The 1,153,433-nt window shown below is 41.3% G+C and overlaps 5 protein-coding genes, 1 long non-coding RNA gene and 2 other non-coding genes across 35 annotated transcripts; 6 read left to right on the top strand and 2 right to left on the bottom strand.

The window, feature by feature from the left end:
- Positions 1–274,063: 274,063 nt before the first annotated feature.
- Positions 274,064–999,762, bottom strand: PARD3 (par-3 family cell polarity regulator). Of its 28 annotated transcripts, none has more exons than XM_033209496.1 (26): positions 999,318–999,752; positions 872,794–872,895; positions 759,480–759,539; positions 692,898–693,078; positions 640,495–640,673; positions 614,347–614,478; positions 566,935–567,026; positions 564,155–564,238; positions 549,967–550,092; positions 548,430–548,812; positions 543,713–543,852; positions 540,608–540,736; positions 538,213–538,251; positions 524,995–525,183; positions 524,030–524,200; positions 514,425–514,584; positions 508,141–508,330; positions 503,903–504,054; positions 502,847–502,891; positions 497,750–497,977; positions 483,904–484,135; positions 449,556–449,666; positions 434,755–434,997; positions 295,857–295,977; positions 284,037–284,164; positions 274,064–276,057 (listed from the first exon to the last, which is right to left on the bottom strand). In XM_033209496.1, exons 1-26 carry the CDS (start codon positions 999,435–999,437, stop codon positions 275,664–275,666), a joined length of 4,131 nt encoding a protein of 1,376 aa, XP_033065387.1. In that variant the 5' UTR covers positions 999,438–999,752; the 3' UTR covers positions 274,064–275,663. The 28 variants fall into 28 exon arrangements, with proteins under 28 accessions (XP_033065387.1, XP_033065401.1, XP_033065391.1 ...); XM_033209497.1 differs by having other exon boundaries at positions 274,997–276,057; positions 503,906–504,054; XM_033209508.1 differs by having other exon boundaries at positions 274,997–276,057; positions 503,993–504,054.
- Positions 357,696–366,637, top strand: LOC117082640. Its single transcript, XR_004436718.1, has 2 exons — positions 357,696–357,766; positions 365,017–366,637. It is a non-coding gene; the product is annotated as an uncharacterized LOC117082640 (long non-coding RNA).
- On the top strand, positions 894,194–895,725 carry LOC117082639 (Y-box-binding protein 1-like). Its single transcript, XM_033209527.1, is given in 1 exon segment — positions 894,194–895,725. A coding segment is annotated over 1 exon segment (1,116 nt). The 5' UTR covers positions 894,194–894,208; the 3' UTR covers positions 895,325–895,725.
- On the top strand, positions 999,603–1,004,800 carry LOC117082275 (basic salivary proline-rich protein 2-like). The gene is made up of 3 exons (XM_033208899.1): positions 999,603–1,000,713; positions 1,000,867–1,001,003; positions 1,004,521–1,004,800. Exon 1 carries the CDS (start codon positions 999,603–999,605, stop codon positions 1,000,401–1,000,403), a length of 801 nt encoding a protein of 266 aa, XP_033064790.1. The 3' UTR covers positions 1,000,404–1,000,713; positions 1,000,867–1,001,003; positions 1,004,521–1,004,800.
- Positions 1,004,801–1,033,956: 29,156 nt separating this feature from the next.
- On the bottom strand, positions 1,033,957–1,034,508 carry LOC117082040 (40S ribosomal protein S18-like). The gene has a single exon (XM_033208518.1). It carries the CDS (start codon positions 1,034,456–1,034,458, stop codon positions 1,034,000–1,034,002), a length of 459 nt encoding a protein of 152 aa, XP_033064409.1. The 5' UTR covers positions 1,034,459–1,034,508; the 3' UTR covers positions 1,033,957–1,033,999.
- A 57,626-nt stretch (positions 1,034,509–1,092,134) lies between these two features.
- LOC117082289 (60S acidic ribosomal protein P1-like) lies at positions 1,092,135–1,092,655 on the top strand. The gene has a single exon (XM_033208908.1). The coding sequence runs from the start codon at positions 1,092,272–1,092,274 to the stop codon at positions 1,092,614–1,092,616; it is 345 nt and encodes a 114-aa protein (XP_033064799.1). The 5' UTR covers positions 1,092,135–1,092,271; the 3' UTR covers positions 1,092,617–1,092,655.
- A 28,506-nt stretch (positions 1,092,656–1,121,161) lies between these two features.
- Positions 1,121,162–1,121,269, top strand: LOC117082954. The gene has a single exon (XR_004436867.1). It is a non-coding gene; the product is annotated as a U6 spliceosomal RNA (small nuclear RNA).
- Positions 1,121,270–1,145,499: 24,230 nt separating this feature from the next.
- LOC117082881 lies at positions 1,145,500–1,145,604 on the top strand. Its single transcript, XR_004436809.1, has one exon. It is a non-coding gene; the product is annotated as a U6 spliceosomal RNA (small nuclear RNA).
- Positions 1,145,605–1,153,433: the final 7,829 nt, after the last annotated feature.

The following is a 1,153,433-nucleotide window of genomic DNA, read 5'->3' as shown; positions in this document are numbered from 1 at the left end:
TGCCTGGCTGCCTCAGTGTGAGTTACAGAGAAGGAATCCCAAGCCCATCCCTGATACTTATGCATGGTAATGATTAAGAGAATGGCCTGGGCCAGACGTGGTGGCTTACACCTGTAATCCCAGAACTTTGGGAGGCTAAGGCAGGCGGATCACCTGAGGTCAGGAGTTTGAGACCAGACTGGCCAACATGGAGAAACCCTGCTTCTACTTAAAAATACAAAATTAGCCGAGTGTGATAGTGCATGCCTGTAATCCCAGCTACTTAGAAGGCTGAGGCAGAAGAATTACTTGAACCCAGGAGGCGGAGGTTGTGGTGAGCCAAGATCATGCCATTGCACTCCAGCCTGGGCAACAAGAGTGAAACTCCATCTTAAAATAAAAAAGAATGGACTGTGCTGGCATTGATGGAAGCTGTCAAGGACCTGTAAAGGTCTCCCAAAGATACTAAGACTCTGTCATTTTTAGTTATGTCTCCCCAATCTGTCTCATAGTAGGTACCCCAGAAAGATTTTAATAATTTCCACTTCATAGACCTTTAAAGCCCAGGAGCTTTTCTCTTTCCAATTTTTGGAACTTCTCACCTCTCCATATCAGCATGCCATCAAAAGAGCTCTAAGGAGATGCAGTCCTTTAGATGGAGCTGAGGAGCACAAGCAGGGCGTGGCTGACTCACAGGGAGCCTGGCCGAATTCTGAAGGAAGAAAGTTTTATTCTGGCAAGTATATATGTTCTTCATCCTCCTTCTGATATGGACAGGAGGCAGGGAAATACTGGGTAGCAGAGGGTGGTTCCCTGGGAAAGGCCTCACCCTCAAGCCTGGACATCAAAGTCCTAAATGAGAACAGTCATCTCTGTTTTCCAACCCAAATGTTTTGGCCTGCTCCACCCCCTCATCCTATGCCCATATAAACCCCAGACCTCAGCTGGCTGAGAGACAAGCTGTTGAACACCAAGAGGAGAAGAAGCAACTGAACATTGGAGACTATAGCTTGACGAGGCTGAACTTCAGCTGGCAAAACTTCAGAGAGGAGCCCACTGAAGATGTCCAGGCTTCAGGGAAAGATCACCTTCTTCCCACACTATCCCCTTTCCAGCTCCCCTTCGGCTGAGAGCCACTTCCACTGCTTAATAAAATTTTCCACATTCATCACCTTTCAAACCATTTGTGTGGCCTGATTTTTCCTGGATGCCGAACAAGAACCCAGGTACCAAGAGGGCAGGGTGTAAAAGGCTGTCACCCTGACTCTCCACTGAGCTGGTTAACACTTAGACATCCATGGATGGCAACTGCTACAAAAGCATTAATTATAACACACCTGTAGACGCTGCTGTGGGGCCGGAGCCCCAAAGCACTGGCCCAGCTGTGGCACTTGCTCATCTGTATGTTCCGCCTCCCACAAGGGGTTTGAGTGTGGTGGCAGCTGAGTGAGTGAGCCACACCCCTGTCACAAGTCCCACAAAGGGGTCAAGGGAACATAAATGGGTGTGCTGCCCCCTAGAGCTGTACAGCAACTCTGTCCCCTGCCACCTCTGGGTGGTCCCTCAAGCTGCAGAGTACAGATACCTCCAAGGAGGGCCAGCCTTAAATTCACTGTAAAGAGAACACATGCTTTGCTTTTCTGGTAATGATGCTAGATGCAAACTCATGAATCTCCGTTTTCTTTATCACTTTAACATTTAGCTGACTGGCTTTCAAGGTTCAGATTCGAAATCCTCTGTAAGCAATGCTAGTGTGAGGGAGAAGAAAACTTTTTACCAATAATGGGTCCAGTGCAGTGGTTCATGCCTATAATTTCAGAACTTTGAGAGGCCGAGGTGGGTGGATCACTTGAGACCAGAAGTTCAAGACCAGCCTGGGTGACACAGTGAAACCACCATCCCCACAAACAAAACAACAACAACAACAAATAGCAGGATGTGGTGGTACATGGCAATAGTCCCAGCTACTTAGGAGGCTGAGATGGGAGGATCACTTGAGCCCAGGAGTTGGAGGCTGCAGTGAGCCAAGATAATGCTACTACACTCTAGCCTGGGTAACAGAGCAAGACCCTGTCTCTGAAAAAAAAATTTTGTTAAGAAATTGTAACATTTATCATGTTAATTTAAACCAATGTATCTTGAGCAATATAAATTGTGGGTTTGTAGGGAAAAGATCCCTTAATTCAGGAGAGCTTTATCACAATTCTAGGTAGGATGGGGAGTTACATGTAATTTCAAAGGGCTATAAAATAATTTGATATTTTGGAACAATTATTTTTTGGTAATTGGAAGAGAACAAAGATCAACAAAACCTTCTGATGGAAATGATTCTCAAGCAGGTGGGATACATTCCTTCGGTGAATGTGTTAGAAACCCCCATAGGAGAAGGGGGCAACTTCCCCTGCTTTTTGTTAGCAAAGCAGAGATGGTTACAAAGGAAGCACTCTAAACTACCCTATGTAAATTCACCTTCGGGAGGACTACAGTTCATATTTGCAAATGTGTCAGGATTCCATTAGAACACAGTAGTAAATAATAGTAACTCAAGTGGACATGTAATCTGACAGATCCTAGTGTATATCTTTGACTCTGCCATTCTTTTGCTGTGTAATCCTAGACAAATTATTTAATCTCTTTGAGTCTCAGTTTTATCGTTTATGAAATGTGATTCATTTGTAGTCGTTTCGCATATGAAAAACTAGTCCCAGAAAGCACTCAATAGATGGCAGCTATTATTGTTAATAACCATCCTGAACATTTAGAACCATCTTTTGATTTTATCAGTTACCCAAAATTTCTCTCCCATTCTTAAAGAAATCAGAGATTCTGAATCTGTGTGTGTGTGTGTGTGTGTGTGTGTGTGTGTGTTTTAAGTATTTTGGTTTGAAATGCAGGTGACATTTGCCTACATCCATTATGAGAGAAAAGTCTCCAGTGGTTTTGCCTACCACCAAACTGGCCACAAGAGACAAATGGGAATTCCTGTGCCTCCAGGAAGTCCTCACAGTCTCTGGAAAGCAAGAGAGTCAATTTCCCTGAAAGACAAATTATGGAGAACTCTGTAATAACAGAGAACAATCACTGGGCAGCAAAACCAACAGGGCACAGATATGTTCATATTCAAGGCTGTTGCTTGCAGAACATAGGTTTGGCTCATTTTCCAAATTCAGATAAGGAAAATACTCAGTTACTCAGTCAGCTCACGCTCCATCTGTGTGACTCTAAACACCCCCCATATTCAAAGACAGACAAAAATCTGGGTGTTTTGACATCTGTATTAGTCTGTTCTCATGCTGCTAATAAAGATATACCTGAGACTGGGTAATTTATAAAGGAAAGAGGTTTAATGGACTTGCAAGTCCACGTGGCTGGGGAATCATGCCTTCCATCATATCATGGTGGAAGGCAAATGTGGAGCAAAGTCACATCTTACATGGCAGCAGGCAAGAGAGCTTGTGCAAGGGAACTCCCCTTTATAAAACCATCAGATCTCATAACACTTACTTACTACCACAAGAACAGTATGGGGGAAACTGCCCCCATGATTCGATTATCTCTACCTGCCCCCACCCTTGACACATGGGGATTATTACAATTCAAGGTGAGAGTTGGGTGGGGACACAGCCAAACCATATCAGCATCATATAGATAAAATACTCATTTATTTTTATTTATTTTATTTTATTATTTTATTTTTGAGACAGGGTCTCACTCTGTCACCCAGGCTGCAGTGCAGTGGTGAGATCTCGGCTCACTGCAACCTCTGCCTCCCAGGTTCAAGCAATTTTCCTGTCTCAGCCTCCCAAGTAGCTGAAACTACAGGCACACACCATGTCACCTGGCTAATTTTTGTATTTTTTGGTGGAGATGGGGTTTCACTGTGTTGGCCAGACTGGTCTTGAACTCCTGGCTTCAAGTGATCCACCTGCCTCAGTCTCCCAAAGTGCTGAGATTACAGGCATGAGCCATCACGCCTGGCCTATTTTTATTTTTTACAATGTAATGTAATTTATTTTTTGAGACAGGGTTTTGCTCTGTTGCCCAGGCTGGAGTGCAGCAGCAGGATCACAGTTCACTGCAGCCTCAATTTGCTGGGCTCAAGTGATCTTCCTGCCTCAGCCTCCTGAGTTGCTGGGACTACAGGTATGCACCACCATGCCTGATTACTTTTCTATTTTTATTTTTATTTTTATTTTTTTTTTTTCTTCCAGTTTGAGGGTACATGTGCATAACGTGCAGGTTTGTTACATATGTATACATGTGCCATGTTGGTGTGCTGCACCCATCAACTTGTCAACACCCATCAACTAGTCATTTACATCAGGTATAACTCCCAATGCAATCCCTCTCCCCTCCCTCCTCCCCCCTCCCCGTGATAGGCCCTGGTGTGTGATATTCCCCTTCCTGAGTCCAAGTGATCTCATTGTTCAGTTCCCACCTATGAGTGAGAACATGTGGTGTTTGGTTTTCTGTTCTTGTGATAGTTTGCTGAGAATGATGGTTTCCAGCTGCATCCATGTCCCTACAAAGGACACAAACTCATCCTTTTTTATGGCTGCATAGTATTCCATGGTGTATGTGTGCCACATTTTCTTAATCCAGTCTGTCACAGATGGACATTTGGGTTGATTCCAAGTCTTTGCTATTGTGAATAGTGCCGCAGTAAACATACATGTGCATGTGTCTTTATAGCAGCATGATTTATAATCCTTTGGGTATATACCCAGTAATGGGATGGCTGGGTCATATGGTACTTCTAGTTCTAGATCCTTGAGGAATCGCCATATTGTTTTCCATAATGGTTGAACTAGTTTACAATCCCACCAACAGTGTAAAAGTGTTCCCATTTCTCCACATCCTCTCCAGCACCTGTTGTTTCCTGACTTTTTAATGATTGCCATTCTAACTGGTGTGAGATGGTATCTCATTGTGGTTTTGATTTGCATTTCTCTGATGGCGAGTGATGATGAGCATTTTTTCATGTGTCTGTTGGCTGTATGAATGTCTTCTTTTGAGAAATGTCTGTTCATATCTTTTGCCCACTTTTTGATGGGGTTGTTTGTTTTTTTCTTTTAAATTTGTTTGAGTTCTTTGTAGGTTCTGGATATTAGCCCTTTGTCAGATGAGTAGATTGCAAAAATTTTCTCCCATTCTGTAGGTTGCCTGTTCACTCTGATGGTAGTTTCTTTTGCTGTGCAGAAGCTCTTTAATTTAATTAGATCCCATTTGTCAATTTTGGCTTTTGTTGCTGTTGCTTTTGGTGTTTTAGACATGAAGTCCTTGCCCATGCCTATGTCCTGAATGGTATTACCTAGGTTTTCTTCTAGAGTTTTTATGGTATTAGGTCTAACACTTAAGTCTCTAATCCATCTTGAATTAATTTTCGTATAAGGAGTAAGGAAAGAACCAAGTTTCAGCTTTCTACTTATGGCTAGCCAATTTTCCCAGCACCATTTATTAAATAGGGAATCCTTTCCCCATTTCTTGTTTTTCTCAGGTTTATCAAAGATCAGATGGCTGTAGATGTGTGGTATTATTTCTGAGGACTCTGTTCTGTTCCATTGGTCTATATCTCTGTTGTGGTACCAGTACCATGCTGTTTTGGTTACTGTAGCCTTGTAGTATAGTTTGAAGTCAGGTATCGTGATGCCTCCAGCTTTGTTCTTTTGACTTAGGATTGTCTTGGAAATGCAGGCTCTTTTTTGGTTCCGTATGAACTTTAAAGCAGTTTTTTCCAATTCTGTGAAGAAAGTCATTGGTAGCTTGATGGGGATGGCATTGAATCTATAAATGACCTTGGGCAGTATGGCCATTTTCCCGATATTGATTCTTCCTATCCATGAGCATGGTATATTCTTCTATTTGTTTGTGTCCTCTTTTATTTCACTGAGCAGTGGTTTGTAGTTCTCCTTGAAGAGGTCCTTTACATCCCTTGTAAGTTGGATTCCTAGGTATTTTATTCTCTTTGAAGCAGTTGTGAATGGAAGTTCTTTCATGATTTGGCTCTCTGTTTGTCTGTTACTGGTGTATAAGAATGCTTGTGATTTTTGCACATTAATTTTGTATCCTGAGACTTTGCTGAAGTTGCTTATCAGCTTAAGGAGATTTTGGGCTGAGACCATGGGGTTTTCTAAATATACAATCATGTCATCTGCAAACAGGGACAATTTGACTTCTTCTTTTCCTAACTGAATACCCTTGATTTCTTTCTCTTGCCTGATTGCCCTAGCCAGAACTTCCAACACTATGTTGAATAGGAGTGGTGAGAGAGGGCATCCCTGTCTTGTGCCAGTTTTCAAAGGGAATTTTTCCAGTTTTTGCCCATTCAGTATGATATTGGCTGTGGGTTTGTCATAAATAGCTCTTATTATTTTGAGATACGTTCCATCAATACCGAATTTCTTGAGCGTTTTTAGCATGAAGGGCTATTGAATTTTGTCAAAGGCCTTTTCTGCATCTATTGCGATAATCATGTGGTTCTTGTCTTTGGTTCTGTTTATATGCTGGATTACGTTTATTGATTTGCGTATGTTGAACCAGCCTTGCGTCCCAGGGATGAGCCCACTTCATCATGGTGGATAAGCTTTTTGATGTGCTGCTGGATCCAGTTTGCCAGTATTTTATTGAGGATTTTTGCATCGATGTTCATCAGGGATATTGGTCTAAAACTCTCTTTTTTTGTTGTGTCTCTGCCAGACTTTGGTATCAGGATGATGTTGGCCTCATAAAATGAGTTAGGGAGGATTCCCTCTTTTTCTATAGATTGGAATAGTTTCAGAAGGAATGGTACCAGCTTCTCCTTGTACCTCTGGTAGAATTCAGCTGTGAATTCTCCCAGAGGTAGATCTGGTCCTGGACTTTTTTTGGTTGGTAGGCTATTAATTATTGCCTCAATTTCAGAGCCTGCTATTGGTCTATTCAGGGATTCAGCTTCTTCCTGGTTTAGTCTTGGGAGAGTGTAAGTGTCCAGGAAATTATCCATTTCTTCTAGATTTTCTAGTTTATTTGCATAGAGGTGTTTATAGTATTCTCTGATGGTAGTTTGTATTTCTGTAGGGTCAGTGGTGATATCCCCTTTATCATTTTTTATTATGTCTATTTGATTCTTCTCTCTTCTTTATTAGTCTTCTTAGTGGTCTATCAATTTTGTTGATCTTTTCAAAAAACCAACTCCTGGATTCATTGATTTTTTGGAGGATTTTTTGTGTCTCTATCTCCTTCAGTTCTGCTCTAATCTTGGTTATTTCTTGCCTTGCCTTCTGCTAGCTTTTGAATGTGTTTGCTCTTGCTTCTCTAGTTCTTTTAATTGTGATGTTAGAGTATCAATTTTAGATCTTTCCAGCTTTCTCTTGTGGGCATTTAGTGCTATACATTTCCCTCTACACACTGCTTTAAATGTGTCCCAGAGATTCTGGTATGTTGTATCTTTGTTCTCATTGGTTTCAAAGAGCATCTTTATTTCTGCCTTCATTTCGTTATGTACCCAGTAGTCATTCAGAAGCAGGTTATTCAGTTTCCATGTAGTTGAGTGGTTTTGATTGAGTTTCTTAGTCCTGAGTTCTAGTTTGATTGCACTGTGGTCTGAGAGACAGTTTGTTATAATTTCTGTTCTTGTACATTTGCTGAGGAGTGCTTTACTTCCAATTATGTGGTCAATTTTGGAATAAGTGCGATGTGGTGCTGAGAAGAATGTATATTCTGTTGATTTGGGGTGGAGAGTTCTGTAGCTGTCTATTAGGTCTCCTTGCTGCAGAGATGAGTTCAATTCCTGAATATCCTTGTTAACTTTCTGTCTCGTTGATCTGTCTAATGTTGACAGTGGAGTGTTGAAGTCTCCCATTATTATTGTATGGGAGTCTAAGTCTCTTTGTAAGTCTCTAAGGACTTGCTTTATGAATCTGGGTGCTCCTGTATTGGATGCATATATATTTAGGATAGTTAGCTCTTCCTGTTGAATTGATCCCTTTACCATTATGTAATGGCCTTCTTTGTCTCTTTTGATCTTTGATGGTTTAAAGTCTGTTTTTATCAGAGACTAGGATTGCAACCCCTGCTTTTTTTTGTTCTCCATTTGCTTGGTAGATCTTCCTCCATCCCTTTATTTTGAGCCTATGTATGTCTCTGCACATGAGATGGGTCTCCTGAATACAGCAGACTGATGGGTCTTGACTCTTTATCCAGTTTGCCAGTCTGTGTCTTTTAATTGGAGCGTTTAGTCCATTAACATTTAAGGTTAATATTGTTATGTGTGAACTTGATCCTGCCATTATGATATTAACTGGTTATTTTGCTTGTTAGTTGATGCAGTTTCTTCCTAGCCTCGATGGTCTTTACATTTTGGCATGTTTTTGCAATGGCTGGTTGTTCCTTTCCATGTTTAGTGCTTCCTTCAGGGTCTCTTGTAAGGCAGGCCTGGTGGTGACAAAATCTCTAAGCATTTGCTTATCTGTAAAGGATTTTATTTCTCCTTCACTTATGAAACTTAATTTGGCTGGATTTGAAATTCTGGGTTTAAAATTCTTTTCTTTAAGAATGTTGAATATTGGCCCCCACTCTCTTCTGGCTTGTAGAGTTTCTGCCAAGAGATCTGCTGTTAGTCTGATGAGCTTCCCTTTGTGGGTAACCCGACCTTTCTCTCTGGTTGCCCTTAAGATTTTTTCCTTCATTTCAACTTTGGTGAATCTGGCAATTATGTGTCTTGAAGTTGCTCTTCTCGAGGAGTATCTTTGTGGTGTCCTCTGTATTTCCTGAATTGGAATGTTGGCCTGCCTTACTAGGCTGGGGAAGTTCTCCTGGATGATATCCTGAAGAGTGCTTTCCAACTTGGTTCCATTTTCTCCCTCACTTTCAGGCACCCCAATCAGACGTAGATTTGGCCTTTTTACATAATCCCATACTTCTTGCAGGCTTTGTTCATTTCTTTTTCTTCTTTTTTCTTTAGACTTCTCTTCTCGCTTCATTTCATTCATTTGATCCTCAATCGCTGATACTCTTTCTTCCAGTTGATCGAGTCAGTTACTAAAGCTTGTGCATTTGTCACGTATTTCTCGTGTCATGGTTTTCATCTCTGTCAGTTTGTTTATGGCCTTCTCTGCATTAATTACTCTGGTTATCAATTTTGCCACTCTTTTTTCAAGATTTTTAGTTTCTTTACGCTGGCTATGTAAGTCCTCCTTTAGCTCTGAGATGTTTGATGGTCTGAAGCCTTCTTCTCTCATCTCGTCAAAGTCATTCTCCGTCCAGCTTTGATCCGTTGCTGGCGATGAGCTGCATTCCTTCGGAGGGGGAGATGCACTCTTATTTTTTGAATTTCCAGCTTTTCTGCCCTGCTTTTTCCCCATCTTTGTGGTTTTATCTGTCTCTGGTCTTTGATGATGGTGACGTACTGATGGGGTTTTGGTGTAGGTGTCCTTCCTGTTTGTTAGTTTTCCTTCTAACAGTCAGGACCCTCAGCTGTAGGTCTGTTGGAGATTGCTTGAGGTCCACTCCAGACCCTGTTTGCCTGAGTGCCAGCAGCAGAGGCTGCAGAAGATAGAATACTGCTAAACAGCGAGTGTACCTGTCTGATTCTTGCTTTGGAAGCTTCCTCTCAGGGATGTACTCCACCATGTGAGGTGTGGAGTGTCGGTCTGCCCCTAGTGGGGGATGTCTCCCAGTTAGGCTACTCAGGGGTCAGGGACCCACTTGAGCAGGCAGTCTGTCCCTTCTCAGATCTCAACCTCTGTGTTGGGAGATCCACTGCTCTCTTCAAAGCTGTCAGACAGAGTCGTTTGTGTCTGCAGAGGTTTCTGCTGCTTTTTTGTTGTTGTTGTTGTTGTTATTGTTGTTTAGCTGTGCCCTGTCCCCAGAGGTGGAGTCTACAGAGACTGGCAGGCCTCCTTGAGCTGCTGTGAGCTCCACCCAATTCGATCTTCCCGGGGCTTTGTTTACCTACTTAAGCCTCAGCAATGGCAGGCGCCCCTCCCCCAGCCTCGCTGCTGCCTTGCAGTTAGATCGCAGACTGCTGTGATACCAATGAGGAAGGCTCCGTGGGCTTGGGAGCCGGGAGGGCCCGGCCAGGTGTGGGATATAATCACCTGGTGTGCCCGTTTGCTTAAAGCACAGTATTGGGGTGGGAGTTACCCAATTTTCCAGGTGTTGTGTGTCTCAGTTCCCCTGGCTAGGAAAAGGGATTCCCTTCTCCCTTGCGCTTCCCAGGTGAGGCAATGCCTCACCCTGCTTCAGCTCTCACTGGTAGGGCTGCAACAGCTGACCAGCACTGATTGTCCGGCACTCCCTAGTGAGATAAACCCAGTACCTCAGTTGAAAATGCAGAAATCACCTGTCTTCTGTGGTGCTCATGCTGGGAGCTGGAGACTGGAGCTGTTCCTATTCGGCCATCTTGCTCCGCCCCCCATTTTTATTTTTTATAGAGATAGAGTCTCAGTTTGTTGCCCAGGTGGCTAGTCTTGAACTCCTGGACTCATATATATATATATATATTTTTTTTTTTTTTTTTGAGAAGGAGTTTTGCTCTTGTCGCCCAGGCTGGAGTGCAATGGTACAATCTCGGCTCACTGCAACCTCTGCCTCCTGGTTTCAAGTGATTCTCCTGCCTCAGCCTTCCAAGTAGCTAGGACAATTACAGGCACCCACCACCATGTCCAGCTAATTTTTGTATTTTTATTAGAGATGGGGTTTTGCCATTTTGGCCTGGATGGTCTTGAACTCCTGACCTCAGGTGATCCACCCACTTTGCCCTCGTAAAGTGCTGGGATTACAGGAGTGAGCCACCATGGCTGGCCTCAAGCCACCTTCTTACCTCAACCTCCCAAGTAGCTAGGATCACAGGTGTGAACCACCACACCTGGCTAATTTTTGCATTTTGGGTAGAGATAGGGTTTTACCATGTTGCTGAGGCTCGTCTTGAATTCATGGTCTCAAGAGATCCTCCCACCTCTGTCTCCTAAACTGCTGGGATTATTGGTGTGAGCCACCATGCCAAAATATTATTTTATTTAGATTCAGAGGGCACAGGTTTGTTACTTGGGTATGTTGTGTGATGCTGAGATTTGGGTTTCTAATGATCCTGTCTCCCAAGTAGGGAATGTGGAACCCAATAGGCAGTTTTTCAATCCTTGCCCTCTCCTCCTTCCCCTTTTTGGAATCCCCAGTATCAATTGTTCCCATCTTTGTGTCTGTGTACACAACTTTTAGCTCCCACTTATAAGGGAGAAGAGCAGAAAATATCCATTTTAAAACTGAACATTTTACTTTTATTTGGATATTTAACAGCATGTATTTATTTATTTATTTATGCCCCCCTACTTCCCCAAAGGATTTCAGATGGCAACATCATAAAGACAGCCTTAGGGTATAATTTACTCTAGAAAACCTCTAGCATAATGCCTTACAAAAACAGTGTTTGAAGGGGAGGAGTTACGGGCTTAAGTAAACACAGCACCATTTATTTAAGTAGTAAACTAAAATAACAAACAATATACTAGGCATAAAATTGAATCAGCAATTGTATCTTAAAGAACCAGTGTGAAAACATAATGATTTTAACTAGATGAGAGCACTCTTTATTATAACAAAATTAGTCTGCAAAATCCATTTGCATTTGTCTATGTGCTTGACACCAACACAATTTCAGATGGACTGAAGTTATTACCAAAGTACTCTGGTCAAATTTGCCCAGAACAAAAATTCACTTAGTCTTTAAGTGAGAAAAGAAAAAACACATTTTATGTCATAACAAGACTAAAGTTTTATTTCTTCACATCATTCATGTAATATAGTCACAAAAGGAAATCATCAAATTCTAAATAGCAGCTACGAGTGTAACAGCTACAATCCCTTGAGCAATTCCTATATGCTGAATGCTTTAAACACTAGAAATAGAACGGTATGGAATGAGGGTCTGCCCCCTACTTTGGGTTGGGTGTGTATCATCATTAGATTCTTATTGTCATCATTATATTTTATTAACAATAAAAACTAAGTGGTAAGGTGAATTTACCAATTATACAAGCATTAACATTTGGTTTGTAATCTAAGCAGGACTTCGCAAAGCCTCTGTTTTCTCAAGTTAAAATATAAAAGTATGGGCTGGGCATGGTGGCTCACGCCTGTAATCCCAGTACTTTGGGAGGCCAAGGCAGGCAGATTGGTTGAGGTCAGGAGTTCAAGACCAGCCTCACCAACATGGTGAAACTCTGTCTCTACTAAAAATACAAAAATTAGCTGGGCGTGGTGGCGCACACCTGTAGTCTCAGCTACTCGAGAGGCTGAGGCACAAGAATCACTTGAACCTGGGAGGCAGAGATTGCAATGAGCCAAGATTTCACCACTGCACTCCAGCATGGGCAACACAGCAAGATTCTGTCTTTAAAAAAAAAAAAAAACCTACATATATATATATATATTCTGAGTATGTATTTGTACACAGGGGCTAACTAAGTGCAATTCCACCAGACACTATCCAGTCTCATGTATTTGTAGCTGCCTTTGTTGAATACATTTCACTACACTCCAGGCACAAGCTGACCCCTTTTGGTCCTTACCACAAGCCTGGGAAGACAGCATTAGTGTGTTTGCCCACAGTTGGAGAAACTGAGGCTTGGAAGGCACAGACCATAAGTAGGAGACTCTGAGTCCTATCTGCTTGGCAACAAAGATTATCATGCCTGTTATCACCGCATTCTCCCAAGTTTTCTTAACATTTTATCTCACCTTTAATTTGTGTAATTTCTCCATGTGGTTTTTCGTTCCTGATACTAAGAGTGCACAATTAAATAAAGCTCACTGACAGAGTTTATCTTCATTATTTGTCTTGTAAATACAATTAAAACACCAACATCCTAGGTCTGCAGTTCAAATTCTCTGGTACACATTCCTTCCTAGAAGTGTGACCACACCTGAAGGAGGCTGATCCGGTCAGTACCCAAGCAACTAGGGAAAACGGTCTGATGGCTGCCATGCTGGCTTTAGATGCTGAATGTATTAGTTGGTTTTCATGCTGCTGATAAATACATATCTGAGACTGGGAAGAAAAGGAGGTTTAATAGACTGACAGTTCCACGTGGCTGGGGAGGCCTCACAATCATGGCAGAAGGCAAGGAGGAGCAAGCCACATCTTACCCGGATGGCAGAGGCAAAGAGAGAGCTTGTGCAGGGAAACTCCCATTTCTAAAACCATCAGATCTCATGAGACTCATTCACTATCATGGGAAGAGCACAGGAAAGACTTGCCCCCGTAATTCAATCACCTCCCACCAAGTTCCTCCCACAGCACATGGGAATCATGCGCATTACAATTTAAGATGAGATTTGGGTGGGGACAGAGCTGAACCATATATTCCCACCACTGGCCCCTCCCAAATCTTATGTCCTCACATTTCAAAACCAATCATGCCTTCCCAATAGTCCTCCAAAGTCTTAACTCATTTCAGCATTAACTCAAAAGTCCACAGTTCAATGTCTCATCTGAGACAAGGTAGGTCCCTTCCACCTATAAGCCTGTAAAATCAAAAGCAAGTTAGTTATTTCCTAGATACAATGTGGGTACAGGCATTGGGTAAATACAGCCATTCCAAATGAAAGAAATTGGCCAAAACAAAAGGCTACAGGCCCCATGCAAGTCCAAAATCCAGCAGAGCAGTCAAATCTTGAAGTTCCAAAATGATCTCCTTTGACTCCATGTCTCACATTCTGGTCAACTGTTATGAAAGGTGGGTTCCCATGGTCTTGGGCAGCTCTGCCCTTGTGGCTTTGCAGGGTACAGCCTTCCTCCTGGCTACCTTCATGGGCTGGCATTGAGTGTCTGTGGCTTTTCCAGGCTCATGGTGCAAGCTGTTGGTGGATCTACCATTCTGGGGTCTGGAGGACAGTGGCCCTCTTCTCACAGTTCCACTAGATGGTGCCCTACTAGAGACTCTGTGTGGGGGCTCCAACCCCACATTTCCCTCCACACAACCCTAGCAGAGGTTTTCCATGAGAGCCTTGCCCCTGCAGCAAACTTCTACCTGGACATCCACACATTTCCATATATTCTCTGAAATCTAGGTAGAGGTTCCCAAACCTCAGTTCTTGACTTCTGTGCACCAGAAAGCTCAACATCACATGGAAGTTGCCAAGGCTTGGGGCTTTTGCCCTCTGCAACCACGGCCTGAGCTGTGCGTTGGCCCCTTTTAGCTATGACTGGAGTGGCTTGGACACAGGGCACCAATTCCCTGGGCTACACACAGCACGGGGACCCTGGGCCTGGCCCATGAAACCAATTTTTCCTCCTAAACCTCTGGGCCTGTGATGGGAGAGACTGCTACAAAGGTCTCTGACATGCCCTGGAAACATTTTCCCCATTGTCTTGGGGATTAACATTTGGCTCCTCAGTACTTAATGCAAGTTTCTGCAACCATCTTGAATTTCTCCTCAGAAAAAATGTGATTTTCTTTTCTATTGCATTGTCAGCCTGCAAATTTTCCAAACTTTTATGCTCTGCTTCCCTTTTAAAACTAAATGTCTTTAACAGCACCCAAGTCACCTCTTGAATGCTTTGTTGCTTAGAAATTTCTTCCACCAGATACATTAAATCACCTCCCTCAAGTTCAAAGTTCCACAAATCTCTAGGCAAGGGCAAAAAGCTTCTAGTCTCTTTGCTAAAACGTAACAAGAGTCACCTTTGCTCCAGTTACCAACAATTTCCTCATCTCCATCTGACACCACCGCAGCCTGGATTTCATTGTGCATATCATTATCAGCATTTTGGTTAAAGCCATTCAACAAGTCTCTAGGAAGTTCCAAACTTTCCCACATTTTCCTGTCTTCTTCTGAGTCCTCCAAACTGTTCCATCCTCTGCCTCTTACCCAGTTCCAAAATCACTTCCACATTTTTGGGTATCTTTTCAGCAATGCCTCACTCTACTGGTACCAATTTACTGCATTAGTCTACTGCTGATAAAGACCTACCTGAGACTGGGAAGAAAAGGAGGTTTAATGAACTTACAGTTCCATGTGGCTGGGGAGGCCTCACAATTATGGTGCAAGGCAAGGAGGAGCAAGTCACATCTTATGTGGATGGTGGCAGGCAAAGAGAGAGCTTGTTCATGGAAACTCCCGTTTTTAAAACCATCAGATTTTGTGAGACTCATTCGCTATCATGAGGACAGCACAGGAAAGACTCACCCCCCTAATTCAATCACCTCCCACTGGGTTCCTCCCACAATACTTGGGAATTCTGGGAGTTATAATTCAAGATAAGATTTGGGTGGGGACACAACCAAACCATATCACTGAGAGTGTAAATCTCCGTTTTACTCATAGGAAAGGCATGTTTGGCTTCTCAAAGAGATTGTAAGTTAACACCGACAACAAGAACCATGTCTTACATTGTAATTCTCCTGGCAGATGCTAAAATGTGCAGCACAGTCTTGTGCTTTGATATAGTAAGTGTATATTATTAGATAATAAATGTTCAATAAATGTGAGCTGAACTGACTCTAACTTGATTATACCAAAAACTGAGGGAATCTGCTTCCCATTCTGCCTCTCCATCCCAAGTCTGTTTAGTGCCTCATGAGATGGTGAGAGGAGAGCAACAGACACAAGCCACATTGTGGTTACTCAAATTTAACCTCTACTCTGAAGTCCATTGTCATGATCAAACCCCATCTTTTTTAGTAATCACACAGAACTGCTTTAGTGCTAATCCACCTCCTAATCTTCCTATTATTTCTCTAAGTTCTCCCATCATAATGTAGTCAATCATTCAGTGAAACTTTAAGGATTAGCTAACACTGGGCAAAGCAGCAGAGAGGACAGATGTGGAGGTGAAATATTACTGGGCCCACCTTCAGGGATTATACCATCTAGTAGAGGAAGAGATTAGAATATCAATCACAAGGGACCAGTTGCCATGGGGGAAAGAAAGTCGTGCCTTCCTGAGAAAGTCAGTGTACCCCTTCTCCACCAGCCCCACCCTGGATCAGCCTAACCATTTTCCTCCTCCCCTCCCCATCCTGTGATCTGTTAATAAAGCCAAGGGGATTGGTGCCTCTCCACACTTAGAGCATCTCCATTGCCATATGCCCACAGCTTTCCCAATGGCACTCCCAACCATTGGTTCGACCTTCTCAATGACAGAAAAGAGAGGCCACCAGACTCAAATACTTAAATTGCTTATATCCTGAAAATATATCTGTCACCATATGCATTCTTCTTACTTCCTTCTTTAGAGTCTTCCTTTCACAAGCTAATTCCTCCAGTGAGCTTTGGGATAACATTCTCTCCTGCCTCCTCAGAGCACTGGCTGTATTAATAATCCTCCCTCCCATTTACCCATGCCAGAAATCAGTCTTTCAAAATCCTTGCTTTTACATCCTCCCATTGAATCAATTATAATATTTAATTTAACTAATATCTTCCAACGACTTATCTTGACTACCCTTTGGAACTGTCCCTTCATCTCCAAAAGAACAATAGCATAAGTAACAGAAATCAGATTGTGTGACTTATCCTTAGCATATTCCAGTGACTCTCCATTGCTTTTGTAGATTGGCATTCAAGGCTTTTCATCATTTGACTCCTGCCCACCTATGTGGCCTTCTCTCTTGTCACTTCCTTTTTCAAAAATGAAGTTCCCCAAACCTCAAAACCACTTATACCTACTTAGATACACCATGCTTATTTACATCCTCAAGGCTTTATTAAAAATTCATCTTCTTAATTTATGCAAACTCCTCCCTCTTCTTTACTCTCATATACTCCTGGGCACCAAATTCTACTTATCTGATCTCTTAAATGGCTCTTCCCTATGATGCGTCTTGCCCAACAGCAGCAGAATGCAAATTCTTCTTAAGTGCACACGAAACATTCTCCAAAACAGATCATATGTTAGGCCACTGCAATGGTTTGAATGTGTCCCTTAGAAAGCATGCTTTGGAAACTTAACCCGCAATGCAATAGTGTTGGGAGGCAGAGCCTAATGAAAGTAATTAGGCCATGAGAACAGAGTGAATGGATTAATGTCCTTATCACAGGAGTGGGTTCTTTATAAAAGGGAGCGTTTGGTCCCCATTTGCTTTCTCTCTCTCACCCCCTCTTGCCCTTCTACCTTCCACCACAGGATGACAAAAAGGCCTTCATCAGATGCCAGTACCTCTGTCTTGGACTTCCCAGCCTCCAGTATCATGAGCCAACAAATTTCTTTCCATTATAAATTACCCTGTCTCAGGTATTCTGTCACAGCAGCACAAAATGAACTCAGAGAGCTGCAAAACAAGTCTTGGTAAATTTCAGAAGATTAAAATCATATTAAGTATCTTTTCTGACCACATTAATATAAAACTAGAAACCAATAACAGGGAGAAAACTGGAACATTCACAAATTCATGAAAATTAAAAAAATATGTTCCTGAACAACCAGTAGGAAAAAGAATAAATATAAAGGGAAATTTTAAAAAATATATTGAGATATACCAATATGGAAACACAATACACCAACATTTATGGGATGGAGCAAAAGCTCTTCTAAGAGAAAAGTTTATAGCAATAAATGCCAACATTAAAAAAGAAAAAAGATCTCAAATAAACGACCTAAAATTACACCTCAAGGAACTTGAAAAAGAACAAACTAAGCCCAAAGAAGAAAGGAAATAACAAAGACCAGACATAAATAAAATAGAGGCCAGAAAAAAAACAAAATGAAGTGTCAAGAAAACTAAGAATCTGTTTTTTGATAAACTAAACAAAATTGACACCCTTAAGCTAGACTAAGAAAGAGAGAATACTCAAATAAATAAATTTATAAGTGAAAGAAAAGACACTACAACTGATACCAGAGTAATACAAAGGATGATAAGAGTCTCCTATGAACAATTACATACCAACAACTTGGATAGCCTAGAAGAAATGGATAAATTCCTAGCAACATACAACCTACCAAGACTGAACCATGAAGAAACAGAAAATCTGAACAAACCATTAGCAAGCAAGGGGATTGAATCCATAATTTTAAAAATCTCCCATCAAAGAAAGCCCAGGAATTCTATCAAAAGTTTTTTAAATTAATACCAATCTTCTAAACATTATTTCAAAAAAAAAAAAATGAGGAGAAACAGAGAACAGCAGTTGCCAGGAGCTAGGGTGGGGAAGAGAGTCAGGAGATGTTCATCAGCAGGTACAGAGTTTCAGTTAGACAGGATGAATGAGCTCTGGGGATGTATTGTACAACATGGTGACCAAAGTTAATTATATTATATCTTTGAAAATTGCTAAGAAGGAAGATCTTAAATGCTCTCACCACATTAAAAAATGATAAATATGTGAGATAAAATGATAAAAATAAATGTTGGTTAAATTGATTCTATCATTTATAATGCATCCATATATCTGCACATCATATTGTATGTCATGAATATATCCATCTTGTATTTGTCAAATATATATATATATATCTTTTAATAAAACTGAAAAGAATTCACCCCCCCACCAAAAGATATGGCATTTCTCTACCAGTGTAAATTCTTTTCACCTGCAAAATTTCTCTTTGAGCATCTCCTCTCCTGGAACTCTTCCCTGGTACCCTCTCTTATAAAAGCTGACTTGGGTGCCTCCTCTTGGTGCTCCCTTTATTTCACAAGGGATATTTTCAGCATGGTCTTCTTGCAACCTTGTCAGACTTCATGGTGGGGGTGGCCTTTCTTCTGTGCAATTTCAGTGCCTACTATGGTGTCTGGAACATAATAAACACTCAAATTGTTGCAGAGCAGTTGAGCAAGGTAGAATTCAGGAGAAACAATGGAAGAAAATGGGGAAGATTTTGTCCTTCTTACTTTCCACTACCGACTCACATTTGAGTTCTTATCTTCTATTCTCACTTAAGAGGTATAAAGGGTTTATATTTGCCTTGGGTTCCACCCAATCTTCTTTTGGCTTCTATAACAGTTTTTTGTGGCCCATCCAACCATTGCAATACTCCTTACCTCAAAGATATGAGTTGGGGGGCAGAAGGCAAATTATATGTGATTGACAGATATTTAACACAGTTTCATGGATTCAGTGTGATAGTGGAAAAATAACTAAGCCATTTTTACCACCCAATGCCACTTGTCTAATGTCCTCTAAGTCCTGGAGATTTTATCTGGCTCCTGACAAAATCTCTCCATTCAGGTAGAATTCTCCACCCCCTGTTTCCTCCACCCTGCAAACACGGTTACTCCAACGTTTATTTACTCTGCTCTCCTTTTGAGATTTTTATCACCTCCTGCCTTAACCTTACCCAGCTTTCATTTTGTGATTCCTTAAATTCCAACATCTTTCTACCATTTTTCTCACAGGCCCTGTAACTCAAGCCATACTCCTCTGCATTTTCCATTTGAGATCTTCAAAACACATGTCTCCTTTTTGTGTATGTATCTATGTATGTATTTGCTCATTTTTGAGACAGAGTCTTTCTCTGCTGCCCAGGCTAGAGCACAGTGGTATGATCTCAGCTCACTGCAACCTCCACCTCCCGGGTTCAAGTGATTCTCCTGACTCAGCTAGATTAGCTGAGGATCCAGTAGCTGGGGTTACAGGTGTGCGTCACCATGCCCAGTTAATTTTTGTATTTTTAGTAGAGATAGAGTTTCACCATGTTGGCCAGGCTGGTCTCGAATCCCTGACCTCAAGTGGTCACTGCCCACCTCAGTCTTCCAAAGTGCTGGGATTCCAGGCATGAACCACTGCACCTGGCCTCATGTCTCCTTTTTAAACACAACTCAGAGTAATATTAGCTTCTTCTTTAAAAATGTTCATGCTCTACTATTTACATTGTAATTAAGATAATGATGTCTCAAGGAATATGGTACCACTTCTCAATTCAACCTACCTTTTAGGGAGTTGTTTTCATCACCTCCTCGTCACCCCATTGATGAAGGGGTTTTCCTGCACTAGGGTTACAGTCACGGCCAAACACGTGCCACCTGACACAGAAGAGGTGAGACTGACACGAGTTTCTTAGCTACGTATAAGCACAGCCTGCCTAGAAGGATGCAGCATGCCAACGGCAGCACAGGGAGGTTGCCCTGGGGACCTGTGAAGAAGCAGGGGTCTGTGAGAGGCAGGCTTTGTGGTAGCAAGAGGGTGGGGTGACCCCTGTTCCTGGTGAGAGGATGGGATTGGCTTGTTTGGCTAATTTCTCAGGTTAGCAGAGCACTGAAACCCATTACTCAGGGATAAACAGGAACTGTACATGGCCCCCTGACAAGGAGATTTATTTGGCCAGAGCCATTTGAGACCCCTCTGGTTTTCTGAGATGTCAACATACACATCATATTGGGCCTCAAATTTAGGCCTTGAACCGTAGGAATGACCATGTTACCTAAAGAGAACCAGAAGGTCTCTTTTACCTGAACACAATAGAATGTAATTATATATGAAGCATGAAAAGATAATTGAGGCCATTGTTTATAACGCATCGGGGTGGAGGGTGGGTGCAGGGGATAGCTGCCTGGCCTGGAGAATTGAATCTAAGCATGCGAGGGTGGAGGCTCCATCTCTCCAAGTCCGTTAAGGCCTGGTGTTATCGGGACCTGTTCTTCCTGGCACGTGTGGGGCTGGCAATGCAATGGCCATGCTGACTGCCCGCCCCTGAGAGTGAGAGGACACTGTGAAACCATTGCCTGATGACACCCACATCTTTACGTCCAGAAGTACTATGAGAGCATGACCTGAGTGGCTCCTATGTGGGTCAAGCTGAAACATCTCACTGTGGCCAGTAATAACTGTCACACCCTGTACAAGAGTGTATGCATTTAGGGAGACAATTTTTATCAAAATAGCCAAACAGAAATGGAAAGTTTGCAATATCTCACTCTATACCAAGCTTGTCCAACCCACAGCCTTAAGATGGCTTTGAATGCAGCCCAACATGAATTAATAAACTTTCTTAAAACGTTATGAGATTTCTTTGCGATATTTTTTGTTTATTGTTTGTTTGTTTGTTTGTTTTGGAAAGGTAGTCTTGCTCTGTCACCCAGGCTGGTGTGCAGTGGTACGATCTTGACTCATCGCAACCTCCACCTCCCAGGTTCAGGTGATTCTTCTGCCTCAGCCTCCAGAGTAGCTCTACAGGTGTGTGCCACCACACCCAGCTAGTTTTTGCATTTTTAGTAGAGAAGGGGTTTCACCATGTTGCTCAGGCTTGTCTTGAACTCCTGACCTCAGGTAGTCCACCCACCTCAGCCTCCCAAAGTGCTGGGATTACAGGCATGAGCCACTGCGTCCAGCCCTTTGCGACTGTTTCTTAGCTCATCAGCTATCGTTAGTATTACTGTCTGACCCAATACAATTCTTCTTTTTCTGATGTGGCCCAGGGAAGCCAAAAGATTGAACACCCCTGCTCTACACAGTTCATGTTGTTCCTCAAAGTATTCTGGAATTTAGAATTATTCTACAATTTAGAATTATTCCAGAATTTAGAATTATTTTAGAATATGTTTTTCAGATATTTTTACTCCCTAGAAAACCCAAGGTCTTTAATATTAAGAGTGATTGGCCTCTTGGCATTTTGCCTTCTTGATATGCCGGTTTCACCCTTGCAACCAGAATATATAAATGTGAGCCACAGGCCACTGTATAAATGAGGAAGGAACAGTTGGTTCCACTTAAATGAGCTGATTTATGTTATTCTGTATGATAATACACACTTATTTTGCATTCAGGGACTTTTTTCCAGGCATTTGTTTTTTCCGCGAATTTTTATTTGAGACTCCTGAAAAGACAATGCAAGGCTGTTGCTAAACTGTGGGAACATGATAGATTATCCCATACAAACATATGCTATTTCCTTCCTCCCATTTTCTCCCCCTTCTAAAGAATGGGGATTTTTTTTTTTATTGTTGTTTTTGAACATGGTCTAAAGGGTTGCCCTGAAGTCACATTATGGTGGCCTCACAGCTGAAAGCTTACAGTAACCACTATTCTTATAGGCCATATCCTGCCATTGATTTTTACATAGAACTCCCCATTGACTGCCAAAGGGAGTTTTTGCCTGAGATCGATGGCAGGATATAGCCAGTGACATTAAGCATAGATAAAAGACCCTTGAGTTAACTGTCAACAGAACTAAAATTTAGATGTAAACTCATTTAACAAAAATTGGCTTTCAAAGGTTCATCAAAAAAGAAATCATTTCAAAATGACTTTCTTCTCCCTTAAGATCAATGTAAATAAGATTTCTTCTTTCCAAATCACTGTTTTCTTAGATTTGTCTTTTTGTGTTGCACGTTTATTAAAATCATATTCTCGTTAGTACTGCTAACAAATTTAAAGATTTGCTTAAAAGATGTGAGTTTTTCCCTCAAACAATACATAAAATCTAGTGGGGAGGAAAAATGGATACATAATATATCTAATGCAAAGAGAAAGGGAAAAAAGGAAAGAGAACAGAAAAGGGAGACAGTGTTTCAAACTCTGGGGTGTTAAAAAGAAATCTCTCTATAGTACATATACAGGATCTCAAGTAAAGAGGTAAAAAATTAAAAATTTAACCATCCAAAATTTTTAATAGTATATAATGCCACACATCTAATGGCCCTATGCATGCTGATGTTGGCATTATGTATATTTCAAGCCAAGTTACCTGCTCACAGAATGGTCTATTCATAGGGTTCTCTATTTTCCAGTATTCCTGGGAAATCCTAGTTTGTACCTGATGTCCTCCATGAGTTTACACTCTCAAAAATGACCCCATTTAGCTGATGAATTTCACAAACACACTGTTACTGATGCTGATGTTGAAATCTGCCTTAGTTGTGGTAAGTTAATGAGAAATGGAAAAGCAGAGTGTGGAGAACTCTGATGCACCAGTCCAGGGCCCAGAGCGTTGGAGGGGCCAGGGCTCTAACTCCAACGCTAGGCTGGTGGGCAGCACTTGGCCATCTGAGGCTGTAGAGATACACACTCTGCTACCCTCTAAGATATTTCATTTGTTCCTTTCCTTGATTTTTTTCCCCTTTTATCCAGCTCTCTCATTTTTTTCCCTTCTTCCTTCCATCCTAGAGTCACCAGTTACTGGGTAGTTTATTCCTAAGCAGCTGCTCTGTTGACCTACCCAAGAGCATCCCGAATGTCTTCTTGATGGCTGGAAAGTCATCCTTTCCAATCTGCCAGCCAGTGAGTCAACAAATGTTTGTTGAACAACCACTTGAACCAGATGGAGCATACCTGGTTCAAGCATACCTAGTGGGGGTTGCATACACCACTAGGTAGCAGGGATGCAATGATGAAAATAGAGCTGCAATCCTTTCTATATTTGGATATTTACATGGGTTCACCATGCAGAACAAATGCCACATAACTGATTTCAAATTTGCTGACAAATTTGTGAATGTAACCACGTAAAATTGTCTTGAACTTTTCATTAGTGTGAACAGCTTAGGTTATTCAAACATTTTTCAAATTAGCAGGACATCAGTTGGGGTTGATTCATGTATATTTGAAACTGACATTCATCACATTGAAACGTGTTGAATGAGCAACCATTAAAATTTGATATAAGCAGTCTTTGCAAATATGTTCCTTCTTTTTTTTTTTTTTTTTTAAGATGGAGTCTCGCTCTGTCACCCAGGCTGGAGTCCAGTGGCACAATCTCAACTCACTGCAACCTCTGCCTCCCGGGTTCGAGCAATTCCCCTGCTTCAGCCTCCCAAGTAGCTGGGACTACTGGCGTGTGCCACCACACCCAGCTAATTTTTGTACTTTTAGTAGAGACGTGGTTTCACCATGTTGGCCAGGATGGTCTCGATCTCTTGACCTCATGATCTGCCCACCTTGACCTCCCAAAGTGCTGGGATTACAGGTGTGAGCCACCATACCCGGCCAATGTTCCCTTTTTAACCAAAGAATTGTGTGGGTAAATGATACGTGATCTCAACTAGTTTCTGTTCATGGGTCATAGAAACATCTGACTGACAGACAAAAAAAAAGATTCTGATGTTTCAAAATGATTTTTTAGTTTTATACTGCTTCTTTATTTTTCCCCATCTTCATCAACCTAAGTAAGGAATCTCAGATTTTGCACAAGATAAGCTGCTCTTGTTGACATTCTGAAAGTAAAAGCTTGAATTTGAGGAAATGGCTAGGAACACAGGCAAATTCAGAGTTAATCCATTTCAGACATTTAACTTCCAGAAGCTTCAGTTAGCAAAGGTAAGTTGATATAGCTTTTGAAGTTATTTTATAGGAAACTGAATTGTAGACGTCTTCCATTTCATTACTCTTGCCGTCTCTGCCTACGAATTCTCTTTCACTGCAGCCAGCAATTAAAAATAGGCCTGGATTTGGACAGTCAGATGTAAGCATGGCATTTAGATTTAGCCTTATTTGTAAACAGCATGATTCACAAAAATCCATGTGAATAACCAAAGGAAGAGGACTGTTCTGTGTGAAGCCTTAATTAATGGGAAGCTAACCCGAGGAAGTGCAGACTGTCAATTTCTTCCTGGCTGCATGGGAGGCAGCGGCTGACGTGTCTGCCCTGATGCAAGAACAGTTTGCAATCTCAATAAAGCAATCATCATGCAAAAGATGGGTAGATCTGGGAAGATGTATTAAAAATGATCACTCTCTTCTTAAGGATTACCCTCTGGGTGAAGAGCGAAGAAATACACTCATTTCCCTGAAGTCCTTCCACGACAGATAAAATCATTACATAATATTAGAGTCCCAGAGGGTGGGAATTGCTTTCCTACCAGAAAACCCTTCTGTTTCTCACCACGCCACCATGCTTCCTGCTGGTGTCCTAAGCGGACAGTTGCCTTCCAGCCTCCTGGAGTAAGACAGTTCAATTCTGCTCGCCATCTCTCTAGCTTAGAAAGCTCTGCACTGATGTCTAGCTGTCCACAGCTCGTTTTCAGGCCGACAGTGGGGTTCTTAGAACATAAATTAAACAGTTCTATCGTAGTTAAGTGCCTGGATACATAAGAGGTTTATTGGAGGAAGGGGGACGGAGAAGGGCATTGCTTTTTTGCTGTCCTTGGAGTTACCTGTTTCAACCTTAGCTCTTTACTTGTGTGTGCACACAGGCACCACTCACTCACTCACTTAGGAGAAATTAGAAAAGGCTGTCTGGAGTTTTGCCATCACCTCCACTGACTGCCCAGAGTTGCCGATCTGCATTATTTATACCTGTGAAAGTCATTAGTGCTATCTGGATTTTTCTTCTAAGGACTGTAGGATTGCAATTGCTTGCCCTCCTAAAGTGGGGTATGGCTCTGGCCAGTGAAGGAAGGGGTGTGCTGATGTACCCCTTTCAGGTGGAAGTGGCAAGAGTCAGGGTGAAACTTGTCACCCTCTCTTCTTTCCTTTGCCTCAATAACTGGCAATTTTTTTTTTTTTTTTTTAGCTGGTGGTTGTTATTTTATACTGGGTCCTGGAGAGAGGAAAATGCAGAAAAGAAAATTATCAAGGGCATGGACAGGAAATACGCCTTGTTTTTTAAAAACTGACAGGCAGGAGCTGCTCACCACTATTGTTTAACCTAGCCTTATGGCCAATATGCTAACCTTGAATATCTAATGGATTTTTAAGAAATTCTTAGGTTTACGCAGACTATCACAGCCCCGTAACACATAACACAGCTCCATAGGCCAACATGTCACCTACGTTCTGCTCATCAAATAACACTGATGGAGCTATCGGTCATGCTGGAGCCAGCACGGACTCCTGCTGGCTTCCATATCAGCCAAATGCTTTGCAAAAGCTACCCAATGCTTTGACATCAGATCTGGGTTGTGCACCTCAGCAAAGAAAAAAAAAAGAAGGTCACTTTAAAAGTCTATGCCTTTCGTTTTTGAAACCAGCTCTCGTTCTTTATCCGCTCCCTACCTGAACTTACTCTCTCATAAATCCAAACAAGATAACCAGCCCATCAGACATTAATAGAGATGTAGGGCAGCCTGTCCATTTAGGAAACACACACTTAGTCATCCATTTCTCCACCTAGCCATTCATCTGCCCCCACTTCCAGGAATGATTTCTGTTGAGAACAGCAGTTATTCATTCTCCGTCCCCCAATCTGCCTTGGCGGAACCATCTCTGAATTCATAACAGGCAATTTGAAATACAAACCGACTCAGGGAAGTGGGCTGTCTCTGATCACCAGTGTTGCTGCCTTGGTTTCTCCCACGTGTCCCTCGGCTGGGGCCGCCCTGTCAGCAGCAGCAGCTGCTGGCTTAGGTTTCTCGCCTTCCATCAGCACACACACATAATAAGAATCAAATCTCAAAAGGCAGCTTTCTGCAAACTTTCAATTTATTAACCTAAAGTTCCCAAAAAAGCTTCAATTGGTGATATCGGAACCTACTGTCTCCCGGAGGCCTGAAAGAAAATATATTTAAAGTGTGGGGGGAGGGGGGGAACTAGTGACATTGAAATATTCAAATACAGGATTTACATGATAATGAGGAATAGAGTACTTTTCTCACCATTCTACCTGCAATGATTATAGAGCAGTACAATCATTTGCACAGCAAAAGCAAATCATATTTCGATTAAACCCAGAAGTTCAAAAGATTGACGGAAATCTCCTGCTCATTTCCAAAACAAAGGCATCAAAGGACACTAGAATATACCCTAGATAACTGGTCTCTCTTTCCGACCTAACTAAGGGAGCTTTTCAGTCCATGTCAAAGGCCTCTCTTTGGAGACAATCTGTAGAGTGGATTGGAAGATGCCACGTTGTTCTGAAGACATTTCTGTTCCGGAAAAGCGATGCCTCCCTGCTGGCGAGGTGCCCATTTTTCAAGCTTCCCAAAACATTCACTGAAACTATGTCTGTCTCTTGTCTACTGTTCACACCTCATGGGGACTTGTCTGACATTGTGCATTCCTTGAGGTCAGGGACTATGTCTGATTTTAACCATTGCACTCTTGGCAGCAAGCATCATGTCTGGCACAGAGCAGATACTCAATAAATATTGAATACTTAAGGCTTTTTCATGATGCCACTTTTGAGTATCTCAGACTCTTCTCATAGCCAAGACAGGAGTAGGGAGAGGCCTGGAGACTTGCTACCCGAGCTCTCCTTACAGGAAGGAACTCATCCCAAAGAGGGGAAGTCGGTCCCATTGCTCGGGGTTCTCTCCTTTAGGGAAAAGTCAAGGGATGGTCTATCTGCTAATCATCCTAAAAGTCTGGAATTATATTTTGGATTTTCATGCCTTTGTCTTAAAACATTGAACTCCTTTCTCCTTTTCTTTTTTTTTTCTCCAAGACCGAGTCTCACTCTGTCGCCCAGGCTGGAGTGCAGTGGTGCCATCTCGGCTCACTGCAACCTCTGCCTCAGCCTTCTGAGTAGCTGGGGTTACAGGTGCGCACCACAATGCCTGGCTAATTTCTGTATTTTTAGTGGCAATGAGGTTTCACCATATTGGCCAGGATGGTCTCAAACTCCTGGCTTCAAGTGATCTGCCCCCATGTCGGTCTCCCAAAGTGCTGGGATTTACCAGTGTGAGCTACTGCACCTGGCCTGAACTCCTTTTCTGTCTCTTTCCAGCACTCAAGACATCAAAGCGAAGGCGCGGTGACTCCTCCAGTGCAAAATTCTGGATTGCCCTAGGTCTTCTGATAGCAGCTGTGATCACCTGTGCTGACCACACAGGAGTCAAAAGTCTGTACATCATCGCCGTGAAGGGGCTCACAGCTGGACAGACTTCCCGCTGCTAGTGTGAGTGACGTGGTGATGGTCACAGCCAAGAAAGGCAAAGCAGAGATCAGAAAGAAGGTATGTGCAGCATTGGTCATTTGACAACAAAAGTCACACCGGAGAAAACATAACATTTAAAAAAAATTTGAAGACAATGCAGGGTCATAGTTAAAAAAATAAAGGCAAGGGGAAAGGTTCTGCCATTACAGGACCAGTTGCAAAGGAGTGTGCAGATCTGTGGCCCGGGTTGGTGTCCAGTGCTGGCAGCGTTGCGTGATTCTCCAGTATATTTGTAAAAAATAAAAAATAAAAAAAAACATTGCAATGTATTTACCCTCCCACAAAAGAAGGTTTGAACTCTTTATAAAAATATGTAAACAATTGCTTCTACATTTGACAGATTTGAATCTTAAATTTTCTCTCTCTCTCTCTCACACACACACCACTTATCAAAGGCTTCCCATCAGACTTTTAAAGACCTGAACTCTCCAGTTTAACCAACAAGGTCTTGGTAATCTGAGCCTTAGGGCCCACCTCTCTGAACTCCTCCCATCTTCTCATTTCGTTCCAGCCAGCCTTCTTTCTACTCTTGGCTCACACCAAGTAACTTCCCAACCCAAGGCCTTTACAACGTGATGTCACCTCTACCCTAGCATGCTTTCCCACTAGAACTTTGCACGGCTCACTCCTTCACCAAATTTTTAGTGCTTTCTCAGAGAGTCCTTTCCAAATCACCTGATCTTTTCCCACTTTGTTTTTTTGTTCATTTGTTTGTTTGCTTTTAGTTTGTTTCTTTTTCTTTTTTTTTTTTTTTTTTTTTTGAGACAGAATCTTGCTCTGTCACCCAGGCTGGAGTGCACTGGTATGATCTCAGCTCACTGCAACCTCCTGCCTCAGCCTCCTGAGTAGCTGGGGTTATAGGCGTGCACCACTACGCCTGGTTAATTTTTATATTTTTAGTAGAGACAGGGTTTCACCCTGTTGACCAGGCTGGTCTTGAACTCCTAACCACCTGCATCGGCCTCCCAATCTGCCTGCCTCGGCCTCCCAAAGTGCTGAGATTACAGGCGTGAGCCACCATACCTGGCAACACTTTGTTATTTTTCATCCCCTGTTCACTTTATTTTCTCCCTGATACAGAACACTATCTGCAATGACTCTCTTTGTTCCTTCCTTTCTTTCCTTCCTTCTCTTTTCTCTTTCCTTCCTTCCTTTCTTTTCCCTGTGTATTGTCTGTGTCTCTGTGTCTCCTACTATAAAACCCGGTGGGGGCCGGGACTCAATCTGAGCACTCAGGCATACTCAATGGACACCTGTTTTGTGAGTCAACACACTTGGGGCTCACGGGGTGAGTGACTCGCTCAGAGCCACAGGACCGGGATATTTTCACAGTTCTTCCCAGGGTCTGTCTCTAACACAAGGATGTAGGCAAATAGGAGTTTCAAATCACTTCCTCTTTAGTCCGAAAGAACCAGTAGCCCTTTGTGAACCCTGTGCTACTTTTCTAGGACCGCCATAACGAAGTACCACAACTTGGTGACTTAAAACAACAGAAATGTACTCACAGTTCTGGAGGCCAGATGTCCAAATGGAAGTGGCCACCATGCTGTGCTCCATCTGAATGCTCTAGGGGAGAATCCTTCCCTTCCCCTTCTAGCTTCTGGCAGTGTCCAGCAATCCTAGGTGCCCTTTGCTTGTATTCATGACTCTCATTCTGCCTCTGCCTGCACTTGGCCTTCTCTCCACGAGTGTCTGTGTTTCTCTTTTCCTCTTCATGTAAGGATACCAGTTATTCGGGTGTCCTCCCCAGCATAACCTCATGCTAGCTACATTACATCTGTAAAGACTCTACTTCCAAGGAAGGTCATGTTCACAGACACTGAGGTTAAAACGTCAATGTATCTTTTGGGCAAGATGATTCAACCCACAAGAGCTGACTGAGTTGGTCCCATGGAGAATATGCGAGCTGCTATAAGAATAAACCAATTTTTCCAGACTGATCTTGAAGCCAGGCCACGCAGTGGCTCCTGGGACACAGGCACAGGAGTAGTGGCTTTCATCTGTAATCCCAGCTACTCAGGAGGCCAAGGTGGGAGAATCACCTGAGGCCAGGAGTTCAAGACTAGCCTGGGCAACATAGCAAGACTCCATCTCTAAAAAAACTTTAAAGATTAGCTGGGTGTGGCGGTGCACCTGTAGTCCCAGCTACTTGGGAGGCTGAGGCTGGAGGGTCGCTTGTGCCCAGGAGTTTGAGGCTACAGTGAACTATGATCACACCACTGCGCTCCAGCCTGGGTGACAGAGTGAGACCCTGTCTCTACAAAAAACAACAAAAAACAAAAAGAAGAAGGAAGCTCGTCAACCTCAAACGTGGAATTTTGGAAGAAACTGCAGTAGAAAGAACCTCTAAAATATTTATTATATGCCAGGGATAGGGCTGGACAGAATACAAAGTAAGTATTTGATGATAAGATGTTGTCAACATTAGTAAGAAGGCAGAAACTCACCAGCATTTTTGAGAAAACTAGGATTTTAGAAAAGATATGGGTCCACATTAAGAAAGCAAGCAAATTTAGACTTTGCAGTAAAAATATATTTACTGAATGCACGCATTTCTGGAGCAGAAATGTGAGAAATGACCCTAGAAACCCAAACAACAAGTGGCTATTCTCTGCACACAAAAAACCTAAAATTGCATCCCAGTAATGCCAAAACCACCAGATGATAGCATAAAAATTCAGTAAACAGATACTCGTTCTATAGGATACCAAATGTCCAAGTGTCATTTTTGTTTCCCGCAGAACTAGCTGTCTGATCTGGTGTCATGCCGCTGCTATGAGAAGGTAGGGTTGTAGCCACGGCCTCCAGGCTATTCCACAGGGTGAACAGGGCCATCTTCTCCAGTACAGCTGGTCTTTGAAGTCCTACTTTGACCCAGCTGAGGACTGCAGAAGCTTTCTGCTTTCCTTTCCTGCCATGACTGTCATAGGAGGGTCACATGAACAGTGCCGAGAAAACTGCTCATTTACTAGGAGAACTGTAGGTTTCCTGAAAAATCAAACTCTGCAGAGGGCATTAAGTCAGTGATTGCTAAATATGAATGCATTCCATTCCTAAGCAAATTGACAGTGTGATTTGGAGCTCATGAGAAGTTCCCGAGGGAAGGCATGGTATCTAACTCCAAGATTGTATAACTGGGAGACCTTAAAAAGAGAAATGCCTTTCATTTGGCTCAACAGGGCACTCTCCAAAAATAAAATACTTTCATGCATGGTAACTGGTGCCTGATTTTTGAAAATATACAAGCAGCAACTAACTAGGATACCATAAAATGAATTCCTACAAAATTGAGGGAGATAATCTCCCATGTTCCTTCCAGCTCTAAAAATTGTATAACTTTGAAGTTTTATTTCAGTCCCAGAAGATTTCAGATACACAGATATTTCAAGTTCATTGAAAGAGAGATCAGAAAAGTAGAACTTTATAAAAGATAGAGAAGGAATTTAACAATGAACACAGCATGCAAAACAAGCAGCTGATCCTTCCAAGCAAATGTCTTAGGAGACAAAGAGCAGTTGTCTTCACTTTCAGAGGCTGATGGAAGGTTATGGAGCAAGTTCAGAGGGTGGTTCTAGGACCGCGTATCTGGCAAATCAAGTCTTCTTCCCTAGAAGAGCCATAAGAAGCTGTACTTCCTTCAAAAGCTTATATTTGGGTGGGCATCGTTGCTCATGCCTGTAATCCCAAGGAAACCAAGGGAGGAGGATGACTTGAGCCCAGGAGTTTGAGACTAGACTGTACAACATAGTGAGACCCCTATGTATACACAATTTAAAAATTAGCTGGGTGTAGTGGCATTCACCTGTAGTCCCAGCTACTCAGGAGGCTGAGGCAGGAGGATTGCTTGAGCTCAGGAGTTTGAAGCTGCAGTGAGCTATGATTGCATCACTGCACTCCAGCCTGGGTAACAGAGTAGGACCTTGTCTCTTAAAAAATAAATAAATAAAAATAAAAGAGAGTTTATAGTTTATAGCACTAGTTCTAAAATTGAGAAAGGGAGTGCCTGGGTGGGGTGGAGAGAGCATATTGGAACCACCTAGGAGTCTTTTCAGATAACATCCGCCCACTCTTGGAAGCTCAGATCTTTTGGTACAGTATGGGAAGGAGGGGGAAAAGATGGAGACGGATGACTAGGAGGAGAGTTTGAAAAGATTTCTCAGGCAATTCTAATAGTCTTAGAATCACTTCACATGAAATAGAATAAAAAAGAATTTTCCTTCTTTCTCTCTACCATCGTGAATGATTTTTCCTCCGAAGTTGGTTTTGCTTTTCATCTGGCCTGACTTTTCTTATGCATCGTAGGCTGTTTCAGAAATTGCTGTAACAATTTGCTTAGTAAAATTGTCTTAGCCAAGAAAAAAAGATTTTTGTCCTCCAATTTCAAAAACTATTAATTTGTGGTGATAACAATCTTTCACATCTTCGGAGTTTGGAGAAAAAATTTAAAGTGATACAATTGCCAAAAATGTGGTAAATTCCCTTTTGGGTTGCTGCACAAGTATTAGTTTATCCCAACCAGACCTCCCATGTTAAGGGACTTTCCTGAAACCCCCTGACTTTTCAAGATTATGAAACGTGCTCCGGGTACAGCTCCCTCAAGTCTCCACACCCTCCCACTCCATGAAAGAGACAGAACATCTGCTCCTCATCTCTGGGAAAGTATATTTAATTATTGGATGCTTTCCGTTTCAAAATGATGCTGGCCTATTGTGGGTTCTTTCTTTCTTTTTTTTTTTTTTTAGCCTCCAGGGCACAAACAAAATAAAATCATCCCTTCGATGTTTAAATCAGATAATAGCATCTGCATCAACAAAAATAACAGCTAATAGTATAAAATTGTTTCTTTTATACTTACTGAGAAGCAAGAGTCAATAATAGGCAATGGTTGTCTCAGCATCCATGCAATGAATTTACTAGAGGAAACTTCTAGAAGCAAGGCTGTGCCAAGTACAGGACAGGTAGGAGCAAAAGAAGATTACATCACCTCACAGGTTTGAGGACCCCCACAAGGATCAGCTATTGTGGCCGGGCGTGGTGGCTCAAGCCTGTAATCCCAGCACTTTGGGAGGCCGAGACGGGTGGATCACGAGGTCAGGAGATCGAGACCATCCTGGCTCATATGGTGAAACCCTGTCTCTACTTAAAAACACAAAAAACTAGCCAGGCGACGAGGCGGGCGCCTGTAGTCCCAGGTACTCGGGAGGCTGAGGCAGGAGAATGGCGTAAACCCGGGAGGCGGAGCTTGCAGTGAGCTGAGATCCGGCCACTGCACTCCAGCCTGGGTGGCAGAGCAAGACTCCGTCTCAAAAAAAAAAAAAAAAAAAAAAGGATCAGCTATTGTTTCTTGGTGCTAACAGAATCTATCGGAAAATTGTGTTTGTGCATAAGAGACAGAGAATAAAGAAAAAAAAAAAAACCATTGGGGGAAGACAGGGAAACAAACCAAGCGTGTGAGTCTTCTTACTGAGAAAACATAATGCCTTCCACATCTTGATATAAAAGATGGTTAAAATGAGAAGCAGAGATTTCACTGCAGTAAATATTTACCGAAAAACCCACAAAAGTTTAAGGAAGTGTGGTCCTGGTATCATTCACATTTAAGCACCAACCAAAGACCAGTATGACCCATTTCTGTAAGAATTTTGGAGGAGCAACTTTGTCATTTTTCTAGTGTCTTACTTGTTTTAAATCTTGTTCTTCTAAAAGCAAACGAGAACTAGCCAAAAGAAAATATGTTGTTGTTTTAGAGCAGGAGAGGGAGAAAAAGATAGGAAACATTCACTAGTTTCAATTCAATGTAACTCAATGAATATTTCCTGAACCACTTCTAAGCCAGACAGAGTCTCTGTTCTCCAGGAGTGGATATCTACCCAGGAGACCTGCAATTAAAGACGTGTGTAGTGCAGTTCGGAGGCGAACTTAACTAAGACTTTGAGGGAGGGGCAGACTAAGGAAGGTTCCCAGAGAAGGGATATCTACACACGGTTCCCAAGCTTAGCTGCTTTTCAGAATTTCCAGGGAAGCCTTTGAAACTACATATTCCAGGATCTCTCTCTGGATCTTTTGGAATCAGAATCTCTAAGAGAAGACTGCACAATTATGAGTTTCCCCAGGCAGAACAAAAGTGGTGATCTGATCCGGGCTGTGGGAGGAGAAGAAATATCAAGGATTCATAGGAACCTGCAGGTGAGGACAAGCGCATCGGAGGAAGAACTGGAAGACAGTTGGAGGTGACTGTGCCTGAGAGAGCAGTGTTGGGACAGTCAGCCGTGGAGAGAAGGGCAGCCACGTCGTGAGGGCCTGTGCACAGTGGAGAGGAACTTGGCCTTCCTCTAAGGACAATGTTGTTGGGTGAATGGGAGATGGCAGCCGGAAGGAACTGCTATCGTGGGGGCTGCGTGAGAATACAGGGGAGCCACACCAGAACCGAGTCCTTCTCCAGGGGTTTTAAACAGCCAGGGGCCGGGCGTGGTGGCTCATGCCTATAATCCCAGCACTTTGGAAGGCAGAAGTGGGAGGATCGCTTGAGCCTAGGAGGTGGAGGCTGGAGTGCAGCCATGATCACACAGCTGCACTCCAGCCTGGGAGGGAGACCCTGTCTCAAAAAACAAAACAAATAAATAAATAAATAAATAAATAAAACATAAACAACCAAGAATCAGTTCCTTCGCCCTTGTTCTATTATTCACTGCCCTGCCCCCTTCCCTTTTATCTATATGCCTTCCATGGGGAAAGCAGATGAGGTGGAAATATACATGTTGATGAGGTGGAAATATACATGTAGTTTACAACCAGCTGGTATACCCTTGCTCTTTCACTTGAATTAGCAGATATGTACACAACTTCATGAAAGGAGAAAGGATGCAGCCCTAAACCCTTTCCACCACCCCTCTGGCAGGCTGCCTTGTATTACTTCTTTCTCTACCAACACTGCTTTTGATGCTCATTTTAGCTGATTTTGTTTGTCAGCCACTATCATGGTTTGTTTGCGCCCTCTCCCTCTGATGATGGGGCTGGACCCATGCCCCTGAGACACATGGTAGGATGGTATGCACACTGTCCACCCTGTCATATGACGGTATCCTCGGATTACAAATCTCCTTCCTGGCTTCATTAGGGAGTCCTAATGTTGTAATGTAAGAATCGGAGTGGACTGCGTGCAACAATAAAGAACAGGTACATAACTGAGGATAGGTAATCTTTCATCTTCATGTTCCAGGCAGCCCCACCTCTCCCCCTAAGGTGCACTGATGCTAGCTTGACTTGTGAAACTGGAAATCAGGAAGATATGTCAGTGGGAAGATTTAGTAAAAACATTTAGCAGTAAGGGCAAGAGATAGATCTTTGAAAACCACAAATTTCTCCCCAAGCCTCTGTTTAAGTGAATACACTTGCACTAATAAGAAGTGAGGTTTCCTGAAGCAGAGGAAGCAGATAAGCAAGAGAAAACCAACTCCTTGATAACAACAGTTAATACCTTTACCAGTAACCACATATAAAATAAACTGTGCTGGGGGACAAATTAAAGACATCACCTTTGTCCCCCAGGTTTTCAAACAGGGACTGTTATTGAAGGAATCACCCAGCCTGGAGAATGTCAAGTTAAATGTAACTACAGATATTGGCCAACAGGTCACTCCAATCCTTACACAGCTTCTTGTAGCTCTATTTCTGGGGTTTCTAAGGATGAGGGGGAAGTAATTAAAGAATGGCTAAGCTTGGCCGGGTGTGGTGGCTCACACCTGTAATCCCAGCATTTTGGGAGGCCGAGACAGGTGGATCACCTGAGGTCAGGAATTTGAGACCAGCCAGGCCAACATGGTCAAACTCTGTCTCTACTAAAAAATACAAAACATTAGCCGGGCATGGTGGTGGGCACCTACAATCCCAGCTACTCTGGGAGGCTGAGGCGGGAGAATAGCTTGAACCCAGGAGGCGGAGGTTGCAGTGAGCTGAGATCACACCACTGTACTCCAGCCTGGGCAACAAAGGCAAAACTCCATTTCAAAAAAAAAAAAGAAAGAAAGAAAGAAAGAAAGAAGAAAGAACGGCTAAGCTAAAACTTTGTTTTCTACTTTGGATTCAGTCCTAATTATTTGAACCCCAAATCAAAAGACGGAGAGTCTAGGGGTTTTGGTTTCCCCTACTCAAAAGTATTTTCTCTTAAAGCTAGGCTAATAGGTTGGAAAGAGGACTCACAGCTTGAAAACACCTAATAAAAGTCATTTTGAAATGCAGACATTAATTTTGGTGAAAGAGAGCTTTTATACAACAAATCATACTAGGGAGTGTATAGCAGTGTCTTTCCATTGGATTCTTGTTTTAGGGGAAAAAAATCCTTCCATATGAATTGAGTTGTTATTCTAATGTTATAGTTTAAATTTGTTGAATAAAGCCAAGATTCAGATCAAAGGTAAAGTAATTTAAAATAAAAACCTAAGAGCTGAGCTCATAACTGAGCGCTGCTAAAACAGAGAAAACTTAACACGGTAAGAGTATCACAGTCTTGAGCTATTCTTCCCAGGAGATGGAAAGAAAAATGGAGCAATAAGCAGAAGCAGAGAAATGCAGGGGAGATAAGGAAGCCAGAATATTCTGTTATCCATGGGTAGGTAGCTTGTCTGTGTCTCTCTCTTCAACTGAACCCAAATTCTGAATGTATAAGTGAGGTAGAATAATAAGTCTTTCCTTTGGTGTTTGATACAGTCTGAAGCTTGTGAATATGGATTCAGAAACATCTGTCTTCCACATCATCTGACTATAGCTTGCCTTAGACTAAAATCTTGGGTGGAACTAATAGCTCCAGTCATGCGAGTTGATGTCTCCTGGGAAAGGAGGTGAGAACACAGAAATATTAATACAACCATCAGAGAAACGACTTGAAGCCAGCAGCTGACGTTATTTAGTCTCATTGACTTACAAGGACTGGGTAGTTTTGAAAGGGAGTTATAAACATGGTTAAGGGCTTGCTTGACAAAAATGTTGGCAGGTATCAAAACCAGACCCTTTGTGCCACTTCTAAGATTTCAGTTGACATGAATATGTGGTTGAGAAGTCAGGAGGATTCTCTGGATCTAGAGTTCAGTGCCTCGTAGTCCAATGCCAAATCCAAACCGGGCTTGAAAGCCAATCTTTATAGAGTCAAAGACACCGACAGGATATAAACTTTCATAATCTGATTTCTACAACATGATTCTGGTTGGTTAAATTTCCATCGTGTTGAGGAAGCCGAATGGAAGGCACCAAAGGCAGGGGGCGAGTCTAGGCCTGCTTGGGGTCCAGGGATTAAAAAGTTTGTACTGAGCAATTTCTTAGCCTTTAAGCCTGAAAAATGCAATAATGAAATCAGGTTTGATCCTGAAGAGATAACCTGGGCACTGCGACATCAAGTCAAGAATCTTCCATTTTTCTGTTTCAGCTCCAAAAGCAAATTAAGTAAATGTGGCTGAAATCAAACGTTTCAACTTTACTAGTGATAATCCCCAAAATAATATTTATGCTTATATAAATTAACAAGATATTAGTTCTGAATCTGCATTTAAGACACGCTTAGAATCTGTACAATACTTTACATTTATTTTATTCTTAATTATTTAAAATCATTCAGAAAGGCACAGGATGATTTTTACGGCAATTTCATGGTCCTGACTTCAAAGAAGTCACATTATTTTCCTAGGTGGGTGCAGTAACACAGATCCCAAAGTCACAAGACTGCTTATTTTCAGTGCTCTGCTTGGCAGGTCATGCCTAGTCTCCAGATGGGTGGTTTAGTGACATAGAACTTCATTTTGAGATATGAGACCTAAGTAGAGGCCCAAGCTACTACCCCTGGGTCCAATGGTATTGGGCCAATTTGCAGTGATCTACATTTTTGACTTGGCTTATATCTAGCACCTTTAAAACTGTATTCCCGGCCGGGCGCGGTGGCTCAAGCCTGTAATCCCAGCACTTTGGGAGGCCGAGACGGGCAGATCACGAGGTCAGGAGATCGAGACCACCCTGGCTAACACGGTGAAACCCCGTCTCTACTAAAAATACAAAAAACTAGCCGGGCGAAGTGGCGGCGCCCGTAGTCCCAGCTACTCGGGAGGCTGAGGCAGGAGAATGGCGTGAACCCGGGTGGCGGAGTTTGCAGTGAGCTGAGATCTGGCCACTGCACTCCAGCCTGGGTGACAGAGCGAGACTCCGTCTCAAAAAAAAAAAAAAAAAAAGAAACTGTATTCCCGACTGGACGCAGTGGCTCACGCCTGTAATCTTAGCACTTTTGGAGGGTGAGGCAGGCAGATCACCTGAGGTCATGAGTTCGAGACCAGCCTGGCCAACATAGCAAAATTCCGTCTCTACTAAAACTACAAAAATTAGCTGGGCATGATGGCAGGCACCTGTAATCCCAGCTGCCGGGAGGCTGAGGCAGGAGAATTGCTTGAACCCGGGAGGCGGAGAAGGTTGCAGTGAGCCAAGATCTGGCCATTACACTCCAGCCTGGGTAAAAAGTGCAAGACTCTGTCTCTCAAAAACAACAACAACAACAACAACAACAACAACAACACAAACTATATTCCCAAGTTCTGTTCCAAAGTTCTTTAACTTTTGTTATTAAATATTGTTATTGCATCTACTAGAAAAATGCTTTTATGAAATACTGATATACTAAAGCATATAATTTCAAGCCATCTAACCATTGCATAAACATGACATGTGAAGTACAATACTGTATTTATTAACAACATAGCCTTTGGAGTCAACTTCCTAGCTTTGTATCCCTAGCTTTAATGACACCTATTAGCTACATAACCTTGAGCAAGTTTCTTAACTTGTCAGTGTCTGAGGTTTTATAAGGTATCTACCTTTTAACTTTTTTTCTTCTCCATTCCTTTTTTATACTTAATTTTTTAAAAAATTCACACATAGAAATCATACATCTTTATGAGATACATAGGGATATTTTGATGCATATATGTATAGTGATCAGATCAGGGTAATTAGCATATCCATCATCTCAAACAATCAGCATTTCTTTAGTGAGGAAAACAAGACACATACCTCATACAATAATTATGTGAGAATTAAAAGCAATAATATATGTAAAGTTATTAAAAAGAGTGCCTAATGCGTAGTATAGTGCTAGATAGTCTGTTTTATCAAATCAATATTTGTACATAATTTAAAAAGTAAAATAATACTGAGTGGGAGGAAGGCAGAGAGGGATTCTAACCACTCCATAAAGGGAATTTCCAGCCTTTAGAGATAGCTTTTTGGCCAGTTCTTGAGCCTACCCCAGGTCCAGCGTCTGTGAAATACTAAAAGGCCTTTTCAACGTCATTTCTTCCTGAAGGCACATAGATTTCCAATGTCTAGTCCCCCTTGTCTTGCATCTTCTGAAACTTCTCGTTCACTGTGTGTTCTCTCTTGTCCTTTGATCTTCAACCTTTTGAAATCACTTATCATCAGCTTTGAAGCAACTGGGATGGTGCAAGGCTGGTGGTGTATGCTCAGTGCACCACAGTGTTTAATCATGTTAAATATTGTACTATTTAATATAATAATGTTCATATTGCTAAATACTTTATGTTAATAAAAACTGTATTTTGTTATATGTTGTCATAATAATGTTAAATATTTTATTATTCTTGTTATTAACACACAATAACAGTATCAGCTGATATCACTATCTTAATCATCACTGAGCATGTCTGTTCACTATGAATCTAAAAAGTTCAAACAAGGGGCCGGGCACAGTGGCTCAAGCCTGTAATCCCAGCACTTTGGGAGGCCAAGGTGGGCAGATTACCTGAGGTCAGGAGTTTGAAACCAGCCTGGCCAACAAGACAAAACCCCCTCTACTAAAAATACAAAAAATTAGCCAGTCCTGGTGGCGCACACCTGTAGTCCCAGCTACTTGGGAGGCTGACGCAGGAGAATCATTTGAACTCAGGAGGCAGAGGTTGCAGTGAGTTGAGATAGCGCCACTGCATTCCAGCCTTGGAGACACAGTAAGATTCCATCTAAAAAAAAAAAAATTCAAACAAGGAAGAGTTGGTGAAGACTCAGAGCCTGGGCAGGTTCTGTGTATCTCAGCCTGGCTCTGAATAGTTTAGCAGTGGAAAATCCTTTCTCCTCCCTCTCAACTAAATGACACCCCAATAGTGGCTTTGCTGAAACTTTCTGGTTTTCTCTCCTCCTGTAACATTTTAATAGGCCCCCTGACTACCCCTTGACCTCCCAGAGACCCTTGGTTCCTTGCAAGTCAGTCTCTCACAAACCCATCTTAGCATTTCCTTCACTTCACCCTGTTTCCAGTTGCCCCTGGTTGGCTTTCTCCTTGTCGGGTCACCAGCAGGTCTCATTAATTCGGCTCACAGATCACTGACCCAGCAAGGCATAACTGAGTGTCAGATTAAGTCCTTTAATTGTGGCATGGGGTCCCGAGCTCCTCAGAGAAAAGGATTTTATGTGGGGGTGAAATAATAAGGGAAATAAGACCAAACGATTGCATCCCAGAATGTTTACAACAATTTCACAAGCAGAGAGTGAAGGGAAAATCAGTATATCAGAAAGAGAGGAGTGGGACTCCATTGTGTTCTATGAGCTGGGATTGTAGAAAAGTTGGCAGCAGGGCTGACTGGCGGTCAGCAGAGACCTCACGTCTGCTCTGGATTGTGCACGTGGAGAGAAGTAAAGATGACCTTTCTCCCCTTCTTCGCTTGGAGTTGTGTGATGGAATGAGGCAAGAGGCTTTGTTTGCCTAGACTGTGAATTATTGGCCATCTTCCCTCAGGCCTTTAGATATAAGGACTCAAATTTGTGAAGCAAGCTTGAGTTTCCATTCCTGTCTCTTCCCACCTTTCGAGTACTGCGTAATCATTGTGCAGAGAGAATTGAGATTCCGGTTGCAACTGAAATCTCTGTTTTTCTGGAAGTTTCCCTTGACTTTGGGATTCTCCAATTAATTTTAGGTGAAGATGCTGTCCTGGAAAACTCCTGCATTGTAATTGGTGGACAGAAAAGAAACATTGGCAAAATCTCAAGTGAGAAATCCTTGGTGGATTTAACTCTCCATTCCCACCATCCCTTAGCAAACCTCCCAGCAAGTTGAGGAGTCGTGCCAGTGGCATACAATGTTTTGGTTTAATAGAAGATTGTTTATCTTGGCTGCTCAAATTCCACATGTCATCTCCTACCTTCTCATGGGTTGAACAATACTGAATTCACAGAAAAGATAAGAAAACTTGCCCTTTGGAATAAAATAAAGGAAATACATTTTGATTTATCAGATAGTTCATAGCATAAATGAAGGCATACCTATTCTTTAAATATCCCTCCACCATCCATTATTTTCTCCACTTTTACTTTCCCAGGAATAGATATTAGCAAGACTGAACAATGATAATTTACACTAGCCTCAGACCATTCAGGACGTGACCTATGTTTTTAAATTAATTTTACATTTTTTAAAAAGACAATTTTTTAGCAGCTTTAGGTTCACAGCCAAATTGTGCAGAAGGTATAAAGATTTCCCATATACTCCCCAACTCCATATGCATAACTTTCCTTATTATCAACCTTCCCCATGAGAGTGGTCTGAGACCTTTTTCAAACGAAAGCAGCCTCTCTGTCCAATCACAACACTGATTTAATTATAATACCCACCTTCATTCTCTAGCTTTAAATCAAGTAATTAAAAAAATAGAGTATCTTATCATAGAAGTGGCTTTTAAATAATCATTTCGTCCAGATTCTTTTTGATAAATACAGAATTTAATTTTCCTATACTCTCTTCTGTAGGAAAATTAAAGTAGCTTATGGAAAAGAAAATGTGAGAGGTTTATTAAATTAGGGAAAACCATGGCCAACAGAGCAAAAAAGTGAGAGGGGTGAGGGTGGTATTTAACCAACTAGCCCTACTGAAAAATAGTAAGATGGCATAATGTTCTCTATCTTTCCGTAAGTGGTGATTTTAAATCAATATCATAATATTTGAAAGCTTGCACCTCACTCCCAAAGATGCAGCTGCTGTGCTGTTTTCTTTGGCATGTTTAAGGATCCTCCATGGGTACTGAAGAAACCTGAGCTTTGAAACTCAGCAACTCTAGAACCAGACTGCTGAATGGTTCTCCGGAGAGTTCAAATATTTGAGTGAAAAGATGTCGAAAACTCACTTCTTGTTTGGATGCAAGGAAATATGGACATGGGACCAGGTGTGAAAACATGACGGAGCTTCTCTGAATGTGTTGGGTATCGCTGGTCTCATGGGAAGATTGGAAACGATCCTTCCCAAGCTGTAGAATCTTGGCAGAAAAACTCAGCTTCCCTATTTGTACTAAGGAGACGTGTCCACCTCAGCTTTGTTGACCTGGTTTTCTTGGGGCTTTCAATTAGGAGCACATTCCTTTTCTCCCTTTACTGTTTTCAAGTTTAGTTCAGGTCAATAAGCACCTGAAGCTTTTTGGACAGCAAATAATAAGCTTAATCAGCCTCCTGATGAGTGAAAATGCTCTCAGAGTCTTAGAACACTTGAGCTCTTGGCATTTTCCTATTCAAGATAAGCCTAGATAATATCTAGGATCAAATGTGGTTGATGAAGTTTGAAGTGCCCAAGTGCTTACTCCTTTTTTTTTTTTTTTAAGAGAACTTAGCCCTATTCCACTCATAAAAGTAGACTATTAAGTGCCTGGTTTTCTCACCCCAAATCTTCTCTCTTTTGAAAAGTTTTCTTTAAAGCCCAAATTTAAATGTGTCAAGAAATTTCTGCAGCAAAGTTAGTTGCACATGGGATTCAAAGAGGCCAAGGAAGAGCTTGTTTCAAACTTGGAATACAGCTGAAATACACAATAGTCATGTCTGTAGAAGTTACTCAAGTCTGTTGAATTTGAGGAGGGCTGGTAGAAATTTAAATAGTGGCTTTATGGAAATCAATAATCCATAAGCAATTTATGGTGGCTTTTTCAGAAGCACACCTTTGGCTCTTTCTTTCTTTCTTTCTTTCCTTCTTCTTTCTCTTTCTTTCTTTTTCTTTCTTTGCTTCTTCCTCTTTCTTTCCTTCTTTCTTTCCTTCCTTCCTTCTTTCCTTCCATCCTTCCTTCCTTCCTTTCTTTTTCTTTCTTTTTTTTTTTTTGTAGAGATGGGGATCTCACTATGTTGCCCAAGTTGGTCTTGAACTCCGAGCCTTAGGTGATCCTCCCACATTGGCCTCCCAAAGTGCTGAGATTACAGGCGTGAGCCAACACCCCCTCCCACCCCTGTGACTTTCTTTGGCAAATTAACTTAAATACTATTCATAAATGAAAGAATCAAGAAGGAATATCTGAGTCATCCTGTTAAGAGGGGGAATTTGTTTCAGTAAACTTGGCACAGAGCTCATCTACCCTAGGAAAAGTCCTCTCTGTGGCACCTGAGTTGCATGGTCCTTGCCTAGCTGCCCTTTTAATTTCTGCTTAACAGTTGAAAGCATGGCTTCCTTCCCTGTCAGTCTCCTCTGCTGCCTCTGATCTCCTAGGACCCCAGACCCAGACCCAAGGCCTGCTCTATACAAGACCAAGGCTTACCTGGCAGTATGCCTGAGAATGGCCACCTCATCACTACATCGTGATGATAATGAAAATGCATGGCCATCTGTAGTGGATACTCACCCCAAAGTGAGCATCGTCTCTGCAACACAGCATGGGGAACCGAGGAATGACTCGTATTCTTGTCAAACTTCACCTACAGTGGACCTTGCAGGTAAATGTGAAGTGAGTTTTGGTTTTGGACAAAGCTAGGCAGTGCTAGTTTGAGATACAATGCAGAGTCTTTAGCTCTTGACCAAATACTCAGGTTTCAATTGAAATAAATTCAGCTTATTTAATTTCATGTTGTATTAGGCCATTCTTGCATTGCTATAATGAAATATCTAAGACCATGTAATTAATAAAGAAAAGAGGTTTCATTGGCTCACAGTTCTTCAGGCTGTCCAGGGAGCATGGCCCCAGCATCTGTTTGGCTTCTGGTGAGGGCCTCAGGAAGCCTACAGTCATGGCAGAAGGTGAAGAGGGAGCAAGCTTGTCCCATGGCTACAGTGTGAGCAAGAGAAAGAAGGGGGAAGCTGCCACACCATGTTAAACTACCAGATCTCTTGAGAAATAATTCACTATCATGAGGTCAGCACCAAGGGGATGACACTAAACCATTCATGAGGAATCTGCCCCCCTTGATCCAATCGTTCTCCCACAAGGCTCCACTTCCAACACTGGTGTGAAAGGAAAATAAATCTTGGCACCCCCAAAGTCACTCAGCTAAAGAGAAGGTCGAGCTGGGATCCACTTAGGGCAAACCTGTCTCCCATTCTATTCAAAGTTATCCCTCTGCTCACTGAGATAAATGCATATCTGATTGCCTCCTTTGGAGAGGCTAATCAGAATGCAACCATTTGTCTCTTATCTACCTATGACCTGGAAGCCCCTTCCCAGCTTCGAGTTGTCTCATATTTGCTCCTAGTTGTCCCGAACCGAATCATTATTCATCTTACACATATTGATTGATGTCTCATGCCTTCCTACAATGTATAAAGCCAAGCTGTGCCCCAACCACCTTGGGCACATGTCATCAGGACCTCCTGAGGCTGTGTCATGGGTGTGTATCCTTAACTTTGGCAAAATAAGCTTTCTAAATTTACCCTGTCTCAGATATTCAGGGTTCACACTGGGAATTACATTTCAACATGAGTTTTAGAGGGGACAATATTCAAACCGTAGCATTTGTGTTATAGGGACCCAGAGGGAAACACTCACTCCTCATTAGAAGCTTCAGAAGACAGCAATTATGAAGAAGATAGCACTTGAGCAAGTCTGTGCAGAGGAAGCAGAAAGTGGATCCGTCATGTGGAGGAGTGGGGAGAGGGAGTGTGCAATGGAAGCAGAGGTGGTGGGGCAAAAATGGGTGTTGACAGCAGGAGGAGAGGTAGGAGAGAAGCTGAAAAAGCAGCTTGAGGGTCCTACCCCAGTGAACTCTGACTTCTATGCCAAGATGTATTAGTCTGTTCTCACGCTGCTAATAAAGACATAACCAAGACTGGGTAATTTGTAAAAAAAGAGGTTTAATTTACTCATACAGCATGGCTGGGCAGGCGTCAAGAAATATACAATCATGGCAGAAGGCACCTCTTCTCAGGGTGGCAGGAGAGAGAATAGGAGCCAAGCAAAGGGGGAAAAGCCCCTTATAAAACCATCACTCCCATGGTTCAATTACCTCCCACTGGGTCCCTCTCATGACATGTGGGGATTATGGGAATTAAAATTGAAAATGAGATTTGGGTGGGGATACACGCAAACCTTATCACAAGGGACGTAGATTATTCTCTGGACAAAGGGGAGCCATTGAAGGTTCCTGAGAAGGAGAGTATCATAATCAGAGCAGATTTTTAGAAGGATGATTTTGACTGTACTAGTGGATTGGATTGGAGACAGGAAGGACAAGAAGCAGACATCAACTAGGAGGCCATTGAGTGATTCTCAAGTGAAATGAGGGTCTGGGTCATAGGTCACAGTGATACAGGAAGTCAGACAGAGAAGGGAGACATGTAAGAAAGGAGGGATCAATGACTTGCATGTGAGTTGGACCTGAAGGGAGATGGAAAAGGGAACTACAAGGCTACCATTAGTTTCCAAACCAAAGTGACAATGGCCTCTAAGTTACCAAGGATTGGCAAAGAGAATCAATCTTAGATATGTATCCAAGTCTAGCCATAAAGTTCGAGGACAGCAGGACAGAAAAGAGCTAACAGCCAGAAATGCAGATTGGTGGTGCGGAAGGGTCTGCACAAAGTAGGACCCTGCTTAGTTAATTTTGTGCAGCCATAATGGAATAACTGGGACTGGGTAATTTATAAAGAACAGAATATTTCTTACAGTTCTGGAAGCTGGGAAGTCCAAGGTCGAGGGGCCCACATCTGGCGAGGGCCTTCTTGCTGCATCATCCCATGTCAGAAGGTGGAAGGGCAAAAGAGCATGTGTATGCAAGAAAGGGAGGAGGCCATTGTTATTCTCCTTTCATCAGGAACCCATTCCCACAATAACTAACCTTCTCCTGCAGTAACTAACCCACTTCCAAGATAATGGCATTAATGCGTGCGTGAGGACTAAGCCCTCATGACCTAACCACCTTTTAAAAGTGCCATCTCTCAACACTGTTGCATGGGGCATTAAATTTCCAACACATGCTTTATGGGGAATATATCCAAACCATAAAAGACCCCAAGGCAGCTCGCACAGTGCTGCTTACTTAATACCTTTTCAACAAATGCAGGTGCTTCTCAACTTGCGATGGGGTCATGTCCCAATTTCAACCCATCCTAAGTTGAAAATAGCATAAGTTGAAGACACATTTAATACCCCAATAAACCCAGCACAAAGCCAAAAAGTTGTAAGTTGAACCATTGTAAGTCCAAATGACCTTCAACTTATGATGGGGTTGTGTCCTAATAAGCCCATTGTAAAACTGAAAAATTGTTTAGTCAAACCATCATAAGTCAGGGAACATCTGAACTAATTAAATGAATAAGAGTGAAAAGGGGGAGGAAAATATGCATATATACACATTCATTAGACCCGCTTACAACAAAGACTGAATGCAATGAAATTCAGATACAAATAAAGGCTGGAAAGTATAAAAGACCTGATGAAGCAGGTGCTCTAAAAAGCTTAGTTAAATTGAAACCATTCCTGCGATCTAGAATTGACTTAATAAAATAGGCATAGCATGATGTAATTATGGCACAGCACATAACTTGCATTAATGAAGTATAACAACCACTCACAAAATCCAATAATATTTTTAAAGTATCAAGAGTACTGCTTTGCTCAGTAAATTATGTAATCAAAATGAATCTATGGCATCCTTCTAAAGTAATGGAATTTCTGAATCCAAGAATTCAGGCACTATGCTGCCAGAAGTGGCTCATTACATGGGATGTCAAGCATCTTGAATCTGAGTACATTCCATTCATCAACTGTTGTAAACAGTTTTGTTTTATTCTACTTTGTTTACCCTCCTGAAATTAGCAGCATATAATAACAGTAAAGTTATAGACAATGGTCACTTCTCCAAGCACCTGATTTTTTTCTCTCTCATTTTTTGGGAGTTTGGGTGCTAGTGGAAGATAAATGTGAATACTTGTCCAAGAAACTGTCAGTGGTGGGAAAAAAATGGGGTACTGTAATAATATTACCAATCTGTATTTATATAGCATCCTCACTTGAAAGAGCTTAGAATGGTTTTAGAAGTATTTCATTACATCAATGTACGTGGAAAATGTGATGGTATTCATATTATAGATTTTTTAGTTTGGTCAATAAAACTTTCTGTACTCCACCAATAAAGAGTATTATTAAGATGTCAACTCTTAAATCCGAGTCCTCTTTTCATGAATGGCCAGTTCTTTCTAAATCTCCATAGTGAATATATCATCCGAAATGGTTTTCACTAAAATTTCCTTAGCTGCAGAGCTAAGCAGGATTAATAATTTGAAGAATCATGGGCCTTCAATTTTCAAAGGAAATAATGTTACCACCTAAGTAATGGTGCAGGATGGAGGTAGAAAGAAAAGAGAGAGCTGGAAAAGTGGAGAAGAGAGCTGTGTAGAGAAACCTTCCTATGCAATGTGCACCTTTTAACTACCAATAAATAAGTAAATGATTAAAAGGACATTCCAACTCCGTCAATGGAGTCCAGAAATTTCCAAGTTACTTCTCACCTTCTTTCAAGCCAGCTGCCAAGGATAAGGTAAAATGAGTTCTAGCTAATGGAATTCATAAATCATTTGTAAGCACCTGGGCACCTTTACACTTTAGCATTATTTTGTGTGGTCCTCAAATGAATTGGCAGGTAAGGCATTTAAAATACCTCTCAGCCACTGTCCTTTCCTCACTGCCACAAACCCTCAAAGAAAGGCAGAGATGGTGAACTAGCAATTCTGCCTTCCAGCCCTACCGGTGATTTCCCCTCAGGCAGCTAGAAGCAGAGATCGTATCCATTCTGATTATGAAAACAGAGTCAGCAAAAGTGGAAAAACATGGCTCGGCTGCCCTTCCATTTAGCCCTCAAATATTCATGGAGGGGCTGCTGGGAGCTAGCCTTGTGAAGGATCCCCAAATAAATAAAACCCAGCTCCTGGCCTCAAAATCACTTATCAAGGGAGGAGCTAGGAAACTCCCCCTTGGTGCCACTGTTGGTGGGGGCTGGGCCAGCAAACCTTTGCACTCAGCCTCCTTGGGCTATTTGCAAACCCTTCTAATATGTCCTCTTTTAGCCTAGAGGAAGTGGCAGGACAAAACTATGAATTATTTAATTTGTCATGGCTTCCTCTGGTTCTATCCATCCACTTCTCTCTTCTCCACGATGCTGCTTCCTGTCCTCCCTCCCTGGCCCGTCTCAGAAACATCATTTGGTTCACATCTTCCTCACTCTCTCAGAAAAGGGTCTGAAGTCTGTTATTGAAAAGGAACTAGTGTATATTTTCTCTTGTGATTAGAATACAGCAAAGCATCTTGAACAACAGACAGTTACGAAAGTAAGGAGGTGGATTTTTCTTGCACAGCTTATGGAATGATTATTTCCATCTTTGCAGAAATGTCTCTTGGACAGTGCTGCTCCAAATCAATATTCAAACCATAGCTGAGGATCACTTTTAGATGGGAAGATCATACAACAGCAGTTTAACCATTTACATAAAAAATCAGACACAATTTTTAAAAAATGAAAGCTATAATTAGCTGTGCAAAATAATTTGTTGTCTTGCAACATAATAGGATCAGAGACAACGTTTTTTATTGTATACCAAAGAAAGAACACAACAAAGACTTCCCAGGCTCCAGTGATCCTCCCACCTCAGCCTCCCAAGTAGCTGGGATTATAGGCACATGCCACTACACTCAGCTATTTTCTTTTTTTTTTTTGCAGGGAGCAAGGGGGTGGGTCTCTAGTATGTTGCCCAAGCTGTTCTCAAACTACTGGGCTCAAGTTATCCTCCTGCCTTGGCACCCCAAAGCACTGAGATTATAGGCATGAGCCACTGCGCCCAGGAGTGTTCTTTTTCTTGACGGCAGCAGAAGTATTGGCTTTTCCAGGCCTGGCTTTCTCTTGGTCCATTGCTGCCACTCTGTGGGCCTGGTCTGCAGCGTGCCAGTGACTTCATCAGTGTGGGACAGTAGAGCAGTGAAGGTGATACAGCCAGACAGAGCTGTGACTGCATGCTGGCAAGATTTTAAGAATGGCCATTTTGGTGGCTGACCTTCAGGGAAGAAACAGGTTTCCATCCTCGAGTCCCTTCACAACAAGATAAGACTGGGTCTCTGGGTCTCTACTCCCCCTCACGCCCCCATCACTTAATAGAATGACAAAATACAGAAAGACTTAAAGGGGGACAGAGAGCTTGAGGTCTGCAGGTCTTCCCTGCCTCCTTCCACCTGCATTGGTCTTCACCCGGTTGTGAAAAGCGAATTCCCCATCCCCAGGGTGGCTTACCCGGAGGGCAGCTTACCACACACGGACTCACAGAATCAGCTTCTCTCTTCTGAATATGAGCCAACATACATCTCGAAGATCCCTGTTCTGCACCACCTGCATTCCCACATCATGCTGGCTCTCCTGGTGGCCTGAGACCTGAAGAGCAGCCATTCAAAATCCTGTCGATCAATCGACATATACTGAGCGGTACCCACTATGGATCTGAGTGCCTTGCCTTCATGGAGTTTCCAGATGGAAGCATTCTCCTCTGTTGACATGCAAATAGCTGAGACTGGAGAGTGACACAGAGTCACAGAAAGCCCAAGCCACTGACAACTAACTAAAGCCTGTGAACCGCTCGGGAATGGGGAATGGAGGGGAAGTGGGTGGGGCTGGAGGAGCACGTGGTGGCCGTACTTGAGTGTGAACCTCCAACAGTATTAGAAAAATGAAGAGGAGAGAAGGAAGGACCTGGAAGCACAGCCATGGGCTCCAGCCTTCATTTCACCATCAGGAAGCTTTGGGGGATTAACTAGAAGCACTTTTTCCTTCCTTTGTCTAACGCCTAGTTTTGTTCGTTTTTTTTCCCTAAACAATTATGCGTGTTTCTACAAAAAAAATAACACTTGGAACATCTGTTAATTCTCTGAAATTCACATTTAAAAAAAACTTTTTTCTTTTTTGTAGAGAAACATCTTGCTATGTTGCCCAGGCTGGTTGCAAATTCCTGGCCTTGCCAGGCATGGTGGCTCACACCTGTATTCACAGAATTTTAGGAGACCAAAGTGGGAGGATCACTTGATTCCAAGAGCTCAACAGCAGCCTGGGCAAAATAGTGTGATCCTGTCTCTACAAAAATACATATATATATATATATTTTTTTTTTGAGACGGAGTTTTGCTCTTATTGCCCAGGCTAGAGTGCAATGGCACGACCTTGGCTCACTGCAACCTCTGCCTCCCAGGTTCAAGCGATTCTCCTGCCTCAGCCTCCAGAGTAGCTGGGATTACAGGCATGTGCAACCATGCCCAGCTAATTTTGTATTTATTAGTAGAGACGGGATTTCTCCATGTTGGTCAGGCTGGTTTCAAACTCCCGACCTCAGGTGATCCACCTGCCTTGGCCTCCCAAAGTGCTGGAATTACAGGTGTGAGCCACTGCTCCCGGCACTCCTCCCCTCAAACAAAAAAAATTTAATTAGCTGGGTGTGTGTGCTCTAGTCCCAGCTACTCAGGAGACTGAGGCAGGAGGATCACTTGTGCCCAGGAGGTTAGTCAAGGCTTCAGTGTGCCACGATCACACCACTGCACTCCAACCTGGGTAACAGAACAAGAACCTGTCTCAAAAAAAGAAGAAGAAGAAGAAGAAGAAGAACTACTCCTGGCCTTAAGCAGTCCTCCCACCTCAGCCTCCCAAAGCACTAGGATTACAGGCATGAGCCACCACAGCTGACCTGATATTCACATGTTAATATGCAATCCTAAAACAATAAATCTTCCTCTTTCTCGTACTCTCCTCTTGAATATAAACAATGCATCCTCGGTGACAGTGGTGTTCTCATGCTCTTTGGGAGAGGTGTCAGGGCAAAGTTAAAAGGCTGGGAGTTAACAAGCAAGCACTCCCTCGTCTTCTGGGCTAGATGGTAACAGTGCATTGAAAGAGATAAACAGGACGGAGCATGTTTCAAAGCTTGCAAGGAAAAGTAGGTAGGCTCAGCTACTGAGCTGCCCTGTGACTCCACCAGGATGACAGTTTTAATTGCACTCACTGGACGAGCTAATTACAGTCAGGGAAAGTTAACACTGGGGTTGCAATGAGGGACACATTTTTTCTGGGAAATGCAGCACACAGGTGACATCCTTATGCAATTCAAGTGCTTCTTCAAAGGTTTGGAAAGATATTTAAACCAAACGAGTTCAAGATAAAGGGGAGGGAGAAAAGTATCTGTGTGGAACTGTGAAGGTTGAGTGGTGAGCAGGAAGTGGAGTTCAAAAGAGGTAGAATAATAGCTCGCAAAAGGCAGCAATAAGAAGGAAAGAGCAATTAATTGGATCAGTCTGTTACGGCTCAAAACAGTCCGATAGAAAGACGACGTAATATCCTGATCCCTGAGTGAAGATCCCGAATATTCCATATGACTAATAATTAAAGCCAGCTCTTGGAAAATGCATTCTTTAATTTGTGTATTTGAGAGGGGGAATGCAGTTAGCCCTTTGACCTTACTCCAAATTTTCTTTTGGAAGGTAAATTCCTTAAGATCCTCAGAAAAAATAAATAAGGCTGGGCGCGGTGGCTCAAACCTGCAATCCCAGCACTTTGGGAGGCCGAGACGGGCAGATCACGAGGTCAGGAGATCGAGACCATCCTGGCTAACACTGTGAAACCCCGTCTCTACTAAAAAATACAAAAAACGGGCCGGGTGCGGTGGCTCAAGCCTGTAATCCCAGCACTTTGGGAGGCCGAGACAGGCGTATCACAAGGTCAGGAGATCGAGACCATCCTGGCTAACATGGTGAAACCCCGTCTCTACTAAAAAATACAAAAAACTAGCCGGGCGAGGTGGCAGGCGCCTGTAGTCCCAGCTACTCGGGAGGCTGAGGCGGGAGAATGGCGTGAACCCGGGAGGCGGAGCTTGCAGTGAGCTGAGATCCGGCCACTGCACTCCAGCCTGGGTGACAGAGCGAGACTCCGTCTCAAAAAAAAAAAAAATACAAAAAACTAGCCGGGCGAGGTGGCGGGCGCCTGTAGTCCCAGCTACTCGGGAGGCTGAGGCAGGAGAATGGCGTAAACCCGGGAGGCGGAGCTTGCAGTGAGCTGAGATCCCGCCACTGTACTCCAGCCCGGGCGACAGAGCGAGACTCCGTCTCAAAAAAAAAAAAAAAAGAAAGAAAGAAAAAAGAAAAAAGAAATAAATAAATATCTGGAAGCATTCAATTTAACCATGACAAATTTGGGGTCCTAATGAAAGAACCAGGAAACAATCTTCACTTCCAAATGCTCAACCACATCTCACACACTCCTCAAAGTTTGCTTTTAACACTCAACCGCTTGCTCCCACATGTCCTTCATTCAGGGAGTTTTATTAAGGATGTTGTGTTTTTCTATTTCTTTCTCCATGTTCTTACATTTTTTTTTTTCTTTTTTTTTTTGGAGACAGAGTCTTGCTTTGTTGCCCAAGCTGGAGTGCAGTGGCATGATCTCGGCTCACTACAACCTCCATCTCCCGGGTTCAAGCAATTCTCCTGTCTCAGCCTCCTGAGTAGCTGGGACTACAGGTGTGCACCACCACACCTGGCTCAGTATTGTACTTTTAGTAGATATGGGGTTTTGCCATGTTAACCAGGCTGGTCTCGAACTCCTGACCTCAGGCAATCCACCTGCCTCGGCCTCCCAAAGTGCTGGGATTACAGGCGTGAGCCACTACACCTGGCCATTACCCAACTTTTATACTCACAGGCACACACACACACACCCACACACACACACACACACACTATCTCCACCAGGAATTTTGGCAGAAGCAGAACAGCTAGTAACACTACAGTGAGCAGAGGTAGAAAACAGGCCAGTTACTTAGGATCTCAGAATAGAAAACAGAGATATGCATTCAGCCAGTTGCCCCCCAACAGCTGTCACTCCAAGAGAATCCCAGACTACCATCTGGCCTTTGTCTGTAGTTAGACAAGGCCAGGCGCAGTGACTCATGCCTGTAATCCAAGCACTTTGGGAGGCTGAGGTGAGAGGCAGGAGCATTTAAGCCCAGAAGTTCGAGACCAGCCTGGGGAACATAGTGAGACCCCACTTTCTACCAAAAAAATTTGAAAATTAGCCAGGTCTGGTGGCATGTGCCTGTGCTCCTAGCAACTTGTGAGGCCAATGTGGGAGGATTGTTTGGGCCCAGTAGGTCAAGGCTGCAGTGAGCCATGATCACACCATTGTACTCCAGCCTGGGTGATAGAGTAAGAGCCTGTCTCAAGAAAAATAAAAAGAAAAAGAAAAGACAAGCGTGAGTAACAGAGTGAGATCCCATCTCTAAAATAATAAAATAGTTACCAGACCAACCATGTTGAATATTGAAGATTGCTTGATTTTTGTTTCATGCAGGTTTTAAATTAGATAATAGATCCATCTTCACCTCTGGGAAGGTGAGTTATTCAAGTCTTGAGACTAAGAATAAAATGAGTGAGAAATAGCCAAGGAAGTTCATGGTATCAGCTGCTGAGAAATGAAAAGATTATAAAAGGTATTTTTTTCCTTTTTTGAAGGAGGACTTTAGTCTCCACTTCCAGCAATAATCACCAGTTCTTCTCCCCCTTCAACAGGAAGAAAGGAAACATAAAATGGCCCTGACATTAGGAAGAAACAACGGAAGATGCGTTGTACTGTTGATGGGTTAAGGAAAATGCAGCAGCTGAAGGGAAACAGCTGACTGCATCTCCAGGGACAATAACCAAGGACAGCTGAGAGCAAGGCACCTGGCAGAGGCCAACAACAAATCCCTGAAGAGCCCAGGGGGCAGAAGAAAGCCTCAGGTCACTGCTTCACACCCATCCCGATCGTCGTTACCATGCATGGGGGTCAGGGACCAGGCATCACACTCCAGAGACTGATTCAGTAGATACGGGTGAGGCCAAAGGGACTTATTCACTATCATGCGAACAGCACGGGAAAGACCCACCCCCATGAATCAATGACGTCCCACTGGGTCCCTCACACGACATGTGGAAATTGTGGGAGCTTCAAGATGAGATTTCGGTGGGGACACAGCCAAACCGTATTGCTCCTGCTACTGGTACTGTGGGTGACACATTTCACATTTCTCCAAGAGCCCCTGGTTAATATTCAAGAGACTGCACTTTTACGGGGAATTTAGTCTCCATTTTCCTTCACTGGCAGTACAATTGCATCATCTGTCAGGCCTCTTAGTAGAAGACGGTGCTGGCCCCCTTGCAGGTCAGGATAATGTGACTGTCCCATGGGGCCTATGTTCTCAAGAATCAGGAGAGGAGACCCATTTGCTAAGTGTTGGTTCTTTGTGACAGAATCATCTCTGCCAAGGGTCACATTAGGAAAATTTGGGGACGTGCTTCATATATATATAGCTCTTTGGACCCTTCTCTACAGTAAGAAAAACACTTGTTATTCTGTTATTCCAGTTTTTCATGTTCTCAGTTGGTAAGACACAACTCCAGATACCCCTTACTCGTCTGTTATCACACTGCTAATAAAGACATATCTGAGACTGGGTGATTAATAAAGGAAAGAGGTGTAATGGATTCACAGTTCCACATGGCTGGGGAGGCCTCACAATCATGGTAGAAGGCAAGGAGGAACAAGTCACATCTTACATGGATGATGGCAGGCAAAGAGAGAGCTTGTGCAGGGAAACTCCTCCTTATAAAACCATCAGGTCTTCTGAGACTTATTCACTGTCATGAGAAAAGCACGGGAAAGACCTGAACCCATGATTCAATGACCTCCTACTTGGTCTTTCCCACGACACGTGGAAATTGTGGGAGCTATAATTCAGGATGAGATTTGGGTGAGGACACAGCCAAACCATATCACTCCTGCATATTATAAGAGGACTTTATTCCTCCTCTTCTTCACAAGCAGTGGTTTATCTCCAGGCTTATTAAAAGTCCTTACAGACTTTTGAACACCTGTTCAGAGAACTGAGAATCACACCAGTCTGGAAGGAAAACTGAGATTGTCAGACACAGTGGTGTTGAACTTGATTTGGTGATGATAGGCTTAGGTGCTCCCAAAGGGAAATTGCAAGGATATACACAATGCTTTTGACTGAAAAACTCAGTGACTCTCAGGCAGGTTTATGGTGTTCAGCCACCTAAAAATTGTGTCCCCAGGTGATCTGAGCAAAGCAACCACTTTAACCATTGGTTGAAAAGCCTCTCTTCCACTGCAAAACCATTTCAGCACTTGTTCATTAAATTTGAAACATCAAAGAGGATTTGCAAATCTGGAAAACATTTATGAAAAATTTAAAAGGGGTGTCACTTTGGCAGTGTAAGTGCCATGAACTGTTTGATTTTCAACTATTTACAGATGTTTCTGACTCTGGAATTAACACGTATATTTTCCAGGAGAAATTTTGTATGCAAAGTTTTGACCAAATTTGCCTGAGAGAGGAAAATTAGTTTAAGTCTATATAATGTGGAACCATTCCCCTGTGCGTCGTACGTTTGTCTGTTTGGGTGCATATGAGAAAAGAGAAACTTTTCTTTTTCCCAAAATGTGTATTGTATTATATAGCTCTTGATATCAGAATTTCTGCATGAGAAGATTTTAAAACTTAATGTTCTGTCCTCATTTTTGTTTGGAATTCACAAGTTCCAAATTTAACAAATCCTTCCTTTCCTGGTTCAAATTTATGCCTGGGAACTTTCTTTAAATAACTATGTGGAAACTGGTCACATAAGACAATGTGAACTGAGAACATATTTGGCCCTCTGCAAGTCTAGAAGTTTTCTCAAATACTGTTTTCCTGCCTTGGAGTCCAGTAAATGAAACTTTCCGTGACTCGGAGCTTCAACCCTTGGGAAAAGAAGGGAGAAAGTTCAGGGTTTTGCCTGGAATATTTTGAAATATTAAGCATTTTCTGTAGTTCATATTTTAGTTATTATTTATGTCACTTTTTACTTCCTAAAATGACTTGATGTGATTTACAAAAGTGCATACAATACTTTAAAAACCAAGCCAAAAAATGGGGGAAAAGAAAAAATAATTGCCATATGTATATTTCACTACAGGTTGGCTGCATTTTGGGACCTGAATTTTTTTACAGCCACCCAGAAAAGAAAACACTCTTTTTGAAACTATTAGAAATGAAGAAAATCAATTGTTCAAGAGAAGTAAGACTAGTCCTGAGACTAATACCTAAGTAAAATTTTTTACATGGGTCAACTTACTCTATAACATGCTCAACATATTACATAGTGTAATAATGAGTCTTAATTTCTATTTATAAACATATATTTTAGCGATATAGATATATATTTTAGAACCTCTAATACCTATTACATATATAAATCTGTATTATATACAACATATATAATATTATATATTACATATAATATATAAAATATAGATCTATATATAATAGATTATATATAGTTATATTATATGTTATATATAGATTTATATATTATATATAATATATGTCATATATAATTATATTATATATAGATTTATTGCTTATATAGATCTATATTTTATATATAATATATTATAGAGCTATATTAGATATAGATCTATATTAGATATACATCTAGAATATATAATAGATATCTGTTACATATAGACATATATTATATATAAATAGATAATAGATATCTATCACATACATAGTGTTACATATACATACAGATATAATTACACATATATGTATATGTATCTCTAAGATATATATATTTTAGAAACCCATCTCTACTAGAGATATATATGTATACATATTTCATCATATTGCCCAGGCTGGTCTTGATTGGATCACAGGGGCAGACTTATTAGAGATATATATCTAGAGATATATTTTGTATATTTTGTATATATAAAAATATTTAGGCCGGGCGCGGTGGCTCAAGCTTGTAATCCCAGCACTTTGGGAGGCCGAGATGGGCGGATCACGAGGTCAGGAGTTTGAGACCATCCTGGCTAACACGGTGAAACCCCGTCTCTACTGAAAAATACAAAAAGCTAGCCGGGCGAGGTGGCTGGCGCCTGTAGTCCCAGCTACTTGGGAGGCTGAGGCAGGAGAATGGCGTAAACCCGGGAGGCGGAGCTTGCAGTGAGCTGAGATCCGGCCACTGCACTCCAGCCCGGGCGACAGAGCAAGACTCCGTCTCAAAAAAAAAACATATTTATTAGAGATATATTTCATATATAAAAGATATCTATATCTAGAGATACGTTATATATATATTAGAGATGGGGTTTTTAAATATATACTATATATACATATTTCACCATGTTGCCCAGTCTGGTCTTGACTGGATCACAGGGGCAGATTTATCATGAATGGTTTAGCGCCATCCCCTTGGTGCTGTCCTCATGATGGTGAATGATTTTTTGCATTCTCAATCCTCCAACCTCAGCCTCCCAAGATGCTGAGATTACAGGCATGAGCCATCCAGCATGCCTGGTCAATAATGAATTTTAAAAGACTGAGTTCTATACACCTCTCAACAAAGTCCAGTGTCTCAACCCCCAAAAAGAGCTCTGTCGAACATTGCAGTGAAGGGGCAGAATGGTGCATTCCAGGAAATCAGCTGTACCCTAAGTTGATCTAATCCAAGAAGAAAATTTTGTGTATGTAGCAAAATAGATAGACTGCATATCCTTCAGGCAATCCTTCCTACATATTATTATTTTGAAACCAAGCCTTTGAAAAATGTTGAACAATGTCCCACAGTCCTCCTCCTGCATATTGCTTGGGGACCTGTTTAAAAACGCATCACCCCAGGTCTAACATATCAGAATTTCTGAGTGAACATCCTAGTATCTGTAAAGTCCCTTTGGGCAGCTAGAGTTGGTTACCATCGTTGTTAAGTATTTGACCTGTTAGTTTATCATTTATGTGCTTCCTCCCCTGCCTTCTGTGACTCTGACCCCTCTTGGCTTGTTTCTTTACTTTTCTCAAAGGTACTTCTCAGATTCTGCCCCTTATTCTTATGCCTAAATAGTTGTGACATTTTCTTAGGTTTTCTCTTCATTTTCACATTCAGTGACATAAACAGGTATATACAGTTGATATAGTTTGGATGTTTGTCCCCGCCCAAATCTCCTGTTGAAATATAATTCCCAGTGTTGGAGGTGGAGCCTGGTGGGAGGTGATTGGATCACTTGGGCAGATTTATCATGAATGGTTTAGTGCCATCGCCTTGGTGCTGTTTCTGTGATAGTGAATGGTTTCTCACAACATCTACTTGCTTAAAATTGTGTGGCGCCTTCTCCCTTTCTCCTGCTCTGGCTGTGGGACAATCCTGTTCCACCTTTGCTTTCCACTATGATTGTAAATTTCCTACCAGAAGCCAAGCAGATGCTGGAGCCACGCTTCCTATACAGCCTGCAGAACCATGAGAGCCAATGAAACCTCTTTTCTTTATCAATTACCCAGTCTCAGGTATTTCTTTTCTTTTCTTTCTTTTTTTTTTTTTTTTTTTTTTTGAGGGGGAGTCTCACTGTCTGGAGACAGCCCAGACAGCCACAGGCTGGAGTGCAGTGGCACGATCATGGCTCACTGCAACCTCTGCCTCCCGGGTTCAATTGATTCTCTTGCCTCAGCCTCCCAAGTAGCTGGAATTACAGACATGCACCACCACACCTGGCTAATTTTTCTATTTTTAGTAGAGACATGGTTTCGCCATGTTGACCAGGCTGGTCTTGAACTCCAAACCTCAGATGATCTGCCAACCTCAGCCTCCCAAAGTGCTGGGGTTACAGGCATGAGCCACTGTACCCAGCCCAGGTATTTCTTTATAGCAAAGCAAGAGCAGTCTAATACAACATTTAACCAGCCCACCAAAAATTTTGCTCTTTAAAGCTGCTTTTCCCTAGCCCCAGTATATTTTCACTTGCCTGGCAGACATCATCACATGAATCTCCTATCAGTCTTTCAAACCCATACCCATGGGTTTACCCATGTCTCTTTAAAAGAGGTTCTCTTTTCTAGTTAATCAGCTTCATAATCACCAATATCCTTTCAGTTATACAAATTTGTTCTTATTTTTGGTTTTTAGAGACAGAGCCTCTCTCTGTTGCCCAAGCTGCAGTGCAGTGGTGCCATCATAGCTGACTGCAGCCTTGAATTCCTGGGCTCAAGCAATCTTCCCACCTCATCCTCCAGAGTAGTTCTGCAAATTTGAAATCTCAGAGTCAGTGTTCTCACTCTCTTGGCCTTACCACTGTTTTCAGTCAACTGCCAAGTGCTCCCAATGGCTTTTTTTTTTTTTTTTTTTGAGATGAAGTCTTGCTCTGTCGCCCAGGCTAGAGTACAGTGGTGTAATCTTGGCTCACTGCAAGTGCCGCCTGCTGGGTTCACGCCATTCTCCTGCCTCAGCCTCCCAAGTAGGTGGGACTAAAAGTGCCTGCCACCACGCCCGGCTAATTTTTTTGTATTGTTAGTAGAGATGAGGTTTCACCGTGTTAGCCAGGAAGGTCTCAATCTCCTGACCTCGTGATCTGGCTGCCTTGGCCTCCCAAAGTGCTGGGATTACAGGCTTGAGCCACCACACCTGGCCTCCTAATGGCATTTCTAAAATCAATTTCGTATCTTGGTCTTCACTGTCTTCTCTCGGCTACTGCCCTATGTTGGGTCATCAGCATGTCACCTGGAATTATTGGACTCTGTAATATCCTCTTGGTCTAGACAAATTGAAAAGATTTGGAATAGTTTGGATAGAATTAAGTTCTAGATTCCTAAGGCACACCTCTAACCTTAAAATTCTTTTCTTTTACTCATCAGAATAAGTGCTATACCTTTGGAGCTCTCTTTGGCTTCACAAACATCCTTGACCCCTGCAGTTTCTGAACTTTCCCATCTCTTTGCCAATGTGCATATTGTCTCCTCCCGTGGAAATATCTCTCTGCTCCCCAACAAAATGAAGTCCAAATTCCACCTATTCTTCAGGGCCAGTCAAATGTGTATTCCATACACTAATTAAAATAATGTCATTTCCAAAGTTGGAATTCAATTAATGTTGAATGAATGAGTGAAAAGATGAATGAATATTTATTTCAGAATTTTCTCTTGGCTGCAACCTCCAGAGAAGTAAGACTTTTTTTTTTTTTTCGTTAGTTCTCATGTATTTGACACAGTCATTTTTTGGAGGGGTCAGGGGAGTCTTTTTGGCCTGATTTGGCACTTCTTTATCACCAAAGAGAAAAAGCAACCCTTCTCAGGAAGCAGAAAACCTTTCAAGTGAGCCCCATGTTGTGTCCTCTTAAAGAGACCTTGTTTCACACCATGAATCAGAGTCTCTGTGAGGGACAAGCCGAGGCACGACACGGGGAAATGCACAGCATAGGAATTTGCTCAGGATCATGGGCTGTACGAGAGCAATAGCTCAGTTAGGAAAGAAGCACCAGGACTTGGGAGCATGCCTTGCTCTTCACCTGCCTGTTATTATGGGTGCAATGACACCATGGGACACTGTGATTTATCAGAGAAAAATCGCCTGGTAATAGGAGTAGAACTAGCCCTCATTAAGATGAAACAGTGTCTGATATCCTTGAGTCAGACAAAAGAGAACATGAAATTGATGTGGTCAGCATTACTGCCAGGCTGCATTTGAAAAGAGTCAAACCAAGTGGCAATTGACAGCACTTCAGGAGGAAAAAGACACACAAATGAAACAGAAGCATGTTGAATGTAAACTTCTAGTTTTAAATGCATTAAAATACAACTTTACATTTTATTTCCTTCCACTGTGAGATTATTCAGAACCAATCTATAAAAGGAACAAGGTGTATACGTACAATGAATGTGCTCTTGCCGAAGCCCTACAGCAAAGGGTGGTGGTAAGATTAATTTAATTACCAAACTGTCAACCTCTTGAAATAAGTATGGGCATGTTTCTAGTGCTGGAAAGACCAAAAGTGCTTCATGAAAGGGGGCTAGGCATGGAGAGTGGGATCAGCTGGTGACACTTGACTTGGAGAGTATCACTGTCCCTGGTCAAAGCCCTCCAAGGTTTTTAACTATTAAATAAAGGAGTTCTGAGTGTTTTGATGTTAATTTGCTTCTTGCTACCTCTTAAAACTGTAAGTAAGGTGAAGACATTTGTTTAGAATGCCTCTTAGCTAGTGAGCCAGGCCATCTGTAAATAGGAAAGTTTCCATGCACAGGGAAGTCTGCTTTGTCAAGTTGCTTTTAAGAACAGAATCAACATGCTTGTGTTGGAAAAGCAAGTGGTAGCCTTTTGAAACCAGCCCAATTGTCCCACAGAACTGATGTTTCAGTCTTATTAAATGAACATAGAAATTGACCCTCCTGGTCTTAAAGCTTGAAACTTGCACTCATCTTATGTGTGCCTGCCACCATGCCTGGCTAATTTTTGTATTTTTAGTAGAGATGGGTTTTTGCCATGTTGGCCAAGCTGGTATCCAACTCCTGGCCTCAAGTTATCTGCCCACCTCGGCTTTCCAAAGTGCTGGGACTGCACCGGGTCCCTCACGATTTTCTTAACCCTCTGTAATTCCTGTTTACCTGTATGTAGTTACATTTCATCCCTGCTATATAAACTCCTACTTGTAGTTGGTCAAGGAGATGGACTTGAGACTGAGCTCCCAGCTCCTCAGCTGCAGCACCTGATTAAAGCCTTCTTCCCTGGCAGTCCTCATTGTCTCAGTGATTGGCTTCCTGTGCAGCCAGCAGCAGGACCTAGACCAAACTCCTGGTGTGTCAGTAACACTTGCACTCCATGTCAGATTTGGCGTTGCTTGTTATGGTTTGTGTATTGATTAACAGAAGAAAACTTGGTGATCACTTATTTTATCCAACAAAAAAATCTCTGTTCATGCCTTCCATTCACATCCTCCAAAGGTACTACCCCTCTTCTCCTATCCAGAGGTCCATCTCCAACCTTTCATCCCTCAGTCTTTGATCTCCTTCCCTGCCCTCATCACATTCTCAAAACAACCAAAGGGAAGCTTTGAGCTAAGGAAGAAGCTTCTAAGGCCTTGGAAATGCAGCAGAGGTCAAATCTATTCTGGGGCCCTTACCTTGAGGGCTGGCATGGGAGAGAGGAAGTTTTCACTGCTTCCTCCTGGCTGCGATGCCCTTTCTCCCTTCCCTTAGGGGTTAATCACTTTTAAAGTGAGAAACTTATAGAATTGAAATAATATGGGGCCATATTTTAAAAAGCATTAGCACAGTCAATGTCTTAATTTTAAAAACTTCAAGCAAGATACATGTATATGTGGTAGAGATGACATTGTTTAAATATAAACTTCTTCTTGTTGGACGATTTTGCTAGAGCGGAATGCTGTATGGAACTAATCTTTGGAGAGCATCCTCTAACTGGACAGACAGCTCTTCTTCAGCCAACTATGACAGTAATAATAAAGGGTTCTGTGCTGTGGGAAAAGGCAAAGTAAATACAAAAGTGCAATATGTTCTTTACAGAGCTTTGCTTTGAAACATGACCCATCGTCATTGCAAAGGAGGGCAATAATTTCCCACCCTTCAGAAACCTCCCTCATTTGAACTTAAAACTAGGAAACAATGAGCTTTGCTAATTTTAATTTTACTTTTTCAAATACATAAATTTGTCCGACAGGGCAAAGGGACGACGTGATTGCAAACAAAACTACATTGAACTGGCCATGCCAAGTCTCAGGACTCCATGAGTCAGCTCTTAAATTTTTATGATCCAGCTTTCCTTACCTGCAAGGTGAGATTCCAAAAGCTGACGTCCCATACATTGAGAAAAATTCTCCAATAACAACCAAAAGAAAGTTTCTGAACTTTGTGAATACATAGTTCAAATCACAATGTTTGTACTACTTTAAGGAACTTTCTTAAGAGACTCATGTTTTTAGCTTTGGCCCTTCTGCTAAATTTTTTCTAAGAAGAATTGCAACAGAAGACAACAGGATTAAAAAACAAAACATTTTCCAAATCCTAGAGCCAACATAAATATGGTGTGTGTGATGTGTGGCAGGATGGGAGAACAAAAAGAAGGTCATTTGGACCTGCTCCAGACCCATTGGCCAACCTAGAAGATTATTTTACCACTTGAGGGGAAAAGGCAGAGTTTACCCCGGAATCGATACTGGGGTCAGAAACAAAAAAAAAGCACTGCAAAAAACATAATAATAATAACACTTTAATTTTAGCTGTGAAAAATGAACATTTTTTCTCTATATTTAGCATACAGCAAAAAGTAATTTGTTAATGAATTACATGTTTATGAATTAAAAGGAGTTTTTGTATGTGATTTAGGAAAAAAGATGTGAAAAACCACAAACAGAAGAACCATCATTTCACTTAATGTAATCCCCTTTCCCACCCATTTCTCACAGTCATGTACTCTTGATATATTTAATCTTTTGCAATGGTTCCCATGGCAACTCCTCCTGGTAGTGGCAGAGCTGAAGGCTACTGTGGTCTTGAAACCCGGCCCTGCCCTGAGCAGGTTTTTTTTTCTTTTCTTTTCTCTCTCTTTTCACTTATTTGTTTATATTAAACCTTGGGCATCTTAGAACTCTCCTTGCATTGACCATCAGAATCATTCCAGAGATGAGAACATGAGAATTTTTTAAGGACAAAAGATGTGTTGCTTTTGTTTTGTTTTTGTTTTTTACGGTTTTTAAAGCAGAGGCCCTGATTCATTTAAATCTGTCCTCTCCATCACCACTTAAAACCTCCTTAACAGCGTGTATGAACATGAGGAGGTGCACTTTAAGGAGTATTATTAAAATGTGTCCCTAAAGACTGAAAACATTACCTTAGGAACACAAGATACTGGAAATCCCCCATGTAAAAATTCGTGGGTGGCACATGCATGGTCTGCCATGGCAGCTTTGAGGTGGTGTAATGCTTAAGAATTCGAATGGTAGGACATACTTCTCATTTCCTTCCTGCAATTTGTTTCTCTGCCCCCAGATAATACCAGCCCTGAGAAGTGGGCTCAGGGACTACAAAATCAAATATTATTATTAATCACCATAATTACTTTTCTTGGCCCAACTGTGGAGCTGGGAAGCAAACCAAATTCTCTTGAGTGCAGTCTTAACTAAAACATGTTGCTGGGTCACTATTACCTCATTCTTAGTCATCTTAAACTGGGAAGAATATTACTGCAAATTATTTTTTCCGAAATATAATTGTGCTTGTTTATTTACATACATTCCACTCTTAAAAGACAAGGTTTAAGGCATTTCTCCCTAAAGACCAAGAAAAACCTCATCTTTAATTCTCAAACGTACAAAAAACTTCAACATAAACAAAATTACTTTAGAAGTTATCCCTAGAGCCAGGCATGGTGTGCCTGTAATACCAGCTACTCAGGAGGCTGAGACAGGAGGATCTCTTGAGCCCAGTAGTTTGACACTATCATGTCCTGTGATGGTGACTGTGATAGCTGCTCCCCGGGCAAGATAGCCAGATCCTGTCTCTGAAATTTAAAAGAAAAAAAAATCCTCAAGAAACTAAAAATAGAGCTACCATGTGATCCAGCAATCCCATTGCTGGATCTTTTGGGTAAAAGAAAGGAAATTCGTCTATCAAAGAGATACCTGCACTCCCATGTTTGTTGCAGCACTGTTCACAATAGCCAAGATTTGGAAGCAACCTAATTGTTTATGGACATTTAGAAACAACAGTTAGAAAGGCGGTTTGAATTTGAAGTGTGGATGGACTCTTAGGTTGCTTCCAAATCTCAGCTATTATGAATGGATAAAGAAAATGTGGTACATATACACAATGGAGTACTATTCAGCCATAAAAAAGAATGAGATCCTGTCATTTGCAACAACAGGGAGGGAACAGGGATCATTATGTCATTTGCAACAACAGGGATCATTATGTGAAGTGAAATAAGCCAGACACAGAAAGACAAACATTCCATGTTCTCACTTATTAGTGGGGTCTAAAAATCAACAATTGAACTCATGGACATAGAGAATAGAAGGCTGGTTATCAAAGGCTGGGAAGGGTAGTGGGGATGGGGGCGGGGCGGGTGGGTGATGGTTAATGGGTACAAAAAAAATTAGAAAGAATGAATAACACCTACTACTTGATAGCACAACAGGGTAACTATAGTCAATAATAATTTAATTGTACATTTTTAAACAACTAGAAGAATGTAATTGGATTGTTTGTTACACAAAGGATAAATGCTTGAGGGGACAGATAGATACCCCATTCTCCATGATGTGACTATTTCACATTGCACACCTATATCAAAATGTCTCATGTACTCCACAAATATATACACCTACTATTTACCCACAAAAATAAAAAATAAAAAAAGTTTTAAAAAGAAAAACACAAACTTAGTTATGTACATTGGTATGAGAATACACTTCTGCTTACCAGTTGGAGAAGATTAAAGTTTCAAAGTTAAAGATACCTAAGTGTCACATTTAAAATCATTTATAGCAATTATACTTCTAATAAATTGATGGCACATTTTCTTTTCTAATAAATGTACGTCTAAGATCTTCAGCACTGCAAAACTCCATAGGGTGCCATTTGCATTGATGAAATCATAGATTTGTGTATTTATTAAGACCATTCTGCAGCAGATAGAATTAAACTGGTTTTATCTTAAACAAACCAAAAGCATCATATTATGACATTTTTCTGAGCTTGGAAAGTAAAGTATCCTGAGTAATTTGTGCCTTTTTTTTATTAAATAAATTAAGCATTTCATTTAAGGCCATCAGTATGGACTATAGAATATATCAAAACATTCTCACTAGCATTTATAGTCAGATAGAAAAATGTGGATTATTTTGTGCTATACTCAACAACAATTAGAAAGCCTGTTGGAATTTTTCAACCAATGAATTTACTATCAGGCAGTAAACTTTGAGACTACAGGGACTCGATGTTATTGACCATGTATTAAAATGTCACTGTGACTTAGCTTTATGGGTGGCAGAAAACCAAAGCTTTCATTTTCATGAGCTAGTTTAGACACACGGCATTCCTATATGGTTTGGGGCACATCAGTTTACCCCCATCCAGTCCATTTTCTTCACCTAAAAAAATTACAGAATCCCTAAGATCTCTTTGATTGTATATTTCATCACATGACAAATTTTATCCACCTATACTTTCAGGAATATATCATTGCATTGCATTCAAAGACACACATCCTGAAAAATTCTTGATATTTTGTGGGTTAAATGACAGCATTTGAAATAGTTGTAGTCCTCTTTTCTTTTTTAAAATGTGACATACAATAAGCAACACATAAAATGTGTAATTTGGTAAGTTTGATTTATGTAAATGCTCATCACCATAATCAAGATAATGAACATTTCCATCACCCAGATAAATTCCTCATGTCCCTCAGTAGTCCTTCTTTCTTGCTTCTCCCCTCCCCAAATCCCACTCTCCAGGAAACCACTGATATGTTTTGTTTTGCCATAGATTATCTGTATTTCCTAGAATGTTATATAAACAGAAGCATATATATAATTTTTTTTTGTCTGCCTCCATTCACCCAGTATGGTTACTTTGAGATTCATCCATGCTATTGTGAATATTGATCACTTATTCCTTTTGATTGTTGAATGGTATTCCACTTTATGAAGATCCCAGAGTTTGTTTATCCAGTCACCTGTTGATGGACATCAAGATGGTTTCCAGTTGGGCGTTGTTACAAATAAAGCTACTACGAATGTTTGTGTATAAATCTTTGTGGAGACATAGATTTGTGTTCTAGGAGTATAGAAACTGGGTCATACTGTAGGTCTATCTTTACATTGAGAACCCGACAGACTCTTTTCCAAAGAAGTTGCAGCCTTGTACATTACCTCCAGCAGGGTATGAGAGTTCCAGTTGCTTTACATCCTTGCCAACATTGGTATCACAAGTGTGTGTGCTTGTTTTTTTAGATGTTCTAACCAATGTATAGTGATAGGTCATTGTATTTGTCTGTTTTCACACTGCTGACAAAGGCCTTCCCCAGACTGGGTAATTTATAAAGAAAAAGAGGTTTAATGGATTCAGTTCCACGTGACTGAAGAGGCCTCACAATTATGGTGGAAAGCGAAAGGAACATCTTACATGGCGACAAACAAGAGAGAATGAGAATCAAGCAAAACGGAATTCCCCTTATAAAACCATCAGATCTCCTGAGACTTACTCACTACCACAAGAAGAGTATGGGGGAAACTGCCCCCATGATTCAGTTATTTCCCACCAGGTTGCTGCCACAACACGTGGGAACTATGGGAGCTAGAATTCAGTATGAGATTTGGCAGGGCACACAGTCAAATTGTGTTAGTCATTGTCGGTTCAATTTGCATTTCCTTAATGGTTAATGATGTTCAGCATTTTTTCATGTGCTTATCTGCCATGCATATGTATTCTTCAGAGAAATGTGTATTCAAGTCTTTTGCCCATTTTGGTTTTAGCTGTTTGTCTTCTTATAAGTGAGCCTTGGAAATATCTTTATATATTCTGAATACAAGTTCCTTAGCTGATATGTGATTTGCAAACATTTTCTCCCTGTCGGTGGCTGTCTTTTCATTCTCTTTACAGTGTCTTTCAAAGAGCACAGTTCTTCATCATAATGAAATCTAATTTGTCAGACTTTTTTCTTCTATGGATCGATCATGCTTTTGGTGCTTATGTACAAAATCTTAGCCCAATCAAACATTGCAAAGACTTGCTCCTATGTTTTCCTCGACAAGTTGTACAGTTTTATGTTTTATATTTAAGTCTATAATTCATTGTGAGTTCATATTTGTATGTGGTGCAAGGTGGGGGTCAGGGTTCATTTTTGCATCTATAGCTATCCAATTGTTCCAGTACAATTTATTGAAAAAACTATTCTTTTCCCACAAAACTGCCTTTGCAACTTTGTCAAAAATTCACTTACATATATGTGTGAATCCATTTATGGACACTGTGTTCTAGGTTTGTCTATTTATCCTTGAAATTCTACCGGTTTCTGCTGCCTGTATTTTGGACTCTGTTATTTAGGTATATTAACATTTACAGTGGTTGTTTTCTATAATGAATTGACCCTTTTATCATTATGAAATGACCTTCTTTATCACTGCTAATATCCTTTGCTCTGAAAACTGCTTTGTATGATATTAATATAACCACTGTAGCTTACTTATGATTAGTGTTAGCATGATGTATCATTTTCCATACTTTTAACCTAATTGTGTCTTTACAGTTAAATTGTGTTTCTTGCAGGCAACAGAGAGTGGCTCTTGATTTTATTTTCTTCTGACAACTTCTGCCTTTGATTTTGGGTGTTCAGCCATTGTGATTTAATGTAATTACATAAATGATTAAATTATATTTCCTATTCCCTTTTTCCATTTTCTTTGCCTTTTTGGGGTTGGGTATTTCAAAAATTCATTCAGTTATTTAAGAGGTATTTGTCAGGCATGGTGGTAGACACTGGAAATACAACAGTGGGTAAAACAGATAAGATACCTGCCTTGTAAGATTTAAATTCTGGTTGAAGAGATTAATAAGGGGGCCAGTAACAATGGAGTAAGGTGCTCAAGGAGAGGAATGGACAAAACTCAAGTAAGAAGTTCAGTTGAGGGACTCACCTGGCAAGTTTTTTGTTTCTTACTGCCTTTTTTATTTCTGTAATTTCTATTTGGTTCTTTTTGATTACCCATGTCTGTGTTAAGATTTACTATTCTTTTCATTCCTTTCATGAGAATTAGTAATAGCTTGTTGAGTCATTTTTATGATGGCTGCTTTAAAATCTTGGTTCTTGATGTGCAGGTGATTTTTTATTATATCCTGGACGTTTTGGCTTTGATACTAGGAGATCTTGGGCCCTATTTAGATCTGTGATGACAGCAGACAGTCAGCCTATTTAGATTTAGCACAGCGGTTCTGACCTAATGTTGTGGGCTGTGGTTCTAGCGACAACTTCATTTTCAGAGCCATTTTCAGAGCTGTTTTGACTGCTTGCTTTCTCTGGTGCCACCGGGGCTCCCACTAGCCCCTGCTGGTACTGCTTGCGGTGGTGGAGGATAGTTTCCCTAAGCCAGGCTGTGTGGTGCTTCCTAGGAGGAGAAAGGAAATCTCTGCCCCAAGGGGACAAATAGGCTTCCCGGACCAGGTCCTTAGAGTTGGGGGATCCCTCTACTTAGTGCTGCCTGGCCACGTGGTGTCTCTGGGAGGAGGATGGGAGTCTCAAGCCTGGCAAGAAATTATAGTGCTTTCTGGGCTAGGGGCTTACTGCAGTGGGTCTCCCTTCCCAGTACCTGTTGGTGCTTGGGTTAGGGATGAGCATCTTAGCCCTAGTGGGGAAGGAGAGCACTTAACCTAGAGGCTTACTCTTAGCAGGGCCCTCAATCAGTCTGTCTTGCGGGAGCTGCCGAACTTGTTTGTCCTTGCTGGTAGAGTTGGTTTGTTTGTTTGTTTGTCTCCATTGCTGCTGCACAAGTTAATGGCAGAGCTGTTGTTCACCCCAAGGAAGAAATGAGCTGATCTGAGCCCCCTTTAGTGAATAGGCCCAGAATCAGAAAATGCCAGGCCTAAGTCGCTTTCTTGTGTTGGATGGGGGGAATGTAAGACACAATGCTGCTGCTTTTCTCTACTCCAGAGACACGCCCCCGAGCCCGCCTTCCTCTTTCCGTCATGTGTAGTTCTCCTTTGATTGCCTCTCACATTATTTCCAGGGTTTATAGTTGTACTTAACAGGGAGTTAAGTGCAATTTAACTGGAAATGGACTTATACCCCATTTCATCTGGATCAGAAATCCCTGAATTGAGTGTATTTTTAATGATTTCATTGACCACTGTGTTTTCTTATTAGTGATAACCTTGTGTGACATTGTTTCAATAATTGTTTTAGGGTTTATATTGTACATCTTTACCTTATTAGAAACTACCTTCAAATATTATTTTGTATATATATTTTTTTTCTTTTTTTTTTTTTTTTCTTGAGGCAGAATTCTGCTCTTGTCGCCCAGGCTGGAGTGCAATGGCGCGATGGTGGCTCACCACAACCTCTGCCTCCTGGGTTCAAGCGGTTCTGCTGCCTCAGCCTCCCAAGTAGCTGGGATTACAGGCATATGCCACCATGCCCAGTTAATTTTGTGGTTTTTTTTAGTAGAGACAGGGTTTCTCCATGTTGGTCAGGCTGGTCTTGAAATCCCAACCTCAGGCGATCCAACCGCCTCGGCCCCCCAAAATGCTGGGATTACAGGTGTGAGCCACTGCGCCTGGCCAAATGTTATTATATTTCATATATAGTACAAGGACCTTACAACGGTATACTTCCATTTCCCCTCCCAGCCTTCTGCTATTTTTGCCATATATTTTATTTCATATATAGTACAAATAATATATACTCTACAATGCATTGTTATTGCTTTAAGCAGTTAATTATCTTTTCAAGGGATTTAAATAAGAAAAAACTCTTAAATTATCCACATAGTTATCATTTCCTAGGCTCCTTGTCACTCTGTGTAGATATACTTTTCCATCTGGAATTATTTTCTTCTGCCTGAAGGACTTTTTTTTAACGTTTCTTATAGCACAGATGTATTATCTACAAATTTTTTCAGTTTTGTTTGTTTAAAACTTTATTTTGTCTTCGTCTTTGAAAGGTGATGTTTCTCCTGATAAAGAATCCAAGTTGACAGCTTTTGTGTTTGAGAACTTTCTCACTTGCCTTAATTCTGAGGAGAAAGCTACTTTATTTTTGTTCCGCTGTGTCCTTTGACACATGTGTCCGTTGCCTCTGACTGTTTTCAATATTCTCTATATTGCTGGTTTTAAATGATTTGATTATGATGTGTCTTGATGCAGTTTTCTTCGTGACACTTCTCTTGGATTTGTTTAAGCTTTTTAGATCTGTTGGTTTCAGATGTCATAAATTTTGGAAATATTTCAGCCATTATTTCTTCAAACCATTTTTCTATCCTACCCTAATTATGTATATACTAGGCCTCTTAAAAGTTGCTTCATAGCTTACAGATGCTCTTCTTTTTTTTGGTCTGTTTTCTTTCTGTTTCATTTTGGATAGTTTCTATTGCTATGTCTTCAAGCTCACTAATCTTTCCTTCTGCAATGTCTAATCTGCTATTAACCACAGAGATTTTTCATCTTAGACATCGTAGGCTTCGTCTCTCGAAATTTGACTTTCCTTTTTTATATTTTCTATGTCTCTATTTAGTCCATTTTGTCTTTCCTCTAGCTTTTTGATCTACAAAAGCAGTTATAATAACTATTTTAATGTCCTTATCTATTAATTTTTTCAACTGTGTCAATTCTGAGTCAGTTTTGGTTAATTGATGTTTATCCTTATTTTGTATTTACTTTTCTGCCTCTTTTTTTTCATGAACTAGACATTGTGATTCTTACATTGCTGACTGCTGAATATTTTTGTATTCCTGTCCACTTTGTTTTTTGTTTTGTTTTCTGGTATATGATCAAATTACTTCAAAATACTTCTATTCTCTTTGATCTTGCTCTTAAGCATTGTTAGACAGGACCAGCGGAGCATTAAGTTCAGGGAAAATTTTCTTCCCTACTGAGGCAAAACCCTTCTGAGTATCCTACTTGATAAACCGTAAATTGTGAGGTTTCCCACTCTGACTGCTGAGAAAATGGGCATTATTGTAGATCCTGATTGAGCTTTGGGTTTATTTCCCACTAATTCCTTTGAGTGGTTGTTTCTAAGACATGAGTAGTCTCCTCACTGACATTCATTAACCAGTATTCAGCCAAATACTTGCAGAGGACACCTAGCAGATTTCCCGAGTTTTCTCTCTTTGCAGCTCTCTCCTTTCAGGTATTTCACCATATGAAATCTAACTACTTTGATCTCCCTGCTCCCCTTTCCTTAATTCAAAGAGACTCCTAGATTCCATGCGGCTTCTTCTCCCTGCATCATGGCCTGGAAACTGTCCACATGGTAGTCAATCACAGGACTCACCTGGTTTGTTTCCTTGTCTCAGTTATCTTTGCTCTTCATGACCCAGTGGCCTGATATCCAATGTCTTGTGAACTATTTTTTCCCATTTATTTCAGATTCAGTGAGTACATGTGCAGGTTCATGCGTATATTGCATGATGCTGAGATTTGGAGTACAAGTGGTCTCATCACCCAGGTACTGAGAATATACCCAGTAGGTCATTTTTCAACCCTTGCCCCCTCCCCTCTGGTAGTTCCCAGTGTCTATTGTTGCCATCTTTATGTCCACGAGTACTCAATGTTTAGCTCACACTTATAAGTGAGAACATGTGGTTTTCTGTTTCTGTGTTAATTTGCTTAGGATAATAATCTCCAGCTGCATCCATGTTGCTGCAAAGAACATGATTTCAGGCTGGGCTCAGTGATTGACACCTGTAATCCTAGCACTTTGAGAGGCCTAGGAGGGCAGATCACTTGAGGTCAGGAGTTTGAAACCAGCCTTGCCAACACAGTGAAATCCTGTCTCTTCTAAAAATACAAAAGTTAGCCGGGTGTGGTGGCAGGTGCCTGTAATCCCAGCTACTCGGGAGGCTGAGGCAAGAGATTCACTTGAATCCGGGAGGCAGTGGTTACAGGGAGCAGAGGTCACGAACTGCACTCCCGAGCGAAACTTCGTCTCAAAAAAGAAAACAAAAACATGATCTCATTCCTTTCTATTCCTTTTCATGGCTGCATAGCATTTCCTGGTGTATATATTCCACATTTTCTTTATCCAGTCTACCATTGATGAGCACGTAGATTGGTGCCATGTCTTTGCTATTATGAATAGTGCTGTAATGAATATGTGAGTCCAGTTTTCTTTTTGATAGAAAGATATATTTTCTTTTCTTTTAGATACATACCCAGTAATGGGATTGCAGTTCTGTTTTAAGTTCTTTTTTTTTTTTTTTTTTTTGAGACAGGGTCTTGCTCTATCACCTAGCCTGGAGTGCAAAGGTGTGATCTGCTCACAGCAACCTCCGCCTCCTGGGTTCAAGCAATTCTTCTGCCTCAGCCTCTCGAGTAGCTGGGATTACAGACACACACCACTACACCTGGTTAATTTTTTGTGTTTTTAGTAGAGACAGGTTTCCACCATGTTGGCCAGGCTGGTCTCGAACTCCTGACCTCATGATCTGCCCACCTCAGCCTCTCAAAGTGCTGGTATTACAGGCTTGAACCACCACACCCGGCCTTCTGTTTTAAGTTCTTTGAGGAATCTTCAAGCTGCTTTCCACAGTTGCTGAACTAATTTACATTCCCGTCAGTGGTGTATAAGCATTCCCTTTTCTCACCAGCATCCATTGTTTTGACTTTTTAATAATAGTCATCCTGACTAGTGTGAGATGGTATCTCATTTTGGTTTTGATGATAATTTCTCTGACAATTACTGGTGGTGAGCATTTTTTCATACGTGTATTGGCCGCCTGTATGTCTTCTTTTGAGAAGTGTCTGTTCATGTCTTTTACCTGTATGTTGTTGTTGTTTTTTGTTTTATTTAATTTTATTTTTATTTTAAGTTCTAGGTCCGTGTGCAGGATGTGCAGGTTTGTTACATAGGTAAACATGTGCCATGGTGGTTTGCTGCACCTTTCAACCTATCACCTAGCAACCTATTAAGCCTAGCATGCATTCGCTATTTTTCCTAATGCTCTCCTTTCCCTGACCCACCAAAAGGCCCTAGTGTGTGTTGTTCCCCTCCCTGTGTCCATGTGTTCTCATTGTTCAGCTCCCACTTATAAGTGAGAACATGTGGTGTTTGGTTTTCTGTTCCTGCATTAGTTTGCTGAGGATAATGGCTTCCAGCTCCATCCATGTCCCTGCAAATGACATGATCTCATTCCTTTTTATGGCTTCATAGTATTCCATGCTGTATCTGTATCACCACAATTTCTTTATCTAGTCTATCATTGAGAAACTATTAACAGAGTAAAGAGACAACCTACAGAATGGGAGAAAAAATTCACAAACTCTGCAGCCGACAAAGATCTAATATCCAGAATCTTTAAGAAACTTAAACAATTGAACAAGCAAAAGACAAATACCCCCTTTTGTAATTAATGCATTTGCATCCAGGTAAGACTAAGAAGGAACAATAGAGATGGACAGAACCGGATAGATTTTAGAGATATTTGGGAGGTAGGATCAACAGTAGTTGGTGACTGAAGGATTGTACAGGAGGAGGAGCAGAGGAGGGGGAAAGAGGGGTTGACATGTGCTGCCGGATCATGCTGACAGTACTCCCTGACATAGCAAACTTCATTGTTTAAGTTTCTTAAAGATTATGAATATTAGACCTTTGTCAGATACCTAGTTTGTGAATATATTCCCCCCTTCTGTAGGTTATCTATTTACCCCATTGATAGTTTCTTTTGCTGTGCAGAAGCCCTTTAGTTTAATTACATCCCACTTGACAGTTTTTGTTTTTGTTGCAATTGCTTTTGAGGACATAGTCATAAACTCTTTCCCAAGGCCAATGTCTGGAATGATGTTTCCTAGTTTTCTTTTAGGATTCGTATAGTTTGAAGCCTTACATTTAAATCTTTAATCCATCTTAAATTAATTTTTGTATATAGTGAAAGTTAGAGGTCCAATTTCATTCTTCTGCATATGGCCAGCCAGCTATCCCAGCACCATATATTGAATAGGAAGTCCTTTTCCCATTGCTTATTTTTGTCGACTTTGTCAAAGATCAGATGGGTGTAGGTGTGTGATTTTTATTTCTGGGTTCTCTATTCTGTTCCTTTGGTCTATGTGTCTGTTTTTGTACTAGTACCATGCTGTTTTAGTTACTGTAGCCTTATAGTATAATATGAAGTCAGGGAATGTGATGCCTCCAACTGTTCTTTTTGGTTAGAATTGCTTTGACCATTAGGAATCTTTTTTTATTCCATGTGAATTTAGGAATGCATTTTTTCTAGTTCTGCAAGAAATGACATTGGTAGTTTGATAGGAATAGTATTAAATCTGTATGTTGCTTTGGGCAGTATGATCATTTTAATGATATTGTTTCTTCCAATCCATGAGCATAGAATGTTTTCCCATTTGTTTGTGCCATCTATGATTCTTTCAGCAGTGGTTTGTAGTTGCAGAGATCTTTCACCTCTGTGGTTTGTAGTTGTAGAAATCTTTCACCTCTGTGGCTAGATGTATTCCTAGGTTCTTGTGGGGGATTTTTTTGGTAGCTATTGTAAACAGGATTGCATTCTTGATTTGGCTCTCAGCTTGAATCCTATTGGTGTAGAGAAATGCTACTGATTCTTCTGCATTGATTTTTGTATACTGAAACTTTAGTGATGTTGTTTATCAGTTCCAGGAGCCTTTTGGCAGAAGTGAACTCTTGTTTTATCTATATTTTCTCTAGTCTTTCAGTTTTACAGGTAAGAGGATGTATCTAGTACCTGTTAATTTCTTTTGGCCTGAAATGGAAATTTGACTCTTATATCCTTTTTATAGAAAAGTGACCTGGAAGGACAGGTGTAAACATGGAGGATCCAGTTGGGCTTTGCGTTTGCATCCCAGTAAGAGGAGGAAGGAGCAGTAGAGATGGAGAGAAGTGGATAGATTTAAGAGATATTTGGGAGGTAGGATCAATAGTAGTTGGTGACCAGTGGATTGTGCAGGAGAAGGGGCAAGAAAAGGAGAAAAAAGTTTTGCTAGGTGCATGGTGACATTACTCCCTGACATAACAAACTCTGAAAGGGAAGCTGCTGTGCAGTGAGGTGAGATTAAGTTGGGATATGTCCACCTTGATTTTGATGGGTCAAGTGTTTATGGAGCGACAGAGACTTATTAAAAGGTAATCTTGAAGATGAAATAGTAAGAAAAAACATAGGCTGTAAAGAATAGAAAAAGAAAAAAGCTGTGATCACGCTTTTTTATGGTAGTTGGGGATCATTGCTGCTCTCTTTTGTTAGAGGTATTTATTTTATTTGACATTTGGAAACATGGATGTTTCACTGAACACTACTGACTGCTTTTGATATGTCAATAAAAAATTAAAATGACATGCACACGTATGTTTATTGCGGCACTATTCACAATAGCAAAGACTTGGAATCAACCCAAATGTCCATCTGTGACAGACTGGATTAAGAAAATGTGGCACATATACACCATGGAATACTATGCAGCCATAAAAAAAGGATGAGTTTGCGTCCTTTGTAGGGACATGGATGCAGCTGGAAACCATCATTCTTAGCAAACTATCACAAGAACAGAAAACCAAACACCGCATGTTCTCACTCATAGGTGGGAACTGAACAATGAGATCACTTGGACTCGGGAAGGGGAACGTCACACACCAGGGCCTATCATGGGGAGGGGGGAGGGGGGAGGGATTGCATTGGGAGTTATACCTGATATAAATGACGAATTGATGGGTGCTGACGAGTTGATGGGTGCAGCACACCAACATGGCTCAAGTATACATATGTAACAAACCTGCACATTATGCACATGTATCCTAGAACTTAAAGTATAATAAAAAAATAAAAAAATAAAAAAAATTAAAATGGCCTCAACATCTGACTTAGAATTAGGAATGTTCAAAATTTTTATTAATGAGTAAATGTTTCATAATGAATATCCTATGAGTCACCATCTTTACACATTTAAAAATTCTTGATTTGCACCATCAGGCTCTTATGTCACAAGCTGTCACATCTTATCAAGAAGACACTACTGCTAATGTAGATGGCAGAACTATATCAGTGGTCTTCAGCCTTTTTGGCATCAGGGACTGCTTTACTAGAAGACGGTTTTGCCGTGGATTGGGGTGGGGTGATGGTGTCAGGATGATTCAAGCTTATTACATTTATTGTGCACTTTATTTCTGTTATTATTATATTGTAATATATCATGAATCAATTATACAACTCATCATAATGTAGAACCAGTGGAAGCCTTGAGCTTGTTTCCCTGCAACTAGACTGTCCTGTCTGGGGGTGATGGAAGACAATGACAGATCCTCAGGCGTTAGATTCTCATAAGGAGCAGGGAACCTAGCTCCCTCGCATGCACAGTTCACAATAGGGTTTGCACTCCGATGAGAATCTAATGCCACTGCTGGTCTGACAGGAGGTGGAGCTCAGATGGTAATACTAGTGACAGGGAGTGGCTGTAACTACAGACGAAGTTTCACTTGCTCACAGGCTACTCACCTCCTGCTGTGCTACCCAGTTCCTAACAGGCCATGGACAGCTACCAATCCGTGGCTGAGGGCTGGGGACCCCTGAAGTATATTCAGAGAAGTCAAAGCATTCAGCCAGATTAACAAAGCAAGGTATAAGAATTCACTTTTGGGACTGAGCATGGTGGCTCACGCCTGTAATCGCAGCACTTTGGGAGGCTGAGGCAGGTGGATCACTTGAGGTCAGGAGTTTCAGAGCAGCCTGGCCAACATGGTGAAACCTCATCTCTACTGAAAAATACAAAAATTAGCTGGGTATGGTGGTGGCCACCTGTAATCCCACTACTCGAGAGGCTGAGCCAGAAGAATAGCTTGAACCAGGGAGGCAGAGGTTGCAGTGAGCATGCCACTGCACTCCAACCTGGGCAACAGAGCAAGACTCTATCTCAAAAAAAAAATAATAAAGAAATAAAGAATTTACTTCAGCATTCAGAGAAGATGGTGAGCTTGGACATAACACAATCAAAGAGAAAATAAAAGCCTCATGGCATAAGCTGAGAATTTTTAAATATGAAAAAAACTATGTGCAAGAAAGTTATTATAAAATATTTATTCCATTAGTAATCATAATAATAACTTTGAAATTCCTAATTCTAAATACAGCAGTTGAAACCATTTTTATTTTCTATTGACATGTTAAAAGCAGATAAAATTGTTTCAGGCTGAGTCTAAATGATCTGATTATGAGCCAACATCAAAAGTGTAGACAGTGTTAAGCAGGAATGGCAGACACCTGCTGAACTCACCGCCATGTTTAATCGTGTGCTGAATTTTAAGATATAAGATCACAGTTTAAATATTTGTCTAACAAAAGAGCATCAGGTTTATGACATTGACCTTTATTTGTCTAAAACACACAGAACGCTCTCTCCTGTCAATAAGCATAGCTGTCAGATGCTCTGTGCACAGCTACTAAACACTCTCAAGATTGCAAGTTGAGGCATGGGCATCAAGTATACATTTAATCAGCTACGGAAGGTGAGAAGGTGCATTACACTGACTAATTTCACTAGTAACTCTAATGCGCTTTTATTTATATTTGGTGTCTGGTAGATTCATTTAGTCACTGATTGCAAGGCATAGTGGCAAATATGGAGCAGGTTTACCTCTCTTTAAAGATAGTGCACATTTTAAAAATAAACCTATATTTCCAAAGTATGTTGTTGAGAGTGTTAATTGGGGGAACGTCTTTGGAGGACAATTTGGCAATACCTATTAAAATAGAAATGTATATTTCCTTGAACCCAGAAATTAAGTCTAATATTTTATCCTACAGAAAGTCTTACATGTGTGCACAAAAACATATGGACAGAGATAGTCATCGCAGAATGGAGGATCAGAGTAAAATATTGAAAATCACTTAAATATTTATCAATATGGAACTGGTTGAATAAATTTTGATATCCCCATACAATTGAATAAGGTACAGTTATGAAAATAAGAAAACACCACTTCTACATATACTGATGTGGAATATTTTCTGAGATGTATAGATATAGGAAGAAAACAAAACACAGAACATTGTATATTATTTTACTATTTGTGTAAAAGATGAAGGATGAGTGTAGATGCTATATGTATAGGTTTTTCTCTGAAAGGGTATATAAGAAATGCATAATCGGATGGTTGCAGTGACTCATGCCTATCATCTCAACACTTTGGGAGGCCAAGGTGGGAGAATCACTAGAGGCCAGGAGTTTGAGGCCAGCCTGGGCAACGTAGCAAACCCTGTCTCAAAAAAAAAAAAAAAAAACCCAGGCATGGTAGCACACACCAGTAGTCCCAGCTACTCTGGAGGCTAAGGCAGGAGGATCGCTTGAGCCTGGGAGCTGAAGGCCGCAATGGTCTATGATCATGCCACTGCACTCCAGCCTGGGTGACATGCTGACACCCCGTGTCAAAAAAAAAAAAAAAAAATTCATAATCATGGTCATCTCTGGAAAGGAGAATTAGAAATGGAAAACCAAGAGGTAAAGGATGGGGGAAAGGTTTACTTTTCATATATATCCTTTATTTCCTTTGAATATTTTACTACGCAATATATAATCTATTCAAAAATTAAAAATTAAAAATTCATCAAATATTAAAATTATATCGAGCTCCATTATAAATTTTGACATCGCTTCAAGAAAAAATATTTGACTAGAAGACGGAATTGAGGTACTTAAGAATGTACCAAACCTTGTTAAAATTGCATATTTAAAGGAAATTAGAAGTTGCTGATAAAACTGTATTTCTGAAGTCAGAAATACAGAAATAAAGGCATTAGGATGCTTTCCTTGCTTGGCACATTATTTCACATTCTAAGAGAAAAATAATGACAGCTTTCCTGAACAGAACACAAGCCTGAAAAGTCACTTAGTTCCTAGCAGTCCCTCCTCTTTCTCTTTGGTTGTTCAGAAGCTGCAGTTACCCAGCACTTATTAGGCTTTTATAAATAAACAGGTTGGTCTGGCCAACGGGGGAGGAAGAATCAGGAAAATGGGAAAAGAAACCTTTTAAAATTAAATTGTACATGAACAAAGGAGCATGTTTATGGGGATTTGCATCTAAAAACACTTCCTTTTAACATTCTGGAACAAAAATATTTTGGCAAACTTTTATATAATGAATTGTAAATATCTATCAAGAATGACCTTCATTGTACATTCCTTGCAAGTTTATAGAAGAACATAGAGCATAAACAAGTGCATACAATAACATAGATCATAGGTAGTCACCACCTGAGCCTCCCTGCAATGCTTTGTAGCCCAGGGAAAGAACATCTAGGTCATAGTGAATATCTCTTTGTAAATTGTGTTTGAAGATATAAAATCTAAAATTATAGCCACTGTTTTGCATCTGTAAATGTCAGCAACTTTGTTAACACTTCATTTTCTATCCTAAGAAGTACTTTTTAATGGTCCTGGTTCAAAACCTTCATGTATACAGGCAGAATTTCTTTTTTTATTAGACACAAAGAACTCATGTTTTGTTTTCCCTTTCTGGCTTAAAATGTTTTAACATCCCAGCCCTTTGGGTGGCTGAAGTTGGGGGAATAGCTCAAAGCCAGGAGTTTGAGACCAGCCTGGGCAACATAGTGAGAATTATATCTGTACAAAGAATTTAAAAATTACCCAGGGTACCTGTAGTCCCAGCTACTCAGGAAGCTAAGGCAGGAGAATCACTTGAGCCCAGGAGGTCAAGGCTGCAGTTAGCCGTGACAGTGCCACTGCACTCCAGCCTGAGCAACAAAGCAAGACCCTGTCTCAAAAAAAAAAAGAAAGAAAGAAAGAAAAATTGTTCTAACAATGATAAGCTGGTGGGTTAAAGGGCACTCATGAAGACAGTAGCCTTCAGTTAAATAAGTAAATCACCAGGTTGAGGATATACTTCAAATATCAAATTAGCCTGGTTATGAACTGTCTATGAGAAAAGTCACTTTTTAGGTGAATGATTGGGTTCATCAAAGTTTAATCATATTCCACAAGTTGTTCGATGTTTTCTTGGGCAGATTCCACTCTTGCAGAACTGTACTGACTCTAAATACAACTTATGAGAAGATTAAAAGCATATGCTCTCTCACACTCACAGGTGGTCACATTTTAAAGAACTGAACCGATGCCAAATACAGACAGCAATTTTTATGGGAGAGACAAAAAGAGAGAAGAAAAGGAAAACCAAAAGACAATAAAAAGACGGGATACATCAGAGGATAAAAGGAGCTCATTTCCTGTAGAGGCACAAACTCCTTTCCTGTCTTCCTGTCTCACTCCCCCAACCAGGACAGCTCCTCTATCTACAGCAGACCCTAAGTCATACCTCTGTTGACCTAATAAAAACTGGTTCCTATCACTTCTCTCTCCATTTGACTGCATCTCTGGCATTTGACCCTATCTTGAACAATTTTTTCATCCACCCTGTAGTCATTTATTGAATGCCTCCATAGGCTGTAAGACAGAGGATGAGTCAAGGATGGTTTATCATCAAGGTCACAACTGATTAAATGTTTTATACCTCTTGACTTTGAAGCTTGAGCCTAACAAGGCATACCAGACTTCAACATCTTCCACCTTCACACAAACTTCCTACTGAAACAGGACATTTACCCTGACCGCTTTGTGGGACTCGCGAAGTGGGTGGCTTGTTTACTTTTCCCGCAGCTCTCAACCCCTCACGGGAAGGGGACCACACAGGTGCCTGTGTACAGGGGCCAGGATGAGTGCTTCTGGGTGCCAGCAAGCGCAGAACTCTGTGAGGCCCTGCAGCAGCATCTGGGGGGGTGCCCTTGACCCCTGGACCCCTAGAGGGTGTGTGTTACAGTGTGCTCTTTTAGCTTTGCCATCCGTGGACAGCTTAAGTGTTTAGTAGCTCAGTGTGACAACCCTCTGTATCCCGAGCTCTTGTTCGGGGTCCAGGAAGAATCGGGTCACACAAATGAGATGAAGATGGTAAATTCAGGAGATTTTATTGCTGATGAAAGTGGCTCTTAGTGGGATGGAGAGCTGGAAAGGGAATGGAGTGGGTAGGTGGTGTTCCCTGGAGTCTGGCCATCCCCAGTTGAACTCTCTCCGAGGTTCCACCGTCAAGCTGTCCCTCTGAAGTCAAGCCTCTTCTCAGTGATGTTAAGCTGCTGCTTCTCTTCTCTCCTTCTCTGCTGTTCTGCTTCCAGTGGAGCCTGGGGTTCCTATGGGTACAGGATGGGGAGTGGCGTGGGCAAGGATCGTTTTGGAAAAGACAACATTCGAGCAGGAAAACAGGAATGCATGTCCTTGCTTTGGGCCACTGGTCCAGACTTAAGGGTGAGGCTCTGCCAGGGACCCTTCCCTCTTCCATCCAGTATCTCCCTGCCTCCTGCCCATATCACCATCTATTTAATAACTAGATATTAGACTGATTGTTGAACTGAACGATTTCCTCCAACTCTGGTTATTATTATTTCTGTTCACAAGATTTTTTGCACTGGACATCAAGTATTTGTATTGCTTCCTAGCATTCAATGAGGAAATGGTTTGTCTGCGACATGGAGAGTTAGAAATATTCTCTCAAAACTGTGTCAGCCCTTGGGTTATATGAATCTGTGGATCAGGTCACCAAAATTCAGAGTGGGGCCTTAGTGACTTAATCATTTGTTGATTCTATCCTTTTTTTTTTTTTCTTTCACTATTGCTGATTTATTAGAAAGGATACTAGAAAGGAGACAAATGAACAGCCAAATGAAGAGATGCATAGAACAAGGTATAGGAGAAGGCATCCAGTGCTTCCATGTGCTCTATGGTGCAATGCCCTCCCATCACCTCCTTGTGTTCAGCAACCTGGAAACTCTCCCAGCCCAGTCGTTTGGGGTTTTATGGAGGCTTTATTACATAGGCATGATGGATTAAGTCATTGGCCATTGGTGATCAACTCAGCCTTCAGCCTCTCTCCATTCCCAGAGATACAGGGGAGGGAAGTGAATACTCCAGCCCTCTCATCACAAGGTTGGTTTCCAGGCAACCAGCTGCCTATCCTGAGGCTACCCGGGATCCCCCAGCCATCAGTCATCTTATTAGCATACAAAATGGCACTTGTCACCTTGGAGAGGCCAAGTGTTTTAGGAGCTATGTGGGAGGAAACAGGGATTAAGACCAAATGTATTATTTCTTATTTTAAATCCCAATAACACAGTTGACCTCTGGTCTTGGAACAGGATCCCTTACAGCAAAAGGATCATAAAAGTCAACAGACACTGGCACATTCTAGAATCCCATTCAGTCATTAATCATTAGTCTAGTCCATTTCATGTTATATGAAAATGTTTCCCAGGGAAAGGCCATTCAGGTTTGCAGGCTTTCATTCTCAGTAAACATAGCTTCACTTTTTGGGCATCTGGTGTAACGGAGCTAGGAGACAGTATCATGTCTTGCTCTGAATCTCTTTTGAGACATTAGCATAAAGGATGCTGATTGATAGAAAACACTAGATTCCTGGGTCAGAGACAAAGGACTTTGTTACTCACAGCACAGTGTGTCTGTTCATTACTGCACCCACACTTAATTCCCATGGGTATGAAGCAATGTGGGCCCAAGTGGAGACTGTGCACACAGTGGGATTGAGGAGAGGAGGTTCCTCACAGCTGAGGAACACTATGCTTGGAGAACCCACTCCTTTTACCCAATAGGCAAGCCTGTTCATTGTGTGGTAAGAGATGTGACCTGAGGTCTAAAGATTGCTGGCTTCAAACACAACCCTGAGAACTGGCCTAGATAAAGAGCCACCTGGGCCTTGCACCCTGCATACACCCTTCAAGATTCACAGAAGCATGACTGACAGTCTTTCTCATAGAAGGCACATATTTCACATCTGGGGAAGGGGAACGTGAAAATAATTTTATAACCGTAATAGGTTTGTTGCCCAAAACATATGGCAAGTCAATACACAGAGACACTGGGTTGCAGCAGAGAAAGAGATTTAATCATAGTGTCACCAAATGAGGAGATGGGAAGAAACCTCAAATCTGTTCTCCTCACAGAGTTTGGGGCTAAAGTTTTTAAGGGTTTTGGAATGAGCCAAAGTGTGGACATTATTGATTGACCAAAGAGTGCAGGGTGAAGTCATGGGACAGGGAGATAAACAAGCTGTACTCTCATGTTGATTTGCTTTCTCTGGGGAGAATCTTCAAACTGGTTGGTGTCAGCTGTTCCACTAGAATTCAGGATCTGAAAAACATCATAACCAATTCTTAAACAAACGCCTTGTGATTCTAAGGCCAGAAATCCCATCTATAAGAACAATGGGGGCTGGGTACAGTGACTCATGCCTGTAATCCCAGCACTTTGGGAGGCTGAGGCAGGTGGATCACTTCACATCAGGAGTTCGAGACCAGCCTGGCCAACATGGTGAAGCCCCTTTTCTACTAAAAATACAAAAAAATTAGCCAGGTACGGTGGCACACACCTGTAATCCCAGCTACTCAGGAGGCTGAGACAGGAGAATCACTCGAACCTGGGAGGCAGAGATTGCAGTGATCTGACATCGTGCTATTGCATTCCAGCCTGGGCAACAAAAGTAAAACTCCGTCTCAAAACATAACAGAAAAAAACAAACAAAAAAACAAACAATGGGGATGTGAATGTATCCAGTGCTGCACGACTTTGTGTTACAAGGAAGTGCAACCTGATTTATGCTTAATTCTAACTATATTTCCATCCAGAATTCTCATTAACCCTGTGAGGATAACTTCAATTAAATTAATCTTAATATTTTGGAATTTTGTTATGCATTTCTTTATGTACGTAGTATCCTCCTCTCCTCAATGACAAGCTACATTAGAGACTGAGGCTGCATCAAGCTCTTACTATTCCCAGCACTGTGCTAGAGCTTTACATGAAACATCCATTTAATCTTTACAACTCCATGAGGTAGGTACTATTTATTAGTATCAGCATTTTGTGGATGTTGTAAATGAGATACGGAAAAGTTAAAACTAAGGTCACTCACATGGCAAAACTGGATTTTTAATGCAGATCTGATTGACTTTAGAGTCCATTCATTGTTAGGAAACTTCTCAAATACCAAATTACTAATCAAGCCTTGCAAGCATATGTTTATGGCCCTATCAATTTAAACACATTTCATACTCTAAATAACGTCTCCTTTCTTGGGTAGCCAAGATAGTCCTGGAAATATTCCTGGGTTTGCCACACAAGAATGCAAGCCACATTGTCATGTCGCGAGCTCTGGGGAAATAAAATGGGTAGAGATTCTTGGAATGAAGAGGTGAGAGCTAACAGCAGGTAGGAAAAGAGCAGGGAGTGTTCTGCCTTATCTTCCCCTCAGTTAAGAATGAACATTGTTAGGTTCCTCAAAAAACTAAAAATAGAGCTACCATGTGATCCAGCAATCCCACTTCTGGGTATATACCCAAAAGACGAGAAATCAGTCTATCAAAGAGATATCTGCACTCCCATGTTTGTTGCAGCACTGTCTACAATATCCAAAATTTGGAAGCAACCTACGTGTCCATAAACAGATGAATGTGATATGGTTTGGCTGTGTCTCCCCCTAAATCTTATCTTGAATTGTAACTCCCATAATTCCCATGTGTTGTGGGAGGGACCCGAAAGGAGATAATTGAATCATGGGGGGGGTTCCCCCATACTGTGCTCGTGGTAGAGAATAAGTCTCATGAGAGCTGATGGTTTTATAAGGGGAAACCCCTTTTACTTGGCTCTCATTCTCTCTTGCCTGCCACCATGTACTTGCTTCTGCCATGCTTGCGCCATGACTGTGAGGCCTCCCCAGCCATGTGAAACTGTGAATCCATTAAACCTCTTTTTCTTTATAAATTATCCAGTCTCAGGGATGTCTTTATCGGCAGCATGAGAATGGACTAATACAGAACGGATAAAGAAAACATGGTACATATACACGATGGAGTACTATTCAGCCTGAGACCCTGTCATCTGCAGCAACATGGATGAAACTGGAGATCATTATGTCTAGTGAAATAAGCCAGGCACAGAAAGACAGACATTGCATGTTCTCAGTTATCTGTGGTATCTAAGTTAAAACAATTGAACTCATGGAGATAGACAGTAGAAAAATTGTTACTAGAGGTTAGGACGGGTAGTGGGGGAGGGGCACAGTGGTGAAGCGGAGGTGGGGATAGTTAATGAGTACCAAAAAATCAGTTAGAAAAAAATGACTAAAACCTAGTATTTGATATTGGCTATAGTCAACAATAATTTAATTATACATTTTAAAATAACTGAAAGTATAATTGGATTGTTTTTAACACAAAGGATAAATGCTTGAGGGGAGGGACACCCATAATGTGACTAACTTTTTATGCCTGTATCAAAACATCTCATGTACTCCAAAAACATATACATCTACTGCGTACCCACAAACAAATTTTTTTTAATGAACATTGTTAGAGTCTAAATTCAAAAAAGTAATTGAGTACCTATATATCTCACAGTAAGGATGTGTGGAGACCAGAGCATGACTCAGCTGTTCAGGTCTACCTGTGAGTGGGGCCTGCCTGAGACTCTGGGCTTCTCATCAGGACAGTTCACAGATAAGGGTGTTTCTACCACTGTGAGACAGATGGCGTTCCTCGAAGGATTGTCCATAGAATCACCTAGGATGGGAATTAGAATTGTTATCAGAAAATGGGATTGGTGTTAAAATAGGAAAGTAGCAGCTTGGTGCTTGACACTGGGAAGGTAAAGTGGGGCATTGTAACAGGAGCTCGGGGGCACCAACGAAGAGTGGGACAGGGTCAGATGTGTCAGGATGGGGGAAGGGTGATGTCCTGAAGTGCTGGGCGTCTATCCACGGAGTCCTTCAAGGGCCAAGGTCCCTTCTCTCCATGCCCAATCTACAGACTTGTCATTACAAATATCTTGGTTTAATAAAATTCAGTACTCCTACATTTTTTAGGAGGATATACAGGTATGTGGGGTAGAGGGGATGACAAATGCTGCCCATATACCTAGAAGTGTTTCGAGAGGCTACACTCAGCAATAAGTGATAGGGACAGGAGGCTGGGAAATTCTAGGCAAAGAGGGCAGGTCTCCAGTGAGGGCCCAAGCCTCAAGCCTGGAACCATGACTTAAAGTGAGAACATACATTCCTGTTTTCCTACTCCAGTGTTGCCTTTTTCAAAACCACCCATGGCCCACCCCACCCTGCATCCTGTGCCCATAAAAACCCAAAGCTCTGGTGGCAGAAAAGCGAAGAGGAGAAGCAGCTGGATGTCAGAGACTACAGTCCAGGAGAAGCGGCTTGACTTCAGAAGGACAGCTTGACGGTGTCGTTCCGGGGGTAGAATACCTTCCCGCTCCATCCCCTTTCCAGCTCTTCTTCCCACTGAGAGCCACTATTATCAGCAAAAAAAATCCTCCACATTCACCACCCTTCAATTGATTCATGTGACTTGATTTTTCCTGGACACTGAACAAGAGCTCAGGTACCACAGGTGTGGGTGCAAAAGGCTGTCACACCGAGCTGTTAATACTTAAACCATCTGCAGATGGAAGAGCTAAAAGAGCTCTGTAATACGTGCCCTCTGGGACTTCAGGCATTGTGAGAATCCCCTTAGATGCTGTTGCAGGGCTGGTATGAAGTCCATTTCTGCCCTTACCCAAAAGCACTTGCCCTGGCTCCTGCACCCACTCACTTGTGTGCTCCCTCCCAGGAGGGCTGAGCATAGTGGGTTCGAGTGAATAAAGTTTGCCCCTGAAGGCACCAAAGTGGCTGGCTAGCTACAGCACCTACACTCCAGTTCCTGTCCAAGAAGGGGTCAGGGAAAATTTCCCGCTTCACAAGGATATTGTTTAAACTAAAGATTTGGCTTCTCAAGGAAGAGTGCAACTAAAACAAAGCTTACTTGAGTATGCACACACCTGTTAAGCATTGAGACACACAAAGGTAAAAAATGACACACACATATCAATTCAGTCCCAATCATGTGAAGTATCTAGAAAGAACTTCCCCCTCTCAGGTGAACTCACCATGCTGTCCTATCCCTTGTTCATCATTCCACTATAATTGTGGGACACTTCTTGTGTGGATGCTTGCTCCAATCTGCTTTCTAGATTTCTGATGTCCTAGGCAGAGGACATTGACAATATACAATCACTTTATTTTATTTTTATTTTTATGGTATTGTATTGTATTGTATTGTATTGTATTTTAGAGACAACGTTTCACTGTGTTGCCCAGGCAAGAGTGCAGTGGTGTGATCGTAGCTTACTGCAATCTCAAACTCCCGGACTCAAGTGATCCTCCCACCTCAGCCCTGCCCCTCACCGTCACCCCCCAGTAGCTGAGACTACAGGTGTGCAGCATCATGTCCAGCTATTTATTTATTTATTTATTTTTAGAGATGGAGTGTTGCTATATTGCCCAGGCTGGTCTTGAACTCCTAACCTCAAGCCATCCTCCCACCTCAGTCTCCTAAACTGTTGGGATTACAGATGTGAGCCACCACATTCAGCCCTACAATCACTTTAGGAGTTGTATTTTAATGTCACAGCAAGTAAAGCTGGAATATAAAGCCATACACATCTTTGGGGACATTTTTAGTTGCTTTCCATTCTTTCTTTTTACATTGTACAACATGAGAAACAGATTCAGTTCTTAGTTTCAAGTGCTCAGGACCAAAATAGAAGATACGTACCTTTCCCCACCTTTATTTGGACTCACTGACATTAGTGGATAGCACTTTAGGGTTAATAATTGGTAAATTACATCATTAACCATGAGAAAAGCTCATTTATGTTTGAGAGGAGTCTCCATATCCGGAACACTCAATTTTTTTAGATGGAGTCTTGCTCTGTCACCCAGGCTGGAGTACAGTGGTGCAATCTCAACTCACTGCAGCCTCCACCTCCTGTGTTCAAGCAATTCTCCTGCCTCAGCCCCCTTAGTAGCTGGGATTACAGGTACCGCCACCACACCCGGCTAATTTTTGTATTTTTTAGTAGAGATGGGGTTTCACCATGTTGCCCAGGCTGGCCTTGAACTCCTGACCTCAGGTGATCCACCCACCTTGGCTTCCCAGAGTGCTGGGATTACAGGCATGAACCGCTGCACCCAGCCCAGAACACCAAATTTTTAGCACTCTATTCACACATGCACATGTCAATGAAAAAAAAAATGAGTTAGTAATATACCACAGGACAGCTCAAGGGCAGATTGTAAACAGTAACAGAGGCACAGGAAGTTACAACCAGAGGCTACCACCTTATTACTAGTCATACCCATTGCCTGCCATAGGATCTGCTTAAAATACTTTATTGCAAATTCCAAATTATAATTACAAATTATTTATTGCCTGGTTCAGGGATTATAGATTTTTAAAAACTTTGAATGATTAAATAATGCCTAGAAAACCTGTCTCAAAATTTTACTCTTTATTATTTAAAAAAAGAAAGAAAAGCACCTTAATTTATGAAGGGAGAAAACCCAGAAGATGTAGATGACTGTAGCTTCCAAGTCAAATCACTTAATTTGGTGTTATGTGCTATGTTAATTTCAGTTTTCCTACAGAGAGTAAGTCTAATTGAAGGTTTATCTGACATTTCTTCTCTCAGTGCTGTGAATTCTATCCCTTGCCATTTTTCTCTGGCAAATTGATGCACACCATTACTCTCAGAGCACACGTGGAGGCAGCTGCTACAGCAGAAGTTACCTTTTCCTGAATTCCACAGATTGAACCAGCTATCCATTAGCGAAGACAGCTTTGGCCTGGAATTCAGTAGATGGGCGTCTAGTCTCAGCTTCCCCACCAGCCTGCTGTGTGACTTTGAAGAAGTCATCACCCCTCTGGGACCAGATTCTTCCCATTTAATTCTAGAGGGTTACAGGAGACGGTCTCTGGGGTACCCTCCAGCCCTAATCTGATGGTCTGTGGTTATAGGGGAGAAATGTAGCCGTGGTGAGAATAGAGAAAAAAAATGAGTTGCCTGAAAGGAAACTGGTTCAAGCTAAAAATTCAGGCCAGCAGTGGGATCCAAAAAAATGGCAGGTGGCAGGATTTCCAGTGCCTGCCTTTTGGTTTCATAGTTCTCATCTCAAGTCTTGGAAAACCAACATCTCCAGACAGTCTCTTCTCTATTTTGGCATCCTCTGACTCCAAGTCAGCCCTGAGACCAAACATTTGCTCCTAGTGCCCTAGTGAGGGGCTCCCCGTAGTCCGCACCTCCTCTTTCTTCCCATTTCCCTCTCTCTCATGTTGACATACCCATAGCATAAAGAGTGAAAAGGCTAAAGGCACAGAAGCACTAACTTCACATGTTCTCACTCATTCATGAAACCTAAACATTAAAACAATTGAACTCATGGAGATAGAGAATAGAATGATGATTACCAGAGGCTGAGAAAGGTAAGGGGTGCAGGGGGAGTGGGGATGGTTAATGGGTACTAAAATATAGTTAAGAGAATGAACAAGATCCCGTATTTTATAGCACAAACAGAGTGACTGCAGCCAACAATAATTTATTACACACTTTAGAACAAGTAAAAGAGTATAATTGGAATGTTTGTAACACAGAGAAATGATCAATGCTTGAGGTGATGGATAGCCCGTTTACCTTGATGTGATTATTAAGCATCAGGTGCCTGTATCAAAATATCTCATGTACCCCATAAATAGATATACCTACTGTGTACTTATAATAAACTAAAAATTAAAAGAATGAAGAGGCAGAGAAAAAGAGAATTTATGAATATGTAGCAACAAAATAAGGAAGACGAAGGACAACTCACTTCACAAAGGAATCCTAAGCAGAGTTTACCAAAAGGATGACTTAAGAGAGATTTAAGATGCCCCACATCTAGCTGATGGATAATCTTGGAAAATATGGAAAGCAGAAGTTAGGGTCCCATAAGCAGAGGGCTGGCTTGGCCATTCTCAGGAAGGATTGAATAAATCAAGAAATGGGGATTAAAAAAAAAATGCTGAAACCAGGAAGAGACTATGTTATCAAGTCTCACAGGAAGAAGCCACAGTCCTGTGTTGGCATTATTTGAATCCTACGAGTTGGGGCATCAGAAAGCCATTCCAGAGGGAACACCCTCCAGGGTCAGATGACTGGGCCCGGCCGTATGATTTAACACATCCTTCCTCCCTAGTCTATTTTGGTGCGTGGGTGGAAGCCGCAGCAGCTATGGCCCAAGGACTCCAAGAACAGGAATCACATCAGTGAAATTACTCCAGTTGACAGCAGTTGGACATCAGTTTACGGGAATAGCATCATAAATTGCTAATTTTGGCAAACAGTGTAGTGGGATACGGTGCGTTTTCCATGTGGACACCTAAGGTTTTCATTGCTGTGAAAGCAAAAGCCACTTTGCAGTAAGCACGCATTTCATAACTTAGGGCTCCTCGTGGGATTTTCAGGTGTGTGAAGAGGCACTTGTGGGGAAGGGGGCATTTTGTATTCCATCCATCAAGCTAAACAGAAGAATGTAACAGAAATGTTCTGACCTAGCTAGCATGAGGAGAATATTCCAACCAAGACCCCAGCTGCTTCCACAGGCCTCTCCAGTCCAACTGGAGGGGGTGACAGACTGCAGTTGGAGCAGCCTGGTCCCCTTCATGGCAAACAGCTCCTGGGAGTGTCCTGCTAAGAAGAGGACACTGGTAGGTACCAAAGAACAATGATGCTTACTGGAGACCCTCCAAATGTATTCCTGTTTCTCCCAGAGGACAGTACCCTGTCACCTAGGATAGTCACTTCTTTTAGAGGAGAAGACCTCCCATTGTGATGTAAAACAGATTTGCAAGCGATTTCTGCTCCAAAACTGCAGCACCAAAGAAAATAGCGACCAAAGTTAAACTATGCAGGCAGCAATGCGGTTTCAGGTCACCCACTCAGGTCAATCCACTTCACTGGACTCCTGAAATGGATTCCTCATTCCTGAAATGAATTTTTCTATTGCTGCTGTGAAGCAAGTCAGTGCCTAGCTAACAAGAATTCAGGATTCGTTTTCTCTGCAGTTTCTAAGTAAGCTCTACCTGATGGAGTTCTGAAATTCCAACAACCTTTCCTACAAGAATAGGGTGTCCTCCAGGATAAAACTTGACCTCCTTCTTAAACAGCTTAGATCATAATCAAAGATTATATAGAGGCTATAAAAGAATAAGGTTCCCTCCCTAAAAATCCAAACTTGTGGCCCGGTAATAACATTTTTTAAAAAATCAGTGGCTATTTAAAGTTAGTCCTGGGTTCATTAGAGTTTCAATACCATACCTACTACTGAGCTGATGACAGGCAGGGATTTTACAGAAATCAGTGGATCCAATTAGCACCAGGGGTCCACAAGTCAAGCACTTCCAGGCTACAAATTATTGGTGACATTTCTAAGCACAGATTGACAGCTGAATCCAGGACAGCTTTCTCTATACCTTTGAAGCATTGTTAGGGAGCAAATACCCTACCCAAGTTTTCTAATCTACTATATTAAAAAGAGAACTTCCTAAGAATTTTATTGTCACACCAGTCCATATTGCTCAGGTGACTAGTACATGCTTACTTTAATGAACCCAAAACAGGCTTGTTAGTGATGTTTACATTTTATACTTTTAGGAACAGACATCTGCAGGCAACTGGATTGTGTAAAATTCATTATCGTGATAAGATTATAAAGTTGTTGGTTAGTAATTGAGTAGATTCTCCTGTCCCCATAAAATTTCAGAGCTCTGTCTTGCAATAAAGGAGTTAGAGTCCATTTCTGTTTTAAACTTGTCATTCTCAAACTGTTCCCATAAAACAATAGTGCTCCATAAGCCGTGTCAAAATATCCTGCAAATAAAATCCAAGGATGTCAGACACAAACAAGTCCTAGGAAGAATATTGAGTTAATGACCGTCAAGCTGGTTTTCCAACATATATTTTTCTTACACCCTTGGCGTTTGCTCCCACGTGTCTGTTAAAATACCACTGGAAGATGACAAAATAGAAGAACAAATAGCAAATGATCAGATGAAAACTCAGTAACTGAGGATCCCGCTGGTTCAACAGCCTGTTTCTTTTCTCATGTATATGTGTGTTCATGGCTGTGGTTTTATATCATAAATATATAGCATGCTCCCATTAAGCTTTGCAATTTTTAAAAGAGGAGGGGTGTCTCGCACACAGCTCAGCTGACTCTTTAAAAATATGTGTCTACCTCAAGAGAGGAAAAATAGCACATGCATATTCTAAACACTGTTCAGGGACTGTGGCTTTTAACTCATTGCCTCTCAGTAGTAAGTGAAGGTCAGTTGAGAAAAACAAGGCTGAACGATATGTAGTTTATCCCGTTCTCAAGAGTAAATTTTATCTGTAAAGACCAGATAGTAAAAACTTTAGCCTTTATGGACCACGTGGTTTCTGCCTCACCTGTTCAACTCTGCTGTTGTAGCAAAAATGCAGGCATAGACATTAAAATAAAAGAATGTGATGTATGCCAACAAAACTTTACTTACAGACAACAGAAATTTGAATTTTATATAATTTATAAAAATTTATATAATTCTCATACATCATGAAATATTATTCTTTTTTTACACCACTTATTTTTTTAAAAAATGATATTTAACTCACAGGCCATAGTTTGCCAGCCCGTGTCCTAAATTCTAGATGCTTTAAAATGCATCCTTGGTGTCTCAGTTTTCTGTTGCTTGTAAGAGAATATCTGAAACTGGTAACTTATTTTAAAAAGGAATTTATTTCTTATAGTTTTGAAGATTGAGAAGTCCGGTGTTGAGGGGCTGAGTCTGGTGGGGGCCTTCTTGCTGATGCAGACACTCTGCAGAGTCTCCAGGCAGCACAGGTGAGGGTGTTGGCTCACGTTCCTCTTCCTTCTTATGAAGCCACCAGTTCCCCTCCCTTGAAAACCCATTAATCTATTAACCCATTAATCCATTAATCAATTAATCAGAACCTTCATGACCCAATCACCTGTTAAAGTCTCCACTTCTCTACTGCCATACTGGGGACTAAATTTCAACATGAGTTTGGGAGGGGACAAACATTCAAACCATAACATGACTTTTGGAGAACTGAGTACCTGGACTTTCTCATTTTGGCCCTTCACCAAGTTACATTTGCTGAATTGGCTTTGCCACAGTACCATCAAATCGCACAAAGGGAGGTATATGAAGCAGCAAATGAACCTCATGATTGGGTTTACTGTGAAGATGCCACCAGAGCATCATACAATGTGTTTCAGGGTGGACGATTTCTCTCGGGTCATGATCACAGGAATGGTTGTACTCCTGGGAAAATGGCTTATCGAAAAGAATCGGAACACTGATCACTCTCCCTCTTTTAACCTGCTAGAAAGTTCACAGGCCAATTTACTCAGGTCTAGCAAGTATATGGAATTGCATGTGTTCTGTGTAAATATAGCCCACCTTTAACTTAGTTTTCCAGCCTAATTTTTTCCTTTATAGTGTATTCTTCACTTTTTAAATATTATTGTATTGCATGAATTTCAGTAATTAGCTTAATAAGGCAGGATACAAATAAAGTAATACAAGTAAGATATATACATTATGCTCATGTTTCTGTACCTAAGACTGTTGGCAATTTTTTAATGAAAGGTGATTTGCCATAGTGTTCCCAAACAGGGCATGATGACTCCCAGGTGTGGAAAGAGTAAAACCAGTGGATTGCTTTCCTTTCTTTCTTTCTTTCTTTCTTTCTTTTTCTTTCTTTCTCTCTCTCTCTTTCTTTCTTTTTCTTTCTTTCTTACCTCCTTTCTTCCTTTCTTTCTTTCTGACAGAGTTTCACTGTTGTTGCCCAGGCTGGAGTGCAGTGGCACGATCTCAGCTCACTACAACCTCTGCCTCCTAGGTTCAAGCGACTCAGCCTCCCAAGTTGCTGGGGTTACAGGCATGTGCCACCATGCTCGGCTAATTTTGTATATTTTCAGTAAAGACAGAGTTTCACCATGTTGGTCAGGCTGGTCTCAGACTCCTGACTCAAGTGATCCACCCGCTTCGGCCTCCCAAAGTGCTGGGGTTACAGGCATGAGACACTGCGCCCAGCCAGACCAGTGGATTTCTGACTCATGGAGGCTGAACAGCCTTCTCCTTGAAGGGAATTTTGGGCAGAAACCTAACAACACAACACACAAAATGGAGTGGCTCTGAGTGAAGTGGAACTGAGAAGTGGGTACAAAGGCCACCTGAAGACACTGAAGACCACTGGGAGTGCTCATTAAAATGACAGGTTTTCAGGCTCTGTATCTACTTCTCTCTAGCATTGAGCATGGGAATCTGCATTTTAAATGAAATCCTTGGGGTATCCTTTGAAACTGTATTCAAGAGCCCTGCTAAGGAACAATTTGATAAACACTGCTTCAGGCAATAGCACTCAGTACTAGGGAATTTGGAGAAGGTGGGGTTTTGTTGGGTTCTTGGTGTAAAGGCAGAGGCACATGGTGATGAACACAGGCTCCCTGGATTCCTGGGTTTGAATCCTGGTTCCATTGGTTAGTAGCTATGTAAACATGAGCAAGTCACTGAAGCTTCCTCTAAGTACCTTTGTCAGAGGCCTGTGAACCAGAGCAACTCCATCTGGAGTAGGGGCTGCGTAAAATGAAGCTGAGACCTACTGGGCTGCATCCCCAGATGGTTAAGGCATTCTAAGTTACAGGATGAGAGAGGAGGTCGGAACAAGATACAGGTCATAAAGACTTTGCTGATAAAATAGGCCGCAGTAAAGAAGCCGGCCAAAACCCACCAAAACCAAGATGGTCACGAGAGTGACCTCTGGTCATCCTCACTGCTACACTCCCATCAGTGCGGTGACAGTTTATAGATGCCATGGCAACATCAGGAAGTTACCCAAATGGTTTAAAAAGGGGAAGCATGAATAATACACCCCTTGTTTAGCATATCATCAAGAAGTAACCATAAAAATGGGCAACCAGCAGCCCTCAGGGCTGCTCTGTCTATGGAGTAGCCATTCTTTTATTCCTTTACTTTCTTAATAAACTTGCTTTCACTTACTGTATGGACTCACCCTGAATTCTTTCTCGCATGAGATCCAAGAACCCTCTCTTGGGGTCTGAATTTAGGTGCCTTTCCTGTAACACCTTCTTCGTTATCTCTGTCCCCCATTGTAAAAGGAGGATGTTGATCAGCAAAGGTTTTGGGGAAAGATGTTGTGAATCATAGAACAATCCTCAGACCACAGTGAAACTCTTCTTCCTCTTCCCATCCACCCACCTCTCATCAGACACTTCATGATGCCTTTCCTAGTGTCTCCTCCTATTTTTTCTTCTCTCTTTCCTCACTTTCTCTATCACCTTTTTTATTCCTTTTTTTTTTTTTTGTATTTGCCCTCTTTGATACCAAAACTCAATGTTGCAGAAGTGAAGTGGAAAAAGAGAAACTGCATCTTTATAATTGAAGGTGTCAGGATCAAGCTGAAAAGTTTAGGTGGAGGGTAAAGAAGGAGAAAAATCTTTTTACCTTGAAGCCATGGTGAAAACCCTACAAAATAGAGTACAGTGTGCATATTACACTTAGCTGAAGTCACTTTCACTTCCACAGTGGATACAGTTAAATTCTGATGATTCACTGTAGGCCAAGAACTGATGTCCAGCTTGGGTCCAACTATATCCTCACTCCCTCATCAGCCCCGCAGCTGCAGGGTTGACATTACCAGCAGGAGATGCACATACAACATGTGAACCTTAATCGCAATTTATTTTCATGCAAAACATTAAAAGTATATTGCAATCACATTGTGGTTTTGATTTGCATTTCCCTGATCATTAGTGATGTTGAGCATTTTTTCATATTTGTTGGCCGTTTGTAAACCACAATGAGATACCCCCTTACTCTTGCAAAAATGGTCATAATCAAAAATTTTTTTAAAAAATCGATGTTGCTGTGGATATGCTGAAAAAGGGAACACTTCTACACTGCTGGTGGGAATGTAAACTAGTACAATGACTCTGGAAAACAGTGTGGAGGTTCCTTAAAGAACTAAAAGTAGAACAATCACTTTATCCGGCATTCCTACTACTGGGTATGTACCCAGAGGAAAAGAAGTCATTATATGGAAAAGATACTTGCACACGCATGTTTATAGCAGCACAATTCACAATTGCAAAAATATGGAACCAACCCAAATGCCCATCAATCAACAAGTGGATAAAGATATTGCGAGATACACACACACACACACACACACACACACACACAATAGACTACTCAGCCATAAAAAGGAACAAATTAATGGCATTCACAGCAACCTGGTTGAAACTGGAGACTATTATTCTAAGTGAAGTAAGTTAGGAATGGAAAACCAAATATCATATGTTCTCACTCATAAGTGGGAGTTGAACTATGAGGACACAAAGGCTTAAGAATGATATAATGGATTTTGAGGACATGGGGGAAATGGTGGGAGTGGGGTGACAAATAAAAGACTACAAATTAGGTTTGGTGTATACTGCTCGGGTGATGGGTGCACCAAAATCTCACAACTCATCGAACTAAAGAACTTACTCATGTAACCAAATACGGTTTGTTCCCCAAAGACCTATAGAAATAAATTTAAAAAAAAAAAAAGTACATTGCAATCAGTAGCCAATTATTTCAAAAGGCTTCAGTCACATGTAGTATATTAAGGAAATAAAATGTAATATTTACTTGGTAGTAGAGTGTTTCATATGCATATTTTAGTGCATGCATTTAAAGTTGGGGTGCACTATCACCCCAGGGGAATGAAAAATGGTTCCTGGGAGACAAAAAAAAAATCTTGACTATTATGATTTGTGGCTAGATGGAGGACCACGTCACACAAACAGATACACAGTATGTCTGTGGTATTAACATTTCATGGAAAGGGGAACAGTTGGGGTAAAAAAATAATTTAAAAACGTACCAACGGGGTGGGGGATTAATAATGAAAAAAAGATTGAGAAATAACATTTTAGTGGAATACGTTGGTGCAAATATGGTGGTATAAAAATCCTAGAATGATCAGAATGATCAGATTTTAAGCTCTAGCCATTAAAATAATTCTGATGCCCTCTAAGGATTCAGAGGGGCCTCAGAGCTGCTGGAAGACATCATGATTGGCAGAAGTGTTAAGATTTCCTGTAGGATGGGATTCCATTAAATCAGTGTATAGTAAAGGATACTACCTTGTGTTCTTAGATCATGGTCTGATTCTAAAAAACCTTATTGGAAACTGAGAAATCATTTGTTAGAGAGAGAAATCTATTCTGTATTCTTGAATTAAAAATTATGCCCCCGGAATTCTAAACTGTGACAATAGCTACTATAAAATGATTGAGATGCTCAGATTCATCTAATCTCACATTCTGTCTGCTCCGTTCAAGCACACACACTGCACAAAATAATGAGCTGCAGCCTTTCTTCTCTCTGCTATCTGTACATAGGAAGGACATAGGAAAGATTGTGATCAAGTTCTGTCATAAACACTCACATAGACACAAAATGAAGATTGTGTTCTAGAGAGAAGATCAGTTTAAAATTTGGTTTATTAAGACAAGGTAAAACCCCAAAGTTGAAAAGAGCAGTATTAATATTCTGTTCAAATCATCCCTTAATTTCTGTTTCAAAGGGGACCATAAGATAGCTTGATTTTTATTACAGTGAAGAAAAAGAAAATGATTCCTTTCCATTAATCAGAAAGAACTATAAAAATAGGTTTCACTAAAAGCTAACACTGCCAAGTCCAAACAGAAAGTTTGATTTTGTTAAAAGATAAAGAATATCTTTAGAAATATTGTAATCAATTCTGAAAAACCTAATTTTTTTTCTTCCTTAGCTTTTCAGCTGTTGTGATCTTCAATCCCAAGTGCTTCTTTGAGCAATTTTATTCTATCCCACAGAAGAAAATGAACTATTTAACTCCACACTTAATGGTAAACTCCATTTCGGCATACACATTAAGCCCAGACTCCAGCAGGCTCTGATCAATACATTTGGTTATGAACCAGAGCCCTTTCACATAGTCAAAGATCCTCACTGGTGATAAAAGACTGGGAGCTGTCAATGATTGATGCCCTCTCAGCAGTGCACTGACAAGCCAGGCCCCAGGAAACAGAGAAGAAAACCATATGAAAGTCCTTAGGGAGACGCTGATCGGCATGGACCAGAGATCACATCTAAAAGTCAACACAACTGAGATCTGGTGTAGCACAGGGTAGTTAATGTGAAATCTGGACTCTGTCTACAAATTCTGCACCGAAGAGGTTCTATGAACACAGGAACTCTCCTGGACTCAGACTGGGGAAACTGCTTCAAAGAGAGGGTCATGGAAATTCTAATTGAGTAGAGTGCTGTCACCACACCTCTGCAGTCACACTCTGTGGCTGGCTGTGACTAGCGGCTGTGATTGGACTAGTTACTACAACTACATTCTCCCTAGTATTTGCACTTAGCCTAACATAGCCTACAGATCAGACGTCTAGAAAGGCAAGTGGTGATAGAGAATCGGCGATGGCAAAGTTCTTATCACAGATCGCTCTCCAATGTGACAGTTCTCCTGATTAAGATTCGGATTTATTTCACTAGACAGGTAGGTAGCAATATAGACAGCATTCCTTTTTCTGAATGACCTGCCAAATATTATGCAATTTTGCTGGAGAACTTTGAAGCACATTAAAAGTTTTGAGGGCTGGGTGCATTGGCTCACGCCTATAATCCCAGCATTTTGGGAGGCCGAGGCAGGCAGATCACAAGGTCAGGAGTTTGAGACCAGCCTGGCCAACATAGTGAAATCCCGTCTCTACTGAAAATATACAAAAAGTTAGCTGGGAATGGTGGTGGGCCCCTGTAATCCCAGCTACTTGGGAGGCTGAGGCAGGAGAATAGCTTGAACCCAGGAGGCGGAGGTTGCAGTGAGCCGAGATGGCGCCACTGCACTCCAGCCCAGGCAACAGAGCCATACTCTCTCTCAAGAGATAAAAAAAAAAAAAAAAGTTTTGAGAGTAGGGATGGTAATTCAACCAGACACACAGTAAGCGGTAGTAAAAAGTTAGAGAAAAGCAGCCACCACAATCATTTTAGCAGCTAGCCATGGATGGGTCACACAGTGAGAGAAGTGACAGGAACCTGGGTTCCTGAACTCTACACCTCATCTGAAGTGAAACCACAAATAGTCAAAAAAAAAAAAAATTCTGCCAATATGCGCACTACTTCATAGAGAGGATTGGAAGAGAAAAGTCAAACAGTCAAAAATGTTTAAATTAATGCCTGGCTGTTAAACTGAAAAAAATAAATAAGTAAAGAGGGAAAACGTGTTTCAAGAAAGAGCTGACATGAAAGCTGACATTTGATTTCCAAAGGTTATCGGGATAAACGTGCCCTTCGAGCCTATGAGATGAAATGATTGTTCACCGCTCTCTAATGTGTCTGCCCATCAGTTGCTAATGGAAGGACAGAAAACCCCTGCTTTTCACTCAGCAGCTTCATGCGGTTTGAATTCCCAGAAAAAATAATTACTGTTGAAATCAGATAACCCAAGTGAGAGTGTCTTGCACACAGTAGGCCCCTGATAAGAGTTAGTTTTCTTCCTAATGTTTGATAGGTCAAGTTGCTTTTTTTTTTTTTTTTTTTAGCACAGACACAGACACGGCTATAGGAAAAGATGGCCAATAGTAAATACGCACAAATTCTCTCTCAGAAGACCTGAATATATTCCAGCACAGTGGCCTACACAGCACTCCTCCAGTTTTGAGGTGAATTTTGATGCACATTATTCATTTGTTGCTATTCCAGGAAATCCATTTGAGATGACATTTCACTGTGATTTTTTCCCCTTCTCTTCTTTCTTTTTGATTTTGTTTTTAAATAACAACAGCTGTGCTCTGAATTTGCTTCTTTTTGTTCCTTTTAAAGTGGCTGGAATCTGGGAGGTTTGAAAGATGCTTCTCCATACCATTGATCAAAGATTCTTTTCCCTGAGAACTGGTTCACTCCCTAGCTATACATTAATCAAATCCTCCCGTTTTTCTCAAGCTCCAAAAGTGTTTTCTTTCCCTCCCTCTAGCTGTGAGTCTGATTCCACATTAGGAAAGTTGATGAAGTAGCTCTGTTATGAGAGAGACCCAGAGGGGCTTTCATCTCAAAGGCCACGGATTCCATCTCGTTCAGTCAGACCTGTTTGCTAAACCATCAGGCCACGTCTTATCTGACCCCTTGCAGCCCCCTTCATTGTGGTGTTTGAAGGCAGCACCTGAGAACTGGCAGTGACCAATCTTGCGTGTTTGTGAAGTGCCGACCTACAAGGACAGCCTCCTGTGGGCCATGACCCTGGAGCACACATCCCAGATCCTCTTCCAAAGGACAACTCTTTCCTTTCTTGCCTGTCAGCCTCTCTGCCATTCATCTCAGGTCATTCATTTTTCTTTTCACAGTAAATTTTTGTTGATCATCTATAATTCCATCAGAACTGAAGCTCTCTAATTAGGGATCATCTTGGTCACACCCAGTCCCCTTTTGTCTGAGTAGCATTGGGGAGCCATCATTCCATCCCACAGAGTAAATGCCTTATGGCGTGCCCAACTTTTGACTTCCTAATCATGCTCTGGCCGGGCGCGGTGGCTCAAGCCTGTAATCCCAGCACTTTGGGAGGCCGAGACGGGTGGATCACGAGGTCAGGAGATCGAGACCATCCTGGCTAACACAGTGAAACCCCGTCTCTACTAAAAATACAAAAAAAAACTAGCCGGGCGAGGTGGCGGGCGCCTGTAGTCCCAGCTACTCGGGAGGCTGAGGCAGGAGAATGGCGTGAACCCGGGAGGCGGAGCTTGCAGTGAGCTGAGATCCGGCCACTGCACTCCAGTCCGGGCGACAGAGCGAGACTCCGCCTCAAAAAAAAAAAAAAAAAAAAAATCGTGTTCTAATTGACTGCATTTGTCCTTTTTCTGGCTTAGCCAGTCTTATTCTGAGACCAGTCATTCTAATTCACAATGAATAAGTCAATAAATAGATAGTATTTGCAAAACCAAAACATTGCACCCGTCCTTTAAGAAATGAGGAGAACAGGGCTTAGAAATCTGTTGCCTAGCAACATGGTACTAACTTTGCCTTCCATTTTCCAAACCAGTTGATAGCCTCCTGTTGGTTTGTCAGCATTCCAATGCAAAACTTTTCCCCCTTTTAAATTAGAAATGAAATTTTGTTTTTTGCTTTTGGGTTTGTTTTAGTTTTCAGGGAATTGACTTTAGCCATCATCACGTTTTTCTGCATTTCACAGTAATCCTGTTTCCCTGGTTCCCAGTCAATCCCGGTTTGTCTTCCTTCCCTGATAAAAACTACTTCTATCTTCCAATTAAGTACTATATCTAAGAACGATTTGCATATTTCTCAGAAAGGGACACAAGCCTCACATGGAAGTTTAATTGATTTTAATTAATAATAATAACACCAGACAATTAAATGGCAGTTTATCCTTTGTACCATCCTTTCATGTCTGCTTATTCATTTAATTAAAATTTTAGATGCCTGTCCAAACTTCTTTGGTTTATGATACCATTTTCTAAGGTTTTCTGAACCGTGGTAAAGGGTGGCACTTTTTCTTGTTTTGCTTTAAATTAGAAGACAGTACCCTGCCACTGGGTTTTCACATGGTAATTTGGCATTTCAACCCGAGTCGGTCAGAAATCTAGGAGAATATCAAAATCAAATCTTTTCATCTGCTTCTTTTTCTTTTCTTCAATGCTGAACTCCTCTGTATAGGTGATAAGCCATGGTGGTGGTAGGGGCGGAGGTTAAACAGTGCCAAGTCCCATTTCCATCTCTTCCTGCAGCACCAACCCCTATGGGTCTTTGACTGACAGTGTCACTGAGACACAAGGAGAGCTGTGTATCTGCAGAGGCTCCTGTGTTCACAGTTATCTTGATGCCGTTTTCTTGCTATTCAAGGTCTTTGAAAACTTCTCCAGACAGAAGATGAAGAGTCTCTGACAAAGCATTTCCTTATATTTCAGAACACGACTGCTTTCAAGGTCACTATACGAACACATCAGCTGTGTCAAATTGGTTCAGGAGGGTTAGTTTTGACGCTGCCTTCCTCACTGAACATTGGCTTCCATGTTGACTCAAATCATGGACTCGCATTAGATGTCACCAACGTGGCAATCACAGTGATTTCTATTCTTTGCAAATTCATGTCAGGAAGCAATTTCCTGGTAAAACATAATAAATCACCAAGTTGATTAAAATCACCCACATCTTTTCTCTTCAGTGAAAATCCTCGACAGGGGTCTTGATCTTTGCTTTTGGAGGTTGGAAACAAAGCTTCAGCATAAGTTGTCATAAAAACCAACCAGATAGTCAATGTAAAGATGTGAATAAATTAAGTTAGACGAGGGAATTTTCACTTCAAAGGTCTGTGTTTAGACATCAACAAAATGTAAGAGAAACAAATGTGTCCTAAAATATCCAAATCCTTTGGCAGCTGTATTATTTGGTTTGTGTTTCAGGATATGTGAATATGTATATTTTAAGGCTCCAAACATGTAATGTAAAGTAGAGAAGGAATATAGTTAAATAGTCATGCCGACTTCCCACAATGCTTTCATTGACCAAGTAAACCTTAGTGAAAGGATGTTTCTTTCATTGTTTTTTTATTCTTTCACACCAGAAAAAGGATTTCCCAAGAGTCTCTTCCATTTTATGCCCTCATCCTCCCCACAGCAGGCAGCTGGCCTAGCCATCACCTTCGAGTGGTTCATCTCTTTGAAAAGCAGGGGGAAAACATGCCTGCACTTGTATATAGAACAGGTATATGCCACTGAATGAATGCCCTCTGGTCTGGACCAGTTACATAATTTTTGAATCCAAACCAAAATGAAAATGCCAGGCCCCTATTTTAAAACTTACTAAGAATATTTAGGTGTATTTAGGTGACAATAGGAGCGGATTCAACCAAGCCCAGATTCTTTGAAGCACAGGTCTCATGTCCTGGAAACCTGCACAGGTCTCATGCCCTGGAAACCTGCACAGGTGTCATATGCCATGCCTGTGGCAGAGGGAGCCTCTCCCAAATGGGGCTGGACCCTCCAGAAACACACAAACAAAACAGCCAAGGAGAAGATCTTCAGCAGGAGCAGGACAGAGAAAAGTGACTTCATTGGTATTTTCCCTCAGCCTCCATGTGTTCTCTTCTTTGTTACTAGGAGAGGCAGCTTGGGGTGAAAAGGAAAGAAAAAGAGCATTGATCAGTGTCAGTCATTACACAGATGGTTGTATTTAATACCTAGGATTGCATCTGAACCCTAGAACAACATTCTGAGGAAGATATACCAATTTAACAAATGAAAGTAACTCAAAGAATGTTAGCAATGAACGCTCCCAAATTTTACAATTTTCCAGTTAGAGAGGTTGTATTTGAATATTTGAATATTTGGTCAGGCTTCTCTCAAAGCTTGCCCCACTGTCTGTAAATGCAGGAAAGTTTATCCATTTTTAATGTTTTTTTTAAATTTTATTGATACAAATATCTGTAGGTGCTTTCGGGTAGATGTGATATTTTGTTACATGCATGGACTGTGAATGATGAAGTGGGGGCATTTGGAACATTCATCACCTTGAGTATCTATCATTTCTCTGTGTTGGAAATATTTCACGTCCTCTCTTCTAGCTCTTTTGACATATACAATGTATTATTGTTAACTATGGTCACTCTACTCTGTAATTGAATAGTAGAACTTATTCCTTAGGCCCAGAAGGGTGGCTCATGCCTATAATCCCAGCACTTTGGGAGACCAAGGCAGGAGGATCACTTGAGGCCAGGAGTTTGAGACCAGCCTGGGCAACACAGCAAGATCCCATCTCTACAAAAATTTTAAAAATTAGCTGAGTTTGGTGGTGAGCACCTGTAGTCCCAGCTATTCCAGAGGCCAGGATGGGAGAATCGTTTGAGCCCAGGAGTCTGATGCTGTGGTGCGTGAGCTCTGATCATGCCACTGCACTCCAGTCTGGGTGACAGAGTGAGACCCTGTCTCTATTTTTCAAAAAAGACAAACTTATTCCTTTATCTAACTGTACGTTTGTAACCATTAACTTACTTGCCATCATCCCCCTCCCTACATCCCCTTCCCAGCCTCTGGTGTCTTTCATTCCACTCCCTACCTCCATGAGATCAACTTTCTTAGCTCCCATATATAAAAGGGAATGTGGTATTTTTTTTCTGTGCCCAAGGAAAAGGTTTTTCTTAGCAATTCTTCTTTGCCATGGGACAAGCCTATTACATACAGTGAAAGAGGAAAACCAATGAGGCGATAAGGATGTTCTTCAAACAGCATCACTGTGCTCCCCTAACCTAGTGTCTGCTCCCTCTAATTGCACCACACCCTTTGCCTGATCGCTCACAGCTTTCCCAGCCAAACCCTGGGCCTTTCCCAAACTTTCCTCCCATCAAAATGTTCCTATCTTCTGTCCCTTTCATGGAAAGAGTGAAAAGAAAGTAAAAAGAGAGTAAAACTTTAGGACTTTCTAGATTTATTATGCCAAGGGGAAGAGTTAAGCCCTGGAAACTAAGTCACATAACATAGTTGTTTTTCTTCCTTGAGGTATGACCATGGCTTCCTGACCTTTGTGTTGAGTGAGATGTTATACAGCAGGGGTGTCCAATCTTTTGGCTTCCCTGGGCCACATTGGAAGAAGAAGAATTGTCTTAGGCCACACATAAAATACACTAATACTAACAATAGTTGATGAGCTGTAAAAAAAAAGCAAAATAAAATCTCACAATGTTTTAAGAAAGTTTACAAATTTGTTTTGGGCAGCACTGAAAGTCGTCCTGGGCCACAAGGTTGAACAAACTTGTTACAGATGAACCAGGCTTTCTGTTCCTCATTCAAACCTAGCCTCAATGATGCTGGCGATAGAGACCCTTGTGACTGGTACCTCTTTATAATAGAAGGTTAAGCAACTTCCTTAGAGTGTAATCAATTGTAGCCAATCACATCCTGTATCTATATGTTAGCCTTTGTATGGAAAATGTTGTAATGCTGTCAGTACCTCAATTTTTGTCTATATAAACGATCTTCACTTTCCTCACGTGAGGAGCACTGGTCCATTCTTTAATGTCCATGTGTCTGGGACAGCTGCCCTCACATTTTGAGCGTGAATATACCCTTTTAAGTGGACCCTGGGCCTTTTGATTATTTTAGGTTGACAAAGGGAAGGCTATCACCAGCGTTAACTGATCAGATTAACATGTTCATGAGTCAACGCCTTAACTCGACCCCAAAATGTGAATAATGTGTGACTTTTAATGCTCTATAGGGAGACCAATGAAGTGAGCCTTCTTTTTTCCTCTGAGGGATGCTTTTCTGTGTCCCTCAAATTATACCTCCTGGTTACCTTAGGCCTCTTGTGTCAACGGCATTTTTATCCATGTAAAACAAAATAAGTGATTTAGCCATGATGATCAGATTTATAGGTGAAGTTGTAGGAAATAACTTCGGGTAACACCAAGCTTTCCTAGGGAGCAGCAATAAAATGCTTTCCTTCTGATCTGTAATATCCTGTATCCTATTAGTGCCAGCCCTGCAGTGAACAAAATTGTCACTTCTGCCAAATTTCATGGTCAGTGATTCTGCGATATGGAGAGATGTCCAGGACGGATTAAAATGAAATCATCAACAACCTTACATTGACGACCTGTGACAGACTTGGACCCACTCTCCCAAAAGCATATTCATATGTCAAACCACTACACTATGGAGTCCACTAAAACAATATGAAAATAAGTGGTGAAGCATTTGTATAAAAGTGGACTGAGAATACTCATTGCCTTGGCTGGGCATGATGGCTCATGCCTGTAATCCCACCACTTTGGGAGGCTGAGGCAGGAGAATTTCTTGAGACCAGGAGCTTGAGACCAGCCTGGGCAATATGGCAAAACCTGGTCTCTACTAAAATTACAAAAATTAGCTGGGTGTGGTGGCCCATGCCTTTAATCTCAGCTACTTGGGAGGCTGAGGCACAAGAATCACTTGAACCCAGGAGGCAGAGGTTGCAGTGAGCTGAGATCATGCCACTGCACTCCAGCCTGGGCATAAGAATGAGACTCTGTCTCAAAAAAGGAAAAAAAAAAAGGATACTCATCATGTCAATATTGCTCTTACTAGAGATAATAGACTTTTATCTCTCAAGGTTCCCTGATTTTAATATTCAAATATTTGTATTTGACGAGAAGTCATATTGTTATCAAGCCTGGTACATGTACAAGTTTCAAACACACAGAAAAGAATACTCCATTTATATCTGGCTTTGGAATTTGATCTTACCTTTGAATGTGTACATGGTTATGTGTGATATTCTAAGAAATGACTTCTAACAAGATAAATAAGTCACACCATGCAGATCTGATCCAGAAGAATTTCCTAATCTTGTTCTTTCTGCTCATTCTCTGCAACAATTGCCATTATTTGACTTCTTTTGCAACTCTTTTCTTGACTTCCTGAACAATGATTAATCTTTTCCTCTCTTAGTCTCTTTTTTCTTTGAGGTTCCTTTTCCTTTCCTCTGTCCTCCAAAGGCGATTGTGGTTCTCTCTTCATTCCTTCTTTCTCACTACATCAGCTATTTATCATAGCTACTTGTCACAATGTCAACTCATCACCTCGGCTCCAAACCCGTCTCCAACTCTTTACCGACATGAAATCCTGCATTTCCAATCATCTGTATTGCCTCTTTTCACCATGAGTTCTAGAAATTTCAAACAAAACTCTGAAGGTTGAACACTATTTAAGGAGAAAAAACATCCCTTTCGTGGGTTTTATCTAAGCTTGGGCTAAATGTTCCCTTGACAAGGTGAGGTAAAGAGGATCTGAACACTGGAAGTAAGGTTGGACTGAGGAGCTTTGGTTAAGGTCCTATAAGTAAGGAAACAGGGAGAGAGAGAGGGGAGAAGGGAGAAGAGGTAGAGATTGGTTCACCTGGAGAGAGCACAGAGCTGGGTCTCGGAAAGTGAATAGGATTTTTTTCAGATGAAAGGAAGGCTGTTACAGGTAAAGTGACTGACACATCTAAGGCCTGAGAGAACAAGAGAATGTTTTAATATGTACCTTCTAAATCACCCAAGATTAAATGATGCTTAATGTAATTGTAACATTGAATATGTTGCATTTTAATTATTTAGAATTTTTAAATATTATAAGGGGTGGTATTCCCAGAAAAAAAAAAAATGGGGGGTACATTTTTCACTGTTTTATTTTTTGAACCACAAAGTGCTGGCAGTTCTCTATGAAGACATCAGTTCACCAATGAAGCGTATCTTCTTTGACCTGGCAAGTCACCAGAATGACCCCTGCTTACTCAGATTTAGAGAAGGGCTACGATTGCTGGAACGATGTCCTTGTGCCCCAGAGAAGAGACACTGTGTATGAGTTAGCTGAAAGATCACTGACAGTGGAGATGTTAAGGGGCGATGCTGACTTTGCATGGAGAACCCTGGTTGTGCTTGAGACTGGGAAGAAACAATGACTGTGGCATTAGTCACTCTGAATACTGCTGCAAAGAACATACTTTGGTTCAATATACCAAGTCCAATCAATTCAGTGGTCCAATCCATTCAGTGCTCCCAAAGACTGAATATGTAAAAGATGGAAGCAAATCCTTCCAGGAAAGAAATCTGGCAACGTGTATCAGAAACTTTAAAAAAAAAAGATTTATTTCCTTTGGCCCAATAATCCAACTTCTAGATCCAAAATGATTCAAAATGTGGCCAGAGAAGGCAACAGAAATATTATTAATGAATTCATTATCATAACAAAGCAATCTAAAAACAATTAGAAGGAACCGTATGGCCTGACATTTTGGTTATGGTTGTGTAAATTATGAAACATCCCCAAAATAAAGCATTTCGATGCAGTCATCTGAAGTAGTGCTTATGAAGAGCTTGTTGAAACGATAGAAGATTTTCATGATATTAAGTTAAATTAAGAAAAAAATCAGTTCATGACTGTGTATACAGCATGATCTCAATTAGCCTGTGATGCCTCCTGTTGCCTTTGCTATCTCTTCCTCCTCTCCCTGTATATCAAACCGCTTGACAGCAACTTCTACCTGTGCAGAAATCTTGTCTGTGTATTGGTGATGAACACAGTGACTCACACAGAGTAAGCACTAGATAAGTATCTTTTGATGAATAAATTAACTTTGTAAACAATACATACTTACTCTTTGCTAAGCCCTTAATATTTGGATAAACTGAAGGTCTAGCCCATTAAAAGAAAAGCCTGATTACTAGTTTTTCAGGCACATAGTAGAGTTCAAAGAATGCCAGAGAATCACCACCTCCAAGTTTTTATGGAGAATTCCTAGAGGCAAAGAATATGAACACAAGCCAGGCCTCCTCCTCTTCTCTCATATGCCCCATTACCCCCTAGATCACTCACCTCTTCACCATTCCCCAGATTCCATTTTCCACTTGGGTTTTCTCTTTCCTAATCAAGTTGTGAGGTGAGACATTTACAAGAAAAAAAAAGACTTCTGTTACAAAGTGGATCTGCTAAAAGATGATTATCTTTTAGCATAACTCTACTATACTAAAGGAGTCACTATTTTATTTTCCCCTGCCTTATCAAGTACCTCTTTTTGTTCTGTAACGTGTCACTTGTTTGGGTCAGCATTTTCTTCAGTGCTAGCAAGGACTGAATATGTAAAAGAAAGAAGGAAACCCTTCATTGTCATGAATTTAAATGCCTTGTGAAACTGGGAGGAGATTTATATACCAAAATAGCAAGAGTGCTTTCCTCTGGGCAGTAAGATTCCAAATAATTGTTAATTGTATTTATACATACACACTTTTGTTTCCATTTCCTACAATTGGTATATAAAAATATTAAAAAAAATAAACATCCTACAGCTATTGACAACATTTGCCAACAATGTTCAACATTGTTGTCTGTTAGTCCACAAATGCATTAGAAGAAACCATAATATAGAGAAGAAAATTAAGTGGCCGTTAAGACACCCCTACAGAAGAGTGTTTTCTTTGAACCAAATCTGAACGGAATCTCACATCACCTTCTTTACGTGCTCCAATTAGATCATACCTCCTAAATTATTTTCAGGCAACACACAACTTGTACAGTGTAGTAGTCTGTTCTCATGCTGCTAATAAAGACATACTCAAGACTGGGTAATTTATAAAGAAAAGAGGTTTAATGGACTCACAGTTCCATATGGCTGGGGAGGCCTCATAATCATGGCAGAAGATGAAGGAAGAACAAAGAGACGTCTTACATGGTGGCAAGCAAGGGAACATGTGCAAGGGAACTCCCCTTTATAAAACCATCAGATCTGGTGAGGGTTATTTACTATCACGAGAAGAGCGTGGGAAAGACCCAACCCCATGATTCAATTACCTCCCGCCAGGTCCCTCCCATGCGTGACACGTGGGAATTATGGGAGCTACAATTCAAGATGAGATTTGGGTAGGGACACAGACAAAGCATATCACACAGTTTCTCAAAAGTTTGCTTTGCAAAGATTCTTCCCAATCTCCTTTGATGTCCTGCAGTTCAACTGCAGTGGAGCAGTGGGTCTGAATGCGCTCTATACCCCTTCTCCTTAAGACTCCAGTTCAGTATTTATTAGGAGATTTGCACCCCCACACAAGGCAGGGAAATCTGAATCTCAGCCTTGTTGATGAAAGTGATAATTACTATGGGAAGCCAGTCTAGATTTTATGCATTTTGCTGGCCTTACTAGTCATTGAATATACACCACTTTGGAAAAGAGAAAAACTTAGGAGGCATTCATGACAGTTATCACTGATATGTATATTTACCTAGTTACTTAATTTATTTTGTTAAATACAAGTCAGTTAAGTTTCAACCATGTTGTTGATCATTATGAGAGAACCAACAAATAAATGCAAAAAGAGTGAATGTATATTTTGTCAGCATGTGGCTCTTTTTTTTACCCCATGTGCAGCCATGGTACATTGTCTGTCAATTGCAACCGTCTTCCTTAGTGACTCCTACATCTTCAAAATGTGCACTTTGCCACAATACCCACATTCTCTGGCCTCTGAAAACAGACTAATTGAGAGGGCGTGCTGTATCACAAAGCATGATTTGCCTAAAATAAAAGATTGCCATCTCGCTCATTAATTTTGCATTACCATACTGTGCTTCTATTGATGTTATCACAATGCTTTCTACAGCTACTTACTGTGATTGCAAAAATACACAGATTGTTCTGTCATTAAGAAGAGTAAATGATTTTTTGAGCGATGCAAGGAAAGGAAAAAGTTTTATGATCATTCTCACTGGCTATGGTAAGCTGTTCTTTGATTACAGTATGTGTTTATGTGTAAACAGTTGTGTGTAATATACATCGTGGTAGAACTACTTCACTGCTCTGGTGTAATTGAACCATTTTAAGATGTCTTACTCTCCTGCAGAATGTTAGTTTTATGGCACATAAACGAAAGAGAGTATTGACATTGTTATAAAGATGTGACTCCATCTCAGTTTTTCCTGTTATTTCTAAATCATTGAAAGATGAATGAGAAAGGATGGCCACAGGGGAACTACCAGAGTAGCTGTCATCATGCAGGCATGTCAATAGACCAAAAACACCACCACCACTGAAAACACTTTGGAAACAAAAATAGTATTTTGTTATGTTAAAAAAAAAAAAAAAAAAGCACTGGACTAGGAATCAGAAAATGGATTTGAGATCCCAATCTGTCACTTATTTATGGAACACTATGGGTAAGTGCAGCATGTCCCTTCCCTGAGAGCCTGGGCTTTGTAAGTAAGACAGAGCTCCATCACTTACATCAATGGGTGACCTTGAGCAAAGAACTCCATGCGCCTCAGTTTTCTTCATCTAGGAAAGTGCGATAATAATAGTACCCAACCCATGAAGTTGTAAATATTACATGCAATAATGCATGCAAAGTGCTTAGCACGGCATCTGCTAGACAACCAACAGCCAATAAATAATAGATATCATTATTGCTATTAAGACATGATATCTGGGCTTTAAATTCTTCAGCTCTGTAAGATAACTAGATGAAACAAGATCTAAGGGCTCATCCAGGTATAGTAGTCTATGACTGAACTAGAGAATGATTATATTTTATTCGTTTACTTATGCATGTATTTATTTGTTTGAGATAGGGTCTTGCTCTGTCCCCCATGCTGGAGGACAGTGGTGTGATCGTAGCTCATTACAGCCTTTTTCTTGGAGTTAAAGGGCCTCCCACCCCAGCCTCCAGAGCAGCTATGACTACAGGTGCATGCCACCACACCTGGCTAATTTTTATTTTTATTTATGTGTGTTTTTTTGTGTGTTTTTTTGTTTTTGTTTTTTTTCCCAGAGACAAGATCTTGCTATGTTGCCCAGGCTGGTCTCAAACTCCTGGCCTCAAGCAATCTTCTTGCTTCAGCCTCTCAAAGTGATGGGATTACAGGCGTGAGCCACTGCATCTGGCCCTGATTATACTTTACAAAAGAATTTCTGGCAAAAAGATTCAAATAAAAATCATATGTCATTTTATTCATAAAACATATTAATCAGGCCAGGTACAGAGGCTCACCTGTAATCCCAGCACTTTGGGAGGCTGAGGTGGGCAGATCACTTGGGGTCCGAAGTTTGAGACCAGCCTGGCCAACATGGCAAAACTCCATCTCTACTAAAAAAAAAAATACAAAAATTAGCCAGGAATCATGGTGCACACCTGTAATTCCAGCTACTAGGGAGATTGAGGCAGGAAAATCGCTTGAACCTGGGAGGCGGAGGTTGCAGTGAGCCAAGATTGCATCATTACATGCCAGCCTGCGTAACAGAGCAAGGCCCTGTCTCAAAAAAAAAAATAATAATAATCTATATTTTCGAAAATGTATGTGTGGTAAAGACCTAAAACTAGCGAAAGTGTGGGGATTGAGATTGTGTTTCTCTTGTTGTTGTTTATCTTTCAGAGTACACAAAGTTTTTGCAGACAGGGATTATGTCTTATTTGTCTTCGGAATCCTAATGTTCAGCTCATTGAAGGATTTTTTTAAAAATGTAAATGAATAAATGATTTAATGTTAGAAACAAGAAGCCTAAAATCTCTGCCTTTACAGAGAATACTGTTGAGTAATAGGTATTTTAAAGAAAAATAAAGACATTTTAAAAATCCTTCATGAGTTGTGAAGTTTTCAATAGCGTGTTTTAGAGTTAGGGGAGGAGAGCAGAGACCCTCAAGAACTCGTACGACCATGAATTCTGTTGAAGTTTCAGCCTCAATCCCACATTCTCATTTCAGAGTAAAGACTAGAATTAATGTATCTCAAATGTATATATGCCTTTGAGAGTTGAAGCTCCATCCATTCATCCAACCACCTGTCCACCATATTCTCCCTATTCCTTTTGGCTTCATTTGAAGAAGGGAGCTGAGAAGAGTTTAGCTTACATGTATGCAACATAACTAGGCCACAATTCCTAGTAGTCTGTAACTTAAGATTTCTTAAAGGACTGTGACCAAAAATCTGTCTCTCTTGCTACCTGCCATTTCCGAAGGCTAATACTATGCCAATCATATGCGATTCTGCTGGGTCAAGCCACTGTTCCCTGCTATTAAGTAAGTTTTCTTATCATGAAAAAGATAAGTATAAAAGGGACCAAAAAAAAAAAGAACCTTGGACTGAAATTTGCGATTTAGTGAGAACGGCCAAAGAAGACCTCACTGAAGATGCGACGTTTGAGTACAGACAGGAATGTGAGGGAGTGAACCACTTTGATATCTGGGGGAAGAACATTCCAGATGGAGGAGGAACACCAGATGCAGGGGAAACAGGTGCAAAGGCTCTGATGGGAGAGTCTGATTCATATGTTGAAGAAACAGGAAGAAACTGGTGTGGCTGAGATGGAGGGAGCACAGCAGGAGATGCAGTCAGAGAAGGAAAGGGGAGGAGGCCCAGGTCCTACAGGGCCTTTCAAAGGATTGCCTTTTACTTTGACTGAAAAGAAACTTCTTGCTTGAGGCCAAGAGTTCAAGACCATCTTGCACAACATAGCAAGATCTTGACTCTACAAAAAAATTTCAAAATTTTCGGCCAGGCACGGTGGCCTATGAGTGTAATCCCAGCACTTTGGGAGGCCAAGGTGGGTGGATCACAAGGTCAGGAGATCAAGGCCAACATAGTCAAACCCCATCTGTGCTAAAAATACAAAAATTAGCTGGGCGTGGTGGCGCGTGCCTGTTATCCCAGCTACTCGGGAGACTGAGGCGGGAGAATCGTTGAACCGAGATCACACCACTGTACTCCAGCCTGGCAACACAGTGAGACCCTGTCTCAAAAAAAAAAAAAAAAAAAAAAATTACAGGTGTGGTAGCATGCACTTGTAGTCCTAGCTGCTCCAGATACTGAGGTGGAAGGATCTTTGAGCCCAGGAGAGAGGCTGCAGTCAGCTAGGATCACATCACTGTACTACAGCACGGGGGGCAGAGCAAAACCCTATCTCAGTGAAAACTGTTTTACTTTGAATGAACAGAAAACTCTGTTGCCCAGGCTGGAGTGCAGTAGCATGATCATACCTCACTAAAACGTTGAACTCATAGGTTCAAGCGCTCCTTCTGTCTCAGCCTCCCAAGTAACTGGGAGTGTGAGTGGAGTCTTACTATGTTGCCCAAGCTGATCTCAAACTCCTGGCCTTAAGAGGCCCTCCTGCCTCAACCTCCCAAAGCACCAGGATTACAGGTGTAAGCCAACGAGCCTGGCCAGATTTTGGAGTCTGAAGAGAGAGGCAACATGACTTGAGCTGTTCAAAGTGGATTCCTTTGGCTGCTGTACTAAAGATAGTTGGAGAAAGGGGAAGAGGAATAAAGAACATCACTTAGGAAGCTGTTGCTTCTTGGATAGAGAAGCGATCATGGTGACTTGGAGCATCATAGTAGAACTGATGATGACGAGTTACATCCAGGATAAACGGTGAAAGTAGGGCTATAGGATTTTCTCACAGATAAAATTTAGGATAAGAGACAAGGAGAGGAATCAAAGACGAGCAACTAGAAGGAAACCAGTTCCATTGGCTTAGATGCTAAGACTGTGGGAAAAACAGGTTTAAAGGGAAATATTAGAATCTCAGCCTTTTACTTGTTTGGTTTGAAGTATGTAGGAGCAGGCATCTGAGCAGAAAGCTAAATAGAGAGTCTGAAGCTCAGGGTCTGAAGTTATAGCTGAAGGCTTAAGTCAGCAAATATCAGTGAGTAGATGGTATTTAAAGCTATCAAACTGAATGAGATGACACAGGCAAAGTGGATAGATAGAAGAGGATGGTCCAAACACTAAGCGTGGGAGTACTTGAATGTTTTGAATGGGTACCTCAAGAAAAACCAGCAAGAGTCCAAGGACTGGCTAGTGAGGAAGGAGGAAAACCAGGAACATGTGGATCTTGAAAGTCAAGTCACAGAGTATACCAAGGAAGATCCTGGGGACCAGTGGGTCTAATGCTGTTTGTAGGTCCAGTCAGAAGACGAAAGAGAATTGACCATTTGCAACATGCAGGTCAACCTACAAAGTGATCATGGAAGTTCTGGTGGTGTCAGCAAAAGCCTGATGGAGAGAATGTAGCAGAGAATGGGTGGAGGAAAATTGCAGAGAACATGTATGGTAAAACCCCAATTTGTTTCTATTAAAAAGAAAAGGAGAGAATTGGGGTGATAGCAATAGGGAAATGGTCTCTAGAGATGGGTTTTTTGGTTTGTTTTGTTTCTTCTAAGATGAGAGAAATAGTCACATATTTGAGTGCTGATGGGAAAAACCCACTGGAGTGAAAAATGTGACAATGTAGGACAAAGAGGAAAATTGTGAGGAAAATTCCCTGGTTTGAGAGAGGAAACTATCTACTGAACAAGTTGGGCGGTTGGTTTTAGCTAAAGATCAGGGACAGTTCCTTCATAATCTTCAGCAATGAAGATGAAGAAGAAATGGGCAAGTTTATGTGGTTCTTTATTTTCATTCTTTTCTAAAGATGAAAATGGATGGACTTTTTTCTTAAGTTCGCATCTGATTAACAGAACAGCCCTGGAGTTATTATTCTAACACTGTAGATGTTATGGAAATCATTTTAATTCAGCAAATAGCGCTTTAACCTGACTTTTCAGGAATGCGTCTGTTGCCTGACATAAATTACTCCTAAACAATCTAGCTCATTTCTGGCATCAGCCATGGCACACTGGTTTTTGGGAACAGACTTTTAAATATAAGTTTACCATACAGCATATGCTTTCTTTATAACAGAAATATGTAATAATATCTCACGTCTGAATTATCTTTCTACAGTATGATGCAATAACCTTTAAAATTCCCTTTGATTACTCTCCATCTTCTCAGTATAACAATAGCCCCATCACGTATGTCATTTGTTCAACACTTCGTCAACTAGAACCTTGTATTGTTGTCTATTTCCTGTGTGTGTGATATATGCATGTGTACATACCTATCCATGAATACATTATGACTAACTATAGAATATGTTCCACTTTTGCTTGTATTTCTGCATTACTGGTGATGACTGAAGCAGCGACCTAAAAAAAAAGCAAAACCAGGAAATTCCTGGAGAAGCAGTCATTGTCATACAGTCATAAATGCAGAGGTAGAAAACAAATAGAAGCATGAGTTCATGGGGAAATAAGTCTCCTGAACTACTGGGCTTGACACAAATGTCGAGCCTAAATGCATTCCTAAAAAGATGAGACAACTTCCCAAGACTAACATCAGATCATTTTTATTTTTATTTTATTATTTTTTTTTTGAGACAGAGTCTTACTCTGTTGGCCAGGCTGGAGTGCAGTGGTGCAGTCTTGGCTCATTGCAACCTCCACCTCCCAGGTTCAAGTGATTCTCCTGCCTCAGCCTCTCGAGTAGCTGGGATTACAGGTACCCTCCATCACGCCTGGGTAATTTTTGTATTTTTAGTGGAGATGGGGTTTCACCATGTTGGCCAGGCTGGTCTCGAACTCCTGACCTCAGATGATCTACCCATCTCAGCCTCCCAAAGTGCTGGGATCACAGGCATGAGACACCATGCCCGGCCATCAGATCTTTTTTTAAAACAATTTTTTTTCTTTTAAAAATTAGGTTAAAAAAATGTATCCTGAGGAAGAGATCACCTGAAAATAAAATTCTTAGGACATAGATCTTTCAGTATCAACCTCATATAGGGAAGTTGAATGACATATATGCAGAATATGAAAGGTCAAATGTCATCCTTCATTGCGATTTGAAATCATAAGGATTTTCACCCTTGTCAGGTGTAACTTGTACCAGCTCTTCTTTCCCATGTAAGGTTGATTCTCCTCTAGGCCTCACAGTAGGACTTGTCTTCTCACTGTAGGTTTCTCGAAGAAAAGTCTTACTTTATATTATGGTAGCAGGCACATAATAGCACAGGAAATATATTTGTTAAATTAAATGTTCACAGAGGGATCTTCCAGTGATGACAAACATTTTTGTGGATTGCAGTTTTTAGTTACTGGGTAGTACATGTTAAATCAAAATTGTGGCAAACATTATTTGCAGAAATGAACTAGAAAGTGCAAATTACTATGCTAATCAATAGCTTCTTACTGAAAATGATACATTTTAATATTTATTAGACTTAAGTGTTGACAAAAGTTACAATCATTATATTTTCTGCATTTTCTGAGAAATGCAAAAAAAACACAAAAAAGAAACTTAAATCATCCAAATTCATTGTTAACAGTTTATTATTCACTGGGATAAATATTTTTCTGTATAGTTGGCATTTTACAGTACCTGTTTTATAGCATCATTTTTGACATAACTAATAATATGTGAATACTTTTCTATGTCATTAGTTTTCTAAAACATCTTTTCTGATGGCTACGTTAATATACAGATACACTATAATTTATTTAGCAAATTCTTTGTTGTGGTCATTAATATTATTCCTAATTTTTTTAGTATCATAAATGATGCTAAAATAAATTTTTCAATGAATCAATTGCCTAAAATTTATATCTATTTCTTTAGGTTAAATTCATCAAAGTGCAATTATTTAATCAAAGAGTGAGCATTATCAGGGTTTTGAATGCTTGCTGCCAAATGGTTCTACAGAGAAACTAAGTTACGTTCATTACAGAGAAAAATACTATTTTCTCTATGATTTGATACTAGTCTGGGCAATTTTCCTCCTTCTTTAAAAAGAGAGTATTATCAATTTTGAAAAATCTGACAGATGAAAAATATCTCATTTTAATTTGCATTCCTTTGAATGCTGGTAAGTTGGATTATTTTCAAATTTTCTGGTTGTTTATAGTCCATATTTTGCAAATTCTATTTATGTTTTGGGTTTGGTGTGGTTCTCTTACACTGGTGTGCTCTTCTGCTTTTCATCTGTATGTTTGTATATCAAGGACATTAGCTATTTGCTCTCACATATCATAAATATGTTTAATTGTTTTTAATTTAATTTTAATTGTTGTTTTTGACCTACAGAATTTTCTTAATGGTAAAATCTATTGATTTTTAGGTAGCAAGTATTTGTATTTTGGCTTCCTGCATCCATTTCCAGTTTCCTTTCTCCACTCTCTTTTAGGCACAGCCAAGGGGAACTGTAATTAGAAGCCCTACCCTGCTTTGGCTACAGGGTGAATATGTGATCAAAATTAGGCCCATAGGGCATGTACTCTTCAACATTTAAATTTTAACTGAGGAACAAAGAAAATGAAAAAGGTTAGAATTCACCTAATTCCTGTTGAAGTGTGCTGACCAGACTGTTTCCTGCTGTAAAATTATTTCTACAGTTTCGATTGCCTAGTCTGCCAGGTTTTTATGGGAACCACCATTCCCGTTCCCCCAAGCCTTCCCATTTCTAAGCATTTCCATCCATTCTGTGAGTTCTTGATATTAGTCCGAAGACTACCCTTTTCTTTAATGAATCAGTCGGTATAAGCAAGACTATGCCAAGGTAACGACAACAACAACAAAAATCCAGAAACCTCAGCCAAGTTCATTTCTCACTCAAGTTCTGTGTTGGCAGGAAGGTTTTGTTCCTTATGGTCACTGAGGACTCCAGCCAACAGAACTTTAATATTAATACATGCTGCCATGATTACAGGGACAGGGAAAAAAGCAGGTTAAATGTTTGAAGTGTTCTGCTCAAAAATGAAACACCATCACTTTTGCTTACTTTTCATCGGTCAAAACATGTCACATGGCACAGCAAGATGCTACAGAGGAAGAAAAGTATAACCCTTCTCTGAAGAGAGGCAGTAAATATTTGGACATAATATTGGCATCTACTATCCTTTTTTTAAATTTTATTTTTCCATAGGTTATTGGGGTAGAGGTGGTGTTTGCTTACATGAGTACGTTCTTTAGTAGTGGATTTGTGAGATCCTGATGCACCCATCACCTGAGCAATATACAGCGGACCCTATTTGTAGCCTTTTATCCTTCACCCCACTTCCATCCGTCCCCACAAGTCCCCAAAGTCCATTGTGTCATTCTTACGCCTTTGCGTCCTCACAGCTTAGTGCCCACATATCAGTGAGAACACACAATGTTTGGTTTTCCATTCCTGAGTTACTTCACTTAGAATAATAATCTCCAGTCTCAACCAGGTCACTGCGAATGCCGTTAATTCATTCCTTTTTATGGCTGAGTGGTATTCCATTGCACATATACACCACAGTTTCTTTATCCATTCGTGATTGATGGGCATTTGGGTTGGCTCCACGATTTTGTGATTGTGATTGTGCTGCTATAAACATGCATGTGTAAGTATCTTTTTCGTATAATGACTTCTTTTCCTCTGGGTAGACACCCAATAGTGGGATTGTTGGATCAAATGGTAGTTCTACTTTTCGTTCTTTAATGAATCTCCACACTGCTTTCCATAGTGGTTGTACTAGTTTACATTCCCACCAGTAGTGTAGAAGTGTCCCCTGATCACCGCATCTATGCCAACATCTACTGTTTTTTTAATTTTTTTTTTTTTAATGTTCATTCTTGCAGGAGTAAGGTGGTATTGCATTGTTGTTTTGATTTGTACTTCCCTAATCATTAGTGATGTTGAGCATTTCTTCATATGTCTATTGGCCATTTGTATGTCTTCTTTTGAGAACTGTCTATTCATGTCATTAGCCCACTTTTTGAAGGGATTTTTCTTTTGTTTTTTTCCTTGCTGATTTGTTTGAGTTCATTGTGGAGAATCTACTATCCTTAATCAGAGGGTTTTCCAGTTGCTTATAACCAAAGAACCTTAATGGTACAATTTTTCTTTTGGAGTTCTTTCCTTGATATGTTTAGAAAGATCTTCCCAATAAGAATTATAAAAATATTTCTTGAAATTGTCCTCTAGCTTGTTTAGAGCTTTTAATCTAAGCTTCCCAAATTGGTGTTATACTTTGAAAATAAAAAAAGTTCCATGTAATTATGCCAAATGTTGCATTATAATAGTTTGTGAATTCACAAGGCACATTACCATTATTTTTAGAATTTTTGCAGCAAAGAAACCAGTATAGTATAATTTGGAATTTCACAGACTTCGCCATAAAACTATTTTTTCATGTTAACCCTATTAATAGATCACATGTTAGTGTTCCTTCAAACACATTTAGAAAATGCTTTTTTCTCTTAATTGGAATTTATTTTGTTTGCCAAGAGGTAGAGGTCTACATTTTTAATCCAAAGAGGGAACCAATTGTCCTGACATCATAGATTAAGTAAATTTTACTTTACCTAGTAGTTTGAGATGTGATTTTTATCAGAAGCCAAATTTTTATCTGCACTCAGGGTTGATTCTGATATTTATGTTTCATTGCTCTTTCTTTCAGTTCTGGCAATGAGCAATACATTGTTTTAATCATTATGGTTTTATCATGTTTATTTATCCATTACTGCAGGTCTTTTGCACCTTATTTATTATTATTATTTTTTTTTTTTTTTTGAGACGGAGTTTCGCACTCACCAGGCTAGAATAAAGTGGTGCCATCTCGGCTCACTGCAACCTCCATCCCCCGCCCAGTTGAAGGGATTCTCCTGCCTCAGCCTTCCGAGTAACTGGGATTACAGGCATACGCCACCATGCCTGGCTAATTTTTGTAGTTTTAGTAGAGACGGGGTTTCGCCATATTGGCCAGACTTGGCCTCGAACTCCTGATCTCAGATTATTCACCCGCCATGGCCTCCCAAAGTGCTGGGATTACAGGCATAAGCCACCATGCCCGGCCTTTTGCAACTCTTTCCCTGTTTGTTCATTTCTGTATTTCCATTCAATATTTTACAAAACTAGAGTACCTACTAATGCAGGGAATTGTGATAGGCAAATCACCTGAGAGGCATGAGTAAGACAAGAGTTTCTGCATACATGCAACTTATATTCCAGTGCATGTATAGTTATTAAACAGTTAATTACACAAGTTTATTATCATTTTATACATTGTATCTTCATACAATGTGGGGCCATAAACTTAAGAGGAAATATAGTTAAGTCCTCCTTGATATATGTGACCTTGAACTGGTTCTTAAAGGACAGGAAAGAAGTAACCAGGACAAAAGGAAGAGAAAGAGAAATTAAAACATGAAAAATAGTAAAGGTCTTGAGATGCAAACATACTAAGCATTCAGGAAACTAAAGTCATCATGCCCAGGGCATGGAACAGGTCAGGAAAAGAAGCCCAGGATGTGCCAGGTGAGGGCAGGGGGAGCCATGTGATCCAGAACCTTGGAAACTGTAAGGAAAATTTAGCTTTGATTTTAACAATAAGAGGAAGCTATGAAAGGACTTTAAGCAGTGGGGTTACAAGATCAGATATTCCCCTTATTATTGTTGTTTAAGAAAAACTAAATAAATTGAGGCTGCTGTGGACAGGAGTTGAAAAAGAAGAAAGCAGTTAGGGCAGTGGTCCCCAACCTGTTTGGCAGTAAGGACTGGTTTGATAAAAAATAATTTTTCCATGGACGGAGTAGGGGAGATGGTTTCAGAATGACTCCAGCTCATTACATTTATTGTGCACTTTGTTTCTATTATTATTACATTGTAATATGTAATGAAGTAATTATACAACTCAAAGAATCAGTGGGAGCCCTGAGCTTGTTTTCCTGCAACTAGACGGTCCCATCAATATTTGAGTGTCTTCTCCATATATTTCTTGTAAGGCTAAATTTTAGGAGTTGTGTTTTCTTGTTGCTATTATGAATTATAATCTTCTTTTTTTCTTTTGAGACAGTCTTTCTCTATTGCCCAGGCTAGAGTGCAGTGACATGATCCCAGCTCACTGCAACCTCTGCCTCCTGGGTTCAAGTGATTCTCCTGCCTCAGCTCTCCAAGTAGCTGGGATTACAGGCATGTGCCACCACGCCTGACTAATTTTTGTATTCTTAGTAGAGATTGGGTTTCACCATGTTGAATTATAATTGTTTTAAGGTATTTTTCCCCATTGCCACTTTCTCTGATATGAGAAAGAAAGCTTTTGGCTTTGGTAATAATAATAACATTCATTATTATGTCTAAATTTTTTGCAGTTTATTCTTTTGGGTTTTCAGCAAATAAGAATCACTTAATTTCTCTCTCTCTCTCTCTTTTTTTTTTTTTTGAGACAGATTCTTGCTCTGTTGCCCAGCCTGACGTGCAGTGGCCCAATTTTGGCTCACCACAACCTCCACCCCCCAGGTCCAAGCAATTCTCATGCCTCAGCCTCCCGAGTAGCTGGGACTACAGGTGTGTGCCACGATGCCTGGCTAATTTTTTATATTTTTAGTAGCGGCAGGGTTTCACCGTGTTGGCCAAGCTGGTCTCAAAATCCTGACCTCAGGTGATCTGCCCACCTCAGCCTCCCAAAGTGCTGGGATTACAGGCGTGAGCCACCACACCCAGCCACTTAATTTCTCTTTTCCAGGGGCTCTACCTCCATCCATCAACTTCCTTTGCCACCTTACTGCATTAGCAGTAAGTTCTAGAGATGATAGCAAGTATTCTTGTCTTATTCCTGGTTTTAAATAGAACATCAAAGTGCAGTACTTTCAAAGAACATTTTATACCCATCTAACAGAGTTACACAAACAAAAGTTTCCAGGGTCTAATGAGTTTGGGAAACACCAGCTTGATTAAGGCAAAACCGATTTCTTCAATACATTTGCTCTCTCAGAATCCTTCATCTGTTTGTCCTGAATATTCAAAAAATAATCTAGTATACACCATTTGCCAAATGTATTTGAACATACAAGTATACCACAGAGCTATTGTAGGTTCAGTTCCAGATTACCATGATAAAGTAAATACAGCAATAACGCAAGTTACACATAATTTTTGGTTTCCCAGTGCATATAAAAGTTATGTTTCCATTATACTACAGTCTATTAAGTATGCAATAGCATTATGTCTAATAAGCAATGTATATACCATAATTGAAAAAAATTTATTGCTAAAAACATGCCAATGATCATCTGAGCCTCTATGTTGATGGCTGCTGACTGATCAGGATAGTGGTTGCTGAAGGCTGGAGTGGCTGTGACAATTTCTTAAAATAAGACAATAATGAAGTTGACTTCATCCATTGGCTCTTCCCTTCACAAAAGATTTCTCTGTAGTAGGTGATGCTGTTTGACAGCATTTCACCCACAGTAGAACTGCTTTCACAACTGGAGTCAGTCCTCTCAAACTCTGCTGCTAAGTTTATGGAATATTCTAAATCTTTTGTTGTCATTTCAACAATGTACACAGCATTTTCACCAGGGGTAGGTTCTATCTCGAGAAAGCAATTTCTTTACTCATCCATAAGAAGCAACTCCTCATCCATTCAAGTTTTCTCATGAGATGGAGGTAATTCCGTCCCATCTTCAGGCTCCGTTTCTACTTCCAGTTCTCCTGCTGTTTCTACCACATCTGCAGGTACTTCCTCCACTGAAGTATTGAACTCCTCAAAGTCATCTGTGAGGGCTGGGATCAACTTCTTCCAAACTCCTGTTAATATGGGTATTTTGACCTCCTCCCATGAATTACAAATGTTCTTAATGGTATCTAGAATGGCGAATTGTTTCCAGAAAGTTTTCAATTTACTTTGCCTAAATCCATCAGCGGAATCACTCCCTATGGTTACTATAGCCTCACAAAATGTATTTCTTAAATAGCAAGACTTGAATGTTGAAATTTCCTTGATCCATGGGCTGCAGAATGCATGTTGTGTTGACAGGCATGAAAACAACATTAATCTCCCTGTTAATCTTCATCAGAGCTCTTGGGTGACCAGGTGTACTGTCTATAAGCAATGATATTTTGAAAGGAATCTTTTTTTACTGAGAAGTAGGAATCTTTTAGTATCAACAATGGGCTTAAATATTCAGTAAGCCATGCTGTAAACAGATGTGCTTTCATCCAGACTTTGTTATTCCATTTCTAGAGCACAGGCAAAGTCAATTTAGCATAACTCTTAAGGACCCTAAGATTTTTGAAAAGTCAATGAGCATTGGCTTCAACTTAAAGTCCTCAGCTGCATTAACCCCTAACAAGAGAGTCAGCCTGTCCTTTGAAGCTTTGAAGCCAGACATTGGCTTCTCTCTAGCTATGAAAGTCCTGGATGGCATTTTCTTCCAACAGAAAGCTGTTTCATCTACATTGAAAATCTTCTGTTTGGGGTAACCACCTTCATCAGTGATCTTAGCGAGGTCTGGGTAATTTGCTGCAGCTTCTCCATCAGCACTTGCTGCTTCACTTTGCACTTTTTTGGTAAAGGAAAGATGGCTTCTTTTCTTAAACATCATGATCCAACTTCTGCTAGCTTCCAACTTTCCTGCTGCAGCTTTCTCACCTCTCTCAACCCTCATAAAATTGAAGAGAGTTAGGAATTTACTCCAGATTAGGTTTTGGCTTAAGGAAATGTGGTGTGGCTGATCTGATATCAGCAAAAAGCCTGTTTCACTTTCTCATCACTGTTCACTGGAGTAGCACTTTTTTTTTTTTTTTTTTTTGAGATGGAATCTCGCTCTGTCACCCAGGCTGGAGTGCAGTGGTGTGATCTCTGCTCACTGCAAGCTCCACCTCCTGGGTTCACGCCATTCTCCTGCCTCAGCCTCCTGAGTAGCTGGACTACAGGCACCCACCACCACGCCTGGCTAATTTTTTGTATTTTTAGTAGAGACGAGGTTTCACCGTGTTAGCCAGGATGGTCTTGATCTCCTGATCTCGTGATCCACCTGCCTCAGCCTCCCAAAGTGCTGGGATTACAGGCCTGAGCCACCACGCCCCGCCTGGAGTAACACTTTTGATTTCCTTAAAGAAGCTTTTCTTTTGCCTTCAGAACTTGGCTGTCTGGCCCAAGAGGCCTAGTGTCCTGTCTTTCCTTTCCAAATGGCTTCCTCACTAAAGCTTAATCATTTCCAGCTCTTGATTTTAAGCAAAGGATGTGTGACTCTTCCTTTCACTTGAACACTTGGGGACCATTGTAGGGTTATTAATTGGCCTAATTTCAATACCGTCGTGTCCCCGGGAATAGAGAGACCTATTCTCCAAAGAGAAAAGAGGGAGAGAGACAGAAGATTGGCCCATCAGTGGAGCAGTCAGAACACATGCAAAATTCAGTGGGGTACGGTGGCTCATGCCTGCAATCCCAGCACTTTGGAGGCCAAGGCGGACAGATCACTTGAAGTCAGAAGTTCCAGACCAGCTGGCCAACATGGTGAAACCCCATCTCTACTAAAACTACAAAAATTAGCCAGGCATGGTGGCTTGTGCCTATAATCCCAGCTACTCAGGAGGCTGAGGCAGGATAATGGCTTGAACCTGGGAGGTGGAGGTTCCAGTGAGCTGAGATCACGCTGTGGTACTCCAGCCTGGGTGACAGAGTGAGACTCTGTCTCAGAAACAAAAGAACACATGCACAATTTATCAATTAACTTGACAATTGAAACAGTAACATCTACTCTCACTGATCACAAATCACCATCGCAGGTATAATGATAATGAAAATGTTTGAACGAATTACCAAACTGTGATCCAGAGACATGAAGTGAGCACACGTTATTGGAAAAAATGGCACTGACAGATGTGCTCCAGACAGAGTAGTCACAAACCTTCAAGTCGTGAAATAAAGTGCAGTAAAATGAGGTATGCTCATCTTTACCCCCCATTTTTCTGTCCTCCTCAGTAGCTTTTAGGCTTCATATTTTGTGAGACAAAAATTGGACAATGCTCCCCACTTGTGCCACCATTGTTCTTCTCTTTGGTTGTAAGAAAGGACAGATCATCTAATTTTCCTAGTCTCAGTCCTAGAGTCCTGGGAGAGGGAATCTACTTGCCCAGCTAGGGCCAGGGATTCTCCCCACCCTCAGGACTGAACAAATTCTACACTCAGGCTCCCTAAGGGCTCACCCCAAGGGTAAGAAGAAACAATTCTCAGTTCTGTAAATTCTACAAAGTCAGGCCACCAGGCAAAACTAGCCCCAGCCTCCCAATGTGATTTTATGAGTTACTCAAAAGATGCCTAGAAAAATCTCTAATGAATTGCCTCATTTGTGTCTGGATAACACCAAACAACTAGACTCAATTTAAAACTAAGGATTAAGGCCAGGTGTGGAGGCCCATAATCCCAGGACTTTGGGAGGCTGAGATGAGAAGAGCACTTGAGGCCAAGAGTTCAAGACCAGCCTGGGCAACATAGCCAGACCTCATCTCCACAAAATAGTTGTTTTTTTAATTAGCCAGGTGTGGCAGTGCACGCCTGTTATTCCAGTTATTTGAGAGGCTGGGAGGCTGAGGTGGGGGGATCACTTCAACCCAGGAGTTTAAGGCTGAAGTGAGCTGAGATCATGTGTTTACACTCCAGTCCAGGAGACAGACCAAGATCCTACCTCTGGTAACGAAAAACAACAACAACAACAACAACAACAAAGAACACTAAGGATTAAGTGATTTTTCCTCCATTTTACCCACTGAACTATGCCTCTGGCACTGTCTGGCCACCTGATATAAGACTAGGGCCTAGTGAAGATTGCATAGGTGGGAATAACTGATATTATTATTCTTAGTGATGACCTAGTTCCAGTGACCTCCTTGTTTATATATGACAATTCCTCCCAAATTCAACTTACTCTTTCAGAATTAAATAAAAATACATTATCCTTCTTCATTTAACTTTTTCTAAATCAAACATCAGAGTAATCAGTTCACAGTACAAAGTGTAACATAAGATGAATGGATGTGTTAGGAGCAAAATACTCACCTCCACCTTTGCCTGATGAGGAAGCCTACAGGTGTGTTGTCTGGACTGGCACCCCAGTGCCTCAAAAATATAACCTTAATGCACAGAGGAGTGTGCCTCCTAAGGCATTAACCATCTGTAGCAGTGTTATAACAGCAGCCCCAATCTTCTTTTCCCAGTGACTTCTTCATGGCACGTGGTCCTGCAATAATACTCAGAACTCAAATTGTTTCACATCCAGAAAACCACAAACTATGAATACATATATAAGCTATACCAATAAACGGAGCCATTGCTTGAATAAAGATATTTTTATTGCCACTCATTAAATTACTATGTTTGAAATGTCTTAAACAAATGCTTTGGAACAGCATCATGCCAAACACACGCACACACACAGAAAGGCAATTCGGCTTCAGAAACAACGTGTTCACAGCCACCATGCTCTGATTGGAGCCACATGGTGCTCTGGGCTTCCATGTGTTGGCTTTTCCATCAAAACTAACTCTGAACATTTCCTCCAAGGACGCCCTTTCCCATTTCCTCCCCTCTTCTGATTTCGGACACATTTGAAGAAACTTGAATGTTCTTTATCCTTTACCCAAGGATAAAAGAAAACACAAAATGATTGTGATCAAATGTTTATTTAACATCCATAGAGAGCCCAGATATATATGGTTGATATCTTTCCACTCTGACACAGTAAGGGATTTATTCATCCACTCAAAGGTGCTTTCAAACACATATATATGTTTCAAACATATGTCTATGTTTTTTAATCCCTGAGCTATCAAGACTACATTTTACCTGTTCAAATAAAGACTAACCCACCTCCCAGCCATAATCAGTCTCCAGTTAATTTTTAGGAGGAAGATAAGAGGATGATGTACCCACCTGAGTGGCTGCCTGGAGCTAGGGCATGGAGTTGCAGTGCTTGGTGTGATTACCTGGGCAGAGCCAAGGTGCTTCATGAAGCTGCGGAGGGAGAGAAACCCTGGGATTCTTCTCACCTGAAACACAGATTGGTAAAGCACAGCCCCAGCTCGTGGGAGAAGAGATGAAATGATGAAAGCTCACTTTACATAGGAAGAAGCTGAGATGTGAAGTTGATTCTGCTTGTCCAAGATCCCACAGCTCCTGAGAATTGGAAGAAAGACTAAGACTGAGGTCTAAAAGGCTTCAAAACCCAAACCGTTCCTGCCCCATCATTTAGAATCCAAAGAAATCCTTATAAGATTTCACTTTAGCATAAGAAAAGAGTACATTTCAACCACAAAACAATAAAATATTTATTTCATTGAATGTCAGATATTCAATAGTTAATACTGTTTAAAAGCAGAGTTTGGTCAGATGTGGTGGCTCATGCCTATAATCCCAGCACTTTGGGAGGCTTAGGCAGGTGGAGCACCTGAGGTCAGAGGTTCAAGAGCAGCTTGGGCAACATGGTGAAACCTTGTCTCTACTAAAAATACATTAGCTGGGCATGGTGGCACACATCTGTAGTCCCAGCTACTCAGGAGGCTGAGGCAGGGGAATCACTTAAACCTGGGAGGAGGAGGTTGCAGTGAGCAGAGATTACACCACTGCACTACAGTCTAGACTACAGAGCGAGATTCCATCTCAAAAAAAGAAAATGAAAGAAAAAGCAGAGTTTTACTAAAATAACAAGAAAAACCTTTGCCTTTAACTTGACTTGAACAGAGCATCAGTGTTTGTTTCCTTACAGTAGTGCTTCCTATTGTGGGCCATGTAATAGATGTAATAAATGAAAACGCTATCTGATGATGAGCAGGACACTCATTTAAATGACCAGTGGCTTGGCAATATTTGCTGCAAATGAGCATCCTGTAAAGATGGCGCTCTGCCCCAGCTGCACATGAATGTAGACAAAAAGCTCTGAGATGCAATAAACTAGAGCCATATACTGAGCATTCTCACAGGAGCAAGAATTACATTTGCACCTCAATTCTCACCATATTGCCTCTTCGCCCCTTGGCCTACCGTAAATGCCTATACCTTTCTTGAACTTCAAGAGAAGTTAGAACTTGATCATGTGCTACAAAAGAGAACTCAAGGATAACTACTCCATGCCAAGAAAACAGATGGTTTAATTTCCTGGAAGAAAGGATGGAAGGAAAGGGTTCAAAGGGTGCTCGATTTATTTTTGGAGAGAAAATATATTGAACAGGGGAGTGAGTTGACTAAATTGTTTTAAAGAATAATTTAAAAAGACAGGTGTGCTAGACCAGGTGTACTGTTTCCTGAAATCAGATCACATAAAAAAAAATCTTAAAAAGGAAATGTGTGTCAATGTGTCATCCCCTTGACGTTGGAAGCAGTAAGGTTAACCATTCACCCCACCACCCTGTTTTCACCACCTGTCTCTAGGTCCCACTGCTACAGCCAGGCAGAATGCAAGACAGTGGTCTACCGAATGAATGATGCCTCTTTCCATTGGTTGATACCTTTCCACTCTGACCCAATAAAGGATTTACTCATCCACTCAAAGGGGCTTTCAAAGCTCCCCTATACCGAAGTATAATGTAAAACCACAGAAGTTGTGCGCAAATACCTACAGAGTGCTCACAGAGAACATGAAAGCCTCAGGACCTAGCAAATAAGGAAGTTGTTCCCAGGCCATAGTCACTGATGGCAGGGGACACGCAGAGTGCATAGGGAAACAAAGCCTCCCTGAGTGTCTTTTTGCAGATTCGGTCCTCACTATGAACTAGGAGCAAGAGCAGAAGTGGAGGATGAGGATTTCCCCCAGCTGCTTTGTAGGGCCCGGCTCTATGGACTCAAAGGACACACGCCAGGGCCAAGGGCAGAATTGTGCAAGACCCACAGAAGAACAAAGAGGTGGTCTGATAGAAGCAGAAATACGGCCCAGATTTTAACAGAACCTGTTCTACTCAAACTAAGCTCAACATTCTCACCAATTCCAACTAAGAAGAGATTGAATCAATCTTTCTTTTTTCTCATTCTTTCTTTCTTTTTCTTCTCCTTCTTCTTTTCTTTCTCCCTTTCTTCCTTTCTTTCTTTCTTTTTTTCTCTTTCTTTCTTTCTTTCTATCTCTCTCTATCTCCCTCCCTCCCTCCCTCCCTTCCTTCCTTCCTTTCGCCAAAATCCTGATAAATGGTGGTACCAGGATTGGAACACAGATAAATTCATTTGTTGCCTAGATGAAATTTTAACCATATGGAAACCGCATGCAATTCTCATTGTATTTGTGGGTTCCATCCTTTGTTCATTGCTGGCTGCAGTTAAGATGGTTCCCTTATTTGTGGGGGTTGACTCTCACTATCAAAGTTCTATGACCCCCAGAGGGAGAGCAGGTGGGTAGCCCTGCTGCTGAACAGCCCAAGTTGAGCTCAATCTGCATGCCCCATGCCTCACATCCAGGCACATGGGAAATGTGCACTGTTGATAACTCAGTTATACTTCTACTGCATTCCAAAACACGGCCTGAGTGCATGGCCTTTCAGCCATGGCTGTGACGCCGCAAGGGCCTAAAGTCCTTTCCTTGTGACTATCACCTTCCAAGCATCGCCCTTCTTGGAGAAAGACCTCAATGGAGACAGGAACCATGATTTACTCATCTTCGTAGTTCACACCCTTCTCCCAAGTCACTCCCCCAATTCCCAGAACACTGGCTTCTACACAACCCGCACTCGATAAATATTTATTAAAGTCAATCTGCTGTATCCTTCTTCATGCTAGCACTTTGATGGTGCTGAACATCCACGCCAGTCATCTTGAGAATAACAAAGACTGCTTTCCTAAGTAGAAAGCATATTTTCCAATGTCACTTGTGAGCTCTTTCTGATTACAAAAGTAATGCATATTTATTATAGAAATTTGGAAAATTCAGAAAAGCATAAATAAAAAACACAATAATTAATAATCCCATATTCTACAAGAGAACCGCCATTAACTTTTTGCTGCTTATTCTTCCTGGTTTCTATGTGTTCCTCTACATATGTAAATTATAAAATTGGGATCACAGTGATTACTATTTTTAATCTTTTTAAACATAACTGATTAGCTTTGTCATACACGCCCTTAAATATTCTTGAAGTACATGATTTCTAATGGTTGCAATGTGTTCTACCATATGGATGTTCTAGTATCCTGTAATTTAACCAATTTCCTTTGTTGGGCATTTTGGTTATTTTCAATTTTCTACTGTTATAAATAAGGATTCAGTGAACATCCTAGTCCATAAATCTTTGCACCCATTTTAATTATTTCCATACGCAAAATTCCTAGAAATGGAATTACACAAAGACCAAAAAGCAAGTCTATTTTGAAGATGAAAAATGGTATGTAGGCCAGAATCTAACTTTATCTATTTGAGGAGATAAAAACCAGATAATGATCTGTTGGCTCCAAGGCATAACCTTTTGAACTCTGACTTTCAGTTCATGGACCTGTCATCTGCCCAATCTAGGAGAAGACCATCCTCTGTTGAGAGTCAATGCCTCATGAAGAACAGAGACTTGGGCCAGGTGCAGTGGTTCACACTTGTAATCTCAGTACTTTGGGAGGCCAAGATGGGAGGATCGCCTGAGGTCAGGAGTTCAAGACCAGCCTGGGCAACATGGCAAAAACCCATCTCTAGTAAAAATACAAAAATTAGCTGTGTGTGGTGGTGCATGTCTGTAGTCTCAGCTACTTGGGAGGCTGAGGCATGAGATTGGCTTGAACCCAGGAGGCAGAGGCTGCAGCGAGTTGTGATTGCACAACTGCCCTCCAACCTGGGCGAAAGAGTGAGACTCTGTCAAAAAAAAAAAAAAAAAGAACAGCAACTTGGCTCTAAAGTCTTACAGGCTTGTGTTCTAATCCTGATATGTCCATTTAATACCCATGTGCCCTGAGCTAATGTATAATGTTTTAAGCCCTACTATCTACAAAAATGAAATTGAAAGTAAGACTTTTGTGTAGAGAATGATAACTACCCAAAATTAGTTCTGCCCTTCTTCCTTATAGGAAGGTACTATACCTAGTCAATTTATGACAAAGGTTGTTTCCCTTGCAGCTAGAAGTGGCCTTCTGCATTAGAACTTAATCATAAGATGTCAGGAAAAATTGTTATGGAACTTCTGGAAAGACTTAAAAGCAGGGATAGTTGGAGAAACCCCTCTTGTACTCCCTCCTGACATGGTTTGGACCTATCAAACCATGGTGTCCCCACCAGATCTCATGTCAAATTGGAATCCCCAGTGTTGGAAGTGGGGCCTGGTGGGAGGTGACTGGATCATGGGGTGGGTTTCTCATGAATGGTTTAGCACCAACCCCCTTGGTACTGCCCTCACAATTAGTGAGTGCATTCTCATGAGATCTGGTCATTTCGAACGTGTGGCACCTCCCCGCTCACTCTCTCTTGCTCCTGCTTTCTCCATATGAATTTCCTGCTCCCACTTTGCCTTCTGTCATGAGTACAAGTTCCCTGAGGCACCCTCAGAAGCAGGTGCCACCGTGCTTCCTACACAGTCTGCAGAACCATGAGCCAACCTCTTTTCTTTTACATTATGCAGTCTCAGGTATTTCTTTACACCAATGTGAGAATGGCTTAATACATCTCCTTCCTGATGTTTGGAATGCAGATGTGATGGCTGGAGCTCCAGCAGTCATCTTGGGATCTTGAAATGAAGTCATACTCTGAAAATATCAGTAAAGAAAAGCTGGTACCTGGGACCCTTGTGATAGCATGGAACTGTCACATCTGCCCGGGACTGACTCATTCACACTGCTTTAGCTGACAGAATAAACCCTGTGTAGTGAAGTCAGCATTATTTTGAGTTTTCTCTTATAGGCAGTCAAACCTAATCCTAACTGATGAAAATACACATACATACATACATACATACATATATAGTAATTGTGAGGATAACACAATCTATTAATATGCCTGGAACATAGCAGGTTAGCAGCACAGGTTGGGTCTTTTTATTAAGTAATTGTATCTTTTTTTATTACCAGAGCATGCCAACCTTCTGCTGATTCTGTCTCTCTTTTCCTGCAATATGAAGCCACAAAGGACCTCCTGTTCTGATGTCCAGTTAAGGATTTCTTCCTAAAAATCTCAGCAGTTTTTCTTCCAACACAAATTTCTCCTTCTCTCACTACTTTCTGCTTCCACCTTGAAACCTGGGTTTTCATTGATTTCCTAAGATTTCTGGACCCATGCACCTCTCTTAGGGACACCAAAACCAAATCTAATTTTTTTCAATAATAGACTTAAAAATTTACTCCTAATATTTATCATCAATACATAATCATTAATCACACAATGCTCCAGATAGCTATTACATACTCAGACATATTTGTGCCTTAAGTTATAATTTACAGCTTAGATTACCTCACTGACCAGATCTGGCAGATTTCCTGGACTTCAGCAGAGAAAAAAAAAAAAAAAAAAACCTTTTATTGTCAATTTGGAAATAAGAAAAATACCTAATTGCTCCTTCTGAAGTACTGAGGACATGTCAGTCAGATATATCTCTGTCCTACTTTCTCTTAGTGGACCGAGAATCTGTAACTAGTGCAGATTCTAATTCTTGAATGCTTGAAATTAAATTAATTTAACTGGTCACAAAATAATTAGACTCAATATGATCAGTTGTTAAATAAAAAACAAAGCTATTTTTTGAATTCAAAAAGTGCCTTCAAATTTGTTTGCAAATACACATGCAATTATAAATGAGAGTAAATTACATTTAACAGTAAAAAATTGGAAGCAATTTAAATGTGGCAGAGGGTACACACATTATGTTGCAAACATATATATAACTATCAGTTATAAAAGTAATGTTTATAAAATAGATAATAAGGAAAACATTTCTTTTATTATATTATTATTATTGTTGTTGTTGTTGTTATTTTGGAGATGGAGTTTTGCTCTTGTCTCCCAGGCTGGAGTACAGTGGCACGATCTTGACTCACTGCAACCTCCACCTCCTGGGTTGAAGAAATTCTCCTGTCTCAGCCTCCCTAGTAGCTGGGATTGCGGGTATCTGCCACCATGCCTGGCTAATTTTTATATTTTTAGTAGAGATGGGGTTTTACCATGTTGGCCAGGCTGATCTCGAACTCCTGACCTCAAGTGATCCACCCACCTCAGTCTCCCAAAATGCTGCGGTTACAGGTGTGATCCACCATGCCCAGCCAAGGAAAATATTTGTCATATTAGGAGAAGAAATTAAATAGATAAATGGCATAAACAACATCCTTTCTAGTCTTCGTTATCTGCTAATTTTTTCAGTGATTCCCACACATTAGTGGAGCATTTTGGCACTTGAGTGAACACATTTCTCTCCACCCTACTTCTACTCAGTGTTCCTGGGTGGGATAATTGTCCTAATGCAAGACGCGTCTGCTAACCTGGTCTGTGGATCTCTGCTTTTGGGAATTCCGAAGATACACCTTTCTATGTAGCAGCCTACTTCTAAAATCACTCTGGTTCTTACTAATCAGAATTTTTCTCTCTTATAAACCTTAAAATCCAGTATCCCATTTGCTAAGTGAATTAATATTATGGTTTTCCTCCATTCTTACACCCCATGCACCATTCTTTAAACTTATTTCAACTGCCAGTCCCTTAATCACTCCTTTTTACCCCCTAACCAATTCCTTTCCTTCCTCACGTTTTCCCTCTTCAAGCAGTACGCTCTGCATTCTCCATGCTCCTTTGGTTTTCTCTTGACCTCCTTCCCTCTTGTTCTGTGAAACATCACCCTTGCACTGACCCAAACACCAGATTTCTCTGATTCTATTTTGGGCTGCTGAAGAGATGGACCCAGCCACACACACTGGTATCAAGTCATGATTTCCAATCTCAGCTGAGCCTAGTGCTCCCTACTCACATTCTGAGATGTTCCAATTCCTAATTATTTCAGGAAAAAAAAAAAAAAGCCACACCCTTCTATGTATCAATATTCTCCTTCCTGCTTCCTTGCTGACTGATCATAAGCAGAGTCCTTCTTCTGTCTCAAATTCATACCTTATTTTTGAGGCCCTCATGTCCCACTCCCCAGGATGCTTCTCCATCAATCACTACGAACCCATGTACCTTCAATCTTTTTTGTCAGCATCAGAACCACTCAATTGCTCTCATCTCAAAAAGGATGTGTTTGCCTCATGTCCATTCCAGCTGCCAGTCTTTACTTTTCCTTCCAGAGTCAAGCTACCTAAAATAATTACCAACACATGGTCCCAGTTTTTAACCTCTTTTTCATTCACCAATGTATCAAGTCTGACCTTCCTCCCCCAAAACTGCTATCCGAGATTACCAAGTGAACACTTTGTTACTCAGCTCAGTGGATAAACTTCAGTCTTCACTGCATTAACTATTCCATAGACGTGGATATACTTTCTTTTGTTGGACTGGGGTTTTTGGTTTTGTTTTGGGAAACAGCTTTATTGAGATAAAATTTACATACCATAAATTAATCCATGAAAGTGTCCAATTCAGTGTTTGTTTTAGTACACTCAGAGTTATGCAATCATCACCACAGTCAATTTTAGAACATTTTCATCCCTCCCAAAAAAGTCTAAACCCTTTAGCATTCACCCTCATTCCCTTCATGCCCCTCTCCAGCCCTAAGCAATTATGAATCTACTTTCTATCTGTACAGTTTGACCTATTCATGTATCATATAAATAGAATAACAAATCATACAATGTGTGTGTTTTCTGTGACTACTTTTTACTTAGCACAATGTTTTCAAGGTTCATCCATATCGTGCTAAGGCTCACCACTTCATTTTTTTCACAGACAAATAACATTCTGTTGTATGAATAAACCACATATTATTTATCCATTCATCAACTGAACAATATTTGGAATATTTCCACCTTTTGGCTATTATGAATAATGTTGCTGTGAACATTTGTCACAGAGATTTTTCTGTGGACATATGTTTTATTTTATGTTGAGTATATACCTAGTAGTGGAATTGCTGGGTCACATAGTAACTCAATATTCAAACTTTTTAAAGAACTGCCAGACTATTTTCCAAAGAGATTGCACCATTATATGTTCTGACCAGCAGCATATGAAGTTTCCAATTTTTCTACATCCTCATCAACACTTGTTATTATTTTTTATTATAGCCAGGTGAGAATAACATAGTATCTCATAGTGGTTTTAATTTTCATTTTCCTGATGACTAATGATATTGAACAACTTTTTAAATCTTTTTAAATTAATTTATGAGATCCTTTATGTATTTTTGATGTAATTTATTGTCAAATAAATAATTTGCGAATTTTTCCTCCAATTCTATGGGTTCTAGTTTCACTTTCTCAATGATGACCTTTTAAGAACAAACATGTTTGATTTTGATTAGTCCAATTTATCTATTTTCTCTTTTGTTATTTGTGTTCTGGTATTATATCTAAAAAACACCATCTAATCTGAGGTTATGAAGATTTTCCTCTAATTTTTCTTATAAGACTTATATTTAAAAACCTATAGTTTTAGTTATAGTTATAACACCTTCATAAGTGTTATAGTTATAAAACAATAACATTTTCATAAGAAAAAGTAGGGGAAATTTTTCACTACCTCAAATTACATTGCTCTTACATTTAAGGCAATAATCCATTATGAGCTAAATTTTGCATATGGTGTGAGGTAAAGGTTGACCTTAATATTCTTGGTACTTGAAACTCTGCTTTCTTGGTCTTCAAGACTACATTTCCCTAGTTTTCATCCTGTCTCACTTTACAGCCATTTAGTTTCTATAAAAAGTGCTTGTTTCTTCTCCAATGTCATTGGACCCCAGGTTTCTATTGTAATTATAGATTCAATTTTAACTCCCTCATTTAATTATAAGATTGAGAACAGAAACTTCCTTATTTGACTTTGTGTTCACCAAAGCCTCTGACAAAGACTGGAATTCTGTGGATATGATAGATATTTATATTAAAAACAAAACTGGCATCAGAACAAATGCCTAAAGGTAAAATAGAGAAAGTGTATGTATGTGTGTATATGCATTACACATACACACAGATACACAGGTATAAGTCTTGCCTTTTTTCTATTTCTCATGCTTTCTATAATAAAAATACTTGGAAACAAAACAATTATATGTTTTAAAATAATTAAAAGAGTGTAATTGGATTATTTGTAACATAAAGGATAAATGCTTGAGGGGATGGATACCCCATTCTCCATTATGTGCTTATTTCACATTGCATGCCTGTATCGAAACATCTCATGAGCCCTATAAATATATGCACCTACTATATACCCACAAAATAAATTAAAAATATATTTTTTTAAATTGAAAAAAAGATACTTGGAAACAATAAGGAAAACATCTGTATTTAAGGAAAAGGAGCTAAAACTTTTAACAAGAAGAATAAATTACTGCACTAACCACCCCACTGGATTGTGAGATTAAAAGAAATCATGTAACTGAAAGCACCTTTTAACAGAAGCACTACACAAATATAAGGTAAAGCTCTAAACAAACCCCAGATATTGACACCCTTGTCATCACTTGGTAAATTCCTTTAGAGCAGGACCCATTTTATGTATTCCCGGCACAGTGCCTGGCACATAGCACATCATAATTCTTTTATCTATTCAATCAGTGTGTCTGGAGGGGCTACCATGTGCCAGAAACCATGCAACATGCTGGAGAATTCAGAAGCCAGAAAAACATTGTTCTTGACGTCATGGTCTACAATGCAGTTGAAATAGGAATAAATATTTACTGAGAAACATTAAATCAGCCTGTGTTCCTGACATGTTATCTTTTTAGAAATGCAATTATAATGACAATATTATATATTTCCAACAATTTTTTAGAAAGCTGTGGGAAAAAAATTAAGAAAGTATTAGCAAAATGAAAACCTGTTCAGCATTTACAGAGTGGCTGCTCCATATGAAACACTGTCCTAGAATCTCTGAGGAATGAAGAGATGAATGAGATCTGGCTTCCACCCTATGAAAGTGCAAAGGCTCAGGGAAAGGACAGGTAGACAGGCATCTACAAATATAACTCTAATCCAAAGCAAGTTATGCGAAATGCTATAATGAAGGTTTAAACAAAACGTGGAGAGAGTTCGGGGGCAGGCAGGATTCTGAGAAGAGCATAGTGTTATCTTAGGGAGGTTTCTGCTCATGCCTGTCTGTCTGGCAACTTAGACAGTAATAGCTTTACAAGCAGATTCAAGTATCTGTGCTCCCATGAAGAATTTCTACCTCCCTGCCCACACAGATAGGATGATGGTGGCTCTAAGAGTGATAGGGAATGCTGGGCTCCTGTGAATGTCCAGGACAAGACCTAGGTATGGATGAGTTTTCCATTTCTCCTGAAATATATGGGATCAGCACCGTAGGACAGGAAGGCAACCCAGAGATAATCTATTCCAACCTCCCACGTGGTATATTGCTGTTTATTTGAGGCTATGTCCATTTTCGAGAACGAATATCCTTTAGCCTTCACCCTCCAGCAGACTATTGGATTTTTGGAGTTACCTACACTTAAAGAAAAAGTAAAAGAAATGAACATTCAGTTAAATATAATTCAAACAATCTGTTTTATCAAAGCAAGTTGACCATAAATCAGAAGAAAAGGTGGGGTTTACATCACATAAATGAGGCAGGAACTTGGCAATGTCCCATCTTGGCAAGCTGTCATGCCAGGTCTACACAAGGTCAGTATGGTAATTCATTTCCCAAAATTACTTAATTCTGCTGTCTGTAACCAAACAGTTATTTATCTTCTCATACAGGAGCATATCACTTCAAGGTAAAATTGATATTTGGCAATCCAAGTTTACAGGCAAGTGAATTGTTACTGTACCATAGGACTTGACTCTTTTACAGAGGAACATTTATTAAACACACTAAAACAGGATTCTGTTACAGATTTTTTTAAAAATCTTTTTACACTATCTTTTCTATCACATAGTAATTGCATAGAACTGAATGTTTTTCTACAGAAAAGACTTCCCACTACGGTCAGCAGATAATGTTGGTGCTAAGGCAAGTTCCAAATTTTTGAGTGGTAAATGTCTTTCTCCTGCCAAACCAGATTGCGAGAGATCAATTTTAACTTCTTTTCAAATTATAGTAATTAATAACAGATTTTTTTTTTCCTGTTACTGACCCAGGCATAAATGTAGGCTTGAAAAATAACCAAAACAGATCTACATGATGCTCTAAAAGAAAGTTCTCTCTATGGCATCAGTGCAAGCCTTATTCCAGATTTCTGGCAAAGCTCTTCTCAGTTGCCTTTCTCCAGCAAAGTGGGCCTACGCACACTGTAAAATAAACTCAGAGAATGTTCAGCAATCTGCTGGTGGAGGTGCTTGCTAAGTGAGCATCTCTCCCCTCCGTAAGCTGAAGTGTGATCATTTCTCTGTTCACCTCATTTGCATGATCTAATGAAAAATGCACAACCTTGGATTCTATCTGAAGCTATGAATTTATTAGATCTTTACAATGAGAAGTCAGGCTCATGTGGATAGCTTCACTGCATATATGTGTATGTTTTGTTTTATTTTTCCCAAGACAGAGTCTTACTGTCTCCCAGACTGGAGTGCAGTGGCACAGTCATAGCTCACTGAATGAAACCTCAAATTCCCAGGCTGAAGGAATCCCTCCCTCCTCAGCCTGGGTAAGACCGCAGGCACACACCACCATGCCTAGCTAGTTTGTATTATTTATTTGTTATTATTATTATTTTGTAGAGATAGGGTTTTCCTATGTTGCCCAGGTGGATCTTGAACTCCTGGCCTCAAGCGATCCTCCCACTTCTGCCTCCCAAAACGGTGGGATTACAGATGAGAGCCACCACTCCTGGCCTCACTGCATACATACTAAATCAAATAGGATGGCATATGCATTATTTGAAGATGTTGCTGAAATGTTTTACCTCTTTATAAAAGTCCAAGCATTTATTCAATAAACATTTCACAATCCATAAAAAGGCAGGGTAAGAAGCTTACAGTTCAGTAGAAAGAGATAAACGTGAGGTAGAATGGAAGGTTGGATATGTTCTAAGAGAAATGGGTGGGCCCCTGGGAGAGAAGTTGATTCTATCTTGGGCCAGAGGATGCAAACTCAGTATATTTCATGTAAAAAGTTGGGAAAAGACTCAAACCAGGTGATTCTACAAACATTGTGCCTTCCTTACTCCAACATGAAAGCTTTCAAGTAATGATATCTTTAGCAGAGACACAAATATGTTTTTATTTTCCTAAAGTTGAAAGTGTATTTGGAATAAGTCAGGGGATGATGGCAATGAAAACTCTTTCTTCCAAAAAAATTGTTTTTTTATGCAGATGCGACTGCATCAGCTAGACTTTCTTACTGTCTGCACAATGCTCACCTTTCTAAGTTAGATGCTGCAGGTAGGCTGATGATACTTTCCCTCCTTTCTTTTGAAGATGAAAATGACAGCTGTACCTAACACAAGGCTTTGCCATCTGTATGCATTAGACAAGCCAATTTAACTTTTAGGGTAATAGGACTTTCCAAGCCTTCAAAGCTAAAGGCAAAGGAAAAAAATAAAGGACAGCTTAGGCTTACTCAGATTCTGGAAGTGGTTTTTCTCTCTTCGGTAAATTGAGATAATGGAAACTATCAATACCGCCATATTTACTCCATGAGATCCTGTTCAGTAATTGTATTTGAATACATATTACAACAAAGGAATAACAAAAGGTCAAGTGGGATGATGTGTCCATGTTGGAGCTTGAGAGAACATACACGTCGGTGCAGATGGGGTTCTGTGTGGAGCGCTTGTGAATGTCAGAACACATCAGGGGCATCAGAAGGAGTCAGCGATTTCAACATGTTGCGAATCTGGGACGTTGTTCTATGTTTCCTATAGAAAGGCACAAGCAGAATCAATCAAATTGGGTTTTAATTAGAACACGAGTCAATCAGGAGACTAAATTCCAAGGCTAATTCTAACACTGTCCAAAAACCAAAACAACAACAAAAAAAGAGCTCAATTAGACATTGTCTTCTCGTTCCCAGCTAAAACGGAAGCATCTGCCTAATTAGAAAAAGACATCATTCATCCAACACAAATTAGGAGGCTCTTCCATGAAGGTTGCATGCAAAATTATATGAGAATGGGTAAGAATTTCTATAACTCCCAAGAACATGTTTACAGAATTATACAGCCTTTGATGAAATTCTCACTGCATCCTGCTCTCAGGGTTGCGTGAAGGGAGTTATCCTTATCTTTAAATGAACAAATGCCAAGAATATCCTACCCAATAGCTTCTCTCAGCAGAGCAAGAAAAACGTGTTTTTTTTTTTTTGACTGAATGCACATTTAGCTTCCCTTTTTCTGTACTGATTATATTTTCCAAACTCATTTCTATTGAATTGGCCTAGCTGAAAATTTAATTGACTTCATTTAAGACAAAAATAGGTTTTATAACAGTTGTACTGATTTTTTAATGCAAAATAGAAAAATAAAATAATGCAAGTGTGTTATTTATTCAAGGGTGCCAATCTCATCCCACATTCCCATGTGAGTGATTCAATCCAGACCCCACACCAGTCATCTTACGATGCCCAGAAAATTATTATACTTGTGACCACATAAAGCAACTTATCACTTGATTGAGAGGGAGTAAAAATTACACATATTACAACTCTGCATTTTAATATAGAGAAAGTAAGTCCATTCAGTCACACATTTAGTGAGAGCTCCTTACCAAAGAACACCTATTAACAATCCGCCTGCACATATGGCTCTATAGACTACAAAACAAAGCTCACCTGTTTCTGAGGAAACCGAAATGTCAGTGCCTGCAAATAATATACTGTGCAAAGATCATATTTTGTTCATGTGGAATTCAGTTTTCATGTGCAAAGTAAATTTTTAATGAAATATTTTTCTTCTCTCTACCCAAATATCATTCCCGGAATATTCTTCAGAGACAAAAAGACATATAATCTTCAAACTCAAATCCTTTTTTTTTTCTAGTTCGAGTTGCACTTAGATTAAGATCTAAGGGTTTTATATATTAATAAATTGACTGTGTATGTAATAATGCCTCTAGTTACCTGTGGCAGGTTGGTTAATGCTTTAGTACTTCTTCATTAGGAACAATTTTTCCTGATTTCGGAGCAATTCAGGGAGTCAGTGTGAAGCACAGCTCCAATCTAGAGAAAGACCCACCAGGTAAAAGGTCATGGAGAAGACTCAAGTCTCAGTACCAAGGAAAAGGATTAAAATGGTCCACCTGTGAAAATCCCTTCCATCCCTTTCTCAATCTCCCACAGAGAATGCAGCCTCAAGACCTTGAGATACTGAGAGGGAAACATATTCTCTCTCCAATATTTCTATGGAAGACTGTTGTAAGGCAAGAAGAAACCACTGGGTCTTGTGGGAATTCATGGCAAAGAATTCAGTATACACCAAATTATCCATGTGCACTGCAAAAAAGAAGTGGACAAAAATGTACATCCTTTTGCTCCTGGTCTCCAAGCCCCTTTCTTGCTCCAAATGCATCTCCTTTCTTGACCTCTAAAACGTGCCTTAAGTACTCAGGCAACTTTCCAACATTTGCCCCTTTTGTAACAATACTCTAAGGCCTGTGTTCTCTCAGTTCTTTGTTTTGTTGAATACATCACGCATCCACACAGAACTGAACAGGATGGAGGTATCAATGGAGTCCATCACAACTAACTCCTACGTGCAGCTCCCTTCCGGCCTCCACTCCCACTCAGTAGCACAGTTCTCAAGCTGTGCTTTGCCTGGGAATAGCCATTGTTAGGACAGACAGAGGCGTCCCACAGGCAGTCCAGCCAGGGCCCAGGTTTGTGCCATGTGTAGCGCTGGCCAACCGGGTCAGTAGTAAATTGCTAACCAAAGTGGCTTTCTCGGAATTCAAAATGGGCATACAGAGAATGGTCAGTTTGTATCCACAGTAGAATAGAGCAAAACAAGGAGATACATCATAACAAAGAAACTGCATTGATCTGAAGAGGGCAGAGAGAGTCATCAGATCCTTGATCTATCTCCAAGTTCAGGGCTCCAATTCTAGTTGGCATCTGTCTTGAGTGAGTCTTTAGGTTAAAACAGAAAATGCCTAAATAAGTACTAAATCATCCATTTTCTCTCCAATTTTACCTCCTTTTTCCTTCCCTTCAACACCCAAGGATCCCAACACCATTCTTCATGACTCTAGAATCTTCTGCCTCCCTCTACCCCTGCTCCTTCGGCAAATGTATCTCCCCCATCCCAATCATGGAGGTTGTTAGAGAGAGCTAAGGCAATAGTCTTATACCGTCTGTTGAATGCAGAAGAAATGTTCTAAAACCACTTTAGTTAAAAAGCATTGGCTAGTATATAAGAACAGTTGGAAGAAAAATGTCTGAAATGTAGAGGAGAAGCAAATTTTTGGAGACTATATCCAGGAAGGCAGCAGAGACCAGAACAAGTGAACATGTGTTAGCATCACCAGTTTCAGAAAGCAGTTTAAGCAAACAACAAAGACTGGGGGTAAGAACCAACAATTAAAATATGGTTCAAAGCTGTCTTTGGAGGCCTGTGGAAAATGGGAATGAGAATCCAAGTAGCCTTTTTGGAAATGTGATATGTAAGTGAAGATGGCTTTAAATGATGACAATTTTCGCATCACTGAGGGTAATTGGCAGATTTTTTTCCTCTGTGAAATTTTATTTTTATGTTTATTCCTGGTTCCTGACATCTGATAAAGAGCAATGAAATCAACCCATCTTAGATCACGTAAGTAGCATTTAGCATTTTGCTAGTCTGCAATTTGGGATGGGGGCCATCTTTACCACACCAATGACAGAAATCCAGCTTGCTTTGCCATACCACTGCAGTGTAGTCCATTTTGTAAAGGGTAGAGGCAGTAATTAACTCAAAGAGGGAATGAAACTTGTGTTTTATAGTAAAATAAATGGCTTTTAAGCTTTTTAAGCCAAAAAGACTCATTCCCAAAACCCATTTAATTCGATTTCAACTCTGCAAAATCATCCCATAGTCGCTGCATTTTCTCCTTGCCCCTGGAAGATGGTACTTTTATCTAAAAGCCAAAGTAGGCACTTTGATTCCTCAACCCAAGTCCTTACACTCTGTGTTGCAGCCAGCACACAGTCCATGCACCATGCCATGAGGGTGTCTCTTCATCGCTTTCCCAGCCACAGTATATGTTATCGTCAGCAAAACTCCTGGATACCAGGAAGATCCCACAGATTAAAATTTTATTCTCTATAGAATGCAAGTATTTGAATTAAAGGGAACCACACAAAGTGGGTTTGGCATTAAAATCATCACGAAGGAGAAAAACATCTCCTGATGTTTACTTTGTGGTAGAAAATGGTCCTTAAAAATCAAACAACAAAAACTTTTTGATGAAGCACGAACTAAAAAAAAGATATCATTGGCTCCACTTTAGTTTTCTAACAGTCTCAGATTTCTCAGGACAAATTTAATTTTAATTTGTGCGTGTGTGTGTGTGTGTGTGTGTACATGTATAGGTTTCAAAAAGCACCTACAGAAAAGCAGATCCATGAAAAACATGATGAAGCCAAATAATATTAGACACAAAATGATTGGAAACACTGGACTAGACAATGTACACAAAATTTTCCTTTACTTTTTAAACAAAATGCCACTCTATCCACATAATACCCAGTTCTCGTCTTTCTCCAGTTCTCACACAACCACCTCATGCTTAGCAGAGTACAGCGCCAATATGAACTAGAGAAAAACCAGATATGGACCATTCATCCTGGGTCTCTTTGAAGATGTCCAAAAGCCACAGGACTGGGGGGGAAGTGCCTGGCCAAGAGGGACAGGTCTTCTCAGGCTCAGACATCAGGTCACAGCGGGTGGCCCTGCTGCCTTCCTGGCCACTTGACAATCCCTCTGAAATAGAGTTATCCTGGAGAGTGACAAATTACCAACCCTGGAGGCTACAGCCCAGTGCTGCCAAGGCCAGAACCATGCAAAAGGAAGAAAAGCCACAGCACCTAATCCATGACCCAGAGATGGCCCTTCAGGGAAATGGAGCTGCCAAATTTCAATTGGGTCAATATTTGGTCTTTGTTTTCAAAGTTGCCCTCGAGCTACAACTGTTTTCCTTTTGTGTGGGTTTTGGTGGAATATGAAGCAGTGTATTTCCTGCAAAGGTGTTTAAAATGAGAGGCAGTTTCCAACCATTTCAGTTAATGTCAGTTGAATAAATATTTCTCTGGTAAGAAACTTTTGTCTTCCCGTTTGTACCAAGAGTTGTATTCGTCACTTTAGGACGTCATCTCTTCTATGGAATACAGTCTCTGTTCTTGGCCCTAATTACCAGGCAGAAACAGAAGATGTTAGTAAGAGTATTTTGTCCTTCTCAGAACTCATGTTTCTGAGTTTCTTAAGTATGAAATGTTCTGATATCTGATACATTATAATGATGATTTATAAGGAGGTCCCAATCTGGCCCCTGGATACAGGCAATGAGACGAGAGAGTTACCTGGTCTCCCTCACAGGGTATGTGACAGGGGTCCAGCTCTCTGTTCAACTGCTGGGAGCCCAAACCCCTGGCAGGAGGGGGAGTGCAGGAGCTGGGGTAAGCACTTTAGGCTCCACCCCTACAGTAGTGTCTAGGGGTGGGTGCCTGCAACCCCAGTGTTACAATGCTCTTTGAGCTCTGCCATCCACAGATGACTTAAGTGTTAACCAGCTCAGTGCCCCCTCTGCCATTGCAGAATCAGGTCACACACAAACTTGAAGGATGAATGTGGGGTTTTATTGAGTGGTGGAAGTGGCTCTCAGTGGGATAGATGAGGAGCTGGAAGGCAGGATGGAGTGGGAAGATGATCTTCCCCTGGAGTTTGGCTGACGCTTGGTCAAGCTCCTCTCCAACCATCCCCAGCCAAACCCCTCTCTGCATTTAGAAGTTCTTTCTCTTCTCTCTTTCTCTGCCACATTGTTTGTCTGCTTATCTCCTCATCTGCTCGTCAGCTCCTGGAGCCTGGGGTTCAGGGTTATATGGGTACAGGATGGGGGCATGGCAGGCTAACAGGCAACTTTTTGGGTGTGAAAACAGGAATGCCTGTCCCCATTTAGGGCTGTGGGCCTCCAGGCTTGAAGGTGGGGCCTTTGCCAGGGAACCGCCCTCTTCCACCCAGTATTTTTCTGTCTCCTCTCCGTATCAGCAACATATACAAATTAGGTGACTTTATCAGCTATTTTCATCAAAGATGAACAGCTCTCCCAGCAAGTGGTCCTTCCTCTCTGGTCTGGTTATCTGGCAACTGACTTACGAACACTCCCAGCATTAACTTCCTGCCTTCAACATATAAGACAAAGCAAGCCTGTCTCTTCTAATTCTCATGATGAAAATGTCTAAGTGTCTAAAAATGCCTTTCAAAATACCCACATAAAGAATCTTCCCACTTAGACCCTATTATGTTAAAAAACAAAAATCAAATCTTGGCAGCGAATGTTTACCTGGGCTTTGCTATGTGAATCACTGAGGCATGACATCATACATTATTCATCCATTTCATGCAACTTGGGAAGGGCCTAAGTGACACAAAGACAGATTGTTAATGTTGTTTAGAAGAAAAAAAGTGGTACACTACCTAAATATTTAGGACATAAATACTTTACAAAATAGTGCTTTGTAACTGATTTCTGTCCTGATTTTACCAGATAAACTTGATTTACTAAGTATGGAATACCCCCTAGTTCCTTCCACTACAGTGGAAGGTCTAGAGACAATTAAGTATTTTGTGGTTTTCAAGTCTTATACATTTTGGCAAATGGATCACTGAAAAAACCTAATTCATGCCATTTCGCGAAAAGCTAATAGGCTTTCTATATCCAATATAGATTGATTTGTGGTTTTATAAACATGCAGTGTATGGCAAAATAATACTGGTTATTTTATTCTTGATTTTAATTGATCTGCATTTTTTAAAACCCTTGGGAATGTATTATATATTGGGCTTTTGAGAATTAGATTATCAGATTAATTATTTGTTTTATAAATATGAAGGACCTACCACCTTACCACCTTACCACTAAGCACTAAGTGAGAATAAAAGAAGAAATGCTATCGTCTTGGCATAGTAGAGTTTTCATACTGCAAATGGCTAAGGACTAACACTTCACTTTTCCAAAGTCCAGTTGGCTAAGCTGGGGTCCTATTAGGAAAGGAAATTTTAAAAGTGACAGAACGTGGGCACTGCCAGGGAGAGTATTTGACCACCTACTATTTCATGCACTATAACTGAACTAAAAACAGAAGAAGAGAGGGGAAAAAAAGATAAATCAACACCTTTGAATGAAATGAGTCACTTTCAATATGTCAGACAAACATAATGCATTTTGTTCACACCTTTCCTTGTAACAGGTTTCTTTCAAATGCAAGGTACATTTTTACACTAGCAATTCTTTTAAAATCAGCAAATGCTGAGTTAAAAAAAAATCTGCAAAATGCCTGTTTCACATATGGACATTTTAGGAGGGGACGGAGCTGGTTAGAACTAGAAGATATTCAGCATTTTCTAAATGCATACCAGTTCATCACTTTCCTCAGGAGGAAAGGCAAAAGCTGGCTTGCATTTTCCCTCTCTGTAAACATCGGTGTATTCATTTTCTGATCATAAAATAATAATGATTTATAATAGCAGCCCCTCCTGGTCTAAAATCTATTGGCTAGAATCATGTTACTAATGGAATTTAAGCTATTTTCACTTATTATTCATGGTAATACTCAGGTTCGGCTCTGGGCAAAATTGATCTTTGGTGCCTTACTTCTCAGTACAAATTTCCCCTCATGGGGAAATCTAGACCTAGACTCCTACTTACTAAGGTGTTTATAGTTAATAGAGCAAAAGATTCAGTATTAACTCTTCCAGGGGTATTTGCACATTAATAAGGGATGCTTAACATCCCAGGAAAAGAAAAGCGATTCTCTGATTTTGAGATGCCTGGTCCTGACGGCCATCTAGAGTGGTGTGAGGGCCAGGAGAACTCTGTGCAACACCTTCACTGTCTTCCATGTGCATCTCCACCGACTCTCCTAATGTGGAAGCTGACTCTTGGAAAATCAGGAAACCAGTAAATGTTAAGCATAAATGTATCTACTAGTTATAAGTATATGTTAAAATAAGCACTTCAATTTAACGTAGAATTGCACTTTATAATCTATGATGTAGAATTTCTGTTTCCTGTTCTTTTTCAAAGTACAGAGAACAAGACATTGTTTTTTGTTTACCTAAAGGAAATTCCCATGAACTAAGGGAAAGAGGAAACTGCAGCCTGTAGGCGAGCTCATTGGTCTCCATCTCTCCATCTCTACCTCATCTACAGAATTTTTCTGTTTTTTTCTTTTTTCTTTTCTTTTTCTTTTTCTTTCTTTCTTTTTTTTTGAGATAGAGCCTTGCTCTGTTGCCCAGGCAGGAGTGCAATGGCATGATATCAGCTCACTGCAACCTCTGCCTCCCAGGTTCAAGCAATTCCCTTGCCTCAGCCTCCGGAGTCGCTGGGATTACAGGCATGCGCCACCACACCGGCTAATTTTTGTATTTTTAGTAGAGACGGGGTTTCACCATGTTGTTCAGGCTGGTCTCAAACTCTTGACCTCATGATCTGTCTGTCTAGGCCTCCCAATTTGTTTCTTTTTTCTTTTCTTTTCTTTTTTCTTTTTCTTTTTTTTTTTTTTGGAGACTGGGTCTCATTCTGTTGCCCTGGCTGGGGTACTATGACGCCATCATGACTCACTGCAGCCTTGACCTCCCAGGTTCAGGCAGTCCTCCCACCTCAGCCTCCTGAGTGGCTGTGACTTTAGGTACATGCTGCCATGCCTGGGTAATTTTTTTTATTATTATTATTTGTAGAGATGGAGTCTTGCTATGCTGCCCAGGCTGGTCTTGAACTCCTGGGCTCAAGCAGTCCTCCCATCTTCGCCTCTCAAAGTGCTGGGATTACAGGTGTGAGTCACCAAACCCGGCCTATATCTTATTGATGAGAAAGAACAACAGAATTTCCATGAACCTCATTGCCGTAGCAACACTCTGTTTTCAGAATCGTTCCTGGGGAAAGAGGAGAGCAGAACGGAACGAATTTTGGACAGAGAACCAAAGTTCAAGTCGTGGACTTGCCATTGTGAGACCTTGAGCAAATCGCATCTCCCTGAGCTGCAGATTCTTCTCTATTTTGAGAACTAGTCATCAAAAGTCCCTGCCGGCATAAAAAACGTCTTGAATTTAACAACACAGTAATAGGCAAACATGAATAATGGTCCAACCGAAGCCCCAACTAGGAGTGATAAAGTATCATTTTAAATATTTGAATTACTAGAAATAATGAATGCCACTCTTATTTCCTCTTCCACATCCATTTTTCACACTTGCACCTATTACAGCCTTCCAATTATGATTCATTAAGAAGGAAGAAATCTTTCTTCCTGATTTAGTGAGAGGCCCATTTTTAATGTAATTCAGGTCAAAGTTGCCTTTTCTGTTTTAGGTAAAATTACGTAACTAACTCCAGAAATAGGATTACAGAATTGGTAAGATAATAGCATTTCCAATAACTAATGAGTCTGATTGTCTGGTCTATGCAGTTGATGTTTCATACAGATCTGTATTTATCCTATAGTCAATCACAGGCCAAAATGAGAGGGGTAGCTGACTGCCAGTTCTGGTTTGTGCAATCATTGTAACGGGAAAGCCCTGTCCATTGCCCTGCTTCACCGTATTTTGAGAAATTGAATTTTCCCTACCTCTCCTCAGGCAGGAACCAAACACAGGAAAAGGTCTAAACATGGTAAACAGAACTTTCTTCCATATGATTTCCTGAAGCTGAATGAGGATCATAGGCTGGATCGGTGCCTTTATTTTCATTCAATGCCATTGTCAGATGAACACTTTTTAATAATAGACTACTCTCGGAGTCTCTGATTTAAGTAGTGACTATTGATTGACTAGTTAGAACTTCCGCGCTTTATGAATTGTTCTCTAGAGGTGATGAAATGAGGAAATCAATGCTCTTATTTGCGTTTATAGTCAGTCTACAGAGTGAATTGGATTTTCAAACAGCAGAGACAAAGGGATATTTTAGAGTGCCATTAGTTAAGGGATAAAATTAAAGAGGGCTAATCGTATCAAGGCAAATATTGCTAAAGATATTGCTAAACACTCTGAAATCAGTGATTCATATAAAAGAGTCACACGACATATAGCTTTCCTTCTTTTTTTTTTTTTTTTTTTTTTGAGATGGAGTCTCACTCTGTCACCCAGGCTGGAATGCAGTGGCACGATCTCAACTCACTGCAACCTCCGCCTCTCGGTTCAAGTGATTCTCCGGCCTCAATCTCCTGCATAACTGGGATTACAGGCATGCATCACTACACTCAACTGATTTTTGTATTTTTAGTAGAGACAGGGTTTCACCACATTGGTCAGGCTGGTCTTGAACTCCTGACCTCGTGATCCACCGCCTCAGCCTTCCAAAATGGTGGGATTACAGGTATGAGCCACTGCGTCCTGACTGGCTTTCTTTAAAAGAGACATTTTTGGCCAGGCACGGTGGCTCGTGCCTGTAATCCCAGCACTATGGGAGGCCAAGGCGGGTGGATCACGAGGTCAGGAGATCAAGACCATCCTGGCTAACACAGTGAATACTAAAAATACAAAAAATTAGCTGGCCGTGCTGATGGGCGCCTGTAGTCCCAGCTACTCGGGAGGCTGAGGCAGGAGAATGGTATGAACCCGGAAGGCAGAGCTTGCAGTGAGCCAAAGTCGTGCCACTGCACTCCAGCCTGGGTGACAGAGAGAGACTCCATCTCAAAAAAAAAAAAAAATACATTGTCGCATTCATCACCATTTCCTTGCTGCCTAATACATACAAAGCCATCTGATGAGCTTGGAGTCAGGGTTCCCTCTGGCTGCGTGGTCTTTAGCAGGGTGCTTAGTTTGCATCTGAATCTGAGTTCCTTTTCCTATAAAATGGACTAACAATAGTTCTTCCTCCTAGAATTGTAAGAAAGAATAAATGAAACAACACTTGATATGGTGTCTGGCTTATGAAAAGCAAATGGTAAGCATCATTTTACTCATGTTATTGCTATTATTATCACTAGTACATATTGAGTGGAACCTCAGTAAGTGTTGGTGGAGTAAACTTTGGAAACAAGTTTTCAGAAGTCTGTTACTCCTTGACCTGCCCCATGTCCCATCCTCACTCCCACTATTTTAGCTTCAAGTGTCCTAAAACTTAGTAGTCCAAACCAAGACCTGTGACTGCCATTTGGACCTTTGCCTTTGGGTGTTAGTTAACTGAGTATGCTCCTGTACCGACAAGATGCAGCCTCCTGAGCCCTTCTCCATCCCCATCCCATATAACTAACACTTCTCAGCTGGCCTCATTTCTGTAATCATTGACCCCTATGTGTAAACTTTACTGCGATGGGACTCCTTTTGTGTTTATTATCCTAACTGTGCTCAGCCTGAAGCCTTTGTAGGCTCACTACTTTGCCCACACCAGCTGAGACCTGGGACCCTCTTCCATATTTGGCCATCCAGCTCATGTTCCTTTCTTCTGTTCCTCCAAGGCCAGTGACAACTCCTTGCAGTTCTTCAACATTTCAACCCTGGAAATATTTATCTGTACTTCATTATTCTGATTAGAACCACGTCAACACTCTGAAACACTCTGGTTTCTATAAGTCCCAAGTCACGGAACTCCTGTGCCTTCCTGTCCTCCCATTGACTTCACTCCTAAAGGGACATTAGAGCCATTCTTTACTGACGAACACTAGTGTCCAGGTTCTTCCTCTTTTCTTCCAGACCAGCTGCGTCTCCTAACCTCGCTTCCCGCATCTCATTTTCCCACCTCCCTCGTGTGTCAATGAATTGTTTTATAGAATCATCTACTCCCTCATTCACTTGCCTTTCTGTCTACTCATGTTCTGCATTCCTAACCCTAGGCAGGCCCTGTAAACTGCTCTTTCTTAACCGCTGACTGCTATTGGAGATCAGAGGAATCTTCTGTGTGATTCATTGAAAATGCATATAATTACCCCTTATTTGGTACTATTGCTTTGCTTGGCAATGCTTTTATTCATCTTTACTATTTTAAATTTTACTTTAAATTCTGGGATACATGTGCTGAATGTGCAGGTTTGTTACATAAGTATACATATGCCATGGTGGTTTGCTGCATCTATCAACCCATCATTTAGGTTTCAAACCCCTCATGCATTAGGTATTTGTCCCCCACCCTTCCTTCCCCTTGCCCCTTGCCCCCACCTTCCCCTTCCCCTTGCCCCCCACCCTCCTACAAGCCCCAGTGTGTGATGTTCCCTTCCCTGTGTTCATGTGTTCTCATTGTTCAACGCCTACTTACGAGTGAGAACATGCGGTATTTGGTTTTCTATCCCTGTGTTAGTTTGCTGAGAATGAGTTTCTAGCTTCATCCATGTCCCTGCAAAGGACATGAACTCATTCTTTTTTATGACTGCATAGTATTCCATAGTGTATACATGCCACATTTTCTTTATCCAGTCTACCATTGATGGGCATTTGGGTTGGTTCCAAGTCTTTGCTATTGTAAATAGTGCTGCAGTAAACACACGTGTGCATGTGTCTTTATGGTAGAATGATTTAAAATCCTTTTTACTTTTTATAACCTTTCCCAAAGTCACTATTCAACTCCCTTTTCTTGGCCTCAAGCCATGGCCCTGGTCCTAACTTCCTTAGAAATGCTTAGGCCTCCACTTTACACACACAAACACACATACACACACATATGCACACACAAACACACAATCGTGCCCCCTCCATCCCATATCCTCTCTCCCCTACCCACACTTTCTGCAATACTTACAATTTCAAAAGAAGTATCTCTTCTCTTTATAGAACTAATCCCAATTCTCATATCCCTAACCAATCTTTTCTGCTTTTTTTACCTTCTACCTAAACTCATTCTTTTCTTTCCTTTTTCTATAATTTATTTCCCTTGCCTGAATCAATTTCCCCACTATCTGGAAAACATTCTCAAATCTACCTGCTCATTGATTTTAAAAACTTGTATCTCTTAAGGGAAGGAGAAATGAAAGGAGAAAAAAGAATGTAATGTATTTATTACCACTGAACTGTACACTTAAAATGACAAAGATAATAAATTATATACATATATTTTATCTCAATAAAAATAAAATATATTTGTCTTCATTTGACTACTTTATTTATCTACCACCATTCCCAACAAAATTTGTGAAAGAGTAATCTCCATCTGCCAATCACTCATTCCTCTGCTCTTTCTAAACTGACTATACCTACACCTGTTACTGAACCAAACATAGATCCACCTGCCCAAAGCACCAAAGTCAAACACCAACTTTGGGATTGCAGAGAGACAAGGTGAGGCATTGATTGCAGGGCCCCAAGCAAGGAGAATCAGGCAGCTCACGCTCCAGACCCGAATTCCCTGATGGCTCACAGGTAAGGGTTTGTAAAGGCAGAGAGGCAGAAGTTACAGCCAAAGTCGTAAGTTCATACATGGAGGATGTACGTTGATTTGACCTAAAAAGGTAAGACATCTCAAAAACAGGTTCACAGGTTATGGGAGATGCAAAGGCAGAAAATTTCTGACTTGTGATTGGTTAAGGAGATGAAGTTTTGCCTAAATATTTGGGGTCAGCAGAAAAAAAAGTTATGTCTGGTTTGTGGGCATGACATCCTCCAGGCCCCTCAGGAAAAATTTAGAAAAACAAAACCGGTGGTCAGAGTTCAAGTCCTCAGTCCCCACTTATCTGAGGTCTATGTACCAGCAGATCCATTTAGTGAGGTTTTGGGGTTCTGAAAAACAACTTAGGAACATATGCTAAGATGTTATCTTTAGTTTCTCTAGAGAACAAAACATCTCCTGACTCTAACTTCCTTTGCTATTGTTTTCAGCTAGTATCACTTTCTTGCTTATCAAGTTGCCTATTTATTTCTCAGGACTAGGGAGGTGCCTGAAATTTTTCTTGAAGGAACTCAAGACTTTCCTTAATTTCATGCTGGGGAAAGGGAATGTTGTCGCTTAAGAGAGGTCCCTGCTCCATCTCACATCCTCCCAAAAGCATCTCTTGACTCAAAGATAACCAATGACCCATGAGTACTCTAGTTTTCTAATTCCTGTCCCCTTGATTTTTCCGTATCATTATAAAATAGTTATCCCTCCACCATGAAACATGCTCTGTCCCTTCTTTTCTCTCTACATTCTTCTCTGGGCACATTTAAGTTACTTTTATTCTCTGGCAAGCTCCCAAAATTTTCATCTTGCTTATCTTATCTCCCTTATACTTCCCTTTTGGCCATTTTATCTACTTCCGTGCCATATATGAGGATAATTACTAAATATATGTCTCAACATCAAACCCAAGCTTCTGACCATAGGGTATATCCATGAGTGTTCCAAAGCCTTCTCATCCACAACATGTCAAACAGCTTTATCCTTACATCTATACATCTATCTACATCTATCTGTTTATCCATCTATTCATCCATTCATCTATCTATTCATTCATCCATCCATCCATCCATCTATCCAATCTATCCATCCATCCATCTATCCATCTGTCATTCATGCATCTATCAATCTATCCATCCATTTATCTATTCAATTATCTATCCTTCCATCCATCTGTCCTTTTCTCCATCTATCTATTCATCCATCTAACTATCCATCCATTTATCTGTCTATCCATCCATCCATCCATTCATCTATCTATCCATCCATCTATCTATGAAATGTATCTATGAAAGCTGCCAAAAAAGCCCAGGTGCTCTTCTTTTGGTCCTGGAGGGAAGTTCAAACCATAGGTAAACAACCCTTTCTCTTGCCCAATTCCCTAACCGCCATAAAAACCCCAAGCCACTCTTCTTCCCTGTTCTCTCAAGCCAAATTTAGACTTGCTTGGGAGCCACTCTACTCTCCCCTAGAAAGCCTCATTATGTGAGTAAAAAAACTTTCTCATACCTTCTTAGTGTGTGTGTGGCATCATCAGTCTCAACATCCAAGTCAAATTTTGGCTAAGATTCATCCTGGTTCTGTAGGGTGATTACAACATGTACTTTATTAATAGTCTATGCCTTACTGCAAATGTCAAACTACTCTGCCCAGCCTAGTTGCCTCATTAAATCCATTTGCCAATTTTCATGAAGCTTAGATTCATTTATTTTACTCTGAAGAATAATATTCCACAATAAAGAAGAATATTCCACTCTTCTCTCTCAAATAAACGTTTGACCTAGCATTCAAAATTTTCCATGACCAAAATCTCAACCAAAATTTCTACACTTGTTTTCTATTCTCATTGATGTACCCTAAAATTTCACTAAATTGTTGCTATCCACCTACCCTCAGCAGGCCTTGCATTTTCTTCTCTCTCTCTCTCTCTCTCTCTCTCTCTCTTTCTCTCTCTCTCTCTCTCCCTCTCTCTCTCTCTCTTTTTAAGGAGCGTGGCTGTTGCCAGGACAACCAGCTAGGCTTGGATTTTGTTGAGAATTCCGCCCTGCATTTTCTACACTTGGTACTTTAGGTTACGGTCTATTGCCTTAGATTGAACTGTCCTTGCCTCATTGCTTGCTGTCCAAACCACACCTGAATGGATCATCTAGGATTTGTGGTTGGAAGAGATGTAAAATTCATCCCAGATTAGAAAAATAATAAAAGATAGCTCATTGACTTATATAATTTTAAAAGCCACGAGTAGTTCAGGTTCCAGCTGAGGCTTGATACAGGGGCTCATATAATGTCCTCAGGATCTAGTTTCTCTCTTCAACTTGAAGTTCTGTAAGATTTCCACTCACCTCTTTTCATAGTTCCAAAGCCAGTGGAGAGGTGGAGGTTCTTTTTCCATGATTCCTGAAAAACTCCTGTATTAACTCTGAGTCATCCTAGGTGATACGTTACCCTGAAGCCAATCATAGCTAAGAGGATGCAAAGCAATGAATGGCTTGGGCTCCAAAGGAAAATGGAGTAATTTTAATGTGTATATTACTAACAAAGGAGTTTTGCTGAAGGTTTTCAAATGACAGGGGCTACAAATATACTTTTAAACATTTTCCAGGTTAGCTGGGCATGCTGGCATGTGCCTGTAGTTCCAGCTGCTCAAGAGATTGAGACAGGAGGATCACTTGATCCAAGGAGTTCAAGGCCAGCCTGGGCAGCATAGTGAGACTTCATCTCAAAAAAAAAAAATGCTCCAAGTCATCTTCCAGTCTTAGAGTAAAAAGCAACAGAGTATTAAAAAGAAGTTACCTATGTAATGCTCTTGTAGAAAAAATTTCTTCCTGGGAACAAAGTCTCTCCCATACTCCAGGACTACTCGCAAGCCAAGGAAAGAAGTTCCAAAGGCAAGGCTGCAGGAAAAGACTCAGGGATCACCTAGGAACTAAGGCTACATGTGCTAGCTCCCAAATTTGCTATTGCTCCTTCTTCAATCAACGGACAATGTGTTCCAAATGGGTAGGACAATGGGAATTACAATGGAGAACATGCCGGGGGTGTGGAAGAGAGAAGGCCAGAGGAGACAAGCTTGCATAACTAAAGTTGTCTTCTTGAGTTATTATTATAACTAAAGGTGTAAAACATGCCAAATTAAATTGCAAAATTTCTAAAAGTTCTGGGAAATAATCGGCCTAGCTCCCCAAAATCCAATGCCAGTGACTTTTAATTTTTCTCTTTAAAATAAACATCATTACTTGAATTGGGAAGTCATTATGTTAAGTGAAATACGCCCAGCACAGAAAAACAAATATCACGTGTTCTCACTTACATATGGGAGCTACAAAAGTTGATCTTATGGAGGTAGAGAGTAGAATGATAAATACCAGAGGTTGGGAAGAATGGGAGGTAGAGGGGATAAAGAGAGCTTGATTAATGGGTGCAAACAAACATTTAGAAGGAATAAAATTTGTTTGTTTTTTGTTTTTGTTTTTTTTGAGACAGAGTCTCACTCTGTCACCCAGGCTAAAATGCAATGGCACGATCTTGGGTCACTGCAGCCTCTGCCTCCTGAGTTCAAGTGGTTCTCCTGCCTCAGCCTCCCCAGTAGCTGAGATTACAGGAGTGCGCCACCATGCCTGGCTAATTTTTGTATTTTTAGTAGAGATGGGGTTTCACCACATTGGCCAGGCTGGTCTCAAACTCCTGACCTCAGGTGATCCACTAACCTCAGCCTCCCAAAGTGCTGGGATTACAGGCGTGGGCCACCGTGCCTGACCAGGAATAAGTTATAATGTTTGGTAGTAGAGTCGAATGACTACAGTTAACAACAATATATTGTATATTTTAAAATAGTTAGAAAAGAGGACTTGAAATATTCCTGATACATAGAAATGATAGATACTCAAGGTGATGGGCAGCCCTCAACACCCTGATTTGATCATTACACATTCTACACATGTAACAAAATGCCACATGTACCCTATAAATCTGTACAAACATTATGTAGCAATAAAAAATATAAATGAATAACCTTTTTGACCGGGCACAGTGGTCTCCTACTGTAATCCCAGCACTTTGGGAGGTGGCGGTGAGAGGATTGCTTGAGCCCTGTAGTTCTAGACCAGCCTGGGCAACGTAGTAAGGCCTCATTTCTACAAGAAATAAACAAAATTAGCCAGGTGTGGTGGTGTTATACACCTGTAGTCCCAGGTACTTGAGAAGCTGAGGTGGTGGGAGGATCATTTGAGTCCCAGTTACTTGAGAGGCTGAGGTGGGAGGATCATTTGAGTCCCAGTTACTTGAGAGGCTGAGGTGGGAGGATCATTTGAGTCCCAGTTATTTGAGAGGCTGAGGTGGGAGGATCGCTTGAGCCTGGGAGGTTGAAGTTGCAGGGAGCTGTGATCATGCCACTGTGCTTCAGCCTTGATGACATAGCAAGACCCTGTCTCAAAAATATATTTTTAAAAAATCATTACTATGTTCATCGATAGCATCTTTTGAATGGTTAAATTTAGCTCTTGGGGGTACATGTTTTTTCATTCCATCTTGCCTTACAATAATTTGAGTAGAGTAACAATCACTCTAAAGAAAAGTTTGAGTTGACTTATTCGGCCATTAACACACTCTAACACATTTCCTAAGCTTCATGATGAATCATTGCAAAAATTGTGAATAACTTCCCTCCCTCAGTGAAAATTCTGTACTTGGTTTCTTCAGTCCTTTCCTCACAGTTGCTGGCCTGGGAGCTAGCTATGAGCAGTGTGCACAATAAATAAATCAAAATGTAGAAGTTACTGTTTGGGCATCATCATGACAATTTGTGCTAACGTAGGTTACCACAATGCGTCTTGCACGTTTCTGAAATGATATTTTTATTCTCTACTAACTTTTTCAGCATTGTAAGTGCTATCAGGCCAAATGACTAAATAAGTTCCAGTGAAGAGAGGAGAGAATGAGAATTTTGTGGTGTTATTTTTAAAAATTATATTCAAGGCTAGCAAAATATATGCTCAATGTTTTGATTTCAATCAGAAATGGAAGTTTCCTCCCGTCACTGCACGTCAATATTTCTTAGTGCAGCCAGTTTTACAGAATTTCATTCCATTTAAAATCATCTTATCTTACAAGTAAAAGTGACAGCTCTGAGTGAAATAAAGACACTCTCTTGAGTTGAAGCAGTAATTATTTCCATTTTTCATTAAAACAACCCATTCAGTAGTTAGGATCAGAGAAAAATTTAAATGAAGAAATAAAATTGCCATTAAAACAGAAATGAGCTAATGGAAAAAATATGTAAACAAGATGAACATGAATACTTTTGAAAATCAAAAAAAAAAACAAGTAATGATCAACACTAATAACAAATACTTTGCATTTCTAAACCTGATATCTAGAAACCCTAAGAATCAAAGGCAAACGAACAAATAATTATAATGCATAAGAAGGAAGGCAAAGAAGGTAGCATTCCCTGTAACCCAAGCAAAGGAAAATAAAAATGCAAGAACTTTTTTTCTGCCTCACTCTTCACTCTTTAACATTCTTCTGAGAACTGACTTTTCTTTGAAGATATTTTTCTCTCAGTGGGTTTTGTAGACTCTGGGAGCTTCCTTGGATCACAGAGCAAGATATGCTTGGTGTGCGGGGGCCAGGAGGGTCATGTGTATTTTGGAAGGATACACTCCTTTCCCCCTCTGCTTCATTTTTCCCCCTGCTATGGTGTTCTGAGTTAAAGGCAAAAACAGAATGGCAAGGCAGGGACTAAAATCCCTCCGATTCAGTGATGTGTCTTCTAGAAACCTCCTGGGACTTACACTCATGCCAAGCTCATCTGAATATATATATATTCAGGAGACCCAAAACCCACAGCGTTCATTGGTAGCACTCATTGTGCCACGTGGTAGCTCTACAAGAACTCAGTCTGTGTGTTTTCTCTACCTAAACCAAGACATACCTTCTGTGACTGTATGTGTCCCTATACACTAGAAATTCCAGAAGAATCTTAATTCCAGCTTAATTAAAAGAAATGTGGGGTTTCTTGTAAATCTCAAAATCCTCACCAAGATTGTAGAAATTTTATCTGTTCTTCCGGGTGCCTACACTTTCAAAGAAAAATATTGCATTAGTCTGTCTTCAGGCTGCTGATAAAGACATACCCTAGGCTGGGTAATTTATAAAGAAAAAGGTTTAATGGACTCACAGTTCCACGTGGCTGGGGAAGCCTTACAATCATGGCAGAAGGTGAAAGGCACGTCTTACGTGGCAGCAGGCAAAGAGAGAATGAGAACCAAGTGAAAGGGGATTCCCCTTATAAAACCATCAGCTCTTGTGAGACTTACTCGCTACTGCGAGAACAGTCTGGGGAAACCACGCCCAAGATTGTATTATCGCCCACTGGGTCCCTCCCACAACACATGAGAATTATGGAAGGCACAATTTAAAATGAGATTTGTGTGGGGACACAGCCAAACCATATCAAATATATTAAGGAAAATAGGTATGGGAACCAAAGGAATACTGTATTTGACATTCTGCCCACATCAATGCATGTATGCTGTCACCATCACAGTGGTGTCTGCTCCCTCAGCCCAGCGGGACAGACCTGATGCTGTCTCCGACGCAAGAGTCAGATTTCTCATAGCCAGGACTGGAAGTCACTTAACTTCTACAGGCCTCAGTTTCCTCATCTGTAAAATGGGAATTCAGTTAGATCGTGTGGCCTGCCACATAATCCGTGCTCAGTAGCCATTCTATATTAATTATTAATTTTAGCCAGTGATGATTAAGAAACATGGGGGGTGGCCAGGTGTGGTGGCTCACGCCTGTAATCCCAGCACTTTGGGAGGCTGAGGTGGGCAGCTCACAAGGTCAGGAAATTGAGACCATCTGGCTAACACGATGAAATCCTGTCTCTACTAAAAATACAAAAAACTTAGCCAGGCATGGTGTCGGGCGCCCGTAGTCCCAGCTACTCAGGAGACTGAGGCAGGAGGATGGCATGAACCCAGGAGGCAGAGGCAGAGCTTGCAGTCAGCCAAGATCGCGCCACTGCACTCCAGCCTGGGAGACAGAGTGAGACTCTGAGACAGAGAGATAAGGAAAGAAAGAAAGAAAGAAAAAAAGAAAGAAGAAAGAAGAAGAAAGAAAAAGAAAGAAAGAAAGAAAGAAAGAAAGAAAGAAAGAAAGAGAGAGAGAGGGAGGGAGGGAGGGAAAAGAAGGAAAGAAAGGAAAGAAAGAAAGAGAGGAAGGAAGGAAGGAAAGGGAAGGGAAGGGAAGGGAAGGGAAGGGAAGGGGAGGGAAAAAGAAAAGGAAGGAAAGAAACATGGAGGGAAAACAGGTATATTAGTAACAAAGAGGCAAGTCTGTTTTAGAAACAATTTTTAGTTCACACCGTGTTTAAGTTTTATAATGAGCAGGTAATATACCTCAGCTGATGGGGAATGAAGGTAATCATTCTACTGCAGTATCTGGTAGAGGGATATGGGGATAAGGAATAGGCTAGAATACTTTCCTGACTTCACTCTACATATTTCCCAGGTTCTCATAAACCTATTGGCCGATCCCTTGTATTCCTCCAAAACCTATGAAAGGTTATGTTGAGAAGGAACATTATTGCTTCCATACAAAAAAGATACCTGTGATGGTTAATTTTATGTGTCAATTTGACTAGACTAAGAGATGCCCAGATTGCTGGTAGAATATTATTTCTGAGCGTGTCTGTGAGGGTGTTTCTGGAAGAAATTAGCACTGGAATTGGTAGACTGAGTGAAAATCACCCTGACCGCTGGGAGCAGGCATCATGGGATCCATGGAGAGCCTGAACAGAGCGAAAAGGTGGAGGAATGACGGATGCATGCTCTCTGCTTAGGCTGGGATGACCATCTTCTGATACCAGTGCTCCTGGCTCTCAGTGCTTTACACTCAGGACGGGGCCTACACCACTAGCTCCCAGTTCTTGGGCCACAGGGTTTGGACAGAAACCATACCCCCGCTTTTCCTTGGCTGCTGGCTTTCAGACTGCAGACTGTGGGACTTCTCAGCCTCCATCATTGCATGTGCTAATCTCTCCTAATAAATCCCTTACTATCTATCTCTATACATCTGCTGGGGTCTGAATGTTTGTGACCTCCAGAAGTCATATATTGAAATCCTATTCCCCAAAGTGATGGCACTAGAAGGAGGGAGTTTTGGGAGGTGATTAGGTCGTGAGGGTGCAGCCATTGTGAATGGGATTAGTGATCGTATAAAAGAGACCCCAGAGAGATCTCTTGCCCCTTCCATCGTGTGAGTGTTACCGGAGGTGGTTCCTTATGGGTCTGCAGCAACCTCAGTTCTTGCCTCCACAGAAGAAAGAATTTGACTGAGGGACATAAGGCAGAAGGAGATACTGAGGCAAGTTTTAGAGCAGGAGAGAAAGTTTATTAAAACGCTATAGAGCAGGCCTGGCACAGTGGTATGCACCTGTAATCCCAGCACTTTGGGAGACCAAGGCAGGTGGATCACTTGAGTTCAGGAGTTTGAGACCAGCCTGGGCAACATGGCGAAACCCCGTCTCTATTAAAAAATAAAATAAAATAAATATTGGCCACGTGTGTGTGGTGGGGCATGCCTGTAGTCCCAGCTACTCCTGAAGCTGAGGTGGGAGGATAGCTTGAACCTCGGAGGAAGAGGTTGCAGTGAGCCGATATTGTGCCACTGCACTTTAGTCTAGATGACAGGGCAAGACTCTGTCAAAGAATTAAAAAAAATAAAGCTTCAGAGCAGGAATGAAAGGGAGTAAAGCACACTTGGAAAAGGGCAAGGAGGCAACTTGGGAGATCAAGTGCACTGTTTGATCTTTGACTTGGAGTTTTATCCATTGGCATGCTTGGGGCGGAGGGGGTGGCGGTGGTCGTGTTTGTGTCCCTTTTCCTCTGATTCTTCCCTTGGGTTGGGCTGTCCACATGCGCAGTGGCCTGCCAGCATTTGGGAGAGGCCGCATGCAGAGCATGTTTACCAAAACTGTCCACATGTGGACTTGAGGCCTTCTTCCCTTACCAGGCTGCCATTTTGCCTCTTAGTGCGCATGCTTGAGCCCACTCGCCCAACTCCTGAGATCCTATTGGGAAGCCGATCACCAGTTTCAGGTGTTTCTATCTATTGGGAGGCTGCCGTTCCCTGGAACCAGCTGTGACCAATTACTATTTTAGAGAGACGTCTTAACAACTGCCTGACGGTTGCCTGACATCCCTGGTGGTTGGAGTTGGGGGGGCGGCGCTCTCTGGCCTTGCTCATGTCTCACTCTCTACTGTAACACGAGGACCCAGGGAAATGAGGCCATCAGCGAACTAGGAAGTGGGCCCTTACTAGACACCAAATCTGTCAGTACCACAATCTTGAACTTCCCAGGCTCCAGAACTGCGGGAAATAAATGTTTGTTGCTTATAAGTCACCCAGCTGGCACTAGTTTTGTTTTAGCACCCCAAATGGACTAAGGCAATAGCCTCTTGGTTCTGTTTCTCTGGAGAATCCTGACTAATACAGTGCTGTAAGAGAAACCTACTGAGAAAAAAAACAAGGACTACGTGGCCTCAACCACTCCTGCCTCCCACAGAGCTGTGTGACCTAGAGCATATCACTTTTTTTTTTTTTTGAAACTCTCACTCTGTCACCCAGGCTACTGTACAGTGGCGCCATCTCGGTTCACTGCAGCCTCTGCTGCCTGGGTTCAAGTGATTCTCCTGCCCCAGCCTCCCCAGTAGCTGGGATTACAGGCACCTATCACCGAGCCATGCTAATTTTTGTAGTTTTAGTAGAGACAGTGTGTCACCATCTTGGTCAGGCTGGTCTTGAACTCCTGACCTCCTGCTCCACCCGCCTCGGCCTCCCAAAGTGCTGGGATCACAGGCACGAGCCACTGCACCTGGCCGGGTATATCACTTAATCCTTTTAAGCAAGGCTCTGCTTCATCATCCGTAAATGGTAATTTTATTATTTATTTATTTTTTATTTTTATTTTTTGAGACAGAGACTTGCTTGTTGCCCAGGCTGGAATGCAGTGGCTCAGTCTTGGCTCACTGCAACCTCTGTTTCTCAGGTTCAAGAGATTCTCCTGCCTCAGCCTCCTGAGTAGCTGGAATTACAGGCGCCTGCCAACACGCCCATCTAATTTTTTGTATTTTTAGTAGAGACAGGGTTTCACTATGTTGGCCACGCTGGTCTCCAACTCCTGACTTCAAGTGATCCACCTGCCATGACCTCCCAAAGTGCTGAAATTACAGGCGTGAGCCACTGCGCCCAGCCTAAATGGTGATTTTAGCAGGATCTTCTTCACCGGTTGAATGGTTCACTCCTCTAATGCTTGGCCAATGATGGACTTTCAGTAAATGTTACCTTTTACTTATTAATATTATTGCTTCTCTCCCAAATTCCAAAAGTTAGATAGTAAGCATTTAGATGATGTTTCCATAATGAGGTCAGTTTAAAGATGTTACTCTTGGCCTCGTGCCTATCTAGTCCAGTACCTACAATAGCAAGTTCCCAACAGTGGAGCAACTATACTCCAATGAAAGAGATTAATTGCCTGCTCTGAAATCTGAACAGGAAGTAAGTGCCTAGTGTTTGGTTATGAAAACAGAACTACCCTGTTCATCTGAATCCCCCTCTCACCCCCTCCAGCCGATCCTTCCCCTCTCTTGTTTGCAGTGACTGGGATGCCCTGGTGACTGGTAATATCTAGACTCACCATCACTTCAAAGTGCTGAGACAGGAGCTGCATCTGGAAGCTACATTATCTTTTAGCAGATGACTGTACAGTCCAGAGGCAGTAATCATTTCAAACTAGCCAGGAGAAGGAGAAGCAGAGAACTATAACAATGTGAGTCAGGTAGCATTTTCTACCTTATCAGCTCCAGCAGATGCAAACATGCACTGACAAATACTACACCAGAGGGCAGGATAAAAGTGGAATTAGAAAATAACTACCTTCAGGAGATACTGGGCATCCAAATTCGATATGCAATTGTAATATAGATAACATGGAGAAACAGATAATAAATACAGCTTTTAATTCAAACATGACCTTCAAAGAGCTTTTTCTTTAGAAATACAATTGAAAAGCCCCAATCTTTTGAAAGAAAAGATCCAAACAATGAGCTTTCTTCCTCATCCCCCTAGCCCTGATTACAGGGTACATCGGAGACCATTCTCTTCAATAATGGCCTTGCAGCATGCTTTTATCACATTTTATCGCATATTCTAAAGTTCTTTATCACATTGGAAAGATATGCTTCCCTTACCACGGTTTATCTGATCTGAGAAAGTATCTTATCAATATTCCCTGGGCAAGCGTATGAGTGTTTCTAAATGACAGTACAGAATAGTATATGATAAACGGGAACATTGCTGCCTCGCTGATCAGTGGGTGAGATAAAGAGAATGTGGCCAGCTGGAAAAATCAACTGGGCTTGGCTGAAATGTCAGAATCATCTGGAATGTGACAGGGAATGATTCATCACTGAGCACAGGGACCCTCCTAAAGTTGTAGGGACCCAAGTAGCACAAGGTCGGAATGCCCGAAGTTCCTTGCGGAAGTCGCTCCCAACACAGCCAAGTGAATGCCATCCATTGTCCTTGAGAGGCAAGGGCGGCTTTGCATTAAACTGTTCTCTCCTGGAGCCATATTTTATGGGTGCCAGAACCAAAGCACTTTAATTGAGCTCAACTACGTGCATGGGCCTCTTAAGGACCAAGCAGGCTCCTTTCCACGGTGACATTGAAACAGGGACTGGTTCTGCTGCTTAACAGTTTGTAAATCACATAGAACATCTTGCAAGGTCGGAGACCCCCGTCCCTGCTCCCTTTTCCACTTCCCATATCTTTGGTCTCCTTTCTGACGTGGACCATTTGTGTTATGTATAGAAAGACTGTTTCCATGGGATAAGAGGGTGTAGGAGCCGAGGGAAAACTTCCACTTTACCCTCCAAAGGTTCGCTGAAAATTAACTGTAAAAGGCAGTTTAATAGGAGAAAAGGCATGCAAATGTATTCATGTGCATGGAGAGGAAAATCGTGGAGTGATCACCACATCATGCAATGGGGTACCGATGGTTCTATACCCTTTTTCTTAGGAGAAAGGGAGATAGGGAAGAGTGGGTGATTTTTGAGGGATAATAAATGATTTTTAGGGAATTAAATGGGCTTGAAGAACACACAGTGGCCTGGGACAAAGATTATTGGGCCCACAGAGCGGATAATGATTTGTGACAAAAGTCTGTCTAGGTGTGTTGTTAGACTTTTGTCTTTCTTCCTGCCATGAGTCCAGTTCATGAAAACTCAGGGAAGGGACTAGAGGAGATTGTTTTCTTCCTTGGAAGTCCGGACTTCAAGCAGATAAGAGAACTTCAGAGAACAACTTCATCCTGTGCTTTCAGAGAGACAGAGAAATGAGAGGCCGGAGGAGGAGGAAGGTCTGAGAAACCACAAGGCTTCTTCAGTTCATCACATCAAAGGGCCACATTTTGGGGTATCAGTTTCTGAGCCCCAACAGGGGTAAACATAAAGCTTCCTCTCTCAAACAAGCATTCCAACATCCAACAGCTCTATTATTTTCCAAGAGTACTATAAAATATATTTTTTCAACAAAACTATGTAAAAGGCCTAGTTAAGAAAGACTGTTTAAAATAAGCAATTAATATGCTTATAGTACTATTTACACAAAGGAGTTAAATTCTACCAAATGTAACAAGATGCACACACTCTCACTTCTAAGGTAAGATCTGAAAGTATTCTCTGGTTAATGAAATTAAAAAGGCACAAATTTGATCCATGATAAGTAATAGGAATGCAATCCTAACAATTAATATATTAACTAATTCCAAAAGCAGATCAAAAGATACAGTTCAGAAATCATCCTAATCTTATCAGTCATGTGCCTGTCAACCAGGTGCAAAACCAGCCAAAAAGTTATGATGTTACAGATGACCTCTGAGGCAGGTCAGTGACCCCAACAGACACCACGATCCCTTTTGCTGGACAGAGGAACTGCAATTCACAGGCAATTGAGCGGAAATTATTTCCTCTCTGGGGCAGTTGAACTAGCATAACAAAATCACGAATGCTGTGACTGGGTTAGCTTAGCTGTTTCAAAAACAATGCTAATGATGTCAGGGTTGCCGGGTCAACCTCCATATGGGCTCATTGTCTTTGGAGAGGGACACATAGTATTCTCTGGCCTGGGTCACTTTGGGAGCAAATGTCTCTGGTCAAACAGGGGCCTGGCACCAAGACTTCACCAAAACCCATCAGCAGTTTAGGACAAGTTATCTCCATCTAATTATACCCAATAGGTATGATCCCTGAAAGAAAGACACAGGTTATAATAGAATCTTGTCAGCCCAGAGTACAAACAGACAGGGAAATGGTCTTTTATCTTATGTCGCCAAGCAGTCACAGAAGAGACAGCTAGGAAATCAGGACCGGAAGCATAATTGCTTTAGGGAGAGGTCTCTCAAAAATAAAGATTGATCGAACAATTGCAAATGACTTCAATGGGAAGAACAAGGAGAACAAGGTAAGAAGGCATAGAGAGCTCCAAAGATAAGAGGGTCTCTCATGGCAGCTCCCAACCTCTAACACTCCCACCCTTCCTCCAACTCCAAAACCTTAACACAGTCTCCCCATTGTACCCTGGAACCGTGCCCCGCTGTTGCAGGGGAAAGCAGTTGTAGGAGACATGGCTGTTTCCTCTCTGCTGCTGTGCATTCTAAGTATAAGGCACATTCAACACACAACTGGACATTCATGAATAAGCACTAAGTTTTGTTTTGTTTTGTTTTGTTTTTTGTTGAGATGGAGTCTCGCTCTGTTGTCCAGGCTGGAGTGCACTGGCGCAATCTTGGCTCACTGCAACCCCCACCTCCTAGGTTCAAGAGATCCTCTCACTTTAGCCTCTTGAGTAGCTGGGATTACAGGCGTGTGCTACCATGCCAGGCTAATTTTTGTATTTTTAGTAGAGTTGGGGTTTCACCGTGTTGGTCAGACTGGTCACCAACTCCTGGCCTCAAGGGATCTGCCTGCCTCAGCTTCCCAAAGTGCTGGGATTATAGGTGTGAGCCACCACACCAAGCCACACTAAGTTTTGAAGTAACTTATTTATCATACTTTTCACTTTTTTTTTGTTGTTGTTCCAGACAGGGTCTGGCTCTGTCACGCAGGCTGGAGTGCAGTGGCACCATAACGGCTCACTGCAGCCTCACCCTCCCAGGAACAAGCAACCCTCCCACCACAGCCTCCCAAGTAGCTGGGACTACAGATATGCACCACCATACTTGGCTAATATTTTTTAATTTTTGGTAGAGGCAGAATCTCTCTATGTTGCCCAGGCTGGTCTTGAACTCCTGGGCTCAAGTGTTATCCTCCTGCCTTGGTCTCCCAAAATATTGGGATTACAGGCATGAGCCACAGCAGCTGGCCATAGTTTTCACATTTTTGTTTTTGTATCACTATCAATTAAAGATTCCAATGGAACACAACAGAGGCCTCAGAAATAATGCCACACATCTACGACCATCTGATCTTTGACAAACCTGACAAAAACAAACGATGGGGAAAGGATTCCCTATTTAATAAATGGTATTGGGAAAATTGGCTAGCCATATGCAGAAAACTGAAACTGGACCCCTTCCTTACACCTTTTTCAAAAATTAACTCAAGATGGATTAAAGCTTTAAATGTAAAGCCTAAAACCATAAAAACCCTAAAAGAAAACCTAGGCAATACCATTCAGGACATAGGCATGGGCAAAGACTTCATGACTAAAACACCCAAAGCAATGGCAACAGAAGCCAAAATTGACAAATGGGATCTAATTAAACTAAAGAGCTTCTGCACAGCAAAAGAAACTATCATCAGAGTGAACAGACAACCTACAGTATGGGAGAAAATTTTTGCAATCTATCCATCTGACAAAGGGCTAATATCCAGAATCTACAAAGAAGTTAAACAAATTTACAAGAAAAAAACAACTCCATTGAAAAGTGAGCAAAGGATATGAACAGACACTTCTTAAAAGAAGATATTTATGTGGCCAAGAACCATATGAAAAAAAGCTGACCATCACTGGTCATTAGAGAAATGCAAATCAAAACCACAATGAGATACCATCTCACACCAGTTAGAATGACAATCATTAAAAAGTCAGGAAACAACAGATGCTGGAGAAGTTGTGGAGAAATAGGAAGGCTTTTACACTGTTGGTGGGAGTGTAAATTAGTTCAACCATTGTGGAAGACAGTGTGGTGATTCCTCAAGGATCTAAAACTAGAAATACCATTTGACCCAGCAATCCCATTACTGGGTATATACCTAAAGGATTATAAATCATTCTACTATAAAGACACATGCACACGTATATTTATTGCAGCACTGTTCACAATAGCGAAGAATTGGAACCAACCCAAATGTCCATCAATGTTAGACAGGATAAAGAAAATGTGGCACATATACAACATGTATATACCATGTACAGCCATAAAATGTGGCACATATATGCCACATATACACCATGTACAGCCATAAAAAAGGGTGAGTTGATATCCTTTGCAGGGACATGGATGAAGCTGGAAACCATCATTCTCAGTAAACTAACATAGGAACAGAAAACCAAACACTGCATGTTACTCATAAGTGGGAGTTGAACAATGAGAACACATGAACACAGGGAGGGGAACATCACACACCAGGGCCTGTCAGGGGATGGAGGGCTAGGGAAGGGATAGCATTAGGAGAAATACCTAATATAGATGACAGATTGATGGGTGCAGCAAACCACCATGGCACGTGTATACCTATGTAACAAACCTGCACGTTCTGCACATGTACCCCAGAACTTAAAGTATAATAAAAGAATAACTACCACTTAAAGTATAATAAAAGATTAACTACCACTTCTAAAGAGGAATTTGGTAAGTTAGCACCTGGAAAACAAATTATTTAGACAGCAGCAGCATCAAAGAGCTGGCTGATAAGAGTTGTTCACCATTTCAGACTCCAACCCTTTCCTACAAATATGTTTAAATCCTGCCTTTCTGCCAGGCTGCCATATGTGCTGAATACAATTCTCAATTTCATTTTTAAAAAGAGAAGATGGAAAAGGGTGAGTTGATTGATTAACATAGCTGACCCATCATTAAAAAAAAAAAAAAAGCTTGGATCCTGAATCTGAATTCTAGCATTTCTCCAATCCAACACTTACCAACAGATGGCATTCCTGAAAATGTAAGATACAACTGGTAGAGATGTCAGAAAAAGAGGCAGTGACTACAAAGGATTTGATGGCTGAGCCTGAGAAATATGTTCATCATGTCTATGAAGGAGTCAATAATTAAAACCTCAATTTCCCTAAAGGATTACCCTTATCTTCAGACCTCCAGATAAACGCTCTGATATTTTTCATAGCTTTTTAAATCAAGGTGTATGACCTTGGGAAACAAACACAATTGCTTCTCTTAATCCCAGGCCATTTAACTCATCACAGTCAGAAACAGGCTTAGGGGAACACTGCTCCCAAGTTATGCAGACTTTTAAGTCATTGTCCTGAAAAGCAAAATCAACAGGAAAGTCCAGGCACGTCTATACTCTTGTAAATTAAAACTATGATTTGAGGAAGACTCTTTAAATGGTTTTCCTTGAAAAATATATTTCTAGCTCTAACTAACTGATGAGGGAAAAGTAGGAGAGAAAAGGTCAACAGCCAAGAAGATAGTATCAACATATTAGAGGATTCAAATAATCAGCTTAAAAAAAAACCAAAAAACTAGAGTTAATAAAAAAATGAGAAATGTAATAAGCTTTTTTTGCTCCATTATAAACAGAAGAGTGATTTACTTTCTTAGCATCTTAGTGGCTACCTGCTGCATACATTGACAGAGTGGAGCTTTTCACAAAGGAATCAACCTGTGAAACCTGGTTGTGCCTTCTGAACCATCTTTTCCATCAGTCCTTTCTTCTGATGCATTGTGTCACATCTGAATCCTATCTCAGCATTACTCCACCCCTTCCTGGGAATTTGTGATTGTTTAATTGATGTTCAGGGAAAACAGATAAGAAGAAGGAGGGTTGATTCTATTACTGACATCCTACACAATGAAGTCTTGTAATAACGTTCAAGCCTTTTCCATGCCAAACCCAGAGTAACTGCTCTCTTCACTCCCTCCCTATATGCTCCCATCTCTAACATCCACTTAGTGAAACCACCTTTGCAAAAATTACAACAGTAGGAAAATTACGGCAGTGAAAGAGATCTGATTTAACCCACCCCACCATCTTGCCTTTCCCTTAATCGCTCCTGGGCTTAGGCTAAGCTAACTTTGGAAGACATTTAGCTTATACTTTTTTTTTTTTTTGAGACAGAGTTTCACTCTCACCCAGGCTGGAGTGCAGTGGTGCAATCTCGGATCACTGCAAACTCCGCCCCCTGGGTTCAAGTGATTCTCTTGCCTCAGCTTCCCAAGTAGCTGGGATTACAGGTGTGCACCACCACACCTGCTGATTTTTGCATTTTTAGTAGAGACAGCGTTTTGATATGTTAGCCAGGCTGGTCTTGAACTCCTGACCTCAAGCGATCCATCCACCTCAGCCTCCCAAAGTGCTGGGATTACAGGTGTGAGCCACTGCACCCAGACTTGGTTTATACTTTTTTTTTTTTTTTGAGTCAGAGTTTTGCCCTTGTTGCCCAGGCTGGAGTGCAATGATGCGATCTCAGCTCACTGCAACCTCCACCTCCCAGGTTCAAGTGATTGTCTTCCTCAGCCTCTCAAGTAGCTGGGACTACAGGCGCATGCCACCACACTTGGCTAATTTTTTTATATTTTCAGTAGAGATGGGGTTTCACCACGTTGGCCAAGCTGGTCTCTAACTCTTTACCTCAGGTGATCCACCCACCTCGGCCTCCCAAAATGCTGGGATTACAGACATGAGCCATTGTGCCCAGGCTTTAGTTTATACTTTAAATGATAATAGCCCTTCTCCTAAATTCAACCTCCTGTGTGAAGCTAATGAAAGGCAATCAGGCTAGGGTGATGGAGAGGAATGGGAAAATATGCAACACCACTATTGCAGGTTGGAATTTGAGGTATCTTTTCAGGCTTTTTGCATGTCTGACACCCATGGCTCCACCTGGACCCAAGGACCCCCTCACATCCTATGGCCCCACCAAGAAGCAACTCAGCTTTAGAGGACAGCATTGACCCCTACGATTTCATCTCTGCCCCAACCAATCAGCATCAAGCACCCATTACTTGGCCATCCCCAGGCCTTCCCCCAAACTGCCTTTGAAAAATCCCTACCTAAGATCCTTGAATGAGATTGACTTGAATAATAACTCCATCCCCTATGTGGCATGGTTAATGTCATGTCTATTCAGTTCTTTCTTTACTGCAATGCCATGGTCTTCCTTTGTGCAGCAGGCAGGACGAACCACTCAGGCGGTTCCATTAGTACTTACCCTACACCGTAGTTAGTTGTCTGTTTATGTGTACTATTCATGCTTCAGAGTAGATGGTCATGTAAATGACACAGGAGCCATTAAGTGAGATAATGAAAGTGATTAATGTCATATATTTCTATAAATTTCTCACACCATATAGCATATAGATTGTATAGTCATCAATTAATATTTATTAAATACATGTATGTTTTTAGGAGTATTTTGTTAAATAGGCTGAACTTCATTACTCAACTGCAAAATGAGAGATTAAGATTAGGTGACCTTTAAATTTCTTTTGAGTTTTACTAGTCTATGATTCTCATCATCAATTTGCAATCAAATGTTACATTAACAATTATCTTTGCACAATCTATAAGAAAAAAAGTGCTGACAAACTAATGAAAAATGTTTGAATGAAGGCTTTTTGTTGTTGTTTTTGCAATTCAGGTACAGATACTTGATTCAAATTGATAATTATAAATCCTTTCTATGCATTCATTTTGATAACATTTTTTCTTTGGTACATGTTTTGTTCTCTTTTTTTTGAGACAGAATCTTGCTCTGTTGCCCAGGCTGGAGTGCAGCAGCATGATCTTGGCTCACTGAAACCTCTGCTTCTGGGGTTCAAGGAATTCTCCTGCCTCAGCCTCCCAAGTAGCTGGGATTACAGGCGCCCACGACCACACCTGGCTAATTTTTGTATTTTTTTAGTAGAGACAGGGTTTTGCCATGTTAGCCAGGCTTATCTTAAACTCCTGATGTCATGTGATCCACCCACCTTGGCCTCCCAAAGTGCTGAGATTATAGGCGTGAGCCACCGTGCCTGGCCCTACATTATTTTCTTTTCCTTTTTTTTCTTCTTTTGAGACAGTCTCACTCTGTCACACAGGCTGGAGTGCAGTGGTGTGATCTCAGCTCACTGCAACCTCCGCCTCCCAGGTTCAAGTGATTCTCCTGCCTCAACCTCCCAAGTAGCTGGGATTCCAAGTAGCTGGAATTACAGGGGCACGCCACCACACCCACCTAATTTTTGTATTTTTAGTAGAGATGGGGTTTCACCATATTGGCCAGGTTATCTCGAACTCCTGACCTCACGTGATCTGTCCACCTTGGCCTCCCAAAGTGCTTGGATTACAGACATGAGCCACTGGGCCCAGCCGCTACATTGTTTTCTTTGGTAATAGAAAACACTAAAACTGTATTTCTTTCAAGCATAATCTATGAACTATGATTCTGTGTCTTGATTTTCCTGAAACTAATTTCACCCCACCTAATTAGTGCCTGACTTTGGCACTGATTTGTTTCTCCAAGATCTACAACATTTGAAAAACTTTGCAAGGTGTAAAATGTCTAAACTATTCTATTGCATTGGCTGTTCAAGTCCCCATCTACCTAAGACTTGCCAAATATAATAGCTAATTTATAGTCAATTCAATAAATGTTTACTAAGAGACTATTATATTTCAGGCAATAAAAAGTTATAAACTAGATTTTTTTAAATTATAAATTAGATTATAGTTCATGAGAGGTAGACAGGAGCAACTATAAGTACAGCAACGGTGGCACAATGGAGAAGAGCAGAGGGCTTTCTGGGCCTCCGGAAGATTTCCCAAAATAAGAGCTGACCCAGAGGAAAGCTGAAGGAGTAGTAGTATCTACATCTTTCAAGAAATGAGACAGCTATGTCAAGGAACACATTCTAGGCAGAAGGAACTGGCCATATAGAAATGAGAAGGCAGCCTGGCACAGTGGTTCATGCCTATAATCCCAGGACTTTGGGAGGCCGAGGCAGGTGGATCACTTGAGGTCAGGCGTTCGAGACCAGCCTGACCAACATGGTGAAACCCTGTCTCTAAGAAAAATACAAAATTCAGCCAGGCGTTGTGGTGGGTGCCTATAATCCCAGTTACTCGGGAGGCTGAGGCAGGAGAACCGCTTGAAACCAGGAGGCAGAGGTTGCAGTGAGCTGAGATCACATCACTGCACTCTAGCCTGGGCGACAGAGGGAGACTCCACCTCAAAAATAAAAATGAGAAGGCAGAAAGAACATGTCAGAGGAGCAATTTTAAGCTGATCTAGACTGCAAGGATATGGAGTAGGGAGATAGAAGGAGAGAGAAAGAGAGAGAGGGAGAGAAAGAAAAAGGAAAAAAGAAAGAGAAAGAAAAAGAAAGAAAGAAAGAAAGAAAGAAAGAAAGAAAAAGAAAGAAAGAAAGAGAAAGAAAGAAAGAAAGAAAGAAAGAGAAAGAAGGAAGGAAGGAAGGAAAGAAGGAAGGAAGGAAGGAAGGAAAGAAAAGAAAAGAAAAGAGAGAGAGAAGGGAGGGAGGAAGGGAGGAAGGGACGGGAAAGGAAGAAAGGAAGGAAGGAAGGGAGGAAGGAAGGAAGGAAGGAGGAAGGAAGGGGAAGGAAGGGAGGCAGAGGGATGAGTTGGCAAGATCTTGTGTGAAATATTAAGTTTAGGGCTGGGTTTGGTGGCTCACACCTATAATCCCAACATTTTGGGAGGCTGAGCTGGGAGTGTCACTTGAGGCCAGGAGTTCAAGACCAGCCTGGGTAAAATAGTGAGACCCTGTCTCTAGAAAAAAATCAAAAAATTATCCAGGCATGGTGGCACACTCCTGTAGTCTCAGCTACTTGGGAGGCTGAGGCAGGAGGAGTTCTTGAATCAGGGAGGTAGAGGTTGCAGTGAGCCGAGATTGCATCACTGAACTTCAGACTAGGTGACAGAGCAAGACCCTGTCTCAAAAAAAAAAAAAAAAAAAAAATTGAACTTCATCTTCTGAGTGATGAGACAACTCATTGATATTTTCTAAGATATAGGAGTAAAATAACCAGATGGTATGAAGCTGTAGTGCAAAGAATAAATGGAAAGTGGCCCGGACTTGGCATGAAGATAGCAGTTAGGAGGATGAGGAGATGGTGACCTGTGTCAGGGCAGTTACTAGGTAGATAGAGAAGTGCTCAGTCATCCCAGACACTGAGGAAGCATCTGCAGGAATCTGTGGCTGGCTGATTATAGGAGTGTGCAGTGGAGAAGTCGAGGATGCTGCCCAGGGTTCTGCCTGAGTCACATCATTCACTGCAACCGAGAACAAAGTGTCAGTAGTTTTGTGGGTGCAGTAACAGGGAGAGTGGGGAGGGCAAGGAGGTGTGAAGTCGAGTTTGTGTGGTATTGAATGCATTGTGAAATATCCACTTGGAGATGTCTGAATGATACATGGGTCTGCAGGTCAGACAAGAGCTCTAACTTGGAGATAGGATCCCATCAATAAACACATAGCGATTGACATCATTGGAAGACAAAAACAGAAAATTAAGAGGAAAAGAGAACAGGGACAAAAATCTAATTAGTACTAATATTTAACAGTGGTTAGAGGCAGAAGCTTGAGAAGTAGAAAAACTAGCTGAGTGTGGACTCATAAAAGGCAAAGGAAGAGGGTGTTTGAAGAAGGAAGAAGAGATAAATGGTGCCAAGTCCTACTAAACCAACTCTTTCATCAGTCCCTTCTTCTGACACACTGTGCCACATCTGAATTCTATCTCAGCATTGAAATAGAAGTGGAGATGAAGACACAGCCATTGGAGTTAGGGACAAATTAGTCATCGGTGGTATAAACCAAAAATAAAATTCTAAGCCCTCCACCTGACCGAATGGACCCGTCTTCTTGGCTAAGAGCATTCCAAAACAAACTCAAAAAACTAGTTCAGGCCATGATGGGAAGTGGGGGTTGGACAGGCCTCATTACACCCTCCTTCCTTTGAAGTTCAGGCCCAACTGACCAACATGAACATTAAAACAGGGATCTGGAAACTGACAAAACAGACTCTTTGTAGCAATAAGATACCAAATTCCAATCTGACTCTAGTATAGCATCACATGGCAGAGGAGCAGGCCCTGAAAAAAATCAAAGTATTGGCCCGCGGTGGCTCAAGCCTGTAATCCCAGCACTTTGGAGGCCGAGACTGGATCACGAGGTCAGGAGATCGAGACCATCCTGACTAACACGGTGAAACCCCGTCTCTACTAAAAATACAAAAAAATTAGCCGGGCGAGGTGGCGGGCGCCTGTAGTCCCAGCTACTCGGGAGGCTGAGGCAGGAGAAAGGCGTGAACCCGGGAGGCGGAGCTTGCAGTGAGCTGAGATCTGGCCACAGCACTCCAGCCTGGGCGGCAGAGCGAGACTCCGTCTCAAAAAAAAAAAAAAAAAAAAAAAATCAAAGTATTTTATCCTGAATATATTTCTTTGACATATTTTTAAATGGCCTTGCAAAGCTGTCTCTTGTGGGGAAAATACACATTCTGTAGAGAATCCTCTTGCATTTCCAGGTCTTTTCCTGGTCCAAGAGAGATTAACTAAGAGTCTGGCACTTTTAGGGTCTGATAAGAGACATTTGCCATCTACTCTCTCTGAAGCCTGCTACCTGGAGACTTCATCTACATAATAGGAAACTCAGCTTCCATAACCTCCCTTATCTTAACTACAAACATTTCTTTCTGCTGACTTCAACTCTCCAGGCATAGCTTGACTCTTTATTGACCAGTTGCAATCAGGAAATCTTTGAATTCACCTTTGAACCCACAGGTTCACAACCTGGAAGCTCCCACTTTGAGGTGTCCTGCCTTTCTGGACAGAACCCATGTACATCTTACATGTATTGATTTATGCCTCTGCCTATAAAATAAAATGTCCCCATAAAATGTATAAAATCAAGCTGTAATTGAGCACCTGTTCTCAGTGCCTCCTGAGGCTGCATCATGGGTCATGGTCCTAATATTTGGCTCAAAATAAGCCTCTTCAAATATTTTACAGTTTGACTCCTTTTCATTGACAAGGGCCTGGTTGAGAACAATTTAGTAAAGTGATTATTAAAAACCACATTAGGCAGGACATGGTGGCTCACGCCTGTAATCCCAATACATTGTGGGGGCTGAGGAGGGTGGATCACCTGAGGTCAGGAGTTCAAGACCAGCCTGGCCAAAATGGCAAAACCCCATCTCTACTAAAAATACAAAAATTAGCTGGATGTGATGGTGGGCATCTGTAATCCCAGCTACTCGGGAAGCTGAGGCAGGAGAATCACTTGAACCTGGGAGGCGGAGGTTGCAGTGAACTGAGATCATGCCATTGCACTCCAGCCTGGGCGACAAGAGCTGAACTCTGTCTCAAAAAAAAAAAAAAAAGCCACATTGTAGAACTCACCTTGCAGACCTCTCAGCAGTACTGGTCGCAGCTGCCCACTGTCCCTTCCCTTCAACTCCACTGACCTCTGGGTTCCTGCACTCTAGGTTCTCTCTTGTCCATCCTTGATACATTTCTTCCTGTTGGTATCCACTGAGCATGAGTGCACTCTAAGGCTTACCCCAGACTCCCTGCTCTTCTCCCCATGCTCCCCTCACCTCCCGACCTTGAGAACCATCCTCAGGCCTGCATCACTTCCCTGGCCAGAGCCCTGCTCCTACAGCGGCCTCCCAAGAGTGCATCTGCCTCTGCCTCCCTCTCTTTCTCTCCCTCTCTCTATCTTTTTGCTCTCTCTCTCTCTCTGTCTCTCTGTTTTTATCTCTCTCTGTCTCTGTGTCTCTCTGGATCTCTGCCTCTGTCTTTCTTCTATTCCTTTGTCCTCTCTCTCTTTCTATTCTTTCCTCTCCTTCTGTCTTCCTCTCTCTTTCTTTGTCTCTCTCCCTCCTTTCCTCCTTTTCTCTCTCCCTCTCTGTTTCTTTCTGTCTCTCTCTATCTCTGCTTCTCTGTTTCTCTGCCTTTGTTTCTCTTTTCCTCTTTCTGTCTCTCTCTCTCCTTCTCTGTTCTCTCTCTCTCTCTCTCCCTCCCTTCCTTCCTCTCCTTCTTTCTCTTCTCTGATAGTGACTTCTGTGCCTTGCACCAGAACTATTCTGTTACCTGTGCACTTTGCTTCTGTAATCCCTTCAACCAAAAGCATCTTAAACTCAGGATAACCCAAATGAATACTTTACCACCTCTCCCTTTCCACCGCCCAGTCCCATTTCCCCGTTCTAAAATAAGGGGAGAATTTTTCTCTTCTCTTTTGGTCCCTGCATCCAATCTGTTGAGAAGTCACATTCACCCTATCTCCCCAGTATTACTCACATTTTCCCTGCCTTCTGTTATGCATTTACCATTCTAGTCTAGGACAGCCGTACTCTTTCTCTATATGAAACCCAGTTCCTCATCAGTCTTTTTACATCCAGCCCTTGCATTGGCCTGAGACCCAGCTGCAATCACCTTTCTCCTGCTTAGAAGTTTCAAGCCTTCTGTTGCCAGTTGAATTAAGTGAAAACCTCTCCAATGTGCCTTCAGAGCCCTCCATAACCTGACATGTTATATCCTACCTTCTCAGGACACTGTTCTTCTACTTGCACACCATGTCCCAAGCAAACCAGACCACTCACCCTTCAACAAGTTCAGCTGCTTTTCTTTTAAGAGATGAGGCCTTGCTTGGTTGCTTAGGCTGGATTATAATGGCACAGTCATAACTCACCACAGCCTCGACCTTCTGGGCTCAATGGATCCTCCCATCTCAGCCTCCCAAGTAGCTAGGACTACAGGTGTGGTCCACCCTGCCTGGCAAATTTTTTTATTTTGAGAGACAGGGTCTCACTTTGTTGTCCAGGCTGGTCTCAAACTCCTGGCCTCAACTGATCCTCCTGTCTCAGCCTCCCAAAATGCTAGGATTGCAGGTGTGAGCCACTGTGCCTGGCCTCAACCCCCATTTTGCATCTGGTGTCTGCCTATTGTGTTTGATCTCTAGAACTCCTTCCATCCCATAATGCCCATCTCCAATGCAATTCTTACGAACTACCAACCCCTCCCCACCAACAACTGTCTCCCTGCCCCGCCCCCCAAAAATCCTCAAGCACTTTTATGATACGTCTCTTGTGGCACTTAATGTTTCTACTTCATTACAATCATTTGTGTCCTGGAATTATCACCCTCTGCTACAACCCAGGATCCTGTAGACCATATGTGTGTCTGCTCACCTGGGGCTTTTGGTGGGCAGTAATTGTCTGTCGGACTGAAGTCATGTGATTCCACTACACCAATGTGAGCATTTTCTCATAAGAGTTAATTTTCCCTTTTCTAATGGCACCTAGAACAGAAGTTCCAAATTGGCAGCTGGAGGCTGAATCTGGCCCACAGATGTGTTTTGTTGAATTCACAGTTATTTTTCTAATTGAGTCAACATTTTTAAATGGAATATTTTACACAATATGCCAGATTTTCAGCTTCTCTATAAAAGTAGACTGTTCTGGCAACACTCAAGCCCATACTCACTTCTGGTAGAAAATGCTTGAAGCTGGGGCCGCCCAGCCCCTGTGGATGAGACATGTGTGCCTCAGTTCCCCTCTCTGCAGCCTCGGGGTACCTTTGCATTCCTGGTCCCCTTCCTCACTGATGTTACGGATGGGTCTCCCATAGGTGTCAGAGTTTGCAGCCTCTGGTCTAGGGTCCTCATAAGGGCATTCTGTAGATCCTATGTCAACCCCTGTTTCTAGCCTGGGTCTGCTCCTGGAATCAAATTTGAGGGGTATGCTGGGCATGGTGGCTCATGTCTGTAATCCCAGCACTCTAGGAGGCCAAGGTGGAGAACTGCTTGAGTTCGAGAGTTTGAGACCAGCCTGGGCAACACAATGAGACCCTATCTTTACAAAAAAAAAGAAAGAAAGAAAGAAAGGGAATTAGCCAGGCATGGTGGTACATATCTGTGGTCCCAGCTACTTGGGAGGCAGAGGTTGCAGTGAGCCAAGATCAAATCACTATACTCCAGTCTGGGCAACAGAGCAAGACCCTGTCTCAAAAAAAAAAAAAAAATGTGAGGGGTGAATGAATTGGATCATGGCCTTCCTTGTCTTCCTTTCATAACAGCCCTCACCCTCACTTTTACCCCACAATGCCCTCATGGCTCTGCTGAAAAATCCTTTCATGTGATGTGTCCTGCTCCTGTCTCACCAAAATGCACCTGCCTTCTAATGCAAGCTGGGTGATTAATATGTGTTCAAATATTCATGAATTAATAATGATAATATTTCCTGCATGGGTGTAGTATAACAAATCTGTGTCAAGAAAGATGCTGTGTGCACACACATACACTCACACATCACAGCAGACATCACAAATTAGTCACCATTCTCTTTCCAGCTAGGTCCAAATAGATGTCAATATAACACTTCAGGAAGCCACAGCCAGTGGCTTGGAGCTGGCATCGCAGCAGGTCCCCACACCCTCCACGGTGCACTGGTGCCACCCAGATCTCACCTCTGGAGTCTCGCTGCCAGAAAGGGTGGTGGACAGAAGAGGGATGACCATTACCATTTTGAAGATGAGAAAACAGATTCTGAAATACTTGTCCCTAGCAAACGTCAAGGAAGATACAGGTATTTGAGGTACATTTAAAATCTTGCCCTGGGTAGTAGAAGGGGAGGGTGTCAAAACCTGCTCCCCTATGAGGAGGGAGAGAGGTGACTTAAATAACAGCTCACCAGGAAAGGACTTACAGCTTTAGTTGATCTTAATTAAAAAGGAATAAAAATATGACGTGCCTCTTGTGTCTATCTGGAGGTGTGAGGCTGCCGCTCTCCTCTGTGCCTCTCAGGGCATCTATGGTGGGAACTGGGAACATTCCAGTTGCTTCCATTTAAAAGAAATAAACATGTGGGGGAACCAGCAGCAAAGCACGAGAAGGAAAGTTGAAGGGATCGAGAGGGCCTCCGTTAGAAAATAGAAGAGGTGGGAATCTCATGGAAGACACCAGAAAGCTGACTTGGGCTCAAGAAAGCAAGGACGTTAAAATGAATATGGTGCTCACTTTGCAAGCCCTGTTATTGCAAACATTCCTCTGGGTAAGGAGAATCACAATGTGCATCTAAGATTCTTTTCATCTCTAATATTCTAAGCTTTCATAGAAGGGTCGCTTAGCTGGGAAGGCCTGAAGCCAAATTAGCTGACACCTGCTCTGACACATGGCCCCGTTCTCTAAGTCCTCTCAGATGATGTATTTGCATTTTAACACAGAACATCAATGCCTTAGAGCAAAGGAATGCATAATGTGGTGAATTTCAGCAACCTGACTGCTGGAGCCATTCCATTTCTATTTTTATGGTATAGGGTGAATTATCCCCAACACTCATATTATTCCACAGAGCATTGCCTTCTTAACCTATACATAAGCTCAATCCTGCCAACAAAACTCTATAAAATGTCCAGGGATATTTTCTTCTGGAAAAAAAAAGAGTCTGGGTTCAGTGGCTCATGCCTATAATCCCAGCACTTTGTGAGGCCGAGAAAGGTGGATCGCCTAAAGTCAGGAGTTTAAGACCAGCCTGACCAACATGGTGAAACCCAGTCTCTACTAAAAACACAAAAATTAGCCAGGTGTGGTGGTGGGTGCCTGTAATTCCAGCTACTTGGAAGGCTGAGGCAGGAGAATCGCTTGAACCCAGGAGGCGGAGGTTGCAGTGAGCTCAGATCATGCCATTGCACTTCAGCTTGGGCAACAAGAATAAATATATATATATATATATATATTAAGGCAAATCTATGTAATCATCTGCATGAACTGTACCTTTTTGGATCTTGAGTTATTTGTTGTTTTTTTTTTTATAATTTTTTTTTATTATACTTTAAGTTCTAGGGTACATGTGGACAACGTGCAGGTTTGTTACATATGTATACTTGTGCCATGTTGGTGTGCTGCACCCATCAACTCATCAGCACCCATCAATTCATCATTTATATCAGGTATAACTCCCAATGCAATCCCTCCCCCCTCCCCCCTCCCCATGATAGGCTCTGGTGTGTGATGTTCCCCTTACCAAGTCCAAGTGATCTCATTGTTCAGTTCCCACCTATGAGTGAGAACATGTGGTGTTTGGTTTTCTGTTCTTGTGATAGTTTGCTAAGAATGATGGTTTCCAGCTGCATCCATGTCCCTACAAAGGACACAAACTCATCCTTTTTGATGGCTGCATAGTATTCCATGGTGTATATGTGCCACATTTTCTTAATCCAGTCTGTCACTGATGGACATTTGGGTTGATTCCAAGTCTTTGCTATTGTGAATAGTGCCGCAATAAACATACGTGTGCATGTGTCTTTATAGCAGCATGATTTATAATCCTTTGTGTATATACCCAGTAGTGGGATGGCTGGGTCATATGGTACATCTAGTTCTAGATCCTTGAGGAATTGCCATACTGTTTTCCATAATGGCTGAACTAGTTTACAATCCCACCAACAGTGTAAAAGTGTTCCTATTTCTCCATATCCTCTCCAGCACCTGTTGTTTCCTGACTTTTTAATGATTGCCGTTCTAACTGGTGTGAGATGGTATCTCATTGTGGTTTTGATTTGCATTTCTCTGATGGTGAGTGATGAGAACATTTTTTCATGTGTCTGTTGGCTGTATGAATGGCTTCTTTTGAGAAATGTCTGTTCATATCCTTTGCCCACTTTTTTTTTTTTTTTTTTTTGAGACGGAGTCTCGCTCTGTCGCCCAGGCTGGACTGCAGTGGCGCAATCTCGGCTCACTGCAAGCTCCGCCTGCCGGGTTCCCGCCATTCTCCCGCCTCAGCCTCCGAGTAGCTGGGACTACAGGCGCCCGCCACCGCGCCTGGCTAGTTTTTTGTATTTTTAGTAGAAACGGGGTTTCACCGTGTTAGCCAGGAGGGTCTCGATCTCCTGACCTCGTGATCCACCCGCCTCGGCCTCCCAAAGTGCTGGGATTACAGGCTTGAGCCACCGCGCCCGGCCTTTTGCCCACTTTTTGATGGGGTTGTTTGTTTTTTTCTTGTAAATTTGTTTGACTTCTTTGTAGATTCTGGATATTAGCCCTTTGTCGGATGAGTAGATGGCAAAAATTTTCTCCCATTCTGTAGGTTGCCTGTTCACTCTGATGGTAGTTTCTTTTGCTGTGCAGAAGCTCTTTAGTTTAATTAGATCCCATTTGTCAATTTTGGCTTTTGCTGCCGTTGCTTTTGGTGTTTTAGACATGAAGTCCTTGCCCATGCCTATGTCCTGAATGGTATTACCTAGGTTTTCTTCTAGGGTTTTTATGGTATTAGGTCTAACACTTAAGTCTCTAATCCATTTTGAATTAATCTTCATATAAGGAGTAAGGAAAGGATCCAGTTTCAGCTTTCTACTTATGGCTAGCCAATTTTCCCAGCACCATTTATTAAATAGGGAATCCTTTCCCCATTTCTTGTTTCTCTCAGGTTTGTCAAAGATCAGATGGCTGTAGATGTGTGGTATTATTTCTGAGGACTCTGTTCTGTTCCATTGGTCTATATCTCTGTTTTGCTACCAGTACCATGCTGTTTTGGTTACTGTAGCCTTGTAGTATAGTTTGAAGTCAGGTAGTGTGACGCCTCCAGCTTTGTCCTTTTGACTTAGTATTGTCTTGGCAATGCAGGCTCTTTTTTGGCTCCATATGAACTTTAAAGCAGTTTTTTCCAATTCTGTGAAGAAAGTCATTGGTAGCTTGGTGGGGATGGCATTGAATCTATAAATAACCTTGGGCAGTATGGCCATTTTCATATTGATTCTTCCTATCCATGAGCATGGTATGTTCTTCCATTTGTTTGTGTCCTCTTTTATTTCACTGAGCTTGTAGTTCTCCTTGAAGAGGTCCTTTACATCCCTTGTGAGTTGGATTCCTAGGTATTTTATTCTCTTTGAAGCAATTGTGAATGGAAGTTCATTCATGATTTGGCTCTTTGTTTGTCTGTTACTGGTGTATAAGAATGCTTGTGATTTTTGCACATTAATTTTGTATCCTGAGACTATGCTGAAGTTACTTATCAGCTTAAGGAGATTTTGGGCTGAGACCATGGGGTTTTCTAAATATACAATCATGTCATCTGCAAACAGGGACAATTTGACTTCTTCTTTTCCTAACTGAATACCCTTGATTTCTTTCTCTTGCCTGATTGCCCTAGCCAGAACTTCCAACACTATGTTGAATAGGAGTGGTGAGAGAGGGCATCCCTGTCTTGTGCCAGTTTTCAAAGGGAATTTTTCCAGTTTTTGCCCATTCAGTATGATATTAGCTGTGGGTTTGTCATAAATAGCTCTTATTATTTTGAGGTACGTTCCATCAATACCGAATTTATTGAGCGTTTTTAGCATGAAGGGCTGTTGAATTTTGTCAAAAGCCTTTTCTGCATCTATTGAGATAATCATGTGGTTCTTGTCTTTGGTTCTGTTTATATGCTGGATTACATTTATTGATTTGCGAATGTTGAACCAGCCTTGCATCCCAGGGATGAAGCCCACTTGATCATGGTGGATAAGCTTTTTGATGTGCTGCTGAATACGATTTGCCAGTATTTTATTGAGGATTTTTGCATCGATGTTCATCAGGGATGTTGGTCTAAAATTCTCTTTTTTTGTTGTGTCTCTGCCAGGCGTTGGTATCAGGATAATGTTGGCCTCATAAAATGAGTTAGGGAGGATTCCCTCTTTTTCTATTGATTGGAATAGTTTCAGAAGGAATGGTACCAGCTCCTCCTTGTACCTCTGGTAGAATTCAGCTGTGAATCCATCTGGTCCTGGACTTTTTTTGGTTGGTAGGCTATTAATTATTGCCTCAATTTCAGAGCCTGCTATTGGTCTATTCAGGGATTCAACTTCTTCCTGGTTTAGTCTTGGAAGAGTGTAAGTGTCCAGGAAATTATCCATTTCTTCTAGATTTTCTAGTTGATTGCATAGAAAATATTCTAGATTTTCTAGTTGATCTGATGGTAGTTTGTATTTCTGTGGGGTCGGTGGTGATATCCCCTTTATCATTTTTTATTGCGTCTATTTGATTCCTCTCTTTTCATCTTTATTAGTCTTGCTAGCGGTCTGTCAATTTTGTTGATCTTTTCAAAAAACCAACTCCTGGATTCATTGATTTTTTGGAGGGTTTTTTGTGTCTCTATCTCCTTCAGTTCTGCTCTGATCTTAGTTATTTCTTGCCTTCTGCTAGCTTTTGAATGTGTTTGCTCTTGCCTCTCTAGTTCTTTTAATTGTGATGTTAGGGTGCCAATTTTAGATCTTTCCTGCTTTCTCTTGTGGGCATTTAGTGCTATAAATTTCCCTCTACACACTACTTTAAATGTGTCCCAGAGATTCTGGTATGTTGTATCTTTGTTCTCATTGGTTTCAAAGAACATCTTTATTTCTGCCTTCATTTCGTTATGTACCCAGTAGTCATTCAGGAGCAGGTTGTTCAGTTTCCATGTAGTTGAGGGGTTTTGATTGAGTTTCTTAGTCCTGAGTTCTAGTTTGATTGCACTGTGATCTGAGAGACAGTTTGTTATAATTTCTGTTCTTTTACATTTGCCGAGGAGTGTTTTACTTCCAATTATGTGGTCAATTTTGGAATAAGTGCGATGTGGTGCTGAGAAGAAGGTATATTCTGTTGATTTGGGGTGGAGAGTTCTATAGATGTCTATTAGGTCCGCTTGGTGCAGAGATGAGTTCAATTCCTGGATATCCTTGTTAAGTTTCTGTCTCGTTGATCTGTCTAATGTTGACAGTGGAGTGTTGAAGTCTCCCATTATTATTGTATGGGAGTCTAAGTCTCTTTGTAAGTCTCTAAGGACTTGCTTTATGAATCTGGGTGCTCCTGTATTGGGTGCATATATTTAGGAGAGTTAGCTCTTCCTGTTGAATTGATCCCTTTACCATTATGTAATGGCCTTCTTTGTCTCTTTTGATCTTTGATGGTTTGAAGTCTGTTTTATCAGAGACTAGGATTGCAACCCCTGCTTTTTTTTGTTCTCCATTTGCTTGGTAGATCTTCCTCCATCCCTTTATTTTGAGCCTATGTATGTCTCTGCATGTGAGATGGGTCTCCTGAATACAGCAGACTGATGGGTCTTGACTCTTTATCCAGTTTGCCAGCCTGTGTCTTTTAATTGGAGCATTTAGTCCATTTACATTTAAGGTTAATATTGTTATGTGTGAACTTGATCCTGCCATTGTGACATTAACTGGTTATTTTGCTCGTTAGTTGATGCAGTTTCTTCCTAGCCTCAATGGTCTTTACATTTTGGCATGTTTTTGCAATGGCTGGTACCGGTTGTTCCTTTCCATGTTCAGAGCTTCCTTCAGGGTCTCTTGTAAGGCAGGCCTGGTGGTGACAAAATCTCTAAGCATTTGCTTATCTGTAAAGGATTTTACTTCTCCTTCACTTATGAAACTTAGTTTGGCTGGATATGAAATTCTAGGTTTAAAATTCTTTTCTTTAAGAATGTTGAATATTGGCCCCCAATCTCTTCTGGCTTGTAGAGTTTCTGCCGAGAGATGGGCTGTTAGTCTGATGGGCTTCCCTTTGTGGGTAACCCGACCTTTCTCTCTGGCTGCCCTTAAGATTCTTTCCTTCATTTCAACTTTGGTGAATCTGGCAATTATGTGTCTTGGAGTTGCTCTTCTCAAGGAGTATCTTTGTGGCGTTCTCTGTATTTCCTGAATTTGAATGTTGGCCTGCCCTACTAGGTTGGGGAAGTTCTCCTGGATGATATCCTGAAGAGTGTTTTCCAACTTGGTTCCATTTTCCCCCTCACTTTCAGGCACCCCAATCAGACGTAGATTTGGTCTTTTTACATAATCCCATACTTCTTGCAGGCTTTGTTCATTTCTTTTTCTTCTTTTTTCTTTTGGTTTCTCTTCTCGCTTCATTTCATTCATTTGATCCTCAATCGCTGATACTCTTTCTTCCAGTTGATCGAGTCGGTTACTGAAGCTTGTGCATTTGTCACGTATTTCTCGTGTCATGGTTTTCATCTCTGTCATTTCGTTTATGACCTTCTCTGCATTAATTATTCTAGCTATCAATTCTTCCACTCTTTTTTCAAGATTTTTAGTTTCTTTGCACTGGGTATGTAATTCCTCCTTTAGCTCTGAGAAGTTTGATGGACTGAAGCCTTCTTCTCTCATCTCGTCAAAGTCATTCTCTGACCAGCTTTGATCCGTTGCTGGCGATGGGCTGCGCTCCTTTGCAGGGGGAGATGCACTCTTAGTTTTTGAATTTCCAGCTTTTCTGCCCTGCTTCTTCCCCATCTTTGTGGTTTTATCTGCCTCTGGTCTTTGATGATGGTGACGTACTGATGGGGTTTTGGTATAGGTGTCCTTCCTGTTTGATAGTTTTCCTTCTAACAGTCAGGACCCTCAGCTGTAGGTCTGTTGGAGATTGCTTGAGGTCCACTCCAGACCCTGTTTGCCTGGGTATCAGCAGCAGAGGTTGCAGAAGATAGAATATTGCTGAACAGCAAGTGTACCTGTCTGATTCTTCCTTTGGAAGCTTCCTCTCAGGGGTGTACTCCACCCTGTGAGGTGTGGGGTGTCAGACTGCCCCTAGTGGGGGATGTCTCCCAGTTAGGCTACTCAGGGGTTAGGGACCCACTTGAGCAGGCAGTCTGTCCCTTCTCAGATCTCAACCTCGGTGTTGGGAGATCCACTGCTCTCTTCAAAGCTGTCAGACAGAGTCATTTGCGTCTGCATATGTTCCTGCTGCTTTTGTTGTTGTTGTTGTTAACTGTGCCCTGTCCCCAGAGGTGGAGTCTACAGAGACAGGCAGGTTTTCTTGAGCTGCTGTGAGCTCCACCCAGTTCGAGCTTCCCAGCAGCTTTGTTTACCTACTTAAGCCTCAGCAATGGCGGGCGCCCCTCCCCCAGCCTCGCTGCTGCCTTGTGGTTAGATCGCAGACTGCTGTGTCAGCAATGAGGGAGGCTCCGTGGGTGTGGGACCCTCCCGGCCAGGTGTGGGATATATTCTCCTGGTGTGCCCGTTTGCTTAAAGCGCAGTATTGGGGTGGGAGTTACCCGATTTTCCAGGTGTTGTGTGTCTCAGTTCCCCTGGCTAGGAAAAGGGATTCCCTTCCCCCTTGCGCTTCCCAGGTGAGGCGATGCCTCGCCCTGCTTCAGCTCTCGCTGGTCGGGCTGCAGCAGCTGACCAGCACCAATTGTCCGGCACTCCCTAGTGAGATGACCCCAGTACCTCAGTTGAAAATGCAGAAATCACCGGTCTTCTGTGTTGCTTGCGCTGGGAGTTGGAGACTGGAGCTATTCCTATTCGGCCATCTTGCTCCACCCCCTACTAAATGTGGTTCTTGAGTTATTTGTTGAGTTTTGTGTCAACAAATAACCCACCTGCAGGAGCTTTGCTCTTCCTCTGTGGTACCTGGGGCTTGGAGGAGTGGAATCCAGGAACTAGGGGGTGCTGTGTATGGGGAGGAGAGAATCAGAAAACAGACAGTTACAGAGAAGGGGTCCTCTAGACTGTGAAGCCAGCCAAGGCCTTTCACCAGACAGACAGCAAGACCTGGGTCTAATAAGAGGTGACCCAGAAGGCACGCAAGAAGCAGGTGACCAGAGGTACCAACAGCAGCACACAGGGGCTTGAGGGGTTAAGATACAGTGGCCAGGGGTGGTTAATGAGAACAAAAGAAAGGAGTTAGAAAGAGTGAATGAGACCCACGCTTTGAGAGGACAGCAGGATGACTGTTGTCAATAATAGCTTAATTGTACAGTTTAAAATAACTTGGCAGGGGTGTTCAATCTTTTTGCTTCCCTGGGCCACATTGGAAGAGGAATTGTCTTGGGCCACACATAAAATCCATGAACACTAATGATCACTGATGAGCAAAAAAAAAAAAAAAATCCTAAAACAATCTCATAATGTTTTAAGACACTTTATGAATTTGTGTTGGGCAGCATTCAAAGCCATTCCGGGCCACGTGCAGCCCTGGGTTGGACAAGTTTGACTTAAGAGTGTGATTGGATTGTTTGTAACTCAAAGGATAAATGCTTGAGAGGATGGATAACCCATTCTCCATGACGTACTTATTTCACACTGCATGCTTGTATCAAAACATCTCATGTACCTCAGAAATGTCTACGTCTACTATGTACCCATAAAAATTAAACATAATGAAATAATAAATTTTTTTTAAGATATAAACAGACAGCAGGCAGACCTGACCGCCACCGTAAGGCCCAACGCCCAGAGGATGCAGAGACGATCTGCATCTGGAGGAAAGTCCTGAGTTATCTAGGAACTTCAGCTATGCTTCCTAGTAGGTCACAGGCCCAACCCACGGCAGTGGTAGCCCAAAGTTCAAAACTGGGAACAGTTAGAGAAGAGAATATACCTACAGGGAAAGGAGAGGATGTGGACATTCAAGAACAAGAGTGATCCATCGTAATGGAAACCATCCCCCAGATTCAGAGACCTGCTTTGCAGGTTCATGGCCACGCGTCATGTTGTGTAAGATCTGCAGAGCTTAATGAGGAGTATGGCAGATAATCACTTGGTAAATTTCCAGAGCTGAGAAGTAATAAGTACGTCATGACTGGTGTACACGCACAGGCTCAGGTAAGTTGCCATGCACACACACACACACATAGACACATATCCATATCCACATATTTTTACTTACTGGTATCCTAAGTCAAAATATGACTCAATTATATAGCTTGACAAGAACACAAATGGGGAACATGGAAACAGAATATTCCTGCATGTCACTATCTGGCAATGCTAATCTTACTCCAGTCTACCTTCCCAGTGGAGTATAAGCTTCACCTTCTGCTAGATTTTCAAAAGTGGTAAAACAAAATATACATTCCCAGAGAGCAAATACTTCTCTGCCTCCTAAGTGGCTGTGTTGTACAAAGCACTGTACACAGGTGGCTGCCCAATAAATGCCTTTTAATGAATCTGGTGCAATACCAGGGCTCACCCAACCAATGCAGAGAGAGCTGATTTCTTAGCCTGTGTTCTAAGATGTGCTGAATTCCCTTAGCACCCTAGGCTACATCTGTGGGAGAGAGAGGGCTAACAACATCTCCTTTCACTCAAATAGTTTTTCACACCAAATAGCTTTGCTCCAAGACAAACTATAAAAAAAAAAGTTTCTTGTTGAAAACATTCTAAAAATAATGATTAATGGGTATACTTAGCAGGGTACTGCTGGCATTCATCTCTGTTGTGACGTTGTCTTGAAAGCTTTTGGAGACCTTTATCAGTGTTAGTCGAAAGAGATGATCATGAGAAGTGGGTTTCTGGACATCACCTTTTATTTCTTAGGACTGGGTGGTAGACTCTCCAGCCTGGGCAATATAGTGAGACCCCATGCTTAATGAGGGTTCTGTGCCATTGAGATACAACGGACTGGAAAACATTGCCTGCCTTTCTTTAAACAGAAAATGCCACTATTTTTCCAAGTGCCACGTTCAGAGGCAGGATCAATGTCTATTTCTAAGAGTCAGGCTTGGGTAACAACTCAATATTAAATGCTTGACTGAACAGGGTTCTTTCTAATCAATTGTAGTATACAATCTAAATCCCATTTCTTTTTTTTTTTTTTTTGAGACGGAGTCTCGCTCTGTCGCCCAGGCTGGAGTGCAGTGGCCGGATCTCAGCTCACCGCAAGCTCCACCTCCCGGGTTTACGCCATTCTCCTGCCTCAGCCTCCCAAGTAGCTGGGACTACAAGCGCCCGCCACCTCGCCCGGCTAGTTTTTTGTATTTTTTAGTAGAGACGGGGTTTCACCATGTTAGCCAGGATGGTCTCGATCTCCTGACCTCGTGATCCGCCCGTCTCGGCCTCCCGAAGTGCTGGGATTACAGGCTTGAGCCCTCGCGCCCGTCCCTAAATCCCATTTCTAGGAGTGCAGAGGTAGGAAAAAAAAGAACAAGGTCTCAAATAATCATACTCTGTTTAAGGAAAGAATATGAGGTCTCTGTCAATAAATAGGATTGGATAGCTCAGTGTGACCCCACAACCATGTAACTCTAAGGAAGCTCTGTAAGAACTTGGGGGAACTGCTACCAGGTGAAAGTCTTACTTACAGAAGCTGGAAATCTTGATTTTTCTTTCCAAATGCCTTCTAAAGTAATGGAGAGTTTTCTAAACCACAATTCAATTTCTCATATATAAGTGATTTTATTGAATAAAATGTTTAATTAATTGGCCCACTTACAATCTGTAAGAAAGTTACACCAAAAAAGATGCTATTTATTTATTTATTTATTTATTTATTTTAGTGACAGGGTTTCATTATATTGCCCAGGCTGGAGTGCAGTGGCACAAGCATAGCTCCCTGCAGCTTTGAAATTCTGGGCTCAAGTGGTCCTGCCACCTCAGCCTCCCAAGTAGCTGGGACTACAGGCAGGTGCAACTACACCCAGCCAATTTTATCTATTTATTTGTTTGTTTTTGGAGACAGAGTCTTGCTATATTGCTCAGGCTGGTCTCCATCTCCTGGCCTCAGCAATCCTCCTATCTCAGCCTCCCAAGTAGCTGGGACTACAGGCAAGTGCAACCACACCCAGCTAATTTTTTCTATTTATTTATTTGTTTGTTTTTGGAGACAGAGTCTCGCTATGTTGCCCAGGCTGGTCTCTAACTCTTGACATCAGCAATCCTCCTGTCTCAGCCTCCCAAGTAGATGGGATTACAGGTGCAAGCCACCATGCCCAAGATACAATTGTAAAGAAGATACTAAAAAGAAAAGAAACAGCTAAGCATGCCTGATACCTTCCTAATACTTGGCTTTAGCATCTGCTTCCATTGCACTCTGTGGCTCATTGATGGGACTTCTGGGCCTTGAAAAATGGCTCCCCATCCACACCCACCACATTGGTCCTACAGTGACATTCACCAGGCTGCTCAAGCCAGATTCCTGGGTCATAATCTAAGGGTGGCTTTAGAGAAACAGAAACAGATTCTCTCCATGAATGGGACATTCAGACAACGGTGGCACTTTCCATCTGAACAGCAATAGCCATTATACAGATCTTGATTTTACTTGGATAACATCACAGTTATCTTTTTACTGTTGATTTGCAGATTCGGGCCTCTTAGGACATTTTCTCAATGAGTGATCTAATCTGCTTTTAGTGGTTCATTTTAGATGTCAACTTGACTGGGCTATGGAGGTCCCCAGATATTTGGGTGGACATTATTCTGGGTGTGTCTGTGAGGGAGTTTCTGGATGAGATTGACATTTGAATCAATAGACTAAGTAAAGCATCTAATATGGATGGGCCTCATCCAGTCAGTTGAAGGCCTAAATAGAACAAAATGCTGAACAAGAGAGAATTCACTGTCTCTGCCTGAAGGTCTTAAGCTGAGTCATTGGTCTTCTCCTGCCCTCAGGCTTGGACTAGAACGTACATCATTGACTCTCCTGGTTCTCAAGCCTTCATACTTGGACTAGAATTTATACTGCCAGCTCTCCTCTTGCAAGCCTTTGGACTCACACTGAAATTCCCACCCTCATTCTCAGGACTTCAGATTGCTGGTCTTGGGACTTCTCAGCCTTCATAATTGCATGAGACAACTCCTTATAATAAATCTATCTATCTATCTACCTATCTACCTATCCATTCATCCGTCCCTCTATCCTACTGGTTCTGTTTCTCTGGGGAACCCTGACTTATACACACCTGATGCTCAGGTATGGCTGTATGTTGTTCCCCTCATCACAAGCAAATAGCACCTATGAAAGGATTTCTTTCTGTAAATTTTAAGTTCAGGGGTACATGTGCAGGCTGTGCAGGTTTATTATGTAGATTTGAAAAAAGAAAAGTGTGCCATAGTGCTTTGCTGCATAGATCAACCCATCACCTAGGTATTAAGCCCAGCATTCCCTAGCTATTCTTCCTGATGTGCTCCCTCTCCACAATACCCCACTGACATGCCCCAGTGTGTGATGTTCCCCACCATGTGTCCATGTGTTCTCATCATTCAGCTCCCACTTATAAGTGAGAACATGTGGTGTTTGGTTTTCTGTTCCCGTGTTAGTTTGCTGAAGAGAATGGCTTCCAGCTCCACCCATGTCCTGGCAAAGGACATGATCTTGTGCCTTTTTATGGCTTCATAGTATTCCATGGTGTATATGTACCACGTTTTCTCGATCTAGTCTATCATTGATGAGCATTTGGGTTGATTCCATGTCTTTGCATAGCTTTACCTATGAAAAAGCTAGGCTCAGAAGTATTAAAGTAACGTATCTAATGCCCTGGGGCAAGTAAGCGGCTGCACTAGAATTCAAACTCAGGTCCACAGAACTGCAAAGCTCAGGGTCCTTCCATACGATACTCATGATATTTCAACTGGTGCATCCCAACTTGCTCTCTCTGAATGGAGAAAGGGCTGACAAAAGAGAACCAGGCAGCAATAGTTTCTGAGACTAAACAAGCCAGTAACATTCAAGATGGACGTAACAAAACTCAGGTCAAGGCAAGAAACTGAGTCTAAGTGAAGGCTGTCAGGGATTGCAGCAGCAGAGCAAAGAAGGCCAGAAAGAAGCTGACGGTGTCAGCAGCCGGCACCCTAGAAGGGAGGGCAAGGACGAGGCTGGCAGCACAGGGAGTGACATCACCCTGATGTCGAGACAAGGGACTTTCCCAAGACCAGATGCTTTTATTCTCTTCTCACTTGGGTTGCACCAGTCCTTGGTGAGCCTGGCCTAAAGCCCTGCAGGTGAGGAAAAGGAGAAACAGCTGATGGGCCAGTGTGTATGGAAGCAGGGAACAGACCCTCTTCTCTGGCAAAGGCATTCCCCTGACAGGTGGCATGAGGAGAGACTGTTCCTGATCAAACAGAGTTGGATGGGAATAGCTAGGATGACACAAACTCTATGCCATCTCTTCACAATGCCCACATGCCGCGGGACGGTTGCAGATCTGGACCTCGGCAGGAGACAGAGAGAGGTCTTCCTGGCTGAGAATTGACACAGAAAGGTCTGTGGCCAGATCCCTGAAGGCAGCAGAGTCCTGAATCCAGATGCAATTCTAACTCACAGGAGCCATGGTAACAAGAACAAAAACACGTAAGAAAACTCTTCACGGCCAAAGACTGGTCACGCATTTCCTCATCTTATCTTCCCAAGAAGCCTGGAACGCTCCCATTTTACAGGTGAGGAGAGGGTGTTCAGAATGGCTAAGTGACTCACCCCCCTTAAGGAGGAGCATGCACTCTTGTCAAAGAATGTCCCAAAGTTGAACAGAAGGTCAGAGTCAAAAGCTTGTGCTCCTCCTACTGCAGCCTGTGGAGGTCCTTTTCCCTAGTCAAGACATCGGAATGTGGGGGACAAGGGAGAGGAAATGGACTCGGCATGCTGTCTATTCCTTGGGAAAGGTTGTATAACACATATGCACGTGCACACACACATGCACACACACACACATTCACATGCTCTCTCTCTTTTCTTATATCAAACTTTGCAGGCTTCAAAGTCATTCCAAAATCTTTTTGATTCTTTTTTTAAATTTTTTTGAGACAGAGTCTCCCTCTGTTGCCCAGGCTTGAGTGCAGTGGTGCAACCTCGGCTCACTGCAACCTCCCTTTCCCAAGTTCAAGTGATTCTCCTGCCTCAGCCTCCTGAGTAGCTGGGATTATAGGCGCCTGCCAACACACCCAGTTAATTTGTATTTTAAGTAGAGACAGGGTTTCACCATGTTGGCCAGAGTGGTCTCAAACTCTTGACCTCAATTGATCCACCAGCCTTGGTCTCCCAAAGTGCTGAGATTACAGGTGTGAGCCACCCGGCCCAGCTCTAGATCTTTCTGTTTTAAATGTGTGTGTTTAAAATGACCACACACATCGCTTTTTCTCCCAGAAGACATGTCTTAAAACCCATTTAAATGGGCTCATGGTTTTTAAACAGGAATATGAAGTCATTTCTTCACATTTTTCTTAAAGGCGGGTTGCTTCATGATCATTGCCCAGAACTAAACTTTTTTTCAAGATGGATTTTGTTTTACTTAAAAGAATTATAACTCCATTTTTAAAATTTAGACAATATGATCTAAATTAGTTACATCATATAAGTTATGCAACGCAGTCTTCATCCAGTATTCCTTAGTGATCTAGTTGAATTCTACCATAGTTAAGGGAGTTGGATGAATTCCATAGAAACAGTCTCAGCTAGCATATTTAATCCTCTGATTTTAGGTTGGGAATTGTGGAATCTACCTGTCAAAATGTAAGTTATTTCTGCACACACACTCTCACAAAAACGTAAAGAATTTTTTCCCATACCGTTAACTAAAATGTAGACTATTTAGCACTTTTGCCTATCAATGGGACAAGAGTTAGAGGGTGTCACACACACACACACAGAAAATGTATTTCACTAGTTCATCTCAAAGCTTCATGTTTAATCTTAAACAGACTTCATCTTTTAAAAATCAGTTCAATGAAGCTGGTTTTAGGGCCCATACACATTACTAGTCAGTTGTTCTTATCTGCAATTTTACTAATAATACCAGACAGACCCTTCAAAGAAACTCCCAGGGCCTGTCACTCCTAGAAGTTCATCTATTCAACTGCACTGTTCTTGTTCCCAAATGGGTTCTCCGTAACAAACACAGAAGCTGAAAACACGACCGGAAAAAATACCCTGGAAAATGGTTCCCAGCATTCTAATGGGTTACAGATGGGCTGGGAATCTTCCTGCCATTTTTTATTGTTAGCTAGCTTCCTTTCTTCTGTCTCAGGTTTTATTGCTTGTTTTCCTGGTTAGCCTCCTAGATGTTTGAATTAACCCACTGAATCTTTCCTTTGCCACGAAGGTCTCCAGATCACTGAGAGGGTTCTGAGGCTTTTGATTATATTAATATTTCTACACTGTCTGTGACAGGAGCTGTTCCTCTTAGCCAAGCCCGGCAAGATGGTTCAAAAGTATATTTCTGGAAAGATATTAAACTTACTTTAACAGAATTTTTTTTGAAATCCCCACAGTTAAAATGATTTCCTTGGAGACCAGGGAAGCTTATCCAGATCAGCCTTATTAGGTCGACTATCAATCAGTGAAGTCAGGCTGCCAGAGGATTATGTTGTTGGGAAAGAAAGTCAGCATGTTAATGGCTCTGCCTGTTTGCAGTGTTAACTGGTTCACAAGACGGAGAAGGATTATGCGCTGACACTTGTGTATCCTTGCTGAACTTGGAATGCGACAGCTCAGATCCAACCAAAATTAACTGCATCAGATGTCACTGATGTGAAAATAAAAATCAACTAAGCCAAACAGCAGAAGAAAAGGTGAATGGAGGAAGTGTATTGTGTCGGGAAGCAAAAGTCTTAAAATCAGTCCTCAGTGGCACCCCCTTCCCCCAGGTCCCTAAGAGAAACTTCCCTGGGTGTTCGTCCAGCCTTCCTTCTCCTGCTGCTTCTGGGAAATGCTCTTCCTTCTCACTCCACCACATGCTTCTAGTGGCTGCTGTCAATCACAGTACTCAGCCTGCATGTGACCCAAGTCAACCAATCAGAGCCCTGCCCTGGGAATTTTTGACTTTGAGCTAAGAAATGAATCACTATGGTGTGTACTGCAGTCTGAGAGCTGCTGACAAGCATGTTCCTGCCACTTTTAGAGGAAGCAGGCCTATAGTACCAAAAAGGATGCTGGCCCTGAGAGCCACAGAAATAAGCAAACCAGAAAATTCCATGATTGCCCAGGTCCAATTCCATTATTCCTGAGGCCCAGATCCAACTTTGCCCTTCCATAGTTTGGGAATCACTACATTCCCCTTGACTTGAGTTTCTCTCACTTGCAACAGAAAAGCGCTGGTGGGTGAAAATGCTATAAATTAATCTCTCTAAGTGATGGTGTCTTTGAAGAAACTTTTAAAAGCCTGGTATTACTTGGGATGTCAGTTTCTCTGCTGTCAAAGAAAACTGAAATAACACCGCCTGAGAGTAAGGCATGTAACATTTCAAAGCGAGTTTGCCTCTCTGCTCTGTGAATGTGTCAAGGACTCAAGCCCCTTCAGGAACTACCAGGGTGCTTTCCAAAGAAATAACTGCATGACCAGGTACCTGTTGCTATTTCTTCCTAGCAGAATTTTATCATTGTTGTGGATCAATTGCTATTGTATGTTTCCCATTCTTCCCTTTTTTGAATGGGAGTGTTTATTGGTCATTAACCTGACCCTGCACTACCATTATGTGTTGAGTATAAGGAGGAAAGAGATGACTTGTTTATACTGTGTAGAGGAAGCTCATGTAGACATAACGGAGATGACTGTACATCACCCAGAGGTCCTAGGCTTGGAGCTGGGTGCAGTAACTCCCTGGGACTTCAGGATGGTCTCCCTTGGGGAAGGGCTGGCTGTGGTCTATAAAGGAAGAAGAATATGCATGTGGATGTTTGAGCAGCCAAAATGGGGTAATGTGATGGAGACTGCCAATTGTCCCCCAATATCTCCTCCTTTACCTAAAAGAATGCCCATTTTTTGACTGCATGGACCATTGTAGAATGAAGAGTACATTTCCCAGCCTCCTGGCAGCTGGGAGTGACCATGTGACTAAGTTCTGTTTAATATGATATGACAGAAGTGACTAATTCTCCTACAGGATCATGCCATAAAAGGGACAGGCATGCCCTCCTCTTTCTCTTTCCACCCCTCCTGAGAGCTGATATGCAGACTGGGTGGTCAACCATCTCGGACAGTACAAATAAGAATGATGAATACTTTAGGGATGGCAGAGCCCCTAGACGGAAGATCCTGGGTTCTCAACGTGGTGAAGCCACCCTATCAGCCCTGGACATGACATGGAGAAATAAACTTCTCTCTTATTTAATCCACTATTTATTTATTTATCTATTTATTTATTTATTTTAGAGAAAGGGTCTTGCTCTGTGACCCAGGCTGGAGTACAGGGACGCTACCATGGCTCATTACAGTCTTCAACTCCTAGGCTCAAGTGATCTTCCTACCTCAGCCTCCCAAGTACCTGGGATTATGAGCGTGAACCACAGCACCCCACTCTAATCTACTTTATATTGGTGGCAGTTAGGGCAGCTGGATATTATTTCCTACTATTGCAAGCACTATGTAAATGCATATCCTGGTAGGTACTCGACTCAGAACTGAAGTTCCTAGAAGTCAAAGACTAGAAGCACTCAGTTTCTGGCGTGAATGTGAAAAGTGGAGTAAACGCTGGAGAAAGAGTTGAAGGTGTTTATGGCAACTAGCAGTGCCTCTGTCCAGCCCTCCTTCCCCACCTCATGGGGCAGCTGGTACCTGCCTTCCTCCTGGAAGCAGGCCTCTGCCCAGGGCCACCTCATTTTTGCCAGGGGATAAAAGGCACTGGCTGCCTTGGTCTCACCAAGGCTGTGCTGCAATTGAAATGAGCTTCCTCTTGGAGAGCTTATTTTTTTTACTTTTTTGTTTTTTTGAGATGGAGTCTCACTCTGTTGCACAGACTGGAGTGCAGTGGTGCAATCTCGGCTCACTGCAACCTCCACTTCCTGGGTTCAAGTGATTCTCCTGACTTAGCCTCCCAAGTAGCTGGGGTTACAGGCACGCACCACCACACACTGTTAAAATTTTTTGTACTTTTAGTGGAGATGAGATTTCACCAGGTTGGCCAGGCTGGTCTCAAACTCCTGACCTCAAATGATCCACCCATCTCCACCTCCCAAAGTGCTGAGATTACAGGCATGAGCCACCATGCCTGGCTAAGAGCTGGTATTATTATATAAGGCACAGGTGTGGCTGCTAGGACACAGCAGAATGATAAGGCCTTCGTGCCACTCGTGCCAGGCATGAGTGTGGGCAGTCCTAATAGCAGGACTGACACTTATACCCCAATACCCCTCACCTTGCCCCTTACCCCCAGTGTCCAGCAATTAAAAGGTTAGTATATAACTCCTGGCTAGCAAACCTCCCTGGGAATTTGATTTGAGGCTAAATCTAGTGTCCACTCTTACGTATTGGGCTGTAAGTATGTGAATAATGAAATATTCCAAATCATCTTTGCCTGTACGTGCGGGACGATATTTTCCCACCCACCTTCATAATCAGGCCACCTGAATTGTTACAACCATGTGTCCTCTCTGTTTCCTGCCTATTATTCTGTGTTTCTATTGGAACTGGAGCCCCGTTCAGTCTGGCCTGACATCCTACCACATTCTTGCAAACTATCTTTCTTGCTCATTGGGCCCTGCCACAAATGAAAACAATTCCTAATTCCATTCCCCTACCTGCCAACTTGACACATATAGCCATGCACAACCCATCCAATGAGAGAGTCTTGACTGACACCTGCCATAACTGCACTCAGGCATGCTCTGTGGATTGCAGTTTGAGCTGTGCATTCAGAAGACTTGGGCTCAAATCCTACTTCCATCATGTAAAGTAACGAATGTGACCTTGGGAAAATTAACTTTTTTTTTTTTTTTTTGAGACAGAGTCTCGCTCTATCACCCAGGCAGGAATGCAATGGTGTGATTTCCACTCACTGCGACCTCCAGCTCCCAGATTCAAGCGATTATTCCACCTCAGCTTCCTGAGGAGCTGGGATTACAGGCACCCGCCATGAGGCCCAGCTAAATCTTGTATTTTTGTTATTTTGTATGTTTCACCATGTTGGCCAGGCTGGTCTTGAACTCCTGACCTCAGGTGATCCACCTGCCTTGGCCTCCCAAAGTGCTGGGATTACAGGCGTGAGCCACCGTGCCCGGTCAGGAAAATTAACCTTTCTAAGGCTCAGTACCTTCATCTTCAAAATGAAGAGAATAACACTTGCCTTATAGAGTTGTTCTGAGAGTTGAATGGCATATAGTAAGTATGTAAGAAATTATGGCTGCATGCAGTGGTGCATGCCTGTAATCCCAGCTCCCCAGGAAGCTGAGGTGGGTGGATCACTTAAGGACAGGAGTTTGAAGCCAGCCAGGCAACGTAATGAAATCCTGTCTCAAAAAAAAGAAAAAAAAGAAAGGCCAGGTGTGGTGTGCATACGTGTAGTCTCACTATGGAAGCTGAGGTGAGAGGATCACTTGAGCTCAGGAGGTTGAGGCTGCAGTGAGCTGTGATCACACCACCACACACCAGCCTGGGCAACAGAGTGAAGCCCTGTCTCTAGGAAAAAGAGAAAGAAGAAATTATTCGTTTTGTGGAGCATATATTCAAATAGGGGAAAGATACACATTTTAAAGTGTTTTGTCAAGATACTGGCAAAGAAAAAACATTTTTTTTTAAAGAAAGTGTAGCTGACCTGAGCCCCGCTCCACCTGGCCACCACTCCACGGTCACCGAGCTGTTTCTCAGCAGTCAGGCAGCCTCCACGACTGACATCTTCTCCTCCAGCCATCTGGTCCTGGCCTCTGTCCCTGGTCTACCTGACAGTGATGCCAACCCCCCATGTGAGTGTGCCCAGTGCCACCCACACCATGATGACCTTATTCATGGAAGACCCTCAGTATGTGTTTAAGGAAACAGTGAAGGAGTGAATGAATTAAGTGCAGGGCTGGTATCCAGCATTTTCAAAGATGCACCAAATATCATTTCAAAGCAAAAACCCATCCTGGTTGCTGCAGGGAGGGCGGCGCAAAGCTAGTAAGCATGGTGGCCTTCACCAAGGGGTTCTCCATCCTCTGTCCCTCAGGGTCATTGTCAGAAAGGACAGTGTGAGTCAGTGGGTACATCATCTCTTCATCGCCACACTCCCAGTCACATCCTGGGCTTACCAGGAGGGACGATCACGTTTGCTTCTGAGTTCCTGGGGTTGACCCGATGCTAACACTCTGGTGGCCTCTGCAGTAGTCATGAGTCAGTCGAAGCAATCTGTGCTCTGCTCCCCAGGTAGGACTGCCTCCTTCCATCACCCTATGGTGGCCTGTCCGGCCGAGGGGCCAGCCAGCAGGAGAGGAAGGAGGGAACAAGGATGTGCGTTCCACCGTGAGTCCCCCTGCTAGGAAGGAATTCCCAGGCCCTGGCGCAGAAGCTGGCAGCAGCTGCTCCTGCCCTGGGAGCAGCCTGGGCTCTGAGAGCAGAGAAAACTGAGAAAATAGCAGGAGTGGGAAACTTACAACATAGCACCTGCTCCATGGAATGAGACAGGGCCCCACTCGGCCGCCACAGTCTGTCAGCCCTCCACACCGCCCTATGGTTTAGAACAAAGACAGGTGTTCAGGTGGCTTTGCTCCAATTATCATCTCAACCTTGCCTTGGGGAGCTGTATAAATAGCTGAAAACATTTCTTCTCTTCTTTTAATTTTTTTAGAGAGAAAGGGTCTCGCTCTGTTGCCCACACAGGAGTGCAGTGGTGCAATCACGGCTCACTGCAGCCTTGACCTCCTGGGCTCAAGGGATCCTCCCCTGTCAGCCTCCCAAGTAGCTGGGACCACAGGTGAGTGCCACCATGCTCGGTTAATATTTTTTACTTTTCTGTAAAGATAAGATCTCATTAGAGCAGGCCAGGCTGATCTCGAACTCCTGGGCTCAAGTAATCCTCCTGCCTTGGCCTCCCAAAGTGCTGAGATCACAGGTGTGACCACTGTGCCTGGCCTCTTTTCCCCTTGCTGTTCTATATTCTCAAGTGTAAATGTCAAGTCCTGAAAAGAATTCTCATCATTTTACAAAGAGATGATAGCTGGTTGTGCTTATAGTCCCAGCTACTTGGGAGGCTGAGGTGGGAGGATCACTTGAGCTCAGGAGCTCAAAGCTGCAGTGAGCTATGATGGCACCACTGCACTCCAGCCTGCACAACAGAGCAAGACTCTGTCTCTAAAAAAAATTAAAAATTAAAAAAAAAAGTTTAACGTGTTACAAAAGAAAGGGGGTAGGAATGAAAATGATGTTAGCGAGGGCTGCAGAGACCCAGGAAAAGTACACAATGTGATGAAAGAAGGCTGAAGATCGAGATAGATGGAGCAAAGGGAAGAATTAATTCTGGAAGAACAGTTGATGGTTTTACATAACCAGACACACACAGGCCAACAACACCCTGTAGGGCTCACGGGTACCATAACCCGTTGGCATCTAGCCCTGCTTGTGGCGTCTACAAGAGACACAGATGATTGAACTTAAAGTCTGAGTGCATCATGGCAGGGTCAGAAATGTTATCAGAATAGTTCACAATGATTTTTCTCCCATCGTCTTTCCTATTTCATCAGTGGCTCTAAGGACAAGCAAGTGTCTCTGGAGAGGTTCAGACCCATCAGGTGTGTGTCCCTGAGCTGCAGGATTCCCCCATGGATGCTTACTCTCTTCTTGTTACATCTCCATCTGCCCGGCTTTGCTCCTAGCAGAGGGAATGTTCCTGTAGGACTGTGTCCAGCAACCAGGCCCTGGCAATCTGGCCTAGAGGGCAGGCATGGCTGGAGAGCAAACAGGAGATTAGTGTGGCTGTGGAATTGGGGTCTCCCGTGGACTCTGCTCCCCTTAAGCCCAGCCTGTATTGCAGAATATTCCACAGGCCAAGCAAGTGATAGACCAGAGAAGAAAGGACCATTTATTTCAGTATTTAACTTTCTTCACAGGAGCAGTTGATTAATTGCTGGTGCATATTAGCCTTTTTCTCTGCGTTGTGTTACACAGACTCTTTAAGGATAAGGTGCTCATCCGAGTCATGGTGACTTTTGCACAGTGCAGAGCAGGGTGCCAGGGATATACTGGGATTTAGAGTTTGAGGGTGGACGCACAGGCTTTGAGTCTCTGTTTTTGAGCCTCGTTCCCCATCCTAACCATCCTCTATCTATGAAAATGCAACTTCCATCTGTGGCAAAGGAGCATGAAAGTTTGCCAAAATTTTCCCTGCTGCAGAGCTTCTCTCTGGCCAAATATGACTCAATCGGGTCTTAAGCAAAAGGCCTGGAACGTCTGTCACTTCCAGAGGCCTCATGCCAAGCACAGGATGTGAAAGCTCACTTCTTCCTTCTACTGCCCACTTACACTGCACAAGAGAGATCTCGCCTCCACTCTCGGGTGACCTTCCTCTCAGAAGCACAAAGGCATTAGCTCACTTTGGGCTCAACATTGCCAGCAGTCACAGATTTCTGCACCATGGTGTCTCCTCTCTTTCCCTGGAGGGAATCCCAAACTTGCTCTCACCTTGGAATATTTTTGGGGCCCTGTGAACTGGATAGAATGGCAAAAGGACTCAAAGTAGCTGGGCTTCCTGCTTTTCCTTCTGAACCTCCTTGCTACCTCTAACTTACACTGGAATGGCAGACATAGAGCCAGGGCGGTGTCTAGCACTAGAAGATGCATAAATGGTTGTTGAAAGTTTTGGTGTAAAGACATAAACTGTCATGGATTATCAAGTGCTCATGAAAGATTGTTAGAGAGCCTTCCCTGCAGGATACCTCCTGGAATCCTGTTAATTGGATTATTCTTGAAGCATGGATAACAACACTGTAAGTATCTTATACTTATTACTTATATATCCATATAGACAAACAACCATTAAAGAATTACTTTCTCATCATTTCCATTAAACTCAACTAACGTCAATTATATGACTTCTCTACACAAACCTCTGTGCCAGCTGCAAGACCAGAATGAGAAGGACAGAGCATCTGTTTCCAGGAAGCACAACTGTATGCAAGGACAAGTTTACCAGGCCAATGGCTTCCTGCTTAGTTAACAGGTCTCAATGCATCTTCATTATGATGAAGATAATGAAGACAGCTGGCTCCAAAGTATGGCACCAGCCTCAGTGTTGGCCTGAGGCTGGCTCTATACTTTGAGTTTCTATGTAACAAACTGTAACCTAACTTAGTAAGTAAACAAACAAAAACCTAGTTTAGGAATATCTTTCTGTTACAAACAGCCAAGCTTCAGCCAATCATAGGCAGCCAACTGATCACCCCATGCCCAAACAAGGTAAATGCCTAGCTGTAGCCAATTAGATGATTTCTCTACTTTGCTTCTATGTTCATCCTACAAAAGCTTGCTGGTCATGCTGCTGAGTGGAGCTCTCTTCTAGTTCTGAATGTTGCCTGATTCCTGAATTGTTCTTCACTCTGTTAAATTTAATTGTCTACCCTGAGCACAGTGGCTCATGCCCACAATTGCAGTGCTTTGGGAGGTTGAGGCAGGAGGATGACTTGAGGCCAGAAGTTCAAGACCAGCCTGGGCAACATATCAAGTTCCTGTCTCTACAAAATAAATACATAAAAATAAAGACATTTAATTGTCTAATTTTTGTTTAACAGACCTAAGTCCTATAACACCCACTAGCATGATTGTTCCTGGAAGTGGGGATGGTGGAGGGAGGCAGGGTCAAGGTTGATTTAGGAAGTGATGTTGCCCTGGGTTCTGAGCAAGGGTTAGGGTTTTTTTAGATACCAGGTATGTATGGTGGGGGTGGGGTTTGTGGGAAGCAGGGCTAAGTGAGAGTGCAGAAGAACAGAATTTTCTGGCAGGGGAGATCATGAGCACAGCCACAGAAGAGTGAAGACACGTGAGTTCTTTAGAAGCAGTGACTAACCTCACGTGCCTGCCTTCAGTGAGAGGTATGTAGGGGATGAGGAGTAGCCACAGGGGGTTGGAATGACGCAATGGGCCTCATTAGAAATGGCGTTACTTGCCATGCTTGGGAGGTGTCCTAGAAGCAGGTAGGGTTCCCCACCCAACAATTTTATTTATTTCATTTGTTTGTTTGTTGTTGTTTTTTGAAATAAGGTCTCACTCTGTCGCCCAGGCTGGAGTACAGTGGTGTGGTTATATCTCACTGCAGCCCCCAACTCCTGGGCTCAAGGGATTCTCCTGTCCAAGCCTCTGGAGTATCTGGGACTGCAGGAGTGCACCACTATGCCTGGCTAATTTATTTTTTGCTATATTGCCCAGGCTGATCTCAAACTCCTGGCCTCAAGCAATCCTCTTGCCTTGGCCTTCCAAATTTCTGGGATTACAGATGTGAGCCAGCAGGTCTGACCAAGATTTCATTTTAGAAATTATGTGATTGTATCTGTGTTTCAGAAAAGCTAACTCTAGCAGAGGCATTTATTTCACCCATTTTAAAACTACAAGACATTACGTATCTGCTCTCTTACCTCCTGTGTCAATATATTGATATTGATACAAAAATGGCACCATTACAGGGAAAAATAAGATGCCATCAAGGTTATCAGGTTTTATTAAGATGTCTACTTCTTACACACATGAAATACAAAATTCTTGAGATTCATCAAGCACTTTCCTACGGGCTTTTAAACGTATCAAGTCACCAGAGCACAGGTATTGATAGACTAGGAGCTATTAGTAAATCCATCCAAATCTGAATTAATGCAGTTGTATTTCACCCAGATACAGCTTCACAGTCCTTATTATGGTATTTGAGCCACCTGGCTAGTTCCTTCTCCATGGTGTCACTAAGTAATTATGCTCAGAAAAGATTTTAGATCACCTTTCTAAAATAGGAACTCAGGATAGATAATTTACTTCACCCCTTATCTCTAAATCTTAATCCAGTCTAAGTGTATTCATATCTCTTTTAAATAGACTCTTTAGTCTCCTTACGTTTTCTTTTCTTTTCTTTTTTTTTTTTTTGAGACAGAGTCTTGCTCTGTCGCCCAGGCTGGAGTGCAGTGGTGCGATCTCGGCTCACTGCAAGCTCCGCCTTCCGGGTTTACACCATTCTCCTGCCTCAGCCTCCCGAGTACCTGGGACTACAGGCGCCCGCCACCTCGCCTGGCTAGTTTTTTGTATTTTTAGTACATACGGGGTTTCACTGTGTTAGCCAGGATGGTCTCGATCTCCTGACCTCATGATCCACCGGCCTCAGCCTCCCAAAGTGCTGGGATTACAGGCTTGAGCCACCGCGCCCAGCCTTGTCTCCTTAAGCTTTCTAATCTCTTTGTTCAAAAAAAATTGCTCCGTTCTGAAAAGTGTCTCTCCTGGCAGCATACCTGCTCTTGTGAATTCTGTCCTGGGTTCCTTCCAACTGTGGAGGTTCCACCACCCGGAAACCATAGGACGGGGTAACGCCACCAGGAGCTTGACGCCTTCCATGTCCCTAAGATACGGAGCCTGTTGGCAGAATCTCCAGAGTGCCATAACACTGGCCTCGCCTTCTATTTTACCCACTGGTGTAAGGGTGTCGGAAGGTTTTATTTCTGTTGTACTACATGACATGGTCTAAAATGTTTGAACAGAATCACTGTAAGTGTGGTCCACCCAGAGATTCCCAATGACACAAAAACTGTTCTATTTCAAGATGCACTCACAGCATGATTGGGACAACTTTTTCTTCATTTTTAGCCAAATCTTAATCTTGGATCTTCACTAAGTCCAGAAAGGACTTTTCTAGGAGTCATCAGAAGCCAGTGAAAGAGGCTATTGGAGATTCGTGCCCTGCATTTATTTTCCTAGACCTAATATGTGTATTTTTGAAGACGTATTATTCCACCTGGTCATCCAATCTAGGTTTTATTTCTGGTGGTCAGAAGATAATGGTTTGGGAAAGATGCCCTTGACTTGGGTTCCATTCATTTCTCTCAAATCTCAAAGGATTATTATTATTATTATTATTTTACTATGCTTATCACCTTACAGTGGGTTTTGCAAAATTATACATAAGTGGAATCATGGTAACAGGTAGCAGTTCCCTTAATCCCTTCAAAACACTATATATGCCAGAGTGAGTGGGTGCCTGTGTGTGTGTGTGTGTGTGCGTATTTACAATTTCTTTTTAATTTCTTTTTTTTTTTTTTTTGAGATGGAGTCTTACTTTATCACCCAGACTGGAGAGCAGTGGTGCAATCTCAGCTCACTGCAACCTCTGTCTCCAAGGTTCAAGCGATTCTCCTGCCTCAGCCTCCTGAGTAGCTAGCTGGGACTACAGGTGTGCATCACCATGCCTGTGTAATTTTTGTATTTTTAATAAAGACAGGGTTTCGCCATGTTGGCCAGGCTGGTCTTGAACTCCTGACCTCAGGTGATCCATCCACCTCGGCCTCCCAAAGTGCTGGGATTACAAACATGAGCCATGGCACCCAGTCACAATTATTTTTTTGATACAAGGTCTCATTCTGTGGCCCAGGCTGGAATGATGTAACCACAGCTCATGGCAGCCTTGGCCTCCCAAACTCAAGTGATACTCTCGCCTCAGCCTCCCAAGTAGCTGGGACTACAGGTGCACACCACCATGCCCAGCTAAATTTTTAAATTTGTTTTGTAGAGACAAGATCTCACTATGTTGCCAGGCTGGTCTCAAACACCTAGGCTCAAGTGATCCTCCTACCTGAGCCTCCTAAAGTGCTGGCATTATAGACATGAAACACCATGCCCAGCTCCAATTTTTTTTTTTTTTTTTGAGATGGAGTTTCGCTCTTGTTGCCCAGGCCGGGGTGCAATGGTGTGATCTCGGCTCACTGCAACCTCCACCTCGCAGGTTCAAGTGATTCTCCTGTCTCAGCCTCCTAAGTAGCTGGGACTACAAGCATATGCCACCACGCCCAGCTAATTTTGTATTTTTAGTAGAGGAGGCGTTTCACAATGTTGGCCAGGCTGCTCTAGAACTCCTGACCTCAGGTGATCCACCAGCCTCAGCCTCCCAAAGTGCTGGGGTTACAGGTGTGACTCACTGCACCAAACCTGCAATTTTTTAAACCTAAAATCTTATCATTAATAAATCACCCACTTGGAATTAAATGTGTGTGTGTGTGTCTGTGTGTGTGTGTGTCTGTGTGTGTGTGTGTATGTGTGATTTTTGACGAGTTTTATTTTAGGTATACCTGTAATAGGCCCACCTGATTAAGTCGTTCTTTCTGCAAGTATCAGAACCCCCTGGACTATTCTTTAAAACTGCAGCTTTCTGGGCCTTTCCCCAAGCCTCCTAAATCAGAAGCTTTGGTGGCAAAGGCCAAACATCTGTGTTTTTAATAAATGCTCTAAGTGATTCTTAAGAACCCTAAAGTCTGACAACCACTGGATTAAATAGTAAGAGTGTCTATCATTATTCTAGCATATGAAGTCTCTCCATAAAATAAATTAATTAATTAAAAAAAAAACTAAAAAGAAAACCAAAAAACACCACGGTCTATCAAGACTTGGTCTTTCTGTCAACTTGAATTCAAAGAAATAGTCTGTTTCCAGAATCATCCACAAAGAAATTTTTTTAGAATAGATTCCATGACAATGACAGGGTGTGATTTTTAAAGTATAATTTATACCAAAAAAGATTCCTAATAATCTTTTGCAGGCATCTCTCCTGCTTCTCCAATTTCTGGGGGTTTTTTTGTTTGTTTTTTGTTTTGTTTTGTTTTATTTTAAGACAGAGTCTCTTTCTGTCACCAGGCTGGAGTTCAGTGGCATGATCTCAGCTCACTGCAACTTCTGCGTCTCAGGTTCAAGCGATTCTCCTGCCTCAGCCTCCCGAGTAGCTGGGACTACAGGCATGCACCACCACACCCAGCTAATTTTTGTATTTTTAGTAGAGACGGGGTTTCACCATTTTGGCCAGGCTGGTCCCCAACTCCTGACCTCAAGTAGTCTGCCTGCCTTGGCCTCCCAAAGTGCTGGGATTACAGGCATAAGCCACCATGACCAGCCCCAATTTTTCTACTTTCAAGGAAAGAAAAAAAGCTATTACAAATCCTTCCTTCTTATGCACTGAAAAACAAAAGTTAAAAAAAAAAAAAACTTTGGTTATTTGAAGCAATGTGAATGGAGCTATATATTAAATATTATAGCTAGGTGCAATCATAATGGTGTGGTGATATACGTGAATGTCCTTGGTCTTAGGAACTACATGAGCCAAAGTATTTAGGCATGAAGTGTCATGACATCCTCAACTTACTTTCAAATAGCTCAGCAAAAAAGCATATATATGTGTATGTTTGTACAGATATGCATATATAGACACATATACATATAAGTATATGTATACATGCATATGTATGTGTGTGAGAGAGAGAGAAAGCATACCTGGCTATGGCCAGGTATGGTGGCTCGTGCCTGTAGTCCCAAGACTTTGGGAGGCTGAGTGAGGAGGATCGCTTGAGGCCAGGAGTTTGAGACCAGCCTGGGCAACATAGCAAGACCCTATTTCTACAAAAAAAAAAAAAATAGCAGGGTGTGGTGGAGTGCACCTATATAGTCCCAGCTACTCAGGAGGCTGATGTGGGAGAATCACCTTAAGCCCAGGAGTTCCACTGCACTCCAGCCTGGGCAACACAGCAAGACCCCATCTTACAAAAAATAAAAAATTAGCAGGGTATGGTGGTACATGCCTGTAGTCCCAGCTACTTGGGAATTTGAGGTGGGAGGATTCCTTGAGCCCATGAGTTCAAGGCTGCAGTGAGCTATGGTCACACCACTGCACTCCAGCCTGTGCCACAGAGTGAGACCCTATCTCTAAAAAAAAAAAAAAAACAAAAAGGTAGCTAAATGATGACTGGTAAAACTAGGGTATTTGCTCTGTTTTTTCATCTTTTCTGTAGATTAAATTTTTTTCAATAAAAAGTTGGGGAAAAACAAATCTCTCTGTTCTCCTTGCTGCTCTCTCCCCTACCTCCCCTGTTCATTCCCACATCCCCCACCTTCCAGCTGGTGGTGACCACCACCTGCTTGACTATGTCAGACTCTTTGCCACCACTGGGGGACCCAAGGGTGATGTACTTCCCAGGTTTCCCTTGCAAGCCACAGAAGCAAGCAGATGTCTCCCCTGCTGCATCTCCTCCCAGAATCTAATTTTCTTTTTTCTTTTTTTCTTTTTTTTTTGAGACGGAGTCTTGCTCTGTCACCCAGGCTGGAGTGCAGTGGTACTATCTCGGCCCACTGCAACCTCCACTTCCCAGGTTCCAAGGATTCTCCTGCTTCAGCCTTCCAAATAGCTGGGATTACAGTCATGTACCACCATGCCCGGCTAATTTTTGTATTTTTAGTAGAGACAGCGTTTGGACACGTTGGCCAGGCTGTTCTGGTCTCAAATTCCTGACCTCATGATCCACTCGCCTCGGCTTCCCAAAGTGCTGGGATTACAGGCGTGAGCCACCACGCCTGGCCTGACTAATTTTCTTTCAAGAAATCCTAGCAACTATGAAAGTCTCCACTTTGCAAAACATGGGGTGTACTACTCCATGAGTTTCCAACTCACAGTTGACTGAAAAACTCCAGAGTGTTTAGCAATCTCAGGGGCCTAGAGAAATGTAATTCTTCAGACAGCCCAGAACACTTTTGGATCCAATCCCATTTTTAGGTGAATGCATAGAGGGAGCATTGGTATGGTATTTTTGGCCTCAAAGGGCCGTGAGAATGTGCAAGAACAAATATCTTTTATTTGCCACTAAGCCTCCTCATCACTGAAATTCCTTCTCCTCCAACCACTGTTCTATAGTAAAGTATTAGTTCTGGATTCGCTCACACCATTCTTAGCATGAGACTGTTATACAAAAACATGCTTGATCAGCCAGAGAGGAGAGCTTTGACCATGTTCTGGTAAGTCTCTTGGCGTTGGCATCTGCCAAGAGGGGTCCCCAGTCTCCTTGCATTTGCAGCTCTTCAGAGAGCTCATGTGCAATAGGCCCTGAGCCCTCAAAGTCAAGTAGGAAGGTAAGATGCAGCATCCAGCAGCCATTCTGGGGTATTAAGTAAAGCAAGCAGCTGGAATTTTGTAGAGTTTATTTATGCTAAGCAAAGCCTCATTAGCAATTCCATGATAAATGTCACTGGAGTTAAATGCCCTCTGATTATGTGTGAGGTATCAAAAACCAACACCTCAACACAGAACCACGTTGAAGGAGGTGGGTAAGGGGAAGAGGAGGAGGGTGGGACTCCCCTAAAAAAGAGAGGAAGCAATAGATGGAACACAGAACTTAGAATAGTCACTGGATCTGAAAAAGACAGACACTCATCTCTTAGCCATACTTTGCAGACAGCATTTCCTATTCCTTAGTTGAAGTGAGAAATCAGAAACTAACCATGGCAAGCCAAATAACTGCCACCCAAAGGTGCGCAGTCCTACTCCGCAGAAGCTGGGACTATTACCTGGCAAAAGGGACTTTGAAGATGTGATCGAATGAAGGCTCTTGAAATGGGGAGATGATCCTACACTGTCGGATGGACTCTGGAATCACAAGCATCCTTTAAGAGGGAGGTAAGGAAGTCAAAAGAGAAAGAAAACCATGTGGTGATAGAAGTGGATTAGAGTGATGCAGCCACGCAGCAGCGAATGCCGGGAGTCTTTAAAACCCGGAAATAGGCCAGGCACGGTGGCTCACACCTGTAATCCCAGCACTTTGGGAAGCCGAAGGGGGCGGATCACCTGAGGGCAGGAGTTTGAGATCAGCCTGGCCAACATGGTGAAACCCCATCTCTACTAAAAATACAAAAATGAGGCCAGTGTGTGGCAGGCGCCTATAATCCCAGCTACTTGGGAGGCTGAGGCAGAGAATTGCTTGAACCTAGGAGACAGAGGTTGCAGTGAGCCGAGATCATGCCACTGCATTCCAGCCTGGACAAGAGCAAAACTCCATCTCAAAAAAAAAAAAAAAAATTGAAAGAAAGAAAGCGGGTTCTCTCCTGGAATCTTCAGAAGGCATCAGCTCTGCAGACACCTGGATTTTAGAAGTCTGACCTCCAGATCTGTAAAAGAATGCATTTGTGTTGTTGTGAGCCACTAAATTTGTGGTCATTTGTCCTAGCAGCAACAGGAAACTAAGCCACCAACCATGTCCATGTCTATTGCATATGGTTTATTGCATAAGGGCTATGCTAAAGTTAGCTGTCTGGGCATGGGAAATCATGCCTGTAATCCCAGGGCTTTGAGGGGCTGAAGCAGGATCATCACTTGAGCCCAGAAGGTTGAGATCACCCTGGGCAACACAGTGAGACCCTGTTTCTACAAAAACGTTTTAAAAAATTAGGCTGGAGTAGTGGCACACACCTCTAGTCCCAGCTACTTGGGAAGCTGAGGTGGAAGGATTGCTTGAGCCCAGGTAGTTGAGGATGCAGTGAGCCATGATTGTGCTGCTACACTCTAGCCCGGGCAATAGAGTGAGACCTCATCTTAAAAAAAAAAAAAAAAAAAGGCAACTTATAGCAAACTGTAGCTCTCATTTCTCAGTGTAACTTCAGTATTTCTCATTAAGCCCCATATTTTGTGTCTTCATAAAATTTTGCATTAATAAATTCTTTCAAGAATTGATGTCAGCTATAGAAGAGTTATCTGGACGTTGTCAGCCCACCATAGCAATCCAGGCAGGCTCTGATGGTGAGAACAGGGAAGGACTACGTCAGTGCTCTCTAATGCGGGCATCGCCATTTTGACTGCAGAGCCCAGTCTTGGGATCTAAGAACTGGGGGGAAACTTGGAGGCAGCTTAATGGGGTGCCAAGGAGGCCAGTAGAAGGCAGTCTGATGTAGCAGAAACACAACACTCATGCATTTGCATCTCAGCTCTGCAATTACCAAGTATAAATTCTGAGCTTCTGTTTAATCTAAAAATCAGAAATAGACCGGGGGTGGTGGCTCACACCTGTAATCCCAGCACTTTGAGAGGCCAAAGTGGGCAGATCACTTGAGGCCAGGAGTTCAAGACCAGACTGGCCAACATGGCAAAACCCTGTCTCTACTAAAAATACAAAAATTAGCTAGGCGTGGTGGTGGGCACCTGTAATCCCAGCTTCTCGGGAGGCTGAGACATGAGAATCCCTTGAACCAGGGAGGCGGAGGTTGCAGTGAGCCGAGATCGCACCACTGCACTCCAGCCTGGGTGACAGAGCAAGACTCAGTCTCAAAAAAATAAAATAATAAAACAAGAAAATAAAAATCAGAAATAATAATACTTACTGGCCAAGCGCAGTGCCTCACACCTGTAATCTCAGTACTTTGAGAAGCCAAGGTGGGCAGATTGCTTGAGTCCGGGAGTTCAAGACCAGCCTGGGCAACATGGTAAAATCCTATCTCTACAAAAAAATACAAAAATCAAGCAGACATGGTGGTGTGTGCCTGTGGTCCCAGCTCCTTGGGAGGCTGAGGTAGGAGGATCACCTGGGCCTGGGGAGGTTGAGGCTGCAGTGAGCCATGATAACATCACTGCCCTCCAGCCTGGGTTACAGAGTGAGAACCTATGTCAAAAATAATAACAATAGTAGTAATAATACTGACTACCTTTCTTGAGTGGATGAAATTAGATTATGGAAGCAAAATTCCTAACGTGGTAACTATCACAGTTACTGTTTGTCAGTAATGGTAAATGGCTTTCCCAAGTCCATACAGAGTGTTTTTGTCCTGAAGAGGATGTTGTCTCTGGTGTTCCTCCATAATACAGTGCATTCTAGGACGCCAAACATGACACCATTTCAGGGTTCGCCAGGCTGCCTTCGACTACCTCAGAGCTCCTGTTCCCCTGGCTTTCTGTCATTTCCATCCTTTTTCTGGCCACCCACGGCTGCTGCCTGGACTGCCCTTAGTTCATTGAGTCAAACATTTGCATGATGCATGCTGAGAGATCTGTGCTGAGAGATTCGAGGGGTCAGGAAGGACTTGGATGAACAAAACAATGCCCCTCCCTCAAGGAAATGATATTTTAGTGGGTCTAGACAAGAACAAAACAGACATTTGTGATGTAGAATGAGTGAGGAGCCATCCGGGGCAGAGTGAGGTGTCATGACCATGCCCCAGCAGATGAAAGGCTCCCCAAAGACAGTGCTGAATGAAGTAGAGACCCCCGAGACCCCCAGGACCATGACAGATGGTGGAAGGACAAGGAGTGTGTTATATGAGCAAGGAGCAGCGACATCTGGGTCCTGCCTGGACAAGGGCATGCTGTCTGCGTGGGTGGAATTTAGGGACACTCTGGACACACTTCCATCCACCCCACTGGGAGTGTGAACAACCCGTCTCAGTCAGAACAGTTCTGCTCCATTCTTTATAGTCAAAACAGAGCACTGAGAAGGGCGAGGCTTACCTGATGCTCAGACACTTCTCTCTTCCTTGACATAGCCAACAAGTCAATACAGAGCTGATTTTCTCTTTTCTTCGTTTTAAAATTGTTTTTAGAAATGGAGTCTTGTGCTGTTGCCCTGGCTGGAGTGCAGTGGCACCATCACAGCTCACTACAGCCCTGAACTCCTGGGTGCAAGTGATTCTCCTGCCTTCACCTTCCAAGTAGCCAGGACTACAGGTGCACACCACCACGCCCAGCTAATTGTGTTTTTTATTTTTTGTAGAGACGGGGTCTCACTATGTTGCCCAGGCTGGTTTCAAACTGTTGGCCTCAAGCGATCCTCTTGCCTCAGCCTCCCAAAGTGCTGAGATTACAGGTGTGAGTCACCGCACCCTGCCCAGAGTTGACTTTCACTCTTAGGAAAAGAATAGCTTGAGCTGCCTCTCTTAGTGAAATGATTATAGAGCCAGCAGGTTCCCACTGGTGTGAGGAAAATGCAGAAGAGACATGTTGGTGGCTGGAGGAAGATCCCCAGAAGCCCCTTGGCATATAGAGTTCTGCAGAGCAGGTGTTCCAGTGTCCAGGGGGAGCCTAGCCCCTTGCTGTCCAATTCAGAAAATCTGATAAAATGGCTGGCACAAGCCAGGGGAGGGACCCTGACTGTGGTCTGTGGCTGAAAAAGACCCCGAGGATCCCAACAGGATATTTACAAGAGAGAAAAGGGAGCCAAGCACAGTGGCTCACACATGTAATCCCAGCACTCTGGGAGGCCGAAGCAGAAGCATTGCCTGAGGTCAGGAGTTTGAGACCAGCCTGGCCAACATGGCGAAACCCCGTCTCTACTAAAATACAAAAAATTAACCGGATATGGTGGCAGGCGCCTGTAATCCCAGCTATTCAAGAGGCTAAGGTGCGAGAATTGCTTGAACCCATGAGGCAGGAGTTACAGTGAGAAGAGATCGCGCCATTGCACTCCAGCCTGGGCGACAGAGTGGGACTCCATCCCAAAAACAAAACAAAACAAGACAAAAAAAAAAAGAGGGAAGGGGGAAGGTCTGTGCTGAGAACTGGGGCTCAGCAGGGGCCAGGCCAGCACAGAGCAGCATTTTGGAGCAAATGCCTAGGAATGTGGGCATGAACGAAAGGGATGGCATTCCTGAAGCCCAGTAAACATGGGATACACAACCGAGACACACTCAGGGGATCCAGGCCAGGCTGTCAAGCAGAAGACAGTTGTCCACCAGGCATCATTGCAGGAACAACTACCTCATTCTGGGCACAGAAGCATCTGTGCTAAACAACCGATCAGGCTCTCAGTTCTTTCTCTACCTGCTGTTTGGAAGCAGAGCCAAACTTTTTAGAATTTTCATTTTATTTTAAGTTTATATACGTGCAGGACATGCAGATTCGTTACATAGGTAAACGTGTGCCATGGTGGTTTGCCGCACCCATCACCTAGATATTAAGCTCCACGTGCATTAGCTATTTATCTTGATGCTGTCCCTCCTCCCCCTGCCAACAGGACCCAGTGTCTGTTATTCCCCCGGGTCCATGTGTTCTCATTGTTCAGCTCCCATTTATAAGTGAGAACATGCGGTGTTTGGTTTTCTGTTGCTGTGTTAGTTTGCTGAGGATAATGGCTCCCAGCTTCATCCATGTCCCTGCAAAGGACATGATCTCATTCCTTTTTATAGCTGTGTAGTACTTTTTGTAGCTGCATAGTATTCCATGGTATATATGTACCACATTTTCTTTATCCAGTCTATCATTGATGGGCATTTGTGTTGATTCATGTCTTTGCTATTGGGAATAGTGCTGCAATGAACATGCATGTGCATTTATCTTTATAACAGAATAATTTATATTCCTTTGGGTATACACCTAATAATGAGATTGCTGGGTAAAATGGCATTTCTGGTTTTAGATCTTTGAGGAATCACCACACTGTATTCCACAGTGGTTGAACTAATTTACACTCCCACCAACAGTGTAAAAAGCATTCCAATTTCTCCACAGCCTTACCAGCATCTGCTGTTTCTTGACTTTTTAATCATCTCCATTCTGACTGGTATGAGATGGTATCTCATTGTGGTTTTGATTTGCATTTCTCTAACGATCAGTGATATTGAGCCTTTTTCATATGTTTGTTGAGCCAGACTCTTAAGACTCCCTGAACCCCCAAGACCCCTCAATGTTGAAGGTGATGGGAGTGTCTCAAGGAGAAAAGCTTAGGCTAAAAGTACTGGTGGGTTACGCAACTATGTGGAGAAATAGAAGAGTGTTTATCACACAAGTACCAGCCGACCAGAAAGATCCTGCCATTCCCATAGGTACTGGTTGTGTTAGTGGAGGTTGCAGCCAGGCCGACATTTACATGTACACCTGCACTGGTGTCATCACTGTGACATGGTGACTTCCTAAGGGACTCTGGGTGTCAAACATGCATGTTCAGCACGAGAGTGACAGCCACCCCAGCTCTGAAATGCTTTCAGAGGAGAATATTGGCGAACAAGCACTTGTTAAACATCTTCAGAATCTTTCCTGTAACAGGATCTACGTGGATTCTATTAAATGCCCGGGTAACACCCTCGTCCATTTGTCTCATTTGTATTCAGTCCTAGATAGAGGTCTCCTTCTTCCACGGCTTGTCACATACTATTTTTTAATCAGATAATTTAACATCCAAAACTTCACTGGTGTGGAAGAAAGCAGAGAAATTAAAGGAGACCAGACTAATACCAGTTGGTCTTCTGAAGTTCAAGCCTGAGCACTGAACTGAGCATCTGGCTACATTCTTTGGTGTCTCAAATTCACTGAGGTCAATAACCATCCTTTCTCATGAGCACTCCTCATTTCCAATCTGTCTCCCCAACTGCACAATTTGTGTGATCAAAGAGGGAAAGATGGCTCCTCAGACGGACCCTCAGAGAAAGGTAAGATCAGGCCCACAGGGAGGCCAGCCCTGTGTTCCTTCCACCTTGATGGTCACTGTCAGAGGATGTACAGGGAGTGTGGTGACAATGGCCCAAGGCTACTGACCTAGGGGGCCATGTCTTCCATTTTGCGAGGGAGACACAGGCAGACAGCTGCTCCCGGCGTGTTTGTGTGTATGTAAATATCCACACACTCACTCTGAACTCTGAGAGCTGTCTGGCCATCTGCCACAAATGCAGCATGCGTCCCGATGATGCAGCCCTGTGTCACAGATGGAGATGGGGCAAGCACCATGCACCTCCACCCGGGTCTTAGACCTGGGCACACAGACAATCCCAGAACTGAATTTCAGAGTCTTTGAGGTTTTCCCTTCACATTATTACAATAAATCAAAACCACAATTCGAATGAAGTCTTGTCTTACAGTTCCATTGTTCTAAATTGGGCAGGGAGACCCCAAAGCGTTATTAACAAGACAAGGTTGAAAATGCCCAGACAATAGGGTGTCCAGACACCCTTTCTCTCTCTTATCCAAAGCTGTTCTCCAAACACAACCAATAACTCTCCCTCTCAGATCCAAATCAACAGCCCATTGAAAAAGTTTCTACTTCAGATCCCGGAGACAAAAATGAATAGCCAAGTAGAGTCCCAAATAAATCCTATTATTCTTTCTCCCACCCTCCCTCTCTTCTTTCAACCTCAAAGCTTTGCAGTATTAGCTTTTCCATCTTTCACTGGATTCTCAGCACTGCTGCCTTGTTTCCATAGAATCACAGAAGTCAAAGCTAAAAAAGACTTTGCGCATTTCCCTTCACACAAACCCCCAAGGGCAAAATGTTACCAAACTCCTACTCTTAGATCCACAACAGACTTTTCTGCTGGGAGCCAGACGTAAACATGGAGTCACGCGTGATTATTGAGTTCTGTCATCCACACGAGAAAACAGCAGTGGCAGGAGAAGGCGGCTGCGGGAACACTTTGTCCTTCCAAAAGAGCTTTCATCACTCTACTTAACTTTCCTTTCTGGCTCAAGCTTAGAAGCCTCCAGTTCAGTGTATTTCAAGGCAGTCTTGTGGTCCACTCTATCACCAATAATGCAGCACCTACTCAAAGCCAAGGAACACTCAGAGACACAGCTGGGGCAGAAGACAGGCAGACAGGAAATCTCCATGCAACTCAGTCTTGTCTGTGCCACCATGGGACCTTGGGCTCGAGTTGAAGTGCCCACGCCCATGACAAGCAAGCAGGAAGGCGGTTGTTCAGGAGGTGGCGATCATTCAGAGCATCTACCTTGGAACATCATTTAGTTTTGTTCAGCACCATTCACAGTCCCGCTACATACATGAAGAGATGTAAAGCCATATAATGTTCCATGAAGTGCTTTTGTTGAATGCCTATGTTATCACCCACCTTTCAGGAGGTGGCTTCTACCCACCTGAACAGCCAGGAGGTCTGAGTGGCCCCAAAGTCCAAGTTTCTCTGTGTTAGTTTCAAATGCCTTACAAGCCATACCCCCGGCTATCACCAAGAATAAGCCCACAGAAACCTCACTGAGAAAAGGGAGGCTTTTCTCAGTGGAAAGTAGCTTATCTTTGTCTATTTCAAAGTTGGTGCTAATTGTAATTTTTGACTGTTTTTGTCCTCTGATCGGGGAAGATAAAATTCAGTTACCAGCTTTCCCTTCTTTCTCCCAGACCAAAGCGTGCCTACCTCCTGTGCCATTTTGGGTGGATCTGCTTGGCTAGTTAAGGTGACCAATTAGCTGATAAAGCAGTATTAATAAAGTGTGAAGATTTTTTATGTGCCCCGGTGTGCATTTTAACACCTTCAGTATCTTGATACTAAAAGTGCTGCCTAATGATAAAAGCATAGGGCATTGAAAGCTAACTAGTGAGATAAATATTGAAGAACCCAGTGTAATGATGGTAGATGACCATCGACTACTCGGTGGGGTCCTGTGTTTAGCCTTAAACAATAGAATTGCAATATCAAGTTGATTTTCCCCAAGTCTTCACATGACATCAGTTTCACGTCACAAATGGGAATGGTAGGGCTCTAGGTGGTGCACCAGATAGACAGAAAATAGGGACATGATAATGGCCCCAGACCTTTCAACCTATCAGTCAGGCAATGGTGGGCATGTCACATGGCCAAGGACAAGTCTTTTCTGTTGGACCAGCTCACCGGGGCAGCTTGATCCATTGCCCCTGTCAATCAACGGAGTGTGGGTTCACACACAAAGAACAGGTACTTCATCATGAGCTGTCTAATTTCAAAACGATAGTCATTTTCTCTCCACACCAGTCTGAAAACCAGCCCCATTAAGGATCATGATCAGACCATATTGATCACTTCTCTAAGCATCTCTTCAAGGGATTCTCTAGACGCACTTGACTGAGCTGGATTTAATTTAAGCACTTTGCTGTCTGCAAATTCTATCAGTTTAGCCTTGTGAAAATTAGGACATTACGGCTCCAGCTTCCCTAAGGAACTCTGAGCACTGATGTTCTCGATGCCCTGCACTTCCCCTGCTTGGGAATGACCACCCCTCCTTGCCAGGAGACTCTGAGTTGCTGGCACCTTCTCATCCATCAAGCACACTGTCTTGCTACCCAGATTTCTCTTCTAAAAAGCAATGGCCTACAGAGTGAAAACTAAGGCCATATGCCCAACACTCTTAACACATCCCGTCCAACTCTGAGAAGCAAATTTGCCATTTACAAGGGGAGAAGAATGAGCCACTTGAAAAAGCCATATCCCCTTCTCATCTAGTTTTTAAAAAATCATTTTGCACAAAGAAATAACAAATGCTTGAAGTGATAGATACCCCAATTACTCTGATGTGATTATTATGCATTCTATGCCTGTCTCAAAATATCACATGTAATCCATAACTATATCCATCTGCTGTGTACCCATAAAAATTAAAAATTTTTTTAAAAATCATCTTTGATGCCTCCAGAGAAGGTCATTCTGGCCATGTCTGCTGGCCTGATTCTGTGGATCACTGACAGCGAGGCAGAATGGGAACTAAGATTATGTAGAGGATATAGATTTTCAGCCCCTTTACTCTCTTGAAACTATTTCCTCTCGTCGTGTGAATGGAATTTTTAAAACGATATCTAAAACACAGTAGGAAAATAATGTAAATCAAGTGCTAGGAAATTCTTCCCTCCAGACACCATTCAGAAACCAAATTCATCTGAGAGAGGTTCCAGCGGTTCGGAACAGTTGAGAGGCGGATTGCTTTAGCCTTGCTGGATGACATTAAGGCAAGAGATGAGAGTGTGTGGCGGATCAGCACGGAGGTCCTGAGCTCAGAGCAGGAACTGTGAGTCAGCCTTGGAGATGCCCACTGCAAACAAGCATTCAGGCTTGAGATGATTTCTGGAGGCGTGTGTAGGTGGATCTCGTGTTTCAGATGCTTTCAGCGTATTTTGTCATCTCATTTGTTCCATGAAGGTTTGCTTAAAAGAAAAAAATCCAGGAAGCTAACGTCAACAACTAAGAGAATTTTGTAAATATCATTCCTCCCACTTCAAGCGACATTGCCTACATCAACGCTCACCCATACGTTGGTAATGCTTTTGAAAGGAATTATGTGAAGAGAACAGTCTAAAGTTTCTATTATTGCAGAAAGCTTTTACCAAATATCTACTTTCATTTTACACTTCTGAACACAAGGAACCAGGACTATGCTTTTAAGTGTAAGCCCTGTTCTGAAATGGATGAGTAACATTGCCAAGAAACCAAGAAGCTGGTGGGCAGCAAAGCAGAAACGTAATGTGGAATAATGACTTCTGTGCAGTTCCTCACACTTACATAACATATGTCCCTGCATCTATGGGGGGCAAGCATGGATGCTTAAATAGTGCACCCAAAAGGGGTAGAAAACTCTTAAACAACAATAAGAGCAGAGCGTTCCTCTAAGGAAGGTATGGTTGTAGTGAGACATCAAGAAACAGTCAGAGGCTGGGCATGGTGGCTCACGCCTGTAATCCCAGCATTTTGGGAGTCTGAGGCAGGTGGATCATGAGGTCAGGAGTTCGAGACCAGCCTGGCCAAAATAGTGAAACCCTGTCTCTACTAAAAATACAGAAAATAAAAATAAAAATTAGCTTGGCGTGGTGGCAGACACCTGTAATCCGCTACTTGCGTGGCTGAAGCAGGAGAATTGCTTGAACTCAGGATGTGGAGTTTACAGTGAGCTAAGATCTCACCATTGCACTCGAGCCTGGGTGACAAGAGTGAAACTCCATCTCAAAAAAAAAAAAAGAGAAAGGAAAAAAGAAAAGAAAGAAACAGCCAGAGAAAATGAAGAGGCTGAGTGAAATGGTAGTCTTTTAGGTAACACTTGGATTGAAACGGAGCTATGGTTTTTGTGTGTTTCTTACTTAAAACCAGGGTGTTCTTATTCTTTACCATTGCATTAGCAGGAAGCATTGAAGGTTGTGAAAGTTCTTTTGGTTGGTTGGTTGGTTGGTGGTTGAGTGGTTGGCTGGTTGGTTGATTGGTTGGCTGGGTGGTTGGTTGGTTGGTTGCTTGGTTGTTGAATTTGGGATACAGAAGCAAAGAAAAGGGAGGAGTAAAAAGAGTAGTCAAAATGCAGTTGCTGAACAGTATGCAGCTAGGAAGGGAACCTCTGCTCCTGGTGTTCCATTCAGAGAAAATAGAGGGTGCTATTTCACCAGGACCACAGCAAGAGCATCACATTGTGGTACAGAAGTTTCTGTCCCATCCTAAGGATGGAGTTGAAGCCAGCTCAAGTTTGGGACTGATTCAAACTAACTGAGATAATCTTTCCAACTAAGAAAAGACTTGTACTCCAAATTATAAAATGTGATGTGGCCCTTCCTCTTCCTTCCCTTCCCTGAACTATACAGTCTTAGAGCTATCAGGTGGGGTAAGGAAAGGGTTGGAGTGAGAGAGCTGCAGCAGTCCAGAGTGATGAAGAGGCCCAAAAGGATGAGGAGGACATCTGCTCAGAAAGGTCACCTGCAAAGAGCATTAGAGCCCAGGCAGGGAAGGAGGGTGTCCTCCCTTGGGGGACAGCAGTAGGGGAATCAGTAGGGGATCACTGTGTTCAGAAGTGTAAAATCAAAGTAGATGTTTGGTAAAAAGCTTTCTGCAATAGGAACTGTTGACTGTTGTCTTCACATAATTCCTTTCAAAAGCATTACCAACATATGGGTGAGCATTGATGTAGGGGTGAGCCTGGGTAGGGTGAGGGGATCTCTGTGTGAGGATGGTTTCAGTAAGCACTGGAAACATATGGAAGAAATGAGCAAATAAGCAAACAAGCAAACAAAAAATAAGAACAATGGGATTCAGGTTTTTCGCTGTCAAAAGAAGGAAGTTATAAATATGTAAAGAGAGGAATTGGAACTGAAAGTATTAATATGATTCCTTGGGATTTTCAAAATAGATGGATAGATAAATTAAATAGACTCTGATATAGATGTAGACATGAGTATAAAGGTAAATGTATGTATATATGCATATGTGTTTATATGTACATACACTGATCCCCTACAAACATATATACCCTGTCACTCTTTGTCCACTGACTGCGTAACATTCCAATAGTAATGAGCACACCCAGCACCCAGAAGTTGGCCTCTAAACACCCTCCTCTACTGAAAGGAACCAGGGCTTCTTGGGGAAATAGATGATTCCATGGCCAAGGTAGGAAAAGTAAGAATGAGTTGAAACATCTGATTGTTCCAGAAAAGAAGGAAGTGTTCAAATAATAACTGGGGACAATGAGTCACAGAAGCCAAACCTAGGGCATTTAGAGAATCAAAATAATGTTAAAAATGGATCATAACTGATATGGTTTGGATCTGTGTCCCCACCCACATCTCATCTTCAATTATAATCCCCAGTGTTGGAGGTGGGACCTGGTGGGAGGCAACTGGATTTTAGGGGCAGATTCTCATGAATGGTTTAGCACCATCCTCTTGTTGCTGTTCTTGCCGTAGTGAGTGAGTTCTCATGAGATCTGGTTGTTTAACAGTGTGTAGCATCTCCCCACCCTCTTGCTCCTTCTCCTGCCACGTAAGATGCTTACTCCTGCTCTGGCTTCTGCCATGATTGGAAGCTTCCTGAGGCTTCCCCAGAAGCAGAAGTCACTATGCTTCCTGTACAGCCTGTGGAACCATGAGCCAATTCAACATCTTTTCTTTGTAAATTTCTCAGTCTCAGGTATTTTTTATAGCAGTGCAAGAACAGACTAAACAGATTGATACAATAACTTAATAAGTAAAAAAAGAAAAACAGGAATCCATATTGATATAAATATGAATGGATTGAAAGTTTATGGAGCAACAGGATACTAACATAATTCCTAATTCCTCTACTCAAAATGCTTATTAATTACAAAGGGTAAAAGAATAAATGTAATGTGGAGGAGTGTGATAGATGCCATAACCAAGTATCGAAGTCAACCTCACCATTAACAGGACAAATTGGCTGAAGTTGTGTACCTCCTGGTAGGATGCATTAAGAAGAACACAGTATCATCTCGGTGATATTTCTGCCAAAAATACATGATCAAAATCAAATCATGAAAATGCATCAGACAAGGATAATTCTACATTCGTCTGGCCTGTAGTCTTCAAAAATGTCAAGGTCCTAAAGTCAAGCCAAAACTGAAAAACTGCTCCAGACTGCAAGACTACAGTGACCTGACAACTGAACACAATGCCTGACTCAAGATTCTGTCCTTTTGCTGTCCACACCCTTATTGGGACGACTGGTAAAACTGGAATGAAGTCAGAGGATTCGATTGTAGAAATGTATCTTTTAAAATTTATTTTATTTTGTTTAATCATGCTTTAAGTTCTAGGGTACATGTCCACAACGTGCAGGTTTGTTACATATGTATACATGTGCCATGTTGGTGTGCTGTACCCATTAACTCATCATTTACATTAGATATTTCTCCTAATGCTATCCCTCCCCCATCCCCCAACCCCAGGATAGGCCCTGGTGTGTGATGTTCCCTGCCCTGTGTCCAAGTGTTCTCATTGTTCAATTCCCACCTATGAGTGAGAACATGGGGTGTCTGGTTTTCTGTCCTTGCAATAGTTTGCTCAGAATGATGGTTTCCAGCTTCATCCATGTCGCTACGAAGGACATGATCTCATCCTTTTTTATGGCTGTATAGTATTCCATGGTGTATATATGCCACATTTTCTTAATCCAGTCTATAATTGATGGACATTTGGGTTGGTTCCAAATCTTTGCTATTGTGAATAGTGCCACAATAAACATACGTGTGCGTGTGTCTTTATAGTAGCATGATTTATAATCCTTTGGGTATACACCCAGTAATGGGATCGCTGAGTCAAATAGTAAGAAATGTATCATTTTTAACATCACTACTTTGATGGTTGCATTATGATTATATAGGAGAATGCCCCTGTTTGTAGAAAATACATGCTCAAGAATTCAGAAATCAGGTGGGCATGGTGGCTCACGTCTATAATCCCAACACTTTGGGAGGCTAAGGAGGGAGGATTGTTGGAGCCCAGGAGTTTGAGACCACCCTAGGCAACATTGGGAGGCCCCAGCTCTACAAAAAAATTAAAAATTAGCCAGGCTTGGTGATGGGTGCCTGTAGTCCCAGGTACTTAGGAGGCTGAGGCAAAAGGATTGCTTGAGTCCAGGAGGTCGAAGCTGCAGTGAACTATGATCGCACCATTGCACTCCAGCCTGGGTGACAGAGCAAGACCCTGTCTCTAATAATAATAATAATAACACAAAAATCATGGGGCCTTTGGTCAACAACTTAATCTCAAATGGTTCCAGAAAAAAGTAAGTACTGTGTTTGCAACTTTTCTGTAATTTCGAGATTGTTTCAAAATTTCTTTTAAAAGAACGTTGTAAGGAAAGTGAACTCTACAGGGATTTTGCATAAATTAACACAGCAGTGGGGCTTTCTGGATAGTGATTGTAACCCAACAAGTGTAACAGAATTGTCTTGGGAATGTTTTAAAACATCCAGATACACAGGAAGAATCATCCGAGTTTAACTGCTTTACAAGTGTTAAACTTGTACTGAGTGTGCTCCAGTAAGGACGCTTTGGCGCGGGGTCACAGTGCTGGCCCATGGCTACGTGTGCCTCTTGTTACAAGGCAAGGGAAGTTTCTAAAGAAAGCTGGGCGAATGCCAAGAAACATTTACCATCTCTCCTCCTATTGATATGGTACCAGATTAGCACATAAAGCTGATAACTCCCTTTGTAACCTACATGGTTAACTCTAAAAGTTTCGGTCAGAGTAACAGCAGGTACTCAGTCAGCAGCAGCCATTGTCATCACTGCAGGCCAGAAGCCCTAACAGTGGTCCTCACAATGACACTGCAAGCTATGTATCAAGGGAGTTCTAATGACCCACTAAGTGATGAGAACCTGCTCACCTGAGACTCAGAGAGGCTGAGGCTCTTGCTCAAGATCACACAGCCAGGGGGACAGGTGCAGTGGTCCATGCCTGTAATCTCAACACTTTGGGAGGCCAAAACAGGAGAGTCACTTGAGGCCAGGAGTTCAAGACCAGCCTGGGAAACATAGTGAGACTCCATCTCTACAAAAAAAATTAGCCAAGTATGGTAGCATGACTGGGGAGGCTGAGGTGAGAGGATCGCTTGGGCCCAGGAGTTTGAGATTGCAGCGAGCTGTAATTATGCCACTGCACTCCAGACTTGGTAACAGAGTAAGACCCGATCTCGATCAAGATTAAAAATAAAAAAGGTAACAGCTAGGAATGTTGTTACTCCTTTCTCTTCCTGACTCTGTATGGAGGCTGCATTGCCCTCCCCCCAGGCACTCTTCACTCAACTGAACAAGACCTCTCACCCCTTTGATGATAAAGACCTAGAGGGAAAACATGGAAAGATTTTTGGTGTTTCAAGGATCAGGAAAAAAAATCCCTTCTCTCACCACAGCACCTCTGAATAGGGCAAAGCGACTGCAGTGTCAAGACTGTGTCACTCTCCCAACCTGGGAAGGAGACTGGGGGTTGACCCTTCCCTTCCCTGCTAAGGGGATCACCCACTTTCTCTGTCAAGGATGTGACTGGTAAGCGCAGCTCAACAAAGAAGACTCCAGCACACTGGGAACAAGAGTCCTCCTGCCGTCCCGACCACGTGTGGTGGGAAGAGATGCACGCACCCGTCCCCACCCACCCGTGCCAGATGTCCTCTACCTTCTCCCTAACTCCCATAACCAGCCTCATCATCACAGCAAATGAGATTAGGCAACTTTTGTTTGCTTGGTTTTTAGAGAGAGGATCTCACTCCATGGCTCAGGCTGGAATGCAGTGGCACAGTCAGAGCTCACTATAGCCTTGAATGCCTGGGCTCAGGCAATTCTCCCACCTCAGCCTCCCAAGTAGCTGTGACCACAGGCATGCACCACCTGCCCTGGCTAATTTTTTAAATCTTTTTATAGAGAGAGGGCCTTGCCTTGCTGCCCAGGCTGGTCTTGCACTTTTGGCCTCAAGCAATCCTCCTATCTTGGCCTCCCGAAGTGCTGAGATTACAGGTGTGAGCCACAACGCCCAGCCTATCCTAGCAATTCTAATGCCTGGACATGCAAGGTCTTTATATAGCCCCTGAGCAGCACAGAATAGCTATGTTAAATTGTTTGCAATTTTGTGAGATGCACTGTATTTATATGAACTCCTAGCAAATTTTCATATGAAAATGTGTATAATTCCTACTGAAATGTATATGAACTGAACACAACTGGATTTCAGCCTCTGTCCTCATGTCTTAATTTGATAAACAAGCAATTACCCTTAACACAAGCAATAGCACTTTGATCAGTTTGAGTGTGGGAAAACTTCCTCAAGTTAGTAAGGGAAACTGATACATGGACATTGTAGGTGATATAAAATGGGCAGAAATGCACAGATTAAGTGGTGGAAAATAGACTCTGTTTCCACAGTTACCTCCAAGCAGTGAATGGACCTCCAGTCCATTCACACATTTCACAATTATTTACCAAGAATCTGCTACATATTGGGCACTGGCCTTTCCTCTGAGTATACAGAGATGAACATGACAAGTTGGGGACCGGTGGAGTCCCTTCCTCAAAGAAGACCGGCTTGGATGAGGAGTCAGGGAAGTCCAGCCAGTTTGTACCAGTGGAAATTCAATTGCTCAGTCAGTCACTCTGAAAACAGTTATGGCTCACACAGTGTTCAAAGCTGGTGTAGATGGCTCATTTCTGGCTCTTCCAGGCCCAGTGCCATTCGGCTACTTAGGTTTTTAGGCGACGTGGCCACACACGAGCACGTCCTTTGGCGTATGTAAAAGAGAAGGGTGTGAAACTCTCATCTTTCTTTCAGTCAACAATACAGAAGTCAGGAGCTGACGATTACAAATTCTATCTCAAAGAGGGGCATGGTGTTGCCAGACACCAGCCATGTAAGCTTTGGAGTTGTACAGGGTCACTAATTGAAAATCAGGCAGTCTCGTTTACTCTACAGCAAGCTTGTCCAACCTGTGGCCCACGGGCCGCATGCAGCCCGGGATGGCTTTGTCTGCTGCCCAACACAAATTCATAAACTTTCTTAAAACATTATGAGACTTTTTTTTGCAATTTTTCTTTAGCTCATCAGCTATTGCTAGTGTTAGTATATTTTATGTGTGGCCCAAGACAATTTTTCTTCTTCCAATGTGGCCCGGGGAATCCAAATGATTGGACACTCCTGCTCTATAGGAAAATGCACATCGCCTAAACAGACAGCTTTAAAAAATATCCTGGAAAGGAAAACTAAGAGTGACCCCCCCTTCTGCAGTCTGAAGAGAGTGAAAACCCACCACCAGCTGGTTCCCAGGGCCAATTAGCTGGCCAGCTTGTACCCTGTCTGAGTGCAGTGAGGCAGCCTTCAATGAATTCCACTATTTTTATGGCAAAGACAAACTTCTAGAGTTGTCTGGGATTTATTTCAGGCCCTCTTTACGATGGGAAAGTAAAGCCTCCCTATTTGTACAAGCCACTGCGTGTTTACAGAGAGATTCTAAACAGACTGCCAACCGGAGAGCACAGGGCTGGCCTAGTTTTAAAGAGAATCTTAATTAGTAACACCAGCAAAAATCCCATTTGGACCAAAATTTCATGTTCTAAAAGTTTTCATCTCAACTCCCCTAAGGCTTATGGCTGACTCTTTATTTCTGGAACAGTCTAGTGAAGAGGGAGGAAGAGAATCCAAGATCATATATTTATCTCATTGTATCAAAGGAAAAATTTCAGAAGACTCCAAAGTCACAAGTTGGAACACGAGAATGAAACCGTATAAACACTGTTAAAGCCGGGCCTTCCATTTCCTTGAGAAATCTGTCTGTGTTAGGAACGAGTTCACCAAGAGCTTTTCTCTGCTTTCTTGGCCAGGCCACAGTCAGGCCTTCAAATTTGGTGCAGGGAAGAGCATCTTCATTTAGAAAACACATGTGTTGGCCAGGCACAGTGGCTCATGCCTGTAATCCCCGCACTTTGGAAGGCTGAGGCAGGCGGATCACTTGAGGTCAGGAGTTCAAGACCAGCCTGGTCAACATGGTGAAACCCCAACTCTACTAAAAATACAAAAATTAGCAGGGCACGGTGGTGCATGCCTGTAATCCCAGCTATTCAGGAGGTTGAGGTGGGAGAATCACTTGAACCCAGGAGGTAAGCATTGCACTGAGCTAAGATCACACCACTGCACTCCAGCCTGGGTGACAGAACAAGACTCCATCTAAAAAAAAAGAAAGAAAGAAAGAAAAAAGAAAATACATCTGCTTTCTTGGTCAGCTTTTCTCTAACATGAAGGCATATGAAGTACCAGGGGATCTTGTTAAAACTCAGGTTTTGATTCAGGAGATCTGGGGTGCATCCTGAGAAGCTACGCTCTTAAGAAGCCCCAAGGTGATGGCTGATAGTCTGGTCCACGGACCACACTTTGAGTAGCGAGGTTCCAGATGATGATTGTGAGGGTGAAAACTCAACCACATTGCTCAGAAGTGATTCCCAAATAAAGTCAGGAGGAGAATGTGATGCTGGAGAACAGTGATTGGGCTGAGCCGCCTGGAGAGGAAGGCACTCTGGCTCCCAGAGACCTCAGCCTATGCACAGCCTCTGTCAGCCTCTCATGGGAGACGAGACCCAACAAGATGCCACCTGATGCCCAGCAGAACCATTTCCAAAGGCTTGTCCCCATGCTTGTTCAGTGTTGCCCAAATCTTATGCTGCCAAAGGACACAGAATCCCAGGTGTACTTTAGATTTACTAGTCAGAGTCTTGTTTTTGGGACTTTCCTCACTCTTACAAGTTGGTAGACTTGCCTGACCCCCTTTCTGAGCTGAGCTTTTTTTTTTTTTGAGGCAGGGTCTCACTTTGTTGCCCAGGCTGGAGTGCAGTGGTGCAGTCTCGGCTCACTGCAACCCCTGCCTCCCAAGTACAAGCATTTCTCCTACCTCAACCTCCTGAGTAGTTGGGACTACAGGTGCCTGCCACCATACTCGGCTAATTTTTGTGTTTTTAGTAGAAACAGGGTTTCACCATGTTGGTCAGGCTGGACTCAAACTCCTGACCTCGGGTGATCCACTTGCTTTGGCCTCCCAAAGTGCTGGGATGACAGGCGTGAGTCACCGAGCCCACCACGGAGCTGATCTTGGACAAAGGGACTCAGCCTGTCACCAGTTTAGCAGGGCTTGTTATGAAGAGTCCTCACCTAGGACTTGGGGCTGCTGGGCTCTGGGGTTCTGAGAAGACTTCTGGTATCTTCTTTGTCCTCCACACATCAGTGATTAGTGGGTTGCTACCTGAAGAAGCTTTTCGAACAAATATGTTTTCTTAGAGGAAGCAAGCAGTAAGATGGAGGACGTTAATTAAAATATAACCGGGCATGGGGGAGGAAAAAGAAAAATGAAAACAACCATTCAGGAGTGTGTTTTTTTGTTTGTTTGTTTTGTTTTGTTTTCATAGAAACAGGGTCTTGCTATGTGGCCCAGGCTGGCCTCTAACTCCTGGGCTCAAGTGATCCTCTCGCCTCAGCTTTCCAAACTGCTGGGATCATGGGTATGAGCCACTGCACCTGGCCATCATCAGTATGTTTGATGGAAGAGTAGAGTGTGAAACTGCCAGTTGAGATTGGCTTGGTGTGCCAATCTGCAGTGTGCCATGCAGCCTTCTGCTCTTCTCACACTTTTGGGCCCCCAAAAGATAATCCCAGTTGTGAGAGGGTGGGCCTGCTGTGCAGCTGAAGCTCTTCATTGCATTGCCAATGTGGATGGCTCCTCTCTTGACATCCCAGTTCTTACTAAATCCAAAAACATTCTCGATGTGTGGGAAGGCCTGGTGTGGGGACAAAGGCAGATCCAGGTTTAATGTGAAATGTTCTGAGCACTATAGAACCTGGCTTCTCAAAGTGTGGTCTGAGGACCAGCAGCATTGGAATCACTTGAGAACTTGCTGGAAAAGCAGAATCTCTGGCCCCACCTCCAATCTACTGAATCAGAACCTGCATTTTAGCAAATCATCACGAGACTTTCAAGGGCATTCATCTTTGAGAAACATTGCTGTAGAGTTCCAATGTTTATGGAATCTAACATTTTGGCAACTCTCATTTGAGGCCAATTTGTTTGCTCAAGGAACCAGTCCTGAAATTAAAATGAACTGGCCACATGGCTTGCAATTCCATCCTATAATCTCTAGTCTGGAAAATAAAACTCAAGTACCCTTCTTTCAGATAGATTCTTCTAAAGAAAATGAGGGGGATATGTTTGAACATGAATGGAATTCTCAGTTGTCTTTAAAACATTTTCTAGGACAGATTTTAAAAGGTCCACAAATTCTGCTACATGGACCATAGCTGATGGATTGTATTTTACTCCACCTCATGTTACATTTGTGGTATTATACCCAAGTTGCTTAAAGAGTCAAAGCATGGACTTTGTTCTGTGTCACGAGTAACAAGAGTAAGTAGACTTCCTCTTCTGCATGGCTGTCTCCAGTCTCTTACTACAATGATCTTTCTTTCCTGCTAACCATTACTGAAGCATTTCTTCTGTTAGTCATTATCCTGTTCCAAATTATAAATAGAAGTGACTTTCTATTTAGGGGAATGATAAGACAGTTATTTTAAACCAATCATTCTGCTGATAACAATAAAAATTTTCTGACTAAAATAAATAAACTACCTTCTTAAGGATATAAGATGGAAAGGAATCCATAGCCCTGGGAGGTACACAGGGACAAAGCACTTTTGCCTTGAGAACACCAGCTAATTTGGGAAAATAGGAACTTCATTCTGATCAGTTTGTGATGAAAGAGAGCACAGATCATAGTCCAGAGTTCACAAAGGGTAAAGTGGCTCCAAATAAACTGGCACACAAAAGAGGTACACTCTTAGAATAAGAGCAAACCAAAAGTAACAAATCCTTCTTAAAGATTTGCATCCAGACTCATGTTATCTCAAGTTTAACACTTGGTTTAAGTGCCTGAGACTGGAAGTAAGCCCAAGCACTTTGCAGAAGCAAACATAAACCCTCTGCAGAGGAAGGGACTTTTAGGCTAGACCTCAAATTATTCCTAAACATAATTTTCAAGTACAATGACTGGCACTCAGTCAAAGATAATGAGGCAAACAGAGAGGCCAGACACCATAAGCAGGAACTAACAGAAGCAAGAGCTTTTGATATTAGAGTTGTCAGACAATAATTATGAGCACAGTGTTCATTATATTAAAAATCGAAAAATGTTATCTAGAATGCAACCTGGGGAGACAAAAAGATAGAAAATATAGAAATAAGATTAAGAGGTATAGAAAACAAACTGAAATATCTGATATACATTTTATTTGATGTCCCAAAAGGAGAAGGAAAAGAAGAGGGAAGAACAAGTATTAGAAGAAATAATAAATTTAAAATTGTAAGAATAATTAAAGATACTAAACTACAGATTTAATGAGTACAGTAAATCTGAAGTAGAGTAAATAAAAAGACACATTCAAAATAGGAATGCTTTTAGACTGTTGGTGGGAGTGTAAATTAGTTCAACCATTGTGGAAGACAGTGTGGCAATTCCTCAAAGGTCTAGAACCACAAATACAATTTGACCCAGCAACCCCATTACTGGGTATATACCCAAGGATTATGAATCATTCTATGATAAAGACACATGCACGCTTATGTTTACTGCGGCACTATTCACAATAGCAAAGACTTGGAACCAACCCAAATGCCCATCAACAATAGAGTGGATAAAGAAAATGTGGCACATATACACCGTGGAATACTATGCAGACATAAAAAAGGATGAGTTCACATCCTTTGCAGGGACATGGATAAAGTTGGAAACCATCATTCTTAGCAAACTAACACAAGAACAGAAAACCAAACACCACACGTTCTTACTCATAAGTGGGAGGTGGGCAATGAGAACACATGGACACAGGGAGGGGAACATCACACACTGGGGCCTGTTGGGGGGTGGTGGGCTAGGGGAGGGATAGCATTAAGAGAAATACCTAATGTAGATGACGGGTTGAAGAGTGCAGCAAACCACCACAGTACATGTATACCTATGTAACAAACCTGCACATTCTACACATGTACCCCAGAACTTAAAGTATTAAAAAAAAATTACTCACACATCCATACATCATAGTGAAACTATGGAAAACTAAAGGTAAAAAGAGAAAAATCTAAAACAATAAGAGAACAAAAGACTGACTGCTGATTTCTCAAAAGTAACATTAAAAGTTGAAAGTCAATGGAAAAACATCTTTCACGTACTGAAAAAAATTACCTTCAGTGTAGAATTCTACAGCTACTACAATAATCTTCCAAAAATATGGGTAAAGGAAAAAATAAAAATGTGTCAACAGCATACTAGGAGAAGGATCAGGTTTTGTGGGTTTTATATGTTTTTGAATTTCTGATCTGTTATAGACTTGAATTTTTGGTTTATACCTTGTTCAACAAGTCAAGTAAACTGATTGTGCACTTGAATATTGCAGCAATGTTAAATTGGTATGCAAATTAGACTCTCATTTTCTGTACTTATGGTGAACTGGTAACAGTTTGCAAACTGACGACCATTCCATGGATCACACTTTCAGTAAAAAGTTTTAAAGGATGCCCTTTAGACAAAGGGAAAGTGATCCCATATGAGTGAGCTGAGATACAAGAAAAAATAAAGAGCCAAGGAAGTGATTGATCTTGTTGAGTTCACACAGGGGCAATATCACAGTTCCTTTTAAATAAAGTAAAGCTTGGTTAGCTGAGGTGGCTCATTATAGAAGTTTTATAACCCATCTTTTTACTTGTGGAAGAAAAGAGTTAATCTTTTAATCTCAAAGAGAGAGAGAGAGAAGTTTCCTACTCATTTTAAGATTAATACATGGTGTAATGATACACACACAAACTGTTAGGGCTTATTACATTTCCATAATTATACAGGTAACTGTAAAAAACCACTTAAGAAAATTGCCCCAGAAAAACCTGCTAAAACAAATTTTTAAATCAACTATATTTTCTCTTTGATATGATCAAGAATAGCAAGCTGAAACAAACTATGGCTAGAGTGACGTAAGTTATGGAGTTCTCAGGATGAGATCCAATGGAATATGGCAGGATCAGGAGCAATGCTTCTATTTTGATTGCTTTCGTAAATAATAATGTGACAGTATAAAAGAAACATTTACTACCCAAGTCTAGTATTCTTCAAAGCAAGGAGGGCTTAAAAATAAGATTCTCACTGCTGACTGCAGAGGAACTGATCCTACCAACTAAATCAGAAACTGGCACTCCACTATTTCATGTTCTTTATATAAGAGTAACAAAAACATATGTATTTGAATCTTGTCATTTCCTCTCCCTGTCTGAACTTATTAATTTATTTTCTTTTATCCTCATACATCATTTTCATTCCCTATTCATCATTAAAACCCATGATATTGTATGTAATGTGTATATAGTCTCACAAAATACATATTGTTGTTTGGTGCACTACTATTTTTATGATATATAAATGGTATTGTATTGTACATTTTACAAGTCCAGTGGCACCTTATTTTATCAACTCAAAGTTTCACAGAAGTTAAATTGACTTTTGAAGTCAAATCCATCCCTCCTCCCACGATGGCTTTCCCCTACATCATGTATGATGCCCAGGCTGGATGCCTGGTCTGGCTTTAACATTTGAGTAGTAGGAATCACAGCTTTGTAAGGGGACCAATTCCATAATGAAAAAGTCAAAACTATGAGTGGTCTGATATAATTTGGCTGTGTCCCCACCCAAACCTCATCTTGACTTGTAGCTCCCACAATTCCCATGTGTTGTGGGAGGGACCCCATGGGAGGTAATTGAATCATGGGGATGGTTCCATCATACTGTTCTCATGGTAGCAATTAAGTGTCACACAATCTGATGGTTTTTATAAGGGGTTTCCCTTTCTGCTTGGTTATCATTCTCTCTTGCCCTCCACCATGTAAGATGTGGCTTTTACCTTCTGCCATGATTGTGAGGCCTCCCCAGCCACATGGAGCTGTGAGTCCATGAAACCCTATTTCTTTAAGGTTTCTCATGAAACCTTTCTTTTCTTTATAAGTTGCAAAGTCTTGAGTATGTCTTTACCAGCAGCATGAAATCAGACTAATACATGGTCTCTTCCTTCCCTGGGGGCAAATGGGCTACCCAAAATGCCACCCATGGTGATGATTCTGCACCAGGACCTGCTGCAGCTTTGTGGCACAGTAGCCATCTCACCAGGTGTCATTCTGCCATCTAGTTTTCTGGGGTGAGATTTAGGATTGGCTTTTTCAAGACTTACTACCTGGCCTGATCTTTATCAGAGACCAGGATTGCAACCCCTGCTTTATTTTTTGCTTTCCATTTGCTTGGTAGATCTTCCTCCATCCCTTTATTTTGAGCCTATGTGCGTCTTTGAATGTGAGATGGGTCTCCTGAATACAGCACACTGATGGGTCTTGATTCTTTATCCAATTTCCCAGTCTGTGTCTTTTAATTGGGGCATTTAGACTATTTACATTTAAGGCTAATATTGTTATATGTGAATTTGATCCTGTCATTATGATGCTAGCTGGTTATTTTGCCTATTAATTGATGCAGTTTCTTCATAGCATCAATGGTCTTTACAATTTGGCATGTTTTTGCAGTAGTTGTTACCGGTTTTCCTTTCCATGTTTAGTGCTTACTCCAAGAGCTCTTGTAAGGCAGGCCTGGTGGTGAAAAAATCCCTCAGCATTTGCTTGTCTGTAAAGGATTTCATTTCTCCTTCACTTATGAAGCTTAGTTTGGCTGGATGTGAAATTCTTATAAATAAATAAAATAAAGGGACAGAGGAAGATCTACCAAGAAAATGGAAAGGGGAAAAAAAAAAAAAAAAGCAGGGATTGCAATCCTGGTCTCTGATAAAACAGACTTTAAACCAACAAAGATCAAAAGAGATAAGGCCATTACATAATGGCAAAGGGATCAATTCAACAAGAAGAGTTAACTATCCTAAGTATATATGCACCCAATATAGGAGCACCCAGATTCATAAAGCAAGTTCTTAGAGACCTACAAAGAGACTTACACTCACACACAATAATAATGGGAGACTTTAACACCCCACTGTCAATATTAGAAAGATGAACAAGACAGAATATTAACAAGGATACCCAGGACTAGAACTCAGATCTGGACCAAGTGACCTAATAGACATCTACAGAACTCTCCACCCCAAATCAACAGAATATACATTCTTCTCAGCACCACATCACACTTATTCTAAAATTGACCCTGTAATTAGAAGTAAAACACTCCTCAGCACATGTAAAAGAACAGAAATCACAACAAACAGTCTCTCAGATCACAGTACAATCAAATTAAAAATCAGGATTAAGAAACTCACTCAAAACTGCACAACTACATGGAAACTGAACAATCTACTCCTGAATGACTACTGGGTAAATAACGAAACGAAGGAAGAAATAAACGTGTTCTTTGAAACCAATGAGAAAAAAGACAAAATGTACCAGAATCTCTGGCACACATTTAAAGGATTGTGCAGAGGGAAATTTATAGTACTAAATGCCCACAAGAGAAAATAGGAAAGATCCAGAATCAACACCCTAACATCACAATTAAAAGAACTAGAGAAACAAGAGCACACAAATTTAAAAGCTAGCAGAAGACAAGAAAAAAAGTAAGATCAGAGCAGAACTGAAGGAGATAGAGACACAAAAAACCCCTCAAAAAATCAATGAATCCAGGAGCTGGTTTTTTGAAGAGATCAACAAAATAGACCACTAACAAGACTAATAAAGAAGAAAAGAGAGAAGAATCAAACAGAAACAATAAAAAATGATAAAGGGGATATCACCACCGATCCCACAGAAATACAAACTACCATCAGAGAATACTATAAACACCTCAATGCAAATAAACTAGAAAATCCAGAAGAAATGGATAAATTCCTGGACACATACACCCTCCCAAGACTAAACCAGGAAGAAGTTGAATCTCTGAATAGACCAATAACACATTCTGAAATTGAGGCAATAATTAACAGCCTACCAACCAAAAAGAGTCCAGGACCAGACAGATTCACAGCCAAATTCTACCAGAGGTACAAAGAGAAGCTGGTACCATTCCTTCTGAAATTATTCCAATAATAGAAAAAGAGAGATTCCTCCCTAACTCATTTTATCAGGCCAGCATCATCCTGATACCAAAGCCTGGCAGACACAACAAAAAAAGAGAATTTTAGGCCAATATCCCTGATGAACATCAGTGTGAAAATCCTCAATAAAATACTGGCAAACTGAATCCAGCAGCACATCAAAAAACTTATCCACCACGATCAAGTCAGCTTCATCTCTGGGATGCAAGGCTGGTTCAACATACACAAATCAATAAATGTAATCCATCACATAAACAGAACCAATGACAAAAACCACTTGATTATCTCAATAAATGCAGAAAAGGCCTTCAACAAAATTCGACAGCCTTTCATGCTAAAAATTCCCAATAAACTAGGTATTGATGGAACGGATCTCAAAACAATAAGAGCTATTTGTGACAAACCCACAGCCAATATAATACTGAATGGGCAAAAACTGGAAGCATTCCCTTTGAAAATTGGCAGAAGACAAGGATGCCCTCTCTCACCACTGCTATTCAACATAGTATTGGAAGTTCTGGCCAGGGCAATCAGGCAAGAGAAAACAATAAAGGTATTCAAATAGGAAGAGAGGAAGTCAAATTGTCTCTGTTTGCAGGTGATATGATTGTATATTTAGAAAACCCCATCATCTCAGCCAAAAATCTCCTTAAGCTGATAAACAACTTCAGCAAAGTCTCGGGATACAAAATCAATGTGCAAAAATCACAAGCATTCCTATACACCAAGAACAGATGAACAGAGAGCCAAGTCATGAGTGAACTCCCATTCACAATTGCTACAAAGAGGATAAAATACCTAGGAATACAATTTACAAGGGATGTGAAGGACCTCTTGAAGGAGAACTACAAACCACTGCTCAAGGAAATAAGAGAGGAAACAAACAAGTGAAAAAACATTCCATGCTCATGGATAAGAAGAATCAATATCATGAAAATGGCCTTACTGCCCAAAGTAATTTATAGATGCACTGACTTTCTTCACAGAATTGGAAAAAATTACTTTAAACTTCATATAGAACCAAAAAAGAGCCGACATATCCAAGACAAACCTGGGTAAGAAGAACAAAGCTAGAGGCATCATGCTACATGATTTCAAACTTTACTACAAGGCTACAGTAACCAAAACAGCATGGTACTGGTGTCAAACAGATATATAGACCAATGGAACAGAACAGAGGCCTCAGAAGTAACACCACACATCTACCACCATCTGATCTTTGACAAACCTGATACACACAAGCAATGGGGACAAAATTCCCTATTTAATAAATGGTGTTGGGAAAACTGGCTAGCCATATGCAGAAAACTGAAAGTGGACCCCTTCCTTACACCTTATACAAAAATCAACTGAAGATCAATCAAAGACTGAAATGTAAGACCTAGGACCATAAAAATCCTAGAAGAAAACCTGGGTAATATCATTCAGGACATAGGCATGGCCAAAGACTTCATGTCCAAAGCACCAAAAGCAATGGCAACAAAAGCCAAAATTGACAAATGGGATCTAATTAAACTAAAGAGCTTCTGCATAGTAAAAGAAACTATCATCAGAGTGAACAAGCAACCTACAGAATGGGAGAAAATTTTTGCAATCTATCCATCTGACAAAGGGCTAATATCCAGAATCCACAAAGAACTTAAATTTACAAGAAAAAAAAAAACAAACAAACCCATCAAAAAATGGGCAAAGGATATGAACAGACGCTTCTCAAAAGAAGACATTTACGCAGCCAACAGATACATGAAAAAATGCTCATCATCACTGGTCATTGAATGCAAAGCAAAACCACAATGAGATACCATCTCACGCCAGTTAGAATGGCGATCATTTAAAAAGTCAGGAAACAACAGCTGTTGGAGAAGTTGTGGAGAAATAGGAACGCTTTTACACTGTTGGTGGAAGTGCAAATTAGTTCAACCATTGTGGAAGACAGTATGACGATTCCTCAAGGATGTAGAACTAGAAATACCATTTGACCCAGCAATCCCATTACTGGGCATATATCCAAAGGATTATAAATCATTCTATGATAAAGACACATGCATATGTATGTTTATTGTGGCACTATTCACAATAGCAAAGACTTGGAACCAACCCAAATGTCCATCAGTGATAGACTAGATAAAGAAAATGTGGCACATATACACCATGGAATACTATGCAGTCAAAAAAAGGATGAGTTCATGTCCTTTGCAGGGACATGGATGAAGCTGGAAACCGTCATTCTCAGCAAACTATCACAAGATCAGAAAACCAAACACTGCATGTTCTCACTCATAAGTGGGAGTTGAACAATAAGAACACATGAACACAGGGAGGGGAACATCACACACTACCTGTGGGAGGTAGGGGGCTAGGGTAGGGATAACATTAGGAGAAATACCTAATGTAGGTGACGGGTTGATGGGTGCAGCAAACCACCATGACACGTGTATACCTATGTAACAAAACTGCACGTTCTGCACATGTAACCCAGAATTTAAAGTATTATAATAATAATAATAATAATAAAATTAACTTATTCTCAGCTGGGCACAATGGCTCATTGCTGCAATCCCAGCACTTTTGGGAGGCTTAGGCAGGTAGATCACTTGAGCCCGGGAGTTCAAGACCAGCCTGGGCATCATGGGGAAACTCTGTCTCTACAAAAAAATACCAAAATTATCCAGCTGTAGTGGCATGCACCTGTAGTCACAGCTACTCAGGAGGCTGAGGTAGGAGGATCACCTGAGCCTGGGAAGTCAAGGCTGCAGTGAGCCATGATTGTGTCACAGCACCTCAGCCTAGGTGACAGAATAAGATGAAAGAAAAAAAGATGAAGAAAGAAGAGGAAGGAAGGAAGGAAGGAAGGAAGGAAGGAAGGAAGGAAGGAAGAAGGAAGGGAAGGAGAGAAAGAAAGAGAGAAAGAAAGAAAAAGAAAGAAGAAGAAAGAAGAAAGAAAAAGAAGGAAGGAAGGAAGGAAGGAAGGAAGGAAAGAAAGAAAGAAGAAAGAAAGAAAGAAAGAAAGAAGAAAGAAAGAAGAAAGAAAAAGAAAGAAAGAAAGAAAGAAAGAAAGAAAGAAAGAAAGAAAGAGAGAAAGAAGAAGAAAGAAGGAAGGAAGGAAGGAGGGAAAGAAAGAAAGAAGAAAATTAACTCATTCTTTTTGAGGCAGGACCATATTTCCCAGCCCAATGATGTAATACACAACTTGGCAAACTTGTAGAAACAATCTCAATTCTCTCAAAAAAGGAAGGTAAAATATTATAAATATCTGATGAATCTTAAAGGAGAAATATCTGCAGCTTGGTGGAAACAGGGCTGCAGCTCCTGCTTCTCTCGTGGTGAAAGATACAAGGTCAGGTTGTGAAAGGTGTCAAGAAACACGGGGAGACGTGATCACAAAGATGTCTCTTTCATCAGTTTTCTTTCCTAGCTTTACTGTGTAAGATCTTTTTTCATTTCCAAACCCTTGCATGATTCTTTCCAAGGGCCTAAACAGTGACGACCCACTTGCTGTTTCTAATGAGGTCAAGCAAGGCCATCCTGTGTGGAGTTAAATGTCACTCTCACAAGTATAACCAGAAATATATCCCACCGCTGTCTGTACATTGTTGTTGTCAGAGATGCTTCCAGCTCTGTCTTGGTCAGGGGCAGCCCAGTGAGCTATTATTGGAGAGGTAGCTTAGGAAGGGAGCAGGCCCTGGAACTAGGTCTTGTCACACAAGTGGAGCAGGCTCAGGGACACCTCACCAGCTGGACAGATGGGGAGGAAGGAAGGCAGGCTAGCACAAGGCCGAGTTCACAGCAAGGTGGCTCTCCAGCCAGCAGCCAGCATCATTCTCAGCAGGTGAGAAGAGCAAGATGTCACAGAGACTGCTGGATACTTAGCCAGTATCCAGTCTTCCCTTCCTCCGTGATTGCAACATGCCATTCAGTATGGCCACGCGCCCAGGAGAAAGCCTGCACTTCTCTCTGCTCCTGCGGATAGGAGTGGGCAATGAGATGTATGTGCAAATCGTTGAATGGGATTTCTAAGAAAGCTCCTCTATGGCTGCTATTCCCTTTTTTCTTGTGTGGAATATGGACCTCATAGCTGCAATTCCTGCAGCCATAATACTGAAGATACCAGAAACATCTTAGAGATAGGAGGAGCTGGGGTCCTCAATGACTCTGTGAAATCAACATGGCTATACTGGACGGCTCACCTTCAAGCTTTCTTTAATGGGAGCAAATGAACACTTCCTCTGTTTGTGCCATGTATTTGGGTCTCTGTGAGCCCAGCAATCCTCACTCACACTATGGACAAAAAGAGGCACAGAAACAGGACATTCAGACGCCCAGGCAGGGAAGCAGCTGCAGATGCTGGAGAGGAAGGCCAGTAAAGGGTGAGGTTTGAACTGCCACCCTGCGTGCAAGTCAGGGCTCTCCCTCCAACCTCCCAGGGACCTGGGCTGCTGGTCATGTTGTCCAGATGGAATTTTGTCCAGGGAAATGACGACATCCAGGTTCCAAAGTGTGTACACAAAACCAGAACCGAGTTCCAGGAACAAATAAAAACACAATTATGAGGACCAGCTAGGGCCTGATGGCAAAGCTGCATGAGCGGCAAAAGGGATTTGGTGCCAAGTTCTTAAATCCCTCCAGCCTGGAGTCAGGATGGGTGTAGAGAGCCGGGTGGGGGTCAGCATATGGGCGGATGTCTCTTGGCTTCAGTTGTGGCCAAGGGTGAGGGAGAATGCTGAGGAATGGCAAGGCCACAAGAGTAGGCTCCCTCCCTCCCCTCTGGGATGGTGAGGAGCCAGGTCCTCCCAGAGGGGTGAGCCCACAGGATCTCCTTCCATGAGAAGCTCCATCAACCTCTGTCCCCATCAGATTCCATGCCTCAAACAGGGCTGAGACAAAGGAGGGAGACAGCAAGGAGCTCCCTACTGCTCAGGGAGAGTCAGAAGGAGGTCTTGGGGTCAGGAAAGCTGCTGACTATACCAGCTCCTGCTCTTGGGGGCACCCATGGAGAATTCTCCATCAGTGGCCCTCCTGTAGTTGACTCTTGTGGTGATGGGTCCTCCTGAGGGCAGCTGAACGTTTCCTCTGTGTGTGAATTGAGAAGCTGCAGCTGCCCATGATACTAGTCTCTATTAAAATGGTGCTAGAGACCTAGATCAGTGGATCCTGCCTATAATTCCCAACCCTTTGGGAGGCCAAGGTAGGAGGATCCCTTGAGGCTAGGAGTTCGAGACCAGCCTGGGCAATGTAGTGAGACCTCCATCTATACAAAAGTGTTTTTAAAAATTAGCCAGATGCAGTGGTGTGCACTTATATAGTCCCAGCTACTCAAGAGGCTGAGGTGGGAGGATTGCTTGAGCCCAGGAAGTCAAGGCTGCAGTGAGCTATGATTGCACCACTGCACTCTAGCCTGGGTGACAGAGCAAGACTCTGTCTCTAAAAATAAATAAATAATAAAATAAAATGATGCTATAAACTGTGTTTGATCCCCCTAAAATTCATACGTTAAATCCTAATCCCCAATATCATGGTATTGGAGGTGGAAGCTTGGGAGGTGATTAGGTCATGAGGGTGGAGCCTTTGTGAATGGGATTAGTGGCCTTATAACAGAGGCCTCAGAGAGCTCCCTTACCCCTCACACCACTTGAGGACACAGAAATAGCCATCTATGAACCAGGAAGCCTGCCCTCACCAGATGCCAAATCTGCAGGCGCCTCAATCTTGGACTTCCCAGTTTCCAGAACTGTGAGAACTAAATTTCCGTGTGTTGTATAAGCCACCTAGTCCATGGTATTTTTGTTATATCAACCCAGAAACCCAGACTTAGAATAGACAAAGACAAACAGCTTAAAGGTGAAGGACATTTATTATTTCCCTTAGCAAGAGGCCTAGAGATAGTTTATTTCAGGTTTGGTTAATTCAGCAGGACAATAAGTCATCCATCGCATCCATGCTTAGTTTACTGACCTCGCCCTTCTACCTTCTCCAAACTGTCCCAAATGGCTGCCATAGTCTACAGTGCCATATCTATATTAAAGAGGAAAGCCTTTCTCATACTTTCCCTTGTATCTAATTGGCCCGAATTGAGTCATATGACCACTGCAGGAGGGAATGCCAAAATAAATAGGCAGGGCATGTTTTCAAGTCTTTGTGAGAAGTGGCTTCTGCCAGCAAAGCAGCAGGTTGGAAATGGATGTTAGCAGACAATGAGGGGTGCCTATCATTGGGGTTGGCAGGCATTGTTCTGCAAGAGCAGCCTACATTGAGGTCTTGGGAACTGCCTAGAGCCTTATGTCATGAGAATTTATCTACATACTTAACAAAGATGGCATCGAAATAATTGTTTTTCTTCACCCAATCTTGAAGGAACTTCCAGTCAAGGTGTGCTAAACTGTCATTGGCCAAGGGGTGGGCCTGTGGTCTTGGCACTAAGAAGGGATGTCAAGTGTCACAAGCCACTCAAAACTCTTGCATCTGGTTGGGCGCAGTGGCTCATGCCTGTTATCCCAGCACTTTGAGAGGCCAAGGCGGGCAGATTGCTCAAGTTCAGGAGTTTGAGACAAGCCTGGATGACATAGCAAAACCCTGTCTCTACTAAAAATACAAAAATTAGCTGGGCATGGTGGCACACACCTGTAGTCCCAGCTACTTGGGAGGCTGAGGTGGGAGGATCACTTGAGCCCGGGAGGCAGAGGTTGCAGTGAGCTAAGATCATGCCACTGCACTCCAGCCTGGGTGACACAGCGAGACCCTGTCTTAAAAAAAAAAAAAAATCTTTCCAACATCCCCCTTCCACGTTTTGCCATTGCCCATTCTGACCAAATTGCTTCCATAAGTCCCTTTTACATAAAAATTGTAGAGCTGCAGTTACAGCAATTGAATGAATTCTTTTCTCCTGATATTTGAATCTCAAAGTAATAAAAATAGAGGAAATGATGAAAGATACAGTATTCAGACTCAGCTGTCCTTTAGGCTCCCTCGTACACGTCCTTCCAGATCCCTGGTTGTGCAATTTTTTTTTCTTTTTTTTAGATATGTGAGCCACCCAATATCATTTAAATAACTCCTTTCAAATTAGGGGAAGCAGTGTGGCTGTTGCTTGCAATCAAAGAGCCCTGGCCACTGCAGGTGGAATACAACCTGTGGCACGTGTTTGCAGGGAGGCAGAGGGGGGTATAACTCCCGTCTTGTAAAAACACAACTGTAATTCTATCCACTAAACGATTTTTAAAAGCCAATTTTTGAACTGCTTTTCTTTTACTCAGGCCACACTTTTAACACTGAAATCAGCCCCTCAAGGTGAAAAACAAAACATCTACTTGAGGTCTTATACTAATCGACAGCCTCAACTCAACCTATGCTTACATCTGATTCCTCAGCAAATAGATATGAACCCAATCTTGCAGCTACATGCTAGAAAATTGCCTAGCAAACAATGCATGAACCTTCTCTGTCTCTAAAGTAAAAGAACACATTAATTTTATCAGGGCATTCGGAGCTGGGATTATGTGCCTGCCTCTCTCAATCGCCCCCTAGAGATATAGCCAAACAATGTCTCTCAGTTGTGAAAAGCAAAATAGAAAGCAATTACTATTAGGAATATTAAACTTTACTCTTAGCTTTTAAAATGACACTATAGTCCTTTCTCCAAAGAGTTCTTCAATCAGGTATTCACTCTGTACTGCAAAAGAAACCAAGGATGCCTCTATTAAGCAGGGATTATGAGATAAGATCCGTAATAGACATCTAGCCCTATTGAAGTAACAATATTTCATTACCCTGCATCAAACTAATGCACCATTATAATGATCTGATCATTAGAATAGTGGTTCATTCAGACTAATAGCCCACAAAATGTCAGCCTATGAAACAAAGCTGAGCTTGGTTATAGGCACAGATAACCCACTGTAGGGCCATATCACAGACTGGGGAGAGAGAATCTTGTGTCTGCAACCACAAATCAATGCCTCCACACCCTGTGAGGAAAATCTGGAAAGACACTTGTGTATTATGACTTGCCTGTTGTGAGAAGTGGCCTGATTGTCACTTGGGCGCTGTGCTATTCTCTTGACATCTGCATGGTATATTATCGTACTATAGCCACTCGACCCAATGTTCAATTAAAAGAGGGTTTCTTAGCAACCAAAACAATATTATTGTGCTGTCAGAGGAAAAACACCAGATTAGCAGAAAATCCCGATTCCAAGTTCTGAATCAGGACTTCCGGCCAAACACATGCTCTGCCCTTGACTCAAAGAGGCCTCCACAGCCAACACTCCCACAGGGTTCTCCTCCTCGGCCACAACAGCAAAGCTGGCACCGCGTGGTGCATGGGTGCCAAGTGAGGCCCCAGCCCCAGTGCTGGGCCTATAAGTGACCAGGTGGGGGTGTGGGAGGCCCAGAAGGAGCCATCCCAGAAGCACCCGCGGTACATTCACTCCTGCGGTGCAATCTGCGAGGCCCAGCTTGTCCCAGCACCAACCCTGGCCGCCCTGTACGCTCCCTCTTTTGGAGGCACCTCCCTCCTATGCTGCTCCACATCATTTCAGGGGGTATCACAGGATGTCCTTGGAGCTCTGCTCTTTAAATAGCTTGGATTTCTCCCGTAAGAGCTGGCAGCCTTCCTTAACCCAGGAGAAAGTTGCTGGAGCTACATTTGGGAATGACTCTGTCTGGAAGGACAGACATTGCAGAACCGGGTTCTGTGCAGGAGGGCCTGTGGAGGCTCGGGGTGGCCTCTGAGGGGAGGGAACGACTGAGTTGAGTCCCCGTTTCCCTTCCCCCATCTGCCACTCTCAGCTCAGGGTGTGGGGTGCAGAATGAGACAGATGCCTTCGCTCTAGGACTCTTCCCTGAACCCCAAGTTTGGTAAGACGTCCCTCCCAAATGCTGTCACAACAACCTGTGTGTATTCTTGTGAGTTACATTCACTGTAGTAGTAGTAGCACAGACCATGTTATATATTAAAAATGCCCAGAATTTCTGCTTTGTGGGGATGAGACCTTTGCTTTATTCACTGCTTAACTCTTACGTGTAACACAATGCCTAACGGGGGTGGGGGGAACATTCAATTCGCTTCACACGCAGCACAGGAAGAGTGCGCTGCAGGGGCCACAGTGGTGCCCTTGGCCTCTGAGATGTTAGAATCTAGGAGAAAATGAGGATCAAAGTGCGGAATCCAGGGCTGCAGGGGCTGGCGGAGAAGTTCAGCAGGCAGTTGTGTGAGCTCACAAGCTGGGGAAGGGACCAAAGCCTCCAAGTGAGGACCCCTTCCCAGGCAGCGCCTCTCCCACCCACCAAGCCCCAGTGTTGGGTGTTGGAGGAAACAAAATGTCTTGCTCTCTTCCCTTAAGAGGAGCCCTATAAATGCTGGCTGCTTACATTTTCACCTCTGATGTTTTACATCTCTCTCTGTTAGGCTGCCTTTGAAAATCCCAACTCAAAATATAAAACTTAGCCAGACCTGGTGGCACATGCCTATAATCCCAGCTACTTGGGAGGCGGGGGCAGGAGAATCACTTGAACCAGGGAAGCGGAGGTTGCAGTGAGCAGAGGTTGCAGTGAAGGGAAGTCCTTAAATGATCACATTTGAAGTAACACAGTCCCTCTTCTCAGCCAGGTCACATTGGACTATACATGGACAACTGATCCACAGGCAAGCCAGTCTCTCTACTGATCAATGGCACCTGCATGGAAAAATATAAGATGTGCTAATCAGATTCTCTTTGTGAGAAATCTGAACTGTGAAACTGAATCAAGTGAGCAGCAAGAATTGCATCTGAAAGGGTGTAAAGAAAATGCTCCCAGAACACAGAAAGCGCTGCACATTTATCGAAGGGATGAAAGGCACTCTGAGGTAGAGTCATGACCAGCCCATGTTCCAAAGAAGCAGGAACTAAAAGGTACAGACCAGGTGGACAACATGACGGCCCCCTTCCAAACGGCAGCTTGAAACACGCCATATTCTTGATACATGATGCTGCCACTGCCAAGGCTAGTCTTCAAGGTCTTCCTTCCAGGCAAGCAGTGGGTTTTGTTAGGAAGACCCACATGTGGCATATTTTCCTTCAAGGGTGGATTCGCTCTTATCCTGGAGTTATTTATAGCCAAGTCTTAAGCTTACTGTTTGTGAAACAACCAGCTAAAGAATATAAGGAAGTCTGTCCTTGGAACTGAGCATGCAGATCTGGAGATCAGGGGCTTGGACAAGAACATCACTATGGTCTTCTCAAGAGCCACTATGGGACATTCTGCCACTGTGATTCCCACCAATCCCTTCCATTCCGCACTGTGTCTAGATATGAAGAAATACAGGAAAATTTCCCAGGAGGATGAGACCCCATAGAAGGCAGATGTTGGGAAACTTGATGAAAAGCTTAATAAAATTTAGAAAATGATGCTTATTGGCAGCAACATCAGCAGGACTATGTCATCCCTTGACATCCCTGCACCCACCTCCATGTTCTGGTCTTGACCCCTGGATTGCAGGCCATCTTTCTGTTACAGTCCTGATTCTTCCTCCAAGGGACGGTTGAGTTACTTTCCCAAACATCTCCAACTTGGGCTGTGGGAACCACAAGCCAAATTTCAAAAGGAACCCTCACCCTGGGAATATGTGATTGCAGACATCGACTTTCCATTTTCTGATTTTCTCTGTTAGCAGATTTCCCACTAAGCCTCATCTCTGGAGACACATAGGTACAAACACAAGAGCACAAATCGAACCATAATTCTGCTAGAAGAAGAAAGCCAGGGAACTGTGGACAGAATACCAAAGACAGCGATACAAGTTGCTTTGGGTGGTTGTGAATAGAGGAAGTGGAACACAGCTCGAGGTTCAGCGCCTGAAAAACTGCAGCCCTGCCAAGTGGCAAACCCAGCCACTGTCTCTTCTGGACAGATGCATCCGGCACTGCAGCATTTCTTCATCTTCCTTGGTGTTCGCTGCTCCTGATGTTTGGGTCTGAGGCTGAGGGTTGGGATTCAACAGAATAATCACCCCTGTTTTGCAGGCATGTCATGGATACACGGTTACTCTCTCCATCGCCACGTTTTCAGATGCCTATAGAGAGTGTCAGGAACCATTAGGCGGAAAAGGTTCTGAAGTGAAGGCTGGTCAAAGGGAAATGGCAGGAGAGAGGCTTTATTTGCCTGTCTGGTCTCCTGGCCACTGAAGTCTGATGGTGCCGTTGGATTCAGGACAAAGCAAGGGTCTGGCGAGGCTAAAGGAGAAAATGCATGCCAGGCAGGCTCTGGGACACCGTGTGAGCTATTTTCTGCAATCCTCCTCCCTGCCAGATGCACGCATTTGAGAAGGATTTGGGTCCCGTGAGGTGGATGGAATTCAAATCTCTCGTGGGAAAAAATGATAAAGGAGCAATGTCTATAGTTCACCACCTTCCCAGGAAGAATTGTTCAACAAAAGCTGCAATCTGGGCTCCACGCTAGAAGACCGTATCGTCACCAGAGGTCTCAGCGTGGCCTCACAGCACAAGCTACCACTGAGGCTGCTCTTATTCTAAACTTGTCCAAATGGAGCTGAGAGAAAAGCAGGTGACCTGGTGGCCCCAGAAGTGGAGGGTTGGGAGTTTCTGTAACTGAATGACCAAGTCTCTGAGCTCTCAGAACCTTGACTTCCTTCACTCTCAATGTCAGATTTAAAAGACACACCTTCTATGAGGATGTGGAACTGGAACTCCCATACACTGCTGGTGGGGATGTAAAGTGGCACAACTGCTTTGGAAACAGCTTGGCAATTTCTTAAAAAGGTAAACATACACCGACCATGAGACTCAGCTGTTCTACTCCTAGATATTTACCCAAAGGAAAGAAAGTTCCTTCCATACAAAGGCTTGTACGTGAATGTTCGTAGCAGCTTTATTTGTAATAGACCAAACCTGGAAACCTCCCAGAGGTCCACCAACACTAGATAAATAAATTATGGGGCCGGGCAGGGTGGCTTATGCCTGCAATCCCAGCACTTTGGGAGCCCAATGTGGGCCGATCACCTGAGGTCAGGAGTTCAAGACCAGCCTGGCCAACATGATGAAAAACCCTGTCTTTATTAAAAATAGAAAAATTAGCCAGGTGTGGTGGCATGTGCCTGTAATCCCAGCTACTTGGGAGGCTGAGGTAGGACAATCACTTGAACCAGGGAGGAGGAGGTTGCAGTGAGCCAATATTGAGCCACTGCACTCCAGCCTGGGTGACAGTGTGAGACTCTGTCTTAAAAAAAAATGAATAAATAAATAAATTATGGTATATCCATGCAGTGGAATACCAGTTAAGGAAGGAAAGAGCCATTGATATGATATGGAAGAATCTCAAAATAATTATGCTGAATGGAAAAAGCCAGATCCCCCCAAAAAGTGCATACTATATACTTTTGCTTATGTAAAGTACTAGGAATTGGGCTGGGTGTGGTGGCTCATGCCTACAATGCCAGCACTTTAGGGGACTGAGGCAGGAGGATTGCTTGAGGCCAGGAGTTCAAGACCAGCCTGGGCAATAGCAAGACCCCATCTCTTTAAACAAAAATACTTAATTATATTTAAAAATAAAGTTCTTAACATGGACACAGGGAAGGGAACATCATACACTGGAGGCAAGGGGAGGGAAGCATTAGGACAAATGCCTAATGCATGTGGGGTTTAAAACCTAGATGACGAGTTGATGGGTGCAGCAAACCACCATGGCACAGGTATATCTATGTAACAAACCTGCATGTTCTGCACATGTATCCCAGAACTTAAAGTATAATAAAAAATAAAAAATAAAATAAAATAAAATACAAGTTGAAATTTAAAAAATAAAAAAAATAAAGTTCTAGAAGGTGAAGGTTAATCATATTGACAGAGAGCTTACCAGTGGATGCCTGGGGATGGGGTGAATGCCAAAGAAGCATTACAAAGGAGCACAAGGAAACTCTGGTCGTGAGGGATGTGTTCATTTTCTTTACTGCGATGGTGATTTCACAGGTGCATACACATGTCACAACTTACCAATTACAGCCTTCAAACCTGTGCAGTTTATTATACATTAGTTGTACCTCAGTAAAGCTGTTTTTAAACATATGCGTCTTTCACACTCTTCCTGGAACTGCCTCCTGTTTATCCTTAAGACTCAACTTCAGCATCTGTCACCTTCCCAAGGAAGGGTTCTTGGCCACAGCTCCTTCTCTCTCTCACGTGTTCACTCTGCTTAGGCCTCCTCTATGCTCACCTGTTTCTCTGTAATAACATTTATTAGAGTGTTCTCTAATGAATGATTGGCATGATAAAGATGCAGGACAGGGCTTCATCTTTTAGATGTATCTTTGGAACCGCCATAGGGCGAGGCATATAGATGCTCAGCAAGTATTTGTTGAATGAATGAGTAAATAAAACAATTTTATAATGCAGGAACAGAAAATCAAACACTGCATGTTCTCACATATTAGTGGGAGTTAAATGGTATGAACTTATGAACACAAAGAAGGAAAGAACAGACACTGGGGTCCACTGGAGGCAGGGGGTTGGGAGGATGGAGAGGAGCAGAAAAGATAACTATTCCATACTGGGCTTAATACCTGGGTGACAAAATAATCTGTATAACAAATCCCTGGGACACAAGTTTGCCTGCATAATAAACCTTCACATGTACCCCCAAACTTAAAATAAAAGTTAAAAAGAAGAATTTCAAAGTATTTAGTTTGAATCTTCTAAAACACTAGACACTTCCTTTGGGACAAAATATATGCTTAACATTCAATAAACAATGAATGAATGGATGGATGGATGGATGGATGGATGGATGGATGGATGGATAAATGGATGGAATGATGGATGGACGGATGGATGGACGGACGGATGGATGGATGGATGGATGCATGCATGAATAGTTGGGGATCTAACAGCCTAACCATACCTCAGCCTGAACCATCTGAGGCCAGGAGTTCAAGACCAGGCTCTATTTCCCTATGACCTAGAGTTAGCTTCTGAAATCTCCTTTTGAACCCTTCCCAATAACCACAGTGCCCCAGGCCAGCAGCCCAGATGCCCTGCTTCCTCCACATCAGGCATCCCTAGGCTCAGTCCACTCCAGAGCCCTGGCTCAACCTGTTGTGACATCAGGACTTTTGCCAGGCCTTTCCACATCAATATTAGAATGTTCTACTTTGTCACGGTGCTGAGTGGGGGAAAATTTATTCCAGTCGGATGCTTTCTTTTCTTTCTAATAAACACCAATTTCCCAAATTATAATTAAAAGAAAAATATTAGAGCACAAATAGCATTATAACATTGAATTGTTGTATTTGGTGGACTTTTCTCTCTAAATCCACATCAATAGGCAATTTAACAATAGGAGAAATCTCAATGGGAGTTCAGCAGATGAAATTAACACAGTGCACAGCTCTGGACTGAAATATTTCTTTGCCCATGTAATTGCTTGCAGCCACCCTTGTGTAAAAGCCCCCATCAGATTACAGGATTTGTTGTATGTAAATTGAAGACTAAATGGTTGGTAGCACCTTTCAGCTCTGCAATGCTGGAAATGAGTTTTTTAATAGGAAATTAGATTAGTAATATTTTAGTCAACAAAAATGTGGAAAAATTCTGCATAAAGATGAGAAAATTATTCATGCAAAGAGACTTTTAGAATCAAGAGTGAACAACTGTTGAAATTCACAAATGGTTACTCAAAAGAATTTCTCTACTCTTCTCCTGGTCAAAGTCCAGGGCAAGAAAGAAAATGATTTTCTTCATACCTTTATCACAGGATTCCACCACAATTAATAGTGCGGATAATGACAGTACAGTCCCTTTTTCTACAGCTCCCTACAGTTTGCGTGTAATCTGGAAGTTTAAATCGGTTGCAGGGTAATTACTTTGCCTTCTGCAGCCTAATGCACTGGTGTGGGCAGGGATGGCTCCTTAGAAAGTTGGTATGTTCTGGAAGCCTGGAAGGTGGGAAGTGGAGGCTATGGGGAGGGCATGGGCTGGGGTAGACAGAGTAGAATCTGGGTGTCTGACCTTTCTTTTTCTAGCCAATGCACCTGGCTGGGTTCTAGGAACTAGGGCTAGGCAGGCCTTACTGTGATTCTAGGCCAAAAGTAACATCGAACTGGATCTTTCTGTCTCACCCCAGGAAAACTAGGCTTGGGAACCCAGTACAAGGCACAGTCCCAGACAGAGCAGTACTTACGGGCCAGGTCACAGAGGCCTCACGTGCCATACTAAGGGGGTGCACCGGAGGGTTCTTTTTCAGGGACAGCACTCAGAAGAATCCCTTGAGTAAGCATCATGGTTAATGGAGTGTGAAACTTGTACAGTTAGGGGATGGCTCTTTAGGAAAGGAGTATAAAATTATGAATACATGGCCAGGCACAGTGGCTCACGCCTGTAATCCCAGCACTTCGGGAGGCCGAGGCAGGCGGATCACTTGAGGTCAGGAGTTCGAGACTAGCCTGGCCAACATAGTAAAACTCTGTCTCTACTAAAAATACAAAATTAGCCAGATGTGGTGACACACGCCTGTAGTCCCAGCTACTTGGGAGGCTGGGACGGGAGAATCACTTGAACCCAGGAGGCAGAAGTTGCAGTGAGCTGAGATTGTGCACTCCAGCCTGGGCAACAAAGTGAGACTCTGTCTGAAAAATATAAAAAAGAAAAGAAAAGGAAAAAGAAAATTATGAATACTCCATCAGGCACAAGGTCTTGGAAGGGGCTCTGGAACTTAAGCTTCCTGAGTTACCCTGAAAATCCACCTCTGCCCACGAAGATGCCGGGAACATTGTATGAAGCTGCGACCCAGGCCTGGGGAGAAAATCACGCCAAGAGGTGAGTGGTTTTGCTTCCCCGAGGTTGGATAATGTGGAGAAAGCAGGCAGTGCGCCAGTGTCTGGGGCTGGTCCCCGGAAAGGAACCTAAAACGGGCTGGAGATGGCCCATTAAGCCCTCCTCCACCAGAAGCAGGGACGATGTTGTGTGCGCCGCCCATAGGTGCGGGCCTTCTAAGAACCGAGCTGCTCCTTCAAAATGGACACTCAGAGACCTGTGATGGCTGGAATCAAGTGCCCAGGGAACCCCGACACGGGGCTTCTGGCTCCCTCCTGCTTCACTGGGGCAGCTCTCCAGGGATGGCTCTGTCCTGTGCCTAAGGCTGGAGTGCCTGAAAGAGAGGGAGAAGGGCCTGGGGAAGCAGCTCAGGTGAGAGGGAAATTTAGCAGCCAGAGCCATTGAGAAGTCGTGCCAGCCACTCCACACAGACAGTCCTCAGATTGCCCCAGTTCCATGTCTGTCTTGTCACAGTCACACTCTAGGAAGAGCCAGGCTGCCTAGGCTGGAATCCTGGCTCAACCACTCATTAGCTGTGTGACTTCGGACAAATAACAGGCCTCTCTGTGCTTGGTTTTCACATCTGTAACCTGGGTACTGTATTAGCAGCTACCTCCTAGGGTTGTTGTGCATTAATGTCCATAAAGCATTTAGGACAGGGTCATCATAAATAGAAGCAATTACTATTCTTATCTGTTCCCTTTTAAATGACGATTATGTAGACCAGTGGATCTCCAGTGTGGTGTACCATAGCATCACCCGGCAACACTTTTTAAAGTAAACCTTTTTTGAAATATAACGAGCAAATGGGAAAAAAAATATACAAATCATAACTTTGCAGCTTAACACATTTTCTCAAAAGTACCTACCATCCATGAACAGAACACGGCTGCACATGAAGTGCTTTCATAAATGCAGATTATCCTGCCTCTTTCTAGAATTTCTGATGATGGAAAATGGTCTTAGAATTCCCAGCACCAGGCCGAGCATGGTGGCTCATGCCTGTAATCCCAGCACTTTGGGAGGCCAAGGTGGGTGGATCACTTGAGGTCAGGAGTTCAAGACCAGCCTGGCCAACATGGAGAAACCCCATCTCTACCAGAAATGCAAACAATTAGCCAGGTGTGGTGGTATGTGCCTGTGGTCCCAGCTACTTGGGAAGCTGAGGTGGGAGGATTGCTTGAGCCTGGGAGGTGGAGGTTGCAGTGAGCTGAGATTGTGCCTCTGCACTCCAGCCTGGGGGACAGATTGAGGTCCCATCTCAAAAAAAAAAATAACAACAAAAAAAGAATTCCTTGCACCAGGAGACATGATGGGGAGGCATTTAGAAGCAGACTACAACAGGTGTCTTTCCTAAGTTGAACACTTCTTCCCTTCTAAGCCACATCCTATAGGAAGAGAGGGGTGAGTCCTGGGTACCTGGGGACTGCACCAGGTCAGGTGCCCTCCCTCCCAGCTCAGTCTGCCACCTGGGGGGTCCTGATGGCCAGGTGATGGGCAAAGCACAGTGCTAGGCACTGCCTTTGCAGTGGGCAATTTACTTAACCTGTCTTAGAGACTCAGCCTCTGCAATATGAAGATAAAGTACACCTTGCGGGTGCTGTGAGTAGCAAGTGCGTTGGCATCTGCATCACACCTAGTCAATAATTAGTACTCAATTTCATTTCCATCACCCCATGCTTTGAGATACCTCTTGACCCTCTGCAAGAAAGCATCATCCATCCTGGCCTCTTCCCTAAAAATTTCTGGCTCTTCCAGGTCCCGTCACCCCGAGTCTCTTCTTTTTTTTTTTTTCTTTGAGACGGAGTCTCGCTCTGCCGCCCAGACTGGAGTGCAGTGGTGCGATCTCAGCTCACTGCAAGCTCCACCTCCCGGGTTCACGCCATTCTCCTGCCTCAGCCTCCTGAGTAGCTGGGACTACAGGCGCCCGCCACCACGCCTGGCTAATTTTTTGTGTTTTTAGTAGAGACGGGGTTTCACCGTGTTAGCCAGGATGGTCTCGATCTCCTGACCTCATGATCTTCCTGCCTCGGCCTCCCAAAGTGCTGGGATTACAGGCATGAGCCACAGCACCCGGCCGGAGACTCTTCTTTGTGGCTTTCCTCTCTGATCTCTCTTTCGTCTTGGAACCCACTACTCACTACCTTTCCACATCTAACTCTGGAGTCCAGTCAATTTAGCATTTTAATGAATATGGTCTTCTATTTTTGGCTAACTTTTTCCTAATTCTTTCATGTTGCAAATGAATTCTCCTCCTAAACAGTTGGCTGTTTGAAGGTAGGGGCTGTGCCCAATTTTTTTTTTTTTTTTTTTCATATTTGGCACTGTGTTTATCCCATGGTACCTGCTCAACACTTGCTGAGTTGATTTTAATTAGTTCTCATCCCTTGATCAGAAGGAAACTGATTGCATCATGTTGTCTTTCTGTGCCACTGTTAGGCAGGACTTGCAGGATTGACAAGTTGACAATTTCCCAAAGACTCTGGACCGGCTTTAAATTAATTCGTGAGTCAAGAACATTTCAGGGAAGCCTGCATGTGGGAAGCACTGAGGGGTAGATGAAGAAAGAAAGTGCAGTCTTCATCCCTCAGAAGTTGACATTTATTAGTGAGCCCAATAAAGTGTGAACACACAAAAGAGTTTCCAATGAAGAACCAAACACGAGTGCTCCATGGGAAGCTGGACATGTCATCAAAGAGCCCTGTGTGTCAAGAAACCATGAGGCTGGGGCAGCCAGGGAGAGTTTTATAGAAAGGAAATAGAAATTTAGGATGGCATGGTGTCTCATGCCTATAATCCCAGCACTTTGGGAGGCAGAGGCAGGTGGATCACTTGAGGTCAGCTGTTTAAGAAATTGGGTTGGGGCCAGGCGTGGTGGCTCACGCCTGTAATCCCAGCACTTTGGGAGGCCGAGGCAGGCAGATCACGAGGTCAGGAGATTGAGACCACCTCTCTACTAAAAATACAAAAAATTAGCCAGGTATGGTGGCACACGCCTGAAGTCCCGGCTACTTGGGAGGCTGAGGCAGGACAATCGTTTGAACATGGGAGGCGGAGGTTGCAGTGCCTGAGCCGAGATTGCACCACTGCACTCCAGCCTGGGCGACAGAGAGAGACTCTGTCGCAAAAAAAAAAAAAAAAAAAAAAAAGAAAAAGAAAAGAAAAAGGAAGAAGAAAAAAGAAATTGGGTTGGACATTGAGGGGTGAGTAGCATTCAGGCAAGCAAAATGGCTGGAGATGGGGAGACATTTCAGTCCGGAGTAATGGCGTGGACCCAGGAATCAGGCAGAAATGCAGGATGTGATTTGACAGATGGGGAAATTCAGGGATGGGACGTGATGAGAGAAAAGGCTGGGATGGTTAAGTCTGGCTCGTAGAGAGCCTTAAAGCCAAGCTAAGGAAGTTGGATATTTCATCATAGACCATGAAAATCAATGAGACTCTGGGGCTGCAGAATGACTTGATAATGTCAATTTTGAGAAGGGCGGGTCTGGCTTCAGACTATAGCCCAAACTGGAAACTCCAAGTATAGTTGGCCCCGAATCATCTAGAAAGTTATCACATGGCCACAGGACAGCCTGGTCCTGCCCACCAGGGACTTTTCAGTGCTGTGTCCTTCACTTTTCCTATGTCCACCCACACATGGACACTTGTCACTCACTCACGTTTGGATATTCCTTCCACCTGCTGGCCTGTCTTTCAGGAAGACAGCCCCTCTTTTGCAAAAGAAACAAAAACAAAAGCAAGAAAGAGCCATTTGAGAATTCTTGCAACATCTGTGCAAGCTGGGTAATCAACAAATATTCTCTTATCTGGGACTGTATCCTCATTGAGCTGCAAAACCAGGAAAATTAAACAACGAATTGATTTAATAGTTTTTTTTTTAGTATGTACCCCCAGACAGTACCCAAGTGTTCCCCACAGTATAGAATTAAGTTACTCCAAAGTACAACAGCTTCCTGAGAAATCAGATAATCTTAATAATTTAAGGAATTTAGGAAGAATAATAAGCTTAAAACGCAAATTATGATTTTAAAGTTATTCATGTAACTTCCATAGAAACATGTTGGGGAATTCGCTCCGAAGCATAATGAACCTATAAAGCTATCAAAGTAAACATCCCGAATGCATCTGCCTCATCCTCAGGAAGCAATGGCGTTATCACACACAGCAGGCCCCAGGATGACCTGGTTCTCTTGGGAACAGGAATGGTGGTCTCCGTTCATGGAGGAAGAGTCAAATCCATAAATCTGGAAAAATCCATAAATCTGGAAGGGGGTCCCAGCCTTGGAGTAGGAGGCTCTGATCAAGTGACGAGAAAGCAAAGCATCCCATTGGTGAGTTTATACAAAAGGCTTCAAGAGGAGGAGACGAGGGAACAAGGAAAAGGGGACTGTGGATGGGTAAGGGACAACATAGTGATGGTCTGTCTGGGACATAGATTTTTGTACATCCCTGTAAATTCCCTAAACTCCGTTCTAAGCCCCATGGACAGAGAGTGAATGCAAACAAAAACTTCGGGAATACTTTCCCAAAGGAATCTGTGAAGAGTCTACGAATCTACTTTTTTTTTTTTTTTTTTTTTTTTTTTTGAGACAGAGTCTCGCTCTGTTGCCCAGGCTGGAGTGCACTTGTGCAATCTCGGCTCACTGCAAGCTCCACCTCCTGGATTCAAGCAATTCTCCCGTCTCAGCCTCCCAAATAGCTGGGATTACAGACACCTGCCACCACATCCTGCTAATTTTTATATTTTTAGTAGAGATGGGGTTTCGTCATGTTGGCCAAGCTGGTTTGGAACTCCTGACCTCAGGTGATCCACCCACCTTGGCCTCCCAAAATCCTGGGATAACAGGCGTGAGCCACCACACTCAGCCAGAATCTACATTCTGAGGATGGAACTAGGCAGTTGCATTACCAGTTAATCCTCCTAACAACCCCATGAGGTAGGAATTATTACTGTCCCCACTTGATCGTTGCAGACACTGAGGCTTGGAGGAGTTAAATGACTCGCCCAAGATTAGCTGGTGAGTGGCAAAGCTGGAATTCAAAGCCAGGTCAGCCGACTGTGGAGCCCACGCCCTTAGACTCTGCACTAAATTGTGTCACAAGCAAGGCTGAGAACAATACTATGCACAATGGAGGAGATGAGAGGGAGATGAGGTGCCCCTATTGGGGCAACCTGGGCTCCAGGACACCAGGGCCTTGAGCAGACGCATTGCTGAATCCACAGAGGGCACCTGCAGTGGAGGCAGTGGCTTCGTGGGTGGCAGATGGGAGCAAGGCAGGCCAGAGTGAACACCATAAGAGAACCAAGGGGCTCCAGAGACACTGCGGGTTGAGCATCTTCAACATGCAGATGGTATGGAAGAGACCGATCGGGAAAGGGACAGAAGAGAAGAGGCCATGGCACCGATCCTAGAGGAACACCAATACTTCAGAGATGAATAAAGGGAAGGGATCTCAAAATCAAACCCAGGAAGGAGAGGGTCAGGATTCCGTCAACTCGACTTTATTAAAAGATGTGGAATTTCATCAGGGGTAACTCCCCAACGCACTCAAGAGCACAGGAGTATTTGCCTTCTCAAGATTCTCTACTTCAGATTCACACCAACATCTCTTTCCCCATAAGATCTCCTCCTCTATTATCATTTACAGGAACATTCCATGTTTGCCTTAAGCACAAAAAGGAAAATGAGGAAGACTCCACAGCAAAAGAAAAAAAAGTATTCCTTTAAAGCTTCATGCAAAGAATTCATTCCACAAATATTTATTGAGTGCCTACTATGAGAAAAAACCCAGGAGGTGCCAGATTAATTTCACAGTCAATTAATTTTACGAAGCTAACCTATCAGAAGTGATGGATGTTAGTGCCCCAGGTGCCATCTGGGGATGGCAGAGTGTGATCCAAAACTGGAGTGCACTTGAAGAGATACAGCTGAGCTGTTTGGTCAAACCAAAGAACACTGGAGCACTGGTAACCAAAGAAAGACTTGCTTAGGGTAGAAGTAAAACCAAAGCCAGAAATAAACCTAAACCACAAGACTGGGATTAGATGAATCCTTGAGGTTAGCTGAGTGAGAAGATCCCTATGGGGGGATGCAGGCAGTGGAATCCTTCCTGCCAGCTAGGCTGAGAGGAAGGACACAGGGTACACGGGAGATATCAAAGGGCTCTAGCTATTTTAAAAAACAATAATCCAAAGTTTCATCTGGATTTAAACGGATCTGAGCCCTATGGCATGTAGGAAAATCACTTTATAAGGTTTTGCAATACCCCTCTGGAAATCTTACCTTCAGATTCACCAAAATAGAATGTAACGTGTGTCTCTAAAAATCCTGGTAGCAGTGGGGCTGTTTTCCCCCCAGCTGATGATTCCATTTTCACAGGAAGACCATAGATCTTAGCAAAGAAAACTCTATAAAGAAAATGGTCTCAGAGAAGATGCACAACGATTAAGTCAGGGTAGAGGAGAGGAGACAACATCTGAAAGGAAAAGAGAACAATAAAGGATCCATTAAAGTTACGCTGTGGCAACGATCAGAAAGTACATTCTGGCAACAGATACTCCTTAATGTAGAGATTTCTTTAATGTGGGCTATTAACAATGCCGCCCACCTTCGGCCTTTGTTCTCCTTTGTAAGAGACTTTTAATCAGAGAGGGAATAGCATTTCCTCCCCTTCAAGGGTGATCAATACTCACACCTGTGCCAAGAGGCCATCTGCCGATGCCAGCCTTTTTGCCAGTCTCTCCCGGACTCAAAAGGAAAGTTGGCTGTCCTGAGCAGAACATGAATCTTAGGTGGTCTCCTAATGGCCAATATTATTAAATAGTAACCATGTGGCTCTAGATGCCTCAGCCTCCTGTCGGCTCAGGATTCAAAGGGAAGCATAAGCCCCAGGCTCCCATCCCTTGTCCTGTCTCCTCATCCTTCCAAGGATAAGCTGAAAAACTTGCTTCCTCAATTCCCAGGATGTGATATGAATTCTCTGTGTGTCTGGCTCACTGTCAATTTGAGCTCCAGGGAAAAAATAATCATCTCAGGAACACATTCTGTAAAAGTGGCGGTTTGGCCACAAATGAGAGGAGAGAGCTCTCAGGAGGTCCACCCTGTTGAGAATGTCTGCATTCCACAGAAAGCTTGGGTCCTCTTCCTCCACTAGAGTCTCACTCTCGATCCTGGATATCAATCAGCAGACATTGTGAAGGTCCTTATTTCTGGTATTTGTAAAAATTGAGCTCTTAAGCAATTCTTTTTCTGATTAAACTTTAAAATCTTTCAACAAAGGCCAGCCAGAAAAGATCAGACCAAGAGTTCATCAATGCAAGAGAACTCTCACTTGGTCTAGCCACTGAATTATGCAGAAGAAAGGGGGTGATCAGAATGTAAGGCTGTGGCTTGAGAACAGTCCTGTCCACATAGGGACCTAGAGAGAGACACGCCCATCTGTGCTTCCACAGGCAGGTCAGCCAATTTTGGCACTACAGCCATGGAATTCAGTTCCAGCCCCTCTCAGCTGTGGTCTGAGGGCAGTCCTGCCTGCCCAGGGACTCGCCAGGAAACATACCTGTCCATGACTCAGAGGCAGGCCTGCAGACCTTGGTCTCAGCTGTAGACCCCAAAGCAGCCTGTGACTCAAGCCTTTGGACCCTCTCAGCCATGGTCCAAAGCAAGTACTTTCTGCCTAGGGGCCCACCCAGTGGCTCAGGGAAAGCCCTCCTAGAGACCCAGAGGAAGCCACACCTGTCTGTGCAACTGGTAGGAGGCCCACTTTCTGCAGAAGCAGACTGTCATTCCAGCACTAGCCTTACTGACCAAGGAACTGGAGGTAGTCCAGTCTACCCAGAAACCAGATAGAATCCACACCCACTAGAGTCCCTGGTAAGAGGCCCACCAGCTTTGGACCTCACTGAAGACTCAACAGCAGCCCCATGACCAGGCTCCAGGCCCACTTGACTGCAAACCTGGAGGCAATCTTCTCATCCTGGGTACACAAGACAAAGACTTTACCTATCAAAACCAGACTTTAAAGACTTGAAAAGGTGTGGCTCCTTCAGATTCACAGAAACCAATGCAAGGCTACACAGATAACAATCAAGTTAACATAATACCACCAATGGAAACTAATAAAGCTCTAATATCTGACACCAAAAGAAATGGACATCACTAAATTGCCTGAAAAATAATTCAAAATAATCATATTAAAGAAGTACAATGAGATCCAAGAAAATGCAGATAGATTGCTAAATGAAATTAGAAAAACAATGCGTGAACAAAATGAGAAGTTTAATAAGGAAATAGAAACCATAAAAAGGAACCAAACAAATCCTGGAGCTGAAGAATATAGTGACAGATCTGAGAACTTCAACAGAGAGCTTCAAGAACAGATACAATCATGCAAAAGAAAAAATTAGCAAACTCGAATATAGGTCACTTGAAATTAGCCAATTACAGGAATGAAAAAGAAAAATATGGAAAAAGAGCAAAAAAAAAAAAAAAGAAAAAAAAAAGAAAAAGCATAAGGGACCTATGGGACACTATCAAGCATATGAATATATAAATTATGGCAGTCCTAGGTGGAGAAGAGAGACAGAAAGGAAAAGAAATCTTATTTTAAAGTATACTGTCTGAAAACAAATGAAATTTTAAGAAAGATATGGACATTCAGATGCATGAATCTCAAAGGATCCCAAATAAGATAAACCCAAAAAAGAACACTCTGAGACACATTATAATCAAATTGTCAAAAGCCAAAGACAAATAGGAAATCTTGAAAGCAACAAGAGAAAAAACTCATCATGTATACAGGAACCCCCATAAGGCAGACTTCTTGCCAGAAACCTTGAAAGTCAGAAGGGAATGGGATGAGATATTTAAAGTATTGAAAGAAAAAAATTGCCACCTAAGAATCATATGCCCAGCAAAACTGTCCTTCAGAAAAAACATAAGGACATTCCCAGACAAATAAAAGCTGAGGGAGCTCATTACCATGAGACCTGTTTTACAAGAAATGCTAAAGGTAGTTCTTCAAGTTGAAATGAAAGAATGCTCAGTAACAATATGAAAACATATGAAAGTATAAAACTACTAGAAAAGATAAATACATAGTCACATTCTGAATAATACTGTAATGGTGGTGTGTAAATCACTTTTCACTTTAGTATAAAAGTTAAAAGACAAAAGTATTAAAAATAATTATAGCTAGAATAATTTGTTAACAGATACACAACATAAAAAGATGTAAAATGTGACATCAGTGGCATAAAATGTAGTGGGGAGTAATCAATGTGTAGAGTTTTTGTATGTACTTGAAATTAAGTTGTTAGCAGCCTTAATTAGAATGTTATAAGATGTTTTATACAAGCCCCATGGTAACCACAGAGAAAAAAACCTCTAGTAGATATGCAAAACATAAAGACAAAGTAACCAAAGTATGCCATATAAAGATTTAACAAATCACAAAGGAAGACAGCAAATAGGAAGAAAGAAACAATGAAACTAAAGAACAGTCAGTAAACAATAACAAAATGGCAATAGTATTTTCTTACCTCTTAATAATTACATTAAATAGAAGTGGATTAAATTTTCTAACCAAAAGTCACAGAATAGCTAAATTGATTTAAAAAACAAGATCCAACCATATACTGCTTACCAGAGACTTATTTTAGCCTTTAAGACACACACAGGCTGAAAGTGAGAAATAAAAAAAACATATTCCATGTAAAGGGAAACCAAAATAGAGCAGAAGTGACTATCCTTATATCAGACAAAATATACTGTCAATCAAAACTCTCAAAAGAGACAAAGAGGGTCACCATATGATGATAAAGAGGTCAATTCATCAAAAGAATATAACAATTAGAAATATATATGTATCCAACATTAGATCACTTAAATATATAAAGCAATTTTTAACAGAAGTGAAGAAAGAAAGAGACAACAACACAGTAATAAAGGACTTCAATATCCCACTTTCAACAATGGATAGATCATCCAGACAGAGAAACCATAAGGAACCAGCGACTCGAATAACACTATGGACCAAGAGGATCTAATTAATGTATACAGAACATTCCATCCATTAGTAGTATAATACACATTCTTTTCAAGTGCACATGCAACATTCTCCAGGTTAGATCTTTTATTGAGCCATAAAACAAGTCTTAACAAATGTAAGGAGATTAAAAATCATCCCAATCATTTTTTTTCTCACCACAATAATATAAACGAGAAGTCAAGAACCAGAAAAATTTTGGAAAATTCACAAGTATGTGGAAATTAAACAACACAGTCCTGAACAACAAATGGGTCAAACAAAAAAAAATCAAAGAGGAAATCAACAATTATCTTGAGACCAAGAAAAACAGAGACACAAAATACCAAAACTTATGGGAGGCAGCAAAAGCAATGGTAAGAAAGTTTTAGCAATTAATGTCTACTTTAAGAAAAAAGAAAACAAAGAAACAACCTAACTTCACACCTCAAGAGACTAGAAAAAGAAGAGAATAAACAAAGAGCAAGTCAGCAGAAGAAAGAAAAAAGATTAGAACAGAAATAAATGAAAGAGAATAGAAAGACAAAAGATCAACAAAACCAAGAGTTGTTTTTTGAAAAGATAGACAAAATCAATACAACTAGCTAGACTACCAAGAAAAAAAGAGAAGACTCAAATAAATAAAATTATAAATTAAAAAGAAGACATTGTAACAATAGCAAATAAGTACAAAGAATCGTGAGAGACTAATAAGAAGAGGTATATGCTATATATGGGGATATATTCAGAGAAATGTGTTAGGCAATTTTGTCTTTGTGTAAACATCATAGAGTGTATTTACACAATCCTGGATGGAAGAGCCTGCTATACACTGAGACTATATAATGTAGACTAAAACCTGTACATCTTATTACCATACTGAATACTATAGGCCGGTGTAACATAATGGTATTTGCATACTTAAACAAAGAAAAGGTGATGAATTGCACTACAGTGTCACAATGGCTATGAGGTCACTAGGCAATAGGAGTTTTTCAGCTCCATTATAATCTTATGGGATTACAGTCATATATGGAGTTCATCATTGATTACAACATTGTTATGTGGCACACAACTGTATTGAATAACTTAGAAGAAATTGATACATTCCTAAAAACAGACAACCAATCAAGACTAAATTATAAAAAATAGAATATCTGAACAGATCAGTAACAACTAAGGAGATAGAATCAATAATCAAAAGCTTTCCAACAAAGTAAAGCCCAGAACCAGATGGCTTCACTGGTGAATTTTACCAAGAGTTTAAAGAAGAATTGATGCCAATCCTTCTCAACTCTTCCAAAAAACCTAAGGAAGAGGAACACTTCCAAACTCATTTTACAAGGCCAGTATGATCCTCATACCAAAACCAAATAAGAATGCTACAAGAAAACAAAATTACAGGCCAATATTCCTGATGAACCTAGATGCAAAAAATCCTCAATAAAATACTAGCAAACCAAATTCAACAGGACATGAAAAGGATCATACACCACGTTCATGTGTGATTTATCCTTGAGATGCAAGGATGGTTTAACATACACAAATCAATAAATCATATATACCATATTGACAGAAGAAGAAGATAAAAATCATATAATCCTCTCAATGCACGCAGAAAAAGCTTTTGCCAAAATGTAACGTATTTTCATGATTAAAAACTCTCAACAAAATAGATGTAGAAGGGATGTAACTCAACATAATAAAAGCCACATATGACAAGTCTGCTGCTAATAGCTCTTCCTCTAAGACTGTCACCAGGAAGTGAGTGAATTCTTGGTTCTTGCCTAACCTGGAAGAAAACATTCAGCCAAGAGATGCATAGCAAGGGTTAAGCAGCAGAGTTTATTGAAGGAAGATAAAGTACATGCCTAGAGACCAGTGGAAAAAGTTCCAGGCTGGTCCAGCTGGAAGCATAGTAGCATAGTAGCAGTGTTTATTTAAAGAGGCAGTAAGCTCTGAAAGATGAGAGAGCAGGCAGCACAAAAGAATGAGCCAGCAGCCACTAGTGCTGGGGAAATGCCCTTCATGAGACTCTTACATGATTATTCATAAAGGGGCATGAGGGGGTGTCACTTACAATCCTGTTTCAGGAGGTCCTTTGGATGTACATGCTCTGTGGTTGTACATTCCAGTACACACATCGTGTGTCTCAGTAGCATTTAAAATCTCCATCCAGGGGTGTGCTTTTTACTATTACAATGAGCATATTCTAGAGTGAGTTTTTGGAGGAGTGCACATGCTCGTCAATGGAGAATCCCTAGCATGGTTATCTCCAGCTAGGGCTTCATAAATCTCCTTCAGGTCTGAAGGAGCCCCAACGACAAGACCAGATGTGATCTTGTCCTTTTTGCTGACTGCCAGTGGGCAGCATCTCCAGGACTTCTTTTACCAGGGGGCCCCCCTGCTGCTTATTTCTGGCTATCTGCTACTCTAACAAGATCAGGAACAAGACACAGGTGCCCACTCTTGACATTTGTATCCAACATAGTACTAGAAGACCTAGCCAGAGAAATTAGGCAAGAAAAAATAAAAGCATCCAAATAGGAAATGAGGAAATTAAATTGCCTCTGTTTGCAGATGACATGATTGGATCCTGGCTCCTGCCACGTGGTGTTTGTATCTTAATTCAGTCCCCACTCCTCCATCTGAACACTTAAGTTCTGCGTGAGGTTGCATGCTGGGGTCATCGGGCCATGCTCAGGTTCTATGACCTTTAACCTGAGGGTGTCCATGGCAGCTGAAAAATTATTCAGCTTTGCTACATACATATCATAAACACTTGGTGATAAGTTGTTAATATTGGGGTTATTTCTTCCCTTTCTGTACACACACACACATATGCACACATATGTATCTATACACACATTTTTACACATATACATACATTTATATGTGGTCATGATGAAGGCACAATTTGATATTCTAGTATCTTTTATTGAACATTATATTGTGATTATATTTATATATTGGTGGAATTTATTCATAAACATTTATTTTAATAGCTATAACATACTACTACATTCTATGCCATAATTTCCTTAGCCATTTCCCTAGTTTGGGATGTTTACGTCCAATTTTTCTGGCCTATAAACAATATTTTTTTAACAGCTTTGGGCATAAATCTCTGTCTACCTTTTGAGTTTCATCAGCTATATTCTAGAAAATGAAACTTCGGGGCCACAGGGGATCGAGTTTTTGGGATCTTGATATATTGTCAAATTCTTGTTAGATGTTCAAATCCTTCAAGACTCAGTTTACAAATCACTCCTCACAAACTTTCACTGCCTCTCTTTTTTTTTTTCTTTCAAGACAGGGTCTTGTTCTGCCACACTGGCTGGAGTGCAGTGGCACATTCATGGCTTGCTGCAGCCTCAACTTCCTGGGCTCAAGGGATTCTCTTGCCTCAGCCTCCTAAATAGCTAAGACTACAGGCACGCATGACCACACCTACCTAATTTTTGAATTTTTTGTAGAGATGAGGTCTCCCTATGTTGCCCAGGCTAAGTAATCCTCTGGCCTTGGCCTCCTAGAATGCTAGGATTATAGCACCTGGCCCTCATCTTAATTATGACTCCTTTCCCTATTATTCCATCACAGCAACTCTGTTTTCACTGCTCTTGTCACAACATAGTGCACTCTATAGTAGTGTGTTTGTTTAATTAATGTTTGCCCCTGCCTCTGGACTGTCATTTTAATGAGAACATTAAAGTCTCTCCATTGTTGCTATAGTTGTGGAGATGGGGTTTTGCCGTGTTGCCCAGGCTGGTCTCAAACTCTGAACTCAACTGATCCACCCACCTCAGCCTCCAAAGTGCTAGAATGAAAGGTGTGAGCCACTGCGCCCAGCCCAGGGTGTCTTTAGTTCACCACTGAATGCCCAGTGATGAAGACATTGTCTGGTATATTGTAGGCCCTGAATGAATGAATGAATGAATGAATGAATGAATGAGTGGTGTCTATCATCAAGACACAGACACACAGCAGGGAAGCGGGATTGGGAATTGGGGCTGCTGTGATGGGTGGAGCTATGACACCCGCCTCTAGGCACAACGCCCACATGCTCCCAGTGAGTCCTGCCTCAGCTCCTAGGGGTGGGCAGTGTTTAGAGCTGAGCGTCTGCCTCCCCTCAGAGACCCCACAACACACCCTGCCCCACACCCCTTTCTGCTTCAGATGTCAGAAGGAAGCCCAAGACCTCTAGGGTCCCATCTTTAGGTGGTCTCACCTCCCTCAGGGATTGTGCAGCCCCACCCTATTCTTACCCTCACTGGTGCCACCTTCCCAGTGGTGGCTTCTGGAGGCTCCCCCCGCACATATTTGGGGGTTGGAAATGGGACATGTGCCTTTCTTACTCCCGTTGACACTTCCAGGTCGTCGTTCTTCCTTTCTCAGGAATGCCTCCCCTCCTCCCTCGAAGCTTATAATCAGACCATGCGTTATTTAATTCCTTCTCACTGTCTCCCATAGGCTTGCACTCTGTGAAGGTTTTAGCATTGGACTTGCTGTCTTGCAACCGTATTTGTTGTTGATGATGATTTTGGTGTCCTCCAGCACACTGGTCTCCGTGCTCCTTGACTGCCTCACTCCCTATCTCGCCTTCTGCCTTGTGTCCACCACCGTGTCCCAGGTCACTCCTACCAATGTCACTCCTGCCAGTATTCCCTCCAGAGTCTCTACTGAAAGCACCCTAGTCTCATACAACACAGATCCCCCAACTCCAACCCGTCTGCTCCTTCTCACTTCCTAGTCCTGAATCCTGCTTTATTTTCTCTGTGCCAAGCATCACTCTCTGAATGTTACACAGCCTGGCTGTGTAATGACCCCGTTAGCGTAAGACTGGGTCATTCCCTAGTGAGTTTCCAGCGTCTACATGGCACCTGGCCTACAGCAGGAGCCGTGAATGAATGAATGAATGAATGAGTAAATGAATATGAGATAATTATTTTCCCTAAACTGACTGCGTATTCTATGTAGTAAATTTCAGGCCACATAAAGTGGCATCTTAAAAAAAATCAATATTGGCTTATTTGTGGCCTTACAATTACCTTGAACAAATCACACACACAGGATATCTCTGAGTTTCAATTAGTCCAGAGGGAACCACTAAAAGGACTTAGGATACAGAGCAGAAGATACCAGTGTAGTCTGCAGAGTAACCAGTCCGAGATTAGAAGTCCCTGATGAGCCATTGCCAAATGAATGGAGAGAACATTTCCTGGCTTACGGGAAGGAGAGCCGAAGCCAAGGGAAGTGCCTCGTTCAGCTGGATTAGTTATTGGAAACTCGTTTCCCTAGGCCAGCGAGTCCTTCCAGACGCTGAGAGTCTGTGGCTGTCTAGTCTCTTCTCCAGGGGCGTGGGATCACGGGAGATGGGCCTGCTGCATCAGCTCCTGGCTCCTGCCTTCCGGCCCCCGCAGTCCATTTGAAGGCGCAATGGAAGAGAAGGGCCCGTGCTCTCAGGGCCAAAGCCGCGAGCCAGTCCTAGAGAGCTTCCAGAGAGAGGCCCTCCAGTCCGAGCCGGCTTCCCCAACTCTGCATCCATGCTCTGAAACTGACCCAGAAAAGCAGGCACGTTAGCAACTGGCAGTGTTTCTTTCTCAGATACGGGAACTGTGTGTGCTTGATTAGGATCTTGAGTGAAATAAGCCATCGTTTCATTGGGAATGTCTCAGAGCTCAAAGTTTCTTTCTATGTATGCATAATTAATATTCTACCTCTTTGAAGATAAATGTTATCTATCCAACTCTGTAAATGGATCATTTCCCCTTGGCTATTACTATGTCGTCTCCTTTCCCAAAATAAAATAAAATACAAAGACAAAATGGTATGTTAAAAAAAAAAATCCTCGCTAAAAATGATTTACATTTTTATTCCCAACATGAAAAGCTCAAGAATGTGTTTAATGCCTGTCCAGCTTGAAACCCGCTGCAAATGTCTTACAACATTTTGTAACAGGCTTTTCCCATCTGTGCTGAAAGCAGCTGATGATTTAATGCAAATTGTTATTGTTTCACAATCTCCCAGCGATCTTTGCTATTTTGGATTAGCATCCGAGGCCCATTTTTGCATCTGCTACAGAAGCCCGACTGTGAGGAATTGGCGTTTCATCGTGGCCCTTCTGTGTTCTGCTGTGCCCTGCTTTCCTCGTGTTTCAGATCCTCCTCAGTTTCCAACATTATCACTTAACTCTTTCTTTTCTCAACCTTGAAACCTGCCTTAGAAATGAACCCCTTCTGGTCTGAGGGTCTTAAACACTGAAGCAGATAAGGTAGAGCATGAAACTATGGTCACCAGCAAGGGAGCCTAGGAGGCTCTGCACAGCCACATGGAAGCCTGGCTAAAATGTCTATTTCAGTAGACTTTTCAAATTTATGACACCCAGTGCCTGAAGTGTAAATGAACCATTATATGTATATATGTACAATGCATTTGCATACATATATAATATGCAATTTTATAATATAAATAGTGTTATGATTCATAAAATATTTTAAATTAAAAAAAAATTTTTTTAGATGGATTCTTGTTCTGTTGCCCAGGCTAGAATGCAGGGGCATGATCTTGGTTCACTGCAACCTCCACCTTCTGGGTTCAGGCGATTCTCTTGCCTCAGCCTCCCTAGTAGGTGGGATTACAGGTATGCACCACCACACCCAGCTAATTTGTTTTTGTTTTTTGTATTTTTAGTAGAGACGGGGTTTCATCATGTTAACCAGGCTGGTTTCGAACTCCTGACCTCAAGTGATCCACCTGCCTCGGCCTCCCAAAGTGTTGGGATTACAGGTGTGAACCACCGTGCCTGGCTTTAAATTAAAAAAAAAAAAAAAAAATGTTAAAGACGTGGTCTTGCTCTGTTGCCCAGGCTAGAGTGCAATGGTGTGATCATAGCTCACTGCAGCCTTGAACTCCAGGGCTCAACCAAACCTCCCATCTCATCCTCCCAAGTAGTTAGGCCTATAGGCGCATGCCGCCATGCCCCGCTAATGTTTTTTTTTTTTTTACTTTTTATAGAGATGGGGGTCTTGCTATATTGCCCAGGCTGGTCTCAAACTCTTGGCCTCCCGCTTGACCTCCCAAAGTGCTGGGATTAAAGGCTTGAACCTTTCATCATACCCATAAAATTTATTTTCAAAGGATTACTAATTTTGTATTTGTTTATACTTTGTTGTGCTTATTTTCCTCATCAACAAAAAGTACAATGACCATCAAGTAAGGAATTTAAAATTGCCTAAAGTAAAATATTATTATTTGATAAAAATGTTGCATCACAAGTAGGGGTCACAGTTGGGACAATGAGTTTTGAGTTCTCATTGAGCCACTCATCACCTGGCAAGTCTCAAATTCTCGGTTTCTCAGTCTCCTCGTGTGTAAAATTGAACTATCATTTCTCTAGCCTGCTTCCCAGGGTTTGGGGACTCAAGAAGAAAAGATGGGAATGTTTTGCAAATTGTAAAGTGCTACGCAAATAAATCCACCAAAACAAATGAGAAGCCAGGAGTGGACTTTGCAGGTTCATATTTTGCGGGAATGCTTTGGTTGCTGGGACCGGAATGGGAGCCCCTTGGGCCTGGATAGAAGTCAAGCCAAGCAGATAAAATTAAAGCAAGTTTGGAAATGGAGCTCCAAGTCAGGGCATGTGCACAGCAAATTCACTTTGAGGCTTTACGAGTTCAAAGGTTTGCTGTATTCCAAAACATCCCACGTTCTTTGGCGAACCCTAATCTGACCCATCTCAGTGTTGTCAGCCAACGTTTTTACCCATTTAATCCCACCGTAAACAACTGCAATGCATACGTTGCTGCTGACAACTCGAGCTGGGTAAACTCAAGTCAGATACGAACTGAACCCTGCAACCAGATCATTAGCCTGGGTCACCACTGGTTTAGAAGTTTGTGTTGTTTTCCTTCTGTCACTTGCCAGCAATCTATGGCACTTTCCCCCTCATAGTTTGCAGTCAGCTGGGCCCAGAGCCATGCGAAGCTGTTTTTAATGGCAAAACCTTCAAAGTTGTACTTAAAATATTTGCATCATAAAATCCCTCATGGAAGCCAAACCTCAGTTTCAGAAGGAACCTTCTCGCAAGAGGGGAGACTGCCTCCAGCAAGCGAAGAAGGGCCCCTGCTCACGCTCCTTCCTCCTGCAGACGATCTGCTGAGGCTGCCGACACCCTGCGGGATCAGATCATCGAGAGGCATCCACAGCATCTAGGAACAAACTCGAAATGGCTTTTCTAAGCCAGCAAAGGTGTGAGGTGACTCAGCAGTTCACCGTGCAATTCAGGAAAAAAAGGTGTTTTCACACATTTAATTGATCCTATGAGCAAGTAAGTGCTAAGCAGGAAAGATGAGGAATTGTTCAGCTTCACAGTGGGAAGACTCAGTTCCTTGCCTCCTGCCCTCTTCTCCCATGTCCAGCATTAAACAGACCCATCCGGAGTGGGGCAGGCCAGCACAGATACAATGTGCTTAAAAAACATACAAATCAGGAAATAAAAACTGATGATTTAAATCGGAGCTCAGAAAGGGAAAAAAAGTAATGAGAAAAAGCGGTTATCTTCTTCAGGAAAGGATTTTTGATCTTAGGGGATCCATAATGGAATTCTTTAAAGGTGAAATTCCCTATCATGTCTCAGCCTTTTTTGGCTAAGATCAAGTGTGAAAGTGAAATTCCCTGTGATGGGGCTTATGATGGGACTTAACTGAAGGCAACTAAATTTATGGACAGAGGACATCCATTGGCTTCTACTTTGCTGAACGGAACATGAAAGCCTAGGAGAGGAGAGGGATGCCTGCTGGCGAGAAAGATGCTAAATTCTGGAGACAAGAACCCATCTAGCTGGGTGTGATGGCTCACCCCTGTAATCTCAGCACTTTGGGAGGCTGAGGCAGGGGGATTGCCTGGGGTCAGGAGTTCGAGACCAGCCTGGCCAACATGGTGAAACCCCGTCTCTACTAAAAATAACAAAAATCAGCCAGGCGTGGTGGTTCATACATAATCCCAGCTACTTGGGAGGCTGAGGCAGGAGAATCACTTGATCCTAAGAGGCTGAGGTTGCAGTGAGCTGAGATTGCACCACTGCACTCCAGCCTGGGCAAGAAAGCAAGACTCTGTCTCAAGGGGGAAAAAAAAATCCTTCTATACGGGATGCAATGAGAATCTTCCCTTTCCCCCATAGGCACCAAAGCAGAATATCAGTATCTTGTTTAAAAAAAATTCTTTAAAGCTTATGTTCAGAATTACAACTCTCATCCCTGACACATTAAAAAAAGTCAATTTTATTCCACCAGCTTTTGTGATCTAATCATTACTCAGAGCTGAAGGTGGTTTTCCATTAAAGCATCTCCGTCACTCTCACTTTCTGACCTGTGAATGTTCTTATTAGCTGCCTTATTAAGATGATATCCTGTCTCTGAAGAAAAGATTATCTCCTTACCTGACATGTCATTTTCCAAGTAATCTTTGTTCCCTCCTCCCCACCCCAGAAGAAGAAAAAAGCTGACTGTTAACTAGACATTTAAATGTATGGTATACTGTGCTATCGGAAGGAAGGCGTTTCTAATGGAATGTACCTGGAGGTGGGTAGTTGAACCTCATGACTTACTCTTCCGTGACTAGCAAACAAAGTCAGAAAGTAAGAAGTACCTGCCTCATCCTAGATTGGTTTCAGAAACACCTGAGCTTTAAGGACTCTTTGTATGAAATAAGAAACCCATTAAAATAACCAAAGATAGAATGACGTATGCAAAACTACATATACCTGTTATGTGAATATGCAAATGTGTGCACTTTCTAATAAAAAATACTGGAGCAGGGCAGCATTCTTGATGACTGCCATATGTGGGTGAAACAAGGGCAATGGCGTGGACAGAGAAGTCACCGGGATGCCTGGTCTCCCACTCGCTATCTCCTCATTGTGATACTTCTTATGGCCAATGATCACAAAGAAGATACCCGACCAAGTGGTTTGCTTATTTTCCACCCCTTTTCAAAATGGGTTTGAAATAAAACTAACTATCCCAACTCCATGAAACAGAAGATTCATTGGGTTTACCCTCTCTCATTGGATCTATTGGACTTCATTGGCAGAAACACAGAGAAGTTGGGGTCCTACTCTGCCCTGTTCTGGGACAGCCCTGTTAATTGTGGGGTGCTTTTGTAACCCAGGGTCCTCGGGTTTTCTGGGAACCTGTGGAAAAGTGCCCACTGGTAACTGTTGCACCCTGAGTTCTCCTTATTTCACAGAAGTTCCAGGAAGCAGCCCAGACCCAGCAAAATAAAAACTAGTTGGATCCAGAGGTGCCTGAGTTGGAGGGAACTTTGGTGAACGCTTCTCCTTACTGCACTAAACACCCCACCCAGGGAGGAACTTATTTGCCATTTTCTACCCATGTGAGGGATGTAGAAGCATGATCAATGACTGTCCCTGCAGCATCCTTACTCCACCTCACAGGGGTGTCCAATCTTTTGGCTTCCCTGGGCCACATTGGAAGAAGAATTGTCTTGGGCCACACATAAAATACACTAACATTAACGATAGCTGATGAGCTAAAAAAATTCTTTTTAAATCGCAAAAAAAAATCTCCTAACATTTTCAGAAGGTTTACGAATTTGTGTTGGGCCGCATTCAAAGCCATCCTGGGCCACATGTGGCCCTTGGGCTGCGGATTGGACAAGCTTGACATACGATGACTCAGCTCACCAGCCCAATAAAAGCCGTTTTCACCTCCGTTCAGGGAGGTACTGCTTTTGGGAACTATCTCTTGTGTCCTCCTCATGCATTGCCAGTAATAAAACCCTTGGTGAAATCCTCCCTGGCCATGAACCGCCAAATGACTGAACCCTAACACTTTGACCTTTGAGCTGTCCTCGGTCTGACCACAGAAAGAGAAGGTGGATGGCAGTGCTTCAATTACATATAATATAGATATGCTATGCAGTATTTTTATAATTTCTAATACAAATGACTATATACTGTCTTAATGGACTAAGAGTGGAAATGATGCCATAGTGGAGACCATCTTTTCCAAAGGACAGGTGAGTTCCCCCACATCCATCCTCATCCGAGAGTGGGCTCCAGGGTCTCCCTTGCTCTCCTTTCATGCAATTGCGGCTTCTGAGGGAACTGGGCAGATCCCAGTGCCCATCTCGACAGCACCTGGGCCAGCTCCTCCTTGGGACACACCCTCCCAGGGGATACCCTTGAGTCTTAGCAAAAGGTCCTGAAGCCAGGAGGCTGGTCGACTGAGTCAAGATTGCTTCATGGAGCCTATTTTGACTTCTCTGTGGACCATTCCTACTTCTCTTCCCAGTGCTGCTCAAACTGTCAGTTTCAACCCACAGGTCCCTTTGTGCCTTGGGTCCCCACCGTGCGATTATTGCCTCTCCTACTCTGCTGTCTGCTGTCAGTTGAGACAAATAAGCCATGTGTTTTGGTATTGGCAATGGGCCTCCTGCCCAGGGAGGAAATGAACAAACCTGTCCATCTTCCCTTTTCACTCCACACCTGGAATGCTTGAAAGAACCAAGGAGGCGGTATTGCCTTGGCTTGCCACGCACCCCTCATTCCTAATCTTGAGGTGACAGAATTTGGATGTAGTGACAGGATGAGGGTTGCTATGACAACCCACTGATGCTAGGTGCTCCACAAGAGGACATCTTTGACAGTTCCTCACAAAGCCTGCCATTTGCATGGGGACCAAATCTCCTATATTTGTGCACAAGACATACTTAGGGACATAACACCCTTTATGCCTTCAAAACACCACACGCATATTTGTGGGCATCCCTCTCAAAGAAATAGCAAAACCTTACTTTGTCATTTGGGAAGTAAGAACCAGGTTTGTATTGGAAGTGGACTCAAATCTAGACCTTTCTCTGGGCTCACAGGACTCAATCAAAACATCTGGCTTGCTAGGATGATTCCAAGGGTGCAAAGGGCAATCATGGGAATATCATGTTGCTTTCTGTGTAGTTTTTTGATTTAGTTCGAGCTGTACTGGCTCCTTCAATTCAGAACTCCTCAGGCTTCTTTAGGCAGCCTGGGCCTTGCAGTGGACTCTTGAAGGTTCTTCTGTCTCCCCTTCCCCTCTCTCCTCAGGTGCTCAAATACGCAATCAACCACCAGCTCCTGTGTTTGCAAACTTCCCACTTTGAGACTTCCAACTGTAAGACTGTATATTGTCTTAATGGACTAAGAGTGAGAATGATGTCATAATGGGGACCATCTTTTCCAAGGGACAGGTGAGTCTCCCCTCTCCATCCTCATCCAAGAGTTCGCCCCAGGGTTCTCCTGCTCCGTTTCATGCACATTTTCCTCAGATGTGAGGAAACTTCCACCTTTCTCTAAATATATTTTTTAAAAATCACATCTGTTAATATACCTTTTAAAAAACCCCAGCTAGGCAAGGTTGCCCAGGAACATCAGAGACACCAAAAGAACAGGAAGAAATATGCCTTTTATTAGGAGCCGCATATGTACAGAGAAAGCTGTTTCTCACAGCTCAGGGGAGGCTGTGAGAAAGAGCCACTGTCATCCAAGGTCACTGCGCGTACACTGGTAACGCCACTTAGACACTGCCGCACATTATTAAGAAACAGAACCATGATACAGAAGTGCAGAAGAGACACAGGTATGTGTGTGGACACATCATTTCTAAAAATAAGTCAACACAAAAATACAATGTGCCAATAAAAAAAAATAGGCATATCCATACACGTCTTTTTTTCTGTTTTTAAAGTGAATACATGGTATGCTGAGCTTTCACCTCCAGCTTTTTCCACATCAGAATTCACAGGCACTTTGGCAACCCAGCCACGGTTTACAATACAGGATGTTCAGAACGATGAAGGAAGGTGGGAGCCATCGAGGTCCCCGAGACCCACACACACACTCAAATACTGACGCGAGAGTGAGCTTCCTGCCACCGCTGCTGTGGGACCCGAAAATGTTCTCTGTGATGTGTAACGGCTTTTCCTTTGTCTTTCATGTTTCATGGCAGAATTACTTAGGAGCGTGGCATCTCCAGTCAGATATGCAGTGTGTGGATGCATTACACAAGCATCAATTGCCTCTGACTTGAAAAGCCGTAGAGAGATCAAAATGACCGTCTGGTTTATCTCTGTCCTATTCTGTGCCCTTCCTGACAAGCTGTCAGACAAAAAGTAATGAAAATAATTACTGGGATGTACTGGGCCATGAGCTCTTCCTAGGAGAATTTCTTTCTTAGCTCTCCCCTCCTGATAGACACCGGGCCAATGGCACGCCCAGCTTCCCCCGGCAGGAGCCACTCCCGTCTCCCACGTTCCCCACACAGAGCTGTGGTGGCTCAACCCACGCGTCAGGAACAGTACCGAACAAGCCTATGTATAAACGCAGACTAGGATCATCGCTTTATTGGTAATGTTGAGTTATAAGGCAGTTACAAAAGGACCCTCATGGTAACCAAACAATGTTGGACTATGGCTTAGCTTCTGTAATAGGATGACCGACTCTCCCGTCACAGGGAGCTGAGAAAGGAAAGAGAAAACCACACTGATGACAAAGTATGACAAATGGCTGTGCTGTGAAGTACCAGAAAGCCCCAATTTTTGGTGTATGTTGCCCACTTTTCCTCCTCCAGAGACTGAGATGTCATCTCACAGCTCAGAGAACTTAGAGGGAGAAACAGGGCCGCGGGTCATCCTCCGCGTCAGGTGAATTTGTCTCGCACGTGGTGCAGGGACGCTACAACCAAGCCGCGGACAGCGCATGAGTCGGGCCGAGACTCCCGGCACTGTGGAGAGGCGCACAGCACGTGAACGCCTCCAACAGATGATTGTCACAGGGTGGGAAATCCTTCCATGAAACAGACACGTGAGACATCGTGGCAAAGACATTAAGGCCTTCCATTTCTTTGCCTATACCGCTTAAAGGCACTGATACCAACAGCAGAAATACTCCATGGTACCATCGAGGTTTTAAAAAAACTCCCAAAATACAAGTCTTTATAGGAAAATGTCTTTTATTGCGTGACATGAAGCATCTGTTCTTTGCGCGCTCAGGAATAGAAGGGCCTCCCTTTCTCAGGAGTCTGAAGTCTGTTCAGCCTGGCAACCTGAGAAGGGGAGGGCGGGACATCTTGCCGGAAAGGCCCCTTGGGAGGGGCGTAACTGGGGTCCTGGACTTTCTTATACGAGTCATAGTTGCTGGGCCCCTCGGAAGGAGGCTGCTTCTTCATCTGCTGCTCCTTCCGCCTCTGTTCCTGGCGAAGGAGCTCCTGAGTTTCCAGCATGACCCTGGCGTTGAAGCCGTGTCCTCCCAGGTAGCCGTTCCTGGAGCCTTGGTAGCTGGAGTACCTGGGGTTCTCTTTGGCACTCTGGAAGCCTTCCCCGGGGGAGTAGTTCTGCTCCCAAGAGTCCTGGGAGACCGAGCTGGCGTTTTTCCTGCTTTGCCTAGAAAGCAAAACCAAACGTTAGTGTGAGGGTAGGAAGAAGGAGGGAGAGGGAGGAAAGGGGGCAGGATGGGATGGAATATGCATTTTCATGTTTCAATAAATATTCCTGTTCTCTTATCACATGCCAGACACTGTGATAGGGGCGGCTGGAGAATTCAAAAATGACTGTCCTCAGCAAGCGCACAGTCTTAGACAACTAAACTAACAATGAGTAAACAGGAGAGAGAACTAGACTGTGCAGCTACTTAAAAAGAGAGTCATCTTCCTGTGTCTGAGCAGGTTGTGTCTGTTCTGCTTAGGGTACCAATATCTCCTGCAATTTAGACACACTGGCAAAGCAGAGAAGTATTAGAGGTTTGGCAGCTTCCATGGTAGGAATAACTCCTCACTTTAGAACATTACAATTCAATTCTAAACAAGCACAGCAAATATTTTACACAGCTGCCACCATAATGCCAGAAGCACTAGCTAATATGAAGTACATGTAATGGATTACAATGTGGGTTCGGTTATGAAAGATTTAAGTCTAGACTCCTTTATGATAAAAAATGCAACAGGCAGTCCCTTAAAGCTCTGGCTTTCGAGTTGTGTATGTCAGCAACTTACACTCTCCAGGATACTTGCTCATCGAGATTGGAGGGAGAGTCCAGAAGTCTGTAGAGTAAGCACTATTTTCTTATACATTTACCTTCACCAAAGCCCAGGGTAACCTACTTAACTTGCTTTCTGTCGCCCCAGGATAGGGAAGTAAATCAGAGTCATATGAAAAATTCAAATTCTTACCACTTCTGCAACCGGGTTGCACATGATTTCCAGGAAACATTATTGTTTTGAAACATCTTTAATTTACTATTAAGTCTCTAGATGGTTTTATGAATTTACAGTAAGATTGGCTATGATGAAGTAAAACAATTCTGTGCCAGAAAGGAAGACATGCCCTAATTTTTTTGCCTTGAAAATGGAAGAGGGGGAGAGACAATTGAGTAATAAAACAAAATATATTGCTCCATTTATCAATAAGAAAATCATTTGGCGACAGTATGTATTGCTCAGCCCTTTCCATCAACATACACAACACAGCTGAATGTTCACAAAAACACTCATGGAAGGAAAAGAAGGTCTGGGAAGCCACTGCATCTCCTGCAGGAACGATGCAATTTGCATTTTTGAACATTCAGAATTGCGTCAATATGGTTTGGAGGGAAATCCACCCATTTTCCATATGGCCTAAAATGTAGTCGGAAACATTTTCAGTAAGGAAAATGACCGTAATGTCCAGCATTGCCTCTGGCTATGATGATGACTGCATGAGCATTCTATAGCATGTCTGTCTGGGTCTCTTTTAAGGGAAGACTGAACCATTTGTACAGTCAGCCCAGGCAAGAATCCTTAGATGTGATGGAATAGTTTATTTGCCTAAAGCACTGATTATCTTCACTTAAAAAGTCATAAATTAATCTGCCCAGAGACAAGACTGTTGGAAAATGCCGGTATGAAACCAGGGATTTGACATTAATCATGAAACTTTAATTAAAACAAGGAACTTGTGACTGATATTACAGCAACAAAAATGGGATTCCTTTATGAGTTATCAGTTTGAAGATAATCAGAAATAGCCTGCAGACATTTCACCTCTTTTTCATCCCTGGCCTACTAAGATCCATCAACTCCCTTCCTCCCCAGCTCCATGGAGCCCCAGGTTTCGCGCTATGGAGGTTGGGCACCCTAAGTGGATTCTGTATCATCCCCGGAAGACAGTCTTTCTAGATTTAAACAGGGAGAATTCACTCAAGGTTTGTTAGGGATGGAAATTACAACAATGTGGGAGAATGAATTTTTTGTAGCTAAAATTTTCTTCAAATTAATCAGTAAAGAGAGAAGGAAGCAGACTGCCCTGAGGTCTGAAGTAAGATATGTGGGTAAAATGCACATAAGACAGACAGACAGACAGACAGACAGACAGACACACACACACACACACACACACACACACTTCCTTGGTAAGGAAGTTAGCAGTATCTATATGCTCTTGATTAAGGATAGAATGAGAAATGGGCCAATTGTAGAGACCAAGGGAAGGAAATGGACAATAAGAGTTTCCTGCACTAGGAAACCAGGCATCCAGGCAGCAGGGCGAGGTGGGAGAGTGACTTAGGCTCAGAGCAACGTAGATTCAAATCCTGAGCCTGCCTCTGCCTGGCTGTGCGACTCTGGGAGAGTTACGCTCACTGGGCTCAAGTCACCTTACCTGTGAAACAGGCATAATCTCTAACCTTGAAACGTTGTGAGGAGAAAGAAATGAAGTAACACACATAAAGTGCTTAGAAAAGTGACTTGCACTCAGTAAATGATTGACTAACAGGTCCCAGAGGAGTAGTTTGAAGACAAAGTCATTCTGCCTTCAAAGATTAGGCTCTGGGCCTGGGTGTGGTGGCTCAGGCCTGTAATCTCAGAACTTTAGGAGGATGAGGTGGGAGGACTGTTTGAGGCCAGGAGTTTGAGATCAGCCTGGGTAACATAGTGAGACCCCACCTCTACAAAAAATGTTTTGAAAAAATCAGCCAGGTGTGGTGACGGGTGCCTGTACCCAGCTACTTGGGTGGCTGAGGTGGGAGAAGTGCTTGAGCCCAGGAGGTTGAGGCTGCAGTGAGCCGTGATTGCTCCACTGCACTGCAGCCTGGGTGACAAAGTGAGATCCCATCTCTAAAAGAGGAAAAAAAGAAAAAAAGGCTCTGGATTTAGAGAGGCATCTTTTTGACCAAACAATAATGTTGTTTTTAATTTAATTATTTTGTTTTTGAGACAGAGCCTCACTCTTTTGCCCAGGGTGGAGTACACTGGTGTAATCTTGGCTCACTGCAACTTCTACCTCCTGGGTTCAAGGGATTCACCTGCCTCAGCCTCCTGGGTATCTGGGATTACAGGAGCGCACCACCATACCTGGCTAATTTTTGTATTGTTAGTAGAGATGGGATTTTACCACGTTGGACCAGGCTGTTCTTGAACTCCTGAACTCAAGTGATCCGCCCACCTCAGCCTCCCATAGTCCTCAGATTACAGGCATGAGCCACTCTGCCTGGCCAAAAATTGTTTAAAATAAGCTTTCCCTTCCTTGGTTGGAGGGATTGAGTAGAGATGCCAAGACACAGAAACGCAACAGAGGAGAAAGGAGCCCTTGCTAATTGAGGGCAATTCAGCACACTGCTACAGACATCAGAGGGAAGGCCACGTTCTTCCCACTGTACTGTGAGCCCTTGGCTAAGGTCATGGATAACAACAGCAACAAAACATCAATCTCCTTTCGCTGAATTTCTTCATAACCAACACATAGGATTGTCTGGTCCTGCATGCAATGAGCCCCCTGGACATTTCTGAATCCACTCAAAGTACATATCGCAGTGTGGCAATAACTATCACCTAAAGATTACAACCACCTCCAACATGGCCTGGAGACCATCAGCACAGAGAGGACTCAAACCAAAAATCTGATGCCTAAGGAAAGCCATTAAGCCACCAGGGTGACAGGGACACAGACAGATGGAGGAAGACAGAAGGAGTGAGGCTAAGAAGTTGGGAAGTAGATTGGAGACATAATAAATGGGGCTTGTGGAGAGAACACAGGAGGATGCAGAGACACAGCTTGGAGGGTGAGGTATACAAGGCTTTCGAGGAAGTCAGACCACGGCAGACAGGGAGCCGAGGGAGGGGAGAACAAGAAATGGAGAGGCAGGAAAAGAAAATGAAGGGAAACACCAAACCAAGAACCTTACGTCTCTCTACCAGTGCCTGTGACTGCTCACGCCTCTATTACATTTGGGGGCTGCCTTTTGGATATTAAGGAAAGAAACCAATTTAGGAATTAAAGAAAGATGATGTCACAGGGTACAGATCTCAGTGACAGAGGAGCAATTTTTCTGTTTGTTCTACTGCACAGCATGGTAGGTATAGTTAATAACAGAGTATTGTACATTTCACAATGCTGAGAGAGTAAATATTTGAGGTGATGGATATGTTAGCTAACTTGGTTAAGCTTAATCAATTATTTTATGTTGTATTCATAAATTATAACATCACTTTGTGCCCCACAAATTATACAAACTGTCAATTTATATATATATTTTTTTTTTTTTTTAAGATGGAGTCTTGCTCTGTTGCCCAGGCTGGAGTGCAGTGGCACGATCTTGGCTCACTGCAAGCTCCGCCTCCTGGGTTCACACCATTCTCCTGCCTCAGCCTCCCCAGTAGCTGGGACTACAGGCGCCCGCCACCACGCCCGGCTAATGTTTTGTATTTTTAGTAGAGACGGGGTTTCACCGTGTTAGCCAGGATAGTCTCGATCTCCTGACCGTGTGATCCACCCACCCTGGCCTTCCAAAGTGCTGGGATTACAGGCGTGAGCCATTGCGCCTGGCCTATAATTTATAATAAAAAATACATTATTTTAGAAAAAGAAAAACAAACAAAAATCCTACTCTGATTGAGAACTGAGTGTGGGGCCACCACATAGGTCCTTTTTCCTGCCAACTAGTGTTACCACCTGGCCAGTGTTTCTCACTGACATTCCAAAATGGAACTTGAATTCTGCCTGTAGTTTCTTACTTACAGTTACAATTTATAAACCACTGTTTCTCATACACATGTCTCTAATTCAAACCACCTTATCTAACGCAACTGATACAAAGCCCAGACCATTTGTTTTATTTTATGCTCCACTCTGTAACTATACTATTTTTATGTGTGTAATCTTTTCGGTTTCTAATGCCATACCAACTTGTTTAGACAAAACTCTGTTAATTGTCAATATCCGAAAAGCAGAGGTCAAGTGTCTTTGAAGAATATCACATGTCAGAAACTTGGACTTGACTCAAGCTCATGGAGGTGGCTGCAGTCCCCCCGACCTCCTGTTTGCTTTCTTTCCCTTGCTTCAGATCTCTGCACACAGCCTGCCGCAGAGTGGGGCTGCTTTGTGAGGCATCGAGCTGCGCGCAGGGTTCTGCGTTCCTAATCTCCCTCACAAACAGGAAGATTCCCATTGATAAATTATTCTCTAAAGGAAGACAAGAAGATACGGCAGAAGCCTACCAGCCTCTGCTGCCCAAACTTACATAACTCTTTGAGGATGTCTGCTTTTCTCATATCTAAATAGGATAAAATGACTAAAAATAGGGAGCTACAATTAACCCAGAGGGAAAGCTGTAGTTATTTAGGGCAACACTAAATAACAGCGGAGGCACTGGCGGTGGCGGCTGCAACCCTCCTCTGCGTGTATATATAGATACTTCTACCATGCGCTTCCGCAGGGAGAGGCGGAGAAGGGAAGAGGTGTCAGGGCTGAGAGTAAAGAAGGGAGAGGAATGGGAAGGCAAGGACGAAAGGTTCGGCTGGGAATGCATGAGCTACTTCAGAATGCAACCAGGAGAAATTCAGTGGAAGCACCTGCCTTTCTCTTTTGCCTCTTCTGAGGACTGGGACCCAAGCGCCTCTTCTCACTTCCAATTGCCCTGCCTTCCTGGCCGCCCACCGCTGTCTCTCTCACCTCCCTTTCTCAGCCCTTGGCAGCTCCCACGTCATTGCTCTCATTATACACACTTTGCTATGTTTCTCCTTCAATCCTTAGAGACACTCTCAGGCATGGCCAAAATATATGAAGCCAAACAACTGGCCAATAAAAATAAGAACACAGCCCCTGCCCTGACAACACCATCCACACAAGCTATGAAGTGCCCTGGCCCACCCGTGTGGTCGTGCGGGCAGGGCCGTGCCAGGTGGGCCAACTGGTCCACGCTGTCAGCTCACCCTTCCGATGGAATGCAGCCACACAGACTGGCTGGGCTGCGGCGGGTGAGGAGGGCAGTGCAGCGAGGAGGGTGGATTTTACACAGACGAACCTTGATGTCTAATTCAAGTGCCTAGGCATTTGATTCACTGGGTTGATTCACACAGTGACCTCCTTCTAAATGCTAAGGGCAGGAGAGCATTGAGGGGAACTTTGTACCTGTTAATATCCCAAATTTGGGGCCAGGCATGGTGGCTCACACCTGTAATCCCAGCACTTTGAGGGGCTAAGGTGAGCAGATCACTTGAGGCCAGAGGTTCGAAACCAGCCTGGACAACATGGCAAACCCTTTCTCTACTAAAGATACAAAAATTAGCCAGGTGAGGTGGCGCACGCCTGTAATCCCAGCTACTTGGGAGGCTAAGGCATGAGAATTGCTTGAGTCTGGGAGGCGGAGGTTGCAGTGAGCCAAGGTCATGCCACTGCACTCCAGCCTGGGCAACAGAACAAGACTCTGTCCCAAAAAATTTGGGAACAGAAGCCCTTGATAGCAACAGGCCTTATAAAATCATAGTTTAGGACATGGGCACGTTCAGGTTTGAATGCTGGCAAAACGACTTACTAGCTGTGTGAGCTGGGGGAAATTTACCTACTCTGAACTGTTTCCTTACAAGATAAGATTATATCAAAGGCCCTATAAAGACCAAAACTCTAATGACTCTTACCTAGAGAAGGCTAAAGAACCTGGCAATTCTCCTTTTTAAAGCAAAAAATAATTTAGTACTCAAAGGGGTTATACATAGCCTTATGGATTGAAAAAGAACAACTGAATGAATAAATTGCTTCAACAGATGGCACTCATGCCCATGGAGACTCATCCACTCCATGTCCCCTTGGCTGACCTGTGTCCATGTGGTGAAGTCCCTTGTGGTTGTTATAGTGATTATTAACATGTAAAGAAATTCGTCTTTTTGAGATAGGGTCTTGCTCTGTCACCCACGCTGGAGTGCAGTGGTGTGATCTCGGCTCATTGTAACCTCTGCTTCCCAGGCTCAAGTGATCCTCCCATCTCAGCCTCCCACGGAACTGAGATTACAGGCATGTGTCACCATGCCTGGCTAATTTTTGTGTTTTTTATGGAGACAGCGTTTTGCCATGTTTCCCAGGCTGGTCTTGAACTCCTGGGCTCAAATGATCTGCCTGCCTCAGCCTCCCAAAGTGCTGGGATTACAGACCTGAGCCACCATGCCTGGCCAGGACTCATCTTTATTAGAAATTGATCAAGATCAATCTACATTGGTCAGTCAAAATAAGCATTTGTCTCCTAACTCCCCAAAACTGTTTTGCTCAAAGTCAAAAGTCTACCTGATACCAACATGGCAAATGAATCTTTTCCTACTTAAAATATTTTTGTCCCTGGTTTTGAAATACAGCAACAAATGCCTGTAAGAATGTGGCTACTGGAGTCACTTGTTTTGGGAAGTTTAAAAAGCTGAATGTTTTTCAATATTTTTATTCCTCACTATGCCTGGAAGAAATACTTTGATGGAAAAATAGTTACTATTTCAATGTACTGGCACTCAGTCACCTGAGATCCTTTGTCGGAGAACTGGGTCAAGGCCTCTCCTCTGGGGAGCAGGCAGGTAAGGGTTGCTTGCTTGGTTCCCAGCTAACAAGCTCAGCATCCCTGAGACCCTCTAAAGTTAAACATGGGTGACAACAGTGATGATGGGACAGTAAGAGAGTGAGGTTTGGGACCACGGATCCCACACAACCACGGCATATCCCGATCCTTTTATGGAGCTCTGGATTTATGAAGTATCATTGATTCTAATTACCCTATGTGCTACGCCAAATAAGGGTTATCTTCCCATTTTTCAGATGAAGATACTGTCTTGTCCACACGGGAAGCAGGAGAGCTAATACTAAGAAGCCAGTACACCAGTCGCTTCACTTTTTTAGGGAGCTTGTGGTTGAAAATACTGGCATCTCCTGCAATTGGTATTTCCGCTGGCCTCGCAGTAAGACAGCCCCCCACGCTAAGGAACAGTAGCCACCAGACATTTATTGGTTCCTCCATTGCTACCAGAGGCAAGCTGGAGAGGCCCCAACGATGTGGGAAGGAGCGCATTCCTAAAGGGCCGAGGCAGGGGGGTGGATCTGGAGGCTCGGCCAGGAGGCTCAGCCAGGCGTCCTCCTACCGAGGCAGAGAGCTGTACTGGCGCTGGGCCTGCTGGGAGCTTTCGCGCTCCTCCTGCCGCTGCCGCTGCATCTGCACCTCCACGGACACCGAGTGCCGCCCGCTCTGCGCCGCCGGCCGTGCGTTCGGCTGGAAGAGGAAAATGCAAGCACATCGTTAACCAGAACGATCCGCACAGATAACACAACTGGTTGACTCCGTTTGGATTCTTACGAATTGACTTTGAAAATTTTGAAAATTCTGCGATTTGTTTTTTAAAATCATTTCTTTGAGAAAAGTGGCATACATATAATTGCTCTTATGAGCCCACAAACACTCAATTTTCTTAAACTGTGATTTTGGCTTTGGCATGTGCTTTAAATTAAAGAGATCAAACTTTCTACTCTTCTTTAATTTTTTTTAGAGATGGGATCTCACTCTGTCACCCAAGCAGGAGTGCACAGTAGTACAATCATGGCTCACTGCAGCCTTGAACTCCTGTCCTCCCACCTCAGTCTCTGGAGTAACCGGGACTACAGACACAGGCCATCATGCCTGGCTAATTTTTTTTTTTTTGGTAGAGATGGGGTCTCCCAAGGTTGTCCCGGCCTCAAGCAATCCTGCCTCAGCCTCCCGAAGTGCTGAGATTACAGGTGTAAGCCACTATACCCAGCATCTAGTCTTTTTAATGAGGCTTGGTAAATGCTGACATAAGATGCCATTTACCTCTCTTGAGAATACACAGAGCAGATACAATGAGAGTGAGGCTCTTCCAAAAACTAGAAGATGTTAATACCAATAAATAAATAAATAAATAAATAAATAAAAAATAAAAATTTGCTACAACTCTCAAAAGTGGGAAAGTCCAGGAGTGCACACGTGCGAGTTGGCCATGCTGAAATTTGGGGGGTAGGTATATATTTTAATTTTAAAGCAGGATACAGTATAGCTGATTCCCCTTTTACTACAGGATGACAGTGAAATTTTAAGCCAAGATTAGTTTAAACTAGGTACTGACAGGCCTCCTGCAACCCACAGATGGCAGCCAAACAGGGAACAGAAATGCCTATCAAAAGAACAACTCCAAAAGCTAATGGCTACTTAAATTGGCTATTAGGTAATGCATTTTACCTTAGTTATTAGGAAATAGTAATTTAACCTAGGTTGATCATCCCCTATAGAGAAAGTTTCAATCCTCCTAACTAAATACTTTGGTTAGCACTCCATTTCAGGAGTTCAAGACCAGCCTGGGCACCACAGTGAGACCCTGTCTCTACGAAAAAATTTTAAAAATTAGTCAGGTGCAGTGACACATGTCTGTGATCCCAGCTACTTGGGAAATTGAGACAGGAGGACCACTTGAGCCTAGGAGATTGAGGCTGCAGTGAGCCATGACCATGCCACTGCACTCCAGCCTAGGTGATGGTACAAGACACTGTCTCAAAAAAAGAAAAAAATAAAAAAGGAAAAACAAAAAGAAAGAAAAGAAAACCATACTTTGGTCAGCAAGTCATCTGGTGATTGGCGCTTCTCACTGAAATCAGATTACTGAACGTGTATACTGCACTGTATAGATCAGGCTTCTGGGATGCTTCAGCTTCTCACTGCTGATGGTTAGCTTACCTTCTAGATCTGGCCTTTTGAAATAAAAGTAGCTGTGCTCAAAATAGACAATGATGCCTCTACATTTACAAAACATCTCAATGGTTTGTCACAGCATCAGCAGGAGGACCCTTAAGTGATCCTTTTCAGTACTGGCCACCCTCAGTTCCCCCTCTGTTATGCGATGTTGTGCATCAGGCATAGTCTGAGAGGAATGTCTGTTAGAAACAAGTTATTGATTTTCTTTTAGAGTTGAAAGCTAATGGTAGACTTTGCCCTGATAATGATTTTCTAGAACAACAGAGTCTTAGCATTTATTTGGCGAGCTGTAAGATAACAGGTAGTCTTGTTACCAAAAGAATGGCCTCTATGGTTGGCTTTGGCCAGGACAGAAAGAAATCAAGCATCATCTATTGTTCTCTTTCTGCAAAGCCAGCACAACCTTACTTGTTGATAAGCAGTAATGAAGCAATATACAGGACAAACATTTCAAAGCATATGGGCTTAGTTAGTGAGCATATTAAAAATATCCCGATACAAAAATAATGTGTGAGGAGATTAGGCTTTACAATACCCCAGTCTCTACTAGAGGATGTTTATAACCACACTCACTGGAACAAATGTGTGTTCAGAGACCCGCTTCACAACACCGTTCAAATAACACATCAGTGAGGCCTTCAGCAAGAAAAACACTTCTCTGAGCGAGTTCTGCTTATGCAAACAATTGTTCATCAACTGCATTAAAAGAGACAGACATTTTCTTCCATTACACTTGATGAGGCTGGCCAAAAAGGAAACTGAGCTGTTTTCTTGTCACGGTGAGCAATGGGAAGCTTGAGATAAACCACTGGACAGAGAGAAAACACTACACCATTTCCTTTACACCCTCAAAAGAACCACATTTTCCTTTTCTTTTCACTCAGTGTAAGCTATATGCATGTGTCAACCAGTCTTGAAAGATCTGGCATTCTGCAGCAGGATTTAGTAACCAGCGTTTTAAGCTCGTGCTGTTCTGTGACAAGCTGCTTGTGGAGATGTGAAGGGAAATTGCAAGGTCTTGTAGAAACTTCAGGTATATTTTTAAGTTGTTTCTCCCATAGGCCTGAAAATGTGTTTCTGACAGAGAAAAAAGAAGTTGAAGGACTTGTTTTCTCTGCTATGTGTTTTCTGACACTGTTCACCTCAGACTTTATCAGCTACAAGTATCTAGTTGGATCTGGATATGTTCCAATGATGACATTATCAGCATATGGGGTCTGAAAACTTAAAAGGAACGAATGAGTTTGGGATCAGCAAACTGACATATTTCATACTATCATAATCACCAGGAGGAAACATAAACATTGGCTTCACCATTAATATTTTACTCCATTTCTCTTTTCAGAGCTTGCAAAAGGGTGGGTTACTAAAGAGAATCACTCTTATTTTTCAGATAAAACTCTAACAGGCCACATATTTCAAGGAAGATTGTATACATGACCAGCTCAGAGCAACAACTAAGTCAGTTCATCCTGGAAAGTTTGACACTTGGCCTGAATAAAAAATTACCCCTCTAATTCACAATTTAAATGAAGACCTCTTAAAAACAAAAACTGGATGAACAGTATTAAAATGGCAATCTCGAATTTTACACACTGTGGCTTCAATCCCTATGGCAGGAACAAAATAATGTATCCGAGACCAAGCACAAAATTAAAGTGAAGAAAAGAGGTAATTTGTAACCTCACAGAGAAGTGTATCTTTTCAAATAAAATATCATCAACAACTGCAATGACAAAGTAACACCCATATAGGGAAATACCTGCATAGGCATAATTGTAATAACTCTGGAGATTCACCAGAGGACAAGGCGAAGCTCTGTTTTAACAGTGTAAATTATAAATAACCCTGTGATGAAATTGGTTACAAGCAATGACCTTTTAAATAAAAAAAAACCACGGTTGCCAGGGCCATAATAACAATAGAGACTGTAAGATGGAAGTAAACACACGAGTATATACGACACAGGATGCTGGAGAGCCACGATATGTGAATCTCTTCATGGCCTATGTTTAAAACCACTAGTGAAAAATATGTATGCTGTTTTTGTAAGTGCACTACGAAGTACATGTCTTTCTCATAGATTATAAAGGGATAATAGTTCAAGTTTGAGGAAGCAATACAATGTTGGTATCACTTAGTAGGGTAAAATATAAAAAATATTTTCCACATTTTTAAAAAACATTTTTTGTTTTTCTTTTAGAGTCAGAATCTTGCTCTGTTGCCAAGGCTGGAGTGCAGTGGCGCAACCATAGCTCACTGCAGCCTCAAACTCCTGGGCTCAAACAGTCCTCCTAGGTAGCCAGGACTACAGGTATGTACCACCATGCCTGGTTAATCTTTTTTCTTTTTAATTTTTGTAGAGGCAGGATCTTGCTATGTTGCCCAGGCTGATCTTGAACTCCTGATCTCAAGTGATCCTCCCACCTTCGCCTCCCAAAGTGCTGGAGATTACATGCTTGTAATGGTCTCATACGGTGTTTTATGAATTAAGTCATTAAGCATTTCTCTTAATTACATAAAATCATTGCTTCAAAATAAAAATAGAAAAAAATGAAAATACAAAATAAAATATTTAATAGACAGTCAATAGAGTAAAGAACAAACATGAATATCCACAGTACAAAGTTTCAGTACTAATTAGAATTAGGTAATACTGTAAGACTTTGACAGCTTAATATGCAAGTGTGCTACCACTTATAAAATAAAATCATTGTTATATTAACATTTACATAGAATATTCAATAATTTCAAATAATCTATCATTTTTCTTCCTATAGATAAGGAAAATAGTGTGTATGTGTGGGTGTGCACCTGTGTGTGTATATATATATCCACACACGTAATATTTTTATAAAGGATCATTTTGAGCAGATTTTCTCCTTAAATTATGAATGATAAAAATCTGCAAAATTTCGTATGTCCAAGGGCACATACAGAAAACAAAAAATAAAATACAAAACATTCAAGCACTTCGGATGAAAACCTGTGATGAAGATGATGGTGAGAATGATGCTGATGACAAAAAGACCAATGGCATTCCCTTGAGATTCACAATGCTTACTTTAGCAATTCATATGAGCTGTGACCCTAATAGGAATTCTGTATTCTGATAAGAGTAGCAATTTAAAGATTAAACAGAAATCATTTTTATGCCATGAAATCAAGTAAAGAGTGTCAACTGTTGACTCTGTTGAAAAGTGGCCAGTGCTAATATTAGTAATTATTTTCTTCAGTAGACTTATGTACAACTTTTAATCAAAACAAAGTTAACTTTTATCTATCCATCTTGCCTTCCCAGCCTTCCGCACCCACCTGCACCCCCCATAATTAATACAACTATTGACTGAACTCTTGTGGGTCTTGAATGCCGAAAAGCTTAATTGCTACTAAGGATGTGAGTAATGGCTAAAAAGACTGCAAAGCACACCCATTTCCCTCATGAAGTTTTTGGAAATGAATGTTTTTGTCTTAATTGTATTTGTCTTCACCTCACCTTTCCCACCAGTGCTTTTATCCTCGCCCCCATCTTAAGCAATAGGAACACGGAAAATAAAAAGCTTGCTCTACAAAACAAGCGAGGCACTTCAGTATTTGGGCTAATGGCAACCCAAGGTGGCTTCAGGAGTTTCCACCACCCAAGGCTTCTGAGCATAGCATGGCCATGAGTCACAGAGCCTTTGGCTGAGGGACAGGTCACAGGGCAGAAGAAAGCGTTGACTTTGCGACAGTACAGAGGCTCTCTCTATGTGCGACGGGCACCTCTCTGCAGATGGCTTTCTCCAGGTCTATTTCTTTTCTTTTCTTTTTTTATTTTGAGACGAAGTCTTGCTCTTGTCGCCAGGTTAGACTGCAATGGAGCGATCTTGGCTCACTGCAATCTTTGCCTCCCAGGTTCAAGCGATTCTCCTGCCTCAGCCTCCTGAGTAGCTAGGATTACAGGCGCCTGCCACCATGCCCAGCTGATTTTTATAATTTTAGTAGAGACAGGGTTTCACCATGTTGGCCAGGCTGGTCTCAAACTCCTGACCTTGTGATCTACCCACCTTGGCCTCCCAAAGTGCTGGGATTATAGGCATGAGCCACCGTGCCTGGCCCTCTAGGTCTATTTCTATGGGAGGTGATTTCGACCCAACTAGAGCTAGGGTTATACTCATTTCAAGGCTGTCAACTAAGGCAACATTTTTTGAGTCAAGGCATGGAGGCCGCTATGAGAAAATGACAGCAGATACTTTTTAAGTCTTAAAAAAGATGGAAACAAAAGGAAAACCACCATTTTCTGAAATTCCCCAGGCACAGGGAAGCAATCTAGTGGTACAGAGTGGCAGAGTGGCTGTGTGCTGTGATTGCCTTGCCAATTAAAGCAGGCAGAGCCCTAAGAGGGCAGGGAGAGCTATTAAAGTCTGAAACAAGAAAAGGGAGAAAAAGATTTTGTTATTCGTTGAAAGATGGACAGCTAGGAAACAAGCAAGCTTGAGGGAGAAGAGGATATTCACATTGCAGAGTATCAATTTTCTACCTGAAGGACTAAACTACTTTCAGTCACTCCCAACCTTGGATGGAAAGGATTTAGCAATACAGCTATTATTAAAGGCTCCATTATCCCATCTATCAATGGTCTCAGCCAGCAAGTCTCCTTGTGGGCAACACTCAGGTATCTGCAAAGTTTTTATGGCATACTGTACTTATGTCTGCAGCCTGCAATTTAGTTCTTTTAAAAGCAGCACTAAGTCCTGTCCATATCGAAGCTCTGTGATAATAACCCTAACCTCACCTATTGTTCTATTATCCTAAGAAAGATTTAAAGCAACTTGCGGCTTTATTTATGTTGCACCTGGCACTACGTGAGGAAGAAGTTGCTTTTTCTTCTTCTCTTGCTCAACTTGGGAGAGAATTCACTTCAATTATGTAGCTAAGGAAATTTTCTGGGCCTCTGCTCATCTAAAGACCTTTTGTGCCACAAATCAGCTCCCTCAGGCCCAGACATTATTTTGAACAAAGGCCCAGAACAGGTGCATTTTGTACTGCTAGAGCTTACAGAGAACATTTTCAAAATAGGTGGATTGAAAGGGCTACTTGGATGAGTTTTCTGCAGCATCCTGCTCTGTATGTAAAGTAATTGGCTTACATATGTTTCTATATGACACATCTGGCTGCACTTTGTGTGTGGCATTTCTAACAAGCATGACAATTTCAACTAATATGGGCTCAGTTGTACACACAGCTTGAAGGTGAGTTTGTGGTTCCTTAAAACTAAAATGATTACAAACCATTCCAATGAATGAGATCATGGTCCTATCCCTTCCAAATACAGTGACCCTTCAAGGTCAGAATACATAGGAGAAGAGAAGAAAAGCATTCCAAGATGCAAAAAGCTCGTTTTGTAAAACAGATAATTAAAACCATAGACCAAGCTACATTTTAAACAACTGAGCAGCTCTTCCTAAGGTAACCATAAGCATTGGTATGAAAATTAATACACTAAGTAGAATTACAGTCACTTTAAGCTCATTTATATGATCAGTAAAATGGAGCAAGATCTCAGTTGCTTGAAAATGAAAAAAATAATAATAAAAAGAAAAGAAAAGGTCAACTTGTGACCCATAATTTAGGAAATTATTCCATTTCTAAGGTAATCAGCCTGTCATCCAAATAATTCCCTGCTCACTCATTACAGGAGACGTTAATACAAGCCAAGTTGTCTGTCTGAAGTTGCTATGGCATTTTGATATACAATAATTTGGCCCATGACCTTCAGTAGTTGAGTTTCCAAATGTACAAGATTTTTTCAAACATTTTCCCTAACATGATTGTTCATATTAAATAGATAACATAGAAATGCATTCCAGCCTATTCACTGTTCCCAAAGTTAAAATCTTATAAAGAAACCAAAATAAATTTCAAATCATTTTCACTTTTCCCAATAAAAAACATCTAGAACTAACAAGTAGGAAACACTCATTTAGCCTCAAAGAAACCTGGAGGTCTCGCATGTGGATACTATGTCAGAAACCAGAAACAAACTCATCAATCTGAGTTCTCAAAGACATATGTCTGCTTCTCTGTTATATATTTAAAATATATTCCAACTTCAAAGAGGGGTTCTTTCAAGCCTTTCCTGACCACTGCACACCGATGTGGTCCTCACCGCTCCATGGTTCTCACCCCATGCACACCCCTAGCCTACCTCTGCTATATGGTACCAAGTATTCCTTTATTATTATTATTATTTTTCAGTTCCACTGGAGAGTTCTGAGGGCATTTTTTCTTTTCGATCTTTGTTCTCCTGTACCAACCACAATGCCTGGGACATCGTAAGAACTCATTGAATTTGATGAATTAAATAATTAGTTAAAGAGTAAATGTCAAGATGCTGGTTTGGAATCCACATTCCCAGGCAAAGTCAAATGGCAAACACTGCTCCTAATGGTATGGTATGGAGAATGATAAGCTCAGGCAGGGCTGTGCCAGGTTGGAACTGTGTGCATGTGTGTTAACTATTTCCATATTCAGTTGCTGTTTTCTTCTTCAGCTTGACACCATGCTCTTTACTCTTTTCAGCCCTTTTGTGTAAATATACATAGTTAAGAATGTATTTATCACACATCACAAAAGAATTCTGCTTCAAGAAATGTAGTAGGAATGGATTGAGTCAATTATGCCAGACAATATAAGCAGATTAACATAATTCTGCCATGTTGCTACAAGGGAATGACTCAATTTACGTGATCATCTAGGAAAATGAACTAAATACCTTAGAAAATGTCATTAATAGTAATATTGTTGCAGAAGACAATTCGAGATTTTCTAGGGAGCTCGTTTTATAACCTCCCAGAGTTAGGCAAGAATTGATTTCCTGAGGTGCTTTTACACCTGGATGCTGATCCCCCGGTGCCAGTTGCCCCATCTTCCTCACCTGAACTAAGTTAAAGCCCTTCAAACTACACTTGACCCTTGAACACCACAGGTTTGAACTCTGAGAGTCCACTGATACACAGAGTTTCTTCCACCTCTGCCACTCTGAGACAAGACTTACCCCCGCTCCTTTCTCCTCCTCCCCTGTCTACTCAATCTGAAGACAATGGAGAAGATCTTTATGATGATCCACTTCCATTTAATGAAAGGGAAATGTATATTCTCTTGTTTACGATTTTCTTAATAACATTTTCTTTCTAGTTTATATGACTGTAAGAATAGAGCATATAATACATATAATGTACAGAGTGTGTGTTAACCAACTGTCTATGTTATTGGTAAGGTTTCTGTTCAACAGTGGGATATTAGTGCAGAAGTTTTTGGGAAGTCAGAAGCTGCATGGGGATTTCTGATTGTGTGTGTAAGGAGGAAGGGGGATGGTCCTCCAACCCCCATGTTGTTTAAGGGCCAACGGTAGTACTGCTTCTTCCGTTTTTTCCTCTTTGCCTTTCCTCCACAAAATTAGTCTTCCTCAAACTCTAATTTGGTTACTAAATCCCTTAATGAGCAGCATTTATAGGTTTCTTGCTTTATGTAGAATAATACACTGTGAGTATTGGGTTTCAGGACCAAAAAGGACCTCAGAGATCGTCTAGACTTTAGAACAGTGATTCTCAAAGTTGAACTTGTTTCAGAATGAATTGGAAGGCTTGTTAAAATACAGATTCCTAGGCCCCACCCATAGAGGTTTAGATCTAGTAGGGTCAACGCAGGGCCCAAGAATATGTATTTCTAACAAGTTTCTAGGTGATGCTAAAGGTGCTGTTCTGTGATCTTTGAGAAGCTCTGATCTTCAGCAGCAGCTAAGAGGATCTAGCCTCTATAGTTAACCAGAGAGGTTCTACTTGCATCTGCTTTACATTTAGCTTCTTCTTAAACTTCCGTTTCATCAAACGGTAACTGATATCCAATCATTTATTCTTTTTTTTTTTTTTTTTTTTTTTTTTGATGTAGAGTCTCATTCTGTCGCTCAGGCTGGAGGGCAGTGGTGCGATCTCGGCTCACTGCAACCTCTGCCTCCCGGGTTCAAGCAATTCTCCTGCCTCAGTCTCCCGAGTAGTCTGGATTACAGGCATGTGCCACCAGGACTGGATAATTTTTGTATTTTTAGTAGAGATGGGGTTTCATCATGTTGCCCAGGCTGGTCTCAAATACCTGGCCTCAAGTGATTCACCAACCTTGGCCTCCCAAAGTGCTGGGATTATAGGCGTAAGCCATTGTGCCTGGCCTGCAATCATTTATTCTAATCTTGGTTGAGAGATAAGAAAACTGAGGCCAGGAGAGCCAGGCCACCTGGCTATTGGGCCAGTGTTCTTTTCTAGCACAATTTCTCTTCAAACTTTCGATCTAGCATCGAAGCCTCTTCCTACATTTCTACCTTTAATCTCCTCTTCCCTTCAACATAACCAACCTCTCAGTTCCACATCAGCTGGGTAGTTTACCCTTCCTCAAATAAAATGTTCCTTTTTTTTTTTTTTTTGAGACAGGGTCTCACTGCAGTCCCAACCTCCCAGGTTCAAGCAATCCTCGCAACTCAGCCTCCTGAGTAGCTGGGACCACAGGCGTATGCCACCACATCTGGGTAATTAAAGACATTTTTTTTTTTTTTTTTTTTTTTAGAGATGGGGTCTTTCTACATTGCCCAGGCTGGTCTCAAACTCCTGGGCTCAAGCAATCCTCCCGCCTTGGCCTCCCAAAGTGTTGGGGTGATGGTATGAGCCACCATGCCTGGCCTCCAGCCTTTTATAACACCATTCTTCCTTCTGTCCTACTCTTCCAAGTATCTAGTAAATTATATTCCCAACACTTTGTCTGAACTGAACTCGTCAACTTTATGGACACTAATCTCTGCTCTACTTCTGTAACTTACATGCAAAGATGGCGCACCTTAGACCTCAACATCATCTGAACTATCACCTCTACTTCCAAGATCCTAGAGTCCAAAACATATACTGTTTTGACCACAACCTCTTAGGCTTGAGAACCCCTAGATCCTGAGCCCTCTTGCACACTGCTAGGCTGTGAGGCTAACCTTTCCTTGAGCTATACTTGCCACCCCACCTGGACCACACGATGCTTCCCCAGTGTCCTTGCTAGGACTCCGGTACCTGCCTTGGCTTTCTGCCATGTCTATCTTCCAACTCCCACTATAGAATTAATCCACAAATTTATTCCTTCTATTCCCAGTCCTCTAAGCATTGCTGGTTAGGTCAGATTACCATGCTAACTGGACTTCCCAATACCCCATGCTACAGTGTCCTACCTTAAGCAGCTTATTTATTCACCTCTAACAGACTCACTCTCAACTCTCCCAAAGAGATTCTTCAAACTCCCCATCATCTCAAAAAATCTGCCCCGACACCTCCACTCTCAGAAGTGCTGTCATCTCTAGGGTGAAACACAAGATCAGAACACAGTTCTGGCATTGGGAAAGCCATTTGAAGTTGTTTCACTCTGGTGGCTATGTGGAGGATGAACTGGAATAAGATGGATTCAACAAATACACAAGGTGGATGCAACAGATTAAAGATTACTAGACCTGGCAGAGTGGCTCACACCTGTAATCCTGACACTTTGGGAGGCTGAGGAACGAGGATCACTTGAGCCTAGGAGTTTGAGACCAGCCTGGGCAACATAGTGAGACCTGGTCTCTACAAAAAACTAAAAAATTAACCAGGTGTGGTGGCACTTGCCTGTAGTCCAGTGTACTCTGGTGGCTGAGGTAGGAGGACTGCCTAAGCCTAGGAGTTTGGGGCTGCAGTGAGCTATGATCATACCACTACACTCCAGCCTGTGTGACAAAGCGAGACCTCATCTCTTAAAAAAAAAAAAAGAATCACTAAACACTGTACTTTGTACATTACAGGCACAATGGAGAAGTGTTGAACAAACTAATTTTGGCTCTGATTCTGAGAATATGTATCTATAGAAAAATAGTTACTAAATTTAAAAAAATTCTTAGCTGAGAGTGACAATACTTTTGTTATGTCTTGTCATAAGGCTAGTGAAACCTATTATGCAATGGACAGATGGTGGAATAAGATATAAAATGAAATTAGCAGTGATGAAACCCATATGGAAATGAGGAAAAGGTCAGTATGTTAAAGGTCAAAGGAATTTGACTCCATCTTGTCTCATTTCACAGAGCATTGAGGTCATAGCTTACTGGCCTTTGCTGCAGGGAAGTTGTAGGATCAGTCACTGTGCTGAAGAACCAATTACTTACCCAGGGTTGCTCAAAGCTGTAGGTCCGTCGACGATCTTCTACATCTTCATCCTGCTTTGCTTGCTGAAATTCTTGCCTCAGACGCTGTATCCGATCATGATTGCTAGGAGTTGATCTGTTACTGAAAGAAAGATGAGGCAGCAGTGAATACCCTTCAGAAATATTATCTGTGAACTGCAGTTGCTAGCAAAACATGGCAACTCGCTATGAAATAATGCCATTTAAGAGAAAGTGAATTTTTAAAACAATATGTGGGCATTTAAAATATGTTTTCATTTTGGTTTTAGGATTAAGGCTTATTGAGGTATTTTAGATATTCAAGAGGGTAAGTAGTATTTTTAGATACTCATTTTTTTTCACTGTTCTTTAAAAGCTTCCTTTCCTTTCTGTAATCTAGCAAGGTGTTGGCAGGGAAGTTTTTTTGGAAAGGACATTGCATTAAAAGTTAGAAACAACAGGGTCTGGTCCTAGTTTCTGTACCTTCTTAGACTAATGTACTTAATGTTTCTAAGCTGAAGTTTTTTAAACATATGAAGTACAGATAATAATTTTACTCTAAATATCTGAGTTGTAATAATCAAGTGATAGGACACCATGAAATATAGCTGCACAAATGTAGAGCAATATTTTCATAATACGAGGTTCCTATTTATGAGTCATCAGAGGTCTATAAATAAAATGCAATTCTCACAGCAAAAATTAACAGCATTTTAAAAATAAGTTCAAGTGGTAGTTTGATTTAACCAGTTAGTTAATAACAATATGGCCTTCTTTTTGTATAGTATTGAATTTTGTGTTATTCTCAGAAACACCTTAAAAGATCAGTGCAGAAGGTAGTATTTCATACACCTACCCACCCACCCACCTACACACACATTTACAAATGTAGTAACTGGCATTTAAAGAAGATAAGTGGTTTGTCTGGGGATCTCCCAGCTGGCCAGTGGGGAAAGTGAGACCAAAATCCAGATTTTCTGGCTCTCAGTCCAACCCTCATTTCACTATGCCATGCATATCACTTTTTAAAACATGTATCAGGCTCCAAAGCTCTTCATGTGTAAAATACAAATTTTAAAAAGAGTGTTTTCACAAGACTAACAGAGATGGATGACCAAAATTAAATCCATCATAAATCTCACAGCACTTTTGGTCTATGCCATTCACTAAAGCAGTAAGTTTCATCCTGCCAGTGATAAGAACGGGAGACAGGGAAGTACTGGGTGGGAGAGGGTGCTTCCTCGGCAAAGGTCCCACCCTCAAAAGTCTGGAAACCCATAACCCTAAATGGGAACAGGTATTCCTGTTTTTGCACTCAAAAGTTGCCTTTTTGGCCCACCTTTTTGCCCCCCTATCCTGTACCCATATCCTGTACCTGCAAAGCCCAGGCTCCACGAACAGACAAACAGAAGGGCAGAAGAGTGGCAGAATGGTGCAACAGAGAAGGGGAGATGAGAAGGAGCATCTAAACGTCAAGAGGAGTTTGGCTGGTGATGGCTGGAGAGGAGAATGGGCCACTGGATGGCCAAACTCCAGTGGAAGATCATCTTCCCACCCCATCCCCTTTCCAGCTTCCCATCCATCCCACTGAGAGCCACCTCCATCACCCAATAAAATCCCCACATTCGCCATCTTTCAAGACCATGTGTGACCTGCTTCTTCCTGGATGCCAGACAAGGGCCTGGGTACCAAGAGGGGCACTAAGCTGGTTAACACTTAAGCCATCTGCAGATGGGGGAGCTAAATGAGCACTGTAACACGCCCACTGGAGCTTCAGGAATTGCAGGCACCCACACCTAGACATTACCGTGGGGATGGAGCCCCGGCTCCGGTACCTGTGCATCTGCGTGCTTCCCCTCCCCTAAGGGGTCTGGGCACGCACAGCAGTCGAATAGATGAGCCTCTGTTGCATGTCCTGTGAGGGGAGTCAGGGAACTCTCTCGTTTCATCAGGGAAACTATTCAAGCCTATCAGGCATCTATGTCTCCACAACAGAAAGTCAGACTTCTTGAGGACAAGAACCACATCTTCTCCTTATCATATACACCCTCCAAGCTGCTAGCAGAATGGAAAGCTGCAAAGCTATTAGGAAGACCAGGTCTCTTCACAAAAGCATGTTGCCCTGGTTACTCAGTGTGTGCCAGGCTTCTGTTGGCTGCACCCCTCCTGGATGATGTGATTTGCGAGAGGTAGCTTGGAAAGAGAAATTCTGTCACAGTAGACTACATAAAATTCTCAAATGGACATAAGTCTACGTGTAATTCCACATATTTTGAAGAATCTCAAAGGTTCAAGAATCTCAGATTGAACATGTTCATGTACAGGCTCATCATGTTAACATCTTCTAAAAATATGGAATAGCCTTGCATCATTTAACATATTGGGAGGGGTCCCTGTACCTTCATGTATCAATTTCACTAGAGCGTCTAGAATATACTGTCAATACATTCAATGTGATTATTTTCTCAGTCAATAAAAGCTTGTCTTTCTTTGCTTTTCTTCTAACAAATCTGAACTGATTGGCCTGGAACATTAAAGGTGAACAGGTCTGTAAACTGGGCTGTCTGATGACATGAGGCTTCAGTCCACGTCACTTCAATATGTCCCTCCGCACTTTTGAGACAGGCAGGTTGTTATTCCTACTGGCTTTAAAATATATATATATATATAGTCCTATATTGTTGAACTGTCTAATCTAAAAAACACTCTGCTCTCTACGTGAAACCGTAATAGTGTAGGCATGAATGAGGATGGTTACCTTCATAACACAAAAGAGATAGGAAAGTGGGCATTCCTGAATCTCACTGCCATTTTTCCACCTGTGCTTTTTTGTTTCTGGCATACTTTATAGCTTTTATGGGAGGATTATAGAAGGTTTGACTGACAAAGTATTTTACAAATCTAACCAGAAGTATTCTTCTATTATTTTCATGCAGCATAGAGAGTTTTAAGCCCATAATTATTAGGATCATGAAGTCCAAACCATTGATAAAAACTAATCTCCTACTATTTGCAATTAACTGAAAGTCTGTTTTCCCGACAAAGGGAGTTGACCCAGTATCCTCAATGTTAAATTCTGGTGACACTGGTGTTTTTCACAGCAAAAGATAAGTTCTGGAAGTCACTTCTGCCTTTGTTTCCAAATCTGGGGAGCTAGGCAGACCTTTGGTTTCACCCTCTTTTCCTCTGCTCTTTCTCTTCCAATACTCTAGAGAAAGCTGGCTGACTTGTCTAAGACTAGCAAAACCACTTTAATGTCTGAAGTTGGAAAACAGGCTGCAATGGTTTTCATGATTGATGATGATTTCCAAAGACTGGAAGACCGTCAAGCCCCCTTGGGGAACAACAATTGGCAGTCTGAAGGTGAAATTCTGGCTTTGAGAGATGAAACCATTGCAACTGCTCAGTTCTGTCTCTCAGGCCAGTCTATAATGAGCCAATAATTCAAATTTGGACTTTTAAAGTTCTTGGTGAGCTCTTCTGCCAAGAAAGCTAAAGGAAATTTGAAATATTCATTAGCAATAGTGACTCATCCCTACACATCCTAATCAACTTATATTTAGGTTCACTGCCAACTTAAAGTTGGTCATTATTTTTTTGTGTGTGAGAAATATAATAAAAATACCATCCGAGTTGATCAGATGGGTGAGACAATAAAACCCTTAATGAAGAGTCAGAAATCATAGTTTACAGATAGTCCACATGAGTGGCATCTACACAGGGATGCTGAGAGGAACAGAGAGATACTTTCTGTATAAAACATCCACACAGACAGCTATAAGACAGTTTTAGTCCAATACCAACACTCAGCCTCCGCCAACACATTGGCTTTGTACCCAACTGGAACTTACTTTCATGTTTTAACTAAATGAAGAGGGTTTGCTTTTGGTTCAGTGATGATCTGGGCTTTGGTTTTTGTTGTTTTTTCCTGACAGGTTTAAGGAAGGTACGGTACCTAGGATCACACACTACAGAGATTCCTAGCCCAGCGTGCACAGAACAATATGATCCTGAATTATATGCAAGATCCATAATTACTATGGGGATTGCAGTCTTTGATGTCAGAGGCAGACCATGCAGTGTACAAGGCTTTTGCATCTTCAGATTGGATACTACCATGTGCTTCCTGAATGTGGATACCCATTCAGGCTAAAAGGAGCAATGAGCCTATCTGCAGGGAAGCACTGAAGCCTGCCCTGCACCTGTGCCCCACAGGCATGCCAGCTCAACCACTTCCTTAGGTACGATGAGGGAACAGAAACCTCACAACAGCGGTTCTCATCTATACGCACTGTGTATATGAGAACCATTCAGAGAGCTTGTTAAAAAATACTGATTGCCAAGGCCTGCCTTGAGAAATTCTGAGTCAGTCTAGTGCAGGGTCCAATAATTTATACATATACGAATTCAGAACGTACTACAGGTATACAGACAGCACTCTGAAGATAATGGCTGCAGTTGGTAGACTACTGCCATGAAGGGATGCTGGCCTGGTGCTGCTTCTTTAAGAGAAGTTGGAAAGACAGTTTTCTCTCCCAAATTTAAAATGTTCACTTACTTTACTTTTTAAATTCTAGGTAAGCCAAATAACGATTTTGTCCATTGGTGGCTAGCCTGTAACCACTGGTTCACATTCTGCAGACATTGCCTGTTTTATGTGTTGCTTCTGCAGGCTATCTACTTTCATTGCACCAAAATAATAAGGCTGGTGGTCCTCTAGTAACAGTCCCTCAAAATATGTTAAAACTGATAACCAGGCACTGTCCAGATAGTCTTGTTTCTCCTAAACTGTCCCCACCTTCTGAGCTGCCTAAGCCTGAACCTGGATATCCTTCCTGGCAGGCCTGAAGTCTCACCTATCTATTCAGAGGAGTATACGCTGAGAGAGAGGAGTTTGTGATGTGACTGATTAATTCTTTATGGATTAAAAATACTTTAACATTTGCATTTTTTAATTATGCAAAAGAAATCTGAAAACCTGGGAGAGATTAGTTTTAAGATCCAGAATTCAGTGGAAGGGAGAAGTAACCACTCTTTTTTTTAAAGTAAGGTGGTCTCGGTATACACTATCCTTCCCATAGCAGGGGGAGAAAAAGGAAGAGCGAAGGTAGACAGGAGGAGGAAATAAATTGTGGCAGGCTCTCCACATTGTTCAGAAGGCAGAGATGATTATAAACTCTGGTACAGGAGAAGAAAAGGTGCCAAAGAAGAGAGGAAGATATAGTTGCTCATGTTTTTCTTTCTTTAATACCCTCTTCTTTCCCTTCCATCTTTCCAAATTCTACCAGTAAGTCTAAGACATCAATCCACTTCCTTGCAGCCTTTCCTCACTACTCCAGCCCACATTCATCTCTTCCTTTCAGTTCACCTGTAATTGTCCCCCTGACCCAAATACTGACTTAGAGTTTATCAGAATGGGCATGTGTATGGGATTTTCTCTCTTAGGTCTGTGCCTTCATCACAGCCATTCAACATGTACATATCTTGTACGTCACTTCCCTGCGGCAGAACAAATTGATCAGCAAATATTTGTGATGGATGAAGGTGGCCCTCATGTCCACACCTTCTGGGGTTCACACCTTTATGCACTCCTCTACCCTTAAATGTGGACAGAACCCACATTGCTTTTTTTAAGATTTAATTTGATTTTAAGTGCTGGGATACATGTGCAGGATGTGCAGGTTTGTTACAGAGGTAAACGTGTGCCATGGTGGTTTGCTGTGCGCTTGCTTCTAACCAATGCGAAACGCAAGAGTGATCATGCCATGTTTGTGGTTACCACTGTGGTGTCCCTCTTGCTTGCCTCTGTCTCTCTCCCTGCTGGTACTGAAGTCGCAAGGAGCCAAGAATCCCACAGCTGCACGGAACAGAATGTTGTCAACAATGATGGAAGCAGGGAAGCTGGTATTTCCCAAGTAGTAGCCTCTATGTGAGAACCCAGTCTGGCTGACTCCTTGATTGCACCCTGAGGGAGAACCTGAGCAGAGGATCCAGCTCAGTCATGCTGGAACTCCAGGCCCACAGACACTGTGATATAATCAATGTGTGTTGTTTTAAGCTGCAAAATTTGTGTTACATTGTTTTGTAGCAAAAGAAAAGGAATACCCCATTGATGTTGGCCTTGGCCATGTGACTTGTTTTGACCGACAGGATGTCTGTGGATGTGACACAAAAGGAGTTTGAAACTGATTGAATGCTGGGTGTACTCTTTGTGCTCCTGACTTCTACCGTAACAAGAACATGCCCACAGTCTAAGAGACATGGAGTGAATATGAATCCAATCTGCAGCTTCAAGTCAAGCCCAGTAGAGCCTGGCCTAGATCAGCCAACCCCCAGCCTCTCTGTAGACGTCTGAGCAAAAAGTAAATGCTTGTTATTAGAGGCCATAATGTTAGGAAATTTGCTATGTGACAGCACTGCAGCAATAAACTCTCTAGACCTCCCTCCTCGGACCGCCCCCACACAAATACTACCACCCCATCACTTTAAACAGCAATATGGGGGCTGTACATTCTTGTTACATTCAAGGAAATAAAATATGGACAGATTTAAGGTGGCCCTAATGTCCTAGAAACACATAGGCCCTGCCCACAAGTGGAACCAAACAAATGCTGCTTGTTGCAAAAGCATGTTGCTAGAAGAGTGGAATAAAAGACAGGCATCACATTTTACAAGCGAGTTTTACCACGATCATTCATAGAATTAGTCACTGCAAAGTTCTGGTCTCTGGGAAAAATTGCACAAAGTAAATACTACTGCAGAAGATGTAACTGAAAAATGCTCACTGCCAGATCTTAATACATGAAACCAATCAAATGTGCTTTCCAGTGAATACCAGTCTATAGTCAAGAATGTCCCATGGAAATCTATTCAATTGCTTAGGGTGATACCTTTTGTCAACCTCCCCACTACTGCACGCAAAACACCTCACCTCGCCTCTGTGATCTCTGAAAGTCAGCCTCCTGAGAGACCAAGGCAAGAATGTGAGTGCTTTCCTGGAGTCCAGGGAAATATACCTGCCAACCAGGTGATTCGGTAAAGCTGAACTAAAGGGCTCATTGCTGGTTTCCCTTTCTGGCAGAGATTGATGACCTGCTGGGATCTGGGTCAAACACACAACTCACAAAGAGATAATCCCCGTTAGCATTTGATTTACTTAGTTTGCCAAGAGCTCAGGACTTGAAAGATGCCCTTCAAATCCACTACTTACAAAAGCATAGGTACAGGGTAAAGATTTTTTGTTAACCATATCAGCTTATATCATTTGGCCATTTCCCTTTTGCCCTTTTGCTATCTACTTCTCAGCCCTAGCAATTTACTTTTTGGCCTATGTACAAAATTCTATTCCAAATGCTAGTGAATTTCACACCTGCACTTGGCATCCAATTACTGCAGATGAAAAAGGGACATTATTCTTTTCCCAATTAAAAAAAATTCGGCCGGGCGCGGTGGCTCAAGCCTGTAATCCCAGCACTTTGGGAGGCCGAGACGGGCGGATCACGAGGTCAGGAGATCGAGACCATCCTTGCTAACATGGCGAAACCCCGTCTCTACTAAAAAATACAAAAAACTAGCCGGGCGAGGTGGCGGGCGCCTGTAGTCCCAGCTACTTGGGAGGCTGAGGCAGGAGAATGGCGTAAACCCGGGAGGCGGAGCTTGCAGTGAGCTGAGCTCCGGCCACTGTACTCCAGCCTGGGTGACAGAGCGAGACTCCGTCTCAAAAAAAAAAAAAAAAAAAAAATTCAAGAAGTTAATTTCCAAATTGTGTCAGCAATCCTGGAAATAATGCAATACCACACTCAAAAAACAAGCTTTTTCTATTGATACATTTCTATCACTCCGACAGTTTTCCCATGTACACATCACAGGGGAAAACATATTCTATAGTTCTGCTAACTGTCAAGCTCTCCACTTAAGAAAATCTTTTCTCTTTCACCAGCCAGCATTCAAAGTCCTGCAACTTAAGAAACATCATCATGGTGGCCGGGTGCGGTGGCTCAAGCCTGTAATCCCAGCATTTTGGGAGGCCGAGACGGGTGGATCACGAGGTCAGGAGATCGAGACCATCCTGGCTAACACGGTGAAACCCCATCTCTACTAAAAAATACAAAAATCTAGCCGGGCGAGGGGGCAGGCGCCTGTAGTCCCAGCTACTCGGGAGGCTGAGGCAGGAGAATGGCCTAAACCAGGGAGGCGGAGCTTGCAGTGAGCCGAGAGCCAGCCACTGCACTCCCGCCCGGGCGACAGAGCGAGACTCCATCTCAAAAAAAAAAAAAAAAAAAAGAAACATCATCATGGTCTGCTTCCCAGCACACACAGAAGGGAGAAGATAGTAGGTTAAAGCTTCTAAGACTCAATTCATTTATACTTGAAGGTCCTGTTTTCTTGAACCCTGACTTTTCCAAGCCTTGACGATGTCTTTGGGTAACAACTCAATCTTCACAGGAGGTTCTTGCATTGCAGTCTCCTCCTTTAAGAAAAATGTATCGCTTTACTGACTTCCTTCATAGTTCCACAAATGTAAGGACTCAAGATCCAGCCCATTAGTAAAAAACCCACTTTCCAAGAATATTGTTTCATCTTCACTGGAGAAAAATGAGAGCACTTTTTCCTTCCTTGCCCAATAACTAATTCTTCTTGTATCCTGGGAAAGAAAATACTCTGGGTTATTTTACTTGTACCAATGGTTAAGTCCAAACTTCAGCTATTTCACGGATGTCATTTAAAGCAGACACCAGGACCAGAGTAGGCAAAAAGTGACTCCGGAAGAAACAGATGTAGGGCAGACCCGCCACGAAGCCTTAGTGACAGGCAGCCAGCAGTGACCACCAGCGCCTCAGATCATTAAGCAATGTCTTACTGTGATGTCATGCATGGATGTACAGAGTTGTAATCCTTTCAAAACAGACAGACTGTCAGCATGACAAAGTGGATACAAACAAGTTCTTGAACTGGGATGACTAAAGCATTGGGGGGATAAATGTCACTGAACTAAAAAGGGATCCTATGATACAGAACTACCAGATAACGACACTATGCAGAGAGGCAGGCAAACAACCTGCTTCCCACCTAGATATTTTTCTATACTGATGAGCAATTCCATAAAACATTCCTGATCTCTAGGTAAATAGTTCTAATCTACAGATGTCAGAACTGAGTTCTTAATTGCTGTAAATTAGTGAGCAAACACAGGTTTCTCATTAAACCCATTACGCCCTGTATGTTAAAATGGAACACTTATCATTTGCTTTTGTTTTTTGTTATTTTAGAATATTTTTCTCCTGGTTCTCAAATCAGGAGCATTCTTGGTAAAATCGTAGGTATAAACAGTGAAGCAGAGAGACATGGTCAGGATACGTGTAGCAGGTTCCTGCCCCTTGAAGTGTTTATTCTTGGAGAGAACACCTTTAAATGGCCATGGATTTGTCTAAATTTTAACAATGAGCGGTATTGTGCCTTTATCTTTGCTTTCTTAAGAAAGAGTAAACTGATGTCACCCCCTGTGAAATCGTTTGCACTTTCTCCCACAGTACGTGTTCAAAGCACACACGGTGGGCCTCCTGTCGCCTGTATCACCTGTACAGTTTGTGAAAAAGTATTAATTGCTAAATTAAGAGAGAAGGGAAAGAACAGACTAAAATGCCACAGAAAAGCAAACTGTGAACTTTCAAATTAGTTAAGCATGAGACCAAGCTGGCTAAGAAGACTGGGGCTTTTGACTATGGCTCTGTCTCAGGCTGGACGACTTACGAGAAATGGAGGAAGGGTGGGAGGGTTAAACCAAGAAATGTATCAATTATCAAACTACAAATAAAAATAGCTCCTCTGCACAAGCTTCATTAAGTTTTATCAGCAAGTATCTTGGGGTTTTACACTCAAATCACAGGTCATAAATTCACAGTAAATCCCCCATATGTTCACCAAACACCTGAATTCAATTTCTCTTCTGGTTGTGAAGTAGGAATGTGGTGCCCACATTAATTATGCATGCAAAGTTAGTTTCTAACAAGGGCTGCTTCTTTTGTGATGCTTAAGGGTATTTATAACATCTGAAATTTTGGGATAGATCCTTCCTTAATCTTACCACTTGTATACTAGTATGTAAGTGTAAACTCTCTTCTCCAAATTTGAACATTGAAAAAAATCATAGTTGGTAAATATCTTGTTATAGTCTTTGCATTTTTCTATGATAATCCCAGACATTTATGATATTGCACAAATGGTCTTGATACTGACTTTGAGGTTTTTAGGCAAATATTTCTGTGGTTATGTACAAATCACCCTGAATTACAGAGAAAGTCTAAACTGAGGCTAAGTGGCTATATTCATATGAGTCTATGTATACATGTGAAATTAACTACTTAGGAAATATCATGTCAGTTTCAGTTTATTTTCACAGTTTTACTCATCATCTGTAATATAAAAAGAATTATGAGAAACTCATGCAAATCCCAAAGGTACTCACTTTGCTCAGCTGATAAAATTCATTTCCAGATTCTGACACCCATGATTTGTTGTCCATTTCACACCAATTTCGGTGTAATAAATTACAACAAATTAAAAACATACAGCTATGTTCTCTGGGTTAAAAAGGTGGTCTTCAAAGCTGTTAATCCTGCATTTGCTTCTGATGTGATAGTTCCAGTTCTCCGGATGCTTTATGGATCACAGGGAGGTCGTCTCTCCATTGGAAAGCCTCAGGACTAGATCTTACTCCAAGTCCCTCTGTGGTCTCTGGGTAACAGGGCTATCATTTTATAAGCAACAAAACCTCAGGAATGTACCCCTCGCCCTATTTTATTACTTTCATCACTCTTCCTTATTAGCTTGTCATTGGCCTCAGGCAGGAGTGAGAAAAATTTAGTTTTACTTTTTGAGGGGAAGTCCTCCAGCAACAAAGAACACACACATGCACAGACATACGTAACTTCAGGACCCAACAATAAATACACACAAGAAAGCCCTAGGTAGCTGATCTTACCCAGTGTCACAAAAATGATTCAAGCTGGTTTCTACTCAAAAGGACAGGTGAATCTATCACAGCCATACCTCCAATGGGGCATCTGCTGAAAACTCAGCACGAAAGTAACACTGCTTAGCAAGTTTTTAAAAATTATCATTGTCAAACTAATTATCAAGATTTTGGTTTAAGAAGCCATATTCGACTAAGAGTGACTACTGGGAGAGTGTGTGTTAGAGCATTAAAGGTTGGCTTCCTCAGGACCCTGTGAGGTATGTGGTCAAAGGGCAGGGGCTGAGGTCTGGGCCTCTCAAGTCTCTTGACTCTCTAGCAGGTAATCTTAACATAGATTTAGGCAACTAATGGATGAGAGAAACTTTTTCAGGGTATACCTATGAATTTAAATGCATTTTAGAAAATAAAATGTTGGCTGGGTGGGGGGGCTTATCCCTGTAATCCCAACACTTTGGGTGGCCAAGATGGGAGCATCGCTCTAGCTAGTAGTTTGAGACAAGCCTGGACAACATCGTAAGACCCCATCTCTAAAAAAAAAAAAATTAGCTGGGTGTGGTGGTATGTGTAGGCCCTGCTACCTGGAAGGCTGAAGCAGGAGAACTGCTTCAGCCCAGTAGTTTGAGGCTGCAGTGAGCCATGACTGCACCACTGCACTGTAGCATGGGTGAAAGAGCGAGACTCTGTCAAAGAAAAAGAAAGAAACAAAGAAAAGAAACAAGGGAAAGGAAAGAGAGTGGGGTGGGGGTGGGGAGGAAGGGAGGGAGGAAAGGAGGAAAGAAGGAAAGACAGATGGATGGAAGGAAGGCAGGCAGGCAGGCAGGCATCAATTTTCTTCACACAATGCAAGAAAGCAGTTATAATGGTTAATGCCCAAAGTGCACTTACTTTTCATTGTGTGATTTTCTTGAATCCTCTAATAAATGGCAAGGATGTGTAAGGGATTCTAACAGGTGAGAGAACTGAAGAAATTTTATGGATTATATTATTCATTCAATAAAACCACTGGGGATACAAAGTTTAGCCAGTTGTGATCCACAGTTGAAGTCTGTGCCTCAAACGAAAATATACATTTATGTGTCTGATTAAAGAGCAAATGAAATTCAATCTTACAGGTGAAAAATCTTGACAAACTAAAAAGAGTGAAAAACAGGATTATAAAAATTTGAAATAAAGGCTGGGTGCAGTGGCTCACGCCTGTAATCCCAGCACTTTGGGAGGTTGAGGCAGGTGGATCACGAGATCAAGAAATCGAGACCATCCTGGCCAACATGGTGAAACCCTGTTTCTACTAAAAATACAAAAATTAGCTGGGTGTGGTGGTGCATGCCTCTAGTTCCAGCTACTTTGGAGGCTGAGGCAGGAAAATCGCTTGAACCCGGGAGGCGGAGGTTGCAGTGAGCTGAGACTGCGCCACCGCAGCCCAGTCTGGCAACAGAGCAAGACTTTGTCTCAAAACAACAACAACAACAAAAACTGAAATAAAAAGGCAATGGAAATTAAATTACAAAACTCTGATGGGTTTTGATGACACAATAAAATGATTATCATGTTCTCCTTCATATTAGAAAGGTTTTATCATACAGGCATAGAAACTAATTATAGAACCATTATTTTAATTCTTTAATCGTGAAATGATTACAAAGAATTCAAGGCAAACATTTTCTTTGTTTTTGCTTTCTGTCTTTAATGACAGCATAATTGCAAAACAGTATACGAAACTAAACTATCTTTTTTTAAAAGAAAAAATTCCACTGCAATGCAGTACTTAATTCTAAATCATGTCATAATTCTAAATCATGGATAAATTCTACAGGCTTTCTTGAAATGACTCAGAATATTAAATAATGTAACAGGAGATATATCACCTGTAAGTTTCATAAGAGGCTAACTCTGAAACTTCTTTGAGAATCAGAATAAAATTAGTGAAACATACATCTAATAACCAGTTTTCTAAAAAGAAACCATTAATGAAGAGTTTGTATTACTGTTTTTTAAACATTTTAAAGATCATTAAAATATTCTTCTTGATTGATTTTTTGACTTCTATTTATGCCCTTGAACTTCATAATTATTCATTAATAATTTTCTGAGCTTTTTTCCTATTTATAACTTGGCCATTATTTATCTGGGGAGAGGGAATAAATGACATAGAAATGTTAATTAATTTAACTTCTCATGTCATATTTAGTTAAATTATTATATTAGGAAAACAAAAACAGTCTGACCATATTGGTTTGGAGTTACTGATAGATTTTGAAAACTGGAGTTATTGACAGATATTGGAGTTATTGATAGATTGTGAAATGGCCTGCAACATTCTTTTGTTGATTACATTTTTTTAAAGTAATACTACATGAGTACAGTTTATATTTTAAAATGCTAAAAGCCTTAAAAGAAACTTATCCTTCATCACATCTTGTCTCTGACCACCCAATCCCATGAAAGACTTTTAAAAGCTTTCAGCTGTTTTCTATGATATTTCTTTTTAACTCAACCTGAGATACTCAGAATGAATCAATCATAATTCCTGGTTTGTGATACACTCTTGTTAGTGATGGTTTCATTGCTTACTTTCATTTAGTTATGATTTTCAGTGCCATGCTCAATATTATTAAATGTAAGCTGTCAATATGAATCTATCATACAAAGCAAAAGCTAGGGATTTAATAATAATCCACATCTAACCAAATTCCTCTGGTATTTAGATATTTCTGAGTAATATATTTATATCAGTATCTCCTGATTTATTACTGTTAAACACACCTGTTGACTTTCTACGAAGGTAGATGAAGTATTAGCTCTCTTAAACTCAAATCCAAATTCTGACTCCAAATTCCCATCTTTCACATCTTCCCAATATAATTATAGCAAAATTTATACGAAAATGATTTTTCAAACGAATTTTTCAGATTTCCAGGAGAACACATCTATCATGGCTTATTAAGCCCTTTTTTTTTTTTCCTGGAGCCCTCTAACCTCGAAAGCTTCCACAGCATACTCCAATCTGGGCTGCCTGCTCCCTGGTTTTCTGCACCACAGAAGTCCTGGGGCTTGTTAAAGCACACATTCTGTAGCTGCCTAAAAGGGTATTAGAAGTAAAATATTTGTGTTTGTATCCTTTAAATATATGTATTCTATATTTCTACCACTCAATGACGGTTTGGCTAGGTATGGAATTTCAGGTAATAAAACATTACCCTTCAATATTTGACTGTGTTGCTCTACCATCTTCTAGCTTACAAGGCTGATGTGAAGAAATCTGATTGTATTCTGATTCCCAACTCTTTACTCTCTCTCTCTCTCTCTGTGTGTGTGTGTGTATATATATATATATTTTTTATTTTTTTAATTTTTTTTACAGGATCTTCTCTTTCTGGTATTCCAAAACTTCACAATGCTGACCTTTTTGGAAAAATGCATTTTGCTCAGCTCTAGGTGATTCTTTAATCTGGACTCTTACGTTCTCCAGTTCTGGAAAAGATTCTTGTGTTATTTCTCTAATAATCTCTCATTATCTCTATTCTCTCTTTCTAGAAATTGTTTTCTTTAAACATTGGACAGCCCAGAATGAACTTTTGACTTCCTTTCTTTCTCACTATACTGCTCTTTGTCCTACATCTCATGTTTTCCTTTATGGGAAACTTCTCAACCTCATCTATCAAGCCTTCTATGGTGTTTCTTAATACTGATATTGTATTTATTATTTTCTAAGAGTTCTTTCACGTTTACTCAATAATCCTTTCCATAGCCTCCTGTTCTTTGATGGTTTTAATATCATTTCTATTTCACACAATTACTGTTTATAATTCTTTAATATTTTTCTCTTCTCTTAATTTTATGTTTCCTCCAAGTTCTCAAAAAAAAAAAAAAAAACAAACAAACCAAACTTTGTTGTTTTGGACTCTGTCTTCCACAATTAAGCCTTTTCTGAAATGTTTCACATGTTTTTCTGCCCTTTTACATTTAAGAGCGAAGCACCGAAAAGCAGATTAGTCACTGTGTGCTTCAGGGGGATTTATGAAGTGGTGGACGGGAAGGCTGGGCAGTGTCACTTTTTTGGTTGGGAATTCTCATGACAGTGTATGCGGACTTCATTTCCAGGGCAATTCCATGTCTTCCGAAGAGAAACTAACAATCTTTGGTGCAGGGTGCGTAAGCTTGATTCTTGACATTCTGGTGTGATTCTGTCTTTCTATATTATAATAACTATGCCCATTTTCACAAAAATAGAGTTTCTATTTCTATATCTCATTCTGTTTGTTGTTTTGGAGTGATTTCCAAAAGGAAAAGAGGAAGAAATAGCTTTACTCTCTAATGTTAGACTTTCTAATTTCTGTTATTCTTAATTCTCAATTATTTTCAAATAGCTCAAATATCTTTTCAAAAATAAAACTGGTATATGGATGCTTATATTTTTTTTAAGTAGATGAAAGGCATGGACGTAAATGTTCCAAAATGGTAACAGCTATTGGTTATAATTACAGGATTATGTCCACCACTTCTTAACACACTTTATGAATAATTTCTGTATTACTTTTTTACAATATTTATGGTTAACTTAGGGAGTAAATTTTTAAAACATTGAATTTGTAATCTACAAAGCTCCAAATACAAATACTCTCTTAAAGATTCAACCAAGTTCTCCAAACTTTTTCTCCCAAGCACATGATCTGGTGCTATACTCAAGCTAGTTTTCCTTTCTTTGACATGTGATGAAAATCAGTTTGGCTTTAGTTTTTGCCCACATTTACTCCTGCTGGTCAATGTGGTGACTGTGACATACAATTTTTAATCCTCCGTTTCAATCTTTGCTGGTCTTCACTCTTCAATCTCCTGCTAAAGAGTGACCAGCTCCTATTCTGATCTCTCAAGAGCATCCCACTGATGCTGGTGATAAAGAACGCTTCCCACTTTTCCCACTGCATGCTCCTGTCACCAGTATGAAGCACATGCCTCGAGAATTCAATTTCAGGCTCCAGCATATCCACACCAGTAGATATTGTAGTTTTGTGGCAAAGACATGTAAATTGAACCTGATATAAGTTCCTGAAAATCACAGTCTTAGAAGAACCAAGTGGTAAGCTGATTAGCCAAAGGTTTACTGAATGCCTTTTTTGTTTGTTTCAATCCTTGTGTTTGAAAATGCTTCTAGAAAGCAATAAAGGTCTCATTCATCTTGAAAAGAAGGAATAATGGATATTTAACTTAAAAAAAACTTTTGAGATTTTCATGACTGATTGTTGAGTATTTTGTAGAAAAAAAGGAGGAAATTGAGTTCTTTTGCTTTCTCACTATTTTTCTGACAGACTCCCACCTCGCCCCAATAACAGCACTTTTATAGATATCAACCTCTTGTTTCTAAAAGTGTAATTTGCAAACATATTGGCTAACTGTGGGTTTGCTTGGTTTCTAGCTAATTGAGACGTTATTGTGTTGTTGTTTAATACATGATTTTAAAATTATACTGCAGCTGATTAAAATGAGAAAAATACATCTTTACTATTGTGGAAGTTTTTGCTTTTTTTCCTCTAGTTTGACTTTTTTTTTTCTCTCAATTTCAGGGATTTTCAAATTTCTAAAACAAAAACAAATCAATATTTAATTCCAGACTCAAATGCTTAATATGTGGATAAAAATCTTTTGATCTTTATAAGTTTATTTATATAGTAAAATTGTCCCTTTACAATGTCTAAATTTATCTCCACATAATAAAATTTGTCTCACAATGATATCTACTTTAATTTGATACTTTACTAACTTTATTTTGGAAAAAAATCCCAACTTAATATGATTATAGATTTAAAAACTATTTTTCTGTTTATATATAAATAATATTTTCTTTACTCTTTCAGCTCTTATGAAAGGGCTGGGAAAACAGAGTACCAGTATTACCCAGCCGAGGTGCTACCAGAACATGAGCACAAGGGCCAAAGGTCACAGGAATTCAGGTGCACATTTCAAAACCACCTGGTGCCTCAAGGCTCAGTAAGGAAGGGGCAGTGCCAGCTTCTACCTGAGGACAGAGGAGAAAAGAATGGAGCAAAGCATCTGTTAAAACTCAGCATGATCCTCCCCAAGCAGACTGGGTACTTCCGACTGATATCCAAGTACTGGTGTGTAGGGAAACTAAGCCAAGACCAAATGGGACTAATGATGTGTTTGGAAGCATGAGAAGCCCAGAATGAATAGACAGAGATACTGACAAACACACTGACATACATACGGACACAGGCGTAGATTTAGATATCAATATCAGCAATTGTCTAACCCAGCCACTTATACTAAAGAACCCCTTTGGGATTTCTTCTCTTGAGTTGGAAAAGACTTAGAAAATACATACTGAAATATTAGCCACGTTTGACATGAAGCTACATTAAGCCTCAGCAGTCACAGGCCTCCACAGACACCGTTTTGTTTTGTCTTTTCTCATATTGTAATGTCTCTATAGACTGGCGCTGATATTGTTTCATTTTGATATCATAATAGTGTCTCCATGGATTTTGGCTGACATTTTGTTTTGACATTATGTTACAACAGACCTCCACTGACATTTCATTTTGTCACCACAACATTGTTTCTATAGGTTTCTGCTACATTATTTTGCTTTGACATTAAAATGCCATCTCTGTGGTCTCAGTGCAACATTGTCTAGAGAACCTTTGGAGAAGGTATGGGGGTGCATGAAATAGGTAAGTAAAATGGTACCATGCAGAAATTTAATGAAGTTGAAGATGTTTTCCATAGAGATAAATTTATATGATATTTAATATTTGCAATATTGTTTCCAAATCCTAGGGTTTATTACAATATAGATTCACTTAAGGTGTTAATTCTGTCTTTCCAATAAAAGGAGATCCCACAATCTCTTTTACATGTCAAAACCTTCAAATAATTAATCCTCTATCCCTCTGTTGCCAGAACCAAGTTATTTTTTTTCTATGAATATGGCCTGAATTTTGTGTTGCAGAACTGTAGGAAGTATTTATGAAGTAAACAACTATAACCCTTTTAATTGTTGAGTTTAAGAAACCACTGATCATGACACATTTTATAAATGTCTAAGAAGACAGAAAATGCTGTCAATTAAAATGCCATGGATTATAATAAAGTATCTTGATATCAGGGATTTTAAATTGTGAAAAGCTGAATCTTATAACTGATTAAAAATGGTGATGGTATGTATTAATAAAATTAGCATTACCAGAAACAGCAATAGAAAAATTGATGATCATTTGAGTATTTTTAAATAAACAATAGGATAAAAACATGAGTCTTAAACTGATTTTACAGTTTTAGGTAGAAATCATCTAGTGATTATCCTGAGAGAGGTTTGAAACAGACTTCCCCCTTTCCTGGTAGTCTCCTCTTCCTTCTTGTATTCACAAAATTCCCTATGAACATTTTACTGTTTGTAATAAGACCAAGCATACTGACCTCTAAAGCTGCATACTTCTAAATTCTATTAACTTAAATCCCAGGAAAACATCTTTACAATGTAATGATATATCTTCAGCTTTGACCAAAAGCCAATATGACAAATGGTCATAATGGGAACATTTCTGTGTCTTTGCAAGCCTATATTTAAAAAAAGTTATTTGATTTGTTATTAAATTTTTCTTCTATAATGTATATAGACTTCACAGTGAAATTATATAGCATACTTTAACGCCAAAGAAGATGTTGCTACAGATGATCTCACATTTATCAAAGAATTGAGCATAAAAAATTCATGGGGCTGGGCGCGGTGGCTCACGCCTGTAATCCCAGTACTTTGGGAGGCCGAGGCGGGCGGATCACAGGGTCAGGAGATCGAGACCATCCTGGCTAACACGGTGAAACCCTGTCTCTACTAAAAATGCAAAAAATTTAGCCAGGTGTGGCGGCGGGCGCCTGTAGTCCCAGCTACTTGGGAGGCTGAGGCAGGAGAATGGTGGGAACCCGGGAAGCGGAGCTTGCAGTGAGCCGAGATCCGGCCACTGCCGTCCAGCCTGGGCAACTGAGCAAGACTCTGTCTCAAAAAAAAAAAAAAAAATTCATGAATCTCAAACAAGTCTTCGTTTGAAAATGCTTATTCTGTTTCACAATTTCTCTATTACAAGTATGTATGTTAAAAATACTCCTAGAATTCAGCACTAGTGAAATTATTCTCCACATGAACTAATGTATTTCCTCTGATTGCAGATTAAGGATTTGATGTTGTTCTTTTTGCCTTGGCTACCAGGAAACTCTGAGATAAAATTGATGTACAATTATAATTAGTCATTCATTCCAATTAGGTAGTCATGTCAATTTTGTAATGTTCTTTTTATCATTTTTTGTGTCCTTGTAAATTTCATTTGAATAGCTATTTTAAGAAGCTGCTTCAAATAATATTTTGGAAACAGGTGGTCTTAACTCATAGAGGGTCACAATGACCAATCTGTTCAGTATGAAATATAAAGCACGGAGTTTCTTGTCCTATTTTGAATAATTTCTTCTGATACTCCTTATAGAAATAATAGTATTGGCTTCAAGCATATGTGAGTAATATGAGATGAGATACAAGTAAACATCTAATCCACTGCTGAACACAGAAAAGGCACTTCATAAATACTCAATACAATGAAGAAAAATGACATCTAAGCAGAGACATAGAGTGGGTCATTAGAAATCCATGCCTGCAGCTCAGGAGAGAAGTGAAACTGAAGATAGAGCTTTGGTAGTCATCGACATATACACAACTGTAATGTAAGTCATGGAAATGGACGAAATCACAGGGACAGAATATGGAGAAGAGGGCTGGAGATACATGATAAACCCAATCAACAACATTCTTAGAAAGTAACGATTTTTACTTTCCGTAGTAGTTGAGTCACAGCAAGAGAGAAGCAAAAAAGAAGCCTGGCTTGCTCATGAAGTCAGGATCTCGTGGGATGTTACAATGTGCTGGGTTTGAGAGCAGTGTGTGAGGGGATGTGCAGGACTCCGCTGCAAAAGACTCATTGCAGGGAGCAGGTGGGAGACCTGAATCTCGCTGCTCCCTGCTGCTGGGCCTCAGGCCTGGGGATACTTGGGCTGCAGCAGGTGAATCTGCTTTGCTGGTGAAAAGAAGAGTTTTCTCGGGGGCTGCCAATCCAATTACTTCCATGAGTGCTAAGGTTTCCCTAGTTACAAAAATCTCTAAAGTAAATTAAACATTTGTTTAAATCAATAAAATATGACAGCTCTAATGTACTGTTATCTTATTATCCTCTCCAAGTCCATCTCTAAGATTTGACCTTCCTACTTCCTCGATGTGAAATGAATACCTGTTTTCAAATACATGTTTTGTCCCTTCTATAGTTTGGCTAGATCTTCTCATGAAAAGAGGAAAAGAAATCGTACACATTGAATCCTTCTCTTGAGCGAGTTCACCATATATTCAAGATTTCTTTGCAGCTGAACTATTTAGGTAATGCAGTTTCTAAGGCCCAGTGAATAGTATTGTGAAAGAGATCTTTCAAAGAAAGCTGACTGGACGTCTTCGATATACACCAATACTTTCCAAATGAGCAAACAAAAACTTTGTAAGTTTCTTTTTTTTTTTCCCTTATAACTTAGGGATGATGATTCTGTCCAGGATTTAGAAGTAATTATTAAGTTAAAGATTTAGTTAAAGATTTTACCAAGAAATGTAGTCTGATTAATGACAAAAAGGAGCCAAAAGGATAATAAGCTTTTTGAAGTTTTGAGAGAAAAGCCAGGATTTGTTATCAATAACTGTGGCTTTAGTCGATGTTTGGAAGATCAAGATGTTTGGCACTGCAGAGAAGACAGTTTTGTTGTTGTTGTTGTTGTTGTTTTTTTTTTTTTTTTACAACAGTTGTAATAAAATCCTTATTCTAAAAACATGAGTGTATATATGTACAGTTCCAAATTTTCCAATTAAAGCTTCAGTTTGATGTATACATTTTTTTTTCCATTTTGTATGCATTAGGGAAAAGGCCGTGAGACCACACTCAAATTCAATCCATAAACGACACATTGTTCACATCTTGCCAAGTCATAACTGATGTTATAAAGGTTGAAAAGCTTCAACTTTTAAAAAATACAGGCATCCTCTCCTTTTCACCACAATGTGTTCTTAGAAACCACACCATAAAGAGGATCAGACTTTCCCGTAGGAGCAATGATATAATTGGAGGTTATGTTTCTGACCAAGGAGTTGGCTCCATGGTATAGCAACAATGGATCACACAGGCAAAGATATAGTATCTCTAAATCTTTATAGTAATTTTAATAGTAAAAGTACCATAAGACAGCTTTAAATATATTCTGTTACTTATTCAAGAGACCTCAAGATTCTATAAAATATACATATACGGTATTAAGGAATTTTTAGAACTCTGGCAAATGAACATGCTAATAACTAAATATTATAATACTTTTGCCTTTTCTTAAAAGACCTAAAATGGCTCTGCAGAGGACTTAGATCCGAGTTCTTGAAGAGGAAGAAGGATGTCTTCTGGTTAAACCCTTTAATTTTATCCCAGAGACCCAATGTGTTTTTTATGTGATTTTTCACAAGATCTTTCTCTTACTTTGGAAAAATTTCCCTGTAGATAGCAGATACTTAAAAAAGAAAAAAATTCCATCAACCGTAGAACTACAGTCATCCATTAACAATGCAGCTCCATTCTGAGAAAGGGTTGTTAGGCAATACTGTCGTGTGAATATGATACTCACACGAACACAGATGATGTGGTCTACTACACAGCTAGGCTGTGTGGTGGAGCCTATTGCTCCTAGGCTGCAAACCTGTACAGCATGTGACTTCACTGAAGACTGCAGGCAACTGGAACACAATGGTATTTGTGTATCTAAATATATCTACATTAGAAAAGGTACAGTACAAATGTGGTATTATAATCTTATGGAACCACTGTGATATGTGCAGTCTGTCATTGACTGACATGTGGTTATATGGCACAGAATCGTATTCCAAAATGCTAGAGCCAGGAGGTCACAGATTGCTCCATTAAGTACTTCAATGTGTGCTGATCTCTATTATGACATCTGATACTTTGTTTTTTTCAAAAGGATTATTCAATCATTTCCCAGATAACTGATAGAACTGGCATAGAACAATATCCAGTCTGTACTTAGATTGTTTGCTTTCCTGTTTTCCTGTTCAGACACTGGCTATACACAGCACTGAGTGGAAGGTTAAAGGCAGAGAAAAGTAAGATGTAGGTGTTAATTACATGTTGTGGAATGAGTGACAGAATTAAAGAGCATTCTGATGATAAGGTAGCTTTGTGATTATCAGGACCAACCTCTTTGCTTTACTGATGAGGAAACTGAGGCCCCGAGAGATCCAGTGACATGACAAAGCTAATAAACCAGGCAGATGGCTGACTTGGAGCAATGCAGAGGTGTAGGTCCCTGCCCAGGGCTACTTCAGCTTGGCTAATATTCTAACACTCAACTGCTAAAGTCTTCCTGATTCATAGAAATTTGGAGAAAACTTTTTTTTTGAAACAGTTTCCCTCTATCACCCTGGCTGAAGTACACTGATGCAATCAAAGCTCACAGCAGCCTTAAACTCCTGGGATCAGGCAATCCCACCTCAGCCTCCTGAGAGGCCTCAAGTGATCCTCCCAACTTGGTCTCTTAAAGTGCTGGAATTACAGGTGTGAGATACTGCGCCTGTCCAGGAGCCATTTTAATCTGTGTTGTATTTGAATGAGGGGAGAGCTCTCCCTCACACACACACATACATACTCATGTGCGCACACACACACACACATAATAACAAACTTTTAATCCATAATATGAATGTAAAGTAAACCTGATACTACTTCTTATTTCACATGGGACCAGCCAATTGAAGTCCTTAATGTACAGTATTACTAGATTAGTACATTTGAGTTATAATAAACAACAACAACAACAAAACCCATCTTTTGGTCATTTAAATTCAGATCCCCTCAGAGCAAGCCAAATTTACATAATTCCATTGTCCACACTGTATCTTTTATCAGTAGTCAGTTTAATTCAAAAGTCTTGTAGAAAAGATGAATTAAATATTCGTCAAAGCCCAGAGAATTTTAAGCATCTATTCCATTATCTTAAATGGAACTGCAGACAAACCACCAAAGCAAACCTCTTTTTTCCCCCTTACCCTTCAACATAAATAAGCCTTTTAGTGTTTCCCCTTATGGTGTAACTCATACCAAATGATGACACTATTTACAGTATCTTCTTTAAAAGGGCATAGCTCCTATGCTTATTTCAATTAAAGCCCTTGTGCAATTATGCTTTCAAGAAACAATTAACAGAGGAAAAAACCATTTCCCTCACTCCAGCCTTTTTAGAATTGGGAAGTGAGGACCCTTTCTTACCACTGGTGGCATTGAAGTAATTATTTAATGTTAAGGTTCAATTCCTTGGGTGTAAATTTTGGTTTTAGTTGACACTAAAAAGAAACATCAATTTATTAGGAGATAAAACTTGTTCGCCAGTAATGGAGCAGCTGCATCCATAAATTTATTGCAGTTTAATGTTCTCACACATAAAGCAATTAGTTTTCTGACGAACGGACTTTGCCACTAAACGATCATGTGTATCGTGGTGAGGACGGCCTATGAGATGGGAAAGTAGAATGTGAGGCTTCCATGAAAAAGCTGCAGAAATGTAAAACAATACTACTACTACCAATACATGCTGGGCAAATACAAGTAAGACCCTCTCCTGCATCCATGAGTTTGAATGAAAAGCAATGCTGCAAATTTAGTAGTCATGGTGAACCCCCACACTGCAGCTTTCCTGGCAACAGACTCACTTAAAGATGCTTGGAATGAAGCCTGCTTGGATCCTGAGGCTTCAGGAGAGGATACAAACACCTTATCTTTAAGATAAGCATCACCTGATTTTCCTCATCAACAAGGAACAACAGTAAACAGGTGAGCAGTTAAAAGTAATTCCAATTGTTGAATATCTAGGTCATACTTGCCCTGTAGAAGACTAAACTGCATTCACAGAAGATTTTGTTTCTCCCCCCGACAATGCTCTCATCTTTCACATACCACCTCTCATGGTTTGAGATAGAGACAGACAGAGAGAGGGAGAGAGGGAGAGAGGGAGAGAGGGAGAGAGAAGGGAGGGAGAGAGGAGAGAGAGAGAGAGAGAGAGAGAGGGAGAGAGGGAGAGAGGGAGAGAGAGAGAGAGGGAGAGAGGGAGAGGGGAGAGAGAGAGAGGGAGAGGAGAGAGGGAGAGAGGGAGAGGGAGAGAGGGAGAGGGAGAGAGGAGAGAGGAGAGAGGGAGAGAGGGAGAGAGAGAGGAGGGAGAGAGAGAGAGGGGAGAGAGAGAGGAGAGAGAAGAGAGGGAGAGAGGGAGAGGGAGAGAGGGAGAGAGGGAGAGAGAGAGAGGAGGAGAGGGAGAGAGGGAGAGAGAGAGAGAGGGAGAGAGGGAGAGAGGGAGAGAGAGAAAGAGATTTATTTCTTTGCATCCATCCCTTCCCCTCCCCTGCAACACTATTCTGCCAATGTAGTAACCACCTCCAGGTGTTGAAACTCATGGGTTGTGCCTGAGCATGTTTCTTTCCCGGTTAATTTGGGAGGACTGAATGAGACTTAGAACTACTATAAACATATTTTTGTAATTTGTAGTGACAATTACTATCGTTATTTACTAAGCACCTATTAAATGCCAGGCATTATGTAAATTGTTGAGAATACAGAGGTGTGACAATGGTTCCTATTTTCAACGCTCAGGTAAAAATAATAGACAAGACATTAAGTGATAAAGTTAACGTATGCTTTTTGGGGAAAATAAGAGGAGGGAGTGATCATTTCTTAAGGAAATGGCAGAGACCAGGCCAGATGCATTTCCATAGGTTCCCTAAATTTGGGCTGGGTTTGGAGTGAGGAATAGAAGTCAGGTTATATGATCAGCCCATGTGAAGGGAAGGCAGGTTTAAGAAGTACCAAGCGGTCCTAGGGGTCTCTGGACCGGGGACTGATTATTCTTTAAAAAGAGGCTGCTGAGACGTCCAAATAAACAAGACAGATCAAACACATCTATGCAGCCTTGACGCTCTTCTAAAACCCTACCAAAATGCCAATGAACATATGAAAAGTCTTTAAATCACTCAGATAACAAGAATAACAATAGAGGAGACTATAGCAAATGAAAGATAACATTTTAGGAGCTGTAAGGCTAATGGATGGGGCTGAGCATAATGGGAAATGTAGAACCCTAAGCTTACATGAAGGGATACAGTAAACAGCTAAGTGTTGGCTCAGCAGAACCCCAGAAAGGCTTGGGAATTGGAGGTACTGGGTACCTCTGAAGACGGGTGATGTGTCAGGGCAGAAGATGAACCTTTGGGCATTTTTGCTTTTCACAGTTTTTTTTTCTTCCTTTTGTCATCTTCAGAAACCACAAGTCCTCTAAAAATGTGTGTATGTGTGTGTGCGCGTGTGTTTGTGTAGTATATATATTTATATTAATTTTATTTTGCTCTCGTGTCCGCAACAACAGGATCAATGAAAGGAGCACAGTGGAGCAGTGCTGACCATGGGGGTCATGCAGATGCTCTGTGAATGGAGCATCTAGTGCTGGGACCACCGTACTCAGAGGCAGGAGGCAGATGCAATACGGTCCACTCACAATGTACAACCTGTGGCTTGAGTTGACTTACAAAAGCAGTACAACAAACACAGCTATTTAGCAAAGTCTGAGGGGCCACAGCTCCCACCTGATCTGGAGGCTGCTCCCACTCTGATAATTTTAAGATAGTCCTTTCAGCAGGAAGTGGGAAGCCTATGCAAGGCAAGTGACCTCAAGGCTACAGATAAGTATTACATTGGATGACTGATTCTCACATTTTTCTGATTATTATTGTTTTTAGACACAGAATCTCACTGTCACCCAGGGTGCAGTACAGTGGTACAATCATAGCTCACGGTAACCTCCAACTCCTGCACTCAAGCAATCTTCCTGCCTCGGCCTCCCAAGTAGCTGGGACTACAGGTATAAGCCACTAATTTTTTCATATTTTTAGAGATGGGGGTCTTGTTATGTTGTCCAAGCAGGTCTCAGACTTCAGGGCTCCAGTGATCCTCCTTCCTTGGCCTCCCAAAGTGCTAGAATTACAGGTGTGAGTCACCATGCCTGGCCATGAATCTCCTATTTTTATAAAGCAGCCATGTGTTCTAGATTTTGCTGAACATCACAATTTCCAATACTCTAATGCTCATAAAGAGACTGCTCATGGTCAAACTATAGGTATAATTTTTAAGTTTTTTAAGTTGGAATAAAATGGTCATTAGGAGGCAAGAACTTAAAAGGAAAGGGTTTGTTTGCAAATGCTCCCACAAGAAAATTCAGAAGCGATGAACAAGAGTCACCATTTCACTTGCATGAGGAAGTTCCTCGTTGTACCCCCAAGTCAAGCCCTCACTAGCAGCACGACTGCTGGCACTGGCCAGCCCCACTTTGAGGAGCAGCCTCCCAGAGGTCACCCAGGCCCCTGCAGCTTCCATGCTGTTCTCATTAGACCAAATCACTTCCCAGACACTTAGTAAATTCCTTGTATCTTTGGTTTATATGAAAGGAAAGAACAACTTCTGCACATTTCATCTTGCTATAAATACCCAAGTGAAGATAAAAGGTAACCATGAGGGCTCATCCCACTCAATTTATTCCTATTGGCATTCTTTCAGTGGAAAAAAGGAGGGGAAAAAAACCTAGCCCTTGAGTAGGAATGCAACATGTAAAAACCTAGGCTGAATCATGAACATGATTTTTTTTTTTTTTTTTTGAGACGGAGTCTCGCTCTGTCACCCAGGCTGGAGTGCTGTGGCCGGATCTCAGCTCACTGCAAGCTCCGCCTCCCGGGTTCACGCCATTCTCCTGCCTCAGCCTCCCAAGTAGCTGGGACTACAGGCGCCGCCACCTCGCCCGGCTAGTTTTTTGTAGTTTTTAGTAGAGACGGGGTTTCACCGTGTTAGCCAGGATGGTCTCGATCTCCTGACCTCGTGATCCGCCCGTCTCGGCCTCCCAAAGTGCTGGGATTACAGGCTTGAGCCACCGCGCCCGGCCGAACATGATTATTGTATGAGAAGATTCAAACTCAATTATAAAAACCTCATTTTATAGTTGCTTAAAAACCTTGAGAATAGTTGTACATTGATCTCAGCAAATGTACAAAAGAACACGCATCATCAAGGTCAGAGATTTGCAAGCTTGGTGGGGAAGACAAGGGTGATGCGGAGGCAGAAGATCCCGGCTTGGACAAGGCAAGGTTCCAAGGATGAAAATATCCTTCTGCTGGCTGAGTCAGATGCATCCACACATCTGAGTGCCCTCTGCGCTCAGCTGTCTTAGATTCATGCTGTGTTGTAGCTGTTTGTTTACTGGACTTGCCTCTCTCCGGAATTAAGAAGTCAGATTTTGAGGGCAGGGAGCCAGTCATAGTCATCTTTGTTTCCTTAGCCCTGATGCCAGTGTCAGATGAGTAAGCGCCCCACGAACTCGAATAAATAAGGACCTCTGATCTACACTCTCCAGCCATGTGTACCTTTTTCTCCCATTTTTTCTTCTTTTACAAGTATTTATATTCTCTGTCTGCACCGCCTAACACAGATCATTATGAGTCCATGTACAATAATTTTCCCCATAAAACTAACCAGAAAGGATTCCCTATTCCCAAATCTACAAATTTCACAATAAAACTGTTTTGTGTGTGATTCTTCTACCAAACTTGTGATTCATATTTAAAATCTGAAACCATCGTCTGCTTCCTACAGAGGGTTCCCTATTCCTAATGACACACACCCAAATGAAACACTTGTTTTTCATGGTTCTGATACACATAAAAGGGTGACATAAAACATATGACAAAGCAAGTATAATACTGTTATGGAAAGAGATGTTAGGAAATTAGAAAAAGAATTCTGTTTATTGTGTTAACTACAATTCTAACCCAGTATTTTTCAAACTTTGACCACAACCTACAATAAAAGTGACATTTCATGTAGCAACCAGTATAGATGTACATATATACAAAAGTGAAACAGACTATGAAATAAAACCATTTATATTTCCAACATACTCAAACATTTTCTACTTCTTCTACTTCATTCTCTTTAAACATTGCTGATGTCAGCCTACTCAGACAATTTCAAAGCCTGACAATGCAAGGTAACTCATGCCTGTAATCCCAGCACTTTGGGAGGCTGAGGCAGGAGGATCTCTTGAAGCCCAGAGTTTGAAACCAGCCTGGACAATGAAGCAAGACTTCATCTCTCCAAATAAAAAACAAACAAACAAAAACCACGAGAGAGAGAGAGAGAGAGAGAGAGAGAGAGAGAGAGAGAGAAAAGACAAATTAGAGTCATCAAGACCCATGAGGTAGGAGACAACTTTTATGGGAGGCACTAAAGAATCTAGAATCTTCTGAAGTCATCTCTCTCCATTTCTTGTCTCTTTGGCATCTCCACTCCTGTGGTTTTCTTGGATAGCTTCTGTGTGTTTGATTCATGATTCTTTTCCATTTCATGTTACCCATGTGGTTAAGGCCAGGGTGAAAGCTAAGCAAGACACAGGGTGGAACCCATGGAGACCTAAAGAAGCGACTGCTGCCCGGCCCTGACTCGGTCAGTGCAGCTTCATTCCGAAAGGCAAGAGGAAGATTTCCAGCCCACCTGTGAGAAAGAGTGTGTATGTGGCAACTGTCTCTGTGATGATCCTCCTAGAACGCTGTCCAACACAACTGTCTGCCATGACGGAGGTGTTCCATATCACTAGTTACTATGGTTGCCACTAGCTACAAGTGCCTATTAAGCACTTGATGTGTGACTTATTCAACAAAGGAATGAATTCTTAAATTTATTTAATTTTAATTAATTGAAAGGTAAAGAGCCAAATGTGGCTGTGGCTTCCATAGTGGACAGACATAGCCCTTGAACCTATCAAAGATGGGTAAGAGAAATGAGGTTGAAAGGCTTTGGGACAAGTGAGAATTTGAAGACATTGATGCTGGCCATATCTTTCCATCAGATATTTCCAAGGATGAAGATTAAATTGCAGCATTTTGCATTCTCCAATCTTGAAAAAGAAACAAGAAGTTATAGAACCAAACAACCACAGAGATTCAACTATGAAATGTGTTCACTGGTAATAAACAATTCCTTTCAACTAGAACTGCAGTGAGAGGTGCTGTACAAACAGTTGCATGGTCTTTTAAGAGGAGGGGAGGCAAGAATCTAGTTCGTTCTAACGTTTTGGAAAGACCTAGGTTTTAGGTTCTGCATTGTCACTGATTTGCTGAAGACCTGGAGGAGGTTATACGTGTTCTTTTTAGCTTCTACAGCTACTCACGGGCTGTTGAGTAGTAGATGAGTTGGTGTAAGTAGGGAAAGCACTGAACGCTGTGGTTTATGGTGGTTATTCACAACAGTCAATAGTGTGTGCACTCAGGCGGATGTGCAAATAACTCACTCTTCCCTAGGATAACTACCCATTAAATCACATAGGTAGAAAGAAGACTAAGTTTATTCATTTCACATCCCTGTAACTCCCAGGAAATGATGAGGTAATCAGAAAATTGCGGGAGATAGGATAATCTGAATAGCAAATGTTCCAACTTCTTACATCTAGGCAACCAGTCAGTCCTGAAAGCTGGAATATGGCTGGTCAAAATCAGAAGTTCTCTGAACTGAAAGACAGTTTCAACAAGATCCTTATCCATTAGTGTATCTACAACAAACAATGCTAATGTAGCTATTTCGCACTTTCTATATACGAGGCTCTATTCTAGGCACTTGGGCCTTACAACAATTCTAGTAGGTGAGTACTATTATGCCCATTTTATAGATGAGATTAAGAGAGAGAAATTGAAAGCTTAAGTACTTGCCCAAGATAAACAGCTAGTAGGAAGCAGAGCTGGAATTAAACAGAGTGCACACTTTTCATTGCTGCACAAATCTGCTTTGATATGAGGAGTGGACTCTATGAGGAGGGCAGTTATCTTAGGAACTTGTGTTTAAAATAAACATGTTAATAGCATCAAGGGTGCATTGGTAGAACTGAAAAATCATAGAGGACTAGAGAGAAAGTAGACAGAATATTATCAAAAGAGACTAAAGTATTTCAACATTTTGGAGTTATTTAATATAGGGGCAATCAGTTCCTTATGTCTTATTAACTCAACAAAATAATCAATGCAACAATGCAAATAGATGGCCTAGAACCATAACGTAAGGTTCAGTTATCATTTGAATGCACTGTTAAGAAGGCAGGAAATCATTAAATCCTAAATATAATATAGGGAAAAACTTTGATTCTTAAAAGTAGTAGGTTTTGGTTATTTGGATGATTCACTGAATTGAGCACATTGCACACTCATGCAGAACTCATAAGGCTTCAATTAATGAAGCAGATTGATCTCAATGTTCTCTAAGCACTTATACTCAAGAGACAGTATACACCTTTGTACAATCAGTAGGCACCAACACATCAGCCTTCAAGAGAACTTCAGTTTCAATACTGCTGTTGATTACATTTAAAAAAAAATGTGCTAAAATAATGGGCAATTGAAACATTCTGAAATTAGATCTAACACAGTGAATAATTGCTGTGCAAGTCACACTACATTTTACAGACTGTGTTCTTGCACTAAACAAGTTGCAGAGATTGCCTTTAAAAGGTATAATCTTCTATAATTTTTTTTTTGGTGTTCAAAGCAATTGCTTTCCAATGAAAAAATAAAGCAAGAGAACAATGGCGCACATCCCCAGACTTCTTACCAACATGTAAACTTTGTTTACAGTATGCAGTTATTGACAGCCGGACTAAAGGACAGTGTTGCCATTAACTTACCACAGTCTCATTTCAAAAGGAGTGAAGTGTCTTTGGAACCTGTTTCTAGTACCTAGGTCTAACTGAGGGAGCATGTAGGGGAAGATTTAATTACCCCATATGAGGTTAAGTTGTAGGCTAGTGCCAACTAGGAAGAAGTCTTATAGTTAGAAGAGAGACTCAAGGCCAGGTGTGGTGGCTCATGCCTGTAATCCCAGCACTTTGAGGGACTGCTTGAGCCCAGAAGTTTGAGACCAGCCTGGGCAATACAGTGAGACCTCATCTTTACAAAAAAAAAAAAATTTAAAAATTAGCCAGGCATGGTGGTGCACACCTATAGTTCCAGCTACTTGGGAGGCTGAGATGGGAGGATCACTTGAGCCCAGGGGGCTGAGACTGCAGTGAGCCAAGACTGTGCCACTCCACTCTAGGCTGGGCAACAGAGTGAGACCCTGTCAAAAAACAAAAAAAAAAAAAAAAAAAAAAAGAGAGAGAGAGAGAATCAAGTTAGAATTAGCATGAAATGGGGAGGAGAGTGAGTGGGGAGGGAGTGCTCAACTGAAATTCAATGCCAAGAGACTAAAGAATGGATTAATTCAGCTGTTTTAACAGTGTACAGTAAATATTACACTGTCACCCAGTATAATGCCTACATGACCTAGCTAAATTTCTATCTGCTTTGCTTTAGGAAACAGGATGCCTGAAGTCAAATCCCCTGCATAACCAAACTGGCTAAGACTGGTGGAAATCCAAAGATGCTGGCTCACTTGACCTCTGAAGAACCTCTAACTTCATTATAATCTAATTTCCATGCTAAATGACACTTCCACCAGCACCATGACAGTTGATAATCACTATGACAATAACTGGAAAAAAACATAAAAGAACAAAAAGGAAAGTGGCAACTCTGGTTCCAAAATGTTTGCCATTCATTTCAAGACATGAATATTCCTCCCTTTGCTTTTAATGCCCAACCCATTCATTAAAGATGCCCTGTATCTGTGACTTCCTGGCTCTCATAGGCTGATAAGCTGATCTGTGATCCAAGCTCCCGCTCAATTCCATGGCCATCAAATTAAAGCCTGCACTGCTTGACACTCACTTTCAGTTTTGTGTACTAGCTTTGAAGCACCAAACAGGGAAAGAGCCCATTTTGGTGGGACCAGCTTTGTCAGTAATATTAGTGTTATGCCTACAGGAAATACAAATATGAATGAAATATAATCATTGTAGTTGCAAATGCATGACATATATGTACATTATGATAGAGGCAGGAGGCAGAGAACTCTCCTAAGCAGATAGGGGAGGGTCCCAGAAGAATCTCTGACCCACCCTACCAGTGTTTATACCACATGTTTTGTGCAGATAAGGCAACCTGCACAGGGAGTTTGCCTGAACAAGCCCAGAACAGACTAAGGGACCATATGCACACTGGGGGGAAGGGGTGGAGCCACCAGGAATTCACACCTTTTACAAATAGGGAACCCAGTGCCATCAGCTTGGATATATAAAAGCCCTCATATTCAACTGGGAAGGGGGGCAACTGGCAACCTGCTTTCAGGACCCCTCCTTTTGCTAAGAGCTTTCCTTTTCATTTAATAAATTCTATTCCACTCACTCTTTGATGTCCACATACCTAATTTTTCCTGGTCATGAGACAAGAACCTGGATCTAGCTGAGTGAAAGAGTTTAAAAAATCCTGCGTCACATACACATGTGAGTATGTATATACACACACTCATGTTACTATATGCACTTTGGCAGTGCCTACTATGCTATGTGTTATGCATAAGGTGATCACTAGAAGAGGTATGTTTCCTGTCCTTACAGAACAACTGTGCTAATAATAAATCAACTAGAATTGTGTTATGTGCTGGGAAGGAGAATAAGAGAGTGTAACTTGATTGAGCTAAGCTTGCTACATTCACCTGAATTCTGATTTTGTGAACTCAATGGAAATGACTAGTAAGGAAACTCCACAAAAACTTGACCTGATAGGCTAGAAGGGCCCCAGAAGGAAGGAAAGTGTCCTCTAATGGGCAGTTAAAGGAACCAGCCTGGCCACACACTTCCAACAGGACTGTGAGAATTCAGACCCACTCCCTTAACTCCTGGAGGAGCTGCCCAGATAGATGCCACCACCACACAGGAATCTGAAACCACATCATTTCAGGGCTGGACATAGTTCAGCAAGTAGGGTTCTGAGTGAATGCTCTACACACATAGGTAGATTATTACATTATGTTACATAATTACATAAAAAATGATTACCTAATTACACTAAGTAATTATTTTTGACTTCAGAAACAAATGACTTGTTACCACTACACGAAAGATAATGGCATTTAAGTCCAATATCCTTGGCAGGACTTAGAGTGGCCACTACTCCGGGAAGGGAGTTGAGTCTCCACCTAGGAAGTTAAGTCTTGGGGAGGAGGCTTATGTTCCTGGCCACTCCACAGCCTGGGAGAGGAAACACCCACAAGACGAGGGAGAAAACAATTAGACTAAGATTAGAGCCATCCATGCTGGAGGAACCAGATACGGCTTCTTGGGTGAGGCAGCATATATGCTGGTTCTTAAAAGAGAAGCAGAATTTGAAAAGATGAAGAAAGGGCATGAGATGAAAAGATAGCATAGGCAAGATGTTGTAGTTAAATAGAAAGGAATGTCGGTTTGGCTGGGACACAGAATACTCAACCACGGAAAAAGAGTTAGAAAAGAGTGGAGATCACACTAGAAAGACACAGGGACAAAATCCTTTACAGCGGAACTGGGAACAACGAGCAAACTTCTTCTATAAAGGCCCTAATAATAAATATTTTTGGCCTTGTGGGCCAGTCTGTTGCAACTACTCAACTCTGTCATCATACTGCAAAAGTGGCCACAGGCAATGCATAAACAAATAGCCCTGAGGATCTGGTCTGTGGGCATAGTTTGCAAATCCTTCTGTCAGAGAGATGTGATCTGCTCAGGCACAGTTATGGGGGAACTGCTCAGACAGAAGAATGACAATCCAGGATGTTTTGCAGCAAGGATCTACTGGAGGAAGGAAGGAGTCCAATGAGTAACATTAATACACTGAAATAATGAATTCTTGTTATTCACATCAAATGGCTACAAGAACAATAAACACCTGAGGAAATGAGGTAACAAGGAGTAAAGTAACTAAATTGGATTAATATTCCATTTGTTAGTTTAAGCAATTGTTATTATTTTCTTAATATGTCAAAAGTAAACATGCACAAAACATGGTTAATTAAAACACCACACTCATAGGTCTTGTGAAAGACAGTGAGTAGTAAATCCCTAATACAGACACTGCGCAAAGCAGAAACATAAACAGCTACTATACGAATTCAAAACAAAGAGCCACTAACTAAGGAAGAAAAGGCCATAAAAAAACCCTTCTTCTGTTTTTTGCATCAACTTTGAAAGATGAATAGGAAAGTTTCTGTTTATTTCCAAGGTGAACTTTAATCAATGAACTGTTAACATCATTAAATACACTGAAGCATGCGCACCATTTACTTCTGCAAAGGGCAACTGTGTGCAACTTCTGAATGCAACTGCCCTCATCATTCTTGTAATCTCCAGGAATTAATCAAAAATGGCAAATTTCAGGTCATTTGATATGATAAGAATACATTTATAACAAATCACATTTTGTCACCTCTCTAAATATTCCAGAAAGGAAAATTCTAAAGCTTTCAATGAAGAGTAGTATTTGTTGAACTATTCTCAGCAGAATATGACAATGTAAGACAACAGAATTGTGATTATAAGTAGGGGTCTGAATGAACCAGAGACCAGCCATTTCTTTTTCTGCTTTGAGAAACATTTAAGCAAATTCCAGTGGCAACTTTTGCGAATGTGTTTTATAGTTACAGCAGAAGATGACACGTAGTTTTCCTGTGCAGAAACAATCTAAAACTGAATTGTATGTCAAGTTGTTCTTTTTTCAAACATCAGAATGGACTACTTGTGGTTTCCTTCCTAGCTGGATACACACACACACACACACACACACAATGATTTTCATAGTCATTTTTGGGGATTAGTGAAAACAAGAATAAGCAATAGCATGTTTGCTTGTCTGAAGCGCACTGACTAAATGTATTCACAATAGTAATCAAGTCATTTACTGAAAAGGTTCTCAAGAAATCACCTGGCCTTGACCCACCACTTCAGCCAACTGCATGTAAGATAATTTAACATGGACACTAGACTCTCCTTTTTTTTCTCTTAAAGACGCTTTGTGGCCCCTGTTAGAGGACCACCCTAACATTTCATTATCTTCTAAGATACAGACCAAAAAAAAAAAAAAAAAAGGTTCCTTTCATTTCAACTCATTTCTCTTTATTTGGGTCTCTAGAGAAACGGGGAAAACTTGTCAGACCCATCCTTATAAAACCTTTGCGTCTCTGAGAATATGAACCAGGTCTCACCCAGTTTTCTCTTTTCTGAACTGAACTGATCTCAATTTTAACTTAAGTGGAGCCTCACATCCGTCCCTTCAGTAGTGTTTGCTGAGCTGGTCAGCTTCTTCACTTCCCTTTTGAATGCGGAGATTAAAAATTTTACTGTGACTTGCCATCACTACCCTAGCATGCCAGAACATTCTTATATTAAAATCAGGAAACTTCGGAATTTTAAGAGCCAGAACCATGTGTTTACTGGAATTTTCCTTAATGTCTAGCACTTTGCAAGGTGCCATTGGGAGACAAACCTCCTCGTGCCCCAAGAGGAAAAACCACTTTGTTCTTGCACAAGACTAATGTACAGAGCCAGTTTCACCCCTCTCTGCCTTCTAAACACCCAACAATTTGGCCTTAAGCTCTCACTGCATTCTCAAATGATGTTCTAACAGCTTAATAGAGTGGCCTGTTTTTGGTTTTCATACTTCTTGCAAAACTAAACCCTGCTGGCTCTCCTCTGTTGACTAAAACATTAATTCTCCATATTTGTTGAGGAGTTACCCAATTTACTGCCCATCTTTTACATCTCTTTGTTTGGTCCATTCTCATTCATTGGCTGGTATATCCCACATCAATCGTCATTTTCATGCAATGAAATCTACCTCATCTAAAAAACACATCCATTATTCTAATTGCCTGGTGAGTGTTTCACCTGAATATGCTGACAGCATTTGGAAATATACATATACAAGAAAGAACTATCTTTCTCTTTAACCTTCCTCTATTTCTATTATCCCTTTATCAGTTAATGCTATCACTATTCTGTTTTTAAAATCAGTTACTTGTTTCTTTCCCTAAAGCTTCCCTCAAATTCACTGAGCTGGACTTACAGATATGAAGTACTTTATTGCTGATAAAACATGAAGCTTTGAAAAAGTTGTTCTATTGGAAAAAAAATTAATTAGAAAACAAAATTAAATTTAGCAATAGAGCTTGGTGTGTTCCAAAGCATAGACTGTGCTTTCTTAAGTCTTGATGGATGTTAATTCTTTCCCTGAGTCTGAAGGCAAAATTCCATTTGACCCTGACATAAGCAAACACCAGAAATCTCACTTGCATTAAAAAGAGCTCAGGCCTTTGGCCAGGCGCGGTGGCTCAAGCCTGTAATCCCAGCACTTTGGGAGGCTGAGGTGGGCGGATCACCTGAGGTTGGGAGTTTGAGACCAGCCATGACCAACATGGAGAAACCCCGTCTCTATTAAAAATACAAAATTAGCCGGGCATGGTGGCACATAGCTGTAATCCCAGCTACTCAGGTGGCTGAGGCAGGAGAACTGCTTGAACCCGGGAGGCGGAGGTTGCGGTGAGCCGAGACTGTGCCATTGCACTCCAGCCTGGGCAACAAGAGTGAAACTCCGACTCAGAAAAACAAAACAAAACAAAAGCTCAGGCCTGGGCGAGGTGGTTCACACTTGTAATCCTAGCTTTATGGGAAGCCAAGGCAAGAAGACTGCTTGACACCAGGAGTTCAAGACTAGCCTGGGTAACACAGTGAGATCATGTCTCTACAAAAAATATGTATTTTTTAATTAGCCAGGGGATGGTGGTGTGCCTATAGTCCCAACTACTCAGGAGGCTAAGGTGGTGGAGGGCAATTGCTTGAGTCCAGGAGTTTGAGCCTACAGTGAACTATGACCATGCCGCTTCACTCCAGCCTGGGTAACAGAGTAAGATCCTGTCTAAACAAAAACAAACGAACAAACAAACAAACAAAAAAGAGCTCAGAAAGGACTCTACATCCATGTACCCTGGCTGGGACTGCCCGAGGCCCCTTCCTTCCTCCAGAAAACACCAAGCAAGCACCCCCACCACACACACAATAGCCAATCTATAATTCTCCTTAAATCCTTCTTTTTTAAGAACACCAACCAAATGTGAATCTTAAAGATTGTTGTAAGGTGTGTTTTTTCCTCCATTCCTCCTTAAGGAAAGGTGGCTGGCACGATTCAGCATCAACATTCCAAACATTCTATCTGAAACTATACACTCTGTTGGAGTCACTATTTGCAAAACAAAACTATCACACTAGTGAAGGGAGTGATTTGTGAGAACAAATTAAAGACGCATGACCAATTTGTCTGGGCAATAATGATGTAAACCTGCTGTACCACTAAAGATTTACACCTGCTGCAGTGTTGGACTTGGATTTTCTGCTGTCTAAATCTGCTGCTTATGGGCCTGGGTCTGTGTGTCTGAGGCAATAACCTGTCAAGGAAATCTCCCAATTATCCACAACGACCAATTATATGTTTTTCACTAATAAGTATTCATATAGACCTTACCTCCAAAAAGTTTGACTATAATAAAGTATCCTTAGCTCAAAATTACACAGAACCACCTCAGGGTCACTGTGAACACCAACCATCGTTGCACAAGTCTGCCAGCACGTGCATTTTGGTGTGTGATGGGTTACTGTGCTAGACTGCAAGCTACGCCATGCACAATTAGCCTGCCAGTAATGCTTTTTCACTTTAACGGTCTACACTAGGAACAGCAATGCGTGGTTTTCGTGAAAAGGTGCTCCACAAATGACAAGACTTTTTCCTTCTCTGAAGAAATATGAAACATAAAAAAAACCCCAAAAGCCCCAAGAACCCTCAAGTCCTGAAGTTACTTCCGTGGTTAGCAGTAGAAAATGGCAAAAGGTAATATTTAGGTATATGTAAGGAAGAACACCTGAAATGAAAAAAACAATGAGAAAGCATATGAAAAGCAGAACCGAATAAAATAGAAAAATGTTTTGCTTAAGGGTAGTTTTTTCTTTGATATATGCTAAGCTTATTCTACCAACTTCAGCCAGAATAACTTGCTTATGCTTCAATATGTCTCTACTCTAGGAATGGAAGGTCATTTTATAAGATGTAATTTGTAATTTGTTTTCTAATTTAATTATTTTGATAGCTCCTTAATTGTGTCCTTTGATACAATAATTACCTCTTGATACTAACTGACATATCCACTGACCCTATGTCCCCAAATCATGTACCACCATGAACAAAACGAAGGGTAACCTCTGGCCTTCATGTTCCCAGGGGTGCAAGAGTGTTATGTTGAAACATGGGTTTTTTTGAGCAAAGGTCGTGTCACTAGTAATGGCTTCATATGGTTTTTTTTCTTTTTTCCTTAATGAAAAGGCTGAATATTTGATAGAACTGTAACATTCATTTTATAGCTTTGGTATCTGTTGCTGAAATAGTGTTCTGAGATGTGAAGCTTAAATATTTTATGAAAAATACCTCCTCCAACAGAAATGTTAATAATATATGATAAACTACACATGAAGCTTCAGAAATATTTAGTGGTAGTTTTATATTTGATATGAAAGCCTAGTAGATCACTCCCTTGCTGCATACTTTGATTTAAAATGGCAGTTTTTCTGCAAAAGTATTTTAGTATAGAACATGTCATAGTAAACACTAATTTTAAAATGACTTTCTGATTCTTTATTTTATTTTTTGCTTTTAATCCAGAGAACTGAGAGCTTGTTGATGAGCGATGCCAACATGTCTTGCCAAAGCATGATTTTGATGTTAAATATTCAAGGCCACACATTGCTATGTGGTTCCATTTAGCCAATACTTCCTAAGACACTGGTGGGCCTCTCTAGGGCAGGCGTGTGATTTGGTAAGTCATCGGGAGGGCGAGGAGCTGCGCTCTGATGTGTCCTGACAGGCTCTTCCCGCACAGGATTCATTGGCTCCGAGGTAGTCACCGAAAAGAGCAGCTATCATCAACAGCTGTGTCCTGATGTTTTGCCAATCTGTGCTCATAAAACATGATGTCTGGTAACATATTTCCAACACAGTTTTCCTTTGTCTTTTCAACACGAAAATTCCCACTTCTGTATTTTCTTTCATCTAAGAATTTCTAAGTAGTTTGAGGGCATTCATTATGCCATACAAAATCCTCTCACAGTAATTATTGATGTTCCCGTTTCCTAATTATGTGTAATACCAACAAATCCACTTTCTATACTGGATTGCACTAACACTACCTAGAAATATCTGCTGCCTTGTTGACAAATAAAGGGCTCTCACATGTAGAGTACAGAATCTTCTCTGCTCTGCATCTTGCTTTTGCACATTAGATTTTGGTGCTGAGCTTCTCTACGTAAAATGCCTCTTCTGTATATAGTACACACTTTCCCCTTTGCGTAGGAATTAAGTTTACCAGCTACATTTCTTGATCAATTTCAGACAAACTAGGGCTAAGTATATCAAAGACAGGAACAGCTATTAGGAAATTCAATTTCTATGTGCTGTGCAATGCAGGAAATACAAAGATCTGTGCAATTTTCACTCTTAAGATGCTTACAATTGCACAAGAAGATAAAATATAAAGCACAGTGCACGAATAAGTTCCTTATTCCATGATGGGACAAAAGGAAACAGAAAATAGCCTGGGAGAAGACATGCAGGACAGCAGGAGATGACAAAAGAAGCTGGATATTCTGGTGATAAACTTGGAGTTGAAAGTTCATACCTTAGTTTTACTGATAAATATAATGAGAAACTTGAAAACCCTAAGGGGATGATCCATGAGCCAGGGGACGGACAGAGAAGAAAACTTTGAGGTGGTCAGCTGTTCCTCCTCACTACTAGGGACCAAATAGAGAAAAATGGGCATGTGGGGATTTAGACGAGAGAAAAAGAATACCTTTCTGACAGAAAGACTTATTAAACACACAGTGGAACAGGTTAGAGAGGGAAACGATGAAGATGTCATCTGTGAAAGTCTTTAAAAATGGGATATAGTTTCAACAACGTAAAGAACAGAGTGAAGGATGGCACGTATAGACTCGTGGAAACCACAGTTAAGGCATTACGGCATGAAGTTCCAACAACTGAAATGAAGGCTCCCTGGATACCTCTGCCTGGGGTTCTCTAAGAAAGATGGCCATAGTGGGCCACCAGCTTCTTTTACACAGCCTCCCCTGCCCTGTAGGATGTATCTGCGGGGTGCCCAGCAAAGAGGAACCCAGACTGTAACCAGAGAAGCAAGGCTCAGCTTCTGCGTGACACGAACTGACAACACTAGGTTCACTTACAGAATCCTCAACATATACTCAATCCACAAACTCAAGTTTGACATTATTAGACGTCTACAGCTTTTCAGAGCTAATTTAGGATACTTTGGTTGTTGCTATTTTTTAAGACAGGGTCTCACTCTGTTGCCCAGGTTGGAGTGCAGTGGTACCATCATAGCCCACTGCAGCGTCCAACCTCTGGGCTCAAGAGATCCTCCTGCCTCAGCCTCCCAAGTAGCTGGGACTGCAGTTGCACACCACCACACCCAGCTAATTTTAAAATTTCTTGTAGAGACTGGTCTTGCTATGCTGCCCAGGCTGGTCTAGAACTCTGGTGTCAAGCAATCCTCCCACCTCAGCCTCCCAAAGTATTGGTATTACAGGTGTAAGCCACCATGCCTGGCCCTTAGGATACTTTTTCAGTTATGGGTCTACCAATTCAATAACTTCATTGAGTGCCTCATCTGAGTTAGGTGGTAGACACAAGACAGAGAAGCACATGACAGTGACTACCCTGGGGAAGACTGGCATGTAAACAGTTATTTATACACCACTGTGACAAACATTAGGATAGAGGTAAGCAGAGAGTTTGTGGGAAGCACAGATTGTAGACACTAACCCCACACAGAGCGGCCCAGGGAAGGACCACAGACAGACACTGGGTTGATCCTATAAGGAAAGAGGCAGCTGACAGAGGAGGAGAAAAGCCTTCTTTCTAGATAAAGGGCATGGCATGATTAAAGACATTCCATGTCACAACAAAAGAGGATTATGAGAAAGCCTACAGCAAGAGGGAAACTGGTAAAAACACCATCTAGACTAGAGTTCTATTTGCCTTCTACTGCCAAGGCTGCTTTTTAAAATATTTAAGTAAGACCTTCAGCCTTGATTAGTGCATCTGTCATATGAATATGTATTTGCTGGCTCCCTGGAATAATGTGCTAGACGCGGAATTCAAATGCTCTTTCATTTACCAATGGCTACTCAGAGCTGTAATCAAGCCAGGTCGTCTTATCTAAACCAACTCACTAAATTTAGGGATAGATGTCTAAATAGAAAACATAATTAATTTGATCATTGTTTTCCTCCACCATAAACACTCACTCTTTATTCATGACATATATTCTCATATGTAAACACACGTTAATACACGCTATCCATCCATCAAAAAAAGACGGTATCCATACAATCATTTAATGTATAATTTGACAAGCTAAAACTCAAGCTTTACTGAAAGGCAAAAAGAAGGTTAATGGATCTTTTACATTCCTGGGTTATACAACAGCTCAAACTGAAATACTCAAAAAAGATAATCAAGGTTGCCTTTTTTAGTTCATCACACATTGAGACTTTTGCAGCATCATGTTCAGCAATTTTTCCTCTCACCTTTTGTCAACATTGCTAAGAGGTTGGCTAAGACTAAATATGGACAAGATTTCTGCAAGAGCCCAAAACCAAAAATTCCACAAAGTGATATTACTTTAACTTGTAGAAGTAAGGGAAAGAAATATTAATGTATGTTTAGTAAAAATATGTATTTTGACAACGTTGCAGGAAATGTGTGTCCACTGTTTCAACGCATGAAACTACATGGCCCTCCTACCCCTCCTGTCCTCCCTCAGATGTATAGAAAAGAAGTTATTCACAAATACAATCTGCACAGTCCTGCATCAAGATTCAGAGTCCTCAGGCTGGGCGTGGTGGCTCACACCTGTAATCCCAGCACTTTGGGAGGCTGAGGCAGGATGGATCAACTGAGGTCAGGAGTTCAAGACCAGCCCGGCCAAAATGGTGAAATCCTGTTTCTACTAAAAATATAAAAATAAGCCAAGTGTGGTGGCGCATGCCTGTGATCCCAGCTACTCAGGAGGCTGAGGCAGGAGAATCACCTGAACCTAGGAGGTGGAGGTTGCAGTGAGCCAAGACTGAGCCACTGCACTCCAGCCTGGGTGACAGAGATGAGACTCCATCTCAAAAAAAAAAAAAAAAAAAAAAAGTTCAGAGGTCTAAACCCAACCCCCAACTTCTCAGGGTCTCTTCAGTGACTTCTTCCCATTTCTCTTTTACCCAATCTCTCTACACTTATGAAAGATTTACTAAAAAGAGATTATTTTGGACAGGCAATTGCTGTTGTAACACAACCTTCTCAAGGGTTAAGTGTAAATGAATCAGAAACATGTGGCTTAAATTTCCCACAAAATTGAATTCATATGGGCTTAGATATAAAAGGGAAAAATAAGTGTTTTCCAAAACATGACTGAGTTTTGAAAAACTCCAAGTGCTGGGAAAAGTTTAGGTATTCAACAAACTTTTAACTATGGTCAGAATCACTCATCCGTAGTACTACAAAACTTCATTCTACTAAACAATGTGTCATGCTCAGAGAAAATTGCATCTATAGAGATTAAACACCCCCCTTCACAATTCTGTAAAAAGCTCCAACATAACAGGATGAGAATGGAATACTAAATGCTTAATGCAAATACCTGAGACGAGTGATTTCTACCATGTAATGTGCACGTGTGCTATTTAGGGATCTTTTAAAAATGCAAATTCTGATTCAGCAGGTCTGGGGTGGGGTGTGAGAGTCTGTGATGCTGAGACTGCTGTGCATGGACCACATTTTGAGTAGCAAGGACTCAGATCCCCCATGCTGTATGTCACAACTCACTGCGCAAGTCAGTTTATGCTGTTACAAATCTTCTGAGATTCATCATTTGGTGACCAAAAAAAAAAAAAAAACCACCTAAGCAAAATGACATAAATGGGAATTAAAATATCCTGCTAAAAAGGTACAGATAATTGCTGTGAAATTTACATAACAATATTCACTGATTAGAAGTAATGAGTAATGTATTCATTATTACATATGAACAATGAGAAAACAAATAAGAAACAGTAAATATTCATCACTACCAGCTCTGCTACTACTTTATATCCTACTCCATCGGGAAATCCTTTTATGAAATCTTCCAAATCACTTCAGACATCAGAGATCCTGCCTGTTTTGAATTCAAGCACTTCTTTGTTTACCACATGACTAATTAGGAATTGGCCAGCCCTGTTGCAGGCACTAATTTTGCACATATGGATGCCTTATTTTCACAACTACATCTGAATCTTTGTGCGGGTGTGGGCTGTGTCTTCCTCCTTCCTAAAAACCCCGAAGTCTTGCAACATGGCCTCCTGGTTGACTGTGAAAGAAAGTGTATATCCTGTATAACCAGATAGAGTACTGGCAAACCTCAGCTTACAATATTTCAAGGCCATGCAATAAGCAAACCCATGTCCACAGTACCAGGATTTGTGGTGTTCAGGTTGTAATAAATGCAGTTCTGTTTGTCAATGGGGATCAAGGGTTAAGGGCAGGAATGAACTTTGGGAGGTGCATACAAAAACATCCAATGATCTGAGAACACATTTAATACGTATCCACAGGCTTGATGTAAATATTGTAACTTTTTCCTCCCCTTGGCCCGTTTTTCATACATTCAACTTTACAGTGATCTTGTTAAGATGAAGAATGCTATAATTTTCCTCTTGAGTAAATTGAAGTATAGAAGAAACTAACTTTTACATATTCCACACCTGTATACCACAATGGCAAAGCTGGGAAAAGTGTTTGTCAAAAGCTCCAACACTCCAGTCATCACTCACACTTTTCTAAGAGGAAGACACTGATTTGACTGTCTCTCTAAGGGCAGGTCATCACCAGCTTCTAGAAAACCAGCTTACATGCTCTGCTACTGAATGAGCCACCCAGCCACTGCCCTTAATTTCCACATCAGAGCACCTGGGCGAGCCAAACACCCAAGGCAAATGAAGTTTAACTGGTGAATGTGGACCCAGGAATTCTAGCTATCATCCCCCATCTCTGTTTTGAGTTTTTCTGCAGTCAAACCCCAAGGCCCTAGGTCCCTATCATCAAGGGAGCTGTACCTAGACACTGCTGCACCCCCAAGGCAATAACTGATATGATTTCCTCATATCAGCATGTTACATGGTTGGTCATGAAAGCCATATGTGCTGGCTGGTGGATGGACCGTTAGACAGGGATGTCACCAAGCATAACGATGCTTCATTAGGAAAATATACTTCAGCATACACGTGGCCAACTAGAAACAAACTTAAGTGCCCTATTCTAGTGGGGCTGCTCAAAACAGATTTTTGGAAAAATACTAATATTGTAAATTCACCCGGCGAGAATTAACAACTATATGCATGAGTAAGTACTGTGCTAGGTTGAGCTTGAGAAGAGTGCAAATTTTTTTCCCTTTCCTTTTACTGAAGACACTTGCAATCTAGATGGGAAGATAAGATGTACACACATAAGCAGGTAAGTAGTTTACAGAGCCAAGGATCCTAATGCAAGAGATATTATGAAACTGTATTCACTACAGAAAAGAAATGCTTGCGTTACACCTTGAAGGTCAGGAAAAATGTGTAAGAAAGAGGGGACGAGCATTCAAGGTTGGGGGTGTGGAGTTCTGAAACCCTAGTACTTAGAGCACAGTGAGGCCACCTGTCTGGCTGGCATAAAAGGGACAATATCGGGCAAAAATTTAGGTTGTGGATGAAGTGAGGAAGTCATCAAAGAGCTTGGGTTCTATGCAGAAGATGACAATTTTTCAAACCATATTTCTCAGAATTCTATGAGTCTACAGAGGTGCCTCAACATTCTCAAAGACTGATATTAAGAATAAACAAATGTGGTGACTTTGACCTTAAAGTAAATTTATACTAGTAAAATTGTTTTGATTGTTCTTCCATATTATGGCTCTACATACGATTTTACTGGAAAAAAAAGAATGACACTGATAATGGGAAAGCATCTTTTTAGTTATCACAGGAAAAACAGTATCTGTTAAAGTATTTTATTTATAATACAATTCACTTCAAAATTAATTTAAGATTCACTGTTTTTTTTTCTTCTCAAGGCCAATTCATTGTATTTTTAAAATGATATACATGCTTCTTTTGACATCTGGAATTCCTGGTATCTAGAATGGGGAAGTTTTTACTAACATCATTATTAATTATATCAATCTGGCTGCATCCCGTTATGAGAACTAATTAAATTGGAGCATGTACCATTATGGGATTTAATCGCACATGGTAAAAAAGAATCATTTGCCTTTATATGCACAAAACCCACATTAACTTCATGGAGAGCTAAGCATCGAGCAGGGCTGGCAGATGATGCGCTTTCGTCCTTGAAGACTCTAAAGATAGATATTAATTTCAGTTCTGCAATTCATTCAGAACATTGTCTGGGTAAGCTGGGAAAGCCCTGTTTATGCTTTCTGCTAGTGTGTGTGTATGTGTTTGTGCTTATGCCTGTGTCAGAACCCAAAGAAACCCTGCCAGCCATAAAGAAAATTAAAAATAAACTTAGATATGCTTCCATATGCCAATGCAGGGGCCCCAGAGACTGGATCATAAACTTGCACATTTAAATTGTCTACATGAATTTTTGATTCAAAAAGTATACTAAGCAATTTTATCATCACAGTCACATAAAGTAAAATATATTTTCACCTGGGGAAAAATATTCCTTAGGCAAGCAATGGGATATTTTATTTAGACATTCAAGTATCAGACAACTTATAATAAATGAATGTTCTGGATTTTAAAGAGGCTAATAAAGCCACTACTTTCCCTTGTATTAGAAGGAAATACAAAGTGAATATTGTAGGATATAGGAAAGGGAGTTTAAAACAATCAGTTTTATGGGATGTCTGAGAATTTTAAAGTACAATTACATGAACAATTTAAGTGTTAAATCCCCCCATGTCAGTTTATTCAAACCCCCTTTTATTGCTAAACAGAACAGGTGTTTACGTTCCTAAGCTGCCTGTATCATACTCATAACAATCTCTTCTCTTCTTACTGAATGAAGACAATTTTCAAATGGTGACTTCAGTCACTGAGCATTCTTCACACACTGAGAACAATCCACAAATAGATAAATTAGTAGGTAATTAGTTTAGCAAATACGTTTCTCTAAAACTTTATTTCATATTTTTGAACTAAAAGTGATCATTCTAATTTGACATGATTTTACCATAAGGTGTCATTATAAAAAAAAAGGAGGCTATGATCATGCTGCTAAAATTACTAGGTTTTGTATGCATTTGGGCTCCCCTCTTTGACGTATTAGAGCCAAGGAAATGAAGAGTTAAATCAATTTAATTTTAATTTCAATTTTAAAAATTGTCCTACAATAAAATGGCAGTCACCAACTTCTAAGCCAAGAGGATGCAAAAGGGGAGACTTTAAGTCTAATATGTAACATTATTAAGAAAAACTGGAATGAGTATAAATAAAACAGGGACAGGGCAGAAAAGCACAGGAGATTAAAGTTGTAGACAGGTGTGCTTGTTAGCAGAAAATCTACTTGTTTATTGAGAGACAACCTCAATTAGCTGATGGTGGAACTAGATAATGTGTTTATTGTTTCCACTTTGAGGAATGGTTTTCTTACGCATTTCCAACCAAAATAACGGCCCCAGTGGCGTTGGCTTTGTCTCTGGGGCAGCTCCTGCCACCTGTGCCATTACCCATCATCTCCACTCCCAGATCTCAGGCTTGCCAATCATTCTCTCCAGCACCATTAGAAAGAGGCCTGGACTTCTGGGGTAAGAGACTTAGGTTTTGGAAAGGCTGGTGCAATCAGATCAGAAAATGACTAACACTTAAAAACAAACAAAAATGATAGCTTGCAAAGGAGTAAGCAAGGCTGCGCTGTGGAGATGAAAGTCAGACAATGGTAAAACCCTAAATGACAAAGCCACTGAATTCCCAGGGCTTTCCTTGGTTATAAAATTGTCAATGGAAAGTGATTTGTAATTGTGCACAATCAAGAGTGTTTTTCTCTTTAAAGTCCTTAGGAGAAGCAGGTGTGTGTGTGCGTGTCGGGGTATGTGTGGTGTGGTGTACATGTGTGTTTGTTTGTCAGTGTGGGGTCTGTTTTTGTGTTGGTTTGGATGGGATGATTTACCCTCTCATTAAAGGAACCTATACTATTATTTTGCTTTTATTATAAATGTCTTCGTCTTACAATTTAAGGCTAACATATACAGGTATGCTGAAGGCAAGAAAGAGCAAAAGGATATATAATATTCCAAAAATATGAAATATTTCAAATTTCACCATAGCCCAGCAGATGTGGAAGATAGTAGCAAAAGATAACCCATGTGCTGTGTACCGCTTTGACCCCATGACTTTTCTAGCCCCTCCTCGTCTCCCTGTGCAGCTCCTCCGCTATTATTGTTTTCCATTGGGAGCAAACCTCTTTCAGAGCTTTGATTTTCATTCATGATCTGATGGAATAAGATAAAAGATTTGACAAATACCCCCCAAATCAGTTTGACAAGTATTCATCAACCAGATTTCAAAATGTTTAAGAAGGAAACCCTCTACCTTAGACAAAGTAATTAAGAAGAAGAAGAAAAAAAGTCATTCTTCGTTCTCTCCGATTTGGTCTGCTCACTGGGTTGCCAGCTTTCAAGTCTGACCTTTCCTTGATATCCACTTATTGTCCCCAAACCTCAACCCACTGGGCAATTAGAACGCAAGACTCGCTTCCCAGGGCTGCCTCGTTTTAGTAGAATGAGTGATCAAGGAGTTCCCTTGAAAGGGCAGGAAGCCCACGCCAGTCAAGAGAACATCACAGGCGCTTTAAAGACTGGTGCCTGCGAACCTCTGATATCCGCCCTTCCAGTTACCAGAGAGATACCAGAAAGTGGGGGTCCTCGCTTTCCTTGGCTCCTTCCCCTTAATCTGTTGCACTTGTTTTCTCTTCCCTGCTGAGGACTTCTGGCCCTCCGCCGTTCTAATTTCTTCAAGTGCTTCTCGCCTTATAAAGTTATTGACACAAATTACTATCACTTGTCCTGAGACATATTATTGTAGGAAAACATAACCTAAAATATACATATCAATATCTGCGTAAGTGTTTTCTACTAACTTAGCTGTAAAAAAATAACATATATACAAGAAAGGTTTATGTTTGACAAAAGTGACTTAATTGGAATAACACACTTTTGGCTGCAAATCTCTGAAAGTCATGCATTTATTAGAGACAAGGGGATAAAAGGTGCATTGTGAATAAGCTAAGCCTTCTCTAATAAAATGAACACTGACACCGATGAACTTGCCTCTGACACAATTACCTAAAGCAAAGTTGGGTTCTTTTATTCATAAATCCCACTTCAGCAAGCGGAAATCCTAAAATTTCAGCAACAAAAGAAAAGATGAATTTAGGTCAAGACATTCCAGGGATCAAGTCAGCTTGGTCAACAGTCCACAGACCACTTTGCACCAGACCACAAAGACGGGGATGCCAACATTTTTTTAATCTTTTCAAGGCAAGATAATGACTTTTAATGTCCCCGGGCAAAAAAGAAATGCAGGAGGGATAGCATGTTTCACAAACATTGACCCTTAGCATAAGAATTTCTCCCAAGGAAAAACAGGGATAAGAAAGTAAACCTCCTGGATCCACCTCAAAATCTGCAATTACAACGGAGAATAGACTGGTCCTGCCTCCATTAAATTTGCCACAGAGATGCTAAACCTTTAGGCACAGGGTTTGGGACCTACAAAGGAGTAGACATTTGCCAACTCCAAGAAAGAAAGAAAGCTCTGTGGTAGAATGAAAAAACAATTTGGTGATAATGGATATAATAATTTTAACTTCCCATAATTTGCATAGTGGTCACCTAACAGAATGCTTTCATAACTTTGACAAGGACCCAGTATATTATCATAACTGCCTTACTAGTGATGGAATTGAGGTTCCAAGAAGATAAATGTCTTGGTTAGGATGTGACAGGAAACAAGAATTAGTGTCAGGACTTGATGCTGAGTCATGACTGATGGCCTGTGCAAGTTCACCCAGACCACCAGGCAAACACACTGACCCTGCCCCAAATGCCTCACCTCCCAGGGGAACTGAGGAAGGGACAGAAGCAAAGGAAAATACCAAAATAAGGAGAAAACATGTCAATATTTCTCCCTGTCCTTCTAACACAGAAATAGCAAACACACACACACACACACACACACACACAAAGTTTAGAGACTGTATTTTTAAATTTATTGCCGGTCACAGAGGCCCTAAGTGGAGGTATCTATAACTAGCAAGGGGCTCTGGAAGGATAGCCCTCCAGTGGAACATTTCTGCTGGGTGAATGCTGCTCCTTCTCCAAATACCCGTGGATAAACTGCCATTCTTCAATTGGGAAAGCAAGGAGCAGAGAATGCTTTCTGTCATCATGGTAATATGAGATACCTGAGTGTTTCAGTGGAGGAAAAGCAAAGCTTCATATAAATCAACTCAAAATGTAAACACACCACTTAAGTATTAATCAAGGTAATTATAGAAAAATAGTCCAGAAAATCACTGTAACAATCCAAGATAAATAAATGTCCCTTCGCTAAAAAGAAACTCAGAACTCAGTTGTTCATAACCTAACTTGACTTTCCTCGCATAACTCCTACCAAATACCATATGCTTGGCTGTATCTGTTTGAAATGAAATTATCCAATTTGAATCCAGCAAAGCTACACAACATGCATATTCAGGTTTATGAAAGTAGAAGACTGAGTCCAAGGTAAAAAGCAAACAAAATAATCACAATATACACCAAACGGAACCACATTATATTTTAATAGAGCAGGTTTCTCAACTATGTCCTTTAGGAAAAAGCAAAAGAGGAGAAAGGGCACATGTGCAGGTAGCAGGCATGCTTTAGGTGGGACTGTGGTTAAAATGCCTTATTTTTTTAATTTTTAATTTTTGTGGGAGCATAGTAGGGGTATATATTTATGGGGTACATGAGCTGTTTTGATACAGGTATGCAATGTGACATACGCACAATCATGAAGAGTGGGTTATCCATCCCTTCAAGCATTTTTTTTTTTTTGAGACGGAGTCTCACTCTGTCACCAGGCTGGAGTGCAGTGGCACCATCTTGATTCACTGCAACCTCCACCTCCTCCTCCCAGGTTCAAGCGATTCTCCTGCCTCAGCCTCCTGAGAGGTGGGATTATAGGTACCAGCCACCACACCCGGCTAATTTTGTGTTTTTCAGTAGAGATGGGGTTTCACCACGTTGGCCAAGATGGTCTCGGTCTCCTCACCTCATGATCCGCCTGCCTCGGCCTCCCAAAGTGTTGGGATTACAGGCATAAGCCAATGTGCCTGGACCCCTTCAAGCATTTTCCATTGAGTTGGAAACAATCCAAATTACACTCTTTATAAAACTCCTTATTAATACATAATAGCAATAATGGAGGCAGAGAGATTACAGAGGCTGGTTCTAGGTAACTGCAGGAAGGAGAGTCTCTCTTGAGTGGTTTGAGACATCATTTAGCTGAGACAGCGTGGTCATAACTGGAGAAGAATGTAAAAATGATTTAACACATGAAAAATTATTTAACCACTTCATTTGACTTATACTGTTGTAGAAAAATAAATGTGTGAACATAAAAACCTCAAAAATTCACATACCATTAATTCCTACAACTTGGAAAGAGCTGGACTACTGAAATTGGCTTTTCTACTAATTTATAAAGTTTTTTATTGTTGTTGTTGAGACAGAGTCTCGCTCTGTCGCCCAGGCTGGAGTGCAGTGGCCAGATCTCAGCTCACTGCAAGCTCCGCCTCCCAGGTTTATGCCATTCTCCTGCCTCAGCCTCCCAAGTACAGCTGCCCGTCACCTCGCCCGGCTAGTTTTTTGTATTTTTTTTAGTAGAGACGGGGTTTCACTGTGTTAGCCAGGATGGTCTCGATCTCCTGACCTCCTGATCCGCCCGTCTGGGCCTCCCAAAGTGCTGGGATTACAGGCTTGAGCCACCGCGCCCAGCCTAATTTATAAAGTTTTGTGCAAATTTGTGGAAAATCTAAATCAATGGGAATCGAAGGAAACAACTGCCTTCGTATCTTGCTGGGAGGAGGAGTCTAAGTGCTGGCCTGCTTGAGCTCTCTAAAGAGAGGGGAGTTGAACCTAAATGACAAAAAGGACCTCTCTATCATGAGAAAACAGAACTGCAAACAGAAGACACAGCAAGTGCAAAGGCCCTGGAGCAACACCCAATGTGCTTGTGGAACAGAAGCAAAGCCCAGTATTTTTGGTCACCAGGGGAGCAACAAACACAGGTATTTATGATTAGCTGTGTGTCCTGAGGTGAGCTACTTTACCTCTCTGAGCCTTAATGTAACATGGGGCTAATTACTACCATCTTGAAAGACTGTTGCGCTCACACACAACTGACACACTATACCTGTGCAACATTACTGCTAACACAATACAAATACTCACGGCTTATACCTGTATCTTTTAAGGAGAACATTCTGTAGTGGATTTTCTTTTAACAGGTCATTAACTTCTTGAGGTACTTCAAACTAAAGTGCAAAGACCAATAACAACACCAGACCAATTATAAACACTGATCAGCCAGCTCTGAAGCCTTAACTCAGTGGGAAGCTATGATCCAGTTAACAAAAGTTGGATTTGTAAATCACTGTTCAAAAATACGTATCTATATAGCAACCAGTTTGCAAGTTGAAAAACATTCACATGCAAAAACTCAGAGGGATGATGGTATTTCTAGTCTCAGAATTTCCCCACCAAGCCACGTAAAGTGCTGTCGAAGAAATGAGTGAGAAAACATAAAGGATGCTTTCAAAAGACAGATACGACCCAAGGTACCACATCATCACAATCTGTCATTGTTTCTCAATATGTGTTTAGTAGATACATAGTTTTCTACTCTTAATATTTACAAATTTCCTCTATTTCCTCTGAAATTAGTTAACACTAGAAGTCTCCTGCTTGTAACAGCAACAGGTAGCCAGTGATCTTTATGGAACCTGCTGACATCTGGTGACATGAGATTGCTCTGAAACTTCATCATTCAGGAAGTTCCTGCAGGAAACATTGTGTTTGACCTCTATGCAAATGACTCTCTGGACTTTCAGAAATCACTACCAACAGTGCATCTGACGCCTCCAATAAAGACATACTTCCAAATTTTAACATCAAGATTCTTCCAAGGACAGGGCAAGGACAGAGGGAAAAGGTGCACAGCTGGAAATAGGACTCATCCTCAGAGACTGCTCCAGTTTATCACATTAGGGTAAACCGAATGTGTCAGATAAGAATTTGTTGAATTTACTTCGGCTAACACTGCTCTCTTTCTGAGTCTATACGGCTGATGAAAAGCCAGATGTTTTCAATCTGGAAAGCTTAACACTACCATACAGCAAAACCAGCTGGCAGCAGCCTGAGAGAAAGTGCATGTCTTTCTGGGAGGAAGAGTCCAAGCGCTGGCTTGATTGTCCACAGAGCAGACAGGGCTCCCCTGCCCCAGGCCACGCCTACTTTGCTGTTCTGACAGGCAGCTCCAGCAAGGACTGGCCTCGTTAGCATCATCTCTCCTAAAGTTCAAAATACTTGAAGAAAAATATTGACACTTCTTTACATATAGATTGCTCTATGTATACTAGTTAACTTGAAAGTAACATAAAAATGATTTAACAAAAAATGATCCATTTCATCTGACTTACACTGTACTAGAGATGCATGTGCGTGAACATAAAAACATCTCAAGAATTCATATGCCATTCATTCCTACTATTTAGAAAGAGCTAGAGTGAACTTGGCTTTTCTACTAATTTATAAAGGGATATTGTGCAAATTTCTTGAATTTTTGGGACATCTAAAAGAATGGGAATCAATTTTGGAAAACACCTGCTATATCCAACTTTTGAGGATCCGAAAAGTAGCCTATCTGTTCCACTGTGATATGAGCCAAAAGATCACGAACAAATTTTATCTATTCAGTAAATGCAAACTCCCTCAGTACCACCAATAAGTGGCACTTTGTTGGTTTAGCTTCAAACTACATTTCTTTAAAAAACAAAAAAAAGGTCATGAATACCGACAGTCCTTTAATCTAACAGGCCCAATTTAGTGAGATGTAACTATTGGTGTAAATGGGTTCTCTTATGCCAGGTCATTACTCTCCTCTGTGCATAGTGTCTTTCTCATCAGAAATTCAAATATATACAGCAGTGTTTACTCATAAATTACATCAACATTGCAAAAACATTTCAATAATCCTAACATCTATGTCAGATGAGCAGACTGGGGAAACAAAAATACATGATAGAGAATAAAGAAAGTATCACTAAGCCACTAGACCAAGAGCAGGGAATTGCTTTTCTCATCATACATGAGCCTTTGGGGGATAACCCCCATGTCTAACAGGGAGCAAGAACTCAAAAACTCCTATCTGCCAAATTTAGTAGTGACTGAGTGAATAAGTCAATGCATGAATGAATCTCTGAACTATTAAAACAGCAACAGAAATACTGATTTCTAGCATGGTCCAGCTGCTGCATATCTTTTTGAGACAGGGTCTTGCTCTATCGCCCAGGCTAGAGTGCAGCGGTGTGATCACAGCTCACCATAGCCTCTACCTCTCCAGGCTCAGGCGATCCTTCTAACACAGGAGTTATTAAGAAATAATTTTTAGGCAGATAGAGAGGGTAAAAGGACTTTATAGTAAGGGTTTTTCTTTCAATAAAAGCAACCTCCAAACCATTTCTTTTCTAACAGAAAGGTAGCTTGAAGAGCCAGGCTGGCAAGTTTTAATATGCAAATGCGGGAGAGTAGAAACGGGGTCTACCCAACATGGCCAACATGGTGATTCCCTCCCTCTTCTCCTCACCAGGTGTACCAAGTGTCATGGCCACCTGCAGATAACACTATTTGTGTTCAAAACATCATGGCGCTCTGCATCTGCATATTAAAAGTCTAAGGTGGGAGGGCCAGGTACGTAAATAACACAGCTGGTCAAACCAATCCCCTGGGCCCTATGCAAATCAGACACCATCTCCTCCAGCATCCCAGTATAAGCGACCACTTTTCTGCTGCACACTGAGTTTCTCTTTGTTCCAAGCCCCCTTCCTTGTCTCTGTATGGGGGAGCTGTTCTCTTCTTTCTTGCTTGCCTATTAAACTTTTCGCTCCTTAAAACCACTCCACATATGTACGTGTCATTAATCCTATCGGCACGAAACCAAGAACCCTGGTGTTCCTCCAGTCATCGGAGCTGTATCACTCCAACCTCAGCCTCCTGGGTAGCTGAGACTACAGGTGTGCACCACCACGGCTGGCTAATTTTTCTATTTTTTTGTACAGACAGGGTTTCTGCTGTGTTGCCCAGGCTGGTCTCTAACCCCAGCTCAAAAAATCCACATGCCTCGGCCTCCCAAAGTGCTAGGATTACAGGTGTGAGCCACTCTGCTCAGTCTGCACATCCTTTTATACTGGGAATGGTGAACTGAGTACAGACCTTCACGCTGAGGTTTCCGACCAAGTATAAGGAGAGCTTTGAAAATGAAGAGGCAGGCCGGGCGCGGTGGCTCAAGCCTGTAACCCCAGCACTATGGGAGGCCGAGACGGGTGGATCACGAGGTCAGGAGATCGAGATCATCCTGGCCTACACGGTGAAACCCCGTCTCTACTAAAAAATACAAAAAACTAGCCGGGTGAGATGGCGGGCGCCTGTAGTCCCAGCTACTCGGGAGGCTGAGGCAGGAGAATGGCGTAAACCCGGGAGGCGGAGCTTGCAGTGAGCCGAGATTGCGCCACTGCACTCCAGCCTGGGCGACAGAGTGAGACTCTGTCTCAAAAAAAAAAAAAAAAAAAAAAGAAAAGAAAAGAAAATGAAGAGGCAAACAACAGGAGAGAAACTGAATTGTTAGTTGATAGCCTTCATCCATGGTTATAATATCCAGGTTCGTTTCCCACACAGTCTGATCAACATTCTACCTTGGTTGTTCTTTCTCATAAAAATTCCACTCAACCTCTTCAGCTCCCAAGCTCGCAGCGTTCTCTAGCTTGCATATCCACTCTGTCAAGAATCACTGGCCCTCCTTCATGATTAGTTACTGATGGCACCCCCTGGCTCATAGGAGGTTTAGAGAATTAATTAATGTTTGCAAAGTGCTTGTAGATCCACAAGCCGAGGGCGGGGTATTATATAAATGCAAATTATTAGCATTATTCTGTTTTCCAATGGGGCAGACTGCCCAGAGCATTTATTCATGCCTTATAAGAAGACTAAAGTCTCTTTAACTAGGTCTTCCTCTGTTCAAGGGATTGTCGATTTACAACCCCAGCTCACCAGTGCCTGCACACCATCCTGTGTTCCAGGCCTTTGGGGCTTTTTTTTTTTTTTTTCTCAAGGAGCTATTTTTATGCCCTTGGTTCTTATGCTCAAAGCCTGCAAAAGAGATCAGAACCTACCATGAAAAACGCATCCCATCTCCAGAAAGGAGCTTCACATCTCACTTTCTCATCTTTTGGAGGAGATAAGACAGAGGTCTTGACTTTTAGAAAGTTCACTGTATCCCTTGGTGGGACCCTGGGAGGCCCTGGCCAAATTCCACTTTGAGTGATGACATTCTGCTCACCCCAAGCTCTGTGCTGCTTCAGTTGCACAGAGGAGTATTTATTGCTACTTCCTGCCCTGGAATGTTTTGCAGACTTTCTCTATTCTGTTTAAACAAATGCTGTGTTTCACCTGTCAGAGCCCCATCCCCTGGAATAAAGGAGGCCCAGAAATCTAACACCACAGCTATCACTTTTAGGGTAGACCCCTGGTTTATTTTGTTATGTAGATTGGATAAGCTATTAATATATCAGGTTTACATGTGTAGTTTCTGTCTTTATCTCTGTTATTTGCACTTCAAACCTGGAAAAACAGTTGAGAGGTTATGATCTGCAAATTTTTTTTTGCCAATTTTTATTGGTCTTTGAAAATTGCATTCCTTTGTCCTAAAGAATGTTGTCTTTCATATCCTGTCATTAGTATTACACAATGTTAGGAGTCAATTTGTCATACAGATCTCCAAACATACTTAAAAAGAGAAAAGGATTTAAATTAGTCTTCACGTATATTAAAAACAGAAAAACACAAAAGGAAAAGACTGAAATCGTTTAAAGTAATTCCTTCATTTACTGGATTTTTTTTCTTTTTTCTATTCATGGGCTCATATCTGAACAGTTACTGGATATTTATTGAATTACTACATGCAACACAGACATGGCATTTAAGATATTTTTTGCCTCTCATGTTTTAGCTCCAAGACATCTAAGTCACTTCGGTAGAAAGAAGCCAGGGCAGGCAATGCCCACATCTCCTACTCAAGGCTTCATCTCTGAACTAGAGCAGTTACAGAGAACATCGCAGGACCCTGAGCAGGCAGCCAGGTACAATAATAAAACTGAACAAAGTAACATCTTCTCTATTATATTATATTAGTATATGAATATCCATATTACACATTATATTGCAGAGTTTTACAGTTTAGAAAGTGTTTTAAAATGTGCATCCTTTAATTCTCACAACCCCAGGGGTTACGTATCATCTTCAACTTACAGAGAGGAAATCTTTGCTTCCAAGGAGTTGAGTGGCATGTGTAAGATTGCAGGGCCAGTCAAGGTGCTCGACCTGAACTTGGGCCCAGGGAGCAGTCAGGACTTGGAGAAGGTTCTCTCTCTCTCTCACCCTGTAACCCAAACAATGAGCAGGGGGGAGGCATTGCATGGGGGAGGAGATGCAGGAGGAACAGGAAGAAAAGAAAAGTTCAGGCCAAGAGGACACAACTTCCTCAAAACCCAGCCCTAAGGCTGGGTGTGGTGGCTCACGCCTGCAATCTCAGCACTCTGGAAGGCCGAGGTGGAGAGATGGCTTGAGTCCAGGAGTTCAAGGCTGTAGTGGGCTATGATAGCACCACTGCACTCCAGCCTGGGTGACAGAATGAGACCCTCTAAAAGCAAGCAAACAAACAAACAAACAAACAAAAAACAAAACAAAGAAAACCCAGCCTGCCTCCAGGATGCTCCCCAGTCAGAGTCCCAAACACTGGGATTTTCAGGTGCAGGCTGGAACACTGTCCCCTAACGGTTCTGACCCTCAATCTCACCTCACTGTTGGACTAAGAGAGCCATTCTGGCAGAAGTCATCACCAGGACCACAATCAGTTACAGACTTTATGTCTCACAGTTTCTTGGTTTCCTTCTGATGAGCCCAGAGTGAGCTACTGTTCTCAGGGAAGAATGAGGGGAGCAGTTGGGGAACACAAGGAGGACGACATAAGCAGTGGCAACCTCAAAGGGCCATGTAAGGTGCCATTCTGTGACCCGTGAGCCTCTCTTTCCTCTTCCCTGGGCACCAAGGACTCAGCCATCTATCTCTGCCCACAGACCTTCTGGTGTCAGCCCCTCTCTCCTGTATTCTTAACGGCTGAGGTCTCCCCTCTCCACTTCAACCCTTCCCAACAGGACTGTGGCAAAAGCAAAAGCAGGGCTAAAGGCAAAAGCAGGGCTTCATTTTTCTTGGTCTTCCCTGTAGAGCTAGCTCCAAGTCAGGCATTCCAAAAATGCCTACTGAATTAGCTCCTGAAAAATCCCAAGTCAAAACCTCCCTTTCCTCTCTCCCGCTGTTTAATTGATAGTATGAACTCACAATTCAGTGCTTAAGAGCATTACCTTCTGGAGACCCAACACTGGACCAGCTGTGAACAATGAGTGGTGTTTCAGTTTATTGCTACATGAAATCTTGGGTCCAAGTTTTGGGGGTCCCAGGGGTACAAGGCGGTGGGGAGTGGAGACGTTAAAGAACTGCCCTCGAAAGCTGCCAAATGCCTTCACGTTTTACCATTTTAGAGATGCTTTAATAGCAGCAAGAGAGAGAGAGAGTAGTGGGCAAGAAGTATAACAGAGCATCTCAGTGCTATTGAAGGGGCTCCACCATGACAATGCAGGGAACTGTCATTTAAAAATTCCATCTGTTATAATCATGTCTAAAAGTCCCAGGCCAGAGCCCACACATTCCTGTACCCACCACAAGTACAACAAAAACAGATGCTTGGAAGCTCCACTTTGAACAAAGGCAGGCTCATTCCTAGTGGTGATTAATTTCTTCTGCATCTCCTCTCACAGGGGGGGAAATCAAACCACAATATTCATCAAGACATTGTCTAAAAGGGCAAAACAACAAATTCCATGCTAGAAAGCCTCAGCACAAGGAAGTCACAAAGCATCTTAACAACAGTTTAGGGGAGTGATATAAATTTAGCCCCTAAAATGTTTTACACCTTAACCTCCTTTTTGTGATTCAGATCTCCTCATGTTTTATGGCTAAACTGACTTACATGACATTCACTATCCACTGAATGGAGATCAGTAACATGTTCCTTCTTTTTCCCGGGCAGTGTTAATTATGCTCTCCAAAAGAAAGCAGCAATGCTTTGATTTTAAGGTATTCCACTAAATTACTTTAAATCAACATAGTCAATCTAAGATGCACGATATATTATCTCTCTACTGTGGTGATGAAAAACTTCCTGTTTGACTCTTTCTAGGATGGGACAACTAGCTGTCTGGGTAAATATGGCTGCAGAGGAACGTGGAGCTGCAGATAATTAAAGTGCTTTAGAACACTCGCCAATTGATTTTCCTCTTGTAAAGGTAGCTCAATTGAAATGTTCAGCATAAATCATGTGTTAGAATTATCTTCTGAACTAAGAGCGAGCATATTGATTAATAATTATTTGCACTAACAGACTCAACTAAGGCAATATCATCAATTACCTCAAAAAATTGGCTCAGATCAATCACAATGGAATCGCCGGAGTTGGAAGATTCATTGTCTTTTGTTTGGTATTTAAAGAGATCAACAAAGAGGCAAGGAGGCTCTTGAACAGAGTCCTAAGTAAGCACTGCTGGGTTGGTTAGAATCATTTGCCATTACTTCTGAATATTATATTGATCTAGACCTTTTAACTCAGGAATGTGTCTCCCTTGCTTCCACTGAGTGGGAGGTCTTTAGGGTAAACAAACGTGTTTTACATACGATCCAGGATAATATGTAGAGTCTAAGGAATGAACTTCTGATGACAAAACACAAAGACAACCTGGGCCAGAAAGGAGTCGCCCAGGATACCCACCAGCCAACGATACACGCACATACAAGCATACATAAAGTACATACGGAAAACGCGCCGACACATGTGCATGCGCACCCAAATTCATTCACAGAGTAGAAATCATACTATTTTGAAATAATACCAGAAAATACTTCAACCTAGTTTTACACAATTGAATGTGATTTGGAATGAAAACACCACTCCAAAGGGTGTAAGAATTTGGGGCTTACATAATCATCCTATATTCATATGGCAACTTAAAAAAATTGCTATTTTTTTTCCAGCAATGATGTCCAGTTCCAATTTTCCAACTCCCCAGAAGATGCTCCACTCTCTTACCACCGTGGTCACTGTAAGAAACAAATCTGACCACAGCACTTCTCCTCTCACACCCTTCCCAACACAGCATGGACTCTGCAACCTAGTATGATGGGCCTCTGCTTCACTCCAGTCAGTCCCATGGGCCCCAAAGTGTGGTCTATGGACTCCCAGCGGTTTTATGAGGTCAAAAGTATTTGATAAAAAATACTAAGATATTTTTTGCTGGGAGCCATGGTTCATGCCTGTAATCTCAGTACTTTGGGAGGCTCAGGTGGGAGGGCTGCCCAAGGCCAAGAGTTCAAGACAAGCCGGGGCAACATAGAGAGACCCTGTCTCTACAAAAATAAAAATAAAAATAATAAATAGCCTGGGCATGGTACCCAGCTACTTGTGAGGCTGAGATGAGGGGAGGAGACCTTGAGCCCAGGAGCTGGAGGATGCAGTGAGCCATAATAGTGCCACTGCACTGCAGCCTGGGTAATAGAGCAAGACTCTGTATTACAAAAATAAAAATAAATTTAAAAAATACTGCTAAGACATTTCTTTCCTTCTTTATGGGGTTAACACTTTGTTGGTGGTGCAAAGGCCATAGCGGAGGGGGCAAAACAGCTGGCAACTTGGCACAGATCAAGGCAGCCAGTGACACCAAACAATACTAGTGGTCACTGCATTTGTCCCTCTGAGCACTTGAAGGAAAATCAATGCCAGTGTCGCTTAGGCATGCCCTGGATGAAGTGGTAAGTATTAATTTGGTAAATCTTGATCTGAGTAAGTATCTTTTAAACAGTCTGTTATGAGAAGGCAAGTATAGGTTTCCATGACCTACTGAAGTATGATGTTTGTCTCAAGGAAAAGCACGCGTGGACAACTGACAAAAACCTGTTACTCAGACTTAGGCATTTAAAAAGCCATTTTCTTGAAAAAGAGCAAAATGAGCCTGTCCCTTTGAGGAAAACTGCTGACAGTATTTGTCGTCAATGATAAAATTTCAGCTTTCAAGTAAAAATCAGAACTTTGGAAAACTTGTGTCTACCACCATGACTTTGATGGCTGCCTAATAAAGATTTCTTTTGTCTTTTCTTATTGTATGACAGAGTGTACCATCTGTTGGAGGATTTGCATAACTCAGTGGTCTCATATTTTCCAAGTGACCAATGCATGGTATAAGTAAAACATTCATGGGCAAAAGGGCCATTTGAAGTGCAAGAAAGATGAGCAGTTTTAACGTAGCAGTGAGGAAAGTTTCCTCAGGTTTTAGGTTTCACACTATAATAACTAGTAAGAAACTACCACTTGTCAAGTTTTGATCCAGAAAAACATCTGCAATTAGAATGTATTGTCTTCACAGACATTAAAAAACACAATGAACCAGACTGACTAAAGGAGCAAATAGGAGAATCTAGTTGTCTTCCCTTCATAAGCCAGACACAAAGAAATTTCTAAAAATCTAAGACGCATAATGCCACTGGTCTTACAATTTTTTATTCTGCACAGTTATTTATATAAAATGTATTTCATAATACTACTTAAAAAGTTCATTATTGTTGATTTTGAAGGAATAAATTAGTTTTAAATTTCCCAGTTTACATTTCAGTGGGAAATATCAACAGATGTTTACCCAAATAATAAACTAAACGCCCTTTGAGGTTCTCAACAGTTTTTAAGAGTGTAAAGGGATCCTGGGGCCACCAAGTTTGAGAAACATTGCCCTAGTCTTATCTCTGGGCACCTTCTCACTCAACACAATTTCTGCCCTTGGGAGCTCATGGCCTAAATGGGAGATACACCAGGAAACCACCTTTAGAGTACTGCATGATGAATGCTGTAACCAGCGGCCCAGAATGCAACAAAAGAGAGCGTGACAAATTCAGCCTGGGAGGGTGAGAAAAGAAAAAACTCTCCAAGGAGGAGGAGGAAAGTGAGGAGGAGTTTTCCAGGCCAACTTGGAGGATGCCGGTAGGGAGGAGCAGAGAAAACAGCATATGCAAAGGCACAGAAATATAAATGGCAGCGTGGCATCTCGTGGGTCCCGTAGTTCAACTAGGCTGGTGCGTGGAGTGCGGGGAGGAGAGGAGACATTTGAATGTAATGTTAGATAGAGCCCAGATCCCTTAAGACAGGAAAAAAGTTAACAAGGGATCATCAGAAAGCCTTTAATCAGGAAATGGTATGCAAGATTTGTGTTGTAAGAAGAAGCTGTTTCATCAACAGTGTGAAGAAAGGAGTGAAGAAGTGTGCCATGAGATGGGAGAGCAGCTAGGAGGCTACTGCATAAACTTAGGTAAGAAATAAAAATGGCCTAATGATAGCATTGGCAATTTGCAAAGAGAAGAGGGCTGATAACGGCATCATTAACTGGGAGGGATTTAGAGCGGAGAATAAGCCACTACAGAGGAAAGTTATCGAGCTGAATTTGGAATATGACGACTATGGTGAATGTGGGATATCCAGGAAGTGGGCGGCTAGATGTAGTCTGTGCTATAAGTAGAGGACTCACTAATCCAACCAGTCACTGGCTGAGAGGCAGCCACTGAAAGTATCAAGGAATCAGAGAGGGAGAGGAGCTCTAATTGACTGGAAGGCATCAGGCCCAAGTCCCACAGGAGAAAAACCTCCTGGCCCAAGGAGGAAACACCAACTGTGACCCTTCTGATTAAACCTAAGTAGACTTGCTGGATATTTGGAAACAGATGTCACCAGCCAGAAGATGCTTTTCAATTAACAGTCCTGGATGGTTTGGTCTGTACTTCAGCCTTGGGGGTAGGGGTGAGGATGGGGTCTGGGAGCCTAGGGGGAGGGAGGATGAAAGAAGTCTGGCATTGATTCAGAAGGATTCCTGGCCCTGCTGAAGAGACAGAGCAGATCCAACTCCCCAGTGAAGAGTAACAGTCTCAGTGTCATTTTCTAATTCCTCAGCTCAGACATAGACAGGAACTTAGATGAGGGAACCTGAGTCTAAGAGAGAATTTGTACACTGCACATGATCAAAACTTAATGAATGATTTCTAATCTGTGAGGCCAGGAAATAGAGACTATAGGCTTACAGGCTAAAACACGGGCTCAGCTGAAATAGGAGGAATATGCGATCTGGTAGAAAGCAGTAACTCTCACTAAAAGAAGTGGAGCTCAGTGGAACACCTCAAAATCAGGCATTCTGAAAACTAGCAAAAACCACTTTCCTGCTTTTTTTCTTTTTTCTTTTTCCTTTTTGAGACCGGGTCTTGCTCTGTCATCCTGGCTTCAGTGTAGCGGTACCATCACGGCTCATTGCAACCTCTGCCTCCTGGGCTCAAGTGATCCTCCCACCTTAGCCTCCCGAGTAGTTGGGACTACAGGCATGTGTCACCATGCCCAGCTAATTCTTGTTTGTGGGGTGTTTTTGTTTGTTTGCTTTGTTTTGTTTTGGGTAGAGAGACAGGGTTTTGCCATGTTGCCTGGGCTGGTCTCAAACTCCTGGGCTCAAGAGACTCTCCCACCTTGGCCTCCCAAAGTGCTGGAGACAGGCATGAGCCACCATCCCCAGCCCTGCTTGTTTTTCTATCTGCCTTTTGATTGTTGTGTCTGGGACAGAAACAGCACCAACCTTAGAAGATAGTTTCTATCTTTCCCACACAGATCTTACATTTCTTCAATACTTTGCTTGTTGCTTAATGCTTTGCAAAAAATTTTTTCATCTGCTTAAACAAAAGGCTTCTAAATTGAGACCAAATTCCTCTCCTCCTCTTCTGTCCCTGGCAGAGCTGGAGGTTGGACTGGACTCACATGGCTCCAAAGAGTAAAGGTGACCTCCTAGACGTCAGAGTGTGGTGGGGCTGCTGATGGCGCAGGTCGGCATCCTTCCTGTCTTGCTCCTAAAATGTCCTTAAGATCCAGGGATAACCAGATGGCTATGATCTGTGTATCTCCAGGCTTTCTAAGAACCCAAGAAATCCAAGTACCACGTGGGATTTCTATGAATGGGACAGAAATAGTGATCCACACATCCACCCACTCTCACTCTCAAATTATCATGCCCGCCTCTCTAAGTCTGTTTTTGAGGTAAAGGCATTAAAACTAGAATTTATTTTTATGGCATTCCAATTCTTAGCTTAAACCCAATTTTAAAGTTTAACTGAACCAGGGCAAGCTCCTAAAACTGATTTTTGGAGCTTTGAAGGAAATGGGAGTACCACTAAGGACAAGCTTCTCAGAATTACACAAGACACCTTTTGAATTAAACAAGTAAATTCTTTCCACTGAAGTATCTAATTTGAATTTAAACATTTCTTTACATGCTACCTTAATTAGATGCATGTTTCTCTCAGCATCTTAATTTTATGCATTTTACACTTCTAAGCAGCTTGCTAGTGAGGATTGCTTATTTGCATTCATTTACATACAATTTGCAAGAAATGTTGAAAAACCTAGAAAGGGAGAGATTGTAAATTCATGGATTTTTCCCTAAATAAAAATGTCAGTTCTATGAAGAAACAAACAATATATTTTTTCCCCTTGCTTACCTATAGTACTTTCAAAACTACTTTTAATCTTTGTATACACAAAGAGATCCATTTAATGAATATTGGAATAGGAAGATTTTCCCCTGCAAGTTAATAACAACGATGAAAAAGGCTCCAAACTTCTAACGGCCTTCTTAATAAGAAGATGAAATATCCTCAAGCAGATGATGCCTTCTGACAAATATTATTTGCAAAGTGCATCTTCTCATACAATAAGGACATATTTGATCAATTCTGCTCTAAAGATTCACTCAATTTAAAACCTATTTCTTTTAGCAATGGGTAGTTTATTCTGTATGACTTTCACTTCAGTTAATTGGATTTTCTGCACTTCCCTCTCTTCTCTTCAGCTCGAATTTATATTCACAATAATTCCTGCACATCCTTACAAGAGCTCTAAGTGAAGCTGGAGGACCAGCGTGGGCCACCCTTTATGAGAGAAAATTCAGTTGGCTATTTTTCAGAGATGGAGGCTGTTGATACTTCCCTGGTTTTCAATGCCCTGAATTTTCTACTAACATCACAAACTACGGGGTGCTCCTCCTCCTGTGACCGTGGGCATGGGCTTAGAAAGGGCTCTGGAAATATATTTCCTGTAGCAGCAGCTTCTGCAAGGACTGCAGAAGGAGCAACATGGTAGAAAAGTCTCCAACATTAAAATTTTATCTCTCCGATTTCACTGGAACATGGCAGGGAGCTCCCCCACCCAAGCTTCATAAATAACCACTGCACTTCCAGAAGGCTCTCCCTCTACATACTGAGAGTAATTTTAGGTTACTGCTCTGAGCTTCACAGAAGAAAGCTGCTTCTCCAAAATAAGACATACTAAGCAAAATTTGAGTTGTGACATTCTTCTAGCTGCAAAATAGTGTTATCTGGCAGATGGAGTTTATCCTTGAGAAACAGTTGAAAAGGCAGACGTGGAAGTTGCCCACCCAGAGCAGTAACAGGAGGCACACCCACCACTGTTTCAGAAAGCTCCTGACATAGCACACAGCAGGTTCAGGAGCTGTCTGTGTGGCCCAAGCCGGTCTTGTACGTCCCTGTGCCTCACTCCTCCTGATGTAAAACCAAGATCTCACAGAGAAAGCAAAAAAACAGATGCTGCACTTGAGATGATCTCTCTAAAGTAAACAAATTAGGGAATTTATGCATCAACTGTGGTTTCTGGAAATCAGTTGGAACTGTTTCCTAAAATAACTCAAGAAATCACTACGAATACCCTGGAATATGCCAAAGCTTTTTTTTTCCCCCTTAAATTAACACGTTTTTTTCCCCTCCATGTTCAAGGCAGTGTTAGGTGGATAATGGGGAGCTGGACTGAAGATGAAATGTGTAAGTTATTATTCACAGTCCCTGCAGGGGATCAATGAAATCTCTGTGCTTAAAAATACCTGAGTTTCTTAGATACTTATAGTTTGTTAAATATAGTTTAATAAGAATATTACTGGTTTACTGTCATTGAATACTTAAACTATACAGCTGAAGTGATTACATGTACTAGAGAAAGTAAAATTTGATGAACTTTATCTAAGATAAAATTTCGGCTTCTGTTTGGCCTGGCAGAGTAGGCCTGTCCTGATTCTGTACCTTCCTATTTCAACATATACCAACGTAATTTCTCTATGTAAAGTCAACAGGAGAATCCAAATTGCTTTTTCACAAATAAATATGCCAAATAATGTCTCTTAAGGAAAAGTGCAATCAATAATTAATGGAGTAGCTGCAAAATAAGTTGCAAAAAGCTGAACACAATTAATCCAATGTTTATGCGTTCTTTCTTAAATAAATATTCATCTTTTCTAATTCTAACTTCAAGATAAACTTAATTATTTTTGTATGTCCATTTTCAGACTTGTAATAGGATCCTCAGTGCTGACAGGTGATTTTCTTCACCACACTGAGCAAAGTGTCTGTTCTTTTCTTTGTTGTCCTAGTAGTGCCTGGCACTTAGAACTGGCATTCTGTGCATATAATGAATAAAATGCACATGCACAGAATGCCTGCTACAAATACACACACACACACACACACATAAGTATTAACTGACAACACACAGCAACATGCTAGGTGCTTATCAGAGAAAAATCCTTTAAATAGACATAATCAAAAGAAATACATCAAAGGCAAACACTTCTAGAGTGCTTATGTATTGGACAGGAAACACATTCTCCATCCTCAATAAATCAGCTCCAGTTTAAGAGACAAGATGTTTACATAACTAAGAATATAAGGCATCATATGTTCCGAGAAGAATGAGAAGGGACAGAAGGTGACATAGAGGCAACACCGAAAAAAATGTATTTAGAGTCATGTGGATGTGCACAAACATCTCAGTCCAAATTTTAGGAAGAGGTATGTGATGTCATCAAATAGCACAGGACGGGGTGGATCACTGCAAACCTGAAAATCTTGCCATTTGCTAGCTATGAAAACGAGGCCAAGCTCCTTAACCACTACCCCAAACCTGAGTTTCCTGGTACAGTACATGTGGATAACAGTGGAAACTCACAGTGTTGCTGTGAAAGTGAGATGTTGTGAAAACTAAACCCACATAAAGGGTTTATGCAGTGCCTGGGACACAGAATATGCATTCAAGAAATATTAGCTATAATAGAATTGGTTTACTTTAAATTTACTTCACCCTTTCTTAGCCCAATTATTCATACTTATACCATTTAATTTGCTCTCATCATGACTCTTCCTATCCCTTTAATCAATTCTGTTGCTGGCCTGTGAGCTCCTTTGTCTATAGCTTTCTAGAAATAAGTGACCCAAAAGGAGTTCTGTATTCCTGTGCTCTGCAGGGTTACGTGGCGCACAATGACCACATCTCCACTTTGTGACATAATACATAATACCTTTGAATAGAGTGCATTAAGCTCTGCTTGTTAATACCCCATCAACTCCAGTTAAAGAGCACTCTCATTTGAGAATCACTTTAAAAAAAATCACCTTCATTCTTAATATCCTGGAATCTCCTTATATTGCACTGGTTCTTATGTTGATGACAATTTTTGATACCATACAGGATGGTCCCAGCTCCCATCTTAAATTGAACAATGCTTGAGAGAAATGATTTTCAAAACAGTGGTATTTCTTGTTACTTACTTTTGACTGTATTGTCTCCTGAGTTACAAATACTTTGTGCCCTTTTCTGTTCTGATTGCTAATGCAGGTAAGAGGGAGACCAGCCCTAAGGCCTGTGTCTGGGTGACAGCCCACGAGGTGCCTCCCATGCTAATTCTTTTGATACTGACGTTACTATGCACCACGAGCTTTGTCTGTCCACCTGCGTCATGAAATGGTTGGTGGTGTATGGAGGCCAGGGAGGCATTATGCTTTGCCACCCTGTGCCTTCCCGACTGCACCTACTACATGAACAAATGTTCAGCTCAAAACCAAGTTAAATTAATTTGAAGAGTGCAGGGTCTTCAAAAACTGTGTTCTCCTCCCAATTTAAAGTGTGTGTATGTACACACACTTAGCTCATAATCTTAAACGATTTTATCACAGTGACCAAATACCTTCTATTTTTAGGAAAAATGCTCGCTTGCTTCTCAAGATTGAGTTGGCTTCTGAGTATTCACAGATGCTCTCCATGCGTTAACTATTCAATCTGAGGGGACTGATTGGACCAGGCCTGGAATGAAACCTTCCCCCTCCTGGTTTTTGTACATGAACTCCTAGTTCAGAACGAACACTTAGGACTACACGTTCTCCTCTAAAGAAACACAGACCACCTGCCCGTTCCCACCAAACAAACCTCCTCAGAAATCAGCCTCCAAGCTTCCAGCATGTGTTCCTTTGTCAAACCTTCAACAATGTAAACATCATTAGTTTGCATTTAATGACTTTGGGATATAAAAACGGTTCTATCCCTTCTCTCTTACTTAGACCAGGTGTATGCTGAGTGAACTAGTAAATTCAGGCCTCCAGGTTACCTTAAAGTATTTTTAACACAAGTTAACTAGGTCTTCGTTTGAATTCTCCACTGTAGTTTGCTGGGTAAACTTTGCTCCTACTGTAGGAGGTGAATCTGCTGTTATTTATTTATTTATTGACAGAGTCTCACTCTGTCACCAGGCTGGAGTGCAGTGGCGCGATCTCAGCTCACTGCAACCTCTGCCTCCTGGGTTCAAGTGATTATCCTGCCCCAGCCTCCCGAGCAGCTGGGACTATAGGCGCACACCACCATGCCCAGCTAATTTTTGTATTTTTAGTAGAGACAGGGTTTCACCATGTTGGCCAGGATGGTCTTGATCTCTTGACCTCGTGATCCACCTGCCTTGGCCTCCCAAAGTGCAAGTGTGAAGCCATTGCGCCCGGCCGAATCTGCTGTTATTTAATGAGAAGCTAAAAAGTGAAAAATGGTTTTTGGACCTTGGCATTCACATTGCAGCCCCTAACATTAACAATGATAACAGCAAGATTCAGAAATTAAAGTTGTAAAAAATTCAATAAGCCAAGCAAATAGATACTTTCTAGCCCATTTAAAAATCACTTCATTTTTTGATCTTAAGGAACCATATTAATATTAAACTCAGGATAATGCAGCTATTTCAAAAAGAAGATAAAAATCACACGTAACACTGGTGACTATGAGTTTCACATTTTTGTCTTTTTTTCTGTAAACAGTCAACATTCACTTAGTGACTCAGCAAAAGACAGATTTATCATATTTCACTAAGTTCCAACCTGGGTACCAATTTTAACTAAAGTTAATTAAAAATCCAGAAGAATGCCTATTTGAAATCACTCACTGGTGTGTGTGTGTATGTGTGTGCACGTGTGTGTGTGTGTGTGCGCCTGTGTGTGAAGAGGTAACTGGAAGGATAATCCTAGAAGATGTCAGAGGGAAGTGGGTCATTGTTATTTTTTATTTATAGTTTTCTGCATTTTAGAATATTTATAATGAATGCTGTTCCCTTATTTTAAAAGTTAAAATTATTCTGTTTTGATAGAAAATTTTCACTAGCTGTCATTTTGTTTTACAACAGTCAACTGAACTGCACCTTGATGTCCTTTACAGATTGTGAAAAATGCTCAAAACAGTCAACCCCTTAGAAGGGTGTCAGAAAACAGGCAAATGCAGAGGGAAAGTCAAACAGTGAGATTTAACCCCAGGCCTCCCATATATCTGGGACTGTGACACGACGGGTGATCATTAATGCTCAGGAGCCCTGCTCCATTGTGGAACAGCTATAACAACGTCAAACCAATCGGGTTCAACTTTTATGTAACCAAGCTGTGAGTTGCTTTTCAGTTGCCATGGACTCTCAGGTTAAAGGTCACAAAACCTGAGCATCCCTAGATGATCCAAGCATGCAACCATGGGCAGAATCTAAGCACTGGGACCAAGAAATTGGACTGCATTAAGAAGTGGACATTACATGGCAGGATCCAGGATCCAACAAGACTGAGCTCTGGCATCACTCCATGGCAAGATCCAAAGAGATCATGCCTCCCAGCATCACTTCATCTCAAAATCCAATCAGATCGGATCTCATTATCCTATGCTCATAAAATGCAACCCAGGCCCCAGCTTCGGGAGATAGATTTGAGTGTATTTCTTGTCTCCTTGTCAGTCAATTCACAATTAACCTTGCTTGCCATAAAAACCTAGCGCTTTGGTGTTTGGCTTTCTGTTGAGAACAGGCAAATGGACCCAGTTTGGTTCAGTGACAGGGCTTAGCCCGGAGAAGCCACAGACATCTCACACGTGGAGCTGGTGTGAGGACTAAGGAGTAATTGCCCTAAGCTGACAATCCCCAGTGGCTGGTCAGTGAAGGCAGAGCTCAGAGTTAACGAGGTCATGGCCATGGTTTCATGAGGGTGACCAGGGGGGCTTTGTTCTGCCCTACAGCCATGGGTGGCACCCCCAACCGCGGTTACCTTCAGCAAAGCCTAGCCTGCTGTGTTAAGGAAATCTGAAAAACCTGAATAAAAGCATGAATAGAATTTTAAAAAATAGGAATATCAAACATTTACTTCCTACTAGGTGTGGAACAAGACCACCTCCTTCCTACTTTCAAGAATAAAGGATGCAAGCTTTCCCTTCTGAGCAAGTGATTAATGAGAACCAGACAATCAGTAACTGGACCATAAAACGAGGCAAGTTCCTTGTTAGAGCAATTTCTACCTGGCTTCTCCTAGGTTCATTAGCAACAAAGACTATTTGAATGTGTTACAACTGCCCAACCCAAAAAAAGCAGAATACCACATCCATGAAAAACGGTTTAGTGATTCCAGGATATTGTGTTATTATCCTGAATTTGGTAATGTAGAGAAAATCACCTAGACAGCCATGGACCATGATTGGTAAGTGAAGGTCATGGTGAAAGAAGGTGGATTTTTATAAATGAACTATCTTTGTGAGCTATGATCATGTGGATCTTGGTTATAAACAACAATCATAATCACAATTGATCTCTAGCTATGTTAAGTGGCTTCATATTCATTATCTCAGTTAGTCCTGAAAACAACCTTGTAAGACAGGGAGTTTTATAACTCTTCTTTCATGGAAGAATATAGCTTATAGAGTTTAAGTAACTGGTATAATGTCACCTAGCTAATTAAAGGCAGGAAGAACAAGACCCGAGACTGCTGACTTTCAACACCTCTTAAGCAATAACAGAAAAAAAAAAAAAAAATTTTCATTTTCCTGCAGAGAGTAAACTTATTAGGGGATGGCTGATATTTGTGGTTGCTGCCCAGTGGAACTTTTGCCAAAGACTGAAGAGTTAACAAACCCTCAGGAGAGGCAAGAAATGCAAGTCAGGAAATGAATCTGCGGCAGCAGATGGGGTCTATCTGCCTCCTTGCCTCACCTCTTAGTTAAGGAGTCTTAGTCTGTAGCAGACAAGAGGAAACTGTTGCCAGCCCTCTGCCCACCCGTCACACGGCTTAGTACTTATTGAACCCTGATAAGGCATAAAACAGCACATCAGTGAGGGTCCAGCCACTCACTAGATGGACAATAAAAAATAGAGGACTAGCTGTGGACACAGAATCGCGACAGCAGGAAAAGGAGGGGACAAAGCATTAGTTACTAGACTACTGGCTCTCTCCACTCTAGGGATATTGCTGCATTATGGAACAAAAGCTCACGTGCAGACGCCAGAGCTACAAGAGCAGATGGTTTTTCAGCTGGTTGCAGTGGTCGACACAGGCATCTCAATGAATGTGGCTGTTCCTGCATCAGCTTCTGCTATTTCAGAAACAGGGCAGACACTGAACAAACTCTCTGGCAGCTCCTTGGCAACACCCTGCCCCTCACTGCCCACCTTTCCTCCCTCCAGTGTACGTGTGAGTGCCTGTGTATACAAGCAGACATACACCCCTGCCAAATTATCTTTATAAACTGTATCTGTTTACAGGGAGGCCTCTTGGAATAGGAAAGGCATGGGATTTAGAGACAGAGATAACTGGGTTCCAATCCCATCTCTGTCACCATGTACTATGGGCCACTCTGAGTCTTTAAATTCTCATCTGTCAAAGAAAGATGCAGTCATATACTTTGGGGGAGCTCTGAGGATAAAGGGAACCAAAGCAGGTTACTGAGCTAGCAGTGTGGCATACTGCACCCAATGAATGCTGTTCACTAATACTTCTGTTCGTCACTGCTTCAAGAAATGCTGAGAAATCATTTTATTTCCACTGAAAAACTTATTGGAAGAAAACAGGTATTCTCCCATTATTTAAAAGCAGTATTTTATAACAAAGGTAGATCCTTATCTCAGCATAAAAAGTTTATTTAAATAAATCATGAAGAAATCAAAGAGAACTATAAATAGAAGAAAATGAAAAGCCATCTACACTAAGAGACATAGAATGCTTCGGAGAGAGAAGTTTCAGCAGCTGGTTCACCTCCTCAGAGTGCTGAAAGTGACTCTTTCAAAAGGGAAGCCATGTTTTAAAATTTTATCTTTAAATTAACATACAGTAAAATGGACTTTTTTGTGGTATACAGTTCTTTGTGTTAAAATTCATAGAGTTATTCACCCAAAAATGCAACTCTAGGGTATGTTTAAAAATAAAATGAATTTTAACACATCAAGAGATTCATGTACTCACCACACCATCAGGATACACAGCTTCCATTATCGTAAGAACTAAATGGAAGAAACGTGGTTCTGTTTCGCAAACATTCATTGAGCACTCACTTCTGCTGACCCTTGTGCTGGATACTAGTGAGGAAATGCTGAATGAAAGGATCCCCACCCCAGTGCACCATTGCTCTTGGAGAGAAGGATCAGGGGGCTTGCAAAGTATCTTTTTTTGTTTTTATTTTTACTATTTTTAGCCAGTCAGATTTTAGCAGTGGGGGGTATACACCGACTTTTGTGACACTAATAAGTTCTGATAACCTACTACCATCGAACCAGCCTATTTTTATTTTTTTTAGAGACAGGGTCTCTCTTTATTGCTCAGGCAAGAGTGCAGTGGTGTGATCACAGCTCACCGCAGCCTCGACCTCCCAGGGCCAAGCAATCCTCCCGCCTCAGCCTCCTGAGTAGCTGGAATTACAGGCACATAGCACAATATCCGGCTAATTTTTTTTTTCTTTTGAGACAGAGTCTCGCTCTGTCACCCAGGGTGGAGTGCAGTGGCACAATCTCGGTTCACTGCAAGCTTCGCCTCCCAGGTTCACGCCATTCTCCTGCCTGAGCCTCCCGAGTTGCTGGGACTACAGGCGCCCACCACCACGCCTGGCTACCTTTTGTATTTTTAGTAGAGACGGGGTTTCACCATGTTGGCCAGGAATTTTTTAAATCTGTTACAAAGATGGGATCTCACTATGTTGCCCAGGCTGGTCTTGAACTCCTGGCTTGAAGCAATCCTCCAGCCTTGGCCTCCCAAAGTGCTGGGATTATAGGCATGAGGCACTGCATTTGGTGAAAATATTTTAAAGACTTCTGAATATATTCATTACATATATCTTCAAGTTTTTACAGATAAGAAGTGTGAAAGAGCCCACTGAGATTGAGAGCCAGTCTTTGGAAGAGGAAAGCATCATTTCTAGTCCAAATGTCACATTGCATAAATGACACAGGCATGTTAACAGAGGTACAGAAAGCTAAGTGACTTCACCACATCACACAGATGATCAAGAACCAGGCAAGAGACTAAAACTTTGCTTAACATATCTGAGAACTCAATAAAACAAACATTCTCTTCCTTTTACTCCCTGTTGCTTTTGCAAAGGGTGGTATTTCTTTTATGCATCAATAGAGACAATTGCATTCTAGAATCTATTCTTTATACGAGTTTATATCCAATTTAATAACAGAAGGAAAAAGAAGGGTCTAAGTATGTGCTTAATATGTTACTTTCCTGGCAATATTTGAGGCACAATACATGAATCTGTTGCCCTTACTGTGACACACAAATGGCTTAGATTCAGAAAAAAAATACAACCCTCTCAGTGACAATGGTTGTACTGAGCTGGTCGTGACTGAGAAGCAACCACAATGTCTGGCATCCTGAGAGGCTAGAACTTCAGTTCACTGAGGTCTGCACTTGAATACAACCAAATGGGCACAGTTACCTTTTGCTAACGCCCCCACTCCACCACCCAGGCCCCACTGCCAGTTGCAGCCCCAGTGCATACGTCCCCAGTTTCTCGCTTTGCCTGTGCCAACAAAATATGATGGTTTAATTTTGAAGGTCGTTTTATGGCCTTTGGAGTGTGGGTACACTGCAAGAGAGAGACAGCTCTGTTTCTATTTGCCTCTGCCAATAGATAGAAAAGCAAAACACTTCAATCTATATGCCAAACCACTGAAGAATGAAGGCAAAATGGATTAATCACCCATAGCTCATACAGAGAAATTCTCATTCTAGACCCAGATCAAATGAATGGCTGTTCTGAGGTTAGTAAAGCTCCCACTGACTCCCAGCCTTCTGCATTCAGCTGCAAAGCTTCTGAAGCTTTCCAAATACAGTTGTCCCTTGGTATCCACGGGGGATCCGTTCCAGGACACCCCGTGGATGCCAAAATCCACGCATGTCCAAGTCTATTATATAAATTGGTGTAGTATTTGCATATGACCTACCCACATCCTCCTGTATAGTTTAAATCATCTCTAGATTATCTATGATACCTAATAAAATGCAAATGCTATGTAAATAGTTGTTATACGGTGTTGTTTAGGGAGTAACAAGGAAAAAATGTCTGAACATGTTCAGTATGGATGCAATCATTTATTCATTTTTCCCAGATATTTATGATCTGTGGTTGGTCAAATCCATCAATGCAGAACCCCTGAATGCAGAGGGCCGACTGTATATTCAGAGACAAGTACCATCAGGAATCCACACACCTGAGTTCTATGGATCTGTCAATGCCTGTTTTTGCAACAGCAGAAGATATACTCAAGTTATAGAATAGGGATATTGTGAAGACATTTTGTTCACGTGCAAGGGAAGTTTGGGGGATATCTAATATCTTTCAAGGAAGGTTCTAAATGCCTCAAACACGCCTCTCATGTTATGATTAAAACTCAGTGGCAGCTAGATTGTAGTTAGAATTTTCATAGGAGTTCTATCACTTGATTAGAGGTTTCTGAATAGTAAATGTGTTGACTAAGCCTAGATCTCACTTAGCAAATGGAAGGTATGTAGAAAGCTAAGTACATCAAGATTTACTGATAGTGTTGACAGTATTGATGTTAATGATAGCATATTCCCTTTTCAAAGAAAGTTGCAAGTATTGTGTGGAACCTCTATTAACCTCAGTAGGGAAGGCACCAAGTTCAAGAGGCCGAAGGAGAGACCCAGAGCAAGCAAATGACACATGGGGTTTTATTAGGGGCTTACATACAGGAAAGAGAGTCCAATGGCAATGGGCTGGACAAGACATCCGCCTTACATATGGTCCAGTGGTGGCAGGCTGGACAGCATAACCTCACAGGACAGTGTTGGCAGGCTGGGTAGGAAAACCACAGCCACTTGCAAACAGCATGCAGTTTATACAGCATTTTCACTTAACACCCTCCCCTTAACGACCTCCACCTCGCAATCTTCATTTAACCCAACACTCAGGGCCTCAATCAATCCCCCATACAGCTTGTGTTCAACAGAACAGGATGGGGGCTCACGTGTTCCTCACAGACAAGGAACAAATCTCTGGGTTGGCTACTCCTGGATGCCCTACCTTGAAACACACATTCAGATGCATCTGCCATACAGGATCATCCTAAGGGTGTGCTTATGTTATTGCTATCAGATACATTCCCCCTACAATGAGAGGATCTGAATTCCTTTTCAAATTATCTTTCTTGATGTAAACATGAGCCAGCATAAGATTTTGAACTCGTGGTATATTATGGCCTTATAAGCAGAAATGTGTAACTTCATAAGTAGAACACTTGTTTATTTGGCAAACTTTGGATGTGCTTCTCTTATACCTAATTACAAGTCCATTAATTTTTATAATCATATTAAAGAACTCCAATAAAACGTTCAATGACTCCAGGGAAAGAGAGCTTTAGAGAGTCAACTGTAATTAAGCCAAACGATTGTACCTGCATCATTATAGCAACTATAGGGAGTAATTTGAGTCTGGGGATGATCATCGTCAAAAAAGTTGGAACACAACACACTGTAAACCTTTGCATCATAAGCACATTTCACCAACATCAGCCTTAGGGCTCTAGTGAAATCAGTTAGGTGTGTTATACACTTACTGGAAAAAAATCTTTGATTTTGCATTTCTCAACTAAGAGACATCTGATGCTGAAGTCACTGGGACTCTCAGGTGAGAATCAGCAGGAAATGAGATCTTTAACACCTGTTTGTTGAACTTGCCTAATCTGACTATATTTAGCCTGTTATGCTGACATCTGAACTCAATTGATAAATATTCCTATGCTGGCCTAAATTCTCTTCACATGCTAGATAGGCCAGGTGAAATGAAAAATGTTTTCATGCATTAGAAAACAAATTAATAAAGCATTCAAATCCATCTGCAGTGTTTTTAAAACATTATTTTAAGAAAAACATTCTCCTGTGTTCACTTCATCTGTTTTCAGAAGTCAAATCCACAAAACTTAATCCCGTATGAGTGCGGTGAGGTATCAGATGCAAAGGCAAGCAGAGGGGCTTGAATTCTGAAGGAAGAATGCCAGGCTCTGAGAAGAGGAAGTGGGCAGCCAGGAAGAGGGTGAAGTGATGTGCGTGGTGAAAGCCTGGGAGCTGGAAAGGAAGAGGATAGGCAGCAGAGGCTGAGTCTGAAGACCAGCAAGGACTCACCTCCTACGATTCCTCTTGCCCCTTCACTTTCCTAACTTCCTCTGGGTTGAGAAAAAGCCACATATCTCAGGATTTTGACTTGTTTCTGCTGTGGCTGTTGTGCGGACGGCAGGCAGAACACCTCAGCATACGCTCCAGATACAGTGCCCCCACCCCCTGGGGCTGGGCATCTGATGGTTGCTGCTACTAAACCACAGCAGCTCATGGCTGAGGACGCATGTTGATGCTGGGAGGAGGGGCAGCACCCGTGGCGGTGGGGGCCGCATGGATCATTTAAAAATCCCTTTCACATGTATAAATCACAACAGTCAAGCATAATTTGACCGCCTCTTCACTTGAGTCCCATGGAAGGGAGGAGAGGCATGGTGGGAGGTCCCAGTGCAGGTGTGGAAGGTGGCTGCTGGGCCAGGCGGAACAAGAACAGGGCAGTCAGTGGCACAGGCTGCTTGCTGGTCCAGGGCTCTAGCACCCCTGGCAATTCACTGCACATCTTCAGCACATTGGGGTATGAAACCAGACTACAGGTCTCAGATGTCATTCGCTATGGTGACAGTTTCAGCAAATCCAGCACGGGGGGGGGCGGGGGGGGAGGGAATAGGAAATGGGCGGCGTTTGCCTGGAGTGAGCCCCTTTTATGGCCTTCCTTCTGCTACTAAGATTTGTCAGCTCCTATTGATACAGGGCAGGCAAGCCCCAAAACTGGGGCTTAGCCCAGGAAGGCTCTTGGCAACACTCAGGCAAGAACTCCAGAGCCAGTCGGTGATAGAAGAAACAGCTTTATTGAGGACGTAGTGTTAAATCTCCCTGACTGCTCCTGCAGAGCAGAGCTATCCCCTGAGCAGTGGGTGGAGAGAAGCAGCTCGGGGTAGTTCTGCAGTCATGTTTATACCCACTTTTAACTACATGCAAATTAAGGGTTGGGTTATTTAGAAATTTCTAGAAGAAGGGTGGTAACTTTCAGGTTGCTGCCATGGAAAGCAGTGGAAACTTCCAGGTTGCCATAGCAATGGTAAAGTGACATGGCACTGGTGGGTGTGTCTTATGGAGAGGTGCTCTCACGCTTCTGTTTCAACCAGTCTTCAATCTGGTCTGGAGTAAAGTCTCGCCTCCTACCTTACTACTAGATCAAGGTCTTTTCCCATACAGTCAGAGAAAGGCAGTATCACCTACAATTCCACAGGATCAATCCTGGACTCTAGCTTACACAGCTTCATCAACCGACAAGCACCTAGCTGTCACGTTCTGTGTGCCCAGCTTTAAGCCACTATCCGCCACGGTGTGTGCTGGTACACAGGTGTGCTCACCTGTGTGTGTGGTTGGGATGGCTGAGAGCTCTCTGCTTACAGTTTAACTAGGAAAACAAGACTTATCAAGCCTATATCAGCAATTCACGCCTCAAATACTTCCTCCTTTATCTCACACAGGGGCTCATGATTAGTTAAGATTCAGTATTCTGATTATCTCCCATTCAAATGGTTGGTTTTTTGTCATTCTTGGGTGGGGACAAAAAGGTAACCAAATATGTTTTTAAAATAAGCACAGCAGCAAGTGTTTTCAATAAGGAACCCTCACCCTAACTGCTGAGAGATGGAGCTGATTTCCTACATCTCTCAGCATTAAATTAAATGCAAACAAGTCAGGACACAGAAAAAGTGAAAACCCCAGCCGTGGGGTTCTGGCAAAAGCATTTCTGATGGTGGAAGTAGAACTGTCCCTGGTCCTCAGATGGAGTGTCAGAGGTCACTGCAGGCTGGGACACCATAGATCAAGTTTCACTCACTTCAGGACAAAGCACGTTACACAAATAAGGCATAGAATCATTCAAGGATTAAATTCGTACACTACCTTTTCTTTTACCAAGATGATATTTTCACCCTTTTTACAAATCCCCAAAACCGCACACTAATGAAGAGATACCGTAAACTTTATGGACATTCCCAATTGATATTTACCAAGAGTTTTGTTTCAAAGCTCTTAATCCCTATTTTAAATAGAAATAACCAGCATGAATCTAGTTTTTAAGGTGACACAATTTTCTTTAGAATGAACAACATCGAGGCTTTATTAGAAAACCCAGAATTACTGATTTTGAGAAGAATGCCTCCCGTCCTTTGTCAGAAAATTAGACATTTTTTCTGTCAAAAGAGGCTGTTATCTAACTTTCTGTAAAACAGAAAAAAGTAATGAGCTCTCTCCAGAAAATATATGCATGAGCTTCTCATGCAAAGAACACACCTTTCTATTTCTCAAAGCTTGAATACTGTCTGTGGTGTAAAACAATGGTAAGTGCCTTTGCTAATTAATAGGCTGCTTTAGCTACAAATCAGCAGAACTGCATTTTTTTGACACAATAACCATGAATACATGATTTACTGTTTTTCTTATGCATCTTCGAAAAAATAAAAGTCTCTGTCGTGGACACAAGTCAAATCAGGTATCGTGAACTACTCTCCAAAGTGCAAATAATAACATTCATTAAAGAAGAAGTATTTCAGCGAAGAAAAGTAATTGACAATAAGAATGGTGCCTAAATGAAGACTGTCTGCAGGTGGCCTGAATGGGGGCAGCAGAACCAAATTATAGAGGCTTTGCATAAATAGTTATCCAGTTGCTCAATAAGAGAACAGCAATATTAGTGACTTCTCATCTAACGTTACTAACACGTCTTTTCTATCTTCCATCTTATCAATCCTTGCCAGGACCACTAGGGGAATGCCAGCCTTTCAGTACGTTTTTAACAAGGCTGTTTACTAATAGATCACACCTCATGGCACAGGCATCTATAGTTGATTTCTTGTGAAATCATTTTGCAGAGGGTTAAGGATGCAGAGGAGAGAGGTAGGCAAAGATGGCTACAGAAATGTGTTAGGCATGACCCAACAGTCCCCTAGAACTGCTCACGCAGGGCAAGCGTTCAGGAGACAGGAGTGGTACCACCCAGCGATCAGTCTTGTGAACCTCAAGGAGCTGAGGGCCATCAGAATCCTCGGCAGGCAGGTAGCTATCAGCATAGTGTGGGGCAAGCGCTCTGAGGTCCTTTCAGACATTTAACAGTCGAGGGTTTTGATATAATTGAACAAATTAAAAAGGGAGCCCACAGTTCTTCAATGAATATTAAATGTTTGAAACCTCTATAAACAAACAGACATTCTTAGAATTACTCTAAGAATTTAAATACCTCAAGTTCTTGAAGCTTCCAGAAATATACTTGTCCAATAGATATACGATGGTGAAAAGTTAAAGTAATAGTATTTGAGAATGACCATTTTAATGCAAACTAAAATTTCACATATAATATTCTGACTAGGAATAAAAAAAGTAAGACAAAGTAAACTTTAACTAGAGGGAAAAAGATGACTTCAGATTTTGTTTCTACTTGGGTGACCTAGAATCCCTTCTTCTTTTAATTCTATTTCTTGGGTCAAGAGATGAACAGCGCTTTCACTGACAAATGAACTGGTTGTTTGAATGAGAAACAAACTTCATTTCACAGGAAATTTCTCATCCAAAATCTAGCAGAATATTTAGTTGGAGGGTTATTTGGTTATCAGGAGCAAGAGCCCCAAGGATTCTTTTAATGTCATGCTATTAAATATTCTCGACATGAACAAGGCAGAGCTGATGTGGAGATGTCATCAGGGGCAGTATCGGAGTTTCGGCGAGGAAGAGAATTGCTTCAAGAAGCCAAGTGTAGTCGATTCTGTCTTCTGTGAGACAAATTATATTAAACTTAATGTTAGTGTATTGTGGGGGGCAGTCAAAAATTAACGTCTTTTATAAATGGAGAAAAATATTCCTCAATTCAGTTTTCCTAACCAAGAGCAAAGAAATGGGTCAGAGAGACATGGGTTCAAATCTTGGTTCCCACCAATTACTAGCGATGGGGTCTTGGCTGAGTCACTTCTCTAAGTTTCTACACATTCTGTGTACTGTAGTGTGGTTTTTTAAAAAAGTGCTCACCTCACAGGGATGCTACAGAAACCAAATGAGAAAACGCATGCAAATTCTTGGGAGAGAAAGCATTTAGTAAATGTTAGCTATTATTAGTTATCATTAACATTATTATTTTAATCACAAAGTTGTTATAATGATAAAACTGTATCAGGTAAGACATTATGGACAGAAACCCAAAATAAGTCACCACTTTAATATTTATATGTAAAGTTCATCCTCAGTTACCAAAAATCTTACCTAGTGGAGATGAGACTCATTGAATTTCTAACATTTATTTTATATGTTGTAAATTTATAAAATTAGCCACATATTACAAGGCTAGGAAGAGTTTTAGAATTCATACCAAAATGTGAACATGTGAGTGTTTATGAAATGTGCTCAATGCGAGGCCAGAACTAAGGACTTCCCAACATACAACATATAAACACCTATCTTCTCTGTTATAATCAATGCAAAAACAGGTCATGTGGATACTCACACACGTATTGTGCATGTATGTATGTGTGTGTGTGGTGCAGGTGGAGGACAGAAGAGGAATTGGAAGAGTATAAGAAATATTTGAGTTTTCTTTCTTTTATTCAGTAAGCTTGTGGTTTAATTCCTCTGTGACACGTTAACATAAATCAGAATCACTCTTTCACGGGTGAATTGCCCCACATACTTTGCGTGTGGATGTTGGCTGAAGCATTTAGTGGGCTGAGTGGCAACGGGGAGTATTTCTTTTAGACACCACCTTCTGCACTGAAGCCTGCTGGCCTGTGGAGTATATGCAACAGCTCAAGGTGTTATGACTTTTCTACATAAAAGGAGGAGAGATACATCCAGTGGTACAAAATGGAAATAATTGATCATTCTCTTCTGACTGACACAGTAGATATTAATGATCAAAAACTCGATACGTGGGAAGGTGCTCAGACTATTCAACAAGAGTGACTCTAACTCTGTGGTCTCCTAGAGGAAGTTCACCATGTCACTGTCATCACAGCCACGGCCTGGACTTGGTTCTCAGGAAATAGGGTGTCTGGGATGATTTCAACCATGGAACTTCTAGGAAAACTAGAACTCAGTGCACAATGGTCATTTAGGAATACAGACAATTTCTTCCTGACTTTTCTTTTTTTTCTTTTTCTTTTTTTTTTTTTTTGAGAGTCTTACTCTGTCACCCCGGCTGGAGTGCATCTCAGCTCACTGCAAGCTCCATCTCCCGGGTTAGCGCCATCCTCCTGCCTCAGCCTCCCGGGTAGCTGGGACTACAGGCTCCCGCCACCGCACCTGGCTAATTTTTTGTATTTTTCGTAGAGACGGGGTTTCACCGTGTGAACCAGGATGATCTCGATCTCCTGACCTTGTGATCCACCCGCCTTGGCCTCCCAAAGTGCTGGGATTACAGGCGTGGACCACCGCACCCGGCCCGGACTCTTCAACACAGTGTGGTGGCAATGGGTTGGCTGCACACTCTCCTATGACCCTGTGTCCCCAGTATTAAAGGAACGTACTGTTTTTCACCATTCAGGTGACACTTACCAATCATAAGGGAGGAGAGGTGACATGTTTATGGGCTTAGGAGGAGGGAGGAGCTGTGTTTGCATGCGTTATCTCATTAACACGGATTAACAGAATCTACCTCACCAGTTGATGTGAGAAATGAGAACAGATACACAGCTCTTTGGCCTGTGACGGGCTCATGAAAAGCACCGATAAACATTTGCTCTCTTCCCTGGACCCTTTATTCTTGCATTTCTGTGAGGGCCAGTGAAATCACCTCCAACCAAGAGATGCGGAAATGTGTCTAGGGTCTTAAAGATAAGAAGGGAACTGCATAAGGATTTGGGCCCAGTTCTGGCCCATCGGACCCCATAGCCCAGGCAGGCCCTTGCCTCTGCCAAATCACCTCCTACAAAGCGTGTGTTATGCCAGTGGGAAGGGAATGAGGAAACACTTACAAATGCTCAGGACTGAGTGTGGCGTATGCAGAGAGGAGGCAGAAGAAAAAGGGAAAGCAGGAAGCGACAGAAGAAGGGAGCAAACTTCTAGTTAGAAAATGGAAGCCGGGCGTCATGGCTCACGCCTATAATCTCAGCACTTTGGCAGGCCGAGGCAGGTGGATCACTTCAAGTCAGAAGTTCGAGACCAGCCTGGCCAACATGGTGAAACCCCATCTCTTCTAAAAATACAAAAATTAGCTGAGCATGGTGGTGGGCGCCTGTAATCCCAGCTACTGGGGAGGCTGAGGCAGGAGAATCTCTTGAACCCAGGAGGCGAGGTTGCAGTGAGCCACAATGGCACCACTGCACTCCAGCCTGGGTGACAGAGCGAGACTCCATCTCAAAAAGAAAAAGGAGTAGAGACGCCTGTCCCTCTCCCAGGAGTCTCACTATCTGTGAGCAGATCAGTATCTCCACCTTCCCTGGGGTTATTCCAAAACATCTTCCCAAGGCTCTTGGTGGTATTTGGGGACACTGCACTTCCTTCTTTCCATTAAGAGAAAAGGCCACTTTTTGGTATATCATGTAAGATGTTACTTCTTTGGAATCTCAGAGTGCTCTAAGCTTTTTTTTTTGTTCCCATATATTTCTACTCTATTTTGCTTCTATGTATATTTCTGCCCTTTCCTCCCATTCTTGCATCTACTAACTTAAGTATGCTCAAATCACTATTATCCTAACTTAACTGATGATGCTATCAGGTGGTCCATGCTGGGGAAATCAACACTTACCATCATGACTCCTCCTCCCCGCCCCCTGTGACTTTATTCCCCTGTGTTCCTACAACTTCTCCAGCAGAGATTTCTGAAACATCTCTAATAAAATCATGTCAGAACTTGAAGTCCTGTTATCTAGGTCATTCTTCCGGATCTAGTGGTTGTCAACACCTCTCTAAGCAGGCTTCAGTTTTTCTCATCATTCCAGCCCAACCCCTGACAGCAATATTTGCTAGCTCAAATTGGTATTGTTATTTAGTTTTCTGCTCTTTTCCCACAGCTTTGTTTCAATCATCCAAAGGTCTGAATACTCTGCAAGGCTATGAGGGCATGGATATATTCAAAAAAGGGCCTCACTTAGGGCAATAACTCCCAATGTGTCACCATAAAATGTTAAAAATACAAGGCAGATAAGACCAGAACTGTCCCCGGTGCACCCTACAGCCCCTGATGGAGTCGGGAACAATGGGAAGGTCAGTGCGGGGAGGGCAGATTCTGAGGGGCGAAGCTTGCAGAGGTGGATGGAGTTCTGTGGAGCAGCTTGAAAGGCCATTAATAAATCAGGAGTTCAACCTGGTCAGAAAACCCTTACATTGAGGATGAACTGGAAAAAAAGAAACTCAGGATTAAAAACCAGTTCAGAGGCCTTGCAAACATCCAGGAGAGTCTAACTTGTCTTCACCAATACTGCCACCAAACCTCAGGCTCAGAGGCATCATCAGGATATTCTTCTCAAAGCCCCTTCATCTATTGCCCTCTTCAAATCAGTTTAAGTCATCCTAAAAATTCACTGGCTTCTCTTTGCTCTCCACACTATCTTAGGCCTTTCCAAAGCTTGCCCAAGTGTTTTATCATATTATCTTAATCTGTTTTGTGTTACTATCACAGAATACCTAAGACCATGTAATTTACAAAGAGTTTCACTTGGCCCACAATTCTGGTGGCTAGAAGGTTCAAGATTGGGCAGCTGCATCTGGCAAGGGTCTCGGCCTGTTTCAACTCATGGCAGAAAGTGAAAGGGGTGTGTGTGTGCAAAGAGACCACATGGCAAGAGAGAAAGCAAGCAAGAGAAACTGAGGAAGCCGGGCTCCTTTAACAATCTGCATCCACTCACACCAGAGCAAGAACTCACCCCTACAGGAGGACATTAATCTATTCATGAGGATCTGCCCCAATGACCCAAGCCCACCATGCCCCACCTCCCAGCACCACCACACTGGGGGTCAAATGTCAATATGAGCTTTGGTAGGGATGAACTATTTCCTAACCAGAGCGCAGCTGAAGCCAACCTTTATTTCATTCTCACTTCTTACACTCCACTCAGGCCTGGAAAGCCTATTGGTCTAACCTGACTCAATTAATGATTAAACAAATGTTTACAGATAATTCTAAGGGTTTGGTTTCCTATTTGGTTGTGTGGAAGGTGTAAAGATAAAAGAGAGAGACCTTCAAAGGGCTCTCAATCCTATAGCAGAGATAAGATGGCTACATAACACCAGGGATAAAGGTGAGGAAAAATCACTGCCTGGCAGCAGAGGACAGGAGGTGATGTGGGCAGTGCTGCTGTTCCACGATTCATGAATGTTTTGTGTGATAATGACAAATGACTGACTTTTTTCTGTTATACATTTTTCAACTTATTTTGATTTTTTGCAGGGTGTCTTTTTATATTAATTCTTTTTTTTCTTTATTTTTTAGAGACGGGGTCTTGCTCTGTTGCCCAGGTTGGAGAGCAGTTACAGTGGTGTGATCATAGTTCACTGTAGCCTTGAACTTCTGGGCTCAGGCAATCCTCCCACCTCAGCCTCCTGAGTAGCTGGAATGACAGGTGTGCCCCACCACGCCCAGTTAATTAAAAATATATTTTTTTTGTAGAGACGGGGTTTCACTATGTTGACGAGACTGGTCTTAAACTCCTAGCCTCAAGTGATACTCCCGCCTCAGGTTCCCAAGCACTGGGATTACAGGTGTGAGCCACCGTGCCGGCCTTATATTAATTCTCATGTGTGGATGCTTTTGATTAAGTAAGAGTACCTAAATTTATAGCTCTTCAGGGTCCATAAATTGGAGGTGGTGGGTGTTGTGATTTCAGAAAGTCCTAATAACATTATTGCCATTATTAGTCTGGCTATACATGTGATTCTTATCAAAAAATTCAATAATTCTTCCTTGCATATCATCAATGACAAGCTAAACTGACCAGAAAGGCCTTTATGGTTTTGAGCAACATAAGCAACATAGGGTGGTGATGCCTGTTTCTGGGCACAAGGGAGAGAAAAGCAGCTGAGGAGCGCCCTTTGGCTCTTCCTTGCAGACACCACTACCACTGTATGAATGAAGTGGCTCATGCCTCTAATTCTACCACTTTGGGAGCTCAGGCAACAGGACTGCTTGAGGCCAAAAGTTTAAGACCAGCCTGTGCCATGTAGCAAGACTCTGTCTCTACAAAAAATTTTTAAAAAATTATTTTAAAGTGTGGTTGTTTACATCGGGTTAATCATTGTATAATGGATACCTCAAAGTATCATACAGAGAGGACCCTCTTTCTCAGGAGAAGCATAACATTGGAAGTGACATTTTGAAGATAATTAAAAATGTACAAAGTCAAGATATTTCAGTAAAGAAAGACTATGAGAGGAATCCTCAGTACTTTGAAGAGTCTAGGCCCCTTGAAAAAAAATCTAAAATGATCAGGCCTGGTTTCCTTTAAGGGTGAGATGCAGTCAGGAATGTGACATGCTAGTTTTGTTAAGGGTTCTCAGATTAACATTAATTGCAATGGCCCATTTTGCTTATTAGGGCCCTCTCACCTATTGGCATTCCGGGCACCTTGCATCAATTCTGCAATAAAATCAATTAAAATCTCATTAAAAGATAAAACCTAAAACTTTGCCAATAAATGCTAAATACACTTTAAATACATGCATGTTGCCTCATTCTTGGAAAGTATAAAATGTAAAAGAATGGTGTGAATGTTGCAAAGGCTTATGGAGGACAGTACCAATCTCAGGAGGTCAGCCTGGAAAATACAATTAAGTTAGTAAAATATGCCCAGACTTGTCAAATTTCCAGGTCTGGTTTCTATCAGTACTGCATTTGAGGGATTTTCTAAGTTTTTATGTGAAACTCTGTTTCTACCTGTAATAAAAAGAAAGGGAGATATTTCTGAGATAAATATGTATTGAAAAATACATAAAATGTCATGATAGGCAAGCTGAAATGTCACTTTCAAAACTCTATCCTTTAATCCAATTCATAGCACATATGTTTCACCAGAAAGCGTGGAATTTGCTCTGTGAACATCTTTTACAGAAATAAGAAGTTACATTTTAAGCATGAAACTTAAGGACAACTTTCATGAACAGAGCTGACCCACCAAGAATTCTGAAGAGTTCCAACTCCACGGATTATAAAAATGCCTTTTAGTTACACTCTTCAGAAGTCTAAAAACATAGGCCTAACTTCTATTCTTTCTATAATGTTTGTAGGACTGTAAGAGGTAAGAATCTTCTAAGGAAAGCTATATTTCCTTTAATCAAAAAAGATGGCAAATTATATTCACAGTTAAATGAGTGCTTAGCAAAGAAGTGTGTGTGTCACACGCAGGCACAGGTGGATGGAGGAGGGTGTATTTAAAAATAATATCTAAAATACTGCTAGCATCCAAAAATTCAAAATAATTATCACTGGGTGGTGACATTTGTGGTTTGCATTTGCTTTTCTGTATTGTATACACTTTTTGCATTAAATATGTAGTAGTATTTAGAAAGATAATTGCTCTATGAAAACAAATAAAAATTAGAAATACAAAGAGAGTAGCTGACTGAATCTACTTCATTGGTCGCAGAGAAAAGAAATACCCAAGTCAGATGGTTGACATTTATTTCTTACATCAACTGCATTCCCTCATTTGGGCACAGCTGATGGTCTAAGATGGTGCCACAACATTCCTGATGTCCTGCTACCCAGTTCAATATTTGTATGCAAATACTTAAGAAACATGCACGAAATTGAGCAAGTGGGATATACCACTTTACCAATAAGCATTCATAATGCTATTTGTGCGACTACCTGCAGAGAATAACACTGGATGGTCTCCTTGGAAATGTTATAAATGGAACACTGTCAAATTTGTAAGCAACATTTTAGACAGCAAATATGTTGCCTGGATTTTAGCCGTCTTAAACACTGCAAGCGGCTTAACCTTATCGCCTAGTGCCACTGCCTTCCTGGAGTAATTGATGCTTGGAGTCCCCAATTTCACATAAACCAGGACACTGTGTTATTGTATACAGCAATCTGACTGCTGGCAGAGACAGGAAACTGCACTGAACCCAGATCAATAGACATGTCAACAGTAAGCTGCTTAATCTAATTCAGCCTATCTCATCTCAGGGCACAGAGTTTGCAATTCTGCTGTTGGGTCCCTCTGGCAGGAAATGGTTTGGAAAGTTTAGTCTTAAGAAGTTTAAGTGATATGCTTATCCTTCAGGCTCTTGAATGTTTATTCAGCAGAATAGCTGCTTTAAATGTTTTATAAATGGCAGTAATGTAAACAAGGCATGTCTGACTTCCCTCACACATGAAAACTATAATGGTGATTTCCCTGACTATGGACATAAAGATTAACACTACAGCCAATTACACTTTAGAGGAAATTGCTTGGGTCCCCATTTTTAGCTAATGCCATCTTTAAACTCTGTCCCCATCCCCATCCTCATTGAAGGGCATTCTTCCGAGAAAAAGAAATGCTTTGATTTATATAAATATTTGTCTCTTTAACTATATTAGACAAATGACTTCTGTGGTTATGAAACCTCAAATGATTATCCATCAGAGTATCATTTTTCTTCCTTGGAATAGTGTGATAGTGTGGGTGATAGGAAATGGTGGGTTGGTATAGAAGACACAGTGTGAAATCCAGTAACTCTAGTCCACCTTAGACATTACCATCTTGGCGGGAGGATGTCCACCTCACTGCTTCCCTGTCCCTGGGTGCTCTCACTTGCTTGTTCCTGTGCTGTCTCTGTCTCTCTCCAGGAAGGGAGAACTAGATCGTACATGTCATCACTTGGAAGATAGAGAGTGTTAAATACCTGATACTGCTACAGCTTTGGTGCAAATTGTCCTTGAATTATCTAAAAAGGAAGGGAACATATCATCTTCTACCCTTGTAAAAACACTCCCTTTGTACAAGTCTCAATACTTGTACGTATAAGGATAAGCCTTTGGAAAGGCTAATTCATTATCACTGTCATCCTTAAAATGACCGTTACAGAGGTGTAACAGGTGATGCGATCCCACTTCATGGGTTAAGGAAACGGAGGGCTGGTCTGTCAAGTACCACACCTTGGAGCAGACAGCAGATTACAGGGATAGATGGGCATGGAACCATGCTCGTGGCGTGCACTGAGACAAGGTAGTGCATGAGGAGAAGCTTTGTAATCATGAAGTTCAGAGGCAGTCATGCATGACTGTGGCCCAAGGGTGAGATGTTTTTGGATTTTGAATCGCGGGATATTTATTCAGCTCATATTTACTGAATTCCTATCGCAGGTCAGGCTTTGTTCGAGGTGCTAGGAACACAATGTTGAACAAGACAGGCAGGGTTCCTCTCTCTGCGACTCTAAAGAGGGAGGCAGACACCAAAAGGTACATAAATAAGTAATACAGTTTCAGATATTGATGGATACCTTAAAAAATATAGTGAAGTCATGAAGAGTGACGGTGGGAACTGGACACACTGGGAGGCAGGAGCTGGCCTCTGAAGACATGATATCGGGGCCCATGTTTGCAACCGATGCCAGAATACTACCTCCCTTCCACAGGCATCCCTGCACGCCCCTACATCCTTGAAACATCACTCACAAGGGAGATTCAAGACAAGGAAGGAACACCGTGCACGCCTGACTGCTGGTCTTTTAACCTTCAAATGCTTGTAGTTTCCAAATTATGCTCTGAATCTCAGGACTTCTCAACCCATTAGTCTCTATTCTGGAAAATTCTATGGAAGGCACATGACATCTTTTCATTCTTAGCATAGGAGTTGGAGGAGTTGGCACACGGGACCACACTTGGTGCTCCGTCATTGTTTGCTGAATGAATAAATTCATAAATAGGACCAGAAAAATCTCATAAGCAACTTCTGTTAACTAACCATCATGAAAAAATAAGGTACAGATGATCACCCTGAAGATGTGAGTCAAGAGAGTTTCGCTAAGTACCATTTAAAGCAGACTAGCTTCTAACCACTCCGTCCCCACCCAGCCCTCCACAAACCTACTCAATTCTGAGATGTGCCCAAGTAACAGACTGACTACTTAGCAAATCACTGGTAAAACTGGGAAGGGCAGGAAATACTTTGCCAATCGGGGCACTTCTCCAAGGGAAAAACAAAAAAAATCTTTTAAAGTTTTCAAACTTATTTTAAAGAAGGTGGTGAGAACAATGAAGAAGTTGGAAGAGGAAGAAAAAAAAAAAGAATCAGCCACGAATGGAAAGATGGATTGGAGAGAACATGGAGGACAGAAGATGGAGAGGGCATGGGAAATGGGGGATGGGAGATGGCATGTGGGAAGAGGGATGTAGTGGGGGGTGGGCGGGTGGGGATGCGGAACCAGAAAGAGGAAGAGAAAGGGTGAAAACCCGACTATTCTGTAATCAGTGGCACCTGAAAATAATAGACCATAAAGGTATTTTAAGATCAGATCGGTATTCCAAGTCCATCAATGAACACCGAATAAATAGTTCAAATCATCACGAGATTTCAGGAAGGGCCAAAAGTAGTCATAGTATTTAAAGGCCTAGAGCAGGAAGAAGAACTCATTTCAAATGTTCACGCTAAAAAGTGAAAATCCATTAAAGGTCTAGGAATTATTAGCTCACTTTTTCAGCTGTGCCTGCCCACTTTATGTCAAAATCAAAATGAAAAAATCTAGTAACCCATTTTCTGGATTTCTCAATAATCTCAGCCTCCCTCTTTTTTCAAGGTCAATCATACAAGGCAGTCTTAGGAGGCTGATTTCCCAACTGCAGCAGAGGGGCCCGGCAGTAGGAAGAGCTGGAGAGAATGCCTGAAACACTGAGAAACAAAATACTGATGAACTTCACTAGCAGAAAGAAAATAACTCCAGGAAAAAAAAAATGGTTCCATTTATTATGGTACATATTTTTTAATTAAAGATGAGGAAGAACCCCCACAAAAGATGCCATTAGCTCTTCCACTTTAGCTGGGGTATGCACCCCCCTCTTAATTATGAAACAAAGCACACCTTCATGCACCTGGTGATTTTCTATGCAATGGCATAGTAGAATGTTCAACAGGGATTGTTTTAATAGGGCTGGTAATGAGATCTGGGTGAAAAATCTCTCTGTTAATTTAGCAGGCCTCCTGAGATGTAAAAATTCTAGTTTGCAGGTGTTTTAAAGTTCCTTGCCGAGTCTAACCTCAGCCTGCCCCCTTGTTTTGACGTTAGGATTTACATATCACCTGTAAATCTCTTAGTCATTTTATCCCCATCAAAAATCACTTCTAGTCTCTTCTTGCCTCTCCACTAGTGTGAGTCTATTTTGATTTGCCTGGTACTAACTAACATGCTACTCAATTTGGCACTGTACTAATCTATACATTTAAGCCTCTACAGAGTTTAAACCCTAAGATCTTTCCAATCCAAGGCAAGGCGACCTCAAATGGCCAGGATCGAATCGAGCAGCTGCTGTCGTTTCGTGACCTTTTTGTTTTACGAACACATCAGTCCCTGTAAGCCTACTTAGATAAATGACTTGCAAATTAAAAGAAACATTTTTATGATTCACTGCAGTAGCTTGCTTTTTGGGATACAAGGTTAAAAGTGAACAGTAAACCTTTTAAGGTTATTGAAACTAAATTATTAACACTGGGTTTCACCTTCCTTTGGTCCTCTTTATGGCATTCTTCCTAATTACTCACTGCAACTCCACTCCTACAAGTCGTAAATCAAATGAAAAAATCTTTAAAGCACAGAAACACCTGATTAAAATATTCAGCCACAAGGGAACCACAGGGACGATGAGGAGTGACATCCCGCATTTTTAAAAAATATGAAGCTTCTGATAGCGTTTGAAAAAGTATGTTGTGAAAATTGCACTTTCATCTCCGGAAGTAACCAAAAGAACAGTCCCACGTTTGAAATCCATTTGTAACCTTCAAAATAATGAGCACTTTCCTCTACTTGGATCGCACCTGGTGCCTCACACCCAGAGTGCATTTTACCTGTGCGATTTTGTGCTCAAACAAGAGCTGTTTCAAAGAGGGCTGGTGACTCTTGGTGGAGAATGAAGTTTTCCTTCAGCCCTCTGAATAGGGGGTGATTGACAAAGCTCTGAAACCAGAATACAGGCACCCGAAATGTAATGGAGGAATGCCTAATTCCGCCTTTCCTACTTGGGGCCTCCATTTCCTAAGCTGTGAAATGGAGGTGATGGCACCTTCTGCTTAGGTCCTAGCCTAGCTGGGAAGATTGCGTGCACTTCTCAGCACACAGGTGGTTCAATAACATATTCACAGTGGGGACTAATGGCTAAACATTTTGTCAAAGTATGGGTCTCTGATTCCCCAAACAGTTTGAATTAGTTAAATGGATTCTAATAAAGCCTACCCAATCCCACCTCTTGGTACTGACGCATTCATTACATCTGGGATAGCCACAGGAGAGAGCTAATGAATGTGAGGGAAGGGCTAGAACGGGAGTGGGGCCACCTTCGGGAGACGGACTGGCCACTTCAAATGGTCTGATTTAAGGGGCTCCCAAAAGCAGTGCTGTCCCCAATATCTTCCCTGCCTGCAAGGCTGGGTGCAACATCTGCTATGAGCAGGACCTCCTCCGTGGGTATGCAACCCTGACAGGCACACAGAGCCCATACATGGAGGGGCTCTGCTGTTCCCGTCTTGCCACTTTCACTAATTTATCTTTGAACTTGTGTAAGTGAAGTCTGATGGGTTAAGGGCACACGTGCGTGGTGCATGGGAGAGGCTATCTGGCGATGTGCACGTCCACTGCATTCCTTGTTGCCCCATGAGTGCAAGCTTCCCATGGACCTGGGAAGCTTGGGAGTTCTGCAGAGGTGCTGAGAGCCTCAGGAGGTCACTCTTTCCATTCAAACCAGGACTTGCCTTTTTTTTTTTTTTTAAATAAGTAAAAACTGTAGATATTTATGGTGTACAATATGATGTTTTGATATATGTATAGGTGGTGGAATGGCTAAATCTAATCAATTAGCAAATGCATGACCTCATGTACTTATTTTTTTGTGGTGAGAATACTTAAAATCTACTTTCTTAGCTATCAGAACTTGCTCTGAATGCAGAAAGAAGGCAATGGCACTTTATAAAACACGAATGATCAGGGAGCCCTATCCGTTCTTTTCTTAACAAGTGTGTTATATTTCTGTTAGTTAACCACTTACACCAAAGATGACATAGAAAGAAAAAGATCAGGCAACCTATAGTGTCCTTCCTTTTAGTCCTTCCTTACTCATCAGTAAACCAAAAGTCAAGGGTGTGGGTACACTGTCCGTGTGTAAAGAAATGAGATACAAACCGCTGAGTTAGTTTTGTGTAATGTTTCACCATTCTACTGACAATGCAATACACATCCATGTATAAGCTATGAAATACGAGTGATGTCATTTCAGTGATTCTACATACCGGCTAAACGCTCTTACATTTGCTTTAAAACTGACATTCATCACGACAATGTGAATACACTTAATGTTACTGAACTGTACCCTTAAAAATGGTTAAGATGGTAAATTTTATTAAAAAAAAAAAAACAAGCCTCTAGCATTGCACTATATAAAGAATGGTAAAATTCATGCTAATGATTTTAAATTTTAATTTTTTTTCTTAGAGTAACATTCAATAGCAAATTAAAAACATCATGACAAGCCAGGAAGGAGACTACAGAAGAGAGAAACAAGTCTTTTATTTTAATAGCTTCAAAGGGATTTTTTTCTTGTGCTCTGAATAAGGGGCCCAGCATTTTCATTTTGCATGGGACCTCACAAAACATGTACTAACAGCTAGCACTGACCAGGAGCCAGTTATTTGAGTCAGTCTTTGTCCCTGGAGTGGCAAAAGGACAACTGAGGCTTGCCCAGGAAGGATTAGGACTTTCCCCTTGCCCTGCAGAAAGCAGTCCCTCCTACTAGGGACTGACAGCGTAAGGCCCCCAATGGGAGACCCCTTCAAGATCTAGGAACCTTCTATGTACATACCTGGCTGCTCTTGAAATAAATGTGAAAACACACACAGCAGCACCAGCAGAAGCTTTCTGGCCTAACCAGGTTAGTAATAAACGGAGAGAGAGAGACCCACCTGGTGGTGAAGGGAGAGTGTGTTTCTCACCTACATGAAGGTACCCCAGGGCTGTGAGCATCCCCAAGGTCCAGAAAGCACTTGCCAGATGCTCAGAACTTTACTGAATTCCTACCTTCAAAGGGAGGTTTTCTGCTCTATCAACCCTGCTGAATCTGCTGCCTCCGTTTAGAGTCGCATTGCTCCTCTGTATTCCAAATCAACGCACAATAAATCCAAGAAAGGAAAACAAAAACAAAACCACTCTCTTAAGCATTTGCTAGCTTTGACCACACTCAGGACACTCTCTGCTCCCATCCTCGCCTGGCCCACCTGGCTCTCCTCTCACCTCTCTGGGCAGCACTCCCGTGCCTATTCAGCTGCTGAAAACCTTTTCACAGTTGTACCGTGTGCCCGGAATTGTTCAGGCCTTCCCCTCAGTCATCTCATTGGGAACTCACAGTAACCCTCTGTGTTCTGTAAGTCCCATAGATAGAAGAGAAGCAGGTTCTGAGAGATGAAGCTGGACATGTGGAGTCTGAGAGCAGGGGTGGAGCAGGAAACACACCGGGCCTGCAGACCACACTTTACCATGACCTCACGGGGCTCGCAGGGCAGGAGGAAGCCACCAGGCAGGGTCGGAGGACAGGATGTTACACAAGACAACTGGCCCACATTCTGCCAAAATGCCACCATCAAGAGGGACATAAAAAGGGGAAGGGTGGGAGAATGAACGTTCCAGGTGAGAAGAAACTGAAAAAGACATGACAGCCAAATGCAATGCATACAATTTAGCTGGATTCCAGATAAAAAACAAACTATACCAATTAAGGAACTTGAAAACAGTTTATATATCAGACACTATGGAATCGGTGTGTTTATTCATTGTTGGGTGAGTTTCTAAAAATAAACAAGGGACACAGACCCATCTCAGGAGACTGCTTAGCTCTTTACATGGGGGAAGGTGAACAGGGTGAGAGATAAATTTGACCATATCCATAATGTGTGGTTTATGCAATAAGAACTCTAAAGGATAAAAAACAATCAAGAGATACCATATGAGCTAGAGACTGCTATGGAGAAACTGTATGGGCTTAGCATAATCAAGTTCATGTCAGCACAGAAATAGTTGAAAACAGTAATAATGACAGCCATCTATTAATAACTTCTTATGCACAAAGTCGGTCCACCCAGCTGCTATATATTTCCTCGTTAACCTTTGTAACATCTCTGTGAGACAGGTGTGAACACTGCTTGTATAGAAAGGGAAACTGGGGCTCAGAGACCATGTCACAGACTCAAGGACACACAGCCAGCAGGTGGCAGCCCCGGGATTCTAACCCAGGTCTTTGTGGCTCTAAATCCCAGCCTAATCACTTTTTCTTAATGACATGTTTTAAACTACATCAGAGGTGAGACAATAAAGGTGGATATTTTTAAAGCTTGTTCTTAAACCTTGAGCGTATACTTGATCCTTACAGTTTGATATGTTTCAAACTCCTGAGCAGGTCAGCCTCAGGAGGGAGAAGTCGTCTCATTCTGACAGCCTAAGCCAGATCCTATAATCATCAACACCCTTATATTCCTGTCTCAAAACAACAAACTTCAAGAGATTGATCTAAAAGCTTTTCATAAGACATAGTTAAGAAGATCAATATCTGAATACATTGCTTAGTGAATCCTGCTTAAGTTGACAATATGGAAAGATAACTAGCTGGATTGGGGAACATCTCACAAGATTTTGCAGAGGTACACGGGAGAATTAGAGCAATATTTCTTCTTCTTTCATCAATGTTTTAAGCATATTGAAGCTCCCCCTCAGGGGAACAGGCCAGGTGTCACTAGAGTGTGCATGTGTCTTCCACAGGGCACAGGGCACAGAGCTTTATATACTCTAAATCCTCAGTAAATATCTGTGGAGAAAGGAGACTAGATTCTCTCTCACCTGAATATGCAGAGATATAAATAAACTCCAATGCAGCAAATTTAAGATAACTCTCTAAGGCAATGGTTGTTGTCATACCTGTGAAGTAGGAAAACTTAGGTGCCATAACAGGAAGTGCACAGAGCAGGCAGACGGACAAGGGCCCATCTCTGCAATCAGCAGGGGGCCATGAAACCCTCGGCCGAGCAAAGCGCAGAATGACTGGGAGTAAACAGCAGAGGTGGAACTGGTTGTGTGTCTGCTGTCATCTGAGGGTTTTCAGGTTTTCTTAGACATGCTATTTCATTAGGCCTGGAGCACTTATCCATCATCCTGTTCAAGTCCCATCAAATCAGTGTCCCTTTTTATATGTCTATCTCAAAAAGCTACAAAGCAGGTCTACTGAGTATTGTCAGCTAGAATGATTTATTCCTTTTCCTGAACAAGCTGGTTCCCTGGCTCTATTTTCATTGTTGTTGTTGTTTCAAATGCTTCAGTGTTTTAAATTTTGAAAGACAGAAAAAAAGGAGACCAAGATTTTCAAGGTTTAGAGATGTTAATATTTAATCAAATTTAACCAAAAATATTTTGGGTCCTACTATGTTTCAGCCACTGAGAATACCAAGATGAATAAGCTCATATTCCAGGAGGGAACAGAGACTTATACACATCATGACAATACTGGATTTCACATTCAACAAATGTACACAGAGATAAGTAGGAGGAAGTTGTACCAGAGTGAAGAGAGGACACGGGAAGTACCACAGAGGGCTTCAATATCCAAGATGGGTTCCAGAGGACAAATGGAAGTTCACCAGGCAGACTGGCCTTTTTAATTTTTTTTTTAGGATACAGTTTCACTCTTGTCGCCCAGGCTGGAGTGCAGTGGTGTAATCTTGGCTCACTGTAACCTCTGCCTCCTGGGTTCAAGTGATTTCCCTGCCTCAGTCTCCGACACAGCTAGGACTACAGGCACGCGCCACTACGCCCAGCTAATTTTTGTATTTTTAGTAGAGACGAGGTTTCACCATGTTGGCCGGGCTGGTCTTGAACTCCTGACCTCAGGTGATCCACCCACCTTGGCCTCCTAAAGTGCTGGTTTTAAAGGTGTGAGCCACCATGCCCAGCCAGACTGGTCTATTTTAATTATCGGTTAAAACATACACATGTGAGCAAGATAACTTGAGTTTCTCACCTCAACTCATATACAAAAATTATCTCAAAATGGATCGTAGGCCTGTATATAAGAGCTAAAACTGCAAAACTTCTGGAAGAAAACATGAAAGAAAAATCCTCATGGTTCTGGGACAGAGAAAGAGTTCTTTGACACGACACCAAAAGCATGATCAAGGAAAATAAATTTGATAAATTGGATTCATCAAAATTAAAAATTTTTATACTTCAAAAGACAACAGTAAGTAAATTAAGAAACAAGCTACATTGTTGTAGCACTGGGCATTGAAAAAAACAAAAAAATAAAAAATATATAAACAAGTCCCAGACTGGGAGAAACACTGGTAAATCATATATCTATTACAAGACTAGTACCCAGATCTATAAATGACTCTTAGAATTCAGTAAGAAGATAAGCAATCTTTTAAAAACAGAGGCAAAGATATGAAGAGTTTACCAAAAAAGAAACAAAATGGGCTATTATTAATCAAATAAAAAGATGTTCAACATCATTAGAAAAATGCAAATTAAAATTATAAAATACCACTTCACACTCACTCACAAGGATGGCTATAATAAAAAGAATAGGCAATAGGCTGGGCACGGTGGCTCACACCTGTAATCCCAGCACTTTGGGAGGCCGAGGTGGGCGGATCACCTGAGGTTGGGAGTTTGACACCAGCCTGACCAACATGGAGAAACCCCATCTCTACTAAAAACACAAAAAAATTAGCTGGGCATGGTGGTACATGCCTGTAATCCCAGCTACTAGGGAGGCTGAGGCAGAAGAAGCGCTTGAACTCGGGAGGTGGAGGTTGCAGTGAGCTGACATTGCACCACCGCACTCCAGCGTGGGCAACAAGAGGGAAACACTGTCTCAAACTAAATAAATAAATAAATAAATAATAAAAAATAACAGGCCAGGCGCGGTGGCTCACGCCTGTAATCCCAGCACTTTGGGAGGCCGAGGCAGGTGGATCACGAGGTCAGAAGATAAAGACCATCCTGGCTAACACGGTGAAACCCTGTCTCTACTAAAAATACAAAAAAATTAGCTGGCTTGGTGGCGGGTGCCTGTAGTCCCAGCTACTCAGGAGGTTGAGGCAGGAGAATGGCGTGAACCCGGGAGGCAGAGCTTGCAGTGAGCCGAGATTGCACCACTCTACTCCAGACTGGGCAACAGAGTAAGACTCCATCTCAAAACAAACAAACAAACAAACAAACAACAGATGTTGGTGAGGTTGTGGAGAAAAGGGAATGCTTACAAACTGCTGGAAGGAATGTAAATTATGTCAGCCACTGGTGGAAAGCAGTTTGGAGATTTCTCAAAGAATTTACAACTACCATTCAACTCAGCAATCCCATTACAGCAATCCTTTGAGTATATATTATTTATATACCCAAAGGAATATAAATCATTCTACCATAAAGACACATGCACGCCTATGTTTATCATAGCACTATCTACAATAGCAAAGATAATGGAACCCGCCTAGATGCCCACCAATGGTGGACTGAATAAAGAAAATGTGGCATATATACACCATGGAATACCAGGCAGCCATAAAAAGGAATGAGATCCTGTCCTTTGCAGCAACACAGATGGAGCTGGGTGCCATTATCCTAAGGAAATGAATGTGAGAACAGAAAATCAAATACTGTACATTCTCAATTGTAAGTGGGAGCTAAACACTGAGCACACATGGACACAAGGGGACAAGAGACAGCAGGGCTTACTGGAGGGAGGAGGCTAAGGACTGAAAAACTACCTAACCACTACTATGCTCACTACCCGGAGGACAAAATCATGTGTACACCAAGCCCCCACCACATGCAATTTGCCATGTAACAAACCTGCATGTGTACCCCCAAACCAAAAAATAAAAGCTGGAAGAAAAAAAAGAATCCACATGCAAAAAGTTATACATATTAATAGTTCCACGTATATGAAATGTCTAGAAGCAGCAAATCCACAGAAGCAGATATGCCGGGGTGAGAACAGCGCTGGATTTTTTGTGGATAGAAATGTTAAAAGACTAGATTGTGGTGACAGTTGCACAACTCTATGAATTTACTAAAAATTATAGACTTGAATAAACAGGTGAATTACATGATATGAACATTATACTTCAATAAAGCTGGTATAAAGTATCGGTTAGGATGAAAATGGCGGGGGAAGATATGGGATTTTAGGCTGCACAGAAGCTGAATTGTGTTCAACAAAATTGCTTAAATGAAAAAACGGACACCGTGCTCCCAAAAGCAAGCTGAGACATCCCCTCCACCATGTGAAACTCTCTGCACCTGTCCCTTTATTACGAACGTGTGTTTCTGAGGCAGGTAACTCTGGGATTATATTGAATCCTCTCTCTTTTTTGCTTTTTATTCCTATAGTCACCATATCTCGTCTGAGATCACACTTCTTTCCTCTTTATATCCAAGTTACTCCATGGCCCTGGTCTCTGTTTCTCCTGAGTGGAGGGCTGATGAGGACATCATAACAGAGTTTCCTTATCATTTCCTTCAGCCTCCAAACCTCCAGCAACTGGCTCCCTTGTCCCTTTGACTCAATCCTCACAACAGCCACACACGCAGCCAGTGGACTCACCAAGCCCAGCTTCTCAGCATCAGCTATATGATTGCTTCTGCATGAGATGCCTCTCCTCCAAATACAGCTTAAAACTTTCCTCCTTTTTATTTTATTTAGAGACAGAAATTTGCTGTCACCCAGGCTGGAGTACAGTGTTTGTGTGTGTGTGTGTGTGTGTGTTTTGAGGTGGTTTGTTTTGTTTTTGAGATGCAGTCTTGCTCTGTCACCCAGGCTGGAGTGCAGTGGCATGATCTTGGCTCACTTCAAGCTCCGCCTCCCAGGTTCACACCATTCTCCTGCCTCAGCCTTCAGAGTAGCTCAAACTACAGGTGCCCACCACCACACTGGGCTAACTTTTTGTATTTTTAGTAGAGGCGGGTTTCACCATGTTAGCCAGGATGGTCTCGATCTCCTGACCTCATGATTCGCCCGCCTCGGCCTCCAAAAGTGCTGAGATTACAGGTGTGAGCCACAGTGCCCAGCTTGGAGTACAGTGTTATGACCATAGCTCACTGCAGCCTTGAACTCCTGGGCTCAAGCAATTCTCCCATCTTGGCCTCCTAAGTAAGCTGGGACTACAGGTGTGTACCACTATGCTCAGCTAATTTTAGAATTTTAACCGTAGTGTAGAATTGTCTTGTAGTGATAGGGTCTCGCTATGTGGCCCAGGCTGGTCTCTGAAATCCTGACTTTGAGTGATTCTTCTACCCTGACCTCCCAAAGTGCCAGGATTACAAGTGTGAGTCACATCTGGCCCAAACTCTCCTTTTTAAACACATTCCACAACTATTAAGCCTAAATATGCCTCTTTAATACTACCATTTTGCTCTTATTCATACATCCCTTGGTAATTCTTCTCTAGCTGAGGTGTGTGTATGTGTGTATGTATTCAACCTGCTCAAAAAAACTCGAGGTCACAAACTCTGTTCTGCCCCATATTTCTTATGTTTTCGGCACACCTAATCAATTTTTGTTGTTTTCGTTGCTGGACAATGAATAAACAAGCAAACAAATAACCAAAGGAGAGAAGGAGTGAAGTGCTGATGCAATAAAGAAACACTTCTTTCATTTTATTCATCAGTTTGTGCATTTTAGTACCTTTTGTTACAAAAAGTCTTAAGTAAGAATTATTCATCTAGCTTTTGTCATGTGGCTCTCAAATGAATTCCTATTTGCATTTGGACAGCTTAAAAACACTGAAGCTTTAGTTCATATTTATACACTCGAGCAGCAATGAGGTGCGACAGAAAAGGCAAATACATTAGTGTCAAATATGAGTAACTTTTTCTTGCCCAGCTCTGGGGAGGCCCCGAGCTGAGGAAACAATGTGGCCTTCTGTTTCTATTTAATACATTGAGCAACCACAAATCAAAGACTGTAACCAATAAATAAATACATACCATAGAACATAAACCAACCTCGCCACAGAAACCAGGAAAGCCTCAACATGTGGATTTCCTGAGCAGGGAGAAACACACCAGGGCTTGGTGCACTCAGCAGCAGCGGGTACTACCTGGAAGAGCTGTGTGCCTCTTCCATCATCCCCTTCTACCTCTACCCCAGGCCGCTGTATAAAGACAGATTCTGTTCTAAATTCACATTGGTAAAGCTAAGTATTTTGTTTATATTTGCCAAAAAGCAGTGTACAAAGACATCTCAATACAGCCAATATCTAGAGAAGAAACAGACTGAAAGTTTTCCATACCTAGCAACTCCCACTAGTCACCTGAATATAGATCTGGACTGGCTCTACCTCCTCCAAATTATTTTTCCTTTAGTCAACTGAATACGGAGGATGTCTTGTCCTATTTTGGCCTTTTCCTTCTCAATGCAAACCAACCACCAGGAATAATACTAGAAACTCTTTTTCTTTTCATTCTAAAATGACAAGTTTAGAGGGTAGAGGGGAAACTGTAGACTGGCAACCCCCCCCCCAAAAAAAAAGGGGGTTGGGATTGGTGGCTCACGCCCATAATCCCAGTGCTTTGGGAGGCTAGGGTGGGAGGAGCACTTGAGGTCAGGAGTTTCAGAACAGCCTGGGCAACACAGTGAGACCTCATCTTTATCAAAAAAATTAAAAATAGCTGGGCATTGGGGTGCGGATACAATCCCAGCTACTTGGAAGACAGGTGGGAAGATCTCTTGAGTGCAGAAGTTCAAGGCTGCAGTGAGCTATAATCCCAACACTAGCATTCCAGCCTGGGTGACACAGCGAGACCCTGTATCATAAAAAAGCAAACCCTACTCAAACTCAAAACCAAAACAATTTCTTCTAAGGTTGCTTTTCGTTCTTAGGTTACTCCAGTTGTATCCAAAAGTAGAGGTTTGTCCTAGCCACAAAAATTTCTCAGTTTGTCGTATTTGTTTTAGACATCCACATATATATACACATGCTCAACAAAGTTTCTTAAAATAGCTTTATATACTCTATTCTTACAGGAAAAAATATATGCATGAGATATTTTTTCCTTTTGACATACACTAGTGTTATTAATATAATCTTAGACAAAAAAAAAAAAAAAGAACTTGTTCATGAACTATTTGCTACAAAGAATCAACTTTTGGTTCCTGAACTATATTACTTCCAGAAGTCACACTACTGGAAATATATTAGTTACTTCTGAAGGTCACAAAATTTCAATCAATTTTAGAAGGTCAGGGCTGTCTATGGCATATTCCAAACCTCAGCATCCAAAGTGGCAGCTGTGGCTTACAGATGATCATCTTTCAGGTCCGTCCCCAACTGACAAATTTCCACAGGGCAGAGATGTGTAGAAAACTTGTATGAGGCAAATGTCTTCTCTTGAATGTCTCTGCCACTCTCCCTAAGCAGCCACCCATTGTTCTCTGACATGGACAGATTTGCTTTAAATCTTCATCTTTTTTTTTTCCTCTTGAAGCTCTTGCTCGTTAACGCCCCGACCTTGGCATCTGTGCTCAGATGACAGCTAATGTGATCTGCTCCAACAATGCCGACTATTGGCAAGGAACATAAGCACGCTCAGTGATGTCACTGAACTCATTAGGGATATATTTGACATTCTGGCCCAAGAGAACATACTTATTAAACACAACCTTAGTGAACAGCAGTGTGGCCTGTTGATAAGTAAAGTAAAACAACACATGTTTTATCCTCCTATAAAAATAGCACTATGACCAAGAAATAGGCTTTCTGTTCTTATCTCCTTAATTATAGTAGCAAAGCATACTAAGAGATAACTTACATATCAAGAGATAATAGGCCGAAACACTCAGTGCTATGTTAGGCACTTTATAGAACTCGAATAAAGGTCCAAATATTAACCAATCATTAAGCAAATACTTCATTTTCCCAATCCTGGTTTGAGAGCAGAGTCAGAGGTTAATGCTGATGAGATAATATTACCAGATAACATGTCTTATAGGTATTCAAATAGTAATATCTAAATTATACTATTAGTCCAGATATGAGGTATTTGGGGACTGATGAAACTCACAAAATGTTTCTTCCAAGGACTCCAATCAATTGCAATTTTATGACCCTATCTATTCAGTAAAGATGACTTGACCTGGATATGACAGACAGGAAGGGGAGCTTGAAAAGGTTACGGTAACATTTCTGATCTTTCGAGTCATAGCATACACCTAAACGGTTTAGGAAACCTGCTAAAATGCTGCCATGTGGGCTTCTCTTTAGACCTCATGAGAGGCAAACCTTTAATCAGGACTTAAAATCCCAACAACTTACATCTTCTGAGATTTTTCAAACAAGATGACTTCTAGACACGTGGAGGAAATTTTCCTCATTTATAGAACAGTATGATGGAAGAAAGTTCAACACGAAAATCATAAAGTAATGAATATTGTACAGTACAAACAAGAACTTGGTCCCCAAATTACAGTACAGAGAAAGTAACTGGGAAGGGTAGGTAGGATTGTTGCCTCATGGCAGGTATAGTCAAATGTTTTCCTTTTTTCTTTTAGAGACCAAGTCTTGCTGTATTGCCCAAGCGGGAGTTCAATGGTGTGATCATAGCTCACTGTAACTTTGAACTGCTGGGCTTATGCGATTCTCCCATCTCAGCCCCACAAGTAACTAGGACTACAGTCACACACCATCATGCGTGGCTGAATTTTTAATTTTTTGTATCGATGAGGTCTCACTATGTTGCCCAGACTGGTCTGAAACTCCTGGCCTCCAGCAATCCTCCAGTCTCAGCCTCCCAAAGCTGTGGGATTACAGGCCTGAGCCACCATGCCTGGCCCATCCTCAAATGTTAACACTTTTTTTTTGCCTAGCTCCAAGTAGGGCCCTGAACTGAGGAAACAATTTGGCCTTTATATTCCCTTGGACTCTCTGTGTCAGAATGGAGTGCCCTTGCCTCCTGTAAACTCTTCAGCCTTCTACCCCATCAGGCATATAGCCAGATATCCTCATGTGGCTAAATACATGGACATCATTCGGTCACATCTTAAGCATCTCTTCATTCCGCTAGAAACAGTGGACTGCTGCCTCCTTCCCGGCTTGGTTTCTATAGGACCGCACTCTCTTGATTTCTATTGTTCTTGCTACCCCATCTCAGTTTCCTTTGCTCCTTCTCGCTTCTGTACTGATCTCTCAACACAGGAGATCCCAGGGGCTCAGAACTAGCCCGTCTCTCTCTTCCATTCTCCCCCTAGATGATATCATCCATTTCCATGGTTTTAAATACCATCCGCATGTTGACTTCCACATCCATACCTCCCGCCTACATGTCTTCTCTGTCTACCATACTCACATATCTAACCATTTGCTTGACATCTCAAGCTTAGTATGTTCTAAACTCAACATCAACAATGCTCTAAGCCTGTTTCTCTTGCTTTCTCTATCTCAAAAAGCAGTGCCCCAGATATTTAGTTGTTCAAGTCAGAATCTTGCCAGTAATTTTTTATTTCCTACCCAATAAGCATCAGGTCCTATAGGCTCTAGGTTTAAAATCTCTCTCAAGTCTATTTATTTCTATCCCATCCCACCTCCTAGTGCAAGCCTCCATGATTCTGTCCCAGGGCTGCAGCAGCAGCTCGTTCACACAGGCTTCCCTGTCTCAAGGCTGCCCACCATGCTTCGTATTCACCTACTGTCTCTGAGCTCCAAGCTGGCCCTTTCCACTCTGCACTGTGATGTGGGAGCTGCCTTCTGCAGTTATTATCTACAGTTACCCCTGTGTTGTCTTTTTGTTCTACTTCCAACACGTGGGTAACCAAGCCCCTATACTAAATCTCATCTGTTTGAAGTACGTAGTGCAATTTCTGATATAACCACTGATATATAACTACTTTGTAATCAATTTCTGATATAACTACTGAAATATAGCTACTTTGTAATCAATTTCTGATATAACTACTGACATAACTACTTTGGCTGATACAACTAGTTTGTAATCAATTTCCCTCACAAAAGCCACTGGGATGTTTCAAAATGATGAATCAGACTATGCTCACAATCTAAAGAACACTATATGGCTCCCCATGACATCTTGAATAAAATTTCATATTTTAGCTTTGCCTCGGTAGGTTCATCTGCCACATACCTCTCTGATTTCATCCCATACCACTTAACACACTATAGCCACACTTGACTACCTTCTAGTTTCTGGCCCATGCTCAACATCTCCCTGCCTTTCGCTTTGTCCACATAGCTCCCTTCTGCCTGGGTGCCTCTTTCCTCCCTTCTCTGCATGAATGACTTCTTTGCCTCCTTCAGTACTCAGCCAAATGTCACCTTCCCAAAGAAATTATTCAGCACCTTGAATATGCTCTTATCATAATGTATTACGAAATATTTATTCATTTATTTTATTTTTTAGTTAACTCCCATCCCCCATGCTAGAAAAGGCAAGGACTTTATTGAACTCACCACGATGTACCCCCCCCATATATATATATTTGCTCAATGAACCTCCAATATATATTTGCTCAATGAATGGATGAATAAATGGATAGCATTCTTATGTTTTTGTAAATGAATGACTTTTAAATATCACAAATAATTGGTAAAAACAGAAATAGCTCTCTTTCTTATAAAAATGATTTTGCAAGGCAAATTGATAACATACATGCACTTTAGGGAGAAAATAACTTAAAAATACTAGTCCATGGTGGATTCTTTAGAAATTGCTTTATTTACCAAGTTTCGTGCTATTTGTAAATTTTCCTTATCTATTTGCCAAAGCAATTTCTCCAAGGAATTCCATGAATCTGACAGTACTTAAGTTACTATTAATTTTTTAAAAAGATTCTATAATTCAGATTACTCATTTAGTTAGGTATTTCTACTGCTTAACATGAATTTATTAAGTTTTGCCATATTTTCTTCATTCATTTTTTAAAGGTAAAATTATTATGTTATAGAACTAAAAAATTTCTTAAATTACTAGGTTGAAATTCCTAACAAATCTTCCCAGAACTATAAAAGCTAATGTCAGGGCTGAAGCATCTGAGAGATCTGCAGTCAGCCCAGTTCTGCTGCTAAACATGACAATGACTTGGGTGAGAATCAGCTCAGGGGTGGGTAAGATTCTAGGCATGCTTCCAGAGTCGACCACATTGACTTTTTGTATAACCTCATTCAAACTGTTTGCCCTTGTCATGTTCTCTCCTATTCACAGATATTTTTGTGATGGATACTGCATTATTTGCAATGGGTGGCTATTTGTGGATACTCTGCTTTTTTTCCCCCAATTCATCTATGTGTTTATAAAACGCCACATTAACTACCACTGACGTTTAGTTACTGAGTTCTAATGACTGACATAAACAAACAAATGTGTGTGTGAATGTGACTGGCATGAAATTGGATCTTGCCAAGTTCTGACTAATGATATCCACTTGTGGTCTTACTGGTCTGAATGTGAGTCAGGGATGCATATGTACGAAGAAGGAAGGTTGCAATAATTGTTCTGGCTTTTGCATGTCTTTTATATTTTACATTGTACTAAATGATTTTCATTTGTTCTCAGAAAATGCCTGACAACTTCCAGTTCAATGCATTTTCCAGTTGAAATGTTTCCAAACACAGTATTTCTAAAAATATCCAACCATATAAGTACATTCAAACACTTTTAAACGTATTTGAATTAACAGAGATGCTAAGAAAACTGCACAACTAAAAGGGTGTCACAATGTCATCTTCTCTATAGTTGGTGAATGCCAAATGTTGGAATCAGAGTTTTAAAAGACTTTCGAGATGATACCTAATCCGACCATCTATTGAAGTACAAGGCTAGTTTTGGGGTATGTGATGGCTATAATATGGGTAACCTACAGCTTATGATCTAAGGAAACGGGGAGAGAGAGCACTTACTGGAGGGCTGATGACTAAATTTCACAACCTACACAGCCTACTGTCTGTCCAGTGATATAACATCCATCAAAGAAAACTGCATCTGTAGTAATAGACACCATTTACTGGACTAAACACAGATATTGAAGCTTATTTTTTTACTTCCCACTCTTAATCCATTTATTTCAGTTTCCAGGGCTGCCTGCCGAGGACTACTTTAATATCACCTTTACTAAAGTTTTCCACAACTATAATAAAGAACAGGTAACACATTTGTGTCAATACAGGACTAAAGATAACAACATTTTCCGATAATGAGTATATGACAAATAACTAAAAGCTTTAATTATGAAAATATTCTTTTCCTTTTAGCAAGGTAGAAACCTTTTGTTGCACTATTGTTGTTTTTCCTGTTTGGTATTATGGAAAAATTGTCTTGCAACTCTGAGTGCCTTCCAACAACTAGTTTACAGGAAGGAACAGACCTAGACCCATGCTAGTGCCCAAGATGGAAAATGTTAACAGATGTCCAAATCTCTTAAACCAATGTGAAATTTTCAAAAGTTTTAGTGGGATTCAATAAGAAATAATGTGAGGCTAAAGACCTTCACAATTCTCTTAGCACCAATCAAGTCTATTCTCCAATAAGTCTGGATGACTGCAACTCTTTTCATCAAGGGAGTGTAGGGATAGAGTGAGAATTAGGGTTCTTAAAAGGATTGGGAAACTAAGAATAATTTAGCTCTTGGAAAATATTATTCCCGATATTTATCAAAGTTGACGTTAAAATAACATAAAATTAGATCCTCTACAAAAAGAGTGCTTAAATTTCTCTGAATAACAGAGAAGCTATAACTGACAGATGCTAAGGTCAAGACATCTAGCCTTTTACAGCTAATACAAAACCTATTACAGCCCTCAGTACACATTGCCGGGTTGTGAGAATGAGCATGTGTCTGTAAACTCTTAACCACAGATTAGAGGCTTGCTTCCTGAGGGTTTTTAGTTTCTTTTAAACAGATGGTCCAAAGTGAGGATGAAGGAAGCTGTTTTGATCCATTGTGAAGGTACAGAATGTTATCTTTGTTTTGTTTAAGCACTACACTGCCTAGAGTTAAATAATTGGGTGAAAATTCTCAGCTTTAACTTTGAAGCTAGAGCACATGGAGACAAAGTGTTTGATAATTTTCCTTGGCGTATTTGCATAAATGTTTACTCTCCTGCAAATATGAATATAAATACAAGTATTCTTATTTATTTAGTTAAGGGTTAGGTGTACTTCTATATACACTGTATACATATATTTTAACAACCATGACAGTTTTTTGTAGAAATAGGAGAAATGCTGCTGTTTAACAAGTTGAATTAAGGATGGGGGAAATAGTCATGTGTAAATTTCCATACAATATCTCAAACAGCTTTCAAAAGGCAGAAAGTAAATCTTCCTGACACATCTTTTGATTATATAAACTATGAACATATACAAGTCAATATAACTCTGAAATTTTGATTTACTCAGGGACATTTGATTAGGACATTATTCTGATATATGTTACAATCCCACATTACATTGTTAAAATAATAAAGCTCAAAGTAGTACTTCTCCATGTATGTAGGATAGGGAATGAAGCATGTTGTCTTTTTACGCTTAGCATTTGAATGCAGTATTTTACGTGCCTCTCCTGGCTTGGCTTCACACTGGTAAATGGTGTTGCATCAGGCCAAATGATGGGAAGGGTGGTCCATGAATTTAGTTTACGAATACTGACATATTTCAACCCACAAATAGCAATATAACATTGCATCAAAATAGAGCAAAAAGAGAAAAAAGCAGCAGCCAATAGGAAAATCTAGATGAACTAAACAAAGGCACTTAATTCAATAATGAAAACCACTCCAACTTACAATGTACTGTACTCCACCTCTAGCCATTGAATTATTAAAATAAATGCATATTCAGATGTTTCCCAAAGATGCTTTCCTTCTCTTTCAGATTCAAAAGAATGCCTCTCTAATCCAATACAATTCTTTTCACTCTGCATTTCAGCAGCTGTCTTTCCTGATTTCTAATCAAAGCTGATGATAACTGGCTTTGGCAACAGACTGTAGTATCCCAAATGAGTAATTAAGGCTATAAATGTGCTCACTTCTTCCCCAAAACCCAGGGTGCATTTCATAGCCTAACAGATTCAGGCTGAACAAGGCTCTCCTGGTTGTTTTAATTTGGTCAGAAATTTTAATACATTAATAAAAGAATAGCTGAGGTTTTGTGTTAGCATTTTTCAATAGCTAGTTCCACTTAAACAATACAAATGTCAGTAGGGCTAACAAACTCCCCCAGTCCCAAACATCTCCCACACATAGGAGTCCCAGACAAAGAAGCTGGTAGCCAACAATTGGTTTTGACTAAGAAAGAGAAATACAGGAAAATAAAAAGCATGCTATTAAAAAAAAAAAAAAGCCTAAGAAAATATTTTCAAAATCACAGAAAATGCTTTTTAAAAAACCATGCAGTGCTGAACACTTTAAAATCTTCTCAGAGCAACAGTGGTGATGGGAACAGACACTCACTTGGAAGATGACTCTAACTGGAAGGAATATGTCTCTCAGCTAACTCACTCCATCTCCTATAAGAAAGATTCTGAGTAACTCATGAAAAGGAGGAAAAACCTAATAAATCTTTTCACTGTGTCAACCTGATTAAAAATAAGCAGCATTTTTTCCAGCTCTTAATAACTGCACTGTACAACCATGAATATACATGGTTTTAAATATACGTAACTTCAGAATAGAAATTTAACACGGACATATTTTATTTTAAACTTTTTTTTCTTCCTCAGGCCACCTAGTTTAAGAGCATTGACATATTTTATAACGAGAATAGACCATTACTAGAAATAGAGATGGGTATTTTAAGAAAATAATCTAAAATAAGAGAAACAGTTCGCCATTTCAGAATTTGTTTGCTTACATGCTTGACATGATTTATTTTCAATTAAATTGAACGTTTTATTTAAGGTCATGTGAATTCTTAAAGAATATTGCTGAATTACTAAACTCTGACAGGTCATTTCTTTAATCTAACACCATCCTGAGGCTGGCAGCCCACTGAGTGCTGAGAGGATAAGCAGAAAGAGAATCTGGAGAACAGCTCTAGGCATGGTGGACGATGGAAGGGTGCTCTCCGGCTTCTTTCTGAAACAGGCTGGTGGAAATCAGTACCAAAAGCAGAGGCTCAGCCTTGAGCAGAGGGCTCAGTGGAAGTGTCAAGGCAGAGGTGGACACAGCCTGAGAGAAGTGGGCTGAAGTCTACTTTCAGCTGGAATCCTGGCTTCCCTAAGATCTTTCTGCTAAAAACAAAGTTTTTAAAAATTGGTGTTTGTGGGCCTGGTACGGTGGCTCACGCCTGTAATCCCAGCACTTTGGGAGGCCGAGGCAGGTGGATCACTTGAGGTCAGGAGTTCGAGACCAGCCTGGCCAACCTGGTAAAACTTCCTCTCTACTAAAAATACAAAAAATTAGCTGGGCATGGTGGCGTGTGCCTGTGATCCCAGCTACTCAGGAGACTGCAACAGGAGAATCACTTGAACCCAGGAGGCGGAGTTTGCGGTGAGCCAATAATGCACCACTGCATTTCAGCCTGGGCGACAGAGTGACACTCTATCTCAAAAAAAAAAAAAAAAAAAAAAAAAAAAAAAAATTGGTGTTTGCCTTAAGTAGAAATACCCTACCATCTTTTGATAATATTATTTGAAAATAAAAATTTAAGCATTTTTAGACTTTAAAAATATTTTATTGCCAGGAAATAGGACAGATCATAGACATCAATCATAGTTCATTTTAAGTTGTTACAAGGTAGTAGGAAATTGGATAAACAGAAACAGCAGCTAACAATCACTGAGCACATCCTATGTGGCAGGAACATTCTCAGTGCTTTAGTGTATGACCCCCGTCTAACTCCTTTAGGTTATTTAAGGCACAATTTTGATTCCCTTTTACAGACCAAGAAACCGAGGCTTAGAGGTTAAGCAACTTGACCGAGATAAATCCATAAAAGGAAACATCATGTAGCCACTTAAAAAATGTTCTCATAAGAGAACACTGAGTGGTCTGGAAAGATGTTTGTGACATATTAGGTAAAAGGGTACAATACTAAAGAGTTATGTAGAGTATGATTTTATTTTGAGTTCTGAATAAGTACAGATGTGCAAATAACTGTATGTGTCTAAGAATATACTCTAAAATATTAAAAATTATTGTTTTGGGGCTGGATGATCTTTTCCCTTTTCCGTGTTTTGTTAAGTTTTATACAAAAAAGTATCAATTTCATATTCAGATAATTTTAAGCTTTAGTCAAAGGGAGAATTCTATTTCTGTATTCAATGATAACAATTTTCAGGAGTTTTAGTTTCTCAGAAGGCATGTGAAATTCTGAACAGCAAAATCTTTGACAAACAGGCTTTTAATTACAGCTGCCTTGAGGTAAGGTGGGATTTTTGGATTTGGTGAAAAGAAGTTACTTTAAAAACAAGAAACAGGAAGCACCATAAAGAGAGGACTTCTTTTGCTTCCTGGTGGAGACTGTCTTCTTGGTGGCACATCCAGGAGTCAGCCTCCTTTTCCCCAACCTCCCCCTTCCGGTGTCCAGAGCACGATTTTCTGAGGAGAGGTAAATACTCCCTCCCACCAAGCAGAGTTCAAAACTATAGACAGAAGGACCTAGAGAAGACAACACAGACAGAAACTGCCTGAGCGTGCACCACCAAACAAAGAAACGCTCAGGGCTGTGGAGCCCACACCCTGCACACACACATCCATGAAACCAGTGTCAACTGAGCAGCCACTGTCTGCCACCCGCTGTTTCGGGGCTTGCAGACACACAGCTTTACAGGACAGATGGGGTCTCTGCTCTCCTAGAGTTACACTTAAGAGGGCAGAATCAGAAATAGAAAAACACAGGAATGAACAGGGCAATGTGAGATATGGATCTATGTGTAAAAAGCATTCAAGAGGGACCATGTGCTTGAGAGGATGTGTATGTGGTGGGGACCGGCTTGTGCTTTAGACAGAACATCAGGGAGACCATACTAAAGAGGAAACTCTTAAGTTGAGCCTGGATAACAGGAAGACTCCAGTCATTTCAAGATCCAGAGCAGGACACCCAGCAGATGAAATGGCAAGGGCAGGGGCATGAGCAGCCTAGGACTCTACATTTGGCCTAGTCAAGGAGTGCAAGGAGGCCAGTGTGGCTGGACAGTGAACCCTGGGGAGCACGGGTGGTGGGAGACCCAGTGGTCCTGGCGGGCCTCAGTCGTGGGAGGGCACAGGGTGTCTGGTGTTCACAGAAGTGAAAAGGCAAAGACAGGTCCATAAAAAGAGGCAAAAGGAAAAGCACAGAACAGAGGAGCAGAAAGCAGCACTGGAGTAGGCAAAAGAAGAAGGAAGCAGGGAAACAGTGAGCACTAAACACAGAGCAGGGCAACACGTCTTAATCACAGCTGCAATGAAGAGCCACCAAGATGTTTCAGAAGAATCTGAACGAACTGTGCAGTGACCACAGGTGCACTCCAGGGTACTACCACCACCTGAGCCTGCGGGAGTAATAGGGAAGACATGGAATTCAGGAGGGAGCAAGGTCTCAGTGCCAATGCCAGAAGAAATGGACCCAGATGTCCCAGACCACAGCATTCTTACCAGGTTCTAAATAGGCGTGATCAGTACTTCAACATTCTAATCACATTTGTCTGGCTTACTCACAAACAGCTGTATCTGTTTAACTCTCAAGTCAACATGGTTATAACTATCTGTATTGTACATATTGAGTCTCTTTTTTAAAAAAAATCTCTTCTCAGTCCAAGTAAGACCCTTAACTAGGTATCATTTAAACAGAAATACCTAAATCCAGGTATATTTACGATAACCAGCTGGCATGGTCAAGTGTACTCTACTTTCCAAAGTTGCTATCATATACATCTTCACATTTGAATTCACTCCTGGAGCTCATGGGAGAGGTCAGTATACAGGGGTCATTATAATCACAGTAGAACGTAACACGCTGGTACAGTTTTATGTTTTTATGCATGCTTTCATATACGTAATTTACTTGATCAGTGTATCTTCTTTTTTTACTTGGAAAACCAGGTATGATCATGCCTGTTTATGAATTTAATAAAAGGCTACTGATAATCAGTTGACCTTGACCAAGGCAGCACTCCTATTTAAGGACAGTGGCCCCTCTAGCCTGCAGGTGTCCAAATCCACATCAGGTGTGAGAGGTGTGAGAGGACATCCGTAAAAGGAAAGACGATGGTAAGAGGCGACTACATTCATCTGCACCCTTCATCCCCAGCGCCACACCCCCAGACCAGTTCAACTTCCATAAAATGAGGGGTTGTTAAATCATGCTCCTCCCAGCTCTAAAATGGCAGAAATCTATGATTCTAAAAGTTTTCTTTTCAACATGAAGTTTAATGAAAACCAATATTTCACCACGAACAAAAGCAGCATGTCAAAACATCACTACCTCTCCATGAGAAATGATGACCACTGTAAAGACCCTGTAAAAAGTACGCACATTAAAAATAATTTAAACATTTTGAAAGGTGGAGGCAGGCAGATCATCTGAGGTCAGGAGTTCGAGACCAGTCTGACCAACATGGTGAAACTCTGCCTCTACTAAAAATACAAAACATTAGCGGGGCGTGGTGGTGCACTCCTGTAATCCCAACTGCTCGGGAGGCTGAGGCAGGAGAATCACTTGAATTTGGGAGGCAGAGGTTGCAGTGAGCCGAGATCCCACCACTGCACTCCAGCCTGGGCAACAGACCAAGACTCCATCTCAAAAAGTGATGATAACAACAGTTTATGGAACCAATTCTCCATTCGTAGCCACAGTTTAAGAAACAGGAACATCCATTTGCATTTCTACCTTGTTAGTATCTGTGTTATGCTGGTGTTAACTAATAACATAAAATATTTAAAATTTGTGTTACACACAGAACCAATTATAATTACCTAGTGAGAAAACAAGTTTATATTGGGAATCTAAAAATAATCTATTTTACCACTGCAACAGATAACACACATTATGAAATACTACTGCCAATTAATGTTACAGCGGTTCATGTACTGACAGTTCAAGTTTGAAACGCTCTCATCCCACCTCATGCCCACATTCAAAACACGGGACCTGGAAAACACCAGATAGATGCAAATCATCCTTATGCATATGTAACATACGTTAAGTACACTGCCCAATATGTCACATTCAGAGATTATTTCATTTTGTTTGAGTTTTTACAGATTAAATTCCATTGAAAATAAACTCCAAGGTGTTGTCCAATATTCTACGATGTGCTAAAATGAAATGCTTCTTCAAGTAACTGAGCTACTCATTGAAGTCTGAAGATCTACTTACTGGAAGGACTTTTTAAAAATCATAATACGGCCGGGCGCAGTGGCTCACACCTGTAATCCCAGCACTTTGGGAGGCCGAGGTGGATGGATCACGAGGTCAGGAGTTCGAGACCAGCCTGGCTAACATGGTGAAGCCCCGTCTCTACTAAAAATACAAAAATCAGCTGGGCGTGGTGGTGCGCGCTGAGGCAGGAGAATTGCTTGAACTTGGGAGACAGAGGTTACGGTGAGCCGAGATCGTGCCACTGCACCCCAGCCTGGGTGAGAGAGAAAGATTCTGTCTCAAAAAAAAAAAAAATATATATATATATATATGTGTGTGTGTGTGTGTGTGTGTGTGTATATGTATATATGTGTATATATATATAGTCATCAAATTTGACCTGTGCCATAATTAAATATGTGTATAATACTGCAAGCAGTCACTATGCTAAATGTTTTAGCTAGGTTAGATCATTCCTCCAGCATAACAACCCTACAAGATAGTGATTATAATTATTTATTTATATACAGTTATCTAATTTTACAGATAAGAAGAGAAAGGTGTTAAGCTTCCCAAATTCTCAGTGCTTAAGTTTGAGAAAAGAAAAATTCTTTGTCAGTATTAGTTTTTCTATGTGGCTGATCAGTTAAAGAATACCAATAAATTGATAAATGTGGTAATAAGCTTAATATTTGTTTCTATTGCATTTCAACTTCAATATTGCAGTACAGTAACAGGATGTTACTTCAGACAATGTCTAATTGCCAGTACTTTTGCTTAGAATTTGAAACTAATTGAAGTAAGATTTTGTTTAGTATAAACAGACATCTCAAAAGAGGCTGATTAAGGAATAATATATTTCTTACTCAGGAAACATTTAAAGGAAATCAGCAAAATGTTGCATCTAGTTAAACATAGTGCCCAGTCTTGCCTGAATAACTGCACAGGAAGAAAACACAGACGGGCAGAGATACTGAAGGGCCTCAAAATAACCTACACACTTTGTTTCCTTTTGATACCTGTTCTTGAATCCAGCAGTATCAGGAGGATAATATATCATGATCACTGGCTTAAGAAAGTCACCAAGAAAAACATGCAATGTTATCAATTCTAAATTACGGCTATTTTTGAGGAAAGAAGTCCTAGCAAAAAATTACAGTATAATAATAGATTTGTAAAGTGATATATTCTGTCCCATGTCATTGATATGTTACTAAAAATCTTATACAATCTAATTTTAAAAACTGAATCATTTTTACATGCTGAGTTCATATGCTATATAAAGGAATCTTCTTCAATAAATGAATCGAGTCATTAAGTAACCTGAAGTCATCGTTTTTCACTAATTCATCTCACATATTGCCTTTAAATTCTCCAAAAATGTACAAATGCATTTGGAGGGGATAAGGGTGAATTAAGGCATGGTCCTTATCCTTATCTCCTTAAGATAAGTTATTCCTTACAGGAGAGCTTGTCTTGTACACAGTGATCCCACAGCCCTGTGTATGAGACTGTCTTCTAGCAGCAGTGTGAGTCCTAAAAACAGATCTCAGGAAATGCCTTAACGACTTCCCAACATCACCAAAGAAGATGTCCAGAGAACACGGGGAAAAGTACAAACTGTGCAAAAAGTGGAGGGGATACAGATAGCTTTTAACAATCCTGTTGAGACACCCAAGGAAGTCTTAGCAGACATACAAACTCTTTCAGATCTTGAGGATGTGAAGAGATTCATTCCAACTAAAAGCACTAAATTTGCAGAAAAGATGGCATTGGAGAATTAGCAGAGGGCTGCAGCAGGGCACTCCACACTGATGAGAAGGCATACATAATGGGGGTAGGAAAATGCTTGATGCAATCTGGGATGGGAAAGAGCCCTAGGTGACTAGTTTCGAAGAGGATAAACACTGGGGATGGAGTCAGCAATGTTCCCCTAGAATGAGAATGCCACACCAAGTAAGTTGGACTTGATTCTGCCATTGTTCTTTGGAGAGGGTGAGTGAGGCGACCCAGGTTAGAATTTAGAAAGGTAACAGACAGGACTAAGAGGGATCACAGGGGGCTGAGAGGGGTGTGGACACGGAAATGCTGCGACTTCATTATGTCAGACAAGGGATAATACATCCCTGAAACAAACAAACAGACAAACAAAAGGAATGGGTGGGGAAGAACTGATCTGAGAAAAAGTACAGAAATAGAATCAATAGCACTCCAGAACCAGGTACGAGGGCTAAGGATGGAGAAGCAAGAAGAGCACAGGACATGCGCAGGGTGCTGGTGAAAAGAGCAGAGAGAGGGGACAGAGCAGCCACGGTCTGGATAATAAAGACCCCACCAGATCTGTCCCCATTGAGTTCGTGATGTTGTCAGGATGCCCAGAGACATGTGTGTGGCACAGAGTGGTGCTACTACAGTGACTCTGGAAATCACACCAGTGACAGCTGAAGATTGATAGGCAGAAACCTAGACAAGGGAGTAGGCACATGAGAATCACAACAGGGACAAATGAACCACCCAGAAGGTAGGGACGAGCAGTGAAGACACAGGAGAGCGCTAGAGACCAAGGAAGAAGGGTCAAATGAGGACATATTTTTATGATATGGCCTCCAGATCTGGCAATTTTGTCACCTGAAAAGAATCTTCTTTAGTAGAGAGGGGCTGAAGCCCATTTTAAGGGGTTTAAGTGTAAGAATGAGGTAAGGAGATGGTAGAAGCCTTTGGTAGAACAACTGTTCAAATATATTTTAAGGGATTTCCACTTCCAGCAATAAGAAGATACAGCAGTCTAGAATTAACTTCCTACTATAGGCAACTAGAAAACTAGACAAAATACAGGAAACAACTATTTTCAGCAGGAATTGGGGGCCGAGATGGATAAAACTGTAACCCCTGAGAAAAGGAAATAAAGAAGGGGTGCCCCACCACCACCTCCGCTTGCTGGGCACTGCAGTGCAGGGAGTGAAACCAAACCACACTGCAGACACCGTGAGCTGAGGGGGCAGAATTACGAATTTGGGGAGGCTAAGGTCATCAGTATCTTTAGACAGATGACCTGAGAGGAGAGAGCTACACAGAGAAAGAGCTCCAGAAATGGGCACGGGCCCTCTTCAGTCTTTGATTCCCACTCTGGGCATGAGGAAGGGAAAATCCTGTAAGCCCAGACAAGAACAACTTCTGTGAAAAGAATAAATACCAGGTGGCCATAAGATGAACAACCGTGGGCACCCTGACAGTACCCACAAAGAGGAAGAGAATGCATTGATCATGCTGGCTGAATATCCTGGGTACCCAGTCAAGCAGGGCTACGCCTTGGAAATGGAGCTAAATTAGGCCTTAGAATGAAGGTTACTCTGAAAGTGGTCTAAAAGCAATTAAAAGGCAATTTAAAAATAAAGGATTAGCATGTAACTTAACTGCCTTCTGGGAAAGATCCAACACACACAAAATACAATGAAGCCAGGTGTGGTGGTGCATGCCTGTAGTCCCAGCTACTCAGGAGGCTGAGGTGGGAGGACTGCTGGAACCCAGGAGTGTGAGGCTGCAGTGAGCCACTACACTCCAACTTGGGTATCAGAGCAAGAGCCTCCTTTCAAAGAAAAAAAAATGAAACCCAAGACCCCAGTAATACAAAACATATAATGCCTGATATCCAATAAAAAATTATTAGACATAGAAAGGAAGAGGGAAATGTGGCCCACAATCAGGAGAAAGATCAATCAACAGAAACAGACAGGCTGGACACAGTGGTTCACACGTGTAATCCCAGCACTTTGGGAGGCCAAGGTGGGTGGATCACCTGAGGTCAGGAGTTCGAGACCAGCCTGGCCAACATGGTGAAATCTCACCTCTACTAAAAATACAAAAATTAGCTGGGCATGGTGGTGGGCACCTGTAATCCCAACCTCTTAGGAGGCTGAGGCAGGAGATTCGCTTGAACCTGGGAGGCGGAGGTGGCAATGAGTCGAGATCACGCCACTGCACTCCAACCTGGGCAACACGGCGACTCTGTCTGAAAGAAACAAAACAAAACAAAACAAAACAAAAAACACAAAAACAGACCCAGAAAGGACAATGATGATAGAATCAGAGGAAAAATAACTTCTAAAAAGATGCTTCAAATACATGCTAAAGAACATAAAGAAAAACAGGAACATAAAGAGGAGAAAAATGAAAAATACAAATATGTTGATGGTACCAAGGAGGCCTGGGATGGAATGAATACTTAATTCATTGATTAGACTGAAAGACAACTAATACTGGTTACATTGTTTCATTGCTAGATACAGAAATTGGTGGCATTCTGACTCAGAATGATGTGTGCATTGGACCTTTTGTAAGAATGGGAAAAGTACAGTCATCCTCCTTTAAACCTTAATTGTTTTTTTAAAAAAGTTACAATTGAGTACTACTATACTCCCATTTTTTACATTCAAGTATTACAACATCATTCAAAATAATGTAACCTGTACTTTGTACCGATAAGCAACCAATTTACGGTAGTCCTACACATTTTTAGGCATCCCAAACCACACTATGTACATTCCTTTTTAGATCATTCCACATACCAGTTGCCTACAGTTCTTTGATGCGACAAAATTCAATGACTGATGAAAGATAATCTGCACTTTATCCCTTAAGATGGGTGTTTATATCACCAAGAGCTTGGAAAATGGATCAATTCAAGATAAAACACTTTGCTAACAACTTTCATGGTTCACTGGCAAAGGAAAGAAGGCTTATTAGCTTGGCACTCCAGATATGGCCTTGTCCATATGGTAAAAAAAAAATACCAGATTTTTCAAAAGTCAATCAAACCATTCTGGCTTAGCTATTAAAATAAACAGCATGGTCAATAAAACTGGTGGTGTTATTTAAGTCCGTCTGTTATCCTCCCAAAAGACTGGAGGAACATTACTATCAGAAATTGAATCTGTATTTCTCTTTCAGCCCCAATAGCTTCTAACACAGATCATGATGCATGGCAAGAACATATTCTCCAAATATAAAAATCAGGACACAGCTGACATATGGTCTAACAATAGGACAAAAAAATGGAAATACAGATGAATATAATGAGGCTCACAGAGGTCAAATAACTTGCCCAACATCCAAGTAAGTGGCAGAGCCAGGATCTGAATCCAATGCCTCATGGATCTATCTACAATAGCACCTCCCGGCACCAGCACACACCTACACACACAGGTAGAACAATGGCTGTGAAGCCACAAAGGCAGGCTGAGATCACAAAGTTAAGGCCCAATGAAGAGACAGTCTATACTGAAAACTTCTTCCAGAATCCTGAAGATCATCATAAGCAAAGAATAGTATTAAAACTCATACACAAAGCAATTCATGTTAACTGTAACACACACACACACACACACACACACACACAGTGTATTAGAAAGCACTATCAATAAATATTCCAAAGGAAAGCAAAATGTGAAGAGTAGCCTGGTTAACCAGGGATTGATAATTTTAAATGGTGGTTAAAATCTCATAACACATAAGAGTTCTTCTAATTTTCCATCAGTAGATATTTATATTGGTGGCTTGTTAATTTTTTTAGACTTGTGTTTGAAACAGAAATCTAGGATGTAAGGGAGACCAGCATTGTTTTATGGAAAGTATTAATAAGTTAATAAAAGGTCTAGTCCAATGAATATACTTACACTACTGAATACATCTACATCTACCAAATTTTTTCATTATTTCTAATTAAAAAAAATTTAAGAGATAGGCATCTCATTATGTTGCCCAGGCTGGTCTTAAACTCCTGGCTTCAAGCGATCCTCCCACCTCAGCCTCCCAAAGTGCTGGGATTATAGGCATGAGCCAGCATGCTCGGCCTGAATTTACCAAGTTTTTAAGGACAAAAATTTATTCCTTAACATTTAGCAATTTTTACTCAGCATCAAAACTGGCACAGCTAGTGAAAGTTAATAATATGCACTTTATACAAACCATTTAACATGGTTATAAAAGACAGACATGCAGCATTTCATAATCTGGTCATATTTATTCATTTTCTGTTCTCATTGCCAGCATCAGCCAGTCAGAATTCCAGTCTATGCTGGGTATATTTTTATGCTTTAGATTAGCTACTCCCCCCAAAAATCCTAAGACATAACTGTGTTTAAAGACAGGTGCCTGGAATTTTGTTAAGAAGTTCCAACCAGATGTCCCCCACCCTGGATGGTCTGTCTCTGGCTCTGATCTGATCATTCATATAAAGTCAAGGCACAGTTTAAGAAGAAGAATGGCTCTTTTCTGCACAAGTGTCCTATTAATCTGAGGGCCCATCTCTCAGCTTCTCTGCATCAGAATCATACTCCCTAGGTGGCAGCACAGACGCCCGGGATAGCAGCCACTACCTGAGTCCACCAGGCACGCTGCGCATCCGAGGCCACGGGCTAGGCTGCATCTAAAGCAACTAGAGAAATATTTTGAAAATAAGGTACATGCATGGATAGCGATCTTATCTGGTGAGCATGCCACACACGAGATGCTTTGTCCTTTCTAATTGATGGCATAGTCTAAGAATGTGGCCAAACTATGTACTTCTTGCCTGCTGCATATGATAAATCCATCTTAACTCTCAGAACATATGAAATAGAAAATTTACACATTATTATCAGCTGTTTAATTAAAGAAAACTGCCTAAATACACACACACACACACACACACACACACACACTTTCCAGAGCCTAGAACTCTTAGCTTTAAGTACAGTTAAGAAAAGAAAAAAAAAGTTGGATCAATTAGCAGCCTTCTGAATGTTGGAAACATCTTAACAGTGTCTGAGAGATGAAAGAGCATAATACAGAACGAGAAAAAGAGAGAAAGTTAAATTACGTCTGCAGTCATAACGAATCAAAGCCCAGAAGGAGGTCTGCAGATCAGCAGGTTCTAATGAAATATTAAGGTAAGTGATTATTGATGAAAAATGAAGAAGGCTTTTTGATTTCAGCAACCTTTAAATCATACCTAGCTAATTAAAACAACTCAAATGCATTCATTTATTCCTTGACGGGCATTTAGCTATCCTTGGGTACAGAGAGACTTCATTTTAGGAGGTATGTATGTAGTTGACCCCAGCTAAGTGGAAAAAATGTCCCAGAAAAAGACATACTCAGTAACAAGAGAAAAAAAAGTAAGGCCCTTTTCAGATTTAGTTTATCATTTCCAAGCTGGAAAAAAAAAAAAAAAAAAATCACTCAGGATATTTCCTGTTTACCATAAAGCAAACATCAATAATAGTACACTACATATTTATTAACATAGAACTTATTTTAACTAATTATCATATACTGATACAAGGCATTTATAATAGTATTATGCAATTCTATGGCAGATTTTATTTAAATATATCATAGAGCTATTGAAGACGGCTTTATCATTCCCCTCCATACTTTCAGGAGGAAAGCAGTTCTCTCTTAAGAGTGAGAATTATTCAGGTTGCATCACAAGCTCTGGGAGAGTCTGACTCCAGGCCTGAGGCCTGCACAATCTTCAATCACATCCTCTAATATCATAAACCTCTTTCACTTTAGTCTCCTGTTATGGAAAATAATCTTTAGCTATTTAAGTGAAATACTATACCAAATTACTAAAGATTAAGATGCTTCCTAATTACAGAAAATAATCAAATGTCCAGTTCATGCCCATTTTAGCAGCAGTATGTAAGGTAAAGAGGTACAGACATCAGTTGTATCATAAAATACAAAGGTGAGAAATCTAACTTAAGTGGTGTTTACATATAAAAGATGCTAAAAATAAGATACAGAATCCAATATCATACCCATGCAAAAACAATCTCTGTGGCAAACCTTTTAGCTTTGAAATGCCCTTAGAACTCAAGAATAAAGATGATGGTGATGGTAGTAGTGGCATCACACTAATAATAGCAACTAACACTTATGGGACTGCTCTGTGTGCCAGGCAGTGTTCAAAGTGCCTTACATGTAGTCATTCATGTCATGCTCAAAAAAAACCAGGAGGTAAGTGTTATTATCCCCATTTTGCAGGTACAAGAAGTAAGGCACAGAAGGTTAAATGGCAGAGCTGGGATGTGAACTTAAGCTGGCTTCAGAGCTTGTGCTCTTAAAAATACCTACATCACATCTTACCTTATCATCTTATGGTATGGTGTTGTATCAAATCCTCTTTTTCTTTTCCCCCCCTCTCTCTCAAAGCTACACAAGTTCTATGAAACCTATAAGAATTATAAGTTTAACATACAATAAACAAAAGGGACTTTAACAGTTAAAATCTTTAACTACATTTTGCTGACAGAAATTCTAGGTTTCTTTTCTAGAAACAGGCCCTCTCTGCTCCTACACAGCTTACAGTCTTATCACACATACATCCCATAAACTGTTTTTGCTGTGCTGATGAGGAGTTTGGTTTATCCATTCCTTAATTGATTGAACATATTTGAATGTCTACGCGGTAGAACTTGGAATATAGCAGTGAATGAAACAGACAACACCCCCTTCTCCACTCTAAAAAGGAACTTCATTCTAGCTGGAGGAGACGGATGATAACATTTTTAAAGTGCATTTATGCCGCCTCATAATGCCATAAGGACTAGTAAGAAAAGAAGGCAGGGAAGGGAGTCAGGGTGTGCTGGGGAAGGGGAGGGGAAAGCTGCACTTTTAAATTACCTGCGTGTTGTCACGTCAACTAACTCCAGTCACTGCATGGTGGTGTTGCCTGCCTGCACCCAGCTGCTGTGCTGTGGGGACAGAGCCAGGCCCCTCAGAGGCAGCTGAGGTCCCTACAGGTGTGTGCTCCTGAGAGCGTGACATTCCGTGCAGAAGCACCTGTGACTCACTCCCTCCTAAGGACTGAGGCTCCTGTGACATCCCAAAATTTGTCTGGGCTGCCAACCAACTTGCTATCTCCTGGCCCTTCCTCTCCCTTCCCAGCTGCTCTCCTTGGAAGCCACACAGGCAAACTTAACTGTGGTGGCCATGGGCAAGCGCTGGCAGAGTCCACAGAGGGGTCAGGAGAGACAGTTCACGGAAAAGGGTGCTTCCTGTCTGCACACACGTCTCTATAGTGATGGGGAAACGGCAAAGGCCCTTGCTGATCTGTGTCTTAGCCCTGGATCATCCCGAGACAGTGGAGTTTATCACCAGCGCCTGCAGGAAACATCATTGTTTATTTTACCGTTATTCTGAGAACACAACTCTTGTGAATATATATGTCTATGTGTGTGTATATATGACTTTTATACATGTGTGTGCATATGTCTCTCTCTCTCTCTCTCTCTATATATATATATAGGCATAGTCGTTTGTTATACATTTTCAAGAATGGACTAGATATAAAAGTGGGGAAATGGTGCTCTCATGCCCTTGCTGTAAGGGAAGTTCATAGTGAACGATCAGAAAACCACCTGCACTTTTAAAAATCAACTGACATATCATTTCAGTTATAAATGGGTAGGATGTTGGAAACTATGAACCTGTTGGTCTGCAACAGTGGTCAGCAAGGATAATGCTACATTTACATCCAGTTTGCCTTGATCTGGTATAAAAGCTGGAAATCTTATCAAAAAACCAAGACAATTCAAAGATGTGCTGGTTTTTACAAGAAACTGTGGGAGTAGGTTTTAGATTTGTCTGTTACAAACAGAGACTAATGGAACTCTCCCAGATGCAAATAAAATTCCTTACAAATAAGTATCAGAAAGAAGGTGTGGACTCAATCATGACTTTTTGACCTTTGTCTTGTATCTGAAATGGCCTAGTAAGGTAGTTTGTGTCAAGTAGGTGCTCAACAGATACTGTCCCTGACTCACATTAGTTCTTTCGCCCCTGATGCTCCAGCAAAGCCTACAGGCCCTAGCAATACTGTAAATCATGTGCCATTCACAGTCACGAATGGCCAAACCAAGAACGTTAAATTCCTCACATGCTGAAACTATATTAAAGACATTGATATTCTGACAGACATACTCTGGAACTGATCCATACTGTCACATTCACCACCCACAGTGATGAGCCATGGCACCTGAGGCCTAGAAGCCATCTGGTTGCTACCTTGGAGGGTCTGCAGTATCTCTTCATGGCCTGGCTCTCCCTCATTATCCCACAGGTCTTAAGGTCTCAGCTACCTGAGGTTTCAGGACAACATGAGTGTAGAGGCTAAGCAACCCTTCATTGCTGAAACATCACAGAAAGTTTCAAGGAATCAGGCCACTTAGACAAGACACAGCAGTCTGCCAGTGGCTTTTCAGGGCAAGAGGTATCTAGGAACTTTCATAGTAAAGTGCTCATCATATTTAATATATACCAGGAAGACAGAAATCCAGTACCTTAACTAGGACCCCTGTCTATCAAAACTAGGTCAGCATGTTGTAACTCCTAAGTGGGACCTTAATAATGTGGACACACGGAAGCAGAGTGTGGCATGGGCAGAGTGTGGCATGGGCAGCAGAGACTTGGAGGCGTGGGAGTGGGAGGGGCTGGATGATCGGAAGTTGCTTGGTGTGTACAGCAGGCACATTGATCCAGTGATGGGTGCACTGAAGGCCCTGACTTCCCACAATATACCAGTGTAGCAACACTGCACTTGTGCCTAATTAATATAAACAAATTAAAACATTTTTAAGGCTGGGCGCGGTGGCTCATGCCTGTAATTCCAGCACTTTGGGAGGCCGAGGTGGGTGGATCACGACGTCAGGAGTTTGAGACCAGCCGGCCAACATGGCGAAACCCCATCTCTACAAAAGTTAGCCAGGCGTGGTGGCACATGACTGTAGTCCCAGTTACTTGAGAGGCGAGGCAGGAGAATGGCATGAACCCAGGAGACAGAGCTTGCAGTGAGCCGAGATGGCGCCACAGCCTCGGCAACAGAGCCAGACTCCGTCTCAAAAAAAAAAAAAAAAGATAAAGTTACATTTGTTGTAACATCTATGATCTCTCTTTTTGTCATTGTAATTGTGTAATCAACATTTATAAACAGTGATGAAAGGTGAGTATTAACATCTAGGTATGTATGTGTGTGTGTGTGTGTGTGTGTGTGTGTGTGTGCGCGTGTGTGTGTATAAATTTACCTCTTTCCCATTTAGGAATTCAGGATGCAGCTCAAGCACACCACCCCTTAGAAGCCCATCCTTCCTCAACCCGAGTCAATCTCCTTAGCATCCTATTTAATTCTTATCACTCTGTACACAATATATTGAGTGTGGTCTGCTATGTGATACCGGGGGGGTGACCTTGAGGGGTGAATAGGTCTTATTCATTTCTACCCTAGGCACCTACCACAATTCTTGGCCCATAGTCACCACCAAATTGTGGAGAAGTGAGTAATCAGTCACAAAGGCTGCTAGATACACTGACAGACAGATGTGCACAAGAACTTTGGGCTTGTGCAAAGACTTTAAACCCTTGACTATTACACAGGGCTGAAATATACAGACCAAAGGAAAGAAAGAAAAGGAAAATAATAATTAGAAGTCTTTATCCTCAATCAGCTTTAGTTTTTGTTACAAAGCAGGTATTTCTTAAATTATGCTAACAGCTTGCAAAACCCCCAAAACTCTCCCCCACAAATTCTGTTGCATCCAATTTCTAATAATTTACGATTTAAATCATTTTTAGGTCTCCCTCCTTTCCGCCACAGACCACACAGTGACTCTGTGAAATACAGAGAAAACCCTCATTCCTCAAGACACTTGGCTGCCAACTGCCAGAAAAAAAAATCACCGGAAGTGTTCCAATCCACGCTGTAGTTTCATAGCACCCCTTGGAATTGTATTGCCTGTACCTTGCTCAACTGGTCCTCTACATCCCCAGCACACCCCAATTCCATTTGCATCCTGCCCTTCCCTTCTTTAAAAATCCTAGGTGATAACAGAATTAAAAACAAACTTGGAATTAAATTTTTATTTTACCACTGCACTGCCTTCTAAGTACCTGATGCAGGTTCAGTGTACGATATAACTTTCAAAAGAATAAAAAATTATTGCTTTTCAAACTTTCTGTCTGGCAATGAATGACCTGTTAAGTAATCAAAGCAGAGGCTAGAGAAAAGAGGAAAAAGATATCTGTTTTGTGATTGTCATGCAGATTTATCTGGAGGGAACTGTTTTCAGGCCATCATAATCAGTAAGTTCTGAAATGGCAAACTTTTTTCCTTTTAAATAACATTTTTCTTCATGCAAGATGACATACTCTTATTTTTAAAACAGATTTTCACAATTCCAGAATTATATGAAGTCAACATGAAACTATAGCAGTATTTTTCACAGAGGTGATTTCTAATTATTTTACATGCCACTATTTGTAGCTTTTGAAAATTTATAAAGAAACTTACTTTTCCACTATTAAGTACACTTTTCCATATAAATTTATAGTATACATAAGATTTTAGGGGGATTCATTTGAGGGGAACTTAGAATAACTACCTTCTATTCTAATGGTGTTGGAATCAACACATGAATCACATCAAAACAAAATTTAAGCAAATCAAAACTGGATTTCAAAATTGGAATTAAAAACAATCTATAGTAGAGTTTAAAAAATAAAGATTTACTAACTGAAGCGGTGTAATCCTTTCATCTGAGCTGCTGGATACACTTTAAAGTTCAGAGTATCATATCTTGGAACATATTCACTAATTATTCACTAATTCAGACTTTATATTATTTTGTCTACTTAGATGGACATTATCAATCAATTCCAAGTAGTGAAGTTTGTCCGAATTTGTGCACATCCAGGAAATCCTCTGGCCTCATGAACTTGGTATTCACCATTTCCTCTGGATAGTCTGCAGCTTTGGTCATGAGCTGGGCTCCATGGGCTTCTGCTCTTTCATTTGCTCCGCACTCGGTCAGGCCCCAAACCCTGGCAAGGTTACCATAGTTGGAGCAGGGCCAGGCTGGCCTCTCTTGGAGGCAATCAGGACTTTCAGTTAAAACAAAGGTGATAAAGAAGTGCAGTCTCAGACTAAGATCAGTTCCTTGCCTGTAAGTAATATTTAATTTACATTTATAGTCTGTAAAAACAGTTAGGCTGCAAGAGACATCCACCTACCTCACCAAAAGGAATCACCTTGGAGACAACTACCTGGTCCCAAAGCATTTTGTTTTAGGAACAAACATTTTCAAATCCTTGTATTCTTAAAGAGTCAACACAAGACCCCCTACACAGTCTATGGAATAGAACTAGTAATGAAAGGCATAAACTGATACAGAAAACCCAGTTTAAAAATATCTGTGAGTTTTACAGAAATGTATATATACACTAATCTATATTAATTCACTCTAATATTGGAGTCCATTTTACGCAATGTCAAATGCATATTCAAATAGTTATTACAAAGCCATAGAACAAATGAATTATCTAGTTACTTTCTGTTCTGTAACAATACAGAAAGTTTGTAATTTTCACATTTCTATGTACAAAACTGTTTTAATGAAAAATGCTAAGGATATCTCAACTTCCTTGATTGGAAAAGAAAACAGGTATCTTCTAAAATCAACTACTGCATCTTCTTTAGTTACACAAAATCAACCAATGGGGAAAAAAATGGAAGAAGAAATGAAACAACAAGAGAAAGAAAGTAATCAAATAGTTATTTACACCAAGGACTTAGGGTACCCAAGGAAAAGCTCTAGAACATCTGGGAAGTTAATTTAAAACTGGATTGTGGATTTAGGGCTCGATAAAGTCTCCTAAGAAGTTGAAAATGCATCTCACAATGGGACTCTACATAAATCCTCATGAATTTTTATTAATAGTTGATTGATATTCCATCCTTATGCGGGAGCAAGGAAGAAAATAACACGAGCTTAAGATCACAAAATACCAACAAGATTGGTACTTGAAGCCATGGGTTTGGACTATCTAAAGGACAGGAGAACCAAGCGATTAGGTCGAAATAGAAAGATGAGCTATCGTGCCAAACTGCACACGAAGCAGAATCTTGGAGCTTTTGTTAGAAGGCTACAATCAAAAGAAATTCCAGGCAGCTCAAGGAGATTTTGATCACGGAATGGCCTAAAATATCTTTAAAGACCTAAAAGTTCAGTGGCCTACGAAGGGAAAGACATTAAAACAAAAATGCAGATACTCTGCTGGAGGATTATTTGCCTGCTAACGACCAAAGTCTAAAACAGTTTTCACTTATCCCCGTATTTCTGCAGAATATTTACACTTCCTCTAAGGCTAAAAGAAATATATAAATAACCCCCATTACACATTATTTCTACAAACAAATTGTGGTTTCGGGCAATGTTAATCAACAAAAAGAATTAAACAAGAAGTCTTTAAAATTAGCCATGACCTTATTTATGGCTTCATTACTTTCAAGATTTCATTTGTTGGGTGGTTTATGTCACCTCAGCCTTTAATTTCATTGCTGCATCTCTAACTATATTAGAATAGCTTAATGGATGGTGATTGCTTGTTTTTAACTCACCAAAATTTAACATTTGCAAAATGTATAACACCAAGGAGCCACGTAATTCACCCATGTATTAGATGCAATTGGATTTATCCTTTTAAACTGATCCTCTAGTATGATGTGAACCAATATGACACAGTCTGATATAATTAGCCCGAGACTGGACGTCTTACAGCCCATAAACACCATACTGAGGGCTTAGACTGCATCTTGGAGACAATAAGCCACAAAATTATTTTAAGCAAGGGAATGACATGGTCATATTTTGTTGCAGGTACAAAACTCCAGGTACTAGGTGAAATATGGACTTGTGGAGAACAAGACTGGAGATGGGAGAGGGGTCAGGAGACGACCATCAGTGTCTATGGGCTGCATGACAGAAGGAGAGAAGGATGTAGAATTACTTATAATGGCAAATTGGTAGGGCTTTGTCTCTGACTGTCATGGGGGGAGCAGGCCATAAAAGAAAGGCTCTGGCTTGAGATGTGTGGGTTATGATTGCATTTGCTGAGATTAGGCTGATGAAACTAGAGGAGGATTAGAATGAAGAATGATGAATTCTGTTTTAGATCTGTTGGGATCAGGTGACTGATAGGCACAGGAAATGTGCATTCCCAGTTGGTGGTGCTGGAGAAATCTGGGGCTTGTAAAGAGAAAACTGGGCTAGTGAGATCAGGCATCATCATGCCTAATGGTAGTTAAAACACTAACCAAGAAAAACATACAGGAAATAGCAGAGGTCCAGAGCTATTTCCCTAGGGAATCCAAAATCTAAGAGGAAAATGTAGAATAGAACCTCTGAAGAGACAACTAAAGAATAGTTCAAAAGGGCACAGTGGCTCACACCTATAATCTCAGTGCTTTAGGAGGCCAAGGTGGGAGGATCACTTAACTCAGGAGTGCAAGGCAGTATAGCAAGACCCTATGTCCACAAAAAATTTTAAAAATTAGCTGTGCATGGTGGCATATGCCTATAGTCCCAGCTACTCAAGAGGCTGAGGTGGGAGAAGTGCTTGGGCCCAGGAATTTGAGGTTGCAGTGAGCTATGATTGCACCACTGACTCCAGCTTGGGTGACAGAGCAAGACACTGTCTCTAAAAAAAAAAAAAAAAGGATAGTTTCAAAGGAAGGAGAAAGCAGTGTCACAAAAACAAAGAGAACAGAGTTTCAGGAGTGCCACTGAGTAATCTAGAATGCAAAGGACCCAAGTTTCATTGAATCAGGCTTCTAGGAAGCCATTAGGAAACAAATACACGATGGATACTGCAACAAATCACCACAAGTGTATTGCCTTGAGACAACACACATTTATTATATTATAGTTCTGGTGGTCAGAAGTCTGAAATGGGTTTCACTGGGTGAAAATCAGGGCCAAGTTCCTTCTGGAGGCTTGAGGGAAGAATCTGCTTCCTTGCTTTTTTCCAGCTCCTGGAAGCCATCTGCATCCCTTGGCTCGTGGTCCTTTCCTCTGACTTCAAAGCCAATAGGGCAGCATCTTGAGTTCCTTCTTGACTCTGCCCCTTCTGACTCCCTTTTTCACTGATAAAGCCTTGTGATTACACTGGGCCCAAAAGGATAATCCAGGGAAACCTCCCCATTTGAAGGTCCTTTTCGCCTTTTAACATTCACAAGTTCCAGAAATTAGGGCGTGGGCATCTTTGGGGAAGCATTATCATGCCCATCATACAATGAGAGGAATGAACCAGAGATGTGGGAAAGAAGATCCGGCAGTCGACGTCAAATGTACTAATAATCTTTCAAGAAGTTTGAATTAGAAGTGAAGGAGAAAAACAGGGAAGCAAATAGCTAGATGGTAAAAAGGGAATTTTTCTTTTTATCTTTTTGAGAGACAGAATCTCATTTATCGCCCTGGTTGCAGTGCAGGGTCTCATTCTGTTGCCTAGGCTGGAGTACGTTGGTACGACAATCATAGCTCACTGAAGCTTCGAACTCCTGGACTCAAGTGATCCTCCTGCCTCAGCCTCCCAAGTAGCTGAGACTACAGGTAGGTGCCACCATGCCCAAGTAATTTTATTTTTTGTAGAGACGGGGTCTCACTGTGTTGCCCAGGCTGATTTCGAACTCCTGGGCTCAAGCGATCCTCCCATGTCAGCCTTCCAAGTAGCTGAGACTACAGGTGGGTACCACCATGCCCAGCTAATTGTTAACTTTTTTGTAAAAATGGGTTTTCGTCATGTTGCCCAAAGTGGTCTCAAACTCCTGGGCTCCAGCAATCCTCCAGACTCACCCTCCCAAAGTGTTGGGATTACAGGCGTGAGCTGCCACACCTGGCCAACTTTTTTCTTTTTAAACAGTATGGTAGACATTAACATGTTTACATGGAAGTTCTAGTAGAGAGGCAGAGGCTGAAAACAGGGACTCAGAGGGAGACACTAACAGAGCAGGTGCCTTGAAGGGATGGGGCTGGGATCTAGAAGACTGTTTAGAGAGCTGGCCTGGAAGAAGGAAAGGTGATCTTCAGCTATTAAGGAGAGGCAAGTGGCCCAGGTACACATGTGGATGGGCTAGAGGTCTGGAGCTGAGTTGTGTTGAAGGGAGCAACAAAGTTTGGAAGAGCTGTTAGCACGAATGGAGAAGGAGCTACCCAAGGCCAGAGATATTAGTAGACAGTCAAAGACACTGAGATCAGGTCCAGGTTGGATGGAGCACATTAATTAGCAAAGGCACCAACTTACAGAACTCACATTACAATGAGATTGACTACCTTCGAGAATTACTTTCTCACATTTCAAGAAAAGCAGAGGTAAGTAATACTAAACAAACATAAGTAGTATTTGACTTTTTGAGTAGCAAATGCAACTTTGTTATATGACCCAACACTTCTAAAAGAGCACATGCTTAATAAGTGCCTATATCTAAGAAAATTAGTTTTGTTCTGTGTTTGCCAGGCTTCCTTTTGACACAATCAGATTCTGATTTTAACAGGAGGGGAAAACAAGTTCACAAAGGTCTTTTCTTTTAAAATCGACATTTTTCTCTTTAGTTGTAAAATGCATGCAAAAAGCATGTGATTATGGTATTTATGTTTCCATTAAGGTGTCCTCAGCAAACAGGGGGAGTCTAGCCTACTATTTTCTTGCTATTTAGATTTATAGTGACACAGTTCCTATTTTATTCCCATTATATTTGAGGACAATGCACTCCTGGTGACAAATGATTGCATAGTGACAGTCAGCAAATGTCCATTAAAGCTGTCTTTCTGTAGAATATTTAACTACAGATTCTGATCTCTGGATATAAAATCACAAATTGTATGGTGTCCTCAAGCAAATAAAAAAACATTATTGACCAGGATTTTATCATTTCTTTGTTAAGAATTTAAAGTGTACTAAACTTTCCAAATTAGAATTGTGTAACCTATAGGAAAAGAAACTTTCTGGTGTCAAGAAACACTGAACAGGGACCGGGCATGGTGGCTCATGCCTGTAATCCCAGCACTTTGGGAGGTCAAGGTGGGTGGATCACTTGAGGTCAGGAGTTCGAGACCAGCCTGGCCAACATGGTGAAACCCTGTCTCTACTAAAAATACAAAAATTAGCCAAGCATGATGGCACGTGCCTGTAATCCCAGCTACTCAAGAGGCTGAAGCAGGAGAATTGCTTGAACCCAGGAGGCGGAGGCTGCAATGAGCCAAGATCACACCACTGCACTCCAGCCTGGGCAACAGAGTGAGACTGTCTCAAAGAAAAAAACAAAACAAAACAAAAACACTAGACAGAATGAAGTTTAGGAATATGATACCTGCAAGATGACCTTTTAAACAAAATGATTATTTGATCATAGATGAACAATGGTCATTATAAATGCCAGTATAAAGCTGTGTCTAACAGAAATGATAAATTATTTCACAGCTCCACTGCTAATAGTAACAAACTAACTCATACTGGAGTTCCAAATTGTTTTTTTGTTAGCCCAAGAGTAATATTTTCCAAAGAATGGCTGCATCAGAGTCACCTGGGGTACTTGTTTAAAATGTGGGTTTGTAGTCAACTATATCTACTGAATCAAAATATCTATGAGGGGAGGTCAAGATCTGTGAGAAGTGCTCCAGGGCCTTTCTACATATGCTAAAATTAGAAAAACCACTGTTTTAGAACACAGCCTATTACAAGTTTTTTTGTTTGTTTGTTTGTTTTTATGTTTTTACTTTTTAGAGATGACGTCTCACTCTGCCACTGATTCTGGAGTACGGTGCCCTATGATCATGGCCCACTGCAGCCTCCAACTCCTGGGCTCAAGCAACCCTTCCACCTCAGCCTCCTGAGTAGCTGGGACTGCAGGTGTGTGACCACCGTGCTCGGATAATTTTAGTGTTTTTTTAGAGACAGCATCTCACTGTGTTGTCTAGGATGGTCTTGAACTCCTGGCCTCAAGTGATCCTCCCACCTCTGCTTCCCAAAATGCTGGGATTATAGATGTGAGCCACTGTGCCTAGCCTTTATAGTTCTTAAAATCATGATTCAGGCTTGCCTGTCCCTCTAAGAGAAAACTTGATATAAACAGAAATGCCAACACTTTAGACAAGGTTTGAGATATTCAAGCCTCCCTATTTCCATGGAGTATTGCAAACTCAGACTCAGTATGAATTTCATGAAAGCAAAACATGAGGAACTTCAAAGAATTTCATGCAAGTACAAAATGAAAACCTTCAAATTACCAAACGAAAGGCTGAAATTGATCAAGACTTGGTCAGGTCCTTATACCATGACCTGTCTGTCACTCTCAAATAAGACATTTCATGCTACCCAACATTTACTTTTAATCTAAATATTTATATTATAGAAGCCATCTAGAGTGCTTTATCCTGAATTCAGTAACTCCTAATTTAAAGAGAAACAGCTCATGACGTGATGTAATTTATGGAGAATACTTAGGAGACCAAGCTATTTAATGAAGGAAGTGGCATCAGCAGAATTGCATTCCCACACTCCTATATCTATGTTAAGTATAAAGAATCAAACCTGTCTTTATTGATTTCAGTTTCATTCCTTGCTTGTTTCTGCATCTATGTGGCGATGCTGAAAGCATATGTGCTTTCCTGAGAGTAAAACCCCATTTCCTAAGTAACAGTTGCAACAGCACACAAATAGTGCTGATTACAGACCATGCTCAGTGTGAAGTGCTTTATATGTCATTGACACAGTTAATCCTGGGAAAATCTAATGAGTTAAGTACCATTATTATCCCCATTTTATAGATGAGGAAAGTGAAGCAGAGACTTTACACAGCTGATGGCAGAAGAGCTCAGAAGGAAGAGCACAGTGTGGCTCACGCCTGTAATCCCAGCACTATGGGAGGCTGAGACAGGTGCATCACTTGAGCCCAGGAGTTTGAGACCAGCCTGGGTAACACAGTGAGACCCCATCTCTACAAAAAATAAATAAAAATAGTTGGGCGTCATGTCATATGCCTGTAGTCCCAGCTACTCAGGAAGCTGAGGTGGGAGGACTGCTTAAGCCCAGGAGGTTGAGGCTGTAGTGAGTCCAAATCATACTCCAGCCAGCCTAGGTGACAGAGTGAGATCCTGTCTCAAAAAAAGAAGAAGAGCCCAGGATCAAACTCAAGCATTCTGGCTCCATAGTTCATTCTCTTGTACGTTACACTCAACTGCTTCTTACTGTATAGCAGAATTGTTGGTGGAAGTAGGAGTTATCAGAGGATAGCAGTGTCTTAAAGAATTAAGAATAGCTGCTGGTGGATATTTGATTGGTAACATTTCTTTAATTAGATGTAAAACAAAATGAAAGGCAGAGGAGCTAATTGAGCAACACTGGAGAATACTGCTCATTACTTAATTTCACAAAATATTGTGGAAATTATTTGACCAGGGGATAGTACTCCAAAATGTACACAATCTTGATCAAAAGACAATGATTCCCTTTGGGCTCTTCTGTGCACAATTCATTATACAGATGGTCCTGGACTTGCTATGATTCAACTTAAGATTTTTCAACTTTAGATAGTGCAAAAGTGCTAACTATTCAGTAGAAACCATACTTTAAGTACTCACACAACCAATCTGTTTTTCACTTTTAGTACAGTACTCTATAAATTGTACAAGATATCCAACACTTTGTTATAAAATAGGTTTTGTGTTAGAATAGATGATTTTGTCCAACTGCAGGCTAATGTAAGTGTTCTGAGCATGTTTAAGATAGGCTAGGCTAACCCATGATGTTTGGTAGGTGAGGTGTATTCAATGCATTTCCAACATGTTGTTTTCAACTTATAATGAGTTTATCAGAACAGAACACCATTGAAAGTTGAGGAGCACCTGTATTCAGAATGGTTTTTGGCTTCATGAAACAGAAACCTGATTGCAGGTAACTTAAACAAGTAACAAATTCACTTTTCACAGGTGACAAGAACTAGAAGAGCTGTTCACAGGACCAGACTGCTACCCTCTTCCTTCATGTAGCCTATACCTTTAGAATCAGGGAAAATGGCAAAGAACAAAAGGAGTCAGTCCCATTGCACTCAGGAAAAGACTAGCTTTATAGAAAGTCCCCACTGTAGGTCTGTTCCTCACTTAAGGAGTCAGAACTATGTCACATTGTCACCTCTTAATGCAAGGGAGCCTGGGAAACTTTTAGCTAGGCACTCTGCTAGCCAAAAAAAAAAACAGGATTTTTTTTTTTTTTTTTCTCAAATTCCTAGGTTCAAGTGATCCTCCTGCCCTGGCCTCCTGAGTAGCTGGGACTGTAGATGTATGCCACCACACCTGGCTAATTTATTTTTATTTTTGTAGAGACGGGGTCTCACTTTGTTGCCTAGGCTGGTCTCAGATGTTGGGCTTCAAGCAATCCTCTTGCCTTCGCTTCCCAAAGTGCTGGGATTACAGGTGTGAGTCACTGTGCCCGGCCTACGCCAACATTTTTGTGAGTTTTAAGCCTGGTTATTCGTATCAAACACAAGGATAGGATCTGCTTCTCTTTAGCATCAATCCAACGTGAAAAATCAAAATGTTACCCATGACACTAATAAATAGTAGTAACAATGACACTGTGACTACACCCTACAGTTCATGTGCTAATACAATTAAACAGACATGGGACTATTTCTAGACATAGCATGATGCTATCTTATAAGAAACATTTTATAAGTAATACGTGGAAATTGAGAAAATGTCCCACTTTGACAGCAAATTCACTGCATTTAATAAATCATTCCTGGCTGTTTCTATGTGGGGCAACCAGATCCATATTTCTGACTATAAGATCAATTAAAATGACTAAGCAGTGAAATGTAGAACACTGCTTCCTCACCGAACAATGAAAATCCCAGAACAGATGCAGGCTACGCATCAGACTGTCAACTGCCTGCATTCCCATGAAATCCAAAAATCTGAATAGTAAAGGTCATTGGACGTCAATTGCAAACTTTGGTGGAATTTAGTCAGTTGACAGGAGTTTCTCTATTGTGTATATTCTTCATTCAGGAAATAATATCTGAGGAGTTTCAAGTTGCATGTTTCCACTTGAATAACTACTCTTCAAAAACGTTAGTATAAGCATATTCCAGATCTTTTTACAGGCGTCTTATTTCACTGTCTGAATTTGGGGTTACACACATGAAGGCACCATGGAATGCTATTTTCACTGTCTCCGGTTAATGACAACAGAAGCGGGCTGAACTTCACGCACACATGATGTCCCTGTGGGAGGTGCAAGCCAAAGGCTGCTGAACAGGAACATACAAGAGAACTGCAGAAATTTAACAGAGAAAAGGGATGGGCAAGACTGTGGGGGTCGGCAAACAAACCCAAATAAACCTGCCATGGAGCAGCCACCACCATATTCATGATTTGTGCAAGAGTTTAGATTTAAGAAACATTACTGGCCACATTAAGTTAATGTTGTTCATTTGAATGTAATGGCTTTGCCATTTCATTTGTATTTAATTTGTAAAGATGTTTGGCTTTATGGTTGTATAATGGTTGTCAACAGAAGGAGTTTAGTCCTATTTTATTTTTATACATATTTAAGTAACATTATAATCAAAACAATTTAGTTCAATACTGCAGTAGCAAGAGATTGTCTTTCCTTAAAAAAAAAAAAAAAGAATTCCTACACTCCTCAAGTCTGAGAAGCACTTTTCTATAGCTTTCTCTGTGACAGGAACAGGCAATGGAGGTGACACCATGACATCGAAGCCAAATTCACATTCTGTTAAAGGTAGGTGAAGAAGTGCTTTACAGGTACGATCATTCCCAGCTTTCTGGATTAGTAACATCAATCATTGTTTAATGGACATCTTATTCTCTGCAAAAATAATAATTACAAAAAACTAAAGTTTCCACAGTCCTTTTTCTTAAAAGTATAAATTATGTCTCTCCTGAGTTGGAAGCATCTTACAAATTATCTAGTCTAATCACCCTTCTGGGGCACAGATGCGTAAAAGTATAAGAGGTCTGACAGCTGCTGAGGCTGTGCTTGAGTTAGGCTGAGAGGTGCTTTTGAATACAGCAATGTCTAAGATGTGATTCTGAGTTACTTACTGTTTGGTGTAACTCGTCCTCATGACTAAAGTCTCCTTCAGAATGTTTGGCAGAAATTAGGAGGCTGAGTTTCAGTTTGGGGTTAGCACAGTGCAGGGTAGAGACTCCAGGTAGGGATGTTGGAGTCCAGACACAGAGGCTATTCTGAGCATGTAAGTGCGACTGAAAATTTGCAGACATTTACATGCAAGATTTAGACTCTTGTAGGGCACTATGATTTAAACTAGGGTTTAAAGCCAACACTTCTGGGCCCCAGGAGCCGGGAAGACAGAAGCCATCTGACTCCTGCCTCTGATGTCATGTGGGACTTCTGAGCTGTGTAAAAAACTGCTACGAGGAAGTCTACTATTTTTCAGGTTTTCAAAGTGGATGTGGAAGGTGCTGAAAATGATAAATGCTTTTATCAATGATCAATAATATGTCAACTAATTTTTTTTTTACTTCCTCCAAAAGTTACTAACTGACAACACCAGTGTTCTGGTGTCCTTTCTCCCAAGAAAAAAATTCCAATGGGACATTCATGACCTTCAAATGCTTCTATAAGCAGCATTCACAAGCATGGCAGAAACCAAGTAAAAGCTTTTAAAGAAAATGTCACTGTCACTGATAATAATTTTATTCTTTGGATCCTGACATATCTGTGGTTAGATAATAAGTGAACCTTCTAGGTGATCACACCAAAGGGGTCTAAATAAACCATATACCTCCTATGTTAACTTAACGTTATTCAGTCATTATAGTCAGTATCAAACAGATTTACAGATTTTCATAAGATCATAAGGAAAACCTAAAACTCAACAAAAGCAAAACAAAACAAAAAAACAAACAAAATACTCTGGCTATAGCATTTTACTTTAAGATCTGGCTTCACATTTGCTATTTTAAAAAATACTTCCTCATGGGTTTGCCTGAGAGTTACCTGTTGCATCTGCAAACCTCTATTAAAAACAGCTGGAAGTAGCTAAAATACAAACTGGGTGCAAAATATAGCAACCAATAACACATGGATACTATGGATGAAGTAATTCCAGTACATCTCTAGCCTTGCGAGGGTTCTTACAGTGCCATCCCCAGGACCAATGGTACCAGCATCAAACCTGGACTTGTGTAAGAAATGAAAATTCTTGGGCTCAACCTCAGACCTACTGAATCAAAATTTGGGGAGAGTCCATCAATGTGCGTTTTAAGAAGCCCTCCAGGAGATTCTGACACACACTAAAGCTAAAGCACTAAAGCTTGAGAGCCCCTGGTTTTAATGAAACCTGATATTCATAATGTTCAAAGCCCAGTTCCTAAATAGAGCAACACTTATTAGAAATCATTATAAGAGATGATGGGCTGAGTGTATCATTTATGACAACAACATGCATATATATGTCTGATATAAAAAGAAATGATTATTTGTGAACTAAACTCCTCATAGTGCTTGAACATACAAACAAAAGAGTGAGAAAAGATCTATTTAAAATTGCTTCAGTTAAAATTTCAAATAAATATATAGCCATTAAAACACAATTAACAGATAAATAAATACTCAAGCTGAGGGATACCCCAAATGCCCTGACATGATCGTTACGCATTCTATGCATGTAAATACTACATGTATCCCATCAACATGCAAAATACTATGTGTCAATTAAAAAATACAGTTAACATTGCACTCCTATGTGCTACACTGTTATACTAATTCAGACCTGTGGTCTGTGGCTGTTAATAAGTAATCTGCTATACTACACTATTCTTCTCATTTACCAATTCTTTCATAATATAAAGTTATGCCGCCTAAAAAAAAGTGATCCATCTAAATCATAATTGGAACAAATCATGTCATTCCTCATCTACTTAACTGCCACACCTAGAGGCTCTCCTAGCAATAAAAGGATGTATCACTTAAGTAGAAGAGTCATAATTTTAAGTTGGCTCTTTATTTGAGTTGTAAACTAGAGGTTGGTTCTCAGGTATAAAACCATCTTAGGAACAAAATGAAATATGTTCGAATCATTAGAAAAGCCATCAAAACCTCTGCTGATCCTTCCATTAGGTTTCGATTTGTGTAAACTCAATACTTTTAGACACAACAGCTTTTTAAAGGCCATTAATAAAAGGCAATTCTGGTTTGAGGATTGATGAACGGTCTACTCCCTTGTCAGAAGCTATATAAAAGTTGATTTGGAAGCAATACCATGATTGCCCCTGGCGCCTACCTGTCTACAGGTGAGGGTTTGGAATTCCGTGGCTTCTTGACTTGGGCATACAAAGCATCCATCATATGCCCTTCTCGTGGGCTCTGAGGTCTAGCGTTGAGAGCCATGGAACCTTCATAAGAAGAAACTCCCCCATACATCAACTCATCATCACAGCCAAACGTCCGATGAAAATCTTGGATTTCAGCATAGTCACGCTCTCGAGCTTGTCGTTCCCTAAATTCTCGAGTTTTGGCTTGAATCCTATGAAATCAGAACAAAGCTGAAATAAGAGAAACCTTTCCTTTTTGAGGAATTGCATATAGAAACATTCATTAAAATATGTTGTAAAATGTATCTTATTTCATGCAGCTACAGAAGATGAGTGGTGTAAATGATAGGTCATACACATTGTAGACTGTTAAGTAATGCTATGGATGCTCAAAAAGAATAATTTTAGATACCCTTTGTTCATGTCAACAAGATTGCAGTCATAATTTAAATCTTCTTTTTTTTTTTGAGACAGAGTCTCACTCTGTTCCCCAGGCTGGAGTGCCGTGGCATGAGATCTTGGCTCACTGCAACCTCCGCCTCCCAGGTTCAAGCGATTCTTGTGCCCTAGCCTGCCAAGTAGCAGGGATTACAGGTGTGCACCACCATGCCTGGCTAATTTTTGTATTTTCAATAGAGATGGGGTTTCACCGTGTTGGCCAGGCTGGTCTCAAACTCCTGACCTCAAGTGATCCTCCCGCCTCAGCCTCCCAAAGTGCTGGGATTACAAGTGTGAGCCACCATGCCTGGCCATAATTTAAATCTTAAGTTTTAAATTTTCACTTATTAACTAGCTTTAAAAACTCACAAGGGGCCAGGCGCGGTGGCTCACGCCTGTAATCCCAGCACTTTGGGAGGCCGAGACGGGCAGATCACAAGAGGTGAGGAGATCGAGACCATCCTGGCTAACACGGTGAAACCCTGTCTCTACTAAAAATACAGAACATTAGCCGGGTGTGGTGGCGGGCGCTTGTAGTCCCAGCTACTCGGGAGGCTGAGGCAGGAGAATGGCGTGAATCCGGGAGGCGGAGCTTGCAGTGAGCCAAGATCGCGTCACTGCACTCCAGCCTGGGAGACAGAGTGAGACTCCGTCTCAAAAAAAAAAAAAAAAAAAAAAAAAACTCACAAGGAACAGATCATTTCTGGCATCTACTTGGATATTACTCATGAATTTGTTTAAGGCAAGAAATAATTTTTTAAAAGTTACATACACTTTGTATATGAAAATGTTTATATGTAATATATATATATCTTACTCATTATTAATACACCATAAACATTCAACATACTACGAAGCTTAAACATGAATCTACACTATAACTCTTCATTACTGGCAAAAGAGGATCTCAGCTTAATGACATCGACTCTCATTTTATGGGATGCATATAGAAATGGGGAATCCTTAAATTAAGGAGTAGAAGGCATGTATCCAATCGAATTCTGAAGTAAAACTTGCCTACATTACAACTAAGAAACAAACCTAAATGTTCACCTTTACTGAAGCTACATTTAGTTTACTATGATTTTACTAAACTATTTGGTGTAACGTCCTTTTCAACTTATAATATATTGACATAATTTACACCCTAAGTCAATCTTAGTTACCTGGAAATAATTTTTATCCCTCAATAGAATTTTAATGGAAAAAAATCTCCTTTATATACTTACAAATTTAAATATACACTTAAATGCAGTAAAATCTTACTTCTACAAAGCAATACTTTAGACTGAGTTTAATCTTTTATTGCAGTTATTTCTTTTCATGTTTGAAGTAGACCTCTGCTAGCATAAACAATACATAAATACCTATTCAAAGAAAATCCAGAAAAGATACCAAAATCAGATAAAGAGAGCAGCAAAAAAAAAAAAAAAAAAGAAAGAAAAGAAAGCTATAGGCCAATATTCCTCATGAATATGAAAGCGAAAACCCTTAATGAAATACTAGTAAACGAAATTCAGCAATATACAAAAGAAAATATACACCATGACCAAATGGTGTTTACTGCAGAAATTCAAGCCTGGTTCAATATTCAAAAATCAGTTACTACAATCTATCATATTAACAGATCAAAGAAGAAAAGTTACATGATTATATCAATTGATGCAGAAGAAGCATTTGACAAAATTCAACACCCATCATGTCAGAAAACCTTCAGAAAACTAGAAATAAAGTGAAACTTCCTAAACTGAAGAGCATCTCCCAAAAGCTGACAGGTTCCATCGTGCATAATGGGGAAGACTGAATGCTTTCCCTATGATAAACTAAGGATGTGTGCTCCTACCACTGTAATTCCACATAGTGTTGCAAGTTCTAGGCAATGCAATAACCCTAGAAAAGGAAATAAAAGTACACAGATCGAAAAGAAAGAAATAAAATGCTTCTTACTGGCAAATGACACGATGATCTACATAGAAAATTCCAAAGAATCTACAAAAATCTCCCAGAACTAAAAAGCAAGTTCAACAAAGTCAGAGGATACAAGATTAACATATAAAAATCCATTGTATTTTCCATATGCTGGCAATGAACACATAGTCACTGAAATTAAAAATGCAATGCTATTTATAAACCCTAACAAAACACAACACATAGATACACATCTATAAGCCAAACTTTAGTTTATGTAGATCTGTGTAAGATATATATGTTGAAAACTACACAATGCTGCATCAAAAACAATTCAATGTAATAAAATAGTTTTTTCAACCAATGGTGCAGGAGCCATGAGATAGCCATAGGCAAAAAGAAAAGGAAAAATAAATGTCATACCTTACTAAAAATTAACTCAAAATGGATCACAGGTTTAAATGTATATGTAAAAGTATAAAATTTAAGAAAAAATGTAAGGAATTCTTTAGGAACTAGCACGTGGTGAAGGGTTTTTAGGACTAATACCAAAATCATTATCCATAAAATTTTAAAAGTATATAAATTGGACATCACCGACATAAAAAAAACTTTTCCTCTATGAAAAGCTCTAATTAGAAGATGAACAAATAAGTACAGTCTTGAAAAAAATATTTGCGAGGCACGTATCTGACAAAGGACTCATATCCAGGAAATATTTTTTTAAATACTCAGTCCCTTTCACTTGGCTCATACCTGTAATCCCAGCACTTTAGGATGCTGACGGGGGCGTGTTGCTTGAGCCCAGGAGTTCGGGACCAGCCTAGGCAACAGAGTAAAACCCTGTCTCTACAAAAAATGCAAAAATTAGCTGGGCATGGTGGTGCATGCCTGTAATCCCAGCTACTCAGCTGAGGTGAGAGGATTGCCTGGGCCCTGGAGGCCGAGACTGCAGTGAACCATGATTGTGCCACTGCACTCCAGCCCGTGTGACACAGCAAGATCCTGACTCAAAAAAACAAACAAAAAACAAACAAGCAAACAAACAAAAACCTTGAAACCTCAACAGTGAGAAAACAATCCAATTAGAAAATGGCAGAAGACACAAAGAGATGTTTCACTGAAGAGGAAATATGGATGACAAGCATGTGAAAAGATGTTCAACACCACCAGTTATTAGGGAAATGCAAGTAAGACCATGATGAGCTATTACTACACACCTGATTGGTTAAAATAAAAATCAGTGACAATACCAAATGCAGCCATGGATGTAGGGAAACTGGGCTTCTCATACATTGCAGTTGGAAATTTAAAATGATACTGTCACCCTGGAAAACAGCCTGGTAGTATGTTTAAAAATTAAACATATACTTATCATACTGTCCAGCAATTGTGCCTCCAGGTACTTATCCCAAAGGTGTGAAAACTTATGTCAAAGTAAAAATCTGTATGCAATTGTTCATTGACAAATATTACCTTATTTGTAATATTTAAATACTGGAAACACCCAAAATAGCCCACAATAGGGGAATAGTTAAAAAAAACAAACAAACAAAAAATCTGGGGTATGTCCATATCACAGAATATTACTCAGCTGTATGAATAAATAGACTAGTGATACATATAGCAACTTGAATCTGTCTCAAGGGCATTATGTGACATGAAAAGAAGTCCAGCCAATCTCACAGGTCGTATATGATTTCACTTATATAACATTCTCAAAATGACAAAAGTATGGAGTTGGTGAACAGGTTAGGGATGGCTAGGGGTTAGCTACAGAGGAAGGCCTCTGTGATGAAATAGTTCTGTTTCTTCACTATAGGAGTGGATACACTAATGTGCATAGGTGATGACAGAACTACACACACCCTATACCAATGCGAATTTCCTGGTTTTGATGCTGTACTACAGTTATCTAACTTAACCATTGGGGAAACTGGACGAAGGGTACATAGGACCTCTCTGTACTATATTCATAACCTCATATGAATCTAAAATTATTACAAACTTGAAAGTTTTTTAAAGACAGAAAATTGTCACATACCATTATAAGCAAACTTTGCATTTTCCTTGTTTCTTTCTTGTATCTAGTGTATCACCATCACCCCACTCTTGTTTTCCAATTTTGAATACAGGAAATCAAATTTGTCTGACTTTTCTTCTCTCCCAGCTATAAAAAGTACATACATTCACCTAGTTCAGTGTTTCTCAACAGGACCCAATGACTTTTGAGAAGGGGCTATTTGTCACCATGCAGGACTTTCACCAGAACTGGTCACAGCCACATGTAATCCAGTAGTGTCCCCCAGCCACTGGGGCAACCAAAACTGCTTCTCATGTTCCCCAAAACACCCTAGGAGAACCTTATTTCCTGAGGTGACAATCAATGACTTTCTTACCTCATAAGCGAATATTAGAAAGTTAGAAACTTTTATCAGGACTGTTCTAGATTCTAACAACTCTGAGACTGTAAGTTCTACAGACAGAACACCAACAGGAGAAATGGCAACTCAAATTCTAATGTCAAATTTAGCTAAAATTCTACTAGACATTTTTTAAAGTTTTACTCCATTTATCCATTTAAGAGCAATTAAAGATGCTACTTAATTATGCTATTTAACAATGACAGTTAAGGATGCTATTATAAAAGCTGGTTACCACTAAATACTAGCTACCCATAATGGAAAGCTGATAGGAGTTAGGAGATAATTTTATTATTTGCACCCTAATATCTTTTTGACTCTGGATTTGGCCAGAAATCACTAGCAGAAAGAAGAAAATGAGTTCTTTCTTACATTCAATGGGATATTAGTTTTAAACTCAATTATGATCGCTTATCTGACAACCCACTATACTATGATATTTGGTCACCATTCGTCAATCACTTAATCTTAGGTAATATCCAGGGTGACTAGGCATTCACTTAAGTCTTGAAGTTTGGCAAACTGAAGAAATTTGAAGGAACACAACAGACCTAAGTATAATTATATAAATATAAAGCTGAAATTTCTGAATTTGGAGAACCCTCAAAAATCAAAGAGAATGACTCAGACTGATTTATTAATGACTAAACTCTATGATACATGAAGCTCAATTCATTAAAAGTGAAAAATCCAGCTTACCTATGTCAGAAAATGCATCCCTCTTAAGAAAGCAAGCTATCAGAAAGAGAATAGGAACACACTCTTTTCAAGGGAGGCACAAACCTAAATAATCTCCCCAAACTTCTTGTACATCAGTTTCATTATATTACTGATGGGTCCTGGATTTGAGTGTTGTTTTGTTCCAAAAGACACAAAATAATATTAATTAGTGGTCAATTTCTAACAAGTCAGTCTCTCAAAAGAAGTGCCCAGCATAAAGTACTATTTATAAAGCCCAGATCTCAACTGCCTTCTTTTACCCAAATTTGTACATTATGACTAATCACCACCAGTCATCAAGTCTAATAAACATTAAAGCCCTATCTGTAATACCTTCCAGAAGCACTGATTTTTTTCCTCAAGGCTCCAATAATGAAGGAATTGTATTTGTACTGCTTATCTTGTCATTACCAATAATGTCATCCCCAAAGTTCTAAAACCTGCATCACTGCTTTCCAATGTGGCAGCTTACACTGGTGACGAAAACCTTAGAATAAAAGTATAGCATACGTGTGGTCCACCGGGTAGAACTACTGCCACAAAAGGCTAACAGATCTGGTCAGTAGCCTGAACTAATGTGCATTCTCAAGTTCATTCTAGAAATTAATGCTAATAAGGCTTGCTGTACAAATAGCACTTTAGAGTAGACTTTTGAAACTAGGCATGCACTGTGATTTTCATAAATTTTAGTGGCGATTCACAAGCAAAATTAACAAAAGACACAACTGAATTTATTATATTCTTTGATATTTGAATGTCTTGTTACAAAGTGAGAAAATGAACTTTCTAACACAACCAAAAGGTTATATTTGCATGTTATGTATTTCCACTCTGTGGAGAAATGTATTCCAGTAAGAAAATATTTGGCTCAGGAAAAAAAACATGTTTGGTGTCCTCATAAAAATAACATGACTTCTTAAGGAAACTTTGAAAAGACAGTGAGTATCTTGCAGTTGAGCCCTTAATGGATCCAGATGGCCAGGGCTATAAAAGCATACCCCATTTACTCTTTTATTGTAACCCTGAGGTCACAAATTATCTCCAAGATGTAAGAGTCACTCATTTTTCTGAACAGTCAGATTGTTGTTCAGCATTCTCTATCCCATTTATCTCAGGCCAAACCTCAACAATGACAGAAGCAACTGATTAGTCCAAAACCCAGCAAAAGACATAAATGTCTTCTGCTTTAAACATTTCAGTAAGTCCTTCTTAGTTCTAAAAAGAACTATTCTGAGGTTCAGATTATCACAGGCAGTTGTACCACCTGACATTGATGGACAACATTTATACTGTTTCCTATCCTTGAAAATTGAAAAAAAAAAAAAAATCAAACAATTAAAATCTTTTATCAAGACATTTTTAACTTAATAAAGAACTTATCATTTCCACTTATTATGTTCAAGCATAAATACATCTTTCCTTTTTGTAAAACAAAAAAAAAACAAAAAAAAAACAGTCTTCCATTATGATAATGAAATTGCCTTGAACCTGCATAGAGAATAATACACAAAATAATGTAATATACTAAATAAAGTAATAAGGTTAATTTCTTTCCTGCTGTCACTAATATTCATGCTAACAGTCTCTCTTCAGCTTGACATCAATTAATGATTTTAATTCCAGGCTCTTGTCACAGTGTTCACTCCCCTTTTCTCTAATTAAAATGGATGACGCTCGATGAAGATAAAACACACAAGGCTTCTGTTTTTGTAACATTTCTATTCATTAGTATTTTTGCTTTTACAATAAATGGCTTTTAGCACTAATTGCAGTAGAATAAGATGAAAGAACTTTTTATGAACATAAAGTATAGTCTTTATATATTCAGAAAAGGTACCAGGTATGGGAAACACCACCGAAGTGACCAAACTCCTTAGGATGGAAAACCACTGGTGTCCTTAAACCTGCCAGTTACATACCAAATACCTCTATTTCCAAAGCTATGATGCTTCAAGACAACTCTTTTTTCATGGCGTATTTTTTTTTTAAAGATTACAAGAAATAGAAACTTTTAATGATTTTTAATAAAAAAAGTTGTTAATGTCTACAGAAGATAGAATATACTAATATTAGTTTAACAGAAAAAATGTTTTTAATAAATTTCAGATTGCTACATATCAGATAGTTGTTGACTATCTTCAAAACAATGTTCAGGATCTTGCAATCAACTCTTTTGGGAAACATTTTACCCCCAACTTACTGCACTGCCATCCAGAAGCCTCATTCTGGGAACAACAGTTCATGGATCTTTTCCCAACAGTATTTCTTCTCTCAAAAAGTCATTATTATAGAAATTGATCAAATAAAGAAAACCCAAATTCATGGCAAAAGGAAATTTATGCTACAAAACAACTGGAAGGAACAGTTTGTTGCTAAAGCAGTTATAGTCCACTGATGGAAGGCTTTATTTGGCCCTCAGAGTACTTAGCAGATGGCAGACTTCAAAAATACTGCAGCTCAACTCATGCATCCTTTGGGTGGTCCTCCCCCTGCCAGGTGAATCTAACCACTGCCCCCTAACAGTAGGTAAGCTGCCAGTTTGGTGCCAATGCCGAATTCCCAAAAAAGAGAAACTAATCCACTAAATTTCTTACTCTGATAACAGTTCCAATTTTAAGTGGGATTTTAATATCTTTGTCATATTTGGGTAAAAGCTGCTTGAGAAGAAAGGACTTCCATATGCCAAATGGGTCCCAAAAAAACTTTTCTTGAGTGAAAACAACTGTTTTAAAGGTACACTTCCAATTCCAGGGGAGAACTGGAATTCCAGGAAGAATTCAGCAAGTTGCTGAAATACACAGTGGTTCCCTAGAACAGGTGGGAGGGAAAATTAACTTGCATCCCTCAATGCTAAAATGAGATGAAACTGGTTTTAAAATACAAAATGGTTAGAAGTTGAAAAAGAGATAAAAGAAAGCATTAACAGGGAGACTCCTAACCATTAACACAATCACAACTTGTGAAGAATCCAGGCAGTTAAAAGACTACCCACCTTCCATAAGCTTTGTGCTTAGGGGGAGGGAGACTGAACCTGAGGGTAGAATTTTTCTAGTTTGCTAAATTATACACATTCTTGGGAACAAGACCTAGCTCCCAAACTGCCATCTCTATGAAGCAGTCACTACTAACTCCAGCCCCACTGATTGTTCCCCTTCCCAAAGCTCTGTAATCATCTATTTTAACAATTGATTATATTATCTTTTCCCCCCTGCCCAGAGACAGGGGTCTGACTCTGTTGCCCAGGCTGGAGTGTAGTAGTATAATCATAGCTCACTTCACCATTGAATTCCTGGGCTCAAGCCATCCTCCCACATGAGCCTCCTGAGTATCTGGAACTACAGGTGCACACCACCATGCCCCACTAATTAAAAAAAATTTTTTTAGAGACAGAGTCTTGCTATGTTGCCCAGGCTGATCTCGAACTCCTGACCTCAAGTGATCCTCCCACCTCAGCCTTCTGAGCAGCTTTACATCAATTTTTTAATGTTAACGCGTTTAAATCTTTTTCTCTTAACAAAGGTAAGGGATCCCTGAGACAGAAAACAACATTATTAAAATAATAATTTTAAAAAGACTTATACTATCTGATATGGGCTGGCTGTGTCCCCACCCAAATCTCATCGTGAATTGTAGTTCCCATAATCCCCACGTGTCATGGGAGGGACTAGGTGGAGATAATTGAATCATGGCAGTTTCCCCTCCTGTTTCCTTGTTATAGTGAGTTAGTTCTCACAAAATCTAATGGTTTTATAAGGGGCTTCCCCCTTTGCTGGGCTCTCATTCTTCTCTTTCCTGCCACCATGTGAAGAAGGACGTGTTTGCTTCCTCTTCTGACATGCTTTTAAGTTTCCTGAGACCTCCCTAGCCCTGTGGAACTGTGAGTCAATTAGACCTCTTTCCTTTATAAATTACCCAGTCTCAAGTCTCGAGTATGTCCTTATAGCAGCATGAGAATAGACTAATATACTGTCTGATACACTTAATATATTGTGAAACAACAAGAACCGTTGTCTTATACTGACTAATAAAACATTAGAATAGTATTTCCCTAACCAACAGACACAAAGACATCTCAACAGATACTCACTCAAGTCATGTTCAGGCTTTTATGGGTATTAAAGCACCTACAATTATTGCCAATGCAGAGAGATGCTCTTAAGCCAAATACATCTAGGACAGCTCTCGTCAGAAATCAAACTGCATTTTCCTACTTCATTTGCAGTATCTGTCAATAAAATCAGTTTCAAATATATAGTATGCCTAAGGCTTAATTTTCCTCAAATATTCATCTATATTTTTTCCTTATTTATTTATTTACTTTTTTTTAGAGACAGGCTCTCACTCTGTTGCACAAGCTGGAGTGCAGTGGCACAACCACAGCAGCTCACTGCAGCCTCGAACTCCCGGGCTGAGGTGATGCTCTTGCCAAAGTGTTAGGATTACAGGTGTGAGCCAACACACCCAGTCAAGTATTTATCTAAGTAGTTACATCCTACAAAGCAGGTTAACAGAGTCTTAAAAAAATCTTATTTACCTGTGCAATAAAAATTACAAAAAAAAAACCTTGAAACTATTGATTAGAATTGACTTTTCTAAAGGATTCACGAGGTCAAAGAAACATGAAAAATGATGCTACAGGATAGAAAAAATGTTTCCCATAAAAGGTTAATTTTTAAAAGGCAATCTTTGCATGACAATAAGTGATTTAAATGCAAAGATTATTGTTAGGAAAACAAACATGTATCATCTGCTGAAAAGGATCCTACCAACTGAGATGACAAAAAACGTCTGTCAAAAGTTCAAGTAATTATTTGAAGCAGGTATTACTGAAAGCAGTTGGTAAAATTAAAAAGAGAGGAATTGGCATGCAGAAAATCCACATAAACTCGCAAAATGACACACCAAGATGGGGAGTATCCCACTGAAGGACACAGAGAGTTCAATGGTCTAGTACTGAAAACACAAGGCTTGGAAAGATGATTAGAACACTGAATAATGGAAAGTTTCAGATCATCTATTTCCTAAGGAGATTTATAAATATTCCTTCTATACTAGGAGGATTTCATAAGAAAGTAATTAACTTTTACATATTTCCACTAGAAGCATTCAGTATCCCTGGAAATGTTCCCAAGCACAACTTACTATGTAGATATAGATAATAATATTGTAATAGCTTTCAATGGCTGAATAACTACAAAATACAAGCCAGCTAACATTATAAACCTCATTTAATAGAATGAATCACATGAGGAGAATATGATTTGAGAGTTGGGAAATTTGGCCAGATATCACAACTAATATTTTGGTTCAGAACATCTTTCCTTCTTTCTGTCCCTCTTTCCCATTTGCCTGTTCACACAGGCCTGACCGTGATCCAGAAAACATTTAACATGATTTTCTAAGAATGCCTAAAAATGCAAAATAAAAATGAAAATAGATGTCAACTTCTTAAAAGTACATAGGTGTGGAAAATGTGTACTTTATAGGAAAAAAAAGAATAGAATGGCACAGACCAGTAGGTTAACAGTGTGTTAATTCAGATAAATTTTTTTTGTTGTTGATTGTAATTTTATGGGTTTCTCCCAAATTTTTCTGTAGTTTTCAGTGTTAGAATAAACTTAGAACTACAGCTTAAAAAGGTAAATGTTTTAAACAAGTGAGAAAGGTGGGAAAGAGAAAACTGAAAAAGAAGGAGCAGTGGTAAGCACATACTTTCGTTCAGTCCACAAAACAGAAGCCAGAAAGTAGAGACAGGTTACAACACTGCTTTAAACTTGCTCGCAGGTCTATGAAACAATCAACTCTGGTTTCTACAGCCAGTTAGAGGAGTAAGCTGGATATGGCTGAGCCAGGAGTCAACGGTCTTTACTTGCCCTCGGTATTTCCCCAGTGACTCAGAATGTTGTGGGATGTCAGTATTCCAGGAAAAGCAAAAAGTGAGGGGTTGAGAGGATGTTTTGAGAAGAAATAAGTTTGGAGAATGGTGACTCTCTGTTCCTATCTTGGTGACTCATAATGTACATGAACTTGGTAGAATTTTGAGAGATAACAGAGTAGAAAAATATGCATACACTGGTTTAAACAAGTGTTTCTCAAACATACTTGTAAACAGAACACATTCTCTCTGCTGCTGAACACTGGGCAATCCTGTACCACACAGTATATATACTACCATTTAAAAATACATGGAGGTATCACTAGAGTAAAAATAACAGAAAGCCAACATGTTATTTGTGATGCTTGGTCAACAGAGAAATCTACCACTGGGCTTTGTATGGGAGGCTAAGTAGACCTGAAGTTACGTAGATCACTTAATTGGAGCATGTTCTGTTTTGAGTTTGGTGCCTAAACCTTTCACGTGGTGGAAATGAATCAGTTGAGGTGCTGTCCCTAGGCATGCCTGAAACACAAGTCAGAGGGACGAAGCACTGAATTCACATTTTTGCTTAGTTTTCCAGTCTATCTCCAATGCAGCCAACAGCATCTCTGAAAAGATAGGGTACCTAGGTTCAGTGCTACAGAATGAGAAGTCAGAAACAGCATGTCAGAAAACCCGTTACCTTCCCCCTTGGCATCATGCCCAGACTCCCCACTTCTCAAGAAGACTGTACTCATGGAGGCTCTAGTCTGAGGCAGGGCAGGGCTAGCAGAGCGGAGCACAGATCCATACAGTGATCTTCCTAGTCCATTTCTCCCACATGGATGGCAAACTCACAGTGTTGGTAGCGAGTGACGGAAAGGAAAGGTCAGCAAGAATGAAGTCAAACTTAATCTTGGACCCTGCTCAGAACAATCTAGTTTATTGTCACCATCTAAATAGATCTTAACATTAAAAAAAAATTTTAAATTATATTCGTAGCCCTTTTAGTTTTTCAGTATTTATATCTTGAGCAATATTCAGGATTCACAGATGTACACAGGCAAAAAAAGTTTTGGTCTGTGGACAACAATAACTCATGGGGGAATGTTGAGTTTTCTAATTTTATATGGAACCAGCCAAAATAATTTTTGGAATTCAAATAGGTACAGTAGCAAATAATATCCCAGGAGATATTTCACTACTAGTCAGCAGTGAGGGAAAGGTTGTAAGGAGAATATAAGTTGTGGTTTATTTATTTTTATTGATTCCTCCAGTCAAAATTTTTTCAATGAAGCTGCAGTTTCCATTTTCAAAAAGAACACTGCCAATACTACAGGCAGAACAGAAAGGAGGACATATGGAAGAAGGCTTGCCCTATTAAAACACAAGCGCCAAACCTACTCCACTTCGTAGTTCAGTCTGTTTCTTGCATTCACTTGCTCTATTACAAAATCCATGAGTTTAAATAAAACATACTTGCAAAAAGTTGTTATTGAAATACAAAGTCAAAGTATAATAATTTTCTTAAATTATGAGCCTAATTGATTTTTTTAATGGACCATTCACTTGTTCCTTGACCCTGAAAGATTTTTATTTTAGGCCTCCTGTACATTGTAAATTCATTATGATCAACCTAGTTCCCAGAAGTATTGCATCATTAGAGGTACAGAGATGGAAATTAAAAGCAAAACTGAGAAGTGAACTGTGCCTTAGGCAAATTAATAACACAAGTGAAACCATTATGTAAAAATCATTGTTTGGCTGGAAATATTTGACTAAGCATCATACAAGTATTTTGGAAAACGTTGATAGAATTCTACATGGAAACATAGCAGTCACCTTAAACTGCAAAGAATATTTAGAAGATGAAAAATAGTACAGGATTAATGAAGCTATCTATCCCCTGTGGCAGGTATCAAGATATAGGGGGAGGTCTAATGTTTCTGTCACTGAGATTACTCTCTAAATTACATATCTGCCTGTGGATGAATCTGAGTTCATACATTTACCTGGTATAGTCTCCTCCTTTAGGGGAGAAGAAACTCTTCTAGGATGGAAGTTTATAATTCTGAGTCACTAAATGCTATGGCATGCACAAAGGAACACTATGCACCCAAACCCCAAAACAGTGAGTTCACTAATAAGTTTGGGAATCCCAAAATTGATGAAAAAATAGAAAGAGTCCTATAAAGCAAGGTGAAATGAGTTTTTAAGAATAAAAATTGAGGAAGAACCGGCACACTTGCTTCATAAATTTAAAATCTGTATTTTTCCCTCATACATTATTTTCTACCCTGAAAAGCTACGGAGACTCAGAGTAACCATTCTACTCAAACAAACCCTTAGAGGTATTAGAACGATGAATAAAAAAATACACAAACACTAATCTCTTTTAAATAAAAGTGTTGTAGGATACCATTTTCAGTTCTTTCATTCATTAAGTATTAGAGTAAAAGCATCCTAGCTTTAGAATTATGGTAGGAATACTGGACTTAATCTTAAAAACGCTGGGCTACAGTCCTAGCTATGGACAGTACTTAGCTTTATAACCTTCATGAAGGTACCAGAAACTCACTGAAATCCCAGATTACTCAAAGTAAAACAGGCATAGTACCTCTCACTCTGGGTGCTTAGAAAATGAAATGTGATGACAGAGAGAAGCTCACTATGAGCCTGTAAACTCTAATAACAAAAGTGTGAGATGGCTTTCTCACCCCCTGGAATTATAATGAGAAAAATTCTAATCACTTAGAAAAATGGTTTTCGAGTGCCTGCTTAGAGTAACTCTTTTCATTCGTTTCACTGGTCTTTAAGTTCTCAACATGGAAATGATTCAACAATAGGTAACAATCTATCTGGAAGACATGGAAAACTTAAGTGGAAAATGTCACAAAATGTGAAGATGGTGAAATAGAAGAAGAATCAAGAAGTAAGTGTCAGGTTTGAAAGAAAAACAACATAATGAATAACAGCCTCCTGAATTCTTATTATACTTATAAAGTGTGATACAAAAATTCGAAGAGTTTTATTTCCAGAAGAGTATTTCTTTAAAATTATTATAGTATAGTAAATATCCACATATAAGTGAGGCAGGATTTTAAGTACTTTTTGTGTTATTTTAACTAAATCATAAATTCAGTATTAATGTTTATGTATTCATCTAATATGCTGTTCTATTTCCTATGCAAAAGATCTTAACTAAAGCAATTAAAATCCACTTTGATGTCACAAATACATATAAGTTTTTGTTTTTTTTTAAATCTCTACAGTATATTCACTCACAACCATCAATATTTGGGTTGATACAGGAAATATAAAGAGTAATTAAATGCAAAATCTTTACATTAAAAAAGAAGAAAGTAGAAGGAAAAAAAAAAAGAACCTCTTTCTAAGGAGGTTTAATCAAGTAACTGAAGTCTACCTCTCCTGTTCCTGCTTCATTCGCATCCTCTCCTCTTCTGACGTAAAGGATTCCTGTATTTTTATTTTACCCGTTTTCTCAATCTTGTCATCTTTTCGATGTTTGCCAAACCTGTTAATAACAAAAAATTCTAACTTGTCAATATATACAAAATGAGCTTTCTTTTGTTTGTGGTAATGACATGTACCCAATGAAATGAATGTTAGCTTCTTCAAAACAGGGACCAGGTGTCTTCTGTAGTCAGTAGTTTGGGTCAGGACTAGTATTTTGAATCAGATTATTTTATTCGTTTTTAATTAGAGCTTCCCAGAGAAAACTCTCAAGGAAAATGATCTCAATAGCAGTTTTTCTTTTAGCAAAACAAAAACAAACAACAACAAGAGTTGTGGTTTATCCTTATTAAATGATTAATATATCTGTAGGACTAAGTGCTGAATACTTCAGATGCTAGAGGAAGAAAGATCCACAGTGGAGTGGGTTTTTCTTAGGACTAAAAAATGATAATCCACAATCATCTAGTTAATAATCTCTCCATAAACAACTATTCTTTATTTTCACAGCCAGGCTTATTGGAAACATTCATCATGGTTTAAAAACTGACAAAGAAGGCCATGTTTGCAAGGTTTAAAGTACAATGGATAATTTACACTGCACTTTAATTAAATTGAAAGGTTTAAGGTATTCTCATCAAATACTCTCCTAAATGTGATAAAAAGCTATCACTGAATGTGGCATCTATGACTTAGAAATCCACATCTGATCAAAAACAAACACATGGAACAAACCTATGATTCAAAAACAGTTCACACAAACTTCTGCAGATGGGTGCCGAGCTCTTTAAAAAAACACTAACATTATTCTCTTCTGGCATCCAAAATATCTCAGTTTGATACTCAAACTTGGTATCAATTCCCTTCCCTGCTCTGTTATTTTTCTCTGTAAAAGACCATATTGCCTGGAATGCATGCACTCTATATCCGTAAGCAATCTTCATCTGTAATGCACTGGTCACCAGATGTTTCAAAAAAGAAATATTTTATAGACAGTCACACGACTAAGCATTCAGAAATCATGAAAGTATACTGAGTATTTCTTTCTGAAGAGTAACAGGAATCTGGCTTACTGTGACAATTTCATATCAAAAAAGAGAGTCAGGCCCAGTGGTTCACGCCTGTAATCCTAGCACTTTGGGAGGTTGAGGCGTTGGGAGGCTGAGGCAGAAGGTCTCCTAGAGCTCAGGAGTTCAAGACCAGCCTGGGCAACATAGCGAGACCTCGTCTCTACTAAATATCAAAACAATCAGCCAGCCAGTTGTGGTGGTGTGCACCTGTAACCCCAGCTACTCCAGAGGCTGAGGCAGAAGGATCGCCTGAGCCTGGGAGTTCGAAGCTGTGTGAACCATGATGGCGCCACTGGGTTCCAGCCTGGGAAAGAGGGAAACCCTGTTTCTAAAAAGAAAGAAAGAAAGAAACAGAGAAGAGGAAAGGGTCCCAAAGTTGACATAAAAGAGAAAAAATTATTTCTATTAATGGCTTGGTTGATAGCACAGTTTTTTTATTAACACAAATCTGATTTCAAATACTTGTCTACATATGAATTAAAGTGTATATTGGCACACCTCATATGTTGATTAAAGTAACACTGTTTGAAAGGGGTCTATAAATATGGAAAGGAAAGTATTCTTAAAATGTTAAAACAGAAGAAAGGTAAAACACCACCACTACTACTTAAAAAATTACATACATTATTATACAGCAATCAAAACTGGCTGTAAATTAACTTTACAAGGCAAATCTATCCTTAAAATTAAACTTTTGATCACTGCAATTGCAAAAAAGAAAAAGAGAAAATTCTCCAGAACTGAAATCCAGAATCTGACCATGTTTCACAAGGTATAAAATACATGCTATGCATTTAAAACTAATAAATATAAAACATTAAAAATAAAAGACTTTGCACTATTTTTGTCAATATATCAATTATGCATAATGATGGGCTTTACAGAATGAATGAATAAATCAAAGAAAATATATTAAAAACTGATACATCTCAGGAGAAGTCAACATTTAAAACATCACACTCATTCATCAGACAAAAACGTACTGAGCATCTACCATGCAGTCAGGGCTTATTTGAGACACCCAGGCTATAAACAGGAAACAGAGCACATTGGGTCATTTCAACTGCCATAGAGCTTCGATTGTTTATACTCAGGTAACGAATTTGCATATAACACATCAGAGTGCACAGTGCTAAGAGGGAAAGCAAAGCAAGTAAGGAGACCAGGAGTGATGGGGAGGGGGATGGCCTCTCTCCTAAGTCGACATGTGAGCAGAGATCTGAGCTAGAGGGAGCCAGCCACATTGGCGTGAGTCAGCAAGGCAGAAGAGCAGGCAAGTGCCAAGGCCCTCAGACACAGGCAGGCTGAGTGTCTCTGAGGAATGGCAAGGGCAATGATAGGGCTAGAATGGGAGAGAAAAAGAGAAGGCAGCAGGAAATGAAAAAGAGCAGCAGCAGGGGCCAGACCATGTGGGTTCTTGCCCATCACACAGGATTTTGGATTTTACTGGGATGACATGAAAAGCCACTGAAGGATATGGAACAGAGGAGCAGCACTGGTGACATTTTAATGACCCCTGATGCAGTGTGAAGAACTGCAGGTGAAAAGCTGAAACCAGGGAGAACGGTCAGGAGGCTATGGATCTCTCACTCACAGGAGAGTGAGAGAAGTGCTTAGTTTCTGGACATATTTTGATAGCAGCACCAATAAAATTTGCTGATGGGGGCGTCATGGACGTTAGGGAAAGATAGTCACTGAGGATTCCAGGGTTTTAGCCAAGCAACTGGAAGAAAGGAGTTACTGTCCAGCAAGATACACAGGGCCAGGGAAGGAAAAGGTTTGGAGGACTTGGGAGTGAAGATGTCATAACAACAAAAATTCAAGGGACAGCATAGGGCTGGATGGATTAATGTGAGTGTCAGCAGACAGCATTTAAAGCCAGGGCATTCACTTCGTCCTGGAAGTTCTGCAACACTGAGGCATCTCAAAGTATAAAAATGTACAAATCCCCTGTAGTCCCAGCTACTCGGGAGGCTGAGGCAGGAGAATGGCATAAACCTGGGAGGTGGAGCTTGCAGTGAGCTGAGATCCGGCCACTGCACTCCAGCCCGGGCGACAGAGTGAGACATCGCCTCAAAAAAAAAAAAAAAAAAAAGGACAAATCCTAACTTCCAGAAAAGTGTAAGTTCAAATTTTAATACATCATTTTACTTATAATGAGGTATTCATAAAGGTAAATCATTTTAACCATTCAGTGTTTCTGTTCATAAGTCTTTCAAATGATACAATGTTGCCATGCTGACTTTCTGATTTTTAAGACACTGTGCTGGTTCACCTTCCTACATACCAAATGATAGAAATACAACTCTGCACCATAATTGAGAAACACCGGCCGGGCGCGGTGGCTCAAGCCTGTAATCCCAGCACTTTGGGAGGCCGAGACGGGCGGATCACGAGGTCAGGAGATCGAGACCATCCTGGCTAACACAGTGAAACCCCGTCTCTACTAAAAATACAAAAAAACTAGCCGGGCGAGGTGGCGGGCGCCTGTAGTCCCAGCTACTCGGGAGGCTGAGGCAGGAGAATGGCGTAAACCCGGGAGGCGGAGCTTGCAGTGAGCTGAGATCCGGCCACTGCACTCCAGTCCGGGCGACAGAGCAAGACTCCGCCTCAAAAAAAAAAAAAAAAAAAAGAGAAACACCATGCAGTGACACAGAGAACAACTATTCTCCATCTGTACCAAAAGGTACAGTTTAGTCTTTAAGAAATAGTGTACATATGCTCCTTAAGTTAGTAATCGTGAGCAAAGATTTAGATTGGTTGACTTCGCATGTTTTAAAACAGATTAGATACTTTCAGCCAAAACCTAATGTTGGGTTAACTAGCTACGTTAAAATCATTGTAGAAAATGGTATTGTTCCTACCTTGTAAAGAAGGTTTCAGTTTGCCCACGTAGTCTTATACATATATGAACTCAGTCAATCAACCTTCACCATTTTTTTTTTTAGACAGAGTCTCATTCTGTCATCCGGGCTAGAGTGCAGTGGTACGATCTCGGCTCACTGCAAGCTCTGCCTCCCGGGTTCACGCCATTCTCCTGCCTCAGCCTCTCGAGTAGCTGGGACTACAAGCTCCCATCACCACGCCCGGCTTTTTTTTTTTTTTTCTGTATTTTTAGTAGAGACGGGGTTTCACTGTGTTAACCAGGATGGTCTCTATTTCCTGACCTCGTGATCTGCCAGCCTCGGCCTCCCAAAGTGCTGGGATTACACACATGAGCCACTGCGCCCGGCCCAACCTTCACCTTTTTCTCCTAAGTACATATGACATTTTTTAAAGAGTAGAATCCTGATTCATACTTAAGGATTCCATATTTTCCCAGTGTTTGGTATCAAAATATTAGTTAGGTTCCTAGACCACCCCCTAATCACTGGAATAACTATTTTATTATTTGTAAATGTATTACCAAACTGTTATAAAGCACTTTCCTTTTTTAAGAGTATAGACTTGGCCGGGTGCAGCGGCTCATGCCTCTAATCCCAGCACTTTGGGAGGTCGAGGTGGACAGATCACTTAAGGTCAGGAGTTCAAGACCAGCCTGGGCAACATGATGAAACCCCGTCTCTACTAACAATACAAAAAGTAGCTGTGTGTGATGGTGCATGCCTGTAGTCTCAGCTACTCAAGGGACTGAGGTGTAAGAACTGCTTGAGCCTGGGAGGTGGAGGCTGCAGTGATCCATGATTATGCCACTGTACTCCAGGCTGGGTGACAGAGTAAGACCTTGTCTCAAAAAAAAATACAGATTCAAGATTAACGTATGAAAATTAAAGAAGCCATAGGTAAAATGTTAAGAGGTCAGTATTGGACATTTCTTTTAGTAATTGCTATAGTTTATAAATTATGTGATTTCTTTAAGGTATACTATAAAATCACAGCATATTACTTTATAATTGGGGCAAAAATGGATCACTCACAGCTGTAATTTTTTGACAAATGAAATGAACTGTAAATAAAAAATACACCAACTATTCTAAAATGTAAAAAAAGAAAAAAAAAGCATCTACCCATATTCACCCTAATAGCCAATATTATTGTACTTCTTAATTTATAGTTGCTTAATTCCTGAAAAGGGGAGGCAGTCATTGAAAATTTTCACCTATACGTATACTCGCAAAGACAGTTTCACAGCTGAAATTGGCAATTAAACTATGAAGACAATCACTTAATAGCAAAATGCTCAAAAATCTGGAAGGTATCAATTATTTGTATGTTATCATCTTTTAAAAGCCATGGATGAATGTCAGTTGAGTCACTTTCCAAGAAACAGCATAGTTGAAGAAATACTGTGGTAATGGTATCTCCAGGACCAAACCCATTCTCAGCATAGAATCAGAGTTCTGCAGTCTGCTCTGACTCACACAAATGTTCAAAGAGAAAACTCTACTACCCAGCAGGTGTCAGGCTGAAAGGGAAAGTGGCCACCTACACTGCTACCTCAGGAAGAATCTGCTAGTCATGCCTTTAGTCATATCAACATAGATGAATGATTGTCTTTTTTGGAGACAGTGTCTCACTCTGTCACTCAGGCTGGAGTGCAGTGGTGCAATCCAATTTCGGCTCACTGCAACCTCCTGGGCTCATGCCTTCTTCCCACCTCAGCCTCCTACTCGAGTAGCTGGGACTCCAGGTGCATGGTACCTACCATGCTCAGCTTATTTTTGTATTTTTGTTGATAGAGATGGGGTTTCCCATATTGTCCAGGCAGGTCTCTTTTTTTTTTTTTTTTTTGAGAACATAGACTTGCTCTGTTGCCCAGGCTAGACTGCAGTGGCAAGATCTCAGTTCACGGCAACCTCTGCCTCCCAGGTTCAAGTGATTCTCCTGCCTCAGCCTCCCAAGAAGCTAGGACTACAGTCGTGTGCCACCACACCTGGCTAATTTTTGCATTTTTAGTAGAGGTGGGGTTTCGTCATGTTGGCCAGACTGGTCTCAAACTCCTGGCCTCAAGTGGATCCACCCACACCAGACTCCCAGAGTGCTGGGACTACAGGAGTGAGCCACTGCATCTGGCCAGATCTTAATAATTAATAATAATAATAATAATAAAAGCAGAGGGATAAAAAAATACCTTTAAAAAGTTGAGAGAAATGAAAAATTGCTTAGTTGCTTAGAGGCAGTGCTGCATTAGGAGTGAAGGTACACTTTTAAAAATGCTACACTGCAACAGAAACTCCTTCACAGAAAGATGCAGCGAGTGAACCCTGTCTTATACAGATCAGAATTGATTGTAACCCATCTGCAATGCATGGCTTTCTTCATAAAGGACACAGCAATGTCTTCGTTCAGCTGAAGTAATCTCAAACTAATCTGCTAAATGGGTTTTACAATGACGCATTACAAATGAGATCACTGCAATCTGCCAGATCAGCCATGTGTACCATTACAGTCAACAATGATGGCCAAAACCTGAACTTGATGATGAATGGGGAAAGCAAAAAGCAAACAAAATGACAACAAAGGATGGCAACAAATTCTATTGTTTTTATACTGAAATAAATGTCATTGAAAAGTAACTACTGCTAAGAGTTTCCTTGCTATTAAAACCATCGTTTGGGTTTTCAGCAAAGTCACATAATTCTCTCTGCAGTATAAATACTACTGAAATATTTTACTATTTAAATAGTAATATTTCTGCTGCTACCAAAATTAGAGGTCTTTGGAAAAAAATTACATGGAGTAACAATGCATAGCATCCTGCGATAAATAAAAATACAATTAATTTTGTAATGAACGTATTTTTCCTAATACCATACTTTGAAACATGATACAATGTTCTAAAAAAAGTCTTAAAAATCTGCTGCCATATTTAAAAATAGATGAACAGAATATCCAGAACCAATTATCTTGTAAGGTTTAGGAATAGTCTTTAAAATAAGTTTTTCTTCAAAACACCCCACTGAAATGTCACCTAGAAATCTGGTATTTCTCACTGCTAATTACCCAGTTCTTCATGTCTAAGAAGTCTTTGCTACACCGCATGTCTATTTGCCCAAAGAAATTTGTAGGTTATGTGATACTGCTTGGTTGGGGAAGATAATTTAAAATGAATCAAATACGAATTCAGTCTCAGCTACCAGAAGTCACATATCCTCTGCAAATGCCCAACTCCTGTCCTGGAGTGGTCAATATAGTCACTAGTTCAATATTCTGCCTTGTGTCTGCCCCTCATTTCTACATATTTGCACTATCACATGATCCATTCTGTCCTTTTCTTCAGGAATTCATTTTCTCTTTCTGGAACCTTCCTGTTGTTTTTGAAGACCGTCTGTTTGTACAGCCATTGCATAACCTGTCTTCGACCATGGCCAGCTGTGGTAATGCTGTCATTTGTCCTAAAGATCCTTGAGAGATACCAGCCGCCCAATGAGCTGGCCTCAAGATCCTGTACAGCAAAAGCACACTCCCTGTCCTGTGTCATTCCTGTGTCTCAATCCAGTTCTCTGCATAGCAGAGAGCACATTATTCACTCAAATCAAAACAAACCCATGAACTTTCTATCATTCCTCTATTCCTCTGAGTCATACGTCACCTAAATGGTTTTTGATCCAGGTTTCTCTGGAAAACCTTTTAATTGATTCTTGTACTTTATCCACATTCTTGGTGCAGAACTAACTTCCCTCAACTGATTACCTTAGTCTCTAACACAATAAAAAACTTATTTTTGCTTAAAGTCCCAATAGGTAATTACTCTAGATTTTATCCAAAGGAAAAAAAAATCTAGCCATATATCTTTGCAGATTGTCCTACTGCACTCTTGTCCATATGCACTGAGATGTATGTCCACATGTTTCTGAAAATTAAAGAAGATTAAAAAGCCCACACACTGCAAGCTAGGACAAGGGTTCAGTTCAGCTTGTAGCTAGTTTAAAAGGTCTTAATTGGTCTTAACTTGGATACGCCTAAGAGAAAATGAAATTCCAAGACCTATGAAGTTCACTTTGTGTAATTCCTAAGTGAGACATAATTTTGCACTTGTTGAATGTTCTTTTGATTATTTAATTACACTTAGCTAGAATTAATTGAATTCTTATTATGTGCTTTTATCTCATTGATTCCTACAACCAGCATGCAAGACAGATGTTATCATCCTCATGCTTAGGGGAAACCTCAGTAAGCACAGGGGCTTGAAGGATTTGTTAGGTCATATAGTGAGTGAGTAGCAAAGCCAGAATTCATACTCAAGACACTTTTTACCACACCCAGACACCTCGTAAGCATTAGGAAGCAAAGACGGTGACTCTGTGCTCTCACACTGAAAGCAGCTGGTTAATAAATCTATGTTTAAATAAATGAGATAGGACTGGGTGCAGTCGTTCACATCTGTAATCCCAACACTTTGCGAGGCCAAGACAGGAGGATCACTTGAAGCCAGGGATTCGAGACCAGCTTGGGCAACAGAGCTAAGCTACTCTCTCCACAATCAATCAATGAGTAAATCTTGCATTGCCAGTGGAAATTGGGTCCAAAGGACATTGTTCCTGAATAGAACTTATCTCGAAGGCCAGGGATTTGAAGGCAAGGTCAGGAACTGCTCGTAACCATTGCAAAGGATCAGAAAAACTGCCCACATAACCATTCATAGGATGCTGCCAACCTTTCTAAATGCAGTGACACTCCAAATGTCAAAATCATCTGTGCTGGCATATGCAAATACTGTCAGGCAACAGCAGAAGCACGTCAAACTGCCCAAACCCATTCAGAGGGTAAAATAACAAGGAATTCACTGCATGCAGTTATCATTTGTAATTACGTGCTCATGGATTCTGGCCACATTTTTTGTACCTCAGCCTCCATTTTACAAATGGGAAAAAGAAAAAGAAAATAAGTCAGTTCTAATGTGTCCTTCCTGTATAGGATCTTACATATTTTAGTGTCATTTTAAGAAATCGCTACCATGAAAGACTACTGATTTGCTCAGCAGTAGATTGTGGCAATGCTGGATGAATCAGGGAAGAGGAGGTTGATTATGAAAAGCAGAAAGCTCCTATTTAGGCAAAAAAGCATCTTGGTAATCAACAATGATGAGAGAGGAGCCTTAGAAAGGGTACATGACAACTTGATAGCACTTTTGTAAGATGGGATGCAGTTTTAAGTTTGTGGAGTTTGGCAGAGGTTCTCTTTAAAAGGAAATTCACAAACTTGAGAATAATTATTTGATTGTGTATTTTCATCAGTGCCAGTCTGATTAGATTCAATAAAATGAACTTGGATTGCTTGGCATCCTGGGAAAAAGAGGTAACTTTATTATTATTTTCAAAGAAAAAGCAGCTTCTACTTAACCAAGCTAGAACAACCTTTAAATGTGCAATGCAACCTTAATGAATAACATATCCCTTTCAGGACTCCCATTAAATGTCCTTATAAGTGCACTCCTACTCCAGCATAGCCTGTGTTAGCTAATCAAGGATGCACTGATATGTCTCGTAACCTGACACTTCAGAAATCCTGGAAGGATATGGAACAAGGAAATATGAAAGCAACAGTTGAGGAATTGGAAATGGGGGGGGGGACAAAGGGAACCCAGCACAAAATCAATTTTGACTTTACAAGAATTGCCACAAACTCCACAGATCTAAAAATCAAACAAATAAAAAAAAAACTGTGGGACTCAAACATAAAGATTTAAGAGAAATAAAAGCAAACACAGTAATCCTTCAAAACACAAGATAAATACACAAATCACTGAAATAATATATATAATCCATACTTAAAGCCATTCTAGTAAAATGAAAGAAGATTAGTGAAAGCATATCTTAATTAAGATGCTGAAGCTTTTTGGACATCGACTAGCTCATAGACAAAAAAGACATAATTTCTGTGGCAAAACATTCCCTCTTTGCAAAAGATGTACCTTTGCTTGGTGCACTTTATTTTTTTCAAATTATACGCACCCAGGTAATCAACCACACTAACCTCATAACCCCAAATACCCAAATGCAAATAATAATCAAATTATATTTCTGTTTCCCCCAACTAAATTGACTTTATTATAAAATATATACAAACATACATGCATATATACTTTAAATATAGTAAAAGCACAGAATTCTGATTTTTCTAAATGCTTAATTTGGCATTGAAATCAGTCATGTCCACTTAAAATGATTTTGAGAGTGCCTTTCACACAATGACTTCTGTGGATCCTTTCTTTTATGACTATACTCCTAATTCTTGCACTGTTCATTTTAATGCATTATTGTTTCATAATACAATACTACAAATTGCAAATTACACTGGGCGCAAGGAGTGATTATGAAAAATACTATCACTGCTGCCTTTGCTCGAATAACTCTGATAATAATGAGAGATTGATTGAGCTTTAAGCAGCCCAAGTGATGAGAAGGGTCAATTTGAACATTTCTATTAAGCTTCTTTTGTTAAACCCAACACTTTGCTAGGTCAGAGGCAAATAATCATACCCTACATCTGGTTACCATGGTTTTCCTTTTCCTAAAGCAAGGGAACAATTTAGTAAGTGGTGCTGCCCTGAAGGCAGTCCCCATAAGAAATGCTAATGAGACCTAAGTCACAAAAACACATACATTTAAAAGGCACTTGAAGGAAGAAAAAGGAAAAGGTGGAATGATATTTCACTACACACCTTTCTCTAGGATGACAAAGAGCAGAAGGTATTCAGTAACAAAGATAATAATTCAGGTTGCCATCTGCCTAGCTAATCAAATGGCTATCCAGGTTGTAAATGCTTACGAGGTAGTACAAACACACGCACAAGGTAAGGATATCTTCTTTGAGTTATAAACATCCACCCTCAATTAAATATGCATTGTGATTCAAATTCTATGTTTCAACTACTGATAGGAAGTGATATATGTACATACGTTACAGCAACGGAAACACCCTCCAATATTTTCTTACCCTTGTATGTTCACAGAGCAGACTAAAGTCACAAAGACAGATAAATAATGTGATCATTAAAGGTTTGGGATAGGTGGTGGGGGAGCCCCAGGCTCTTTGCATAGTTTCTGGAAACTTTGAAAGATTAAAGCTTCCCTAAAGATCTCATTATCTGTAAAGTTAAGGTGTCTGTCAGCACTTTTTTCTGTAGATTATAGGAAACAATTTCCTTTGATTCACATTTCTTAGCGAATGCTCTCTACAGAGTAAATTAAGAGGTGTAGATTTTCTTTTTTTATAATCTTTAAGTTAATTCGCATATTCAGATTCTACATTAGGGAGCTGACATGTTTATAAGGCCCCAAAAAGGGCTCCGTGGACAAACTGCTAAGAATTGGAGACTACACCTAATTGTTAGAACAGGAAGGAAAAGATTCCCACAGACGGAGCAGGTTCAAGTCAAGAGGCAAACACCCACAATCTACCTGTCACAATGCCCTTTTGAAGAACAAGGGACTTAGAGGTCACATATTTGCTTAAAGTCACCATCTGTGCAGCATGCCTGTATCCTGGAGAGTTTAACATACAGAGAAAGCTGGGTGTGGTAGACCACGCCTATAATACCAGCACTTTGGGAGACAGGGGCAGGAGGATCCCTTAGGACAGGAGTTCAAGACCAGCATGGGCAACATAGTGACATCCCACCTCCAAAATCTCAAAAATTTAAAAACACATACAGAAAATGGTGAGACACCAAAAAATGTCAATGGCTCTCTTCCAGAAAAGATCCTTCACTCTTTGTGCTGTGGTTTCTCTCTACCAGGATATACAGCACTCATTATTTACAACTCAACTGTGGTTAAGAAACCAGCCTGTAATCCCAGCACTTTGGGAGGCCGAGACGGGCGGATCACGAGGTCAGGAGATCGAGACCATCCTGGCTAACACAGTGAAACCCCGTCTCTACTAAAAATACAAAAACTAGCCGGGCGAGGTGGCGGGCGCCTGTAGTCCCAGCTACTCGGGAGGCTGAGGCAGGAGAATGGCGTAAACCCGGAGGCGGAGCTTGCAGTGAGCTGAGATCCGGCCACTGCACTCCAGTCCGGGCGACAGAGCGAGACTCTGCCTCAAAAAAAAAAAAAAAAAAAAAAAGAAACCAGCTAGAACTAGGATCTGGAATCCTGGGGTGGTTTCAGGGATGGAGCGGCAAGGGGTCAGAACACGGAGATGTGTTGTCTCATTTCCAATCTCAATGCTGCTCATGTGAAAAGAACATGAAATTCAACAAATGTCAAACCACCACATTCTTCCTTATTTGACCAAATAGTTCAACAAGCGTCCAAATATACAACTTATTGATTTGTGCACTGGCCTGGAATTCCTCTCATCCCATTTCCATCTTCTCAGAACTGTCACGTCTGCACTGCCTGCTGTGTGGTCTCAGTCCCTAGACGGGCTTGCTGGCCATCACAAGCAAGGGTGAAGCTCTAGGGGAAGCGGATCCTGTTTATCCAAGACGGCATCCTGGAACTGAACGCAATGCTTCATCATTGCCTTCAGTCTCATTATCTGAGGCTCCTCCAGTCAGAGCTGCTTTTGCAGGATATCATTATGTTGCTTTTCTCTGGCTGCAGGTGGACACTATCTTGTCTAAACTAGTGTGCATACTCACGACGTATTAGCAAAACTCACTTCACAGGGGACAGTATATACACAAATCTCAGAGGGTAGAAATAACCTAGATATCTTTTTTTAGCAAAGGAGTTCAGAGACTTTACTGAGGAAATAATTCAGGCATAATTAAGCTAAGGGCAGAAAACCCTGTGAAAAGGAACTTAGCGAACAACATAAGCGGACAGATGTACCCCATCTTAAAATTTCAAAAGCCTTCCATACCCATTCTTTCATTTAGTTCTTAAAATTAAATGTGAAGAACGTGGAAAGAAGAAAAACTGAGGCTGATATGTTTAAATGCCAGAGGCGGTGGGGCAGGACGGGGCTGAGCTAGCTGGGTTGGGCAGGAAAGGCTAGAAAGTCTAAATTCCAAACTCTCTATTACAGCATACTCATCTCTCTCTGATTTACCTCCACTGCTTTCAATGACTAGGTTCTTCATTTAGTTTCACATATTAAGAGTTCATGAAGTAAACTCTATTATATTTTAAAATAACTTATCGACTACCCAACTATTAGCCTTTGCACAAAGAACATGTTGGATTAGAGACAGGGTCTTGCTCTGTCGCCCAGGCTGGAGTGCACTGGTGCAATCATAGCTCACTGCAGCATCAAACTCCTGGGCTCAAGAATTCTGCTGCCTCAGCCTCCCAAGTAGCTGGGACTATAAGCACGTACCACCACACCCAGTGAATTTTTAAATTTTTTGTCGAGACAAGGTCTTGCTATGTTGCCCAGGCTGATCTCAAACTCCTGGGCTCAAGCAATCCCTGTCTCGGCCTCCCAAAGTGCTTGGATTACAAGCATGAGCCCTCATACCTGACCAATTCATTATTATTATACTAAAATTATATTAAAATAAACTTTATAAAGATCACTATGTAAGAATATTTAACTAGACTGTAAAATACTTGGATGTCGGAAATGTAACCTGGACTCTTAAACGTCTACCAAAATGCATGATGTGGTATTTCTCAATACAGAGTAACAATCAGTACATGCTAATGGTGGATGGGCTTGAAAGTATCAGACATGGCCGGGTGCGGTGGCTCAAGCCTGTAATCCCAGCACTTTGGGAGGCCGAGACGGGCGGATCACGAGGTCAGGAGATCGAGACCATCCTGGCTAACACGGTGAAACCCCGTCTCTACTAAAAAAAAATACAAAAAACTAGCCGGGCGAGATGGCGGGCGCCTGTAGTCCCAGCTACTCGGGAGGCTGAGGCGAGAGAATGGCGTAAACCCGGGAGGCGGAGCTTGCAGTGAGCTGAGATCCGGCCACTGCACTCCAGCCTGGGCGACAGAGCCAGACTCCGTCTCAAAAAAAAAAAAAAAAAAAAAAAAAAAAAAAAAAAAAAAAAAAAAAAGAAAGTATCAGACATAAAAGTATTAAATCATTCCGTCTAAGTCCCAGAAGACAAGATCTAACATGCTAGAAAAAGAATACTTTGGGGGATATTTTCAAAGTAATCACAGAAGAGCTAGGCACCAAGGCATGTTCCTGTAATCCCAGCTACTTGGGAGGCTGAGGTCAAATGAGTTTGAGAACAGCCTGGGCAACAGAGCAAAACCATCTCTTAAAATCAAACAAACCAACTGATCAACAAACAAGACCTACAAGACTAAAAAGACACCGAGGTCAGTACAAGCAACATTAAAACAGCATGCAACACAGCCTCACTCAGCCTGGGCACTGTGGCTCATAACTGGAATTCCAGCACTTAGGGAAGCCAAGGTGAGAGGATTGCTTGAGCACAGAAGTTCAAGACCAGCCTGACAACACAGTGAGACCCCGTCTCTAGAAAAAATACAAAAATTAGCTGGGTATGGTGGCGCACGACTGTCATCCTAGTTACTCAGGAGGCTTAGGTGGGAAGATTGCTTGAGCCCAAGAGTTTGAGGCTGTGGTGAATTATGATCACGCCACTGCACTTCAGTCTCAGTGACAAAGCAAGACCCTGTCTCTAAAAAAATAAATAATAAATAAGAGTTTAATTCCAAAATCAGAAAGACATGGGGTATTTGATGTGTGGTAACTGGCACTATTAAATTATAATAAAAATACTGTATAAAAAATAGCAAAGATACAATGCAATCATTTTTTAAAACACGTAGCACATGCTGCCAGAAATCATCACTGAATATGTAATAGACACTATTTCCTAACAAGAGTATCTAAACATTCATCTCCTCCTCCATTTCCAGGTAGCCACTCTAGTATACCTCAGTTTGGAAGCCCACGACCATTTCAGTGGTAGCATTTTCCATCATTTGTGGCCTATTGTGTGTCTTTTTGATTAAATGAAAATGATCTGACCAGTGGTGGTTAGTCTTGGCCACCACAATAAAGTAAGGGTGGACAGCAGCCCAGAGTTACAAAGCAGCTGCACTTTCAGAGGCCCAAGGCCACCTGGCTTCAGAGCAGTGAGCTGGAGAGGCAGGTGCTACGAGCTGCTCACCCAACATCCATTCTCTTCTTTCTCCTTACTACTAAAACCCTGATGTGGCTGGGAGAGGAAATGTACCTATTTGGGATTAAACTACATTCCCCAGCTTCCCTTGAAAACAGGAGCTGAAGATAAAAGACAGCAGTTAAGAGCATGGCCTCTGGAGCCAGAATCCTGGGTTCAAATTCCAGCTCTGCCTCTTCCTAGCACTATGCTGTGAACTGGCTGTGAGGGGCAACTCATTTAACCTCTTTAAACCTCAATTTCCTCTTTGGTAAAATGCAACCGTCCTTACAGATATACTGCGAAGATGAAATGAATTATTAGCCCGGTGTGTTGGCACATAAAAACACTAAATAAATATGAGCTATTTTATTATCACTGTTATCCTTAATTTCTGGTGCATAGAAACTGAATGGCACTTCTGGAAAAGATCCTGAGAAAGAAGCTGACTTAGCTAGAGTTGTAACCCTGAGGTGACAGTGAGGACAGAAATGCATGTTAAGACACTCGTGTTCACAGCAGCCTTATTACAACAGCTAGTGTGCACCGAGGGATGAGTGGATAAACAAAATGACGTATGGACTTACAGTAAAATACTCAGCTTCAAAAGGAAGGAAATCCTGACACACACAACATGGATAAACCTTGAGGACATTATACTAAGTGAAGTCAATCAACGGCAAGGAGATAAATACTGATTCAGCTCATATGAGGTAGCTCGAGTAGTCAAACTCATAGAGACAGAGTGAAGTGGTGGTTTCCAGGGGCAGGGGAGAGGGAACTGGGGAGACGGTGGCTGATGGGTATAGAGTTTCAGTTTTGCAAGATGAAAGAGTTCTGGAAATTCATGGTGGTGGTGAAGTGCACAACAATGTGCGCGCACTTACTGCTGCTGAACTAGATGGCTTAAAAATGGTTATGGTGGTAAATATTAGGTATATTTCACCACAACTTAAAATGATAATAAAATACAGACTAAGGATGGTGGAATAAAAAGGAGGTGGTGGCGCTGATAACACTCTGAGGTGACCATATAATCTTTGGGCTTCCAATCCCTAGACTTAATGAGAGAAAATAAAACTCTGGCTTGTTTAAGCCACAGGTATTTGAGTCTGTGCTCCAACCAAGACAGTTTCTTACAGATCGAGGCATGGAGATAAGCAAGCAAGGAGTGTCTGCTTTCATCTATTTGGCTTCCCAGTGAGAGAAAAGAATATATCCTTTGTAACATCTTTGGAAATGTTCCCATCTTCAGATCAATACCTAACTTGTTCAGTCTTATAGTTCCCAACAACTGATTCTGTCAGGACGGTACCCTCAAAGTCAACCCACAGTGGCCAACACAGTGCAGGGAGGAGCCCAGTGCCTCCCAAAAGGCTAAGAGCAGAACTAATTGAGACAACTGCAAATAAACACCAATAGATATTCAGGCCAAAGCTGCTATTCCAGCTGATAGACTGTCAGTACTGAAAACAAAAGGAAAACAACAATCCATGAGTCAGAACTGATTTTCATTTTCTCCTCATTGTTTCTGATGCTATTTGGGTACTCTCCAGTTGGTGATGGCTTCACGCACTTTCTATTATGTTGGCTGTTAATAAGTGCTTTCTCTCTAATCAGACGGCTGTCCACCAGCTGTGTGTATAGATATCGGTGGAAGACACTTCTGAAGGGAGAGGTCTTTTTCCTTTGCTGACTAGACTAAATGGAAACAGGATAAAAATTCCGCTTTCATGACTCAGAGAATGTCCATTTTACAAGATAAATAATGTTTAAAGAAATTCTGTCAAATAGACAGGAGTGTAGCCAAAGAGTAAAGCATAGAACTTTTAGAATAAAATATAATAAGAACTGCATGGATAAAACTAATTTGAGTGTGGGACCTTCTCAAAAAGGAGTTCCACAGGAAAAATGCTATATAAATTTTTGTTTGTTCATTAAAATTAAGAAAGATAAAATCTTAATGGTAGCCCATTTATAGACGGTAATGGTATCTAACTATTGCCAAAATTATCAAACAACAGCTAACTGGTTACATGGTCTAGCTTTTTAAAAATAATAATTAGTTCATAAAACTTTATTACTGAAAATATAAAAAAAATCAAAATTGTGTCACAGTAGGAAATACATATAAGTCTACACTTTCCTGGGAAATATACTTTCAGAAATAATTCCAGTTAAAATGTTTCTGAATGCAATAAACGGAGAGTACATAACACACAGACTGACTCACAAAATTAAAAATGCATGTACAAATAAAAAGTTTGCATTAATAGTTTGAACATACCAAAGACTTTATGTCCCTTTGGATAGACATGAAAGATGGACACTGTTGCCCTGAAAAACAAAGATATCTGCCAATTATAGTATATTACATTTTTTTTTGGAAGTCAAGGGAATAGAAGCATTCATGAATCTTGGAAAAACAAATCCTGGGAAAACACAAACCGGAAATGTATGCAAGTACATAGTGGGGGCTCCTGATTGTGTGTTATAATGGTTAAATGTCACAATATTTTAAAACAATACTGGAAAAGAAAAGCTTTCTAAAAAGATAATTTTGGCCAGGTGTGGTAGCCGACACCTGTAATCCCAACACTCTGGGAGGCCAAGATAGGAGGATCACTTAAGGTCAGGAGTTCAAGACCACACTGGATAACAAAGTGAGAAACTATCTCTACAAATAAATGAATGAATGAATGTACGTGCCTGTGGTTCCAGCTACATGGGAGGCTGAGGCAGGAGGCTGCAGAGAGCCGTGCTTGCTCTACTGCACTCTAGCCTGTCTAAACTGGGTGACAGAGCAAGGCCTTGTTTAAAAAAAAAAAAAAAAAAATGGCGAGGCTGGGGGCAATTTTATTTTATTTATTTATTTATTTTTTTTGAGACGGAGTCTTGCTCTGTCGCCGGGGCTGGAGTGCAGTGGCCGGATCTCAGCTCACTGCAAGCTCCGCCTCCCGGGTTCACGCCATTCTCCTGCCTCAGCCTCCCGAGTAGCTGGGACTACAGACGCCCGCCACCTCGCCCGGCTAGTTTTTTTGTATTTTTTTTAGTAGAGACGGGGTTTCACAGTGTTCGCCAGGATGGTCTCGATCTCCTGACCTCGTGATCCGCCCGTCTCGGCCTCCCAAAGTGCTGGGATTACAGGCTTGAGCCACCGCGCCCGGCCTGGGGGCAATTTTAAAGCTTGGACTTTGACAAAACAATTTACTGACTATAAGTACTTTTTTTGTTCTGTAAGCGTGAGAGAAGACTGGAACTAGGCAGCTAATTTAGAGTAGCTGATACCATGAAGATCCTTAACCCACAGATATCTCTAGGAAGGTGGTACTCAGCAGGACAACTCCCAACACACAAGAGAAAGGCAGAGACAGTGAATAACAGTCTCTCACCACGGAGGGTAAGAAGCGATCCTACAGGCAGCAAAATCAATCACCAAATTTATTTTTCCTGCAACTTTCATATGTTAAGTATTTACTTACAAATTAATTCCTTATATCCTAAAAGCTACAATCCTTTGTGAAAATCTGCAATTAGGATTCATATGTCACCTAAATTGTCATTTCTATTGCTCAAAAACTATGGAAATCTGGCAGAGGTGTTGTGCCTGTGTTTGTATCACAGTGTCAGGAAAAAAGCTCTGCTTCTTAAAACAGGGATATGTGATATTCTTAACTTGAACAAGCATTAGCATCGGAGCTGCTAGCCACACCTGCATCATATAGAAATGATTCAAGTATATCACAGAGTGCTGGGTAACCCTTCAAAATAGGTCCAGTTGACACTCATTGACTAAACACTCCATGTAGCCAAGACCAGGAGGACTTTCTGACCTCTCAGCAGGAACGATGTTAACCACATCATTCTAATTAATTAAAAACACATCCTTGCTTTACTGGCTTTGACCGCACTCTTTTGCTTTTCCTCCTCTCTCTGCAGTGGCCTGTTCTCAGTTACCAACAGCTCCTTCCTCTGCCCCACTCCTGCCCTGAGCTCCAGTGATCTTCGAAGGGGCCTTAGAACTCTCTCTGGCCACCTTCTATTACTCCTTCCCTCTATATGCACTTTCCAGACTATCCGTTCACTCACACTGCCATGGTTTCAAGCACTACCTGACATGCCTTTGATTTCCAAACCTCTACAGTGCCAGCCCTTCCCCCTCTTCCACCCTCCCGTTACCTCCAGGTAGACCTGTCACAGGCATATCAGATGCAACATGTCACATGTCCTCCAAACAGGATCCTCTTCCAGTATTTACTGGTTTGTGACTATCCACCCAGCTGACCAGGCCAAAACTGTGGCTGTGGCAATTCTTTCTTATTGTTCTTTCTCCTTTCTTTTCTTTCTTTCTTTTTTTTTTTAAACATCAAACCAAATAAGCAAGTCCCCTAGAGTCTACCTGAGAAATACATCTATATGTCTCTGTCCCTACGGCTACCTCCATCTCTGGCCATGATTTTTACAAAAGCTGCCTCACGGTTCCTGGCATCCCTCTGGTCTAGTCCTTCAGTTCACTCTACACGTTGTGGTTAAAGGAATCTAATTTTCTAAACACTGTAAACTTTATCAAGCTATTCTCTTGAATGGTTACCCACTATCTTTAGGAGCAGAGCCAAGCCATATCAAGAGTCATTTATGAGAGGCCACCTGCCTCTCCAATGCCTCCAGGCTCCTCATCCCACCCTTGCAAACTGAGAGGATTTCCACCATTTAAATGGTGTTTTTCAAATTCTGTTGTGGAACTCACTGAAGACTTGAAATTGATTTAGTGGCACTTACTTACCATTTTAAAAAAATGAATTGCAGACTACTGGTACCAACAGCAGCAAATACCCACAAAGTACTTACTTTGTACCAGGAGGAGTTCTAAAATGCTTTGTATCTATTAATTCACATTAGCTTCAAAACAACCCTGTGAGGCAGGTACCATTATTATCCACACTTCACAACTGAAAAAGTAAAACACAAAGAGGTTAATTAACTGGTCCCACATACAAGGCTGCTGAGCACACAGCTGGGATTTGAACACAGGACATCAAACTTTAGAGTTTAGGTTCTTAGCCACTACTCTATGCTGTTGCTCAATAAAACATATCACACTGCATTACACTGAGAAGGGCAGGTATCTTTTGTTTTGTGAAATGCTTATTTTAGCTATTTGCGCCCATACCTGTACATGAGGTTGCAAAGTAGGATGTATTTCTTCTCACAGATGATACCAAAAAGTTTAAATCCCACTGATGCAAAACACTCCTTTTTCCCCTTTGAGTTCAGAGAAAGAAGTCAAAACCTCTTTCACACCTCAGTTTTAATGTCATTTTTCAGAAGAAGGCAGATGGCTTCTAGTCTGAGCCAGGCCCATTTGTGGCAAGTTCCCACAATTTCCCCATCTCCCTTTCATGAGGTCGTGGAGCAGGACCTACTTATTCAGCGACTGTCCTCTCTCCTGTATCCACCACTAAATCCCCAACACCTCTAACAGTGCCAAGGATGTAGTAGGCATTCCAGTAAATATTTGTTGAATGTATGAAACAAATGGTTTTACCTCTCAATTACTAAAAACATCACACCTGCTCCACAACCAAGTTAAAAAAATCCACCTGCTCATTATTAGAAACCATTTTTGCCAGGTGAGCAATACAACACTCAGAATTTATTTTACTGCCCAGGTGATTTTTTTTTTTTTTTCAACGCAGGTAAAATTTTATGTGAATGCGTTCTGCCTAAGTGATTATCAATGCTTTGCCACTGTGCTCAAAGTAACATCAGGCAACTGGCTGTTGCTACGGCCTAGAAAGAACATCAGAGGAAAATTTCCATCCTGTTAAGAGTACCTACTTGCAGTTGATCTAATCTTTACTTTCTCAAAATTGTTCCAGAATCAAGATATCCTGAGATACATTAAACAGATGTCATCACTTTCTCAATTAAGAAAATGATTTTATTCTTGACACTGAGCTTCAGACATCCACTCCAAAAAAAAAAAAAAAAATCTTTTTACTACTATAAAAGGAGATAAAATTTTTAAAAAGGAAAGAAATCTGAAATTCTAGGAATTCAAAAGTTCAATTTGGGATGTTTTCCTAATAGATAAAATCAACTATAAAAGCAGGAATTCAACAAAATGTTTTTTTTTCTCCCCTACAATCTTCAGTTAGTGGAAATTTCCAAAGGTCAGGTTGGAGGACCCCAGACAGATGTGAGTCAGGTGATGCTGAGCTTGAATAACCCCGCCAAGGAGCAAAGCCCTGAGTGGTGAGCCTGTACCCGCCAAGGATCAGCCAATTGTGATCTGGGCGGCACTGACAGGGCATGGTTGAGGTGGAGAGGAAGACAAGGAAACAGAGGAAAGAGCAGAGGATGCAAAAACTGCTAACACATTCTGTGGAAAAGAAGAATGACCTCATGATTGTTTTGATCAGGGAAAACAAGAGGCAGCAATGGTGGAGCAAGATGGAGGCACAAGACGGCACACAGTAAGGAAAGGGGAAAATGAGGGTGGGAACAGGAAGAGGCAGAGAATGTGCAGGACAGAGCCACCTGGAAGGAAGAGAGCCGGAGGAAAGAGGGCATTGTTTTAAAATCATCCTCGTTCGTGTTCTGGAGCAGGGACGGCTGCCATCGCATCTATACAGACAGGTTTGAGGGTCTGTGAAGAGGGAGAGGAATGGGACAGCACGTAAGTTTTTCATTAGCAGTAAAAATCCTTCAGAATTATTTTGGTGCCGGGCACTGTGTTCCATGCCTGTAATGCCAGCACTTTGGGAGGCCGAGGTGGGAGAATCACTCGAAGCCAGGAGTTTGAGACCAGCCAGGGCAACAAAGTGAGTCCCCATGTCTACAAAATTAAATATATATATATATATTATTTTGGGAAGAGACCATAGACACAGAAAACTACAGAAATCAAGTAGGAACAAGACGTGAAGGTCAGGTTCAAAAAATACTAACTTCTGCATTTCCAAGCTAGTAACAGACATCTTTTTTTCCATAACACTCACAAGAGCAATGCCATGTCACATAGCAATCTTGGCTCCCACACAGGTTTTGGGGGTGCCAAAACCTACCCAGAAGGGCAAAGAAGGCTCAGATGGTGCAGAAGAGTGTTAGGAACATGGCCTTTGAGGTTGACCATTGTTCAAATTTGTTGTGACTCAATTACCTTGTGACCTTGGTAAGTTAGTTCTTCTCCAAACCTTTATGTTTTAGTTTCTTCATTCATAAAACAGGGCTAAAATTAGTACCTTATAGGGTTATTATGAGGCGTAAAGGGGCTATTGAAAACAATGTTCTCTGCAGTGTCTGCCAGTATCAACATGCAACAAATGCTGACTGCTAGCCACAGTATTGGCTATACAAGAAATAGCTTATTGTTTGCGTTAAAAAGAAAGACTAACATACCACCTAACAAAATCGGAAATGTAATAAAACTGATAATAGATAATCCTCTAAATTAGCCAGGAGAGTGGAAATCGAGAAACCTTTATACAGCCAGTTAGAAAAATTCTGTAGTTGGTTTCCATCATTTCAAAGTATCTGTTCCTTTGTATGAGCACAGACTGTAAAGTTCTTCCTTTATTTCCTTTTTAAAAAAAAGACTAACATTACTAGATAATATTGTCATTATAAAAGAAAGGGAAGGCACAATATAAGTATTATAAATGTCATGGGAGAAGAAACTAAGAACGTGAGGTAGTCATCAGTCTGTGAAGGCATACCTCAGATCCAGGTCCCAGGTGTGGGCTGGGCCCTGGTGCCTCTGGAGAAATGTGTGGATACCTAGCAGCGGTAGTGAAAGGGAAAGCCCAAGAGCGCCTCCAGTGGGCGAGGCAGAGGTTGTCTGTAAGTGGCCCATGGCTGGCGCCTTCAGAAGGGAGGCCTTCCACCTGCTCATTTGCTCTGCAGCAGCTGCCCACAAAGCTTGTAAGGAGTAAAACCAGTTTTGACTTCTTTAGAAACAGAATCTTACACATCTCCTGGACCCTGATGTTTTGAGGCATAGGCAGACATGAAAGGACAATTTTAACACAAACTCTTTGCTTAAATCTATCACCACTCAACTATACAATCCTCAGCTTGAAAACAGGGAATTGCCCAACATGGAATATTTAATCTGGTAATCATAATTATCTTTCCTGACAGCCTTATGTAGAGAATACTTAAATCATGGCTAGGCATGGTGGTACAAGCCTGCAATCCTAGTAGTCTGGGAGGCTAGGCAGGAGGACCACTTGAGGCCAGGAGTTTGAAAATGCCCTGGGCAACAAAATGAGATCCTATATTTACAAAAAGTAAAAAAAAAAAAAAAAAAAAAAAAAAATAGCTGGGCATGGTGACATGCATCTATAGTCCCAGTTACTCAGGAGACCAAGGCAGGAGAATCACCTAAGCCCAGGAGTTCAAGGTTGCAAGGACCACATTACTGCACACCATCCAGCCTGGGTGACAGAGTAAGATCCTGTCTCTAAAAAAAATTTTTTTTATTAAAAAAATTCAAAATTAAGCCAGGCATGGTAGCTCATGCCTATAATCCTAGCACTTTGAGAGGCCCAGGTGGGCGGATCATCTGAGGTCTGGAGTTTAAGACCAGCCTGGCATACATAGTGAAACCTTGTCTCTGCAAAATTAGGTGGGTATGGTGGTGGCTCATGCCCGTAATTGCAGCTACTTGGGAGGCTTGAGGGAGAACTGATTGAACCCAGGAGGCAGAGGTTGCAGTGGGCTGAGATTGCACCAAGGCACACCACCCTGGGTGACAGAGCAAGAGTGTCTCAAAAAAAAAAAATCAAAATTCATTTTTTTTTAATTTACAAAAATCATCTACGGCTATTTTTAGCAGAATAAAAGAACTTCAATAATAAACCGGGCTGGCCATGGTGGCTCACACCTGTAATCCCAGCACTTTAGGAGGTAGAGGTGGATGGATCACAAGGCCAGGAGTTTGAGACCAGGCTGATGAAACCCCATCTCTATTAAAATTACAAAATTAGCCGAGTGTGGTGGTGTATGCCTCTAATCCCAGCTACCTGGGAGGCTGAGGCAGGAGAATCGCTTGAACCTGGGAGTGGAGGTTGCAATGAGCCAAAATTGTGCCATTGCACTCAAGCCTGGGCAACAAGAGCAAAACTCTATCTCAAAATAATAATAATAATAATAATAATAATAATAATAAACCAAATACCATGATGTAGATCCATGGAGCACAAAAGGCTGCTCTTTGGGGACTGTCTGTGCAGTCACAGGTATGTACATATACAAAGGCAGAGACAACAGTGACATTGCCTTCCAAAGATGGGAATGCCAGCACTGTCCTGGTATGAAGACTTGTCATAAATTGCAAAATTACCCCCAACAGAAGTTTCCAGCATATGCTATTTACCACTGATTCCAAAAGTTTTATTTATTCATTCACTCAACACTGTTTTAGTCTGGATTTCATCACAAGCAGACCCTAGGACAAGGATTCAGGACAGTGGTTTAAGGGAAGAAACACTTGGGAGGGAAGTGGAGACGTCATAGTGGGGAGGAGAGGCTGTCACAAAGGAGTGTTACTGAGCCTGTGACACTGTGGGTAAGTGGAACACAACCCCACAGGCAAACTCTGGGAGTGGGGTAGGGGCTGCTGCCTCTCGACCTGAAATGTGCACAGGAATCTCCAGGGTTGTTAAGCTGCACATTCTAACGTCGGCAGATGTGGGAAGGGCCTGGGATTCCGCATTTCCGACAAGCTCCTGGTCTGAGGGTGAAGGGTGCAGACCTTATGACTTAGTGCTATAAACCCAAGGGCCATGGGGACTAGGGTACATTTACACTGGGATGAAGGCTGCTTCAAGGTGTTATTCCTGGACACATCCAGCAGGCCCAGATGGAAACACAGAGCTGCCTTCCTAGGCTTCGGAGAGGCCTCGGGCACAGAGGCAGAGAATGGCCACTAAAGGGGTTTGGCAATTGGCATCTGTTACACTTACTGGGCACTGATGATGGACGCACCATGCAGTCTGCCAGGGATACAGCAGGGGAAAAGTGGGTTAACATTCTCTGTCAATGTCAATGTATATTTATATCAAATGAGTGGGATCTATCATATCTCAGGTAGGAGTGCAAATGCGAAAAATGATGCCAAAAAGTGGGTTAGAAAGCATCAGGGTGGGAGGGAGCAGAGTTTGAAAATTTGACTAGACCCTCTAAAAAGCTGACTCTTGAATAAAGATGTTAAACGTGCAAGAGTGAACCTAGGAATACCTGAGAAAACGCTATTCCAGGTAGAGGGAGGAGCAAGGGAAAAGGCTCTAGTGGACCCAGCAGGTTCAGGGAAGAGTAAAGTTACTGAACAAAAGAGCGGTAGGGACAAGGTCAGAGAGGTTGGGGTGGGAGACCAAGTTCTGCAGGACCCTAAGGATTTGGCTTTTGCTCTGTGTGGCGCTGAGGGCTACTAGGGCGTTAAACAGAGGAGGGAAAAGTGACTTCTCGCTGTGGTGGTGAGAATATACTGCAGGAAGCAGGGGTTGAGGCAGGGAGCACAGTGAGAGGGCTACTGCCTAAGCCCGGAAGAGAGCACACGGAGCTTGGACCACTGGAGCACAGTAGCAGCAGTGGGGGAGCTGAAAAGTAGGACTGCAGATGTGTACCAAAAACAGAGCTGATGAACTTCTGCTTTTATACATTCATAAACTACTTGTGGAGCATAAGGGAAAATCGGGTGTCAAGGATCACTCCAAAGCATTGGATCTAACCTATTGAGAAGACAGAATTGCCATTATCTAAGAAAGGGAAGGCTCACGGGAGCAGTTTGCGGGGAGGGGGAATCCAGCAGTGAGGTGCTTGTGAAGTTTCAAGTGTCTGGTTGATCTCCAAGTGAATGTGTTCAAGAAGACGGTTGAGACTACAAATGAAGAGTTCCAAGGAAATGTCCAGGCAGGAGAGGTGAACTTGAGAGTCATCTGCCTATAGGCTGTATTTAGATCACAAAGGCTCTGTTCCCTGAGAATATCAAAACTCTGTGTTACCAAAAGGAGAAAAAAAAAAGGATTTTGGACTGCTGAGCCCTGGGGCACAACGAGACCTGGAGGACAGAGCATGGCACAGAATTAGCAAAGGAGACAAGACAGGGTAGGCCGGGGAGGAGGAGGAAAAGCTGGTAAAGGTGATCTCAAAGGACAGCCAAGATCAACATGCTGGGTACTGCTGGCGGACCACGATGAGGGATGAAAATGGACCCGGACTTCCCAAGGAAGAGGGAACTGGTGACCTGGATGAGAACAGGATTTGTTGAGCAGAAGGGGTGAAGGATTCATTTAAGCAAGTTCAAGAGAGAATGGGAAAAATGAGACAGCAAATATATCAAGGGGTCTGCTGTGATGGGCACAAGAGGACATGAGATCATAGTTGGAGAGTAGGGCTATAGGGCTAAGAGATAATTTTCTCTACGATGGAGGGGGTGACAGCATGGTGCAAAACAATGTGAATGATCCTGTAAAGAGAAGAGCAATGCCAGGGGTAGTGGCTCATGCCTCCTCTCAGCATGCTGGGAGGCAGAGGCCAGAGGATTGCTTGAGGCCAAAAGTTTGAGACCAACCTGGTCAAGAAAGTGAGATCCCACCTCTATATAAAATGTAAAAAGTAGTAGGCACAGTGGTGTATGCCTGTAGTCCCAGCTACTGGGAAGGCTGAGGTGGGAGCATCACTTGAGCCCAGCAGTTCAAGGTGCAGTGAGGCATGATTGCACTACTGTACTGCTGCTGGGCAATAGAGCAAGACCTTGTCTCAAAAAAAAAAAAGGCAGTAACAGAGGGATCAGATCGATTTAGAAGAGAAGAAAGAATTAAAAATTGTTGGGGCAATGTCCTGCAAGAGGCAAGAGAGGACCAGAATGGTTTTTTGGGAGCTTGGCCTTGGCTTACACAGCATGGGATGGAGGTGGAGGCAGAGGTTCAACCATCCCCCGCCATAAAAAAAGAGCAGTCATGGATGATGCAGAAAGGATTAAGAACTGCCTGCCTCAGAGGACCACAATGGTTTGGCCCTTGGCTTAAAGCATGAGATGCAAGTGGGCAAAAGGGTCAACCATCAAAAAAAAAAAAAAAAAAAATTGCAAGCAGAAAGGTTAATAGGAGACCTGGTTATTTCACTATGATCCAAAATTTAATCTGATTTTAGTCTTTTGCTTCTAAATTGGCTATTATTAAACAAAGGTCAGAAGAAAACCATTCGACACTCAATTAGGAAAGAGGTCCCCCAGTGAATTCTTTAAAAGATTGTCAGGATAAAACAATTACCTTTATACACTAATTTGTGGCTTGATAAAAATACATTTAGGAATAACATGTACTTGATCTATTATATTTGATGTAAACAATATGGAGACTTAATGGTAACAAGCATTCAGAAGGAATATTTCCAACATATGTTGTGAATGTCATTAGCTGAGCTTGTCTTCTAAGTGCATTTTTCAATGGTGTGATAGTATTTATTTACCCTATGTTATTAGAAAGTGAATAGTCAGTAGCCTTCAATTTTCACATCAATTGCAGAAAAAAGATTCTATTTTCCACACAGCCTGGAATTGAAATTGACTTGGCATCTCAGAACTGTCAAGAATTTCTTTTGTGAAAAGGTTTGCTTTACAGAGACTATAAAGTAGGTGTCATCCTTGACACTTGCATTCTATATTCACGCCACAGGTCTATGGAAAAGAAACGTTAAAGAACGTCAGAAAAGGTCTGAGAGAGGCCCGGCCGTCATGCTTTGTGCCTCCTCAGCTTCCTCTGCATTCAGCCTGGACACTATGGATGTCAGAGGTTCTCTATTTAAAACTGCTAACCAGGAAAAGAAGAATACTTGAAGAATATGATATCAACTACCTTAGAACTTGTCTTTGCTAGCAGGTCAGTTGGACATTTATTTTCCTGTGTTAAAAATGGGAACCTCTGTTTCAATTCAAATTAACAGAAGCATACATTAAATCCTTAGGATTTACAAATTCAGAACTCATTCCAAGGAAACCTCTCAGCATGTATAATTACAAACCACAGCTGTTCTTTGTCCAGGTGACAAACAAGAAAGCAAATAAAATTACGTAAAATCTCAGCGTGTTTCACTCGGAGAAGCATTGTTTTCCATGTACGTACTTTAACTGCATTCCTTAAATCATCAGCAGATTGCACAGGATGCCACTTGATGCACCAGTGTGAAACTGGTTACATTAATTCCCATGGCAATTAGGGCCCAAGTCATCAAAAACTAGCATGACCAAATAAACCCTCTTCTGTGTGTCTCCTTCCTCGAACTGAGGGCTTTCACTTGGGCAGGGGTGAGGGTAGAACTGCAAACTGCTTTCACGTCAGAGCACAGGTCAAGCCTTCTCACAGGCACTCAACCCAATCCACAATACCCTTTATCAGATGGTTTTCAAGACTTCAGTTATTTACTTTTATTTTTTATTTTCAAATTTTTGTTAATAGAGACGAGGGCTTACTGTGTGGCCCAGGCTTGTCTAAAACTCCTGTGCCTGGAATTACAGGTGTCAGCCAATGCACCCAACCCATGTTTATTTTCAGTAAGAATGCAATACTAACATTTTCAGGAAAAAGAGCTAACTAAATAAACAGTCTCTGTCTCAAATTCTGGGAAGCCATGAATACTGAAACTGTGAATTAAGGTTTCTTACAAGAGAGAAGGCTTCAATCCAAAGTAAGGACCATTGGAGATCCACCTGCACTAGCATTGGATCTGTGATGTAAACAGTTGGTCGGGCAGAGTCTTTGCAGAAACATTTATGAAAGAGCGTGTGCTCGCTCGACACGTGGCCTCAGCAAACCTTGGGATTACTATGTGCCAAAGTAGCTCTGCTTTTTTCACACAGGAAGAACTTGCTGGTTCAGCCATCTAAGCACAGAAATTTATTTTCCTAGGCCACCAGCCCTGCAACCGTCCATTTTTGGTCTAAACTCTAACCCACAAGGGGACTGAAACCTTTGCCAAAACTGGTCCATCTGGTCATGAATCTATCTGTTGCATCTCATCCCTGATGGGTGACTGTACCGGCCCACAGACCTCTTTGCCTCTGCCCTGCATCACCTGTGACATCTGCCTGTGTCCCAAGTCATTGGTGGTTACACAACACAACCAAATGGGTGGTGGCCCTTAGCAGAATCTTGAAAACTCTGATTCTAACATCCAATGGGTGTGTGCTGATGATTTCTGAATACGCCAGCAGTGAGAGGACTATGGTTTTCCACTATGAAAAGGGGCCAATAAAGAAAGGAAAGAGAAACAAACATATCTCTGCCTTTTCAAGCAGTAATTTAAACCCCAAGCTTGAAATCAAGATCAAAAAGTTCCAAATGGATTAATAAGGAAATTACTAAACCATCAAACTGCTGATGTCGTAAACAAAATTCGTCAACAGCCACTAAGAATTCATTAAAAGTAAATTTATTGTTTGTTTTAAAAAAAAACAACTGTGCAATATGTGCTGCTCAAGACATGTTTTGAATCGCTTTGTTGTTCATCTCTTCTCGGGCTTCAGTTTGGCAAGGCTAAATGAGAGACATGGTACAGACACACAGTTAGTACAGGTGAGGAAAGCAACAAGAATCTGTGTTCTTTTCTCAAATGCCTAGGATGTATAATCCAAACTACAACATGCAGTTTTAAAACCTCATCATGTTCATTGTGTTCTGAAAATGATCATATTCTAAAAAGGAAAAGAGAGCAATATATCTGATTTCAACCAAACAAGGTTACAAACTAAATTATCTATTTCCTCTTCAAAACTGAATAAAACAATGCTTCGGGGACTCAGGTAATCATTTTAAATGTAATTGGAGGATTCAATTTTAATGGTAATATTGCAACATTACTTTTGCTTTAGCTTTCTGCAGTGATAGGTTCTCAGCTATCACATATGGACAACAGCTAGAAATAAATCTGAGACATGTACAATAAGGTCGCGTCTAAGAACCTTCAATTTTAGAGTACATACAATTTTATGATATTCACACGATCACAGTTCCAATTTTGCAGCAAAGCAATATCAAATTACACTTACTCTAGGGCTCACAAAAAGAGAGCACATGATTTTAATTTCTTAATATCTGAAAATACAATATTTTAGTATCTTGCTGGTTATTTCAATTTGGAGATTAAAAGCTAAGGCAAAACCATGTTGCTTAAGAAGGCTGCTTTCCTTTAAAAACGAATACATTTAAAACATTAAAAAACATATCTCCCTTCTCCTAAAGTACATACTCAATTTCCCCTTTCATGACAATTTCATATAATTGAAGAATTCTCAGAAATATCCTCCAGCATTAAATTTGAATAGCTGAGCATCTGAGAATCAAACATACACAGACTCAAACTTTGTGCTCCCCACTCTGCTCTGCACTCTGCACACAGAATGATTACATTTACAAGTCATGTTTACCTGTTTTGTAAGCACACTCAGGTTTCTCAGATACAAAGCCATTTTAATTAAGGTGACAGACGCTCCTTGTGTGCAAAAGATGTAGTATGTACGAGGAGAAATTAATACAGGAAAAACTTTGCATTTGTTATATGATTCCTTATAGATTTAAATTTCTGATTTAAGACTTGCATTAAGGCGGCATTTGTAGTTCATATACTCCATAATTTATAAACAGAAGAGTGATTCATATGACTCACAACATTCTTTCCTAGAGCTGTTTATCAATAATTAAAGCATCTTTGTGACTACCATTCAATGTATGAAACAGAAAACCATGCTATCTATATATGCCAATGACTAAAAATTATCTACTCATTTCCTCTGGTACAGTATTTAAAACAAGGTCTATCTATTTGACCCTCACCATATTTAACCAAGCATCACAGACAACCTGCTGGGGTAGGAATAGTGTATGAGTGGGGGTTGCGGGGAGGCAACAGGATGATGAGGGTAGGACAGGATGGTAGAGGGAGAAGAGCCTGTGAGCTTGTTTTTAAAGGAAAATGTATTACTTCCTCAAGCAGACTAAAGAGAATAAGCTCATAGGCTGCTGTATTTACCTACAAATCTAGACTCCCAATACCGAATGTCCCTTAGCCTTTTGTTTTCTGAACTACAAGATAGAAAGAAAAGCATCACAGATGCACCCCTGCTTTATACTTCAGACCTGCATGATCCTCCATATGTGAACCCTCTTGCAAACCATACTAAGAAATATATACATGCACATGCATGTTCTGATTAAGCTGTTTAAAACCAGCACTGCTAAGGAAATCCTAGTTTCCTTAAAAGCACAGAGAAAGGAATAGACCAATTTTTAAATCTTACTGTAGTCCCCTATGTTGTTAGGAGAGAGAGAAAAAAAGAAGGAAACGTAAAATAATCAACCTGAAAGTATATTCACCTCAAACAATCAGATCCAGTAGGTATGGAAGGAAGGTAGTTTAAGAGAATGTTTCAAAAAATCTAACAGTGCTTTAAGAGTCTTCTCAAAGACTAATGACTACCATCATCGTGTGAAGGAAGGATCAAGAGCCAACATTCAGTAACAAAAAAGCTATTTCCTGTTTAATACATTATTCTGAACTCATATTCAAGGGGCAATATGTGGCAACCCACTGGGAAAGGGCTGGTGCAGCGGTTTGCAATCTGATAGAACCCAGCCATGCCCGGGGGCACTAGACAAGATGCTGCCACTCTGGTCAAAGGTATTTACATTCACTGTGGGGTACTGTGTTGCTCTGCTGGGAGAAGAGCTCTCTTTTGTGGAATTCCATAGACTTCGTGGTGTAAACACTGTACCATGGCAAATTTTCAGCTATCAGCATGATGTCACTAAACACAGGGCTGGGAAAGCTGCACAGTCATCATTATATAGTATTAGCCCCATGTCCATGCCATAAATGCAAATAATGTCAAAAGTAGAGATCATAGTATAGCAAAAATAATTAGGAAGTCATGTATTTTGAGTATTAATTACCTTTGCTTTTTAGATAATGTATTTAATTTTTAATAATTTAGGCTATGTTTGACAACCAGCTTGCAAAGTTTCTAAAAATTGATCAATTGGCTCTTGCCAGCCAAAGCGGGCCTGACTCCAATATACCACTGATACCACATACCTAAAAAAGTATGAATGTCTGTTATTTTCTTACTAGTCATTCTTAAACACTGGGAGACTACCAGCCTAAATTTTAGCGGGGGGGGGGGAACCTTCAGCCCCTGCACCTGCATATAGAATTTTATTTTCAAGAATATGCACAGTCAACTTCTTTATCATAAAGCTGGCTTTCATTATAGGTTATGGGTACAGGCTATAGATACTGATCTAGAGAAAGCATCACGTAATGCTTGACAGGACTTCTAGAAGAAAGAGAGTTGTGTGGTGGTGTTCTTCAAGGTCTCTTAGAAACAGGACACATTTCTCCCACACTCTGCTCCTCTGGCCCCAGATAGAGAGCTCTACCACAGGCCTTTCTTCTGGAGTTGCAAGCTCCAGAAAAAGATCACTTATAATTAAAGTAATTCTAAGATACTAGAAGTATATTTTTTTAATTCCATAACCAGAACAGAGCACTTTATCAGATAAATGTTGGCCAATGAATGAAAACTAACAAGCCGTTAGCTTTCAGTAAGACATCAGGAGAGCCCCTGGAAGTGAGAATGTGCCACAAGTCTCAGGGGAAGGTTTCTCCCATCTCTAATCCTATAATTTGAAGAATACAGTAGTACAAATTCCTTCCATGTTAATTGATGGGCAGCAGCCTTATTTCTGTGCACTGTGGAGGTGCCAGTTTATGAGCTGTCAGTCTGCACATACGGAACAAAAAGGCCCTTGGCTAACACAGAAACTGAAATAAAGTGGCAGTTAGAGCAATTTCTTCCTGTATGATTCTTGGACACAGAGTATAATGAAGAAACATGATCTGACTGAAAAAGGATTCGGGGGGAGCCCTATATAAACTAGAAAAACTCTAATGAAAAACTATGAAAATCTCACAGTTCTGAAGCACTGAGAGACAAAAATCTAATCATATTGAAATAAAATACTGCTCATAGACTAGGCTTTGTGTTAATGTAAGTCTAGAGTTAAATCTCCTTCTTCTATGCACTTAATCAGACATCTACAGAACACATCTGTTGAGCTATGTAGCCTTCAGGCTGGGCCATGGTTCCTCGACTTTCCAGGTCTGACTATCTATAACTCCCAGAGTTATGGAGGTCAATTTCAGGACTGTAAATCAACACATTCTATGAAAATGAAAACTGTTGTTCGCATTTTGCAATTTTAAAGTAAGTTTTTTAAAAGGAGGGGATCCATAATGCAGGATAACTACTTTTGGAAAAGTCAAATGGCTGTGCTGTATGTTTTCAATTTTAAACCACTACCTTGATATGTTTAGGGGTTTGATTTATGGAACAATCAAGCAATCTTTATATTTAACATTAAATGCCCGAATATTATAAATTATCTTAGATGAACGTTTATGGGAGAGTTGCAGTGCAACTTCTGAACAACTTGTCAATTTTATTGTATGGCAATGATTTGTAAAAAATGATATGCTAAGCAATCCTAGAGTATAATTTAGGGGCACAAAAACAACTGTCAAGAAACAGCCAGAGACCACATTTAATGAAATCTTTACAGACTGAAGTAATAAGTATTAAATTAATCAACACAGCTTAATTGAAGCTCTATTTGTAACATTTTTTATTAGACTTGTTATTAATGAACCTTTAAATGCTACCACTAACTTTAGTTCTATGTTTAAATTTAAATAATGAACCATTGTTCACACACAAAAAAGAACAAACATGCTTTAATAGCCCTTTGTCTCAATGGGGCTTTCACTCTTACACATAACTAAGATACAGACATGTCCCTCCTACCTCTCAACAATTATTTACATGGTTTGGCAAGATATAATCATTTAGGCTGCTAAAATAGTCTGAAAATACCTAACATGAAATCCATAACAAAGTAAAAATGAGGTAGGAAAAGATTATACAAGAATTTTGGTTGATCTCAAAGATAATGTTTTCAAATCTGTGTTTTTCAGTGCTTTTAATTTTTTTTTTTTTTTTTTAGAGATTGGAATGATCTGTTGTCCAGGCTGGATCTGGAATCCTGGGCTCAAGCATTCCTGCCAGCTCAGCCTCCTAAGTAGCTGGGATTACAGGTGTGCACTGCTGTGTCCAGTTTTTAGTACTTTTTGCTAAGTTCACACTCCTGTACGTTTAAGGAGATTTGGGATTGGGATTCTGGGTAAAGACTTACCTGAACATGTCTCCCAAGCCCTTCAGCATTCCCTTCTTGGCTTTCATTTTATCTTTCTCCTTATCTCTGTCTTTCTTCTTTTCTTTTCCAGTTTTATCCTTTTTTCTATCAGTCTTATCACCTTTCTCTTGGTTTCCATTCATTTGTCTCTCCAGAGAGTGGGAAGGCTGATCACTGGCTGTGGATACAGACTCTCTCCCTGATCTTGAACTTTCTTCTGTGTCTTCTTCCACTTGGAAGGAAAGAAAAAAAAATAGGGACACAGTGAACCAATGCACCAAAAATAATAAAGCTAAAATATATTCAAGGACTTTACTTTCCCATACTTTTACTGCAGTATGGCCCTGCCAGCAACATGGATTGCAATGTTGTTTAACTTTGAGTAGAATTAAAATGGAATATGTGATGTGGATGCCTCCTATGTGAAGATCATGTGCCAAGTCAGTAGTAGCAGAGAGGCAGCTTCCTGGTGGGATACTGATGCACCCACAGAAACACCCTCTAAGAATCAGACTGTACACTCCTGGGGGGCCCAGCAAGACCTTGTTATACAGAGCAGACATCTAAGGGTCCCATGTACTATATCTGCAAGATGAAAAGAAAGAAAACAAGCAGCCCTTCCCAAAGTGCTTCCTTTCTTCTTGGGTAAGAATAATGCAGATATACTCTGGCCCCTCATTAATTTGCTGGACTACACCATTCAATGTCAGCACAAGGACTTCTTTCCTCAGGCTCTCAACATATCCTGCTGACACAGAGGAGCAGATTATTTTGGCTTATATCTACAACAGAACAGATCTGCACAGACTCTGTAACTTTTCTTTGCATAAGGCCAACATCAGAAGTAAATGCTACCATATATTCTAATCCTAAACAATCTTGCATACCTATCTGCCATGATGCATCTGCCTGAACAGAGGTAGAGGGAGCCATGAAAATGAGTAAATCAATAAGCTCACTTCTCTGGACTTTGCAGATAAAAGATCTACTTAGTGATAACAACATTCCATTCCTTGATCCAACACTTCGTAAGCACATGGTCCAAGGGCACTTCAATACCCCAAACTTTTTGCAGTTGAAAGAATGACAAGTAACTGAAGTAGGTCTCCACCTACCAAAAGAGCTTTAAACATTTCTCCATTAAGTAAGGAGCAGAAAGGCACATATGAACAGCCACTCTCAGAATCTTCTTTCGGGACTGGTCAGCTAAGGTTCTCCTCCAAATACAGTGAGAATTATAGGGGCCATAAGGTTAATTACTCCGTTAATTCTGAAGTCATTTTTCTTTTTCCAGCATCAACAAAGAAAGTATAGATCAGTATTTCTGAGTTTCTTGTAACAAAGAGCCAAAGAGAATGGTTTGGCCTCTTCCCAAACTTTTGCAAAGAACTGACCTCCAAATCAGGTTAATATATCCTCAGTAAAATTCAGTCCTTCCTCTTCACCAGCAAGGAGCACTTTCATTAGCAATACACAATTATCATGGGTTTAATAAGACCAGCTAAAAGGATCCCAATATCTTAGATTTCTGCTATTAAACCCTCACAAATCTGAAAAGAGACTATCAAATTATGGTACAGCTATGCCCAAGTAACACAGTTGTGTTTTTTGTTGTTGTTGTTGTTGTTAAAAAGCCAGCTATTTGTCATAATGCAAAAAACAAAGCTCCGAATTTTTTTATATTTATTTTTTATTTTTTTTTGAGACAGAGTCTCGCTCTGTCATCCAGGCTGGAGTGCAACGATGTGATCTCAACTCACTGCAACCTCCCCTCCTAGGTTCAAGCCATTCTCTGACCTCAGCCTCCCGAGTAGCTGGGATTACAGGTGCCCACTACCATGCCCAGCTAATTTTTTGTATTTTTAGTAGTTTTGTATTTTTAGTAGTAGAATTTCATTATGTTGGCCAGGCTGGTCTTGAACTCCTGACCTCGTGATCTGCCCACCTCGGCCTCCCAAAGTGCTGGGATTACAGGAGTGAGCCACTGCACCCAGACTTTTTATTTTTTTTTCTTGAGACGGAGTTTCACTCTGTCACCAGGCTGGAGTGCAGTGGCATGATCCTGGCTCACTGCAATCTCCACCTCTCCAGTTCAAGTGATTCGCCTGTCTCAGCCTCCCAAGTAGCTGGGACTACAGGCACACACCACCACACCCAGCTAATTTTTGTATTTTTAGTAGAGATGGGATTTTGCCATGTTGGCCAGGATGGTCTTGATTTCTTGACCTAATGATCCACCAGCCTCGGCCTCCTAAAGTGCTGGGATTACAGGTGTGAGTCACTGCGCCCAGCCCAAGCATATAAATGACTTCAGAAAGGTTAGCCTTCCTCTGTACTGTGAGTTATCTCATTGTAAGCCATTGTCTTCCTCCAAAGGACATGGAGGCTTTTAAGAAAATTTGTTCCTTTTCCTCTATTAAGATATAAATCGTAATTGTGCAGGTTTATTAGAAGAAGCCAGTTACAACTAGAAGGACATAGTGAAAATCCATAATCTTGCAAATAATACTGAGTTCAGGCTATAATTTTTTGTGGTGTACACAGAGCAGGGAAAGAATATCCTGGCAACTGGCCCATGGGCTTGCTAATTATGTGTAGCCTTTTCAAATGAGAGCTCCCCCAAAGACTGTAAATATAGTTCAAGCAGGGTTGTATGTTGCTTAACGTCCTTGAACTTGGCTGTGTTCTATCTACTTGTGAACCACTACTTCAACTCTTTGAGATATGGGTGTGGCCACAAATGTGAGATAATTGACCAAATAATTACCGAACGATTTCCAAAAGTTCTCTGGAGCTATGAAAACCTAGGTACATTTGTACACTCAAGCTAGATAAATGGATGCTAGTGAATTTTGTATAATTCCTGTATGGAAACCTCCTTTCACCTATACTTCCAAAGCCCTTTCTTTGTACAATCTTTTATTATTGCACTTCTCCTATGATATCACGTACATGTCTCCCTCCCATTCTCTAAGCTCTTCAAATGAAGACTGTGGGGCAAACAGCAGCTGCTCATAAATGGCTGTGTAAATGAAAGACTTTTGGTAAAAACTGACTTGTGACTTTATCCTGACCAAACTTTATTTAATTGCCAGGTATCACCATTCCTCTAGCTTTAGAAAAATGACTACTATTCTCTCATCAAGCCTGACAAGACTAGCCACAATCTGACTACAGTAACACGAGGTAGGAATGCTCATAGTATTTGGTTTAGCTCTAATTGGTTTCTGGTATATTTTCATGTTATTATTGTTAGTGCTATATGCATCATTTAAGAGATTTTGCGACCCTCTACAATGTCTGAAACTATAAACAGAAAAATGAGCTCAATAAATGTAAATGATTCAGTCTTCCACAGCAACCATTATCATAAATCATGAATGGAACGATCAGTAGTGATTCTGTTAGTTTTCTGCCTAATAGTTTTGGCAGAAGTTCAAGGGGCATATGTCGGCTCTTGGCTTGGGAACAGAATAATGGTAGTGCCTTCACAACTCACTATATGCTGAAGTCATGTTTGTTGCCAATTCTTTTCATATTCAAAATAATTTTCTGGTGTATGTAACGCAACTTATTTTCTAAAGTATGTTAAATATAGTATGAAATAATTTATTAGCTTCAGGTTTTGTAACCTCATTTTATAAAATTAAAACTCCTACCTCTGTTTCCTGGCCCAAGCCAGTGGACTCTTTAACATGATACTTGCACATTGGAGGATTCTTTATACTTGTTCTGAACATTCTAGTTTAGATAATATATTATCACAGAAACTCTTCTGGGGGTGTACTGATTTAACTAATCCCTTTGAATGCCAACTAATTAAAAATATTTAGCAATATGTAGCTTCATATGTATAAACATAAGATGTTCTTTTAAAGTACTGAATTATATATACTTCAAATTCTGAAATTATTTGATAGAGAAAAATCTTTACCCTGTTCCTATGCAGAAATATTGTAGTTTTAAAAGCTCAAATAAATTGGTTACACATGCTTAATTTTTGAAAAAAATATACATATTCAAAGTCCCTGATGTACTAGTCAGATTTTAGGTTTTAAAATAAATCTGTACATTTAATACTAGCTTTATAATAAGTTACATAAAATGTCTTTATTCCCTTAAACTAAGAAAACATATGCATATAAACAATTTTTCAAGTAAGAAAAGTACTAGTAATATATCAGCAATAAATGGCTTGATCTATTGTGTTCAGACAGCAAATTACGAGGTAAGAACTAATCAAATCTACATTTAGATAATGTGCTATTTTAAGTGCTATATACATTTCTTGATTTTTTCTCTTTAATTTTGCTCACTTTGACAGATTATTTGCTTTCCTTTTGCAGAGAGCCCGCACAAAGAGAGATGATTATCTCCTTCCAAACAAAGAGCACTTTCTATTTTTGACAACACTTCTGCCCGTCTGAACCTGCTCTATGTAGTAAACTATCAGCTACATTTCCATGTGGTCACCTATAAAGACGGGCACTTTCGAGTTTCCTTTTTTAAAGAAGGTAGAGCATGAAGCTGCTTATTTCTCTTTAATGTGGCACAGTCATTCTGCAATTAAGACATACCTAATTACCATGTTTTCAACAGATGCAAATGTAGCTCAATTAAAATTCTAGTCCATGCTACAAATTAAGTCACTCAACTCTGAAAGGTATCACGTTAGGACTGGATCACCAAGAAGTCTGGAAAAGATCGGGCATTTACACGTTAATGATGATGGAGAAAATGACTTTGGGTTTTCATTGAAGCACAAAGTTCTGCAGCTTCTGCCATAAATAATCTATTTCTATCTAAACTTTACAAACATTTTACTGTCAAGGTTGATTCAAAGCCTCAAGGTCATTAGAGTCTATTTTTTCCCCATTGAGAAGTGATGCTACTGTTGATACTGTAATGATTCCTGTTGGCTGCTTATCCCAAATCCATTTCTCCCTTTATTCTTCCTAATAGAACTGTGTCCAGAAATGCAACCTAGCTCCAAGGGGTGAATTCATTATTAAGTTTATGGATGCCATACCCCTGCAGATTTGCCAGTCCAAGGTTATCAGACCAAGAATGGCCCCATTGGACTCAGTGGACATATTCCATGCTTAGGGAGAGGGCTCATTCCCTCCTGTTGGACAGGAGTAAGACAGTAAAAGGCCTCTGAGTCCTAAAATTACCCTATGGATAGCTGAATTATGGAATTATTTGTGCATAGCTGACTCATGGATAGCGGAGCAGAAGGCGCAGAAAAATGTTGGGTCTTTGGAGAAATCTCCCTGAAGCTACCCAACTCTAGAACTCAAGTTATGCAGGAAAATGTATTTCCTTATTGTTTGAGTTGTTCTGAGTTGCACTTTCTATTACATACAGCTGAAAGCATCTTAAGAGGTATATCGCATAAAGCAAGTGTTAGAGCAGCTGTGGAATATCTATTGTGTTATTTGTCCTAAGTGTATAATTTAGCAATAAATATCATTTTAGGTAGCTTTGGCAATTTTACTGGATTTAAATAATTTGTTTAGATTTGCTACTAGATTAAAATGAATTGTTCAATAGGTACAAATAGAGATATACAAAATGAAAATAACCTAGTATTACTTTCTATTTAAAACTCAACAATACTCTCCTCTGAGGGAGAGGCCCCAGGAAGCATCATTAAGTACTCACTGAGCAATTAAATGAAGGACTGAATAAGCAGCCAACAATATGAAGAACTGCCCTTTGTTGCACCCAATTAACTATGAACTACCCTAGTATTAGGAATACTTAATAATAGGAACACAGATTCTTGAGCAATTTACAATTTATATTGAAAGATAAAGGATGAAATGTAAAAATTCTACACAGGACGACTCAGTCTTCACAAGCTATATTCTTAAAACAAAACTTTTAAGTTAAAATGAGACATTCAAAACAGAAAATTTCACTGGATTTGGTAAATCCACTGACCACTACCAATTTCTATTAGTGTTAGGTAAAAAGGTAACAAAACTAAATGAGGACTGGACTTCCAGTCACTGAAAACCGCTGCATAGGAATCAAGAATGTTGGGGACATAAATATTGTTTTTATTTCTTATTTTGGTGGAATACTTTGACTTTGGAAGAGAAAGAAAGATGTAGGAAATGAACAGCTAGTGATACACAGATGGTGTCGAATAACAGGATCTGCTGTTCTGGACTCTGACTTTTAACATTAGAATGATGAGCTCTTGGCAGCAGAAAAACTTAGCTTTTTCTGAAAACCAAAAAAAAAAAAAATAAATAAATAAAACCACACACACACACACAAAGCTGGCATGAAACAGGAAGACTTTAGAGCTTTTAGACTAATACATGGGATGAGAATAATAACTGATATGATGGAGACTGTGAGAAGGTAAAAAGCTATGAAGGAATCAGGTGACATTTATTAGTGACATTGTAGAGTGGTTTCAGCAACTGGGAGAAAGTTCAAATAGATGACTCCTCAGACACTCTACTCTAAAAATAGCTTTATTTCATTTTTAAAAAACCTTTCAATATATGTGGGTGAAAGAAGAAAAACAACAGAATCACTCTTTTAAAGAGTTATTACCAAAAACCTTTCTTCACTTTTACTTGACATTCTAAACTTCTCTTTAACCCACCCCCACCCCAAAGGAAGCAGGTAAAATGCTCCCGCAGATAATGGTAGAATGTCACCTCCATCATCCCTCCCTTCCCAAGACAATGCTGCAAAGCGGTCACAATGAGGGTCACACCCTCAATTTTCTGAACCTTTGCAAATTCGCTTTTAGTGTCCAATTGATTTTAACATTCAAATGATGGCCCACAGTGTTTTCTGTCCATGGGGACAATTTAAAATGAAGCCGAAGGCTTTTTAAAAACCAATTCTGACCAAAAGGGCTGGCTACACAATCGAAATGACAGCATTCCTAACCCTACATTTGGAATTGCCACTAAGAATTTTATTTTAATCAAGGAGTGAGCTTAACGTACGTAACATCTGTTTGAACAACATGCAAACTATTATTTATGGTCAAAGAAAGAGATTTCAGGCCACTACTCAGACTCTTTTAAGTGAAACACAAAAATTAACAGCATAAAAATGTTTAGAGATTATAAAATAGTGAATGGCTAGCAATGCTTTATTTTGCTTTTGTGTGTGTGAGCAATCAGAATGCCTGCTCCCCAAAAGCGAGTGTTCTTAACTACCATGAAACATAATCTATATTGAGTGATCCACAAAAATTTCCTGATGTTAAAAAAATACTTTATACTAAAAAGTCTCGGATGCACTGTGTAGATTCAGCTGGAGCTTGAGAAAAACGAGATTGTCGGGGAAAAGTTTCTTGAAGAAGGAAGATGACAGTATAATATACACACATTAGAGGGTTGGGGAGAAAGAAGATACACCTCATGAAGCGTGCACCGCATGGCAGGGACAACGGTAAGCACGGACACTTGAGGGGCTGTGAGAGTCAGAAGGTAACTGCAGAGCTCACTGGGCACATCTAGAGACAGGTGGCCCAGTTGGGAGACACTAATAATACCTTCTGATATTAAATAATGAGGGTCGGGCCCGGACTGGAAGTAAGGGTGAACATTAGATTACATGTGGACAGATTAAGAAAGCTTGGTAATGGAGTGGTGACACAGTGAGATGATGAATCCAAGTTTCTGAGCCTGGAAGTGCTAATGAGAGAAATCACATCATCACCATCCATCTTTGTGTGCGAGACACTAAGCCTGTAAACAGTTTCTTCCTTTGCTCTGGTACTGCCAAGCATCATCACTCACCTGGATTATTGTTCTACTATCACAGAAATGAGCTCCTTGACCTGACGTTGCTACTTATCATCCCATCCCGATAAGCCACCCTCTACCCCAGAGTCCCAACAATCATATTATTTTATTTGAAATGCTAGTAATTTTAAATAATCTGTGATCTGCTCTCTGTCCACATCTTTTTCTTTTTTTTTCTTTTTTTGAGATGGAGTTTTGCTTTGTTGCCCAAGCTGGAGTGTAGTGGCATAATCTTGGCTCACTGCAACCTCCACCTCCCAGGTTCAAGCAATTCTCATGCCTCAACCTCCAAAGTAGCTGGGATTACAGGCATGCACCACCACGCCTGGCTAATCTTTGTATTTTCAGTAGAGATGGGGTCTCACCATGTTGGCCAGGCTGCTCTCAAACTCCTGATCTCAAGTGATCCACCTGCCTCAACCTCCCAAAGTGCTGGCATGACAGGAACCTATATCTTAAACCTCACTCCTCACTATGCTCTCACCTGCCCCATACACACCAACCTAACAGAACTACTGCAGCCCAGAGACAGCTCCCCATTCCCTATGTTCCATATTTCTCCGTGCATCCAGTTGAAGACTCTCAAGCAGTAACACTCAACTCAGCCAATACCTCTCTTCTGGAAATCTCCTCCTCTACTTTCCTCTCCTCCCTAATTCCACATCAGCTGGGCACCCCTACACCACCCCCTCCCCAGGGTCACACTAACCTACACTCTACCATGGAACTGAACCACACTCCTTATCAAGTGCTCATTTATCCACTGGGTTGAATCATCCCCCAACCCCGAGCCCTTAGGAACTAACTGCCTAAATATCAGACTTTAGGTATATACTTCAACACTTTGCAGTAGTTTTAGCGCAATGGGCTTTCCTGTTTGGAAGTGTGTTTCATATTCTAGAAAAACCACAGGACTGAGAACTAGAAGACATGTATTCTAAGATTCAGTTCCTAAGTGTAATCTTAGTCAAATATATAAATACTATTTCCTCTTAAAAAATGGGGCCTGGTGCGGTGGCTCATGTCTGTAATGCTAGCACTTTGGGAGGCCAAGGTGGGCAGATCACGAGGTCAGGAGTTCAAGACTAGCCTGGCTAACATGGTGAAACCCTATCTTTACTAAAAATACAAAAATTAGCTGGACATGGTGGCACATTCCTATAATTCCAGTTATTCGGGAGGCTGAGGTAGAACTGCTTGAACCAGGACTTGGGAGTTGGAGGTTGCAATGAGCCAAGACTGTGCTACTGCATTCCAGCCTGGGCTACAGAGAGACTCTATTTAAAAAAAAAAAAAAAAAAAAAAGTTATAAATGAGGATTATATCATTCAAACACTTAACTTCAGATGTGAATATTCATTGCACTTTCTGCTAAGTTACATTTTATCTAGAAAAAGATATGTAAGGAATACTTTCGGTTATTTCACAACCATACACCCATACTACGATCAGAAACCTCCTAAAAATTAATCAAAGCTCCTTTTCTTAAACTGCAGGTTAAGTATATGTATTATTTTATTAGCATAAAATGATGTGATAGGTTATTCTTAGCATTTCAGAACAAGTATTTTTATAGATCAACATCCAATTATCCACCAAAACGGATTAACCAAATAGGAAATAGTTTACAAAGTACTCTGACTTTGAAATCTGATCCCAAATTCTTCCACAATAGATTTGCTGTAATCCACTTTCTTTTGCTTATGATAAAATTAGACTTAGTTTGCATTATTTTTGCTGAAATAGGTGGTGATGAAAGGTGGCTAGAAGTGAGTAGAATGCTGAGAGTAGAAAATATGAGATATCAAATGCAATATGTTATTTCATAGCTAATAATAACAAAATTCCCCTGGAAACTTTCGTATTAGTTGATTTAATAACGTAAATTCAATTCAGTTTCTTCAAATTTCATACTGAAAACCTAAATTACGTGTATTTTTTGGAGCAGTGCTTTTCTCCTATCTCCTAATAAGAGCTCTACAGGAAAGTATGCAAGCTACCATCTTCATGTTTGAAGATAATGCCTTCATGTTTGCAAGGCACAAAGTTTGTCACATTTAAAACTCTGAACTTGAATGTATCTTAAAATCAATAGGTACAATTAGTAGGAGATATTTAGTTTTGCTGTTTCACTTCCTCAACCTTATCAAAAGGCTGTTTCAAAACTGAGTGCAGGGCTTACAATTTCTGGCAACTTCTAATTATGAAAAAGTAGAATTAATGTATTTTTTAAAAGAAAACAAAGCAATCTTACTGCATGCATTTCCTTGGTAGCAATAGAAACTGATTTATCACGGGGAAAGTAGAAGTCACTTGCTGAGAGCCAGGCTGGGTATGTAATTTGCATAGAAGAGGGAGCAGATTGTCAATGCCCTGACCTGTCAAACACAGGTAGGGCCTCGGAGATAATGGGTCCCAGAATACAAAGCTCCATCTTGATCCAGACAGACGCACACAACATGGAGATGCCAGATGGATTAAATGAGAGACAAAAATGCTGGCTTCTGCCATCTCCACAGGAAGAACGCAAGTGCTGCAGAAGATGACAGTTACCAGATACCACATGGATCCCACCCCAGTCTCTTGGCCCCATTGCTGTGCCCATGCCATCATTTCCACACTGCTGAGAAGAGGCCAGCCTGTTCAGTGCCATGAATACAGTCACCGGGGAGAGGCTCGACCCAACTGACAAGAGCAATCAGCTGTGCCTATGCCTAAGTGTCTTACTTGTAAAGAGGAAAAGTGCCACATGATGGTAGAAACCAGAGCCTGCAGCATGGTCCTGCTGACCTCCATAACTAGCTTTTACACAATGGCTCAGTCTCTAGCCACACGTTTCCAGGGTGCACTGCATCCTCAGGAAATGTCTCATGTGACAAAAAGACCATCTGCCCAGACGATGGTCCTCTTTTCAGATCCAGGTTCAAGGGGGATGTGGCTTTTTAATTTCTACGGGCAGCTGTAACTGAGTCAGACCATCGGGACAAGAAAGAACCTACTTCCCCTGAGGCCCACTTAGCACAGACAATGGAGGATGTTGGACATGCAGCCAGGGGACACATAGCTAAGGGACAAGCCCAGAAAGGCAAAAATGCAGGAGCACAGCCACAGAGACAGCAGTCCAGAGACCTGGCTGTGCAAGTCCACAGGCCAGATCCTGAAAATGATGTGGTTAGGAAACCGAAGGAGGGCTCACTGAGCCAGCCTTCTTTCCAAAGCTGGAGGCAGAAAGTGCCTTTGCATCTTCAGTTTTACATAAGCTGATAGCCTAATGACCACCAGCAGTAACACCACATTTGATAGACAATTTTTTTAAAGAAAAAGAGCTTGCTGAGGTATTGAAGATCTAGTAGATACCTCACTCACCCACTCATCGATTTGGCAGACATTCATTGAATTCTATGATTTGCCAAGCTTTGTGTTTGGTAAAGCAAGATGAAAACAGACGGGGTGTTTTCCACGTGGGCCTCGCAGAAGTTGAGGGGGTTAGCGCGCCAGATGTAGGGCAGTGAGGGGGTACATAGAATCATGGAATGTTAAACTAGGAGGGACTCTGGGAACCATTTAAACCATCTAAGCCACAACTTTTACAACTTTTCCTAAATATGCAAAAACACTCTTTTTAAAAACTAAAATTTACGAAGGATCCCCATGTACAGAAATGATTAAAACAACTGTCAAGGTTGGTGGGGGGTGGGGGGGCAGGGGAAGGAGACGCTGGTGGCCTTTCCCACTCTCCAAATCCACTGAGGTACTGCTCCTGACCAGAGATCACAACACACCAATTGAAAGTCAATGATGTAGTCCAAATTTTCAGTTTTACAAATGAAGAAATTAACGCTTAAGCAGTTGAAGTTTGGACTAAAATCCCAAATTACTTAGAAGAATGTAGATAAGGATGCAAGTCACCTGAATTCCACTTCTGTGCTCATTCCACCCTATAAACACAATTTCAACGACCAAAATTGGAAAAGTTTAGAATTTACGATAGTTGCCTTTCATTTGCCATAGGAAAAGTTCATAAAACTGTTATGCAAAAAATAATAAAAACAGGACTTTTGAAAAATACGACATTTGGTGGTTGTAGGTGCAGTGTGTTTTAGGGCACCTGCCACACGTATATTTCCCAGGTCTTGTCCAGAACTTTATATTTGGTTTGCAAATTGTAATTTGTCTATCCATGTGTTTCATTTCACTTTTTTTCTCTAAAGGACAGATACATGAATGAACTTTAATATATGTTATTTCTCATTTTAAGAAAAATAAGTTTACATAGGAACAAAATCAGATGTCCACGTTGGTGGGACACTCTGAAGGCCATCTCTACAGAATTAAAAATATACCTTATATTCATATGTATTCTATCCCATTACATTTGATATGAGTGACATATTGTGAGAACAAACTGCATTTTTTAAGGAAAATTAAATAACATTTTAACCAGAACAAGAAAAAAGTTCAAAAGCATCACAAATTGTAGATACTTAAAAAATATATATCAAGGGGCCAAAGCATAGTAATTTTTGATTAAATATACACCCAAGATAGAGCAAGCGCTATAATTGTCAAGTAATATTGATTAGGATGGCAAGGAACCATTATTACAAAGGGAAAAAAATAGAGTCGAAAGCTCATATGACTCAGGATCTTGGAGACCAGGTTTGGCAGCAAAAATAGGAAATATGCTCTTCATCCTGCAAGAATGGGCTGCATATATTTGTAATCACTGGCTGATGACAGTGAAAAAACTGCCTGGATTTAGATGGAGAATCAGGCGGATGTGGAAAGAAGTGTAGTAATCCTCAAAGGTATGCTTTGCATATTATGTTATGACAGAAATATTCATCTTCTCAAACGCATTATATGTATAAGCAAAATGCGTACGTTTTTCCTTATTCTCAAAATGTGATCTTTGTTACTTAAAACTCTTCTTCCCACAAAAGTCTTTCTTAGCTATATGTGATAGAAGTGGTCCACTCAAATGTTGAATTGCAAGTAATTTACAATCCACACACATTATCTCTGGTCTCTGCTTTAGCTTTATTCTGTGGTCCCTCCAACTATTCTTACAATAGTTTGATGGGTGAGTCACATTTGAGGTTAAAACACTAAAGGGTAAATTAGTAGTTATGAACAATGTAAGATAATCAACAATTTTCACTATTAGGACTCCTAAGCCATTTTGCTTCTTAGTAAATATATCAGTAGAGTTTTTCCATTATTTTTTAATAGAATGGTTACTTTAATATAATAAATGTTTAATTCTCTGGAAGGATATATTTGTACCTATCTATAAATTTATTTTTTCTTCAATAAAGCATGGAAAACATTCATATTAACCTTTGACTTTTAATAATCTTGGTTTTAAATATTTTACAATTTCAAAATATACACACACAAATATAGCTTGCTAGTTATAGGAAAGCAAGAGTAATTCCTGAAAGCAAAACAAAAACGTGTTTTTAAGATCACAGATTATTACAGACATTCAATGGAGACATCCTATTAGGGATACTAACAAAGCAGTGGTTTTCAAACATTTTGATCTCAGGATGACTTTACACCCCCAAAAATTATTAAGCACTCTAAATAACCTTTTTGTATGTGGATTATATCTAGCAACATGTACTGAATTAAAACCAGGAAAGTTTGAAAATATTACTTTTTAAAAACAAGCAGCTTCGTGTTAACAAAAATTACATTTTTACCAAAAAATACATATATTCCAAAAGAAGTGAGAACAATGGCACTGTTAAATATTTTTGCAAAATTTTTAGTTTAATATTGGCCTATAAGACGGATTCTCATATCTGCTTCTGCATTCAATCTAATGCAGTATCACATGACATGTGGCCTCCAGAAAACCCCAATGTATACTTATAAAAGAATGTGAGTAAAGGGCAAATAATATCATCTTCTTATTATGAAACAAGAGATTATTAGACCTCAGAGATCTCAGAGATTCCCCTGAAGAGTCTTAGGAAACCCCCAGGGCTCCCTGGAGCTCACTTTAAGAAATAGAGTCATTTTAATTGTTATTCGTTCAGCCATTATAAACTTACAGGTCTCCATGCCTTCATCATCATCATCTACCATGGGTTTATCATAAGATTTGTCGATGGCAGCTCTGAAGCTCTCATTGCATCCCCTGCCTCTGATTATCCGCGGCCGTGGGCGATGGAAAGGAATATCCCCATTCAAAGTCACCTCGGCAACTGCGGTCTGCAGACTCTCTAATGAGCTTGACTTTTTCAGACCCAGGGAAGGACCCACATCTCTGCTGGGAGAACCTGGGAGGTTTACAAAAAAAAGTGTTAGTGTGAATTAGTGAAAGTTATGTACCTGAATATGCACTGTGGAAAACTTCAGGTACATAACAATTATTTACTCAATGATGAGTTCTGGAATGTGGATGGAAAAGACAAAGAATAAATGAAGCAATAGTTGCTAATTTTTATTTTCCCCAAATTTATATTAGACTTGGTCTATTTTCTCTCTTTGCATTAGGAAAACCTCTAAGTCATTACTTTTTAAAAAAATTTCAACAGGTGAAACTGTTGTCAAATCGTTTTCCTCCAGTAATAGAAATAATCTAAAAGAACCAGAATAACCTGAAAGCTCCTTTGAAAAGCAAGGGAAGATGAGAAGAAGGATAAGGTAAACAACCAAGAATAAGTTTTGCACTTAATTAAAACTTTTTTTTGGCAATTTAAAATTACTTAGAACAGAAGTTAGACATGGACATCAATGTGCTCTGTCAAGTCTCTTCCTTGCTGAAGTGCAGACTTACAACACTGAATAAGGAGTAAGACCACGGGGGCTGACATGTCACCAAAACAATTAGGGCAACCTGGCAGCAGGTAGAAACCCAACCCTGGGAAATATAGATATTCCATAGAAAGAGTAACACAAGCTTTGAACAGAAACAGAGTATGTAAGGGCTCTCTCCCAGAGGGAAATAAAAAAGGAGAGACTGGATATGAGTACTTCTAGCTCTAGGCCTGGGAATAATACGTTTGAAAAACAGGTGATGGAAAGAAGACAACTTAGCAATTAACAAGAACATTTCATGAGGATGACAGGGACAAATTCCGGGAATTAAAAATTTGGCTCTATTTCCTGAGGATCTAGGGCAGAAGGACCCGAAATAATACCAATAGTGCCAAGCTGTGGAAGGCAATCAAAACTGATTTCTTTAACCAGGTAAGACAGCCTCATCTATCACTGCCTGACCTGACACTCAAAGGTAGACTAATTTAGCTTCTGGATGACTGAAATGCCAGCTCTGCACCACCAATGGGCAATCCAGGTTATAGAACTGGTTATTCATGTATACTATTAAAAAGACAGGTGAAAAAAATAGAGGGTAGGAGAAACAAAATAGTTTATCTCTGCATGGGGTCATCAGCCCATATGTTGATCATGTTATTACCCAGAAGACAAACAGTTGTGACACAGGCTTTTCACAGCTCAGAAAATTAAATACATTTAAAATTACACTGAAAGACTCAAAACAAAAATTAACGTTTTAAGATTCATTGAGGTTAAATGAAGCTGTTTTAGGTAAGAATAGATATGTTTAAAATGTAGCACAAACAGGAAGGCAAACACATGATTCTAATGAAGAAATAGTAATCCACAAACTGTTGTGCTGCAAATAAAAAGATGTCATATTTAGCTTTCTCAATGCAGGTTTGTCTGTATTTCTTTATTTTGTGACAAAAGTTCATGAGATTTATTTCTTTCAATGAGATCAATCTTACTTTTTCTCTGGGTAGCACTACAATTTTTGACAACTGCATTTTCTAAATTACTCATAAGAGTCATGTCACGGCAAGGAAAATGAATTTTGTTCCAAAAACCTACATAATAAGAAATCAAGGAATCAAAAAGAATGGGAAAAGATCATTCCTGGGCAGGGATATTTACCTTTATAGTTCCTAGAATTTGCACTGGGAAGATCTTTTTGTGAATAAATGCCTATCAATTTTCATAATTTACCAGCTATATTTGGGTTCTATAAACACGTATTAGGCAAATATTTGGTGCTTTCTTGGGTTTATTAAGGATATGTGTATGTGTGTATGTATTTGTATGGGAGTATATATCATGAATAAAGATTTCATGCTTCCAGAAAGAATTCTCATAAAAAACACCATTTATATATATTAAGCTTTTCTTTATGTAAAGTTAGCTGAGATTTTACTTAGTGTACTGAGAGCAATAAGAACTTAAATAATGAATTTCAGGAATGGCATTAGTGTTCATTAAAATTGAGTGTCCCTACAGGCAAACTTGGAAAGAAAAACAATGGTCAAAGTATATTTCAATAAATGATAATTGTGTAAGTTCTATTCAGAGCTTACCTACCTATTCGTTTCCCTAAATTGAAAACATTCTGAAATAACCTTTTGGCAAAATGTTGATCATTGTGGATGGTGGGTCCTGAGTTTGTGGAAGGTCAATCAACTACTCTCTGTATACTTATGTATAGATGAAAACTTTTATAATAAAAAAAATTATACAAAATGTCAATTATCTACAACTCCTGAATCTGTAACACAGATCAGCAAACGGAGAGTCAAATGTTGAAAATTTTACTGGAACACAGCCATGCCCATGTATTTACATATTGTCTATGGCTACTTTCATTCAACAATGGTAGAATGTAAAAGCTGCAACAGAGACCTAAAATATTTACCATCTGTTCCTTTACAGAAAGAGCTTGCTAACTTTCGATTTATAACATGAGCAACATACATTTTAGTACTATATTTGACCAAGAAACTATAACAAAGGTTTTGAATGATATGTTAGGATTTCTCAATGAAGTTATTAAAATCCCTAATACACTGATTCAGTCAAGTGCCTTTAGAAAAAAATTAAAAGGATTCCCTAACAATATAAACTTAGCATTTTACTAGTAATGAAAATTGAAAAAGTCTTTCTGTATGTAAAATATATGCAAAAGAGTGTTTTTATCTACACCATAAAAATCAGTATCTTTTGTCTTAATTTTAAAACAATATTTTAAGCTCTTACTTTACACAAATCTTTCAGGTCATTATCATACTTTGCTAATCTTTATATTTCAAGAATGAAACAATTAGAAATCCAATTCTCTTATACCTGTTCTCCCTTGTTATAATTTGGGGAGAAATATTTATCCCCAAAATATAATACAAGATTCCTAAATCTGGAAAAAAAAAAAAGAGGGAAATCATAATCATACTATTTTCCTAGATCTGGTTTTTATTCCTCCTTAGTAATATCCCTGTTGCCGGGAGAGGGAGAGGGAGAGGGAGGAAGGAAGGGAGGGAGGGAGGTCTTTTGCAAGCGACAGAGGGAAATGTAATTCAATTTTCATGATGAAAGGCTTATGGCTAGGTTAGACAGATGCTCAATGCTAAAATGCCACTATGATTCTCCCAAAAACCTTTGGACTAATCTGTAAAATCATAATCTTTCTTGAAAACTCAAGTCAAGTGAAGTGACGAAAGAAAGATAAGTGAAAATCTTTTCACCATCTAATATTAGAGGACAGGGACATAATAAAATATCTACTTTAGGTATTTTATTCATTTAGATGTAAAATCAACAGACCAAGTATTTTGATATCTTTGTAACAACTTTTTGCCCCAAGATTTCCTAATTTAATTTGGTAGAATAGACTGCACAAAGTGCAAAAAAAAAAAAAATCTTTTTCTCTAGAATCTAACACTTGAAAACACAAAAGCACAGTCTGATTTTTGATTAGACTATACAATCTGCCTTGAAACTTATGTAATGACTTTCCATGAAAGTTATCTAATGCATTGAGTTATAACTTGTATATCATTATGTTGTAGATCACAATAAACTGTCCTTTTCCTTATAGTAGCTGTGAGTTGGTTAAATTAGGTATTTTTCTTATTTTACCTAACTGACATTGTATATGAAGTCAGGTCCTTTAACCTGAGCAGCTCAATTTGGTTTTTATGACTATTTACTCAGATCGGGGTTATTGCTTGAAAAGTACAGAATACTGCTAACTCTAAAAACTACTATTTCACATATGTGAACTATCCCATAACATTTCTCTTTAGCACTGATTCAATAAACTTTAGGTTTCATAAGAACAACAAGCAACTCAGTAAGGGCTAAGGCTACAGTTAATTGCCTCGCAATACAGTTAATCTTATGATTTATTAGATGTATTTTTTACGACCTATCTTACACTCCACAGAATATAACTCCAACCATGTCCACAATAATTTTTACATATATATGTGGGATACACATTTTTTAAGCAAGCTAAAACTAATTTACTGCTGCAGGTTAAAAAGGCAAATTGAAGCTAATTAGTGCTAAGTAGTGTAACTACATCATACTGGATACGGATTAAAACAGTATTCCAAACTTATGTCATAAATGGTCAATTATACAAAGCACATTAACTATACTTAAAAGACTTTCCTGTGATTACTGTCATACAATAATAACATAAAAAGCAAAATCGATGACTAAAATACAATCCCAATTCAATATAATCCATTGTTTCTATGGAACAATTTAGCAATATTTTAGAAGTAATGAATTTAGAACAAGCTCACAAAGTTAAGATACGAAGCCATATGCATTATATAGTCTAATACAATGTCACGTTAACTATAAGCTAATTCCAGCATCAATAAAAAGAATAAGTCTTTCTGAATGACTAATGATAGCAACACCGGACATTGTCCTACAATGAAAAATATTTATATTGGCACTACTATCTTTCAAATCAAAATCACCACTCTGAGAATCACTTTGGATGTTAACCTAGACATCACATAGGTGACTTAAAACCTAGGATTCTACCATAACAGATCATGTTTGCAGGATTTTGACTTTTTAAAAATTGGGATAAAACATCTTTACATGAATATAATTAAGAAAATCTAGGTTGTTTCTAGCCTTTTTGAAGCAGTAAATTATATTCCTATTTAGTAAGTACACCACTGATAAATTTCTACTAACAGAAAATATTTCTTATGTAATTTGATTTCTCACAATGAAAACATCTGTGTAAGACTGGAATATGTATGTTTACATGGCATATGATTGGCAGCTCTATAATTGGGATAAGCTCTGTAGGCCATGGTTTCTATGGCAACAGTCTAACTGTCCATTCTTACCTGCTTTCTGGTCATCCACTGTATTGAGTTTAGTCTCGTCAGCTACTGTTAAAAGGTAAATGTATAATGGTTAGCCCAGTTAGTTCCCATAGCCCATCATGCTTCCACCATTCCCAGATCTTTTCAGTTAGGTGATGATCCTCAGCTAATATTTCATGCAAATACTATGAAACATCAAGCAAACATTCATAATCAAAAAAGGAGGAAAAAAAAGCAGTGTCTCCATGCAATATGCCAGTCATTTCATTTCACAGACATGTGTGTTATATGTTAGCATATCATAATTAGCCAAGGCAATGCATCATCAAATTTTTCTTTATGCATATGATAAATTAATGCTTTTAGTCTTGGAATACAAACAGCCACCAGAGAACAGCATAAGTTACAGTTGATTAACAAAGTTTTTAAATCATTCAGTGTATAGATATAATTATTTTACTTTTTTTTTGGTGGATTTGGATTTAAAGAGACACACCTGATTGGTGTTTGAACAACTATGATTATTTTCCTCCTCTCATTTGCTCTTAAATACTTTCTGTAAGAAATACTCTCAAATTATTACTTTGATTAAATGCCTTAATTATCAAAACATGAAAGTTTCCAATAAATAAACCTTGAAGAACAGCAATGAAAGGAAGACATCATCCAAATTCCAGACATGGATTGAGATAATGGTTTCTCTCCAAAATTTTCACTTCTAGTTGAAAAATCCCACCACCAACCTAATACAATTTCAATGAAACTGGTTTTAAATAGCCAAAGTGTTAACACATTTCATTGTGTAAAATAAAGATACATGGACATAGCATGATATGCATATGTGTTTGTTTCCATTCTCTTAAGAAAACATATATACTAACATATTGCATATTATGTAAACATGCCACTTATGAGTAATATCGTTATCTCAAACTGGGAGAAAAACTAATTTTTGCCAAATTGCCACATTTCACATTTATTTTCTCAAAGTAAACAGACATCTGTTTGGGACCATCAATTTTATCCTGAAAGCATTTAAACCTTATTTAGATAAAGATTCATGGAGATTGTACTCACTACCTAAATCCATGCTTTTTGATTTTCGTGTTTTAACGAAATCCAATTGACTGGCATCTGAAAATTGCTTTGTGCGTTTTTCTGACATACTCTGACGTCCAAATCCTTCTCGTTGAAAAGCAAGAACTGGATCAACATCTGGACTCAAAGAGCTGGAGTGAAGAAAAATATAAACATAAAAATATTTACTAAAAATAGCAGACATTCATTTTAGGGAGGTTCATACATACCTGCAAATGTGAATATATATATATATATATATATATATATATATATATATATATATATTCCTCAAGAAAAATTGAAATAAATAACACAAATACAGTCCACTAAAAAAAAACTGCGGCTGTATAGAAGGTGATAGAAAAATACAAAATTAATTTAACATTTAGAGTAACTCTTTCTCCATGTAAATTTCCTCCTTCTCTACTTTCCTGCTTCTTCACTCTGTTCGACAATACAGAATTATTTCAAGGTGACTATAAAAAATGAGCCTGATATTGGAACGACTGAATTTTTCAGGAAACCTGTCATATATTATATACAAATACTAGCAGCGAACAAGTGACCATATAAGTTGTAATTAAATAGAAATTTCAAAAAGAGTATATTCTAGCCTTCCTATTTACCTTTTATGTTGTGTTTTAAGGAAAGAAAAAATATGTCATTATGGCATGCCATTTCATAAGGCTGCAGTTTCTCTGAAATATTAAATCAACAAATAAATCAATTGAACAAACACTGATTAGAACCTATTCTGATTAAGGCACTGTTATTTGTACCAGACATAGGTCCAAATAACAGATAAGAAAGATCCCTGTACTCTATGAGCTCACAAGAAAAATACTATACCAGAAGCATGAAACAGAGGCTGAGGATGCACAGATGAGTGAAAAAACAGTATATGAGAGTCAGGAAGAACATGACTAAGTTTAGATAACATTTGATTTTGGTGACACCAACACAGTGGCTCAAGTGGGGATGATAAGGAAGCATATGGCAAATCCCTGGTAATGGGATGCCTTCTGAAGTGTTCCTCCAATGGAAGATGTCCCAGAATCACTCCTGTTTGTAAAAATCTGTGAACACATTCTAAAGTGCTATAAGGTGTTCTAGCCACAGTTCATAATATGAAAAGGGTTTTCTCTGTGCTGGGCACATTGGGTAAGTAAGTATACTAGCTCTACTATATCAGGTCTAGCCACCTTATCTATCTGGTCAGGTGAGAGAACATCCCTCTACAGCTAACTGAGCACACTAAAAATGCCCAGGACTCCTTCCACTGTCAGCTGAGCTTATGATAGTCTTCCTCATGCTTCTGATGGAAGCAAGCTTTTGTAACCCTTTATGGCCTTATAAGAATTATCATCCATACTAGTAAAAAGACAGTCAACCTTTGGATGTACATCAGAAATTTAGCTGCAATTTACTGTGCATGAAATGAGAGTTGGCTCTTAAAGAACTATGCTAAAAGTGTGAAAAGTAAGATCGCAGGCAAAAGCCACGCCACTGGGTAGGGTGACTTGAAATGTTTTCAGCTCATTATGTATTAATATATTCAATAAGGAGAATAGTTGTCTCACCCACTTAAAAAGCTAATGAGAGAATTCAGCAACCTAAGGTGAAAACCCCATGTAAATTGCTAACTACTAAACAAGTCAGTCATCACCCAATGAAGACTATCTCATATTATCAAAGTAATACAAATTATGATGACAGACACCTACCCTCAGATGCCTCTTCATATACTACTATGCTTTGGTGTAAATGGCTTATAAAGATGAGAGCACATGCACCCAAGTGAAAAAAAACATACTTCTAGAAGTAAAAAATTAAAACCCATATGATAACTAATATGACACAATCTTGCAGCAGCAAACTCTAAATAATACATTTCCAATAATTCTTTTATATATTGTCAGTGGATCTCTTCAGTCACTCTGTACATGCTGACCAATTATTTTTACCTTTTCTGGAATAATTTAAAACCTGAACTCCAATACTGCACCAAACTTGTGAACAGAATGCATTTGAAATACAGTGTTAGTAGAAATCGTTGGTAAAAGATTTTTCAAAGAAATACAAATTGTCACTGCCAATCTTGCCTGAAAACCATGTACTGGTGCATCTTTAATTTTATATCCTCTAAAATCATGTTGCCATTAAGATTAGAATTTGCTGTTATTTCCTTTCCCCCAGAAACACATTATTAATGTTCTTTCAATCGATTAATGGATTGAAAACAGTTTATTCTATAAGCAAACAAATAAGTTTAGCCATTTGATGTACCCTTCGACAACTGTGCAGTGAACTGCAGATACAACTTAAAATGTCAAATGAGTTTGTGCATTAGTAAGAGTCTTAAAACAACTAAATACTCTTAAATTATGACAAAATTAATTCTTCCCTATCAATATTCCCATTAAACTAATTTCAGACACAATAAACAGTACACTGGAATATTTAACAAGTTAGATTGCAGGAATGACAGCTGATTCTTTAAAGAATGTAACCATATCTTGACCCCTAATGTTATTAAAATTCCAGTTATTAATCCTGTCTTATTGGCCTTTTGTTTTTATAACATTTTCATCAAGGATTAGGGAAGATATTGTGAGGCTGGAAATGCCTGCATTTTCTGCTGTGATTCAGAACAGCTGCCATTCTTGTTTGGATAACCCTTCATTCATATTATTTTCTTTGCCCCACATTCCCCACAGCAAAATTATATAAGTCCTCACCATTTTTGCAAATCCCCCTTAGGGAAATTAATGCCACAATCTATCCCTTCTAGTTATTTATCTATTTTCACTAATATACTGCTTTATAAGACCCCAAAGACTATGACCACCTCCACAATTTCTCATCATGGTAGAGATTTAAAGGCTTTTGTCCCTAAGATGAATATTGCGTCTATCTAATTCTTGCTTTCTCTGTTGTTACTTTCATTTTCAGAAAGAGATATCAGACACAGCAGTCAATGTAACAGCATCTGCAGATTTCAAATGGGTTTTTACTTTATATTGTAGTCATCCCTTCTATGTTTAACCAAAAACCTCATTCAAAGATGGGCCATTATCATGCAGGTTTGAGTGTAGTTCTATTTTTAAATCCTGTGTTTTCAAAAAGAGAATTAAAAAAGAAAGAAATGAAAAGCTAGAGATGAACTTTTCAAGGTCCCAAATAAGAGGTGTGATTTATTCCAAGAGAACATCTTCATAATTAACAGATAAATGAACTGTATTTTGTGTGTTCATGTGGAGAGTCAGGGAAGAGGACAGGGGGGCGTGGTTCACTTTGTTAAGATCATTACTAAAAATGTTAACGCAAATAAATGCCAGTCCCCCAGACACCTCCTATCTAATATTAATGTTGACACAAGCCAGAAAGACAGTAGGAAGCAGGAATGGCTAAGTAGTGAAGAAACAACACCATAACATTTAAATATGATTTTGCTGATATATTCATAAAAGACCCCAGAGAAAGGGCAATGAGAAAATTCTGGTACAATACTTCACATGGTTTGTGTTAATTATCACTACAACCTTGTGAGGTCGTCCCCAAGAGGAGCTTTGCTTTTGCTTATTGATGTATATAATTACTAGGCATAAACATTAAGACATACATCTGCATTCATGAGCCACACATTGGCTCAGTAGTATCAAATGCTTTCTTCTATTTTGAAAGACACAGGAAAAAAAAATTAGCAGGGAGTGCCCCAGAAGTCACTATGTTAAAAGCAATTACAAAGCGTTTTAAACAGTATGGTTATAGTACTCTGGAAAAAAATAAAAACAAAAAACACACACTTAAAAAAAAGCCTCCTCCCACTCTTAGAACACATCAACTGTTAGTTGTGCAAAGTTATCTAATTGTTGGAATTGATTTAGGGAGATGACAAGAATTTAATTGAAAAACAATGCATCAAATTAACACAGATGTGAAATAAACCATAAATAGTGAAACTGAAAAACAAATGAGCATGGTTTTTTGTTTGGTAGTAGTTCTGTTGTTGTTTTGGTTACATTACTAACTGTAGCTCTTGAAGGCTAAAACAATTAAATTTACAGGGTTGGGGCAAAATCTTTTATTAAAAGAGTGATAATTAAGTGTAAAAAACCATGAAGACAGAGCATGGCTATTAAAAAAATGATTAACTGTATTTAGTGGTAAGCCACTTAAACATAAGATGCGACTGTAATTAATTCATGTTTTCCAACCCTGGACGATGAGCTTACCAGTCGGCTGAATCACTGATTGCAGCCTTGGCCCAAGTACCAGCATCTGCCGTCACGAACCCCACATCATCATGCGAGCTGGAAGAGGACTGGTCAGAGAGATGTGGAGGAAGCACTGGCAACCTGTCATCTTCTATAATGACAGTGTCATCTTGGGGCATATTCACTGTAGGGGACAGCTGGTATTTACCTGTCCAGTGAAAAAAGAAGAGAAATTCTAGACATCGATCAAAGTGTTACATCTATTAATTTTAATACTTTGCTATATTAGTAAATGTCTAACTTTCCACGTATCTGCTCAGCCTGGTAGAACAAAACAGAATTTAGCACATTTATTTTTCATAAATGATTGCCAAACAGAGACCTCGAGTCTATTATTACCTCTGACGCTACAACTGTATAGCTCAGGGCAATGCATGCAATTTTTCTGGTTTTAAGTTTCCTAAAGCCAAAGATACTCTCTCAAATGTCTTCTAATGTGAAAACACTACACACATTCTAAACTGTGAATGTCTTTTGAAAAATTTTACCAGGAAATTTACAAAGAAGCCCCACTAACTTGCATTGTTCATTCATTCATTCATTCATTCATTGAGCAATTGCCACAGAGCACGTACTGCAAGACATAGTCTCTGTCCTTAAAGGGTGTATGCCCTAGTGAAGGAGAAAGAATTACAAGTAGTGATAATTGTATGGTGGTGTGAGAGATGACCCCAAAGCCATTCACTTGTGTTGTAATTGCCTGGGTCACTGCGGGTAGAAAGTGCTGGAAATCTTGACAAAATTAACATCAGAATTAGGTTTTAAATGGTCAATATTATCTTTTCTGCCAGAAGAAATGATGACATTTATTTTAGATATCAGCAATATCATTATTAAATGCATGATGGAGAAAAGTCCATGGGGCAGTCAGGTGACACTTAAAAGATGAGTATCACCGGAAACAAAGCCTAGAGAGACACCTGGAGTGATCTTGATGCAAAAAATTAGGAGCTGAGTGGCCAGAGGTTTTTCAGGCCATGACTGAGGATGTTGGGATGGCATACACAAGCTTGAAGGATTTTTTAAAAGTCTGTATTGTATTGTTCTAGACATTTCAGCAAAGGAACAGAATTTATTTAAATTGCTACATCTTTTCAGGATAACTCACAAAAAGTAAACTTGCTGGAGATTTCAACTGCATTCCTCATTTAACATCAACTTCACTAGTGTAGTAATACTGTAAGTTCACCGAAACCTCTTCTCAGCATGTTACCAAGAAAAACTTTCTACTTTGATTTCAAATGCACCCATTTTGACAAACTACGAAAATTAACAGCTTTATATAAATGCTAATGATAAAAATGTAAATAAAATGTAATACTTAGCCATTTCCCTTACCTGAATTCAAATTACTCATTTATTTCTAATACAGTGTTAGAATATTAGGATAGAAACCTGTTCAGCAAAAGTAATATTCTTCAATAAGATAGGACTTTCTAGCACTATTAGCCAAAGAAATGTTTCCTTCTCAAGACATACTTTTTTCTTCAAAGCATACAGAATTATAAAACCAGTTACCCCAATGGACAACTCACCACTGATGAAGCATGTCACAATATTAAATACCAAGTCCCCACACGGGTAAAATTTTTGAAAGGAAATATTACAGTATAATCATAGTGCATTCATTTTTAAACACAAAACTAAAACTCCTGGTTTTACACAATATATTCTGAGAGATGGCCTAATAAGCAATATGGAACACTGAAAGGTGCATATGATTTTTTTTTTTTTGGTAATCTGTTGTTCTGAGAAGAAATATTGTACCTTAACTGTTGTGATACAATATTGTATACATAAATAAATGGCAAGAAATCTTCCTCATAGTAAGAAAATAATTTAGCATTTTTTTTTCTCACCCATGATTTGAAAGGCTAACATTTCACAAGATTTGAAAATTTCTATTTTCTGCTTCTTAACATGCTTGCCAGGAATATAGTTTTGGGTTATGGCTCCAAGATTATACCAGGGTAACGGACAGCTAAAAAACTTAACTACATATTCTACTAAGCTCCACCAAGACAATACAATGATCCCTTAATTATGTTTGCTAGTAGTTGGCACATCATAAATGTGAAACCTTCTATGACTTGAGAAGGCTTCAATTTATTTTTGATAGGTAAACTTTCCTCTTTCTTCAACTAGTTAACTAGTGACCTACAAACTAAGTAAACTAGTCAGTATCTTGTAGAGGAGTGAAACAAGGAAATACAAAATGTTTGTTCACTAAACATTTATTCATTGGCAAATTTACATAGAAGGTAACACCACATATGATACTAGAGGAAAATCGTGCCAGTGACATGACTCACAATAAAAACATTAATGTTCCATTTTTCTATGTCAAATTGCTAACAAGATAAAAATGTTCTAAATATAATGTCTTCTTAAACTCACCACATATATATGAATATACAAACTACTGAGATAAATTCTAAAATGGATACAACAGATTTCAGTTTTGTTTTAAAAAGAAAAATTATTCAGCTAAAAAAGTTGAGAAAAAGTTAAAGTCCCAGGCTTACAAATGACAACGTGTGATGTCTTGTATGAAATGGATGTGCTGGTTAAATTAGTTATGCTGATCATCCTTGTTGCTGTTTTTTGTTTTGTTTGGTTTTGTTTTTTTGAGATGGAGTCTCACTCTGTTGCCCAGGCTGGAGTGCTGTGGTGCGATTTCAGCTCAATGCAAACTCTGCCTCCCGGGTTTAAGCGATTCTCCTGCCTCAGCCTCCCCAGTAGGTGGGACTACAGGTGTGTACCACCACATCCGGCTAATTTTTGTATTTTTTGTAGAGACAGGGTTTCACATGTTGGCCGGGCTAGTCTTGAACTCCTGACCTCAGGTGATCCACCTGCCTGGGCCTCCCAAAGTTTTGGGATTACAGGCATGAGCCACTGTGCCCAGCTGCCTTGTTGCTGTTTCTGATTGTTAGTTAAGAGAGACCAACCATTAGAAAAATTAAGGCTTTTCAAAGGAAGAATCCTATGCAGGCAGGCCCACTACAGATTACTTTCTGATAAATGTTCAGGACTATTAGTGGGAATTCTGTCAAAAGAGATGACAGAGAAATCTGGCCTTTGGTTACAATCCTGGCTGACCCCAATAAAAGCTAAGGAAATCCTAATCAGGTGTGACTCATGATAAAGAAAAGCATGCGTCCAAATTTTGGTTCAGAAATACAGAAAGTGTGTAGCTTTTGTCAAGTTACTTAATTTATTTGCTCCATAACTCCCCGACATACAAGGTAAGTCGGTTGGAGTACGTGGTTTGAAGCCTGTTTTCAAAGATTTAATGTCTTTGATATTTTTAGTCACCATGGGTGCCAGGATAGAATAAGATACGGAGACTTTCGAATATCTGCTTACAGATGTAGATAATTATAAATTGATACTAATAAAGAATGAAGATCTCAGCATTACCCTGGGGAAGGCTATTTTTAGAAAAAGGAAATAGCCAAAAACAAGTAAAACAAAAAACATCCTGGGATATCAGGACTTAGTTCCTTCATCTGTTAAGTGGGAAAGTGTGACTGATGGCATCTGACATCCTTCCAACTCTAGAAGCTCTTCCTTTTGGGGTATAGCTTTTAAAAGCCTTTCTCCACGGATGTGTTCACAAAGGAATGCATCATAAAGCCTCAAAGCTCCCTGCAGCCTAGAGTCCTACACAGGGGATTATTCCATATGAAAATTCAACCTGTTAACACAAAATTAATAACTCCCTAAGGTAATGAGCCAGAATTTCAATACAGAGTTCTTTTTGTATCATAGCAGATCATGAAATAAATACCTTCACCTCCACTAATGTCTACACAGGAGTGATTCCAAACATTTAGAAGACAATCATTAACCAAACAGTCTGAGGAATTTCCACACGCCTAGATAATGTGCAATTCAATAAATACTGTTGTTATTGGTTTAGATGAATGGAAATCCAATGTTCTAATGTCTTTGGAACTATGGAATTCATGACTCAGAAAAACATACATCCAAATTTTGGTTCAGAAACTGTGATTTGTCAAGTTTCTTAAATTTTGTGCCCCATACCCCTCCTAATGCCCTGTTTGGGTGTTCTGTTGCAAGGTAACATCTTGAACAGGATTTCTAACTTTAAGTGGTAACTATATCACAAATAGCATTTGATTATTATGGCCAATGGTATTAGAATAAGGACTGACAAAGAGTGAGGAATTTTCAGATTTGTAAAACACAAGATGAATCAAAATACGCATATACACTTGTCAGGGTAAAACTATTTAGAATCCCTAGTTTCTGGTACAAATTGTAAAAAATTATCTTAAGAAAATATTCAAATCACAGAAACATCAACTTAGCCTACCTTTAAATAGTAATGCATTTGTCACCCCCAGCCCAAAGTGGTAAAAGGGATTACACATCACAAAACACAGAACTGGGAGAGAAGTTACTGGCCCAGGGAAGCATCTGGAGTATTAAGAGTTCATTACATATCTAGCAGAAGGAAGAGGAAACAATGTCAAGTATAATGCAAACCGAAGAAGACTAATAAAGCTGTAGCTAACAAAATCAGGGCAACAGACTAGGAAGAAAATGAATGACTCTTCAACTCATATATACAGCATTTCAAAAGGTCACTAGCTGAATTTAGGGATTTTTTTTGGTTTGAGTTTTAGTTTTAGTTTTTCGCCTTCCTCTGAAGCATCAGGGATTGGAGGCAGGACGCAGGTTACAGGAACTGGTGGACCAATGGTCTGATTCAGTATGGCAAGTCCTATGTTCCTATAATAAAGGGGAAATTACAGCATATCACTTTGTGTGCACACATTATCTAGGGACACATGCACACTCTTTCTCTCTAAAGGGGACTGAAATTTCATCAATAAAAAATAATTTAACAAAGATAAAGTTTTATATCAAAGCCAAGAAAGTACGGAAAAACCAACAGCAGTGAAGAGAGTGGTAAGTAATAAGCAAAGATTTAAAAGTGAGAAACTATGTACAAAGCCTTTCACCTACAGGTGTTCAACCCAACAGGTGTGGCACTCTTCCCTGATGTTCACTTATGCCAAGCAGGTAAAAAGAAAAATGCTGACAAAGTAAAACCAGAAAGCTGGCTTGTCTAAGTTCCACAAGTAGCAAGACAAGAAATTACATATTCAGCAATTTTTCTAAATTAGAAAGCTAGAGAGATTAGAGGAAGAAAAACAGACAATTCTACTAGACATGTTTATGTATGTTTTTGATGATGCCCAGTAGAAAGTTCTTTGAAGGCAGAGATTGCTTCTTACTCATCTTTGTATCTACAGCAAAAGTATACACACAATGTCTTGCCAATAGCAGACTTTCCATAAACACCCACTGATGAATAAATTACTGTTTCAATGAGGCTCCATAATGGAAACTTGAATTATACCAAATCTGCATTAAATGTACTCGAAATAGAGTTAAATTTAGGGTTTTACTTTAAATGAAAGCCTTGTAAAATATACCAGTAATAAAAGTGTTTTATGTCAGGTGTTACTTTAATCAAAATGACTTCTTGTGTTTTAAATTTGAAAACTCTCACAAGCTAATCCCAAGATGAGCAACTCAGTAAATCCAACCACTCCTGTGGCAAAGCAAGTCTTTATTAACCGGATCTGTTAGTAGAAAGCTGAACTGCTGCAAAGCAAGTGCTAATAACCTCATTACCCACTGGGGCCATGCAAATAGGATGGTACTGAATCCAAACAAAGGATGCAGAAGACTAGTTTCGGGATTTTAAAACTAAGGCTTCGGAAAAGTAAAATACAATTAAAATACAGTAACATCCTATTAAACACAAATCAAATACATGTGAATATTTTACATATGTGTGCATATATCTATATATACATATTTTTTCTCCCCCTCCAGGCAGTACCATTGTGAATGATATGTAACTTTTGAATCCTTCTTGCCATAAACCATTACATTTTTATTTCTTTTTAAACATAGTTTCACTTATTATTTCAAGTAAGTAAAGAATATCTTGATCACTGGAAAACATTTCCATATGATCCCTTTCTTTTCGGTTCTTTCCTCATGTTACAGGATCTAAAAGTCACTTAAATCAATGGGTTGATTTACCTCTTCACATGAACACTTCCTGAATGATTTTAATAAACCTGTTCTCCTTTGTCTTGAAAACATTATATTTTTATTTACATTAATATTACACTAATAACCTCTCAGTAAACCAATGAAAGCATCAAAATAAGATGTGATAAACAGAGTTTTACCTGACTCACCCATTATCCTACTGAGGGCAGCATTTCTGCTAGGCGATTCATCAAGCCCCTCAATCCCACTGTAGAGGGAATGGGAAATTCTTCGTTCTCTATCATCCAACGCTGTTTCAACGGGCAGCTCAGGTCCAGGGGGGCTCCCAGGTGACTTTAGCTACAGAGTAAGGGGGGTGGGGGCAAAGAAAAATCAGTACCTGGAGGCCCATGAGCAGCATGGGGGAATTGTAACAACTTGCCCAAGGCCTCTATCCAACAGGGTACCAAATGAACTAGAACTTTTCACCCTGTACCAAAATAATTTGTGATGACAGCTCTGCCTAATGACCACCTTTCTGTGCCACTTTATACCATGCCTCCCATGAAGTTCTGTCAGATTTCAACCACTGGGGGGAAAATATGTATATTTAAGGCTTTTTAAAAATCAGAGCTTGCTGTTTATTTTTCGAACTTGACTGTTAGTGTCTGTTTAAGTCAATTTAAGTTACAGTGTAATTCAGAATTCTTTACTAGATGTTACTCTATAAAAGGCGTGCTTTATCAGAATGGAAGCTGCAATGTAGCTACAGATCTTATACTTACGGTGTGTAAATACATCTAACAATTAGCACACATTTTTCCATGTGTGCTGGTGGAATTATTACCTACTCTACAAGACCTACAGACTCTATTTATCAGCTCAGGTGTCTTGAACAACACACTGATTTTAAATTCCTCCTGCCAGAAATTAAGAATAATCATGGTATTATCTTACTGTAATGTTTAAGACAGCAGCTGCAATAATCACTTTAGTAGTGTGCAGAACAATATGAAAATCGGGACCAAATATTCTAATAAAGCACACAAAGAGGATTTCAAAAACATATACAATCTAATAAATAAGCAATGAATATATGACAATAAATTAAAATTAAAATATATTAAAATGGTATGGGGCATTTCTTTAAACAGTTAGCTGTGTCTGATAAGTCATATTTTACATAAAAATAATATGAGTAAGAAATTCACGTTAGTAAGGCCTTCAAAAAAATCTGTTTTAAGGAAGAACAAAGTACATTTAACTACAATCCTCACGATGCAGGCTCTGAAGTTCGCCACAAGGATGATATGATACTTTGGTGTTAGCCAGTCAAGGAGGGCCAATGTCGGGGAGTGGGCAGGAGGGCAGCACCACACAGCACAGCAAGAGAGAAAGCGCTCATCTCACACATGAAATCACAACTGTCGCACATCCTTCAGCTGAACAAATTATTATTTCTGTTAGAAGCTATCATCTGTTTAATATAAATGAGATATTTAATGAAGTTCCGAATTGTAGACTTATCTCTCCCAGTTTGATAAGCACTGGGGAGATTTAATGCATTGAAGGGTCAACACAATTACAACTGGAGGCACGTCAAACTGCAGGAGAATAATAAACTTGCAGCTCTAGTGAATTAGACTCAATAAGGTTTAAATTGTGAAATGAGGATTTGTTTTATTAGGTTTTTTTTTTTTTTAAATTGTAGATTACAACTGACAGCTTTACTGAAAAGTATATTAAATATTCAAGGTCTCTGATGTAAAGAAATAAAAGAACAGTTTCTAAAATAATGTAATGCCTAAATTCCACAAGACTCTGGAGAAGCTTTAAAAAAAAAAAAAAAGCTAATAAAACGAATACCCTATACCATTGAAAACAAGTATGGCTTTTCAATGAACACACACACTAAAAAGTATACCTACATAAAGACTTGCTACATAAGACTCTAAAACAATTTATCAAAAGACAGACAACATATCTTGAAGCTTGCCTGAAAAATGTATTTAATTGAACTGTATAATGCTGCAATGTTCTACATGATAAAACCTTTATAAAACTTCTTGAGAAATCCCTAAATATCCCAAAAGGCTATTTTAAAATTTTATAAAGCCAAATAAAAATTCCGTTAAAAAGTAGTACATGCATGTTTTCTAAAGAAAAACAGTAAGACGTCTATTCAGAAAAAAAATCAAGCACTTGAACATTTTCATGGGAAAGATTCTCCACCTCCCCTACCTCTCTACCCATGTTTAATTTGCATCTCAAAAGACAGATTTAAATGAAGACATCAATAGTTGACTACATAAATATTTAACAGAAGATACAATGGCTTTTAATTTCTTTTAAAAAAAACTGATTGGGGTTACAGTTTTGTTTTAAATCTTTTGGTGATTTTTTGCTGTTGCAAGAACACCAGCTTAGGAAATGTTGGAGGGGGCACCAGTGGCACTGAGGAAGAGAGGCAACCCCTGGTCCTGGGAGAATGGCTGGCCTCTGCTCCCCTGGCTACTCTCACACCCTTGCAGGTTCCTTATATTGAAACCTTACTAAAATTAAGCTTCAGTTGGCTGCAGTGGCTCACGCCTGTAATCCCAGCACTTTGGGAGGCCGAGACAGGTGGATCATGAGGTCAGGAGTTCAAGATCAGCCTGACCAACATGGTGAAACACTGTCTCTACTAAAAATACAAAAATTAGCTGGGTGTGGTGGTGGGCACCCGTAATTCCAGCTACTTGGGAGGCTGAGGCAGAGAATTGCTTGAACCCAGGAGGCAGAGGTTGCAGTGAGCCGAGATCGTGCCACTGCACTCCAGTCTGGGCAACAGAGACAGACTCCATCTCAGGGGGGAAAAAAATTAAGCTTCATTAGGAGAAACCAAAGTAAGCACAACTGCAATTTTCATTTTGTTGTGTATTTGTGGTTTAACATGGAAAAATTTTCTTCACTCCAACTAAATACAGTACCCTGTAGCAGTGGCTATTTGGCCCCTCGGTTCCATCCCAAGGAAAGTCTTTCTACCTATTAAAGAACAAAAATAGCTTTAGGTTGCAGCAAGATAACCCACACTCGTGGGAGTGTAAAGTGATATTGTTTTTTGCTACAGTAACTTGGAAATATATTACCACAGGTCAAAAAAAATCTTATTTTTAACTTTGAACAGGCCTTTATTTCATGTTGTGGTCACTATCCCAAAGGAAATAATAAGCTAAGTGAATAATGAAAATTCATGTGAATTTATCTGCAGGGCTTAATAAAATCTCCGTTTGTTGTAAGTATGCATCAGCAAGTCAAATAGTGTCCTTCACCTAAAGAAAACGTATCCCACCATCTCCACTAGAAACACTGAAAAGTTCATATTGGAATGGCCTTAACCCCCTTCAGCAAACCTAAAACTGGATTCTCACTGGTGATTGGCAAGATCATATCATTCAATATTTCAGCGTTTTTTTAGCATGTTGTATTTTATCCCCAATGCCTAGCGTAGAGCAGGCACTAGCAGAATAGATTAATAAATTCATTCCTAAAAGTGAGTGAGTCATATTTTCCTTAAAACACACTACATTATGTGGAAATAGGCTGTTAAAACTGAGGACATAGCATGATGTTGAAATTAAAAGACATTTAACCTAGATTACAAATATACATTCTGGAAAATACTAGCTTCCAGAGGACAGGTGAACATAAAGCAACTAATGAAAAGACAGATTTTAGTTTTCGAGGAGAGTGAAGGAAGATTTAGGGTACAGTTTCACATTCTCTTTTCAAGCAGGACCACATTTATTTTCCTTCACATCCCCATGAGGGCAATGGCAAGAATCAGAAATGTGAGGTGAGCTCCTCAAGTCAGCACATGGCAGAACCAGAATTTCACTGATTACATCAGATTGTAAAAAGCCCGTGCTTTTATTGTACACTACTTCCCAATGCAACTGGGATATAAAGCGCCTGAACAACACAATCACAGTCAATTAGATCCACTCACTTGTGTAAGAGAAACAGACATTTTCCTTCTAAATTACTTTGCCACCTATGTTGGCCTTACAGCCATTAAAGCAAATCATTTGACCTCTTTGCATTTATTTCTTAATACAGAAAATGAAGAGATCCATAAATGATACCTTTGGCCCCTTTCCTATTCTAACATACCTTTCCCATTCTAAGAGGATTAAGCCTAGAGAACGAATTCATTTTTAAAGAAGTCCTTGATGACTAAATCCCCTAATTTGAGGTCTAAGACAGAAAGCTCACCTGGAGATATTCTCTACTGGCACTAAGAAAAAGCTTTATATAAAATCACTTCTAACATGGATATAATAAAATACCTGAAAGCTATGTTAAATTACAGTAATTTCTACAAATATTAATTTCCTTAAAATATTTAAAAATCAGCATAATTCTCATATGGAGGCTATTTTCAACACTCAAGGAATGATGCCTGGTATTTCCTTCCATTCCCTCCAGCCTTGTTTAAAAGTCTTCAACAAATGTGTCCTTTGGAGTAAGTGAAAACAATTTTTCTCTTCTTGCTTTGTATATTCCAAAACTGAAACAATGGAAAAGAATGCCAGGACTCAGTTTTTCTCTAAAAAAGTGAAACCATCCTTTAAGGGATTTAAACAATGGGAAGCCATCTCTTTTTCTTTGAAGAAAGGAAAAAGAAAACAAACAATGATTGCTCATACAATGTTTTTAAGTGTAGCTAGATGAGACTATTAGATCTATGGAAAGAAAGAAAGCAAAGGAAATAAGAATTACTGCCCCCAAATTCATCTTGTTTGCCTTATCTGAGGGTGACTTTGGAATTTCAGTTTCTAACACTAACAAGACCTCTTTTTCTTTAAAAAAAAAAAAAAAAAAAAAAAAATGCCAGATGGTGGTGTGTGCCTATAGTCCCAGCTGCTTGGAAGGCTGAGGCAGGAGAATGGTGTGAACCTGGGAGGCAGAGCTTGTGGTGAGCCAAGATGGCGCCACTGCACTCCAGCCTGGGTGACAGAGCGAGATTTCATCTCAAAAAAAAAAAATTTTAAAAAGCCAGACTCTCCAGGGTTGCTCTTCATCATTCAGCCTGTGCTGATGGGTCAGGCCTGGGTTGGATACCAGCAATGGATACACAGGAAAGTGGTAGATGGATCAAGTCCTGGCAGTCTCAGAATCCACAATTCCAGCAAAAGAAAATCAAAGAGGAAACCACAATAGTGTGACAGCTGCTGGGTGGAGGGGAGTACATGGGGCTATGAAAATACTTTGGAAGAGAAAATGGAAAATGAAAGACTGTGTAAGTCTTTGCTAGGATGAGGGGCAGATGGACGCAAGTGGAAGACCTAGAGGTGTGAAAGAGCATCCCATGTCTGAGAAATTACCAGAAACACTGAGTAGCTGGAGCAGAGGTGCTGCAGGGGCTGTAGGGCACCGATGACAATCAGGCATGTCCCAGTGGGCCCACAATGGAGACTGGTTGATCCTGGAGACGTGGAAGGCTCCCAAAGGGGTTTCAGCAGGGACTGACATGATCAATGTGTTTTGTAGAAAAATTTGCCTGACTGCAGTGCAGAGAATGGAATGAGGGAGAAAGCCTGATTGCAGAGAAACCCCTCAGGGAGCTGCAGCAGTGAGCCTGGTGAGAGGATGAGGTCGGGACTCAGGCAGTGGCAGAGGGGAGAGAGGGGAGCAGCTGAGGGAAGAGAGATTTTTGGCCAGGCGCAGTGGCTCACAGATATAATTTCAGCACTTTGGGAAGCTGAGGCCAAAGGATTACTTGAGCCCAGGAGTTGAAAATCATCCTGGGCAACATAGTGAGATCCCGTCTTTAAAGAAAAAATTAGTTGAGTGCCGTGGTGCACGCCTGTGGTCCCAGCTACTAGGGAGACAGGTGGCTGCATTGCAGGAGCACGGGAAGTTGAGGCTACAGTGAGCTGAGACTGCACCACTGCACTCTAGCCTAGGCGACAGAGCAAGACAGTGAGACTCTGTCTCCAAAAAAGAATAGAGGGAAATTCTAGAGGTAGAGGCAACAGGCAATAGGCAACAGGCATAATGACAGCATTGAGAGGGTCATTTGGGTGACCCCAGATCTCTGCCTTCTACAACAGAAAGAATGTGGTCCCTTGTGAATTAGGTGCCCATAAGACATAGCAGGAAATATTTCCCTAGGCAGGTAGACAGAGGGATCTGGTGCCAGAGTGGAGTTGTGAGCTAGAAAGAGGATGATGGTATTCATCCTAACAAGTGGTTTCAGAGGACCAGGGAGTGGAGATCAGCTAGGGAGTATGAGCAGAGTTAAAAACAAAGAGACCTGGAAGGGTGCAGTGACTCACGCCTGTAATCCCAGCACTTTGGGAGGCTGAGGTGGGCAGATCACGAGGTCAGGAGTTTGAGACCAGCCTGACCAACATGGTGAAACCCCATCTCTACTAAAAACACAAAAAATTAGCTGGGTATGGTGCACGTCTGTAATCCCAGCTACTCAGGAAGCTGAAGCTGGAGAATCGCTTGAACCCAGGAGGCAGAGGTTGTAGTGAGCCGAGATCGCGCCACTGCACTCCAGCCTGGGCGACAGAGCGAGACTCCGTCTCAAAAAAAAAAAAAAAAAAAAAAAAAAAAAAAAAAAACACAACCATCAAAACAGACAACAGACCCCGAGGAACTTTGAGAGACAGGAACAATGAAAGAACAGGCAGAAAAGAGGAAACTTTAGAGAAGACCCAGAGTATGGTAGCAGAAAACTAGAGGCAGTAGATAGGAGACACTTTGAGAATGAGATAGTGCCTGCAGATTCCTGAAAGGCCAAGCAAAACAGGCTAAGAAATAGCTCCCAGAGAATGTCTCCAATGTGTCTTGTCAGGACTAATGTTAGGGAAATACAGAGCTTTAACATAATAACTAGTGAAGGGAGCTGACAAATAAATTCAAAGAAAACATACTGGACCAGGTGAGGTGGCTCATGCCTGAAATCTCGGCACTTTGGCAGCCTGAGGCCAGGAGCTGGAGAACAGCCTGGACAACATAGCAAGACCCTGTCTCTACAAAAATGAAAAATAAAGAAGACATATTAATACACAGCACTTCCATGTATAAGAGAAAGAAAAATGTGACAAAGAACAAAAGATTTTCTTTTACACATTCTTACCTTCCCTAACTTGAAATTAAATATGCAAACCTTGGATTTAAAGATGAGATAGCAAAATACAGTTTTCTGATTGGCAAAGACTGGACTATACGGCTGATTAAAAGACCTAGAAAGAAAACTCAGCACATTATTCTGGCTTGAGATTTGTTCAGGACAACGTGATGTCCTATGCTTATATCAATATTTACTGTCAAATAATTTACACATATCCTCCCAGTGTGCAAAGGAGAAGGTTTTCCAAAGGTAATACATAAGTACAACAGCAGAAAAATCCTGTCTTATGCCTTATGGGAAGCTGAATTGAGATCTTCTGTCTTCATGTAATTCTTTAGTTAAACCCTATCAGTACAAAAGGCTTCTTGCTAGTATTACAAAGATAGCACAGTACTCATAAGATTTTTTTTTATATAATTGCTTTATAAGCTTATGCTGTCCTAAGAAATAGTAATAACCAGCAATGTATGAAAATACCAAAAGGGATATTGAATATTAAAGTCTATTACTGTCTATTGCAGCTGTTTCCTTACTTAAATCGTATTCATTCACACAAACTAATATGGAGAAGTGAATAAGACACAGAGATATTTCAAGGGGATTCCAATTTCATGTCTCTTACAGGACAAGAGGGAATAAAATCAGTGCTTTTATCAAAACATTTTCAGGCTGGTACAGGTTTACTTTGTCACTCTTTGGGGGGAACAACAGGGATAATCTGAATCAGATAAAAGTAGGACACTGATCTTCAGTCCATTTCTGCATTTTAAGTCCTCCTACAGCATTCAATGTTTTCTGTGAAGGAAAACGTTGAGAAGGTGTTAAAAATTTTAGTTGGTCTCTAAAAGACGAAGGTGATATGTCGTCCAGTAGAATGCATGCCATCTGTCTTATTCACTGCTATGTCCCTAGGATCTAACACATTTTCGGATATACATAAGATGCTCAGTAAGTATCTATGGAATGAAAACTGTCCTGTGGAATGGGAAAGTATTCAGGCGGCCAAAAGAAAAAGGCGTAATAGAGAATGATATGTTTTGTAAACTGAAGTTGAGACATTTTCACATAGTGCTTTGTGGGACTTAAGTTAAAGGATCAGCTAATGATTTTGCAATGAGTAAAAACTATTATTCCATTAGTCCAGGAGGGAGGGAAGAGAGGAAAATACCAGTCCAGTATCCTACTGTGAGGGATTAGCTTTTATATTTATCTTACACAAATGAATGTTTTTATGTCCCACTCTTCTCCATTCTGAGATTTTTTAGTTAAGGTTACGTTGTTCTCTTGATATGGAAATTCATTTGTTGATTACTGTTAACTCATTCTACATTTGGCAAATACAAATAACAAAATAATTCAGTGGTCAGTGATCTTTCAGAATACGTCACCTCTATATTGACTACCAGCTGAGCTCAAGAGTATATTTTCTTTGTAAAATATGCTTGTATCATAGGTTCAGATGAGTGGTCACTGCAACCTGAAAAGTTTGCTTTATATGTTTATTAAACAGAAGTTTAAAAATTAAGAAAATCACTTAAAAAATTTAGGTATCATTTTCCGTTTGTATTATTCGCTAATCATTTTATCTTAGTTGATCTTAAAATGTGGGAATCTGAACATTGATTTAAGAAAAACTCCACATTTTCAATAGCTCATTTTGCACACGGGCTAGTCTGACCTATTTTCTACAGATGGCACATAATTTATAATGGATCCATGAAATTTTGCTTTTTTCAAGCTCCAATATTATCAAGTCTACATATAATTTATTTTTAACTTTCAAATGTCCTATTATACAACAAATATGTTTTTCCATATTTGGGAAAATAGATGATCCTATCCTTCAAGAGAGGATGCTCTGTGTTCTCCTCACTCCTAATTCCAAACTGCAACATACATTTAGAACAAGCAGAGTATAATGCAATACAGATCACTGAAAAAGGAGGCATTCAAAGAGAAGAGACTCAATCCCATAGAGAAAGAGAAAATGGGGACTGAAGAAAGACAGGGAGGTATACGCTATTGATAATCTCACAAGAGAACACCATCATCTAAGAAAGCCAGACTATGGGCCATGTGCTATGGCACATGCCTGTAATCCCAGGACTTTGCAGACTGAGGCAGGAGGATCTCTTGAGCCCAGAAGATGGAGGCTGCATTGAGCTGTGACCACAACACTGAACTGCAGCGTGGTCAACACAGTGAGATCCTGTCTTAAAAAAAAAAAAAAGAAAGGATGGGAGAAAGAAAGACTGTTTCCTACTAGGGACTTTGTAAGAGGCATCCCATTTTAGATAAACAAATGAATAAGCAACTGTTTCTCTGCATGATTCACCTCCCAGGTATAACTCTGCCAACTAGAAGAGAAACTGTTGGCTCTGAGAAGGAAGATGTGACCCTGGTTTCAAGAAAAAATTCAGCTAAAGGGGCTTTTGAGATCCCAGTGTTTCCTGCTGAGTTGGCAATAGGAGTATTAATATCCGCTTAGGAATATGTTGATCACAAGAATTAAGAACACAAATCACAATCCACCTACAAAATAATAAAACCACAACAAGCAAAGATAATTTATGGTCTTTTGAGGTAAGGTCCTGGAACCTAACACCCTTTGTCCAAAATTAGGACAGAAATGTAGTTTTATTACAATCTCAGATGCTAGTACTTTTTTGCAATTTTTACCTCACTGCACTTGCTTATTCTCCTTGCAACAATAAGCTGGATCATTCCTCGTTTATTGCCTTCAGTAGACATAGACCTTCTTAGGGTTTCCATGGCATCTTGGTTTGTCTTGCCCAACAGGGATTCTCCATTTACTGCTATCAGTTGATCATTCACCCGAAGCCTTCCATCCTGGGAAGAAAACAGGTAAAAATAAGTGCTATTAAATAGACTGCTATAAAAGAAGTAGCTTTTCCTTTAGTTAATAAATAAAATAAAAAACAAAGCAAAAAAAAAAAAAATGGAGAGCTTTAATCCTAATGGATTATGCCCAATTGAACGCTGGCATAATAACGTCTAAGCAGCTATTGTAGCCTGTGTCTATTTCAATCATTTATACATTTGTAAATCAAGTCATTATCATAATCTGTTTACCAAAATAGCATACTAATTCAAAGGACACAAAGTGATTACTTTCTTGCTTCCAGAAACACCCATAGAGGTTATTTAGAAACCAAGACATGTAAAAGCTCAAGGCTATTAGACAGTTGCAGAGAACTGTCCCCTTAACAAATGGCCAGGAAATTTTCTCTAGGCTGAGAAATAGAGTAAGTGACCCACAAACAAGGGAGGGGAGGGGAAAGATTAATGTCTACTATACGCCCATTCTGTGTCAGGACCTATGCCAAGTCTTTGCATAGATTAACTTCATTTAACTAGCATGTCTATGGGTTACATGTTCTGTGAGAGAAAAAATGAAGAGTTGAAGTTATGGACTCCATCCCCACATGACACATCACTGAGACATCTCCTAGTTGTTTGATTGTGAATGTGGGTACCATGAAGAAATGAGAAAACTTTTGTTAACTGCATATGTTTTCAAAATAGGAACAGGGTTGAAATTAAAAGTTTCAATAGGAATATGTTTTCAAAATAGGAACAACGTTGAAATTAAAAGGCATACGCATGGTAAAGTTGACACTCACTTTAGATGCTGCTCCTCCATTAATAATGGACTTGACAAAGATTCCCAAATCTGCGTGGTTCTCTTTTGACCGGTTACCTTTGACACTGACACCAAGGCCAGCAGATCCCGAATCATTAAGTGGGACTTCAAACGTCAGAAATTCTCTGGTGCCATCAGGTGTGAGAACAATATCCTCATCTTCTGCTTTCTAATAGGGAACAAAATTGCACAGCACATTATATTCCAATGTTTCTTTCTCAAAGTTATTTTTAAAGACTGCTAATGAGCAGTTCCTTAAGAGGCAAAATATTTCCACCAAGTTTCCACAGCAAGATCCATGAAAACAGTAAATCTGCACCCACTCCAGAAGATTTCTGGAACCAGCTGTTAATATTTGTATGTAGCGGTTATTCAATATTGAACCAAACCTAAATCAGATTTGAGAAAGTTAGGGGGAAAATGTAGTGGAAGGACTACAGACTAGTAGAGTTCTAGAGTTTGGGATTTTTTTGGTCTCATTATATACTCTAAACGACAAGAAAAACAGTAACAACAGGTGTAAAAATAAATAAATATAATTCATTTCTCTCCCTTTTTATAAGGAAATTCTGAAGTTATCAATACATTTAATGTTCACTAATGGTGTTTATTTACAAAAAAATGCCAAATCCTGATCATACAAAATCAGCAGAAAACGGTATCTGGGTTCAGACAGCCCCTAAATAATTGCAACATCAACATCTGTGAGATGAAGTAGAGATATACAACATCACAGAAAACTTTTCCACAACATTGTAGCTTACATAATAGAGCTGGTAAATATTATTCAGGTAATCTTGTTTAATTAATTAGTTATATATCAGATTTAATTTCATAGACACCAAGTACAGAAGACAAGGAAGACTTTTAAAATAAAAAACATTTAGGATATACGAATTCTTGTTCACCTCCCTTAAAACAGAGGAAGAAATGAAAGCTTAATGTATAACTGAATAAACTGCATTAAGATGACAGTCTATCATTAAGAAAGGCTACACTCCTGAAGAGGAAGCACTCAGCCTTCTGAGGTCCTCCTCCTCAGCAATCCCACTCATGGCCAAGATTTCCACCATCTCTATACTGGTCATGTCCAAATCAGTAAGGCCAGGATGCTTGTTTAAGCACAAATTCTTGCTCCAACCATGTAACAGACATGTGGCACAGGCTCTTCAAGTAAAAACTGAATGGTACATCTAGTTCTAAAACCTGTTTCTCCTCCTCTTTTCCCACTTTTGAAATATTTATCTAGCATCTGCTTAATCACTCAAGCTTGACTTATCAAATTATAATTAAAGAATAAGAAATATAATGGTACATAGATATGTAGGAATATATACTTTAAACAGATCGTGCTTTTACAGAATGTTCAATAACACGAAAAAAGTAGGTGACTGCATCCTACCAAATTTTTGAAATGTCCTAATAGGAATAAAAATCAACCCAAGGAATTTGGAATTCAAGGAAATTTGGAATGCAAGGAATTTGGGGCATAAACATGCAATCTCAGATGTCTCAATTAGATAAAATACATTTTGAGAGTACACTATTCATCTGTAAGTGAATTTTTTAGATCATCATAAAATAAGCAAAATGCTATTTATAAATCGTTAGACCCATAGTAATGTGATATGTAAAGTGATGTTTCTAATTTACAAATATGTAAAGTTAACATTTTATGGTAGGACATCTTTGTGCTATCTCAAAGACTGGCCTCATAGTTTTTAAAAGACAAATAACACTTCAATTACAATAAACTTGCTAATCGGTTAAAAAAAATTAAAACTTATATAATGAAGAACTCAAAATAAGAACCTGAAAAAATACAGGGTAATAGCCATGTTAACTATGCAAAGTAAGTACATTTTACGATCAAAGGCCAAAGAAAGCCTTAAGCCTGCTCATTATAAAAATTAGATTTAAAATATTCCCAGAGAACAATTATAGCTTAAATAAAAACAATATATTGTGAGCAAAAAAAGATCAAATATATCAACACTTTGATACAAAAATATTTTTATATACATGCTTTGCTCTATAAACATGAATATTCAACACACTTTTTATTTTGGTCCATGTGGCTCAAAACAAGTGTTTTTGTTTTTTGAGGTCTCCCTCTGTCACCCAGGCTGGAATGCAGTGGTCAATCAACACTCTCTACAACTTTGACCTCCCCAGGCTAAGGTGATCCTCCCACTGCAGCCTCTAGAGTAGCTGGGACTACAGGTGCATGCCATCAAACAGGGCGAATTTTTGTATTTCTTTAGAGATGGGGTTTCACCATGTTGGCCAGGCTGGTTTCAGACTCCTGGGCTCAAGCGATCTGCCCGCTTTGGCCTCCCAAAGTGTTGGGCTTACGTGCCCAGCCCCTTGAAACATTAACAGAGTACTAAATAATGACTATGTGTAAATGAACTGCACTACCTCAATATAAAATCGGTTACAGAAATATAAAGTATGGTAAATTTTGATGTTTAAAATACAAAACAGCATCAATATACACCATAGTTCCCCCTTGCCTTTAAATCTGGAGGTCACTGAAATAAAAAATTACTCTGTCAATCAATACTGCCTGGAAAAGCTACATTTGAAAAAATGGAAAACAAGAATAGTCTTTCTATGGACACATCTAAGTCTCATCATTCACTATGCTTACTTGCTTCAACTCTGGAAGGTTCTTAATTGTTACTTTCTGATTTGAATCTTCAGTTGCTTTTTTAGTGTTTACTGAGTTTTACATTTCCATAACATTTTACCAAGGCTTACAATTCTCATATTTTTCCTACTTGAAAGATCAGGATAAGGAGCTGGCTGCATATATAATGAAAAATGTTAATCAATTTGGAATATTTTCTGACTGCCGATCTCTGAATCTGTTTTAAAAAAGAGCATATTCTCCAGGGGATAGTTTCATTTATTATAACAACTGCAGAATGGGAATAATCTTTTTCAGCTTTCTTATCAAGTCTTAAGTTATTATTATCATTAAGAACATTGACGTGAAACATTGTATGTTTCATGTGATATTCCATTATTAATCCATTTGGCTTTTGACATAGACAGAAATTAATGACAGCTTTTAGAACTTAGTTCTCTGGCAGAAAAGTGTTTTTAAAAAAGTTTGCTCTTCAAAAATCATTTGAAATGCTGTATTACTGAGAACGTTCATAAAGTCAGATAGTATAGGAATCTCCATATTCTGATGTAAAGCAGAAACTTTCTATCACCTTGTTATTCCACCCAGATTCTGCACCTTATCAACTGTTTCTTGAATTAAGATCTTTCTACAGAAATGTAAAAAATATTTTCTTTAACTGGCTCCTCATGTCATCTGTGCACAGTCATGTCACTCAAGAACACCTTTCTCATGCACATACATGTGTGTATACTTCAGTGATTGTTTTCATCAATAAAGCCTGTCAGTTCTTCCTTTGCCCATTTCTCCATTACCATTTGTTGTCTTTAAATACCCAGAACAAAAGGGCACCTTTGCTAAGCAACCTGCAGAATGGGTATTGTGAAAGCTACTTAGTATCCCACCCTCCTGAGAACAGCAGAAAAGATGTACATTTCTATCTGTAGTGAGACAGAGAAAGAGTCACAAGTGGGCACCACCATGGCCCCTTTTTCCTTCTTCCCCAAATAACAGTCCAAAAAACTGAGAACAGAGCTGGCCTATAGGCCCAATTCCACAGTTAATCTGCAGCACAGGTGTTATCTATAAAAAAGGAAATAAGAGTTGATTGTGTTAAGCAGCAGAAAAACAATCATGGGAAGGGTAATCTCTGAGCCGCAACAAATGAAAATTTGGATGAGAATGTATAAAATATTGTGAAGAGAGGCAAGAGAAACATGGTCTGTGCACAAATGATAGAAGACCATAAAATTATAGGAGTGAGCTCAATAGTCAATTTTCGACTTTGTAACAAAATATGTGACTCAGCAAAAGTTTTATCACTCCACTATAAATCATTAATTTCTCTCTCTCAAGATCTGCCCTTATCTACAGAATTATCTTTTTTTTTTAGACAGGGTCTTGCTCTGTTGTCCAGGCTGGAGTGCAGCGGTGTGATCATAGCTCCCCATAACCTTGAATTCCTGGACTCAAGTGATTCTCCTGCCCTCAGCCTCCCAAGTAGCTGGGATCCCAGGGCACACCACCAAGACTGACTAACTTTTTCTTTTTTTTGTAGTGACAGGGTCTTGCTATGTTGCCCATGCTGGTCTCAAATTCCTGGGCTCAAGCAATCCCCCCACCTCGGCGTCCCAATGTGCTGGGATTACAGGCAAGAGCCACTATGCCCAGCTGAGTTATTATCTTTAATGCACAAATCCCTAGTAAATTAATAACAAAAAGATAAGCAGTCTGCATTAAACAGGAAAGGGATATAAACAAGCCATTCACTAAAGAAAGATGAGAGAACCAATAAATAAACCTCCAACTACAAGGTTCAATCTTACTTGCAAATCAATCAAAGGTATCAAAGTGCTCCACACATTTTCTTTAATGATATCCAACAAATATTGCTATGCCATAGAACATTAAAAAAATAAAAGTAATGATATTTAATACTGTGGAAGGTGTGGTGAAATGGGCATGTTCTTGCACTGCTGGTGAATGTAAAAAATGGTACAAGATTTATGGAAACCAACTTGGCAATGCTTATCTAAACCTTCTACAGTTTGCCTTTTTCTTAAGCTAAAAATATTACTTTTGGTAATATGGCCTACAAAAATAGTTGTGATCATGTACAAAGATTTAACTGTGAGGGAATTGTTTTAATTACGATAGCTAAAAATTGACGTGTATGACAGTAAGTTAGGAAAATTAAGATATAGCTACACAATGGGGATGCCATTCAGCTAATAAAGTATCTTATCAAAATATTATGTAAGACAAGAAAGTATTTGTGACTAAGAAATTGAGTTTTACCCTTTGGGCCTTCATAACTTCCAGTATGCCAATCAAAAACCTCCACAACATATTTTTATGAATTAATGTCTGCCTTCAAAGATCACTAGAAGCTTCAGAAGGTAGGAATTTATGTCAGTCTTCACTCGTGCCTGGGGCACGACATTTATTAACAATAATAGGATATGTGGCTGGGACATGATACATATTAAATAGGTAGACAAGAACATCTTTTTATTTATTTATTTTTTCTGAGATGGAGTGTCACTCTTTTGCCCAGGCTGAAGTGCAGTGGTATGATCTCAACTCACTGCAATCTTGCTTTCCGGGTTCAAGCAATTGTCCTGCCTCAGTCTCCGAAGCAGCTGGCACTAAAGACGTATGTCACTACGCCTGGCTAATTTTTGTATTTTTAGTAGAAACAGGGTTTTGCCATGTTGGTTAGGCTAGTCTCAAACTCCTGACCTCAGGTGACCCACCCGTCTTGGCCTCCCAAAGTCTGGGATGACAGACATGAGCCACCACACCAGACCAAGAAAATCATTTAAAAAAATACATTATCTTTGGCTAGGCTCACAGACAGAAATATGTATATAAAAAAAAATACATCAAAATGACGATAAGTCACAGAATTACAAGTGATTTTAATTTTCTTCTACATGTGACTGAATTTTCTACAGTTGATATGCATTATTTTTACAATACAAAAAATTCCATTTCATATCATTTCTTTAATTCTTCTTCCTCAAAAAAAAAACACTGCATGGAGGAGGTGAAATTGGTAGAGGGTGATACAGATGGTCCACAACTTACAATGTTTCAACATAATGATTTTTCAACTTTTGATGGTGCCCATGAAACCATTCTATTGCTCACTTTCAGTATAGCATTGCACAAATTAGATAAGATATTCAACACTTTACCGTAAAATAACTTTGTCTTAATTATTTTGCCCAATTGAAGGCTAAGGTAAACGTTCTGAGCACATGAGGTAGGCTAGGCTGGGTTACAGCGTCGTAGGTTAGGTGTATAAACGCATTTTCACCGTAACAATATTTTCAACATACAGTGGATTTACTGACAAACTTATGGGGAAGTAACCCCATCATAAATTGAGGAGCACCTGTATATGATGGGCAGTGGCTGCTGCTGGGGACAAAAATGGGCTATGAATGAGCACCTTAGGACAGTTCTAAAAAACAACCATGCCATGACAGCAGACCATCACAGCGTCATGCACAACAGAACTTTTCATAGACATGAAAGAGAGAATATACTTATTCAACAAACAGAGATTAAATAATATGCAGGTAGGTATCTGAGACAATATGAACAACCATTTATATTTTTAAGAGAAGGATTTTTTAAATGGAGAAATTATCATGGTTCTTAAATTTTTCTTAAATTCTTCTTAAAGAACCATGATAAACCTCTTAATAAAAGAATAACCCTCCAATCAAACTTCAAAATTTCCTTAAGTTCCCCATTTTAATTTATCCCATATGTGAGATGAACATTTCTGTATGTTATTTGTACTGATATTATAAAGTTCATTATTCTTATTAGTAAAGTTCAAAGTCATATCTGGCTTTATTATGCTGTTTTCTAATTCGAATGGTAGATGCCAAACACATTTTGGAACACTTTTAAACTTTTTGCTTGGTAAAATAATGCTGAGGAAAAAATGTTTTGCATAATTATTAATCTCTAATGCTAACCCCCAAAATTCTCACCCAATCAAAGAAACATCAGACAAACTCAAATTGAGGGACATTCTCAAAGTAATCTGCCCCTTCAAAAATCAAAAATTTGCTTGGAGTAATTTGTTCTTGAGAAAATATTAACAAATATAATAGGTTAAAGGAGATTAAAAAGCCATAAGAACTAAGTGCCATGCATGATCCTGAATTAGAAACAGGACCAAATTCTATTCTTACTTGTAATTTGTTCTCTCATTTATTTATGATATAAAGAACATTAACTGGGGCAACTGATAATACAATCAATTTAATCATTTTCATAACTATAACGCCGTTACATAAGAAAATGTCCTCCTTTCTGGCCTGGCACGGTGGCTCACGCCTGTAATCCCAGCACTTCAGGAGGCAGAGGCGGGCAGATCGCAAGGTCAGGAGATCAAGACCATCCTGGCCAACACGGTGAAACCTCGTCTCTACTAAAAATACAAAAATTAGCCGAGCATGGTGGTAGGCACCTGTAATCCCAGCTACATGGGAGGCTGAGGTGGGAGAATTGCTTGAACCCAGGAGACGGAGGTTGTAGTAAGCTGAGATCGTACCACTGCACTCCAGGTTGGGCAACAGAATAACACTCTCAAAAAAAAAAAATTATATTGGGGAGGGAAAAGGGAAAAATAGGTAGACGAAGGAAGAAAGGGAAGAGGGAAGAAAATTATGTAGCAAACGTGGTAAAATATTAACAATTGGGGAATGTGCATAAATAATTCTTTGTAGAGTTCTTTGTACTATTCTTGAAACTTTTCTAAAAGTCTAACAGTTCAGAATAAAAATTACATACAGTAATTAAGCCACAATAGTTTTGCTATATCTAAAAACCATCTTTATTATAACTTAAGATTTCAACAGCAAAAAGGTATAACATAATAAATCATAAAGATATTATCAATTTTATCACTATGTTGCAAAAGGGCTACAGTTAAACAAAAACTAAGATGTATTCCTGAAACAAAAACACATCCAACATTAAAAAATCATTATCTTACTATAATAACAGTAAGCCATCTCAAATGAATTCCGTAAAAACTGCTGCAGGTATTCACTATCCATAATCATTACCATTTCTGTACGATCATGAAAATATTATTGAATTCCATTTTGGAATAAGGTTGTTTTAAAATAAGTCTGAATCAACATTTAAGGCACTAGAAGTATACACATGTTATAAAATTTGGTTGTCACAATAGCAACACTTGCTGCTAAAAATCAAACTACTGAGGTCAACATATGATTACTGTATGTCAGTATAAATCTTCCACAAAAATCTAGAGTTTTGTACACTTCCATGTATGTTCTCAAGAATATTAAAATTAATTTGCATTATAGGCCTAAAGAAGTATTTGACGATGAGTTTATCTCCAAGAATCTAAACACTTTTGGATTAAGAGGTAATGGCTCACAGATTCACTCCTCTTTGAGGTTCCTCTCCACTTTGTCTGACTCAACTGTTTTCTCAACTTACAGTGGATCAATATGGCAGCCTAGACAGGGCAAGGTGGCTGGCTCATGTCTATAATCCCAGCACTTTGGGAGGCCAAGGTAGACAGATCACTTGAGGTCAAAAGTTCAAGACCAGCCTGGCCAACATGGTGAAACCCTATCTCTACTTAAAAAAAAAAAAAAAAAAAAAAAAAAAAAAATATATATATATAATATATATATATATATATATATATATATATTAGCCAGGCATGGTCAGGGGGCGCCTGTATTCCCAGCTACTTGGGAGGCTGAGGCAGGAGAATTGCTTGAGCCTGGGCGGAAGGGCTGCAGTGAGCCGAGATCGAGCCACTGCACTCCAGCCCGGGCAACAGAGTCAGACTCAGTCTCTCACACACACACACACACACACACACAGTATGGCAGCCTACACTTGATCTATTAATAATATAACTGTTAGTAAAATAAACCTAATAAGGCCCATGCTTAATTGCTAGTTCATTAAATTTCTAAGTTGAGGCTATAACCTTTCTGAAGTTAGCCTATCGAGATGGCTTCTGACCTTCAAAAAAGTTCCTAAAGAATCCCCAACGTATCCCTGTGGTTTCTGTAGGGAAAGCCCACTAACATGTTCTAGAATGCATTTTGAATTCTTGAAAGTTAAGCATGTGGCTACGTGTGGTGGCTCACGCCTGTAGTCTCAGCACTTTGGAAGGCCACGGTGGGCAGATCACTGAAAGTCAGGAGTTCGAGACCAGCCTGACCAATATAGCAAAACTCCGTTCTACTAAAAACACAAACAATTAGTCGGGCTTAGTGGGGCATGCCTGTAATCCCAACTATTCAAAAGGATGAGGCAAAAGAATCGCGTGAACCCAGGAGGCGGAGGCTCCAGTGAGCCAAGATCAGTGAATTTTATTAATAAAGCAAGACAAATGCATTCTACAAATACAAACAAACAAAGACAAAGATGACAAAGAACTACAAATGGGAGAGAACATTAGTTCCGGTTAGGGTAAGCCTCATGAGATAGGTAGAGGTCAGCAGGATTAGAAGTTGGTGTCCATATGGACAGGCAAAGAAGGTGAGAGCAGCCCAAGTGAGGAGAAAGTATTTGCAAAATTGGTCACTGGGCTGGGAAAGGACAGACGTGTCCATGCAGCAGTTAATGGAAATCAATGGTACTAAACACGTGTTCTAGGAAAGCCTATGTATCAATCCATGAGCAATATAAACAACAACAAAAAAATCAACAAGATCTCTTCCCACTATCTTGACTAACGAGATGACATCTAACCCTGGATTTCTTTATTGCTTATTTATTTTAATAAAATTCAATCACAGTTTATCAACCTCCAACAGGGAACTCATACTGTATTACCTGAAACTATACATGTAGATTAGCTTTTTTATATTCCCCTTAACATACCAGCCATATTAAGGAGATATAAAAACTGCCCTGCAGATTCTGGTGTCAGACAACCCGAGTATATTCTGGGCTCTAAGATTTGGAGCGTCCTAAGGTTAATTCTTTGTTCCTCTTTCAATAGGATAATATCACCAACTAAGTCAAGTTTGTCCAACCTGAGACCTGTGGGCCGCATGTAGTCCAGGCTGGCTTTGAATGTGGCCCAACACAAATTCCTACCAAAACTTTCTTAAAACATTATGAAATTTTTGCGATTTATTTATTTATTTGTTGGCTTATCTGCTACCATTAGTGTTAGTGTATTTTATGTGTGGCCCAAGACAATTCTTCCAATGTGGGCCAGGGAAGCCAAAATATTGGACATGCCTGAACCAAGTCATGAACATTTTAAAGATTAAATAAGATAATCCACATAAAGAGTTTCGCATAACTGATGAATAAATGCCAGTCATAGATATGACTGCAATGTTATAAGCAATGTTAAGCATTAGAGGTAAAAGAAACTGTCTTCTATTTTTTGTGAGCCTGTATAAATCACATATAGTTCCTGATAGAAGTAATGTATCTCCTTCAGGAAAAGAGAAAGAATCATACTGTATGCACAGGTACCATTCCTGTGGTTTAAAGTGGATACAAGATGGTTTGCTCCAAAATCAACCCTGAGAAAGCCCAAAATGAAAGTGGGCATTGGACTTGGATTTGTGGTGAGATCATTACTGCTCCCCTCCTTCCCATTTTTAGGCATTGACAAAATAGGCAAAGATTTCACAGACCTAGAACCTTAAAAAAGTCATTAAGAAACACTAATAAAAACAGCAAAAGCCTATCATGGAGTTTTCCTTGAGCAATACTATGTGACAAGAACTAGCAATATTCAAAAAGCCTAAAACAGATCCTTGGCCATCAAAAGGTAGAAAGGCAGAGACCGTACCCCATCAATTTCTTAAATTATCATGTTAATATTAAGTCTTTTACAACTCAAAATGATACTGCATAACTGGAGCATAAAGAGAGGCACAGATGTGAGAGCACGCATAAAAAATTAATAAACAGTATTTTAAACTAAACTATGCTTTTAACTTAGTTTGGGAAACTCATATTAGAAAAAAAGTCCAAGTATAACTAGAAGTCAGACACATGTAAAAGTATATACGACTTCCTTTCCTTTTTTTTTTTTTTTGGAGACAGTGTCTCGTTTTGCCACCCAGGCTGGAGTGCATTGGAACAATCTCGGCTCACTGCAAGCTCCACCTCTTGGATTCACGACACTCTCCTGCCTCAGCCTCCAAAGTAGCTGGGACTACAGGCGTCTGCCACCATGCCCAGCTAATTTTTGTATTTTTAGTAGACACGGGGTTTCACCTTGTTAGCCAGGATGGTCTCAATCTCCTGACCTCGTGATCCACCCACCTCGGCCTCCCAAAGTGCTGGAATTACAGGTGTGAGCCACCATGCCCAGCATGATTTCCTTTTTTAAGGTGACTCCCAGTTGCCATGTCATGCTACCATAAAGACACAGATTGTGAACTGAAATGCACCTTGCATTTCTTAACAGAATACCACATCAAAAGATGCTTCTTTCCCTCTGGTGACTGAGAAGTTCACAGCTGATCATCAGTTTCCTCAACAGGACTGACTACATGTTTTTTGTTGTTTATTTTTAACTTTTTGGTAGAGATGAGGTCTTGCTATGTTGCCCAGGCTGGTCTTAATCTCCTAAGCTCAAGTGATCCTCCCGAAGTGCTAGTATTACAGGTGTGAGCCACTGCACCTGGCACTGACTACATGTTTTGAAAGAACATCCCTATCTTTACTACTTGAAGCATCATTTTCCATCTCAGATTGTCTTAGACATTAATAGATTAGTTTGTGTGCAAAGTCATTGTGTTTTCCAAAATATTCTGATATTTATCCTACACCATAAAGGAATAGCTCTTCCCCTAAGGATCACATTGTAAATACTTCCTCCTTTTGCATTTATCCTATAACTATTTCATGGTACAGATACCAAACGGGTGTGTGTGTGTGTGTGTGTGTGTGTAAATGACTGTGGATCTATTTTGTTTTATAGATCTTTTCCATCTATTTTGACATATGGTGCCCATTTACTTTTGTAAGTAAATGGGCAATTGTTATAAATACTATGTAAATTATCCTTTTAAAGCTACTAATTTGAAGTACCTTCTTTAACATACATGCACATACCTATACACATCATGTCTGTTTCTGTAACCCTTAATCTGTTTAAATGATCTATTTGTTTACCACTATAACAATGCCATGCTGTTTTAGGTATTGTAGCTTTACATTATACTCTGCCACAATTACTGTCTTTTCAAAGAGTAGTATAAATTGCTATTGTACCCCATTTATTTAGAATCAATTTGTCCAATTTCACCTTGTCTAATCTACCCCCAACACATAAATATCAGTGTGATTTTGATTAGATATAATTGCCCTATTTATATTGTAAACCAAAAATTAAAGCTAGGAATTGTCTACAATACACGCTTATTAATGCGGAATATTCTCAAGGTTGTTTACTGATTTTCCTCCAAGATGTAATTTGTCATCTGTTTTCAGAATTGTGGAATATTTATAGGAGGATCACTTGAGCTCAGGAGGTCAAGGCTGCAGTGAGCTATGAAACATGGTGAGATTCTAGACTTCAAAAAAAAAAAGAAGGAATATTGAAAAATAACATTTTGTTTATTAGTCCAAAGTTTTCTGTTTATAAAGCTGTACAGAAAATGAAAACTGTTTATTATGTTATTTCAATTCTTTATATTCTTACTTTTTTTAGTCGACAATGTAAAAATTTTTGGAAAGGGACATACCAACATTACCTACTATGGAAACGACTTTGCTAAAATTTCCATGTACAATAGTTTGAGAATGAATGTTTTTGTGCTATGTAGTTTGATGAAAAAAGGAAACAAGATCCTGATTGTTAGAATTTCTACCATGTCAATATAAAATGCCCTTTTTACTTCCATGTAGCGCATCATCACAGAGACTGATAGAGCGAACCTTCCTTCCTTTCATTGTATTATTTCTGCCTGCTGGAACTAAGCTTACTCTTTTATCCCCAGTCTGTCTCAGGACTTGTTTTCTTAACAGGATGCAACTATGTTTGCATTTTAATGTGAGCTGTGAGGCCTTAACTTTTGGTAAGAGAAATTATCTCTTTTATAGTTATTCTAACAACTATGCTTAGCCTAATACTGACACGTCACTTTAATTTTCCTGGGTATACTTTTTTAACTGTATTCTCTTAGCCCTCCCTTTTTTTCCATGACTGAATAAAGTTTTTTAACTTTTCTTTCCATTTTGTGGCCACTTATAATTGAGCATTTCATAAGTCATGAAATACTCTGCATATATGTAAAACAACTAAGCTTTAGTCCTCATTTTGCAGGTGAATAGGAAATCCCTCTCTTTTTTGTGTCTGTCTGATCAAAATTAATCACAAAATATACTCCATTTTCGGTGGTAACAATAAGTCACCTTAAAATAAGACCACTTTGGCATTTAATAAACCCATGTATTAAATATTATGAGCCAGGAAAAGGCAGGACAAGTAACTTCATATTAAATTAGTAAGAAGTTAGTTCCATGTATCTTTCCAACATCTCTGCATCCTTCAAAAGACAAAGCTCTTACCGTTTCTTTTGGAATCTGCATCTGGCTTGGCTCTGCATTCTAGAAGAATTGAAGAAAAACATAAATACAGACTGACCAAAGCCATCTTCAACACATAGGGACACAATGATTTATTTTAAAGAAAATTTTGTTGATTCTTAAAATCCACAAAATGTATCAAGGGTAATTATATGATGGCTGATGTAATGCTCTGTCTTCCAACCTTTTGCTGATATGTGTGTTTATGTGTATGTTCTAAGAAATTTTTCTAGATATACATCTTTACTTGCTCATTCATAGTACATCATGAATTTATTATTTGGAGGAAAAGAAGTCTCACCAAACTGCCTTCCTAATCATGGCACTGTTTCTAATTTTGCTTTTAAATTTTCCCAATCAACAAAGTTTTAAGGTATAGAATCATTTGATAGCTAGACCAGATAATAACAGTTTGAACTACAGTCTGAACCACCAGCTTTACACTTTAAAAGGTTGCACAGGAAATAAATGTGATTTTTTTTCATATAATGTTGACTTGCCTTAATTGCGTAGGAACTTACAAGGATGATTTATAAAAAAGGCACAGATTGATAAAAGTATTTAGATTTAGACACAGAATTTAAACACAGACCCCCCAAACAGAGGAAAATAGTTATGTCTACTAGATTCAAAGATTATTTTTAAATGCCCCCTCCCTTTAAGTTTTCAGGATTTTATTCTTTTAAATTTTGAAAAGCAGCTGCAACATGCATAATAGACTGACGGCCTACTGGCGTACTCCTTAATGAAAAGCTCACAAGCAATAAATTACATAACCAAGAAAAAAAAAAAACAGTAGGTAGCAGAAGGGAAAAACAGAAGCCTGGAAGATCAAAATTGGACAAGAAGAACCTGAATAACCCTAAGCTGGCTATATGCTGGCACTAACTCTGGAAAAGACTGCTTAAGAGCAGTGTCTAAGCTTTGGCAATCTAATAATGCTAACTAGTGCACTCTGAGACACTGAGGAAGAATTAAAGCTTCAGCAAATCACATGGAAAGCTAGTTGTTTTTTTTTAAGTGCTCATTTACAATTTAATAGAGACATCTCCAGATTTAGGATCAGGTGGCATTTTAAGCTCAAAATTGGATAACAGTGGGGGGAAAACGAAAAACTGAATTTAAATTGAGAAATAATGCATTAAACATTTTTAAATATAAAGAAGTTTTCATAATTTATTCAAAATCTACTTAAAACAAAAGTGTTCACTTTTCAACCCTATCACAGTCTGAAATTTCCACAAAATCCACATTAAGTTTTAAGACAAGTGTGTAACCAGGGGATGAGATATTATGACTAAAATTTACTTTCATTTATAATATTTATAGAAATATATAGTTTATATAGAGAATAAAATATAGTTATTGTATGTATAAATAAAATATAAATTTTATCATAACACATCCATACTTGAAGACAGAACTTAAGAGAATTTGGGCTATATGATAAATTTGGAAACCTCATTCCTAAAACCTTGTCACTCTAGATTATACAAATTAATTTTTGTTTAGAGCTAAGAGCTAGATGAAAAGGATGTATTTCAAAAGGATCCAAGTAGAATCTGTTTTGAAATATTTAAAATACCACTTGTACTTGAAATAAAACTTTCTTACCACATTAGAAGACAAAGGAAACTCCTCCAATTATGTCATTTTTATATATAAATGAAACCTAGCACTTTTGCAGAAAAACACTCAGAACATGTACATCTAAGACATTTCATTCACACCAATACCATGTAAGTCTTCATATGTATTAATGTATGTATGGAAAGTGAAGGAGATACGTTGCAAAAGTTGTAAATGTCTTTTCACTTCCTTCATTTATGTCATCCTAAATAACATGACCTATATTTGTATAATTAATAGCCATGAGGCTTATTGCCACTTAGGGCTTTTTATTTTGAATAATATTTTTTTAAAAGGTACTCCTTTTCACACAACAGTAAGGAAGCAAGCATCTGTTTGGCTTACTGACACGTACTATGAAAATTTGAAATATGAAAATTTGTCATATGTAGTGTGGGAGATGGCAAGCTTTCAGCGACAGTCTGTGGAGTGACAGTTCTGAAATAATCAGCGTCTCTGTATTCAGTCAGTCCATCTGAGGGTGTACAGTGATGAACATTTGATGCCCTCGAAAATATCCCTACAGTCTGATGTTTAAATACCCCTCCATTCATTACTGAGGATATCCATTTCTGAAACGAAGGGAGTATTAGAGAAAAGAATGTTTGTATTCAGTGAGGTCTGAAAGATATGTAAGATCTAGAAACTCCTTGGAAAATGTCTCCATAAACATTTGCCACCAGGCAACTAACCCAGACCCCTGGCTGCTGCATATCAGAAATCTTTCATCTACTCTAAATTTACACACCAATTCCCTTGGGTGGAAGGCGTCTTCCTGGCGAAAGACCAGAAGGCTCACAGTTCCTTCCATCTTGGTGCTTCTCAACAGGGAAACAACTTCCTCTTGGGATTTGCCCGCTAAATCTACTCCATTTACCTAAAACAAAACAAAACAAAAGTTTTCAGCTGTAATCCTGTGGAAACAACAGGAAAAACACACATACACACACTCTAGGACTAGCCATATCTGCTATGGAACATAACTCATTTCACACACAATTCTGCCATGATCTGGGAACCACTAAGACTTTGTGAATAATAAAGAAACTAAGACCAGATACCTGGAAGTAAGAAAGGAAGTGGTGAGTCTTTTAGTGTTTGTCATTAAACCCAAAGTGACCATCACCAGGGCACTGACAAGTAACAAGTAATAAATAATTCAAAAATGTCAAGTTAACACAAAACTTACTGGCTTAGAACTGAGATATTTTGATAGCCTTGTGCATCATAGATTTTCTTATACCAAAATAAAAAGTTGTTGCTCTTATAAAGATTAATAAAAACACACCAAAAATATTTTGGTACAGTATTTTCACTTTCAATGAAATTTTGCTGATAAATATAATAAAATGTTTACCTCTAAAAGGTAAACATTAAAGAAACACAGCTACAAAACAATATTTTTTAGTAGGGAAGCAATTTCACATGAAATTTTTTCAATGTTATGACAGAATTCAAGCAGGAAAAAAATTTAAAAAAACTTGTTCTTATGGAATCTTTTATCTAACAGGAAGTATAACATCATTATCAGAAAGCACTATATATTCCACAGAAATGAGAGCATATGTTTCCTTTAAAAGGTGTTCTACAATTTTTTCTTTAGACAAAAATGACATTTTGTCCAAGGCAAATAAGTTTATAACTTAAATTGCAGTATCAAAATTTTCCTATAGCTAAAATATATTTCAGAACATTTCCCCTTCTGAAAAAAAATCAACCTCATATAGCTCAAGGTACTACTATTAAGGAATTGCAGACAGGAGGACTGAATTCAAGTCCCAGCGGAGACTTACAAAATAAAACAAGCTACGACTACACACATGGGCTAATGTACCACTCAATTTATACCCCCAGGACAAGCGGCCTTTTCAGGAAGCAGGACCCTAAACATAATTTGTACTCAAACAAAAGAAAGTGAAAAAAAATCTAGATGATTAAGTCACTTGATACTTAAATTTTCTCTGTATGATTCTAATTATCTGGACACTCAGAGAAAATGCACGTAAGTATCAATAGTGTATAGCTGCAATTGCAGATACTAGAAGGTTGGGCTTAAAACATGCAAAAAAGAAGTTTCCATTTTAACACAAAGATGACAGCTATGGAAATAAAGCCTAACTCTAAAGACATACAGGTTGCAGGTCTTTCTCATTGTTTTAAAATAAAAAGGTTTTTCTGATATGTTGAAAGTAAAGCGATTATGTAATAAAAGAAAAAAGTGACTCATTAATAAAGCAATTATCTTTAGAAAGAAAGACCGAGAGAGCCAGAAAAGGACAGACATATTTTTTTGGACTTAGAAGACAGAAGGACTGAATTCAAGTCCCAGCGAAGACTCTTACAAATAAAACAAGCTACGACTGCAGACACAGGCTAAAGTACTACTCAATTTATACCCCCAGGACAAGTGACTTTTTCACGAAGCAGTACACTAAACATAATTTCTACTCAAACATCTGTTACTTCATTTCTAACAGTGCCTATTTAACATACATTGTCCCATGCACAGGACCAAAACAGTGGGAATAAAATGTAAAGGACCTAGGTCCCAAATGTAGACATGGAAAAAAATATGGATGGTATCCCTCTCCTCCCCTACTTTATAAAAATTCTTTAGGAAAACTCAATCTGGAGAAATATAAACCATATATGAAACTATAAGAAAAAAGGATAGTGTGGTAAAAGTTTACCTTAGCATTAATATTTGAATATTAGTTAATTAGGAAATGCAATATCTGCTAATAAAAATACAGACTGAAAAAAAAAAACTAAGAAAAATGGTTAAAAATATATTTTTCAATTTTCGTTTTCTCTTTTATGTGCAAATCATCAAACACAAATTCTGTATGTTAATGTATTTCCAAGGCAGCTTCAAATACCAATGAACCCAAACTCATAAGACATAGAAAAAAATTTCAAAAATGATTTTTTTCTTTCCTGACATTTGACTCTTATGTCTCAATTTATTCTCCATGCTGCCATTTCAAGATTTCCTTGCTCCTCTTATCAAGACACACTGTTTTCATTTATTTCATCTGTCTCTGTTCCGAATACAAAGTGGACAATGTTTCCATATTGCCAGATATAAATATAAAGTCATCTAGAAATGTAACCTTATAGACATTTTATATGACAAAATGTTACTCATAAACCAAATGTCTGAGTAACTAAAAATTTATAACTAAACTAAATGGGGCTGGGCATGGTGGCTGATGCCTGTAATCCCAGCATTTCGGGAGGCCAAGGCAGGAGTTCAAGGCCAGCCTGGCCAATGTGGTGAAACCCTGTCTCTATGAAAAATACAAAAAATAGCCAGGCATGGCGGTGTACACCTGTAGTCCCAGCTACCAGGGAGGCTGAGGCAGGAGAATCACTTGAACCCAGAAGGCAGAGGCTGCAGTAAGCCGAGATTGTGCCACTGCACTTCAGCCTGGGCGACAGAGTGAGACTCCATCTCATTAAAAAAAAAAAAAAAAAAAACTAAATGGAAAGATTATTTCTCATCAGATAACATGGAAAAAAGAGCTGGGCACGATGGCTCACACCTGTAATTCAAGCACACTGGGAGGTAGGAGGATCACTTGAGGCGAGCAATTCAAGCAATTCAAGACCAGCTAGGGCAACATAACAAGACACTGTCTCTACAAAAAATTTTAACAATTAAAAAATAAATATATATAAAAGATAACATGGAAAATTTAAACGTAAAACAGAAACACATTTTGTGACGCATACTTCCGCTAAAATGTATATGGTTTAATTTCATATTGTATGAAAATGTTTTTAAAAGTTGGCTCCTGGAACTGGAACATTTCCAGAATTAGGGAACATCCTGCTTGGGGATATCGCTTACCTCTATAAGTCTGTCTCCTGCCTTAAGTCGGCCATCCTGAATGGCCGCTCCCCGGGGGAGGATGTTCTTCACATAGATTGGAGCTGAGCCACCTATTGTTACATCTCTGGAAGTGATGCTGAATCCCAAACCTTCTGTACCTAGGTATGTGAAGGGGAAGAAAAGTAAATAAAATGAGATATCTTGAATTTTACAAGTGTATTGCACTAGTATACTCAACCTCAACTTGACATTTTGTAACTTTCACAATGGTCTACATTTCTTTTAATACTTTAAAAGTTGTAATGAAATTGTTCAAAATAGACTAAATTGTGGAAGGTTTAAATGGTTTGCATATCAACAGTTATTAATCTAAGAAGAAACAGCAATCTTCTCAAGGACAAATATGACTGCTAAAAGTTGTTAAATCAATGTAAATCTTTGACTAGGAAATTCACTACATGAAGAAAGAAAAAAACTTCTGTTAAGACCCACCAAAAAAAAAAAAAAAAAAAAAAAGACCCACAGTACCTCAAAACTCAAATATTATTGTGCAATAATGACATCCAAATTTCAAGGGTAGGAGGTATGAGCAAGGGAGACGAAAATGTCCAGGAAGATGTAAAGGAAGAGTGAAATGAGAGATCTCTCTACATAGAGGTAATGGAACCTCCCCAAATCATAATTATTCAAAGCAATTTACTAAGAGGATAAACCAGGAACCATATTATCTTTGCCTAGTTCACTTCTAATTCACCTAAATCTTACCATGTATATTTCCTTCCCCATCCCCTACTCCCAAAAAAGGCAAATTACTCAGTGAAGACTCCATCTCAGATCATGGCTACCAAATCTGGGGATCATCATATATGTTTAAAGGTACTAAATGAATGATGCATTTATAAATTACTCTGATGATTCACAGAATTTAAATTCTCATTTCCTTGGCAGCTTTCTTGACAGGCAGTCTTATATGCTCAATACAATGCAGAAAAGCATTTATATGTCACTTGAATCAACATGCAATAAGCCAACATGTGCCCAGGAAAAACTGGGAAGATAATGATACATTTCCAATGAATCAAAAAATCTTTACAATCGTGATTTCTACCTAAGCTTTTTTTAAAATGTTACTTCTTAAGATACTAGTTTCCATTTCAGTTAAAATACTGTTAAGTCAAATGCTTGCTCATTATGGGAAGAATAAAGAGATCTGTAAAGCTGAAAAATCTAGAAAAGAGCATATTAATCTGATACCTCACTCAGTATAAAACTGTAATGAAAAGTATAAAATATAAGTGAACAAAAAAATGGGTGAATAAAAATGTAGATTAAGGAAACATTAAAGGAGAAATAAACAAAACACTCCATAATTATTCCCGTAGCAAAACCTACCATAGTTATTCTCAACATCAAACAAAGCATTCATTTACTTCTAGTCTGAAGTCACTTTAGGGTGCCTGGGCTATTAATATTTCTGACGTCTTCCATGCTGAACACCTGAATGGCATATTGTTTATATGAAATGTCTGTAATTGCTCTGCGGAGATTTTTCCATATGTCTCTGCTTTCACGAAACTCTAATGACTTGCAATAACATTTATTAAGAAAGAACTCTTTTTTTTTTTTTTTTTTTGAGACGGAGTCTCACTCTGTCGCCCAGGCTGGAATGCAGTGGCCGGACCACTGCAAGCTCCGCCTCCTGGGTTTACCCCATTCTCCTGCCTCAGCCTCCCGCGTGGCTGGGACTACAGGCGCCCGCCACCTCGCCCAGCTAGTTTTTTGTATTTCTTTTAGTAGAGACGGAGTTTCACCGTGTTAGCCAGGATGGTCTCCATCTCCTGACCTCGTGATCCGCCTGTCTCGGCCTCCCAAAGTGCTGGGATTACAGACTCCAGCCACCGCGCCCGGCCAAGAATTCTTAATTACTCTCCTTTTGCAATACTAATTTCTTTGAACTATGAATGCTGACTGTTGTAGAAACCTCAATACTATTAAAATATCAGCAATAACCCCTAAATCTGTAAGCTAAAAGCTCAGGCAATGACCTTTCAAGGAAAGATAAGTAGATATCAATTTTCATTTAACAAAGCCAACAAAACACTGCACTGACTGAAACAGATTACTGACCTTCTCCTCTGACTTTATTAAAAAGCTAATTTCTACAAAAGAGCAGGGTATTTGAGCATACCAAAATGACAATAAATATTAAGAAATCATAATTATGGAAGCAAGTACACTGAGACTATTCTGTTGTCATGTTATATAACATAGATCCAAAATTAGGCCAAAGAATCATTATACTGACATCTTTTTTTGTACTAAGAGTTGATCGCAGTTTTTGAAGAATTGCTGCCACTCAAAGCACATTAGCTCACTTTGAACTGAATCTGAAGTTTAACACTGACACACCCTATGTTTTTAATGCACTTCACTAATAAATGTAATAACTGGTAAGAACAAATCTGCTAGCTACAAGGAAAGCCTGTTCAATTCTCCTACAATCATTATTATTAAAATATATGCATTTAGTCCTAATCAAAGATAATCTGCTTTCTTCCCCACATTTATACTAAACACAATTTTTATATAAAATATTTGTAAGTATTGGCGGCATGCACAAGCAGCATGTGTTTTTTGCCATACACTCTCACAGTTGGTAAATTAAAAATCAAGACAGATCTATGGGACTCTATATCATTAAGATTACTCAAGGTCTGAAAAACACTTAAAACCATTGTTTCTCCTTACAGTGATTAAGCACAATCTTTCTAAATTAGCTTGTGTAAATGCAATCATATTTTTCATTAAATGCTATTAAAATAAAATCTGTATTCAAAACAATGGTACTTTTAGTGGCAAATCACCTCATTTAAAAAGTTCATGTTATATCATGATTTGTCAAATATCCTAATTTTTGAAAAACTGTAATTAACTAAATCAATACTGCTGTATCGGTATAAAAAGGAAAAGATATTTATGAACCAATATCTTTATGACAGTGGTGAAGCAAAATACTACACCTTCTAGAGATCTCAAGCAGGATTTTATTTTTTATACAACTCTATTTGTGGTTCTTGATATGTTTTTGGTTAAAAACAAGGGCCTGTCATTTAAGTAGAGCAAAAGGAGGAAAGAGGATGTGATATTTCTCTCACTGAGGAAGTGACAGAGCCAAAGGGGTTTCTGTTGATATGCCTCTGTGTTTGTAAGGAGGCAAGCTGTCAACTCCTGATCATGTCAATCCAGTATTTAGAGCTTAAAAGCCAGCAACCAGAAAAAGAAACTTGAGGTTCACATAAAGTTCAATGAAAGAATATGATTTAGAAAGGAAACAGCAGTCTCAGCGTTTACAACCTTGTAAATGCTACCCCAAATGGAAAGAAGAATGGTCTGAATATCTGGATATGGAAAACATTCTAGTAAGAATCTGTGGCCAACAGCCACACGACCTGAGGAAATAATGAACCTCTCTTGGAATCATTTCCATCCAACTATAAGAGTTGATGGTTGAGCCTATAAAAATAAATATTCTTTATAATAATACCATTTTGAAAGACATGATTTAAAAATATATCAAAATGGATCATGAACAGTAAAAGTGTATCTTGGTGCCTGGACCAAACACTGGGTGAAAATCATAAAGTCAAGTCCAATAGTTTGCACTCAACTTTGAAGAAGGCAAACTGCAAGAACATGCTCTCTATACACAGAGATCCACTGTATACAGGAAGGGTACTAAAATACATAAATGGCTGAAAGATGCATGAAGAATTGGTAATGGCCATCATGACTTCCACATCACCATAAGAAAGAGAAGCAGGCCTGGACATGGTGGCTCACTCCATAATCCCAGCACTTTGGGAATCCGAGGTAGAAGGACTACTTGAGGCCAGGAGTTCCAGATCAACCTGGGCAACATGGCAAGACTCCATCACTACAAAAAATTTTTAAATTTTAAATGAGATGGGCATGGTGGCACGTGCCTCTAGTCCCAGCACTTGGAAGGCTGACGTGGGGTGCTGTGGGCTACAGTGAGCTATGATTGTGCCACTGCACTATAGCCTGGGCAACAAAGCAAGGCCCTGTCTCAAAAAACAAACAAACAAACAAAAAAAAGAAACAAAGAGAGAGAAAAGAAAAAGGAGAGAAAAGGAAAAGAAAAGAAAAAAAGAAAGGGAAGTAATGCAGTAAAGAAAACAAAAGACAAGAGCCAATGGCCTGGCTTCTCAGCAACCTACTATAAACTCCTGGCAGCCTCCAACAAATCAGTTCCTCCCCACACCAAATACTGGGATTGATGTGCACTAACTCTCAAGTCCTCTTTGAGGGCTGGACTTAGACAGCAAATGGGGCAGTCAAAATGGTCAAACCCTTACTATTGTTCTGTGTTTGATATTAATGTCCTGAAGCCATTTTCATTCACAATCAAACATTTTACTGCAGTAGTAGCTGCTATCTTCTTCTCATACACATATTTTAAAGCCTTATTCTCTGCACTTTTACATTTTAATTTCTACAGAGCAAAATAAACCTGAGACATTTAAGAAATACAATTTTAAACATGTTAAAAGGTAAGTAGCTTTTAAAAATCTATCAGTTCTTTCACAAAATAATGAGATAAGACTCAGGGTGCTTTGGGTTAGTAGGTTGACTTTTAAAATAAATTCCGTTTCAACCCTTGTGTGTTGCTACTAAGAAAAGAAATTCCACAAAACAAAAACAAGATAGGTTATACCTTTCTTAAGCTGGATATTAAGCCTCTTGCCTATTTTTTTGGTGTTATAACCACTGCTTACAGTCGCACTAAATACATTCTGAGGTGCTGAGGCTGGAGCGGATGGCGGTTTTCCCGAGGGGTGTGCACTATGAGGTAGTCGTGAGTGAGAGTCTATCTGCTCAGGCGGGTGGTTCAGTCGGGGTGCTCTCTGCACCGTGTGAAGCCCTGCACTGTTCACACTCCTGTTGTCAATATACTGGCTGTCAGGGCTAAAACGGCTTGAATAGTAATTGTTCTTCTCACTTTGAGATAGTTGTTCATACTGTTCTTTATTTGCTGCAGGAACCACATGGAACCAAATGATGGGTGTACGCATGGCTTGGCGAAACATATGTTGTGCTCTGGGTTTGAGAAAGAATAGAAAATTAGCAAATTAAGACTGGCAGACTAGAAGATATTATGAGCTTAATTAAGTATACTAATTAAGCAATAAGAACTGACAGGCTGTTGAAATTGAAAAGCAAAATTCTAATAACCCATTTATCAATCAAGCTTGTAGCTCTGATCTACGAATAGCTGTTTCTTCAAATATAAATTTCTCAATGTCTCAATAAAAATAGAAAAATTATCTACAACTACAGAAAAAATTCTGTTCTCTCAACTGTAAACCATTAAACATGTTTTAAGTACAACAGAGGTATTATAATTTCAATAATAGAAACCAAATGGAACCTTCTCTTTACGACATTGTCTAATACAACTTGTAGACATTACAAAATATTTCCATTTAAGTTTTCAATGAAAGAGCTTTATAATTACATATAGAATCTTGGATTGGGTTAGATGTGTATTTAAAATTTTTAAAATACACATACGCACACTTAGAAGGCTATAGAAAGTAACTATTAATTATCTATTAAGTTGGTATACGCAAAAATCTCAAGAACAGCAATCCAGGCTCAATAATTCAAAATGCTGACAGCTGTGGGTCACAGTGCAACCATACGACCAGCCTGGGAAGCAGCTCTTTCTCATGCTGGTTCCCTGGTCAGGACCCCAAGTTCTTAAGAGTTCTGTTTGCTCCTGCCTTGTTTTATAAGAACTGGCCAACTTTTATGTTTCTCATTGACTAAGGGCCTGAATCAAGATAAAGTATATCTGAATACAGCCCAATACTGAGGTGCAAATGAGCTTTATCTGCCTGTTTGTATCTAAAGAAATTGTGTGCTGCAAAGGTAGATGGGTGAATTAAAGTATAATAAAAATGGGCACACTGTCAATTTTCCAAAAGGGGAGGAACCAGCACAATTGTAAAGCTGAAACGGGGGCTATGCTACTTAAGAAGGGCTATATCCATCAGAGGACATTTTGAAATATAGTCTAATGGTATTAATTACTTTGAGTATGATTAAATTTTTAAAAGCTAATGGCAGAAAATATTCCTGTCTAGTATACAGACTGAGATCACAGATATGTTGTTTGAAGCATTTGAACTGACTGCACTCTGTCGTGCCTAATGCAAGTAAGAAGAGAAGTGCAGCGAGCACACACTTACTGTTCAAATCTTCTATTTCGAAGGTCGCCATCATTAATCCTGACAATGCAATCATTCTCATGAAAAAGATTTTCATGTTCAGCTTTACCACCTTTCTCCAATCGTTTTACTAATAACCCCAGGGTTCTGGAACATTAAGAATGCAAATGATTACACATGTAATATCTCCACCATGCACACTGCCCTACCACTTTAATGCTGGTATTATATTTACAAAGACTTCCTTACAAAGAAGCATGTCAGAATCACTATTGATACATTTTTAAACGACAGACAAAAATAACAACAGTTTAAATGATATGTAAAAATGCATCCCTTCCATAAATGTGAAAAATCATTTTCTGGCTGGTCAGTATTATGTTTCGAGAACAAGCTATAGCACTCTCTCTGTTTACAAATGCCCCAAACAGAGCCCGCCTAATGGTTGAGTGGGTATTGCAGTGTGGAGCATGGATAAGCATGTATTTTTGAATGACTTGGGCAATTTTCTGTTTTAAGCCAGCTGGTATGCTAGCTTAAAAAACGACTGCAACCCCCATCTTTCTGTGAAAGTAAAGGTAATGAGGAAAAGCTAACCTCATTGCACTGCAGGTTTGAGAATGATAATAGGAAAGATTTCAGAAATAAAAGCGTTTCCGTGCTTTGCATTTGAATTTGATAGTGCTTAGTACTGTGAATTTCAAAACCTGTTAGATCTCCTAAAAGTAAGTCATTTATTGTCAATATTCCCATTTGGAAAAACAAATGACCAAACAGAAAAACAGCAGTGAGAGGTTCAAATAATGCCAATCGCCATTCATCTCTTTCATATATGTATTCACTCAGGTTGAAAGAAAAGTATGAATGACCTTTGAGAGACCCCCTACTTGCACTAGAACACTAACTTCATAACTGACAGGACATTCTATACAGACTGGGACAAATAGGAAATACTTCTTTAAATCACCGTATAAGCAACAGGGGTCTTAATCTAGCTCTGATTGCTGTTATTTTTATTTTTTCACTCTTACTTTTTTTTAGAGATGGAGTTTCATTCTTGTCGTCCAGGCTGTAGTGCAATGGCATGATCTTGGCTCACTGCAACCTCTACCTCCTGGGTTCAAGTGATTCTCCTGCCTCAGCCTCCCAAGTAGCTGGGATCATAGGCATGTGCCACCACATCTGGTTCATTTTTTTGTATTTTTAGTAGAGCCGGGGTTTCACCATGTTGGCCAGGCTGGTCTCAAACTCCTGACCTCAGGTAATCCACCCGCCTCAGCCTCCCAAAGTGCTGGGATTACAGGCATGAGGCACCGCACCTGGCCTGACTGCTGTTAGTTACTTGGTGGCTGGCATAAATTTTGTATCATGATATTAAAATTTTTATATGAACTTATTTTTTGTACTTCCAAAATTTGTATTTTCCTTCATAATCCTAATAAAGAGACAAAAATGCCTAGACAGGCACTAAAATTGAGAATCCTGCATAAATTAAAATTGAAGACATCCTAATTTTCAAATAACATCTATATGATTTCCAAGAGAATTACAACTTGCAGTCATCTGTGTATGTTTTCCAGTAGAAATATACCAAAATAGATAGCTGCTGCTTCTATACTTTCCCAGTAATTGTTGTATCTGTTCCATGGGCATTTATCATATTCTTCTGTTATATACATACCTTATCTCTATTAGTGCACTGTAAGCTCCTAGCAGAGAACATAAGATTCAGCAGTTCAAGCACTGAACTAGTAGTAAGGTCTTGATAAATGACAACTGAATGAAGGCATGATTGAGTTTAGCTGAGGCAAACAAGTCTATTTCTAACAAGCTTTTTGCAAAACCAAATATAAGTGAACAGAATTTAGATTCAATTTCTTCATGAAAGTATCATTTCTACTAAAGATATGACGAAACGGAAATAAATGAAACACAGGCAAAAGTCCTATTTCACTTGTTATTTTGCAGTTTAACATTTTTACGAATATTTATAAGGTCATAATTTCATTCTAATTTTTATTAATAAACATGAGGTGGCATTATACTAGAGTCAAGCCTATCGGCTTGCAAGAACTGTAATTTTAGCAGTTGAGAATCAGCACCTACTAGTGTAAGAGTCTAAAAATATTAGTGACTAGCAAAAACAATATTATGTAGGTAATATTTAGTTACTTACTTTATATAGTTGCAGCTATATAAAGACATAAAAGTATCTCACCTCAAAGGTAAGAATAAAGTACACTGATTTACCTTCAGGAGCAACTTAACTCTCAGTTCACATTTGGGAGAAAGAGATTCTATAACATGCCAAACCAAAATATAAGTTATTGTTTAAATGTGATCATGTCCATAATTTATCTCCCTAGGATTCCCTATTGTTTGTTTCTATCTGCAACTGAACAAAGTGTTCTATCACAGGAATCAAAGGCATTATTGGCTGGGCGCAGTGGTTCACGCCTGTAATCCCAGCACTTTGAGAAGCCGAGGCGGCCAGATCACCTGAGGTCGGGAGTTTGAAACAGCCTGACGAATATGGAGAAACCCTGTCTCTACTAAAAACACAAAATTAGCTTGGCGTGATGGTGGGCACCTGTAATCCCAGCTACTTGGGAGGCTGAGGTAGGAGAATCGCTTGAACCCGGGAGGTGGAGGTTGCAGTGAGCCGAGATCACGCCACTGCACTCCAGCCTGAGCAACAAGAGTGAAATTCCGTCTCAAAAAAAAAAAAAAAAGGAATTAATAAGATATATCTATGATTCCGATGAATGAGGAAGATTAGTACAAATTAAATCACAGTTATTGATACCACCTAGAACATGCAGAAGATAAACTGAGCACTTCACTTTCAAAGAACATCTTGAAGGAAACGATGTCTCAGTCACCCACCGGTAATCATAACAGAACCACATGTGAGGTGCCACAGCTGTAGTTAAAAGCCACCACTATAAACCAAACACATTCTTGGAATGTGTATGCTTTCAGTCCTTGCAATAAATATATGTCCTACCAAGACTCACTCCAGTTAATGAGTTTTTAATTGGTGAAATTCTAAGCGATTTCTCAATATGACTACATATTACTGTAATATGTGACTAATAATTAGTAGGTTTTTATATATTCTGAAATATTTTGTGTAATCTAAAATAGTCCATAGAAAATTTTTAGAAAAAAAATACATAAACTGTCTTTAATGGAAATTAGCAGTTAATTAGCACTGATCATTATTTAAATTTATAAAGGTATCTTGGATACATCCTTTCAGTATTTATGACAACTTAAGATAGTGTGACTTATAAATATTTTCACTTTAATTTTTTTGAGACAGGATCTTGGTCTGTCACCCAGGCTGGAGGTATACTGGGCTCAATCACAGCTCCCTGCAAGCTCAAACTCCTGGGCTCAAGCAGTCCGCCTCCCTCAGCCTCCTGAGTAGCTGGGATTAGAGGTGTATGCCATGATCCCTGGCTAGTCTGTTTGTTTGTTTGTTTTGTAGAATTGGGTTCTTACTATGTAAACCAGGCTGGTCTCGAACTCCTGGACTTGACCTCCCAAAAGTATTGGGATTACAGGCTTGCGCCACTGTGCCCAGTTGAAATCTGCTCTTTAATTCTACAAGTAACATCAATAATTTTTTTCAGATAAGTAGATGACCAGATTTATATTCGTCTCATAAATTTTCTGTTTTAAACCTATGTGTTTTTTTCTGGTAATCATCTAGACTAATAATCCAAAGTAAAAAAGCATACCATGTTTCATTTCTTGAATGGTTGTCTTTCTAAATAAGTCCTCATCAATGGCCAAATGCATCAGTAATCCTAACATACAGTACAAATTCTACAAATCATAAATACACCGCACAGTTAGAGAAAATATAATGGAAATTTATTAACTGAGGCTTTAGCAACCAACATTGTTATAAGTCATGAAAATCTCAGATTCCTTTTACTCAGTACTAGAGACCTGATGGGGGGCTGGGAGTTAGAGGGAGGAAGAAGATTACAGAAGAGAAAGAACTTCACCCTGACAGACACAGCAAGAGATCAGGGAATCAAGGGAACAGACTGAATTAAGGTGACGTTAGTAGCCTGCTGATTTCTAAGTACTTAACCACACTATTAGAATCATTCTCTCAAAAAGAATGGATTAATTTAAAAGGGAAGTGGTACAATCTGCAAAATTATCTCATTTACTCCACTAGGTGAAAATGATTACAAAGGAATGGGAATGAACTATCAAAAGAAAAAAAAAATCACAAGAAAATTGGACTGATAACAGCTAGACTGAAAATGAAAAGAACCTCTGAAGGAAATCAAAAGTAGTAAGAAGAGACACTTTCCTGAAAAATGTGTGCTCGCAAGCAGATATATTTCCATAGTCCCTATTTTCAACTTAAAGCTATAGCAAACAATATAATTAAAAACAAATTTTAGGGATATATTTTGTCAATTCAACTAGAAATCAGAATTTGTTCTAAAGTAATAAAGAACCAACTGCCTATGGTATGGCTGTTTCAACAGTTTTATTAGAGAAAGGAATCAAAGCAAATGAAGCTCTAAACATTTTGGCATGTCAGTGTGCTGGCAGAGAGAACAGTGTTCCTTCTTGGCAGCTAATGCCAGAATTCCTTATTGGGGCAAACATGTTCCACCCTAAGAAAGCACTTTGCCAAAAATAAAAAAGGTAGATGTCAGGAAAGGAGGAATTGGAGTAAGCTCTGTCTGGGGAATTGTTCTGGGAGCAGAACAATCCCAGATTGGTTATGCTAGGAGAAAAGATGTAAGAGAAAAGACTTGGGCATTTATTAGTGGGGTAGCGCAGATTTAAGAAGAAATGACTACAGGGTTTAGGGTTATGTGAAACAGAACCTCTTCTACCTTCCTTATGAACCTAAGGTAAACCCTACTTAGCTCTATGCTTTTAAAGCAAATGGACTTTTCCTGATGGATCTGAAACATCCCCAAATCTACTCCTCTTCTAGTTTCCTATATTTTCTTCAAAATTTGAAAAGAAGAAAACACTACATCCGCTGCATACAAATCTCACTTCTGAATAATTTTCCTAATACAAAAGTATGTTACACACATATTTCCTTCAAGACTTCGTTTTTGAACAATGTTTCTTTAAAAAAAAAAGACAAGCAAGGGTACAGTAGCACAAAGCGAGCCATTGAAATGCTGCATCTTTGTACATGATTTTGGAGCACAATTAGAAATTTAACTACTTAGATTATATTAAGGATTGCAGCACTACATTTTTACAAGGTTCATTAGCCTAATTATACACTTAATTAAAACAAACGCAGTCACACATGTTAACATTTTCAATTCTAACTATAAATTACAACCAATGATAAAACTGAAAATAAGTAACAAATGTTTTATTGACATCCAAATTGGCTGAGTAAGTCTGAGTTTTGCATTGATAATGTAAACTACCACGACTGCCACCCAGCTGTATGGAAATGCTTATAATTCATCTTAATAAAGGCTGACACAGTATAAACATCGCAACGGTAGGGAAGGCAGAATATAAATGGGCAGAGTAGGGTCTCATCAACAAGAACAGCTCAGCTCCCTGAATACAGCCCATGGGGGGCCAGCAACCCCCTACATGAGCCCAGAAAGTACTACCACTGAAAGCATGAAAGTCAAAAGGAGAAAGTTTAAAGGAATGCCAAGTTAAAACTTTAAATCTTAATTTTTTTTAGAAAAACTTCAACGAATGAGATAAATCAGACCAAAAAGGTAAATAAACACGGAGAATTCCTTTAGATTAGAGCAGAAATCACAGATGTCATATTGCAATGTTTAAAGAACATGATTCATGTAAGTGTAAACTGCAACTTTTCTAAAACCAATGCATATGTTATAGTTCTTCATTATAACAAACGAGTCTGCAGCTGAGAATGCACAATTGAAAACTTTCAAACAAAAGACTATTGATTCAGCAAACAAAGTTAAATTGCGTTTTTTTCAAAAGTAATTAAATTAAAATTGAGTACTCAAAGTTCAAGAGCATATTTATTCTCAGCTAGTCCCGTGAAGTTCAAATTGACTGTAATTCTTCATTAGCATATGTACCCAATTAACTAAACAAATGTGTATTGGGATTCTCAATTTTATAATATAATAGTAAATTTTCTCCCAGATTCATGATATAAGAGGAAAATGATCACTTTCTCTGATTGGGTAGACTAATTACTACCTACCTAGACAACCAGAATACCAAACACCACTGGAGGGAATTTCAAGGCACATAACAAAAGATAAATTGAGTTTAAAATCTCTTCTAATGATTTGATCATTCTTATTAGCTGCCACTGCCAAGGACCTTGCTAAATGATTTACATATATTTTCTTATTTAAACCATACAAAAGTCATGATTCCTATCCTTCATAGGTAAGGAGTAGGGCTAAGTGAGGCTAACTTGCCCAACGCCACACTAAGTAAAAAATACTGAGCGAGGCATCCTCATCCAGTCCTGACAATTCCCCTGCCAATAAAACGAGGACAACATAAGGTCGTCAGTCACTGACTGACACAGAGAGGTAATACAAAATTCCCAACTCCAAATCTGGGGGAAATTTTGTGTTTTCAATACATAATAGAGCAAAAAATGATAAAGTATATCTTAGATGAACAAAAGGGTATAACAAGCAATGTAATTATAATCCTGTAAATCTTAGTTGAGGGGACAGTGAAGCTCAGATTCTGCTGAATTAAATGGATGAGTATGATATACCTCAAGACCACCCAAAGATGTTTGCCTACTAGTCTTGTAAACAGAGAAATATCAGTTTATATTTGAGGGAGAAATTACTCAAGACATGAATGCAGGATGTAAAAAACAAACTTTTATATTTCAGTGATTTCCTGGATATAGATTAAGTACAAAATACAATCTGCATATAGATGATTTTAATCACCTTCTAATTAATCTATATTCAGATTTAAATAGAATGCAAATACTACTACTTATGAAATACATATTTTCCAACAGGGTCACTTTTATTTCAACTCAAAAACGCAAAATATTAAAAATATTCTCTTAGTGGCCAGGTGTGATGGCTCACACCTGTAATCCCAGCACTTTGGGAGGCCGAGGTGGGTGGATCACTTGAGTTCAGGAGTTCCATATCAGCCTAGGAAATATGGAGAAACCCTGCCTTTACCAAAAATACAGAAAATTAGCCAGGCGTAGTGGTGTGTGCCTGTGGTCCCAGCTACTAGGGAGGCTGAGGTGGGAGGATCACTTGAGCCTGAAGATCCTGCCACTGTACTCCAGCCTGGGTGACAGAGTGAGACCCTGTCTCAAAAAATATAAAGAAAGAAAGTTAAAAAAAAGAATAAATACATTTTAAAAATAAATATTCTCTTAGAGATGTGATTTCATTTTTCAGCTTAGATGATGGAATTTACGGACAATAATGTAACTAAGCAAATAAAGAGGGGAAAAGTCATAAAAATAAACTCAACACAGAAATTGAAAAAGCTTTTTACAAAGAATGTTGACACTTCACCTGATATTCTGAATATTACATTGAAGATAAACAGATGAAAAAAATTATTTGGGATAAAAATCAAAGTTAATCAGACAAATCAAATGATGGCAAATCGGTAAAAAGTTTAGAATAAATTAATAAATAAGATACCTCCCAACATGAGTCAGTAGCGGAAAGCCAGTCCCACACCCAGAGCTCCTTCATTTCCCTCACCACCATCTTCACAGGGCCTGATTTGCTAACTGTGAAACTTCAGATTTTTCCTTAAGTCTTACGATTGATAAGTAGATGTTACGAAGGATTGTTCTGTGAGTACATACTACTAATGAGAGTATGGTAAATGGGTTTGTATGGTTTTTTCAACGTCCCTTCTTTCTGAGAATCAAGGGCCTGCACTCCTGGGAATTAATACGTAGTTACAATAAAAGAGGATTTCTTATCAAACAGTAAGTGGAAATGAAAATCCTGTACACTCTTGTAGCCCAAAGATATGAAGAGAAAACAGAGGTGAAGGAGTTTTAGACATGAAAAATACTAGAATGTAAAACCATCATGGTAGCCATTTTTATTTGTTTGGTTCCCTAGGGCAAGGGCTGACAACTGCAGCCTATGAGTCCATTCAGCCAGCAATCTGTTTTTGTAAATGAAGCTTTGCTTATATCTTGTCAATGGTTGCTTTCATGCTACAACGGCAGATTTTCAGGGCCATGATGCTAAAATACTGATTATCTGACCCGTTACAGAAAGTTTGCCAATCTTTGATCTGAGATATCAAAGGCACCAAAAATGCTAATAGATACTAGATCTAAAATAAATAAATAAATAAAAGTTTATATAAACACCAACATACAATTACTATTTTCACAAGGAAAAGTAATGTGAAACAAATTTAAGTGCCACAAACTTAAGAATAAAGGTAGATGTAAATAACTGAGAAATGTCCATTATAGAAAAGATCTGGGCCAGACAAGGTGGCTCATGCCCATAATCCATGCACGTTGGAAGGACAAAGCTGGCAGATCACTTGAGCCGAAGAGTTTGAGACCAGACTGGGCAACACAGGGAAACCCCATGTCTACAAAAAAATATAAAAAATTAGCTGGGCATGGAGGCACTTGCTTGTAGTCCCAACTGCCTGGGAGGCTGAGGTGGAAAACTCACCTAAGCCCGGCAGGTTGAGGCTGCAGTGAGTCACTACTCTCCAGCAACAGAGTGAGACCCTGTCTCAAAAGGAAAAAAAGATGCAGAGAAGAAAACTTTAGGCCGGGTGCAGTCACTCACACCTGTAATCCCAGTACTGTAGGAAGCCAGGGTAGCAGGATCACTTGAGGCCAGGGGTTTCAGACCAGCCTAGGCAACAAAGCAAGACCCAGTTTCTACTTAATTAATTAATTAATTTAAAATGTTTTAGCCATAATTATTTTCTGTAGGGGAAAAGATTTAGAGTATCTACTTTAAATTAGACTATGAAGCCCAAGTAAGAACAGTAGTAATTTTTTTTTTTTTTTTTTGAGACAGAGTCTCACTCTGTTACCCAGGCAAGGCAAGAATGCAGTGGTGCAATCTCAGCTCACTGCAACCTCCGCCTCCTGGTTTCAAGCGATTCTCCTGCCTCAGCCTTCTGAGTGGCTGGGATTATAGGCACGTATCACCACGCCCAACTAATTTTTGTATTTTTAGTAGAGACGGGGCTTCACCATGTTGACCAGGATGGACTCGATCTCCTGACTTCGTGATCCACCCACCTCAGCCTCCCAAAGTGCTGGGATTACAGTTGTGAACCACCACACCTGGCCTATCCCTTAGACTCTAGAGTAGGTGGGACTACAGGCACCCATCACCACATTTGGCTAGTGCTTGTATTTTTAGTACACATAGGGTGGTTTTACCACGTTGGCCGGCTGGTCTTGCAATCCTGACCTCAGGTGATCCGCCCACCTTGGCCTCCCAAAGGTCTGGGATTACAGGCATGAGCCAACATGCCTGGCCTTATTTTATTTTTGTTTGTTTAAGACAGGCTCTCACTTTGCCATGCAATATGGAGTACAGAGGCATGATCATGGCTCACTGCAGCCTCAAACTCCCAGATTCAAGTGACTCTCCCACCTACACCTAAGCCTCCCAATTGGCCGGGACCATTGGTGTGTGCCACCACACTCGGCTAACTTTTGTATTCTTTGTGAAGACAAGGTTTTGCCATGTTGCCAAGACTGGACTTGAACTCCTGGCTTCAAGTGATCCTTCCACTTCAGCCTCCAAAAGTACTGGGATTACATGCATGAGCCATCATGTCCAGCCTCAAACACAAAATCTTGTCATTTCATAGGTCCAGTCCCTATTTTAGCATACAATTTTATATGTTGCTTTTTATATACTTAACATTATATCATAATCAAATTTATATTTCGTGAGAAAGTGTCAGAAATACTTAACCACCATCCAGGCCAGGAAGTATCATTACTGTTTCTTTGTTAATATAGTAACATCATATCTAATATGGATAGTCAAGGGTTCATTTGCTCCTGTACTGATTACGCTTTACTAAGCAATACCTATGGTCCTGTAGACCAATACCTACAACCAGGTTCTAGAAATATTTAAAAAAAAAAAAAAAAGGCAAGGTTCTTCTGCCAAAGGTAATCACAATTATTTGGCATAACCTTCCTGAAAATAGTGGCATTTGTGGCTTAAATCAAGAGATTATGTTTCCTATTTGTTTTTGAGACAGTCTCACTTTGTCACCTAGGCTGGAGTGCAGTGGCATTCCCTCAGCTCACTGCAACCTCAATCTCCTGGGTTCCAGCGATTCTCGTGCCTTAGCCTCCATGTAGCTGGGATTACAGACATCTGCCACAATGCCCGGCTAACTTTTGTATTTTTCGTAGAGACAGGGTTTCATCATGTTGACCAGGTTGTTCTTGAACTCCTGATGTGAAGTGCTCCACCCACCTAGACCTCCCAAAGTGTTGGGATTACAGGCATGAGCCACCGCGCCCAGTCGATGTTTCCCATTTAAATCAAGAGGAAATGAAATGATATGTGTGAAATAAAAATTGATTCCAAGGTAATGAAACATTTCAGGTAAATGTTTGTCTACTAAGAAAATAATTTAAAAAAAGGAATCACCGAAGTAATGAAACTGTGAATGAATAGTTCTAGACGAGGATCAGTTAATTTTATTTTTGAATAACAAACAAGAAAATAACTCAAGAGAAACATCATCACGGGGAAGATAATATTGTCTCTCTATCTATTTATCTCCATTTCTAAATATCAGCAGGTAGTCAACTAAGGCAGGGGTTGGAGGATGAGCTAATTGTCATTAATGCCCCTGACTGAAAAACAACATTCAACCTAGTCTAGAAAATCGTTTTGAAAGTAGGCAGTGCAAGATTCTTATTTCAAAAAACTTAAGCCAGGCATGGTGGATCACGCTTATAATCCCAGCACTTTGGGAGGCTGAGGCGGACAGATCACTTGAGATCAAGTGTTCCAGACCAACCTGGCCAATGTGGTGAAATCCGGTCTCTGCTAAAAATTCAAAAACTAGCCAGGCATGGTAGCACACAGCTCTAGTCCCAGCTTCTAGGAAGGCTGATGCAAGAGAACTGCTTGAACCCAGGAAGCGGAGGTTGCAGTGAGACAGGATCTCCAACCTGTGCGACAGAGTGAGACTCCACCTCAAAAAAACAAAAAACAGACAAAAAAATCCAACAACAACAAAAATTTCATCATACATCAGGACATAATAAGATCTAAATGGCTGTAAAAATCTCACTAACATTAACTTCACAAGCTTACATTACTATTTTCCTTAATGACATTTGATATTTGAGGTGGTTTGGGTTGTGTTCCTTCTCTTCAAAATATACAGTTGGGATTCTGCATTATTCCTTAGACTCTTTGACTTTGAAAATCTAAATGAGAAAGCAATACTGACATGTATTTGTCACTTTTATAAAAGTAAGTATTCAGTAAGTGTTATTCAATTAGTTATCCTCCAAAATTGAGAAGGCCCAAGAATGACTGGAATTTTGTATAAGGGAAGTTATCTTGGAAATTTCTACTTACATATCATGAATATATATTATTGTATTCCTACTAGATATATCTGAAATTTCTTAATTTCACTTAATTTCTTCCTTTCTGCTATACTACATTGCTTAATTTACTCTTCCACAAGCCACCATGGAGTTGACACAGCTACCTTTACAAGCTATCATCACATTTAAAATCATCTTCCACAACAAGCCACTTTCAGTTACCTAATTCAGACCATTCTTCCCCTATCAGTTCACAGAGCACCTATTATAGAACTATATCAACATTTATCACATAATTATAATTGTGTGATTTATTGGCTATGACTCCATCTAGGCTGCAAATCTCTGGAGGAAGAATATATTCCATTCATCTTCGTTTCCTAGCACCTAACACAGGGATTGTCACAAGAGAAATGCTTGGAAAGGTTTCTTATGAAATAACAGGAATCCATTTCTAAGCATTTCTGAGAATGAGGAAGGTGGGTATCTCTGGGCTCTCGTAGATTTGTATCTGTCAATCTGAGCAGACCACCTACTTTTTCTCTCCCATTGTTAATCCAACTGTGAGGAACCATGACTATCAATTCCACAAGGAAGCTTAACCATTGTAACACAGGTGTTGGAGAATCACAAACTATTTCTGTTGTTTCCACATGAAAATTGGTGATGCCTAAAAAGAGATTATAACCAATCTGTTTTTCTTAAATCTCTCTGTCTCTTTGAAAATCTCTGTGCACGACTTTCTTCATTAAGTGCCAAACTAACAGGGCTTAGAAATGACTCAGCTATAAAAGAACTTCTAGTTCTGCAAAGACATACTTGTTTCCTTGAATCTGTTTGGTGTATCAAAATTAAATGCCATGGTAACAAGAAACTGTGGTGAATTTTGTGAAATGCCTTCCTTTGACTTAATCTAGATAGTAAGTTTATTTTTCCATCTTACTCTCCTTTTGCTTTAGGCTTTTCATCTGTTCACTTTACCCTGATATCCTTTCACAGTGAGGTAGAAAATACGCAATAAATGATAGAAAATATAATAACATGTAATTGCAATGCTGGCTCAAAGCTGGTACAAACACAATTAAATCTCATTTGTGATGAGTTATGTTTCACAGGCATTTTAAAGCATATGCATATTGGGAAGCTATAATCCATGCATTTTACCTTATCTTTTTTTTCCTACTCAGGAAAGACACGAAAACAAAATTTAACTTTTGAGGTAATTTAGAACTCGATTTCTTACACGAAATAAAGGCAAGTCCATGTTGAAAATAATATTGTTTAACTATAAGTTATGTGAAGAAATGTTAATGCTTCTCCAAAGTTAAAAAAAAAAAAAAGAATTTTAAAGAGAATTTAAAAAGTAAAAGCAGCTACAACTGTGAATATAACACCACTCGAAAATTCAAGGTGAATTTTATACCTTGTTATGTAACACTACCATTCAAGCCTCATTCATATTCCAGCAGAGTTCTAAGTCAAGTTTCAGTTTTAGAATATTGGATGAACCATGACAGATGAAATCTGAACTCACCACAGTTACTTACATGTAACAAGAAGGTACCACCATTGCTCAAATGCTCATTTTAAAAAATAAAATGCATGGTTTAATCCCACACATCTATCTTTTACAACACCCTAGATGCCTGTAATTACTTGACAACTGTTTAAACTAAGTTCTACGGTCTCAGTCACTGCTATAGGTCTACCCTCCACCTTCCCCACTTTTTCTCACGATGTAAAGAAAGTTAAAATAAAAAAAAAAAAAAAAAGGTGATAACAATACAAGAAATAAGTTAAAAATTAAAAAGCCAAAACAGTTCACAAATATATTTTCCCAGGTAATCATTGGAGAGTAAGTAAGAGAAGATGCAATTAAATTAAACAAGTTAAACACACACAAGTTCAGACTCATGGGGAAGGATGCGGTGCACCTCACTTGTCTATGACAGAAGTCTGCCAAGCCTTTGTTGGAAAATCGACTCATACTATCTGAATACATTAAAACCAAAAATATCACAACAGTTCTATCACACACAAAAAGGAACAGAATCAAGGAAACTGATATAACATTTGAAGTTTTTAAGGATGCATGTTCTGTAAAGTAATGAAGTTGAGATTAACAAACAGTACAACATTTTTAGACTCTGAATGCTCAGAAATCTATGGCTTGCCTAAGTTTTAAAAATTTCATATTAAAGGTTTTTAACAATAAAAAAACTGATAAAATTGAAGAACTAAATAAACACAAATTTAAAGCTTAAATCAAATGTAAGTCATCCAGATAATTTTTATTGCATTAAGCTTTCCCAAAAAAACTGCTTTTATGCTCTCCTTAACATTGCAAATCCATCTGCAGTTCTGACTTGAAAGAGTCCATCATCAATTTACAGCAAAGTAAAATGTTTGCTTGAGTGTGATGAACAATAAATTTATTAGGATAATTCAAATGCCGTTTCTTCATGTTCCTGCAAAACCTCTCTTCATCAGGCTAAGTGCTTTCTGTGATTATGACCTATATATAGGAAAGAAGGAGCAGTTGCTTCCAAATGAGAATGTTTCCTATCAAGCATATGCTAAGTCAACACGGCTCTCTATCTGAGCATAAATGAAGATAAAACACTCTACATTATGATTCAATTAAAAACCTCCAAGATACGTTACCTGCCGCCTCGAGCACTGAAAGGCACTACATGGATTCCCAGAGGCCCTCCATCGTTGGGGACTTCTACGAGCTTTACCATATCACTGTGAGACAATGATGAATGAGGGAGCATGAACGTGTACTGTCAACAAACCAAAACCAAAACAAAACAAAACGAAAAACTGCAACAACACAGACACACAATAAACAACGAAAGAGAACAGAACAAAAATCCCACCAAGCGCACAGGCATATATATACATATTCTGGAATATAAGCATGGTGATGAAGGCAACATTAAACACTACATACCTGAACACTAGTCTGATGGCATGGAGGGAGAGCAATCATCAGAGGTAACTACATTAAAAATGACACAGAACATTTCTCTTGGATCGACCCTATTCTTCTGTGTAATACAAGTTTATGTGTTTCAAGTCAAATCTTTAGACTTACAGTGAAATTCTTCCATCCCAACACCTATGTCAAGGACTCTAAAGATTAAGTAAATAAAGATGTTGCAGCTACAGAACACTTTCTAATTTACAAAGTGCTCTTTTATATGTCACATCATTAATCCTTCCAATAATCCAATGAGATCAAAGTTTTCACTACTGTAAGTGACAGTCCAAGGGAGATCACCATTGTCCTTACTACTCACTACTTCATGACAAGTCAAAGTCACTATTTCCTAAATTGCTATAAGACAGCTGCAAGTGCAGCTTACAAAACCTTTCTCAAAGCCAATAGGTATCTACTACAAATCAACTAATTTTCATAAAATTGTTCTTAATCAATTTTCTTTTTAGAAAGTGAGTCTTGCTATGTTGCTCAGGCTGGCCTAGAACTCTTGGGCTCAAGTAACCTTCTCACCTCAGTATTCTGAGTAGCTGGGACTACAGTTATGAAACTATTTATATTACATGACATAACATGAAGTTACTTCTATTACAAAGCTATTCTGTGGAAGGAATATAACCTTACATAATGTATGGATTTGTCAAGTCTCTTCTATGAATCTTTACTATTAATACAATAAAGCCTGAGTTTAATGAAAATTGGTAGAGACAATGTAATTTTCTAAACTATTTAAACGAGATTCGGGCCGGGCGCGGTGGCTCAAGCCTGTAATCCCAGCACTTTGGGAGGCCGAGACGGGCGGATCACGAGGTCAGGAGATCAAGACCATCCTGGCTAACACAGTGAAACCCCGTCTCTACTAAAAAAATACAAAAAAACTAGCCGGGCGAGGTGGCGGGCGCCTGTAGTCCCAGCTACTCGGGAGGCTGAGACAGGAGAATGGCGTGAACCCGGGAGGCGGAGCTTGCAGTGAGCTGAGATCCGGCCACTGTACTCCAGCCTGGGCGACAGAGCAAGACTCTGTCTCAAAAAAAAAAAAAAAAAAAAAAAAAAAAAACGAGATTCTGCTTTCTTTGTAGATTTTTTCATATATACATATTACATCAGAGGTCTAAGCAATATTTACCTAACAACCAATATTTGGAAATAGTACTTCAATTAAATATCTATTTCAAGCCAGCTGGAAAAGAATCCATTATTACCAATGAATTTCACAAAGATCACAATATAGATTTTATGTGATGGAAAATGCCAATTTTTCAATTATGATTCTAATATAAAAACCTGAGGTTATCCTATATACTATGAATGTCCTACATAAAGACAGCAGTATCAAACAAATCAAAATTAAAAACATGTGCACAGATTTAATCACATGCACTAATTAAGACAACATAAAAATTCTTCCATACTGCCAAATGGTTAAATGGATTTTTTATTACTTTTATTTTTTTACCAAATTTCATAAAATTCTATTTTGGATACTGATTATCCCATTTGAACACCTATCTAATCATTGGTTTGTAAGCTAAGAATAGTATAACTTCAATAAACTGATTTTATCCCACATTCTAAAGAGAACTATGGCATGGCAAGTATTTTACTAAATGTAAATACTCAGCTTGCTGACTGCCATACATTCAAACAGCATCTGATCCTACTGCCTGCTTAATCTCACTTCTCTTGGAAGACGAAGAGAAGACAGAATTTAGTACATAAATGTCAATGTCTATATCCCCAACTTTTACCCAAAGTCAAAGAAAAAAATCCAATATGACTGTCCTCCCTGCTCTAAGCTACCAAGGAAAGAAGTCCTGAGAATGCCTACCATTTACACATGTCAATACGTAAAATAATCAGAACATTGTGGAACAAATAGGAGATTTTTCTTTGTCCTTTTATATTTAAAATTGTTTTCAGGGTCCCTAATCTAGGACCTCCAATTTTTCACTAAATATCTAGAGAGATTCTATTTCTTCAAACTACAATAAATACATATATATACACATACACTATAATAATTAATGCTAACATGATCTAACTAGTTTTTCAAGTATGTCCGCAAATTTTTTTTATTTAGCAAAGTGAAGAACACACACATGATCAAAATATTGACACACAAAGCAATCTGAAACGAGTTATGGTGTTTACAGTGTTGTTAACATGACAAACATCTTCAATCAAATACTATTTTATAATTTAATAGTATTTGCCAGGGCATGAAACTCAGGACAGGTAGACATGAACTTCCATGCTATACTGCTTACATTACATAATTAACTCAAGAGATAAAAGATGTTCTTTATAAAAACAAATCAATGCACGGCATGTTTTTAACTAAGCACAAACATTCCTCATGCCATATGCTTTCAGAATACTTGCTGCAATTAATGACGCTACATGTATACTGCAAATTTAGTTGAAACCATCAGTAACTTACTCCAGAGAAAAGTTGGGTATATTCTCCAAACCCGTGTCAGCATGTCCAACAGGTTCAACACGACTGTTATCCTCTTCTGTCCCATCCTCATCCTAGAGGCAGCCAACAAAAAGAACAGTACAATCTGTGTTAGGTTTCTTGCTGTAATGTGAAAGGAAACTGGATAAAATGGGAATCTAATAGGCAGTATGATCATGGTAACTGTTTCCTCGAAGAAGGATGACCTTTAATGACAGGATGAGTGTGTGTTATAAAGAGCTAAAATTGAAAACAAGAGTCTCATGAGATAGTGTATCCCAGAAAGTGAATAAGATATACTATTGGGATAAGGAAAGAAAACAAACATACAAAGAAAAAAACTTACATTTATGCTAATTTTATTATCTGGTCATTTTCCCCTGCTTTTCATGTATATTTTAGGAAGTTATTATATATTACTCCATTGTTACGATATATTGATAAACAAATATACATGACATTGGAAATGCATGTTTGAAAACAGCGTCCTACTCAAAACAGTTAAAACAATTACAAACCATAACCATTAACAAAAGCTTCAAAGTCATATTTCTCAGTTCTTGATTCCTACTAACACAGCTCATCAAAAGGAGCATGCAGTGGTATAGTTCCAGATTTTACAGCCTTCATCCCATACAATTTCACATAAAATTATCCTAAGCCAATCGAGTGATTATTTAGAGGTGTCTGTAAAGGCATTAAGGTCTTAGCCATAATGGACCACTTTTGTTTACTTCTGTGCATGAAGGACCAAACAAAAGGACAAGCAAAAGGAACAAAGTACTCAGCCCTCATCCTCCTATGCTTCCTTTGACAAAGGCAATATTTTGTACAAATTGTTCCAATGTGTTGTAGAAATCCAGTAAGTTTACTGGTGTTTATATATGTCAGTTTATTGAAGTTATACTATTCTTAGCTTACAAACCAATGATTAGATAGGTGTTCAGATGAGATAATCTGTACTCAAAAAGGTGCCTGTGGAACAAATGTGGTAGTTCACAAAAATAAATGAAAAGCCACCCAAGAATATACCTTCATTTATAATATCGGCCACTGTCTTTTCATTAAAGAGTTCACTATTATTAATAGTTAAAAGTTGGCTTTTCAAAATCATTTGAATAATGATAACGATACCTAACTGAGATCAATGGACTTACTAGCCAGATTAGAACAGTTAAGAGACCCTCAGATTCTCCAAACACAATGATGGAGACATACTCTCTGGCACCTAGTAGAAGCTCTGTAAATGTTTTGCTAATTAAAGTAAAAGCATGCCTAGGAATCTCTGTGGTAATATGTTCCCCAAATGCAACTAAGTAAAATGTATTTAATCCATTTCTTAGAAGTTTATATGCATAATTTATGTATACATATAATTTGTTAGGTTTATCTTTTCTATTACATAAATTTAACAATGGTGATTTTATTGTGAACTTTTTCAACATAATCCATAGGTGCACATATTGGGAACTTATTAAGTCATCTATATTAGGACAGGAAGTCCAACACTGGAGAAAAATTTTATATTTTCAATCATGCTATTTGAGAGACTCAGTAGAAATGTGTATGCCATCAACAGGAACAACAATCAACAAAACGATAAGCAAGAGTTACATGTTCAAGATACAATATCCAACAATATATTAAATCATTGAAGAGATACTAAGAGAAGGCAAAGCAGGCGGTAAGGCCCAGTTGACATTTCCCTTTCAAATCTATGAGAAGTAGAAACTAAGGGCACCAAGCTTTTCTATGAGTCATAGCTGTGCTCTGTGCTTTCTGGATGGTAGAGCTCTGCATGAAGCCAGGCTATTTGATTGATGATGCTGTGTCTTGAGAGGCTCTAATATGTACTTCTCAGTCATCTATCTCCTTTAAGCACCAGCACATAATACATTTCAAAGGTTAACCAGCATCTTGAACCTGCCTGAGAACTGCACGTGGAATGTAAACACGAACTCCCAAAATTATGCTTTTCCAACGGGAGTGGGGGCAGGAAGGAGAGCAAATGTGATTTGTTTATAAACCAGATGTAGCACATAAAAATAATCTTACACATTACAGATCTTTTTTTCACGATTCATTAATAATTTAAGGACTATTGAAATGCCACCAAGATGTATCACCACTTGAAACACCTATGTTGCACTATGAAACAGCCACATAAATGAAATGCCCCAAACTACAATGATAAAACAGTCACTGATAATTCACACATTGTTCCCACAGTAGCCATTATCAGGCACCCAAGAGCATGGAGAATATTATTTCATGAAGCTACGCACGGTGTCCAGTTTGGACGGCAACATTCACTGCCCTGAGGCTGAGCTGCAGTTGCTGTGGAACCTCAACTTAGATTTTCCCAACATTAGGACGTGTAAATTATCAGCTTCTATATGGTTTTATTCTATTGTCTGGTACTTTTTTTTTTAAGCTGTGACTGAATGTAGTTACTTTTAGCAAGAACTATACACTGAATTCCATTATAACTACAGTAAACAAAGCTGTTATTATGTATGTCAAATCAATATTTAAGAACTATGCAGTACTGGCCAGATGAAGTGGCTCACGCCTGTAATCCCAGTACTTTCAGAGGCCGAGCTGGGAGGACCACTTGAACCCAGGATTTCAAGACCAGCGTGGGCACCATGGTGAGACCCCACCTCTATTTTTTTTAAAGTAAGAAAAAAATAGAACTATATAGTATTAATTTAAACTAAACAGTGCCAAAGAACTTTCAGATGATACAATCCAGCCATTTTTTTTTTCTTTTTCCTTTCCCTACTCTCCATTTCATAGCAGAGTACAGACATTAAGAGCTTGGGTTCAAGCATTAAACAGACCTGGGCGTGAACAGCAATTCTATCATTTGCCAATTTTATAACCTTATGCAAGTTATGTACCTTTTCATGTTTCTATCCCTTCTTCTGTAAAATATGAACAATATAAACATTTTCCTTGACTGGGTTTAGTGACTCACACCTGTAACCCCAGCACTTTAGAAGGCTGAGACAGACAATGTATCAACACCAGGAGTTCAAGATCAGCCTGGGCAACGTAGCAAGACTCAGTCTCTACAAAAAACCAGGTGAGATAGTGTGTACCTGTAGTCCCAACTACTGGGAAGGCTGAAGCAAGAAGAAAGCTTGAGCCCAGGAGTTCAAGGCTGCAGTGAGCTATGACCATGCCACTGCACTCCAGTCTGGGTGACAGAGTTAGACCCCCGTCTCTCTCTCTCTGACACACACATACACACACACACACACACACACACACACACACACACAGAGTTTAAAAACTCTTCCTCAGGCCGGGCGCAGTGGCTCACACCTGTAATCCCAGCACTTTGGGAGGCCAAGACAGGCGGATCATGAGGTCAGGAGATCGAGACCATCCCGGCTAACACAGTGAAACACCGTCTCTACGAAAAATATAAAAAAATTAGCCGGGCATGGTGGCGGGCACCTGTAGTCCCAGCTACTCAGGAGGCTGATGCAGGAGAATGGTGTGAACCCGGGAGATGGAGCTTGCAGTAAGCCGAGATCAAGCCACTGCACTTCAGTCTGGGTGACAGAGTGAGACTTCGTCTCAAAAAAAAAAAAAAGCTCTTCCTCTTAGGAATACTGAGAGAATTAGTAAGAAAATCTTCCATACCACAAGCATTACATGGTGCCTGACACATAGTAATTACCCAACAAATGGTAATTTATAAACATTATTGAAGACAGAAATAGATAATACATATATAATATAGAAAACACACCTTGATAAATCTTTTGGGGCAATTATGTACAAATATAAAACATTTTAAGGGCATATACATGTATTCATCTATTCATACACTGTACCTTGCAAAACAATTTAATATGAAACATATTATCCACTCAATCAAATAAAAAACATATTATTTATAATTTAGAAACGTGCTGACACTTGGTATTTACTGTGCTTTGCTATATACAAAATATTTTCATTGTAAAATGTCTTCAGGACAAGTAAAGAAACCAAGAAAAAGATAACTAAATGCTATTACAATCAAGTACATGGCAACAAGAAGAAAACTCTATGGGGTGGTGGTTGAAGACACTTTCAGAGACAAAGTAGACGTAAAAAAAGTAGGAAGGGTCTAGGATTTTTAACCTACCTGAAAGCAACAGCTTCATCAATGCTGGCAGAAGGCAGAAGATTCCTGGGTCACAGACAAAGAACTATTCACAACTCACAGCCACACCGTTAGCCAGAGTATGACCCTTTTATGTAGTGGTTCCTCAGCTAAGATTCTCACAAGGTGATGTGAAGAGGATCCAGGGACACTGACACACAAAGAAGAACTCTAGGCTCAGGGAACCCGAATCTTTTATACAGACAGGGAGTATTCTTGCTTGCTGCTGTCAGAGGACATCCTATGCCTAGACAGCTCTACAAACATCCTTGAAAAGACTGTCCACATTGAAGGCATCTGTTCTGTTTTTTTTTTTTTTAATACTTCCTCCTCTTAGATGAGTCATCTGTACAAAATGCAAGAGAATCACGAGGAGTTATCTCAAAACTGCAGAGTTTAATCGAAGGACTGACAAATGATAGCACGTGGATGATTGCTAGGAGACTAAAACTAGGAATATTATTAACAAATGATTATGATAAAAATGCCTTCTGAATAGTGATACTAAATTATACTAAAAGTCGTATCTTCTATACTGAAAAAAAATTCAGTGTAGAACTACATGCTTAAAAAGACCAAGCATGAAAGATGAAAGAAACTTTGAGACATGCAAAGATCTTTACTTCCTTCGCATGAACACTTTATTATAAAGCTCTTTTTGGATGTGCTCCAGCAAAATCCAGAAAACACAGTAAGAAATCAGTCAGAACCCAAGGAAAGTCCTAGAATATGGGAGAAAGGGCAGTTTAGGGAAGCAAACAGAAACCAGTTCAGATAACAGCAGGAGGATGGAGAGGTCTAGTAAGTACATCTCCATGAGAAAAAAAGAAACTAGTAATTGGTCTGATATTATTCTAAAAGTTCTTTCATTCCCCTTTAGTTTTTCTCTTTTTTGACATGGGGCCTTGCTATGTTGCCCAGTTCTAACCTCAGACTCCTAGGCTCAAACAATCCTCCAGCCTAGGCCTCCCAAATAGCTGCGACTACAAGTTTGTACCTCCTCCCTGGGCTCAGGTCTGATACTTTTGAATATTTGAGAAATAAAAGGCATCTTGACAGACCTGACACAGAATGCAGGGAGAAAATCAAAAATATATACACAGAAAACAAAGCAACATAAAAAAACTAGATCCAGGAGAAAAAAAATCTATAGAAGAGGAAGTATAATCAGAGTATCCACTTGGTTATGCAGTGAGCAACTGTCACATTGCCATGTGCTGTGACACAGGCTATTGACTGAACTTAGACGTTGGATGTAACAGCATTGAGAGGATGGGAGCGAGAAACTAGAAGCAGTATAAAAGGAACAACGCTCATCTTCCATATGGCAAGTCAACAGATGTCAGTAACTGGTAATCAGGAAAGAGCAACATAAATATATTATTTAGAAACATGGAAGTAAATATCAGAGCAGACATTTAGGGACAAAGACGGGAACAGTGGTATAGAGAAGCTGTTCGTTTTTATGATAAGTCTTTTAGCATTACGTCTTTATTTTTATTCTGAAATGCCTGCCAAGGGGGTGGAGGGGCTTCTCAGGTCTAACAAACATGCAGACTCTCAAGGTCCCCACAGACCGCCTGGCATTGGATTGACTGTGCAGGGTGTAAGGCAGGAGACTCCACTTGCCAGCAAGGCTGCATCATGCCTTGTTTTCCAGAGGAGTGTGCACCCAGCAGTCCTCACAACTGTGCAGGAGCCATTCTCTTGGGGTCCCCAGCAGGCAGCTCAAGCGTGGTGACTCACATCAGGAGGTTGCAAGAGCTAGCACGGATGAAAAGCCTCATGCCCCAGAGAGGCCAGTGTCTCTTGGAACAATGCCACAGATGTAAGCTGCTTCTCAGATATTTATAGTTTTTCAAGTCTTGATGTGATTTACCAATCAGTGGTTACTTTTGCCATAAAAAGGCAATTGACATACTACCTTTATTTGGATTCCAGAAAGGGGGGGCCAAAAAATAACTGAAGTTTAACTTCTCATTCAGAAATTGGAAAACAGCCAGGCACGGTAGTGTGCGCCTGTAGTCTCAGCTACTTGGGAGACTGAGGCAGGAGAATCACTTGAGCCCAAGGAGTTCGAGGCTGCAGTAAGTTATGTTCATACCACTGCACTCCAGGCTGGGCAACAGAGTGAGTCCTTATGTCTAAAAAAAAGAAAAAAAAATCCAAAAACTTAAGTGAACCTACCACAAAAAAGTACAGGACTTGTAACTAGAACACTTGAGACTAGAATCCTGCCTCCATCTCTCACCACAGAAAACAGGAACACAAACCGTACTGTCTAATTCAGAGGAACACTATAAAATTTAGTCTAGAAACCAGTCATCTGCATATCTACATTCAAATTCTGAGGTCCAAGAAGTAAATATTTTGGATATTTATCACTTGAAAGAAAAGCCTATATGTATCATTTAAAAACTGTTTTATAAAAATTAAAGTTATACTTCTCTACTTAAATTTCCTACATACTATCTTTGATTTTGATGTTTAGAAAGCACAAAAAAATGAAAATTCTCATGGTACAATTTACAATATTTTCTGTCAAATGTTTTTTAAAAAATTATTCATAACAGTAAAATATTTTAATCAGTTCAAATATATTGCTAAAAATCACTCAACGAAATGTTCTTTTTCATACTTTTTAGAATCCCTCCAAGATTTTCCTAACTTAATGAGAGACATGTTAACTATTAGTGAGCTATGGTATCCTAGAGAAAATATTTATTAGGATGTTGACAGAGTGAATTAAAGCACTTTTTCTTTGGATTACATTTGGTGAAAAATAATTCCAAAGGGAATCTGTTTCCAAGTCTCCTAGGTATCACAAATAGGATTCCAGAAGGCATTCGTGTTAATGTCCCAACTACTTGATTAACTGGCCGAATTGCCAGGAAAAAGTAATTTCCCATCATATATGGAAAACAATTGAAAACATCTGTGGGAGAAAGGTCTTCACAATTCAAAATGATAAATCTATAGCAACCTTCCAAAGAAATAAAATCAGGAAATGTGTAATACCATTTTAATTCATGACCATTACATTCTGCCAGAATAAAAACATTCATGAAAAAATGCAAATACTTTTAGAAAAGACAATATTAGGTAAGATATAATAATATAACAATATATAGCAAAAATGAGATATTTTATAATTAAAAATATTCCCTTGTAGAGGGAAATTAATACTTGTTATACTTTTAGACAAAGTCCAGTTCCTTATAATATAAACTATGCTCTACTGAACAAAGCTCAACATCAAATTATTTAGGAGTCTATGAAGAATTATTCAGTGCCTGTAATGTAATTACTGTAGATGAGTGTCATCCCCTCAACCAGATTCCTACTATTTTTATCTCAAGCTAGTACTGATCAAATGCAGTATGTAACACAGTCCATGAAATTTCCATTTCCCAGAGAAATGAAATGCCTCCTATCTTGATACGTACACAACATGACTCCACACAACCAAAAGCAAAAGAAGAACAGATGGTGCTGATTTATGAAAGCTATCTAACCACAGAGAACAACAAAAAGTATGCATCTTTGCACCAGTTCCATGCATAACGGAATCTTAAAATTCAGTTCCAATATGTAAGTCTTCTCATTGATTATTAGGATTCCAGAACATGAAGGAATCTTCTCGGAAGATATTTGATCCAACATCCAAAAGTACACTGCAATTTGTCTTCACATTCTTCTTCCATTTTGCCTGTCATCAATGATTCACGTAGGAAGATTTACATACTGATGCTTAATAAGAATCACTGAATCTAATAACTCGTCCCAGCACCTCACCTGCCGTCATCTGCCACATTCCCATACATATTTATCCCAGATGACCACTCAAGCAGATACCACCATGCCAGGAACACCGGCACCGCTTGTGTTGCAAGAAGTGTGTCTGCACTATTCAGGGTTCTCCCACCATACACTAGTGACCAAGTGGCCACCCTCTAGTTGACATGATTTTATTCAGACTAATCAATCTCTTTTCAGAAGTGGCTTACTTACCAGAGTAACACTTACTTTTCTTTTGAAAATAAAACCCATTAGCTATGTATTTATTGCATTGTCCTTAATTCCCAGTATATGATACAAATGTGAAACAAAAAATAAGATATTAAACAAATACTATAATTTAAAGTATTACACATGTTGTATTTGATATGGCAGCTGAGCACAGTAACAAAAAAAACATGGATTTTGCATGCAGAATCATTTTGACAAGTTATTTAACTTCTCTGTGCCTCAGTTTACTCATTTATAAATTGTGGAAAGTAATAGTATCGATCTCAGAGTTTCCATAAAAATCAAATGAGCTAATTGAAGTACTCAGAAAACAGTCTTGTAACTATTAAGGGCTAATTAGGTGCTAACACCACCCTCTAGATAAATTTAAAAAAGAAAATGGGAATTTGATAACATATTTGTTTAAAAAATAAGTGTCCTTTATCTTCTGTGGCACAAAAGTTTGGTTACAGTGATTAAAGAACACCAGGCTCTCCAGGATACTGTTGTACTGATGTGAGATGATTTCTGTCTTTTCCTCTTACCTTTGGTGTTTACTTCCAGTTTTTTGAGATCATATAGGTTTTTCTTTTCTTACATAGTAATAATAAAATATAAATACTGCAATCATTAAAGAATTTTTAATGATTCAATATTCTATCAGGTAAATATATCATCATTTCACAATTCACTCATCAAAGAACATTTCAACTCCAGTAACTGATAGATTTCTAAATAAAAACATTTCAATATTTAGGATTCATTTCTTTGAAGGAAGTCTATAACATAATGTTTAAATGGCATGATCGTTTTAAGGTAGCCAGTATCAAACTGCTTTCAAAAATGACCAAGCCAATTGATATCATTACCAGCCTCTTATTAAACTGTTCATTTCACAGCTTTTATTTTCTGTGTTAAGAGACAATTCTCCATTTGTCTCTTAAAAATCTGCATGTCTTGCAAACAGAGGCACTGATTGCTTTTGTTCTGGACTTGCTTTTCAAAGGTATCTGTACAGAGATGAGCCGTGGGAGACAGACACAGTGTCTCCCTCCAGGGCCAAGGGCAGTGAGTCTTGCTTATGGCCATTATAATAGATTCCTCAGCTCAGAGTCCTCTCCTGTAACATTACCCATAGAGCATGCAGGCATCCATCTGGGCCCAAGGGCATCACTTCCATAGGTCAAGGGAGTAGGGAGAACTGAACCAAATATGCTGATGCTTACGTTGCATGCTGTGCTAAGAGTAATACAATTTCTCATCTCTGACCTAGGAGCCTCATGTCTTCGGTCAGCAACCATGAAACCAAGGCAGGCTAACTTGTTAGCCTGCAAGTAGGATAATATCTTAGATCCTTCTCAGTTCTTAGCCAGCTGCTCTAATAGACAGAGATGGGGGAGGAGGGAGATAGGGAGATAGACAAAAAGACACACATACCCCTTTTCCCCTTTAATCTATCAGCAAAAAGTCTTGCTGCTATTCTAGCTGGAATTTAAGATTGCAAGTGAGATTGAAGATATCATAGTGAAAGTTAAGTTTATATGTCAACTTGACTGGGTCCCATGACACCCAGACATTTGGCCCAACATTATTCTGGATGTGTCTGCCAAGGTGTTTCTGAAAGAGATTAACATTTAATTCAGTAAACTGAGAAAAGTCCAGTGTCCTCCCTAATGTGGATGAGCATCATCCAATCATTTGGAGACCTGAATAGAACAAAAAGGCTGAGGAAGAAGAGATACTGGTCTTTTCTTGCCTTTGGACTGAAGTATCAGATCTTCTGGGGGACTAGAGCTGCAGGCATTTGGGCTGATCCTTACACCACTGGTTCTCCTGGGGGTCCTCCTTGGTCAGACTGCAGGTCTTGGGACTTTTCAGACTTCATAATCACATGAGCCAATTCCTTATAGTAAACGTTATATGTGTGTATATATCTGTATATATCTAAAGAGATACATATCTATATATATAGATAGGTAAATATAATCTCCATTCTACCAGTTCTGTTTCTCTGAAAAACCGTAATACAATCACATTTGTGGAATGATTCCATATACTCTTTTGCAAGTTTATCTATGTATCAAGACTTTTTTTCCAAGTATTTTAACAAAATCTTTATAAGCTAATCGTGCGTATGTGTGTGTCTGTGTGAGTGTGTGTGCTGTGTATGCGTGTGTATATTTCCTCCTTTTTTAAGAGACAGGGTCTCATTATTCTGTCACCTAGGCTGGAGTACAGTGGTATAATCATAGCTTACTGCAGCCTCAAACTCCTGGGCTCAAGCAATCCTCCTGCCTCGGCCTTGTGAGTGGCCAGGACTAAAGATGTGCACCATCACACCTGGCCAATTTTTTAAATGTTTGTACAAACTGGGTCTCAGTATGTTGCCCATTTTGGTCTCTAAGCCCTAGCCTCAAGCAATCTTCCCACCTTGGCCTCTCAAAGTGCTAGGAATACAGGCATGAACCCCGGCACCGGCCAAACTAGCCATTAATCCCTTAGATATCATATAGATTTTACCAAGCAATGGCATGTTTTCATTTTATGTAAAATGAAGATGCTGAAACAAGAGAATAACACTTTTTAAAAAGCAATGTAGTGTTTTCATTCCCTTCCCTCCGCTTTCATAAGGACCCACACACCACCTCCTGCTCCACCTTCCTTTTCTCCCAGCCCCAGCAGACATCCACTATGTGCATTAAGGTGTAACCTTTAGAAATATTTCTAACCAGAAATGGTCTTGAGAAAAGAACTGTTTAAAAGTGGTGACAGCACAGAACGTCCATTTCAACAAACTTATTTATTACTAAAATACCTTGAATCAGAGAAATGAATTAAATGCTGGGAAATCATTTCATTAGATTTAATAACCATATCATTTGCTTTTGATTACACAATTTGGCCCAATTATGTTAGTACTTTTGGTTTCCTCAGGTTCTTCCCTTAGGATTTAATTAAATCCAGGACTCACATTTACAAATGGACTAAAAGAACTTCAGCTCACTTTATATGAAACATTTTCATATCAATATTTACCAGAAAGAGATGCCTCAGAGAAAGAGACATTATAATTTTTAGAAAAATGATTAAACAAATTATACATAGGACAAATAAGAAATAGAAAATAAAGAAGATACTACTTTCACTTACAAAAATAAAAGATTTGAAATATTTGTTTAGGTCATACTGGGGGATCAGAACTGTTTTACTCTTGAAACGTTTACTCTTAAAATGTTCAGATAAAAGAGGATCAAGATGACTGCTTATTTGTTCTCCAAATAATAGACTAGGGTGAACTGGGTTACTAGCAACAGAAATTTTCTCTCTTGAAAAAAAGTTTATTAGGCAGCCCTTCAGATCTATAATATATATTAATTAGACTTTGTAACTGATAAGAAACTAAAGTCAATTTTAAAATATCGGACTGTAGGTGTATTTTTAAAAACCATCACATCTATGCATTAACACCGGACTCTAGAGCATGGATGTATTTAATTGTGTGTAGGAACAATGGGCAGTACAGTCACACAAAGACAAAGACAAGGAAAGTGGGTTCAGAAGCCTTTCACACTTTCCTGGAAAGTCAGCTCAGTCTTTTGTTATTCAGATTAGCGTTTCAAGGGCCAGCTCTACCTTTCTTTTTCTTTTTTATTTTTTTCCCCACTTATTCGAGAAACCTTTTGAATACCAGATACTATTTCCTATTCAAAACCCTGAATCTGTCATTAGTCAATATCTAAAATAAGTCTCATAGCTCTTTTGTCCAGATTCTTCTTTATCTCTAAGGGTCCCGAGTTGCCTGCCTCACAGGTCTGTATCACCATGCTGAGTTTCACAGACTTAGGTCTGTGCCTTGGACATTAAGTAGGAAACCCACTCCTCATGTGGCCAAACCATTTTGGCTCTGTTCTCTATCATTCTGAAAATCACCCCTATATATGAGGATTTTTTTAAAACATTGGAAGTGCAAGGGAAAGCGGGAGCAAGTTGATGACTATAAATATTCTTTAGAGTAGCAAGTCAGATATTAGTAAAATTCTACCCTAAAAGAATCATTAAACCATGAGAAAACTTGTGATACTAGTAATAATATTGCAAATGTCAAAGTAGTTGAGTTAAACAATTGACAAGGTCAACGAGATTAATAGTTAACTATATCATTTCTTCTGACAGTTTAAAGGAAACCCCATCTAGCCTGGGCAACCCAGTGAGACCTTGTCTTTACAACAAAGAAACACACATACAAAAACTGGCTGGGGGTGGTAAAACGTGCCTATAGTCCCAGCTACTCAGGAGGCTGAGGTGGAAGGATCACTTGAGCCCCAAAGGTCTACACTGCAGTGAGCTATAAACATGCCACCGCAGTCCAGCTTGGGTGACAGAGCGACTCCAGCCTGGGTGACAGAGCAAGATCCTCGCTCTTAAAAAAAAAAAAAGGTGGGGGGAGGGGGGTGCAGGGAAGAGAAATAAATATCATCAAGGTACAGAGTACAAATCATATTTAAAAAATAGAAGCATGTCTACTGTATCCACATGCCCAAGAAGAGCACTGCTATGGCTCAGCTGTCTTCTCAAGGCACTTAAAACCCCATGATGTTGCTGGCCATAAAATTTCCTAAAGGAACACTCAGTCGGCCTTGCAACTCAGATAGGACTGAGAAGTTGGAAAGGATCAGTTTTAAATCACATCCTCGGGGCAAAACCCTCGGGTTTCTATAAAAGCCGAATCTACTGACCACAATTAACAACAATCTGGCTGGGTGTGGGCTCACACCTGTAATCCCAGCACTTAGGAGGCCAAGATGGGCTGATCGCTTGAGCCCAGGAGTTCAAAACCAGTCTGGGCAACACAGTGAGACTCAGTCTCTATAAAAAAAAAAAAAATTAAAAGAAAATATAAACAATCTATTGCATATTTCAAAACAGAAAGTAGAGAGGACTTGAAACATACCCAGAGAAATGGTAAATACTCAAGGTGATGGACATGCCCAGTACCCTGATCATTATACCTTCTATGGATGTAACAAAATATTGCATGCATATGTATTATATATTTAGAAAAAAATAAAAAAAAATTTTAAAGCAACATCGCTAAGTAAGTACTGGGAAAAGGAAACTGAAAAGACCTCCCCAAGCGCCTCCATATCACAACTCTTCCAGGGACTCATGGGGAGAGGAATGGTGGTAGGCAGACCAGACAAGGAGATGCAGACATGCAGATTCATTTGCAGTAACCAGAAGTTTGATCTTACAGGTGAAAAACAACAATCTATGCAAGAAACAGACTGTTAAAGCCATGACCAGGAGGAAGAACCACCAACTTCTGGAGGAACAACCACCAATGCATAGTAACTGGTATGAAGAAATGAGAGAACCAGGAGCGTGCTAATAAACATCTAATAGAATCTCCAAAAAACAAAAAGGAGGGGGGGAGCCCTATATGTAGTGTTTGTTGATACCTGTGGCACAAACACACCCACCCTGGCAACCAATATAGTGTCACTGAACACAGACTTGGGAAGACACATGCACAGTCAGCTCAGGAGAAGGGAGAAGCCAGCCAAGTGAATGAAGTGGTACTTGAGTACCATTAGAAAGAAAAGAAAGAGTTCCTAGAAGATCAATAAATAAGCAAAACCAATAATATAAAGTATCAACACTCTGAATCATACTCATAGTTGGCCAGATTATTGCTTTTATATGTATTGTTTTGCATTCTAGAAAGCCTATTCATATGTCACATGTTTAAATGTTACTTGAACCAACAAATGAAATGCTATCAACCAATGAATTTAAAACAAACCAGTCAAACAGCAAAGAACAATTCTTATCTAAAAAGGAACCTGAATTGCATAAAAGACCAGTAGAACGGGATTAAACAGCACAGTGCCTCTGCTCACGGTTATGGCACCAAAATGGGATTAAGGAAAGCAGGCACTTGGAGGGGACACAGCTTGGGGTGGCATTGCACTCCAAAATCTACCCATCAGCAAAGTGGTCCTGAACACAGAATTGCTATTTGGTGTTTTACAAGTATACCTGTTAAATGCATACACACCGTCTGGAGAAAACAGTTTATCTTACGGATATTACACTTAAATACTAAAAACAACTTTACATGGAGGGTACCCTCAGAGGGTAAAGATGGGTAGGAGGACAGAAGGCATTAACTGAGTGGTCATAGATTTAAAAGCCTTCATGAATCCGCCAGGCACTATACACATGCTGTTCCTATTCTAGGAACAGAGAACTGCAGCTCAGAGTAGTTAGATAATCCATCTCCTGTCTGCACTATCAATCCACGAAGTCAGCTGTCTACGTGTATGTAGGTCTACCCTCCTCAAAAGAGAGCTACTTAAGAATAGGACACACCACTTGCAAAGAGAGTGCAAAATACACATTGCCAAAATCACAAGATGTAAATAGGAAATAGAGTTTACTGGGGAAGGTGTCACAGGTATGGAAGGAGCAGAGAGAGTCCCACAATAACTCAAATCTTGTCATGTCACAGTCAGCTACGCTTTGAGCAGACATAACTAGACTAGATGCACTCTTAAAAGAGGTCCAGAGGAGTGGCCCGTTTCAGTGACACTTCACACCAATACAAGGAGGGCAGGGGGGACTTTGCAGACAACATCACTAACAACAAACAACATGAGTTGCCTGATCAAAATGAGACCATGTCAGAAAAAGGCAGCCTGCAGAGATGAGAGGTTCTATATTAACAGTGAGCAAACAGCTCTTCATTAAGCACCTATCAGGGCCAGGCTTCCCTCAGGCATCTTTGCACCTACAGCATCTAGCTCAGTCCCTGACTCTAGTGTTCAGTTGTCCAGAATGCACTGGATTACTAAGGGAACGACCTAATGCAAAATGAAAATGAAAACCTAACCACACACTGCCCAGTATTAACATTGACATCCATTTGCTAGAGAGAGAATATGGAAGGTGAGACTATGAACGAATAGAGGTGGCTGCAAATAAAATAGTGTATGAATTTTGTGACTTTAAATACCTTTAAAAAAGATGGTATTACATCACAAACTACAATGGCCAGATTGAAATGTCTTTGCAAAATTATAACAGTAGGAATCTGACATACTTGACTTCATCTTGCTTCTGACCTCCAAACTGTCCTTGGTCATTCCTGGCCATAGGCCAAGCTAACTTTGGGAGGAATTTAGTTTATAGTTTAACTTTAAAGCAAGGATGATAACAGGGGACCCTTTACTCATAACTCAAGAGATCCTGTGGTCCCACTCAGAGGCATTAGGAATGATTCCCCCACCCCTATGATTTCATCCCCAACCAATAAGCAGCACCCGTTCCCCAGCCCTCTGCCCACCAAATTGTCCACAAAAACCCTAAGCTTCAAGCCTTCCGGGAGACTGACTTAAGTTATAACTCCAGTTCTTCAGCATGAACCAGCACTGTGTCAATTAAACTTTCTCTACTGTAATGCTGTGGTCTCAGTGGACTGATTTTGTCTGTGCAGCGGGAATGAAGAACCCATCAGGCGATTACAGTATTCAGGTAAGAATAAATTCACTTTGCAGTTTTAAAAAGTCACAGAAAAGAACATGGTTTACACTGAATTTCCTATGCTCAAAATTTTTATTTGGGAAAACTTCAAACCTCAAGGAAATTGAAAGAATATGCTCAACATCATACCCCTTTCACCTATGAACCACCAACATTGTGTCTCTTCTCTAATGATTTTTTTCTTATTTTTGAATCATTATGTTTAAGTTGCAACAGAAATTCTTAAAGGTGATTTGAAGGTAATGGATTAATTATTTTCAAAATAAAGAAAATGTAATTTCGATTGTTTGGATTTATCTTGAACTTGAGGAAATTTTTGAAAGGAAATAATGAGTGCATTTGTCTTAATGGTTTTCAATTACCAACTGCATTTATTACTGTTCAGCTTTTCTGACTTTTCACCACAAAAAGCAGAAAATAGGCTCATTCTAAATTCCACAGGTACTTTTCAATGTGGTACAAATAGAAATATCCTTCCTTAACCAAGTTACCAATGTGATTTTATAAAAAATTTCAACAGAGGAAACATGACCAATGACCCATCCAGAAAAAATAAAGTTCTTCTTTCAGAGTCTGGAGAAAGTAGCAAGACAAGTCTAAAATAAAATTTTAGAAATTAAATATACAACATCTTCTTTCAGTAAAAGCATTATTTATTAAAACTTAAGTTCATAAAAATAAATCTATTTCATAGCTATTCATTTTCAACAATTTGTCCTAACTCTGAAAAAAGAGTGTAATTCTACACTCTAAAAGCAAGAATAGTAAACTTCAAAATTTAAAAAGTAAATTTTAAGTGTCTATCATTTAACTTTTCAAGACAGTAAAGTGCCATGCATGATTATATTATATATTCTTTATTTTTACATATTTACTATTTGAGACACGGTCCTGTTTCATCGCCTGACTGGAGTGCAGTGGCTTGATCTTAGCTCAATGCATACTAGACCTCCCGGGCTCAAGCGATCCTCCCACCTCAGCCGCCTGAGTAGCTGGAAGTGTAGGCACTCACCACCACGCCCGGCTAATTCTTATATTTTTGTAGAGATGCGGTTTCACCATGTTGCCCAGACCAGTCTTGAACTCCTAGGCGCGATCTGCCCACGTAGGCCTCCCAAAGTGTTGGGACTACAGGTGTGAGCCACCACACCCAGCATATATTCTTTATTTTGCACATTAACCACATTTCCAATGGGAATGTGAAATAACTGTTAATCTGCAAGCCTTAATCTTATATCTCACAAACATGAGCAAATAAATTAGAGGTCTACTTAAATATTCATGAGTATTAATCTTTAGAAAATTACCTAAATCTGTTTCAGAAATGTTTAACTCACTAGTCTTTATCGAGTGACTAACTTCAAATCATTGTAGCTGACATAAAAACATTTGTCTAGTGTGTTCCATTTTCAGAGGGCAAGTAACTCCAACCTTGTCCCCTGAGAGAGCTTTAGAATTTCTGTATTTTTTGGAGACAGTGTCTTTCTCTGTCACTCAGACTGGAGTGCGGTGGCATAATCACAGCTCACTGCAGCCTCCACCTCTTGGGCTCAAGCAATCTTCCTGCCTCTGCCCCCTGAATAGCTGGAACTACAGGCACATGTCACCATAACTGGCTAATTTTTGTATTTTTTTGTATAGACAAGGTCTCACTTTGTTGCCCAGCCCAGGCAGGTCTCGAACTCCTGGGTTCAAGCAATCCAACTGCCTAAGCCTCCCAAAGTGCTGGGACTACAGGCATGAGACACTGCACCTAGCCTATAAGTTTTAATAGAAGACATGTGTTCATAAAATTAAATTTAAAAACCATAATAACTGTTGAATATTAAAATCTTAAAATTTGTCATCAAGTAAATTATAAATAAAAGCAAAGGTTCAGTGTTGAGGGGAGAATGGATAAGAAGTAATGCAAAGAAACAGGCTGGGTGCAGTGGGTCATGCCTGTTATCCCAGCACTTTGGTAAGCCGAGGCAGGCAGATCACCTGAGGTCAGGAGTTCAAGACCAGCCTGACCAATATGGTGAAACCCTGCCTCTACTAAAAATACAAAAATTAGCCAGACATGGTGGCATATGCCTGTAGTCCCAGCTACTTGGGAGGCTGAGACAGGAGAACTGCTTGAACCCAGCAGGCAGAGGTTTCAGTGAGCTGAGATTGCACCACTGCACTCCAGCCCGGGTGACAGAGTGAGACTCTGTCTCAAAAACAAAACAAACCAAAAAAAAAAAAAAGAAAAGAAGTAATGTGCAAAGAAACATTATTTAAGGCAGGGAAAACCAATCCATTTCAGTTTGGAGTGTATGTAGGTCTATTTAGAAAATGTTCTAAATATTAAGGAGTTACTAGGTAGTATTCTGTCATTATTAAGTAGTTTCATAAAATATTTAATTAGTGGTAAAATATATAAAATACAATATTTCACCCTACATTTCTATTTCAACTCTCCCTTCAGAAAGAATTAACCATCACTACAATTCGGAAAACAATTCTCTATTGTTTTATATATAGGACATACCCATATACTCAAATGCAACTTTTCACAAGAATTAAAACATACAAATTATGTAAAACTTCTTCTTTTAACTTAGCAACATGTGTTGCAAATATTTCAATACCTACGAATTTATTTTTACCTCAACCATATTGAATGATGAATTGATTGATTGAGACAGAGTCTTGCTTTGCTCTGTCAGCCAGGCTGGAGTGCAATGGCACAATCTTGGCATACTGCAGCTTCTGCCTTCTGGGCTCAAGTGATTCCTCTACCTTAGCCTCCAGAGTAGCTGGTACTACAGATGCATGCCACCACACTCGTCTGGTATTTTTAAAATTTTTATAGAGATAAAGGCTCGCTATATTGCCCAGGCAAAATCAATTGTTTTAATAGCTGCAGAGTATCCCCACAGTGCAAATATAAAATCACTGATTTAGTCACTCCTCCATTAATGGACACTTAAGCCTGTTTCTAGCACCTTGTCTTTACTGCTACAATTAGCATCCTTATTCACGTGCAAATATTTCTGTAGATACCTAAAGAGGGATTTCTTTATTCCTACTTGTTTCAGTAAATTATTCACTCTGATCAAGAACATTCAAACTTTTAACAATCAGTTTATACAGTTTATACAGTTTATACATGCCCAAGATAAGGGTATATGATCTTAAAGAGGATGAAACAGTTAAACAAATGACTCAGAGATCATGATCCTGGAATTCTTTGGGCCTCACTATGTTTGCATCCACACAAGGGTTCCTGCTTTTAAGTTTACTGAATGTGAGGCATTATGGGCAACTATTTAAATGACTGACAACAGGAGTCCTCTCTCGATGGTCACTGCCTAATCAACTTTGTTACATATTTTACATGTACATGTACAATGATTCTTGTAGAAATTAATAAAAACACATCACTTGCATGTACAAATAGAAGACAAAGACTACCATGGCAATTTGTACTGTGTATTTATAACAAATATGTAAGCATTAAATCCCACAGTTCGGTTTCTTGTCTTAAATGGTGACATTCAAAAATATATGCATGTTAATATGTTCAGAACAAATTTTAATAGTCTTCAATCTGTAATTTTAAACTGCAAAACAGGCCAGGAGTAGTGGCTCACGTCTGTAATCCCAACACTTTGGGAGGCCAAAGTGTGGGGGATTGCTTGAGCCCAGGAGTTTGAGACTAGCCCAGGCAACATCGCAAGGCCTCATCTCTACAAATTAAAAAAAAAAAAAAAATTGGCCAAGTGTGGTGGTGTGCACCCATGGTCCCAACTACTCGGGAGGCTGAGGTGGAACTGCTTGAGCCTGGGTGGTCAAGGCTGCAGTGAGCTGTGATCATGCCACTGCACTCCAGCCTGGGCAACAAAGCAAGATCCCGTCTCAAAACAAAACAAAAATGATATGTAAAGCATAATTTATCTTTCCAAAATGATCCCAAGGAAAACTGCAAACTGAACTAGCATCTACGAGTTATTAATGTGTATTATACAAGTTATTGTACTGGTTATTAATAATTGTCATAATTATTTAAGTAAATTATAATATTTAAAGTAAATATAAAATATAAAATTATTTAAATAAAATAATAATGAGTAATGATTAGTTATATTAGTTATTAATAATTATACTAGTTATTAATGTAGATTGCATGGTTCATATACAACTGAAAATGAGCATCCTTTTTTTTTTTCATTCAACTTAAAAGCATAGGGATCACTACGGCTTGAAGTAAACTTTGGGTCTGGTCTGTTAAAGTGAAAATCGCTAAAAGCCATGAACACTTTTCCTAGCTGCAAGCTCATTAAACAATATATCTTATTTATGAATTCAGAGAGAATTCTCACCCTGAATCATTCACTTATTTATTCAATTACTGAATGCCTATGATATGCTAAGGGCCATCCCAGGTGCTTAGAACAGATGAGTGAACAAAACAGAAAAGATTTCTGCCCTTCTGAAACTCATATTTTAATAGGCAGGGAAAGAAAATATATAATAAATGTAAAGAACTGTATGTATGCTAGTGCTATTTAAAATGAGTAAGGTAAGGAGACCCAGGAATATAGAATTTTGAAGAGGTGAGGACATTGCAGAGGCAGCAAGACAAAGTTGTAAACAGAGGTCAGAGAAGGTCTCAGTGAGGAGGTGAAATTCAAGTAAAGACTTGAAGGATCCAGGAGAATTAAGCAAGGGGATAGCTGGGTAAAGCAATTTCCAGGCAGAGGACCAGACCAAGGACCCTAAGGAAGGAACAGATTTCACAGACTTCCCATAGCACATCCAGGGACACCCACTCTCACCCCTGGGAATCTCGGTTTATGAATAATCCACCTTTGTCTATGCAGTTATAATTTAGTAGATAATATCATGGATTTTAAAGTTAGAAAGGCTGAGATTTAAAGCCAACGTATATTTACTGTGTGACCTTTAGCAAATAATATGGTGTTCATAACTCAAGTTCCTCATCCAGAAAACTGATGTAATAATCCTAACGTCTACCCCATAGGATCTGTTTAAAAATAATGTACATAAAGAACTTAGCGGGGTAAAATTCAAGACATGCTAGTTCTTGTCAGATATGAACCCAAAGCACAGGTAACAAAAGCAAAAATACACAAACAAGATTGCATCAAACTAAACTAAAAAGATTCTGTATAGCTAAGGAAACAATCAACAGAGTAAAAAGACAATATATGGAACAGAAGAAATATTGGGAAATTATATCTCTCATAAGAGATTAACATCCAAAATAAATACAAAAAAAAACCTCAAGCAACTTAACAAAAAGAAAACAAATAACTCAATTTAAAAATGGGCAAAGAATCAGAATAGACATTTCTCAAAAGAAGACATATGAATAGCCAACAGGTATATGAAAAATGCTTAACATTTCTAATCATCAAGGAATTGCAAATTAAAACCAGAATGACATATCACCTTCCACCTGTTAGAATGGCTATTATCAAAAAGATGAATGAGGCCGGGCGCGGTGGCTCAAGCCTGTAATCCCAGCACTTTGGGAGGCCGAGACGGGCGGATCACGAGGTCAGGAGATCGAGACCATCCTGGCTAACATGGTGAAACCCCGTCTCTACTAAAAAAATACAAAAAAACTAGCCGGGCGAGGTGGCGGGCGCCTGTAGTCCCAGCTACTCGGGAGGCTGAGGCAGGAGAATGGCGTAAACCCGGGAGGCGGAGCTTGCAGTGAGCTGAGATCTGGTCACTGCACTCCAGCCCGGGCGACAGAGCGAGACTCCGTCTCAAAAAAAAAAAAAAAAAAAAAAAAAAAAGATGAATGATAACAAGTGCTAAAGAGGATGAGGACAAAGGGAATCCTTGCATTCTGTTGGTGGGAATATAAATTAGTACAGCCATTATGAAAAAGGGTATAGAGGTTCTTCAAAAAGTTAAAAAACAGTGCTATTATATAACCTAGCAATCCAACCACTGGGCATGTATCCATAGAAAATGCAATCAGTATGTTGAAGAGATAGCTGCACTCACATGTTTATTGCAGCACTATTTACATTAGCCAAGATACGGAATCAACCTATCTTGTTGTTTATCAATAGACCCTGAATAAGAAAAATGTGTAATACACAGATACATATACACACACACACACACACAACAAAATACTGTTCTGCCTTTAAAAAGAAAGAAATCTATCACTGTGGCAACATCAATGATAGTGGAGGACATCATGTTAAGTGAAATAGGCCAGGGACAGAGAGACAAATACTGTATGATCTCACTTATTGTGGAATCTAAAAACACTGAACTCATCAAATTTGGTAGAGAGTGGAATTGTGGTTACCTGGGGTTAGGGGGATGGTGGGTGGGTGGGGATGTGTTGGTAAAAGTATACAAAATTTCCATTAGGAGGAATAAGTTCAAGAGATCTGCTGTGTAACACAGTGACTGTAGTTAATAACAATATACTGCATATTTGAAAACTGCTAAGAAAACAGATTTTAAGTGTTCTCGCCACACAAAATAAATGAAGTATGTGAGGTATTACATGTCTTAATTAGCTCAACTTAGCCATTCCATAATACATATACATAAATATATATATATTTCAAATCAAGTAATGCATAAGATATATTTTTGTCAATTAAAATGTTTTATAAAATTTGAAAAGGAATGTAATTACTGTTATTAACCAAAAAGTACCCTAAATATAGTACAATGATTCACATATACACAAATACATACACAATTGAATTTGGGTGTGTTTTTAAAAAGCTAGTAATGTTATTACTATTATCAAAATTGTTTTTATGAGAACCAGAGTTTCAAGTAGTTAAGTCAAATTATGCAACAACTACCTAGGTTTTCCAGACCACCTTAAAATCATAGTGGTGTTTTACAACTCACAGAACCGTTATTAAAGTTCAAATATTAACAATCTGGCAAATTTATAATCACATGGGGAATTGAAAAGAAATCATGAAACTCTGGTCCAATTTTTATCTACTTATTCATAGGAAGTCCCCAAGCAATATTATTCCAGCAAAAGCAACTCACCACAGACTAAAGATTAACCCTTAAATTCCCTTTTATTTTTAAGGTCATATATATTTCTACATTTGCAACTGTTGTTATCGTATATTAACACCTTACCTAATATAATACAAACCTAACAGAAAAGTCAAAGAGCAGCTAAAAATTGATGAACACTTCCATTCTTTTCTTACATGCAGGAGATAAAAAATAAAATCACCAGTCATATCATTTTCTCTAACAAACAAATATAAAGAGTTTCTTAGCATGAACAGAGATTTTAGTAGGAGAATCCCCGGGGATAAGAATCAAGACCAAAGTTATTTAATACATTCATTATTATTGGAAAGGAAGAATAATCTTTCTTCCAACAGATTATTGGCAACAAGATGTATTCCAGTAACAGAAAACCATTTAGGTAAGTAGAAACCAGAGGGTCTTTGAAAGACTCCAGAAGGAACAAATCAAATATGAAGCATGATGAAATCTGGCTTAGTAATTCAAGTAATCAAGATTCTAACTTTTATTTATTTATTTATTTATTTATTTATTTATTTGAGACAGAGTCTTGCTCTGTCACCCAGGGTGGAGTACAATGGCATGGTGTCAGCTCACCGCAACCTCCGTCTCCTGGGTTCAAGCAATTCTCATTCCTCAGCCTCAGCGGTAGCTGGGACTACAGGCGCACACCACCACACTGGGCTAATTTTTGTATTTTTAATAGAGACGGGGTTTCATCATGTTGCCCAGGCTGGTCTCAAACTCCTGACCTCAGGTGATCCACCCACCTCAGCCTCCCAAAGTGCTGAGATTACAGGGGTGAGCCACTGTGCCTGACCTAACTTTAAATTTTGAGCAAAAAGACCTATGACATGAGCAATAGCTCTTTCCTATCAGCAGTCAACTGGGCAGAAGTCTCCTTTACTATTTAAAAAATTAAAACAAAGAAGCTTCCTCTATTTCTCTTAGCAATCCACATTTCATGCCTCCCATTTTCTTCATAGCCTCCTAGAAACCTGGGACATGTCCCTCCATTCTACTGATACTGCTGTGAGCTATTTTTAATGTCTCATTCATACAAAAATCACATCTTAATCATTACCAAGACCTTTTTTTTTTTTATTCTACCTCCTACTGTCTCCCAATTTTTCCTCTCTCTACTGGAATAGCCTGCTCACTCTCCTCACTAAGCGTGCTCTCTTTTTTTTTTTTTTTTTTTTTTGAGACGGAGTCTTGCTCTGCCACCCAGGCTGGAGTGCAGTGGCCGGATCTCAGCTCACTGCAAGCTCCGCCTCCCGGGTTTACGCCATTCTCCTGCCTCAGCCTCCCGAGTAGCTGGGACTACAGGCGTCCGCCTCGTCGCCCGGCTAGTTTTTTGTATTTTTAAGTAGAGACAGGGTTTCACCGTATTAGCCAGGATGGTCTCGATCTCCTGACCTCGTGATCCGCCCGTCTCGGCCTCCCAAAGTGCTGGGATTACAGGCTTGAGCCACCGCGCCCGGCCAGCGTGCTCTCTTTTATCTCTCTCTTCTCAAATCCATTTTCATTACACTTTAATGAATGAAACATTCAACAGGAAGCAATGTGACACTCTAGACCCCTTCTTTCACCAACATTGCCTCTTAATGTTACACATTTGGATACTTTCACAACCATAACCCAATCTAAGTTCTATGCACCCTGGCCACTGACAAACAACTCTCAACACATCAGATTACTCACAAACAAAAATTCCACCAATTTTCTTTTATTTTCTTTTTTGGAGACAGGGTATCGCTCTGTGGCACAATCATAGCTCACTGCAGCCTCAAACTCCTGGGCTCAAGGGATCCTCTCACTTCAGCCTTCCTAGCAGCTGGGACTACAGGTATGCACCACTATGTCCAGCTAACTTTTTACTCTTTGTAGAGATGGGGGTCTCCCTATGTTGCCCAGGTTGGTCTTGAACTCCTGGGCTCAAATGATCCTGCTGCCTTGGCCTCCCAAAGTGCTGGGATTACAGGGGCATGTCACTGTGAAAATAGGTGGGGCTGGGCATGGTGGCATGCTACTGTAATCCATTTTCACCTAAACTCTGACTCTTTGGTAAGTATTTTAACCCCCTTCTAGTTTAACTCTTACTGGTGCTTCAAGGCCTAAAGTCAATACTATCTGTTCGGGCAAAGCACCTTTAGTGTTTTGGGCAGAGTACCCGAATCTCTGTTCAACTGTCAAAGCCACTGAAACATTCCAAGATGCTTTATATACACCTATATTACTTCATCATAAACACAACAATGATTCCAATCTTCTGTGGACCCAATACTCTTGTCAGGTATCTGAGAACAGAGTTGAACTTTTAAAAATCAATACTGAACAACAAAGCCTACAGTCAATACTAAAGAAATATTTAACTGAGCAAAAACAAAATGGCAAGTTTAGTATTATGTTTTCAACTGTACAAGAAATAGGTTTAAAAACCAGAATCAGCTGGTTTTTAAATTGTATCTCTATCACTTACTAGGTAGGTAACATGCAAACAGTTTAGTAAAAGGATGAGTTTTCTCATTTTTAAACAGGAATAGTAATGCCTGCTTTACTTACAAGATCATGAACACTGATATTTAGCACAAACCCCGGTACATGGTGAACATTCAACAAACTGAGTTTCCTTGTTACTTGTAGCATTTTCGACATAAATGTTAAACAACTAAAAACAGAGTAAACAGAACCCATTCACTTTTTGCATGTGCTTGGTGGCTTACTTTATACTAAAATGTCCTTTTGGAGAATGGTATTCTTTTGTAGAAAAGAGATAAGGAAAAGAGAACCAAAATAGTTACAGTGCTATAGAATCCACTTCTATAATTAAAAAAATAAGATGGCAACTTAAGAACCAATAATTACATGATTATTCCAAAAACTTTACTGTTAAAATACTTCTAAATAACAGTAGTATAACGGATTAAGTTTAAGACTAAAATTTAGTGGCAAATATTTGTTCAAATGAATGACCATTTTCTTCACAACTACCTCAGTGTTACAAATGTAGGAGACCCTCAATAAGTTACAGTTAAAAGATGAGTCACAACCAGAAAAGGAAGTAGAAGAGCAATCCCAGGCGTGTGGAGGCGACAAAGGAGTAGGGGGAATGGCAACTACATAGCACAGACACGGAGACACAAACACCCCATATCGCCATGCAGAGGAATGGGGGAGCTGGGCAGTGAGGTGGAATATGTAATGGCGATGGGCAAATGCTCCCTGAGAGCGAAGGCAGGTAGACCAAGGCTCCTGCAAGGTGAGCAACTCCCGAGAAACGACATCATCCCACAACAAACATCCAGCACTTCCTCCATCTTCAAAATAGGACAACTAATTGAGGAAGAATCTCTCCTGATCAACAAACCTCCAGCACTTCCCCAGTCTTCAAGATAGAACAACTAATTGAAGAAGAATCTCTCCCTATTCCCCTGACCCCAGTGATAATGAAAATTTTAAAGCAATATGACTTAGAGGATTGTTATGAATAAGCCTAGTCGTTTAAGAGACAATGCAAAGAGTCCAGCATAACTAAAAGCTCTTCATCTACTCACAAATATCTATGATTGCCTTATTGCTAAAAATGTCTTAAGCCAGGTATGGTGGTGTGTGCCTGCAGTTGCAGCTAGTTGTGAGGCTGAGGCAGCAAGATCATTTGAGTCCAGAAATTCAAACCCAGTCTGGGCCTCATAGTGAGATCGCATCTCTAAAAGAAAAAACAAAAAAAGGCCTAAAATTCTATAAATTGTCTTTATTTCAAACATTTAAATTTAGAAAACTCATTTACATAGTGCACAAATTAATTCTTCAAAATACAGTTGAAAATGATGAAGCCCCCTTCACTGTTCGGAAAGAAGAAGATAATAGCTGTGTTTTCTCTGGAGTAAAGAGTTTTGTCCTGCCAATGGGACAAAAGGGCCAGGAAGGCATACAAAGCCAGTGGTTTTGCTATTTCAAATCACTGGTGGGGTGAGAGACGGTAAGAACTATCTTTTTCCTAGTTATAAACTAAGGGAAATCATGAAGAAATACTAACGCTAAATTTTATGTAAGCTTGCACAAACGCACAAATATATATGCACATCCCAAATAAAAGTACGAATCAGTCAATGAAAATTTGTTAGCAATGCAAAATGGCACACCAAAGAAAGAACTCTTGCCCAGACTGGAGGTAGTAAAGAAAAGAATAAACAATAAACAATTATTTTAAAAACCACAGTATACATATGGAAATTTTTTTAGAAGTCATAGTCAGAGTAGAATGCTTATAAATTCAGGTTGTAAATGAATTCACACTGAAAACATCATACAAATTAATTCATTTTATATTTTAAAGCCAAAAGTAGGTACAGAGCAGAACCTGAAAAAGACTTAGTTTCTATGAGAAGAAAAAGAAGTACAATCTCAGAAACTGTGAAAATGAATTTTTATATCTAATGTATGCTGGATAAAATATTCATGAAATGAAATATTTCATTATATATATATATGTATGTATGTATTACATAGTCATGACTGAAGGTTTCAGTTACAAAGTTATGTCTGTCTAGACACCTCTTTGAATTTAAGCAAAGATTAACCTAGATGAGAAGCATTAGAACCACAAGTAAATAAAAATCCTTTTTTGTTTTTTCCTTTTTTTGAGACAGGGTCTCACTGTGTCACCCAGGCTGGAGTACAAGTGGCACAGTAATAGGTTACTACAGCCTCCACTCCCTGGGCTCAAGCGATCATCCTGCCTCAGCCTTCTGGGTAGCTAAGACTACAGCCCCACTCTAATCCAGTTATTTTTAAATTTTTTTGTAGAGATGGATTCTCATCATGCTGCCCAGGCTGATCTCGAACTCCTAGGCCCAAGCAATCCTCTTGATTTAGTCTCCCAAAGTGCTAAGATTATAGGAATGACTCACTGCGCCTGGCTATAAAAATCTGTTTTATTTATAAAAAGCAGCTTAGCCATAATGCTAGTACTTCTTAGTAAGATACTAAGAAATACCTTATTGAAAGCGTTTACCATTCGAGTACAATCTGAGAATATGCCAACTGGCATGTTCTTGAATTATTGGCTACATGGTATTTTTTCTTTTGTTATCAAAGGATTTTAACCATATGTATGACTATAAGAAAAATATAACCATCTAATGCATGTGAGAAATATAAAGATAACACTGATCATACACTACAAATTTGTTCTAAATTTTAAAAATCCTAACCTAGAATATCTTATAATAGAATAGACTGTTGTATGTAATTTACTTATATTATTCTATCTAATAAGGCTTTGCATTTTAAGCAGCAAGTTGACTTCCTTATGATAGAATATGACTATCAAAAATTTGTAGCAATCACTAGGATTGCATAAGCAGCGAGAAGAAAAATAAATTTTATAATAAGTTTGAATGAACTAGCATATGGTAACTCAAATAACATTAATTAATATTGAACTATATTATTTTATGTTATCCTTACTGAAGTCCATGAAATTGGTTCTATCATCTACCATTTTACAAATAAGAAAACTAAATCAGGAAACAATCAATATTGCCAAGGTCACACAAGTAAAAGAAACAGAAATTTTAACTTTTTCTGGGTCAAGAGCATAAACTGTCCACTGTGGTATAATCATTAAAGCTTCTGAACAACTGCATCAGGAAGAAAGAGGCAATTTCCCCAATTACCCAGATAAGGAAATGGAGGCTCACAGGGGTCAGGCTAATGAACGTCTCAGAAAGTCAAACCTAGGCCATCTGATTGTCGGCATATGACACCACTTTCTCACAGGGTATGACACAGAGGGAGCACCACAACACCTTTTACTCCACAGAAATGAAGAGGAACATGTAGGTCATGTGACAAAAACTGTGGCGTTTTCTAAGCAGATCATTAGAAAGTAAGTTTGAAGCCTGGGAGACACAGCAAAATTAAAAGAAACAAGAAAAGAATGGCCAATCATAGAATTTTTCTGGGTGTAGGAAATACCAGAAATTAACTACTCATGATTTCACAGGTGGTAAGGTAATTCTGCACACAGAGGTTGCTATATATGTCCCAGACCCATGGACAGTGAGGTTCAGAACGGGCAGTTTCGAGTCACATTGCCCTTTTTACTAGGGACCACTTCCCAACTCAGGGAAAACATAAAGATGGTTTACCTTCACCCATGTTGAATCTGAGTGATCAAAAAGACATCTAGACAGTAGTGACCAGCTAGTCCTTGCAGGTAAGCACAAGTCTGAAGGAAGAGGAAGAGAAACTAAAGTAACAAGTTCACCAAGGAAGAGCATGTAAAAACCCATACAGAGAAATGAGTAGCATTCATGGAGGTAGAGCAAAAAGAAGAAATTTCTATAAATAATATGAATGAACTTAGAAACAGAATGTCAGAAGAGTGAAGAGGGAAGCTTCTCCACGGTGTCATGGATCCAAAGTGCTATTTCAGTCATTTACTAACAGCAGGAAGAAAACTGCACATGTACCTTAAAGAAAGCACCTAAAAGTACATTCAAAGTACCTTAAATAAAATGCTTACCTTCAATAAAAAATTCTTTGCATATTTTACCATTTCAAATATATTTAAGAAAGTAAGACACAGGATTCTACCTTTTATTAAAATCTACAACCAAAGGAATAACAGTTAATCGTTCAGTAATAATGTTTAATCTAACATAACTTACTCCCAAGTCAAAAGCAAAAACTTAAAAATTCAAAGTCATTATATTGAGCCACAGAAAATACACCAAGTCGCTGCCTAAGTCATGTCCAATATTAGACAACTAAATTACCAAAAAGTTTCACAGATTGTTCAATGGAAAAATCTCTTAAAAAATAACAAATATATTATTTTATTTGAATCAAGACCTATTTTTCTTGGCCAACCTACAAAAATATGTTTCTCTTTCTAAGAGTTCAGGACATTAATACCAAAGTCTCAGCCAAAAGTTTATAAAAGTATTACTGAACTGGGTCTGTTTATGATTATAATACAAAGTTCTCAGGAAAATTAGTCCCCCAAGGGACTTAAAATATGAGTAATTCAAAAAGCATAGATTTCTGTTGACATAATCAAACTAACATTCCTTGCCATCCCCTCAAACTTTCTCCAATTTAATCTAGAGGAGATTCTTGAAAAGTTAAACATTCAATGTAAGAAAATATATACTATCTATGGAATAAGATATTTTTTATCAAAATGGTTACTGTAAAAATGTTTTCAGAGAAGAACATTTCCAGATATACAAATTACAAGCAGAAAGCCCTTTACAATAACAAATGTATCCAATAAAAGCATGGTTACACTAGGCTGCAAACATATGTGACAGAGACCCAATGCCTCCACACGTTGAGTCATGCCTCTCTCGAAAACAAAACAAATTAAAAACTCAGAGGAACAGATATGGGTCCTGCCCTCTTTAAAAAGACATAATTAAAATGAAATTTGAGAAGTGCAAGGATGGGGAAAGAATAAGACACTATTATGTGTGCCTCCCATTGGTTTTGGCAGGGATGGGGTGTGGCTAAGAATAATGAGCTGAAGGAGGCAGGTGGCAGGAGACCAGAACAGCAAATCCTAGGCAGGATAAAGGGAAGAGTTGGCCAGCATGTTCAAAGGCCCAGAGATGCAAGAACAGCATGGATCTGGAGACTAGAGTGAGTTCAGCAGGGCTGCCTAACCTGGAAATGCACCCTGGAAGCAGCTGCGATATACATGGTGAAGGAACACCAGGAAGCCTCAAAAAGGACAAAAACACCAATATCAACCCTCACACTTACAGAGTATTTCATGTGTTTTAGCTACTGTTGTAAAAGCTATCTTAAGAGCTTTCCATGACTCATCTCATCTAATCCTCACAATCCTCTGAAATATATCACAATAGATTATGAAGCTTGCTCTGACACTTAGAAAGTTCAGGAGCTTACTCAGCATAAGACATGCTGTACAATTCTAATCCAGGTTGCTGCAACTTCAAGCAGCTGTTAACCACTTCACCCATGGTGTTCCTGGGTATGGTCAGAGCCCCAAAGTGTGTTAAGCAGTGCTCCTGACCACACATCAGTCTAGCCACAGTGGACAAGGAGATGTAAACACAGAGGAGGGCTGCAATGTTGTGTAGTGACCCATGAGAGCTGTTGACAGCTTGGACTTTGGAAGTAGTAATGAAGATGCAGAGGGACGAATGAATTTAAAAAGACAATTACCAAGATTAGAGGCATACAGAAAAGAGGAGGAAAAGTAAAGAACACCCTAAATATCACTTGCTGATAAAAGGTGCAAGCATCAGGATCCTGGACTGTCTTTTCCTTGGTGAAAATAGCCTCAAAATAACACCATAACTGCCACATTCACACACCAGCACATATCACATTCACATGAGGTTTTGCTGTGAGCTGCACAAATTCTGTATTTATTTTGATCAAGCATAAAATTAATTTAATTAATTAGAACAAGTTGACATATAAGAGACAGAAAACAAAAATAAATAAAGTTATCAGGGAATAGTAAAAGATACTTAAACATTCTGTCATTCTAAACACTTATATGCAATTTTAGAAATTCCACATTTGATATCTATTATTAATTTAATACTTATTTATCCTGTGTATATATGTGCATAGCTGCTTCTGGTTTACATTTTGATATTGCAGATAACAGAAAAAAAAATTAAGAAGGAAGTCACTGCATTTGTGGCTATCTCTGATACTTTCTGTTGTAATTGCAGATGGCAACACTTCATCATCGCAACTTCTTAAACATCAGAAAGGGAAACGTTTGGAAACATCAAGAATAATCTAAAATCAGTTGCTTCTCAGAGTCAACTAATCAGTATATCCAAAGACACAGAATTCTTACCAGCCAGGACTTCCAAACACTAATTTAAGCCAATAAATGATGGAATAATGAGAGAAAGAGAAAGACTACCAGATCCGAATAGTTAGCAAAATAATGAGAATACAAATTGGCAACAACCTTTCATGGAATGAGAAAGGTTACAAATGAGACACTAATATCTGTTGACTAAGCCCCTAAATAGACCAATCCCATCAACAGAAATCTTGTATCTCAAGAAGGTGTGCTTTCTTCAGTGAACCCAAGCAATCAAGAAAAACACAGTATGTTTAAGTTTGGCAAGAAGACCACACTCATTCACAAAAGTTGCAGTATTTCACATAGGTGGCTTCTATACTGTTATAGAACATACAGTCTAAAACATAACAGGAAAAAAGTTAACACAGAAGTAAATTACAAAGCACCCCACTTTGGGACATACTAAGGGAAGAAAACACTATTGATTCTGTTCAGACAGAATTTATGGGCTAAAGTTACTGATGAGAACACAGCATAAAACTATTACTTTTCAAGAATCACTTAGTGAACTACCCATCTTAAAAAAAGAAAATCTTGTCCTTTTTCTGTCCCCATTATTCTACTCATTTTCATTCTAGCCAAGTATGCAAAAACAACAACTATCAAATAGGAGATAGGAATGGTCAGGGGTAATAATTGAATTCCAGTTAACATAAAAATATGGGCCAGGTGCGGTGGCTCAAGCCTGTAATCCCAGCACTTTGGGAGGCCGAGACAGGCAGATCAGGAGGTCAGGAGACCAAGACCATTCTGGCTAACGTGGTGAAACCCCGTCTCTACTAAAAAAAATACAAAAAACTAGCTGCGCGAGGTGGCGGGCACCTGTAGTCCCAGCTACTCGGGGGGCTGAGGCAGAAGAATGGCGTGAACCCAGGAGGCAGAGCTTGCAGTGAGCCGAGATCCCGCCACCGCCCTCCAACCTGGGCGACAGAGCAAGACTCCGTCTCAAAAAAAAAAAAAAAAAAAAATCAAAATATGAATCAAATACGAGATTCAAAATATGAAAGAATACACAAGTTATGCCAAAGGTAAGAACTTTCAGAAAGTCTCATTTGATTTATGTGAATTTTATGTACTTAACATTTCCAAACACATTATTTAAAAGATTCAAAGTTAGTCAACTGAAGAAAAATATTTCTTAAACCTATACTTACCAATGTTTTTCCATAAGATTATTCAGGCAAATTTACTAAATATATTGCACTTGAATTAAAAAACAATAACTTTAATGAAAACTGGTCACTTAAAAATGGATTTTTTGCAGTGTCTGAAGGCTTCCCTTTACTCAAACTCCGATAATGTCCACCAAGAAATTAAGGAAGGAAGGAAAACACTGAGACAAGAAAAAAGGGAATCCAAGGCATTTCCGAGTGATTGACATCTGAGCAAATGCCAAAGAACTGAACTCCATGCTCTAACAGAGCAACAAGAACTCAACTCCCTCCCCAAGACATCCTTTTCCTGAACTGTTGTTTATTTGTCCGAGGAAAGGGGAAGCTTTTGAATGGTCTGTGCTCCTAAACAATATAGGAAGCCCACTTGCAGCCTGTATGTTGGCCAACTGCATCAACAGCCTTCCGTTTTAGAGAATGTGTAAAGGGAGATATTTTGAAGGTATAACTGATCAAGTCAGTTTAATAGACTGCATACAACATCATGTCACAATGTGAGACGATAGAGTGAACAGGGTCTCTTGGGCATTGCTAGTGGAGTGCAACATGGTACAATACAATGTCTATTGAGGTCAGGTTGACAACATCTATCAAAGTTACAAATGTATATAATATTCATGTACAATGTGTAAACATACACTTTCATTTTTAGGCATGTATCTGCGAGAAACTCAATACAAAATGACTTATCTATAACGGGTTATTTACTACAGTATACTTATGCAACAGGAAAGCACAGTAAATAACCTTAATGCCCATCAATAAACATTGGCCCAGCTATACAAAGGAAAATTATCAAAGTGTTTCAAAAATGGACACCTTTTATGTGTTGGCCTGTAAGGATTGACACGCTATATTAAGAAAAAGAAAAATCAAAGCACAGGATATTGTATTAGTATTTACATAAAAAGGTGAAAAGAGAAAATGTTTTCATATTTGCTCATAAAATCATGGTACCATGTGAAAGGAGCCACAAGAAACAAATAACTGTGGCTGCATACAGGGAGGACAGCTGGCTAATAGACAGTTGGGGGAGAGAGACTACTATTTTGCATATGCATGTATAATGTTTGATTTTGGAACTATGAATATATTACCTTTGCAAAATTCAAACAAATATTTTAAAAATTAAAAAAGAAATAATGTTATCAAATTAATCCCCCTATAGTCTGAAGAGTTATACTGTATCCCATGGGAACAGGGACGATCTGAATCCTGTGTCTCATACAGATGTTTAATGAACGCTAATGATAATAAGGAATAGGGACAACTATCATCACCAACTCGAAAAAACAAAAAGTCCTCTACAGCCTGTATGGGGTATCCTCACACCAGGATACGCTCCACTGACGAATAAACGTTTTATGCAATACCATAATGAAGAATATTTCCTCTGTATTTGAAAATGATTTCCAAAACTCAAAATAATTCTTGCATCAAATATCAATTTCTACCAAATATCCATGTACAAAAAAAGCTTTACTCAGAGAACTGAGGAAAATACTCCCCAAAAGCTATATACTAGGTATTACATATTAATAGGTGAGAATTTGTAACATCCATATTTCATATATTGAACATGTAAGCAAACATCCATTGTTCCTAGAATAAAAAAAAATTCATCTCCAAGAAAAAAATTTTGCCAGTTTGGGGTCCTAAATTAACAGTATAATTTATTTTCATTTGAATAAATATGAAAAACCCCTGGACTCTCTGAAGAAAAAAATTTTAAACAGATAAAATCAGCTCACAAACAAATAAAACACGTAATATTTTATGGAGGGAATATTTAACTATGTTATGTTCAAGTCAATTGCTTATAAATTATTCAACATAATCAAATGGTTTGTTCAAATATTGTTTTTCCAATTTAACAAAATTTATGTCACTTTAGTGATATAAATATGAAGAGTTATTTAATATTTCCAGATAATTAAACATCTTAAATATTTGATTAAATATTTTTAGAGCTAATAGAGTTGACAACTATCTTGGGCCTCTAAGAACACTTTTTTGGCTTTTCCTTTTGTCCCACAAAAGTCTCACGTAAGTAGCTCACAGCAGCTCTTACCCTCTGCCCCCTCACTGCCTCTACAAAGCCTCTGGAGAGGCAGGTGGCTTTCCCAACGCTACTGTGATCAGCGGTGATAGAGCAGACACCACTGGACACAGGCCAGCAGGGACAGACTGAGCGTGCTCATCTTCTAACACTTGAATCCATGCTCAACTACAAGACATTCTTGAAGAAAGTTCACAAACAATTAAACTTATGCACAAGAAAGGCTGTGCTCTCCATCATATCAAGATTTTTAAAAACAGGAATTTGCATTACTTTGAGAGAACTTACATGTCCCCCCATTTCTTGGTCTTTTGGTTTATAATCATTTTTTCTTTTTGTCATATGCAGATGCTAAGTTACAAGCAATAATGTCATCAAAATAGTACAACTATTTATGAGGTTTACAAATGTACATGTCTTCAGCAAGTTTTCATTTATTTACCTATAATCTACAGTTTATAGCTCATAATTAATGAAAATCACAATATCACATTATATGGCATTATAAAAGAGTCAATATAGTTCACCCAACAAAGATCCACTCATAATACAAGATATCAGAAAAAGTAAGGATATTATGAACTTTTTCCTTTCAGTTTATTGAAAGACTTATTTACCCAAAAGTATATGAGGGTTCACTAGGAGCTACAGTAAACAAGACAATGCCTGGGCCATTTTAGGACACCAAAACAGACAGAAACAAAGAGAAAAAAATAAGAAAGAAACAAAAGACAAATTTAGATTCATAAATATCACAGAGAAAAGGATGTGAGCAAAGAGACAATAATGGAAGGCTCCAGGGATATCACCTGCCATTAAATGGGGGGATGGAGGAAGGTCCCTGAGGGGAAGATAGGTGACTGCATGAAAGCTAAGAGGGAACAAAGTGTGTGAACTGTGAAGGAGTGCAAGCCAGGCTGGTGCCACGATGAGACAGATGTTTGCCAGGGAGGACTGGGGTTGAGTCTATATGCTGATAGGAAAGTTCTAGCAGAGAGAGAGAAAAACAAGAGACATTCATGATTGCGTAGACAGGAGATTACATGCATGACTCCGCAGACAGGAGATTAATACAACAGCAATGTCCTAATACTGGGAAGGGTTGGGAGACAGGATGAGAGTGAAAACTTTGACATTTGAGAGGTCAGGGAAGCTTCTGCACGTGAGGAAGGGCAGGGCTGTAAAAATGGTGGTGGGAATCACACTTTCATTTCTTCAATGGAATAAAAAGCTAGGTCATAGGTAGGAAAAGAGGTGGTGCTTCTCAAAGGGTTAGACTTAATTCCAACACATATCAAGATTGCAATTCCATCTTACAATTTGGAAATGACAGTAACTTACAAAAAGAAAAAAGCTCAGTCTTCCAACCTTGCGAAGTTATGTATTAAAAATAAAAACATTTTTAAATTTTTTTTTGAGACAGAGTCTCACTCTGTTGCCAGGCTGGAGTGTAGTGGTGCGATCTTGGCTTACTGCAACCTCTGCCTTCTGGGTTCAAATGATTAGCCAGCCTCAACCATCTGAGTAGTTGGGATTACAGGAGTATGTCACCACACCCAGCTAATTTTTGTATTTTTAGTAGAGACAGGGTTTCATCATGTTGGCAAGGCTGGTCTCAAACTCCTGATCTTAAGTAATCCACCTGCCTCAGCCTCCCAAAGTGCTGAGATTACTAAAAATAATAACATGTCAAAAGTATTACATGCCTACTATAAAGGACAGTAATAATATTGACATATGAAATGAAACCCAAAAGCCTACGCTAACCCTACCCCAATACCATACTTTAATTTCTTTATAATTTGTTCAGCTATTTAAAAAGATAATCTACAGTATCCTACTGACATTAGAGCACAGGAAAAAAAATTTAAAAATAAAGGAGAAACATGGTTCATATATCTACAGAAGTCACAAAAATACTATAGGGCAAATATACCCAGGCCTCAGTGGTGGAAAGAAAACATAAAACCATTGGGCAAAATGTTTGAACACTGAAGACAGGAATTTTTTAGGGCCATTTCAAGACCATGTTGAAGGCAACTGGAAAAATCCTGGATAGAAATAGATTAAAAAGTCTATATAGCTAGATCATAAAATTCCAAAATTAAAAATGACTTATAAAAGTGATTCGATTTCTACAAGCAGGCTTGTAGGACATAGGCAGTGAAAACAACACACTGTAGGCTGAAAATGTTAATGCAATTTCATAACCAGTATTTTTTAAAGAAAAGCAGTTGCACAGCTCATGGAACGTAGATGGAACATAGAAATAAAGAACAAAATTTCAAAAGCAAATGACATACAGATGGGTGGGAATAAAAAGAGTTATAGTACAAAGCATGTATTCCTTCCATTGTCATATTTAATCATACAGCTCACAACAAAAATCTTTAAGACTGCCTGCAATGAAAATATGCAAAGGCACCTGAAAGTCAAAGTTAAAAATGAAAATGTATCTTTATCTGTACTGCAAGCTCTAAATGTCCAGTTCCAGCAGCAGTATTCACAGGTAAGAAAACCATCAGCTCCTAACAGATTTCCACTGAAGGTTTATCCACACACCAACAAAGATTTTTCACTCCGTAAAATTTCTAACTTACTTCCCCGCTGCTTGCAGGTTTTTAGCTCCATAGGCCAAAGCAGCAATAAATAAAGACAGTTGTAAAATTTGTTTTAAAGGATAAATTGATGAGTACCCCATTCAACTGCATACCCCAGATGCAAAAGCAAATGAGTGATGCTGTGGCCTCCAAACTCCATTCATATCACAAAGGGACCCAGATGCTTAGCAAGTGGCCAAGCAGAAGCCCTCATAAGATACTTAGCATTCTTAATGGTATCCTTACATTTAATCTTATTAAAACTACACACGCTCACCAAAAACAAAAGGGAATATAGGAAATGGAAGCAGACATAGACATTAACACTGATGTCATTTTTGTGTCAGATTATGTTGTTCAAAAAAGAATCAGAGATGATTTTAAAAGATTAAATTTTATTCTAATTCTGGTAAGATGCCACCGAAGTAAAAATCAAATTGTGAAATGACAATGGGGGCATTAGAAATACACCAGGGATGAAAATAAACCACCCCAGCATACCATATGTTACTTCCAATATGGGAGGAGAGAAATAAAATTTAAGAAAATGAGATACCCAATACATGAGGGAGTTGTTGAGGTGTAACCAATAAACCTAATGTTACCTAAAAAGATAGGAAAGAAAACATCTTATGAGTGTCTTCATATACAAGAAACTGAGTCTGCACTGAAATGTGTGCTATGTCACTTCAGCTTTGCCTACAAAGTTAACATCTGCCAAATGGGTATGATCTTCCCTATTTTGTATACAATGAAAATGAAGTCCGCATGGTTTATCTATCTTTGATTCTTTCCATACAACCAGTCTTAGGGGTCAGAAAACAGGATACACTCATTGGAGGGGCAGGTTTCAAACCCTGAAACACGCTTCCCAGACTAACTACATCTTGTGTTGTTAAATATATGGAAAAGTAAAATGCCATCTGGTATTCCTAAAAGTAACCCTGCACATGACTGGAAGCTCCCCAGAAAATACATGCGTCCTTCTAAGAAGAACGTGCACCAGAGCTCCACACTCCGGTCCTGTGCTTCCACTGCAGTTTCTAGTCCAGAATTCTTGGATAATAAAAGCAGAAAATATGTAGGGATCATGGAAAATAATGTGTCCCATACATATAGGGTGTTTTCATCACTGTTTAAAAAAAAAAATGTTTTTAACACATGTGTTAGAGTGTGTTTTCATCACTGTTTAAAAAAAAAATGTTTTTAACACGTGTTAGAATACCAGGCATTCTATTATCAAAGCACAACAAAATAATCTGCTATTGGCATTAATATATCCAGGTAACAAGTCTCTTAAAAGGTTGTTTTGGTTTTATTTTGGGTGTTATTGTGAACATGACAGATTTCTCTTATAAAATAAAAGCTCTGGTATTTTATAACGAAAACTAAGTTTAATTTTAAAACAATCTTGATGTTTTTAGTTTCTACATTTGGTGTTGCTAGAGATAAACACAATTATTTTGCTTCTCTACAAATTTTATGAAGGTTTGCCAACTGGTAAATAATATTAAAAAATCTCCTTCCTTTTCACAGAACTTTCAGAATTTGGAGGCAACGGGCTTATTTTTAACCAAATAATATGAATAGTCATTTGGATCCTCATTGACTACAGGTTACAGAATTAACAACCTCCCAAAAAACACATTTTAATTACTATCTGGCAGCATCAGAATCTATCCTTAAGTCTCACCAATGATGGCAGATAACATGAAGCCCTATCTATTCCTGTATCAGAATTTCTATAGCTCTTCCACGGTTAAATGCTGTGACCCCTCAGTCATTTCCCTGACTGATCTGAAGCTATTGTAATCAGATTGCTGAATAAACCACCTCCTACTGTAATTAAGAAAACACAGGCATTGGGGGGAAGCCACAGTGGCTCAGGCCAGTTGTCCTGGCGCACAAGGAGGCAAGGCTACGCGTTCGAGGCCAACCTGGGCAACGTTTAAAAAGCCTCACATCTATCAAAAAAAAAAAAAAAGAAAGAAAGAAAATACAGGCATCGTGGCTCACATCTGTAATCCCAGTACTTTGGGAGGCCAAAGCAGGAGAATCACTTGAAGCCAGGAGTTTGAGAGCAGTTTAGGAAACATAGTGGGACCCCACCTGTACAAAAAAAATTTTTTTTAATTAGTCAGGCGTGATGGTGCACATCAGTAGTCCCAGCTACTCAGAAGGCTAAAGCAGGACGATTGCTTGAGCACAGAAGTTTGAGGCTTTAGTGAGCTATGACTGCACCACTGCACTCCAGTCTGGGCAACAGAGCAAGAACCCTGCCTCTTAAAGATTAAAACAGAAAAAAGATAAGAAAACATTACCATTTCATACTCCAGAAAACATCCTCTTTATGTCAGCTAGATAGTTCTAGATCTCAGGGAAATTAGAACTTTTATTTTTTTTCCCCACTTAGAAAAGGCTAGTAAGCATTTGGGCAAGGAAGGGGATTTTCCTCTATGTAGGCAAATCAGTGGGGAAAAAAACAACTCTGGTAAGTCGTGTGGACACAGGAACCACAGGTTGACCATCTCAGACACCCACCATTTTATAAGAACAAGCTAAAACCTAGGCAAAACTTACTTCCACAATTACATTGACTAGCCTGGAGAAAAACACATTTTTTAAAAACTGCCTCCATAAAACCTGGATATGCTGAAAAATGTTTTTTTCACTATTTTTAAATTTACTTTTGCCCTCAATCTTTAAGAATTTGGCTGTAAATTATAATGGAAACAAAAAATTAAACTCACAGAAACTTACCTTTTCAAATAATTTGTGAATATAACTTATATATGGTGTATTGTATTAGTCTGTTCTCATGCTGCTGATAAATACATACCCGAGACTGGGCAATTTACAAAAAGAAGAGGTTTAATGGAAATACAGTTCCAAGTGGCTAGGGAGGCCTCACAATCATGGCGGAAGATAGGGAGGAACAGGTCACATCTTCCATGGATAGCGGCAGGCAAAGAGCTCGTGCAGGGAAACTCCCATTTTTAAAACCATCACAGTTCATGAGACTTACTATCACGAGAACAGCATGGGAACGATCTGCCCCCATGATTCAATTACCTCCCACCAGGTCCCTCCCACAATATGTGGAAATTGTGGGAGTTGCAATTCAAGATGAGATTTGGGTGGGGACACAGCCAAAGCATACCATGTATCATGTGAATACTGTTTATAATGCATAAATATTCTCAAAAGTATAAAGAAAAAGCATCACAGCTCCAGAAAGTGACAAAGGTATACAAAATAAAAAGGAAAAAAGGTATCATTGCTCCCAAAACGCTGGCCTCTGAGACTTTGAGACTTGACACTGGATGGTGGGATTCCTTCGTGGCTGCCAAAGGTACAAAGGTGAGGTACACATTGGCATTGTGTCTTCATCAATAAACATTTAAGTTAGTTTTCCCTCCAGTTTGCCTCAGTTTGTATAATCTCCAACTAAATGATGTTTTTCTTGATGGAGAGAGCCCTAAAACATGAATTTTGCTCCAAAGGTCAGGGCAGTCATTCCCCTATAACAGAGCTTAAGCAGCGGTTGGAATGTGCCTTGTGCCTCCTTGCTGTTTCTGCTAGCTGGGCTCAGGCCTATTCATCCAGAGAAGGTTGTGAAAATGGCAGGCTCCCAATTAGCTTATGTTTTCCTTAAGGTCCCTCTACCTTCTGGTCCTAAATTCTTCCAATCACGTATCACAAAGTTCCTGCTGCCTCTTCTGTGGAATTTATTAGTTGCAATAAAGTGTGGGGATATAAGAACAAAGTCAGCTTATGACCTATTATCTGTCAATATCAAACTATAGTCTATGCTGAGTCAGGGAAACAGTTACCATTAAAACGGAATTTGAACTTCTTAAAATACTGTCAAACATCAAAACTAAAAGTGTTGTTTTTTGTTTGTTTGTTTGTTTCTTGAGTGTCAGAGTCAAAATTTCAGAAGCATAAAAATGTGTTCAAAGTAAGACAACTACAAACCATTTAGTTTTCAAATCTTTTGTTTTCTCTGAGATCTCCCCTCTTATGTCAAGATTGACATAAAAGGATGCTTAAGAGACACACAGTCCTCCACCTTGTGAGATGACTCTGATGTAGGATTCAGCTATGGGCTACTCTGAACAAGGTGATTAGTCAATGAAAACCCCGACTACTCTTTTTGGAAATCATATTATGCTTGCTGCTACAGACTTCTAATAAAATATATAACCTATCTTTTCTTACCTTATTCTTATAGAAAGAAGATTCAGTATCCCCATAAGTAGGATGAATACCATCCAAAGAATAAGACACTCTAGACTTCTAGAGGGGCCGGCTGGCTTAGCACTTTAAAGCACTTTTTTGCCTTTCCATTCCTTCTGCTTATTCCCACTGGCAAAGCTGATAAGGTCATAACGGCCTTCAGAAACAGATAATGAGAGATAAGTACTAAGTAGAAAACAGAGCAAAAACAAAACCACTGGAGGCACATAAAATCTAGAACTCTGCTGACCTCGCTCCAGACCACAATTTAAGGAAGATGGCCATCAGTTCTACCCTGGTGTTCCCAAATTGGAAAGGCAGAGGGTTTTTTTTTTTTCTTTTTTTAAGCATACAAACTATTTTTTCATCTACATGATGCAATCCTCTTTATTATGTTTAATAGCAAAAACTAAAGAGAAAAAGAAAGCCTCAGAAGAGACATCAGGTCATTAAAGTCAGATGACTTCTGGGAATGGTTAACAGAATAAATCCATAATTAAATGGGAATAGTTGGAATAGATTTTTAGTGTATAAAGCATAATCTAAGACTCCACTTCTACACAAACAATAGTGCTTACTTCTGAAAAAATTTGAGAGGGAGTTTTGTTTCTGTGGTTCTTGTTCTCTTCAATAGATTTTACTTTAATTATTCTGCTGGATGTGAAAACATCAATGGCTTCTACTCTTCTAGTATACAGTCTCACTCAAATCAAGCTGCAGGAATGGAACATCATTTTTTTTACACTTATACCAAATAAGATGTTTTTAGACTTAGGTACCCTCTCAGTCTACCTAGACAACTAACTCAAGTAACTTCAACAGAAGCAAATCAAAGCTCGGTCTTTGCTGTGTGTGGCTTCTCAACGCCATCTCTTTTGCTTAAAAAAGAAACTATTTTATAACAAAATTACAAAGAATAAACTACTTCCTTAAAAACAGGTCTACAATGACAATAGAAAAATAAAAGTTATATCTTCATAATATAATTAAGTTGTATCATATTTTAGAAACTCTGGGCTACCAATCGTTTTCTACCAATTTTGGAGTTAAAAAAACAAATAAAAAACAGGTCCTATTTAGCACATTCATATTCAGCCAACTTCTGGTTGTTACTCCCTACCCCTGCCCACACATCCCTTGTTTAACAGATGCGACTGTGTGCAGTGATGGGCAACCGTGTTTCAGGGAAGATAAACAAGTGGGCTCCCACCACAGTCCCAGCTCCAGGGGTCAAGCTCTATCCATGGAAATCTGTACTGGTGCTTTTACTCCCTTTGATTTTGACATGGGCAGAAGAGTAGGGCAATTCCAGCCAACAAACACAATCAGGGATCTGTCAGGAGGTTATTAGGAAAAATGTATTTGCTTTTACAAAGAGCCACAAAAAGAAGACAAAGGCCCCGCTCCCCTTCCTTTGTGCAAGGATGTGGCTCTGAAAGAAAAGGACAAGCTAGAGCACAAAGCTAAGGTGGCCTTCAGAAAGGCTCCCTGAAAAAATGTGAGTGAGGTTGCTAAGCTACAGACTTAACCCCCACATCTTCCCCAGCTCCAGACTTCCTTGCTACATACATGCCAAACATTTCCTCATTCTAGATTCCAGGTTATCTGCTATCCGTCCTATTATATTAATACGTTGAGTATTTCTAGGTACCAGGCCTGATTCTAAGCCTTTGACGGGTATTGTACCACTTGACACGGCAATCCCTGAGACAAGGTCTACAAGTACCCCTATTTGCTGGATGAGTAAACTGATGTATGGACAAGTAGAGTAATGTGCTCAATCTCATATATGGTAAACAGCTAGTAACCAGTCAATCTGACTCCTGGGCCCATGAGAAACTACCTAAATCTTAAAAACATTCACTTCAAAGTAATAATAAGATACCAGTATCAATTAGTTTAAAAATCTGTATCATGTTGAGAAAATTATGTTTCCTTCAAAGAACTGCCATGATTGTTTTATTATTTAAAATTATTTCCATCACACAATGTTTGTGTGCTAACACTTAATATATGATAAAATTAGGACATTTCCTGTGCCATTGGGTGGGCAAGGCAAGCTGTCCCTTTTTGCTATTTCATATTTGAATACCCTACATCCACAAAGTTATTTTAGGATCTTTATACCATAAAACATAGGCTAAGATTACATTTATGATTTTATTCTACAGCTATCATTAATCTAAATTGAAAAACAATTTATTCCAGTATTTAGTCAACAAAATTATTAATAATTTTAAAAATTACTAAAGCAACTAAACTTTCTTTGAGCGCTCATCTTGTTTTCCATCCACATAAACTTTTTTTTTTTTTTTTTTTTTTGAGACGGAGTCTCGCTCTGTCGCCCAGGCTGGAGTGCAGTGGCCGGATCTCAGCTCACTGCAAGCTCCGCCTCCCAGGTTTACGCCATTCTCCTGCCTCAGCCTCCCGAGTAGCTGGGACTACAGGCGCCCGCCACCTCGCCCGGCTGGTTTTTTGTATTTTTAGTAGAGACGGGGTTTCACCGTGTTAGCCAGGATGGTCTCGATCTCCTGACCTCGTGATCCGCCCGTCTCGGCCTCCCAAAGTGCTGGGATTACAGGCTTGAGCCACCGCGCCCGGCCTCCACATAAACTTTTTAAAGAAAATAAGTTGGCTGGGTGCAGTGGCTCAGACCTGTAATCCCAGCACTTTGGGAGGCCGAGGCAGGTGGATTGCCTGAGGTCAGGAGTTTCACCTGGCCAACATGGTGAAACCCTGCCTCTACTAAAAATACAAAAATGAGCTGGGTATGGTTTTTGTACAGGCCCGTGCCTATAATCCCAGCTACTCGGGAGGCTGAGGCAGGAGAATCACTTGAACCAGGGAGGTGGAAGTTGCGGTGAGCCAAGATCATGCCACTGCACTCCAGCCTGGGCAACAGAGTGAGTCTCCGTCTCAAAAAAGAAAAAAAACGAAAAAGAAAATAAGTGACCAACTAAACAAACATGTGGCTTTTTATTAAAAGCACTGAAAACCGCTCGATATCACTCATCACCAGGGAAATGTAAATCAAAAGCAAAGTAGGACATCACCTCATACTGTTAGGATGGCTGTTATCACAACACCAAAATATGGCCGGGTACAGTGACTTATGCCTGAATTCAGCACTTTGGGAGGCAGAGGCAGGTGTATCACTTGAGGTCAGCAGTTTGAGGCCACCCTGGCCAACATGGTGAAACCTCATCTGTACTGAAAATACAAAAAATTAACTGGGCATGGTGGTGTGTGCCTGTAATCCCAGTTACTTTGGAGACTGAGACAGGAGAACTGCTTGAACCCAGGAGGTAGAAGTTTCAGTGAGCCGAGGTTGCACCACTGCACTCCAGCCTGGGCAACAGAGCAAGACTCCGTCTCAAAAAAAAAAAAAAAAAAGGCCGGGCACCGTGGCTCATGCCTGTAATCCCAGCACTTTGAGAGGCCAAGGCGGGCAGATCACGAGGTCAACAGATTGAGACCAGTTTAAGCCACATGGTGAAACCCTGTCTCTACTAAAAATACAAAAAAATTTAGCCAGGCGTGGTGGCGGGCACCTGTAATCTCAGCTACCCAGGAGGCTGAGGCAGAAGAATCATTTGAATCCAGGAGGCAGAGGTTGTGGTGAACCAAGATCACATCACCGCACTCCAGTCTGGGCGACAGAGCAAGACTCCATCTCAAAAAAATAGAAAAAAGAAAGAAGAAAGAAAAAAAAAGTCAAAATATAGTGATAGCAAGGATGTGAAGAGAAGGAAACCCTGGTATACTGCTGGTGGTAATGTAAATTAGGACAGCCTCTATGAAACAGTATGAAGCTGCCTCAAAAACAGAACTACCATATGATCCAGCAATTCCACTTCTGCATATATATCCATAATAAATAAAATCACTATATCAAAGACATATTTGCAATTCCATGTACACAGAAACATAAATTCACAATAGCCAAGATATGGAAACAACCTAAGTGACCTACAACAAATGAATGGATTTAAAAAAATGTGATATACACTGTGTGTATGTGTGTCTGTGTGCACATAAATGTATAAAATGGAGTATTATTCAGCCTTTCATAACAAAGGACATTCTGACATTTGTGACAACATGGATGAACCTAAAGGGCATTATGCTAAGAGAAATAAGCCAAACACAGAAAGACAAAATCTGTATGATTTTACTTATAAGTGGAATCTTGGGGGAAAAAGAAAATGAACTCATGCTAATAGAGTAGAATGGCAGTTACCACAGGGAGTGGGGTATGAAAAAAGGACAAATATTGGCCATAGGGTAGAAACTTTCAATTGTAAGATGAATGAATTCTGGAGACCTAATATATAGCATGGTGAGTCTAATTAACATATTTTATACTTGAAATTTGCTAAGAAGCTAGGCACAGTGGCTCATGCCTATAACCATGACACTTTGGGAGGCCAAGGCAGTAGGACTGCTTGAGGCCAGGAGTTCAAGATCAGCCTGGGTAGCAAAGTGAGACCCCGTCTCCACAAAAAAAAAAAAAAAAAAAAAAAAAAAAAATTTTTTTTAATTAGTTGGGTATGGTGGTATATACCTATAGTCCTAGCTACCAGGGAGGATGAGGTAGGAGGAACACTTGAGCCTAGAAGTTCATGGCTATAGTGAGCTATGATTGTACCACTGCACTCCAGCCTGGGTGACAGAGCAAGACTCTATCTCAAAAAAATTAAATTTAATTTAATTTAAAAACATTTGCTAACAGAGTAGATCTCAAGTGTTTTCACCACATATACACACAAAATTATATCTATGTAATGTGATGGATAAATTACCTTGATTGGCAATCATTTTATTAATATATACATATATCAAAACCTCACATTGTACCCTTTAAATATATACTATTTTTACTTGTCAATTATACTTCAATAAAGCTGGGAGAAAGCAAAATTAAAATTATAAAACATTGGGATTCCCTTCCACCAAAAAAACCCATTGTGAGTCAGTAACAAACAACTAAGGCATTAAAAAAAAAACACTGAAAGAATTAACTCATCAGATACATTCTGAGTCTTCATATGAAAGGAAGACTTTTCTAACAGTGATGCAACGGGGTTTGTAAACAGTCATTCTTTCCAAGGCAGAAAACAATTATTTCTGAGTGGCAAACAATTCTGATTTCATGAATTGTAGGTGGCTGCACTGCACAGTGAAATAGATAACTCTAAAGACTGATAAACCTAAAATAGGTCCTTGAAATTTATGAAGGGATAAGTACCCAAACATGACAAAATACTGTAATCTAAATTCTAAAACACCACCATAGGATATATTTCTCTTGTACAGTGAAGTTAGATAAAACAGAAAGTTTTAATCTGCATCTTCAGATCCTTTGAATTATTGCCTATCAAAGAAGAGAAGAGTCTTGAAAGTCTGCTCACTCACAGCACGATTCACTGCCAAACATCTGCGCCTCTGCATTACAAACTCTAAAGCCCTGAACCTTCAGAAACTACTGCAAATATTCATAACTGCTCACAATAAATCTGTGATCAGAGACCAACCAGAAATATCCTGCATTTATGTTAAACTCTGACATAGAGACTGGTACTTAACTAAAGTTTGTTAAAATAATTTACTTTTAATCATCACCAGTGATCGAGATGGGAGAAACATCTTTGGGGTACTTTGGGGTATGGGACAGGATGTTACAGCAATGACGCACATATAAGGATTTGTCATGTTACCTGTTCTTGTTTCTCCAGCCACTTGCCCACCATTGGGTGACTGGCACTCAGAGACGAGCGAGCATTGTCTCTCTGAAATTGGTTAGACCAGTTACTAGTATCCCGTGGGAGGCTTCTGTAGTTTTCATCTTTCTATTCAAAAAGAAACAAAAAGGCGTCTTGTAAAAAACCAGACCTTGCAAATCAGTAATGCACCTGGTTTTTCAAAAGTAGCAGAAAAATGATTCTACATATTTAAAACATCTTTCCAATCCTATACAAAATAGCTGATTGAGAACATTCCACCCAGATTAGACCTCGGAATTATAACCATGTGCCGAGGACAGGCAAGTCTAATAATTACAGCAGGAAGGGTGGCACACACATGGCACACAACAGACAAAACACTACACTTTGCACTCCTACCCAAATCAATCACCTAAACCAAGTATGTGCACCGAAAAGTGAACTTCTATATGAGACTTTCACTCTTTCTCAACTGTAGCATTTTCTCTTCTTTCCAGTCTCATAACTAAATTATGACGTACCATCTTAATTCATCAGAAATGCTAAAAATAAGGAAGACTAATAAATTTGCCCTTTCTTCAAAGCCTTGTGGTTTTGTGATTTTTGGATAAGAGATTTAGATTATCCAGGCTGTTTCTATTACCTACTTCACAAGTTAGTAGTCAGCATTAATTCAAGTATCAGGGGAAAAAACTGGCCTTTCACAATTATTTGTTACATAACAGATACATAATTGTTCACTGTGACATGGATATGACAAGTGATGTCTTTACATAAATAAATATGTATCAACTAAGTTTTTAATACTCCCCAGAACAACCAAATGCTACTTGATATTTCTTTCAAATAAAAAATCATAGTAACTTCCTTTGGCTTATGAGCTGTAAAACTTCATTTCAATGTTCTAAAAAGAAATGAGAAAGCTAGGATAAACTAGGAAAGTCATACTTTTTAGTTCAATGACTAAATCTAAATCATCTCCTACAAGAACAAAGTACAATATTACCTTCAGTTGGATCCACTTAACTCAGTACACCAAGTTAGAAGAAGTACTAACATACTGTCCTTAGTAACACTGTTAAGAGTAATCTGGCTATAAGTATTACATGTGGGATTGATACTTACTCTTCATGTGCTAAACTATATGAACACTCAATACAAACACAGAAACAAAAAAGTGCAATAGAATAGGTTTGCAGTGTGTATAACTTAGTTATAGATCAGGATACTATTTGATCTTCCTTCATGAGTTCCATCAGGGAATAAAACTTAAAAATGAATTGATAGTCTTGGGTTTATGTCAATATTGGGACATATGTTCAAACAAAAAGAAACTGAGAAACATTTACCAACATAAACTTTGACATGAAACTTTATAAACTTTAAGAATTAACCTGCAAGAAATAAAATCTTTAAAAACTCAGTAGCGAGATGAAACTTTAGCAGCAAGTTTTTGTTTGTTTGTTTGTTTTTTAATAGAAATGGCAGGGAGAAGACATGGACAAAAAACTAACTAAGGAAGCAAACTAGAAACTAAAGTCCACCGTATCTCAAGATACTAAGAGTCTCTCTTTAAAACTTAAGCTTCAGAAAAAAGGAAAGGAAATACTGTTTCATATGATAGTCCATAGATATACTGATAAGCTTATTCTGATAAGAATTTTTTATAAGTCATAAGAAATTAAGATAAATAAAAAATTCTTAAAGGGTAAACTTACTAACGACAGAACATTATTTATTAGTGACAGAACCTTATGTGTCTACAAAGAGAAGGAGGATTTAAAGTACACTGAAATGCAAGTATAATTTTTATGTCAAAAATAAAAATTGAGGCTATCATTGACTAGGGACCAGGCTTTCATACTCATTTCCCACCAATTGAGGTGATTATTACACCAACTGCTTACTTAGAAAATGAATAATTAAACCAGAAGTATTTTTTAAAATCTACCCTCTCTTTTCAGTAGGAACTGTATTTCAGAGACATCAACAGTACCAGTTGATGAGGGGAAACTTGTCTTTTCAGAAGAACGCCAAATAACAGAAATAGAACTAATAACAGAATTAGAAACATGACCATCTTCAACTCCTAATGAAATAATTAATTCAGGCAAAGATAATCATACTAAAACCATTATTTTAAGAGTTGATAGGTAACTGGATTATTTGCATAGTGACAAAATATCACTTGAAAAGAAAACGAGTCTACTTTTGAAATGAAGAGATCAGGCTCCACACAATTCTCACCTTTTGGTGTCTGGAATCCAGTATGCTACTGGTACCTACCCCTCTGCTCCTTCCTGAATCTATGCCACTTTTCCTCTTCCCGTAAATGGTCTTGTTGGCTCTATGGACTACTGAATATTACCTCTCTGGACAAGCTCAAAAACTGCACAATTGCACCACATCCCACCCTGACAACTTTCAGGCATAAGTCACGAAAACGAAACTGTTTCCTGAATTCATGATATCAGCTTCCAACAAGAGGTACCAAAGATACCTCGAAACTGAGCTCCCTATTTTGACTCAGGCACCATTCCCTAAAATATTTAGAATTAGCTTTACTCTCTTTCCTCCCTCTTTGATCTCCACAGCTTCTAGGTCTTACTGATCCAACATTTTTGCTGATTTTGGTCCTCGGCCATAAACCTAGTTCAGGATCAGCTTGTCTCTGACCTGACATTTTAACAGTGGCCTTCTAACTGGACACAGGCTCTAGTCGCAGCCTCTCTAATAATGTTCCGCACCACTTTCTGGCAGAGGAGTTTCCTAAAACATATGTTGGGTCACATCAAACCTCCAGCAAACACTGTAGGTAGACCAGAGGGAATTTCAGACAAGGGTGCTTGCTGTGCCACACAAATTTCTTCACCTTCATTCTTGCTTTCTTTGAGACCTGCACTTCCAATATCATTTCTCCTATAGAGATACTGAACATTCTTCAAAGCCCAGTTCAAATGCTACTTTCTAAGAAGCAGTCCCTGATTCTCAATAGAACTAATCATGCCATGCTTTCTGTTACCACTCTGTTCTAATTTTACTTTAATTATGGTTCTAACTTATAATTTAGTTAACTTTAGAAACTGCTATTTCTACTCTTACAGGGAAGCCTGGGCAAATCATCATTCACCTTTAAACCCAAGCACTTAGCACAGTGGCTTACACCAACCTGGGTGACTTTTTCATGAATATTTTTTATGTTGCCTATTTCACATGGTTTCAGAATCCTGGAATTTTAAAAGAATATTTTGATAAGTTGTTTTAAAAATTGATTAGGGAATACTTCGAAGAGGTATTAAGATAAACTTTAGTAAAATGTATTTTCGGTGAAATGTAATGATTGTATTTTTAGATTTATACTAAAAGATATATACCACTGTTACATGCCTATTTCAATTTCATGTCACACCTACAGCATATGATGTCTCTGGCAAATGTGATTATTTCCAATTGCATAGAAAAAATAGTACACTGTTTCTCCATGTAAGTCAATCATGACATGCAGTACCTGCAGCACAGCAACATACAATAATCAGATTAAGAGACAGAATGGCTGAAGATGGCAAGGTCTGCGATTTTCCACTGCACTTGAAGAATTCTACAATTTTATATTTGTGGAATCAACTCTGAGTTCATGGATAATAAAACTAAAACTGGCGTTCACTCTCATAACAAAGCAATTTTCCTAATTCATGTAAAATCAATAAGGAATCCATATATTGACTTTATGTATAATGTATGAAAACTGCAGTTATTTACAGCAATCTTGAATTATTATCAATCAATTGAAGAATTTTAAAATACACTATTAATTCCTATCAATATATTTGTTATATTTCTGAGAGCATCATGCAGGCCCTACTAGCGTTTCAGTCATGTTTCTTCCTCCCAATCCTGAAGTCTGGCCACAAATCTAGTTCACCATCTACTGCATACAATGTGTATCAAGTGCATACAAGGACTGTAGGCCTGTAAAGCTGTGTGTCTGTATTTATGAGAAACATCGCAGCATACAATGTATTAACTATTTTCTACAACACAACTTATACTAGATACTCACCACTGTCCACTGAAATATACATCACGCACTCTATTTTCAATTTGAAAATATTTGCTTTAGTGTAAATAATTGTTAAAATATGGCAGTCGTAACTAGTCTATTCAAGACTATATACACTCACTTATGAATCAAATTATAACTATAAACCAAAAATTTTAAATCAAATATACACAATTCTAATGATTATAAAACTTACTAATGGCATAATTTATTTGTTAGAGTTATTACTTTATCTAAAAGATTATATAAGAAAAATGCCATAAGAAATTATTCTCCCTCCCTTTTTTAAATTATAACTTTAATCCTCCACTTATGAGTCTGCCCCAGATAGCTGCTCAGCTTTGTGCTAGGTGGGAAATTTTCCTTCTTGCCAGAAAAAAACAGATGTTCCTGCTGTGATCAGGGATTTTCCTTATCATCTAAATGTACTGCCACAGCATCAGGTGTCAAAAAGCCACTCCGGCTGGGAAATGCATATTAATTTGCTGCTCCCTGGTAGCGGTATCCTGGTTGTGGAGAAAATCTCTTTCAGGGTAGGGAAAGTAAGTGTCTTCTCCCACCTCAGCCCTCCCCAAGCTTATTACAATTCAGTAAAATCATGTAGAACCCACCCAATGCCTTGAGATAGACGCTCATTCCCGGCATACTAAGCTGCAACTCCAAAGCTTTATCTCCCAGAAACAGCTATTTAGCTGATGGTCAGATTTCTTGGCAAGAGTATATCCCTGTGTTGCAGAATTCAGAACTGGAGTTTCATGAACATTACAGAAGTAATAAACATTTCTATGTTGGCACAGGAAACCCAACTATGCTTCCACTTCACTTCAGTGCAAAAATTTCAATTTTTTAAAGAATTATGAGAAATCATACCATATTCTGAAATACAAAATACTCAATGCATATACATTTCATTCAGAACCTCTATGTATCATATGGTTTCAAATATGCCCGTGAGATGTTAAGATTTTACATTTCACATTTTTCAACACTGTAATTACGGTAAAAGAAAACTCAATGTTCTGCTTAGTTATTTCTCCAGGAAACGATACACAAAAAACGAAGGGAACTATTTTCAGGATATCTAATCTGAAATTAGCAGACTGAAGTAAAATTAATAATAATGACTTATAATTTTTTTTGAGACGGCGTCTTGCTCTGTTGCCGAGGCTGGAGTGCAGTGGCGCAATCTCCGCCTCCTGCGTTTATGCCATTCTCCTGCCTCAACCTCCCGAGTAGCTGGGACTACAGGCGCCCGCCACCACGTCCGGCTATTTTTTTGTATTTTTAGTAGAGACGGAGTTTCACCATGTTAGCCAGGATCGTCTTGATTTCCTGACCTCGTGATCCACCCACCTGGGCCTCCCAAAGTGCTGGGATTACAGGTGTGAGGCACCGCGCCTAGCCAGAATAATTTTAATTACATGAAGCTTGCTAAAATTATCAGCAATCATATTACTGATTTAATGTAACAGATTCCTTACTGCCTTTGTGGCAGGAGTTTATCTTTTGTACCTCCTTATGGCTACACCAGAGCATGACCTTGGAAGCAATGCCACAGCTAAAGTGAGAAGATAACAACCAGAAGGTGATCTATAAATACGATCTGTACTTTCTGACCTTCATTCATTCATCTTCTAAAAAATAAATAAAAACAGAAAAAAGAAGAGAGACAGATAAGGGTGAAATAAAATGACTCACACATACAAAAAGCAGGTTTAATCACCAACTTGTACATGAAGGCAGAAAATTTGGCAGTTGCTATTAGTTTAAATAAACTAAATGCCTATTAAGACTCTTCTTTAAATAAGGAAATCTAGGCTTTTATTCCAAATACAGTATTCGTCATCATTTACCCTAGGTGCATGTTTATTCCTAAGTATAATGAACTAACTAAAAAGCAATATTTGAAATCCATGCGAAGCAACTTCCTACACGTAATGCCTAATGTTGTAGAACTGAGGCCAAGCAATCTGTTCCTATATTATCTGTAATTCCTAAGCCAGTATCCAGCACATAAATCAGCACTGGTACATGTGTACATCTTACTTTTCCTTTTTGCTAACATGTTTCCCCCACATTCTTAATAACTATTAATGAGAGGTGTGGAAAAGACAAAGGAAAGAGTATGTGTTTATAAAGCTGTTATAACAGAACTATGGCAAGACAAAGAGGAAATTCAAACATCCATACATTTGTTGTCAAAACAAACACACTGGGATTATTAGTGATAACAAATAGTTTGCTAAACTATGGTGGAGCCTGCAACCAGAAACACTGGTCAGAATCCAGAGATTTTGAATGCCAAAAGACATACTGTAGCACCAATGTAGCTCAAATTTCTTAAGTAACATTTCATTTTTAAATGTCAGCTTTCTTTTTATTCTTTTTTTTTTGAGATGAAGTTTTACTCTTTTTTTTTTGTTTGTTTTGTTTTGTTTTGTTTTGTTTTTTATTATACTTTAAGTTCTAGGGCACATGTGCATAACGTGCAGGTTTGTTACATATGTATACTTATGCCATGTTGGTGTGCTGCACCCATCAACTCGTCAGCACCCATCAATTCATCATTTATATCATGTATACCTCCCCAATGCAATCCCTCCCTCCTCCCCCCTCCCCATGATAGGCCCCAGTGTGTGATGTTCCCCTTCCCGAGTCCGAGTGATCTCATTGTTCAGTTCCCACCTATGAGTGAGAACATGCGGTGTTTGGTTTTCTCTTCTTGTGATAGTTTGCTAAGAATGATGGTTTCCAGCTGCATCCATGTCCCTACAAAGGACGCAAACTCATCCTTTTTGATGGCTGCATAGTATTCCATGGTGTATATGTGCCACATTTTCTTAATCCAGTCTGTCACTGATGGACATTTGGGTTGATTCCAAGTCTTTGCTATTGTGAATAGTGCCGCAATAAACATACGTGTGCATGTGTCTTTGTAGTAGAATAATTTATAATCCTTTGGGTATATACCCAGTAGTGGGATGGCTGGATCATATGGTACTTCTAGTTCTAGATCCTTGAGGAATTGCCATACTGTTTTCCATAATGGTTGAACTAGTTTACAATCCCACCAACAGTGTAAAAGTGTTCCTATTTCTCCACATCCTCTCCAACACCTGTTGTTTCCTGACTTCTTAATGATTGCCATTCTAACTGGTGTGAGATGGTATCTCATTGTGGTTTTGATTTGCATTTCTCTGATGGCGTGTGATGATGAGCATTTTTTCATGTGTCTGTTGGCTGTATGAATGTCTTCTTTTGAGAAATGTCTGTTCATATCCTTTCCCCACTTTTCGATGGGGTTGTTTTTTTCTTGTATATTTGTTTGAGTTCTTTGTAGATTCTGGATATTAGCCCTTTGTCAGATGAGTAGGTTGCAAAAATTTTCTCCCATTCTGTAGGTTGCCTGTTCACTCTGATGGTAGTTTCTTTTGCTGTGCAAAAGCTCTTTAGTTTAATTAGATCCCATTTGTCAATTTTGGCTTTTGCTGCCGTTGCTTTTGGTGTTTTAGACATGAAGTCCTTGCCCATGCCTATGTCCTGAATGGTACTACCTAGATTTTCTTCTAGGGTTTTTATGGTATTAGGTCTAACATTTAAGTCTCTGATCCATCTTGAATTAATCTTCATATAAGGGGTAAGGAAAGGATCCAGTTTCAGCTTTCTACTTATGGCTAGCCAATTTTCCCAGCACTATTTATTGAATAGGGAATCCTTTCCCCATTTCTTGTTTCTCTCAGGTTTGTCAAAGATCAGATGGCTGTAGATGTGTGGTATTATTTCTGAGGACTCTGTTCTGTTCCATTGGTCTATATCTCTGTTTTGCTACCAGTACCATGCTGTTTTGGTTACTGTAGCCTTGTAGAATAGTTTGAAGTCAGGTAGCGTGATGCCTCCAGCTTTGTCCTTTTGACTTAGGATTGTCTTGGCAATTCGGGCTCTTTTTTGGTTCCATATGAACTTTAAAGCAGTTTTTTCCAATTCTGTGAAGAAACTCATTGGTAGCTTGATGGGAATGGCATTGAATCTATAAATCACCTTAGGCAGTATGGCCATTTTCACGATATTGATTCTTCCTATCCATGAGCATGGTATGTTATTCCATTTGTTTGTGTCCTCTTTGATTTCACTGAGCAGTGGTTTGTAGTTCTCCTTGAAGAGGTCCTTGACATCCCTTGTAAGCTGGATTCCTAGGTATTTTATTCTCTTTGAAGCAATTGTGAATGGAAGTTCATTCCTGATTTGGCTCTCTGCTTGTCTGTTACTGGTGTATAAGAATGCTTGTGATTTTTGCACATTAATTTTGTATCCTGAGACTTTGCTGAAGTTGCTTATCAGCTTAAGGAGATTTTGGGCTGAGACGATGGGGTTTTCTAAATATACAATCATGTCATCTGCAAACAGGGACAATTTGACTTCTTCTTTTCCTAACTGGATACCCTTGATTTCTTTCTCTTCCTGAATGCCCTAGCCAGAACTTCCAACACTATGTTGAATAGGAGTGGTGAGAGAGGGCATCCCTGTCTTGTGCCAGTTTTCAAAGGGAATTTTTCCAGTTTTTGCCCATTCAGTATGATATTAGCTGTGGGTTTGTCATAAATAGCTCTTATTATTTTGAGGTACGTTCCATCAATACCGAATTTATTGAGCGCTTTTAGCATAAAGCGCTGTTGAATTTTGTCAAAAGCCTTTTCTGCATCTATTGAGATAATTATGTGGTTCTTGTCTTTGGTTCTGTTTATATGCTGGATTACGTTTATTGATTTGCGAATGTTGAATCAGCCTTGCATCCCAGGGAAGAAGCCCACTTGATCATGGTGGATAAGCTTTTTGATGTGCTGCTGAATCCGGTTTGCCAGTATTTTATTGAGAATTTTTGCATCGATGTTCATCAGGGATATTGGTCTAAAATTCTCTTTTTTTGTTGTGTCTCTGCCAGGCTTTGGTATCAGGATGATGTTGGCCTCATAAAATGAGTTAGGGAGGATTCCCTCTTTTTCTATTCATTGGAATAGTTTCAGAAGGAATGGTACCAGCTCCTCCTTGTACCTCTGGTAGAATTCAGCTGTGAATCCATCTGGTCCTGGACTTTTTTTGGTGGGTAGGCTATTAATTGTTGCCTCAATTTCAGAGCCTGCTATTGGTCTATTCAGGGATTCAACTTCTTCCTGGTTTAGTCCTGGGAGAGTGTAAGTGTCCAGGAAATTATCCATTTCTTCTAGATTTTCTAGTTGACTTGCGTAGAGGCGTTTATAGTATTCTCTGATGGTAGTTTGTATTTCTGTGGGGTCGGTGGTGATATCCCCTTTATCATTTTTTATTGCGTCTATTTGATTCCTCTCTCTTTTCTTCTTTATTAGTCTTGCCAGCGGTCTGTCAATTTTGTTGATCTTTTCAAAAAACCAACTCCTCGATTCATTGATTTTTTGGAGGGTTTTCTGTGTCTCTATCTCCTTCAGTTCTGCTCTGATCTTAGTTATTTCTTGCCTTCTGCTAGCTTTTGAATGTGTTTGCTCTTGCCTCTCTAGTTCTTTTAATTGTGATGTTAGAGTGTCAATTTTAGATCTTTCCTGCTTTCTCTTGTGGGCATTTAGTGCTATAAATTTCCCTCTACACACTGCTTTAAATGTGTCCCAGAGATTCTGGTATGTTGTATCTTTGTTCTCATTGGTTTCAAAGAACATCTTTATTTCTGCTTTCATTTCGTGATGTACCCAGTAGTCATTCAGGAGCAGGTTTTCAGTTTCCATGTAGTTGAGCGGTTTTGATTGAGTTTCTTAGTCCTGAGTTCTAGTTTGATTGCACTGTGGTCTGAGAGACAGTTTGTTATAATTTCTGTTCTTTGACATTTGCTGAGGAGTGCTTTACTTCCAATTATGTGGTCAATTTTGGAATAAGTGCGATGTGGTGCTGAGAAGAATGTATATTCTGTTGATTTGGGGTGAAGAGTTCTATAGATGTCTATTAGGTCCGCTTGGTGCAGAGATGAGTTCAATTCCTGGATATCCTTGTTAACTTTCTGTCTCGTTGATCTGTCTAATGTTGACAGTGGAGTGTTGAAGTCTCCCATTATTATTGTATGGGAGTCTAAGTCTCTTTGTAAGTCTCTAAGGACTTGCTTTATGAATCTGGGTGCTCCTGTATTGGGTGCATAGATATTTAGGAGAGTTAGCTCTTCCTGTTGAATTGATCCCTTTACCATTATGTAATGGCCTTCTTTGTCTCTTTTGATCTTTGATGGTTTAAAGTCTGTTTTATCAGAGACTAGGATTGCAACCCCTGCTTTTTTTTTTGTTCTCCATTTGCTTGGTAGATCTTCCTCCATCCCTTTATTTTGAGCCTATGTATGTCTCTGCATGTGAGATGGGTCTCCTGAATACAGCAGACTGATGGGTCTTGACTCTTTATCCAGTTTGCCAGTCTGTGTCTTTTAATTGGAGCATTTAGTCCATTTACATTTAAGGTTAATATTGTTATGTGTGAACTTGATCCTGTCATTATGATATTAACTGGTTATTTTGCTCGTTAGTTGATGCAGTTTCTTCCTAGCCTCGATGGTCTTTACATTTTGGCATGTTTTTGCAATGGCTGGTACCGTTGTTCCTTTCCGTGTTTAGTGCTTCCTTCAGGGTCTCTTGTAAGGCAGGCCTGGTGGTGACAAAATCTCTAAGCATTTGCTTATCTGTAAAGGATTTTATTTCTCCTTCACTTATGAAACTTAGTTTGGCTGGATATGAAATTCTGGGTTGAAAATTCTTTTCTTTAAGAACGTTGAATATTGGCCCCCACTCTCTTCTGGCTTGTAGAGTTTCTGCCGAGAGATCTGCTGTTAGTCTGATGGGCTTCCCTTTGTGGTAACCCGACCTTTCTCTCTGGCTGCCCTTAAGATTTTTTCCTTCATTTCAACTTTGGTGAATCTGGCAATTATGTGTCTTGGAGTTGCTCTTCTGGAGGAGTATCTTTGTGGCGTTCTCTGTATTTCCGAATTTGAATGTTGGCCTGCCCTACTAGGTTGGGGAAGTTCTCCTGGATGATATCCTGAAGAGTGTTTTCCAACTTGGTTCCATTTTCCCCCTCACTTTCAGGCACCCCAATCAGACGTAGATTTGGTCTTTTTACATAATCCCATACTTCTTGCAGGCTTTGTTCATTTCTTTTTCTTCTTTTTTCTTTTGGTTTCTCTTCTCGCTTCATTTCATTCATTTGATCCTCAATCGCTGATACTCTTTCTTCCAGTTGATGGAGTCGGTTACTGAAGCTTGTGCATTTGTCACGTATTTTTCGTGTCATGGTTTTCATCTCTGTCATTTCGTTTATGATCTTCTCTGCATTAATTAGTCTAGCTGTCAATTCTTCCACTCTTTTTTCAAGATTTTTAGTTTCTTTGCGCTGGGTACGTAACTCCTCCTTTAGCTCTGAGAAGTTTGATGGACTGAAGCCTTCTTCTCTCATCTCGTTAAAGTCATTCTCTGACCAGCTTTGATCCGTTGCTGGCGATGGGCTGCGCTCCTTTGCAGGGGGAGATGCGCTCTTATTTTTTGAATTTCCAGCTTTTCTGCCCTGCTTCTTCCCCATCTTTGTGGTTTTATCTGTCTCTGGACTTTGATGATGGTGACGTACTGATGGGGTTTTGGTATAGGTGTCCTTCCTGTTTGATAGTTTTCCTTCTGACAGTCAGAAGGACTGTCTGTTGGTCTGTTGGAGATTGCTTGAGGTCCACTCCAGACCCTGTGTGCCTGGGTATCAGCAGCAGAGGTTGCCGACGATAGAATATTGCTGAACAGCGAGTGTACCTGTCTGATTCTTCCTTTGGAAGCTTCCTCTCAGGGGTGTACTCCACCCTGTGAGGTGTGGGGTGTCAGACTGCCCCTAGTGGGGGATGTCTCCCAGCTAGGCTACTCAGGGGTCAGGGACCTACCTGAGCAGGCAGTCTGTCCGTTCTCAGATCTCAACCTCCGTGTTGGGAGATCCACGGCTCTCCCCAAAGCTGTCAGACAGAGTTGTTCGCGTCTGCACCGGCCCCCGCTGTTTCCCCTATTGGTCTTCAGCTGTGCGCTGTCCCCAGAGGTGGAGCCTACCGAGACAGGCAGGCTTCCTTGAGCTGCTGTGAGCTCCACCCAGGTCGAGCTTCCCAGCGGCTTTGTTTACCTACTTAAGCCTCAGCAATGGCGGGCGCCCCTCCCCCAGCCTCGCTGCTGCCTTGCGGATAGATCTCCGCAGACTGCTGTGTTAACAGTGAGGGAGGCTCAGTGGGCGTCGGACCCTCCCGGCCAGGTGTGGGATATATTCTCCTGGTGTGCCTGTTTGCTTAAAGCGCAGTATTGGGGTGGGAGTTACCCGATTTTCCAGGTGTTGTGTGTCTCAGTTCCCCTGGCTAGGGAAACGGATTCCCTTCCCCCTTGCACTTCCAGGTGAGGCGATGCCTCGCCCTGCTTCAGCTCTCGCTGGTCAGGCTGCAGCAGCTGACCAGCACCGATTGTCCGGCACTCCCTAGTGAGATGACCCCAGTACCTCAGTTGAAAATGCAGAAATCACCGGTCTTCTGTGTCGCTCGCGCTGGGAGTTGGAGACTGGAGCTGTTCCTATTCGGCCATCTTGCTCCGCCCCCTCTCATGTGTCGAGACGAAGTTTTACTCTTGTGGCCCAGACTGGAGTGCAGTGGCTCAATCTCGGTTCACCACGATCTCCGTCTCCAGGGTTCAAGTGATTCTCCTGCCTCAGCCTCCCAAGTACATGGGATTACAGGCACCCGCCATCACGCCTGGCTAACTTTTTGTATTTTTAGTAGAGACAGGCTTTCACCCTGTTCAGCAGACTGGTCTCAAACTTCTGACCTCAGGTGATCCGCTCGCCTCGGCCTCCCAAAGTGCTGGGATTACAGGCGTGAGCCACCACGCCCAGCCAATTTTCAACTGAGTTAAAGTTTTGAACAGGAATAAGTAAAACAATTTGAAAATAATTTATGCAAGCAAATTAACTATCCAACAAATTAATAATATACAAAATAAAATATCCTAACACACACATCAAATTTTTACTAATATTTTTCCTTTGAAATGTTAAAGGTATTATCCATAGTTCTTAAAACTCCTTCTGACCTGAAAAATGAACTATATCATTCTCCACATTTGATAATGTCTTTTCCAGTCATTCTGATACATACTCAGTATCTTCTAGATAATAAAATTCACTTAATTTGGTGAGAAACTCAAGAATGCTGAATATGCCAAAAAATTTTCGTGGTGGAATTCTAATATAGAAGAATTTCTATATTAGAAAGAATCTGAAAATTACAATTAAGTTTCCAAATACAATTCCTGTCACGGCAGCAAACCCTTCAAGTTGATACACTGGCAAAATCAGAAGCATGACATTTTAGTTTTAAGCCATAACCTATAACTGGCCAGTATCTTGTTAACGGTCTTTATAAATCAAACAAGAAAAATAATCGCAGGAGTATGGATCTGTATCAGACTATCAACATAAAGGGATCCAATATGAAAAAGGATTGGTCAAAAATCTCTCCTGGAGACGCAGGTCTGATCAAACTAAAAGGGGCACAGATTTCTCTGAAGCCACCAGATCTGTCCAGAGAGCCAACCAGGGAATCCAAGGAGAAGAGAAAGATTAGCAAAACTCAAGCACATCCAGGGTGCTTGTTTGAACCAATTTTCTCAGCTGTTCCTAATCCACTTTGACAGAGAAGGAAGCCATGAAAAATTTTGGATACAGCATTTTAAAGCTGGAAGAAACAAGCTAGAGACAACAGCCAGGTTAACCTCTTACTGATTGAAAGAAGAAACAGGGATCTGCAGAAGTGGTAACAAATAAATTGTGGAGATGAGGATGGCAACCCATTCCCATGGTTACACCTACCCACCTCAATGCCCAAATTCTACTCACTCAATTTCCTTTTTCTTTTTTTGAGACAGGGTCTCACTCTGTCATCCAGGCTGGAGAGCAATGGCACAATCTTGGCTAACTGCAACTTCCACCTCCCGGGCTCAAGTGATCCTCCCACCTCAGACTCCCAAGTACCTAAGACTACAGATGCAAGCCAACACACTCAGCTAATTTTTTAACTTTCTGGAGAGACAAGGTCTCACTATATTGCCGAGGTCGGTCTTAAACTCTTGGGTTCAAATGATCCTCCTGCCTAAGTCTCCCAAAGTATAGAATTACAGGTGTGCACCACCAGCCTAGCCTCCACTCAATCATGGCATGAGTAATAAAATTTCCAACTTCTCATTCTTAATCTAACATGGAACCATAGTTTAGGCATGTAATGACAATAATTTCTGATATGTAGTCACTGCTACACAAGGATCCCATCACATGGGAAGGTATTTCTTGAATTCAAAACGATGATATAATCTTTGATCACAAATTATATTTTCATAGAGATGGTTGGTTCACTAAGAAATACTATACAGTGTTAAGAATGATCATACATAAAATGTTGGCTTTAAAATTGTCTCATTTCATTCTTAAAATAATATTTTAATTTTGTTTTAAGTTTTCTTTATTATTTTGTGGGAGACAGGGCCTCGCTCTGTCACCCAGGCTGGAGTGCAGAGGCACAATCATAACTCACTGAAGCCTCAACCTGCCCAGCTCAAGTGATCCACCCACTTCAGCCTTCCGAGTAGCTGAGACTACAGGCACATATCACCACACATGGCTAATTTTTTTATTTTTTTGTAGAGACTGAATCTTACTATGTTGCTCATAATCTGGTCTCAAGCTCCTGGCCTCAAGAAATCCTCCCATCTTGGCCGCCCAAAGTGCTGAGATTATAGGTGTGAGGCACTGTGCCCAGCCTAAAATTGTTTTACAATACAAAGATCTGATTAATTCCAGGAGCTTGAGACTGTAGTGAGCAACGGCTGGACCACTGCAATCCAGTCTGGGCAACAGAGAGAGATCCTGTCTCAAAAAAAAAAAAAAAAAAAAGAAAATCTCTTTCCAGGTATTACTTAGATTATCTTCTTTATCCTAAGAAAACATGCAGAAAGAGGTGAGAAGGAGATAGATGAGGGGAGTTTAACATTTATAAAAAATTACAAAAATGTTGTCCACTCTTGGACTCTGAGGAACTGAAGGATGGAGCCTAAAGGAAAGCTGCACTAACCACAGCCTCCACTTGCTTTCCTGCACAGTATTTCATAAGGGCCAGCATGGTCCCGGAATTCCCCTAGAACCACCAGCATTCCATTATCAGCAGTGGGCAGGAATGGAGAATACGGGACCACCATTTTTGACCTATACTCCTTAAAACAAGAAGGGTGAGTGTGTGAAAGAATAAATAAATAAATATTTCAGGTCCAATTAAATTTTGAAGTTCTTGACTCACTTTCTTACACTACACTAAACATGAGGAGCAACATTTGACTAAAGCTGCTCTGAAAAACAAATTTATATATGAAACAATTTTAAAACATTTTAGAAAGTGCTTAACTTTGAAGGCAAGAAATACCCAACACTTCATTTTCATTCAAAAATGCTCAACTCTAAATATGTACGCTACAAAAATAAAATTATAAGTAACAATAGCATTTTGCATCAAGAGTACTATGCACAATACAAAAAAAAAGGAACAGATGCTAGAGAGAGGGAGAGAGATAGTAAAATACTTATAGCGGTTGCCTAATTCCAAAATATCTACAGTCTTATACATTATTTAGATGTGCATCATAAATATTTTATATTTATCTAAATATTTTTCATCTGAATTTAAAAACAAATATATATATACATATATATTTAAATAAATTACAATTTGAAAATGAAGAGATTTACATCACATATAACTAGCCTGACAATGTAAGATAATTACCACTTCCTTCCACTTTTCAGCCCACAATCCAAACTCCAATGGACTGCATGGATGAGCAGAAGAATTGGGTAATTTCTGTGAAAGTCTACCTTAGCTTTCCCCTTAATTGTGAAAGTGCCTCCTCAGGTACACTATCTCCACAGATACTTTTCTTCTTAATGTAGAAAGTGCTTACTTTCATTTATCATAATCTTATCCTATATATTGTTTCTCATATAGTAATGACTTTTGTGAAGAATTACATTGCCACATGGGAAGCACTGAGAGTAAAGAAATGGATGGCACAAACTTCTAGAGACCTGAGTTCCTCTCTACAACCTCATTAGCAGAAAAAGCATGTTCTACAAACAGGATATTAATATTCAAGGAAACTATTTCTGTCCTCCACTTATGGCTAAAAACTACAATTTTAGAAAATGTGATTCAGGAAATTTGAGTAATGTCTACTGAAACCTTACTCTCCCCTCCCCCCACAAAAAAACATAAAGTGCAAATAAAACAGCTATTGCAACAAGATGCCCCAATAAAAAGTAAAAACAAAAGTGCAAGTATCCAGCCATGAGAACTCAGCACATTTATATCACAACTTTATCATTTAACAGCTGATTGAATTATTAGGTGAGTTATTTAAACTCTCTAGGGCTCTACTTGCTCACCAATAAAATGGGTACAGCAACAGTGCCTATACTTCTGGCATAGGTATAATTAAATTATATATAACATGTAACATATGGAGCATGGCATAATGCCTAGGAATAGCAAGTATTCAAAAACAACTTGGTTATCATTACAGAAAATATTAAAACCACAAAAACAGATATGGCTTATAGGTAAAATAAATGGAAACCATTTCTACTACCAAATTTCGAGAAATGCTGACTGGAACACATTTCTCCAAAGGCAGCCCAGATGATAACAGTAGCAGGAATATATGCAAAATTAAAAGAAAGGATGCTCAAAGCCAGAGCCCTCAGAATGCAAACAGGTGCTCCAGTCGCAGCAATCCATCTGATACTCTACTTGTTAATAAAAGGACTTGAAGGGACTAGATCTAACTTCACAACTGAAAATAGGTAGGTTTATAAGCTAAATTATAAAAAATTAAAAATAGAAACTAGCTTAAAAAGATGAAGCCAGGCACGGTGGCTGATGTCTGTAATCCCAGCACTTTGGGAGACCAAGGCGAGTAGATCACCTGAGGTCAGGAGGTCAAGATCAGCTTGGCCAATACGGTGAAACCCTGTCTCTACTAAAAATACAAAAACTTAGCCAGGCGTGGTAGTGAGCGCCTGTAATCCCAGCTACTGGGGAGGCTGAGGCAAGACTATCGCTTGAACCCAGGAGGCAGAGGTTGCAGTGAGCTGAGATCACGCCATTGCATTCCAGCCTGGGCAACACAGTGAGACTCCATCTCAAGAAAAAAAATAAATAAAAAGATGAAATGAGATCACATGAGATTAAAATATTTTTCAATGTATATAGACTACGCAAAATTTTGTTCCATATAATTTAACCAACGATACTTCCTGGTCCTCTCCCCTAAGTCAAGACAATCGGGTATAACATATTCATTTCTCTCTGTGATATATGTAACTTTGAGGGCACACAAGAAGGCTTCTGACTTTATTTGGGATTTATACTCCCACAGTAGTTTGTGAACTCTAAAAATATTGCATCCTGTAGTAGTTTGTGAACTCTTAAAAATATCACATCCAGGCTCCAAAATTTTATCAGTAACACCTTAGGATTTTATCACTTTGAACACAAAATATTTAAAGCATATGAAGGCAGACTGTATTCCTAATGTAGCATAGAAATAGATGAGACGAGGTTATCAATAACTCAGTGAGCCCCGCCTATTGTAGAAATAATTATAACCATAACTGAAAGTCCAAAAATGTGCTGTATTCAAATTAAGATATTTTAATATGCAAAATAGAAGGGTAAAATTTATAGATACAGAGACTGCTAATAGGAAATACAAATGTTGCAGCAGAATAGTTTAAAGTCTACTCTCAGCTGTATCTCCCTTGAAACTAATGCCAAAGAAAATTAAAGAGAGCTACAGGTCTGTCATGGAGGACTTGTGATTCTAAAGAACTATCTCATCTCATCCTTTAAGCTTTTGGATGGTTACCATAATGCTGGAAGCTATGCTTGGCTCACAAATAACCAAACGATAAACAACTTCTTCTCAGCAGCCAACTGGTCAAGTGTATTTTGTGTTTTAAAATAATCTTCTAGGCCGGGCGCGGTCGCTCAAGCCTGTAATCCCAGCACTTTGGGAGGCTGAGACGGGCGGATCACGAGGTCAGGAGATCGAGACCATCCTGGCTAACACAGTGAAACCCCGTCTCTACTAAAAATACAAAAAAACTAGCCGGGCGAGGTGGCGGGCGCCTGTAGTCCCAGCTACTAGGGAGGCTGAGGCAGGAGAATGGCGTAAACCCAGGAGGCGGAGCTTGCAGTGAGCTGCGATCTGGCCACTGCACTCCAGTCCCGGCGACAGAGCGAGACTCCGCCTCAAAAAAAAAATAAAAATAAAAAATAAAATAAAATAAAATAATCTTCTTCAAATCCAACAGAGCACAAAGGCAAAAAAAAAAAAAATAAACTTTTAAAAACGTAGTTTAGAAATAAAATAGTGCTTTCAAATTTACAAATATGACAGTTGGCCTTGTAAATTAGAAAGAATAAATGAGAAGCAGAAATCAAGAAGTCAAACTGGGGCAGGCGCAGTGGCTCAGGCCCTGTAATCCAAACACATTGGGAGGCCAAGATGGGAGGATCACTTGAGCCCAGGAGTTCAAGACCAGCCTGGGCAACAGAGTGAGACCCCATCTCTTAAAAAAAAAGGTAGCTGGGTGGGGTGGTCCATGCTTGTAGTCCAAGCTACTCCATGGGCTGAGATGGGAGGATCACTTGAACCCACAAGGCTGAAACTGCAGTAAGCCATGCACTGAACTCCAGACTGGGCAATAGAGCAGAGCCAGACAGTAGCAAAAGAAAAGAAAAGAAGAGGAGAAGAGAGCAGAGGAGAGGAGGAGGAGAAGAGGAGGAGAGGAGAAAAAGGAAAAAGAAGAGGAAGAGGAAGGGAAAGGGGGGGAGGGGAAGCAGGAGAGGAGAGGGGAGGGGAAGGGGAGGGGAGGGTAAAGGGAAGGGAAAGGGGAAGGAAAAGGGGAAGGGGAGGGAAGGAGAAGGGGAAGGGGAGGGGGAGGGGGAGGGGAAGAGGGAGGGAAAGGGGAAGGGGAGGGGAAGAAGGAGGGGAAGGGGAAGGGAAGAGAAAGGGGAAGGGAAAGGGAAACAAATGGGAAGGGGAAGGGAAGGGGAAGGGAAAGGTGAAGGGGAGCGAGGAAAAGGGAATGGGAAGGGGAAGGGAAAGAAAAGGGGAAGGGGAGGGGAAGGGGAAGGGGAAGGGAAGGGAAAAAAGGGGAAGGGAAAGGGAAGAAAGGGGAAGGGATGGGTAAGAGGAAGCGGAAGAAGAAGGGGAAGGGAACGGAACGAGAAAGGAGGGGGAAAGGGAAAGGAATAGGAATGGGAAAGGAATGGGAAAGGGAAGGGGAAGGGAAGGAGAAGGGGAAAAGGAAGGGAAGGAAAAGAAGAAACAAAGGGGTTTTGAAAGGAATGAAGGAACACACAGAAAGAAACAGTAGACAGAAACATTGCTTTTATTAAGGGTTCAATCTAGAAAAATATTTCCAGTTCTATTTTTGCATTGATAGTCAACATTCAATATTCAATGAGTTGTAGGACTTTTAAAAGACTCTAATTTAATTTTCATTTGAAAATGATACATTTGTGTAATCTAAGTATGAGAGGAAGTGAAATGTCACAAACCCAAATACAGCAAATGTACTAGATTCTATTCTGCTATTATAGAAAAATTAGCTTAAAGAGAAGATATCTCAAAAAAAAAAATTATACAGTCATGCACCCCATAACAACATTCTTATAAACAATGGACCACATATACAATGGTGATCACATAAGATTAAAATCCTGTATTTTTACTGTACTTCTTCTATGTTTAGATATATTAGATATACAAATATCTAAATATGAATACATTGTGTCCCCGCTGCCTAGTATAGTTGCATGCTGTATAGGTAGGTTTGCAGCCTAGAAGAACAGGATATACCATGTAACCTAGGTGTGTTGTAGGCTACACCATCGAGGTTTGTGTAAGCGCACTCTATGATGTTCACACAAGGATGAAATCGCCTAACAATGCAATTCTCAGGATGTACCTCTGTCATTAAGCGACGCATGACTATACTTCTATTTCCTCTCCCTTAAAATGTAACCACACTTTCTGTTTTCAGTTAGACCCGAGGTTCTGGGGCAAAAAAAAAGATTGAGCCCTGAAAACCATAGAAGAGCTTTAAGGAAACACACAAATTTTCTGGAGTGGGTAAAGGAATCTGTTGGTGTGAGTAATGCCTGTGTTTCATCTCTTGGAAGTCTACAGTTAATTCTGATGCACACCCATGTAGAATCCTTAAGCTATCTAGTGAGAGAGTAAGTTCTGGAACTCAGGAATAGTACCAGCTGCTTGTTTCCTTCACTACCACCCCCAACCTCACTCCTATCCTATCTAGGACTTCTCAGAGCATTTTATACATCCTAACTACTTCATACTTTATTAGTCTGGAATTTATGTGAAACAATTACCAATAGCTTTAAAAATATTCAACTCCTTACCAAATAAGTCTACTTGAGGAATCTAGTCAAAGAAAATAATCAGAGATGCCAACATAAATTGATATGCAAGGACATTCTCTGAAGGGTACTTCTAAAGGTTACTTATAAAAGCAAACAAAATTGACAAAAATATAAATGTCATATGAAAGAAAAAAACCATCAAATAGAGTTAAACATTAACTATAAAAAATCAGCACATAATATACATTATGCAAACTAGCCATATTTATGAGGCATAGGAAAATTCTCAATACAGCAGAAATTGGGAAAAATTGCAGGAAATTAAACTATACCTGGATGTTCCCCCTGGTAGTAAGAATAGCCAACATCTGTATAGAGTCATGCTCCACAGAAGTCCTAAAGTTAATACATCAAAATGTCATTACTAGTCATCTTCAAAACTTCAAATTACAATCATCCCTCAGTATCCTTGGGGGGCTGGTTCCAGGACCCCTCGCAGATACCAAAATCCACAGATGCTTAAGACCCTTACATGAAATGGTGGAGTACTGCACATAACCTATGCACATCCTCCCATATAGTTTAAATGATCTCTAGATGATTTACATGACCTAATACCAAGAAAATGCTTTGTGTAAATAGGTGTTACACTGTGTTATTTAGGAAATGAGGACAAAGGAAAGTTTCTACGTGTTCAGACACAACCATTCTTTTTTTGTTGTTGTTCCAAAAATTTTCAATCTAATCTTGGTTGAATCCATGGATGCAGAACCCATGGACACAGAAGCCTGATGGCATTTCCCTGCTTCTACATACCCTTCATTACTGTATATATGCAAAGAGCAAGCTGTATTACTATCAGGGAAAAAAAGGGGGTTGGGGAACCTTGAAATATACTTCAAAAATGTTTATAAAAGTAATTTCCTAAACTTAGACAAAACATCTCACCTTTCTAATAGAAAGAAAAGCGAGACAACAAAGACATAACTAAGAAAGCATCTCTTACGAGAGGTTGTGTGTATCAGGGGTATTGGAAAGATACTAAACATGCCAAGCAACTAAACCAAACAGAAATAATAAACCCAGCAGGTAAGAAACAGTTCAAGGTCTCCCTTTAAAAAATCAAAAGAAAAGGAAGCTAATGATACCAATGCAACAGGTTCCCTTTATTACCTTCTTCCCCTTTCCCTAATCAGGTAAGAATCTCTTTTGGAAACTTGTCCACAACTGGTTTTATACTAAATCTACCTATGTTAATTGTTTAGGAGGAAATATAATTTACAAAAACAATGCCACTCATTATTTACAGGGATGGAACAATGGCTTGTAGCAACTGCACAGTGAAATAGTCCATAGTCCTTATCCCTGGCACTGCATGGTAAGCTGATTCTTCTAAGAGCTCATTACATCTTTCTTGATGGGATGAATCACACGCTCTCCACAGACTAGCTGGCCTCTATATTCACAGCAACACTGACTTAATAAGGAAGACCAAAGAGGTGGCAATGATTAAAGTATTCACACCGATTGAAATACTCTCCTGCAGGATAAAATATTAACCACATGTTTACTCTCGAATGAAAATACAGCCTCTAGCAAGAAACTTTCCACACAAAGTGTGAGCAAAATGTTCCCTAAAACAGTTGGAAAAGGTAGTCAGCCACAAAATACTGGACACAAAGGTGAGTATGTCAAATAACTTTGAAAAAAGCCACAGCTCCCTTACCCTCTCCATCTCACTTCCAAATAAAAGCGTGAAAATTTTTCAGAAATCCAGAAGCCCATGGGACCCTTGGACTCTTCAGGCTCTCAGGCAATAGAGTATCATCATCATCTGTACACCCTGCCCACTAAGCCTAATAGTGGAATGAGATTATGACCACTATTTCAACAAGTAAGACTCCACCTCTCATTTGGGTTTTGAACCAAAGGAGAGAGTTTGACCTGATGGTGCTCTAATGTATCAGAATACAACTTTCCTGCTCAGAAACAAGAGATTTTAATTGATTGGTAACATTATTCTAAAATAATTTACTCTGTTCATTTAACCTGGAGGAATATAAACCACTTAACTATGAAGATGAGTTATTTAAAAATGTTAACTTATTCTAACCACTAGAGATCACTAAATCAGAGGGCTATGAATGCACAACTAATTTATTTCCACAATTTTACACAGAAAACCTGAACCACGACACATTCATAAGAATTTATAACATCTTGAAGCATGACAGCATAGGTAAGCTCTCATGGGCTTCACAGAAATAAAGAAATTGAATGCTTTGTACCTAAGCAGCAAGTATGCTTTCCTTCCATCTGAATACTGAAAAGATGAGAAGGCTTTTTATAACTGAAAATAAAATAACATTTAATCATACTTATATATGAGCTCTCAGACTAAAATACAAACAGCATAAAACACAGACAGCAAGATTAGTATTTGAAGAGTAAAGCCAAAGAAAATTCAAAAGACTAATTCATTACACATTACTATTCAAGTATATTGTATGCAAATATCACTTCATCTAGAAATATATATGTAGATCAAGGCTTTTCCTATGGGAAAATATGGGCATCTGGCTACATCAAATAATGCTCCATGTAAGCAAAAAGATGGCTGAATATGTAACAATTTTCAATGTGAAAAAAAGAGAAAGAGCATGAATGTCCAAAATTGACAGAAGACAGAATACAACCTACAATGAAATGTTTTACACTCATTAAAATAGTTACAATAAAATTCACACCAGGGAAAATTCCTATTATATGAAAAATAATGTTGAAATAATCAGGATACAAATACATGAACATAGCATGACTCCAACATGTGTGTGTGTGAATACTAGTTGTTGCTGGGTTCTGGAGTTATGAATGATTTTATTTTGTTCTATTCTACAATTTTGCCAAATTTTCTACAATGATAGAAGCATGTTATCTAAAACAATGTCAGGCTGGATATGGTGGCTCATGTCTGTAATTCCAGCCTTTGGGAGGCTGAGATGGAAGGATCACCCAAGTCCAAAAGTTTGAGACCAGCCTGGGCAACACAGCAAGACCCCGTCTCTACAAAAAATTAAACAATCAGCCAGGTGTGATGGCTAGTGCCTGTAGACCCAGCTACTCGGGCGGCTGAGGCAGGAGAATGCTTGAACCTGGGAGATAGAAGTTGCAGTGAGCTGAGACTGCGCCACTGCTCTCCAGCCTGGGTGACAAAGCAAGACCCTGTCTCTAAATAAATAAATAAATAAATAAATAAAATAAAAATTTTAAAATGAAACTGCATCAGCTAGGTGGAAGTGGTTAATTGGCAATGAGGGTCTCAGTGCTCTCCTAACGTGTTCCTGTGCTGCAGAGGTTTTAAGGCTAAATGCTCTATTTCCCAGGCTCTTCTGCAGATAAGGGTCTAGATACAAACTGAACTCCACCCACTCAGATTCAGTAGCATGATATTTTAATAGTGGTGTGAAACAGATTTTTCCTGGGCTGTTATGACTGGCAGCATTTCTAGGGTGGGTCTCCAGCTTGACAAATGACAGAAGCAAGGTGGGTACACCTGGAGGCAGGACGGTGTGTTGTGTGTAGAAGGCAGGCTCCGATGGGAGGAGTTCAGGTCCCTGGACTGCAGCACCTCTTTCACCACAAAAGCAGAGAGGGTAGCTCCACAGGCAAGCCACATGTTTGTTACTGCATAGCTTTAAAGGTTCTCCAGGACCATCCTAGGACCTGCTCTGCAAACCCTTCCAGTGATTTTGTGAGAAAAGAAAATTCTAAGTGATAAATCCCTTTTGTTCAAAAATGTTTTATGATACAAACAGGTTCTGTCTGCTGCAACTGAAACGGACTCACACATCCAAGATGTTGAATAACTTGAAAAGAAACTTCAGTATGCTTCAAACAGTTGAAAACCTAGTTTAAAAAATTTCTTTTAACTGTCAACTTGACTTGTTTGCACATCTGTGAATATCCAGGTAAATTAAATTGGGTCTATTCTAAAAGAAAATTAACTGACACGAGACCCACTGATAAACTGGATTCTGCTTCTTTGGATAGTCTACTGCAAGATAAAGTCCTCAAAAATTTCAAGCTAATCTTAATGAGAAGATCTTCCAATATGGCTCCTCAACACATCTATAAAAACAAAGTATTTCAGAAGACTAAGCCTAAAAGTTAAGTTCATAATTCAAAAAAATCAGAAACTAAATATACTCTTTTTTTCCAAGTAGACTCTTCTCAGTTTAAACCTATGTTTTCCATGCACTTTTTTTTCTATTTGAACTACTACAGAAAGGAGTGTGCTGAAATGCAAAACAAAGTTGAAATATTTAAAACAGGTATTTTTAGACCTATGCAAAGAATAAATCAAGCAAATATCAAGCTACATCCTTTTTAATCTAATGTGATTAGCATTACTTCGACATTTCTCAATATATACTGTGCTAAATTACTGGCTGCACTGAAAAAATGTTTACTAAGTCATTCAACAGAAGTTTATTGAACATCTACAGATTCAAAAGTGAAAATGACAGATTCAGCAAAATGCACATTAAATAAGAGGTAAGAGGTGTGATAAAAAGGAACAATAAGGGTTCTGACAAAGAGCATCAACATGCTTTTTGTTGTTGTTGAGATGGAGTCTCACTCTGTCGCCCAGCCTAGAGTGCAGTGGCGCAACCTCGGCTCACTGCAACCTCCGACTCCTGGGTTCAAGCAATTATTGTGCCTCAGCATCCTGAGTAGTTGGGATTACAGGTGCATGCCAGCACATCTGGTTAATTTTTGTATTTTTAGTAGAGATGGGGTTTTGCTATGTTAACTAGGGTGGCCTTGAACTCCTGGCCAGGAGTTCCACCCACCCTGGCCTCCCAAAGCGCTGAGATTATAGGTGGGAGCCACCACGCCCGGCCAACAAATTTTTTAAAACAGACAAAACAGGCTAAAATAAAGTTTTTTCATTCAGATTAAATAAATTAGGTCAAGGACTAAAATAAACTAGGTAAAGGAATAAAATATTATGAAGACTAGACAACAAACTTCCATTTACAAGGAGACTTAGGATAAAATGATCAACTGGGTAGTCAAACTAAATTACCATGAAGTCCACTTTCATCCTTAAAAGTTCATAATGTTCTAAGTACCTTAATGTACCTCATGAACCAATATAAATATTTGCTTATACATGTGTCAAATATCCCTGTAAGAACATAGAAAAAGCAAATAAAGAGGCTGCCTGTGAGGAGAAATGGGAGAGGAGACCAGGAGAGACAGCAAGAAAGGGACTTTATATGGTATACATATTGTGTCAAATTGTTTTCATTTTTAATGATATGAAATGGAATCTATTCAAAAAATGGATATATTAATAAGTGCATACGATACATGGCACTGATTTTCATCAGAAATGTGAAGTGTGATATAAAACAGGAGACTATCTGAACTTTGATATGGAAGTTGGTACCATGCTCACGAACGGCCATCGTGAATATGCCCTGGAAACCAATGGTTTTACCCAAGACACAACACTCATCATGGACACCAAGAATTCAGGAGGGGCAAGGGATGGCAGCAAACAAGCAGAGGCGGTTACCTTCCTGTCACAGGTTTTAGGACTCCCAGCAGTGTTCTGCTTGAGGAAGCCAGCTGTTGTTGACCAGCGTGTAGGATTTTTCCTTGAAGGCTCTTCAGAGGAAAAATTATGATCACTGACAGAAGTGGAGATGCCAATTAGAGCTGGGTCACTACTGCGTCGAACATGAAGAGGCATATCTGTAAACACAAAAGCACTACGCTGAAAAATAAGATACTAATGTTGGTAAACTACATGCTAGGAGAACACAGGGAAATCCTAAAGATTAAGGAACAGAATTTCACTTTCGTAAAAGGGGACAGTGGGTCAGTATTCTAAATACAAATTCCTTTACGTCCTTTAAAATACTACATGGTGAAAGAGATGCGGTCAAGTGTCAGCTCTGAGCAAAACTGCCCAGGTTTGTATTTGGACTTCACTCCTTGTTATCTATGTGGCCCTGGCCAGGTTGCCTAACTGTTCTCTGCCTCTAGTCCCTTCCAACTCAAATGAAAATAAAACAGTACATCTTTGATCAGGGTAATGTGAGGACTAAATAATATAAAGCGGTAAAACAGTGCTTGACATATAGTGTGTACTCAGTAGAGAGTAGTATAATAACCAATACTGCGATCATTATCCCAACATTTCTAAATAATTATCACATGTATCATTTAAAAAATAATGATTCTAAGCAAGTAAACAAATTTCACCTACCTTTTAATCATATCTACTGGAATAAAAATATGGAATCTATATAGTTGACAAATAATTTATTGTATATTTCAAAGTAGCTAGAAGAGAGGATCTGAAATGTTTCCAATACAAAAAATGATAAATCATTGAGGCGTGAATATCCTAATTACCTTGATTTGACCATTACACCTGGTATGCATGTATCAAAACATCACATATTCTCCATAAATATGTAAAATTATGTATCAATTTTTAAAAATCTATAGACTCTAGACATTTGGCTGCTCTACTGAAAAATTTTGTTGAATAAAATGTTTATTTTGTTCAATAAAGTATTATCAGAATATATATTATTTATACTTAAGAAAGAAAATACTCAAAGTAATACGTTAATCCGCAGGTAGTTTCTGTTATATACTCACATATACGATTACACGAAAGGTAGTATTTTAGCAAATGTATTTGCATAGAAGAGCTTGCTTGCAATTGCTGTAACAACATCAATACTAAACTCAGGTGAACACTTGATCATTATCATAACACTGACAACAGCCTGGCAAACATGATCACCGTCACAGCAAAGAAGATACAGAATTAAAAATGCAAAGCGAAGAAGAAGAGAGTCTGCAACAGCTGGAATCAGAACTAAAAGTTCCACTCAGCAACTGAGTGAAATTACTCAAAAACATAAGACAAAATTTAAATTATGTTTAGAGTACTCTGTTTTTAAAAACTAGGATGTAAGTATTTGTTTTAAAGCCTCTAATAATACAGCTTGATTGATTGATTGATTGAGACAGAGTCTGGCTCTGTCACCCAGGCTGGAATGCAGTGGCACGATCTCGGCTCACAGCAACCTCCGCCTCCTGGGTTCAAGCGATTCTCCTGCCTCAGCCTCCTGAGTAGCTACAGGCTACTACAAGTGTGCACCACCATGACAAGTTAGTTTTCGTGTTTTTAGTAGAGACGGGGTTTCACCATGTTAGCCAGGCTGGTCTTGAACTCCTGACCTCAGGTTATCCACCCTCCTCAGCCCCAAAAAGTACTGGGATTACAGGTGTGAGCCACCATGTCTGGTCTAATGACATAGCTTTAACCATGAAGCAGTAAACTCATCATTTATGCTAGGAAGGATATTTCTGAAACACTGGTGCACTGGTCATTGGTAAAGATATGGAAACCTTGAGGATACCAAACTAAAGACAGGCTATTTATATACACTGAAGGCTATATTTAAACCACTGTCAATCCAATAGCCTACAATGAAAGCAAATTAGAACTTATCAGAGCAAACAGAAGCATATGAAACATAATAATATCAAATTTAACACTGACTTCTACATCAGGAGGATCTGATAATAATAACACAGTCTGAGCAACATTACCAGAGCAAAAATTTAGTCAACTCTGAATTTAATACTGTTGGTGCCTATCTTAATTTGCTGAGAGAAACATAAACATGAGGATTTTAATAATTTCTGGATTTTAGTGTGTGTAAACACTCATGAAGCCTTTGCTGCTTATTAATATACACCCCCAAAAATAAACACCAATAAGAACTATATAGTCACTCTCAGAACAAGGTAGCAAAAATACACATCTAAAAATCAATGTGCATTAATATTACAATGCCCTTACTGTAAGAAAAGTTCTCTACCAAGAGGAAGCAAAATTTCCAGAATCATCACATTAAAAACTATAAGCAAAACAGCAACAAAATAGGGAGGGATGGGCAGGAAAAGACCAAATACTTTTAGACAATGTTGTTACTTAGACACAGGTTCTGTTGCTTTCCAATTACAGGGTTAATTATTCAGTTGTTAAGTACCTCTGTACACTTCAACTTCTCTCCCTCTTCCTGTCACCTGTTTGTGTGTAAGTCTACGAGAAGCACTATTAACTCAGAAGAGAAGGCCTTTAAAAAATAGCACAGACATAGGACCAAAAGCAGTACCCAATATCTACAGTAAAATAATCAAATAAAAGTATATTCCAACTTCAGGGACGATACACTGAATTTGCTTGGTCATAATAAAACCGCTTACCCTATTGCGTTTGAAATTTTCCTCAGGAGAATACATTGCATACATGATTTCAATTAAATAATTAAGACCATCTTCTTCAGACTAGACACAAACACTGTGTTAATGTGTTAGTCTGCAACAGACTAACACAAATATAATTAGTATTTGTCTCTATATACCCGTAGCTTTCGAAATAAAATGTGGACTAGGGGAAAGAGGGGATTTGAGAAGAGGCAGATAACAGAGGGAGCTCCAGACCCTGAGGGATGTCTCTTGTGGTGGGTGATGGAGCTCATGGATAGGGTGGTGTTCGCATAAACTGCAATGTGAAGGATGCTACAGGGAATGCTCTGTCATGCAGCCCTTCTTGTGAGTTCTTCCAACATTAAACTTTTTGTTTGCATTTCAGTGATATTGATAAAATAAATTAAACTAAATTAAATTAAATATAGTCTGGATCTCCTATTTGCACTACCTCATCACCAAGTACTCCCATGCAATTTCAGGCACCATGTTTACATTTGTGTCCACTGTCAAATTCAGGAAGGTGTCCTAGATTTGACTACCACGCTGATGAGAAAGAACAAAACCCAAAAAAAGAAGTCAACAAGGCCAGGTACAATGGCTCACACCTATAATCCCAGCAGTTTGGGAGGCCAAGGTGGGAGAATTGCTTGAAGTCAGGAGTTCAAGACCAACTTGGGCAATACAGTGAGATCCTGTCTTTACAAAAAATAAAATTAAAAAATCAGGCAACTGTATTAGAATTTTGCTGTAGTCCTAGGGCAGGAAGCAGGACTTGACTGCAGAGGCAGGGCTTGGACACCAGACCAAACTGAGGACTAGCTAAAAAGGGGCTGGGACAGAAAAAGTTTTCAATCAAACACACTCACCAGCTGTCATGTCAGTTTACTATTGCCATGTCAACACCTACGTGTTACCTACCATTTCCATGGTAATAACCTAATGTCCCAGTTACTACTCCTTTCCTAAAAATTTCTGTATAAACTTCCCTTTAATCTGCATGTAATTAAAAGTGAGTACAAATATGATTGGAAAACTGTCCTGGGCTGCCACTCTCTGCCCACAGAGTACCTCAGCTCTGCAGAAGCAGTCACAGAGCTGCGACACCATTGCTTCAATAAAGCTGTTTTTTTCTAGCCCCAGCTTGTCCTTGAATTCTTTCCTGGGCAAAGACAAGGACCCTTATGGGCTAAGGCCCACTGTGGGGCTCACATGTCCTGCAGCAGTCTCAGCTACTCAGGAGTCTTAGGTGGGAAGACCACTTGAGCCCAGGAATTCAAGGCTGCAGTGAGCCGTGATTGTACTACGGCACTCCAACCGGGAAACAGAGCAAGGCCCTGTCAGTCAGTCAGTCACTCAACAGCATGTTCTCATAAAAGGATGGCCAAATGACATCATAATGATGTTGAAATCAAGGTTTCCTTATGGTTGGAAGTGCTGTAAGACCTGAGTCATCATAGTACATAAAGGCACCATAACCAAAGTCCAAATAAAAAGACCCCACGCCACCCCGGGGCAGGTCTAGGTTCATACAGCATATGATTTAGACTCAGCAAGACATCTTTATCTCTCACAATGATGTGTATCTATCTGATGGATGTCTGTTACACATCTGGATGTGTATTGGTTTATGATTTCCTCTTGGTTTTATGATTGCATGAGAATTATAAGGCATTTTTATGGAGTTTTCACACACATATACACACGCATGCACATATAGTGTAGTAACATTGTACTAGAATCCACCACTTAAATGGAGGGATCTGAAATTTTTTTATTTAAATAAGGCACTACATTAGACACATGGAAAAACATGTAATGCACATCACAGATGAGTAAGCTGAGGCTTAGAGAGACGACATGAAAAGTTAGTTTTCCAGCCTAGACTTCAGGCTCCTGAGCCAGTGCTCAATCACCAATCACAAATTATGAAATCAGATCTATTAAGTTCCATTTCTAGCTACCTGTGGATATAAATGTTAGTTTCAGTTTTTTAAAAGAGAAGAATTTTGGGCCAGGCGTGGTGGCTCACGCCTGTAATCCTAGCACTTTGGGAGGCAGAGGCGGGCGGATCACGAGGTCAGGAGATGGAGACCATCCTGGCGAACACAGTGAAACCCTGTCTCTACTAAAAATACAAAAAAAAAATTAGCTGGGCGTGGTGGTGGGCACTTGTAGTCCCAGCTGCTCGGGAGGCTGAGGCAGGAGAATGGCTTGAGCCCGGGAGGCACAGGTTGCAGTGAGCCGAGATTGCGCCACTGCACTCCAGCCTCGGTGACAGAACAAGACTCCATCTCAAAAAGAAAAAAAAGAGAAGAATTTTGTTGTTTTCCTAGCAGAATTATGCACTGAGAAATCATATCCTGATTTTAATTCACAGCATGATTTCATTTTGGGAAGAGGAAGAAACGTTACATTAGCCATAAACATATATTGTAACAACAGGCACCCAAATTTCAGAAATGTTAAGATAGGAAAAGGAAAAAAACTATCGTTAAATGGAGGAAGTACTACATATAAAATAGGAAAGCATGCCTGCAAGGAAACAGGACTAGATTCAGTGGTTCCTAAACTCTGATTTCAGGGCCCTTTCACACTCTAAAAATTGATGGCCTCAAAGAGTTTTTGTTTATGTGAGGGCAGAGCTAGTAGTATTTACCATTTTAGGAATGAATGAGAACAACTTTAAAATATGCATTAATTCACTTTAATAATAAAAAAACCCATCACATGTTAACACAACTCAATTTTATGAAAATTATATTTTATAAAACAAAGCACATTTAGTGGAAAGAGCAGCAATGTTTTACACTTTGCTTAATAGAAGACATCTGGATTCTCCTATCTGCTTCTGCATTCTCAGCTGCCATATGAAAAAGTATATAAAGGAAAAAAAGAACTTCACAAATATGCAGCTGGAAGAGGGAATAATGTCTTAATAGCTTTTCCAGAAAATTTTAGATTTTCTTCTCTGATATCACACCATAACTCGACCAGTGGTGGTTTCTCAAAGGTCAGTTGCAATATGAACGTGAAGTTTTCTTTCTTTGTTACACTAAAATCTATTTGTCTCACATTTTGAATGAAACTTCTACCTACCAAAAACTCCATAACATTAGTCATTTGGAAAATATTAGTTACTGAGTTAAGCCAATCTTCCATATGTTGATACATTTCTTTATTACAGAAAATCACATGTTAATATCTCTGCCAATTTAATCAGAAATATCTTTATGTATTGGGAAGCAGTCATGCTCACAGTGGGACATAAGTTTTCCAAAATCTAATTTTCACTAGAAAGTTTGAATTTTATCTTTAGCAACAAATACTGCCCATTTTTTGCCTTGTAGTGACAGGCTTGTGTCACTCATTCTTAAGAAACTCTCTGCCAGACACTCAAGTCTGAATAACCACAGTTTTTCTGTCGGTATTTCAAACGAAAACGCTGTTCCATGAAAAAACCTCCCATGTAAATCAAGCTTTCGCATAAAAGTACTTCTCAAGACAACCACTGAGAAGCTGAGCACAGTGGCTCACAAATGTAACACTAGCTACTCAGGGAGGCTGAAGCAGACGGATCACTTGAGCCCAGGAGTTCAAGGCCAACCTGGGCAACACAGTGAGACCATACCTCAACAAAAATAAAATAAAATATAAATTTAAAAAGGAACCACTGAGCTTCCATATGTTGGAGAAGTGTTTTATGCCTACATCATCACATGAAATGTTAAATTGTATATTAAAGGATCAGATTTTAAGTAATTAATTTTGTTTCTTAATCAAAAACAGTGGGTGAATATGGCTTTAAAAAAAAAAACTGTGGGTGCGTGGGGTAAAGAATACACTTGGTGCCACTGTCTTGATTTGTGTCAAGTGATGTACATTTTTGCCCCTCAGGGCCTGGGCACCACTGATGTAGATGTCAACACAGTGAACAACACAAAATCGGTTTTCATAACACTCTGAAAACAGTACTCCACCCGAGGCCTTCCTGAAATGATCTTAATGATCCCTTAGGGCCCAGAGACCACACACTAAGAACCACTGGCCTAGACCTGTGATCATGGCACATCAGTCACCTCTCTGGGCCTCCATCCCTAATGTATAAATTCAGAGGCAGCATTACTGGGTTTAGAAGTTCCCTTTAATACCAGAAAGGTGCCAGTCCACGTATGTTTATACACCCCCAACCAGGGATCATCCACCAAACCTCATCCTTGCAGAATAACAATTTATGAAAAAAATGTATTATAAAAAACATAAAAGCACTGCAAAGCAGTCTCAGCAGCCATTCTCAGGGCAGCTCCCAACAGGCCAAAGTATGACAAGCAACACAGAGTTCTAGAGAATGGTGCAGTAGTAGCCACAAATGGCATGAGGTCCTTTCATGAGTTTCACCTTATTTTAAGGAAAAAAAGACATTCGTATAAACATCTGGCCTTATCAACAAAATCCATCATGAAACACAACTTCCTCATTCATCTAAAAGTTCACCTAAAAGGATTCCCAACTCTAACTGTCCTGACTAAATACAATATTGCATAAAGAAGGTAATTTTGCATTGGCCTCAGATAAATAAAACATAATCTTCTCATCTATGATTTGCTACGTTTCTGGGACCCATGGCCTATTTCAGCATTATTAACAATCTGATGTAATTATGTTCATTTCAGTAATTAGAAATAATAGGAGCTTCTCATTTAATGTAATTTGGTCACTATTATAGCCATTCCTTATCTCAAATTTTAGCAAAACTGATGCATTTTAAAATATGATAAAACTTTCTAATCCCATAATCTTCTGATTTATTTAATATATAGATTTTCAAAGTATATCCCCTGAAATATTAAAAAGAAAATTCAAAGACAAGGATCTTCAATAATTAAGCTGCTGCATGAAGCACAAAGCGAATGGTGCGATGTCACTGGGTCCAGAATGATGGTGGAGACTGTTTGATGTGTACACTGCTTTGAAGAGGGGATAAAACAGCAATAAACCCGCATCACAAGATCTGAAATTCTCCATGGCACTAATGCACTGCAAATATTGATGTCTCTCTCTAGGTAAGGTGCCTTTTAAATAAGTGGAAGGAATGGTGATCTAATTATGAATTTGAGCAAATATCAAAGGGCAGACATATACATTTTTAACTGTTAAATATCCCACCCTTTCTTCTCATCAACTTGCCCAAATGCTCTCTTCCTTCATTCTTCAAGTTGTTTTTCAATTATTTAACCACTTAAGGCAACAAATAAACCTCTGCCAAGAAGACAGGCATAAATCATCAAGGTATTTAATCAAATCTAAATATAATATGCAGTTACATGTGTGCTTTTAGAACTTATGATGCAAACAGCAAAATTACTCTTCATGTAAAATGAAAATTATCTCTCTCCCATCTTCAGGGCAATTATACATTTCCTAAAGAGACATCTGTCCATGGGAAGAAGCAAGTTATTATCACATGCTGTGGGGATACAAACCTGTTATCACGATTGCAAAATCCACCTTTAGATACGTGTTACTTCTTTTCATAAAGGTATTTACCCATATTTCACTTATTTCCTAGAATCTTTGGAAGAAATTTGTGGAAGGCAAGGCAAGAAATAAGCTTTGAAAAACAACAAACGACTGAGAGAGAAGGATATAAAAATGAGTTTTATCACTTCGTTATTAAATTTTTTTTTATATAAGCAATAAACACAGGATACTATGGTTGGAAGATGTTTAGTGATAAACTGAAATATTACATTTTACAGATAAGTGCAATGAGCACCACATACATAATTTAAGGGCCAGGTCAAAGGTCACTATGCTCCAAGGAGACACAGCTGCATCTGGAGTACTTGGTAATCGACTCCCTGTCCTGTGCAATTCAGATCTGATCACGTCGCTATCCAGACAAAAATAAGACATATGAAAAGTACAAGACGCCTATATTGCACTTGAAACAACAGGTGATTTCTTGGTAAGTTTAAGATACATTACCGTAGATAACACGATGTTTTCAATGGTTGCAATGAATCCAACAAACATAACGAGGGAAAACAAAGTCAAGGGGAAAAAATATATGCAATTTTCTTTCGAGACAGAGTTTCACTCTAGTTGCCCAGGCTGGAGTGCAATGGTGCGATCTCAGCTCACCACAACCTCCGCCTCCCGGGTTTAAGTGATTCTTCTGCCTCAGCCTCCCGAGTAGCTGGGATTACAGGCCTGCGCCACCAAGCCCAGCTAATTTTGTATTTTTAGTAGAGATGGGTTTTCTCCACGTTGGTCAGGCTGGTCTTGAATTCCCGACCTCGGGTGATCCGCCCACTTCATCCTCCCAAAGTGCTGGGATTACAGGCGAGAATATATGCAATTTTCTAATGACATATTAATGTTTCCACCCAAAAGCCAAGCATTTTTCTGAGGCATATTAAATTTATACCATTATGATTCTCACTCTGAAACTGACAATATAACCACTCTGATCAAAAATCCTCTAAACACTCACCTGAGAACAAGTGAGGAAATCTGAATAAGATTGTATACATTTTATATAAAGACTGTATATTAACATTGTATAAATGTTAATATTGTGGTTGTGACAGAACAGGAACTTTTCTCAAAATCTTAACCATTGAAATGAATCTCTCTGTATCATTTCTCATAATTGCATGAGATTCTATAATTAGCCCATATTTAAATTTTTTTTAAAGCACAAAGAGTTAAACAAAATCCCAGGTACAAATTCTCAAGGTCAAGGTCTGCCACAATTGAGACTTAGGGTACCTTCCTAACATTATTTCCCCTAATACTCTGCTTATCACCCAATGTTTAGCCACTATAGCCACTGCCAGTGCCCTGTAGCCTGTCCACATGGACAGCTCCCTGAACATGCACCATAGTAGACAACCGCATGGCTCACCAGTGCTGCAACTTCTGTTGTCAGGAATCTTTGCCCGCCTCTCCACCCACTTCAGTGTGTCCTATACCCTAGAAGTCCTCCTCAAATGACAGCACCTCCTCCAACCCATCAGATCTAGTATTTGTGTCCTGGCAGCAAGTGTTTGGCGAACTCAGAGAGGGGTCTTTGAGGACAGTTTAGCAGAAAGAGCGTTTCTAACATATGGCAGGATTAACGAATGACAGCAAAGGGTATGGTGCCCTCTGCTCACATGAGGCAAGGGGAGCTGTAACATTCCCCAGAGGGCCACAGCTACACAAAAGCCACAGCCAGGAAGGCTGACTCCCTCTTTCCACTTCCGTCAATGCCCTGCTGCGGCAGTACTAGCATGGAAAAGGGGCAGAGGGCATAGAGCCTGGACAGTCAGTGTGAGAGGCTGACCTCTTGGCACATGCAGCAGAGCAGATAGGTGTGGAGGATCACAGGAAACGATCCAGCTCAGACGTACTAGTAAAATTCCTCTGCCTCTTTCTCCCACTGCACCTTGCTTCTCCTTTTTTATAAGAGACAAGGTCTTGCTCTGTCACCCAGGCTGGAGTGCAGTGCAAGATCACAGCTCACTGCAGCCTTGAACTCCTGGGCTTAGTGCTCCTCCAGCCTCAGCTGCACCAGTAAGTGAGACTACAGGTGGATGCCACTACTCCTGGCTAATTAATTTTTTGTAAAATTAGGATTTCACAGTGTGGCCCAGGCTGATCACAAACTCCTGGTCTCAAAGTGAACTTCCCATCTCAGCCTCCAAAAGCCTTGAGATTACCAGCATGAACCACTGCGCTCAACCTGTTTCTACTTTTAATAGCATTGGCCAGTTATTCAGCAAGAGGACAAGTATTTACTCTATTCATTTTTACAACCCATCCACTCTAGACACACACCCCAACAAAGCAGGAACAAAATGTTTTAAAGTTGGCTAAGATACATCAGTCAGAAACAAAAATACTTCCCAATTTGTTTTTTAAATAGATGTATTCCAATATTTTATTTTTATTTTAAACTTTTATTTTAGCTGCAGGGGTAGAGAGGCAGGTTTCTTTTTCTTTTCTTTTCTTTTTTGTTGAGACGGAGTCTTGCTCTGTCCCCAGCCTGGATCTCAGCTCACTGCAACCTCCGCCTCCCGGTTCAAGCTCTTCTCCTACCTCAGCCGCCCAAGTAGCTGGGATTACAGGTGCCTGCCACCACACCTGGCTAATTTTTGTAATTTTAGTAGAGATGGGGTTTCACCATGTTGACCAGGCTGCTCTCGAACTCCTCATCTCAGGTGATCCACCCACCTCAGTCTCCCAAAGTGCTGGGGTTACAGGTATAAGCCACTGCGCCCAGTCTCCGTAGGTTTCTAATATAGCTAAATTTCGTGTCACAGGTTTGGTGTACAGATTAGTTCGCCACCCAAGTAATAAGCATAGTATCCAAGAGTTGTTCTTTTTATTTATTTATTTTATCATCACCTCCTCGCTCTCCATCTCCCTGTCTCCACGCTCATGTAGGCCCAGTGTGTGTTCAGGGACTCCTTTCCTTTCATCCCCAGGGTAGAACAGAGTGGTTAAGGGGCATAAGAAATGGACAGCAGAGGTGAAAAGCCTTTGACTTCTCTCTTCCCGCCTCCCAGGGAAGAGTGAAGGACCTGGCCCGAAGCAATGATGTAAATGACCAGCTACTTATCAAAACAGGCATTGGCTACTGAATCCTGTGCACAAAAACATAGTATCTCAGGTCCTTTGCTAAGCCAGTACAGTTTACGGGAAAAGTTAGTTGAGCCCCTGCCAGACACATCACGGCGTGATCTGGCCACCCAGAGAGCAAACGGAACACAGTAGTTTACAACAATGACTTTTTCTCTTTTATATATATTTTGGTGTCCCTATTTTGCTATGGTTGAGATACCATCTGGCTACTTCGACCAATAAATATTTGATTAGCATCTAACTAGACATCATTATCCTAGTGATTTTAGAAACTAATAAACATGAGACCAAGATGTTGAGAGTCCTTTACTGTAGAAAAAAAAAAAATTCACTCTAAATTGATCCCATTCTGCCCATTCATTTATTCATTCATTCGAGACAGGGTCTGGCTCTGTCTCCCAAAAGGGAGTAGAATGGTACAATCATAACTCACTGCAGCCTTAACTCCTAGGCTCAAGCGATCCTCCCATCACAGCCTCCCAAGGAACAGAGACTACAGGCACACACCACCGTGCCCTACTAATTTTTCTTCTCTTTTTTTTTTGAAACAGCACCTTACTCTGCCTCCCAGGCTGGACTGCAATGGCACTATCATTGCTCACTGCATCCTCAAGCTCCTGAGCTCAGGGAATCCTCCTGCCTCAGCATCCCATGTAGCTGGGACCACAGGTGCCCCCCACCATGCCCAGCTAATTTTTTTATTTTCTGTAGAGACAGGGTCTCACTACGCTGTCTAAGCTGGTCTTGAACTCCTGGCCTCAAGCTATCCTCCCGCCTCAGCCTACCAAAGTGCTGGTTCAGGCATGAGTCATCATGCCCGACCTGGCTAATGTTTTTATTTTTTAAATTAATGGGTCTCGCTATATTACCAAGGCTGGTCTCAAACTCCTGGCCTCAAGCAGTTCTGCTGTCTTGGTCTCCCAAAGCGCTGGGATTACAAGGTGTGAGCCTCTACACCAGGCCTCTGACCATTCAAATAAGAACAATTCCTCTAACAGATTGCTACTCCCTCCCCAGAGACTGGCTCAGGAGTGGTAAAAGGCAAATGTTAGTAAGTGTCCAACGGGGACAGTTAGAAGAGTACTAAATATGATGAGAAGCCCAGATAAAAATAACCAAAGGTATTTACACAACTGGTAGCAGAGACTTTCATTGAGAGAATATTATGGAATTATTTTTCTGGATTGTTTTTGTATTTTCAGAAACATACCTTAATGGGCAATGAGGAGATTGAAGCTGAGACTAGGGGAATGTAAGGTGGAAAGAAACTGAGAAAAAAAAAAAAGAAGCAAGTTAGAGGGAGGATAGAGGGGCATATGAGCAGGCAAGAGTGAGCAATTTTACTTAAAATTTTTTAAAAATGCAAGGTGCTGTGGCTCACGCCTGTAATCCCAGTACTTTGGGAGGCCGAGGCGGGCGGATCACCTGAGGTCGGGAATTCGAGACCATCCTGACCAACATGGAGAAACCCTGTCTCTCCTAAAAATACAAAAAGAATTAGCCAGGTGTGGTGGCGCATGCCTGTAATCCCAGCTATTCAGGAGGCTGAGGAAGGAGAACAGCTTGAACCCGGGAGGCAGAGGTTGCGGTGAGCTGAGATCACGCCATTGCACCTCAGCCTGGGCAAGAAGAGCGAAACTCCATCTCAGAAAAGAAACAAACAAACAAAAATGCGTTTCTCTTGCAGATAAACAAAAATGAATAAAACATGAGAAAATAAAACAAACTCCTGGGCTCAGGTGGATCACTTGAGCCCAGGAGTTTGAGACCTACCTAAGCAACACAGTGAGACCTCGTCTCTACAAAAAATACAAACATTAGCTAGGCACAGTGGCATGCATCTGTGGTTCCAGCTATTCTGGAAGATGAGGCAGGAGAATCGCTTGAGCCTGGGAGGTCATGGTTGCTGTGAGCCCATTTCATGCCACTGCACTCAAGCCTGGACAACGAGTGAGACTGTGTCACAAAAAAATAAAAATAAAAATGAGAGAGAGAGAAAACAGAAAAAAGGGAGAGAGGCTTATGTTATTGTTATTTATAATATTGTTTTTCTTCATATGTGTGCTGAGCAGGAGATGTGCTACCTTTCTATTTCCATATGGCCAACAGGCCCAGTTAGAATGTAAGACCCACAAGGGGATAGAACATATCTTTCTTCCTCACTGTCTCACCCTCAGTGCCCAAAACAGTGCCTGGAAAACTAAATACGGTTTATTCTAGTTTTGCACAGTAGTTATGTTATATAAAGTAACTGTAAACACTGAATGAGCAAATACTCAACCATTGCTCCTAGGAGAACTACAAGGTTAGGTAGAGCCTCTGATCACAACCCCGTTGTTCACCATTCAATACAGAGCCTTGCCTTAGGTGTGATCTGTATAAAGACATCTTACTTAATATATATTGTTGATTAAACTCAAGGCCAACAGCACTATAACTCATACCTGAACCAAGCTTATCTAATACATACACTTTCTCTGGAAGGTGTATCATAGACTAACTGTGCTGAGGAATACTAGACAGCATTTTGGTATTATGCTTGGGCACCACTTTAACAGCAAAATCACCAGCAAAAAAGCACGAAAAACAGGGTGACAAATAGCCTATGAAAAGGACACTTTTTTACAATATGAAAACCAGAGCAAGAAGGCAGTTTCCCATTCTTCAACCTCAACTGGAAACATATTAGTCAAGTGACTCAAACTGTTTGTCATCCAACACACGTTCATGAATGAGCACAAAGGTGCCCCAAGTATTAATTCAGGAGTTACAAATAAATTTTAGCAAATAGCTAAAATCACAAATATGGACTTCATAAATCATGAGAATTTTAGGTAAATATTTACTAAATGAACGACTCTTATAAAAAATCTTTAAGGGAACTATACCATTCCCTCTGTCAGATTCCATTCCAGATACTGCTCTTGTGCTTTTTTTCCCCATAGGCAATCTTTTGACAGGAGTGTGCTGTTTCATTGCTCCTCTCCAGTACTCAACTAACATAGTTTTTGCTGTTGTTGTTGTTTCTTGTTGTTGCTGTTTTGCCAAGAGTGCCATAAACGTCTTTCCCTTTATCAACCCATATTTTTGAGCCCCATATCCCTAGGATTTCATAGTATACAACATAGACCTGGTCTCTGCCCTCATGAAGTTTTCAGTGCCCTGGAGAAGGCAGACATAATCCAGGCCTTCAGTGTGATCCTGCTGCTTCATAAGTACACAGCACTACAGGAACATCTAAGAAAGGCACTGTCTTTAAGAGCTTTAGCAAAGACTTCAAGTGAAAAAGAACAGCTAAATTTTACCTATGAACCTATTGCATTCTTCTGCAGGCCACCTCTTGTGGAAAGCCTCTGACCACGCCTCCACAAGCTCCTTTCATGGCTGCCAGATCGTGTCATTGTGTTTGCCACATTGCCCTGCTAGGTTTTAGGACCTTCCTCCTCACTGGCAACCCACTCCTAGACAACCTCACCATGCCTTTCACTGTCATATCCACAGAGGCAAGGCCCTTAAAAGTATCTGAGACAAGTCTCAATCAATTTAGAAGTTTAGGCAGGGCACAGTGGCACATATCTGTAATCCCAACACTTCGGGAAGTCAATGCAGGTGGATCACCTGAGGTCAGGAGTTCGAGACCAGTCTGATCAACATGGTGCAACCCCATCTCTACTAGAAATACAAAAATAAGCCAGGCGTGGTGGTGCGCACCTGTGACCCCAGCTACTTGGCAGGCTGAGGCACAATAATCCTTTGAACCTGGGAGGCACAGGTGGCAGTGAGCCAAGATCGTGCCACTGCACTACAGCCTGGGAGACAGAGCAAGACTCTGTCTCAAAACATAAAAAATTAAAAAAAAAAAGTTTATTTTTGCCAAGGTTAAAGACATGCTCCAACACAGCCACAGGAGACCCTGAGAACAACTGCCCAAGGTGATTTGTCACAGCTTGATTTTATACATTTTAGAGGACAGAAGTTATAAGCACACATCAATCAATACATGTAAGGTGTACACTGGTTTAGTCTGGAAAGGTAGGACAATGAAGCAAGGGATTCCAGGTTACAGATTCAAAGATTTTCTGGCTGTCAATTGGTTGAAAGAGTTGTTATTATCTAAAGATCTGGAATAAACAGAAAGGAGTGTCTGGTTAATATAAGGGGTTGTGGAGTCCAAGGTTCTTACTATGCAGATGAAACGTCCAGGTAGCAGGCTTCAGGGAGAATAGATGGTAAATGATTTTTAATCAGACTTACAAAGGTGCTAGACTCTTTACGAGAGAGATTTGCAAGGCCATTTCAAAATACATCAAAGAAATATATCTTTGGGTAAAATACTTTGATTTCTTTAGGGCCAGCTACTTGGCATTTTGTTATATATTTTATCACTACCAAGAGACTATAAGGTGGCTGTTTTAATGTCTTGGGTTTTTTTTTTTTTAGACAGGGTTTTACTTTGTCACCCAGGCTGGAGAGCGGTGGCATGATCATAGATCACTGCATCCTTAAACTCCCAGGCTCATGTGATCCTCCTGCCTCAGCTTACCAAGTAGCTGGGACTATGGGTGCACACCATGATGACTGGCTAAATTTTTTATTTTTGTAGAGACAGTGTCATGCTGTCCAGGCTGGTCTCAAAATTCTGGGCTTGAGCGATCCTCCCGCCATGGCCTTCCAAAGTGTTGAGATGAGAGGCACGAGCCAGCCTGTTTTAATGTTAATGCTGGTCAGTAACACCTGAATTCCAAAGGGACGAAGGTATAAAAAGGTATATCCAATCCCCTTTCCCATCATGGCCTGAACTAGTTTTCAGGTTTACTTTGGTATGTCCTTGGCCAAGAATGGGTCCATTCAGTTGGTTAGGGGCCTCAGAATTTCATTTTTTGTTTGCAGTCTGTTTTGGTTTTGTTTCAGGGCAATGGTGGCGGTGCCTGGCCAGAAGAATGGGGCAGAAGGAAGAGAATAAATGAGCAGAGAAAACGGCAGGTGAAAAAGCCAGACACTGAAATTCAAGCGACACCAATCAGACGTAGATTTGGTCTTTTCACATAGTCCTATATTTGTTGGAGGCTTTGTTCGTTTCTTTTTACTCTTTTTTTCTCTAAACTTCTCTTCTCGCTTCTTTCATTCATTTGATCTTCAATCTTTCTTCCAATTGAATGCATCGGTTACTGAAGCTTGTGTATTTGTCACGTACTTCTTGTGCCATTGTTTTCAACTCTATCAGGTCATTTAAGGACTTCTCTACACTGGTTATTCTAGTTAGCAATTCGTCCAATCTTTATTCAAGATTTTTAGCTCTACATCCAATTGGTGTACCTGAAAGTGATGGGAGAATAGAACCCAGTTGGAAAACACTCTGCAGGATATTATCCAGGACAACTTCCCCAACCTAGCAAGGCAGGCCAACATTCAAATTCAGGAAATACAGAGAACACCACAAAGATACTCCTCGAGAAGAGCAACTCCAAGACACATAATTGTCAGATTCACCAAAGTTGAAATAAAGGAAAAAATGTTAAGGGCAGCCAGAGAGAAAGGTCAGGTTACCCACAAAGGGAAGCCCATCAGACTAACAGCAGATCTCTCAGAAGAAACTCTACAAGCCAGAAGAGAGTGGGGGCCAATATTCAACATTCTTAAAGAAAAGAATTTTCAACCCATAATTTCATATAAAGCCAAACTAAGTTTCAAAAGTGAAGGAGAAATAAAATCCTTTACAGACAAGCAAAGGCTTAGAGATTTTGTCACCACCAGGCCTGCCCTACAAGAGATCCTGAAGGAAGCACTAAACATGGAAAGGAACAACCAGTACCAGCCACTGAAAAAACATGCCAAAATGTAAAGACCATTGATGCTAGGAAGAAACTGCATCAACTAACAAGCAAAATGACCAGCTAACATCATAATGACAGGATCAAATTCACACACAACAATATTAACCTTTAATGTAAATGGGCTAAATGCTCCAATTAAAAGACACAGACTGGCAAACTGGATAAAGAGTCAAGACCCATCTATGTGATGTATTTGGGAGACCCACCTCACGTGCAGAGACACACATAGGCTCAAAACAAAGGTATGGAAGAAGATCTACCAAGCAAATGGAAAACAAAAAAAGGCAGGGATTGCAATCCCAGTCTCTGATAAAACAGACTTTAAACCAACAAAGATGAAAAGAGACAAAAAAGGCTATTACACAATGGTTAAAGGGATCAATTCATCAGGAAGAGCTAACTATCCTAAATATATATGCACCCAATACAGGAGCACCCAGATTCATAAAGTAAGTCCTTAGAGACTTACAAAGGGACTTAGACTTCCACACAATAATAATGGGAGACTTTAACACTCCACTGTCAATGTTAGACGGATCAACAAGACAGAAAGTTAACAAAGATATCCAGGAATTGAACTCAGCTCTGCACCAAGCAGACCTAATACACATTTATAGAACTTTCCACCCCAAATCAACAGAATATACATTCTTCTCAGCACCCCATCGCACTTAATCCAAACTGGACCACATAATTGGAAGTAAAGTACTCCTCAGCAAACGTAAAATAACAGAAATTATAAACTATCTCTCAGACCACAGTGCAATCAAACTAGAACTCAGGAATAAGAAACTCATTCAAAACCGCTCAACTACACGGAAACTGAAAACCTGCTCCTGAATGACTACTGCTTACCTAATGAAATGAAGGCAAAAATAAAGATGTTCTTTGAATCCAATGAGAACAAAGACACAACATACCAGAATCTCTGGGACACATTTAAAGCAGTGTGTAGAGGGAAATTTATAGCACTAAATGCCCACAAGAGAAAGCTGGAAAGATCTAAAACTGGCACCCTAACATCACAATTAAAAGAACTAGAGAAACAAGAGCAAACACATTCAAAAGCTAGCAGAAGGCAAGAAATAACTAAGATCAGAGCAGAACTGAAGGAGATAGAGACACAAAAAACCCTTCAAAAATTCAATGAATCCAGGAGTTGGTTTTTTGAAAAGATCAGCAAAATTGATAGACCACTAGCAAGACTAATACAGAAGAAAAGAGAGAAGAATCAAATGGATGCAATAAAAAATGATAAACGGGATATCACCACCGACCCCACAGAAATACAAACTACCATCAGAGAATACTATAAACACCTCTATGCAAATAAACTAGAAAACCTAGAAGAATTGGATAAATTCCTGGATACATACACTCTCCCAAGACTAAACCAGGAAGAAGCTGAATCCCTGAATAGACCAGTAACAGGCTCTGAAATTGAGGCAATAATTAATAGCCTACCAACCAAAAAAAGTCCAGGACCAGATGGATTCACAGCCGAATTCTACCAGAGATACAAGGAAGAGCTGGTACCATTTCTTCTGAAACTATTCATATCAATAGAAAAAGAGGGAATCCTCCCTAACTCATTTTATGAGGCCAACATCATCCTGATACCAAAGCCTGGCAGAGACACAACAAAAAAAGAGAATTTTAGACTAATACCCCTGATGAACATCGATGCAAAAATCCTTAATAAAATACTGGCAAACCGAATCCAGCAGCACATCAAAAAGCTTATCCACCATGATCAAGTGGGCTTCATCCCTGGGATGCAAGGCTGGTTCAATATACACAAATCAATAAACGTAATCCAGCATATAAGCAGAACCAAAGACAAAAACCACATGATTATCTCAATAGATGCAGAAAAGGCCTTTGACAAAATTCAACAGCCCTCCATGCTAAAAACTCTCAATGAATTTGGTATTGATGGGACATATCTCAAAATAATAAGAGCTATTTATGACAAACCCACAGCCAATATCATACTGAATGGGCAAAAACTGGAAGCATTCCCTTTGAAAACAGGCACAAGACAGGGGTGCCCTCTCTCATCACTCTTATTCAACATAGTGTTGGAAGTTCTGGCTAGGGCAATCAGGCAGGAGAAAGAAATCAAGAGTATTCAGTTAGGAAAAGAAGAAGTCAAATTGTCCCTGTTTGCAGATGACATGATTGTGTATTTAGAAAATCCCATTGTCTCAGCCAAAATCTCCTCAAGCTGATAAGCAACTTCAGCAAAGTCTCAGGATACAAAATTAATGTGCAAAAATCACAAGCATTCTTACACACAAATAACAGACAAAGAGAGAGTCAAATCATGAGTGAACCCCCATTCACAATAGCTTCAAATAGAATAAAATACCTAGGAATCCAACTTACAAGGGATGTGAAGGACCTCTTCAACAAGAACTACAAACCACTGCTCAACGAAATAAAAGAGGACACAAACAAATGGAAGAACATTGCATGCTCATGGATAGGAAGAATCAATATCATGAAAATGGCCATACTACCCAAGGTAATTTATAGATTCAATGTCATCTCCATTAAGCTACCAATGACTTTCTTCACAGAATTGAAAAAAACTACTTTAAAGTTCATATGGAACCAAAAAAGAGCCCGCATTGCCAAGACAATCCTAAGCCAAAAGAACTAAGCTGGAGGCATCATGCTACCTGACTTCAAGGCTACAGTAACCAAAACAGCATGGTACTGGTACCAAAACAGAGATATAGACCAATGGAACAGAACAGAGCCCTCAGAAATAATACCACACATCTACAACCATCTGATCTTTGACAAACCTGACAAAAACAAGAAATGGGGAAAGGATTCCCTATTTAATAAATGGTGCTAGGAAAACTGGCTAGCCATATGTAGAAGGCTGAAACTGGATCCCTTCCTTACATTTTATACAAAAATTAATTCAAGATGGACTTAAATGTTAGACCTAAAACCATAAAAACTCCAGATGAAAACCTAGGCAATACCATTCAGGACATAGGCATGGGCAAGGACTTCATGTCTAAAACACCAAAAGCAATGGCAACAAAAGCCAAAATTGACAAATAGCATCTAATTAAACTAAAGAACTTCTGCACAGCAAAAGAAACTACCATCAGAGTGAACAGGTAACCTACAGAATGGGAGAAAATTTTTGCAATCTACTTATCTGACAAAGGGCTAATATCCAGAACCTATAAAGAACTCAAACAAATTTACAAGAAGAAAAAAAAAAAAAACCCCATCAAAAAGTGGGCAAAGGATATGAACAGACACTTCTCAAAAGACATTTATGCAGCCAACAGACACATGAAAAAATGCTCATCATCACTGGCCATCAGAGAAATGCAAATCAAAATCACAATGAGATACCATCTCACACCAGTTAGAATGGTGATCATTTAAAAAGTCAGGAAACAACAGGTGCTGGGGAGGATGTGGAGAAATAGAACACTTTTACACTGTTTGTGGGACTGTAAACTAGTTCGACCATTGTGGAAAACAGTGTGGCGACTCCTCAAGGATCTAGAACTAGAAATACCATTTGACCCAGCCATCCCATTACTGGGTATATACCCAAAGGATTATAAATCATGCTGCTATAAAGATACATGCACATGTGTGTTTACTGTAGCACTATTCACAACAGCAAAGACTTGGAACCAACCCAAATGTCCATCAGTGACAGACTGGATTAAGAAAATGTGGCACATACACACCACAGAATACTATGCAACCATAAAAAAGGATGAGTTCATGTCCTTTGTAGGGACATGGATGCATTATTGAAGCCATTATTCTCAGCAAACTATCGCAAGACAGAAAACCGAACACCACATGTTCTCACTCACAGGTGGGAACTGAACAATGAGAACACTTGGACACGGGCTGGGGAACATCACACACCGGGGCCTGTCGTAGGGTGGGGGAAGGGGGGAGGGATAGCATTAGGAGATATACCTAATGTAAATGACGAGTTAATGGGCGCAGCACACCAACACAGCACATGTATACATATGTAACAAACATGCACGTTGTGCACATGTACCCTAGAACTTAAAGTATAATTTAAATTAATTAATTAATTAATTAATAAGAAATTTGGTATGGGTGTAGCAGATGTGATTGGAAACGAAGTGACTGGAAGGTGATAAAGCAAGCAAGGTAGCCTGGGATGAGGCAACTCAGTGTCTTCCAAGTCAGAGACTGTGAAAAGTTGATGTGCACAGAAACCACCTAGGAATCTTGTTAAAGAACTTCAGTAGGTCTGGAGTGGGTAAGATCTGAAATTCTGCATTTCAGTGTCCTGGTGACATCAGTGCTGCTGGTCTGAGTGATCATCACCCTTTTGTGACTCTGAGCAGCAGGGCTATGTCATGCTATATACATGTAATTGCTATATATATAATAAATATATATATATACACACACACACACACACACACATACACATGTATTTATTTCAGCTGTGATTATTTTAAAATGTGAACTTCATACTGGCAGTCACGGATCTTCATCATTTCTCAGCTTGATTTATTCTATCCCTCTAGGCTTGGCCGCTCTACAAAGCACTCATGATACCTTTTCTAAACCACAAATCAGATGTCATAACTCAGAATCTTTGGTCTGCTTGGGGCACAATACCATTAGAGTACCCTCTGCGAGCTGAACAACATCTCTGCACCCTGACACTCAACTGGAACACTCACTGCAGAAGGCCAAAGAGGCTTTCCGGTTCTCTCTCCTGGGCCCTCTTCTCACCCACTCTCTTCTCTAAGGTTTAACAGGTTTCTACAGCCTAAGTGAAATCATGCTTGATTTCACTTGTTAGATCTGGTACTTTCTCATCTGTCCGCCTCATTAAATTCTGTGATTCTACCCCTAGTGTTTAGTCCAGCAAAGGACACTGAGAAAATATTTGTTAAAATGTTACTGTATGAATAAATTAAGAAAATGAATGATTTCCATCTACAGATACAGGACTTACATCTATCTCTGTCCTTTTCACATTGATTGTCTCAAGTATTGAAAGGGCAATCTCTGTAGCAAAGAAACAATTACAGATGTTGGAAGGCCCCAGAGAACAAAAAAAAGGTTTTCTACCAGGAAAGGGACAAAGAATTGCTGCTTCAAATACTGGTGATAAACTCCCTGGTTGGAAATCCCATCCAGGTTTTACTTCCTTTTTTTTTTTTTTTTTTTTTTTTAAATTAATAATTTTGCACTATGGTCCTTCATGCAGTGCTGACTCCCTTATGAGAATATCTGAGTGGGAGTCAATCTAAATTAATTCTTCACATATAATTTTATGTGTATATCTGCACCAAATTCCTCATATCACTTCCACTTTACCAATTTAGTTCAACAATCATGTAGTTAAATTTTAAAATTATAACTTCATCTAACAAGTAATTTGTCTTTCAAAAATTGACATTGACTATTGATTGCATTGAAGATATTCTCTAAATGCTCAATGCCCTCTCCTTTGACATTTGTCTTCTATTATTTTATTAAGAATTCAAGTACAGCAGTAACTGTCAAGTTAACTTTCGATGAGCATTATTTCCCCTATTTCTTTATTATTATAACCTTTACTCCACAATACTATATAAAAGCGTAATCTTCTTCTCTTACCTGGGGACTAGCAATTTGCCAATTTCACTTGCCAGTTTTCTGTCACCTCAGGATGTGCGTTTGAAGCTCCTGCACTTTACGAGATTTTATAATTATCCCAGTGTATGCTGACCATCAACAATTACTTCACAGCAGCAGGCCTCTCTACAACTATGAGGTGTTAAACTTCCACTCTAATCTCCATACTTCATTTTTGTCAGAGCTTAGCTTTTCATCTTGCACATTAATTTTTTATTTTTTATTTATTTATTTATTTACTTATTTATTTATTTATTTATTTATTTATTTATTTATTTATTTTGAGACAGAGCCTAGCTCTGTCACCCAGGCTGGAGTGCAATGGTGCAATCTGGGCTCACTGCAGCCTCAACCTCCCAGGCTGAAGGGATCCTCCCACCCCTGCCTCCTAAGCAGCTGGGACCACAGGCTCGCCACCACACTGGGATGCACATGAATCTTCACGGTACTAAAACCATTTTTTTTTTTTTTTGCCCCCTGACATCTAAATCTAAATCTCTTTTACTGGTGGAAGTGGGCCTCTCACAGACAGGCAGAGTGCCCTCTGTGCACGGCTTGCTCATGGGCACTGCTTCCTGCGTCTTTGGGCTTCCTAACAGCGGGATGTACAGGGCACCAAGGGCGTCGTCCACCTGGAAGCCCAGCAGAGCTGTGGCCAGGGCTGTGGCTGCGCACTTTGGCTGGTGAAGCTACACTCGCCCAGCGTCTTGCCAACATCCAAGAGCTGGTCATCCTTGTACAGCTGCTGAGGATGCCCTCGACTAAGCATTTCAACTCAAACACCATGCTAGACACCTTGGTACCTGTGAAGATGGTGATGCAGTGGCGCTGGATCATGAGGAACACGCTATCTCTGTGGCCGCCTCTCCCTTCAGCACACATGCGCGGCCATGCTCCGCCGGGTTCCCAGCAGCCGGCACCCACAGCCCATCATGCCACGTGCATGGCCCCACCCCTTGCCTGCCTCACTAAAAGCTTTCTAAGGAGGTTTAAAAAGTCATTCTGTCAAAGACAAACATCTACAGTGGGGCACAATGGTTCAAGCCTGTAATCTCAGAACTTTGGGATGTTGAGGTGGGCAGATCATGTGATGTCAGGAGTTCTAGACCAGCCTGGCCAACATGGTGAAATCCTGTCTCCACTAAGAATACAAAAATTAGTTGGGCATGGTGGTGTGTGCCCATAGTCTCAGGGGAGGCTGAGGCGGAAGGCAGAAGAATCGTTTGAACCTGGAAGGCCAATAATCCCTCCAGGATGCTCCATTCTGGTGAGGAGAGGACAAAATACATGTGTATTACATGTGAGCATAGCCTATGCCATGAGGAGATCAGTGCTAGGAACGAAAATGAAGTAAAGGATCGGATGCTGCCGGAAGTTGAAAAGCTTTATTTTCTACAGGGGGAGTATGACAGAAGCACTTTAAAAACATTCAAATTGCTCATTATCCACTTCTCTGTCTTAACTGTTCCAGTTTCAAATTAATTCCTTACCACACAGCCCTGTACACACTGGCGATTAATAAGGCCATTTGGCACCAACTGGTTGCTGCAAGGCGGCAATAAGACTTCATGGCTCTGAAACATATGGCTGCGTGTCTGTTTATATTACCTTCAAAGTGCAGAGATCTTTCATAGCTAATCCAAACCATTCATTCTCCTCCTTAAGGAAAGAGTAATGTAAAAGTAAACATGCCCTGATCATTTATAATAAGCCAATTAAGTCTGTAATCACTAACATTTGTTGAGCATTTACTATGGGTTATGTATATGCTAAGAACCTTAATGTCACAACTGATCAAATCCTCAGAACAAGGCCATAAAATAGGTTCTATTATTATTTCCATCTTATAGGTATGAAGACTTGGTGTTACAGAGATCAGATATCCTGGCAAAAGTTTTAATCTAACATTAATTAGTAGAGATAAAAATCCAAGCCTCAGTAGTCAAGCCACAGGAAACATGCTCCTATCCAGTATGCATGAAATCCAGGAACACCAAGAACTTTTAAGAAAGAGACTGGCTAATTTGCACCTTTCTCACCTACATCTACCATCAATGCCATCACACGGTAGGAGTGCAGTAAATGCACATAAGCTGAACTCAACCACACTGCAGGTCAGAGTTGGAAGAAAAGACACTGTTCTTTAGACAATGACTCATCTCGTGCTTGGATCTTGTAATCGTTCTTCACAGGGCAAAAGAAAGACCATGAAAAAAAATTTTAAGAATGAAAGAAGTTCCCTTTAGCTAAGATGAGCAAACAGATAACGCTTTTAAATTCATCGCAATTTATTTTATTATTAGGGGATTTGTGAGAAGAAATGGGGAGTGGTACATTGACGGAAGGGCACATTAGAGAGAGAGAGAGAGAGAGTGTGTGTGTGTACACAAAACAAAATGTTTGTGCTTCTTATCTATGTCAAGAACATTTATTTGGATTAACAGAAATGTGTTGGGTGCCCTTAATCTATACATTCACAAAGTATGTCGCTAACGTCTTTGCCTCCCCAAAGTTCTGGGAGTACAGGCATGAGTCACCATGCCCAGCCTGTCAATACAGTCTTGTATATTTTCACCAAAAGAGTCTTCTCAGTCAAATGTTTAGTCAATTTAAGATAATATACTTAGCACTCAGTACAGACTTTCTTCTTTTTTTTTTTTTCCAAGACGGAGTCTTGCTCTGCTGCCCAGGCTGGAGTGCAGTGACGCGATCTCGGCTCACTGCAACCTTCGCCTCCAAGGTTCATGCCATTCTCCTGCCTCAGTCTCCCAAGTAACTGGGACTACAGGTCCTCGCCGACATGCCCAGGTAATTTTTTTTTTTTTTAAGAGACAGGGTTTCACCGTGTTAGCCAGGATGCTCTCTATCTCCCGACCTCATGATCCACCCACCTCAATCTCCCAAAGTGCTGGGATTACAGGCTTTAGCCACTGTACCTGGCCTGGACTCTTTCTTACATACACCACTCCTACATTAACCTCAACAAAAAAGTGGAAAATCCAGGGCAGTGCTGAGGACCTCCCCATCCAAACGCCACACTTGTTTGTATACTCTTTGAGTTATATATGTGGTTCTAACACTTCACCAGTCATTAAAATGATGTGGGAATACTCGGTAAAATGCTGGTTCCAGGATCCCCATGAGAAATACTGAAAATCTGGCCTATGATGAAGCCAAAGAATTACTTTCACAAGCTCTTCAGGTCATTGTAACGTGCAGCCAAGACTGCTCTAGAAGAGAATTATTGCTCTAGAAGAGACAGCATTGCATATCAACCCTAAGGGACCTCATGAAATACACAGATTCTGAATGAATAGGTCCGGATGGGGCCCAAGACACTGCATTTCCATCAAGTCCCCAGATGAAGGAGTCACTAGCCACACTGGCTATTTAGATTCAGCTCCTCAGTTACCCTTGCCTCATTTCAAGGGCTCTACAGTTTCATGGAGCTAGTGGTTACAGGATCATCCAAAAACACATCTCTCTGAAACTTTTTTAGTATTAAGCAATGTTATAGGACAGTGAATTTAGCTAGAGAAAAGTATAATTAAATAACTATTAATTATATACTCTCAGTTCTATTAACTTTTAATCACTCAGAAAAGATCTGAGGGATTTCCACTACACTTCTAACTTTAATTTGAAAAAGTTATATAGAAATAATTGTTTTTCTACTTATCAAATATAGGGCAAAATAATCTGCATTTTCTAACACCTCTTTGAATTTTTTCATGAAATATGTTTATGTTTGTCCCTCTTGAGAATGATAACACACGCACATGACTCCCCAAGGAAGTAAACAAATTTACAGAAGTATTTTTTTATTTAAGTGCTATCTTTAGAATTAGCTCACTGTGACAATTCAAATCCTATTGCAAATTTGTATACAAAACAGGAAATTTCAATAATAATTAAGGAAAACAATAATTCTGTATTTAGCATTTTAAGAAAAACAAATGCTTCGCTGCTTTTTAATTGAGGAGATAAAGCACTTTAATATTGATAAAACACTTCTGGTATTTAAGTAGCACTTTTACAATTCTAAAGCCAAAAACTTTATCCATAACTCTACCAGTCTGTCAGACAACCAGGCAAACAGAATTCAACCCAGTTGTGGTTTCCTAGGCAACAAGCACAGATAGAACCACTGGGAAAAAAGAAAAAAAAAAAAAAAGAAAACAAGAAAAAGCATCGCAGCATTTCCAGTAGGCTTAAGAAATGCATTTTAATTGTCAAAATGTCACAGACAACAGTATTGAAAATCATTTCCTTGGAAATGATTCAAAGCAGAATGCCATTTTCATTACAGCAAACGAGGTGTGGAAAAATAGAAAAATTAGATTCCCTTCCTTTGCTCTGAATTAAGTAGGGATAGTGATCAATCTTATTTGATTTTACAAAATGTATCTACATTAGTACGGATTTCTAATATGCCTCCTTAGTTTTCTCTGCAAATATTACCATACATTGATTCAACATAAAAAGAAGAGTCATCCAGGATGACGGGCTAGCATAAGATGAAGCATGTGGCTGAAGAACATCTGCTGCAAAGACAGGCTCGTACCTGCTCATGTCTTAATTCACCTGGTAAACCACACACTTCAAAACACAGATTCAAACAGAACAAGGCTGTTCATATTCACACACGGCTCTAGTTTCCTCATCTATAACAAAAATGGCTTACCTTCTATCTTAAAAATTTTTCTGGCCCTATCAGCTTTTGATTTTTAGAAATAAAATACAGAAGGGCTGTTTTGTCTAGAAAGATTGCTTACAAAGTAAATACTATATTCTAAGGCATTTTAAAACTTTTTCTTTATAGGACCTAAATATTGACAGTTAACCTTTAGAAAATAATATTTGAAATGTCCTACCACATGGCTATTAAAATGTCTAAATCTTGCACCAGCTTTTGTAACCCTGATGGCATTTACTCTTATATCTTTGTCAGAAACATTTACTTGGATTAACAGAAATGTGTTGGGTGCCCTTAATCTACACTTTCAAACAATATGTCACTATCATCTTGTGAAATGATCTGTATTTTCTTCCGAAGAATCTTTTCAGTCAAACGCTTAGTCAATTTAGAAACTTAGGTCGAATTGATTAAGTAATTCAGTCAAAACTACCAATTTAGTAGCTGCAGGCAAATATCACTAAAGCGTTTTTCTGATAATTCACCTCTCAATGATTGGTAAATGAGGGAATGAATAGCAAAATGGAAATTCCAAGAAAGAAAATGTTTACCATTTTTTCTGTCTACCTTATATATTCACAAAGCAAGATTAATGTATTATAATTCATTTTTCCAAGCCAACCACCTGCTAATTGAACTTCATTAGATCAATGTTAATGCCTTAGTCAATCAGTTGCACCACTGGCATGGCCTTGAGTATCTGGGTGCATTTGTGCACATTTCCTGTTGTGATATATACTTCTCCTCATTTAAAAGCCAGTATAATGCAAGACATGCAAGCTATAAAAGAATAAGTTGATAATGCAAAGCAAAGTAAATGCCAACAAATGGCAGCACATGCATACATTACCTTATTCCAATGTCTTCAATCAATTCCAAAAAATGTGACCTATGTGTGGCACAGGGGATCTCTACTCCTGGCTCATACTATTGCATGAGAGAGAATTATTAAATTTTCAGGACTTTTTGAGAGTTGATGGTTAAATAAAATTATTAAAAATTATAATACAGGCCAGGCACGGTGGCTCATGTCTGTAATCTCGGCATTTTGGGAGGCCAAGGCAGGCAGATCACCTGAGGTCAGGAGTTCCAGACCAGCCTGGCTAACATGGTAAAACCCCATTTCTACTAAAAATACAAAAATCAGCTGGGTGTGGTGGCAGGCACCTGTAATCCCAGCTACTTGGGAGGCTGAAGCAGGAGAATCACTTGAACCCAGGAGGTGGAGACTGCAGTGATCCGAGATAGTGCCACTGCACTCTAACCTGGGCAACAAAAGTGAAACTCGGTCTCAAAAGAGAAAGAGAGAGAGAGAGAGAGAGAGAGAGAGAGAAAGAGAGAGAGAGAGAGAGAGAAAGAGAGAGAGAGAGGAGAGGGGAGGGGAGGGGAGGGGAGGGGAGGGAAGGAAAGGAAGGACAGAGAGAAAGAAAGAAAAGAAAAAAATTATATTACATAAACTTCCAACTAAATTATATTAAAACAAAGATAATATTCAAAACTATTCATGTTCTAATTATTTTACTATATTTTATTAGTATCTACACACGATGCATCTTCTCCATCTGTTACCATATTACTGTTTGCCACCATGCATCTCATCCCAACTCAACATTCAGTGATATCAACTTGGTAGCCTGAATCTGGACATGATACTCATATTTACACCAGGGAAATGGGAAAATGTGACAAAGCCAGGTTTCTGTGGTTTTCAGAGAGCCGGATATTAACATTTCCCAACACAGCAGTGAATCTAGAGAACCCACACAAATTCCCTACTCTCTGGTACTCACCAAAAATACAAGGCGCTACAGGATTATGTAGCAACTCTATGGAATCTGGAAACACCTACTGAAGAAACTATGACTTGACCAGACTCCTATGGCATAAGTAAGGTTAGAGAGGAGAGCACCAAAGAGAAGTTTTACCAGGCAAAGGGAAAAGCAAGTGCCTAGAGTTAAGCAGAAGAAGACTCATCCAAGAAATTCAGAGGCCCTGCATGCTAGTCATGAGGTAGAAGAGGTAAGGCTGCAAAGACACAGACAATTCTTATACACTTGAACAAAACATACCAATATTCTTAACTGTACTGGGAAACTACTGAAGGTTTTTAAGCATGGGGGTAGAAGGAAGAGAGATGTGAATTATTAAACGATCACGCTTGACTAAACTGGAGAATGGATCAAAAGATTGCCCAAGAAAAGACGTAGAAAAAGTGACCAGAAAGCAGGTCCAGTGCCTCCAAACTTTCCTGATAACATAGCCCTGTTAGGAAAATCTTTCTGAGCATGCAGCTGTATAGGACATTTATTTAATGATCATTTAAATGCTCAATTCCACTAATACAAACATTATTAAACATAAACAAGAAATAGGAAATTTTACAATGCGAGATAATAAAATACGAATATGTTAAGTCCTGGTACTCTTTTTTAAATAATTGTTGTTCCCCTAATCCCCATGTTGATCAAAGGTCCCCATATTCGTTTTCCATGCCTCAACGGTTCCGCATCACACTTCACAGATCACTGATGAAGCCAGCTTTGGGAGATGAAATGTAGGATGCACAGGTAACAGGATTGATAAGGTCTGCAGAGCTGGAGCCGATTCCACTGTCAGGGAAGACCAAGTTCATGCTCAGACATTCCACACTAGGAAAAACCTCTTCAAAACTTAGCACCGTGACTGTGACCAAGTTCCAGCCCCTGACCCCAATTTGCCTACTGAAGACAACACAATGGTTGAGCCCAATTTCCTGGCACTCAATTTCACCAGGGGCAAACAGAAAATGTTAAACTCATTGAGATGCCATTGCTTCCTAACTATTTGTACTCATAAACAAAAAAAGCAAAAACAAAAAACAAACAAAAACCCACAACTCAACACAAGTACAGTGGTTACCGTGTTCTGGCATCCTACTGCAGACAAGCAGATCTGCCCATCAATGCTTCTGACACCTGCCAAGTAAGACCTCATCCAACACACAGTCACAGTGTCCACAGAAACATCCGTCTGCAGTTCTGTAAGAAGTTCATCAGAGGCCAAACAAAGGAAAATCTGAATCGGCAAGGAGAACCCACGTTTATTCGTACCCTTGGAAAGATCCATCACTCGGATAATCAAGGGTAGACTCACTACATTTTCAGACATTGCTATGAAAACTGAATTTGAGCCAGGGTGCTCTTGATGTTAACTTACTTTTCAGCATTTGCAAAATAAAAGCAATGATTACAAACAGTGATCTCTGAATACCCTTGCCCATTAATAGGGGCAAGGCTACTTTGAGAAATGACTGATTCCAGGTATGGGGCAGAAAATACATTAGAAGAGCATGGAACACAGTCATAGCAGAAACTAAGGATGCTGTTACCAACAGCTCTTAGGAGTCAGCTTAGAAGGGCCTGGCTATTCAAATGTGGGGCAACTGGAGCATCAGTAAGAAGCATAATGCAACCGGCTGCAATAATAACTATGTTGATGTTTGTGAGTTCTTAATAATATCTTTTTTTTTTGAGACGGAGTCTCGCTCTGTCGCCCGGCCTGGAGTGCAGTGGCCGGATCTCAGCTCACTGCAAGCTCCGCCTCCCGGGTTTACGCCATTCTCCTGCCTCAGCCTCCCGAGTAGCTGGGACTACAGGCGCCCGCCACCTCGCCCGGCTATTTTTTTCTATTTTTTAGTAGAGACGGGGTTTCACAGTGTTAGCCAGGATGGTCTCGATCTCCTGACCTCGTGATCCGCCCGTCTCGGCCTCCCAAAGTGCTGGGATTACAGGCTTGAGCCACCGCGCCCGGCCAATAATATCTTTTAAAAAAAAAAAAAAAAAAGGGAAACATGAACCATGAGGATGTAGCCCTAGAAAACCAACTTATTTTTTCTAAAACCAATAAAGGAAGAGGCCAGCCATGGTGGCTCATGCCTGTAATACCAACACTTTGGGAAGCTAAGGTGGGTGGATCACTTGAGATCAGGAGTTTGAGACCCACCTGGGTAACACGGCAAAACCCTGTCTCTATAAAAATACAAAAATTAGCTGGCATGGTGGTGTGCGCCTATAGTCCCACCTACCTGGCAGGTTAAGGTGGGAGGATTGCTTGAGCCCAGGAGGACTTGGCAGCAAGCCAAGATTGCATCACCACACTGGGTGTCCAGCCTAAGTGACAGAGCAAGACCTTGTCTCAAAAGAGAAGAAAAAAGAAAAAGAAAAAGAAACAAAAACAAAACTGATTAAGAAAGAGATGAAATGAAGCATTTGGCCTACATTTTCCGCACGAACAGTATACCTCAGACTAACTGGAAAGAATAGCTGACAAGGAAAAGTTTCTGTTTATAGAAATATTACCCTAATAAATAAAGGAATGAGAGTAATAACAGGTAGACAGATAAAAGATCCAGGTAATAATTACCAGGGGCTGCTCACAAAATGACGAACAACCACATATTCCCCATTTGCTGATGGAACCATACAATAATACCTGGAGATAATATCATTACAAATTCAAATCAGAGTTATGTTAAGAGTCTACATCCGACTATCAGTTTATAAGAAACACAGAGGTTATAGAACATGGTAGATACCACAGGGATGGATTCAGCGAAGTCAAGACAGGAGGAAGCTGCAGGAGAAAACAAGCCCAATTTCAATGAAGAAACTAAAACACATGCACAGGGGTCAGGAGGAGGAACAACCTGTAGACTAAAAGAATCCGAAGAGCTGTATCAATCAAATGTAAGGTGTGGATTTTGTGTGGACTCTAAACAAGCCAAGTATAAAGCGACATTTACAAAACAATCAGAAATGTTAATAACCCTATTACATGTAGCATTAAGTATTTTTGTTATTAAACAGTACTATTTTTAATATTTCATGTTTTGAAAATGTATACTAAAACATTTTCAGACGAAGTGACATGAGGTCTGAAATATGTTTCAAAATAATCCTGTTTGGATGAGTTTGTAGGAATATAGATGCAGCAAAATTAGCCATAAATTAATGATTGTTAGAGCTGATAGCTGAGCTGTATGTTTAAAATTTTCTGTAATAAAAAACTTAACGAACTAATGTGATCCAGCAATGCAGAAGATCATAAAGACTAGTGAAAAATATACAATGTAGTAATACTAAATACCATTGGTCTTCTTATCTGTTGGTTCCACATCCATGGATTCAAACTGAATGAATCTCAACAGACTGAAAATACTTGAAAAAGAAAATAGAAATAACAAATAATGCAAAAATTAAAAATAATGCAAATAAAAACAATAGAGTATAACAACTATTTATACAGCATTTACATTGTGTTAGGCCTTATAAGTAATCTGGAAATGATTTAAAGTATACAAGAGGATGTATGCAGGTTATATGCAAACTAGTACATGATTTTAAATAAGAAACTAAGCATCTTCAGATTTTGGTAGCTGTAGGAGTTCCTGGAACCAATCCCCAAGTGATATTGAGGGATGACAGTGAGAGCTTTTCCCCATAATTAAGGCTATATTTTTTGAAAGAAAAGCTGCCTAAAGTCACATCTTCACCATGATAATTTCTACAGTGTTTTCTGCATTACAGTGTAATAAATCTCTTTAGAACAGGTTGTGCTGACTTTATACAGCAGTCATTGAGAAGAGGTATGGTTTTACTGAAAAGAATTGCTAAATCAAGCCTCCTAAAATGCTGTTCCTCACAAGTTAAATGAGCTAGGAAGCAACATGAAATTTAACAAGATGACCAGTGGGTCAAGATGTGGCCTCAACTCCATTTACGTAGATGTGCTTTGACTATGAAAAGAAGTAACAAATACTATGGTAGTGTGATTTCTTCCATCTGTGAAAAAGATGAAATACATTTAATTATAATAAAGTCACAAATGCAAAGCAGTTGCATTTTACCCACACATACTTAGATCTTGCAAAGTAATTAAAGGGGCAATGGAGCAATATACAAAAACAGTGGTGAAGAAATGTAAAAAAGTGCTTTTATTTCCCTCTCCTAGCTCCTCAAAGAACTTCTTATATTATTTTGATTTCCATAAGGTATATTACTATAAGATGTTCAAAAAGATTATATTTACCAGTAAGATCGTAGGTAAGTAGGCAGAAAAAAAACAAAAACAAAAATGTCAAATACAAGTAGCATAGAATCGAGAAGCTTGAAACCCATAGGAACTGACAGCAAATTATAAGAAGCAGTCAGATGTACACAGAGACACTTCAGTATTTCTCAGCTTCATTTGATTAATAATTCCTTTAAAAGTCTGAGGGAGATGCACAAGTGTGGTATGTAGGTATTCATTTCAAAGACAGTGTTTAGGAAAATAAATCTAGAAAATAATCCATGGAATACAGCATTTATTTAAGACGTATTAGTCACTGTCTCGTGAGTTTTATACACATCATTCTAATTTCACACATGCCATTTATGTCACGCTTTATTCTTGCTGCGAATACTTGAAGTAAAAAGGCCACTATCCCCTGGGCACAGTGTTGCTCACACCTGTAATTCCAGCACTTTAGGAGGCCAAGGCAGGAGGATTGGATGAGGCCAGGAGTTCGACACCAGCCTGGCCAACATGGTGAAACCCTGTCTCTACTAAAAACACAAAAATTAGCCAGCTATGGTGGTGCACATCTCTAATCCCAGCTACTTGGGGGGCTGAGACACAAAACCTCTTGAACCCAGGAGGCGGAGGTTACAGTGAGCTGAGATTGCACCACTGCACTCCAGCCTGAGCAAAAGAGCAAAACTCTGTCTCAAAAAGAAATTAAAAATGAACAAAAATTAAAAAGCCTACATCAATACTCAATTTTCAGCCAATAAATAAGGATAATCACTTACGTGTGAACACAGAAAAATAAAGGTAATGAATCACTGCAACACACACACACACACACACACACACACACTCCTACCTTTTTTAGACACTTAGAATAGCACTGAAGTAATAGCCCTGACTCTTGCATAAGAAAGTATAACACACATATGACCATTTCATTACCAATAGATGGTGAAACATCATTTACTGTAGATGAGTCCAGAGGAAGACATACAGCAGACAAGTTCCTGAGAATAAAAGTATGCCCCCAATGGCTACTCAATTTGTTTAGCGCAAGCCTTTTTTCTCTAAGTACATGTTGTTTTTTTTTTTTATGTTGATAAGGAATAATATAACTACAAGATTACAGTTAAATAATCCTCTTAAGCAATAAAGCTTTGTTCTTAGATTTTAACAAAATGCAGCAATCTACAATCCTTTAATAAAAAGAGTACGTGAAGATGGATGATGAATTAAAAACCAAAGAGTTATCATTTCAGATGTGCTTTCTGTAACTATGTTTTCTAATCAAGGGTGTCTCCATTTTCTATGATGATAGACTATTGTACTGGACACTCAGCAAGCATATACCAGGTGAGGAAATAGACACAAAAAGTTATCTGTGAGGTTTCCATATAAAATTACAATCTTGGAGAATGTATACAAATTGAAACAGGTTTTAGTGGAAAACAGTGTGAAATATTTCCATAGTGTAAAAAAAAAAAAAAAAAACCCATTAAAGGAATCTGCTAACTAAAATATGAAGTACACATATGAACGTGGATCTGTTGAAATTTTATATTTATAACATATGAAGTCTTTTATCATGCTGCATTATCTAGAACCTGAAATGAATTAAGCATACTCTCTATTTCTCTAAGCCAACTCTGCCCAAGACCATGCAGCCCTTCCTTTTGATGTCACGGCCAGTTTGACAGGGCTGAGAAGAAAGGGGAGTCCAGCCATCTCTCAGTGTCTGCGGGAGATTGGTCCCAGATGCCTTAGAACCCTCAAGTCCCGGATATGACATAGCATAGTATTTGCATATAACCTACACATATCGTCCAGGACACATTAAATCATCTCTACATTATTTATAATACCTAATACAATGTAACTGCTATGTAAATAGTTTTTATACTGTATGGTTTAGGGAATACTGACAAGAAAAAAAGTCTGTAGAAGTTCAGTACAGATGCAATTTTTTTCAAACATTTTCAATTCACGTTGGTTGAAGCCATGGATATAGAACACACAGGCACGGAGGGCTGACTACACACTTCTTGAGTGCAAAGCATCAAACCCATGCTACACACACTCACAGGGATGATGAAGATGTGATTCTGACTTGATAAAACCTTATGTGCTACAGAGGCCTGGAGGTAGCTACCAAATAAAGCAGAATGTAGGACACACGCAAAACTAGAAAAGGGTGCTGTGCTTAAGAAAATTTTAATTCTCTAAAAAGATTAGCAAATGCCCAAGAATGCACTTTTTCACAATTGAAAGAAGTAAGTTGTAAAACAAAAATGGCCTTTAGGTCAGTGTGCATAAGAAGACTCATTAGAATCAATCTTCCATCATTTTTAAAGCATCTGTTCAACACAGAATTATTGGAAACGTCTAAAATAGGCCAGGCACAGTGGCTCATACCTGTAATCCCAGCACTTTGGGAGGTCAAGGCAGGCAGATCACCTGGGGTCAGGAGTTTGAGACCAGCCTGGCCAACATGGCAAAACCTCATCTCTACAAAAATACAAAAATTAGCTGGGTGTGGTGGCTCATTCCTGTAATCCCAGCTACTCAGGAGGCTGAGGTGGGAGAACAGCTTGAACCTGGGATTGGAGGCTGCAATGAGCCAACATCACACCACTGCACTCCAATCTGTTATGTTCCAATAACAAAAGTTACATAAAATAACAAATTATAATAACATAAAATGAATACAGTAACATAACTTGTGTTGCAATAACTCAATGCTTAAAAGTAAAGTAAGTCATACAGAAGGGAGGAGGAGAGCTTGAATAAGAGAGTACCAGTGAAAGAATGAAACTTCCCAACATGCACAATATTCACAACCTGTACATAACTTTTCTCATCAAAATTTCACATCTATAGCACTAAAAAATTACTATAAAAATTACTTTTAATTGTGCAAAAGAGCTAAAAATAACCAATTTTGTTACCACAGATTTTTGTTTTTTATCAAGCAACCACAATTACGTAATGGCTAGAGTTTTATTTGTACAAATACTGCCCCATAGGGCTCACCTAAATAAAAAATGGTCTCAAAGAAATACACACTAATATAGTTTGGATACTTGCCCCCTGCCCAAATCTCATGTTGAACTGTAATCCCCAATGCTGGAGGTGGGGCCTGGTGGGTGGTGGCTGAATCCTGGGGACGGATCCTTCATGGTTTGGTGCTGTGTTCACAACAATGAGTTCTCAGGAGAGCCGATAATTTAAAAGTGTGTGTGTGGCACCCCCCTCCGCCCGACTTGCTCCTGCTTTCGTCACGTGATGTGCCTGCTCCCACTTCAACTTTCACCATGACTGTAAGCTACCAGAGGCTTCCCTAGATGCCAAGCAGATGCCAGTGCCATGCTTCCTAGAAACCCTGCAGAACGGTGAGTCAATGAAAGTTACTCCAGTCCTAGGTATTTCAGAATGGGCTAATACACTCACTAGATCATTACTGTTCACTACTTTCCTTCCCAAAATACTGAAATCAAAATGATCAGCCCATTAATATCACTGGGTCAGATGCTCATTTCATATTATCATGGAAGACAATGCATTTGTAAAGTGCATTATTTTCACACTACTGTAAATATTTAAATGTATGTAAAATGTGGTAGGCAAAATAATGTCCCTCACCACTCACCCCTGCCAAAAAAAAAAAAAAAAGATGTCCATATCTTAATCCCTAGAACCTGCCATGTTACCTTACATGACACATGTGATTAAGGTAAAGACTTGACATCAGGACATTACCCTAGTGGTAAGGAATGAATGTTGTGTCCACCAAAACTCAGGAGTGGACATCCTAACCCCCAAGGTGATGGTATAGGATGTGGGGCCTTGTGGGAGGCTGTGTCCTCATGACTTGGATTAGTGCCCTTATTAAAATGACCCAATGGAGCTTGTTTGCTCCTCCCACCACATAAGGACATAGTGAGAAGTAAAGATCTATAAGAAAGCAAGCCTTCACTAGACACCAAAACTGCTGGCACCTTGATCTTGCACTCCCAGCCTGTAGGACATGAGAAATATGGTTTGGTTGTTTATAAGCCACCCAGTCTAAGGTATTCTGTTGAAGCAGCCTGAATGGACTAAGACAGTGGTCTCATTTGTAGCGATATAGATGCACACACACACACACGCAGAACTACATATACCCTGCTTTCCAAAATTGGAGAAATAAACTATGCCTTAGATTTGGCTAGGTATGGTGGTGACTACCTATAGTCCCAGCTACTGCGGAGGCTCAGAGAGAGGATTACTTGAGCATAGGCAACACAGCAGGAACCCATCTCAAAAAAAAAAAAAAAAAAAAAAAAACTTTGATTAAATTAATTTCACACTTTTGAAGAAAAGAGAAGGACAGATCTTAAACAAGGGGGAAAGTGAAGAAGGCAGAGCTGGTGACTTCTCTTCTGGCAGAAGCACAGACGCAGGCCCATGCATATCCCTGCCCAGCTGGCTTTCCTCCCCCTCCTCATAAGCGATCCAACTGAACCATGGATCACAGACCCATACTGTGCAGTTTTGAGCGTCAGTGTCCTTGTTTCTGCCTCCCATTCCCAACTCCTTTATTCTGGTTATTAAAAAAAAAAAATTGGCTATTATCAAATATTAGTAGATACTCATGTACTACTTAGACAAACTGATCACCAGCTGGTTTTTCTTGTTTTAAGCCACAAATCGTTAGGCTATAACATCTCTGCCAAGCAATACAATATTCTTTTCCAATTCATTAACACAAATTCTGTATTTAAAATAAATACTTCTCAAGCTGTTTTAAATAACAAATTAACGAATGAATCGGCCATGGCTCAAAATGACATTTTAATTAAATGTGATGATAGGTTGAGTACCCGAGCAGCTCGCTGAAATGCCCTTTGCTTACACTTTTTCCATATCACGGCTGGGCGAGGCATGCCTAACTGATCTAACTGTAATTTCCCATCTTAAACATAGGATCTATCTTTTAAAAATAATTTATTTTGCTTAAATTACATGCTATTCCTATAGTCCTTCTATATATAACCTCACTAAATATCAGCTCTGTGTGTGCATACATATATATGTATTTGTACATACAGACATTACATACTGTTTAAAAAAATTACTACCAGAGTACTGCTAAAAAGACAAGAAAAAGAGGCTTTGTGTGATGTGGCAGAAACACAACTGCAGGAGAGACAACAGGCTGCTGTGATGGCTATTTACCCATTCCTCTGTGAGGAAGAGTGGGAACGTGATTTATAGTGGCTGTTTAATCCCTAGGGTAGAAAATTTAGGGTGCAGAAAACTTTCTCCAGTTTTAGAGAGAACATAGATAGAAAGGCATTCTATGCTGGGAATACACAGTGTGCCAGTACACAAGAATAAACAGGTTGATGGTTTGGATTTATGAGAATGAGAGGGAGAAATAGTAGATGATGTCATAATGCTCCTTTTATGGAGTTATGAAAATCATTCATTTTATATATGGTTAACTGCTTTCAAATGCCAGAGAGAAAAGCAGTTAAAGCAGGGATCAGTTCTGAGACATAGAGATTTTATAAAAATGAGCTTTACTCTGGGAAAGCGCTATCATCAACCCATTCTTGAGCAAAACTATGCTCACTGCACTTCCACATTCACAAGCCATGCAGTGCACACACTGGAGTCCCCAGATTTTTTAAAGAGATGGGGTCTTACTCTGCCACCTAGGCTAGAATGCAGTAGTATGATCACAGTTCACTGCAGCCCGAACTCCTTGGTTCAAACAAGCCACTTGTCTCAGCCTCCTAAGTAGCTGAGACTACAGGTGTGAGCCACCAGGTACAGCTATTTTTATTTTTTACTCTTTTTGCAGAGACAGGATCTTACTATGCTGCCCATGCTGGTCTTGAACTCCTGGCCTCAAGTGGTCCTCCCACCTCTGCCTCCCAAAGTCCTGAGATTACGGACTAAGTGAATGTGCTTGGCCCCAGGATTATTTAAAAATAATAATAATAATAGTATTTGCTGATATGTAGGCAATAAATTGACAAATAACAGTTTGTAAATTACTAATTTACCAATCAATATAAATAAACACAAAATAACACCATGAATTAATAAACTGATTTAGACTTCTTTTTTTCCTTTAAAATGTAGCACAGAGAGGAACTACTAGTTGTCCGTTCCATGGAAAAGTTAGAGGTGAGAATCTCAGAGGCACACTTATCAGCACCTTGCTGGCTCGTGCGCAGCTTTCTCTTAGTCCTTCACTGGTTGGGAGTGACTCTGAAATTCTGAGATACGAGGCACCTCTCCAGCTTTGTAGAGGAGCCAGGCAGGAGCAAACAGAACTGGGGACACAAAGCCATTGCTGACACTAAAGGCAACGAACAAATAAATAAGCAAACATAGTCTCAAGAAGTAAAGAAGAGATCTGTATCAAGTGCAGCAAGAAGAGGGGAAAGGATTTTATCTGCCAGGCTTTCATGCTGACAAAATAATCCACAATATGGGTCTCTAAGTGACATGTACCAACAGAAAAAAGAACCCAAATACCTGGTTGGATTGAAAGATTAAAAAAAAAAAAAAAAAAGAACTCTTGTTTATTGACCAGTGTACAGTCTAATCTTGGCAATTGAAACAAACTCTTTCATACCATTATTTTCTTCTTTTAACACACGTCTTATTATCATTTGGAAATGGGATTTCTTGCTTTGATTTAAATAGGCTTTCATATTCACAGCTACATTCCCATTACAAATTTTCGAGTGTAAGTAACTATTTGTGCTTCCGATAAACAGGTAACATAATTAGGCAAATAAGGCTTATTCCCATGCAAATGTAAGAATACCAGGCAAGATCTCAGAGTCAAGTCAAATATAATACTCAAGGGCAAAGAGAAGTGAAGAGGGAAGAATTGGGCAGTAGGGGAATCTTTTGTGTGGAAAAGAATGAATGTGTAAACCTGTCCTTCCCTAAGATTTCATCAGGTTTTGAATGATACAGAGAGCTTTGTGTACAGGGGGTGCAGTAGCACATGGTTTGGGTCTAATTTCAAAGGCAAATTCTGTGACACACACCATCCTAATGGGTCACATGTCAAGGCTCTGTGGATATCCCACAGACAGCCCTGTGGACCCCCAACAGCCAAGCCTTTCCAGATGAAGGCCAGGCCAATGTCTACATCTGATGACATGGGGCAGAATATCTCTAAAAAATGGGGCCAGTGGACTGTGCCAGTTACTATTATAAAGTGTAAAATATTATATTACATACATGTGAAGATTTTTAATTTCAGGGCTTCACAGAGATGCAATTAAATATATGGGCCAAATACTTATTCTGCTTAAAGACAACTTAGAGATACTGATGTCAGGCTGCATATGGTGGCTCACGCTTATAATCCCAGCACTTTGGGAAGCTGAGGCAGGTGGATCACTTGAGGTCAGGAGGTCGAAGCCAACCTAGCCAACATCATGAAAGCCCATCACTACTAAAAATACAAAAATTACCAGGAATTCTGGCAGATTCCTGTAATCCCAGCTACTCGAGAGGTTGAGGCAGGAGAGTCACTTGAACCCGGGAGGTGGAAGTTGCAGTGAGCCGAGATGGTACTACTGCACTCCAGCCTAGGCAACAGAGAGAGACTCCATCAAAAAGAAAAGAAAAAAGAAAGGAAAAGAAATACTGATGACATGACAGATAGGAACTGCAAAGATTCTTGGGACCCACCAAAGTCAGGTGTTTGGAAAAGCCACAGATCTTGAGGGATAATAAATGCTCATACATTTTCAGCAATACCTCTGCTTGTCTTGAATTTGGAGACCTGAGCTTCAGTTATGCCATGAGTACAGAATGTTATCATTTTACATCGAGCCTCAATTTCCAAATGGTAAACATCAGGAAGGTGAAGTGGGAAGTTTCCTAAGGAGCTGTTATACCCAATAGATTCATGAAAATCTTTTCCAAATGTCTCCTATACAATATATTGATGGCCTCAATGGGGAGAAACCATGCACATGTCTCAATTTTCATGCACCCAATGGGAGCAAAGAATTCCTGGGTAATGCAAGCAGATATAAATGGCATAATACACTGAAAAGAGTATAATGTTACCTAAGTCTGCTCCAATGTCAACTCCACAGATGAAATGTTTCAGTCCACCACGGTGATCACTTTTATGTTATTAATGTGTTAGAAAACCTAATATTACTTATGTCGCTATGTATGGAAAATATATCTTGTTCATGTTTTATGGATGAAAAATGTCAAGAAATTAAAAAAATAATTTTGCAACAAAAATCACCATATGTTAAAGGCCATTTAATTGCAAATCTGAAGGACAAAATACATTTCATTGTGATTGCAAATACTGGTGAAAAAGAAGATTTTATTTGTGTTATTTAAATATAGTTCTCTGAACACACAAGTTGGTTCACAGTGCGCCTGCTGCTGTCTTATCTGCCACCGCCTGATAGCCTGTCTTATCTGCCGAATTGCTCATTAGGTTGGGCAATTTTCACCTGCGCCTCCAGTTTATATTTCAGCAGTGAATACACATCAGCCTGCTTTTACCATCTTCTGCAGTGAGCTTCCAACACTCCCATCGTAGCACGGTGTCCCTGATCTGCACCCCTCCAAACACATCTTGCATATACACCATTATTTTTAAATGCCAATACAGCTCCCAGTTTTCTAACCAAAACTACAGAATGTGCAAAGTAAGCCCTGTATTACAAATACTAAGATGACCAGTAATTTACTTAATTTTTTTTTTTTTTTTTTTTTTTTTGAGACAGAGTCTCACTCTCTCACCCAGGCTGGAGTGCAGTGGCCGGATCTCAGCTCACTGCAAGCTCCGCCTCCCGGGTTTGCGCCATTCTCCTGCCTCAGCCTCCCTAGTAGCTGGGACTACAGGCGCCCGCCAACACGCCCGGCTAGTTTTTTTGTGTTTTTTTAGTAGAGACAGGGTTTCACCGTGTTAGCCAGGATGGTCTCGATCTCCTGACCTCATGATCCGCCCATCTCGGCCTCCCAAAGTGCTGGGATTACAGGCTTGAGCCACTGCGCCCGGCCTAATTTACTTAATTTTTTAATGCAAAAGAGAACACATAAACCATACAAACTTAATTTCTTAAATGCTCATTTTAGAGAGTATTTCTGAGTGGGGCGCAGGCGACAAGAGACCAGAAGATCCTCTTCCAATTGGCTCTGACCCCCCAACCTTTGTTACAGGTCGGAAAAAAGAGTACTCCAAGTTATAAATAAACAATAGAGGTAACGTGGCAACGGGAACAAAGAGGTAGCTGAGAGTACCACACAGCTTTCTGCCTGTGCCTGATTTTGCCAATCCCTGCCAATGAGCACTGTGACATTCAGATCTATTAAAAAAAAAAACAAAAAAGGAGATACTTTGCGGGCAAAAAGCACCAAAGATATAAAACAAAATGTCTGAAACTCCATAAAACAACTTCTGATGGAATACTGTTTTTCATTTTGCAGAAGTAAAATATTCACCACCAACCCTGCAATTAGCTAGAAAATTACAATAATTACAGCAATTTTGTATCCCATCTCCAATCCAATTAATAGATATATGACCTTGTCAACATGTAATAATCAGATTGCATCTACAACAAAACTGGATGGGTTTTATATGCTGAATAGAACTTGCACAGTAAGAAGGTAATTATTTGAAATACTGAGAATACCATTTGTATGCCATGCTCCACTTCACAAGTTAAAAGGAAATACAATAGGAATATTATTTCTATTTGCAATATGTATTTAAATCAGATCCAGAAAGTAGTACTCTGATACCAGCAAATGTTAGGAGGACAGATCTCCATACCAAAAGTCTTGGATATTCTAGAAAGACAAAATCAATCTGTATATTCTTGCTAAGAAAAAAAATTAAGAAATCAAGAAGAGGGAGGGGACACTAACTTAGGCACAAGCCTTCTATAACAATTAATTGATATTTCTTTAAGGTCTAAATGTTAGGAAGATAGTAAAGTCTTATCAGTTAATTAAATACCATCATTTCAGACAAATTTCCCAAGTAATGGATAAAAATTAACTAAAATTAATATAGCTTGTAAAAGGTTAAAAATGACAAAAGACTTAGCAAAAAAAAGAAATGTAATAAATCAGATACTTTGCTTCCCTATATTTTTATAGCAATACTATTTCCAGAAATTTCACCATTCCTCGGGCCTACATCATTTTCAAAGGAAAGTTAATTCTTCAGTCTAGATCTTCCAGAGGAGATATTTAAAAATTTGAATTGTGAGGTAAAAGGAATCCAGCCATGATCTAAACCTGGGCTACCCTCAAATATCTGACTTGTACAAAAAATCCTTGGAAATTGAAGAAGAAAAAATAATTATAGAGTGAAAAAGTCATACATAAAATATCACCAGTCTTGGACTCAATGATTTGCACCTGAACTGTGTGACCCTGAAAGCTTTGGATCTAAGTCTGATTTGTTAATATTGAAAATAAAGACAGTTACATGTATATCACAGACATGGTTCCAATTTGACTCTGCAAAAGTTCCACTCCATCTACCTAAGGGGCCAGTAGTGTCCCATTCCAGAATGCATGTCCTAGTTACTTGGGCTCAGTAACGCCTCAACCCCTTTATATATCCCCAGGAAGCAGATCTGCCCTCAGGAGACATGATCGTCTACACCATTCCACAACCATCCATTAGTCTAGTGCTTCTCCTGTGTCACGAGCTGCACGAGAACTGTGAACATTATCTCATTACTATACAACACCATCCTGAGGCAGGTACTCAGAGAGGCGACCAGTGTAATTACCTACTAACCTTGCCCAGTGTCCAAGATGGTGTGACTCTCTTTCCCGTACTCTTTCTGAAATGTAAACACTCTATATTACAAAGGAGTATCTGCATAACAAGCTCATGTTGAAAGCATAAAGTAGAATATACTCCCATAAAGTATAATATATACTCAAACTTATCAAAATCTGAGTGAGGGAAAAAACCCCAACAGTTACACAGAGTATCTAGTAACCAGTTTCCTTTAGAGCAGAACATGCATCTGCCTAGGAGTATGCAAAGATCTTCCGAGAGATACATTTTAAGGTATCCCATGTCAAGTTCTTCGTGTTCAATATGCATCATTCCCTAAAAAGGTTCTACAAGCCTGAAAACAAGGGGGTCAAGGTGTAATGCGGTTTCTTGCCACCCAATTCTCCATGGTCAACAGCCCCAAAGCCAATACGTCCACGAGGCAGTGTCCAGGGCCACAGTAAGTTAGAAGCCCAGGAATGTTTTATTTTCCTTTAAAATCAAAAGAGAAAAACAAATGTTTAGAGTCAAAGAAAATGTTTTCACTTTTTTCTTATATCAGAAGAAAATGATTCTCTTAGGGACCATGAAAATCGATCCAATGTTGCATAAAATGGAAAAAGTACAATACTGAAATATTTAAAGTTACATAAAATATAATTTTATGACTGATATTAATATGGTGAGGGCAGCCCATGATGGCCAAAGTGCCTAGAGTCCAGGAAAGTCATGATGGTGTCCTGAATAGCTCTTCTGCTTTGCAAAAGTTAAAAAACAAACAACAAACACATGCATTGAAAAAAATGACAAAACAACAACAAAAAAAAATAAGCATCACCTGTCCTGAATCTTACAACTGATGTACAACTGTGCATAAAAACTTCCAGGATGACAAAGCACAGTTTAATACAGCAGTCTTGAGGCTGAGAACATAAATGCCTCTGGATAACAAATGCTTTTGCCACTCAACTAGTTTCCAGATCTCTGAACAAAAAAGAAGGATATCATAAGCCAGTTTTTAGCTCATTGATATATCTATAAAAATAATTTCTGACAAAGGATCACTAATTGGTGTTTAGCATTTAACTTGGAGGGAGAAGAATTGAGTAATACTGATGTAACAGAACTCCACTTACTCCCTAATTTCTGACTCTCCTTCCAATGTAGGAATAACCAGAGAACGCCAAATATGAAATTCTAAACAATCACACCATATATGCCCCTCTTCTAGGTAGCCCACATGCAGCTACCTCATGCCAGCAGTTTCCAGTCAGAGCACACCCAAGCCTTCCTATTTCTCCATGCAAAAGCATTCCCACTCCTCAGCCTGCCTGGGAGCCTCCGCCAAAGGCAAGCCACGATAGCTGCCCCCTTACTACAGCAAGTTCTGAATAAATAACCTTCACCTGTTCTCATTTGGATGGCCTTCACTTATTTCCACATTAAAAAGCAAAACATATTACATATTTGTATATGTGTGCCATTTTGATCAATTATATTCTAATAATAACACAGTATTATATTTAAATTTTTAATGTATTTTGTTTGTGGCAAAGAAATAAGATGACCAATAAAAATATTCAAGCCTAAAAAAGATTAGGTTAAAATTCGGTGCTATATGGAATGGAGGAAAAAAAGTTCAAAGAGAAAAGTAATTAAATAAACCTTCAAACTACTAGGAAGTGCCTTGTGTTTCCTTTATTTAAAAAAAAAAAAAAAGTACCTTTATTAAGGATAATTTTGAACCAACATATAACAGTAGACAGAATGGTATACTGAATCTCTATGTAACCCATCCCCTAGCCTGTACTATTCTGAAGCAAATTCTAGAGATATTATTTTAATCATAAATAATTCATTACATGCTACTAAAAGGTAAAGGTTCTTTTAAAAATAATTTCAATAACATTATTGCATCTAAATAATACCTTACTATTAAATGCCCAATTTGTGTTTTATTCATCAGCATACATATGTCATTCTTTCTATTAAGCTTCATTTAAATCAGGATTTAAATAAGATCCAGACATTATGATTGGATGTTACATCTCTTAAAAGTTTCTATTAACTTATAAATTCCCTCTCCATCTCTTTCTGCCCGTGCAGTTGATTTTATTGAAGAACGTGGTCCATTTGTCTTACAGTTTCCCACCATCTTGACTAGGCTGATTGCACCCCTATCGTGTTCACATGCTTCTCAGGGTTCTGTATTTCCTGTAAATAGGCACTTGGATTTAGATGTATGATCAGATTCATGATTAATTTCTTTTGTCAAGACTACCTCATAGGAGGTGTTGTGTTTTTTTCATCAGAAGGCATACAAGGCTTGGTTGTCTCTCCTTATTATTTTTTAATGGTGACTGTCTTAGTTCATTTTGTCCTGCTCTAACAAGGTACCTGACACTGGTAATTTATAAAGAACAGCAATGTACTCCCTCACAGTTCTGGAGCCCAGGAAGCCCAAGATCAAGGGGCTGGCATCTGAAGAGGACCTTCTTACTGCATCCTCACATGTAGGAAGGTAGAAGGGAAAGAGAATGAATGCAGCGTCCTCACATGACAAAGCAACAGAGTAACCCTAATACTTCAAGCTCTTTTTATACTAAGTTATTTTCATGCTAAACTCTTTTTATACTAAGAAGTAATTTTTAATACATATATACAAAGTGATTTCCTCTTCATCTACTATTTGGTTATACAGTGATACCAATCACATGAAGGACATGCGGAATAGATCATTTCTTTTTTTCTTTGTGACAGAGTCTCCCTCTGTCACTCAGTCTGGTGTGCAGTGGACAATCACAGCTCACTGTAGCCTTGATCGCCCAGGCTCAAGAAATCCTCTTGCCTCAGCCTCCCGAGCCACAGCGAGTGCAGTCACACACCACCATGTTCACCTAATATTTTGATTTTTAATACAGACGAGGTCCTTTATAAATTACCAGCCGGGGCTGTTAATTTTATCTTTCTTTGAACAGTTTTCCAAATCATAACCAACTTTATGACCTGAACACTTCCCATTAGGCTACACCTCCCAACACTGTTGTACTAGGGATTACATTTCCAACATGTAAATTTGGGGGGACACATCAAGACCCTAGCAATAATCAGTACCTAGATCCATTATTTCATCAGAAGTTGCAGAATAGCAATATTCCAATGCTATCATTATGTCTTCATTTATTAGCTGAAATACTTACAAAAAAAGCAAGTATTTGAATATCCAGTGAAACCACACTACAAGGAAACATAGAATAGATGAATTATTGCTGCCCTCCTTCATAAGGTTTCCAAATAATAAGATGGTTCACTAGTAGCTTTCTCCTTGCTTGCTGGTTTCATTATCATTACACATTCATGCACGTATTGTTGTTGCTATCTTTATTGAGGCTCCCACTGTCCCGTCTTTGGCCAGGAGGAGCATCGTGTCGCCTCCTAGGCCCTCTGGCCCACCCAAGTAATCTTTCAAAACTGCTCTATTTTCTGATATGACAGGATGATTCCATACATTTCCTGTACAGACTCGCATTCAGGCATTTCTCTAAGAAGCTCTGATCCCCTCAAATGAAAAAATGCTATTTCCAGAGTATAGTCTGGATTGAGAAATGCTGAGTTCCTGGGTTGGTCATTGATTCTAGACCTTTTCTGTGAATATACACAGGAGTTTTTCTTCCCTCTCCCTTTTTAAAAAATTAAAACATATCAGGAATTAATTATGGACATGTCTAAACTGAGGACTATCCAATTTTTGTTCATTCTCCTTTAACTTATATCTGTACACTTTTTCTTCTATATTAAGAATACTGGGTACTCAATGACACCAGGAATGACAGAATTAGAATATTATAATTTCCCATCTCTTTCATCCTGTAATACCCACCCAAAACTCTAAGATTAACAATACCAACAACAAACAGTTTCAGGGTCCTTGTCGTTAGGCAGTTCTTTTTTTCCTTAGGATACATCTCCCTTTGTTTGTACAAATTGCTTAAAATTAATTGAAATGGTTACTCTTGTTATGTTTAGGCTACCGACTAAAATTATATTTAAGGTCAGATATTTCATATTCATTTTTTATTTTTAAAATTGAAATTTATTAAATGTATGAATATTAATATTCATTTGAAATGTGTACTGTAAAAATTAAAAATTGATCATTTTATAATTATGTAAAAGATGATATAGTTCCAACCTCAAATATACAGAAGGAAGGAAGTAGTATGCATCTAGTTTCTATTTTACTTTCTCCATCCTATGCTCTTCCTTCTCCATAGGTAGGTAGGTAGGTAGGTAGGTAGGTAGGTTGGTTTGGAGCCAGAGTCTCATTCTGTCGCCCAGGCTGGAATGCAAGGGTATGATCTCGGCTCATTGCAACCTCCACCTTCCGGGTTCAAGAGATTCTCCATGTCTCAGCCTCCCGAATAGCTGGGACTACAGGCGTGTGCCACCGTGCCCAGGTAATTTTTTTTGTATTTTTAGTGGAGACGGGGTTTCACCATGTTGGCCAGGCTGGTCTCCAACTCCTGACGTCATGATTCGCCTGCCTTGGCATCCCAAAGTGCTGGGATTACAGGCATGAGCCACCGCGCCCAGTCTGGATTATCTTACTTAACTTTCTCTTTTCCTACATTTTTATTAACTAGTAATCACATGTTTACTAGTTTAAGGGTGTTATTCAGGATATTGTTCAATATACTGAATCAATAAAATATTTCTGAAGTTTTAAGTTAACTGCTATTTTGACTACACAAACAATGATGTAAATTTAATTCAGGATTTCTAACCGTGGCACTACTGACATCTGGGCTGCAGAGTTCTCTGATGTGGGACTGTCCTGTGCTTGTAAGGTGTGTACTAGTGTCCTTGACCTCTACTCAATGCCCAACTCCACCAGTTGTCACAACCAAAAATATCACCAGACACTGATAAATGTTCCTTGGAGAAAAAACACTACTGTGGTTGAGGAGCAATGATTTAACTAAATCAGTGATCTCTCTGTATTTTCTACAAAAAAAGCTCAAGGCTAAATTAAAGGCAGCTTCTAGGGAAACATAAAAAGACCTCAAGATGAGAATTCTACCTATGAAAACCATCTAGGCTTTATCTTAATACCCAAACTTCATATCCATTTTTCTATGGAAAAAAAAAAATACATACTCTATATATTTTTCTCAATTTCCACCAATTCTTGATGGAACAAAGGAGATGAGTGAATTCATTCATTGGAAAACAGGAAAGTGACCACTCCTTCTTTAAGGCAAAAATTAGAAATTTATTTATCTAAAAGCCTTTATCAGTCATGTCCCCAATTAGTGTCGATTATCCTTCAGTTAAGCAAATCTCTACATATTGTTGGCTTCTTTCTTTTCATATCTGTAAACAGTTAGACTACTAACTATTTACTACTAACTACAGCTCCTTGATAGCAAGCGCTAGGCCTTATTAACTCAACCCTGGACTCACCACCTAGTACAAAGCATGGCCAGTACAGACAAACTCATGTTCTATGTCTGAATGAATGTCATTAACGCAGTATGAAAAATCACCTTGACAGGTGACTCATGTGTGAATGGACCTGTGTATAGTAGATGCTTAACCCAATGCCTGCCAAGACCTGAAAATCTAAACCTTAGCATACCAAAATGAGAACAAGAAAATACGATTTGCATATTCTCCCACTGGTGGCTGCAAGACAACACATACGTTTCAAATGTAACTTCTTTTTCTCAATAAAAACAAGATAAAAAGAGATATTTGTTTAAATGGTTTAAAACACCATTTAAATTTTAATACATAATGCCAGTCAAATGTGGATGGTTATGTGTTAGAAATTTTGTTGAGCCCAGGGCAGTCAAAAGGTAAAAATTGATGGAAAGTATGTCAATTGACTTCATAAATCAACATAAAGGAATTAACTTTTCTTGTAATATTTTTATGGTGCAGCTATATTAAAGCTACATATTGCTTTAGAAAAGATACAAGTACAACAATAACACAACAGAAAGTTCTGTATTTAAGTACATACATTACAGTGTTATTACTCAAATAAAGACACTATTTTCCAAACTTCTGGTATCTGAAGACCTGAACTACTATTTAATTAAAATTTTCCATGAGTCAAATTTAGGCAGTCAACATTGTATACACAGGATCATTCCAAGCAGATATCCACTAAGTCGTAGATTTAATGAGCTAGTAAAAAAAAATCAACCAGGGTAACTAGTGTACCACCTACACATCATTTTGTATACCCTTTACGGTACATGCCTCACCTTTTGAAAAACACTGCCCAAAGCAAATCCAATATAAAACTTTTTAAACAGTATATCCTAGTAAACAAAAATTATTTTCACAAAATTAGTTTCTTGAATATGTGCATAAATAAACCTAAATCTCTTGCATATAAAAAATATTCAACTAAAACAACTTATAGGTTCTCTTCCACCCCAAGCATCCTTGGAAACATGTCATTGTATCTGAGTCCGATCTTGTCTGGATGATAGAAAGCAATTGTAGTAAGTGGATAGCACTGGTCTGCAGCTGCACGCAATCCTCTAGAGTATCACTTACATATCCCATCTTGAACTATACCTTCTAAATTCTCTACACCTCTGTATGGCACACTTGTCCTGTGGGTTCTGATGGGCTAACAGACCTCTAACTGTTAAACTGCTCTTCTTTCCTTGTTCTCTTTATATATATCTTCAAGGGACAACAGAAGCAGAAGTAGTTTGCAAACATCTAGAAGCAAATTGCCAAATTACTACAGATTGCTATCAATGCAAAAAACGGGAATTAGGATGCACTTTTAGAAGAATAAATTATACATTCTAAATATTATCTACCGATATTCTATATCCTAAATATATATATAATTAACATATATTATTACCCATCTATTTATAAAGATCTACTGAAGACTACCAATCACGAAATACACATAAGACCCAAATTTTCTACCTGAAAAAAAAAGAAGTGTTTCCAAATAGATGTACCTAAAAAATAAATAATCCTTTTATTTCCCCTCACTCTGTTGCCCAGGCTGGAGTGCAGTGGCACAATCTCAGTTCACTGCAACCTCCACCTCCATCCTCCAATCGTTCAAGCAATTCTCTTGTTTCAGCCTCCCAAGTAGCTGGGATTACAGGCATCTGCCACCACACCTGGCTAATTTTTGTGTTTTTAGTAGAGACGAGGTTTCACCATGTTGGCCAGGCTGGTCTCAAACTCCTGACCTCAGGTGATCCACCCACCTCGGCCTCCCAAAGTGCTGGGATTATAGGCATAAGCCACCCCCCCAGACAAAAAATCTTTTAAGCTTATGCATTTATTGAAAGTGATCTTCTAACTCTTAACAACTGCTCAATTACAAGATTATACAACTAAAAACACTAAATACTTGTAGCAAAAATACCTGACTTTTATGAGTACCTTCCAAGAATGGCTAACAGAACTCTTTAGGCAAGTATCCTAGATCTGGAATACTAAGGGTCCTAGGATTCCTCATATAGGACTCACTATGTCCATATTCCCCTTCCCTAAAGAGGTATTCTGCTCACCCAAATCCCTGAAGATAACTTTGACAGGGAAGTCTCTTCTTCTGCAGCTCTTCAGATAAAGTTCAAGTAATATAAATGATGGTTGTAACAGAGTTGACTATAATGAATGATGCCATGTTTTGTTTCAATGCAAAGCTCTTTGATCATTTCTACTTGTTCTAGCATTCAGATAAATATATGGAAAGGAAAATCCAAATAATTTAACGAACTATTGTCCTTATTTACAGTTAGTGAGTCACGGAAAGTCTACTAGTCGAAAGTAAAGTAAGCCTAATCTATTACAATGTAAAGAACTGCCTACTTCTCGTGCAAACGACATTTGCCTGGGTCCTAAACTTAATTTTTGGGGAAAAAAAAAAAAGCAGATAATTCCATTTACAGGGGCATGGATGAATAACAAAAGTTGGTATTCCTGTAAATTAAGATGAAATGTGAAGAGAAGAAAGAGCTTTCACTTACTTGCTCGAAGGACTGAAGGTGTGACCTCAATTTCACTTGTTGCTTGGTAAGGATGAAAGGCTGAGACACTGTTGGTGCCAAGCTCACTACCAAATATCTCTGGGCTCTGGGTACCCGTTGAACTGGCACTGGTGCCATCACCTCCATGATGTGGATCCTGCTCATCAAACACCGCTACCAGCTAGAAATGAAAGGTAAATGTGCACTTAAAAATAAAGGCACTTAATTTACTACCAAAATTTTGTACTATTTTGACATAATTCTATAGTGCAAAACTACTGATATAAATGACCCTAGAATGGTAAGTTTTAGGAAGAAAAATCTCAAAGAAACAGTCTTTCCCTAAATTTTGATGCTTTACTTGCATAATTCTAAGTCGTACATTTCATATTCAAAAGTCTATGGGTAAAAAATAATAAAATTCTTTGCTATCACAGCATGCTAAGTCAGGGACAGATATAAATCTTCTTTAAAATATAGGATATATATTTAAATGGAAAAGAAAAATGCAAAAGAGTGTGTGTATATATATGAGTATACATACATATCTGTGTGTGTGTGTATACACACATGGTATGAACTACTAGTCACATAAAAAGGGGATATTAAAAACTAAACGTATCTTATTTGTGCATAAGATACATGCTAAAGACAAACTGTCATACAAATATTTATTCTAGTTAGTAAATTTGTTTCTCTTTAGCAATTCTCACTCTACTACACCCACACACACACAAACACACACCAAGAATGAACAAAAGAGTGCAAATATTTTTGATAATGAAAGCAGATGTTTTCACAGAAACAGAAGTTATAGAGAAGAAAAAGCTAGAATAAACTGGTGTTCAGAATGGAATCCAGGACATCAGTATGAGCTCAGTTTTTGTTTGTTTTGTTTTGAGATGGAGACTCGCTGAGACACCCAGGCTGGAATGCAACCGCATGATTTTGGCTCACTGCAACCGCCACTTCCTGGGTTCAAGTGATTCTTCTGCCTCAGCCTCTCAAGTAGCTGGGATTACAGGCGTATGCCACCACACCCGGGTAATTTTTGTATTTTTGGTAGAGCTAGGGTTTCAACATATTGGCCAGGCCAGTCTCAAACTTCTGACCTCAAGTGATCTGCCCGCCTCAGCCTCCGAAAGTGCTGGGATTACAGGCATGAGCCACTGCTCCCGGCCAAACTCACAGTTTTTATAAGTACATAGTTAGGTAAATACACAGACAAATGGGTAAGTATACCAACAACTGTTAAGGCATGTCTGAGTATACAGAGTTCGCAGCTCTGTCCACACAGGGATCCTAGAAACAGACGCATCCCCAGTGCCACTGAGCATACCTAGTAACCCGATTATGGTTTCTAATACCATTCTCCAGTTAATGAACAAGGGCTCCTTGACAAACGGTTGATTTCAGGGCTGTGGTCAGGGAAACACATGGTAAGCATGGAATACCTTGTGATGTCAAAAAGTAAGGGGTACTCAAAAATGATGAAGGCACATCAAAGGGAAGCAGGTGTCAACCTGAAGGGGCTCCCAACGGACAAAGCTAAGACAACTTACAAACTAAAGAAATCATACTGGCATTGGATCATTATCCAAAGAATAAACTAAAATCCATGTGTCCATAATATAAATAATTGAACAAATAAATGGTACAGAATAAACAGCTGTTCTCTGCTATAGCATTCCAAATAATACACAGAAGGAATAATGACAACAGAAATCATCATTAGGCAACCTCCACAGTAAAAATTGTTCACGTAAAATCTACTAATGGATGCTAACATTAATGGGTGTGAATATGATGATAAATGGCTCAGAATGTCTCCCCAGAAGAGTCATTTTGACTAAAAAGCAAAACAGCAATATCGTTGAAGTGGAGAAACTTGGCAGCCACTGCTGTACCCACGTTAACATCATTCATAGTAAGATGTAGCAATATCACGTACCATCTGATAAAATGCACTGGGAAGTATATAACATTACTTTTGTGGTATTCTTGCCAAAAATGTATAACTTCCATCTAATTGTGAGGAAACATCAGACAAACCCAAATTGAGGGATATTCTGAAACACAAATAAGGCTCTCCAAAAGTATCAAGGGTCATGAAAGTAAAAGAAAGAATGAGGACAATAAGGAAATTGTGCAAACTGGAGTAGTCTGAGGAAGAATGAGAACTACATGCAGTGGGAGGACAGAAAAAGGCCATTAGTGAAAAAATAGGCACAATTCTAATGAGCTCTGATTAGTTGACAGTACTGACTCAGTGTGAGTTTCTTACTTTTGATAATTGTTCTACGATTATGTAAAATGTTAACATTAGGGATAGATGAAGCGTATATGGAAATACTCTTTCCATAAAACCAACTTTTCTGAAGTATAAAATTGTTTCAAATTAAAAGTTTTAAATGTTATATTTTAAAAAGCTATAAAAATAAAAAAAAAAATAACTCTGTGTCTTCTTATAACTAATACAGTTCTTAGGATGCTAATATACTTCTTCTTATAAGTCCCAAAGCGTAGGGAGGCACCGTGGCTCATGCCTGTAATCCCAGCACTTTGGGAGGCTGAGACAGGTGGATCACTTGAGGTCAGGAGTTCAAGGCCAGCCTGGCCAACATGATGAAATCCAGTCTTTACCAAAAACATAAAAAATTAGCCAGGTGTGGTGGCACGCATCTGTAATCCCAGCTACCCAGGAGACTGAGGCAGGAGAACTGCTTGAACCCAGAAGGCGGAGGTTGCAGTGAGCCAAGATCCTGCCATTGTACTCCAGCCTGGGAAACAGAGCAAGATTCCATCTCAAAAAAATAAATAAAATAGAAAATATACCCCAAAGAGTAAAAATACTTCTAAGGATCCACAATGGCTGTCACCTTGGAGATTCACCCTTCAATCCCACACCTAGCAACTCAGCTTAGCCTTCCAAGAAAAGAACCATGACTGGAACCAAAACAAACCCCTCCCCTGCCTCCAATCCAAGCTTTTTCAAGGCCAATACTTGTCTCAGGTAAAAAACAGAAATGTGAATATACAGAATATGAGTAGGACTCATAATTACAGTCCTCCTTTTATAAATGGCTTTGTCATTTTGAACAAATGCTATTTCCATGAACATTTATATATCATCGATCCATTTATGATATAACGAAGAAAACCATTGTACAGAAACCTGCTGATGTATAGATAGAATCAGCTGATTAAACAATCTGGAAGAACCATACCAGGGTTCATACCGTACCAGGGTAACTGGTATGAAGAAATCACAGTAGGATGAATAATTGGGCTATTCAACCTTATAATGAACAACATAAATGGGAAAAGAAGTCCTTAATATTTACAAAAAAATGGCAAAGTATGCATACGTATACATCAAATTATCCATATATAGTAAAATCAGTTTGTTTATCTGACAGTGACTGGCAAGTGTCTGCCTGTATTAGAGACACAGACATGCCCCTAGATTAGGGGTCAACTGGCAAACTTTTCCTGAAAAGAATAAGACAGTAAATATTTTTGGAGCTGTGGTCCATACTGTCTCTTTCATAACAACTCTACTCACCAATTATAGTATGAAAGAGTACCAGCAGACAATGCAAAAACAAATGACTGTGACTACATTTAAATAAAACTTTATTTATAAAATAAACAGGCCAAATTCGGCCCATGGTCCCTAGTTTGACAACCCAGTCCAAGTATAATGCCCATCTTTCTAGTAACATGCAATTTTAGTTTCAGCTTGAACAATAAAACTAAAAGTCAAGGTACCTTTGTAGCCCCAAAAAAGTAAAAACACTCATTTCAAGCTCTGCATGAGGATTTTGGATTGCTACACTTGATTTTAATATCATCATACTTTTCATAAGGTGTGTGGTTTAATATGCATTTTCAAGATATTAAGTTTTGACATTTTGGTGCTTAATTGGAAGCAAATGAAATTCATGTTTTGTTATTAACTTTTCACAATGATGTGTTCTCTAAAGAATCGAGTCCTTTCTGCAAACTAAAAATGGAGACTGAAAATTACAAAGAACAAGTCTTTAAATGCCACACATGATGGAAGAGCTTATACATATATATTAGTTTCAATAATTATCTCCAGCATTTTTAGAAAACATTATAGAATCACAGTTGGTGCCAATAACATACAATTCTACAGCTTTCTTTTAAACCAAAATTTAAGTGCCAGGTCCCAATATGAAATAATTTTGTGTTAAATTGAGAAAGACACATAATTGTAGAAAATCTACTCTAAAAGAATACATATAGTAACACAGCGCAAAAAAAAAAAAAAAAAAACTATCGCAGGGGAACCTTCACAAAAAAACACAGCATATTAAAAATCTCTATCATGCCCTTCAAAAAGTGAAGGAAAAGTCTTTTAAATTTGTGAAATGTTACTCAAATTCTAATTTAACAGATGGAATCTTCGCTGCTGTCCACAAAGTAGATCATTTTGAAAGTTTATTTTTTCCTTGCAATAATTATTAATCTCTCTTCTGTTCCATTCATCTATCAAGTCTCTATGAGAAAAGACAGGCAGAATTTGGATAACACCTACAATAGCCCAAGCATAAAAAAAACTCTAAACATTGTCACCCACTTTCCCCTACCTCAGGACAAGTCACTTTAACTATGAAACATCAGAACCCCCCAATAGAAAACCTGTTATAGAAACATCGCACAGAAATGCTTATAAAACCCTTGGATCTAGGGAATCCCTTTAATAGGTAAAATTAAGGCCTGAAAGCCCACAACTGCATGTAGCAAAGTGGCTAACAGCAATAGAGAATCAGAGAAAGCTACATTCAAAGTCAGCTCTGACCTTATTTTTGGGGTAGCTGTCGGTAAATCCAGTTGCCTCTCTAACATCTCTAAACCTTACTCTCATTTGGAAAAGAGGATGGTGGTTATGGGTAGACAGAATAATGGTCTCCCCAAAGTTATCCACACCCAAACTCCTGGAACCAGTGAATGTTACCTTCTACGGCAAAAGGGACTTTGCAGACCAATGGAGTTTAAGAATCTTAAAATGGAAAGGTTATCCTTCATTATCCAGGTAGAGCCCCATCTAATTATATAAGTCTGGAAAAATGGAGAGCCAGGCCCGGCTGTGGCCAGAGAGAGACGTGATGATGGCCAGAGAAATACTACACTGCCCACCTTGAAGATGAACAAAGGGAGTCATGAGCCAAGGAATGTGAGCAGCATTTAGGAGACAAGGACAGGGATTCTCCCCTAGAGCCTTAAGAAAGGAGCACAGTTAACACGTTGATATTATGGCATTCTGACCTGTCAGCCTTTTACCAAGCAGAACTGCCAGGTAATGAATTTGCATTGTTTTCAGCCACTTATTCCTGCTCTGCCAGATGTGAGACAAATGGAGAGATAAGGTATACAACTCCCAGAACACAATACGCACGTTTACTATGAGCTTTTATTGAATTATGTTGTGATGGTTGATAAATACGTTCTACTTTTGTGAATATGAGAATCAATTTCAAGAGTAAAGAAGACTGATACAAAGCTCAATCGCTGTGTCTTGGATCTACACAGGAATAGTAAGGGAAAAAAGAACAAGGAAAGAAGACAACATGCTAGAAAATGCATGTTCAACATAGATATGGCCACAAAATGAAGAGCTTCCACAGACACTCTACATCCTCCTCTAGAGGGCCCCACAGAAATACAAAGACGTTTTTATTATTTCACTTGACGGGAAGCAAAGCTGAGGCTCAGACAGATGAATCTGACTACCATATAAATAAATACAGAATAAATTTGAGACAGGAAATCAAGTCAAAGATCCTATTTTGTCCAAATCTTCCTGCTCTGGAGCATCTAACATATTCACAGCACAGGCAGCCTACAAACTAAGATCATCTGAAGGCCTCTGAATAGGATTCTGTTCATTTTTGATTAACCAAAGGTAATAACCTGCCTTTATCAAATTAATGCAATTTTGATGACACTACTTAAAATTTTTCTGAACGTATCTGAGGGTAACAAAGATCATCACAGACAATGCCATGCTGCTGATGCCATCACTCAGTCTTAAACAGAGGGCTTAAAAGGATCAGAACTTGCAGATTCTACCCTCATACAGGAAAATGAAAGCTGATTTAAGCCAAGACTAAGTGAAATCTCAAAGACCTCTAGGTTCAAACTCCACACACCCTGAGAAGCCGTTTTATTGTGACACCCTGTGAGCAATCTCTCACTTTCCATTGCTTTCTTCATGTACAAGCTAAACATATCCAGGGGAAGTCAATTATGACGGGTGTCATTGGATACTCAATGTCAATATATAGAATTGTTTCACTATGAAATAAAGACTTTTAATTCTTTTAAAAAGGCATCATATTTTGGCCCTGGATAAAGCACAAAACATGTTGGAGAATACCAGAAACAAGAATAAACCTGAAGATGCCTCCATGACCCTCTCTTCACCTAAGAAACATAAGCAGCCTCCATGAGTCAAGTCAGATCCAGCGGCTTAATCGACAAGAAGCACAACACAGAAAGTATGTGTATGAGAGACAGTAGGCAGATGTCATGGGCAGATGTGCCTATAAAGAAGAAATGTGATAGGAGAAAACAGAAAGAAAATTCAGCAGATATGGGAGAACTAGAGCACAATGCAATAAATTTCAAAAAATTAAAAATAAAACTAAAGGAGTTGGAGATACACACATTTTTTAAGTTTGAAGCGAGGCTGTTCCATGATGTATAATTCTAAACTATCGCTAATTCAAAAATCACTTTTCCTGTCCATAGTTTATTAAATTATAGATTTCTATAATTAGGATCGTACCTACCAATACATTTAAATTCTTCTGTCCTTTCACTCAAGGATGCCCAAAAAAATTATAAATTAGATCAAGTATTTGAGCTCCTGAATTCCCCTTTATCTATCGCTTATTTTTTTTTAAAGATTTCATTTACACTTGTCTCCCATAAAGCACACGTGATAACCTGTGGCACTTACATAAAAGAAAAACTAACCAAACACTAACATGCTTGTGTAGATTATCACAGTATATTAATCCAACATAAGAAGGGAGCTAAATGAGATCAATCTTTAATAGAGCCATTTCCGACAAAATATCACACAGGAGAGGGCAGGACATTCCCGCTGCCTCCTGAACAAGTCAGGAGGCCACCACCATCATAAGCTTCTATCTGTCAATCGCCAAAGGGAGACCTGTCCCACAAGAGCTAATGCCATCCTTTGAGAAGAAAGTATTTCTTGAACACTCATGTCTAATAGAGATATTCCACTCCATCTGGAAACCACAGAGCAAGATATTCACCTATGATACTCCCTAGCCCTGATGCTTACATTTCGGAGCTGAAATTTAATTCTGTTGTCCCTCAGGGTGACACAGTCTATCACCTACTGAGCCTTCAGACTAACTAGATTCCCAATTTAGGACTTACGTTCAATAATAGCCTTGAGTATGTCAACCACAAACCACAATGAAAATATGCAAATTTGTATAGCCATCAGCTAGCTGACCCACCTGCCAAATATAATATAAATCCCTCTTGCTCTACTCTCTATCACAAGTGCCATTGTTACACTGGTACCCACCCATGAGGTTACAACTACATTACACTACTGCTTAAGTAGTAATAAAAAGTAGGATAGCACAGTAAGACAGAACAAAATAATTCTGAAATGCACTAATCACATACAGACAGGTTGACTCCAAACTGGAGGAAGTGGCATGAGTTGTGATTTTATCATGAACCCATGCAGTTTTCCCTCAAAGAGAACATGGTAAGACTGGCAAATGGGCAAGATGAATAATCTCAGAAGCAAATGTAATGATGTAGTAACTAATTATTATGTAGACACAACAACAAAGGCAACTAAAAATCAATTTGTAAGCTTTCTGATGACTGAATTTACTTTAATGACACAGAGACAATACTAAATCCTTAATCATTCTCTGAGCCTTGCTTGCTAGCATGGTTCATTAAAAACTCATTTAAATAGAGCTAGTGTTTAACTGGACGAGTAAGCAAAAGGATATATTTGGACCAATGATGTTTTGTGATCATAGTAATACAAACTATACCAATAAAAACTCACTACAGAATAAGAATCTCAAGCTTGCCATTGGAAAACTTTAAATCTTATGTATGCAAGATTAATTCTGTGCTTCATCAGCATTTTAAGAAGTGTATATACTGTCTGATGAAAAAGACCCAAAACTTAGGAAGGCACTCTAAAATACCATTAGCACATTAAAGACTAGTGAATGTTCCTACCGGCTAAGCCAAGAATGGCCAAGTGTGGGTAGAAACCTGTCTCAGGCTCTAGGCCCATGGTTTGCGATATTAGAGCAGTTTCTCACTATGGGTATACGTTCCAGCCTTGCCATTCTGCCAATCTTCCAATATATCTAAGAGGGAGTAACATGGAAACAGGGGTCAACAGCATAGTGTTCTAATCTGTCAACAATTTGGCTTGACAACTCATATGTTTACGTGTATCCAGAAATGCTTCCATTAACAAATGATGAATAAGAGAATCCCTCAATAGTAACTCTTTAAATTAACAACATAGTCTGGAGACTAGGGATTTTGCTTAAAAAAAAAAAAAATGATTTTTAGTTTTCTTTGTGTTTTTTGTTTGTTTCTTTTTTGTTTTTTTGAGACGAAGTCTCGCTCTGTTGCCTAGACTGGAGAGCAGTGGTGCGATTACTACTCATTGCAACCTCTGCCTCCTGGGTTCAAACAACTCTCCTGCTTCAGCTTCTTGAGTAGCTGGGATTACAGGCGCTTGCCACCACGCCCAAATAATCTTTGTATTTTTAGTAGCGACAAAGTTTCACCATGTTAGCCAGGATGGTCTCGAACTCCTGACCTCAACTGATCTGCCCTCCTTGGCCTCCCAAAGTGCTGGGATTACAGGCGTGAGCCTCTGCGCCCAGCCAAAAGATTTTTATTAATCAAAAGTCTGCCAGGCATGGTGGGTCATGCCTGTAATTCCAGCACTTTGTGAGGCAGAGGCGGGTAGATCGTGAGGTCAAGAGATGGAGACCATCCTGGCCAACACGGTGAAACCTCATCTCTACTAAAAATACAAAAATTAGCCAGGCATGGTAGCATGCACCTGTAGTCCCAGCTACTCAGGAGGCTGAGGCAGGAGAATCGCTCGAACCTGGGAGGCGAAGGTTGCAGTGGGCCGAGATCATGCCACTGCATTTCAGCCTGGTGGCAGAGCGAGACTCCATCTAAATTTAAAAAAAAAAAAAAAAAAAAAAAAAAAATCCAGCATCATGTAGGATATAGACAGGTCTCAGTGAGATAAACCAGTATCTCTCTTTCTCTCATACACAGACACACACACAGCCTCTCTAAACTGTAATTAAAAGATAACGACCACCAAAACCCACAGCACCAATCAAAATGTTAAACATTACTGAGCAAGCAAGTGGGGGTGAAATACTTTCCACCTTCTTCCTACTCTACACAAGCCACCACTCCCTTCACTCCCAGGCATAAGTCACATCCTGAAGTCTCCCCAGTCCCTAAGCTGTAATAGTCCCAGGGCATGAAAAGCTGCCAATGTGAATGCACATCCCAGAAACACAGCAGGACAGTTACCACCAGGCAGGAGCATGCCCTGCTCTCCTGCTCCTCTGAATGTCTGCCTTCATTGGTGGGTCCATGAAAACAGAGCTGAGATCCTTAGTTAGGAAGGCCTTTTCTTTCTAGGCTTTCCTCTTCAGCTAGCTGGATATAGTAAACCAGGGCCTGGTTCCATGGATGGGAAGCCCTTGTCTCCACACCCATACACCACCCGCAAACCCTCCTCCTGCAGTGCCACCAGCAAGTTACGAATGTCTAGCTGCAAGGAAAGTAAGAGTCCCACTTAAGCCACAACTGTCTTCTACCAACTTATACCATTGAGCTCCCTGTTACAGTTCATATCCAGTGTCGTCAGAAACAAGGGTAATTCAATCTCTGTCTATCATCAAGTAACACCATCTCACAGAACCGAGACATTCCCTCGCTGGGGCTTCCTCAACCCATCACTCATTCTATTGTTGAAGTAGTAAAAAAATGACTCATCACTAAAATGTCTTGCCATTCAAATCTGGTAAACTTTATACTTTATTTTTTGGCAATCAGTAGTGGAAAACTTTTCATTCTAAAATAGAAACTTGAAGGATCACTTCCTTAGTCCTAAATTTTGCAAATTATATTTAAAATGAGAAGCACTAGAAAAGAAAACTTGGCTGTGGCTTTGGCCAATCAATCAGAACTGGGAAGCAGTTAAGCAATTTGCACAAAGTCACGGAACACTTCTCCGCACAATATTAGGTCTAGAGATGATGCAGCAGGGGTCAGCACATTACCAGCCCTGGCATTTAAAGACAAGATGGTATTTCCAACTCTAAGAACTAGCCTTGTTTCCAAGGCAACCTGCCCTTTGTATAGGGGACTCACTTGGGAGTTTGTAATCCCTTTACCTGCTGACTTCACAATTTGAACAAGACCCTCAGCGATAACTTAGCTTCCATCTAAAAGCATCACAAGAAAAACTGAGAGCAGTTTAACTACTTAAAAGGAATAAAGGAATTCAGATGATTCTATTAAGACATGGGCTGGAGTGGAGAGGGTAGAGAAGAAAAAAGTGATTCAGAAAAAAAGAAGAAAGTAGAACTAGGAGTTACCCACTATTTCTGTTCACTTCAAGTTCTGAATGAAAGTCCAGGTGAAAATGACACACAATGAAAACCTCGAATTCATTCTGACACCACAAGCCAATATTAGCAAAAGATCAAAGTTCAATAAATTTGTTTTGTAAAATATAAGGCTAATGTTACAGTACAAAATGACTTTCAGTTTAATTTGCATGCAAAAAGGAAGGGTGTGACTTTTAAATATCTACCCAGGGGCACAGATGAAAAACTTCATTTTCTGACTCCTTTTTTGCTACTCTCATTATTTCAACACCTTCTACAAAGGAGAGATAACGGTGTCCTTGACATTAGCCTAAATTATCTTCAGTATACAACACAATACTGATTAAATTAGGCTCATTTTAACCAACTGGCAGGTCTATTCAAAAACTAACTAAATAATAAAATTATTTTTATCAACTCTTCATTAGTATAACCTGTTTAGCAATATTTTTAAAAAACTGAACACAGAATTGAACACTAATTGTGTGCCGATCTTTTCACCTCCATATTTGACAGGTAAAAGAAATAACTTGCAAGTTAAACATTTCCCCCAATCCACAAATTGCTTTAATACTGAAATTTAATGCCAATCTTCTGGAAGGTAAATACTAGTGCCATCTAATGGACTTAGTCAAGCACAAAGAGTTTAGAAATTTAAAGTTTTAAAGAAAATCTATTCTGAGGAAAGCCAAAGCCTCTACTTGCCTTCATTTGCTTCCCAAGACAACATCCACACAAGTGAACCCAGAATAATGGAGATGGAGACACTTTTTATCCTGCGGTTTGCCAGGAACTCAACTCATTCTACTACCACGAGGTTGCTAATCATGAATGAGCTCTCCAGGATGAGTCAGCCTCAAAGAAACAACTCACCAGCTGCACATGGCCCTAGGTAACTTCTTCATTTCTCTGGGTTCAGTAGTGATAGTTTTGGATTTTTTTTTTTTTTTTTTTGTTCCATGAATTTCATTTGATTATGACAAAGTGCTTAGGATGTTTCCTGTAAGTAGCAAGTTTTTAAGAAATGTTATTAATATTTGAGAAAGTTTCAAGAGACTGAGGTAATCAAGAGGGGAAGAGGAAAGACAACTAAGCTAAGCCATGTAGACTTTATGGTGAAAACTGTGGGGTGTCATTAACACACAGCAGTTTAATTTGCATTCATTCTGCACGAGGTTTCAAGGAGTATAGAGAAGGACTAGGAGGGTAAACACTGGTAGCTCATCAGTCCAATAATGAAGAAGTCATGAGGGCTGAGGCTAATGGAAAGGTGGTGAAAAGACAATCAGGATGTATAATTATTCAAATGCAGAATGGAGACTTATTTAAAAGGACTTGGTATGCAGTGGATGGGTGCCATTATGAAGGAAGAGGACAGATTTTAGGTGTCTAGGTTTGTGATTTGGGTGGTTGGGCAGAGGACAGACACAAGGACAAACAAAGACAAAAGATGATGCATGCAGTTAGAGGGAAAACTATCACACGCTCTCACCCAATTCCTGGGACACAACTGGAGATGGGATCCATGGTACAAAAAAGAGTTCAAGGCTACCTACTTGTAGCTGGGTGCCGTCCACATGTAGGTACAATTGACGCCAGAGGTTTTATCCAATCTGAATGTGGATCACGCACGGAAATCAGAACCAAAACCTGGGTAACTGCTAAGATTGCAGGTTCCTCTTCCCTTCCTCCAAACCACTTTCAAAGGATTTTGAGAACTGACTAAAGAATATAAATAAAATCAAGGAAACAGGGTTTCACAAAACTAGAAAGAAAAGTAGCATGGAACAGTTGGATCGGCAGTACTCAACACCACAAGGTGGCCCATGAGCTCTTTCTCTAACAAGCACACACGAGCACTAGCACCCCAGCGCTACTAAACAGGTGACCCCTGAACAATGCAGGAATTGGATCTGCAGTACGCAACACCACAAGGTGGCCCATGAGCTCTTTCTCTAACAAGGACACATGTGCATTATCAACCCAGCGTTACTAAACAAGTGACCTTAGAACAATGCAGAGACGCAAACCACCATACAGTCAAAATCTGAGTATAATTTTTGACTCCCCAAGAACTTAACTACCAAAGCCTACTGTTGACTGGAAGCCTAACCACTATCATGAAACAGCTAACACCTATTTTATATGTTATATGTATTCCACACTGAATTCTTACAATAAAGTAAACCTAGAGCAATGAAAATGTTATTAAGAAAATCATAAGGAAAAGTATACATATATTTTTTACTATCCTTTTTTTTGTTTGTTTGTTTGAGATGGAGTCTCATTCTGTTACCCAGGCTAGAGTGCAGTGCTGCAATCTTGGCTCACTACAACCTCCACCTCCCAGGTTCAAGCCAATTCCCCTGCCTCAGCCTCCTGAGAAGCTGGGATTACAGGCATGCACGACCAAGCCCAGCTAACTTCTGTATTTTTAGTAGAGACAGGGTTTTGCCATGTTGATCAGGCTGGTCTCAAACTCCTGACCTCAAGTGATCCTCCTGCCTCAGCCTCTCAAAGTGCTGGGATTACAGGCCTAAGCCACCATGCCTGGCAGAAAATATATTTAATAATCATTAAGGGGAAGTGGACCATCATAAAGGTCTTCATCGTCATCATCTCCACAAGGAAGAAGAGGAGGGGTTGGTCTTGCTGTCTCAGGGGTGGCAGAGGCAGAAGAGGTAGAGAAGGTGGAAAGGGAGGCAGGAGAGACAGGCACCTCTGTGTAACTTTATAGCAATACATCACAATTTCTGACTTGTGTTTTTATTTCTCTAAAAATATTTCTACACAATACCAACCCTTCTTCCACTGTTCCATTTAATTACAGTGTACATATCGAAGACGGGTCCATGTTATAAAAGAAGTCAAAAATAGTCTTGAATAATCAGAACCCTTCTGTCAGATGGCGTAATTTCAGTTTTCTGGCACTGCTTTGTCTCTGTCCTCTTCCTCGTGATCAGGCACTGGTTCGGAAATACTCATCTCCATCAAGTTGTTTTCTATTAACTTCTAAGCTGTGGTATCTATGAACTCCTGAATTTATCTGAGACTGATATCTTGAAGTCCTTCATCCCCCATTTTCTTGGCCATTTCCACAATCTCTTTAATGATTTCCTTGACTGCCTTTGTTGTCAATTTTGTGAAGTCATTCACAATATCTGGACACAGTTGTCTCCAGCAAGAATTTGTTATTTGTGGTTTACTGGCTTTCACGGTATTTCTATCACAAGGAAGTCATCTTCATTGGTAATTCTTCCAGACCTTCATAATAATGTTCTATCAGTGTTCCCTTCCGTAGTAATGACCATCCTTTCCAAGGGTACTGTGTGTAATGAGCCTTACGGGTCCAAATTAGAGCTGTTGTGTTTGAGGCAACTAGACTACTTCAACACCTTGAACTCCTGGGGTTCTGGGTAGCCAGGGGCATTGGTCAATATCAAAAGAACTTTAAAAGGCGACAGTCCCTTACTGGCAAGGTACTTCCTGTCTTCAGGAACAAAGTATCCATAGAACAATCTGGAAGAGTGTTCCCAGTGTCCAGGCCTTTATGCTGTGCAATCAAAAGATTGGCAGCTGGTGTTTATCTTTTTCTTTCAAGGCTCAGGGGTCAGCAGCTTTGTAGATGAGGGCAGTCCCGTCTGCTCAATAAAATTGGGTTAGCCTATCTCTTCTGGACTTAAATCCTAGTGCTTGATCCTTTTCCCTACTAATAAATATCTTTTGTTGGTATTTTTTCCAGCACTTTTGTCTGCATTAAAATAGTGTTTACGCAGACATTCTTTCTCCTCAATGATTTTGCATCTGGAAACTCGTCTGCTGCCTCTTGGTTGACACAAGTTATTATATACTTCTGTTAGCTGAACGTTTTTTTAAGCTAAGCCTCTTCAAAAAGTATCAAACCATCCTTTGCTGGCATTAAATTCTCCAGCTTTAAATCCTTCACCTTCTTGTTGCTTTAACTTGCCATATAATGACATTACTTTTTCTCAAATCATATTAGTTAACAGGTGCTTTTCCTTTAGCCATCCTGCATCCACATAAAAGTCACATTTTCAATATGAGATAAAAAGGTATTTCACAAAAGTACAAGGTTTTCATGCCTGCTGGCATACCTGCAGCAACGGCTTCGTGAATTTCCCTTCCTGTTTTTCATAATGGTCCCTACACTGGATTCATTTATCTTGACATGGTGGGCAACTGTAGCAGCTGCAGACTTCAATCTGTGGTACATATCAACTCTTTGTTGTAATGTCATGACTTTTCTCTTCTTTTTTGGGAGCATTTCCAGCATCACCAGTGGCACTTCATATGGGTCCCCTGGTGTTACTCAAGGTTTACAGTTTCATATTAAACATGATGAAAAATGCATGAGAACCAAGAGCAATTACTTTTTATTGTGATATACAATTTCCTGGACAGACAAGTTGCTCACAAGGAGATGATGAGCATCACACTGCACCTTAAGCAGACAAGCGCAACACTCAAGCTCACTGCAAGTAACAACAGGAGGGAGGCTATGATATTACTACAGTAGTGCAGTCTGTGCTACAGTTAATTTCATGCAGCTACGATTTAATACGGCATCTTTATGGTTACTTACATTTCTCTCAACTTTGAGTGGCACCATGTAAGCTCTGTGTATGTGTACATTTTGATAAATTTTAACTTCTTATAATCAACTTTTGTATATTTTATAGAAATGACAGGATAGCTATATTTTACACATTCATGACATATATTTTTACATTTTTTTCCTTATCTCGCTACATAGTTCATCTAAAAGTTTTAATATGCCAAATCTCCAAAAAATTTTCCAATATGCTTAGTGAAAAAGATCCATTTATATGTACACACAAGCAGTTCAAACACAAGTTGTTCAAGGGTCAACTATACTTTTGTAACTATTATTTCTGAGTAGACAACTTTGCACCAGCTTATAAGGCCAGGCTCATCATGTGTTTTATTTATATTTATTCTTTTGTTCACACCATGTGCCCGCTATGTGCCACATGGTGTGAACTGTGTGAGGTGCTGCTTATAGAATATTTTGTTAATCTAATAAAGCTACAAATGAACTTTCTCCATAAAAACATGCACAGAGGTGTTTCATTCTGGATATACTTTTGGCAGATTCATAGTTCTTTGCTCTATGAGAAATTAAAAAGAAAAAATACATTTTCTAACATTCACTTAAATATCAATGAGCATTTCCTCAATTCTATTACATCACTCTGATACTACAAAGTTACATATCAGCACAGTGTGAATTTCTTTTGAATATCTTCTAACTCTATTTTTACACTGAAATATCTCTTCCAGTTGTTCTACTCCATTTTTCTACTTTATGATACAGTCGTGTCACTTAACGACAGGGATATGTTCTGAGCAATAAATGGTTAGGTGATTTCATTGTTGTGTGAACATCACAGAGTATATTACATAAACCTGAAGGTACAGCCTATTACACACCTAAGCTATTATGTTACAGCCTATTTGCTCCTAGGATACAAACCTGTACAGGATGTCACTGTACTGAATGCCCTATGCAAGTGAAACACAGTGGTAAGTATTTGTATATCTAATCGTACCTAACCAAAGAAAACGTACAATAAGAATATGGTATTATAATCTTATGGGACCATCATCCTATATGCAACGCAATACTGACCAAAATACTGTTATTCAGCGAATGACTGTATAAATGTTCAAAGGCAGAACCTAAAAATAAGCAATGTTTTAAGTACAGCTGGACATAAAGATGGGAGCAATAGACACTGAACACTACTAGAAGAGGGAGGAAGGGAGAAAGGCATGTACTGAAAAACTACCTACTGGGTACTATGCTCACTACCTGGGTGGTGGCATCATCCATATGCCACACCTCAACATAACACAATATAACCATTTAACAAACCTGCACATGTATCTCCTGAAGGCAGAATAAAAGTTGAAAATATTTTTTTAAAAAAAGCAATATTCAATCACTCTATATCAACTATAAAAGAATTATAACATGAGAATATAAAAAATATGATTGCAACAGGGCGCGGTGGCTCACACCTGTAATCCCAGAACTTTGGGGGGCCAAGGCGGGCAGATCGCTTGAGCTCAGGAATTTGTGACAAGCCTGGCCAACATGGTGGAATCCCGTCTCTACTAAAAAATAAAAAAATTAGCCGGGCGTGGTGACATATGCCTGTAGTCCCAGCTACTCGGGAGGCTGAGAGGAGAGTCGCTTGAACCTGGGAGGTGGAGGTTACAGTGAGCTGAGATCGCGCCACTGCACTCCAGCCTGGGCGACAGAGCAAGACTCCATCTCAAAAAAAACTGAAAATAAAAAATAAATATATATATATGTATATCTAGATGTATATGTACATATACGTATATCTATACGTATATGTACATATGTATATGTATAGCTATATGTATATGTACATATATATATGATTGCAGCAACAGTAGCAATCATAGTGATATTAATGGTACTAGCTAGTATTTTTTACCAATACTGTGACTTTGGCCTTTTATATATTACTTCTTTTCATCTATAAAATATAAAGACTGCTAATATCATACCCATTTCAAGCCCAAGGAAACTGAAAATCTAGAGGATTTAGTTACTTGGCTATGGTCTGCCATTATTTCTAAGAGTCAGAACTCTCCAGGCACACCTGAAGCAAACGGTTTTGAGCAGACCCTGGCAGTGTCCAGCACTCACCTACATCAGAGCCAACAAGCAGAGGGGTCATTCAAGGAGGGTCACATCAAGGAAAAAGAGAGCCTCAAGTTTCCATGTAAAGCAAGACGACAAAGAGAACTAGTGTCAAGAGAGACTACTTGCCAGGCGTGGTGGCTCACACCTCTAATCCCAGCATTTTCGGAGGCCTAGGTGGGTGAATTACTCGAGGTCAGGAATTCAAGATCAGCCTGGGCAACATGGTGAAACTCCATCTCTACTAAAAATACAAAAATTAGCCAGGTGTAGTGGTACACACCTGTAATCTGTAATCCCAGCTACTCGGGAGGCGGAGGTTGCAGTGAGCAGAGATCGCACCACAGCACTGCAGCCTGGGTGACAGTGAGACTCCACCTCAAAAAAAAAAAAAAAAAAAAAAAAACCGTAACCAGACTACTGAGCCAAAAGTACAGTTACTCCTTGGATTAACACCGTTTGCTCTAAACATCTACCTCCACTCGAAATGGCAAAACAGTCCCTTGCAATTCTATTTTTGGCACAAATATTTCAGCTCTAAAAGGCATTCAGTAGGTTGGTAGCAGATAATAAACACCCCCATTTCCACGAAAGGCTGCACTTCAATTTCCACATAGCCAACGGGTTAACTTTCGGAAGCAGACCTACTTGTAAGGCAATAAGTATCAGTGTGAGGAGGTCTTAAGACCCAGAAGGAACGTGGATGCTGTGGAAATGCAGACAGGAGTCCATCTGGGTCAAGTCAATGGAAAGAGCTGAGTTCCACTCCAAAGGATGGGTGTGCCTCTCAGGCTGAAGAGCAGCAGGAGAAATTTGAGGGGGCAGCCCTCAAATTGGAATTGAAGACAAACATTCAAATCCACACATTTTCACTGACTAGTGGGTGACACTGAATGGGTCATATGAGCTCTCAGTGCCTGTTTCTGTTTGTCTAATAAACGAAGAGGGCTACAATGCCAACCACAGGAAGTTGCCATAAACTTCCAAGGTCATTATGAGCAAATGTGCCTGTATATGCAGACAGTAAACAAAATCACAGGCACAAAGCAAGTGAGCCCAAGGTCCAGCGGCTGCAGAACAGTGGGGGCAGCGGTTGATGTTACTGTTGCTATCATTAGAATCATCCTATTTTAGGGCCAAGCATGGTGGCTCACACCTGTAATCCCAGCACTTTGGGAGGCCGAGGCTGGGGGATCACTTGAGGTCAGGAATTCAAGACTAGTCTGGCCAACATGGCAAAACTATGTCTCTATTAAAAAATACAAAAATTAGCCAAGCAGGGTGGTGCATGCCTGTAATCCCAGTTTCTCAGGAGGCTGAGGCAGGGGAATTGCTTGAATCTGGGAGGCAGAGGTTGCAGTGAGCCAAGATCACACCACTGCACTCCAGCCTGGGCAGCAAAGCAAGACCTTGTCTCAAAAAATATGAATCATCCTATTTTGTTCATCATGCAGACAAAGTGTAGTCCTGAGCAGGATACCCAGGGCTTAAGAATAATATTAAAAGCAACAAAAAAAATATGTAACAATCTACATAAAATTCTGTATAAGTAGCTGCTTTGAATATTCCTACGTTTTAATCCCAATGGGTCTTGAGGAAGTACACTGGCATGGTAGAAGCAGGAAGAGATTAGGAGAATGGAAAGAAGAAATTCTTCTAACACATTAGCAAAAAATGTTAAGTACTGGGGAAAAGATCAAAGGGCTTATTGCCATCAGAGAATGCTGTCTTGGTGTGCCTGAAAATCCCCCATCTAAGACACAAAGGGAAACAGGGAAATTGAAACAGATACCAATATAGTTCATGCAACGGGACGAGAGTATTCTAGCATCTTCCACGACCAAGAAGGGTAACACAAATTAAAACAGAGCAATATTAAAGTAAGACAGGTTTGGGGGTTTTGTTTTGTTTTGTTTTGTTTTGTTTTTAGAGAGTCTCACTCTGTCGCCCAGGCTGGAGTGCAGCGGTGCAATCTCGGCTCACTGCAACCTCCGTCTCCCAGGCTCAAGTGATTCTCCTGACTCAGCCTCCTGAGTAGCTGGGATTACAGGCATGCACCACTAACACCTGGCTAATTTTTGTATTTTTAGTAGAGACAGGGTTTCACCATGTTGGCCAGGCTGGTCTTGAACTCCTGGTATCAAGTGGTCCACCAGCCTCGGCCTCCCAAAGTGCTGGGATTACAGGCGTGAGCCACCCTGCCTGGCCAATACAGTTTTAAATTAATGTTTAACCTGTAATTTTATATATATATATAGGCTTTAAAAAATCAAATCTGATTATACCTCCATGTCAATGCTCAAAATTTTGTTGGTACAAAAATGCTTTTCCTTCAAAGACAGTAAACCTACCGGACAAACACCCAAGTTAGTTTTTAGTAACAAATCTAGTCAGTACTGTTATTAATAGTGTTGTTAAAAAATTGAGAATGAGAGTGTATTCTGTCCATCAAGAGCTGATAAAACATTCCAAAAATAATCCCAAGTTCTTCGCCACTGATTCATCCCCAATTCAAAACTCTTGTTCAAAGACTTTGGTATCTCTCCCACCATTCACCTTGACCTCTACCTAACACCTACACTCACACATATTGGAGCCACTGGTAGGACTTCAGTATAACAAAAAAATAGTTAAAATATTCTAAGAGTTTTACTCACTCCCTCAAATATACATATAAAAAGTACTTAAATCATTTAATGTTGTTATATCTTCAAGTCTACAGTGACTACAGTGACTTCACTGAACAGGAGAAAATTTGGAGAAAAACTAAGGCTCCATTAATAATTACCCCAAACATATATGAAAGAAGTAACACAGTGCTAGCAGTACCGCTTTACAACACCAACACGTTCCAAAGACATGTCAAGTATCCAAGTGGAAAAAAACCTAAGCTCTTTCTTTTATCTTTAATCTCTCAGTCTTCTAAAAACACTATTTAAAACCTATATAAAGATGTTACAAGGAAATACAGTACTGAATCATTATTTCCCAAAAACCATCACGTTTTCTTTTAGAAGGTCCTGAAAACATTTCACAGTCTTTAACATGGACAGTGTCCACACCAGAATACAATCGCCAGTGTGAAATCTTGAATTACGGTTCTCCCCATTCTTGGTTGAACCTTTGCAATGATACCTCCTGTCCCTCTGAGTTGGCACAGTGTCCTTGACTCATTACCCTGCTCTTCTAGGCAGAAGTCAATACAGTCAACACCTTGGATAGGACATAATTCATTTAAAACATAACCGTATTCATGACCAAAAGACTGAAAGACAAAGTGATGAGGCCCCTAGGTGGGTAACTGAGCAAAAGAAGAATTAGGGCTTCAGTGATAAACTTAATTGGGGTCAAAGTTAGAAATAAAACAGGAAGTAACTTCTAAGTTTTGTTTTTCTGTTAAGAGACAAGGTCTTGCTCTGTCGTCTTGGCTGGAGTGCAGTGGGTGTAATTAGGCTCACAGCAACCTCAAACTCCTGGACTCAAACGATCCTCCCACCTCAGCCTCCAGAGTAGCTTTGACTACAGGTGCATGTCACCACACCTGGTTTCTGTTTTAATTTTCTGTAGAGACAGGGTCTCACTGTATTGACTAGGCTGGTCTCAAATTTCTGGCCTCAGGTGATCCTCCCACCTTCGCCTCCCAAAGCACTGGGATGAGCCACCACATCCAGCCTGTATTCTAACTTTTTGATTCCTTCTCTTGAAGACCTGGTCAATTCTGAATTGAGTTATATTCTGGGTAAAGAAAATAAAGAAAAAAATGAAAAAACAATTTCTGGTGAAGAATGAGAGAGCCAATGACACAGAAGGAAGTAAGAGCAGTACAAGAAGAAGAGCAACCAGGGTGCATCTGCCAAAGCCAAGGAGATGCTGGGTGTTCACAGATTCGAAGTCCAACCAACTTAGACCTTGACTACACTGGGGTCCACACTTCCCACTAACAACTTTATCTCTGCAACCACAGAAATTACTGGAAATGTCTTAATGTCCCAGAAACTGGAAGCCACTCTGACAACAAAGTCAGTTTCACACGAGTCCCCACAGACCATGGCAATAAGGAGACATGACAGCAAATACAAAGAAAGGTCATGCTTAAACATCTAAAATCAGTTTTTATGTCTTTCAATACCAGTCCAAAAGAAATAGAAACTCAAACACTGACCAAATTAGTGTTTACTGTGAAACACAACTGTGTTTAGACAATTAACATCCAGGCTGCCTAAAAATAAAAGCAAGCTTCATGTAAACAAACCCCTAATAAGCTGTTGCTTCTTCTTTGGAAAGAGAAGGTTATTTATAAATTGCTGCCACCTAAAAACTGACCTGATTCAGTACTGTCAGACGGCAAAGTACACTTAGGCAAGTGGCAAATGACAAGGGGAAAAAATCACCTCACAAAGTGTGACACCTCATCCTAAGTGTAATAAATGAACAAAACAGAATACTACACAACAAGACTATGAATTGTACAGCCGAGATGTGCCACTGCACTCCAGCCTGGGCGACAAGAGTGAGACTCCGTCTCAAAAATAAATAAACAGCTAAAATGTAATGTTTATAGTTTCCCACTCATAAAAAGTAATACTAAAGAAAAACCTCTGAATTTGTTAAGTTAGGGTTCCTAGCATCAAGTATTCCATGTGGGATCTTAAAAACAACAGGAACATCAAGAAATCAGAGCACCTAGCACAGACGACCACTCTGGGAGACACTGGCTCAATTGCCTCTGTCCCCTACTGCAAATCCACCATCGGAAATCCTTCAGAGATAAATTCACATATAAACAGGCTACAACAGGTGTAGAGAGATGTGGGTAATGACTGACCAGATTGTAACCTGTCTGAATCATAGAATTGAAAGAAAATAAGCTTTGCCAAGACACAGAAGCCAAAATTCCAAGCACTTTGGGACATGCAGTTCCACTGCTGGGATGTTTATTCAGAAGTGGCTATAAGTTTCACTTTACCCTTTTAAGTATGTGATCGGCGGCTGCACACCAACCGAGGGGGTGAAAAGAAAAATCAGATCAATCTGGCGTGAAGCACTGGGTGAGGAGTGGAGGCCAGACAAGCTGGGCAGAAAGAAGAAGTACAGGAAGAGTCGTGAAGGGTGGAAGAGTTACCGGGACAGGAGCCTTCTATGAAGAAGAGGCTGCAGAAACACAAGGGCGAGGCGCCACTCTGGCAGAGCACCAATGAACCAAGTAGGAGATCATGCTGAGTTTCTTCTCCTTCTCATTGTGAGAAAGCAAACACACAGGTTCTTCTAGACCTGGAACACCAACCTTGACTTGCAGACACAATGACACAGATTCATAATGTCTTGTACACAATTCCAAAATCAACTGACTCTGAAAATGAAATTTTTTTTCATAAGTTTGTTAGAAGTACATTTGGTGGCAAAAGCAACCCTGAACCAATCCAAGATTATTTATAGCATTTACTCACTTGGTGAATATTCATGTTTTGCTACAGAAATACCAAAATTGTGACTACAGCGTCCTGCCTCAGACATAACAGGAGGTGTTACATCTTATGACACATATTCCATATCACCTGCCTAAAATCTGAGCAACTCAGTATTCTAACATCCAGCCATAATGATTTTAGGTAAAGTATTGTGGTGCTCCCAGATGCTGGAGCCAGTGAAGACTGGCTCATGAGGACTCTTAAGTTTTCAGGAATTTTGCAAGCCAGTTATTACCACATTCATCATTTAAAAATTAAGATATATAAACTTACAGTTAAATAAATTAAAAGCAAAGTAATAAATATGTAAAACTCAGCCAGGCACAGTGGCTCATGCCTGTATTCCCAGCACTTTGGGAAGCCAAGGCGGGCAGATCACCTGAGGTTAGGAGTTTGAGACCAGCCTGGCCAACATGGCAAAACGCCCTCTCTACTAAAAATACAAAAATTAGCCAGGCATGCTGGCGGGCACCTATAATCCCAGCTACTCTGGAGGCTGAGACAGGGAGAATCACTTGAACCCAGGAGACAGAGGTTGCAGTGAGCCGAGATCGCGCCATTGCACTCCAGTTTCAGTGACACAGCGAGACTCTGTCTCAAAAAACAAAAAAAAAAAGGTAAAACTTCCTATCATCTGTGTTGCATTTTACTATTCTGTGTGGCCTTGGATTGTCCTAGGTCTGTTGTATCTGCATGGTGGAAACTCTGTGTAAAAGTGTATGATGGTGTGTTTTCCAACTCCACACTCAGGGACATCCCATTGGCTTCCTGAAATAGGCCAGGGAGGGAGTATGTACACCGTAGAAATTGGCAGACACTACAAATCAGTCCCCACTCCTTCAGCCTCAGCTAAGAGTGGGTGTGAAACATTTTACTAATACACTATCACTATAAGCTCTCTTGAAACCATACGTGACTACCTTCCAGATCTTCCTATTTAGAAAAGGAGTTCCAGAAAACCACACTGAGTGTGGAGGGCAGAATGGGGAGGCAGAGTCCCCAGAACAGAAGCCTCAGGAGCCACAGTGTCCTTTCCCATGGTCGTGCCCTCAGTTGCAGACAGCTGTAAGGCTTCTTCATGCTGCCTGCCTCCTGCTTCCCAGGACATTCAATTACAGGTTACGCTGTCAAACAACAGCATGCATTAGAGCAGACTGCTCTGCTGCATCCCCAGGACCTAGAACAGTGTCTTGCACATAGGTGGTACAGAGTAAATATCTATTGAGGGAATGAACAAATCCTCCAAAGCACCCTGTGGTTCACAACATAGTATATTTAAAAAAAAAAAAAAATGCTAAACATACTATCTGCTAAACCTCGTCTTCTAGCATGAGAATTCATGGAAGGAAGGAAGGTGGATGGGGAGAGAGACTACTCCAGTATAAATACAAAGATATAAGTATATAACGTTTCCTTTACTTGGCCAGGCATTGTGGCTCACACCTGTAATCCCAGGAATTCAAGAGGCTGAGCTGCCTGCTCAGCAGATGGCTTGGGCTTGGGAGTTCGAGACTAGCCTGAACAATATAGCAAGATGCTATCTCTACCAAAAAAAAAAAAAGAAAAAGAAAAAGAAAAATTAGCCAGGTGTGCTGGCCATTTGCCTGTAGTCCCAACTATTCGAAAGGCTGAGGTGGGAGGATCACCTAAACTTGGGAAGCTTGAGGCTACAGTGAGCCATGACCATGCCACTGTGTTCCAGACTGGGCAATGGAGTGAGATCCTGTCTCGGAGGGGACCAGGTGTGTAATTTTTTTACTTTCTGATTTAAATAAGTTATTTTTATTGAGTCTGGAATCTATTACTTGCAATATTGTTTCCATGAAAAAGTAAAGTTCCAAATAACCGATTTTACAATGAAGTTTTAGAAGACCCATTTCTGAATTGGAGACATCAAGCTTAAGTATATAGTCACCATAGCAACTTTTTCAAGATTCAACACTCTTAATTTAAGATATAAGTAAAATTTTAAAGCAAAAACAAAAAGCCATTCAAAAATTTAAATAATCAGGCCAGGCACGGTAGCTCATGCCTGTAATCCCTGCACTTTGGGAGGCCGAGGGGGGCGGATCATGAGGTCAGGAGATCAAGACCATCCTGGTTAACACAGAGAAACCCCGTCTCTACTAAAAATACAAAAAAAAGTTAGCCGGACATGGTAGCGAGCGCCTGTAGTCCCAGTTACTCGGGAGGCTGAGGCAGAAGAATGGCGTGAACCCAGGAGGCAGAGTTTGCAATGAGCCGAGATCACGCCACTGCACTACAGCCTGGATGACAGACCAAGACTCCATCTCAAAAAAAAAAAAAAAAAAAAAACTGAATAATCAAAATATTCCATAAAGCCATACTGTGAATAACAATATAGAAAATTGTGACTGATTTTTAGAAGACAAAGCCATATTTCTTCTCTAATCTTAACCAAGTATTTAATGAGGCACGTGGAGGATGGTTTATTTATTTCCTAGGGAGAAACCTTCATCCTGTATATAACTGCAGTATAACTGATATTTTACACACGGTATCTGTATAAGAAACACAAATGCAAAGACAAGGGAAGGACTTCCAGTGTGCTTAAGAAATGAAAACTACAAATGTTTCCTTTAGAGAAATGAAAATTCAAATCTCTCGACTCTGCAGTATGAGATACATAAAGCCATCTGCCCCAAGATAGAATCTATATTCCTGAAGGGACAACAAAACTCTCTCATTCTATATGAATCTTCTGCATATGGATTCTGAATTCATAGGCAGTCTTCCATCTCAACCTTGTACAAAACCCTGAAGTCCAAGAAGGCACAACCTTTTCATGCTAACAGCACAACCTTTGTCTCTTGCTCACGTTTAGACCACACCTCAGAGGATCTGCCTTGTGTGTGATGTGTCAGATTATAGGGAGGAGGCCCCTGGGAAGTGCTGGTGCCTAAACTGCAGCAATTTTTAAGTGTCCACAAATGCAGTGTCCACATCCAAGGAAAACAACATTTATTTAACAACTTTCATTAAAATTAAGCCAATATTATATGTATTCATCACGACACATCCCACCCACAGAGAACCCAGAATAAGCAGTATTCTTCAATCCTAGTATGCCTTGCTTTAAGAAAACCCACATAAACTCAAAACAGTTCATCTTTACTCCACGTAAGTTTTTTGGGTGGGAAGGTGGGACAGGGTCTCGCTCTGTGGCCCAGGCTGGAGTGCAGTGGCGTGATCATGGCTCCCTGCAGCCTTGAAGTCCTGGGCTCAAACAATCCTCCAGCCGCAGCCTCGCGAGTAGCTGAGACACAGGCGAGCAACACCGCCCCTGGCCTATGTACATTTTAAAGTGAACACTGTTATAGGAATCACCTTATTCAGAAAAGTATCCTCAAAAACATTTTTAAAGAAAATGATATGGAATGAATAGAATGGAACAAAATAAAATAGAAAATATCAATGTACACTTTATATAAGTAGTAAGGTTGTCTGGTATGTGTGTGCATTCACACACATGTTTGCATTTAGCCACTGGACTGCCAAGTGAAATGTATGTTTTACTCTAGGGTAGTGATTCTCAATGAGGGGCAATTTTGCCCCAGGGGACACTGGCACTGTGTGAGACCTATTTGGTTGTCACAATTGGGGTCAATATTATTGACCTCTAAACAGTATAGGTCAGGGAAACTACAAAACATCCTCAATGCACAGGACAGCCCCACACAACAAAGAATAATCTAGTCTAAAATGTCATTTGTGCAGAGGCTGAGAAACCCCATTATAGGAGACAACCGAAAAGTTAAAGGCCACTAACTGACTCTACACTTCATCCCATCTGCTGACCACTCCTATAGAACATATATGGATTTATATGTGCATGCCTTAGTCAAAGTCTGATAATATTTACAAAGTAAATGTAACAGTAGCCTCTTAATGGGCATTGTTAAAACATGGTTACAAATATTTTTCTTCTGATTATAAAATATCATAGGTGCTCACTGCAGAGAACCATAAAACTAAAAAAAAAGCATAAAGCATTGTGTCACACAATTTTAAAAAGATGGAACACGGCATCATCGTTTATACATCATTTACCAGAAAGTGATACATTCCTGTGATATACATATTGTGAATAAACTCACTATTTTTCAGAATTTTTGTTTAAACTTCACTGTTTTCACACAAGAACTTTAAATAAGACAATTCTCATTCAGGACATGCTAAAGAGTTAGATGTTAGGGTTGACTAAAAAAATTCTAAGATGACATGCAAGTGTACAAAGAATTGAACATTTACCTGCATCTATGAACTTGGTTTGGATTCATAAGGAATATTCTGACTTCTTTTTTTAAAGGCTTTTTTTCAAATTTAGAAAGAAAAAAAAAATAACCAGACATGAGGGTCCCAGCTACTCAGGAGGCTGAGGTGGGAGGAACCCTGGAGCCTAGAAGGTCGAGGCTGCCATGAGCTATGATCGTACCACTGCACTCCAGCCTAGACAGCAGAGCAAAACCATGTCTCCAAAAAATAAAAATTAAAAAATAAAGGATTTTCTCATGTTTCTATTTAACAAAAATAAAAGAATAACAGTTTGTAAAATCCTAAAACATAACCTAATAAATGAGAAGAGGACTGAAAACTGAAAAGAAGAAGAAGAAAAGACCAAACTATGAAAAGACAGAAATCTACTTGCTGTTCACCATGCATACTTACATAAACCAAAAACACAACTTAAAGCTCTTGTTGAACTTTTCTTGTGCAACCTGTTCCAGGCAAGGCCAGTATAATGGAAAACCAGAGAGTGTGAAGAATGGAACATAAGCTCCTCTTTGCTTTTCAGACTATGGAAGACGTGCAACTATACAACATAAGAACAAACTATAAAGTGTTAAGTTAAAGGTTTGTCAAAGATATTTGTTTATTCACAGTCTAAATTTTAGCCATTGTATTTAAAAGAACCCTAATTGCATTCCAAAGAAAAGTGGGTAAGTGCACTGTCACTAATGAGCGCTCAGGGCATGTGAATAATTTCAGGAGCAGCAGCAAGTATCCTAGGATGCCTTTTTTCATCACTTGCATTAAGCTGAAATTTTATCAGAAGGCCAATTAATAGTCAATGTAATAGCTTTGTGGAAAGAGCACTAAATTAAGTATGTCAACACCATATATTCAGTACCTGCTCCTGTCTGGTACTCATCAAGAAAATTACATGAGTGAAGCTTAATTCTCACAGATGATGGCAGATCATTGGCAACTCACAACAAGACTTGGTTGACAATTCGAGTTATCTTCAACATGTGGTAAAAATCATGATGTTAAAAGGAGTTCGGTTTCTGCAGATCTTTCACAGGAAGCTATAAAATAAATTTAAAAGGCTCCTAGCCTTAACTTTTCTTTTTGAATTCTGCATCTATTAACACTTAAAATTTGGGGGGGAAAAAAACAAGTTTAAATGAATAAAATTCACTAAAAACATAAGTAGTGTCCACATTCAACGAAAACATTTATTTAACAATTTTCATTAAAATTAAGCCAATATTATAGGTATACACTTAGGTGCTATCAAAGTCCTCAAAAATCTAAATCATTCTATTTCTGAAATAACTAGGTCATTCTAGCTCTAAATTTCCTTAATAATCAAAAACAATTCAAATTTAACTGCTTGGGGCATACGGCACTATATAATATCAAGTTTGCCCATCTTAAATGTTATTTACTCAGGGAGTTTAAAAAGAAAGGGTTATATAATTTACTGGCTCAAAATAACACCTGTCCTTATAATACATAAACCAAGAGTTTCTCAAAGTGTGGTCCCTCCCAGTAGCACCAGCATCACCTGGGAACTGTTAGAAAGGTAAATAAAATATTCAGGCCCCATCAGTCCTGCTGAATCAGAAACTCTGAGGCTGGAGCCCAGATATCTGTAATGCCACCTCAAGTTTGGGAAACTCTGTTCTAACCTTATAGAGATGCCAATTTGAGAATAAAGGACAAGAACAAACAAAAACTTGAGTATTTATGAAGACTTGCTGTACCAAGCGACATCCATAAATTCATTTTGTTTAATTCTTACAGTAATGTTAGGATGTAGTAACTATTATTCTCATCTACAATGGAGCAACTCTAGCTGAGTGAAGTTAAGCCACGAAGCAGAGACGCTAAGAGACAGTATAAAGCCCACCATTAACCACTACTACAAGCCACAGGCAAGAACAATTTCTCACACTTTCTGCTCTCATAGTACCTGTACTGAGTTCATGCACTCAATAAATTGCTGAAGAATTTAGGAAAAGGGGTTCTGTCAAGATGTAATTTCAGTCTTCTATCACATGAGCTTCAAAACCCAACACACCCAACGCTGTTCCCTCTTCAAAAAATAGTAAGGGTGTTAATGGCTATTTGATTCCTCTTTCATCAGATTTTTGTTTAATTACCCGACTGAACAATAACCTACATAGCCCACCCTACCTAATCTTTGCAACCTGATCACCTGTTCTGGAATCAAGCACATTTCCACAACTGGTTCATCTCAAACCAAAACTTCAACATTCCGAATCTAAAGGGCAAGGTTGGAGGGTAAGAACTTAACAGATAACCTGGGAGTAGAGTTTTCAAAATAACATCTCTCTCAAACTCAGGTGTTAGGGCCAAACACCAGCACTGACCCCAAAGCACTCATCAACAGATACAAACATTTGGACACAGTGTCAGTAAGAAATTTGTTGACATGGACATTGACAGAAAAAAATATTATAATTGCCTTACAAGAAAATCATTTAAAACACCCTTAAACATACAGAAGAGGAGACTAATTAAACAAGTCACTTTATATCCTTTTTTTGAGATGGAGTCTTGCTCTGTCGCCCAGGCTGGAGTGCAGTGGTGCGATCTCGGCTCACTGCAATCTCCACCTCCCTGGTTCAAGCAATTCCCCTGCCTCAGCCTCTTGAGTAACTGGGATTGCAGGTGCCCACCACCATGCCCAGCTAATTTTTTTGTATTTTTAGGAGAGACGGGGTTTCACCATGTTGGCCAGACAGGTCTCAAACTCCTGACCTCAGGCAATCTGCCCGCCTCGGCCTCCTGAAGTGCTGGCATTACAGGCGTGAGCCACCGCACCTGGTCTTTATATCCATTTTAATTAAAACCTATGTGGTTATTAAAGTATATATCCATAGGCAAAGAAAGGCAAAACTATGCCCCAAAATATTAACATGTGGTGTGACATACTTAACATTGTAGAATTACAAGGGATTTATTTTCTGCTTGGCACTTTATCAGTTGCTTGCACTATAAGCACGTCTTTAACGTAAAAGTATATTTATAATAAAATGAAATAAATACAATTTAAAAAGTTCTATACTTTTAGAACCTAACAAATTACCAACATACAGTAGCTGTTAACGTTTTTTAAATGACGAAAAGTTGTCTTGCATTTTGAAGTTAACACTTTACATAAAGAGTTAAAACGTGTCAAATTTTAGGCCGGGCACAGTGGCTCTCACCTGTAATACCAGCACTTTGTTAGGCCAAGGCGGGTGAACCACAAGGTCAGGAGTTCAAGACCAGCCTGTCCAACATAGTGAAACCCCCGGCTCTACTGAAAATACAAAAAATTAGCCAGGCATGGTGGCGGGCGCCTGTAAGCCTAGCTACTTAGGAGGCTGAGGTAGGAGAATCACTTGAACCTGAGAGGTGGAGGTTGCAGCAAGCCCAGACTACACCACTGCACGCCAGCCCAGGTGATAGTGCGAGACTCTGCCTCAAAAAAAAAAAAAAAGAGGAAAAAAAAAGGCGGCAATTTCTTTTTTTTTGAGACCGAGTCTCGCTCTGTCACCCAGGCTGGCCTTGCAAATTTTAAATAAAATAACTACTGCAAAATACTAAATGTACTAGATGCATACACTTCTATACAAAGAAAAAATAAGCACTTTGCAAATCATAGCAATTACCAACATCCACCTCATCAATAAGTTCCAGGGTTTCACTGGGAATAAATATATAGCTTTAATTTTCATTAGAATTAACAGAGCTGGCTTTCCTATTATTTCATTTTTTTTTTTTTTTAAAGCTATTTAATGTATTCTTTAGGCTAAACACAGTGAATGAGCACATTAGAATTTAGGACCATTCCAGAAGAACTCCTGACAGCCAGATAAACACAGTTCTTACTGTCAGAACACAAATGAAATAATCTGAAAAGGCAAGGAATTATTTAGCCCATCGAACACACAAAAGCAAAAAATACTTTTTAAATGTTTAGCTCACTCTAACAAGTTACTTTTTATAAAATTTAGCTACTCAATATTTGATAATAAGAACACAGAAATTTGCCTAGACCACGGCCGATGAAACTTAAACCTTCATGCAAAGTTATGGATTGTCTGACATTACTGAAACAGTTCATCAAAAAGCTAGAGGGACACTCCCTTTGTCAGCCTGTGCCCATTAGCGGGTCAATTTAATGGACATTAACAATTAACAGTAATTTACAAAAGGAAATATTTAAAAACTGGATTACTTACTGTGCTTAGTTTCTTATAGTCATACAAGCATTCAAAAATAGAACACTGGGATTTCAAAGTCACATGCATAGCATTTTTTACAATACATTTTGAATGTAAATAAACAATCTGCCAGAATTATGCCACATCATTTTTCCCTTTGGGAAGGCTATAAATGTTACATATACCATATGTATTAAATAATTATGACCAGAGATAATCATAGCACACATAAAATATAGGCATCATTGCCAAGAACTTGTTGAGATTTATTACATCGAGATATACAGCTCCTATGCTCTGCAAGGAAATCACATGTTTAACTTTAACATTATACAGAAAGTATCACTGAAGGCAGGGGAGGGGAGGGTAAGTACTTGGGTGAGTTCCCAATCGGACAGGCTATCACTGAACGTGCTTTTCTCTTCTTTCCATGCCATGACCTGACATCTATTGATCAAGTGGTGACTCCAATTAAAATGCTATTGCTTAATGATGAGAAAAAATGCATTATGCAGACGGGAAAAAAAAAAAAAAACATATCTCAGGCAATGATGATGCTTTAAAAATTTAAGCATTAAACTAACCAGCAAATTCTGGCCCTAGGTGTTGATAATTACCGAAAAAAATGGCCTACATTATGAAGCGTTAACATAAAAAATTCCCCATGATGTCATAAATATTGTTGTACATCACTGGGCTCTAAAAGCTAACCAGATGGTGACAAGCAAATTATACAAAGGTATGGACACTTTCGGGCCACTCAGCTTCTACTGATCAAGCACACAGTCTTTCCATTTGATATTTTTAAGTTAGAGCAGTTAGGCTATACTTCAAACATTGTAAGCAATAACATTAATCCAGGAAACTCCATTTTCTGTAGGTCATAGGCAGGCTCTTTATGTCTTCATTTGTCCATCTCATTTCCTACAGAAGTTTCCCCACTGTTTAAAATAGTAAGGGCAGGCGGACATGGTGGCTCATGCCTGTAATCCCAACACATTGGGAGGCTGAGGCAGGTGAATCACTCGAGGCCAGGAGTTGGAGACTAGCCTGGGCAATGTGGCAAAACCCTAACTCTACTTAAAAAAAAAAAGCCAGGCATGGTGGTACATGACTGTAGTCCCAGCTACTCAGGAGGTTAAGGCACAAGAATTGCTTGAACCCAGGTGGCGGAGGTTGCAGTAAACCAAGATTGCACCACTGCACTGCAGCCTGGGCGACAGAGCAAGACTCTGTCTCAAAATAAAATAAACTAATAAATAAAATAGCGTGGTCATGTATGAAGTTAAGATAACAGAAAAAAATAAAATAGCATGAAATTAACTACCACCTGGCATTAAAATTTCACCCTAAACACAGCAGTCACTCAATGAATGTGGTTTATGAACAATCTTCCTCGACATTCCAGTCTCTTCTGTGGGGAGACTTGCCATTCTTTTCTCTGATTCCAAGGAAAAGGCCGGGAACTAAAAACAAAATGGGTCCACAGAGGAGGCAGCCTTTTACTGGCTTTAGTTTTGCAAATACTTTGAACAAAAATGACAGTCACTTGCTACAAGTCTTTCTTTGGTCTCTATCACGTCCTAAATCCAATTCCTGTTCAGCACTCTCAAAAACAGTCCACTTTCAACTACTTGGACAGGAATAATCCAGGTCTATCCATTCCTAGTCCTTACGTCAGCCAGAGTCCAAACAAATCAAACAGTGGCTGCGCCAGCATTTCCGGAGAGTGGGCTGCAGCAGGAAAACAAAACTGCAACCAACAGGTAACTCAGAGCTCAACAGTTGCATTTCTTTTTGTTTGTAGCCGATATTTTTGCAAACAGTAGAAATCGTGATCCAATATGTTTTTCATACAACTGTGATAACATAGGTAATTCAGTATTCTGGAAACTGCTAGCAATAGAACTTGTTCCCATGAGAAATCCTCTGAACGAGGAGCTCTGTGGGGATTATGGGGATGTGTTTCAACAGAACTTGGGTGGTTGCCTTTCACTTAGAGTACCTCACAGTACAGTCTTATTTAATTAATATACAAAACCTTATTTTAAATAACTTTTTCCTTCGAAGGTCTTAGATTTTGATGGACCTCATAATCCAACATCAAAAGTATGTAAAAGCATTTTCTTATCCATAGTCCATTTTCACTTTTCAGAGATGAGATTCTCTTCTCTTCTGAAGTCCTACAAAGTAGCCCACAATTCACCAACACAAGGTAAGAATGGGATCTGGTTGTTGTTTGTTTGTTTTGGCAGCTGATTCCACTGAGATTCTGTATTTTGTCAAAAGTTAGCCAGTCCCTGCAGCCCCACTCCATCCATGCAGTTGTATTTTTTCATGACATTGATTACCAGTTTAGTGACAAAACGTTTATAACATACCCTAAAATACACTCAATTACACAGTGGTTAGAGTTGTATTTGGAGGGGTTTTGCCACTATTTTTAAAATTTTCATCCTACTATCCTCAAACAGGAATAAACCTCATTGGAACTTTATTTCAAAATGTAGAGTCACCATGTCTGTCTTTCAATGAGGCATACTCTCCCACTGTCTCCTTTTGTGGCTGAGGTGGGCTGTGTGCCTCTGAGCACACAGAAGGTAAGAAGGTTCTGATGACAGCACAAGCATCCAAGCCCTTCAAAATTTCCACTTCTCCTCCACGACCACGTCCAGAAAGCTGCACAAGCAGGAACCATCCAGCATACAAATGTAAGCTCCAGCCAAAAAGAATCATGCTGCTTTAATCACCGAGAGCCTTGCTGGACCTTCTCATATCCTGGCTGAATACATTAAAAGAAAATCTCACAGGCTGCATGAGGTGAATCACGGTCCACTGGTTGATTCTTTCACAAACATCTGGAGCACATAAATGTGCGAGGTAGGGCTGGATGCACACATGCATGGTGAGGAGGACACCATCCTTGCACATCACCACAGACAGGTGGGTCACTGCCATGTGCCCTGCACCTTTTATCTTTGAGACAGGATCTCACTCTGTCACCCAGGCTGGAGTGCAGTGGCAGGATCACTGCCTCAAAGTCCTGGGTTCCAGCGATCCTCCCCGCTCTGCCTCCCAGGTAGCTGGGACTACAGGCATGTACCACCATACCTGGCTAATTTTTACATCTTTAGTAGAGAGAGGGTCTTGCCATGCTGCTCAGGCTGGTGTCGAATTCCTAAGCCCAAGTGATCATCCTGGCTAGGCCTCCTAAAAAGTGCTTGGATTACAGGCGTGAGCCACCTCACCTGGCCTACCAGCCACCTTTAATGTATTGGAAACTATACCGCCTGGAAAGAAAAACACCTTCCCTTTGAAAAAAACATTAGAATGCAAAATAAAAATTTTCAAGGAAATCATTGTTCACAGAAGCTTAAGAAAAACAAATGTCCCTCTCCTCAGGGCTCACTTATTTTACAGTCACTCCATATTTGGAGATAATTAGGATTTCCTTGCAACCCAGAAAAAAATAAATCGTTGTGCTCTTTTAACTATTAGTTTAAAAATAAAACAGCAGGAGTACAATATTAAAAGACTTCACTTCAAAAACAGAATGTTTTTCATTATGTTAATAATCTACTCATTTATCACCTATGCATTATTTTAAAAAACACGTCTGCACAATCCCAATCTAAAACATCACAGACACAGTGTTTTGTATTACATATGCCCTTCACTTTCAAGCATGAGCAAAAGCTCCACTTATTCAGGTCATTTTAATGCCATAAGTAGTAAGAGAAATTCTCTCATATTTACCCAGCTCTCCTGAGTCCAGTTACAAAAATATACTAATTCTGTACATGCAAAATGTATACCAAAAAAGACTAACCCAAAGCAACTGAAATGATCAATGAAACCTCATATGAATTACAGGACACACTGCTTGACTATGAATGCTTGGATATGAAAGTTCAAAGTCACAAAATTTTGCACATCCACATGTCAAAGGGGTAAGAAGGAAATGCTCATATCCCGAAGCAGTGCACTGTTCAGTTCCTCCAGGAAGCAGGGTGGGATGCAGCAGGCCCAGTCACCAGCATCACCAGCTCTACCTGTGGACTCAGTGAATTTTAGCCAACATGACTGCACAACTAATCCATCAAAATCTCCTAAAGTCATATACAACATACAGAGTCACTTCTTAACCCACGTTAACCCATCCACTCACTCAAATGAACACAAATAACAGACTCTAACAGGCCGCCTCAGAGTCAAACAGCCTAGGAATTCACTGACCCCACCTTTGATTCCAATTGCAACAGCCCTTGGGCTGGAGGTTTGTGGAGAGGGCTGAGAAACTGCCCCAAGCAGAGAGCCTCCTGCACCCCCGACTCCTGCCTGGGACCAAAACTAAGAGAGACGAATGGTGGCTCATGCCTGTAATCCTAACACTTTGGGAGGCCAAGGTGGGTGGATCACCTCAGGTCAGGAATTCAAGACCAGCCTGGCCAACATGGTGAAACCCCATCTCCACTAAAAATACAAAAAGAAAAATTAGCCACGCATGGTGGTGCATGCTTGTAATCTCAGCTACTCAGGAGGCTGAGGAAGGAGAACTGGTTAAACCCAGGAGGTAGAGGTTGCAGTGAGCTGAGACCTCACCATTGCACTCCAGCCTGGGCAACAGGAACAAAACTCTGTTTAAAAAAAAAAAAAAAAAAAAATCTAAATTTACTTTTCAGGAATCTAATTTTTAAGTATTGCTTATGACCATGACTAATTTTACGTCTGAAGAGACCTTTAACAAATGGACTGAAAAAACACTTAAAATATCAAAATTAATATAAAAATGCATTGGTGCAAAAGTAATGACAGTTTTAAATGGCAAAAACCATACTTACTTCTGCACCAACCTCATATAACAGTAACACCTACTGAAACTACGTCGATGCCAACTTGAAGTGACTTTGTCCTTAGACGAAGCAGCCACTTCGAATATTCAAATGCCCTATAAAATGATGCTACATAACGAACTAAACAACGTACTATGTGACTGTACTTAAAGTAGACAGGCCCATCCTGTGTGACCTCCTGGCAAAGACTTAGCAAAACGGAGGTATATCGCCATTAATCCACCAAGCCTGGGAAATGGTCTCGCCCAGTCAGCAGCCAGGTTCAGAGTGGTGGAAATGACCGGAAATGACTACCTGAGTGCTGTGGTGGTTGCCAAACATGATTCCTAGGTCAGAACCATGGAAGGGGCTGGTTAAAGGAGAGCTTCCTCCCCAGTCTCTGAATCTGAGTGCACAGGGCAGAACCCAAGAAGCCATACAAAAATATGTCCTGGGTACTGTGATTGCCAGCAATGTTTTGGATTCAGAGAAATTAAGGCCTTTGAAAGTCTTTTATTAATAACAAACAATAGAATTTCCATGACCAAGTGGAGGAATAACTGTAAAATTGGGGTATGGGATAAATAAATGGCAAATTCTCAGCAAAACCACAAAGAGGGAAAAGGGGATAAACAGATGAGAAAACTGTCTTGCTCAGCACAGCACATGCAAGATACTGACATGTTGGGTTCTCATGAAACATGCTAAGGACAGCAAATCACCACTAAAGACAACTTAGGATGAAAACAGAAGCACAAAACAAAAAGCAAGTGTGAGATAACACGGGCTTACATGAATTGAATGTTGGGGTTTTAGGAGAATGGTTTGGGTTTTTATTTTATTAACCCCCCTGGATCAAATGAGCTCAACACATAAATATGCAACGTTTTTGTTCAAAAGAGGTCTAAGACACTTACCCCAACACTTACAACACTAAAAAGGATGCTATGGAATTCTCCTGGGCAGATCCAGTGGCTGGCATCTTGAGGCTCTGATAAGGTAAATACTACACCTGCCTACTGCTGTTTTATGAATTTTACTGCTAGACTAGCAATGCATTTAATGCACAAATGCCAGCAATTCCAGGCCTGGATACAAAAATTTATTGTGGATGTGCTTTAAGTTAATGTTGATTCCAACAGTTTACATTCCACCAGCTATTCCAGTGCCAATTAGCACCTTAAAAATTGTGTGTAAATATTCGAAAAACATGTTAGCAATTAAAAGGAGGAAATATTCCACATTAAAATCAGGAAGAGACTTTAGGTTAAATGCTAAAAGGCAACTGTATTCTCAAAACATCAAGTTTTCACAGCATAAAGCAAAATGTTATATGCACTCTAAAGCGAAAATGTAACATGTAGATCCTGTTTAAAATTCAGTAAATGCCAATTATTATTTACTGCTTTCAAAGCTAATAGGTTCTCTAATTGAATATAAGGTTTTAAACTTTTTGCATCATTAACTTATATTCCATGCTAGTAATGAAGTGTTGACAAATGCTTTCAGTGTACTAAGAATGTGAAAGATTCTGAATGAGAGTAGCTTAAGATCTTTCTTTGTACCAACTTTTAATGAAGGCCTTTTTTAAACAACAGGAAAAATTAAAATGTCTAGCACATGGTTTTAATGTAAGCTTTACTCTTAAGTAATTTAAAAGGCAGGATATAGATTTCTCATAACTCAAAGACTTTAAATTCTATGGAAAATAAATCTAACAGTCAGAAATAAGTAATAGAAACACAAAGAAACTTAACACTAGTTAGAATTAAGGCCAATGACAACTCAGCGGCCTATCGTTAGGAATCAGAATCTCACAGTATTAGTGCCCATTTTTAAAAAAATTATCAAGCTTTAAATTGGAACAAAAATTACTAATATGAGGAATGGATATATTTATATTAAAATCAAATTAACTTTTCACAATGAGACAAACAGCCAAAGGCACTCATTCATGAAGAAATATCTAGACATCGAATACTAAAATACTGAGATGACAGAGTCTAGCATTTCAGAATGTATTACTTAATTGAGGGTAGGTAGATAGTCTTTTAGGTACAGAAATTCAACGGGATGAAGGGATGAATGCACAGAACACAGAAGATTTTAGGACAGTGATACTATATTGGATGAGACTACAATGGTGTCATTATAAATTTGTCCAAACCCACTGAATGTACAACACCAAAAGTGAACCCTCACGTAAGCTATGGTCTCTGGGTGATGACGACGTGTCCATGTAGGTTCATCAATTGTAGCAAATGTTCCACTGTAGTGGGGGATGTTGTTAATGAGGAGGGTATGCAAGTTTGTGGCAGAAGGGGATATAAGGACATTTCTGTACCTTGCACTCGATTTTGCTGTAAACCTAACATTGCTCTAAAAAATAAAGTCCTTTTTTCTTTAAGGCACTTTGAATGTTACCTTTAAACACACGAACTGCAGTCCCATTCCATCTCAACAGAATCATACAATTATTTTTTTACTTGAAAATGATGGGAAGTTTTTCTTCTGTTTTGGATTTCACTTAGAATACAAAATCTTTTATGCTGCCTGCATGGGAAAATGGTCTCCTAAGAAAATTTTGTATCAGAAATAATTGAGGAACAAAACAAAACAAAAAAAAGTACAGGATCATAGAATAAGTGATACTTCAACTTTTGCTTTAAATATTAGGAAACATTAAACTAAGCTGGATCATGGGCTATATGCTTATCTTTTGCATCATTATTTAAGTGTCCTGATTTTTCTGACACCCTCAATATGTATTTGTCTTTTCTAATGCTATGTATCTTACAAGGTACCAGTTTATCCAAGCTCTGGTGGTACCCTCAAGTCTCTGGGAAATACCACCACCCGCCCACACCCCTACCTACGTACCCCCCATCCAAAGGAGTGAGCCCTGGGGAGGCACAGGTGTCCTGGATGACTCCACCAAATCACCCACAGCCACAGCCACCTTCACTGTCGTCAGCACCACCTCCTTCTAGCCACCACTGAAGAGATCAGGGTTGGACCCTTTGATCTAAGTGGAACCAACTAGATTATCTCTCCACAGAACTTGGAGGTAGGACATAGAGAGACATCTCTACTTGTAGCTAGAACTATCAAAAAGAAAACTCAGCAACATGAGTCAGACAAATTGTAACAAGGAAATAGGTAAAGAAAGCAACTCAAGGGAAACAGGAATAAAGCAGAAGCCCAGAAGAAAGCAGAAATCAGAGACTGAGTGGAGGTGCTGCTGGAGTTCTCAATGTCTTTCTAGTTCTTTTTTCCCTGAACTTGAGATGCTGGTTGAGGTTATGAAGAACCCCGGTAGCACCGTTACAACAATGTTTTTCTTTTCTACTAAAGCTAAATTAATCTGGCTTTTGTTATGTGAAACATCAAGAAACTCAATTGAATATAGTCTAACATCCTATGTGCAAGAAGAATTTAAGAAACAACTGTGCTACTTCCTTTGCTTAAAGAATTCAGATGGGGCCGGGCGCGGTGGCTCAAGCCTGTAATCCCAGCACTTTGGGAGGCCGAGATGGGCGGATCACGAGGTCAGGAGATCGAGACCATCCTGGCTAACACAGTGAAACCCCGTCTCTACTAAAAATACAAAAACTAGCCGGGCGAGGTGGCGGGCGCCTGTAGTCCCAGCTACTCAGGAGGCTGAGGCAGAAGAATGGCGTAAACCCGGGAGGCGGAGCTTGCAGTGAGCTGAGATCCGGCCACTGCACTCCAGTACGGGCGACAGAGCGAGACTCCGCCTCAAAAAAAAAAAGAAAAGAAAAGAATTCAGATGAGCAAAGTTAGTGTTTATTACTTTTTCTGTCCATGTCTGTTCCAGCCATGAACTTCAAGAGTTACCTAACCCTCCCACATAAAACCACACAGACCGTTTCCTTTCCCCTAGTCCACTGTCCTGTACTGGGCTACGTTCTACACCCTAATTATCTATAAAGGGATACTCCTGTTCACAGATTTTATATTATCATACCAAACCTTTCTAGACACACAGATATACCTGTTTCTATCCTACTCCGAAGTCAAGCCAGGTGAGATGTCCTGTCCTTTAAATCCTAACAGGTAGTAAAGGAAAGTATAACTGCTGGAGTTATATGTTCTTCCTCAGCCAATAGCTCAGCAATGTTCAATGGACCCAGTGGTCCACCCTGCAGACAGGAATGTCAACCATGTAGCTGACTTTCTGCCAGAAAACATTGACTCCATGATCTCTTCTTCTTTACTCTTGCCAAAGTAGGCCACTCTTCCTGCTAGAATGTGTGCTTCTCTCCAAGTATGTTGGTTTTAGAGGAAAAAATAGGTTATAACCAACCAAATGACTTGACAAGAGGGAGTGTGCTCTATTCACTTTTGTATCATCAGTACCCAACACATCATACAGAATAAGGTATATGCCTAGAAAATAGTTATCAAACAGAATAACTAGAAAATACAAAAGAGCCAGGGTCGGTAAAATCCCAGCATTTTGGGAGGCCAAGGCAATAGGATCGCTTGAGCCCAGCAGTCTGAGACCAGCCTGGCCAATACAGAGAGTCCCATCCCTATTGTTTTCGTTTTTTGTTTTTTTGAGATGGAGTTTCACTCTTATTGCGCAGGCTGGAGTGCAATGGTGCAATCTCGGCTCACTGTAACCTCCGCCTCCCAGGTTCAAGCAATTCTCCTGTCTCAGCCTCCTAAGTAGCTGGGATTACAGGTGCCTGCCACCACGCCTGGCTAAGAGACAGGGTTTCACCATGTCGGCCTGGCTAGTCTCAAACTCCTGACCTCAAGCAATCCACCTGCCTCGGCCTCCCAAAGTGCTGGGATTACAAGCATGAGCCACTGTACCCAGCCTCCCATCTCTATTGTAAAAAAAAAAAAAAAGAAAATAAAATTAGCTAGGTGTGGTGGTGTGCATCTATAGTCCCGGCTACTTGGGAGGCTAAGGTGGGAGGACTGCTTGAGTCCAGGAGGTTAAAACTTCAGTGAGCTATGATCCATGCCACTGCACTCCAGCCAGCCTGGGTAACAGAGTGAAACTCAGACCAAAAAAAAAAAGGAAGAAAGGAAGGAAGAGAGAGAGTACAAAAGGTATCACAAAACTGTTACTATTCTTGTTACGATTTTGCCAGGGCTATTTTTCAATCAAAAGATGATGACGACTTTGGTGTTGCTGGCTGTATGTGCTAAGTATGGCTCCCCACACTCCTCTACAGAATACACTGAACGTTTCTTACCGTGTTCTCACTTTGCATGTGGATTGCACATCTTTTTGCCAAAAAAAAAGTTGAATAACTAATTATAGTCCCCATTGCAGCACCCCAAATGAATCTACTACTGCCATTTCAGAGGTTTATGTATGATCTACTTATTCAAAAACCAATTTGAGTGGATGCTGTTACAAAGTTGTCAGTAGCTACAGTTCTTAATAGGACTTCTGCTTCACTGTATTAGTCATATGGGATTATAAGCAAGAATCATAGACTAAACTATCATATTGCTTTGATCTTCAGGATAATTGATAAAATACTTATCATTCCTGCTACCTCATTTCCTCAAAGTGTTAAGTCAATCATGATTGGGGAATGAGTTCTATCTCCTTTCTGACAGTCCCCTTGACTCTAATTATACTAAATCTGCAAGAGGCTGAAGCTATATTATTCCAGAGAAAGTGTGCCTCAGCTTCCATTGCTGAATATTCCCCTCCCAGAAAATGTACACATTTACCTTTACTCCAATTATTAATTACATAAATGCACACTGCCGGCCAGGTGCAGTGGTTCATGCCTGTAATCCCAGCACTTTGGGAGGCTGAGGTAGGCAGATCACTTGAGGTCAGGAATTCGAGGCCAGCCTGGCCAACATGGTGAAACCCCACAGATCTCAAACCCCGTCTCTACTAAAAATACAAAAATTAGCTGGGCTTCGTGGCATATGCCTATAATCCCAACTACTCAGGAGGCTGAGGCAGGAGAATTGCTTGAACCTGGGAGGCAGAGGTTGCAGTGAGCCGAGATTAAGCCACTGCACTCCAGCGTGGGCAACAGAGTGAGACTCAGTCTCATAAGCAAATAAGTAAACAAACAAACAAACAAATAAATAAATGCTGCCTTCAAATCCATACATTTTTCTAGAAGAATCTTCATTAGAATTGAAACCTTTTTTTTTTTTTTTTTCAGAGTAAGCCTCTAAGGCCACCTCCTTTTGCACTTTCTGGAGCCTCTATGTCAAAGCACTGTGACTTTCTCATTCACCTGGACTTCTACAAGTCTCTAACTTAGGCACCAAACTCGGCCTTATATCTTATTTAATTGCGGACGTGTCTCACAAGAGCTCAATTTAACTGAATTGATCTTATTGGCAAAGAAGTTGGCAAATCTTGGATCTTATTGATCCAAGATTCAAAGGCTTGTAGGCTAATTGATACAAAACTGTTATGATTTTCTAAAACCCATGACTTCGGTGGAATGTCTTGGCTTATTTGTAACTGTTAAGTACCTAGAATTAGCCATGCATTTTTAGGCAGGGGTCATAAACAAACACTAGAGAAGTGATCAGAGATGTTTTTCATTTTTTTCCTAAAAATAAAAGAAAGAAAAGAAAAGAAACTGCAAGCCATCAGGCCTTTCATAGTATTTTCTAAAGGAGAACCTAAACACTGAGATGTGAATTCTACCTGAGTTGCATTAGCAGTCAGAAGAATAGACGTACCAACAAAAGAGAAAACAAGATTGCTACATTTTTAACATCCTAACACATCAAGATTCTCGAAGTGAATACTCACTCATCAATGCTACAATTTCCTCTGTAAATCATTATTCCAGAGTTTAATAAATGGAGTTACTCACCCAACAAAGAGACACACAATAAGTGATGAAAAGGATGACTCCCAGGACAGCGATATAATTTGACCTTACCTACTTGATGAGAATAAAAGTGACTGTAACAACAAAAACACACTTCTGAGGCTTTGGCTGTTACCAATCATCAAAAAGGAGAAGGGCACAACGTGTGTTAGTTAAAACGATCCTGGGAGATGAACTGAGATCGTTCACATTACATAGGGCATTTAAAATGAGTCAATGAAGAGAGAAGCTTGAGAGTTCTTTTTTTAAGAAAAACATTTTAAAAGTTTGGATTCAGGGTTAAATAGGACATACAATTATTTATCTGCATCATAAAAACCAGTAAGTCTGATTGCACATATAATTTCAGAATAATGGAAAATACTGGTAAATCTTTGGCTTCCAAGGAAATAGAAATTATTTCTAAGACTCACATGAGAAACCATAGCCAACCATAATTCCTAAGGAAGGTACTAACGCCAAAAACAATTATTTTGTGGGAATCTTCCTTGACCTTCAGTTTCCAATGTTACTTTACTCTGAATATTTTTTTTTCAATAGGTACTATACATCGGTGCTGGCACATATCAATCATATTTCTCAAACCCAAAACAGCTGTTGTTCAGAACACTGCCACACAGAAAAAGTTAACGATACTTAACTTTGTAAAAGATAGATACTTGTCTAAGCAGACATTTGTATATACGTCAATTCTTGTTCTAATATTTGACGAGTTCGGGGGTTGTTACATGTGAAGGACTTGATGATGAAAAGAGGACACAAGCCCAATACAGACAATGTCACAAAAAACCAAAACAATCTACTAAGTGAAAACACATTTGTTTTTTGGTTCTTCTATGAGACGCATTTTCACAATTATTTTAATAAATGTCTGTAATATTAACAACAATTTCTACATTTGAAAGTTAATGTCAACCGATGCAAGACTTTTATTTTTAAAATTCCAGAGAGACAAAGCCTTTTCAAGAATAGAGGCCTGCCTCCTGTAATTTGGGGAGATGGGGTGGTTCCAGAACAGCAGAAAGCACGGCGTGTCCACTGCGTTCATTTTAAGTCTTTTTCTTTTGAGACAATGGTGTTAAATAAATTATGATCACGTTTTCATGAGGTGCAAAGGACAGCTAGGGGAATAAGTGTCAGCACCTCATCTGAATCTGGTGAGGTATCTGGAACTGAACATTTTCATGCAAAAATGTCAGAACTGTCTTTCAAATTGCTCTCAGACCTTCCCTCTGGGTATGTGCGCAGGTGAGGGCTCCCTCAAACCACTATTTGGGATAAGCTTTTAAAGCAAAAAGAAATCCTGATGGTAAAAATAAGCAGCCCTTCTACTCAGCGTCAAGTATGCAGTTGCTGACATTCTAATCCTGAGAAGGGGAGAAGGGCCCAGGAAATATTATTCTGAATATTCCAAACGTGTGATGCAAATTATACCAACTCTAATCTTGAGGGGCATGAGGTGGGAGGAGGAATAAGAAAATCAAAAGGTCTCTGAAATCCTTACGCCACCATCCCCCAACCTTTTTCTTCTCCAGGGAATGAAATGACTCCAGCCTTAAAACACAGTTTTCATCATAACAATTGTAAAGGTGAATCAATTGCTTTGAATTTTTCCTCTCAATCCCAAACCAGTATTTCATTTGTCAGTTCCAGTTTCCATTTATCTTTATACAAAGTCATATTCATTAAAACTGGGTACAGTAGGAAAGCCACGTTAAAATGTCGTTTTCCACAACAGATGTCTTAGGAAGCTGTAACGCACATTTAAAACTATCAACTCTCAGCCCAGTATGGTGGCTCACACCTGTAATCCTAGCACTTTGGAAGGCCAAGGTGTGCAGATCACTTGAGGTCAGGGGTTCAAGACCAGCCTGGCCAACATGGTGAAACCACATCTCTACTAAAAATACAAAAAATTAGCTGGGTGTGGTGGAGGGCACCTGTAGTTCCAGCTACTTGGAATGCTGAGGGAGGAGAATCACTTGAACCTGGGAGGTGGGGGCTGCACCAAGATCACGCCACTTACACTCCAGCCTGGGTGACAGAGCCCGACTGTCTCAAAAAAAAAAAGGTTGGGCGGGGTGGCTCATGCCTGTAATCCCAGCACTTTGGGAGGCTTAGGCGGGCGGATCACCTGAGGTCAGCAGTTCGAGACCAGCCTGGCCAACATGGTGAAACACCATCTCTACCCAAAAAAAAAAAAAAAAAAAAAATTAGCAGGGCATGGTGGCATATGCCTCTAATCCCAGCTACTCGGGAGGCTGAGGCAGGAGAATCGCTTGAACCAGGGAGTCGGTGGTTGCAGTGAGCCGAGATCACACCACTGTACTCCAACTCTGTCTCAAAACCAAAAAAGAAACAAACAAAAAACTACCAGCTCCCATCTACCACATTTCCCCACCGAGTGGCGTCAGCAGCACCAAGCTCACATGCAGGGTTACTCTACAGGCCCAATCTGCTTTTCCATCTTCCAAGCTTCACGTCAGAAATTTCATGGGACAATTTCCATTTTTATTTTTTTAGTCTATCAATTATATAAATGTTAAAATCTTTTTTTTTTAAACCAAGCAGAACATAGTATCAACCAAATGATACACCATCATTATCAGGAGAGAGGAGAGGAACAGAGAAATACAGTCTTTTTAAATTATTAAAACTAATTATTTTATTTTATTTTTTTTTAATTTTAAGTACAGTGTCTCGCTCTGTCACCTGGGCTGGAGTACAGCAGCTCCATCACAGATTACTGCAGCCTCAAACTCCTGGCCTCAAACCATCTTCCCCACAACAGCCTCCCAAGTAGCTGGGACTACAGGCATGTGTCACCACGCCTGGCTAATTTTTATTTTTTGTAGTGACAGGGGTCTACCTTTGTTGCCCAGACTGCTCTCAAATTCCTGCCTTTAAGCAATCCTTCAACCTTGATCTCCCAAAGTGCTGGGATTACAAGCAAGAGCCACCACAACTGACCTTATTTATTGATTTTTAAAAACAAATCCATTTTTCTAATTCCATGAACATCAGTTAACTCTATACTAACCATGACACATCATTCTTCTACATACAACCATATTTTGTATCATCATTTTTTCAGTTACTTGGATTATAAATGTAATATTTTGAATATGGGCAAAAATGAATACTTTTTTTGATTATTTAAAAGCCTGAAAATGAGGTTGAAGTCACAGGCCGAATAGAAGTATATACATATCACTGCATAAGAGCTAATGAAACATGTCATAAATCCTATATCCCATGTTTGTTTGTTTGTCTGTCTGTTTTGAGGCAGAGTCTCGCACTCTCACCAGGCTGGAGTGCAGTGGCATGATCTCGGCTCACTGCAACCTCCACCTCCCAGGTTCAAGCGATTCTCCTGCCTCAGCCTCCCGAGTAGCTGGGACTACAGGCGTGTGCCACTAGGCCCAGCTTTTTTTTTTTTTTTTTTTGAGACAGTGTCTCTCTATGTCGCCCAGGCTGGAGTGCAGTGGTATGATCTTGGCTCACTGCAACCTCTGTCTCCCGGGTTCAAGTGATTCTTCTGCCTTAGCCTACTGTGAGTAGCTGGGATTACAGGCTTGTGCCACCAAGCCCGGCTAATTTTTGTATTTTTAGTAGAGGTGAGGTTTCACCAAGTTGGCCAGGATGGTCTCTTGACCTCATGATCCGCCTGCCCTGGCCTCCCAAAGTGCTGGGATTATAGGCATAAGCCACCACACCCGGCCCATGTACATTTAAAAAGAGCTAATTCATTTCGAAAAATTTTGCTAGTATGACAATATAAAACACCGTGTCTTGTATATACAATCTTTTCATAGATAAAATTCATACCTATTTTCAAAAATAACTAGGGTAAATCAGTGTTGATGATAAAATAAGATTAATGGTACATCTAATATCCTGACACTTAATGCAAATAAAAAACTACATGTCACGATGGGAAAAGCATAAACCTTTGGGGGATCACCTACCTGCTAGCAGTTACTTGTTCTAGCACCTTGGGTTACTGACCTTCTCTATGCATGAAATGAAGTTAATTTCAACTTCAAAGCATTTTTTTACGAGAACAATGTTACACATGCATATGAATTTATGTTTCATAAAATATCAATTAACCATCTCCTGACACAGAAGTAGTGTGTACTCCAATATTAGCCTTTTAATTTATACATGAATATTGTTTATACATAAAAGTATATAATGCAACAAGGCAAGGTTGGCTAACTCACTATCCATCTAATCTTCCTTCTTCACTAACAGAACCCTGATTTTCTCAGTGGTCTACTTTTCTCTGGTTAACCAGGTAACTCACAGTAAATTTCATTCCATTTCAGGGTTTGCTTAGAAAAAGGCAACAGACACAGGTCTTGCTCACGAGTCATCAAGCAATCTTCTGAGGGCTTTAGGGATAGGTTTCCAGCTCAGGTAGCTAGAATATGTGTGATGGAGCTGCTGTAGCCTCTGTGATTCAGAAAAGAGCTAGCCAAGGGGCCGAGAGGAAAGAGAGAGAGTTGGGTCCTTGCTAACATTACTGCATTATGCAGTTAATACAATTTCACAGTCAACTTATTATGTGGTTATGCAACATACAGATCCTTTATTGTTTGAATCTCTTATGGATAGATTTTCTGTTACTTGCATACAGGTTGAATGAGTAGACATTTAGGATGTTCTTGTTTTGTGAAAATCTGTAACCACATTTGATGATCTGTCTACAACTGTAAGCCATCAATATAATTTTAATGTATGTATGAAATACAATAATCAACACATCCCAAATGTTCATGCAACTCATTTAATTCTCATAGCAACTCTGCAATGTAGGTATATCTCTTATCTTCCCAGAAAAGCCAAGAAACTTGCCCAAGTGCACAGAACTAATTAACTTCTGGAGCCAAGATCAGGCAGACAGGCTCTCAAGCCCACACTCACTATGCTGAGCAATACTGCCTATAAAACAAATAGCATTAAAATAACTGTAGACCATCAGTGATATTAATTGCTGGTCAGAAATCTAAGATCATCTAGTAGCCAACTATACTTCATCATGAAAGCTAGTTTAATTATATCAAGATAGTTCTTCATCTGGCCACTACAGAAGAGATATGGTCAGATAAAAGACAAGGAGTAAGGCTACTTTTTTTTTTTTTTTTTTGGACAGTCTCGCTCCGTCACCCAGGCTGGAGTGCAGTTGTGCAATCTCAGCTCACTGCAGTCTCTGCCTCCTGGGTTCAAGTGATTCTCTTGCCTTGGCCTCTCGAGTAGCTGGCATTACAGGTGTGAGACACCATGACCAGTTAACTTTGTATTTTTTTAGAGAGGGGGTTTCGCCATGTTGTCCATGCTGGTCTCAAACTCCTGATCTCAGGTGATCTGCCTGCCTCGGCCTCCCAAAGTGCTGGGATTACAGATGTGAGCCACCGTGCCCAGCCAGGACACTTTTCTTAACTCTGTAAATAACTTGCTCTTTAACAACTTTGTGGTCCCAGTTCTTAAAATCTTTGTTTTAAAGAAGCGTTTTTGATGCACAGTGTGCCTGGCACCACGGCTTTAGATAAGCTGTTTTACCTTTATGGTACTTTTCAGATGTGGAACTGACAGTTGGCCCCTTCCCTTAAGATCCTGCGGAAATTGACAACACTAATCAGATCACCAGGGTTTTTTGAGGGGAGGAAAGCTTCAAAAAATGTTGAATTCAAATGATGGTGATAATTGGCTTTTCATAATTTGTTCCATTTTTCAAATTCAAGGAACAAAAAGTCCATGATTCAACTGATTTTCCATTGTGACAAAAAGAAAATAAATACACATCTTCATTTTTCAATGATTAAATACAGTACAGTGAACTGGCACTGATAATCCAACTCAATACATTCCATCGATCCTGGAGCTACCCCAGTGATAACGCAGAAGGATGGCTGTTCTTACTACATGAGGTCTGGGGTTGAGTCAACAATGCTTTGGGATGGGAATGAGGAATAATGTCCGGCCCTGTTACCACTGCAACCAACAAATGACATTTTCTGTTCTGCAAAAAGTATTGAGCTATTTTATTTTTCTCAGAGATGCACAAACAGGGGGGCTTGTGTATTCCTGAAAAGGATGTGAAAACAACAGGAAGCACCTCTGTGGGACATTTCTATACAGGTCATTCAAAGCATCTGCAAAGACGAAAGACTTGCAGCCTTTCACAGGCTTAATCTTTCAGCAAAACACAGATTTTTACTAATTCCAAAAACAGATTAAAACCCTTAAAAATGAGATCACATTCATAACTTGGTCTTTTCTGACCTGCAAGTGCAAAGATACCCTGGGGGGAAAACCAGCTGGAGGCTCAGAGGTACAATGACTAAAATGCGTGGTAAATACATTATCCTGGAAATGCAGCCAGAACAGCTGGCCAAAAATGGTAAGAAGGTGGTGCAAAACAAATCAAAATAAAAATTTTACCTGTGTGTTATCTCCACCCTTCCCCAAAAAGCAGGTTTTAAGTATGTGAGTTTTTTCTCTTACCTAAATGCACAAGAAATGTGTTCTTTTGCTTTTACAACAGAAAATATTACACAAAAGTCCTATCATAGTCGTTGTATAGAGTTCTACCTAGATATTGACTAAACAAATTAACCAAAGTTTTTTTTCAGTTGGCACCACCCATTCCCATATCAGGCCAAATAAAGCACAAGACACTGATGTGACTGCTGTTGAAGCCAATATTGCTTGAAGATAAGAATATATCTTACGTGTTGTTATTAACACTCTTTTTTTGAATGTACTATTTTAAAGAGTAAACATGACAAGAATATTTCTAATATGTTTCAGATACTTCCAGGATTTTTTTAAAGTGTATTTTAAGATAACATTTAACTTCTTTAACTGTAGTCATTTCCTCTATAAAGACTTGGAAATAAAGAGGAGCATTGACTAGTTAAGAAAGACTGCCACATAGGAAACAGATAACAGAAAATGCAATTTATAGCTGTTAGCATAGTGTACCACTCAAAGAAAACATGAGGTTAATGAGATCTTGTTGAGCCAACCATTCCTAAAAGGAGGATTGCTAGGTGATATGCAACAGAGAAAATGATACTAAACAAAGTACTGATATCAACATTTATATTTATATTATGTGATGTACTGATTCTGCATGTGTTCTAAAAATAAAAGCTAATCCACTATACAATTTTTTAAAAACAATGTCAACATAAATGTTCACTTCAAAAGTAATGGTAAAGAATGGAGACTAACGAGACTATTTCACGTTAAAATATTAAAATATATACATATGCATGTGTGCTTAACATACTGTGATTATCAATATTATAAAAAATTTAAACCGCCAAGTCATTTCTGGAATAGTTTTAAGTCTGAAGAAAAGTTGAGTCCTTTGGCGGCATTTTCTTTTTACATAGGTTTGACTTAGCATCAAACAAGTAATCTAGTCAGAATTTCAACCATTCAGAGGTTAAACTCATCCACAGCACTTCCTACAAATCCTTAATTAACACAAGAACAGAGAGATACAAACATCAGTTATGCACTTTGACAATTTAATCTAATTTAAATTTTTCAGTGGCTTTTAAAGTAGAAATGACATTATTCATTTAAACAATAAGATAAAAATAGGAAGATCTGAAACCAGCAGCTACAGGCTGGACGTCAAGCTATCAATATTGCACCAAGAAGCTTTGCACAATAGATGTGACATGAACAATTTCAAAATTATCCTCCAGCCATCTGTCCTCAGAATCGTGAGATGTAATTGTTGTAGGCTCTAGCTAGCAAGCATGATTAGTTCACTACGAGGCACATGTTACCAAGCCCTATATCCAACAAAAGAGAATCTAGTTTTGTCACCGGTATAATGACTGCTCATGGGCGGGTTAAGGAACAAAATCAACTGTCTTCCATTTACTAGGCAGCTCTCTTCCTGTGGGGTAATCGAATATTCTGCTCTCTCACCTCTGCCTCCCAGTGTCCATCTGCAACCACCCTGAACCACATTTGAGTCTGTTATCTATGGTTCTTAGTGAAGAGGGAATGGGTTTTAGGAACAGCCTTCCAAAAATTGCATTTTATGCTGCTGGAAATGTCGCTGACCATAAAGTTAAATTGAAATTTACCCTGCTAAAGTTAGTATTACAAGTGTGGTTGAAGTTTGCCACCATGATGATCACAGGTTTATATTCAACAAGTCACACGGTGATGTTTCCATTATTGGCAAATGAGGTATCCTTTAAGAGGCCTTAATTCATTCAGATTTGAAATACTTCCGTTTTGAATCAAAATCTTGTTCATTTTGAAAGTTTCTAAACAACAAGAAAGAAAACTGGTCTCTGACAATTTTACCAAAGAATCGCTACACATTTTATTTCATGGAATTTACAGAAATAAGATATAAAAATCATAAAGATTTAATTTTTTACAAAGACTACAGAGATTACATTCATTTCCATAAGTAACAAAATTCTGGGTCTTAAGAATAATGATTTACACAGTCTTGCAGCTATGGGGTGTCAGAACATGTGGAATGACCTCTCCTGTTCTCAGATGCAGCGATTTCCAAGCTAAAGAACAGAGATAACTGCAGTCAAAGAAGAGCTAAAGTTCTGCTCCAGAACGTGCTGGCTGTTTAACTACAGGGCAAATTAACCTCTCTGAACTTCAATTTCCTCAACTGTAAAAAAGATGCTGTCAAATATTAATTGCTCAATTCCTACTCTTCACATTTTTTCTAATAATACTGAATATGAAACACTTCAACTGGTAAAGATGTAATTACATTTTCAGTATATATTATTATCTCCAAATAAAAATGTTAATAAAATCATCTAAAAATAAACACTAAGGTTATTGATATTCAAATATAAACTCATCAAATTTTCCAAGGTCCTGTTCATACTAAGTAAAAGTTAAAAAATCTTTAATGCCAGAAGAACTGTATTTTACAAATAATAATCTAAGGAATAACTTTATTTTCCTTCAGAAGCAAACCACTGTGGCACTCTCCTGAGTAAGCACATTAGCCAAATACAACATGAGAAAAATTTTATTGCATTAAGGTTTAAACATCAACATACGGAAATTGTAGAGAAATGCAAAATCATTCAACAGAATAATGAGGGTTTGGGGAGGAGTTGTTCATATTACCACAGGGCATTTACCATAGGATAATTTATACTGGATATTTAATTTGGGTTTGATTTTTAAATATTTTTAAATTATGAGGGAGAAATTATTCACAAAGTAAATTTGCAATGCTGAAATATAACACTCTGTTACACGTGACTTTTTTTTTTTTTTTTTTTAAAGACAGAGTCTGGCTCTGTCACCCAGGCAGTGGCAGGATCTCAGCTCACTGCAAGCTCCGCCCTCCGGGTTCACATCATTCTCCTGCCTCAGTCTCCTGAGTAGCTGGGACTACAGGCGCCCACCACCACACCCGGCTAATTTTTTGTGTTTTTAGTAGAGACAGGGTTTCACCGTGTTAGCCAGGGTGGTCTTGATCTCCTGACCTCATGATCCGCCCGCCTCGGCCTCCCAAAGTGCTGGGACTACCACGCCGGCCCCTACATGTGACTAATTTTATTAAAAAGTAGATATAAGTCAGCATGACTAAAGGATATCAAAACATACTTAAAAAAAAATCTAACCTCAGGAAAAAATGCTAAAGTCATTCACAATGAAGATTAAATGACTATTAGTTATGCAAGCCTTTTCTTCCTACTCAAGCAAAAAGAAACAGATTAGATTATAAATATTTTTCATTTTGTTATTAAAAGCTTTATATCTTGCTAAAATAAAGAACAGGTGATTCCAATGTTATAAGACTTTTTTATTCCCTCAAACAGAGACAAATATTAGGCTCAGACAAAATTTTCTCAAAATAGAAAAATGAATAGAGTACATCTATCTACCCCTATAACAAGTAAAGAAGTTTTGGTTTTGAATTCTAAAAGCTGTTTACTCTCCCAGTTCTGGCCAAAATACTCAAATGCATATATTTCAATTTCTACCCATTGTTGGAGTTATTTTATCAACCCGATACAGCAAATTATGTGGTTTTCCAACTGTGCTTGGCAATGTTTGTCTTCTTACTGGTGAAGGTTGGTGTCCAAGGACTTTTCAGGAAAAATCAAGATGTACAGACTGTTTTTGTGTCCACTGAGAATTCTAATAGTTAATTACTGAGTTCCAAATTGTGAGAGGCACACCAATATATTCTTACTAGATGAAGTTAAATTAAAATTGCCACTCCCCTTTAGATATTAAAATGTTCAATTCTGGTAGCCTATGAAAGATAACACAGAACAGACTTTTCAAAATTTTTTACCCTAATGCTGCAGTGAGCCAACTGAGTTGCCAAACTCAAACTGCCAGGTGGGACTTCGGAGCTGTGGCCTGCTCCCCTCCAATTTAGACCAAAGTTTCAATGCCTTGGGAATGTGGATGCTGTTAAAAACCACAAAGAACTCCAGAGAGCTTTTGTTCATGTGGGTGAAATCCATGAATACGACATATCAGAAACCGAAATAGAAAATTTTCGAAAAACAACAGAAAAGCGCATATTGTCACAAACATACTGTCAGACAGACGACACCCCAGTACATGAAGAAGCTACAAGGAAAATGCACTGTACACTTTAGAGGGAATGGGAGTTAAAAGATAAATGACAGCATTATTATGAAAATACTTGTGACCTCAGTAAATCTTAAAAGGGTCCTGAGGATCCCAGGTGTCCCTAGACCACATTCTTGTAAGTATCAAGTGTTCTGATGGTCAGGTATACAAAACTACACTGCTGCAACAACAGGTGGAAGGGGCAGAACTATACATATCAAGAACCTACAAGTCCCATCTACAGAAATGTTTCAACTGGGCGCAATAGCTCATGCCTGGAATCCCAACACTTTGGGAGGCTGAGGAAGGAAGGACTGCTTGAGGCCAGGAGTTCAAGGCCAGCCTGGGCAACACAGTAAGACCCTATCTCTACAAAAATATTTAAAAATTAGCTGGGTGTGGTAGTGCACACACCTGTAGTCTTAACTACTCAGAAGGCTGAGGCTGGAGGATTACTTGAGCCCAGGAAGTCACAACTGTGGGAAGCTATGATCATGTCACTGCACTCCAGCCTAAGTGACAGAGGAAGACCCTGTCTTAAAAACAACAAAACAAAAGAAGTATCTTAATTGATAAAATTTTGGCAAAGATTTTATATTTAGAATAAATTTCTTCTTCAATTACAAAGATAATATTAATGCTGCTGCTGATATTAACAGGATGATGATAAGAGCAGCTAACATTTCAATGCATTGTTCTATGTCTGTTACATGCATCACTCATTTGGGCTTTACAATCCTGTGAGGAGGATTAACCATTGCAAATCAGATACTATAAAACATAAAGTCACAAGGTTTCCTCTTCAGCATGAAAACTAGCAATACTTCTAACTGTAAAAAATCTTATATATTTGGGAAATAAAGCAAACAACACACCAAAGAATTATAAACCAAAGAACAGATGGAATGGAAACTTTTGTTGAAGAAAGCAATGACTGATTCAATTAAGAATGCTAACATACTTAGTAAGGTTGAACCAACAATTCAAGTTTTGGGAACACTGGGTTGTGAAATTACTCTTTTATTTAAATGCAGGTATTAATATCTGCCCCAATTTGATGTGCACCGCCTCTACAAGGTTAGCTATTTCAGGTAAACAAAAATATTTGCTTTTTGAAAAAAAGTTACCTAACAAGCAAAAATAATGCTGGACTCTAAATTTAGTGGGAGAACACAAATATGATTATGCTCTATCTGGTAAGAAATTATTTGCCTTTGTGTTACCCAAGCAACTAGAATTTCTACAAAAAAAAAAAAAATTTCAAATTGTGATAAATATGAACATTTTCAAACTATGAATTACTAGATCAAGCAAGTATTAACTCTAAATACCTTCTACAAATTATTTTGTATCTTGAAAATATTACTGATGCTACAAGGAAGGAAAAGATTGGTTTCACTAACAAAACTAACCAAGACAGAAATTATTCCAAGTAAGATTGTGACTTGAAAAAAGCACAATGAGGCTGGGGGAGTGGTTCACACCTGAAATCCCAACACTTTAGGAGGTTGACATGGGGGGATCACTTCAGCATAGGAGTTTGAGACCAGTACAGGCAACACAGTGAGACCCTGTCGCATTGAAACCTAAAGAGATGCAAACACGGTGGCTCACATCTGTAATCCCAGGACATTGGGAGACCGAGGCAAGCAGATCACTTGAGGTCAGGAGTTTAAGACCAGCCTGGCCAACATGGTAAAATGCTATCTGTATTAAAAATACAAAAATTAGCCAGGCGTGGTGGGCGCGCCTGTAGTCCCAGCTACTCGGGAGGCTGAGAAAAAGAATTGCTTGAACCTAGGAGGCAGCAGTTGCAGTAAGCTGAGATCATATCACTACACTCCAGCCTGGATGACAGAGTGAGACCCTGTCTCCAAAAAAAAAAAAACTTAAAGAGAAAAAAGCACACTGAGCTCAGATGAACCATTAAGTACTGACTAACTCAATTTTCAACTGATCAGCATCAAAACTAACGGGGGTTTTGTTGCTCTTCATCTGTCATCTCTTACGCAGGCCTTATGGACTGTTTTTTTCTTTCTAAAGATACTGATAAAACGTAACAACTAGTTGTGGTATTAAAAGTGATAGTGCAATTGTGAAACCTAATAATGAATTTTAACATAAAATCCATTTCAGTGGCAGAATTTTTAAAATAATATCTTATTTTCTATTTGTATCCTAAAAAGGTCTCAATGTTGTCTATCTTACATATTTTCTAGGGGACACTGCACACACAGATACTTCAAATTTTCAAGATTTAAAATGGCATCTGTACTTAACATCAAGAAATTCAAGGATAAGCTAGGTGATGGCTCACATCTGTAATCCCAGCACTTTGGGAGGCCAAAGAGGGAGGATCCCTTGAGCAGGAGTTCAAGACCAGCCTGGGCCACATAGTGAGAGGCCCCATCTCTACAAAAAAGTTCAAAAATTAGCCAGGTATGATGGCACATGTCTGTAGTCCCAGCTACTCAAGAGGCTGAGGTTGGAGGATCACCTAGGCCCAGGAGGTTGAGGCTGTAGTGCGCTATGATCACACCACTGCATTCCAGCCTAGGCCACAAAGTAAGACCTTGTCTCTTAAAAACAAATAAGAATTTCAAGAATGTATTACAGTCTTCACTAAATAAGCATACACAGAATTGAGAAGGTGCAGTGGCTCACGCCTGTAATTCTAGCACTTTAGGAGGCCGAGGCGGGCGGATTGCCTGAGCTTAGGAGTTCGAGACCAGCCTGGGCAACAAAGTGAAACACCGTCTCTACTAAAACACACACACACAAAAAATTAGCCAGGCATGGCAGCGTGCACCTGTAGTCCCAGCTACTAAGGAGGCTGAGGCAGGAGAACTGCTTGAACCCAAGAGGTAGAGGTTGCAGTGAGCCGAGATCACACCATTGCATTCCAGCCTGGACAAGAGAACGAGACTCCGTCTCTCAAAAAAAAAAAAAAAAAAAAAAAACACAGAATCAGCCTCCACGTACTGACCTATACTTGCTTCATGCACACACTCTTCATACAAGGCCACCGTGAAGTATTCAACCAGGAGTTTGTCAAGAGGAGCTCTGCCACCCGGTGGGAGGTATTTTGACATTGTGAAGGCATTTGTTTCCAGTTTAGTCATGCTTGAGCATTTACATACTGGATTGATATTTTTATTATAAGTTACACCCTTTGTATTTATCTTTTGAGAGCTTACTAATTAGCCTATAATACAATACATCCTATAATGTTAATATTATAAATTAATATAGTACATTCTATAAGAATTCAGGTACTTTCTTTTTTCTATTTACCTATTATTCATTTATTTATATTTTCAGTTAGGTTATATTTTCTACGAATTTTATTGTAGGATACCAAAAGATTTACAAAATATTGATTATAAAAAGGGGCACTGGATCTATGGGTTAAAAATCACTACTGTAATCAATCAAAAGCAAATGATTTTAATTATCTTAATTGTGCCAATCCTTCCTAAACTCCTCCCTTGAATTCACAGTTTCACTGACAGACATAGCTAGTCTCTCAGCATTCTGATCTGACCATCACCAGATTTAGACACTTGTCCGTAATACCTGTGTCCTCCAGGCCTCTGAATAAGCAATACAGCAGGATTCACTCCTCAGTGCTCCCACTACCAAGAGGAACATGGAAATCCTCTGCATTCACCAGGAATCAAAGACACATGCAAAATCCAAAGTTAATGACTCAAAAACAGTGACCCGCCCCAGCGCATACGCCTGAAAATCACCAAAAATGGCTTTCAGGCCTCACTCATGCAGTTTAGTTCCCTCAAATGAAAAATGAGGGAGTTAAACCCAATTTGCTCTTCGATGGCCTTCATTAAACTCTGACTCAAGTGTTTATGGCAGTGTTCCCTTCAGACAGAGAACCACGGAACCAAGATATAGGAGTTCCTTCTCCCGTCCCTCAAAACACACTCTTGGGAAAGAACAATCATAAGCATGGAGGACCTCTAAGTACTTTGGAATAAGAAACATTTTCAAAATTGTCAGCAGAAACTACGTTCCTAGGCAGCCATGCAGAAATATCTGCTATTCTGGCACCACTTGCACTAATAATTTTATCCAGAACAGTTTCCACAAGAGTCCTTATTATGAACACATTCATAAAGTGAAAAAGATTACTGAAATGGTTCCCCCCTCCACCCCACCCCCTCACTTAAAGAGTCAGGGTCCTACTCTGTCACCCAGGCTGGACTGCAGTGGCCCAATCCTAGCTCACTCCTGGGCTCAGGCAATCCTCCTGCCTCAGCCTCCCAAAGGGCTGGGATTACAAGCACAAGCCATCATGCCTGGCCTTAAACATACTGTTTCTTAATGAAAGTAAAACAAAATTCTGAGAATGCACAAATTCTTAACAAACCAGATTCAACATCCCAGAACATTTATCTCATTAGATCTTATGTGAGGCTTAATATTATACAATAATGTATTATTCATAATTAAGACCAGTAATCATTAATTTTTAAGTCATTTTATTTAAAGCAAATTGAGATTTCAACACCAAATTTTGATTCAATTTTAAACTCTTGGGACATAATCATGAGAGAGCAGGCTTTATCTATTTTCCTCAAATTGGACAAATTTGGTAGACTCAGAAATAATTTGGATCCTATCTCCTATTTCTGTATACAAACAGCACACCCCTTAGGATAGGGTTAGCTTCTGTGTAATAAGAAACCCCAGGCCTGACACAGGAACTCATATTTCATATCTCCTAAGTTACAGAAGCAGCGCTTTCCAGTGACACTTGTAGAAAATCAGGTAAGGCCGGGCACGGTGGCTCATGCCTGTAATCCCAGGGCTTTGGGAGGCCAACGCAGGCAGATCACCTAAGGTCAGAAGTTTGAGACCAGCCTGGCCAACACGGTGAAACCCCGTCTCTATGAAAAACACAAAAGTTAGCTGGGCATGGTGGCGGATGCCTGTAATCCCAGCTACTCAGAAGGCAGAGGCAGGAGAATTGCTTGAACCTGGAAGGCAGAGGTTGCAGTGAGTCGCCTAGGTCTCAAGAGTGAAACTCTGTCAAAAAAGAAAGAAGGAAAGGAAGGAAGGAAGAGAGAGAGAAAGAAAATCAGATATTTGAGCCCTTCTCTGTAGGTTCTGAGATGCACCAGGCATGGGCTGAGCCATTTTTCTTTTCTACTGACTCAAAAGAACAAGTCAGGGAAACGTGTGTTGCTTCTTCAAGCTCTGCAGGTGATGGTTATGTGCAGTCTTGAATGAATAAGCAGCAGAATCACTGATGTTTGACAGAGAAGTACAGGGTAAGCCCTCCCCCACAAAGTCTCAATCTATTACTTTCAATGGGAGTCCTTGATAAAGTATAACAAAAGATACTATGCTTAAATATACACGTCCACTTAGGTCCCATGGAGGACACAATCCTAAACAACATAATACAGTTCGCTTGCCTCTGGCCTCTCTTCCTCACCCCAATTCTCACCATCCCGACCTTCCAGAGGGGCTCTGTCTGCTTGCTTGTGCATTCTGTCATCAACAGTGTTTCTGTTTGTTTCACCTTTTAAACGCTGTTAATAGCCAAATCAAGGAATCTTTAAAAATAAATACAAGTCAAATTAAATCACCCATAGAAACATAGAAACACACTATATTCTTTTCTTTACATGTTAAAGCAAGAAATTTTTGAAGAAGATGATCTGAAAAGAACAGGGAAAAAAGAAAAAAAAGACAAAAGCTTTTTATGGACCATATAAAATTATAGGTAAGCAGATGACAGCTGGTTTCCATTTCACCCCTCTGTCCACTCCTAATTTAGTGTGTCACCCCATGACTGCACTAATCAGAACTCTATTGAAGGAGATGGCTGTGTGAATTTACCGGGAACTAAAGAAATCACTACAGAAACAGTCTCAACCCAAAGATAATCCTGTAAGCTGACCAGTGTCAAGATCTGAATACTAAAACATACAAAACCAAATTTAGATACCTCTATGATATTTTTAGTTACAGTGGAATGAACACGTCACTGTACAGCTTCTCTGCATCTAATGCATAAACGAAAGGAAATCTAGTTTCCAACATCACACTTCCACTAAAACAACTTGCAATCAATTAACATCATCAGCAGCAAAACTCAATTTTCTCCCCTGTGTGTGGGGGTGAACATACAGAACAGATTGATAATTCCCGTTGAGAGTGTGGCTAAGTGTTTCTAAGCAACCTTGCTCCATCATCTTCTCTGACAAAAACAAGGGAAAGGGTTTGAACTGCAGGCTGATGGAGCTCTGAATACTAATGACTAGGCAAAGAGGAATGGTTCATTACTGACTTTAGGCAGAAAAACACAGGAGCAGCTTCGAGCTGTAAATAAATTCTAATTAAAACTTAGCCTGCATTTCATATACCTGAACTCAACCCGACATATGAAGTTCCCTCAGTGACTGTCCGTTCGTTCATGTGAGATGAACTCGTTAACACACCTGCAGAGTTTTAGCAAATGATGCATGTGTGTTTTCTGAAATTGCTTAGGGGAAAAAAAGTCTTCCAAACATGTCCATTTATATGCTGTGGAATTTGCTTAATCCTCTTAGGAACATTCAAACCGACAACAATCTTAAATTAGCATCTCTGCCCAAGAGACCTTGCGCCAAGGCACAAGCACTGAGCTGCATGATGGCCCCGAATCAAAATTTACAAATGTTTCAAACCGCTGGCCACTCGAATGAAGGCAACACAGCATAGCAGAATGAATCCGATTTGAATGAGAATCGATAATGTGTCTCTGTTCACACACCTTTCCTTCTGTCTGAATCCATCATTCTATCACTATTGTAAAATGATGGCTCATCTCCTCTGTCTGTAAAATGGGGATGAAAAAAAATTTCATCACTAACTCCACAGGACTATTAGAATATGTGTGGGAGTGTGTGCATGCACACATGCACACATATGAGTATGCAGATGGATGCATTTCTTTAATTTTAAAATGAGGACTTTATGCTGACCAGGCATAGAAATTCTTTATTTAATGTGTTAGTCAATGCTAGAATAAACTTTTTTTTTTTTTTTCAAACAGACACGGGTCTCACTCTGTCAACCAAGCTGGACGGCAGTGGCACAATCACAGCTCATTGCAGACTCGAACTCCTGGGCTCATGCAATCTTCCTGCCTCGGCCTCCTGAGGAGCTGGGAGTATAGGCACCTGCCAGCACACCTCGCTACATCAGTCTATGTTTTTTGTTTTCTGCTGCTTTTTTTTTTTTTTCTTTTGTAGAGACAGTGTCTCAGTATGAACTCCTGGCCTCAAGCAATCCTGCTGCTTCAGCCTCCCCAAAGTGCTGAGATTAGAGGCTAAGACAAGCTTTTTAAAAATGTGATACTTCCTCATAATATTCCAACCAAAATACAGCAAAACTTTATGCTGAAAAATTTAAGTTTTTTACCTGAATCATCACATACTGCCATCCTTAAGCCCATTCATGCCTAGTGTTCCATTATTGGAACACCAAGTATGTGGGCATTGTTTATGTCCTACTGCTCAAAGTCATTGTCAAGGTCTGATTTTCAAAATTCAAAAAATTGCAACCTCAGGCATAAATGGGTTAGAACATGCCATTTTTCTTAAGAAAGTATTCCCATACCAATGAGCAACAGAATTATCAAAGAGTAAGTTTTAAAATAGCAAGAGCGACTAACATTTATTGAGAACATAGTACATACCAAGCACCATGGTTGTAATTTCCACACATTAGTTCATTTTAACCTGACAACTCAGAGGTGAGTTCTATTAGCCCATTTTACATATGAAGAAACTGAAGCTCTAGGTGGTCGCATATCAAGTACTTTGTGGAGCGAGAATTCAAACCCAAGCTCCCTTCTACAGAGGCCGTTGCACCCTTACCAAGCCATATTCAGTGTTTCCAACTTCTCAAATACACTCAATCACTGAGGGAACACATTACTTGCATGTCTAAGAGTGAGTTAACTACCAGTCCTTGAATTATACATACTAACCACACTTTTATGTGGTTAAAATTTTTAATTTCTTCTTTTTTAGTTAGTTCAGATTGAATTTATACTACTTAGAGGTAGAGGTGTTGAGGAAGACGGAAGGGAGCCAGATAGCCTAAGCATATACATTTTCTTTTTTTTTTTTTTTTTTGAGACGGAGTCTCGCTCTGTCGCCCAGGCTGGAGTGCAGTGGCCGGATCTCAGCTCACTGCAAGCTCCGCTTCCCGGGTTTACGCCATTCTCCTGCCTCAGCCTCCCGAGTAGCTGGGACCATAGGCGCCCGCCACCTCGCCCGGCTAGTTTTTTTTTTTTTTTTTTTGTATTTTTTTAGTAGAGACGGGGTTTCACCGTGTTAGCCAGGATGGTCTCGATCTCCTGACCTCGTGATCCGCCCATCTCGGCCTCCCAAAGTGCTGGGATTACAGGCTTGAGCCACCGCGCCCGGCCAAGCATATACATTTTCAAGAGATCTACGTATTCAAAGAGAAAATTATAAGGCTGGGCGCGGTAGCTTATGCCTGTAATCCCAGCACTTTGGGAGACCAAGGTGGGTGGATCACAAGGTCAGGAGTTCAAAACCAGCCTGACCAACATGGTGAAACCCCATCTGTACTGAAAATACAAAACTTAGCCGGGCATGGTGGCACACGCCTATAATCCCAGCTATTCAGGAGGCTGAGGCAGGAGAATTGCTTTAACCCAGGAGGCAGAGGTTGCAGTGAGCCAAGATCACGCTATTGTACTCCAGCCTGGGCAACAGAGTGAGACTGATCTCAAAAAAAAAAAAAGAAGAAGAAGAAAAGAAAGAAAATAAAATTATTAAACCAATGTAGCAGCATCCTTTTCAATAAACCCCAGCGAGTCTAAGCACTACTTTGTATGAGGATGTGCACCTCTGGCTCTGCTGTCAGGTTAGCCCTTCTGTAACGCCCCTGCCCCCTCCCAGGTTCCCTAGATGACCTTAGTTTCCTCACTTGTGAATGAGCATTTGGTTAAAAATTCAATGAAAAAAAATGTCTGTAAGAAATCTAGTTCATTGCCAGACAACGTGAGCTAAACAAATAAGAGCTACCATTTTCTCTGTGTGTGGGGGTGGGTTGTTCTGGTTTTGGGTGTTTTATTTTGTTTTCGACACGTAGTTTCACTCTGTCTCCCAGGCTGGAGTGCAGTGGCATGATTTCGGCTCACTCCCTCCACCTCCCGAGTTCAAGCAATTCCCCTGCCTCAGCCTCCTGAGTGGCTGGGATTACAAATGTGCGCCACCACACCTGGCTAATTGTTGTATTCTTGAGACTGGGTTTCACCATGTTGGTCAGACTGTCCTCAATCTCCTGACCTCAATTTTCACCCACTCTTGAACTCCTGACCTCGTGATCCGCCCGACTCGGCCTTCCAAAGTGCTGGGATTACAGGCATAAGCCACCACGCCCAGCCTAGAGCTACCACTTTCACTACAGAAAAAAAAATTTTTTTGAGATGGAGTCTCACTCTGTCACCCAGGCTGGAGTGCAGTGGTGCAATCTCAGCTCACTGCAACATCCGCCTCCTGAGTTCAGGCGATTCTCCTGTCTCACCCTCCTGTGTAACTGGGATTACAGGTGTGCACCACCATGCTTGGATAATTTTTTGTATTTTTAGTAGAGATGAGGTTTCACCATGTTGACCAGGCTGGTCTCAAACTCCTGACCTCAGGTGATCCACCAACCTCGGCCTCCCAAAGTGCTGAGATTATAAACGTGAGCCACCGTGCCCAACCAGAAAAGCATTTTAAATTTTTCAATTACAGCACGCTTGGCCAGGTGCAGTGGTTCATGCCTGTAATCCCAGCACTGTGGGAGGCCAAAGTAGGTAGATCACTTGAGACCCGCCTGGGCAACATGATGAATCCCCATCTCTAGGGAAAAAAAAAAAAAGTAAATACAAAAACTAGCCAGGCAAGGTGGCATGTGCCTGTGGTCCCAGCTACTCGGGAGGCTGAGGTGGGAGGGTCACTGGAGCCTGGGAAGTCGAGGTTGCAGTGAGCTGTAATCTCACCATTGTAGTCTAGCTGGGTGACAGAGTGAAATCCTGTCATTCACTCATTCATAAACAAATAAATCAAGCTTGATTTAATCCCAAAGAGCATTTTAATATGTTCCGAGAAAACTGTAAATTATCTATTCACCATACTTTTTACTAATCCTGGCTGTGGGCCATAAAACATTTGCCAAATATTTGGTATCATCTCCCACATTTAAATTTTTCAGCTTGAAACTGTGATCAAGCTTGAGCACATAAAGATTTCCACCATAACTTAAAGAGTAACCACAGATTACAATAGCAGGGCCACTTAGAGACACAACGTACTATTCACCACAACTTCCAAAACTTCAGAACAATGATAGCTGCTCACAAAAGGAAGCATGTACTATTGAACTGGTACGATTTTTAGCTGACTCATAAGGTATGTCCTTCAATCCTCCTTGTCTGATTTATGTGGTCTAACACATTAATCATTGAATGTCTAAAAGAAAATATAAAACATGATCAGTGTGTGAAGTGATATTGTTTTGTTTCCGCTTGTCTTTCCCCCAATGAAATACAGGTATCACGCTAAAAATTAGCTTAAGTACTTGAACTTATCGTAAATAGCCAATGTTAAACATATCTTGATTTAGATTCCTTTTAAAGCTCATAATTATTGCATTGTTTAAACTAAATACAGCATCTTTAAATATAAATTAATATTTATTTGGGATTCTTGGGAAATTTGTTCTAGAAATTTATTTAGGTTATTTTTTAAAGATTTTTGTTAAATCCATTGCCCAGAGTTATCGAATTTTGGAAGTTAAAGGAAACAGTATTTTAACTTAAGTCCTTGTTTGAAATGTGAGGATACTAAAGCCTCAAGAGATACATCTGTTTGCCTGACTCCCACACTGCAAATCTAGAACCAAAATCCAGGTCTTTGAGAACCCAGGACTTGTCCTCTCTTGGTACAGAGTTGAACCACAGTGCTGGAGGGGCTGTGAGAGGCAGTCTGGGAAAGAAAGGATTTCATTCGTTGTGGATGAGAAACAGAATCTCACAATAATGATATTATGGGCAATCCCTCTTGTGTCTAAAAACTACTATTTAACATGCTTGACAACTGAAACACGCATGAGTTGATTCATTGGCTAACTAAAGGCATTCTTTACAACACAGCAAGCTGTTTTCACATTAGCTCTACAACTAAAGGAATGTTAAGAATAGAAAGCTGATATCAACTATTTAAAAATTTACGCCAAGAACCAAAGAATTCCCCAGCAGAAATATAAAGACTTGCTAGAAGTTTCATTATGTGAATTTATTGCCAATTCAGTCATTTTAAAAGTTGTGCTACAAAACATATTGTCCTTTGCTGTTCCAAATAACATTTGAAATAAATAATAACTTTCTTAACAGTGTTTCTGGAATTTTCTTCCATTCTCTAAAGCCAATTCTTAGACCCTTAAAGAAATGGTGAGCTGGCATTCTGCCCATCATTCTCTAGGCAATTACTGGTTCCAGTAAAGAATAAAAGGGAAAAGAATTCACACAGAAAACTATTCTAGTACCACACTGCTTGCATTTCCTCCTGAAGACTTTAGAGATAATGTGAAAATTAAAGAGAGTACAGAAATCCAGTGTTAACTGGTTAGAAAATGACTCGTGGGAACAAATATGCTCACCAATATCCTCTTATAGCCACTTGTCCACAAATTACTTCGCTTTCATTGGTCTAAATGAACAAAGCAGTTCCTCTAACATATATATATCTCCACATAGAGAATAATTGGTCACAAAATCGTAACTATTATAAACCAATTGGTACAGCCCCCAAAGCCATGAAATGGTTGAACTGAAGCATCCTCACTACTGATGGGTTAAGCGCTATATGTGACACAGACTGAGTGTTGCCTACACCAGCATCCACTGTTCTATTCCTCCTTCGTAAGAAAATTCTGTATTGAGCTAGGCAGTCACGTGCTTACCTTGCAGTAAGCTGCTTTCACATGAGCTCTAACATCTTTAAGATGTTCAAGACAAGAATGCTAATTGGTACTTCACAAAAGCATCCTAAAACAGAAACCAGGTGCCCTTCTTCTTTCTTCCTTTCTGCTGCCTCCTGGAATGTCAGCCTGATGACTGAAGCTCAGGCAGCTACCCTGGACCATGAGGTGATTTGCTAAGAATGATACTTCAGGGAGACAAGTCTCTGGTTATCTGACACTGGGGCTGTCAATACATACCAGACCTGGACTGCCAACTGCTTGACTTCTTTCACGTAAGAGAGAAACAAACTCTTAGCATGTTTAAGCTGTTATTATTGTGAGGACTTGGGATTAAAAGTGGGGGTACATAACCCCAACTAATAAAGTAAAAAATTTACCAAAATTCACCTACAAATACTGAATAAATATAACAAATGACACGATAAAACCATCTAAGTTTTCAGTTTAATGCCATGAAATTTAAATCAAATTTAAATATACGCCAGTAAAACAACAAAACACTGGGAAGAAAAAACAAAGTTGTCCTTAAAAAATGGACATCTAAGTGTTCTAGTCACAAAAATAGACTGTCAATAAAGCTGCTACTCTAAGTGTTAGGATCAGAGAAACACATGTGCTCCCTGCTTTTATTAGTATCTCTGGGTTTTAATTTTTGTCTTTTTAATTTTTTTTTATTTTTGCCTTTGGAAAAATAAGTGAGATTGCTAGTCAAACCATTTCAAGTGTCACTTTTATTTTTAGAATCTCTATTCCTTATTTTCCTCTGCCTTCCTCAATGTTTCATCAATCAGTCCAGCCTTCTAAATTGAGGAAATGAAGCCCAATCAATCTGCCTCTACACAGAGTTAAGAAACAGACATTTAAAAACATAATGAAGAAACCTTACCTTCCAGAGGTTACTGCACAGATGAAATATGAGAATATACGTGAATCCACTCCGTAAACACTAAAGTACAATATAAACGACATTAGTATTGATCTTACGTTAAAATAAGAAAAGAAAACAGACCATTTTCACTACCGGAAGCAGAACGTTCTTTACAATTTTCTATCAATTTAATGCTCCAATTTTTTTCCCTACAAAATTGAAGATTTAAAAAAAAAAAAAAATCCATGCAAATTAGGAACGAATTTTAATTACTTCATCTCCACCTATTTAATTCATATCTATGATGCTACCAATTCTAGATATTTTATATATTAGAGCTTTGGTACACATAAATCATCATTTATTAGAGCATAACAAATTTTTAGTATCACTCAGCTTATATATGATACACAAATTTGAAGATATGAGGATGCCTGGCATGCCCAACTGATTTTTCAAGCTATTGTTTTTCAAACTATTATTTCTTCCTAGCCCAAACTAGATATGCATTTGTTGACATGAGACTCTTTAACAAAAGGGCAACCCACCATTATTGCTTTAAAGACTGAAACCTTACCTTCCTCTTTGCACATGTAGACCTATCACTTACTGCTTCCTAAAATGAAGAATGAATCACTGATGTTGTCTCAGAATATTACAACGCAAAAGTCTTTCTAGTGTAGTAAGGAAGAAAGAGTTATGCACTTGGCGGAAAGACCTAGGACTTTCAGTTCCACTTTGGCCATGGATTCTCTGTAAGGCATTTGGTAAGATACTGCAACATCTCTAAGGCTAAGCCAAAACACATGTAAAACAGAAAAAATGCCTTTAGTAAAGTGCATTCAGATGCTAATTTGTTGGCCCCATTTCATCTCTTCTCAAGCTTCTGTGTACAGTACCTTGAGGAACAGAGGTACATGGTGTCCAACTAATCGAGCAGAGTTTCCTAATAATTCACATGAAAACAAATGTCACCTCACTCAACCAATTTTTACGTGTCTCTCTGATGTTTGTCTATTATTTTTCAGTTGAGAGACAAACCTTTTATTGAAAACTTCCATTACAGAAGTTCTTGGTTTGCCCAATTATGCCATCTAATGATGGCTGCCAATTAAGCTAATTGGGCAGTCAAAAAAATAGGCTAGTCACCCAACATTACTGTTTGATATGTTTTCATTATATGGAATAAAACACTTTAGACTCATTAGGTTTTCCCCTCTCTTGATCCTAGGGATTTATCCATCCCCAGAAACATTAGTTATTTTTTTGCAAAGACATCTTTTTCATCTTTTGCCGTTTTACTAAACTTGCATGTTTGACCCTACTGCTTCATTCTCAGTAACACTCATAAAAAACAAAAAGAACACACTTCGTTCACTATCATCTGTAGATTTAATATATTGCTTAGCTAATTCTTCTAGATCATTAAAGAAAAGACACACATTATCCTGTGGTTCTCTTCAACTTGCCACTAACTCTTGGACACTTTATTACACATTTGACATTTCTTTATCCAATTCGGTTAGTTTGGTGAATAAGATTTCAAAAATATCACTTACTCAAAAATCATGACATTTAACATCTATAGCCTTTTTAAAATTAAGTAATTCCATAGAGCTATCAAGGAAAGCAATCAGGTTTTTGTATGATGATTATTACTTTAAATTCTTTAGTCCTGCACCCATTATCTTACAGATGCTTACAAATTCTTGCTAATGTTTATTTCATCAATCTATCAGGAATTGAAATTAAACTAACAGAATGTTAATTAACGGTGGCTCAAGCCTGTAATCCCAGCACTTTGGGAGGCCGAGACGGGCGGATCACAAGGTCAGGAGATCGAGACCATCCTGGCTAATATGGTGAAACCCCGTCTCTACTAAAAAATACAAAAAACTAGCCGGGCGACGAGGCGAGCGCCTGTAGTCCCAGCTACTCGGGAGGCTGAGACAGGAGAATGGCGTGAACCCGGGAGGCGGAGCTTGCAGTGAGCTGAGAGTCGGCCACTGCACTCCAGCCTGGGCGGCAGAGCAAGACTCCGTCTCAAAAAAAAAAAAAAAAAAAATCGGCCGGGCGCGGTGGCTCAACCCTGTAATCCCAGCACTTTGGGAGGCAGAGACGGGCGGATCACGAGGTCAGGAGATCGAGACCATCCTGGCTAACACGGTGAAACCCCGTCTCTACTAAAAAAATACAAAAAACTAGCCGGGCGAGGTGGTTGGCGCCTGTAGTCCCAGCTACTCGGGAGGCTGAGGCAGGAGAACGGCGTAAACCCGGGAGGCGGAGCTTGTAGTGAGCCGAGATCTAGCCACTGCACTCCAGCCTGGGTGACAGAGCGAGACTCCGTCTCAAAAAAAAAAAAAAAAAAACTGCTAAACTTTATCTGCTAATTCTTTACTATTTCTAGTACTAAGGCTCACCACTTTTTCTAATTTTTCTTTTTTCTTCTTTCTTTTCTTTGGGGGAGGAGGGCAAAACTCTGGAAGCCTACACAAAGTACCATCTCTGTGCGCAGAAAGTGAAAACTGTGGTGTGCGTGTGATTTCAGAGGTTGCTTAACATACTTACTTCTATCATTCAAATTACTCTGTCTGCACTCCTTATAGTCCTGAAGGCTTCTGCCTTTTGTAAAAATCCCATAACATTAGTTTATACACTTTTGCTAAAGGCTTAGAAAACTGAAAATTATGTAAAATGAGAGGAAAGTGTATCTGCATTTGCTTATATAAGCATAAACTATCTCTAGAAGAACACACACAACAGACATACACACTAACAATACTGCCTCCTGAGAAGAAAACCGAATGGCTCAGATATGGTGTCGTCAATTACATATTTTGAATTTTAAACCATGTGAATGCACCACTTACTCAAAAAATGTAGGTTATTCCAGACCTGAGAATCAGAATCCTCCACAAGATTTTTACCAGTAATTTAAAAAAATTACCTTCCCAAATCCCATAACATTCAAATATCCATGAGAAAAAAAAAAGGTAAGTCACATCAAGTAACAACTGCTACTTTAATGCAGATTAGTTTTCGGTCCCAACTGATGGATATAGAAATCCTTGAAAATAAAGATACGGGTGAATAAGGTAAAAAGAACCAAGAATATAAAAGAAGTAATGACCCTATGGAAACCTAATCATGTTCTTTGAAATTACTACTTGATTAAAGGAATTCGGGATCAAGAATTTGAAAAAGCACCAAGAGGCAATCTAGTAGGATAAGTAGGAATAGACCTCAGACCATTTTCATCATACCTCGAGTTTGTTAAGTGAAAAACATTTCCATGACTTCCATAAGGGAACCTGCACAGCTCCCATACTATAAAGGGAGGGGAAGGGGCAGTGAAATGGAGATAGGTCTGAAGATGTATGACTGAGCACATCAGAGTCTGTGTTTTTTATACAGATCAATTGATAAATCCACCTTATTCATTACTGAGCTGTAAGAACACCATGGGGGGAAAAAGATACTTTGACAGCCTTTGGCACTGAGAAATGCAAAATGATGAAAGAAGATTTTGCCTCTAGTCATATTTGAAAAATATTTGCTAGATGATTCTAAGCATTAAGGCACTATGGCCAGGCGCAGTGGCTCACGCCTGTAATCCCAACACTTTGGGAGGCCGAGGCGAATGGATCACCTGAGGTCGGGAGTTTGAGACCAGCCTGACCAACAGGGAGAAACCCTGTCTCTACTGAAACTAAGTCTCAAAAAAAAAAAAAAGAAGGCACCCATATAGGGGTGAACTCATTTTTCTAGTCCAGTCAACTGGGACCACAGCCCCAAAACTGACATCCTAATGCCCAGCATGGGTAGACATGGTAAATTAAGCAGAAGGAAAATATAAGCCACCGAGGCTAATGTTTATTTTTTTAATTGTGTTTTTTTGAGACAGAGTCTCCCTCTGTCACCCAGGCTGGAGGGCAGTGACATAATCTTGACTCACTACAACCTCTGCCTCCCGAGTTCAAGCTCTTCTTGTATCTCAGCCTCCTGTGTGGCTGGGATTACAGGCGCCTGCCAGCACACCTGGCTAATTTTTACATTTTTAGTAGAGATGGGGTTTCACCATCTTGGCCAGGCTGGTCTCTAACTCCTTGGCCTCCCAAAATGCTGGGATTACAGGTGTGAGCCACCGTGCACGGCCTAACTCACGCATTTTATAACCTTGTATTATGATGATGATTATGATTGTTCCCCTCTGAAAAATGCATGAATGTTGCTCCCAGAGTTAAATACCACCATCAAAAAGCAGGCATTGTGCTACCTCAAGGACAAAGGAGAATCACCATCATTGGGCAGAGGAATTCATGTGTCATACCCTAGATTCCTTCGAAACTTTGCAAAAGAAGGGCAAGTTATATATTATAATCACTGTGGTGTTGGTGGTGATATTCTGTGTTTTAGGCACCAAGATAGCTACAGTCTCAGGAGCAACTTGCTTTAGCTATGCCTCCCGCATGCTTATGCTCCTCCATGCTCTGGGTTTTGTGTAAATACTATGTAAAACCATGACTAGTTAGAAGTATAAGGATTTTATCACTGGCCAATAAAAGCCATCATCTTACAAATCATTGCGGATAAGTGCCCTGAGATAACTTCCATCAGCACTCCAACACAGCTCAGGGCTGGCTCCGTGGGTGGTATCACCTGCACACTCACTCAGGGGCCACAGGAGGTGTCTTGCTCTGCGGTGACCAGTTCATACTTCTGAGTCACTTTTGAACAATGGACCCGCATTTTCATTCTGCATTACTAAGATGAAGCAGGGACCCCTCTTAGGGACCTAATCCCCACCCCCACCAGGCATGGAAATAAAGAAAAAGCTTGAGTTCATATGAGGGAAATTCCAGGCACCTCACTGGCCCTGAGAAGTAAATGAGCAATTTGATAAGAAGGTAACAGTCGCTTAAAACAGTAACCAACAAAGTTAGAGTCATGAGATGTTTTGTTCTCAACAGAAATGTAAGATAACATCTTAGCATATGTTCCTGTTTTTCAGAAACCTGGACCCCTACTAAACAGATGTGCTGGCACGCAGAGCTCAGGTGGCAGAAAACTGAGGGTAGGCCTCTGACAGCTCTTCTTGTTCTTTGCTGTAAAGTCGGTCGGAGGTGACACAAGCCACAGCTAACATTCTTTTCTGCTGACCTCAAATATTTAAACAAAGCTTCTCTTCCTTAACCAACTGCAAATCTGAAAATTTTTAAATTTACCTATCACGTTTAATCACCCGGCGCTTCAAGAAAGCCCGCCTCTATAGGTCAAAACCAAGTACAACCTCCATGTATGAATTTATTACCGTACCTGTGACCTCTGCCTTCCTGCCTTTAAAAATCCCTACCTGTAAACCATCGGGGAGTTGGGGTTTTAAACATGGGCTGCCTGATTCTCCTTGCTTGGGGCCATGTAATAAATGTCTCACTTTCTCTTGCTGCAATCTCGTCAGTGTTTGACTTTGCTACACTGAGTGGTTCTGTAACACTGAACCTGCAAATTGTGCGGCCACTCCTAGCTCTATTCCTCAAGCTATGGTTTGAGGGCTGGCAGCATTAGTATCAACTGGAGAACAAGCTAGAAATGCAGGATCTCAAGTTCCACCCAAGACCTACTGAATCAAGACCTGCAGGACATTAATATAACCTCAAAGTCTGAGGGGTACTGCTCTATTTTACATTAAAACACAAAGCAGCACAGACTCCCTGGCTCATGCCTATAATCCCAGTACTTTGGGAGGCTGAGACAGAAGGTTCATTTGGTCCAGCCTGGACAGCATAGCGATACCCTGTCTCTCTCTCTCTATTATATATACATAGAGAGAGAGACATAGAAGATATGTGGAAGATACATGACAAATGGTCCAAAACTCAACCGACCTATGAGATTACATAGTAATGAGTGGAAGTGAAATATTTTGCTTTATAAAAATCAATGTAAGAACTTGGTTAAACAGAGCCAGCATGTACCCTTAAATTCATTTATCAAGAGCTCCCCACAATCACTTAAAAAAGTGTAGTATTATTATAGGTTGAACTGTATCCCCCAAAAAGTCATGTCCTAACCCCCAGTACATCAGAATATGACTGTATTTGGAAATAGTCTTTAGAAAAGAAATTAAGTTAAAATGAGGTCATTAGACTGGGCCCTAATCCAATATGACTGGCATCCTTTGAAGAAGAAAAAATTTGGACACAGATGCACACAGCAGCAGAACTCCATGTGAACATGAAAACAGCCATCTGCCAACACCTTGATCTTGGACTTCCAGCCTCCAGAGCTGTGAGAAAATAAATTTATGTTGTTTAAGCCACCTAGTCTGAGGCACTTTGTTATGGCATCCCAGCAAACTAATATAAGTACGTGTCAAAAAAAAAAAATAAGCGTGTCGAAATACAGTTTCTTCCTCTTTTGGACATGAACTCATTGTATCTTGTTAATCCTGAATTCACAGTTTTACTGGGGGGTAAGATAATCAAGTGTTGCATTTTTAGAATTCTCCAAACGGCCTTACATCAGAATACTCAAGTGATTCCACGTACAGGAATCATATGTATCAGTAACAGACAGTATTTACTCATAATTTCTACTGCTACGCACACTAGAACTTGCATGCTAACAGGAAGCAGAGAATGACATGGACATCATCTGTAGTGACCCAAAACCTCCATTTTTGTTATTTATACAAAGATAGTGAACATTACCAATCCAGGATCATTTCATACACTTATGTCCATGAAATGCCAATTGCCGGTCTCACTCCGGGTCTTCCTAACAGGGTTTAATTACACCTTCTATGAAAAACCATCTCAGCAGGACGTCCTTTTAAAGGCTCTTCTCTTTAGCTGCAGATGGGCAGTGGAGGGCTGTTCACCAACCACTCTTCAAATCTAATTTAAAATTAGTGCTAAAGGAGGGGCAGGACTCACAACATCCCCTTGATGCCCTGCCGGCCAGCCCTCGCCAACGTCCACTCAAAAAGGATCCTAAAAATCATAACAAATCAAATGTGACTTGCGTCTAATTGCTTTCAAGAATATATGAGGAATTGTTGCTTGAATGCCTTCTCCTTTTGTTCTCCCCTACTTCCCAACTTTTCCCTTGGAGGGAAAGGAGAAAGAAAAGACATAAGCATTCATTGAAAACTGTAATACTGTATAATCCATAGTTGATTGCATTTTCATTGATTCATAGTAAAATTGTTACTTACTATTTTAAAACTGGGAGTGGGCAGAGTAGTTGGAAATGCGGCTAAAGAACAGCAAGGGAAACACCAGCTTTTGAATTTTTTGTTAGCCAAAGGAGAGGTCACCTTCAAAGGTGCCTGCCACCCTGTTCTCGCTGTCAGCTAAGGATCCCTGTCAAACAATGATCACGTTAGGGCATTCTTCCTGGTGTATAAAGAATCCTTCCTGAAACAGTTTCTAAAAGAAGAACTGGAGATGGGCATGCCCAGAGTCTACATCTGTCTTTTAGGACTTCTCCTATGGAAATCCTGATTCTTTAAAATGCACAAGAGAAACCTCATAAACGCTGTGTCCACAAGCAGCTGCATGAGACAGGCACTGCAGGCAAAGCACCCAGATGCTGGAAAAAAATCTCTTTCTGTCCTTACTATGGCCATTTACTAACTCTCCGCCTTTCCTCCTCAGCCACTACCGACACCACTAACACCTTGAAATGCCTCCTTCTGGCGCAGATAGGAGCCTGCAATGGCAGGACTACCAAGAAACAGAGCGAGAAGTTAACAGGGGGAAACACACCTGCACGCCATTCTGTCCCAACCCAGAGGGCCCCAGCCCCAGTCACGAAACCAGCTTGTTCCCAGACTCCCCCATCCCATCACCCCCTCCCCACCCCGCTTCACATCATTCATTCACCCCTGGTAATGGAATACCAATTGGTGAGCCTGGACCTTCTTGCCAATAATAAATAAATACTATTTTATCTCTATGTGTGCCCAAACAAAGGGTCTCCATTACCCAGCTCTCAGCAAGTGTTTATAATTAGTAAATATGGTCTTTATGTTTTCCTATTACATTTAAGTGGAGCTGGGTAGGGAAAACAGATACAGGAAATGAGGCCAAGGTGTCTTTACCCATTCATTCTCTCATTCAACCAACACTTGAGTTTCTACCACATGTTGAACATTCTAAACACTAGCTACAGCAGTGAGCCAGACAAAGACCCTACTCACATAAGCTCACATTACACCAATAAGGTAACATCATATAGTAAAGAAATAATTAAAATAGGAGGATGTGATGGAGCATGACTTGTCAATCAGGGGAGACTTTTCTGAGCATCAAGACTGAAGACAAACCCAAGACAAAGAGGAGCTCACCTAAAATCGGGGGACGAGAATTCCCAGTGGAGAGAAAGAATGCAAGGCCTTAATCCAGAAATGAAGTTGCTGGTCTCAAAGAGCGAAAAGAAACTCCATATGACCATAGTGTTGGTGGGTACGGTACAACTGGTGCAAGCTAAGCCGGGGGAGTTTCGGTCAAGGTTAGGAGTTTCTGTATTGTTACTACACTTAAAACCTGAACATGCCTGCTTCAGGGATGAGCCAACACAATCACGATTACCATGCCCTGTCCTCTATGCAGTCGCAGGCCTAAGGTACAATGAATGGTAACAGCAGAAAGCCACAAGGGAAATTAGCAACAACTTGGAACACAGACAGGGATTTAGAACACACTTCAGTAAGTGCCACCATTCCAAAGTTCTTCACTCCTAGACTCCAAAATTTCTTACCTCAACCTTCAGTCCTGACACAGACCCAAACTTTAGGTGCTCCTAACTAACCACCAACTTTAATTACTTATCCTTAATTCAAGCCTCCACAATATAGGCACAACTTTCTTTTCTGGACTCATGATGCAGAACTCCCAGTGAAGTATGTCATGCTATTTCTTCATAACAGTTCGAACTTGCCTGTAACACATATTGATGTAACAAATTCTATTAGAACAGGTGAAACCTCCCTACTTTGAATCACCTGGGATGCTCATTTTTTTCCTCTGCGAGTGGTAACTGATACAAAGATACAGGTGAGGACATGGACTGAAGAACTGACATATCCCTTCTCCCAGAATGTAATCTTAGAATGCATTCTATCCTATTAGCATTCTACTGGAAGGCTGCACATAGCACCTCATACAGAACACTGCCGTCAAAAAGAGGACTGGCTGGGCATGGTGGCTCACACCTGTAATCCCAGCACTTTGAGAGGCCAAGGTGGACAGATCACCAGAGGTCAGGAGTTCAAGACCAGCCTGGCCAACACGGTGAAACCCTGTCTCTACTAAAAATACAAAAATTGGCTGAGTGTGGTGGTGCACACGTGCAGTCCCAGTTACTCTGGAGGCTAAGGCAGGAGAATTGCTTGAACCCAGGAAGTGGAGGTTACAGTGAGCAGAGATCACACCACTGCACACCAGCATGGGCAACAGAGCAATACTCTGTCTCAAATAGTATATAATAATAATAATAATAATAATGCATATTTCACAGAGAAGGAACTAAGGCTCAAGAGATGAAACGACTGCTCCAAGATGACACAAAAGAGGCAGAGTCCTTTCAACTAGACCTCCTGAGGATCTTGGAACCATGTTTTTTTCCTTCTTCCCTTCCCATATTCACTCAATACATGGTTACTGCATTGCCTACCTGGGCTAGACACTTCTCAGATCCTACAGATACAGAAAGGAATTAAATGAAAGACAAATGGATGCTGCACCCATTGTTAAGCTGTAACATTGTAAAGGAAGAGGGTAGTGAGAAAGACGGAAGTACATCATCAATGTGGGTTTGAGGCAGAAATGTTACAGAGCAGAGTTAGGTATTGTGAAGTGATAAAGGAGTTGTAAGGAGAAAAATGATGGATGAGAAAACTAGTATTGCACAACAGAGGCACATAGTGTAACTATTCAAATCAGATAAATTCTGCACCTGCTTGAAAATAAAACATTAGAATTAAATATATACATCTATGATTCCATGTCTACATATATATGCATATACATTTAAAGGATTTTTAATATTCAACAAATATTTCTCAGTTGAGCACAAATTTATACCAGGTGTATAAAGCAATGAGTGAGCTGAATGACACACACAAATAAACCATACCAATATTCACCAGTCACAGCGTTAATATTTTTATGATACAGAATGTGCATCATTTCTAATCACCTATTTAGATTAACTAGGATGAGCTCACACACACAGAGAGAAACACAAATGCACCTCCCAGCATTCAAACCTATAAATCAGTGAATATCTCAGGGCTATTAGAAAACATTAATTCAATTCCTCAAGCTAAATTACATTTCACAATTTCCATCAATGGACTTGAATAGAACTTTGAGATGATTAATGTTTTATCAGAGATTATCCAGACAGGGGAACAGAGAGCCTGCCATTTCAAATTTAGAATGTTAGTTCAGTACCACCCGCACAGGGACGACCTGAGCTACCATTTGTATGAGCATTATTATTTAAATTTGGTAAAAACTTTAAAAAGTTCAACTTATTTAGGAATTCATTTCTGTCATCTAAGACTCGATATTGTTCTCTTGTTAGAAACCAAGAGACCGGATATTTCTGAAAAGCCTTAGAAATTCCACTGTTAAAAAAGATGGAAAATTCTTCTATGATCTGGGCTCCAGAGAGGAACACGGGGGCATGGTTTTGCAAAACTCTGCAACTCAGCTATTTGAAGCTAACCCATTTTTCATGGATTTACATTTATTACAGCCTACAATTATGACTTATGCCTCTCCCAAGCACTCAGACTATAGCTTCCTTTTGCACCTCTGAGAAAGCAATGGTTTATTACTGTAATAGTCAATCATATGCCCTGAGGATAATACAGAGCACAGGGCACGTGTTCTGTTAGTAAGACTTTCTGTTCAATCTAAGCATGCTCTTGGAAAGACCTAGTATGTGTGTAATCAATTTGTAAAAACAATGTCTTTGAAATGACCCACAGTTTCCACTTAATTTAATGACTATTACTTTTAAACTCATATTTCCAACTACCAGAAACCCTTAAGTGTATACAGCCACTGCTGTTATAAAGAAGTGAACTAAATGGGCTTCTCCAATATTTTTATTAACTGTGTGACCCACTTACACAAGTATACATATCCATGAAGCCTATATAAAAAGCTTTTCAACTCAGTTCTCACCTGGCTATGCAAGAGACCAGAAAACCTCAAGAATAGAGTAAGCGATGCCAGGAATTACAAGGACAGGATTAAACTATCTGAAAAGTCCTGAAGGTAGAGGAGGATGACAAAAAGAAAATGGGCTTCAAAATAAGTCACCCAGCCTGTGCAACATCGTGAGACCTCAACTCTACAAAACATACAAAAATTAGCCAGGTGTGATGGCTCATGCCTGTAGTCTCAGCTTCTTGAGAGGGTGAGGTAAGACGATCACTTGAGCCCAGGGAGGTCAAGGCTGTAGCGAACATCATAGCACTGCACTCCAGGCTGGGCAAAAGTGTGAGACAATGTCTCAAAAATATAATAATAAAAATAAATAAAATAAGTCAGATCAGGGCTTTTAACCCAGTTTTGGCACTTCCAATGGGGTACATCTTGGCCACGTGACTCTCTTTAGTTTCTCCATGTAGCACCTTGGAGTTGTTCTCCTTCTAAATACAGTAATGTCTAAAACACACAGGACAGAGCCCAGCTACAGTAGACATGTAGCAAAGGACTGTTATAATGATTATTCTTAATTTACTTGCCAAACAACCAAACTTGAGATTGGAGTTCCGCAGTTCAAAAACATGAATACTTTTTAAGGCTTAAAAGTCAAAACATTCTCTAAGAATATCAGGATGTCAAGTTCAAACTAAATTTTGTGAAATTCTGTCTCCATTCTTCTGTTCTAGCTTTAAAGAAGTCAAATTTGTCTCTCATTGAATGTTTAAGTCTTTCTTGTAGGATGGGGTAAGGGCCAAAGATTAATAGACTGAAAACACTAAATTTTATATACTATAACAGAAATTTCTATTGCAAAACAGTAATGGCCTAAGTATTTACAGAGTATTCATTCAGAGTTTTTGTTAAAAGTCCTTTGAAACACTAAAAATTGAAAAAAAAATTTTTTTACTGAAAACTAGAACTTAAGTCTACTATAAAATGTGACTACATTTCATAAAGCACCTTACAAGGCAGAATGTCATCAATTTGGTTAAATTTCAAGTTGATTTCACTACATTTTCTTATCCTAACGAGTATCCAGTGACACTCTACATGCCAATTACAGTGATTCTTTTCAGTCCTTCCCATCTAAGTATTTCAAGGAAGAAGGGTGCCTGGTATCATAACTTCTAGGAAAAAGAATAAAGTTTCTGTATGCTGTAGTGGAATAAAATAAGCTTTTACACTGAAACAGACACAAAATTTTATTTTCACTTAGTTTTTTCAAATATAAGGAATTCATTATGTAAGTTAAAAAAAAAAAAAACTGTGTCTCATTTAACACATTAGAATTTCCTTGGTTTTCTTTTTTCCTATTCTGCCTCAAATATTGAATAAATGAAGCCAGGTGCAGTGACTCACACCTGTAATCCCAGCAGTTTGGGAGGCCGAGGTGAGAGGATTGCTTAAGCCTAGGAGTTCGAGACCAGCCTCCCCAACACTGAGAGACCCTGTCTCTGTAAAAATAAATAATAAATAAATAAATAAGATAAAAGCTTAATATTACCCTTGTGTTGCATACTAACTTTTTCCCTGAAAAACAATGGAAGTGGGGAAGTGGATACTATATTACTCTTTAAGAATCAAACTTTGTTCAAATTATTGCTTTTGTGCCCAAGCTCTAATTCAAGTTAAATGCGAGAGTCACTACAGATCAGATGAGATTCAGCATGCCTGTGGAAATAACCTTGGGAGCATTCAAGTTTGTAAGCAATATCCATCAAATCCAAATTTTTACTTTTTTTTTTTTTTAAGGAAATGTGCTCACTTAGTTGACCATAACTGCATGTGGAATTTCCTTCTATCACAAACACATAAATGTTCAAAGCCCTTGTATTAGTCTGATATCACACTGCTATGAAGAAATACCTGAGACTGGGTAACTTATAAAGAAAAGAGGTTTAATCGACTCACAATTCCACATGGCTAGGGAGAACTCAGCAAACTTACAATCATGGTGGAAGGCACCTCTTCACAAGACAGCAGGAGAAAGAATTAGTGCAGAGTAAAGTGGGGAAAGCCCCTTATAAAACCATCAGATCTTGCGAGCACTCACTCACTACCACAAGAACAGCACAGGGGAACTTCCCCATGACCTAATCACCCTCCAGGAGTTCCCTTCCCCAACACACAGGGATGACAATTTGGATTACAAACTCAAGATGAGATTTGGGTGGGGACACAGAGCCAGACCCTATCAGCCCTGTAGAAAATGCCAACACACACCCAATTCCAGGCACTGGGAGGATGAGACAGGGAAGGGAAGGGTTAGTGATTCCTTAGTGCAGCAATCTTAGAGAGTGGCAGAGGTTTGCACTCACAATTTGTAATATATTACCTAAATCTTAACTCTCAAGAGAGACTGCTAAGGAGAGTGGGGATTTAACTAGCTTTAGGCACATCAGTAAGAAACTGCTCCCAGCTGTAGGCTTAAATATAGGGAGTGGAAATTTTACACCCCCCTGTGCCAAAGACATTCCAAGAATTTGCCTCATCAAAGAAACACTGAAAACAACAGAAGGTTCTAGGCTTCTATGAGAATGGTCAAGGAAAAGATTCTGGGTGTTACGCTGGAGCAGGGAAAACATTAGTACTGAAAGGCATTATCAAGAATATATTAGAGTAAGAATAGCTGGGAAGGGTTTGTTGTTGTCAGTCGCCTTGGATTTGTGGTGACGGCAGGACCGGCATGGCAGTTGCTGCTCAGAGCACCTGACCTCCAAGAAGCATAAGTACGCCTCCTCTTCTAGTATAATTTTAGTGATTTTTTTTGCTTTTGTTTATATTTATATAAAGTATAATATTGATATATTATACTGCTTGTGTGTTTTTATAATATATTTTTCGGTTTCAGTCATCACCAATAAGTTTTACTGGCATCAATATCTTATTTTTTTAACTTTTAAAATTTTTATTTGTCATTATTATTTTTGAGACAGGGTCTCACTGTGTCACCCAGGCTGGAGTAGGAGTATCACAATAACAACTCGCTGCAGCCTCCAACTCCTGGGCTCAAGTGATCCTCCCATCTCAGCCTCCCAAGTAGCTGGGACTGCAGGCGTAAGCCACCACATCCAGCCAATATCCTGTTTAGAAAAACAATTTTCACTTTGCCATATTCAAAACATTGTTTCCAAGAAAAACGATTCTTAGAATTATTCTAATTTTCTATGCATAAGGAAGATGAAGCTGGGGTGAGCTGGGGTACACATGTGGAGATCGGAAGAGGAGAAGATGAAGTCTCTGGGTATAGGGACCACACCTTGGCCCTGGCTGATTGTCCAATGAGCTGAGCTGGGGGCATCACTGTCTCCAGAAGCAAGAGGGCAAGCTGCACTTTCAGTTAGCAATTAAGCCTTAAATACCCGCTCTTGAAAGAAAAGGGGATTCTGATTTTTGCCACTGGGTGTCTATTACTATTTGTTAAGATTCTGAAATAGTGGTTTTCTCACAGGCCCTATACCTATCTCTACAAGAAACTACCAAGAACTCTGAAACCTTTTGTCTTTGAAAATTCAGACATTTATCTACTTTTAAAATGAGCTCATAACTAACAACCATTACCCATAAGTGTCCATCTGTAAGAGCTGAAAAGTATTCCTGAGCTGAACTACAGAACGTAGTTAGTTATGCACATTCATATAATCTACTTAGGACACTGAAGAAGAGAAGGAATTCTAATATGTTCTGAGGAACAAGGGATCTCTGAAGGTGCCTGCAGAATGAAAGTGAGCCTAATAACACCTATTGAAAGGAAGAACACAAAGACACAATTACAAAAATAAAAATGATATTACAAATATAGGGAAGGTGGAATTTTAAATATAAATAAAATACTGAAACATAAAACTGGCAGCAGATGTCAGTCTGAAATTAAACTTTCAGCTTTATGACAAGGAATTGTCCACCCTTGATTTATATATCTTCGTATGCAAAGGCAAAAATAAATAGAATATTCAATTAATGTCATACTGTAACTTTTCAGAGCACTCTCTTGACAATAAGAGAAAGAAAAAAGAATATTTTTTTAAATCAAGGGAAGAGTGAATGTTTGTAAACGAGGCTCTTTTTCCAAAACATTTATTAAGCTGAACTATTATTATGCATGCTTCAGTTTAAACCAGGAATTCATTAATGAATAGGGTTATACCCCATTACCAAATACATTTGAAAACTGAGGAAAACAAGGGCAGGGGTTCGAGAGCCATCAGTAAGTCCTGGGGGTACCAGCAGTAAAGAGTTATGAAGAGCCTCTAACACAGGAGACAATGCTACTGCCATAGATCTGCAATTACAAATCTGAACACTCAGATTTGGCAAATCTTGGCAAAGCATCCCCAAGACTGAAAGCCCAAGCCCCTCAGCACCATGGAGAATGGCCTTCCAGAGTCCAGCCCCTATCCACCCTGCCCTTGATGGTCCAGAACTGCACACACAGAACCCTGCCCCAGCCTCTGCCAGCATGGATACCTCTCCCTACACCAGGAATATCCCTGCGCCTTCCCCTGCAGCTAAACTGACCCAATCAACACAAGGGTCATGCCTGAAAGCGTTCCCCACTCTCTACAACCATTACCCCTCTCTCCCCCCACTCCCCCAAACAAAACAAAACCCACAAGCAACTGCACCCCACTTCTGTCGTCAGCACATTCCAAAGATGACTCCATCATAACTCTTAGCATAAGCATGGCTTGGAATTTTCATCGCTGTCACCTAATCCCTTCATAAACACTAAAACTCAGTCTTAGCACCAGACAGAAGAGGGTTAAACAAATGATAGCTAACCCTCACTTCAGCCGGACCCGATTCCACAGCTCACTCCACCATCCAAAATGATTAAATCACTCGGCTTTAAATACAGACATAAATCAATAAAATGTATATGAATAGTTCAATTTCACTCATTGGAAGATTATGACAGAACAGGCATTTATAATTAGAATTCAGACTGCTGGCATGGAACTGAAAAACCTAACCCCTACTAAATCTTACTTAAGAGACAACTCAGACTAGGAATGTTGTTATCTTCAAGTATTTGAATGAACCAAGTCTACATAAAATTCAACTTTAAAATTTTAGTTTATGACCTCATTCAAATTAATGTCAGGAAAAAAATAGCCAACAACTGAAGAGATTCTCTCATTTTACTTTCATAATTTGAATGATCTTACGTGGGCTTACTTAGTTACTCTGCAGGTTCAGAAGTCCAGGTCACAGATAGTAAGACTCACATTCAACCTGAGGTCTAGAAGACAGCAATGCCCTTTCTTTCCACTACAACATGCTCATGAAATCATATTAAAGCCATGTTTTAAATTTACTATGGCATAACTAAATTTTCCTTTTAATAAAAAGCCTTCTTGGAACTTCTTTAATCTGATAAATGGTATCTACAAAGAAGTCTACATTTGTCAAACTGGAACCTTTCCTCTAGGCTCATGAACAAGACAAAGCGAGACATGCTACTGTCACCGTATTTGACACTGTGATGAGATCCTAGCCAGAGGAACAAGGCATAAAAAGGAAATAAAGGGCCAGGCTCAGTGGCTCATGGCTGTAATCCTAGCACTTTGGCCGAGTCAGGATGGCTTGAGCTCAGGAGTTCGAGACCAGCCTGGGCAACATGGTAAAACTATGTCTCTACCAAAAATAAAAATTTTTTTAAAAAATTAACCAAACTTGGTGTCACAAGCCAGCAGTCCTAGCTACTCAGGAGGTTAAGGTGAAGGATTGCCTGAGTCTGGGAGGTAGAGGCTACAGTGAGCCAAGATTATACCACTGCACTCCAGCCTGGGCAACAGAGCGAGACCCCATTTCAAAAATAAACTAATTAATTAAATAAAATAAAACGTATGAAGATTGGAAAGGAACAGAATACTGCTGTTATTTACAGTACACATGCAGAATGTCTAAAATGAAAAAAAGAATCAGTAATATCCAGTGTTAGGGAGGATATGAAAACACAGTACCTATGTGTCCACCAGAATATCTGCACATGAATATTGAAAGGAGGCATGTTCAGAGCAGGACCTTAAGCTAAGGAAAGGAAGGCAAGGGGACTGACCCAGATACAGGCACTAAGGAACAGACTGAAAATCTGAAAACAATTAGTCTGAAAATTAGTCTCGTTTTTATGATCACCACGTACTAGCAATTTCAAACAATGTCACAGATGAAAGACTCCTCCCCAGACAGTATCATTCTATTCGTCTAAGTTCTAAATACTTGGTAGGGCTACCATCAAGTTTTGTTTTTGTTTTAATTTTTTGAGACAGATTCTTGCTCTGTTGCTCAGACTGGAGTGCAGTGCCACCATCATGGCTTACTACAGGCTCGACCTTCCAAGCTCAAGTGGTAATTCCCACCTCAGCCTCCCAAGTAGCTGAGATCACAAGTACGTGCCACCGTGTCTGCTCATTTTTAAAAAAAATTTTTTTTTGGTAGAAACGGGGTCTCACTATGTTACCCAGGCTAGTCTCAAACTCCTGAACTCAAGCAATCCTCCTGCATCGGTCTCCCAAAGTGCTGGGATTACGGGCGTGAGCCATTGTGCCAAGCCTAAATTTTAATTTCAATTTAAAATTCAAGGCCAGGCACAGTGGCTCACCCTTGTAATCCTAATGCTTTGGGAGACCAAGGCAAGATGAGGATCATGACTGAGGGCCAGGAGTTTGAGACCAGCCTGGACAACACAGCAAGCCTCTTATCTGTACAAAAAGAAAAAGCAAAAATTTGCCCTAAGTATGGCTGCAGGGGCCTGTGGTCCTAGCTACTCAGAAGGTTGAGGCAGGAGGATCTTGAGTCCATGAGTTCAAGGCTGCAGTGAGCTATGATGGCGCCACTACACTCTACCTTGGGTGACAAAATGAGACCCCTGTCATTCATTCATGAATAAGTAAGTAAATAAAAATCAAATTAGCATATTAGGTTACATGACACAGATATAGCCATGTCATTTATGCTTTAGCAAACATTGTTTTTCACATGGAAGTTAATTCAGAAAACTCATCATAGAGCAGCCCACCCCATAGGTATTAAGTCACAGAATCATTTCAAGTGAGTTCCTAAGAGTTGAGAATCATTCAAGCTTGCCCTAAGCACAGCTTGCTTCTCCAATCCCTGTGGCACTATGGAATCCTTCAGTTTTACACTACATTTGAAATTCATTAAAAATCATTAAAAAATGATAGCAAAGTTTATTGCAATGTTAAAGAAATACAACTTATTTCCCTTCTGTCATTCTACATGGGCCCTTGGACTTTTTATGTGTGCTTAAAATTTTCAACTATGGAGACATCATTTGAAACTCACTAGTTTAATCCCCAGAAGGGGAAAAAATTACAATTCCTGGAATTTACTGTGAATGAGATGTTTATGAAACTCAGGCAAAATTATCTTTTATCGGTAAGACGTTTCCTAATTACTTGTATAGAGGTTGTTCCTTTATGTGAAAGAAATTTTTCAAGATTAAAATTATAAAAAAAAGAAGTGTACTTTGTCGAATATAAGCAACAAAGATACTGACAAACCTCACTATACTGTCTTACTGAACACGAATATATGGCAGAGATAAATTCTGACAAAGTCGCTGATAAATTTACAGAAGACTCAAAAGAGAAACAGCAACGCTGTTATTCATTACTGGACAGATCAATATATGTTTACATTTTTCACTTTTCAAAACAAATTTCAATGCTACTAAAAAACTATTAGTTCATTTCTTTTTTACCTTCTTTGTATAGTCATATTTATTTTTAACTGATAGTATTAATTAGTGTAGATTCACTAATGGAAAACTTCCACTAAATTTCTCTTCTGGTGATTATTATTATATGTTTCCTGCTCTAATTATTAACGAAAATGATTTTGTTGTACACTAGGGTGGTGTGAAAATAATCCATACTGGATGTCAACTACATGAGGTATGCCACTGATCTGAAATAGCCCCAAAATGGAAATACTCTTAAATGTCCATCAGCACTAGAATGGAGTGAAAAAGGAAAATTGTGGAAAAATCATACGACAAAATACTGCACAAGATGGACTACTGTTACACCCAATAACACAGATGAATCTCACAGATATAATATGAGAAAAGCAGCCAGCAACGAGAGAATGTATAATGCACGTATGTATAATCTATGGTGTGAACATCGGGTAGGATATTGACTGGGAACGCCACAGGCGAGCCTTCTGGGCACAGAAAGTGTTCTGTATCTTCATCTGTGTGAAAGTTACATGGGTTCATAGACATGTAAAAACTTCGCAAGCCTTCACTATATATCCTCTTGAATCTTTTTTAAAGGCCTCTACTGCCCACATAGGCACACAATCAACAGAAAGCAAAACTGAGGTCCAAAAAATGTCAGATGTTTATATGACATCATTAGTACTTAAAAGTTATTAGAGATAGTTAAGAATAGTTGACAAATAATAGTGCTGTGGTTTTGAAATTTCAAAATGTAATTATGTTCTATCCTTTGGAGTGGTAGTCTGGTAGAGAGAGATTAAGGGAAAGAAGAAAGTACAGTCAAGTCCCGGAGCAGCAAACGGCTGTCAAAATTAACAGACAGGCCAGGCGCGGTGGCTCAAGCCTGTAATCCCCGCACTTTGGGAGGCCGAGACGGGCAGATCACAAGGTCAGGAGATCAAGACCATCCTGGCTAACACGGTGAAACCCCGTCTCTACTAAAAATACAAAAAACTGGCCAGGCGAGGTGGCAGGCACCTGTAGTTCCAGCTACTCGGGTGGCTGAGGCAGGAGAATGGCGTGAACCCGGGAGGTGGAGCTTGCAGTGAGCTGAGATCCGGCCACTGCACTCCAGCCTGGGCGACAGAGCGAGACTCCGTCTCAAAAAAAAAAAAAAAAAAAATTAACAGACATGAGGGAATATACCAGAAAAATAAATGTGGTGCCTAGAAAATTACCCCTAGCTGGCAGGTGGTCAAAATGTCCCAGAATGAAGCAATAGTGCCTTGGAGGGCTGCAAGTTTAACTTAGAAAAGACCACCTGCCTGGTGCTCCGCAGCTCTGGTGTTAAGTTACATCCTTGTGTCCCTTAAGAGCTCATCTCTGTCCCTGATGGCATCTGCCCTTGGCAGAGAAGACTTGATACATTCCAAGAGCCCCAGGGGTTAATATTCTTTGCCCAATGACATTTTTAACTTGCCTAGTTTCAATCTGCAAAGATTGTCTTTTCTGCCTAATTTGCTTCAAAAGAGGAAGACAAACAGTCAAGGAACACATTGAACAGGAGACGCTGAGTTCAGGATGGAACATTTCACCTTTTGTTTGGGCAAAGGGGCTTCCAAGTCAATCAGAGTTCAACATGCAGAACAGAACTTTGATTAGCAAACTAATTAGCAAAGAGGAACTCCAAACAACTCACGTCTTTGCCATGATCTTTAGAACCAGAGGCATGTAATAGTATGTGAGGCCATAATATTCATCCCAGCATATTAGACAGGGAGTAGAAGGATCAGAGGAGGCAGAAAATGAGCACAGAATGAAAACAGAAAAACTGTACCAGAAAACATTAAATCTGCATGTGGTACTCACAGCAAAAAGAAAAAGATGGGCAGGTGCTAAGTTGGTTTAGGCCACTGCCCTGAGCTCAATGACAGACAGCAACCAAGGGCACAGTACACAGAGAAAACTGTCTGACACGCAGCCAGTCCCTCCATAACCAAATCCTGGAGTGAGGCGGTGACGGTCAAAGGTATCTTTGGTCCCAGGTGCTTCCAGGAACAAGACATTTAAAAACCATCCAGCTTTCCCCCCAAACCCTGCTACCTTAAAATCCTCTTAACAAGGGAGTAAATCCCCTCAGGCCACAAAACAGGGACCAAAAGCAAGGGCAAATGTACAAGTGAAATAAACTGCAACCCATCTGTCAACAAGCGCAACTGATTTCTTGTTAGTCTTCCCAGTTTTCCGAGGAGAAGGAAACTGGGTATGTGATGGTTAATACTGAGTGTCAACTTGATTGGATCGAGGGATGCGAAGTATGAATCCTGGGTGTGTCTGTGTGGGTGTTGCCAAAGGAGATAAACATTTGACTCAGTGGGCTGGGGAAGGCAGATCCACCCTTAACATGGTAGGCACAATCTAGTCAGCTTCCAACAAATATAAACCAGGCAGAAAAACATGAAAAGGACAGACAGGCCTAGCCTCCCAGCCTACATCTTTCTCGCATGCTGGATGCTTCCTGACCTCAAATATCGGACTCCAAGATCTTCCTTTTTGGGACTCAGACTGGCTCTCCTTGCTCCTCAGCTTGCAGACAGCCTATTATGGGACTTTGTGATTATGTAAGTTAATATTTAATAAACTCCCCTTTATTCATATATATATATATAAAGATATATACAATATATAAAGATATGATATAAAATATAGAGAGGTGCTATTAGTTCTACATTACATATTATATTTTCAAGATTAAAATTATAAAAAATAGAAGTGTACTTTGTTGATCTATAAGCATCAAAGATATTGACAAGTCTCGCTATACTGTCTAGTGAATGCGAATATATGGCAGAGATAAATTCTGACAAAGTCACTGATAAATTTGCAGAAGACTCAAGAGAAACTGCAATGCTGTTATTCGTTACTGGACAGATCAATATATAAGTTTACATTTTGCACTTTTCAAAAAAAATCTCGATGTTACTAAAAACTATTAGTCCATTTGTTTTTTCATTCTTTGTATAGCAATATTTATTTTTAACTGACATAATTAAATATTGTAGATTCACTAATGGAAAACTTTCACTGAATTTCTCTTCTGGTGTTTATTATTATGTTTCCTGCTCTAATTATTAATGAAAATGATTTTGTTGTATACTAGGGTGATGTAAAAATAATCCATACTGGATGTCAACTACACGAGGTAGGCCACTGATCTGAAACAGCCCCAAAACGAAATATGAGGATAAACTCCCCTTTATATAGATAGGTACATCCTATTAGTTCTTTCTCTCTCTCTATATATATATAAAACTACATATATTATATACCTAGACATATATATAAAGGGAAATGTGTGTGTGTGTGTGTGTGTTAGTTCTGTCCCTTTAACAGAACCCTGACTAGAAGAGCGTATGTCTATAGATGTGTGTAGGTGCGCACAGGCAGTATGGGCACCACAGGCAGTACGGGCACCACAAACTTAGGCAGAGTCACCAAGAGGAGGAGAAAGATGAGGCTGGAGGTGAGTGGAAAAATCATGCCTGCCAGATCCAGTTCCCCTCCTCAAATTCGCATGCTGTGGAGCATGATTTTCGAAGATTTCTTTTGGTTGGTTGGTTTTTCCTGGGACTTGGAAAATAAAGAAGCTACATTTGGAGTATCAGCCTGGCATGGTGGCTCAAGGCGATAATTCCAGCCTTTTGGGAGGGTGGGGCAGGAGGATCACTTGAGGCCAGGAGTTCAAGACCAGCCTGGGCAACATAGTGAGACCCCATGTCTTTAAAAAAAAAAAAAAGCCTGTCTATCAATAAGACAGCTCAGGCTGGGCATGGCGGCTCACGCCTGTAATCCCACCACTTTGGGAGGCCAAGGCAGGCAGATCACGAGGTCAAGAGATCGAGACCATCCTGGCCAACATTGTGAAACCCCATCTCTACTAAAAATAGAAAAATTAGCTGGGCATGGTGGTGCACACCTGTAGTCCCAGCTACTCAGGAGGCTGAGGCAGGAGAATCACTTGAACCCAGGAGGTGGAGGCTGCAGTGAGCCAAGATCATGCCACTGCATGCCAGCCTGGCAACAGAGGGAGACTCTGTCTCAAAAAAAAAAAAAAAAAAAAAAAAAAGCCAAACACAGCTGGAGCATGAGCATGTAAGTAGCTGTCCAGATTTGTAGATAGATGCATAAGATGAGAGGCCTCGTTGACAAATGTGTTTCAGCATAAATCTTAATCTTTGGGGGCCCATCTAAGTTCCTAGAAAACTAGTACCAAGTTTTCTTCACTTTACAGATTTCAAAACTGAGAGAGCTTCACTCTATCCCACCCACGAAGTCATTACTCAAGACCCATTAAAAGTGTAAGAAATTCCAGCATTTTACAGATAAATGCACAACACAGGTGATATGTATTTGCAAACAACCCTGCATGGTACACACAAATGTGCTACCAAAAAAAAAAAAAAATAGTATTTCACAGACATATCAGAAATAAGAAGACGACAACCTCCCCAAGATGAGGCTTAAGTGATGGATTTTGTGCCAACAATGGGAATTCTTAACGCATTACAGCTAGAAGAGCCACTGAATAATTAAGTAACTTCCTGGGATAGTGGGAGGGAAAAGAGTGCAAACGGAGAATGAACGGTTTTTTTTAAAAAAAAGGATATTCTGTGTTTTATACAAATTCTAATAATCACATGAATTCCAAATAACAGCTACCCTAGGTAATATCTGTTCACATGATCCTTTTTCTGTTGCAAATGTGTTGGTAAAAGGCAGGAAAAGGTAAGTCCCTTCTTTGGCACCTATCAGACACTTCTGTTTGCATCACAGACACACTCTTATGAGCTCAGTCTGCAGTCTGTGGGAGGACCAAGGAAAACTTTAAAGATCTAGAATGTTTAGGGCTAAGTCAACTCCCACACCATTCTGTTGTCTCACATTAGAATTAAGAACCAAAGCTTTGTGAGAAACATTTAGGTGCTTTTCTTTCACCTAATGTCAGAGCAGAGCAGGCTTTGTGGATTCCATCCACCCTGGCATCAGCACAGATCTCCCATGGGTTTTTGTTTTTTTTTTTTTTTTTTTTTTTTGAAGTTCTGTTGTTAATGTCTTGAAATTCTTAATTTTTGAACAAAGTGCCCTACACTTTCATTCTGGACTGTGTCCTGCAACTCATGCAGCCAGGCCTGAGTAATCCTGAGTAAGTCTTGTTTGTTCTTAGGGGTTCACTCCTCTTGCTGGCTGCTATCCAAACTCTTCCACATACTGACATGTGTCAAGCCTCTCGATGCTACACGGTCCCAGCACAGGACGCTGCAGCGATCAGAGCAGGGGACTTCAAGCTCTTCTGAATTCCATGCTGGTAAAACATACTAGAATTAAGAGACTGACAGCCACCCACAACCGTTTCTCCATGATTTCTGCCTAGCTATTCCACAATTACTATCCGCACCCATAGATTCCTGACAATGTATACAGCGTAAAAGATAATACAAAAGCTGGGAAAGATGGAAATCATTGTCTTCTCCATTACATATTTTTTAAAAAGGACAAAAAACCCTCCTAGAGCCATCTAGTTCTCAGGGAGCACCACGATCAGCTCTCCGTATCCACGCATTCTCAGATTGAAAATCTCCAGAACAAAACAATACAGTAAAAAAGAATACTTTTTTTTTTTGAGACGGAGTCTCACTCTGTCACCCAGACTGGAGTGCAATGGCACAATCTTGGCTCACTGCAACCTCTGCCTCCCAGGTTCAAGCAATGCTCCTGCCTCAGCCTCCTGAGTAGCTGGGATTACAGGTGCCTGACAACACCCCTGTCTAATTTTGTATTTTTAGTAGAGATGGGCTTTCTCCATGTTGGCCAGGCTGGTCTCAAACTCCTAACCTCAGGTGATCCGTCCACCTTGGCCTCCCAAAGTGTGGGCAGTAAAGGCGTGAGCCACCGACCCCAGCCTATAAATTTTTAAAACAGAGTATAGCAACAATTTACATGGTGTTTACATTGTATTAGGTATTATAAAGTAATCTAGAGATCATCTACAGTCTACAGGAGGGTAGAAATAGGTGATATGCAAATACTGCACTATCCTATATGAGGACCTTGGGCATCTTCAGATTTTCTCTGAACTAACTAGATAACCCCTGTTAACAGGTGCATCAAAAGGCCTAGAACATCTAAAAAATCTTTACAATCCTGAGATTCCATGTGGATAAGTCATTCATAGTTCGACTAATTTTGGACTCAAGTCAGTATTTCCTCTAAAGCAATGGCATAAACATCTTTAAAACTAACAATTGTATTTGAAATTTAGAATCCCCAGCTACATTTGCAACTCAGTTACTTTTGATCAATTAATTATAAGAGTCTAAAATTAATTAATATTCACACAACATTAAAACAAGATTCCTCTGCCAAAAGCAGGTCAAAATTATCACCAGCAGATAAAGATAAGCTCCAATAATTTAGTATGGGAAAATCTGTAGGGCAGGTTTTGTAAAAACAGAAAATTCAAACAATGCAAGGCAAACACCACCAATGGCAATACTGTCAAGACTGTGTGGATACTGAAACCTGCTTTTTTTTTTTTTTTTTTTTTTTTTTGAGACGGAGTCTCGCTCTGTCGCCCAGGCTGGAGTGCAGTGGCCGGATCTCAGCTCACTGCAAGCTCCGCCTCCCAGGTTTACGCCATTCTCTCGCCTCAGCCTCCCGAGTAGCTGGGACTACAGGCGCCCGCCATCTCGCCCGGCTAATATTTTGTATTTTTTTAGTAGAGACGGGGTTTCACCGTGTTAGCCAGGATGGTCTCGATCTCCTGACCTCGTGATCCGCCCGTCTCGGCCTCCCAAAGTGCTGGGATTACAGGCTTGAGCCACCGCGCCCGGCCTGAAACCTGCTCTTAGAGTATACCACACTCCTGAGATATTGAGCCAGTTGGTTAAGGAGCATAAGAAGAGATCAAGGTCTTGAGTACTTACTGATTGGCTTTAATGCGACCCCCAGAGCAAATGCCAGAGAAAAGGCAAGTAGGCAAGACAAAAAAACGTTTATTTACAAACCAAATGTGAGGGAGGGGCGAGGTTCACCAGCCTCCGGCGGTGGAGGCCGACGAAGTCGCTCCGGCGTTCTCGGGCGAGGTTCCCAGGTCCGCACAGGAGCAGGGGCCAAGGAAGCTCGCTCCGGCGCTCTCGGGCGAGGTTCCTGGGTCCCACGCAGGAGGAGGGGCCAAGGAAGTTCACTCCGGCGTTCTGGGACAAGGTTCCCGGGTCCCCCGCAGACGAGGAGGGGCCGAGGAAGTTCGCTCCGCGCGCCCGCCGGGAGCGGCTTTTATGTCCTGGGCCCAGGAGTGGGAGGGCAGTGGGCGGGACATAGGCGGGTCAGGGGCGGGGCGGTAGGCGTGGCTAGGCGGGTTCCGGTTTCTCTCTGTCGGAGGTCGGGTTGCGCCTACGCAGTCGACCCGTGTCTTTCCCGGGCGCGGGAAAGTTGACAGTGAAGAACCCGGAACTGCGCCATCTTGCCTCCATTTGTCCAAACACTTACTTCCCTCTTTTTGTTTGTTTAGATACAGGGTCTCCCTTTGTCATCCAGGCTGGAGTGCAGGGGCACAATCATAGCTCACTGTATTCCTGAACTCCTGGACTCCAGTGATCCTCCTATCTCAGCCTCCACAGTGGCTAGGACTATCTAGCCATCATGCCCTATTATTTTTATTTTTTGTTTTGCCAAGACAAAACAAAAAACCTGTTTTGTAGGCTGGTTTCAAACTCCTGGCCTCAAGCAATTCTCCCACTTCAACCTCCCAAAGTGTTGGGATTACAAGTGTGAGCCACCGCGCCTGGCCTCTCTTGATCGTGTTTTCAAAAGCACCAGAAGTTAACAGAATGTTACAAAGTGCTAGGCAATAAACTATGAGATGAGAAAAATCATTTGACATTATCATCAGAAAAGCTGGGAAACCTTCTGCAGAATTATTATTTTTATTAAGAGTAGTGAAATTTCTAGCTAGTGGAAATATACCAAAACTGATGCGGAGGCCAATTGTTTCAAAGTTCAGAATTTTATACCGAAGGGGCCTTTTATTGAAGCTCTGGTTATTCGTGATAGATTCATCCACATCTACTCTGATCTCTGGTAGTATATTCCTACACTATTTAATGTGCATTCTATTGGCAATGACTGGAAGTAATATTAAATATATCGGCTAGGGAATGTGGCAAGAAGGATGAGAGTCATTAAACTATCCTGAAGTTCCAATCAATAATCCAGGTACCTAGCAAACCATCCAGGGAACATGAAAGTTGCTGAATGCTCTTGATTAGGTGGCCACCGATACAGTTATTGTCACAAGAAATGCTCTGATACATACAAAGAGAAACTGTCACTACATTCTGTCACTGTTCAAAAAATTTAAAAATGGCAGTACTTACCAAGAATTGGTCAGACATTATGGGAACAGAACACTCTTCAAACAACTGAATCATGTGGGTAATATTAAACAGAAATCTAGCCTTAGAGGACAGCAAGGAAGATGACCAAGTAACCCAAAAAGGGTTACGTGTGGACCTGAATTAATGAAGGAAGGAAAAATGAGCATGCCTGTAACCAAGAATGAGTGTGAGGAAAATTGTCCAGAGCCAGTACGATCGTGGGTGAACCATGGAGTTCCTAGAATACGCTAGACATATTAGGAGTTTCCTTTTTTGAAATATATATAATGTGGTTGCTGATAGCATTTTGTTTTATTTCAGTTCATAATCTTTATTGTTTCAGAGCAAAATTAAACTGCTAATCATTGTGTATGTATGATTAACTAGTAGGTACACTCTAAGTTTTATAAAGTTTGGTATACAACAAAACAATTACAACTACCCATAGCTTTCGATTACTGAAAATATACAAGACCTGTTTATGTCTGTAAAGTGTGTGTGTGTGTGTGGTGGCGGGGAGAGGGTTGAAATTTTCAGCTCTTAATGATTTTAGAAAGTAAGCAGCTCCCAGGGAAATACATTCATGCAATGACAGAAAAAGTAGGTAGCTTTCTTTTCCTTTTTTAAAAAATATCTAGTTGCTGAAAATATTCTAGTCTTTGAACAGTTTAGCAGAGCTGAAACCGGTCTATGTTAACGATGCACCCCAAACTCAGTTCCAAAAATAGAAGAAAATCATGCACCTTGAGTGAGGCAGAATAAGGGCCAGTTTATTCCTACATGTATTAATGCTTCAGTGCTCAGATAAAGGAAAACTATGATGGCTGGTAAAATTAATTACAGCTTTCAAAGGTACTCTGTGTTTACTAGCTACTTCTACAACATAAGGTAACATGCATATAAATAAATGTTTTCCATCACAACTTTGTACCTTTAGTATGACATTTGAGAAACATGTTATCTGAGTTAGTTTACTAATCCTTGGTTAGGCATTACCTAACCATGCACTGTCCGAACTGGAAGGCAGAACAGATCAAAAACAAACCACCAAAAGGAATGCAGAGCATACACCAAGAAAGGCAAGGAAAAGACACTTGTAGGAGTAATTTCGGGATTTTCTGATGCCTTTTAAATTTAATTTCAAATATGACCAGAAAAATTAACTGGGCAAATCACAATATTAATACTATTTTAGAATCCCTCCCTTCTGGACTTCTCATAAGTCAAATCACAATACAATTATACGCCATCTAGGAAAAAATCTGGATCTTGAACCAACCACAAAAATCCCGTTGACTCCTGAGGCCCCGTACACAATTTTCCATAATGAAATGGGGGCAGGGGGAGCTAAAAACTGCTGAATTTATTTTAATCCACATATGTGAAGATGGGAAATAAATGCAATACATTTCTAATAAAGACACTGAAATGTAGTATGCATCTATTCGCACAGTGTATAACCTATACAGGAACAAAACCATAGGCTAGAAATTTAAGTATTTAATTGTATGTTTATGCCCAAGTGTTTGTCAGCTGTGCTTAATATGAAAAATAGTAATAATAAAAATTAAAAACAATTTTAACACATCCTATTCCAAATATACCACCAAAATATTGAAATATACACATATTTTCCATATCAGAGAGAAATTATTCCTTAGCAAGAGGACAACCATTTTGTTTCTAAAGCCTAATACAATGGAAAGTTAAAAAACACCTAGGGAAAAGAAAAAATAAAAAGTAGCTCTTTACCTACTTTATCCAAAGGATCGACATGGACCTGTAAGATGACAATTGTGTGAGAGGCACAATGTCTGGTGCTCTACAATCACAGTCCTAGCTCAGCTCCTTAGGAATTTCACCCAGCTTTGGCAAAGTCATGTGAACCTTGATGATTAATTTCCTTATCTGGAAAACTGGGGCAACAATTCTTGCCCTAGACGGCTATAGTGAGGTTTTATGAGCTAATGGCTGCAGAAAGCTTCTTAATGTTGGCATATAGTACCAAACACAATGAATAAAAACCATTATTGCTAGTCATCATAGCAATACTGCAAGATGGATATCATTATTCTCATTTTGGGAAAATATGAAGGCATAACTTATTTGCCTGTGAAATAATTGAGCGATTGTGGACTGGAAAACAGCTGAAGAGGTGATAAAGTAGTTGAATAGCCAATCAAATAAATAATGCTAGTTATTGTTTCTCTGAATCTTTAATAAAAATTAATCTTTTAAAAAGTTAACATATATAATTATCCACATAGTATACAAAACCTAAACCTACATAGGTGACCATAAATCAACCAAAGCTACAAACAGTACAAATATTAATAAATATTTCTACCTAAAGTCCAACATACAAACTAACCCTTTTTTCCTGAATTTAAAGGCATGCTCAGAACCAGCCTACAATTGCTCAATCATTTCAAGTTATTTTAAAGCATTAAAATAAGTGTATCTTTGCACTTTTATAAAAATACATTTAAAACATAGCAAAGTGAACAATAAATCAAAAAAGCAAATTCCCCTCCTGATTAACATGTGTGCACATACACATACACTGACCACCTCCTTTCTTTTTGATTCAGCTTTTTGGATCACCTTTCTTAGGGCTTGTTAGTGAACTGCAACGATATACAAATTCTTATTTTCATTAGAAAGCAGCCCCAAAACACTTTTATGGCTTGAAATTTGAGCTCAACAACATCTGTGCAATTACAAAATATATCTTGCAGGAATAATAGAGCTATGTATCACAAATACATACCAGTAGCCCAATGTTAAAATCATTAACTCTTATTTAATTACTACCCACTCTCTGAAATGCACATGGTCCAGCTTAGAATTAATAATAATTATTCACCTCACAGCATAGCCCCACACAGCATTCAGAGGATTAGAAAATGTGTGGCCTTCTTATTCATTCTGCCTATGACAGGAACAGAAAGAAAATTCAGACACAATGGCACCACAGGAAAAACGGCAAACAAATTCATTTCCTGTAGAATAAAAAAAAGGTTTAAAACATAGTTTTCTCCTCCACATTTTCTGTAGATCAGCTTCCAAGATTCTCAGTTTATGGGGGAAAGCAATTAGGGTCAATGTGCAGAAACCATTTTGCATCTTTTTCTAATAACTTTGTTAATTTTTAAATTTGCTTTTTAAAATGATGTTGCATCACAAGCTATGAATTTATCATCTACTGTCAGCAAATCCTTTCCTGAACCAACTTATTCCAGATATAAAGCTATAGCAATCATTCAGAATATACTACCTAGGCTATCCTTATAAGGAAAAGTTTATAAACAAAGAAACATGAGAACACGTATACTCATACATACATGGGTTTGTATGCTTGATCTAGCTTTCAAAGGCAAACAGCTAAATTCAAGGAAAGAAAAAAAAGTTTTCCTACTGTAAAAATGTATTCCTTCTTGAGAAAGGTAATAATATTAAGTCGACCAACACAAAAAAGTAATGTGAGTCAATGACCTCTCTCCTTTTGCTCCACTACATGGGATGAAGGACTAAATCTCTCAGAGGAAGGACCAGGAACCTGGGAAATTATTTCAGAGTCGGCTCTAAAAAAATAGCTAACCAGAGCAGAAGCTCTGGAAACTAAATTTGAAAATATCAAGAAGTTCTCTAACAATGAGTAGTCAGAAGATTAAGGGAAAAAAAGAAATAAAAACCATAAATTTAAAAGAAACCAAGTCAGACCTTGAAATAAGTGTCCTATTCTAGGGTAACAAGGCTGACTATGAACGATAAACAGTTTATTAACAAGTTATCTCATTGGACCCGGATCATTTCTTTCTTTAAATCATGCTGACATAGACATAATTAAACACAGACATGTATTTTTAAATGTTTTAAATAAAAATGTCTACATATATTTAAAACATTTTAGAGATGTCTAAATGTCTAACATATATTTAAAGCATTTTTAATACTGGTTGATGTTTTGCTTAACTTTCTAAATAAAAATTAAGTACATTTCATATTACCCAAAGTGATCTACAGATTCAATGCATCCTTATCTAGACATTGCCAAGGACATTCTTCACAGAAATAGAAAAAGCAATCCTAAACTTTATATGAAACCACAAAAGACCTCAAATAGCCAAAGTGACACTAAGCAAAATAAACAAAGCTAGAGGCAGCATCCCACTACCTAGCTTTAAAAAACATAAAGCAGGGCAGGCGTGGTGGCTCACGCCTGTAATCTCAGCACTTTGGGAGGCCGAGACGGGTGGATCACGAGGTCAGGAGATCAAGACCATCCTGGCTAACATAGTGAAACCCGTCTCTACTAAAAATACAAAAAAAAATTAGCCGGGTGTGGTGGCGGGAGCCTGTAGTCGGGAGGCTGAGGCAGGAGAATGGCGTCAACCCGGGAGGCAGAGCTTGCAGTGAGCCGAGATGGCGCCACTGCACTCCAGCCTGGGCAACAGAGCTAGACTCCGTCTATTTAAAAAATAAAAATAAAAAAACACAAAGCTACAGTAACCAAAACAGCATCAGCATGGGAGTGACATAAAAACAGACACATGGACCAATGGAACAGAAATAAATCTACATACATGTAGCCAACTGATTTTCAACAAAGGCAAAAAGAACATACATACAGTCTCTTCAACAAACACTGCTGAGGAAACAGTGTGACCATATGCAGCAGAGTGGAAGCAGACCCGCATGTCTCTCAATATATACAAATCAACTCTAATGGATTAAAGACTTAAATGTAAGGCCAAAACTACGAAACTACTAGAAACGAACATAGGAAAAATGCTTTCCGGCATTGGTCTGGGCAAAGATTTTATGGCTAAGACCTCATTGAACAAAAGCAAAAATAGACAAAATTATATCAGACTAAAAGCTTCTGCACAGCAACAGAAGCAATGAAAAAAGTGAAGAGACAACTACAGAATGGGAGAAAATATGCGCAAACCATTCATCCAACAACGGAGTCAAATGTACACTATATAAGAAACTCAACAGACAATAACCAAATAATACAATTTAAAAATGAGAAATGACCTAGAGATTTCTCAAAAGAAGACGTACAAATGGCCAAGAAATATATGAAAATATGTTCAACATCATTATTCATAAGAAAAATGCAAATCAAAACCATATTGTGATGTCATCTCACCCCAGTTAGAATGGCTATTATCAAAAAGATAAAAAATAACAGACGCTGGTGAGGATGCAGTGAAAGGAGAACTCTTCTTGTGCACCATTGGTGGGAATGCAAATTTGTATAGCAATTATAGAAAACAGAATAAAGTTTTTTCAAAAAATAAAAAGCCTGTAACTCTAGCACTTTGGGAGGCAGAGGCGGGTGGATCATCTGAGGCCAGGAGTTCGAGACCAGTCTGGCCAACATGGCGAAACCTGTCTCTACTAAAAATACAAAAATTAGCCAGGAGTGGTAGCACACACCTGTACTCCCAGCTACTTGGGAGGCTGAGGTACAAGAATTGTTTGAACCCAGGAGGTGGACTTTGCAGTGAGGTAAGATCACGCTACTGCACTCCAGCCTGGGTGACAGGGCGAGACTCTGCCTCAAAAAATAAAAATTCAAAAAAAAAGCAGAACAACCATACATCCAGCAACCATACATCCATCATCCCCACTGCTGCATATACACTCAGTGGTAAAGAAATCAGCACATCAACGAGATATCTGCGCTCCCATGTTCACTGCAGCCTTATTCACAATAGATAAAATATTAGAACCAACCTAAGTGTCCAGCAACTGATGTACGGGTAAAGAAAAAGTGGTCTATACACACAATTGAATACTATTCAGGCAACATGAATGACCCTAGAGGACATTATGTTAAGTGAAAATAAGTTAGGTACAGAAAGATAAATACAGCATGTTCTCACTTATACGTGGAAGCTAAAAAAGTTGATCTGGCTGGCGGTGGTGGCTCATGCCTGCAATCCCAGCACTTTTTGGGAGACCGAGGAGGGAGGATAGCTTCAGCCCAGAAGTTTGGGACCAACCTGGGCAACACAGGGAGAACCATCTCTACCAAAAAAAACAAAAGCCAGGCATGGTGGCATGGGCCTATGGTCCCAGCTACTCAGGAGGCTGAGGTGGAAGAAACATTTGAGCACGGGACGTCGAGGCTGCAGTGAACTGAGATCACATCACTGCACTCCAGAATGGGCAACAGAGCACCTGTCTCAAAAAAAAAATAAAATAAATTAAAAAGTTGATCTCCGCCACGGGCAGTGGCTCACACATGTAATTGTAGCACTTTGGGAGGCCAAGGCGGGGATCTCTTGAGGTCAGGAGTTCAAAACCAGCCTGACCAACATGGTGAAAACCCGTCTCTACTAAAAATACAAAAAAAAAATTAGCAGGCGTGGGGGCAGACACCTGTAATCCCAGCTACTCAGGAGGTTGAGGCAGGAGAATCACTTGAACCCGGGAAGTGGAGGCTGCAGTGAGCCAAGATTGCGCCATTGCACTCCAGCCTGGGCAACACAGCAAGACTCTGTCTCAAAAAATAAATAAATAAAGTAAAATAAGTCGATCTCATAGAAGTAGAGAGTAAATCAGTGCTTACCAGAGACCGGGGAGGGAAAGGTAGGAAGAGGTTGGTTAACAGACACAAAATTACAGCTAGATAAGAAGAATAAGTTCTAGTGGTCGAAGGCACTGTAGGGTGAAAACAAATACTAATGTATTGTATATTTTCAAATGGCTGGAAAAGAAAATTCCTAATGTTCCCAATATAAAGAAATGAAAAATGTTTGAAGTGACTGATATACTACTTACCCTAATTTGACCACTACACATCACTTAAATATCACACCGTATGCCATAAATATGTATAATTTTTGTCAATTAAAAATAATAAAATAATGTTTAAAGTACATTTCTATTTGTCTATAGGTAACACAGTATTTGGTCCACAAGACCACAAACAAGTGATTATTTCTCAAATTAAAAGCAAAGCACACACAGACTGAAGGCAAGGGAGAAATGAGAAGGCAGCTTTCATGGGACTGGCTTCATCAGTTTAAACTCACAAAAGGGGCGGCTCCTGTAAGGAATACAGGGCTACACTCTCGGGACTCAGCCTAGAGAGGTCAAAAGTATACTTTTTTTTTTTTTTTTCAATTTCTCAGATTGGGTTAAAATTGTGAGAGAGAAAATTTTTAAAACACACAATTTGTTTTGAAATTTTAAAAGTAAAACATTTTAAAGCATTAGCTATAGCTTCTCTACACATTCTGGCACTCAACTTTATTCTGATGGAAAAATTACTTTCTTCTAATAGAAGACCCTCAAAACTATGACCTTTCTAAACTATAACCACAGGGTTGTTTAAAAAATTTAAAATAAAGCACAAATCCTCTACCAGTTCCTCTGAAATTTGGGCTTCCTAATCTGTATTTAAATTTTTAAGAACTTTAAACAAACTTCTATTTATTATGTCCAACAATTTCCCATTAACAATGACCTACACTCAGTGAATGAATCCAAATAAAGGCTTTTAACCTATGACCTCCCAATATCAGAAGACGTGCAAGTCTCTAAGCTCTTTAGAAATTCTTAGTTTGCTTCAAAATAGTGACTCCCGCAAACACAGAAATAGATTCCTTTTCCAGCATACTTAAAACAGCTTTTCTTAACTCTTGGCGACATCAAGTGATATCTTGTAATGTTAAGTCAGCATGTAAGAACGCTTCCACAACAGTGGCAAAGTAAGTCACAATTCAGGTATAAATGAGAAAGTGACATCTCCAAAATAGAGGTAAAAGCACTCTGGTAAACATGGCTATCAATTCATTTTAAAAGAAACTGGACCCAAAAAATAATAGACCCAAACTGAACCAACGGTATGTATCAATCAGGAAATAGATGAGCCACTTTCAAAACTTTGAATGTCTTCTTAGCTAGGACATCCTTCCTGATTGACTGTTTCCAATGAGATTTCCAAAATATCACACCCTACACATCTAAGATCACATCGTTTTCCACCCACTCCACATTTCTGTCTGGCAGAGGCACTGGCTTTTTCCAACCCGCTGGAGTCATGCACACCTCCTCCTCTCTCCTGAGTTACCCAGTGACTCCTCAACACTAAGGTAGTATTTAAGGTCAACCACATATGGTCGTAGTCTCCTTTCTGATTTCATTTGGTGCCACTTCCCTAAGGTTTCCTCACTGTCCTCAGAGCACACCTCATGATTCCTAGAATTTAGCTTTCACTCACCCCACAGGCCCTCAATGGAAGCTCTAGGGTTCACCAATATAGTCCCTTAAAGTCTTTTTTGTTTTTTGTTTGTTTGTTTGTTTGTTTGAGACAGAGTCTCACTCTATTGCCCAGGTTAGAGTACAGTGGTGTGATCTTAGTTCACTGCAACTTCCACCTCCCAGGTTCAAGTGATTCTTGTGCCTCAGCCTCCCAAGTAGCTGAAATCTCAGGCATGCACCACCACGCCTGGCTAAATTTTGTATTTTTGATAGAGATGGGGTTTCACGTGTTGGCCAAGCTGGTCTCAAACTGCGGACCTCAAGTGATCTGCCCGTCTCAGCCTCCCAAAGTGCTGGGATTACAGGTGTGAGCCACCACACCCGGCCCACAGTCCCACAAAGTCTTTATGATGTAGCTCGACTCCACCTTCTCCTAAAAAATTGTGTTGTTCTCTCTTCAACTACAGTGACGACCCTGACACCTATGAAGTTAATTGGCATTCAAATATTTATTGAATGAATAAATGGCTTCAATATCCTGCATTTTATTGTATGGAATTACAATCTTTTATTTGCCAACTTTTTTTTTTTTTTTAATTTTTATTTTAACACCACCACCTTCATGAAGGTTCATCCCTTCATGCATTCATTCAACAAATACCCTGAGGCCAGGCACCTGGGATATAAAGAACACACACACCACCACCACCACCTCCTCAGAGACCCCACGCTCAGAGTTAAAAATAAGCAGAAAATATGGACATTGTTCAAATAATCACCCTTGCCATATATGTCCAGCTCATCAACCACTGGCATGTGGTATAATCTCACCTCCCCTTGGTCATTCTGGGTTCTTGCTCCCAAATGCCACCAATTTATTACAGAAAACATCACCCACCTCCCTGACAACCAAGATATGACTCCTACTCCTCAACTGGTAGCCAAAGCAGCGAAATCCATGTGCATTTGTGATCCCAGATCCCATTTGTAAGGTCCAAATTCACCATTCCTGGAAACCAAGAGGTTTTTTGTGATGTAGGAAGTCTCTCTCTTCCTCATTCCCCCATCTGAAACAGGAGGACCCATTTTGCAAACAAAACATTTCACAAAACCCTAATACATAAAAGAGCTAAAGTCAATATTAGGATAAATTTATCTTTTAATTTGGAATGCATGCCCATTTCTTATTAAAAAGACAATCAAAGGAAACAACAAAGCTGTTTGATGAACAGAATAGTAACTGGAAATTGGGATGGAGCATTACTTCAACCTTGAAATCCAATTTGTTTCTGCATTTCTGTTCTACTTACAAAGCATCAGCTTAAACCTCTCACAGATAAACAGATAAAAAGCTCACCTGGCAATTTCAGGATGCTTTTTAATTAAACAGATTGAAAAGCTTGAAAAAGAAGTGGGAAATTTCTTAGTCAAAAAGTTGAATCACTAACAATGAACCAGTCTCTTTTTTTATGAAAACTGCAGAAGAAACAAGCACCCATTCCTTAGAATAGGCCAATAAAGAAAAAAGGAAAACTACATATGCACAAAAAAATACACCTTGCCACATCTTGCTACATGTGTTCTTTCATTATTACACAAGTGAAGCACCTAAAACTTCCCTGGCACTTAACTAAGCCTGGTGTACAAGTGCAATTGCCATACACAAAAATGGTACACATTTACCAGAGAGGGCCAGGGTGAAAACCCAACCTTCCCCAGTAATTGTACACTGGAGAAACCTTCGCACAGAGACAGCAGGAGACGCCAGCTGTAATTTAAGGTTTGCATGGAAAAAGACTTCATCTGGCAGAACACATGAAAGAATCAGTAGTTTCCACTTCTTTTTGTTGTTTGTTTTTTGTTTTTGTTTTTTCTTGCGGGGGAGGGGTTGTTTTTTGTTTTTTGGGGTTTTTTTTGGGACAAGTCTCTGTCGCCCAGACTCACTGCAACTCCACCTCCCAGGTTTAAGCGGCTCTCGTGTTTCAGCCTCCTGATTAGCTGGGATTACAGGGTATGTGCCACCACACTCGGCTAATTTTTGTATTTTCAGTAGAGACAGGATTTTGCCACCTTGGCCAGGCTGGTCTCGAACTCCTGACCTCAAGTGATCCACCCACGCTCGGCCTCCCAAGGTGCCAGTTCTACAGGCATGAACCACCGCGCCCAGCCTAGTTTCCAACTTTTAACATTGGAACATGATGTATTTGTACACTCCTAGCATTTCAAGAACACTCTTGGAAACTCCTAAGACAGAACCCAAACCCCACAGTTTATGGCACAAACTGAAAGAAAGAACACTGCTATCTTAACACCTTTTACAAAAATCACTACACTGATTATTTTACACACTACACAGTCTACAGGAGCATGGATATTGTTATTGTTCTCTACAAGTTTTTATGACAAACTACTTCAATAAACACAAATGCAGATTTTAGAATTTTTTAAATGTCAGATTTTTTCTTATTAAACCAACTTCATAGTACCAAAACTGAAAAAAGATTGCGTATCTAAACATTATTTCATGTAAAATGCATTTTGATAAAGTAAGTTCCCGAACCATGGTGCTTAGAGGTTATAACAGTCCATGTAGGCTGAAGAAAAAGAGTTATTAGTCAATACATGACTATCAATCATTTATTTAATCATTATTTAGTTTTCATACGTCTTAAAATTCAGGAGAAGAACCAGCACTCATAAAGGCGGCCATTCCTATAGCTGCCATCGATTACATTATTTTACTTAAATCAAGCTTATATTACATCTGACAACATTCCTTGTTAAAACAAAGAATAGAATTCCTTAAACAGGGCAGCATTACACATCTATTAGAAATAAACAGAAAAAAGCTAATCAAAGAACTCAATTTGGAAAACATTCCAGGAACATAAGTCTAAGATCATCATTTATTCTGAAGAAATGAATGTGTTCAGATTTATACATTTTGCATGAATTTGATATAAATATTAATTCTGAATTTTCAGACTGAAGCTGGTTTAAATTAAAACACAAAGCCTCAAAACACCATGAATTAACATACAAAGGGACATGAGATAAGCAAATTATTTGTTTCCTTCTCTGAAATTTCTAAAAATAATATATTAGAACTTTCATCTAAAAAGCTGGCCATTTCAATTGTTAGAAAAGCACAAGTTCGAAAATACTTGTCACAAAAGAAGTTATTCCTTCTTTGACGGTTGGGGTAGAAAGTCATTTTACTGATAAAAATGAGATTGTATTTGTAAGCAAGATTATCAATTCCAGTTAGGCCCCATCAGGCTACATGGAAACACCGAATAAATTACGGTTGAATGAATTTCTTGGACAAACTTAGTTGTTTTCAGTTTCTTCACAAAAACAAGAAGCTTTTGGGAAAACAAGATGATTTTGTTAGGAGAAAATCTAAGGCCAAACAGTAATACAGGTGTCTACAGGAATCAAACTGTTCAATGATTTACATTGTCTGAGTTGGTTTTCTTTTTTATTTTTTTTTCCCAGTACACAGGGCATATTCCATATTAATATTATTTCTTATAATCCTCCTGAAATAATCACTAAAGTGTAAAGTGGGCCTTCTCAGGACCTTTTTCCCATGTACTTCCTTTTTTCCTGACAGACTGTGGTGTTTTCCTCTCCTGGCCCCTCAGCCATGTACAAGAGGTGTAAGAGTGTACAGGTCACATGTGAAACCTCAGTGTTTCTGGCCTCTGAAGGCAGAGTAAGAAAAGTGATGAAATTACAAAAATCCACCCTGAGAGTACTCTACAAAGACACACAAAAGCATATGGGAATATAAGTTGGGCTTCGACAGCCAAAAGTGAAAAATGATACTTTCACGGCTGTGTCGTTAACACATACAGGAGAAGCCCAGGAACACCGCCGAAGGCTGTTCCCGCCCAGGAAGGACCCGCACTTCTCCACGTCTGACATCTATTTATAGCAGACGTGATTTCTGCACACAATGATTATTTATGCACATTGGATATGCATTATTTAACGTACTCCTACACCAAAATGGGAATTTTCTACGCATCTTTGAACAGGCCCTCAAACTCTCCTTCCCTTTAATAATTATGTTCAGTTTTAAACAACTTAAATCTTCAACGTTAATTGAAAACAAAGCATCTCTATTTAAAACCTCTGGATCAGAGTGTTTCACTGTCTTAACAAAACAAGTGGCTGAAAGGAAGACTAAGAGAGACACTTCCTATAGTTAACCAAAAGGAGTTGAAAAAGCTTTAACTGGGTACATCTCAGTAAAAGTAACAAACCAATTCACTCTTGAACCCCCTAAACCCCAGCTCCACTCACTCCAGACAGGCCTGTTTAACAATGTCAGTGCATGGCCAGGTACAGGGGCTCACGCCTGTAATCCCAGTACTTTGGGAGGCCAAGGTGGGGCAGATCACGAGGTTAGGAGATCGAAACCATCCTGGCTAACACAGTGAAACCCTGCCTCTACTAAAAATACCAAAATTTAGCCAGGCATGGTGGTATGTGCCTGTAGTCCCAGCTACTCGGGAGGCTGAGGCAGGAGAATCACTTGAATCTGAGAGGCAGAGGTTGCAGTGCGCCAAGATCCACCACTGCACTCCAGCCTGGCCACAGAGCCAGACTCCGTCTCAAAAAAAAAAAAAATGTCAGCGCACATGCAGCCATCCTTGCTCTGCCGGTCCCAGGCACCAGCTGCCACATGGCTCCTATTCCACATGGCTGTTTGTTGTTTCCCATCATCTGCCAAGAAGACTCTAGAATCCTTCAGTGAAGAACTGCATTTCATGACTGCATGCATCTCCCATGCTAATGTTTGTGACCTTGTTCTAGGCAGGAAAAGGTGTGTAACAATTTAAATGGCCCTTTCTGCTGAGAAGGTAGCAGCTGGAATAGAAGGGGCAGCTTTGAACTATCAAGCATGATGTTTTGACCCTCATCCCACAGCTGTGAAGAAAGAACTTTTTGAAAGAAAACTAGGTAAAAAAACACAACGAAAAGGATCTGTGGTGACTAAGGGCAGAGTCTTTTCAGACAAATCGATTTCTGCTCAAGGCCACAGAATCAGAATAAACAGTCACTGCTCATGTACCCGGAGCAGAAACAGAGTGAGCCGTGTCACTTCAGGGTCGGGTGAGGCCTCTGAGATGTCACAGATCCCTGGTGCACTCAGCGGCTGATGTAGCCAGTGAGACTCAATGTCAGGCACTGAGCACAAAAGTGACCAGGAGGAGAAAAGGCCTTCATTCGACTGGCTCCTCTGGGCCTCCCTGCAGACAGGAGGATGATGGTGGAGAGGACAGGAGGCTGACACGGTACTCTGCACAGGCCTCTCTGCAATGCAGATCCCCAAGAAACCCCACAGTGCCAGCTGCTCAGCCCGCTCTGATGTCAAACAGGTAAGGGCTGTCAGGGCTGCATCCTCCAGGGCCCACATCCTGCTGCAGCAAGACAAGGCCCCAGCCAAGCTTTGAGAAAGCCTCCCATGCAACCCAGGCCATGCTGCTGGGGAACCGGCTTCTCAGGGCTCAGGCCAGGGGTATGGGTCACCAGACCTCAACAAGCACATGTCAACAGCTCTGAGCCCTTGGCTGCAAAGACATACAAGAGCTAAGAAAGGAGACCTCTCAAGGAGCCCTCAGCCCTAGACGAGCTCAACCGTTCAGCTTCCATAGGGACCTTCCTCCATATAACTGATTTGGGTGCCTAAGAACCATGTTAATAGTCCCCAATCTTGTCAAGAGTCCACAACAGAGAGTCAAAAACTGAGTGTGCCTGTAGATTCTGAGGCCACAGCCTATTCTCCTTTCAGGTTCTGACTATAGCAGGAAAAGCTTTAAAATGCGCTTTCTACGCAAGTAAGACTTTACAGTTCTCAGGGAGGCTCCTGGCTCTTATGAGTACAGCCGGCAGCAATTACTTTGTGGAAATCAGAGAGGAGCTTAAACAACACATTTACTGAGCACCAAATATGTACCTGGCAAATTTCTTGGTGTAAATCTAGGCTGCAAGTGAGACCCAACTCAGGGAAAGCCCATCTCCAGGTGCAGGTCTGCACAGCAGGTGCCTGCGCTGGCAGTGGGCCTGAGGACTCCAAACGCAGGCGGTTTTAGTCCATGCACTCCAGTTGACACAACATAGCTAGAAAAGCACAAGCTCAGTCATTTCCTGTTAATGAGGCCTGCGTGGAGGGTTTTCGACTTTTGAAAACAAAGGACTTGAAGGGATGCAAAGTAAGATGAAAAGTCAACTTCAAGGTCGGGCAGGGTGGCTCACGCCTGTAATCCCAGCACTTTGGGAGGCCGAGGCGGGTGGATCACCTGAGGTTGGGAGTTTGAGACAAGCCTGACTAACACGGAGAAACTCTGTCTCTACTAAAAATAAAAATTAGCCAGTTGTGGTGGTGCGAGCCTGTAATCCCAGGCACTCAGGAGGCTCACTTAAACTGGGAGGCGGAGGTTGCAATGAGCTGAGATCACGCCATTGCACTCCAGCCTGGGCAAGAAGAGCGAAACTCTATCTAAAAAAAAAAAAAAAAAAAAGTCAACTTCACCAGAGCCCCATCTTAACGTGGGGACAGGTTCTTAAGTCTACCTCACAAGAAATGCCAGGACCTTGCCTAATCAACATTCTATCTTAAAGTATCTTCAAACTGCCCAGTAGTAAACAGATTGCTATCGTTTTGGTCGCCTCAAACATGAAGTAGCTCGCTTGTGTTCAAGGGTCATAAAAGACCACTCCCTCTTCCCCAAAAAGAAAGGAGGACCTGTAAACATTAGAATTACATTCAGTGCAGCAAGATGCTGACCCTGGACAGCCAAGAGTTGGGACCAAGGGAAGAGCAGGTTCACACCTCCATTTAATGTTCATTCTCTCACGCATTCATGGAGTGGAATGGCAGGTGCATTAGCAGCCCTCTTCAAGTCACCTGCTGTCCCTGTGTATGCACACTTTCTCTCTCCCACTCCTCTCTGTGTGTGAAGTGTCCTATCTGTTTCTCCCTCTCTCTTTCTTTCTTTCTGACTCTCATCCCCTCTCTGTGTGAGAATACAGCTTGTTCTTTTTCACTTCTCTTTCTTTTGGGGGAGGGCAAGGGATGGAAAGGAAGACAAAGAGAACAAACAATGTAATTGGACATTATTCTGTGATTAACTCATAACTCTACATTTTGGCATTATATAATTTCTGAAACCACTCACAGGGCATATATTATATCTGTTATGACTAAAATGTAAAATAAAGAAGAAAACGCTGACTGCTTTGAGAGCCCTAACTCATATTTGGATGCAAACATCTGAAAATTAGCCAAGGAACTGACAAAACACACAAGAAGAACATGGTTGACACTCAAATCTAACTTAGTTGCGCATACTATAATTTCAGGGCAAGCTTTCAAAAAACACTCCCTTCCTTCTAACCACAGCCAAAGATATGAGTGATAGAATGTGCACATCCAAAGTGAAATGTCACGGCCACCACCACCCACACCCAGGCCCATGCACAAGTCCAGGTGATCGTGTTTCAGACTTTCTAGACTCACAGGATGACATGTCATCTTTGCCTGGTTATATTTTTATAAGACTCCACTTTCAAAGCCAAATATTCTTTTGAATTATAATGATTTGAGATACCCATCCTTTTTTCTTTCTTTCTTTTTTTTTTTTTTTTTTTTTTTTGGGAGATGAGGTCTTATTCTGTCACGAAGGTTAGAGTGCAGTGGCACAAACACAGCTCATTGCAGCCTTGATCTCCTGGGCTCAGGGGATCCTCCTGCCTTAGCCTTCCAGGTAGCTAGGACCACCAGCATGTGCCACCACAAACAGATAATTTTCAATTTTTGTTTTAAATAGAGACGGGATCTCACTTTGTTGCCCAGGCTGCTCTTGAACTCCTGAGCTCAAGCAATTCTCCTGCCATGGCCTCTCAAAGTGCTGGGATTACAGGCAAGAGCCACCGTGCCCGGCTGCCCATCTATTATGAATTGAATTGTGTTCCCCTCCCCCAACAAAAAAATATGTGAGGTCCTAAACCCCCGTATGTCAGAATGTGACCTTATTTGGAGATCGGATCTTTATAGGAGTAATTAAGTTAAAATGAGGTCATTAGGGTGGGTCCTAATCCAAGATGACTAACGTCCTTATAAAAAAGGGAAGTGTGAACACAGAGACAGACAGACGTAAAGGGAAGATGCTGTGCAGACACACAGAGAAAAGGCCAGGTGAAGGTGCAGGGCTGGACTGATGCAACTGCAAGGCCAGGAACACCTGGGATCCTGAGGCCAGGAAGAGGCACGGAGCAGGTTCTTCTCTAGAGCCTTTGGGGAGGAGGGTGTGACCCTGCCAAGCCTTGATGCCAGACTTCCAGCCTCCAGAACTATGAGACAATGAGTTTCTGTGCGTTGAGCCATCCAGTTGTTGGTACTTTGTTATGACGTCCCTACAGAACTAACAGACCATACATAAGCCCTCTGACTGAAATAGTTTAAAGTGTTATGTGGGAAGATCACTGATTCCAGGAAGAAATGACAGGCAGAAGTGGGTACACACAGGTTGCCTCACCATCCTCATGAAGAGTCCAAAGTCGCTGCAAGCCCTCTTGGTGGACAGAGTCTGCTTTTTGCTCTAAAGCCCAGGCAGAAGAGGTGCCGAGTTTACATGCTGTGCCCTAATCTGCCCTACTCTCCTGGGATTTGCACAGCCATGATGAGGGAACCAATTCACAATGAATGCAGGATGTTCACCCGTGCTATGTGGGAATACTTTCCAAATTCTGGCAACTTCTCTCCCCAGTTCTTCCCTTTTCCTGTTGAGAGATACTGCACAGGAGCTTAGACAAGATTTTCATTTAATAAGAACAGGATGAGATGATCCATCCACAAGAAATAAGCTCAAGCACATACTCTGCTGTGTCTTTACTACAGGGTATTCAAGTAGTCAAATGCCAGGGACCAGTGATTCTGTGTACATGTTAAGTAAAACCTGATTGGGAAACCTGTAATAGATCAATTCAGTCAACATTTATTGAATTCCTGCTACAATTTAGGTAAAGGCTCAGCACACGCTTCCTGTAAAGGGCCAGACAGTATGGATTTTAGGCTTTGCAGGCCACATATCCTCTGTCCCAAGAATCACCAGCGCTCAATGCTGTCCCAGTGAGAAGCAGCTGCAGTCAGTACAGAAATGAGTGGGTGTGGCTGTGCTCCAATAACGGAGCTGCACTTGGCCTTAGTGGCTGGGGAGACAAGGCAGCCCTGCCCTGGAGTAAGTGGCTTCATTACGCCTGAGAGAGGCCAGAAAGCAAAGAGTTTTAAAGACAGCCACACTGCGCAGCACTGATGGGCCTGATCAGGACGGACAGGGAGGTGGCTACATCTGTGTCTGGAGCAAATACAATTTTAGAGAGTGAGGCAGTGAAAAACTGGAAAACAACCAAAAAGAAAAAAGAAAGTGGAAAGAAAAACAAAGAACAAGAAACAAAAATTCCACGCATTACAGATAGGAGTGGTTCACAAGACACCAACCAATGTTGCAGGTGACATGAAAATTCCCTACATCCTTCAAATACGATTTTTAAAAATCCCTGTGAAAAGTCAAATGGCCTATAAATGAGTAAAAGAATAGGTCTTTAAGCCCTCCCCCAAAATGGGGAGAGAGGGGTGTTAAATTCTTCCTTCACCACCATCTCTACCAGCCATCTAATATTGCAGAGTTATGAGGTGAGAATAATGTACCCAATTGGTGCAGTAATGAAAAGTCCCTGGGCAGAAACACAGGCTCCATCCGCCCATACACTGTGGACATCTATATTAACAAGGCTGTGTGTGATTTACTGCCCCAGACTCTCATATTAAACATTTTCAATATCTTTTAGCAGTTCGATAAAACCTGTTAAAATTAAATTCCAACCACAACTCACTCATCTACACCTTAGGAGGCAAAGGTTATACTAATGTGATCTCTCTTTATAGCCCTTGACAAGAAACAAAAGGAAGTCTTTCCGTCTGCATGCACAAAAGTAGTGATCCAAAGGCACAAAGGGGGTTATTTCCTCAATTTACACATGTGTATGTGTGTGCGTGTGCACGCACACACACACACACATTACGGTCAATGAATCCAGATTTGGGAACAGGTTTTGCTGCTCAGAGTGTGGCTAACTGCAAATTCAAGATCACTTCCAATGTGCTAGACGAAAACCTACAAAGAGGGCCTCAGTTGCACGTGTCATATGTATGTACACAGATTGATCTAAATTAATATTGCATTGCATTATTTGAGATCCATTAAAAAGAGACCGACCACCCAGTGGCTAAAATGTTTGAGATAAAACATTTTATCTGGTTGTCATAACCCTTTGTTTAGTGACTTATTTAAAACAACAAACACTAAAATATTCAAGACCTGCAGCTTTTATTAGGAGATTTTAAGACTATTTTTGGGATAATCTTTCATTTTCTGTAGGTCAGTGGTCCACAATGTTAATTTATTCAATAAGCAAATATTACAGATAGAATATGCATGGATATTAAATATATTTCATATATGTAGATATTTATCTAAGTATCTAATGCATAACAAAACAAAACACACAAAGAATACACGCAGCTGTCCCCAACTGTGGTCAGCAAAACACGGCCGGTATTACTCATGAAAACGTGCAGCCCCTACACAGGCTGCCTAAACTTATGGCCCATCAAACTAGAAGAGGGAGGGAGGGAAGGAGAGAGGAGATGGAAAATGTGATCTAAAATCACTGACATGACAATGATACTCCTGGAGTTTAGAAATGCAAAGCATTTCAATTCCTTGTGGGCCTGCACTTACTCAGCATGGAGTTGGACCCTTGATCACCAAAACTGGAAAAACAGATTCCCTCCTGTATCCATGACCAGGCCTTGCCTGATTTCAAGGAGGTTTAAACGATGGTCAAAACACCCTGCCCAGATCTGGCAGAGACTCCTCCTGCAGGAACGCAGCTTTTCACATCCAGGTTCCCAATCTCCAAACACCCTTGACCAACTATGGCCACAAGTCTAGACCAGAGCATCCCAGTCCACCCTTATCCTCCCTCTCTCTCTCTTTTTTTATTTATTTATTTATTTTTTTTGAGACAGAGTCTTGCTCTGTCACACAGGCTGGAGTGCAGTGGCATAATCTCAGCTCACTGCAACCTCTGCCTCCTGGGCTCAAGTGATCCTCCCACCTCAACCTCCTGAGTAACTGGGGACTACATGCCCAAGCCACCATGCCTGGCAAATTTTTGTATTTTTTGTGGAGACAGCGTTTCACCATGTTGCCCAGGCTGGTCTTGAACTCCTGAGCTCAAGCGATCCTCCCACCTTGGCCCTCCAAAGAGCTGGGATTACAGGCATGAGCCACTGTACCTGGTCTTTTATCCTCTCTCTCTAAGGCTGTGCCAGGAGGAGCAAACACATAGTGATTTCTGTAAACAGACTGATTGATGGACTGATTGACTGAATGATTGATTTTCAGAGACAAAGAGTCTCTGGGCTGGAGTGCAGTGGTGCAATCATAGTTCACTATAGCCTCAAATACCTGGGCTTCTAGGCTCATGCAATCCTGCCACTTCAGCTTCCCAAGTGGCTGGGACTATAGGTGCACGCCACCACGCCTGGATAATTGTTTAATGTTTTCGTAGAGATGGGTCTTGCTATTTTGCCCAGGCTGCTCTCAAACTCCAGGCCCCAAGTGATCCTCCTACATCAGTCTCCCAAAGTGGTGGGATTACACGCATGAGCTACTGTCCCCAGCCTAGATTTTTCTTTTCCAGCATCCCAAATCCACAAGTCATCATAATTAGCAGAAGTGATCACTGTGGCAAAATGCCCATGTGATTACCTTTCCAGGTGTACCCACTCAGACCTACCTCTCCTGCTCTCCAACCATCAACCCAACATTTTCCCCTCAAAATGTGGTACAAAAACACAATCACATATGGCCTGCAAAGGTACATGACGTCAAGGCAAGTACTTTGATTGGAGTAACGTAAGAGTGAAGGGGCAGGTGTAGTGAAAACATTCTCAAGGCCAAGTCATCAGCCCTTACCCTTAGCAGCAGGCAGTGGTTAAGAGGTGGTATGAGAGCTTTGTTTTTCATTTCTCTAAGTGCCAGTAAAAGCACTTTATATAGACCTGACCCCTTCCTACAACCTGCCCAGATAACTGATGCCTACAGCATCACAGGAATTACCAAAATGCAGAAAACAAATCCTAAATTGCTCTAACTTCACGCCACAAAGGCTGGTATTTGAAGTGCAGTGGCACAATCTTGGCTTACTACAGCCTCAACCTCCTGCACTCAAGCAATCCTCCAACCTCCTGAGTAGCTGGTACTATATGCACATGCCATTATACCTGGTTAAACTTTTTTATTTTCTGTAGAAATGAGGTTTTACCATGTTGCCCAAGCTTGTCTCAAACTCCTCGCCTCAAGTGATCCACCTGCCTTGGCCTCCCAAAGTAGTGGGATTACAGGTGTGAGCCACCATATGCAGCAGCTGAGGTCTTAATAGATGGATGCTTGGTTTTTTTTTTTAAGTGACAACATTGCCAATTTTTAGGTCTCTCGTATTGATGTTTAATTAGAAATATTAGCCTGAGGCCAGAGAGTGGCTCACACCTGTAATTCCAGCACTTTGGAAGGGGAAGGCTTTGGAGATCAGCCTGGCCAACATGGTGAAAATCCATCTCTACTGAAAATACAAAAATTAGCCAGGTGTGGTGGCAGGCACCTGTAATCCCAGCTACTTGAGCGGGCTGAGGCACCAGAATTGCTTGGACCCAAGAGGCGGAGATTGCAGTGAGCCAAGATTGCGCCACTACACTCTATCCTGGGCAACAGAGCAAGACCCTGTCTCAAAAAGAGGACCTCAGCAGTGGGCTACCTGCCAACTTTAGCGATTCCATTTCCTAGATCACCCCCATCCCTAATCCTGAGAACAACTCCCAGAATCCAGCCCCATCCTCTGCACTAAGGAGGCCACCACAACCTTCACATGCCGCTAGCCAGGGGACAATGGGGGATCACTTTTCTCCTAAGTGAATCAGGCCAATGTAGAACAAAGGAATGAACTTTGGTTTTAAGTGGCTGGCCAAAGACAGACCAGAGAACAGTACCTAAGGAGAGTATGAACTGTTCGACATAGGTAAACAGATAATGCTGCCAACACCAGCTCCTCTGGCATCTGTACCAGGTAGATACAAATCAGAAATGTGGCTTTTGAGAGAAATTAGAAAAGGGGTAGCTAAAAATGTATATTTTGAAAATGAGAATCTTACGCAGTCAAAAGCTTATTATACTGATTATACATAAATACAAAGCATTACTAGCATACAGCTCTAGAGGATAAACCCACCAAGTCTTAACTTCATCAAAGCATCTGTAACACTCGAATAGATTCAAACAGCAGGAATCAATTATCATCCTGACTATGATTTTTCTAATGCACGGTTGAAGTGTTTTTACTTCCTGTTGGCTTAACAGAGCTCCAGTGGCCACAGGTGGCTCAGGAGGAAGTGAGGCTATGCAGAGGCTAAGAGGGGAGGCCAACTTGCAGGCCAAACAACGGAGCAGGGCTTTCATCCCCAGAGGCTCCCCTGACTTGGAGGCTCAGGATTTGAGATTTCTTAAATTTCTCTTTTATATTGACAAGTTATCATTGTATATATTTATGAGATACAAAAGTGATGTTATTGTTTAATACGATGTGGAATGAATAAATCAAGTTAACTAACATTTCCATCCCCTCAAATATTCAACATTTTTTATGATGAGAACATTTGAAATTTACTCTCAGCAGTATTAAAATGTACAGAACTCAATTATTAGCTACATTCACTACACCATGCAACAGAGCTCCAAAAAAAAGAGTAAGAAAAAAAAATCAAACCTATGCCTCCTATCTAACCCAGCCTTTGTACCCTTTGGTTATGATCTCCCCAACCCCCTCCCAACCGCTAACTTCCCAACCTCTAACCCCCATTCCTCTCTGCTTCTGTGAATTTAATGGTTTCAGATTCTGCATATCAGTGAAAACATGCAGTATTTGTCTTTCTGTGTTTGGCTTATTTCACCTAACACAATGTTCTCTAGTTCCATACACGCTGTCACAGATGACAGAAGTTCTTCCTATTTTATGACTGACTAGTACTGCACTGTGTATACATACCATTTATCCATCCATCCAACGTAGGCTGGTGCCGTATCTTAGCTACGGTGAACGGCGCTGCAACAAACATGGGTGTGGAGACATCTCTTCAACATATTGATTTCAAGTCTTTCAGGTAAACATCCAGAAGTAGGATTGCTGGATCATATGGTAAGTTCCATTTTTAGGTTTTTGAAGAACTTCCATGCTGTTTTCCATAATGTCTGTATTCATTTACATTCCTACCAACAGTGTATGAGGGTTTCTTTTTCTCTACATCCTCACAACACTTGCCATTTTGGGGTCTTTTAGATAATAGCCATTCTAACAAGAGGGAGGTGACATTTCACTGTGGCTTCACTTTGTCTTTCTCAAGTTTGGAGAGTTTTAAGTAGAAGGCCATTACTGTCTATTTTAACCCCTATTCCACACTCAACTAGATTGACCTGTCTAGTTCCAGCCTGAGTCCTCTGACCTGCCCCTTTCTTATTCAAAAGGTAATTAGTAACAGACCCCGGAAGCTACACAATGGCGGGAGTAGATGACACTACAACAGCAGCTCCTTCCTAAAGGAAGCAGAACTGGAAGAGCACTATTTGGGGAGAACCCTGGGAATAGATCCAAGGCGGCCTGTTTGGAAACCCAGAAAAAATAGGGGAGTTGCGAGAAATTATCCCCTAATTACTAAGGAGCTGTTAACAGATGAAGTCAATCTGCATTTGCTGATGCAGAAACATATCCAAGATCTATTGGCAGAACAGTATGTATAGCAGGAAACCATTTGTGCATGTGGGTGTGCTTAAAATGCTCATATATGTGCAGAAAATTTCTGGAAGGATGCGGGGGAAAAAGATAATTGCACTTTCCCTCCAGGGGAGGGAAGGCATGTGGTATCCAGGGTATTTTTATTTATTTTCCAGTTTACACACTTCTCCATTTTCTTTCCCATTAGCATGTACTACTGCTGTTATAACTAAACAAGAAATACTCTGGCTTTAAAGAAACAGAAGGAACTGAACGCAAGACAGGTACACGGTTTTAAAGAATCATTGTGTTCAATAGGAAGAAAAGAAACAAACACAGGGAAAAGGTGCTCTTACACGCAAAAAGAAACAACTGGGAACAGAAGTACCTCCAAATGAAACAGGAAGACAGCTTTGGTTTTTTGCTAAGACCCTAAAGTTGGTGCTTTCAAACATATTACAGACAGAATGAAAGCTGCAAAGTACCATTTCCAAAACTGGGAGCTTTTTCAGTTTGTTGGGCGATAAGATGGAAGCTGGAGTGCTGGGAACAAAAGGCATCAAAAAGCAAAGAGGGGACATCCGAATGTGAATGAGGTGAGGGGACAGCCACGATGGCATCACCACAGGTGAAGCAGAGTCCAGGGCAGAGTGGTGCTTCATGTCTAGAGTCCCCCTGAAGAATGGCGGCTTCCACTAGATCCCCAAATAGTCACTGAGTTCCAGAGCACACCCAGAGGGCATCACGATGGCTCCACTGAAAACACTGCTCAAAACAGGAGATTTACTTCTAACATGTGGTTAGAGAAAAATATATATTTAAGACATTTTTAAAGGAAGAGGAGAACTGGAGAAATGTAGCAACATGCTCAAGCTCCATGGACGAATTCAAGGTTTCTCCCCATGGGTGCTCTCAGCCCACCATATTGCCTGTCCTCTGATTCTATCTGCAGAGAAATGCTAAAGGCATAAGATTTTAAACAGGCGTAGCCAGCAAGTATTAGGCAGTAAGTCAGCTCGAGGCTACCTGTCTGAATGAGAGGTGCCGGGCAAAAGGCTAAGGGCTTGGGCCCTAGAGCCAGACAGTGTGCATTTGGGCCTCAGCTCCTTTTCTCCACATGGGAAAGTTTCTTAACTTTCCTGCCTGTCCTGAGGGACCTCTGGAGTAAGACAATGATGGCAGTGGTAAGTGGTCTCAATGTGACAGGGTTGTTACAGAATTAAGGGAGGTAGTAAAGCACTCAGAACAGCACCCAGTACGACTCAGTTATACGCCTATGACTCTGAACACACCAACCAAGTCTGCTAAATGGTCCATTCCTAGAGGTTAGTCAACTGGCATGTAGAAAACACTCAATGAGACATGTTTTAATTTTTCTTCTCTGCTACTCATTCGATCTTAAAGGATGATGTAGGAAGAGAAAAGAACAAGTGAGCACCTACTGATATGTCCCAGAACTGAGCTGGACTTCTATAAATACAGTAGAACTTTCTTTTCACATTTGCTGTGTGAGTTGATATTTCCCAGATTAATAGACAAAGTCCAGGAAGGTTCTGGAACTACTCAAGGTTGCAACGCTGACAGTGGTGGGCAGACTGAGCCTTCAAAATCCCAGGTCAATGAGAACAAAGCCTGGACACCTCCCACCCCAATTCCTCCACAGAATTTTTTTTATGACAGGGATAACTTTTCTTAAGTAACTTTTATTCTAAAAAACAAACAAACAAGAAGAAGAAGAAAAAGAAAGAGAAGATGGAGAAAAAGAAGCCAAAACTCTTCAACGGTTTTTTATCCCTTGCCTGAAGGATAGATTGATGCCTTTGTATGTGCCCAAGGCCCTTATCAGTTTAAGCCAAACCAGGGCCTGCACTCCCTGCACACCTGCAGACAAACCCTCCCCTGCAGTCCCGGGAGACCCACCCTGTTTCCATGCTCTTCTTCCCAAATCTCTACTTTCCCTCCATCATCCAAACCCACACAGCCGCCTCCTCCATCTGGGCTCGGGGCTAACACTCCTTTGCTCACTGGCCCCTCTGAGGCCAGACCACTCTCTGGCGTTAATTCACTGCTGGCCCCCTGCCCAATCCCTCCGCCCCACCACAAAGGCCGCGGGTGAGAGGCTTTAGAAGCACAGGACACCTGAACCCAGACAGTTACCACACAGGTGCTTCTGTGGGGCGGGGGCATGGAAAACAAAAATCAGACTGCACCTAAGTCACCTCACGAAGAGTCAAAGTAACCATGATGCTGACGATGATGTGCTAGTTCCCGTCAAGCCTAATGTTGTCACCCCATTAGTATAAATTGGTTTCCTTCATAATGGGCTCTGTCTCCGCATTAATTTGACTGCATGCGCTCTAGGGGAGGATTCGTGCCTGGAGAAAAGGTGAGGCAGGGGGAGGAGGCCCACAGGAAAGACCCGATGCCATGATGGGCAGCAGGAGGGTGCATGGCTGCACACGACAACAATGCATGGCTTATAAAGAATAAGTAAGCACGAAACAGGAAAACCAAGAAGGGCAAAGGAGTAGTGCAGTTGCTCCTAGCATCAAAACCTATTAGGCAAATGCCTGCCAAGCCTTATCCATTCACAGCTCTGTTAGGGAGCAAGAAAGTTGAGAATAAGGCATGAACTTAAAAGAAAGGAACTTAAAATCAAGATGACTGCCCAAGACATGTTGCACAACTGATATAAAAACAAATCTGAAAGTACAATTATACCCTATTGCAAGGATTTAAACAGTTAAGTGGTCCAGTTTACTGCCTGCTTTATTTCCAGAAATCAATAAATAAAATAAACCTGTTAGCCAGGACTCCATCAGGTGCTATGGGCCCAGTTTTGTGCAAGATGGATAAAATAATCCATATGCCTTTATTTGCAAGTATTTTCCATTCTTTTCAAAAACAACGACAAAGCCAGCATGCAAGCTTTTTCCCAACTAACTCCTCTTATTTCCACGTCTAATAACTATTCAAGGGATAAAAGAAAAAAGGTTCTTTATCAAAGGCCTGCCACATATTTTGAATGTTGTACAATGAGAAACGTCCATTAACGTGAGAGCTCGCCCCCATCCACAAGTGTTAGTTTTAATTACAAGTGATCCTGTGTATCAGGCCCTGCTGGGGAGACCAGTCGCGGTGGCTCTGAGAATTTCCCAGATCGTGCATTTGAATTCACTACAATGCTTTGTGGCTGGGGGTTTCAGCGTTCAGTAATAATGTGCTTTGTTCTCTAAAATGCGCGACCCCCGCCCACCTGCCAACTGAAAAGAAAGCCGAGACTCTTGCAGGGTGGTGTGCAATCACGCTGCCCCCCAGTGGGCACTGCCGGTACAGCAGCCCTGAAGAAGGGCAGAGCAAATGGGGAATCAGCACCTTCGCATCAGGCAGGCAGTTTGGAAAGCGCCTGACACCAGTGAGTCCAAGGAGCAAGAAAAACTAAAACAGAAGTGCACCTCAGTGAAAAACCAAGTGATCTCCTCTAAAACTTCCATGCGCATCAAATAATCAAGTTTGCAGGTGTGAAATATATTCAAAAGCCAGGTATATAAGCATGTCTACACAGTACTTAAAACTTTTACATAGGAAAAGCTGAGGCAAAAACACCTCTGTATCTGCAAGTGTACACATAAACAAGACACACAGATTGTGCACCCGCCATTCTTACAGTGGAGAAAACTGACAATTCAGTCCACAGAACATAATGGCTGTGCCAGTCTGGTAGACAAAGGAATAACCAAAAGATAATTCGGACATTGTGGGGAGGAGGAAACGTGGAGAGTGGACTAAAGGAGGTTGTGTGATTCTCCACTTCAAATGCAATCATTTCCCAGGATTCAGAGCAGGGAAAGAAATACCTGAGATTTCAGAAAATTAAAAATTCACAGGAAGTCATGAAGCCACCAATAAGAAACTGCCATGCTTTCTTCTTGGTTACACATCAAAAATTAAACATTTCCCTTAGATTAATATGTAATGAGATTTCCTCTATATAACTCAAATCCAATTCAAGGAGGACGGGCAAAGTAGGGATCCAGCCACGTGTGAGTAACAGTCCCCAATTAGCTAAACCATGCTAAGTAGGGAACTGTAAAATGTTCCGTACATCTAGGTAGCAGGAAACAGCATATCTTCTGCGACACCTTACAAATGCTATTATGACACCTATAATAACTTTCATGACAACATTCTAAAATAAAATGTAACTATTTCCACATCACACTTAGACCCATTTCCTCTGGGAAGTGCAGGCGCGGGCTCACCCAGCTGCCAGCAAGAACGCTCACTCACAAACTGGCAGTGCCCTCTGCTGGAGAGTCCATGAATCACACCCAAACAAGAAAAGTATTGTTTTCCATTTCTGGGTATTTTGAAATAAAAACACCACAAAACAGCTCAACTATTTATCCTTAATATAGTCCCTTCAACCTGTTTGGCAAAACCACGTAAAAATCCTATGCTTTCAGCAGGCTTGCTCTGATGTGTAAATCAGTTCTAAATTGAGTTCAATCCTCCACAAACATTCTTTGTCTTTGTTACTATATATGTATGATTTATAGTTCTCCCTCCGGGGAAATAAAAATAAGTTCTTTCACAATTCTTAGAAGAGAAATATGAAATATGGCTCTATGAAGTTATTTCAAAGATGATTTCCAGCTAGGCCTAGGATCTTCATGCCATTAGCATAGTATCTAAAATTTCCTCTGTTCTCAAATTCATTCTAATCTATGAAAGAAGATATTATTATGCATGAAGGTGTATAAAGATGATACCAAATTACCGCCGGGTGTCGTGGTTCACGCCTGTAATCCCAGCATTTGGGGAGGCTGAGGCGGGTGGACCACCTGAGGTCAGCAGTTCAAGACCAGCCTGACCAACATGGTGAAACCCCGTCTCTACTAAAAAACACAAAAATCAGCTGACTGTGGTGGCACACACCTGTAGTCCCAGCTACTCAGGAGGCTGAGGTAGGAGGCAAAGGTTGCTGTGAGCCGAGATTTTACCACTGCACTCCAGCCTGGACAAAAAAGGAAGACTCTGTCTCAAAAAGAAAAAATAAAAATAAAATAAAATAATAAAATACATAGGAAAACATAAGAAAAAAACCACATGTTTTTAAACAAACAGGAATGAAGCATTTCATGCCCTGGGGCACATCCCTGTTCGTGTGGTGGAGGATGAGAATCAGATCTCAGCTTTAGTACTCACTAATGGTCTTGAGGCTCACACCTTATTAAATTACAAAACAGGAAAAATAGACTGGGCACTGTAGCTCACACCTGTAATGCCACCACACTGGTAGGCCAAAGTAGGAGGACTGCTAGAGGCCAGGAGTTCAAGACCAGCCTGGGCAATAGAGCAAGACCCCATTTCTACAAAACATTTAAAGTATAAAAAATTAGCTGGTGCCTGTACCTGTAGTCCCAGCTACTTGGGAGGCTGAGGTGGAAGGATTGCTTGAGGCCAGGAGATCAAGGCTGCAGTGAGCTGTAATTGCAACACTGCACCTCCAGCCTCAGTAACAGAGAAAGACCCTGACACACACACACACACACACACACACACACACACACACACACAGAGTAAAAGAGCAGCTACCTCGGAGTGTTATGAGAATCCATTTATGTGAAGCACCTGGCACATGGGTTATACACATTAAACAGCATGTCACATACAAACATATAGATAAAAGACATTCCCTTAATTTCTCTCCATAAAACCTTCCAAGATTCTATATGCAGGACAGAAGAAAATACCAGTCCCTCTGACTAGCAGTCTCAGTCTTCCTCTTGTACAACTGAAGAAAGAACAAAGGAGGCTCCAGCAATGAAGGTGGAGTGCACCAGGACACAGGGAGGCCCACAGCAACTGCACAGCACACCTGTCCCATCCTCGGGGCCCGGAGGCTGCAGCCATGAAACCTACTAGAGCAAAGGATCTGGGCACCCTGAAAGGTTCTTTAAAATATTCTAATGCTCAGTGAAGCTGGAACTGAAAATCATACGTACCTTTCAAAAGGTCTTTCTGGCTGGGCGCGCTGGCTCACACCTGTAACACCAGCAATGTGGGAGGCCAAGGCGGGCAGATCACCTGAGGTCAGGAGATTGAAACCAGCCTGTCCAACATGGTGAAACCCCGTCTCTACTAAAAATACAAAAATTAGCTAGGTGTGGTGGCATGCACCTGTAATCCCAGCTACTCAGCGGGCTGAGGCACGAGAATCGCCTGAACCCAGGAGGTGGAGGTTGTAGTGAGCCAAGATCGCACCATTGCACTCCAGCCCAGGCAACAGAGTGAGACTCCATCTCAAAAAAAAAAAAAAAAAAAAGGCACTTTTAGGGAGGACAATTTGACAACACCTATTCAGATTTTAAATGCACACTCCTTTGACCCAGCAATGCCATCGCCAGCTATATATTCTGTGGGATGTATTCAAAAAATTCACTGCAGTGTTTTATGGGGGAAACAAGGGACAGGAGGGAGGGAATGTGATATATTAATAAACATGTAATAATTTTCATCAAAAAAGGGTGGAATGGGTTTAGCACATGCTCATCAAGATACAAACCCAAATTATAAGCTAAATTTTCAAAGGAAAATTTCAGAAGAGTAAACCTTAGTAGGTTTGTTTATACATTTACGATTTCCAGAACAATAAACACACAAAAGTATTTGTGATTAATTCTGGGGAGAGGGGTGGGGGGGGGGGGGATGAAAAGCACTTCCAGTCTCTTCCCTACAGCCTTCTGTGATGTGACCTCCTTGCCACGAACACACTTTATTTTATAAATAAAAGAACTCCGATAATGAACTCTTGCTTGAATTAAACACACATCCAAGGAGGCCAACAAGGAAATCACAGAGGCCAAAAATGCAAGCCAATTAAAATTAACCAGGTTCTCCCTCTCGGCACCTGCCCGCACCCTGAGCCGCTGGGGAAGCCTGGATGGGGGACTGGGGCTTGGCCTAACTTTGCTTTTTCAGCAGAAGGGTGCAGTCCTACCTGGGCTAACGTCTGCAAAGGGAGAACCTGAAAGTATTTGAGCCCTGCATTCTGGTGTTTGACTGAACAGTGGTCTTTACTGGCAGATTACATAACAGTAACAGGCACTGCGTGAAAAGTCTCAGGGCCTGGAGGAAGCCTCGGGGTGTGAATAAGAAACAGGAAGGCCATTCTGCACATGGCCCCAGTCCATCCAAGTCCTCGTGGCCCAGCATCCCCTCACTGATGGCCTCCGCAGTGAGGCCACATAGTTCTCCACATGGTGGAGCACCGCGCACAGCTGGGTGATCTGTGCCGCAGTTCATCAGCCCTGAGCCTGCCCCCATCCGTGAAACGGGCTGATGACCCACTGGCTGGGAGGCATGCGCCTCATGGGAACAGTTCAGTAGGTGATGGCTGACAGACCATGGAACCCTGTCTTGCACGTTAAATACAGGTGCATGAGGTATCCAGAAGGGGGGTGGAGGGGAGGGTACAAGGGTGGAGGTGGCAGAGAAGAAGGAGCGCGAGGCCTCCCCACCAGCTGTGCCTGACTAGAAACTCCCTGGCTGTGACCAAGACTAAATGGTAATGAACACCTAGGGTCCCAGGGCTGAGGGGTAGCACTGGGATACTGTGCCCAGTGCCCACCGGGGGCACATCAGCCCCTGCGGACAGCACCCACTCACCTGGGGCCGCTTGCCCTGTAAGCACGGCCCCTGTTCACCCTGGGCCCACACCTGGGTACATGGGATCCCCCACCCACCCAAGGCTCGTGGGCCCCATGCACAGTCCCTGCCTTCCTGAGCCTCCTGCCCTGCCTCGTACCCTCTGTCATCCCTTGCTGCTTCTGTACTCTCCACCTCCCTCTCTCCACTCAATCCTTCCAACTACCACGGTAAAGGGCCCAGCTGTCACGAATCTTTCTAAAAACATTCTTTTGCTTTCTACACTCTCTCAAATGAAAGCCCGCCCTTGACCCTCTTCCTTGATCCACCCAGCCCCGTCTAGCCCTGCCTCTCACGGCCCAACTCCTCGCCTTTCACTCACTCTGCACCCCCACACCCTGGCTCTCCCCTGCCAGCCTGCCCTCCCTGAGACCCTAAGTCACTGCGCTTGGCAGAGAACTTCCAGGTCCATTTCTCCTCCCCAGGCCTCTCCCGAGCCCCTAGTTTGATTACCTGCACAAACTGCAATTTGAATGCCACATGGCACCCCCACTCAGCATGCCCCAAATTTGCTTAGTGAATGCCCGAATGTCTTCCCTTTCTCTGTGGTACCCGTGATAAACCCTGAGGACAGCTACCTGGACAGCCCCCTCCCAATGACCCCCATGAGAGCCCTTCCAATCCACCTCCCTAAATAGCATCTCTCAAATCTGGCCGCCTTGCCCTCTTTCCACTGCTGGTCAGAGCTACCCACACCTCCTGCCTAGACTACAGGGGCCTCTTACCTGGCTCCATCATCTACAGTGCAGCCAGATGACCTTATTAACACTCAAGCCTGATCACTCTACAGCAGACTCCCCGCTCTGTGGCTTCCCATTGTTCTGATAACTGACTCGGAAAACTTCATATGCCCAGAAGGGCCTTTGCTGAAATGCTCCCCCAGAGAAAGCCGACTTGGCCTAAGACCCTACTCCACACATCCAGTGCTCTGTCCTGCCCTGCAGACTCTGTCACACTGATCTCCACCTGATCAGTGTGGATCAGGTGGCGGCACCATCAATTCCCCCACAACATAAAAATCACAAGCACTGAAGGCAGCTTGCTCAGGAACATGGAATCGAATGGGTCCTGCGGTCACTCGGCATCTGCTGGCTGGAGGGACAGAAGGCCCCACGGCTCTCACTACCTCACCTGGAGCCTCCTCGTCTTGTGTCTAACTCTCCCTTTACGTGCTCTGTGGTACAACTTCAGCTCCTAACTGTCCATCCTCGCTGCCTCAAGTTTACAGTGTGAGTGCCATCAGGGCAGGGCCTCTGTGTCCTCTGCCTCACGTCTCCTGCCACAGCACGTGAAAAGAACCAGCTCAACAAACCTCTGTCCAGTGAAAGTCAGGCTACGTGCATTATAATAGTGCCTCTATGGCCAAAATACACCAAAGCATCAGTTACAGAAACATAAAACAAGTAACAGAATAGGCATCAAGGCCTTCTGTAATCCTGTTAGTGCTTTGTTATATATAAATGTATTACCATAGGGAATTCCTTTAATTCAGAGCATTACACTTTAAAACAGCATCACTTCTCATGTAAATCTAAAATAAAATTATCGGTCAGTTGTGGTAGCTCACACCTATCATCTAAGCAGTTTAAGAGGCAGAACTGGGGAGGACCATCTGAGATCAGGAGTTAAAGGTTGACCTGGGCAACACAGCAAGACTCCACCTCTAAAAAAATTAGAAAACTAACTGGGCATGGTGGTGTAGTCCCAGCTACTTGGGAGGCTGAGGTGGGAGTACTGCTTGAGCCCAGCAGGTGGAGGCTGCACTGAGCTATGACTGCACCACTGCACTCCACCCTGGGCAACAGAGCGAGACCCTGTCTCTAAGTAACTAAATAAAAATAAAGAGAATTGCAAAGCACACAAGAGTGGAAGATTCCATGGAGGGCTGTGCATGTGCCTTCATGTGCACACACATGTATGTGTGCGTTTTTCAGATTTTTAATTTACTGCTTGCATAAATTTTTTAGGCTGCAAAATACTACAAAGCTGTCCACCGTGACTGGATTCTGAACTCTGAAACCAATACAACACAGAAGAGACAAGAAACAAAATTCAAAACCATCTATCCCTGCCTGCCCTTTGGGGCTTCTAGAGTCAAATCTGCCAGCAACACATCTTAGTGCCTAAGACTGCAACCCAGGGGAGACATCTGCCCTGCAGCTGAAAACCGATAAAACACACAGACAGACCCAAAGGGAACAAAGTCTTTACCCAGCTCAGTGGGACCTTTCCAAGCTTAATATTTTAAAACTGCTTCATACAAGCAGCAGCTAAATCCCAAGGGCCAGCCCCATGCTCCAACAGTTCTCTGAAATGCTATGACATTAAGTGCAGGCTTATTCTCTGGTGCCACAGCACGCCTGGTGCCGGCTGACATGGCCCAGGGCAGCTGCAGAAGGGATTTGTGCTCAAGGTTTCAGGCACGTTAAACGCTTCAACCACTGCCAGTGCAGAGGGAATCCCAAAATTCTTAACTGGTGGCTTATTTCAAAAACAAATCTAGGGAATAAGGACAAAAGATGTACCTTGACAATCTGACTCTCATTTCTCAGGGTCATCACTTAAGGGATATAACAACTATGAAAAGCCTTTATGTTTAGGCACATCTTAAAGACTGATGGAGATTAGACCTCATTTTAGCACACACAGGTCTGCTAGGACAAGAGCATTCTCAGTAACAAAAACAGTGGAATTCAATTTCTCGTATAGTTTATGAGTTGTAAGGAATTTAATTGCTGAATAACTAGTGGTAAAATTACATGTTTTATTTACTTATTTTAGAAATAGGGTCTTATTCTGTCGCCCAGGCTGGAGTACGATGATGCGATCCTAGCCCACTGCAGCCTTGAACTCCTGGGCTCAAGCAATCCTTCTGCATCAGCCTCCTGAATAGCTGGGACTACAGGCAACTGCCACCACACCCAGCTATTTTTTTATATTTTGTAGTGATGGGGGTCTCACTATGTTGCCCAGGCTGGTCTCAAACTCCTGGCCTCAAGTTATCCTCTCGCCTTGGCCTTCCACAGTGCTGCAATTACAGGCATGAGTCATCGCACCCACCCAAGACTTATTTTATTTTTTTAATTTTATTTTATTATTATTATTTTTTTTTTTTTGGAGACATAGTTTCACTCTGTCACTCAGACTAGAATGCAGTGACGTGATCTCGGCTCACTGCAACCTCCACCTCTCAGGTTCAAGAGATTCTCATGCCTCAGCCTCCCCAGTAGCTGGAATTACAGGCGCGTGCCACCACACCCAGCTAATTTTTGTATTAGTAGTAGAGACCGGGTTTCATCACGTTGACCAGGCTGGTCTCGAACTCCTGACATCAAGTGAGCCACCCACCTCGGCCTCCCAAAGTGCTGGGATTACAGGTGTGAGCCACTGCGCCCGGCCAAGACAACATATTTTAAATGAGAAAAATAAAGCCTGTACATTATGCTAAATTTACTTGTGGCACTGGATTATTTACCTAATTTTCCAAAACAGACATCTCTTACCATCTGACCAGCAGACAGTACGGCTTAAAGAAAACAACATACGCAGATTCTAGAATTCACTCTGGGGCTATGGCTGGAAGCAACTAAGTATCTCTGTAGGTGCCTGTTCTCCCTGGGATATTAGGAAACCAAGTGTTTTAAAAAGTAGACATGCAAATGGAAAGGTTATCAGTTGATGAGCAGATTTTTAGATCAAATTATTAAAACGTGTTGCTACATCTGACATGTTCTAATTCTTCCCTGTTTTATTTTTAGATACCATTTTACTACTAAGAGTAAAACTCCAGGCTAAAATCCAAAATGGAAAAGAAAATCTCTTTAACTGATTAGCTCTTGGGAGAATCACCAGGACAACATAGAACCAGGATAAGAGTATAGGTTGTAGGAACTAGGCCAGAACCCCCAAAACACAGCGAGACGCAGGAAACAGTCATGAAATAGCGTTCTTCACAAAACAGGCAAGTTAGAAATAACTGAATATATGGTTATCATATCTAACTGCTCACAGTCAAAAAATGCATTGTTTTACCTAAATAAAAACCATTGGTAGCGCCTCATTTTTGTTTTTGGATTAGCACAGATGAATGACTACAATTAGCTAAGCATTTTTTTGTAATCGTAATTAAGTCCAGGTACATGAAAAACAAACTCAACTCCCTGATGAATAATTTAGAAAATAATATACTTTATTACTGAAATTTTGCCCTAAAGCTTTCTCTGCTGTCCAAATAATTTCCCAACTGCATTTCAAATTAAAATCCTAAGTTTTCACCTCTCTCCCCTAGGGTGTTTTTCTGCATTACAACATATTTTAATATGTTTAAATGATAGCAATGCTATAAAGTGTTATTTCTCACTGAAAACAGATTAATATCACTTCATACCTCAGAGAGCATAACAGTAATAAGGTAATAAAACAAAGCAGGATCATCACCACTAATAACCTGAGAAGGAAGTCCTGCTAGGACTTCATCTCTATCACGGAATATTCTGGTCATTACTTAGATGGGAGCGTTTCCCGTATCACATCTCTAATAATTGGCTTTTCGTGTGTGTGAGACAGGATCTCGCTCTGTCGCCCAGGCTGGAGTCCAATGGCACAATCACAGCTCACTGCAGCCACCACTTCCCTGCCCCAAGTGATTCTCCTTAGTGATTCTACCTTAGCCTCCTGTGTAGCTGGGCCCCACAGGTATATGCCACCGCCCGCAGCTACTACTTTTTATTATCTTTTTTTTTTTTTTTGTAGGCTGACAGGGTCTCCCTATATTGCCCAGGCTTGCATGTACTTTTACATAATTACTGTCTTCCTCCCCAAATTTCCATATACCTCTGATGGTCTCATAACATGCCTGACATCGGAACCATACAACTCCCACTTGGGTATTTATTTTTTGGAAATGTGAACATATTTGCTTTTATTTCAGCAAAGAGCTTTATCAACTACTCATTCTTTCTGACTGTATAGTATGCTTAAAGAGGGAGGGAGGGAGGGATAAAATAAGGAAAAGAAGGCTTTTTACACCTGGAACTTCAGCTTGTCTATAGTTAACCAGAATCATGTTTTGAAGATCCATCCATTACTCATCCCTTCCTGTGAATAACCTCACAATGTTCACTGTTTATTATAAACCACAAGTCATCATCTGAAGTCTAAGCCCATGAGGGCAGGGGCTTTGTCTCCATTCGCTACTGCAGCCCAGCATCTGGAAGAACACATCGCACACAGTACTACCCCCTCACTGAAGGGAGGAGCGGATGAGTTAAACAAGGTCACTTTGAAGTGTCTGTTTTGCACAGGTTTAGCAAAGCCAGCAGTCCTACTGATAACACTCCACAAATTTAAAGTTGTTCTGTATTCTAACAGATAAATAGTACCAGGGCAGTAACAATGAAAACGTTAAAGACTTTTCAAGCCCATAGAAATTACAAAAAATCTGTCAGAGTTTATATTCAAAAAAGTTCTTTTTTTCTATTTTTTTCTCTTTTAAGCTTTCTTGGGCTTTTGACTGCACTTTTCTTGACGCAGTCAATGCACCACACTTAACATGTAGCTCTTTTTTGCTATTATGTGCATCATAACTTCAATTGTAGTTCTAATTATCTTTTAGCTAAAATGCAAGCAAACAAAGCTTCCCTTTCTCTCTTCTAATCCATATTAGTAGTTGCTAAGTCCTATTTGAGAGAAATCGTAGGGTAAATAGGAAAAGTCAGTTTTTGCAAATATTCAACCTAGAAATGATAAAGACATTTGGAAGCCTAGCTTTGTACTGTTTGAAGTTAGCAGCTGGGAGTAGGGATATTTAAGTGCTGCTTCCTGGGCCTAAATTAAAACCTCAGAGAATGGGATCAAAGAGGAGGGTACAGTGAGACCCCCGACGTTTCATTATTCTTCTCTGTACATATAGATATGTACCAATTCTAGACAGGAGTTCAACATACAAATAATACCTGAAGTACTCAGGAATCTGTTTATAAATAGAAATATATTCTTCATCCCAGGATCGCCATGTGGCCTGCACATGAGTCTGAGGACTGCATTTGATTTATACCAACAGACTCAACCCTCGTCTTAAAATGCGTATGTGAACCCCAGATGAAAACCTGTAACGCCCAGTTGAGCTGCAGAGCAAGTGTAATAAATGCAATAATGTTAAGTCAGCTTCAAAGACATTCTTCAAAGAAACTCCAAAAACGTTCATGAATGTTTTATAGTTATTTTTAATACTGATGTATTTCATCTTAAAACCAACGCCAAGAGCTGCCGTGAATGGCTCATCTTTTCATGCTGGTGTTTTGCTTGGAGTCTCTGAGAAGACCACACATTACTTTACAACACTGCAAGATCTAAACCAGTGGCCCCCAACTTTTTTCTGGCAACAAGGATCAGTTTCACTTAAGACAATTTTTCCACAAATGGGGGCCTGAGAGGATGGTTTCAGGATGAAACCATTTGGCCTCTGCCTCAGATCATAAGGCATTAGTTAGATTCTCAGAAGGGACGTGCAACCTAGATGCCTCACACACAGTTCCGCTAACACCGATGCTGACCTGACAGGCGGCGGAGCTCAGTCGGTAATGCTCGCTCTGCTTCCCTGCTGCTCACCTCCTGCTGTGTGGCCTGGTTCCTAACGGGCCATAGACCAGTACCAAACAGTGGTCTGCGGGTTGGAGATCCCTGATCTAAACAATACTACACAACGTGAAAATCTATGTCCTTGTACGTGACACTTTTAAGGAAGCCCAGCAATCTCAGAGGGCCGGTCACTTCACATGTCCTAGATGAACCAGGAGTCCTGCTGTTCTCTGGGGAATGGACAGGATAAAGTCACTATGGTCATTTACAAATGAATCCTCCAAACACGGGACACCATCATCATCAGTTTTAAATACAGCTGTGGAGCTACGTCTGCTGGGCACTAAATGAACCAAGTTTGGGAGATCCCTGAACTCTGATGGATTTATAGCCCCAAAAGTCACAGCTGACAGACGACTGCACAAGTAGCCAGTAAAGACCAGGCATGACAAGAGCATAGACATGCATCGGTAATGCCAGGGGCACACCCATTCTGAGAAACACATGGCCTGGGTGAAGGGCTCACATCTGTAATCTCAGCACTTCGCAAGCCAAGGAAGGAGGATTATTTCAGCTGAGGAGTTTCAGATCGGCCTGGGCAACACAGCAAGGCCTTATCTCCATAATTAATTAAGGTAAAAGAGAAATGTGTGATTCAGGGATTTCATAGTTGTGCCATCATGCTAGAGTGCACTTACACAGACCTAGAGGGTAGAGCCTCCCACACATCTAGGCTACATGGGATAGCCTCTTGCTCCCAGGCTACAAACCTGTACAACATGTTATTGTCCTGAATACTGTAGGCAACTGGAACACAACGGTAAGTACTTGTGCAACCAAACACAGACACAGTACAGGAAAACATACGGTATAAAGGGTGAATGATGGTATGCCCATACAGGGCACTCTCCATGAATGGAGCTTGCAGGACTGGAAGTTGCCCTGGGTGGGTGAGTGGGTGGTGAGTGAGTGTCGAGGCCTAGGGCATGAGTGTACGCCACTGTCGACTTTAGAAACATTGCATGCTTAGGCTACACTACATTTTCTAAAAATTCTTTCTTCCACAATAAATTAACCTTAGATTACTGTAACTTTTTTGCTTTATAAACTTAATTTTTTCAACTTTTTGACTCATAACATTTGGCTTACACACACATTGCAAACTGTACACAAATATTTCCTTTCTTATCCTTATCCTATAAATTCTTTTCTATTTTTAAATTATGGTTTTTCACTTTTTAAACATTGTTGTGAAAAACTAAGACACACACACACATTAGCCTAGGCCTACACAGGGTCAGGATCATCAACATCGCTGTCTTCCACCAGCACCTCTGTCCCACTGGAAGGGCTTCAGAGGTGACAGCACATGTGGAGTTGCCGTCTTCTGGGGACCTTGTGAAGGCCCTGCCTGAAGCTGTTTCACAACGGGCTTTTTTTTTAAAGAAGGACAACTCTCTAAAATAACAATTAAAAGTATAGCAAATACATAAGCCAGTAACAGAGTCAGTCACAGATTGTCATGATCAAGTACTATGCACTGTGCATAACTGTATGTGCTAGACGTTTATACAACCACAGCACAGTAGGTTTGTCCACAGCAGCAGCATCACCACAGACACCTGAGGAATGTGCTGTACTTCCACGCTACGACATCACTAGGCGATAGGAATTTCTCAGTTCCGTTATAATCTGACGGGACCATCGTGGTTTATGCAGCCCATCACTGACTGACACGCTTTTATGCCGCACGTGACTATATTTGTATTTGCATGTGAACTGCTAAGCCAAAGAGAGCACGTGCATCTTGTGGGGTGATGAATAGCGTGTGCAGTGAGACCTGTGTGCCTGGGCAGGGGGAGAACTCTAAAGAGGAAGTGGATTTTTTTTTTAAGTTGCTTCGATGAATAGAGAAAGCCAGACAAAAACTGAGTCTTGAGGATTGCTCTCAGAAACTGTCTTCATAATCAGTTCACGCATTAAGGTACATGTTGCCAGCACTTAGGTCAGAAAGCACAAAAGAACACTAAAATGAAAAACCAAAAAGTGCAAAAAGCAGCACACTCCGGCTGGGCATGGTGGCGCACACCCGTAATCCCAGCACTTTGGGAGGCCAAGGTGGCCGATCACCTGAGGTCAGGAGTTCAAGACCAGCCTGACCAACATGGAGAAATCTTGTCAATACTAAAAATACAAAATTAGCTGGGCATGGTGGCACATAGCTGTAATCTCAGCTACTTGGGAGGCTGAGGCAGGAGAATCACTTGAACCCGGGAGACAGAGGTTGCGGTGAGCCAAGATTGTGCCATTGCACTCCGGCCTGGGCAATGAGAACAAAACTCCGTCTCAAAAAAAGAAGAAGAAAAAAAAAAAGCACACTCGCTCACACTTTGGATGCACTTGACCTTATAGTGGCAAAGGAAGCACAGCCACACACAGCTGAGGGTGTGAGGAATTATGTGTTCCCAGCCTCACTTTCACAAAATTACACGGTCCCAGCATCACTTTCACAAAAATTAGATTTTTGCTCCAAATGGCAAAAATCAATATAGTCAAAGACTTTCCATATCTTCTTTTGTTGTTCTAAGAATGACACACACATCCTCTTAAGACTAGTCTTTCTCTCACATACTGAGCACTCACAATCTCGATACTCCCCTCTCAAGGGCATGTCACCAGCTTTCTCTGTGCAGAGGAAGAACCTGCATATAAAGAAGAGAAAGTGGGAAAGAGACTTACACCAGGAATTGGTGAAGCCCCTTCCCTGCCCACCAGCCAGACGTGGGTGTCCCCTAGACAGAGACTACCGCTCAGGGCACAAAGTGTGGACGATGAAGCCAAGGACTGCATTTTCTACAGCCAACCACAGTCCCTGAAGAGGGGCCTGCAGCGAAGATGCATAAGCATTGCTGACAGATCAACAAAGGCCAGGCTGTGCTGGTTGTCTTTTTTATAAACGACGACAATATTGTACACTGGTAAGAGACCCAGGCTTTGCAAAAACTGTATCGTGTTAGTTACTTAGACCCTTTCATCATGGATAACAAGGAATTTTCTTTTTTTGGTAGAACAAAGTGGACAATCTGGCCACTTATCTTCTGCTCATGCTTTAGATTTCGACACAATTATTTTTTCCTAAGAAAGCTGTAGGTGAAATTCCCTTATTCCAGTTGCACCATACAATCACCCTCCTGGTAAATTTTATACTTCGGAGTGCACTCACTTCATTGATTAATGACTGGCCCCTAAGAAGTTCCAAGAAGCAGGCACAGTATCTGTTCTTGCTTAACAAGCAATCCCCACTGTCAGTCGCAGCATCTGACCCACACAGCCAGCATTTTTCCCTCCGGGTTCTCACTGAGCTCCCAAGCAAGCTGGCTGCAAGTTGCTGTCGTTAGAGACATGGTCTCACTATGCTTCCCATGCTACATTTGAACTCCTGGGCTCAAGTGATTTTCCCACCTCAACCTTCTGAGCAGATGGGACAACAAGCATGCGCCACTGTACCAGGCTCACTGGCTGAAATTGTGTAAACACTAGCCTCTCTCTGTGTGTGATTTTGGGACAGGTCGACTACTTTGCTGGTCCACTACCAGCCATCAAGAAGTACGTCAAGGAGCAAGGATAGAGGCTATTGGCTAAGACGAAAAGAATAATGGCCCAAGAAGCTTTCACATATGGGTGTGATAGGGAGGGGGTCTTACTTTCTTAGGCAAGTCAAATTTCACTTTCTTCCAAAGCTAACCACCAGAACCCAGAAGACAGGGAATGCGACTAGTTTGAGAAGTTTGCTGAAGGACCACACGGATGGTGAAGTCAGCAGGTTAGAGACATGATAGAAATGAGACTCCAAGACAATCAATATTCTTCAAGTAACAAACAATAGCATAGATACGGGTGGATCAGCCTCACATAAAAACAGTGCCCTACTGAAATGCACGCTGTTTGGGGAATGGATGGTATCTCACTCACACTTAACAAGATGACTGCCCTCTCACAGTGTGCTAATGATTTCCCTAGAAGATTCCATATGGAAAAGACAGGCAGGCATATACATTCTAGAAAATAAAAATACATTAGTACAAGGCAGACTGCAACCATAACTAACAACTATGTGAATTCTTTAGTTATAAGAAGGAGCTTATATATAAAGTTAAAAGTGCATAAGTGGGTTAGGTTTTGGCTGTTATATAAAAAGTTGCATTTCAATTAAACAATGAGTAGCTAAGGCAAATGGTCCGATGAGCCCGGGGGACATTTAAACAGAAGTGCTCATTTTAATGACAAAACTTAGAGCTCTAAAGGAAGTGAGGGGGCACAGACCAGCCAAAAAAAAATCACATGCTTAAGAGAAGAAAGTGTGACATGTGTTAGTTAGCACGGATCACTTTTAAGGATGAGAAAGGTTTGGAGGGTCTTATATAAGTGATAGTAATCAGAAAAATGGTATTTTGGGCTATTTCAAGGACTGTATTCTTTAGAGGGAAGCAAATTATGTTCAAACATTTTTAAAAAGATAATATTTGACAGTAGAACCCACTGAGGAAAAAAAGCCTGTTTCTAATACTAAAATGTGCAATATGTGATGTTCTTCTAGAGCCCTTCACCCACATCATGCTCTCTTAGCCACCAAGGAAGAATCCCGCTAGCTTCTTCCCTCACATCCAATAATACTCTTTCCTCCGCTCCTCAACAGAAACAGGTTAGTCATGTTTAAGGACTGAAAAGTCATACATCTTCACCTTTGCCCTTGTTTTGACAAACTTTCTCTTCTCTAAAGAAAAAAGAAAAAAATGCTCCCACAAGGAACACAAAAACAGCATGTATAGCACGAGATACTGATGATGAATCCAGGTTTGGAAGGTAAAGAGGAAAAGACTCAGACCAACATCACAATTTTATATAAAAATGCATTTGAAACTACCAGGTGTGGTGTTGCACCTGTGGTTCCAGCTACACAAGAGGATGAGGCAGGAGGATTACTTGAGCCCAGGAGCTCAAGGATGCAGTGAGCTATGATCACACCTGTGAACAGCCACTGCACTCTAGCCTGGGCAACATAGCAAGACCTCGTCTCCAAAAAAAAAAAAAGAAAAAAATGCATATGAAGATGGGATTTCTGGCCTTGATCATTCCAGAAGACCCAGAGATAGCCTCAGCATGTCCAGTGGCTTAGATTTTGCTCTTTTTGACTTAGATTACTTGGAGATGTGATTACAGGGCTGAAAGAGAAATTTTTGTGCACATGCACACAGACACACACACCCAATCACGGTAAGATGCATGCTTATACACTGCTTCACATTAAGACAGAGGCAAGTTAACAGAACAACTCACACCTTGTCTTTATTAATTGCTTGAACATTAAACTGACAACCTATATACAAATATGAATGTAATCCCATGGCTCTAATGGGGACTAGGTAGATAAACACATTTGGTGCCAGTAAAATTGTAAAAAAAAAAAAAAAAAAAGGTTCAAAGAACTATCGTAAACATTATTCCACTACTGGCTCCCGGGAAAGAATTTGCAAATACAAAAAATGGCAAGATTAATAGCTAACATGTATAAGGTGCTATCATATAACAAACAATGTTTTCACCGTCACAACATCCCATGCAATCGGTACAACTGTTATCATGATTTTACAGACGTGCTAAAAGGTTAAGTAACTTGCCCAAGGTCACACAGCCAATAAACAGCAGGGCTGAACTTTGAACTGAAGCCAACAGAATCCAAACTCTGCTCTAGAATCCAAGCTGCACTGCCTGCCTTTCTATGGAAAAATATCTATAACTCTCTACGGAATAGCAGTTCAGCTGATGAAAAACAAGAGTTCCAGTTTCCACAGAAACTCCTGCATTGCTAAGTTATATCAAATTACACACAAAAACCAATCACAATCTACTTCTTACTTCTCCATTTCCCACAACCCATTTGCCCTGCGATCACAAGATGCTCCAAGTTCACCTCTAATGTGGAGCTTGCAAGATCTTCCATTCTACAGCTCTTCCCACTGCACCATTCCGCATCCACACTTTCCTTAATTCCGATCGATGCCCAAAACAATTCTGAGCCCCACCTTTTCTAACATTGCCATCGGTCCGTGACTGCACACACCTGTTACCAACTTTCCTCATCAACGCTCCCATTGCCTTACAGTAAGAACCATTAAATTAGCACTTATAAATTACTTTGTATTCTTGTCATGAAAACAGACACACCCAGGGCAAATCCTTTCTCTGAGCCCAACATTTCCACCCACCATTTGTTAAGCACATCAACAACTTTTATAGTAATAGTTGCAATTCGAACCTTCTAAGGAAACAGCTACTCCGTTTATCTAATATCAAGTGACTTTTATGTGCCTTAACATACTTGCTCTGCAATCTTACCTGTGTTATACTGACAATTTGAAGACGAGGTCTATTCAAAGGAAAAATAAACTTAACGCCCTATCAAACTATTACAAAGTGGCGATCAAATTGTATGCAACATAAAGTTATATGTGAGTTTCTCTTCTAGGGCCCCCTATTTAGCATTTTTCACAATGCATCTGTTTGTCTATAAATTGTTCTAGAATATTAGTTCACACTGATTTGTGTGTTTTATCTATAACACACAATAGGCACTGCCCTAGCCTGTATTTCTCCTGATCATACAGGACTGTGGGTGTGTGTGAGAGGGAGAGACGTTCATGACATCACAACCAACCCTCGAGAAAAGGGCAGAATGCGGAGGAGCGTAAATTACTAGTGCATGATTCATATTCCAAAATTCAACTCTGAGGTCTGGCTTTCAAGACCTTCCATTTTATGGCTCTTCCCAAGCTATTCTCTACCAACCCCGCAGAAGAGGGCAGAATGCAGAGGAGAGTAAATAAGGGGATGAGAACACTGACGAATATAGCCATCATGCCTTCTTCAAGAGCAGAAATAAAGTGACCTTACAAACTGTTGAATCAAGAGCCTGGAGGATGACAATACAAAGACTAGACACAAGGGGGAGCCAGTGGGTCCATCTTAAAAGTAACTGGAGACTAGGAAATTGGGCTTTTAAGAACTTTAAATTCCACAGACAAGCCACAAAATGGGAATGAATGAAGTCTAAGAGGAACAATAGATGCCACGAAGGAAAGCAGCAAAGAGCAGGAGACACTGAGATTTCTGGTTTTTAAATTCTGTTCTGAACTGAATTAAAAAACCAAAAGAATTTTAATCGTGTTCTTCAATGTGAACTCAAAAACAACATTTGAGAAGGATGGCTTGGGTGGGAATGGCTCACTCACATATTAGCAAAATGTCAAAACTTTTTAAGGTATACAAATTTGATGTTGAAGAAAAAAGCAAAGAGTAATTTTTTAAATTCCCTGCTTTTGTTAAATTTATTTAACACCACTGCCTCCATAAACCACAAAAATTGTAATATTAATGGGCTTCTCTTAGCTTCTCCTATATTGTATTCTATTTTTAACCTTCAAGATTAAAAAAAAAAACCTATCTGAAATGCATGTCGGTTCCAGATAAACTGACCTTAATTCCAGGAAGTGTTCTATGATAAATATATTGTCGGTAAAGGTTTTAAATATTGCTACTGAAGATGTAATTATAGATGCTCAAGTTTTCGTACTATTGAAGTACATTAATTAAAACTTGGCACAGTTGAAGGAAATCAGAGGACGTATGAAAAGAGGGTGACGTGCATTCATATCGAGGATAGCATAATTATTACTTTTGATAAAGATGTTCGGAAGAAAGCAAGAGCACTGTGCCTGTAATCACTTTAATCATCGTTCAATACAAAAGAACCAATCCATCAAAATCCAAAGGGATTTGCTTATTGTTACGCTTTTAGAAAGCTCATCAGGTATTTCCAAATGCTTCCTAATGACAATAATTAAACATCTGGTAATGGTGACCTACTTGTGGCTGCTGAACTTCCTTGGATAGTCTTTTGCATTAATTATGTACATGCTGGGAACTGAGAGAGAATTTACATTATGAATAATAACTCAGGACCACAAGAGAAGTCAGAAACCGACAGGGGCAGCTCCCTGCTGTCCTCACTGCTATCTGTATTAAGGCCTTGTTAGCGCTCTTGTATTTGGGAACAGATGCTACATAAAAATTGCAAAAGCACCAAGCTAAGGCATGCATGCATCTTGATGTAAACATGTTGTGAGGAAACAGCCTTCTAATAAACATTCAACACTGTGCCTAAGGGGGGAAGAGGGAAGCTGTCACATTTTCTGAATTTTCTCTGTGTGGAATTATGACCTGATACAAACTTTGACCCTAAACTTGTAAGGCCCAGGTCTGTCGGCAATAGCATAAATCAGAAAAGCCAGACCACAGCTGGGCACGATGTCTGTAATTCCAGGACCTCTGGGAGGGCTGATTCATAAGTTTGAGATCAGCCTGGGCAACAGAGGCGACCACACCTCTACAAAAAAAAAAAAAAAAAAAAGTCAGAAAAGCCAGATTGAGAACATGCACACTTTCAAACATTTCACAGCTCCTTAAATTTTGGGGTGAAATGGGAGAGAAAGGTAGGAACTGAGACAATGAAGTTTTTATTGGCCTGAAATTCATTTGGTGATGAAATAATTATTGTCAAAAAAAAAAAAAAGTCTACTTGGATCAGTTAACAATCACCTGATAACCATTTATTCTCAAGATTTTAGTAATTAACACATCACTGCTACCTTTCTGCTTCTTGGCATTTTGTTTTTTTGTTCTTTTTTTGTTTGTTTGCTTGTTTCTGTATTTATTTTTGAGATGGAGTCTTGTTCTGTTGCCCAGACTGGAGTACAGTGGCACGATCTCAGCTCGCTGTAACCTCTGCCTCCTGGGTTCAACTGATTCTCCTGTCTCAGCCTCCCAAGTAGCTGGGATTACAGGCACACACCACCACGCCTGGCTAATTTTTGTATTTTTAGTAGAGACGTGGTTTTGCCATGTTGGCCAAGCTGGTCTCAAACTCCTGACCTCAAGTGATCTGCCTGCCTCGGCCTCCCAAAGTGCTGGGATTACAGGCGTGAGCCACCAGGCCCGGCTGCTTCTCAGTTTTTTAAGAGATCAACAACATGAGTGGATTTATTCAAATGTTTTTTTAAAAATGTGTTTTACACCTTTTGGTAAAGATGTAAAAATAAGTACTAGTACTAATAACTAGATACTATTTTAAATTACAGTCTTCCTTAGAATAAATTCAATTAGCTGAATTCTAAATATCATTTAATAAATGCCAAAAATAAGGTCAGGATCCAGTAAGGAAAACAAATCACAAAACAAATCCTTAATATAAGGAAGAAGGTAAACAGGTAACTGCAGCACACCTACCACCCACGGAGCTGAGAAAATTCAGTAATGAGAACCTAGAAGCTTGAAGGTGGCACCAGGGGCAGATGGTACCCACCCTCTGAGGAGAAGACGCTGGGTGCTGAGGCTGAGGCATGAGGAGCTTAACAGGACCTCCTGCAGCTGGGACCCTGCCCCACGTGGCTGGTGCTGATTCCGTCAAGGGGGCCTAAAGATGTGGACAGGCGGGGAAAAAATCTAAAAACTAGAAGGAACTGCCAATTAATGACTACTGCTGGGCAATGCAGACAGGAACAGGAAGCAAACAGGGGCCATGTCCCCCCTCCTACCTGACAGGCTCCAGTTCCCTCTAAAGCTCCAGGGAGCAGCTGGCAAAGGAAACATCTCCTCAAAAAGCAGAGCACAAATGGCTGAACTGCAGCTGAGAAATAACAACTTAATCCCAGTGCATTCTCACTGAGCCTCAATTTCCTCACCTATAAAATGGACAAAATACCAGAGCCCAGTCACAGAGTTCATCACATGTGTTAAAGTAAGTGCAGCACTTGTAACTGTGCATGTCACAGAAGACATGCTAAATTTATATATATTATTTTCAAAGTGTTTTAGTTTCTACAATTTCACGGCTTAGAATTTACCTACAAATTCCATGTTCTTAGTGAAGAGAAACGCAGTGCAAGAGCACACACAGCACTGGCTTTGTGCACACCCTCGAGAATCGGATCCTGAAAGGCAGACCCAGCACAAAGTGAGGAACCAGGAGACCCACACCTCCCAAGAGGCTCTGCCTCCAACGAGCCTTGATACACAGGGAAAACCAACACCTGTCATCTGCCCTGAGTTTCTTCCACTAAATAACAGAGCAAGAGAAAACTATGTCTAAGGGGTTTTTTTCCCCAGTATTTAAAAATGTATTACAAAAACTCTTTTTTAGTTTTTTTAATGATCTAATTTGCCAAACTTGCAAAAAAGTGGAGAGGATAATTTAATGAACTCCTATGTATCACTCACTCGGCTGCAGTAATTATTAATCTTCGCCAAACCCGTTTCATTGCTTCATTTTTTAATTTTTGGCTGGAGTAATTTAAAGGAAGTGCCACTCACGTTGTAGCACCCAGAGGCCATTTCTTAATGGTTCATAGGATTATGCTAGATGATACATAACAACATGTAAATGAAGACATAATAGCATACAGGAATAAAGGTGTATTAATTCTTTTCCTTAAGGTATACATCTGGATCAGTTTTTATTTTCCCCCCACTATGAATCAATTTACATTTTTAATGTAAAAGGCTGGTGAAAATGACTCCACTGAAAAAGCCACCAAGCTCCACTCAGAATAACGCTATTAATTTCTAATTCATACCACCTGACTCAGTAAAGCCCTACTTCTCTTCTTCCTGTAGTGCAAGTTAGGTACCTAGTTAGAACCTGTTTTACTAAGCCATGCCATCTAGGTTATAAAACACAAACCCAAGGGCCTTCGATGACAGGTACTTTTATTGAAATTAGCACTATCATGTTGCTTCCGAACATGTATTTTCTTCCCTAGAAATAATCCATTCAAGGGTTATTTACATTAGCCACAAACTAGAACTAGCATCTTCATTTTCATAAAATGAATTTACTAAAAAGTACTCAGAAATCTCTCAGAATTTATTTAACTTTGTGGAAGGTAGAAAACCTATTAATTTAAAATACGTATGTTTCCCCCAAATCTTCCCCTCTATTATTGAAATAACCCATTAACATCAACAACTCTAAGCAAACACAATGTAAACTGTAACCTAAAATACCAGCCAAACAGAGCTACATATTACATGTGATTTTCCCCCCGCCTCTCCTTCCATTGTGTGTATTTGTCTCCCAACTCAAATTACTGGGAAGATAATTTTATAATTTGAAACTAATTTCTAAATATTTCCTTGATTTTTAACTAAGGCTTATCATAGGACAGAAGTGTAGGTAACTACAAATAATATCTAGATAAATACTTACATTATCTATGTTTATTTTTCTCTAAACAGGGGCAATTTGAAAGTTAGAATAAAATTTTAGTACATAAAGAACATCTTTAACACAGGGGTATTTTCAAAGGAGCTTACACAGATGTATGTCACTGTGCGCAGGGCTGCTGCACACACCTGGGTTTAGGGGAGCCTCGGAGGGCATGGCCATGTATACAGCAGCCCTCATCACACGGATGCTGAAATGCACGGCAAAACCAGGCCAATGGAGATGCATTTGAGAATAAAGTGTATCTGTCATCTGCTCACTGACCCGAATGCACACCAATGCACGTGTGAATGGACAATTCTCAGGGTTAGAAAGTGTAAGTTCAGCAACCACTAGACATCCCTTGGCTGAAGTTGCCAATACCAGATTCCATCAGTACCAAACAGGATAGCAATTCCTGCACAGCAAGAATGCAAGGAACTAAGGCACAAAACAGAAGCTATGCTTGGCTATTTCCAGACCGGAAAATTATTTTAAAACATGACATGGAAATACCGTGTTTCATTATAATTTTTTAATTTTTTTTTTTGGTTGTGTGCCAATTTATTCCTAATACTCGAATACTACCACTGAGGAGCTGAAACTACTGACATAATGAAATAATAAAGTAAGTAAGTGTTACTCTTTACAAAATTGAATTGACAACATTCGTTTCTTTTGCACATTAAATTCGCTTTTTACATGGGGCAGAAACACTCAGATTATGACTAATGGAACTGGTAGAGATAGTCTGAGGATTCTGTGTAACACAGAGGTTTTCAGCTTTTGACATAAGATAGCCCTTCAGAGCATCATGGGAATCTCAGATAAAAACTCATTTTTAATTGAAGCTATAATCACTCTACTTGAGAAACAAGGAACAAAAAGATACATTTCTTGTACCCAAGGTGCTGACAAAGCTAACTCATCTATAATTAATAAAGGAACAGTTTATTATGAAACAATACAGTTTCAAATATGCTAAAAGAAATGTACAAATAAAGTACCTCGGGACATTTACACAGTCATTTACATGTCTGTGTAATTAAATGTAATTAAATGTCATTACACATGACATTTACACAAATGTCAAACTTTTGTATTGATCATGCCTGACTGGGGTCCCTTTTTTTCCCCCAAATTTGATGAAAGAACATGAACTGGCTAACCACTGCTCTGATGACCTGATGGAGTTAATCAATACGAAGCAACCTGGTAGGAGAAAAACAGGGGCAAATCTATTTTCTACGGAGGTTAGAAAAAGCAAGTGAGAGCTATTAATAGAGCCGAATGTTTCATTGCATAGAATAAAGGGGAAAGAAGCAAGAATAACAAGACCTATTCATTCATCTGCAGCAAAAACTGGGCCTGGCTATGGTTCATCCATCATCTGGCCTTCATCCAGATTCAATGGTCTACAATTAAAGAATCACAGAGATCAGAATTATTATCAAATCTTGGGCAAAACAGCTGTCAAAGGACGGACCGCCCAGACAGTAAATGAGATAACAGAGAAAAGAGGCTCTGGCTTTCAGACAAGTCAGTGTGGAAGGTAGGGCATTTTATCCAATCAATGTTAGATAAAGGTTCCCAATCATGGAGTAGTGCAGCAATCCAAGAAAGAGGCAGATTTCTAACCTGAAAGTCCCACTGGAAAGAAGATCCTGCACATAAGCAGCCTGGGGAGAGGGTCAAATTCTGCTCCTTTGACCTGCAGGCTTAACCATGAAGGCTACTACCAGGCAGGGAGCTACTTAAGACAATTGCTGGGCTGACATCTCAGAGTTCCTAAAATGAACTTCTGGCCCTTTCATCAGTATTCCTCATTCTCAAAATGTTCCCTTTCCCCAACATCACTGATCATCAGAAAAAATGCAAATCAAAACTACAATGAGATATCATCTCACCACAGTTAAAATGCTTTTTACCCAGAAGACAGGTAATAACAAATGCTGGCAAGGATGTGGAGAAAAAGGAAACTTCATACAATGTTGGTAGGAATGTAAATTAGTACAACCGTACAACCACAATAGAAAACATTTTGGAGGTTCCTTAAAAACTGAAAATAGAGCTATCACATGATCCAGCAACAAAGAAAGGAAATCAGTACATCAAAGAGATATCTGCACACCTGTGTTCATTGCAGCACTATTCACAATAGCCAAGATTTGGAAGCAACCTAAGTTTCTATCAACAGATGAATGAACTTCATATAGATAGAAGAAACTTCATATATAATAACGAAAATCTGGTACAAAACACAATGGAGTTACTATTCAGCCATAAAAAAGAGTGAGATCAGCCAGGTGCGGTGGCTCGCACCTGTAATCCTAGCACTTTGGGAGGCAGAGGCAAGAGGATCACTTGAAGCCAGGAGTTCGAGACCAGCCTGGGCAGCCCATCGCTACTAAAAATACAAAAATTAGCCCAGCGTGGTAGTAGGTGCCTGTAATTCCAGCTACTCGGGAGGCTGAGGCAGGAGAATCCTTCGAATCTGGGAGGCCGGGGTTTCAGTGAGGCGAGATGGTGCCACTGCACTCCAGCCAGGGTAACAGTGAGAAACTGTCTCAGGAGAAAAAAAAAAAAAATCAAACTGAAGATCATTATGTTAAGTGAAACAAGCCAGGCACAGAAAGACAAACATCGCATGTTCTCATTCATTTGTGGGAGCTAAAAATTAAAACAACTGAATTCATGGAAATAAGAGTAGATGATGGTTACCAGAGGCTGGGAAGGGTGTGGTGCTGGGAGCAGGGGAGTGGAGTTAATGAGTACAAAAATATAGTTAGAAAGAATGAGTAAGAACTAGTATTTGCTAGCAGAGCAGGGTAACCATAGTCAACAATAATTTCATTGTACATTTAAAATAACTAAAAGAGGCCAGGTGCAGTGGCTCACGTCTATAATCCTAGCACTTTGGGAGGGCTGAGGCGGGCAGATTGTCTGAGCTCAGGAGTTCATGACCAGCCTGGGCAGCATGGCAAAGCCCCGTTTCTACTAAAAATACAAAAAAATAGCCAGGCGTAGTGGTGCATGCCTGTCATCTTGGCTACTCGGGAGGCTGAGACAGGAGAATTGCTTGAACTCGGGAGGTGGAGGTTGCAGTGAGTGGAGATCACACCATTGCACTCCAGCCTGGGCAACAGAGCTTTGTAACATGAAGGATAAATGCTTGGGGTAGATAACCCATTTACTCTCATGTGATTATTAGCCATCACATATCTGTACCAAAATATCTCTTATGCCCCATAAATATACACACCTAATAAGGATCCACAAAAATTAAAAATTTTTTAAAAAGTTCCTTCTCTACTTCCAAGCATCTGATTTTAGATGAAGATGGAGCTGACAGGCCCACTGAACACGGGGGGGTGGTGCCCTGTTTGTGCTTCAGAGGTTCCAGAAGTGTCAAACATTTTAAAGAAGCTGTGTCATTCTTCCATTCATCCACAAAACTTTTCATTTCCCCCTCAGTTTTTGTTATTCCCAAAGAATTCCTTAAAAGAAAAAAACCAGAACATGTATTCTGTGACCAATTACTGAAATTCTGAAGACGAGCTGGAGGCTACAGTAGCTGGCCCTTGGGTCTGGGTGCTGTCCTCCGTGGAGCCCAGGCCTGAATCTGCAGTGTACAATGTTTAGGCGCCTCATTCAACCAGCCGTGGTGTTGCTTCGTCTTTTCGCCTTGGCACTCCAGTTCTGCCTTCTCTTGGCTTAGTAGGCTGGGGCCTCAGGGCCACAGCAGCACAGGGAGTGTGTCCGGCTGCAATGCTTCCCTAAGGATGACACTCCCTTCCTCACCTCGCTTCTGCCACCAAGACCAAAGAGACCAGAGGTGCAAGTTCTTCTTTTTAATAAATTTGGTTATGTCACCGTCTGAATCGATAGCAAAGGCAATCGGAAATCTTTTTCTTTTTTCTTTTTTTTTGAGACAGAGTCTCAACCTGGCAACCTGTTGCCCAGGCTGGAGTGCAGTAGCATGATCTCGGCTCACTGCAACCTCTGCCTCCCAGGTTCGAGCGATTCTCCCACCTCAGCCTCCTGAGAAGCTGGGATTACGGGCGTGCACCACCAGGCCCGGCTAATTTTTGTATTTTTAGTAGAGGCGGGGTTTCACCATGTTGGTCAGGCTGGCCTCAAAATCCTGACCTTGTGATTCGTCCACCTCAGCCTCCCAAAGTGCTGGGATTACAGGTGTGAGCCACTGCGCCTGTCATTTTTTTTTTTTTTTTTTTTTGACAGTGTCTCCCTCTGTTGCCCGGGCTGGAGCGCAGTGGTATGATCTCAGCTCACAGCATCCTCTGCCTCCCGGGTAGCTGGGATTACAGGCATGCACCACCACATCCAGCTAATTTTTGTATTTTTAGTAGAGACGAGGTTTCACCATGTTGGCCAGGCTGGTCTTGAACTCCTGATCTTAGGTAATCCGCCCACTTTGGCCTCCCAAAGTGCTGAGATTACAGGCATGAGCCACTGTGCCTGGTCCAGGAAACTTTTCCTTAGTCAAATTGGCAATTGCTACAGTCTGTCATTTCAGAAAAGGCTGTGAAGAGGTGTGTGCCAGGCAGGTCTTAGCGTGTAGAACGTTGAATCCCCTCCTCTGATTCACTTCTCTTCTATGATGGCTTACAGAGATTTGTAGATAGTACAGAACTGCTTCCTGGTGGGTGAGTGTGAAGAGCGAGGGAGAGACAGGGAGGGAAAGAGCGGGTGAGAGGGAGGGGGATCCTACTGAACAGAGGCAACATAAGTAAAATCACAAAGTTTTTTTTAATAAAAAAAAAATCTGCCTAACTTTTCATGCCTAATACACTCGATTAAAGTTAATAATAATTAAGATTTCCAGAATGTGTTAATTAAAATAGCAATTCAAATAAGCTAGGGGATAATCATACTAAAAAAGAAATTCTAAGGCCGGGCGCAGTGGCTCATGCCTGTAATCCCAGCACTTTGGGAGGCCAAGGCGGGCGGATCACCTGAGGTCAGGAGTTCGAGACCAGCCCAACCAACATGGAGAAGCCACGTATCTACTGAAAAAAACAAACAAACAAAAAAAGCTGGGAGTGGTGGCACATGCCTGTAATCCCAGCTCCTCAGGAGGCTGAGGCAGGAGAATCACTTGAACCCAGGAGGCGGAGGTTGCAGTGAGCCAAGATTGTGCCATTGCACTCCAGCCTGGGCAACAAGAGTGAAACTATATCTCAAAAACATAAAAATAAAAAAGAAATGGGCCGGGCGCGGTGGCTCAAGCCTGTAATCCCAGCACTTTGGGAGGCCGAGACGGGCGGATCACGAGGTCAGGAGATCGAGACCATCCTGGCTAACACGGTGAAACCCCGTCTCTACTAAAATATACAAAAAATTAGCCGGGCGAGATGGCGGGCGCCTGTAGTCCCAGCTACTCGGGAGGCTGAGGCGAGAGAATGGCGTAAACCCGGGAGGCGGAGCTTGCAGTGAGCTGAGATCCGGCCAAGGCACTCCAGCCTGGGCGACAGAGCGAGACTCCGTCTCAAAAAAAAAAAAAAAAAAAAAAAAAAAAAAAAGAAATGATGGGCCTGGCACAGTGGCTCACACCTGTAATATCAACACTTTGGGAGGGCGAGGCGGGCAGATCATGAGGTCAGGAGTTCGAGACCAGCCTGGCGAATATGGTGAAACCCCGTCTCTATTAAAAATACGAAAATTAGCCGGGCATGGTGGCACACGCCTGTAGTTCCAGCTACTCAGAAGCCTGAAGCAGAAGAAACGCTTGAACCCAGGAGGCAGAGGTTGCAGTGAGCCGAGATGGTGCCACTGCACTTCAGCCTGGGCTTTTTGAGACTTCGTCTCAGAAAATAAAAAGAAAAAGAAAAGAAAAATTCTAGGCTGGGTGTTCACACCTATAATTCCAGCACCATGGGAGGCCAAGGCAAGAGGATTACTTGAAGCCAGGATTTGAGATTAGTCTGACAACCAAGTGAGACCCTGACTCTCCAAAAAAAAAAAAAATTTAAATTAGCCAGGCATGGTGGCATATGTCTGTAGTCCCAACTACTTTGAAGGCTGAAGGCTGACACGGGAGGACAGCTGAGCCCAGGAGGCTACAGTAAGCCAGGATTATACCAGTGCACTCTAGCCTGGATGACAGAGCAAGATATTATCAAAAAAAAAAAAAAAGAAGAAGAAGAGAAAAAAAAATTCCCATGTTTTCATGAACCACTGATTTCTTTATCCTCAAATAGAAGCCAATTCTCAAAAAAAGAAAAATCCCCATTTAAGTACAGAAGGTACATTACTGAACTCTGGCATGTATATATTCATACCATGCTGACTAATTACATGGCTGATCAAACAGCCAGAAACTGATCCTGATTCCAATTACTATTGAGTCTCTTCATGACACAGAACAAAAATGCATGAGAATCTCAAGTTCTCCACGCTCCTTGACAAAGCTTAGAAATTAATTCAGTATTACCATTAGACTCTAGGTGGCACTCGAGGAATTGCTCAAGAAAACTCCGAGCACACTGCCAGCTACTTAGGTCCATCCTTACTAACCTCCAGGAGTCCACAAAAGGATTCCTCAAGTGTTGTGCTTCTGCTTCTGGACTCCTTCACCTCACCCTCAGCCCTCCAGGCAAGAAGAGAAGGATAGGGCAGGCACATCTAACATGGGATTGACAGTTCCAAAACCTGAAGCCTTCAGTTTTCAATCAGACCTTGTTTGGAGACATAATTTGGAAACCAGACCTTGATTTGCATACATAACCTTCCACCTCGCCTACCCCTGCCGCTCAAAAAAAACAAAAACAAACAAACAAAAAAAACCATTCAGACCTTTCAGAATATTTCAGAAATATTCTAAGCTTGGCTGGGTGCAGTGAGTCACACCTATAATCCCAGCATTTTGGGAGGCCGAGGCGGGTGGATTACCTGAGGACAGGAGTTTGAGACCAGCCTGCCAACATGGTAAAACCCTGTCTCTACTAAAAATACAAAACTTAGCTGATGTGGTGGCGCACGCCTGTAATCCCAGCTACTCAGTAGGCTGAGACACGAGAATCACTTGAACCCGGGAGGCGACCCGGGAGGCAGAGGGTACAGTGAGCTGAGACCACACCACCACACTCCAGCCTGGGCAACACAGAACAGATAGTGTATAACAAGATTACTGATACGTAAGTTGAGAAATAGGTTTGAAAATCTACGAACAAAATTCAAACATTAAAATGAACCTATCATCTGCAGCAAATCTAGGTAGCTGGTAGGGGCGATACTTCTGATAAAGAAATGCCAATAGGTCAGAAATAAAAGTTTCATTTCTAAAGAAAGAACAGACTAAACCCTTCCCACAGGATTTCACAAAGCACATTTATCAATGTCTAAAGCATCCCAGAGGCAGTGGTGGGAAGATCAATGGTGCCTTTCTCTGCAGTGGCACTTACCATGGTGTTACTGATAGTAGTGCAGGAATTTAAGGCTACAAAACTGTCACCTATCCATCACTGAACCATAAAAACACAATGGGGGAAAAAAAGATATTTGATAGTCTTTGGCACTGAAAAATGCCAAATGATTTTAAATGATTTTGTTTCTAGCCACATTTGAAAAGTATTTGCTAGATGATTCTAAGCATTAAGGCATCCATATAGGGGTGATATCGGACAAACTCACCTTTCTAGTCCAGTCCAGTAAGACCAGCCCCAAAATTGACAGCTAGCTTGAATAGGGATGGTAAATTAAGCAGAATATAAATATCAGCCACTGAGGCGTTTTTTTTTTTTTTTTTTCAATTCCACAAGAAACAAATAATATTGTCATGATATTATCATCATCAGGGTAATACATCATGCTAAGCTCCATTCTCCTCCGTGGGGCCTGACAGAGAAATCACCTGCTGCTTTAATGTTCCAACGTCACATAAAAGGGAATGGGAAGGAGGGATGTTCTGAAACCAGAGGAGGAGGAGGTGCAGTACACTCATGGTACACGTCTCCTGCTCAGCCTTTAACTTCCTTCATGGAGTGAGGATAGATATGGATTGCCTTCAAGCGGCCTGAAATGGTCAAGGTGGAAAAATAAGCAAGAGAGTAACTACTATGGGTTCACAAATGCAAGAAAAAAAACAGCTCTGCAAGAAACAATTCCTCATCTACAACAACTACAAATGAAAACCATGAAGACTCCAGGACTATGTGTCGAGACAAGCCTCTTTTCCGGCAAATGTCTTGACCTTATCAAAAAAGCTCAGTAAATCTCTTGGCCTTATCAAAAAAGTTCTGTGGTTACTAGCACAAAAATACGTTCCTATGGAGAACCCTTTTCTTTTCATTACAGTATTGTCTATCATGGGATTTTGTGGGTGCTCTCTACCTGATATAACCTGCTCAGTGTAACTGAATCATTGTTACTGCATCATATCAAAGTTCTGAACTAGGAGTGTTATCTATCACAGTTCACATCCATGTGAGTAGCTTCAAGAGCGTTCAAAATCCAGGAAGAGCAAAGAGAAGAAGATGAAAAACAGACACCTCTCCTCCTCCAAATCTGGCTCTATAGCATTCATTATTGTGACTCCCACAATATATATATTCAAACAAGAAAGAAGAGAACACTCCAAAGCCTTTTATCTTCCAAGGTGTATCTTATGGTACATATTTAATCTTCAATGATAAGCAAAAGAAGAAAAACACAGCCAGGCCCAGTGGCTCATGCCTGTAATCCCAGTACTTTTGGATGCTGCAGTGGGAGGATCGCCTGAGCCCAGAAGTTCAAGACCAGGCTGGGCAACATACCAAAACCCCGTCTCTACTAAAATTTATTTAAAGTTTGATTTTTTTTAAAAAGAGAAACTTATTTGCATAATAGGACCTTCTCAAGCCAAAGACAGATTGAGTATTAGTTCATTTCCATTCCATTCATTCATTCAACAAATGTTTACTGAATGCTTATGAGTATTGTTCTAGGACATGGGGATATAGCAGTGAACAGGACAGATTAAAACAGGTGGGAATGTAAATTAGTACAACCTCTATGAAAAACAACATGGAGATTTCCCAAAGAACTAAAATTGCAACTACCATTTGATCCAGCAATCTCACTACCAGGTATCTACTCAAAGGAAAAGAAATCATTACATCAAAAAGGTACCTGCACTTGTATATGTATCTCAGCACTAGAAACAGTAGCAAAGATAGGAAATCAACCTAAGTGTCCAACAACAGATGACTGGATAAAGAAAGTGTGGTATATAGACACCACTGAATATTATTCAGCCATAAAAAAGAATGAAATCATGTCTTTTGCAGCAATACTGATGGAACTGGAGGCCATTATTCAAAGTGAAACAACTCAGAAAGTCAAATATCACACGTTCTCACTTATAAATGGAAGCTAAATAATGTATACACACGGACACAGAGTGTGGAATGATAGATAGTGGAGACTCAGGAGGGTGGGAGGATGGGAGGGGGTGAGGGATGAGAAAGTACTTCATGGGTACAACAACATACATTATTTGAATGATGGTTAAAAGCCAAGAATTCACCACCACACAATATATCCATGTAACAAAACTGCATTTGTATTCCTTACATTTACACAGTTTTTAAAACATTTTATTAAAAAAAAAAAAAAACGGAAAAAATTACCATACCTACTAACAAAATTATGCACTGTAAGAGAGAAGGAGGTGATAATTTGCTTGCAACAAATGAAAAAGAATAGGACCCTTCATAAAATACTTATTTTTACATAATTTAATGATTTGATGTTCTGAGTATCTGCATCAAAATGTGATTTTTAAAAAAAATTTATCTAAGGTATCTGACACCTCACATGGTCCTCAAACATAGGTACAAAAAAAATTCCAAAAGCATTTGTTTAAAATTTGGCTTTCGATCCTATGATAAAAGTAAAATTCTACTAGGAAGAACAAAAATACAGTACTCTTTGACAAAGCTACTTGCGTGTCTAAAAGATTTATAGTGAAAAGGTCATTCAACAAAAGATAACCAGAAAATGGCTAACAAGAACAAAGTCATAGTTTGTTAACAGGGTTGAGTGATTCTTTATTAGCAACTAGGTTAGAGACTTGTATATTGACTTTTTAATTTTGATCCCAAAGCAGGTGGCTTATCCATATTGTTGTCACTGATAAAGACCATCTCTCTGGCCTGGGAATCTGAGCAGCAGTTGGTGGCTAGCCTCCCATCTCCACGCACAGGCACCTCTGCGAAGCTGCAGCTGCTTCCTCAGAACTTGAGAAGCCTCAAAACACAAGGGACGCCTTCATGAAAGCTGATGCTAATACGAGTCAGCACGTGCACACCGGCTCACCAGGCCACCGCTGGCTCTCAGGCAGGTGATCTGCACCACTATGCTTCTGATTTCTTACTGCGGTGAGCACAGAGCATATGCTTAAATGCTATGGCTTCTTTCTCAAATCTGTCGCTAAACAGTTCTATTATCTTCATATCGCCTGGCCGCTCCAGACTTCAGTTTCTTCACCTGGCAATGTTTAGGTCAGATTCACTTCAGGACCTTTGAGGGAGGGAGTGAGGGTACCTGACTAGCCCCAGCCCCATCCCACTACCACTGGAGATTCTGATTCAGCGAGTCCTAAGTGGTTTCTGGGTATCTATGGGGTGGGACGTGTGAATGTGTGCATGTTTTAGAATATCTATAAGCCCCTAGTGAAAGAAATCCTAGACTAAGAAATCCTAGACTAAATGACAAAGTCAAAGCAAGCTATAAGAATTCAGGGTCCGATCCAATTCCATCTGTGAACAGTCGTAATCCCTTCCCTTGATCAAAGAACTTTGTTGTTGGTTTTGTTTATGCTTTCAATCTTGTTTTTAAGACACAAACAGGGAAGGAACTTGGATCGTCATTAACCCGAAGCTGTGTGTAACTGGACCTCCCAGAAAAGACAAGAATACATTTCTACCTCCTCATTTTACAACTGATTACTTTAGCAACACATCAGCGGCCATCAAGCTTTATTAAATTGAGACCAGACCAACTCCAGAGTCATCGGACAGAGGCAGATGAGGTAGCATCTGGCTAGAGAGATGGCAGGCACCTGTCAATGGCTGCTCTTGCAAAAGTTACTGAGACTCACAGTAAGAATTACAACCTTCAAATCAAAAGAAATAAGCCTTTAGGCTGCAACACATAGCATAAGACAGTTGCTGTGGAACTTCGCCTGTGAATATAATTTCTGTTGCAATGTCATGGCTCCAATGGAAGTGGAGAAACATTATAAGGAAATAGTTAACTGCTTTCTGCTTTTAAGAAATAGGTTTGAGTTAGGTAACCCAAACATGTCGATAGGTATTCTAACACTATAAAATGTTGATTTTGGTAGGGAAAAATAAAGTGATGCATGCAAGTCAAACTCTCACATTAAATAGGATGAATTTAAAATCTCCTTCCTCAAGTAATACATTCATCTAGGCCTCAATATGGAAATCTTAATTTTATAAAAACTTTAAAATTCTTGGCCAGGTGCGGTGGCTCAAGCCTGTAATCCCAGCACTTTGGGAGGCCGAGACGGGTGGATCACAAGGTCAGGAGATCGAGACCATGCTGGCTAACAAGGTGAAACCCCGTCTCTACTAAAAAATACAAAAAACTAGCCGGGCGAGGTGGTGGGCGCCTGTAACCCCAGCTACTCAGGAGGCTGAGGCAGGAGAATGGCGTGAACCTGGGAGGTGGAGTTTGCAGTGAGCTGAGATCCGGCCACTACGCTCCAGCCTGGGCGACAGAGCCAGACTCCGTCTCAAAAAAGAAAAAAAAACTTTAAAATTCTTTGGAATTTCATATTAAACCACAGTGGTAAAAAACTAAGAAATCTTATACGCATCACAGCAATGAATACAATCTTTCAAACTGTAAAAGAAAACCAAAATCAAGAAAAATACCAAGGAGTTCCTATCACCATACAAGGCCACAAGATAAATTTAAACATCAGGAAAAGTAGAAATTGAAAGGGGTAAAATGCTTGCCAAAATAAGATTATATGTATTTCCACATCAGAGTTAATGTAAGTTGTTCTATCTGTTGCAAAGATCAGCACTAACTGTATAATCAATCTGTACTTCTGCAAGAATTCAGAAGTAGCATTCCTAAGGAAAAAAAGAAGTAGGTCATGAATTACAAAAACATGCTTTACAGTTTTAAAGATATAACTCTAAGATTTACATATCACAAATAACTGGGCTTAGTTACATATGACTTTTATTCGAAAGGATAACCTTGGAGGCCAAAGTGTGAGGATTGCTGGAGGACAGGCATTCAAGACCAGCCTGGGCAACACAGGGAATCCCATCTGCACAAAAAGTAAAAAATTAGCCGGGTATGATGGTGCATGCCTGTCAGCTACTGGGAGGCTGAGGCAGAAGGATCCCCTGAGCCCAGGAGTTCAAGGCTGGAGTGAGCCATGATCACGCTACTACACTCCAGCCTGGGTGACAGAGGAGGATTCTCTTTTTTCAAAAAAGAATAACCTCTCTCCCTTTCCTGACTGCCATTAGTATGTAAGCATAATTTTTATCTTTCTCACCCACACTTAAGATCGAGCACAACCCCGAAGACTTTTAAAGCACAAATTAACATAAATTACAGTGCAGTTAGTTCACAATCCAAATAGGTAAACAAAAAATTTACCACCAGCTGAGCACCCACTCATTCTAACCAAGCAGCTACAGGTTCCCAGGCAGCATGCTCCATTCATTCTGATCTTACAGAAACAGCTCCTCACTGTGATCATATAATCATGTAACTAACAGTTCTCAGTATGTACCGTGTTTCCTAACTTTAACTGCATTATATCCACTTAGTATTAATAAACACACGAATGGCCCAGTGCATTGGCTCATGCCTGCAATCCTAGCACTTTGAGAGGCCAAGGCAGGAGAATTGCTTGAGGTCAGGAGTTCGAGGCTACAGTGAGCTATGATCACACTACTGCACTCTAGCCTGGGTAACAGAGCGAGGCCCTATTTCTAAAAACACATAAAAAGTATGCTTCTTGTAGAAGAACTGTTGCCTTTTGGGAAATACGTATTAATCCTCTAACTAAATGATCTACGTTTTTTTTTCTTCAAAATAAGCAATGGTTCCATGTTGATCCTCCTATACTTTGACATCTCCTGTCTGCTTGATTAGTATTATGAAGTGGCAAAAATTCTATCTGGAATAAGGGTAAAGCTTAAAGACCTTGACTTGCCTGATTCTTTCTTGATTGAACTGTATTCAGCAATCTTTTTTGCTCTAGGATGATAAATTCCATCCTCTCTCTCACCTAAGTGTAGTTCATTTCTCTTTAACATCTAGGGCTTCGGTGATCTAAAATATTATATTCTTAAATCCAATGTTATCTCAGAATAGTTTAAACTTGGCTTCCATTTCCGGGAAGAAAAAAAAAAATCTTAACGGAGAACCGGGAAGCACCAGAAGAATTAATGCTCAACACACTGCATAATATTTCCTTAAAAATAACTAAGAAGAACCTGCTTCAAACCAAATCAGGAATCTCTCTATGTGGGGAGAGCATACTTTTGGAAGAAAGCTTATTTGCCACAGATTAACCTAAACATAGCAAAAACTGAAAGTGTTGGGTTTTTTTTTTTTCATTTTAAACTAGTATCTTGAGTATTGTGGTATGCACATTTTTACCTAGTTACATAAAGCTAAACTTAATTATTTCAAAAATTATAAGCTATCCTAGGAAATATGAATTATATTTAAGTTGTGGAACCTCTCATTACTTGTGGTTGGTAAAGGAAGCCAGAACACACAATTTGCACAACACAAGAGTAACAAGAAATCAAGTTCCAGAATATTTTCATATTTACACAGGAAAGCAATGTCACAAACATAGCAGGAATACATTACTCAGGCCAGGCATGGTGGCTCATGCCTGTAATCCCAGCACTTTGGGAGGCCGAGGCAGGCGGATCACGAGGTCAGGAGATCAAGACCATCCTGGCTAACACGGTGAAACCCCATCTCTACTAAAAATACAAAAAATTAGTCAGGTGTGGCGGCGGGTGCCAGTAATCCCAGCTACTCGGGAGGCTGAGGCAGGAGAACGGTGTGAACCCAGGAGGCAGAGCTTGCAGTGAGCCAAGAGCTTGCAGTGAGCCGAGATGCACAGCCTGGGCGACAGTGCAAAACTCCATCTCAAAAAAAAAGAACATATTACTCCTTTAGGGCTGGGGTGACATCGGTAGCGAACACCACCTTTTCTGCTATGATTAGGAAACTAGTAATGAAGACAATAAACACACTACAAGTATCCACACACATATATTCTGTTTTCTATTTAGGAATCAAAGTTATTCTCTCCACTACAAACAAGAGACAGAGAAGAGAAGAGATCGAGACAGGAAACTGAGACCAGCCTGGGCAACATGGTGAAACCCCATCTCTACTAAAAATACAAAAATTAGCCAGGTGTGGTCACGCATGCTTCTTATCCCAACTATGTGGGAGGCTGAAGACTCATTTGAACCCAGGAGGAAGAGGCTGCAGTGAGCCAAGATTGTGCCACTGCAGTCCAGCGAAGACAGACTCTGCATCAAAAAAAAAAAAAAAAAAAAAAAAACCACAGGAGGAGAGTTCTAATTCCCAACTTGTTACATATTCTTAATAAGTAGTTTTCTTTCTAGTACAGCACTTACCCAGAACATAGGTATGTTTTAATATTTTTTGATGAACAGCTTTTTACTTAAAATTATCCTGGTTACATCTGCATTTTCTCACTAACAAGAAGTAACACTGTCTATTGTAAAAAGAACGATTGTATAAAAAGCACCTCTCCACAAGACATCCCCACCAGCTCCTTGACAGTTTAACACTGCCACGGCAACACCTGAAAGGTACCACCTTTGTTCTAGAAATATCTGAATAATCTGTCCCTTAATTTGCATTAATTAAAAGTGGGTATAAACATGACTATAGAACTGCCCCTGAGCTGTCACCCTGCATGCACTGCCTAGTGGGTAACTCTGCTCTGCGGGAGCAGTCACAGAGCTCTAACACTACAGCCTCAATAAAGCTGTTTTCTTCTACCAACCTGCACACTCTTGAATTTTTTTTTTTTTTTCTTGAGACAAAGTTTTACTCTGTTGCCCAGGCTGGAGTGCAGTGGTGCAACCTCGGCTGACTGCAACCTCCATCTCCTGAGTTCAAGCAATTCTTCTGCCTCAGCCTCCTGAGTAGCTGGAATTACAGGCGCCTACCACCACGAACAGCTAATTTTTGTATTTTTAGTAGAGACGGGGTTTCACCATGTTGACCAGGCTGGTCTTGAACTCCTGACCTAAGGTGATCCACCTGCCTCAGCCTCCCAAAGTGCTGGGATTACAGGCGTGAGCCACAGTGCCCGGCCCTCACTCTTGAATTCTTTCCTGAGCAAAGCCAAGAACATTCCCAGTCTAAGCCCAATTTTGAGGCTTACCTGCCCTGCATCAATTTAACTATAATTCTACTGTAAGCCAATTTGAGTAGAACATAGAAAACTATAAAACAACACACCTTACTATGTTGTCTTCACACATGCATATGCACATAATAGATATTATAAATCTCTAGGTTGCTTAAATACAAAATCCGCCCAATTTGCTTTGCTTCTTACCTTTTCTATCAAGGGAATTCACAATTACCTTAAGGCCTTACAAGATCAAGGCAGAGTTATTTTGAGTTGTGTCTTCTATTAATGCCTCCTTGAAAGGAAGTCTTTTTAACAGGTAAGCTATAATCTATAAATCTCTAATTAACAGCTGTTAAAGCTTTTTCGTTGAATTTTTAAAAATCATCTAACTTTCTGAGTTAGCATCATTGTTTTTCTGCTGTTAAGCAACTTTGTCAGATTGTATCATTCTGATGACTTCTACATCTTGGTTGTTATTTTCTATATAATCAAAACCTGGAAGTCAGTATACAGATTCAGATATACAGATAATCATAACCTAGGTGTTAAAGAAGATGATTGAAGTCCATGAACCCAGTCATGCAGACATCTGGATGCATGAATTTCAACCATTTACTTCAAAAACCATGTTCTGCTTTTGCTGAGGCAGAAATTTCAATCATCTATGCTATAAACTGAACTTCTCACTCACTGAGCTCAGAAAGCTCCCCCAACATATGATATTTTAGCTGCTGCTTCTCTTTTTTCATTCCATTTTATACAATATCCCAACTTTTTTTTTTTTTTGAGCCAAAGTTTTATTTGTTCATTTCTTGCATTTAAAGTGCTCTTCAGTGACATCCTTGGCCTGAGATTCCTTATAACTGCCACAGTCCTTAAGTACTAAACAACTGCAACCAACCACTCTGCAGGGTCTTCCCTCTGTCGGTATTACAGAGGCCTACCCATTCCCTAGATTCTTGTTTTTGTCAACCTTAATTAGGCTAATCTGGTATTCAGCACATGGGCCTCCACCAACTTAACACACACACACGCTCATCACAGTTGGATACAGGCACACAAAGATGGGCTTGGTGCTTGTCTAAGGCTCTGGCGGCTCCGGAAATCCCACGTGCTGGGCCGTCATGGACGAGAGTGGTCTTCAGCACCCCTTGTAAAGCAGTGTTAACATCCATCACACCGCCAGCAGCAATGCCCTCCTCAGCCACCAAGGCAGGCCACAGGCAATGAGTGAAGCCTCATCTTGAACGCACCCAAGGCTCCGCCTCCGTAACGCAACAGCAGCAGGGAAAAAGCATGGTCTCAATTCTCTTGACAAATCTCAGAGGTATTATACTCTTACTCCAACTACATCTCCCTCCCCCAAGAAACACACACAAAACAACTTTAAAACTTACGTTTTCTATGGCAACCTCACCTCAAACAAAGTGATGCACAAAATTGAAAATATACGGCTGCTTAAATGTCACATCCTGGCTCCTAGCAGGGAAACAAAATGCTCTGAAGAGGGGATGGTTCCTGCTTGAGGGGGAAAAGTCTGTCTTTCTTATCAGTGCTCCATCCCACAATAAACAAATGATCTAGGAATTTTGTACAAGAAGTCTACATGATTTTTCATCTACACGCAAGGTCCCCCTCCACACACATCCTCCAAAAGGCCACATCTCATCAATAAGATGAAAAGTAATTCCATTTTACCTGCCAGCTTAGAACTTAACGATTTAAAGGCATGTTTACAAGGGCAGAACATCATCATTATCATCACTACCACTGGAACGACACGCAATTAGAAGTCGTTTAGGGAAGGAAGTTAGAAATGCTCAGCAGAATTTAATTAGACAAATTGAGTTTTGGCAGAGATCTCTAGGTCAACACCCTACTTCTATAAACAATGTCATGGAATTCTTAATACAAGGCACTCATTCTTAAATTCTCAATTGGCAAATACCAACACTTAGGCCACCACCCTCAGGTTCAAGCAGTTTTAAACTCTATGATTCTTCAAAAGGGAAGAGAAAAAGATTCTGTCAACTGAATCAGCAACAATACTTTTAGGCAGTCTCTGAATTTCCTCATTCATTTCTGGTATTACTTTCTGCATAGTCTACACAGGAGGTTTAAAGTCTTAAAACCAGGTTTTATTCTGCATCTTTACTCAAATTACATTAATTTGAAGAAAATATCATCACAATGAAGAAAATCAGGTTTGCTGAAAATTCTTTACAAACAAACATCCAATATGGTGGCAGTTTCTGCTGAAGGAAGTAAGTTATATATAAAATAATTAGAGATTTGGAATGTCTTAGACTTATTTTCAGTATTTCAGTGTTGTCCATGATAATAAGAAATATATAAGAAAGGTGATTAAACTGACCAGGCACAGTGGCTCACACGTATAATCCCAGAACTTTGAGAGGCTGAGGCAGGAGGACTGCTTGAGACCATGAGTTTGCAACCAGCCTAGGCAACATCGTGAGACCCCCGTATCTACAAAAAAAATAAAATTAACAGGGTGTGGTAACACATGCCTGTGGTCTCAGCTACTTGCGAGGCTGAGGTGGGAGGATTGCTTCAGCCCAGGAGACTGAGACTACCAAGAGCTGTGGTCACGCCACTGCACTCCAGCCTGGGCAACAGATCTGGACTCTGTCTCAAAAAAAAAAAAAAAAAAGATGAAACTAAAACTACAAGATTTAGCAGACATACGAGGACCAAAGTAAGTGTAGAACTGATGACACATTAATTTTAAGTGTCCAATCTATAAACCATTAAAAGATATTCCCAAAACACACATCATTTATAAACTGGCCAGACTCAATATCACACATTTGAACTGAATTTGTACTAAGAGGGAAACAGTTCTGAAGCACTTATCTGTAATGCTGCAAGGCACCATTCTTCCCAGGGCAGGGGACACAGATATCATGACTAACTCTCAATGGTTCACAGCTCGAAAATCACCATTCTAATGAAAGACCACTGGAGGGCACACATAACCCATGGCACTCATCCAAAAGTAAAAATAAAAAAAAAATAAAAAAGCGTATTTTATGTGCAGGGTAATCTTTACTTTTTACCTGTTATTGTTGTTTGGTAATTACAAACTAGTTCCAAAAACATCAACATTAAGAAAAGGAATCTTTATAACACTGTTAAAAGATCCACTACGTATTGATTGTATAGCCTAAACTTACACCATCATATATCCAATAGCTTCAAAGAACTCTTTAAAAAAAAATGGTTTTTTATTTTTATTTTTTTTTTTTGGGGGGGGGGGGGGAGACGGTCTCACTGTCACCAAGGCTGGAATGCAGTGGTGCAATCTTGGCTCACCGCAGCCTCAACCTCCCCAGGCTCAGGTGATTCTCCCACCTCAGCCTCCCCAGTAGCTGGGCCTACAGGCATGCACCACCATGCCTGGCTATGTTTCTATTTTTTGTAGCGATGTGGTTTCACCATGTTGCCCAGGCTGGTCTCGAACTTCTAGGTTCAAGTGATCCACCTCCTTCGGCCATCCAAAGTGCTGGGATTACAAGCACATACCACCATGCCTGGCCCAAAGTATTCTTCAGAAAAAATATTTTTAATTCTGAACAATCTACAGAACTGTGAAATTACAGAAACACTAATTTGCTTTTATTCTATTATTCTATTATACATAAAAAACCAACTAATCCCTTTTAGTGAGATGTTTGGGTAAAAACAGTGTCTTCATTAAAAACATGTTTTAGTAAAAGATTCCATATGAGTAATAAGGATCTGCTAACATCACAACTTGTTAGTATTGCGGCATATAGTAATTTAAACCCTTGCAATAAATGAATAAACATAAACACTAATAAATAATAAGCATTCACAAATGAATTGATAGCACAGAAAATATCACTATGATTTTAAAAACAGAAAAATCATCAAAAATTAATCAAGAAACTTTTTAAGGAATAAACACAAAGAGTAAGCGTGACTTTCAATTCTCCCCAACCAAAAAAACAATTAAAGGGGTGTTTTGAGGAAGTTTCTGTACCAACCTGCCTTTTGCTGACTTCTGAAGTGGCTCTCTTGAGGTTCAATGACCTTGAAAACCTTAGCGCCTTCACCGAATCCTTCCGAGGGGTCCCAGAAAAAAAGTAACACCTCTTTGCAGGTTTCTCCTTCACTCTGTCTGCCATCTCAATCCATTAGGAAGGCAAAATCCTCAACGGCATAGACTTCAAAACTAACTACAGAATAAAATGATCCCCAAAAACACGGTCCACCCAAAACGTAACTAAACAACCTGTTTTGCTGAGTCCTCAAGGAAAGGGCAAAATCTCAAGTAAAGGGTAAAAAATGGAAAGCAGGTGGAAAATAGGGGAACAGATTCCATCACCTAAGTAACCCCTCAATGGACAGCACAGACGGCATCCAGCAGTGTGGACTCCAGGTTCACCAGGGAAACCAGGTACAGCTCAACTGCACCAAATTAAAACTGCACCAGTCAAACAGGCCAGAGGTAGTTTGTCAAGAGTAAAACAGGGTGTAGCAAAACACCCTGGAGTCAGCAGGGTGTGAGCGCACACATCGGGTTCAAAGAAGTCTCTCAAGGCATTCCTTGCCAAAATAGACAGAGGGCTACAGGATAGGATCAAATCACCACCCCTACTTCAAACCAGGAGCCCGCAGAGTGTGACTTTTTTGTTAAGCTCTTTGAGCACTCTCTTCTTCCAGTGAATGAGAAATGTAGTGATCGGATGCTCAAATACACACATTTTACTCAGAGAAATACAGAACAGAATGTTGCAAGCATTACGAATTAGGAGTCTGGAACATCGCCTGCCATGTCACAGAAAGAGGAGGAAGGGTGTTTTTATACCCTTTCAAAAGGCAACAGGAACATCTTTCCTTCGTTTTATCTCAGGTCTCACTGAACTGAAGTTGAGCGTGAGAACAGGTCATGAAAATAAGACAAGTCGTCTGTGCAGGAACAGGGATGAAACCAGGGTCTATTATCCTACGCGAATCACCAAATCAGACACTGCATGTTCCACTTACAAGTGGAAGCCAAAGAGTGGGTACATACAGACACACAGAGCGAATAACAGATACTGGAGACTCCAAAAGGTGGGAGGGTGGGAGGGGTGAGGACAGAAAATTACCTTCTGTGTACAATGTTCACTATTCAGGTGATGGATGCACTAAAAGCCCAGACTCCACCACTATCCAATATGAGCATGTAAGAAACCTGCACTTGTACTATCCAAATATATAAAAATAAAAAAATTTTTAAAGAAAGAAAATAAAACATAAGAAAATGGAGAAATAGGTCTCTAGAGAAAGTACCGAATACTATGAATATCTGCAATACAATTATACTTACAATACTATTAACACTAGACACCCACAAAACTCAATGCTTTAGGACACGTACAAGCCTAACCCAAGGACTGAAAGATACAGTACATTCAGGATGGTGTGGTATCTCATGCCTGTAATCCCAGCACTTTGGGAGGACGAAGCGGGCTGATCAGCTGAGGTCAGGAGTTCAAGATCAGCCTGCAAAACATGGTGAAACTCCATCTCCACTAAAAAATTAAAAAATTAGGCCAGGCGCGGGGGCTCACACCTGTAATCCCAGCACTTTGGGAGGCCGAGGCAGGCGGATCACGAGGTCAGGAGATCGAGACCACCCTGGCTAACACGGTAAAACCCCATCTCTACTAAAAAATAGAAAAAATTAGCCAGGCGTGGTGGCGGGTGCCTGTAGTCCCAGCTACTCGGGAGGCTGAGGCTGGAGAATGGCGTGAACCTGAGAGGCGGAGCTTGCAGTGAGCCGAGATCGCGCCACTGCACTCCAGTCTGGGTGACAGAGTGAGACTCCATCTCAAAAAATAAATAAATAAAATTTAAAAATGAGCCGGGTGTGGTGGTAGGCACCCATAATCCCAGCTACTCTGAGGGATGAGGCAGGAAAATCACTTGAACCCAGGAGGTGGAGGTTGCAGTGAACCAATATCGCACCACTATACTCCAGCCTGGGCGACAGAGCAAGACTCCGTCTCAAAAAAAAAAAGAAAGAAAGAAAGAAAGGGAAGGGGGAATGGGGAAGGGAGAAGGGGGAAGGAGGGGAGGGGGAAGGGGGAAGGTGGGAGAGGGGAGGGGAAAAGAGAAAGAAACAAAATGTTCAAGGTAACAAGAGGCATGGAATTATTTTTAAAAACACATACCAATCGTTAAAGAAGCTATATAACCAAACAGCCTACACCAGAAAGACACAGCTGATGAATAACATAAACACAGAAAATTTAAGGACAACTGTATTTAACAGTGTTATACAATGCAATATTACTCAAAGTGTGGTTCCAGTCTGCATGAAGTACAGAAATAGAGTAAGCTTTTGAGAACATAGCAATTTGACTGAGTAATTTTATATCTGTTAACTCTAATAATAGCTAAAATAAAGGCCCATAAAACACAAGCCACTAGTAATTTATTTGCATTGTGTTTTAAAAGTATTGTTCTGCCACAGGTTGGAGGAAAAAAAACAAAAAACAAATCTAGTCCTACACAGCGACAGTTTGAGAAGTAATTAGTTGTGTTAATTAAACATAGAAAGAATATTCAAGACTGCCTTTTTGGGGAGGGAGGGAAAGTCAGAAACAGCCCATCTGGAGGCTGACCTGAACACTCCTCCTAATTTATCTAGCCTGAATATTCTCACCTACATATGGGGCTTTTCTTGCTTTAAAAGGATGTGGAATGCAGCTATACTAAGAAAAAAAGGATACAAAACTTCATATACCTTATAGAACATGGAACACCACAGTTGTAGCTGCAAATATTTTGCTAGCATTTTCCTTTTTTATTATATATAATATATATCAAATATATGGCATTATATGTTATATATAATCTACATGTATATAATTAGATTTTTATATGATATATACATATATATGTGTGTGTATATACACGTGTGTTGTGTGTGTGTTGTGTGTATATATATATATATATTTTTTTTTTTTTTTTTTTTTAAGTAAGACAAGGTCTCACTATGTTGCCCAGGCTGCCCTCGAACTCCGCATTCGACTGCGCCCTTGAAAAGAAATCTCTCTTTACGATCTTTTGTAAGAAATTAAGTCAAGCAGTATACCACACATTCAGACACAAGGAACTTCAGAATTCTGAAAGACAGGGTACAGATTCTCTAATTCTCTCATTCCAGGAGAATCTCTGATTTTATACTGTGCACCTTTATTTCATATTAAATAAGCTCTTTGCTGAATGGCAGTCAAATGCCATCAAACATGAAATGGTTATAGATGTTGAATTTCTAGCAGCTTTCTGAATCTGATTTCAGAACATATTTTAGAAACCATACGACAATTTGTCTCATGTCTGCAGAGTCATTTCCCTTTGTAGTATTTCAAATTCAGCTGGTTATTTTTTTCCCAAAATCCAAATTTTATGTTCCTCTCACCCAGATGTTTAGACGCAGGAGAATTTGCAGAGTTCCCCACCCACATCCGAGACTCTATTTCTTAATTTAAATTTACTGGTATTTTCCTTGGCTGAGCATGGTGGTTCACGACTGTAATCCCAACACTTTGGGAGGCCAAGGTGGGTGGATCACTTGAGGTCAGGAGTCCAAGGTTAGGAGTTTGAGACCAGCCTGGCCAACATGGTAAAACCCTGTCTCTATTAAAATACAAAAAAATTAGCTGGGCATGGTGGTACACACCTGTAATCCCAGCTACTCAGGGGGCTGGGGCAGAAGAACTGCTTGAACCCGGGAGGCAGAGGTTGCAGTGAGCCAAGATGGTGCCACTGCACTCCAGCCTGAGTGACAGAGAGAGGCTCTGTCTCAAAAAAATAAAAATAAATAAAATAGGCCGGGCGCGGTGGCTCAAGCCTGTAATCCCAGCACTTTGGGAGGCAGAGACGGGCGGATCACGAGGTCAGGAGATCGAGACCATCCTGGCTAACACGGTGAAACCCCGTCTCTACTAAAAAAAATACAAAAAATTAGCCGGGCGAGATGGCGGGCGCCTGTAGTCCCAGCTCCTCGGGAGGCTGAGGCGAGAGAATGGCGTAAACCCGGGAGGCGGAGCTTGCAGTGAGCTGAGATCCGGCCACTGCACTCCAGCCTGGGCGACAGAGCGAGACTCCGTCTCAAAAATAAAATAAAATAAAATAAAATAAAATAAATTTGTTAGTATTTTCCATCACAGTCAAAGAATGGTATTAGACAAAGGGTATGCACCATCAGAAGAATCAATAAACACTTTGGGAGGCCAAGACCGGTGGATAACCTAAGGTTGGGAGTTCGAGACCAGCCTGGCCAACATGGTGAAACCTCATCTCTACTTCAAATACAAAAATAGCTGTGTGTGGTGGCAGGCGCCTGTAATCCCAGCTACTTGGAAGGCTAAGGCACGAGAATTGCTTGAACCCCGGAGGCAGAGGATGCAGTGAGCCGAGATCATGCCACTGCACTCCAGCCTGGGCAACAGAGCAAGACTCTGTCTCAAAAAAATAAAAAATAATAAAAGAAGAACCAATAAAGGTTATTAGGCTGGAAGAATTCACATTTCTGCCATGCGGAAATATTTGTTGCATGCCTTTAAATACTATATGTTCTATACAGATGTGACTTCCAAATTCCTATATCCAACTCTCTCCCTTGAGCTTCAGACATATGTCCAATACCTGACATCTGTGTTGGAACCTCATGGGCATTTCACATTCAGCTCAATGTGCCGTGGAAGACTTGACTTGTCCCTGTGTCCTACTTCCCTCCTTGAGCCTTCTACATCCCAGTAAGGGAGCCTCCATATCCCTCTTCCATTTGCTCCAAAACTCATCCTTAATTCCTTGCTTGCCCTCATTCCTCACAGCCTGAAATTCTGGAAATTTTAATTCTGAAACATATCTGAACTCCATACATTTTCTCCCAATGCCACTGTAGTTTCAGCCACCATCCCCTCTTCCCTGGATGGCTGGCTGCCTTCTCATTGGTCTTTCCCCATCTCTTGCCCATCTACAATGCACTCTTCCCACAGCAATCTTCTAAAAATATAGACCTGATTATGTCACTCCACAGTGTGACAGTTTGGTGACTTTTTATGGAATTTCATGTCAAATCTTAAAAATCCCTTAACACAGTCTTTAACGTCATCCCTAATCTCAACCCTACCTTCCTCTCCAACCCCATATTATTCTCCTCTCCTTATTGCTTGCTGCATCCTAGCCACGCTAATTCCCTTTTGATTCATAAACACTTCCACCTTTTTTCCACTTCACATGTTTGTACATGCTATCTCTATCTAGACTGCTCTGCCCCCAACAGATCCCAGAGATGTTTCCTTCTCATCCAAAGTCCAGCCCACTTGTCTCCTCTGGAGAGCTGTCCTTTCCAACCACCTCAAGGGGCCACCCACACCCCCTACTGTCTATCACATCCACACTCACCTCCTTTACTCTGTATTCCTCACTGTAAGTAGCTCTGTGAACCAGAAACTCACCTCCTGCTCACTGACACATCCTCTGGCTGTTTCTCAAACATATTAGGAACTGAACAAGTATTTCTAAATGAATGCAGAAAGGACAGGATGAATGAATCTGCAAGACATACTTAACCTTTGCTCAAACAAATGCTATCATTTTAGTTGGACATATGAACAATGGGCATCAATAAACACGAACTGTGGTAGAATTATACGCAACACTAAACTCCTGACCTCTTAACAAATAATCATATTAGAAGATATAGAAGAAAAAGAAAACATAGAAATCTGACAAAACGGAGACAGGTGTGGTGGCTTGCACCAACAACACAGGAAGATGGCTTGATCCCAGGAGTTCAAGATCAACCTGAACAACACAGTGAGACCTGCCCCCATCTCAAAAAAACCTTTAAGCTAATTGCCCTGTCACTCAAGAAATTTTTTTTTGTTTAATTAGCCAAGCGTGTGGTGGCACACACATGTAGTCTCAGCTACGTGGGAGGCTGAGGCAGGAGGATCACCTGATCCCAGATGTTTGAGGCTGCAGTGCACTATGACTGCACCACTGCACTCCAGTCTGGGTGACAGAGACCTTGTCAAAGAAAGGAAATAAAGAAGAAAATAAAATGAAAGAGGATACAGGAAAAAAAGAAAGAGAAAAAGAGCGAGGGAGGAAGGGAGACAGATCTGAGAAAATGAAATAGAGTTACAATCCACATTTTCACTAACCAAACTGGCTTCCTTCTCCAACTGCAATCGATAATCAAAGTGTTAGTTATTTGGGGCCAGGGAGAAGCCCAGTGAGTGGAAAGAGATCTGTAAATATGGGAGGCATATTCCATCTCTCTCTTTTTAAAAATGGGGACACCACCATGTACCTTGCAGGGCTGATGTAAGATGTGACTAAATCCTACTACAATGTGTAGCACACAAGGTGGAAAAAGATTTCTTAGTTATAATAGTTGACTTATTCTGCTATGACAGGATCAAAGGGTACAGGCTCTGCCTATTTTCTTCTTTTCCTGTAAAATCCAGAAGGAAAAAAAAAATGGTCCTGCTATTTTCTATATGATTCCTATCCTTTTTTATGAATGAATGGCATGATGTTTACCATCTAAAATGACTTCTCCAAAATTATTCAGAAGCTGTTAATGAAGAAGAAGCAACCAAGAGTCATCTGCCCTCCTCCTCTTTTTTTTATTTTTGGGGGGGGGTTCTAGGGGGAAGAGCTAATAGATACAGTTCTTATTTGATTCCCAAATACTGAAAATATAGACTGAGATCTTTACTACTTTTCTGTTTCAGAAGAACATATGTTTTAATAGTTGAGAATCCTGAGAATCCTCAAATTCTAAGATACAGAAAATGAACAACGTATTTCTTACAACAACTATCTCTGGGCACCAATTATACACCATGCTCTCTATAAATTCATAGAAATAAAAAATAAGTGAAGGTGATTACCTATAGAAACTCATTTCATAACACAAATATCTAGGATAGCCTGGTTTGTTTGCTCGCTTGTTTTTAAATCCTCAAGCCAGGTGCAGTGACTCACACCTGTAATCTAAGCACTTTTGGGAGGCTGAGGCAGGAGGATCATTTAAGCCCAGATGCTAGAGGCTGTAGTGAGCTAGATCAGGTCACTGCACTCCAGCCTGGGTGACAGACCAAGACCCCTCTTAAATAAACAAACAAAAAGCCAGGCATGGTGATGCACATCTGTGGTCCAAGCTACTCAGGCGGCTGAAGTGCGAGTCCAGGAGATAGAGGTTGCAGAGATTGCATCACTGCATTCCAGCCTGGGTGACAGAGCGAGGGCCTGTCTCGAAGAAAACAAAACAAAACAAAACAAAAAACCTTAGAAGTTGTTATTAAAAGAATGAAGAGCCTAATTTGACAATGGTGGTGGTGGTAATGCTGGCCAACAACGGCAATCACAATTAACATTTCCTGGGACCTTATTTTTGCCGAGCACAAAACCTTAATGTGAATTCTATGGCTTAATGTTAAACTTAACCTCATAATGAAATCATGTCCTTTGCAGCCACACAGATGGAGCTGGAAGCCAATATTCTAAGTGAAATAACTCTGACACAGAAAGGTGAGTACCACATATTCTCATTCATAAGTGGAAGCTAAACAATGGGCACACATGGTCATAAAGATGGAAATCATGGACACTGGCGACTCCAAAAGTGGGAAGGCATGGAAGGAAGCAAGGCTTGCAAAACTATTTACCGGGTACTACATTCACAGTTTAGGTGATGAGTTCACCGAGGCTCAAATCCCATCATCACCCAATATACCTATGTAATATAACTACATATGTATCTCCTGAATCTGAAATTTAAAAACAAACAAACCAACAAAAAACTCGTAAGATAGGTACTATGATTATACCCCATTTACAGATGGGAAAACTGAGGTAAGAGAAGTCATGTAAAGACAGCGTGAAGCCGGGATTCAAATGCAGGCAGTGTGGCTCCACAACCCACCATTCGAGATGCCCAGCACTTCCAAAGAAACAGAAAAGCACAGTGTGGCACACCAAGTTATCAAACCCCAGCATGGGATTGGTGTAACTGAAAGAGTGACAGCCTCTGTCCCGACTCACTGGGTGGCCCCAGATAAGCAAAGTCTTGAGGGCTTTCGCTAAAAGGAGTGAGGCCCAGCCCATCTTGTGCAGGCTGACCCCAAAGCTCCTACTGCTCATGAAGACCCTCATTTCTCATGCAGGAGGCCTGACCCCCTCCCGACTCCCTTTCACTAACACCTGACTGCTCTACCTGTACCATATCTGGGCCCTGTGCTCCCACAAACTGATGAACTGTGGTCAAACCAGTGCCCACAAAACACTTAAATGCTGGGAAGTAATCCTTCTGAAATAATTAACCATTTGGTGCTCTGCTTGGCAGCAAATTTAAATATTTGCTTCTTTACACTCTAAAATAAGTTTACTTAGGAGGAAATGAATACAGTCATCTAGTTAAGGAAGTCAATTTATACAAGTTATTTCATTTCCAGGTTATCAAAATCTTTAAATCATTCAGTTCCTATGCCAATTCATACTAAAGGTCCAAAAAAAGATGTTTCTATTCTAAGCTCTATTTATTACTAAACCCAATGCTTCTTTCTTACTGGAATTAAGCAAAAGCAGAATATGGAACGGACAGTGAAAACAAAAACAAAACAGTGAACCACGCACACTGTCCTCAGAGATGACCAGTACTGACACTTTTTGGTCTACCCCTCAAACTTTTTCCAATGTACATAATTATTTGCACTAAAATTAGACTATATTTGGTACATTGTTTTAAACTGATTTTTAACAAATTTATATTGGATTCACAGATTTATCTATGATTAGTCACAAATATCCAGCTGCCTAACTAACAGCTCCTAGACACTCAAACTCACAGAAGGCAACACTGAACCTAATCTCCCATCCCCCGTCTGGCAACCTTGCAGTAGTCCCTACTTTGGTGAATGCCCCACCATCTCCACCCAGCCCAATCGCCATCAATTTCAACCTCCATCCACAAAACCGGCAGGAGCCACACACTGCCTGCATTCGAATCCTGGTTCCACAAAACCTGCTGACTGGCCTCTGCCTTTCATGCTGCCTCCTCTTTCATTCTTCACACAGCCATCTGGGGGATATTTCTCAAATGTAAACCAGATCACTTAACACCCACTGGTCTTTCGCTTACATGTCTACAAGACTTTGCCTTGCTCATATACACACACACACACACACACACATATATACATGTATATATACACATATACACACACACATTGTATAGTAGCATTAAGCCCAATGCCTGGTACGCAATAGGTGCTCAGTAAACTGAGTTACCTAAAAATATTAGTCTGATTTTCTTGCAAAGGAAATTATTCCATATGATGTCTTTTAAATTATTCAAGCACTCTGGTTTAAAAAACTTCTCTTATTAACCTTTGAGAAGGGGAGGGAGGCCACTTGGCTTTGATTCAACATTGAAACTAGGTTTTCATTTATCCCATTTAATCTTAATCTCAAGTATTCATCAAAAGACAATAGGGTATGTAGTTACGAATAAGTAAATTATTCCCTTCGATTAAGACAACAGAAAACACATTTCATAAGTTTTTCATTATACTGTTTTCTGTAAGTAGGATTTATGATAAGGTATGCCTTCAGAAATCACTGCTTCTTTAAAACGTGTATTTCCCCAAGATGGAAAGATTAAGATGCCTGCATTAAAAGCACATTCTCCTGGGCTACATCCACTTCACCTGAGGGAAGGCAAGGAATAGAGATTCAACAACTCACCTACATGATCAGCAAAAAACAGTATGCTGGTCACCATGTAACACCCTAGGCAGACATCATAATTCAGGTTAACTTATGGAAATTAAGCCACAGTGTGCACAAAGGAAAAAACTGAGAGTAAACCGGTGGCTGAAACATTCTAAGGGAGTTAACAACTTAATGCACGATTCCCACAATCTATCTATATATATATATATATATTTTTTTTTTTTTTTTTTTCTTTTTTGAGACAGAGTCTCACTTGTCGCCCAGGCTAGAGTACAGTGGAGCAATCTCGGCTCACTGTAACCTCTGCCTCCTGGTCCTACATGATTCTCATGCCTCAGCCTCTCAAGTAACTGGGACGACAGGCGTGCACGACCAAACCTGGCTAATTTTTGTATTTTTAGTAGAGGCAGGGTTTCAGCATGTTGGCCAGGCTGGTCTTGAACTCCCGATCTCAGGTGATTTGTCCACCTCAGCCTCCCAAAGTGCTGGGATTACAGGCGTGAACCACTGTGCCCAGCCCATAATATTTTAATAATTTGGCAAAATGTCAATTGAGAAAACTGAGACTGAGATGCTAAGAGTAAACATGACGTCACTGTTCCCTTACTGGAAAGCAGAAACACAGAGAAAAGACAAACAAAACAAAGTACTGTTTTACACTCAAAGTAGATCTCGAGTATTCTACACCTTAGAAAATCAAACCTACTCCAAGGGGCCAGGGCAATCTATAATAGCACCATTTGAACAAATTTGGGTAAATCCTGGAAATGAGAACTGTATGGGTACTAACAGAAAACTTCCTCAGTGCTGTGCCCTGAACGCTAATAATTAAAGGATAATGAGGAAAATCAGGGGTAATAAGTACGTGACTTTAATTTTCTTTTGCTATCATTTAAAATATTGCCTCTTCCCTTCCATAAAAAATAAAGTTTTTAATAATGTTAGAAATTCACAACGACCAAGTATAAAATTTGCATCTTCGAGAGCATCTTCCCTACTACAGAGGCAGAGCCATTACAGTTGTGGTTTCGTAACTTAGTGAGCCTAAACATCAGCAGGAGGGGGACTGTAAAATGCACATGCCCAGGCCCCCTTCACAGAGAGCCTACTTCCCAGGCTAGGTATCTACATTTTGAACATGCATCCAGGGGATATTCACAAAACAGGACATTTTTTTAGATAAATGTTATTTAAGACAGGTATAATGTTTGCTCTTTTTTCCTTAAACCAAAAAGCAAAACAAGTGTCAAAATCCTCACTCGGAGTAGCTGCCAAAAATAGCTGAAAACGCTCCAAGATGATTAAATCAGGATTGAATGTCAGAGCCACGGAAAAGAACCATGCGACTGACTGCATCATGCAATCTCTCAGTCTGAATGATGCATCCAGCCATGCCTGTGAATCTGGGTGTTGTGAGTCTAAGCTACTAATCATATTTCTTACAATGGGCACTTAATCTAGGAATGTCACTCAACAATATTTACATCAATTATGCATATATTTTAAAGTATTCCTGAACAAATAAAAAACAGCTTTAAAAGCTACTCTATGGTATAATGTGCTCCAGCATTTTTCTGTTTGGAAACTGATTTCAATCAACATGATATAAAATTGTCTAAAGCATTATTTCACCTATTGATGTTTAAAATATTTTTCTCAGGTTAAAGGAGATTTTAATTTGTACAGGAAACATGATAAAAGACTCCAGAAAATATATATTTTTATCATCAAATTCACAGAAGGATACAAAATCTAAAATCTAAAATGTCATTTATTAACATTGTATGATTTTAATATGCCACTATTTAAAAATATCAAGCATAGTTTGCCTTTTGCTTGGTTTTGTGTATAATCTAACAGTTAATTGTGTTGAAACAAGAGTGCATGACTTTCAGTTGCTGAATACCACATTATTCACTAAAGATCCAAACTAACATCATCCACCTTAACCTCACTGATTTTTACATTTTATTTTTATTTATTTATTTATGAGACAGAGTCTTGCTATGTCACCCAGGCTGGAATGCAGTGAGATGATCTCAGCTCACTGCAACCTCTGTTCCCTGGGTTCAAGCAATTCTCCTGCCTCAGCCTCCCAAGTAGCTGGGATTACAGGCACGTGCCACCACACCCAGCTAATTTTTGTATTTTTAGTAGAGATGGGGTTTCACCATGTTGGCCAGGCTTGTCCTGAACTCCTGACCTCAAGTGATCTGCCTGCCTTAGCCTCCCAAAGTGCTCGGATTACAGGTGTGAGCCAGCATGCCTGGATGGCCTCACTGATTTTTATAACAGCCCAATGACTGCAGAATACATTATTTTCAAGTACCCATAAAATGTCCACCAAAAAGGCCATATGCTGGACCAAAAAATAAGTCTCCATACATTTCAAAAGACTTTGCAAAAATCATTGTGCTGAACATCTACATCATGATGTTCTACTGGCTCAACACATAAACTCTGAGGGCATCTAATGTCGGCTGGAGTGCAGGGGGATGAATGGAAACAGTAATTGGTACTGCATAACCCTTCAGGCCTTACTACATTGTGCTACACATAAATGAGTCCACTGAGTTCAGCATTCTCAGAAGCATTGAGATCGTACAGCCCCATAAATCCTACTTGTGCAACAACCAAACTTCCACAACAGGTTACTCCAAGCCACACGCCAAAGCCAAGAAAACATGTTATAAGCCACGCCTCACTTGCTCTATGGAAAGGCACAAAGTCAAAGTGTAAAGCAGGATGGCACCACCCTGAGGGAAAGCTTGCATCTGTAAAAATAAAAAGGAAATGTGGTGGAGAAACAGGCGTGCTCATCCCAGCTGTTAAGAGTACAGAGAGTACCAAAGGGACAAGTGTACAAGTGAGCACAGCAGCTGGCTCCATAGTCACCTAAGTGTCCACAGCAAGTACAGCGAGACTGTACATGAATCCACACATCAAAACACAGCCGGGAGCAGTGGCTCATGCCTGCAGTCCCAGCACTTTGGGAGGCAAAGGCAGGAGGAGCGCTTGAGCCCACGAGTTTGATACAAGTCTTGGCAACATAGTGAGATCCTGTCTCTACAAAAATGTTTAAATAAATTAGCCAGGCATTGTGCGGTATGCCTATAGTCCCAACTACTCAAGAGGCTGAGGTGGCACCCAAATAGGAAGAGAGGAAGTCAAACTATCCCTGTTTGCAGATGATATGGTAAACCCCACAGTCTCTGCTCAAAAGCTCCTGGATCTGATAAACAACTTCAGCAAAGTTTCAGGATGCAAAACCAATGTATAAAAATCAGTAGCATTCCTACACACCAACAACATCTGAACTAAGAGCCAAATCAAAAACACAATCCCATTCACAACAGCCACAAAAAAAGTAACATGCCTAGGAATACAGCTAACCAAAGAAAAGATATCTACAATGAAAATTTAAAAACACTGCTCAAAGAAAACAGATATGATACAAACAAATGGAAAAATGTTCCATGCTCTCAGATTGAAACAACAAATATCACTAAAATGGCCACACTGCCCAAAGAAATTTACAGATTGAATGCTACTCCTATCAAACTACCAATGACATTCTTCACAGAATTAGAAAAAAAAAAAAAAAAAGTAATTCACATGGAACTGAAAAAGAGCCTGAATAGCCAAGCCAAGCCAATCCTAAGCAAAAAGAACAAAGCTGGAGGCATCACATTACCCAACTTTAAACTATAGTACAAGGCTATAGTAACCAAAACAGCATGGTACTGGTACAAAAACAGACACACAGACCCATGGAACAGCACATAGAGCCCAGATATAATGCCACACACCTACAACCATCTGATCTTTGACAAAGCTGACAAAAGCAAGCAACGGGGAAAGGACACCCCATTCAATAAATGGTGTTGGGATAACTGGCTAGCCATATGCTGAATATTGACACTGGACCCTTTCCTTACACCACACATAAAAATCAATTCAAAGGGCTGGGCACAGTGGCTCACGCATGTAACCCCAGCACCTCGGGAGGCCAAAGCAGGCTCAGGATCGCTTGAGGTCAGGAGTTCGAGACCAGCATGGCCACCATGGTGAAATCCCATCTCTACTAAAAATACAAAAATTAGCCAGGCATGGTGATGTATGCCTGTAATCCCAGCTACTCAGGAGGCTGAGGCAGGAGAATCACTTGAACCTGGGAGGCAGAGGTTGCAGTGAGCTGAGATCGCGCCACTGCACTCCAGCCTGGGTGATAAGAGCGAGACTTCATCTCAAAAAAAAAAAAAAAAAAAAAAATCAATTCAAGATATATTAAAGAATTAAACAAAAAATCTAAAACTATAAAAACCCTGGAAGATAACCTAGGAAATACCATTCTGACTACAGGTCCTGGACAAGACTTCATGATGAAAACAGCAAAAAATTTACAACAAAAACAAAAATTGACAAATGGGACCTAATTAAACTAAAAACCTTCTGCATAGCAAAAGAAACTATCAACAGAGTAAACAGACAACCTACAGAATGGGAGAAAATATTAGCAAATTATGCATCCAACAAAGGTTGAATACCCAGCATCTATAAAGAACTTAAGCAAACTAACAAGCATAAAACAACCCCATTAAAAAGTGGGCAAAGAGGCCAGGCGTGGTGGCTTACGCCTGTAATCCTAGCACTTTGGGAGGCCCAAGGCGGGTGGATCACGTGAGGTCAGGAGTTTGAGACCAGCCTGGCCAACATGGCAAAACGCTGTATCTACTAAAAATACAAAAATTAGCTGGGCATGGTGGCGGGCACCTGTAATCCCAGCTACTCAGGAGGCTGAGGCCAGAGAATCGCTTAAACCCAGGGGACGGAGGTTGCAATGAGCTGAGATCGCACCACTTCACTCCAGTTTGGGCGAAAGAGCGAGATTCCATCTCAAAAAAAAAGGGGGGTGGGAGGGGCAAAGAACAAGAACAGACACTTTTCAAAAGAATACATACACATGGTCAATAAGCTTATGAAAAAATGTTCAACATTACTATCAGAGAAACGCAAATCAAAACCACAATGAGACACCACCTACACCAGTCAGAGTGGCTATTAAGTCAAACAATACATCCGTGTGGTGTGAGAAATTTGAAGGAAAAAAACTAAAAGTCAAAAAATAACAGGTGCTGGCAAGGGTGAGGAGAAATGGGAATGTTTATACATTGCTGGTGGGAATGTAAATTAGTTCAGCCATCGTGGCATCCAGTGTGGCAATTTCTCAATGAATTTAAACAGAGTTATCATTCAACCCAGCAATCCCATTACTGTGTATATATCCAAAGAAATTGTTCTGCCATAAAGACGCATGCACACATATGTTCATCACAACACTATTCACAATAGCAAAGACATGGAATCAAGCTAAATACATATCAGTGGTAGACTGGATAAAGAAAAAATGGTACAAACATATGGAATACTATGCAGCCGTAAAAAAGAACAAGGTTATGTTTTTTGCAACAACATAACAACATAAGTGAAGTAACATGGGAAGAGAAAACCAAATAATGCATGATCTCACATGGACATAAAGAGTAAAACAACAGACAGCAGGGCCTACTTGAAGAGGGAGAGGATCAAAAAATTAGTCTACTGGGTATTATGTTTATTACCTGGGTGACAAAATAATCTGTATACCAAACCCCCATGACACTCAATTTACCTATATACCAAACCTGCACATGTGCCCCTGAATCTAGAATACAACTTTTTTTAAAATAAAAGGCTGAGGCAGGAAAATCACTTGAGCCTGGGAGGTTGAGGCTGCAGTGAGCTATGATTATGCCACTGCACTCCAGCCTGGGTGACAGCTTGGGTCTCTAAATCAGTAAATTAAATTAAAACAAAAGACTACACAGCCATGTTGGCATAGCTATGGTTCATGGTCACAGAAATATATATATGCTAACCTCAAAAAAAAAAAACCTACTATTCAAGTTTCTTTGTTTAAAAGAAAAAGACTGTGTCTCTATCTATCTGAAGAAAGGGAAGAGTCAGGATGAAAACTTCAAACAACAGTGATGAGCTCTCAGCAACAGCAGGATGGCAGGCGATTAGTTCCTTTGTATGTTTCTGCATTTTCCAATTTTTCCTCACATGGAGTTGTGCTATTTTTACATAGGAAGTTAACAACAAGAGAGAGGGACCGAGAAAGAGAGAGAGGAGAGAAGAAAAAAAAAAGAAGGAAGAAGAAGGGAGAAGAGGAAGACATTGAAAGATTGATACACTAATTCATCCCTTTCTAACATTCTCGTGGAAAAAGAGCACCTGTTTAAATTCTTCATAAATCTCTGTAGTTGCCTTAAATGTTGGAATTGAGCCACACAATAAATGAAAGATGGTACTCTTCAAGTGGACTGCAGAAAAGGATTCCAGAGTTACCCTAAGCCTGGCTCACTCAAAAGCCCAAGAAGGAGAAATGACACCAAGAAGCATTTTGTGATACAATGTATTCCTGGCCCACAGGAGCCACATGAGACAAATTCCACAGTGACAGGTACAACAGTGAATCTAATCTTCCAAATTTACACAATATTTGGTATTTGATTTTTTTTTGTCTTACTTGAAATTTCAAGCAAACATTTAAGATATGCACCAACTCTCAGCCAGGCATGATGCTGTCAGGAATATAGCTGTGAGCAAGATACAACAGCTGTGTGCACCCAGCTCACGGCTGAGGGAAAGAAGAGCAGGCCAGCGGGGAGAGGGCCAGCAACCAGAGGGAGCCCCAGTAGGAAGCAGAGTGAGTATCTGGGTGATCTTACCATCTTCTGACCTCGTGATGTAACCTAACTGGTTGAATATCCTATGCTACTGCCATGAGGTTTTAGGAGACAGTCAACCAGGTCACTGCCTCCATACAACCATGCTGATGTAACTATGTATGTGGCTATGAGCCCTTCTGCAATTCCTTATAAGCCAAATACAAAAGGAGTGGCCAGGGCTGGGTGCAGTGGCTCATGTCTGTAATCTCAGCACTTTGGGTGGCCAAACTGGGCAGATCATGAGGTCAGGAGTTCGAGATCAGCCTGACCAACACGGTGAAACCATGTTTCTACTAAAAATACAAAAATTAGCTGGGCGTGGTAGCGCACGCCTATAATCCCAGCTATTCAAGAGGCTGAGACAGAAGAATCGCTTGAACCCAAGAGGTGGAGGTTGCAGTGAGCTGAGCTCATGCCACTGCATTCCAGTCTGGGCAACAGAGCGAGACTCCCTCTCAAAAAAAAAAAAAAAAGAGCCAAACATCCTGTCAGGCATTCTCAAAATGATGAACGTTCCTCCTCCCCCTTCTCTTACTCTTCCTCATTCCTCTCAAGAGTACAGAAAAAAAGTGGGGTAGTGGGAGGGAACACTGAAGAGCAGTAGGTGGAAACGTCCAGGAGCCAAACTCACATACCACAGTAAAGACTGGGGAAGCACACATAGAGCATCAGAGCACTGACAGAGAAAAGGCCGAGCTTCCTGAGACCCAGGCCCTGCATGGGAGAGGCTGCCCAGGACACAAATGGCCCATCACACAGCAAAGCCAAGCTTCCTAAGGGGCAGGCCCCACACAGGGGAGGCTGCCTGGGACACACTTGCCCATCGCACAGGAACACGGTGCACTGCACAGGCTGCTGTTGGGATCAATCTTCTCTGGGCCAACACTGGGACCAGAATGCAGAGCGGCTGTACACTGTATATACGGAGATGATAAGGAAAGGCCCAACTTGTGAAGAAAGATGTTATGTTTGGTTAAATTAAGGTGGAATATGGCATAGAAATCTTTTTGTGATATTTCCATTGTAAAAGCTGTAGTTTTAAAACCCCAAAATCTAGTGTTAAGTCCCAGGTATCAAGAAAATCATTACACCTTGGTATTCAGGACAGTGAAGATTCATGACACTTATCACAAAAGAAAATATACTAGAGTGGGTGGCCCAAACATAATTTAAAGTATCTGTCTAAAACAGAAAGGAAAAGAATCACACCCGGTCGCCAGTCCTGAAAAGAAAAAAAAAAATGCATTCAAAAAGGTTCCCCAGGACTTGAACTCACTCTGTCTTTATCGTCTGCTACATCACAGAGAATGTCATCAAGGTCTAGTATTCCTCCATCTCCATGTTCTAAGCGATGCACTTGTATCCAGTAGTTTGGGTCCTATATGAAAGAACAGAAACACTGAATATAGCAAGTAAGCATCACCAAAAGGGAATGAGACATTTCAAACCATGATAACTTCCTGCCCATAAAAAGGAATCAACCCCATATCAACAATACTGCAATTGATTAAAAATTCAGGCAGCACCCTAAGTTTGGTATTGAGTCACTGCTCCTTTTATGGAGTGACTCATACACACTCTTCCTTTTGGCTCTGATGCTGATACTCTATTATAATAGAACTGCACAAACCAGCAATATGTGCTGCAGAAATAATATTGATTTCTCTAAAGCATACTACATTTCCTATTGCCCAATATATGAAATACTTATCATACTTATTAATCCCCCCAGTGCAATCTACAGAAATATTCTAATAAGCAAACAGCATGTCTCTGAAGAATTCGTATTTTTGCTTATCTGCATAAAGTAGTTTGCACAACTTGGTGGCTCAAAGTGTTTCTTACAAACAGGTCTAAAGATAGGGACACAGAAGGATGCTGACAAGACCAAAGTGAACAAAGCACATCCTGTGTGGTTTGAGTTTCTTTATACAGAGACAAAAATCTCACACACACACATCAAAATGCCTAAACACATACACACACACACACAAATTTGCAGTGGTTATCCTGCAGTGGGATTGGGGAGAAGGAAAAAAAAGGACATATTTTAAATTTTATACACTTCTATATGGTGTATGCATATTTTAAAATCCTTAAAACTCTGCTTTCAAATTATCTGAAGAAGGAATATTGTTGTGTGTTTCTGAACTTCTGCATCACTCTCACATACATATTCAAATGAAAATATACTAAATTGTATGTTTCACCATTCCCTACTGTTTTTGCTATCCAAAAGTTCAAGTTAATCCTCCATTCTTCAAACCTAAAAGGTGATGTTTGGTACAGTTCTTTCCTGAAGCAAAGATTGCAAGAAGGAGGCAAACGATTAATGAGAGTTCAAATACAGATTCCTGGACCCTACTACAGATATATTGACCAAGACCCTGGAGAAGGGGTGCGGGGAGAATCCACATTCTTAAGAAGCTCTCCAAGTCCATCTCTAACAAAGCATGCCTAAGAATCACTAAAATGGAATGCTTATTTTAAAAATGCAGAATGACCAATCCTTGTCACTTTTTAACCAGCACAGCAAGTAACTCAGACCTTAATCCTCAAAGTTAGTAAGCATTATCATTAAAACCATTATGCAAGTAACAGAGTTCCTCTGAACCCTCATCTATCTGGACCTCTATAAAAGGAATCATTTATATAGAACGCTGACAGTTAAGTTTGTAAAACACACACACACACACACACCCCTTGGCATCCTCTTCATTTGTGGGGCCTATTCTGACTGCACATGAATCCCAATTACAATATCATCCAAGAGTCCTTGGGACACCTGCCACTGAGACAGCTCCAGAATTTGTCATGTCCAGATGTGTTGAGTCCCCAAAGAATGAAGTCCCAAAACCATTTACTAATGGTAAATGGTATTTCCTCTTCAAGGAAAATTGGAAATAATGTCCTGGGGGTGAATAAGGAAGAGGTGTCCCCTAGCTACTTAGAATAGCCACATCCTGCCCACCTCTTCCCATCAAGCAAGCTCAAGGGTGACCCAATCAATTTAAATATCAACTTTCATTTCTAAAATACTTCCACACACACAAGCACACCGACCTCCAAAATGTGGCTTATGAAACCATTCTTTAAGCCTCCTGATTCTGTTCACTCCCTCCAGATGAGATCATTATCTGCAGCCTTTATATAATATTTGTAGCAACCCCTTGGAAATAAATCCCCACCTATGGACTTTCTCAACCTCAGAACTTCATCCCTCACAACCTGCTACATTTCCACCTTTTCCCCAGCACTTTCCCTTTCACAGCCTGTTAGGCCCTGCACAACTTCCCCCCAACTCCGTGCCCAAGGCCTCCGATGCCTAGACCCCACCTTACCCTCCAGGCCAGCCCTGTCCGTCCATCAAGACTTCTCAGGCATCCTCTTCTCCAAGAGCTTTTCCTGACCATCACACCCCCGAAACAGATCAGCAGTCGAACTCCAGCCCACTGCTTTCTTTTGTTTATAGACAGAGTCTGGCTCTGTCATCCAAGCTGAAGTACAATGGTGCAATCATAGCTCACTGCAGCCTCCAACTCCTGGGCTCAAGCAATCCTTCCACCTCAGTCTCCCAAAGTGCTGGGATGATTAGGCATGAGCCACAGAGCCTAGCCTGTCCCACTGTTAATGTTCCTAAAAACCACAATCGTATGGAAGATAGTAGTCAAGCTTGAGCCTTTAAAGGCTGTGAATTATTTTTACACATGCAGCACAAAACCTTTCGCTGACACTACTTTGCCTTCCAGTTATTATACCAATTCTCTGATGATCTTCACAGCAAAATTTTTTAAAGAATTGTTCATACTTGCTTCAAGCGTGTTTCCTCTCATAACCCCATTCCAATCAGGCTTCCTCTTCCATCACATCCACAACAACCTCCACAATGCTTAACACAAAAGTCTGTTGTCTGTCCTCATCTTATTTGGTCTATCAGCAGAATTTGTTACCCCCTCTTTGAAATACTCTATAAACTTGACTTACAATCCTCCAACTAACTGATCAAGGCTTTTCTAATTTTGAGAGTCAACAGTTGACTCCTGCCTCTGGAGGGGTCCTGACTCAACAGTCAGCTATGCCAAGCAGTCATGATAACATCATGCCAAGGCAAATATCAGGCTTCCACTTACCAAATGCCACTCCACAAAAATGTGCTGAATGGATATGACTTTTTGAAAAGAACTGAGCAGGAGATCAACAGTAACCCCAACAGAGCATGTTGCATTGGAAAAAAAAAAAAACATATAAAAATGACCTCCTCCCACAAGAGTTTAAAAACCAGGAAGGATATTTTTGCCACTGAGAAATACAACTCCTTAGAACAGTGGTCTCTTGGGAGATTTTAACTGGCAGCTTTCATAACATAATTCTCTTTCAATGAACAGAAGACTTGCTTTATTTTTAAGGGAAGAGTCCAGTATCCAATAGAGAAAAAGTTAGAGGATACTTACTGATTCGACTTTGTAGTAGTTTGCAATAAAAAGTTTAAAATAATAATGGTAGGAATCTTTGCTGTCCAGTCCACAGACACTTAGAAAAGTAGCTGAGCAAAAAATTGTGATAAGGTCTGGCATGATGGCTCATCCCTGTAATCCCAGAACTTTAGAAGGCCAAGCATAGTGACCCACACCTGCAGTCCCAGCTAAGTGGGAGCCTGAGGCAGGGGGATCCCTTGAGCACAAGACTTCAAGGCTGCAGTGAGCTGTGAATACATCACTGCACTCCAGCCTGGGCAACAGAGTGAGGCCCCATCTCTTAGGGGGAAGATAAAAGTTATGATAAGTCACTTTTCATACTACCAATAAACTCTAATTCTACAATAATTGCATCAGTCACTGGGTGAATAAACAAACATGACACAACATTCAATTAAAAAAGAAGAAGGTTTCTCATTCAGGATATGTCAATTTAAAATAACAAAAGACTTTAACAATAATTGTGTATTATGACAACCAAAAATCCATCATACACAGCAATAAATGAGGAGCAGAGTTCATCCATCAAATAGATGATCAAGCAGTGAATGTCCCCATGGGGCAAGGCTTGCAAGGATAGGTCCAAACCCACACAAGAAACCTGAAGACAAAACCACATGAAGAATCACTGCTCTTATTCAGATAAAGAACATGACCTTCACCTGGCCTAGTGCTAGAGAGAACATTTCCGAAGACGAAGTTGGAATGTAAGCAGAGGTAACCCTACAAGATGCAAGTTGCAAGGAATGCTGACGCCCACTCTTCTCCAGGATGTGGTAAGAGAGAACAGCTCAGTCTTAAGGAGAGACTACCTCCTAACCTACCTTCAGGAAATCTCTCAGATTCTATAAACAGCATCGTTATTCTATGCAACAAGTTAATGAGCTTTCGTGAGTTATGACATGTATAATGCATAGGCTTCACATATTACCTGCATGTGCAAATTTCAAGAAAAGTATCTGCAACTAGAAATAGCACCCTACTTTTGCATTAACCATGGCATACAGCAATGGTCAATATCCTGTCTAACTTAAGACCAGAAAAAGATCACTGAAAAAAATCTATGTTGATAAAAAAAAATTTGAGTATTTACTACATGCAAAGCATTGCATGAAGGCAAAGAAACAATCATCACCCATCGTCAGAAATTAAAGTGTATCTGACAGGCCAGGCAGAGTGACTCACACCTATACTCCCAGTGCCTTGGGAGGCCGAGGCAGGCGGGTCACCTGAGGTCAGGAGTTACAGACCAACCCAGCCAACATGATGAAACCCTGTCCCTACAAAAAGCACAAAAATTAGCCAGGCATGGTGGCATGCGCCTGTAGTCCCAGCTCCTCCTTCTCCTGTAGTCCCAGGAGAATCACTTGAACCTGGGAGGCGGAGGTTGCAGTGAGCTGAGATCACACCACTGCACTCCAGCCTGGGCAACAGAGCGAGACTCCATCTCAAAAATAAAACAAAAATTTATCTGACAAAACATAAACAAGTCATAAAAAAGAGGTAGACCATGAGTTCAAAGAAAACTACACCAAAAAAAAAATATTTTGTGAACTCAGGAAGGAAAGATCACTCTCACTTGGAAAGGTCAGTTTATGGAGAGGTTTTAGCAGAGTAGGCTCTTAACAAATGAGTAGACCAGAGGGACAGGGCACAAGAGGAGGACCCTGAGCAGGGAGAAGGGTGTGAGCAGCAGGGAAGAGAGGCAGAGGTGATTCAGAACGCTGTGAACACAAAGATAAAAATGAAAGGGTAAAAACATCATCTCAAAAAGACACACTTTTATTTTTATTTCCTCCTGAAAGCCCACCGAAACCACAATACACATGTGGGGATTTTGTTGTTATTTGTTTTTTCCAAGCATAATCCCACAAAAACAAAGAGAACAGAGGGAAATGAGGGAAACAGTTTTTGGAAGCTGAGAAGCAGATGGCCCAGAGACAACACATTTTGCAGAACTAAGAAATGGAACCCCAAGGTAACTGTGGGGAAAGCCAGGAAGCAGCAAGACTCCCCCCCCCACAGAGCCAGTAAGAGGCTCTGGAATGGGGAGAACCAAGAAAGTCAGAACACAGGAACAGAGATGGGAAAAGGCAGACACGGTACTTTATGCCTGTACTCCCAGCACTTTGGGAGGCAGGGGCAGGAGGATCACTCAAGCCCAGGAGTTCCAGACCAGTCTAGGGAACATAGTGAGACCCCATCTCTACAAAAAGCTGGAAAAATCACCGAGGTGTGGTGGTGTGCGTCTGTGCCTACAGTCCAGCTACTTGGGAGGCTAAGGTGGAGGATCTCTTGAGCCCAGGGGTTCGAGGCTGCAGTGTGCTTGTCTCTAAAATATAATAATAAAACAATTTTGGCTGGGTGTGGTGGCTCATGTCTGTAATCCTAGCACTTTGGGAGGCCAAGGTGGGTGGATCACTTGAGGTCAAGAGTTTGAAACCAGCCTGGCCAACATGGTGAAACCCTATCTCTACTAAAAATACAAAAAAATTAGCCGGGCACAGTGGCGGGTGCCTGTAATCTCAGTTACTCAGGAGGCTGAGGCAGGACAATCGCTTGAACCCAGGAGGTGGAGGATGCAGTGAGCCGAGATCGTGCCACTGCACTCCAACCTGGGCAACAGAGCAACACTCCATCTCAAAATAACAATAATAATAGTAATAATAATAAAATTTCAATATTAAAAAAAAGAGCCAGGCATGATAGTACATACCTGTAGTCCCAGCCACCTAGGAGGCTGAGGTGGGAGGATCACCTGACCCTGGGGAATTTGAGGATGCAGTGAGCCATGATTGCGTCACTGCATGCCAGCTGGGCACAGTAAGACCGTGTCTCAGAAAAAATAATAATAATAAATTAAAATAATAATAAATTTAAAAGATGGGAGGAAAAATAACAAAATTGTCTGAAAGTCTGTAGTAATTAAAGCCCCAGCTTCCCAGTGCTTCCAGAGAGCACAGTGACTGCCCCTTCCAGCCCCTGGCAGTTCACTGCAGCCTCAGATAGCAGGTCTGGACTGAGAAACTAGAGGAGGAACAATTGTAGAGGTGCCTTGTTGAAAATGAGAACAGCCAAGTGAATATTTATGTACTGATTGTAGAAAAATCCAGCCCTCTGCTTCCACTTGCTCTCAGAATGCCAGCCAGAGCTTATTCCTGCCAGGCTAAAGGTGGGAAGACCTTTCCCTGGGCCTCTGTCCATCTAAAGAGAAAAGGCAGGGGGGGAATCTGGCCCAGTCCAGGGACCGCCCCCCACCCCCACCCACCCAGTGAAGCTCACTCACATTATATGCCCTTGCCTGAACTCAGTGCTCTCAAGTTACCATTAGTGCCTTAAGTCAGAGACAACCATGGAGAGACAGACTTTTAAGAACATCCCAAGGATGGAAGAGAGAACAAAACAAATAGTAAACACAACTTGAAAGAACCAGAGACTGTATAAAAAGATGCTATTAAAAATCCATCACTGATATTTTAAGAGAGGTCAGATGATGGTACATCCAGGTTGCAGAGGAAGATGAGAAGGGAGGAAAGCAAGAAAGGAAGAAACGTGCTGAGGGATAATTTAAAAAAAAAAAAAAAAGGTATTTTGGAATTAAAATATGAAAAACAGGCCAGGCACAGTGGTTCATCCCTGTACTCCCAGTGCTTTGGAGGCCAAGGCATGTGAACTGCTTGAGGCCAGGAGTTCAAGGCCAGTCCAGGCAACACAGCAAGATCCCATCCATACAAAAATAAAATAAAATAAAAAAATAAAAATAAGCCAGGTGTGGTAGCATGCACCTACAGTCCCAGCTACTCAGGAGGCTGAGGCAGAAAGACTGCTTGAGCCCAGGAGTTCAAGGCTATGGTGAGCTATGACTGGGCCACTGCACTCTAGCCTGTGTGACAGACACTCTGTCTAAAAAACTAAACAAATAAAATACTAAAAATGAAGAGCTCAACAGGAAAATTAAGAGAAGCTGAAAATACCTCCCCTAGGAAGTTGGGAAAAAAAAAAAGAAGAAGAAGATTAAAAAGGCTAATAAAATTAGACCTGTCAAGTAAGTCAAGCAACTGAATAACAGGAGTCCTAGAAAAAGAGAATTGGGAAAACAGAGAAATAACCAAAAACAATTTCAAGTTAATTCCCCAAAATGACATATGTTTCCACATTAAAAAGTTCCATAGAGACCCCAACACAATGTATAAAAGCAGACATACACCAAGGCACACCAGAACACAGAAGAAAAACAGAAGACTGGTGGCAGGTAGGGAAGGAGAACGTCCAGAAAATAAAGCACAGGCCACAGTGAGGGATAAGGAGTCACAGCAATACTGGGATCTAGACAATCATCTACCAGTGACTTCAAAATTCCTACAAGAAATAGTTCCCTATCCTAGAATTCCGTTTCTTGCCCCAATACCAGTAAAGTACGAAGGTAGAAAAAAGACAATTTTTAGAAATGCAACGTTTCCAAAAACATTACCCCCTTTGTAACTGGAAGGTGTGTTCCAACAAAATAAGGCAATAAACCATGAATGAGAAAGACATAGCATATGAAAACGGGAGACATAACACAGAAGACAGCTCCCGGGATGATGGTGAAGGTGGAGTGAAGGTGGATCCCAGATTCCAGGACGTCAGCTGCAAACCTGGAACAGAGTGACCAGTCCAGACAGCCCAAATGTGGCCTCTTCAAGATAGCAGTGAAAGAGTACCCAGTGCAACTAAACACAGCAAGACACAATTTTAACAACTGGCTAAAGCTGAGGCTCATTAGTTATAAATATACAGAAGACCAACCAAAGGAAAAAACATTCTTCATTCAGGAAAAACCCAAAAGTTGTGAAGGAAAGAAAAGGTGATCAAGGTATCATACATGATTCAGCTACAAACAGCTTTAATAGTAAAAATGTGAGCCTAGAATGTGTAATCAAATTTGTAACAAAGCGGTCTAAAAAGTCTGTGAGAGAGAGGAGAAACGCAGACACACACACACACACAAAGAGACAGAGATCCTAGAAGTGGCTACCTGTGAGTGGGGACATAGCACACATAGGGTAGTGAAATAGGGTTAAACCTTCCATTTTAACTCAACAAATGATGACAAACCACAAGAAAAAAGAAAGAGATAAGCAATTTACATAAAAATATAAAAGTAAACATCAAAAGAACCAGCAGCAAGAGTTGGAAAAGGCAACCTCTCCCATAGAAGGCTCTGCTCTGTTTCATAACAGTCCTAATAGTGCTATCTGATCATGTGCACATATGTCACGTTGAGAAACAAAAAGATGAAAGAGAAACAAGTTTGAAAAGTCCTTTAAATAATAACCATGGCACACAGTACAGTTTAGCATCCACCAACCAGATTAGCCACATGATAGTTACGTTACCAAGACAAATAAAGTCTTAGTGGTGATATAACAAACAGAAAACATTTCATTTTTTTGTTTTGTTTTTAAAAATGTCCCTCAGACTTCAAAAACACTTCATTTTAAAAAGTCAACAAAAGAGTGCGATCAGAACTATGCTTCTCTCTAGATTCTCTGGGCAAGTAACTCCAATTTACTTAAGCCAAAAACAAACATTTTTAGAATACATTCTGAAGCTCTGTTCTTTAAAAAAAAAAAAAAAAAAAAAAAAGAATCATTAGCACTTCAAGACAGATATCATACATGCAATTCTGACTTTTCCTCATGTAATCAGCTTCATTTTTTAAAATGCTGATTGGCCAGGTGCAGTAGCTCACGCCTATAATCCCAGCACTTTGAGAGGCGGAGGCAGGAGGATTGCTTGAGCCCAGGAGTTCGAGACCAGCCTGGCCAAGGTAGGGGGACTCCATCTCTACAAATAAGTTTTTTCTAGTTGTTAAATTTGGTTTTTTAATTAACTGGGCACGGTGCTGTGTGCCTGTAGTCCCAGTTACTGGGGAGGCTAAAGCAAGAGGATCACTTGAGCCCAGGAAGTAGAGGATACAGTGAGCTATGATCGCACCACTGCACTCCAGCCTGGGCAACCCTGTCTCGGGGGGGAAAAAAAAGCCAATCTTTCCCTATAAACTGAAACATAGGACCCATTTGCAATCTTGTTACAGGAACACTGCTAAACATTATACAAATGTTTTTGTTGCCTTCTCAATACAGGGAGAAGACACAGTCAGATGTCATAGCTGATGTTCAACAACAAAATAATGACCTGTATCACCACAAGGGAGGGACTAATATCTCATGCTAAGTACACTGCTCAGCCCCCATTCTCCACTCCAAACCACACCCAATACCAATGCCAAAGCCTCAGCACCACAACACAAGACAGCAAACCACAAACCTGCTGCCTCCCTTGACAGGTGGGGACAGCTTCATTTATCGCATCAAACAAAAGTGAAAATGGAGGCATGAAACCAGGTGAAGTCCAACCTCAAGGAAATAACTTTCTGGCATTTAGTTTTATTAGAACTAGCACATAATCTCTCACAGGGTTACACATTATTCAATAATATGGGAAATCAGCCCATCGATGACCTCGGAGCTCTGACTTGACTTTCGTGCCAACACAGTGTCATGGAAATCCCTCAACTCCTCCACCATTCTACAGAAACGGAGGGAATGGCCTCAGACTACAGCGCTGGCACAGGACAGAGCCAAGGCAAGAATGAGACAGCAGTAACCACCAGTTAGATCTGCACTGTGTTTTACAACTTTAAAAAATGCATTCATGTGCATTATCTCATGTGGAAAGAGGGCTTATAATTCCAATTTTCAGATGAGAGAACTGAGACTCAGAGAGCATAAATTGCCGGCAAGAGGTCACAACTCATAAATGCTGTCAGCCAGGACTCCAGCCCAGGTCTGCTGATTCATTCCCAAGTCCTTTCTCAGACTAACACTGACAGTTTCCAATCTGAAGCATCAGGGTTGCCTGTCTTCTTTCCATAGCCCCTCCTCCCAGCCTCTTCTTTGACAGCTTCATGTGTTAATATAGTACATAAACAGAAGGTCCAGGCCAGGCGTGGTGGCCCACACCTGTAACCCCAGCACTCCGGGAGGCCATGGCAGATTGCTTGAGTTCAGGAGCCCTAGACCAGCCTGGGCAATATGGCAAGACCCTGTCTCTACAAAATACAAAAATCAAAACAAAACAAAAAAACTTAGCTGGGCGTGGTGGCAGGCACCAGTAGTCCCAGCTACTCAGGAGGCTGAGACATGAGGATCACTTGAGCCTGGGAGGTTGAGGCTGCTCTGAGTCATGATTGTACCACTGCACTCCAGCTGGGGTAACAAAGCGAGACCTTGTACCAAAAATTAATTAAAATTAATTAAAATTAAAAGATGAGGTCTATAAAATGTTTATTTTGATAAAAAGGACCAGGTGTTGTGGCTCATGCCTCTAATCCCAGCACTTTGGGAGGACAGGGCAGGAGGATCATTTGAGCCCGGGACTTAGAGACCAGCCTGAGCAACACAGTGAGATATTGTCTCCACAAAAAATTAGGGTTGGGCGCAGTGGCTCACACCTGTAATCCCAGCACTTTGGGAGGCCGAGGTGGGCAGATCACTTGAGGTCAGGAGTTTGAGACCAGCCTGGCCAACATGATGAAACCCCATCTATACTAAAAATACAAAAATTAGCCAGCTGTAGTGGTGTGCACCTGTGGTCCAAGCCACTTGGGAGGCTGAGGTGGGATGATTGTTTCAGCTCAGGAAGTCAAGGCTGCAGTAAGCAGTAAAGTAAGCAATGATCGCGCCACTGCACTCCAGGCTGGGTGACAGAGTGAGATCCTGTCTCAAAAAAACAAAATAAAATAAAATAAGATAAAAAAAGGTGTGGGCTGTTAAAACCAAGTCTGAAAAGCCACTCCGTTAAAAATTCTAGGCCGGGCGCGGTGGCTCAAGCCTGTAATCCCAGCACTTTGGGAGGCCGAGACGGGCGGATCGCGAGGTCAGGAGATCGAGACCATCCTGGCTAACACGGTGAAACCCCGTCTCTACTAAAAATACAAAAACTAGCCGGGCGAGATGGCGGGCGCCTGTAGTCCCAGCTACTCGGGAGGCTGAGGCAGGAGAATGGCGTAAACCCGGGAGGCGGAGCTTGCAGTGAGCTGAGATCCGGCCACTGCACTCCAGTCCGGGCGACAGAGCGAGACTCCGCCTCAAAAAAAAAAAAAAAAAAAAAAAATTCTATTACATGCTCTAATCACATCATGATTTAAAGTCGTGGTTCTCCAAGTGGGAGTCCAGGCCAGCATCACCTGATAATATGCTGGAAATTCCAATCCCAAGCTGGATACACTATCAAAAAAAAAAGTCTCTGGAGGCAGGACCCAGCCATCTATTAATACAGTTCAACTAGCCCTTCAGGTGTTTCTGATGCACACTGAAGTTTGAGAACCAGTGATTCAGAATAAGGGGCGAGAAGAGATCAGAGAGGAAGCTGAAACACCTTGTGCCTCTCTTCCATACACTACGCTTTGGACCATCAACTCGTGGGTTTAGCGCTTCTACCCAAATTTTTGAAATCAAATAGATGTGAGCTATGACATCTTTAAAATGGTTACCACGAACACACATACATATTTGTCTCCTATAAGCATACAGATTATCTCAGTTTTCACAGTCAGAGTCTCTTTCTCAGTGTTATTTCAACTCCAAGCTCTGTGCAGAGGATTGCTAAAGCCACATATTTAGACCAGAACCCTCCCAGCACTCCCACTTCAAACATCCACCTCTCACTGCACCTCACCCTGGGAACAGTCTGAATCCTCCAAGGAGCCTGTTTTAAAAGCCTGCCAGGAAATTTTTACGCAACAAACAAAAGAATACCCATTTGGGAATTACTTATGACTGGACAACGTTTTTATGGAGTCCTACTTTACTTCAAATAGATTAAGCTTATATTCCTTATCTTCCCTGTAACATCAACTTTCTTGCCTTCTTCATTCCTACTGACAGCAGCATCCTCCTGATTTAACCTGATCAAAACATAACCTAACTTCTTCTTTACAGGAAATAACAGGGGATACAGAACCAAAGTAAATGATACCATAAGGAAACAATCAGACAAATCTAGAATGTGCGTTTTTTTGTTTTGTTTGTCTTTACAACGCAATTGCACTGATCTTTAAAGGAAAAAAAAGGTCCACTTCATCTGATATCTAAGTGTAATGTATGATCCCAGAGTGGATACTGCATCTGGAAAGAAAAAGTACTATGAAAAAGGAAATGACGACTGAAGAAATTTGTCAAATTAAGTTAGGTAACAGAATCATACATTGATAAGTTTTCAGAATGTGATCATTGTACTATAGTTATATAAAGAATGGTCATGTTTTGAGGAAATGTATGCTTAAGTAATAAGAGTGAGAAGTGTTATCTGTAGTTTAGTCTCAAAATGGTTCAGCATAAAAAAAATGCATACTATTACTAATGTGTATCTGTGTGTTTATAGAGATAGAACAACAATGTAGCAAATGTAAACAATCGGTGAATCTGGGTAAAGTATCAGTGGTGCATTTCACTAAAGTGTACATTAGAAATGTTTTAAGAGAAAATGTTAAAAATAGGTCATTAAAAAAATAACCTGGGGACTTTTCTAGACCAAAAAGATTAAGGAGGAATACCCAAATTCAAGGTGTGAGTCGTGTTTGGGTCCTTGCTGGGGTTAAAAAGGAAGTCACTGTAGAAGACATCTTGGGAACAATGAGGGAAATTTTAATATGGGCTCAATACGAGACAATATTAGGAAATGATTCTTAATTGTCCAAGTGATAATAGCTTTGTGGATATTGAAGGAAAAACCCTCATTCTAAGGAGTTGTGTTCTGAAGTATTCAAAGATAGAGAGCCATGTCTGCAAATAGGGCAAAAATATATACACACACATACACATATACGTACATGTACACATGTACATATACATATACACATACAGGTGAGAACCCCTTAACCCAAATGTTTGGGACCAGAAGAATTTTGGATTTCCAATTTTTTCAGATTTTGGGAAATGAGATTTCTCGAAGATGGGACCCAAAATTAAACAAAAAAGTCATTTATGTTTCAAATATGCCTTATACACATACACCAAAGGTAATTTTGTACAATATTTTAAATAATTTTTTACATGAAACCAAGTTTGTATTAAGTCCAAGTTTGTGTTAAGTACTTATGTGTGTAATTTTCCACTTGTGGTATCATGTCAGGGCTCAAAGAGTTCCAGTTTGGGAGCATTTCAGATTTTTGGATGACAGATGCTCTACCTGTACACACACACACAGGAATAAATATGTATTATTAGGAGTGTGAACAGGAAAATGCAAATCATCTCAAGTATTTTAAAGAGAGGGAAGTTAATACAGGGAACTGGTACAAAGATTTGTAAGAAGAGTCGTGACTCTAAACCAGGATGGTGGTGGAGGTGGGGGCCACCCACAGGTTAGCAGTAGCAGGAAGCTATGACTACCCCTGAGCTGAGGGGATAAGGGGAGGTAGCACCAGAGACCAGGGCTGCAGTGCCTCAGCGGAAATGGGAGCCATGGAGGACTCAGGGGCAGGAGCTGGAATGTGGGGAGAGGCTTGCTGCAGAGACAGCCCAAAACAGAGAGGGAGCAGAGACCTACTTTGGGGCTATCTCATCACGGGGCCTCCTATCTCCCACCAAACCTCCCACTGGCCAAACCCAACCAGAGGTCAACTGACACAGCTGTACTTTGTATGATTCTCTCAGCTACTATTTGAGTTTTTCATAACAAATTGGGAAACCAGATTAATTTTAAACAAATTTAATGACTCAGGGTTCATGAGAATACAGGAAGCCAGCATTCTCACATACTGCTCCTGAGTATTTTGCACACATTTTTGGAGAGGCGGGGGGAGAGAGGTAGAATTTGGTACCATGCATCAAAATGCTTAAAACGAAATATACCCATTGATCCAGAAATTTAAAATGTGGAGAAAGATATATGGTCAAGATGCATATATTAAATGGGATCTTTTAATATATAACAATAGAGAATGGGAAACTAGCTATACATGCAAAAATAGGAAACAGGTTGAACACATCCAATCAATGAAACACAACAGAGCAATTCACAACGTTGTTCACAAACTGTTACACAAGACGTTGTTTCATCCCTAGTTTGGAGAATGTACTATCTATAGCCATAGACAAAAGAACTGCTATATACAACTGGCAGTGCTTGTCTATATGTCCTGGCATTCCATAATAAATATATATGTGTAGTTTTAAATTTTTATCCTCTTAAATAACTAGTGAATACATTTCTTTCTTTCCCATCCCCCCTCCTCTCCTGTTCCCAATAAAATAATGACTATCCAATTCGCTTCTAGACCCCATCTCTTCAATCCTGTCTGACATCTTGCTACATTTATCTTCGCAAAATATTTCTTTTATCATGTCACTGTCCTGTAATATGAGTTATTTCCAATGACTCACTACTTTCTAAAAGTCAAAATCCAGTGTCCTTGGCCAAGCTCTCAAAGCTCATCCCAAGCCGGTTTGTGACCAGACTCAGCGTTGCCTCACCATATTTGGATGTTCAATTGTTCTGTTCACTGATAAACCCCAAGCACCCAAAACAGTGTCTGAGACAGAGAAGATGCTCAAGAAATACTGGTCGAGTGAAGAGACTCTTACGTTTTTGTTTATTCTCTTCCACATATCTGGAAAGCTTTCATCCCCAGAGTTCCAACTACCCAAATTGTATATCTTCCCAAATCCAGTTTAAAAACCATCCCCTTGGCAGGACACAGTGGCTGGCACCCATAACCTCAGCACTCCAGGAAACCAAGGCAGGAGGATCACTCGATGCCAGGAATTCAAGACCAGCCTGGTCAACATAGCAAGACTCCATCTCTACAAAACAAATTAAAAATTAGCCAGGTGTCAGGGTGCACGCCTGTAGTCCCAGGTATTCTGGAGACTGAGGCAGGAGGATCACTTGAGCCCAAAAATTCAAGGCAAAAGATGAACTAAGATTGCATCGCCACACTCCAGCCTGGGTAATAGACCCAAACCCCATGTTTAAAAAAAGAAAAAACAAAAACTCCCCCTCTATGAAATGTGCTCCAACTCTAAAGTATTTACCTAAGCCAGGTGCACTTATAATCCCAGCACTTTGGGAGGCCGAGACGGGTGTATCACTTGAGGTCAGGAGTTTGATACCAGCCTGGCTAACATGGTGAAACCCCATCTCTACTAAAAATACAAAAAACTAGCTGGGCTTGGTGGTGGGCGTCTGTAATCCCAGCTACTCGGGAGGTTGAGGCAGAAGAATCACTTGAACCCAGGAGGTGAAGGTTGCAGTGAGCTGAGACGGTGCCACTGCACTCCAGCCTGGGCACAGGGCGAGGTTGGCTCAAAATAAATAAATATTTACCTAGAACACATTTGTCACTTAATAGCTTATTTCCTGTATATGCATGGTACTTTGTTTATCTCTAGATAAGGTCTCCAAAGGCAGGGGCTATCTTCAACTTTTTTTTTAGCATAAAACAAAGAACAAAGCACTGTGTTGCATAACTAGTGTGTCCTAGAAAAAAATAAAAATAATACCCCTATTGGGTATAGAAGACCTTACACAAGAGTTTCTAGGATAATGTAATCAACAAACACAGGCCTGTGCTCTCCTAGCTGCCAAAAGAAATGCGTGGACATGCCAGGCCATGTCAGGATCATCGCCCCCATTCACCCTTTATCCTGTCCCTCAGAGCTGGCTCAAGAAATGCTGTGCGATTATTCTAGTTTACATTCCAGGGAACATTTCAGATGTGAGGAAAGAAGACATCCAGATACTCTTCTTCCCTTGCAATGAAAATGAACCCAAACTGCAATATGAATACCTTCATCCTCACCTGCAGAGGTGGGTCCCCAGCGTGACTGCCAGGAATCTTGGGTAGAAGAAGTGAGTTTAAGCCCCGATAAATACCTTACTCATACCCCAGAAAAAAGAGGGCAAGCCAAAACTCACCTTGGCCAACCCAGTTCTCCCCACTCTAGTCCTGATGGACCTAAGAGTGTGGAAGGGTATGAACAGTGAGTAGTATTGTTACCTGATGAACTGGTAGACAGAAAACAGGAGGCTTTACTGAGGGCAGGTAGTGAATATGGAATAATCCAAGCCTAAGTCCCTAAACCACAGTGTGGACCTACAGGATATTCTGCTCCAGAACTCGAATCTGTATCTGCAAGCTTCACAACCATCAGCACCATGAAAGCAGGCACCTGGTGCTGCGCCCACCTCCTAATCCATTCCATTCCTTCACCCTCACTGTGATTACAGAGCACTTCTGACATGATGCCTGCTTTCCCGTGTGACAATCCTGCAGATCAATGTTTTCAGCTGTAATTTGTAGAAGAAGAGACTAAGGAATAGGACACTTGACTTGCCTGAGATCAACACCACGTAATGTCGCAGTCGAGCACAGCCTTAGGCTCAGATGCTGACCTGGAAATCCACATTTTCCCTTTAGGACACACTGACTCTTCCAAGAAGTTTGCCAGGGGGGCTGGGCGCAGTGGCTCAAGCCTGTAATCCCAGCACTTTGGGAGGCCGAGACGGGTGGATCACGAGGTCAGGAGATCGAGACCATCCTGGCTAACACCGTGAAACCCCGTCTCTACTAAAAAAAAAAAAATACAAAAAAAAAAAAAAAAGAAGTTTGCCAGGGGACACATTAGGAGGGGAGAGACTGTCGCAACACCCACGATAAAAGACCTTTTTCAAGGGGGTACACATGAACATAAAGATGGCAACAATAAACACTGGGGACTACAAGAAGGAGAAGGGAGGCTGGGGAAATGGTTGAAAAGCTATTGGGTACTATGCTCACTACCTGGGTGATGCAATCAGTCGTACCTCAAACCTCAGCATCAAGCAATACATCCATTAACAAACCTGCGCAAGTATCCCTGAATCTAAAATAAAAGCTGAGGCCGGGTGCAATGGCTCATGCCTGTAATCACAGCACTCTGAGAGGCCAAGGCAGGCAGATTGCTTTAAGTCAGGATTTCAAGACCAGCCTGGCCAACATCGTGAAACCCCGTCTACCAAAATACAAAAAAAAAAAAGTAACCAGGCATGGTGGCAGGCACCTGTAATCCCAACTACTCGCGAGGCTAAGTGCAGGAGAATCACTTGAACCCAGGAGGCGGAGGTTGTGGTGAGCTGAGATCGCACCACTGCACTCCAGCCTGGGCAAGAGTGAGACTCCGTCTCAAAAATAAATTAATTAATTAAAAGTAGAAATTATTTTTAAAAATAAAATAAATTTTAAAATAAAAACCTTTTCTTCTTAGAACAGAAAAAGAACGGAATAGTGAAAGCTGTATCATCCACCAGGTAATATGCTAGACTAATTTCACTATGAAGAAGTCACACTTTGCACCACATTGCCTATCACAGATAAACAATCTAAGACACACTCCATTCCATGCTCCAGGCAGTGCTAGATTCAAAGCTGCAGAAAAAACAACCAGGCCAGGTGTGATGGCTCACACCTGTAATCCCAGAACACTTTGGGAAGCCAAGGCGGGCAGGTTGCTTGAGGCCAGGAGTTCAAAACCAGCCTGGGCAACAAAGCAAAATCCCATCTCTCCAAAAATTTTAAAAATAAAAGTAGTCAGGCATGGTGTTCTGCACCTATAGTCCCAGCTGCTCGGAAGGCTGAGGCGGGAGGATCGCTTGAGCCCAGGAGGTCAAGGCTGCAGTAAGCTATTATCACGTCACTGCACTCCAGCCTGGGTGACAAGAGAGACCCTGTCTCAAAAAAGGAAAAGAAAAAAAGAAACAAAAACAACCCAGAAACATAAAATAGGGTCACAGACATCTCCAGGCAGAGATCTGCCCTGAGGCCTCTGAGGCCCAGTAACTATTGTATTGGGTGATCTTTTTAAAAATTAACTAAAATGTTGAATATTTCTCTCCTATTTATAAAAGAAATAATCCAAAACAACCAACCTGGGAGAACTTTAAGGTTACTCATCCAGCCTAAGAGAAGAAAGACCTACCCTCTCCTGTTTACTTCTCCCTAGCAAACAAGAGATGTTGACTCAGAGCAAAAGGAATTTTTCTGACCTGGAAAGAAAAACCTCACTGAAACATGATAAATTCGAAATGGCTCTGAATCCTAAAACCAACAAACAAAAACCTGACCCCGAAGTAGCTCCCCACTTCCCTGTCACATTACTTAATCCAAAAATGACCTGATTTTTCATAAAGAAAGGCTCCCAAATGACTTCAACATACAAGATTAATTCCTCACACCTGGCTATATGAAACCCATCTGCGTCGGAAGAAATATTCCTACATGAATATAACAGAGTAGACCATTATTAGGAAAAAATGAACCCACGAAGCCTTGCACCTACCTCTGATTTCCTCTTTGGAGCTACGGACAAACAGTTATCCAACTGCACCTCGTGGCATCTGTACTTAAATCCAGCACACCCCACACTGCGTGGGGTCCAAGTTAAAGTGCCACAGCACCCCAACATCCTAAGTATGGCCCCAAGGGGTGGACGCCAGACCACGGCACAGCTTAGATCACAGCCACTTGTGAGGACGGAAGAGCCTGTTCCCAATGTCTCCTCACGATTGCTGATGTCTGAGGTGGGGTTCCTGTCTCCTTATAGGACACTCCTACTCTTAGCTAAGGGAGGGATCTATGATGATATCTTCAAAAGATTTCCCTAAGATCACAGGGTGCTCCTGAGTCTCACTACCACAGACATCTTTGTAAGCAAAGAATACACATCAACTTTTTTTTTTTTTTTTTTTGACACTCTGTCGCCCAGGCTGGAGTGCAGTGGCGCATTCCTGGCTCACCGCAACCTCCGCCTCCCAGGTTCAAGTGATTCTCCTGCCTCAGCCTCCTGAATAGCTGGGACTATAAGCACGCGCCACCATGGCCAGCTAATTTTGTATTTTTTGTAGAGACGGTGTTTCACCATGCTGGCCAGGATGGTTTCGATCTCTTGACTCCATGATATACCTGCCTCGGCCTCCTAAAGTGCTGGGATCACAGGCGTAAGCCACCACGCCCAGCCTTTTTTTTTTTAAGAGACAGGGTCTCACTCTGTCGCCCAGGCTGGAGCACAGTGGTGCTATGATAGCTCACTGCAGCCTCAAACTCCTGGCCTCAAGCAATCCACCTGCCTCAGCCTTCCAAGTAGCTGAGACTACAGGTACACGCCACCATGCCCAGCACATTTTTAAATTTGTTGTAGAAACGAGGTCTTACTGTATTGCCCAGACTGGTCTCCAACTCCTGGGCTCAAGTGATCCTCCCTCAGCCTTCCAAAGTGCTGAGGACTGCACCCGGCCCTATGCATCAACTTTGAGGAAAGAACATGAGCACAGACTGAGCCATACACACAGGGGACGTAAATGTACCTTCATATATGACAAGATACAAGCCATGAAGTCCACGGAATCTCCCTGTTGCTCAAACCTGTTATCTGCTTGTCTGTACCTCCTAGAAAGCCATCCCTATCTCTTCCCTTGTGGAAATCTTACCCACATTTCAGTTCCTGGCTGAAATGTATCTCTGCAAGACAACCATCTTCAATCCTACTTTTATCTTATGCCCAGTCCCCCCAAAGCACTTAAAATGATGTCTTGAAGATGTGCGTGTTTTACGGTTTATCACCATGGTTAGTCCCACAGGCCACAGTATTCATTCATTCTGCAAATATTCACAAAGCATCTACCACGCGGCAGGCACGGAACTAGATGGAGGGTCATCACAATGAATGGGCCCCACCCTCCTAGAATCTGCGTTCTAGCATATGAAGCAACTAGAGCGCCCTCTTCAACACAGCCCCCACACCACAAAACATTCGCTGAAGTCTGTTACTGGTTATCTCAAGCCAAAGATCAATTTGTATTCCCTTGCTAACCTATTTGTTTCCAAATCTATTGGCACTTAGATTTTTCTGAAAGGCCCTAATATTATGACTCAAGACTTTATCTAGGCCACCTGGTCAGTTTCAAATACAGGCATCCATTTAAAATAGGAGAATTTTAAAGTATGGGCTCCAAGACACCTTATAAAATACACATAAAGGACATTTTATAAATTAATTCCATAAAATTCACAATTCCTTACATACATGATTAGTTATCTGTTCCTATAAAGTATTCCCTTAGGAGACCTTTGAAATGTAATGTCTGTGCCTTCAGTTTATTTATTTTAAGAAATTATGTTACATGGTGTCTCAGAAAAAGGAAGTTTAACACAACGCATTAAAACAGAGAATACATCAAGCACAAATACAACTAGTCTGCACTGGTAATATTCCATAGGATACTTTAAAGTTTCTGATAAAATCCTGCATGGAAGCATGGAAACAAATTAGCTGTATGGGAACTCAGGCAAAACATAATTACACAACTAGTAATTAAAGTGTGAAACGGACTACCTCAAACAACAATAAAACTTGTAACTATAAACTTATCAGATGGGAGGAGGGGACAAAGGAGCAAAGTAGGCTGTAAAGCTCAAAAGCAAGCCTGTCCAACCTGCGGCCCCATGGGCTACGTGTGGCCCAGGATGGCTTTTTTTTTTTGAGATGGAGTTTCGCTCTTGTTGCCCAGGCTGGAGTGCAATGGCCCAATCTCGGCTCACCACAACCTCTGCCTCTCGGGTTCAAGCAATTCTCCTGCCTCAGCCTCCTAAGTAGCTGGGATTACAGGCATGCGCCACCACTCCTGGCTAATTTTCTATTTTTAGTAGAGACAGGGTTTCTCCATGTTGGTCAGGCTGGCCTCGAACTCCCAACCTCAGGTGATCCACCCGCCTTGGCCTCCCAAAGTGCTGAAATTACAGACATGAGCCACTGCACCTGGCCTCAGGATGGCTTTGAATATGGCCCAACACACATTCATAAACTTTCTCAAAATAATATCAGATTTTTTTTTTGGTGCAATTTTTGTTTTAGATGATCAGATACTGTTAGTGTATTTTATGTGTGGTCCAAGACAACACTTCTTCCAATGTGGCTCAGGGATGCCAAAAGATTGGACGCCACTACTTTAAAGACATACAGATAGATTGTGCACAGCAAGAGACCTGGGCCTTGATGACAAAGGCATCTAGTGAGTGCAAGTCTTACCTATCAGTAGCCACAAAAAGGACAATACAATGACTCTGTGGTTAAGTGGCCTGAAAGTACACAAGTCATTTCCTCTTTGTGGGCACCCAAGTCCTTCTGTATAGAAATGAGGGAGTTGCGAGTTCGATCGGTAGCGGGAGCGGAAAGCGGACCCCAGAGAGCCCTGAGCAGCCCCACCGCCGCCGCCGGCCTACTTACCATCACACCCCGGGAAGAGCCGCAGCTGCCCCAGCTGGCCCCAGTCACCATCACCGCAACCATGAGCAGCGAGGCCGAGACCCAGCAGCCGCCCGCCGCCCCCGCCCTCAGCGCCACCGACACCAAGCCCGGCACTACGGGCAGCGGGGCAGGGAGCGGTGTCCCGGGTGGCCTCACATAGGCGGCGCCTGCCGGCGGGGACAAGAAGGTCATCGCAACGAAGGTTTTGGGAACAGTAAAATGGTTCAACCTAAGGAACGGATATGGTTTCATCAACAGGAATGACACCAAGGAAGATGTATTTGTACACCAGACTGCCATAAAGAAGAATAACCCCAGGAAGTACCTTTGCAGTGTAGGAGATGGAGAGACTGTGGAGTTTGATGTTGTTGAAGGAGAAAAGGGTGCGGAGGCAGCAAATGTTACAGGTCCTGGTGGTGTTCCAGTTCAAGGCAGTAAATATGCAGCAGACCGTAACCATTATAGACGCTATCCACGTCGTAGGGGTCCTCCACGCAATCACCAGCAAAATTACCAGAATAGTGAGAGTGGGGAAAAGAACGAGGGATCGGAGAGTGCTCCCGAAGGCCAGGCCCAACAACGCCGGCCCTACCGCAGGCGAAGGTTCCCACCTTACTACATGCGGAGACCCTATGGGCGTCGACCACAGTATTCCAACCCTCCTGTGCAGGGAGAAGTGATGGAGGGTGCTGACAACCAGGGTGCAGGAGAACAAGGCAGACCAGTGAGGCAGAATATGTATCGGGGATATAGACCACGATTCCGCAGGGGCCCTCCTGGCCAAAGACAACGTAGAGAGGACCGCAATGAAGAAGATAAAGAAAATCAAGGAGATGAGACCCAAGGTCAGCAGCCACCTCAACGTCGGTACCGCCACAACTTCAATTACCGACGCAGACGCCCAGAAAACCCTAAACCACAAGATGGCAAAGAGACAAAAGCAGCCGATCCGCCAGCTGAGAATTCGTCCGCTCCCGAGGCTGAGCAGGGCGGGGATGAGTAAATGCCGGCTTACCATCTCTACCATCATCCGGTTTAGTCATCCAACAAGAAGAAATACGAAATTCCAGCAATAAGAAATGAACAAAAGATTGGAGCTGAAGACCTTAAGTGCTTGCTTTTTGCCCATTGACCAGATAAATAGAACTATCTGCATTATCTATGCAGCATGGGGTTTTTATTATTTTTACCTAAAGACGTCTCTTTTTGGTAATAACAAACGTGTTTTTTAAAAAAGCCTGGTTTTTCTCAATATGCCTTTAAAGGTTTTTAAATTGTTTCATATCTGGTCAAGTTGAGATTTTTAAGAACTTCATTTTTAATTTGTAATAAAAGTTTACAACTTGATTTTTTCAAAAAAGTCAACAAACTGCAAGCACCTGTTAATAAAGGTCTTAAATAATTGTAAAAAAAAAAAAAAGAAAAAAGAAAGGAGGGAGTTGGATGGTCTCTGGGGTTCCTATATTGCTCTACCAGTCTATGACGCTATATCAGAAAAAATTAAACACACTCCAGGCAGCCTTTTTTCCACAAGTAAAAATAAAACAGCCATTCCTACCAACACATAATAAGATCTTGAAAACAACTCATAATACAAAATTAAAAGTACCTAATCTCCTCTACAACATTCTGTGTTAAACATGCATTTATAAGCATGTTCCCCTGCAGTCATAGAGTTCAAAGCCCTGTAGACACCATTCACCCAGAACAGCTCTCCAAACCCTGAGAGTCTGGTGGAAGTGCTGGAAGCACCATGAGCAAGCAAGGTCATGGTCCCACGGAGATTACTGGAAAAGCCTCCTAAGAGCAAGAAAAGTCAAATATGGAGAAGAGCATCCACGTGGCTACTACTGACTGGACACATTCTTTTTTTTTTTTTTTTTTTTTCAGTTGCAAGATTTAATAGAGTGAAAACAGAGCTCCCATACAAAGGAAGGGGACCCAAAGAGGGTAGCCGAATGCCTGGGTTCGTATCCCGATCACTGTCCCTCCCACTGTGCTCTCAGGCAATAGATGACTGGCTATTTCTTTACCTCCTGTTTTTGTCTAATTAGCATTTTAGTGAGTGCTCTTTACTACCTGATTGGTCAGGTGTGAGCTAAGTTGCAAGCCCCATGTTTAAAGGTGGATGCAGTCACCTTCCCAGCTAGGCTTAGGGATTCTTAATCGGCCTAGGAAATCCAGTTAGTCCTGTCTCTCAGTCCCCACTCTCAAAAGGAAAACCCAAGTGTGTTGTTCGGGAGGTTGGCCGACGACCGCTCTAACTGCTTCCTGCTGAACTGGGACATAGTAGGGGTTGTGCAGCTGAGATTTCCTCGGGAGGGGTGCCTTCAATGTCATTAACATCAGAGCATGGGCTAGCAGGCAGGTGACTGGACACATTTCTATATTTACCATGCACTCTGACAGCAGGTGGGGATAGCGGGATGGCATGTTGCACACCACCAGTGAATTAAGAACCAAACACCCAGTCTGAAAATAATTGTGTTATGGAATAACAGTGGTATAGCCAAATCTATAATAAAACCCCTGTTCTACAATACTTAAATATCAATTGCGGGGCCAAGCACGGTGGCTTATGCCTATAATCCCAGCACTCTGGGAGGCCAAGACAGGTGGATTGTCTGAACTCACGAGTTTGAAATCACCCTGGGAAACATGGTAAAGCCCCATGTCTACTAAAATACAAAAAATTAGTTGGGCATGGTGGCACACACCTGTAAATCCAGCTACTTGGGAGGCTGAGGCAGGAGAATTGCTTGAGCCCAGGAGATGGAGGTTGCAGTGAGCCAAGATGGCGCCACCACACTCCAGCCTGGGTGACAGAGTGAAACTCTGTCTCAAAAAAAAAAAAAAAAAAATCAATTACGGGAGGCAATCCATAGGTATATGAAAAGGTCATTAACAATACTCAATTATGGAAATTAAGTGCCAACCAGGCAGTATAGGAATTGAGAAAAAACAGAAAACACTAAAGACAAAGAACACTTCATGAAGAAACTGTCATTTATTTTCAATCAGGAGAAATCTTAGGACAAAGGTGAGGAGGTCAAAACATGCACAGTAAGGTTGGACACGATGGCTCACACCTGTAATCCCAGCACTGTGGGAGGCCAAGGCCAGAGGATTTCTTGAACCCAGGAGTTCGAGACCAGCTTGGGCAACAAAGTGAGACCACGTCTCCGCAAAAGGCAAAATAATCAGCGAGGCATAGTGGTGCATGCCTGTAGTCGCAGCTACCGAGAGGTGGAGGCTATAGGATTGCTTGAGCCTAGGAGACTAAGGATGCAGTGAGCTGTGATCACACCACTATACTCCAGCCTGGGCAACACGACGGACTCTATCTCAAAAATAAAAATAAATTGGCCGGGCACGGTGTCTCACGCCTGTAATCCCAGTACTTTGGGAGGCCGAGGCGGGTGGATCACCTGAGGTCAGGAGTTCGAGACCAGCCTGGCCAACATGGTGAAACTCTGTGTCTACTAAAAAATACACAAATTACCCGGGCGTGGTGGCAGGTGCCTTAATCCCAGCTACTTGGGAGGCAGAGGCAGGAGAATCATTTGAAACCAGAAGGTGGAGGTTGCAGTGAGCCAAGATTGAGCTACTGCACTCAAGCGTGGGGGACGAGTGAGACTTCTCTCAAAAAAAAAATAAATAAATAAAAATTTTTTAAAATGCATGGTGTATTGGAACAACCAGGGAAAAAGCCTGGAAATAATACACTCCTTCAGAACTTGTGGTTTTGTCCTTATTCATCCTTTCTCCCCGCAAGATACTGATACGTTGAGTTGAGCCAGGCACATATAAGATCTCTGCTAGCGGTAGACTTGGGCACAGCTCTTTTTAGACCTCTATGGAAAAAGCTAGTGCTCGAAACCTAACCTTCATGTCATCATTAATTGTGATGTTTGTTCTAAACAACCTAAAGCAACGTAATACACCACCAACAGAAACAAATGTAAATCCAGAATTAGAGGTTTCAAGAGAAAAAAGCATTTCAAAAGACCCCAAATAAATTTCAATTCTAAAATTTTAAGGATTATTTCATTTTCTTATATTCCCCCTCTACTTTTTTTAAGTTAAATCCCTTCTCATCCCTCCCATCTTGTTTAATATTAATAGTTAGTTACTACATTCCTGACTGCAGTGCAGTGCAGCAACACTTCCTGTTTATCAAAAGACTAAAACAAATAGCAGGTCAACAAGACTAGACAAGGAAAACACAAAACTCGTTTGACAACTGGGGCCAGAAACATGTGCGTATGCGTGCAAGAGAAACCGCCACCTACCTTTTTAGTTGGACCTGTTCGACATCGTACAGCAAGCAGATTATTTCAATATAACCTTCAATCCATGCTCCTCTTGCCTTCTCCCCTCCAAAAAGACATTTAAAGCCAACCAGAGATTTGAGCAATGAATTTATGAACTTTTAAGTTCAAGATTTTCAACTTTCATATGACAATGTAGTGATGAATATTACCAATGTGATTTGATTAACAAAATGAGCACCTCCTCATATGTGACATATGGTGCTAAAGCCCATTCTTGCTGAAAATCTAGGATGACAAACAACTCACAGGGCAAACCCCATGTGGTTAGGCGGGTGTCTGTTTTGATGCGAAGCCTCCAGTTTTGTTCCTGTCTAGGCCTGTCCCACAGCCATCTGACATTCCCGCAAAAACCTGTCTTTATTTTGGATGGACACACAAGCAACAGAATTGGCACTGAAATTTCAGCTTATGGTGCAGGGAATGTTAGGATACAATTTCCCCCTCAAGTAAATACTGAAACACTGACATGGGGGCTTATTTTGCTTTTTTACTTTTAAAAATTTGCATCCAGGCACAGTGGCTCGTGCCTGTAATCCCAGTACTTTGGGAGGCCCAGGCAGGTGGATCGCCTGAGCGTCAGGCGTTCGAGACCATCCTGGTCACATGGCAAAACCCTGTCTCTATTAAAAATACAAAAAATTAGCTAGGTATGGTGGCAGGTGCCTGTAATCCCAGCTATTTGGGAGGATAACTGCTTGATTCTCTGAGGCAGGAGAATTGCTTGAACCCAGGAGGCAGAGGTTGCAGTGAGCTGAGATCACACCACTGTACTACAGCCTGGGCAACAGACCAAGCCTCTGTCTCCAAAAAAAGAAAAAAAAAAAAAAAAGCCTTGGAAATAATGCCATCGTGTACTATGTCAAGAATTCTAGCCAGGTGCAGTGGCTCAGGCCTATAATCCCAGCACTTTGGGAGGCTGAGGCGGGCGGATCACCTGAGGTCGGGAGTTCGAGACCAGTCTGACCAACACGGAGAAATCTTGTCTCTACTAAAAATACAAAATTAGCCAGGCATGGTAGTGCATGCCTGTAATCTCAGCTACCTGGGACACTGAGGCAGGAGAATCACTTGAACTCGGGAGGCTGAGGTTGCGGTGAGCCCAGATCGCACCACTGCACTCCAGCCTAAGCAACAAGAGCGAAACTCTGTCCCGAAAAAAAAAAAAAAAAAAATTCTCAACCCACCTAAAATAAGACATGATAAAGACCTAAAATAAGTCATGATAAAGACATCTGCCAGATGTCTCAATTAAAAGGCCTAATGTTATGATGAAGTAAAAGAAAATACTTTTCAGGCTGATTAGAGGACACCCGGCAGAACAATGAGCTGCATTATTCCAGAAAGGCAATAGAAATATCCTGAGAATGGTGACCCATTTGTGCTAAATCTATTATGAACTATTCAAAGTAACTTTGAAAAAGCTTACCTAAAGTAATACAATACAGAGGCAGAAACTGACTCAGTTATATATAAATCTTAAGCAATGTCACACTCCTTACAAAAACCAAGGGCAACCAAAAGAAATCAATTCCAGAACTGAAGAGACTGCATTCTAAAATTAACAGAATTTTAATCTTCAAATTAAGTTATTTCCTTCCTGTACCTCCATCCTGTCTTTGAAAAGAGTCAAACAATTGTGGAGTGAACAGGGCGTAAAGTAAGCCATGTGAAAAGAAGAAAAACCACAGAGACCAATGCCACAGGAATGCTGAAGCTGCACACACAGGGTGTGCCTGGGCAGCCAGCAAGCTGAGGGCAGGGAAGGAGTCTGACCCTCTCCTCCAACCCCATCGCCAGTGAAAAGGTGATACCCTGAGAGGGGCTCGAGAGCACTCCCCAAGAGTGCCTGGCATCCACAGTGATAAGCTGAGTGCGAGACCAGGGGGCTCAACTACTTGCAGGGTTCCCAGAGCAGCGAGACCCTGCTCTTCCACATTGCGAATCACACACAATTCCTGGACAGGCATCTCCTGGAGCTGTAAGATTCCCAGCGCTCACCAATTACAATAAAAATAAAGATTCAGTTATCTGCTGGAAGATATAACTGAAACATTAAATACCACTGCTAATCTGGGTTATGTGAAAAATATATATTTTGGGGTTACACCAATACCTTCAATTAAGCATGTACTAAATTATAACATATCATCTCTAACACTAGACAAACAATGGCTTTAATACTGTCTAAACAGGCCGGCTGCAGCTGTAATCCTAGAGCTTTGGGAGGCCAAGCCAGGCAGATCGCTTGAGTCCAGGAGGTCAAGGCCAGCCTAGGCAACACGGTGAAACCCCATCTCTTAAAAAAAAAAAAACTAAAAATACAAAAATTAGCCAGGTATGGCGCCATGCACCTGTAGTCCCAGCTACTCCAGAGGCTAAGGTAGGAGGACCACCTGAGTCCAGGGAGTTCAAGGCTACAGTGAGCCATGATGGTGCCACTGCACTTCAGCCTGGTGATAAAGTGAGATCCTGTCTCAAAATATATATTTTTTGAGACATATATATATACACACACACACACTATTGTTTTATTTATATATATAGACTGTTTGACTATCTGTCTATATACAGATTGTCTAAACAGAAACAAGTAAGATTTGCCCGTCACTACACTGTCATTCACTCTTGCTATCTCCAGTGGTTATCACCTGCACAGAAAACAAATTATAGTTTACCTAGTCCAAGTTTTAATAACAAACTGGCTCAATGCTTCTGCACAAAGTCACTATAAACTATAATCATAGAAAACATCCATGTATGTGTTCTGAGAAATGAGGACTGAAGAACCAGCCTGGCCACTTAATCTCCTGTGACAGCAGGGTAAGGTCAGGCTTGATGTTCAGCATGGTGCTCCCTGGGATCGTTCCGTCTCACTCTCCAGGGCAGGACACTTTGGGCCTCACACTTCCTGTGCACACTTGCCCCACAATCTTCTTGCCTATGCTATGAAAGCTGTTGACAGCCTTCATCTCAAAAACATTTAACTTCATATTTTTTGCCCCCATTTAGAATATCACAAAGCATTTTGTAAGCCACCCTTCAAAACACAGTATCTTCTTTAAAAAGTGAGGCAGAAGGCAGGATATTAGTTTAATATTCCTTTTTGCCAAATACATACATTGAACATAATGAAATATTTACCAGTGTAACTGTCTGATATCTAAGATTTATTTCAAAATGATGGAATGGAAATAGTGCGAGGGTATAGAAGAAACAAGATTGGCCAAAAATGTGAATTGCTGAAGTTGGGTGACAGGTACATAGAGGTATGTTATTCTCTTAACTATAGCAGTATATTTGAAATTTTCCCTAATGAAAATAGATTTTTACAAAAATACATATATTGGCCAAGCACAGTGGCTTACACCTTTAATCCTAGCAGTTTGGGAGGCAGAGGTGGGCAGATCACCTGAGCTCAGGAGTTCAAGACCAGCCTGGCCAACATGGCAAAACTCTGTCTCTACTAAAAATACAAAAATTTGCCAAGCATGGTGGTACATGACTGTAATCCCAGCTACTTGGGAGGCAGAGGCAGGAGAACCTAGGAGGCCTGGGCAACAGAACAAGGCTCTGTCTGGGAAAAAAAAAAAAAAAAGAAAGAAATCATATATTGACTTGAAAGGGCAGAGGATGCCTTTGATTTACATGTATCCAATAAAGCCATACAAGAAAAAGGTCATCAATGATGGCTGAAACAACCAGAGAGACACACAGAAGCAAAGTCACTATGCTTATAATGCATTTCTGGTTGCTTTTTTCCTTAAAGAAGCATGGTGCCTTTGACTTCCGTTACCGACTCCCCAAATTTTAAGGTCAGTGTTCACCTCTGATAAGATCATAAACTTCTTTTAGCTCACATCACCAATTGTCACAAACTCTGTTTGAAAAACTAAAACAGATTAGGTATCAATCAGATCATAGTAATTAATCTCGGCTTTATGTCATAAGACTTTTAAACTTCCCACTTTCCACAGCTAGTTCCCTGCTTGGGGAAGAAACCCAACCACTTCATAAATCTGGCATCATCCTACTACACTGTGTTTTAAAATATGCTCACGTATTGATCACGGTGATGCAGCAGAGGAACTGCGGGCTTGACCACACCGCAGGGATGCAGGGCCAGGGATGGGGTGGCTTCTTTAGGGGCCATCTGTAATCACACTCTGGGCTCACAATGGAGGGGTGCCGCAGGCTGGGAGCTGGGCTCCTTTTACTTTCCAGTTCGAGTTCCCTTGTCTACACTTCACTGGTGGATCTGTTACTGATATTAAAACCCAAAGCCGCCAGCAGAGAGCACTCAACGAGCACAAGCTCAGTAATTCCTCCTCACTGCAGAGGGAAACCGGAGTACACAATCATTAAGGAAAGAACACATGCTTAATGGAAACTTCATATGGAGCAGAGGGGCCAGTATAATCCGAAATTCAAATAAACTCAAGTGTTCGTGAGAAAATAAGCCTGCAATCCTAAAGATTCTATGAGATGTATCCCATATTGTTTAATTATTTTTCTACATAATACTCTTAGGGTACTTTTTTTAAGTCAGTGCAGTATGGTTGGAAACTGCATTGTGATCTATGGCTTTCTCCATGTAATTAAAATAGTCTTGCAAGTCATGCCCATTTTTGAAAGCTATACAAGCACCTACTCTCTTGCAATGGTGAAGATAGCACAGTTATTTCCCTTCAGTTCTCTTACATAACTAAAGAGTTTTTTGTTTTGTTTATAAGCTCATACATTGGCTAGAAAAAATTATAAATTCACTGGTACATTTCTAAACTTGCTAGTAAAAAAAATAAGCTATATATAAGAGGCTGCCCTGTTCAAATCCCAATAAAGTGTTTTAAATAATTTTATTATGATCACAGTAAACATAGCACATAGAACTAAAGGAAATACTATAGTGAATATATATAAGCTAAACTGGCTAGTTCTCATTAAACCCAGGAACTAGAAAAATGATCATGAAATATTTTTGTTTTTCTGCTTACTGCTATGTTGTATTATTAATTCAAGACAAAGGCAGGGGTGTAGGAGTGAAGAAGAGCTCTGGGGATAGGTAAGTCAGCCAGGCTGTGCTACCACAGGCAGCAGCAGTCTGCAGGAAGAGCCCTGCACATCACACGGTCTACTGGATGCTGTAACCCAAGTGACAACGACAGAACTGTGGAGCAAATGCTGGAGCAGTAGAAATGCCAGAGCTTCTAAAATCAGCTCCGTGAGCTGATGAGTCACAAATATGAAGGAAGCATCAGCTCATTCAATACAAGCAATGGAGCTTAGGAATTAAGAGTGAAGACTGGACATAGCTGGAGCAAATGACTTAACCTCTCTCTGCCCCCGTTTCCCTCATCCGAGAAATGTGAGTAACAGGAGTCCCTTACTCATAGAATTGTTAAAAGGATTGAATGAGTCAAAATTTTTTCTTCTTTTTTTTTTTTTTTTTTTTGAGATGGAGTCTCACTCTGTCGCCCAGGCTGGAGTGCAGTGGCGTGATCTTGGCTCACTGCAACCTCCAACTCCCAGGTTCAAGCGTTTCTCCTGCCTCAGTCAGCCTCCTGAGTAGCTGGGGTTACAGGCACCTGCCACCACACTCGGCTAATTTTTTATTTTCAGTTGAGACGGGGTTTCACCATGTTGGACCAGGCTGGTCTCAAACTCCTGGCCTCTGGTGATCCACCTGCCTCGGCCTCCCAAAGTGCTGGGATTCCAGGTGTGAGCCACCATGCCCAGCCGAGTCAAAACTTTTCAAGCTCTCCGAATAGCTCAAGGCATTCAGTCACTGCTCAGTAAGTATTCGTTGTCATTCTGATAAGCCAGGATTTTCACAACAGTCCCTACTTCCTCAACTGTGCAGACTAGTGTTATACATCATTAAAATCTACCCTTGTGGGGCACAATATCTAGTGTCAATCTATCTCAAAAGGGAATGAGGGAATACATGGTGGTTCTCAATCCTGGCTATATCAGGAACACATGCGAGCTTTACTAACTACACAACACCCCAACCAAGACCAAGTGAATTAGAAACAAACTCAGACGACACAACGTCCAGCCAGCTTGGGGAGCTAACACCAGGATTGCAACTGAACAACAAAAGTTACTTTGCAAAAAGGCAGATACTTTACTACACCTAAAACGTTATTTGCTTGCTGTGGACTAGTTCTACTGTCTTAAGTGGAGGCATTTGTGTGTTGTTGTTTTTTAAATCCCACGTTCTCAGTCACATAACATATAACTGCAGTGTCTAAGCATACATGTCTTTACAATGTCATTTGGTTAACGTTCTTCCCAGCCTTAAGGGAGTGTAAAGGTAACCGATTAAATTAGCACCACAAGGATTTCTGCCTAACATGTCTTTTAACCATCAACAGATGTCATATAACTTCCTAAAGCTCTTGGTTATAACTATTTTTATACTTAGAACAAATCAAGTTAATGTTTTACTAAAACAAAAGCTTTGGCCGGGCACAGTGGTTCATGCCTATAACCCCAGCACTTTCGGAGATGGGCGAATCACCTAAGGTCAGTAGTTCGAGACCAGCCTGGTCAACATGGTGAAACCGTGTCTCTATTAAAAACACAAAAAATTAGCTGGGCACAGTGGCTCATGCCTGTAATCGCAGCATTTGGCAGGCCGAGGCGGGTGGATCACCTGAGGTCAGGAGTTTGAGACGAGCCTGGGCAACATGGTGAAACCCCATCTCTACTAAAAGCACACCCATAATCCCAGCTACTCAGGAGGCTGAGGCAAGAGAATCGCTTGAGTCCGGAAGGCAGAGTTTGCGGTGAGCCAAGATCGTGCCACTGAACTCCAGCCTAGGCAACATAGTGAGACCTTGTCTCAAAACACACACACACACACACACAATTAGCCGGGTGTGGTGGTGGGCACCCGTAGTCCCAGCTATTCAGGAGGCTGAGGCTGAGCAGAATTGCTTGAACCTGGGAGGTGGAGGCTGCAGTGAGCCGAGATCGTGCCACCGCACTCCAGCCTGGGTGGCAAGAGTGAAACTCCATCTCAAAAAAAAAAAAACGGGGGGAGGGGGGTCTTTTCTGTCTCATATGTACAGGAAAGGCCAGCATTACATCTTTATACTTTCTCCTCTCTGAGCACAGACCTCTGAACGAGAAATTCTCCTCTGACCACAAGAGCCCTCTATATTGGGCAACTTTCCACCCTTTTCTGTGGACAGGGAATCAAGTTCAGTCTCTGCTTTGCTAATAACCAGCTGGGTGAGCTCAGACAAATAAAACTCTGCCCATTCCCCAACCTGTAAAATAAAGGGGAAGTACAGGATCTACAGACACCACTGCTCTTACCATTACACTATACAAAGAGCCCACAAAGCATCCATGTCCTCTGCACCCTGTGTGGTGGGGGATTCCATCCTTCCAATATGTTTAAAGACTTTGGCTCAAGAGTCACAAGCTCATGAGCCTATGGTAGCCAAGTGGGTAAATGAGGGGCAGGATGAGTGGGTGCCTACAAGCCTGAGAGCATGAACCCTATCTAAGGAACAGCTGCCACCGGCGGCATACAAACTTGCTCTGGCCCAGGCTCCCCAGGTCTCAGGAAGCACTGCACATTCCCACGTTTTATGCAGCATCTTCTCAATTTCTCAGGCTGGCCATGACAGACATGACATGACATGACACACAACAGCAATGTGTTCCAGCCTCCTCCCTGCTGGCAAGGCAAGCCTCATAGGACCCAAAGTCCATCAGTCCTTCCAGACTGCTGACACCTCAAAGCACAGAGAACTACCACCTTGTACTCTGTAGTCAAAATTTATTTAACTAAAGCAAGTCTGAGCACAGCAACAAGAGACACTGACTGCTGTGTTTATTTTTTTTGAACAACAGCAACAACAAAAAAAAACCAGTCAAAGTTTATATACATAATGATGTATAGGCACTTTGAAGCCTTTAAGGTTTTCTTTCTGCTCCCCGTCTCTCCTCTCTCCATTTCCAATAATATACACTGTTGCCAGAATAACATTCCTCCAGCCCTGTTATGAAACCCATGCCTGTTGGAGAATGAAAAGCAGGTTTCCCTTCTGCAGGTGACACAAGTATGCGACCCCCTCCCTCCACCACACACACACACACATACACACACACTACTTACATCCAACCCCTCCAGACTCAACCATTACCACATACTGGGCACAGCCCTTTTCAGCACCCAATATCTGACAAGCAACGTTCAACAATGTCAACCCGGAAACACTACAAGATCCTTGCAATGCATTCTGGATCGACAAGTAGGTATATTAAGTCTAATTTATTACACTTTAGGCATTTTGAGGCTTCACAGTATGTATGATGAATCTGTAGGCAAGAAAAACACAGAGTAAAAGCCTTTTATTCTCTATTTTCCTATCTAGTTAAGAATTTACCAAATTTACCATAAGTAATAAAACACAGTTTTTAGAAAACACTCAAATTTCGGTTCTTGAACATTTGACAAAATTATATACTGCTTGAAATACATACAAATACACTTCAGGAAGCCTATACATTAAATAGCAAATAAAATATCTAAAGGATTCTGACACTAAATGTCATTTCTGAACATTTTTGTAATTTAGAAAAATAGTCACATTAGCAGCCAGCTAGTCCCACATCTTGAATACTTTCACTGAATTGCAATGACGTAGCAGCACTTCAGGCAAAAAAGTACCAAACCTCTCTTCAACCCTGAAATGTGCCCTAACAGATAAATAATAAAAATGGAAAATATGCACCTTAAAGTACTCTCCACTTTAAACTGACGCACTTGTGTTTGTCCTAATGCTGCTAACCAGTTTACAGTAAATATGTCACATTGTTGTCTATTTCTAAATGCTCTCAATTTGGATGAAGTCATCCCAAGCAGCAGTAAAAGGCTTTTATTGCCCAGCAGAATACAACCGTTTGTGTACTTGTCTTTTGTTTCTCATTACCTAGATGTAGCAACCAAAAAGTCCAAATTTACAGGAGGTACATTAGTTTTTAAAATGGTTTCTCATATTTAATGTAATATTCTAGGTTTCATATCAGGCAAAATTCTCAAGTTATCCTCATGCAGCCATGCACTCCATAACATTTCAGTCAACAATGGACTGTAGTCCCATAAGACTGCAATGCCGTATTTCACTGTACCTTTTCTAGGTTCCGATATGTTTGGAAACAACTATGGACCACTCTGTTCTAATTGCCTGCAGTATTCAGGACAGTAACATGCTGTACAGGTTTGCAGTCCAGGAGCAAAAGGTTAGACCACACAGCCTAAGTGTGCAGTAGGCTCTGCAACCTAGGTTTGTGTAAGTTCACCCTATGATGCTCGCACAACAAAACTGCCTAACAACTCATTTCACAGAATGAATCCTCCTTAAGCGGTGCGTGACTATGAATATAAATCCTTAAAATGCTGAATGCAGCCTACACTTTTACAGATATGATGCTATGGGTCGGGCGTGGTGGCTCACGCCTATAATCCTAGCACTTTGGGAGATTGAGGTGGGCGGATCACTTGAGGTCAGGAGTTCAAAACCAGCCTGGCCAACATGGTGAAACCCAGTCTCTACTAAAAATAAAAAAATTAGCGAAGCGTAGTGGCCGGTGCCTGTAATCCCAGCTACTCAGGAGGCTAAGGTAAGAGAATCACTTGAACCCAGTAGGCGGAGGCTGCAGTGAGCTGACATCACGCCACTGCATTCCAGCCAGGACGACAGGGCAAGACTCTGTCTTTTAAAAAAAAAAAAAAAAAAAAAAAAAAGGATATGATGCTATAAAAAAGGATTGTTGTAAGAATTTGAAGGATTCTACATGTAAAATGGAAGCTAAACATCTATAAATAGTAGAACTTGATTTAATATACAAGGGTCTCCTACAATAAACGAACCTGACAAGTAAGGGCCCCAAAAGTTTCCATTTAATTAAAACTCCACTAAGGAAGTTACACACACAAATTAACTTTATTATGCAGCGAGCAGTCTCCTGGAGGAGCCGGAAAAGTAATCTGACCGCGGTCCAAGGAGTTCCTTGTACTTCATTCCTGGCTGTTGTGTATCCATCTGTGATCCATCCCCAGGGAGAGATTAAATTTAAACGGATTGGAGAGAGAAGGAAAGATCCTTCCTTCCGATAAAAACACATCCAGCGTCATCTCCCTCCCCTAGAAATCAGGGGCTTTCAACATGTGCTTTGGAGAATTTTAACAGGTTTTATAGCCTGAACCAGAGCTAAAGAGCAATTCATTAAGAATTTTAGTGTTTCTTAAAATATTCAATAAAATAAAATACTGTCTTAGGGCTATATCCTGACCTACAATATTTTATAAAGGCCAGAATAAACCTGATACCAAAATCAGATAAATATGTATATATCTTCTCCCTCATGAACTAAGGTACAAAAATCAGCAACAATATATCACCAAATTATTCCAACAATATATAAAAAGAAGTGGATGGGATACAAAAGCAACCCATATACAAATCTCAACTCTCTCTCTCCAAAATCCAATTTTTTTTTCCCTAAAGGATAAATTAACCAGATCTGGAAATTAATGAATTTGCAGACTGAAAAATTTTCACCAACTTTATACTGCACTGTACAGCTATAAATTTACATAATGCAGGACTACTTTTTAACAATAATATAGAAATCAGGGGAAATCAATTTTTAAAAAACAAGATGAAGCCAAAGGCAGTATTCAAAATATACTCCATGGCCAGGAGCTCACGCCTGTAATCCCAACACTTTGGGAGGCCCAGGAGGGAGGATGGCTTGAGCCTAGGAGTTCGAGACTAGCCTGGCCAATACAGCAAGCCATCATCTCTACAAAAAAATTTACAAATTAGCCAAGTGTGATGGTGCATGCCTGTAGTCCTACCTATACCAGATAGGCTGAGATGGGAGGCTCACTTGGGCACAGGAGTACAAGGTTGCAGTGAGCTATGACTGCACCACTGCACTCAGCCAAGGTGACTCTGTCTCCAAAATAAAATAAAATTGAAATTAATAAAAATTTAAATTTAAAAAACACACTCCATTAGGCCCTGCAAAGCAAGTAGATGCTGTGAGGATTCTAGCAGCCCTAATGAGTGCACACACACAAGGAAAGAACCACAACTATTCATTTCTCTTGTGAAATTCTTAAACCAGCCCACAATTTGCCCAATTACATAGCTCTGTTAGTTTAAGTACACAACTTTGTGCCCCAAACTTAAGAATTTCACAGTTAAAAATTTCTACGGGCAGGGTTTCCATATGACAAAGATATTTGTGTATACTTGATTAAATCATCATTATAAGCATCTGTTGAATATGCTTTGAGCAATTTCTTTATGCTGTTTTCTCTCACTTTTATAATGATCTTCCAAATCAGAAAAAAATGTCAAAATATAAAATTAAGACATCATCTTTTAGGAATTCTTCTATAGAGCAGGCTTGAGTTTCAACATGCATGGCAGAAAATGTATGCAAAGAAAATGTATTCTGGTATGAGACCCTCAGTTGCCTACAGACTTCAGTCAACTAACTCATTTGGGGAGTTGTTCATTCCCTCTTAGTCTTTTCAAGTCTTATTAGTCTTTATACAATCCACTGACATGGACAGCTGTAAAAGTTACACTTGCTGCTCTAGCGCTGACTAGACAAATTTGTAGTGATTATCATATTATCTGAACTATCGTTCCAAGTTTGTCTGAAAGCAACACAAAAACCTATAGCTACATGTCCTATAAAATTAAGGTTCCTCATAAAATGACCATTCTCTTGAGGTCATAAAATAATAAAAGTACTTATTTGCCATTAAAATCACAGAACTTTAAGAGACTGCAAAGACTCTAGAGGTCATCAACAACTGAGAAAAGTTGAAGTTCAAAAATCAAAAAGTAATTTTTTTCACAATCAAATAGTAGTTGAATAGCAAAATCCAACATTCGAATCCATCTCCTAACTCCTTGTTCCGTAGTCTCCTAGTTTTTCATCATGCCATACACAGCTTACCAAAATCTTTATTTTTAATTTAAATCACAGGAAAGGCAAATGCTGTAATGAATCTGCAAATATTTACAAGAGTGAAGAAGTAAGCCCACTAAATTCAGTGAGACAAGTATAATGCGAAATAATCCCAAGGCTCATTTTTCTCAGTTTCTCAGAATTGACAGGATAACAACAAAAGGAAGGGAAGAAATTTTGCAAGACTAACTCTCAAAAAGAATAGCTATTTGCAGAATGAATCACAACTATTAATCTTTTCTTGAAAAATATATGACAGCAAGGTGTTTTCCCTGTCTCTAACTATAAAAGGCCAGCTGCCAAAGGGCTATTCAATGAAAACATTACATAGCATCATTAAGATATGCACTCTTTCAACCTGAGAAGGCTTATTGAAAGGTAAGGAAAAAAAGATATGCAATCTTCTGAAAACGTTAAACTACAAGACAGTCATGTTAACAAAAGTACAGCTAAACCTGACAATGCAGGTCACATTATCTTCTCAAGTATATGCAAAAGTAGTAAAATGGAGACACTCTAGGGTAGGAGGCCTGAAGTAAATTGCACTAACCCCTTTGTCCACCCCCACCCATACAAAATGTCTTTGAAGTATTTTGTGGGGTATCTTGATTTTATTATTAAAATACATATAGGCCAGGCACAATGGCTGACACTTATAATGGCATGGTGGGAGGACAGCTTGAGGCCAGGAGTGTGAGATCAGCCTGGGCAACACAGCAAGGCTCCATTTCTACAAAAAAAAATTTCTTTTAATTAGCCGGGCATAATGGCATGTGCCTGTAGTTCCAGCTATTTGGGAGGCTGAGACAGGAGGATTGCTTGAACCCAGGAGTTTGGGCCTACAGTGAGCTATGTCATACCACTGCACTCCAGCCTGGAGGACACAGCATGACAATCAATCAATAATAAATACTTAGTAATTGATTAATTGGTGACAAATAGGTAAATACTGAGTTAAAATTTACGTAAAATTTACGTTACACCATAATATCTGTCTTCACAATATGAAAGCCAAGCCTTCAGATAAACGAAAAACTGCCCCTGATAAACCCATACCTCCCCCAGCAATACTCACACCTACTGTGAGGAACATACTGGAAGACCACTACAAATAGCAACGTGAGAGACAGACAGCCATCAGGCACCAGGCAAACAAGGGACCCACGAAGGAGCTCCTATATGAAGACCCCAGTCTAGTGTCTCTTCCTCACCTCCCACCCTCTCTTTGAGCTCCCTCTCTCTTCTGCCCTCTACAGGAAACGAGCTGATACTACAATAAAGGGGTCTGAGACAAGGCAACAGAAGTTCACCTCTATCAATGGAAAACTTATAAAGTCTCACTACTACAATGAAATATTTGCCTGCCTCTACTTAGACTTTATACCAAAGTTCAAAGTTAACACCATTAATCACCATGCACAAAAGCATGACTAACCAAGTCATGATTAACTAGTCACTTCCTGATTGCAAACGAAGTAGAATTTTCCCAGTATCATTGACAATGACTATTAGAAAGTGTTGAAAATCCCTTACAATCACTCTTTCAAAGATGTTTTAAGACAAAATTTAAAGTAAAAGAAAAATTTTATTCACTAACATTTGTCTAAGATTCTAATATAAACATAATTCTATGTTGTGATTAAAAAGAAAAATTATTCAGCTTAAAAAAAAAACAACTAGTGACAAACGTGATTAGAGTTTTGTTTTGTTCATTTTGAGATTGAGTCTCACTCTGTCACCCAGGTTGAAGTGCAGTGGTGGTACCATCTCGGTTGACCATAAACTCCTCCTCCTGGGTTCAAGCAATTCTCCTGCCTCAGCCTCCCAAGCAGCTGGGATTACAGGTGTGTGCCACCACACCCAACTAATTTTTGTACTTTTAGTAGAGACGGGGTTTGAGATCTGTGGGGTTTCACCATGTTGGCCAGGCTGGTCTCGAACTCCTGACCTTAGGTGATTCACTCGCCTTGGCCTCCCAAAGTGCTGGAATTATGGGCGTGAGCCACTGCACCCTGCCATGGTTAGAGTTTTTATCAGGTATTTGTTCTGGTAAGCAGACTCAAAATTAATATAAACCATCTTTCTCAAAACTTCTAATATAAAGGTAACGCCAATTCACAAGAGAGTAAATTATGCTTCTGCAAAAGTAAAATCAAAGCTGTTTTTTTTGTTTTACTATAAGCAGTCATAGAAAGAAACAAAGCTGTTTTATACTTATTTTCCATTGACAAAATTAACCCCATACTTAACAATCACTTATTCAGGAAAAAAAGTGTAAAGAGTATACAAGCAAGCCATACGGTTTTAATGTTTCCTAACCTCCTAATTTATTATTTAGAATGTTAAAACTTATTTCTCGGGTTCAAAAAAAATCCTTTAAAAATCTTTTACCATAATGCCTTATCAGTATTACCCAACCACCAAAGAGTAAAACTCATGTTATGTCAACACAGTACTTTAAAAAGGCAAGTGAGTGACACACTTCTGCACTTGAAAATCGGTCAAATTCCCATCACTGAAGATTACACATAAGAAATAGATGGGGTATTTTTAAAACAAAGCAGAAAACAAAAAACTTCACATGCTGTGTTGAAACAACTGGCTTTCCTATTGGAGGGGTATAGGGAAGAAATCAGGTCACTACCCTACCAAATACAAAATCCCATATGAATTCAAGATTAGATTCTAAATGCTTGCTTTCATTAATTTTAAACTATTAGATATAAAAAGAGAGTATGTTTGCAATTTAAGGTGAGACCTTCTTAAGCAAGACACTAGATGCTAATACCCAAAAGCCAGAAAGTTTAACATTTCTGTACAAAGTATGGTATACACCATTTTAAAAAGTTAAACAGCAGACAAAATACAGAAAATATATTTTCAATGTGTCCTGCACTTAAAGTTACTGTTACAAAGGGCTTACAAACAAACAAACAAACAAAAACCCAAGAGCAAAATGGGTAAGTTAATAGGAAATTCTAAGAAAAGGATGTAAACATGTGAGAAAACAGTAAAATTCCCTGGTCCTGGTGCTAACGGAAATTAAGGCAGTGATGATGTAGCACTTTTTGAGTATATCCAAATGGACAAGAGAAAATATTAAGTAGATAACCCAGTATTCACAAGGGAGAAATAAATTATCTTTTTTTAGGGCAATTTGTAAATAATAAAACATATGTTGTACACATTTCTTTTGCTCTAAGCTACTCATAGCTTCCATACACAAGAATAGAACTTTAGAGATGCTACAGCACTAGTTATTTACAGCAGAAAATTTGAGAAAATATTCTTTTCATTAAAGGAATAAAGTTATGCTAGTTTCATATGATATTATGGACATGCAATAACAATTACAGGACTTCTCACTAGTTGCAAACTGAAATTCTGACTCAATCTGACACTGAACCCCAATACAACTAGCCACATTCAAAGTTCTGTCCCCACTCCTTGAATGATCTGTTATAACACAACAGACATGCTGCCAGCCCTCAAATCTGGCTTATATTAAGCATTCCATCTCCCTGACTTCATCAGCAATGAATATCAAAATGGGCTAACCAACCCAAATGGGCTTCCAAATTTTCCCGTAAGAAAATAAAGTAGATATACGCAATGATTCATTTGAGAAGATTCTCATCAGACTCTCTGCAGTATAAAAGGAAAAAAAATTGAAACAATTAGTCTCCCCTATTTTTTATTCCTTTTAAAGTGGCAGATATCAATAAGTATACTTTGTCTGTAATCATTTCAGCAATGCAGTATATGTGCTGTAGTATAATCCCATTTTTAACAGAAATATTTTTTATATATGTGGTACATGCTCCACTTGCATAATGACACTTTTCTTGGAGTAATAAAAAAGAGTCTCACTCTGTTGCCCAGGCTGGTCTCAAACTCCTGGGCTCAAGTCATCAATCCTTCTGCCTCGGCCTCCCAAATTGTTGGGATTACAGGCATGAGACACCACACCGAATTTGGTGGTGGTGGTGGTTGCTGTTGTTCTGGAGATAGGGTCTTGCTCTGTCACCCAGGTTGGAGTGCAGTGGCATGATCACAGCTCACTGCAGCCTCAAACTCCTGTGCTCCAGTGATCCTCCCACCTCAGCCTCCTGAATAGCTGGGAACACAGATACATGCCACCACAACCAGCTAAAAATTTTTTTCATCAGCAAAGCTATAAATGAGACAAAAATAGATTGCTTGAATTGGCACTACTGTCTGTGTTCATAAAGGAAGTGACAACTAACTATACAGAAGAGTTATTTCAAAATACTGGAAATAGGTTACTTTATTTATTCATTCATTTACTCATCCATTCATTCATTTATTGAGACAGAGTCTCGCTCTATTGTCCTGGCTGGAGTGCAGTGGTGCAATCTAGGCTCACTGCAACCCCCACCTCCCAGGTTCAAGCAGTTCTCCTGCCTCAGCCTCCCAAGTAGCTGGGATTACAGGCATGCGCGGCCACGCCCAGCTAATATTTATATTTTTAGTAGAAATAGGGTTTCACCACGTTGGCCAGGCTGGTCTCGAACTCCTGACCTCAAGTGATCTGCCCACCTCTGCCTCCCAAAGTGCTGGAATTACAGGCATGAGCCACCATGCCCAGCCAAAATAGGTTACTTTAGACATCCCAAAAGGTCAGAGGCAACAATCTCATTTCTCCCTCCCCTTTTACTGTTGAGATGCTCCACAATCCCAACTGAGAACAAGAAGATACAGTTACAGAAACAGAAATGAGAAAGGGGTGAAGGGGAGAGAGGGGGACGGAGAGAAGCAGGGGTCTGCAGTATTGAACTGGTCCCAAGAATCCAGGGTGTGTATTTAGGTGGCTGAGCAAACAGTTGGGTGAGGTCAAAGCTATCTCGTGCGTACAATGTGCCTTTCACTTTTTAACAGGAGCCACAGGTTATTCTGTGACTATGTAGTCAGGCAAGGAGGATTTCCCACTTCTGCACTAACAACAGTCGGAAGCCGCAATCTCTGCTCAGGTGCTTGGCTACATTTTGCCTTAAAGGACAGGTGAAGTTGTGTGGTTACCTCAGCCCCATCAAGGACTGAGAAAGACGTTTGCCCCACATTATGGAGCAGATTTCACCACAGAGGTGAAAATCCTACCCCCTCCCACAACAAACATTCTATTTAGGGGAGGCCAAATCACAGTGCTCTGGTTTGAACATTTGTGTCCCCTCCACAATTCATGCTGACACTTAATCCCCAATGCAACAGTAGAGAGAGGAGGGGCCTTTAAAGGAGATTAGCCTTGGAAAAGGACCCTCTGCCCCCCACCACGTGAGGGTTTAGCTGCAAGGCACCAACCTAGCAGCAGAATCCAGGCCCACACCAGACACCAGCACCTAGTTTGGACTTCCCAGCCTTCAGAATCGTGAGAAATAAATCTATTGTTTTATAAATCACCCAACTTCAGGTATTTTCTTAAAGCAACATGAATGAACTAAGACACATAGCAAACCAGCATGAAACGTCTAGGAAAGTAGGAACACGAGAACACGGCACACCATGCTAGGGACGCCTGGGTCCGCGGGTGGTTCTCAGAACTGGCATTGAGACGGAACACCCAGAGCAAAGGACCCATTAGGCAAAGGCCCAGGAGGAAGAAGGCAAGAGCAGATGGGGGCGTCTTGCTGAAAAAGCTGAGACTCTGGACTGCCTCATACAGGATATGGGTCTTACTACAGACAATGCCCTCGAATATTTTCTACTCTACTCTTTCTCTGTCTTTAAAGCCAATTTTAACCTACGAAGAAATACAACCTCCTCTTCTCCCACTCTTGCCCCACCATCAAACACAAACACACATATTCTAGACTAACCATCCTATATGATACATGCATGTATGATTTTAAGGAAAACACTTCTAATAAGATAGCTGGAGGGAATGATCAAGCTTTTATAAGCACCACTAGTCCTGGGAAAGCTGATACTAGATCCATCTAGTCAGACAGAAAGAATTCCATTTTTGTTTTTATTTTATTTTAGAGATGGTGTCTCACTATATTGCCCAGGCTGGTCTGGAACTCCTGGCCTCAAGGGATCCTCCTGTCTATGGGTCCCCGCAAAGTGCTGGGATTACAGGTGTGAGCCACCTCACATGGCCTCAGAATCCCATTTTTAATAAGCTCCACAGCACATCACTTTACCTCATTAAAATACCTCATTAACATGGAAGAAAAGTCTGGCAACACAGGGAGACCCCATCTCTACACAATTTAAAAATTAACCAGGCACAGTGGCACTCATCTGTGGCTCCAGCTACCGGAGAGGCTGAAGTGAGAGGATCGCCTAAGCCCAGAAGGTCCAGGCTGCAGTGAGTGAGCTGTGTTCGCACCCCTGCACTGCACTCCAGCCTGGGTGACAGAGTGAGAGACCCTGTCTCAAAAACAGGGAGCAGAAGAGGTCAGGGCGAGGATGGGTGACAGAGTAAGACCCTGTCTCAAAATAATGGGGTAGAAGGGGTCAAAGAGAGGAAGCTGATTGCCACTTCAGACAAAGTACTGCTAATTTTATAAGTAAAATGTTCAGAGCACGCTGTAGCATAAAACATAAAACCAGAACAAGTACAAATGGGGGTGCTCAGTAAATAGTAATGATTGATATATCTGAACAAAAATTTACAAATGGACGTAAAGTAACACTTCAGCTAGCAAGAAGCAACTCACTCTCTTTTGTTTAAGGGATCACCTCCTTAAACAAAATTACCGACTACTGAAATGTAGGTAAAGTTTTTATTACATAAAATGAAGTTGACAACTAAGTGCAATTAGCCCTCTGGACTGGATCCTAGAATAGAAAGAGGGCACTAATTGAAAAACTGGTGAACAGCAAATCAAGTCTGAAGTTTAGTTAAAGTCAACATTGGTTCATTTTGACAAACACATCACAGTGATGTTAGCAAAGAGGATGAGGTGAGGGGTACGCTCTCTGTACTATCTTTGCAGTTTTTGATAAATCTAAAGTTATTTTAAAATAAAAAGTTTACGTTAAAGAATGACTGAACCAGAGAGCTGTTCAACAAATGAGGAAGGGATCAACCGTATCAAGTACTACTGAGGAATCTAGCAAGATAAGCGTCCACCTGATTTATATTAATTAAAATGCTGAAATCCCAGGAGTACTGGGAGAGAAGGGAGTGCAGGGAATCACAGGAACTTTGTTGCAGAGCTGCAGAAGGCCTCAGTGCTTCCCTCTGTCCCAGAGGTCCTGTGATATCCCCTCCTCTTGCCCTACAAGTATCACAGTCCTATTGCCATCAACCACCTTGTGCAACCTCAGTGGTGCTTCGGAATGTTCTAGAATGAATCAGAAGATCCCCACAGTTTTCCCTAACCTCAGGAATGCACCCTAAACTACTGAATTCAGTATGATATTCAATAAAGTGGGAGCAGGGGACAGAAAACACCCCATGCACTGTACTCTTAAATCCTATGCAAGATTCTACACATAAAGGATCTCTCTGTACATGCCACATGGAATGTTTTCTTAAGCTTGCTGGAAAATATTCCCTATCTCTGTCAAAGAAATGGGGAAAGGATAAGTCAGGAGGAGAGCAGAACCAAAGTTGGCAGGCAAGGACAGCTGCTAGGGTTCACCCTCCTACACACTGACCCACCAGCGACTCCGTGCAAGTTCATGGAGAAGGGAAGGGAAGAGAGGAAAGGTGTCAGCTGACTTGAGCTGGAGAGAGAGAAAAACACAAAGGCGACAGCTGGTGAGAGCCTCCTGCCCCCCACCCCAAGAGGAGAAAGGGAGGAAACCTGAAACCACTTCAAGAGGAAAAGCGGCAATCCCATTGCAGCTGGCTGCCTCTCCGGGGTTCCAGCAGAGGCGGCGGGCTGGGAGGCAGCCCCAGCCTGCTGGAAAAGCCCCGGGGAACTGAGCTGCTGGAGAGGGCTCCGAGAGCTCTCCTGGGTTCTGAGACAGCAGTGAATTCAAGGAGACAAGGATGCTCTGAAGGCAAAAGGATAAAAAAAATGGATCAGTGCATCTGGTCTCCCTGTCAACAAACGTATCCTTCTGATGCCACCTCTTTCAAGACCCAAGAATCTTTTGAATCCGTGGCAGTAGCACAAGACAACGTCCTTGACAATCACTGTGCCCGTTCCAACAAAATGCAGTTTTCTAGCATCAGTGAGCGACAGGACTGTAAAAAGCGTGTTCGGTGCTGAGCTGTTCTTCCGACTCCCGCCCCCATCTCCCACTCCCACTCCTCCTACCTGTCAGCTCCCAGGGCAGCCCAACTTTCACACCAAACTGTTCTGAGGCTTCCAAAGGCCTCCCTCAGCAGCCTCTTCTATATCATGTGAACAACAAATCACGTTCCCTCCCCTCTTTTCCTACTGATTCAGACAGAATGTTCATTCTGAACAACAAAAAATTGACATGTATCTTTTGAGATCTAGACCTCACAGCATAAGAAAATTGATAAAGCCTACTAATTATACCCAGTAGGGTAAACAGTGGTTAAATTTTTTTTAATGTGAAGCTCGACTAAAGTCTACTTAACACAAAACTATCACTATATCAACAATAAGGTAGGCAGGTAATGTTGGTGTCTCAACTAACTCGAGTTCAACTTTTAACAGAAGTACAAAAGCAAAGAATTTGTTTACACTAGACTTTTTCTCCCTAAAACAAATATTACAGCTTATTGGAACTGACCTATTTGTGGGTGAGCAGACCAACAGGCTAACAGACTATACTCAATACTACATCTCTAAAGGCAGTAAAATGCCAAACCTACAAATTGCCTATGGAAAAGTCAACTGCTATGTTTCCATAAGCCAAAATTTTTTTTTTCCCCCGAGAGACAGAGAGTCTCTGTTGCCCAAGCTGGAGTGCAGTGGTGCGATCACAACCGACTGCAGCTTCAACTTCCTGGGCTCAAGTAATCCTCCCACCTCAGCCTCCCTAGAAGCTGGGACTACAGGCATGCACCACCACATCTGGCTAAGCTCTTTTATTTCTTGTAGTGGTAGAGTCTCACTATGCTGCCCAGTCTGGTCTTGAACTCCTGAGCTCAAGCAATCCTCCTGCCTCAGCCTCCCAAAGTGCTGGGATTACAGACATGAGCCACTGCACCCGGCCTATTTTTATTTATAAAAAGAAAATTCTGGGTAAGGAAGAAAGGGAATATCTAATTCTCATTTGTGTGGGGTTTTTAAGACCCCAATACATGCAGAAGCGACAGTCCCTGTGCAGAGGAGTGCAGCCATCTACAAATGGACCACAGAACAAACAGAATGCCCTGCTGTCGGCACAAAAACTCTTCCCATGCTGGTCGGTGCCACTGTGATACCCGCTTCCGTGGAGCAGAAGATCCTGGGATCATATTGTCCCTTATCGTGTATGGATTCAGTAGACACTACTGAGAAATCTCTTATAGTTTAACAGAAGTTAATGAAGCACATACAACACAGAAAAATGAACAAAAGTTGATAAAACACTTCAAAAAGACCATTACTGGTTTTTGTAAACTCACGGGATGACTCCAGATTTTGCAAGCATTAGAACATAAAATACCTCAAAATTTCTTAAAACGTACAATATAACAATAAGGTAAATTCATAACAAGTAGGTTCAGTGACAATACTTAGAAGCAATAGACAATCCCATCCCATTGCCTGGCACAGGAACTGCCTATTTAGTTTTCAAGGTGTTTGTACTTCTTTTGTCTCAATCTCCCCAGAACAACCTTGGGTGGATGAAAATTCACATGATATCTGCATGCTACTGATGTACAGAGTGAGGAATCTTGGTTCTTTCAAGTTTCCTCCACTCAATTAAACCTCCAAATTACTTGCCTTTGATAACTATTTTTAAAGACAAACTACAAACAATCATCGAGTTTACAAGGGCAGGAACTGGGGTGACATCAGAGGCACTTGCCTCTGACGCTAAATGCCAAGGGGGGACCAAAATCTCAGTAGTCACAATAAATGCTATAATGCAATAATTCAACAAAACAGATTGTTCAGATAGAGATCAACAGATTAACAGACTAATAGGGATTAATCCAATCCACTGCCACAACAGATCTCCAGGTTTGCAGTCCTTGGCTGGATGGCCTCTACACAACATGGCTCCCATAGGTGGTCTCCGTCTCACAGACCCTACAGGCCAAGTTCTTTACTTTTCAGTTTCCGTGTTCATTAAATGTCCTGGAAGCAGAACTGCATCATAAGATGAATGGCAATTACTCTGACCTAAAAAAATAGAGAATCTCATAGATGATCTAATGCACCACATCCCAACCAACCAATCCTGGGTTGATCTACCCACATCCAGTACTGTGTGGAGGCTTTTTAATACCAGTCACTACTAGGGAGTAAAGCGTCAAGAAGAGATTGCATTCCTTAATTTTGCATTGCTTGCAATTATCTGTAAAAACTAATTTTTCAAAAGAAGAAGGGAAACAATGCAGGCAGGCCTCTCCATGTTGACAGTGAAGAATCTACAATCACCAACAAGGCACAGCAGGCTACATCTGAAACTGTGAACCCGACGTTCCTACCACATGCTCCTTCGCTGAAGGCAGGAGCTTTGGAGTCACACAGTCTTGGGTGCCAAGTACCACTCGGCCATTTATTAATACTGTCAAGCCTCAATGTCCTTTTGTATGAAAGGAACATAATATCTAATTCATTAGATTATAAATTCATATGTTGAAGGCCTAATAGTATGCACTGGACTTAGGAAATATTCAATTAAATTTTATCATCATCTTCTCGTTATTATTTTTCCATTGTATCCTTCCCCAAACCAGAAAATCTCTAGGTTCCATGAAAACATGTTCACAGAAAAAAACAAAGGCATGGCAGAGCTCCATGGTAGGCCACGGTACTCTTCTGCTGCCGTCTTCAACACCGGGTGAGTGGTTTCCTAAGGAACTAGACACACAACTTGTCAACAGTGTTCATCTTCTTACTCGCACTGCTCCCAACCAACGACCCAACACAGCTTTGTCATCTTGGGAGAGAAGATGGTGGTATACCTTCAGATCAGCTTCTTTGATTCACCTAAGAAACATATAACTGAATGTGGGATGCATCTATCCTAATAAGACTCCAACATAAATCAGCACCTGTCACACAGAAGACCACAGCTCAATCTCACACTTATCTTTCCGAATAAATTGAAATCTACACTAAATTTCAGGTCCAAAAATCCTATGCCAATTAACAGAGAGCACAGAATCACAAACACAAGTAGCCAAACTCTCCCGTATCTAAAAATCTACTTTCTTGAGCCACAAAGACATCCTAACTAGCCTTGACAGATTGTACATACAGCACTGCCGGTGACGGGCATCTGAACTTGAAGTCACTGTTCCATTTCATATGAAGACTGAACCTGCACATCGGCTGTCTAGAATCAATGCCAAGGCTGGAGGAGGGAGAGGAAAAACAGGGTTGGTCTAGGGGCACATGGAAGCTGTGTGACTGCCCCCACAATCATGCCTGGCTGCAGCCCCCAGATAAGGGCATGGTGGGTCCTCCCCTGCCACCCTTCTCTGCCATATATAGCAGTGCTGGGCACCTGGCACAGACTCCCTTTGCACTCATGGCTGCCTGGAGAATTGCTCAGAGTAACAGCAAGTCTCGGCTAGTTAAAAAGATCTCCAGACACTCTGAGCCTGTGAAAGAAGCAACAAACAGCCAGTCCCAAGCCAATCCAGATGACTGCTGGAGCAGCAAAAATCTCAGCTGTGCCAACTAGATCAGTCACCATGCTCCTCGCCGCCTATCTCCCTCTGGACACATGGCTCTCCATGGTGTCCCTTAGAAATAACAATAAATAGCACAACAACTTAATTTTATAGTTAAAATGCAACAAGCCAGACAGTATGTTAGCCATTATCCATGCAAATCTTGAAATATTTTCCATGCAAAATCCCAGTTTTAATACAGTCACCATGAAGAGGAATTCAACGGTAAGGATACTACATTTACTATCTTAAACATAAAAAAACTTTTTATAAGTTAATCCAATATTTGGTCATTTATGATTTACTTTCCAAGATTAAAAAACTGAAAAGCTTCTTTTGTCCCCAAGGGGAGAGACTGGCAGCAGCTTTGAGGTCTGCCTTCCAGCTGTTTTTGTTAGGTTTTTACAACTGCTATTGCCCAGCAACTAAGTGAGCATAAACAGGCATCGCTTACCAGCGCATCATTGGAATCTCTTGATTAAACTTCCAAATTACTTGGCTTTGATATCTATTTTGAATGACAAACTACAAGGAATCACAGTGTTTACAAGGGCTGGAACAGGGGTGAGTTATAGGCACTTGCCTCTGACTCAAAATTTAAAGGAGGACCAAAATCTCAGTAGTCAAGAGAAATAGTTTAATGTGATAATTGAACAAAGAAACTGCTGCACAAAAATCAAAGATAAGCAAAATGCCAAAATTTTAAATAAAAACGGATTCATCTGAGTGTCCTGTCTGATAAGAGGGAAGATGAGAAACCTTTTCTCCAGATGGTCATCACAATTGCAGGGGACCCGAAGAGCTTCAGTGGACTGCAGGAAGTGGGTGCACACCCAGGAGCTCGGGCACCTAGGACCCTCTGCATCCTTCAACACCCCTTGGACCCTATGGTCCTCCCCAGAACCCAGTCTCTGGCCTGACTCCAGAAAAATCAACAGCAATAACCTCACAACCAACCTCATCGTTTTACAAATAAAAACAAGGCTGGTTGTGGTGGCTCACACCTGTAATCTCAGTGCTTTGGGAGGCCAAGGCAGGAGGATCACTTGAGGTCAGGAGTTTGAGACCAACTTGGGCAACAATGCAAGATCTCCTCTCTACAAAAAATGTTAAAAATTAGCCAGGCTTGGTAGCATGAGCCTGTAGTCCCAGATATTTGGAGGCTGAGGCACTAGAGCCCGAGAGTTGGAGGATGCAGTGTACTATGATCACGCCACTGCACTCCAGCTTGGATGACAGAGCAAGACCCTGTATCCACAAAAGAAAGAAAAGAAAGGAAGTAAAAGGAAGGAAAGGGAGGGAGGGAAAGAGTGAAAGAGAGAGAGAGAGGGAAGGAGAAAGAGAGAAACATGGAGAAGAAAGGGAAGAAAGAAACGAATACACACACTCTGGGGTGTCGACTATTGGAGGAAAGGCTAGGACAAGAACCTAAGCCTCCCTCCCCAGCGCTTCAGGCATTCCTGGCAATCCTCAGATGAACCATCACCCAAGGAAGACTCAGCAATGCAGACAGGCCTTCTATTGCTTAAAAAATTTTAGCTGGGCACAGCAGCTCACGCCTGTAATCCCAGCACTTTGGGATTACAACTGATTTCAGGAGTTCAATGCTGCAGTGAGCCCTGAGCCATGATCATGCCACTACACTCCATACTATGTAAAGGAAATGGCGCAGTAATTCTTAGAAAGTAATTTAAGAAACAGCTGGGCACGGTGGCTCATGCCTGTAATCCCAGCACTTTGGTAGGCCAAGGTGGGCGGATCACGAGGTCAGGAGATCGAGACCATCCTGGCTAACACGGTGAAACCCCGCATCTACTAAAAAAGTACAAAAATTAGCCAGGCGTGGTGGCAGGCGCCTGTAGTCCCAGCTACTCGGGAGGCTAAGGCAGGAGAATGGCGTGAACCCAGAAGGCGGAGCTTGCAGTGAGCCGAGATTACGCCACTGCACACCAGCCTGGGCGACAGAGCGAGACTCGGTCTCAAAAAAAAAAAAAAAAAAAGAGAGAAAGAAAAAAGAAAATAATTAGGAAACACAGAAACCACTAAACAATAACTCTACTATCAAAAATAATTTATTGACTGGGAACAGTGACTCATACCTGTAATCTCAGCAGGAGGATCACTTGAGGCCAGGAGTTCAGGAACAGCCTGGCCAACAAAGCGAGATTCTGTTTCTACAAAATTAAAAAAAAAAAAAAAATTAGCCGGGCATGGCAGCAGAAACCTAGAGTCACCACTACTTGGCAGGCTGAGGCAGGAGGATTGCCTGAACCCAGGAGCTCAAGTTTATAGTGAGCCATGATCACCCAGCTGCACTCAACCTGGGCAATAGAGTAAGACCTCATCTCTAAATATAATAATAATTTCTTAAAACTATTTAAAAATAGTAACATAACTTATTTATTAAAGCTATGGAAGTCAAATGTCTCAAATTTAAGATTCTAAGTACTTTTGCAAATATGTCCATAAGTAGCCCAAACTTGCAGCTAGTTTCATATCAGGTAGCAATAATCACAAGCATCTGTAATGAAAATTGTCGACCTCACTGATTTCACTCTTTTTTAAAAGATAAAAAATCATGAAAGACGCTCAAAAGAGCAGCTATATACATACCCAATTTCCTTTCTGTGTTAAGTTTCTAGGTTTCCAGGAATCTCCTCTGAGAAACAGGAATTTATTTACTTCTACTAATGGATCAATTGGAAATAACATACAACATAAATAAATTTTGGTGACATTTTTACTAAAAGAGAGCCGTATCTCCCTCCAGACAGCTGGAGAATAATCTTTCAGCCATGCCCAGGCCGGACACTGACTACTGCAGTGGACACCCAGGCTGTTGGGGTTCAGGGTCCCATTTCTGCTCCTCAGTCCTTCACTGCGGGGATTAGAAGGCAGAGAAAGCAGAATTGGTTCCTGCTCTCATATGTGGTTTTCTGGAAACCCTGCTTATCACAGAAACCAAATATCTTCAATTAAAGATATTTGCTTCTGCTTCTGCTGAGATACCGGCTTCTGATAAGATTATAAAGAACAGAAATTTGTACGCTGGAAATCAATGTAAAAATCTAATGTACGTTTTCTGACTGGTTTGCTGTTTTGGCTTTTTTTTCTTTTCCCTTTAGCTTTAGGAATTAGGAATATCATTCCAGTCACGATTCTAAGGCAACTGGGGTGGCAGTGGCTGCAGACAGCCACTCTAGAGACAGACAGCATCTCTGGAGAAGACTAATGTGGCAATTCGTTTCCCACGTGGAAATTTTTCTTGAGGATCTAAGCACCAGCCCAAATCACGCAAGGTTTTGTATTTCAATAAAGAGGCCATTTCTAAATGTTCAAAACATATTCTCCTACTTTAAAAAAAGAAAAGCAAAAACGGATCGCTAAATGCAAAATCAAATCCTCATAGTGGTAACTTTTACTGCCATCTTATCGCAACTAAAAATGAAAAGTTCTCATTTTCAACTACTCTTTGCCAATACCCTCTTCACTGAGCTTCAAGGGGCTTCCACGACACCCAGTCCGACTCCCTCCAACTGAGTCACTGAGAGCTGGTGTCGTGGTATGCCCATCGTGCCAGGTTCCCTCAGAAGAGCATCTAATCAAAGCTTCCATGACTAACAACGATTTAAAAGCCACTTGTGAAAGATGTTGAAACATGTTCACATACAATGAATAAAGTTTGAAAATGGCTTTTATAGGATGGTTCTGGGGCAGACACTGCAATTGGCTGACTCAGCATCCACTCCTAAGGCCCTCTCTCCCTGCCTTTCTTTGCCTACAGTGGCTGGAAAAGTAAAAATCTTGTCTTCACTGGTCCAGGCTCCCTTCGTAGCTGGGCGTGGTCACACGACAGTTTCCTAACCAAGGAGACCTAAACCCAGGTAGCCAGGGAGCAGAGAGGGAGTGCAGGAATGAACGTAGGGGTTACCACTGTGACAAGCCTCTTTCCTGTCCAGAACATCATGGAAAAAGTAGAAAATGTGGGAGGAGGTGTCTAGGTCAGCCAGTCATCAAGGGCTGCAATCCACATCTCAGCCACCAGAACCCCTCCATGCTGTATCACTTAGAAAGCTCTGCTCTTGGCCAGGTGTGGTGGCTCACACCTGTAATTCCAGCACTTTGGGAGGGTGAGGCGGGCAGATCACTTGAGGTCAGGAGTTTAAGATCAGCCTGTCCGACACGGCGAAACCCTGTCTCTACTAAAAATACCAAAATTAGCTGGATGTGGTGGCGTGCACCTGTAATCCCAGCTACTCGGGAGGCTACTACTACTACCACCGAGTAGTAGCACTACTGAGGCACTAGAATCACTTGAGCCCGGGAGGCGGATGTTGCAGGTTGCAGTGAGCCAAGATCGTGCCACTGCACTCCACCCTGAGCGACAGAGCAAGACTTTGTCAAAAAAAAAGAAAAAGAAAAAGGAAAGGAAGCTTTGTTCTCAGTCACCTCCACATCCTCCCCTCCCACCCCTCGCTCCTCTGTAAGCACTCCACACCTCAGATAGAACAGATTTGCCCTGAACTCTGGAATCAAACCCCCTGTAGCAAACTCTTCAAGTAGCAGCATCCCCCTCTGCTCCCACTCTCTCTACCAACAAAAACCTGGCTCGCCTCCTCCACAACACTGGCCAAGAACCACAAGGAACAGTGAAGCGGCTTCATTCATTCATGCAGACAGACTTGAGCACCTACTCCACGCCAAGGGCCATTCTAGGTGCAGGAACTGCAGCAGTAGAGGTAGGTGACAGTGCCTTCTAATAAAATCCTATGACACTGTAACTCAGGACACAACATTCGGGCTTCCACTGCACTAATCAGTAAGGATGTTCCCCTCTTTTGCACTCATCAACACGCAGCGTGCCCCCGGGCCACAGGCCCTTCACAGTGGATGTTATCTTCCTTATCTTTTTAGCACCTGTCAGACCGGAAGCGGCATGCAGCATAACCCATCAACCTAGGAACTGACTTCAATTTCCTCCCACAAGATTTGTCCATTATGTACATTCCAAATTCTAGTCCTATTCTCTTACTTCACTTCATATACTTTTACTTTTATTTTCCCTTTATCTGTTTCCAAAATTATAAATATAGCAGTCACATGTTCTTATGGTAGACCTTGATGTCCTGACACCAAAAATCATTATGATGAAGTCTAGCATGTAGTTAGATGCTTCCTAACACCACGATTATTTCACAGTATTCTGGAAATGCTAGCCAGTGCAATTAAACAGAGAAATAAACGTTTGCTACAAATACAGAAAGGGGGCAACGTTATTATTTGCACACAATAAAACTGCATACACCCAGAAAACCCAAGAAAATAAATTGAATTAATATACAACTAAGAGGATTCTTAGTTTTGAAGGTTATAAAAATGAAGTTTATAAAAAATATATAATAAAATAATAAACTATAAATAAACTATAACCAATAAGAAAAAAACTGAAAATAGCAATGTAAAGTTTAAATCCCTGGGAAATACTCAGCAAACATACAGAACTTATATGACGCATACAGAACTTTAAAAAGTGACAAAAAAGAAGTGGAACAGCATTTAATATGTGTTGCTGGATATATATATTTCTCGGATAGTTAGAAGTAACTACGTGAAAGATGTCAATTCCCTCCTAAAATAATACATAAGGCCAGGCGCAGTGGGGCTCACACCTGTATTCTCAGCACTTTGAGAGGCAGGAGGGCAGATCACTTGAGTTCAGGAGTTTCAGACCAGCCTCGGCAACATGGTGAAACCCCATCTCTACTAAAAATACAAAAAGTTAGCCAGATGTGGTGGTGTGCGCCTGTGGTCCCAGCTACTCAGGAGGAGGTGGGAGGATCCCTTGAGCCCAAGAGGCGAAGGTTGCAATAAGCCGAGATGGCACCGCTGCTATCCAGCCTCGGCGACAGAATGAGACCCCCTCTGAAAAAAAGCACGCACAGACACACACAGTCTCAATTTAAAAATTAACAGAATTTGTGTTGTTTTCATGGGATGGGTCCACTTTGGCAAAATGAGTCAAAGTCATAAGCTTGGAAAATAAAAGCAGAAAATTCACAAAAATTATGAAAACAAAAAACAATATGAAAGTACCTTTTTAGAATTAAAAATAGCTTGGGATTGAAAACAGAAAAAGAGAAAAAACAAATAAAACAGTATATATAATTCAAAAAAGTCAAACATATATTAATCTATGGAAAATAGGACATTTCAAGCAAAAGCAGAAAAGAATGATTATTTTTAAAATAAAATGATGAAGAAATTCCATTTCTAGAAAGCTACAGACACACTTGTAGTACCAACATTACAGTTACATCCTCTTTCTTTCAACCTCTCTCTCTCTCACACACACACACACACACATGCACACACACACCCTAAGATTAGAGAGTACAGGAAGCTACACAGAAGGCACAATTCACACGTTTACATGTACAGGAGAGGAGTGAGGAGTTAGAGGCAGGGAGCCTTATTTCTTCTCTGAACTAATTTTTATAAATGTTAAAGCATTTTAATGTTAATTTGGATTATTCTTGGTAGTGACATAATGTTTATTTTTATTTTAATTTATTTTTGAGACGGAGTCTCACTCTGTTGCTCAGGCTGGAGTGCAGTGGCACCATCTTAGCTCACTGCAACCTCCGCCTCCTGGGTTCAAGAGATTCTCCTGCCTCGGCCTCCTGAGTAGCTGGGATTACAGGCACCCACCACCACGCTCAGCTAGTTTTTGTATTTTTAGTAGAGACGGGTTTTTGCCATGTTGGCCAGGCTGGTCTAGAATTCCTGACCTCAAGCGATCTGCCTGCCTCACCCTCCCAAAGTGCTGGGATTACAGGCGTGAGCCACCACGCCCAGAGGACATAAGAATATTTCTTATTTATACTCTCTTGCACTGTATATTAGGAGTAGGAGGCATAGAAATCAGTTCAAGTTTTGCCAACAGACAGAACCAGATTCACACGCGTCACTTCCACACGTTGTTGATGTGTCTCAGGGAAGCTGCTTATCTCCCATTAAGTCCATCCATTTAGCTGCAAAATAGGGATAATACCCTCAACTGAGTTGTTATAAGTATTAAATGTAAAAAAAAAAAAAAAAAAGTTTCACACTTGGTGCATAATTACCTAACAAATGGAATTGGTTGCTGTGCTGATGATTTGGGTCAAAATAACAATTATCTTGATACTCTGTGCTTATAAGACAGAGAGGTGCAGTGGCCAAAGCAACTCCATCTTGGATATTAATCCACCATGCTGCCTTCCGATTAATCCCAGTTCTGGGAAGTCCTCTAAGATTTCCCGTGTATCTACTGCAAGAGCTGCCACTGCCCAGAGGTCAAACAACCTTGACATTATAGTACTTTAATTGTCCTATACATCCCTTCAGAGTCACCCTTTCCCCACAGCGTATCAGCCCTGGGTCTGGGGGTAGTGCAGATACACAGGCATGGCTTCTGTTCCTAAGTCCCAATTAAATGTTTCTCTCTTTTTTTGAGATGGGGTCTCGCTCTATGACCCAGGCTAGAGTGTTGTGGGGCCATCATACCTCACTGCAGCCTCGACTTCCCAGGCTCAAGCAATCCTCCCACCTCAGCCCCCCAAGTAGCTGGGACCACATGTGTATGTCACCATGCCCATCTAGTTTTTTTGTTTTGTTTTATTTTTGTTTTTTAACAGAGATGAGGTCTTGCTATGCTGCCCTGGCTGGTCTCAAACTCCTGGCCTCAAGTGATCCTCCAGCCTTGGCCTCCCAAAGTGCTGGGATTATCAACCTAGGCCACCTCACCTTAACCTAAACATTTCTTTATGAGAAACTGGAATTGTGAGCCTCTTTCTTTGGCCTCTCAGCTTCCTCAAACTTTGAGAGTAGGTTTGTATAGGCCTGCCCACCAGAGAACAGGGAGTAAAGTTGGTTGTACATCTAAGACATAGTTTTCCTAATTTGTTAACCTAATGCTTTTCTCAGTACATGATAATTTAGTCATATTGTCTTATAGAATAACAATGTATTTCTGTGGGGGGAGTTTCTGTGAGATGAGAAAAACCCAGCTGCTAAGGCTGCTGCAAAACCATCACATACTGGTGTGTCAAGTTCACCAGGGAACAACTCATTTTCTAATCACATTAAACTAGCATGTGCATTCTTTTTGCCTTTAGCTAAAAAAAAAGTAAGATAAAAATTAAAAAGAAGTGTGTGATAAAGGCTATCTCTGTCCCATCCCCAGTTCAAACATTAATGAGACAACTTGAAAACAACTTATTCAAGTCAGCATGTTGTGCAGACATCACCACCAATTTGGCATTATGCACTGACTACTGCACTGCTGACACAGTCAGCCTTTTATATTATTTATAAGTTTTAAGACATTTAAATGCTCCTGAAGCCACAGCAACAGCTAACATTCTTGTCAGGGGCAGGGAGGAAGCGAAGTCAAGAGCTGACTGCTATGAAGACCAGCCATGGCACTGTGAAGTGTTTTGTGTGATCAAGTGTAATCATTACATCAAATACTTGCTGCCTCTCAATTCAATGGAATCTCTTTGCAAAATATTCAAGCAAAATGCAAGTGCATTTTGCAGTGCATGTTGCATGCTATGACTCATATCAGAAGGGGGACACTATTACCGGCCACACAACTGAAAGTGGAAAGATGGGAATTTGGTAATTACCAGAAGACAGTCCTTTGGTGTGGGGTTATGATCTCCATATGCAGAGGCAGGTGCTGTCTGCGAATACCTTAGCTAAAGGGTAGTGTTTCAAGAAAGCCTATCCTTACCCTACCAAAACAATTACAGAGATTGGTCTCAAAGTCATAGTGGAAATTCTTTTTCTTTTTCTAACACTATCTGTTTTTCCAAATGCTCCATTCATGAGATGTTTTCTAATGGAAGAAAACAGCCAGGGCAGCAGGCGAAAGCCTCCTCCTTAATGCATGTCAGTCACCTCAGCCTGTTGTTTCAGTTCCAAGGACAGGGCCTCAGGATTGGTCCGAAAAGCACCTCGATTCTCCAGCTCCAGCAGGGGTCCTGACTGCTGTGTGTACAAACGAAGTCTCTCTTCTTTATACATGCCCCCATGAGGAGCCAAATGGGATGACACTCTATCCACGCCCCAGGGGCATTTGGACTGACAAATGGAAAAGCAAACTAAGAGCTGCCGACACTCCTGGAGAAGCTGGCAAATAAGCTCCAGGCAAACCTCGAAGAACAGGCAGATGTCTGGTGCCAGCCCTGAGCCCTGTGTGCCACATCTGACTATTGGAAGACACCAATTCATTTCGTCCTTACTATTATCCTACAGAAGACTAGACCACCACAAATGAAGCCTTGGGATACAGCCATTTAACGTGGCAAAGGCCCACACAAATATTTCTAAAGACCTTGACACATGGATAACACAGAAAGTAGCTCATGCTCCGGTGAATAATGCAATTTTGTATTTTGCTGATGCCTGTGAAACCACCCAGTGGGATAAAAATAAATATTTAGCCCACTTATTGATAAAAAAATATCCTCCCAGTAGCCCAATCCTGCAGGACATGGCAGAGGGCTGTGTGAATTCTGGACATGCAGATGTTTAATTAATAAAATCCAAGAGGATACTGGTTTCAAAACTTCTTGTATCTCTAGACTAGCAAATCCAGGCATGGAGAGAAGCAGAGAATCAGAGACAGGAAGAGCATGCCACACAAAAGCCGGGGCTGCAGAGGCCATCTCAAAGTATGCAGGGAGTCGGGGAAAGGACAAGGGAGAAAACACAACCTTAAAACAAAAAGGAGCACACAGTTCTCATCTAGGATACTTTTAAAGTGACTTCCCCTGAATAACTGTGTTTTATGATAATGTAGAAAAAACAAAAATAGTCATTGTAGATCAGACGACATATGGAATTTTGGTTTTGTTTTTCTTAGAGACATCATCTCCTTGATGCCCAGGCTGGAGTGCACTGATGCAGTCATAGCTCACTGCAGCCTCAGCCTCCTGGATCAGGTGATTCTCTCGTCTCAGCCTCCTGAATAGCTGGGACTACAGGCACATGCCACCATATTTGGTTATTTTACTTTTTGTAGAGATGGGATCTTGCTATGTTATCCAGGCTGGATTTGAACTCCTGGCCTCAAGCAATCCTCTTGCCTCAGCCTTCCGAAGTGCTGGGATTACAGGCATGAACCACCATGCCTGGCCTGGAATTTTTTATCCTGCTAGATTAATTTATTGAGAAACATATAAGCATCTATTTACCTTAACAATAAAAACACTTTCAAGTCATAAGTAGCTCTTTCTACAACCCCTGTCTTAGGAACATCATGTGTCTTATCTTGTACTTCCCCAAATAAGCAAGTTCTTTAAAAGCAAGAATCATATTTTACATTTACCTATCGTGTACACACCCACATGGCTACACAGGACACACTCAAATACTTTATTGATAGAGGGTCTTTTTTTGCAACAAATCTCTCCTTTTCATATCATAGATACAATTGTTAAAAGCTACTAATTTTTACATCAGGCAGATTTTTTCTTTCTTTTACTAATGTGTACAAATTCTAGGCTTCTCTGAACAAATTGGACAAGGTGAAATGAAACTATGCCAACCTCCAAAAACTATTTCAGACTGTGTTGGATTACAGACAATCCCGACTTAAACTACACACATACAAATACCTCATCAGAAATAATTCTCAGAAGAATAACCTTCCTCCTGTTAATAACTGACATTTATGAGTAACTAATAACAGAAAGAGACACTTCAGCTAAAGCCATGATGTCAACAGTGATGAGAACATGAGATGGGGCTTACAAGCGGAGACCTACATCCTTGACCATAAGGACGCAAGACTGTGTGTAAGAAGTCCTTAGAACTCACAAGCAAATGCAACGTTTTGGTCAATGTGAGACTGTCATTTTTCCAAGGTCCTTAAAACAGGCAGAATGAGCCAAAAAACAACATTTTCACTGAGGCAAAGGATGACGGACAGCTTCAGGAAGAATTGCTGGGCCGAGGCTGGGCGTGGTGGCTCACACCTGCGATCCCAGCATTTTGGGAGGCTGAGGCAGGCAGATCACTTGAGGTCAGGAGCTCAAAACCAGTCTGGCCAACATGGTGAAACCCTGTCTCTACTAAAAATTGAAGAAAAAAAAAAAAAAAATAGCTGGGCGTGGTGGCATGCGCCCGTAATCCAGCCCTGTCTCAAAAAAAATAACAGAAAAATAATTGCTGGGCTGATCACAAGAGCCCAGGTGCAAGGGTACGCCCTACCACAGCAAATCCTCCCTTCATGAGGCTCAACCAGCAACTTGGGAGGACATAACTTGGTGATGTTCTATGCTCAGTGCGACTAGGATCTGGATCTGCTTGTAGTTAACAGATAACCTAAACTGGCCTCTGATGCTGGCATCTGATCTGCTTCTCAGCAGTTTTCTCATCAAGTGATCTCCAAGAACAGTCAGAATAGTCTCTCCTCAAGGATATGGACACTCAAAGATTTAGCATTAAACTGGGAATTGAGATGAGGAATGGGAAAAAGAAAACATTCCATCCTAAGCATATATAACATGCTTTTTTGCCATTTTTCTCTTTCTGTCTCAATCAACCAATTACAAAACTAAAATGATAATGACAAATCAACAAGATAGGCATTAATGTTAAGGCCCAAGACAGGCTGTGCTTACCTGCTTCAAAGGCCGCCGTATCTGAGAATTGTACTTACTGGTGCCACTTGCTCTAGTCCTGGGAACTAAGAGCTTCCCCACAATCATGGAGATGTCCATGGTCCTTTACTCTGGGCTCAAACAGGAGCACCAAACTCACAATAAGATGTTAAATAAAACCAGCAAAGGGACTAGGATGCAAATCTGGGTTGATATCACTGTACAGGTGGGCAGTACCCCTCACCCTCCCCTCATCTCCTGCCAGCAAAAAAATGCACCCTTTTTTAAAACAAAAAAAAAAGTCAGCTCTATTGCCTAGGCTGTGGTGTAGTGGTAGCCTTGCATGCCTGAGCTCAAGTGATCTTCCTGCCTCAGCCTCGAGTAGCTGGGACTACAGGCACGCACCATCACACTTGACTAGTTTTTTTTTTACTTTTTATAGAGATGGGGTCTCACTATGTTGCCCAAGCTGGCCTCAAACTGCTGGCATCAAGCAATCTTTCCACCTCAGCCTCCTTAAGTGCTGGGATTACAGGTGTGAACTGCCACACCTAATCAGAGCCATTCATCATTTTAAAGACAATTTCTGTCCTTTGAACCAATAAAATAATCACAGTGCAAAGCTCCAAGTTCCTGGTGAACAGGCTGAAAAGACAAAAGGGAACACTGCTAACAGATTCTCAACCACTGCTTTCTTCTCCGACAATTTTATTCTTTTACTTTTCTGCATGAATCTTAGTTTTAAATTTTAGACTCAAATCACCAAAAGATACTGTCATTCCCCTAAAAGAAAGGTTCTAAAGTTCTAAATAAGATAAATAACATAACGTCTTGAATATTTGTGGGAAAAAATTTCTCTCTGATTCCTCTGGTAGGTGCAATGTTTTTTATCCAAATCTATTTTCGATGTCTATGACAGCATTTTGCATCTTTTTCTTTACTTTGAGCCTTCATTTATATTAGAACTTCCTCACATCTAAAATACATATTTCCAAAATATCTGCACAGGAGGTTCAAACCCAGTGATCATGACTGAAAGTTATAATTAATTATTAGTCAGCACTAAAAAAAAAAAAAAAAATTAAGCTCTCATTCTCATCTAACACAGTATCTGGTTAACAGAAAGTTGCAAATAACTGTGAGGTGTGACATGCTACAGCCTGTCCTTCATCTACCTGTCTTTCCTTTTCCACTTCCTGACTCTTAAATTGTCTTTAAGGAAACATGTCCTGGCCGGGTGCAGGGGCTCATGCCTGTAATCCCAACATTTTTGGAGGCCAAGGCAGGCAGATCACTTGAGGGCAGGAGTTCAAGACCAGCCTGGCCAACCAACATGGCAAAACCATGTCTCTACTAAAAATACAAAAAAATTAGCCAAACACGGTGGCTCACACCTGTAATCCCAGCTACTTGGGAGGCTCAGGTGGGAGAATCGCTTGAACCATGGAGGCAGAGGTTGCAGTGAGCCAAGATAGTGCCACTGCACTTCAGCCTGGGCAACAGAGTGAGACCCTGTCTCCAAGAAGAAAAAAAAAAAAGAAAAGAAAAGAAAAAAGAAAACACATCCTGAAAACAATTGCAAATTCTACTCTTGCCAGCTAGGACCATGCCCAGGATTCTGGTCCCCAGTTAACCTCATCAGTGACACGTTTTTCTGCCACTGGTCATAAAATTCAGAGTAAACGATGCTTCATTTTGTCCTTGAACTGGAGGGGCTCTGCTGATGATGCTTCAGTATACTATTCTAAAATTATCCTCTCATCTAGATAAACCCGCAATTGTAGACATAAAATGTTTAGGTATAAAATTTAATTTCCTAAACCAGCTTCCTTATTGGCAGACTTTGATATTTACTCCTAAAAAATGCATCTGTTCCTGACCCTTTTGCAAGCACTCAAAGTATTCACTCTGTAATCCAATATCGGCCTAAACTATGAAATGCTAGAAAATGCTACAATTATCTACATGGGCCACTTTACGAAAACCTCATGCAATCAGGGCGTAGTACTGACACAAGAAAAGCTAGGATAAACATTAGCTGAGTAAAGAAAAAGTTTTAAAATCACATCAACTTTTTTGGAGTACCCAACAATTTCCACATGCCATTGCTATATGTCATTTTACACATTCTTTTTAACAAATCCCTTCAAGAAAGGTAGTATGCTCCCCATTTTATAGATAAGGAAACCAAGGTTCAGGGAGAGGTAAGCAATTTTTCCAGATAACACAGCTAGAAAGTGGCAGAGCATTATTCCAAAGTCTTTCCACTCCACCACACTATGTCTGAAAGCCATCTGCAGAAGAGCAGCTTTGGAATGAAAGATATTAGGAGAGGCAAGTGAACTGTCACTGGGAAGTCACTGTGTCGTCCACAATTTCCTTCTTCCTCCATCACGTCACACTCTCTACAGAAGGACACCTCATGATGAGTCATTTTCTAGTTGGGGCACTCAAGCATAAGGCCCTTCAACTTACAGATAGTGTAATATGGAAATGTGTTTTAATCCTGGAAGCACTGAGTTTGGATTAATTTCACTTTACTTATTCACAGAAGAAAAAAATTCCTAAGAACAGCTCCCACCTAAAATGCAAGAACTAGAAAAGTCCAAGCCCACCCTGTGAAAGGGCACACCTGGAAGCTCCTTAAGTTGGTGACGGGTGACAAGGAAGGTTTAACAGCACAGGAAATTCCCCCATGGTATAAATTATACTGGGTGTGACCGAAACGGCTAAATTGGGTCATGATAGATAGTTGTGTCAGACAGAACAGGTTATGCAAACAAAGGCTATGACATGGAGGATGATTTCTGCTGCACAAGAAGAACAGAAAGAGGAGGGAGGAAAAAGCTACAGAATCATAGGAACTGAAGACAAATGAAAACTAAAATAAATGAAGACAAAATTAAATGGCTTCCAGCAATCAAAACTCAATACTGAAACTTTTTTAAAAGACAAAAAAAAAAAAAAAAAAAAAAACTCAATACTGACAGTAGATACAAATCAATGAACATTGGATATGAAGCACTTTTTTTTTTTTTTTTCTAATAGGAACCAAATAAATGTACTATGGCATAGAAAACTGGGTCAGAATAGGTTTTGCAACAGATTTTATTCACACTTGTAAATCTTTAAACTTAGGTCCTAAATGGTCCTATCACATTAGAAGAAAAACAATGTACATAATACTTAATCAATGAGTAAGCACCTACTAGATACACTGTGCTCTTGAGAACTGTTTCACAAGTGGCCTTGCTAAAGTAGAACATCACATTTTAGCTAGAACCACCCAGAGTATTTCCAAAAGTGACTAACATCTACTCAACGCATCAGCAAAAGGGAAAAAGAAGCTTCTAGGGCTTTCCATCTCAAACATTTTACTGAAGGATGACACACGCAGCAATCAAACATTACAATTTTAAGCAAGTGAAAGAGAGCAAAGAAAAAGTATTCATATAAAACAGGAAATGAGAGGGACAATTTGAGGCAGCCAATTCAACAGCACCTCACCCAAGGCCAAGGCAGAATTATTTTCAGCAGGCGACATGCTAAACACAAGGATTTCAGCCAGCATAATGTGCGTGTTAGTGTAAAAATACTACTGAAAGACGACTGTTGAATAAAGGTACCCACCGTGGCATTTTACAAGTCACTTTATTCCACATGTGGAATAAGAGAGAAACTGTCTTACAGCTTAATTTTTAATATCATGTGAAAAGCTCTGCATATACTACTGCACTTTCTGATTCCTGTCTACTTTAAATATTAGCTGAGAACACTTATGAATCTAAAACCACTTCATTTTTTGGGGAGTGGAATTTCTTTATTCATATTTGCACAATACTTTACCTGTCAAAATCTTTCACACTGCCATCAGGTATACAGGTTTCAACGAGTTTAGTATAAACTTAGCCAACTTCCAATAACTTATAAACTTCCAGTCTTAGCCAACTATATTGTATAAGTAAACTCAATGTGGGAGAGGCAGCCTCTAAAATGATCTCCCTATCTTCTGGCTTTCATGTCTGTGTAAACCCTCCCCAATCTACCTTTTTTTTTTTTTTTTGGCGGGCGCAGGGGTAGAAACAGTATTCATTATGTTGCCCAAGCTGGTCTCCAACTCCTGGACTCCAGTGAGCCTCCCACCTTGGCCTCCCAAAGTGCTGAGATTACAGGCATGAGCCATTATGCCTGGTCCCAATCTACTACTTTTTGTGTTTGTTTTGAGACATGGTCTCACTGTGTCACCCAGGCTGGAGTGCAGTGGTAGGATCTCTGCTCACTGTAACCTGCACCTCCTAGGTTCAAGTGATTCTTGTGCCTCAGCCTCCTGAGTAGCTGGGACTACAGGCACCTGCCACCATGTCCGGCTCATTTTTGTATTTTTAGTAGAGATGTTTCACCTTGTTGGCCAGGCTTTCTAGAACTCCTGACCTCAAGTGATCTGCCCGCCTCATCCTCCCAAAGTGCTGGGATTATAGGCATGTGCACTGTGCCCAGCCCCAATCTACTTCTAATGAATAGAATATATAGCAGAAGTGACAGGATGTCGCTTCCAAATTAGTTTATAAAGAGCATGTGCCTGCTGTTTTAGGCACTCACTGGCTCTCTCTCAGATTACGAGCTGCATGTGATGAGGAGCTGACACCTCCGGTCAACAACCACCTGAATACACTTGGAAGCAGAATGCCCAGCCCTGCTCCAGCCTTCACATGACGGCAACCCAGAGAAACAGCAGTGGAGATCCAACTAACACACACCTGAAGTCCTGGCCCACAGAAACTATGTGTCAGTAAATGTCTGTTTTTTAAACCACTAAGTTTGGGGATAATGTGTTATACTGCAATAAATAAATTAAATTAATTAGATAAATTGGATAATTAATATATTTCTTTATATATGATCCTGTCACAGAACATATAATATTATTTGGACATAAAGTTCAACCAAAAAAAAAAGGTGGGGTGGAACACAAATATATTCAAGTACCTAGCCTTAAAAAATAAAAGGGGTTAGGCACAGTGACTTAAGCCTTATTATCCCAGCACTTTGGGAGGCTGAAGCAGGCAAATCACTTGAGGTCAGGAGTTTGAGACCAGCCTGGCCAACATGATGAACATCCATCTCTACTAAATATACAAAACTTAGCCAGTGTGGTTGCGTGTACCTGTAGTCCCAGCTACTCGGGAGGCTGAGGCAGGAGACTCACTTGAACCCAGGAGTCTGAGGTTGCAGTGAGCCACAATCACACCACGGCACTCCAGCCTGGGTAACACAGCGAGACTCTCTCAGAAAATAAAAGGAATCCCCATTTGGATTTATTATCTTTCAAACATAAAAAAAAAATTATACACATATTCTGGTATCTAGGCTAGTTTAAAACAAAACAAATTAGATTGATTATTTTTCAGTCCTAAGAAGTAATTAGTGAAACATTTTAGAAATATAGCAAGTTATAGAATTCCTGGGAGATTTCCAGAGGCAAATAATGGCCTATTTCTTCTACGAACTCACATAAAATGATTCTAGCATTCCTCCCTTGATGATTAAAATGAGCAGACTACCCTGGAGAATCAATGTTAAGCAAAGACAAATGCCTGCCTTCCATTATCTTTTTGTAGTATTTTATGTTCTGTAGTGCACTGTTCTTCTACAAAGAAAGGGCTATGGCTTTCTACTTAAGAAAATGATGAGTCCTAAAGGAACAAAGTACAGCCACCAAAATAATTATGTATGTCACGATAAACGAACCAGGAAGGAAGATGTGTCAAGGATGGGATTTGAAAAAGTGCTTCCACACATACAAATATAACATAGACATAAATACAAATACATATATATTAAATACAAATACAGGTATATGTGATATGAACACACTCACAAAAGAACATTCAATTTTACTCTACGAAGCTACTTTGATGCCCTAGTTTACACCCATACTTATACTGACATTGAAATAAGCTGGTCTTTAAAAAAGAAAATCATATAAATAGAAACTCTAATGCTGTTTCCAAACCTGAAAGTCACCCAGGTCACTCCTACAACAGGTTCAGGTTCTAAAATAAAACCCTAAAACATTTATCAACCCACTTTACTTTACTTTTTTTTGTGAGAAAGAGAGAGAGAGGGAGGGAGGGAAGGAGGGAAGGAGAGAGAGAAGGGGAGAGGGGGAGAAGGGGAGAAGAGCGGGGAGGGAGAGAGAGAGAGAGACAGAAAAGAGAGATGAGGTCTTACTCTGTCACCCAGGCTGGAGTACAGTAGCACGATCACAACTCACTGAAGACTCAACCTCTCAGGCTCAAGTGATCCCACTTCAGTCGGCCAACTGGTCGGGAACACGGGCACATGCCACCAGGCCTGACTTTTTTTTTATTTTTGTAGAGATGGGGTCCCGCTAGGTTGCCCGGGCTGGTCTTGAAATTCTGGACTCAAGCAATCCTCCAGCCTCAGCCTCCCAAAGTGCTAGGATGAAAGGTGTGAACCACTGCACCCAACCAAAAGTTTACTTTTTAAAAGGCTCTATCCATATGACGTTAAATACTTGACAAAAACCCTTAAGTTCCACAAAATAGTCTTGATGTATTGGAGACTGGGAGTCAGGGAAAAAGACTGTTGCTGAAGAAACTCTGGCCATTTGTGCTGGGCTGGCATGGCTCTGCACTCACAGTGAAGATGAGACACAGACATGACTTCTAGAGTTCCCACATCCAGCTACCAGCAAACCTACCGGCTACCACTAGAAGCACTAAATTTACTTTGCAAATACAATACACACCTGGGTATGTTTTAAGAATAAGAAACACTGTACATCAGACCATCAATATTATCACATGATTCAAATCAACACTCCATACACTGAGAATTGTCTCGCCAGTGGGGGCACTGAGGGACAGATTCCATCAGAAGGCATATTTGTTCCCCATCTTAGTAGTTCTTAAAGAGGCAGAACCACTGCCCAGAGGGCATTCTGGAAATTCTGTCATCACAATGACTGGAGGTCACTGCTGGCATTTAGTGGCAGAGGTCAGGCACCTCTAAACATTCTGCAATGTGTGGGACAGTCCCACAAAAGGAAGAAATTGTCTTCAGTATCTAAAGGTCCCACCAGACACTCAAGTCAGAAATTTGTGTATAATTGTCTGAGCCTTGAACACATAAACACGAAGTATTTTTGACCAGTGTTGATAATGCATGGGCACTGCATTCCTGAAATAGTAACTTTCTAAGGAAAGGTCACTATTTTCGAAGAGCCGAGGGCTGCAGCAAGGCTGTCTGTGATACTGAGTGGCAATGCCACCCACCTGCATCAGTTTGCCATCCTGTGACCTCTGGGGGAAGCTGGGAGAAGGATACGGGTCATTCTCTCTATCATTGCAACTTCCTGTGAATCTATAATTATTTCAAAATTAAAAGAAAAAATAGAGATGTTGAGTCATATGGGGCTGAGAACCACCACCATGAACTTATCAGGATAAATGTCACCACTCCACCTGACCAAGGCCAAGGCAGTCTTCATCTCATTTACAGCCCATCTCTAACCCATCACCTACAAACTAGACACCTGCAGCTATGTCTAGCCCAAGGCTGCCTGGGTACTCAGGAGAGACGGCATGTGGGTATTAGAACCCATGTCTCCTGGCTTCCAAATCAATGCTTTTGCTGCAACACAGATTATGTGATTTTCTGCCACCATGTATACTGGGTAAAAATATTCCCAAATACTATAATATTTTTTAGGAAGCACTTTTTTTCAGAATTGAAATAAATTCAAATGACTTAATCTCCTCCCAGCCACATACTACTAAGATCCAAATACGTCGAAGTCACTGAATTTTCAATTAGTTTGCCAATAAATAGGCACTGGTTCCCAAGCTTTTATACTCCATGGCATTAAAAAAAAATGGAATTTGTACAACACCATGGGACTACACATACCTTGCGTCCTCAAGGACTAAGGTGCATCACCATCCTGCATGCTGGTTGGGAAGCTGACCCAGGCACTGGTCATATATTATTGCAGATTTACAATTCTCAAGAAACCCAATAGAAATTTATTTATCAACAGGAGTTTGTCTGCAAGACCTTAAGGAAAATGGGCAACATAGTCTTTCTTTGAAATTTCTGAAGGAAGGCATTCTAAATGCAGAGTGCTCATTAAATGTAAGATCTCCTAATTATACACTCACCTGACATGTTATGGCCAGCCTATGTACTTCAGTCAATGAATGCAATGTCCTTGAATTAAAAAATGGTGGTTGGAAAATACAGTTTAAAATAGAATTATTTAAGAGTCCTTCCTCATCTTTGAGTGATACACGTAGAAGAATCTATAGGAAAAATGACACATTTTGGGGGATTTGCTTTGACCTAATCCAGCAGGTACTGGAGGAAGTGGGGAAGGGAGTTACAGATAAGTAAGACCGGCCATGTGTTTGTGCCAGCAGCTGCTGGAGCTGAGTGGTGGGTGCCTGAGTGCTCATTATTCTGCTCTCTGTTTACTTTGAATATTTCCATAATGAAACATTACTTAAAAAAAAAAAATAGGTTGGTGTGTGTTAAGAGTAGTGTGCTAAGAGGTAAATGGTGGGAATTGTTGACTGGAAAGAAAATGAAGGCAACACTGAGCCCAGGAGTGGGAGCAGGGTTTCCCTCTCAAGTTGGCTCTGAACCACCCTTTTCTGAGACAGCTCTTCTAGATAAGCACCTGTCTGTCTTGTGTTTCTCATTAGCCCAGCACACAGCACTCAAAGTACTGTAAGATGAAAACATTTATCTTAATAGCCTGCACTGTCCATATTCTATGTACTTCACCTTCCCCTAAGTTGAAAAGTTTAGGAAGTTAGGGTTGGGTCTCATCCTTCTCAGTGCCACCCACAGCAAGAAACTCACCTATTTGCAAATTATTAGACTTTAGCATCCTCCCTTCCTTTTGGTATAAGAGAGCTAAAAGTATATACACAGTATTGAGAGAAAGACACACCTCCCCTCCCCCAACCTACTCCCCAAAAAAAGATACAGTTCAAATTCAATGCACTGGTTTTCTGGTACCTTTATCCAATACCTCCATCCCCAAAGAAAAATTCAAAGTTTAAGGGTGAAAGCTCAAATCTAAGCAAGATGTCCAAAAACCTATACTTTCAAACTAAAGCATTCCATCCACACTATTTGTGTCCCAGGTAATAGCTAGTGCAAACCCCAGCTCAGGAGAAAGTCATACTACGTAAACCAGGCATGGTTTTGAGTAGAGCATTTCTTCTTAAGATTTGGGCTTCTTCGGCCAGGTGCAGTGGGTCACACCTGTAATCCCAGCACTTTGGGAGGCTGAGGCAGGTGGATCACCCGAGGTCAGGAATTTGAGACCAGCCTGGCCAACATGGTGAAACCCCGTCTCTACTAAAAATACAAAAATTAGCCAGGCGTGGTGCTGCATGCCTGTAATCCCAGCTACTCAGGAGGCTGAGACAGGAGAATCACTTGAACCTAAGAGGCAGAAATTGCAGTGAGCTAAGATCGCACCACGGCACTCCAGCCTGAGCAACAGAGTAAGACTCAAAAAAAAAAAAAAAAAAAAAAAAAAGATGTGGGCTTCTTCCAGTCTTTGTACTAAAACCAGGAGCAGTGATAGCGTTTAGCGCTTATTTCTCAGAGGAGAAAAAGAGACTTTAATGATAGTATTACAGTGGCTAACATCTCTGCAGGGATTGTGAGGCAGGGAACATTCTCAACACTTTTCATTTATTAACTCATGTGATCCTCGTTCAATCCTAAAAGTACTATTGTTACACACACACACCCCACTCTACAGATGAGGAAACTGAGGTACTGCAATGTTAGGTAATTTGCCTAAAGATTACACAGAGCTGAATTTCAAATCCAGACAGCCTACCTACAGTCTGTGCTCTGAACTACCCCAATAGAGAATCTGAAGAATCAAACTATATTTTATTGAAATTACTCCTTTTAGTGTTATGAATCAACAGTCCATGTTAACTGTGCATTTATTAATGATTCACTGGTTACCAAGTCAATCAACACATTATACTTGCATCAGAATAAAGCATCATGGATTAACCAATATTAAATTATGTTTTATTACTTGTATTTTACCAGACTTCTTAGTAAGGATCTGTGTAATCCTGTATGGGGGATGCGGGGGGATCACCCAAAGCTGACACTAGCAGGTCAGAAGTGGGTATTTGCCAAGGGAAACACTTCAAGGTACAAGAGCAGATTTAAAATACTCTGATTCAACACAGACATCTGCTCTGCCAGAAGCTACAATCTGCTTCATATCCCAGACAGCAAAACATTTCAATAAGGAAGTGTCAAATCTGACTCCTAATCAGGAAACAATTATCTACATTTGCTACTAGCCCCAAAGCTGATTCGAAACTCCTGGGACAAAAGTTAATGGAAAAACCACAGTACAGGTACACATTCTAATGAGACTAGACATCAGCCAAGATTCCTACCAGCTCTAATATTTTAAAAATACTTAATTGACAAAAAAAAAAAAAACCCCACAAGATCTAAGATGAGAGCGTTGAGAAAATTTTCAGAGGAGGAAGAAAAGCAGGGGGATAGAAAACAAAGGCCTTTGAGGAAAAAATTCAAGGGACTCCCTGACTCAAAGGGACCTACCGCCAGACAACTATGCACACAAATACAATGCAGGAGCACTGTGTAAGCATCTTTAAGATAATTACAATGACTTTCAGAGGCTCAAACAGGCAAGCACTAGAGCCTGTTAGGATGTTAGGAAAGGTTCTGTGGAAGAAACCAGCAATTGAGTTAGGTCCTAAAGAATCCCCATGTCCTCGGACCCAGAACCAGCAAGGAAGGAGGCATTCCAGGGAGAAGAGGTCCCACAAGCAGCACATCCCTAACCAGGAGCTGCAGCGCCAGGGACCCCCTGCAGTGTCATTCATAAAGATGTCCTGAGACAGTGGCTTGGGGCAAACTGGAGACAGAGGCTACAGAAATTCTCTGGAGTTCATGCAATGAACATATAAATCAGCACCTACTATGGGCCCAAGGCTGGGGATTCAGCATGAACTAGAAAAACAAAGTGCTTGTTAAAACAGAGCTGGGATTCTAGGCAATGAGACAAAGTCAAACACGTAAGATAGTTAGCAAGAAACACGCTGAAGAAAATAAAACAAGATCATGAGATAGAGAGGGGCAGGTGGAGTGCCACCTGATGGCACAGCAGCTGGGAAGCGTCGCTGCCTGAGAACTCGCCATGTTCCTCTGAAAAGTCTGCTCAGGGCAGGGGAGAGAGGAACACAGCTCAGGAGGTGCACATCCTATTGATTGGCCCTCACTGAGTGCTCAGAACCACCCAGCAGCCTGATGACTCTGTGACTTTTTAATTCAACCTCATTAACTGAGCTAATGAGAGGTTACTTCCAAAATGACTTTGGTATGCTGGTGAGACTATACAATTACAGCCTTTCTTCTGTTTGTTTGTTTGTTTGTTTTTTGAGATGGGAGTCTTGCTCTGTCACCCAGACTGGAGAGCAGTGGCGTGATGTTGGCTTACTGCAACCTCCGCCTCCTGGGTTCATGCGATTCTCCTGCCTCAGCCTCCTGCGTAGCTGGGATTACAGGCACACACCACCACACTGGGCTAATATTTTTGTATTTTTAGTAGAGACGGTAAAATACAAAAATATTATCCGGACATGGTGATGCACCCTTGTAATCCCAGCTACTCGGGAGGCTGTGGTTGCAGTGGGCCGAGATTGTGCCACTGCACCCCAACCTGGGTAACAGTGAGACTCTGTCTCAAAAAAAAAAGAGAGAGAGATTTTTAAAGGGAAAAAAATATGAAATGTTAAGTGATGAGATTTTAATCTATGAGAGGCATAAATTTGTTTTCAAAAACATGTACAACTTTTTCTTCTTTGAAACGCTTTTCCAACATCTCCTTATGTTGTCTGTCCATCACTTAACTAGACATAAGTGCTCCAAGGATATTCTACAGTCCAAGTTCTCCATACATGAGCCTGTGAACCCCAAAAATCTGAGACAGGTCTCGGTCAATTTAGGGAGTTTATTTTGCCAAAGTTAAGGATGCACGCCCATGACACAGCCTTGGGAGGTCCTGATGACAAGTGCCCAAGGTGGTCAGGGTACAACTTGGTTTAATACATTTTAGGGAGACATGCGACATCAATCAATATATGTAAGATGAACTTTGGTTCGGTCTGGAAAGGCAGGACAACTCGAAGCAAAGGTGGGACAACTGGAAGTGGGGCGGGGCTTCCAGGTCATAGGTAGGTAAGAGACAAATGGTTGCTTTCTTCTGAGTTTCTGATTCGCCTCTCCAAAGGAGGCAATCAGATAAGCATTTATCTCTGTGAGCGGAGAGGTGACTTTGAATACTATGGGAGGCAGGTTTGCCCCGAGCAGTTGCCAGCTTGCCTTTTCCCTGCTTAGTGATTTTGGGGCCCCCAAGATTTATTTTCCTTTCATAAGCCCTATTACTCAACACTCTGAGGGTGTCACAGCAGCGTGAAAAGAGAAGGGAAAACTTAGTTGGCCCTGGCCCACTTTTCTTCTCTGCACTCTGGATGGTGGAGCCAGGCAAATGGCTTGGTCCTTGGCTGCCAGCCCTGGCTGAAGCCCTGCACACATGCCACTCCCTGCTGAGCGCACTCAGGGTGCGGCTCCACCCCAGGCATGGTGACAGAGCTCTGATGGGAGGTGAATATCCAGTTCCAGCACCAAATTCCAGTTCATGTCACCCCCAGTGCCCAAACTTTACCGCTCAGCCCACCTAAGAATACTCTGCTCATTACCTGCCCTTTCAAGGCTCAGATCAATAAACTCCCTTGACTTCTGCCTCCTGCCAAAACTGAATGAATTCCATTATCCCACCGTCTCTCAATCTCAAGCTGGTGTCACTGTCAGCAAACCTTCACCCTCCACATAAACAAGGTGGCCCCTTCTGCTCCAAGTCATGCTTTGCAGCTGTCTGCACAGGGCTGATGGCACAGCCAACCCCCAGAGCTTCCAGGATGCTGGCAGGCCTCCACGGATACCAAGCACCACCGGTACAGCCAACACCAGGGCTAGGGCTGCCTACCAACACCCTGACCAAATCAGTCACAAGGTTATCTGCCCACCCCTATAGCCACATTCTCACTTAAAATACTGCCTCCAAACGGTTTAACAGAATGTCTCTGAAAACTGAACACCAAATCAGCACTGCCAAAAATGCAGTCAGCCCTGAATTTATCCCACCTCCTCCCATTTATCCTATCCTAGGCGAAAATCATTACTGTAAAATTTTTCCTTTGTCTAAAACCATACTTCCCAGCACTTGAGGCAGGTGGATCACTTGAGTCCAGGAGTCCGACACCAGCCTGGTTAACACGGCAAAATCCTGTCTCCATAAAAAATACAAAAATTAGCTGGGCACACAGTGGCACGTGCCTGTAGTCACAGCTACTCAGGAGGCTGAAGTGGGAGGATCACTTGAGCCCAAGAGGTCAAGGCTTCAATGACTGTGATCACGCTACTGCACACCAGCCTGGGCAACAGAGAGAGAGAGACCATGTCTTTAAAAAAAAAAAAAAAGAAAGAAAACCATACCTAGTGTTCTTCAGTTATATTTTTCTCAAATTCACACACACACACACACACACACACACACACACAATTATAACCATTTCATACTTACAAGGGATCCCTTCCTAAGTGACATTAATTCAGAATGTGGGGGTTCCCTTCTCTAGTACACCCTTACCATCAAACCACCTCCATCTGGTTAAAATACAGACCTAAACAATTTCCCTGCTCAAAAATTTTCACCAGCTCCCAATGACTTCCTCAGTATCAGCTGATGGCCCTTCATCCAAGACCCTCCATGACAGTCATTTCCCAGCCTTATCTTCTGCTCTCAGTCCACATCACCCAGCCAAATGTTTCCTGCTCCTTAGACACAAGTCATCCCTTCATGCTGTTCCAGTCACCATGCCCACACATCTGTCCTTCTATGAAGATCTAGTCAATGCTATCTCCTCCCAAAAGTCTTTCCTGGTTATGGCCAATCCATGATCAACTCTCACACCTTTGAACTGCAAAAGCACTTTCTAACTGCTGATTGAAACTATCACTTTTTGCCTGGTATTCTAAGCATTCTTAAATGGATATGACACCTCGAGCCCTCAGCTAGCCTGTAAACGCCTTGAGGGCAGTGCCTCCAACCAAACACCCTGCACATAAAAGAGTTATCTGGATGAGATGAAGTAACTTGCACCCAGACTTTTCAATCCCAGAGGTCCTGAGGGTCAGGAAGAACGATGTGTAAGTGAAACGGAGCCATGGCATTTCTGAGCAGAAGATTCTTGTGCTGGACCTGCATTCTGAGAAAATCAAGGTGTCCCGGCAGAGCAGAAAACACTAGCCTTGCAGTCAAGACTCACCTGCCACTTAATGAGGTATGTGGCCTTGGACAGATGACTCTCCCACCATGCACCACAGGAACCTAATCGAGAATTTGTGCTTTGAGAGTAAATAGGAAGGGCAGATAAACTATCTCATAAGTTCCAGTTTCCTAGGGGTATCACCTGCAGTGATGTAGAGATTCCAAGACTCCAGACAGGAATGTGCCCCATTCTCAGTCTCCACCATAGACCCAAAAGCTGGACAGCAAAATGAGGCCATGGATTTGCCAGCCCTGGGCCCTGTGATCTTTAAGGTCTGACATCATTGGATTTGGGGAGGCTATGAGATGTTCCTCTGGGAACTCAAAACCCTAAAAGTCTATGGGGTTGTTCCGCAATGGAGCTGCAGAACTCCCTGTGACAGAAGAGAGAAAGGGAAAGAGGAAAAGACAGAGGGAAGGAAGAATACTAATCTAGTATTAAAATTTGTCATTTGAAAACATGCAAGCCCTTGTGATTTTCATCAGGAAACTGTACAAAAAGTAAATTCATAATGTCTTTTAAAAGTTTACATTCCCTTGATTAAAATGTTCTGGCTTTTGAAAGCAAGTATGTTCAAAGAGCTGGTGATGCCAAAAGCGCTGGGCACAGTGGTTACAGAAGGAAGGAAGACGGTGCAGCTCAGAACATGGCTCTGCCTGTCCCTGTGGTTTGACTCAACACTGCTCAGCCTCCCCACTTCATCTGAGGTAACAGCAACAACCATGCCCCCAACACAGGATCACTATGAGATTAAAGGGGTCCCACATGTAGCACAGTGCCTGGCACATGGGGAGTGAAGAGTGAAGGGAGGCAGGCTACAGTTATCATCACCATCATCAAGATCATGACTCTGTCATTAGCAGCATATTTCTATCCGCATGTTAATGCGAAACAGTTTGTTAAAACAGAAAAGTTACACAAAACTGAGGAAGAAAAATAAAGTCAGTCAGCCCAACCTAGTCTTACAAAATTACTTGCTTGCTATTCTTTGGTGTCTGGTTTTGATGCCAGCCAAGAATAGTTGTCACTAACTCTTTTCAATTTGGTGGTGTATCTTATGAAGCAATAGGTGCTTAGACAAAGACACACACATGTTCAGGCTGGTATACAGAAAAGAACTGATCTGATAGAAATGAACATCCTGTGCTTTTAGGTAGAAACAAAGGAGTTTTTCAACAGAGTGAGCTCAGACCTTGTTTTCTGGAGCTTCAGAGGAATAGAGCAAGTTAAAATGATACTTTTTCCTAACAGCTCGCCAGGATAAGCCAATGAAGATGGGTCACACCTGGAAACAACTTCCATCAACCCCTGGCAGGGGTAAGAAGTCATTCGTGGATTCCTTTCACAAAGGTAAATACCAAGGAACTTCTGCAGTCTGGAAGGTAGAGCGGCCTACATTCATCTCACGTGACAAGCAGAATGCAAGATGCACCCCTCCATGGATTTCTGTTTTCACTCACAAATCCAGAATGCCCTGGTCAGTTCTATAGCAGAAAACCCAAGCTCACCGGGCATGGTGGCCCACGCCTATAATCCCAGCACTTTGGGAGGACAAGGCGGGCAGATCACCTAAGGTCAGGAGTTCAAGACCAGCCTGACCAACATGGTGAAACCCCATCTCTACTAAGAATACAAAAAAATTAGCTGGACATGGTGGTGCATACCTGTAATCCCAGCTACTCGGGAGGCTGAAGCAGGAGAATTGCTTGAACCCAGGAGGCGGAGGTTGCAATGAGCTGAGACTGTGCCACTGCACTCCAGCCTGGGGTACAAGAGCTAAAATTTGTCCAAAAAAAAAAAAAAAAAAGAGGAGAAGAGAGGAGAGGAGAGGAGAGGAGAGGGGAGGGGAGGGAAGGGGAGGGGAGGGGAGGGGAGGGGAGCAAAGAGAAAGAAGAGGAGAGGAGAGAGGAGAGGAGAAGAGGGAAAAGAAAACCCAAGGTCAACTCACACTGGATTATAACGTCCGGCACAAAATAAGACACTCAAGCCCATTGAAATTGACTGAACAAACCAACTAAGTACAGCTGGATATAAACACAAGCCCTGTATATAAAAGTCTTGCACAGGGCACATTAGCAGGTTTGAAGCCCACCCTCTCAAGTCAACTAATCTCTCTGAAACTCTACCCATCATGGCAAAATCTCCCACATCTGCTACTGAAGCATTTGCTAAAGGAGCTGGCAGGCAAAGGCAGTGCAGTCTGGGCTCATCACAGCTGTCAATGCTAAGGGAACAAGGGTGCAAGGAGTATTTTCACTACATTAAACAACTGACATGCATATTATGTATATGGCTTTGCTGTTGCTGCTGTGAAGGGTTCATGGCATGCAACTTGAGCAAGTAACTACTTAAAACAGCCAAGACAAATAGACCCCCACACTACATCTCTGAACAAAGGAAATTTTACTTAACTTGGCAAAAGTGGTGCCCTGACTCAATTATATTAAAAATGTGAATGGAAAATAATCCAGGTGATTATTTTAACAGAGCTTAAAAATGTTAGATTTAATATTCAGAAATGGACCTAACAACTCCACATATTGAGGATATAGTTTGAGTTTCAACACACACATCCTTAAGAATTCTTAATAAAAAGCAGGAATCAATAAGCTCAATCAGGCCAGCCTTTGGAAGGTAGTCTACCAATACTTTTATTTTTATGTATTTATTTTTTTGAGATGGAGTTTCACTCTGTCACCCAGGCTGGAGTACAGTGGCACAATCACAACTCACTGCAGTCTCGACCTCCCAGGCTCAAGCAGTCCTCCCATCTCAGCCTCCCAAGTAGCTGTGTCTCCATGTGTGCAACGCCACACCTGACTAATTTTTATTTACTTGTTTTTGGTGGGCAATGGGTGAAGATAGGGTTTCACCATGTTGCCCAGGCTGATCTCAAACTCCTTCACTCAAGCAATCCATTCACCTCAGCCTCCAAAAGTGCTGGGATTACAGGCATGAGCCACCATGCCCAGCCTACAAAATACTTTTTAAAATACATAAAGTACCTTAAGTGTTAGTAATAAAGCAATAAACAGGGTGAAATGTTCCAAAAAGCACAGACAACACAATGAGAATGAATGTTGAAAAGCAGACTAACGTAATGCTTACTTGACCTGTTTTTTTAATTGATTTCTCCATATTCCCTTTATTTAAAATGCATATTTACAGATCCTTCTTTAAAAGAGATATATAACCAGGAGGCAACCTCCCAAAGAAAGGAAAATTTCATTCTCTGCCCACAATTACCTTCTGAAGCAGCTTCAACTACTTTTGTTTCAAATCAGTTGGCACCAAATGTGATAGATACACATTTATATTTTAAATTTCACTAATCCATTCCAAAATGTTTTGCAGAATATTTTATTTTACTGTGTTTTCATGATTCAAAACAAAAGGAAGGCATTTTTTGGAAGCCATTAAAATAAACCTCGCTAATTTTCTATAAACTACTCTGAATTACATACTCTTGCCAAAAGTCATTTGGAAACACACTGTATTTTGCAGCTAGTATTAAACTGTGTGGGTTTCTTTAACATTAAAAAGTACACAACACTATTCAAATGTCAAGTTTATTCTAATAAGGTGTTTTCAAAAACATTAATATGTCTATAATGCAAGCTCAAGAAAGGGAGAAGAGTACTCTTTTTGGTGTTTCAGCAATAGGGAAAGCAAAGAGCAAACAAAATCTGCTCTCACAGCTGTATTAACATAACGCTAAAAACCAGGTGCACTGAAGTTCCTTCCCTACAGTAATTAACTTCAAAGTCTGTAATTTAAGTAGAAGTTACTTTCTGCAGAGTTCCCTACTCCTGGTCCTTAACAGTCCAGAGGCATCAGCATCCCTGGGAACTTGTCTGAAATGTAGACTCTTAAGCCTCACCCCAGGTCTCCTGAATCAGAATCTGCATAATTACAGGATCCCCCAGGGACATGTGTTTGAGCAGCATGGCTGTAGAAAAGTATAGCATTAAAAACAAAAGCCTTCCATAAAATATCAAGAGTAAACCAGTTAAAACCAGGCCTCTCAAATGCAGCAGTGATAAAAACCCAACATTACCTTACTGTAATATCCAAATGACAAATTTTGCACACTAAAACTACGAATGTATGGGGCCTGAAAGTATCCCCTGACTTCAAATCAGGGCTGTTCCAAAAAAATAATAAGATGTGATTATCATAAAGGAGATCATTCTAATACTTTGAAGTTTCAGGAAAGTTCCAGGTTAAGTCCACAGTTTAGATAAGCAAATTCATGTGCAAGTTACAAAGATGATCGCTGAGCTATAATGTTGAGTTATTAATGAGTGAGAAAAATGGAGGAAAGATTCTTACTAGATGACAGATCTGTCTTCCTCACTGTACTGTGATTTTTCAAACAGTCATCTGTAATTCTTGACTGTTTAACATCTTTAAGGTTTTTGTGCCCTTTTCTCAGGAAAGAAAAGAAAAGAAACATAAAGAATGGGAAATACTAGTGATGAGAAAAACAGAACTCAGCTCAAAGGGTAGCTGAAGACTTGCACAAAAGTTCTCTACCATGAATAACATCCAAACCTTTCTAAAAGAAGACGCTGTATAGTAAAATCCTCCCTGAACCCTCATACCTTGTCAGACGACCTCCAATACACTACTTCCTTTCTCCCTTCTTGCACCAGCCCAAAAAGAAATGTTTAAGCCTGTCACTGTTCCTCTTACCCTTCCTCTGCCTGCCTCCAGTCTAAACTGCATTTTTGCCTCCTCCTTCTCAAAGAAGCATCCACGTCTTTTGCATGTGCCCTTTTGAGTCCCACTAGCATCTTTGTTCAGACGCTCATCACTTCACTACCTATGCCATGCAAGTGTACTTCTATTCAGCACTGCAGACAGCTTGCCTGTCTCCCACCTCTCCAAATTAAATCCATCCTGCAGATCCCTGCCAGCATCGTCATCTTAAAATATCTTCCTAAAATATCATGAGAAATGTCATCTGTTGGAAACTTCACTGGGTCCTCATTTCTTAGAGAATAGGGGGGCCAGGTGCAGGGACTCACACCTGTTATCACAGGGCTTTGGGAAGCCAAGGTGGTAGGACCACTTGAGGCCTGGAGTTTGAGATCAGCCTGAACAACATAGTGAGAACCTTCATTTCTCAAAAAAAAAAAAAAAAAAAGTTTTTTTAATTAGCCACGTGTGGTGGCATGCACCCTAGTCCTGGCTACTTGGGAGGCTGAGGCAGGAGGATTGCTTGTTGCTCCCAGGAGTTCAAGGATGCAGTGTGTTATACTGAGACACTGCACTCCAACCTGGGCAACAGAGTGAGATCATGTCCCAAAAAAGAGAAAGAGAATAAGGGAGCATTTCTAAATGTGCATGTGACATCAGCCTCACAACCTCTCCTACCTGCCTTTCCATGACTCCCAACACCTACCCTCTGAGCCACTCGCAAACTGTAGTTCACTCGAACCTGCATATTCAAGGTTGCTCAAGCTTATTGTCTGACCTGCAGTTTGTTACCCAAAGAAAGTTCAATCTTCAAGACCAAGGCCTGCTTCCTCCAGGGAACCTCCTTTGAGCATACAAAACCACAGGGCTCTCCATGTCCCAAAACTCCTGGGAGAAGTCATGTTCGCTGACATTCACTCAGCTTTCTTCTCTTGTACTATTAGGGAGCCACCATAGGTTCCGTCACGGTAATGACTATGTTTTGAAACGTTTTGTAACAGCAAACCCAGGAGGGGATCAACAAATACATCAGGGAGTGAGTAATGACTGGCTAAGCCTGCAACAAAAGGAATGTCTTCTGAGTTGGTGCTAACAACCCCACCCAAATATTAGGAAATTATTTCTTTTCTGGATGAAAAAGGAAAACGAGATCCCTCAACACGACTTTTTCTACCAAATGTTACATTTGCAAAACAAGTATAACTCTCACTAATTTCTAAAACTTAGGGCTATGCCAATTATTTTATTCCAAAAGCAGAGGTGAATCTTACTTCCTAAAACAGCCTCTAAAATATGTAAGTGCTGGGACACCATGTATCTGTAAAGGTCTCACAAAGTACCTGGGATGTAGTAAGTGACCAACAAATATTTGTTGAATAAATGGATGGCGGTTTCCTTTTGCTTTGATCCATTTCTCATACAAAGAGACTCCAGTAAGCATAGAACTAAAGTTCCCAAATGAAAATAGAAGAGTTAGGCCGGGCACAGTGGCTCAAGCCTGTAATCCCAGCACTTTGAGAGGCCGAGACGGGCGGATCACGAGGTCAGGAGATCGAGACCATCCTGGCTAACACGGTGAAACCCTGTCTCTACTAAAAAAATACAAAAAACTAGCCAGGCGAGGTGGCGGGCGCCTGTAGTCCCAGCTACTCGGGAGGCTGAGGCAGGAGAATGGCGGGAACCCGGGAGGCGGAGCTTGCAGTGAGCTGAGATCGGGCCACTGCACTCCGGGCTGGGCGACAGAGCGAGACTCCGTCTCAAAAAAAAAAAAAAAAAGAAAATAGAAGAGTTGCAGAAACTCAGTAAAGAATCAGCTCTAAGCAGAATTTACCTCCTCACCCATTTCTTTTTCCCATTCCCCAAAAAGCAAATTTCATTTACTTATGAGGTTCTTTAGAAGATGCAAATTTAAATGAAAAAGCATCACTATACTGTGAATGACCAGCATGCCTTTGGACTCTTGCCATAAGCACACACTTGCCATAAAGCATAACATAATCCATAACACTTGCCATAAAGTACACATATTAAATGCAACAAAAATGTAGAAAATTCACTACCAAAAACATGTGATCTTAGTTACTTAATGAGGAATAGGTATCTTTGAAAGAGGTGTACACGTAGGAAATGCAGCAAACACTACACACTTTTTAAAAGCATACATCAGCACATGCTTGTGTATATGATACACAATTATATATTGTCAACCTAAAGGAAGCTAGGGCAAAATTAATGTAAGTCAAGAGTTTATTTGAGCCAAGCTTGAGGATTGCAACCCAGAAGCATAGATTCAAGCTGCCCTGAATAATACTCCAAGAAGCAGCGGTTACAAGTGGATTTTTAGGCCAGGCAAGGTGGCTCACACCTGTAAACCCAGCATTCAGGAGGCCGAGGCAGGCAGATTGCTTGAGCCCAAGAGTTCAAGACCAGCCTGGGCAACATGGTAAAACACAGTCTCCACAAAAAAATACAAAAACTAGCCAGGCATGGTGGTGCATCCCTGTAGTCCCAGCAACTCAGAAGGCTGAGGCAGGAGGATTGCTTGAGCCTGAAGGCAGAGGTTGCACTAAGCCAAGATGATGCCACTGCACTCCAGCCTGGTTGACAGTGAGACACTGTCTCAAAAAAAAAAAAAAAAAGTGGATTTTTAAAGGTGAAAGAGGGGGACAGACAGTGGACTGACACACAGTTGTGAAGAATTTTCACTACTTTACAAAAATAACATAGATTAGTGATTTGCTATACACTACAGCTACAGGGTGTGGGTTATAGTGTCATTAAAAGGTTAATTTATACCTACTTGTGGCAATAGCAAGCAGTTTCAAGAGACAAATATGTAAGCCATGCATGGTGGCACATGCCTGTAGTCACAGCTACTCAGGGAGTCCAGGCAAGAGGACAGCCTAAGCCCAGGTGTTCAAGGCTGCAATGAGCTATATGATCTGATCATGCCACAGCACTCCAATCTGGGTGACAAGAGGAAGACCCTGTCTCAAAAAATTAGTAAATAAAAGAGACTACATAGCTAAAGTGGGAAGTAAGGTGTTACTGCTCTCATTTTAATGTCTCTCTGGGCCTGATCATCAAAAGAACTTGAAGCCGGTTACAGTGGCTCATGCTTGTAATTCCAAGCACTTTGAGAGGATGAGGCAGGTGGATCACTTGAGCTCAGGAGTTTGAGATCAGCCTGGCCAACATAGTGAAAGCCCGTCTCTACTAAAAATACAAAAAATTAGCAAGGCATGGTAGCGGCCGCCTGTAACCTCAGCTACTCAGGAGGTTGAGGCAGGAGAAAATCACTTGAACCGAGATGGCACCACTGCACTTCAGCGTGGGCGACAGAGCGAGACTCTGTCTCAAAAACAAATAAAAAATAAAAGGACTTGTATTCCTCAAATAAAAGTTATTTTCTTGTTACCAATTGTAAACCTGTTTTTAAATGTTGATATCAACTGACCAACTGACAATATCAAACATAAGACAGTACCTTTGAAATCAAAGTAAATAAAAATGATCCAAAGCTTTAAAATGAGGAATATAGGCCAGGTGCAGAGACTCACACCTGTAATCCCAGCGCTTTGGGAGGCTGAGGTGGGCGGATCACTTGACCTCAGGAGTTTGAGACCAGCCTGGCCAAGATGGAGAAACCCCATCTCTGCTAAAAATAGAAAAAAATTAGCCAGGTGTGGTAGTGGGCACCTGTAATTCCAGCTACCCAGGAGACTGAGGCAGGAGAATTGCTTGAACCCAAGAGGCAGAGGTTGCAGTGAGCCGAGATTGCGCCACTGCACTCCAACCTGGGTGATACAGCAAGACTCCATCTCAAAAAAAAAAAAAAAATCTATTTCTACATGGTTCTATAGCTTGTATTCTCAATGGAGCAAGAAAGCCTGTAATAAATACCTTTGCAAATACAGAACATTCAGCAGACGGAATCTGAACTTTAAAATATGGCCTTAACATGTTACTTTACCAAAATTACTTCTCATTCATACCCAGGCATCTTGGAAAGCTATATCCATTTACACAGCAAATGAGCAGTTTGTAGAACCACGCGACACACCAAAAACAGCTGACACATCTCCTTGGATTTAAAATAAAGTCATCCCAGCATCTCATTTTCATCCTACCATAGCCTTATCTAATTCTTTAATGTTCTCTTTACTTTGATGAGGAATTTAATTATAAACAAACAAAAAAAAGAAAATACATCTATAAACGCTTACCCCACAACTAATAACAATTAGGTATTATGTTAGTTATAACATATTTAACCTTGTTCTCATCAGTGTTCATTTAATGTTTTACCTTTTTTCACTTGGCCTATTATAACCATGCTTCACTCTGCTATATAGTCTCTATAGCCATTAAACGGCTGCATGTTGTTTCTTCTAATGAATAACCTCTAATGAATGGTGAAGTAGCTGATTGCACCATTTTCCTGTTGTTGAACTTCTGAAGTTATTCTAATGGCTTCAGAAATTAAAAAATGTAGGACTGAATATCTTTACCCATAATTTCAATTCCCTAGGGATAACTAGTATTACAGAGGACTGCAAGGGCATAAACATTTTTGTAGATCCTGATAATCATGCCAAATTGCTGTTCTGAGAAGATGCAGTCTTTTACACAAAATCACCAACATCAAAATGCACCAGGCCACTGGGACTTTGCAGTGTCAGGTACGTTAATCGTTTTTGGTTTTGCCAATTTAACAGGATATAGGATAATATTTTAAATTTTGAGAAAAGCACTGAAGACTAGGTTTATTCAGTGCTTTTCTGCAGCTTTTTACCAGTTAATTCCCTCCTTTGTGAATTGCCCACTTGGGTCCTTTGAGCAAACATCCACTGGGCACTTAACGTTCTTCTCATAAATTTGATGGAGTCAAAGTGCCTCATAAGTGCTTTGCATGTTCAATTAGAAGCTTTCATATGAAATATGAAAGAATAACAGAGACTTAATTCCATCACTGATCAGTTGGATAAATGTTCAGAAGTAAACCAACATATCACTACCCCCAAGGACTCCCACCTCTGGGAAATAAAATGTGCTTTACTTTAAGCCAGTGGCTCTCCAAGTTTCTGAACACAGTCCACATTTCTCACCCATCACTACTTTCCACTAGAACAAACTCAGTGATAAAAATGAACTATCACCAAGTAAACAAGAGGGGAGAAAATACACACCTATTTAGAAACAGTCACGAATGATTCATATTTTAACAGCAAAACATACCTGACTTCAATTTTCATTATTAGGAAATTATAACTCCAAGCAGTGTTGATGCTAAAAACACAGCACTACATCCTGTAGAGTTGGCCAAAGAACTCACAACTGCATGGAGTCACCTTTTAGGCAAGGCTTGGCTTCTAAAATCAAGGCTAAGGTTAAGACAAAATTATCCTTGAAAATTACTTAAATAGCACACACAGTAAGCACACGTGGTTTTCTGAGTGCTGCATTACCTTTCACAAAGCCTAACCCTGGCAATTTTCCTGCAGCGTTGGAAGAGATTGCTGTTTCTACAGTTGAATACCAGAAGAAACGCATTTCTGTATTTAAGGAGACGTTGCATGAAAAAAATATATATTGCTAATTATTTTTAAGCAAACATTTAGACTTGAATTAGTATAAGTTAAACGCAAATGATACAATGCAACTGTAAAATGATGATAAAGACAAATAAACTAATTTATAATTTAAAACAAAAACAAAAACAGCAATTGAAAACCACAACCAACTCAACACTACACTTATCTTATACCAATAGAACATCCTTCTCACAATCGGCTTGAATTAGAACTACCTGCATGCACATATGTCATTGCTTTGCAATCCTGCCAAGTACTAAGTGACATCCAGACTTTAGAATACTGAACTGAAATCATCAATGAAATCTAGCAATTTCACTGGTATCTGTATTTGATATACTTTTTCATTTACAGACACCAAATTTCAGTGACTCCTGGAAGTTTACCTAGTTATGAAGATGTACGGAATAGTAGAACCCAGTGGAGGATTATCATCAACACTCAAGGTTTCTCAGTTGTGCTCTGAAAGTCACTGCTTTGAAAACAAGTGCCAAACAGAGGAAACAAAAAACATGAGCAAAAGTGGAGATTTTTTAAAGTCACAAATCCTTTCAATTTGGAGACTTAAACAACATAGAAGCAGCATAGAACCCAACATTTCAAGTTCATATGACAGGGCAGCTGCTCAAAATACAGCAGCACTCTAAATTTATGTGCTATTGAACCCAGATTGACCACCAAAAAGAACAAATCAGCCAGGCATGGTGGCTCACACCTGTAATCCCAACAGTTTGGGAGGCTGAAGCAGGAGGAATGCTTGAGGTCAGGAGTTGAGACCAGCCTGGGCAACAAAGCAGGACCTCATCTCCACAAAAAAACTAGCCAGGTATAGTAGTGTGTGCCGGTAGTCCCATCTTCAGAGGCTGAGACAGGAGGATGGCTTTAGCCCAGGAGTTTGAGGCTGCAGTGAGCTGTGATGCACGACTGCACTCCAGCCTGGACATCAGAGCAAGACCCTATCTCAAAACACAAACAAAAAGAAAGGACAAGTCTCCTTACAGGACCAAGCCTGGGCAGGCAGGCCGCCAGTTCAAGGTGCCCTTCGTCCAAACAATCTACCACAAGAGATATATGTGTGAGAGAATGAAGGGAATTGGGTGCAAATATAAAGGAAAGCAAAGTAGATGAAGTATTGCTATGAGAATTTGTCACTTACTGTCTAGAGAAACCAAAGAAGTGGAGGGAACTCTCTCAGTTTTTAACCACACAAATTTGTACAGAATCAAGATGTAAACAGAAATCTGTAGGTATTATTCTAGAATTTAAAAGACATATCATAACTCTTGACCCACATCTCAAGAAGCAATAAGCAAAGCTATCATCCTCACCACCTTCATGCTTTTCAATGAATAACTTTGTTCATTTTCCAAAGTGATACATTACCAGGCATGGTGGCTTACACCTGTAATCCCAGAACTTTGAGAGGCCAAGGCAGAAGGATCATTTGAGCTCAGGAGTTCAAGATCAGCCTGAGCAACACAGCAAGACCTCGTCTCTACTAAAAATTTATATATACAATGCTATAGGCTCACAGTTGAAATTTTGGAAAAGCATGAAGCCAATAAAATTCATCCGTAACTCTGATTAAAAAAGAATTGATCAGTTAGGCAGCCAAGAACCCTGGAAGAAAGTGAGAATATAATTTTGGAACTAGTAATAAGAAGACAAGGGAACAATAAATCCAGCAGGACACCATCTCTAAGCTCTAGAGAACTAATTTTGACAAGTCCAAGAAAAATATACCTCAGACACCTACAAGAGGATTACTGTTTATGTGGCACAGGAGACACGAACATATGACAATCTGAGAAAGACAGAATGGCATGATCTGAAACAATAAATCTGACTGGCTGTGGAGCTCAGTTTTAAAAACAGCAGATCTATACACTTTAGGGGCCAGCACAAGGCCAAGGAGGAAACAAAACTGTGGTATGAACCACAGGGAACTTTGTCAGAAGACAAATCCAGAATTAGCTGAAGTTCTTGAACAATTTTTTTTTTTTTTTTTTTTTTTTTTCAGTAAGCAGAGGAAGAAGAGCAAGGTTTTAAGCTATATTTGGGGCCAGGAAGAGATAAGCTACAGATAGAATATAGCTCCTATTAACTAATCACATGTTTTCTTGGTCTTTCACAACAGAAGAATCTTAAAACTAATGAAGGAACAACATTGTGAGCAGAAAATTAGAAGCCTCCTCCCTCTGAATTCCACCATTGGTGGAAGAAAAAAATTAAGGAGACTATTTCCAAGTATTTTCAGTAGTCTTTTTTTTTTTTTTTTTTTTTGAGACAGAGTCTCACCCTGTCACCCAGGCTGGAGTGCAATGGCGCAACCTCGGCTCACTGCAACCTCCACCTGCCAGGTTCAAGAGATTCTCCTGCCTCAGCCTCCTGAGTAGCTGGGATTACAGGCACATGCCACCACATCTGGTTAATTTTTTTTTTTTTTTTGTATCTTTGTGGAGATGGAGTTTCACCATGTTGTCCAGGCTGGTCTCAAACTCCTGATCTCATGATCCACCCGCTTTGGCCTCCCAAAGTTCTGGGATTACAGTCGTGAGCCACCATGCCTGGCCTTCAGTAGTCTTATGTCATTTCCCGGCTTTGGAACCTTCGAACACCCCTGCCTGCTCACAAAGCAGGAACATTTTCCTGTGTGACAAAGGACTCTATACTCAGTCCTTCAAGCCCCTTCCCTCCACCTTCCTCTTCCCCTGGTGGACTCAGCCAGCACTGCCTCAGATGTCAATTTCCCTGGCTGGTCTCTAACTCACCATCAGGCTGAGAGGAGTTAAGATGGCCTTCCCTGCAGCCCCATGTCCTCATATATGTGTCTCCTACTCCCTTTCCACCTTTGCAAACATTTTATACAACATCTCTCTCCCTGGACAGGGGGCTCTTAGAGGACATCCTCACAGCGCAGCACCAGGTATACAGTAGATGCTCATTAGACATTTGGATAATTTTTATTTTTTAGAGACAGGGTCTCACTCTGTCACCCAGGCTGGAATACAGTGGTGCAATCACTGCAGTCTCACACTCCCAAGCTCAAGCAATCCTCCCACCTCAGCCTCCTGAGCAGCTGGAACTATAGGCATGCACTACAATAGTCAGCTATTTTTTTTTTTTTTTTTTTTTTTGTAGAGATAGGGGTTTTGCTTTGTCGCCCAGGCTGGTCTTGAACTCCTGGGCTCAAATGATCCTCCTGCCTCAGCCTCCCAAAGTGTTGGGATTACAGGTGTGAGCCACCTCACCCAGGCAATCATTTGTTAATTAATCAACTGATTTCCTGAGGAATGATGGTGAATCTACGAAAGAAACCAGAAAATTAAGATGAGCACTGCCCTCCCTCCTGCAAAGAGGCCTTTGGGAAAGAGACTGCTGCAGAGTTACCACTACATCCATGGCTCTTGAGTTAGAGCTTTATCCTCCAACAGCCTTCAGAGGTACCACTGTCCCTCCGTGTCCGGGAGGGATTAGTTACAGGACCCCTGCAGATACCAAAATCCAAGGATGCTTAAGTCCCTGATAAGAAATGGCACAGCATTTGCATATAACCTCTTATATACTCTAAATCAGCTCTAAATCACTTATAATACCTAATACAAAACTCACTAAGCTCCAAGCCAATGTGTGTGGCTTTAGACAAGACATTTAAGCTTGTGGTATCTCGAGGTGCTCATCTGTAAATGGACAGGGGAGATAGGGAGGAAGGTTGCAAGAGGAGGGTTGCAGTCTGCCGGATTCTAAATCCCTCGGGCCAGGGACAGAAATGAGCAAGGACAGAAACCAGCAAAGGCTGGTTCAAATCCACTTGTCTGGCAAGTAGTCAGCAATTTCACTGTGCTGCCTTAACCATCAGGTTCTCAGCTTTAGGAACTGAGCATCATGAATGAAGGGGAACATACTTGGCCTGTGTTGCTAAATGGCAAACATGAATTAACAAGGGGGAAAATGCAGCAACAATCAGGCCAACAGAGCATTTTTCAATAAGAAATGTTATCCCTTAGAATTGGCTGCCTTGAAAGGCGCCAAGTGCATGGCCACAGACAATATCCTTCAGCAGAGACATGGTGGAGGAAAATTTCTACACTATTTAGAAGGTCTACACATTTAGAAGGGACCTCTTAAGTTCCTTTCAACTCTAAAATCTATTTTACGAATTACATGACTAAGAAATATACTACATGTATGCTGAAAAGATGTAAATGACAAATTATGTTTTAAATAACATTAAGAGCTTGCCAAAAAAAGAGCTTGCTGTTTAAAATACCTGGTATGATTAAATAAATCTCATTTCACCTATCGTTTCCTCAACAAGAGGTAGACTAGTATTTTTGTTCACAAAGGACTGACAAACAGCAGCTAATTGAGAAAGTTGTCAGATTCCGACTTAGAAAAATCTAGCATCCTTCAGCATACATAGTATATTTAGTTGTTCAGTATTAATATGTTTAAAGTTACAGTCACCATCCAAATAAACTAAAGCAGGCCGGGCACAGTGACTCATTCCTGTAATCCCAGCACTTTGGGAGGCTGAGGTGGGCAAATCACTTGGGGTCAGGAGCTTAAGAGCAGCCTGGCCAACATGGCGAAACCCTGTCTCCACTAAAACTACAAAAAAATCAGCCAAGTGGTGCACACCTGTAATGCCAGCTACACGGGAGGCTGAGGCAGGAGAATCGCTTGAATCTGGGAGGCAAAGGCTGCAGTGAGCCAAGATCATGCCACTGCACTCCGGCCTGGCCGAAAGAGCTGGACTCCATCTCAAAAAATAAAATAAAATAAAATAAAGCAGCTATGCAGATATCACCAGCTTTTAACTTTTCTTCAAGAAACTCTCTGGATTCAGTCCTTCTGTGAAAAAAGATGCATTACCTGACACGCACAGGCAGGCAGTGGAAGACATTCATTAGCTGGAACATTTCAATAGCATAGCATGCAAAACTGCAAATGCCATCTAGACAAGATCCATGCCTGGAGACATCCAACATGGCACTTTCAAGGAGACATGCCCATTTCAAAGTCCTACACATAGGCGAACTCCTTGGTGATTTTCTTGGGTCTGTCTTCTCTGAGTCCCTTTCTAGCTCTAGATCTAAATGCTCGGAAGTAAACAATGACAGTAATGCCACCGAGTGGCAACTGAAGTCAACTGTGACTCTCTACCATTCCCCATCCTGTTCTACTTCCCTCCATCATTTTCTTTCCCTGGAAGATGCATTACACCTGCCGGTAATCCCCATGGAAACTACTGTGAATTTCATTTTAACTCTGATTCTTTTGTACGAATGGTTTTAAAATTGCTAAGACTTACTGTATTAAAAAAATTAATTTGCTCTTGACACAACTAACCTCACAAACTAATCACCAAACACCTTCCTGGTTTTCCATTTCTACCTCTTGACCTGAATGCTCTTTACCATGGAGATGTGGAGAGCACTGGCTGTAAGCCCAAGTACTGGTTTATGGTAGATGTCTTGGAGATTTATCTCAATAGCCCTCTCAAAACACGTCTGTAATGATGTTGAACATAAAATAACAATCTACATAATAAGGTGCAGAAGCACTTCCTTTGCACTATTAATAAATTTTTGTTGGCAATATTTTATAGGGATAAACATCTAATTATTACAAGCCCATAATCAGCAAAATGTCTTATAAGCATGACATTCAGGAATTATTTCTTGGAGGTCATCAGGAGACACCATAGGAGGAAATCGTGCCCTGCTGTTAAAACTCTACCAGAATTCATTAATAAAAACACTGCGGCCGGGTGCGGTGGCTCAAGTCTATAATCCCAGCACTTTGGGAGGCGGAGACGGGCGTATCACGAGGGCAACAGATCGAGACCATCCTGGCTAACATGGTGAAACCCCGTCCCTACTAAAAAATACAAAAAAAAAACTAGCTGGGCGAGGTGGCGGGCGCCTGTAGTCCCAGCTACTCGGGAGGCTGAGGCAGGAGAATGGCGTAAACCTGGGAGGCGGAGCTTGCAGTGAGCTGAGATTCGGCCACTGCACTCCAGCCTGGGCAACAGAGCAAGACTCTGTCTCAAAAAAACAAAACACTGCTTGGTAGAAAAGTCGTCTTTGGTCTTCTATTTTATCCCCAGGGACAATAGTATGCCCTTTCTTTTCTCTGCTGCAGTTTTTTACAGAAGCTGTACTTTGTATCATAAAAGGAGGGGAAGCTGCCATTCAAAATTGCTGTTATTTTCCTATTCTGTTTCTCTGGATAAAACAAGACTTCTAAACTAACAAAGGACAACAATCAGTGTGGAGGCAAGATACGCTGAAATAAGGAAATGCTAAAAACCAACATTCACCATGCCACATATAAAAAGCAGCTGAAACTCAACGTGAAAGCTAAACCTCAAGATATGACTTCACACAGCTATAACGGGAAACATAAAAGCAACTTGGGATTTCCTCTATTTGAAGGGATGCATTTCCGTTTACTTTGTACTTTCCTTGAACTTGAGGCAGGACATCACTCTCTCATCCCACGCTTCTCAGCTCAGGCTCGGTGTCCAGAAAAAGCTCTGTGCCTCTGGGGACCTGGGGCACCCCTCCCCCCTCCAGCCCACCGGAGCACCAACATGTGCAGAGGCTCACACGAGCATAAATCAAGGCATAAATCAAGGGACGTGGCTGACATTAAGCATTGCTGAGAGCCTGCACAGCTGCAGACGCTGCTCACGAGGTAAAAGAGATATTCCTCTGCAGGAGGCAGCTGTGGTATTTCACTTGCCCCTCTGACCAGGACCCATGCAGTCCTCGCAAGAGCTGGGTGCTCCCTAGGGCAACTGGTATTTCCTGTCGGCTCTTTGGTCACTTCTCAGTCTTTTTTACTGGTTTCTGGTGGTTTCCACATTTGGACAATAGAGCAGAATAAAGAGGTCCACCAGATTTCAGCTTTCACAGCTGAGGCTTGGTTTAAAAGGAAAATGAACAAAAGAAAACTTACAAAACCAACAGCCTGACGGTACTCTTAGGAAAAGGTTAGTATGGTTCTGTATGAATGGTAGGTGACAGCTGGATCTGATTCTCTAAATACACCAGGCCTTTTCTTCTACAAGACTTTATAGTAAATTATTTGTTCTTAAATTCAGGTGGGGCCTCCGGGAGGAAAAGGTGAGGGCAGAAATTAATTAACAATTTCCAACTGTACCGTGCTGAGCACTATACACAGAGTATAAAAGACACAAAATATTGCCCCCGACCTAGAATGCACAGCTCTGTGGGGTGAGAGAGACAAATGCCTGAACCAATGAGAGAACACTGTGCTCTATCAGATAATCCAGAACTGAACTGAATGGTCCAAATAACACAAACATGCAGACAGCAGTGGAAATGTTCTTGAACGTTTTAGACAAACAGAACTGTATAATTAATAGATTTTTTCCCTTCACAGAACATAAACATTCTGAAAGGTAGTACCTAATTCTGGCACCTACTGAGAAATGGTGACACAGCTGAAATGATTTTTTAGATATTTTTAACTCATAAAGAGAACAGAGTAAGGAAGTGCACTTTGACCCAATTTTAACCATCTGTAATTTTTTTCTTCCAATCGCCCTAACTGGCTTCTAGACCCAAGTGCTAATATGACTGCAAAAGGAAAGTTGCCAACAAATTATGGAGGCCTGATTTAAGGACAGCATGTAACCTAAACACATTGCAGTCAAGCAGTGTGTATGAAGAGAGCTATACCTGTAAGGAAAGACTGAAGTTCTAAGACAGCAGAGGCAGAATCCAGCCTCCTCCACTGGGCACTGGAGCAAAGTTTTTTTTTTTTTTTTTTTTTGAGACGGAGTCTCGCTCTGTCGCCCAGACTGGAGTGCAGTGGCCGGATCTCAGCTCACTGCAAGCTCCGCCTCCCGGGTTTACGCCATTCTCCTGCCTCAGCCTCCCGAGTAGCTGGGACTACAGGCGCCCGCCACCTCACCCGGCTAGTTTTTTGTATTTTTTAGTAGAGACGGGGTTTCACCGTGTAAGCCAGGATGGTCTCTATCTCCTGACCTCGTGATCCGCCCGTCTCGGCCTCCCAAAGTGGGAGCAAAGTTTTAAAAAGGTTACCCAGGGAATCTTGACAGGGGACTGCAACATGCTCAGAGGCAGCCAGAGGTGCTCAACCAACCTTAGGGCACATCAAAAAATCTCCATGAGAACTCTCCACCCTTCATAATCCCAAAATGTTAAAATCAACTCCACATCCATTCTTTTTAAATAACTTTAATCCTCACAATGACATCAAAACATTTTAAGCACTAACCACTCCACTTTTGGCTGACTGAAAGACTTAACAGTAGGCATTATTTCCTCTACACATAAAACACTGTTACCTCTACCCAGCAACTTACAGAGATTAATTTATTTTTCTCCCATACCCACTCTACACCAACTTTATTCCAAGAAGTCAGAATATACAAACATCAGGAAAGTTTTTTTTGTTTTTTTTTTTTGAGACTGAGTCTTGTGGCCGGGCGCGGTGGCTCAAGCCTGTAATCCCAGCACTTTGGGAGGCCGAGGCGGGCGGATCACAAGGTCAGGAGATCGAGACCATCCTGGCTAACACGGTGAAACCCCGTCTCTACTAAAAACTACAAAAAACTAGCCGGGCGAGGTGGTGGGCGCCTGTAGTCCCAGCTGCTCGGGAGCTGAGGCAGGAGATGGCGTGAACCCGGGAGGCGGAGCTTGCAGTGAGCTGAGATCTGGCCAGTGCACTCCAGCTTGGGTGACAGAGCGAGACTCCGTCTCAAAAAAAAAAAAAAAAAAGAGACTGAGTCTTGTTCTGTCACCCAGGCTGGAGTGCAGTGGCATGATCTTGGCTCACTGCAGCCTCCCCCTCCCAGGTTCCAGCAATTCTCCTGCCCCCGCCTCCCGGGTAGCTGGGATTACAGGCATGCACCACCACACCCAGCTAATTTCTGTATTTTTAGTACAGACGGGTTTCACTCTGTTGGCCAGGCTGGTCTTGAACTCCTGACCTCAGATGATCCACCTGCCTCGACCTCCCAAAGTGCTAGGATTACAGGCATGAGCCACCGTGCCTCGCCAAGGTTTTAAATCTTATTTACTTTAAAACATTTCTTATTTACTATAAAACATTTTAAGACGTGTTTGTCAGGGTGTCAAACCTTAAGATTTAGTTGAGTCAAGTTGAATGTATTTTAATCCAAGGGACAATAGGTAAAAAGCATTAATTTGGGAGTATAACACACTGAATGATGCCACTCTCATCTAGAAACTGGGTTTCTAAATATGATCTCTAAAATACACTTATTTGAATTTCTAAATATTTCTGATTGGCCTCCATTTTTATTTGGAATAGTTTTGCCTCAGGATGTATTTTAATTATTTAAGAATATTAGTCCTCTTGCATATTTATAATAAAAACAGGTGATTATACAGTTTTATCATAAAAATATAATCAACCACATCATAAAAACTTTAGAAAGAAAAACAGGGAGAACAACCCATAATCCCATTACTCCAAAGCAAATACTATTATTGGCTTTAGTACATTTGCCAAATCACCTAGCGCGTTTTTTTTTTCTAACTATTTGGAAGCAGACTGTATATGTAACAGCAACTCATTAAGTGGTTTTCCAAACTTTCACAGTTTTTATAACTATCATTCTATCATTTAAAATCAGTACTCTAGGCCAGGTACAGTGTCTCATGGCTGTAGTCCCAGTACTTTAACAGGCTGAGGCAGGAGAATCATTTGAGCCCAAGAGTTTGAGATCAGCCTGGGCAACATAAAGAGACCACATCTTTACAAAAAAACTTTTTAAAAATTAGCCATAGTGGTGCATGCCTGTAGTCCCAGCTACTTGGGAGGCTGAGGCAGGAGGACTGCTTGAGCTGGGGTGGTGGAGGCTGCAGTGAGCTATGACCACACCACTGTACTCCATCCTGGGTGATAGAGAGACCTTGTCTCAAAAAATAAAATAAAAAATCAGTATTCTAAAAAGTTAATAGTATTCCAAGTCATAAAATATAAATAGCAATACATAAAAAGTAAAGAAATGTGAGACAGAAGGAGAAAAAAAGACCCACATTTTAGAATCTTTCACATTCCCCAGTGAAGATCTGAATACTAACAAGAGTAGGGCAAAGCGGAGATAAACACTCTCCTGGTATTTTCCAACATACTTGGTTTTTTTTTTGGTTTTTTGTGTGGTTTTTCTGTTTTTGTTTTTGTTTTTGTTTTGAGACAGAGTCTCGCTCTGGTTGCCCAGGCTGGAGCTCACTGCAACCTCTGCCTTCCAGATTCAAGCGATTCTCCTGCCTCAGCCTCCCAAGTTAGGATTACAGGCATGTGCCACCATGCCGGGCTAATTTTCGTATTTTTAGTAGAGACAGGGTTTTGCCATGTTGACCAGGCTGATCTCGAACTCCTGACCTCAGGCGATCTGCCCGCCTCAGCCTCCAGAAGTGCTGGGATTGCAGGCGTGAGCCACTGCGCCCAGCCCCAATATACTTTTTTAAGGATTTTCTTCCCCTTTCTCTCCTCATCTCTTCATTTCTTCTCATCTTGTAGAAGGCTGGGAAAGTTAAATATCCCCATACTGTCAAGCGGAAACATCACTGTTCATCAGCGTGAAACCTCCCTGTCGTTATGTACAACAGTCATTTTTGTAGCATTCATTCCCATTTTCACCTCTCAATGTCCTCTTTGAAAAGTTAGTGCCAGAAATCTCATCACTAGTTAAGTTTCCTCCCTGCCTTAGACTGCTGGAAATGGCTAAAAGGATACCGGAATGTATTTAAATTAACTTATAGGAACAAATATTAAACTGATTACTTAATATATGTGCTGAAGAAAAATTATATACATGTACTACTAGACAAAGAGTTCTAAGGACTGTTACAGGGAAAATAATTGCTAATGCCTCATGCAGGAATGTCATTAATCTTTCAGTCTATGCAAAGCTATCTGAGATGTTGTTATACTTTTGTTTAAACACACAAATGAGATACAACTTTATCTTTTAAAAAATAAATGGTTTTTCGGCCGGGCGCGGTGGCTCAAGCCTATAATCCCAGCACTTTGGGAGGCCGAAATGGGCGGATCACGAGGTCAGGAGATAGACACCATCCTGGCTAACACGGTGAAACCCCGTCTCTACTAAAAAATACAAAAAGCTAGCCAGGCAAGGTGGCGGGCGCCTGTAGTCCCAGCTACTCGGGAGGCTGAGGCAGGAGAATGGCGTAAACCCGGGAGGCGGAGCTTGCAGTGAGCTGAGATCCCGCCACTGCACTCCAGCCTGGGCGACAGAGCAAGACTCCGTCTCAAAAAAAATAAATAAATAAATAAATGGTTTTTCAAATTTCAAAAAACCTCAATATCCAAAAACCTGCACATGTATCACATATTTATGCTTTTGAAACCCCAGAAATATAAATCTACAATTTTATATCCTTAATTTTGCATTTTGCAATTTATACTCTTGAAGTACAGAATAACCTTCTTGAAGTAAAAGCATTTTTTGCATTTTTTTTTTAGAAAGAGAAAGAGGCCAGGCACAGTGGCTCACATCTGTAATCCCAGCACTTTGGGAGACTGAGGCAGGCAGATTGCTTGAGCCCAAGAGTTGGAGACCAGCTTGGGCAACACGGCGAGACTATGTCTATAAAAAAAATTAGCCAGGCATGGTGGTGCACGCCTGTAGTACCAGCCATTCAAGAGGCTGAGGTGGGAAGATTTGCCTGAGCCCAAGCGTTCAAAGCTACAGTGAGCCGAGATCACGTCACTAACGTGCATTTATAAGGCACAAATAGGACAGGCTCATGTGACGGCCTTGTAAGACACGGGTGGACCGTGTGGACAGAGAGGAATTTATTCTAGACATTAGGAAACTTCTGAATTTCACTCCACGTAACATTCCAGAGAAGAAAAAAAAAATTAACATTATACATTGCTCTTCAAACTATTTTATACAGAATCCTAGTTCAAAGAAGCACTTTGTATGTCCCCCTGAAAGTGTAGGACCAGTTGATGTAGTTATGTGTCATCTCTTGGGTGATAGAGTAAGACCCTGTCTCAAAAAAAGGAACAGTGTCTTCCCTGCATTCCTCCCCACCCTGCACATCTTCCTCTTCTTCACTCATGTGTGTGGTAAAGCCGATAATCAGTGAAGTAATATCAACAGACGGAGGCAGACATACAAACGAAATCACATATGAAATACAGAACTCTGACAATTTACTTTTTCCCATACAAAGGCCGAGTCAATAAAAGCTCACCCAGCTAACTCACCTCTTTAGGCTTCACCCATGAGGCTCTATGGAAGCTCCACCTTGCAAATAATCTCAGCTGATGAGCCCACTGCCAATGCCCCACCCCAAGGTCAGAGTTTCCACTACATGTTATTTATTCTCATGATGACTCTTCCTATCAACTATTTTGTGTTCTGGCCAAAGCTTTGACCCATAACTACTGACTAAAAGTGGTCAACAGATGAAGGACTAGCCCAAAGAAACAAAGAAATATATCCCACTAGATGTTAAAATACACATTTTACAGCATCTAGGCCCCATAAGAGAAATAACAAGGAGGCTCTTAGGGATGGCAGAAGTCCGCTGACATTTTGAACAGCCTTATAAACAACAGTGCCACCTGGGAGGACCGACCAGCAATTTTATGAATGGCAAATGCAAGTAACCACAGTCCCAGGCATCTTATTACATCTGGGGATTAGAAAGAAGTGCAATGTGTCTGCCAGCGTATGACAGGGACAGATCTCCATGAGATCCACACAATGATCCAATTAATGTTTCTATTTAAGTACTCTGTAAAGAGCCACTTAAAATTTATCCACTCCTAACACTTACTGCTTACTAGGGGCCTTTTAAAAACTGAAAAATGAGTTTTAGGATCCTACATATATTTCTTTTCCTATATATATGTATAGATTTGGTTTCTGGAAGGCCAAAAATGGCATGCAGAGTTCAAAGTGATCATTATTTCAGGTAGATCAAACAAAAAAACTGATAGACAGTTGCAATGCTCTAAACACATGTTATCTAAAATGACTAGTCTAAAAATTAGCACCAGCTCAAAAGTCATGTAACCAGAAAACTGCTAGATTTTTTACATCTTTTGTCAATCCTTGGAGACTTAGCAAAAATCCCTATGAATCTACTACACACCAAGAATACAAAGATGGGCTGGGCGCAGTGGCTCACGCCTGTAATCCCAACACTTTGGGAGGCCAAGGCGGGCGGATTACGAGGTCAGGAGTTGGAGACCAGCTGACCAACATGGTGAAACCCCAACTCTACTAAAAATACAGAAATTAGCTGGGTGTGGTGACATGCACCTGTAATCCCAGCTACTCAGGAGGCTGAGGCAGGAGAATCGCTTGAACCCAGGAGGCGGAGGTTTCAGTGAGCCGAGATCGCGCCACTGCACTCCAGCCTGAGCAACAGAGTAAGACTCCATCTCAAAAATAATAATAATAATGATTCCAAAATGGCAGAATCTCGAGGAAAGACAAAGTACTAATCAGATAACCAGATGAAGTTACCAACGTCCATAAGAAGGTGAACAGCCAAGCAAGAATTGTCAAGGAAACTGCTAAGGGCAGATGCTCTTCACAGCTGGTCTCAGTAAGGCTGGAGAGCATTTGAGCAGCAGCACAGACAATGCTGCAGAGAGGTACTCAGCATTTTTATATCTCATTAAAGATGGAAGCAATCCCTGAAGACTGAAAAAGCAAATTACACGTGTAAGTCTTGAAGGGGAGAAAAGATAACCATCATAGTCATAATCCAGTCAGGCTAGCAGAAAAGATATGAAAAATGTCCACACCCAAGGCACAGAGCAAATGGGCAACCAACGTGTTTTTTTGTTTGTTTGTTTTACTTTTGAGACAGGGTGTCACTCTGTTGCCCAGGCTGGTGTACAGTGGTGCAATCAGATCTCCCTGCAGCCTCAAACTCCTGGGCTTAAGCAATTCTCCCACCTCAGCCTCCTAAGTAGCTAGGACTGAAGGCACACAACCATCACGCCCAGTTAAATTTTTTTTTTTTTTTTTTTTTTTTTTGTAGAGACAGGGTCTTGTAATGCTGTCCAGGTGGCTAGCGAATTCCTGGCTTCAAGCAATTCTCCTGCCTTGGCCTCCCAAAGTGTTGGGACTACAGGCATAAGTCACCTCACCCCTGCCCTAGCATGCACTTATAAAGCACAAATGGGACAGGCTCATGCAAGGGCCTTACAAGACCATGTGGACAGACAGGAGGTTATCTAGACATCAGGAAACTTTTGAATTTCACTCCATGTAACAGTCTCAGGAAAGAAAAAAAAATTAATATTATACATTGCTTTTCAAACTATTTTCAACAGAATCCCAGTTCAAAGAAGCACTCTGTGTGTCACCCAGAAAGTGTAGGACCAGTTGATGTCATCCCCCCAACTCATCACTCTGCTCCACTAACACAGAAGAATCTAAATACCAGATATAAGATCAGCCACCACTGCATCCACCACACAGCCACCACCTACCTGGGGCCAAGCTCTAGGTCCAGTTCTTTTAATTTTTTTTTTTTTTTTTGAGATGGTGTCTCGCTCTGTCACCCAATCTGGAGTGCAGTGGCATGATCGCGGCTCACTGCAACCTCCACCTCCTGGGTTCAAGCGATTCTCCTGCCTTGGCCTCCTGAGTAGCTGGGACTACAGGCATGTGCCACCACACCCAGCTAATTTTTGTATTTTCAATAGACACGGGGTTTCACCATGTTGGCCAGGATGGTCTTGATCTCCTGTAGGTCTGGTTCTTTACATATATATCTCTCATACGACCTTCAAGGAGAAGAGGGTATTACAGCTCCACTAACATATGATCAAAATGAGACTGGAGACTGCAGTCCTGGGCCCAGCCACTCAACAGCGGCTGCAAAACAGTGGCAGCATTGTCACCTACTGACCCAGGAGGTCTCCCTCCTTGGCAGAGGCAGACAGCACTCTCCCATGCAGGCCAGGTGTACACTGGCAAACCCCATCTGGAAAGCAAACTGGCCAAGGGCATAAACTGAGGGCCTTGAAATGTTCATAATTTCCTATCCAATAATTATACTTCAGAAAACTTAATTTAAGTCAATAATATACACTAAGATTATTACAGTATTTTTAAATGGTGAAAAGTGAGAAAATTAACTTCCCAACAATAGTTAAATAGGTTAATACTTATATATCCACATAATGAAGTGCTACATGACCTTTAAAAAGTATTATGGGCTGGGCACAGTGGCTCACGCCTATAATCCCAGTACTATTGGAGGCCAAGGTAGGAAAATGGCTGGAGCCCCGGAGGTCAAGGCCGCAGTGAGCCATGAAGAATTATGCCACAGCACTCCAGCCCGGGCAACAGAGACCTTGTCTCAAAAAGAAAAAAATTATCAAAATTTTTGCGAGACATGGGAAGACACTGATAAATTAAGTAAAATCAGTAGGAACAACTGTGTATGCATTATGATTTCAACTATCAATATTTTTAAAAGCATTTGGTTAGGGGCCATGACTCACACCTGTAATGGAAACACTTTGGCTGGCCAAGACAGGAGGATCGTCTGAGGCCAGGAGTTCAAGATCAGCCTGGGCAGCATAGTGTGACCCTCTCTCTACAAAAAAAAATACAAAAAATTAGCCAGGCATGGTGGCATGTGTCTGTAGTTCCAGTTACTCAGTAGGCTGAGGCAGGAGGATCACTGGAGCCCAGGAGGTCAAGTCCACCACGAGCTGTGACTGCACCACTGCACTCTAACCTTGGCAACAGAGCAAGATCCTGTCTGTTACCAAAAAAGAAAAAAAAAAAAAGCATTTGTATTATATATACACAAACATAAAGACTGCAAAGAAATGAAAGAAATGCTCTTTTGTAGATTATTCTGGGTGGCAAGAATATGGGTGTTTACCATCTTCTTTAAAATCATCTGTACTTCCTACATTCCCTACAGTAAGTATGAATTTATTTTATTATAAACAATGAAAGCTTAACATTTTTCAACAAAACATCTTGTCTCAAAAAGACACTGATAAATTAAGTAAAATAATCTCTTTTCAAGAAAACATGTGCTTGCTCAAACCAGTGTCTCCATGGCAAAATCCTGAGCTCTGGGATGCTGAGCCAGAAACTATACAGACAATTCAGTGGCAGGAGCAGACTGTTTGAATCATGGAAAAGCTTTGAGTTGGGATAAAACTTGTCATACTCTGGGTTAATTATTGATGAATTCTGGAAATTGCCCCATTTATTAAAGACTTATGTGCTTTCGAAGGTGGAGGCATGGTGAGCAAGCAGTTTCTAGACTGTAATGAGATTACTTATGGTGTTCTCAAAGGACAAAATCCAATAAAATAAATTGTAGAGTGTATTTGTTTAAATAAAACACGCTCACACATTGTCTTCTACTTCCTCTGCTGGCACTAATTTACCAATCAGTCTGATCCCCAGGGAGGCATGCACAGTAATGACGCTGATGCAGAAACAAGAGGAAGAAATACACTAAAATTATTTCACTGGGAACAGCACTGAGCAGCCACGGCAGACTAACTGAAAGTGACAGAGAATGGAAACTTAGCAACTCTGCTTTCCCTATGATAAGGCTAGCAAGCCCAGACTGAAATCCTCCTATCCTTGGGACGCTTCTGTTAGGGCCAGAACTGCTGAAAAACCAGCATTCAGGCAGTGCAGAGGCTGCAAGCAAATGAGAAGCTGAAGTACCAGGAAAGAGGAAAAAATGAATGAGTATTCCCTTTAAAACAAAGCAAAAAAGAAATAAATAAGTTAGGGCTGAGTTGATAAAAAAATTCAAAAGATGGAAAGTTTTATTGTAAGATTTGTGTAAATATTCCAGCAAATGTATCCTAATGTAAGTAGGGTTTTTTCCTTAAGATTTACTAAGTCATACAAAAACAGACTGCATTTCTTTAATCTGTGAAGTTACATAAAAAAATCATTTAGCACTTGAAAGAAACCAGAAAAATGGCCTGCGACCCAAAAATAAATTCTAAGCCTTTCCTGGAAATTCCAACAGTCAGTCATGGTCATCCCTTCCATCCCAGCCTCCTACACGCATGCACGGCGATGCATACGCATGACACGCGCATGGGCGCGCACAGACACACACATTGATCATTTGAGAGTATCAAAAAATACAAAATAACTCACTTGGAAGAAAAGACATGGGCAGCCCAACTGTATTCTCAACTGCTTACTCCCCTATTCAGTTAGGTAACAGGAAATATGACTGTTTCCAGTAAGAGCATTCAAAACCTGGCTAGAAGTAAACTATCACTGTGTAACATTCTACACTGCCCTGAGTGAGAGGCACTGACGCCTGCAACCGTCACCAAGCAGCAGCTCCATAGGAAGCCAGCAGCCAACGCAGGCAACCCTGACAGTCCCAGGCAGAAGCCGCTGGCCTGAGTCTCATCACCTACCTCCCTCTCGATGCTCCGCCACGCTGCTGACAGCCGCAAAACCAAGGCTCCAAAGCTCCCCAGCATCCCACTGTGGGCAGCGCCATCACCAAGCCCGGGACCAGGCTGGGGTCTCCTCCCCAGGAAGCCAGCTAGAAGCCAACATTGAGCCCTGGATAAAGAGGACAAACTCCTGAGCTCCTGAGCTCCTCCAAAGCATGGCTTCAGCCCTCATGTGAAGAGACAAGATGGGAGGACATGTGGCAAAGAAGGACAGTGAAAGAGCCGGGTCCCCACAGCCTCAAACCATCAGAGCCAGGCGTGGTGGTGAGCGCCTGAAGTCCCAGTGCCTTGGGAGGCCCAGCCGTGACACTTGCCTGAGGCCAGGGGTTCAAAACCCCATCTCTAGAAAAAAAAATTAAAAAATTAGTCACTGTAGTCCTAGCACTTCGAGTGGCATAAGTAGGAGGACCACTGGAGCCCAGGAGGTCGAGGCTACAGTGAGTTGTGATGGCACCACTGCACCCTAGCTAGGGAGACAGAGCCAGACCCTGCCTCGTTTAAAAAAAAGAAAAAAAAAAAAAATCAGGTAACTGCCAGAGACCCTTCCCAGGGAGCCAAAATTGTGGCTGTCACCTCCTCTGACACAAGGGTCTACAAACTGAATGCTCTGTTACACACGGACTTCCCTCTCTGCTTCCTGCTTTTTCAACCCCACTCCAACCTCTCCTGAGCCTCCCTCGGCCACCTCCCAGGACGCATCACGTGCTCACCTCGTGACGTGCGCCCACGTGCTTGCCCAGACATGTGCCTCATTCCGCCTCACATGTGCACCCACGTGCTTGCCTTGGACCCGCACACCACTAGCTCACCTGGGACGTGTACCCATGTGCTCTTTGCGGAGCTCTCTGGCTCCGCCCAGCACTGGTTGAGAGAAGACCTGTGGAGACAGAATAGAGTCTACAGGCTCTTCCCTGTAGAAAGAAAGCTACAAGGTCTGGCTATGTTGCCCAGGCAGGTCTCACATTCCTGGCCTCAAGCGACGTGCCTGCCTCAGCCTCCCAAGGCACTGGGACTGCAGGCACAGGCACCACGCCCAGCACCAGCTCCCTGTTTTTCCTTACTATAGCAGCACCCATTCTCCCATTATCAACACGTCACAAACTCTACTCAGCAGAGTACAGCAAATGCTAAAATACACCTCAATGTTCACTTATGTTTAATTATAAAAGATCAAAAACACTCAGCACCACAAAGCCAGGAGTATTTCTTAATAACAGCATTAGTCGTGGCTGCCCTGCAGTTCTCAAGTACACTGTTTTCCCACAAGGATGCATGTCCCCCAGTTCTGTCTACCTAGGAACAAGTCACCACCCCCTGGAGCTGCACCTGCACCCAGGAGCTCTACAGTGACCTGTGCAGAAGCAAATTCGGCAGGAGGAAGCAGAGGACTCCAGGCACTGCTCATGCCTACAGGCTGCTGGGTGAACACCCTCCCCAAAGAAGGAGACTGCAGAAATCCTCCTTGATGGTATCAGCTCAGTCTCTCTTAAATATTCATCCACTTTTAATTATTTACAACTAATAAAACATGTAATAACACAGTCAAAATTATCGGGGTAACTTACTTTCAAAAAGCACGTTTGTACAGTGATTATTTATATACCTTGAACTCGACATAATCTACTTTTGCATCTCCTTGGGTTGTGGGTGGAGAATCTGTGAAGACACAGTCTGGGCAGTGCCTGGGCCTGCAGCAGGGACTGCAGGCGTGGGCTCCAACAGTGGCACTCAGTGCCCAGGGTGGCGCAGACAGGCTTGAGCCCACCTGGGGAGCTGGGGGGCCATCCCAGAGGCCACAAGGACCTTTCTGAACAAAAAGCACAGCTCTGGCAGCAGTGCAGATGAAAAAATGGGAGAGCCAAGAGGAGAGGGAAAAGAGGGACAGAGTATCCCAGGCCAGAGACAACACACGAACACAAGGGAGCTGGAGGGTGGTAGGACTCCAGGGTAGCAGTGAGTCAGTTGTGCCATGATCAGGGAGAGGGAAGCAAGGGGTCGTGGCAGTGGATAAAGGGAAAAGGGCAGTCTGGGGTCAGTTTTCAGGCTGATAAATTTGAATTCTACTTGGAAAACCACACAGAACCCATGGAGTTCTCTGTACTAGTCAGAAATATAAAAGCCATCCTTAGAAAGTTTACTCTGGGGAGGCCGGGCACGGTGCCTCACGCCTGTAATCCCAGCACTTTGGGAGACCAAGGCAGTCAGATCACCTGAGGTCAGGAGTTTGAGACCAGCCTGACCAACAAGGAGAAACCCCGTCTCTACTAAAAATGCAAAATTAGCTGGGCGTGGTGGCACACGCCTGTAATCCCAGCTACTTGGGAGGCTGAGGCAGGAGAATCACTTGAACCTGGGAGGCAGAGGTTGCAGTGAGCCAAGATTACGCCATTGCACTCCAGCCTGGGCAACAAGAGCGAAACTCCATCTCAAAAAAAAAGATAAAAATTTACTCTGGGGAAACATGAAGGGTGGATCATTTGGATCATTTCACATAAGACTGCAATATTTATGAACCAGGAGATAATCCATGACAAATGGTGGCTGAAAAACTGTTTATTCCCAAAGCCTGATACCATCAATTAGATGTAAAGTACCTCATTTTAAGCTAGACGGAATGAATTTAAGTAGTACCACATTTACAGTGGACTTGCATCTTATTCAAAGGATAAGCTCTAAAGAGCAGAGGTAAGCAAACTCAACATATGGTTGAATTATACTTGAAAACTCCATTTAATCTCCCATAAGTACAAAGAGATGCTCCCACAACCAGCAGGGGGGGGCTGATTCACAGATGTTCTATCAGTAAACAGATCACTACAAGAACTGCCCTCTGAACACTGTTCGTTAGTAGAATGATGAAATTACTGCATTCCCACCTCTGTGTATGAACTTGGGGGTACTATGGCTTATGGACTTCACAGTATATTCCCATAAAGAAATGAGTGGAACCACCACTTTGAACCTCTTAGAAGATGCCACATAAACCTAAGATGTTATTATCATTATCTCTTTCTACCACATAGCCTAGGAAAGCTGTTAGATCTTTGGGCTCAAGAACTATGAACACAAACTACTTCTTAAGTATGTCAGCTTCAAAAGTTCAGGACATACATTTTATTGCCCTTGCCGAGATCAAGAAAAAGATGACTTTGAAACATGACACATAACAACTAACAAAAAAATGTTTGATGTTATATGTGATACACACACATATGCACACACACATATCTATGGCAGAATAAAGATGACCACAAGGCCTTGGACACTCCTCACACTGACAAGTGGAGTCTGCATGCCCTGCCCTGAATCTAGGCAGGCTTACTGACTAATTTGGCAAATAGAATACAGAGACAATAAAGTTGTGCTGTCTTCTAGGTCTAAAACTTGAAAGAGTGACAGCTGCTTCTTCCTGACTCTTGGGACACTGTCTAGAATCCCTGAGCCACAGTACAAGAAGTCCAACCATCCAGAGGCCTCTATGCTGGAGACACCACATGCAGGTGCTCCAGTCAACAAGTCCCAGCTGAGGGTTGCATACCCTGGAGGACACTGGCTGTGGGACTGACTATGGCTTTGGCAAGATTAAAATCATGGCAGGTCCGGAAGGTGATACCCAATTCCAGTTCACTGGTAGTAAAAAGTATTTCAGGCTGAGCATGGTAGTTCATGCCTATAATCCCAGCACTTTGAGAGGCCAAGGGAGGAGCCTCACTGAAGCCCAGGAATTCGTGACCAGCCTGGGCAACACAGTATGACCCTGTCTCTACATAAATTTAAAAATTAGGCCGGGCGCGGTGGCTCAAGCCTGTAATCCCAGCACTTTGGGAGGCCGAGACGGGCGGATCACGAGGTCAAGAGTTCGAGACCATCCTGGCTAACAAGGTGAAACCCCGTCTCTACTAAAAAATACAAAAAAAAAAAAAAAAAGCTAGCCGGGCGAGGTGGCTGGCGCCTGTAGTCCCAGCTACTTGGGAGGCTGAGGCAGGAGAATGGCGTAAACCTGGGAGGCGGAGCTTGCAGTGAGCTGAGATCCGGCCACTGCACTCCAGCCTGGGCGACAGCCAGACTCCTTCTCAAAAAAAAAAAAAAAAAAATTAGCCAGGCATGGTGGCACGCATCTGTAGTCCCTGCTACTCGGGAGGCTGAGAGGTAGGAGAAATCACTTGAGCCCAGCATTTTGAGGCTGTAGTGAGCTGACTGCACCACTGTACTCCAGCCTGAGCAACAGAGCAAGACCCTGTCTCAAAAAATAAATAAGTCAACTATCATACTCACACAGGTTGGATGAATTGACATATAGAAACATTGCTTTCATGATCTTACACTTCAAGTTAAGGTCTTTAAAAACTCCAGCTGTGAAAGCAGTATACATGGGTTCTAAACTGCGCCTCATCTGTTAAATTCCCCTGCTAATCCAAGTTCCATGGAAAAGCTAATGTCAACTCATCATGTGATAATTCAATTTGTACAATAAACTATGAACCTGAAAACAAAACAAAACAAAACAAAAGTCCCAGCTGAGCCCAACATTCTAGTTAGTTACCCCCACCAAACACCAGACATATGAATGGAGCCATCTAGGACTTTCCAGGCCAGGTCATCATCTGCCGAGTAAACACATGCAAGTAACCCCAAGTGGCGCAGAAGAATAACCCAGCTGAGCCCTGCCCAAATTCATGGCCCACAAAATCATGAGATATAATTAAATCGTTGTTTATTTAAGCCATTAAGTTTTGGGTTGGTTATGCAGCAACACCTAAATATAAACTAGTGTTCAAAAAACAGTTTTACTATCAACTTGGGGTTAAGTGCTATTTGAAACTGCTGAATATTATTTTTAAAATTCTTACATGGACATTACTATCAGACACATTATTTAGAGTAATTTCTATCAGGTCTATAAAATTCAGTACTAGTCAGTTCCCATAGTTGCAGTAGATTTGAAGAAAATATTTTAAAATAGTATTTCAAAGAGCTGCCCTGAAAGTACTCTTGAAGAAATGATTCCTTGGCCGGGCGCGGTGGCTCAAGCCTGTAATCCCAGCACTTTGGGAGGCCGAGACGGGCGGATCACGAGGTCAGGAGATCGAGACCATCCTGGCTAATACGGTGAAACCCTGTCTCTACTTAAAAATACAAAAAACTAGCCGGGCGACGAGGCGGGCGCCTGTAGTCCCAGCTACTCGGGAGGCTGAGGCAGGAGAATGGCGTAAACCCGGGAGGCGGAGCTTGCAGTGAGCTGAGATCCGGCCACTGCACTCCAGCCTGGGTGGCAGAGCAAGACTCCGTCTCAAAAAAAGAAATGATTCCCTGGCCAGATGCAGTGGTGCACACTTGTAATCCCAGCACTTAGGGAGGCTGAGGCAAGTGGATCATCTGAGATTAGGAGTTCAAGGCCAGCCTAGCCAAAATGGCAAAACCCCGTTTCTACTAAAAATATAAAAATTAGCCAGGTATGGTGATGCATGCCTGTAATCCCAGCTACTCGGGAGGCTGAGACAGAAGAATCGCTTGAACCCAGGAGACGGAGGTTGCCGTGAGCTGAGATCGTGCCACTGTACTCCAGCCTGGCTGGCAGGGTGAGATTCCATCTCAAAAAAATAAAATAAATAAAATAAAATAATTCCATGGACATACAAATTGTCAGACCCATGGTTAGGTTCATGAGGCAGCACAGCCAGGAGCTTATATTTGCCAACAACAGCCAGGCCACCAGCAATCTGGTGTCATCAGGGGACTTGTTCAGTGGGACTGTTCAAGGAGCTGAGTAAGTGGTTGACACCCAGGCTGGAGTGCAGGGGCACAACCATAACTGACTGCATCCTTGAACTCTTGGGCTCAAGCAGTTCTCCCACCTCAGCCTCCCAAGTAGCTGAGACTACAGGTGCATGCCATCCTGCCTGGCTAATTTATGTTTATTCTTTGTAAAAACAGGGTCTCATTATGTTGCCCAGGCTGGTCTCAACTCCTGGCGTCAAGCAATCCTCCCAACTCCAGTCTCCCAGTGTGCTGGGATTACAGGTGTGAGCCACCGCACCTGTGTGGCCAAAGTAAAGTATAAACATGTAGAAAAGGAATCCCCTACCTACTCTGTGAAAGGGTGCCAACAGTCTTCTCTAATACTACTGTTTCACCCAACAAAAATGGATGCATATCCACAAACAAGCTTGAAAAACAACTCTTGCAAGAGTAATATTCTCTCCGCTACTCAGAAGCCCTCATCTCTGCTTTACCCAAAACCAAATACCGGAGTTGACCTGTTTCTTTATATACAAACACCCAGAGGACATAACCTGGCTCATAGGATAACTCATATATTTTACTCAAGCTGGCCTTTCCTTCTCCATCTCATTACAACTCCCCTGTGCTGTCTCTCACTGCCCTTCCCTAACCCATTTCTGTTTAGTAGAAGTGGCTATTGGACTAGACATCATTTAGAGTCAACAAGTAAAACCTAAGGATGACGTTGCACGTGTGTTGTCTGCTGTTTCTACAAATAAAACTCAACAAAATTAACAGGGAGGAGAATTGAATGACGTCAAAAGTCAAAAATGAAAACATATGCAGCCTGGGCAACAGCTCAAGACTCGGTCTCAAAAAAGAAAACACACACACAAAGACACAAAGAAAATATACAGACTGGGTATATCAGCTCACCCCTGTAACCCCAGCGCTATGGGAGGCCGAGGCAAGAGGATTACTTGAGACCAAAAGTTCAAGAACAGACTGGGCAACATAGCAAGAGCCCATCTCTACAAAAAGAAAAAAAAAAAAAATGCTTAATGAGCTGGGCATGGTAGCATGTACCTGTAGTCCTAGCTATTCAGGAGGCTGAGGCAGGAGAATCACTTAAGCCCAGCAGTTTGAGGCTGCAGTGAGCTACTGATGGCACCACTGTACGCCAACCTGGAGAACACAGCAAGCACAAAACCCTGTCCCATGAAGAAGGAGGAGTAGGAGAAGGAGAAGGGAGAAGAAGAAATGAGAAGAAAGGAGGAGGAAGAGAAGAAAGAAAAAAAAAAAAACACGCCAGGCACGGTGGCTCACAACTGTAATTCCAGCACTTTGGGAGGCTGAGGCAGGTGGATCACCTGAGGTCAGGAGTTCAAGACTACATTGACCAGCACGGTGAAACCCCATCTCCACTAAAAAAAAACAATTAGCCAGACGTGGTGGTGGGTGCCTGTAATCCCAGCTACTCGGGAAATTGAGGCAGGAGAATCACTAGAACCCAGGAGGCAGAGGTTGCAGTGAGCCAAGATGGCACCAATGCACTCCAGACTGGGGAACAGAGTGAGACTCCATCTACAAACACACACACACACACACACAGGCTGATCCACTGTCACACCAGTGACCAACCCTTGGGCATGCTGGCTGATCCTCTCAACTTGTGTTTTGGAAATTTCCATGCACAGTTCAAAGGCGAGCAGCAGGGCTACAAATCACATAAGGCAACAACTCCAAAGGGTCTGGAGGTTGGCCTGGGCCAGGAGTCCTCCACCCTTGCTGCACAGACAACCATCTGAAGAGCTTTACAGAAACACCAATCTCCAACCCTGACCCAGAGACCTCACCCTCTTGGTTTATATGGAGTTTAGGTATCAGCGTTCTAACAGCTTTGCTGCCAAGGTTAAGAGCAGCTGCTCTAGCACCAACTGGGGATATCACTCAGGCTGAAGTGCAGTGGCATGATCTCGGCTCACTGCAATCTCCACCTACTGGGATCAAGCGATTCTCCTGCCTCAGCCTCCCAAGTAGCTGGGACTACAGGCGCCCGCCACCACTCCTGGCTAATTTTTGTATTTTTAGTAGAGATGGGGTTTCATCATGTTGGCCAGGCTGGTCTCGAACTCCTGACCTCAGGTGATCCACCCGCCTCGGCCTCCCAAAGTGCTGGAATTACAAGCGGGAGCCACCATGCCCGGCCTCAATACAGATTCCTATACAGAGGTGTGTAGAATGGGCCCCGAGACTGTACATTTCCAGCAAGTTCCCAAGAGATGTCAATGCCACTGGCCCATAGACCATGAGCCTTTTCTACCCTCACCAGCCTGAAGGTGATGCCAAAGGTGTACTTCTTCCCTGAACCCATAAGCCATTCAAGCATACCCAAGTCAGGAAAAAATTCTGTTCTTCTCCCACAGGATCACTTACTCTTTCTTATGGAATTGCAGCATCCTAAAATGCACATCAGTTTGTCATGGTACAGCAATTCACTGTGCAGGCTCTGAAGTTAGAGTCTGCCAAAGGTGGCCAAGCCGGCTGGGTACAGTAGCTGACACTTGCGATCCCAGCGCTTTGGGCAGCCAAAGTGGAAGGGTCACTTGAGCCCAGGAGTTCAAGATCAGCTTGTGCAGAAAGGTAAAACCTCATCTCTACAGAAAAAAAGAAATAAGTTAGTCAAGTGTGGTGGCGCATGCCTGTAGTCACAGCTACTTGTGAAGCTGAGGTAGGAAGATCACTTGAGCCCAGAAGTTCAAGACCAGCCTGGGCAATACAGTGAGACTCCATCTCTACAAACAAAAATAAATTAACTAGGCAGAGGTGGTACACATCTGTAGTCCCAGCTACTCGGGAGGCTGAGGCAGGAAGACTGCTCGAGCCCAGGAGGTTGAGGCTGCAGTGAGCCATGATCATGCCACTGCACTCCAGTCTGGGTGACAGAGCAAGACCTTCAGTTGTGCAACCTTCCCCCCACCCCAGAAAAAAAAGTTTCTTATCCTCTCTAGCCCAAGCTTACTCATCTGTAAACTCTGGATTACACCAATATCACAACTCCATGAGATTAACATATACACATAAAGCACTGAGCCCAGCACGCAGGACCTGATACAACATGTGCTGTGAGTGCTTACCGTTACTCTTGATAATAATGGTAATACTGGCCAGGCACGGTGGCTCACGCCTGAAAATCCCAGCACTTTGGGAGGCCAAGGCAGGCGAATCACCTGAGGTCAGGAGTTCAAGACCGGCCTGGCCAACATGGTGAAACCCCATCTCTACTAAAAATACAAAAAATTAGCCAGGTGTGGTGGTAGGCACCTGTAATCCCACCTACTCAGGAGGCTGAGACAGGAGAATTGCTTGAACCTAGAAGATGGAGGTTACAGTGAGCCGAGATTGTGCCACCGCACTCCAGCCTGGGTGACAGAGCGAGACTCCATTTCAAAAAAATAAAAAATAATAATGGTAATACTACCATTTTCTGACACCACTGTCTCCTGGATCTCCTCCTTGCTGTCTGAAACTCCTTCACAGTAAGTTAGGACTGAAAAAAAGTGACAGGTTTCACTGTTGTTAAAATGGTACCTTCCCAACAACTTCCCCAACGAATAGGCAGATAAATAATGCCCCTGATAAAAGCACCTCTTATGCAAGAGCTTTCGATCTTGAGTCCTGACCTAGAAAGCTTTCTAACACCAAAAGCAGAGACTGAGCTGAAAATACCATCCCCCGGAATCTATAAGAAAGCAGTTTCACTTCTCATGGGTAAAGAAACAATGCAGGGCCAAAACTCTTCTGCCTCGGACTAAAATTCCCCCCTATTAAAACACACTAAAATCTGTGGAAAATTCTCCCAATTATTTGTCTGTAATTTTGTTATAAAACACTTGAGTATTCTGGGAACTTTTTGAAAGCACCATTCATCACTTTCATCAGCAAAGCACAAAAACAAAGGGAAAGTGTGAAGGCAAGAGACAGACGCACATAAATACATCCAATCTCCCATGCTGCTGGGTCTTTTTCACGTCCTGTAGGAAAGTAAAACTTGGAATTTCAAACGCACTCACATGAAAAAATGTTTACAAATAAATACAAGAAGGGATCAAAGTCAAAATAAGGGTGCTGTGCCACTAGATAAGCTTTATTACTTCAATCACTGCTTAGCGACTTCCCTAAATACATATAGGGAGAGGGAAGAAGCATTACTTTAATTAATGAGATGTTTAAGGTCTTCAAAGAGGAAAACAACTTTCAATACTGTGGTATGAAAAAGATGGATGAGAGGAGGTAGTCCTCTTGAATACAAAGCCAGGGTGTTGATAACTGCAAGTCTGACTTCATCGCACTGCCTGCCAAGGCCAGAATGTGAATGAGCCTTCAAGACACCACTCCCTATTTAGTATGATAAATAGGTCAACTCCTGGGTGAAGTCTTCAGGTGATTGGCACTGGGTACCTTCAGCTGAACTAAAGTATTAAAAGTTGCATCAATCTGTCAACCCTTACAACTACCTACCTAAGCAAAAGATGTTCTGTGTTCCTTTATTGCTGATTTAGTTGCCCGAAATCACCATCTTAAGATGCCCAAAATCACATCTTAAGAAGTGTTATGGGCACATGAATTATAGAGGCCTATATAATAAGGATTAGAGAAGTCACAAAAATGTCAACTTTCCTATAACACAGATTATCTCTTTGAGCTCCAGGGTATTCTCAGAACTACTACTAGTTAATAAACACTAAAGGCCTTTAAAACATCTCTGTATTTTATTAATACAAACAGTATTTACATTTTATACTTTTATCCTTTCCAAATTTTAAAAGTATTTTTAATGAAAAATGTGTAAGTGATGGCTTTTAACATAAATACAGCAAATAAACTTCATGTAATTTCCTTTGAAGTAGCAGTGTTGCAGCTGCAATTATTTTAGGAAGTAACAAGTAGAAAGTCCTACACCGCTAAGACAGCTAGACAAACACAATTCTCTTTGGCCTGTAAAAGAATCAGCTTAAACTGCTGGGTGATCTTTAGATCTTCATTGTTAGCTAAATGATGCATACATACTAACACTGGAATTTCTAAAGCACTTTTAGAAAAATAAAAAAAGTAGCCCTTTAACAGATAACCTGGAAAAACAACACTTGATATCATAAATAAGAATCAAGCTGATTTTGTGAAATAGCCATTAAAATTTTGCCTAATCTATGTTTGAAACTAGAAGAGAAAGAAAAAGATCTAATACTGACAGAATCTATTACATGACAGGGGCATTGTCTACAGTGAATCACTTCATCTCCATGACACCCTACAAAGATGACAATCCCAAATTACAGATAGCAAAACAGACTTACAGAGCTTGTATTATGTGTCAAAGTTTTGGTCTGGGGGGCCCAAACCAAAACCTGGAAAACCTCTTCCATTATGGACATATTTGGAGCATCCAAATCAATGTCACTGGGATTTTATTTCTTAAATTGCAGAAGGAAGTTTCCTTGGTGACTTTTTTTTTAAGGGAGATAGTTTTGCCACATGATTTCCCACATGTAGTGAAGTTCTAAAGAGGACGAGATAAAACAATTTAGAAAAACTTATTCTAGTGAGCCTTAATCACTGGCAAACACTCCTGGTAAAAACAAAGGGACAGTACAGCTAACATGTAGTCCACCTGGCCTCCCTACAATACCTTTTCACGTTCTCTCTTTGAACCCAGACAACCACCCCGTAAGGCAGGTGGTATTAAAAGGCAGGACTCCTGACCAAGCACGGTGACTCAGGCCTGCAATCCCAGTACTTTGGGAAGCGGAGGCGGGTGGATCACTTGAGGTTAGGAGTTTGAGACCAGTCTGGCCAACAAGGTGAAACCCCATCTCTACTAAAAATGCAAAAAAAAAAGAAAAGAAAAGAAATTAGCTGGGCGTGGTGGTGCATGCCTGTAATCCCAGCTATTTGGGAGGCTGAAGAGAATCAGTTGAACCCAGGAGGTGGCGGTTGCAGTGAGCCGAGATCACCCCACTGCTCTCCAACCTGGGCAACAGAGTGAGACTCAGTCTCAAAAAAAAAAAAAAAAAATAGAGGACAGGAATCCCGTGCTGACAAAGGTACTGCTCTTAACTCTCCATAAATGTCTAGGAGACATTCCTTTTCAGAATCCTGATCCATGGTGTGTCGCTCTGATGTTTTTGCCTCCTAGAAGCAAAATACCCACCACCGAACTTTCCACTTTCAGCTAATGGTGTTTTTGCGAACACCTGTGTGAGTCATAAAATGTAGACGATAAAACTGACCCCACCATGGAAAGTTCAGGAGTTGGCCAGGCACAGGGGCTCACACCTGTCATCTCAGCACTTTGGGAGGCCGAGGCGGGCAGATCACGTTAGGCCTCCTAGTTAGTTCAAGACTCCATCAAGACCAGCCTGGCGAACGTGGTGAAACCCCATCTCTACTAAAAATACAAAAATTTAGCCAGGCGGGGTGGCAGGAACCTGTAAGCCCAGCTACTTGGGAGGCTGATGTTGTAGACTTGCTTGAACCCAGGAGGCAGAGCTTGCAGTCAGCCAAGATCACGCCACTATACTCCAGCCTGGGTGACAGAGTGAGACTCCATCTCAGAAAAATAAAAAATAATAAAAAACAATAATAATAAAGTTCAGGAGTTTATTAGTATTGCAAGTTTCCTTGGAAAAATATTCCTGATAGGATGTGTCTTCATAATTTAAAATATACTTATTTCATATTCCTCAACAGTACAACTGCTAAAATGCCACCACCTTCTAGATGCAGTAAAAAATAGTTATCAATCCAAATGATGCACTTAGAGATCTACTTGATCTGTTTTTGTTTTTTTGAGATGGAGTCTTGCTCGATCACCGAGGCTGGAGTGCAGTGGCACAATCTCAGCTCACTGCAACCTCTGCCTCCCTGGTTCAAGTGATTCTCACTACTCAGACTCCCAAGTTGCTGGCATTACAGGCGCCTGCCATCACACTCAGCTAAATGTTTTTGTATTTTTAGTAGAGATGGGGTTTCGTCATGTTGGACAGGTTGGTCTTGAAGTCCTGGTCTCAAGTGATCTGCCCGCCTTGGCCTCTCAAAGTGCTGGGAGTACAGGCACGAGCCACTGCACCCGGCCAAGATCAACCTGATTTGTCTAGAAGATTTTTTTTCCAGATCTCTAACAAAATGGTAAAGGTACCAAATCCTATGTTCAACATTAATGAATTTAGTGATTAGTTATAGGCTGTGTGTACTCCTCCTTCTGCAGGTACTGCTGTCTGTAATAAAAGAAATTCAAGTTTAGAGTATAACCCTGCTGGGCAGGAATCTGGCTAACCATTATTCACATATGGCTTTGCACACTGGGTTTCAGCATTACAAATGACACATTTTAAATGCATTTGTGGTAAAAGAAAATACGTTCCCTGGAAAAGTTGTTTTCTTTTTTCCTTTGTCCCTCAGACTTCTAAAGAGTTTATTTTTTAATTTTGGACTTAACATTGGACCTAGAGAAGAAAATTAAAACACAGACATAAAAACTTTTTTCCAATTTGTATTGTCTATGTAAAAGAAATTGAACAAAAAAACCTAGTCTCATATATACCACCTACACAAAAACAACACTCCTTGTGTTTTTAATATTAACACGCATATTTTGATTGGTTAGCAATTTTAGGTTTTTGAGACATATATCAAGTTGTTTTCTTACGTGTTGAAAAAGGAAACACTGATTTTTAGTGTAGTCTATCTCAAAGAGGCTTTTTCAAACATATAAACACTATAATATAGATCAGTTTTCTAATAAAAAGGGATGCAGTACAATCAACAAAAAGGGAAAGGCCGGGCGCGGTAGCTCACACCTGTAATCCCAGCACTTTTTGAGGCTGAGGAAGGCGGATCATGAGGTCAGGAGTTTCAGACCAGCCTGGCCAATATGGTGAAACCCCATCTCTACTAAAAATACAAAAAATTAGCCAGGTGTGTTGGCAGGTGCCTGTAATCCCAGCTACTCAGGAGGCTGAGACATGAGAATCGCTTGAATCCAGGAGGCAAAGGTTGCACTGAGCCGAGACTGTGCCACTGCACTCCAACCTGGGCAACAGAGTGAGACTCCATCTCAAAAAAAAGAAGGGAAAAGCCAGACACTAGAAAAATATACATCTGAGTTCCAAAAACTTAAATCTTACAGTGTCTGAATAGTTAAAAACACCAAGATTGGGAAAATGTTGACTTGACTGTCATCTCTAAAGTGACTTAAATTTATACCACCATAAAACATCAACCCCAGAAATACACACGTATGTGCATATATATGTATATTGTACAGTTTGCATCATGAAATATCACACCTCTATAATTCACAAGGGGAATTGTCTTAGTCACTTCTGAGCATGATGTTATTTACATTAAAAGATACTTATCTTGAGACAATAAGAAATTCTGAAAGACACCCTAGACAAAATTTTTTTTTTCTGTTAGAGACAAGAGTCTCGCTGTGTCACCCAAGCTGGAGTGCAGTGACACCATCATAGTTCACTGCAATCTCAAACTCCTGAGCTCAAGCAATCCTCCCACATCAGCCTCCTGAGCAGCTGGGACCAAAGATGCACACAACTATACCTGGCTTTTTTTTTTTTTTTTTTTTTTTTTTGAGACAAATCTCCCCATCACCCAGGCTGGAGTGCAGTGTTGTGATCTCGGCTCACTACAACTTCTGCCTCACAGGTTCAAGTGACTCTCTTGCCTCAGCCTCCCAAGTAGCTGTGATTATAGATGTGCACCGCCATGCCCAGCTATTTTTTGCACTCTTAGGAGAGATGGGGTTTCACCAATTTGCCCAGGCTGGTCTTAAACTCCTGACCTTGTGATCCGCCCACCTCAGCCTCCCAAAGTGCTGGGTTTACAGGCGTGAGCCACCACACCTGGCCTATGCCTGGCTAATTTTTTAAAAAAGAGACGGGGTCTCACTATGTTGCACAGACTGGGTCTTGAACTCCTGGCCTCAAGCAATCCTCCCACCTCAGCTTCCCAAAGCACTGGGATTACAGGCGTGAGCCTTCTCACCCAGCCATCCCTAGGCAAAATTTACTCTAACTCTCAAAAGCATCCATTTGACCTGGAGCAAGCACCGTCATTTCAAAGTTGGGGGCGTGGGGGGATAGGCAAAATATTCTCACAGCATGGGTGGGAGGAGTAAGGGGTCCTGGACCCTGTATAACCCTCTGAAAAGCCACTGCACATCACTTATGGTGCTATGAGCACCAACACCAACCATGCAGAGCAGGAGTGCCTGCACAGCTCAGGGAACTGGCAGTGGGAGTCCAGCCCCGCACCTCTGAATATGAGAATATGGGGAAACAGAGGCTCACAGAGCTTGTAAGATCTGCCAAAGTTCAAAACTTCTGGGAGCCAAAGCCAAATGCTGGAAAGGCTGATCCATTACGTGCATACTTGGGGCATTCTCAACCTCCACTGCACAAAGGTGCTGGTGAGCTGGGCAGAAAGGAGTCTCTGGCTGAAGAACAATTGGTGAAGCCCTTAGAGGAGTAGGGGTTAGCACAGAGAGACCAGGGGACCTGGAGGCTCAGCAGCCAGGAGCTTACCAGACAGTAAACAGGATACACTGGACAGGTCTGAGAAAGCAGGGATTCCACACTGTATGGAAAACTCCTAAAAACAGCCAGTTTTCATTTGAAGTGTTTTGAGCATCTCTGATACACATATATATGTCATTTTATGAAATGCTCAGAACTATAAAATACCTAAAAATGGAGCACTGTTCATAGTGGCTTATAGAGCCTATTTTTCTAACATCTTTATTGACATATAATCACATAACCAAAAAATCCATCCATTGAAAGTATACACTTGAATAGAATTGTGCAATCATCACCACGATCTTAGAATATTTTCATCATCCCAAAAAGAAACCTCATACCCATTCACAGTGTTCATTACCCCAAACTCCCAGTCCTAGTGAAACACCACTCTGCTGTCTCTACAGAGCTACCCACTCTGGTCATTTTATAGGAACAGAATTATACAATATGTGGGCTTGCTGCTATGAACACTGATGTACAGTTTTTGTATAGACACACATTTTCATTTCCCTTGTGTGTTTGTGTGTGTGTATATATATATTAAGAGTATATATAAAATATATACAGAATAGAGTACAGAGAGTACATACAAAATACACTCTGTTTAAGTGAAAAAAAATAAATAATTGATATTTAAAGTCACTTGGATGTGGAGCTTGAAATCTTATTTGCAGGGACCAATATGAGTTGATGGAGAAGAAAAGGAATACACAAAAGTAATATTTAAATGGCAAAAACCATGGAAAGCAGGCCAGATGCAAGAATGCACAGACCTATACAGGAAAGTTATTTTAACTTTATTTACTAAAAATTTTACTTGTTTACTAAATAAGTTAAAACAAAATTATTTTTACTTATTTGCTAAAATTTAGGCTAGGCATGGTGGCTCATGCCTGTAATCCCAGCACTCTAGGGGACCAAGGCAGGTGGATAGCTTGAGCTTAGGTGTTTGAGATCAGCCTAACCAACATGGCAAGATGCCATCTCTACAAAAACTACAAAAATTAGCCAGGCATGGTGGCACACAACTGTAGTCCCAGCTACTTGGGGGGCTGAGGCAGGAGGATCGTTTGAGCCTGGGAGGTAGAGGCTGCAGTGAACAGAGATCACGCCACTTCACTCCAGCCTTGGTGACAAAGACCCAGAAGGAGAGGAGAGGCGAGGGGAGGGGAAGAAAGGAAGAAGGAAGAAAGAAGAAGGAAGGAAGAAAGAAGGAAAGAAGGAAGGAAGGAAGGAAGGAAGGAAGGAGGGAGGGAGGGAGGGAGGGAGGGAAGGAAGGAGGGAAGTTAGTTTTAAATAATGACTAAAAGACAAAATCAGTCACCTTCCTACTTTATCCACTGAACTCAGCACTTATTTTGATAAAGATTTGCTTTTGTACAGAAAAGGTACCCAAAACACGTAAAACTGTATGCATTTACTGATGTCCAGCTCTACTGCCATTGACCTTGGTCCCAGCCAGGAATGCTGAGCGAGTGGCCAAGCAGGATGAAAGCATGCTATGTGGGCTTAGCATGCCATCTCCCCCTGATGGAAAATTACCTATAGAAAGCACCTTCTGGCCCAATCTTACATGTTTATTTCTATCCTTGAAAAAAGTACAGAGGATTCTAATCATCTATGGAGAGCTCAACATCACCAACTTGCACCCAACTCTGTGGGGTGGTAGAACCTCCCAGGACAGATGGAGGATCAGTCTGTGGGTTTGCATCCAAGTGGGACTTTAAATACTCCCTCCACAACCAATTCATCCATGTCTACCATAAGCTAAGAAGCGCTTCACATCCGCCAGACTCTGAGAATCTCAGATCCTAAACATTCCTACTTAGTCCTGGCACTCAGCCAAGCATCTCAACTGACGGAATCAGAGGCGCCAGGCCAAACATAGGTGTGTTTCAGGGCCAGATTCTCACACAGCCCTGGCCACCTGCCTTGAACCTCGCCCAACGCGAACCCCAGGAGGGTCCTCTGCTTGATCTGAAAAACAAACTGAACTCCCTCAAGACAGCTGACACAAAAGAATAACTTCTAGGTACTCCACACCTCACTAAACCTTAGTTTCCATCACAAGCTGTTTGTGCAGTATGTCAAACACACCAAACCTTAAAGTCCTTTAAATTCCCAAGTGCTGATGATAGTCCTCTCAGCGGAAGTGTATTTTTTGTGTGAGACCAGTTTAACATGTTGATTCTCAACTTCGTATTTACTCAACATTCTGACTGCAATGTGACAGACATGGGCTATTCACTAAGACTGAAGCTCAGCGACCCGCTTCAAGCATTTCACCCGGAGGGAGGAGGGACACACGGAGACACTTGTAAACCACACAGCACAGCCCAAGCATCTGAGTCGGTGCAGGAGCTACACCCAGGACATTCCCCAAGAGAGGCAGCAGGCAGGGAGAAAGATCCTCTAGCAGCTTGAGACGGAGAGCCAGCCTCCCAGAGATGGCTGGTATGGACTGAGACTCACGAATGAGTGCAAGGAGGGAGCAAACGTTCCAGGCAGAAGAAACAGAAAATGCCAGAACAGAGGCAGCAAAGCATCTGTGAGTCCCAAGTGGGTGGAGCGGCTGCAGAGGGAGTGGCTGGAAGGCAAAAGGGGTCCCTACAGGAACAGGCTGTGCTCCGAAGGCAGGACATGGAGAATGCAGGACAAAGGCGCTTCAGCACCAGAGGACAATGTGACTTGAATGCTAGAAAGATCAGCCTTTCGAAATTGTGTAGTTTCTTTTTCCTTTTTGAGAAGGCAGAAAATGTTAAAAATAATAATAAAGCTGCTTTCATTTCACTATTTTTATGCTCGCCTCTATTTTCTTTCAATCTCTGCAACAATACAACTATTTTCCTAAAAGTTTCAATACGCTTGTAAATGAATAACATGCAGTCATACACATACTCACAGAAAAATTCCAAACCAACCACAAGATTTTTCACAAAAACCATGACTGTTATTATGTTACTAATCAACAGTATCCCGCCACTAAAAAAGTACATTTTCAAAAGTTTCTGTCCATGGACTCAACTTTTTAAAAAACACAGGTCAAGCATCCCTAATTGAAAAATCCAAAATCCAAATACTCCAAAATCTGAAACTTTTTGAGCACCCACATGACGCCACAACTGGAAAATTCCACATATAAGTACTTAACACAGACTTCTTTCCAAGCACAAAAATAATGCATAAAATTACCTTCAGGCTATGTGTATAAAGGTACATAGGAAACATACATAAATTCTAACAATACATTAGACTTGGGTTCCATCTTCAACCTATCTCATTAGATATACAAAAATATCCCAAAGTCCAGAAAACTCCAAAACACTTCCGTGGTCCCAAGTATTTTGGATAAGGGATGCTCAACCTGGAATAACAACAGGTTGCCATTAAATCACTCTAAAGTGATGTGCTCGGGGACAGAAGCCAGAGGCCCCAATAATCAACCTGTAATCAAGCCAACACCCGCAGCTTTTACTTCCTCAGCCCAAACATACATGCAACACACAATTTTGTTCTCCTGATTGTGGTGCTGCACATCATTCAATCTAACATTCTTACCCATCCTTCAATGAAATTACATGCTGCCTTTTTAAGCAAAGGGGAAAAATCCAAGCAGCAATAGTAGGACACTTGGTAAAGTTCCCAGGGTGTAAAACTGCTTGGTGGATAAAACATATTGGTGATTCCATTCATCTTTACGGAGCAGCTAGTATGGGCTGGGCTCAGGACTTCAGAGTTTCCCTCTCATCATCCTATTCAATACTTACACTAACCCTGCCAGGGAATATTCCATTTGAGATAATGGGGCTCTATAGGGTTGGTGCACCCAAGGTTAAATGGCTTGTAAACTTAGGTCACCAAACCTGATCCAAAGCTCCCCTACAGGCTGAGAGGCTACAGGCTATGAGGGAGGTGGAAGCAGACGGCAACGGGGTTCCAGCACCTCCTCGCCCTCACTTTTGCCCTTCACTCTCTCCTTCCCCTTTTGGTCACTCAGCAACATTTATTTAGACTGAAATGCTAAGAAATTATCCATACAAACCTCAGTTGCTCAGGTCATCCTCCTAGAACTACTTGTTACCCTGACTCTTAGCTGAATGCCACAGTCCTTCCTACTGCATGAAGTCCCAGGGTCTTGCCCTGGCATTCAGTCCTCCTCACTTTGATCCTGACCCCCTGGGCTGAATGCCTGAATTGCCTTTGTCCATACTGCCTTCCTGGAATGCCCTCCCTTTCACTTCCCAGAATCGTAGCAGACATTCTGCAGATTCACACACCTAGACCCCAACTGCAGACTTACAGACCCAGAGCCCATCTGCCCCTGCAGGCAGGTGCCTTACCCAGTTAGCAAGCACTGCCCTAGATCAAGGTCAGCCTTCCCACCAACCAAGCCCAGTTCAAATCCTAGTGACTAAATGAGACTCCCACACACACCCCATAATGATAGCACCCATCTCCAATATTCAGAAGCGATTACTGACTGTATCACACTGGTGTCAATAATGCTACCACCTACTGTTATTTACACTGTTATATATTCTTCCTGTCTCCTAGATTATACTTGTTTTAAAAAAGTGCACGAATTCAATCTTATATTTTTTTCATACAGCATGACTTTTTATACACAGCAGCCCTTCAACCGACCCCACATTTAGCGCTGCAGCTCAGCACCGTAATCATGGGTGTCAGGTCGCAAGCACAGAAGAACAGATGCAGACACAGTCCATCCTCCCATCCTACACCACCATGAGAATGGTCCATGTAACGTGCTTCCCAATGTCCAGCACCGCACTGTCCTCAGCAAGGCTCCTAATGCAGATGGGTGGATGAGGATGAAGAGCTATTCCCACTCATCAGTGATCACAACCACAAAAACATCTTTCATGAAAGGAAAAAAGAAATGTCACACATGACTAAGCGTAAGCCTTCAAATATCTACTCACTGAGGACATGTCTAGTATTAAATCATGACATTTCACTATCCAGAAAAATTGATTTGTGTAACCTGAAGAGAAAACAGCCCAGATGCAATGCCAGAAAATTAGCCCCACCACACCAGAAAATGTTTACTGCAGAGAAAGCCTTGGTGATTTGAGAGTTGGGACCTTTCTCTTTTCCTTTTTATTTTTTATTTTTGGCTTGGTTGGTTATTATACAAAGCCATAAACACGATCTGCCCACATTTTTCCCCACCAGATGGGAGTTCATCACACCACATGTCACCTAGCAACCTAAACACCACTCCACAACTATCCAGCCACTCAATTCTTCATACAGAATTTCTCTTGTTCTATTAGGCAATACCGGTAAGGAACAGGGAATAAAACTTAAAACAGTGTTAAATACATAATATCACTTCCTCATCACTTAATATAGAATGGGAAAAGTAGTAAGGAAGACTGAAAATTAATCTCAATCATTGTCTAGCAATTTCAGAATAAAAACGAGAAAAAGGAGACCTAGAAGACACTCAAGCTCTGGCAACATTTGAGGGTCAACAGTCTTGGGTTCCAATGATTGAACTTGGTATACTGCAAAGCCCCCGGTAAAATTCACCTACTGAACTCTAAGTTGTACTTAAAGAGCATGTAAGCGTTGGAACCCCTGACCCATCTCTGACCCTCCCTCTCATCTCCAACTCCCATGTCACTATCACCCTCCCTTCCTTCAGCTCACAGGCCCCCTTTTCTCTTTGTGACACCTTCCCAGACACCCGTAAGAAAACTGCACTCCCTTTTCTATGCCCTGTGATTGTTAATAACAAGGACCAGGTCTGTGACCAAGGCCCTGCACTTTAGCCACCCAGCATCCCAGAGGCCCCTCTTCTCCCTATGTCACCACCAGCCCCTTCACCTGGAGGACTGCGCAGCCTCTTGCTCAGCCTCTCACAGCCAGTGGGTCCCCTAGATGTCCAGCACCCAGAACAGTGCTGTGGACACAGTCAAAGCTTCAGAATTTCTGTGGAACGAATGCCTCAAACAACTACATTTGAACTACTGTCAAATAGGCAGTTCAGCCTATGTCTATTTTGTGCACGATGAAACATGGGACACAGTAGGTAAAACAATTTTAATCACATAAAATTAATAAAGTGAAAGAAAATGTCGATCACCCTCTCCCTATTCAGGAGCCTAGACATACTGCAGAGTGCATATTACTTTATTTCTCTTTCCTTGCACAAAGTATTTTGTTGGTTTGCAGAGTGCCTGAACAATTTGAGTACTCTTTCGGAACACTTAAAGCATAAACTGTCACACATAAACAACACTTAAAAAAGGTAAATGCCCATTGAGATGGTTTTCTTTCCCTTTGTCAGCTTTGTAAGATAAACAGGTGCCCAATTCCCACTAATTTTATTTGATTTTCAATAAAAGAGTTCAACCAACTGTAAAGAACATAACAGAGCTATTAAAGCCAAAGTCTTCCATCCTTGTGCCGGGTTCCTAAACGTCCCCCAAAATTATCTTTAAAAGCCCAAATTTATGCTATTTTTTCCAGTGTATACTAAAAGCAAAACAACAGTCTAAAAAGCTTTTTATTCTTAATTTCTGAGAGAACTGAAGATGCCACCGGAGTACCCTGTGTACTCTCAATAGGGCTGACCAAGCCACTTTCCAACGTCATCTGCAGCCCCCAAGCCCACAGGGGACAGGCCACTGTCGGGAACAAATGGGAAATACTGCACCGAAGTGAATGCACTCCCCACTAAAGAGGACTCTACTACAAAGGAACTATCCCCGGGTGCTTGGGAGAAACTTCAGCGTGGGCTGTTGTCAAACACAGACACAGTCGGTAAAACAATTTAACAAAATGCCTTTTCACTTCTGACACATAGTAGAGGAATGTTGTGAAGTGGAGACAATGTTATCACTACAGCAGGAAAAAGGAAATCCACTCAACTCTGAAGTCAGGCCTGGCTCCGCAGCCCAGCCACATGGAAGCAGCCCAGGATAGGTAGGAGCTGAGGTCCTCGCAGGAAAACTTTTCTTTCCGCGACTGTTTCAAGGTTGTGCTTTCCAGAGCCCAGCAAGGGGGATCAGCTCAGTAAATGCTCGCAAGCGAGTGCCGAGTGCCAGCGGTGGCCCTCCCGGGAACGCCTCCCCGATCCCAAGCCCGCTACTCCCCAAACCCTGCAGCCCCTGGACGCGCGCCCCTGCCCGCCCCTGCCCGCGGGGGAAGTGGAGGAAAAGACCCCCCCGCCGCGGTCCCGCCCCCGCCCGAGGAAGGGAGAGGAGACAGAAGGCTCGCAGCCCGCCTCCGTCGGGAGGGCAGTCACTAAACTCTCCTCACACCAAAAGTTCCCAGTCCCCGGCCTGTGCCCGCGGGGCCTGGGAGCCGGGAGAGGCCTGGGGCTGGATTTCCCGGCCCGCGCCCCCTGCGCGCCGGCTCGGGGCTTGGCTGGCTCTACAGACTCCAGGGAAGCGCCGGCCGGCCTGTGCGCCGCTGCCCGGCTCGCCCCGCGCTCCCGAGGCCGGAGCTCCCGGGGAGAGGGGGTTGGGGAGGGGGATGGCGGGGGCCGCGGGACCCGGCTGAGCGCCCCCAAGGCTGCGCCCCGGCCCGCGCTGAGAACTTTGGCGCCCGCAGCCCGGGGCGGGGGGCGCCCGCGAGGCCGGCCCGGCCGCACTTTCCCTTTCCCCGCCTCCCTGCGCCTCTCCTCCCCCTTCCAGGAAGCGCCATATTGATCCCGGCGCCGTCCCCGCCGCCGCCCCCTCCCCGCCCGCGCCCCCGGCCCCTCACCTTGGCTATGGCCTTCCGGTAGCGGGTCACCGCCTGCTGGATGAGGCTGAAAACTTTCATGTGGCCGTCCCCGCACGGCACGACCACCCGGGTCCGTCCGAAGCACACGGTCACTTTCATGCCGCCGCCGCCGCGGGCGGGCCCGCGCCCTTCGCCGAGCGCAGCCGGAGCAGCCGGGGCCGGGACCAGGGACGCTGGGCGCGGAGGAGCCGCGGGGGACTCGGACGCGCGGGCGGCTAGGGGCGAGGGCAGGCGGCGGCGACGCCGGGGGGCCGCTCAGCTCGCATGCCCGGTCCGGCCCGGCCACCCTCGCCTCGCCCGGGGCTCGCCTCGCCTCTCCCCGCCGCGGCGCCCGCAGCCTCCGGCCACCTGTTCGGCGTCTCGGCGCGCTCGCCGGCGGTGGCCCGGGGCTGTGTGGCGCTGGCGCTCGCTCGGGGCCGCTGGGGGAGGGGACGGCGCGAGGGGAGGGGAGGGGAGGGGGAGGAGCAGGGCCGGGCACACAACACCGCGCACATGCGGCAGGGGGAGGCGCGGCCGCTACCCGCGCGGGGCGGAGCGCACGACCGCAGCCAGCGCCCCAGCCACCCCGCTCTGGGGCCGGCCTTCCTCCCTCCCTCCGGAGGCGCGGGACCCCTGGTCCCACCGCCAACCCGGGCAGGCGGCCATCTGCCCCCACCAACCCTGGCCCGGGCGCCCCCCAGCCCCCTTCACCCGGCCCGCCCAGCACCCTGCAGGGCTGCGCTCGCCCCTCCTCGGGGACGCCCCTTCCACGCCTCCAGAGGTCTCCACGGAGCCCCCCCTTCCCTTTCCTTTGTCACTTTTAATCCCCTTCCTCGGACTGGAGGGTTTCGGGTGCAGGCGCTCCCGGGGAAAGCAGTTTCTGCTCAGCGTGGCGAGTCCCCTCCTCATCGCCCCGGAGGCTCCAGCCCGAGCCTCTCCGCCCTCGGGGACTCGAGCCTGCAGCTTGCTCTGCTGGGTGTCTGCCCTGCCTGCTCCCCAGCTCGACTTCAGGGTCGGGCAGCGGCGGTTCTGCCTGAAACGCAAGAATTAATAGTCTGCTCTGGGGAGGCAGTGGGGAAGCTGTGAGCGACCGGGCGTTTTCCAGAGGTCACTGTTTACCTTGAAGTTTCCTGTTGACCCTCCGCTGACCCACTCGCTTAAATAGATTAGACCTTAAACATCGCAATTCTGATACATTTATTTCTTTGAAGTTCTGCAGCATAAGCAATCCTAACGCGAATCCGTGAACAGTCTATTCTGACGCCGCGGAGAAATCTCACGCGGGAATCCCCACGATGTGCCCGCGCTTAACGCAGACGCCTGAACCCCGAGGAAGGCTCTGACTCCGCCATGAGTGACATGCGGGCTTGAGAAGTTCTGAAGGAACGTGAACCGAGTTAGGGAACGTAGCTGAAGCTCATTTTGTCTTAGTTATGGACTATGATTCCTTAATAAACGTATGTCATTATGTTTAAAGAATGACAAATGTCAGCAAAGATGGTCCCTGTCCCAAGCCCATTCCAGACTATGTGAAATTCTTTTTTGCCAGTTATTTCCAAGGGACGTGAAAGCAATCAAGCTGCCCTGGGTTGGCGCAGAACTTGAGCCCTTAGAGCTGGAAGAGCTGGCGATTGACCATCCATCCCACTCCACCTCCAATCTTAAAACAAGGAAACAAGACACGAGGTTCGTCCGCTTGCCACACTCCCTGCGCTTTGCAGCACCACAGCTGCCCCAGCACGGTGCAGTTTCTCCTAGGAAACATTGCCCTTCCTCTCCTCTCCCAGCCCTGGACCACCACTTTCCACCACCTGTCCCAGCAAATCAGTGCAGTGGTGCTAGCCCCATCTTACACCAGGACATTGACCAAGGGCCAAAGCCACTTGCCCAACCAAGGCAGCAGAGAAAGCTCAAGGCAGACCCAGAAATAGTCTAGGTTTCCCTCCTTCCACTCAGTCATGGGAAAGGCTCCTCCTACTGCTGTTTGGCTGCAGCACTAGACATTTCTACCCAGTAATTAAGTTTGTGACAACGATGACAACAACTGTTGCTGTGGGTTTTTTGCTTCTTACATAGATAGTTGGATCCACAACAACAATTACTGATAATTATAGGTGTTGTTTCTGTTTTTATGCATTGGAGGAGTATACTACTAGTTTAGAATGTGTACTAGTTTATTTTATTTTGTTTTTTTAATTTATTTATGTATTTTTATTTATTTATTTATTTATTTTGAAACCAAGTCTCACTCTGTTGCCCAGGCTGGGAGTCTGAGGCAGCAGTGAGCTAAGATTGTGGCAGTGATCTTGGCTCACTGCAACCTCCGCCTTCTGGGTTCAAACGGTTCTCCTGTCTCCGCCTCCCAAGTAACTGGGATTATAGGTGCCCTCCACCACGCGCAGCTAATTTTTGTATTTTCAGTAGAGACAGCGTCTCACCGTGCTGGCCAGGCTGGTAGATCTGCCCACCTCAGCCTCCCAAAGTGCTGGGATTACAGCACAAGTCACTGCGTGGCAGAGAATGTATACTAGTTTACATGCTATACTAGTTCAGAGGGGTATACTAGCTTGAGTATAATAAATTAGAGTGGGGCTTTCTCAAAATAATTCTAATCGAAAGTCATTTTTCAGTAATAACCAGAGTACATAGGACATCATACAGATCTAGGTTCAGATCCATATTTGGCCATTTACTAGTGCCTTAGACACAACTCTCACTCTTCCTCCAGCCCGTCTTATTAGCTGAAAAGTAGAGAAGTAGAGCTTATTATATCCATATCCATCTCATAGATCTCATAGATTGAGTCAGTCTTTCTTTCTTTTTTTTTTTTTTTTTTTGAGATAGAGCCTTGCTCTATTGTCCGGGCTGAAGGGCAATGGCACAATCTTAGCTCACTGCTGCCTCAGACTCCCAGGCTCAAGCAATCCTTCCTCAGCCTGGAGAGCAGCTAAGACTACAGACAAATACCACTATGCCCAGCTAATTATTAAATTGTTTGTAGAGATAAGGGCTCACTATGTGGCCCAGGCTGGTCTTGAACTCCTGTCCTCAAGCGATTCTCCTGCTTCAGCCTCCCATAGTGCTGGGATTACAGGTGTGAGCTACAGCACCCAGTCAAGTTATGAACATTAAATAAAATAATGTGTCTGGAAACAGTACAGCCGGGCACAGTGGCTCACGCCTGTAATCCCAGCACTTTGGGAGGCCGAGGTGGGCAGATCACCTGAGGTTGGGAGTTTGAGACCAGCCTAACCAACATGAAGAAACTCCGTCTCTACTAAAAATACAAAATTAGCCAGGCGTGGTGGCACATGCCTGTAATCCCAGCCACTCGGGAGGCTGAGGCAGGAGAATCGCTTGAACCCAGGAGGCGGAGGTTGCAGTGAGCGACGTGGTGCCATTGCACTTCAGCCTGGGCAACAAGAGCAAAACTCCGTCACAAAAGAAAATAAAAAAAAAACAAAACAAAACAGTACGTGCTTCCACGCTGCCACATGGGAACGTATAGCGTAGTACAGTGCAGTTACCGTGAAGAAGGCAGAGGGTAACAAAGTCCAGGACAGGATAGCAAATGATGACAGTGGAGGAGGCGGGAGAGATAAAGGGGAGAGGAGAAGACCAAGGCTCAAAGAAATGACTAGCCAGGTGATACGACTTTCCAGTGACTGGGCCAGGACTACAACCAAAAACTCCAGCTCTGACTCTCACGCCTGCACTCAATTCACTTAAATTTGATTCCACATTCAGTTAGTAAAGACCTTCCTTGCAGGAAGCACTGGCTAAATATTACAGAATTATAAAGGTGAGTAAAAGAAGGACAATCTAGAGGTCAGAATAAGATAGCTATTCCAATAACTACAATTCAAGACATTAAATATTCAGTGCCAGCAAAGCGTTTATGGCAGTACTGGTGGGGGGAAGCTTTCATAATAGAGATGACATCAGGATATGTGGGTACCATTTTATGTACATCAATTCCTTTAACTATTCAATACCTAATAAGGGTATAGATGGTTTTTTAAAAATATGATCCAGAGAATTAATAACACTGATTCCACCAACCAGATAAAGCCTTACAGCTGTAGTTAAATCTACCTAGTTTATCTAGATGCAGTGATTTCCTTTATATTAATAATTGATGACCAGGCGCGGTGGCTCAAGCCTGTAATCCCAGCACTTTGGGAGGCCGAGACGGGCGGATCACGAGGTCAGGAGATCGAGACCATCCTGGCTAACACGGTGAAACCCTGTCTCTACTAAAAAATACAAAAAACTAGCCGGGCGAGGTGGCGGGCGCCTGTAGTCCCAGCTGCTCGGGAGGCTGAGGCAGGAGAATGGCATGAACCCGGGAGGCAGAGCTTGCAGTGAGCTGAGATCCGGCCACTGCACTCCAGCCTGGGCGACAGAGCAAGACTCCGTCTCAAAAAAAAAAAAAAAAAAATTGATGAGAAACTAGTACTGTATAATTCTAGATGCCAGAGACTTTGGTGTCTTGAGTCAAAATTCATGAATTTTCTTTTTAATTCATAAAATTTCATGACACATTGGGAATACATATCCAAGTTCTCACCTACCCAAATAGACCCTCCTTCAAAATATTCCAGGGTTGCCCTCAACCAGTCCATCAGCAACCATCACCGAAGTATCCACTGCCTTTTTTTTTTTTTTTGAGATAGAGTCTCACTGTTGCCCAGGGTGGAGTGCAGTAGCACGATCTCGGCTCGCTGCAACCTCTGCCTTCTGGGTTTAAGGGATTCTTTCGCCTCAGCCTCCCAAGTAACTGGGATTACAGGCGTGCACCACCACGCCTAGCTAATTTTTGTCCTTTTAGTAGAGACAGGGTCTCACCATGTTGGCCAAGCTGGTCTCAAACTCCTGACCTCAAATGATCCACCCACCTCGGCCTCCCAAAGTGCTGGGATTACAGGTGTGAGCCACCATCCCTGGCCCTTCTCTGCATTTTCATTCTCCTGTTCCGGTTCCCAGACACTGCTGGAAGGTATGTCAGCACTGCCCTGCTGAGACAGCCCATCTTGCAAAACTTGAGTCCGGGCTGAGATCACCACTTCTAGAAGCCCTGGTGTCACCCAGCCTCACAATGCTGGAAAAGGCCCAGGTTCCCTGCAGAAAGCAAGCACCCATGTTTGCCATGACCCACCGCTCACAGCCCAAGTCCCTGGTCAAATATCTCCCTCCTTTCCAGGTCCTAGAGCTGAAGAATGAAGGAGCTTTTGGTGAAGTCCATGAAAGTTGGCAGAACAAGGTGGAGGCTAGCAGAGCTGGTGATGTCAACATTCAACTCTATTAAAGACAAATCTGCAGCAAAGTGGAATAAAACCACCTAAGCCACTCACTTTCTGGCGGTCCAGCTTGACTGGAGGGAGGATTTGGAGAGTCCAGTGATATGAAGAGGTGCTTCCTGGTGATACTTTATAAATGCCAGTTCTAGCTGGGCATGGTGGCTCATGCTTGTAATTGCAGACTTTGGGAGGCCGAGGTGGGAGGATCACTTGAGCCCAGGAGTTTGAGACCAGCCTGGGTAACATAGTGAAACTCCATCTATATGAAAGTTAAAAACTAGCTGGGTATAGTGGCACACACCTGTGATTTCAGCTACTCAGGCAGCTGACGCTGAAGGATCACATGAACCCAAGAGTTTGAAGCTGCAGTGAGCCATGATCATGTCCCTTCACTCTAGTCTGGGCAACAGAGTGACACACTGTCTCAAAAAATAAAATAGGGCTGGGCACAGTGGCTCACGCCTGTAATCCCAGCTGTGGGGAAAAGAAAGAAAGATCAGACTGTTACCGTGTCTGTATAGAAAGAAGTAGACATAAGAGACTCCATTTTGTTCTGTATTTGAGATGCTGTTAATCTGTGACCCTACCCCCAACCTTGTCCTTGCAAAAGACATGTGATTCATATGTCTTACTGCTGACCTTCTCCCTACGATGATCCTATTATCCTGTCACTTCCCTTTTTCTAAGATGGTAAACCTAATTATCAATAAATACTAAGGGAACTCAGAGACCAGTGCCGGCGTGGGTCCTCTGTATGCTGAGCGCCGGTCCCCTGGGCCCACTTTTTCTTTCTCTATACTTCGTCTCTGTGTCTCATTTCTTTTCTCAAGTCTCTCGTTCCACCTAACGAGAAACGCCCACAGGGGTGGAGGGGCAGGCCACCCCTTCACCAGCACTTTGGGAGGCCGAGGCCAGTGGATCACCTGAGGTCGGAATTCAAGACTAGCCTGGCCAACGTGGTGAAACCTCGTCTCTACTAAAAATATTAAAAAATTAGCCGGGCGTTGTGGTGGACACCTGTAATCCCAGCTACTGGTGAGACTGAGGCAGGAGAATTGCTTGAACCCAGGAGGTGGAGGTTGCAGTGAACTGAGATCATACCATTGCACTCCAGCCTGGGCAACAAGAGGGAAACTCCATCTCAAAATAAATAAATAAAATAAAATATAAATATAAATGGCAGTTATTTCAGCCTAATCTTCGAGAGTGAAGTTCAGAGTCAAGTTCTTTGGTGAGGCTTAGAGTCCTGGCCTTCTAGGTTGCTGGGGGAAACCAAAGGTGCAGGTAGTAAGATTGCTGCTATTTGGGGGAATTTCAGCATTTGAACCAGGATTCTCTGGTGGGTAAAAGTCCATCCTGCCTTCCCTCTGAGGCAGGCATGGCTTTATCAGAAACATAAGGTACTGAAAGTTAACTGGATATGGTGGCTCACACCTGTAATCACAGCTACATGGGAGGCAGAGATGGGAGGATCACTTGAGCCCGGAAGTTCAAGGCCTACCTGGGCAACGTAGTGAGACCACATCTCTACAAAAAGTTAAAAATTTAGCCAAGCATGGTGGTGCATGCCTGTAGTACCAGCTACCTGAAAGGCCAAGATGGGAGAATCGCTTGAGCCCAGAAGTTGGAGGCTGCAGTGAGCTATGATTGCACTGCTGGACTCCAGCCTGAGAGACAGAGTGAGACCCTATCTCGACAAAAAGACAAAAAATAAAAAATAAAAAAATCTACCAAAAGTTTGTTGTTGTTGTTGTTCTCTCTCTCTCTCTCTCTCTCTCTCTCTCTCTCCCCTTTAAAAATCTTTGAGAACAGCTGGTGTGGTGGCTCATGCCTGTAATCCTAACACTTTGGGAGGCTGAGGCAGGTAGATCACCTGAGATCAGAAGTTGGAGACCAGCCTGGCCAACATGGCAAAACCCCATCTCTACTAAAAACACAAAAAGTATCCAGCCATGGTTACAGGCTCCTGTAATCCCAGCTACTCGGGAGGCTGAGGCAGGGAGAATCCCTTGAACCCGGGAGGCGGAGGTTGCAGTGAACTGAGATCACACCATTGCACTCCAGCCTGGGCAACAGAGCGAGACTTTGTCTCAAAAAAAAAAAAAAATTAATTAATTAAATGGCTCAAATTCTCAAATCCTGAAACACTCTGGATGGGGTGAAAGAAATACTTTTAGCTGGAGCCTATAATCCCAGCTACTGGAGAAGCTGAGGCAGGAGGATCATTTGAGTCCAGGAGTTCAAGGCTGCAGTGAGTTATGATGGCACATTGCAGCGTAGCCTGGGCAATACAGTGAGATCCATCTCTAAAAAAATAAGAAAGAACGAGGCCGGGCGCGGTGGCTCAAGCCTGTAATCCCAGCACTTTGGGAGGCCGAGACGGGTGGATCACGAGGTCAGGAGATCGAGACCCTCCTGGCTAACACGGTGAAACCTCGTCTCTACTAAAAAATACAAAAAACTAGCCGGGCGAGGTGGCGGGTGCCTGTAGCCCCAGCTACTCGGGAGGCTGAGGCAGGAGAATGGCGTAAACCCGGGAGGCGGAGCTTGCAGTGAGCTGAGATCCGGCCACTGCACTCCAGCCTGGGCGACAGAGCGAGACTCTGTCTCAAAAAATAAATAAATAAATAAATAAGAAAGAACGAAAGAATGAAGAAAGGAAGAAAGAAAAGAGAGAGAGAGAGGAAGGAAGGAGAAAGAGAGAGAAAGAAAAAAGAAAGAAAGAGAGAGAAAGAGAAAGAGAAAGGAGGAAGGGAGGGAGGGTAGAAGGAAGGAAGGAAAGAGAAGGAAAAAGAAAGAGAAAGAAAGAGAGAGAAAGAAAGAAAGAGAAGAAAAATGAGGGAGGGAGGGAGGAAGGAAGGAAGGAATGCTTTAACTGGAGTCAGTGTGTGGTGGAAAGAAATTAGGTCTAGGACTGATGGCCCTATCTGGGTTTCCAGCCTCAAGCCTTTCCAGCACTGCCTCTAACAACTGGAGCAGGAAAGTTCTCTTCCCAATAGGTTCTCCAGAGCCAGACCTATGGGTGTCAGAGGAGGTGAGTGGCTTTGAGGCTGCTTCAGATGAGGCCCAGGGCCCGGGGCCCCTGACATTCTGTGTAATAATTCTGGTATGCTGTACCAGTGCACATCCAGCCCCAGTAATCCCCTGTACCTGATTTTAAATGGCTGACTCATCCCTCCCTCCTCTGTCAAGTTACTCTGTTAAGACGGGAGTTCAATTTCAAAAACTCTCTGTGGTGTTTTGGAATTTCATTCGCTCAGTGTCGTGGCAGAGGCAACATGCTTGTTCCAGCTGGGGAGGTTTACTTGGATGGAACACAAGGCAGTGAATCTGCAGTGGTAGATCCGGAACCCACAGAAATCTTTCTTTGTTGTTGTTGTTATTGTTGTTTTTGCAGGCATGCTCTGTACCCCAAGCTAGAGTGCAGTGTCTCAATCATAGCTCACTGCAGCCTCGAACTCCTGGCTTCAAGCAATCCTCCTGCCTCAGCCTCCCAAGTAGCTAGGACTTCAGGTGTGTTCCACTATGCACAGATAATTTTTAAAATTTTATTTTGTAGAGATATGGTCTTCCTATGTTGTCCTGGCTGGTTGTGAGGTGGTCCTCCTGCCTCAACCTCCCAAAGTGCTGGAATTACAGGTGTGAGCCACTGCATCCAGCCTTTCTTTTTATTTATTTATTTATTTAGTTAGTTAGTTAGTTAGTTAGTTATTTTAAAGATGGGGATCTAGGCCAGGTGAGGTGGCTCACGCCCATAATCTCAGCATTTTGGGAGGCTGAGGCAGGCGGATCATAAAGTCAATAGATCGAGACCATCCTGGCCAACATTGGTGAAACCCTGTCTCTACTAAAAATACAAAAAAATTACTGGGCATGGTGGCACGCCTGCAGTTCCAGCGACTCAGGAGGCTGACGCATGAGAATCACTTGAACCTGGGAGGCAGAGGTTGCAGTGAGCTGAGATTACACCACTGCACTCCAGCCTGGTGACAGAGGAAGACTCCGTCTCAAAAAACAAACAAAAAAAAAGCAAACAAAAAAACAGAGAAAAAAGAAAAAGACGAGGATCTCACTATGTTACCTTTCTGGTCTTGAACTCTTGGCCTCAAGCCATCATCCTGCCATGGCTTCCCAAAATGCTGTGATTACAAACATGAGCCATCGTGCCTGGCCTGGTCATCTATATTTTAGGATGACCTCCTGGTTACTCTAATACACAGTGAAATTTGAGAGCCACTACTTGTCTCAAACTTGTCTACCAGTTAGAGCCAAGGTATTATAATATATTCAATGTGAGACACTAGAAATCAGTACATAAATTTTTTCTTTGAGATGGAGTTTCACTCTTATTGCCTAGGCTGGAATGCAATGGTGCGATCTTGGCTCACTGCAACCTCCACCTCCCGGGTTCAAGCGATTCTCCTGCCTCAGCCTCCCAAGTAGCTGAGATTACAGGCATGTACCACCACGCCCTGCTAATTTTGTATTTTTAGTAGAGACAGGGTTTCTCCATGTTGGTCAGGCTGGTCTCAAACTCCTGACCTCAGGGGATTCGCCCACCTCGGCCTCCCAAAGTGCTGGGATTACAGGAGTGAGCCACCTCACCCGGCCCATAAAAAGTTCTTAATTCATGGGTTGAATAAGTTATGTAATGGATGATTGAACTTTCAGTCATTCCTAGTGTGATGTGGGGCCTAGAATACTGGCAAGTGAATTACATGGTCCCCTCTAGTTGTATGTAATTGAAATCAGGTTAAAATGAATGTCAAGAGAACATTTAGTGCAGAGGAAAGTATCTCAAAAGCTTTAAAGTGAACACTGAATGCAATGTATGAGGTGGCCATGAAAGTGGAGAGTGTGGCCCTCTTTGCTTTGGATACGCTAGTGTCTGCACGTGTCTGTGTATATGTGAGTGCACACGTGTGTGTGTGTGTGTGCATGTGTGCCTGCCAGCACAACCTCCCTTTGCTGCTGTGGATCCTCATGAGCCCAGCGATGGTGTGGAGCTGAGAACAATAGCCTTTCTTCCCTGCATCCTAAGGCTGGTGCTGAGGGTAATTCAGGCAGGATGTCCCAAGGAGCAAGTGCAGGAAGCAGGAACAGGAGCACTGGTGACCAACAAGCTTTGTGGAATTGGAGGATTCTTGGAAGTGAGTGGCCGGAGGGAAAGGGTGAAAAGTATATTATGGGCAAGGCACGGTGGCTTACGCCTGTCATCCTAGCACCTTGGGAGGCTGAGGTGGGCAGATGACTTGAGCCCAGGAGTTTGAGACCAGTCTGGCCAACATGGTGAAACCCAGTCTCTACTTAAAAAATACAAAAATTAGTCGGGTGTGCTGGCGCATGCCTGTAATCCAGCTACTCGGAAGGCTGAGGCATGAGAATTACTTGAACCCTGGAGGCAGAGATCGCAGCAAGCCCCAATCTGGGCACAGAGTGAGATTCTGTCTCAAAAAAAAATGTATCTGGGAACCTGATAGTGATGGGCCTTTTGTGCACAAATTACTCTGTTTATTCAGATAGGGGTCTTTGAAGGATTTGGAGTACAAGACTGGGACCGTGAAAGTGCCTTGGAAAAGATTCACATCAGCTAAAGTGGCATCCAATTCACCATCCTGGCCGAATGGTAACAAGCAGACATTCTGAGGTGGGGAGTGCCCCGCCCCCTGCAGCTAAAGCTGGAGATATCAGGGCTCCCCCTGAATGGACAGCTGCTCCCCTCCCCGAGCTGCTGGGGCCTCCAGCTCACTCTGCTGCCCTCTTTGGCATGGCCACTGCCACATTCTCTGCTGCGTTGCTGTGGCATATCCCTCCTGCCCCAAGCTGGGACATCCTTCTGCTCCCCAAGCTCCAGGGTGAACCCCAAGCTTTTCACCCACTTCACTGGCCACAGTTAGAGACCAGGGTGCCATGTTGCCTCCTAAGTAAATTTTCCCAGGGTCCTAAAGCTGCCCAGAGTCAGAAATAAGTTGGGGTCTGTAAGCTGTGGCCCTGAGGCCACACTTCCCCTCTCTCTGAATACCTGGGTGCTAACCCTGGATCCTGGTGCCTTCAAGCCTGTTTTCCACTGCAGCACAACCCCTGATTTCACATGCCTCCAAGGCATCCTTGTAGATCTTCCAGTCTTCTGCAGAAAATTCATTGATTCATTCAACTTTTACTGGGCAATTAGTATTTTGTCAAGCACTATGTTAACTAATGGTGATAAAAAGATAAGATTTAGTATCTGCCCTCAAGGATGTTCTCTTCCTGCAAGGAGGGGCCTGGAGATTGATATACATAGGCCACTGTAATACAATATGTAGTTTATTATGGGAACAAAGACTAGAAACCTCTGTGGGGCAGGGTGGAAATGGATTACCAACAGATTGAGGAGTTCCTCTAAGAAAGAATCAAAAAGACTGCAGGCTGGGCATGGTTGCTCACACCTGTAATCCCAGCATTTCAGAAGGCCAAGGCAGGAGGATTGCATGAGCTCAGGAGTTAGAAACCAGCCTGGGCAACATGGCAAAACCCCATCTCTACAAAAAACACAAAAATTAACCGAGTGTGGTGGCGTGCGCCTATAGTCCCAGTACTCAGGAGGCTAAGGTGGGAGGGTCACCTGAGCTCAGTAGGTCGAGGCTGCAGTGAGTTGAGATAGCTCCGCTACACTCCAGCCTAGGCGACAGAGCAAGAACCTGTCTCAGAAAAAATAATAAATAAAAATTTAAAAATGAAACTGCGTCAACAAGGTGGATGTGGTTAATTGGCAATGAGCATCTCAGTGCTCTCCTAACATGTCTTCCTGTGCTGCAGAGGCTGGAAGGCTAATGCTCTATTTCCCAGGCTCTTCTGCAGATAAGGGTCTAGATACAAACTGGACTCCACCTATTCAGGTTCAGTAGCATGAGATGTTAACAGTGGTGTGACTGGGCTGTTGTGACTGGCCACATTTCTAGGGTGAGTGTCCAGCTTCACAGGTGACCAGAAGCAAGGTGAGTATACCTGGAGGCAGGGCGTAGTGTGCAGTAGGCAGGCTTGGGTGGGAGAAGTTCAGGTCCCTGGACTGCAGCACCTCCTTCACCACTACAGCAGAGATCAAGCCACTGCATGCTAGCCTGGGCGGCAGAGTGAAACTGTCTCAAAAACAACACACACACACACACACACACACACACACGCACACAACTGTAAAATGACCAGATATAGAATAAAATGGAAGAAGAGAGCAAAGATAACTAAAGTTTAATACTGTGATAACAGGAAAATTATAGGGTCATTGACAGGTATGGAACTCAGTAGGAGTATCAGGTTTTTTGTTTGTTTGTTCGGTTTTGTTTTTTTGTTTTAGATGAAGTCTTGCTCTATTGCCCAGGCTGGAGTGCATGCAGTGGCATGATCTCAGCTCACTGCAACCTTCGCCTCCTGGGTTCGAGTGATTCTCATGCCTCAGCCTCCACAGTAATTGGGATTACAGATGCACACCACCACGCCTGGCTAATTTTTGTATTTTTAGTAGAGATGGGGTTTCACCATGTTGGCCAGGCTGGCCTCGAACTCGTGACCTCAGGTGATCCACCCACCTCGACCTCCCTAAGTGCTAGGATTACAGGCATGAGCCACCACACCTGTTTTAGGAGTATCAGTTTTAAGATGAGGAAAACGGTGTTAAATATGTAAAGATTCCACAGTTTAGAGGGGAATGTGGAATATAGTTCAGAAGAACACTGCTATTGCAGACTGTAATGGTATGACTTTATTACATCATGTGCACTAGGGAATGTTGTGCATCCATTGAGAGTGGGCTGGGAGAACATTTTCTGGCAAATAAATATCATTGTAGAACAGCACTCTGTATTGTGAAATGGAAAGAATACGAGATTTAAACCCAGAAGACCTGAATTTGAACCTTCTCTCCACTGGCAATGTGGTTGGCCACAATAGGTAACCAATAATTATGACACTCTGTTTCTACATCTGTACAATGTGAAAAACTCAAGTGCATAACTCCAGGGTTGCTGTAACAATCAAATGAGGTGTTTCCTTTTTTGTTTTTTTTTTTTTTTTGAAACAGGGTTTTGCTCTGTCACCCAGGCTGGAGTGCAGTGGCGTGTTCATGGCTCACTGCAGCCTTCACCTCCCGGGCTCAAGCAATCGTTCCTATCTCAGTCTCCCAAGTAGCTGGGACTGCAAGTGCATGCCACCACACCCAGATAATTTTTTAACTTTTTGTAGAGAGAGGGTCTCACTATGTTGCCCAGGCTGGTCTTAAGCTCTTGGGCTCAAGTGATCTTCCCACCTCAACCTCCCAAAGTGCTGGGACTACAAACATGAGCCAGCAGGCTTGACCTCAAATAAGGTTCTTTTTTTTTTTTTTTCTGAGACGGAGTCTTGCTCTGTCGCCCAGGCTGGAGTGCAGTGGCCAGATCTCAGCTCACTGCAAGCTCCGCCTCCCGGGTTTACGCCATTCTCCTGCCTCAGCCTCCAGAGTAGCTGGGACTACAGGCGCCCGCCACCTCGCCCGGCTAGTTTTTTGTAGTTTTTAGTAGAGACGGGGTTTCACCGTGTTAGCCAGGATGGTCTCGATTTCCTGACCTCGTGATCCGCCCGTCTCGGCCTCCCAAAGTGCTGGGATTACAGGCTTGAGCCACCGCGCCCGGCCTCAAATAAGGTTCTTAAATGAAAATGTTTTGTTAAATTGTAATACATTCTATAGATGTCAGTGATTATGGTTCCTATTTCATTTTTCAGCTTGCCGTCTTTCTAATATTTTACAAATGTCTTTGAAACATCAAGGGCAGTGATTTTCTCCACTAATATTTTAGAGGTGCATGTTTATCATTATGGTTTTTCTGATTACAAAAGTAAACATGCTCTGTTAACACAATTCAGACATAATGTAAATAGGAGAAAAAGTGAGTAACACCCATTCCCCCCCACTCCCCACAAGAGATATCTGGAGTTTGCTACATCCTGTTTCCAGACATCTTCCTCTGTTTATGAACCTAGTCTCTCCATTAAGCCCAACAGGGAAATGTCATAAAAATTCCACTTTATTTTTGTTTCTCTCTGCCTTTTTTTTTTTTTTTTTTTTTTTTGAGACGGAGTCTCGCTCTGTCACCCAGGCTGGAGTGCAGTGGCGCGATCTCGGCTCACTGCAAGCTCCGCCTCCGGGTTTACGCCATTCTCCTGCCTCAGCCTCCCGAGTAGCTGGGACTACAGGCGCCCGCCATCTCGCCCGGCTAATTTTTTGTATTTTTTAGTAGAGACGGGGTTTCACCGTGTTAGCCAGGATGGTCTCGATCTCCTGACCTCGTGATCCACCCGTCTCGGCCTCCCAAAGTGCTGGGATTACAGGCTTGAGCCACCGCGCCCGGCCTCTCTCTGCCTTTTTAAAGTTTATTCAGTGGAGGCTGGAACCAGTGGCTCATGTTTGTAATCCCAGCACTTTGGGAGACCGAGGTGGGTGGATCACCTGAGGTTGGGAGTTGGAGACCAGCCTAGACAACGTGGTGAAACCCCATGTCTACTAAAAATATAAAAATTAGCCGGGCATGGTGGTGCGTGCCTGTAGTCCGAGCTACTTGGGAGGCTGAGGCAGGAGAATCGCTTGAACCCAGGAGGTGGAGGTTGCAGTGAACCAAGATCTCACCATTGCACTCTAGCCTGGGCAACAGAATGAGACTCTCAGATCTCAAAAAAAAAAAAGTTTATTCAGTGGGGAACCTTTCCTCTCCCACTGACTGGAAACTTGGCAGTCCCCTCAATTTTCTTACTCAGAAGACTGTCCTGTAATCACAAAATACAGTGTCAAATCAGAAATTAGGTTTGAGATTTCATTCATCAATTCAGCTTTGATTCAAAGAAAAGATGTTTCCTTTCCTGAAGGTGGTGTAGTCTGGTCTTCTTTCTCTTTTATCCTCTTTCCCTCTTGCTTATTGGCAAAGTCAAGGGGTATGGAGAAGAGAAGGGAGGCCAGGCTTGGTGGCTCATGCCTATAATCTCAGCACTTTGGGAGGCCGAGGCAGGCAGATCACCTGAGGTCAGGAGTTTGAGACCAGCCTGGCCAACATGGTGAAACCCCATATCTACTAAAAATACAAAAAAATTAGCTGGGCATGGTGGCTTGTGCCTTTAATCCCAGCTACTTGGGGAGGCTGAGGCAGGAGAATCACTTGAACCCGGGAGGCAGAGGTTGCGGTGAGCCGAGGTCACGCCACTGCACTCCAGCCTGGGTGACAGAGCAAGACTCTGTCTCAAAAAAAAAGCCGGGGGGGTAAGATAAACAGTCGCAGAACCAGTTTTCAGTATTTACTTTGAAGATGCCTCCAAGGTGGGCTGTGTCACACTCCATTTAATATCTGATATCAGACCCTAATCATGAAGTAGAAAGTTACATTTTAACAGACAGTTCCATGTATTAATATATATGTAAATATATTTTTAAATAAAATGTTATATTACGAAGAAAGTTTTGCAATTCAATGTTTTCCACTTATATCTTGGACATCTTTGCATGTCAGTACAAACAGATCCACCTAATGAACACAGTGTTATAATTACCCTGGAGAACACAGGCTCTGTAAATGTAAAGAAATTCTGTTGTGATTTAAAACTGCTTCTGGAAGAAAATGGTTATTTAACGTAGGTTTTGGCCTTGCAGCAGCAAGGAAGATGATAGCTATAGGCCTGGGTTGGGCAGCAGTGATGGGTAGGTGGCTGGTGGTGGGTGGTGGGTGGAGGGGCAGGAGGCTGGGGTAGTATGGCAGCATTGCCTGAAGGGCTGTGATTAGAGTAGCTGCTCCACAGAGTGACACCCCAGTCCCTGGGTGCACTGAGTATTTAAATAATGGGGTGGGGGCCAGGCACGGTGGCTCATGCCTGTAGTCCCAGCACTTTGGGAGATTGAGGTGGGTGAACCAACTGAGGTCAGGAGTTTGAGACCAGCCTGGGCAACAGTGAAATCTCGTCTCTACTAAAAATACAAAAATAAGCCAGGTGTGGTGGCAGGGGCCTGTAATCCCGGTTACTCAGGAGGCTGAGGCAGGAGAATCACTTGAACCCAGGAGGTGAAGGTTGTAGTGAGCCAAGATTGTGCCACTGCACTCCAGCCTGGGCAACAGAGCAAGACTCTGTCTCAAAAAAACAAAATAGGCCCTGTGGCTCACGCCTGTAATCCCAGCACTTTGGGAGGCTGAGGCGGGCAGATCACAAGGTCAGGAGTCTGAGAGCAGCCTGGCCAATATGGTGAAATCCCATCTCTACCAAAAATACAAAAATTAGCTGGCTGTGGTGGCAGGCGCCTATAATCCCAGCTACTGGGGAGGCTGAGGCAGAATTGCTTGAACCTGGGAGGCAGAGATTGTGGTGAGCCAAGATCACGCCACTGAACTCCAGCCCGGGTGAGAGAGCAAGACTCTGCCTCAAAAAAAAAAAAAAAAAATTAAATTAAATTAAATAATAGTAATAATAATAACGGGGTGGGGAGTAAAAGTGCAACCCTCCTGCCTTTTCCAGGCCCTGGGTCCAGCTCATCATTGTTGCATGGTCCAAATGCATCTTGGAAAAGCACTTCTATTCTTCAGGCTCTTCCACTTTTCCTTTCTTTCCCCCTCAATGCTTGAGGTTGAGGGGAAGAGAAGATGAGTAGGAAATGTTAATAATTGCGGTTACCATTGAAGGAGGAAGGTGGGTGCTATTCAAGAGAAATATGAAGCAGCAAGAAGCCTGAATGAGATGCAGCGAGAAAGGAAGCAAGAGCAAACACTCTCTCCAAATCATCCCCATTCTTTCCTGTCTTTCTTCCCCTACTTCTGCTCCACTACAAAGAGACGTGAGCAAAGTTATTATCTTAGCTCCCAAATTGCATACCTTAGGGAAGAGAAAAACTAACAAAGCGCTGTTCATGACCATTTCTTGCTCTATCTGACGCGGCTCATCAATGTGATAATAATTCATTAACCATCTGATTGTCAGAGGTTGTAAACATCCGGTGCAAATATGCACGGAGTGAAATTGCAATCTCCTGAAATAGGGGGGTTTTCATGGAAACGACGTTGGATAGCTGCTGTCATCACAGGCAGAGCGGTTGCGCAGGGAGGATCTATCAGTGTTAAGACTGTTTAAAATTGAAGAGAACATTTGCAAGCACGATGCAAGATAGGTGCTTCAAAGAATAATTTAAACATCAAAGGATTTAAAAAGGCCCTTGGGAAAATGAATCAAGCTAGGGGATATTTTTGTAAAAACGATTCTTTTTATAAGATTGTAAAATCAACCAGGAAGCAAAACCCAAATGTACAGTTGTGTCAGAAAAGTTCCTCCCCTCTCCAATCATGCATTTTTGGTTTATTTCAAGACTTAGTCTTTACATCTAAATAAACCTCTTTTTATGTGAGACTACTGTTCATTTTTATTTTCTATTTCATTTTTTATTTTTTTTGAGATGGAATCTCCTCTATTGCCCAGGCTGGTGTGCAGTGGCACGATTTTGACTCACTGCAATCTCCACCTCCCAGGTTCAAGCGATCCTCCTGCCTCAGCCTCCCAAGTAGCTGGGATTACAGGTGCTTACCACCACGACTGGCTAATTTTTTTTTTTTTTTTTTTGACATGGAGTTTCGCTCTTATTGCCCAAGCTGGAGTGCAATGGAGCAATCTCAGCTCACCAAAACCTCTTCCTCCCAGGTTCAAGTGATTCCCCTCCTCAGTCTCCCGAGTAGCTGTGATTACAGGCATGCGCCACCACACCCAGCTAGTTTTGTATTTTTGGGATGGGGTTTCTCTATGTTGGTCAGGCTGGTCTCGAACTTCCGACCTCAGATGATCCACCCGCCTTGGCCTCCCAAGGTGCTGGAATTACAGGCATGAGCCACCGTGCCTGGTCAATTTTTGTATTTTTTAGAGACACGGTTTCACCATGTTGACCAGGCTGGTCTCGAACTCCTGACCTCAAGTAATTTGCCCACTTCACCTTCCAAAGTGCTGGGATTACAGGCATGAGCCACTATGCCCAGCCTTTTCTTCATTTTTAATTATGGTCCTAAAAGATAACACAACGTGTGCATTTTACATTTTCTTTTCTTGATTTGTGCACACTAATAAGTGCTGCTTAGACTTTTGATCCCCAAACACCTTTGGCACAGATGACAAGCAAAGCCTAGTTCTGGGGACAAGCCTTCCCCATACCTACCCTCCAGGAACTGGAACCCAATTAGAGGTGTGCCTGAACAACACCACCAGTGCTTTGGATGGCTTTCTGCGGGCCTGCCTTTTCTGCACCACAGCTTGGTTAAAGGTAGTGGCCTCAGGTCCTCCATGTTGAGGCCACAGGTTGCTGCCTTGGTATCCTGTGCCTTCTGCTCTGAGGCCGCTGCAGTGCCTGTGGCTACTGTGGAGACTGAATCAGTGTTGGGCGCTGATGGGTCGTGACGTTTACATTGTAACTGTCCAGCAAACTTTCATCTGTCACCTGAGAGTCACAACTCCATGTTATGGTTTTGTTGGTATTCCAACATGCAAGTGAATTGTCTCCACATTGTGCACCCCTGGCTTTAGCAGGAATTCACTTCTGCTTTCAAATATGGGCATGTACCATCCACAGGTAACATCTGCTGGGTCAGAAGCTATGACCAGGTGGCTGCGTGTGGTGGCTCACACCTGTAATCCCAGCACTTTGGAGGCTGAGGTGGGCAGATCATTTGAGGTGAGGAGATCGAGACCAGCCTGACCAACGTGGTGAAATCCTGTCTCTATGACAACTACAAAAAATTAGCTGGGCATGGTGTTGTGTGCCTGTAATCCCAGCTACTCGGGAGGGTGAGACAGGAGAATCGCTTGAACCCAGGAGGCAGTGGTTGCAGTAAGCCGAAATGGCACCACTGCACTCCAGCCTGGGCAACAGAGTAAGACTCCATCTCAAAAAAAAAAAAAAAGAAGAAGAAGAAGAAGAGGAAGTCGAGGAAGAAGAAGGAGGCGGAGGAGGAGAAAGAAGCAGCAGCAGCAGCAGAAGCAGCAGCAGCAGCTGTGACAAGGGGCTGTGTAGTCCAAGTTCCTGTCCATTGCCCTCTTGTGTGTTTGATATCTTCATTGTAGCATATTCATTCACTTAAGTGCTTCCAGGAGAAACAACCCCATGTAATCCATGCTTTAACTTTTATTTAAATTTTTAAAGAGTGCTTTTAACCCTCAAAAATCAGCTTGTTTTCTACATGAGAACTGTTTTTTAATACTAATAAATCAAGCATTATCCATGGGGAAAAAAAGACATAGTTCAGGCCAGATGCCGTGGCTCATGCCTATAATCCCAGCACTTTGGGAGGCCAAGGCAATTGGATTGCTTGAGGCCAGGAGTTTGAGATCAGCCTGGGCAACACTGTGAAACCCTATCCCTACCAAACAAAAATACAAACAAAAACAAAAATTGGCCAGGCATGGTGGCACAGGCTTGTAGTCCCAGCTACTCAGGAGCTGAGGTGGTAGGATCCCCTAGGAGCCTGGGACTTTGAGGCTGCAGTGAGCCAAGATCACGCCAGTGCACTCTAGCCTGGGTGACAGGAAGAAAAGAAAAAGACTTAGTTCATCTTTATAATATGGTATAACATCACTCTTCCTAAACACAAATTTTAAAGTTTCTCACATTTTTCGTTTCATTTTTCTAGATAAATTTCAATCAAATATTTAAAAAGTAAATTCATATAAAATTTTATTCCTCATTGGAAGTGGATTCCAGGAAAGTGTCTTTTTTTTTGTTTGTTTGAGACGGAGTTTTGCTCTGTCACCCAGGCTGGAGTACAGTGGCACAATCTTAGCTCACTGCAACCTCCACTTGGGTTCAAGCAATTCTCCTATCTCAGCCTCCCGAGTAGCTGGGAGGTGCAAGGCACCATGCCTGGCTAATTTTTTGTATTTTTAGTAGAGACTGGGTTTCACCATATTGGTCAGGCTTGTTTGAAACTCCTGACCTCAGGTGATCCACCCACCTTGGCCTCCCAAAGTACTGGGATTACAGGCGTGAGCCACTGTGCCCAGCTGAAAGTGGCTTTTTATCCTCCGATAATAAGGGCCTCTTACGTGGCATACATGCACAAAGCATAGCAGATCTTTTAAAGCTTAACAATGGCTCATTCTCCAGGATGATGTTAAAAATGGAAGGAAGGCTTTTTCAATCAAGGGTCCAAGCCAGTAAAGTTCTTATTCCCTGGAGCTCTTCATGACCTAGATAGGAGGAAACTCAGTAGCAGTCTTAGCTTTCCATAAACATTCCCATCACCAAGGCAATAATTCCACTATTGAGCATCTTTTCTACATATCAAGCTCTTACAGAATTACAAAGGAAATAAAATGTAGTAAAAAAACCCCACACATTTCTTGTTCTCAAGCAGATTGCAATACAAACACACACAGTTATTTATGAACTCCAAATAAAGAGTCTTCAGAAAATATAAAAACTTTAAACACAGCTTGCTAGAACTTGTCCTGAACAGATCACATCTATTCCCAGGAGACTTTTTGTTTTCAGGCAATGGTTGGTATGAGAAAATAGTGCTTGCATTAACAATGGTGACTATTTTAGTCAAAGGAGAAAAAATTTAATAATTTCAAATGGGGAAAAAAATGAAGCAGCTTCTAAACAGAACAGTGTGACAGGTGACTAGTATCTTGGCAACCATCAGATGCAACATAGCCAAGAGGTTCTCTGGTAGGAGCCCAGGGCCTGTGGGGTTGTGGGAAACAGGGTGGAGAGGCATTGGAATGGGTGTTTGCAAAACCTGAGTCTGCGCATCATTGGGCAATCGAAGCACCTTGGCACCCACCGGTCCGAATAGAGATCCTAGATCTCTTAACTGTTAATCGTGAGCAAATTAGATGCTCTAAGGCTCAACATCCTCATTCATATGAATCTGTAAAAATAGTAATTTCTTTTAGTCTGGGTGTTGTCTGAGTGATAAAGTAAATAAAGCAGCAGAGTACCTGACTTATAATCATTTTTGTTAAGCACTTTCTATTATTGCACCATGGTCATTGTCACTTTTTAAAATAATATGTATTCTGCATTCCAGAGTTATAGAAGAACCTTGATTTTTTTTCTAAATAAAATTTTGGCAGCAATCTGTTGACAGTAACTCAAATTCTATGTTTCTTATCACTTTTTGTTGGGGGCGGTGCATGGGGGGACAAAGTCTTGCTGTTACCCAGTCTGGAATGCAGTGGTATGATCATAGCTCACTGAAGCCTTGACCTCCTGGGCTCAAGCGATCCTCCCACCTCAGCCTCCTGAGTAGCTAGGACTACAGGTAGGTGCCACCATGCTTGGCTTTTTTTGTTTTTGTTTTTGAGACAGAGTTTTGCTCTTGTTGTCCAGGCTGGAGTACAATGGTGCAATCTCGGCTCACCACAACCTCCACCTCCCAGGTCCAAGTGATTCTCCTGCCTCAGCCTCCCAAGTAGCTGGGATTACACGCATGCGCCACCATGCCCAACAAATTTTGTATTTTTAGTAGAGACAGGGCTTCTCCATGTTAGTCAGGCTGGTCTTGAACTCCCAACCTCAGGTGATTAGTCCACCTCAGCCTCCCAAAGTGCTGGGATTACAGGCGTGAGCCGCCGTGCCCGGCCTTTTTGTATTTTTTGTAGAGATGCGGTCTCATTATGTTGCCCAGGCTAGTCTCAAACTCCTGGGCCCAAGAAATCCTCCTGCCTCAGCCTCCCAAAGTGTTGGGATTATATGGATGAGCCGTCGTGCCCCAGCCTCTTATCTCCTCTTGTCTCAAGAATTTTAGTCCCCAAATTTTTCTTCAACATTTCACTGTCTCTCTCTCTCTTTTTTTTTTTTTTTTTTGAGACAGAGTCTTGCTCTGTCGCACAGGCTGGAGTGCAGTGGTGCAGTCTCAGCTCACCGCAGCCTCCACCTTCCAGGTTCAAGTGATTCTCATGCTTCAGCCTCCTGAGTAGGTGGGATTACAAGTATCCACCACCACGGCTAATTTTTGTATTTTTAGTAGAAATGGTGTTTCATCATGTTGGTCAGGCTGCTCTCAAACTCCTGGTCTCAAGCGATCTGCCCACCTCAGCCTCCCAAAGTGTTGGGATTTCAGGTGTGAGTCACCGCTCCTGGCCAACATTTCACTCTATTGAATTATTCCCATCAGTATACAAACAAGTTCTAAAATCTCATGGATTGAATGAACAACAACAAAAATACCAAACACCTTCCCTTCACCTTCCCATCTCCAATGGGAGGAAAACGCTCCCATTTTTTCTGTTACTCTTTATTTTTCCTATTTTATTTTATTTTATTTTATTTTATTTTATTTTATTTTTTGAGACAGGGTCTCACTCTGTTGCCCAGGTTGAAGTGCAGTGGCATGATCTCAGCTCACTGTAACCTGCGCTACCCAGGTTCAAATGATTCTCCTGCGTCAGTCTCCTGAGTAGCTGGGATTACAGGCATGTGCCACCACACCTGGCTAATTTTTGTACTTTTTTCTTTTTAATTTTTGTATTTTTAGTAGAGATGGGGTTTTGCCATGTTGGCCAGGCTGATCTCGAACTCCTAAGCTCAAGTGATTGCCTGCCTTGGGCTCCCAAAGTGCTAGGATTACAGGCATGAGCCACCATACCCAGCCTATTTCCTCTGTCTTGAAGCATCTCTTCATCTCTTGGCTTCCATAATATCATACTCTTTGATCTTTCTTCTGCTTTCCTACCTACTCATTTTCCTTCACCGTGGCTGGATGTCTGGAATCTAAAGAGTCACTAAATTTTGGAGTACCACAAGGATCAGCCCCATGCCGAGCTAATCATTATCATTATCTCATTTAGAACAAAACTTTGTGAAGCGCTTCATCGCCCCATTGTCTTCTCCACATCTCCTAGCTGCCTAGATAACCCACAGCCACGTGGGCTTAAACAGCACCCACACCTTTGTCTCTGCTAGAGAGACAGGTCTGTGGGCAGAGGGAAGGGCATAGTTATCTAGCCCCCACTTTCTCTCTGAATCCCAGGGTCCTCTTTCTGTCTGCTCATAACATCAACTCCTGGATGCAGAAAAGGTGTTTGAAATGGAACATGCCAAAAGAGACTCCCTGATACCCCATTCCATTCACTTCCCTCGGACTTCTGAAACTCAGTAAATGGCCCCACTGTTCCCCCAGCTGCTTAAGTCATAAACCTGAAAATCACCAAGTCTTCCCTTCCCCCTGTTCTCATGGTTCATTGACTCTATCTGCAAACCTTCCCCTGAATTTGCCCAGTTCTCTCCAGGTTCTTAGCAAGCACCACGCTCTTCATCTTGATCATTTCTCTTCTGAAACCTGTAGGTGGCTTTCCACCACACTCAGAATAAAAGTTTTGTAGGGTCCCAGGAGACCCTGTGTGTTCTGGTTCCTGCCTTGTCCACATTTATTCCCCGCCCACTTCTCCCGACTCCTACACCCTGACGCACTGGCTGGTCTTCTGTTCCTCTGTTCACCCTTGGGCCTCTGTACATTCTTCCTCTATTTTTTTTTTTTTTTTTTTTTTTGAGACGGAGTCTCACTCTGTTGCCCTGGCTGGAGTGCAGTGGTGTGATCTTGGCTCACTGCAACCTCTGCCTCCTGGGTTCAAGTGATTCTCCTGCCTCAGCCTCCCGAGCATCTGGGATTACAGGCACCCGCCACCATGCCCAGCTAATTTTTGTATTTTTAGTAGAGACGAGGTTTCACCATATTGGCCAGGCTGGTCTCAAACTCCAGACCTTGCGATCCACTGACCTTGACCTCCCAAAGTGCTGGGATTACAGGTCTGAGCCACCATGCTTGGCCTTCTTTCCTTTCTTTCTTTTTTTTTGCTTTAAGATGGAATTTCCCTCTGTTGCCCAGGCTGGAGTGCAGTGGTGGGATCTTGATTCACTGCAGCTCACTGCAACCTCTGCCTCCCAGGTTCAAGTAATTTTCCTGCCCCTCAGCCTCCCAAGTAGCTGGGACTACAGGCACGTGTCACCATGCCCAGCTAATTTTTTGCATTTTTAGTAGAGACGGGGTTTCACCATGTTGGCCAAGCTGATCTTGAACTCTTGACCTCAATTGATCCACCTGCCTTAGCCTCCCGAAGTGTTGGGATTACAGGTGTGAGCCACCGCAACCAGCCAGCCTCTGTACTTTCTAAAGATTTTTCCAACATGTCTGCTTCCTGTCATTAGGTCTCAGCACAGTTGTTAGCTCCTCAGACAAGGCTTCCCTGACCACTCACTCTAAAGGAACCCATATTACTGCCTATCTCACAACCTTGTTAATCATTTGCATTGCACACACATACTACTGTCCGATATACATATACGTACATATATATAGATAGATAGATAGAGAGGTTTTGTGGTTTTTTTGAGAAAGGTTGTACTCTTTTGCCCAAGCTGGAGTGCAGTAGCACAGTCATACCTCATTGTAGCCTCAAGCCATCCTCCCACCTCAGCCTCCCGAGTATCTGGGACCACAGGCACACACCACCACATCCAGCAAATTTTAAAATTTTCTGTAGCCAGGCACGGTGGCTCACACCTGTAATCCCAGCACTTTGGGAGGCTGAGGTGGACGGATCACCTGAGGTCGGGAATTCGAGACCAGCCTGACCAACATGGTGAAACATGATGCCCGCCACCACACCGAGCTAATTTTTGTATTTTTAATGGAGACAGGATTTCAGTATATTGGCCAGGCTGGCCTCGAACTCCTGACCTCAGGTGATCCACCCACCTTGGCCTCCCAAAGTGCTAGGATTACAGGCATGAGCTACCGCACCTGACCTGAAACTGCCTTCGCTGGCTGAGGTCTGCATTGTATGGTTGCCTGCACCCAGTAAGCAGCCGCAGAGCCCCTACTGTGCACCAGGCACTCAACTGCTGAGACTGCAAAGATGAATGTCACTCAGCCCCCAAGGAGCTCACACTCTAGGGAACAGAGAGACACAACAGATGGTTGCAATCTGCAGTGGTCCTTGTAATGCCAGACAGGGATTGCTTGGAAGTCCTGGGCCAGGATACCCAGTTTTAAAGTTTTCCTGGAGGTGGAACCACAAGGCTGACTCTGAAGGCATGAGCTGGAGATGGTCAACCAGACAGGAGGACAGCAGGAGCAATGGCTAACACTGGAGATTAAAGTGCACAGCAGGCGAACAGAAAGAACTCTGAAGAAAAGAGAGAAAAATCACAGAAAAGAGCTCAGTCTACTTGTGTTAGATTGCTAGGGCTGCTATTGCAGAGTGCCACAGACTGGGTGGCTATGGCCACAGAAACAGTGACACAGAAATTAATGACTGTCTTCTCCCTGTGTCTTCACATGGTCGTCCCTCTGTGTGTGTCTGTGTCCTAATCTCTTCTTATAAGGACACCAGTCATATTAGATTAGGGTCTGCCTCAATGACCTCATTTTAACTTAATTACCTCTTTAAAGACCGTATCTCCAAATATAGTCACATTCTGAGATATGGGGGGTTAAGATTTCAATAGATGAATTGGGTGGAGGCAGGGAGGTGCTGGGGCACAACTCAGCACATAAGATTAGTAAACAAAGAGGTACATTTTCTCATAAAGACACCAGGATGTCACATGACAAGAATGCTGCTGAGGCCAGGCATGGGGGGCTCACGCCTGGAATTCCAGCACTTTGGGAGGCCAAGGCAGGAAGATCGCTTGAGCCCAGGAGTTCCAGACTAGACTGGGCATCATGGTGAGACCCCATCTCTATAAAAAATACAAAAATTAGCCGGGTGTGGTGGCACACACCTGTAGTCCCAGCTACTGGGAGGCTGAGGCAGGAGGATCATTTGAGTCTGGGAGGGAGAGGTTTGCAGTGAGTCAAGATCATCCCACTGCACTTCAGCCCGGGTGACAAAGCCAGACCCTGTCACACAAAAAAAGCAGCTCAGCATGTGAAAAGTCTCTCTTTCTTTCTCTGTCTCTCTTTTTTCCTCTCTCTCTCTCTGGCCCTCTCATTCTTGCATCTCTCCTTCTCTCTCTTTATATAATTATATAGATATTCAGTTTTAAAAAATGATAATAACCATCTATATAACTCTTCCATAAGAAACATACTTCTAGTATCTGTTAGAATACTAACAGAGTTACATATCTTGTTTCTTTCCTTCCTTCCTTCCTTCCTTCCTTCCTTGCTTGCTTCCTTCCTCTCTCTCTCTTTCTCTCTCTCTCTCTCTTTTTTCTTTCTTTCTTTCTTTCTTCTTTTTTTTTTTTTTTTGACAGGGTCTTCTCTGCCACCCAGGCTGGAGTGTAGTGATGCTACACGTCTCACTGCAACCTCTATCTCCCTAGCTCAAGTGATCCTCCCACCTCAGCCTCCCAAGTAGCTGGGACCACAGGCACATGCCACCATGCCTGGTTAATTTTTTGTAGAGATGGGGCCTGTGTTGCCCTGGGCAAGCTGGTCTCCAATTCCTAGGCTCAAGCAATCCTCCTGCCTCAGCCTCCCAAAGTGCTGGGATTACAGGCGTGAACCACCATATCTGTCCTTAGAGGCATTTTTTCTAAGTAAGCCACAGAAACACTGTGATTCTAAGCCCATTCCATTCATCCTCTTTCCTGAGTTTCATATTAACTCTCCCCACTTTTTCCTTTGTTTTATGTGATAAATACACATCCCTAAGTAACATGTTCCTTCAGTTTTTCCTATTTTATACTTCATAAAAATGAAATTGTATGGTATACAGTATATGATATGCTTTTTTTTTTTTTTTGATGGAGTCTCACTCTGTCACCCAGGCTGAAGTGTAGTGGCATGATCTCGGCTCATTGCAACCTTCACCTCCCGGGTTCAAGCAATTCTCCTGCTTCAGCCTCCCAGGTAGCTGGGATTACAGGCATGCGACACCACGCCAGGCCAATTTTTGTATTTTTAGTAGAGACGGGGTTTCACCATATTGGCCAGGCTAGTCTTGAACTCCTGACCTCAAGTGATCCACCTGCCTCAGCCTCCCAAAGTGCTGGGATTACAGGCGTGAGCCACTGGGCCTGACCGATTATTTTCCTTTATACTTAGTGCTTTTTGTGCCTTGTTTAAAAAATCGGTACCCACCTTGAGGTCATAAATGTATTATCCTAATGATCTTCAGAATTTTTTCATAGTTTTGCTGTTTAATGTTGTCTTTAATTAATCTAGAATAGTTTTGTGATGTGTAAGGGAGCAATCCAATTTATCTTTTCCTGCTGGATAGCTGATTGATTCAACAGCATTTCTTGAATTCTCCATCCTTTTTGCATTGATGTGTAATGCTTGCTTAGGTACAAATAGATGTTCCCTATTTTCATTAGTCTGTTGCTGGTTTTTTGTTTTGTTTCTTGAGACAAAGCCTCACTCTGTCCCAGGCTGGAGTGCAATGGCACAATCTCTGCTCACTGCAACCTCCACCTCCGGGGTTCAAGTGATTCTCCTGCCTCAGCCTCCCAAGTAGCTGAGATCACAGGTGTGTGCCACCACGCCCAGCTAATTTTTGTATTTTTAGTAGAGGTAGGGGTTTCACCGTGTTGGCCAGGCTGGTCTCGAACTCCTGACCTCAAATGATCCACTCACCCCAGCCTCCCAAATTGCTGGGATACAGGCATGAGCCACTGCGCCCGGCCCCAACTGCCTTTATTACAATAGCTTTATGATGATAAGTTTTTATACACTAAACCAATCCACTGCTTCAATAGTCTCTAGACCACTTTTCATCTTTTGCTCTTCACACATTTTAGGATGGGTTTATGAAGTTCCAGACAGGGAGGGGCAGGGGAGACCTCTTGAGACCTTGATTTAAAATGAATTGAGTAGAGCCAGGTGTGGTGGTGCATGCCAGTAGTCCCAGCTATTCCGGAAGCTGAGGCAGGAGGATCACTTGAGCCCGGAGGTTCGAGGTTGTAGTGGGCCATGATCACCCCCACTGCACTCCAACCTGGGCAACCTAGCAAAACCCTATCTCTAAAGAGAAAATAAAATGAATTGATCAATTTAGGAACAATTGATATTAAGTCTTTCCATTTATGAATACGATACAGCTTTCCATTTGTTTTGCTCTTCCTTAATGCAACCCATAAAAATTTTAAATTTCATAAACAACTTGCTCATTTTGAAAGATTTCTCCTTTGTTACTCTATAGTTTTGCTGCTGCTGCAAACAGTGCCTTTTTCAAAATTACATTTTCTCGCTACTTTCGCTAATGCATAAAAATGCAATTGGCATTTATGCATTGATTTTGTATTCAGCAATATAGCCAAACTCTCTTATTGATTTTCATAATTTTTCTGTGGATTATTTTGGGTTTTCTATGTATATAATCATATCATCAATAAATAATATGTTTATTCCTTTCTAATCTTCATGCCTTTTATTTTTTTTCCTCACTGGCTAGGACCTTCAGCAGGATGTTGAATAGAAGGAAGGATAATGCACACGTTTGTTTTGATCCTGGTCTTGGAGGAAATGTTTTAAATCTTCCACCATTAGGAATTAATTTTGCGGCCAGGCGCGGTGGCTCACGCCTATAATCCCAGCACTTTGAGAGGCTGAGGCGGGCGGATCACTTGAGGTCAGGAGTTCGAGACCAGCCTGGCCAACATGGTGAAACCCTGTCTCTGCTAAAAATACAAAAATTAGCCGGGCGTGGTGGCAGGCACCTGTAGTCCCAGTTACTCGGGAGGCTGAGGCAGGAGAATCACTTGAACCCAGGAGGCAGAGGTTGCAATGAGCTGGAATTACACCACTGCACTCCAGCCTGGGTGACAGACTGAGACTCCATCTAAAAAAAAAAAAAAAAAAAAGGTAGACTTTTCTGGCCAGGATCTTCATTTGTGTTATGCAGCTCAGCCCACCCTTTCCTATCTGTGTGATGCAGGCATACATCTCTAATCATATTCTCTCACTCAAGATTGTGCTATTAGACCACAAGAAAGTGAGCCTGTTTTGGCTGGAGCCTGCTCCTGGAGGAAGTTGGAGCTGTGGGGGCCATTGCTGTAGTGGGAGCTGTTTGCAAAGAAAAAAGAGTACAGAGAGGGGGAGACACTGTTCTCTCAGGCGTTTAGGGATATATAATTCCAGTCTTGTACAAACTCTACTGGGGAAAAAATGCTGGAAGTCATCTAACTTATGTATTGAGGTTAGCAAAATCTTGACATCAAAACTAGAAAGGATAGTATGAAACAGGAAAATTGCCTGTCAGTCTTACCCACGAACATGGACGCAAGAGTCCTAAACATTGCTGAGTGCGACAGCTCATGTCTGTGGTCCCAGCTACTTGGGAGGCTGAGGTGGGAGGATCCCTTGAGCCCAGGAGGTTGAAGGTGCAGTGAGCCATGATCACCCCACTGCACTCCAAGCTGGGTGACAGAGCAAGACCCTGCCTCTAAAAGAAAAAGGAAGAGGTGGGGCGTGATGGCTCACACCTGTAATCCCAGAACTTTAGGAGGCCAAGGCGGGTGGATCACCTGAGGTCAGGAGTTCGAGATCAGCCTGATTAATACGGTGAAACCCCGTCTTTACTAAAAATACAAAAATTAGCTGGGCGTGGTGGTGCGTGCCTGTAATCTTAGCTACTCAGGAGGCTGAGACAGGAGAACTGCTTGAACCCAGAGGCAGAGGTTGCTGTGAGCAGAGATTGTGCCACTGCACTCAAGCCTGGGCGACACAGCAAGACTCCATCTCAAAAAAAAAAGGAAGAAAGAATGAAAAAGGAAGAAAGAAAAGAGTCCTAAACAATAAATGAGCAAGTACATCATGACCAAGTTGAGTTTACCTGAAAGTTCACTTAACATTAGAAAACCGATTTGAGGCCAAGGTGGGAGGATCACTTGAGCCCCAGAGTTCAAGACCAGCCTGGGCAACATAGGGATCCTCAGTCTAAAAAGAAATAAATAAAATAAGCTGGGTGTGCTGACGCATGCCTGTAGTCTCTGAGGCAGGAGGATCCCCTGAGTCTGAGAGTGACAGAGTGAGACAAATTTATTTTGATTAAAGTGATTCACCACATTAACAAATTAAAGAACAAAAAGCATAGGGTTGTCCGCATAGACGCAGAAAATTCATTTGTAAAATTCAACTTCCATTCATGATAATTCTTAGTGAACCAGAATAGAAAGTAGAAAGGAAGTTGCTTATAGAGCAAAATTAATTCCTGTGTGTGTGTGTGTGTGTGTGTGTGCGTGTGATGGAGTCTCACTCTGCTGCCCAGGCTGGAGTGAAGTGGCTCAATCCCAGCTCACTGCAACTTCTACCTCCCAGGTTCAAGTGATTCTCCTGCCTCAGCCTCCCGAGTGACTGGGATTACAGGCGTCTGGCACCACATCTGCCTAATTTTTGTATTTTTAGTAGAGACGGGGTTTCACTATGTTAGCCAGATTGGTCTCAAACTCCGGACCTCAAGTGATCTGCCGGCCTTGGCCTCCCAAAGTGCTAAGATTACAGACATGAGCCACTGCTCCCGACCCAGAAACGTCTACTTTTGTAAGTGTGGTGAGAAATGAGACGAAATAGCAGCGACTGCACCCCAGCCGAGTGTGCTGTGTGAAAGAGCTGGGGCTTTATCTCACTCCAGCCCTGTTCGCTGCATGAAAGAGCCAGGATTTTATCTTACGAGTGACGTGGAACAGGAGAAAGCCTTTCAGCAGTGGCATAATGGGTCCGATTGCGATGTTAAGTACTTATCAGTTACTTAGGTGGCCTTGTGGAAGGCTGACCCAATGAAGATGAAAGTGGAAGGATGAACACACGCTCAGAGGTTGTCGGGTATTCCAGGAAAGAGTTAGTGAAAGCCCAATCACCCGGGGTTATAGGACCAATGCGTTGGGGGACATAGATGAAAACTATTTTGGAGTTATAATCAGAAAGTTTTGAGATGTACTGGGTTAAAAGAGTGAACGCGACATAAGAAATATGTATTTGGGCTGGGCGCGGTGGCTCACGCCTGTAATCCCAGCACTTTGGGAGGCCAGGGCGGGCGGATCACGAGGTCAGGAGATCGAGACTATCCTGGCTAACACGGTGAAACCCCGTCTCTACTAAAAATACAAAAAATTAGCCAGGTGTGGTGGTGGGCGCCTGTAGTCCCAGCTACTCGGGAGGCTGAGGCAGGAGAATGGCATGAACCCAGGAGGCAGAGCTTGCAGTGAGCTGAGATCACGCTGCTGCACTCCAGCCTGGGCAACAGAGTGAGATTCCATCTCAAAAAGAAGGAAGGAAGGAAGGAAGGAAGGAAGGAAGGAAGGAGAGAGAGAGAGAGAGAGAGAGAGGAGAGAGAGAGAGAGAAAGAAAGAAAGATGTATTTGGTGTCTATCCCCAATTCCTGACACAGAGCCCCCAAGACCCTTGTAGCTTCCTGAAGGATGGTGTGACAGGAGCAGCTTTCGTTATAATATTTGGTCTTGGTCCATGGTTCCCGACATAAGAACTTCTAAGACCTGTACAGAATCTCCAGAGTGATGAGTGTACTTTTCTATGCTCATGAGGTGACTGGGATACCCAGAGCTTCAGGATGAGTCTGGCTGCTGGAGCCACCATGTGGTTAGAAGATTAGAGCTTTCAGCCCCATTCCCCAATCTCCAGAGAGGAGAGGGCATCTGGAGGTTGAGGTCAATCCCCAACGGCTAATGATTTAATCAATTATGTCAATGTAATGGAACCTCCATAAAACCCCTAAAAAACAAGATTTGGAGAGCTTCTGGGTTGGTGAATGCATCCATGTGCCAAGAGGGTGGTACTTCCCTCCACAGGGACAGGAGCTCCTGCACCCGGGACCCTTCCAGACCTCACTCTGTGCACCTTTCCATTGGGCTGTTCATATGTTTCCTTTATGACATCCTTTATAATAAACCTGTCATAGCAAGTAAAGTGTTTCTCTGAGTTTTGACAGCTATTATAGCAAATTATCAAGCATGCAGAGGAGGTCATGGGAACCCCCAATTTATAGCCATCAATCAGAAGTCCTAGAGGCCCTGGACTTGAGATTGGCATCTAAAGTGGAGACAGTCTTGTGGGACTAGGCCCTTAACTTGTGGGGTACAAGGCTAACTCCAGGTAGATAGCATCAGAATTGAATTGAAATAAACTGTGCAACATCCAGTTGGTGTCTGCAGAGTTGGAGAATTGGTTGTTACTGTGGGGGAAAACAAACAAACAAACCCCACACATTTCTCAGAAATGTCGAGAGCATAGAAACAGTGTTTTCTTTTACTGAGAGAAAAGGAAGAGTCAAGGATATTTCCCCAGTCATATTCTATATATGGTGGCAGACAGTGTCCCCACCCAAAAGACTATAAAAGGAAAAGCTAATTAAATAAAAATGAATAACATACACAGACTGGTCAATTTAATTTGTTTTAACTGGTATAAATTTGTTAACCTGTATAGAATGGGATCATGTCTATAACTTTTACCATCATCAGCTTTTATGAAGGATACTGATAATGTCAATCTTTAATATTACATGTTTGCAAAATACAATATCTATTCAATGTAACCACATAGATTTATTTTCCCAGGAATCTTGAAAAATAAATGAGCAGGCTTCTGACTGCAACCTCCAACTCCCTGGTTCAAGTGATTCTCCTGCCTCAACCTCCCAAATAGCTTGAACTACAGGCGCGCCACCATGCTTGGCTAATTTTTATATTTTTAGTAGAGACGGAGTTTCACCATATTGGCCACGCTGGTCTCAAACTCCTGACCTCAGGTGATCTGCCCACCTTAGCCTCCGAAAGTGCTGGGACTGCACGTGTGAGCCACCGTGCCCAGTCTGGCATGTCTAGTTTTATTGCTCTGTACTTATGTCACATTTTAAATACAAATTGAAAGTTTGTGGCAACCCTGCAAGTTTATTGGCATCATTTTTGCTAACATTGTGTCTCTGTGTCACATTTTGATAATTCTTGCAATATCTCAAACTTTATTATTATTATTATTATTTGAGACAGAGTCTCGCTCTGTTGCCCAGGCTGGAGTGCAGTGGCGCAATCTCAGCTCACAGCAATCTCTGTCTCCTGGGTTCAAGCAATTCTTTTGCCTCAGCCTCCCGAGTAGTTGGGATTACAGGCGTGAGCCACCATGTCTGGCTAATTATTGTATTTTTAGTAGAGACAGGGTTTCACCATGTTGGCCAGGCTGGTCTTGAACTCCTGGCCTCAAGTGATCCACCCACTTTGGCCTCCCAAAGCACTGGGATTACAGGCATGAGCCACCACACCCAGCCAAATGTGTGTGTTCCCTGTCTCTCTCCCTCTCCTCAGGCCTTCCTATTCGCTGAGACACAACAATATTGAAATTAGGCCAATTAATCCTACAATGGCTTCTAAGTGTTCAAGTGAAAGGAACGGTTGCCTATCTCTCACTTTAAATGAGAATGCTACTCCAGTGAACACACAAATGATAAGAAGGCTAAACAGCCTTATTGCTGATATGGAGAAAGTTTGAGTGGACTAGATAGAAGATTAAGTTAGCCACAACATTCTCTTAATCCAAAACTTAATCAAAGCAAGACCTTAACTCTGTAAAGGCTGAGAAAGGTGAGGATGCTGCAGGGGGGAAAAAATGAAACTAGCAATGGTTGATTCATGAGGTTTAAGGAATAAGACATTTCCACAACATAAAAGTGTAAAGTGAAGCAGCATATGCTGATATAGACGCAACAGCAAGTTGTCCAGAAAGTCTTGCTAAGGCCTGGCATTGTGGCTTGTGCCTGTAATCCCAGCCAAGGGGTGGATCACCTGAGGTCAGGAGTTCAAGACCAGCCTGGCAAACATGGTGGAACCCCGTCTCTACTAAAACTACAAAAATTAGCCAGGCATGGTGATGTGGACCTGTAGTCCCAGCTACTTCGGAGGCTGAGGCATGAGAATCGCTTGTACCCAGAAGGAAGAGATTGCAGTGAGCGGAGATCGTGCCACTGCACTCCAGCCTGGGTGACAGAGTGAGACGCCATCTCAGAAAAAAAAAGAAAAAAAAAAAAAAAGAAAATCTAGCTAAGATTACTGAGGAAGGTAGCCACTCTAAACAAGAGATCTTCAGTGTAGTTGAAACAGCCTTATATAGAAAGAAGATGCCATCTAGGACTTTCATAGCTAGAGAGAAGTCAATCCCTGGCTTCAAAGCTTCAAAAAATAAGCTGACCCACTAGTTAGGGGTTAATGCAGCTGGTGACTTTAAGTTCAAGCCAGTGTTCATTGATCATTCTGAAAATCCGAGGGCCCTTTAGAATTATGCTAAGTCTACTCTGTTCACACTCTAGAAATAAGAACAACAAAGCCTGAATGACAGCACATCTATTTATAGCATTAGCTGTGGCAATTTCTTAAAATAAGACAGCAGTTAAGTTTGCACATTGATCAACTCTTTCTTTTTTTTTTTTTTCATGGGTATATAAACTATTTATTAACAGACAAGGCCTACAGACTTATTTCTTCTTGGACACACCCACGGTGCGGCCACGGCGGCCAGTGGTCTTGGTGTGCTGGCCTCGGACACGAAGGCCCCATAAGTGGCGCAGCCCTCTATGGGCCCGAATCTTCTTCAGTCGCTCCAGGTCTTCACGGAGCTTGTTGTCCAGACCATTGGCTAGGACCTGGCTATATTTTCCATCCTTTACATCCTTCTGTCTGTTCAAGAACCAGTCTGGGATCTTGTACTGGCGTGGATTCTGCATAATGGTGATCACACGTTCCACCTCATCCTCAGTGAGTTCTCCCGCCCTCTTGGTGAGGTCAATGTCTGCTTTCCTCAACACCACATGAGCATATCTTCGGCCCACACCCTTAATGGCAGTGATGGCAAAGGCTATTTTCCGCCGCCCATCGATGTTGGTGTTGATTACTCGCAAAATATGCTGGAACTTTTCAGGGATCACTAGAGACATGGTGGCAGCACAAGCGGCGGCGTGTAAGCCTCCTGTGGAAGAGCAACTCTTTCTTTCACAAAAGATTTCTCTGCAGCACATGATGCTGTTGGATACCATTTTAACCACAACAGGACTTCTTTCAAAGTTGGAGTAGGCGCCCACCGCCACGCCCGGCTAAATTTTTGTATTTTTAGTAGAGACGGGGTTTCACCATGTTAGCCAGGATGGTCTCGATCTCCTGACCTCGTGATCTGCCCGCCTCCGCCTCCCAAAGTGTTGGGTTTACAGGCGTGAGCCACCGCATCCGGCGTTTTGAGGAATTGATGTAACTTACAAAAATTACTACTATAAAGAGTTTGGTTTATATCCTCCCTCACTTCCAAGTGCCATTGAACTATCACCAGAAAACCCAAGAACTAGAAAAATGATCGCACACTCAGCCAGGTCTTACTGCCTCCTATTATCAACTTCTTCCTCAAGACAAAAGAAATGACCAATTTGTGGGAATCGTGATAGCTGGAGTATGAGTTTCATTAAATGGGATAGGCGTCAGGGTTTGGAGATGACAGGACACTGGGTGGAGGAGAGGTGGGGTGGATTTTGTAACATAGGAAGCTTTCATGGTATACATCAATCACGTGTTCAAAATTGAACTGAAAACATCCTTAAGCAAAATCAACAGACCACGGTGGTTCGACAGAAGTTGTTCTTGATTTTCCTCTGCCTGAGCAAGTAAACTTTAAGGCATCTTATTTATCACAAGTCTTTTTTTTTTTTTTGAGACGGAGTCTCGCTCTGTCACCCAGAATGGCCAGGATGGTCTCGATCTCCTGATCTCGTGATCCGCCAGCCTCGGCCTCCCAAAGTGCTGGGATTACAAGGCATGAGCCACCTCACCCGGCCACAGGTCTCTTAAAAAAAAAAAGATAGCACGTCACAGGCTGCAATTTGTAGCAAGATAATATGCTTTTATCTATCTCTTTATTGTTAAGCCTGTAGATCTCCAAACGCATTATCGTTTACATATATCTAATTTTTTTTTTTCTGTTTTTTCAGATGGAGTCTCGCTCTGTCACCCAGGCTGGAGTGCAGTGGTGCAATCTCAGCTCACTGCAACCTCCGCCTCCTGGGTTCTAGCAATTCTCTTGCCTCAGCCTCCTAAGGAGCTGGTACTACAGGTGCTCGCCACCACGCCCAGTTAATTTTGCATTTTTAGTAGAGACGGGGTTTCATCATATTGGCCAGGCTGGCCCCAAACTCCTGACCTCGTGATCCACCCACCTTGGCCTCCCAAAGTGCTGGGATTACAGGCATGAGCCACTGCGCCTGGTCTCTGATTGTTTTAAATACATAAAATTGCCCTGAAAAATTAAGGTTATATAAAAATTAAGAATTAAAAATTTATATTTGTAATGTTATGGCCTAGGTAATTTTGCCTTATACTACCCTCTAATTTTTTTTTTTTTTTTTTTTGGGACAGAGTCTGACTCTATCACCTAGGCTGGAGGGCAGTGGCACCATCTCAGCTCACTGCAAGCTCCGCCTCCTGGGTTCAAGCCATTCTCCCGCCTCAGCCTCCAGAGTAGCTGGGATTATAGGTGCCCGCCACCACACCTGGCTAATTTTTGTGTTTTTGTAGAGATGGAGCTTCATCATGTTGGCCATGCTGGTCTCCAGCTCCTGACCTTGGGTTATCCACCCACCTCGGCCTCCCAAATTACAGGTGTGAGCCACCGCACCTAGCCCATACTACCTTCTTTTTAAAAATGATTTTTAAGTTGCCTCAGTGCAGTAGGCAGCACATCAGTCTCATAAAAATATTTTTTAAAATATCATAGTATGGAGAAAACTTGAGCATAAATACATTTTCATTAAAAATATCATAATAGCTTATATTCTCTCTAAAAAGAAAATGTAAACTTAAAGTTATCCTGAAGGTAATCCTTTTACTCTCCTTTTTTTTTTAAAAAACATCTAAACTAATTTAAGTTTCTTTGGCATGAGCATTAATAATATTGAATAATGTATGCCTTAAAATAAAGGTTTTTCTTTTGCTTGTAAAGAAGGCTTTAGTATAAAATAGTTTGACCTGTTAGAAGAGTATTATAGGAAATTAAATGCAGGTAAATCAAGGAAAAAACAAACGTGAATACAGGAGGCTGAAGGCCAGTTGTATTATCAGGAAGAGCTGCGGTACTGAGAGGTGGATCCTGCAGCCAGACTACCTGGGTTTGATTCTGTCTTTGCCACTTACACCCATGTGACCGTGGCTATGCCAATGAACTTTGCTGGGACTCAGTTTGTTCATCTGTAAAAGAGGAATAACAATAAACACCTACCTCATGAGAATGTGATGAAGATTAATCAATAAAACACATATTCGTTGGCAAAGTGCCAGCATGCATTTGTTCATACATTCATTAATTTACGAAACATTACATGAACATCTTCTATGTGTGGGGCACTATTTTAGGGACTGTAAATACATCAGTGAACAGAAAAGATCAAAAGTCCTGCCCTCGTGGAGCTTACATTCACATGAGGAGCAGAGACACTCTGGATACGTTTTGAAGGTAGAGAGCTCAATAAGGATCAATTATTATTATTACTATTATTATTATTATTACTTGAGATAGGGAGTGCAGTGATGCGATCTCAGCTCACTGCAATCTCCACCTCCTGGGCTCAAGCGATCCACCACCTCAGCATTCCAGGTAGCTGGGACTAAAGGCGTGCACCACCAAGCCCAGCTAATTTTTTGGTAGAGACAGGGTCTTCTTATGTTTTCCAGGGTGGTCCCAAACTCCTGGGCTCAAGTGATCCTCCCTCCTCAACTCCCAAAGTGTTAGGATTACAGGCGTGAGCCACACCACCCAGTCATTATTATTATTAATGAGAAAAAGAACATAACATACATGAAAACCAAGTAGACAGATTTGTATTGATTGGTTGAGTTAATGAAAATTTTTATTTAATAAATGAATAATTAAATAAATATATATTATTTAATAAAGCCTATGCATCTAATTGAAGAAATATTCAGTTCCCTGTTCCTATGGTAACTGAATACACATTAGGAACCTGTGAAGACAGCTTGTTCAAATGCAGAAGAGTCAGAGCCGCTCCCGGAGCCCCCTAGTCAATGCTCTCAAGGCTCTGAATCGCTATGCTTTCTCAGCTTCTCTTTTCTTTCCCTTTTATTTTCCTTTCCTTTTTTAAAAAAAAATTATTTTTATTTATTTATTTTTTTGGCGTGCAGTGGTGCTATCATAGCTCACTGCAGCCTTGAACTCCTGAGCTCAAGGAATCCTCCTGCCTCAGCCTCCGAGTAACTGGGATTACAGGCACGTGTCATCATGGCCAGCTAATGTTTAGAAATTTTTGTAGAGGCTGAGTGTGGTGGCTAACGTCTGTAATCCCAGCACTTTGGGAGGCCAAGGTGGGCAGATTGCTTGAGGCCAGGAGTTTGAGACCAGCCTGGCCAACATAGTGAAACCCTATCTCTACTAAAATTACAAAAACTAGCTGGGCGTGGTGGTGAGCACCTGTAATCCCAGCTACTTGCGAGGCTGAGGCACGAGAATCGCTTGAACCTGGGAGGCAGAGGTTACAGTGAGCTGAGACTGCATTACTGTACTCCAGCCTGGGTGACAGAGCAAGACTCTGTCTCAAAAAAAAAAAAAAGAAAGAAAAGAAATTTTTGTGGAGACAGAGTCTCACTCTGTCCCCCAGGCTGGGCTTCTCAGCTTTTCAAGACAAGGCTGCCTCATCAGACCTCTCCTCCCTCACATCACCCGTTTCGTTCTGGGGCTCATCCCACTGTGTTCCTCCAGGTTACACGCAGCCCCTGAACTCTTTTTGTGTTTGTTGTTTTTCTGCTGCTTCCTGGATTTCTGTCAGCAATCCAGCTTCACAAATTACTTGGCTGAGGTTCATATTTACCGTCTTCCTTTGAAACTGTGATTCACAGTGTACACCCTTTAAACAGAATCCTCTCAGCCTGCAAGACAAAAAGCTTGTTTTAAAAACAAATTGCAGAACAGGCTGTCTACCCAGGGTTTTCACGCAGCGTGCTCAAATGGGCAAATATAACTAAGAGGGAACATTCAAAATCTCTGTTTTTTAAATGAGCCAAGATGTTTTTAGATGCTGATCAGATGGTGATGTCACTTTGCACCTCCAGGGTGCCCAAGACAAATCTAGTCAGCCAAGAAAACAAACTTTAAAATTAGAGCTTGATAAGGAAGACAAGAACATGTCGACCGTCTTCAAAGTAGGCTTAGAATTTATCTAAGATGTATTCGAATTGGATGTTTTGATTTATTATTTATTAATTTATCTTCGAGATGGAGTCTCTCTCTGTCACCCAAGCTAGAGGGCAGTGGCACAACCTTGGCTCACTGCAGCCTCTGCCTCCTGGGTTCAAGCAATTCTCCTGCCTCAGTCTCCCGAGTAGCTGGGATTACAGGCATGTGCCACCACACCTGGTTAACTTTTTGTATTTTTAGTAGGGGTGGGGTTTCACCGTGTTAGCCGGGATGGTCTCAATCCCCTGACCTTTTGATCTATCCGCCTCAGCCTCCCAACGTGCTGGGATTACAGGCATGAGCCACCGTGCCTGACCCTAAATTTTTGTATCTTTAGTAGAGACAGGGTTTCACCATGTTGGTCAAGCTGGTCTCAAACTCGTGACCTCAGATGATCTGTCCGCCTTGGCCTCTCAAAGTGCTGGGATGATGGGTGTGAACCACTGTGCCCTGCCTAGATGTTTTCATTTAATTAGAAAAGGTGGTGATCATGATAGGCTTATAGGATCATTGGTTTATACTTTTTTTTTTTTTGAGATGGAGTCTTTGTCACCCAGGCTAGAGTGCAGTGGTGCAATCTCGGCTCACTGCAACCTCTGCCTCCCGAGTTCAAATGAGCCTCCTGCCTCAGCCTCCAGAGTAGCTGAGACTACAGGCACACACCAACATGCCCAGCTAATTGTTGTATCTTTAGTAGAGACAGGGTTTCACCATGTTGGCCAGGATGGTCTCGATCTCCTGACCTTGTGAGCCGCCCACCTCAGCCTCCCAAAGTGTTGGGATTATAGGCGTGAGCCACCACACCCAGCGGGTTTATAAAATTTTAACTCTAGACAGAGCTTATGGTTATCGCTTCTCCTCCCCATCTCTCATGTGTAGGAGGGAAAGTGATAACATTGGCCTCTTGGTGTTATCTAGGGAATTCAATAAGGTAATGTATGTTGGCTGGATGTGGTGACTCACGCCTGTAATCCCAGCTCTTTGAGAGGCTAAGGTGGGAGGACTGATTGAGTCCAGGAGTTTGAGACCAGCCTGGACAATATAGCAAGACTGTACTCCTACAAAAATAATTTTAAAATTAGCTGGACATGGTGGTTCACGCCGGTAGTCCCAGCTAGTTGGGAGACTGAGGTGGGAGGATCGCTTGAGCCCCAGAGGTGGAGGCTGCAGTGAGCTATGATGGCACCACTGCACTCTAGGCTGGGTGACAGAGCGAGACCCTGTCTCAAAAACAAGCAAACAAAACAAAAATATATGTCAACAGTACCATGTTGAGCAGAGCAATTGTTCAACAGATGTTGGCTGTTATTATTTTCTGTGTAGCTGGGGCAATGTGCACCTGCCTGAGGAGAAACAGGGGAACAAAAGCCTGGTGTTATGTCTATGACCTGTCTACCTGCAGCATCATAAGAACCCCTGGCTTCTGGCAGGGTGTGATAGCTCATGCCTGTAATCCCAGCACTTTGGGAGGCCAAGGGGGACAGATCACTTGAGATCAGGAGTTCAAGACCAGCCTGACCAACATGGCGAAACCCTGTCTCTAGCAAAAACACAAAAATGAGGCTGGTGTGGTGGCGCGCACCTGCAATCCCAGCTACTCAGGAGACTGAGGCGGGAGAATCACTTGAACTCGGGAGGTGGAGGTTGCAGTGAGCCAAGATCTCGCCACTGCACTCCAGCCTGGGCAACAGAGGAAGACTCCATCTCAAACAAACAAACAAAAAAACAAAACCCTGTCTTCTTGTAAATTGTTTCCCACTGTTTCAGAGAACCCTGCAGGAATGTCATGAATCTGTTTTGAGAAATGAGCCCTCTTAGTTGCTCCAAGGTTGATGTCGTTTTTCCTAAGCATCCAAACACTCTGACAATGGCCACATGCAGCTCTACTTATCTGCCCTGGACATAGCAAGCCAGGTTATTCCTCCAGCCTCCCGGTCCTCCTGAGGCCACGAAAGCATTCTGCCCTTCATCTGCCTGTTAGGATGCCTCAAGGAGACATGCATGGAGCAGGACTTTCACTGTTAACACCTGCTCTGCTCAGGGTTCCAGCACGTATTCCATCCCCTCCTCTCTGGGCTCTTTTCTCTCGCCCAGTGTCTTCCTTCTGCTGAGTTATTTGCCTGGGGTGGCCCTAGAGGATCTGCCCAACCTGTTCTCCAAAATCCCTGGAATGATTCAGACTTTCCCTCCCTTCCTCCCTCCCTTCTTTGTTCTCTCCCTCCCTCCCTCCCTCTCTCCCTTCCTTCCTTCCTTCCTTCCTTCCTCCTTCCTTCCTTCCTTCCTTCCTTCCTTCTTCCTTCTTTCTTGAGACAGGGTCTTGCTCTGTCCACCAGGCTGGCGTGCAGTGGTGCAATCATAGCTCACTGCAACTTTGAACTCTTGGACTCAAGTGATACCCTGTCCCAGCCACCCAGGTAGCTAGGATTACAGCCATGTACCACCATGCCAGGCAATTGTTTTGTTTTTTGTAGAGAGGGTCTCACTATATTGCTCATGCTGGTCTCCAACTCCCGGCTTCCAGTGACCCTCCCATCTCAGCCTCCCAAGCAGGGTGTTCACGGGTCCCAGATCCAGCATGGCCACTGATGGTTGTGTCAATTTGGACAGCTACTGCCCCTTTCTGTGCCTCAGCTCCTTCTCTTTTAAGTGGGGATAACCATATCCCTGACAGGTTTCACAGTAAGGATTAAATGAAACAACTCAGGTAAAGTGCTCAGCATGGCGTCAGGGGAAAAGTCAGCTCTCACCATTGCTGCATTTATTATTCCCAGATCCCTATCGCCAAGAGTACAATTCTAGGCAAACTTCCAGCCAGCACCATCCTCTGCAAAACTGTTGCTCTTCCCTCCTCACCTTTATCTACCACAGCAAGATCCTGCCATTTCTAGCCCAGAAACACCTTTGGAGTCTACCTACCCTCCTCTCCATACTGGCTACCGTTGTCTTCCTTCAGACTTTAACAGAGACCCTGGAAGCATTGCAATAGCGTCCTAACTAAACACGAACTCCTATCTTACTCCATTTTCTTCCCAAACATTCTGCACATTGTAGAGATGTAAAGATAGCTGATCCGTTCACCCTTGCCAGCAGGAAAACGCAAAAACTCAACACACTGGATAGACATGAAAGGCACTTCACAATCCCCACACCTGCACCCTCAGACTCACAGTGCACCGCTCTGCCCTGAGGGCCTCTTGCTTTCAGGCATCTGCACTGTTCTAGGTCTGTGTAATGAATCTCACCACTCTCCGCTGTCTGTGCGGGGTTTACGCCATGGCCCCTTACTCAGATGCATCACTCTGTAAGCCTCCGGGGCTGACCCTTGGCTCTTTGTCTTGGAAATGAGCTCACGACCCCTCTTTGAGTCTGGGAACCTGAGCTGCAAGTAATCACTGCCCTTGCCTTCTGTTAGCTCTGAGGGGCATGGCTTCTGGGGCATCTCTACCATCAGGGAGAGGATAGCATACCCTGGTCACCCAAAACTTCTCATCCATCTGCTCAATAATCCAGTGTCTCTGAGCTGGGTGTGATGGTGCATGCCTATAATCCCAGGTGGTACTCAGGAGGCTGAGGTGGGAGGATGGCTTGAGCCCAGGAGTTGGAGATCAGCCTGGACAATGTAGCAAGAGACCCAAAGAAAAATAAAGTAATCCAGGGTCTTTGTTGGCTGTTTGTTTGTTTGTTTGCTTATTTATGAGACAGAGTCTTGCTCTGTCACCCAGGCTACAGTACAGTGGTGTGACCTCGGCTCACTGCAACCTCTGCCTCCCAGGTTCAAGTGATTCTTCTGCCTCAGCCTCCTCAGTAGTTGGGATTACAGGCATGTGCCATCGTGCCTGGCTAATTTTTGTATTTTTAGTGGAGATGGGGTTTCACCACATTGGCCAGGCTGGTCTTGAACTCCTGACTTCAAGTGATCCACCTACCTCAGCCTCCCAAAGTGCTGGGATTACAGGCATGAGCCACCGTGCCTGGCCCTTGTTCATCTTTTTATATCCATCTCCTAGCAGACAACATAGTATGCTGCTATGTAAGTTCATCAAATAAATGTTTGATGAATGGATGTATGAATGGAAGCTGTGGTTTTTTCTTTTTCTTGCAGATGAGTCACAATTCCAAGACCTAGTCGTCTGAGAAAGTAGAGAGTAGTAGTTTTCCAAATCTGGCAAATTCCCAGAGATTTGAAACAATTTCCCAAATAAATATAACACTGATAACCTCAACTATCAGAAAATTTCCTTAATTCTCTATTTTGCTTTGTGTGTGGAGATCAAGTCCTTGAGCAGCTAACAAGAAGGACCAGATACACCAGGGCCTTGGAAGGTTGCCATACAATGTGAATCTAAACCTCTGGGCTGACGCACTGACATGCAAACATTCCTGCTATTGTATAGCTTTAGTGAACAAACTGAGGCCTTGAAAATGAATCTCTGGGTAAATGTGGAATAATTTCTAGCTATGGCCCTTCCTCAACAGAGTGTAGTAAGATTGTACAATGCAAGAGGTTCTTAACCTCATTGTGCATGAAGATTATTCACAATAGTATATTAGTAGTAAATATGTTTAATGCTGGCTAGTCATGGTGACTCACACCTGTAATCCCAGCATTTTGGGAGGCCAAGCAGGGAGGATTACTTGAGGCCAGGAGTTCAAGCCTGCAGTGAGCTATGATCGCATCACTGCACTCCAGACTGGGTGAGAGACCAAGACCCTATCTCCAAAAACAACAACAACAAAAATGCATTTAATGCTTGCTATGAGACAAGCATTGTGCAAAGTGTTTTATATGCATGAACTCATTTCACTCTCATACTGATCATGACATATGACATGGGTTCTATGATTAGCCCCACTTACAGATGGGCAAACTGAGGCATGGCACTGGCACAGGATTTGACCCCAGTCAGATCTCTAGAGCTCCCGCTCTTAACCTTATGAAAAAAAAAAAAGAAAAACCCAAACAAAAAAAGAAAGTATTTTTGAGAACTATATTTAAAATGTCTTCATATTGTCTCCTACAGCATTCTTTTCTAAAAGGAACATTCCAAATAGTGTGTGGTCCTCAGACCTAGAATCTCTCCAGCCCAAATTCTGGCTGACTCCTCACAGAAACATGAGCAGCCATGAGTATGGGCAAAAATTCTGCACTGGCCGGGTAAGGTGGCTCATGCCTGTAATCCCAGCACTTTGAGAGGCTGAGATGGGTGGACCACCTGAGGTTTGTTTGAGAGCAGCCTGGCTAACATGGTGAAACCCCGTCTCTAATAAAAAAAACAAAACTTAGCCGGGTGTGGTGGCATGTGCCTGTAATCCTAGTTACTGAGGAGGCTGAGGCAAGAGAATCACTTGAACCTGGGAGGCGGAGGTTGCAGTGAGCTGAGATTGCACCACTGCACTCCAGCCTAGGTGACTGAACAAGACTCTGTCTTGAGAAAAAAAAAAAAAAATTGTGCCCAGACCTCAGTGGTCTCCTCCAATAACTGAGGCAATGCAGCCCCCTTTGTGGACAGGGTAGTGTGGGAGAGGTGAAGGCACCAGCACTCCTGAGTTTGTCTGAGGGCCGCTCTGGAAGACCACTGCAGACGCAGGTCTCTGGATGGCCTGTTTCATGGCAGTGGGGTGTCAGACAGAGTGCCCACTCTCCAAATCTTACCAGATTATCCCCTGCATCTGCATGTTTCTCTCTTTATATTCAGTTCCCTTGAGAAAAATGTCCTTAGGAAAAAACAAAAAAACCAAACTGAGATGGGGTCATTCTGCAATGCCCTGACTGATCTCAAACTCCGGGGCTCAAGTGATCCTCTCGCCTTGGCCTCCCCAAGTGCTGGGATTACCATCCTGAGCCACTGCACCCAGCCAACAGAAAAACTTTCTACCTCCTTCTTCAATTCATACTCACTGACCTTCACAAAAGAGCAAGAAAAGAAAAGAAAAAAGTTGAAGAGTCTCCCTGCCAAGGATGAAGACAGAGCTCCAGGGGCCTCTGCAAAGGGAGACAGGCTGAGGATTCTAACGGGCATAGGAGCCAAAATAACAACAGTATCAACAGCTACATCTTCTGGACTATCTTTCCTTCTTTTCCATTTTCCAAAAGTATAACTGCAATCATTTATCTTAAATGGTATTTATTTTTTACCATCTATATAGTTTTTGGAGGCTGGGTGCCATGGCTCACGCCTGTAATCCCATCACTTTGAGAGGCTGAGGTGGGCAGATCACTTGAGCCCAGGACTTTGAGGCCAGCCTGGGAAACATAGTGAGACCCTATCTCTACCAAAGAAAAAAAAAATACAATAATAATTAGCTTGGCCTGGAGGCAAATGCCCAGCTACTCAGAAGGCTAAGGTGGGAGGATCACTTGAGTCCAGGAGGTCAAAGCTGCAGTGAGCTGAGATTGTGCCGTTGCACTCTGGCCTGGGAGACAGAGCAACTCGTTGCCTCAAAAAATTATAAATAAATACATAAAAATTAAAAGACAGTTTTTAGGGATCCCCAAACCCAATTTTCCCATTGGATAAAATCCAAATAGGATATAAATGCATGGAAGAGTTCAGAAGCAGACCCTTATATTTTCAAAACAAAAAGTACCACCCTTGACTTGGTTTGGAGAGCAAATATGAATCTTGGAGCCCTCTCTGAAGCTGGCTGCCTTCTCATGGGCGTGGCAGGCCTTGCCTTCTGCACTTACATGTCCCAAGAGGCATCAGCCTGCCCGCCGAAATCCAAAGCCACATAATGTCAACACAGTACTCCTGTGTAAATATTTGGTCCAGGGAAAATGCCTTGAAAGCCTGTACAACCAATTTTCTGGCAGGCAGTGAGATGAAAAGGAGCATTAATGCATGCACTAAAATAATTTCTTATGAAAACCCAAAGAATCGCTGTGCATCCTTCATCACGATGCACACTAAATGGCCTTTTCCTACTACCCTCTCTCTCTCCAGTCATCCTCCCCCACTCCCCCAGCTGTCCTAATAAAGAGCACACTAAGTCTTTAGCTCTGCTGGCAAGGAGAATTAAATTGCTATTTGCCACCTGGTGTTGTCTTACTTAACATATCTCTAAATTGTGCTTAAACCTTCCTTTGGAACTCAGAGTTTAAATACTAGAACGAAGGAAACAAAGTAAGAAGAGAGAAAAACAGAAAAGTAACAAAATTTACATAATTTGCAAGCACTGTATTTTTAACAGTGTTAAAAAAGTAGTCTGTTTTTTCTTCTCTTTGCCTTCATCTTCTGTTCATTATCTCTTTTGTTTCCTCTTGTTCGTCTTTCCTTTTATCCTTCAGAATTCAATCCAAGAAGAAACACGTTTCTTCCCATGACAAAACCATACTCGAGTTCAAAATGGGGTACTCTGAGTGTTTAAATGATTTGTTTTTGTTTTTGTTTTTGAGACAGAGTCTTGCTCTGTCACCCAGGCTGGAGTGTAGTGGTACAATCTCGGCTCACTGCAACCTCTACTTCCTGGGTTCAAGTGATTCTCCTGCCTCAGCCTCCTGAGTAGCTGGGATTACAGGCGTACACCACCATGCCCCACTAATTTTTGTGTTTTTAGTAGAGATGGGGTTTCATCATGTTGGCCAACCTGGTCACAAACTCCTGACCACAAGCGATCCACCTGCCTCGGCCTCCCAAAGTGCTGGCATTACAGGCATGAGCCACCACGTCCGGCTGTTTTCAGTAGAATTTTATCCCAGAAGCTCTGTGATCCCGCCCATTGCAACCCTGTTTTTAAGTTTTCAGGGTCCCTTTCTTTTCTCCATTTAATTTCTTCTTCTCTTCCTCCTTTTTCTTCTTTTTCTACCCGCTCCCCCCCACCCCCGCCCCAGTCTTGCTCTGTTGCCCAGGCTGCAGTTCAGTGGCATGATCATGGCTCACTGTAGCTTCAGCCTCCCAGGCTTAAGAGATCCTCCCACTTCAGCCTCCTGAGAAGTTGGGACTAAAGGTGCATGCCACCATGCCCAGCTAATTTTTTATTTTTTGTAGAGACGGGGTTTTGTCAGGTTGCCCAGGCTGGTCTCAAACTCCTGGGCTCAAGCAAACTGCCTGCCTTGGCCTTCCAAAGTGCTGGAATTACAGCGGGCTGTGAGCCACCACGCCCAGCCCATTTAATTTATTTGTTCAGCAAACCCTTTGTTGATAATTTATTCTTGTCTAGCACTATGCCCTTTTCTTTTCCTGCTGTTTTCTACTTTCTATTTAGTTCAATTATCAACTACCAAGGCAGCAGAATCATAAAATTCAAGAGCTCCCTCAACTGTACAAAAGTCCACTCTTTTCAACTGTAAGACACTCTTCCTTCTGCAGCTTTTTGTAATAAAATTAAGAATTTTAATTAGCAAAAAGTTTTATAAGACTTTATCAAATAACAAATACTTAATTTCTTTTTTTTCTTTTTTTTTTTGAGATGGAGTCTCGCTCTGTCACCCAGGCTGGAGTGCAGTGGCGCCATCTCGGCTCACTGCAAGCTCCGCCTCCCGGGTTTACGCCATTCTCCTGCCTCAGCCTCCCGAGTAGCTGGGACTACAGGCGCCCGCCATCTCGCCCGGCTAATTTTTTTGTATTTTTTTAGTAGAGACGGGGTTTCACCGTGTTAGCCAGGATGGTCTCGATCTCCTGACCTCGTGATCCACCCGTCTCGGCCTCCCAAAGTGCTGGGATTACAGGCTTGAGCCACCGCGCCCGGCCTTTTTTTTTTTGAGACGGAGTCTTACTCTGTTACTAGACTGGAGTGCAGTGGCATGATCTCAGCTCACTGCAACCTCCACCTCCTGGGTTCAAGTGATTCTCCTGCCTCAGCCTCCCGAGTAGCTGGGATTACAGGCATGCACCACCACACCCAGCTAATTTTTTGTATTTTTAGCAGAGACGGGGTTTCACCATGTTGGCCAGGATGGTCTCGATCTCTTGACCTCGCGATTCGCCTACCTTGGCCTCCCAAAGTGCTGGGATTACAGGCGTGAGTCACCATACCTGGCCTATTTACAGACATCCTGCTTAAGAGATGTTTCAGGCCAGGCGCGGTGGCTCACGCCTGTAATCCCAGCACTTTGGGAGGCCGAGGCAGGCGGATCACCTGAGGTCAGGAGATCGAGACCATCCCGGCTAACACGGTGAAACCCCATCTCTAATAAAAATACAAAAAATTAACCAGACGTGGTGATGGGAGCCTGTAGTCCCAGCTACTCTGGAGGCTGAGGCAGGAGAATGGCGTGAACCCGGGAGGCGGAGCTTACAGTGAGCTGAGATTGCACCACTGCACTCCAGCCTGGGGGACAGAACGCAAGACTCCATCTCAAAATAAAAACCAACCAACAAACAAACAAAACAGAAGAGAGATGTTTCAGGCCAGGTGAGGTGGCTCATGCCTACAATCCCTGCCTTTGGGAGGCTAAGGCAGGAGGATCACTTGAGCCCAGGAGTTTGAGACCAGCCTGGGCAACATGGCAAAATCGTGTGTCTTCAAAAAAATACAAAAATTAGCCAGGCATGAGTACATGCCTATAGTCCCAGCTACTTGGGAGGCTGAGGTGGGAGGATCACTCGAGCCCAGGGGGTTGAGGTTACAGTGAGCCAAGATTGCCTCATTTCGCTCAAACCTGGGTGCAGAGGGAGACTCTGTCTCCAAAAACAAACAAACAAACAAACAAAAAACCACATTTCAGATGTTTATAATTCAGGTTATCGTATTCAGCTTAGAGGGAGAAGGCTTAACGTTAGTTGGGTATTAAGTGCAGACAGATGAAGTATCATTTCCGTTGTCCTCCCAAGAGAGCAGGTCCGTGTCCCTCTAAATAAAATGGTTGAGTGAGAAGTCTTGAGTTTTGCTGCAGCAAAAAACTAGGAAAATAAAAAACAAACTCAATTTGAGGCTCTAAGCAAGGAGCAGCAAAATGTTAAAAAGGTATTCCAAAGAGCAGCAGAGAGCAGGTTAGAACAGATGGTTTCAGAAACCATAAAAATAACCTAGGACAGTCTGTAGGTGGAAGAAAGAGCTTACTCCACGTGAGTGACAAGGTACTGTAGTAAATAGTTCATTAGCGTTTTCTGTTGTCTTAGCACTTGCCTTAACTGGGCATTAATAAGGAGATGGCTCACGTATTGTTATCGTGATGAATAATTTCTTTGAAAAAAAAGTACTTGTAAATGTAATGAGTGGTGTATCCTTGCCTATCTGTTTGCGGCATCTGGAAGTAAATCTAATCCCAGTCAGAAACTATCAATAAAACAGTGGCAGTTACCTGCCAACAAGCCATAGAGCCAAAATCTAGCCCTACATGAAGTGCTGCAGAGTGAAACATCTCACACACACACACACACCACACACACACACACAAGTGGTGCTTGGTAAAAGGTAAGAGAATAAAATATAACAGGAAAAGACCCATGAGTTAAACACAATGTTATAGAAAATCTAGTAGAAGCACTTGCTTTCCAAAGGGTGAACTCCAGACAGCAAATAATTCACTGATTTTGGGAACTTTCCAAATCACAAAATGTTATGTTTCAGAAGTGACTTGAGCTTTCAGGAGATCGGAATAGAGAGAGGATACAGTGCCCATTCAGGTCTTGCTTTGTGTTTATGCGGAATAAAAGTTCTCCACGGGAGAATATTGAGTCTCCAATAAGATAGGATGACATTAAGAAAAAACAATTTTTTTTTTAGATGGAGTCTTGCACTGTTGTCCAGGCTGGAGTGCAATGGCATGATGTCGGCTCACTGCAAACTTTGCCTCCTGGGTTCAAGCAATTCTCCTGCCCCAGCCTCCAGAGTAGCTGGAACTACAGAGGCCCACCACCACACCCAGCTAATTTTTTTGTATTTTTAGTAGAGACGGGGTTTCGCCCTATTGGCCAGGCTGGTCTCAAACTCCTAACCTCAGTTGATCCTCCTGCCTCTAATTTTTTGTATGTTTAGTAGAGATGGGGGTTTCACCATGTGAGCCAGGTTGGTCTCGAACTCCTGACTTCAAGTGATCTGTCCGCCTTGACTTCCCAAAGTGCTGGGATTACAGGTGTGAGCCATCGTGCCAGGCCAAGAAAACAATCTTTATTCCCATTTAAGAGAACTATCTAAGTGTGTTTAATCCTTATTTCAAGTTAAGTGCTTAGAGTTGGTTGTTTTTCTATACAAGCAATTATCTCACCCTAAATGCTTTCCTTCATATATGTGTGTGTGTGTGTCTTTTTAGAGACAAGGTCTCACTCTGGCACCCAGGCTACAGTGCAGTGGCACAATCACAGCTCACTGCAGCCTCGACCTCCTGAACTCAAGCAATCTTCCCACCTCAGCCTCCTGAGTAGCAGAGACTACAGATGTGTGCCACCAAGCCCAGTTAATTTTTAATTTTCTTTTGTAGAGCCAGGGTCTTGCTGTGTCACCCAAGGTGGCCTTGGACTCCTGGGCTCAAGCTTCCACCTGCCTCGGGCTCCCAAAGTGCTGGGATTACAGGCATGAGCCACCATGCCTGGCCTATATTCTTTGTTTACAATGATATTTATAAAACAGTTAGTAATAAGACATGGATTGAAGAATTTGAAAACCTAGGAGACATTTATCAAGAAAATTCCCCAGGATTACAGTAACTAAAGTTCAATTAAGGCGAGACAGTTCTCAAGTTGTTTATCACCACCTACTAGAACCCAATCCCTTTTTTTTTTAATTTGCCAAACCATTTGACAATGTACAGATGCTATTTTATTTATAGATTTGGTTATTCTATGAGTTGTTAAATTTGATTTGCAATATAATCATAGTAGCAAAAAGTCATGTTAGTTTTGTATTTGATAGAAAATATTTTAATAGTAATTATAACAGCAAATGATAGTGCTTTACCAATAATACTGAACACTTCTGTAAATTTTGGGAAATGGAAACTGATCATGTTGAAAAATTAATGCAATTCAGGAAAGAGTTAAAAACCCAATGTAGTGTTAATTGATCCTGACAATGATTTATTTTTGCAGTTTGCACAGAGTCCTTAAAAGGAGATATTTCTTGAAGGATGAATAGGGATTTGGCAACTGAAAGCAAGACAGCACGATGCTCTAGCAGAGGGTATGGCGCAGGCAGAGGCATGGCCATCAGGAGAGGCCCTGGCATTTGGGAGAGGGCTCAAGTGACCAGGACATGGGTCGTCTGTATCTCTGTTGGGGGTGCTGGCTCATGCAGGCTTCACTGAGCCTTATGAGAAATGAAAGAATGATACTCTATTATGAAAGAAGGGCTGGGCGTGGTGGCTCACACCTGTAATCAGCATTTTGGGAGACTGAGGCAGGCGAATCATTTGAGGTCAGGAGTCCGAGACCAGCATGGCCAACATGGTGAAACCCCGTCTTTACTAAAAGTACAACCATTAGCCAAGCGTGGTGGCACGTGACCGTAATCCCAGCTACTCGGGAGGCTGAGGCAGGAGAATCACGAACCCAGGAGGCGGAGGTTGCAGTGAGCCGAGATCGCACCACTGGGCAACAAAGCAAGACTCCATCAGAAAAGAAAGAAACAAAGAAAGAAGGAAAGAAGGAAGAGGGGGGAGAGGGAGAGAGAGAGAGGGAGAGACAGACACACAGAGACGAAAGAAAGAAAGAAAGAAGAAAGAAAGAAAGAAAGAAAGAAAGAAGAAAGAAGAAAGAAAAGAAAGCAAGAAAGAGAGAGAGAGAGAGGAGAGAGAGAGAGAGAGAGAGAGAGAGAGAGAGAAAAGACAGAAAAGAAAGAAAGCCCCCTGGGCTCATTAACTTCCGTCTGCCTCTGTAGATCCTCTTGCCCCTGTTCACCCTGCTCTGTGCCCCAGGAGGACTCCCCTGTCTTTCAGTTTCCTGTTGGGCTGAACCAATGGGAGTGCCGCCAGGGGATCAGTGGTGGGAGTGGCTAGGGATCGGCTGCATGGGTTCCCTGTGGCCTCTCCCAAATGCCACAGTCCGCTTCAGAAAGCCCTCTCCAGGCAAATCCCCAGCTGGTACCCAATAACTATTAATTTCCCCTGCCTCTATAGGCCTAGGAATAACAGCTCTCTGTGGTTTACCGTACAACCAGAGTTGTGAACAACCAGAGTGTACAATGCCAGGTAGTGTGTACTCTGCTAGATCTTATGGATTTCCTTAAAATTTGCACTCAACATTGTAAATAATCCTTTTATTATATTATTCTTTTATTACTTTTTTTTTTTTTTTTGAGACACGGTCTCTGTTACCTAGGCTGGAGTACAGTAGTGCCATCATATCACTGCAGTCTCAAACCCCTGGGCTCAAGTGATCCTCCTAGCCTCCTAAGTTGCTGGGACTAGAGGCGTGCACCACTGTGCTTGGCTAACTTAATTTTTTTTTTTTTTTGCCGGGCGCGGTGGCTCATGCCTGTAATCCTAGCTCTTTGGGAGGCCGAAGTGGGTAGATCACGAGGTAAGAAGTTCAAGACCAGCCTGGCCAACATGATGAAACCGTGAATCTACTAAAAATGCAAAAATTAGCTGGGCGAGGTGTCAGGCACCTGTAATCCCAGCTACTCAGGGGATTGGGGCAGGAGAATCGCTTGAACCCAGGAGGCAGAGGTTGCAGTGAGCCAAGATCACACCATTGTACTCCAGCTCTTGGACGACAGAGCAAGACTTGGTCTAAAAAAGAGAAAATTGGGGGCCAGGCACGGTGGCTTATGCCTGTAATCCCAGCACTTTGGGAGGCGGAGGCAGGCAGATCACCTGAGGTCAGAAGATTAAGACTAGCCTGGTCAACATGGCGAAACCTCGTCTCTACTAAAAATACAAAATTAGCAGGGCATAGTGGTGGGTGCCTGTAATCTCAGCTACTCAGGACGGTAAGGTAGGAGAATCACTTGAACTTGGGAGGTAGAGGTTGCAGTGAGCCGAGGTCGCGCCACTGCACTCCAGCCTGGGCAACAGGGCAAGATTCTGTCTCAAGAAAATGAAAAATAAAAAAGGGGCCAGGCGCGGTGGCTCACACCTGTAATCCCAGCACTTTGGGAGGCGAGATGGGTGGATCACGAGGTCAGGAGATCGAGACCATCCTGGCTAACATGGTGAAACCCCGTCTCTACTAAAAAATACAAAAAACTAGCCAGGCGAGGTGGCGGGCGCCTGTAGTCCCAGCTACTCGGGAGGCTGAGGCAGGAGAATGGTGTGAACCTGGGAGGCGGAGCTTGCAGTGAGCTGAGATCCGGCCACTGCACTCCAGCCTGGGCGACAGAGTGAGACTCCCTCTCAAAAAAAAAAAAAAAAGATATTCAAATATTCAAATCACAATAGAAAGTCTTGCTTTTGGGCTAAGGATATTGGCAATGCAGTTCAAGGTTGAAAAGAACATTGCTGGTTCAATCCAAATGGGCTGATTAAAAAAATAATAAAAGAAATAAAGAATATTATTGAAAGGAATATGGATGGTATTCCTTCAAGAGATTCAGAACATTACATAGAAGTTTAATGTATGCTTCCTTGTACTGATAATTCAGAATCCTAGGAACAGAGGACTTGCAAGGAAAATATAGAAGATGTACTTCATCACTGGCGGGGCACAGTGGCTCACGCCTGTAATCCCAGCACTTTGGGAGGCTAAGGCAGGTGGATCACTTGAGGTCAGGAGTTTGAGACCAGCCTGGCCAACATGGTGAAACCTCATCTCTACTAAAATATAAAAATTAGCTGGGCGTAGTGGTGGGTGTCCGTAATCCCAGCTACTCAGGAGGCTGAGGCAGGAGAATCACTTGAACCTGGGAGGCGGAGGCTGCAGTTAACCAGGATCATATCACTGCACTCCAATCTAGGTGACAGAGCAAGACTTCATCTCAAAAAAAAAAAAAAAAAAGTTTGCTTTGATGTCTGCCACAGGCAGATGCCGTGATTTGCTTACTCACTACCCATTACTACTTTTACTTCCTTGCTAACACAACTCAAATTTGTGGGGACACCAGTGTTTCAGCCCTAGGCTATAGGCCATCCTATATCTAGTCTAATCATTACAAATCAATGTTTTCTACTACTGTAATCTCCCTAAAGCTAGAGATGGCCATATGCCCATATTTAGCCAATGACACGTAAATGAAAGTCTACAGGTGTGGTTTAGAGCAAGGTATCTCAGCCTTGGCACCGCTGACATTTTGGGGCAGATAACTCTCTGTTGTGATGGGTTTTTCTGGGGATTGTCGAATGTTGATATCATCCCTGGCCCCTACCCACTAGATGACAATAGCACCCCCTTAGTTGTGACAACAACAAATGTCTCGAAACATTGTGAAATGTTGTCTGGAAAGTAAAATTGTCCCCAGTAGAGAACTACTGTTTTAGAGGAAAGATCTTGCCTTGCTGATTAAAGGGAACCAATGTACCTGGTACCTCCTTCTCTCCCCTTCTTCCTGCTTTGAACAGGAAGTGAGGATTGCAGCTGCAATAACCATTCTGCAACTGTGAGGAAAAAGTCAAAATATTCTCCTTGAAACCATTGCTACTTAGCAGTAATCACCTATCCTTTGATGTCTTATTATTTGAGGGGAGAAATGCTCTTTATAGTCAATGTCACTATAGCAAAACTTTCTGAACTTTGAACCAAATGTATCCTGTCTTAGTTTGTGTTGTTATAACAGAACACCAGAGACTGGGTGATTTATAAAGAGGCTTATTTAGCTCATGGTCCTACAGGCTGAGAAGTTCAAGGACATGGCCCTGGCTTCTGACCAGGGCTTTCAGGCTGCATCATAACATGGTGGAAGGTCAAAGAGGAAACAGACACATGCAACGGGCTGAACACAAAGGGCGCCTGTACTTTATAACAACATGCCATCATGGGAACAAACCCATTCCTGCGAGAACTGATTAGGTTTCATGAGAGTGAGAACTCACTACCATGAGAACAGCACCAAGCCACTCGCAAAAGCAGATACCCCATGAACCCAATGCCTCCCATTAGGTTCCGCCTCTTAACGGTTCCACCTCCCAATGTTGTTACATTAGCAATTAAGTTTTTGTTTTTGTTTTTTGTTTTTTCAGACAACGTCTCACTATGTTGTCCAGGCTGGACTCTAACTCCTGAGCTCAAGCAATCCTCCTGCCTCAGCATCCTTAGGAGCTGGGGCTATGGCAGTTAAATTTTAACATGAGTTTCTGTGGGGACAAATCATATCCAAACCATAGCACATTGTGCTCGAGATATTGGCAACGCAGTTCATGGTTTAAAAAACATTATGGGAAGGAGTAGAGACAGTGCATATAATAAAGCATGTATAGTGAAGCAGGGTGTGGCATGCTCTCTACTTCAGCATAAATGCAGTACTGAAGATTGCAGGATTTGTTTAATATGATTTTGCATATTTGATTAATATGTAAAAATCAATTGTGTTTTTATTTAAATTGAAATTAAAACATTTATAATGGACGAGGCACAGTGGCTCATGAGTGTAATCCCAGCATTTGGGAGGCCAAGTTGGGCAGACAGCTTGAGTTCAGGAGTTTGAGACCACCCTGGGCAACATGTCTCTACTAAAATACAAAAATTAGCCAGGCGTGGTGGTGTGCACCTGTTGTCCCAGCTACTCAGGAGGCTGAGGCACGAGAATAACTTATGCCTGGGAGGCAGAGGTTGCAGTGAGCAGAGATTCCCACCACTGCACTCTAGCTTGGGCTACAGAGTGAGCCTCCCTCTTAAAAAAAAAAAAAATTAATGACTTAGAAAAATATTTAATACTTGAAAATAAATCTGATGAAAGATGTACAAAAAATGTGTACATTGAAAACAGCAAGGCCGGACATGGTGGCTCACACCATGGATCACCTGAGGTCAGGAGTACAAGACAAGCCTGGCCAACGTGGTGAAACCCTGTCTTTACTGAAAATACAAAATTAGCTGGATGTAGTGGCAAATGCCTGTAATCCCAGCTACTTGGGAGGCTGAGGCATGAGAATTGCTTGAACCTGGGAGGCAGAGGTTGCAGTGAGCTGAGATTGCGCCATTGCACTCCAGCCTGAGCAACAAGAGTGAAACTCCATCTCAGAAAAAGAAAAAAAAGAAAACTGTAAATCGTTGCTGAGAGAAAAGACCTCTATAAATGGAGAGATAAATCATGAGTTCCATAGTGTTGAGATGTTCACTGTCCTCAAATTGATCTATAGATGTAATTCAATCCCAATAAAAATCTCAGTAAGCTTTATTTTTAGAAATTGGCAACCTGATTCTGAAATTTTATAGAAATGCAAAGGAGCTAGAATAATCAAAATATGTTTTTAAAAATGATGTGGAAAACTTAGGCTACCTCATTTCAGATCTACTATTAGGCAATCAAGGCAGTGTGGCATTGATGTGAAGGCAGACATACAAATTAATGCAATATAATAGAACCCAGATACATACATACAAAAACACACACATATGGTTAATTGATTTTGATAAGTATACCAATCTAATTCAATGTATCCAGTTGGTCCATAGGGAATTCTGGTTTTTGCCGTTACTTAAAAGTAATGAAAAGTAATGGCAAAATCCGCAGTTACCTTTGCACCAACCGAATAGAATGGATAGTCTATCCAGCAAGTGGTGCTGGAACAACTGGATATCCCTATGGAAAAGAAAAAAATACCATTGAACTTCTAGTCTCCTATTTGGCATGTAAGGAGATTGAAAGTCACCATTCCATCTTAAGTAAAAAGCTGACCAAGTGGAAAAATCAACGATTCTTAGGTTCATAAGAGAGGTTACAGGGCAAACAGGTGACCCTGTTTGGAGAGAGAGATGGACACAGAGAATCACAATTTACTGGAGTAAAAACCTCTGTGGGAACCAGTGCTGGGGTAGGAAAATCTAAACTGTAATTGACAAATTGCTGGAGGCCCAGTGTGGACAAGTCTGAGTTAAAACTCCAGGAATACCCAGTCATTGGGGACGGGGGGCACACTTTCATGAGTTCAGTTCTACTAGGCTCTCATACTCAACACTAGAGAAAAATCTCCTTGTGTTTCTGGCAAGGCAAGAAGGAAAGAAACTATTCTGAAACACACCAGAGCCATTATATTCCTATTTATTTATTTAAGATAGAGTCTTGGCCGGGCGCGGTGGCTCACGCCTGTAATCCCAGCATTTTGGGAGGCCGAGGCCGGCGAATCACAAGGTCAGGAGACCAAGACCACGGTGAAACTCCGTCTCTACTAAAAATATGAAAAAAAAAAAAAAAAACTTAGCCGGGCGTGGTGGCGGGTGCCTGTAGTCCCAGCTACTCAGGAGGCTGAGGCAGGAGAATGGCGTGAACCCAGGAGGCAGAGCTTGCAGTGAGCTGAGATCACGCCACTGCACTCCAGCCTGGGTGACAGAGCGCGAGACTCCGTCTCAAAAAAAAAAAAAAAACAAGATAGAGTCTTGCTCAGTTGCCTAGGCTGGAGTGCAGTGGTGCAATCTTGGCTTACTGCAACCTCTGCCTCCTGGGTTCAAGTGATTCTCCCGCCTCAGCCTCCCAAGTAGCTGGGACTACAGGTACACGCCACCACGCCCAGCACTGATTTTTGTAGAGATGGGTTTCACCGTGTTGGCTGGGTTGGTCTGGAACTCCTGACCACAAGTAATCCTCCCACCTCGGCCTCCCAAAATGCTAGGATTGCAGGTGAGAACACTCATGCCCAGCCACCATTCTTTTCTTAATATCACCTGCCCTCAGGGGAAACCATTTTACCAGAGCCTATCCTTCTTGGGTTCTATGAGAGCCTAACTGACCTTGGGAAGAGAAACACCCAACTCCAGCCCCCTCCAATCATCCTGTCCCACCTAAGGAGGAAGGTGCTGAAGTATTTGTGAAGTTCACAGTCCAGGGGCACAGGCTCACCAAAGGACTGAAACTTAATCATAGGTCTATAGAATGCTTCTCCTCTCTCCACACCTTACCACCACAAAACTAAAGGCCTATTTACCACCGGTCCTTTTACTCAGTACAACACGCCTGGCGATCAAGAAAAAATTACAAGCCATACTAAAAGAAAACACAGTTTGAAAAGACAGAGCAAGCATCAGAGCTAAACCAGGCAGAGATGTTGGAATTATCAGATTAGGAATTTCAAACAACTAGGATTCGTATGCTAAGGGATCTAATGGGTAGACAGCATACAAGAACAGCTGAAACCAATGTAAGCAGAGAGCTGGAAAGTAGAAGAAAAAAAAAAAAACAAAAAGAAAAGCTAGAGATCAAAAGCACTATAACAGAAATTAGGAATAAATTTGATGGGCTTATTAGCAGGCTGGACACACCTGACAAAAGAATCTCTGAGCTTGAAAACATCCCAGTAGAAATCTGAAACTGAAAACAAAGAGACTGAAAAAAAAAAACACACAGAATATTCAAGAACTGTGAGAAAACCACAAAAGGTATAACATATACATAATGGTAATACCAGAAGGAGAAGAAATAGAGCTAGGAACAGAAGAAATATTTAAAACAATAATGACTGAGAATTTCCCCCAAATTAATATCAGATACCAAACCACAGATCCAGGAAGCAGAGAACAGCAAGCAGGATGAATACCAAAACAAAACAAAATGAAAAATACCTTGGCATACCGTATTTAAATTACAGAAAATTCAAAGATGGGCCAGGCATGGTGGCTCATGCCTGTAATCCCAGCACTTTGGGAGTGCCGAGGTGGGTGGATCACCTGAGGTCAGGAGTTCGAAACCAGCCTGGCCAACATGGTGAAACCCCATCTCTACTAAAAATATGAAAATTAGCCAGGCATGGTGGCTCAAGCTTGTAATCCCAGCTATTCGGGAGGCTGAGGCACAAGAATAACTTGAAACTGGGAGGCAGAGGTTGCAGTGAGCCGAGATCGTCCCACTACACTCCAACCTAAGCAACAGAGCGAGACTCCATCTAAAAAAAAGAAAAAAAAGTGAATGGATGGGAAAAGATGTACCATGCTAATACCAATCAAAAGAAAACAAGAGTCGCTATATTAGTTTCAGACAAAGCAGACATCACAGCAAGGAAAGTTTTCAGGGATAAAGAAGGGCACTACACAATGATAAAGAGGGCAATTATCCAAGAAGACATAACCGTCTTTAACATACTTGCACATAACAACAGAGGCAAACCACATGAAGTAAAACTAACAGAACCGCAAGGAGAAGTGATTAATCCATTATTATAGTTGGAGACTTTAACACCAATCTATCAGAAATAGGTTAAGCAAGCAGAACATCAGTGAGGACATTGTTGAATTCAACACCACCATCAATTCACTGGACACAAGGGCAATTATTGACTACTTCATCCAGCAACAGCAGATTACACATTTTTCTCAAGTTCACATAAAACACCAAGATAGGCCGGGCGCGGTGGCTCAAGCCTGTAATCCCAGCACTTTGGGAGGCCGAGACGGGCGGATCACGAGGTCAGGAGATCGAGACCATCCTGGCTAATACGGTGAAACCCCGTCTCTACTAAAAATACAAAAACTAGCCGGGCGACGAGGCGGGCGCCTGTAGTCCCAGCTACTCGGAGGCTGAGACAGGAGAATGGCGTGAACCCGGGAGGCGGAGCTTGCAGTGAGCTGAGAGCTGGCCACTGCACTCCAGCCTGGGCGGCAGAGCCAGACTCCGTCTCAAAAAAAAAAAAAAAAAAAAAAAAAAAAACACCAAGATAGACAGATTCTGGGCCATAAAACAGTATCTCAACAAAATTTTAAAAACAGAAGTCAGATAATGCCTGTTTTCTGACAACAACAAAATTAAACTAGAAATTAATAACAGAAAGCTATCTGGAAAAATCCCAAAATACTTGGAAATTAACACATTTCTAAGTAAAACAGGGGTCAGCGAATTCAGACAAAATTTTAAAATATTTTGAACTAAATGAAAATGAAAACGCAACTTATCAAAATGTGTGAGATGCAGTAAAAGTAGTGCTTAAAGAGAAATAATTAGTATTGAATGCATCTTAGAAAAGGAGAAAACTCTATAATTATTAAGCTTATATCTTAGGAAAGTAGAGTATTAATTAAACAGTAAAATTAAATCCAAAGTAAGCAGAAGAAAAAAAATAATTATAGCAGAAATCAAGGAAATGAAAAACAAGAAATCGGCCGGGCGCGGTGGCTCAAGCCTGTAATCCCAGCACTTTGGGAGGCCGAGACGGGCGGATCACGAGGTCAGGAGATCGAGACCATCCTGGCTAACACGGTGAAACCCCGTCTCTACTAAAAATACAAAAAACTAGCCGGGCGAGGTGGCGGGCGCCTGTAGTCCCAGCTACTCGGGAGGCTGAGGCAGGAGAATGGTGTAAACCCGGGAGGCGGAGCTTGCAGTGAGCTGAGATCCGGCCACTGCACTCCAGCCTGGGAGACAGAGCCAGACTCCATCTCAAAAAAAAAAAAAAAAAAAAAAAGAGAAACAAGAAATCAATAGAGAAAATCAATGAAACCACAAGCGAATGCTTTGAAAAGTTCAGTAAGGCTGGGCGTGGTGGCTCACGCCTATAATCCCAGCACTTTGGGAGGCTGAGACGGGCAGATCACTTGAAGTCAGGAGTTTGAGACTAGCCTGGCCAACATGGTGAAACCTCGTCTCTACTAAAAATACAAAAATTAGCTGGGGGGGGGTGGTAGATGCCTGTAATATCAGCTACTCAGGAGGCCGAGGCAGGAGAATCACTTGAACCCAGGAGGCAGAGGTTGCAGTGAGCCAAGATCACATCATTGCACTCCAGCCTGAGTGATAGAGTGAGACTCCGTCTCAAAAAAAAAAAAAAGAGAAGTTCAATAAAATTGATAAGTTTCTAGCCAAGTTAAGAAAAAAAGAGAAAGAACACACATTATTAATGTCAAAAATGATATATTTCATATTTCATGGACATTAAAGGATAATAATGAAATGCTATGAACAACTAACCCTATGCCCATTAATTTGATAACCCACATGCAATGGACCAATTCCTTAAAAGACACAATCTGCCAAAACTCATACAAGAAGAAATAGATAATCTAAATAGGCTTATATTTATTTTTAAAATTGAATCAATACTTGGTAACTTTCCAAAACAGAAAGCACCAGGCTCAGATGGGTTTAGAGGTGAATTCAACAAAACATTTAAAGTGGAAATTACACAGATTTTCTATAATCTCTTTCAGAAGATAGAAGCAAAGGGAATACTTCCCAGTTCATTCTGAGGCCAGTATACCTTAATGCCAAAACTAGACAAAGACATGTATTTATGAGAAAACAACAGACCAATATCTCTCATGAACATACATGCAAAAATCCTCAACAATGAGATGCTTGGTGGTCTGTGGTTCAGGAGCTTCCTCGGGATGTCAGTGGACTGGCTGAGGGGCAAGGTGGAAGTCGATCAAGAGACTATCCAGCGGCTCCTTGAGGAGAATGAGCAACTGATCCTCTGTATTGTGGAGTATCAGAACAAGGGCTGGGCGAACGAGTGCGTCCAGTGCCAGCATGTGTTACATAGAAATCTCATTTATTTGGCTACCATCGGAGATCCCAGCCCAACCAGTACTTCAAAAATAATGGAATCATCTTTCAAAAGCAATGGAATAATCTTCCAGTTGGCTGTTGTGAGGAGTAATTGAATGTAATCCATCTCTTATAAAATGGAGACAGGATCTTTACCAACTCAACTGCTTAAAACATGAATGACACTTCTGTGGCTCTTTTTAAAAATATGAAAATGTGGGCCAGGCGCGGTGGCTCACGCCTGTAATCCCAGCATTTTGGGAGGCCGAGGTGGGTGAATCTCCAGATCAGGAGATCGAGACCATCCTGGCCAACATGGTGAAACCCTGTCTCTACTAAAAATACAAAAAATTAGCCGGGCGTGGTGGCGGGCGCCTGTAATCCCAGCTACTCAGGAGGCTGAAGCAGGAGAATGGCCTGAACCCGGGAGGCGGAGCTTGCAGTGAGCCGAGATCATGCCACTGCACTCCAGCCTGGGCGACAGAGAGAGATCCATCTCAAAAAAAAAAAAAAAAAAAAGTGAAAATGTGAAGAAAGCTACTAACTTCACTGTATTCTCAATGTAAATATTTTAAAAATAAGCAAATCCCTTAATAAGTTGAGACCAGATGTCATCTTTCCTGAACTTGGAGCATGTTTAGATAACTAAGACATCACTGGGATGTTCAAGCCTACTTTTTAGTTTCAACCTGAAGAGGAAACTGAGTAGGTGTTGGGCAGGAATTGGTGAGACTCCTGACTTGAGACCTTGCTAAATGGACATGTATCTGCATGCTCCTTCTTAACAGTTTGTAAATGTGGCCCCCTGACTGCTGTTTTCAGATAGCTTTGAAATAAAGCTTTATTTTCTACAAAAGAAAAAAATCCTCAACAATCCTCAACAAAATTTGGCAACTTGAATGCAAAATGTATTTAAAAATTATACACTGCAAGCAAATGGAATTTATCCCAGGTATGCAAGACTGGTTCGACATTTGAAAATCAATGTAATCCATCACATCAACAGGCAAAAGAAGAAAAATCACGGCTGAATGCGGTGGCTCACTCCTATAATCCCAGCACCTTGGGAGGCTGAGGCGAGCAGATCACAAGGTCAGGAGTTCAAGACCAGCCTGGCTAACATAGCAAAACCCCGTCTCTACTAAAAATACAAAAATTAGCTGGGTGTGGTGGTGCACACCTGTAGTCCCAGCTACTCAAGAGGCTGAGGCAGAAGAATGGCGTGAACCTGGGAGGCGGACCTTGCAGTGAGCTGAGATCATGCCGTTGCACTCCAGCCTGGGCGACAGAACAAGACTCTGTCTGAAAAAAGAAAAAAAAGAAAGAAAAAGAAAAAGAAAGAAAGAAGAAAGAAAGAAAGAAGGAAAGAAAGAAAGGAAGGAAGGAAGGAAGGAAGGAAGGGAAAAATCAGACCAATAGATGCAGAAAAAGCACTTGACAAAATCTAACAGAAATTAATGAAGTTCTTTATCAACTTGATAAGTAACACCTATAAAAATACTACAGCTAACTTCATACTTAAAGGTATGAAACTAGAAGCTTTCCTGCTAAGATCAGGAACAAGGAATGGAAGTCTCCTCTGACTACTCCTTTTTCAATACTCTAGTGGAAGTCCTAGCTGATGCAAAAAGACAAGACTTAGGTAATAAAAAGTATACTGATTGAGAAGAAAGAAATAAAATTGTTTTTGTTCATGGATGACACAATTATCCATGTAGAAAATCCAATAGCATCGACCAAATAACTGGATCTAATACGTAATTTTACAAAGGTTGCGGGATACAATGTTAATATACAAAAGTCTGTTGTTTTTCTATATACCGGCAATAAACAAGTGAAATTTGTTTTGTTGTTGTTTGAGACAGACTTTTGCTCTGGTCTCCCAGGCTGGAGTACAATGGCGCAATCTCAGCTTACTGCAACCTCTGCCTCCTGGGTTCAAGCGATTCTCCTGCCTCAGCCTCCTGAGTAACTGGGATTAGAGGCACCCGCCTCTATGGCCAGCTAATTTTTGTATTTTTAGTAGAGACAGGGTTTCATCATATTGGCCAGGTTGGTCTTGAACTCCTGACCTCAGGTGATCCACTCGCCTCAGCCTCCCAAAGTGTAGGGATTATAGGTGTAAGCCACCGTACCCAGCCTTTTTTTTTTTTGAAATTTGAAATTAAAACATATTATATAGTACCATCTACATTAGCACCCCAAGAAGTAAAATAATCAGGTACCAATCTAAGAAAACATGTATAAGTCTTCTGTAAGGAAAACTACAAAACTCTCATAAAAGATACCAAAGAGAAACTAAATAAATGGAGAGATATTCCATATTTACCAACAGGAAGACTCAATATTGTCATGATGTCAGTTCTTTACAACTTGACTTAAAGAGTTAATGCAATCTCCCATCAAAATATCAGCAACCTATTTTGTGAATATCAACAAACTGATTCTAATATTTATTTATTTATTTATTTATTTATTTATTTATTTTTTTTGAGACGGAGTCTCGCTTTGTCGCCCAGGCTGGAGTGCAGTGGCACGATCTCGGCTCACTGCCAGCTCCGCCTCCCGGGTTCATGCCATTCTCCTGCCTCAGCCTCCGAGTAGCTGGGACTACAGGCGTGCACCACCACGCCCGGCTAATTTTTTTGTATTTTTAGTAGAGACGGGGTTTCACCGTGTTAGCCAGGATGGTCTCGATCTCCTGACCTCGTGATCCGCCCGCCTCGGCCTCCCAAAGTGCTGGGATTACAGGCGTGAGCCACCGCGCCCGGCTGATTCTAATATTTATATAGCAAAGCAAAAGACATGCAACAGCCAACACAATATTGAAGGAGAGAACAAAGTTAGGAGGACTGACTCTCTCCAACTTCAAGACTTACTACAGAACTGTAGTAATCAAGAATGTAGTGTTAAAGTAGCCGGGCTGATGGTGCATGTCTGTAGTCCTGCTTGCTACTCAGGAGGCAGAGGTGGGAGTATCACCTGAGAACAAGAGGTCAAGGCTGCAGTGATCATGCCACTGTACTCCAGCCTGAGAAACAGAGTGAGACCTTGTCTCTTAAAAAAAAAATAAAAAAAATTAAAATTAAAATTAAACAAATATTAAATAAAATGAAAAAGTAAAGAGTGTGTGGTATTGGCAAAATGATAGATAAATAGATCAATGGAACAAAATAGATCCACATAAATACAGTCAGTTGATCTTTGACAAAGGAGCAAAGGCGATACAATAGAACAAAGATAGTCTTTTCAACAAATGCTGCTGGAATAACTAGACATCTACATCCAAAAAAATAAAATGATTCTAGACACAGACTTTACACTCCTCACAAAAATTAACTCAAAAAGGATCATAGACCTGAACGTAAAATGCAAAACTATGCAACTCCTAGACAGTAACATAGGAGAAAATCTGGATGACTGAAGGTTTTGTGATGACTTTTTAGATACAACACCTAAGACATGATCCATGAAAATAAGAATTGATAAGCTGGACTTCATTAAAATTAAAATTTTCTGCTCTGAAAAAGACATGCCAAGAGAAGGAAAAGACAAGCCATACACTAGGAGGAAATATTTGCAAAATACTTATCTGATAAAGGACTGTTATTCAAAATCCATAAAGAATTCTTAAAACTCAGCAATAAGAAAACAAACAGCCCAATTTAAAAATGGGCAAAAGACCTGAACAGATGCCTCACCAAAAAAGATACACAGATGGCAAATAAGCATATGAAAAGATGCTCCACATCACATGTCACCAGGGAAATGTAAATTAAAACAATAATGAGATACCACTGCACACCTATTAGAATGACCAAAGTTCAGAACACTGTCAACACCAAATGCTGGTGAGAATGTGAAGTGATAGGAACTCTCATTCATTGCTGGTGGGAATGCAAAATGGTACAGCTAGTATGAAAGGCAGTTTGGCAGTTTCTTATAAAACTAAGGTTTCTCTTACCATATGATGCGGCAATCACACCCCTTGGTATTTACCCAAAGGAGTTGAAAACTTATGTCCACACAAAAACCTGCACATAAATGTTTATAGCAGCTTTATTTTTAGCTGTCAAAACATGGAGGCAGTGAAGATGTCCTCAGTAGGTAAATAGATAAATACACTGTGGTACATCCAGAGAGCGGAATAATATTCAGTGCTAACAAGAAAGGAGCTAGCTGGTCAGGTGCAGTGGCTCATGCCTGTAATTCCAACACTTTGGGAGGCCAGGGCAGGCAGATTACTTAAGGTCAGGAGCTTGTGACCAGCCTGGCCAACCAGCTTGGCCAACATGGTGAAACCCTGTCTCTACCGAAAATACAAAAATTACCCAGGCACAGTGGTGCGCACTTGTAATTGCAGCTACTCGGGAGGCTGAGGCACAAGAATCCCTTGAACCTGGGAGGCGGAGGTTTCAGTGAGCTGAGATCGCACCACTGCACTCCAGCCTGGGCGACAGAAAAAGACTCCATTTCAAAAAGAAAAAAAAAGAAAAAAGAAAGGAAAGGAGCTATCAAGCCATGAAAATATATGGAGGAAACGTAAATGTATATGAAGTGAAAGAAGGCAATTTGAAAAGGTCACATGCGGGCCGGGCGCGGTGGCTCAAGCCCGTAATCCCAGCACTTTGGGAGGCCGAGACGGGTGGATCACGAGGTCAGGAGATCGAGACCATCCTGGCTAAAACGGTGAAACCTCGTCTCTACTAAAAATACAAAAACTAGCCGGGCGAGGTGGCGGGCGCCTATAGTCCCAGCTACTTGGGAGGCTGAGGCAGGAGAATGGCGTAAATCCGGGAGGCGGAGCTTGCAGTGAGCTGAGATCTGGCCACTGCACTCCAGCCCGGTCGACAGAGCAAGACTCCGCCTCAAAAAAAAAAAAAAAAGCAAAAGAAAGAAAAGGTCACATGCTATGTGATTTCATCTATATGACATTCTTGAAAAGGCAAACTCTCGAGACAGTAAATAGATCAGTGGTTTCCAGGAGGCAGAAGGAAGGGATGGATGAACAGGCAGACCACAGAGGATTTTTAGGCCAGTGCAACTATTCTGTGCTATAATGGTGGATCCATGTCATCATACATTTGTCCAAACCCACAGGGTGGGTAACACCAAGAGTAAGCCCTAATGTAATTGATAGACTTTGTGTCAATGTAGGTTGATCACGTGTGACAAATGTACCACTCTGGTTGATGCTGATAATGGGGGAAGCCATGCATGCCTGAGGGCAGAGGACATATGAGATATCTTTGTACCTTCCTCTCAGTTTTGCTGTGAATCTGAAACTGCTCTTTTAAAAAGTCTAAAAAGGAAAAGAAAAAACAGGCCAGACGTGGTGGCTCACCCCTGTTATCCCAGCACTTTGGGAGGCTGGGGTGGGAGGATCACTTGAGCCCAGGAGTTCAAGACCAGCCTGGGCAACATAGTAAGACCCTATCTCTATATTATTTTTTAAAATAAAAAATAAAATTCAAATTAAAAAAATTAAAAAAATAAAAAAACCCTCAATCCTTTTCTTACACTATACACTAAATTAACTTGATCATGGACCTATGTATAAATGCTAAAACTATCAAATTTCTAGAAAAATCTCTCTCCTCTCTTTTTAGAGACAGAGTCACCCAGGCTGGAGTGCAGAGGTAAGATCATAGACTCAAACTCCTGGGCTCAAATGATGCTCCTGCTTCAGCCTCCCAAGTTGCTGGGACTACAGGTGCACAGAAAATCTATTCTTAGAGTAGGCCAAGATTATTTAGATAGAACAAAAATATCAACCTACAAAAGAAAGGAATTGATAAATTGTACTTTATCAAAATTAAGATCTTCTGTTCCTTCAAGGCCATTGAAAATAAAATGGCAGCCCACTGAGGAGGAAAAAATATTAATATTTGCAACACATATATCTGACAAATACCATGTTTCCAGAGTATATAAAGGACTCTCATACTCAATAATGAGAAGGAAAAAAAAAACCCTTTGCTTTTGTTTTTTTGAGAAAGGGTCCAGCCCAGGCTGGAGTGCAGTGGCACAATCATACCTAACTGCAGCCTCAAACTCCCAGCCTCAAGCAATCCTCCCACCTCAGCCTCACAAAGTGTTGGGATGAATGGTATAAGCCACTGTATCTGGCCCCATCTAATTTAAACATGGGCAAAAGATTTCAACTGACATTTTACAAAAGAAAAAATAGGAATGGCCAGTAAGTCCATGGAATGATGCTCAAGTATCATTAGTCATCAGAGAAAAGTACATTAAAGCACAATGAAAACTGTACATACTCACCGCAATGGTTAAAACTAAAAAGACTGACCAAACCAAATGTTGGTCAGGACGTGAAGCAACAAAAACTCTCATAAATGGCTCATAGGAATGTAAAATATGGAACAAGCAATTTGGAAAACAACTCAGCAGTTTCTGATAGAGTTAAGAATATGAGCTGGGCGTGGTGGCTCACCCCTGCAATCCCAGCACTTTGGGAGGCCAAGGCAGGGGGATTACTTGAGGTCAGGAGTTCCAGATCCAACATGGTGAAACCCCATCTCTGCTAAAAACACAAAAATTAGCCGGGGAAAAACACAAAAAATAGCCTGCACCTGTAGTCCCAGCTACTCGGGAGGCTGAGGCAGGAGAATCGCTTGAGCCTGGGAGGTGGAGGTTGGAGTGAGCTGAGATCACACTATTGCACTCCAGCCTCGGTGACAGAGCAAGAATCTGTTTAAAAAAAGAAAGAAAGAAAGAAAGAAAGAAAGAAAAGAATAAGTTTATAATATCCAGCAATTCCACTCCTAGGCATTTACCCAAGAACAATAAAAACACATGTTCACAGAGACTTTTACATGAATAGTCCTAGCAGCTTCATGTATAATAGCCAATAACTGTAAACAACTCACATATCTCCTGACTGGTGAATAGATACACAAATTGTGGCATAGACAATGGAATGCTACCCAACAACACAGTGTAAAACATTGATGCAGGCCGGGCGCAGTGGCTTACACCTGTAATCCCAGCACTTTGGAAGGCCAAGGAGGGAGGATCACGAGGTCAGGAGATCGAGACCATCCTGGCTAACACGGTGAAACCCTGTCTCTACTGAAAAAAAAAAACAAAAAACAAAAAATTAGCCGGGCATGGTGGCAGGCGCCTGTAGTCCCAGCTACTCAGGAGGCTGAGGCAGGAGAAAGGTGTGAACCCGGGAGGCAGAGCTTGCAGTGAGCCGAGATCACACCACTGCACTCCAGCCCAGGTGACAGAGCGAGATTCTGTCTCAAAACAAACAAACAAACAAACAAACAAACACTGATGCAAAAAACCACACAGAACAGTCTTAAAAATTTGCTGGGTAAGGGAGGCCGAGATGGGCGGATCACGAGGTCAGGAGATCGAGACCATCCTGGCTAACATGGTGAAACCCTGTCTCTACAGAAAAAAAAAACACAAAAAATTAGCCGGGCATGGTGGCAGGCGCCTGTAGTCCCAGCTATTCAGAAGGCTGAGGCAGGAGAAAGGTGTGAACCCGGGAGGCAGAGCTTGCAGTGAGCCGAGATCGCACCACTGCACTCCAGCCTAGGTGACAGAGCGAGATTCTGTCTCAAAACAAACAAACAAACAAACAAACAAACACTGATGCAAAAAACCACACAGAACAGTCTTAAAAATTTGCTGGGCAAGGGAGGCCGAGACGGGCGGATCACGAGGTCAGGAGATCGAGACCATCCTGGCTAACACGGTGAAACCCCGTCTCTACAAAAAAATACAAAAAACTAGCTGGGTGAGGTGGTGGGCGTCTGTAGTCCCAGCTACTCGGGAGGCTGCGGCAGGAGAATGGCGTGAACCGGTGAGGCGGAGCTTGCAGTGAACCGAGATCGCGCCACTGCACTCCAGCCTGGGCGACAGAGCGAGACTCTGTCTCAAAAAAAAAAATGTGCTGCGTAAAAGCAGCAAGACACAAATGAGTACATACTATAGGATTACATTTAAAAGAAATTCTAGAAAAAGGCAACTAATCTATAATATAGTTGCTGCCTGGGTTGTAGGGGAGTTGAGACTTTCTGCAAAAGGACATGAGAGAACTTTCTGGAGTAATAGAAATATTATTTCTTTTTTTATCCCAAAAGTGAAAATATTGATTGATTTTATTTTATTATCATTATTTTTTAGAGATGAGGTCTGACTTTGTCACCCAGGCTGGAATGCAGAGGCACCATCTTGGCTCACTGCAGCCTCAACCTCCCAGGCTCAAACCATCCTATCACCTCAGCCTCCCAAGTAGCTGGGACTACAGGCACATGCCACAATGCCCAGTTAATTTTTTGTATTTTTTGTAGAGACAGGGTTTTACCATGTTGCCCAGGCTGGTCTTGAACTCCGGAGTTCAGGCAATCTGCCCACCTGGCATGTGCCACTGCATCTGGCCTGGAAATATTCTACATGTTGATTGTAAAGATGAATGCACAAATGTACAAAAGTATCAAAACTCATCTGTTTGCACACGTTAATTGGGTTAATTTTCATTGTAAGTTGATTTAAGGAAAGAAGATCAGGTCTTGTCTTCCTTCTACTATACGGTTAGCTACGGGGAAAGCTCTACCCGTTGAAGCAATGAGCCTTAGGGAGTGGCTGTGATTGCCCAGCTCTGACTGTGATTAGATTTTATTAGGACGAAATTGTAGGGAAATTGATCCTATTGTAGATCTAAGCTACTTCTTTCTCTTTCTTTCTCTCTCTCTCTCTCTTTCTCTCTCTGTCTCTCTCTCTCTCTCTCGACAGACTCTTGCTCTGTTGCCCAGGCTAGAGTACAGTGGTGTAATCTCAGCTCATTGCAACCTCTGCCTCCTGGGTTCAAGCGATTCTCCTGCCTCAGCCTCCTGAGTAGCTGGGATTACAGGTGCCATGCCTGGCTAACTTTTGTATTTTTACAGGGGTTTCACCATGTTGGCCAGGCTGGTCTTGAACTCCTGGCCTCAAGCGATCCATCTGCCTCGGCCTCCCAAAGTGCTGAGATTACAGGAGTGAGCCAGCGTGCCCAGCTAAGTTACATTTTTCATCATCAATAATAAAAGAGGTACCTTCAAAAGTACTATATAACTTGCTGATTCAAACATTTATTTTTGTCCAGACCCCTCACTCTCCTCACCTGTGCTAGAATGTAAGCTCCACAAGAGCAAGACCTTTCGTTTACTTTTGTTCATAGCACACAGTACGTGTCAAAAAGATGTGATAGATGCCTGTCATCTTCTGTGTCTTTCTTCTCATTTTACTCCGAACTCAGAAGGAAAGATGGCATTGTTATTTGTCTCCTAAAACTCTAACACTTTTTTTTTTTTTTTTTTTTTGAGATGGAGTCTCGCTCTGTCGCCCAGGCTGGAGTACAGTGGCACGATCTCGGCTCACTGCAAGCTCCACCTCCCAGGTTCACGCCATTCTCCTGCCTCAGCCTCCCGAGTAGCTGGGACTACAGGTGCCTGCCACCATGCCTGGCTAATTTTTTGTATTTTTAGTAGAGACAGGGTTTCACCATGTTAGCCAGGATGGTCTCGATCTCCTGACCTCGTGATCTGCCTCCCAAAGTGCTGGGATTACAGCTGTGAGCCACTGCGCCTGGCTGACACTCTCCTCTTACAGATAGTAACAACAGCCTAACAATAAACCATTAATCACCCGACATCTACTGGGTACTTACTATGTGTCAGTTTTACACAATGTGTAAAAATGTGTATACACATTTTATTTTTCAATCCTCATAACGACCTAATGAAATGGGAACTATAGAGATTTCCATCTTTGAAATGATGAAATCAAGACTCAGATAGGTTAAGTGACTCACCCATGGTCACATAGTTAGTAGGTGGAGAACTAAATTTTGATTCCAAGTAAGTGAATCCCAAAATGATGGCCCTGCACACTACTGCTTCCATTCTTCCCTGGCTCCTGTCCATTGTCCTCACAACAGCCTGAGCAAGATTTATGTTTAAAATCAACATCTGGGGTTGGGCGCGGTGGCTCGCCTGTAATCCCAGCACTTGGGAAGCCAAGGCTCACAGATCAGCTGAGGTCAGGGGTCTGAGACCAGCCTGGGCAACATGGTAAAATCCCATCTGTCCTGAAAATATAAAAATTAGCCGGGTGTGGTGGCAGGCACCTGTAATCCCAGCTACTTGGGAGGCTGTGGCAGGAGAATTGCTTAAGCCCAGGAGGTGGAGGTTGCAGTGGGCTGAGATTGCGCCACAGAACTCTAGCCTGGATGACAGAACAAGACTCCATGTCAAAATAAATAAATAAAAATAAAATCAACATCTGCTTATAAAGCCCTGCACAACCTGCCCCTGCCATCCTTTCCAATGTCATGAGGGAGCCATTTCCCCCTCACTTACCTCACTGAGGACCATCCCGATCTTACTTTGGGTTCATCACATGGCTTCCTGCCTCAGGACCTTGGCACATGCTGTTTTCTTTGCACAGATCCCTCCCTTACCCCAACACAACTCATGCCTCAAGCTCTGTTAAAATACCACATTTTTGAAGAGGCTTCCCTGACCCCTCTTTTCCAAATCCAAACAGACGTATTACTCTCCTTCATCTGAACCTAGGTTTTGCAGCCACAGCACTTGTCATAATTTGAAGTTATCTTCCTATTTCTGGGCATAACTGGTATATCCTGCTTCACCAGATGAAGTGAAACTAATTCACACTGCCTTCTTCAAGTCAGAACTGGCTCTCATTTCCACTTGCCACATTTCCAGGAAGCTGGTTACCTCTCTTGAGTTTTTCTCCTTCTATCACAGTGCCCCAAAACTTCAGGAATTTAGTTAGCTTGAGGGAGTCAATTCTGACCTCAAATACTTTGACAAGAATAAGATAGAGCCTCTGATCAGTTTACAAGTTTACTGTTTTTGTTTTGTTTTAACTGTTATTGTTCCTCATGTTGTTAAAAACTGACCCTGGCCAGGCCCAGTGGCTCACGCCCGTAATCTCAGCCCGTTGGGAGGCTGAGGCAGGAGCATCACTTGAGCCCAGGAGTTTAAGATCAGACTGGGCAATATAGTGAACCACCCCCCACATCTCTACAAAACATAAAACAATTAGCTGGGCTTGCTGGCACACGCTTGTAGTCTTAGCTGTGTGGGAGGCGAGAGGAGAGAGGGTTGCTTGAGCTCAGGAGGTCAAGACTGCAGTGAGCCATAACTGCACCACCAGAGTGAGACTCTGTCTCTAAATTTAAAAAGTAAAATAAATAAATAAAAATAAAATTGATGGCTTCGAGAGACCTGCTGGCAGAGAGAACACCTAGGGTTCTGAGGGGAAGCTCGTGAGGTGGGAAGAGGTCTCAGGTCACCCTCCTGCAGCCGATGCTTCAAGGAGAAAAAAAGGAGTCAGCCACTGGGTTTACAGATGAGTTCTGGGGAGACGGGTAAGGGAGTCGGGAGTCAAGCAGGGATGTGCTCTCTGGAAAAGCTCCCAGGGGGTAGTAGCTTCGGCTGGATCCCACAGTGGACTTGGGTATCAGTTCACCCCAAACTTATCTACACTCTGAAGTGAAAGGGACAGGGCCACAAAACTGATAGAAAGGAGTCTTAGTGGATCTGAGCAGAACCTGACGTTCAAATGCTACACAGGGGAATCCTGCAAACTGGAGAGCAGGATGAAGCGTGGGGACCTGGGCGGTTAGCGTGGGTGTAGGAGGCGGGTGTCAGGGAGATGACCTTCATCCAGTCTGGGGAGAAGCCACCCTTGAACCTCTCACCCAGACATGGTGAATCCTCTTCAGAAACCACTGTTGACCAAGTCAATATCTTACCTAAGTGGAACTGGAAGTCCCAGGGGATGAGCTCTGGCCCAAAGGTGGCCAAAGAACAGGGGACAGTGTGTTAGCCACCATGCCTGGCGTGAGCCACCGTCCCTGGCTCTGTCTCCATTTGAAAGCTTCTAAAATACTGCATCTACCATAAAGGTCTCCTTTCATGTCTTCCCAGTAAGTTCCTTGGCCTCTATCCAAGTGTGCCCACCTCCTCCCCAAGGCTCTGATTACCAGGAGGAATTAGGAAAAGCAGCTTCTGTCAAGCCACACACACACAAATGCCTTTTTCATTCCTTGCCCTCAGGTCACGCGTGCCCACTTACCCTCTCATGACCAAAAAGGGCTACGCAAGTGCTTCTTTCCAACACAAAGGCAATTTGCTCCCAAATAATTGAGAATGTCCCTAGAAAGAAACTGTGAGAAAGTTTTAAATAGAGGCTCATTTCAGATTTTCAAAGCAAAGAATACCATTTACTAAGTGTTCACAAGCTGTGTATTGCTCTGCCTGGCTTAAGCCTCAGGTCTTCTTCTTTTTTGTAAACCCAGGGCTTCCCATGATGGCATTCAATATGTATTTGTTGGATGAATGGGAATGAGTCACCAAGTCCTAAATAAAACTATCAGTAAACTAGAACAAGAGTTGAGAAGCAAAAAATGAACAGAATTATCTCATCATTGTATAAAATGCTGATCATTGGTGGATATGTATGTGTGCATATACATGCAATTTTACAGAAGTTTTCTTCTTTTTAATTTAAAGAAGAGCCCCTCGGGCCGGACCCCATGGCTCATGCTCAGCACTTTGGGAGCCCAAGGTGGGTGGATCACCTGAGGTCAGGAGTTCAAGACCAGCCTGGCCAACATGGTGAAACCCTATCTCTACTAAAAATATACAAAAATTAGTCAGGCATTGTGGCGGGCTCCTGTAGTACCAGCTACTCGGGAGGCTGAGGCAGGAGAATCGCTTGAACCCAGGAGGCGAAGGCTGCAGAACCGAGATAGTGTCAGTGCACTCCAGCCTGGGTGACAGAGCGAGACTCCATCTCAAAAAAAAAAAAAAAAGCCCCTTTTTATTTTGAAATTCTAAAAAAAGATTTCAGACATTCAAAATGGCATAAAAAGTAATATAAGAAACACCAGGAAACGCACTATAAAGCTTAAGAAATAACACGGTTGGGTGTGGTGGCTCATGTCTGCAATCCCAGCACTTTGGGAGACGGAGGTGGGAGGATCGCTTGAGCAGGAGGTCAAGGCTGCGGTGAGCTGTGATTGCACCACTGCACTCCAGCCTGGGCGACAGAGCAAGACCCTATCTCAAACAGATAAAGTAGTGGAAGCCACCTGTGCATGCCTTCTCACTTTCTTTCCCACCGAAGGAACCACTGTCTTGAATTAAAGAAACTTCCACAGTCCTGGGAGGGATGGCTCAATATGCTCTCCTTTTCCTCTCTAATCACAGGTGATTAAGCCAAGGTGGACTCCTGGCACACCTGTGCCAATCAGTTTCTTCTTCCCAGGAATTTACAAATGAGAGCCTGAGCTAATTTGCTGTGATGAGCAAAACTGATAGGTCATGCTAATTTCAGGGCTCAGACTTTTTTCTAGAGGTGTGGCCATCATGAGCCCCGTGCAAGAAGAAGAGTATGAATAATTGGAAGGAAAAAGAAGACAGAGCAGGCACACAGAGAAAGGAAAAGGAGGAGAGGAAAGAAAGAGGGAAAGAGGCTTGTTTTTTTTTTTTTTTGGCCTTATTTCTAAATCACTTCCCAATTCCCCTCTCCACCCCTCTAAAGCCTGCCTACTTTTGCTATTTCTAATTTGTGAGAGTTCTTTATAACCTTCCCATGACCTCTACTTTTCCTTGAACTAGTATGGATGGATTCTATGATTTTTAACTAAATTATCCTTAAGATACGCTTTCCCCACCAAAAAAAAATTTGTATTCACTAATTACAAGTGGACAAAGTTCCTCAGATCATACAACCTTTTTATTTTTAAGTTCGGTGGTGCGATCCTAGCTTACTGCAGCCTCAAACCCTTAGGCTCAAGTGATGCTCCCGCCTCAGCCTCCTGACTAGCTGGGACTACAGGTGTGTGCCATCACACCCAGTTAACTTAAAAAAAAAAAAAAATAGAGGCTGGGCACAGTGGCTCATGCCTGTAATCCCAGCACCTTGGGAAGCCGAAGTGGGAGGATCAATTGAGCCCAGAAGTTTGAGACCAGCCTGGGCTAATAGTAAAACCCCATTTCTACTAAAAATAGAAAAAAATTAGCCAGGCATGCTGGTGCACACCTGTAGTCCCAGCTATTCAGGAGGCTGAGGCACGAGAATCATTTGAACCCTGGAGGCAGCAATGAGCCAAGACTACACCACTGCACTCCAGCCTGGGTGGCAGAGTGACACTCTGTGTCAAAAAAAATTTTTTTTTTTTTGAGAGATGGGGATCCACTCACCTTGGCCTCTCAAAGTGTTTGATTACAGGTGTGAGCCACTGCGCCTATCCTTGTTTTCCTTCTACTTTTAGAGTCAGAGTATTGCTTTATTGCCCAGGCTGGAGTGAGTGGTATAATCATAGTTCCCTGAAGCCTCCAATTCCTGGGATCAACCAATCCTTCTACTTCAGCCTCCCAAGTAGCTGGGACGACAGGTGTGAGCCATCATCATGCCTGGCTAATTAAAAACTTTTTTTTTTTTTTTTTTTTTGTAGAGACGGGGTATCACTGTGTTGCCAGGCTGGTCTGAAACTCCTGCTCTCAGAAGACCCTTCTGCTTTGGACTCCCAAAGTGCTGGGATTACAGGCATGAGCCACCATGCCAGGCCCAAGTTTTGTTTTGTTTTGTTTTTTTTCTGAGAAAGGGTCTCACTCTGTCACCCAGACTGGAGTGCAGTGGCACAATCTTGGCTCACTGCAACCTCCACCTTCCAGGCTCAAGTGATTCTCCTGCCTCAGCCTCCCAAATAGCTGGGATTACAGGTGCACACCACTACCGCCAGCTAATTTTTGCATTTTTAGTAGAGACGAGGTTTCACCATGTTGGCCAGGCTAGTCTTGAACTTCTGACCTCAAATTATCCACCCACCTCAACCTCCCAAAGTGCTGGGATTACAGGCAAGAGCCACCGTGCCCGGCCTCAAAGTCTTTATCAAGCTTATAAGGCCAGAGATGTGCAGATTCCTGGTTACCTCTTTGACCTCATTGAACCATTCTCCCTATCCCACCTTGGCCTGAAAGCCCCCTGCAGCTGCCGTCCCTTGCCATTTCCAGCGCACAGTCAGGGCCTCCGCACTTAGAGACTTCAGCCTGGACTGCCCTTCCGCAGGTAGTTGAATGCCTAACCTTATGCTGGTCTCTGCTTAAAGGTCTCCTCTACCACCCTGTGGCAGACTGCCACAGTTACTACTTGAGACAGTCACTACGACAGTTACTACTGTTACTGCTTGAGATCGTCATTATGTCATACGAGACTGAACAAAGGGACTAATGTAGAAACATCATACGAGATTGAAAAAAGGGACTAATGTAGAAATGAAAACTTAAGACAAAAGAAACTGTTTTAAAGGAAGCGGCCAGGGGAAGAAGAGAGCTCCCCGCTTCTAGTGAGCAAAGGCAGCAGCCCCTGGGCTTCTACAGCCCTTCGTATTTATTGGGTAGAAAGAGCAGGGAGGAGGAGGTAATGATTGGTCAGCTGCTTAATTGATCACAGGTTAATGTTATTACTAACAGGCTTCAGATGTACCTAATCACAAGCAACACCACGTAGGGCATGACGGCCTCAGCATTCCTTCTGGGTGGCGGACTCAGTTTGTCGGTCTGCCAACATTCTGCATTTATGAGAAACAGTTTGCTGCTTACATATAGCCTCCAGTGACTTGATCATACTGAGTTGATCACGACCCTCAATCTTTCCGCCTCCAACACCACCAGCCCATTTAAAATATCAGCAGCCAGCCACCACTATTTCATATCCTGCTCTACTTCTTAGCATTCATCATCACCTATGTGGCAGGAGCCAACATAGGTGATGGCTAAAATCTCAGCAACTGGGGGTGCTGAGGTGGGAGGATCCTTTGAGCCCAGTAGTTGGAGGCTGTACAGAATTATGATCGTGCCACTGTACTCCAGACTGGGCAACAGAGCAAGACCCCTATCTCTAAAAAAAATTAATAAATAAATATTATCACTTATATCTATGTCTATATGTAGATCTCTCTCTCTCTCTCTCTCTCTCTCTCTCTTCTCTCTCTCTCTCTCTCTGTATATATATTTTTTTGAGACAGAGTCTTGCTCTGTTGCCCAGGCTGGAGTACAGTGGTGCAATCTCGGCTCACTGCAACCTCTGCCTCCCGGGTTAAAGTGATTCTCCTGCCTCAGCCTCCCGAATAGCTGGGATTACAGGTGCCTGCCACCATGCCTGGCTAATTATTGTATTTTTAGCAGAGATGAGGTTTCACCATGTTGGCCAGGCTGGTCTTGAACTCCTGGCCTCAAGTGATTGCCTGCCTCTGCCTCCCCAAGTGTTGGGATTACAGGCGTGTGCCACCACACCCGGCCTCTTTCTGTATATATGTTTGTTTAGTTTGCCCTCCCACCATCCCCCCCTCCAATTAAATTGTAAGCTCTATGAAAGCAGGGATCCTGTTTATTTTATTCTTTCCTGTATCTGTTGTGGCTAGAACAATAAAAGGTACTCAGTAAATATTTATAGCTGGAACAAAGGAAACAGGTATGTTTCAATGGGAGAGAAGAGGTCTGGTGTTCCAGAGGTAGAACGAGTCCCTGTAGGCTCTCTCAGTACTGCCACTAATCTCTAGCTGAGTGACTCTGCACAGGTTATGTAACCTCTCTGAACCTCTGTCTTCATCTGTCAAATGGTGATGATAACAGTCCCTGTTCACGCCTGTAATCACAGCACTTTGGGAGGCTGAGGCGAGTGGATCACGAGGTCAGGAGATCGAGACTATCCTGGCCAACATTGTGAAACCCCATCTGTACTAAAAATACAAAAATGAGCTGGGCCTGGTGGCAGGCACCTGTAATCCCAGCTACTCTGGAGGCTGAAGCAGAAGAATCACTTGAACCTGGGAGGCAGAGGTTGCAATGAACCAAGATCGCACCACTGCACTCCAGCCTGGCGACAGAGCAAGACTCTGTCAAACAAAACAAAAACACTCAGAAAACAGTACCTGTGAGCTACAGAAAGTTGTTGGGGGGATTAACTGGAGTCCTGGGTTGAGTGAAGTGCCTGGAAGTGAGAAATAGCGGCTATAATGACTGTGTATTGTATTAGCAGGGGAGGGGAGGGGAGCCAAGGCTCAGAACCTGGATGTTTGGGGAGGGCAACCCTCCTGCAGGGAAGGAAGAGGGCACGGGGGAGGTCCTGGGCAAAGCTTAGAGGCTGTAGGCAGGATATCTGGGCTGGAGGCACAGGTTGCTGGATGATGATAGCTGGCAATCCAGATCAAATCTTTTCTTGAAAATCAGTTTTTCGTATCTCCCAACCTTATAGGGTTTCTTTGAGGATCAAGAAAATATATTGCATACAAAGAAGCTCTCTTTAAACCATAAAGCACTGCATAAAGGCTTTTATGATATTTCTCAATTTTGCCCATGGCTGGCTGGATAAATGCATACCCATCCCGTCTGTCTCAGAAGAAGCTACTTTATTCTCCAGAAACTCGAGTTCCTGGGGCCTGGACAGTAGGACCATCTATCTCTGCTCCAAAGACCCAATTTCCCCCAGTCGATTTTATATTATTTTAAGCCTATCTTAATATGGGCTCTGAGCCGAACAAATGTACTTCTTCTATTATTCCTTTATCATATTATAATTCCTCTAGGAGATATTTACTTTTGAAAAATGGCTAGGTTTCTTTTAATATAAACGTTATCCTGACCTGTTGATAGAATCCCTTTGTTCAGTTTATCCTGTTAAATATATATATTACTTTGGCTCATTTTTATTCCTGTAGTTCTCTCCCTAGTCTAACCTCCATAGCATCATTATGATAGAAATGGTGGGACTACTTTCTTTTACTCACCATTATTCCTGCCTTCATTTGATCATTTATTCACTCAACAAACATCTATAGAGTGCCCACAATGTGCCAGGCACTGTTGTATTGAGGGTAAGCAGCAAACCCAACAGATCTAATCATCAGAACTATGAAGGACAATAAATCAGGGGATGGGGTCGAGAGTTTTGACTACAGGGATTTCAACATTAACTACGGATGGCCTGAAAGGGCTCACGTGAAGGTGACTTTGTCTTTTTAAGCAATGAGGTCTTCCTGTGTTGCCCAGGCTGGCCTCAAACTCCTGGGCTCAAGCAATCTTCCACATCAGCCTCTCGAGTAGCTGAGACTGCAGATGTGCACCACCACACTCAAAGTGACATTTTTGTAACCATATGAAGGAATTAGAGGACAGTTCCAGTATCTTGCAGAGGAAGTGGGAACAACAGGTACACAGGCCCTGGGGAAATGATTTGGGAGAGAAAACATCAAGGAAACAGAATGAGGAGGGGGCACAGTGGGAGATGCGTGCTCATAGGAGGGAATGTGCAGGGGGTCACTGTCAAGACTGACTTTCTTCCTTTTCTTTTCTTTTTTTTTTTTTTGAGATGGAGTTTTGATCTTGTTGCCCAGGCTGGAGTGCAGTGGCACAATCTCAGCTCAACGCAACCTCCGCCTCCCGGGTTCAGGCAATTTTCCTGCCTCAGCCTCCCGAGTAGCTGGGATTACAGGCGCCTGCCACCATGCCCAGCTAATTTTGTATTTTTAATAGAGACGGGATTTCTCCATGTTGATCAGGCTGGTCTCAAGCTCCTGACCTCAGGTGATCCGTCCACCTTGGCCTCCCAAAGTGCTGGGATTACAGGTGTGAGCCACTGTGCCCAGCCAGACTGACTTGCTTTCTAAGTGAAATGGGCAGCTGTGCAGAGGTTCTGGTGTTAGGAGTGGCACAATCAGACCAACACTGTCATAGGGTCACCCTGGCTGTTCTGTTGGTGACAGTTTGAAGCAGAGCTGTTCTTCATCCAGTAGGCACTGGAGCCTGGCATTCTTTCTGCTTTTTTTTTTTTTTTTTTGAGACAGAGTCTCGCTCTGTCGCCCAGGTTGGACTGCAGTGGCACAATCTTGGCCCACTGCAAGCTCTGCCTCCCGGATTCACGCCATTCTCCTGCTTCAGCCTCCCTAAGGGCTGGGACTCCGGGCGCCCGCCACCACGCCCGGCTAAGTTTTTTTTTTTTTTGCTGGGTTTTTTTTTTTTTGTATTTTTATTAGAGACAGGGTTTCACCGTGTTAGCCAGGATGGTCTTGATCTCCTGACCTCGTGATCCGCCCGCCTCCACCTCCCAAAGTGCTGGGATTACAGGCATGAGCCACCGCGCCCAGCCTTTTTTTTTTTTTTTTTGAGACAGTCTTGCTTTGTCGCCCACACTGGAGTGCAGTGGCACGATCTTGGCTCACTGCAACCTCCGCCTCCTGGGTTCAAGCGATTCTCCTGCCTCAGCCTCCTAAGTAGCTGGGATTACAGGCACCCACCACCATGGCTGGCTAATTTTTGTATTTTTAGTAGAGACAGGGTTTCACCATCTTGGCCAGGATGGTCTCGAACTCCTGACCTCAAGTGATCCACCAGCCTCAGCTTCCCAAAGTGCTGGGATTACAGGTGTGAGCCACCGTGCCTGGCTCTTCCTGCATATTTTTACAGCACCTTGGTCTGAAGGAGGCAAGGGTGCACACAGGGAGACAGATCAATCAGAGAGCCATGGCAAACATGCAGGCGAGACATGTGGGTGGCATGGACCATGGAGGTGGCAGCAGATCTGGTGAGAAGTGGTTGGATTCTGGACATGTCAGTTATTATACTGGAAATGTGACTTCACTAATATGACATCCGTTGGGTTTAAATCATTCCTTTTCATACTGGACACTCAGAAGACTAGCAGTCATTATTTCCTGTGGATCTTTTCCTGTGATGTCTCATCCCAAATTCCACCCATCGATTTCAGTGAAGCCACTTTCTCCCACCTTCTGGACTCCACAGACGCAACTCCTCTGCGATACCTTTCTTTCCTCAAAGGCCTGTCTGGGGACCCTGCTTCCCAAACGGACACTCTTCCCACCGTGCACCTCAGCCTCTGGCTCCCTAACCTTCTGGATTTGTTTTTTGTTTGTTTGTTTCTTTTCTTTTTTTTTTTTTTTGAGACAGAATCTCGCTGTGTCACCCAGACTGGAGTGTACAGTGTTGTGATCTTGGCTCACTGCAACCTCCGCCTCCCGAGTTCAAGCAATTCTCCTGCTTCAGCCTCCCAAGTAGCTGAGATTGCAGGCATATGCCACCACGCCCAGCTAATTTTTGTATTTTTAGTAGAGACGAGGTTTCACCATGTTGGCCAGGCTGGTCTTGAACTCCTCACCTCAGGTGATCCGCCTGCCTCGGCCTCCCAAAATCCCCAGATCCCTCAAGCTGGGATTACAGGCGTGAGCCACTGCTCCTGGCCCCTTCTGGATTTCATTGACAATACAGATGCATGTGCTTTGACTTGAAAATGAAACAAAAATACTCTTAATTTTCTCTCCAAAAGCTTGACTGGTTAAAGCTGGTCAAGGGTGAAAATGGCACTTTAAAAGTCATCGACCTAAATGTGTAATCTACATTATACCATCGGCTACACGAAGTGGGGTTTACGAACCACCGTGATAGGGAGTGGAGCTGGAAGCTGTGTGATGTTACCGGCCAAGCTGTCGTCTCCCCATGACTGCAACCCTCAGGGCATCACCTGGCATTTTGCTCTCAGTTGCTTTAAGTATCCTTAGTGATGGTCTAACACAACTCCCACAGGAACACCATTTGCTGCTTTCTTTTGTAGTCCGTAGTAATAGGAGCCCTTTTTCCCTAACGACGAATGCACGGCCTGATCTTGTGTCTTTGTTTCCCGCATTGCATGCGTTTCACGCTGTCGTGTTTTGTGTTCTTATTTTCCAAATACGTAGAAAAAGGAATAGAGATCTACAGGTGTAAATACATGCCTATAAAACCACCCACTATCCTGAGGGTGGATAATAATAATACGACAAACTACGAAATTGATTTTATGTCACTGAGTGTTGTCAACTCCTTATCTTTTATTTCAGTATGTTCCATGAATAGAACTGGGAAAAATTTTAATCCCGATTAAACAACACTCATTTTCTGACACAAACCAAACTGAGCTTCCTTTTCTGTTTCCCCAGAGAATATAAAGGGATACAGTTAAACTGCCATGGAGCCAGTATTTTTTTTTTAATTTTGAGACAGAGAAAAAAAAATACCCAAGAAACCTTTCTCCTTTTCAGTTTTGCTTTATATTCTTCATATGCTTTTAATGTTGTTTTTGCTTATAGCAAACAAATATAAAAATGATAGTAACAGGCTGGACACAGTGGCTCACGCCTGTAATCCCAACACTTTGGGAGACTGAGGTGGGCAGATCACCTGAGGTCAGGAGTTCAAGACCAGCCTGGCCAACATGGTGAAACCCCATCTCTACTAAAAATACAAAAATTAGCTGGGTGTGGTGGCAGGCACCTGTAATCCCAGCTACTTAGGAAGCTGAGAATTGCTTGAACCTGGGAGGCAGAGGTTGCAGTGAGCTGAGATAGTGCCATTGCACTCCAGCCTGGGCAACAAGAGCAAAATTCCATCTCAAAAAAAAAAAAAAGATGGTAATAACAAAATCAAAATCAACCACCTACAACCCACACTCATGTCATTAACCTTGAGTCATCCTGGGGTGGCACGGGGTGGTGACAATGAGTGTTCTCCTCGAATCCTGTTCCATCACTTGATAACTTTTGGGTTTTATTTTAATTTTTTTTAGAGATGGGGTCTTGCTCTGTCACCCAGGCTAGAGTGCAGCGGCACAATCAGAGTTCACTGCAGCCTCCAGCTCCTGGGCTCAAGCGATCTTCCCAGCTCAGCCTCCTGACCTCTGTGGTCAGAGGGAGGATACTGTGATTGATCAGATCCATAAGAAATGGGACAGAGGCGATTCCCCTAAGTAAGCGATGCTTACAGACAAATACACCATAGTCACTTCCATTCCAAAACCATAACCTCAACAAAAGAAAACAAAGCCCACTGCTTGTGTGAGGTAGAAAAGTCCACCAGGGCCAGGCGTGGTGGCTCACGCCTGTAATCCCAGCACTTTGGGAGGCTGAGGCAGGTGGATCACGAGGTCAAGAGATCGAGACCATCCTGGCCAACATGGTGAAACCCCGTCTCTACTAAAATACAAAAATTAGCTGGGCTTGGTGGCATGCACCTGTAGTTCCAGCTACTTGGGAGGCTGAGGCAGGAGAATCGCTTGAACCTGGGAGGCAGAGGTTGCAGTGAGCCGAGATTGTGCCACTGCACTTCAGCCTGGATGACAGAGCAACACTCCGTCTAAAAGAAAAAAAGAAAAAAAGAAAAATCCACCAGGACTTTCTTACTTAGACAACTTTACTTCTTTATAAGGTTGTTTGTTTTTGCTCATTGTAAATATCGTTCCATAATATAAGCAGCAGAGACTCAATGGTTAAAAATCTACGCAACTAAACTGTTAATCAAACAGGAAGTATAATAAAGACATTTTTAGACTGGTAAAGTTTCAAAACATTACGTCCTATGTACTATTTCTTAGGACTATCCTAAAGGATATGCCTCATTTAAATGAGGAAGTAATTTTTTTTTTTTTTTTTTTTGAGACAGAGTCTTGTTCTGTTACCTAGGCTGGAGTGCAGTGGAGCAATCTTGGCTCACTACAACCTCCGCCTCCCGGGATCAAGCAATTCTCCTGCCTCAGCCCCCAAATAGCTGAGATTGCAGGTATGCACCACCATACCTGGCTAATTTTTGTATTTTTTGTAGAGATGGGGTTTCACCATGCTGGCCAGGCTGGTCTCAAACTCCTGACCTCAGGTGATCCACCCACCTTGGTCTCCCAAAGTGCTGGGATTATAGGCATGAACCACTGCACCTGGCCAGGAAATAAATTTTAAGAAGAAGATTAGGAATATCCCAGAGGATATACCTCATTTAAATGAGGGAATAAATTGAAAAAAAAAGACACAGGACGAAGACAGCAGGAAGTCCAGCATAGGAGGTAGAGAAGGAACCCCTAGGGTGGTGGGAAGAGCCTCCCAGGATGACGGCTCCACAAAGAGCAACCAGGAGAGAGGGGGAGCTGGAGGCAGGGCCGTGAAGGAAAGATCAAGAATTCTCAAGGGGGAAAAACAGTAAGATAACAATAAAAATGATAAAAATTATTCAACAAAATAAACATAAAGCCAATAGATAACAATGATTCTGGATGTATTAAGGGACATTGTGCTGTGTTGAGAACATTAGAAGTTGGCATAATAGGCAGATGTGATACCAAGTGAACAAAAACTCAAATGTAGAAATGAAGTTCGAATCAATTACTATCTCCAGGGGGAATAGAACAAGACAAAAAAAATGTATTCATAGTATACTCAATGTCTGTTATGAAAAATACTACACAGATCATAAAATGTAAACAATTAAAATTAATTAAACAAAAATTGTGCTACAACCCTGTTGATAAGATTGGGGGTATTGAAAAGCAACGTTTGTGTGTAGTGGAAAATAAATAAATGCTTTTCTCCACTTGCACCCAGTATAATTAATAAGTTGTCAGAGAACCCTTTTTTTTTTTTTTGGAGACAGAGTCTCGCTCTGTCGCCCACGCTGGAGTGCAGTGGTGCAATCTCGGCTCACTGCAACCTCTGCCTCCCAGGTTCAAGGGATTCTCCTGCCTCAGCCTCCCGAGTAGCTGGGATTATAGGCACGCACCACCAAGGCTGGCTAATTTTTGTATTTTTAGTAGAGATGGGGTTTTACCATGTTGGCCAGGCTGGTCTCGAACTCCTGGACTCAAGCCATCCACCTGCCTCAGCCTCCCAAGGTGCTGGAATTATAGGCATGAGCCACTGCGCCCAGCCATTGCCCTTTTTTTTTCAAATACACACTATTTGAAGTTTTCCCCTGACTCATAGAAACAACATTATATTCAGTGACTTTCAGGTAATAACAGGAAGTCTCTTTTTCAGATGCTAAAAGTCTAATCATGTCTATTCTGATATCAAAACTGCAGTCCAGATTTTGCCCTGGGTATATTGAACTTGAGCATAGACCCCTCCCCCACAGAAAACAATGATCAAACCTGAACATGACATGAAAAGCAATGACGGGAAAGTCCTGGAGCATGAACAGAAGGTGACAGCGGCTGGTGAGGAGTGCAGCTGGAGTGCTGGTGCACGGAGGGAGAGAGCCAGACAAGCAAATCCCATCTCTGTGGCTTTTTTACTATGGCCATGTGCAGTCCATGTAGCATGAAGGCCAGTAGACACGGCAAATCCACAAGTTTTCTGGCATGGGGAACAAGAACAATGAAGCCAGAAAACCATGAATGCTGGAGAATGAGAGGGTCCCAGAAGGAGACATTTAGAGATGGGATGCTCAAATTATATCTCTGACAGATCCCAGAGGCACACATATGTGAAACAGGCTTAAAGCAGCCCAGCTCAGGAAATTAAATCTAAACTGAGAACACAGCTACCATCCAAGAAACACTCTTCACGCTAAAATTTCCTGCTAACACAAAGGGGGAAAATCATGCAATGCATTGGAGAAAAACAGTAGAATCCAGAATCTCCACAATTTAATATTTGAACTCCAGGATCAATCCAAAATTACCTGTCATGAAGAATCAAGAACATGGAATTTGGCCAGGCGTGGTGTCATACCTGTAATCCCAGCACTTTGGGAGGCCGAGGCGGGTGGATCACCTGAGGTCAGGAGTTTGAGACCAGCCTGGCCAACATGGTGAAATCTCGTCTCTACTAAAAATACAAAATTAGCTGGGCATGGTGGCATGTGTCTGTAGTCCCAGCTACTCAGGTGACTGAGGCAGGAGAATCCTTGAACCTGGGAGGCAGAGGCTGCAGTGAGCTGAGATCGTGCCACTGCACTCCAGCCTGGGTGACAGAGCAAGACCCTGTCTCAAAAAAAAAAAAAAAAGAAAAGAAAAAGAAAAGAGAACATGGAATTCATTCTCAAGGAAAAAAAGAATCAAACAAACCACATCCCAATTTGAACCCAGTTGAAACTCACAGAAAGGATTTTGAAGTAGATATTGTAGCTATTGTCAATGAAGTAAAAGACATAGGTTTTCAACAGAAGAAAGTCTCAGCAAATAGAAAATCTCATCAGAGGAAGGATTAAATGAAATGCAAGATAGACCAATCAAAATTACCCAGGCCGAGCGTGGTTACTCATGCCTGTAATCCCAGCACTTTGGGAGGCTGAGGTGGGAGGATCGCTTGAGCCCATGAGTTCGAGGCTGCAGTGAGCCATGGTCATGCCATTGCCCTCCAGCCTGGGCAACACAGCAAGACCCTGTCACACACACACAAAAAGAAAATTGACCCCAAATAGTCATAGATAAATATTCTAGAAAAGTTATTGAACTTTTAATGAAATGATAGGCTTTTCTTGGGCAGCCCAGAACACAAAAAACTAGTTATTTACAAAAGGGGAAAACTTAGGCTGGCCTTGGATTCCTTTGTGCACTATTTTGGCCCATATTAAACAGTAGAACAACACCCACAAGATATTTAAGGAAAGAAAGGGACAAGAATGGCCTGTCGAGCCTAACTGTCCTTTGGTGTGAGTCACCAAAGGAGAGTTTTTGTGACGCAGTTTTTGTTTTTTGTTTTGTTTTGTTTGTTTTATTTTTGGGACAGAGTGTCACTCACTCTGTTGCCCAGGCTAGAGTGCAGTGGTGCGATCCTGGCTCACTGCAACCTCTGCCACCCCCGGGTTCAAGCGATTCTCCTGCCTCAACTACCTGAGTAGCTGGGACTACAGGTGTGTGCCACCACAGCTGGCCAAGATGCAGAGTATATTGATCCTTGTGTCATCCTTAAAGACACTACTAGGGTGTCTATTTTAACTGAGTAAGAAATAATTGGAGTAATGAGGGTAAGATACTCTGGATGGGTCTTGAATATCCAGAGCCATGGAACTAAGACTAAAACAGATGGGGTGGGAGGAGAGTGACAGAACAGACTGCAAATGGCATATGCTTGACAATGCAGAAAGGATGCCTCTGACACAAACAGGGAGTGGGGAAATGAGGTAGGAAGGGGGATAAGCACGTGAACATGTCATCAGTAGTAACTGGTCAGCCAGGCGCAGTTGCTCACGCCTGTAATCCCAGCACTTTGGGAGGCCAACGCAGATGGATCATGAGGTCAAGAGATCAAGACCATCCTGGTCAACATGGTGAAACCCCATCTCTACTAAAAATACAAAAATTAGCTGGGCATGGCAGTACGTGCCTGTAGTCCCAGCTACTCAGCAGGCTGAGGCAGGAGAATTGCTTGAACCTGGGAGGCGGAGGTTGCAGTGAGCCGAGATCACGCCACTGCACTCCAGCCTGGTGACAGAGCAAGACCCCATCTCAAAAAAAAGAAAAAAAAAAAAGAAGTAGTAACTGGTCTTCAAAGGGTGCCATTTAAACCTGGTCCTTGGCCCCCTTGCCCTCAGATCCAGTCCTCACCCCTTTGCTGCTCTGATCAATGTTATGAGAAGGCTGGGTCCTGAAAACTGTGTTTCACAGCTCCTGGGTCTCCTGACTTTTTCTGGGTCAGCCAGGTCAAAATACAGAGGACAACTGGAAAGTGACAGGAAGGAGAGAAGCTTGGGCAACATTGCCAGTAGGAGCTGCATTGCCTCTGGGGCTAAACTTCTACCACACAACGTTTTTCTTTTCTTTTCTTTTCTTTTGTTTTTGAGACAGAGTTTCACTCTTATCACCCAAGCTGGAGTGCAATGGCATGATCTCTGCTCACTGCAACCTCCACCTCCTGGGTTCAAGTGATACTCCCACCTCAGCCTCTTGAGTAGCTGGGATTACAGGCATGCGCCACCACACCAGGCTAATTTTGTATTTTTAGTAGACACCAGGTTACACCATGTTGGCCAGGCTGGTCTCAAACTCCTGACCTCAGGCGATCCACCCACCTCAGCCTCCCAAAGTGTTGGGATTACAGGCATGAGCCACCATACTGGCCCACACATTTTTCTTAGGTCACAGCTACTACCAGGTAACCCCTGTCCCCAAACAGTCACACCACCTCCTCCCACCCACCTAGAGAAAGTCATGGCTACCACTCGTACAGCCAATTTCCTGAATTAAAGTCAATCATTAGCTTTTTGTTGTTGTTGCTTTTTCTTTTCTTTTCTTTTTTTTTTTTTTTTTTTTTTTTTTTTTTTTTTTTTTTTGAGACGGCGTCTTGCTCTGTTACCCAGGCTGGGGTGCAATGGCGTGATCTCGGCTCCCTGCAACCTCCACATCCTGGGTCCAAGCGATTCTCCTGCCTCAGACTCCCAAGTAGCTGGGACTACAGGTGCATGCCACCACACCCAGCTAATTTTTTTTTTTTTTTTTGTAGAGTTGGGGTTTCACCGTGTTGCCCAGGCTGGTCTTGACCTCCTGACCTCAGGTGATCCACCTGCCTCAGCCTCCCAAAATGCTGGGATTACAGGTGTGAGCCACCGCGCCCAGCCTAAAGTCTTTAAAACCTAAGATGTTAAAGGTTTTAGTGTGGTTTCTGTTTTTCTAGACCCTGACTGATACTAAAATTGACAGCTCAAGTAATAAAACTGTAAACATATTAAAAGAACAAAGGTTGGCTTGGCGTGGTGGCTCATGCCTGTAATCCTAGCACTTTGGGAGGTCGAGGTGGGCGGATCACCTGAGGTCGAGAGTTCGAGACCAGCCTGACCAACAAGGAGAAACCCTGTCTCTACTAAAAATACAAAACTAGCTGGGTATGGTGGTGCATGCCTGTAATCCCAGCTACTTGGGAGGCTGAGGCAGGAGAATCGCTTGAACCTGTGAGGCGGAGATGGGGGTGAGCTGAGATTGTGCCATTGCACTCCAGCCTGGGCAAAAGAGAGAGACTCTGTCTCAAAAAAAAAAAAAAGTTATCATTATAGCCAGGCACAGTGGCTCATGCTTATAATCCCAGCACTTTGGGATGCTGAGGTGGATGGATCACTTGAGGTCAGGAGTTTGAGACCAGCCTGACTAACATAGTGAAACCCAGTCTCTACTGGAGAATACAAAAATTAGCCAGGCATGGTGGCACTTGCCTGTAGTCCAGCTTCTTGGGAGGCTGAGGTGGGAGAATTGCTTGGACCCAGGAGGTGGAGATAGCAATGAGCTGAGATTGTGCCACTGCACTCCAGCCTCGGCAATAGAGTGAGATTCCATCTAAAAAAATAAAACAAAAAATAAGGATTGGACTCCGTGACTCATGCCTGTAATCCTAGCATGATTGGGAGGCTGAGGAGGGCGGATCACAAGGTCAGGAGATCAAGACCATCCTGGCTAACACAGTGAAACCCCATCTCTACTAAAAATACAAAAGATTAGCCGGGCGTGGTGGCACATGCCTGTAGTCCCATCTACTTGGAAGGCTGAGGCAGGGGAATCACTTGAACCCAGGAGGCGGAGGTTGCTGTGAGCTGAGATCGCACCACTGCCCTCCAGCCTGGGTGACAGAGCAAGACTCCATCTCAAAATAAATAAATAAATAAGGCCTGGTGCAGTGGCTCACGCCTATAATCCCAGCACTTTAGGAGGCCAAGGCAGGAGGATCACCTGAAGTAAAGAGTTCAAGAACAGCCTGGCCAACATGGTGAAACCCCTTCTCTATTAAAAATACAAAAATTTTTAATAGATTACAAATTTTAGGAGAATCACTTGAACCTGGGAGGCAGGTTGCAGTGAGCCGAGATCACGCCACTGCACTCCAGCCTGGGTGACAGAGCAAGACTCCATCTCAAAACAAATAAATAAAAATAAAAACTAAATTACAAAATAAAATAAAGTTATCATTATAAAGACGTCTACTAGAAAAAAATACTCATCTTTCTAAATATCAGAAGAACTACATATAAAAAACAAAACAAAAGCAAACAGAGAAATTTTTAAAAATGGAAAACAATGTAACAGATCTAAGACTAAACATACCTTAGTCACATCTACGAATACAAATGGGGTTAGCATCCCAACTAAGAGAAAAACATTTTTAAGTTAAATCGTAAGGCAAAACATAATTCTCTCTATATGAAACACAACTAGAACAGAATATTGAAAATAAAAAGATGAGTAAAGCTGTATTAAGGGAGAGTACATCGGAAGAAAGCAAAGGTCGTGTTTTCGTTTTTTAGACAGTTTCGCTCTTGTTGCCCAGGGTGGAATGCAACAGCCTGATCTCGGCTCACCACAACCTCCGCCTCCCGGGTTCAAGTGATTCTCCTGTCTCAGGCTCCCAAGTAGCTGAGATTACAGGCATGCACCACCACACCCGGCTAATTTTGTCTTTTTAGTAGAGACAGGGTTTCTCCATGTTGGTCAGGCTGGTCTCAAACTCCTGACCTCAGGTAATCCGCCTGCCTTGGCCTCCTAAGTGCTGGGATTACAGGCGTGAGCGACTGCACCTGGCCAGGTCATGGCTTTAATTTAATTTTAGGTAAATTGGAGTTCAGGGCAAAAAAAAAAAAAGATTAAGTAAGACCAATAAAAACACCTTATAATGCTAAAGGGTATGATTCACAGTGAAGATATAATAGTTATAAATAGCTTAGTAAAAAATAACAATGCAATGGCACTCATAAACTTGGAATTACAGGATACAAAAGGAGAAACAGAATCATGCTGGTTTCATTCCTGACTCTATAGTCTGACAAATCAAATGAATAAAAATAAAATCAATAATATAGAACTCTCATATAATCTATGTTAAACATGATCGTTCATATATATATATATATAATATATATTCCCTACACTTAGAGCATATTCTTATTTCAAGAATATTCAAGAATAGAACATTCAGGAAAATTGACCACATATGAAGCCACAAAAAAAACCTCAATAAATTCCAGAACGTAGAAATAGCATAGGCAACCTTCTTTGGTCACAATGCAATAACATGATAAATTAATTTTTAAAATCAGATAACAAAAATTCCTTTTCACCTGAACATTTTTAAAGTTTTCATTTATTTATTTATTTTTTTTATTTTTTTATATTTTTTTTGAGACGGAGTCTCACGCTGTCATGGGGCTGGAGTGCAGTGGCAGGATCTCAGCTCCCTGCAAGCTCCGCCCCCCGGGTTCCCGCCATTCTCCTGCCTCCGCCTCCCGAGGAGCTGGGACCACAGGCGCCGCCACCTCGCCCGGCTAGTTTTTTGTATTTTTTTTTAGTAGAGACGGGGTTTCACCGTGTTAGCCAGGATGGTCTCGATCTCCTGACCTCGTGATCCGCCTGTCTCGGCCTCCCAAAGTGCTGGGATTACAGGCGTGAGCCACCGCACCCGGCCTTTAAAGTTTATCTTATACGAATTTAAAGAAATTCTTCTTAACTCTTGGATCAAAATATATTAACCTAAATCACAGGACTTCTAGAAAATAAAATAAAAATAACAAAAAACGATACATTTTCCACACCTTGGAATCTATGAGATAGTGTTAAGGTAGTAGTGGAAGGAAAATTCATAGGTTTAAATACTTAAAATAAATAATAAATAATAAGCAAATGAATCAAGCATGTATCTCAGAAAAATAAAATAAACTGAAGGGATGTAGAAATAATGAATTAATAAAAATAAAAACAGAACTTTCTAACTTAGTGAATTAGAAAACAGAAAAAAAAAGAAGTAAACTGAATTTTTGGGGAAAAGAATTAAAAAATAGAAAAGCACTAGCTAACCTAATACAGAAAACAAAGTAGACAATGCAAATATACAAAATAAGGAAGCCTAAGAGGAAAATAACCACAAAACTATATTAAATTAAAACAACCATAAGGAACTACTTTGGGTAACTCCATGAAAGTAAAATTTGAAAACTTAGATGAAAAATACAATTTTCTTGGAAAACATAACCTAGGAAAATGGACCCCAAAGAGAAAAAAATCAAAGCTTTCTGGTTCTCATACAACAAAGAGAAAAAGTTGTCAAAGAGTTCCCTCAGAAATGCCCACCTAGTGTCACAGGGACATTCTAAGATACCTTTAAAGAGCAGGTAGCCCTTTCCTCAGCTGCCGCGAAGGTGCTCGGTCCTTCCGAGGAAGCTAAGGCCACGTTGGGGTGAGGCCCTCACTTCTTCCGGCGACTAGCACCGCGTCCGACAGCGCCAGCCTCACACTTGCCCGCGCTATGGCCTCCGTCTCCAAGCTCGCCGGCATCTACTCGGCCCTTATTCTGCACGACGATGAGGTGACCGTCACGGAGGATAAGATCAATGCCCTCATTAAAGCAGCCGGTGTGAATGTTGAACCTTTTTGGCCTGGCTTGTTTGCAAAGGCCCTGGCCAATGTCAACATTGGGAGCCTCATCTGCAATGTAGGGGCTGGTGGACCTGCTCCAGCAGCTGGTGCTGCACCAGCAGGAGGTCCTGCCCCCTCCACTGCTGCTGCTCCAGCTGAGGAGAAGAAAGTGGAATCAAAGAAAGAAGAATCCGAGGAGTCTGATGATGACATGGGCTTTGGTCTTTTTGACTAAATCTCTTTTATAACGTGTTCAATAAAAAGCTGAACTTTACTGCTGTTGGTCTTACCCATAGTTTGGGAATGCGCTCTGAAAAAAAAAATAAATAAAAATAAAAAGCAGGTAATACTCAATTCTGTTTAAATTGTTCTAGCACATAGAAAAAAAGGAATATGAATCCTTCTGGCAAGATGGCCGAATAGGAACAGCTCCAGTCTCCAACTCCCAGCGCGAGCGACACAGAAGACCGGTGATTTCTGCATTTTCAACTGAGGTACTGGGGTCATCTCACTTGGGAGTGCTGGACAATCGGTGCTGGTCAGCTGCTGCAGCCCGACCAGCAAGAGCTGAGGCAGAGCGAGGCATCGCCTCACCTGGGAAGCGCAGGGGGAACTCATCTTTTTATTTTCCTAGCCAGGGGAACTGAGACACACAACACCTGGAAAATCGGGTAACTCCCACCCCAATACTGCGCTTTAAGCAAACGGGCACACCAGGAGATTATACCCACACCTGGCTGGGAGGGTCCCACGGCCACGGAGCCTCCCTCATTGCTAGCACAGCAGTCTGCGATCTAACTGCAAGGCAGCAGCGAGGCTGGGGGAGGGGTGCCCACCATTGCTGAGGCTTAAGTAGGTAAAGAAAGCCGCTGGGAAGCTCGAACTGGGTGGAGCTCACAGCAGCTCAAGGAAACCTGCCTGTCTCTGTAGACTCCACCTCTGGGGACAGGGCATAGCTAAACAACAACAACAAAAAAAGCAGCAGAAACCTGTGCAGACGCAAATGACTCTGTCTGACAGCTTTGAAGAGAGCAGTGGATCTCCTAACACGGAGGATGAGATCTGAGAACGGACAGACTGCCTGCTCAAGTGGCCTGACCCCTGAGTAGCCTAACTGGGAGACGTCCCCCACTAGGGGCAGTCTGACACCCCACACCTCACAGGGTGGAGTACACCCCTGAGAGGAAGCTTCCAAAGGAAGAATCAGACAGGTACACTCGCTGTTCAGCAATATTCTATCTTCTGCAACCTCTGCTGCTGATACCCAGGCAAACAGGGTCTGGAGTGGACCTCAAGCAATCTCCAACAGACCTACAGCTGAGGGTCCTGACTATTAGAAGGAAAACTATCAAACAGGAAGAATACCTATACCAAAACCCCATCAGTACGTCACCATCATCAAAGACCAGAGGCAGATAAAACCACAAAGATGGGGAAAAAGCAGGGCAGAAAAGCTGGAAATTCAAAAAATAAAAGCGCATCTCCCCCTGCAAAGGAGCGCAGCTCATCGCCAGCAACAGATCAAAGCTGGTCAGAGAATGACTTTGACGAGATGAGAGAAGAAGGCTTCAGCCCATCAAACTTCTCAGAGCTAAAGAAGGAATTATGTACCCAACGCAAAGAAACTAAAAATCTTGAAAAAAGAGTGGAAGAATTGATAGCTAGAATAATTAATGCAGAGAAGATCATAAACGAAATGACAGAGATGAAACCATGACACGAGAAATACGTGACAAATCTACAAGCTTCAGTAACTGACTGATCAACTGGAAGAAAGAGTATCAGCGATTGAGGATCAAATGAATGAAATGAAGCGAGAAGAGAAACCAAAAGAAAAAAGAAGAAAAAGAAATGAACAAAGCCTGCAAGAAGTATGGGATTATGTAAAAAGACCAAATCTACGTCTGATTGGGGTGCCTGAAAGTGAGGGGGAAAATGGAACCAAGTTGGAAAATACTCTTCAAGATATGATCCAGGAGAGCTTCCCCAACCTAGTAGGGCAGGCCAACATTCAAATTCAGGAAATACAGAGAACACCACAAAGATACTCCTCGAGAAGAGCAACTCCAAGACACATAATTGCCAGATTCACCAAAGTTGAAATGAAGGAAAAAATCTTAAGGGCAGCCAGAGAGAAAGGTCAGGTTACCCACAAAGGGAAGCCCATCAGACTAACAGCAGACCTCTCGGCAGAAACTCTACAAGCCGGAAGAGAGTGAGGGCCAATATTCAACATTCTTAAAGAAAAGAATTTTAAACCCAGAATTTCATATCCAGCCAAACTAAGTTTCATAAGTGAAGGAGAAATAAAATCCTTTACAGATAAGCAAATGCTTAGAGATTTTGTCACCACCAGGCCTGCCTTACAAGAGACCTGAAGGAAGCCCTAAACATGGAAAGGAACAACCGGTACCAGCCATTGCAAAAACATGCCAAAATGTAAAGACCATTGAGGCTAGGAAGAAACTGCATCAACTAATGAGCAAAATAACCAGTTAATATAATAATGGCAGGATCAAGTTCACACATAACAATATTAACCTTAAATGTTAATGGACTAAATGCTCCAATTAAGAGACACAGACTGGCAAACTGGATAAAGAGTCAAGACCTATCAGTCTGCTGCATTCAGGAGACCCATCTCACATGCAGAGACATACATAGGCTCATAATAAAGGAATGGAGGAAGATCTACCAAGCAAATGGAGAACAAAAAAAAGCAGGGGCTGCAATCCTAGTCTCTGATAAAATAGACTTTAAACCATCAAAGATCAAAAGAGACAAAGAAGGACATTACATAATGGTAAAGGGATCAATTCAACAGGAAGAGCTAACTATCCTAAATATATATGAACCCAATACAGGAGCACCCAAATTCATAAAGCAAGTCCTTAGAGACTTACAAAGAGACTTAGACTCCCATACAATAATAATGGGAGACTTCAACACTCCACTGTCAACATTAGACAGATCAATGAGACAGAAAGTTAACAAGGATATCCAGGAATTGAACTTATCTCTGCACCAAGCAGACCCAATAGACATCTATAGAACTCTCCACCCCAAATCAACAGAATATACATTCTTCTCAGCACCACATCGCACTTATTCCAAAATTGACCACATAATTGGAAGTAAAGCACTCCTTAGCAAATGTAAAAGAACAGAAATTATAACAAACTGTCTCTCAGACCACAGTGCAATCAAACTAGAACTCAGGACTAAGAAACTCAATCAAAACCGCTCAACTACATGGAAACTGAACAACCTGCTCCTGAATGACTACTGCTTACCTAATGAAATGAAGGCAAAAATAAAGATGTTCTTTGAATCCAATGAGAACAAAGACACAACATACCAGAATCTCTGGGACACATTTAAAGCAGTGTGTAGAGGGAAATTTATAGCACTAAATGCCCACAAGAGAAAGCAGGAAAGATCTAAAATTGACACTCTAACATCACAATTAAAAGAACTGGAGAAGCAAGAGCAAACACATTCAAAAGCTAGCAGAAGGCAAGAAATAACTAAGATCAGAGCAGAACTGAAGGAGATAGAGACACAAAAAACCCTCCAAAAAATAATGAATCCAGGAGTGGTTTTTTGAAAAGATCAACAAAATTGACAGACCGCTAGCAAGACTAATAAAGAAGAAAAGAGAGAAGAATCAAATAGACGCAATATCACCACCGACCCCACAGAAATACAAACTACCATCAGAGAATACTATAAACACCTCTACTCAAATCAACTAGAAAATCTAGAAGAAATGGATAATTTCCTGGACACTTACACTCTTCCAAGACTAAACCAGGAAGAAGTTGAATCCCTGAATAGACCAATAGCAGGCTCTGAAATTGAGGCAATAATTAATAGCGTACCCCAAAAAAAAAGTCCAGGACCAGATGGATTCACAGCTGAATTCTACCAGAGGTACAAGGAGGAGCTGGTACCATTCCTTCTGAAACTATTCCAATCAATAGAAAAAGAGGGAATCCTCCCTAACTCATTTTATGAGGCCAACATCATCCTGATACCAAAGCCTGGCAGAGACACAACAAAAAAAGAAAATTTTAGACCAATATCCCTGATGAACATTGATGCAAAAATCCTCAATAAAATACTGGCAAGCCGGATTCAGCAGCACATCAAAAAGCTTATCCACCATGATCAAGTGGGCTTCATCCCTGGGATGCAAGGCTGGTTCAGCATTCGCAAATCAATAAATGTAATCCAGCATATAAACAGAACCAAAGACAAGAACCACATGATTATCTCAATAGATGCAGAAAAGGCTTTTGACAAAATTCAACAGCCCTTCATGCTAAAAACGCTCAATAAATTTGGTATTGATGGAATGTACCTCAAAATAATAAGAGCTATTTATCACAAACCCACAGCTACTATCATACTGAATGGGCAAAAACTGGAAAAATTCCCTTTGAAAACTGGCACAAGACAGGGATGCCCTCTCTCACCACTCCTATTCAACATAGTCTTGGAAGTTCTGGCTAGGGCAATCAGGCAAGAGAAAGAAATCAAGGGTATCCAATTAGGAAAAGAAGAAGTCAAATTGTCCCTGTTTGCAGATGACATGATTGTATATTTAGAAAACCCCATTGTCTCAGCCCAAAATCTCCTTAAGCTGATAAGCAACTTCAGCAAAGTCTCAGGATACAAAATTAATGTGCAAAAATCACAAGCATTCTTATACACCAGTAACAGACAAACAGAGAGCCAAATCATAAATGAACTTCCATTCACAATTGCTCCAAAGAGAATAAAATACCTAGGAATACAACTTACAAGGGATGTAAAGGACCTCTTCAAGGAGAACTACAAACCACTGCTCAGTGAAATAAAAGAGAACACAAACAAATGGAAGAACATACCATGCTCATGGATAGGAAGAATCAATATCGTGAAAATGACCACACTGCCCAAGGTTATTTATAGATTCAATGCCATCCCCATCAAGCTACCAATGACTTTCTTCACAGAATTGGAAAAAACTGCTTTAAAGTTCATATGGAACCAAAAAAGAGCCCGCATTGCCAAGGCAATCCTAAGTCAAAAGGACAAAGCTGGAGGCGTCACGCTACCTGACTTCAAACTATACTTCAAGGCTACAGTAACCAAAACAGCATGGTACTGGTACCAAAACAGAGATACAGACCAATGGAACAGAACAGAGTTCTCAGAAATAATACCACACATCTACAGCCATCTGATCTTTGACAAACCTGAGAGAAACAAGAAATGGGGAAAGGATTCCCTATTTAATAAATGGTGCTGGGAAAATTGGCTTGCCATAAGTAGAAAGCTGAAACTGGATCCTTTCCTTACTCCTTATACAAAAATTAATTCAAGATGGATTAGAGACTTAAATGTTAGACCTAAACCATAAAAACCCTAGAAGAAAACCTAGGTAGTACCATTCAGGACATAGGCATGGGCAAGGACTTCATGTCTAAAACACCAAAGCAATGGCAGCAAAAGCCAAAATTGACAAATGGGATCTAATTAAACTAAAGAGCTTCTGCACAGCAAAGAAACTACCATCAGAGTGAACAGGCAACCTACAGAATGGGAGAAAATTTTTGCAATCTACTCATCTGACAAAGGGCTAATATCCAGAACCTACAAAGAACTCAAAAAAATTACAAGAAAAAAACAAACAACCCCATCAAGAAGTGGGCAAAGGATATGAACAGACATTTCTCAAAAGAAGACATTCATATAGCCAACAGACACATGAAAAAATGCTCATCATCACTGGCATCAGAGAAATGCAAATCAAAACCACAATGAGATACCATCTCACACCAGTTAGAATGGCAATCATTAAAAAATCAGGAAACAACAGGTGCTGGAGAGGATGTGGAGAAATAGGAACACTTTTACACTGTTGGTGGGATTGTAAACTAGTTCAACCATTATGGAAAACAGTATGGCGATTCCTCAAGGATCTAGAACTAGATGTACCATATGACCCAGCCATCCCACTACTGGGTATATACCCAAAGGATTATAAATCATGCTGCTATAAAGACACATGCACACGTTGTTATTGCAGCACTATTCACAATAGCAAAGACTTGCAATCAACCCAAATGTCCATCAGTGACAGACTGGATTAAGAAAATGTGGCACATATACACCATGGAATATTATGCAGCCATAAAAAAGGATGAGTTTGCATCCTTTGTAGGGACATGGATGCAGCTGGAAACCGTCATTCTTAGCAAACTATCACAGGAACAGAAAACCAAACACGGCATGTTCTCACTCATTGGTGGGAACTGAACAATGAGATCACTTGGACTCGGGAAGGGGAACACCACACATCAGGGCCTATCATGGGGAGGGGGGAGGGGTGAGGGATTGCATTGGGAGTTTTTCTTGATGTAAATGACGAGTTGATGGGTGCTGATGAGTTGATGGGTGCAGCGCACCAACATGGCACAAGTATACATATGTAACAAACCTGCACGTTATGCACATGTACCCTAGAACTTAAAGTATAATTAAAAAAAAAAGAAAAAAAGGAATATGCTTGAATTATTTTATGAAATATAACATTGATTTCAGAACCTGAGATGGCACACTTTAACCAAGAAAACTACAAATGCATCTCATGTATTAATGCAAAAATCATAAGAAACAAATAACTTTAAAAAAATTACATGGGAGTAATTTGTGGACAATTTTGTGATCACTGTTTAGAAAATGCAATCTGATACAACTTTGAGTCTGGACCAGTTGCCTCAGGTGAACCCTGGGTGCTGGGTCTGGAATCAGCCAATGGCCATGTTCTTCTCCCAGATGGCTGCCCAACACCACACCCTTAATGCACATTCCTTCATGGGTTCATTCCTCAGCAGGCAGCACAAGGCCACTCACTGCTCCTACTGCCTCTTTTTATATAGCATCAGAAAGTTCCAGAGAGACCGGGCACAGTGGTTCACGCCTGTAATCCCAGCACTCTGGGAGGCTGAGGCAGGTGGATCACCTGAGATCAGGAGTTCAAGACCAGCCTGGCCGGGTGTGGTGGCACATATCTATAATCTTAGCTACTCCAGAGGCTGAGGCAGGAGAATCGCTTGAAGCCAGGAGGTGGAGGTTGCGCTGATCCGAGATCGCACCACTGCACTTCAGCCTGGGTGACAGAGCAAGACTCTGTCAAAAAAAAAAAAAAGAAAGAAAGAAGGAAGGAAAGTTCCAGAGAGTTCCAGAGCTTCTTTCAAAACTGGGAGATTCCTGGCCCTTATTCAAGAGGCCCCCTCCTCTGAGTAGCTACCTCCTCGGATAAACAACATTTCCAGTGATCTTTAATGGATGATTATGGGGTTCTGTGATGCCCTTTGGTGTAGCATATTTGTGTATTTTTTGTTTGTTTTGCAGAAACAGGGTCTTGCTATGTGGACTAGGCTGGTCTCAAACTCCTGAGCTCAAGAGATTCTCCTGCCTTGGGCTCCCAAAGTGCTAGGATTATAGGCATGAGCCACCCCATCCAGCCCACATTTGTTTTAATTGTGGATTTCCTTGACTTTTAGCTCCTTTAAATAAAAGATTCAGGCATTGGAGGTACTGCGTCCTGTTAAGAGGAAGGCCATGGGGGGGTGGGGTGCGTGGCTAGTAAGCATTTGGTGTCTCCCATATTACGCAGTGTAAGTGACTTTTGATGGCTTCAATAGGCAGCCTAGCCTATTAGTACTGCAGCTGGGGACCCACATGGTATCTGGTATTTCTACAAGTTAGCTGAGGTATTTGTAAAATCAGCATACTCTTAGGTGCCTGTTGTCTAAATCATGACTGCCAAGTTCCCAGGAGGAACTCCACTATCCTGTATTTCCGGGATTTCTCCCCTTTTTGGCTGCACCTGGTTGAGCACTTGCTTGTAAGCCCAGGTCTCCATGCCTAGAACTAATGGTTCTTGCCCTGCACCTGGATGGAGTGTATGCCATGAACTCTAAAGGGAACCCAGCAGACAGAACATAGCAGTCACTACCTTTAGAAGAAGCTTTCTCAATTAGTTCTCTTTCAGGTTGGAGTTACTCCCGGGCTGGGTCTCATCCAGCTTGAGGCAAGTGCTGTCAACCCTGACCCCTGACCCCTCAGGCACGGGGTTGGCTTCTGCAGACATTCCCAGGGCACCCCCTTCTGCCAGGCTTGGGTGTGGACAAGTGTAATTAATCGGGTTAATTAACCACCAAAGCTTGTTCGGATTTGTCAGTTGGTTGGTTTTTAAATTATTCTGTTCGTTGTGCTTCTCACTGGGGCAGCGGGCTGTTTATCCTACAACACACAGGCAAAAGTGAATCGTGTTAAATGCAAGGAGGAATTAGGGGAGAAGGATGTGGTTTGATGGGGGAATTTTCAGAGGAAACAAAAATCAAGTTATAGATAAAAACAAGGTAGCAATCAAAGGATTGGGAGATTTTCAGCCTGTGTTACAAAGAATCAATTCTTGCTTCTTCCTAGATGCCAGGTCTACCTGGATTAGAAGAGAGACACTCACTTCATCCAGGACACAGAGACAGCAAGCTTGCAGAGCACTTGCCCGGGCCTGCATCTGCCTTCCCTGCCTTCCCTCGGATGGGGCTGGTTGGTTGCAGCCGCCTCCACCACATTGGGTAGAAACAGGGAGACATGCAAATTAGAAAACCAGGAGATCGTCACAGCAGATCAGTTTTCAAAATCTGGGCTGGACATAAACTGGAGTACTTCTAATCGGATCAGGACACTTAGGGTTGTGGCAGGAAGCAAATTCTATTTTTCAAAAGACAGGATAATTGCTCTGAGTATCGTGATGGCTCGCACCACCTTTTCCACCAAAATTCCAAGACACCTTAGGGTTGCTGGATACGTATTGCAAGCCCTGCAGCCTTCATCTCGTCCACACACTCCAGATAAAGGAATGTTAGCCAGAGTTTAAAGCATAAGAACAGATATGACTGAAATGGACTTCATTTCACCGGAGATTCCCAAGTCAGATTCACAAACACATGGGGCATCCTGGTGGATAAACCTTTCCCCGGAAGGCACATTTGTGAAGAGTCTTGGCCCCCTTGGCTCGTGTTGAGACTGATTTTGCGTCCTGAAATAACAACCCGCTGCCGAGGCGCTCCACTTGGAAGGGCGTGAGAGCCTGACCTCTGAGGCTGGAGTGCAAGCAAAAGTTACAGACCACCCTGGCAGGATGCATGGAGCATGTCGAAGAGGATGAGGCTGGTGCCCAACAGTTGACACAGCCCAGCCTGTTGGCCACAGAGCGCCACCAAAGGCAAATCTCACGTCACGAGCAGTGGCCTCTGCATGTCCCTGTGAGGCTGGGGAAATGTCAGGGACTGAGGCATTCCCACTTCATCTGCAAGGGGAACAGGGAAAGGCCATCGGTACATTAACAAGAACAGAAAAGCTTCCAAGGCAAATTGGAGCATGTCGCTTGGTGCGACGCACATGCTGCATGGCCAGCCACTGCCACTCCCCAATTTCTCCTCTGCTGGGAGAGTCCTAGTTTTGTCATGGTGTCCACACATCTCCTCTAAGGCTCAGAGGCAAACCTTAGCATTTTCAGCCTGTTCTAATGGCTCCATTCCCCCGGGCAGTGATTTATCTAGGGAGTGTCTGTGCCCACTTCTGGCCACATGCAAAATAAGAGGGAATGGGGAGGGAGTTCTAATAAATGTTTTCTGGTTTATAAAGAGTTAGGAGGCCGGGCGCAGTGGCTCACGCCTGTAATCCCAGAACTTTTGGAGGCCGAGGCGGGCGGATCACAAGGCAAGAGATCCAGACCATCCTGGCCAACATGGTGAAACCCCGTCTCTACTAAAAATACAAAAATTAGCTGGGCGTGGGTAGTCCCAGCTACTCAGGAGGCTGAGGCAGGAGAATCAGCTGAACTCAGGAGGTGGAGGTTGTGGTGGGCCAAGATAGTGCCATTGTGCTCCAGCCTGGGCAACAAGAGTGAAACTCTGTCTCAAAAAAAAAAAGAAAGAAAGAAAGAAAAAGAAATATTAAGTGATTCCACAGTGAATTCCTAATACAAAACAAAAGAAAGAGAAAAAGAAATATTAGGCAATATGAGAGTAAAAAGCAACAACCATTTGTATTACATACATTATTTATCATATCAAAATGATCCTACAAGTTAGATATTAATTTCTTTGGTTTGTATCTGAACAAACTCAAGTTCGAAGCAATTAAGCAACACTCCCAATCTCACCCAGCCTAAGCTCATCTCTTTCCACTGTAGGCCCTGCAGATATTTAGGCGGAGAGGAAACTGCACCACTAGTAAGACCTAAAACAGGCTTATCATTTGTTTTCCTTCTGGCAACAGGAAAAAGAAAATCTGTCCAGATTTCCAAATCTGTCCTCTGAATGGGTCTGTGCAAACATCAGGACCTAAAATAGATCTTCCGATAAATAGCACAAAGTAGGGGGGACAGGAGGAAGAAGTACGCCAGCCATATAAAATAATACTATCCTCTGTTCCAGGAGCATTACATATATCGTGTCATCTCCATCAAAGCAGGCATTATGATGTTCATTTTCTAAATAAGGAAATGAGAAAGTTAATTCATTTCCCTAAGATCATAGAGCTCTGAGTGACTGAACTGGATTGGAAGCCCTCTCTGTGTGAGGCCAAGACCTGAGCTGCTTTTCCTTTAATTGCTGCATACATGTGTGAGTGTGCATACATATGCATGTGTGTGTGCACTTGTGTGCATGTGCATGGACGGTTTCCAATTTTATGAGTTTGGAAACTTTCTGTATCAAGTCAGAATATACCCATCTGTCAGAGTAAGACAGGAGTAAAAATTGAATTAAATGAAAAGTAGGACTACTAAGCAGGAGATCGAATTCTCAGTACCAAATCTCAGTCCCAACACAGGCACCTCCCACCTACCACTGCCCACTCTGGGGCAGCCCAGAAACCATGAGTTCATCAGGACAGACCCTGGGAGACAGAGCACAGAACTGTAACCCGGGCTGACAGAAACAACTCCTCCTCTGCCAATCCCCCAGCAAGGAGCCGGCTGCCCTCACCCCCACTTGCATTAGCTAACTTTTTCAAAAATGAATCCGAGTTTCAGATGAAGCTCCATAAAACCGTGGGCCGCCCTGAGACTGCAAATTGCTAGCAGATGTCTTTTTGGTTCGAGTACAGTCACATTCCTGCCAAGCATAAAAATGAGAGGTTAGAGAACAGATCATTTTATTATCACATAAGGAAAACCAGCCAGTTAAGCCTTCATGTTTTTCAGGTATATGTGGCATGGATTTTGAAATCTCCTGGCAAAAGGACCATATCTTTGATAGCTAAAATTGGCTCTTCAAGGTGAAGTCTTGCATCTGGATTTTATTCATTTGAAAACACAAAATAGGGTGTGTGTGTGTGTGTTTTTTTTTTTTTTTTTTGAGACAAAGTCTCGCTCTGTCGCCCAGGCTGGAGTGCAGTGGCACAATCTCAGCTCACTACAACATCCACATCCTGAGTTCAAGTGGTTCTCCTGCCTCAGCCTCCCTAGTAGCTGGGACTACAGGCATCCGCCACCATGCCCGGCTTATTTTTGTATTTTTAGTAGAGACGGGGTCTCACCATGTTGGCCAGGCTGATCTTGAACTCCCAACCTCAGGTCATCCGCCCCCGCCTTGGCCTCCCAAAGTGCTGGGATTACAGGGGTGAGCCACCACGCCCAGCCAAGGGTGTGTGTTTCTACATTTATTACCTATCAGGGCAGAGGGATTTTCTTTTAAGCTTCATTTAAAGATGCTACAAGCCACTCTAACATACTTTATTACTAAAATTTCATCAGAGCCTGAACCATTTTCTTATTTGTTCTTGTTCTATAATCATATGTAACAAATTATAGGATTTCAGCTGAAAGGAGATGTGTGTGTGTATATATGTATATGCTATAATTTTTCTTTTTGTGGGTAGTGGGTGGGGCTTTACGGTGCATATTTTTACTTATCAGGCTTAGAGTGTGGTTGTCACAAAATTTCCATTTTAAGAGTACTTACTAGTCTGGTTAAACACTTGTAAAAATGTCAATGGTCAATAACCTTTTAAATGAATCAGCTGAGCTTGACTAGAGGCGAGCTTAATTTAGCAATTAGCCTGGCCAAATTGTCTGTTATTATACAAGAAAAGTTTATAATAAAGAACATGCCTCGGTATAATAAGCTTTGCCAGGCACAGTAAATCAAAAACCATACGTCTGCTGAGTCAGCTCCAACTGCAGGGACAGCAGCTAAAAGTGTCTCTGACTTACAATGAAATTTGTATCCTCAATGTTTAACAATAAACCTAAAGACTTAGGTTTTAGGTTCAAGAATACCAGCAGAGTTATATTTTCTCAATGCAGTTCAAATCCATGAATCTGCTAGCTTCTTTGTAGTAGGAGACTATGAAGCTCATAGCGGGAAAAAACTGGCCATATTTCTGACTAGTGAATTCAGCCAGAAACCAGCAGGCCTATAACACTTGTTTTGTTTGGCTGCACATGGCCCTGAGCCACAAAACATTGCAGAGCAGCCTGCGAGCTGCTACAAATGAACTCTCTTGCCCACCCCCTGCCAACCCCATGACATTTTAATCCTGAGGTTGTGAGCGTTTTGATGCCTCTCTGGTCTTAATCATACAACCCTTCATCACTCAGAGCTGAATCTCTTAGACGAAATGGTTTTCATTTTCTTTGTTTGTTTGTTTTTTGTTTTAAGACGAAGTTTTGCTTGTCGCCCAGGCTAGCGTGCAATAGTGCAATCTTGGCTCACTGCAACCTCTGCCTCCCGGGTTCAAGTGCTTCTCCTGCCTCATCCTCCCTAGTAGCTGGGATTACAGGTGCCTGCCACCACGCCTGGCTAATTTTTGTATTTTCAGTAGAGACAAGGTTTCACCATGTTGGCCAGGCTTGTCTTGAACTCCTGACCTCAAGTGATCCAACTGCCTCAGCCTCCCAAAGTGCTGGGATTATAGGTGTGAGCCCCCATTCCCAGCCGATGAAGTGGTTTTCTGGTTCTTTTTTTGGGGACTGACTTTCGCTCTGTGCCCTGGGCTGGAGTGCAGTGGTGCGATCTTGGCTCACTGCAACCTTTGTCTCCCGGGTTCAAGCAATTCTCCTGCCTCAGCCTCCCAAGTAGCTAGGATTACAGGTGTGCAACACCACACCTGGCTAATTTTTGTATTTTTCATAGAGACGGGGTCTCACCATGTTGGCTAGGCTGGTCTCGAACTCCTGACCTCAGGTGATCCGCCCACCTCAGCCTCCCTAGTGCTGTGATTACAGGCGTGGGCCACTGTACCTGGTTTTCTAGACCTTTAAGCTGGTTGCAGCACAGCCCACTCTCCAAATTTACAGAGCACACTCCCCCACACCCCCCTGTCAGATGGATGCATTTACCCTTAGCTCCGCTACCAAAACCTAAGCAGAGAGCAGAGAGCCTATAATCAATTAACCAACCAGTCAGTCTATCAGTCAATCTGTGTTTACTGAGCGTCTGCCAAGTGTCCAACCCTTGCTCTCTAAATACCATCTCTGGAGATAAAAAATGAGTGATCAGAATGGAGGGTCCACAGTATCACCATGAAACAGAAAACAGTATCTGCTGACTTTTCATCAACAGCCTAACTCAAAAATAGCACAAGGCCGGGCACAGTGTAATCCGGGCACACCTGTAATCCCAGCACTTTGGGACCCGAGGCAGGATGATCACTTGAGCCCAGGAGTTTGAGACCAGCCTGGGCAACATGGTGAGACCCTGTCTCTACAAGAACTTTAAAAATTAGCCAGGCATGGTGGTGCATGTTGGTATTCCCAGCTACCCAGGAGGCTGAGGTGGGAGGTTTACTTGAGTCAGGGAGGTTGAGGTGGCATTGAGCCAAGATCATGCCACTGCACTCCAGCCTGAGTGACAGAGCAAGACTGTCTCTCAACAAACAAATGAAAAAACAAAAATAGTACAAAATAGTGCAATGTGAGGAGGACATTCTGGAAAAGTTAAGATGTTCAGAGGTGAATGTGAGTGGACAGTGTGGCGATCCAAGCAGCCCCATTCTGGAATGAGTGGGACAAGGTATCCGGTGCCTCCTGTGGGAACTCTCCCTCTGCAGAAAGGACTGCCTGGCCTTGCCCTTCTTGGCCTCTCCAGTTCTCCCATCACCACCAGAGCCCCAAATGCCCCACTCCAGGCCTGCCCCAGCCAGAAAGGACTTGCTGAGCTCTGTGCCATGCCACAAAGTGGTAGCATCCACATAATGTCTGAATGTGAACCATGGCAAAGAGGCATGACAAATACAAGATCCTAGGAAAGGGGATGGTTGACAAGGCTACCTTGATGCTTCCACTTCAAAAGTTTCTGTCCAGCCGGACAAGGTGGCTCGCACCTGTAATCCCAGCACTTGGGAGGCTGAGGTGGGCGGATCACCTGAGGTCAGGAGTTCGAGATCAGCCTGGCCAACATGGTGAAACCCTGTCTCTACTAAAAATACAAAAAATTAGCTGCGCCCGTAATCCAAGCTACTTGGGAGGCTGAGGCAGGAGAATTGCTTGAACCCAGGATGGGGAGGTTGCAGTGAGCTGAGATCATGCCATTGCACTCCAGCCTGGGCAACAAGAGTGAAACCCCGTCTCAGAAACAAAAAAACAGTTTCTTTCCAGCTCTTTGAAATAACACACAGCTCTATTTTATTGTTGAGCTGTAAGAGTTCTTTATATATTCAGGATACAAACCCCTTATTGAATGTGTGATTTGTAGACATTTTCTCTGATTCTGTGGGTTGTGAGTGTGAGTTGTTATTTCCCGAGGGAGGCTGTTTGGCTGACATTTAATTAACTCCTTAGATGGAATCCTAGGGGCAGTGTTAGACATTGTCATCGTCAGCCATAGTCTGGAAGTCTAGAACGTTGGCTTCTCCTTAGTGCATCTTTGTCCCTGACAGCCGACCACCTGCCTCATGTGAGGGACTGGCTTGTGGAATGATTTGGAAAAGAAAAAGAACAACTCATTTATCTTGTTAATTAAAAATTATCATCTCATAGCTTCATCTTAATGTATTTTCAAATTAGCCTCCATATGGCCAAATTACTCTAGCATGATAAAGAAACTCACATGGTTGGCCGAGCGTGATGGCTGATGCCTGTAATCCTAGCACTTTGGGAGGCTGAGGAGAGAGGATTGCTTGAGCGTAGGAGTTTGAGACCAGCTTGTACAACACAGTGAGATCTGGTCTCTACAAAAAAATTTAAAATTAGACAGGCATGGAGGCTGAGGCAGGAGGGTCATGTGAGCTTAGAAGTTCTAGGCTGTGGTGAGCTATGACTGCACCAGTTCACTCCAGCTGGGGTGACAGAGTGAAGCCCTGTCTTGGGAAGGAAAGGAAAGGAAGGGAGGGGAGGGGAGGGCACAGTGGCTCATGCCTGTAATCTCACCACTTTGGGAGGATGAGGTGAGCAGATTACGAGGTCAGCAGTTCGAGACCAGCCTGGCCAACGTGGTGAAACCTCGTCTCTACTAAAAATACAAAAAAAATTAGTGCGGGGTGGTGCCATGTGCCTATAATCCCAGCTCCTCAGGAGACTGAGGCAGGAGAATGTCTTGAACCTGGGAGGCAGAGGTTTCAGTAAGCTGAGATCATGCCACTGCACTCCAGCCTGGGCAACAGAGCAAGACTCCGTCTAAAAGTAAATGAAATAAGGAAGGAAGGAAGGAGAGAGAAAGAAAGAAAGAAAGAAAGAAAGAAAGAAAGAAAGAAAGAAAGAAAGAGAGAGAGAGACAGGAAGGAAGGAAGGAAGGAAGGAGAAAGGAAAGGAAAGAAGGAGGGGGAGGGGGAGGGAAAGACAGCGAAGGAAGGAAGGAAGGAAGGAAAAAAGGAAGGAAGAAGAAAGTAAGAAAAGCAAAGAAAGAAAAAAGAAATGCAGGCCAGGCGTGGTGGCTCACGCCTGTAATTCTAGCACTTTGGGAGGCTGAGGTGGGCAGGTCACTTAAGGTCAGGAGTTCCAGACCAGCCTAGCCAATATGGTGAAACCCCGTCTCTACTAAAAATACAAAAAGTAGCCAGGCATGGTGGCACACGCCTGGTAATCCCAGCTACTCGGGAGGCTGAGATGGGAGAATCGCTTGAACCTGGGAGGCAGAGTTTGCAGTGAGCTGAGATTGCACCACTACATTCCAGCCTGGGCAACAAAGTGAGACCCCATCTCAAAAAAAAAAAAAAAAAAAGGGAGAGAGAGAAAGAAATGCACATGGAAAATGTTACCTGGCCACCTAAGCCGATTGTGTTGATCATTTTGAGTAGATGATCATGTGGTTCAAATGGTAACCATTTCCTTGAGCATCTCGTAAATTGAACCAAAAAGCAATATAGTATCTACAGAAAAATTACTAACATTTCCAGGAAAGTCACCTACTAATGATCTAGTGATGTCTGCTTGCCTCCTTATGCCAGGCTGAAAACTTGTTTTACTTTTCCTGATAAAGAATGTGCAGGAAAAGTCTTCATTTCCTGAAGATCTTCTCGCCCAGTCCACCATGAACACTCTGAGATGCAAATGACTCTGTACCCAGAAGAAGCAAATCTCACATCTGGTGGTTCCCCAGCCAATCACATTCTTTTTTTCTTTCTGTCTTTTTTTTTTTTTTTTTTGAGACCAAGTCTCTCTCTGTTGCCCAGGCTGGAGTGCAATGGTGCGATCTCGGCTCATTGCAACCTCCACCTCCTGGGTTCAGTGATTCTCCCACTTCAGCCTCCTGAGTAGCTGGGATTACAGGCACACACCACCACATCTGGCTAATTTTTTGTATTTTTAGTAGAGATGGGGTTTCATCATGTTGGCCAGTTCTGGTCTTGAACTCCCGACCTCAAGTGATCTGCCCACCTCGGCCTCCCAAAGTGCTGGGATTACAGATATGAGCCATCGCGCCTGGCCTACATTCTTTTTTCTAATTGACAAACAACAATTGTATGTACTTATGGTATACAAGATGATGTTTGCATATATGAACACATTGTGGAATGACTAAAGCTAATTAACATGTCAATTTCCTCACATGTCTTTTTTTGGGGTGAGGACATTTAAAATCTACTCTGTTAGCTATTTCAAATATATAATACATTGTCATTATTGTCATTAACTATAATAGTGCTTTTTGAAAAAGACAAAATATTATGAGTAGTTTCTACACATTCTTCTTTTTTCTTTTTTTTTTTTTTTGAGACAGAGTCTTGCTCTGTCGCCCAGGCTGGAGTGCAGTAGCGCAATCTCGGCTCACTGCAACCTCCGCCTCCAGGGTTCAAATGATTCTCCTGCCTCAGCCTCCTGAGTAGGTGGGATTACAGGCACACACCGCCACGCCTGGCTAATTTTTTGTATTTTTGTAGAGATGGGGTTTCCCCATGTTGGTCAGGATGGTCTCGAACTCCTAACCTCGTGATCCGCCCGTCTCGGCCTCCCAAAGTGCTGGGATTACAGGTGTGAGCAACCGCGCCCAGTCCTACACATTCTTTTCCATTCTAAAAATAGTTATTCATGGAAACAGGATATAACTGATTCTTAGGAACACTAATTACATCAGCATGTAAAAGTGTCTAGTAAGATGTGGATAATGATGGAAGCAAAAGTGGAAGCTCAAGTAATTTTCATCTGAAGCAACTGTAAAACCAGAAAGGAAGCCCTCAAAATTTTGGGGGTGCTCCATGCAAAAAGCAAAGATACGTCTTAGATGGTGAATTTATTTCTGTATCAACATTTGATCACCTCACAAGGAGAGAAGGTATGGAAGATGTACCTTTTTAAAAAAACAGAAATTCAGAAGATGTGAAGTGAGTTATCCCCTACTCCAGCTGAATGCCAGAATTGCTACACACAGTGACAGAACTTTTACTCAGCAGGCTTATTATGTAATATGTGCTCAGATTCTTAAAGGCAGAACGTAACAAACTTCAGCCTATAAACCTGTAGCCAGTTTTTCCCTTGGACAGTCCAGGTAGGTCAGACATAGCTTTTTTTCTTTTTTTAGAGACAGGGTCTCACTTTGTCACCCAGGCTGGAGTGCAATGGTGTGATCTTGGCTCACTTGCAGCCTCGACCTCCTGGGCTCAAGTGATCCTCCCACCTCAGCCTCCTTCATACTTGGCCTACAGGCACTAGTCACCATGCCTGGCTAGTTTTTAATTTTTTGTAGAGACAGGTCTCACCACATTACCCAGGCTGGTCTTGAACTCCTGGCCTAAGGCGATTCTCGTGCCTTGGCTTCCCAAAATGTTGGGATTACAGGCGTGAGTCACCATACCTGGCCAGAAGTGGCATTTGATGGCAGATACTACCTGGAAATCATCATATCCACATAACAAGTAGCATCTTTAATTTAAATGTAAATATGATTTCTTTGCAGCTTGGCCCAATTCCATTCAGGCCCAGAAACTGTTAGTCAAAATCAACTTGTTGAGCAGAGTTACATGTTCTGAGTTTCAATACTGCAATGTAAGAAAGAAAACAAGGACAGATTGATGATTTCAGGACTCAGCATCTGAGTTTACTCATTCCACATCAGAGCTGTCTGAAGATTGCCTCGGAGTGGCACAGTGTTGATGTTTCTGCCTGTGTTTAATTTCTTGATTTCACGAACAGCTTGGATTTTTTAAAAAGTGCTTCTGACTCATTCACATGTGGTTGCCTGACATAAGCTCACACACCATTTGCTCACAAATATGTCAATGACTGAATCCACCAAAAGCCTCGACCTGAGAAACCTGGGCCTAGATTACTGAGAGGCTCTGTGGCTGCTTGTATGCAGTCTTTTTTCCCATCAGCTCCATGATTCAATATCATATGTTAATATGGAATTCTCCCTTGTTAACATGCAAATCGATTTGGCAAAGTGTTCTGTTTGTATGGAGAGCTTGGAGCTAATGTCGGGAATTTCATTTTCTTTTTTTTTAATTTTTTTTCTTTTTTTAGGGAGATGGAGTCTCGTTATGTTGGCCATGCTTGTCTTGAACTCTGGGCCTCAAGCACTCCTCCTACCTCAGCCTCCCAAAGTGCCGAGATGACAGGAATGAGCCACCGCACCTGGCCTTCTTTTTCTTCTAAATGCTGAAGTTAGATTCTACAGGGACCTAAAGGGAGTGTTAGTCCAAAGTCTTCTTTGCCCCTCAAAGATACTCTTTAAAAATCCAGTTCTTATCCTTGTACCTCATAAATACCAGACAGATGCAAGATGCAGGAAGTCATGCCCTCTGCATCTGCGGATTCACATCCATGGATTCAACCAACCACCAATCAAAAATATTAGGGAAAGGGCTGGGTGCGGTGGCTCACGCCTATAATCCCAGCACTTTGGGAGGCCAAGGCGGGCAGATTGCCTGAGGTCAGGAGTTCAAGACCAGCCTGGTCAATACAGTAAACCACCATCTCTACTAAAAATAGAAAAATTAGCCAGACGTGGTGGCGCATGCCTGTAGTCCCAGCTACTTGAGAAGCTGAGGCAGGAGAATCACTTGAACCTGGGAGGAGGAGGTTGCAGCGAGCCGAGACTGCACCACTGCTAAGGCAGGCGGGTCACTTGAGCTCAGGAGTTTGAAAAATATTAGGAAAAAAAATTGCGTCTGTACTAAACATGTATAGGCTTTTCTTTCCTTGTCATTATTCCCTAACAAGACAATATTCACACAGCACTTATATTAAGGTTCTTTGTTTGTTCGTTTTTTGTTTTTGTTGTTTTTGCTTTTAGAGACAGGGTCTTACTCTGTTGCCTAGGCTGGAGTGCAGTTGGCACCACCATAGCTCACTGCAGCCTTGAACTGGACTCAAAAGATCCTCCCTTCTCAGCCTCCCAAGTAGCTGGGAGGGACTACAGGTGCACGCTGCCAAACCCAGCTCATTAAAAAAAAAAAAAATTTAGAGATAGGATCTTGCTATGCTGCCCAAGCTGGTCTTGAACTCCCGGCCTCAGGTGATCCTCCTACCTTGGCCCCCAAAGCACTGAGATTACCACACTTGGCCTCAAACAGCCCTCCTTGCCCCTGTTAGTCTAGTAACCTCGTCTAATAACCATACCTTGTGTTTATTGACTGTCAGGGAATTGTATCCTCTTTTGAGACGATCTCATGTCTATGACTTGAGTTAAGCATCAGAGATGTTCTCTTTTCACAGAGCTAATAGTAAATTACTGGCAATTGACATTAAAAACATGACCCACACCCACTTCTGGGGAAGAGCTGCCCTGGCACTTGGCAGCCTCCTGGGAAAGGTAGTTGGGGTGAGGGGGTCACCCCCAGAAGGAGATGGTGAAGTATCCACATCATACAGTGATGACCAGAGGAGGAAAGCTTCCTGTATTCCCGGACCCGAGTCATGCCTCAATTAGCAGAGTTTTTACTGGAGCCGCAGAAGCATATTAACCTTGTGATCCCATGACTTCCACAGAAGTGGGTTCTTTCTCCACACTCCCTGCCTCCATGGGCGACCGTCTTCATCCTTAATACCCAACGTGACCAAATCGCTGACACCAGATGCGATGTCAAATGCTCTGCACTACCCAAAGAGCTGAATCGGGGCCACCATCCGCACTTCCAGCTTCAGCCCTGGAAAACGACCCTGTAGGGTGCACTGGGGCTGCGGCTGCAGCTGTCACCTGGCAGCGCAGCTCAGGGCGCCCTCTCCTCTGCCCTTCCGGGCCGGCCAGGTCAGGGGCTCTCTGGGAAGGTGACCCCCAGAGGCTTCTTTTCAGCTGCGGTCCTTTGTGTGCCATCAGTTGCTCTCCAGGGCTCACCACCTCCTGAGGGGACTTCACAGCAGCTCCAGGAAAGAACCACCCCCTCCTTGCCCTTTCTTCTCATTTCATTTTCCTGAGAAGTCAAAGCCATTCACTGCTCACTGCATAATCAGTCTTATCAAGATACTAATGAATTTAAGAGGCTTATTTGTCCTCTTGGATGTCGCTAAATGCCCACTGCTCAGAAATACAGCTGTGTCATCCTCCCTCAATTTCCATCCGCACTGAAGCTATGATGGAGCAGGAGCTTTGTTTTGCTCGGGGCAGCTGCCACTCTGCGACATACATCAAAGGGTGTGTGCTTCCACCCGCATCTCCCAGGCTCGCAGTAAGTGGCATTTGAGGGAGTTTGATGGAACCATCTGAGTAAGTACTTACGTTTAATGAGATTCATTCTTCATGTGTTCCCACTAGCTGCAAGACGGTTTTGCATTTACCGGAATTGTAACACCATAACACTCCATTTTAATGATGGCCAGTGGCAGCTGGCACCCCAATTCACAGCTCCAACTTTTTGTTAATGATATGCAATTGGAATATATTTATCCCCTATTGAGAGATGGGAGCACAGCAGCCAATTGGCTTGTGCTTGTCTCACTTAAGCATAAGGATCAGAGTAACAAGGACCCAGTTTTCATGACCTGTTATCTTTTGCTACGTCCCAGGTCCCGAGAGCCTTGAAGACTCATAAATCCCCACTGAAGATCATGAACCTGAGCATCTGAGAAGCAGCCAGGACTTTGTTCCTAATTGTTTGCACAAACAGCCTCCTCAGGCTTGCATCAGAGATCCTTTGGAAGAAAATCAGACCGCAGAAGGATGCCTACAGGCAGGAGGAACATGAAGAAATTTCATTCATTCATTTATTCACTCAATAAACAAATTCAGACAATAAACAATAAAGAAGCAAGCTGGGGCCAGACATGGTGGTTCACACCTGTAATCCTAGCACTTGGGGAGGCTGAGGCGGGTGGATCACCTGAGGTCAGGAGTTCGAGACCAGTCTGGCCAACATGGTGAAACCCCATCTCTACTAAAAATACAAAAAATTTAGCCTGGTGTGGTGGCACATGCCTGTAATCTCAGCTACTTAGGAGGCTGAGGCAGAAGACTCGCTGGAACTCAGGAGATAGAGGTTGCAGTGAGCCGAGATCACACCACTGCACTCCAGCCTGGGTGACAGAGCAAGACTCTGTCTCAAATACATACATACATACATACATACATACATGCATACATACATACATACATAAAACAAAGAAACAAATATGTAGAACATCAGAAGAAGAATCATGAAAAGAAGTAAATTTTAGTTAAATAAATAAAGAATGTTGGAGTCTCAAACTGATCAAGAGGATGTTTTTGTTACCGTAGGAGGGTTCAACTGGATTGCAATGGTAAGAGAGCTGAAACTGAAAACATTTTAAAATCAGCAGGCCAACTCCAAAAGATCTCCAAGGCAAAGAAGCCCTGACCTTCCCACAGAGATTTCAGCTCATTTTTAGACTCATTTAGTGTCTAAGATTTAGAGGCACAAAATATCAGAATCTGTCTGTCCTGACATAGCATCCAGTCCTGAGGACAATGAAATGGTCACCCTCATTTGAAAATTTTTTTTCTTCTTATAAAAATTACACAAATTCTGGCCAGGCATGGTGGCTCATGCCTGTAATCCCAGCATTTTGGGAGGCTGAGGCGGACGGATCACCTGAGGTCAGTTCAAGACCAGCCTGGCCAACGTGGTGAAACCCCATCTCTACTAAAATATACAAAAAATAGTCAGGCTTAGTGGTGGGCACCTGTAGTCTCAGCTACTCAGGAGGCTGAGGCTGGAGAATCACTTGAACCCAGGAGGTGGAGGTTGCAGTGAGCTAAGGTCGTGCCACTACACTCCAGCCTGGGCAACAAGAGGAAGGCTCTGTCTTAAAAAAGAAATAACAATAATTATATATATATATACACACACACACACACACATATTCATTACAGAGACGGCAGTCATTATCTATAGAAAACAAAAAGGCAAAGAAAAAAAGAATTGAAAATGAAAAGGGAAAGGGAAAGGGAAAGAAAAAGAAAGGGAAATAAAAAGTGAAAGACAAAGAAAAAAATCATCCATAATACCATCACCAGAAATAACTTCCATCAAATATTGGTTATAGACATACATGTGTTTGCATGTATTTATATTTTTCCGACAAAAGGGTGAGCACACAGTATATCTCAGTCTGTTTGTCTTGCTACAAAGGAGTATCAGACTTGGTAATTTATAAAGAAGAGAGATTTATTTTGCTGGCAGTTCTGCAGGTTGTACAAGAAGCATGGTGCCAGCATCTGCTTCTGGGGAGGCCTCAGGAAGCTTCCACTCATGGGGGAAGGTGAGGGGGAGCCAGTGTGCAGAGATCACATGGCAAGAGAGAGCGCAAAAGAAAGAGAGGGGAAGCACCAGGCTCTTCTTAACAGCCAACTCTCGAGGGAACTAACAGAGTGAGAACTCACTCAAACCCCCGACCCCAGGAAAGGGATTAATCTGTCCATGAGATGCCCACCCACATGACCCAAACACTTCCATTAGACCCAGCCACAACACTGGATCAAATTTCCATATGAAGTTTGAGGGAGGGACAAACATCCAAACTGACACCCTCCATTTTCTTCTATAGCTTCTGTTTACGTTTACTTTCTCTCCCATGCCACTTAACATCTGCACATTCATTTTGAATTGTGGGATCATTGCCTAATTTTCAGTGGAATAGATGTAGCATAAATAACTTTACCTAACTCCTGGAAGAAAGAAAAAGAATGTCAGGGTGAGGGTAGAGTTTGTTATTCTGTGTTGCTTGGTCAGAATGCCTGACTGAAAGGCTAGGCTTGGTGGCTCGCGCCTGTAATTCCAGCACTTTGGGAGGCTGAGGCAGGTCGATTACTTGAGGCCAGGAGTTCAAGACCAGCCTGGCCAACATGGTGAAACCCCATCTCTACCGAAAATACAAAAATTAGCCTGGAGTGGTGGCAGGTGCCTGTAATCCCAGCTACTCGAGGAGCTGAGGCATGAGAATTGCTTGAACCTGGGAGGCGGAGGTTGCAGTGAGCCAAGATTATGCCACTGCACTCCAGACTGGGTGACAGAGCAAGACTCCATCTTGAAAAAAAGAAAAAGAAAAAGAGGTCGGGCGCAATGGCTCATGCCTGTAATCCCAGCACTTTGGGAGGCCGAGGCGGGTGGATCACGAGGTCAAGAGTTTGAGACCAGCCTGACCAACATGCAGAAACTCTGTCTCTACTGAAAATACAAAATTAACTGGGCATGGTGGCACATGCCTGTAATCCCAGCTACTCAGGAGGCTGAGGCAGGAGAATCGCTTGAACCTGGGAGGTGGACGTTGCGGTGAACTGAGATCGTGTCATTGCACTCCAGCCTGGGCAAGAAGAATGAAACTCCGTCTAAAAAAAAAAAAGAAAATAAAGAAAAGAAAAGAAAGGAAAAGAAAAAGGAAAGGAAAGGAAAAGAGAAGAGAAGAGGAGAGAAGAAAAGAAAAGAAGGAAGAAGCTGACTGAAAATAGGACACTGAGGATCACCCTGAAGGAGGAGGAGGAGTGGATAGCGAGTCATGCCGCTCTCTGGAGGAGGACTGTTTGAGGCGGGAAGGCAATGCCAAGGGCCCTAAGACAAGACTATGCTTGGAATGTCCAAGAAAGAGCAGAGGCCACAGGCGAGGAGGTGAGACTGTAGGAGACAAGGTCAGAGAGGGAGTAGAGGCCGAATGATACAAGACTTGTGACCAGCGTCAGGTTGTGGGCTACTGCTGGGTGGAGGAGAAGCCAACAGTTTTACAAAGAAGACAGACATGCCCTGATTACATCTTAATGGGCTCCCCAGCTTCTGTGTTACCATAGACTACTGTGGGCAAGGGCAGGACAGAGAGACCTGTTGGGAGCTGTACTAATCTGCGAGGGCTGCCGTAACAAGATACTGCAGCTTGGGCAGCTTCAGCAATGGACGTTTGTGTTCTTATAGTTCCTGAGACTAGAAGTCCCAGATCAAGGTGTTGGCTGGTTTGGTTTCTCTAAGGGCCTCTCCTCTTGGCTTGTGCATGGCCACCTTTGTGCTGTGTCCTCACATAGCCTGTCCTCTGTGTGTGCACCCCTGTGTCTCTCCCTCTTCTAAGGACAACAGTTGTATTGAATCAGGGCTCCACAATTATCATCTCCTTTCACTTCTTTAAAGGCACTATCTCCAAATATAGTCACACCGTGGGTTAGGGCTTCTGCATATGAATTTTGGGAGGACATAATTCAGTTCATAACAGGAAGCGACTGCACTAACCCCAACAAGAGAGGACCATGCTTGGACCCTGGTCTTACCAGTGGAGATGGTGAGAAGGAGCTGGGTTTCGGCTCTTTTTCTGAAGACTGAATGAGACAGAACCATTTTTGTTCCAGCATTCATGGGTAACAAGAATGAGTGGAAGGAATACATTAAATTGTGGATACTAGAAAAAAGAGTAGCGAAGGGGTCAGGGGGCTGGAAGGAATTTTCTTTTAGCTCCTCTGTTTTTTAGGCTCTTAAAAGAAGCCTGTAATGCAGTCTAAGTAGAAATAAGAAGGAATTTTTATTTAAATATAAACAATTTTTTTAAAAGCCTGTAGCTCTTGAAATTTAAAAGTACAATTAAAAAATAAAGAAAGGCATTTTGTTAGCTTTTTTTGGAATATAATAAACTTTCAGTAACATGCATGTATCTTAAGCGTATAGCTCAATGAGATTTTACATATGTACACACTCACATAACCACCTCTCATGTCAAGATGTAGAACATTTCCAGTCATCTGGAAGATTCGCTCATTGCTCTCTCCCAATCAAGAGCTCCCCAGAGGTAGCCACTATCTTGATTCTAACAATATGAATTGGTTTTACCTATTCTTGTACTTTGTATAAGTGGAATCAAGTGATATGTATTTTTGTGTGTGCATCTTACTCTTTTCACTCAACATTATGCATATGAAGTTTATCCATGTTGTCGCATGCAGCTAAAGTTCTTTCACTTTATGGGTGGGTTAGTATTGCATTGTATAAATAGACCACAATTTACTTATCTCTTTTATTTCAGTTGAAGAGTTGAGTTGCTTTCACCCTTTAACCACTATAATGTAAGTACAGTTTCAATAAAAACTTCCATGTATGTCCTTTTGTTAGGCATATGAACTCATCAGGAAAAGCATTTCTTCTCAGCAAGTAAGAAATAGTTCCCTTTCTCAGTTAAAAAGTAGTCCCTTTTCTGGCTGGGTGTAGTGGCTCACGCCTGTAATCCCAACACTTTGGGAGGCCAAGGCAGGTGGATCACATGAGGTCAGGAGATTGAGACCAGCCTCGTCAACTTGGTGAAAACCTGTCTTAATTTAAACAAAAATAAAAAAAGTAGTCTCTTTTTCCTTCTTTCTGTACAGAATCTTGTTAACAACAAAATGAACACTTTAGGGCTCCTCAAGCATGATCACCTTCAGGATGGTGCTGGAGCTAGTTCATCCAAGCTCAGGAGAGCCCATTGTTAAGTTTTCAGGAATCTTGCAAACTGAATGCTAACCATAGATATTATTAAAAGTAGATTTATATGCATTTCAATTAATTTCAAAAAAAATTGAAGAGGAAAGAATACTTCCAAATTCATTATATGAAGCCAGCGCTATCCTGATATGGAAGTCAGACAGACACTACAAGAAAAGAAAACTACAGACCAATATTCTTGGTGAATATTGACATAGAAATTCTCAACAAAATATGAGCAAATAGAGTTCAATAGGACAACTAAAATGTTATACAATGATGACTAAGTAAGATTTATTCCTGGAATGCAAGGATGGTTCAACATATGAAAATCAACAATGTGATATATGATAATAAAGATGTATGACATTAGAAGAAAACCATGACTGGGTGTGGTGGCTCACACCTGTAATCCCAGCACTTTGGGAAGCTGAGGCAGGTGAATCACTTGAGCCCAGGAGTTTGAGTCCAGCCTGGGCAACATAGTGAGACCCTGTCTCAAAAAAAAAAAAAAGAAAACTGCCTCAACATAATAAAGGCCATATATAAGAAGCACACACAACTAACATCATGTTCAATGCTAAAAGACTGATAACTTTTTCTCCAAGATCAGAAACAAAACAAGGATGCCCACTTTCATCACTTTTATTTAACATAGCACTGAAAGTCCTAGCCAATCAATTAGGCAAGACAAAACAAAAATGCATCAAATTGCAAAGGAGGAAATAAAATGATCTATGTTCACAGACAACATGATCTTTTAGGTAGAAAACCACAAATATTCCACCAAAAACATCTGTTAGAACTAAAAAATGGATTCAGCAAAGCTGCAGGATACAATCACAACATACAAAAATCAGTTGCACTTTTATATACTAACAATGAATAATCCAAAAGGAAATTAAGAAAATAATTCCATTAACGATAACATCAAAAAAATATTGAGGAATAACTCAGCCAAGGAGGTAAAAAATGACACACTAAAAACTACTGCCAGTTACAGTGGCTCATGCCTGTAATCCCAGCACTTCAGGAGGCTGAGGCAGGTGGATTGCTTGAACCCAGGAGTTCGAAACCAGCCTGGGCAATTTGGCAAGACTCTGTCTCTACAAAAATAAAAATTAAAAAGTAGCCAGGCATGGTGGTTTGCAACTATAGTCCCAGCTACTCAGGGGACTGAGGTGGGAGGATCACTTGAGCCTGGGAAATCAAGGCTATAGTGAGCCATGATTATACCACTGCACTCCAGCAGCCTAGGCAACAGAGCAAAACCCAGTCTCAAAAAAAAAAAAAAAAAAAAAAAAAGAAAGAAAGAAAGAAAGAAAGAAAAAGGAAAAGAAAAGAAAATAAAACATGGCCAAAAGAAATTAAAGAAGACACAAATAAATGGAAAGCTATCCTGTGTTTGTGGGTTAAAACAGGTAATACTGCTAAGATGTTGATATTAACCAAAGCAGTCTATAGATTTAATACAATTTCTATCAAATCTCAAGGGCATTTTTTGAAGAAATAGAAAAACCCATTCTAAAATTCAGATGCCAGGGTTCCTGAATAGCTAAAGCAATCTTGAAAACGAACAACGTTGAGGCCGGCACAGTAGCTCACACCTGTAATTGCGGTAGCTCATGCCTGTAATTGCAGCACTTTGGGAGGCCAAGGTGGGTGGATCACCTGAGGTCACAAGTATGAGACCAGCCTGCCCAATATAGTGAAATCCTGTCTCTACCAAAAATACAAAGATTAGCAGGGCATGGTGTTGCATGCCTGTAATCCCAGCTACTCGGGAGGCTGAGGCAGGAGAATTGCTTGAACCCAGGAGGCGGAGGTTGCAGTGAGCCGAGATTGTGCCACTGCACTCCAGCCTGGACGACAGAGCAAGACTCCATCGAAAGAAAGAAAGAAAGGAAAAGAAAAGAAATCTCGTCTCTATCAAAAACAAAAAAAATAATTAGCCGGGCATAGTGGTGAGTGCGTGTAATCCCAGCTACTCAGGAGGCTGAGGCAGGGGAATCACTTGAAAGGCAGAGGTTGCAATGAGCCGAGATTGTGCCACTGCACTCCAGCCTGAGTGACAGAGTGAGACCTGGTAAAAAATAAAAATAAAAAATAAAGTTGGAAGTCTCACACTTCCTAATTCTAAAATTTGTTACAAACCCACAGTGATCAAAACAGTATAGTCCAGCCTGGGCAACATGGCAAAACCCCATCTACAAAAGATACAAAAATTAGCCAGGCATGGTGGCGCACACCTGTAGTTTCAGCTACTCAGGAGGCTGAGGTGGAAGGATTATTTGAACCCAGGAGGTTGAGGCTACAGTGAGCCAAGATTGTGCCACTGTATTCCAGCCTGGGCAACAGAGTGAGACGTTGTTTCAAAAAACACAAACAAACTGTGTAGTATTGGCATACAGATAGACTTATAGAATAATGGAATGGAAAAGAAAGCCCAGAAGTGCCCATTTTGGCAGCACACGTACTAAAATTGGAAAGATACAGAGAAGATTAGCATGGCCCCTGTGCAAGGATGACAATCAAAAGTGAGAAATCATTTTAAAAAATTAAAAGAATACAGGGTCCAGAAATAAACTCTCATATGTATAGTCCAATAGTTTTTAAATTAGGGTCCCAAGACTAGTCAGTGGAGAAAGGAGTTTTTTCAACAAATGATTTTAGGAAAACTGGATATCTACATGCAAATGAATGAACCTGGACCCTTACACTATACACAAAAATCAACTCTAAATGAATCCAAGACCTAAATGTAAGACCTAAAATGATAAAACTCTTTTTTTCTTTTTCTTTCTTACCTTTTTTTCTTTTCTTTTTTTTTTTTTTTGAGACGGCGTCTAGCTCTGTCGCCCAGGCTGGAGTGCAGTGGCCGGATCTCAGCTCACTGCAAGCTCTGCCTCCCGGGTTTACGCCATTCTCCTGCCTCAGCTTCCAGAGTAGCTGGGACTACAGGCGCCCACTACCTCGCCCAGCTAGTTTTTTTGTATTTTCTAGTAGAGTCGGGGTTTCACCGCGTTAGCCAGGATGGTCTCGATCTCCTGACCTCGTGATCCGCCCGTCTCGGCCTCCCAAAGTGCTGGGATTACAGGCTTGAGCCACCGCGTCCGGCCTCTTACCTTTTTTTTTAAGAGATGGGGTCTCACTATGTTGCCCATGTTGGTCTTAAATTCCTGGGATCAGGCCATCCTCTCGCCTCAGCCTCCCAGAGTGCTGGGATTACAATTGTGAGCCACTGTACCTGGCCTATAAAACTCTTAAAGGAAAACACAGAGAAAGCACTTCATGACAATGGATTTGGCAATGATCTCTTGGATATGGCACCAAAAGCACAGACAACAAAAAATATATAGATAAATTGAACTACATCAAAATTAAAAACTTCTTTTTTTTTTTTTTTGTTTTTGTTTTTTTTTTTTTTGAGACGGAGTTTCGCTCTGCCACCCAGGGAGTGCAGTGGCGGATCTCAGCTCACTGCAAGCTCGCCTCCCAGGTTCACGCCATTCTCCTGCCTCAGCTCCCGAGTAGCTGGGATACAGGTGCCTGCCACGTCGCCCGGCTAGTTTTTTTTTTTTGTATTTTTAGTAGGACAGGGTTTCACCATGTTAGCCAGGATGGTCTCGATCTCCTGACCTCGTGATCCGCCCGTCTCGGCCTCCAGTGCTGGGATTACAGGCTTGAGCCACCGTGCCCGGCTTTTTTTTTTTTGAGACAGAGTCTCACTCTGTCGCCTAGGTTGGAATGCAGTGGTGCAATCTCGGCTCACTGCAACCTCTGCCTCCCGGGTTCGAGTGATTCTCCTGCCTCAGCCTCCTGAGTAGCTGGGATTACAGGTGTGTGCTATCGCGCCCAGCTAATTTTTTTATTTTTAGTAGAGACAGGGTTTCATCATGTTGACCAGGCTGGTCTTGAACTCCTGAGCTCAGGTGATCCACCTGCCTTGGCCTCCCAAAGTGCTGGCATTACAGGCATAAGCCACTGTGCCCGGCCCATACTGGCATTTTAAAGCACCTTCTCCAGTGTCACCAAGAAACCCTAGAGAAATACAGTTGATCCTTCAACAACACAGGTTTGGATTGCAGGGGTCCACTTACATGCAGATTTTTTTTCAATAAAAGTTGCACTAAGTGCGCCTGCCTCTCTTGCCTTGCCTCCCACCCCCTACATCACTTCTGCCTCTGCCATCGCTGGGACAGCAAGACCAACCCCTCCTCTTCTTCCTCCTCCCCCTCAGCCTACTCAGTGTGAGGATGATGAGGATAAAGACCTTTATGATGATCCACTTTCACTTCAGGAATAGTAAATACGTTTTATCTTCTTTATGATTTTCTCAATAACCTTTTCTTTTCTCCAGCTTACTTTATCGTATGAATACAGTATAGAATATTTATACTAAACATGGTTAATTGACAGTTCATGTTACAGATAAGGCTTCTGGTCAACAGCAGGCTATCAGTAGTTAAGGTTTTGGGGAGTCAGCTCTACAGGGTTTGCCACCTCAGCCCTCATGTTGCTCAAGGGCCAACTGTACTTTTTAAAATTTATTTTATTTTTTTTAGAGACAGTGTCTCATGCTGTAGCCCAGGCTGGACTGCAGAGGTACAATCACAGCTCACAACAGCCTCAGCCTCCTGGGCTCAAGCAATCCTCCTGCCTCAGTCTCCTGATTAGCTGGGACCATAGGCATGCACCACCATGCCCAGCTTTTTTTATTTTTATTTTTGGTGGGATCTCCTTATGTTGCCCAGGTTGGTCCAAAACTGCTGGGCTTAATCTATCCTTCTGCCTTGGCCTCCCAAAGTGCTGGATTGTAAATGTAGGCCACTGCATCAAGCCCAACTGTATCGCTCTTTTTTTTTTTGAAACAGAGTCTTGCTCTTTCACTCAGGCTGGAGTGCAGCGACATGGTCTCAGCTCACTGCAACCTCCGCCTCCCAGGTTCACACAATTCTCCTGCCTCGGCTCCCAGGTAGCTGGGATTATAGGCACATGCCACCACGCCCAGATAATTTTTGTATTCTTGGTAGAGATGGGGTTTCACCATATTGGCCAGGCTGGTCTTGAACTCCTGACCTCAGGTGATCCACCCGCCTCAGCCTCTTAAAATGCGGGGATTATGTGCTGGCGTGAGCCACTGCACCCGGCCCCAGCTGCATCTCTAACGGTGGAACTCCCAACATTTGATGGGGATGTGAGTTAGGGACTGGGGCCAGAGAGATTTTGCCCTCCTCAAAACAGGGCAGCTGCCTTCTCCACCAATGTTGAACCCCAGGGCAGTTCTGCTCTGACAATGGCTGGAAGGCTCGACTGAAGGGGAGAGAGAGCTGGAGAAGGGAGAGAAGGCACCTGCTTTTCCATTTTTGACTGGGATTCAGTTGAAACAGTCTAGCCAGTTAAAAGGGCATTTACTATTCCAGCAGCTCCTTGGAGAATCCCAGACAGAGAGCAGCCCCTTCTAAATACTTGATCTGCCATTCCTGTGTGGGAAGTAGACAGCAAGACTGCTATGTCTGGGAGGAATGCAATTTCCCTAAGCACATTCTCTGAGCAATGTTTTCAAGTTTCACAGATTTGCAGTTTCCCTGCATTGCAGGAACAAAGTGGTGGGGACCCTGACTGTCATATTCTTGATCAACGTACAGAACAATGGGGCAGTGCCTGCTGGCCTGTGTGGATTGTTAGCACATGCATGGCACCCAGTGGTTCCAGCCTCGACTAACCCAGCCCTTTGTCAGCTGCATATTGATAAGGCAGCAGAGAGCAAAGCCAGACATTTTCCCACTTTGGTCCATGGAGACACTGCCGTGCAGTGGTCGTCTATGTTCTTAGCCGCCTGCAGCAGCAGGGTAAATCCTCCTCAGTAATGTTCTCAGCCAACTCTTTTTCTGGACTCATTTTTTCTTTGGTCCCTGAGCAGTTTTAGTCCCTGGAACATCTCATTTTAAAATACATGAGGCTGGGCATGGTTGCTTGTGCCTGTAATCCCAGCACTTTGGGAAGCTGAGGTGGGAGGATCACCTGAGATCAGGAGTTCGAGATTAGCCTGGCCAACATGACGAAACCCTGTCTCTACCAAAAATACAAAAATTAGCCCAGTGTGGTGGTGGGCACCTATAATCCCAGCTACTTCGGAGGCTGAGGCAGGAGAATTGCTTGAATCTGGGAGGCGGAGTTTGCAGTGAGCCAAGATGGCACCACTGCACTCCAGCCTGGGCGACAGAGTAAGACTCTGTCTCAAAACAAAACAAAACAAAACAAAAAACCAAAATGCATGAAAACCCGATATAATGACCCATTCATCTTAAAAATATCCAATTGAGGAACAATGTAGATCTGTTATCTTCATTTTACAACTGAAGAGACAGACAGAAAGAAGGATGGTAGTGATGACCATAATGAGGAACAGGGAAACCCCCTTCACGGCTCCCAGAGAGGGCACATGAAGCCATAGGTGTCCTCGGTAAACAGGCTCCACCTCTGTCCCCACACACTCGTCAGCCTCCACTTGCTCCCAGGCACCCTCCTGAACATACTCACCCTTTTAATTTATTTACTTGTTTTATTTTATTTTATTTTATTTTACTTTATTTTATTTATTCATTTTGAGATGGAGTTTCTGCTCTGTCACCGAGGCTAGAGTGCAATGGCCCGATCTCGGCTCACTGCAACCTCTGCCTCCCAGGTTCAAGCGATTCTCCTGCCTCAGCCTCCTGAGTAGCTGGGACTACAGACATGCGCCACCATGCCCAGCTAATTTTGTATTTTTAGTAGAGATGGGATTTCACCATGTTGATTAGGCTGGTCTCGAACTCCCGACCTTGGGTGAGCCACCCACCTCAGCCTCCCAAAGTACTGGGATTACAGGCATGAACCACCACACCGGCCTTTATTTACTTATTTTAAAATGTATTTATGCATTTTAGGCCACATGTGGAGGACCCACTAATGTACTCTAGCCTGGGCAACACAGTGAGACTCTGTCTCTAAATAAATAAATAAATAAATAAAATTTATGTATGTATTTTATTTTTTCTTGGTAGAGGTGGGGATCTTACTATGTCCTAAGGCTGGTCTCGAACCCCTTTCCCTGGCCCCTGAGGCTCCCCGTTTAGCAGGTGTCCTGTCTTCCTTTGGCTTTAGTCCAATTTAGTTGGTGAGTGTTAGTTTAAATAAATTATATAAGGCTTTTTCAATTCAGGCTGGTACTTCAATCTGTGTGATTCTGACAATCCTACTCATGGAAATTCTCCATGCCCTGGCCAGGCAGTCAAAGGAGGGCATATTCCTAAAAGATTTGCTGTCTGGAAGCAAACAAATCCATTATAATGATCCAAGTAAGGTTTGCGTTGTTTTTGGTTTGTTTGTTTTGTTTTTTATGCTTCTTGTGAGACATTTTTGCTGGAAACTAGAGAACTATAAGAAATAGTTTAGTGCTGAGTTTGGTGACTCACGCCTGTAATCCCAGTGCTTTGGGAGGCTGAGGCGGGAGGATTGCTTGAGCTCAGGAGTTCAAGACCAGCCTGGGCAACACAGCAAGATCCCATCTCTACAAACAATACAATAATTAGTCAGGTGTGGTGGTGGACACCTGTAGTCCCAGCTGCTCGGGAAGCTGAAGTGGGAGGATTGCTTGAACCAGGGAAGTCGAGGCTGAAGTGAGCTGAGATTGTGCCACTGTTCTCTAGCCTGGGCAACAGAGTGAGACCTTGTCTCAAAATAAAAGAAAACAAGAAAAGAAAAAAACAGTTTAGTGGCCGAGTGTGGTGGCTCCTACCTGTAATCCCAGTGCTTTGGGAGATCAAAATGGGAGGATTGCTTGAGGCCAGGAGTTTGAGACTAGCTTGGGCACCACAGTGAGACTCCATCTCTGAAAAAAAAAAAAAAAAAAAAAAATAGCTCGGCATGGTGGTTTGTGCCTGTAGTCCCAGCTGCTCGGAAGCTGAAGTGGGAGGATTGCTTGAACCAGGGAAGTCGAGGCTGAAGTGAGCTGAGATTGTGCCACTGTTCTCTAGCCTGGGCAACACAGCAAGATCCCATCTCTACAAACAATACAATAATTAGTCAGGTGTGGTGGTGGACACCTGTAGTCCCAGCTGCTCGGAAGCTGAAGTGGGAGGATTGCTTGAGGCCAGGAGTTTGAGACTAGCTTGGGCAGCACAGTGAGACTCCATCTCTGAAAAAAAAAAAAAATAGCTCGGCATGGTGGTTTGTGCCTGTAGTCCCAGCTGCTCGGAAGCTGAAGTGGGAGGATTGCTTGAACCAGGGAAGTCGAGGCTGAAGTGAGCTGAGATTGTGCCACTGTTCTCTAGCCTGGGCAACACAGTGAGACTCTGTCTCTAAATAAATAAATAAAATTTATGTATGTATTTTACTTTTTCTTGGTAGAAGTGGGGATCTTACTATGTCCTAAGGCTGGTCTCGAACCCCTTTCCTGGCCCCTGAGGCTCCCCGTTTAGCAGGTGTCCTGTCTTCCTTTGGCTTTAGTCCAATTTAGTTGGTGAGTGTTAGTTTAAATAAATTATATAAGGCTTTTTCAATTCAGGCTGGTACTTCAATCTGTGTGATTCTGACAATCCTACTCATGGAAATTCTCCATGCCCTGGCCAGGCGGTCAAAGGAGGGCATATTCCTAAAAGATTTGCTCTCTGGAAGCAAACAAATCCATTATCATGATCCAAGTAAGGTTTGCGTTGTTTTTGGTTTGTTTGTTTTGTTTTTTATGCTTCTTGTGAGACATTTTTGCTGGAAACTAGAGAACTATAAGAAATAGTTTAGTGCTGAGTTTGGTGACTCATGCCTGTAATCCCAGTGCTTTGGGAGATCAAAATGGGAGGATTGCTTGAGCTCAGGAGTTCAAGACCAGCCTGGGCAACACAGCAAGATCCCATCTCTACAAACAATACAATAATTAGTCAGGTGTGGTGGTGGACACCTGTAGTCCCAGCTGCTCGGAAGCTGAAGTGGGAGGATTGCTTGAACCAGGGAAGTCGAGGCTGAAGTGAGCTGAGATTGTGCCACTGTTCTCTAGCTGGGCAACAGAGTGAGACTTGTCTCAAAATAAAAGAAAACAAGAAAAGAAAAAAACAGTTTAGTGGCCGAGTGTGGTGGCTCCTACCTGTAATCCCAGTGCTTTGGGAGATCAAAATGGGAGGATTGCTTGAGGCCAGGAGTTTGAGACTAGCTTGGGCACCACAGTGAGACTCCATCTCTGAAAAAAAAAAAAAAAATAGCTCGACATGGTGGTTTGTGCCTGTAGTCCCAGCTACTGGGGACGCTGAGGCAGGAGGATGGCTTGATGCCAGGAATTCAAGGCTGCAGTGAGCTATGATTGCACCACTGCAGTCGAGCCTGGGCACAGACTAAGAAAAAGAAAAAAAGAAAGAAACTCTTTTTTTGGACTTTAATGGTGGTGGAGGAAACGGAGTGAGGCTGGCAGGTGGATTCTGGAAGTAGTGAGGGAAATGAACTGGATAGGAAGGAGGGGAGCATGCTGAGAACAGCTCCCCCACTGGCAGCCTGAGAAATGAGGAATACCAGCAGGAAGCAGGCTGCAGATAAAAGCAGAGGGAGGAGGAGCAAACTGTGGCATGTGAGACTGAAGAGCAGACAGGCAGAAGAGGGAACCACATGTGCGAGGCTGGAGCTCAAATCTGGGGTCTGGGGATGTCTATTATTTGGACCTTGAAGGCAGATGGTATCTAAAGGTGAGGATGCAGAGAAAGTCAGCTGGGAGGAGAGGGTGCTATGAGAAGAGAAGGCCTGCACCTTACCTCTGAGAGGAAGCTACCTAGGAGTGGGCAGAAAGACAAGAGGTGCAGCCAGGGAAATGCAGGGAACACAGCTGGGAGGGAGGAGGAGAGGTAAGCAAGCAGGGGATGCAGCTGCCAAGTGACGCTGAAAGGTTATTTAAGAGGAGACTGGGCCAGGCACGGTGGCTCATGCCTGTAATCCTAGCATTTTGGGAGGCCAAGGCTGGAGGATTGTTTGAACCCAGGAGTTCAAGACCAGCCTGGCCAACATAGTGAGACCGTGTCTCTATAAAAAATACAAAAATTAGCTGGATATGGCGGCGCATGCCTGTAATCCCAGCTACTTGGGAGGCTGGGGTGGGAGAATCACTTGAGCTCAGAAGGCGGAGGTTGCAGTGAGCCGAGATCACACCACTGCACTCCAGCCTGGGCGACAGAGAAAGACCCTGTCTCAAGGAAAAATAAAAAATAAAAGAGGAGATTGGAAAAGCATCCATTCCATTTGGGCCCATGGCCATGGAGTGGAGATCCCACTCAGGAGGGGAAATGGAAACAGCGGCCTCCTGAGAAGTTTGTCTCTAAAGGGAAGCAGAGACAGGGTTGAGGCAGGAAGGAGGTCTTTAAATGACGGGAGATAACACGATGGAGTTGGGATCCTCATGGGGACATCTCAGAGGTGTGTACAAGCCTGGGCTGAGGGCTTGGCTTATCTGGGAATGCTAGTCTCACCCCCACCCTGTCATTCATGTGATGTGTGAGACCCTGGGGACCGGGATGGAATCCAGTTCAAGAGCCATGCTGCGGGGGTTTGGGGATGTGACAGACGCTCTTGTTACCAAGATGATGGTCACATTTGGCTTTCACTTCCTCTCATCCCCTGCCCTGGCAACTGCTAAACACCATCAATGCCATTATCGACATATCTTGTTGAATATCCATTCCCTTTCCCAGTGGCCTGTCATCCTCTCATGCCCAGGTGATGTGACAGTCTGTGAGGGTCTCCCGGCCTCAGAGCTCTCCCCCTGCAGCTGTTCTCCCTGCACCTAAAGCTCAGCGCTGATGTGCACCAGGACACCGATGTAATGCACAGCCACTGGACTGAGTTTCTCAATTTGCAGAAGGGATGCAGTCCTTATTACAGAAACTGTGAGTCCTAAGGCTCACCATTTTTTGTTTGTTTGTTTTCAGACAGTCTCGTTCTGTTGCCCAGGCTGGAGTACAGTGGTGCAATCTCGGCTCACTGCAACCTCCGTCTCCTGGGTTCAAGCGATTCTCCTGCCTCCTCCTCCCAAGTAGATGGGATTATAGGCACCCACCTCCATGCCCAGCTAATTTTTGTATTTTTAGTAGGGACAGGGTTTCACCATATTGGCCAGGCTGGTCTCAAATGATCCACCCTCCTCGGCCTCCCAAAGTGTTGAGATTATAGACGTGAGCCACTGTGTCTGGCCTGAAGCTGGTAACCTTTTATTTTGTTTTTTGTTTTTTAACAACTTAATAATTGAACTTAAAAGATGAGAGAATCCCTTGAGTCCAGGAGTTCAAGGCTGCAGTGAGCTATGATCTTACCATTGCACTACAGCCTGGGCAACAGAGACCCCCAACTCGAAAAGAAAAAAGAAAATTAATTTAACCCATTAGGAAAAATATATCTCACAAGAATCTTGACTTTTTATTTTTATTTTTATTTTTTATTTATTTATTTATTTATTTTTATTTTTTTGAGACGGAGTCTTGCTCTGTCGCCCGGGCTGGAGTGCAGTGGCCGGATCTCTGCTCACTGCAAGTTCCGCCTCCCAGGTTTACGCCATTCTCCTGCCTCAGCCTCCCGAGTAGCTGGGACTACAGGCGCCCACCACCTCGCGTGGCTAGTTTTTTGTATTTTTAGTAGAGACAGGGTTTCACCGTGTTAGCCAGGATGGTCTCGATCTCCTGACCTCGTGATCCGCCCGTCTTGGCCTCGCAAAGTGCTGGGATTACAGGCTTGAGCCACCGCGCCCGGCGAATCTTGACTTTTTAATAGGATGTCAAATGGAAAATGGGCATCTTACAAAAAAATTATTATAATATCTGTTTTGAGAAAAAGATATTCTGAAATCTATTATTGAAAACTTCCAAAGAATATCTGAATTTATTTCATTTTACCAACTTCCTTTCCTTTAAGCAAAACAACTAGATCTTTCCCCTTGCACAATACATCTGTTTCTCACTCTGTTTTTTCTCTTTCTTTCTTTCTTTCTTTCTTTCTTTCTTTCTTCTTTCTTTCTTTCCTTCTTTCTTTCTCTCTTTCTTTCTTTCTCCTTCCTTCCTTCCTTCCTTCTTCCTTCCTTCCTTCCTTCCTTCCTTCCTTCCTTCCTTCCTCCTTCCTTCCTTCCTTCCTTCCTTTCCTTCCTTCCTGCCTCTCTCTGTCTCTCTCTTTCTTTCTTTTTGAGAGATAGGGCAGGCCTGGTGCCATGCACCTGTAGTCCTAGCTAATCAGGAGGTTGAGGCAGGAGGATTACTTGAGCCCGGGAGTTCAAGGCTGCAGTGAGCACTAATTGAGCCACTGCACTCCAGCCTGGATGACAGTGGAGAAACCTGATAAACACTATCCCATGCGGAGGATTGAGGAGAGCATCAACAGTAAGAACTCATGCTCTTAGTACATGGAACAGCACTTTCCCTTCCTCTTGAAAACCTCAAACCCAATGGAATCATGAGAATAACAGGCGAATCTTAATAGAGCAGCAATCTACAAAACACATGAGCAACACTCCTGAAAACCAATGAAGGTTGGAGCCAGGCACGGTGGCCTGTCCCTGTAATCCCAGCTACTCGGAAGGCTGAGGCAGGATGATCACTTAAAGCCAGGAGTTCAAGACCAGCCTGGACAACATAGCAAGACATTTTTTAAAAATCATCAAGGTCATGAAAAACAATCTGAGAAACGACCACAGCCAAGAGGAGCCTAATGAGGCATGACAACTCCTCTAATGTGGTGTCCTAATGGGGCCCTGGAACAGAAAAGGACAGTAGCTCAAAAGTATGGGAACCTGGCCCAGCATGGTGGCTCACACCTGTAATCCCAGCACTTTGGGAGGCTGAAGTGGGCGGATCACTTGAAGCCAGGAATTCGAGACCAGCTGGCCAACATGGCAAAATCGTGTCTCAACTAGAAATACAAAAATTAGTCGAGCGTGGTGGCACACACCTGTAGTCCCATCTACTCAGGAGGCTGAGGCAGGAAAATCATTTGAACTTGGGAGGCAGAGGTTGCAGTGAACCAAGATTGTGCCACTGCACTTCATCCTGGGTGAGGGAGTGAGACTCTGTCAAAAAGAAGAGAGAAAAGAAAGAAGAGAAGAGAAAAGAAAAGAAAAGAAAAGAAAGGAAAAGAAAAGAAAAGAAAGAAGGAAATGAGGAATTTAGGGGAATCACAGAAAGAATTTCTTTCTTTCGAATAGGGTCTCAATCTGTCACCCAGGCTGGAGTGCAGTGGTATGATCACGGCTCACTGCATCCTTGATTTCCCAGGCTCAAGCAATCCTCCCTACTCAGTCTACCGAGTAGCTGGAGCTATAGGTGCACGCCACCATGCCTGGTTTTGTAAAGACAAGGTCTCCCTGTGTTACCCAGGCTGGTCTCAAACTCCTAGGCTCAAGCAATCCTCCTGCCTCAGTCTCCTGAAGTGCTGGGATTTCAAGCATGAGCTATTGTACCCAGCATGATTTTCTTTTTTTCTTTTCTTTCTTGTTTTTTTGAGACGGAGTTTCGCTCTGTCACCCAGGCTGGAGAGTAATGGTGTGATCTCAACCCACTGCAACCTCCGCCTTCCAGATTCCAGCGATTCTCCTGGCTCAGCCTCCCAAGTAGCTGGGATTACAGGTGCATGCCACCACACTCGGCTAATTTTTGTAGTTTTCAGTTGAGATGGGGTTTTATCATGTTGGCCAGGCTGGTCTCAAACTCCTGACCTCAGGTGATCCACCCGCCTTGGCCTCCCAGAGCGCTAGGATTACAGGTGTGAGCCACCGTGCCCCGCAAAAAGTACTATTTCTGAAAATAATTTTTTGTTAGATATTTAGGCGGCACGAGTGCAGATTTCTTAACATGCATATATTGCACCGTGGTAAAGTCTGGACTTTTAGTGAACCCATCACCTGAATAGCGAACATTGTACCCATGCGTAGTATTTCAACCCTCAGCTCTTCTCAGTTTTCAATGTTTATTATTCCACTCGTGGGTACCCATTGTCCAGCTCCCACTAATGAGAACATGCAATATTTGACTTAGTGTTTCTGAGTCATTTCACTGAACATTTCACTGAATAATGGCCTCTAGTTCCATCCATCTTGCTACAAAAGACATGATTTCATTATTTTGTATGTCTGAGTATTCTGAGTATTCTGTGATATGAGCCGGGTGCAGTCGCTCATGCCTGTAATCCCAGCACTTTGGGAGGCCCAGGTGGGCAGATCACCTGAGGTCAGGATTTTAGGACCAACCTGACCAACATGGAGAAACCTATCTCCACTAAAAATACAAAAAATTAGCCGGGCTTGGCGGTGCATGCCTGTAATCCCAGCTACTCGGGAGGCTGAGGCAGGAGAATCTCTTGAACTGGGAAGGCGGAGGTTGCAGTGAGCTGAGATCGTGCCATTATACTCCAGCCTGGGCAACAAGAGTGATACTCTGTCTTATAAAATAAAATAAAATAAAATAAAATTCTGTGGTATGTATACCACATTTTCTTTCTTTTTTAAAAAATTAAAAAAAATTTAAGGCCAGGCACAGTGTCTCACGCCTGTAATCATAGCACTTTGGGAGGCCAAGGCGGGTGGATCACGAGGTCAGGCGATCAAGACCATCCTGGCTAACACGGTGAAACCCCGTCTCTACTAAAAATACAAAGAATTAGCTGGGCGTGGTGGTGGGTGCCTGTAGTCCCAGCTACTCGGGAGGCTGAGGCAGGAGAATGGCGAGAACCCGGGAGGCGTAGCTTGCAGTGAGCCGAGAGTGGGCCCCTGTACTCCAGCCTGGGCGACAGAGCAAGACTCCATCTCAAAAAAAAAACAAAATTTAATTCAAGCAATTCTCCTGCCTCAGCCTCCTCAGCTCGGATTACAGGTGCCCACCACTATGCCCTGCTAATTTCTTGTATTTTTAGTAGAGACAGGGTTTCACCCTGTTGGCCAGGCTGGTCTTGAACTCCTGACCTCACGTGATCCACTCACCTCTGCCTCCTAAAGTGCTGGGATTATAGGCGTGAGCCACTGTGCCTGGCCTTGTTCTTATGTTTTCAGTTTTCTTGCTGCTGATGCAGAATGACATCAGGCACGAACAGCTGAACTGCAGCCTGGATTCCCATCTCTGCTGGCTCTCCTGTCCTAAAGCCTGACATCCCTGATGGCCTTCTGGCAACCTGAACGTGGTGGAGCTGTGGTGTCCTTCTCCCTGATTTTTATTGCAAGGCAGCAAGCAAGACACAGTCAGTAATTGCCTCCCGGGTAATTGCACAACTTTTGTGTTGTGCCTCACAAGCCTGGTCTCCAGCCACTTATATACGTGCAGAATGGAGAGTCTACATGATGGGATCTGCCACCCCAAAGGGCATGATTGGAAGATAACCGGCCAGGTTGTGCCAGAGTTTTGTTTTGTGATCTCCCAAGGACACAGCCTTTAGAGAGTTAGAACCAAAAGATCTTAAAAAGCCTTGACATTTGCATAACAAACACTGCTTATTTGTCTCAAATGTTTGGAATAAGTCTGTAGATAGAACACACCAGATTTATTGTGTTTCTAGAGAAGAACACAATGGAAGTTAATTACGACTATGTAAAATTAAAAGTACCCTGCTGAAAGGTGACAGGGAGAGTAAGGGAGGCAGAGAGAGGTGGAGCCCGGAGCTGTTGCTTTTCATGAAGACTTTCTGTGCAATTTGGATTAAAAAATAATAATAATAATCCAGCTGCCCACCGTCTGGGAAGTGAGCAACTCCGTCCCGCTGCCTCGTCTGGGAAGGGAGGAGCGCCTCTGCCTGGCCGCCGTGCAACCTTCCAAGTGTGAAGTGACAGCCTTGTGTGTGATCTTTTCTGTCTTCCCCAAGTTTGCATTTTCGACGTTAAAGTTTACTTTTTAGTTACAAAATAATAATAATAAAATTAGAGGGCTGGGTACAGTGGCTCATGCCTGTAATCCCAGCACTTTGGGAGGCTGAGGCAGGCTGAGGTCAGAAGTTTGAGACCAGCCTGGTCAACTTGGTGAAACCCCATTTCTACTAAAAATACCAAAAAAATTAGCTGGGTGTGATGGTGCATGACTGTAATCCCAGCTACACTTTGGGAGGCTGAGGCAGGAGAATCGCTTGAACCTGGGAGGTGGAGGTGGCAGTGAGCCAAGATTACGCCATTGCACTCCAGCCCAGGCAACAAGAGCAAAACTCCGTCTCAAAAAAAAAAAGTAGAGACAGGGTCTTGCTCTATCCCCCAGGCTGGAGTACAGTGGCGTGATCATAGCTCACTGTAACCTTGAACTCCTGGGTTCAAGCTATTCTCCTGCTTTAGGCTCCCATGTAGCTAAGACTGTAGCTACTCCCATGTAGCTAAGGCACGTGCCATCATATGTAGCCAATTTTTTTTTTTGCAGAGATGGAGTCTCACTATGTTGTCCAGCCTGGTCTCGAATTCCTGGCCTTGAGCAATTGTCCCACCTCAACCTCCCAAAGTGCTGGGACTACAAGCATGAGCCACCCACCACACCTGTCATGGCTGTTTGGAATATTTCTTTCTTTCTTTTTTTTTTTATTTTTTTTTTAGACGGAGTCTCACTCTGCCGCCCAGGCTGGAGTGCAGTGGCACGATCTCGGCTCACTGCAACCTGTGTCTCCTGGGCTCAACCAATTCTCTGCCTCAGCCTCCCAAGTAGCTGAGATTACAGGCACGTGCCACCACGCCTGGCTAATTTTTGCATTTTTAGTAGGGAGAGGGTTTCACCACCTTGGCCAAGCTGGTCTTGAACTCCTGACCTCTTGATCCGTCTGCCTCGGCCTCCCAAAGTGCTGGGATTACAGGCATGAGCCACTACGTCCGGCCAAGCTGTTTGGATTTTTAAAAGCAGGTGCACGTAGCAATTCTGTCACAATTTTGACAAAATTAAGCAATATACTAAAATATATTAAGCAATTCATTTACACCTACCCACAGTCATATAGCATTAAACAGAAAGCAACCTTTGGAGTCTGGGGACTGTATTCAAGGTGCTCTGTAAACATCCATTATATTCTGCTCTTATTCCCTTGCTGCCACTGAAGGTTGAAGTCACACCCGTTACTTAGCAGTCTGTTTGAGAACGTGTTCAGAAATGAGCAGAGACATACATCAAGAGAAGCACATTTGACGGGGTGAGCTGGAGTCCATCAGACCTCACAGTCAAGGGCTGACAGGAGCTGAGCCCAAAGACTGGCCTCTCCAGAACCATCTTTCCACCAAGTCGGAGCCTCGGAGGCAGCGTGGATTTGTCACAGAAGCACATTGTAAGTTCTGGCCTTAAAGGAAAAAGCCAGCTAGGCGTGATGGCTCATGCCTGTAATCCCAGCACTTTGGGAGGCCAAGGCAGGCAGATCATCTGAAGCCAGGAGTTTGAGGCCAGCCTGGCCAACATGGTGAAACCCCGTCTTTACTAAAAACAAAAATTAGTCGGGCATGGTGGCAGGTGCCTGTAATCCCAGCTACTCAGAGGCTGAGGCACAAGAATCGCTTGAACCCAGGAGATGGAGGTTGCAGTGAGCCGAGATTGTGCCACTGTACTCCAGCCTGGGAGACAGAACAAGACTCTGTCTCAAAAAAAAAAAAAAAAAAAAAAAAAGGAAGAAGCTGGGGTTAACTTCTGGGCTGGAGCAAGTAGATGCATGGCAGGCACAGACTGGGCCAGTCAAGGAGGACACTCCTCGGCAAAGGTCAGGCAGTCCCCTGGCTCTTCCATCCTCTTTGTCAGAAAGAGTATTTTTTGTGGTCTTCTAGAATTTTAGATGTGCTCTGCAGAAGGCTTTTCCTGGGGGAGAGGATTCTGAAGCAAATGCTGTCCACGGTCTCCGCAGGGCATGTTAGAACATGGTGTTCTAATAACAGTCCTTGGCTGCAGCCAGAGAGCTGTCAGGCTTCCTCCTGGGGGTCAGGGTGCAGTTGGCGGGAAGATGAAGCAGGCTTGGAACCGGAATGCTTTCTACAGGCGTCCTGGGAACGTGCTCTCAGCAGGCCATCCCGGGCACTGCGGATGCATGGGACCGCTGCTTTTCTGGGTTGTTTCCTTTTTCTACAGGTGAGTCCCAAGAAGACCACCTAGACTGTCAGAATATCATAGACTTTTTCTCCAAGGGACATTCAATCCCAAATGAATAGAAACTTCCCATGTTCCCACAGAAGCCGTTTTTTTTTTTTTTTAATTCTTAGATTTTATTTTGTAGCAACAGGGTCTTGCTATGTTGCCCAGGCGGGTCTTGAACTCCTGGCCTCAAGATATCCTCCCACTTTGGCCTCCCAAAGTTCTGGGATTACAAGCATGAGCCCCCATGCCTGGCCCATAGAAACCTTTTTAGTTAGCAGGTGGAAGGGAACAGGCTTAACTCTTTCCAAATAAGCCCAAGTGTTCCAACTCATTTGTTTTAAAAAGCATCCTTTAACAAGCCCAACCTTTACTTTTTAAAAATACTACTATAATGTTGTTTTTCCTTAAGGTTTATAAACACAGCATTCAAGAAGTTTCTTTTCCTTGTAGGATTTTGCCTACAATAAATAGCATGCTGCTATGGGGTGACCATGTGGTTCAAACTGCCTCAATTCAGCCAGCTGTGGGGCAAATTAAAAGAGAGATGATACTTTTTAGAGTAAAAGTTGGCCGGGCACGGTGGCTCACACCTGTAATCCTAGCACTTTGGGAGGCCAAGGTGAGTGATTCACAAGGTCAGGAGTTTGAGACCAGCCTGGCCAATACGGCGAAACCCCGTTTTTACTAAAAATACAAAAATTAGCCGGGCGTGGTGGCGTGCATTTGTAGTCCCAGCTACTTGAGAGGCTGAGGCGGAAGAATTGCTTGAACCTGGGAGGCAGAGGTTGCAGTGAGCCAAGATCACGCCACTGCACTCCAGCCTGGGCGACAGAGCAAGAGTCCATCTCAAAAAGAAAAGCATGAAAGTCTTGGCCGGGTGCGGGTGGCTCATACCTGTAATCCTAGCACTTTGGAAGGCCGAGGCGGGTGGATCACCTGAGGTCAGGAGCTCGAGAACAGCCTGGCCAACATGGTGAAATCCCATCTCTACTAATAATACAAAAATTAGCCAGGCGTGGTGGCACACGCCTGTAATCCCAGCTACTTGGAAGGCTGAGGCAAGAGAATCGCTTGAACCCGGGAGGCAGAGGTTGCAGTGAGCTGAGATCACACCACTGCACTCCAGCCTGGCTGAGAGTGAGACTCCATCTCAAAAAAAAAAAAAAAAAAAGAGTAAAAGTCTTTATTTAAAGACAGTTATGTGGGCCAGGGTGGATGTTCACACCTGTAATCCCAATGCTTTGGGAGGGATTGGGGTCAGGAGTCCAAAATCAGCCTGGGCAGCAATGAGACTCTGTCTCTACCAAAAAAAGAAAAAGGAAAAACAAATAATAAAGACAGTAATGGTAAACCGATATTTTAAAAAAACGCTTCATTTCAAAATATTGTGCTTTCTGAATAAAATCTAAAGAAATGAATGTTATCCATTCACTCAACACATATTTACACAGAAGCTGGGTGTGGTGGCTCATGCCTGGGATCCCAGCACTTTGAGAGGCCAAGGTGGGCAGATTGCTTGAGTCCAGGAGTTTGAGTCCAGCCTGGGCCACGCAGTGAAACCTCATCTCTACAAAAAAATTTTAAAGTAGCCTGGTGTGGTGGATTGTGTCTGTAGTCCCAGCTACTTGGGAGGCTGAGGCAGGAGGATAACTTGAGCCCAGAAGGTTGAAGCTGCAGTCAGCTATGATGGTGCCACTGCACTCCGGCCTGGGCGACAGAGCAAGACTGAAAAAACAAAACAAAACCCAAAAAACAGAGAGAGGTAGAGAGAGAAAGAGAGAGAACAATCCCTGCCCTCCTTGAACCAAGGCTTTCACCTTTGAGTGGCAGAAGACAAATAGGAAATAAACAAGCAAGCAAACCAAAATATTAGATGGCATCAGTGCTATGGGAAAGAACAAGACAGAGAAAGGAGAGGAAGCCTGTGTGTGCATGCGTGTGTGCATGTGCGTGTGTGTGTGTGTGTGTGAGAGAGAGAGATGGTGGGGTGGGAGATGGTAGGGTAGGATGGAGGGGCTGCAATTCCAAGTAGGGAGTAGTCAAAGAAGGTTTTACTGAGGACAACATTTGAGCCCAGATGGGAGGGACACAGCTACGTGCAAATCTGGGTGTGAAACAGCTGGAAGGCCCGTGTGACAGAAGTGGAGTGAGGGAGGTGGACTTGGAGGTGGTTGGGGAAGCGGAGGTGGTGGGGAAAGCAGGATCATGCTGTGGGAGGGGAGCACAGACAAATCTTACCAGGCCCTGTAGGCCATTTACCAAAGAGGATGACTTTTATCTGGGTAAGATGGAGTGTTCTAACACGGAAGTGACATACCATCTTTTTTTTTTTTTGGGGGGGGGAATGGAGTTTCACTCTTAGTGCCCAGGCTGCATTGCAATGGCGCCATCTCGGCTCACCGCAACCTCCGCCTCCTGGGTTCAAGCGATTCTCCTGCCTCAAGTAGGAGGGATTACAGGCATGCACCACCATGCCCCGCTAATTTTGTATTTTTAGCAATACATGATTTCTCCTTGTTGGTCAGGCTGGTCTTGAACTCCCGACCTCAGTTGATCTGCCTGCCTTGGCCTCCCAAAGTGTTGGGATTACAGGTCCGAGCCACCATGCCTGGTTGACACACCATCTATTTTAGCATCAAAAGCACTGTTCTGGGCCATGCTCAGTGGCTCATACCTACAATCCCAACACTTTGGGAGGCTGAGGCAGGGAGATCGCTTGAACCCAAGAGTTTGAGATCAGCCTGGGCAACATAGGGAGACACTTCCTCTACAAAAATAGAAATTTAAAAAGTTAGCCGGGCGTAGTGTTGTGCACCTGTAGTCCCAGCTACTCAGGAGGCTGGGGTGGGAGGATCACTTGAGCCCAGGAGATTGAGGCTGCAGTGAGCCGGGATCATGTTATTGCATGCTAGCCTCAGCAACAGAGCAAGACCCTGTCTTAACAGCAACAAAAAAAGAAAAGAAAAGAAAAGAAAAGCTGGCCGAGCGCAGTGGCTCACACCTGTAATCCCAGCACTTTGGGAGCCCGAGGCAGACAGATCACGGGGTCAGGGGATCGAGGCCATCCTGGCTAACACAGTGAAACCCCGTCTCTACTAAAAATACAAAATATTAGCCGGGCATGGTGGCACGCGCCTATAGTCCCAGCTACTCAGGAGGCTGAGACAAGAAAATTGCTTGAACCCGGGAGGCTGAGGTTAAGGTGAGAACCAAGATCGTGCCACTACACTCCAACCTGGATGACGGAGCAAGACTCTGTCTCAAATATAAAATTAAATTAAAATTTAAAAAGCACTGCTCTGCTCTGCTGCTGTTATTGATAATAGAGTGGGCTTGAGAGCATAGAATCCAAAGCTGGGAGTTGTGCTAGGAGGTGTTTGCTGTAATCCAAGAAAGACCACAGCAGCCTGAATCATGTTGGTGATAAGTAGTAGAAAAAATCCGAATGAACGTAGACTTGACAGGATTTAAACGTAAGATGTGAAAGAAAAAGAAGATTCAAGGATGATCCTACATTTTGGGCCCTGGCAATGTGGAAAAAAAAAAAAGAACAGGATCTCGGGACCCTGAACTGGCTATGCCAAAGGCAAAGTTAAGCTTGGAAAGTGAGTCATGCAAAAACTGCCTTCCTTTTGTCCCTAAACAGATAGCAATAGTAAGCTGCAATTTTACATGCTTACTTTATCTTATGCAAAACGTAAAATTACTGAGCAAGAGATGAATGCACAATTGCCATTTCCTCTGCTCCCTCTTTTCACGTGTAAAACGTGGATTCACTGAGCGCTAATCAAAGCTTCACAAGAATGTAACTGACTACTTGCCTTGTTGCCTATCCTCTGTCCACGTTTTTCCCTCTTTTTTTTTGAGATGGAATCTCGCTCTTGTCTCCCAGGCTGGAGTGCAGTGGCACCATCTAGGCTCATTGCAACCTCCGTCTCCCGGGTTCAAGTGATTCTCCTGCCTCATCCTCCTGAGTAGTTGGGATTACAGGTGCCCACAACCACGCCCAGCCAATTTTTGTACTTTTAGTAGAGATGGGGTTTCGAGACCAGGCTGGTCTCGAACTCCTGACCTCAGGTGATCCACCTGCCTTGGCCTCCCAAAGTGCTAGAATTACAGGAGTGAGCCACCGCATCTGGCCTCTTTTTTCTTTTTAAAAACAAAGTCTCATGATGTCACCCAGGCTGGGTCTGGAGTGCAGTTGGCTCAATCATAGCTCACTGTAACCTCAAACTCCTGGACTCAAGCCATCCTCCTGCCTCTGCCTCCCACATAGCTGAGACCACAGCACAGGCCACCATGTCCAGCTAATTTTTAATTTTTTTTTATAGAAACAGGTGTTGCTATGCTGCCCAGGCTGGTCTCAAATTCCTGGGCTCAAGCAATTCACCTGCCATAGCCTCCTCAGGTGCTGGCATGTGAGGCATGAGCTACCACATCTGGCCCACTTTTTTTCCTTTCCTCCTTCTCCTCCTGCTCACTCCTTCCCATTTAAATATTGAAGTGCTTAAAACCTCTTTGGAAAAAGCAAGGATCACAGATGCTCCTGTGGTTTGTGTTTTTTTCTCAGGCATATCCTCAACCTTGGCAAAACAAACCTCCAGTTGATTGAGATCTGCTTCAGTTACCTTTTTATTTACAGCAACTATTTTAGTGAACTCAGGCTGCCATAACAAAATATGTTGACTGGATGGTTTAAACAACACAAATTTATTTCTCACAGTTCTAGAGGCTAGGAAGTCCAAGACAAGGTGCCAGAATAGTCTGTTTCTGGTGAGGACTCTCTTCCTGGTTTGCAGACAGTCACCTTCTCCTCTGCGTTCTCACATGGTGGAGGGAGAGCTCTGGTGTCTCTTTTTTTTAAAGCCACCAGTTCTATTGGATCAGAGCTCTAGCCTTATGACTCTTTTTCCCCTGAATCACCTCCCTACAGGCCCTATCTCCAATATGGTCAAATGAGGGGTCAGGGATCCAACATATACATTTGGGATGGGAGACATAATTTAGTCCATAGCAGCAACAGAAAGATGGACTTGCCGTTTACTGAAACGAGAAGTCAGGTGAGAAGCAAGTTTTGAAAGAAAGAGCAAAAGGTCCATGTTGGACACGTTAGGCTTAAGATATCTGTTCATCAAGCCAGTTGATCATAAAGTTTGGAATTAAAGGAATAGGTCTTAGCTAGAGGTATGAAATTGGGAGGCATCAGCCCATTGGTGGCCAGGATACTAGATTAGATAACCAGAAGTGGAGAGGACCCAGGGCGCCCCGACAGGCAGAGTTTGGGGTGAGGAGGACAGGACAAGAGACATAAAAGGAGCAGCCGGGGACATAGGAAGACACCTAAGAGTATGCAGTGTCCCTGCAGCCAAATAAAGATAATTATGTAGGGAAGAGGGAGTGATCAACTATGCCAAGAGCCCCAGAGAGGTCAAGGAAGAGGAGGACTAAGAATTGAGTCTTGGATGTAGCCCCATCATGGCCACTGGGGACTTTTTTTTTTTTTTTGACAGATTCTTGCTCTGTCGCCCAGGCAAGAGTGCAGTGGTATGATGTCAGCTCGCTGCAGCCTCCGCCTCCCAGGTTCAAGCAATTCTCCTGCCTCAGCCTTCCCAATAGCTGGGATTACAGGTGCCCACTACCATGCTCGGCTAATTTTTTGTATTTTTAGTAGAGACAGCGTTTTACCATGTTGGCCAGGCTGGTCTTGAACTCCTGACCTCAGGTGATCTGCCCACCTCGGCCTCCCAAAGCGCTGAGATTACAGGTGTGAGCCACCACATCCAGACTTTTTTTTTTCTTTTCTTTTTTTCTTTCTTTCTTTTTTTTTTTTTTTTGAGACAGAGTCCTGCTTGCTGTGTCGCCCAGGTTGGAGTGCAGTGGCGTAATCTTGGCTAACTGCAACCCACTCCACCCAGATTAAAGTGATTCTCCTGCCTCGGCCTCCTGAACAGCTGAGATTGCAGGCACCCACCACCACATGTGGCTAATTTTTGTATTTTTAGTAGAGACAGGGTTTCACTATGTTGACCAGGCTGGTCTCAAACTCCTGACTTCAAGTGATCCACCCATCTTGGCCTCCCAAAGTATCTCACCCATCTGAGCCATCACCATTGTACTCTCTTCCCTGGGTTTTGTGAAGGAGGGAAACTGAATTCAGTCTTTCCCGTAGGATGTTATACCATTTACATCTTGCTTCTGATACAACACTTCAGTTATAAAATTTTCACTAAATGCCAGAAAATGTTTTATTTTAAGGGACCCGTCTTTCATTCAGGGAAAGTATTTTCAAATTCTTCAGCAGACAACTTGAAAGGAGCTTCCTATGTCTGACTTCAGAGGCACTCCCAGCCAGGCACAGCCCTGCCCTGGGCAAAGACTCACTGCCGGTCCTCACAGAGGCCCTTTCCTTCCGCACCAAGGGCACCTGCTCTGAAGCTGACCCCACTGACGGCTGGGGAACAGTCACAGGTGTCGTCAGTCAGCATCCAGGAAAACAGGATTCGGAGAGGAGAAAGGGCATATAGGAAATGGAACCAGTCACTCTATTGTCTTTGACTTGGTACCTTTTCCTCTGCCGCTACTCCCATCTTTTGTCTTTTGTGATTTGTGATTCTTTTCTCTTTGTCCCTCAGGAGGCCAAGTTAACTAAAATCATGAAACAGGGCTGGGCGCATTGGCTCATGCCTGTAATCCCAGTGCTTTGGGAGACCGAGATGGAAGGACCGTTTGAGTCCAGGAGTTCGAAACTGCTATCATGCCGTTGCACTCCAGCCAGGGTGACAGAGTCAGGTCCTGTCTCAGAAAAAAAAGAAAAAGAAAAAAATTTAATCTAGTCCAAGTCCCTGTCACATAATAGACAGGGACTCTTGGGGCCCGGGGAGGTTATCTCACTTCTTCAGTCACTGAGCCCACTTGTGGGAGAACCGAGTCTAGATCGGCCTCCTGTCTTCACAGCTTTATCTGATGCCCCAAACCTGAATAAACTCAGCAGGGAGCTGGCAGGCTGGTTCTTGAGGGGCTCAGAGGTCACTACATAGGTCTGAGATCACTCCAGTGCCAGGGGCAGCTTGCACCCTCAGTTCACTCAGGGGAACACTTGTGCCATTTATTTTATTTTATGTATTTATTTTTAGAGTGAGGCCTTCCTTTGGGTGGCATTTATTAGTAGCACCATTACTCCCGTGTCTACTGCATTGCATGATCTCAAGTGCTTTGCCTAAAGTTTCTCACTTTTCACCCAAGCTCTGCAAAACTCAATCAGTTCTATTTGACACAGAAGGAAGTGCTAAGCAGCAAGGTCAAGATCACACATTAGTGAGCAGGGAGACTCAGGATGGAGCCCGGGCTTCTCATTCCAAGCCTGCGACGGTTTCGTATAGACTCAGTCTCCCCAGATTCACACTCTCTCAAGACTGAGTGTAGACAGTGTCCAGTGCAAATGCACTCATCTCCCTGGAAGACGTGTATAACCGTGTAAAACCACACGACTTGTTTCAACCAGTCATCACAGCCTCTCCCCTGTGGGAAAACTCACTTGGAAATGCAAATTAAGATGGAAAGTTACTTATTGAACATAAAGACAGAACAAAGGAAACCCCATATCCTTGGAGGATCCTATTATCAAAGCAATATCAAATGGAGACAGCAGCCTCCATTGTGGGGCTGGCTCCCACCCCGGCCTAGCCCGTGGGAGGACGTGTGTCAGCCTGCCCCGGCGACCGCTCTGACACAGCACATGACTGGAGCCACCTGGCAAACTCTTACCCTGACTCTTTGTCCTTTGTGACCACATTTTCACGGCTGTGATTCAGTCTCCCTTCCCCAGTTGCATTTCAGAGGAGTCACAACTCACTGCTCATTTTGCGGTGGGTACATTTTAAGTGGTCGCTTTTATTTGTTTGTTTTGACAGAGTCAAAACAATACCCTGTGGCCCAGGGTATTGTGCAATGGCACAATCTGGACTCACTGCAACCTCTGAAGAAACCACTTCTTAATGGAATCTAGGGATGGTCCCTGAGCATCTCCAGACAATAGTTAGGCAGCATTGCCTCTGGGAAAAGATTAACTTTCTAAATCTCATTTACTGTAAATGCATTCAAGTATATGTCAAAGACTTCGGACCTTGCTTGACTAGAATCCCATAGCCAACAGGAAATCCAATTTCTGTAGGTCTGTAGTAGCCACTGTTTACTATTGACACCCAGGGTTTTTGTTTTTCTCTTTTGTTTGCTTTCAATGATAGCGTGTGCTTCTGTCACAACAAACAGCATTTAAGGGAAGATGCACTCCTCCCAACCTTGACATCTGATCCTCAGTTACACATTGACATTATTTAGTTATTTTCAATTAAAAGTGACAAACTGTATTCCAAAAAGTGATTATGTGCCTCCAGGTCTACCTCATACTTTTTTTTTTTTTTTTTGGAGACAGAGTTTCACTCTTGTTGCCCAGGCTGGAGTGCAATGGCGTGATCTTGGCTCACTGCAACCTCCGCCTCCCCAGTTAAAGCTATTCTCCTGCCCTAGCTTCCCAAGAAGCTGGGATTACAGGCATGCACCACCATGCCCGCTACTTTTGTACTTTTAGTAGAGATGGGGTTTCTCCATGTTGGTCAAGCTGGTCTCGAACTCCTGACCTTAGGTGATCCGCCCACCTCGGCCTCCCAAAGTGCTGGGATTACAGGTGTGAGCCACTGCGCCTGGCCCTACAGACATTTTTTAAGTGTTAAATTTCATGCTCACTTCGGAACACATTTATTAAAATTGCAACGATACAGAGATTAGCATGGCTCCTGAGCAGGGATGACACGCGATATAAAATTAAAATTGAAAAAATTTTATTTAAGTTAATTCCATTTCTTAGCTAAGCTTTCATTCTCCCTCTCTCATTCAGCTCTCGGCCCTAAGGTCTCTGTGAACCTGGAGAGGAGGCAAATCTCAAATCCATTTGGCTTCCTGACAGTAGATCTGACAAAGGATTTAGTATCAAATGTAATTGAACTAATGGGCAAAATTATGATTTTTGATTAAGTTAGGATATTAGGATCTGGAGCTGCATTGTCTGATATAATAGTATGAGTGAAAAGAGTCAAACTCTGTAAAATATTTGAAGAGATTTGTTCTGAACCAAATATGAGTGACCATGGCCCATCACATAGTCGCGGGAGATCCAGAGACCATGCACCCAAGTTGGTCGGGCTACAGCTTGGTTTCACACATTTTAGGGAGACATCACAAGACATCAATCAATACATGTAAGATGTACATTGGTTTAATCTGGAAAGGCGAGACAACTGGAATCCATGTTTTTGAAACCTGGATTACACTTACCTGGATAGTGTCAGAGGTGTTTGAACAAGAGCAATTTCATCTTGAATAGGGACTCGGTAAAATAAGGCTGAGACCTACTGGGCTGCATTCCCAGGAGGTTAGGATACTCTAAGTCACGGCATGAGATAGGAGATCAGCACAAGACATACGTCCCAAAGACTTTGCTGATAAAACAGACTGTGGTTAAGAAGTCAGCCAAACTCTACCAAAACCAAGATGGCAATGAAAGTAACTTCGGATTGTTCTCACTGCTCATTATATGCTAATTATAATGCATTAGCATGCTGAAACGCACTCCCATCAACGCCATGACAGTTTACAAATTACGCTATATGGTCTAAAAAGGGGAGGACTCCTCAGTTCCTGGAAATGACCACCGCTTTCCCAGAAAACTCATGAATAAGCCACCTCTAGTTTGGCATATAATCAAGAAGTAATGGCCAGGTGTGGTGGCTCACGCCTGTAATCCCAGCACTTTGAGAGGCTGAGGCAGGAGGATCACTTGAGGTCAGGAGTTCAAGACCAGCTTGGCCAACATGACAAAACTCCACGTAAAAATACGAAAATTAGTTGGGTGTGGTTGTGGGCGCCTGTAATCCCAGCTACTCGGGAGGCTGAGGCAGGAGAATCACTTGAACTCAGGAGGCAAAGGCTGCAGTGAGCTGAGATCATGCCACTGCACTCCAGCCTGGGCAACAGAGCAAGACTCTGTCGCAACCCCCCCGCCCCCCGCCCCCCGCCAAAAAGAAGTAACAATAAATATAAGCAGTTGAGCAGCCCATGCTGCTGCTCTGCCTGTGAAATAGCTGTTCTTTTGTTTCTTGTTTTTGTGTGTTGTTGTTGTTGTTTTGAGACAGAGTCTCACTCTGTCCACCAGGCTGGAGTGCAGTGGCTCGATCTCCACTCACTGCAACCTCCACCTCCCTGGTTCAAATGATTCTCCTGCCTGAGCCTCCCAAGTAGCTGTGATTAAAGGCATCAGCCATCATGCCCAGCTACTTTTTGTATTTTTAGTAGAATCGGGGTTTCATTAACGTTGGGCAGGCTTGTCTTGAACTCCTGACCTCAAATGATCCGCCCGCCTTGGCCTCCCAAAATGCTGGGATTACAGGCGTGAGCCACTGCGCCCATCCTTGTTTCTTTCCTTCTCTAATACACTTGCTTTCACTTTACTCTATGGATTCGTTTTGAATTCTTTCTTGCACAAGATCCAAGAACCCTCACTTAGGATCAGGATCAGATCTTTTTCTGGTAAGAATAGGCAGATTCAAAGATTTTCTGATTGGCACTTGGTTGAAAGAGTTTATCTAGAGACCTGAAATCTCTAGAAGGAAATGTCTAGATTAAGACATTTAATAAGACCGAGGTTCTTATTATTCAGATGAAGCCTCCAAGTAGGTGGCTTCAGAGAGAATAGATGAGAAATGTTTCTTATCAGACTTAAAAATGTGCCAGATTCTTAGTTAATTTCTCCTGGATCAGGAAAAAGACCTGGAAAGGGAAAGGGATTCTCTACAGAATGTAGATTTTCCCAACTGACAGCTTTGCAGGGAAATGTATTTTAGGGTAAAATTCTTCAATTTATTTCAGAGCTTGCTATCTATCACATTGGTATGGTATTTCTACTAAAAGTCTGTTTGGTCAGTCTTAAGCTCTCCATTTTAGTGTTAATCCTGGTTGCTGTACCTGAATTCCAAAGGGAGGAAGGTAGAATGAGGCATGTCTGACCACCCATTCCCATCACAGCCTGAATTAGTGTTTCATGTTAACTTTGGAATGCCCTTGACCAAGAGGAGGGGTCTGTTCAGCTGGTTGCAGGGGCAGGCATAGAACTTAATTTTTGGTTAGCAATAGCCACTAGCACTGGTGCTATTTAAACTAAAATTGTTGAAAATATCATAACATTATAGGTTCAGTCCCTTGGTTACAGTTGCCTTTTGTTATTGGAAAGGGGTCCTGATTTAGACCCTAAGAGAGGGTTCCTAGACCTTGTGCAAGAAAGAATTCGAGGTGAATCCATAGAGTACAGTGAAAGCAAGTTTATTAAGAAAGTAAAGGAGGCTGGGCATGGTGGCTCATGCATATAATCCCAGTACTTTGGGAGGCCAAGGTTGGAGGCTGAGGCAGGAGAATCGCTTGAACCTGGGAGGCGGAGGTTTCAGTGAGCCAAGATTGCACCGCTGCACTCCAGTCTGGGGGACAGAGACAGACTCCGTCTCAAAAAAAAAAGAAAGAAAGAAAGTAAAGGAATAAAGAATGGCTACTCCATAGGCAGAGCAGTGGCATGGGCTGCTTGACTAAGCATACTTATGGTTACTTCTTGATCATATGCTGAACAAAGGGTGGATTATTCATGAGTTTTCCAGGAAAGGGATGGGCAATTCCCAGAACTGAGGGTTCCTCCCCTTTTTAGACCATATAGGGTAACTTCCTGATGTTGCCATGGGATTTGTAAACTGTCATGGCACTGGTGGGAGTGTCTTTTAGCATGCTAATGCATTATAATTAGCATATAATGAGCAGTGAGGGCAACCAGAGGTCACTTTCATTGCCATCTTGGTTTTGGTGGGTTTTGACCGGCTTCTTTACCACAGCCTGTTTTATCAGTAAGGTCTTTATGACCTGTATCTTTTTTTTCTTTTTGAGACAGAATCTCGCTCTGTTGCCCAGGCTGGAGTGCAGTTGTGTAATCATGGTTCACTGCAGCCTCCACCTCCTGGGCTCAAATAATCCTCCCACCTCAGCCTCTCAAGTAACTGGAAGTACAGGCACACACCACCATGCCCAGCTAGTTCTTTTATTTTTTAGTAGAGGCAAGGTCTTGTTATAGTGCCCGGACTGGTCTCAAACTCTTGGTCTTAAGTGATCTGCCTGCCTCAGCCTTTCAAAGAGATGGGATTATAGGCGTGAACCACTGTGCCTGGCCACATGATTTCTGAAAGAGTAATTTTCAGAAATTTTCCTTTCCTTTCATCCATATCTGATAATGGAAGCTAATAATGAGGAAGAATAAAACATTACATTAAGAATATTCTCCAGTGTTTGAAGCTACACACAGTTTCAGCTATATGCATCTTTTAATCTGATTTTTTAATGTATCCTATTTCCCAGATGAAAATAGACATTTGCTTTGCTTGACAACTGCAGAAAATGAAGTAAAATCCCAGATCTTTCATTTAGTAATTGCCTGTCAGTATAAATGCAGAATGATAGCAATTTTCTATCTTGTATATTATTCCTTGGGGAATGACAGTTGTTTTTTATTCAGATCTAACTTCACATGGTAATAATACTGAAATAAATTAAAAGCACACCCTCAGATATGATCAGATATGATCTATTCAAAGAGGAAAGAAATACTTTTCTGAAATACTTTTTTTTTTTTGAGACAGGATCTTTTTCCATCACCCAGGCTGGAGTGCAGAGGCCTGATCTCGGCTCACTGCAACCTCTGTTTCCCAGGTTCAAGCGATTCTCCTGCCTCAGCCTCCCAAGTAGCTGGGATTACAGGCGTGCACCACCATGCCTGGCTAATTTTTGTATTTTTAGTAGAGACGGGGTTTCATCATGTTGATCAGGCTGGTCTTGAACTCCTGACCTCGTGATCCACCCGCCTCAGCCTCCCAAAGTGCTGGGATTACAGGCGTGAGCCACTTCGCCCGGCCTGAAATACTTTTTGTACTCAAAAGACTATAGTCTTATTTTTTGAGAGTAAAATATAACATAATAAGGCCAGGTGCAGTGGATCACGCCCGTAATTCCAGCACTTTGGGAGGCTAAGGCTGGAGGATCACCTGAAGTCAGGAGTTCAAGACCAGCCTGGCCAACATGGTGAAACCCATCTCTACTGAAAATACAAAAAATTAGCCAGGCATGGTGGCAGGCATCTGTCATCCCAGCTACTCGGGAGGCTTAGGCAGGAGAATCACTTGAACCAGGGAGGCGGAGGTTGCAGTGAGCCGAGATCATGCCACTGCACTCCAGCCTGGATGACAGAGCGAGACTCCATCTCACAAAAAACAAAAACATAATAGGACAATTCTTCAAATGATAAAGTGAACCTTGATGTACTTACACAGCTTTAGCTATGATTTTCACAAATACAAAGAAACTATGCCAAATCCTAGGAGTCTATATGGGTTTATGTGTTGGTTATCTACAGCTGATATGATTATCATGATTTTATTTATTTATTTGCTCCTGCCCCTTCCCCAACTGATTATCATTATTTTAATTTGCCAAATGATTTTCACCTATGGATCGGAAAATTGTGTTTATTACTGTCAGAGGCATTTGAACCAGAGCAACTCCATCTTGAGTAGGGGCTGGATAAAATAAGGCTGAGACCTATGTTAGGGACTGCATTCTCAGGAGGATAGGCATTCTAAGCCACAGCATGAGATTAGGGGGTCAGCACAAGATACGGGTCACAAAGACCTTGCTATAAAACAGGCTGTGGTAAAGAAGCCGGCCTGGCCGGGCGTGGTGGCTCAAGCCTGTAATCCCAGCACTTTGGGAGGCCGAGACGGGCGGATCACGAGGTCAGGAGATCGAGACCATCCTGGCTAACACGGTGAAACCCCGTCTCTACTAAAAATACAAAAACTAGCCGGGCGAGGTGGCGGGCGCCTGTAGTCCCAGCTACTCAGGAGGCTGAGGCAGGAGAATGGCGTAAACCTGGGAGACGGAACTTGCAGTGAGCTGAGATCCGGCCACTGCACTCCAGTCCGGGCGACAGAGCGAGACTCCGCCTCAAAAAAAAAAAAAAAAAAAAAAGCCGGCCAAACCCACCAAAACCAAGAGGGCAGCGAAAGTGAGCCCTGGTTGTCCTCACTGCTCATTATACGCTAATTGTAATACATTGGCATGCTAAAAAGACACTCCCACCAGTGTCATGACAGTTTACAAATGCCATGGCAACTTCGGGAAGTTACCCTATGTGGTCTAAAAAGAGGAGGAACCCTCAGTTCTGGGAATTGCCCGCCCCTTTCCTGGAAAACTCACGAATAATCCACCACTTGTTTAGCATATAGTCAAGAAATAACTATAAAAATAGGCAACCAGCTGAGAGTGGTGGCTTACCGCGCTGTAATCCCAGCACTCTGGGAGGCTGAGGTGGGCAGATCAACCAGCTGGGCGCGGTGGTTTACTGTGCTGTAATCCCAGCACTTTGGGAGGTCGAGGCGGGCAGATCACTTGAGGTCAGGAGTTCAAGACCAGCTTGGCCAACATGGTGAAACCCCATCTCTACTAAAAATACAAAAATTAGCCAGGTGTGGTGGTGGGCGCCTGTAATCCCAGTTACCTGGGAGGCTGAGACAGGAGAATCACTTGAACCCAGGAGGTTGCAGTGAGCCGAGATTGTGCCACTGCACTCCAGCCTGGGTGACAGAGCGAGACTCCATCTCAAAAAAAAAGAGAAGAAAGAAAAAAAAAAGGCAACCAGCAGCACTCAGTGCTGCTCTGCCTATGGAGTAGCCATTCTTTTATTCCTTTACGTTCTTAATAGATGTACTTTCACTTTACTCTATGGACTCGCCCTGCATTCTTTCTTGCACTGGATCCAGGAACCCTCTCTTGGGGTCTAGATCAGGACCCTTTCCGGCAACATTACCATAATACACATTATGCGTGAATTTCATACATGAGTAGCATGAGTTATTGGTATAATATGCGTTGTTACTTTTAATTTTTATTTATTCTTAATTGATTTTTATTTTTTTGAGGTAGCGTCTTGCTCTGATGCCCAGGCTAGAGTGCAGTGGTGTGATCCTAGCTCACTGCAGCGTTGATCTCTGGGGCTCGAGTGATTCTCCTTCTTCAGCCTCCCCAGTAGCTGGGACTATAGGCACATACCACCACATCCAGTTATTTAAATTTTCTTTCTTTCTTTCTTTCGTTTTCTTTTTTAATAGGATAGGGTCTTGCTTTTGCCCAGGCTGGCCTCAAATTCCTGGGCTCAAGCAATCCTCCTGCCTTGGCCTCCCCAAGTGCTGGAATTACAGATTTGTTGCGCCAATGTGCCCAGCCTAATATGCAGTTTTATGTTTCAACTTTAGTTCACTCATTAAACACTAAGTATACCCTTTGGAATAAGATTTCTGGGGACAAATACCCAAAACCTCATTGATTACATCCCATGCTAACTTTTTCTAGCTGGTCTTATCAGTCATTTGAGTACTTCCTCCACCCTTAGCCATTTGCTCAGTCCTGAGACCCCTGAGCCATCCTGTCCACCACGACATCAAAAGCACAAGGAGAATGCCTGATTTAGCCCTGCACGTGGGAATAGACGAGGTGGGCGCAGTGCTGAGCAGGGTGATCCCGGAGGCAAGAGGAGGGAAGAGCATTATCAGTTAAGTAGAGGCCTTCCTGAACCTCTCCAAATTTTATTTCCAGTAGAAGTATCTAGAAGTATTTTCTCTTGGTTTTTGTCTTACGTTTATCTAGCTTTTGTTTTGTTTTGTTTTGAGACAGAGTTTCTTTCTTGTTGCCCAGGCTGGAGTGTAGTGGCACAATCTTGGCTCACTGCAAACTCCTCCTCCCAGGTTCAAGAGATTCTCCTGCCCTAGCCTCCCGAGTAGCTGGGATTACAGGCATGTAGTCCCACAATGCCTGGTTAATTTTTTGGTTATTTTTAGTAGAGATGGGGTTTCAACATGTTGGCCAAGCTGGTCTTGAACTCCTGACCTCAGGTGATTTGTCTGCCTCAGCCTACCAAAGTGCTAGGATTACAGGTGTGAGCCACCGCATCGGGCCTATGCGTATATATATATATTTAAAACCATGTTTGCTCTCGGATATTCAATTTCCATGGTATTGGTTTAAAATAATTATCAGGCCGGGCACAGTAGCTCATGCTTATAATCCCACCACTTTGGGAGGCAGAGGCGGGCGAATCACCTGAGATCGGGAGTTCAAGACCAGCCTGGCCAACATGGTGAAACCCCTGTCTCTACTAAAAATACAAAGAATTAGCCAGGCATGGTGGTAGGTGCCTGTAATTGCAGTTACTCGGGAGGCTGAGGCAGGAGAATCACTTAAACCCAGGAGGCGGAGGTTGCAGTGAGCACCACTGCACTCCGGCCTGAGCGACAGACTGAGATTCTGTCTCAAAAAAATAAAAATAAAATAAGTAAAATAATTACCAACCTATTATGAATGCAGGTACCCCACCTCCCATGGGAGCAGACCTTTGCATGTCTGAACTAACCAAGTTCCAAGAATTCTACAGAGAGGCGGAATAAAGCAGAGCTGAGCCTCAGTCCCATCCTTGCTGCTCACCAGCTCCGTTACTTGCTGGACCTCCCAGTTCCTCATCCGCAAAATAGCAAACCC

This window comes from Trachypithecus francoisi, unplaced genomic scaffold (genome assembly GCF_009764315.1).
Source record: "Trachypithecus francoisi isolate TF-2019V2 unplaced genomic scaffold, Tfra_2.0 Lachesis_group9, whole genome shotgun sequence".
NCBI classification, from domain to species: Eukaryota; Metazoa; Chordata; class Mammalia; order Primates; family Cercopithecidae; genus Trachypithecus; species Trachypithecus francoisi.
This window is presented reverse-complemented; position numbering and strand designations above follow the sequence as displayed.

Coding starts and splice junctions, on each gene's coding strand:
- PARD3 (XM_033209496.1), bottom strand. CDS start 999,437: ATGAAAGTGACCGTGTGCTTCGGACGGACCCGGGTGGTCGTGCCGTGC. Junction 693,079..759,479: donor TGTGCAGTAACCTCTGGAAG/GTAAGGTTTCTT, acceptor TTTCATTTCTAG/CTGGTAGCGGTGTTTGATGA. Junction 564,239..566,934: donor ATACCCAACTTTTCTCTGGA/GTAAGTTACTGA, acceptor ATTGTCTCACAG/TGATATGGTAAAGCTCGTAG.
- LOC117082040 (XM_033208518.1), bottom strand. CDS start 1,034,458: ATGTCTCTAGTGATCCCTGAAAAGTTCCAGCATATTTTGCGAGTAATC.
- LOC117082289 (XM_033208908.1), top strand. CDS start 1,092,272: ATGGCCTCCGTCTCCAAGCTCGCCGGCATCTACTCGGCCCTTATTCTG.
- LOC117082275 (XM_033208899.1), top strand. CDS start 999,603: ATGCCCGGTCCGGCCCGGCCACCCTCGCCTCGCCCGGGGCTCGCCTCG.